This window comes from Haliotis rufescens, unplaced genomic scaffold (assembly GCF_023055435.1).
Source record: "Haliotis rufescens isolate VD_foot unplaced genomic scaffold, xgHalRufe1.0.p SCAF_52, whole genome shotgun sequence".
NCBI classification, from domain to species: domain Eukaryota; kingdom Metazoa; phylum Mollusca; class Gastropoda; order Lepetellida; family Haliotidae; genus Haliotis; species Haliotis rufescens.
The window spans coordinates 1,499,719-2,653,151 of NW_025964246.1; the positions used below are offsets into that span (position 1 = coordinate 1,499,719).

General features: G+C 41.6%; 11 protein-coding genes and 1 long non-coding RNA gene across 44 annotated transcripts; 8 read left to right on the top strand and 4 right to left on the bottom strand.

Moving 5' to 3' along the window:
* The first annotated feature begins 9,283 nt into the window (after positions 1 to 9,283).
* LOC124144052 (arrestin red cell-like) lies at positions 9,284 to 118,904 on the top strand. 5 transcript variants are annotated; one of them, XM_046513282.2, is made up of 14 exons: positions 9,284 to 9,920; positions 53,886 to 53,916; positions 63,045 to 63,105; positions 67,628 to 67,869; positions 78,072 to 78,131; positions 79,489 to 79,524; positions 86,454 to 86,521; positions 92,680 to 92,815; positions 94,130 to 94,214; positions 102,627 to 102,699; positions 104,502 to 104,657; positions 113,771 to 113,857; positions 114,806 to 114,946; positions 115,810 to 118,904. In XM_046513282.2, the coding sequence occupies exons 1-14, from the start codon at positions 9,847 to 9,849 to the stop codon at positions 115,907 to 115,909; spliced, it is 1,350 nt and encodes a 449-aa protein (XP_046369238.1). In that variant the 5' UTR covers positions 9,284 to 9,846; the 3' UTR covers positions 115,910 to 118,904. The 5 variants fall into 5 exon arrangements, with proteins under 5 accessions (XP_046369238.1, XP_046369245.1, XP_046369246.1 ...); XM_046513286.2 differs by having other exon boundaries at positions 9,285 to 9,920; positions 104,511 to 104,657; XM_046513284.2 differs by lacking the exon at positions 9,284 to 9,920 and adding an exon at positions 48,047 to 48,200.
* A 6,615-nt stretch (positions 118,905 to 125,519) lies between these two features.
* On the bottom strand, positions 125,520 to 157,454 carry LOC124144054 (histone deacetylase complex subunit SAP130-like). The gene is made up of 19 exons (XM_046513292.2): positions 157,320 to 157,454; positions 148,353 to 148,502; positions 147,272 to 147,350; positions 143,197 to 143,427; positions 142,049 to 142,301; positions 141,711 to 141,937; positions 140,080 to 140,190; positions 139,240 to 139,486; positions 136,551 to 136,768; positions 134,667 to 134,879; positions 133,594 to 133,792; positions 132,816 to 132,926; positions 131,920 to 132,041; positions 130,555 to 130,642; positions 129,157 to 129,266; positions 128,075 to 128,209; positions 127,493 to 127,596; positions 126,907 to 127,029; positions 125,520 to 126,512 (listed from the first exon to the last, which is right to left on the bottom strand). Exons 2-19 carry the CDS (start codon positions 148,497 to 148,499, stop codon positions 126,363 to 126,365), a joined length of 2,868 nt encoding a protein of 955 aa, XP_046369248.2. The 5' UTR covers positions 148,500 to 148,502; positions 157,320 to 157,454; the 3' UTR covers positions 125,520 to 126,362.
* A 10,380-nt stretch (positions 157,455 to 167,834) lies between these two features.
* LOC124144061 (ankyrin repeat domain-containing protein 17-like) lies at positions 167,835 to 194,302 on the top strand. Of its 2 annotated transcripts, none has more exons than XM_046513300.2 (6): positions 167,835 to 167,987; positions 173,578 to 174,333; positions 175,248 to 175,557; positions 177,642 to 180,085; positions 191,797 to 191,921; positions 193,699 to 194,302. In XM_046513300.2, the coding sequence occupies exons 2-4, from the start codon at positions 173,770 to 173,772 to the stop codon at positions 178,100 to 178,102; spliced, it is 1,335 nt and encodes a 444-aa protein (XP_046369256.1). In that variant the 5' UTR covers positions 167,835 to 167,987; positions 173,578 to 173,769; the 3' UTR covers positions 178,103 to 180,085; positions 191,797 to 191,921; positions 193,699 to 194,302. The 2 variants fall into 2 exon arrangements, with proteins under 2 accessions (XP_046369256.1, XP_048240899.1); XM_048384942.1 differs by having other exon boundaries at positions 191,807 to 191,921.
* A 13,244-nt stretch (positions 194,303 to 207,546) lies between these two features.
* LOC124124053 (peripheral plasma membrane protein CASK-like) lies at positions 207,547 to 715,489 on the top strand. Of its 13 annotated transcripts, XM_048384957.1 has the most exons (25): positions 207,548 to 207,736; positions 226,885 to 226,972; positions 352,313 to 352,425; positions 392,281 to 392,386; positions 445,122 to 445,199; positions 456,492 to 456,667; positions 459,625 to 459,681; positions 464,112 to 464,287; positions 466,018 to 466,140; positions 467,645 to 467,725; positions 468,454 to 468,553; positions 468,841 to 468,959; positions 624,271 to 624,360; positions 637,119 to 637,205; positions 690,367 to 690,558; positions 696,941 to 697,019; positions 697,879 to 697,964; positions 701,096 to 701,173; positions 704,508 to 704,606; positions 705,875 to 706,022; positions 706,559 to 706,699; positions 707,380 to 707,460; positions 708,555 to 708,757; positions 710,712 to 710,807; positions 714,720 to 715,489. In XM_048384957.1, the coding sequence occupies exons 2-25, from the start codon at positions 226,905 to 226,907 to the stop codon at positions 714,894 to 714,896; spliced, it is 2,754 nt and encodes a 917-aa protein (XP_048240914.1). In that variant the 5' UTR covers positions 207,548 to 207,736; positions 226,885 to 226,904; the 3' UTR covers positions 714,897 to 715,489. The 13 variants fall into 13 exon arrangements, with proteins under 13 accessions (XP_048240917.1, XP_048240914.1, XP_048240916.1 ...); XM_048384960.1 differs by lacking the exons at positions 459,625 to 459,681; positions 701,096 to 701,173; positions 710,712 to 710,807 and adding exons at positions 701,241 to 701,309; positions 709,973 to 710,053 and having other exon boundaries at positions 207,547 to 207,736; XM_048384959.1 differs by lacking the exon at positions 459,625 to 459,681.
* Positions 715,266 to 726,732, bottom strand: LOC125374143. The gene is made up of 3 exons (XR_007218526.1): positions 726,502 to 726,732; positions 725,848 to 725,928; positions 715,266 to 715,397 (listed from the first exon to the last, which is right to left on the bottom strand). It is a non-coding gene; the product is annotated as an uncharacterized LOC125374143 (long non-coding RNA).
* Positions 726,733 to 726,739: 7 nt separating this feature from the next.
* Positions 726,740 to 731,608, top strand: LOC124152142 (protein TIC 214-like). Its single transcript, XM_046524934.2, has 2 exons — positions 726,740 to 728,157; positions 729,736 to 731,608. Exons 1-2 carry the CDS (start codon positions 727,368 to 727,370, stop codon positions 729,969 to 729,971), a joined length of 1,026 nt encoding a protein of 341 aa, XP_046380890.1. The 5' UTR covers positions 726,740 to 727,367; the 3' UTR covers positions 729,972 to 731,608.
* A 24,020-nt stretch (positions 731,609 to 755,628) lies between these two features.
* On the top strand, positions 755,629 to 760,500 carry LOC124152136. The gene is made up of 3 exons (XM_046524923.2): positions 755,629 to 756,294; positions 757,447 to 757,602; positions 759,126 to 760,500. Exons 1-3 carry the CDS (start codon positions 756,042 to 756,044, stop codon positions 759,212 to 759,214), a joined length of 498 nt encoding a protein of 165 aa, XP_046380879.2. The 5' UTR covers positions 755,629 to 756,041; the 3' UTR covers positions 759,215 to 760,500.
* Positions 760,501 to 768,362: 7,862 nt separating this feature from the next.
* On the top strand, positions 768,363 to 788,498 carry LOC124152139 (transmembrane protein 254-like). The gene is made up of 4 exons (XM_046524925.2): positions 768,363 to 768,500; positions 769,933 to 770,033; positions 787,265 to 787,324; positions 788,135 to 788,498. The coding sequence occupies exons 1-4, from the start codon at positions 768,393 to 768,395 to the stop codon at positions 788,247 to 788,249; spliced, it is 384 nt and encodes a 127-aa protein (XP_046380881.2). The 5' UTR covers positions 768,363 to 768,392; the 3' UTR covers positions 788,250 to 788,498.
* Positions 788,499 to 793,168: 4,670 nt separating this feature from the next.
* Positions 793,169 to 796,304, bottom strand: LOC124152135 (SH3 domain-containing protein C23A1.17-like). The gene is made up of 2 exons (XM_048384925.1): positions 795,572 to 796,304; positions 793,169 to 793,353 (listed from the first exon to the last, which is right to left on the bottom strand). Exons 1-2 carry the CDS (start codon positions 796,302 to 796,304, stop codon positions 793,169 to 793,171), a joined length of 918 nt encoding a protein of 305 aa, XP_048240882.1.
* Positions 796,305 to 799,378: 3,074 nt separating this feature from the next.
* LOC124152132 (FERM, ARHGEF and pleckstrin domain-containing protein 2-like) lies at positions 799,379 to 957,119 on the bottom strand. 7 transcript variants are annotated; one of them, XM_048384906.1, is made up of 31 exons: positions 956,963 to 957,119; positions 913,520 to 913,623; positions 889,383 to 889,533; positions 864,657 to 864,761; positions 863,980 to 864,098; positions 863,174 to 863,271; positions 862,324 to 862,447; positions 861,819 to 861,906; positions 860,466 to 860,630; positions 857,957 to 857,971; positions 851,250 to 851,410; positions 849,817 to 849,891; positions 847,834 to 847,836; positions 843,891 to 844,210; positions 819,896 to 820,103; positions 816,278 to 816,557; positions 814,280 to 814,369; positions 813,223 to 813,356; positions 811,975 to 812,059; positions 810,419 to 810,605; positions 809,947 to 809,997; positions 809,608 to 809,666; positions 808,383 to 808,454; positions 807,639 to 807,707; positions 807,182 to 807,271; positions 806,678 to 806,763; positions 806,295 to 806,404; positions 804,905 to 805,071; positions 802,762 to 802,869; positions 802,164 to 802,315; positions 799,379 to 801,117 (listed from the first exon to the last, which is right to left on the bottom strand). In XM_048384906.1, exons 3-31 carry the CDS (start codon positions 889,479 to 889,481, stop codon positions 801,024 to 801,026), a joined length of 3,414 nt encoding a protein of 1,137 aa, XP_048240863.1. In that variant the 5' UTR covers positions 889,482 to 889,533; positions 913,520 to 913,623; positions 956,963 to 957,119; the 3' UTR covers positions 799,379 to 801,023. The 7 variants fall into 7 exon arrangements, with proteins under 7 accessions (XP_048240863.1, XP_048240864.1, XP_048240868.1 ...); XM_048384907.1 differs by lacking the exon at positions 956,963 to 957,119 and adding an exon at positions 928,794 to 928,887; XM_048384911.1 differs by lacking the exon at positions 857,957 to 857,971 and having other exon boundaries at positions 860,475 to 860,630.
* LOC124152134 (probable xyloglucan galactosyltransferase GT15) lies at positions 869,314 to 886,941 on the top strand. Of its 10 annotated transcripts, XM_046524915.2 has the most exons (5): positions 877,020 to 877,388; positions 878,526 to 878,704; positions 881,622 to 881,843; positions 885,205 to 885,327; positions 885,630 to 886,941. In XM_046524915.2, exons 4-5 carry the CDS (start codon positions 885,218 to 885,220, stop codon positions 886,936 to 886,938), a joined length of 1,419 nt encoding a protein of 472 aa, XP_046380871.1. In that variant the 5' UTR covers positions 877,020 to 877,388; positions 878,526 to 878,704; positions 881,622 to 881,843; positions 885,205 to 885,217; the 3' UTR covers positions 886,939 to 886,941. The 10 variants fall into 10 exon arrangements, with proteins under 10 accessions (XP_046380870.1, XP_046380868.1, XP_046380871.1 ...); XM_046524914.2 differs by lacking the exons at positions 877,020 to 877,388; positions 878,526 to 878,704 and adding an exon at positions 869,314 to 869,628; XM_046524913.2 differs by lacking the exon at positions 877,020 to 877,388 and having other exon boundaries at positions 878,396 to 878,704.
* On the top strand, positions 947,684 to 948,208 carry LOC125374131 (myb-like protein V). Its single transcript, XM_048384926.1, has one exon. The coding sequence runs from the start codon at positions 947,684 to 947,686 to the stop codon at positions 948,206 to 948,208; it is 525 nt and encodes a 174-aa protein (XP_048240883.1).
* Positions 957,120 to 1,153,433: the final 196,314 nt, after the last annotated feature.

Consider the following 1,153,433-nt stretch of genomic DNA (forward strand, 5'->3'; position numbering starts at 1 on the left):
ATACGATGACGTGAATTAAACATGTCAATGAGCCTGTCCACCCAATCCCGTTAGTGGCCTCTTACAAGCATAGTCACCTTTTACGGCAAGCACGGATTGCCGGAGACCTATTCTACCCCGGATCTTCACGGGTATGAAGAGTAAGTGAGTTGGGTTTAAAGGGCAAGTTCACACGGAAATGAACCAATTTTTCTTGTACTTTTTCCACGTTAAAAGTGTTAACATAGAAGTGTCATAGACAAAAATATAAAAACATCATATTTAATTAACATATTTTTTGCATTAAAACGATTTATATTTTTCACATTTACCAAGTGTTCTATTTCCATAACAAAAACACCATGGCTTATGCCCTTTGCAATATGACGTCATTGGTGCCAATTGATAAACATTATGACGTCATCATGCTTTGTTAGAGCCGCTTCACGTGGTGTAGGTACAGTTTTGTGATTCTAGCGTCTCAGATGCCAGCCAGAATTGTGTTATGCTGAGTCACCACTGCGCCGGAGTGTGTCGTAGACCATGTTGTTTTACCGCAAACTGGTCCTTGATATCTTTTGCGTTGAGAATAGACAGGACCCAGTTGAATTGGCACCAATTACGTCATAATCTAAGGGGGATAACTCAGCCCTATTTCGCTCGTAAAACGAAGGCCTCATAACGGCATATTATTTTAACACTATTGTGAGCTTCCTACTTTCACTGTGAAAAAAATGAGTGTATATTTTCAAACACAGATACTAACTAATTCTAAAATTGCGTTTTGTTTAGAAAAAGAAAGAAAGTGATTTTTGCGTGTACACTTCCCCTTTAACGCCGTTGAACAAGCAGCATTTCAGTTACATCACGGCGTGTCACCCTCACGTGGAAGGAAAAAGCGAGGTACTCCAGGTCTCAGACATTTACCACTTTGGTGAAACTCATGAGCACGGGTATGGTGCTGACATGCCTAGAAATCCAAGATCATTGGGTTCTGGCACCCTAACGGACGCAACTCTGCATAGCGAATTGTGGCGCCTTAGACGGTACTTGTGGGTCAACCACGCCCCCTCTCGCCGAGGACCTGGGTTCGATTCCGTATATTGGTACAATTCCGCTTTGAACAATATTCCAGTTATATCACGGCTTGATCCACGCAACTGGGATACGATGACATGCATTAACCAAGTCAGCGAGCCTGACCATCCGATCCCGTTAGTCGCCTCTTACGACAAGCATAATCGCCATTTACGGCAAGCATGGGTTGCTGAAGACCTATGGTATCTCAGTGGGCCAGCACTATAAACGTCGCTATATACGTGCAATAATCTTGGACGCGACGTTAAACCCCATTTCACCTCATCTTGCCGGCATCCTCTTACTATGCTCGTTTCAATCAAAGGTGTCTATTCCTTCTGCCCTGTAGGATGGTTAGGGATATGAAAACAATTCATAAGCTCAGAAATTGATAAAGCCACATAAAATCAACACAACAATACCTGTAATATAATACTGCCACATCACCCAATCAATTCTCCATCGAACACCTGTCACCGCGATTCACTAATCATGATTTATTTCCACGTGCATATTTACCTTTCGGAAACAGGTGCGCGAAACACGGTCTCCAAACTTCCACATCCGGGCACTCAGGATATTATCCACGGCTTGCGTGGAACGTTCGGTCGATTGAAGGGCGCAGCATCTGATACGTTTTGACAGATCCGTCTGAATACTAGTAATCAAAACAGATTCTATAAAATACAGGAAAATACAATCTTGCACTGCCCTTGATATTGTGGAGTTTCTAATTGCACTAGCCTCATATTGTTGATATTTTAATTGAAATCATTTGTTTGGATTGAGTGAGTGAGTGAGTGAGTGAGTGAGTGAGTGAGTGAGTGAGTGAGTGGGTGGGTGGGTGGGTGGGTGGGTGAGTGAGTGAGTGAGTGAGTGAGTGAGTGAGTGAGTGAGTGAGTGAGAAAGTGAGAAAGTGAAATTGTGTGTGAGTGAGTTATTAGGTTAGTAGTGATTCATTAATGTCACTCTGAACAACTATTCAGCGATTGCATAATGGGAAGTATTTGTTTGTTTGTTTGTTTGTTGTTTAACGCCGCAGGCAATATTCCAGCTACAAGACGGCGGTCTGTAAATAATCGAGACTGGACCAGACAATCCAGTGAGCATCAAGCCACACAATAGGGATACGGTGACACAAAAAAAAAATTATTCAAATCCGTCTGATTCATAAGTCATCACGTCCTGCTAAACCAAGGAGCATAATCAAGGCGAATCGAGCTCCGGCACCTGACACAGCTAAGGGACGTAACTCTGTCCAATGATTTGTGGAGCCTGTGCCACCCATGTGAATTATTAATAAATGAATAATGTATATAATAAGGGAAGTATTTGTATGGTGTGTTTGACTTAGCGCCTTCTAGTATCACTGAGCCATATCCAGCCGTGACACCTCTCAGGTCAGACCCGTGAAGATCCCGGGTAGAATGGGTCTTCAGCAACCCATGCTTGCTGTAAAAGGCAACTATGCTTTTCGTAGGGGGCGACAAACGGGGACGGGTGGTCAGGCTCGCTGACTTGGTTGATGCATGTCATCGTATCCCAATTGCGTGGATTGATGTTCATAATGTCAATCACTGGATTGTCTGGTCCAGACTTGATTATTTACAGACCGCCGTCATATAGCTGGAATATTGCTGAATGGTGTGTTAAACAACAACAACAACAACAACAACAAAAACATGATTTGTAAATCTTCGCTATGGTGATGTCATCATTTCAAGGGACATAACTCTTCAAACAAAAAATGACTTTTCTTTTCATTTTGACTTTTGGTCGGTAAAAAGTAACACGCCTTAAGAAAACTGGAATATTATGAACAGTAGTTCTAGTGATATTTGGGGGCACGGGGGTCCAGTCGTCTGATGCTCCACGATTCGCTGTGCAGAGTTGCGTCCCTATGATTGTGGGTTCGAATCCCGGTTCGGCCCGAATATGTTTCTAGGTTTGTCAGCACCATACCCGTGCTCGATGGTTTCATCGAAGTGGTAAACGTCTGAGACCTGCATCACTTCGGGCTTTCCTCCCACATTAAGCAGACACGCCGCGATATAATTGGAATACTGTTAAAAGCGACGTTTCACCCAACTTACTCACTCACTATAGTGATATTTCTTCAAGTTTTGTGAAGTGAGGGGAGGTGAAATGGGATTTAATGTGGCGTCCAAGATTATTGCACTTATATAGCGACGTGCATTCAACGTGTGTGTGTGTGTGTGTGTGTGTGTGTGTATGCGTGCGTGCGTGCGTGCGTGCGTGCGTGCGTAAGTAAGTAAGTAAGTAAGTAAGTAATTGTTAAAGTATAGGAGGTGAAAGTGTTTCAGCGCTAAGATCGCTTTGTGCCCAGGTCCCTCCCTACCTGATCCTCACTGTAAACAAGCACGGAGTATTTGGGACTTAATGGGGTTGTTGCAGTGGCTATAATAACACTTCAATAACATTCTCCATTCCGCCATATAATGTGGCGCCCCGTGTAGAGCCAGGTCTTCCACAAACCATTGTACAGGGTGGTCAGGCTCGCCGACGTCGTTGATGCATATAATGGTATCCCAATTGTGTTGATCAATGCTGCTGATTACTGGAGTGTCTGATCCAGACTCGATATTCTCACTCACAAATACCGCGTCACACCAAGAGACGTTAAAAGATGGTACTTGTTGTTACCCTGTCTGGCGCTCGGCATTTAAGGACCAAAAAAAGGACTGGTCGGCTCGGAGTCAGTATACTGCTTGAGTGGGGTTTTCAGGTGAAACTGCGGCATGGTATCCCAGTCCGGACTAGTACACGCAGCCACACACACACACGCACGCACGCACGCACGCACGGACGCACGCACGCGCGCGCGCGCGTGTATGCATTTCGCTATATAAGTGCAATAACCTTGGACGCGACGTCGCACGGACGCACGCACGCGCGCGCCAAGAATCATGAATCGGCATTCGAACTTACAACCATGGAGGGGGTGGAGAGTGAGTGAGTGTTTTAACGCTGCTTTAAACAGTACTTCGGTTAGGGCTGCAACGATACAGGAAGGTCACTATACGATACGCATCTCGATATTCTGGTCACGATACGATACGTATCTCGATACGCAATGATAAAAAAAAACAAGACTTAAAGCATGTCAAGATTGAACCTTTCATGATTTTGGAACAGTCAAAATTATTTTATAATAACAAGACTACTGAAGTTGTTCAACTTTCCTTCAAAACAATTCAAAGTTCAAACACCAGAAAATAATTAATGTACTCCACCAGTGAACCAACTTCAAAGAATTTTGATGCAATGGTCGAAGAAATTGTATCTGAAATTATTGTTTTATCAGGAATAATTTATTCCAATATCGTGTTACCTTAGTTGCAGCTTTTACTATATAATTATATATTTATAATTATAAAACCACAAGTGTAGCATTTTGGTACTGGTGATTGCTGTTGCAGGATATTTTTACGTATGGAACAATATTACATGTATTTTGATTGCGATAACGTTATGTTGACATATATTAGCCAAATTGCCAGAAAATATGACTTTTAACGAGTCAAAGTATGGCATTTTTAATATATGTATCCATTCTCTAGCAACTAAAGTTCGTTTCAATGCGTCAAAAGCGGTAATCTGACCGTGGTTGCTGTATCTCTTCACACACAATTTCACATAACTTAATGAAAACAATATTAAATGAAATTTTGAATAAAATTAATAAAATATATTACAAACACAAGTCCAGATATACAATGAACACGTTTTAATAACAAGATATTATAATATTGGTATTGAATTGCGTACTTCAGTTCGGACTTGCTGACTTGTATTTCTATTGTTATGTGCTTGCGGTGATCAGCTGATAATGTTTTATGAGATGGGGAAAACCATCTGTCGGTGTAAAACCTGAGCTTATAAAAAAATGTAAGTACGTTTTTGGGAGCCATGCGTTAGCGCGCGCTATAACCAAGTTAGCGGTTTATTGAAAGGCACAATACCGAGGAAACGCTGTACTTGAGATTTGCGTTCCGTATCGTGGCGTATCGATAAATTGGCCCACGTTTTTCGTGTATCGTATATTGGGTCAAGTATCGCGATGCATCGGAATATCGGTGTATCGTTTCACCCTTAACTTCGGTTATACCACGTCCTGGAGATTTTAATCTCATTCAAATCAGATATTTTACTCCAATACGGTACCTCTATCTTCACGCAAAGCGGTTATTTATATCACGGTAAAGGTTCTGATTCTAATGTTTGTTTGTTTGTTGTTTAACACCGCACTCGGCAATATTCCAGCTATATGACGGCGGCCTGTAAACAATCGAGTCTGGACCAGACAATCCAGTGATTGATATCATGAGTAATTAGGATACGATGACATGCATCAACCAAGTCAGCTAGCCTGACCACCCGATCTCGTTAGTCGCCTCTTACGACAAGCAAACTGATTCTAATGAGATGGGGGCGCTTTAGTCTTGGAAGAAAGCCGGAAGGGCCGTATGGGCGTGTTCTAGCATAACAAAGGGTCACAGCTGGCCACATCCAAATGAACTCACATATTAATCACGTATACGCTGTTTGGATCAGAGTCCCTAGAATCAAGTTTTTACTCACACCCTATGCAACAATGAAGGAGGGAGTCAGAAAATTTCAAATAACAAATTTAAGATACATAGCAATGTTGTTTTTTGTTTGTTATTTAAAAAAACCAAAAAAAAAACCAACAACATTGCAATGAGAATACGCTGAAAGAAACTCTAAAATCGACAACCCATTTTTAAAACGGTATATTCTTGTATGTCAGTCTGTACCTTGGGTGGGCCAAAATTGAGATTTGTGTTTGTTTGTCGTGTAACACCGCACTCACCAATATTCCAGCTAGATGACCGCGATCTTTAAATAATCGAGTCTGGACCCGACCCTGTTAGTCGCCTCTTACGACAAGCATAGTCGCCTTTTAAGACAAGCATGGGTTGCTGACGACCTATTCTACCCCGGACCTTCACGGGTCTTAAAAATTGAGATATATCAATATGTTTATGTGGTATGCAATGCTCGACTTTCCCGATCCTATACGAAACACCTCCCGCCCGATACTAAAGTATATCGCACTTGAGATGTATGTATATCAGTAGAAAATCAGAAATAGGCCCCTTTACAATATGTTTACAGAATACTACAAGTATTCGCTGTTGATGCCAAAATGCCAAACTCTTTACATTGCATGACAAGTGTAGTGCATACATGTATACGGGACAACATATCGCTGTAAGGAAAAATGGACGCATACAGCCGTAACTATTCGTCACCACTCGCCCCTTTCCGTAACCTGCAAGAAGACTCGTCCCCCTGTGGATGAATGTTATGTGCGAATATACGACAAACCAATCAGAATGCGCGTATGATTTCAAGTTCTTCGTCAAAGAATCCCTCAGAAACAATTTTTGATTTTACATATGTATTGCATCTAAAAATATACCCAAGACACAGTTAAATGTGTTCAATCATACTGTATAATTCAGCATGTCCCGGTGTGCTTTAAATTGCATCTGAAATATATATAATATATGGGGAAATAAATGTGAACAATTACGCAACGAGTTGACAATTGTTTTAGGTATGCCCGTTTGCGCTAAGACGGAACCCGGTCGAAAAAATGGCAATGAGAGGGGCACGAGTGGTCACGAATGTGCCGTAACACGTAGCCATTGTTTAAGATAAATCGGAGGTGTAGCTTTGCTTTTTGAGATGTATAAATGGATGGTTTATATTTGTCCGGGTACATGTTTGCTAATGTATAAAACCCAGTGCAGATCAATGGCACTGACTGGTCACGTGTGTCGATGTGAGTCGATTGGGTATTGCTGAGCATTTTGGCATGGTGGCCATATGATCGAACCACGGACCTTTCATTCTCCGTGCAAACGCCTTCTCCACTAGACCGCCTCTAGACCTCCGCTAGACCACCGCCAGACTTTCGCTTGACCGCCAGCTAACCCGCCACTAGACATCCGCTATACCGCCACTAGACCTCCGCCAGATCGCCGCTAGACCACCACTAGACCCCACTAGACCTCCGCTAGATCTCCGTTAGACCGCCTCTAGATCGGAGCTTGACCGCCGCCAGACTTTCGCTAGACCGTCTCTAGACTTCCGCTATACCGCCACTAGACATCCGCCAGACCTCCGCTAGATCTCCGTTAGACCGCCACAAGACCCCACTAGACCTCCGCTAGATCTCCGTTAGACCGCCACAAGACCCCACTAGACCTCCGCCAGACTTCCGCTATACCGCCACTAGACCCCACTAGACCTCCGCCAGACCTCCGCTAGACCGCCACTAGACCCCACTATACTTCCGCTAGATCTCCGTTAGACCGCCACTAGACCGCAGCTTGACTGCGACCAGACTTTCGCTAGACCGCCTCTAGACCGCCTCTAGGCGGCCATTAGACCCTCGCTTGATCTCCGCTAGACCGCCACATGCCCGTCACAAGATCGCCACCAGACCGTCGCTTGCCAGCTGCCAGACTTTCGCTAGACCACCTCTAGACCGCCGCTAAACCTCCGCTAGACCGGACCTGTAGACCGACGCTAGACCTCCACAAGACCTCCGCTAGACTGCCACAAGACCCGCTAGACCGCCACTAGACCTCCGCTAGATCTCCGCTAGACCGCAACAAGACCGCTACTAGACCGCCGCTAAACCTTCGCTTTTTAGAAATGTTCCAAACACATCACATTGGGGACAAGGGGGCACGGGTTGCCCAGTCGTCCAAGGCGCCGCGATTCGCTGTGCAGAGTTGCGTCCCTTGGGCATGCCAGAAACCTATGATTGTGGGTTCGAATCCCGGTTCGCCCCAATTATGTTTCTAGGTTTGTCAGCACCATACCCGTGCTCGTGGGTTTCACCGAAGTGGTAAACGTCTGAGACCTGCATCACTTCGGGCTTTCCTCCCACATGAAGCTGACACGCCGCGATATAACTGGAATATTGTTAAAAGCGGCGTTAAACCAACTCACTCACTCACTCACATTGGGGACAACAGAAAATTGGGTTCCCAATCTTTTTAAGTGAACTGGAGTGACATACGAGTTGGTGAGTTATCCACTTGTTCGGGGTTTTAACAGGAATAAAACCATAAGAAATATGTGTCTATGTCACAGATGTATCTAACCCTTTTGATAATACAATAAATTAACTTGTGTTTCGACGTGTTTCGATATATAAATATATAGATAAACTAACGCTTAGGCTTTGAAAATATATAACTTATTTACAGAGAAACAAATAAATCCTTTCCATCTGAAAAGGAGCCCCAGTTATAGGAGATTCAGAACCTGGACCTGTGGAAAATCTAGACTTGCTTCATTTAGGACTGTAGCATTACAGTAAGGGGTTGGCGGAAGGAAACTAAAATGGTTCAGGGACTGTGAAAAAGTATCGGGTTGTTGAACCAGGCTGGGACTCACTAACTCACTCAGAATACATGCATAAATATATTATTTTATTTTTTTTACTAAAAGCCTAGGCAAGTCTAGATCAAACTAAACCAAGTCTAGTTTCCATGAAAACAGCAGAGGGACAAAGGTTCTTTTGAAAAACAAACAATTATTTAAAGAAAAAAGTTTTCAAAGACTTAGTGTTAGTCTAACATGCAGCATGTGTTCGGGGAAAACAGAATACCAAATATATTAATCATAGTTCTAACAACAGCTGAATGAAACAATTAGAAATCCTAAAATACACCGACCAAAAATAACATCCTCGTGTAACATTAATTATATATTTTGAAATATGATTAACGAAAATAGCAGCCACATGCGTCAATATCCCAAAAGATAACTGTTAGTGTTTTCAAATGAAATAAATTGAAATTTATGCATAAGGTCAAACGGTACTTGATATCAAGCTACCAGTTGACACTAGTTTGACCGATATATTAAAACCTTGCCAATAAACTTCCCTCTTCCAATGACGAAGATATATTTACTTCTGAGGAAAGAAAACTGCTTGTGTCATTTAAACCTTGTTTTCCGGTTTGATTCTAAAGACAATGAGGAAGTAACCCGGTTTATAAAATGAACTTTAAAGTGAAAGGGAATCCCATTATTGGTTCGCCCAGGTGCGCGAGACAAACCAAAATAGGTTGGGGGAATCCCGACAGCTCGTGGAGCACGCTTGCGAGGAAACCCCTTGACGTCATTCAGATTGTATGGAGGTCAGTCACATGACCTCGCTATTAACAACAGAACCATCGCACGAGCTAGTGTATTATGACATTGTTGCTGACATAATTTAGGCTTAGTGGTCGGTGGAAAGAAGTGCATCCCTTGATCCGGGTGATTAGACACAGATATTATTTTTAGTCGTGTGTAATCGCAGCGAAACGGAAAGAGCAAGAGTGCTATCGCCCTACACACTGACAGAATTTTTGGCGAGCTAAATTGAGCTCAACCCGATCCGCCATGACATCGACTATGGTGCTGGCTTGTCGTTGTGCGATATAAACACGCCGTTTTTTGTGTCTGTTTACTTGAATTTCGTAAATACCACTTACATTTGGATTTGTATATTCTATGGAGGTAGCGGTGCTGTGTGCGTGCAAATATAACGTCGGCAAGCGATAGATTTTCTTGGATAATTTGCATCACCATTTGTGCTGAAGATCGGCCATTCCGGTAGCGACAGAATTTCTCATTTGACATAATTGAGCTTTTAACCAGGTCTTACGTGCCGGCACCCTGTTGAGGAGTGAGTTCAACTACTGTGGGAGCAGGAAGATTTTATAATATCTTTAGATGGCATCAAACGCAGGACAGAATGGGCCCATGGAGTCCTCGACAGACGACCCTCAGAAAAAACAAGGAACACGGTAAGAAATTGATCTTGACAAATTCTGAGCAATTCCAACCCTGCTATCCAACAAATACTAAATGTGCCAGTTTCAACGTGTAATTTGGATGTGCAGTGTGAGACAATGTTGTCTCGCTAGTCCCCGGAACGTGTGTGTGGATGGCGACCGCGTTCAGCTTCATCATAATGTTATTCGCCGACTCTGATGTCAATACACGATACATTATTCCATTCCTAACCTGCCACTGTATCATCAACTGTTCAGTGTGTATTGTCGATTTAGCGCAGTTGTGCTGTTGTACGTGTTGTTGCTGTTGTTTTGATTGTACTTCTGTAACACACTTGATTTCATGATTACAACAAATATATATATGTTGTTGGTGATGCAGCCGATAGAACGTGTTGACAGGTGATGCAGCCTCCGTGATGGTTAGAACTAGATATTATTGACAATACTGTGTGAGCATTATCACTTCATATATACCAGGAATGTATATGTTTGTTCAACTATTTGCAGAATAATTAGTGTTATTACACATTAAGTATTGAATTTGATTATAATGAGACAATGTGCACATTTGAAAATTTCACCAGCTCTTTCAGCACGGAGTGTCATATTTTCCTTATTACTGTTGAATGATTTGTGTCTGATTTATTTTAAGGAAAATAAGTTGCAAGATTTGTTTCATTTCATGAAAACTATGGCAACCGAGCATAGACATTATTGGAGTAATTAATAGTTCACCAGCACCAGTATTACCCAACTTTCATCACCGATGATGTGTGTTTACTTGATTTGAGACCTGCGAAGATCCGGGGTAAAATAGGTCTTCAGCAGCCCATGCTTGCCGTAAAAGGCGACTATGCTTGTCGTAAGAGGCGACTAACAGGATCGGGTGGTCAGGCTCACTGACTTGGTTGATGCATGTCATCGATCCCAATTGCGTGGATTAATGCTCATAATATTAATCACTGGATTGTCTTGTCCAGACTCGATTATATACAGGTCGCCGTCATATAGGTGGAATATTGCTAAGTGCGGTGTTAAACAGCAAACAAACAAACATGATTTGAATACAAGTGATGCTCTGTGTCATGGGAATGTTTTGGAGCAGTGGGTTAAAGGTGTTATATACAGATAACCGTGCCCTTCTGATGTGATTATGATATGATAGTTATCAGCATCCGCTGATGAATCCATGCAGATCTCTGTGTTGTGTTTGTTTCCAGTGATATGTATATAATAAATGGGTACATATAGACAAATAATCTGTAAATATCTTTTCGGCAAAGATTGGTTTATCATCAAACAGACGTTTCCTTGTTGGACCTCGTTCTTCTAGAGACTTTATTGCTTGATAATCGTTTGGGGGAGGGGGGACCTTTACTAATGTTTTACCATGGTTTAGATATGCACTGAGTAAACATAATTATTTACCGGGGTGATGACACACCACACCAACCTCCAACACGTAGGCAGTGGACATTTTGACTTGTTACCATGGAACCCAATACATAGATTAACATCTAGTTTCTGTAATGAACATATCTTACAGAAAAAACAGTTTTTAAATTATCTTAATGTAAATAAAATAAAAAGGAGCCCAGAGACTTGCATGGGCTGTATGACAGACTACCCTGATACAGTGCAGTGGCGGATCCTGGATTTTAAAAAAGAGGGTTCCACTTGGGCCATTTGTAACTTCATCGTGTGTGGGGTGGGGGTGGGGGTGGGGGTGGGGATGAGGTCCACTCAAAAGCCTACCCCCAAAATCACAAACATGTTACGTATTCCATTATTAATTTTACTTCAACAACCAAGTCAGCATGTTATAATCAAGGTAGACAATGTGCATTCAAAATGTCATCAGATGTAAAAAAGGGACATTGCCACCCCCAGAACTCCCCTCTGGATCCGCCAGTGCAGTGTCATCATCATCATCATCATCATTGGGGCGGTCGGGTAGCCTAGTGGTTAAAGCGTTCGCTCGTCACGCCGAAGACCCGGGTTCGATTCCCGACATGAGTACATTGTGTGAAGCCCATTTCTAGTGTCCCCCGCCGTGATATTGCTGGAATATTGCTAAAAGCGGCGTAAAACCAAACTCACTCACTCATCATCATCATCATCATCATTCGTCATCATCATCATCATCATCATCATCATTCTGCATGGATGTAGGCCATTAGCCCATACAGCATCAGTTACAATGCAGCCAACTATCTAGCAGTCTTTAAATTACATGTGCACACTTTTGTTTCTTTATCGATTGCATAGAGTACAAACATTGCTAAATGTCTAACAATATCAATATATGACTGAAACCCCAGGGGTTATTGTCTAAACCTGTGCGTTAAAACCATCAAGATTGAGGAAGTCCCTCGATTAGACATGTTAGACTAAAACAGCAGTGGAATACAAACAGGTCCAGGGTCCTCCTTAATTTGTTACCCTTGTACCCTGATGATCAGGTCGTCGACCCTCAGCTGGGTTACAAATTAAGTGAGCAATCAGCACTCAATTACCGTAAATACACTAGCAAGGCACTTTGAACATTTACATGGGGTGGAGCAAGAACAGGCTTAATATGTGTTATTATGTACATTCACCATGTTCACAGTCCCTTCATTATATCTAATGACTGTTATTACCACTCATTTGTTGTTATCAAGTAGTATGTGTTATGTCTGTTATATCCCGTGTAGGGGCGGTCGGGTAGCCTAGTGGTTAAAGCGTTCGCTCGTCACGCCGAAGACCCGGGTTCGATTCCCGACATGGGTGCTATGTGTGAAGCCCATTTCTGGTGTCCCCCGCCGTGATATTGCTGGAATATTGCTAAAAGCGGCGTAAGACCATACTCACTCACTCACTATATCCCGTGTTGCCTGTAGACAGTGGTAGATGTTATTGTATTGGCTTTCAGAATGGACTTAGATATGCACGAAAAAACATTCACAAACATGTTCTGTTTCACAGCAAGTACATCCTGGTCCGTAAATTGATGTCCTGCCTATTGACCCTACTGTGGTTTCGGAATATTGCCGGCTGTGGCATAACACGACATTCACTCCCCCACCAGTATATTTCCCATTCTGTGGTCATATTGCTTTAGCCTCCATACACTCGGTGCATCCTCAAATGCTAATGTCATTACCCCGGTCAATGGATCAGTTGGTGTGTCTCCCAGATCCTGGAGAATAAATTAAGAAATGAATCCAGCTCAAGTCTAGAATGATTTGGCAAGTCTAGATGGCCTCCTGAAAGTAAGCAATGTTCTGGGCTCCATTTGGATTTTTTTTTGTGGATATATATTTTTATCGAGATAACTTTATTTCTGGGACTAAATGTTCGTCTGTGGATAAGCGTGCACTCGGTTTTCATTCTCAACTCCCTGGGGAGTATAGAACCTGAGATGCCTTGTCTGTTCTGGAAGGTTAACACTGTGATTATAGCTCTACTCAGTTTCTTAGGGTGAACAGAGGCATATTTTGAACAAAGTCACTTGCCGAGGAAGACATCACATGTGATTAAGTGTGGGGGGACCGAAGCCCTAGAAACTCTCAGGCGTCAGGATGCCGAACACAGGCACCTCTCCTACGACTAACGCTGCTCCACCTCACCTGATTTGTGACCTGATATTAACAGGATGGTAGGAAAGCCCTGTGGTTAGGGTGCTTGCTTATCACACCTAGGTACATCATGTACAGTATATAAATCCTATACTCAGTTTCCCTTCTAGGGCATTAACACTGACAGCTTTTATCACGACCATTGTCTGCAAAGTCTCAGTTAATTGAAACTGTTGGAATTGGTTTATGGTAATTATAGTTTTTTCCTGGTAGTTATACGAGATAATAATAACCAGTCTGAAATGAGCATGATGTTTCTTGATAAGTTGGATTATCCCCCTTGAGAGTGTCCCTGATTGTCTGAGCCAGGCCGGTTGGATGCCGAGATTGTTGCCATCTTGTGTGTCATCATGGTGGTCTGTCTGACAGTGACTCCCAAATTATTGTCACCAATGTTCTCTTGGTAGGCAGAGCCAGACCAGGAAATCTGAAGTGTAGCATTTTTTAGACATCATAAATGTTAGTGGAGTCTTGAGCCGGAATTAATAGTCTGTCTCAAACACTCTGAACCATATTATTTCCCGCATCCAGACCATATTACAATGCTGTAGTCCTCAATGTTACAAGTCTAGATTTTCCACAAGAAACTGCCATCTCCCAAGGACTACTTTTTCGGAGTCTAAGCGTTGGTCTAACATATAATGTACTCACCCAGTTTCAACCTTCACCTGGTGACTAAGGTTCTCTTCCTTCAATTTCTGGGGGCACGGGTGGCCCAGTCGTCCCTTGGGCCGCCAGAAACCTATGATTGTGAGTTCGAATCCCAGTTCGCAGCACCATACCCGTGCTCGTGGGTTGCACCGAAGTGGTAAACGTCCTAGACCTGCATCACTTGGGGCTTTCCTCCCACATTAAGCTGACACACCGTGATATAACGTGAATACTGTTAGAAGCGATGTTAAACCTCACTCGCTCACTCACTCACTCACTTAAGCCAAGTAAGAACTGTATGCCTGTATTTTGTGCAGTGTTACATGCAGAGGTTGACTGATCGCTAGAATCGGTGGTAACTTGAGGCGTTCCATGATGTGTTCAACAACCCCTGCTTGCTGTAACATGCAACTATGCTTGTCATAAGAGGCGACTAACAGGATTGAGTGGTCAGGTTCATGGACTCGGTTGATGCATGTCATCGTATCCCAGTTGCGTAGATCAAACATCTAACCCTGCATCACTTCGGCTTTCCTCCTACAATAAGCTGACACGCTGTGATATAACTGGAATACTGTTAAAAGTAGCGTTAAACCTCTCACTCACTCACTCACTCACTCACTCAAGTACGAACTGTATGCCTGTATTTTGTGCAGTGTGTTACATGCAGAGGTCAACTGATAGCTAGAATCGGTGGTAACTTGAGGCATCCCATGATGTGTGTCAACGAGTGACCATGAAAGTTTTTCCTGTTAACCTGAGTCTTATCATGATCAGTTTCATACAAACAGAAAACAATACAATGAGCATGTTGAGTGGAACACTTTTTTTTTGAGGATAGCTCTGATTGAACATGACTCTTATCAAGGTTTTGTAGAGAACACTTTTATCATGTTGATTGACAATAACACTTTTCTTGAGGATGACATCTACATCCTGTGTTGCCTGTAGACAATGGTAGATGTTATTGTATCGGCTCTCAGAATAGACTTAAGACTTTCCTGTTTAACTGTTTGGCAAGGATAACACTTTCAGCAACCATTGTTGAAGATACCAGTAATCTCATTAAAATCAGATCTTAGTTCTCGTTGTCGCTAAACAAAGATTTGAGGACATCCCATTACGAGTCACGTCAGAACGGCCTTTCAAGTTTCATCTGACCAGTCAAAGCGTTGCTTACCAGATCATGAAAGTGACAGTTGGAATGTGTTTTCTAATCATGCAACCTCGAAAACGTTAAAAGATTCCGTCAAAATTATTGTCTATCTCTCACTTGCGTGGGATATACATTTGAACGGAGGAGGCGTTGAACAGTACGTGGGAAGCACTGCCATACAATCGCAACCATATATGAGACATTCTGGAATTTTTTCGTTTTTTCAGGTTTCAAAATTTTAATCGAGAATTGTGTTAACATTTTTTTCAAGTGTAGTCTGAAATGGAAGCTGCCAGGTTGAAAAGCTCGAGAAAGCTGCTTTCTAATTGGCTAATGTCGACTTCTTGTTAGTCATTTCAGTGGATGGTCAAAGTTCGCTAAAGTTTGTTCTGACGTGACCCGTAATGGGATGTCCTCAGATCTTTGTTTAGCAGCAGCAAGAACTTAGATCTGATTTTAATGAGATTGAGGATTCCAGTAACACGTTTGCTGAGAACACTTTATTAACGATTACATTTATTTTAGGGTAACAGTAACCCCTTTTGTTCAGGATGATGAGGATATTAGATTTACTGTATTCAACGTATTAAGCGCCCTGCTCTAATAAGCGCCCACACCGATATTTGCTAATATATTGGCTAGAGGCTTCCCAAGAGGCTTCCCAAGAGGCTTTTTTAATCTTGTTATAGTTTTAAATGAAAAAAGAAAAGTCTAAAAAATGCTTCCTCTCCTTTTAATTGTTTGAGCATGGAACCAGTGGAGATAAATGTTTTTGGGCATGGAGAAAGTTGTCTCCAAACTGATTTGTTTTCATTTTCACAAACATGTGACATTTGTTCGGACTTTTCGTAGGGGTAATCTAGCTGGGCAGCTGTCTGTATTAGGAAGAAGACAAGGACTGAAGAGCTCTGGTTTCTTGGGTTGGATTAAGTTTAAGCATATTGATTCGTGTACATCTGATGATGACACGATCATGACGACAGGACTCAGTAGGGAGGGGGCTGCTGACTACATGAATTGGTCTTCAGCAACCCATGCTTGTCTCCCTGTGAAGATCTGGGTTAGAATAGGTCTTCAGCAACCCATGCTTGTCTCCCTGTGAAGATCTGGGTTAGAATTGGTCTTCAGCAACCCATGCTTGTCTCCCTGTGAAGATCTGGGTTAGAATTGGTCTTCAGCAACCCATGCTTGTCTCCCTGTGAAGATCTGGGTTAGAATTGGTCTTCAGCAACCCATGCTTGTCTCCCTGTGAAGATCTGGGTTAGAATAGGTCTTCAGCAACCCATGCTTGTCTCCTTCATGCAGATCTGGGTTAGATTTGGTCTTCAACAACCCATGCTTGTCCCCCTGTGAAGATCTGGGTTAGAATAGGTCTTCAGCAACCCATGCTTGTCTCCTCCGTGCAGATCTGGGTTAGAATTGGTCTTCAGCAACCCGTGCTTGTCTCCTCCGTGCAGATCAGGGTTAGAATTGGTCTTCAGCAACCCGTGCTTGTCTCCTCCGTGCAGATCAGGGTTAGAATTGGTCTTCAGCAACCCGTGCTTGTCTCCTCCGTGCAGATCTGGGTTAGAATTGGTCTTCAGCAACCCGTGCTTGTCTCCTCCGTGCAGATCAGGGTTAGAATTGGTCTTCAGCAACCCGTGCTTGTCTCCTCCGTGCAGATCTGGGTTAGAATTGGTCTTCAGCAACCCATGCTTGTCTCCTCCGTGCAGATCTGGGTTAGAATTGGTCTTCAGCAACCCGTGCTTGTCTCCTCCGTGCAGATCTGGGTTAGAATTGGTCTTCAGCAACCCGTGCTTGTCTCCTCCGTGCAGATCTGGGTTAGAATTGGTCTTCAGCAACCCATGCTTGTCTCCTCCGTGCAGATCTGGGTTAGAATTGGTCTTCAGCAACCCATGCTTGTCTCCTCCATGCAGATCTGGGTTAGAATTGGTCTTCAGCAACCCATGCTTGTCTCCCTGTGAAGATCTGGGTTAGATTTGGTCTTCAGCAACCCATGCTTGTCTCCTCCGTGCAGATCTGGGTTAGAATTGGTCTTCAGCAACCCATGCTTGTCTCCCTGTGAAGATCTGGGTTAGAATTGGTCTTCAGCAACCCATGCTTGTCTTCTCCGTGCATATCCGGGGACCCATGCTTGCTGGAACAGGCGACTATACTTGTCATAAGAGGCGACTATTGGGGTTGGATGGTCAGGCTCGCTGACTTGGTTGATGCATGTCATCGTATCCCAATTACATGGATCAATGCTCATGATGTCAATCAATGGATTGTCTGGTCCAGACTCGATTATTTACAGACCACCATCATATAGCTGGAATATTGCCGAGTGCGGTGTAAAACAACAAACTAAAAGTATGCCCCCCCCCTCCCCCCAAAAAATAATAATGGGCTGGTATTATGAGATGATGCATTAAAACGCCTGCAGTCTGACATGTAAATATTATGTAATTAACTGACACAGATGCACCTGTGTGTCGAGTATCTCGTCCTTGGCGCTGGGGCTTAGCCAGGAGGACCTCACTCTGATGTTCCTTAAAACCCTCTCTGGGTTTGTTTATTATTCTGCGGTCTGGCAGAGCTAGCTTGAAGTGGTTATAAACAAAATAGACCCTAATGGATTTGATTGTAATCATGAGCTCTGAAATTTGAAAAAAAAAGTATTCAATAATTAGGCCACACTACTCTGATAGTGCTGTTTCAGCGTATATGTTGTGGTTTATGACACGTGAGAAGGTAGATCTGCTTGATCAGCAGTTTAGCATATTTAGTTTTATGAAATTCTCCGTGTTTAGTATTGTGAGTTCACCATGTTTAGTTTTGTGAAATTCTCCATGTTTAGTTTTGTGAAATTTTCCCATGTTTAGTTTTGTGAAATTTTCCATGTTTAGTTTTGTGAAATTTTTCCATGTTTAGTTTTGTGAAATTTCCCATGTTTAGTGTTGTGAAATTCTCCATGTTTAGTTTTGTGAAATTTTCCCATGTTTAGTTTTGTGAAATTCTCCATGTTTAATTTTGTGAGTTCACCATGTTTGGTTATGTGAAATTCTCCACTAATCTAGATGTTCATGCTTTCAACCAGTGTTCATATGCCATACAGCTGTCTAGGGGTATATTCAGAGAAGAGGGTCAGTAGGGTAGACCAGTGGTTACAGCTTTGGTCTTTACGCCAAGACCTGGGTTTGATTAATCCCATGGGTATAGTGTGACTAGGTGTCAAGAAAACTCATCCCAATTTATGTTATGAATAATGTGTATGTACCTAGCCTGTCTTGGTCGGGTGGCGTTGTGGTTAAAGCATTCACTCACCAAAGTCCTGGGTTCAATTCCTCATGGATCAAGCTTTTGGTGTCACCCGCCCTGAAATTGCAGTAATATGGCTAACAGCAGCTTAAAACTATTCCGTGGTTGAATAGGTCTTCAGCAACCCATGCTTCCTGTAACAGGCAGCTATGCTTGTCGTAAGAGGCGGCTAACAGGATTGGGTGGTCAGGTTCATGGACTCGGTCGATGTATGTCACCGTATCCCAATTACGTGGATCAATGCTCATGATGTCAATCACTGGATTGTCTGGTCCAGACTCGATTATATACAGACCGCCGTCATATAGCTGGAACATTGCTGAGTGCGGCGTTAAACAAGAAACAAACTAAAACTATGCCCCCCCCCCCCCCACTCAGTCACAATTCACCCACCCACTCTCCTGAGCATTTGAATCAGAAAAACGCTTATGAGAACCAGGGCAGTCTGTATACTGGATGTAGTGTTGAGAGCCGTGGAATTGAAGCCACAGGTCCCTGTATTAGAGTGTATACATGATGACTTACGAGACAGACTCGAGTACCACGACCCTGTATTTTTGTATACCTTGTTTATAGTGCAACCAGGAAATTGACCATTTCACTGTGTCATGGGGAAGGTTCCTAAATCAGCCCGCATCACAAACCAGATCTGTGTGGGTTAAGCCGTGGCAGGTTAGACGAGGAAATCGGTGTTTCTGGTCTATCACCTCTGCATGGCCATCGCTGTGATATGCAACCAGTTGCCTGACATGTAGCACAATCAAGCTACCCTTGGTTGCTGGACTAGCCACTCGTTAGCCACCATCAATTACCACTTCAGCACCTTGGAGTGGAACTTGTCATGTTTTGTTGCAGGGAACGAGGGGACCGGGCGTTACAGAGAAGTTATCACCACGACATGTTAGTTTAATGCATGTTTAAGCAGTACAAGTTACTCTTACTCTCTTGGAAGGTTGTTGGGATATTTCTGTAGGATGTTTGATCTGGTTTAACAATGTTTTAACCTGCACCATTAACACAAATGTGCTGTTTGTATGATGAGGATGCAAATTAAAATAGATAAGTGCAGCAAAGAGGGTTTGGGGCATCCTGGAACAATCAGACTATTATTATTATTTTAACCTGTTATGACTTGTTTGCACCATTGACATGAATGTGCTGTGTGGATGATGATGATGATGATGATGATGATGATGATAAGAGTTTGGAGGATCCTGGCACAACCAGACATTATTATTATTATTATTTTGTTGTTGTTCAGTAATAATGATATTAATAGTGTTGTTGCCCTGATTACAATTATTATTGATATTTTCTTTCATTTACAATATTTACTCTCTGACAATAAGCAGTAAGAGGGAAATAGAAAACTGCCGAAGCATTAACAAATATTTAAAAACATATTTCTCTTGGGATCTTTGTTTCCAGCTAACAGGATTAAAATAAAATCATGGAGCCAAACAAATTTATTAATATCTGTGGTCAGTCAGACATATAAAACATCTCATGCTGTCGCTTTATGAAAGGAGTCATTGTCGAGCAGCACATTCAGCCCTGGATATTTGCACGCAACTGTATTTTCTGTGACAAGGTAGTCGTTATCACTGATATATACTGGCTCTCTGTCTCCTCCTCCTATAGGGGCTTTATCAAGGCTGTTATTGCTCTTGTCACTGCAACAACGTTGAAACAGTGCTACATTGTAACAGTAGTGTTTTCAGTGCTCTGCTTGGTGTTGATTATTGGTTCCATGGTCCTGGCTGTCTCGTCTTGCTGGTCTATAACAGTTTTATATCACAGTAATTGCTGGCTGTAGCCCCTTGTGTCATAAGATATAGACAGTATCAGATCTTCTCAACAGGCAATTAGCTCTGCCTGGGTTTTGGACACAAGTGACTGTGTGATAAATCTGCAAGAGATGAGACTTATAATGGTTGATGTTATGCTATGACTATGTGTCATTGTTTAGTTTTATGTAAAAAAAAATTTTTTTTCTTTATATTCTTTTTATCCCCCCAGTATGTAATCACTGGTAATGCAGGGGGATATAGTCATCATCTAGTCTGTCTGTCCGTCCTTCCGCACATATTTCGTTTCCGGGGCATTACATGAAAACCGTGAAAGATTTTTCATCCGAATTTGGGATATTTGTTAACCAGGGGCTGAAGTGGTGGCTTTTGCCATTGAGGGCTAGGGGGGTTTGTCATCCTCGGATGACTCTTGTTGTTTGTGTGCAACTCAATTTTTGATAGGGATACTATTTTTTCGGGGTTGAACAGTGTTTAATGTCTCTGACCAGTATCTCCTGAAATACATGAAAGTGCTATACTGTTGTAAACCATATCGGTGTATTCAATCGTAACATGGTCGCACTCACTCACTCACTCACTCACTCACTCACTCACTCACTCACTCACTCACTCACTCACTCACTCAGTCAGTATCTAAGGACCACAAAAATACGATTGATAAGCTTCAATTCATGTTTATTACTGAGACACATGGCACATTTGGACTCATTTTATGCAAAGTCCCATTTTGAGACTTATGTTTATCTAATATTGCAATTTTTGGATAGAATGTCTGATTAATTGAAAGTAGAAATGGAAGATCCAGGGTAGAATAGGTCTTCAGCAACCCATGCTTACCGTTAAAGGCGACTATGCTTTTCGTAATAGATGACTTACGGGATCGGTTGGTCAGGCTCGCTGACTTGGTTGATGCATGTCATCGTACCCCGATTGCAGACCTTTCGCATAAAGCTCGAATATTGCTGAGTGCGATGTTAAACAACAAACAAACAAACAAATAAAATAAAATAAAATATCAGGCTCGCTGACTTTGGTGATGCATGTCATCGTATCCCAATTGCAGACCGTTCGCATATAGCTGGAATATTGCTGAGTGCGATGTTAAACAACAAACAAACAAACAAACAAAAAAAACAAAAAAAACAAAAAAACAAAAAAATAAAATAAAATAAAATAAAATAAAATAAAATAAATAAATAAATAAATAAATAAATAAATAAATAAATAAATAAATATAAAAATAAAATAAAATAAATAAAAAGTAGAAATGTATGCTGTAATGGTTTTAAATAAATAAAAAAAATTACAATACGAACTAACGAGAGAGAAGTATGATATTTTTTTAACATGTTTACAGTCCGCTCACATGGCAATTTTTATTTCTTTATGACGTCATAGCACAGCTGTATCCTAGCACCCATAAGGTCCCTCTTCTCCTGGTGGGCCACATATTATATATGGGATAACACCTCAGTGAAGTAAAAATGTTCAAGATGATTAAGGGGAACAACAGGACAAGATCTTGTCATTCATGTGGAGAATGTGGAAAGATAGTTACTGTTACTGTTGCAAGCTTTAGGGTAATAAATTTTTTATTTATTTTAAATTCTAGGTTAATCACAACTAGGACACACCCCATTTATATAAAAAAGTTCAGTGTGACCAACTACTTGTGATCATCACTAATAAATTGACCTGTGAAGATCCGGGATAGAATTGGTCTTCAGCAACCCATCCTTGCTGTAAAAGGCGACTATGCTTGTCGTAAGATGCGACTAACGGGATTGGGTGGTCAGGCTCGCTCACTTGGTTGAAGCATGTCATCGACCCAAATTGCGTGGATAGATGCTCATGAGATCAATCACTGGATTGTCTGGTCCAGACTCGATTATTTAGAGACTGCGTCATATAGCTGGAATATTGCAGTATATTGCATTGAACAACAAACAAACAAACAAAACAAAAACAACCGTCATCAATCATGCAAAATGATTATCCAAGACGTAATTCACAGGTCCAAATGTAAACATGGTAAATAAAAAAGTGATATTGGCGATAGTAGCCGGGCTAAGCATGATTCGCGTAAACAGGTAAAGGCACCATCTATCAAATCCTGTAGTCAACCTAATTGCCATGAGGCAACACAGATAATAACTGAAGGATTTGATCTCTATCTAAAGAGCACATTTATCCTGGTGCCATGCCAACCTTTTTGCTTGTCCTATAAATAAATGACTTACAAATTTCCATCTCCGTAATGAAATTTGCCAAAATGCCAAGATACAGGGCTCCTGTAGCTGTTAGCGTCTCTATCTCGAGCTCTTGTCACAACGAAAACTAAATTAACGAGAAAAAGCAAATATGTCAACACACCTGAAGATGTAAAAAGTGGTCCGCTTTGTTGTCGTCACGGCAATGGAATACAATAAGCTTGAAGGAGGCAGGTGAGCAGGTAGTCGAGAAGCAAGTGATGCTGCAGCAATAAGATGGGGAGGAGTATGGAACAGCCAGCCATACTGACTTCCTGGTTTTTGACTTTGACAATAATAGCAGCTTCATGTTGATGCCAAGATTACATGATATGTGCATGTTAGGCGCTCATTTGGGGGTATTTTATTTCACTACTTTACAAACTGACGCAATAGATTTTCTGTTGTGTTGGCAATTGTCTCAATTCTGCAGTTTTCATGTTCTGTTATGGAAGGTGGCTTAATGGGTAAGGCGTTCGTTTGTACATCACACCTAAAACCTGGGTTTGATTCTCCATACTGGTACAGTGTGGGATGTCAGTTGTTGAGGAGTGCTCCCAATCATGATATTATATTTGTGTTTTCTAAGAGTGACACTTAACCGTTGCTTGCCGTAAAAGACAACTATGCTTGCCGTAAAAGTCAACTATGCTTGCTGTAAGAGGCAACTATGCTTGCTGTAAAAGGCGACTATGCTTGCCGTAAAAGTCATGATGGACAGAGAACACATATAGCTGGAATATTGCTGAGTGCAGTGTTAAACAACAATGTTCGCTCGTCACGCCGAAGACCCGGGTTCGATTCCCGACATGGGTACAATGTGTGAAGCCCATTTGTGGTGTCCCCCGCCGTGATATTGCTGGAATATTGCTTAAAGCGGTGTAAAACCCCACTCACTCACTCACTGTTAAACAACAAACAAAACAAAACATTAAATGCTGTTTCAGGTGACTTGTAATTTGCAACTGTTCATGTATTTTCCGAAGTGTGTCACATGACCTCACGTCAGTGTGTCAGTTGCAATGAGCCAGCCAGACCGCCTATGTGCATTATTCAGTGCAATTGAGTTTTGTATAGGTCATGAGAGATCAGTATAGAGATATATTGGGTAATTACACACATTTTGAACCCTTGTATTGACATTGTTCATGCGTCTTTATATGCAAGCAACCTATGGTTATAGCGGTGGATTTGCAAAACGTTTGTTGTATTTCAATATATTGCGATACAGGTTGGGGAATTGAACCTGGATTTTCGGTGTGACTAGCAAACGCTTTTACCACTAGGCTACCTCACAGTCTCTACTGCGATGTAACTTAGCATTCACTTGTTGGCTCTCCTAAGTCGGGTTCTAATGTTTCTCTCCCCCCAACACACACTCCCCTAAAGTGTTCCCAGCAAAGGGGACTGCCTCCGTGGTCTAGTGGTAGAGTGACCCCTGTCCGAGTGGAAGGTCGGGGCCTCGTCATACCAAAAGATGTTGAAAGATGGTACTTGTTTTTACCCTGCCTGGTGCTCGGCATTATGTGTGTCTGACACACGCACACACAGGCACACAGGCACATGCATGCACTCACACAGGCAAGAAACACGCACACAGGCACACACACACAAGCACACACATACACAGACAAACACACAGGGGCACAGGCACACACACTCACACAGGCAGGCACACACACACACTCTCTCTCACACACACACAAGCACACACATACACAGGCAAACACACAGGGGCACAGGCAGGCACACACACTCACACAAGCACAGGCAGGCACACACACTCACACAAGCACAGGCAGGCTCACACACTCACACAGGCAGGCACACACACACACACACACACAAGCACACACATACACAGGCAAACACACAGGGGCACAGGCAGGCACACACACTGGCACAGGCAGGCACACAGAGGCACACACACTCACAGGCACACACACACACACTCTCACACACACACACACACACACACTCACACACACATACACACTCTCACACACACACACACACATTCTCTCTCATACACACACACACACACACACAGGCGCACACACACACTGGCACACACACACAGCTAAGAGACAGGCCATGTAAGAGTCTGGGCTGGTAGATGGGGGAGTGTTGATGTTTGTTTGAGATGGGATATGAATCAGGCCCTGCCTCAATTAAGTTCAAGAACAGAGGAGCTGAACCATTTTTTTGTTTACACCTTTTTTAGGACATACAGCAATGCCTACAAATAATGTGTTTTTGTTGTAAAACCAGAGGCTAATGTTTTTCCCAGTATTTTTAGGAATAATTTATATATATGAAAAATTCCATGATCTCGGGGCACACCAAATTTCCCAAATTTCAGGCACTGCCATCCTGCCACTCCCCATCCTGTACATAGCTAGTCAAACCCGACTAATGACTACAATCACAGACACAAGAGATGCTATAGGCGTCTTGCAGACACTGATGCCATGATGCTCGCAATGATGGTAGATAGCTAGGGAATTTGGGTAATGTGAATTGTTGCCCTTTTCACAGATGACTTTCACGTTCTAGTTAAAGGAATTACAGGATACCTGTAACTTTTTCCAACACTGGAGATTTCGCAACGCTGAGAGAACACAGTTCTCCTTTCTGGTTTGGTTTGAAATAGTTTCAGGCCGTTTTCACGTGGAACCCTTCTTCAGAATAGAGTTGGGGGGTTACACAGTCATCGAAGGTGCCACAACTGCTGTGCTGAGTTGCATCCCTTGGGCACGCCAGAAACTGATGATCATGTTCGAATCCCAATTCACCCAGATTATGTTTCTAGGTTTGTCAGCACCATACCCTTGCTCATGGGTTTCTCAAAAGTGTCAAACATCTAACCCTGCATCACTTCGGGCTTTCCTCCTACATCAAGCTGACACGCCGTGATATAACTGGAATACTGTTAAAAGTAGCTTTAAACCAAACTCACTCACTCACTCACTCACTCACTCACTTTCTCACTCACTCACTCACTCACTCACTCACTCAGAATAGTGTTGAGAGTGTTCTGTTTTTGATGATAGTATGGTCATTGTGTTTATCATGGTTATTGTTATAAATATTGTCACCTGTGACATTGCAGCCTTATTGTCACAGAGCAGGTGAAGTGTGGCTGATATCACAGGTATGCAACTCAGTGGGTGGCTTTTCATGGTGTTCGCACTGTGATAGGCCCATTAAGATCTGGGTAGAGAATAGGTCTTCAGCAACCCATGCTTGCCATAAGAGGCGACTAACGGGATCGGGTAGTCAGGCTCGCTGATGCATGTCATCGATCCCAATTGCGTGGATCAATGCTCATTAAGTCAGTCACCAGATTGTCTGGTCCAGACTTGATTATTTACAAACGGCCATCATATAGCTGTAATATTGCTGAGTGAGGCATTGAGCAACCAACCAACCCTGCTGTGATATTGCTAACTTTTGTTAAAAAGTGGCTTAAAAATTCACTTTCACAGTACAAAACTGAAAATATTGCCTGACATATGTTTGCATAAGAATATATAATAATGTTTCTTTTCGTCCATAAATGATGATGATGATGATGATGGTGATTGTGATGATGATGATGATGATGATGATGATGATGATGACGTCCTGAACTCATTAGTACACACCTGATCATTGTGTTCCTGACAGCTGAGTTGGCTGTGAAAGATATCGCTCAGCTGTGAAAAACCTGGAGCTCGTTATCTATTGTGTTACCTGTCCAGCATGCTCGTTAACACCTTCCCTCATTGTTCTCCGCTCGAGTTCATTTGATGACACTTCTGAGAACATGCCTTCAATGATGTCATCAGTAGTTTCGTAATTACCTCCAACATCTGGTTACACTGCAGTTTATTTTCTGCAAGTCACTACAAGCAATGTATTTCATCCTAGTGCTAATGTTTTTAACATGAACAGACAGTCAGACAATAGGCTGTTGACTTGCTCTTGAATCACACACCGAGCAGAGAGTGACTTGCTGGCCCAGATAAACAGTTGTGGCAAAATCAGTGGTTAGGAAAAGTGTATTATGGCAAGGTTAGTTCCATTGTATATGTTCGTGCAGATAATGTCCACATATGTACAGTTGTGATAAAATCGCCTCTGTGGTCTAGTGGTAGAGCGTCCGCCCGGAGAGCAGAAGGTCCGGGGTTTGATCCCCAGCCGCGTCATACCAAAAGATGTTAAAAGATGGTACTTGTTGTTACCCTGTCTGGCGCTCGGCATTAAGGGGCTAAAACAAGGACTGGTTGGCTCGGAGTCAGTATACTGTGTCTGAGTGGGGTATTCATGTTAAACTGCGGCATGGTATCTCAGTGTGCTAGCACTATGAATCGGCATCAGTCTGGACTAGTACAAGCAACCACACACACACACATACACGTGCATGCACGTCGCTGTATAAGTGCAATAATCTTGGACGCGACGTTAAACCCCATTTCACCTCACCTTGTAGTAAAATCAGTGGTTAGGAAAAGTGTATGATGGCATGGTTAGTTCCATTGTATATGTTCATGCAGATAATGCCCACATATGTATAGTTGTAGTAAAATCAGTGGTTAGGAAAAGTGTATGATGGCATGGTCAGTTACTTTTGCATCTGTTTGTCAGGATTTATGGAATATTCTCTGATATTCAACGATTGCAGACTAATGTTCGTATCCCGTGAAGATCCGGGGTAGAATAGGTCTTCAGCAACCTATGCTTGCTGTAAAAGGAGACCATGCTTGTCGTTAAAGGCGACTAACGGGATCAGGTGGTCAGGCTCGCAGACTTGGTTGATGCATGTCATCGTATCCCGATTGCATGAATTATTTTCAGACCACCATCATTTAGCTGGAACAATGCTCAGTGTGGTGTTAAACAACAAACAATCAAAACAAAAACAACCATTGTTTGTTCGTTGTGAAAAGGCCTTGAACCACCTTGTCTAAAGGCAGCCTTCTCGAAACTGGCCTATCCTGAAACTTCTTGAACAATCAAGCCTGTCAACAACAATGTGGATCTAATTGACTGACTGACGATGGTGGTCGCTAAAATCTGGCCATGACTACTCAACATTTTACGAGTGTTTCAGTCAGTTCCTGCCACCGACATTCACCACAACTAAACTTCCATGTACAGCAATCTCTGCTGACACATCACACTAGGGTTCCATATTCTGACCCAGAATCCTCAGTCACGAATATGTATTACATATTGGACGGTCCTGATAGGGTGTACCCTATAGCAATAACAACCAAATAAGGCTATATTGAGTCATATTTCTATCGCACGAGATGTAATGGAGAAATTATTCGAATCTGTTGACTCTCTCTCTGGCTTAAACCATGACATGGTTGATAGAAAATTTCTCTGTTATTGTGCATAATGACCTATAGTTGGGACAGATTTACTTGCAAGTTAATGTTCAGAATGGTTACTGATTTCCTGTCTCGGAATCCACTGTAACAACAATAGCGTGACGTCATCACAAAGATTTAATAGCGTACAATGTAAAAAAGATGCTTTGGGTAAATCAGAATGTTTCTATGTATCGTAATTGTACTAAAATCGCGTAAAAGCTGTATATTTCTTGATCTATCAGCACCACAAGCAGGACCAGTTGTCCCATGTTTCCCTACAGACTTACGATCCGAATTCACATAAACATGATTTCACATTTTAGATTCAACCTGACAACTTGTCCTCTATTCAAGTTTTGTTTTTACTAATGATGACTACTGACTAAAGGTCCCAAATTTGACATACTGCTGTCTTGTACACCCCATCCAGACCCTCATATTGTGACATGTCCAGTGTTACCAGTAATGACCAGTTTTTACCGGTAAAATTAGGCTTAACTGGTAATTCTGGTAATAAATTGTGTTGTTCAACAAAAGATTGGTGATTATCAGTATAATATCACTAAATATATACTAATATATTCATAGTCAGCTTGTCTTTTATCATCAGGGTTTCACGTTGTAGTGCAAGGAAATAACATTGTGCTTTGTTTTGAGGTTAAATATCTATTTTTAGAGACAGACCAAAGTGGAATGTGTAAAGGATTAATTTTCATACATTTCATACATTCATTTATTTGTTCAACATGTTCAAAGTTGGGACTGACAAAAAACTTAAGGGACTGGTAATTTTAAGATGAAAGTTTTATTCGTCTTAATGATGAGTCTGCTCACATTTTGGAAGAAGTAAACATGAAATTTCTGTTTGTTTGAAAATATATATTTTATAGATCAACAGTGTATTTTGATTTTGTTTACAATTTGCTTTCATTTGAAATGAACCTCAAAGCAAAACAATAAATCATTTAAATTCCTGTAGCTTGCCATGCTATCCATAAAAATCGCCAAACTAGAGATTTGTCTTGGCTGTAAGATTAGTTTTCGGAAAGTATATTTGTAGCGGAGCCTCGGTGATGGAGCGTGTGAGGGACTGAAAAGTTTTTAGGATCTATGAGAAAGAATTTCGTCCCCCAAAGGATCTCCAGGTATTGGTCCAAGTGCTTGTTTGTCCATAACCCTGCTTGCGAGGCAGATTTGCTAGAGATGCTTTTTATTGAGCATGTTGAGGATATTATCCCTAGGTCCTTGCGAGTTTTTTCAGTGATTCATCCTCCTGTTCTCTCCAGCTGACCCGTCCCATTAAAGATAACTGCCTCCAACTTGTATGAGTCAACGAGAAGATTAAAATCTGTGCCATAAATCCTTGATTAACATGATGAAGCGTCTACTTTTGATGAGTGTATTTCATCAAAATCCTTTGTGAATGAAAACCCTATAGGATTCCTGTTAAGAATGGCTCCAAAGCTCTCTCACTAGTTGTAAGAGCTGTTTTGATGGTTAGAATGTATTTTCAACATTTATCACGTTACGGAAATGTAATAGGTTGTTCTTTAGCTTGCCTTGATTCTGTCCATCTGCCGTCATATAATTGGAATATTGCGCAGTGCGGCGTTAAACAACAAATAAACCAACCAACCACAGGTGGCCTCGTCGTCTAAGGCACCATAATTCCCTGTGCAGAGTTACATCCCTTGGACGTGCCAGAATCCCATGACCCTGTAATTGTATCCCAGTTCGCCCCGATTATGTTTCTAGGTTTGTCAGCACCCCATACCCATGCTCGTGGGTTTCACCAAAGTGGTACACATCTTAGACCTGCATCACTTCGGGATCAAGCTGACATGCTGTGATATAACTGGAATACTGTTCAAAGCGGCGTTAAACCCAACTCACTCACTCACCCACATGTCTATGTACTTACTTATACCAGGCTGCATTGTCTTTGTCAGAGTCTGCTGTGGCTGGAGATCACACAAATTCTTTTGATCTATTATTATTTATAATGTTTACAGATACTATCAATTTATATTTTTCTAGGCTGTTTACATGGTTTAAGCATGATGAGTTGAAACGGTCAGGAAAATCAAAATAAATTTAGACTATCTACATTTTATCATCAGATTGTGTCTTTTATTAAAAGCTCAAGTCAAGTCTGTCAACCGCAAAAAGAAAAAGGTGTTGTCTTATCTTCAGAAACATTGCCACCCAAGTGATGTGCGTGATAACGTGATTGTCATCGTGTGACATGTAGCCCACATGGTGCTGGATATTTGTTTTGTTGACCTTCGGTCAAGAGAGTGACCTTGGGAGAATATGTCCATTGTTACAGCAAGCTGTTGGACGCAACACCGGAAACCCAAATATTGTCTCTAATAGGGCTGTAACAAGGAATCAACAGGAGTGAGCTGTTTCCTTAACGATGAAATGCTTTTAGCGGACTTAGACTTAAGCTTGGAGAGTCAGTCATATACCATAGCGTCTCCCTCGCCGCCCATTAACGTGCGGCAGATGAAACTGTTATAATCCTGGCATGTCTTTCTCTAATGTCCTTCTTACAAGCTGACATTTGTGGTCTGTTTTTTGCATTTAATGCTGTTGGCATGATGTCTCTATAATCTGTTTAACAATAACAGTACCCATTGCTTCTTTTGAGTTAATCAAGTCTAATTAAGATAAAGAAACACCAAACCATTGGAATCTGTTTTTTTAAGATTTGTTTTGCTATAAAAAATTAGTTTTGAGTCGATATGTGTATTTTAGTTATCATGATTGTAGAGGGTAGATATGAGCTCTTACCGATGTAATCTCCTCTACAAAGTCTACGATCTCAACAACACCTTGTCACTACCTGTGTTCGTACTTGTACTTTCGGGAAAGGACTTTCTCATACGTTGCAACATCTCTGTGGAACAGTCTGCCGGAAAATCTGTGAAATCTGCTCCCACTTTATAATTGCATGTATTATTATTATTATGATTTTGATTTTGATTTTGCCGGAAAATCTGTGAAATCAGCTCCCACTATATGATTGCATGTATTATTATGATTTAGATTATGATTATGATCATATTCAATATTATTATGCAATATTCCAGCTATGTGGCAATGGGCTGGAATATTGCTGAGTGTGGCATTAACAACAAACAAACAGTTAATGTAATTGTATTCAGAGTAAATATTCTTCTCTGAAATTAATCCCCAAAGATCTACAATATGTTATGAAAGTAAGTTCAAAGTGAAAATGAGTTTAAATGTAAGTTATCTGGCTGTTGGTAATGTTGGTTAACATATTCAGAATAACAAAAGTACTTATGCGATGTCTTGGACTTATGGTACCGGCGCTATCAGGAACCCCATCACCATGATTACTATGGTAATGAACTGGTGCCAGTGAATGGTAATGGGTCTAAATAGTGGGAATCTGTGCCATGGCGCCATGTGTTCTTCACAATGGAACATCCCCAATCAAAACCAGGCCTCCTCCTAATGAAGGACCCACCATCTACTGCCAAGTGTCGATGAACTTTGATAACCAGGCCCCGATAAAAAGGGAATTTGGTTTGCGAAGTTTGTTGCTGGAATCTTTTCGATATGTTTTTTATGGTTAATCAGGAATTATGAAGCAGAGTATGTACGTGTGTTGGAAATTTGGAATTCAATTTGGGAATATTTTCTGACATTTGCTGTAGACTTTTGACCGAAGCACAACCTCTGAGCAGGGGTAGATAACTCACCGTATTGAGACATGTTTTTTAAATGTCTGTGTGAGAGATTCCACCTCGAACATTAGGCTCAATATGTTACGAGGGAAGCAATTAATCATATAAATCTCTGTCCGATATTGACAGTGGACATTGAGCTTACCGTGTGGATGTTCTGATGATGGAGTTTGGGGAATGTTCAGGTGTTTCAGTGTAAATAGCGACCGACTGATCTGTTGGGTGGGGGAAGGACCTTCTACAAGCAGAAGCCATGTTCACCAACATGAAAGCTATCTCTGTCACGACCCGCTATTGAAGGCAGCATTAACGACATATTTATTAGAGGTTGTTGTTGTATGTCAGAGTTTCAACTAAACTGGCTTTTGTTTTCCAATAAATCACTGCTTGTTTCCATGGCAATGTGGTTGTATTCTCCCAAGTTGTGATTAACCCAAGTGGGAGGATGAGGCCTCGATGGTTAAGGGATAATTTGGCGATAATTTGAATGGACCTGAAACGTCAGGGATGACCTTATCAGTTGCAATATGACTTGCTTGACTTTAAACCATCCATCTTGTAAACATCAGTTGACTTGTGGTCCCGATCTGTATCCTCTTGTGTTAGATTTATGTCGAAATATCGTCAATTAGAGCGACCTTTCAGCGAATACTAAAGTCCTCACATTTCTCTTGAGCATTCCACATGACTTTAGAGGCAGCTTTTCTTGATTAGCAGAACTCGGTTTGCGATTATTTTTTTGATACCTGTAATTACCTGTAATTAAGTCCAGTGACAGGTGAAAGGACAGATATTTGTAAAAACTCCATAGAGAGCTAGGTTAGAATAAGTCCACTCTCTTGCTTGTCATCTCTGTAGGGGGCACGGGTGGCCCAGTCGTCTAAGGCACCGCGATTCGCTGTGCAGAGTTGCATCCCTTGGTCAAGCCAGAAACCTATGATTGTGGGTTCGAATCCCGGTTCGCCCTGATTATGTTTCTAGGTTTGTCAGCACCATACTCGTGCTCGTGGGTTTCACCAAAGTGGTAAACATCTGAGACCTGCATCACTTCGGGCTTTCCTCCCACATTAAGCTGACACGCCGTGATATAACTGGAATAATGTTAAAAGCGGCATTAAACCCAACTCACTCACTCACTCACTGTCATCCCTGTAGAGCAGTGGGTGGTCATGTGGATAAAGCATACATTATGTAATTGACCTGGGTTTGATTCCCAACAAGGGTATAAGTTTGTTAAGTCCGTTCCTGTTGTCCCCTGCTGTGATATTGCTGAAATATTGCCAAATATAAACTTACCCACTCTCTCACTCACTGGCAAACATTCATAATAGCTATACCATAAACAGATGGAGCAATAAGACATTAATAATGCTATAATAGGTGTAAAGAAAGGTGACTGTTTTGGTGTATTAAGACCAAAGGCTTGTGTTTCATCACAATGCTAGAAATTATCCAAAGCCAACTATTAGTACTAATCAGTGTTAAAGAAACTGATGGAAATGAATAAGGGAACAGTATGAGTTGAAGCAGGATCGCGAGGGGTACATGGGGCTTTATGTGTCCTTTGTTAGGTTATGAAACAACGAGCCGAGGCGAGCTGTATAAAACCTAATGAGGGACGCATAAAACAACATGTACCCCCGTGATCCTGCTACAATGAATTTATCTTACCGACATGACATTGTAAAAGAATTAATAAGAATTCTTCAAAATTGATAGGAAACAGCTGTTTGATTGAGCTGAGGTTAATTTGTGCTATGTCACATGACTTTAATTGGATTGAAAAAAGTGTGCGGCTTTTTGCTTCAAAGCCGGGTATGCAGCATTTTTTCTGACGCTCAGAAATCCACGTGCAGCCTGTCTCTTGAGAGAGAGAGAGACACAGAGAGAGAGAGAAAGAGAGAGAGAGAGAGAGATTGGTTGGTTGGTTGGTTTGTTTGTTGTTTAACGCAATATTCCAGCTATATGACGGCGGTCTGTAAATAATCGCATCTGGACCAGGCAATCCAGTGATTGACATCATGAGCATCGATCCACCAATTGGGATCGATGACCTGGCTTCAACCAAGTCAGCGATCCCGTTAGTCGCCTTTTACGACAAGCATAGTCTCCTTTTACGGCAAACATGGGTTGCTGAAGACCTATTCAGTGAGTGTAGTTTTCAGCAGCTTTTAGCAGTATTCCAGTAACATCACAAATGGGGACACCAAAAATCAGCTTTCCGCATTGTACCCATCATTGCCCCTGTGGGGAATTGAACCTGGGACTTTGGCATCACGAGTGAACGCTGTGATGGCTGGCTACCCCACTGTCTCTGAAAGGGCCAAGGATGTGGAGTAGATGCAGCAGGGGAGCGATGTATTGACTGATGCTGATCAAAACAGGCATCATCTGAAAATCTATTGTCATAGGTCAAAGACATTACTATGTGATAATGAACGATTTCATTGGTCAATATCAGCACTGATAGTGATAAGGTCACGCTGAAGTGTTCAATTATTGAATCTTCAGGGAACGACAGCATACATTTGCCTACAGTGCCGTTAACAGTTTTCATGGCACAACATAATATAGACTAGGGTCTTACGAAGTTACCCTGCCATTAGGGAATAAGGGAAGTGTCGGAATGGCACTATCCTGCCCCTCTGTTATAACAAGAGCACTCAGCGCCCCTGATAGGATATGAGCTATATTGACATGGGTCTTGCAGTAAATTGACAGACTGTTAGCTAGTCTGACAACCGATCACTGTGTGAGGCAGGGAGGGGTCTTAGCTGGAAGGATGTGTACTTTTTAAGAAGTTTCATGGGCACATTCGTCTCAATAGTGAGGAGACATGTAGAACTTATGTTTTTAGTTAAAAATGATGGTGATGTAGGAACACGTTTTAGTTTTTTGGCAGAATACCAACCAAACAACTTGGCACACATTGAACTTCCTTTAGTATAATTTCAGTTGTCAAGCCTGGCAATACAAGGATGAAACTCTGAATGTAAAGTGGAAATATTTCTTTTTTTAAGCCTAAGGTTTCAGTGCTATATTCCTTGTCAGTGTCTAGCACTTGTGACTGTTATTGTTTAGAGGCTGATGTTGCATGGCAGGAGTAGTGCTGTGCTGCATCAGGCAATATATACACGTTGAATGAATGACGGGTGCTACCGGTAGAGCAGGATAGGCTTACCCTTTTCGCGAACACCTGGTGTCATCACTGATTTTCAGTGGTCCATTCGTATAATTTCCACTGCTATTTACTTTACGCCAAGTGGAATCTGTTTCGGCTGAAAATCTAGGTTGATTATTCTCTTGCACTGACAATATCGTATTTATTCTACGGAATAAGCGCCTAGGGCGCTCTCAAAATGAGAAATAGGGGCCTTGTATTAGAATATTATTTTGGTGAAGAAAAAAATGTGTTGAATGATAAATTTCAGAGTTTATGCTGACAGCCTGAAATGTTTATGTACGACAGAATTTAATTGCCAATAATTAAGGGTGCATATAACACACGAGTGCGTATTATATGCGATTTATTTACAGACCGCTGTCATATACCTGGAATATTGCTGAGTGCGGTGTTAAACAACAAGCAAACAAAAACACAAAGCCAAATATATAACATCATACAGCACCATGTTGTTTATCAGCTCTGCATGTTGTAATCAAAACCAATTTCCTGAAATTGAAGGTGTTTTAAATGTAAGTTTTACCTTTATTACCTGAATACACTGTCTGTCAGGGTTCTACAGGATGCAAATATTGCATCCAATACACCTACAGACGAAGAAGGTTGCAGATAATATCAGTAGGATGGAGAAGCATATGTTCCAATGCTTGAAAATAAGTTAAACATGTATGCAACATTTATCCGATATATTTGTTCTGATATGAGTGAGTGAGTTGGGTTTAGTACAGCTTTGAACAGTTTGTTTGTTTGTTTGTTGTTTAACGCCGCACTCAGCTTAAGGTTGGAGAAAAGCCTGAAAAAGCCAGGTCTCTGGCATTCACAACTTTGGTGAAACCCACGAGCAAACCCAGAAACATAATCGGGGTGAACCTGGATTCGAACCATGATCGTAGGATTCTGGCACACCCAAGGGGTGCAACTCTGGACAGCAAACCAACGACCATGTCCTGTTCTGATCAGAAATACAATCAGTGTTCAGACAACCCATGGCAGATTTTTTACTCCGAATAAGGAAATTTCCATCTGTATTGAGCATCACGAAACACACACACTGTTTTTATTTAATGGTTGACAGCCAACTTGTGAACACCAGTTTTAACATTTATAACTATAAATGCAAAAATATACTGAAGTCAGTTCCTGTAAATAAATATTTCAACAATTTCACAGACTGCTTGTTTAATGATTAACACACAATCAACTCAAGACAACAGTACTCAATCAGAGACATAGTTAAGCGCAGTAATGCAACACGAGCCCCGCCCATCATATTATCAGCCAATCAAGGTACAGCAGTCCATTAGTGGGCGTAGCCTATTTCATTCAGTTTGTGGAACACAGCTGGGCCTGCTGGAGCATGCATGGATTTATCCTAACCTGCTAAGAGACCGATATTCAGCCCAACTTCTCAATCAAATAATAGTAAAAATTCTCAAATCCTAAAATTTATGGAAACGAGAACATTAAAATAATCAAATGTTGAACAGTACCACAGTTCTGTCCCAATTTGCTTGCCAAGGGCACTTAGTTTGAAATCCTTGATAAATCCCTGATATTGCATGTGGAATGGGAATATATGACAATTACTTCCCATTTGTGATATCTTATTGAATACTGCTAGCAGCCAGGGCTACTTTGCCAGATAGGGTATCACCCTAGGGGGAAAGGTTGTGTGATAGATTAAAATAAACAACAACAAAAAAGCTTTAAAAAATAAACAAGACAGGTGAAGGATAACAGGCAAAAATGTTTGAGTGTGTGGTGTTATCTCCAAGTGGTTTAGTCAAGTGTGTGGGGGCACGGGTGGCCCAGTCGTCTGAGGTGCCGCGATTCCCTGTGCAGAGTTGCATCCCTTGGACACGCCAGAAACCTATGATTGTGGGTTCGAATCCCGGTTCGCCCGGATTATGTTTCTAGGTTTGTCACCATACCCAGGTTCGTGGGTTTCACTGAAGTGGTAAACGTCTGAGATCTGCATCACTTCGGGCTTTCCTCCCACATTAAGCTGACATTCTGTGATATTACTGGAATACTGTTAAAAGCGGCGTTAAACCCAACTCACTCACTTTAGTCAAGTGTGTGTATTCTGCTCAATGTTTGCTAAGGGTCGGTTATGACATGGCTATTGAGCCTATGCTTACATAGTTGAGTAGTATAGATTCATTATAGTAAATTGCTTTTAGCTCTCTCTGGGAAATCAACAAAAACATAGCGGTTGATTAATAATGGAATGTAGCTTGTAGACCACAGGGAAATAGATAATAGAAACATTGTACGCAAATGATAGACATCCCAATGTTGCATTCATGTTGGTATTGTTTGCTTGTCTTAAGTCTTGTTTCTGGTGCGCTTCAGATTGATGCTCAGGGATGTTGTCTTATTTGTCACTGCACTTGCTTGTTTTCATTGTCTGGGGTTTTGTAAGAAATTTACGTCCCAGATCAACAATCCTGAATAGACGAAGCACGAGTGGACTGTGGCAAACAATCTGATGTTATCCTGGGTACATATGCACCGGCATTGATCAAATAGACACACAATGAAAAAGAAAACTGTTAGATTTAAAAACATGTTTGTGGTCATGAGCATGGAAACACGCCTCTGTGTGTGTGTCGCGTTATCATGGGATGAGGGCAAACACCGACGGACAATGTGTCGACTTTCCGATTACTCCAGTCACAACCGAAAATTGTTGCAAAGGAATGTGGGTAGAATCCTATGAATATAACGTAACCTTTTGTTTTATTTGTCTCTATTAATAATGGACAACATTTGCTATTGACAGAAATTTTTTCTGGTCATGTATAATTTTGGTTTTATTTTATGATTAAAACTTAAAAAGAGTATGATAAACAGACTATTTTCAGGTCTTAAGAATTATGACACATGTGCATTGTTCAAAAATGATTAGTGACCCCTCGTTCCTTGACATTTCCAGACAAGTTCTTTTCTTCTAGGGACCCCCTGAGGCTTTTAGTCCTGTGAAGATCCGGGGTAGAATAGGTCTTCAGCAACCCATGCTTGCCATAATAGGCAACTATGCTTGTAAGAGGTGGCTAACGGGATCGGGTGGTCAGGCTCGTTGACTTGGTTGATGCATGTTATCGATCCCAACTGCATGGATCGATGCTCATGATATCAATCACTGGATTGTAAAACAACAAACCAACCAACCAACCCTGAGTTTTTAATAATTCATTAGTATCAGACCATCCAGTGATTGATATTATGAGCAATGAACCATGTCATCAGGGCAAGATGGTCAATGCAATCAACCAGATCACTGAGTGGCCACCCGATCCATAATGCTGCCTCTTGACCTTTCTAACTTTTAACATTAGGGTTTGACAAGGACCCCTACTTTTAAACATTGCATTATGTATCTTATGTGGAAGTGACACACTGCCTCAGTGGTCTAGTGGTGGAGTGTCCGCCTGAAGGGTGAAGGTCGGGGGTTCTATCCCAGACGTGTCATACCAAAAGATGTTAAAAGATGGTACTTGTTGTTACCCAGCCTGGCTCTTGGCATTAAGGGGCTAAAACAAGGACTGGTCGGCTCAGAGTCAGTATACTGTGTCTGATTGGGATATTCATGTTAAACTGTGGCATGGTATCTCAGTGGACTAGCACTATAAATCTACAATGTGTCCACACACACTTTATTTGTTGAAAATTTATGGAGGAATATAAAATACTCAATGGTTTATGTTTTTTTAGTGTTTATTTTATTACTTTGGTCCTGGGGGGCACAGGTGGCCGTGTCGTCTAAGGCCCCGCGATTAGCTGTGCAGAGTTGTCTCCCTTGGGCACGCCAGAAACCTATGATTGTGGGTTCGAATCCCGGTTCGCCCCAATTATGTTTCTAGGTTTGTCAGCACCATACCCGTGCTCGTGGGTTTCACCGAAGTGGTTAACGTCTGAGACCTGCATCACTTCGGGCTTTCCTCCCACATTAAGCTGACATGCCGTGATATAACTGGAATACTGTTAAAAGCAGCGTTAAACCCAACCCACTCACTACTTTGGTCGTGTGTGTGTGTGTGTTTGTGTGCAGTCCATCACGTAATGGAAGTAGTTGTAATTGAAGTAGTTGTAAGTAATTAAGGAAAGTAACTACTTCCCCAACAACTGCTTGTTTTCTGTGACTCCCAGACGGAACATTCTATACATGTAATTAGACAAGCATGCTGGCAAGAGCACTTCCATGGTAAAGCAACTCTCTTAATTATTAATTTCTGCTCCACGTAAATGTGATGTATATTTGTCATGTTAACAGGCCATAGGACATTTTCATCTTCGGTAATGAACTCGAGATAGCTGGTACAGTCTCAGGTCGACAATTTATAGATTTTATTGTTTTGGGGGATAGTGAAGTAGTTTCCTGTCTCTTATGTTACAAGTGAGAGAGATGTCTTTCCACTGATGCTGCTTGCTGTTGTAAGACGATGTACGTCTCTGGCACAGTGCCATAGCTTTTTCCCTTGAAAAGTTTCTCGTTGGTAAATGGTTTCCATTTCCTCAGAGTCTTGGAGGACTCTGATCATGGGATGATCTGACCTGCACGTGCAGTGCTGTACGTAAGCCAAGCTTCCACAACGAGCACTGGGCCTCCACAGCAGGCCATTGCATCAATGTTGTATTATCGTTGTATCCAGCAGTGCGGTCTGATACGAGTATTATCATTGTTTGTTCGTTTGTTTGTTGTTTGTTGTTTAACGCCGCTCTGAGCAATATTCCAGCCATATGTCGGCGGTCTGTAAATAATTGAGTCTGGACCAGACGATCCAGTGATTGACAATCACGAGCATCAATCCATGCAATTGGGATCTGATGCATGCATCAACCAAATCAGTGAGCCCGACCACCCAATCCCGTTAGTCGCCTCTTACGACAAGCATGGTCGCCTTTTATGTCAAGCATGGGTTGCTGAAGACCTATTCTAACCCCGATCTTTACGGGTATCTTGATGTGGGAGGAAAGCCTGATGTGATACGGGTCCTAGATGTTGACTACTTTGGTTAAAACCCACAAGCACGGGTACGATGCCTGCAACCCTAAAATCATAGTTGGGTTAAGCTTATATATAAGGACTTCACAGATTCCCTGAAGGCCTATGAGACTTAATACTGCACATCCATTTGCAGCGCTTTAGACACCAGTAAAACTTGTACAATACACCGCTGTTGAGAAAAATTGACAATGCTGGTATCAGACAGGCCCACTGTTGGATACAAAAACATACCCGTGAAGATCTGGGTAGAAAAGGTTGTCAGCCATCCATGCTTGCTGTGAAAGTCGACTGTGCTTGTTGTAAGAGGTGTCTAACAGGGTCGGGAGGTCAGACTCACTGACTTGGTTGATGCATGTCATCGATCCCAATTGTGTGGATCGATGCTCATGACATTTATCACTGGATTGTCTGTTCCGCGATTATTTACAGACCGCCGTCATACAGCTGGAATATTGCTGAGTGCAGTGTTAAACAACAAACCGACCCAACCAACCAAACCAACCCACATCAAGCTGACTACAAGTGAGATAGGGTATTGGCCCAAATACTGGGTGTACCAGTGGTTGTAAAAGGCCATCACGACAAGCTACACAGTGTTGACACAATCCTAAAGAAGACATTCATGTATCACAATCGATGAAGAGTTTTGCCGTTAAGGAGGGCATGACTTCTCCATTGTGATCATCTTCATGACTGAAGTGGAAGGCGGAGACGATTGACCTGAAATATTCCATCAGCTGACACATCATTTAGACGTGATGGATGAATTGGCATCTTTAAGTGTTGTCTTCATCAGCAGCAGAAAAAACATGGACATCAGCGATGTGGAATCTTCATTGATTACTGACCGGGGAAGGAAGGGCCTTAGAAGCTGAATTGTGAGAGATGTGGGTTTTATCAGTTGCGGAAGATGTTTTAGAGAGATGCGAAATGGACCGGAGCAAAAATGTTGAACGTGGAATTGGAAACAGAAAACAACCTCTCTCATTACCAGGAAATGAGACTCATCTTGGAATATGCTTTGGGCTATTGATTCAGTCTCCTGTTGTTATGGTAACTGTGGTAGAGTGAGAGTGTGATCAGAAGATACCTACATGTGTCGTGGTGTCATGTTTTGATCCATGGGCTTGCCGTAGTCAAGTCATGGGAGTTGCAGTGGTGTGCCTACATTTGTTTGTTGTTTAGCACCACACTCAGCAATGTTCCAGCTCTATGATGGTGGTCTGTAAATAATTGAACCTGGACCAGACAATCCAGTGATTGACATCATGAGCATTGATCCACACAATTAGACCCATGTGGAGTCTCGTGGACTTACAGCAGTTATCTCATAGCCGACTCTAATGTAATTATGACAGTTATCTCATATCAGATTCTAGTGTAATTATGACAGTTATCCCATAGCAGACTCTAGTGTAATTATGACAGTTATCTCATAGCCGACTCTAGTGTAATTATGACAGTTATCTCATATCAGATACTAGTGTAATTATGACAGTTATCTCATAGCAGACTCTAGTGTAATTATGACAGTTATCTCATAGCATACTCTAGTGTAATTATGACAGTTATCTCATATCAGATACTAGTGTAATTATGACAGTTAACTCATAGCATACTCTAGTGTAATTATGACAGTTATCTCATAGCAGACTCTAGTGTAATTATGAACAGTTATTTCATAGCAGACTCTAGTGTAATTATGACAGTTATCCCATAGCAGACTCTAGTGTAATTATGACAGTTATCTCATATCAGATTCTAGTGTAATTATGAACAGTTATTTCATAGCAGACTCTAGTGTAATTATGACAGTTATCCCATAGCAGACTCTAGTGTAATTATGACAGTTATCACATAACAGACTCTAGTGTAATTATGACAGTTATCCCATAGCAGACTCTAGTGTAATTATGACAGTTATTTCATAGCAGACTCTAGTGTAATTATGACAATTTTCTCATAGCCGACTCTAGTGTAATTATGACAGTTATCTCATAGCAGATTCTAGTATAATTATGAACAGTTATTTCATAGCAGACTCTAGTGTAATTATGACAGTTATCTCATAGCAGACTCTAGTGTAATTATGACAGTTATCACATAGCCGACTCTAGTGTAATTATGACAGTTATCTCATAGCAGACTCTAGTGTAATTATGACAGTTATCCCATAGCAGACTCTAGTGTAATTATGACAGTTATCACATAACAGACTCTAGTGTAATTATGACAGTTATCCCATAGCAGACTCTAGTGTAATTATGACAGTTATTTCATAGCAGACTCTAGTGTAATTATGACAATTTTCTCATAGCCGACTCTAGTGTAATTATGACAGTTATCTCATAGCAGATTCTAGTGTAATTATGACAGTTATCTCATAGCAGACTCTAGTGTAATTATGACAGTTATCTCAGCAGACTCTAGTGTAATTATGACAGTTATCACATAGCCGACTCTAGTGTAATTATGACAGTTATCTCATAGCAGACTCTAGTGTAATTATGACAGTTATTACATAGCAGACTCTAGTGTAATTATGACAGTTATCTCATAGTGACTTCTAGTTATCACATTGCTGAAGCTAGTGTAATTATGACAGCTATCGCTTAGTCATGTATATTTCAGTTATCTCAACGTCAGTGTGTATCAAGACAATTGACAATTTTTATTAGTATTGGCCCAAGTGTACCCAACAGTGCCACCTCAGACTGATGTGTACCGAGATCATTGTTCATCAACTTCAACAATTTCTGCGTATTTATCAACTCCTTAAGTGAAAACACTAGACACCTGCCCATGCATCCAAGCATGGGATGTCTTGAGTGTTTGAAAGCAGAGAAGTCACCACACTGGAACTCCAGTATATTGATCAGGATGTTATCAAGCCTCATCTAGCTCCTCGAACACCACATGCTCATAATCAGTGATAATCCTCTTAGCAGTCTTAAAGAATAAATAACATGCTATAAATTCTGGGATTGTCAGGTAGATGACAGTATTGACAATGTTATCTCCTGATCCCTGATAGTATTAGCCTGTAAGTGCCTCTTTCCAGCAGCAATGGCTGTGCAAGATGGCCATTGTAGCTCTTCTGCCAATTGGGACCATTGGATTGCCATGTCCGAATATGGTCGGACAGCTGTTAGATTGACCTGTTCATATAGGGTCGGACCACTTGCAGATTGACCTGATCATTTAGGGGTCGACCACTGTCAGATTGACCTGATCATTTAGGGGTGGACCACTGTTAGATTGACCTGATCATTTAGGGTCGGACCACTTGCAGATTGACCTGATCATATAGGGGTGGACCACTGTCAGATTGACCTGATCATTTAGGGTCAGACCACTGTCAGATTGATCTTATCATTTAGGGTCAGACCACTGTCAGATTGACCTGATCATTTAGGGGTGGACCACTTGCAGATTGACCTGATCATTTAGGGGTGGACCACTGTTAAATTGATCTTATCATTTAGGGGTGGACCACTGTCAGATTGACCTGATCATTTAGGGGTGGACCACTGTCAGATTGACCTCATGATTTAGGGTCAGACCACTGTCAGATTGATCTTATCATTTAGGGGTGGACCACTGTCAGATTGACCTGATCATTTAGGGGTGGACCACTTGCAGATTGACCTGATCATTTAGGGTCAGACCACTGTCAGATTGACTTAGTTATTTGGGGTCGGACCTGTGACTGTCAGATTGACCTGATCATGTAGGGTTGGACCACTGTTAGATTGACCTGGCCTTATGAAATAAGACCACTGTCAAAATGACCTCACTCACTCGCTAACCCAACATTCTGGGCTCTTCCAGTTTAAGCAATGCTTGTTGTATGAGGAGAGCAGATGGATAAGGGGACTTTGTAGGTTGCATGTTATCTAACCCCACTTGCTCGGAATTGTCACGATATATGGCTGAAATACTGCCGATGTAACGTTAAAACTCACTCACTCACTCACTCACTCACTCACTCACTCACTCACCCACTCACTCGGGACATGGTTCATAATGGTTTCTCGGGTCCAGACATGATTGTATATACAGAGCATCGGCATGTTTCTGGAATATGGCTGACCCGTGAAGATTCCGGGGTAGAACAGGTCTTCAGCAACCCATGCTTGCCGCAAAAGGCGACTATGCTTGTCGTGAAAGGCGACTAACGGGATCAGGTGGTCAGGCTCGCTGACTTGGTTGATGCATGTCATCCATTCCAATTGCGTGGATCGATGCTCATGATATCAATCACTGGATTGTCTGGTCCAGACTCGATTATTTACAGACCACCGTCATATAGCTGGAATATTGCTGAGTGCGGCGTTAAACAACAAACAATCAATCAATCAATGGAATATGGCTAAATGTGTTGAACAATAGCCACTACACCTCCCTCTCACCATTGTCCAGACAGAGAGACATCTCTCTTACTTGACTGCCATACTTTACCATAGACTAAGGGAAGCTGGGGTAGCCTAGTGGTTGACATGTTTGCTCATTTCACCAAAGGCTCGGGTTCAATTCCCCACATGTGCCATGTGCGAAGGACCCGTGAAGGTCCGGGGTAGAATAGGTCTTCAGCAACCCATGCTTGTCGTAAGAGGTGACTAACGGGATCGGGTGGTCAGGCTCACTGACTTGGTTGATGCATATCATCTATCCCAATTGCGTGGATCGATGCTCATGATGTCAATCACTGGGTTATCTTGTCCAGAATTGATTATATACAGACCGCCATCATGTAGCTGGAATATTGCTGAGTGATGCGTAAAACAAAAAAAACAAAAACAACCAACCATGTGTGAAGCCCATTTCTGGTGTCCCCAGTTGTGATTTTGCTGGAATATTTCATAAGGAGGTGTAAAACCATACTCACTCACTCACGATTGTCGTAGCTGTAACACTGTTTATGGATTGGAACTGTAGTTCCCACATATCAGTCAATTTTTTAATGATTGGTAACCATGGTAACACACAGAACACAGTTGACTCTTGAAAAATAAAAAAAACCAAAACAAACAATATATGAGTTATCTGTACAAATTTAGAGTTTCTACACAAAAATAACTTATCATAAAGATATTAAAATGTCCTTGTGTCTAAGAGGAAAAATTCTTTACCGTTTCCATGACAACCCATGGGTGTGACTAGTTATTGTTTCGTAACTGGATCAATGGCCTTATCAATGACGAAGAAGAAACTCAGCAATTAGAATAGGACCATTGTGTGAGTTTTCAGTGAAAATTACATATACAGGATGTAAGTTATTGGGTAATAGAGTGTATCAAGTGACTCTAATTGTTCATGTTATTTATGTTCCAGAATAGATATCTGAGGTACTATTGTTGGTCCACTGTCCAAATATATTTTTGCTTTTAATTATTTTTCAAGTACCATCACTTGATTTGGGTTTAGTGCGGCTTTAAACAGTAATCCAGTGGAATAGTAATATTTTTTTTGTATGACCACCAACATTGTTTTTAGTCAAAGTTATTGTAAACCAACTTATAAAAACATGAAAGGTCTAAAAAACAACAATTGCTGTTGCTGTTAAATTGCTGTTCACCCAGCAGTGAGTGGGTACCCGGTAGGATGAGATGGTAATGAGGCTGTTAACCTTCTAGCGCCTCACAGGCAGCTTGGGTTGTATACTCCCCAGGGAGCTGAGAATGAAAATCAAGTGCTCACTGATCCATTGACCGGGGTAATAATAGTGTAGCGCTATGAGCATCCACTTGGTGAATGGAATCTGGCGCATATAAATGCACTTCTTAAGTCCTTTGGATTTTTGTGTAAGAGCTAGTACTGACTATATAAACAATATCGTGGATCAAATATGACCCATACAAAATAGGGATTATTTTGGATAAACTGTCAAATACGCTCGCTTCCTGTTTCATATGAATAGTAATATAGTTTATATTGCTCTGCTATGAGGATGTTAATGGTTTGCAAAAGTAGGAAAAATGTCATATTGCCTTTTTATGTTGAGTTTCTAAAGGTATTCAGACAAGCTGTTAGTGACAATTTGTACTAGCCAGTGTTTTGTTGCTATGTACTACCACTGCAGTATGAGTATCTGTCTTTCCACTGGGTAAGTGATGACTTTTGGTTGTTGTTTAACGCCTCACTCAGCAGTATTCCAGCTATATGACGGCGTCCCCTTTGGCAAGTGACTTTGTTTGGAATGTGCCTCTGCTCACGCAGCAGGGAATGGGTACCCCGTAGGATGAGATTGTTAACCTTCTAGCACCTAACAGGCAGCCTTGGTTGTATACTCCCCAGGGAGCTGAGAATGATTGTTGCGTGCACACTGTTCCAGTGACTGGGGTAATAATAGCGCTTTGAGCATGCCCCCGAATGGTGTTGAAATATGTGCAATATTAATGGCCTATTATTATTATTATTATTATTATTATTATTATTATTGACATATGTTACTACCCAGAGTCCCACGGAGCAGTCACAATGAGTTGTCATGGACATGGCTATGTTAGTGAACTTGGGATGTGCGGCAACTCACTGTGCATAATTACCTCCCTTTGCCAATGTCAGGATCAACTGATTATCGAATCAAATTTCTACAACTTGAGTAAATGTGTTATTTTCAGAGGTACAGGGCAATGGGGTAACTCAGTGGTTAAAGTGTTCGCCCGTCACGCCTAAGTCCTGGGTTCAATTTCCCACATGGGTACAATGTGTGAAGCCCATTGCTGGTGTCCCCCGCTGTGATATTGCTGGAATATTGCTGAAAGAGGTGTAAAACCAAACTCTCTCACTCACTCACTCATTCACTCACTCACTCCAAAGGAACAACCATCAATGGGCATTGAATGCTAAACTTGAAATGTCACTACTACTATGTTGCATCAAACGTATTCTCATGATGATACAGGGCGGTGGGATAGGCTTGTGGTTGAAGCATTTGCCCATCACTCAATTCCCCACATTGGTACAATGTTTGAAGCCCATTTCTGGTGTCCTCTGCCGTGATTTTGCTGGAATATTGCTAAAAGCTGCTTAAAACCTCACTCACTCACTCACTCGTGGTGCTACACAACTTTTATCCCCGTCACACTCTCAGCTCCCTGGGCAGTATACATTGCCTGTTAGATACGAGAAGGTGTTCATTCACGTTTCCCACTACCTGGTACCCAGTCCCTGTTGGGCAGAGTCAAATTTACAAAAAAACAGGTGCCACATGATTTATATGCTGTGTGTCAAGTTTCAGTAGAGACCCGTGAAGATCCGAGTTAGAATAGGTCTTCAGCAACCCATTCTTGCTGTAAGAGGTGGCTAACCGGATCAGGTGGTCAGTCTTGCTGACTTGGTTGATGCATGTCATCGTATCGCAATTATGTAGATCGATGCTCATAACATCAATCACTGGATTGTCTGGCCCAGACTCGATTATTTACAGACTGCCGTCATATAGCTGGGATGTTGCTGAGTAGGTTGTCAAGCAACAAACAAACAAAAACATATCCTGTGTGAGTAAAGGGGATGGAAAACAAACGAAGGTGATGTCTTTGTGATAGTCAGCGAGCTTCCTTCCTGTTCCGACATGTCCTCCAGTGGGGCAGACAAACTTTTATCACTCCCACAACCTTGGAGTTATCAACACTTTCCTCAAAGGTCAACACTTCTCTATGACTTTCATTTCTTAATTTGATTGAACGAAAGGGCAATTTGTGATGAGAAGTAGCTGGATTGGGTTGGACGTCCAAGGAATCAATGCCAATATGTGCCGAGTTGTGGATGCGGCAAGTAACAGTGGACTGTCGACGTGGGGACGAAATCCTATTACAGGGTGCGTGACCATATTTGTAATCTCCTCAGCCTGATTGCTGACTTGATCAGTATAGTGTATAACATGTGGACAACCATGTGAGCATTGTATAAGGGGATTAACCCATGCCAGTCAGTTCTAGGGAATATGTGTCTGGTAAGCTAGATTGACAGCAGTTGTGGGGTTAATAGCACGTGGCGAGGCCATCCATGACAATTACACGATTGTGTGCATGATTTCCCGATGTGGATTAATTGTTTGGGTATAAGAGGCGAAGTGGCTTCCATGGCCATTTGCCTGTCGAGGTTCATCAGCTTGGAGTCGCACGTGTTGGAATATTGTTACCAAAAATCTCGATGCCTTCCAAATCTAAGTCTCACAACAAGGCAACCAGAGCTTCTGTGTCATCAGACATCAAGACAAGGTTGGTTGGTTTCACACCTGTAATCTACACACCTGTTACCAATTCACCTGCATTTCATCGACATGATTGTGCACCAGTCACCCAAGAAACTGTTTCCCATCATCTGCACAAAATGATGGTGTATTTATTTTAGGCGACCATCTTACCATGCTTACGATTCTTACCCCGACAACGGTTAGTGTTGTGATGTGTAACAATGTTATATTTTTGGGTGAGTTGGCTAAAAGACTGTTTCATCTCTTGCACGTCATTGGTTTAAAGAGACACTGTTGTTTCACAGACAGAAGCTGGGGCAGTCTTGTGGATTCTTGCCGACATTGTTATGCATCAGATATGTTGTGGGTTCAAATCCCAGTTTGCCCCGATTATGTTTATAGGTTTGGTAGCACCATAACTGTGCTCGTGGGTTTCATGAAAGGTGTAAACGTCTGACTTTGGGTTTTCCTCCCACATTAAGCTGACACGCCAGGATATGACTGGAATACTGTTACAAGTGGCGTTTACCCATTGGTATGTCTGATCCAGCCATGATGTGGATATACAGTCACATACTATGGGGTAATATACCTTTGCCTCACTCACACACTCAAGGTTATTATTCTCTCTAGGTTATCTTCACAGCTATAAGGAGTGGTAGCTTAGCCTAGTGGTTGAGTAACGTCCTGTAACATGAAAGCTGGGTTCATTTCTCCACTGATATGCAATTGCAATGTGCTCCCTTTGCTTTGAGTAGCAACAGGGAGGAAATTTGAATTGAATTGAATTGAATTGAATAGGAAATCAAGTGTGGAGTTGGAAATCAATTGAACAAAATATTAGACTGGGCTTGCCCAAGCATGACTGTCCCTTGAGTGTCACGTGTTTAGGTGGACATATTGGAGACAAAGCTCACAATAGACAATGTAATTGTGCACAGGATTTAGAAAGAGCTTCTCACCATGTTCCATGTCAAGTGTGGTCAGTTTGTTTAAACAAGTTGATCAAGCAGTAATCATACAGTTTGTAGTCACAAACATTGTCAAATATTCTAATGATTACAAGCAAAACACTGCTTCCAAATTGTGGGGGCGGTCGGGTAGCCTAGTGGTTAAAGCGTTCGCTTGTCATGCCGAAAACCCGGGTCCGATTCCCAACTTGGTGCCCCCTGCCGTGATATTGCTGGAATATTGCTTAAAGCAGGGTAAAACCATAGTCACTCACTCACTCACTCCAATTTGTAAAAATGTCCAGAATAATAACAGCAGTCATGGGGGAGACGTAACATTGTTCGTTACCTTCAAAGGATTGCACTATCTTCCATACCAATATTTGAAGCCTGTACAGTCTTGGTCGGTGACCTGACCTATTTGATTTGAATATTTGATTTCCTGCTTTGTATTTTATAGATGTTAGATCAGATGTCAAGCAGTTGCAGTTAATCTTGTGAAAATAAAAAATGATATTATTCAATCGATCATCCTTTACTTTTTCTGGATGTTATCCTTTGCTGGTTAGTTTTGGGGATTCAAAAGCAGGGCTACTCGCATAAATTTCATGACATATTTTAGGCCAGGTTTCGACATTCGCATTAATTTGGTGATTTCATGATTTACAGTATCTATTGCAGTACACTGTGTAAAGGGTAGTGATACTTTCATTTAGGGGCATCTGGCTCAGTGGTATGAGGTGACACAACCCTTAGCTGAGTTGTCTTACTTTCTAAAGTGACAAAATTCTTATTCTTATTCACTCATCTACCCACTGACTGACTGACTGACTCACTGACTCACTGACTCACTCACCTACCTACCCACTCACTGACCCGCTCACTCACCTACCCACTCACTCACTCACTCACTTACTCACCCATCAACACACCCACCCACCCACTAACTCACTCACTCAATCACTCATCTACTCACTCACTCATCTACTCACTCACTCACCCACTCACTCACTCGTCTACTCTCACTCACTCACTCACTCACCTTCCCACTCACTCATCTACTCACTTACTCACACATCCACACACCCACCCACCCACTCACTCACTCACTCATCTACTCACTCACTCACCCACCCACCCACTCACCCACTCACTCACTCACTCACTCACTCACTCACTCACTCACTCACTCACTCACTCACTCACTCACCCACCCACCCACTCACTCACTCACTCACTCACTCACTCACTCACTCACCCACTCACTCATCTACTCACTTACTCACACATCCACACACCCACCCACCCACTCACTCACTCACTCACTCACTCATCTACTCACTCACTCATCTACTCACTCACTCACTCACTCATCTACTCTCACTCACTCACTCACCTTCCCACTCACTCATCTACTCACTTACTCACACATCCACACACCCACCCACCCACTCACTCACTCACTCACTCACTCACTCACTCACTCACTCATCTACTCACTCACTCACTCACTCATCTACTCTCACTCACTCACTCACCTTCCCACTCACTCATCTACTCACTTACTCACACATCCACACACCCACCCACCCACTCACTCACTCACTCACCCACTCACTCACTCACTCACTCACTCATCTACTCACTCACTCACTCACTCACTCACTCACTCATCTACTCTCACTCACTCACTCACTCACTCACCCACCCACTCACCCACTCACTCACTCACTCACCCACTCACTCACTCACTCACTCACTCATCTACTCACTCACTCACTCACTCACTCACTCACTCATCTACTCTCACTCACTCACTCACTCACTCACTCACCCACCCACTCACCCACTCACTCACTCACTCACTCACTCACTCACTCACTCATCTACTCTCACTCACTCACTCACTCACTCACCCACCCACTCACCCACTCACTCACTCACTCACCCACCCACTCACTCACTCACTCACTCACTCATCTACTCACTCACTCATCTACTCACTCACCCACCCACCCACTCACTCACTCACTCACTCACTCATCTACTCACTCACTCACTCATCTACTCACCCACTCATCTACTCTCACTCACTCACTCACCTTCCCACTCACCCACCTTCCCACTCACTCATCTACTCACTCACTCACCCACTCACTCACTCATCTACTCTCACTCACTCATCTACTCTCACTCACTCACCTTCCCACTCACTCACCTTCCCACTCACTCACCTTCCCACTCACTCATCTACTCACTCACTAACTCATCTACTCTCACTCACTCACTCACTCACCTTCCCACTCACTCACCTTCCCACTCATTCATCTACTCACTCACTCACTCACTCCAACCACCCACTCACTCCAACCACCCACTTACTCACTCACTTATACATCAACATGTTCCTCATTGACAATTGAAACATCTATCATGACTGATCTTATTGCTGATTGATGCTGCTTATTGAGATTCTTTGATCCACGTAAAAGGATTTGTCTTCGAACTGTTTACGTACCTCATATTCATGTCCCCTTTCATGTGGCCGAGGTAGACAGTAGGCCTCTGCTGGTAGCTGTGAAGTCTGGATCATAATCGGGCCTGGCGGCCATGTTCTGGCAGATTACAGAACCTTCATAGGTTTTCAATCTGAGAATATGCTCAGTCGTCCCCATCAAGGCGGCCACGTCCTAAACGTATTATTGCTTGCAATGTTGTCGATGTCTGCCTCACTGATCACTGCAACACATGAAACAAAGGTCACGTGTTATATTAAAGGATTGTTGGAGTTAGGAACACATGTTTGGGGTCAGTTTTCAAGAAAACAGCTTCGTCTTGTGTTCTGGGATTATTGCTGATTGTGTCAGATTACCAGGGCTGGAACTTCTATTCCTTGTATTGTTGTATAATGTAATCATGTGGCTAAATAACACTGTGGCAATGGTTATTATATGATTGATTGTGATTGATTGTTGTTTAACGCCGCACTCAGCAATATTCCAGCTATATGAGGGCGGTCTGTAAATAATTGAGTCTGGACAAGACAATCCAATGATTGACATCATGAGTATCGATCCACGCAATTAGGATATGATGTCAGCGAGTTTGACCTCTAAATCCCATTAGTCGCCTTTTATGACAAGCAAAGTCACCTTTTACGGCAAGCAGAGGTTGCTGAAGACCTATTCTACCCCAGATCTTACAGGGTCGGTTATAATATGAAGTAGAAGTAAACAATATTTCCAACTTTCAATGTATCGCACTTGTTTGCTCTATGAATGTACTTTATCGACAAGAATTTAAACAACCAGTGGTATCGTCAATAGTATGCATAACAATTGATAGTTTCAGCGGTCACAATTAGTTTTACAGTAAACTCAGTTTTACAGTCAAATTTCAAACCTGCCATGTGTTAATTTGCAAGGATATCAATAACTTCAGCTTAGAGTTACTTCCCTTTGCTTTGAGTAGCAACAGGGGGGAAAATGGCCGACTTTAACATTGTCTGCACATATTTTATTCATTTCTATCACACTGATATATATGATAGCATGGGCTACTATTGCAATACAATCACAATAGTGAAAATAACCCATACAGTCACCAAGTCAGAGATAACTGTACGGGCACACATGTAAGCTGGAGGCAAAAGGTGAGGCGAAATGGGGTTTAACGTCGCGTCCAAGATTATTACACTTATATAGCGACATGCATGTACGTGTGTGTGTGTGTGTGGCTGCTTGTACTAGTCCGGACTGATGCCGATTTATAGTGCTAGCACACAGAGATACCATGCCGCAGTTAAACATGAATACCCCACTCAGACACAGAATACTGACTCCGAGCCGACCAGTCCTTGTTTTAGCCCTTTAATGCCGAGCGCCAGACAGGGTAACAGGGTAACGTCTTTTGGTATGACGCGGCCGGGGATCGAACCCCGGGCCTTACGCTCTCCGGGCGGACGCTCTACCGCTAGACCACAGAGGCGGTCTGTAAGCTGGGCAAACAGGAGATATGAACATGGGGATGCAGATGGGACATGGAAGTTCAGTAGGGTATTATTAAACTCAAAGGAATTTAGGCTGAAAATAAAAATCAATGCAGTTATTGGCTTAAATCATGGTATACAGAACATGGAGCAAGATTCACCTATTGTCCGTACGTCATTAGCAGGAGGTGTTGTGGCGTGAAAGTGAATATAAAAACAGGATTTATTTTGTGTCAATCATCTAAAAATCAAATCTTTTTCGTTTTATTTAGATCTGTGACTTGCTTGTAAGCCACCACTCTCACTCACTCACTTACTTATCCACATCCTCACTCACTCAGAGCCTATCATCAACCCACCCATTCATCCACTCGCCCGCCCGCCCGCCCTCCCTCCTGTCCATGCATCAACCAAGTCAGCGTGCCTGACCACCCAATCCCATTAGTCGCCTCCTACGACAAGCATGCATTACTTCAGGCTTTCCTCCTACATTTAGCTGACACGCTGTGATATAACTGGAACATTGTTTAAAATGGTGTTAAACCAAACTCACTCACCCACTCACTCACTCACTCACTCACTCACTCACTCACTCACTCACTCTGTAGCATCATGGGAACATGGTATGTTTACCTGTCTCCGAGTTACCGGTAAAACATGTCAGCCGGTTTACGTGGGGTATGACAGAGAATGATAAGGATTTATGAAATAATTGTTGTATGATTCATGGTAATGTGTGCAGTTGGTTTCACTCTGGTTGTTTGTGTTGCAGAGTATTCAAGAAAAGCAGCCCCAATGGAAAGGTAAGAACAGTTTCTTTGCCAACTTTTCTCACCCTGAAATACAGACATGCAGTGAAACCCCACCGATCTGGACTGTCCGACTGTCGACGGAAATTGTGGGCAGTGTTTACAGCTAAACGAATCACGGTTACGGATAAATTGCTTATCACAAATATTTGTGATTGAGTGTGTGGGAGAGATTTCCTTCTATGAGGGTTAAAAAGGATGGTGTTCCATGATGATAACCACAAAATTATTAGGATTTCAAATCTAAAATAGCTTGTCCATTTTTATTTGAGCTGAAATAATGTTCGCTGTGCAGAGTAGCGTCCCTTGGGACGCCAGAAACTATGTTTGTGGGTTCGAATGTCGGTTCGCCCGATTATGTTTCTAGGTTCATTCCCATGCCATGGGTTTCACTGAAGTGGTAAACGTCTGAGACCTGCATCACTTTGGGCTTTTCTCCCATATTAAGCTAACACGCTATGATATGACTGGAATACTGTAAAAACTCACTCACTCACTCACTCACTCATGCTCATCTCTCAGTTACCCATATTTACATCAGATCTTTAAGATATATATAATAAGTTACTTTATTATTTAACCCATATGAATATTACTAAGTTGTGATGACCGCCTCTGTGGTCTAGTGGTAGAGCGGAAGGTCCGGGGTTCGATCCCTGGCCGCGTCATACCAAAAGACGTTAAAAGATGGTACTTGTTGTTACCCTGTCTGGCACTCGGAATTAAGGGGCTAAAACAAGGACTGGTCGGCTCGGAGTCAGTATACTGTGTCTGAGTGGGGTATTCATGTTAAACTGCGGCATGGTATCTCAGTGAGCTAGCACTATAAATCGGCATCAGTCTGGACTAGTACAAGCAGCCACACATGTGCATGCACGTCACTATATAAGTGCAATAATCTTGGACGCGACGTTAAACCCAATTTCACCTCACCACTAAGTTTTGATGATTTATATCAACTCATGTTGCTATCGACCCGTGAAGATCCAAGTAGAATAGATCTTCAGCAACTCATGCTTGCCTTTAAGGCGACTATTATTGTTGTAAGAGGCGACTAACGGGATCGAGTGGTCAGGCTGCTGACTTGGTTGATGCTGTCATCGTATCCCAATTGCGTGGTTTGAAGCTCATGATATCAATCACTGGATTGTCTGGTCCAGACTCAATTATTTACAGACCGCCTTCATATAGCTGGAATATTGTGATATGGTGTTAAACAAACAAACAAATCCCCTGTTGCTATCAAGGATGTGACATTGGAAGCTGTATACAACAAGCGTGATATACCGTGTACTTCCCACCACCATCAAGGATGTTGTATACACACGACACGACATGTTGCCAGCCTCATTAATACTGAATGTATACTGGCCTCTGGGGACAGAGGCTCGTCATAATGCAATGGTTAGGACAGCATTAGGTGGTAGATTTCATTGTCGGTTGTGTCTGCCAATCATTCAGCGTGACGAAAACAAGCCTATATCACATACACTGCGTAACAGGCTGACATCACATACACAGGAATACGGGCCAGGGTGTCGTACAAAGCGATGTTAGGGCAAAGGTGATCACAACTCCCATACCATATTCGTCGTAATAAGCGCTCCGCTCTAATAAGCGCCAACGGCGATATTTGTTAATATATTGACACGTGAACAATCCCAATTAGCACCCCTTCCGATTGATCAATGTACACAAGACTTATTTATTTGGTGTATAATACGTGTGTTATATGCATTCTTAATTATGGGAAATTAAGTTCTGGAAAATATATCTGTCATATATAAACATTTCAGGCTGTCAGCATAAACCATGAAATTTACTATCTTTCAACTCTGTTGTTTTTCACCAAAATAATATTCTGATAAGAGCCCCCTATTTTTAATTTTGAGAGCGCCCTGGGCGCTTATTATGTCGAATACGGTACCTTTAACATAGACTTACAACAGTCTTAGGGCTAAGGTTGTTTCGTACAACAGCACCCTGTATCACAAGCAAGGGAATATGGGCCTATACCACATACACACTGTGATAGGCCTACATCACATACACTAGAATATGGGCCTATACCACATACACACTGTGATAGGCCTACATCACATACACTGGAATATGGGCCTATACCACATACACACTGTGATAGGCCTACATCACATACACTGGAATATGGGCCTATACCACATACACACTGTGATAGGCCTACATCACATACACTAAAATATGGGCCTATACCACATACACACTGTGATAGGCCTACATCACATACACTGGAATATGGGCCTATACCACATACACACTGTGATAGGCCTACATCACATACACTAGAATATGGGCATGTACCACATACACACTGTGATAGGCCTACATCACATACAGTAGAATATGGGCAAATATCACATACTGTGGAATAATGGCATAAATCACATACACTAGAATATGGGCATATACCACATACACACTGTGATAGGCCTACATCACATACAGTAGAATGTGGGCAAATATCACATACTGTTGAATAATGGCATAAATCACATACACTGGAATATGGGCATAAATCACATACACTGGAATATGGGCATATATCACATACTCTGGAATATGGGCATATATCACATACACTGGAATATGGGCATATAATACACTAGAATATGGGCACTGAAATTAATGCGAGCGTGAATTAAAAGCGAAAAATATGAGTGGTCTTCACATTAATGAAACTTCGCATTTATGTCTCCAAAATGACTATCAACAATAAGGCGGCCTCACTGCACACTTTGGATAGCGGAAATACCAACTTAAAAATAGACACAAACACGGTATATTTAGCAGCGGTTGTAACAAGTATATAACAATGTCATTAAAAGAATAGGAATTACACAATAGGCATCCGGTGAGTTGTCACAGCTGGGGTCAAGAGTTCTACCCACTCTTGCCAAACTAGGCATCATTGACCACTCCAATCAGTGAACTGTTCTTGGTTCAATCATATTATTGCTTTGGTACTTCCTTAGTGCCAGTCAACAGAATAAACATATAAACTGTGTGTTGTTTTTAGGAAAATACTGTTTATCGTTATTACGGAAGTGCTCTACTCAGTGCTAATATGTGGTGCTGTTTGTTGTTTGATTGGATTAAGGTAAGGATATGCATCATTCCACTGGGGATGGGATGGGGGGAGTCACATTGATTTTGAGTCACATTTTTTACTAGGGGTCAGCAGTCATATTAATTTTGAGAGGCATTAATTTCAAGATTTACAGTATCACATACTCTGGAATATGGGCATATATCACATACACTGGAATATGGGCATATATCACATACACTAGAATATGGGCATATATCACATACACTGGAATATGGGCATATATCACATACACTGGAATATGGGCATATATCACATATATTGGAATATGGGCATATATTACATACACTGGAATATGGGCATATAACACATACACTGGAATATGGGCATATATCACATACACTGGAATATGGGCATATAACACATACACTGGAATATGGGCATATATCACATATATTGGAATATGGGCATATATTACATACACTGGAATATGGGCATATAACACATACACTGGAATATGGGCATATATCACATACACTGGAATATGGGCATATATCACATATATTGGGCTATTGTTAGGAAGCTGAAGCTTTGATTAATGGGCAAAGCTATTATCTTTTTAATATATTTTTGGTTCATTCAAATGGAGCCAGATGGTTTCACGCAGGACGATGTGGCTGCAGGAGATTTGATTATTTGGCAACGTTTTTTAAATTTTCGGTCTATGGATTCAGATGACTGGAGCCATAAGGCACAGTTTTTTAAACAAAATGGTATAAGGTTTATAAACTGCTCCATTTTTGATGGCTTTGAAAAACATACAACTTTCCTTTGTAAAAATCAAATGTAAAATTGTCAATAAGAAAACGTACAATGTTATGGATAACAACTTCTTTTATACTCCCCAACTTCTAGAATGCCAAACAAACAGTTAAAATTGTCAACTTTTTCAGAAACAATTGATCAAAGACACTACAGAGAAACTATGCCTTCCAGGACAAGACATGCACATGTAACTATCCAAATATTAAACACACTTCCCTCAAAACTAAATTGGCTGATATTTTTCCCCAATAAACCGACAACCCCCCGAAAATATATACCAAGTATATAAAAGTATGGAGCAGCACAAATACATTTTTACATTTTAGTTCAACCTACCCAATGTAATGTGGTTCATAAATAATCAGTAAACAATAGAATAATACAGTGTGGGCCTTCTGAGCTCTTTATACTCAGTAATTATATTCAAATATTCGCCACAAGTGTAGAACGATCGCGTGTAACAGCTTTCCATATTTGCACACGTGTTCTTCAGTGATTCTCAATGCTGATTGGTCAGTTGAAGTCATATTACATCACAGTGCATCATTTATTTGTTGATTTTTCCCTCCAACCATTGTTCATGTCATCACTTATTGATTACGTTATGTCATCGGAACAATAGGCTGCGTTCAGGGAAGTGTAACTGTAGGGCTGACATTTCAAATTTATTTTCTTCATTTTCTTTGTTAAAATGTCAACAAGTATCACCGTATTCGACGTATTAAGCGCCCAGGGCACCCTCAAAATTAGAAATAGGGGGCTCTTATTAGAATATAATTTTGGTGGGGAAAAAAGAGTTGAAAGATCGTAAATTTCGTGGTTTATGCTGACAGCCTGAAATGATACAGAAGAAAAGTCGTATTATACACGACAGATATATTTTCCAGAATTTAATTGCCCATAATTAAGGGTACATAAAACACGAGTGCGTATTATACACGAATAAATATGTCTTGTGTACATTGATCAATCGGAAGGGGTGCTAATTGGGATTGTTCACTAGCCAATATATTAGCAAATATCGCCGGGGCACTTATTACTTCGAATACGGTATATAGAATAAGCTACATATATTAAAATTATGGCTGATCTGTCCCTTGCTCAGAACTTTCACCATTCAATAATCGGGACAGATATATGTTTGTTTGTTTGTTTGTTGTTTAATGCAGCACTCAGCAATATTCCAGCTATATGACGGTGGTCTGTAAATAATTGAGTCTGGACCAGACAATTCAGTGAGTGACTTCATGAGCATTGATCCATGCAATTGGGATAAGATGACATGTATCAACCAAGTCAGCGAGTCTGACCACCCCATCCTGTTAGTCGCCTCTTATGACAAACAGTCACTTCTTACGGCAAGCATGGGTTGCTGAAGACCTATTCTACCCCAGATCTTTGCGGGCCGCAGATATTCGTAATTTTTGTAGCTTGGCTATTTTCTAAATAGTTCAATGAACAACACAGGATTAGATAATAAGTCAGATTTATAAAACAAGCAGATATCAAAGACGAATAGAAAATGTTGCAGGCAAAGAATCAATGTTTAGTCTAAGCAATTTTCACAGCTTTTGTCATAGAATTGTCTCACCTACAGATATATACAAAATATAGTATCACTTTTATGGATCATTTCTAGTTTCACATCAACCATTGAGTTTGTTTGTTGTTTAACGCAGCACTCAGCAATATTCCAGCTATATGGCGGCGGTCTGTAAATAATTGAGTCTGGACCAGAAAATCCAGTGATAAATCAACCATTAAGGCCACCACACAGAATTGTATGACCTGGTCTTGTAGTGATATTTCTATGATATTTCCAACATTCAGCCTTCCAGTTGATTACAGGATGAAGATTGCTCTTAATCACATGGTACATTTAGAGAATAATATTTCACTCATACGATGATGTTTTCCATTAGCGGTGAGATATTATCTTTCTGGGGACAGCTGTGGGAATGTGAATATTTACGTATCCATGCACGCATGCACATAGTTACATAATACGAGTTCATTGTGCAATCATTTTATTACTTAATATTTTTTCTGTGATATTTCAAATGTCAGACAGACAGGAACTCCTGACGCCACAAAAATTTCGTTACATTGAGGCTTAGTCTCTGATGATATATAATTTTGATACATTTTGCAAGTACATTTTAGATAAATTCAGAAGGAGCTCCAGTGACATGGGATTCAGAACCTGTGAAAAATCTAGACTTGCTTCACTTGGGCTGTAGCATTACAGTTAGGTTCGGAGGAAGGGAAAATAATATGGTTCAGGGACTGTGAGACAGATCAAGATTGATAGGACAGTTAAGGTCAGGTTAATAACAGTGATACTTTGTAGGGCTGGGACGAGTCCAGATTTACTACCCTGGTACCCACCACCCTATTACCTGACCCTACCCAGGTACCCACTGTAGGTCCCAGGAGATGTCTCAAAATCTCCGAATGGGAACAGTTTTAGCATAGCCCTGGCAAAACGTATTAAGATGCATGTATTAAACAATCGGGTCATTCATACACTGAAGTTGAATTAAGTTTATCTTTATTCAACCATATGAAAAATCAGAAGGAATGGGTTCATAGTCAGAAAGAAATGCGAACATTAGTGACTTGTAGTGTAACCATAGAGTTCTAGATAATTTTTTCATTAAACAATATATCACGTGACTAACCACGGGTCTGGGTAGTCCTGTGGGTACCCGGGTCCTACTCAGTACCCACCCGACCAGGTACCCGAGGTTATCCGGCCCAGCCCTAATACTTTGAAGCTGTCTCTATTATTTCTTAACAAGGTTATGTTAAAGTAAGCAATTTAGGAAATTCTGGTAAAAATACCTTCTTATGTATTATTTGCCATGTTTTGGGCTGCACCCTTTGTGAAGGGGTGGTGACCATTATCATGTTTATGATTTTGTAGCAGAATTATGATATTTTGCATCAGTTCCATCTGATCAGTGAAGTGAAATACTTTTGGGGGAAAATGTCAGTGATGGGCTTTCATCCTTCATGCAGCTTGAATTCTATGTTATGTCTTCATTTCCAAATTTGAAGCAATATGTTTTTTGTTTGTTTGTTGTTTAATGCCGCACTCGGCATTATTCCAGCTATATGACAGCGGTCCATAAATAAATGAATCCGGACCAGACAATCCAGTGATTGACATCATTAGCATCAGTCAACGTAATTGGGATACGATGACATGCCAAGTCAGAGAGCCTGACACAACATTCAGTCAGTCGCCTCTTAGGACAAGCACAGTTGCCTGCTAACGCAATCACGCATGCAATCACGCACAAACACACGCACATATATTAGAGCAATAATCTTGAATGCAACGTTAACCCCATTTCACCTCCCCTCGACCGTCCGGAGCAGTTTTGTCAGTCTCCTCTCTTTGTTCAGGACTTTATCATCTGATCCACTATGGGACTAACTGCAGATTGATTCCACGGGATAGGAAACTTCCCTTTGCGGTCACCCACCTTCACTTTCCCAATATGTGAGCCCACGGACAAGCTTCATCGCCATGGCAACATGTGTTATTATTGCCCATGAACATTGATGAGTTAGCATGAAATCACTTGACCAGTAACACTTCATTAAGCTTCACTCTGTGATATTGGGGTGAGAAGTTATTGCAAGTGGAAAATCGGCAGTGAATTTGTTATTTCTGATACGGTCATGAAACGAGGAACCTGGTGACTCAAGATGTAACTAGGATGCCAGTGATGATCTTGTTTCTCTTCATATTCTTGTTTCATTATTATACAGACGCTTTTGGCCCTCCAAGTATCCAGTCTGAAATATGCACGGATCGTGTCTAAGTGTCATGAAGCAACATTGCCATGGCGATTCATACTTAAAGATCAAGAGCTTTTTGGAAGCGGAGATATTTATTGTAGCATAATTCTGTTCCATGTGACTTCATTGATAAATGTGTTCGGGACCATTCTTTCAGGATTATTTATCAATTTAAGAATGTATTATCAATAATAATCGTTGCTTTAGAGGAGGATGCATTGTTTTCACACCCGGTATCAATATTTATTCCTTCTGCAGAAGGAGATATTAAATTTTATATTTCCACCAAGGTGTGGTATATCTTCAAGACAACACCTGTCTCACAGACAGGGAGACATTATGGTGTTATCTAATTCTTAGGCATCATTGTTTTATGAATCTGCTACCATGGCAAAGTTGGGAAACGAATGACACTGTATATTTATTTTTATGGATGACCAATTATATAGCTGGAATATTGCTGAGTGACAGACAATAGTTTACAGCTGCCATTATATGGTTGGAATATTGCTGAGTGTGGCATTAAACAACAAACAAACAATAGTTTACAGCTGCTATCATATGGTTGGAAAATTGCTGAGTGGGGCATTAAACAACAAACAAACAAACAATAGTTTACAGCTGCTATCATATGGTTGGAATATTGCTGAGTGGGGCATTAAACAACAAACAAACAAACAATAGTTTACAGCTGCCATTATATGGTTGGAAAATTGCTGAGTGGGGTATTAAACAACAAACAAACAAACAATAGTTTACAGCTGCTATCATATGGTTGGAATATTGCTGAGTGTGGCATTAAACAACAAACAAACAATAGTTTAAAGCTGCTATCATATGGTTGGAATATTGCTGAGTGTGGCATTAAACAACAAACAAACAAACAAACAATAGTTTACAGCTGCCATTAAATGGTTGGAATATTGCTGAGTGTGGCATTAAACAACAAACAAACAAACAAATAATAATCCTGTCTGCCAGAAGGTGGAGTGAAATTGGGTTTAACATGGCATCCACGATTATTGCACTTATATAGTGATGTACATGCACGTGTGTGTTTGTATGGCTGCTTGTACTAGTCCGGACTGATGCCGATTTATAGTGCTAACCTACTGTGATACCATGCCACAGTTTAACATGAATACCCCACTCAGACACAGTAGACTGACTCCAAGCCGACCAGTCCTTGTTTTAGCCCCTTAATGCCGAGCGCCAGACAGGGTAACAACAAGTACCATCTTTTAATGTCTTTTGGTATGATGTGGCTGGGTATCGAACCCTGGACCTTCCACTCTCAGGGTGGACGCTCTACCACAAGACCACAGAGGTGGTCCTCAGAAAGCCATGGATTGTAGTTCAGTAGAATAATTAGCCATTATTAATTTGTGTATTTGTTTTGCAGATAACAACCTACTTGGGAAAGAGAGACTTCATTGACCATCTTACTCATATTGATCCAATAGGTAAGTCTGTCTATAACATTTGTCTCTTTGGAAATAATTTTGTACTCGCTAACGAAGATTTATTGATTTACTCCTGCTCCTAAAGCATGTGTCATATAAATTGTACTGTGAAGTCTTGTTAAGTGATTGATTTAGACACACAAGACAATTATCTGTCAGCTATTTCAATGGTCGTAGCTCCTATTTTCAGTCTGATTTCAAACTAACATGTCAGTTACAGTCATTGTGCACTGTGGTCACAGATCCAGAGCTATATATCGGCAGTTTAGTGCACTGTGGTCACAGATCCAGAGCTATATATCGGCTGTTTAGTGCACTGTGGTCACAGATCCAGAGCTATATATCGGCGGTTTAGTGCACTGTGGTCACACATCCAGAGCTATAATTCGGCTGTTTAGTGCACTGTGGTCACAGATCCAGAGCTATATATCGGCGGTTTAGTGCACTGTGGTCACAGATCCAGAGCTATATATCGGCTGTTTAGTGCACTGTGGTCACAGATCCAGAGCTATATATCGGCTGTTTAGTGCACTGTGGTCACAGATCCAGAGCTATATATCGGCTGTTTAGTGCACTGTGGTCACAGATCCAGAGCTATATATCGGCGGTTTAGTGCACTGTGGTCACAGATCCAGAGCTATATATCGGCTGTTTAGTGCACTGTGGTCACAGATCCAGAGCTATATATCGGCTGTTTAGTGCACTGTGGTCACAGATCCAGAGCTATATATCGGCGGTTTAGTGCACTGTGGTCACAGATCCAGAGCTATATATCGGCGGTTTAGTGCACTGTGGTCACAGATCCAGAGCTATATATCGGCGGTTTAGTGCACTGTGGTCACAGATCCAGAGCTATATATCGGCGGTTTAGTGCACTGTGGTCACAGATCCAGAGCTGTATATCGGCGGTTTAGTGCACTGTGGTCACAGATCCAGAGCTGTATATCGGCGGTTTAGTGCACTGTGGTCACAGATCCAGAGCTATATATCGGCTGTTTAGTGCACTGTGGTCACAGATCCAGAGCTATATATCGGCGGTTTAGTGCACTGTGGTCACAGATCCAGAGCTATATATCGGCGGTTTAGTGCACTGTGGTCACAGATCCAGAGCTATATATCGGCGGTTTAGTGCACTGTGGTCACAGATCCAGAGCTATATATCGGCTGTTTAGTGCACTGTGGTCACAGATCCAGAGCTATATATCGGCGGTTTAGTGCACTGTGGTCACAGATCCAGAGCTGTATATCCGCGGTTTAGTGCACTGTGGTCACAGATCCAGAGCTATATATCCGCGGTTTAGTGCACTGTGGTCACAGATCCAGAGCTATATATCGGCGGTTTAGTGCACTGTGGTCACAGATCCAGAGCTATATATCGGCGGTTTAGTGCACTGTGGTCACAGATCCAGAGCTATATATCGGCGGTTTTAGGCACTGTGGTCACAGATCCAGAGCTATATATCGGCGGTTTAGTGCTTGTGCCCCCAGGCAAGGATCTGATGGTGGGATTCCGGGATTAGTCCTGATCACAGGACTTGGCCTATTCTTGTGGGTGTTGTAATGAACATTGAACAATGAACATTGTTACAAGCCATTTCCAAACTGAAAAATATAGGTTAACCCACAAATTATTTTATACAAAACTAAAATGAATCGGTAATGACCACACAAGATGAATAATTAACAATTTTTATTGAAAGACATAGTTTTAGCTTTATAATCACAAGGGGTTTATCTAGGCCTGTTCAAAGTCAGATATTCTGCTCCAGATCTGCAGCAAATGTAAGTTAATAATCCCAAATTGGAATTAAAAATTCCCAATTCATGTTAATACAGTTATAACTAAGGTTATGACTTTGAGAGGTAACTTGTATATCACTGACAACAGGGCCAATACAGTGAAAGAGGCATTAATGCTTCTCTTACATTATCACACTGAATGCAGTGTAGGGGCCCGGGTGGCCCAGTCATCTAAGGCGCCGCCATTCGCTGTGCAGAGTTGCGTCCCTTGGACACGCCAGAAACCTATGATTGTGGGTTCGAATCCCAGTTCGCCCCTATTATGTTTCTAGGTTAATCAGCACCATACCCGTGCTCGTGGGTTTCACCGAAGTGGTAAACGTCTGAGACCTGCATCACTTCGGGCTTTCCTCCCACATTAAGCTGATATCCTGTGATATAACTGAAATACTGTTAAAAGTGGTGTTAAACCCAACTCACTCACTCACTCACTCACTCACTCACTCACTCACTCACTCACTCACTCACTCACTCACTCACTCACTCACTCACTCACTCACTCACTCACTCACTCACTGCAATGTTAAGATAGCTCTGAATTTAGGAAAATATAAACTTTGAGAAAAATCCCAAAACTGAACAAAATAGTTATTATAATGGACTCTTAGCTTCGAATCCCTGATCACACAGGGCAGTATGGTGGGTCAAATTGGTGACAGCAGCCGCCGTCAGAAACAGTCCCTATAACAGGAGTTTCCAGAAATTGTCGCAGTTGAATATCTGAAAAGAGGCAGGTGCTTTGTTCTTAAAACCTGAGTCGTGTTAGAACTCGGCAGGAATACATTGGTTTCAGGTCGGCATCTTGGCCACACTTAGCAAGTAGATAAGATGTCAGTCAGGTTGTAAATGGGCTGGTATCGCCCTAGTGTCACTCTCATATAGGTAGACTCAGCCTTCTAGAATTTGTCACATCACCAAACAAACACGAGACAACATGAAACGATGGAGCTGTACTGTGTTTGTTCAAAACCAAGGGAGGTAACTCTAAATCACAGTCTATATTGGCACTTGATATTTTAGGAGCACCTCAGTCATCTGCTGCCACTGACAGAGTTGCGTCCCTTGGGCACGCCAGAAACCTATAGTTGTAGGTTCGAATCCTGGTTATGTTTCTAGGTTTGTCAGCACCATACCCGTGATCGTGGGTTTCACCAAAGTGGTAAACGTCAGACCTGCATCACTTCGGGTTTTCCTCCCACTTTAAGATGACACTCCGTGATATAACTGGAATACTGTTAAAAGCGGTGTTAAACCCAAATCACTCACTCTTTTCTTAAACTGGTTTAAAAATAATTGTCTTGAAAACAAAAGTGCCGTGGTTCGCCCCCACATTATTTGGTTCTTCTTTCAGAGATCTTTGTTATTGGAACTGCCATACTATAACATAGACTAAGGGTCGGCGACGCAGCCTACTGGCTAATGTGTTTACTGTTCCCACCGAAGGCCTGGGTTTGATTCCCCGCAAGTGTACAATGTGTGAAGCCAATTTCTAGTGCACCCTGCTGTCATATTGCTGGAATATTGCTGGAATATTGCTAGAAGCGGAGTTAAACCATACTCACTCACTCACTCACTCACTCACTCACTCACTCACTCACTCACTCACTCACTCACTCACTCACTCACTCACTCACTCACTCACTCACTCACTCACTCACACATCTTTTAAAATACATTCTTTCAGTGTGTCTTCAGTGATTGATTTTGCTATATCCAAGCTGCACCAGTGCAGGTAAAAAACATTGCTTGTGCAGGTAACTTGTATTGCAAGATTGCACCCAGTGCAGGTAACATTTGCCACTACAAGTGCACTACAGCAGTTATATTTGATATAAGTGGAAAACTGAATTCTTTTAGAACTGGCTGCAAATCTTTTCAAAACCAGGAAACAAAAGTTCATGAAATGAGTGAAATACACAGGTGGTCTGAATGCAGTGAACTTGCAGAACTAATTCTTCACAATTACCAACAGTCATTCATGAGGTGACAGTCCCAACAAATAGACACTTTGAAACTTCTGTTTTAGATTGTTTACTGGATCTCATGATATGAAAAACCATGTAGAGATTTTCTCAAAATAAACTGCTGGAGCACATTCTCAAGTTTATTTTCTCTTTGAATTTATCTAATATTCAAAATAACTGAAAATACAGTGTTTCAATTTATGATAAAATGGTGTAGGTTGTAAAACAGAATGAACTCACACCCTGTAACGTCTAAACATCATAAACTGTGGGTCTTGAAGCAATGGGGGGGCACGGGTGGCCCAGTCGTCTAAGGCGCCTGTGCAGAGTTGCGTCCTTTGGGCATGCCAGAAACCTATGATTGTGGGTTGGAATCACGGTTCACTCCGATAATGTTTCTAGGTTTGTCAGCACCATACCCATGCTCGTGGGTTTCACCGAAGTGGTAAACATCTGAGACCTGCATCACTTCGGGCTTTCCTCCCACATTAAGCTGACACGCCGTGATATAACTGGAATACTGTTAAAAGCGGCGCCAAACCCAACTCACTCACTCACTCTTAAAGCAATGACAGCATTGACTGATTTCCTTACACCCAAACAATGCATTTAAGTGTCCCTGACATCCCCGAATTAATGGTGAGGAAATTCAACTGGACACGATGGTATGTAGTGATTAGCGACGACATTGTTTTTTTACTTGCAAACCATTTCCTGGTTCCCGCTCCTTGCTACATTGTTCCCCTTGTGCCCACCAGATGGCGTTGTGCTGGTCGACCCGGAGTACCTGAAGGACAGGAAGGTGTTCGCTCATGTTCTGGCAGCGTTCCGCTATGGCCGCGAGGACCTGGACGTTCTGGGGCTCACGTTCCGGAAGGACCTGTACCTGTCCTCGCTACAAGTGTACCCGCCCCTCAAGGAGCATCAGAAGCCCCTGACACGCCTCCAGGAGAGGTTGATCAAGAAGCTGGGCCCCAACGCCTACCCCTTCTACTTCGAGGTGAGTACAAGTCTACCGTAGTTACCGTAATAACCACCCCATGCACTCAGAAAGTTGATGAAGGGAGATTTTCTGAAACCATACGGAGCATGGGTGGCCCAGTCAAGTCATTGCCGCAATTCTCTATGCAGAGTTGCGTCCCATCGGCATGCCAGAAACCTATGATCGTGGGTTTGAATCCCAGTTCGTCCCGATCATGATTCTATTTTTGTCAACACATATCCGTGCTAGCGGGTTTCAGCAAAGTGGGTAAACGTCTGAGACCTGCATCTCTTCGGGCTTTCAAGCTGGCACACCTGTTATATAACTGGAATATATTGTGCAAAGTGCCTTCAGACCCAAATCACTTACTTACTCGCTCACTCACTTATTAAGCCATACAGAGATCGTGCAGTAAGGAATAATCCATGAATAAGGCCACACCCACAAGTATATTGTATTCGCTGTAATAAGCACCCCATGCATTTGGAAAATTGACAAAAGGAGAGCTTATTGAACCTTACAAAGATTGGGCTGTAGGGAATAAACAGAATATAGCCACACCCACACACAAATACCGTATTTGGCATAATTAGCTACCCAGGAACTTTGAAAATTGATGAAGAGGATGCTGATTAAAACTATATAAAGATAGAGCTGTAGGGAATAAACAGAATATAGCCACACCCACACACAAATACCGTATTTGCCCCATTGAGTACTCCAGGCACTTAGAAAATAGATGAAGTGGATGCTTATTAAATTTGCTGTCAAAGGTCAAGCAGTAGAGAATAAACTTTGTCCTAACGTCGATGAAACTAAAACGTACTGGGCAATTAGGTACCGCTTCTGTGCTGCTGTTTTCTGTAAAAAATCTATAATTTTAGAGAAGAAAATGTCAGCTTTCTCACCATTCTCACTCACACACTCACTCCAAGGAGATATCACTCTATCACCATACCCGTGCTCGTGGGTTTCACCGAATTGGTAAACGTCTGAGACCTGCATCACTTCGGGCTTTCCTCCCACATTGAGCTGACACGCCGTGATATAAGTGGAATAATGTTAGAAGCGGCGTTAAACCCAACTCACTCACTCATGTCAAATTGTAAAATTCTACATCCTGATGATGTGTACAAGAATTCCCAGACCCCTAGACGCATGACAAAGCTGACACAGTTTGTGTTGAGTGTTAGTGAACGTTATCCTGGGGACAAGGTGGCCCAGTCGTCTAAGGTGCTGCAATTATCCCCTATACTTTAGGTGCCCCTACAATAAAATGCTTTATCTGCAGGGAAATCAGTGCTTTGACTGGCCACATCATTGTAGAGATGCCAGTCTATTTGAGACTCTTGTAGTAGAGATGCCACATTTACCATCTATGGTACTAACCCAGAGAATTATGTCTTTTCTTCATGAGAGGAGAACTTGACATTTCCAGTATTCTACATCATCTATCTCTACTTCAGAAAAGATTGGCTTCATTAAGCCAATATGTTGAAGAGAATGCCATTTTTTGCATACCATCCGGAGCCATTATCGACTTGCTGTCAGGATAAGCTCCCACGCTTTTGTCATCTATGGAATCCTTTTATGAACTTCCTGAAGTACAGCTCACATTTCCTAAACTTCATTTTTGTCCCAGTAGGTACAGAAAAACAAAACCAGGAAGGATTTTTTCGAGTTACAAAGACAATTAATGTAATTACCTTTCCACAGAGACAGTGTAAGCATCTTTGGTGTTGGTTTTTATAATTTTATTTCTCCATTTGATTTGATTTGATGCCATCCAGCAGCTGCTTTCTTCAGTGAAAATGATATCCTCTTCCAGTAACCCACGCTTCTCTCCCTCTGGGGATTCCAGGGAAACACAGGTCCTAGCACCTCATGCTTGTCTCCTTGTGGGGATTCCAGGGAAACACAGGTCCTAGCACCTCATGCTTGTCTCCTTGTGGGGATTCCAGGGAAACACAGGTCCTAGCACCTCATGCTTGTCTCCTTGTGGGGATTCCAGGGAAACACAGGTCCTAGCACCTCATGCTTGTCTCCTTGTGGGGATTCCAGGGAAACACAGGTCCTAGCACCTCATGCTTGTCTCCTTGTGGGGATTCCAGGGAAACACAGGTCCTAGCACCTCATGCTTGTCTCCTTGTGGGGATTCCAGGGAAACACAGGTCCTAGCACCTCATGCTTGTCTCCTTGTGGGGATTCCAGGGAAACACAGGTCCCTAGCACCTCATGCTTGTCTCCTTGTGGGGATTCCAGGGAAACACAGGTCCTAGCACCTCATGCTTGTCTCCTTGTGGGGATTCTGGGGAAACATAGGCCCCCACTGTGTAAATATATCATCAGTGTACAAGATGAAATATATCCTTGTGTGTTACAGTGTGGATATATCATCAGTGTACAAGATGAAATATATCCTTGTTTATTACAGTGTGGATATATCATCAGTGTTTAAGATGAAATATATCCTTGTGTATGACAGTGTAGATATATCATCAGTGTACAAGATGAAATATATCCTTGTGTATCACAGTGTAGATATATCATCAGTGTGCAAGATGAAATATATCCTTGTGTATTACAGTGTGGATATATTATCAGTGTACAAGATGAAATATATCCTTGTTTATTACAGTGTAGATATATCATCAGTGTACAAGATGAAATATATCCTTGTGTATGACAGTGTAGATATATCATCAGTGTACAAGATGAAATATATCCTTGTGTATCACAGTGTAGATATATCATCAGTGTACAAGATGAAATATATCTTTGTGTATTACAGTGTGGATATATTATCAGTGTACAAGATGAAATATATCCTTGTGTATTACTGTGTAGATATATCATCAGTGTACAAGATGAAATATATCCTTGGTGTGTAACAGTGTAGATATATCATCAGTGTACAAGATGAAATATATCCTTGTGTATCACTGTGTAGATATATCATCAGTGTACAAGATGAAATATATCCTTGTGTGTTACAGTGTAGATATATCATCAGTGTACAAGATGAAATATATCCTTGTGTATTACAGTGTAGATATATCATCAGTGTACAAGATGAAATATATCCTTGGTGTTTAACAGTGCAGATATATCATCATTGAAAGTAACTGTCCATATTAGTGTGTATAGCAATGTCAGGAACATGTTACAACCTAGATACATTGCCAGTGTATATCTACATATATATCAAGGTATTCATATCCCCTTTGATCTGACTCCTAGATAATGAGGTTTGGTGATAGAACTGAATGGTTTATTTCCCATTGTTATCTGATCACCAAATGAAACAGATAAATAGACAAGGATTGTTCGGTCTTCCACAAATCACTGTACCTCCAGGACAGACTGCCCAGTGAGTCAATCACTACTTCCTGGACTGCCCAGTGAGTCAATCACTACCTCTCGGACTCCCCAGTGAGTCAGTCACTACCTCCAGGACAGACTGCCCAGTGAGTCAATCACTACCTCCTGGACTGCCCAGTGAGTCAATCACTACCTCCTGGACTCCCCAGTGAGTCAATCACTACCTCTAGGGCAGACTACTCAGTGAGTCAATCACTGTACCTCCAGGACGGACTACCCAGTGAGTCAATCACTACCTCCTAAACTACCCAGTGAGTCAATCACTGTACCTCCAGGATTACCCAGTGAGTCAATAACTACCTCCTGGACTCCCCAGTGAGTCAATCACTGTACCTCCAGGATTACCCAGTGAGTCAATCACTACCTCCTGGACTACCCAGTGAGTCAATCACTGTACCTCCAGGATTACCCAGTGAGTCAATCACTACCTCCTGGACTACCCAGTGAGTCAATCACTGTACCTCCAGGATGGACTACCCAGTGAGTCAATCACTACCTCCTGGACTACCCAGCGAGTCAATCACTGCCTCCAGGACAGACTTCTCAGTGAGTCAATCACTACCTCCTGAACTACCCAGTGAGTCAATCACTACCTCCAGGATTACCCAGTGAGTCAATCACTACCTCCAGGATGGACTAATCAGTGAGTCAATCACTACCTCCAGGATGGACTACCCAGTGAGTCAATCACTGTACCTCCAGGATGGACTACTCTGTGAGTCAATCACTACCTCCAGGACTCCCCAGTGAGTCAATCACTACCTCCAGGATTACCCAGTGAGTCAATCACTACCTCCAGGACTCCCCAGTGAGTCAATCACTGCCTCCAGGACTGACTTCTCAGTGAGTCAATCACTACCTCCTGAACTACCCAGCGAGTCAATCACTACCTACAGGATTACCCAGTGAGTCAATCACTACCTCCAGGACTCCCCAGTGAGTCAATCACTGTACCTCCAGGATTACCCAGTGAGTCAATCACTACCTCCTGGACTACCCAGTGAGTCAATCACTGTACCTCCAGGATTACCCAGTGAGTCAATCACTACCTCCTGGACTACCCAGCGAGTCAATCACTGCCTCCAGGACAGACTTCTCAGTGAGTCAATCACTACCTCCTGAACTACCCAGTGAGTCAATCACTACCTCCAGGATTACCCAGTGAGTCAATCACTACCTCCAGGATGGACTAATCAGTGAGTCAATCACTACCTCCAGGATGGACTACTCTGTGAGTCAATCACTACCTCCAGGATTACCCAGTGAGTCAATCACTACCTCCAGGACTCCCCAGTGAGTCAATCACTACCTCCAGGACTCCCGAGTGAGTCAATCACTCTGCCTCCAGGACAAGAGCTCCTCGTGTTGTTTATTGCCATTTTATTGATTCCAGCGATTAGCAGATTATTGATTGAGAGAGTGGCCCTTTTACTCTACAGTTTTATTACACTCATTGCATTTTTCATTGTGGAGAAGAAATTTGATAGGAAATCAGATAAAAAGTCAGATGAATTGGATCAAATTTGTAATATCGGTAAAATTGATATTTTTTCTATTATAAATAGTTTGATATGTTGCAAGACACTGAGTACTGCAATCCTTCATGCTTTAGTCTCCAGCACTATGTGGCAATGGCTTGTCTGGCTGGTCTTCTGAAAATTAGTCCTTGCCAATAGCCAAGTGTTCTGTGTGACTGTTTCACAACAAATGATGGCCTCCATTGTTGATGAAGGAATACCAATTTGATTCTTCATGGTAGGATTTAGATTATGTCTTTGATGGCCTCACCCCAAGGCCCCATTCCTCTGGTATTAGCACTACGACTGTTGGAAGTCATTGTTAAAGTATGTGACTTGCGATCATCTTAGTGCTAAGACTGCATTATGGAATCAGGCCTGTGTATCAGGCTAATCCTTCCCCAGGCCAGTTCTTCCCTGGGCACGAAACAGCCTAGGCCAGTTCTTCCCCGGGGACAAAATAGCCGAGGCCAGTTCTTCCCACAGGATGAAATGCCTAGGCCAGTTCTTCCCCAGGCACGTAATGCCCAGGCCAGTTCTTCCCACAGGACGAAATGCCCAGGCCAGTTTTTCCTCTGGGACAAAATAGCCGAGACCAGTTCTTCCCACAGGATGAAATGCCTAGACCAGTTCTTCCCACAGGATGAAATGCCTAGACCAGTTCTTCCCACAGGATGAAATGCCTAGACCAGTTCTTCCCACATGATGAAATGCCTAGACCAGTCCTTCCCACAGGATGAAATGCCTAGACTAGTTCTTCCCACAGGATGAAATGCCTAGACCAGTTCTTCCCACAGGATGAAATGCCAAGGCCAGTTCTTCCCACAGGATGAAATGCCAAGGCCAGTTCTTCCCACAGGATGAAATGCCTAGACCAGTTCTTCCCACAGGATGAAATGCCAAGGCTAGTTCTTCCCACAGGATGAAATGCCTAGGCCAGTTCTTCCCACAGGATGAAATGCCCAGGCAACTTCTTCCTCTTGGACGAAATAGCCTAGGCCAGTTCTTCCTCTGGGACGAAATATCCCAGGCCAGTTCTTCCCCAGGCACGTAATGCCCAGGCCAGTTCTTCCTCAAGGACGAAACAGCCTAGGCCAGTTCTTCCTCTGGGACGAAACAGCCTAGGCCAGTTCTTCCTCTGGGACGAAATAGCCTAGGCCAGTTCTTCCTCTGGGATGAAATAGCCTAGGCCAGATCTTCCCCCCCCCCCAAATTTTAAACTTACCTAAGGTGGGGGAGGTTCAGACCAGGCAAGATTCTACCCCCTCTTGATTTCAGATAACCTAAGTGGATACTTGCATATCCAAGTGTTAAATCATATTTTGAAGGAAACACTTTTCATGTCAAGAGCTGCAGATTTCATATACCGTATATGACCGCGGATAAGCCGACCCCGTAGATAAGCTGAGGTGTTAATTTGACCATTGAAATACGACCCGCAGATAAGCCGAACCAGGAATTGAAAGGCAAAAAACACTGCGAAGTCGGACTGCAAGACATGTGCCGGTACTCGCAGATATTCAAAAATATAAGATGAAAAACGTTGTAATTATATTGAAAAAGTCATTATTATTTCTAATAAAGATTTAACAAACCAGTCATCCACTTTCATAATGTGGGAAGCTGTTTCTCTTGGGTTTTTTTTAATCTCATAATGATCGTTATATGTTGCCATCAACAACGAAGCGCCAATTTGTGAATCAGTGTATGAACCCGTGAGAAAATAACTCAGCTAGAGCGAAGACTCGCAGTTTGAATTCAGCATCGTAAGCATGGAGTTTCGTTTCAAACTCATAATGAGAATGTCATTCAGTAAAAATATACCAACTTTTATAAACCCCCTTTACACCACTATTGTATGTTAATCCAAATGAATTAAATAAACTATCATACTATGAACACATTAAATGACCATCACCTACTCACAGGCTTCTCCAGTTTATTAAACTTATCTCTCAAAAACAAAGTAATTAGCCCCTACTCCCAACACGATCGCTAAGCACCCACACCATGAAAATGTTTGTGTAAACAACATCACAATACCAATCGGCCCGTTATTATCAGTGCTCATTTCCTTGTGTACCGCGTTGCTTTAAACAACAGGAAGCAATCACAGTGGTCACTGTTTGTGACGTCACAGGAAACAGCTGATCACATGTTTTTGCAAATGGCGAACGGAATAACTCGCCGATACAGTTGTATATTTGCCTCTTTCAATAAAGGAAGACACTTGTTCACTATCAATTTATGAACTTTGCAAAACGTACGTAATATTTATTGGCGATTGCATCTGGGGATTATATATTATAGATGTGAATTACATATATTGTTACCTGTAAAGATTGTGGAGTTTATGAAGAACGATAAACTTTGAACATTCATTCAATTGAAAACTTATTATCGGAAGTAGTAACATGCATAACATTTTTTTAATAATGACAACATTGGTGTATAATAATCACTTTATTGAAAATTTATAACAATAATGGCTCTAGTCGTGGCAACTTCCAAACTTTCGGGAAGTTGTAATCTATTGGACCGTCATTCAGGCGATGTTTCTGACAGATCACGATCTGAAAAATACTCTCATGAAAGTGTATCCCGTGGATAAGCCGACCCCTTTCTACAGAATCTTTTTTCTGGTCCTCAAAATTCGGCTTATACGCGGTCATATACGGTATCTATTTGACAAATAGTGACCTGCAATTCAGTCACTTGGAGGACTGACTGACTATGGTTTTACGCCGCTTTTAGCAATATCCCAGCAATATCACGGCGGGGGGACACCAGAAATGGGCTTCACACATTGTACCCATGTCGGGAATCGAACCCGGGTCTTCGGCGTGACGAGCGAACGCTTTAACCACTAGGCTATCCAACCGCCCCGTCACTTGGATGAGACTCCGCATCAAAACTGGTGTTTTTGACTATCTGTTCATCTGTTGCCAAACAGACATAAAGGCATTTCTTCACAAATTGTTTCAAACATCCTTATCTTGAAGTGTATTGAGGCATTGTTTTGGAACTCTGACATTTCCATTGAATTAAATGGACAAACAGGGTTTATTTTCAGATAGGATCTGACAACTATTGAATATTTCATTCCACAAATACGACGTAGCAATAAAACGTGTCTTGCCAATTCAGACTTTTCAAAGTGCGTGACACAATATAGCTCGTAGAGGTTGGTGTATTGATTGGTGCTCACTTTTCTCCTTGACATTTTTAAGTGGGATCAAAGATAAGTTTCGATGGGAGTGGGTAGACTGTGACACATTGTTTCTCGGTGCCTCAGTTTTCAAGGAGAAACTAATTTACATAAAATATTATCCATGTGCAGTGAGCAACATTTGACGTAATGTAATACACAGCAAGGATACATCTCACCTTGTTCATGTCAACTTGACCTTTGGTTATAAAACATTGCACATGTTGTCGTATGTCCCGTTCATGGTGATCATTCATAATGCCCAACTTCAGGAATATTAATGAATATTTATAAATTTTTCATGAATAAAACGTAACAAAGACTTCAAGGAACTTGTGGAAGAATAATGGCAATATCTATAATTCAATAGCCAATTGGTACAGAAACGGATCAATTTTCAGAACATGTCCTGCTGACCAATGTGCGAACTGTGTAAACTCACATGGCAGATTTACGCAAAGTGAGCTCACCACTATTAAGTTTATATCTCCTCAAATGCAAAAACGTATTGAAGTCAATTCTTGAAAATAGATATGTCAACAATAATAACTTCACAGGCTTTTATTTCATCATTAACACAAAAAACTGAAGGCAACAGTACCAAATCAATGGCAGCGTTCAGGGCAAAACTGCAACAAGCTCCGCCCATTCTGTTATAAGCCAATCAGGAAATGTAGGCTGCTAGTGGGTGTGGCCTAATTATTTTCTCAGTTTATGGAAACATAAACACACAAAAATTGGCTTGGTTACCCGATTGAATGTCACGGAATAACCTGAATGTTTATTTTACTGTCTACAAACTGAAAAAAGACCCGTGAAGATCCGGGGTAGAATAGGTCTTCAGCAACCCATGCTTGCCGTAAAAGGTGACTATGCTTGTCGTAAAAGGCGACTAACGGGATCGGCTGGTCAGGCTCGCTGACTGGGTTGATGCATGTCATCGATCCCAATTGCGTGGATCGATGCTCATGATATCAATCACTGGATTGTCTGGTCCAGACTCGATTATTAACAGACTGCTGTCATATAGCTGGAATATTGCTGAGTGCGGCGTTAAACAACAAACCAACCAACCAACCAACTACAAACTGAAAAAGTTGGAAGAATGATTTTCCATGGCAGTCCATAATTTCTTGTGTATTTCAGCAACTCAGAAGGGGTATATTATAGCCTAGTAACTAGTATCGGACAGGTTTTAGTATCATTGACACTTAAACCTCGTATATTCTCTACTGCTCGATCTCTGACAACAAATTTGACTTGTAAATGGTTTTAAAAAGCGCCCACTTTTGTCATTTTTGCGATGGGTGCAGTATTGGTTTCATATTTGTTAATACTTGTGTCTACATTATTTATGCAGGGAATATTTTAATGTCAATGCTGACAACTTTGAAGTGGTTGTGTTTGTTGACATTTAGACTGGTGACTATATATTCAGGAGACCGCCTACGTGGTCCAGTGGTAGAGCATGTGAGAGAGCAGAAGGTCGGGGGTTCGATCCCTGGCTGCGTCATACCAAAACATGTTAATAGATGGTACTTGTTGTTACCCAGCCTGGCGCTTTGCATTAAGGGGCTAAAACAAGGACTGGTTGGCTCAGAGTCAGTATACTGTGTGGGGTATTCATGTTAAAATGCGGCATGGTATCTCAGTGTCCTAGCACTAGAAATCGGCATCAGTCCGGACTAGTAAAAAAAAAAAAACACACACACACACACACACACACACACACACACACACACACACACACACACACACACACACACACACACACACACACAATCTCACAATCTCACACACACTCACAATCTCACACTCACAATCTCACACACACTCACGGGGCGGTCGGGTAGCCTAGTGGTTAAAGCGTTCGCTCGTCACGCCAAAGACCCGGGTTCGATTCCCAACATGGGTACAATGTCTGAAGCTTGCTGGAATATTGCTTAAAGCGGCGTAAAAACCATACTCACTCACTCACTCACACACACTCACAATCTCACACACACTCACACACTCCCACACACTCACACTCCACTTCACTCCCCATATGCAGGTGCTAAAGTGTATTTTCTACATTTATTTTCCCTCCCACTAATGTCCACTTCCTGTTCCAGCTGCCGCCAAATGCTCCAGCCTCCGTCACACTGCAGCCCGCACCAGGGGATACTGGGAAGGTTTGTACTCAACGTTTACTTCCTGTCACTCGGACACCCCTGATCAGCACAGACCAAATTGGTTTTCTTGTTTGCCGAGTTTACAGAATTTCTTATCAGTATGACAAAGGGGGAAATGTTTTTCAGTGTTTATGGATTTATGTGAGGTTAATTTCCTTAGATGGATGTCAGTTAAATTATTCAGGTTTTAAATCAATTTTTAAAATCAGCAATGTCAGCTGTTCTATAAGATAAGAAACGTTATTGGTCTGGTCATGTCGTAAATATCGGCAATTCTAAGTGTGCTGACAGTATAAACTTCCCTGATGACACTTCTTGAGAAATTTTCAAAATCTGGAGAAACAAACATCAATATATTAAAGAAAGTTTAAATATTTCTGTTCTTTGGTCACAGCACAGTGTATGTCATGATGTTTTGCTTGAAAATGAGGTGCTGGCGGACAATAGGATTACTTTCGTTGAAATATTAACTCATTTTTTTTTCTCAGGAATAAGATTAAAAAGTTGAAATTACCCTTGTTTGTGGTTTCAGCTTCTGAGAATGTAGACCATGACTTGCCTCAATCTTTGGTTCTGACGTCTTGGAACCTCGTCTGTTTTTCTTTTTTTTGAACATTTCCTTTTTTGTCTAGGAAGGTTAACCTTAATTTGGTCTTTTTGGTTTGTAAAATTGCCACGTCAAAACTGCAACAAAATTTAGAAATATGATGAAAAACACTTTTTCAAATTATTGTGACCTATTGCTGGTTATTTCTTGTTAATCAATTATGAATATTTCACACTGACATATTAGCCAAAAAACCTGACATAATGACATTTAAATTTGTAAAATAGTATGTAGTTTAGGTTTTTATATTAGATCCAGTACAAAAAGCCAAATGAGTAATTTTGGGGGGGATTTGTCTTCATCAATTTTTCTCCTTTCAGAAAGGCATCATCGTTTGAGTGGTGAAATCATTTCCTACAATGTGTTTCTTTTGTCTCATTTATCTCTGCAGTTTGTGACTTCCTGGCTCCATCATTCAAGGACGTGTTAACCATTTTTACCAGTCATTTTTCTTTAATACAATCAGTAGCCAATCATATTTCTCCAAGACAGTCACTGCAGAATTAACAGTCAAATCATTCACTAACCAATCATGTTTTTCCAAGAGAGTCACTGACCAATGAGATTTCTCCAAGACAATGACTGCGGAATTAACCCTCACTTCATTCACTAACAAATCAGATTTCTCCAAGACAGACACTGCGGAATTAACAGTCACATCATTCATTAACCAATCAGATTTCTCCAAGACAGTCACTGCGGATTTAACAGTCACATCATTCACTAACCAATCAGATTTCTCCCTCACAGGAGGAGCCTGAACAGAAAGGTGTTAAGAAACCAGAGGTATATAAATGTAGTGACCCCGAATAATCTGAAAATATTCCCCTTGTAATCATTGCTTGTATTTCCCATCTGCTATGACGTATTTCATTTGACCAACAATTATCAAGTTTATATCCAAACCTATCCCATGTACACTATTCCCTTCACCGTTTGCAAGATGGTAAAATGATTGTTTTCATTAATTTCCTCTTAACTAATAAAATAAACGTTATTTGCAGTGATATTGAATACACAGAGAATCATTGTATTACCTTACACGTGTATATAAATGTGCATTAGATGCGAATGCTTAAACATTAATATTTGTTGTTAATTATGTTTTTTATCTCACCATTTCCAATACTGCACATGGTTTATGCAGCGTTTGTATCTGTTCCATTACTGGCGTTGTGGCCAGATTGAAGAAGTGGTGTATCTACACACTTTCAAGGTCTCTGTGACCAGGGACTAAGTGTCCTGGACATCTGTGGCATAGTAATTCACAGTGCAAGATGCATCTGCTGTGCCAGGATCTGCTGATTGAGTTTGAATCCCAATTTGGCTCTGTTTATGACCCTGGGTCTGTCAGTACCCATGTTTCTCCCAAGGGATGAACATTTGCCACATCACTTCCATCGGACCCGTGAAGATCCAGGGTAGAATTGACCTTCAGCAACCCATGCTTGCCGTCAAAGGCGACTACGTTTGTCATAAGAAGCGACTAACAGGAACGGCTGACTCGGTTGATGCCTGTCATCCTATCCCAAATGCGTGGATCGATGTTCATGGAGTCAATCACTGGATTGTCTGGTCCAGACTTGATTATTTACAGACCGCCGTCAAATAGCTGGAATATTGCTGAGTGCGGCGTTAAACAAAAAACAAACAAAAAACATCACTTCGATGTTTGCTCCAAAATATAATAGAGGAGTTAAACACTCTCACTCACTCCGTCAGTGTTGTATCCCTACACCAACACTTATATATAACTCAACTTTTGATAGGGGTAATCAGATGTGTCATTCTATTTAAGTTGTGTACAGGGGGGTCGGGTAGCCTAATGGTTAAAGTGTTTGCTTCTCAAGCCGAAGACACGGGTTCGATTCCCGACATGGGTACAATGTGTGAAGCCCATTCTGGTGTCCCCCCCGCCGTGATATTGCTGGAATATTGCTAAAAGCTCACTCACTGTTTTAGTATACACTGGACATTATGTCTTATGGAAAGATAAAAATATCCCTATCAAAAGTTGAGTAGTACATAAATGTTTTCACAAACTGCCCCAGAGCATCACAAGTCACCAATAGCTGGTTCCATATACCCCGTATTACCACAATATAGCTTATTGAAGGTCAATGTCTTGCTCCAATATTGACTCAAATTTTACATGGTAAATCAGCTGGATTTATCAACCGAAACTGGCTCCCACAGGAGATATTGCTCGGGTGATATTGTAGATATCGCTGCAATGAAATTGCATCACAATGCTTTGCAGACCATTGTGATGCAATTCTGCTGGTCTTTCTTGGTCTCTCCATGGGGATTCTCGGTTAGAATTGTAACCAGCAACCTATACTGGTCATAGGGGGATTTAATGGATCAAGTTTTGTTTCATCATACCCTGCCATCACTCATAATTTCACTGGACCTGTAAAGATTCCAGGGTAGAATAGGTCTTCAGCAACCCATTCTTGCCATAAAAGGCGACTATGCTAGTCGTATGAGGCGACTAAAGGGATCAGGTGGTCAGGCTCGCTGACTTAGCTGATGCATGTCATCGATCCAAACTGTGTGGATCGATGCTCATGACGTCAATCACTGGATTGTCTGGTCCAGATTCGATTATTTACAGACCACCGTCATATGGCTGGAATATTACTAAGTGGCATTTAACAACAAACAAAACAAACAAACAAACATAATTTCACTGGATTGTCTGGGCCAGATGTTTTTTAAAAGCTGTCATATAGCTTGAATATTGCTGAGTGCAGCGTTACACAACAAACAAAAATATTAAGAATCTTCTACAGCAATACGAGGCAGTAGGCAGATATGTGAAGCCGGATGATGTGTGTCTTGGTACAGGACCATGCATAGACGTGTCTTATGCCACATATCACATAGTGTATAAAGATCTCATATCACATACCCTATGGATCCTGTTAAATCATATGCTGCATGGATTAAGGATATTATGTATCACCTTTCAAAGTCATTGCTTTGTTAGAGGCTCACCCAGTTGTAGGGTGTTTCAGATCAAGCCAGATGTGTAGACAGCCTGGTCGTGTATATGTGGGTTTGTTTATAGCCATGTCTGAACCATGAGATAATGTACTATCTTCCTGATAGTCGGTGATATATGATGGCTTATCAAAGACTCCTGAACAGCATCAATAAACTGATGAGACTTCTTGGTATCACCGAGTTACATCTGGGACATTACCGTAAAACAACCAACCATTCACTCTCGGTGATAGGGTTGTTTGTTGTAAACAGCCACTCTGTCTCTGTTGGGGGCATGGGAGCCCAGTCGTCAAGGGCGCTGCGATTCGCTGTGCAGAGTTGCGTCCCTTGGGCACGCCAGAAACCTATGATTGAGGGTTTGAATCACGGTTCGCCCCGATTATGTTTCTAGGTTTGTCAGCACCATACCCCTGCTCGTGGGTTTCACCGAGGTGGTAAACGTCTGAGACCTGCATCAATTCGGGCTTTCCTCCCACATTAAGCTGACACGCCGCGATTTAACTGTAATACTGTTAAAAGCGGCGTTAAACCCAACTCACTCACTCACTCACTCTGTCTCTGTGGGGGTTCTGGGTCAGAATAGTCGTCTGTAACTGCATTAAGTGGTTATTGGTTGATGGTTATGATGTGTGACGCTCACTTTGTGTTACTGCTTCTTACAAGACAGGGGCTATGGGGTAGCCTAGTGGTTAAAACATTTGCTCATCGTGCCGAAGATTGAGGTTCAATTCCCCACATGGGTACAATGTGTGAAGCCCATTTCTGGTGTCCCCCGCTGTGGTTTTGCTGGAATATTGCTAAAAGCTGCGTAAAACCATACTCACTCACTCACTCAGGGTGACCTGACTGCAGTGAGTGAGTGAGTGAGTGAGTTGGGTTTTACGCCGCTTTTAACAGTATTCCAGTTATATCACGGCGTGTCAGCTTAATGTGGGAGGAAAGCCCGGAGTGATGCAGGTCTCAGATGTTTACCACTTCGGTGAAACCCACGAGCACGGGTATGGTGCTGACAAACCTAGAAACATAATCGGGGCGAACCGGGATTCGAACCCACAATCATAGGTTTCTGGCGTGCCCAAGGGACGCAACTCTGCACAGCGAATCGCGGCGCCTTAGACGACTGGGCCACCCATGCCCCCCTGACTGCAGTGTGTCATTGTAGCCAGGCTCTGGGTTGTTCACGCTATCACTCACTGGTTTCCCTGGCTCAGGCTCCATGCTCAGACTCGATGCTCATGATGTCACTCACTGGTTTCCCTGGCTCAGGCTCGATGCTCATGATGTCACTCACTGGTTTCCCTGGCTCAGGCTCGATGCTTATGATGTCACTCACTGGTTTCCCTGGCTCTGGCTCGATGCTCATGATGTCACTCACTGGTTTCCCTGGCCCGGCTCGATGCTCATGATGTCACTCACTGGTTTCCCTGGCTCAGACTCAATGCTCATGATGTCACTCACTGGTTTCCCTGGCTCAGGCTCGATGCTCATGATATCAATCACTGGTTTCCCTGGCTCTGGCTCGATGCTCATGATGTCACTCCTGGTTTCCCTGGCTCTGGCTCGATGCTCATGATGTCACTCACTGGTTTCCCTGGCTCTGGCTCGATGCTTATGATGTCACTCCTGGTTTCCCTGGCTCAGGCTCGATGCTCATGATGTCACTCACTGGTTTCCCTGGCTCTGGCTCGATGCTCATGATGTCACTCACTGGTTTCCCTGGCTCTGGCTCGATGCTCATGATGTCACTCCTGGTTTCCCTGGCTCTGGCTCGATGCTCATGATGTCACTCACTGGTTTCCCTGGCTCTGGCTCGATGCTTATGATGTCACTCCTGGTTTCCCTGGCTCAGGCTCGATGCTCATGATGTCACTCACTGGTTTCCCTGGCTCTGGCTCGATGCTCATGATGTCACTCACTGGTTTCCCTGGCTCTGGCTCGATGCTCATGATGTCACTCCTGGTTTCCCTAGTTCTGACTCGATGCTCGTGATGTCACTCACTGGTTTCCCTGGCTCAGGCTCGATGCTCATGATATCAATCACTGGTTTCCCTGGCTCTGGCTTGATGCTCATGATGTCACTCCTGGTTTCCCTGGCTCAGGCTCGATGCTCATGATGTCACTCACTGGTTTCCCTGGCTCTGGCTCGATGCTCATGATGTCACTCACTGGTTTCCCTGGCTCTGGCTCGATGCTCATGATGTCACTCCTGGTTTCCCTAGTTCTGACTCGATGCTCGTGATGTCACTCACTGGTTTCCCTGGCTCAGGCTCGATGCTCATGATATCAATCACTGGTTTCCCTGGCTCTGGCTTGATGCTCATGATGTCACTCCTGGTTTCCCTGGCTCAGGCTCGATGCTCATGATGTCACTCACTGGTTTCCCTGGCTCTGGCTCGATGCTCATGATGTCACTCACTGGTTTCCCTGGCTCTGGCTCGATGCTCATTATGTCACTCCTGGTTTCCCTGGCTCTGACTCGATGCTCATGATGTCACTCACTGGTTTCCCTGGCTCAGGCTCGATGCTCATGATATCAATCACTGGTTTCCCTGGCTCTGGCTTGATGCTCATGATGTCACTCCTGGTTTCCCTGGCTCAGGCTCGATGCTCATGATGTCACTCACTGGTTTCCCTGGCTCTGGCTCGATGCTCATGATATCAATCACTGGTTTCCCTGGCTCAGGCTCTGGGTTGTTCACGCTATCACTCACTGGTTTCCCTTGCTCAAGCTCAATGCTCATGATGTCACTCACTGGTTTCCCTGGCTCAGACTTCAACTGCTTACAGTTGGAACCCGTGAAGATAGGTCAGATCTTCAGCAACCCATGCTTGTAAGAGGCAACTAACGGAATCGAGTGATTACTTGCTGACACGGTTGATGCATATCATCGTGTCCCAATTGCGTGGCTCAATGCTCATGATGTCAATCACTGGATTTTCTGGCCCAGACTCAACTATTTACAGACCACCCTCATATATGTGGAGTGGCAGTGGGGTGGCTAAAGCATTCGCTCGTCACGCCTAGCTGGTGATATCGCTGGAATATTGCTAAAAGCGGCATCAAACAATACTCACTCACTCACTCATATATTTGGAATATTGCTGAGTGCGGAGTTAACAAACAGACTTACATGTGGTTGTGTAATGTTGTATGGCATATTCAATCAATAAAACCTGTTCAAAACCAATCATTAAGTATTTTCAAAGGAATAATGGCTACTTTGTTCTTTATTTAACTACCACAAACTGTAGTGTAATATTGTGTGGTATAAAACAACATTTAATCAATAACACATGTGCATAACCAATCAATCTTTTTTTTACAACAAACTGTTGACATGCTAGAAGATCCAGAGTGACATGCCTGCTTTTAGCAACGCTAGACAGTCACAAAATCATTCTAAATTATTGTGTTAATACCAGTTGTATCAAAAATGTAAAACCACTGATCATGGGTTTAATCCCAGATTTTAATCCGCAACTATGTTTCTAGGTTTGGCAGCACCATGTTCGTACTCATAGGTTTCACCATCATGGCCCAACCCGCGAAGTTCCGGGGTAGAATAGGTCTTCAGCAACCCATGCTTGTCGTAAGAGGCGACTAACAGGATCGGGTGGTCAGGCTCGCTGACTTGGATGAGCATGTCATCGATCCCAATTGTGATGATCGATGCCCATGCTCTGGTCCAGACTTGTTTATTTACAGACCACTGTCATATAGTTGGAATATTGCTGAGAGTGGCGTCAACAAACAAACTAACGTGGTCCAACGCCTGACACATGCTTCACTTTGAGTTTGCTCCCTCATCAAGCTGACCTGCCATGATATAACAGAAACACTGTTCAAAGATGCATTAAAACAAACTCACTCACTCACCCACTCACTCACTCACTCACTCACTCACTCACTCACTCACTCACTCACTCGCTCTGATCACCATGCTAAGCTGACAATGATTGATTGGTACAGAGAGGTGAGGACAAACCTAAATGTTGTATCTGTAGTCTCTCAGAGATGGTAAGTTCAGAAGAACGCTTTGTCAACTATGGGACATGTACAATTCAAGCCATTCACTGAAATACTCCAATATCAGGTAAATTGTATATTGACAGGAAATGTACAGTTGATATCAGTGTTATTACCAATACATGTTTCTATGAGATGTTCATGTGATATCAGTAGTATTGTCATTGACTCTTGATGTAAGATATACAGATGACTCGAATGATGATTCTTAGAAGATATCCGTCATATTACCTGTGTATGTTATGTTTGTTTGTTTGTTGTTTAACGCCGCACTCAGCAATATTCCAGCTATATGACGGCGGTCTGTAAATAATCGAGTCTTGACCACACAATCCAGTGATTGACAACATGAGCATCGATCCACGCTAATGGGATACGGTGACATGCATCAACCAAGTCAGCGAGTCTGACCACCCAATCCCGTTAGTCGCCTCTTACGACTAGCATGGGTTGCTGAAGACCTATTCTACCTTTGTGTTATGAGATATCCAGGTGATACCAGCTGCGCTAGTTGTAAAAATACTCAGATGTATATCAGTGCATGGTGATCGTTATTTTGAAATACCTTGGCAATGACAGTCATAATTCCAGTGATGATCTGTGATATCATCTCTGATACTCGGATGATATCAGTTAAATCACCTTTGAGGACATTATCAGTCTTATTCCTCTGTTTCAGCCATGTGGTGTGGACTACGAGATGAAGACATTTGTAGCAGACTCAATCGAGGAGAAGCCCCACAAGAGGTGAATGTACACTGTATGCCCTGCAGTGGTGAATAGTCATTTTGGAGACATAAATGCGAACAAAGACCACTTGCATATTTCGCATTTTATTCACACTCTCATTAATTTAAAGATGTATATACTGTATGTCCTGCAGTGGTGAATATCTCAACACTAGATTATCAAAAGATAGGGTCACAATTTGCCATGCTGAGTTGTTTCCCTTAGCCTTGTCAGGATCTGCTGAGTTCAAATCCAAGATTCACACGCACACGCACACGCACACACACACACACACACACACACACACACACACACACACACACACACACACAATACGAGGCTGCTGTGATATGAATGAAATATTTAATTGTTAGTGTTGAATACTCTGGGCCCATCTGTTATAAAACATGAGGTTAAACTGTAGATATGTATCAATAACTTGAAAAGAGAAATACCCTGTGTGGTCATTAGGATGTCTTGTGTGGTTTCTTCAGATTTTTATAATATTTGGGGGGTGGGGGTAGGGGTGATGGGTGGGACGTTTAGTGTTTAAGGCCACACTCAGCAATATTCAAGCTATATGACAGCGGTCTGTAAATATTCGAGTCTGGACCAGATAGTCCAGCGATTGACATCATACACATCGGAACTACACAACTGGGATACGATGACATGCATCACCTGATTGGGTTTTAAGCTGATTGTTAAAGTTTAAAAATTGTGCAAGACCTGTTCACTTTGACTTAATAACCCTACACATATTTTCAAAGTGAACCAAAAATTGCTTCCATGATGCAGGTGAAAGACATTAACAGATGTTCCAGGACTAGTTTCATCAGTATTTTGAATTTGTTTCCTTGTATGCAATATGCATCTAAAATGTCAGGTTCAGGGTGCCGTTGTACAAAACAACCTTAGTGCTACGACTGTCGTAAGTCTATGTTAAGCAGAGCTCCAGATAAACTGCGTATCTGCGTGAAATACGCATCAGAAATGCAGAAATACGCAGTAAAATAAAATCCAAGCGTATCAAATACGCAATAAACATTACAGATACGCTACAAAAATAAAATTTGTGAGTATCATCAAAATATTGTGAAGTAACCCTGCGTATTCGATTACAAATCAGCAACTTATTTTGAAATTATAAACGGGCATTCCGTTAACCTTGCCAAACTCCACGATGACAGTTACATCATGATCATTTGCCATCACACTTTCTTGTGGAAGTATCGTGGTATTTTTGAGTCCTATAAAGCTCTCGAACCCACACGACACTAGTTTGCAGTGACTAGATGAATAGTGTTTTTAAATATTTAACCTAAATACCCACATGTGTAAAAACTAGAGGGTAACAGAAATTTGAATACCCAGATAGAATTACTGATACCCAATGATTATAAAATGCATTGGTAAAATACCCACAACACCAAAAGCTTATCTGGAGCTCTGTTAAGGTATGGGAGTTACGTTCACCTTAGCGCTAAGATCACTTTGTACAACGGCACCCAGAACTATAAGCCAATAATTACCAACGAAAGTAGAAGAGTCAGTACCAAGAACTATCCTGTCAAACTTCAATTACGCTGTGGCTAAATTACACTCTTGATGGTGCTGTCATCTAGGTGTATGGAGTTCTTGGGGCTAAGGTCAGGCTGACCGGTTTATCCAATCAGGTTATTGATCAGGCTGTGGCCTCGGTATTTCCGACTGACACCCGCTAGGCTTGTTCCCTGGCACAGGCAGGCTGGTACATAACGCGGGTCAAGTGATGCTTTGGGAGCAGTATCTACAAACAATGTTGAAAAAATATTCTGGTTGAACCTGTGAAAATGTCACTGGGTATTGCTGAGGGATGTGTTGAAAGTTTCAAGATTATATGTTTTGAGATTTTTAAAAATGATTTTAGAATGTAGTCATATTTTTGTTTGGGGTTCATCTCATTGTAGTGAGTGAGTGGATGTTGTTTTATGGTTATCGGAGCAATGCTCCAGGTATGTCACAGGAACCTGTTAATAATCAATTCTCTGTAGGGAGACAAGCATGGGAAGTTGGTACCCATTCTGATCTGGAGACTGTGTAGGGAGACAAGCATGGGGTGTTGGTACCTATTCTGATCTGGAGACTGTGTAGGGAGACAAGCATGGGGTGTTGGGACCTATTCTGACCTGGAGACTGTGTAGGGAGACAAGCATGGGGTGTTGGGACCTATTCTGACCTGGAGACTGTGTAGGGAGACAAGCATGGGGTGTTGGGACCTATTCTGACCTGGAGACTGTGTAGGGAGACAAGCATGGGGTGTTGGGACCTATTCTGACCTGGAGACTGTGTAGGGAGACAAGCATGGGGTGTTGGGACCTATTCTGACCTGGAGACTGTGTAGGGAGACAATCATGGGATGTTGGTACCCATTCTGACCTGGAGACTGTGTAGGGAGACAATCATGGGATGTTGGTACCCATTCTGATCTGGAGACTGTGTAGGGAGACAAGCATGGGGTGTTGGGACCTATTCTGACCTGGAGACTGTGTAGGGAGACAAGCATGGGGTGTTGGGACCTATTCTGACCTGGAGACTGTGTAGGGAGACAATCATGGGATGTTGGTACCCATTCTGACCTGGAGACTGTGTAGGGAGACAAGCATGGGTGTTGGGACCTATTCTGACCTGGAGACTGTGTAGGGAGACAAGCATGGGGTGTTGGGACCTATTCTGACCTGGAGACTGTGTAGGGAGACAAGCATGGGGTGTTGGGACCTATTCTGACCTGGAGACTGTGTAGGGAGACAAGCATGGGGTGTTGGGACCTATTCTGACCTGGAGACTGTGTAGGGAGACAATCATGGGATGTTGGTACCCATTCTGACCTGGAGACTGTGTAGGGAGACAAGCATGGGTGTTGGGACCTATTCTGACCTGGAGACTGTGTAGGGAGACAAGCATGGGGTGTTGGGACCTATTCTGACCTGGAGACTGTGTAGGGAGACAATCATGGGATGTTGGTACCCATTCTGACCTGGAGACTGTGTAGGGAGACAAGCATGGGTGTTGGGACCTATTCTGATCTGGAGACTGTGTAGGGAGACAAGCATGGGGTGTTGGGACCCATTCTGATCTGGAGACTGTGTAGGGAGACAAGCATGGGGTGTTGGGACCTATTCTGACCTGGAGACTGTGTAGGGAGACAAGCATGGGGTGTTGGGACCTATCCTGACCCGGAGACTGTGTAGGGAGACAAGCATGGGTGTTGGGACCCATTCTGACCTGGAGACTGTGTAGGGAGACAAGCATGGGGTGTTGGGACCCATTCTGATCTGGAGACTGTGTAGGGAGACAAGCATGGGGTGTTGGGACCTATTCTGATCTGGAGACTGTGTAGGGAGACAAGCATGGGGTGTTGGGACCTATTCTGACCTGGAGACTGTGTAGGGAGACAAGCATGGGGTGTTGGGACCTATCCTGACCTGGAGACTGTGTAGTGAGACAAGCATGGGGTGTTGGGACCTATTCTGACCTGGAGACTGTGTAGGGAGACAAGCATGGGGTGTTGGTACCTATTCTGACCTGGAGACTGTGTAGGGAGACAAGCATGGGGTGTTGGGACCTATTCTGACCTGGAGACTGTGTAGGGAGACAAGTATGGGGTGTTGGGACCTATTCTGACCTGGAGACCTTATAGGGAGACAAGCATGGGTCGTTGGGACCTATTCTGACCTGGAGACTGTGTAGGGAGACAAGCATTGGGTGTTGGGACCTATTCTGACCTGGAGACTCTATAGGGACACAATCATGGGGTGTTGGGACCTATCCTGCCCTAGAAACCCTTTGTGAAGACAAGCATGATGTGCTGGAGACCTCTCCTTCCCTGAAACCTCCAGGGGAAAACAAACATATTCCCAGATCCTCACAGGACCAGTAGATGACATGAACATTGGTCAAGATCTGTGCTTCGTCTCAGGTCATACATTTCATGCATTGCAAGTTTTGAAGAAAATAACATACAGTCCATATCTTAAAGTTAATGTACCAAAATGGAGGCTGCTTATTGGTCTAACTGCTATCTACAACATTGTAACCACCTGTTCTGTATCTAGTCACTGATGCAGTAGGCAGAAATACTGTATTCGACGTAATAAGCGCCCAGGGCGCTCTCAAAATTAGAAATAGGGGCCTCTTATTAGAATATAATTTTGGTGAGATTAAAAACAAGGTTGAAAGATTGTAAATTTTGTGGTTTATGCTGACAGCCTGAAAAGATATAAAAGAAGAATCTGTGTGTATTATACACGATAGATATACTTTCGAGAATTTAATTGCCCATAATTAAGGGTGCATATAACAAACGAGTGTGTATTATACACGAATAAATAAGTCTTGTGTACATTGATCAATCGGAAAGGGTGCTAACTGGGATTGTTCACTAGCCAATATATTAGCAAATAACGCGGTGGGCGCTTATTAGAGCGGGGTGCTTATTACGTCGAATACGGTAACTCGTATAACATATCTGTGCTTCAATCAGAATGACATGTTTATAGGAGGATTTAGAACCATTTTGTGCAAGTTACCTTAAATCATCAGAATTTGCCAAAAAAATTAATTGGCTCAGAAAGTGCTTGTAAATTTACTGATGGTAATTGAAACATATGTTGTTATTTTCTATTTGTGGCTATTATAAAAATATCAGCTCAGCTGTTGCCATTTTCTGATTTTACATTTTGAAATCTGATCAATGTTGACGGATGTTAATGCGATGTTTGTGAGCCATGTTTCTCATGCCAAGCCTGGAACTGAATTGGCTACAGCTATGTGGACATCTGACATTTATATGCTTTACACTGTCTATTACAAGTCTTGATATTGACCCATATGATGTTTCGTGATGACTTCATTTGGCACTTGTCCAAATACTTTGTGGACTTGCAAGTTTTCATTGGAGCCGCCTGAAGTGAAACAAAAACAAGACAGAATTATGGATTTGATATGATATTAAATTCAGAAATAAACGACAAGTGGATTTCCTTAACGTACAATAAAACACTGCAGGAAGAATATACCACAGGGAAGCAGCCTCAAGTGGTTTATTATCCCTGCAGTGTTTTATTGTACGAGAGGCATCAACCACTTGTCGTTTATTTCTTATTTTAGATATCAACTTTATGTACAGCCTCTTTAACTTTAACTTAAGGATCTTAATAAAATGTACAAGCTTTAGAAATGGTTACTTTGATTTTAATAATGATGACCCCCTGAATAGAATGCGACCTCGGCAATGTCGGACAAGTCCATTTTAAGAACAGGGGTTAAGTTAAGTATTTCCTGCATATTCTCACAATCCTCACGTCGATTATCTGAACCTTTTCTCCCAATACCAATTGTCATATCTCTCCCACTTTTGGATGCCATTGCGTTTATCTGCGTACCTCAGCTATATCTATGGGGAACAACTCACCAGATACTTCCCTCTTTAAATAACGTCATCCAATATATGACGTCATCAAGTTGCGAGAGCATATTCGAATCTCCAGAAATGACGTCATGATGGAACAATGTTTGATCATGAAATAAACAATGCTTCAGTCTTCATTGCTCTTTGAAATATGTCGTGTTGCTATCTTATATTCATTAATAAATGTCATGAGTCATTTTGTATTAACTTGATTAACTCTTTATGACGTCATTCTTACCCAAAATATGTGTGGTGGTGATACTTGCAGATACAACCAAGGGTGATGGGGTAGTGAGTGAGTGAGTTGGGGTTAACGCCGCTTTTAACAGTATTCCAGTTATATCGCGGCGCGTCAGCTTCATGTGGGAGGAAAGGTCTTAGACGTTTACCACTTCGGTGAAACCCACGAGCACGGTGTGGTGCTGACAAACCTAGAAACATAACCGGGATTCGAACCCACAATCATAGGTTTCTGGCGTGCCCAAGGGACGCTACTCTGCACAGCGAATTGCGGCGCCTTGGACGACTGGGCCACCCGTGCCCCTGTGATGGGGTAGGTCAGTGGTTAAAGCGCTTCTTTATCACACCAAAGTCTGGGTTTGTTTCATCACAGGGAAAACCCATTTCCATCCCTGCTGTCATGTTACTGGAAGACGTGTACAACAATACTCAGTCTCTCATTCAAAATAATTATGTTTCAGAGGATGTGACTTCTTTCTGTTTTCAGGAATTCAGTTCGTTTAGCGATCCGCAAGTTAACGTACGCTCCTGAGGAGCCGGCGCCGCAGCCAAATGCAGAGGCTGTCAAAGACTTCATGATGAGTCCAGGGAACATTAGACTAGAAGCGTCGCTGGACAAAGAGGTGAGTGAGACATACGTCTTCGTGGAATGAAATGTTTTTGTGAAAGAGTAAAGACAAGGTAGACTTATTGACATTTCTTTACTCCTTCGATCCAAACTTTTTGATACAGATGCTAGTACGTTTATCAAGCAAGTTGTATGCGTAGGACAAAAAACTCCTCTACGGTTTTGGTTGAAACTGTAGGTGAGGTGAGGTGAAATTGGGTTTAATGTCGCGTCTAAGATTATTGCACTTATATAGCGACGTGCATGCATGTGTGTGTGTGGCTGCTTGTACTAGTCCGGACTGATGCCGATTTATAGTGCTAGCACACCGAGATACCATGCCGCAGTTTAACATGAATACCCCACTCAGACACAGTATTCTGACTCCGAGCCGACCAGTCCTTGTTTTAGCCCTTTAATGCTGAGAGCCAGACAGGGTGACAACAAGTACCATCTTTTAACGTCTTTTGGTATGACGCGGCCGGGGACCGAACCCTGGACCTTCCGCTCTTCGGGCGGACGCTCTACCACAAGACCACGGAGGCGGTCCCTGTTGAAAGTGTAAAACCTCAAGCTCAGGAGAATTCCCTTGGTATATGTGGTTTTAGGTGTCCCGCATTAGGTTTTATTCACAAGCAAAAGGAGAGTGGTATAAAATATTACACACATTAAACCACATTTAGCCTGAGTGATACAATGAATTTATCTTGCCAACATGTTTCAATTTTTTGAAAGAATTAAAGCAAATTGAAAACTTTTAGAAAACAACTGTTCCATTGCGGTTTGGTTAACTGCTGCTATGTCGCATGACAAACTTGATTCAATTTCTTTTTTGCAGTCTAGACAATCAGTCACTCCACAGTTAGAATTATGGATAGTGGCTGTAATTTACAGTGCAGAGGTGCATTCCTTCCAAACAGGGTTCGAATCGCAGGTTTGGCCTGATTATGTTGGCATTGTGGTAGCACCACAGAGTGGTAATTGTCTAAGACATGCGTTAGATTGGACTTTCCTCCCACCTAATGCTGACACGCCATGAACCTGTGATGATCTGGGTTAGATATCGGTCTTTGGCAAACCATGCTTGTTGTTAGAGGCGACTAACAGGATCAGGTGGTCAGGCTTGCTTGTGGGTTGGTTGATGCATGATAATTGCATGGATCGATGCTCATAATGTCAGTCACTGGATTGTCTGGTCCAGACTGGATTATTTACAGACTGGATTATTGCTGAGTGCAAACAAACAAACATGCCATGATTTAATTGAAATACATTATTGTATTATATGTGTTATTTGATGATTTTTGACAATTTGTTTATTTCTTTTCAGAAATATTACCATGGAGAAGGACTAGCGATCAATGTTTTGGTGGACAATAACACAAGTAAAACTGTCAAGAAAATCAAAATTTCAGGTAAATATTCTTTTTGAAGACTTAAGATTAATTTGATGTAAATATTAATGTATTTGATAATCCTTCAATGCAGGTATGTTGGGATATACATGACAACCCTTCAATGCAGTGATGTTGGGATATACTTGATAATCCTTTAATGCAGTGATGTTGGGATATACTTGATAATCCTTCAATGCAGTGATGTTGGGATATACTTGATAATCCTTTAATGCAGTGATGTTGGGATATACTTGATAACCCTTCAATGCAGTGATGTTGGGATCTACTTGACAATCCTTTAATGCAGTGATGTTGGGATATACTTGATAATCCTTCAATGCAGTGATGCTTGGATATACTTGATAATCCTTCAATGCAGTGATGTTGGGATCTACTTGACAATCCTTTAATGCAGTGATGTTGGGATATACTTGATAACCCTTCAATGCAGTGATGTTGGGATCTACTTGACAATCCTTTAATGCAGTGATGTTGGGATATACTTGATAATCCTTCAATGCAGTGATGCTTGGATATACTTGATAATCCTTCAATGCAGTGGTGTTGGGATCTACTTGACAATCCTTTAATGCAGTGATGTTGGGATATACATGACAACCCTTCAATGCAGTGATGTTGGGATATACTTGATAATCCTTCAATGCATTGATGTTAGGATATACATGACAACCCTTCAATGTAGTGATGTTGGGATCTACTTGACAATCCTTCAATGCAGTGATGTTTGGATATACTTGATAATCCTTCAATGCAGTGATGCTGGGATATACTTGATAATCCTTCAATGCAGTGATGTTGGGATATACTTGATAATCCTTCAATGCAGTGATGTTGGGATATACTTGATAATCCTTCAATGCAGTGATGTTGGGATATACTTGATAATCCTTCAATGCAGGTATGTTGGGATATACTTGATAATCCTTCAATGCAGTGATGTTGGGATATACTTGATTATCCTTTAATGCAGTGATGTTGGGCCTCTATACCATAATCAGCATTATAAGTACCCATTCCAAATCTCCATGGAAATGCCAAACCACCACCCCTCCATATCAGTTTTGGGGGCAGAGTTGCCTACCTTTGGTGTTCCAGAAACCTGTGATTGTGGGTTAAAATCCCTGGTTGTCACATTTAGAAGACATTGATGTTGCTATAGTCCCCTAGCCCCCTAGCCCATTGTTTCCATATGATGGCCGATGGACTGTATAAGATGTGTTTCTACAGTATATAAGACATTATTGGTTCTCCAGTATTCTACTGGATATGATCTTGATGGGATACTCTAAATGTCTGTGGAATATGATTGGTTCCCTCATTATCTGAAATATGATTGGTCCTTCAAACAGTATCTGAAATATGCCTGGTTCTTCCCTCTGTATATGAAATATGATTGGTCCTTCAAACTGTACCTGAAATATGATTGGTTCTTCCAATAGTATCTGAAATTTGATTGGTTCTTCCCCTGTTTATGAAATATGATTGGTTCTTCCCTCTGTATATGAAATATGATTGGCTCTTCCCTCTGTATCTGAAATATGATTAGTCCTTCCAACAGTATCTGAAATATGATTGGTCCCTCCAACAGTATCTGAAATATGATTGGTTCTTCCAATAGTATCTGAAATATGATTGGTTCTTCCAATAGTATCTGAAATATGATTGGTTCTTCCCCTGTATATGAAATATGATTGCTGATTCTAACAGTAACCGAAATATGATTGGTTCTTCCAATAGTATCTGAAATATGATTGGTTCTTCCAATAGTATCTGAAATATGATTGGTTCTTCCAATAGTATCTGAAATATGATTGGTTCTTCCCCTGTATATGAAATATGATTGGTTCTTCCCTCTGTGTATGAAATATAATTAGTTCTTCCAATAGTATCTGAAATATGATTGGTTCTTCCCCTGTTTATGAAATATGATTGGTTCTTCCCTCTGTGTATGAAATATGATTGGTCCTTCCAACAGTATCTGAAATATGATTGGTTCTTCCAACAGTATCTGAAATATGATTGGTTCTTCCAACAGTATCTGAAATATGATTGGTTCTTCCAACAGTATCTGAAATATGATTGGTTCTTCTGTTAATGAATTATGATTGGTTCTTCTGTTAGCAATTCAATTAATGAGCCTCATTCTCCATGAGACCAATGAGCAGACACATGTGGTCGCTGATGAAGATATGCTGTAAGTTGTCCATCTCTAAACAACACAATGTACAACTTGTTCCTTTCACAATGCAATTCTGTTTCATACGGAAAAAAATATAGTATTAAACTTCACACCCTGATGAGATTTTTATATACTGAAAAAATCAATTTGTAAATGTGATAAATTTAATTAATCAAATTTTAAGGCCTCATTTGAGTTTATTATTGTAATAGGTTTACTCTTAAACTATAATCTCACTTACATGTGCATTTTGTACTTAATTATGTTAATGTGTTTAAGTCAAACAGAATTGCATTATGGGACTCTCACTGAGTATATTTGAATGTCACGGGTGTTTAGTGTCCGGCAGCAAGCCTGTGTGTTAATCGTCTATATCTCCTGTGTTGCTGGCCAAGGATCAGTCTGTCTGGACGAGCAACTGTTGCAGCTGTGTTGGAAACAGCTGTTTATGCATGTTGTTTGAACATTGTTACAATATATCCATATTCACTGTTGTATATCAGCTGTAGCACTACAGGTGGGATAATGTACATATCACGCATGTTGCAATCTGTGCTACAGGTTGCCAGGTAACACTGGATCATTGAAGCGACGTAATCAGAATGGTTACTATTTTTGTTGGGCTTAGCTTCAAACGTGTCATGAGAAAGAATGAAATTGTGACGGATCTCAAATTTAATTCTTTCAATTAGATTCATAAGTCAGCTGTTTTCATTGTTACTACAGCTTCTCAATTATCATTTAGATATATTTCATTGAGAAAGGTCACCTATGGGTTTTCCAGGTAAGAATGTTGGTCCCCAGCAGCCTATGCTTGTTGCAAGGTGCCTTAATCAGGTGGTCAGGCTTGCTGACTTGCTTGATTATGTGAAGATCTGGGGTAGAATAGATCTTCAGCAACCCATGCTTGCCGTAAAAGGCGACTATGCTTGTCGTAAGAGGTGATTAATGGGATCGGGTGGTCAGGCTGCAGACTTGGTTGATGCATGTCATTGATCCCAATTGCATTGATCGATGCTCATGATGTGAATCACTGGATTGTCTGGTCCAGCCTCGATTATTTACAGACCACCGTCATAAAGCTGGAATATTGTTTTATGCAATGTTTTATTCAAGTTAGTTTTCCTTAATATGTGTACCCCCAGAGATGAGAAGGTATCAACGGTACACTGATACACCAGCCATGGCAGTAATGTCAAACCAAATGTCAGTTGGTAATACCAGCCCCGAATGAGATATGTAACATTAGTGTAGATACAGGACCGAAATAGCTTGATGCCATTCAGTGATAATGGTAAGTGGCATGACATGGAGACACTTGACAACGCCTGTGAGAGCGTGGCTACACAGAGAACCAACAGGCACGATGTAACACAAGGAATGATTGTGCCCACTGAAACCAGATTCGACTGGGAGTTGACACGAGACAGCACTGCATGTACGCTCGTAACACTACACACCACTAAGATGTGGGTCAAAGATTTTCATGTACTATTATTTTTTGCTGAAATCTATTTCAGACCGTGTTGTGAATGATGGCACTGAAGGAGACCTCCACTTGTTTTCTTGTGACAAGATCAGACTTTATGGGAATCTTCATTTTTCTAGTAGAGTATTTATTGAGGGGAATTTCTGAGTATCTCCCTGATTGAATAAAGTTCCTTGCCTTGGTGCAGCGTCCTAATCAGGCTCGTGGGTTTCACCAAAGTGGTAAGCGCGCCAGAAACCTAGGATTGTTGGTTCGATTCCTGGTTCGTCCCAATTATGTCTCTAGGTTTGCCAGCACCATACCCGTGCTCATGGGTTTCAGCAAAGTGGTAAACGTCTGAGACCTGCATCACTTCAGGCTTCCCTCCACATCAAGCTTACACGCTGTGATGTAACTGCAATACTGTCCAAAGCGGCGTTAAACCCAACTCACTCACTCCAAGCCTTAGTGACTTTCCCCAGGGGCAGATCATCCATTATGGGTAGAGATGATGCCATGTATTGCACGTGGTCTTGCGAGGAGACACTGTCAGCTGGGTCCCGATGCTCTCACTACCCACTACTGGTCTGTCTGCTCCAGGACTGAACACAGGCAGCTTCGCTACAGCTGCTGTGTGACATGGTATTCCAGCATTCTGTGTCTGATGAGTCGCTGTGTTGGTATCAGTACTGTCTCGGTATCAGTACTGTTTCAGTATCAGTAGTCTCAATATCACTACTGTCTCACTATCTGTACTGGGTCTGTATCAGTACTATTTCAGTATCAGTACTGTCTCAGTATCAGTACTGGGTCTGTATTGGTACTGTGTTGGTATCAGTACTGTCTCAGTATCAGTACTGGGTCTGCATCAGTACTGTTTCAGTATCAATACTGTGTTGGTATCAGCACTATCTCAGTATCAGTACTGTCTCAGTATCAGTACTGGGTCTGTATTGGTACTGTCTTGGTATCAGTACTGTCTCAGTATCAGTACTGTTTCAGTATCAATACTGTGTGTGTATCAGCACTATCTCAGTATCAGTACTGTTTCAGTATCAGTACTGTTTCAGTATCAGTACTGTCTCAGTATCAGTACTATTTCAGTATCAGTACTGTCTCACTATCAGTACTGGGTCTGCATTAGTACTGTTTCAGTATCAATACTGTGTTGGTATCAGCAATATCTCAGTATCAGTACTGTTTCAGTATCAGTACTGTCTCAGTGACAGTACTGTCTCACTATCAGTACTGCTGGAGTACTGTTTCAGTATCAATACTGTGTTGGTATCAGCAATATCTCAGTGACAGTACTGTCTCACTATCAGTACTGTCTCACTATCAGTACTGTCTCACTATCAGTACTGTGTTGGTATCAGTACTGTTTCAGTATCAGTACTTGGTCTGTATCAGTACTGTCTCAGTATCAGTACTATTTCAGTATCAGTACTGTCTCAGTATCAACTATTTCAGTATCAGTACTGTGTTGTATCAGTACTGTGTTGTATCAGTACTGTCTCACTATGAGTACTGTGTTGGTATCAGTACTGTCTCAGTATCAGTATCAGTCAGTGTTGCTCATTCAGTGTGTCATGAGGCACTTTATATGTGAACTGGATCCATGTCAAGCTGAGGCTGTTCTCCCCATGGACAAATCCTGTGTATACAGGAATTAAGTCGGAGACATTTTAGATGCCACGGACAAATCCATACGCTGATCTGCAAGGCCAGTTCCAGACATGCAAGTCAAATAGTACCCTGCAGGCCTACAAATTAAACATTTCCCCCTGGTAAACGATGGTGTCTATGTGAAGTTCCACAACGTCTCGCCCATCATCTGACATTTCATTTTGCCTCAAGCATCTGATGTTATAGTACAAATTGATTTTACTGTCCATACCCTTCAGAGATTCAAAACATCAGCACCAGAATATAATCCGTCTCAAATATCTGCCCGAAACTTTTCCACAGGGAGTAATAGGCAGGATAGAATTTAAATGTACATGAATTGATCACTAAAATTCACGATGACACCAGGTGTTCGCAAAAAGGTCAGCTTGTTTGTTTGTTTGTTTGTTTGTTTGTTTGTTTGTTTGTTGTTTAACGCCGCACTCAGCAATATTACAGCTATATGACGGCAGTCTGTAAATAATCGAGTCTGGACCAGACAATCCAGTGATTGACATCATGAGCATCGATCCACACAATTGGGATCGATGACATGCATCAACCAAGTCAGCGAGCCTGACCACCCGATCCCGTTAGTCGCCTTTTACGACAAGCATAGTCGCCTTTTATGGCAAGCATAGGTTGCTGAAGACCTATTCAACCCCGGAATTTCATGGGTCAAAAAGAAAAGAAAAAAGGTCAGCATGTCTTGGGTGCCGTTGTTTAAAACAACCTTAGCGCTACGACTGTTGTAAGTCTATGTTAATGTATGGAGTTACAATCACCTTTGCGCTAAGATCGCTTTGTACAAGGGCACCCTGCTCTACAGGTGAAACCTGCCACTCACACATTACAATGGGTCTGTAAGCAATTGCACGTGAGTGAGAAGGTGTAGAGGTCATAGCATATGGGATAGCATCACGGCGGTTATCATATTTAGTAGATTTGCCTGATTGTCAACCATGACATATATGGAATGACTAAGATTGTTTCAGTCATTTAACATTCAGGGCAATCGTAGCACTGTGACTGTTGTACGTCTTTGTTAAAGTATGGGAGTTACAATCATCTTAGCACAACGATGGTTTTATGGACCAGGGCCCCATTCCACAAAGCAATCTTAGCGCTACGAATGTCATAAGTCAGTGTTAAGAATGGGAGTTACGATCATCTTAGCACAACAATGGTTTTATGGACCAGGGCCCCATTCCACAAAGCAATCTTAGCGCTACGATTGTCGTAAGTCAGTGTTATAGAATTGGAGTTACAATCACCTTAGCGCTAAGATTGCTTTGTGGAACAGGGCCCAGGGCCCTGTACATTTTGCCGCCATGCCCTTCAAGATTATCATCTGTTACTGTCGTGTTATTTAAGAGTTTGGACTAAAATCTCTTCCTACCTTAAATTACTGGGGGCATGGGTGGCCCAGTTGTCTAAGGCGCCGCGATTCGCTGTGCAGAGTTGCGTCCCTTGAACACGCCAGAAACCTATGATTGTGGGTTCGAATCCCGGTTCGCCCCGATTATGTTTCTAGGTTTGTCAGCACCATACCCTTGCTCTTGGGTTTCACCGAAGTGATAAACGTCTGAGACCTGCATCACTTCAGGCTTTCCTCCCACATTAAGCTGGCACGCCGTGATAAAACTGGAATACTGTTAAAAGCGGCGTTAAACCCAACTCACTCACTCACCTTAAATTACTATGCCAAGGACACCCAGTAGCTCATATCGATTATTGGAGATGATGAAAAACTCCAGATAATGACAAACATTAGTCAGAAGTCCAATGATCTGGTTGAAAGAAAACCTGATGGATCAGTCCTCGGGGCAGCCCCAGGCTCTGCTGCTCTGTGGATAAGCCGGCCATTTGTCACTCAGATCAGATTTGTCTGTTTTTCATCCAGAGGATGGGTATATGGAGAAATATTCTGTAGCTTCAATATAAGACCGCAGTCACACTCCTTTTACAAACTTACCCTTGAGGATGCAGATTAGAATTGATCTTCTGAAGCCCATACTTGTCGTAAGAGGCGACTAACGCGATGGGGTGGTCAGACTTGGTGACTTAGTTGATGCATGTCATTGTATACAATTGCCTGAATCAATGCTCGTGATATCAGTCACTGGATTGTTTGTCAGACACCTGGAATATTGCTGATTGCGGCGTCAGACTACAAACAAACTGTTTGTTAGAAATATATTGGTAATTATTGTAAATGCTTATGTAGGAAGGTCAGAGAGACTAAGCCTTCTTGGCCAAGGACAAGGTTGTCACCTGGTGTAAGAGGTCCAAACTGTGACAGATAAAGCCTTCTTGGCCATGAGGACAAGGTTGTCACCTGGTGTAAGAGGTCCAAACTGTGACAGATAAAGCCTTCTTGGCCATGAGGACAAGGTTGTTGCCTGGTCTAAGAGGTCCAAACTGTGACAGATAAAGCCTTCTTGGACATGAGGACAAGGTTGTCACCTGGTGTAAGAGGTCCAAACTGTGACAGATAAAGCCTTCTTGGCCATGAGGACAAGGTTGTCACCTGGTGTAAGAGGTCCAAACTGTGACAGATAAAACCTATATGGCCATGAGGACAAGGTTGTCTGGTGTAAGAGGTCCAAACTGTGACAGATAAAGCCTTCTTGGACATGAGGACAAGGTTGTCACCTGGTGTGTGTTTCCTGGTTTGATTCCCAGTTTGGACTCAGATAATGGATGATTGATTCGTCGTAAACTGAAGGTGTTGAGACAAAGATAGGTAAATAGTATTGCTATATTTTAAGATATGAATTAGGTTTTCCTGATAAAAAGTTGCAAATAGACATACATGTTTGCGTGTGAAAAGATGAGTGTACTGGAAAAACAAGTATAAATGATATTTTTAATTTATATTTCGCTGTACTTGACATGGAGGAGTACCATGTGGGCTGGCAGCATCAACTTTCTGCTGTGTGATGGTATTGCAGAAAGTCTGCTGATGTAGCGATATATCCGATGCATTGTAAATGTGTCATGCCTTGTCACTGTGTTTGTTTTTTCACCTGTCCGATGTCTTATATACTTATATGTCTTATATGTACATTTGTTGATGTTTTGTTTGCACATGCAGTGCGGCAGTTTGCAGATATCTGTCTCTTCTCAACTGCACAGTACAAATGCACCGTTGCTGAGCTGGAGAGCGAGTGAGTAACATATGAGTTTATGGGATGTTTGTGTTGGATACAGCTGTGGGATATGTGGTACAGATGTGGTACAGGTGTGGAATCTTTGTACAGATGTGGGATACAGGTGTGGGATTCATGGTACAGATGTGGGAAACAGCTGTGGGATACGGGGTACAGGTGTGGGATACATGGTACAGATGTGGGATACATGGTACAGGTGTGGGATTCATGGTACAGATGTGGGATACAGTTGTGGGAAAGGTGGTACAGGTGTGGGATACATGGTACAGATGTGGGATATGTGGTACAGGTGTGGGATATGTGGTACAAATGTGGGATACAGGTGTGGGATACGTGGTACAGATGTGGATACAGGTGTGGATACAGGTGTGGGATACATAGTACAGATATGGGATACAGTTGTGGGATATGTGGTACAGATGTGGGATATGTGATACAGGTGTGGGATACATGGTACAGATGTGGGATTCAGCTGTGGAATAAGTGATACAGGTGTGGGATACATGATACTGATGTGGGATACAGGTGTGGGATACGTGGTACAGATGTGGGGTACACGTGTGCCATATACCAGCAATACCAATGCGGGGGACACCAGAAATGGGCTTCACACATTGTACCCATGTTGGGAATCGAACCCGGGTCTTCGGTTTGCTTTAACCACTAGGCTACCCCACTTCCCCTACAAAAGCATCCCAGTCCGCAATCATTACACTTCAATAAATGTTGTATTGCATGCCTCCTTATTCTCCATACCAACACAAATCAAATTTCACATTCATCATGAAATAATTTTGTAGTAGGATGTTGGTTCAGATGTTGTATGGAGCTATGAAGGAAATTGAGGACAGCATGGAGTCCTACATCGCTGATAGTGTGTCATTGATGCTATTTTCTTTGTGTAGAACCTCCATCATCTGTAATTGTAGTTACAATGTAATTTGTACACTCGATCAGGTCATTTTCGTCCGAGAATATAAGTCCATATCACATCATTCAGACAATTAAGACAATTACTGTCGTTTAGTTTGCTGCATGTGGACAATAGCACACCACGTTGAGGCATGCTTATTGTTGACTATTTATGGCTGACATTTTGTTCGACAGTCTAACGCACGCAGTGTGAAACAATCATGTCCAATCAACTGTCTTGTCTATGGAGTAAATGAAAATTCTTACCTATTCATTTAATAATTTATGTCATAATTTGATTTAATCTTTGAAGTCCTCATGAATGTTTCTATTTAGGGGCATTTTTTCATTTAATCTTTTCAAATATATCTATATATGTATATATATGTTTTATAAGTATGAATATTTTTGTCAAAGTCATTTAAGTTTTCATTTTTATTTTTTCGTGCTTTTCCATCAATTTAGAACACACGAGAACAAAAATCAATATTTTAATCTTTTTTATATCATGGATTGTTGCTCACACAGTCAATCACTGGATTGTCTGATCCATACTCAATTATATACAGACTGCCATCATAAAGCTGAAACATTGCTGAGTGAAGCATTAAACAACAATCAGTAAATTTGATGTTATAGGTTTGACCTTTCAATTTCTTTTTTGGTTCATTGTTGATTGCGCGGAAGGTCGGTTTGATGCCCGGCCATGTCATACCATAAGATTTTAAAAGATGGTACTTGTTGTTACCCTGCCTGGTGCTCATGTGATTCCCCGCAGTGTTGTACATCATTAGAAAGAGCCACTTACCCTATGTTGTACACCGTTATATAGAGGCTTTCTCCCCTGTGTTGTACACCATTATAAAGAGGCACTCTCCCCTGTGTTGTAATTCTAGGGAGGGCTTCCCAATCCAGCCGAGCCAAACAGGCTTCTGCAAGGTGTATCACTTAACCCCTTTATTGTCAAACAACCGAGACAAGCGTGGTCTGGCACTGGACGGCAAGCTGAAGCATGAGGACACAAACTTGGCCTCTTCTACAATGTGAGTACCAGAGTGTGAGAGTAGGTGTGCATTTAGTTACCGGTCGCTGTCATATAGCTGCAATATTGCCGAGTGAGAGTGGGTGTGCATTTAGTTACCGGTCGCTGTCATATAACTGAAATATATGGAGTGAAAAGTTAAACATCAAACAAACAATAGTGAACAAAGAAAGATTATTTTTTCATGGACCCGTGAAGATCCGGGGTAGAATAGGTCTTCCGCAACCCATGCTTGCTGTAAAAAGCGTTTACGCTTGTCGTAAGAGGCGACTAGCAGGAACTGGTGGTCAGGCTCGCTGACTTGGTTGATGTGTGTCATCGTATCCCATTTGCATGGATCGATGCTCATGATGTCAATCACTGGATTGTCTGGTCCAGGCTTGATTTTTTTTACAGACTGCCGTCATTAAGATGGAATATTGCTGAGTGTAGCGTTAAACAACAAACAAACATGGCTTGAATCCACCCTCCTGGGCTTGATAATTGGTGTCACATCACAGAATTATTGCACTTACAAACTTCTTTATTTCCTCAATATTGAAGATTCCGGGTTAGAATAGGTCTTCAGCAATCCATGCTTGCCGTAAAAGGTGACTATGCTTGTCGTAAAAGGCGACTAACGGGATCGGGTGGTCAGGCTCACTGACTTGGTTGATGCATGTCATCGATCCCAATTGCGTGGATCGATGCTCATGATATCAATCACTGGATTGTCTTGTCCAGACTCGATTATTTACAGGCACCATCATATAGCTGTAATATTGCTGAGTGCGGCGTTAAACAACGAACCAACCATACAACCAACTCAATATTATAAGGACATACTATACTACTCAAAAGAGGTTAAGGGGCATGACATCAACTGTAGTAATATACAAGAATCAGGTGTTTTTGATCTTACTTGAGTAGTATAAATGAAAACAGGAAGTGCTGAAATCAACCAGATGGAAAGCCGGCTGCTTCTGAAATCTTGCTGTAATTTTTGTTTATAAAGCATACAAAGAAATGTGAAGCTTTTGAAGTTTCGGTTTTTTTCGGATATACTTGCCTCAAGGCCTATTAGGTGTCTTGATGCTACAGAATTGATGCTCGATTGGTTAAAAACTTGAGTCACCTTTGAAGTGCAGTGTCTTGTTAGTAGCAGACGTGTGCACTTCATTATCTGGGGAACTTACTGGGTGGTTCCAAGGGGAAATAACTCCTGGGAGTAATGGCCTTGTACCTGAGAGGCTTCCTGTTTGGGAATCTGAACGGATTAGGTAACGAGCTAGTCCTGTTTCACGTTTCATCCGTCCTCAAGGAGTGGAATTTGTGGTGCAATAAGAAGGTGTAATTAGTTGGAACATCATTAATTTGGCTAATTACCTCACTGCTTTTGATCTGTTTTGCGTCTAGGACATATATTTTATGTAATGGATGTCAGCTGTTTGAACTTTTTTATGAACTCTTTTGCCTCGAATGAAATGTATATATTTATAATACTTACACATTAATGATTGTGATTTCACAATACTGAATATGATGGGTTTGTTATATGAAGATTTAGGTGTTTTTATATGGGGATTTGAGATGGGATGATGGTTATTACATGGGGATCTGGGATGAAGATTATAGTTATTACATGGGGATCTGGAATGGGGATGATGGTTATTACATGGGGATCTGGAATGGGGATGATGGTTATTACATGGGGAATTGAGATGGGATGATGGTTTCACATGGGGATCTGGGATGAGGATGTGGTTATTACATGGGGATCTGGGATGAGGATGTGGTTATTATATGGGGATCTGGGATGAGGATGTGGTTATTACATGGGGATCTGGGATGGGGATGATGGTTATTACATGGGGATCTGGGATGAGGATTATGGTTTTTACATGGGGATCTGGGATGAGGATTATGGTTATTACATGGGGATCTGGAATGGGGATGATGGTTATTACATGGGGATCTGGTATGAGGATTATGGTTATTACATGGGGATCTGGGATGAGGATTATAGTTATTACATGGGGATCTGGAATGGGGATGATGGTTATTACATGGGGATCTGGGATGGGGATGATGGTTTCACATGGGGATCTGGGATGAGGATGTGGTTATTACATGGGGATCTGGGTTGGGGATGATGGTTATTACATGGGGATCTGGAATGAGATGATGGTTATTACATGGGGATCTGGGATGGGGATGGTGGTTTCACATGGGGATCTGGGATGAGGATGTGGTTATTACATGGGGATCTGGGTTGGGGATGATGGTTATTACATGGGGATCTGGGATGAGATGATGGTTATTACATGGGGGATCTGGCATGTGATGATAGTTATTACATGGGAATCAAGGATGGGGATGCTGGTTATTACATAGTGATCTTGGATGAGGTGATGGTTATTACAGAATGATCTGGGATGAGGTGATGGTTATTACATAATGATCTGGGATGAGGTGATGGTTATTACATGGGGGATCTGGCATGTGATGATGGTTATTACATGGGAATCAAGGATGGGGATGCTGGTTATTACATAATGATCTGGGATGAGGTGATGGTTATTACATATGGATCTGGGATGTTGTTGCTAAGATGATTCCACTATGCTCCTTCAAGTCAGTATTAACAAATGTCCATGAAGATACTCAAGGATAGTATTATAATGGTAGTCTAGTAGTCAGGCATTGGCTCATGTGCCCCTCAACCCTATGTTCGATTCTCTGACAGTAGAGCAACTTCCCTGTTTCTATTTTGTCCATTCCACTCACATCAAACTACAGCAGGTCAGACACTGCCTCTCGCGGAGGGAGCGTTTACGCAACCCATTTCCACCGTGGTCGGCTGACAGCAGGCAGATCTTGTTCACATAGTCATTGACAGCCAGCATTAAGGGCTACCTCCAACCTGGTCTTTACTTAAGGCTGGTTGGGTAGGGGAAAGCTGGATGAACAGCTCCGAGCCATCAGCAGCGATATCTAACACTGATGTATGTCTAGACACCGCGATGTACATTACGCCAACTCAGTTGCAGCTAAGATATTCATTGGACTTGTATTGATCGTGCAAAATCTAATCTGCCTGAATATAACTTTGATTTGAAAGATTGATTTTTAGACCAGGAAAAATCATTAACAGAAAACATGAACCAGCATATTGTCTCTCCAGAATATAAATGCTATGTAAATATGTATATTGTAAGGTGGAGCTGTTGTTGGTTGGATTGGAAGAGATGATATTTATCTGTGGCTATTCAGTAAAATCACTGGTGCTCTCACTGCCGATTGGATGGTTGTGCAGTGTGGTATACATGCTATATCAGCATTGCATCATTGATTTGGCCCCACAGCTTATTGAAACAGAAAGGGCTCGAGTGTCAGGCATGGATTTGGATGACCTTGACCTGAGTCACCTGGGTCACACCTATCCCACGATGCAATAGTGTCAGTGTGAAACGTCTTGTGCAGATGTTTGGGGGTCAAAGGTTGAGTGCGAGATATTGTATTATGCCGGATTGTTGTATTTGTATTTATTCTTTTGATCTGTTAGTGTTTTTAAGGTTAAGCATTGATAAATACTATAATATATTTGGGAAAGTTAAAAACTTATTTGTCAATGGTTTCAATTCAACTGCATGCTTCGGTTATGATATGCGTTCATGAAAGCTTTTAGCAAGTAGCAGAAATACAATTAAAGAAAAGATACTGATTATTACTAGGAGTTCGTGGTAATATTTAAGTGGAGACGAGTAAAGGAATTGTATGATAAGCACCTGTAGTAATTTCAAGGGAACCCAAGTGAATATAAGCACCGCTGAGCACTGTAGTAATATTAAGGGGACCACAGTGAATATAAGCACCACTGAGCACTGTACTAATATTAAGGGGACCGTAGGGAATATAAGCACCGCTTAACACTGTAGTAATATTAAGGGGACCCCAGTGAATATAAGCACCGCTAAGCACTGTAGTAATATTAAGGGGAACACAGTGAATATAAGCACCGCTGAGCACTGTAGTAATATTAAGGGGACCCCAGTGAAAATAAGCACTACTGAACAATGTAGTAATATTAAGGGGAACACAGGGAATATAAGCACTACTGAGCACTGTAGTAATATTAAGGGGACCCCAGTGAAAATAAGCACTGCTGAACAATGTAGTAATATTAAGGGGACCCCAGTGATTATAAGCACTGCTGAGCACTGTAGTAATATTAAGGGGACCACAGGGAATATAAGCACTACCAAACAATGTAGTAATATTAAGGGGACCGTAGGGAATATAAGCACTGTCGAGTGTGGCAGAATCTTTTCTGTAATTATTTAAACCTTAACATTTTAGCAAAAGTCCATTCTCTCGAGAGTATGAAATATAAGTCCAAATGAAGGAAAGTAAATGATAGTCACGTCATGGAAACATTTTACATAACGCTGCATGAAGGCTGTCCTCTTGAGGGAAACTGCAGCGGCATGACACTGATCCGTTGAGACATGGAACCAAACAGTGCTCCATCACAGTATCTCACGGCTATTCTGTTGCCATGGTAACAGAGAGTTGTCATTTTCCGTTACATGTTCCACAAGAATGCCAGCAAGGCAGGTTGAAATGTCACCAGGGTTTGTGTCCAAGACACTTTAACTGCCAGTGCTCGGGGGGCAAACTCAGAGATGCAGGAAACGCCAGAGTTAACGTGGGAGGATGTTTTTCCAACATCAAGGCATCAACTGAATGGACAATCTGTTCTTTTCTTATCATCACAGTTATACTCATAGCAACCATTAGGTGGGTGGGGGTTAGTGACAGCTATAGCAACCATCAGGTGGGTGGGGGTTAGTGACAGCTATAGCAACCATCAGCTGGGTGGGGGTTAGTGACAGCTATAGCAACCATCAGGTAGGTGGGGGTTAGTGACAGCTATAGCAACCATCAGGTGGGTGGGGGTTAGTGACAGCTATAGCAACCATCAGCTGGGTGGGGGTTAGTGACAGCTATAGCAACCATCAGCTGGGTGGGGGTTAGTGACACCCATAGCAACCATCAGGTAGGTGGGGGTTAGTGACAGCTATAGCAACCATCAGCTGGGTGGGGTTAGTTACTCCCATAGCAACCATAAGCTAGGTGGGGGTTAGTTACTCCCATAGCAACCATAAGCTAGGTGGGGGTTAGTGACAGCTATAGCAACCATTAGGTGGGTGGGGGTTAGTGACAGCTATAGCAACCATCAGGTGGGTGGGGGTTAGTGACAGCTATAGCTACCATCAGGTGGGTGGGTGTTAGTGACAGCTATAGCAACCATCAGGTGGGTGGGGTTAGTGACAGCTATAGCAACCATCAGCTGGGTGGGGGTTAGTGACAGCTATAGCAACCATCAGCTGGGTGGGGGTTAGTGACAGCTATAGCAACCATCAGGTAGGTGGGGGTTAGTGACAGCTATAGCAACCATCAGCTGGGTGGGGGTTAGTGACAGCTATAGCAACCATCAGGTGGTTTGGGGTTAGTGACAGCTATAGCAACCATCAGGTGGGTGGGGGTTAGTGACAGCTATAGCAACCATCAGGTAGGTGGGGGTTAGTGACAGCTATAGCAACCATCAGGTGGGTGGGGGTTAGTGACAGCTATAGCAACCATCAGGTGGGTGGGGGTTAGTGACAGCTATAGCAACCATCAGGTGGGTGGGTGTTAGTGACAGCTATAGCAACCATCAGGTAGGTGGGGGTTAGTGACAGCTATAGCAACCATCAGGTGGGTTGGGGTTAGTGACAGCTATTGCAACCATCAGCTGGGTGGGGGTTAGTGACAGCTATAGCAACCATCAGCTGGGTGGAGGTTAGTGACAGCTATAGCAACCATCAGGTGGGTGGGGGTTAGTGACAGCTATAGCAACCATCAGGTAGGTGGGGGTTAGTGACAGCTATAGCAACCATCAGGTGGGTGGGGGTTAGTGACAGCTATAGCAACCATCAGGTGGGTGGGGGTTAGTGACAGCTATAGCAACCATCAGCTGGGTGGGGGTTAGTGACACCCATAGCAACCATCAGGTGGGTGGGGGTTAGTGACAGCTATAGCAACCATCAGCTGGGTGGGGGTTAGTTACACCCATAGCAACCATCAGGTGGGTGGGGGTTAGTGACAGCTATAGAAACCATCAGGTGGGTGGGGGTTAGTGACAGCTATAGCAACCATCAGGTGGGTGGGGGTTAGTGACAGCTATAGCAACCATCAGGTGGGTGGGGGTTAGTGACAGCTATAGCAACCATCAATGGGTGGGGGTTAGTGACAGCTATAGCAACCATCAGCTAGGTGGGGGTTAGTTACTCCCATAGAGGGGCAGTGGGGCAGCCCAGTGGTTAAAGCGTCTGCCCATCACGCCAAAGGCACGGGTTCAATTCTCTTCACGGGTACAATGTTTGAAGCCCATTTCCCCTGCTCTCCTATTGCTGAAATATTGCTAAAAGCGGCGTAAAACCGTACTCACTCACTCACTTCACCCATAGAGACCGCCTCCATGGTCTAGTCAAAGCGGAAGGCCCGGGATTCGATCCCCGGCCGCGTCATACCAAAAGACGTTAAAAGATGGTACTTGTTGTTACCCTGTCTGGCGCTCGGCATTTAGGGGCTAAAACAAGGACTGGTCGGCTCGGAGTCTGTATACTGTGTCTGAGTGGGGTATTCATGTTAAACTGCGGCATGGTATCTCAGTGAGCTAGCACTATAAATCGGCATCAGTCCGGACTAGTACAAGCAGCCACACATGCACACACACGTACATGCACGTCGCTATATAAGTGCAATAATCTTGGACGCGACGTTAAACCCCATTTCACCACCACCACCACTTCACCAATAGCAACACTCGGTTGGGTGGGGGGTAAGTAATATTTTTTAATGTTATGGAGTGAACAGAGGTTCAAGTGGTTTTGACCACGCCCAATAAAGTGGACATTATGAGGCTGACCTGACTTCCTCTCTCAAGGGCAGGAGAATGGTGATGTTCATCCTACTTAAGTCCTTATCACTGACTAATTGTAGCCTACAGTGGAATAGCTTGAGAGTGATGATCAATGAATAAAGTACAGCATGGCCTTTGACCTGACTGATGCTGTTATATATATTTTGGACACGTTTTTTGCCGATGTTGTCATTGATATGAAAAAATATCTTCCATTAAGTTTCTTGTTTTTTTCACTTATCATTATCACTTCAACATTGTTTATTACAAAAATTGAAAGATTTAAATTTGATTAAATTTTGTTTCTTAGCACCCATTCTGATACATGTATGCCAAGTATATTTATTGATAATGGTCTGAAAAGATTTTATGTTAGAGATACTTTTGTGACTAGGGATTTTCCTGTTATGAACATGTAATAAAATGAAAGAAAATCTTATTACAAGCTTGTTGAATGTTTGTAAACCACCAAACTGTGAAATGGTTCAAATATTTCAGATGTAATCATGTTATTGGTTTCAACAATATGTGTTTGTAAGTTAACGAAGCTTTAATCAATGCTGTAGCCAGCTTGTGCTCTCATGGAGGCAAATCATGTACGGTTAAGTCTTGTTAATCCGACAATCGGCTTTATCCGACACTAATGATGGAAACCGATTGAATCAGTGCTATTTAGACCCGTTAATCCGACAGTATTGCACTCCGACTCTGACACACCAAATTTGCAACGAATTACTGAAATCAGTCATTAATCAGTGTTGTTAATCCGACACAGTGATCAGCGTTCTCCGTGGTCATCTGCCCGTGAGTACACAGCCCGTGTTTTGATGCGAGACAAATCGGCTGGTAGCTGCATATTACAACGGCTGCAGAGATAAACTTGCTTAACAATAAACAATTACTGCTATAAATAAAGAAACAACCTTTCGCGAACTATGACCTACCAATAAAATTACTAACAGGAAGTCGACATTAGCCACTAAGAAAGCAGCTTTCTTGAGCTTTGCAGCACTAGTTTCAAACTGACGACTTCCATTCCAGACCATGCTTTTTAAAGTATTTTGAATAAGTCATACAGTCCATAACAGTTGTGTTGTGTTTAACTTTAGAGGTTGCATAATTAGAAAACGTATTCTGCTAACAATGTAACATAACAATATGAATATCGTGTAGTTGTCCAATTTTCGATCACGAACGTTGATACTGCTTAATTTCGTTTATCCGACGTACTCGTTAATCCAACATAATCATATGCAACCATCGATGTCGGATTAACGGGACTTGACTGTATTTATAGTTTGAGAGTTTTCTCATAAATACTGATACATGTATCTGAAATCTCTCAGTGAAAATGTTTAGAATGGCCAGGAGATGTGGGGTAGCCTAGGGACCCTTTCTGGTGTCCCCTGCTGTGATAGTGAAAATTTCTAAAAGTAGTGTAAAACCATACTCACTCACTCATTCACTTTAAATGTACACGTTCTTAGCTACAGTAAACTACAGTTTTGAAGAACTCAAAGGGACCACTTTTAGTCTGTTATAACTGCAGTTCGTTATAAGCATATATACAACACACAAACAGCAAATGGCTGTGACCAAAAAATAAGTTTGTTATATCCATCAGTTCGTTATGAGCGTGTTCGTAGTTTACTAGTTTTACTGTACAGTTGTTGATAAACATGGAGACATGTGCCCAATCGGAAAAAAAAGGTTTGGGATGCTCATGTTTAAGCAAACTCGTTTACTGATGGCTAAAATGTTTCTCATATCAAGCAATGGTTTGCAATGTGCAGACGACCCGTGAAGATCCCGGTTAGAATAGGTCTTCAGCAACCCATGCTTGCCGTAAAAGGCGACTATGCTTGTCGTAAAGGGGCGTCTAAAGGGATCGGGTAGTCAGACTCACTGACTTGGTTGATGCATGTCTTCATATCCCAATTGCGTGGATCGATGCTCATGATGTCAATCACCAGATTGTCTGGTCCAGATTTGATTATTTAGAGACCTCCGTCATATAGCTGGAATATAACTGAGTGTGGCATTAAACAACAAACAAACAATGTCCAGACCTGATTACTTACAACGGACATAATATTGCAGTAATATGCTGACTGTGCATAAAACAGCATTGATTGATGTCATTGAGTCATGTTTTCTTTCGTTAACAGAATGACGGACAGTAGTCAGAAAGAAAGTCTCGGCATTGTGGTCTCCTACAGAGTCAAGGTCAAACTCATCCTGGGATTTGGATCCGGGTAAGTTGATCTCACTGTGGAGGTATTTTTATTAATAATTTAGAAATGTTAATCTTCTAACTCGTATCTAAAACATGTAATATAAAGCCATTTTGATGAGACAATGTGAAAAATGAGTTGGACTTAATGCATGCAGCTATGAAGTTTCTATCTAGAACACATCTTCCCGAGGCAAGAGAGTTAACTGAAGTCCAGTTTCCCCCCTTGCCGAACTAGGCTGGAATTCCTGGGCTCGATCGTAGAGCCACCAGTGGCTATTACCAGTTATGTCCCTTCTAAGCCTCTCCTATGGACCAATCAGATTCCACCTCTTGTATTACTTGCATTTGCTTCACACACAATGGTGGCGCCGAGTCAGGACGATCTGCTCGATTAATCAAGATCTATATAGTGATAAAACGGGTCTTACATCGCGAAATGCATCAAATCACGTGAGCACCTTGATTATAAACATGAAAGGATTTTGAAAATATCTGTTGACAACGAGTTGGCAGTGCACATGCTTTGCAAATCCTGCTATCGACCGAAATCTGCATGACAGTTTACGAACCGGATTTTCGATTATGATGTTGCCTGTTCATTTTGTGCTCAATTTTATGAACCTCATAAAAAAGATTAAATAATTTGAAAGTATAGGATTTTTAAAGTATACTTATAGGTTTCACTGAAGCTGACATATGACTGAATTGTTTGATAGGCATTATTTAGAAGTTGATGGATGACAAAGTAGACACAATTTAGGGATAACAACTTCTTTGATACTATTAAAAGCGACGTTTCTTTTTACAGTATTAAAGAAGTTGTTTTCCATACATTGTGTCTACTTTAACTGACGCCCTGTTCAAAGCCACATTAAAAACAACTCGCTCACTATCAGGGTTTGCGACGAGACCTAATTTATTCGATGTGAGCTAGCGAGTTTCAATTGCTTCTTTATTCTGTTTCCAGGGACCTGTCGGTGGAGTTGCCATTCACGTTGACGCACCCCAAGCCCCCAGAGTCCCCACCCCCATCACGCCCCGCCAGTCTGGTGCCCGCGGAGGGAGGAGATGCTCCGGTCGACACCAACCTCATACAGCTCGACACAAAGTCAGTTACCTCCCTTTGTAGGATCTTACCATGAATCAGTGCTCATTGTTGTTCATCGTTGTTCATCATTGTTCATCGTTGTTCTTTCACCAGAGGGGGCACGGGTGGCCCAGTCGTCTAAGGCGCCGTGATTCGCTGTGCAGAGTTGCGTCCTTTGGGCATGCCAGAAACCTATGATTGTTGGTTCGAATCCCGGTTCACCCTGATTATGTTTCTAGGTTTGTCAGCACCATACCCATGCTCTTGGGTTTCACCGAAGTGGTAAACGTCTGAGACCTGCATCACTTGGGGCTTTCCTCCCACATTAAGCTGGCTTGCCGTGATATAACTGGAAAACTGTTAAAAGCGGTGTTTAACCCAACTCACTCACTCACTTTCACCAGAGCTGTGTCCCTTAGCTGATTCAGTCATTGTGGGTTTGAATCCCTGATTCACTGTGATCCTTTATCCATCTGCACCATCCTCATGCTCATGAGACTAAAGTGACACCCCACGAAGATCCGGGTCAGAATAGATCTTCAGCAAACCATGCTTGTTGTAAGAGGCAACTAACAGGATCAGGTGGTCAGGCTCGCTGACTTGGTTGATGCATGTCATCATATCCCAATTTTGTGGATTGATGCTCATGATGTCAGTCACTGGATTGCCTGGTCCAGACTTGATTATGTACAGACCATTGTCGTATTGGTGTAATATTGTTAAGTGTGGCGTTAAACAAACAAACAAACCCTAACCCTAGCACTATTACAGATGTAAATAGCATTTTTATATCTATAAAATGATAAAATATTTTTAAAAATTGGAAGATCCGACCCAGTTTTGATATAACCCCATCAATAATTTTTTTTCAATTACGTTTTCAGTGGAGAGGCATTCTACGGCGACAAGGATGACGACTTTATTTTCGAAGACTTTGCTCGTCTTCGCCTCAAAGGACACGAAGGAGATGATACGGAGGCCTAACCATCTCAGAATTCTACTGATTGCGTGATTACAGCACCGAATGTCAAGCTCAAGGGGGGATAACCCATGTCAAGTGATGGAGTGGGCCTTTGGAGTTATCTCCCTCCAGCTCCTAAAGCTATAGTGTTTTTATTGAAGACAGACCTATTTATGCTAATAACTGTACAAGAAGATGTTTGTGGATGTTAGCTGTTCTAGCCTCACATGGTGGCCATCTTGTGCTGGCGGCCGACAACTGTTTCCTAAGCTTGTTGAAGTGCATTTATTATAATGGCAGAGTGATAAGATTCTTCCCTCCCAGCTAAAGTATAACTTATTATATATTGCATTGAACATTGCATAAGCTTTTCTAGGATTTTTGTTCCTTTTTATTTAAAGAAACACAACTTCGAGTTTAGTATGAGCGATGTATTCCAAATGTGTAATAGATCATGAGTTGAAAGAAATATTTTATGTCAAATGGTGACATGGACCCAAAATTTACGCAGCATCTCTGCCAAAAATCGAAATAATGTGTTTGCTTTGCCATTGTTGAAAATGGTTATTCACAGAAAAATTAACATACAAATAAAAAACTGTTGTTATAGCAAACCATGTAGACCGTGATAAAGGTCTCATTGTGTTATGTGCAGACAGGATAATAGTATCCGTGCAGGTTATTTATAGATATGAAATGTGTTCAAAATCCAGATATTTTCCTACTTAAAGTTTTACCAAAAAGGGAATTTCTGAACACCCTTTCACAAGAGACCACATTTTAAGGTGTATATTTATGTCCAATGACAGATCTGAAAACGGGTAAATGTTCTGATTGGATAGGCATCCAGCTCTTGGATCATTGTCTACCAAAGTAAACTGGCATTCTGTTTTTGCGCTTTTACCTACTATAAATCTAACCAAACCAATCTTTATAGGCAGTAACGACTGCAATATAATTAATTAACATTAATTTGTCAAAAATACTTAAGCTAAATGGTCTTGAAATATATTCCGAATTTTTCATTTCATATTAATTTCTCACGATTTCTGTTCCATGTTTTGATGTTGTTTGTTTATAACGAATAGAATAATACCTCTTGCTGCCTCACTCCGAATGAAGTGGGTGGGAGTCGACTTTTTGTATAACCCATGCTTGTATTGGCTAACGTGTATCTTCATTTCTTCATGATGAAAATAAGCATACCTGCATGGATGTGGTTTCATTCGTTGGGTGTTGATGTTGGTTGAAATAGTTAAGGGGAGCTGGTCTGCGTCTCCACAGAAGATGCAGCATGAGCTCTCAATTAAATATTGTCAACAAAATTTGTACGTTTGATAATGTTTGTCAAGTACGCAAATGGTTAGTGAGTGAAAACAGACTCACACGAGTTGTGTCCCTTTCTTCAGCTACGTGTCCCTGACCTTTGTCAAAATGGTTACAGTATGCTGCAGATGGTACTGATGATGTATTGATGATGAAGTGACAAGTCACGCCACGCCATCCATCTTCAAAGACTGATTCCTATTGGTATTTAGCTGTGTTGGCCATGATGTTAAAATGATTTGTGACAATTTGATCAAATCTTTGTCATTTTAGGGTAAAATTTGATTGCTTGACAAAATTAGCAGGATTCCCTTGAAATTACTGGTGTGTACAAAATGTCATCTGGTTATTCGTCAAGTTTATTTATTTTATACTTGTTTTATTGTTTGTAATGGAACCATGTCCGATCAGTTGTTATAGTTTGTTTATGTCTTGTTGAAGGTTGTTTTGTGGGTTAGGAGAAAGAATCTGAAACACTAACTAGAATGTTTTTTCACAAACGTATGAACATTTGTATGTCTTTGTAAGGTTGACCTACGTCAGAACACTTAGGAGAAGATGGTTATGTGACTGAACGTCATTATTGATTACAAGAGTCAAAAGTCGGATACTTTACGCAATGATCCATTGTGGTCCGGTAAAGGTTTGATAAATCGTGGATCTTTTAAATTGGCCTGGTTTGACACAGACCCGACTTGATTATTTGTTGGTTTACGGATATTTTTGTGATAATTCATGGTCAGTAAGTGGGGGAAAATTTAAAAAGACCTTTCATTTCAATTTATGTCTATCAAGAAGTATTTGAATATGTTGCTAGTGTGCAGTATTTATAAAGCCAGTCTCATTGGGATTGTGGTTTAACGTCTTTGAAAAACAAAGTTTTGTGCTAAATATGTTTGAAGTCAGCTGTATAAAAACAATAGAACTTTTCAGATTTGATTTATTTTAATTTTATGTTTTTAAGGGTCATGGATCTGAAAACCAATTTGTGCAAAATAATGCTAATGCTGTAATGTCTGTCTTGGTCCGTATCATGGCAGCTGGTATGTTATGACTAGTTATGGCCAAATTTGAAACTTGGACTCACAACATTAATCGCCACAAAAGAGTAATCTTTTATCATTCAGTCAGTTATTTTTCCCCAAGTGTGGATACATAATTATTTTTGAATGACATTGTTTTGGAAGCGTGAATGATTTGAGAATACAAAGAAACACAATGTCTTGCTCATGATGACTCAACAAACAGTGCTGGCCAGTGAATTAAGTCGAAATGTCCATTGTATTTTCATTACTTGTATTGAAAATTTTCCTCAAACTAATTGCGTTTTTAGTGAATAAAACCAGTGGATCGTAACGATTGATATTAAAGCGAAGAGATAGACTTTGCACGGATTGAGTGTGAATATATTTCGGGGACAAACTTTCTTTATACCTGACTAGTTCAATGTACTCTTGTCATCATTCTGAATGGTTCGACTTTGATATAAAAAAAAACCTTGTATGAATTCTGTAAAAAACGTTCTGAAAGCTATCCCCATTTCTCGATGTGCTTTTTTGTGTTCTGTTTATCACCGCAGGTTCTCAGATATGGAGACAAGTGCAATGACATGTGAAACATTGTTACACTAAATTGTGGCAATGTTTCCAATCAAGGTACCTTTTATTGAATAAATATTGTTAGACTTTGTGACGAGAATATTTTGTTGTTTATCAAGAAACTGATATTTGTCGATAATGAAGTTTTTGTCTGCTTCAACAGAACCTCATTTATATGTTCTAATTGCACAGTTGTCTCCCCTTGCTGTGCCATGATCCGCAAGCCTGATTTCCTTGATCTTTACTTTGGTCAGTGTTAAACAATATGCCTGTGTTGTCGCTGGACCTTTCTTCCACATTCATATATGACGAAAATGAAACGGTGCTAAGACCAACTTGATCATCCCTTTCTAAAGAGTGTTCTAAATAAGTGTGCCTTCTGTACATGTTTCTCTATCGTCCTGGGTTTGAATAGTACCTATGCTTGTCTCCCCGTGTGGATTCTTGGTTCTCAGCAACTCATGCTTGTCACCCTATGAGACCGTGGATACAGTTCAATTGTTTATCGGAGTGATATAGCTTTTATGGCAATAGCACTTACACTCCAAAACCCTGAACTATTCAACTTGTACTCAAGTTCATGGTAAGAAATATACAATATAAAATTACGTATTGGATCATAAGAAGACACAGGAATGTCTAAGACAGTCTTTGTTTGTTTGTTGTTTAACGCCACACTCAGCAATATTCCAGCTATATGCGGCAGTCTGTTAATAATCAAGTATGGATCATGAGCAGTGATCCACTCATTTGGGACATGATGACATGCATCAACCAAGTCAGCGAGCCTGACCACCCAATCCCGCCTCTTGCGACAAGTACAGGCCCATTTTACGGCAAGCATGGGTTCCTGAAGACCTATTCTACCCTGGATCTTAGGAAGATATGCAATTAGCTAAGTGACACAGCCTGGTTGACCAACCCCCCTGTCAGAAGGCTCTCAAGACAAGCAAGATGGTTTAATCATTAGGAAATGTGATATACTGTAAGGATGTGGTGTGATGTGATAAGAGTTTTTGTTTTGAATTGACCACGAGAACTGCCAGTTGAGGTGTTAAAAGTCACCCCACGATACTGATTGTTGGGATTTGACTGCAGCCACTGGTGATTAGTGACTACCACATAAAGATTACTGATATTAGAAAAACTTTAAGGTCATGGGTGTCAGACCCATCAGAACCCATCAGAACCAGGAACACTCTCAACAAGCAGTCAGGCCTGGATGTCGACGGGACACAAGTTGTGCTGCACCAGGGCCTCTCGGTTTATGAGATCAAGGATAGCCTCGTGGGGACTCAGTATTAAACGTGGTCCTAAGCAACCTATATAAGTGGCGAGGGGCGATCAGGTAGCCTAGTGGTTAAAGCGTTCCCTCGTCATGCTGAAGACCCAGGTTCAAATCCCGACATGGGTACACTATGTGAAGCCCATTTCTGGTGTCCCCCGCCATGATATTGCTGGATTATTTCTAAAAGCGGCGTAAAATCATACTCACTATATAATAGGCGACTGAAGGACTCCGTGACTTGGTCGATGGTGTGGATCGTGCCTCACAATATCACGGTTTATCTGGTCGATTATTTACAGGTCCATCATATTGCACACACATAACAAACAACATAGATTAGATATCTAATAATTTAATGATCATCTGTGGAGCAACACCTCTCGTAGAAACACCACTTATAAAAGGTGTATTATAAGAGATAACAAGTCGATCTGCTAAGAACTAAAATAATGAAATGAATGATACAGAGACTGCTGAGAATCCTTGCACTGTTGGAGGTGTAAAGATGATGAAACATATACTGCCCAAAAGAAGCAAAGAACACCCGATTTTTTCAAAGTGTTTATAGTTAATCTGGCCTGTCATTGGGTGTTCTTTAACTTCTTTTGGGTAGCATGAATGAGAAGACTGTCTGCGGTCACCATGGTAACACTTGACATTGCTTGGGAGTGTGCACTGGGCTTATTTACAAGATGATATGAACATCCTTTATGTACATGTTCTCATTAACAGTGCAGTGTATGGACAGTTAATCTCAGACTCAGGACTAAACCAATGTTTGTCTGGGAATCCTGTAAATAAAAACTTTAATGAGGCAATTATGAGACACATGTCTGCTTTTCTGTACAACTTGATATTTCTATAAAATTCTATCTGTACAATAAAAGTTATTCAACAATGCATTACCTTAATTATTCTCAGAACACAAAACCGACACAAAATTGTAGGATAAAACATGGTTGTGTTGCCCTTGTAGGATAAAACAAATTGTATGTGTTACAATTGTAGGATAACATGTATCATTCTGTTATCCTAGGGCAATACACATATCATGGCAATGTCTCCGTATCGTTACAAACATTGTTGTATTGTATTGTTCAAGTATTGTTCCTAGGCTGAGCCAGTGTTTGTTGTTTAACGTCGCACTCAGCAATATTCCAGCTACATGACGGCGGTCTGTAAATAATCGAGTGTGGACCAGACAATCCAGTGATTGACATCATGAGCATCGTTCCACACAATTGGGATACAATGACATGCTTCAAACAAGTCAGCGAGCCTGACCACCCAATCCCTTTAGTCGCCTCTTACGACAAGCATAGTGGCCTTTTACGGCAAGCATTGGTTGATGAAGATCTATTCTACCCCTTCACGGATCCCCACCCAATGGCTACATCAGAGACATATGGAGGAGGAACAACGGCGTTACATGGTTGCCAGCCTTAATATCAGTTCTGTCATAGTGTACGTACAGTAGTAATAGACATACCTGAGAGATTGAAGGATCAGGGTGAAAAGGATTCAAACCCTCAACCAGTGGATCCTGGCAGCTAAAGGGACACAACTCTACAAAAGTTGCTATGCCAGTGTAAGACACCAGGGCCCACTTGCACAAAATGATCTTTGAGCTAAGATGATCGTAACTCCCATACTTCAACACAGGCTTACGATAGTCTGAGCGCTAAGATCGCTTCGTGCAAGTGGGCCCTGGCCCTATAAGGTGTTCAAAGCAGTACTACCATCCTAACTCTAAAGACTTACAATTGTTAAAGCAAATGCATTGCACATCAGACCAGATACAAGCTAACCATGCTTTTTGATTGTTTGTTGTTAACGCTGCACTCAAGCTATGACGGTGGCCTGTAAATAAGTGAGTCTGGACCAGACAATCCAGTGACTGATATTGTGAGTAATGACCCACAAGCCATCAACCAAGTCACCAAGCCTGACCCCTAAGTTGCCAAATCTGTGGAGGTCAAGTGTACTTAATGGTCACAAATCTACACTGTCCACAACATAATACCCTGAACATCTCTTCACCAATCTAAGAGTAACCTTAAAGAATCTCTTCTTTCATTAATGGAACAAAATTCCAACAAATGTTTTTCTTTCTATAAAAAACAATAACCAAACATAACACCTTTGTCCCTATCTATGTCAATTTAGTTCCACTAGTTCCAGCTCCTCACAACGATAGCCCGTTCGCGGAGCTCTCTATACTATCGCTACTGTGACAGGTGGTCCATAACCTTGCATGGAGTTGAACTCGCAACCGAATGACCGTTATGTTTACAAACAAGTGACGACTGTCGTGATGTCGAATACACTTGCCGCTACTAAATTACTTACTTTGTCAATTTGAATTTCTGTTATTCTGTTATTTCTGTTATTGACATAGTAAGAGGGGAAGTTAGTTGGTTTTCCATTGTCTGCAATCTCGAACCAATCTGATTACAAAAACAACAAAGTATATTCATCTAGAAAACAAGGTCAGTCGTAAACCTTTTCAAAATGAAATATGATGGCATTCCCAAAGACATAAACAAAAGTATGAACGTTACTACATTTGGGGTTAGAGGGAAAATTTCAAGATTCTTGTAATGGCCGCGCCCACACTGGTGGCAGCGATGTTACCGAGAGTGTATCGAAGGTGTCACACGCTGGGAAGGAGTTTGACACAACACATAGCAAGGGAGGTAACTTGGTTGTTACCCGTTCTTCCATAGAGTAAAGCAGATCAACTGACATGGACAACCTCACCCACATGAGTGAGTGAGTGAGTGAGTGAGTGGTTTTACGCCGATTTTAGCAATATTCCAGCAATATCATGGCCGGCGACACCAGAAATGGGCTTCACACATTGTACCCATGTCGGGAATCGAACCCTGGTCTTCGGCGTGACGAGCGAACGCTTTAACCACTAGGCTACCCGACCGCCCCTCACCCACATGAAGAGATAATCATTGTAAGTATTGGGTACAAGGGATCATTGCTACCCACATCATCCCAGTAAGAAAACAAACCAGAATAGTTAGAGTGATTTGCCATCGCTTGACCACAAGGTTGAGTCAGGAGAGTAAATATCTACTAATATTTAAGGAATCAGCTGTTTTTCAAATAGATGAAATGTTTGCATGAAATCCACTGCTAGTGTATTTTTGGACTTCCAATTAATTGTTGGTCCTTGTCAGGTTGTTTGACAGGTTGCTGCATAGCTCCAGGTGCAAGTTGTGCTTTAATAAATCTGCAACAAATATACTGAAATATCTCAATTGTTACTGAGACTCTCAAGACTAGCTACACGGCATAATGTTTATTCCAATCAGTCACAAATAATTTTCAACATAATTACACTGGGTTCTTTGGTTTTAAGTACTTTAAAAAAATAATTTACACAGCAAATCGCGTCGCCTTAGACGCCTGGGCCTTGCCCCCCCTTAATTTTTAAATAATCCTGGTTCAGTATAACTGGGCAAGGAAACAGATTAGTCTCCCCTGAATACAGTACTGCCTGTCCTGCTACTGTTTTACGGTCTTGGGGTCCTTGTGTCCTTAAGTTATTCACCTAGGGTATAAGATCATGACAGGGACGACTTACATGCTTAATTCCAAACAATGTGAGTTGATGTTGTTTTACACAAGTCAGCAATATTGCAGCCATATCACAGAGGCCTGAAAATAACTAACCCAGTGACTGAAAGTAAGACAACAATCCACAGCCAAGTGAGTGAGTATGGTTTTATGCCGCTTTAAGCAAATATTCCAGCAATATCACGGCGGGGAACACCAGAAATGGGCTTCATACATTGTACCCATGTCGGGAATCGAACCCGGGTCTTTGGCATGACGAGCGAACGCTTTAACCACTAGGCTACCCGACGTCCCCTTCACAGCCAAGACTCCGAGCCTGACCATTACAGTTGGTTGGGGCCTACAACAGATCTGGAATCCAGTGGTTGATGGGGGTGGCAAACATTCCTCCATCAAGGGGAAGGGTTCCCTGGTAACAGCTGCTCCCAGACTGGGTACACTCTATGGATTAAAAAAAAGAAGTGTTTCCCTCTTCCCTGGTGTGTTCCAAATCCACGACAACCTCTTCAAATTATTTTTTTAACCTAGTTTGCATTTTGTTTGTGTGCTTGTTTATGGTTACAGGATATATTATTTAAATTATTTATTTACCTACCAGTCATTGTGGACATCCAATTCCTATGTTGATAACTATGTTGATAACCATTTTCCCCATGTTGATAACCATTTTCCCCATGTTGATAACCATTTTCCACATGTTGATAATCATTTTTCCCTGTTGGTAACCATTTTCCTATACTGATAACCATTTCCCCCAATGTTGATAACCATTTTTCCCTGTTGGTAACCATTTTCTCCATGTAGATAACCATTTTCCCTATATTGACCATATTGTAAGGGTCTTCAAACTCCCCAAAAGGGGTCAACATTGAGATATTCTTTCCTCTGCATGTAGAGGTTTAAAGCCATATCACAAGATTTAACAAGACAACATTTCAGAATTAGTCCATGGACATTGAGCAAAATTACTGGCTGCTCAGGCGACTGTACCATATCGGATTTTGCTGGTGATGCGATAAATCACAAAGTATACTACTCAACTTTTGATAGGGATACCAAGCTATTTCATCTGTTACAAAACTCGAAACAGCAGCTAACGGGAAGGCAGTGTTCCTTCTGGTGGCGCTACGATGGAGCCTGGAAATTCCAGCCTAATTCGGCAAGGGTGGAAACTGAGACTTTTATAGTCAGTTAATGCCCTTGCCTCGGGAAGATGGGATGATTACTTACAGAGTCAAAAGACAACTACCAGTGCCTACTATGATGATTTGCTTCATTGCCTGAGAGATTCTATCAAAGAAAAGCGTCGAGGATGCTGAAGTTCTACTGCTTCATGACAATACCTCTTCTCACACCTCTCGACTTGCAAAGGCTGCTGTGTGACAATGTGGGTTCTAAGAGCTTCCTCACCCTCCAGACCTGGCACCAAGTGATTGCCACCTGTTTCCTAAACTTAATGAACACATTCGTTGAAAGCACTATGACGACAACGATGACCTCAAAGCTGCCCTGAATGGGGTTTTCAGGGTGGCTTCAGAAAATTTCTTCCTGACTGGAATTGAAATTAATGAAAAGCTTCACTATTGATATGAGAAGTGTATTGAAAAGCAGGGAGATTATGTTGAAAAATAAGATTAAAAACACTTTCACTTTTGTTGGTTTTGTTTGTTAGGCTTAGAACTTTTTGACCAGCCCTCGTATTCCCATCAGATTTAGTTTGATTTCTGTCAGTTCTATAACCTGGCTCACTGATCATAAACAAGGGGCACTGCAGTTACCAAAAAGAAAAGTTCATTAAAATTAAAATACAATTGACACCAAAGCAGGCGATAACAACTAATCGTTATATTTTATTTACCGGACAAGATATACTGTAAACAAATACAAACTATTCCTTCAGTCAGACATCTTATTCCCATTTAAAACCTATACACTACCAGGAGTTCAAACTTATTCTCAGGTGTAATACCTGGACATCGGGTAAAAAAGCATATACGACCAGCGAAAACAAAAATAAAGTCATATTTTTATCGCTGCTTAAAATGTCAAGTAGGCGAATCCATGATCCAAGTCTTGAAAAAGAGTTTCAGCTTCCAAGGAACCAATTCTTCTTTACCGTTTTACATATGGACCATTAATATTAGATGTAGCACTAGTATTCCAAGCTCCCATGGGATAGGATGCCAAGTGTCAGTGATCATGATCAAGGACATCCTAAGGAGAAGTAGCAATGTACTGTCAGCTACCTCGTCTCTCAATCACACGGTCCTGATTTCAGTCAACATATTTCAGAGTTGCTCAGAAAAACAATCAGATTTAAACAAAAAAAAGTCCTGTTAATTCAGGACAAATAAAACGAACACAGCTTGGCCCAACAAGCACTGAAAACCATATTGACCGGAAATGACAATGGTGCTGGAAGAATTGTAGACAGATGATAATGAATGATATATTGCCACTCGCCATCAGTTGATTAACCCTCTCTGTCTTTGCCCTGCAGTTTTGGAGTCCCGAGGTGAAGGGTTGACACACAGTCTTGTATCACACACCCACATAGTGCTGCTTTATGTTATTAACCATCACACCTTTGACCTGCAGTAATAGTCAGTGGTCACAGGGTTAATACTTGGTAGATATAGTCTCGTATCACACGTCATGTGTGTTTCATGTGTGTTACGTCCTCTCCTTCTTTTTGATTGGTCGTTTGCTCATGTGTTTGTTGATGATTTCCTGTATGCGAGGTTTGTGTTCAAGAATCTTCAGCATGGATGATCGTGCCTCTTCCAGCTGGTCGCCAATTAGCTGGCATCTCTGGATGTTGGCCTGGATCACAAAAGCACAGGTTTCAGAAAGTCTAGGATTTCATGGAAATATGAACAGATTTAATATAAATGTTAGCCAAATGAGGAATGTCCTGAACGTTCACAACCAATGAGCATTATTAACAGTGCCGACAAAACAAGATGATAATTTGGGATTTAAACTCAGGATGAAGCTGATCCGAACAGCAGAGGTTTGTGTTTGTTTGTTTGTTTGTTTGTTTGTTGTTTAACGCTGCACTCAGCAATATTCCAGCTATATCCTCCTACAACAGGTATAAGATGCTGGGACCTATTCTAACAAAGAATCCCCAAAGGGGCACCATAAGCACAGGTAAAAAGGAGCTTTGAAGAGGTTGGTTCCATGTTTGTCTGTAAGGCGGAACTGGATTCATTACCTGTGAGAGTTCATGAATGATGCCATCATAGTCTTCCACAATTGCTTGTTTGGCAGGTGCCCTTGGCGCCAGGGCTGCCTGGAGCTGGCTGATGCGGGCACACATGTCCTTCTCCAGGTCATTCTGCACAAACACAGCAACATTTGAATCACAGGGTCAATACAAATCAAAACACCACAATGAAACAGTAGTTTTAGTAATTGTCATTACTTGTAACCATGACCTTTGTTCAGGGTCTTGCTATCTAGCTGTGAAGGTAAGACAAGAACTCACCTCGTTTTCTAGTAGTGATGCCATGTGTGCGAGACAAGAACTCACCAGGTTTTCTAGCTGCGATGCCATGTGTGCGAGACAAGAACTCACCAGGTTTTCTAGCTGCGATGCCATGTGAGCAAGACAAGAACTCACCAGGTTTTCTAGCTGCAATGCCATGTGTGCGAGACAAGAACTCACCAGGTTTTCTAGCTGCGATGCCATGTGTGCAAGACAAGAACTCACCAGGTTTCTAGCTGCGATGCCATGTGTGCAAGACAAGAACTCACCAGGTTTCTAGCTGCGATGCCATGTGTGCAAGACAAGAACTCACCAGGTTTTCTAGCTGCGATGCCATGTGGTAGAGTTTCCAGCCACTGGATCTCTGGTGAATGCCTCTCTGGTTGGACAACTCGTTTACTGTGGGCCGCCTCTCCTCTGAAATACACAAGTATGACGATGGATGAGGATGGATTATGAAAAGTCATGCTCAGAGATCAATCATTTTGAACAGATACTTCTTTCATTGTAATGTCCTTATATCCCTCTCAAGTTACCTGTAGACAGGCTACCAAACTGTGGTGCTGCTGGGTCACCACAAATGAATTAAAACGGCGCACTCAGCAATATTTCAGCTATATGACGGCTGTCTGTATATAATCGAGTCAGGACCAGACAATCCTGTGATTGACATCATGAGCATCGATCCACCCAATTGGGATACATTGACATGTATTAACAAAGTCAGCGAGCCTGACCACCAAATCCTGTTAGTGACAGTCACCTCTTATGACAAACATAGTCGCCTCCCGGTTGAGTGAAGAGGAGCGACAAGATTTGTGTTGATTTCTATATCCCAATAAAGAATCAACTTTGATGTACTAGTCTTGGATGTGATGGGGAAACAGACTCTTACCTTTAGGTTTAACATCTGTAAATCTCTGAAAGTGATTATTCTTCGGTTTCCACGTGATATTGTAGAAATTAAGAAGATTAATGTTCGGTCTTTTTTTCTCTGATGTCCACCGCACCCCATCGTCGTCAACAAACTCTGAAAGGTGAAAGGAGAAGCTTGATACAGAGTGCCCAATATCTGTTACAATCATCACCCCATTACAATACGCCAGAACATTGAAGAAGGCCTGTTAAGTCTGATTTTCATGACCGAAATATCCATCTTAATTATACATTATGATTTTAATCTTCAAAAAACAAAATAACACGACTTTGTTAATAATATCATGAGATCGAAGTGCTTGAAAAATGAACCTGACCCAAAGACCCATTAAGTTATTTCTAAATTAGATAATTCATTTGTGCTCTGGCTGCCATGAAAATAACAGGTGGCAGGTTGCCACCAAATTAAATCAAGCTTTGATTGGTTGTTGGTTGGTTGGTTGTTTAACACCGCACTCAGCAATATTCCAGCTATATGTTGGTGGTCTGTAAATAATCGATTCTGGACCAGACAATCCAGTGATTTATATCATGAGCATCGATCCACGCAATTGGGATCGATGACATGCATCAACCAAGTCAGCGAGTCTGACCACCCGATCCCGTTAGTCGCTTTGAGGCAAACCCAGTGAGCAACATTCAGTGAGATTGCCCATTGCCATAAAATACAATATCAATTTAGGGCAGAAAACTTGTTGCCAGAATTTACACTTATTAATTATTCTGTAGAAAAAGGAAGTTCATCATCGATGAAACACAGCTAAATGTGAACTATTTTGATTAAACAGTACTAAACGTCACATCAACAATGAACCACCTCAGTATTTAAACACAGAAAAGGTTTATCTCCATTCTACAATGACTAACATGCATTTCTAAAAAAGCGACTCTTTTTCCACAGTGCAGTGATGTGGTCAGAAGTGGTTATCGCTCATTAACCACTTCAAATTTAGGCAAATTAACCCATGAAAATGAGCTCATCGTTCAATGTCATGGTAGAATGACTACTATAAGTATAAGAGAAGCAGAACAAGCTTTCACCATCTCTCTGTTCTTCCTTGATTTCCTTGGGCTTGATGTCTTTATGGCCGCTGACCTTCTCAACTTCCTCGTCCGTGGACGTGTTGTCCTTCAGCTCTTCTGTTGCATTCCTGTGCAGAGAATGCTATGTTTTCAACAGTGACATGGACGGTTTACACTCTGTATGTCTAGGAGGTCACGCTATCTTAAACAGGCCATCTAATCTTGGTCATAAATGTCACATTTGATGCACTCTGGGCGGTCAGGTAGTCTAGTGGTTAAAGCGTTCGCTCGTCACACTGAAGCCCCGGGTTTGATTCCCGACATGGGTACAATGTGTGAAACCCATTTCTGGTGTCCCCCGCCGTGATATGGCTGGAATATTGCTAAAAACGGCGTAAACCCACACTCACTAGAAGCTAAACAGTGTGGACACCTTAATCAACCTTATGCAGGACTTTGGAATCCATTAATAGTAAATATACACAAGTACAGTGGACTGTCTAAACAATCATCAAGCAGGACCGGGAAAAACTGTGTACTCAGATTAATAAAGAGAGCTGGAGTATTCAGGTGCCGGCTTGTAGCATGTCCCCGATTACTCAGATGCCAGTTGAGATGGACTCTACTACAACTGGAGGACTCCATGAACTGCCAAAAATGTTAAAAGTACATGGTATTTGATGAAACAGTGAGCCCTATTCTATCTGTATAATGGCACCCTGTAAAATAGCTGAGTCAGGCAAATTGTGATAGGTCCACACAGTTAGGTCTCCATTATTAAAGTAAGCTCCCACAACAAGCATGCAGTACTAGGAAACTATTCTGATGTCGAACATGTCATCTCAGAACGAAATCATCCCATGAAACAAAATGTTGATAAGATAAGATAAGCAATAAGTATATGTCAGGACATGGTCAATCGGAAATAAGATAAGATAAGCAATAAGTATGAGTCAGGATAAGGTCAATCGGAAATAAGATGAGATAAGCAATAAGTATGAGTCAGGATAAGGTAAAATAACGAAGTTCCAACTGACAAAGTTGATTGTAAAAGTTGCCCACTGACAATTCTCTCACTGTAGAAAAAAAATCCTGTTTGTGATACATTGCACTGATGATCTATTTGCACCAGAATATCAAGGAGAAATTGACATCATGAGCATCAATTCACGCAACTGTGATACGATGAGATGCATCAACCCGATCCCGTTAGTCGCCTCTTACGACAAGCATAGTCGCCTTTTACAGTTAGCATGGGCTGCTGAAGACCTATTCTACCCTGTATCTTCACAGGTCAATAATGTTGATGATACTGTTGATGATAATGTTGATGATACTGTTGATGATAATGCTGATGATACTGTTGATGATAATGTTGATGATACTGTGAATAATGTAGATGCCCATCATGCTTACAGTAACTGTTTTCTTGGTTTCTTCCTGGGCGACGCCTCCAGGGAGTTGCTGACAGGGGATGATGCAAGGCTGTTGAGAGATGATGGACCTGTGGAACATGGAAGGTAGCACTAACTATAGGTAATCATGCAAGGACATCATTGTCATAAATATATGTCAGCTGTCTCTGTGTTTGAATGAATGTTGTTAAACGCAGCAGTCGTAGCAGCAATACAGAGCTACAGATAAGCTGTGTATTTGCGTAAAATACTCCCAAAAAATATTCGAAACCCAATTACTGTCAATCATCTTGCGTAAAGAAACGCATGCATTAAGTGAAAAACTCAAATGTATAAAAACAGCACGCGTAAATACCCAATGAAGCTTTTTTAGCATGCGTACAACGAAGCTAATTTCCGAAACACAATTATGAGTTAATTTACTTTCAGAGTCAAGTCTATATATTTAGAACAGTTATATACATCTAAAACATTATTTCATTTTTTTTAAATCTTAAAATGTTCACTAATTTTGGGAAAAAAACAATAGAGTGATGAATGGATGAGTGAAACAATATTGGTTACCCAATAAAAAATGTGATAACCCAATTAAAATAGAAACCCTAGAGTAAAAACTCTATTGCTCAAAAAGTACTCTGGAGTTCTGGCAATAATCTTAACATACAACAATGACCTTGTCCCATGTATTGTTGTTTGTTTGAAGAGTAACGCTGCCTTCAAAAAAATATTCCAGCTTTATGATGGCGGTCTGTAAAAATTTGTGCCTGGAGTAGACATCATGAGTATGAATCCGTGCAATTGGGATACGATGACGTCCATCGGCCAAGTCAGTGAGTCTGACCACCCAATGCCATTCGTGGCCTCTTATGACAAGCATAGAATGCTGGAGACATATCATATATCTTACCCGGAATCCCAGCATGTTCAAAATACTGATTTGTTTGTTTGTTGTTTCATGTCGTACTCAGCAATATTCCATCTATGTGACATCATGACCAACGATCTACACAATCTGGGATACGATGACATGCATCAACCAAGTCAGAGAGCCTGACCACCCGATCCCATTAGTCACCTCTTATGATAAGCATGTGCCTATTTTGAAGTTCTGCAATAAATACTAACTTTGTAATAATAACAGTTAAATTGAAAAATGCACTTTTTGAATAAAAAATACAGCATATTTCAGTATCCAAAACATCCTACATAGTAGAGGAATATGTCAGGGGAAGTAACTCTTTGATGTCCAGCACCAAACCTTCATTTCACCTGCCAAGTTCATCCAACAACAAATTTATTCTTAATTCAAAACCAGGTAAAAAAAACCACATAAACCAAGATACGGGTAAAGAAGCAAACGAGTTACCATTTTCCATAGCATCTGGCGGTTCCTGCTTGATCTTGACATCTAGATGCGAGTTCTGCGTGGGCGTCGTCGCATCGTTGGATGACAAGGCAGTGTCTGTTGAGGACTGACTGTTGTTGTCACTGCAACAAACACATTACTTTATAAGTATTTAGTGACGAAATACTAGATTGATCTGAAAATACAAAATCAGTATTCCATTGAATAAACAACCCTGAATGATATGACAACTTTCAGTCTGCCTCCATGACACTGAGGGATTTATCTAGACCTGTTCAGTGGCCAATGCTGCGAAAGAAATTAACTGTTTTAATCAACAAGTTTGGCAAGTACTACAGGACTAGTGCCAATTTCTAATGCTGCTATGTATGGCCCCAAGTCTACAGCAATTGTCAGTAAAAATTCCCAAATGGGAATTAAAAAGTTCCTTTGTCATTTAAACATAGTTATCAGGGTTAGAAATTGGCACTAGTCCTATAGTCCTTGCCAAACTGCCCAATGGTAAAGGTATCATAAGGACTAGTAGAAAATTGCCATTTTAAAGGGTTTTGCTACGTGTTATCATTATAAGGACTAGTGGACATAAACTGTTAGTTTCTAACGCTGAGTTATAACTAATGAACTCAACCCACAAAAGGTTTGAAATTTGTACTTTACTAAGAAAGTGTAATCCAAAATACAATGTTTCATTAAAAGCTTCATATTGACAAAGATATCTCTTGCTCTCAGGCACATGAGTCACTTAGTATGCTGACTCTGAGCCGACCAGTCCATAATGCTGAGTGCCAGGCAGGGTAACAACAAGTACCATCTCTTAACATACTTCAGTAAGGCGCCGCCAGGTCTGTTGTTTGATGACCGGTACCAGGCCGAGTATGGCTGCTAGAGGAACTTACCCCGCTGGAGTCTTTGGAGAGCTTGTATTGGACTGAGGCTGAGAGGGTTCGGGTCTCGGGCTGTGATTGTCTGGCATCAAGCCAATCGGTCGCTTCACAACAACGCCAGCACTGAGAACACATACACAAACCAATGACAAATAGAAATACAATTTCTTGAACAAGTTTTTATTTCAGATAAGCCTAAAAAACTTACAGGGAACATAATTGCTGGTTCTAACAGGGTTTTGCCTTGACTTACAAAACCGCCAATAATTAATTCTGAAGGGTCCTTACAGGAAACAGGAGGGTCTTACACAGTAACAAAGTGGTGTAGTGTACTGTACTATAAGACTGATAATTACTTTAATTACTGTATATGTCCACAGATAAGCCAAATTTTGAGGACCAGAAAAAAGATTCTGCAGAAATGGGTCGGTTTATCCCAGGGATACACTTTCATGATAGTATTTTTCAGATCGTGATCTGTCAGAAACATCGCCTGAATGACGGTCCGATAGATTACAAGGCATTTATATTTCTTGTCAAGAATTTAATGCAGATCCTGAGGGACGCACCATGTACTTTTTCTCTGCATCCGTTCTATACATTTGTGAGAACTTCACGCACATTTCTGCGTCATGTAAAACCCTGTTCTCAGTTACCAAAGCAATTATCAAAGACGCACAGAATGAAGTTTTACATATAAAAAACATAAATGGTACCAATTTCCAACAATTTCCAAAAAAATCAAAAACCTGAGAACCAGTAATTTCTAAAAAAGGATCTGATATCTTACCCCTCGCTGGTTCGTTTTCTGAGAATACTTGGGCGCGGCGAGGCACTGGGGTTGTTGATGGAGGACGACTGTGTCTGCATGTTGGGGGAGCTGGTGTAGATGCTGCTGGCGACCGTAGCTGCAGTGGACAGACTCATGTTGTGGCTGGCGTCGTGCATGGAGGCGGGGGGCGGGGTCCGACACAGCGTGGCTGAGATTGCTGCACACACAAACAGGGGCTCATGACAAACACGTACTTGAGTCGGAGTTTGGTAATGACAAACGGGTACTTGAGTGCAAGTTGGGTAATGACAAACGGGTATTTGAGTGCATTTATTCTACCCAACAGCCCTATTAGAAACACAAGACAAAGTCCTCCTCCTCACCAGAGGGCATAATCATCTCAACCGTGTCTATGTTTTACAACTTCTAAGTCAAACAATCCTGAAGAAAAAAAGTTAGGGATCATGCATATTTTTCGGACTATTTTTATGAAATTGTGTGCTACACTACACCTGTCGTGACTACAAATATATACCCTCAAAAATATTCACAATCCTTACCCTTTTTGTTCAGTATACAGAAATTCCAGCACTGCAACTATGACACTTATTGAGCTTTGAAATTGTCATTGGTATATTGTCATGGTACCATAACAAAATGCACTGCACAGATAGTGTGATCATGAAAGATCTCCAATATATCCCCGTGTTATGGGTTTTCGGACGCTTAAAAGACATTCGTAATTTTCTCACTAATCACAAGAACTACTGTAAAAACATCTCCATCTTTTAGGCTAAAAAAAATAATCTTTGTTCGGTTCTCAGGCATCGCCTGCTTCAGCACAAAGTCCGCTGCATGTTTTGTTTTTATTTCCATTTTTAAAAAATAAATTGCCTGAGAACCATTTCTTTTATTTTATGAAGCCTTATAAAAGACAACATTATCTTAAAAACAAGCCTTTATCTGAGTATTTACAATGTCTGTGTGCTGCCAAAACCCTCGTTACAGCCGGAATACTCGCGATAAACATGGCCATCCAATGTGTATGATGTCCAGAACATATGAACCGATGATAATTGTAAATATCTCACTTGGTTTACTGTCTTGTTGAGGTAGAGAAGCCCCACTGGTGATGGCGGCGGCAGCGGCTGCCGTAGTGGCAAACTGGGTGTGCATGGTGGACATGGGATGGCGCGGGTCCACTTGCACCATCATGGAGTTGGTGAACCTCAGAGTCTGGGTCTGACCCATCGTCATACCGTGAGCCTGAAGCGTCGCGGCCAGGTTCGGGTTCTGGCTTGGAACTGCAACACACACAAATGTTACCCTGTAAGGCTGTTCTAGTACCAACATTCATATTGTTACGCTGTATGGCTGTTCTAATACCAACATTCATATTGTTACCCTGTATGGCTGTTCTAAAACCAACATTCATATTGTTACGCTGTAAGGCTGTTCTAAAACCAACATTCATATTGTTACCCTGTATGGCTGTTCTAAAACCAACATTCATATTGTTACCCTGTAAGGCTGTTCTAATACCAACATTCCTTTTGTTACCCTGCATGGCTGTTCTAAAACCAACATTCATATTGTTACCCTGTATGGCTGTTCTAAAACCAACATTCATATTGTTACGCTGTAAGGCTGTTCTAATACCAACATTCCTTTTGTTACCCTGCATGGCTGTTCTAAAACCAACATTCATATTGTTACCCTGTAAGGCTGTTCTAATACCAACATTCCTTTTGTTACCCTGCATGGCTGTTCTAAAACCAACATTCATATTGTTACCCTGTAAGGCTGTTCTAATACCAACATTGATATTGTTACCCTGCATGGCTGTTCTAAAACCAACATTCCTATTGTTACCCTGCATGGCTGTTCTAGTACCAACATTCCTATTGTTACCCTGCATGGCTGTTCTAGTACCAACATTCATATTGTGAAGAATGGTTGATGTTATAGTTTGCGACGTCAGGGCTAGACACCACTGGTCATATACAACTAGTACACAGTTCATTTCGGACTAGTGCTTGATGTAAAATAACTAGGTTTTGCTGATTGATTGATTCCGGATGAATACCATATTCGACGTTCGAAAATTATTGCACTTATATAGCGACGTGCATGTGTGTGTGTGGCTGCTTGTACTAGTCCGGACGGATGACGATTTATAGTGCTAGCTCACTGAGATACCATGCCGCAGTTTAACATGAATACCCCACTCAGACACAATATACTGACTCTGAGCCGACCAGTCCTTGTTTTAGCCCCTTAATGCCGAGTGCCAGACAGGGTAACAACAAGTACAATCTTTTAACGTCTTTTTGTATGACGCTGCCAGGGATCGAACCCTGGACCTTCCGCTCTCTGGGCGGACGCTCTACCACTAGACCACGGAGGCAGTCCTTATTACATCGAATACGGTAAGTAAAATAAAACAATCTAACTACACCATGTACAAAACAAAATGTAACTGGTTTTCTCTTACAGATGTAGGTGTAACTATAAAATATTTAAAAACAAGGCCAAAAGTGAGCGTGGCTCACTATAACCCCGACCCGCCTAGTGTGTCAGTAGTTTCAAATTAAATAGCTAGGATAAAAGGTCGGGGGTATAATAAGAAAGTGAATAAAAATATTTTCAACTAAACAAATCTACCAAACCAACTATGAGACAAAGGGAAAAAATAATATTTCGTTACACATATTTATCATAATATTATTTCAACCAACCCAAGCTTGTGATATAAGTAGACAATCAGTGATAGAAACTAACAGTTTTAGTCCATTAGTCCTTATAATGATAACATATGGCAAAGCCCTTAAAAAGGGCAAATGTCTCCTTGTCCTTATGATACCTTAACCATTGGGCAGTTTGGCAAGGACAACAAGACCAGTGCCAATTTTTAACGCAGGGTAGCAAAAACAACCACAAAACAATAAAATCAAAAACGACCTGAGGATATCTACCTGACTGTTCCACCTGCGGTCGGGGGAAGATGAGTGTTCCGGGGCCCGGTCTGACTGGGGTGGTGGTGGGGGTGGTGATGGGGGTGGAGAGGGGGTTCTGTGCTGCCTGTGCTGCCACCTGTTGGTACACGAGCTGCTGGTACTGCAGCGGGTAGCTCTGCCACAGGTCAGTCTGGGAGAACAGGTGGGGCAGCTGGGGGATATTGCCCACTGTCCGGCTGAAACAGAGCAGTCAATGGTAAGGATAGAACACCATGAAGGCTCAGTATTTCCTCATGGATTTGTTGGTTTGTAATTAAGCATAAGTCAGCACTATTTAAGCTGTGTAACAGACCAAGCGAGCCATTTATTGGTATCATTTGCAGTGTTCCATGTCGTTGGGGTACAATGAAACATAATCAGCCTGTGACCGACTGACTGACTATCCGATCCACCTTGTCATCTTTTAGGACAAGAATGGGTTACAGGTGTGTTTTTTTAACGACCTACTCAACAATGAGTATGAACCCATATACTTGAGATACGTTGACATATATCAGTCAACAAGTGTGACCACCCAATCCCGTCAGCTGGGAAACAAATACATAATGAATTCAGTGCAGTAAACTCACTCACTTTAACCACATACTATCTCAGTGTCTGCTCTGGCTTGAATTTTCTAGGATCACTTGGACCCCTTCATCATAAAATTAGGGGTCCCAAACAAAAATGGAGAGGTCCAATTTACAGCTTTATAACATAGCATTAACAACAGAACACAGCGGTTGTGAAAAAATCAGAAATCTTTTCGTAACTGCAAAATATCAACAAACAGGCAACTTGAGAGAAAGGTTCACATCAGGGTACATCCAGCTCTCATGACCAAGAGGTTTGCATTAAGGGACAAACAATTTCTTAAAATGGAAATTTGATATTAATGAATATTTTAACACAAAATTATCCATGTTAATGTCTAACTTCGTTAATGAAAAGGCCGTATACGGGTTATCAGCCATTGGTAAGGGGTCATAGGGACAGACATTTGTGAATGTTTTTACCTAGATCTACCAATGATTTGAAGTTAATGGATTCAGTCAAGTTCAATGGCTGTTCTGATGCTACTGTACTGAGAAGTGACTTCATGTCTTAACTGTGACAATTACATCAATGAGTCATGACATAATTGGCATATCAAACGTTTTTTTAGTAAGAGTGGGTTCAGGATCCAGCATTTCCTTGATAAATCTGGTCAAAATGTTTCAGGTGCTATAAATGTTTAAACATGTCAGTTACACTGATAACTGTTCTGGCAAAATCTGTTTTGCAATTCTTAATATAACTCACCAAAGAATGAATTATTAACAGCTGGACAAGTCTGTTGTAGAATAACTAAATATTCAGAGTCTGTTAGATAAAAACAATGCTTACAGTCAAGTGTTCGCATTTATTCCTTATCATATACAGTGTCAAGGTATTGATAAATCTCGTAATCCACACACCCTGTCGACTGTTAACTTATACAAATCTAAGGTTGATATATTTCATGGCATGATCGAATACAGGACTCGTTGCTCTATGTCACGGCTACTTGCAGGTATACACGCGTTAACTTTTTTTATGATAGTTTCTGGGATGTTTTTGAAGTGGAATTACCCCTACCTCCATTCCAAATGGATTAGAAAAGAACCCATTTGTTCAGACGAAGTCCCTTGACCCAACCTCAGTCGTATGCATACTGATTATGCAAAATACAAAACAGGAAGTGATGTAAACCACATAATCCACACAGCCTTACTGCGGTAAGATTCACTTATGAAAGGTGCTTTGTTTACCGAACTCAGTCAAGAAAATCAGCATCGATCAATCCTAATTTATGTGTCATAAAAGTTGAACAAAGAACAAGAAACATTTTGCGTATCACATATTTAATAAGTTTGTAAGTGTGCCCCATTACGATCCATTATAAATTAACTACTGCAATAATATAGCGTACCATCCTACACGGTCACTTGATCCCGCCGGTCACTATTACCACGTGTCTGAAGTATACCCTTGATCTGCCTGGATATTTCTAGTTTGACATGAGGTCATGATGTTTTCGACCAATCACCAAGCTAAAAGAATTATGAATGTATCCGAGCGGCTTAATATGCGGCACCTGATTGGCTGAAGCAAACCTACAGACCATAGAGAACATGGCCATTTGATATGAAATTAATAATAGTCCAGTCACTGGGTCCACGAGACCCACACATGATACGCAGGTGCGTTCAAACTCATATTTGTGCGTCCAAGACGCAGAAACGCGCTCTTCAGACAACACTGTTAGCTGATCCTCAAAACCAATAGCTCTTTAATTGTCACTGTTCCATTCAGGAAGGATTCTCAACAACGAAGACTGTAGCGAGAGATTCACCCAACGAAGGCAGTGTAGAGAGACCCATGAAAGATCTGGGGTAGAATAGGTCTTCAGCAACCCATGCTTGCCCTAAAAGGCGACTATGCCTGTCGTAAGAGGCGACTAACGGGATCGGGTGGTCAGGCTTGCTGACTTGGTTGATGTCATCGTATCCCAATTGTGGATCACTGGATTGTCTGGTCCAGACTCAATTATTTACAGACCGCCGTCACATAGCTGGAATATTGCTGAGTGCGGCGTTAAACAACAAACAAACCAAATTCCCCCAACTCAGGCTGTAAAGAGACTTACTTCTCAAGCCGCGAGTCCTGTTGCTGTGGTGTTGAAGAAGGTGCTGCTACTGCTGTCGTGATTGGTGCAGTGGTTGCTGGGATACGATGAGTCTGTGGAATGAAGAGTCCCCCAGCTGGCTGCCCGTGGGGGTGGGTGGATGATGATGTTGGGGCCTCTGTTCGACTAAGATCTTGGGCTGATGACGACTGGGACACACTGTTGGGCTGTGGGATGGTTTGTTGCTGTCGTTGAGGGGTTACTTTGGCTGTAAGCAGGACAGGTATGAAGGCTCTTAAACAACTTCATGTGCAGATTCAACCACAAATTGACCATTCGTTCGTGAGAAAAATAATAATTTAATTGATCTTGACAAATTAGTGGCAATACTTCAAGGATTGCAAATGCCACATTCCTCAATCACTTATGTATGAATTCGGTTGTTATTGTTAACCAACAAGAGGGATGCAAGCAAGTAAACTGGCTAATAATGAGTTGGGTTTAGTGCCGCTTTTAACAGTATAATACTATTCCAGTTATAACACGGCGTGTCAGCTTAATGTGGGAGGAAAGCCCAAAGTGATGCAGGTCTCAGACATTTACCACTTTGGTGAAACCCACGAGCACGGGTATGGTGCTGACAAACCTAGAAACATAATCAGGTCGAAACTGGATTCGAACCCACTATCTAGGTTTCTGAAGTGTCCAAGGGACACAACTCTGCACAGCGAATTGAGGCTCCTTAAACGACTGAGCCATTGTTCATGCACTGAACTCCATCAGACCAATCAATTAATTTTCCAAACAAATAATGTATACAAAGCAAAAACATTATCAAGACCCTCCTTAGAGGTGACCCACCTATAGGTATTGTTGAAGGTGTTGACGCCACAGTTGTAGTGGTTGTGATGGAGCCGGGCGTGAGGGGCATGGCACTGGCTGACGATATGTGGCCTGTCATTGACAGACTCACTGAAACAATAGCAATACACCTCTGATCACCATTATCATTTGACTGGAGCTGGTTCAGGGATTTATCTAGGATTTCAAACCAAGTGGCAGGTAAATAGGGAAAACAGGCCCCACGAGTTCGTCTGAAGGACATTTCCTTGATGGCATGACTACTGTATTCGACGTAATAAGCGCCCAGGGCGCTCTCAAAATTAGAAATAGGGGGCTCTTATTAGAATATTATTTTGGTGGAAAAAAACAGAGTTGAAAGATAAATTTTGTGGTTTATGCTGACAGCCTGAAATGTTTATACACGACAGATATACTTTTCCAGAATTTAATTGCCCATAATTAAGGGTGCATATAACACACGAGTGCGTATTATACACGAATAAATAAGTCTTGTGTACATTGATCAATTGGAAGGGGTGCTAATTGGGATTGTTCACTAGCCAAATTATTAACAAATATCGCCGTGGGCGCTTATTAGAGCGGGGCGCTTATTACGTCGAATACGGTATGCTGTATTTCGAAGCGTGTTGTGGCAGGTAAACTGGGAAAACATCTGTACCTTTTTTCAAATTGGCGATATGTCTAACAAAAATCTTATTGTCTATGCAATAATGTAAGACAATCAATACATGATCTCCCTCTTGATTGTCCTGTTGACAGTGCAACACAAGTCACCTTGACCAAGTTATCACACAAGTTTTCCTCTAACAGCAGGTTGGGGAAATTGGTAATTTCCAATTGGGAATCTGTAGTGACATTTGCTGCAGACCATTGGGCCTCTAGACCTCTGAGCTTGTCAAGATACATTCCTGTAATACCATAACTCCATAAACACAACAAAATAAACAGTGTTAGAAATCAATTTTCCTTTTCGTTAGTTCATAAAACTGATCTGCTGCAGAGTTGCCATTTGTAGAGAGTGAGTGAGTGAGTTGGGTTTAACGCCGCTTTTAACAGTATTCCAGTTATATCACGGCGTGTCAGCTTCATGTGGGAGGAAAGCCCCAAGTGATGCAGGTCTCGGACGTTTACCACTTCGGTGAAACCCACGAGCACGGGTATCGGGGCGAACCGGGATTCAAACCCACAATCATAGGTTTCTGGCTTGCCCAAGGGACGCAACTCTGCACAGCGAACCGCGGCGCCTTAGACGACTGGGCCACCCGTGCCCCCTTGCCATTTGTAAAATGGTAAAAGTGGTTGTCCAGTGGAAATGTCACCAGACAGGGTTTTACCTTGACTTACGAAAGTCCCATCTCAACAATTGTGCATATTGGACTGACATATGTGTGTCATGTAAACGTTTAGTTAATTTTGAACCCTATTGTCATGTCAAAATATAGTTTATACCTTTAAAACGTTTTGAAAACCTTTACTTCTAATATTTCAGGAGCCATGCAAAACATGCACCAGTGCAACCTATTCTGAAAAATTCACTTGAAACAAAAATTACAACCATACCTCTTACGACAAGCATAGGATGCTGGGGATGTATACTAACCCAGGTCAGGACAGGGGGGTATTCGTACCTGGTTTAGCGAGATGAGGCAGCAGTGGGTTCACTGTCTGCGAGACAATAACTTTGGATGGAGCTTGTATGGACATGGGGTTGGGGACATTCAGAGGCTTCTGTTGGCTGTGGGTGTTGACAGGCTTCGGAATCTCAATGGCCGTTGTGGACCTCGTCGTCGTCAACGTGATCTGGATATTTTGCGTGTTGCTGGTTGGGGGCTGGCCATGAATAGCAAAGCCTGATCTAGAACAGGAAAGGAGTTTGTCAGCAAATGGCATCGTTATCATATATTTACAAGTTGTCATCACGTATGATGTATGTCATAAGTACTCGGGTTTCTATGGTAACAATTACCGATGAGTTTCGGGTTGCTGTGAGGTCGAGATGTTGACAGCAGGAGAGGGGGACCGTGTGGAGGGGGGCGTCGCCTGTTTGATGGCTGAGAGTATGGGTGACCTCCCTAGGGAGGGCTGTATGGTGGGGATAACACCTGCTCCGTGGATAGCACTTGATGACACTGGGATCTGAACCGGAGGTCGCACCACAGCTGGGGCCGCGGTAGCGATGTTGCCAGATGTCTTTGACAAAGCCGCTGCGGCGATTGCTCCTGTAATATATGAAGAGTGAGGTGAGGCATAACATGGTAAAACTTCGAGCTCTAGATTATTGCACTTATATAGAGACCTGTATACAGGTGTTTATAACCCTGCATGGCTTCTTGTACTAGTCCGGACTAATATAGGTGATATAGTGCTTGCCCACTGAGATACCATGCCACAGTTTAACATGGATATCCTTCTCAAACAGAACATACTGACTCTGAGGAGACAAGTCCTTGTTGTATCCCCTTAATACTCGTGTGAGTTGGGTTTAACACTGCTTTTAACATGTTTAGCAGTATTCCAGTTATATCACGGCGTGTCAGCTTAATGTGGGAGGAAAGCCCGAAGTGATGCAGGTCTCACACGTTTACCACTTCGGTGAAACCCACAAGCACGGGTATGGTGCTGACAAACCTAGAAATATAATCGGGGCAAACCAGGATTCGAACCCACAATCATAGGTTTCTGGCGTGTCCAAGGGACGCAACTCTGCACAGCGAATCGCAGCGCCTTAGACGACTGGGCCAGCCATGCCCCTGAGAGATCATCAACTGTGAGTCCATTGAACACAAACAGGGAGTTGGTAGCAAGCAGTGCTGATGTACAAAGTGACAATGGGATTGTTCTAGAGCTGCATATAAAATTAAATGTTCTTGGGCATTTTTGTCTCAAAAGTGAGTAGTCCCCCCTTAATACTAAGAGACAGAGAGGATGGGAACAAGTACCATCTCTTAGCATCTTTTGGTATGACACAGCCGTAAATCGAACTGACCTCCCGCTCTCCAGACTCTCTAACCACAAGATACTGATCAAACGAATGTTAAAGTAAATTCAGTCTCCTTTCAGGCTGATAGTTCCAACATATTCAGGCTCACAGACAGAGTAAGGAGCAAAGGATACCTCTAGGTAAGTGTGAAGCGAACGGTGGTCGTGGAGGGACAGTTCTTGTAATGACGTTCAACGGGAGGGCATTGCCTAGAGCCTGAGTAGCGCCACCGGCTACTGAGGCACTGAGATGAACAAGATTGGACACTGCGGCAGATAGCTGGCCATGTGACCCCGCCGACAGCCCACTGGAAGGCGTCGTAGCGATGTGACCATGGACCCCATCAGTTGGAGTGCTCACCAAACCTGAAAATATACAAACTTTGGTATTAAGTGGTAAGTGTAGGATTGTGGATACAATTTCTAAGATTTTCTTGTTTGTTTGCTTTCCTGTTCCAGCTATTTCGAGATGACATGTACCTAAATGATCCTGACCAGATAAATAAATGGTTGATATCATGAACGACTTCCCACACGTTCAGGGTACACACCAAGTCACCAAGCTTAACCACTCATTCTGGTGGACAAGCAACATCAGCAATAGAGTGCTGAGGACCTATTCTAACCCTGGTCCCACAGTGTGACAAGCAATAGAGTGATGGGGACCTATTCTAACCCTGGTCCCACAGTATGACAAGCAACAGAGTGCTGAAGATCTATTCAAACCCTTGTTCGACAGTGTGACAAGTAATAGTGTGCTGGGGACCTATTCTAACCCTGGTCCCACAGTGTGACAAGCAATAGTGTGCTGGGGACCTATTCTAACCCAGGACCCACTGTGTGACAAGCAATAGAGTGATGGGGACCTATTCTAACCCTGGTCCCACAGTGTGACAAGCAACAGAGTGATGGGGACCTATTCTAACCCTGGTCCCACAGTGTGACAAGCAATAGAGTGCTGAGGACCTATTCTAACCCTGGTCCCACAGTGTGACAAGCAATAGAGTGATGGGGACCTATTCTAACCCTGGTCCCACAGTGTGACAAGCAATAGAGTTCTGGGGACCTATTCTAACCCTGGTCCCACAGTGTGACAAGCAATAGAGTGCTGAGGACCTATTCTAACCCTGGTCCCACAGTGTGACAAGCAATAGAGTGCTGAGGACCTATTCTAACCCTGGTCCCACAGTGTGACAAGCAATAGAGTGATGGGGACCTATTCTAACCCTGGTCCCACAGTGTGACAAGCAACAGAGTGATGGGGACCTATTCTAACCCTGGTCCCACAGTGTGACAAGCAATAGAGTGATGGGGACCTATTCTAACCCTGGTCCCACAGTGTGACAAGCAACAGAGTGATGGGGACCTATTCTAACCCTGGTCCCACAGTGTGACAAGCAATAGAGTGATGGGGACCTATTCTAACCCTGGTCCCACAGTGTGACAAGCAACAGAGTGATGGGGACCTATTCTAACCCTGGTCCCACAGTGTGACAAGCAATAGAGTGACGGGGACCTATTCTAACCCTGGTCCCACAGTGTGACAAGCAATAGAGTGATGGGGACCTATTCTAACCCTGGTCCCACAGTGTGACAAGCAACAGAGTGATGGGGACCTATTCTAACCCTGGTCCCACAGTGTGACAAGCAATAGAGTGCTGGGGACCTATTCTAACCCTGGTCCCACAGTGTGACAAGCAATAGAGTGATGGGGACCTATTCTAACCCTGGTCCCACAGTGTGACAAGCAATAGAGTGATGGGGACCTATTCTAACCCTGGTCCCACAGTGTGACAAGCAACAGAGTGATGGGGACCTATTCTAACCCTGGTCCCACAGTGTGACAAGCAATAGAGTGCTGGGGACCTATTCTAACCCTGGTCCCACAGTGTGACAAGCAATAGAGTGATGGGGACCTATTCTAACCCTGGTCCCACAGTGTGACAAGCAATAGAGTGCTGAGGACCTATTCTAACCCTGGTCCCACAGTGTGACAAGCAATAGAGTGCTGAGGACCTATTCTAACCCTGGTCCCACAGTGTGACAAGCAATAGAGTGATGGGGACCTATTCTAACCCTGGTCCCACAGTGTGACAAGCAGTAGAGTGATGGGGACCTATTCTAACCTGGTCCCACAGTGTGACAAGCAATAGAGTGCCGGGGACCTATTCTAACCCTGGTCCCACAGTGTGACAAGCAATAGAGTGCCGGGGACCTATTCTAACCCTGGTCCCACTGTGTGACAAGCAATAGAGTGCTGAGGACCTATTCTAACCCTGGTCCCACAGTGTGACAAGCAATAGAGTGCTGAGGACCTATTCTAACCCTGGTCCCACAGTGTGACAAGCAACAGAGTGATGGGGACCTATTCTAACCCTGGTCCCACAGTGTGACAAGCAATAGAGTGCTGAGGACCTATTCTAACCCTGGTCCCACAGTGTGACAAGCAATAGAGTGATGGGGACCTATTCTAACCCTGGTCCCACAGTGTGACAAGCAATAGAGTTCTGGGGACCTATTCTAACCCTGGTCCCACAGTGTGACAAGCAATAGAGTGATGGGGACCTATTCTAACCCTGGTCCCACAGTGTGACAAGCAGTAGAGTGATGGGGACCTATTCTAACCTGGTCCCACAGTGTGACAAGCAATAGAGTGCCGGGGACCTATTCTAACTCTGGTCCCACTGTGTGACAAGCAATAGAGTGCTGAGGACCTATTCTAACCCTGGTCCCACAGTGTGACAAGCAATAGAGTGCTGAGGACCTATTCTAACCCTGGTCCCACAGTGTGACAAGCAATAGAGTGATGGGGACCTATTCTAACCCTGGTCCCACTGTGTGACAAGCAATAGAGTGATGGGGACCTATTCTAACCCTGGTCCCACAGTGTGACAAGCAATAGAGTGATGGGGACCTATTCTTACCTGGGTCCCACAGTGTGACAAGCAATAGAGTGATGGGGACCTATTCTAACCCTGGTCCCACAGTGTGACAAGCAATAGAGTGATGGGGACCTATTCTAGCCCTGGTCCCACAGTGTGACAAGCAATAGAGTTCTGGGGACCTATTCTAACCCTGGTCCCACAGTGTGACAAGCAATAGAGTGATGGGGACCTATTCTAACCCTGGTCCCACAGTGTGACAAGCAATAGAGTGATGGGGACCTATTCTAACCAGTGTCCCACAGTGTGACAAGCAATAGAGTGATGGGGACCTATTCTAACCCTGGTCCCACAGTGTGACAAGCAATAGAGTTCTGGGGACCTATTCTAACCAGTGTCCCACAATGTGACACGCAATAGAGATTTTGGGACCTATTCTAACCCTGGTCCCACAGTGTGACAAGCAATAGAGTGCTGGGGACCTATTCCTAATGGTGATAATTTTGTAGAAGATGCAAAAAATATATCAAGAAGTCTAATAGTACATTTTAAGAGTAAAGTTGGTATAACACACAGATGGTCGTCAATACTTGCACATTTTTAGTCAAGAGGTTAAAATAAGTTAAAAATGTACAGGCAAAGTATGCAAAGATTAAAGGTTTACTTCCCAATACAAATATCAATCGCAGTCGCAAACTAAGTAAAAAATATTGATTCCCGCCTTAAATGTTCACTTTAATGTCTGTTACACCAAACACTAAGTACTAGTGAAAATTAGTAGTGAAAAAAAAGTAAATATTTTCATCCATTGAACCATACTTGACACTGCCAACAGTAAATCGTCAGTGTGCCAGGTATTTGACTATCCTGTCTATGAAAAAGATGACAAACGCACCCCAGATAAGAGCACATACAAGTATCGTGAAACGTATCTGATCGTGAGAAATGTATCGTGACAACTATTGGATCTCACAGTTGCTGTACTGTCCCAGCCCTATAGTTCCGGTGAGCTGAGAATTCATGGCCCTGTTCCACAAAGTTTTGTGAGTTGGTTTAGTGCCGTATACAGCAGTAATTCCAACTATATGACGGCGGCCTGTAAAAATGAAGTCTGGACCAGACAATCCAGTGACTGACATCATGAGCCTCGATCTACACAATTGGGATACGATGACATGCATCAACCAAGTCAGCAAGTCTGACTAGCCAATCACATTTGTGGCCTCTTACGACAAGCATGGGTTACTGAAGATCAATTCTTCACTGGTTCCAAAAAGTGATTTTGTGGAACGGGGCCCAGGTCTGTATAAATGATCAACATTGTTTACCTGTGGGTAACATTGCTGATAACGCCTGTTGGTGTGGATGACCAAGATTCACGGACTGGTTTATCTTCGGTCTAATTGTCTGCAAAAACAAATCAGTAGGTGTATAGGTTAATGAAAATAATAGGTCGATGTGCCTGTTTTCCACATTACTACAAACAATTTTTGTCGTATTTTAGTAGTGAGTGAGTGAGTATGGCTTTACGCCGCTTTTAGCAATATTCCAGCAATATCACGGCAGGGGACACCAGAAATGGGCTTCACACATTGTACCCATGTCGGGAATCGAACCCGGGTCTTCAGCGTGATGAGTGAAAGCTTTAACCACTAGGCTACCCGACCGCCCTCTTATTTTAGTAAGGTAAAATGATTGATCAACATGATTATTACCACAAGAGCATGTCTAATATTATTTCAGCGTTTTATTATTTACAGATTTAATTACCAGGATTTTACTTGATGCACAATATTGTGTCCTATATGCATACAAAGTGAGACTGAAAGAAAATAATTTCAACTGACACAAATAAATTTATGGCCTTTTGAATCATTAACCTGATCAATATTTTTTCAGACTTTCATCATAATCTTACTTCTGAGTATTTGCAATAAAAACATTCTTGCAAATCAAGTGAAGCGTGCCACAGGTCGCCATCCTGGGACCCCCATATTCAAGCTTTGGCCCCCAAAAATATATTACTCAAGAGTCCACTGGACTCAAAAACAGAAAGACCCAAGTAAATCCCTGATTGAAAAAATGAACAAAACAAAAGAAGACATTAAAAATAATATAATAGGGGAAATACGTTTTAACATTTATGGACAATAAGTGTTAATTGTTTCAAGGAAATGAATCAATCATTGACTATGGTTAACTAAACACCGACTTCAACCATACAAGCTTCGTTCTTGAATAGGAACATTGAAAAAAAGATATTTTCACAATAACATCCTGAATGATAAGCACTGCTTCTTCAATTTTCATCAACAGATACCGTATTCGATGTAATAAAACATCCTGTATTTCTTTCAAATTGATTGTTTAATACTAATCAAATGATCATAAATGATATTTTAATGTTACCTGTAACTTGATGTCCATGATGGGTTGCTGGGTTTGGATGTGGGAGGGTGTACCACTTAAAGTGGGCGTGGCAGCTGGAGGGAGACTGTCAGGTTTGTCCTCTCCTCGCCTTTCACCCCCACCGCCTGGGAAATTAGCACTACTCATCACCTGAAATGGGAAGTTCAAATATTTATTGCATACCAGTGGTTTGATATTTTCACATTAATGAGCCCAGAGTATGAAACATGACCCATTGGATACTCTCATTAGTTGTTGTTGTTTTGTTGTTAAACGCCGCACTCAGCAATATTCCAGCTATATGACGGCAGTCTGTAAATAATTGAGTCTGGACCAGACAATCCTGGGATTAATATCGTCCACGCAATTGGGACTCGATGACATGAATCAACCAAGTCAGCAAGTCTGACCACCCAATCCCATTAGTCACCTCTTACAACAAGCATAGTCGCCTCTTACGGCAAGCATGGGTTGCTGAAGACCTATTCTACCCCGGATCTTCATGGGTCAATACACTCATTGATACACTCATTAAATGGTTATCAACAGCCAAAAATATCATTGTCAGTGTTTGCATTGGTCTCCAAAATTATGGGGTCCTAAGGGTTAGCCTAAGCGGTGAAGGGACGAAGCTATCTCTGGGGGTTTGGGCGCATGCCGACACCCATGTAATTTTGTTAAATGTAGACCTGACTAGGTATATTTTAACATGTTTAAGCAATTCTGAGCACAAATAAAGTGTCTCGTTGAAATTTTTTAAGTGTCTGTTTTTATGTATGTATTACAAGGATTTTGGGAGGCGAGATAAACTCGAAACAAAACAACAAGTTATGCGTAAAGTAAACTTTTTTTCAAAATGAAAAACGCATAAGGGGACGCGTGTAGGTTGTTTTTATGCAGCCCAGTTTTTATCAGTGCGTATTTTTTTTATATGGGACGTCGTAAACGCATCACTGATTGTTATTGGACATTTATATTATATAATATAATATATATAATATATAATGATCAGCCATTGATGATGTTGATACATTTCAATGAGCTAAACATTTCTAATATGATAATGTTCTTATTCTATGTCTTTCAGTGGAAAATGTCTTTTTTTTAACTGCCAAGACAACATCTAGTCCCATAGTGTTACTACACAAAATACCAGAGTTTCAACGTCCTTGGCAATGTAGTTTCTAAAGAGACTTTTCAAAGTCTTAACTTTTTCTCTTCACAAAATAGATTTAACAGAGATTTTACAGGGATGAACACATCTGAGTAATAACAACCAAATGTGATGCTCTACTCAAAACATGCCAAGTTTAACCATTCTTTGACATTGTGGTTTCTGAGAACAAGTTCTTAAAGCCTTATTGTGAGATATTCGTTCAGTTTTAAAAGAAAGCTTCAGATAAGTTGCATATTTGCCTACAATATGCACAAAACATCTCCATCACCCAATCAACTTGGAGTTGTTTGTGTACAAATATACAATTGCATACAATACTCTGCATAATTACCCAATATATCCTTTTTCAAATTACATACATAAATATCTTCACAGATACTTATTTACTGACTGAATGCAGGCATTACTCTAGGGTTTCTATTTTAATTGGGTTATTACATTTTTCATTGGGCATGTTGGTAGCCAGGTAACCAATATTTTTTCACTAATCTATTCATCACTCTATAGGGTGTTTCCCCAAAAGAGAGAACATTTTCAGATTTAAAATAAAATATTTTAGATGTATATAACCCATGATAACTGTTCTAAATATTTAGGTTTGACACGGAAAGTAAATTGGCTCGGAATTGTGTTTGGGAAATTAGCTCCTTTGTACCCATGCTGAAATAGCTTCATTGGGTGCTGTTTTTAAACACTTGAGTTTTTCATTTAATGCATGCGTTTCATTACGCAAGTTAATTGAAAGTAATTGGGTTTTGAATATTTGAGGGGGGCTATTTTACACAAATACGCTCTGTGTCTTGCTTATTGTTACTTAGACATGTATATCACTGTTGTGAGCAGTAGAGGACGTAACGTGTACGCGAGACGGCTCTCCCGTCTAGCGTACAAGTGACCACCTTAGAGGTGTCACTCGTATGCGTGACGGCCTGTCAGTGGACCATGGATTTCTGCATGTTGCACAAAAATGTCTCTACAAGTGTTATTTGTGAAAATAATAAAACAAAATTAAGTACAGTTATTGATCATTATACTAGTTATCGAATGAAATGAAAAAAATGTCATAAGAAAAATAATAAACGGTCAAATTGGGAGAAAAATGTGCAAAAATCGAGCAAAATGTTCTGTTTTTGACAGCGATTTTCTCCTATGTACATATTTTTCAGAAACTAACATGTAGTATTTTCTTAAAGCTTATTCATCGTAGAGTTACAAAATGTATGAATTATTTCACGCACACCAATGCACACCCATTTTCCATCGCGTTGAAACATGTTTACTTTCTTCGAAACTGCACGAACCGTCTCGCGTACAAGTGACTGGTTGACAAGCAGATAAAGGGAGGTAACCGATGCCTGACTAAAATGTTCAATCGGAACATCCGTCTTGTTACACTAAATGTGTCTGAATCAGAATGGTGCGTATAATATGCACAATATTTATTTAGCGCGTAGTTTCATGGTTGGAACAAGGAGGAAATGTATTTTGATCACGAATAAGGAAAACAATTTTGCAGTGGGTAATATATTATTAGGTGGAAGTAAAATTGTTGGAAAACACGGCAAAGACTTGGTGAGTGACTGAAATTTAATGTCACATCGGCAATATTTCAGCCTTATTGTGACGAAATGTCACTGTTGTGTGTTTAAGCGACATGTAACACACTTAATAGGACAACTCATGAACAAGCAGTGTCGGAAATAACTGCCTGCCTGCCTGCCTCCCCCTGCAGCAGTAGAAACTAGGATGTTTAGTCCACTCATCCCTATAATGATAACATATAGCAAACCCTTCAAAATGGCAACTTTCAACCAGTCCTTATCATACCTTAACCATGTTAACTACTGGGCAGATTTATAATGTCTGACTACGGGCGGATAACTTTGAAGATGGGCAGGCAACATTTGTGGTTACCTTCCCGACTGTCTTGTTGGGTGTAAAAATTATTTCAAACACTGTGAACAAGTACAATATAGAAGTCATTTTGAACAGCATTTTTCAAGCAGAATATTTTAATAATATATATTGGTCTAAACATACCCAACAGACTGGACCTAAAGGAGTAAAAATATATTGAATACCCACTGAAAAATCATCAATCCCAATGTGAAAGATAACTTGACATTAAGTCAATACATAACAAATTATCTTGCGCCCTGAAGCAATTTGGACTTTAAAAGTATGAGCGAGACAGTGGGTCGGTCAGGTTGCTGTTTTTAACAGTATTCCAATTATCATAATTATGTCACAGCATGTCAGCTTGACATGGGAGGAAAGCCAGAAGTGATGCAGGTCTTATGACATTTATCACATGAAACCCATGAGCACAGGTATGGTGCTGACAAAACTAGAAACATAATCAGGCTAATCAGGATTTGAATCCACTATCACTGGTTTCTGGCGTGCCAAAGGGAAGCAACTCTACAAACGAATTGCAGTGCCCTAATAGTTGTAACTGGTATACCGGTATACTGCAATACGGTTGCTTCCAATACATGTACCACAATACAACCCTTTCCGATAGTCACAAAATAACTAATACATGATTATAAAAGAATTAATACATGATTATAAAAATGATATCCATGATTTTGAGGCATTTGGATGAATATCTAAACCATGTAAACAGCACATGCTTCCTGCTGTTTAAAATTACCATTCCATATTGATGATGTAATAGGTAGTCTTGTTTATCCATACTACCCATCTATAGTCTGGATTATTGAATAAAGAAGAACCATTTTAACAGTACAAATATATATAATTTGGGACCAAATACGTATTGCAGTATTGCCATACATTGCAATACAATTTATGTGCTAATATGCCAACCACACTCTACTGTCATTGAAGATAAAACACGCGTCCTCATCATGCTCATAGACTGTGATTACTACGCGGGTCTTAGATTGAATTTTTTTTAAATTGCAGCAAATATCAATAATAAATGTGATTTTTCAAGTGTACCTAGTTTACATAAAATTGTTATACTTTTAACATGTTTAAACACTGATATTATACAGGCACTTCTGGCAGCAATTCTTAGCAGAATGCCGAGACGTTTTAATTGTATACAAATATTGTCTTTTACAGGTGCTTCTTTAGCAAATTGAAATGCTATAGGGCAGGTATATTAATACATATGTTGTGATGTTGACGAACATTTTAATGAATATATGATGTTTTAAGAGTCTTTTGCATACTACTCTGTATAGCCTTCATACTGTATGCACATTTGTGTGCTATAACAGTCAAGTACTGATAATCTGACATGGTTGGCTGCATATGAGTATGTCGGATTCATGAGTATGTCAGATAAACAAAATGAAGTTGTTTCAACGTTTGAAAAATCGGACAACTACACCATGTACACAATAGATAATGATACAAACATGTTGAAATAAAAAAATAAAAAATGAAATACTGTAAATCTTGAAATTAAGGTGAGTGTGAATTAAATGCAAAAAATGTGAGTGGTCTTTGCATTAACATGATTAATAAACATCGCATTTATATCACCAAAATGACTATTAACAATAAGAGGGCCTCACTGCACACTTTGGATAGCGGAAATACCAACTTGAATATAATCACAAAAACGGTTTATTGGGCAGCATTTGTAACAAGTATATAACAATGTCATTTAAAGAATAGGAATTACACAATGGGCATCTGTTGAGTTATCACTGCTGGGGTCAAGAGTTCTACCCACTCGTGTCAAGCTTGTTGACACCTTCTCTCCATACCCATCAGTTAACTGTTGTTGGTTCCAATTATTTTATTGCCTTTGAACTACCTTAATGCCAGTCAACAGAGTAAACATATAAACTGTGTGTTGTTTTTAGGAAAACACTGTTTATTGTTTTTACGGCAGGGCTCTACTCAGAGCTAAAATGTGGTCGCATTTTTGGCAAGGACTCCGCAGTCATATTAATTTGGAGACGCATTAATTTCCAGTATTCATATCGTTATGTTACCATATTAGTAGAAAATGTTTTCTAATCATGCAACCTCTAAAGCTCAACACAAAACTACTGTTGACTGATTCAAAATATTTTTGTAAGCATAGACTGGAATGGTAGTCACCAGTTTGAAACTAGTGACGCAAAGCTCAAGAAAAGCAGCTTTCTCAGTGGCTAATGACGACTTCCTGTTAGTCATTTCATTGGTTGGTCAAAGTTCGTGAAAGGTGGTTTTGACATGACCTGTAATGGGATGTCCTCAGCGGTAGCATTAATTGCTTATTGTTAAGAAAGCTTATCTCTGCAGCTGTTGTAATTTGTAACTACTAGCGTCTCGTCTCATCTCGCATAAAAACATGGGCTGTGTACTCGCAGGCAGAAGACCACAGCATACGCTGATCACTCTTGGATTAACGAGACTGATTAATGAGTGATTTCAGTAATTCATTGCAAATTAGGTGAGTCGGAGTGGGAGTTTGGGACTGTCGAAATACCAGGTCTAAATAGCACTGATTTAATAGGTTCCGATCATTAGTGTTGGATAAAGCCGATTGTTAGATTACGAGTTTCGGAATAAAAAGACTTGACTGTATATCATATTATCAGTATGCATATAACTACTTGTACATAATATACATGTGCGTGACACTTCACTGACCATGATGAATATATTTACTCTCACTCTATTCTCAACTCTCTCATTCTATGAGGGCTTCCTTCGATATTGATATTTGACAAGTCAAGTGAAGGAGTTGGGTACAACGCTGCTTTTAACCGTATTCCAGTTATATCACAGGCTGTCAGCTTAATGTGGGAGGAAAGCTAGAAGTGATTCAGGTCTTAGACCTTAAACACTTCGGTGAAACCCACGAGCAGGGGTATGGTGCTGACAAACCTAGAAACATAATCAGGGCAAAACGGAATTCTAACCCATAATCATAGGTTTCTGGCGTGTCAACTGGTCAACTCGAGTGACAATGGTCACATACTTCAATTTCATAATTTTGAGCTGTTTCATGGACTATTACCGTATTCGACGTAATAAGCGACCAGGGCGCTCTCAAATTTAGAAATAGGGGGCTCTTATCAGAACATTATTTTGGTGAAAAACAACAGAGATGAAAGATCGTTAATTTCGTGGTTTATGCTGACAGCCTGAAATGTTTATATACAACAGATATATTTTTCCAGAATTTAATTTCCCATAATTAAGAATACATATAACACACGTATTAAACATAAGTATATAAGTCTTGTGTACATTGATCAATCGAAAGGGGTGCTAATAGCAATTGTTCACTAGCCAATATATTAACAAATATCGCCGTGGGCGCTTATTACGTCAAATACGGTATTGCATAACTAATGAACTGAAAGTTGGACATCAGGCCTCAAACTTTTTACCAAGTAGCCATATGGCTAAAAGTAGTTTTTTCCTGGTAGCCAGTGGTAAAATCAAGAAGTCAAGCCAAAATTGTAGGTAGCCAAAAGCATTTGAAATCATCTTTTATCAAATAACTATTACATGTACAAGTCATAGCACTAGTCTTGAAATTGTATATTAGTGGAAACTGTACTTGACTTTTGTTATTTGTGAACCGAACAATGATGCAATTTAAGTTACTAGATTATATAAATATATCTTTGCTTATCCAATAAACTATCAACTAAAATAAAATACTAGTTGCATAAATATTTATGTATTTCGGGTCATTGTTGACTTTAGGTGGAATTATTTGCGAGTAAAATTAGTAGCAGACATGTTTATTTTTTTGTCTACATATGTGTAGCAATAGAAGTTAGTAGCCACAAGATATTTTTCAAGGTAGTCATTATGCTACCTCTGAATTTTAGACACTTAGAAATTTAGGTTGCAATGGCGACCATTTTAGTTGTAACTTTGAGGCCTGGACATGTAACCATGGTTACATGCACTAACAAACACATTTCAACCTAGCGAAAATCATGTCAGGCATAAAACGTGCCTCCTATACAAATATATGCTAGTGGTATCAGGACCCACTGACTTCAGAAGCTGCAAGCCCTGTCTAAACTCTCATTTATAAAAAAATCAGCTTTCTGTGACAAATAAATTGACACATAAATTTACTGCTGGCCAGAAGGACCAATACAACATGAACAAATCTGAAACTACAGACCTGTCACGAGATTTACCTGCCATGGGCTTATGGGCAGGTGCTTATTTCGAACACTGCTCCTATTAACAAGCCTCATAGTATTTGTTTGTTTGTTGTTTAACGCCGCACTCAGCAATATTCCAGTTATATGACGGTGGTCTGTAAACTAATCGATTCTGGACCAGACAATCCAGTGATTGACATCATGAGCATCGACCCACGCAATTGGGATCGATGGCATGTATCAACTAAGTCAGCGAATCTGACCACCCGATCCCGTTAGTTGCCCTTTACGACAAGCATAGTCGCCTTTTACGGCAAGCATGGGTTACTGAAGACCTATTCTACCCCGGAATCTTCACGGGTCAGCCTCATAGAAAAACCAGAACTTTGGAAAAATGAATCAAAATTAACATGGCAAAGTGAACATATACAGTTATCACATACACAGACTAGTGTCCAACATTCTCGGTTGCTTCAGACCTACATCAGACCAAGACAACTGTAAATGAGACAATGCTAGAGGGAGGACAAGTTTTTCTCTCCAAAGATCTAGTTATTTGATGTGAACTAGTTGGAAGTAATCAATGGTGTCTACCCTGTTTCATATATCCCATGAATTTCAAGTCTATTTTAACTCTTAAACAATGGTGTTTGATCGGAGTATAACTGTCATGTCAACATGCATTGAAAGACATCACACTACTGGACACTCGTCAATTCATGCTAATAACGTGTGTGGGGTGTTCTCAGCACTAGCCCAATAATGACAAGGTACAGGCAAACTAATAGACATTGGAAATTTTACACAAAAATTGAAACCATGTAAACATGGAACCTATTGCTTCAAGAAAGTGCCTTACATTTTTTCTGACACTGGTCAAAAATGCATGATGAGTGTGAAATAGTTTAATAAAAAATTTTTACAAATATTTAAACTAAACATACACTTTTCTCCAGTAGCTTGGAAATTTAAATTCGGATATAAAGGCTGCAAAAATCAGTAATGTTTAGACAATAAAGAATCCATGACATATACCATGACAAGACCCCCAAAACACCGGGTTGTTTACGTTTGTTTACTTTAATACTAGGGTCAGTAAAATTCCTATCTTTTGGCTGCTTGTCCTGAAAGTTGTGCCTTAACGTTATTCAGTAAATGGATTTAGAGAACTACTGGGTAATCATTATCCACGTTACATTGTGACAGCCTGTTTATGCTAGATGTGCCCACAACCACTGTTTAAGTCTGGAAGATTGGGGACGGTAGGGTCATTGAGGATACCTCTCATACTTCATACTGAATCTAGCAAATGGATCAAAGATTCAACGAAACGGTTATGTTCGTAGAGAAACGATATTCACAATACGTTATATATGAATGTGTCACGTCAAATACCCTCTCAGGTTTTATTTTGGCAACGTGCCAAGATCTCACCCACGGAGATGGACATACGATATTTTGTAATATGATACATGGGTTAATGGTCACGTTTGAAGTCCTTAATTACATTTCTAGTAACCGCAGTTTAAACGATTTAAAAACGGGTAGTTCTGAAAAAACGGCCAAAACAACATTCTACACGAAACGACAACACAAGGGGACGTCTGACGGTTGGGCAAATTATTCCATCAACCCGGGCCTGTAACAATCACAAAATGTTGTCATCTGGCAAGTTGTTGTTCTTACCTTCCTTCTTGACCATAAGCACTCGACGGGAATAAAAATAAGGGCACGATAACGACCAAATGTACGTATACGTTCTTGTCAGTTTGATATTTCGCTCGTAAACCAAGCATGGCAGCTGAGCGTATACAAGTTGTAAACGTATCAGTGATTGGTTAGAGAAAGTCACATGACAGGTGCGCGCTTCCGCCGTTCTTCTTCCGTATAAAACAAACATGCTATTTCACCTCGACTCTCATTTATTTTAATTGCACAACTTTATTTGTGACTAGTTAATGTGCTCGCTGTTATGTATTCTTGATTTCTTCGCCTTTTAAGCTATTTCATTCGTGTATCCGTTAGAACTGTATGACCTCGCGTGTACACATTTAAATACTGTGTGCTAGGTTACTTCCGATTACTTGAATGGTATTTTGCGTTGAACTATTTACAACGTAAATATGAAATCTGTGTAACATCTTATGCCCTAATCTCAAGTGTCGTGGTCAGTAGACTCTATATTGTAATGCCCCACCTGAATATGAAATCGAATCAACCTGAAAACACACAGGCTGGTGAAATACACGGATCATGGCGTATGAATTTGGACCGAAGCGTCGTCCGCTACAAATTTCCTACTGCGCATGTGTGACATAAATGTTAAAAATTAAGAGTTATGTTCCTTGAAAGGTTGTTTCACGATGCGATACGAATGATGAATAGAGCTCATATATTTATACATGTATATCACGGACTTTGAAATTCGTTATTTATTTAAGATAATTTCATCCTATTTTTTTATTATCCACATGCCGTAATAGATTGATAACTGAAGTGATTCCTCCACAAACGTTATTTTTATTTCTTTGAGAGGCATTTAGAAGTTGGAGTACTATGTAAGGATAAGATATATGGATGTCATACGGTATTAAAGAAATTGTTATCCATTAAATTGTGTCTACCTTGTCATCCGTCAACTTCTATCAAACCTATCAAACAATTTGTAATAAAGAAGTTGTTCATCCAATGACATCCATATATCTTAGCCATACTTATTATTTTTATTTTTATTTTTCAAAGTTATTGCAGAATGCCAGGTAGGGAGTCAAAAGTTCTCCCTGGTTATTGGAAACCGTGCAAATTGATTCCACCGGAAGCGTTCGTTAAATCGTCGTCATATATATACATAATCATCATCATCATCATCAAGGAAACAGAGACCATACAACAGTGTACCGATATAACCCGTGGTGTATGTTGGAAACATAGGAACTGGATTATAGCGTGTGTAGCGTCCATAAAATTTCCGAGTCCCGTTATGGGATTCGAACCACGGACCTTCTGATCAGAGGTCGGACGCCTTGTCCACATGACCAAAGACGTTAACCCCGTCAGCAAGCTGACAAGGTAAGGATGTCATCTGTGGGATGACTCCACGCCCTGCTACACGTGCATAATATATTCGTTTAGAAAAACACATCACACCCATCTGTACATATATATAGAGGGGTGGGGTTTTTTTTCTATACTAATATATTATGCCATACACGCAAGTTCCTGTGGTTGGAAATGAGCATTACACTACGTAAGCGCTCTGATTCTTGAATATTGATTTGCCATGTTTTGCCAATATCATCCATGCTAAATGATATAATATTTAATGAAACGAGTCGAGTTAGAATATATAGCCTAAAATGTTGTTAAATAAAGTATTTTATGGTCACTGTTAAACAGACAACCCATAACGTCTGATGTGAGACATAGATGGATAGAATTACAATGCAGTGTAAAACTTTCTAAAGCATGGTTCTTGTTAAAGAATAGGTCGAAAATAACACAGGTGTAGACTGCAGGGAATTCATTTACGGAATGTATTGATAAATTAATATTTTGTAATACATGACGGCCTTCAAATAAAAAATAAAGTTATTGATGAGGCATAAAATCCTTCAATTTTGTTTCCAGGAGACCACTGCACCGGCGATGAGTGTGCTCTACCAATACAACTGGTGCAGTTACCTCCCTTAGAACATCCATTGTAGTGACAGCTTGCGATGTTGTTTTACGTAACAGTCAGCAGTGTTCCAACTAATGGTGGCTGTAGTGGTGGTTGCAAATAGTCCTATGCACAGCGCACAGGTCACATATCAGGTGAAGTTAAGCAACTTCGGTCGCGGAGAGTCCTTGGTTGGGTGACCGCGTTTCAGGGTCTGCCCGGAAAGCGGAAGGTCGGTGGATTGATCCTGGTTTCCGCCATGTGGTACCAACGACGTTAAAAGCAGGTACTTGTTGTTACCCTGTCTCCCGTGAGGGGATACAACAAGGAATAGACAGTCAGTATAGTGTGTCAGAGGTAATATACATGTTAAAACAGCGGCATCCAGTGGCTAGCATTATAAAACCTATTTTAGTTACGGACAAGTACAAGCAAGCACACGAACGCAGGCGCGCGCGCGCGCACACACACACACACACACACACACACACACAGTGCATAAATATCTAGGCTGGAAATAAGTTGGTTGGTTGGTTGTTTAACGCCGCACTCGGCAATATTCCACTATATGACGGCGGTCTGTAAATAATCGAGCCTGGACCAGACAATCCATTGATTGATATCATGAGGATCAATCCATGCAATTGGGATCGATGACATGCATCAACCAAATCAGTGAGTCTGACCACCCTATCCCGTTAGTCGCCTTTTACGACAAGCATAGCCTTTTACGATTATCCAGCGTATTATTACAATGGAGATATAATACTCTGGATAATCGAGGATGAGAGGGATTTGGCCCGTGTAAAATGGCAGTCGAGGCAATTTTAAGTCAGTTATTTTAAACATTGTATTGTGTTATTGTATATCAGTATCAAATAAGCACTGGGATATTTAACCCACTTTCAAAGCGTGACGCCCATTATCCAGATTATCATATTTATAATAGAATCAAATAAGCCAAAATACGCTGGATAATCGAAGATGCTTACACATACATTGTCGCTCTTTCACACAATCCACTAATGCATCACCTCTAGTCCAGAAAGGGTAACCCACTAAGAGCCTTTATGCTCAACAATTGCAAATAATTGTGTCGCTTTTTTTTTCACAAATTAAATGGAATCCTCGAGGTATTGATTGTGTTCTGTGGCAATTTTGTTCAGGTCATTCAAGCAGCCCACTACTCGTCTGTGTGTTCGCGTCTTAAAATGTTGATCAATCTAGTAATGGCCGATTACCCATTACACAATACTTCAGGTTCCCACAAAATAATAACGACTGTTTCATATTACCCATAAGCACACGGATGTTATATTCAGCAATTTTACATTTTTTGCTTGGCAGGTTCGGTCTTATTCTCCATTGTTGTTTTGCAAAAAACTAACAGCAACGTGACGTTTTATTATGTATTTCAGTGTCAAAGGGGGCGGTCGGGTAGCCTAGTGGTTAAAGCGTTCGTTCGTTACGCCGAAGACCCGGGTTCAATTCCCGACATGGGTACAGTGTGTGAAGCCCACTTCTGGTGTCCCCCGTCGTGATATTGCTGGAATATTGCTCGAAGTGGCGTAAAACCATACTCACTCAGTTTCAAAGAATAACTTTTCTGAAGTTGAGAAATTTGATCTTTTCTTTGCAGTGAACATAACACTTGATATTTCACTGCAACGTACATAACTTTTTGACGGAACTATTGTCATACAAGAGTTGCCTCCCCACAAATTGTCTCCCTTTATCGTAACTGTCTGTCCCGTAGACAGACCTCTGACTTTCCTTTTACGCTGATTCCACCCTGACAAGGCAAAATAATGATAGATGGTCATTTATGGAGTTAATTTCGCTTCTAGCCGTTTGTTATTCTCTTGAGATAATGTTTCGTTATAAACTGTAAATTTTTCATTTGACTCGTCAATCGCGACTCTTCGTTTCGCAAAGCGCCATTTTTGTCTCGTAGCTGTCAAGAATATTTTTGTCGTTGAATTTTATTCTGTATATAATCATAAATGTATGATCAAGAATTTTAGTGACCTTATTTATTTTAATAACCTTTGTTTACCCTTTAAGTCGCAATTAAAAGGGGCGGTGAAACGTCCCTGCTTGTTAGGTAGGGAGAATTTACGTTTCAAGGTTTTACATTTGTAAGGGAGAAAATTATTTTTCCGGTAGACAACTACATGTACACATACAGTATATAAATAGGATATTCCACGTGTCTTCAATCTCGTGACCGGGGAAAGGAGATATTTTCTCTTAAATACACAGGATGAGAAACGCGATATTTCACTCGACACATGAAATATCCTTTATATATGGAGGCATTGTCGCAAATAATAAAGAATTGGCTTTCACATTGTGTGAGTTCATTGGAGTATATATTTTTAATGTGACGTATACACGATATGCGGCTTTTCCATTGGCAGAGAGGTCGGTCACATGACCGCGAAACTGAAGTTCATATTAAGTGTATATTGACAGTAATGGGTGACCCCGCCTAGATGAACACGACCAAGCTAACTGTCGTTCATCCCCGATGCACGTCAATATGTCGCGTGATTACGTTGTCAATCGACCGGAGACATACGGAACTACTTTAGGGTAATTCCTCAATGTCTAAAAATAACGTCAAAAAGGGACGGTATCATCATGTGAATTAAGGATGCAGTCACGTGAGCATATTTAATTTGCTCACGTGCGGCACTGTCTTCATCAGCTGATGAACGCCAACAAATACAACTTCAATTTAACATTTGAAACCTCACGCTGCGCGTTCGGTTCCAAATTCAATGTAGCGGTGTTAAATCTACAGATAACCTAGCTCGACATTGAAAACACAGTATGTTTATCTCCTAATTCTACCATGAGTTTGGAAATTACTCAATTCTGATTGGTCAATCAGAGGTTGTTAATCACAATAAACCCCCCTCTGATTGAAACAGCTGATTTGTCGGTAGGCGTATTGAAATAATTATATGTAAATTATAGGTTACAAAATGCAAAGTTGCGGTTACTACAATAATCAAAGGATGTGTGGTAATACATTTCGTGCAGAAAACACGATAGAAATCTACAAGGAGAATGTATAATTTAAGTTTTGGGGACAACAGAGAGCTTGGAATTTGGCGCTTTTCCTCTATACGTGTTGACGGCAGTGACGTCATATCTTTTGTGTCACAATGAGCGATGTGACGTCAGAATAATGAATTGCAATGATGGTAGTTCTCATTGAAACTCTTGGCTAGTAAGTTTTGAAGGCTATAAATCCTGTTACTAGTTTTTGCATCCTTAGATCCGAATCCTAATTTCCAAGCAAGTGAAGAAAGATTTATTTTCAGTTTAAAGATTTAAAAAAACCTTATCAAACTATGCTTCAATTTTGCTACAAATTGGAACTGAATAAAATTGACAGAAAATGTAAACATAGTGAACTTTTTTGTCTTGTTCAACATGTTCCAGTTGGACTGGGTAAGTATTCTGAGGACCAGTGTAATAAGATTATGGTAGTCCTCTGTCTAATTTTAGGCAAACATAATTTCTTAGGTTGTTGTGATTATCCTTATTCTAAAAGATTTAGGGAACCTAGATTTATGTACAATAGGAGTAAACCTCAAGGATACCCCTTTAATTTTGGTTGGTTGGTTTGTTGTTTTACGCCGCACTCAGCAACATTTCAGCTATTTGACGGCAGTCTGTAAATAATCGAGTCTGGACCAGACAATCCAGTGATCGATATCAATAGCATAAATACATGTAATTGGGATCGATGACATGCTTCAACCAAGTCAGCGAGCCTGACCACCCGATCCCGTTAGTCGTCTCTTACAACAAGCATAGTCGCCTTTTACGACAGGCATGGGTTGCTGAAGACCTATTCTACCCCGGATCTTCACGGGTCCTTTAATTTTGAACATTGCATCTTTCAATTCTGTGGTGGTCCATGAAACAGCTCAAAATTATGAAATTAACACCAAAGAGTTCGCATTGTATCTAGTCATGGTAGAATGGAGATAAACATACTGTGTTTTCGGTGTAGAGCTTACCTGTAGATTTGACCGCGCTAAATGTATCATTAGAAATCTCATGCGCTGAATATGTATCTCCTCAATGAACTTTCATATCTCGTGACGTTCATACAGTTTGGCCCTCAGTCTATGAAGGTTCATACGCCAACAAACTCACACAAAGTGAAAGTACATTCTTAAATAATGTTTTTAATTTGATAAACGATATACAGCTTTTCCATTGGACGAGAGGATGGTCACATGACCGCGAAGTTTACGTTCATTTAAGGACTGACTGTGTATTTTTTTCGGTTCATTGAGGTATGAATCGAAAAACCGATGGGTAAACTGTATGAATCCGCGTATCGGATTCTTACAAAAATTTGCACATCAGTTGCAAGCTCCGACATTGCAAGCTCCGACGTTCATACAGTTTGACCCTCACTCTATGAAGGTTCATACTCCAATGCACTCACACAAAGTGAAAGTCATTTCTTAAATGAATGTCAATTTCGCGTTCATGTGACCCACCTCTCGTCCAATGGAAAAGCCGTACATGGCGGCGGTCTGTAAATAATCGAGTCAAGACCAGACAATCGAGTGATTGATATCATGAGCATCGATACATGTATATGCATTTACTGCTGGGAGTGCTTATAAGAGGTTAGAATAAGGTGTTGACTTAGCGTTCTGAAGACATATTAGTATCAATTATAGAACTGTGCTCCAAAATGCACCTTACGTCACTAATATAAGGATAACGCTATTTTTCAGGGCATTATCATTTGCAGAAGCCCGAGGTCTTCCATTAACTGCCCGACGAAGGAGGGCAGTTGAAAAGACCGAGGGCTTCTGCAAATGATAATGCCCTGAAAGATAGCGTTACCGTTATTATAGCTAAAATTGATGGAATTTGTTATCAAATAAAAAGAAACAACAATATCGGTTTTGAAACATTTACTGCAATCAACACGAATGTCACTGACCCACTTTAACAAATATTGAAACGTCATAGAACAAACCAGATAACGTAACTATTGAACGTGACGTCACCTATCCCTATCCTATGACGTCACCTAACAACGAGCGTGATAATGGCCCGTCGTCAAGTAATATGAGGGCATTATCAAGTTACAGTGGCCCGCTCATTTCTGATAACATGCGGGCGTTTTTATGATAATTCTATCCATTTTAGCTATAATGAACATCAATATGACATCACCTAATAATGGGCGTGATAATGGCCCGTCGTCATCAACATAAAATTTGTCTGTTATCAAAAATGTGTAGGTGTTTCAATATTTCTACTGGCCTATCAAGCAATATGAGGGCATTTTCAAGTTACAGTGGCCCGCTCATTTCTGATAACATGCGAGCGGTTTAATGACAATTGTTTCCATTTTAGCTATAATACTCATTATCGCGTATCGTTTTCGGGAAGGTAATCTTTGATATACAAATTCGAGACCCCCATAATTTCCGTTACTTAACTCTTACCAGGCATCACCGGGGTAGAATAGGTCTTCAGCAACCTATACTTGCCGTAAAAGGCGGCTGTGCTTGTCGTAAAAGGCGACTAACGGGATCGGGTGGTCAGGCTCACTGACTTGGTTGATGTATGTCATCGATCCCAATTGCGTGGATCGATGTTCATGATGTCAATCACTGGATTGTCTGGTCCAGACTCGATTATTTACAGACTGCCGTCATATAGCTGGAATATTGCTGAGTGCGGCGTTAAACAACAAACAAACAATCTTACCAGGCACAGAAATTTCAAATGGCGTTCGAACATGAAATGGATATGAGAGACGAAAATAATTTAACAAGACATTTGTTTCAGTAAATATTAGATTCAGTTGAATAGATGATTCACTGAACAGTTGGATTCAAACTGGGATGTTCACTGTTCTTTATTGGATTATTAAGTGTTGAGAAATCGGTGGGCAAGCCGAAGTTTTGAATATTATTTTATCGACTGACCGTGGAATAACAGCACTACACATCTCCTAATCCCAGGGATAATGTCACAACGCACAAATCGGCCCTCTCGTCTGCTTCTTGACACACAAAACTGTTGTGTCGTCTGCTCCTTCCAAATACCGTCTGCCCTCTCAGCGAGTCTTGCGATACCTCTTCAGAAATAATCGATATGATCTCTCAGGCCAAAGTCATACCAATTCTTTAGGAATCTAATGAAAAGTCGATTCGGTTATCAGAAATCCAAGCCAAGCGAGGCAAATTTTCTGTAGTGAAAATTCGCTCGGAGTTTTGGTCACGATCGCAGACCAAGATGAACCCTTTTCAAATTTGTTAGTATTCACGAGCGCGTTTGCCTAGTTTGCTCGCCAGGCTAAAATGTCGATAGCTGAAACCCTGCCCTCTCACACACGGGCCTAATGCTGAGACATATTGCTTCGGAACGTAACAGGCGATCACAAACCAGCGCCATTGGTGATCCATCAAATCGAACCTCCTCTTGTTCCAACTGATCGCGGGGATGGTTTATAACCATCTGAAGACACTAACGGCAAACTAATTGTCCCCCTGCCCCGACACACATAACTCAACCGATAGTTAATGTCAGATTTTCTCCAGCTAGGGAACTCGTGTTATTAAAACAATATTTGTTTCTGGGAATGGGAACGTTGAATTGCCCCATGTCGTAATAACTTTACTTATTGGTAAATATACTACTCAAAAGAAATCAAAGAACACCCGATTTTTTAAATATATAATTAATCTGTCATGGCTGATGGTCATTGATGTAAGTGTGTTTTTGTTCATCCCAAATTTATTCCGACCCGGAAAAAATATTAATGAAAAAATACATGGTTGCAACACACATCCTTCCAAGTGAGGGTGTTCTTTAAGTTATTTTGAGTAGTATACATCGACGCAAGACACACTGAATGCGATGACAGAGAGCAAATAGGTATATTCAGTGCCCTATGATTTAGAGGCAAAAGCACTCTGGCCCATGTCAGAGCGACCCGTCCGAGCTTATGGAAAATTGGATGGGAGGGAATGTCATGAATTACTTCGGATGTTCAGCTAACCCCAGTTCACAGTCAACGCCAAGCCATGATAGCACATACCTGAATACACGCTCGTTGGAAGGGTTTACAATACGCAGCACCTAATAAGTAGTGAGAGAGTATGGTTTTACGCCGCATTTAGCAATATTCCAGCAATATCACGGCGGGGGACACTAGAAATAGGCTTCACACATTGTACCCATGTGGGGAATCGAACCCGGGATTTCGGCGTGACGAGCGAACGCTTTAACCACTAGGCTACCCGACCGCCCCGTATCACCTGGTGTGTACGGCTATACCTATAACACAAGTCTGCATATACTACAAAGTTGATCATCATCCACGATTGCATAAAATAACGGCCATTCACAAATGATATTTTCCATGTACCCGTGAAGATCCGGGGTAGAATTGGTCTTCAGCAACCAATGCCTGCCGTAAAAGGCGACTATTCTTGTCGAAAGATATCTTAAGGGATCGGGTGGTCAGGCTCGCTGACTTGGTTGATGCATGTGATCGTATTCCAGTTGCGTTGATCGATGCTCGTGATGTCAATCACTGGATTGACTTGTGCAGACTCCATTATTTACAGACCGCCGTCATATAGCTGGAATATTGCTGAGTGGGGCGTTAAACATCAAACAAACAAAACAAAGAAAACACAAGCCTCCAAACAGACGTAACATTGCCAAAGTAGGTATACTCTTTACTCAGATTGTTGATAACGCCGCACAAAATACCAGCTGTGTGACAGCGGTCAGAAAGTCATCGAGTCTGGAACTGACAAACCAGTGAATGAAATAATGAGCAACGTCTCCGAACCTGACCACCCGATCCAGTTATTCCCTACGACAATCAAAGTATACGGGTGTCCTCTTATAAGCCGGAATCCAACGGGGACCATATGCTGTTTGTTTGTTGTTTTACGTCACACTCAGAAATATTCCAGCTATTATGGCGGTGGTCTGTAAATAATCGAAGCTGGGCTAGACAATCCAGTGATTGACATCATGAACACCGATCTACGTAATTGGGATACAATGACATGCATCAACCAAGTCAGCGAACCTGACTACCCGATCCCGTTAGTCGCCTCTTCCGACAAGCATGGGTTGCTGAAGAACAATTCTACCCCGGATCTTTAGTGGTCGGCGGGAGCATATGTAATAGATCTAAGCTTAAGGATGTTGGACGTGACACTGTTACAGCATGCATGTGTTTGATTTAATATTCACTACGACAGTACATGTCAGATTAATTAACGTAAAACCCATCCATGGCAATTGGCGTTAAACTAAACTCACAGAATGAATGGCGCTGAGAGCCCATTTGATGATAAACATGCTGGAATAGGGCATTAGAAGGTTTTCGTATAACCTTCAACATGGATATATACCATCACTGTCAGCAGCGCAGTGCTGGTGTGCCCGAGCAGTTCCCAATGACGTTTGCGCTGCTGTGATTGGCTAGTTATTTTTAACAATCTGCGACTCTTCATCCAGACGAAATGACTTACATGATGAAAGCGAAGTTACAATAACTGCGGTGAAGTTCCCCCGAGTCTTTGTAAACGTTCAGAACCAACGATGACGTAAATCCAGCTTTATGAAAACACCATTAGATGGACGGAAGATGGAAACACCAAGCCTAAGGTCTACAGGTAAACGAAACTGTTCGTAAACAAAGCAGGTATTCCAGTAATATGCACATGATGTGTAACAACATCCCGTTATACGGTGCTCTTCAAGAAACACGCGAACAGCCATGTGATTGACCCTCAAGAGGTCATGTTAAGATTTTAGTTTGCCAAATTTGACCAAGTTTTTGGCACGTGGGTGCCACATGTCCATATGTACTGATTTGGGTGTATTTGATGTTGAACAGGCGGCATGGGTCAGTGTGTTGTGTTTGACCAACCATAAAGTAGACTGTATATGTTTGAATGGTAGATCTGGGGTAGAATAGGTTTTCAACAACCCATGCTTGCCGTAAAAGGCGACTATGCTTGTTGTTAGAGGCGACTAACGGGATCGGGTGGTCAGGCTCGCTGACTTGGTTGATAATGTCATCGATCCCAATTGCATGGATCGATGCTAATGATGTCAATCACTGATTGTCTGGTCCAGACTCAATTATTTACAGACCGCCGTCATGTAGCTGAAATATTGCTGTGCGGCTTTAAACAACAAACAAACAAACAAATAAAACTTCGCCTCGCCCTCACCTATTGTTCTAAGGTACAAATGCAGTGGTTGAGGGTGACACAATAGGGGTATTAGCTTGAGTCTAACTCAGATACCTTAGTATTCCAGTTATATCACAGGGTGTCAGCTTAATGTGGGAGGAAAGCCCGAAGTGATGCAGATCTCAGACGTTTACCACTTCGGTGAAACCCACGAGCACGGGTATGGTGCTGACAAACCTAGAAACATAATCAGGGTGAACGGGGATTCGAACCCACAATCATAGGTTTCTGACGTGCCCAAGGGACGCCACTCTGCACAGCGAATCGCGGCGCCTTAGACAACTGGGCCCCCCGTGTCCCCCGATAATAGTCATGTAAAAAATGGAGAAGGTTCTTGGTAGGAACTCATCCTAGTACAACTTAACAACCTCATCAATCAAAGGTCCTGCAAATCGGTCTTGATCAGACAATCAAATTCCCTACAATTGTCACCTCCATGTCACCAGACAGACACAGGATGTCGATACAAAGGTGATTAACTCTCACAGCTCTCCAGATCTACAACCAATCATAGGTTTCTGGTGTGCCCAAGGGATGCAACTCTGCACAGCGAATCACGGCGCCTTAGACGACTGTGCCTCCTCTGCCCCATTATGATATATTTCACTTTCACATACAGACATTAAATATATATTGTCAGTGCAAGAAAAGAACCAGTCTAGATTATCCACTGAAACAGATTCCATTTGGCAAAAGGCAAACTCGCTGTGAAAATTATATGAAGGGACCACTGAAAATCAGTGATGAGACCAGGTGTTCGCTTATTTTACTTTCATGTAGACGTTACCTTACATATTTCACTTTACACAACATGACATCATTCATATATGATTTTATCAACTCAGTGCATTTAGCAAGAACATGTACTTAATGACACAGGCTACAACGAGAGGTTAAGTGACCATTGACTCTTAATTGCCTTCAAGAACATTCAGGGGGAGGGCACAGTGAGGTTAAATCATTTGAAAATGTGTAGTACCGCACAGTTAAATGGCATCTAACCAATGGATGAGAGAGATGATGAAATAAATATGCAAGGTCAACATGATGTACAACATTGGTATTTAAAACAGTTGTACATCTGTAGTGTAAACTGTATAATGATTAACAAACAGTATTTGGTACAGCTGTACATCTGTAGTGTAAGCTGTATAATGATTAACAAACAGTATTTGGTACAGCTGTACATCTGTAGTGTAAACTGTATAATGATTAACAAACAGTATTTGGTACAGCTGTACATCTGTAGTGTAAACTGTATAATGATTAACAAACAGTATTTGGTACAGCTGTACATCTGTAGTGTAAACTGTATAATGATTAACAAACAGTATTTGGTACAGCTGTACATCTGTAGTGTAAGCTGTATAATGATTAACAAACAGTATTTGGTACAGCTGTACATCTGTAGTGTAAACTGTATAATGATTAACAAACAGTATTTGGTACAGCTGTACATCTGTAGTGTAAACTGTATAATGATTAACAAACAGTATTTGGTACAGCTGTACATCTGTAGTGTAAACTGTATAATGATTAACAAACAGTATTTGGTACAGCTGTACATCTGTAGTGTAAACTGTATAATGATTAACAAACAGTATTTGGTACAGCTGTACATCTGTAGTGTAAACTGTATAATGATTAACAAACAGTATTTGGTACAGCTGTACATCTGTAGTGTAAACTGTATAATGATTAACAAATGTATTTGGTACAGCTGTACATCTGTAGTGTAAGCTGTATAATGATTAACAAACAGTATTTGGTACAGCTGTACATCTGTAGTGTAAACTGTATAATGATTAACAAACAGTATTTGGTACAGCTGTACATCTGTAGTGTAAACTGTATAATGATTAACAAACAGTATTTGGTACAGCTGTACATCTGTAGTGTAAACTGTATAATGATTAACAAATGTATTTGGTACAGCTGTACATCTGTAGTGTAAGCTGTATAATGATTAACAAACAGTTTTTGGTACAGCTGTACATCTGTAGTGTAAACTGTATAATGATTAACAAACAGTATTTGGTACAGCTGTACATCTGTAGTGTAAACTGTATAATGATTAACAAACAGTATTTGGTACAGCTGTACATCTGTAGTGTAAACTGTATAATGATTAACAAATGTATTTGGTACAGCTGTACATCTGTAGTGTAAGCTGTATAATGATTAACAAACAGTTTTTGGTACAGCTGTACATCTGTAGTGTAAACTGTATAATGATTAACAAACAGTATTTGGTACAGCTGTACATCTGTAGTGTAAACTGTATAATGATTAACAAAAAGTATTTGGTACAGCTGTACATCTGTAGTGTAAACTGTATAATGATTAACAAACAGTATTTGGTACAGCTGTGAAATTATTTTTTCAGTTTTGTACAATATAATTATTTATGGTACCCTGCACTGCTGCAGTGCAGCTCAATCATACAATGTCACAATGTAGTACAATCATACATCACAATGTTGTACAATCATACAATGTAGTACAATTATAAAATGTCACAATGAAGTACAATCATACATCACAATGTTGTACAATCATACAATGTCACCATGTAGTACAATCATACAATGTCACAATGTAGTACAATCATACAATGTAGTACGATCATACAGTGTCACAATGTTGTACAATCATACAATGTAGTACGATCATACAGTGTCACAATGTAGTATAATCATACAATGTCACAATGTAGTACAATCATACAATGTCACAATGTAGTACAATCATACAATGTCACCATGTAGTACAATCATGCAATGCCACAATGTAGTACACTCATACAATGTCACAATGTAGTACAATCATACAATGTAGCTCAATCATACAATGTCACAATGTACAATCATACAATGTAGTACAACCATACAGTATCACAATGTAGTACAATCATACAGTGTCACAATGTTGTACAATCATACAATGTCACAATGTAGTACAATCATAAAATGTCACAATGTAGTACAATCATACTATGTCACAATGTTTTACGATCATACATCACAATGTGGTACAATAATACAATGTAGTACAATCATACATTGTCACAATGTAGTACAATCATACAATGTCACAATGTTGTACAATCATACTATGTCACAATGTTGTACAATCATACAATGTCACAATGTAGTACAATCATACTATATCACAATGTTTTACGATCATACATCACAATGTGGTACAATAATTCAATGTAGTACAATCATACAATGCCCCAATGAAGTACAATCATAATTGTAGTACAATCATACAGTGTCACAATGTAGTACAATCATACAATGTCACAATGAAGTACAATCATACAATGTCACAATGAAGTACAATCATACTATGCCAAAATGTTGTACAATCATACACCACAATGTTGTACAATCATACAATGTAGTACAATCATACTATGCCAAAATGTAGTACAATCATCAAATGCCATATGTAGTACAATCATACAGTGTTAAACAGCCACTATTCTGTAGATGCTGTTTGCGCTGATTTGGCTAATCTGGTTCTTTCATTAATTCTGAAGAGTGACCTCAAATAGGAGACACTGGCATGTTTGTGAATGTTTTTTCGCATGTAGCCATTTTTATCATATAATGGGTAGGTGTCTCGGCAGGATAAAGCCAACGGATAAAAACGATATCCGTTGGGGTCATATGCGGATAGAGATACAAATATCAAAGGTCAAGTAGGGACTACTTTCAGTGTTTATAAACAAACATGGCGTCACGCTTGTCATTCGGCGATCAAGTCAGAATTAACCATTGTGAATCTGGATAAACTACAGGGATAATTGCTACAATTATAAAAAAAACAGTCTTATACACTGAAAATCAGTGTCGAACTGCGACGTAACTAAGGCATTTAATAAGTTTTGGAAACTTTGGAGATAAAAATTTCAAAACAATTTTGCGAGTGCACTAGGCCTAGCCAAGCGGGATCAGTAGCCATAACTGTGCTTGTAGACCTCTGCGGTTTGAAACCTTTTCGACAAATAAAAATAGTTGGATTTAGGCGAAATATGTATGAATTGTTACCTTGTTTCGTTTTGTCGCTGTGTGTACATCTGACTACACTTCTTAACGTTATGACAGAACAGGCCGACTGTCAATAACGTCTGAACGTGGCCGTGACGTCTCATAGACTAGGGTTAGAGTAGCTTCCCTTTGACAAAGGGCAGTTACTCTAGCTGACAGATCGATGGATTGCCGCGAAAGGCAAGTAAAAACAATTGTTGGTTTGCGTATATGTTGCTTCACCACTGTATAAGAAACAGATTTTAGTTGGAACTATATTGGCTACTGTCACTGTCCGACTGACACATCACTTACCCTATGATGTGATAAATATTAATGCGTGCATTCCAGGAAAACTCGCAATGTTTAGGTAATGTTTGTGAGAGGGAAAGCGATTTTCACACACAGAATTATAAAATGACATCTTATGATAAAGAGGTTATCACGCCTGTGTGTTTGGGGATGGTAAATATCCTGTATTAGGAATAATCACTATGTATTTAGCTCGCCAAGGCTCGCTAAATACAATGTATATTCAGAATGCAGGATATTTTCCAACCCCAAACACACTCGTGTGATAACCTCTATTTATCCACTGCTTTTTGTAATGTAAAAATGTAAATAAGACATTGTTCTTACCATCAGTGTTCAGAAATGTGTCCACTCATCTAAGACGCTGCATTTCGCTGTTCACTGTGCAGAGTTGCGTCCCTTTGGGATGCAAGAAACCTTTGATCATGGGTTCGAATTCCAGTTCACCCTGATTATATTTCTAGGTTTGTCAGCACCATACCCCTGCTCGTGGGTTTCACCGAAGTGGTAAACGTGCATGACTTCTGGCTTTCCTCCAACATGAAGTTATGCCGTGATATAAGTGGAATACTGTTCAAAGCAGCATTAAACCCAACTGACTCTCTCAGAAATGTGTAGGGAGGTTTCCTTGAAGTCTGTTTCCATTGTCTTTCCAGATGGATGTCAAGTCTCTCATCCCAATTGGTTGTCAAGGTGCCCAAAGGTGATGAGAGGGCAGTGACGGACTGGTGGATCCATCCCATCCCCAGCTGATTGTCTTGAGGAGATCCAGAGGCTGTTAGCTCTGCTGTGATTGGTTACCCGGGTGTGAATATCACAGCTTCCTGTTCTGCCTTGAACTGCCAACCATGGACATGGAGGATTGTACCGAAAGTGACCTTTATAATGCTATGAACTCAAATGACCTTGAGACACTTCGTGACCTTTTGGCAGGGGGAGGGAATGTGGATGAGTTTTATTACAACTTCACAACCAATGATGGCGTTTCATTGCTGCATCTCGCATGCGAGAAAGGCAGGTTTGACTGTGTCAGGCTCATTGTTGAGTGTAATGTCACAATGAATGTGGCAGATCGATGTGGTCGGACACCATTAATGTATGCCCTGGCTGCACAGAAGACTGATGTTGCTGAGATCTTGCTTAAGAAGGACCAGGACCTTGTAAACGACGAAGATGTCGATGGATACACTGCCCTTGACCTTGCAGCCATTGATGGCAACACTGAAGGGATACGACTACTCACCCAATATGGTGCAAACGTAAATCACCGCACATTTGACGGAGTTACGCCAATGATGCGGTGTATCAAAGAAGGAATGATGAAAAATCCCTCGCCTGTTTTGTGGGCACTCATTGAAGGCGGTGCAGATGTTAATATCAAGGATAAGAAATGTCGGAGGTCAGCATTGCAGGTGAGGTGATAAGTTAACTTTCATAAATGAAAAATGTTTATAGTATGGCTTGACCAGTTATAATTCTTGTCATAAACTACAACAATTAATATGACACGCTGACTTGGGTGTCAAATCCATCAACACTGCCTATGATTGTGGGTTTAGAATCCCGATTCTCCCCGATTATGTTTCTAGGCTTGTCAGCACTATACCCGTGCTCGTGGGTTTCACCGAAGTGGTAAACATATAAGATCTGCATCACTTCGGGCTTTCCTCCCACATTAAGCTGACAAGCCGTGATATACCGTATTCGACGTAATAAGCGCCCCGCTCTAATAAGCGCCCACGGCGATATTTGCTAATATATTGGCTAGTGAACAATCCCAATCAGCACCCCTTCCGATTGATCAATGTACGCAAGACTTATTTATTCGCGCATATTACGCACTCGTGTGTTATATCACCCTTAATTATGGGCAATTAAATTCTTGAAAAATATATCTGTCGTATATAAACATTTCAGGATGTTTGCATAAACCACGAAATTTACGATCTTTCAACTCAAAATAATATTCTAATAAGCGCCCCCTATTTCTAATTTTGAGAGCGCCCTGGGCGCTTATTACGTCGAATACGGTAACTGGAATACATGTACTGTTCAAACAGCGTTAAAACCCAACTCACTTACTCTAGAATGAGTGAGTGAGTATGGTTTTACGCCGCTTTTAGCAATATTCCAGCAATATCACGGAGGGGGACACCAGAAATGGGCTTCACACATTGTACCCATGTTGGGAATCAAACCCGGGTCTTCGGCGTGACGAGCGAACGCTTTAACCAGTTGGCTACCCGACCGCCCCACTCTCTCTAGATACCAAGGATCTAGTATCAATGTTTGCAACAGTATGACAATGTCTTCTTATGTCCTTCAGATGGCCACACTAAAGAAGAGTGTCTCCGCTGTTGAGGTTCTTCTGGCAGCCGGCGCCGACATGTATTCCTTGGACTGTGGCGCCAAAACACCTCTCACCAACATGATGTTACAACATGTACGCATGAGAAATGGCGCCATGTTCGTTCACGAGGATGTGTGGATGATTCTGCTGCTGATGGTGCATGCTGGGATAGATTATAACCACAGCGTATGTGAGGATGCGGACCCCATGCTGACAGCGGCCCTCCTGAAGGCGGAATGTCTGACCCGATTCTTTTTGTCCAATGGTGCTGATCCAGATATACAAAGTTAGTAGCTTGATTTTAGTTTTGATTCTACAATTGCCCGGCGGCACGGGTGGCCAAGTCGCCCAAGGCGCCGTGATTCGCTGTGCAGAGTTGCATCCCTTGGGCACATCAGAAACCTATGATTGTGGGTTTGAATCCCGGTTCGCCCCGATTATGTTTCTAGGTTTGTCAGCACCATACCCGTGCTCGTGGGTTTCACCGAAGTGGTAAACGTCTGAGACCTGCATCATTTCGGGCTTTCCTCCCACATCAAGCTGACACGCCGTGATATAACTGGATACTGTTAAAAGCGGCGTTAAACCCAACTCACTCACTCACTCACTCTACAATTGCCCCTGGTCACAGTGGAAAAATTGTTTTTCGTTACAGTTGAACATTTATTTTGGGGGGAATGAGAAGTCCCAAAAGTTATTTGAAGTTAAAATTATGAAACTTATTTCTTACAAAACATGATTCTTTTATTAGATTTTAATTCCATATCTGTGACATTTGTACGGAAGCCTTTTAGGGCCATTTGTTTTTTTTGGGTTTTCGTGAAATTTCAAGATACATACTAACTTATGATCTTGAAATTTCAAGTTAATAAGTTGAAATTTCAAGTAAATATCTTGAAATTTCAACTTATCTTGAAATTTTGAGATAATGAGTTGAAATTTTAATTTATAATCTCAAAATTCAACTTTTTATTTAGAAATTTCAAGATTCTTATCTTGAAATTTCAACTTTGTATGTATCTTGAAATTTCAACATAACATCTTGAAATTTCAAGAAAAATACCCCCTAAAAAATGCCCCTAAAAGGTTTCCGTACATTTGTGATCTGTGGATCTATAGACACTGTAATGTTTATCATGTGTTGCCCATAGTAAACATCTCCCCAGAAACTACCAGACCCAGGAAACTGAAACTCCACATGTTCCCACCAATGATGATATCCCAATTTTTTCTGGAGGTTCAAATCCGATTTTCAATATGTCCGCCACCTATTAATGCTATTATTCAGCCATTTGTTTTAAGAATGTAATGCAGCAGTTATTGTTGCTGCAAATCACTTTGCAGGCAAGAAACCTACTGTTTGGAAATTAAATCAACAAATATTGCCGTTGTTGTTGGTCAATGACTGGACAGATCATCTGATCATGCAGCAACTGTCTGAAATTATTTCAAATACAGATATGTTCCATTTTCAGACAAAGAAGGATGAACATGTTTCTTCACATCTTCCCGAGGCAAGGGAGTTAACTCTGTAAAAGTCTAGTTTCCACCCTTGCCCAACTACACTGGAATTTCTGGGCTTGATCGTAGCCCCACCAGTGGCTATTACGAGTTATGTCCCTTTTATGCCTCTCCTATTGACCAATCAGATGTCACTTGCATTTGCCTCAAACAAAATGGCGGTGGTCAGTCAGGACAATCTGATCAATAATCAAGATCTTGTAATCAAACGGGTCTTACCCCGCAAAGTGCATCATATCACCTTAGCACCTTGACTAAAAACATGAATAGATTTGGCAGTACACAAGCTTTGCAAGTCCTGCAGTCGACCGAAATCTGCTTGGTATTTTACTAACCGGATGTTGATTTCATAATGCGATTTTGATTGGACAATGCATGGACTCTTTGTCCAGCCAAAATATAACTCCATAATACCAGGCTAGTTTGGCAAGGATGGAAACTGGGTTTTTATAGTCAGATAGCTCCCTTGCCTCAAGAAGATGGTTTCCTTTTGGATTACAAGATACTCAGAACAAATTCTTGCAATCTCAATAAAATCAGATCTTAGTTCTCGCTACCGCTAAACAAAGATCTGAGGACATCCCATTACGGGTCACGTCAGACCGACCTTGCGCGAACTTTGACCGACCAATGGAATGACCAATCAGAAGGCAGCTTTACCGCACAAATTTCAAATTGGCGACTACACTTCGAAACATATTTTGACAAATTCTCGATTACAAATTTGAAACCTGAACAAAAAATGTAAGGTCGTTCTGACGGGACCCCTAATAGGATGTCTTTAGATCTTTGTTTAGCGGTAGCGAGAACTAAGGTCTGATTTTAATGAGATTGAAATTCTTGTTTCAGCTGTCCTAGGTGTTTCACCTCTGCTAAAGGCAACAAGCAAAAATGACTTTCCGACCGTGAAGACCCTGATTGAGTGGAACTGCAAGCTTGGTCTACGAGGACAGTTCTACTGGAGGCGAGATGATTTTGAGTACACAGTCGATCCCTATGAACTTGCGATAATGGTGGGCAACCTTGACATTGCTCGGTTCTTGGTTGAAGCTGGATATCAGAACTATCAGAAGCCCTATCTTTTTGACAAGGCTCCACTACCGCAGTCATTGCAGAACAATCCAGACATGTTGGAATGGCTGAAAAACAAATGTTCTTATCCCGAAGATCTGACCACTCTGGCTGTGTATGCTGTGAGACGTTGCATGGGGCGGGACATTGTGTCAGGGGTGAGGGACTTACCTCTGCCCCCCAAATTGATGAGAATGGTCGTCCTGAAGGATTTTCTTGAGCTGGATGTAGAATATTGATGTGATTTTTGTGTATTTGGAGGAAAAGATGAAGAGAAAACTGTCATCACCTCTGCCACCCAAATTGAGGAGAATGGTGGTCCTGAAGGATCTTCTTGAGCTGGATGTAGAATATTGATGTCTTTTGTGTATTTGGAGGAAAAGATGAAGAGAAAACTGTCATCAACTCTGCCACCCAAATTGAGGAGAATGGTCGTCCTGAAGGATTTTCTTGAGCTGGATGTAGAATATTGATGTGATTTTTGTGTATTTGGAGGAAAAGATGAAGAGAAAACTGTCATCACCTCTGCCACCCAAATTGAGGAGAATGGTGGTCCTGAAGGATCTTCTTGAGCTGGATGTAGAATATTGATGTCTTTTGTGTATTTGGAGGAAAAGATGAAGAGAAAACTGTCATCACCTCTGCCACCCAAATTGAGGAGAATGGTGGTCCTGAAGGATCTTCTTGAGCTGGATGTAGAATATTGATGTCTTTTGTGTATTTGGAGGAAAAGATGAAGAGAAAACTGTCATCAAATCTGCCACCCAAATTGAGGAGAATGGTGGTCCTGAAGGATCTTCTTGAGCTGGATGTAGAATATTGATGTCTTTTGTGTATTTGGAGGAAAAGATGAAGAGAAAACTGTCATCACCTCTGCCACCCAAATTGAGGAGAATGGTGGTCCTGAAGGATCTTCTTGAGCTGGATGTAGAATATTGATGTCTTTTGTGTATTTGGAGGAAAAGACGAAGAAAAACTGTCATCACCTCTGCCACCCAAATTGAGGAGAATGGTGGTCCTGAAGGATCTTCTTGAGCTGGATGTAGAATATTGATGTCTTTTGTGTATTTGGAGGAAAAGATGAAGAGAAAACTGTCATCACCTCTGCCACCCAAATTGAGGAGAATGGTGGTCCTGAAGGATCTTCTTGAGCTGGATGTAGAATATTGATGTCTTTTGTGTATTTGGAGGAAAAGACGAAGAAAAACTGTCATCACCTCTGCCACCCAAATTGAGGAGAATGGTGGTCCTGAAGGATCTTCTTGAGCTGGATGTAGAATATTGATGTCCTTTGTGTATTTGGAGGAAAAGACGAAGAAAAACTGTCATCACCTCTGCCACCCAAATTGAGGAGAATGGTGGTCCTGAAGGATCTTCTTGAGCTGGATGTAGAATATTGATGTCCTTTGTGTATTTGGAGGAAAAGACGAAGAAAAACTGTCATCACCTCTGCCACCCAAATTGAGGAGAATGGTGGTCCTGAAGGATCTTCTTGAGCTGGATGTAGAATATTGATGTGATTTTTGTGTATTTGGAGGAAAAGACGAAGAGAAAACTGTCATCACCTCTGCCACCCAAATTGAGGAGAATAGTGGTCCTGAAGGATCTTCTTGAGCTGGATGTGATATTGGTGTGATTTTTGTGTATGTGGAGGAAAAGACGAAAGAAAAACTGTCATCACCTCTGCCAACCAAATTGAGGAGAATGGTGGTCCTGAAGGATCTTCTTGAGCTGGATGTGATATTAGTGTGATTTTTGTGTAATTGGAGGAAAAGATGAAGAGAAAACTGTCATCACCTCTGCCACCCAAATTGAGGAGAATGGGGGTCCTGAAGGATTTTCTTGAGCTGGATGTAGAATTTTGATTTTTGTGTATTTGGAGGAGAAGACGAGGGGAAAATACTGACCTTACCTCTGCCCTAGAATATATTGGACTGGATGTAAAATATTCATGTGATTTCTCTGGCTCTCTGAAGAATGACAGGTGCTTACCACAGCAACCAGTACTTGATGTAGAATATTTATGTGTTTTTATTGTTACTCAGAGGAAAAGACACAGAAAAATATGCCTTTCTGTTCCTCCGAGGAAGAGAGTCACCCCCTTGCTAATACAACCTGAACAGTGATGATTGTGGAATCTGGATGTGTTCTCAGAAGGAAGGTCAAGGTCAGATTCTGATGTCACCAAAAATGCTGAGGATGATGGGAGTACAAATTACAATGTATGGATAATCTTGGGATAGATGTCATCCTCAGTTATCCAGTGTGTTATATTTCCTTTCTATTATGATGGGGCGGTCGGGTAGCCTAGTGGTTAAAGCGTTCGCTTGTCACGCTGAAGACCCGGGTTCGATTCCCGACATGGGTGCAATGTGTGAAGCCCATTTCTGGTGTCCCCCGCTGTGATATTGCTGGAATATTGCTAAAAGCGGCATAAAACCATACTCACTCACTCACTCACTTTCTATTATGATGTATGCTCTGGAGACGTTCGTCACAATGCCTTTGTCTCAAGTGTTGTGGAATGACACCATACTAGGTATGGAAGCCTAATCATATAACCATGTACTTTCATGATTGAAAGAGAAATAATTGTACCAGTATTGGACTTGGGGATGGGTCATTTATTATTGGGGTGGTTGGATCAAAGGCAATCAGGGGAGGCTCACCAAAATATATGACTGTGGCAGGGGAGTGTCATTAAAACATTCACATACTTGAGCAGGGTCATGAAAAAATGGACATTTTATAGTAAAATATTAAGTGCTTTTACATTTTCTTTTAGGGGAGGGTGATGAAAATATGGACATTTTATAATAAAATATTAAGTGCTTTTACATTTTGTCTTGTCGGGGGGAGGGCATGAAAAAATGGACATTTTATAATGAAATATTAAGTGCTTTTACATTTTGTCTTTTAGGGGAACGTCATGAAAATATGGACACTTTATAATGAAATATTAAGTGCTTTTACATTTTGTCTTTTAGGGGAACGTCATGAAAATATGGACATTTTATAATGAAATATTAAGTGCTTTTACATTTTGTCTTGTCTGAAAAAAATAATAGAAGGACATGGGGAGGGTTACCCCAAAAATATGACAAGCATTCGGGGAGGGTCATTATTTTCAGTACATTATAGTATCAAAGACCTCTGATCCACCCGGTTCCTTAACTTCTGAGACCGCCTCCGAGGTCTAGCGGTAGAGCGTCCGCCTGGAGAGCGGAAGGTCCGGGGTTCGGTCCCCGGCCGCGTCATTCCAAAAGACGTTAAAAGATGGTACTTGTTGTTACCCTGTCTGGCGCTTGGCATTAAGGGGCTAAAACAAGGACTGGTTGGCTCGGAGTCAGTATACTGTGTCTGAGTGGGATATTCATGTTGAACTGCGGCATGGTATCTCAGTGGGCTAGCACTATAAATCGGCATCAGTCCGGACTAGTACAAGCAGCCACACAAACACACACACGTACATGCACGTCGCTATATAAGTACAATAATCTTGGACGCGAAGTTAAACCCAATTTCACCTCGCCTTAGCTTCTGCATAATGTCTTGAATACTTCCCTTCCTGGAATAGTACTAAGGAAAACATCTTTCCAGCTAAAGGTTAATTTATAAGTTCTAATGTCATTCAGTATAATGTAGGCAGGCAATGGTGTATGTAGATCCATGATGAACTTTCAGAGGAGGCATTGGTTATTATTTCAAGGTCATGAGTGCGAGAAAATATGCTTTGTTCAGTTAAAATAGAGTTAAGCAGATGGTGTCACATCCGAAACAAAGCTACGGTGGTGTATGGGTCTGGGTTGTTATCATCATGGTATTAATTACTCTTGACAAGGTCAATATACGAAAACAAGGACCCGAGGACCGGACCTCTGAGGTGGTCTGCCCGGACCTTGTCAAGAGTAAACATTTGTTTTGTTATGAATACACAATGCCATTTAGAAAGTGGTTAAATGTAACAAATGTTATATTTGGGATAACACTTCCTTAGTAAAATATAGATTCTCGTACTAGTACACCACGTACATACACAATGTAACAAATGTTATATTTGGGATAACACTTCCTTAGTAAAGTACAGATTCTCGTACTAGTACGAGAATCTGTACTTTACTAAGGAAGTGTTATCCCAAATATAACATTTGTTACATTTGTTTTGTTATTCCAAAATTCACTTTAATGGTTATGAAGTCTTAAAACTGTCCTCTGTTTCCTTAAAGTAACTTAGCTGCAAACCTTAAAATGTGTGTCCCAGACGCCATCTTGTTTTCTAGCAGACGAGTCAATATTCATCACATGACAGGTCAATACTGATCATGTGACGAGTCAATATTCGAGGTCAGTGTCAACCACATGATTTCAGGGTCTACATTGAAATGTATCGTTTTCATCACATGGTGCAGATTAAACAATGGAATTGCAAGATTCCGAATAGAATTGAGATTTAAGACACTGGATGTTTGAGGATTGATGAAAGTAGATTCTAGCAGTGTCAGCTTGTCCTGAAGTGGACATTGTTAACCTTCTCAAAACTGAGTAGGACAGAGATTCTGAAGGATCTTTTTGGCTCTGATGTTGAATATTGATGTGCTTTTATGTCCTCACGAGAAAGATGTTTGGATAAGTCCTTACCACATCAAAAAGAAAGGCAAATCACAGCTCTGATAGAACCACTCAGGTTAAACGTAGAATACAGTGCTATTGACAAATACCGTATTCAACGTAATAAGCACCCAGGACGCTCTCAAAATTAGAAATAGGGGCCGCATATTGGAATATTTTTCTGAGTTGAAAGATCGTAAATTTCGTGGTTTCTGCTAACAGCCTGAAATGTTTACATACGACAGATATATTTTTCAAGAATTTAATTGCCGATAATTAAGGGTGCATATAACAAACAAGTGCATATTATACACGAATAAATAAGTCTTGTTTACATTGATCAATCTGAAGGGGTACTGATTGGGATTGTTCACTAGCCAATATATTAGCAAATATTGCCGTGGGTGCTTATTAGAGCGGGGCGCTTATTACGTCGAATACGGTACGTCTTGACCTTATCACTGCCATAAAAAATGATTAAACTGATGGACCTGTGGAGAAGTGGAATGATTCACCCTCGATTCTGTGCCAAGGTACAAGTATCATGTAGATACATCATGTATCGATACAAAAGCATACAGTGAAACCTCAATGATCAGACAGTATTGTTCCAAGATAACTGTCCAGATTAACCAAGTTCTGGAATGGCAAATTATGGTTATGGAGCAGGACTGGGATAGATTTAAATTTACTACCCGGGTACCCGACCCTCCCCGGTACCCACTGTATATCTCGAGAGTTGGGTACAAAATGTCTGATTGGAAATTGTGACGTCACCTATCCTATGACGTCACCTAACAAGGGGCATGATAATGGCCGTCGTCAAGCAATATGAGGGCATTATCAAGTTACAGTGGCCCACTGATTTCTGATAACATGCGGGCGGTTTAATGATAATTCTATCCATTTTAGCTATAAAGCAAGTTAACAGCTGTTATCTTATGCTCTATATCCAGATAGACTAAGTCAGGAAAAGTAATAGTTAAATTCCATCATTTTTTCACTATTTTTATTTTGGTTTGTAACTTTTTGCCACAGTTCTGATGATCGCATAACTCAAGATGATAACTACGGTAAGTGGCGCCGTACTAACATACACCCTCACATCATAAACTTTATTTTATCCTGGTCCCCATGCTTTAATATCAGAACAATACCATCTTCCCCAAGCCCCTCACAGAGATATCACGCTCGCGGAGCTCTCTATACCATCGCTGCCACCAGTGAAATCTCCCCACTGTGATAGGTTGCAACAACCATGCTTGGAGTTGAACTCGCAACTGACTGACTGTTTTGTTTACAAACAAATGATGACTGACATGACGCCGAATACACTTTCCCTGCCAAATTATTTCACTCCGAAGACCCGGGTTTGATTACCGACATGGGTACAATGTGTGAAGCCCATTTCTGGTGTCCCTCCCCGTGATATTGCTGGAAAGCGGCGTAAAACCATATTCACTCACTATCAGTTAAGTTATCATGATTCAATGTGGCCACGATGACAGCGAGGTGAGGTTAAATGGGGATTGACCTTGTGTCTAAGATTATAACACTTATATAACGACGTACATGCACGTTTGTGTGTGTGTGTGTGTATGTGTGGGTGGGTGGGTAGGATTGTGGGTATCACGCGTGCGTGCGTGCATGTGTACATGCTTGCTTGTACATGGTGCGGGCTACTGCCGATTATAAAGTGCTAGCACACCGAGATACTATGCTGCAATTTTAAATGGATCCCTCAGTCAGACAGTATACTGTTTTATCCCCTCAGTGAAGAGCGCCAGGCAGGGTAACAACAAGCGGCATAAAACCATACTCACTCACTCACTCCTTCTATGTCCCTCCTATTGACCAGTCAATCTCAACTTCATTAATTACTAAAACAGGTCTTACCTCTTGAAATTTATCAGATCGCTTAAGCACATGAAAAGATGCGGAAACTATTTGTTGACGCCCAGTTGATGGTATACATGCTTTGACAAGAATATGCACGGCAGTCTCTATGTTCTTTATGAACCAGGGCACGGGTGGCCCAGTCGTCTAAGGCGCTGCGATTCTCTGTGCAGAGTTGTGTCCCTTGGGCATGCCAGAAACCTATGATTGTGGGTTCGAATCCCGGTTCATCCCGATTATGTTTCTAGGTTTGTCAGCACCATACCCGTGCTCGTGGGTTTCACCGAACTGGTAAACGTCTGAGACCTGCATCACTTCGGGCTTTCCTCCCACATTAAGCTGACACGCTGTGAAATAACTGGAATACTGTTAAAAGCGGCGTTAAACCCAACTCACTCACTCACTCTTTATGAACCAGATGTCAACTTCGTTACACATTTTTGGTATTGAACAATGCATAGACTTGTTAGGCTAGCCAAAATACAACTTGGAAATTCCAGCCAAGTTCGGCAAGGGTGGAATCTGCACTTAATATAGATGGAAGAATACATGTCTTCTCATTTTATAGATATGTCCCACATATTTTTTTCTTGTGTCAAGTAAAACATTATTTGACCTATTCTACCACGGATCTTCACGGGGAATATGATACACTGGGGTGTAGAGGGGGATCACAAGTGGGTGTCACATGATGGCTCGGTGTCATGATCGGAATAGTGTCATCTAGCTGGGCTGGGACGGGTAAATCGGGTACCCTGGTCGGGTGGTAATGAGTAGGACCCGGGTACCCACTGGACTACCTGGACCCATGGTTAGTCACGTGATATATTGTTTAATGACAAAAATTATATGGAACTATGGTTATACTACAAGTTACTAATGTTCGCATTTCTTTCTGACTATGCACCCATTCCTTCTGACTTTTATATGTCTGAATAAAGATATAACTTAAGTCAAGTTCAGTGTATGCATGACCAGATTGTTAGATACATGTATCTAAATATGTTTTGCCAGCGCTATGGTAAAATCTTCCCAATTGGACATTTTGTACCTATCTCTTGAGACCTACAGCGGGTACCCGGGTAGGGTCGGGTAATAGGGGGTCGGGTACCCGGGTAGTAAATTTGGACTCGTCCCAGCCCTACTTTCAAGCACCATTATTGAATGCAATGCCTTATGTTCCCAGTATGATTCAATAAGGTTTTCCCAATGTGTAGGGTTTTCCCAATGTGTAGGGTTTTCCCAATGTGTAGGGTTGGGTTTTTCCTATGTGTAGGGTTTTCCCTATGTGTAGGGTTTTCACAATGTGTAGGGTTTTCCCAATTTGTAGGGTTTTCCCAATTTGTAGGGTTTTCCCTATGTGTAGGGTTTTCCCAATTTGTAGGGTTTTCCCTATGTGTAGGGTTTTCCCAATTTGTAGGGTTTTCCCAATTTTTAGGGTTTTCCCTATGTGTAGGGTTTTCCCAATGTATAGGGTTTTCCCAGTGTATAGGGTTTTCCCAATTTGTAGGGTTTTCCCTATGTGTAGGGTTTTCCCTATGTATAGGGTTTTCCCAATTTGTAGGGTTTTCCCAGTGTATAGGGTTTTCCCAATTTGTAGGGTTTTCCCAGTGTATAGGGTTTTCTCAATGTGTAGGGTTTTCCCAATGTATAGGGTTTTCCCAATGTTTAGGGTTTTCCAAATTTGAAGGGTTTTCCCAATGTGTAGGGTTTTCCCAATGTGTAGGGTTTTCCATAGGGGTCGCTATGTTTCTGTTGACAAGATCAGCAGCAAGTATTATTTGGCACTCTGTGATACAGTGGGTGGTCAAACACTCAAACATTCATATGCAGTTTTTAAAGCTGTGTCCATTATTTTAATATGACATGATGTGATAAATAAATTATCACCTTCCTGTACGACACATTTTATTCCTAATATATGTATTTATATGGAAAGCCTCGGTTAACAATTTCTCTTATTGAAGTAAACTCAAGCCGTGGCACTGTTTTTATTAAAGTCCCAGCAATTTAATATTCTTGGGAGGAAGAAGGGGTAGCAACCTTAAAACTTAAAGGAGTTAAGAAAAACATTATTCACATTTATTTACTTGTTCTTAATTGTTCATAAATGTATCCTGAAATTTGAATAATAATTTAGTTTGGTTTTGGTTTGTTGTTTAACGCCGCACTCAGCAATATTTCAGCTATATGACGGCGGACTGTATATAATCAAATCTGGATCAGGCAATCCAGTGATTATATCATGAGCATCGATCCACGCAATTGGGATCGATGACATGCATCAACCCAGTCAGCGAGCCTGACCGCCCGATCCCGTTAGTCACCTCTTACGCCAAGCATATTTGAATAATACTGTTGACAGGCCTTTTGTTGAGTCTCTTGTTACCATGTCATGCTTTCTTTAGGTGAGCTACAACACCTTGTTTTAAGCTGTGTTTCAGTCACGTCCCATTTATATATGTGGATGTTTTGATATTGACTTGATATACTGATTAGTTTTACTGTTTGAGAGTGACTATTTTTGTATCAGCTTGTTGACGTTGTATTGTTGCCTTATCATATTTTGAGGAAATAAACCAGATTTAAAATGATTTAGCTCTCCACAGAGTGAGTGAGTGGGTGTCCCGTGAAGATCAGGGGTAGAATAGGTCTTCAGCAACCCATGCTTGCCGTAAAAGGCGACTATGCTTGTCGTAAGAGGCGACTAACGGGATCGGGTGGTCAGGCTCGTTGACTTGGTTGATGCATGTCATTGATCCCAAATGCATGGATCGATGCTTATGAGTCCAGATTCGATTATTTACAGACCGCCGTCATATAGCTGGAATATTGCTGAGTGCGGCGTTAAACAACAAACAAACACACAAAGAGTGAGTGAGTGGTTGGGTTTGGATTTATGCACCATCACTGGATGCCAAGAAAGGATTTCACATTCTTGCCAATGTGAGACATTAAACTTCATGTGATGAACAAAACCCAGTGACCCCTCTGCCTGGACACAAAAATGCTAACTATACAGAGTGACACAAATAAGGGAACAGATTGACATGTGTACTTGGACCCTGTGTCCACTATACTGAGTGACACAAATAAGGGAACAGATTGACGTGTTCCTGGACTCTGTGTCAACTATACTGAGTGAAATAAATAAGGGAACAGATTGACATGTGTTCCTGGACTCTGTGTCAACTATACTGAGTGACACAAGTAAGGGAACAGATTGACATGTGTACCTGGACTCTGTGTCATCTATACTGAGTGACACAAATAAGGGAACAGATTGACGTGTACCTGGAAACTGTGCCAACTATACTGAGTGACATGTGTTCCTGGGTTCTGTGTCAACTGTACTGAGTGAAATAAATAAGGGAACAGATTGACATGTGTACCTGGGTTCTGTGTCAACTATACTGAGTGACACAAATAAGGGAACAGATTGACATGTGTTCCTGGACACTGTGTCAACTATACTGAGTGACACAAATAAGGGAACATAACTCTTTGAAAGCTTCAGAGACGTGATATTGCAGCAGAAAGTCAAAAGTGTAAAAAGAAAAAAAAATGTTTTAGAAACAAAATGAACAGTTTGGTGAGAGGTTTGGTCTCCTGACCGCCTCCCTGGTCTAATGGATAGATCAACTGCCTGGAGAGCAAAAGGTCGGTGGTTCGATCCCTGTCAAAGACGTTAAATTATGGTACTTGTTGTTACCCTGCCTGGCGCTCAAAACTGAGGGGATAAAACAGTATACTGTCTGACTGACATATCCTTATAAAATTGCATCGTAGTATCTCGGTGTGCTAGCGCGCGTGCACACGCACACACGCACAAACGTGCATGTACGTCGTTATATAAGTGTTATAATCTTGGACACAAGGTCAATCCCCATTTCACCTCACCGTGGCCACATTGAATCACGATCACTTCACTGATTACGACATCCGGTGACATGACCACGACACATGGTCCCAAGACAACATTAAGTCACGACACTGGGTCGCATGACAGTGTAAGTCACGACACTGGGTCGCATGACAGTGACATTGGGTCGCAAAAATTGCAATAATGATTGCGACTTGTATAGTGTCAATATTGACAGAACCGTAAAGTTTAACATTATTACACACATAAACAGAAGCATAAAACCAGAACAATGTTCTTGAGTACTGGAACAGAGACTTGTATATTGAAGTATGAACCCCTGGCTATAACAACTAAATGTTGCACTTTAAAATTGGATTTGGCAAACTCAGGACTAGTCTTGACTAGTCAGGACTGATGCCGATTTATAGTGCTAGCACACTGAGATACCATGCTGCAGTTTAACATGAATATCTCACTCAGACACAGTATACTAACTCCGAGCCGACCAGTCCTTGTTTTAGCCCCTTAATGCCGAGCGCCAGACAGGGTAACAACAAGTACCATCTTTTAACGTCTTTTTGTATGGGGCGACCAGGAATCGAACCCCGGACCTTCCGCTATCCGGGCGGACGCTCTACCACTTGATCACGGAGGCGGGCTGATGCATGTCACATCGCGTTTGACATTCGTATCAAAATACACCATCGAATAACCATTTCTTGTTTGTATCATTAGCCACCATCACACATTTGTGATACTTTCTTTTGACCGGCAGTGTACATATCAACACGCCTCTTCAATTATAGCAAGCAGTGTTTTGTCGTTAGTTTACAAACGACATCCTCGTCTCAATGAGACTACTCGTTAAGGCGCAGGTGACCCTTTATCGCAATGGCGACATTTCTATAGCGTCTCGCGTGGTGTTTTTAATGTGTAACATGCGTGTGTGAACCAACATACGTCTTGTGTAGGTGACAGTGTGTATGCGCCGTAACATAGAAATCAATACGGACTCCGTGAATGTGCACAAAACCAGGTAACAGGTGAGTCATGCACAAACGCCATTACCTAACTTAGTGTATGATACAATAGAGTCAACCGTCACTGGCTTGGTTAGTTTGTTGTTTAACGCCGCACTCGGCAATATTCCAACTATATGACGGCGGTCTGTAATAAATCAAGTCTGGACCAGACCATCCAGTGATTGATATCATGAGCATCGATCCACTCAATTGGGATCGTTGACATGCTTCAACCAAGTCAGCGAGCCTGACCACCCGATTCCGTTAGTCGCCTCTCATGACGAGCATAGTCGCCTTTTCGGCAAGCGTGGGTTTCTGAAGATCTATTCTAACCCGGATCTTCACGGGTCCGTCGCTGGGAACAAACGGGACAGGTTATACGGATAGAATGAATGAGCGAGTATGCTTTTACGCCGCTTTTAGCAATATTCCAGCAATACCACAGCGGGGGACATCAGAAATGGGCTTCACACTTTGTACCTATGTGGGGAATCGAACCCAGGTCTTCGGCGTGAAGAGCGAACGCTTGAACCACTAGGCTAGCCCGCCGCCCCATGGGATGAATTAAGCGTAGATTTATATCTATATAACGGCGGTCTGTAAATAATCAAATCTGGATCAGACAATCAAGTGATTGATATCATGAGCACTGATCCACGTAATTGGGATCGATGACATGCTTCAACCATGTCAGCGAGCCTGACCACCCGATCGCGTTAGTCGCCTCTTACGACAAGCTTAGTCGCCTCTTACAAGCAAATATGTAAAACATCCGTGTTTAGGGTGTTAATGTTTTATACATTTGGTGTTTACATTTTAAACACTACACTGCATGATAACTATACGGCATGCGTATAGTCAGATCGCACATAGTCGTTAATACCTCAGCGTTTAAGTTTTAAACACTGCTAACTTGCATTGTAAGAGACCACTGAAAAAAATACATAATGTAAAGAGTCTGCCAGGTAACATGAGTTTGGACGTAATATTTTAACTCTTAATGACTAGAGGTGGCACGGGTGGCCCAGTCGTCTAAGGCGCCGCGATTCGCTGTGCAGAGTTGCGTCCCTTGGGCACGCCAGAAACCTATGATTGTGGGTTCGAATCCCGGTTCGTCCCAATTATGTTTCTAGGTTTGTCAGCACCATACCCGTGCTCGTGGGTTTCACCGAAGTGGTAAACCTCTGAGACCTGCATCACTTCGAGCTTTCCTCCCACATTAAGCTGTCACGCCGTGATATGACTGGAATACTGTTAAAAGCGGCGTTAAACCCAACTCACTCACTCACTCACTTAATGACTAGCCATGTTGTTAAACTGATTTATCCGTTCAGTGTCGTAGTTTTACTGTTCAGTGCAATATACATACACGTCATAAAGTCGTTCGCGGAGTTATTCCTTCATGACTGATATGAATTTTTCATGAATAATTATATTATGAAACTCGCCAATGTTAAACACATGTGTTTAGATCCACCATTCGCAGTCTAGATTAACGTACTGCGTTAAAAAATACAATTCACATTCGGGTCAATACACACCGGGTCTGAATTTCCCGATGATATGTGAATGCATATGACCACACTCCGAACTCTGGGTGGGAACGTGGCATGATAAGCGCCCAGGGCGCTCTCAAAATGAGAAATATGGGGCTCTTATTAAATTATTATTTTTGTGAAAAAAATCCAGAGTTGTAAGATAAATTTCGTGTTCATGTACGACAGATATATTTTTCCAGAATTTAATTGCCCATAATTAAGGGTGCATATAACACACGAGTGCGTATCATACGCGAATAAATAAGTCTTGTGAACATTGATCAATCGGAAGGGGTGCTAATTGGGATTGTTCACTAGCCAATATATTCGCAAATATCGCCGTGGGCGCTTATTAGAGCGGGGCGCTTATTATGTCGAATACGTTACGTCATATTTATGTCATATTTGCACGCCATTTGGCTTCGCGGACACGTTTGGCAAAGTTTAGTCTGTTTTTATATATCTAGTTTTCATGTAGAATTACGCCGTAAGTAAGGCTAGCAACTATAGTTGATAGACATGATAATGTTCATGAAAATGTTCCTGTCATTTTAGTCTTTTTAATGACTGAATTGTAAGCTTCGAAAATTACCAGAAGAGGAACTTGAACAGCACTTACTAAAACTGGGGAAACTCACACTCTAGCTCCTACCCAGAGTTCCTTGCGACGGAGTGTGGGGGTGGGGTGGCAAAGGCGATTCTATTACGTCAAACTTACGACAAAAGACGAGAGTGGATTGAAGCCCAGCGTGAGAGTTGAAGTGTCGAACAAATTACTGACCGTTATACCATGTTTAACCATTCCCGTCTTTGTAAAATGTGAAATAAACCCTTTGAAAGTCACACTAAAAAGCACTTTGTACTGTGCGCGGAATGGTTGTACAGTTACTATCCTTAAATATGTAGATCTTTGATTTTTACTAGATAAGAAGGTACGATTGAAAATAATACAGACATCAAAATATGTTAATACTGTTCAGTTAACACACAGTATCATTCGTCAGACTTTTTCAGGTGTTTCCTGAACTGGAAGCTCATTAAACGGAAATATCCCTGGACCAGTTTCGAAAAGAACATTGACTGGTTGTCTGACATCATGAGGTCGCTACAAAAGGGAGATAAAAACGAGGTAAGTCAAAAGAGTATATTGTAATATACAAAAGTTAATGACATACATGTACCAAGAAAATCCATATCTCAGCACCTCAAAAATTCATAACTTGATGTTTCCGATCGCCACATGCTGGTGATACTTTCTGATAGGTTCGAATCCCGGTTCGCCCTGATTATGTTTCTAGGTTTGTCAGCACCATACCCGTGCTCGTGGGTTTCACCGAAGTGGTAAACGTCTGAGACCTGCATCACTTCGGGCTTTCCTCCCACATTAAGCTGACACGCCGTGATATAACTGGAATACTGTTAAAAGCGGCGTTAAACCCAACTCACTCACTCCTTTCTGATATTTAATGGAACAACTTAGCAGGGATTATTATCATGAGATGACGCTTGAGGTCTTATTGTTGAAATATCTAAATGACAACATAAATATGTTCTTTCACACAATCTCGTAAAAATCAGATCTAAGTTCTCGCTGCCGCTAAACAAAGATCTGAGGACACCCCATTACGGGTCACGTCAGAACGACCTTTTGCGAACTGAAAACGATAAACAAGAAGTCGACATTAGCCAATTAGAAAGCAGCTTTCTCGAGCTATACGACACTCGTCACAACCCTGCCATTTCCAATTCAGACTACGCTTGAAAAATTGTTGACACAGTTCTCGATTAAAATTTAGAAAACTGAACAAACGAAAAATCTGGAATGTCTGATATATGGTTGCGATTGTACGGCAGTGCTTCCCACGTACTGTGCAACGCCTCCTCCGTTCAAATGTTCATTCCAAGGAAGCCAGAGATAGACGATAATTTTGACGGAATCAATCGTAACTGTCGATCCGAATACACCGTGTTAACATTTTCGAGGTTGCATGATTAGAACACACATTCCGACTGTCACTTTCATGATCTGGTAAGCGACGCTTTGATTGGTCGGATGAAAGGTCGTTCTGACGAGACCCCTAAAGGGGTGTCCTCAGATCTTTGTTTAGCGATAGCGAGAACTAAGATCTGATTTTAATGAGATTGTCTTTCAGGGGACTTGAGGCAGATAGTTCATCCTTCCCGTGTTTAGGTAGAAAAACCCAATATTAACAGTCCACCGGGTAAGTCCCGAAGTAAGAAACCTCATCTATAGTCCTGTATGTGACCCTTCAGATCACATGTAAGTGAGTTGAGGTCGACGCCACTTTGATCAGTATTCCGGTTTAAAACGGCATGTCAGCTTTATGAGTGAGTGAGTTGGGCTTAACGCCACTTTTAACAGTATTCCAGTCATATCACGGCGTGACAGCTTAATGTGGGAGGAAAGCCCGAAGTGATGCAGGTCTCAGAGGTTTACCACTTCGGTGAAACCCACGAGCACGGGTATGGTGCTGACAAACCTACAAACATAACCATAACCACAATCAGAGGTTTCTGGCATGCCCAAGGGACGCAACTCTGCACATCGAATCGCGGCGCCTTAGACGACTGGGCCACCCGTGCCCCCTCAGCTTTATCAGGAGACCCACAGTACTGACTGGTGACAAACCCAGGAACATAATTGGGTCGGACTGGGATTTGAACCAACGAACTCAAAACTGTGCGCAACGAAATGAGACGGCAGGGCCATCAGTCCCCCCCCCCCCCCCCCCCCCCCCCCCCCCCCTATTTAACTATTTAAGGTCATATAATGAGAAGTATTGCTCTTGTAATTCTTGTAATACTTCTTATATATTCAAAAATTATAACTATGCAATTCGTTCTCACTGGAGTTGTTACATTGTTTATTTGATATTTTTTTTCAGGATTTTTCACCGGACGAACTTAACAAGGCTGTACTGAAAGTGTCCATGAAACATTCGCCATGTCTGATGGTGTTCGTGAATAATGATGCAATTGTCAACCTCTCTTCTTGTCCAACATTCAGAAAGTCAGTGCTTTATCTGCTGGCAGTGTACCATATTGCTTGGATATCAAATCCAAGACAGTATTCTCAAATTCTTGGCATCTTACAGCATTTGGTTTTGGTCGGAGTGAAGTAACATGTTCAATGAACAGTATGTGCGGTTTCCTGACATTTGGACTAATGACATTTGTGACCCGTGGAACAGAAGTTGTAAGCCCATTGCATTCAGTATCATAAGACATCCGACTTTGATTTACTGACAGCTTTAGTGTTCTATTGCTTGTTCATTGTTGTGTGTTTTAATATTTCTGCTATACAGGGTGTTAAGTATAACTATGCAATACACAATTCCTATTGTCACAATAATGATGCTTTTCCGACAGTTAACTTTCCTTGTGGATAGAGGAGCCTGTGTCATCCGGGTATATCATCATCATGTTTGTAATAGTCTTCATGACATAAGATGATATAGTTATGCTATCGAAAATAAATCGTTTTTCTTACTTTACTTCTACTTTGTGTTGTCAGCAGTTAGTCTGATTATATTATTCCTAATTCCTAATTTGCAAACCTTTGCTTTACACGTGACCGGTTTTCTAGTATTTCTTTACACTACTTTATCATCCAAAACTGGCTCCCACAGGAGATATCGCTTGGATGAGATCAAGCGATATCTACACTGTAGATATCGCTGCAATGAAATTGCTTTGCAGACCATTGTGACATCACTGGTTACCATGACGTCACAATCAAATGACATCACTAATAGCTCTGCTACTGAAGCTGTTAGCAGTACTTTTTACACTGAAGACACTGCTAATTAGTGTCTACAAATTGAAAAAGTTGGAAGAATGATGTTGGATGATAAATAAAATCTCACCCTCGTGTCTTTTGACATAAAATATATCAACACTCGTTGATAAAAGTGGCAAAAATCCTCGGCAAGCCTCGGAATTTTTCCACTTTTATCAACTCGTGTTGATATATTTGATATCAAAAGACACTCGGGTGAGATTCTCTATTTATAGCCTTTATAGGCATTGTTTACAGCAACGGGTTTAGACCCGGGTAGAATAGGTCTTCAGCAACCCATGCTTGCCGTAAAAGGCGACTATGCTTGTCGTAAAAGGCGACTAACGGGATTGGGTGGTCAGGCTCGCTGACTTGGTTGATGCCAATTGCGTGGATCGATGCTCATGATATTAATCACTTGATTGTCATGTCCAGACTCGATTATTTACAGACCGTCGTCATATAGCTGCAATATTGCTGAGTGCGGCGTTTAACAACAAACAAACCCTGAGCTGTGGTACTTAAAGGCAGTTTCAACATTAGGTATGACTGTTGGAACGTGGAAACGCGATGTTACCGGAAGTGTAACGAAGGTGCCACGCGCTGTGAGGAGCTTGGGTGTCCACCCCCAAGACCAGGCGCCTCGAGAGTAGTCTGCCCTTACAAGTATCTTTTGCGTCCACCTCCAAAACCATTCGTGACCAACTCGTCCCATTCCGGGACATGCCGAATAGCAGGTTACGGAAAGGGGCGAGTGGTGACGAATGCTCTCGAAGGTTTCCACATTGGCGTAGGAACACGAGAACTTCTTCAAACAAGACCGATAACTCTTATTCTACCCGCGTCTTAAAAATTAGTTACAACAGCGCTCGCTTATTCCTGTTGTAAAAGTATTGACCCTCTTTGATACTAATATATTCTTTTGTACAAAAGTATAGTTGGCAAGCCATCCAACTCGTTCTTTCTCAGCTGTTAATCCGTTATTTGCCAATTATTAATTTTTAAATAAAATATTAAAATTACACGAAGAAAACTGACTAGACGAAGGTGGATTTCGGATTTAAGAAATTTCAACAAGAAATTTCTAAGACATGTTATGGTCTTTTTCATGCTTGAAACGAAATTTCTTATTTACTCATTTACTTTCTTATTATTCATTTGCCGTCATATAGCTGGAATATTGCTGAGTGCGGCGTTAAACAGCAAACAAACAAATATTATCCATTTCTTATTTCTCTCCTTCCATGACACCCTTAACAAATAGTACACATATTTTACATGAACTAGCTACAAGAGAAGTATGAGTGAGTGAGTGAGTTTGATTTTACGCCGCTTTTAGCAATATTCCAGCAATATCACGGCGGGGGACACCAGAAATGGGCTTCATACATTGTACCCATGTCCGGAATCGAACCCGGGTCTTCGGCGTGACGAGCGAACGCTTTAACCATTAGGCTACCGACCGCCCCAATAAAAGTATGAAGGAAAATCATATCCACCATGTCTAGAGAAATATAAAGTGTTTCTAATTACACATATGCCAACAACATTGTGAGACCATGTTAATGTTCCCATGTGGGGCGGTCGGGTAGCCAAGTGGTTAAAGCGTTCGCTCGTCACGCCGAAGACCCGGGTTCAATTCCCGATATGGGTACAATGTGTGAAGCCCATTTCTGGTGTCCCCCGTCGTGATATTGCTGGAATATTGCTAAAAGAGGCATAAAACCTCACTCACTCACTCATGTTCCAATGTTGCCTGTGCTTGTCGCTAGAGAGCAGACTCGGTCACTTGGTTGATTGCGTACAATCTATAGGCGGGATCCAGGGGTCCAGACCCACCCCCCTCCACCCCACCCCCTTTGAAAACCAAAATGGAGTGTGTTGTCAGCAGTAAAACTATTTGAGAGAGGATTTTGATGTTTTTGAACCCTCCTTTTTAAAAAAACTGGATCCGCCCTTGTATCGTACCTTGACCACGTGGATCGTATGATTACAATACCGATTAATGGTGTGCCCGGTGAAGTGTAGATTATGAACGAAAAGCCGTCATATAGGTGGAATAGTGTGACGTTAAACTACAAACAAGCTTCAATATTCAAAGCTTGTTCAAGTTTAAGGTGTTCAGACAAAATGGAAGAATTACAGTTACATTAAGTTTTCATAAACAATTTCTGATCATTTTTACGATAGCTTCCTTTCAAGGAGAGTTGTCTTTTACAAATAACAAAATAATTCATTCGAATCTCATATATCTTTGCGTTTATGATTTGTCGGATGAATTTATTTGTTTGTTTGTTGCTTAACGGCGCACTCAGCAATATTCCAGCTATATGACGGCGGTCTGTAAATAATCGAGTCTGGACCAGACAATCCAGTGATTATTATCATGAGCCTCGATCCACGCAACTGGGATCGATGACATGCATCAACCAAGTGAGCGAGCCTTACCACCCGATCCCGTTAGTCGCCTCTTACGACTAGCATAGTCGCCTTTTACACAATACATAGCATTGTATCTCAATCTTTATTTAAATTATCAGTAAAGTTGTTATATGATTCTTGAGTATTAAACAATCATGCGAGTATTTTCCAAATTTGAGTATTAAGGCCTATCGCCAATGGCCCATACAGCTACAACACTGCAGTCTGTTCATATTGACTCTGGACCACACAAACCAGTGGCTCATATATCCACACTGGGTCCGACCCAATCACCCAAATGCATCCGAACCACCATATTTAATTTAACTTCGTTAATTTTGAGAGTGAGGTGAAATGAGTATTAGCGTCGCCTTCGAGACTACAATGTATTTCACTTACATAGCGACGTGTACCAGTCCTGACTAATGCTGGTTTTATGGTGCTAGTCAACTGAGATACCATGCTGCAGTTTTAACATAAATACCCCACTTACACACAAACTGACTCCCCTAAATGCCAAGCGCCAGGCAGGGTAACAACAAGCCCCATCTTTTAACGTAGTTTGGTAGGAAGCGGTGTGTGAAGCGGTGTGTTTTTAAGGAGTGTGTGAGTTGGGTTTTACGCCGCTTTTAACAGTATTCAAGTTATATCACGGCGGGATACACATGGTACCATTGTACGCTTAACAACTCGGCTACCCGACCGCCCCGGTATCTTAGGGAACAAGATCATCACCCAAATATATAAACATAGTAATAAAATCCGTTTTAATATATTACCACTGCTCTAATTTTGATATTAATCATTCATCTACACGAGTCCAACTGCCAATATGCTAATTGAGCAAGGATAACATCATTGTTAAAGCACTAGTTATAGAAGTGGGTGCTGTCTTTATATGCCAGTACCAGCTGTTGTATATTAAATTTATACGCCTGTTCAATGTCTAATAAAGTTATATTAATAGATACATGTAGTTGATAAAAGCTTCATTTGCTACACATGTCTAAACTCAGCTAAGCTGACATATAGGTTTTAATGAATGTCGATGCTTGTACTTTGTAATATATGCTTAGATAAAGTGATGCTAATGGTATACAGTCAATGCAAAATTTAATTATGGATTCTTGTGATTGTATGCCAGTACTTTGATCTTGCTATATTATGTTAGGATATATCATCATTTCTCCCTATTTCTAGTGTTAGGATCTTCTTATCCCCGATTGAACTTCAGACAGAATAAATCCCATGAACCCCCCACATGAATTCGTCATTCTGCCAACCTACACGTTATAATATTTCATCATCATCAAATATCATCTCTTCCTAGTTACATGTGTTTGTTTGTTGTTTAACGCCGCACTCAGCAATATTCCACGTATATGACGGCGGTCTGTAAATAATCGAGTCTGGACCACACAATCCAGTGATTATTATCATGAGCCTCGATCCACGCAACTGGGATCGATGACATGCATCAATGATTTGTCGGATGAAGTTATTTGTTTGTTTGTTGCTTAACGGCGCACTCAGCAATATTCCAGCTATATGACGGCGGTCTGTAAATAATCGAGTCTGGACCAGACAATCCAGTGATTGACATCATGAGCATCGATCCACGCAATTGGAATCGATGACATGCATCAACCATGTCAGCGAGCATGACTACCCGATCCCGTTAGTCGCCTTTTACGACAAGCATAGTCGCCTTTTACGGCAAGCATGGGTTGCTGAAGACCTATTCTACCCCGGATCTTCACGGGTACATAGTTACATGTCCACGAAACAAGTTCTAAAATTTCAGTACAACATGTATTTTATTAATCGGCATGAAAGTAACTTTTGTTTTTATGTCTTAACTGGAGCATTGGCTACCTTGGTCTGTTACAATCACATTTGTAAAAATCACTAATGGCCAAAAATGTCTGCCACATAATATCACAATGTGAGTTTCAATGGTACGTGAATAACTTATAAAAATCTGTGATTAGTTAACTACTTAAATACATTTTTCACTTCTTGGTATGATATATATATTGATATTACATGGAATCTCGTTCCTGAAAACCAGGTCTAGTTAACCCTCTAAATTCACAGTTTAAAAAGGGCATTTTCTCGGGACCATATATGGTCCCTTGGCACTATGTAGGGTGTGAAAAGTGAGGGACCATATATGGTCCCGTGGCACCAAGAGGGTTTAAAAAAACTCTAATGAAGGGCTGTCGGAGTAAACAAACACACGTGTACATTAGAATTTATCATCCGACATAGCCCTGCAATTAACCACATCTATATATACAAAACATTTCTGTTATCTGTATACACAACGATGCGGAACTGACAAAATACATTTTTCCACATTGTTTAAACAAACGCATATTGCCAAAACAATACTTGAATACTCGGGATTATATTGATCGAACTACCTATATCCTGACGCGTCGTTTCTACGCATGGCGGCTTTCGAGAAGTAAGTAATTTATCAGCGGCAAGTGTATTCGGCGTCACGACAGTCGTCCCTTGTTTGTAAACGTAACGGTCATTCGGTTGCGAGTTCAACGCCAAGCATGGTTGGGGCCACCTATCACAGTGCCGCTGATAAACTACTTACTTTGTTTGTCAGTTTGAATTTCTATACTCACACGCAAAAGAAACGCAAGTGGTTTTAAGCAAATAGGTTACAAACACAGAACCATAAATTGATACGAGTTTTAGCATGTAGTGAAGCCTGATGGTGTTATCAATATTTTTGGTTGCATTTTGGAAGCCCCGAGTAAAAGCGCAACATAAAAAACGAATCGCCAAAACGCACCATTTCAATGAATATGTGGGTATCATGCACCCATTTCTCGCGAAATCGAAAATGCACGAACTGTCACCAACTGTCACGAACTGTAGTTGGTATAAAACTGTGGCCGATTCTTGGACCTACCACTCCTTGGTCAACAATGCCACGCCTAACTCAAATTCAGAGAAACCAGGCTATCGGACGTTTGGAAGCTGGAGAGTCTGTCCAAGATGTTGCCCGTCATTTCAACGTTAACATAACCACAATTTACCGTCTCCTGCATCGATACAATGCTACACAGACCACAGATGACCTTCCTCGGAGCGGTCGTCCTAGGGTCACCACACCTCGACAAGATCGGCAGATTACCCGTCAACATCAGCGACATCCGTTTAGATTAGACATCAGATTTTACTGCAATGGCACGTGCAGCAGCGAAGTCTGCTAATAGGGCTTTGGGTCTGTTGATATCCAAAGTTAAGACAATAGGCGGTATGCATTTCCAAACCTATTCCAAATTGTACGATAGTATGGTGTGGTCTGTTCTTGACTACGGGGCGGCTATTTGGGGTAATTATGATGTGTCAGCAATAAATGCTGTACACCATAGAGCCATTAGATTTTATTTGGGACTCGGCAAATACGCCCCTAACGTCGCTATAAATGGGGACATGGGATGGATACCGCCTGTTGTCAGACAGTGGAAAAGTGTAGCAAGACAATGGTGTCGCCTTTAAGAATATGTCTAGTAGGTTAAACAAACACGTGTTTAACTGGGCTGATAGATACGCTGTAAATGGTTGTAAAAATTGGAATGGTAGGGTAAGAAAGAAGTTTAATAATATGGATTTAGGACATATATTAAACTCTACAGGTTTTATTGATACATTTTCTGTTTGTACACAGGTGGAACAATGGTGTAAAAATGAATATGTTACCCGTTGGAGCGATATGTTAAGAAAGGAAGAGGGGCGAAATGGGCTTAATAAATTGAGAATGTATCGATGTTACAAACAAGTATATGGGACAGAATACTATGTTTCAAATAAGATGCCCAGAAACTATAGATCGGCACTAGCCAAGTTTAGATGTGGTGTGGCTCCTATTCGAGTGGAAACCGGTCGATACGAAGGCGTACCTGTCAATAATAGAAGATGTTTTCACTGTAATGACAGCGTAGAAGACGAGGTCCATGTTTTGTTTCACTGCGCATTATATGATGATATCAGGGCAACTCTTTTTAATGAATGTATTGCTAAATCTTATAATGTTTTAGATATGCCTGATGTCGACAAACTTTGTTTTATTTTCAGTGACTCCAGTGTGTGTTTTATACTTGCCAAAGTCTGCTTCTTAATTCTTAATCGTAGAAAACATCTTTTATATGGATAACTTTTTACTATATATCTTTATATCATTTATGTATAAATTCTGTGATAATTCGTCTCTCATAATTCTACTGAATGGTTCTGTACATTTTATCTATGTCAAGTTGTATAAAGCTGTTTTATGTATGTACAGGAGTGAGACGTTAATAAACTAGTGTCTGTCTGTCTGTCTGTCCGTTCCTAACTGCAAGTTAAAGCGCTCAACAGACCATAGGAACACATAATCGACACATTAGCCGGGACACCGTGATCCGACGTCTCCGTTCCAACAACCTCAGATGTCGTCGACCAGCACGTCATCCTGTTCTCCAACCATGGCATCGACAAATACGACTTCAGTGGGCACAGGGTCATCGCAATTGGCGTCATCGTGAGTGGAGGCGTGTCATCTTCTCTGATGAAAGTCGCTTTTGTGTCTCCCATGCAGACGGAAGAGTCAGAATTTGGCGGCGTCGAGGTGATCGTTTCGCTGACAGAAACGGTGTGGAAAGGGATCCATGGGGTGGACCTAGCGTCATGATATGGGCAGGGATTGGACTTAATGCGAGACTTGGACCCATGTGCCTCCTGAATGTTGGTCAAGGTCGGGGACACGGCGTCACTGCTCAGCGGTATATCGACCAAGTGATCAGACCCCACGTTGTTCCATTTTTTGCACAACATCAACAACACATTTTCCAGCAGGACAACGCTCGTCCCCATGTTGCCAGAGCTACCATGGCCTTTCTGCAACAACACAACATCCGTGTTCTACCGTGGCCAGCCCTCAGCCCTGATCTGAACCCTATCGAACACTTGTGGGATGAGGTTCAAAGGCGTCTGCACAATGTGCGCCCAGTACCTACAACTGCCGATGAACTACGCATAGCTGCTCTGGATGTGTGCAGGAGGATCCCCAGGGCCTTCACAAATCGTCTGATCCACTCAATGTGCAGGAGATGTGTGGCAGTGATCAACGCTAGTGGTGGTCACACCAGGTTTTGACTGACATTTTGGGTATTGACCCGAAACTGTGTAAGCCCTTAACATTTGAAAAAATTATGTCATCTGCCTTTTAATCCATTAAACTGTCAAACAGTCAATTTTTTGTCAATCTTGCCCTATTAGTATTTCTTGTCTTTACTGTTGAAAATAAATAACATGTATACTGCATACTCGACTTGCGTTTCTTTTGCGTGTGAGTATATTTCATTAAAACTATCATGTAACTGATATAGTAAGAATGTAAGGGAGAAGATTCTTGTAATGGCCGCGCCCACACTGGTGGCAGCGATGTTACCGAGAGTGTAACGAAGGTGTCAGCGCTGGGAAGGAGCTTGGTATCCATGGCGTCTACCTCCAAGACTATAGCCGCCTCGAGAGTAGTCTCCTCTTACAAGTATCCTTGGTGTTCACCTCTAAGAGATTGATGATTCTTTTATGATGAGGATGTATCTCTCAGACTTCGCTGTTGACGTACATGCACACCATTAATTGTTGTTTGATATCTGAGAACACAACTGAACACTAAATAATTACTATCAACGAAACGAAAGTGAGTGGTTCTACACCACTGTAAACGTCATACTGTAAAACTACTGGAGGCATTCATTTAGAAACTCGCGACTTTTGTCACAAAGGACAAAGGAAAAAAGAATTAATTTCTTTATTTTCCACACATGTTTGTTTGTTGTTTAACGCCACACTCAGCAATATTCCAGCTATATGACGGTGGTCTGTAAATAACTGGACTAGACAATCCAGGGATTGACATCATGAGCATCGATCCACGCAATTGGGAGACGATAACATGCATCAACCAAGTCAGGAGTCTGACCACCCGATCCCTTAGTCACCACTTACGACATGCCTTGGTTGCTGAAGACCACTTCTAACCCGGAATCTACACGTGGTGTTATTATGATTGTTTTGTATTATAGCTAAAATGGATAGAATTATCATAAAAACGCCCGCATGTTATCAGAAATGAGCGGGCCACTGTAACTTGATAATGCCCTCATATTACTTGACGACGGGCCATTATCACGCCCGTTGTTAGGTGACGTCATAGGATAGGGATAGGTGACGTAACGTTCAATAGTGACGTCATCTGGTTTGTTCTATGACGTTTCCATATTTGTAAAAGTGGGTCAGTGACATTCGTGTTGATTGCAGTAAATGTTTCAAAATCGACATTGTTGTTTCTTTTTATTTGATAACAAATTCCATCCATTTTAGCTATAATAACGGTAACGCTATTTTACAGGGCATTATCATTTGCAGAAGCCCTCGGTCTTTTCAACTGCCCTCCTTCGTCGGGCAGTTAATGGAAGACCTCGGGCTTCTGCAAATGATAATGCCCTGAAAAATAGCGTTACCCTTATATTATAAACATTCCAACAGAATCTCCGTGGTGCTCTTGATATTGTTGATGCCAATGAAAAATGTTAGTTGTCTCCGTTTCGAGAGCATACAGACTATATGTTGAACGTTGACTTCTTGCAATGGGGATTCCGGGTCTGAAAGGAATCCTAGCATTCCGACCTATTAAAAGACAGTGTAAACGAAGTTTGGTTCTGAAATCTGTGACCTGACTGAGTACAGTCAAGTCTCGTTAGTCCGACACTCGTTAATCCAACAATCGGCTTTATCCGACACTAATGATGGGAACCAATTAAATCATTGCTATTTAGACCCGTTAATCCGACAGTCTTGCACTCCGACTCCGACACACCTAATTTGCAACGAAATGCTGAAATCACTCATTAATCAGTCTCGTTAATCCGACACAGTGATCAGCGTACTCCGTGGTCATCTGCCCGCAAGTACACAGCCAGTGTTTTGATGCGAGGCGAGTCGGCTGGTAGCTGCATATTACAAAGCTGCAAAGCTGTACGTGGATATTTGCTCCTACATAAATAAATAAATAAATAAATAAATAAATAAATAAATAAATAAATAAATAAATAAATAAATAAATAAATAAATAAATAAATAAATAAATAAATAAATAAATAAATAAATAAATAAATAAATAAATAAATAAATAAATAAATAAATAAATAAATAAATAAATAAATAAAATACAAATTAAAAAAAATAAATATAAAAAATACAAAATACTACAAAAAACTACAAAATGTAATAAAAATAAATAAATCAAAATCACCTCCAACCAAATCATAACACACATCCCCCACCCTCGCGACTTCTACGCATATTGCCACAGGTCTCCGCTATATTTTAGTAGCTGGAATACTGCTGCTAACAGAAAACAAACTTCACTCACTCACTCCACATATTTGACCTGTAGACCGGGTGAGTGAGAGGGTTGCGTGGAGCGCGGCTATTTGCCGGAAACGAGAAATCACTTTTGTTATTTACCAAGGACACAAGTGTATATGCCGGCTGAGCTCAAGTGTATATGCATGTTCACGGGATATACAAGTGAAAGCACCTTCCATTGAGATATATGCGCAATGTGATACAGACACGAAGTTGCTTAAAATAAATGTGTGACAAGGTACATGGACATACGGAGGCCTGTTGGGGCCATTTGTGTTTATATTTTTTTCCTTGCAATTTCAAGATACTAAGTTGAAATTTCAAGAAACATACTGAGTTGAAATTTCAAGATAATCATCTTGAAATTTTAAGATAAGTTGAAATTGTAAGATAACTTGAAATTTCAACTTATTATCTTGAAATTTCAAGAACACTATCTTGAAATTTCAATAATAAATAAATAAATGGCCCTAAAAGGCTTCCGTATGGACATTTAACATTTCGTTTTTTTTATTGTACCCATGCAATATGGTTTCTGAATCTGAAAGGACTATAAAAACTGGACTTTTACAGTCAGTTAACTCCCTTGCTTCGGGAAGATTAGCTTTACCGTGAGTACTATCCATTTCAGTTTGGGAGAGAGTGAGTTGAACAGTATTCCAGTTATATCACGGCGTGTCAGCTTGAAGTGAAGACAAAGCCCACAGTGATGCAGGTCTCTGACATTTACCACTTTGGTCTTACCCTAGACTGATATTTAGTCTAAGAAATAAAGTTATCTTATTTAAAAGATATATATCTACAAAATAAACAAAATCAAATCAAAATAGAGCCCAGAACAATTCTTAATTTCAGGAGGCAATCTAGACTTGCCAAATCATTCTAGACTTGAGTTGGTACCCCTTTTCAAAATAAACAAAATCAAATAAAAATGGAGCCCAGAACAATCCTTAATTTCAGGAGGCAATCTAGACTTGCCAATCATGCTAGACTTGATTTGGTCCCCTTTTTCAATTTATTCTCTAGGGTCTGGGAGACAGACTAGTGGTACCCACGAGCACAGAATGGTCCTCAAAGACCGGACCATCATCATGTAAACAAAACATCTGCATGGGATTCCAAACATAATCGGACCGTCATCAAGGATTCGGATCATATTCATGAACATCTGGGATTCAAACCCACGATCCGCGGATCCAAGCAACATTGGAATCTAACCATGTTGACTGGGATCCTGTCTTTATAAAACATTACCAAGGCCGTAGTTAACTTTTATTTACGGGGGTGTGTGCAAATATTTGTACAAGTATCACTTGTCCCCAACTTGATTCAAATAAAACTGTTTTCTATTAAAAATCTAGGGGGGGGGGGGGGGGGGGGGGGGGGGGGCAACTGCTTCTTCTTCACGGAAGCTCGTGGCGTCACATTCGTAACTCCATTGTTATAACTAGTTATTTTGGACATATTTTTGAAGTAAACGACTCGTGGTCGTTGTCTATCGTACAATAAAACAATGCAGGGAGAATAAACCATGAGGGGTGCAGCCTCTTTAAAAGATGTTAATAAAATGTACAAGTTTTAAAAATATTTACCTGTATAAAATAATGATTACTCCGACCTCGGCATTACCGCTAATAAGTCCATTTTATGTTTGTTTGTTTGTAGTTTACGCCGCACTCAGCAATATTCAAGCTATATGACGGCGGTCTGTAAATAATCAAATCTGGATCAGACAATCCTGTGACTGACTTCATGAGCATTGATCCACGCAATTGGGATGCATCAACCAAGTCAGCGAGCCTTACCACCCGATCCCGTTAATAGCCTCTTACGACAAGCATAGTCGCCTTTTACGCAATGCATAGCATTGTATCTCAATCTTTATATAAATTATCAGTAAATATATGATTTTTTAGTATTAAACAATCATGTGAGAGTTTTCCCAATTTGAGTATAAGGCCTATCGTCAATGGCCCATATAGCTACAACACGGTTGTCTGTTCATATTGACTCTGGACCACACAAACCAAGCCTAGCGCCAGGCAGAGTAACGTTTAACGTAGTTTGGTAGGACGCGACCAGGGGATCGAACCACCAAACTTCTGTTCTCCGGGCAGACGCTCTATCCACTGCACCACTGAGGCGGTGTGTTTTTAAGGAGTGTCACCAAGTCACCGAGCCTGACCACCCGACCCTTTTAGTCCCCTCTTATGATAAGCATAGGTTGCTGGGGACCTTAGTCCTTTCCTAGGATCCTTACGAGTGAGTGAGTGAGTACTGTTTTACGCCGCTTTTAGCGCAATTCCAGCAACATCACGGCGGGGGACACCAGAACCGGACTTCAAACACTGTCCGGGACCCGGTTCAGGTCTTTGGTGTGACGGGGGCGGTCGGGTAGCCTAGTGGTCAAAGCGTTCGCTCGTCACGCTGAAGACCCGGGTTCAATTCCCGACAAGGGTACAATGTGTGAAGCCCATTTCTGGTGTCCCGAGTCGTGATATTGCTGGAATATTGCTAAAGGCGGCGTAAAGCCATACTCACTCACTCACTTTGGTGTGAAGAGCGAAGGATTTAAGCGCAATGGAATATATATGAATTATGAAATAGACCGGCACACTTTTTTCTCTGGACTTAATTTACTCTAAAGACAGGAAAGGGATATATATGGAAACGTTTAGTCATGCAGAAAATTAGGGAGCTATTTTATCCCAGAATGTGTTTATGTATTGATTTTCTTCAGAGACAGCTGTAGTTCATTTATTCTAGCCTACGAAAATATGGAGAATAATTTCGATAATATCATCATCAAACAGTCGGTATATTGAAAACTTATGTTGGGTTGGCAACAAAAATAGTTACTCTTAAAAAATCGATATCGCTGAACCCAAAAGCAGGCGAGTTGAATGAAAGTTCACGAGTCCGCCTGACAGCTGAAAGTTACTCACCGCCGAAGATATACACAAAAAGTAACGTTGTCATGCTTCTCCGACTCGCTCGGAATATTATTGTAAGAAGTTTGTTAAATGTATCACTTTACAAAAGATCAAGGGGTAACTGACAGTCGCCGACAAATTGTGCGCAGACCATCTCGACTCGTGAGGGTCACAAGACCTACTTCCGGTTACCAGTCAGTCTATGGCGGAAGAGTACGAGAGAGGGACTGTTTTACCCGACCACCTACGTTGACCAGCTATCTGTGTATTTTGTAAACAGTGCCTACTCATATCTGCATTTAAAGACAAAGTTTGGCATCGGATTATTCTGTAAACTTTCACATTTGCCAGGTAAGGATTTTGCAAGCCTGGAATTTGACCCCAGCCCTGTCCGAAACAGCCAAGTTTTAGCAGAAGCGTGTCCATACCCCTCGATCGCGCGCTTGTGTATCAGCCCCCGATGTGTGATATATTGATAGGTGATAATGAGTGATATCACACTGTCACGTTGCATGGAGTAAAGTGGTTGTTATTAGCACGTATCGCTCGAAACATGTTTCGGTGCGGTTTGACAGTTCCGTGATAAAGTAGTGTTGGTTTGCAAAGAAGGATCAAGGATTTAGATAAACACAAGTGAGAATGATTTGTTACGTTTTGTCAAAAATAACAAAACTCATTTTCTGAAGTGCACATTTGTGCAGCAGGGACTATGGGTGCACTTTGTAGTTGAGGTTGATATTTATTAAACAGCATGTGGTTGTATTTTGAAAACGTGTGAACCGCTGTTGTCAGTCAGCAGTTGCCTCCCTTGGACCAATGTTTTGGCGTGTGTCCATAATGTTTATTTACACCAAACAGACGCTCTGTTAAAAGTTTGCTGAGGGTCGGTATGAAAATGAAATTGTTGTATAAGATCCATAATCGTTGCTTATTTCTCATGAACATGATGAAGGAGCATCAAAAGACGAATAGTCATTACATCATGAACATTAATGTGAGAGAGCTGGGTTTAACGCCTATTTCAGCAGTATTCCAGTTATATCACAGGGTGTCAGCTTAATGTGGGAGGAAAGCCCGAAGTGATGCAGGTCTCAGACGTTTACCACTTCGGTGGAACCCACGAGCATGGGTATGGTGCTAACAAACCTAGAACCATAATCGAGGCGAACTGAATCGAGGCGAACTGGGATTCGAACCTACAATCCTAGGTTTCTGGCGTGCACAAGGGACGCAACTCTGCACAGCGAATCGCGGCGCCTTATACGACTGGGCCACCCGTTTTTAAGGAAAGTGTTAGAGGTCTAGCTGTGTTATTATTCCATATCATATTTTTGGGAGTGATTTTGTTCGTTTCTTTGGTAAATGCCACATTCTCCAATATTCCAGCTAAATGACGATGATCTGTAAATTATCGTGTCTGCACCAGGCAATCAAGTGATTGACATCATGAGCAACCAAGCCCCCATGAACATTAATAAAAATGTTTAATTGCAAACTTTATTTACAAATCACATCGTTATAACTTTTAACTTTAAGCTCATCCTCTAATGCCCTGATGTCAGTACAGAAACGCCAATTATTGGCGCATGTTGGGCTAATTATAGATCGGAAACATGTTAAGGTGATGTTAGTTACAAAAAAACTTACAATGATGAAAATTAATTTCTATGTGACGATTTATGTTTACTATATATCAATAATTTTTTATCAATACATCTTAAATGTTTGAAGAATCATTTTGTGCATTGCTTTATGAGGATTCTGGCACAGAGCAGTTTGCCTGTACCCATTGTTCATTGAACGATGAGGATGGGATTATTTTGATAACCAAATTCGCTGAGATAAGGTCATTGTCCAAATGCAAGTCTACACACAGTTTATGTCACCTAGTCCCTGATTCAAGTCTGTCCTTGAGGTTTGTTAACATTACTACACGATGTGACAAAAGACTTGACCTTACACGATCTGCAGCTTCAGCCACTACCTAGCATTAGTTTCGAAAAATTCTGTTGGGTCTAAAAGCTCAGCTAATAATAACTAGTCCATGTAATAAGACTGATATCAGCTTAAAGGATGATAAGAAGCATGTTTGGACTTGTGAATGAGTGAGTCAAAAAGTCCGCAATATCTCAGCCATACTGGGCTAGTAGATTTCAAAGGTTCTGGCACTGACTGCTAAGTTTTCAAGAGTCTTGAGCTTTGCAGCCTTGTAACGCTATGGGTAGTGCGGTTTGCCTGGCCCAGACAGTGTCGTTTGCAGCCTGCTGTGATTTATAGTGTTATCTGTGATATATATGTCACAGGTTTTAGTGGATGCAAAATAGAGTACGCAATACACGCATACACATTGAGAATGGATGCAAATAATTTAAACGGCACGAAGTATGGCTGTTTGAATCCTTATATTTAACTGTAGACTGCATGTTACATGTAACATGTAACTGGTTTTCCTATTGTCAAAAATACGCTCCAAAGTTCAGGGTGTCTGTGGATCATGTCTTCAATTCAATATTAAAATCCCCATCTATGACTGGCTAAGGACTTCTGAACACATGCAATGATATGATGTCAGTTTGCTTGTTTAACGCCGCACTCAGCAATATTCCAGCTATATGATGGCGGTCTGTAAATAATCGAGTCTGGACCAGACAATCCAGTGATTGACATCATGAGTGTCAATCCACGCGAATGGAATACGATGACATGCATCCACCAAGTCAGCGACTCTGACCACCCGATCCCATTAGTCGCCTCTTACAACAAGCATGGTCAACTTTTACGACAATAATGGGTTGCTGAAGACCTGAAGACTATTCTACCCCAGATCAGCATGGTACCCCTTTTTTATCATGTATATGCCCCCATCCACTCCTCCACCCATCCCACCCCCATTTATTACTGAGAGTCCCCTGGACTGAAAAATAGATAGGCCCATAATATAGTAAAATAGATAGTAAATCCCTGTCCAGGTCAGCTGATGGTGATGCAGTCATTACCTTCTCGGTACAACCCATGCTTGCTGTAAAAGGTTACTATGCTTGTCGTAAGAGGCGACTAACGGGATCGGGTGGTCAGGCTCGCTGACTTGGTTGATGCAATGTCATGTTGTCAGTCACTGCATTGTCTGGTCCAGACTCGATTGTTTACAGACTGCCATCATATAGCTTGAATATAGCTGAGTGCGGCATTAAATAACAAACCAACCAAAACCAACATAATGTGTGGGTGCACCGTAAACAGTGTTGCAAAAACAGCTTTCAACATGGTATAGAGTACTCAAGCTATAAATTATATTGCCCCACCTGACAACTGCATGTTCACAGTGTTTATTTATGGTCTATGCTGGGATCATCTCTCGGAGTGTATAACATGTATATACAATGATGGTTGCATCATATTGTGGCTGCTAGTGAGCATGGTGAGGCCGGGAGTTGACTAGGTTGGTGAGTTATTTGCCTTATATCATGTTTGTCATGTTTATCTTACTATTTGTTGAATATTTAACAGAAGATGTGCCGGAAAAGCCATATGACAAGTTATTTTGTTTGTGAATACAGACGACCTATGGGTCATATTGCAGTGAAAATGTAGCAAATAGAGACGGATGAGAGTTTGATGATGCTGTGATCATCCTCGTGAAGTTATTTTGTATATCCTGTCGATATGTTAGTGATGAATGGTTGGATTAGTTTTGACTTGCCTGATGTCGTAAGCAAATTAGTAGGAGCAATTAAAGCCACACTTTTTTCTTTTATGTTTCACGGATTTATTCCAGCTTTACCACACAAAATAAAAATAAATAGCTATGTGTATATAGGGAGTGTATATTTAATGATGCAGTCAGCAATATATCAGTGATATGTTTGTTTGTTTGTTATTTAATGCTGCCCTCAACAATATTCCAGTTATATGATGGCGGTCTGTTAATAATCAAGTCTGAACCAGACAATCCAGTGATTGACGACATGAGCATCGATCCTTCCAAATGGGATACGATGACATGCATCAACCAAATCATCAAGCCTGACCACCCGATCCGAGTGAGTTAGTGTATATTTAATGCCGCAGTCAGCAATATCCAAGCTATATCAGCAGACAAACCAGGGATCAACAGAATGAGCACCAGTCACACAATGAATCATGATGACAAACAATTTGCTCCCAGGATGGCACACAAGCCAGGAGACCCCTGTTCATCTGAACCTATCATGCCTATTGTAAACTGTAGGCAAAAGTACAGGGTTGGTTGGTTTGTTGTTTAACGCAGCACTCAGCAATATTCCAGCTATATGACGTCAGTCTGTAAATAATCGATTCTGGACCAGACAATCCAGTGACTGATATCATGAGCATCGATCCACGCAATTGGGATCGATGACATACTTCAACCAACTCAGCGAGTCTGACCACTCGATCCCGTTAGTCACCTCTTACAACAAGCATAGTCACCTTTTACTGCAAGCATGGGTTGCTGAAGACCTATTCTACCCCGGATCTTCACGGGTCCAAAAGTACAGGGAGCAAGTAGAGCATTGGTGTATGGAACAAATAGAGTGGTTCTAACAAAGTCACCTCATTTGCATATTTATAAGAGTGTGTTACCAAGTTTACTGGATTGGTTTATTGCGCCAATAACAGTGTTTACTGTATGATAAATGAATTTATTGGGAAAAAGTAGCTATGATGTTGACAAAAGTATGACATTCTGGTTACTGAGCTCAAATTGTATCGTACCAACTAAATATAATTAGAAACAACATCCAATAACATTGTGTCATCTCTATGGCATTAATGGTATTAGTTAAGTCTGTAATTGAAAACAACTTGATGTTTGCATGCACTGGTGAAGGCCTTTTTCAGCCAATCAGTGAACAGCAGATTACAGTTGATCATTAGTTCTTTTGAGCGTAACGAAAATAATTGCCATCAGAAATAGTGCACTGTTAGGAGATTTGTAGCAGTGTGAAATTATTCATTAAAATTAATGAGTTTATGTGTTTTAGGTTTAAACTGTACAGCTCACTGCTCTTGAGGGCATTGTCTAGATACATTGTACGCAGAATCGCAGATAACCAGACTGTTCCGCAAGGCAGCAAGCAGCAATTGTGAATATTCATAACAGGGGTTACAGAGTGTGTTGCGTATTACTACGTTTGATTTGTTGTCAGTTGAAGCCTCATCACTCATTCCTTCTTGGTAAGGAGCTGTGGGGTAGGCTAGTGGTTAAGGCGTTGGCTCGTCTCGCCGAAAACCCGGGTTTGATTCCCGACATGGGTACAATGAAGCCCATTTCTGGTGTCCCCCGCCGTGATATTGCTGGAATATTGCTAAAAGAGGCGTAAAACCATACTCACTCACTTATTCCCCCCTTCTTGATAAGGGGCGGTGGGGTAGCCTTGGGGTTAAGGCGCTGGCTCGTCACGCCGAAGATTCAGGTTCCATTCCCCATGTGGGTTCTATGCATGAAGCCTACTTTCCGGTGTCCTCTGCTGGAATATTGCTTAAAGCAGCGTAAAACTATACTCACTCACTCACCCCTTGATATACAGATTTCTTTTCTGGAACATCCTTTATGGAGTCCGATCCCCAGCAACCCATGCTTTTCGTAAGAGTGACTTAATGGATCGGGTGGTCAGGCTCGCTGATTTGGTTAATTGCATGTCATTGTATCTGAATTGCATGTATATGTTTATGATGTCATTCACAGGATTGTCTGGTCTAGATTTGGTTATTTACAGACCGTCGTATAGGTGGAATATTGCTAAACTTGCTGAGTGCAGAGTTAAACAAGAAACATACAATCAAACAAACATCGTTCGATCCATAGAGTGTCATGAATATATAATGGTAATTGTACTTTTTACTTCAACTAATTCGTTTTGCAATATTAAAGGTTGGCAGTGGTATTTTTATGGGAGAAAATGTTTGTGTGTTAAAACAATACCGTGTTCGACGTAATAAGTGCCCTGCTCTAATAAGCGCCCACGGCAATATTTGCTAATATATTAAATAGCCAGTGAACAACCCCAATTAGCACCCCTTCCGATTGATCAATGTACAGAAGACTTATTTATTTGTGTATAATACGCACTCCTGTGTTATATGCACCCTTAATTATGGGCAATTAAATGCTGGAAAAATATCTGTCTCTGTTTTTTTTCTCACCTTAATTATATTCTAAAAAGGGCCCCCTATTTCTAATTTTGAGTGCGCCCTTGGCGCTTATTATGTCGAATACCGTACTTCCATTGTCCTATTTCTACCATTGGCCTACTGGAGTTTTTATAACTGAAGCAAGTAAAATTATTCCGTGTCAAGATTTAAGTTTTATGCAACATTTCTGAAATTTTGGGTTTGCTAGTCTGTAAACAATGTAAACAGGACTGTCCCCTCCCCCACACCAAGTCAGTCTATAACCAGTGATGATCCCGGGATAGAATAGGTCCTTGTACGAGGTGACCAAATGGATCTGGTGGTCAGGCTCGGTGACTTGGTTGATTACGTGTCATTGTATCTCAGGGGCGGTCGGGTAGCCTAGTGGTTAAAGCGTTCGCTCGTCATGCTGAAGACCCGGGTTCAATTCCTGACATGGGTACAATGTATGAAGCCCATTTCTGGTGTCCCCCGCCGTGATATTGCTGGAATAGTGCTAAAAGCAGCGTAAAACCATACTCACTCACTCACTCACTCACACTCACTCACTCTCACTCTCACTCACTCACTCACCCACCCACCCACTCACTCACTCACTCACTCACTCACTCACTCACTCACTCACTCACTCACTCACTCACTCTTCTTAAACACAAGGCTGACTTTTTCAGTATCAACAGAATATAAATCAGTAATTGTGTGAAGCCCATTTCTGGTGTACCCCGCCGCGATATTGCTGGAATAGTGCTAAAAGCACCGTAAAACCATACTCACTCACTCACTCACTCACTCACTCACTCACTCACTCACTCACTCACTCACTCACTCACCCACCCACCCACTCACTCACTCACTCACTCACTCACTCACTCACTCACTCACTCTTCTTAAACACAAGGCTGACTTTTTCAGTATCAACAGAATATAAATCAGTAATTGTGTGAAGCCCATTTCTGGTGACCCCCGCCGCGATATTGCTGGAATATTGCTAAAAGCGGCGTGAAACCATACTCACTCACTCACTCACTCATTGTACCGCAGCGCCGTGGATCGATGATCATGGTGTCAATCACTAGTTCATCGACACGATTATAGAGCTGGAATATTGCCGTACTGTGTAGAGGCAAGGGTCTTAACTGACTTTTAAAGTCCTGCTTCCACCCTTGCCAAACTTGGCTGGAATTATGGAGTTATATTTTGGCTGGAATAACGAGTCTATGCATAGTCCAATCAAAATCCCCTTTAATGAAATCGACATTCGGTTTGTAAACAACATGGATTTCAATGTACAGAATTTGGTCGACTGCAGGATTTACAAATGATGTGTATCGTCAAATGGGCGTCGACAAATATTTTCCAAATCTTTTCATGTTTTTAATAAAGGTGCTCAAGTGGTTTGATGAACTTTGTGAGGTAAGACCTATTTTATTACAATAATGAATATAGATCTTGATCATCGTTCAGATCGTCTTGACTGGGCCCGCCATTTTGTTTGAAGCAAATGCAAGTGATAAGAGGTGGAATCTGATTGGTCAGCCAGAGGATTGAGCCCCAGAAATCCCAGCCTATTCCGGCAAGGGTGGAAACTGGACTTATAGAGTCAGTTAACTCCCTTGCCTCGGGAAGATGTGTTTGATGAGGTACCTGTTTCTAAGAAAATACTGCAAACTTTGTCATTATTAAGTGGAGAAAAAGCCTTTGACGCCTGACAGATGCATTTTTCATTTTGCCCTTTGCCCAAGGACAAGCAAGTGTTAAGAGTTTCATAGATGTCTAAACGTTGATTTACAGAAAAAAACATGGACTTTCTGCAACTCTTGACCTTAAACCAAAGATAGAGTTTTCGTAAATGTTTTTTTAGACTTCTTGAAGGCCGAGAATAGTTCCTGTGATGAATGTCGTGTCTTGTCAGCACACCGATTTCTTCAGCAGCAGTACCTACAGGTGTCAACTGACACCATCCTCACACTATTGTCGCTTCTTAATTTTCCAATTTTGTGAACTTTTCATATTTTTTTCAGGTGTTTTGTGCAATTACTTCAAACTTTTATAAAGATTTTGTGGAGAGTGATGCACGAAATTGGTCACTGGAGAACACAGTGATGTTTCTTTTCCTGATTCCGGTACCTCAAGTTACTCATCGTTCAGTGGCACGTTCATGTGAAAGTAAAACGCTCTATGTATTTTTTGAAGTGGGGTAATATTTTAATACTGGTAAATAAAAGTTAAGAGACAAAATCATTTCCATAATTATAAGAAATCTCACTTCTTTAAGGGTTTTTGGTTTGGTTTGTTGTTTAACGCTGCCCTCGGGAATATTCCAGCTATATGACGGTGGTCTGTAAATAATCAAGTCTGGACCAGACAATCCAGTGGTTGACAGCATGAGCATCGGTCCACGAAATTGGGTGATGACATGCACCGCAGTCAGCAATATTCCAGCTATATGACGGCGGTTTGGTAAATTATCGAATCTAGACCAGACAATCCAGTGATTAATATCATGAGCATCAATCCATGCAATTGGGATCGATGACATGCATCAACTAAGGCAGCGAGCCTGACCACCCGATCCCGTTAGTCGCCTCTTTCGACAAGCATAGTCGCCTTTTACGACAAGCATGGGTTGCTGAAGACCTATTCTACCCCAGATCTCCACGGGTAACTTCTTTAAGGGCCTGTTGTACAACTCTGACTATATCATGAGCCTGTGTTTGTGAATCACTATCAAACAGTGATCATACCAGGTGTTTCTGAACAGGTGAGCATATCCTGACTTGCCGGTGTCACCCACTGCAAACACATGCAAAGCCAAGTCAATTCTTCACCTATACAACACAAGAATGTATGGTATGAGGCAAAATAGGGACTTGCATCAGACAAAATGTTTTGGAAATATCCTCCACATAGCTACCATAAATTTTTTTGCAAGCTTTACTAAGCCCTTGAATGTGACTCGGATCGAACAACTTTTGAACAAGAGCTGAATGACACTCTAGGAAATCTCCAGGGAAGGAAGATCCTCGATTGTACCTCAAGAGTTGTGAAATGTAGACACCAACGGATGGAGCTGCTGCAATGGTGCTAACATTAAAGGAAGGGTGGCTACTGGAAAGTTGAAGTCAATCCTCTCGTCAACAAGTCTTGTGGAGAGTGTTTTGTTTAATGATGCTCTTCCAAATCTCCGTAGAAAGAGTATGTCCATGATATTGTATCCTGTTCCATTTAGCTTCAGGGGCTGAACAATCCCAGCTTCACCACGCTGTTAACAGCCAATTTACATGAGGAGTGGGTGGTGTAACTATTGATTGAATTATCGATCTCGCTTGTCCTTTGTCGATGATATGATTTGATGACGGGATGAAACAGCAGTCGTGAATATCGATCACTCACTCACTCACTCCACAAGAAAAAGGGAAACTGCTGTTTGTCATCAATGTTTCCATTGGCATTGATCCACTCTACGCCTTTCTTGCGGAGGCCAAGTCATGTGGGTATCCATTAAAATGACATTCGTAAACTTACGTCGGACAATAATGAGAAGAACCTCCTTTTACTCGCCGACAACTTTCTGCACTATTTTGAACTTGTCATGTCGAATGTATCCTATCAAAATATTATTGCAGTTGGTCAATGCTCATGATATTAATCACTGGATTGTCTGGTCCAGACCCGATTATTTACAGACCGCCGTCATATAGCTGGAATATTGCTGATTGCGGCGTTAAACAACAAACCAACCAACCAATCAACTTATACTAAAAATGTTTGAAATTATTGCAAAAGTAAAACACCCTTTGAGAGCCATTGGAAAGCTTTATGGATTTTTGGGTTACCGGTAGTTTACAAGGCCGACCAACCGACAAAAAAGCCCTCAAATTAGAAAAGTAATTTCAATGACTATTGACAAAAAGATTTTTGAATGACTCCATTTTACAATTTACGTGAAATTACAACAAACAGCCTTGAGATTTCATAACCGTGGAAATAGATATAAAATGTTTATTCTGAAAAAACCCCAACAACAATTGATTATCTTCTTTCGTTCATTAGTCATGTTAGTTGCCGTACTGATCTGGTAGCTGAAAATTAGTTTTCTTTTCCGACCACATACATTGACTTTTGGGCCAGATCTTTTGTGAAGAAACAAGCTCGATCATAGTACCACCAGTGGCCTTTACAAGTTGTGTCCCTTCTATGACCCTCCTTTTGACCAATCAGATTCCATCTCTCATGCCACTTGCATTTGTTCCCACAATATGGCGGCGCCCAGTCAAGACGCCCAATCGATAATCAAAATCTGTATTGTGATTAAATGGGTCTTACTTTGCGAAGTGCATGAAATCACGTGTGCACCTTGATTAAAAACATGAAAAGATTTGGAAAATAGCTGTTGACGCTGAGTTGGCTAGTACACCTGTTTTACAAATCATGCAATCAACCAAAGCATGAACCAACCGGTTGTCGATTTCATTACACGATTTTGATTGGACTATGCATAGACTCGTTAGTCCAGCCAAAATATAACTCCATAATTCCAGCCAAGTTCGGCAAGGGTGGAAACTGGACTTTTATAACTGCCTAGCCTCGAGACGATGCATCCCCGCTGAATGTGGTGAATTGTTGCTCCTACTATTGGCCACTTGTTCCCTTGGCCTAGAAGACAGGTTTACTCAAGACTTGACTCCAGCATTTGTCGACATTCTCTCTCACTCAAGTCTCTTGGGCACACCAGAAACCTATGATCGTGGGTTGGAAATCCCCGATTATGTTTCTAGGTTGGTCAGCACCATACCCGTGCTCGTGGGTTTCACCGAAGTGGTGAACGTCTGAGACCTGCATCACTTTCCTCGCACAGTAAGCTGACACCTCGGGATATAACTGGTATACTGTTCAAAGTGGTGTTAAAAATATCTTTCTCACTGACTGCTACATACCCAAGTCTAACCTTATTGTATTAACCATGATTCCTTTTCTCTGTTTGTGTAAGTGGTACCGTGTCCTTGTGATCTAAGGTATTGCTAATCTCCGTGTGGAGTTGTGTCCCTTTTAGTGTCAGGATATGTGGCTTTTATTCTATAGCTGGTGATAATCCTTGGTGTGCTTGTAGGCAGGAGACATGTACCTCCTGGCCACTCACATGAAACTGATGCTTGACCCACTGCGCTCCACCCCACTCCGCTCCGCACCCTTCTGCTCCGTTCCGCTCCACTCCCCTTCTCACCACTCCACTCCACTTTTTCTGGTCTGCTCCACTCCACTCCACTCCACTCCACTTCTCTCCACTTCACTCCACTCCAATCCCCTTTGCACATTTCTGCTCCTCTCCACATCGCTCCGCTCCGCACCCTTCTGCTCCGCTCCGCTCTACTCCCCTTCTCTCCACTCCACTTCTCTCCACTCCACTCCACTCCTTTCTGCTCTGCTCCACTCCACTCCACTCCACTCCCCTTTGCACCTCTCTGCTCCTCTCAACTCCATTTTTATATTGTGGTGTTCATTAATGCTTACTACCTTTTAATATTCTCAACTAGTTTTAAATCAAGTCTGTGATATTCTAGTTATTCTACTGTCCTTCGTTGACAGCTTTTTATTCGGTCTAAATATATGTATCATAAATGTATCATAAATGTAACTTCTCGTCACGATATGGCTGAAATATTGCCCACGTGACGTTAAATAATAACTCACTCACTCACTCCTCTCAACTCACTTCTCTCCACTCCACTATACCCCACCCCTCCGGGCTTCATCACCCACTTCATCACCCACTCCGCCCCACTCAACTCCACTCCGCACCCTTCTGCTCTGCTCCCCTCCACCCTTTCGCACTGCTCCACTCCACTCCACAGCCTTCCACTCCACACCACTCTGCTCCACTCAACTCTACTCCACTCAAGATGGCTCAGTTGAGACAGTTTCAAGAAAAGTAAATTTGAGAAAATGCAATTCCTCCGATCCTACTTCAGAAGAGGGATTAAATTCTAATTGATTTATTGCAGCCCAAAGTTTCAATGTCTGTATCTTTTGTCTCCCCCAATGGACAATGGCGTTACTTCAATTAGTGGTAGAGCTTCCAATGGGATCTTCTAGTTTGAAGAAGAATCTTTATCAGACATTTTTACATGATTGAGACAGCACTATTTTTTTCTAAATAAGAGCATGAACGGTGTGATGTCAGTATTTGTTTTCTTTCTTGCCAAAACCGTGTAAACTCACAAATCAATGAATGTTGAAACTTGTGATAAAACATCTTGTGAATGATGTTGTGCAGCACTGTAGGCTGTGATACACCGTTGTACACTGATGTAGGCTGTTGTACACTGATGTAGGCTGTTGTACACTGATGAAGGCTGTTGTACACAGTTGTACACTGATGTAAGCTGTTGTACACTGATGTACACTGGTGTTGGCTGTTGTACAAAGTTGTACACTGATGTAGGCTGTTGTACACTGATGTAGGCTGTTGTACACAGTTGTTCACTGATGTAGGCTGTTGTACACTGATGTAGGCTGTTGTACAAAGTTGTACACAGTTGTACACTGATGTAGGCTGTTGTACACTGATGTAGGCTGTTGTACACTGATGTAGGCTGTTGTACACAGTTGTTCACTGATGTAGGCTGTTGTACACAGTTGTACACTGATGTAGGCTGTTGTACAAAGTTGTACACAGTTGTACACTGATGTAGGCTGTTGTACACTGATGTAGGCTGTTGTACACAGTTGTTCACTGATGTAGGCTGTTGTACACAGTTGTACACTGATGTAGGCTGTTGTACAAAGTTGTACACAGTTGTACACTGATGTAGGCTGCTTGAAACATCTATATTTGGCCCTTTGACATGTTTGATATCATAGATATGGACCGTTGTTGTAGCGTGTGTCCGAGAATTTATTGGGGGGGGCGGGGGGAGGGGGATATTGAATAAATTATTGATCTATTGATAAAATATGATAACTTGAAATGAAATATGTATTTCAGACATTGTGAAATGTGATAGATTTAATAAATGAATTATGTGACAGGTTGGTTAATAAAATTATTCAAAATTTTGACGTGGCTATGGCTTGGCCTGTACTGGTCTGCGATGTCTGAAGACTCATGATGTCTCGGCCGGTACAGCCGGGGTCCCTGCCTGCGGTGTTGAAAGAGTTAAATACTTCCTACTCATATTGAGATGACACAACAGACGTTTTATAAGCTCACTCCACGAGGGGGTGGTGGTCAGAACTGGGTCAGGTAACTTGGGTGCTACGGTCGGGTGTGTCCTGACCCGGGGAACAACCGGGACCTGTGGCTAGTCATGTGATATATTGTTTAACAACATAAACGATGAATATATTTTTCGCAGAGCTCCAGTAAAACAATTCCCGATCGGACTTTTGTGCCCAACTCTTGAAACCTACAGCAGGTACCTGAGTAGGGTCGGTTAATATGGTGTAGGGCACTTGGGCAGTAAATTTGAAATCGTCCCAGCCCAAGTGGTGACTTAAATAGACTGAGCAGTAGAGTACAAACTTAGTTCAAACATGTTTGAAACTGACACGTTTTAGATACTAGTCACTGGGCAATGATATACCCCTTCTGTGATGCAGGTTTCTGTTAAACAAAACGGCAATATACTCAAGAAAATATTGTCTTGTAACCATGGTAACTTGATGTAAATTTCCAGTCTTGTTAAGGAGCACTTACATAACTTGCCCCGTGAAGATTCTGGGTTAGAATAGGCCTTCAACAACCCAGTGCTGTAAGAGGCGACTATGCTTGTCGTAAGAGGCGACTAACGGGAGCAGGTGGTCAGGCTCGCTGACTTGGTTGATTCATGTCGACATATCCCAATTTTTTAGATCGATGCTCATGATGTCAATCACTGGATTGTCTGGTATAGACTTGATTATTTACAGACCGCCATCATGTAGCTGGAATATTGCTGAGTGCGGCGTTAAATAACAAAGAAACAAAACATACAAACTGGTGTTGAAGTTGGTCGGGGATGCTTAATCATGTAAATAAGGCGTATATGATATTTTAATTGTTGTCTTGTAATAACATTTTCTGTATGTTTGGGAGTTTGTTTCTCCTGAAATCAGCGAGGTTACCTTAAAAGTATGACTCTTCTTTGCTTTATATTGGCGACATAATCTGATAAAAGTGCCTCAGATTCTGATTAAGTAATCTTGTAGAGATAGCTGGGGGCAGATAGGTCGGCTTATTGCAAGATAGGGGAATGCGCATCATTAAAGGAAGTCATTTTTTGAGATAAGAAAATTAACTTTGTTTAGTTGATATCATGACGAACCCATTGTTGGAGATTATTGGAGTGGCTGCAGCAAGCAAATTGCTTTTGCTTAGATTCTTGTTCCTTCTTTCAGTGATTTTACTTCCCCATGAGAGAGAGAGTGAGAGAGGGGGGGAGAGAAGGGGGAAGGAGAAAGTAGGGGAGAGAGAGAAGGGGAGTGGGAAAAAGAGAAGGAAGGAGAGAGAGAGAAGACAGGGAGAAAGAAAAAGGGGAGAGGGGAGGGAGAGAGGGAAAGAAAAAAAGGGGAGGGAGGGAGAGAGCGAGAGAGGAGAGATAAAGTGAAAGAGCGGGAGGGAGGGAGGGAGGGGGAGAGAAAGAGAGGGGTGAGAGAGTGGGAGAGAAAGTGAAAGAGTGGGAGGGAGGGAGCAGGGATGAACAATCATTTACATAATTATAGTACATATATAATGTATATGTATAAGGACATATAATTTGTCTATTTCAATATATGATTAGTAAGATAAATAAATAAATGAATAAATAAATAAATTAATAACCCACAATCCAACTTTTAAAGTATTTGTTATATCCTCTGTAAATTAAATTGAGAATTTGAATAGCACATTTTCCAATTTACATCTGCTCAAATGCGCTCAGACCAATATTGATCAAGTCAAAGGCTTTCTTTAAGAAACAGGTTTTGAGTGTCTTTTGAAGTTTGTCAGATTTTGTTTTTTCTGAATTCTTGTGGCAGATTGTTACAATAGTTACCATAGTGACAATGTAAGAAACTCAAGTACACTATTTTCTGTGTTAAGGGCCAGGGTCTTATTCATCTGAGTACACTTAGGCTCATCTCAGGGTCCAGCTGTACTCCCAGTCCTCTGAGTACCGTATTCGACGTAATAAGCGTCCCGCTCTAATAAGCGCCCACGACGATATTTGCTAATATATGGGCGCGTGAACAATCCCAATTAGCACCCTTTCTGATTGATCAATGTACACAATACTTATTTAATTTGCGTATAATACGCACTTGTGTGTTATATGCACCTTTAATTATGGGCAATTAAATTCTGGAAAATATATCTCTTGTATATAAACATTTCAGGCTGTCAGCATAAACCACAAAATTTATCTTTCAACTCTGTTTTTTTTTGGACAAAATAATATTCTAATGAGGGCCCCCTATTTCTAATTTTGAGAGCACTCTGGGCGCTTATTACGTCGAATACGGTATATAGCTAGCCCTACTTGAACCAGACAAAAGTATTTACTAGATCTACATTTTCTGTCCGTTTTATTCAGTTCCAATTTGAAGCAAAATTGAAGCATTGAGAACTGGTTCAGAATTACAGCCCTCAACTCCTGCTTGTCAGTGAGGACTAGCATCACTGGATTTTTACTTCTCCTCAGCATGATTTAGTAGTCTGCAGACTTGCGTGAATTTCGAAAGCTGGATTGCGAGACATCATCAGACCCTCTTTCATGGAATCCTGGGGCTGATTTCAAAATGATGTCTCTTGTCCCAACCCCTTGCACTATTGAGGCCTTCCTAGCACGAATGAGGCCTGCCTAGCACTATTGAGGCCTGCCTAGCACTATTGAGGCCTGCCTGGCACTATTGAGGCCTACCTTGCACTATTGAGGCCTGCCTGGCACTATTGAGGCCTGCCTGGCACTATTGAGGCCTGCCTAGCACTATTGTGGCCTGCCTAGCACTATTGAGGCCTGCCTAGCACTATTGAGGCCTACCTTGCACTATTGAGGCCTGCCTAGCACTATTGAAGCCTTCCTAGCACTATTGAGGCCTGCCTAGCACTATTGAGGCCTACCTTGCACTATTGAGGCCTTCCTAGCACTATTGAGGCCTGCCTAGCACTATTGAGGCCTACCTTGCACTATTGAGGCCTACCTAGCACTATTGAGGCTTGCCTTGCACTATTGAGGCCTGCCTAGCACTATCGAGGCCTGCCAAGCACTATCGAGGCCTGCCTGGCACTATCAGGGCCTGCCTTGCACTAATGAGGCCTGCTCCTAATAAAGACAAGCTCTAACTTAACAGAGGGAATATGGTATAATGTTGCTCTATTGTTGCAAAACTTGTCATCCAAAGGCAATATTAGCATTGAGGTCTCGATACCATAGCTCGGGCTTGTCACAAAAGATGTTTCATGCCAGGTAACAGTGATTGTGCATGTTCCAACTCCGTCTGTAAATATCTGGTAAATTACCTACTCAAGTGATTTGTTTTCTGACCTTTGTGTAGTGAGATAAGTTTGAATGTGAAAGCCATATTTTTCAAATTCAGAATCTTATCAGTTGGCACTCAATGTGATAAGCACTTTTCCATCTCTCCTGCGTTGGTGCTTCCTTGAGACGTGAGTGTTCATCATCCTGGATATGATGCGGTGGTTGGGCTATTTATGAATCTCAGCCTTATTTCACAGGCTGTTTACTTTTGAAAAAAATAGTCTTTAGTTGTTTGAGCAATATAACCTTCAGCATGTTTCAGGCTGTAAGAGAGGTGTTTACCCATCTGGTTCACTTTCATCACTGCAGAGATGCAAACCGGTTGGCAATGAGGCTTGGGGAAAATGTCTTTAACTTTACCGTTAGGTTCCAGTGTGTGCATCGATGGTGACGAGATAGGCCACATTTACAAGTGTGCTTTTTTAAAAAAAAATTGTTTTTTTTGTTTAATGCCACACTCAGCAATATTTCAGCTATATGACGGCGATCTGTAAATAATCGAGTCTGGACCAGACATTCCAGTGATTGACATCATCAGCATCGATCCACACGATTGGGATAAATGTCATGCATCAACCAAATCAGGGAGCCTGACCATCCGATCCCGTAAGTCGCCTCTTACGACAAGCATAGTCGCCTTTTACGGCAAGCATAGTCGCCTCTTATGCCAAGCATAGTTGCCTTTTACGGCAAGCATGGGTTGCTAAAGACCTATTCTAACCCGGATCTTCACGGGTCGCAAGTGTGCCATGTGCAGTAATGGTTGAGTGGGATTATGAATTATGGGGGTGGGGGGTGGATGGGGAATTAAGTTTAGTTCAGTTTGGTGGTATACAGTCGAACCTCATGTCGAACTTGGATGTGTTGAATTCGCGGTTTGCTCGAACTCATTTGGAAGCCCCAAGTTTTTAAATTTAGCCTAAAATTCCCCTGGTGTCCTCAATCCTGGATAACTTAAACCTTTTCCCAGGTCCCCACGATTCCGACACAATGAGGTTCGACTGTACTACTTGCATGGGGTCATGTAGAATACTCCATGCTAGTGGCCACGTGAAGATACGGATTAGTCGTGCTGGTCTTCGGTAAGTCGTGCTGGTAAGAAGTGACTGAAGGGAACGGGTGGTCAGGTTAATAGACTTGGTTGATGCACAATCATTTTGAACCTTGAATCACCATAAAATTATCCTAAATCTTTCAGCACCTTACTCACCAAGCTCATTAGCTCATTCACTCGTTTAGTTACTCACTGACTCAGTGGTTAACATCTGCTGTCTGTGTCAGTTTGCACTCACTCACTCACTCACTCACTCACTCACTCACTCTGACTGATGCATGTCATTGCGTGGATCAATGCTCATGATGTCAATCACTGGATTGTGTACTCACTCACTCACCCAATTACTCACCCAATCACTCAAGGGTGTCATCGTATCTGCTGTCTGTCAGTTTGGACTGACTGACTGACTGACTGACTGACTGACTGACTGACTGATGCATGTCATCGTATCCCAATTGAGTGGATCGATGCTCATGATGTCAATCACTGGATTGTTTGGTCCAGACTCGATTATTTACAGACAGCTGTCATATAGCTGGAATATTGCTGAGTGCGGCATTAAACAACAAACAAACAGACAGACATAGACTCACTCACTCACTCACCCACCCACCCACCCTCCCTCCCTCCCTCCCTCCCACTCACTCACTCACTCACTCACTCACTCAGCATACATGGCATAACACCTGGAATTATTATCAGTCACGTGTCTGTGTCAGCTTGAACTGTTTCTTCTCACTTCAAGCCTGTATGCCTTAATACATCCCTGACTTGCGTTCAACTTGTTCAGAGTGGCGTGAAGAACCAGCTCACTGCCTTCCTTGAAGCTGATCATGCTGATAGAGGCATTGTTGTTGAGGAAAGAGGAAATGTTTTGTACGTATACAATGGTGGGCGCGAGACCCGCTGGTTAAAGTGCCTTTATTCACTCTCTTCCTTCACCTGATAAGGGGCAAGAAGTGGCCTGAAACCGTGGAAAAGTCTTTACGAACAATAAAAAAGGTGTCATGGGTTCATCTTTCTGATGCTAGTTTGAGTTGATTTGAGGTCAGTAGTGAGGTCAGTCAAGTGTAGAATTATAACAAAGTTTGTTTGAAAATAATATTTTGATGTTTCATGACAACTTGTCGTGAGTGTTACACCATGTTTTCTGATATTGTCCCTTTAAAGCTTGGGTTGTATACTGCCCAGGGAGCTGAGAATGAAAATTGAATGCTCACTGATCCATTGACCGGGGTAATTATCTTGTAGCACTTTGAGCATCCACTTGGTGAATGGAATCTGGCGCATTATAAATGCTCTTCTTCTTCTTCTTCTGGGGCGGTCGGGTAGCCTAGTGGTTAAAGCGTTCGCTCGTCACGCCGAAGACCCGGGTTCTATTCCAGACATGGGTACAATGTGTGAAGCCCCTTTCTGGTGTCCCCCGCCGTGATATTGCTGGAATATTGCTAAAAGCGGCGTAAAACCATACTCACTCACTCACTCACTCACTCACTCACTCACTCACTCACTCACTCACTCTTCTTCTTCTTCTTCTTCTTCTTCTTCTTCTTAAACACAAGGCTGACTTTTTCAGTATCAACAGAATATAAATCAGTAATTGAATTCATTAGAATTTTTTTTATAAATTTCTCTTTCTGTTTACCCTTCAATACAAATGGCAAGAAACAGGTCTTGAACGTGGTAAGGTCAACCTTCAGTGGTCATAGCCTGAAGTGTTGTCAATACTCCATTTGAATGTAGTGTTAAAATGGTTGTAAAATAAATGTAAAATAAACATTTTTGTTTTTCAGTCCATGTTTGACTAGCTGCAATGGCGGACGACACAGCGGCTGAGGTGCTGTTTGACAACAAGTATGACCTCTGTGAAATCATCGGAAAGTAAGTCAAACATTTTTACAAAGGGTGTAACGATTCACATCTGGCATGCATTGCACTATCTTGAAATTGTTTTTTCGAAAAGTTGAATGATTGTGCTATTAATGTATTACTTCAAAATTGAGACCGCCTCCATGGTCTAGTGGTAGAGCTTCCACCCGGAGAGCGGTAGGTCCGGGGTTCGATCCCCGACCGCGTCATACCAAAAGACGTTAAAAGATAATACTTGTTGTTACCCTGTCTGACGCTTGGCATTAAGGGGCTAAAACAAGGACTGGTCGGCTCGGAGTCAGTATACTGTGTCTGAGTGGGGTATTCATGTTAAACTGCGGCATGGTATCTCAGTGAGCTAGCACTATAAATTGGCATCAGTCCGGACTAGTACAAGCAGCCACACAAACACACACACGTACATGCACGTCGCTATATAAGTGCAATAATCTTGGACGCAACGTTAAACCCCATTTCACCTATTTCAAAATTGGATGTCTACTATTAACAACAGTTCAAGATAAAACCTTAAAATGAATTGAAATGTTTGTCAGAATCGGAAAAGTAGCTAAGTGGAATAAGTGAACACCCGTGAAGATCCGTGGTAGAATAGGTCTTCAGCAACCCATGCCTGTCGTAACAGGCGACTATGCTTGTCGTGAGAGGCGACTAACAGGATCGGGTGGTCAGGCTCGCTGACTTGGTTGATGCATGTCATCGTATCCCAATTGTGTAGATCGATGCTCATGATGTCAATCACTGGATTGTCTGGTCCAGACTCGATTATTTACAGAACGCCATCATAGAGCTGGAATATTGCTGAGTGCGGCGTTAAACAACAAAAAAACAAAAAAACAAATCATGGTTAAGACATAATGAAGGAAGGAGGCTTAACATCGTCTTTTATGTGATCGAGGTATAGAGGATGAATATAATTTTGAACTTTTGATGCTACTAGAAATAAATACCTACAGACAATGTACAAAAGACATATCACTGATATATTATGCATAGTTTTTAATTGCCACAAACGAACCTGAACAAATAAAATCCTTACGCTTGATTATTCATCAGAAGTAGCTGTTTTCAATTATGTGCAATGCCACTACCATACTTGTATATTGATATTTGTAATTGGGCCTGTGGCCTTAATACTGAATAAAGTATTGATTGATTAAAACAGCTGCTTGCTGGAAGCATTGACCAAAACACATACGCCATCATCAAATTTTCTGAATCGTTGCACCCTATTTATTTATCAGATATTGGATTACTGTTTGAATATTAGTCCTTTTCAGCTTTTTTAACAATACACAGCATGGTGTCATTGAGCATTGAATTATATAGGCGGCGGACATGCATTTGTTGGATGTCCTTAACGAAGACCTTTTGTGATTGGGCAAAGAATTGTTTGTGGGGGGCATTTGATTGGATGCCTTTGAAGAAGACCTGTTTGACTGGGCAATGAATTGTCAGCAGGGGCATTTGAATAAATCTCTTTGAAGGAGGAGTGTTGTGATTGGGCGATGAATTATAAGTATGAGCTTGTGATTGGATTTGTTTGAAAAAGGTCTGTTGTAGTTATGGTGGGACCTGTTGGGGACATATGATTGGGTGTTGAAATGGGCCGGGGGCACGGGTGGCCCAGTCGTCTAAGGTGCCGAGATTTGCTGTGCAGAGTTGCGTCCCTTGGGCACGCCAGAAACCTCTGATTGTGGGTTCGAATCCCGGTTTGCCCTGATTATGTTTCTAGGTTTGTCAGCACCATACCCGTTCTCGTGGGTTTCACCGAAGTGGTAAACGTCTGAGACCTGCATCACTTCGGGCTTTCCTCCCACATTAAGCTGGCACGCCGTGATATAACTGGAATAATGTTAAAAGCGGCGTTAAACACAACTCACTCACTCACTGAAATGGGCCATCGGATTGGATTTCTGAGGTATATTTTTGTAGGCAAATATTTGCTTCTTTGAGACATTCGTTTCACTATGCACATTTATTTTATACAGTAAACTGCGTTTATAACAAACATACTTATAGCAAACTGATGGATATAACAAACTATTTTTTGTCCTGGCCATTTGCTGTATATAAGCTGTATATATGCTTATAACGAACTACGGTTATAACGAACTAGAATTAGTGCTTCCTTTGAGTTCGTTATTATCGTAGTTTAGTGTACTTTGGTAGAGTGATTATGAAGTGTATTCAATGTGGGGGTGATTTTATTTCATATCTTACTTGTTTTTATGATGTAACAACAACATTGATGAAGATACAATGTAGACAACGCTGGTCTGTATCAACCAAGGGTGGCAGAGCATGGAACTGTATATTCTCAGCCATGTGATAACCATGCAGTTATGTCACCCCCTACACCCAAACGCACACACACAAATTGTGACACAATGTATGCAACACCCACGCACACACACTCAGGCATTCACGCACCAGTGTGATATTGCTGGAATATTGCTAAAAGAGGTGTACAACGCAACTCATTCACTCACTCACTCGGCTGTAACTGATCTTGGACCGTCTCCGTGGTCCAGTGGTAGAGGGTCCACCTGAGAGCGGAAGGTCGGGGAATCAATCCCTGGCTGTGTCATACCAAAAGGACCGCCTCCGTGGTCTTGTGGTAGAGCGTCCGCCCCGAGAGCGGAAGGTCCAGGGTTCGATCCCGGGCCGCGTCATACAAAAAGACGTTAAAAGATTGTACTTGTTGTTACCCTGTCTGGCGCTCGGCATTAAGGGGCTAAAACAAGGACTGGTCGGCTCGGAGTCAGTATACTGTGTCTGAGTGGGGTATTCATGTTAAACTGCGGCATGGTATCTCAGTGAGCTAGCACTATAAATCGGCATCAGTCCGGACTAGTACAAGCAGCCACACACACACACACACACACACATACACGTGCATGCACGTCGCTATATAAGTGCAATAATTTCACCTCACCTCACCTCATACCAAAAGACGTTAAAAAATGGTACTTGTTGTTACCCTGCCTGCTGCTCGGCCATGAGGGGCTAAAACAAGGACTGGCTGGCTCAGTAGTTAAACTGCGGCATTGTATTTCAGTGGGCTGGCACTATTAAATCGGATTTAGTCCGGACGGCTACAATCAGCCATCCACATGCAAGCACTATACGTGCAACAATCTTGAATGGAATGTTAAACCCATTTCACCTCACCTCACCTCACCTCACCTCACCTCACCTCACCTTGTGTTGCTGACGTTGACAAGCTCCATGACCCTTTAGAGATGGGTCAGTATAAGTCTATAGTCAGTCAAGAGAATTTGCTTTGCATATCTGGGTACAGATCTAAAACTGTAGCTAAACTGTGACAGGGCCGAATGGCTCCCAGAATAATCTTCAAGGATCCAAACCATAATGGGAATGCGCTTGTCTGAAGTCTGAGAGGCCAAACTGCATCTTTATCTTTTAGCAGCATCATTAAACCTGTATTCCAGTTCTCAAACTGCCCCATAATAGTCAGTACATTGATTTCCTAACAACATAATGTCTATTCTTCTAGCAGCAGAAGTAGTCTGCTATTATTACATATGTCTTGAGAGAACCTGCCATGAAGAAATTCTCCAAGACTTTCAGGAACCATTTGGCACTGAAATCAACACGAGCAAAGAATTAGTTGCCAAACCAAAAGTTGGTACCAACTTTGATAGCTTGTATGATTGCAGCCACCCAGATAATCTAGATAATGTATTTGCCATCAGGTACATTCTTGTAGACTAAAATCTAGCCTCTGAAATGAACATATCGTACATAAAAAAACCAGTTGTTCAGTTATCTTAATAAAAATATAATAAAAAGGAGCCCAGTGACTCTCTTCATTTTCCTGATACTGCAGTGATCTAGACTTGCCAAACATTATAGACTTGCATGGGCTGTATTTGATATATATTTGTATCAGGGTCTGTAAGACAGACAAGCATTCTTGATGAATCAGCCCTTTTCACTGTAATTGATACCTTTCAACCTCATGGCTTGACGGTGTAATATTTAAAGATGTTAATTCCTTCTATTGAATGGTAGGAAATTACTAGCCGTGATGGTAGAGAGACATGCAATCAGCGTTGAAGTATGGATCCAAACGAGCTTCATGAATACAACGATTCAGCGGAAACAAACTAGCAACAGTTTATACCACGTATGATATGAGACTTTGGGGGCGGGATACAAGCAGCCAGCCAACCTTCTCGTCTCAGGTTGCAGCGTTATTACACGGGTACAACAGGCGATATTGATCTTAACACATGTCAAATTCGTGTTTGTCAATTACATGTTGCAATCCGTTCTACGGACCACGGATTATTTAAAAAAATATGATTTATTGCATTTTTTTGTTGAGGGCACATCAATCAGGCTACCCCCTCAGAATGGGGAGTGATGGCATACTGGTGGATTTGGCTTTTGTTTGAAGCCATCACAGAAAGATATTGATCAAAGACAGTGTTTGAATTTCTTGATTGAAATTTTCAAAAAATGATTTGAAAAATAAATCTTCTAAATTTCAGTTTAGGATTGATTGATCGTGGCTGGGAACAGGGGTTCAATTATTCCGATTGAAAATTTGAAATAATCTGGTGTTATTTTCTCTACTTATGTTTCAGGGAAAATATTTGTATCAAATAGGAATAAGAAATAAAGAGAATGATTGTTGTTAATTCATAACGACAAAGCAATTTGTCTTAAGCATAAGAAGTCACCGATACAAGCAGGGTCTGTTGTATGGTACAATGAAATAAGAAATAGATTTAAAGATGAACTGCTTTCTGCCTATTTTTCATTATTTACTTCTGCTCTATGTGAGTTTGTGTCTGCTCTATGTGAGTTTGTGTCTGCTCTATGTGAGTTTGTGTCTGCTCTATGTGAGTTTGTGTCTGCTCTATGTGAGTTTGTGTCTGCTCCATGTGTCCTACCTGTAATATTTTGATGATAACACCAAAGAGTAATGTAATTATCATTTCTCAGTTATTTCTTTGATCTGAGGATCTGAGGAATTATTTGTCGATAAGGTAGGTGGGGTTCCACAGATAGAGCTGTTGGATATCACTTGATAGAGCTGTTGGATATCACTTGATAGAGCTGTTGGATATCACTTGACATAGCTGTTGGATATCACTTGATAGAGCTGTTGGATGTCACTTCATAGAGCTGTTTGACATTACTTGACATAGCTGTTGGATATTACATGACAGAGCTGTTGGATATCACTTGATAGAGCTGTTTGACATTACTTGACATAGCTGTTGGATATCACTTGATAGAACTGTTTGATATCACCTGATAGAACTGTTGGATATCACTTGATAGAGCTGTTTGACATTACTTATTAGAGCTATTTGATATCACTTGATAGTGCTGTTTGACATTACTTGACAGAGCTGTTGGATATCACTTGACAGCTGTTGGATATCACTTGACAGAGCTGTTAGATATCACTTGACAGAGCTGTTGGATATCACTTGACAGAGCTGTTTGACATTACTTGACAGCTGTTGGATATCACTTGACAGAGCTGTTAGATATCACTTGACAGAGCTGTTGGATATCACTTGACAGAGCTGTTGGATATCACTTGACAGCTGTTGGATATCACTTGACAGAGCTGTTTGACATTACTTGACAGCTGTTGGATATCACTTGACAGAGCTGTTGGATATCACTTGACAGCTGTTGGATATCACTTGACAGAGCTGTTGGATATCACTTGACAGCTGTTGGATATCACTTGACAGAGCTGTTAGATATCACTTGACAGAGCTGTTGGATATCACTTGACAGCTGTTGGATATCACTTGACAGAGCTGTTGGATATCACTTGACAGAGCTGTTGGATATCACTTGACAGAGCTGTTAGATATCACTTGACAGAGCTGTTGGATATCACTTGACAGAGCTGTTTGACATTACTTGACAGCTGTTGGATATCACTTGACAGAGCTGTTAGATATCACTTGACAGAGCTGTTGGATATCACTTGACAGAGCTGTTGGATATCACTTGACAGCTGTTGGATATCACTTGACAGAGCTGTTTGACATTACTTGACAGCTGTTGGATATCACTTGACAGAGCTGTTGGATATCACTTGACAGCTGTTGGATATCACTTGACAGAGCTGTTGGATATCACTTGACAGCTGTTGGATATCACTTGACAGAGCTGTTAGATATCACTTGACAGAGCTGTTGGATATCACTTGACAGCTGTTGGATATCACTTGACAGAGCTGTTGGATATCACTTGACAGAGCTGTTGGATATCCCCAGTAACCTTTGCTGATCGAAGGAGCCAAGGGGAGATGGATGCTCTGGTCGGTGTTGGTGACATGGTTGCTGATTATGCCAGCCACCGACAAGCCTGGTCTAGACTCTATTATTCACAGGCCGCTGTAATAGTATTGGAAAAGTGCTGACAACGGCACCGTGCAGCAGTCACTCTAGCTCTATCTAACTACATCCACGACTTAACCTATGGTTTACAACCCAAGTGAGATGACGAACATTGAACATTATCTAAAATGGATTACACAACCATCCCATGTCAAACGTTTGATATCGCCCAGATGACAGTGTATATGATACAATATACCTTATGTGCAGCCACCAACGATCAATATGCGGTAATCTCAATATGATGACCAACACCGATGAGTCTCAATCACATTGCAGATTGCATTACTTCCACAATCTGGTCGTCCTCCGCCTTGGTCAGTGTCCTTATAATGATGTTTTGCTCTTGATTTACACGATATGTTTTGGTCTCCCTCCAATAATGAAACACGTAAATAAGGGGGACAGAAGACGTACACTTTCATCGGCCACACAAATTGAAAAATTAAATGTCAACGGTTAATCGAGCTGTCCACGATAAATGAATGGTCCTTTTGAAGTCGAGCATATATCAAGAGTTTACGTTAGTATACAATGGTAAAATGGTATTTTGGGATGTTGTATGCAGACAATGGAGCTGCTCGCTAGTCTCGTTGAGAAGTTGCAGACGAAAGCATATGCTCAGTAGCATGAAGGTTAATGTTCCTCTGAGGACACTAGGGCAAAGGTTAACTCCCTTAGCTGTATCAGGAGCTGCTTTCTAGTCAGGGAGGGAAGTTACATCTGTAGGTATACACTAGGTTGCATAAAGGTTAACATTCCCCTGAAGACTCTAGAGCTGCTTTCTAGTTGCAGGTTGTCTCCCTTAGCTGTATCAGGAGCTGCTATCTATTCAGGGAGGGAAGTTACATCTGTAGGTATACACTTGGTTGCATAAAGGTTAACATTCCCCTGAAGACTCTAAAGCTGCTTTCTAGTTGCAGGTTGTCTCCCTTAGCTGTATCAGGAACTGCTATCTATTCAGGGAGGGAAGTTACATCTGTAGGTATACACTAGGTTGCATAAAGGTTAACATTCCCCTGAAGACTCTAGGAAACAGGTTAAGTCCTAAGCTGCACCAGGAGATGCTTTCTAGTTGCAGGTTGTCTCCCTTAGCTGTACCAGGAGCTACGGATTGTGGGTTTGCTCCTGGGGATTCTGGGTCAGAATAGACCTCCAGCTTGCCTACTGAGATTGGGATGATAAAGCTCTGTGACTTCGTAACACAATAATGTGGATTGTCATTCAGGCTTTCAGCCACTGGTTGGGTAGACTTCATTATTCTCTAGCTGCCGTTTATTCTCTGGACGCTTTGGTAATTAGTTAAAATACTTTTTCAGCGAGAGAACACTGAAGCACACTGTTGTATATTCAACTCGGGGATATGGCGATCAGCATGACCGTCGTCCATCAGCCACCCATTTTCCGTTTCCAGAAACTCGAAAACCGTTGAATATTTCTTGATAAAACTTACTATGCAGATCAGTCTGGTGGTGAACTGGTGATCAACATGAATTGGGATTTTTAAAAATACTGAACAGCATTATATTTTTCTTCACTAAAGTGAAGGTATCTAATGGAAATGAACCAAACGTGGGTTTAAGTTGCTAAACTACATCCCGGATTGCACCAGACCGATGGAGATGCCATCTCCTGATGGCTCTTATTCAATATATACATGATGCAACATGTTGGATGGAAACAGTTTATTTGACATGTTTATGTACGAGTTGGAGAAATATGGTATTCACAACTGGTTTTATGTCGGTTAATGCGATGACTCAATTGGTTGCTGAAATGGGATGCTTGTCATGTTGTGGAGCAGGTGGGCTGTTGACAAGGCCAGGAGGTTGATGAGTGACAAGCTGTCTGTCAAACCTCCAATCACTGTCCCTCTGCATGTAACAGTTGGAGCACAATGTTAGCTATGTGTTGATTTCACAATTTTGCACTGTTGATATCACAAGGTTATACAATGTCTGTGTTGAATTCACAATGTGGCACAATGGTGTGTTGTGATCACAAGGTTATACAATGTCTGTGTTGAATTCACAATGTGGCATAATGGTGTGTTGTGTTCACAATGTGGCACAATGGTGTGTTGTGTTCACAATGGTGTGTTGTGTTCACAATGTGGCACAATGGTGTGTTGTGTTCACAATGTGGCACAATGGCGTGTTCTATTCACAATGGTGTGTTGTGTTCACAATGTGGCACAATGGTGTGTTGTGTTCACAATGTGGCACAATGGTGTGTTGTGTTCACAATGGTGTGTTGTGTTCACAATGTGGCACAATGGTGTGTTGTGTTCACAATTTGGCACAATGGCGTGTTGTGTTCACAATGGTGTGTTGTGTTCACTATGTGGCACAATGGTGTGTTGTGTTCACAATGTGGCACAATGGTGTGTTGTGTTCACAATGGTGTGTTGTGTTCACTATGTGGCACAATGGTGTGTTGTGTTCACAATTTGGCACAATGGTGTGTTGTGTTCACAATGGTGTGTTGTGTTCACTATGTGGCACAATGGTGTGTTGTGTTCACAATGTGGCACAATGGTGTGTTGTGTTCACAATGTGGCATAATGGTGTGTTGTGTTCACAATGTGGCACAATGGCGTGTTGTGTTCACAATGGTGTGTTGTGTTCACTATGCGGCACAATGGTGTGTTGTGTTCACTATGTGGCACAATGGTGTGTTGTGTTCACTATGTGGCACAATGGTGTGTTGTGTTCACAATGTGGCACAATGGTGTGTTGTGTTCACTATGTGGCACAATGGTGTGTTGTGTTCACAATGAGGCACAATGGTGTGTTGTGTTCACTATGTGGCATAATGGTGTGTTGTGTTCACAGTGTGGCACAATGGTGTGTTGTGTTCACTATGTGGCACAATGGTGTGTTGTGTTCACTATGTGGCACAATGGTGTGTTGTGTTCACAATGTGGCATAATGGTGTGTTGTGTTCACAATGTGGCATAATGGTGTGTTGTGTTCACAATGTGGCATAATGGTGTGTTGTGTTCACTATGTGGCATAATGGTGTATTGTGTTCACAATGTGGCACAATGGTGTGTTGTGTTCACAATGTGGCATAATGGTGTGTTGTGTTCACAATGTGGCATAATGGTGTGTGGTGTTCACTATGTGGCATAATGGTGTGTTGTGTTCACTATGTGGCATAATGGTGTGTTGTGTTCACAATGTGGCACAATATGTGTTGATTTCACAATGTGGCACATTATGTGTTGATTTCACAATATGGCACAAAATGTGTTGATTTCACAATGTGGCACAATATGTGTTGATTTCACAATGTGGCACAATATTTTACTATTGTGTATTTAACACCATGTGTTTATTTCAGCTGATTCTAGGGATGTTTTATCTCAAATTTCAAACTACCCTGAATTCGCTGAGGGGATACGATGTAAGTTTTTGTCTGCAGAAGACAAACAAGTTTTAATACAAATGTAGGGATTGTGTATGCGCTGGTGATGTGCTTCATTCCGATTCGCTTTATAGACGGGGTATATGAATTAGTATTGATTTTGAAGGCTTGTACAGGGGGTCGTGTTATAGATGGGGTCGTGTTATAGATGGGGTCGCGTTACAGACAGCAAATTACAGTATGTGTTGTATTTATACGGATGGTGTTAGATTGTAGTCCATAAATGTTGTCTGACCTAATTGTATACCGGCTGCTCTGATATACCTGGAATATTGCTGACTGCGGCATAAAACAATATATACTCCTCTCTTCTGTTTCTGCCAGTTTGAACATGCTACACTTATATCTTAAGAATGATAATTGAGAAAATTTGGGCATTTATTTTGTTTTGTCCAATCCATAGGCTAGGCTAATGTATCTAGTGTATTACTTGCTGGTACTGGGGCTAGGATCGATTCACTGAGACATGTGTCAGTGCTGGTCGCGTTGCTTAATGTGTCACACGGACATACTGTAGAGATGCCAAATTATGTCCTTTGGTTCGAAATCTGTTTGTGATAAATACAGCGCATCAATCAATCTGCCGACCACAATGCATTGCTGAAATTTCCCGTAATCTTAATTTTTTTTAATCGTTTTGATTGTTATTACTTATGCATTGATGGCAATCCCTGTTGCTATATGAGTTTTACAGCTTCAGATGGGAGGTATGGGATGCAAATTATGAGGTGTAGATTGTCTGTAAATTGGAGAATTATTCATCCTTGGTGGTAAATTATTCGTCTGTGGCGATATTATCCACAGTAGCGTGTAGGGGCAGGATGTACAGAGTAGTAATTGGTGTGGTTTGTGACTTCCTGTTGCTCTCGGCGCTGGGGGCTGCTTAGAGGGGCGGAGGTTCATGGCTTCATGATCTGTGTGCAACTGCCTTGGATTTGCTTGATCTCTCACTCACTGTGTGCTCACTCACTCACTCACTCAAACCCACTCACTCACTCAAACAGGTTAGGAGAAACAGGTTTGGATGGAATTGTTAGCAGTGGCTGAGTGGTTCAAGCGTTCGCCAGTGAGGCCAAAGTACTGGGTTTTCATTGATGAAATACTTAGTCCCAGGTTCCACTCACTCACTCACTCACTCACTTTCTCACTCACTCACTCACTTCCCTACATGCATGCTCACTCACTCACTCACTCACTCACTCACTCACTCACTCACTCACTCACTCACTCCTCACTCACTCACTCCCTACTCACTCACTCAAGTGTGTCATCGTATCCCAATTGCATAGATGAAATACTTAGTCCCAGGTTCCACTCACTCACTCACTCACTCACTTCCCTACATGCATTCTCACTCACTCACTCACTCACTCACACACTCACACACTGACGCACTCACTCAACCACCCGCTAACCCAGCCACTCACTCACTCACTCACTCACTCACCTGTGTACTCACTCACTCACTCACTCACTCACACCATGTACACAGTGCTTGTCTCCTTGTTCAAACCAAGCAAATAATTTTGTTGTGGCATGGAGATGTTTTCATCCAATCTTGACATCAATTTGTTACAAACAAGCTCTTCCCTTCAAGATAAGTGGATTAAATGTGGACTTGTTTTCACTAAATCCTTCTCCCTTAGATGTTGTGTGAGATGCATGTTCACTTGTAATTACAGCTCTGTGATGTGCAGGCATCGTCTTGGCTTTCGTGATTAATGTTAAATCCCCAGGGGTATTAATTGAATTTCGATTGTTGTACATGTTTCAGTCAGAGCAGGAACAAAAATGAGAGTTATCTCCCCTTGGTTGTTTGGAAGCATGCAGAATGGATTTAGGTGTTTGGGGCTGTAATTCCTCGAAGACGTTTCGAGCTCAAGACCACGAAATACTGATTTCAGTGGCATTTATCATTGGGTGATGCCATATCGTAGAATGGTACATGTGATTGAGGTTTTCCCTCATGTCAGCCGAGGAGCCCTCTCTTCAATTAGTGTGGTAGTTCTTAAAAGGTCTTGTCAGCGTATTGTTTGCAGTTCATGTTGACGCACCCACAGTGTGAGTGACTTTGCTAATGCATCGTCATTTTTTTTAAAAACAGCCAAGCCTGATAGTGTTGATTTCAACCAATTGCTTCAAGAGATTGAACACTGACTGCACTCTTGGTGTTATTTTTTAAAAGATTTTGAGATTGCAATAAGTCTTGTTCTCCTCCAAGTGAGTGAGTCATGTGACATTCATGACCCTGAGTGGTGTGGTTTCTTCTGGTGAAGATTTCTTTGGCATAAATTGGAGTTTAATTCAGAAATTTGGTTATTGAGGTTTGAATAGGTTTAAAAATCTCAGTACTTGGGTTCTGGTTAGGTGTGCTTTGAAGTGATTGGAATTCGGCTGGTTTGATCTTGTGATTCTGTTTCGGTGTTAGAGAGGTTTGGAGGGAATCGTTAGCAGTGGCTGAGTGGTTCAAGCGTTCACTAGTGAGGCCAAAGTACTGGGTTTTCATTGATGAAATACTTAGTCCCAGGTCCCTCTCACTCACTCACTCACTCACTCACTCACTCACCTGTGTACTCACTCACTCACTCACTCACACCATGTACACAGTGCTTGTCTCCTTGTTCAAACCAAGCAAATAATTTTGTGGCATGGAGACGTTGCCATCCAATCTTGACATCAATTTGTTACAAACAAGCTCTTCCCTTCAAGATAAGTGGATTAAATGTGGACTTGTTTTCACTAAATCCTTCTCCCTTAGATGTTGTGTGAGATGCATGTTCACTTGTAATAACAGCTCTGTGATGTGCAGGCATCGTCTTGGCTTTCGTGATTAATGTTAAATCCCCAGGGGTATTAATTGAATTTCGATTGTTATCCCCCGCCGCGTGAAAGCGCGAAGCAGGGGATATAGTATTCACGACCGTCCGTACGTCCGTCCGTACGTCCGTACGTCCGTACGTACGTCCCACCTGTTTGTTGCCGTGATATCTCAAGAACTAAACACTGGATTGTCTTCATATTTGGAACTATGGTGTATATACAGACTCCGCAGACACCAGTCGGTTTTGGTGACCTTGATCCCATTTTCAAGGTCACAGCAGGCATATCTGCTTTTGGAGTTGGAAAACGGTGTTGCCGCGATATCTCAAGAACTAAACACTGGATTGTCTTCATATTTGGAACTATGGTGTATATACAGACTCCCCAGACACCAGTCGGTTTTGGTGACCTTGATCCCATTTTCAAGGTCACAGCAGACAAATCTGCTTTAAGAGTTGGAAAACGGTGTTGCCGCGATATCTCAAGAACTAAACACTGGATTGTCTTCATATTTGGAACTATGGTGTATATACAGACACCGCAGACACCTGTCAGATTTGGTGACCTTGACCCCATTTTCAAGGTCACAGAAGACAAATCTGTTTTTGGAGTTGGAAAACGGTGTTGCCACAATATCTCAAGAACTAATCGCTGGATTGTCTTCATATTTGGTACTATGGTGTACAGGCGGGGGATATTTCGTCACTCTGTGACAAATACTTGTTGTACATGTTTCAATCAGAGCAGGAACAAAAATGAGAGTTATCTCCCCCTGGTTGTTTGGAAGCATGCAGAATGGATTTAGGTGTTTGGGGCTGTAATTCCTCGAAGATGTTTCGAGCTCAAGACCACGAAATACTGATTTTAGTGGCATTTATCATTGGGTGATGCCATATCGTAGAATGGTACATGTGATTGAGGTTTTCCCTCATGTCAGCCGAGGAGCCCTCTCTTCAATTAGTGTGGTAGTTCTTAAAAGGTCTTGTCAGCGTATTGTTTGCAGTTCATGTTGACGCACCCACAGTGTGAGTGACTTTGCTAATGCATCGACATTTTTTTAAAAAACAGCCAAGCCTGATAGTGTTGATTTCAACCAATTGCTTCAAGAGATTGAACACTGACTGCACTCTTGGTGTTATTTTTTAAAAGATTTTGAGATTGCAATAAGTCTTGTTCTCCTCCGAGTGAGTGAGTCATGTGACATTCATGACCCTGAGTGGTGTGGTTTCTTCTGGTGAAGATTTCTTTGGCATAAATTGGAGTTTAATTCAGAAATTTGGTTATTGAGGTTTGAATAGGTTTAAAAATCTCAGTACTTGGGTTCTGGTTAGGTGTGCTTTGAAGTGATTGGAATTCGGCTGGTTTGATCTTGTGATTCTGTTTCGGTGTTAGAGAGGTTTGGAGGGAATCGTTAGCAGTGGCTGAGTGGTTCAAGCGTTCACTAGTGAGGCCAAAGTACTGGGTTTTCATTGATGAAATACTTAGTCCCAGGTCCCTCTCACTCACTCACTCACTCACTCACTCACTCACTCACCTGTGTACTCACTCACTCACTCACTCACACCATGTACACAGTGCTTGTCTCCTTGTTCAAACCAAGCAAATAATTTTGTGGCATGGAGACGTTGCCATCCAATCTTGACATCAATTTGTTACAAACAAGCTCTTCCCTTCAAGATAAGTGGATTAAATGTGGACTTGTTTTCACTAAATCCTTCTCCCTTAGATGTTGTGTGAGATGCATGTTCACTTGTAATTACAGCTCTGTGATGTGCAGGCATCGTCTTGGCTTTCGTGATTAATGTTAAATCCCCAGGGGTATTAATTGAATTTCGATTGTTGTACATGTTTCAATCAGAGCAGGAACAAAAATGAGAGTTATCTCCCCTTGGTTGTTTGGAAGCATGCAGAATGGATTTAGGTGTTTGGGGCTGTAATTCCTCGAAGACGTTTCGAGCTCAAGACCACGAAATACTGATTTCAGTGGCATTTATCATTGGGTGATGCCATATCGTAGAATGGTACATGTGATTGAGGTTTTCCCTCATGTCAGCCGAGGAGCCCTCTCTTCAATTAGTGTGGTAGTTCTTAAAAGGTCTTGTCAGCGTATTGTTTGCAGTTATTGTTGACGCACCCACAGTGTGAGTGACTTTGCTAATGCATCGTCATTTTTTTAAAAAACAGCCAAGCCTGATAGTGTTGATTTCAACCAATTGCTTCAAGAGATTGAACACTGACTGCACTCTTGGTGTTATTTTTTAAAAGATTTTGAGATTGCAATAAGTCTTGTTCTCCTCCGAGTGAGTGAGTCATGTGACATTCATGACCCTGAGTGGTGTGGTTTCTTCTGGTGAAGATTTCTTTGGCATAAATTGGAGTTTAATTCAGAAATTTGGTTATTGAGGTTTGAATAGGTTTAAAAATCTCAATACTTGGGTTCTGGTTAGGTGTGCTTTGAAGTGATTGGAATTCGGCTGGTTTGATCTTGTGATTCTGTTTGGGTGTTGGAGAAACAGGTTTGGAGGGAATCGTTAGCAGTGGCTGAGTGGTTCAAGCGTTCACCAGTGGGGCCAAAGTACTGGGTTTTCATTGATGAAATACTTAGTGCCAGGTCCCTCTCACTCACTCACTCACTCACTCACTCACTCCCTCACTCAAAGTATGTCATCGTATCCCAATTGCGTAGATCAATGCTCATGAAGTCAATCACTGGATTGTGTACTCACTCACTCACTCACTCACTCACTCACTCAAGTGTGTCATCGTATCTGCTGTCTGTCAGTTTGAACTCACTCACTCACTCTGCTGTCTGTGTCAGTTTGGACTGACTGACTGACTGACTGATTGATGTATGTCATCGTATCCCAATTGCGTGGATTGATGCTCATGATGTCAATCACTGGATTGTCTCGTCCAGACTTGATTATTTACAGACCGTTGTCATATAGCTGGAATATTGCTGAGTGCGGCATTAAACAACAAACAAACACTCACCTGTGTACTCTCACTGACTCACTTGTTAGACGAACAAACATTCCACCTGTAGTGATTCCACTAGAACAGGTTCCAGCTCCCTCTGCTTGTTATATGAACACGAGGCTCCGGTGGTTATGATGAGGATGTCACTGAAACCCAACAGCTGATCAGTCACCATGCTATCAACCACTAGTTTGCCTGACCCAGATCTGATCATTTAATGGCTGCCGAGATGCTACAATATTGCTGACTGAAGCATAATTCACCCACAAACTCTTCCACTTACTGGGGGCGGCCGGGTAGCCTAGCGGTTAAAGCGTTCCTTGTCACCCTGAAGACCTGTGTTCGATTCCCGATATGGGTACAATGTGTGAAGCCCATTTCTGGTGTACCCCGCCGTGATATTGCTGGGATATTGCCAAAAGCGGCGTAAAACCATACTCACTCACTCCACTTACTGGACGGGATTGGGTGCCAATGTACAAAGCGATCGTAGCGCTGCGACTGTCGTAAGCCTTTGTTAAAGTATGGGAGTCATGTTGCTCTGTGGAACAGGCCCAGACTTTAGATCTTTCTATTCTTAGCTAATGATCCTAAAAGGTAACAATACCCCAACTCACCAGTGCCTCGTTAATTAGCCCATGTAATCACCAGATGCCAATTAGCGCTGAACAAAAGTCAAACCAGTGGCGATTACAGTCCATAATCAGCAAATTATGAATCTGCAAACAAAAAATGCCATCAATGTTTCAATCCTTTCAAAGTGTGTTGTTGCACTTTTAGCTGTGGAGATTATAGCATTAAGTGATTTATGCCATGTCTCTGCTATGTTTGCTGTTTCTCAGGTAGGCCAGTTTGATATATTGACTTTTTGAAAAAAGTTTTGACTTCACTCAAACAGAAGGTCAGACTAAGACTTTATGGTGTCATCTTGACATGTGACTAGGTGGTCATGTGACCAGATAACACGAGTGTGATTGAAGACCAAAGGCATATAACCATATGTTACCAGGGTCAGAACTGGATTGTTTCCACATTGCTCCAGATTCTTGTTGTATCGGCATATTGTACAGATAAACTCGCCTAATATGGACCATGTCTATTTATTCAGGAAAACATTCTTCAAAAGATTGTTAAACTTCTGTTTACTCGAGGGAGCATGGGTGGCCCAGTCATCTGAGGCGCTGCAATTTGCTGTCCAGAGTTGCCTCCCTTGGGAACACCAGGAACCTATGATTGTGGGTTTGAATCCTGGTTCACCCCGATCATGTTTCTTGGTTTGTCATCACCATACCCATGCTCATGGTTTTACCGAAGTGTTAAACTTCTAAGACCTGCATCACTACGTGTTTCCCTCTCACATCAAGCTGACATGCTGTGATATAACTAGAATAGTGCTCAAAGTGGCAATAAACCCAACTCACTCACTCACTCATTGTTGACCCGATACTGTATCAGCCATTACGTTCTTAAACATGAACAGGTCATTTTGTGTCAGCAGCAAATAGAGTTCCTCCCAATCCTGCAATGTCATTGGCTAATAATAACACTTAAAGTTTCTCGTCTCAGGTATGTTTACGTTGGTTTGGCACCAAAATCTGAATGTCTTTCAATGATGGCGGCGCAATATCATACCAGTAATCATCAGTTCAACAAACGAGTAGTACAGTACTTATTGGTTTGAAAACATATGTCTCGTACTGTACAGCTGACCAGTAATGTACTCATAGGATTGAAAAAATTATCTGGAGCAATGTTTGTTTGTTTGTTTGTTTGTTTGTTTGTTTGTTTGTTTGTTTGTTTGTTTAGTGCACACTCACCATGTTCAGCTAGTAACTGAATCTAGAACAAACACTCCAGTGATTGATATTATGATCAACGATCCATGCCGTTTGGTGCTATGACACACAATCGACCAAGTCATCGAGACTGACTACCTGATCTATTAAGTCGCTGCATACAACCATCGTTTGCTGGGAAAAGGCTGACCTGGTACAGCTCTACATGTACTGCATAACTAGGTTGTCTATTTGGAATTATCGTGATTTGAAACGACAAGCTTTTGGGGAAAGTTATTATCTTTTGTGCACTTTGCCAGCCTCTATAAGAAGAATGACTGGTTTCAAGATATTTTGTTATACATGTCTATGTGATATACAAGTTATATCACCATTGTGCCAGAAAGTATTGATCCACAATTACCATTTAGACTGGTTGTGTCAACTGATTATACTCCTTGATTGTCACATGACCAAAGGTAAGCGAATGAATATATTTGTATATATATATATAGTGAGTGAATATATTTGTGAAACACAAGCAATTTTGCAGCAGTTTGCAGCGCACCAAAGATAGGATTTGGAATGATTGATAAAAGTAATATATTTTCTTTTCATGTGTGTATTTTTGAATTTTGTAATTACATTTTGATGCTGTGACCTCTGTTATGATTGTATGGAATCTAAACAAGAATCTGACCTGTGAAGATCCGGGGTAGAATAGGTCTTCTGCAACCAATGCTTGCCGTAAAAGGCGACCATGTTTGTCGTAAGAGGCGACTAATGGGATTGGGTGGTCAGGCTTGCTGACTTGGTTGATGCATGTCATTGTATCCCAATTGCGTGGATTGCAATCACTGGATTGTTTGGTCCACTCACTCACTCACTCACTCACTCACTCACTCACTCACTCACTCACTCACTCACTCACTCACTCACTCACTCACTCACTCACTCACTCACTCATCTTAATTTACTGTGATGGATGCCGAATCATTTCTTTCAGTTTACAAATTTACAAAAGAAGGGAAAAAACAAATGTACAATGTTCACATTTTGGATAAGTACTATTGTAAAAAAAAATGTTAAATAATTCAAACTGTTTTACAGTTAAAAAAAATATGGTACTATTGTCTTAAAAATTAAATGGTTTTATGGATTTGTCGCCAGGACCGAAAAACTGTAAAACCTATTACCACAAAGTGGGCAAATATCTTTTGATGAAATGCCAAATGGCTCTAACAAGTATTTTGTGAACTCCTAGAAAAATGTTGCACAGTGATAAAAAAGAACATAAGATAGGCTCCCTAAGGGGCAATTCTGCACATGCAATTTCCGTGTCATTACTCAATCTACACGAGTGCAGTTGTTGTGAGGAGGACAGTTTCTAATCAACTGGCGAATAATTTCTTTGCTGAAGTTGGGGAAATCAATGTACACAGTTATTTCAACAGACTCATGGAACTGGGAAGATTAAGCTTGTTAGAGTTGTCTCCCTTCCTTGCATCAGCTAACAAGCTCCTTCCCAGCGCGTGACACCTTCGTTACACTCTCAGTAACATCGCTGCCATTCCTGTAATGGCGCGGCCATTACAGGAATCTTGAAATTTGCCCTCTAACCCCATATTAGTAACGTTTATACTTTTGTTTATGTCTTTGAGAATGCTATCATATTTCATTTTGAAAAGGTTTACGACTGACCATGTTTTCCAGATGAATTTACTTCGTTGATCTAATAATCAGATTGGTTCGAGATTGCAGACTAATGGAAAATCAACCAACTTCTCCCTTACATTCTTACTATATCAATTAAAGATGATAGTTTTAATGAAATAGAAATTCAAATTGACAAACAAAGAAAGTAATTTATCAGCGATAAGTGTATTCGGTGTCATGACAGTCGTCACTTGTTTGTAAACATAACGGCCATTCGGTTGCGAGTTCAACGCCAAGCATGGTTGGGGCCACCTATCACAGTGGGGAGTTTTGACTTGTGGCAGCGATAGTATAGAGAGCTCCGTGAACGGACTATCGCTGTGAGGAGCTTGCATCAGCTCACACTGTACTGGGGTACTAGGGTACTGGGTGAGTTTAGATCTTTACTGTGAGTGTCACCCATCACTCCCTTGTGATGATAAATGCTTAAGAATGAGGAATTAAAAAAAAAAAAAAATTAAAAAATAAACCAAAAAGGATGGGAGAAGAGTTTAATTATTGTTACTTTTACTTAAGTTGTAAAATAATTGCAGGCCTCTGGGAAAACTAGTAATGAATTACATAAAACTGTTTTGGAGAAAATTATGTTGATACTTTGCAGTGAGATAAACTTTGAAATCAGTTTTGGGAGAAATAAAATGTTTTACATGTCAACTGAAGTTTATTTTATCTTATCTTATAAAAAGGATTCGGGACGGTATGGTAGCCTAGTGGTTAAAATGTTGGCTCGTCACGCCGAAGACCTGGGTTCAATTCAACACATGGGTACAATGTGTGAAGTCCATTTTCTGGTGTCCCCCGCCATGATATTGCTGGAATGTTGCTAAAAGTGGCATAAAACCATAGTCACTCATAAAAGTCTATATATGTGAGATGTTTAAAGATACCCACTGTTTTAAGATACAGTGCTTTATCACGGTCTTCCAAAAATGAACGCAGTCATTCTATTTCCTGAAGCTTCAAGAAGTCACAAAATGTGGAAATAATTGCAGAATTCCCTCTTTTGCCGGAAGATTGTAGAAAGGGTGTGAAAACATGCTCACACACTCATTGCTCACACACTCACTCACTCACTCACTCACTCACTCACTCACTCACTCACTCACTCACACTACGATTGTCCCAAGGTTCTGCCCTTTAGGAATGTTAGAAACCTGTGATTGTCAGCACCAAACGTGTGCTTGGGAGTTTCACCAAAGTGGTAAACATCTAAGACATGCATCACTTCAGGCTTTCCTCCCACAAGCTGTGATGTAACTGGAAGACTGTTCAAAGAGGCGTTAATCCAACTTACTCATTCAAACTACGGCCCTGACAAATTGGACTCCCTCCCATAAAATCATAAAATCTGACTGTGAAACAGGACAATGAGATATAATGGTTCAGCCACAACCAGATATTTACACAGATTACCCGTGTCTGTTGTCTAATATATTCACCATCATACGCAAAGTCAATTAGACGGATTTGATTTTAGGTAAAACAAGTAGTAATGGACCCCCAAGGTTTGTCTTGCTGAGGGAGGTTTGTTCTCTATACATTTACCCAATGCTAGTTGTGTGTACTCTTCACCATCAGAAGCAAGGCTGTTGATTGGCTGATTGGGATGCTCCGGTCTCTTGGCAAACAAGAATTAATGGCAAGGAGGGCTGTAGTGTAGCATGAGGACGATAACGTTATCGGCACCGAGGAGTGATCGTTACTTTTTTTAGGCTATTAAGTGACTATTATATGAATAATCCGGTTCATTGATTGGCTGCAGTGTGTTGCACCATACTTTAGGGGCAGTGAGGTCTTGTGATATTTGCTTGAGGTTGAATATTTCTAAGACATACTGTCATAGCGACCGATTTGGGGGAGAGAGAGAGAGAAGGGGGGGAGAGAAAGAGAGAAAGAGAGAGAGAGAGAGAGAATCAAACCTGAGAAAATATTTTCGTTCTATTTTAGGGATAAGAATTATATGCAGGATTTCACAGATTTTGTGACATCAAAGCTTTGATCACTTTTTTTTTTTCCTCCCTGAAATATGATCACACGCTGTGACTGAATGTACAGGTACAGGACAACTAGCCACAACTGTTCTGTTTGCTACGAAATATAAGTATATGAATTCCAGGAAATCCCAACAAAAAAGTGAGAAATTTCAGTCTGGAATTGATGTCTTTCCATTTGGGATTTCATACAGTCGACAGTTTGTGAATAATATATCTGTCTGAGGCAAGCGAAATCATAGTGAAATTTTCAGACCTTTTTGTTAGAAATGTTTCTCGAAGGATTTGTGTGCTGGAAATATTTATAAGAATGACTTTACGAGAGGTAGCAGCGATTAACATTCTACATCCTAACAAGAAGGTATGTTTTGTTTGTTTGTTTATTTGTTGTTAAACGCCGCACTCAGCAATATTCCATCTATTTGGCGGCTGTCTGTAAATAATCTAATTTATATCTAATAAAATCGCATGTTACAGCTACTAAAAAACTCCAGGGGTAGTTAATGTCATATTTGGGATGGGTCAGTAAATAATCGAGTCTGGACCAGACAATCCAGTGATTGACATCATGAGCATCGATCAACGCATTTGGGATACGATGACATGCATGGAAGGTATGTGAAAAACATGTATATAATCTTGGCTTTGAATTTGACACTGCCCCACTGGTCCAACAAACTGAAAGTGGGACCTCCCCAAAATAATATTTTGGCTAAATCTCATCACCCAACACTGAAACTGTATGGTTGCACCGAAGGACAAAGTGAGAAATTAGAACAATTAAAATTAGAAGCTGCACGTATTGTAACAGGTCTACCTAAATATGCCCCCAGACATTCATTATATTACGAAACCGGTTGGGAACCCTTAGTTGAGCGTAGAAAGAAACGTAAACTTTGTCTTTTCTTCAAAATAAATCATAACATGGCCCCTTCCTATCTAACAGATATTCTACCCAAAACCGTTGTAAAAAACTCATACAGTCTCAGAAACTCTGAAAACATCAGTGTTCCTCTCACAAGACTAAGACATTCGTGTGAATCCTTTTACCCATCGTCTATCCGATTGTGGAACTCTATTCCGTTATCAGATCAAAATTCTACGATTTCTTGTTTTAAAAATTCTTTACAAAAGCACAACCCCACGTCACCGCGTACTTCACATATGGAAAAAGAAAATGTAATATCTTACACACAAAACAGAGATACATGTGCAGATCTCTCTCATTTTATGTATCCTCTATAGTGCTGTATGCATATATATATATTGAATTTGAATTTGTGAAATTTTGTAAATAAAAGATGGTATTTGTTGTTACCCTGGCGCTCGGCATTAAGTGGCTTAAACCAGGACTGGTCGGCTCAGAGTCAGTATACTGTGTCTGAGTGGGGTATTCATGTTAAACTGCGGCATGGTATCTCAGTGAGTTAGCACTATAAATCATCATCAGTCCGGACTAGTACAAGCAGCCACACACACACGTGCACACACGTGCATGCACGTCGCTACATAAGTGCAATAATCTTGGACGCGACGTTAAACCCAATTTCACCTCACCTCACCGTTAGACTCAGTGCTGTAAAAACTAAAACTAGAAGTGCATCCAGTCACTCATTCTGAAAGAAGGTTAATAACACTTCCAAGACAAATGGCCAACTGTTTGTATAGATACGGAAAAAATACATTGATGCACAGCTTTGACAGATTTGAATTGTAAATTTGTGAATCCCCTACTGTGAGCTATATTGAATTCTTTTTCTAGTCGTTCTTTCTAAATGAGTTGTTACATTTTTATGACTTGCATACACTGATTGAGGGACTGTGTCAAAAACATATTAGCTAATATGCAAGGATAAGCTGTGATTGTTTTAATTTTTTAATGCCAAGATTTGCTTGTCTGGACTACGGAATAAAAGAGCAATTTGTCCAAGAATATCTATGAAAAATGTAGATTAAGCTGATGTTGAATGTGTTTTCAGGAAATTGTACCTGAAAACTGTCTATAAATACAGCTTGATAAGACATTGTTGGAGATTTTCTGATGGAATAGATTTGAACTTATTCTTGGGAAGACTGAATTAATATCCCCAGCATCCCGTGCTTGTCTCCATGTAGGGATTTTTGGGCAGAATAGGTCCCCAGTACCTCATGTATTTCCTGTGTGAAAGTATCCCATGCTTGTCTATCTGTGGGGATTCCAGGGCAGAATATGTCTCCAGTACCCCTGCTTGTCTCCCCATGGCGATTCCAGGGCAGAATATGTCCCCAGTACCCCTGCTTGTGACCTTGTGAGGTTCCAGGGCAGAATATGTCCCCAGTACCCCTGCTTGTGACCTTGTGAGGTTCCAGGGCAGAATATGTCCCCAGTACCCCTGCTTGTGACCTTGTGAGGTTCCAGGGCAGAATATGTCCCCAGTACCCCTGCTTGTGACCTTGTGAGGTTCCAGGGCAGAATATGTCTCCAGTACCCCTGCTTGTCTCCCCATGGCGATTCCAGGGCAGAATATGTCCCCAGTACCCATGCTTGTGACCTTGTGAGGTTCCAGGGCAGAATATGTCTCCAGTACCCCTGCTTGTCTCCCAATGGCGATTCCAGGGCAGAATATGTCCCCAGTACCCATGCTTGTCTCCCAATGGCGATTCCAGGGCAGAATATGTCACCAGTACCCATGCTTGTGACCTTGTGAGGTTCCAGGGCAGAATATGTCTCCAGTACCCATGCTTGTCTCCCTGTGGGGATTCCAGGGGAGAATTGGTCCTCAGAATCCAATCCTTGTCTCCCTGTGGGTATTCCAGGGCAGAGTAGGTTCCCAGAATCCCATGCTTGTCTCCTGGTGGGGATTCCAGGGGAGAATTGGTCCCCAGTACCTAATGTCAGATATATGTCATAAGATCTGTAAATGTTGTGATGTGGACTATTATACACTGGGTTCCTGTATATCAGATACACATCATAAGATCTGTCAATGTTGTTATATGGACTATTATACACAGTTCCTGTATATCAGATATACATCATAAGATCTGTCAATGTTGTGATATGGACTATTATACACTGGGCTGCCTGTATATCAGATATACATCATAAGATCTGTAAATGATATGATATGGACTATTATACACTGGGTTCCTGTATATCAGATATACCTCATAAGATCTGTAAATGTTGTGATATGGACTATTATACACAGTTCCTGTATATCAGATATACATCATAAGATATGTAAATGTTGTGATATGGACTATTATACACAGTTCCTGTATATCAGATATACATCATAAGATCTGTCAATGTTGTGATATGGACTATTATACACTGGGCTGCCTGTATATCAGATATACATCATAAGATCTGTAAATGATATGATATGGACTATTATACACTGGGTTCCTGTATATCAGATATACCTCATAAGATCTGTAAATGTTGTGATATGGATTATAGTACACAGGGCTGCCTGGCTATCAGATATACATCATAAGATCTGTAAATGTTGTGATATGGATTATAGTACACAGGGCTGCCTGTATATCAGATATACATCATAAGATCTGTCAGTGTTGTGATATGGATTATAGTACACAGGGCTGCCTGGCTATCAGATATACATCATAAGATCTGTCAGTGTTGTGATATGGATTATAGTACACAGGGCTGCCTGTATATCATACACATCATAAGATCTGTCAGTGTTGTGATATGGATTATAGTACACAGGGCTGCCTGGCTATCAGATATACATCATAAGATCTGTCAGTGTTGTGATATGGATTATAGTACACAGGGCTGCCTGGCTATCAGATATACATCATAAGATCTGTCAGTGTTGTGATATGGATTATAGTACACAGGGCTGCCTGGCTATCAGATATACATCATAAGATCTGTCAGTGTTGTGATATGGATTATAGTACACAGGGCTGCCTGGCTATCAGATATACATCATAAGATCTGTCAGTGTTGTGATATGGATTATAGTACACAGGGCTGCCTGGCTATCAGATATACATCATAAGATCTGTCAGTGTTGTGATATGGATTATAGTACACAGGGCTGCCTGGCTATCAGATATACATCATAAGATCTGTCAGTGTTGTGATATGGATTATAGTACACAGGGCTGCCTGGCTATCAGATATACATCATAAGATCTGTCAGTGTTGTGATATGGATTATAGTACACAGGGCTGCCTGGCTATCAGATATACATCATAAGATCTGTCAGTGTTGTGATATGGATTATAGTACACAGGGCTGCCTGGCTATCAGATATACATCATAAGATCTGTCAGTGTTGTGATATGGATTATAGTACACAGGGCTGCCTGGCTATCAGATATACATCATAAGATCTGTCAGTGTTGTGATATGGATTATAGTACACAGGGCTGCCTGGCTATCAGATATACATCATAAGATCTGTCAGTGTTGTGATATGGATTATAGTACACAGGGCTGCCTGGCTATCAGATATACATCATAAGATCTGTCAGTGTTGTGATATGGATTATAGTACACAGGGCTGCCTGTATATCATACACATCATAAGATCTGTCAGTGTTGTGATATGGATTATAGTACACAGGGCTGCCTGGCTATCAGATATACATCATAAGATCTGTCAGTGTTGTGATATGGATTATAGTACACAGGGCTGCCTGGCTATCAGATATACATCATAAGATCTGTCAGTGTTGTGATATGGATTATAGTACACAGGGCTGCCTGGCTATCAGATATACATCATAAGATCTGTCAGTGTTGTGATATGGATTATAGTACACAGGGCTGCCTGTATATCATACACATCATAAGATCTGTCAGTGTTGTGATATGGATTATAGTACACAGGGCTGCCTGGCTATCAGATATACATCATAAGATCTGTCAGTGTTGTGATATGGATTATAGTACACAGGGCTGCCTGGCTATCAGATATACATCATAAGATCTGTCAGTGTTGTGATATGGATTATAGTACACAGGGCTGCCTGGCTATCAGATATACATCATAAGATCTGTCAATGTTGTGATATGGATTATAGTACACAGGGCTGCCTGGCTATCAGATATACATCATAAGATCTGTCAGTGTTGTGATATGGATTATAGTACACAGGGCTGCCTGGCTATCAGATATACATCATAAGATCTGTCAGTGTTGTGATATGGATTATAGTACACAGGGCTGCCTGGCTATCAGATATACATCATAAGATCTGTCAGTGTTGTGATATGGATTATAGTACACAGGGCTGCCTGGCTATCAGATATACATCATAAGATCTGTCAGTGTTGTGATATGGATTATAGTACACAGGGCTGCCTGGCTATCAGATATACATCATAAGATCTGTCAGTGTTGTGATATGGATTATAGTACACAGGGCTGCCTGGCTATCAGATATACATCATAAGATCTGTCAGTGTTGTGATATGGATTATAGTACACAGGGCTGCCTGGCTATCAGATATACATCATAAGATCTGTCAGTGTTGTGATATGGATTATAGTACACAGGGCTGCCTGGCTATCAGATATACATCATAAGATCTGTCAGTGTTGTGATATGGATTATAGTACACAGGGCTGCCTGGCTATCAGATATACATCATAAGATCTGTCAGTGTTGTGATATGGATTATAGTACACAGGGCTGCCTGGCTATCAGATATACATCATAAGATCTGTCAGTGTTGTGATATGGATTATAGTACACAGGGCTGCCTGGCTATCAGATATACATCATAAGATCTGTCAGTGTTGTGATATGGATTATAGTACACAGGGCTGCCTGGATATCATACACATCATAAGATCTGTCAGTGTTGTGATATGGATTATAGTACACAGGGCTGCCTGGCTATCAGATATACATCATAAGATCTGTCAGTGTTGTGATATGGATTATAGTACACAGGGCTGCCTGGCTATCAGATATACATCATAAGATCTGTCAGTGTTGTGATATGGATTATAGTACACAGGGCTGCCTGGCTATCAGATATACATCATAAGATCTGTCAGTGTTGTGATATGGATTATAGTACACAGGGCTGCCTGTATATCATACACATCATAAGATCTGTCAGTGTTGTGATATGGATTATAGTACACAGGGCTGCCTGGCTATCAGATATACATCATAAGATCTGTCAGTGTTGTGATATGGATTATAGTACACAGGGCTGCCTAGCTATCAGATATACATCATAAGATCTGTCAATGTTGTGATATGGATTATAGTACACAGGGCTGCCTGGCTATCAGATATACATCATAAGATCTGTCAGTGTTGTGATATGGATTATAGTACACAGGGCTGCCTAGCTATCAGATATACATCATAAGATCTGTCAATGTTGTGATATGGATTATAGTACACAGGGCTGCCTGGCTATCAGATATACATCATAAGATCTGTCAGTGTTGTGATATGGATTATAGTACACAGGGCTGCCTGGCTATCAGATATACATCATAAGATCTGTCAGTGTTGTGATATGGATTATAGTACACAGGGCTGCCTGGCTATCAGATATACATCATAAGATCTGTCAGTGTTGTGATATGGATTATAGTACACAGGGCTGCCTGGCTATCAGATATACATCATAAGATCTGTCAGTGTTGTGATATGGATTATAGTACACAGGGCTGCCTGGCTATCAGATATACATCATAAGATCTGTCAGTGTTGTGATATGGATTATAGTACACAGGGCTGCCTGGCTATCAGATATACATCATAAGATCTGTCAGTGTTGTGATATGGATTATAGTACACAGGGCTGCCTGGCTATCAGATATACATCATAAGATCTGTCAGTGTTGTGATATGGATTATAGTACACAGGGCTGCCTGGCTATCAGATATACATCATAAGATCTGTCAGTGTTGTGATATGGATTATAGTACACAGGGCTGCCTGGCTATCAGATATACATCATAAGATCTGTCAGTGTTGTGATATGGATTATAGTACACAGGGCTGCCTGGATATCATACACATCATAAGATCTGTCAGTGTTGTGATATGGATTATAGTACACAGGGCTGCCTGGCTATCAGATACACATCATAAGATCTGTCAGTGTTGTGATATGGATTATAGTACACAGGGCTGCCTGGCTATCAGATATACATCATAAGATCTGTCAGTGTTGTGATATGGATTATAGTACACAGGGCTGCCTGGCTATCAGATATACATCATAAGATCTGTCAGTGTTGTGATATGGATTATAGTACACAGGGCTGCCTGGATATCATACACATCATAAGATCTGTCAGTGTTGTGATATGGATTATAGTACACAGGGCTGCCTGGCTATCAGATATACATCATAAGATCTGTCAGTGTTGTGATATGGATTATAGTACACAGGGCTGCCTGGCTATCAGATATACATCATAAGATCTGTCAGTGTTGTGATATGGATTATAGTACACAGGGCTGCCTGGCTATCAGATATACATCATAAGATCTGTCAGTGTTGTGATATGGATTATAGTACACAGGGCTGCCTGGATATCATACACATCATAAGATCTGTCAGTGTTGTGATATGGATTATAGTACACAGGGCTGCCTGGCTATCAGATATACATCATAAGATCTGTCAGTGTTGTGATATGGATTATAGTACACAGGGCTGCCTGGCTATCAGATATACATCATAAGATCTGTCAGTGTTGTGATATGGATTATAGTACACAGGGCTGCCTGGCTATCAGATATACATCATAAGATCTGTCAGTGTTGTGATATGGATTATAGTACACAGGGCTGCCTGGCTATCAGATATACATCATAAGATCTGTCAGTGTTGTGATATGGATTATAGTACACAGGGCTGCCTGGCTATCAGATATACATCATAAGATCTGTCAGTGTTGTGATATGGATTATAGTACACAGGGCTGCCTGTATATCATACACATCATAAGATCTGTCAGTGTTGTGATATGGATTATAGTACACAGGGCTGCCTGGCTATCAGATATACATCATAAGATCTGTCAGTGTTGTGATATGGATTATAGTACACAGGGCTGCCTGGCTATCAGATATACATCATAAGATCTGTCAGTGTTGTGATATGGATTATAGTACACAGGGCTGCCTGGCTATCAGATATACATCATAAGATCTGTCAGTGTTGTGATATGGATTATAGTACACAGGGCTGCCTGGCTATCAGATATACATCATAAGATCTGTCAGTGTTGTGATATGGATTATAGTACACAGGGCTGCCTGGCTATCAGATATACATCATAAGATCTGTCAGTGTTGTGATATGGATTATAGTACACAGGGCTGCCTGGCTATCAGATATACATCATAAGATCTGTCAGTGTTGTGATATGGATTATAGTACACAGGGCTGCCTGGCTATCAGATATACATCATAAGATCTGTCAGTGTTGTGATATGGATTATAGTACACAGGGCTGCCTGTATATCATACACATCATAAGATCTGTCAGTGTTGTGATATGGATTATAGTACACAGGGCTGCCTGGCTATCAGATATACATCATAAGATCTGTCAGTGTTGTGATATGGATTATAGTACACAGGGCTGCCTGGCTATCAGATATACATCATAAGATCTGTCAGTGTTGTGATATGGATTATAGTACACAGGGCTGCCTGGCTATCAGATATACATCATAAGATCTGTCAGTGTTGTGATATGGATTATAGTACACAGGGCTGCCTGGCTATCAGATATACATCATAAGATCTGTCAGTGTTGTGATATGGATTATAGTACACAGGGCTGCCTGGCTATCAGATATACATCATAAGATCTGTCAGTGTTGTGATATGGATTATAGTACACAGGGCTGCCTGTATATCAGATATACATCATAAGATCTGTCAGTGTTGTGATATGGATTATAGTACACAGGGCTGCCTGGATATCAGATATACATCATAAGATCTGTCAGTGTTGTGATATGGATTATAGTACACAGGGCTGCCTGGCTATCAGATATACATCATAAGATCTGTCAGTGTTGTGATATGGATTATAGTACACAGGGCTGCCTGGCTATCAGATATACATCATAAGATCTGTCAGTGTTGTGATATGGATTATAGTACACAGGGCTGCCTGGCTATCAGATATACATCATAAGATCTGTCAGTGTTGTGATATGGATTATAGTACACAGGGCTGCCTGTATATCAGATATACATCATAAGATCTGTCAGTGTTGTGATATGGATTATAGTACACAGGGCTGCCTGGATATCAAATACACATCATAAGATCTGTCAGTGTTGTGATATGGATTATAGTACACAGGGCTGCCTAGCTATCAGATATACATCATAAGATCTGTCAGTGTTGTGATATGGATTATAGTACACAGGGCTGCCTAGCTATCAGATATACATCATAAGATCTGTCAGTGTTGTGATATGGATTATAGTACACAGGGCTGCCTGGCTATCAGATATACATCATAAGATCTGTCAGTGTTGTGATATGGATTATAGTACACAGGGCTGCCTGGCTATCAGATATACATCATAAGATCTGTCAGTGTTGTGATATGGATTATAGTACACAGGGCTGCCTGGCTATCAGATATATGTCATAAGATCTGTCAGTGTTGTGATATGGATTATAGTACACAGGGCTGCCTGTATATCATACACATCATAAGATCTGTCAGTGTTGTGATATGGATTATAGTACACAGGGCTGCCTGGCTATCAGATATATGTCATAAGATCTGTCAGTGTTGTGATATGGATTATAGTACACAGGGCTGCCTGGCTATCAGATACACATCATAAGATCTGTCAGTGTTGTGATATGGATTATAGTACACAGGGCTGCCTGGATATCAAATACACATCATAAGATCTGTCAGTGTTGTGATATGGATTATAGTACACAGGGCTGCCTAGCTATCAGATATACATCATAAGATCTGTCAGTGTTGTGATATGGATTATAGTACACAGGGCTGCCTAGCTATCAGATATACATCATAAGATCTGTCAGTGTTGTGATATGGATTATAGTACACAGGGCTGCCTGGCTATCAGATATACATCATAAGATCTGTCAGTGTTGTGATATGGATTATAGTACACAGGGCTGCCTGGCTATCAGATATACATCATAAGATCTGTCAGTGTTGTGATATGGATTATAGTACACAGGGCTGCCTGGCTATCAGATATACATCATAAGATCTGTCAGTGTTGTGATATGGATTATAGTACACAGGGCTGCCTGGATATCATACACATCATAAGATCTGTCAGTGTTGTGATATGGATTATAGTACACAGGGCTGCCTGGCTATCAGATATACATCATAAGATCTGTCAGTGTTGTGATATGGATTATAGTACACAGGGCTGCCTGGCTATCAGATATACATCATAAGATCTGTCAGTGTTGTGATATGGATTATAGTACACAGGGCTGCCTGGATATCATACACATCATAAGATCTGTCAGTGTTGTGATATGGATTATAGTACACAGGGCTGCCTGGCTATCAGATATATGTCATAAGATCTGTCAGTGTTGTGATATGGATTATAGTACACAGGGCTGCCTGTATATCATACACATCATAAGATCTGTCAGTGTTGTGATATGGATTATAGTACACAGGGCTGCCTGGCTATCAGATATATGTCATAAGATCTGTCAGTGTTGTGATATGGATTATAGTACACAGGGCTGCCTGGCTATCAGATATATGTCATAAGATCTGTCAGTGTTGTGATATGGATTATAGTACACAGGGCTGCCTGGCTATCAGATACACATCATAAGATCTGTCAGTGTTGTGATATGGATTATAGTACACAGGGCTGCCTGTATATCATACACATCATAAGATCTGTCAGTGTTGTGATATGGATTATAGTACACAGGGCTGCCTGGCTATCAGATATACATCATAAGATCTGTCAGTGTTGTGATATGGATTATAGTACACAGGGCTGCCTGGCTATCAGATATATGTCATCTTAATGCACTTGTTTCTCCAGCCATGGTAGGCTTCGTTGCATGGGTCCCCATTAACTTGATAAAACAGCCTCTAAATCAGCATTGTGTTGTACGGAAGCATTGATTGGGTAGAGTTTGTAGGATATAAAACAACGGAATCCAATAAAACATACGCTTATTTCCTGCGAATGCCAATATCCGGTGGCTTGTCTACATGAATGCTATACATACATGCTTTGTGAAAATGTAACAAAAAAAGGCAAATCCATAGTTCTGTAAAGTTTGGCACTGGAATAACTTCATTTCAATGCGAGGAAGAATATTCTGCTCCAGCTCTAGAGGAGATGCCGAACCTGGAATTAGTGATGAGCATGATTGGTAACTTTGGAAGAACGGCTGTCCATGACATATAGAATATTCATCTGAATCGTGTTCTCAGCTGATTGGTTTCGGAGGCTGTTTTACCAGCAGACATGGGGAAGTGGGACGACGTGCAGGTCAGCGATCTGGTCATGTGAGTCCTTTGTACATCGTTCTTCTGCTTCATTAATTACTGGGGAACCTTGTTTTGTGTAAGCAGCCGAGGTCTTGTTTCAGTTTGTACATACGGATTGACGGATGACAGGAGTTGTTCGTCTTCGCGTTTCTCCTCATGATTATCATGGGATCAGACAATTCCATGACTGTGTGAAAGTGGTGCCGTCCGATCTGCTTCACTTCTGGCTTTTTTCTCCCACATTAAGATGTCATGCCATTGTCAAACTGAAATGATATCGGTTTCCTCCCACGTCATGCTGACATGCTGTGATATAAATGAAATACTGTTGCTTGCTCACCCACAATTCCCTGTGCAGAGTTGCGTCCCTTGGGCACGCCAGGAACCTATGATTGTGGGTTCGAATCCTGGTTTGCCCTGATTATCTTTCTAGGTTTGTCAGCACCATACCCGTGTTCATGGGTTTTGCTAAACGTAAATGTCTGAGACCTGCATCACTTCAGGCTTTTCTCTCACATTAAGCTGACACATGATATAACTGGAATACTGTTCCAAGAGGCATTAAACCTCACTCACTCACTCACTCACTCACTCACTCACTCACTCACTCGATCACTCACTCCAGGCATTAACACAAAGATATACTGAAAATAATGTCAGAGAGAGGTACAGACTAGAAGACTCAAAAGTCTTTGGCACAGACTGCCTTATGTTACTGGAGCGGTGGGGTATTCTAGTGGTTAAAGTGTTCACTCATCACGCCAAAGGCCAGTGTTCAATTCCCCACATGGGTACAAAGTGTGAAGCCCATTTCTGGTGTTCCCCGACACCATATTGCTGGAGTATTTCTAAAAGCGGCGTAAAACCATACTCACTCACTCACTCACTCACTCACTCACTCACTCACTCACTCACCCTCTCACCCTCTCACTCACTCACTCACTCACTCACATGCAATGAGTGATTGTAATGTAAAAAATATTTATTTATTTAATTTGCTTTTATTCAGTGATATAATGATAAAATGTAGAAAATAACACTGACCGACCTAATTAATGGTTGATTGGTTGAGGCTGGCCAGTGATAACCATTTGTTGATGATTAACTCCAAACTTTAGTTAAATCCAAGATTTTGAAAATATTGAAATAGATCTACCAAAGATCAGAAATTACAGGTTTTAAATTATAATTTGTTTCATTTTTTTTGGTTATGTAGCTTTCCCAATAATTGAGTGAGTGAGTTTGGTTTTACGCCGCTTTTAGCAATATTCCAGCAATATCACGGCGGGGGACACCAGAAATGGGCTTCACACATTGTACCCATGTCGGGAATCGAACCCGGGTCTTTGGCTTGACGAGCGAAAGCTTTTCCAATAAAGGTGATAAATTTACATATTCATTATAGAATGACTATCAACACTAAAATATAAAATATTATTGTTGAAACAGTGGAAGACACGATGCCGGTGATGAAGAAATGAATATGTTGTGGTGTTAAATATATCAGTAGTAATTTAATTTTCAGGATAAAATACATACTTTTATAAATAATTGCAAATGATTCCAGGGCATTTGATTGGCTAAGCAATTTCTTTCATGTATGTTTCCATAATCCTATAAACAATTAGGCCACACCCACTAAAAGAATACTGATTCCTGATTTGCTGATAATAGAATGGGTAGAGTTTGTATCATTGCACTCAACGTTGCTTTGATTTTGTACAGTTTATAGTATTAATGATTAAATGAGCTGTATGTGAAGTTTTGTTAACTTATATATTTTAAAAAATTTGATTTGAATATTTTTTTGCGTTTATGGAGGAACGGTATACACATGATATAAGCTTAAGTAAACAATTGATTTCTCTGGTTGGGTTGAGAATGAATGAAAATGAAAATTTAAAATGTCCGAGAATCTAAAAAACTTAAGTTGTATTTTCATAGTAATTGTATAATGACATGTAAGATTTGCTTTTTAAATTCAATGCAACAGTTAATTTGAATTTTTATTTGTAAAATAATAATGTAAAAATATTCTGACTTTGTGTGAACCCCATTTTGTAATTGTCAAGAATGCTGAATTGTGAGAGAATTGTTTGGATGTGTAAGAGTTACTTCCCTTATACCATTACCCCCACCAGGCAAAAAGCATGAATGGAAAGCCTATGTCCTTATACCTGCCAAGGTATTGTAGGTTCAATATTCAGTTGAGTACTTGACACATGGATGAGTTTCGCCGATTTTCTTTATTTAATTTTGTGTGTGGTATTTTGCACAAATACTGACTTCTGTCTGTGAAAGGGCATCCCTACAAGTCTGTAAATTCAAAGGTTATGTTTGAACATTTTAATAACAAAATATAAATAAAGTATTCACAAATATATTGTTTATTCATTGTTCATCCAATTTTAAAAAATGCGAGGTGAGAGATATTTTTTTTAAAGAATTCTTTAAACAAACTGTTCTAGTTATCTGTGTAAGTTGACTGTCAATGGATGTGATTCTCAAGAAACATGAATGTTTGGTTGAACTGTGTGTAGGGTAGATTTAATCAATTTAAGAAAGAGCGAGTGAGTGAGTTGGGTTTAACGCCGCTTTTAACAGTATTCAAGTTATATCACGGCGTGTCAGCTAAATGTGGGAGGAAAGCTCGAAGTGATGCAGGTCTCAAACGTTTACCACTTCGGAGAAACCCACGAGCACGGGTATGGTGCTGACAAACCTAGAAACATAATTGGGGGTGAACCGGGATTCGAACCCACAATCATAGGTTTCTGGCTTGCCCAAGGGACGCAACTCTGCACAGAGTTAAGAAAGAATGGAACAAGCATAGGCATTATCTTCGTCTGTACGCAAGAAATAATGTCCCGTACAGTTTGGAGTCCAAATTTACTCCCCGGGTATCCGACCCCTATTACCCAACCCTTCCCAGGTACCTGCTGTAGTAGGTCTCAAGAGATGGGTACCAAATATCCGCACAGGAACTGTTTTACCACAGCCCTGGCGACCCGTGAAGATCCTGGGTAGAATAGGTCTTCAGCAACCCATGCTTGCCATAAAAGGAGTCTATGCTCGTCGTAAGAGGCCACTAACGGGATCGGGTGGTCAGGCACGCTGACTTGGTTGATGCATGTCATCGATCCCAATTGCGTGGATCGATGTTCATGATGTCAATCACTGGATTGTCTGGTCTGGACTCGATTATTTACAGACCGCCGTCATATAGCTGGAATATTGCTGAGTGCGGTGTTAAACAACAAACCAACCAACTATACTCAAGAAAATACAGTACACAATACACTTCATTACTTTTAGTTGTGATTAGTACTCAGGGAACTATTGGCCTTAAGCTGACTCTTGGCTGTATGCCCGACAATTGTCACGACCAGGCGAAGACGTGTCACTCCCTGACTGAGTGCCCATCATCAGCCAATGACAACAGTGTTATTACTGAGCCATTAGTCAATTGAACTGTCCTATGTTCCAGACAAAAGGCAATGAATAATTGAGTCCTTGCAAGTCATCACCAGCCATTGTGTTCATAACGCTCTTCTTGTGTTTCTGTTTCGGTTCTATTATGTTGGTAGTTTTATGGAGGGGTATCCAAATAAATCTATCACTAATCGATAAAAATGTTCATAAGTTTTTGCTCATGTTTCTGTTTGTTTGCTGTTATGTTGTTAGTTGTAGGTAGATAGTGTCAAATGAGAAGTATTTAAGGCTGATTTGCTTGTGATTGTATTTGTGACGTGTGCGTGGTTCTCTTTCATTACTGTTGTATTAGTAGTTGTCAGGTAGATGCAGTCATATACTACTCAAACACGTTGAGGACCACCCGATTGTTTTCATATTACAGGGGTATGATACCTCAACATGAATTGGTACAAAACTTGTTTGTATTTCATTACAAATGGTTGCAGAAAGCTTTGTCATCAGTTGTGAGGGTGTGGAACTCACTCACTCAGTCACCCATTCAGTCAACCACTCACTCACTCACACAACCACTCACTTTCTCACTCACTCACTCACTCACACAACCACTCACTTTCTCACTCACTCACTCATTCACACAACCACTCAATCACTCACAAAACCACTCACACAACCACCCACTCACTCATTCACACAACCACTCACTCTCACTTGCTCACTCACTCACTCACTCACTCACTCACACAACCACCCACTCACTCATTCACACAACCACTCACACTCACACAACCACTCACACACACTCATTTGCTCATTCACACAACCACTCTCACTCACACAACCACTCACACACACTCATTCACAACCACCCACTCACACAACCACTCACTCACTCATGCATTCACTCACACAACCACTCACTCACACAATCACTCACTCACTCACTCACTCACTCACCCACAAGGTATAACACCTGACATTATTCACTCTGACGATTCATGACTTTAACCAATTTATCACAAATCGTCTGTTATTAGTCTGTCCTCATCGATTGTCTGAATGATGCTTCTTCAACATTAATGACTGTACGACATCTGCCTTTGGCTGCCAATAGGTGGCGCTGTCGAAAGCCCTCGCCAGCCCTGTCTGTCCTTGGCTTTGATTCTCATGAAAATAACTTCAACAAAGGGAACAATGATATTATTAATGATCAGATCAAACAGATATGGCGATAACTCATTAGCCCACTTTGTCATTAATTACCTCCCCTTGTGTGGAACACTGCTTGTCTCCAAGACGACGTTCAGCCTCATGTCAACAGATCTGATTCTTCAACATCTGTTTTGGCAGGAGCTGTTTTCATAACAAGCTCATGCCTCTTGTGTTAATTTGCTGCGTTCTTGTTCAAGTTCCGGAATCCTCTTTTGTGTGTTATGTCGACGATATTGGACTGAAGACTAGTTTTATATCTGAGATCATTGGGACTCAAAGATGGCTTTATTTCTTCATTCCCGCTTACTGTCAATATTGTTTCTTTTTCATAGTTTGGGATCCGATTAGGGTGGTTTGGAGTCTGAGGTCCAGAATGATGGTTTGTTTTATTGTTGGAAATAGTATTGTTGTAATATTTGGTGCACGCTCTGATAATGAGTCTGGGAATTAGGCAGGATGTTTTCACAGGTCTTGGGGCGGTCGGGTAGCCTTGTGGTTAAAGCGTTCGCTCGTCACGCCGAAGACCCGGGTTCGATTCCCGTCATGGGTACAATGTGTGAAGCCCATTTCTGGTGTCCCCCGCCGTGATATTGCTGGAATATTGCTAAAAGCGGCGTAAAACCATACTCACTCACTCACTTTCACACGTCTTGATGGTAAGAAATGTTGGAGGTAATTTCTCTGAATGATCAATAGCTTTTTTATAGACATCAGGACATGTTATTTTTCTTTCAGATTTATATTTTATTGAAGGGTTAAAATGAGGGTTTAATTTGTGACTGATGTTTTTCAAACTTTGTTTGAATTCATACTTCTTTTTTTTCAAGTTAAGCATTATGTTGTATGCTGTATTTTATGATTGACATATGGAATTGTCTGCTTGAAACATAAAAAAAGGGGAGGGGTGTAGCCTTGTGGTTAAAGCAATTGGCTCGTCATGCCGAAGCCCCTGGTTTGAATCCCCACATGGGTACAATGTGTGAAGCCCATTGCTGGTGTCCCTACCATGATATTGCTGGAATATTGCTAAAAGCGACGTCAAACCATACCCACCCCCCTTCTTAAAGGTTGTGGGATAGTTTGGTGGCCGAGTGGTTACAGTGTCCACTCATTTCACAAAGGTCCAGGTTCTGTGGTACAGTTAGTGAAGACAATTCCAGGGGTCACCTGGCGTGTTGCTGGCTTGTTGTTTGTGTGTTGCTGGTGTGTTGCTGGTGTGCTGTTTGTGTGTTTTCGTTTTAGCACTCAACAATATTCAGCAAAGGCTCTGAACGTACGCGGTTAATTAATTGGTGGCAGAAAATTTTCACTTCCTTGACTTTAGTTATTTTCTAAATCATCGCCCACTGAGACATGTTGGAAAAACAGAGATATTAACTAAATTTGACGTTTTGTAAACAAGAAGTGAAATGACACGAAAGTCCCGCTTTTTGAATGAAGTGTTCTGTCATCGAGTGCTGCCTTTTTAAAATATTTATGTGCCTGGTTATTTTCGGAATGGACCTCAAATTTGTGCAAACAGTTTACCCTTTAAAAATTACTTTTCAATTCACTCTGAGTAGTCCAGCCCTGGGTTTTGAATTGAGGCCGTAAACTGTGAGTGTGTGTTAGGTTGGCAAGATAAATGTTGGATATCCGGTTTAGACAGATTTTTCCGAATTGAAGGCCTGTCAAGGAATTGAATATACTGTTGAGTTTCTTTCCAGAGTGCATCTGTCTGTGAATACTGTTTATTCATTTTGGTTTTGGGGTTTCAAAGATATGTGACATTTCCTCATGTAGTAAAGTCTATCTATATGAATCAGTTGTCTCTCATTCTCTTTCTTTCTCTCACTCTCTCCTCTCTCTGCTCTGTCTTGCTCTTTCTCTTTCTCTCTCGCTCGCTCGCTCGCTCACTCAGGTTGTGCAATCAACTGACTCACAGAATTATCACCACGATGCTGAAGGCAGATGTAACAAAAGCCCTTGCTGAGGAGAAGTAAGCATTTGTGTGAAGATTCAGGAAGTTGTATTGTCCACAAATCAATTATTTCAAATCTTGCCACTTACTCAACAATGCGGGATGGAAGTCATGTGACCAGAGTGTGACTTTGTGACCACACTGCAGCCTGACGCTGCATGATTGATAATTAGCGTCGCTCTTGTGTAAGGGAGATAACCCTGTATTGGCAGGTCTGAAGCTGGTTCCTGTGGGTAATTTCATAAAGAAAAGTTACAGCTTTGTAATGAGGGCTTCAAAGCAGAGAACTGAATCGCAGTAATTGGTCCTAGCTAGTTTGGTGAATTCATGTTTGATATGTGGGGAGTTAGTTGATCCAAGACTTAAGGGGCGACTGTCTTTGGTAGTCAGGTCTCTGTATTTCATGGCAGTCGTCAGACATAGGAACTTTGACATTTGCGTTTTATTCACAATGGATGTTTCGACTGCCATAACCTGTATGCAGCCACTTGCTGCACTTGTAGAAGAGGCGCTGTTAGCTGCACTATTCTGTGATGTTGGCTGAAGATGAAATAATTTCAACCAAAAAAGCAAATGTTAATGTTCTAATTAAATACAGAATTTTTTTTTTTTCCATGATTCCAAACCCTGAGTGTTGTAAAGTGTTTTCCAGTTGGCTCAGCAAATAAAAGTCCACACAAGGATTCATCTAGATCTACTCAGCCCCAAGTCTGCAGGAAATGTCAGTAAAAATTGCCAGATTAGAATTAAAAATTCCCAGTTCATGTCAATACAGTCACAACTAATGTTGTGACTATGAGGAGGTGACTTGTCTTTCACCGATAGCAGGACCAACAAATAGGAGGAGGCTTTAATACTCACTTTAACGTTATTGTAATGTTAATATACCTCTGAACCGCCTCCGTGGTAGAGCGTCCGCCCGGAGAGCGGAAGGTCCGGTGTTCCATCCCCAAGCGTCCTACCAAAAGACGTTAAAAGATAATACTAAAGTCAGCGATCTAACCCGCTCAGCAATGGAGGCATAAACCAAAATGAAAGTGCGACAACTGGTAGTCTAGATCACGTACTTTGTGTACCCCTCAAGTGTAAACGGGCACAAAAGCTATGAATAAACAATGCCATTTAGAAAGTGGTCAAATATAACAAATGTTGTATTTGGGATAACACTTTCTTAGTGAAGTAAATATTCTAGTGACCTAGTGGTAGAGCGTCCGCCCGGAGAGCAGAAGGTCCGGGGTTCGATCCCCGGCCACGTCATACCAAAAGACGTTAAAAGATGGTACTTGTTGTTACCCTGTCTGGCGCTCGGCATTAAGGGGCTAAAACAAGGACTGGTCGGCTTGGAGTCAGTATACTGTGTCTGAGTGGGGTATTCATGTTAAACTGCAGCATGGTATCTCAGTGAGCTAGCACTATAAATCGGCATCAGTCCGGACTAGTACAAGCAGCCACACAAACACGAACACGTACATGCACTCGCTATATAAGTGCAATAATCTTGGACGCGACGTTAAACCCCATTTCACCTCACCTAATATACCTCTGAATTTTGGAAACTTGGAACTTAAAAAAAATGTCAATTTTAAACAAAATTGTGATTTTTTCTCCCCCTAATTGCATGCCCAGGGCACTTATTTTAGAATCCTTGATAAATCCCTGCTATGTTTTGAGTGTAAAAACAACTGAAAGTGATGGTTGTTAGGAGCCAAGTTTTTAGCACAGACTGCATGTATGTCATTGTGATTGATTCTAATAGGCCCCAGCACCCCAGGCTAGTTGTAAGAGTTGACCAACAACAGACTTTTTTGTGTTTTTATCGTACTAAATTTAGTTTGGTGTACAGATTTGTTTGCCTCAGGTTAGGTAGGGCGAATAAATAAAATCAAAACTAATTTCAAATATATTGTTTTGTTTTGTTTTCCTCTCTCGATTCGTCATAATTATTTGTGTTTTAAATTTTTTATGATATTTTTTCAACAAAGTTTAATAATAGTATTTTAAAACATGAATTTTATTTTCGTAATGACAGTAATCATTTAAGACATTTTCCTTATTTCTCGTTGGCAGAATAGAGTAAGTGAGTGAGTTAAAATTTAACGTCGCATCAGCATTACAAAAAATATGGTTATTCATATAGATATATAAGTATTGGGACATTTCAAATTTGTAGAGTCTGCAGATTTGTAATCCAAGTTTAAAGAAAAGTCTGGCCAAATGAGGATCGAATGGTTACAATGTCTGGCCTGTCTGAGTGTAAGGCATCATCGTGACATCGACCACTGGGCTCTGCATCACACACCAATCTTTGCATAATGTCCATATGGAGTTCATTTGACACCCTTTTAGCAATATTCCAGCAATATCAGAGCAGGGAACACCAGTAATGGCTTCAAACAGTGTACCCAAGTGGGGAATCGAACCTGGGCCTTCGGCATGACAACGACCACTTTAATCACTAGGCTACCCCACTGCTTCCATTGGTCTAGGACCCGTGAAGATCCGGGGTAGAATAGGTCTTCAGCAACCCATGCTTGCCGTAAAAGGCGACTATGCTTGTCGTAAAAGGCGACTAACAGGATCGGGTGGTCAGGCTCGCTGACTTTGTTGATACATGTCATCAATCCCAATTGCATGGATCGATGCTCATGATGTCAATCACTGGATTGTCTGGTCCAGACTCAATTATTTACAGACCACCGTCATATAGCTGGAAATATTGCTGAGTGCGGCGTTAAACAACAAACCAACCAACCATTGGTCCATGACTTCAGTTGGTCCTGACATCTGCTGGTCTGGATGTTTCATGGGGAAAGTGACCATACTGACCAGTATAATGTGGAATTGTATGGATAGTTCCATACTTCGTAACTCGGCAACCATTTTATCTTATTTTATCCAAAAGTGGAGAAAACTATCACGTTTTCTGTGTCTCAGAGCCAAAGTTTGTTTCCTGTGAAATGGCTGGTAGCTGATTAATGATGGTGATGGCAGCAGCTCATAGTAGCATGTTTTCACAAGGTGGCCGTTTTTAGTGGCCTACGGTGTCCGTGGAAACAGCAGAGATGGATGCAGATTGTATTTGTTTTTCATCAACTTTGTAGACAGCGGAAATGACTAGATTGCCTAAATGGTGGAATTCGCTCTGATTAGATGGCTGACAATCATTTGCTGCAAATAGCGTAGAAATTGCCGATGGGACGTTAAACAATATTCACACACCTTGCACTTACCATGCAATCAAAGGCTACTTTAGGATGGGGGAGTGGATGGTGTTGTGTGGGGACTATTATCTCCCACCACAAACGTGAGGTGAAATGGTGTTTAATGTTGTGTTCGAGAATATTGCACCTACATAGCGATGTGCGTGCACGTGTGCGGGAATGTTTCATGGGGGTTGGGGGCTGTTTGTATTAGTTCAGGCAAAATGCCCATTATGTTGTGGTCCCCCCACTCGGACACATTATGCGGACTCTCGGCCCTCCCGCATCCACCTTGGGATCTCCGGGCAGATGCTCCATCCCCCAGGCCATGGATGCGAGGGGGATATTTTCACCTGTTATTTCTGGAGCATAGCTCAGAAACTGTTTAATATTTTATTACCAAATGTTGCATACGCATCAGACAGGTGCTAGACTTGTTCGTTTCCATAACTAGGGACTTCTGACAATATATTATGAATGTTTTGTTCCATTAGAATCCTAAGGCAACAATATATTTTATGTCATGATAGCACTTGTGTGTGTTAGAGATATTCGTATGTTACTTAAGATATATTTAGTTTAACTCTTCATGATAACATGATTTGGCCATCACATGACTTATGATAACATCTGGAAGATCATCTGTTGGCCATCACATAACGTGATAACACTAGGAAGATCATCTGTTGGCCATCACATAACGTGTGATAACACCAGGAAGATCAACTGTCTGCCATCACATAACGTGTGATAACACCAGGAAGATCAACTGTCGGCCATCACATAATGTGTGATAACATCAGGAAGATCAACTGTCGGCCATCACATAACGTGTGATAACATCAGGAAGATCAACTGTCGGCCATCACATAATGTGTGATAACATCAGGAAGATCAACTGTTGGCCATCACATAATGTGTGATAACACCAGGAAGATCAACTGTCGGCCATCACATAACGTGTGATAACACTAGGAAGATCAACTGTCGGCCATCACATAACGTGTGATAACACCAGGAAGATCAACTGTTTGCCATCACATAACGTGTGATAACACCAGGAATATCAACTGTCGGCCATCACATAACGTGTGATAACACCAGGAAGATCAACTGTTTGCCATCACATAACGTGTGATAACACCAGGAAGATCAACTGTCGGCCATCACATAACGTGTGATAACACCAGGAAGATCAACTGTCGGCCATCACATGACTTATGATAACATCAGGAAGATCAACTGTCGGCCACCACATAACGTGTGATAACATCAGGAAGATCAACTGTCGGCCATCACATAACGTGTGATAACATCAGGAAGATCAACTGTCGGCCATCACATAACGTGTGATAACACCAGGAAGATCAACTGTCGGCCATCACATAACGTGTGATAACACCAGGAAGATCAACTGTCGGCCATCACATGACTTATGATAACACCAGGAAGATCAACTGTCGGCCATCACATAACGTGTGATAACACCAGGAAGATCAACTGTCGGCCATCTCATAATGTGTGATAACATCAGGAAGATCAACTGTCGGCCATCACATAACGTGTGATAACACCAGGAAGATCAACTGTCGGCCATCACATAACGTGTGATAACATCAGGAAGATCAACTGTCCACCATCACATAACGTGTGATAACACCAGGAAGATCAACTGTCGGCCATCACATAACGTGTGATAACACCAGGAAGATCAACTGTCGGCCATCACATAACATGTGATAACATCAGGAAGATCAACTGTCGGCCATCACATGACTTATGATAACATCAGGAAGATCAACTGTCCACCATCACATAACGTGTGATAACACCAGGAAGATCAACTGTCGGCCATCACATGACTTATGATAACATCAGGAAGATCAACTGTCGGCCATCACATGACTTATGATAACATCAGGAAGATCAACTGTCCACCATCACATAACGTGTGATAACACCAGGAAGATCAACTGTCGGCCACCACATAACGTGTGATAACATCAGGAAGATCAACTGTCGGCCATCACATAACGTGTCATAACACCAGGAAGATCAACTGTCGGCCATCACATAACGTGTGATAACACCAGGAAGATCAACTGTCGGCCATCACATAATGTGTCATAACACCAGGAAGATCAACTGTCAGCCATCACATAACGTGTGATAACACCAGGAAGATCAACTGTCGGCCATCACATAACGTGTGATAACACCAGGAAGATCAACTGTCGGCCATCACATGACTTATGATAACATCAGGAAGATGTGATATAACTGGAATACTGTCAAAAGCGGCGTTAAACCCAACTCACTCACTCACTCACTCACTCACTCAAACTGTGGCCATGTCTCTGATGTGTAGACATAATGTGATCAGTTGTATGGCTGTCTTGAAGCCTGTCTCGCCTGTAACAGCCAGGAACTTGATTGTCGAGTTGACAGACACAAATGAATTGCTTTGACATATTTTATCTCTGGAGAATGTCTCTGTGAAGATGCCCCAATTGATGTTGGAAGCGGAGCATACTGTGTCTGTCTGTGCAAGTGATGAAGCCATAGGACTAATTGACTGAATATTGTTGAGTGAAAATTGTTTAATGCTTCAAGAAAGATGCTCAATCAAAATGGTGGTATTTCCATTAATGTGAAGTCTTATGAGGCAGTGTTGAAGGTCACTCACTCGTTAAACAAGGGGAGGTAACTGCATCTGTCACTAAACCTTCCACGATTGCACTTTGGTTGTCATTATTGGTAATAAAAGCGACACAACCTTTTCTATTATCATGAGAAATCTCTGCTGAAAGCCGAGTCCATTGTACGATTATCAAAAACGTGTGTTATATGTCACTGTTAGTCTGTCATACAGACCCTGAAACAAATACTGTAAATCATGAAATTAACGCGAGCGTGAATTACATGCGAAAAATACGAGTGGTCTTTGCTCGAATTAATAAACATCGCATTTATATGAACAAAAAGACATTTTGGTTAGCAGAAATACCAACTTAGACATACGCTAAAAACAAGCAACTATGTATTCCACATCACTGTTTATTGAGCAGCACTTGTAACAAGTATACAAACAATGTCATTCAAACACTAATTACATCCTGTGAATTGTCAGTGCTTGGGCCAAGACAAGAGTTCTACTCACTTATGTCATCACTGATCACACCTGCAAGTCCAGACAGACGCCACCCACGCAACTTCCTTAATGCCAGTTAACAGAATAAACACAAAAAGTATATGTTGTTCTTAGGAAAACACTGTGTTGTTTTAGCGGAAGTACTCTACTCAGCGCTAATAAGCGGTGCTATTTGGTGTGTGATTGGATTAAGGTCAGGTTGAATTAAGGTGAGGATTCTCCTGTAAACCTGACAGAAGACATTTTCTTTACATATAAATCCACTGATTCTTGAGAGGGGGAGCACAAGGCTCTCACTCTAGAAGCAATACTAAACCCACAAAATAAACTAGAAAACTTCAAGGCCTTAGGGGTATTCTTAATAAAAACGGAACTAATAAAACGCATCTAAAAACACAATGACCTACCAAATCAAAATCACATAAACACACAAACATCCACCATACCCAGCTCCCTTAGCTCTCCTCCCCAACCCCATCGGCATCTATTCAAAATCTCAAAATTCCCAAATTCTATATAAGCAACCCCTAAACCCCCCTCTTGGGTTGCACAGACCACTTTCGCCCCTTTCGGAAACATTAAATGGCCTGGCCGGGCCCATGTGCGAAATACGCATCAGTCGGAAAGCGCACGTTAAATCTCCAAAGTAAGTAAGTAAGTAAGAGGGGGAGCACATTCATGTTGAGTCACGTTTTTGGCTAGGGGTCATTAGTCCTATTCTTTTGGATGCATTAATTTCATGATTTACAATATATCCAATACAGCCCATGCAAGTCTATTGTATGTGGCAAGGCTAGATGACTAAGGGCATCAGGTATCTGAAAATGAAAGTCTCCGGTCTCTTTTTTATTATATTTCATTACTATTATTTAACAACTATTTATCTGTAAAATATGTTCGTTTCAGAGACTAGATGTAAGTCTAGAGTCACTGTCAAGTAGTCATGACACCAGGTGTTCGTGATGTGTGAGCTTATCCTTCCTCCACCAGAAGCATCCATCACAATCACTTGCAAACCAACTGATATAACGTGAAAAGCCGAATGAGAACGACAAGATTTGTTTATGGAAAATCTGTAAGCAAGCACACGACAAATGATACTAAATTGAAAAATTTGCTGTTTTGATCCAGATGAGAACCAATCTCATAACAGTTGTCAGCGAACGTTACCGTCCTTTAATTGACAGGTCTGGTGTAGTAGCATACATATTTCCTGTGCTCTTAGGTACTACTTTCCTCTCAACTGCTCTTATATTTAGTCTCACCTTTGCTCATAAGTGTGCATCAAGACCTGTACATGTCTGAAACTATTCCTGGAAGGATTGGAGTCTACGATATTTCAGTCTGTCAGTTGGGTTTTCTGGTACTGTCCTTTCAGAACACTTAATTTCCAAATCATGGATAAGGTTTTTGATGCTAAAAACAAATGTAATGATAAAAATTGTCTTGTTTCAATAAGTTGTGTACCTTTATGATGACAGTGAACACACACATGAAGTTTTAAGTTTCGTTGATACTTGGTCAGAACAAATTATTATGTCAGCCGGAAAACGATTTGTTTGTTTGTTTGTATGTTGCATTTTGCATCAATCAAGTCAGCGAGCCTGAACACCCGATCCCGTTAATCATCTCTTAGCAAGCATAGTCGCCTTTTACGGAAAGCATGGATTTGCTGTAGACCTATTCTAACCTGTGTCTTCTCAGAGCTAGCTGGAAATGAAGACAAAAAGATAAGTTTGGTATGGACCCTACTTGATACACTTCATTTACAAAAAATACATGGGGTTACTGTTTAGAAATCTTTTGAAAGTATTGTTTATGGAAAGACATATACAAATCCAGATCTAATATTGTTGATGTACTCTGAAAACGTGAGTAAATCATTTTGTGACTTAAATAATAATTGATTGACTAATGTTTTGCTGACAACCTTTTTCTGGAATTATACGCTATCATGTGTGTATTGTGCTTCATTCATTTTAGCCATTCTTGTCTTGTCACAAATATAACGAAGAAACAAGACATATATATCAGAGTTTTTGTAAATAATAATTTGCTGTTTCCAGTTGGCCCAAAAGATCCCTTATATACCTTATATATCATCGTTGAAGCAAATCCGTCACAACCACATCCTTGTACGGCTAAGGGACACAACCCAGTCAGGTGAACAACACTGGGCAAGCTGTGTCATGTTATAAAATGGACAAGTACTTTTATGTAAAAACATAGGCACATGTGTTTACAAAGGCAGCTTGTTTACCTTATAGTTGGTACAAAATGTCCATTCATGTGCCGTGAAGATCCGGGGTAGAATAGGTCTTCAGCAACCCATGCTTGCCGTAAAAGGCAACCATGCTTGTCGTAAGAGGCAACCTACGGGATTGGGTGGTCAGGCTCACTGACTTGGTTGATGCATGTCATCGATCCCAACTGAGTGGATCGATGCTCATGATATCAATCACTGGATTGTCTGGTCCAGACTCGATTATTTACAGACCGCCGTCATGTAGCTGGAATATTGCTGAGTGCGACGCTAACCAACCAACAAACCATTCATGGTGTCTAGACAATATTGATGCACTTCTGTAAAAATGGTCTCAGTTCCTTGGGAATATTATATGTGACACTTTAAACACTTTTTGTTTCGTATTTACAAGTTATGAGTCGTCCCGCATTTAATTCACGCTCGCATTAATTTCAAGATTTGCAGTATGTCAAAGTCTTCCTGTTCAGAGATTAGGTAGCAGCAAGGAGAGCAGCAATTACCATCAATGAAAATCAGTTCAAGAAACAAATGCCAGAAAGTCACCAATCAACATCATCGTCAAGCAATAAAAAACCTTGATGAAGAGCAAGTGGCATTTGTTGTGGCTAGATGTCAAGTTGGCTGTGACACGGGTGTCAAACTGGCAGTCATGTCCAGTTGCCAAAGGTGGCGATGATCTAGACCCATTAACGCAGCCACGGAGGTTGTGTGGTGGTCGTGAGCTGATAGCTGTTTCCTAATGAGATCATAATTGCTCCTAATGCCCTGGAGAGAGAGAGAGTTATGTTTGTAAGTTTGCCCCTAGAGGGGAATACGGCTTCGTAATTACCCCACTTGTATGAGAACTATTATTGCCTGGCTGTCATGGTCTGTTATTTTGGGATAGTCTTTTAAAAAATATTTCTTTTTCATGATTACGGAGGCAATTTTTGGAGAGTTCATTGTGGATCTATGATGGAAGTGATAGAAAAAGCCGCCAGTGTCATTGGTTCATAAATGCAGTTAGATAATCAAAGCAACTTATGACGTAATAGGGATTATTGCTAAAATGGATAGTATTATCATTAAGCCGCCCCATGTCATCAGAAATGAGCGGGCCACTTTAACTTGATAATGCCCTCATATTGCTTGACGATGGGCCATTATCACGCCCATTGTTAGGTGACGTCATAGGGATTGGTGACGTCACGTTCAATAGTGACGTCATCTGGTTTGTTCTATGATGTTTCCATATCTGTAAAAGTGCGTCAGTGAAATTTGTGTTGATTGCACTACATGTTTCAAAACCGAAATTTTTGTTCATTTTTATTTGATAACGAATTCTATCCATTTTAGCTATAATAATGGTAATGATATTTTTCAGAGCATTATCATTTGCAGAAGCTTGAGGTCTTCCATTAACTGCCCCACGAATTTACTTTGGATAACAACTGAGTCCACTCTGTTGGGTGTTTCTAAACCAATGAGTGGACTTACGTATTTCTAACTGACCCTGCTATAAGCCAACATCAGATGACCGATCTCCATCTGTTATATCCTGCTTGCTGTGGTTGGTTGGTTTGTTGTTTAACGCCGCACTCAGCACTATTCCAGCTATATGACAGCAGTTTGTAAATAATCGAGTCCGGACCAGACAATCCAGTGATTGATATCATGAGCATCAATCCACGCATTTGGGATTGATGACATGCATCAACCAAGTCAGCAAGCCTGACCACCCGATCCTGTTAGTCACTCTTACGACAAGCATAGTCGCCTTGTACGGCAAGCATGGGTTGCTGAAGACTTATACTACCCCAGATCTTCACAGGTCCCACGCTATTAGGATACGATCACATGCATCACCCAAGTCAGTGAGGCTGACCACCCCATGGGCGGATACAGAGGGGGGGTGCGGGGGTGCGCACCCCCTTTTCATTTCGAAAAAAATCTTTATTTCTGTATAAATTACCACAAAAGACAATAAATAGATCTTAATTGTGCACCCCCCCTTTTCAAAAAAGCTGTACCCGCCCATGCACACGATCCCTTTTTTTGCCTCTTATGACAAGCACAGTCTCCACAACAGTTTACAAGGGTGGAAACTGGACTTTTATAGTCAGTTAACTCCCTTGCCTCGGAAAGATGTGGGTTTCCCTGCACCAGAAGTGTTTCAGCACCATTCACTATGCTATATATATTTCCTCAAACATAGAAATTATGTTTCTTTATGGTTGAGATTTGCTTTTCGTCACTGCAAAGGCATCTGAAGTTTTGCAAATGGGAGTATTATGAGCTGGTATTTATCGGAATACAATAACTCATGTTGTCAAATGATACATCGTGGTTGACATTTGTCTGTCATGGCGGCAAACAACTTACTTGTTACCAGCACTGCCCTCTAGTGTCAATCTGTCTTGTCGAAGGAAGGGGGGATATTTGCATCGGTGGATCTGTTTTTGTGGTTGCTAATCGCATATTGAGATGCATACGTGGCTGTTTTCTATTGATCACACAAGTTGATGTCTACACATATCGGCCATGGATCTGGAGCTGGTGGACAGTGAATTAGGGGGCACTGTGTTACCAGTCTGCATGGAGAGTCGGGTATTACCGCCGATGTACATACTCTTGCAACTGATGCAGTTAGCCAACTGATACTTCCAGACTTCCGTCTTGGTGATCTCCAAGATTCTGAAACACTCAGTGCCAATCCATGGTAAACAGAAATAAAAGGCGACTCTTCCTGCTTTGAAGGCGACTGTGCCTGCTGTAAAAGGCGACTGTTCTTGCTGTAAAAAGTGACTGTGCCTGCTGTAAAGGCGACTGTGCCTGCTGTAAAGGCGACTGTCCTGCTGTAAAAGGCGACTGTGCCTGCTGTAAAAGGGGACTGTGCCTGCTGTAAAGGCGACTGTTCCTGCTGTAAAAGGCGACTGTGCCTGCTGTAAAAGGCGACTATGCCTGCTGTAAAAGGCGACTGTGCCTGCTGTAAAAGGCGACTGTTCTTGCTGTAAAAAGCGACTGTGCCTGCTGTAAAGGCGACTGTGCCTGCTGTAAAAGGCGACTGTCCTGCTGTAAAAGGCGACTGTGCCTGCTGTAAAGGCGACTCTTCCTGCTGTAAAGGCAACTGTGCCTGCTGTAAAAGGCAACTGTGCCTGCTGTAAAGGCTACTGTGCCTGCTGTAAAGGCGACTGTGCCTGCTGTAAAAGGCGACTGTGCCTGCTGTAAAAGGCGACTGTGCCTGCTGTAAAAAGCAACTGTGCCTGCTGTAAAAGGCGACTGTGCCTGCTGTAAAAAGCGACTGTGCCTGCTGTAAAAAGCAACTGTGCCTGCTGTAAAAGGCGACTGTGCCTGCTGTAAAAGCGACTGTGCCTGCTGTAAAGGCAACTGTGCCTGCTGTAAAAAGCAACTGTGCCTGCTGTAAAAGGCCACTGTGCTTGCTGTAAAAGGCGACTGTGCTTGTTGTAAGAGGCGACTAATGGGATCGGAGTTGGGTGATGCATGTGATCGTATCCTAATAGCGTGGGACCCGTGAAGATCCAGGGTGGAACAGGTCTTCAGCAAACTATGCCTGCTGTAAAAGGTGACTATACTTGTCGTAAGAGGTGACTAACGGGATCGGGGGGTCAGGCTCGCTGACTTGGTTGTAGCATGTCATCGATCCCAATTGCATGGTTCGATGCTCAGGATATTGATCACTGGATTGTCTGGTTGGTGTACCCGGATAGTAAATGTAGACTAGTCCCAGCCCTAGTTTGTTTGTTGTTTAATGCTGCACTCAGCAATATTCCAGCTATATGATGGTCTATAAATAATCAAGTCTGGACCAGACAATCAAGTGATTGATATCATGAGCAACGAGAGAGAGAGAGAGAGAGACAGACAGACAGACAGACAGACAGACAGACAGACACACTAATATATATATGTAAGTGCAATGATCTTGAACGCGATGTTAAACCCCATTTCACCTCACCTATTATCTGCATGACCCATCAATAATGAGTATAGTTTGTGATGAGATACAGTTTCAGTTAATGTCAGCATCATATGTAGTGGTGTGGCACATGTGACAATGAACAACTGAGTTATTGCACCCTTGAGAATAGACCCGGGACATCTACATGCTACTGACTGTGAATTCCCCATGAGAACAGGCAATGCTTGTATTCCTTGTTCCACCTCTAAATCCCACATTAGCTCTGCTTGTTACAGAATTATTCACTAGGGTGCCGCGGTAGATTCTAGGGTCCCCATTTCAAAACACTTCGAGCAGGATGTTTTACGACAAACATGCTAAATACATATGGATGCTGTAGTGCTATCTTCAAACTGACGTTGACGACTATGTTTACCATGGTTACCATGGCAATGAGTTGCTTACAGGAATAATTACAGAAATTGTTGTCTCAGCAGATCCTCGTCTGTGCATCTCGTGATGGTGTGGTCCATGAGGACTTGAGTAAAAGAGTGTTATAATGCCAAGTGTTCACTTGACTGTGGCTCCCTTGGTACCATCATACTGTTGCCATGACGATGATTTATTCCTGGTCGTAATTACACAAATTACGGTTTCCTTAGATTAGCTATTGACCTGAAGCTCAGGTCAGTATGATGGTGGAATATATCATAAGGTCATTGATTTCATTTGTCAATATCAGTTGAACAAGAACTTGCTGTGATTTTTCAGTTGGTTGTCGTTTGGTTCTGTGGTGTAAGCTTCCGAACCACATGAGGCATGAAAATGTCTTCTCATTTGTAAACATCTGCAGATTTTCTGCAATTGATAAGCTTGGCTTCAATAACTTTGAGTTTTGCGGCAGATATTCTTTGAGTCCTGTTTCAAATCAACAATTTGACCTATTTGCAGAGTTGTGTCCCTTAGTCTTGCCATGATCTGCTGATAGTGGGTTCGGTGAGCCAGATCCAACCTCACGGTATTGCCTTCAGCAAAGTGGTGATTGTCTCTTACCTGCATCATCCTGGACTCTGCCCACTAATCTGTGTGTGTGAGTGAGTGAGTGAGTGAGTGAGTGAGTGAGTGTCTGTGTCTGTGTCTGTGAGTGAGAGAGAGAGAGAGATGGCAATTTATAGTCGTAGCCCACTAAGATACCATGTCGCACAGTATAATGACTCAGATTCGACCAGTCATTGTTTTAGCCCCTTAAAGCCGAGAGCCAGACAGGGTAACAACAAGAACCATCTTTTAACGTCTTTTGGTATGACATGGCTGGGGATCGAACCCAGGACCTCCTGCTCTCTGGGTGGACACTCTACCACTTAACCACGGAGGCGGTCTGGTGTTTTTGGGGACACTGATGTAGGTGATGTAAGACAAGTGTGCACACTGTTGTTTACGTTCATAAATGCAAAAGCATATTAAAGTAAATTATTATTAATAAACGGCCCTTGAAGATCCGGGGTAGAATAGGCCTTCAGCAACCCATGCTTGCTGTAAAAGGTGAATATGCTTGTCGTAAGAGGCTACTAACAAGATCGGGTGGTCAGGCTCGCTGACTTGGTTGATGCATGTCACCGTATCCCAATTGCGTGTATCGATGCTCATCATATCAATCACTGGATTGTCTGGTCCAGACACGATTACTTACACACTGCCGTCATATAGCTGGAACATTGCCAACAAACAGACGTTATTAATAAAATGTCAACAGTCAGAACTTCACAGACTGCTTACTTAATCATGAACACAAAACAAAATGTGAAATCAGTCATATCTTTCAGTGCAATAATGCCACACAAGCTCTCCCATTCTAAAATTAGCCAATCAGCATGATCAGTGGGCAGTAGTCATGTGGACTATGACAGTCTTAGCAGGATTGTATCTTGAGCCTTTGTTGTGAAATTACTGGTACAAGGTCGCATAAGACATTAGATGTAATGCATCAGAATTTGACACTTATCACGTTAAAGAGTCTTAGTCAAAGATTAAAAATCATCAGCTAAAGTAGGATTCAATGGATGAGAATTCTTTAATACACCAGAAAAAAAGTAAGTTAATATTATTTTCAAACATGTTCCCTTCATAGACACACAGGTTATCAGTAATAAGTGGCCTCTTTGAAAGCTTAAGTCAGCACAGTGGGTTGCTCATAGATCATTATTACCCTGGACAATGGATCGGCATGCATTCCAATTATTTCTCAGCTCCCTGGGGAGTATACAAACAGAGCTGCCACACACTACTTGGTAGACGAGGCACATTTCATGGATTGGTTGTTGCTGTATGTAATCTATATTTGGGACAAATTGTTTCAATGAACTTTCACCCGGGAAGATCCAGGTTAGAATTGGTCTTCAGCAGCTCATGCTTGTTGTTAACTAATGGGTGACTAACGGGATCGGGTGATCAGGCTCGCTGACTTGGTTGATGCATGTCATCATATCCCAATTGCATGGATTGATGCTCATCATATCAATCACTGGATTGTCTGGTCCAGAATTGATTATTTACAGACCTCCGTCATATAGCTTGAATATTGTTAAGTGTGGCGTTAAACAACAAACAAACAAAACAAAACACACAAATAAACAAAGGTACTGACGGGTATAAGGTCTGATTAATTTCTTTTTTTTAAAATAATCCAAGAAATACTTCTATCACTGAATGGTGCCCACAGGGTTATTTTGTCTGTTTGTGTGAGTGAGTAAGTAACAGGTACTGTCAGTGGGGCGGGACATGCTTGCCTTTTTTCGAACACCTGGTGTCTTGTCTGATTTTCAGTGATCCATTCATATCATTGCGAGCATTACGTGTCTTTTTGTGCCCAGTGGGATGTTTTGGCAGATGATCCAGACTGGGTGTTCTCTGGCGTTGACATTATATATATACTGTGCGTAATGCACACTCAACATTTTGGGTTCATGTTTTTTGTGTTCATTTAAGACTTTGCTGGAGTGAGCTGGAGAAAACAGAGGTCAAAATGTAAATGTAAACTGTAAATGGCTAAAATGTAAACTGTAAATGGCTAAAATGTAAGTCGCTAAAATGTAAACTGCAAATGGCTAAAATGTAAACTGTTAATGGATAAAATGTAAATTGTAAATGGCTAAAATATAAATTGTAAGTGGCTAAAATGTAAACGGTAAAATGTAAATTGTAAGTGGCTAAAATATAAACTGTAAATGGCTAAAATGTAAACTGTAAATAGCTAAAATATAAACTGTTAATGGCTAAAATGTAAACTGTAAATGGCTAATAGTGATGGGCGGTGTAATTACATTGGTCTGGCCTAATGTGGATGTCCAGGTCAGTTTTTTAGGTCCTTGGGTAGTTTTTAATCCCATGAAGCCAAGATGTCACAATGACCTATTGACTTCTGGTAATCATGTGTGTGAATATCAGCTCTCCATCACAGCAGATATCGATAGTGCTGATGTGAATATCGGCTTTCTATCACCAATGATATCACCAACGCCTCACCCTGTCAATGAAGAAATTCAAAAACATGACAACACATGCGATATAAAAAGAATAATTGTTAAACCATGGCATACGAGGCAAACTCAAATTAAACTCAAATTAACACCATCTTGGAAACTATCAATAGAAGACGGCAAAACAAGGTTAACTCATCTACAACATGGGGAAGAAATTCTGCACACAAAAAAAATATATGGCTTCCATGGAAACCAATATTGGCTGACACCATGGCGGTGCTGACCAGCTGACTGGGGGGTGGGAGGGAGGAGCAAGAGCAGCCAACATGAAGTCACCATTGGGGATGTCTGAAGCGAAACCTGTCGCCATCGCTTGGTGTTTGCTGCAGGCCTTGACTGAGTAGAAGCCTTGCTGGACGCTTGTGTTGGTGTAGCGGTTCTCGGCCGTCACTCAGACACCTCTTGGAAAGTTATTAATGGAATTATTACGTAAAGATTGAAGAAAAAAGCGGAAATTGATCCTCTTCTCTTGAGATTGTGTTCTGGGTTTGTGAGGTTTGGCTGTTTGAGTGATACGTACACCATGGGTGTCTGTTATAGCTATCAGATTTATCTTTCTAAATGGGCAGGCACTTTGCTTTATATTGAAAGCTTTGGCCTTTACGTAAAATGACTTTGTTATTTACACCTCTTTTGAATTATTGTCTCATGGAATTCTGTGTTCATCAAGGCTGTCAACTTCAGCTGTTTTGTGTGGCATGAAATTGATTATATCTCAAATTTGGTGCTCCCTTACATTAAAGGCCAAAAATAACTTTCATGTTGAAGCCTATCTATTGGTCCATCTTTCAATCCACCTTTCCACACATCCATCCATCCACCTTTCCATCCATCCATCCATCCATCCATCCATCCATCCATCCATATACCTTTCCATCCATCGTTCCACCCAATCATCCCACCCACCCATCCATCCACCCACCCACCCACCCACCCATTTCCAAACATCCATCCATCAGTCAATCATCCCCATCAACTTATAGAACTATATGCTCATTGAATAAACAGATAACACGAGCAGTACAGGAATAGCTAATCCTATTTTGCAGGTAATCCTCTACAAATATCCCCCATGTGAAGGTGATTCTGTCTGATTGAAGTCGACAGGTCTTGTATCTGATGTCTGCAGCCTGTTTTCATAACTGACAAAAGTGATTTCCCTTTTCTCCAAATACCCTGCGAACTGTCAGAGTAAATCTCGGTACATGCCCAGTGACATTCGGATTCTCTGACCAATAACTAGTTAGTATATGGATTCTTAACTCCCTTCAGACTTCATCCAACACGAATCTGAGCTGATGGAGGCAGAAGTCAAGTCTTTATCCACCAGCCAGAAAGCCCGGCATTGTGCGTATTGCACAGAGCTGCTACTTTTAACTCGTGTGTAATCATGGTATTAACAGAGGAAAGTCATGTTTTAAAGAAGTATGGCTTTAGTTACTTAAATGAACAGATTTGGCTTGGGCTGTCATACTATCCTACAGGGAGCACTGGTGGCTGTTGTCTAAGGCGCTGCAAATCGTTGTGCAGAGTTGTGTCCCTTGGGCACCTATGATGGTGGGTTTGAATCACGATTGGCTCTGATTATGTTTCTAGGTTTGTCAGCATCATACCCATGCTTGTGGGTTTCACCAAAGTAGTAAACGTCGGGGACCTACATTACTTCGGGCTTTCCACCCACATTAAGCTGACACGCCGTGATATGTTCAAAACAGCGTTAAACCCAAGTCACTTGCTCACTGTCCTACAGTGTGTGGGGGGGCACAAGTGGCCCAGTTGTCTAAGGCACCATGATTCGCTGTGCTGAGTTGTGTCCCTTGGGCACGCCAGAAACCTATGATTGTGGGTTCAAATCCCGGTTCGCCCTGATTATGTTCCTAGGTTTGTCAGCACCATACCCACTCACTCACTCACTCACTCACTCACTCACTCACTCACTCACTCACTCACTCACTCACTCACTCACTCACTCACTCACTCACTCACTCACTCACCAGATTGGCAACCCATGAAGATCCGGGGTAGAATAGGTCTTCAGCAACCCATGCTTGTCGTAAAAGCCAACTATGCTTGTCATAAGAGGCGACTAACAGATGACTTGGTTGATGACCGCCGCCATATAGCTAAAATATTGCTGAGTGCGGCGTTGAACAACAAACAAACAAACAAAACAAGATTGTCTTTGCAGCTGTCAGGAAAGAGTGACTAGAATTTCAGTGGAAAGTCTTTTGCAAGTCTTAGTACAAAATAATTGACATTGAAACTTGTCAAGACAGGTTTGCTTGGATAGAGTAGATCTTAATGTTCAGCTACTGTCGCTCTCTGGACTATTTCCACCTTTTATCTGTCGTACATGTCTGAGCTCTCGTGGTCCGTGTGATAGGATCGGCTCGTTATCTCGGCGCCAGGATGATCTGCTCACCAGGGGGACATGCCTTGTGGCAGATATAATATACATGTGTCTCAGAAACAATAGGAGCATGATGGCTCTACTGTTAAATAAATGTTTATTTTATTGTTGAATGCATAGAAAATGGAATATGATTTATATGCAAATGGTGCTTTTTTAGGGTAAAGGTTTCACAGGAAAGAGTCGAAATGGGGCTATGTAAGATTCAGATTTTAGAAACATTGGCTGGATGCTGCAAAAATATATTTGTTTTATTTTACTGACCATAGGGTTATTTCATAAAAATAGTTTTCAAGTTGTTTTTTTAGTGTTGACCAAGCAAATCAGATGTCAAAATAAACATCATTATTGTTTGTTGTTTAACGCCGCACTCAGCAATATTCCAGCTACATGACGGCGGTCTGTAAATAATCATCTGGACCAGACAATCCAGCTCGACTTCAACAGTTTCAATTGGGATTACTCTTAATTCTAGGCAGGTTTTCCACAGGTGGCCAAGTATGTGGTCTAAGGAGCTGCAACTAACTGTGCAGAGTTGCTGTCCTTTGTTATGCCAGGATTTGCTAATCATTGGTTTGAAACCCAGGTTGGTCTGATTATGATCCTTGATACCTTTGGTTTCATTAATTGCTAAAGCATCTATGACTTACACTCTGGGATTTCTTCCCAAGACAAAATGTTGGGACGTGACCAAAATTACATCTCATTGATTTTGTTGTTTTCCATGGTTAGTTTAATTTGCTGGGTGGAGAAAATTGACTTTTTTGTTGCAGGAAAGGAATTGAGAAACATAAGAGAAAACATACATAGGGATGCATACGTGCACTAACTCGATAGCCTGAGGGGCGGTTGGGTAGCCTAGTGGTTGAAGCGTTCGCTCGTCACGCCAAAGACCCGGGCTCGATTCCCGACATGAGTACAATGTGTGAAGCCCATTTCTGGTGTCCCCCGCCGTGATATTGCTGGAATATTGCTAAAAGCGGCGTAAAACCATACTCACTCACACACACTGGATAGCCTGAGTCAGTTTGTCTAATGTTAATGGTAACCAAGGGCTGGTAGAATTTCATGCTTGTGTGAAACAATCAGCATGTCCGTCCACCGTCCGTTTTCCGTTTCCTGAGCAGAACTCCTAAACTGTTGAAAATTTCTCGATGAAACTTGCTCCACAGATCAGTCTGGTGGTAAACTGGTGCCTTTTGATGATTTGGAATATTGTGGTGTATAAGTAGCCAAGCCCTATTTCCAAATTGCAGTGGGGGGATATGTCATCTCCTGATAACCCTTGTATTGGATCACTTTTTGAGCGGGTAAATGTTACAGGATAATTTGCTTCCGTGATATATTATCAAAATGGAAAATGCTAAAAAATAAAATGACATGTCTATTTGTATCGGTCTAAGACATAAAACCTTGACAGGTGAATAAGTACGAAAATTGGTCCCTAATTTGAAATTGCGACCTTAACAAAGTGAACTTTTAAATTTGCACAAAATAATTAAAACTGTGAGGTGAGATGATTGCTCGGAGCAGCCTCTGAGGGGAGTTGTTAACATCCTGAAATTGTTAGTTGACAGATACAAATGGACACGACGAAACCGAAATTGAGCGCGTGGAAGGAATGAGGTGGGAGTGCAATGAAAGCTGTGCACTATTCCCCCGAGAACTATATCTCTATTAAATCACTATAGAATCATTTCCAACATGTCAAGTTACAATAACTAGCTATTACTGCGTATTGCATTTCCCATGCAACTACTTGTATTCGTGGAGTGACATGGCCAAGATTTGCATCCTGTGAAGACTCCTTCATGAAGATTACGATCAGTCTGAATTATATTTCGTCAAAAACGATGTCAAACAACTGTAGGTGGGTTGACGAGAGCATGATGGGTATTCTCCATCAAGTGCCCCCGAGACCATCCCCGTAATGAGTGTTCTCACCCCGACAGAAATCTGGAGCCGTGTGAGGCTTATATCAGTATGGCTGTGGTGGTCAGGAAGATGCAATATTTACACAGTGGTCAGGAAAGCACTATTTGCATGAAGTGTACTCTCTGGTGATTTGTGAGCAGCATTATATTTGTGGCTATGTTATCGAGTTACGGCTGTTTTTATGTGATGGTATTAATGAAATGTCTGTCGCTATTGTGCTGATGATCATAAACCAGTATATGGTCATTTTCTGATCAGTTTTAAATGCTTTGATGGGAGTTGTGTATTTGTGAGTGTCTCTCTGCTGGGGTATTGAAAGATTCATTTTGACCTTAAGCTGTCAATATTATTGATGAAAAATGTGGTACGGAGTGAATATGAGGCTTATGTGAGATGAAATTTGTATTATTTGACATTTTGGTTGTGTTTCGTTTTGAACATCTTTTAGACCACTCCCTGTGGTGTTTCTGGCTTGGAATTGGTCCCCAACACCCTATGCTTGTTGTAAGGGGTGGTTTTATATTGTCATTGTACCTTGGTAGCTCTTATGGCTGCTTGGAATATTAACCCTTGTTTTGTCTGGTGCAGATATTACAGGGTGTGGTGTGAAACCAGGACAACAAAACAACAACAAAAACATCAAATTCTTCAGAGAATTTTGTCAAAATTTGATTAGGCGAAGGTGTCTTTCTGTTATATTCTCTGAATGATCTGTCATGGTTTCTTAGATCATGACTGCTTGTGGTCAAAGCGGGCATTTCGTTTTTTGTTTTTCTAAGATCCAGGGTAGAAAAGGTCTTCAGCAACCCATGCTTGCTGTAAAAGGCGACTATGCTTGTCGTAAGAGGTGACTAACGGGATCGGGGGGTCAGGCTCACTGACTTGGTTGATGCATGTCATCGAATCCCAATTGTGTGGATTGATTTTCACTGTCTGGTCCAGACTCGATTATTTACAGACTGCCGTCATATAGGTGGAATATTGCTGAGTGCAGCGTTAAACAACAAACAAAGTTAAGTGGCATAAAATGAGGATCATTTGGCCACAATGTATCGTCTGACGGTGCTGATACCCTCAAGCCCTAGTTTATCTAGCCCAGGCAATACCCACAGACAGGCTTCATCTAAGATACCGGTTGTTCCTATCTACCACTCACTTGTCAGAAGGGTACATAAACACATGATCTTGACCACCGGTAGTCCGACTTCCATTGTATGTGTAAGCCTCGGTGGCGGAGTGGGTTAGATTGCTGACTTTGTTTCCTAGCGATTAGGTGCCTGACTCTGGAGTGTGGGTTCGAATCCTGGATGAGACTCAACCTAAAAAGTACTAGAATTTGTGCTTTACTTAGGAAGTGTCATCCCAAATATGACATTTTGAACCACTCTCTAGTTAAGTCGCTCGGATATTCTTGTGATTCTCACTATGACTGCTTTTACAAGTCTTGATAGAAACTTGTATGGTGAGCTACTGAGCATTTTTGACCTGGACTTTCTCAGTGGTACTACTGCTGTACGGAAAAAGGCATGATCCTCATTCACTCTCTATGTCAAATGTTTAGGAAAGTGCTTCAGATCATATAGCTATTCATAAGGTAAGCGGGGGCACGGGTCGTCGAAGGTGTCGCGATTGGGCACGCCTGAAACCTATGAATGCAGCAGGGGGCACGGGTGGCCCAGTTGTTTAAGGCACCATGATTCGCTGTGCAGAGTTACGTCCCTTGGGCACGCCTGAAACCTATGATTGTGGGTTCGAATCCAGGTTCGCCCCGATTATGTTTCTAGGTTTGTCAGCACCATACCCGTGCTCGTGGGTTTCTCCGAAGTGGTAAACATCTGAGACCTGCATCACTTGGGGCTTTTCTCCCACATTAATCTGACACGCCGTGATATAACTGGAATACTGTTAAAAGCGGCGTTAAACCCAACTCACTCACTCACTCACTCATAAGGTGAGCTTATCAACTTGTCCATCTTCATGAACTGGAGACTACATAAAGTGATTTAAAGAAGTTCATGCCTTTATTCATGATATGAGTGAAAAGTTGGAAGGTGAGCTCCAGGACCTTATGCACTCAAGCAGCAGTGATGGACAGAGTCGTGCCCTGCTCCCATGCAATGTCTAAAAGGTCAGTGTGTAGAATTAATTGTTGCAGGTAGCTCGGCGAATTATTGACGGGATCGCCAATAGCTGTCACTCACTTATATGGCTGGGCGACCCAAGCGACTCTGCTTCCTGGCACTGGTCCTGCCTATGCTTCTAACACAATCTCAAGTTTAACTCGCAATTCAATAACTAGTCGTTCATTTTCAATTTGACAGGAGTGATCTTGTGATGTAAAATCCACACAAAAATCAAGCTACTTTAAGTGATATTTACTTTTCTGTCAGCAAATTCTGAAGCTTACTTGAATATCTCTGCTAACATGCCTATCAGTCGTGATATAACATGTACTTACCTCAGCCACGTTACAGGGTTCTGTATTCCTCACTTGGTTTGAGAACATAACCCAGTGGATGATATTGATCTGTTCTGCCCAGTTGGTTTAAGGACACGGCCCAAAAGTTGATATTCAATATCATCAAGTACGTTTAAAAACATGACCCAGTAGCTGATATTGTTTCATGAGGCCCAGTTATTTTGAGAACATGGCCCAAAGGCTGATGTGATTTTCTATCATCCAGGTGGTTTAAGAACAGGACCTGAGGGTTGATATTGGGTTTTTTATCATTCAGCTAATTTGAAATACATGACCCAAGGATTGATACTGTTTTCTATTGCCCAGCTTATTTATTAAACATGACCCAAGGGTTGATATGGAACGTATCATGTAACATGTGACCCAAGGGTTGATATTGTTTTACCTTGCCCAGATGGTTTATAAAACATGACCCCAGGGTTGATATTGTACCTTGCCCAGATGGTTTATGAAACATGACCCAAGGGTTGATATTGTTTTACCTTGCCCAGATGGTTTATAAAACATGACCCAAGGATTGATATTGTTTTATATCATCCAGATTGTTTATAAAACATGACCCAATGGTTGATATTGTTTTACCTTGCCCAGATGGTTTATAAAACATGACCCAAGGGTTGATATTGTTTAACCTTGACCAGATGGTTTATAAAACATGACCCAAGGGTTGACATTGTTTTACCTTGCCCAGATGGTTTAAAAAACATGACCCAATGGTTGATATTGTTTTACCTTGCCCAGATGGTTTATAAAACATGGCCCCAGGGTTGATATTGTTGTACCTTGCCCAGATGGTTTATAAAACATGACCCAAGGGTTGATACCGTTTTTTGTCATCCAGTTGGTTTAAACACATGGGTTGAAGGGTTGAAAATGTTGTATATTTTCAGCTTGATTTAAAAACATGACCCAACATTTATGTATTATCAGCTTGGCTTAAAAACATGACCCATTAAGAGTTGATTTTATTGTATTTAGCCCAGATGGTTGAGTAATATGACCCAGCGGTTGATAATGCTGTATATCCTCCAGCCTGTTTAGAGACATCACCGACATGGTTAAATAATACGACCCGCAAGTTGAAAGTATTGCCACGTAGCAACCTGTTGGTTCAATACATGACCCTGATGTTGAGTGGGAAAATTACACACATTATCTGAAAGGAGTTTCTTGTTCATGGATTGTAAAATGTATGAATTCCAAGTGGGGCAATTTCATCTAATTTCGTGCTACTGCTTCAGAAGAAATCAGCCTGCCGCATAACAGAATTGGCGCTTTAGTTTCAGCGCTGGTTCCCGTTATGTCGATCCTGGGACAATTTCTGTGTAACAGCGTTTGTGACAAGAAACTTGTATCAACTGAATTGACCGCGTCAGGGTCAGTAGCTGTGAAAAACACAACCTGTTCACATTAGGCTAGCATAACTGATGATTACTGGAATCAATGAAACTGTTTGGTGGGACAACATGTCCCAGAGCTTTCAAATGCCGGGAGATCTCTTGGAACACTGTTCTGTTATCAGGGAGATATGAAGTTTTGATTTGTAATCCATTTCTGAGAAGCCTGCCAATCATTCCTCCTTCAATATAACGTTAGTGTTAGCTGTCGGGGATGCAGGGGAGCCTTGGCTATTGCCTCCTGGGTTACAAACTACTCATGGTTTGGATGGGGTTTCTGACAATCAAGAATGTTGTAATATGACGAGAAGTTCATTGTTCCATTTGATTGACTTTTTTAGATTCATTTGCAGTTCTTAGATTCAGAAACATATTTCAGTAGTTTTCTGGGGCAGAATAGATCCCCAGTAGCCCATGCTTGTCTCCCTGTGAGGATTCCAGGGCAGAGTAGGTCCCAAGTATCCATGCTTGTCTCCCTGTGGGGATTCCAGGGCAGAATAGGTCCCCAGTACCCCATGCTTGTCTCTGTGGGTATTCCAGGGCAGAATAGGTCCCAAGTACCCCATGCTTGTCTCCCTGTGGGTATTCCAGGGCAGAATAGGTCCCAAGTACCCCATGCTTGTCTCCCTGTGGGTATTCCAGGGCAGAATAGGTCCCAAGTACCCCATGCTTGTCTCCCTGTGGGTATTCCAGGGCAGAATAGGTCCCAAGTACCCCATGCTTGTCTCCCTGTGGGTATTCCAGGGCAGAATAGGTCCCAAGTACCCCATGCTTGTCTCTGTGGGGATTCTAGGCAGGAAAATTCCCGAGTACCCCATGCTTGTCTCCCTGTGGGGATTCCAAGGCAGAATAGGTCCCGAGTACCCCATGCTTGTCCCTGCGGGGATTCTAGGCAGGAAAATTCCTAAGTACCCCATGCTTGTCTCTGTGGGGATTCCAGGGCAGAATAGGTCCCAAGTACCCCATGCTTGTCCCTGTGGGGATTCTAGGCAGGAAAATTCCCAAGTACCCCATGCTTGTCCCTGTGGGGTTTCTAGGCAAGAAAATTCCCAAGTACCCAATGCTTGTCCCTGTGGGGATTCTAGGCAGGAACATTCCCAAGTATCCCATGCTTGTCTCTGTGGGGATTCTAGGCAGGAAAATTCCCAAGTACCCCATGCTTGTCCCTGTGGGGATTCTAGGGAGGAAAATTCCCAAGTACCCCATGCCTGTCTCTGTGGGGATTCTAGGCAGGAAAATTCCCAAGTACCCCATGCTTGTCTCCCTGTGGGGATTCCAGGGCAGAATAGGTCCCAAGTACCCCATGCTTGTCTCCCTGTGGGGATTCCAGGGCAGAATAGGTCTTTTAACCTCAGAAACTAGTTGACTGGTAGCGAAGTTGCCCGAAGTTTAAACTCCTTCGCAACAGTAACAATCGTTTTTACATCTACAAAAAAAATCGTGTTTCTTCAAATCATTTCCCTGAAGTCAGTATTCTCCTTTACATCTTTTTCTCCATTTTCACTCTGTTTTGCTTTCTTTTCATCAACCTTTTTGTTGATTAATTCACTTAAAATTTATTCATGGTTAAAAATCTGAAGGAGATTAGTGTGAATGCAAATGTGATCTGGAGAGAGACAGGCCCATGGCCTGACTGGGAAGACTGCCTTTGTGGGGCCTGGGTTCCGATTGGACATGCAGCACAAATGATGGTTTCCTGTAGGATTCCTTTGAACATCTGAGGCCAGTGGAAAGTGTGGACTTTGTCAGCATCGGTAATTGGATTAGGTATGTTTCTGTTAAAGACACTTTGAACAGCTGTGAGCCTTGCACAACCAGGGCAGCCGAGATGTCTTTAGGCTAGAATAGGTCTAAGTGTAAATCAGAAAGATTGGGGCACGGCCAAGTGGTGTGTTATGTTGAGGATAGAAGACTTTGTGGATGGTGATGGTGATGATGATGATGGTTACAATGATGGTGGGGCAGTAGGGTAGCCTAGTGGTTGAAGGGTTCGATTCCCCACATGGGTACAATGTGTGAAGCCCATTTCGGGTGTCACCTATCGTAATATTGCTTAAAGCGGCGTAAAACCATACTCATTCACTCACTTAAATGATTGTGATGATGATGGTGGTGGTAATGATGGTTATGATGATGGTGACGACGATGGTTATGATGATGATGGTTACGATGGTTATGATGATGGTGACGACAATGGTTATGATGATGGTGATGATGATGATGATGGTGATGATGGTTACGATGGTTATGATGATGATGACGACAATGGTTATGATGATGGTGATGATTTTGATGAAGATCTGGATAACACAATCCTGTAATCAGTATTGTGAGCAATGGTCCATGCCTCAGGCTAGGAGGACATGCCACAAACCAAGTCACAGAGCCTGACCACCCAATCCACATATGTCCACCCTTGACCAGCATCGGTTGCTGAGGACCTAGTCTGAGCAGGAAACCCCACGGGTCCCCCATACTCACTCACACAACCTGTGCTTGTAAGTGTGACTTGGTTGGTACGGAATCACGCTTCAGCACTCGTGGTACCTGCCACGAGTGTGCCTGTTCCCATAGTGACTGAAATACTGGGGCGGTGGGGTAGCCTAGTGGTTAAAGCCATCGCTCATCACGCCAAAGACCTGGGTTCGATTCCCCACATGGGTCCAATGTGTGAAGTCCTTTTCTGGTGTCCCCCGCCGTGATATTGCTGGAATATTGCTAAAAGAGGGCGTAAAACTCACTCACTCACTCACTCACTCACTCACTCACTCACTCACTCACTCACTCACTCACTCACTCACTCACTCACTCACTCACTCACTCGACATGAAGGGGCTAAAACAAAGACTGGTCGGCTTGGGGTTAACACCTCTGCGTCCGAGTAGGGTATTCATGTTAAACTGTGACATGGTCTAGCTCAATAAAACTAGCATTATTCACCACTGGCATAAGCAGCCACACAATATACACGCAATAATCTTGAGTGTGACTTTAAAACCATTTCACCTCGCCATATGTTACATACGATCTGAACATGAATTTATAAACCCTTAATCCTACAGTAATTATTGGGATTTCTTGAAATCACGAACTCGCTCTCTCAATACGTTATAGACATGAACTTCCAATGCATATATCTCTTCCATAGTATATTTGTTCTTAAAAATAGATGTAACAGTGAATTTTTCAGCACTTATTCCAATAGTTGTCATGGGAATTGTGGAGGCTTGAAGACATTTATGTGACATTTGCTGGGAACTATTTTAAGACCCATATTTACCGAGCTGAAACTTGCAGACAATGCCTTTACAAGGATGAGGTTGTTTCCCATTTCACTCGCGAATATTAATGGATGTGAAACGATGAACTTTCGCTAGAATTCCCTGGACATTAGGGCTGTTGCTGTGAGTCTGTGAGAGAAGTAGTTTATTAGTTTTTTAACACAATTGAGTTAAGATGTCTTGCTCTCTAGTCTTCAGTTTCCTTGAATACCTTCTCCACAGTTTACAGTCAGTGTCGTAAGGGGATACCACCGCAGGAAAGTAACAACACTCGTTGTATAGAAATTATTTCGTTAGCATGCACGTTTCTCGTAAAAGGTTTGGCATTAAGGGAGTGCTGGACTTGCATTGTTTATTTTTTAACCCCTTGGGGTATGAAGTCGTGAGTAGGGGTGGTTATTGAGAAATTGGGTGAAAACTGGGTCAGAATTATTTGTTGAGAGATGCTTTGGAGATGAAGCAGACACCTCTGGATATTCCTTGTGGGGGAGACCCGTGAAGATTCCGGGGTAGAATAGGTCTTCAGCAACCCATGCTTGCCGTAAAAGGTGACTATGCATGTCGTAAAAGGCGACTAACGGGATCGGGTGGTCAGGCTCGCTGACTTGGTTGATGCATGTCATCGATCCCAATTGCGTGGATCGATGCTCATGATATCAATCACTGGATTGTGTGGTCCAGAATCGGTTATTTACAGACCGCCATCATATAGCTGGAATATTGCTGAGTGCGGCGAAAACAGCAACCAACCAGCCATGAAAAAAACCTATTTTTTATTCCCTTTTATTTTGAAACCATTTCCTGGTAACTATACAATCGTAGGATTCGATTGGCTGATTAAGTTTGACCAAACAATTTGTGTTAAGTGGAGGACAATACACACCTCAATTCCTTTTAACCCCAAAGTTCTGCATTTTCATTTCATGTTTAGAAATAACACCACTGGTGCTAAAAAACCATTCAGACAGCGACGTGTGAGCAAAACTTTCATCCATGATCAAAGAAGTTTGTGTCGATGTGAAGTGTTTTCCTAACATGGGATAAATGAATAAAGTATTCTAGAGATTCATTGTGTGATAATTTGACGTCTGATTGCTATCTCAACAAAATAGTGCTGTTTGATTTAATATCAGGTTCCTCTTTTGTTAGCAAATTGGATTGTTCTGTACGTGAACTCTTCAGTTAGACATAAATAATTCACATCTTGGAGAGATGGTGCTGCAATTAAAATCACCCCTTTGTGGAATAAAAGCCATAATTTCATAAATTCACAGATAAGATTTAGTGTGCAAACTTTACAACTTGGCGGAGGTGTTTTTGCTTTTCATTGCTGAAGTGAAATGCTGAAAGGGTTTCTTGAAGCAGTAAGTTGTCTTTGGAATGCTTCGTTGCTTGCTGCGATTGCATCCAGCTGTTGAATAGAGAGTTGACGTTGGACTCTTTTGAACCCGAGGGTCAGTACGACTCGCCTGCATTTCTTTCATTGGTGATATTTTTTGTGAATTATGGTGCGTCAAACTTCAGTTGAGATTGATTTGAATTGGTTTGTATAACTTAGTTCTTAAAGTGTTCGTTTGTCACCTCGATGGCCCAGGCTTTTTGAAATCACAGACAGAAACATAGACACAAAGAAACACACACACACATGCATACACACATGCATGCATGCATGCACTCACACAGAAAACACATTCAAACACACAGTGAGTGAGTGAGTGAGTATGGTTTTCCACTGCTTTTGGCAATATTCCAGCAATATCACTGCGGGGGACACCAGAAATGGGCTTCACACATTCAAACACACAGACAGACAGACAGACAGATTTTTTGAGACACACAAATTAACACACACAGATGGACACTGACGAGACACAGATGCACAGACGGACACTGACGACACACAGATGCACAGACGGACACTGACGAGACACAGATGCACAGACCGACACTGACGAGACACATGCACAGACGGAGCACTGATGAGACACAGATGCACAGACGGACACTGACGAGACACAGATGCACAGACGGAACACTGACGAGACACATGCACAGACGGAGCACTGACGAGACACAGATGCACAGACAGAGCACTGACGAGACACAGATGCACAGACGGACACTGACGAGACACAGATGCACAGACAGAGCACTGACGAGACACAGATGCACAGACGGACACTGTCGAGAGACAGATGCACAGACGGAGCACTGGTCGCAAGAGACAACTGGAATGGAGCAGGAGTCAGTGACTTGCTTGAGTTGATGCTCACAATATCAACCATTGGATTGTCTGGTCCTGACTTCGTTATTTACAGACTGTCATCATATCGCTGGTATATTGAGGAATGTGGCATTTAAACAAGACACAAACAGACAGACACTCAATATAGCCAAGATATTTCTAGATGAAACTGCTCACACCAATCCAGACTCCAGATTCTATAAAAAGGTTTGTTGAAGTCCAGCATTTTCCACACAAACTCTTTCTGCTCAGCAATTCATAACATGAGGCTGGAGTTGTTGACGTTTACTTGTAATTTGATTATTATCAGATCAGTAATAAACATACAGTTCATTTATTAATATTTTAGGGGGCACGGGTGGCCCAGTTGTCCAAGGCGCCGCAATTCGCTGTGCAGAGTTGCGTCCCTTGGACACGCCAGAAACCTATGATTGTGGGTTCAAATCCCGGTTCGCCCCGATTATGTTTCTAGGTTTGTCAGCACCATACCCGTGCTCGTGGGTTTCACGGAAGTGGTAAACGTCTGAGACCTGCATCACTTCGGGCTTTCCTCCCACATTAATCTGACACGCCGCGATATAACTGGAATAGTGTTAAAAGCAGTGTTAATCCCATCTCACTCACTCACTATTAATATTTTAAGCACCCTCATAATGGTTCTAGTAATATGTTCGTGAAGGTAATGACTTCACATCAAGATGTGAGAGGTGTGAAAGAGCTGTTGCGTGTGACATTTTACGCCAATGTAATTGTTGTAGGAAATCAGAGCAATCATTTATGTTGGGGATTGATTACCGATAATTGTGGCATCTCTTTGAGGAAGATTAAAATTCTTTGATCAGAAGCGTTATTAAATACAAGAGTTGCCCTGTGCACATTCTGATTCTAAAAATCAGACATGCGTGTGATAATAGGAATATCACATGATCAACATCAGTAAAATATGTTATATCTTCCTTATATCACAGGGGGGCGGGCGGTCGGGTAGCCTAGTGGTTAAAGCGTTCGCTCGTCACGCCGAAGACCCGGTTTCGATTCCCGACATGGGCACAATGTGTGAAGCCCATTTCTGGTGTCCCCCGCCGTGATATTGCTGGAATATTGCTAAAAGCGGCGTAAAACCATACTCACTCACTCACTCATTATATCATGGGTCGGTAGGGTAGCCTAGCGTTCACTCGAAACGCCGAAGACCTGGGTTTGATTCCCGACATGGGTACAATGTGTGTAGGCCATTTCTGGTGTCCCCCGCCGTCATCTTGCTGGAATATTGCTCAAAGTAGCATAAAACAATACTCACTCACTCCTAAAATCACATGACCGTCTCATTGTTTGTTGTTTAACGTCACACTCAGCAATATTCCAGCTATATGACGGCCGTCTGTAAATAATCCAGTCTGGACCAGACAGTCCAGTGATTGATATCATGAGCATCAATCTACGCAATTGGGATACGATGACATGAATCAACCAAGTCAGCGAGTCTGGCCCCCCGATCCTGTTAGTCGCCTCTTACGACAAGCATAGCCGCCTGTTACGGCAAGCATGGGTTGCTGAAGACCTATTCTACCCCGGATCTTCATGGGTCGCGTCTGATTGTTCTCATGTGGAATATGCAATATATATATATAGCAGTATCCTGCTCAGACTAAAAAACAAGATTCCCTTTCAAATAATATGATGTTGTTAAACATGGCACCTGTTAATTCTAAAAAACTTTCCTCCAGGGACACATTATGTGTTTGTGAAACTATTTTTCCCCCATGCAGACAAATTCTGAATTAATCAACCATGAAAACAAAAACAAAACTATTTCATGAAAAAGATCATCAAATATTCATGGAGCATCAAGAACAAGGTCTTGTTTCCCAGGCTTCATTAAAAAAGCCTTGATCCTAAACAATAAAGTACATAGCAAAAAACGAAAGCCTTGTGTCCAAACTCTTGTCACAAACCAAGCAAGTCTTCGTCTTGAACATGTATGTATGTTGCCTACATGGGCCTAAGATGAATGGACGAGGAATATGCAGGCAATAGCCTGCTGGGAATATTGATCTGTACTGATCGAAGATTGTAGGCGATTTTATCACTGTATTGTTTTCACCAGGTCTGTATCAGATATGAATTACTATCAATGAAACATCAGCTATCAATCTATACGTTTTCTGTCGTCGTTCAGGAGGAACCCATTCCATGTCTTGTTTTTCAGTTTTCACAGGAGATAAAAATGTGCTGACAGGATTAATGGAACGATTGATTATACAGAAGAGAAATGAAACTAAACTTGTAAGAATTCAAGGTATAATTTTTGTAATACCTGTTTATAATAGACTGCTTGATCTATTTTCATAAAGTGTTCAAAAATTTGAAAAAGAAATGAAGAATGAAGAATTTGAAGAATGAAATGACATCAATTTTTCTTCTTTTTGAAAAATTTAGAGTAGGTGCTGTAAATCATGATTGGCCTCTCCAATAAAATTAAATAGAACACTGTGATGTGGTTCAAAATTTCCGAGTTTTGGGAATTGTATTTTAGAGAAATGGATGAGAAATACTTACTAAAGATGCATTTATGGTGTTTTTTGTAGTATTTTTAAACTTTTATTGGTTTGAGGAAAAGTACAGTGATTGGCTAGTGAAGTGGATAATGACAGTATTCCAGACATGTCATAGCGTGTCAGGGGGCGGTCAGGTAGCCTAGTGGTTAAAGCGTTCGCTCGTCACGCAGAAGACCTGGTTCGGGTTCTATTCCCGACATAGGTACAATGTGTGAAGCCCATTTCTGGTGTCCCCTGCCGTGATATTGCCGGAATATTGCTAAAAGCGGCGTAAAACCATACTCACTCACTCACTCATAGCGTGTCAGGTTAATGTGGGAGGAAAATCTGAAGTGATGCAGGTCTCAGACGTTTACACAACTTAGAAACATAATCACAAGAAACCAGGATTAGAACTCACAAGGCTTCTGGCTTGCCCATGGCTTGCCCAACTCTGAGATACCATGCCGTTGTTTAACATGGATACCCCACTCAGACACAGTATACTGACTCCGAGCCGACCAGTCCTTGTTTTAGCCCCATGGCTTGCCCAACTCTGAGATACCATGCTGTTGTTTAACATGAATACCCCACTCAGACACAGTATACTGACTCCAAGCCGACCAGTCCTTGTTTTAGCCCCTTAATGATGAGTGCCAGGCAGGGTAACAACAAGTACCATCTTAAACACCTTTTGGTATGATGCAGCCCAAAATCAAACCATCGGCCTTCTGCGTTCGGGGCAGATGCTGTATCCACGTCACCATGGAGGCGGTCCAGACTAAGTTTAAATAATTTTACAAGCATTAACTATAATGGAGTGTAATGTGTAACAAAAAAATCAATGAAGTTAAAATTGGAGGATGTTCTTGTTAAGAAGCCTCACAATTTATAAACATCCTTGACTTAAATTTGTGAATGAAAGCAATTCAATAATTTTATGAGAGTTTTATTAGAGGTTTCATGAGGCTGAGTCAACAACCAGAGAACTTGTTGAAAGAACTTTGTATTTCATACTTATTGAACATTGTATGAAATTTTGACTGAGCTATTTTGGAATATCAATACGAAATCAATGGTGTCCATACGTTTCACCAATCTTTCTCAGAAGCCCAAATTGGGCCTTCATATTTCAATATGGTCATTAATCGGAGACTTGTGGCTTCGAATTTTCCTGCATAAACCTTTGGACTTTCTAAAGAATGAAGTCGATTTCTGTTGGATGTGATTACAAGAAGTCCTAACTGGAGGGGCGATATTGGTCGTATTGCTTGGCGGTATTGGTCCAGGGGTGGATATTGGAACATGTAGGGCTCCATACAAACTGCAGGAAGTCTTTAAGTAAGGAGGAATGCCTCAATTACAAGATACTGGAGGGACTGCATCAAAGGATGGGAATGACAGTAACTGGACTTAAATTAGTTATTTCAAAACAGTTTGGTAAAGGTTAAGATGAGAGAGATTGTGTGTGTTAATCAGGTCCCAGTTGAATGTATAAATGATAAGGAGCAGGAGGGAGTTCTCTGTCAACACAATCTGTCCGGGCTGTGTTGTGCCATGTCTTCGTTGTGTACAGGGTTGTGATGTCTTTGGTTGTGATGAATGAGAGTTGTGCTGCTTTAGAAGGAATGATAAGGAAAAGTTAGGTTGAGCACTGTCGGTGCGAATTTTGCCTATCAGACAAAGAAAATGCTATTTGCATCTATGAATTACATACCATGGTTAATGTGACCGTGGGATTAGATGGAATATTGTAGATGCGTTAACCAATATTATCACATCCCAATTGCATAGATTGATGCTCATGATGTCAATCACTGGATTGTCTGGTCCAGACTCGATTGTTTACCGACTGCCGTCATACAGCTGGAAAATTGCTGAGTGTGGCATTAAAAAACAAACAAACAAAAACTTGCCTTATTGAATGATTTTTACCAGGGAATATGGTTCATTAATACTACTTTGAGGTGATCAGATAGTTAAGTTTACTAATTAGTTAGTTTAAGTTGTGGGGGCATGGGTGTCCCAGTCGTCTAAGGCGCCGCGATTCGCTGTGCAGAGTTGTGTCCCTTGGGCACGGCAGAAACCTATGATTGTAGGTTTGAATCCCGGTTCGCCCCGAAGTGGTAAACGTCTGAGACCTGCATCACTTCGGGCTTTCCTCCCACATTAAGCTGACACGCTGTGACGTAACTTGAATATTGTTAAAAGCGGCGTTAAACCCAACTCACTCACTCACTCTTCTAAGCTGTGTCAGATGTGTAAACTTTTGTGATGGATTATAGTGTGTTGGGTTCCATGCGGGTGTGATATCATTGGTATCACATAGCACCACCTGTCATAGCACCTGGAAGTCCTGCCTCTGTCTCTAAGAAGCATATCCATCACACAAACACCAGCTGAGTCACCAGACACATGAGCCCTTGCATGTCAGACATGTATATATACTCCACAACAAAAGTTCCTGTGACACCAATATTTAAGTGTTTTTTTCAAACAAGTAAAGACAGATATCCCACAGGACTTTGTGCGACGCCTGGTCCATTCCATGAGACGAAGATGTGTTGCTTGAATCGCACACACGCTATTGATTTGTAAATTGACATTTTGGCATGTTCATGTTTTTTTATTAAATCACTCATTTTCTGAAGTCAGTATGGCAAATTAAACCATTTGAACACTTACAGGAGTCTTTTAACCGTTGCAACTGAAATTGTTTCCGATTTGGTAAAAAACATAACTTTGCATTAAATCTTATTCAATGTCACAGGAACTTTCGTTGTTAGGTATACATTCTTAAGGCATCAAACAGTACTGAAAAGATTGGTTAGGCTTTGATAAATGTGACTACAAATTATTCAAGAATAACTCAGCTCCTAGCATTGTAGTGAGAGATTGATGAAGTAAAACCAAGCTGTATGGCGATGCTAATATTATTGCCAATCCCAGCCAATAAGTTTGTTGTCATTCCTGCATAGAAGTAAGACAAGCCGGGAGATAAAGTGATCGGCTAATGTGGGAGTGATACAGGTATTTATGTACCACATATAAAGCATGGATGTTTCTGGCTGATAGTATCGTACAGAGAGCTGGTCAATAATCAATGACTTTGAGGATGCTATCTGTCGCTTGAAGAGAGCTTTTCCAAGTGAAGGGAGAAATGTTTGACAGTGTCACAGTTATAGAATTTAATTGCCGACTTCCCGCCTGCCATAATGAGTCAATTATGTTTCATAGGTCGCCATCGGTTTATTGCACACAATTTTGGGTAGGAATTACTGGACAGCTTGACCTGCTTTTGAATGAGTCAAATAAACATTATGAACTTTGCATGTGTAGGATTTAATTGAGCTACTGTGTAGATGCTATGTGACAGTGCTTCGCGGTGGTTAGAGGAATAACAAGCAGAACTGTTGAACCAGTATACAGCGCGGAGCCGGTGCCACTGTGAGAGACAGGTAGTTATACAGCGTATTGCACAGGGCGAAGTGTTCAGCGCCAGTCCTTCCTTCACTCCTCGGTGAAGCTTCAGCCTTAGGTGTCAGTTGAGGATACCATGGCCAAGTGATGATGTGATTTCCGTTGAGCAGCGCCAGGGAGTTTTTACTAATTATTATGGTTGTATCGAAATTGGAGTACCGTATGTGTGTGGCAGATTGGCAGAAGTTTATAACTGTGATGGATACCGCGTCTTTGATGGATTTCCGTCGCCCCCCGGCCCCCTGCACGTGTTCAGAGACGCTCCACACCTGTCTTGGGTAGGTGAAGAATAGTGCTGGTGTTAGCATTGCACATTGTAGAACACTTGTCATCCCTATGAAGTTGTCACTTACAACATTGTACTGTCACTTACTACAGTGAATTGTCACTTGTACTACATTGTATTGTCATTTACTACATTGTATTGTCACTTGTACTACATTGTATTGTCACTTGTACTACATTGTATTGTCACTTGTACTACATTGTATTGTCAGCTGCAGTTGCTGTCATGGTGTGGGATTAAGTGATCATATAGAATGGTTCGAAGTCATTATTACACTGTTTTGATCATCAAAATTTGTATATATATTTATTGTTGTGTTTGTTGTTTAACAACGCACTCAGCAATATTCCAGGTATATGACGGCGGTCTGTATATAATCGAGTCTGGACCAGACAATCCAGTGATTGACATCATGAGCATCAATCCACGCAATTCAAATACAATGACATGCATCAACCAAGTCAGCGAGCCTGATCCCGTTAGTCACCTCTTACGACAAGCCTAGTCGGCTTTTACGGCAAGCATGGGTTGCTCAAGATCTGTTCTAACCGGATCTTCACGGATCCGCAGCTATATGATGGTGGTCTGTAAATAATTGAGTCAGTTGGTGTTATTTAGTACAATATTAGTGTGCGATGTAAATTAATTCATATATACATATAATAGAGGCAGACGAACATGGCAAAATTATTCATTTGAAAAATGAATTAATGAATTTAGTTTAACACATTGATTGTCACAAAACATAACTGCTTTATTTAATTAATATTTGAGTTGTTTTTCATTTCTGAGAGGATACATATTTCATGACGCTATTTGATATTCATGAAATTCAATCTGCTTCTGTCTAATGGAGCTTGATGTTATATAAATATTTATTGTTAATTGACATAAATATTTTTAAGTACCGTCAGCAGGAATAGGTTTTGCCTTTAATTCCCAGAATATTAGGGATATAGTTGTGTATGTGTTTCTCTTACATTCTCTTGTCACAGTGAAGCCCTGTGTTCAATTCCCGACATTGGCACCGTCTCTGGTGCCCCTGCTGTGATAGTGCTGGAATATTGATAATTGAGTGAGTGAGTTGGGTTTAATGCCGCTTTTAACATTATTCCAGTTATATCACAGCGTGTCAGCTTAATGTGGGAGGAACCAATCGGTGAAACCCACGAGCACGGGTATGGTGCTGACAAACCTAGAAACATAATTGGGGCGAACCGGGATTCGAACCCACAATCATAGGTTTCTTGCATGCCCAAGGGACGCAACTCTGCACAGCGAATCGCGGCGCCTTAGACGACTGGGCCACCCCGTGACCCCAGAATATTGGTAAAAGAGAGGTATGAAACCCCACTCACTCACTCACTCACTCACTCACTCACTCACTCACTCACTCACTCACTCACTCACTCACTCACCTATTACATCATTTCAATCTGAAACAAAAGTTAATAAGTTTACGTTCCGAAAAGTTTGAATCATCTATTAATAGACTGGGAAATCCCAAAGAAGATTCTGCGATTGAGTAACATAACGCTGTGTGTTGTATTATTGTCAGTGTTCATAGAGGATGTACATTGTAGGGTTTAGTTTTCTCAAACTAGGACAGTAACTAAAATGTTTTTTTCATTGGATTTTTTTTCTGTTCAGAGACTAAATCTCTCAAATGACGTGGTTTTAATTGGTTTGTAAGATACAGTTTACGTGTACATGAAACCATATTGGCTATCCAATAACCCGTGTAGTTTGTTGGTTTGAATCTCGATTCAAACTGGTGATGATAAACAATGTGTAAACTGAAATGGTTTCGGAATAGATGTTAGAGCTTGAAAATATGAGAAAATGCAACATTGAAGCAATGGAACTGTATCCCTTGCAGAGGAAAGAGTTCAGTTCCCTTTTGGAAAGATGGCGTGACGTGGATGATCACTTGATGGAGGATACAGTTTACTCAAGGAACCCTTGCTTGCCGTGAAAGGCGACTATGCTTGTGGTAAGAGGCGACTAATAGGATCGGATGGTCAGGCTCGCTGACTTGGTTGATGCATGTCATCGTATCCCAATTGCGTGGATTGATGCACATGATGTCAGTCACTGGATAATCTGGTCCAGACTCGATTATTTACAGACCGCCGTCATTTACTGCATGGTACAAGTATAATGGGCTGCATCATTTTTTCTGTATGGGATTACAATTGTCATTACCTACTGCCTCTTTGGTCTGGTTGTAGAGCATCATACCAAAAGATGGTACTTGTTGTTAATCTACCTGGTACTCGGCATTAAGGGGCTAAAACAAGGACTGGTCGGCTCGAAGTTTGTATACTGTGTCTGAGTGTGGTATTCATGTTAAACTGCCGCATGGTATCTCAATGGGCTAACACTATTAGATAGGCATTTGTCCGGACATGTTCAAGCAGCCACACACGCATGCTATATAAGTGATTAAACCCACCTCACCACTATGTTTTTCGAGACTCATACACGTATTGAGGGAAGCCACTGTATATATCTGACATCACCAGCAGAAGGCCGTATATCCAGGATTTGTAGGTAATGAGCTGTTGTACGGAGAGTAGCATCTGTACCCAGAACATAGCGATGGAGATCAAACGCCAATACTGTATGTATATATGAATAAGCTACAGGGCCCTTTGGCATTTCTCTGTGTCAACTCTGGCATCAAAGACTCTTTGTCAGCTGGACATAAATTGTTATATTCAATATTTATGGATGGAATAATATATTTGTTGGCAAAAAGCTGGGACAAATTATGTTTTTTTTATCGGTTTAATACGAGTAGGCATTATGTGAAAATAGAACTGGTAGAATGCATTTGTATTTATCATCCCAAGCTGGCTCCCATGGGAGCTATCAAGCATATCTACATTGTAAAGAAATTGCATCAGAATGCTTTGCAGACCATTGTGACGTCACTGGTTACCATGACATAACAATCAAATGACATCACTAATGGCTCTGCTACTGAAGCTGTTAGCAGTACTTTTAACACTTAAGACACTGCTTATTACTGTCTACAAACTGAAAAAGTTGGAAGATTGATGTTGGATGATAAATAAAATCTCACCCTTGTGTCTTTTAATATCAAATATATCAACACTTGTTGATATATTTGATATCAATAGACACTCGGGTGAGATTCTATATATCTAAATATCCCCTTGCGAGGAAACTTGAAAGGATACATCAAACGATACAAAGGGATTCATATGGTACATGTTTAATGTCTTAATATGTATATTTTGATATGTTGTCTCCGTGATACACAATTTGGTACACTGTCCTAAATGTATATAATTATATCCTTCGTGTAAATCCCAAGCTATTTAAAAAAGTGGTGAAATCTAGCAATTCTTTCTGTTTCCGCCTCTGACTGAACACGTTACGAAGTAAATGTATTTTAATGCACCTGTATGCGTTTCCATGGAAACAGATATTAACATGAGAAAAGAAAGTTGATAACCAGGTAATTATCCATCATGTCCATGGCCTTCTAAATGTCACTCAGCTCCTCAGGTCCTGGTAATTAATGTCTGGTTGTTATGATAGACTCTGTTTAGTTCAACACGAAGGTTCCAGGACTTAATGATTATCATGGTGAGTGCCCGTGTCAGGTAACATTTTGTATTGGGCAAGTTTGTTCATAAACGCACCTTGACCATGATACTGTGGTTTGTGCATCTGGTAAAGAACAGCAATATTGTTTGAAAGGAAAATGGGGGAAAATTATTATTTTGTACGATGTACCTTGACCATGATACTGTGGTTTGTGCATCTGGTAAAAGAACAGCAATATTGTTTGAAAGGAAAATGGGAAAAAAATATTATTTTGTACGATGTACCTTGACCATGATACTGTGGTTTGTGCATCTGGTAAAAGAACAGCAATATTGTTTGAAAGGAAAATGGGGGAAAATTATGATTTTGTACCATGTACCTTGACCATGATACTGTGGTTTGTGCATCTGGTAAAAGAACAGCAATATTGTTTGAAAGGAAAATGGGGAAACATTATTATTTTGTACGATGTACCTTGACCATGATACTGTGGTTTGTGCATCTGGTAAAAGAACAGCAATATTGTTTGAAAGGAAAATGGGGGAAAATTATGATTTTGTACCATGTACCTTGACCATGATACTGTGGTTTGTGCATCTGGTAAAAGAACAGCAATATTGTTTGAAAGGAAAATGGGGAAACATTATTATTTTGTACGATGTACCTTGACCATGATACTGTGATTTGTGCATCTGGTAAAAGAACAGCAGTATTGTTTGAAAGGAAAATGGGGGAAAATTATTATTTTGTACGATGTACCTTGACCATGATACTGTGATTTGTGCATCTGGTAAAAGAACAGCAATATTGTTTGAAAGGAAAATGGGAAAAAAATATTATTTTGTACGATGTACCTTGACCATGATACTGTGGTTTGTGCATCTGGTAAAAGAACAGCAATATTGTTTGAAAGGAAAATGGGGGAAAATTATTATTTTGTACCATGTACCTTGACCATGATACTGTGGTTTGTGCATCTGGTAAAAGAACAGCAATATTGTTTGAAAGGAAAATGGGGGAAAAATATTATTTTGTACCATGTACCTTGACCAAGATACTGTGGTTTGTGCATCTGGTAAAAGAAGGGCAATATTGTTTGAAAGGAAAATGGGGGAAAATTATTATTTTGTACGATGTACCTTGACCATGATACTGTGGTTTGTGCATCTGGTAAAAGAAGGGCAATATTGTTTGAAAGGAAAATGGGGGAAAATTATTATTTTGTACCATGTACCTTGACCATAATACTGTGGTTTGTGCATCTGGTAAAAGAACGGCAATATTGTTTGAAAGGAAAATGGGGGAAAATTATGATTTTGTACCATGTACCTTGACCATGATACTGTGGTTTGTGCATCTGGTAAAAGAAGGGCAATATTGTTTGAAAGGAAAATGGGGGAACAATATTATTTTGTACCATGTACCTTGACCATGATACTGTGGTTTGTGCATCTGGTAAAAGAACAGCAATATTGTTTGAAAGGAAAATGGGGGAAAATTATTATTTTGTACGATGTACCTTGACCATGATACTGTGGTTTGTGCATCTGGTAAAAGAACGGCAATATTGTTTGAAAGGAAAATGGGGGAACAATATTATTTTGTACCATGTACCTTGACCATGATACTGTGGTTTGTGCATCTGGTAAAAGAACAGCAATATTGTTTGAAAGGAAAATGGGGGAACAATATTATTTTGTACGATGTACCTTGACCATGATACTGTGGTTTGTGCATCTGGTAAAAGAACGGCAATATTGTTTGAAAGGAAAATGGGGAAACATTATTATTTTGTACGATGTACCTTGACCATGATACTGTGGTTTGTGCATCTGGTAAAAGAACAGCAATATTGTTTGAAAGGAAAATGGGGGAAAATTATGATTTTGTACCATGTACCTTGACCATGATACTGTGGTTTGTGCATCTGGTAAAAGAACAGCAATATTGTTTGAAAGGAAAATGGGGAAACATTATTATTTTGTACGATGTACCTTGACCATGATACTGTGATTTGTGCATCTGGTAAAAGAACAGCAGTATTGTTTGAAAGGAAAATGGGGGAAAATTATTATTTTGTACGATGTACCTTGACCATGATACTGTGATTTGTGCATCTGGTAAAAGAACAGCAATATTGTTTGAAAGGAAAATGGGAAAAAAATATTATTTTGTACGATGTACCTTGACCATGATACTGTGGTTTGTGCATCTGGTAAAAGAACAGCAATATTGTTTGAAAGGAAAATGGGGGAAAATTATTATTTTGTACCATGTACCTTGACCATGATACTGTGGTTTGTGCATCTGGTAAAAGAACAGCAATATTGTTTGAAAGGAAAATGGGGGAAAAATATTATTTTGTACCATGTACCTTGACCAAGATACTGTGGTTTGTGCATCTGGTAAAAGAAGGGCAATATTGTTTGAAAGGAAAATGGGGGAAAATTATTATTTTGTACGATGTACCTTGACCATGATACTGTGGTTTGTGCATCTGGTAAAAGAAGGGCAATATTGTTTGAAAGGAAAATGGGGGAAAATTATTATTTTGTACCATGTACCTTGACCATGATACTGTGGTTTGTGCATCTGGTAAAAGAACGGCAATATTGTTTGAAAGGAAAATGGGGGAAAATTATTATTTTGTACCATGTACCTTGACCATGATACTGTGGTTTGTGCATCTGGTAAAAGAAGGGCAATATTGTTTGAAAGGAAAATGGGGGAACAATATTATTTTGTACCATGTACCTTGACCATGATACTGTGGTTTGTGCATCTGGTAAAAGAACAGCAATATTGTTTGAAAGGAAAATGGGGGAAAATTATTATTTTGTACGATGTACCTTGACCATGATACTGTGGTTTGTGCATCTGGTAAAAGAACGGCAATATTGTTTGAAAGGAAAATGGGGGAACAATATTATTTTGTACCATGTACCTTGACCATGATACTGTGGTTTGTGCATCTGGTAAAAGAACAGCAATATTGTTTGAAAGGAAAATGGGGGAACAATATTATTTTGTACCATGTACCTTGACCATGATACTGTGGTTTGTGCATCTGGTAAAAGAACAGCAATATTGTTTGAAAGGAAAATGGGGGAAAATTATTATTTTGTACCATGTACCTTGACCATGATACTGTGGTTTGTGCATCTGGTAAAAGAACAGCAATATTGTTTGAAAGGAAAATGGGGGAAAATTATTATTTTGTACTATGTACCTTGACCATGATACTGTGGTTTGTGCATCTGGTAAAAGAACAGCAATATTGTTTGAAAGGAAAATGGGGAAAAATGTTATTGTATAGATTTTTTAAGACATGCTTATAATATTGGTAATTTATTGATTTAAAAACAGGGCTGTGCTTAAAATATTGTTATTTTATCAACTTAAGAAAAAAATGCTTGTAATATTGTTATTTTATTGAAATTTTTAAGATATGTGCTTTCCGAAAGTGTGTTTTAGTATTGCAACTCTCTTTACAAGAGGTGTTTGACAAGGTAGTTAGCTAGAGTGATGTAATTATCTTGACTGAAGCATTTGCAGTTGGTTGCCACACGTGACTCACAGCAAGCAGACCCGTGAAGATCCGGGGTAGAATAGGTCTTCAGCAACCCATGCTTGTCCCCCGTGAAGATTCCGGGGTAGAATAGGTCTTCAGCAACCCATGCTTGCCATAAAAGTCAACTACTCTTGTCGTAGGAGGCGACTAACGGGATCAGGTGGTCAGGCATGCTTACTTAGTTGATGCATGTCATCGATCCCAATTGCATGGGTCGATGCTCATGATATCAATCACTGGATTGTCTGGTCCAGACTCGATTATTTTCAGACTGCTGCCATACAGCTGGAATATTGCCGAGGGCAATTCTATCCCGGAGGGGGCGGTCGGGTAGCCTAGTGGTTAAAGCGTTCGTTGTCACGCCGAAGACCCGGGTTCGATTCCCGACATGGGTACAATGTGTGAAGCCCATTTCTGGTGTCCCCTGCCGTGATATTGCTGGAATATTGCTAAAAGCGGCGTAAAACCATACTCACTCACTCACTCACTATCCCGGAATCTCCACAGGAGAGACTAGAATTGGTTGCTGAGAACAAATTCTAACCTAGATTCCCTACAGGAGAGACCAGAATAGCTTGTTGGGACCAATTCTATCCCGGAATCACCACAATGGAGACCAAAATAGGTTACTGAGGACAAATTCTAACCCGGAATCACCACAGGGGTTGATATTTTGGGCAACATAAGGATATGATGACAATCAATTCACCAAGCCTGCAAACCGATGAAATTAAGTGGCCACTTACGATTAGCATAGTTTACAGGAGAACTGATTTAACCCAGATTCCCCCCTGGGGTTTTACCATGACAAAGTCAGGACATCGTGGGTGGTCATCATGATCGCTAGCTGTCCTCTGTCTCTGTCAGTGTATCTTCAAGGAACTTCAACTTATTGAGTGTGAAATGGGTTTGACATCATGAGCATCAATTGCGTGGATCGATGCTCATGATGTCAATCACTGGATTGTCTGGTCAAGACTGGATTATGTTGGCTTATAGCAGGGTCAGACCGCCTCCGTGGTCTAGTGGTTGAGCGTCCGCCCGGAGAGCAGAAAGTCTGGGGTTCGATCCCCGACCGCGTCATACCAAAAGACGTTTAAAGATGGTACTTGTTGTTACCCTGTTTGGCGCTCGGCATTAAGGGGCTAAAACAAGGACTGGTCGGCTCACAGTCAGTATACTGTGTCTGAGTGGGGTATTCATGTTAAACTGCAGCATGGTATCTCAGTGAGCTAGCACTATATATCGGCATCAATCCGGACTAGTTCAAGCAGCCACACACACACACACACACACGTACATGCACGTCGCTATATAACTGCAATAATCTTGGACGCGACGTTAAACCCCATTTTACCTGACCTAGCTTATAGCAGGGTCAGTTAGAAATACGTATGTCCACTGATTGGTTTAGAAACACCCAACAGACTGGACTCAGTTGTTATCCAAAGTAAATTTGAAATACCCAGTGCTCTTGCTTTGCTTGCTTGTCCAACGCCCCACTCAGTAACACCCCAGCTATGTGACGGCGGTCTGTAAATTATCGAGTCTGGACCGGACAATCCAGTGATTGATATCATGAGCATCAATACAGCAGCATGGTTCTCAGCATTATTAATCGGCATCAGTCTGGACAGTACAAGCAGCCACACACACACACACGCTACATAAGTGCAATAATCTTGGACGCGACGTTAAACCCCATTCACCTCACTTCAATACGTGAAATGACAAATGAATTTTGATAACATGAAAGAATTGGGTAGCATTTAAATTCTTTGGAGTAGTATTTATAGATAAATCAATGTTTATCAGTCTCAATGACCGATAAACTTCTATACCTTTGATTTGTGAAATTATTTAGCTTTCTCTCGCAGTCAATGCACATTGCTCAATATGACAGCATCTGTCCAGAATCCGCTAGTCGGCTCACAGCAAAGTTAACTAGCGATGGTTTATTACAAATGTTATGATTGAAGAATAAACAAATGAGAAAGTTATTCTGCCCATCTCCCGGACCGGTTAGATTATATATGCTTTGTCCTCATCATGAACTAATCACATGGCCTCGCTGATGATCTTTACTGATCATATCTCCATCTTGTGCTACGAGGATTCATGTAATTTACCATCTTGCCTGCTGAATGATTCCTAATGAGAGTGAATTAATGGAATGTTTTTGCAGAGACTAAAGATCTATAATTATTCCGATCAGCATTAATGTTTTCCTTTTTCTGCTCATGTTTGATTATTGGTTTCGAGTGTATGTCGTGATGTCATTAGAGATGGCGGGTGACGGTGCGTCAGCTGCTTGGGGGGTCTCTGGACGGACCAGGGTGCTGTTGTACGAAGCGATCTTGGCGCTAAGGTGATCGGAACTCCCATACCTTAACATAGACTTACAAAGGCGCAAGAACATTGGGTCTAAGGCAAGAACATAAGCTTCAAGAAAAGAACATGGGGTTTAAAGCAAGAACATGGGGGTTCAAGGCAAGAACTTAGGGTCTAAGGCAAGAACATGGGCTCTAAGGCAAGAACATGGGTCTAAGGCAAGAACATGGGGGTTCAAGGCAAGAACATGCATCTAAGGCAAGAGCATGGGGGATCAAGGCAAGAACATGGGTCTAAGGCAAGAACATGGGGGTTCAAGGCTAGAACATGGGGTCTAAGGCAAGAACTTTGGAGTCCAAGACAATAACAGGGGTTTAAGACAAGAACATAGAGGTTCAAGACAAGAACATTGGGTCTTAGACAAGAACATGGGGGTTCATGGCAAGAACATGGGGGTTCAAGGCAAGAACATGGGGGTCCTGGGCAAGATCATTGGGGTTTAAGGCAAGAACATGGGGTCTTAGACAAGAACATGTGGTTCAAGGCAAGAACATGGAGGTCCTGGGCAAGATCATTGGGGTTCAAGGCAAGAACATGGGGTTCAAGGCAAGAACATGGGGGTCCTGGGCAAGATCATTGGGGTTCAAGGCAAGAACATGGGGTTCAAGGCAAGAACATGGGGGTTCAAGGCAAGAACATGGGGGTCCAAGGCAAGAACATGGGGTTCAAGGCAAAAACATCGGGGTTCAAGGCAAAAACATGGGGTTCAAGGCAAGAACATGGGGGTCCTGGGCAAGATCATTGGGGTTCAAGGCAAGAACATGGGGGTCCTGGGCAAGAACATGGGGTCTTAGACAAGAACATGGGGGTTCATGGCAAGAACATGGGGGTCCAAGGCAAGAACATGGGGGTCCTAGGCAAGAACATGGGGGTACAAGGCAAGAACATGGGGGTATTGGGCAAGAACATGGGGTTCCTAGGCAAGAACATGGGGGTTCAAGTCAAGAACATGGGGTCTTAGACAAGAACATGGAGGTCCAAGGCAAGAACATGGGGATCCTGGGCAAGAACATGGGGTCTTAGACAAGAACATGGGGGTCCAAGGCAAGAACATGGGGTCTAAGCAAGAACATGGGGGTTCAAGTCAAAAACATGGGGAATCAAGACAGTGAGTGCCACAGTTTACGCCACTTATACTCCACCCAATATTCCAGCAACGTTACGTGACGAGCTAGCACTTCATTCACTTGAAGTGGTCCAGACATTATGACACTGTGCATGTGTACCAACTGTGACATGGAACCTGTCATATTATTGATGGATGACTGATACATGATTTCACTGGTCATGTGTGATATAGCCGACTTTGCATAATACCAGTGAAAACTAATCAGGGTATGTAGGCTGTGTGTAGCTGACATTGCTCCAAACCTGTCCAACCTGATGAAAATATGTAGGCCGTGTGAGATACAGCTCACCTTGAACAAAAGGTGAGCTGATCAGGGACAATGGCAGGCCGGAACTGATTATGATGTGCAGGCCGAGTGATATACATGAAATACAACTGATTAAGAAGATATTGATAATACTAGACCTGTGATGTGGCACACAACTAACTCCACACTGCTCAGTGGATCAGGGTGCATTTCTCCTGTCCTCAGCTTCAGGAATCTTGCTGTCCTAGATCACAAACAAATTTGTCTACATTGCTACTCATCGGATGCACATGCATGCACGCACTCTCTCTCTATCTCTCTATCTGGTTGTGCAATCAACTAGCTCACAGAATTATCACCACTTTCCCTTTCTCTCCAACCCATTCTTTCTCTCTTGCTCTCTCTCTCTCCAACTCATTTTCTCTTTTGCTCTCTCTCTCCAACCCATTCTCTATCTCTTGCTCTCTCCCTCTTGCTCTCTCTCTCTCTCTCTGGTTGTGCAATCAACTAACTCACAGATTTATCACCACTTTCTCTCTCTCTCCAACCCATTCTCTCTTTTGCTCTCTCTCCAACCCTCTCTCTCTCTCTCTTGCTCTCTCTCCAACCCATTCTGTCTCTCTCCCTCTCTATCTGGTTGTGCAATCAACTAACTCACAGATTTATCACCACTTTCTCTCTCTCTCCAACCCATTCTCTCTTTCTCTTTCTCTCTCTCTCTCCCCCTCTCCCCCTCTCTCTCTCTCTCTCTCTCTCTCTCTCTCTCTCTCTCTCTCTCTCTCTCTCTCTCTCTCTCTCTCAACCCCCCACTCACCCATGTCAATATTTCTCCAAAGCTATGACCATGTTCCTTGTCATCAAGTAGTCGCTGTCCTCTAAAGGGTCTTAATATTGATTGTCTTTTAAGTTTATTGATGGTCTTGGGGAGTGTTAAACAGGCCTAAGATAATCGTCACAAAGTTATTGAACTTTTTGTATTTAATCCTTCAAATCAGCAGTTAAGAATTTTCCATTTTGTTTTTCAATTTGGAGGCTTATTGATCAGGTATTAAGCTAGTTGACTTGTCCCACTCTCACTATTAAGCTTTCACAAATCCTGTAGTTGTGTTTGGACATGTTTGTGTCACCATTGATAATTTCAGTTAAAAAGAAGGAAGTGAAATGTTGATTTGTCAAATTGTCCAGGCTTGAGGGGGCTAGGACATATTTTTTATTCTTTTGACTCTGTATGCAGTGTTTGCTCTAAGCTTTGCATTAATACTACCTCGGTCAATGGATCAGTGTGCTCTTGATTAATCATTCTCAGCTCCCTGGGGACCGCCTCTGTGGGCTAGTGGTAGAGCCTCTGCCTTGAGAGCGGATTGAGATTGGGGGTACAATCCCTAGTCGCGTCATACCAAGTGACATTAAAGATGTATTTGTTATTACCCTGCTTCAGCATTAAGGGGCTAAAACAAGGACTGGTCAGCTCAGTATCAGTATGATGTGTCTGACGTTAAAAGATGGTACTTGTTGTTACCCTGCCTTGCTCTTGCATTAAGGGGCTAAAACAAGGACTGGTTGGCTCGGAGTTAGCATACTGTGTCTGAGTGGGGTATTCATGTTGAACTGCGGCATGGTATCTGAGTAGGCTTGCAGCATACATGTCACTTTGTAAGTGCAATAATTTTGAACGCGACATTAAACCCCATTTCACCTCACCTCACCTCAGCTCCCTGGGGAGTATACAACCCAAGCTGCCTGTGAGGCAGTGGAAGGTCAGCAACCATTTTGCCATCTCATCCTACCGGGTACCCAGAAGCATATTTCCAACAAAGTCACTTGCCGAAAGAGACACCACATGTTCAATATGTGAGGCTACTAACAGTATAGGGTGGTCAGACTCGCTGAATTGGTTGATGCATTTCATCGATTCCAATTGCATGGACCGATGCTCATGATGTCAATCACTGGATTGTCTGATCCACACTCGATTGTTTACAGACCGCCGTCATATAGCTCGAATATTGCTGAGTGCAACGTTAAACAACAAACAAAGAAACAAACCAAAGCCCAAGAAACTCCTAGAGACCAAGCTGGCCAACATGGTCACCCATTCAAGGACTCTCGGGGGCACGGGTGGCCCAGTCGTCTAAGGCGCCGCGATTCGCTGTGCAGAGTTGCGTCCCTTGGGCACGCCAGAAACCTATGATTGTGGGTTCGAATCCCGGTTCGCCCCGATTATGTTTCTAGGTTTGTCAGCACCATACCCGTGCTCGTGGGTTTCACCGAAGTGGTAAACGTCTGAGACCTGCATCACTTCGGGCTTTCCTCCCACATTAAGCTGACACGTGCGATATAACTGGAATACTGTTAAAAGCGGCGTTAAACCCAACTCACTCACTCACTCACTCAAGGACTCTCCGCGACCGACGTTACTTAACTTCACCTGATTTGCGAGCTGTACACAGGAGCACGTGTCACCACACTGTTAGACTATTCAGACTCATTACTTGACGACTTTATTTGCCTATATTTGACACTGGGTTTTCTGAATTTTGTAGTGTAGGCGACTAACGGGATCAGGTGGTCAGGCTCGCTGTCTTGATTGAAGCATGTCATCGTAACCGAATTGCGATGGTCGATGCTCATGATGTCAATCACTGGATTGTCTGTAGACTCGATTATTTACAGACCGCTGTCATGTAGCTGGAATATTGCTGGGAATGGGAATATACAACAAACAACAACGACTCAGGTGGTCAGGCTTGGTGACATGGTTAATTGTGTCACATTGTACTCAGACAGTCTGGACCGTTGCCCACAACATAAAAAACTAGATTGTCTGGTACAGTTCCAATTATTTGCAGGCAGGGTCATTCAGCTGGAATATTGCTGAGTGAGGCATTGAACAAAAAAAACCCAAACAACAAAACCCTCATTCTTGTGGGTTTCCCCAGTGTAGTAATTGTCTACCACCTGTGGCACGTTGGGCTTTACTCAGACATAAAGCTGACAGGACTTGATACATCTGATCTGGGTTTTTTTATCAGAAAGTCTATTTCACTGTTCTCCATCATTGTGACTGGTCGAATGTGTTTCGTGTTCGATGGACGCTGTCACTGGTGAGCGATGACCGTGGACAAGCATGGAATGTATGGGTTCATTTCAACAAACCAAGCTGTTCTGAAGTTCACATTTGTCAACTATAATCGACTATTGAAGTTCCTCCTGAAAATTTAATGAGTCTTTGTGTGTTGATGTCATATGCATCAAATATATGACATTGCAATATTGTAGCTCTAGAGTGAGTGAGTGAGTGAGTATGGTTTTACGCCGCTTTTAGCAATATTCCAGCAATATCACGGCGTGGGACACCAGAAATGGGCTTCACACATTGTACCCATGTCGGGAATCGAACCCGGGTCTTCGGCGTGACGAGCGAACGCTTTAACCACTGGGCTACCCGACCGCCCCTGTAGCTCTAGAGGTGAAAACCTATGGTTATTATTTTGTAAAGGATAAAACATGCCTCTGAGATTTTGTTGGAAAATGTAAAACCGCGAGCGAGGGTTAAGCCTTTGACTCTCTGGCTTTTCCCTCATGCGGTTTTAGATTTTCAACCAAAACTGCAGATTCATGTTCTATCCAACTTATGAACTGTCGAAATGCAAGAAATACCAGAAAAAATAAGACAACATTGACATACCTTATAGTGAAACAATACAGTGTATAGCGATATAAAAGGAATTTGCTCAAGGCGTGCGAGAGAAAACCACTTGCAGAATGGTCTAGCTGGAGTCATGACATGTTAAACTGAACAACTTCTCATCACCTGCCTCTGGAGCTCAGTGGGAAAACAGTGGGATACAAGACTTAACATGATATTTGAGGTTGCAGGTTTGATTCACGTCACAGACATTTCATGTTAAAAAGAACTGTGACTTTTAACCAATCATCAAACACAAATATGTTCACATCAAGAGGCAAGCCTTTAAAACGTTAATTGTAAAACCTAGGTAGTACAATTGAAATGTATTCATCAGGTCCTGGGCATTCCACTGGAACACCCTGGACATTGTGGATATTGCCTGCTTTGGAAGTTTAGCATTTAGGAGTCCCTTCTGTTACTGTAGTGTGACATAATCAGAGGTGTATAAGTCTCACTCACTCACTCACTCACTCACTCACTCACTCACTCACTCACTCACTCACTATCTATCTATCTATCTATCTATCTCTCTCTATCTCTCTCTCACTCACTCACTCAATCTATCTTTCTCACTCACTCACTCACTCACTATCTCTCTATCTCACTCACTCACTCACTATCTCTCTATCTCTATCTCATTCTCACTCACTCACTCACTATCTCTCTCTATCACTCACTCACTCACTCACTCACTCACTCACTCACTCACTCACTCACTCACTCACTCACTTACAAGAATCTCCTAGACATGCTCCTGAGAGTCGATCTTCAGTGTAACAAAACGATGACTGGCAGAACATGGTCGGTGATTGTGTTAGCGCCCAACTGGCCAACCCAGTTAAGGCTTGAATCAATCTTTATAAAGTTGGTGTCAAGAGCATGGGCCATAGTCTCTGATTATCTGTTTTCAGTCACTAACGGGCAAATTGGGGAGGGATGGGAGGGGAGGAGGATACTGAAGAGGTGTGTTGGGGGGGATGGGACGAGAGAGACGTGGAGGAGGAATAGCAAGGATAGAGAGATGGGAGAAAAAAGGAGAGAGCGAGAGAAAATGCTTGGTTGGACATTTGAGTTGATTAGGGAAGGTGAAGGATTAGGTATATCATGGTTCTTTTCGGATAGAACAATAAAAAGGAATATGATTGGTTGATACATGATGGGGTGTGCCTTACGATTAATGAATGGCTAGACAGAGGGGAATACTTAATCCTGTTAATCCTGTTGGACTGGCACCAATCTTGTTTGTTCGTTGTTGTTTAACGCCGCACTCAGCAATATTCCAGCTATATGACAGCGGTGTGTAAATAATCGAGTCTGGACCAGACACTCAACTTTCTATTCATTCTTCCACTTGTCTTCTCCCAGGTATATTGAGAGAAAGAAAAATGGAAGAAAGAATGAAAAGTTGAGAGCGTGCGGAAGGAAGTAGTGCAACTTTTACACTTAGTGGTATTGAAGCTGATTTATTTGGTCAGTTTGTGTGTAAATCTGGACAGGTTTTTATCAATACCAGTACATATTATTTATTTTATCCAGATTGATTGAAATCGATCCTGTTTTATTTTGGGTTCAACACATCTTTTGAAATATATCATGACGTTATTACTTTCATCAGACCATCTGAAATAGATTGTGATGCATTCGACTTCCATTTTCTCCAAGCATCACTCCAGAATGTTGTCGGAGAAATTTTTTTATTCCAGCCCAGTTTTTTGTTTTGTGTAGCATGTAGCCATGTTTCCAAGTTTCCAAGTTTGACGCATCAGTGACAAAAATACAATTCCCCATTTTCACTTTACCTTATGTTGCCGTGAAAAATTCAGTTGAACAATTGGCTTGCCTTTGCATGTATTTGTGATGGTGCCACCAGAACGGCAGACTAGCTTTTTGCGAACACCTGATGTCATCACTCTTTTATAGTGGTTCATGAACACATGCTCATGATACAGTCTGAATAGTGCAATGAACTCAGTATTTCGCAGATATTTCTTATTAATATGAAAGGGTTTTATCTGGTTTATATTGACATGGGATCTTAGCCTCACCAGAGGGATCTTGACGGAAGTTTGTGCTCTGACTTAGGATAGTTGAAGAGCTAAAAACACAATAAATGATCTTTTTTTGTACTTCAACCGCCGTGGCTCCTTGAATTTACTGTACCGTATTCGACATTATAAGCGCCCAGGGCGCTCTCAAAATTAGAAATAGGGGGCTCTTATTAGAATATTATTTTGGTGAAAAACAACAGAATTCAAAGAGCATAAATTTCGTGGTTTATGCTGAAATGTTTATAAACGACAGATATATTTTTCCAGAATTTAATTGCCCATAATTAAGGGTGCATATAACAAACGTATTATGCACGAATAAATAGCCTTGTGTACATTTATCGTTGGCGCTTATTAGAGTGGGGCGCTTATTACGTCGAATAGGGTAATTGTTGTGCCAAGGTAGCCTTGGTCATGTGGGTGTTGTGCCACAGCATTCAAAGGGATCTTAGCACAACAGGGATCACTTGGTCAGGCTCGCTGACTTGGTTGATGCATGTCATCGTATCCAAAATGCGTGGATCGATGTTCATGATGTGAATCACTGGATTGTCTGGTCCAGACTTGATTATTTACAGACCACCGTCATATAGCTGGAATATTGCTGAGCGCGGTGTTAAACAACAAACAGACAAACAAACGATGATATGAATAGATTATTGCTAAGTGATGTTAGATCTACAGTTTACTGTTCCTGGAGATGGGGACCGCCTCCGTGGTCCAGTGGTAGAGCGTCCACCTGGAGAACAAAAGGTCCGGGTTCGATCCCCAGCCATGTCATACCAAAAGTTGTAAAAAGATGGTACTTGTTGTTACCCTGTCTGGCGCTCGGCATTAAGGGGCTAAAACAAGGACTTGTCGGCTCGGAGTCAGTACACTGTGTATGAGTGGGGTATTCATGTTAAACTGCAGCATGGTATCTCAGTGAGCTAGCACTATAAATCGGCATCAGTCCGGACTAGTACATTAGCCATATAAGCCATATAGCCATTAGCGATATAAGTGCAATAATCTTGGACGCGACGTTAAACCCCATTTCACCTCACCTCACCTCACCTCACCTCACCTCACCTCCTGGAGATGGGTAGTGGTAGCACGGTGGAGCAGGACCCTGGGTGTGTTCGTTTGTCATGATCTCAATGACATTGGGGTCTTAGAAGGGCAGTCTTTTAGATGAGAAGAATTAAACGGTTGATTAAGTATTCCTGTCGTGCAGGGACACTAACGAGGGACACCAGCGAGGGACAAGAGGAAGACCGATTGCCAGTCCGAGCAAGCATTCAAGTCATTCAAACCCACTTTGTTGTCGGCCATCTCAGATGTCGGCCATTCGTCCAGGGAGCGAAGTCGCAATGATTTGTGAAAATACTGGACTCAACCGATCCGTTATGTGTGAATCTTTAATATATAGCCCAATCTCATTAAAATCCGATCTTGTCCTACCAATATGATACGACATCAGACCAGTTCTGGGATTGGGACAGCAATGTGATGAGGGTCTACAACAGCATCACTGTAGGGTTCCACCAATAGTAGCTGACATGGCATTGTGTGACTGATATCAGTGTTAGAAATGGGCACTAGGCCTGTAGTCCTTGCCAAACGGCCCAATAGGTAAGGTATCACAGAGCTCCAGATAAGCTGTTGGTATTTTACCCATGCATTTTAAAATCATTGGGTATCAGTAATTCTATCTGCGTATTCAAATTTCTGTTACCCACTAGTTTTTACACATGTGGGTATTTAAGTTAAATATTTAAAAACACTATTCATCCAGTCCCTGCAAACTGGTGTCGTGTGGGTTTGAGAGCTTTATAGGACTAGAAAATACCACGATACTTCCACACGAAAGTGTGATGGCAAATGATCATGATGTGACTGTCATCGTGGAGTTTGGCAAGGTTGACGGAATGCCCGTTTATAATTTCAAAATAAGTTGCTGATTTGCTAATCGAATACGCAGGGTTACTTCATAATATTTTGATGATACGCACAAATATTATTTTTTGTAGCGTATCTGTAATGTTCGTTGCGTATTTGATACGCTTGGATTATAGTATTTTACTGCGTATTTCTGCATTTCTGATGCGTATTCCACGCAGATACGCAGCTTATCTGGAGCTCTGGTATCATAAGGACTCGTAGAAAGTTGCCAATTTTAAGGGTTTTTCTCTATGTTATCATAATAAGGACCATTGGACTAAAAATGTTGTTTCTGCTGCTGCTAATATGTTGTTCAAGGTGGCGGAAACAACCACTCACTTTTCGTGTGAGGATGCTCAGGCCATTGACAGACCTCTGCGGATAAACTGATATATACTGAATGAAAAGAAAGTTGGGGATGATGAATATTTTGGGGTTATCATTCTGTGGAGTAGTCTGATCTCACAGTTTCAAAAGGCGACTATCCTTGCCGTAAAAGGCGACTATCCTTGCCGTAAAAGGCGACTAACGGGATCGGTGGTCAGGCTCGCTGACTTGGTTGACGCATGTCATCGATCTCAATTGCGTGGATCGATGCTCATGATATCAATCACTGGATTGTCTGGTCCAGACTTGATTATTTACAGACCGCCGTCATATAGGTGGAATATTGCTGAGTGTGGCGTTAAACATCAAACCAACCATTCATAAATGTAATCCGAAAATATTCATGTTCCCCAACTTTTTTTGTTCAGTATATATCAGTTTCCTGATGCTAATATTTATGATGCCATCATTTCAGAAGTAACTGTGTCACTTGACTGAAATGCGCTGACATCAATCTTAAGATTTGCAATGGGTCAGTTCACTTTGTTGGCATCTTACGTGCCAAGTTTAATGTCATCTTCCAATGTTATTTAGGGAAGTTGATTTCTCTGCTTGATGAGATGGGTATGTTATTGGCGCCAACGTGGTGTGAACACCATTCTGGATGAATGTTAAATTCTTAGTTTAAAAGCTACTTCTATATAGTTCTATGACCATCGTTTAATGGTTGTGACGTTTTGTTGTGTGATCTTGAAATAAGTGTATTTGTGAAGAAACTTACCAGAATTCAAATTATGTGCGTTGACGTTTGCAGTCATGGTTATTGTGCTTCAGGGACTGGTAGCTTCGTGAGAGACGAGCTCTTCAAATGGGGTTTAACATCATCTTCAACGTTATTGCTCTTATACAGTGATGTGCATTCATGTGTGTCTATGGCTGCTTGTACCAGTTTGAACTCATGCCTAGTTTATAGTGCCAGCCCACTGAGATACCGCAGTTTCAACATTAATACCACTCAGACACAGTATTCTGACTCTGAGGCAATCGGTCCTTGTTTTTTCCTCTTAATGCCGAGTGCCAGGCAGGGTAACAACAAGTACCTTTTAGTGTCTTTTGGTGTGACGTGGCCAGGGATTAAACCACCAATCTTATGCACAGGAGACAGATCCTCATTTCTCTAAGATATAGGAGAAGTATGTTTGCGAGAAAAGTAAGCACTATTATTCAACAGAATTGATCTTGGCAGTCATCATTTACTTTCTTATTAAATGCAACTGTTAAAGCACCGATGATTACTGTCATCGATCGTGTTAACATTTTGACACTTTGATACATATACAGTGGTCCCTCGCTACAACGCTACCAATGGGGTCCAAATAATTGGTGGGCGTTATAGACGATGAGCCGTTTAACCGAGGCCGAGGCGGGGGAGCGCGCTCGGCCAATCTCACGATCTTCGCCTTGTCTCGCACGTTGCAATGATACAAGTTGTTTACCGTTCATAGTTTTAAAATATATATCCATTATGTTTTCGCCGTTTGTTATTATTTACAAGCCTTAACTGTCACATTCAATGTGAATGTAGTCTACTTACATGAAAATATCGATCGATAATGGTAGTAACAGACGCTATGAGTGAAGAGCCAATCACAATTCATTACACATGTACAGAGTGATTCAGTGGCATTGATTGGTCATGGTGCTTAAAATACGGAAAACAAGAGTTTTGACCAGCACTACGCGCATTCATACACATTCATGCAAATAGAGATACACATTCAAGCCAGATTAATTGGTTTGATACGGTTACTTGATCCGAATCAAAAGGAATGACTGCCGTGTTGTGACAGCAACTACATGTGAGTTGACCGTGTCGCCTCAAATTGGATTGCCCCCTAATTAAGAAAATAAACTTCGCTTGTGGTTCTCTTTTATTGCATGCATGCGCTTCTAAGATCAAAGGATGTATAGTGTGAAAAGTTAACTAGTAGAACAATCGTATTTCCGGGACTTGCCGCAGATGTTTTCAAACAGATTTTTAGAACTCCATTCAGCAATAAACGGTTGATTATGCAATGAGAAGCGTTATGTGCAAATGAACAACGAACAACTATACAATCACGGCTGTGTAAAACTCTCAGTATTAAAAGTGTACATAAATTTTGGGAGCAATGCGATACCGCGCATAGTAACCGAGGTAGCGCTTTATCGAAGAGCCCTTTAGCGAGGGATCACTGTATTCACAAAACACAAATTGAAGAGTATGAATTATAAGTTTTATTAAAGGTTTTTAAATGGCATTTCTATAAATTAAAGTGTAGCACAGTATATACAGGCAACAGACTGTTAAAATATTTTCCTTGGAAATACTTTCAAAAATTGATGGCTAACCTAATTCTTTTTTCCCCGTTAATGCCTGTTTTGTGGTGCCAGCCAACTGTGGTGCTGTGCCGCAGTTTAACAGGAATACCCCACTCAGACACAGTATACTGACTTCAAACCCCCAGTCCTTATTTTAGCCCCTTAATGCCGAGCTACAGGCAGGGTAACAACAAGTACCATCTTTTAGCGTCTTTTGGTTTGACCTGGCCTGGGGATTAATTAACCGACTCTCCTGTAGACACACTATCCACAAGACCACACAGGTGGTTAGGGGGCATGGGTGGCCCAGTTGTCTAAGGCGCCACGATTCGCTGTGCAGAGTTGCATCCCTTGGGCACGCCAGAAACCTATGATTGTGGGTTCGCCCTGATTATGTTTCTAGGTGTGTCAGCACCATACCTGTGCTCGTGTGTTTCACCGAAGTGGTAAACGTCCAAGACCTGCATCACTTCGGGCTTTCCTCCCACATTAAGCTGACATGCCGTGATATAACTGGAATAATGTTAAAAGCAGCGTTAAACCCAACTCACTCACTCAGAGGTGGTTAGATGAAGTTAGTGGTTGATGAAGTTACCCATCATTTAAGCTGCGAGTGTTCAATGGGTATTATTGATTATGCAAGTATGTCTCTGCAATGGTTCAGAAAGTATATTGTACCATCTCACTAAAGGAGGAATCTGTAGTTTATCATTGTGAAGTCACAACACGGACATTACACTTTTATCTAAGGGACCGACCTGAGATTTTATTGAGAAAAGCCAGAAAGTGTCCGCCACAAAATTTCATTGTTGCAAGGTGTTTTTATGCAAAAAATATTTAGTCTCAGAGTTTTAATTAAAATATAAATCTTGTCTTGCAGCCGTAGCTTGAAAAATATCTACCATACAAAATCCCCCGCCCCTTCTCCCAGCCTAATCAAATGATCACTCCCTCAAGTTTGTGTTGATGTACAGTACCTTATATCGCCGTCTATGAAGCGGCCCAATGTATAAGGCGACCCCACGTACAAGCCTTTAATATCGATGATAATTTATATACACTGTCTATAAAGCCAATGGGAATGAAGCACGCATACACAATCCCTACATTTGCAATAAAACGTTTTTGTCTTCCACTGAAAAAGATTACATCGTATCCCTTCAGCGAATTCAGGGAAACTAACAGATCATAACAATTAAACTTGGCCAACACAAATTTAAAATTTGAGATAAAAAACACTAGACATGATGATTTACCAATTAAATTGAAATTGTATTTCCGGTTCTGAAAGGCATTGTTTTATATGCAGAGATTAAGATTACCATGTGTATTGCTTTTCATACCCCTTCACTTGATGCAGTGAACAATGACACTCGCTTCTTATCAGAATGAATGATAGTGGCAGTGGTATTGTCTTGCTTGAACAGCAGATGTGCGTTTTCTGTGGCTCCAGGACGAGTCAGTGTACACAGGAGAGGGGATAATACAGAATGCCTTGTTGTATATAGTCTTGAGAAATACATTTCACATGAAAAAAGTTGTCCCGAATTTATAAGTTCATGGACAATTAGCAAGAAAATTTATGGACAATTAACAAGTAAGTTTATGGTCAATTAACAAGAAAGTTCATGGTCAGTTAACAAGAAAGTTTATGGTCGATTAACAAGAAAGCTCATGGCCAATTAATGAGAAAGTTCAGGGACGTTTAACAAGAAAGTTCAATAGCGTTTAGCGAGTAAGTTCTGGGACTATTTCAGAGAGAGCCTGGTGAGGAATGGATCCGAGAGACACTAGATGATGACTGGACAATGATTAGGAGAGAAAGAGCAAAAGGGCTAGTTTGGATCGGAGAGGAATGGATCCGAGAGACACTAGATGATGACTGGACAATGATTAGGAGAGAAAAGGCAATAGGGCTAGTTTGGATCGGAGAGGAATGGATCCGAGAGACACTAGATGATGACTGGACAATGATTAGGAGAGAAAGAGCAATAGGGCTAGTTTGGATCGGAGAGGAATGGATCCGAGAGACACTAGATGATGACTGGACAATGATTAGGAGAGAAAGAGCAATAGGGCTAGTTTGGATCGGAGAGGAATGGATCCGAGAGACACTAGATGATGACTGGACAATTATTAGGAGAGAAAGAGCAATAGTGCTAGTTTGGATCGGAGAGGAATGGATCCGAGAGACACTAGATGATGACTGGACAATGATTAGGAGAGAAAGAGCAATAGGGCCAGTTTGGATCAGTGAGGAATGGATCCGAGAGACACTAGATGATGACTGGACAATGATTAGGAGAGAAAGAGCAATAGGGCTAGTTTGGATCGGAGAGGAATGGATCCGAGAGACACTAGATGATGACTGGACAATTATTAGGAGAGAAAGAGCAATAGGGCTAGTTTGGATCGGAGAGGAATGGATCCGAGAGACACTAGATGATGACTGGACAATGATTAGGAGAGAAAGAGCAATAGGGCCAGTTTGGATCAGTGAGGAATGGATCCGAGAGACACTAGATGATGACTGGACAATGATTAGGAGCGTTTAGCGAGTAAGTTCTGGGACTATTTCAGAGAGAGCCTGGAGAGAAATGGATCCGAGAGACACTAGATGATGACTGGACAATGATAAGGAGAGAAAGAGCAATAGTGCTAGTTTGGATCAGTGAGGAATGGATCCGGAAGACAAAATGATGATTGGACAATGATTAGGAGAGAAAGAGCAATAGGGCTAGTTTGGATCAGTGAGGAATGGATCCGAGAGACACTAGATGATGACTGGACAATGATTAGGAGAGAAAGAGCAATAGGGCTAGTTTGGATCGGAGAGGAATGGATCCGAGAGACACTAGATGATGACTGGACAATGATAAGGAGAGAAAGAGCAATAGTGCTAGTTTGGATCAGTGAGGAATGGATCCGAGAGACACTAGATGATGACTGGACAATGATTAGGAGAGAAAGAGCAATAGGGCTAGTTGGGATCAGAGTGGAATGAATCTGTGAGACACTAAATGACCATTGGCTGGCTAGTTGGGATCAGAGTGGAATGGATCTGCGAGACACTAAATGACCATCGGCTGGCTAGTTGGGATCAGAGTGGAATGGATCCGAGAGACACTAAATGACCATTGGCTGGCTAGTTGGGATCAGAGTGGAATGGATCCGAGAGACACTAAATGACCATTGGCTGGCTAGTTGGGATCAGAGTGGAATGGATCTGTGAGACACTAAATGACCATTGGCTGGCTAGTTGGGATCAGAGTGGAATGGATCTGCGAGACACTAAATGACCATTGGCTGGCTAGTTGGGATCAGAGTGGAATGGATCTGCGAGACACTAAATGACCATTGGCTGGCTAGTTGGGATCAGAGTGGAATGGATCCGAGAGACACTAAATGACCATTGGCTGGCTAGTTGGGATCAGAGTGGAATGAATCTGCGAGACACTAAATGACCATTGGCTGGCTAGTTGGGATCAGAGTGGAATGAATCTGCGAGACACTAAATGACCATTGGCTGGCTAGTTGGGATCAGAGTGGAATGGATCTGCGAGACACTAAATGACCATTGGCTGGCTAGTTGGGATCAGAGTGGAATGAATCTGCGAGACACTAAATGACCATTGGCTGGCTAGTTGGGATCAGAGTGGAATGGATCTGCGAGACACTAAATGACCATTGGCTGGCTAGTTGGGATCAGAGTGGAATGGATCTGCGAGACACTAAATGACCATTGGCTGGCTAGTTGGGATCAGAGTGGAATGGATCCGAGAGACACTAAATGACCATTGGCTGGCTAGTTGGGATCAGAGTGGAATGAATCTGCGAGACACTAAATGACCATTGGCTGGCTAGTTGGGATCAGAGTGGAATGGATCCGAGAGACACTAAATGACCATTGGCTGGCTAGTTGGGATCAGAGTGGAATGGTTCCGAGAGACACTAAATGACGATTGGCTGGCAAGCTCGGACACCGAATGATGAGTAGAAGATGATGAGGAAGGAAAGTGGGGAAGGGAAGTTCATTGAGAATTATGGGTCCCTTTGGACGCCCAATCAGGATTACCCATTGCAGGAAGGAAGCAAGACAAACGTCATGTCACACTACTTCTTTAACATTGATTGGGGATGTCAGTTTGAATTGTGGACTTCTGCATCTAGGTTGCAGCAGGACGTAGGATTTATTAAGACATCTATAAATAGCCTGTCTGAGATGGATTGAAGTTTGTCCGGAAAACGACTTTCAAGATCGCACATTTCGTCACATTGGCTGAAGGGCAGTGACAAGATCTATACCTGCCTACACAGTTTGCTGATCAATTCAAGCAATGAGTTTCTGTGAAGTATTTTCTGTACCATGTGCTTGTTACCCACCTTGGGGCGGTCGGGTAGCCTAGTGGTTAAAGCGTTAGCTCGTCACGCCGAAGACCCGGGTTCGATTCCCGACATGGGTACAATGTGTGAAGCCCATTTCTGGTGTCCCCCGCTGTGATATTGCTGGAATATTGCTAAAAGCGGCGTAAAACCATACTCACTCACTCACTGTTACCCACCTTTCCATGGGTTAGATCTTGAAACAAGTCTTGACTTTGTTGATTGTGACTGATTACCTTTTGTGATAGGCGTTAAGAAGTCTTAATTTAGATGATTGTATGCAACGTCCATGTTTAAAAATCTTTGAAAAAAGTCTTGATTTTGTTGAATGAATTCAATTTTATGAGTAGCGTATTATTATTATTTTTATATTTTACCATTTTTTTGTTTATAAAAAGTAGCTGTTACACAAAATAGGCTTCAGCCCTGGTTAGCAGAAAGCCAATGACATGAAAAGTACTTTTTCACAATCTAAGGATTTTGACTAAAATAACATACTTCTCACTCCAACATTCACTCTAGTAATACAAATATGTCATATATGCATAGACTATTAAAGCTTTTATATTATTTTGCAGTGTAGGAATTCTCAAACCTTAAGTTCTAAAGTGTAAAACTAAATTGAAAGTAGAAGCTGTTTCTAATTTTTGAAAAGTTGATGATACAGTGTCCAAGCTCCAGAGGATGTTCGCTGATTACCTGTCTTGAAAGTAATATCTTTAACTGAAAAAAGTAGAAATCTTGATTTTGTTGAATTGTTCATGACATCCATGTTTACAAGTTGTGATACGAAGTTGAATGTTTCCGAGTGTCTGTCTTGGGCAGAATGGATCCCCAGTACCTGATTCTTGCATTAAAATTTTTGAGGATTGGGTGGTCACAATGAGTGACATAGATGATTGTGGGTCATCCTCATCTAATTGTGATGTTCTATGCTCATGCTGTCCACCACTGGTTTGCCTGCCAAGTCGCGATACTGCTGGAATATTGGTAACAGCGGCATGAAACCATACTCACTCGCTAACTCACTTCAGGGGTCGCCGACATGGGTACAATGTGTGAAGCCAATTTCTGGTGCCCCCCGCCGTGATATTGCTGGAATATTGTTAAAAGCGGCATAAAACCATACTCACTCACTCACTCACTCACTCACTCACTCACTCACTCACTCACTCACTCACTCACTTCAGGGGTAGCCCACATGGGTACAATGTGTGAAGCCAATTTCGGGTGTCCCCTGCCGTGATATTGCTGGAATATTGTTTAAAGCGGCATAAAACCATACTCACTCACTCACTCACTTAAGGGGCAGTTGACATGGGTACAATGTGTGAAGCCCATTTCTGGTGTCCCCTGCCATGATATTGCTGGAAAATTGGTAAAAGCAGCTGAAACCACACTCACTCACTAGTTCAAAGGTTGCTGTGATATTGCTGGAATGTTGTTGACATCCTCATTTAACAGTATTTACAGTGAAGCACACAATTTCGTAAAAATATCTCCCAAAATATTTTTGAACCCTTACTGTTTTTGTCCAATGTTTATCATGAGCATGTGCTTTTGAATAATTGTGAAATAGTGATGACACCAGGTGTCCACGCAATTGGGATCGATGACATGTATCAACCAAGTCAGCGAGCCTGACTAACGGGATCGGGTGGTCAGGCTCGCCGACTTGGTTGATTCATGTCATCGATCCCAATTGCGTGGACCGATGCTCATGAAGTCAATCACTGGATTGTCTAGTCCATACTCGTTTATGCATCAACCAAGTCAGCGATCCTGTGTTGCCTCCTACGACAAGCATAGTCGCCTTTTACGGCAAGCATGGGTTGCTGAAGACTAAAAAGGGCCGTAACTTCTTTCACAGTGCACTTTTCCGTGGGATCTATTCAGTATTCAATAGACCATATGAAGAACTGGTGGTATTTCAGAAGGCTGTATCTTGTCATTGATCATGTCCTCATGTGCAAATACCAAAGGGGTCACTTTATGGAAAGTCAATGCAATGAGTGGTTTGTATATGGGCCTCGCAGTGCTTTACGGTACTGCTTGTCAAGTGCCTGTTATTGCCTGGCAATGAGGGGAGAATCTGATTGGTCGGGAGATAGATGTTGCAGATTGGTCCTTAGCGGCATCGAGAAGAAGGCATCGGTTATATACAAAAGACATAAACTGTGAAATTTGTTTCTGCTTGGGGGCAGCGATGTCATCGCCTAATCAAACATCATTTGTGCTGCACATGATGCCAAGCCTGAACTGTGTCGACCAATCAATGGACGCAGTGAAACGAGCGGATTGTCGGCAGCGACCAGGCTAGGTTATATGTGTAATGGGTTTTAAGAGGTCAAGTCATTTCATCTTTGAAAAATGTCAGAAAAAGTAAACAATATTCAACTTTGATCTCATCATTCTGAACAATGATCTTTTGATGATTTTCAAAATACATCTAAAAGTGGCTTTCTTTGGAAAACTATTCATGCACATTTGAGAACTTCTCAGATCACATAGCATTTCATCAAAGGTTGTTTCTGTGTTTTTGTGTCAGAATGAAGTTCATGGAGGATAAATTACCATTAATTAGCGATAATAGATGGAGAGGAAAATGATATAAATGAGTCATGGCCTTTAGATGCTTAAATATTGGGAAAAACTGATTTCATCTCTTACTGTACAGGGGTTCTCATTCTTGTTAATATTCTCCATGTATAACAAATGATAGAATTTTGGGTTTGGGTGAATATTGCTTATAGGCCTTCATCGACATTTTTTTGGCTTTTCATGTCCGATAGTATTGTGAAAATAGTACATATTGTCATGTTGGGAGTCACACTTAGAAGGGGGCACAGGTGGCCCAGTCGTCTTAGGGGCCGTGATTCGCTGCGCAGAGTTGCGTCCCTTGGGCACGCCAGAAACCTATGATTGTGGGTTCGAATCCCGGTTCACCCTGATTATGTTTCAAGGTTTATCAGCACCATACCCGTGCTCGTGGGTTTCACCGAAGTGGTAAATGTCTGAGACCTGCATCACTTCGGGCTTTCCTCCCACATTAAGCCGACACACCAGATATTACTGTAACACTGTTAAAAGCGGCGTTAAACCAAACTCACTCACTCACTCACTCACTCACTCACTCACTCACTCACTCACTCATAATAAAACGTATATGATTCACAAGATCATCGAGTTGTAAACATTGCTAGAACCTGATCAGACACAACACATAAGATATTACTAACATTGTACACCAAATCTAGGCCTTCTTCAAGTGAAAAAAAAAAATTCAATTATTCAGCTAACTCCAGAGGCAAATGATTGAATAAGGAGTGTTCTTTGCCAAGTTGTGAATACTGGAAAATATTCTCGAGGTTTTCGCAAGTTATAGCCCTGAGTCTCTGTGCTCGACAACAATCTTGTTAAATCTATCCGGATCTCTTCTAATGATTTGCTTGGTTTGGGTAAAGAACTCCAACAAGAAACGCCCAACAGCAACATTTTCGATGGAAGGATTGGATGAAAAAATGCCCCGTGGACAAAAACATAAAAGAAGCCTAAAGTAGAAAATGAAAATCTTTTTGACATGTTTGAACTGAATAAATGACTATTTGCTCTGTCTGTAATCTTTGTCGTATTGATTTGGTATGACAACACAACACATGACGATATTGGAATATATCAGGGAGATGTGTTGATATTGGGTGGGCAGGAATTAGGCAGGGCCCATGATGCAATGTTAATTATGCAGTTGCTGGGACTTCCTGTCTAAATGTAAATATTGGTGCAGTATATGCTTGTGCTTGCTATGTGCATTGTGAATTAAAATTGGTTGCACTAGTTCACAGAAATTCATAAGAATTATTTTATTTAGTGTGGAAGGAAAGTCATGTAGTTGGTATGAGTTGCACTGATGTCATAAAGATTTGGGGGAGGTCGGGTAGCCTAGTGGTTAAAGCGTTCGCTCGTCGCGCCGAATACCCAGGTTCGATTCCCGACATGGGTACAATGTGTGAAGCGTATTTCTGGTGTCCCCCGCCGTGATATTGCTGGAATATTGATAAAAGCGGCATAAAGCCATACACACTCACTCACTCACTCACTCACTCATAGAGATTTGCAATATTTTTCCGTTTTCTGTGGAAATAATGTTTAGTGAGTGACAGTGAAACAGGCTTTACATTGTGTGATGGAGGGTAGCCCAATGGGGAAAGTGTCTGCTTGTCACACTGAAGGCCGGGTTTGATTTCCCATATGAGTACATGTGAGACAAGGGAATTTTTTGGGGGGGTATTGATCCCCAAACTTCGGGGACATGGGTTTGCCAGTCCTCTGAGACACTGCAATCCGCTGTGCAGAGTTCTGTCCCTTGGGCACACCAGAAACCCATTGTCATGGATTCGAAAACCAGGTTAGCCTTGAATATTTTTCTCTTTTGTCAGCACCATATCCGTGCTCGTGGGTTTCACCAAAGTGGTAAACGTCCGAGACCTGCATCACTTCAGGCTTTCCTCCCACATTAAGCTGACAAGCAGTGATATAACTAAAATACTATTCAGAGCGGCTTCAAACCAAAATCACTCACTCACTCACTCACTCACTCACTCACTCACTCACTCACTCACTCACTCACTCACTCACTCACTCACTCACCCACACACCCACCCACCCACCCACCGACCCACCCACCGACTCACTCACCCACCCACTCACTCACTCACTCACTCACTCACTCACTCACTCACCCACACACCCACCCACCCACCCACCGACCCACCCACCGACTCACTCACCCACCCAAAATGCATTTTCAGGTTTTACATATCAAATTTTTAAAAATCGTTCACTTGACTTGCTGCCTGGTCTGAAAATAATGTGTTGTAGTTCCCCCTAAGCCATTTGGCTCCACTTTAGGAGAATTGTTTTTGTATCCCTTGAAGCACTAGACTGAAGAAATATACCGTCTTAAACAAAACCCATACATGCCCCTCAAGGTTTAGCATCTTGTAGGGAGGGAGGATGATGGTCTCCGGTGTCCAGCCAGGCTCCTTTGTTAGCCATTGTACGGCTCAAATCAGATTACCTGCCGTCTTTAGTGATAGCAAATTAATTCTTGGACACTTTCAACTGCATTTTCTCCAAGAGAATGCACTAATTGATTGGCAAAGATGTGAATTGAGTTTAAGGGATGAGTGGAGGATTGGAACAGGAAAAGGAGAGGCTTTTGTCACCAAATACAATTTGTATCTTCATTGCCAGGAGAGTACTCCATAGTATGTCAGCCATCTTGGTAAAGTGATTTGTGCCCATGTTGTAATGAATCTTGGGAACCAAGTCATGGAACAGATAAAGACCATTACATAGTTTAATGTTCTGATTTGATTAGTTGTTCTGTGAGTTATGGATTTGTTTGTTTGTTTGTTTGTTTGTTTGTTTAACATGGCATTCAGCAATTTTTCAGCTATGTGACGGTGGTCCTTAAATAATCAAGTCCAAACAATCCAATGAGTGATATCATGAGCATCAATCAATGCAATTGGGAAATGATGACATGCATGAGCCAAGTCAGCGAGTTGACCACCAGATCCTGTTTGTTGCCTCTTACGACAAGCATATTTGCTTGTTACAGCAAGCATTGGTTGCTGATGACCTATTCTTACCCGGATCTTCACGGGTAAGATGGATGATGGGTTACCTGGTTAGTAAAGCTTGTGTTTGTCCAGCCAAAAGACATGAGTTTGATTCCCCACAAGGAACAATGTCTGATGTACTCTCACTCATTCAGCGGGCTGGGGGTAGCCAAGTGGTTGCTCGTAAAGCTTTCGTGCATGATGCCAAAGGCCCTGGTTCAATTCCCACAAACCCAGTTCTGGTGTCCCCTGCCTTGATATTGCCCTCTGAGCAGGTTCAGATAAGTCCTTGAAAACAGGATGAAGTGAAAATGTTGACTTGACGATTGTTATGTATCAACAGCATCAGTTGTCACACCCTTCAAGTCGCTGGAGGGGCGGTCGGGTAGCCTAGTGGTTAAAGCGTTAGCTTGTCACGCCAAAGACCCGGGTTCGATTCCTAAATGGGTACAATGTGTGAAGCCCATTTCTGGTGTCCCCCGCCGTGATCTTGCTGGAATATTGCTAAAAGCGGCGTAAAACCATACTCACTCACTCGGGTCACTGGACTTCAGCGGGGTTTGTTTATGGCTGCATTGTGTCACACGTCACATTAGTTGCTGGCCCTGAACCTTGGAACTATGTATTATCCACAATCCCCTGAAGAGTTCCAAATCCCTGTTCCAAAGGCTGTGCAGAACCTACTTTTTGAGTTGCAGAACATATTTCAGAGTTAATCTGTTGTTTCTACAAATGAACACAAACTTGTATTATTAGTCAGGCCAGTTTAGTTTCATTCGGAGTGGCACTGTCACCAGACCTGTCAACCCCTCATCATGTCAATGTGGGAGATTTGACTTCAAAATGGGGGAGATTTGCCTCCAAAGGGGGAGATTTTTAAGATAGTGAAGATAAGATAATTTCCAACTTTTATTTTTAATAATGTTACAAAGAAAACCAAATATTTTGAAACAATAAATAATCAATAAGTTTCTTATACGTACAGCTTGTTTAATTTCCGTTTGCATTTTCCTCCTCCAAAAATAAATCCAGCACAATCTACCCATATAACTTTCGTTCAAAGATCATCTCAGATAAACGCAAACAGATATTTAAATTTCACAATCGGTAGCTTGACCAGTTGACGACGTGTTCAATCCGACCAGTTGTCAGGCTTTGTTACGATGCAGGTTTTCTGAGTATTTGGCACAATGTTGGTTACAAAATTCGCCAAAGAAATATCAAATGCATTTATCCTGACACAACATCATCGCCCTTAATTTCAGTAAGATATACTGGTTTTTTTCTGTCTGCGGTAGTCTGTTGACAGTCCCATTACTTCACTTCTTAAATTTCCTAGAAATGTTCACGTTATTCCATTCCAAGAAATGTATGCCATATTTGGAAGTACTATTACGTTTTACTACAATTTATGAATGAAATGAGTCTCGTTGTCGTTGTTGACCTTTCTGACCTTGACGTGTATTAATCTCATTGGTTGACTAGTACTGTTGTATGCAAATTAGATTGCAGATCTGGGACGCAAGCAAACTATTAGCCAATCAAGTCGTGTAAAATAATCACATGATACATTCTCGCGAAATTTGATAAAGTTCTGTTTTGATATTTTCTGTGCACACAAGTCCCGATGTCAGTCAAAGGGAAATTTATAAGTTTCACTTTAAACTTTGACTTTGAAATCCTAGCTGAGGAAGCCTGATCGTGTAACTCATTGTTATTTCGACTACCGAATAAACCAATCACGAATAGTGTTGTTTCTGAAGACGGCGCTTGCAGGACATATTTTGTTTTCATTTCCAAGAGTTCAATGACGTAACTTTGAGGTATGTTGATGTTTTAACAAAGTTTCTGACAAATCTGATAACAAATAAAGTCATGTATAACTGGACCGGCCATGTGTATCTACGTTCTTAAATTATGGAAGAATAAACACGCTAAGAACATGAAGACAACAGTTCATTTCATGAAGTGATGAATACTTGGCTGATTTTTCATTTCAAGTTCAACCCTTCAGGCACCTGTTAGGACTATCCCAGTTTTCTTAACAGTTTACATTGTTCAATCGTTCACCATATGAATTTAATTACCAGTTGATTACTGGACAAAGGCCCATCTGGGTCCCCCTGCGGGTGGCTGTGATAAGGGTCGCTACTCCGGGAGCCTACCGGACAGATCGGGACGCAAACTTCCCGTTCATTGTTTTTACTCACGGGACAATGGAGGCGAATTTTTTAAATAATGAAGAATTCTGTTTTGCGGGAGAAATAGTCCATCTTGCGGGAGACTGGGAGATTTCATCAAATTGCGGGAGTCTCCCGCAAAATGCGGGAGGGTTGACAGGTCTGACTGTCACCGCAATTTTCTTTGCAGAGTTATCTCCCTTAGTCTTGCCACGATCCACTAATGATGGGTTTGAATCCCAGATCTGTCCTGATAATGATCCCTTGTTTGTCAGCACCATACCATTGTGGTTTGGTTGACTTCAGGGTTTCCTCCCTCATTAACAAATAACTGAAATATTGATAACAGTAGCATGACATCCAACTTATTCACTCCAAAACTTGCTGCAGTCTTACTAAATGTGGCATATGCTTGTTTCACTCACTCACTCACTCACTCACTCACTCACTCACTCACTCACTCACTCACCCATCCACTCACTCACTCACTCACTCACGCACGCACGCACGCACGCACGCACGCACGCACGCACGCACGCACGCACACACACACACACACACACACACACACACACACTCACTCACTCACTCACTCACTCACTCACTCTGATATGCCCATGGAAATAGAGGAAAAAATAGAAGGCTTACAAATTCAACTGGAATATTTGCTTAGAAAATTGACAAAGGGGCTCTAATTAAAACCATACATGATGTAAGAGATTTGATATCAACTTTTGAGTTATATATGCATGTACATTATCTTTGGGGGATAAAAAATAAGTACAATACACAAGAAAGTAGGAACAGTCATGTAATTTTTTCAGGCTTAATGCTGTTGCTTATAAATATTACTTGCTGGTTGGTCTGAATGCTGGTAAGTGAGTGCTTATTGAAACAGGGTGCTAAATATGGCAAATACGGTAATATTGTGCAATAGATTTGAACAAATTAGGTAGACTCAGCAGAACCACACCTCCAATAGAATGGTATGGTGTCTTTAACCAGTGGTTCTTTTTAAGGGAGATGATGTCAGCGGCTTTATGTCTTTGACAAGAGAGTCTTGGATTTAAGAACTAATAGGAAGTCATGTGTTGGATCTTAGTGTGTTTGTGCTCTGAAAAAATATTGCGTCTCAAAGCATAGAAAAGAGTCATGTTATTTGAAAGGTTCAGAATTTCGTCAAATAGAGATTTTCTCAAGGAAGGCTCTTTTTTTTATCAGATTTCAATTGTCTATAAAAAGGCTGTTTTAAGAAGTGAAGTGGCGATTGTAGAAGCAGTTTATGGGAAATTGGTATAGATTGACGTATAATGGGGTCGTATGGAGGCCCGATTGCAGGTCTTTGTCTTTTAGCGAGAGGTGTAATTGATTATTGATTGGCAGTGGAATGACAGACACCCAGTCAAGCATGCTGGCAGAACAGACATTTGTAATGGAACTACCCGAAAACGTCCCCAGTACATGGTGCTTCTTGCTCTCAAGATCAAACTGGCAAACTGTCTTTTTCGCGATCCTGTCATGCCGTCCTCGATATGGTCTCATCATGTTAACTGGAATTTTAATTTACTTAATTACATGATCTGAAAGACCTTGATGGTTTGAAGTTAAGTTTAGGCAGCTTGGAGATGATTGATGTCAACGGGGAGTTTGTGTTATAATGAATAGCGTTATAATGAAGGGGCCTGAGTGAGAGAGGTTGATGGCGATTGGTCCGATGAGACTTTCTTTCACATGAAGGGATAATGTTGTTAGTGGAGTAGTAAAGTGGGTGTTAACTCCGATATCTCACCTTTCATCATACTCACACGCTATTGATGGGCAAATTTGGTAGATTTGATGATCTGTGGGTCAGCTTTCCTGAATAAAGATTTAATCTGCGTGCCCTTTCTCTGATGGTTCCCGAGTCAGTGCTGTATTATATTTCTTCTAAAGAGTATGGTTGAAGCTAACATTTTATTACTTCTTAGTGAGAATGTGTTGTATGGAAAATAGTATTTATGGTTCTTTTAATTTGATGTATAAGTTGTGAGTAAATTTCTATTGGTGAGGCATTGGGGATTCTCTTAGTGAGAATGTGTTGTGTGGAAAGTAGTATTTATGGTTATTTTAACTTGATGTAAGTTGTGAGTAAATTTCTATTGGTGAGGTATTGGGGATTAAAATGCTTGTGCTATTATGATTTGGGGAATTTAGGAGAGTCCTCATCTATATCAATCATAATATTTTTTATTTGTCATAATTTCTGGAAAATATAAGAATATGAAATAAAATGACACTTATGCTATTGCCTAAATTTAAGTTAAAAGTGTCCTAAGGTTTTGGGTGTAGTGGATGGAGTGTATATGGCTGAAATTATGCCGATGCGACGTTAAATTTTAACTCTCTCACTTGATAGAGTGTCTGCCTGGGCAGCGGAAGGTCAGGGGTTCGATCCCTTGGCTGTGTTATACCAAAATACGATGGTACTTATTGTTACCCTGCCTGGCTCGGCATTAAGGAGATAAAAGCAAAACTGGTTGGTCCAGAGTCAGTATACTGTGTCTGAGTGGGGTATCCATGTTAAACTGTGGCATGGTATCTCTGTGGGCTAGCACTATGAAACCAGCATAAGTCCAATTTAGTACAAGCACACGCACGCCCGCCCGCCCGCACGCACGCCCGCCCGCACGCCCGCACGCCCGCACGCCCGCACGCACGCACACATGTATGCATACATATTGCTATATATGTGAAATAATCTTGAAAGCAATGTTATGTTGAACCCCATTTCACCTCACCTCACCTCAGATGTGAGTGAAATACCAGTGATTCTGGTAATGAACCATTAATGACCGTGATGAAAATATTAGTTGCTACTGGTTTAGAAGTGTCATTAGTTGTTAGGGAACTACAACTAGTGATATTGGTGTAAAGCAAGTTGTGAGGAAGGTGGCACTAGTTGTGGAATGATTGATGTGAGTGTCAGTCGAGTTTTTTTAGCTACTCGTTCATTAGTGACTGAGCAGAACAGTGCCTCAACTCACAGGAGGGTATTCAGTGGTTTTACAGCTGACTTGCAGGGGGGGATTCCGCTGACATATCGCATTAATTACCCATAAATCTCATTCCTCTCGTTGGTTCCCTGTGGGTTTTCTTCGGGTGAAGGGTTCCCGATGCCCCATACTGAAATGATGATCACATGGACAAAATGGATGCTTGAATGGCTGGTACTTGGGTGAGTGATCTGGCTTATCCCCGTTTTGCCAGTTCTACAGTGACTAGATAAGTAGCAGAGTCAGTACACCACTACTACGTCCTCTACGACCACAGTTGTCCCCTCAGCCTGTTCTACAGTGACTGCTTGAGCTAGTAGATAAGTAGTAGAGTCAGTACACCACCACTACGTCCTCTACGACCACAGTTGTCCCCTCAGCCTGTTCTACAGTGACTGCTTGAGCTAGTAGATAAGTAGTAGAGTCAGTACACCACCACTACGTCCTCTACGACCACAGTTGTCCCCTCAGCCTGTTCTACAGTGACTGCTTGAGCTAGTAGATAAGTAGTAGAGTCAGTACACCTCTACTACGTCCTCTACGACCACAGTTGTCCCCTCAGCCTGTCCTGCCAGTTCTACAGTGACTGCTTGAGCTAGAAGATAAGTAGTAGAGTCAGTACACCCCTGCTCAGTCCTCTACGACCACAGTTGTCCCCTCAGCCAGTTCTACAGTGACTGCTTGAGCTAGTAGATAGGTAGTAGAGTTATCACCACAGATTGCTACCTTGTGTGAGTGGATGTACTATCCTACTGTGTTTGACCACCATCAACTCCGCTTAATCACCCTCACCTTCATACTCCTGAGATAGATTCCTCCGCAGGGACCAGAAGTAATTGCGTAGTGTATTGTGGACATGTTGTGTGGCTGTATGGGGACAGGGATCCTTGCCCTCACTGATCAATGGACAACCCTGGCTCCACACACAGCAGCCGTGGAACGAGGATTACACAATGATGTCCACAATGCCAGCAATCACCTCGTCCACTGAGTGACATTATTAATACACACCACGGTGCTACTCACATGAAGTTGAAGACACCCAATTCTTTCCTATTACAAGAGTTAATCTGTCATGGCTACAGATTAGCTTCAGTTATATGAAGGAATTGGGTGTTCTTTAACTTTTGAAAATGAAATACTAAAGCTTATGTAGGGACTGCCATTTTGCATCTGTGTTTGTCATTGTGTTATAGGTAAAGGGTAATTGAACCCTTAGGGGGGACATGTAGCCTAGTGGTTAAAGCGTTCGCTCATCACGCTGAAGACCCGAATTTGATTTCCGACATGGGTACAATGTGTGAAGCCCATTTCTGGTGTCCCCCACCGTGATATTGCTGGAATATTGCTAAAAGCGGCGTAAAACCACACTCACTCAGTCACTCATTGAAGTCTGAAGAACATTTTTCTTTCATACAGCACCTAAATATAACCTACTGTAAAAAGTGTCCATTGGTATTCAGGGTTTGAACAGGTCTCCAGGAACAATCTTCCTGACCCAAGGGAGTTAACTGACTTAAAAGTCCAATTTCCACCCTTGCCGAACTAGGCTGGAATTCCTGGGCTCTATCCTAGCGCCACCAGTGGCTATTGCGAGTTATGTCCCTTCTAAGCCTCTCTTATGGACCAATCAGATTCCACATCTCGTATCACTTGCATTTGCTTCAAACAAAATGGCGTGCCCAGTCAAGACGATCTGATCGATAATCAAGATCTATATTGTGATAAAACGTGTCTTACATCGCGAAATGCATCAAATCACATGAACACCTTGATTAAAAACATGAAAACATTTGGAAAATATCTGTTGACAACAAGTTAGCGGTGCACATGCTTTGCAAATCCTGCAGTCGACCTAAAATCTGCATGACAGTTTACGAACCAGATTTCGATTTCGTTGGTCGATTTTGATTGGACTATGCATAGACTCGTTAGTCCAGCCAAAATGTAACTCCATAATACCAGCCTAGTTCAGCAAGGGTGGAAACTGGACTTTTATAGTCAGTTAACTCCCTTGCCTCGGGAAGATGTCAGGAACCTTCTTGGTGATGAAATAGAGTGCTAAGATTGATTACATGGGTTGCTGCTTACAAAATAAAATCACTGGAGTGTCTGGTTCAGGCTAGATATGTTACAGGTCACTGTCATACTTCTGGAATATTGCAGTGTTGAAACCAACTCCATGTTGCTGACTTCAATATAAGAAAACAAACATGACCTCTTGAGTATCAAGTTGTGACTTCAAATTTACATGCAGTGAACTCCCAGAAATTAACTGACCCGTGAAGATCTGGGGTAGAATAGGTCTTCAGCAACCCATGCTTGTCATAAGAGGGGACTAACAGGATTTGGTGGTCAAGCTCGCTGACTTGGTTGATGCATATCATCGTATCCCAATTGCATGAACTGATGCTCATGATATCAATCATTGAATTGTTTGGTCCAGACTCAATTATTTACAGACCGCCGCCTTATAGCTTTCATATTGCTGAGTGTGGCTTTAACAACAAACAAGCCAACAACCAACTTCCTCTTGCCAACTTCTTTCTTTTTACGGGCGGTCGGGTAGCCTAGTGGTTAAAGCGTTGGCTCGTCACGCCGAAGACCCGGGTTCGATTCCCGACATGGGTACAATGTGTGAAGCCCATTTCTGGTGTCCCCCGCCGTGATATTGCTGGAATATTGCTAAAAGCAGCGTAAAACCATACTCACTCACTCACTCTTTCTTTTTACACAACACACATTTTGAGAAACTAGGATTACTGGGAATGTGGCTTCTAACCAGTTGCTCTGCATGCTGGGAATCTGGCACTTCCTGTGTGTGTGCGTGTGTTCAGTTTTCCCTTCTTCTCTCATGTGTACATCATTACACTGGCAAATCAGTATTGACATACACATACACTGACTGCATGGTGGGAGCTACGGCCATTATACCACCATGTAATACCAGATGATATCAACAATCTACTGATATCCTCTACAGAGAATGAATCATGTATTGACTGAGATTATGTCTTCTGGTGCTGTATGGATATTTTTAACATGAGTGGCTTGAACGCAGTCCTCGGAGGCTTTCGGTAATTTACCGAATATTCACAAACACAATCACTTCCTATGAAATATGGAGTATAAAAACTACATGCTTTAATGATTACAGTGGCAGGGTGGTAATGGAGTCGGATGGTTCCTGGGAATGTTATGTCACTCCGTGTAGGACGTCCCTCACTTTAATGTCTGGCTTTGCACTAAATGAAATGGACAAGACGATTATTTTGTCTGTTTAACTACAGCTGTTCGGCAGTTTGATGCAGTGTTGCCAGAATGGTCGTTTTCATATTTTGTTTAAAGACACGATATAGATTAGTGAGTATGGTTTACGCCACTTTTGGCAATATTCCAACAACATCACGGACACAAGAAATGGGGGGTATCGAACCCGGGTCTTTGGCGTGACGAGCGAACGCTTTAAGGCCAGACTTTTTTTATTTTTAGGATTACAGATTTTTCAGCCCAAAGTCCAGGGTTGGAGGGGGGAAAAAGAAGAAGAAAAAAGCCAGATGCATTTTTTTTAATGCAGAATGCCTCTGGCATACTTTGTGAACATATTCTGTGCTCAAAAGACCGCCATTTGTGACGATAAAGCCCCTTGTAACAAATAAAAATTCTACCACTTACAACACGGACAATTGTCAAGGGAGGCTCTTCATGTTCGGCTTCGAGATCAATAAAGATCGATTATGTATCTCTTTACTAGTTTACAACGGTAAATTCATATGTTTTTTTATTAAAAGGTGATGATAACAAATAAAATAACTGACTACGCGGCTATTGGCGGGGGAAAAAAATGGAAATCTGATTATTTTTTTACAAATTTTCTTAAAAATTAGAGTCGGCGGGTCCGTAATCCAAAAATATAAAACACCTGGCCCAACTACGAAATAATGCTACCCTACTGCTCCTAGATAAATATGAATAATATTCGGCATGGTGAGTGAATGCTACCCCACATCCCCAAGATAAATATGAACAATATTCAAATAATAACCCAGTGGTTACAATGGCACAGCTACCTGTTCTCACCATACTGTTCAGGGTTCAATCCCTACCTGGTGTTTTTGTGTGTTGTTACGAGTCGATTCCCAAATTGAAATGTGAAGTATGTATGTGTGGCTGCTTGTACTAGTCTGGACTGATGCCGATCTAAAGTGCTAGCCCACTGAGATACCATGCCACAGTTAACATGAATACCCCACTCAGACACAGTATACTGACTCTGACCAGTCCTTGTTTTAGCCCCTTAATGCCAAGTGCTAGACAGGTTAACAACAAGTACCACCTTTTAACGTCTTTTGGTATGACGCGGCTGGGGATCAAACCCCGGACCCTTCCGCTCTCCGGGCGGATGCTCTACCACTAGACTATGGAGGCGGTCAATTATATTGAAACTGGAATAGGTCTACAGTCATAAAATGCTATATAATGAGTCAAATATGTGGAAGCAGCAGCAGTAGCAGCCGCAGCAGTAGCAGCAGCAGCAGTAGTAGCAGCAGCAGTATTAGTAGTAGCAGCAGCAGTAGTAGCAGCAGCAGTAGTAGCAGCAGCAGTAGTAGCAGCAGTAGTAGCAGTAGTAGCAGCAGCAGTAGTAGCAGCAGTAGTAGTAGTAGCAGCAGCAGCAGCAGTAGTAGCAGCAGTAGTAGCAGCAGCAGTAGTAGTAGCAGCAGCAGTATTAGTAGTAGCAGCAGCAGTAGTAGCAGCAGCAGTAGTAGCAGCAGCAGTAGTAGCAGCAGTAGTAGCAGTAGTAGCAGCAGCAGTAGTAGCAGCAGTAGTAGTAGTAGCAGCAGCAGCAGCAGTAGTAGCAGCAGTAGCAGCAGTAGTAGTAGCAGCAGCAGCAGCAGCAGTAGTAGTAGTAGTAGTAGCAGCAGCAGTAGTAGCAGCAGCAGTAGTAGCAGCAGTAGTAGCAGCAGCAGTAGTAGCAGCAGTAGTAGCAGTAGTAGCAGCAGCAGTAGTAGCAGCAGTAGCAGCAGCAGTAGCAGCAGTAGTAGTAGCATAAAATACGCCCAATTACATGAGTCAGTGGGGCGGTCGGGTAGCCTAGTGGTTAAAGCGTTCGCTCGTCACCTCGAAGACAAGGGTTTGATTCCCGACATTGGTACCATGTGTGAAGCCCGTTTCTGGTGTCCCCCGCCGTGATGTTACAATAGGGGAATCTTTCGAACAAAGTCACCTCTCTAAAGAACACACCACATGTAACGTGTGTCGGTGTCATCCCAGCCCACGAATCAGGTGAGCTACAGCTTCTGTGAGTAAACCGTGGTAATCACAGGAAGTCCGCTCTAATACAACACACACCTCAAACTTTTGGATGATGTGTCTCTGCAGGAATGACTTTCTGCCTTAGTTAATATCATTTGTTCAGTGTAAATGCCCTTTTATTAGCAAGGCTTGAATGAAATACAGCATTTGTATGCACTGCATGTAATTGGCAAATTCTTACTATCTTCTCTTGCGCTTTCATGCTAAATTGTCCATTTTCTCCCGTGTGGTGAAATATATTTTCCTGTGAAGTTGAGATGGTTTAAAGAGTAAAGGGTTGTAGGCGAAAAAGTGTGTAGTTGGTTAGCTCACTGAGTGAGGGACCAAATGTTCGTTGTTTAATTAGACGTTGCAGTTGTTGAATATTTAGCTCACCTGAACAGAGATCTGATTTTTGTCCAGACATTGGTGAGATATGATATTAAATTTGAAGATATATGACTGGCATGATGTTAAATAGATGTTGATGTTAAATTTGTAGATGTGTGATAGACATGTTAACTTTGTAGACGTTAATGTTATATTTGTAGTTTGTAACAGACATGTTAAAGATATCTTCAGCAACCCATGCTTGCCGTAAATGGCAACTATGCTTGTCATAAGAAGCGACTAACGGGATCAGGTGGTCAAGCTCGTTGACTTGGTTGATGCATGTCATCGTTTCCCAATTGCTTAGATCAATGTTCATGATGTTAGTCACTAGATTGTCTAGTCCAGACTCGATTATTTACAGACTGACGTCATATGCCCGGAATATTGCTGAGTGCGGCATTATACAAACAAACAAACATACAAACAAACAATCAAAGAAACCTGAAGCCGTGTCCTAGCTTGTAATGGATATGGCGCTATGTCCATCTTCTGTTTGTAAATCGTCAACATCATTGCCAATTAACTCGCATCGGTCATGTAGGGGAGCAGGATGACTTGGTCAAATACTGCAAACATCACAAGTTTACTACAGATTACAGATTTATGGTAAATCAATTCTTGAGCTATAATGATTGATATGGAATTGAAATTATTCAGACTAGTTGGTGTGGAAGACTGGCCATAGGTGACAGCTGCACACATCGGTCATCTGGACATGGCCTGAATGCTGCAGTCGGTCTCTTTGTTTGTTTGTTTGTTGATTAACGCCGCACTCAGCAATATTCCAGCAATATGACAGCGATCTGTAAGTAATCAAGTCTGGACCAGACAAGACCTGACCAGACCTGTGATTTACATCATGTGCATAGATGTACACAATTGGGATACAATTGCTAGGTTCTTTCCCAAACCCCAATATCTTCTTGAGGTTGAGAAAACTTGGGAGTGACAATTCAAACCTAGTTGGTGAAAATATATTTACATGGGGTAGCCTTGTGGGTCAAGTGTTTGTGTGTCACATCAGAGGGCCAGGTTCAGTTCCCCACATGGGTACAGTGTCCCCTGCCATGATGTTGCTGCTATATGGCTCCCTCCCTCTTTCACTCGACCGCCTGAGACCCACCCACTAACTCACTCACTCACTCACTCACTCACTCACTCACTCACTCACTCACTCACTCACTCACTCACTCAAACACCAACCCACTCACTCACTCACTCTGACCCAATCACCCACACTTTGATCGTGGCTGTGTTACAATCATTCGTAGATTCTTGTGTGTTGCTTTGCATGTGCAAGCTTCCAGACCGCCTCCGTGGTCTAGTGGTAGAGCGTCCGCCCGGAGAGCGGAAGGTCCGGGGTTTGATCCCCGGCTGCGTCATACCAAAAGACGTTAAAAGATGGTACTTGTTGTAACCCTGTCTGGTGCAGGACATTAAGGGCGAGAAGGACAGGTCGGCTTGGAGTCAGTATACTGTGTGGCATGGTATCTTAGTGGGCTAGTACTATAAAATCGGCATCAGTCTGAACTAATACAAGCACACAAACACACAAACGCATGCATGTCGCTATATAAGTGCAATAATCTTGAACGTGACGTTAAACCCCATTTCACCTCACCTTGCAAGCTTCCATGGGATGCCATTATACAACACCATACATTCTGCAGATTCAGGACTTGTCACCAAGATCCAACACATTGAGGTCTGTTGTTCACATAATAGGAACAAGTGGCTCATTTAACACTCAGTTAACCAAGTGCAAAATGGGATACAATCACTTGCCTCTTCATAATGGTTCTCACCATGTCCCTTAGAGGTCCTCGGACAGTAATCTGACTGTGATCGGTTGTGTGCCGATAGTATAACGCAGTTGTCGATGCTTTATGCACTTGGTGTTCAACCAGAGTCGGCATCATAAGGATGTAAAGGATTTATCCTATTTAGTGGTGTTTTGAACACCTTTATGTCGTATTCATTGTCCCTTAGATTCTATTGAGTGCATTATCGGTGAGTTTTTGTGTATATCCGTCCAGTGTTAGCTGATATTGAATCTCACAGTAGATTTGACAGAGTGCTGCCCAGTAATTGTCAAGTTGGTGATTGATCGGAGAATAAAATGGGTTGGGAGAGACATCCCGGAAGTGCTCGATTACAGAGATGGCGATAAGCAGCTGGATACCTGTATTGCATTGTGGGACACTTGATGCCGGAACATCATTTGGACACATGACGGAACCCGCGCTTGATGCAGTGTGTGAGTTGATACTTAATGTCACATCGGCAATATTTCAGCCATTTTGTGACCGCCCTTGATACAGTTTGATACTGTCAACTGTGTGAAGAAAATTGATTAAACTTTGAAGAAATGTTGTCATATCCTAGTGAGAGAGAGAGAGAGAGAGAGAGAGAGAGAGAGAGAGAGAGAGAGAGAGAGAGAGAACCCCTTCCATGTCATACCAAAAGACGTTAAAAGATGGTACTTGTTGTTACCCTGCCTAGTGCTCGGCTTTAAGGGGCTTAAAAACAAGGACTGGTCAGCTCGGAGTCAGTATACTGTGTCTGAGTGGGATCTTTATGTTAAACTGCGCATGGTATCTCAGTGGGATGGCACTCACTCATTCACTCACTCACTCACTCACTCACTCACTCACTCACATAAGAGGAATAATCTTCAACGTGACATTTAACCTCACTTCACCAGTATCCATACTTTTAAATTTGTATTTTGTGAACATATGTATGAACTTTAAGGAAGTGTTGAAATGTCAACACAATCAGTGAATGCTCCGCCATGCTTTAACAGCTGCATTTGAATTGAAATGAACTGAAAGTAAATTTCACTGTTATGATCAATTTTGTTCGAATAATGGTGTTTACTTTTCGAAAAAACATCCTTGTCTCCCCTTGTCGTGTGATCTCTCACTTTTGTGAAGGGAACAGAAGAAAATACCAACTGCAGCAAATATTCCAACGATGCAGGTTGGGTTAACTGAAGATGAGGACTCCAATTGTTGACACACAAGGTCACGAGGTCTCCGAACGTTCATTAGCATTGTTGGCAACTGATTGGATGTGTACCAGACATTGCTTGGATTAGTCGCGTGTATTGTCTTCAGTGATTAGATTATGAGCAGCTGGCATTGCTGGTGTCGCTGGGATTCATAACATCATTGGCTTCTGGACCCGTGAAGATTCCGGGGTAGAATAGGTCTTCAGCAACCCATACTTGCCGTAAAAGGCGACTATGCTTGTCTTAAAAGGCGACTAACGGGATCGGGTGGTCAGGCTCGCTGACTTGGTTGATACATGTCATCGATCCCAAAATGCGTGGATCGATGCTCATGATATTAATCACTGGATTGTCTGGTCCTGACTCGATTATTTACAGACCACCGTCATATAGCTGGAATATTGCTGAGTGCGGCGTTAAACAACAAACAAACAAACAAAACAAAAAGCATTGGCTTCTGTGACGTGTTCACCTCAGCTGAATGTTGTTTATGCGCCAGCCTTTCCCCAAGGTATATCCTTTACAAAGTAGATTATGATCCCTTGGGCCGTTGTACAAAGCGATCTTAGCGCTAAGGTGAGGTGAGGTGAGGTTAAATTGGGTTTAACGTCGCGTCCAAGATTATTGCACTTATATAGCGACGTGCATGCACGTGTATGTGTGTGTGTGGCTGCTTGTACTGGTCCGGACTGATGCCGATTTATAGTGCTAGCTCACTGAGATACCATGCCGCAGTTTAACATGAATACCCCACTCAGACACAGTATACTGACTCCGAGCCGACCAGTCCTTGTTTTAGCCCCTTAATGCCGAGCGCCAGACAGGGTAACAACAAGTACAATCTTTTAACGTCTTTTTGTATGACGCGGCCCGGGATCGAACCCTGGACCTTCCGCTCTCCGGGCGGACGCTCTACCACAAGACCACGGAGGCGGTCCTTAGCGCTAAGGTGATCGTAACTCCCATACCTTAACATAGACTTATGATAGTTGTAGCGCTAAGGTTGTTTTGTAGAGTGGCACCCTGGTCAGCTAATTACCATGTAATATATGGAATGTGCAAATATCTGAAAAAAATACATTTCAGGATTGACTGGATTGTTTTTTGTTCTTTGAGGTGTGAACAGTATGAATCTGTGAAGTAATAGAAGTATTTCCCTATGGTGGGCGTGGCTTAATTTTTCCATTGATTGGGCCATTGAATGCAATAACACGTGGCCAGTTCAGCTAATCAGAATGAACAAAATGAACATTTAATTATTTGTTCTCCACCTCTATGCTGCTTTTGGTGAGACCCAGCTACAGTGGGGATCGGGTGGTCAGGTGATGTGATGATGTGTCGCCTCGTCATTGTGGTCGTTGGTCTTGTGACACTGTTTCCATTTACAGCATCATAAAGCTGGAACATCGCTGACGGTAACCTGAAACAACAATAAATCTCAAACTTTGTGAAAATGGGATGAAGGTCGCTTTTCAAGATTATTGCTCTCATATTGGAAATGTCATATTCACTCGGCATTTGTAGGGGTGCAACGTTATGTAAGGCTATAACATGATACGCTCTTCATCCACTGTTCACAATATGATACTATCTTGATACTCTGGCCATGATGCTCGATACACTGATGACAATATATGTATCTCGATACACTGATGACAATATGATATGTATCTCCATACACTGATGATAATACGACACCCAGGAATTACAACACAAAGGTCATAAACTACAAGACTCGAGCTATTCCAGAAAAGTGAAAAAGTGTTGACCGACTTTTTCTTCCTTGGTAACTGTTCTGAGACAATGGAATCTCAAATGATCCGATTTGAAGGACACGGTTGGTTTAAGAAGCTCATGTTTATCCTTATATACATCTCATGGCGGTATAAATGTACACAGATTGACACAATGTGCACACTTATTTTTAAGTTTATACCTCCATAAATGGAAACACAGATTTTAAGGCAATTCTTATAAATAAATAACTTCAAAAACTGCTTTTGTAATCATGAAAACAAAAAACTGAAGACAACAATGCAAAATCAGTGATATTATTCAGTCCTGCCAATCCTTATCAACCAATCAGAAAAGTTTAGACCAGTAGTGAATGTGGATTAATTATTTTTTTCGTTTTTGTGAACATAACTGATTTTTTTTCTGTGGTGAGCCAGTCAAATGTCATTGAATAAAATACAATTTATTTTTTCTTTTGTAAAGTAAAAAATCTGTATTTTGTTTCCACATGTATTGTGGTACAATCTGAATGTATCATGTATCGCATCTAAGGCCATGTAGCAAGGTAATTTAGAGGTTTGGTGTGTCATTTCATGCCTAATAATAAGCAATAAATGGACCCCTCAAAAATGTTTATATTGCTGGAGACAAATTTTAAGTGCGCCTCAGTTTGTGTTACGTGGTATGCAGTCTTGTTGTAAGAGTTGCTTCCCTTGGCATATGTCTGCCTTGCAAGTTGTAATAAACGCTGAAGTTTTAATCTGAGTTGTCTATGACTATCCAGACATGTGTACAACACAGCACATAACAGTTTGCTCTGCAGAGTTGCGTCCCTTGGGCACACTAAAAACTGATTCTGGGTTTGAATCCCGGTTCACCCCAATTATGTTTCTAGGTTTGTCAGCACCATACCCGTGCTCGTGGGTTTCACCGAAGTGGTAAACGTCAGAGACCTGCATCACTTCAGGCTTTCCTCCCACATTAAGCTGACATCATGATGCACATTTTGAAACTGGAATACTGTTAAAAGCGGCGTTAAGCCAAACTCCTCACCCACTCGGACCGCCTCCGTGGTCTAGTGGTAGAGCGTTCGCCCGGAGAGCGGAAGGTCCGGGGTTCGATCCCCAGCCACGTCATACCAAAAGACATTAAAAGATGGTATTTGTTGTTACCCTGTCTGGCGCTCGGCATTAAGGGGCTAAAACAAGGACTGGTCGGCTCGGAGTCAGTATACTGTGTCTGAGTGGGGTATTCATGTTTAACTGCGGCATGGTATCTCAGTGAGCTAGCACTATAAATCGGCATCAGTCCAGACTAGTACAAGCAGCCACACAAACACACACACGTACATGCACGTCGCTATATAAGTGCAATAATCTTGGACGCGACGTTAAACCCCATTTCACCTCACCTCCTCACCCACTCACTATGTCTTCTGTGTCCGTGTCCGAGAAACACTCGGAAACTCTAAGGTTAATGGCTGCTCTTGCTGCCCTTTAAGAAATGCCATCATCTAATTTGATTCAAAGTCAGAAATACATCTTTCATTAATCTGTATTGAAAATGGAAAGCTTTGCAGTATATGTGTATTGATCTGAGTGAAGATTGGTATGATATTCACATCATGATTTAAGAAAGGATAAGATATATGCCATGATATTGATTTTAAACACATTTAGTTTTACAAGCTCCTTCCCAGCGTGTAACACCTTCGTTACACTCTCGGTAACATCGCTGCCACCAGTGTGGGCACGGCCATTACAAGAATCTGGAAAATTGCCCTCTAATCCCAAATGCAGTAACGTTTATAGTTTTGTTTATGTCTATGGAAATGCCATCATAGTGAATTTTGAAAAGGTTTACGACTGACCATATTTCCCAGATAAATTTACCTTTTTTGGGATTGATCAGATTGGCAGACGGCAGTCATCAATTGTTTGTAAACATAGCAGTCGGTCTGTTGTGAGTTCAACTCCAAGCATGGTTGGGGCCACCTATCACAATGGGGAGCTTTCACTGGTGTCAGCATCCCTTAGGCACGCCAGAAACCTATGATTGTGGGTTCAAATCCCTGTTCACCCCAATTTTGTTTCTAGGTTTGTCAGCACCATACCCGTGCTCGTGGTTTTTTTTACCGAAGTGGTAAACGTCTGAGACCTACACCACTTCGGGCTTTCCTCCCACATAAGCTGACACGCCGTGATATAACTGGAATACTGTTAAAAGCGGCGTTAAACCCAACTCACTCACTCGCTAATGATGTATTGCTGTAAAACGTAACAGGAACATGTGTACATAATCTTGAAGAACCCACAGTTTGATGACATGAAGCTCAAGGAAGCATGACAAAGTACACATAACACAGGGATTAGTTATGTGGTATGGTAAATAAACTTTAGAGGTATTGGGTGTGTTCAAAGATGGATTTTGTGTGGCCATGTAGGGTTGGTCAGATGCAAATTTATAGTTATTTTTACTTACACTTGTTGCATGTTGACATAAATATCAGGTTGCATTTTTCAATAGTAATTTGCATTGTGCATGTTTTATAGCTAAATTGAGCCCTGGTTTGATGTGGGATCGAACTAAAAAGCAGCCATACCTGAAGTAAGGAATGGAACTTGTCCACCTTGAAGTATGGCGATACTTCTTATTCCTGGTGGGGCGGTCGGGTAGCCTAGTGGTTAAAGCGTTCCCTCGTCACGCCAAAGACCCGGGTTCGAATCCCGACATGGATACAATGTGTGAAGCCCATTTCTGGTGTCCCCCGCCGTGATATTGCTGGAATATTGCTAAAAGCGGCGTAAAACCAAACTCACTCACTCACTCACTTATTCCTGGTACATGCTAAGGTCAATACGGCATGGGGGAAATGAAACAAGATCTGTAGAAGATCGGAGCTTGTTGTATTGTTCACTCCTACAACTGGTCATTGTCTTGCACAAGATTTATACAAGGCACAGGAGTCGGGTTCAGGATTGATGAGCTATAAAAAAATCCTTTAGTATTACAAGAACACACTGTATTATTATCAGAGATAAATCTGTTTTAAGGATGAGGCCCAGACCCTCGTTTCATGTGTAAATTATCGTGTTTCAGGGGGCCTTTCAGTGTGGTACGGAGATGCCTCCACAAGGAGACCGCCCAACAATTTGCCGTCAAGATCGTGGATGTCGCCAAGTTCACTTCCAGCCCTGGCCTTGGAACGGAAGGTGAGTGGGTGACTGCTTGTCTCATCCTGCCTTAGGCTGGACTAATTTGTATCTTGTCTCATCCTGCCTTAGGCCTGACTAATTTGCATCTTGTTTTATGCTTGCTGTCCGGTTTGCAAAATCACTTCCAAAATACATGCTGTGAAAATATGGTTATTTTTAAGAAAAATGGTTTTAATACTTTTGTTTCAGGAATTTTAGGAAGTTAATTTCATATCAACCTGCATGACATTTATTTTTATTATTATGCTTCCAGTTGACTAAAAATGATCTGTAAAAGTAGTGATTGGCCTTGGGCTGAAATGATGTAAGGCTACATGGGATTTTATGCCAAAGAATTGAAGCCAATATGATCTTGGGTTTGAACCTCAGATTTCACGGGTAAGAATTGGTCTTCATCAACCCATGCTTGTCTCCCTGTGAAGATCCGGGTTAGAATTAGTCTTCAGCAACCCATGCTTGTCCTCCCCGTGAAGATCCTGGGTAAAATTGGTCTTCAGCAACCAATGCTTGACTCCCTGTGAAGATCCTGGGTAAAATTGGTCTTCAGCAACCAATGCTTGACTCCCTGTGAAGATCCTGGGTAGAATTGGTCTTCAGCAACCAATGCTTGACTCCCTGTGAAGATCCTGGGTAGAATTGGTCTTCAGCAACCAATGCTTGACTCCCTGTGAAGATCCTGGGTAGAATTGGTCTTCAGCAACCAATGCTTGACTCCCTGTGAAGATCCTGGGTAGAATTGGTCTTCAGCAACCAATGCTTGTCTCACTGTGAAGATCCTGGTTAGAATTGTTCTTCAGCAACCAGTGCTTGTCTCCCTGTGAAGATCCGGGTTAGAATTAGTCTTCAGCAACTCATGCTTGTCACCCTGTGAAGATCAGGCAAAGAATTGTTCTTCAGCAACCAGGGCTTGTCGTAAGAGGTGATTACCGAGACTGGGTGGTCTGGCTCGCTGACTTTGTTGATGCATGTCTTCGTATCCCAAATGCATTGATTAGTGCTCATGATGTTAGTCACTGGATTGCCTGGTCCAGACTTGTTTGTTTACAAACGGCCGTCATGTAGCTGGAACAACATTCAACAACAACAAACAAAATATCATCGCAGTTTGCAAGACATGCTTTGGGTGCTGGGTACCTATCCCGAACCAGAAGCTGTGTCTCTTTGTTGGATGCATGTCAGTTGTCACGGAAACAGACAAGAAAACCTTATAAAGATTCTTCTATTTTTGCTTCTGTCCCAATGAAAAAACTTGTGAATCCCAACAGAGTCATGAGGATTTATGTTTCTCAATATGTTTAAAAAACAGCAGTGCTTTGAAGAACGTTCCATCATATTGTCACACGGTGTTACAATCAAAGACAAAAACATCAATCAGAGTTTCAAGAAGAGTTTTATCCTTTGAGACAAGAAAGACATGAAGATTATTACTCTTGCTTAGTGCAAGGTAGTCGAAGCTTTGGTGCATGAAATATGTGGACAGACCCAACTTAAAGAGTGGGTGAGTGAGTATGGTTTTACGCCGCTTTTAGCAATATTCCTGCAATATCACTGCGGGGGAAGGGGCGGTCGGGTAGCCTAGTGGTTAAAGCGTTCGCACGTCATGCCGAAGACCCGGGTTCGATTCCCGACATGGGTACAATGTGTGAAGCCCATTTCTGGTGTCCCCCGCCGTGATATTGCTGGAATATTGCTAAAAGCGGCGTAAAACCATACTCACTCACTCACTGCGGGGGACACCAGAAATGGGCTTCACACATTTTGTCCATGTGGGGAATCGAACCCGGGTCTACAGCGTGACGAACGAACGCTTTAACCACTTGGCTACTCCACTGCCTCCCTAACAAATAGACCCACCATTTAGTGTACTGTGGGATGGTTGCTGTGGCATGAGACAAAATATTTTTTCAGTCTCTGCTTAAAAAGTCAGTAGGTGTCATCGGTTCGCATCAATAGTGTCGGATAAAGTCTAGTGTCTGATTAACGAGACTTGACTGTAGATATTATGTCCCTTGCATGGCCAGTCCTAAATCCTAGATTCAGACACGTAGAAATTTACAACATGTAAGCCTCTTGTGGAATGTTCCAAAGGTATTTTTGTTTTGTAAAGAAAGCGACAAAATCCAGATTTACAGCGAGATGATCTGGACAGCAGTCGTCCTTGGGACAGTTTGGATGTGGCACGCTCACACATGACCTTCTTGTAATCTTTTCTTATTGTGGGAGATTTTAATACACCAACAAGGATTTTTCATTTGAGAAATCACATGAGACTTGTTATCCTTGTTCTTGCGTTTGCTGGTATTTAATGGGCCTGTGAGGATTTAGTTGGTCTTAGAATTAGTACTGTAATCTCTTCAGTTATAAGCCCATGGGAGAGTACCTGTTGAGGTTGTAAGTTTAGATCAGATATACAGCAGCACTAATGACGAGATCAGATGTACAGCAGCACTAATGACGAGATCAGATATACAGCAGTACTAATCATTAAATCAGATATACAAGAGCACTAATCATGAGATCACAAATACAACAGCACTCATAAAGAGATCAGATATACAGCAGCACTAATAAAGAGATCAGATATACAGCAGTACTAATCAGAAGGTCAGATATACAGCAGCACTAATCAAGAGATCTGATATACAGCAGCACTAATCAGAAGGTCAGATATACAGCAGTACTAATCAAGAGATCTGATATACAGCAGTACTAATCAGAAGGTCAGATATACAGCAGCACTAATCAAGAGATCTGATATACAGCAGCACTAATCAAGAGATCAGATATACAGCAGTACTAATCAGAAGGTCAGATATACAGCAGCATTAAACATGAGGTCAGATATACAGCAGCACTCATCATGAGATCAGATATACAAGAGCACTAATCATGAGGTCAGATATACAGCAGCACTAATTATGAGGTCAGATATACAAGAGCACTAATCATGAGGTCAGATATACAGCAGCACTAATCATGAGGTCAGATATACAGCAGCATTAAACATGAGGTCAGATATACAGCAGCACTCATCATGAGATCAGATATACAGCAGTACTAATCATTAGGTCTTGATATACAAGAGCACTAATCATGAGATCAGATATACAGCAGCACTAATCATGAGATCAGATATACAGCAGCACTAATCATGAGATCAGATAAACAGCAGCACTAATCAGGAGGTCAGATATACAGCAGCACTAATCATTATGTCTTGATATACAAGAGCACTAATCATGAGATCAGATATACAGCAGCACTAATCATGAGATCAGATATACAGCAGCACTAATCATGAGATCAGATATACAGCAGCACTAATCATGAGATCAGATATACAAGAGCACTAATCATGAGATCAGATAGACAGCAGCACTAATCATGAGGTCAGATATACAGCAGCACTAATCATGAGATCATATATACAAGAGCACTAATCATGAGATCAGATATACAGCAGCACTAATCATGAGATCAGATATACAGCAGCACTAATCATGAGATCAGATATACAGCAGCACTAATCATGAGATCAGATATACAGCAGCACTAATCATTATGTCTTGATATACAAGAGCACTAATCATGAGATCAGATATACAGCAGCACTAATCATGAGATCAGATATACAGCAGCACTAATCATGAGATCAGATATACAGCAGCACTAATCATGAGATCAGATATACAGCAGCACTAATCATGAGATCAGATATACAAGAGCACTAATCATGAGATCAGATATACAGCAGCACTAATCATGAGGTCAAATATACAGCAGCACTTATCATGAGATCAGATATACAGCAGCACTAATCATGAGGTCAGATAGAAAGCAACACTAATCATGAGGTCAAATATACAGCAGCACTAATCATGAGATCAGATATACAGCAGCTCTAATCATGAGATCAGATATTCAGCAGTACTAATCATTAGGTCTTGATATACAAGAGCACTAATCATGAGGTCAGATAAACAGCAGCACTAAAGACAGTCATGTTGTTTTACTGGTTTCATGAAACGATTACTGGGAGAACCTTGCTAAGCCCCCGAGCCATTTGTTCCAGATCAGATCAAATACACAAAATGAAAGGATCCTGACATGAGTTGTATAATTCCAGGCATTGTCGTGAAACTATCAAATCATGGTCTCCATTTCAATGTCCACTTCATCTTCCACGATGAGACGGCCATATTGAAAAAATGAAGCGATTATGTTTGACCCCACTGAATACGTTCTGACACACAGTCATAATTAACAATCTGTCATCATTACTTTCTAAAACTCATCTAATAAATCCTCAACCGTTCTTGGTCCTTCTGTCAAACATATTCAGAGAAGTTTATCAACATGAAGAGAATTTTCCAAGAAAATGATGACAAATTGCCTTCTTATGGTTAGCCATGTCGAGAAAATGTTGACATTTCGGTGAAAATTTTAAAAGATATTTAAGGTAAGAATATTTGCTTAAATATTTTGTGGTATTGAAACCTAACCTTCAAGAGACTTAAAGCCTTGTCACAAAAAATGCCAAGTCTTGAAATATAGTTATTAACCCTTCATAACCAGTGCTGTATCAATAATATCAGATTTTGAAATATAGTTATTAACCCTTTCTAACCAGTGCTGTATCAATAATATCAGGTTTTGAAATATACTTTTTAACCCTTCATAACCAGTGCCGTAACAGAAACATATGATTTTGAAATATACTGATTAACCCTTCATAACCAGTGTGGCGGTGATAATGTATGATCTCGAATACATTTTATTAACAATTATTATTATGTTATCAATAATCACATCTTGAAATATATTTTGTGAACCCTTTACGAGTCTGCAGTATTAAGAATATCAGATCTAAAAATGTTTTTTTATTAACTCTTTGTAACCACTGCTGCATTAATAATCAAATTTTGAAAAATGTTTTTTTCCCCAATATAACCACTGCTAACATCAGTGGTGTATTGGTGAAGTCAGATGTTGAAATGTAGTTATTAACTGTCCTAGTAATGGTGTGGGGGCACGGGTGGCCCAGTCGTCTAAGGCGCCGCGATTCGCTGTGCAGAGTTGCGTCCCTTGGGCACGCCAGAAACCTATGATTGTGGGTTCGAATCCCGGTTCGCCCCGATTATGTTTCTAGGTTTGTCAGCACCATACCCGTGCTCGTGGGTTTCACCGAAGTGGTAAACGTCTGAGACCTACATCACTTCGGGCTTTCCTCCCACATTAAGCTGACACGCCGTGATATAACTGGAATACTGTTAAAAGCGGCGTTAAACCCAACTCACTCACTCACTAGTAATGGTGTATAGCGTGTCATCATAACCTTGAGGCGTGGATAGTTGCTCATGACATCAGTCACTGGTTTGTCTGTCCAGACTCAATCGTTTAGCTGGAAATATTGTTCAGTGCTGCGTTAATCAACAAAGAAATGAGTTGTGATTATCAATATCCCATTTGTTTGCATGATAATAGGGGCAAACTGGGATTCGGACCAACAATCATAGGTTTCTTGCATGCCCAAGGGACACAACTCTGCACAGCAAATTTCGACACCTTGGACGACTGGCCACCCATACCCCTGATGTGGGTTCAAATCCCTGATTTTTTATCCCCCAGGTATATATGGGGATATAGCGATCAGCCAGTCTGTCTGTCCGGCCGGCCGTCGATCTGCCCGTCTGTCTGTCCGTAATCATTTCCTTTTCCGGGGCAGAACTCGAAAACCTTTCAGTGAATATGATCAAAACTTGGCAAATCTATCAGTCACATACTGAAGTGGTGCCTTTTGATATTTGGGGATTTTTTTATTTTATATTTTTATGGAAAGAAGTTGGACACAGACTCCATTGGGGATGGGGTTCGTTTCCGGGGCAGAATTCGAAAACCATTCAGTATATTTGATCGAAACTTCGAAGATGTATCAGTGACGTGCTGAAGTGGTGCCTTTTGCTATTTTGTAATTTTTAAATTTTTTATTTTTGCTATTTTTGTTTTGTTTCAAAATTTCATTTTTCTGTGTATCCATGGACACAAGTTAGACTTTTTTTAAATGGAGGTAGGTGTCGTTTCTGGAGCAGCACTAAAAAACTGTTCAACAGTGTTGAATCAAACTTGGAACATGTATTATTCAGGGGTTGAAGTGGTGCCTTTTGCTATTTAGGAATTTAGATATTTTTTTTCCTGTTTCCATGGCAAGAAGTTTGACTTTGACTACATCTTTAAAGCTAATAGGTATTCTTCCTTGAAATTATGCGGACACATGACCAGTTTGTCATCTGATGCCTTTTGCTATTTAGGGATTGTTAGAATTTATATTTTTTTCCGTTTCCCTGGCAACAAGTTTGACTTTGACTGTTCATGAAGGTGTGTACCTGACATAGAAATACAAAGTTCCGAATCCCAATTCCATGGTATTGTTTTGATAGCTCAATAACTACTCTTGTATACTGACAGACAGATCAGATAGAAACTCTTCATCCAGTGGACTTAACAGGCCTCTGAAGCTGATTGACCGCCTCCGTGGTCTAGTGGTAGAGCGTCCGCCCGGAGAGCAGAAGGTCCCGGGTTCGATCCCCGAGCGCGTCATACGAAGAGACGTTAAAAGATGGTACTTGTTGTTACCCTGTCTGGCGCTCGGCATTAAGGGGCTAAACGACTGGTCGGCTTGGAGTCAGTATACTGTGTCTGAGTGGGGTATTCATGTTAAACTGCGGCATGGTATCTCAGAGAGCTAGCACTATAAATCGGCATCAGTCCGGACTAGTACAAGCAGCCACACAAACACACACACATACATGCATGTCGCTATATAAGTGCAATAATCTTGGATGCGATGTTAAACCCCATTTCACCTCCACTGAAGCTGATCACATTAACGAGGACCACAAAAGTACTATGACTGGTAAGACAGCCACTGCTGAAAGGGACCCTGTTAGAGCATCTGTCCTTGTTGGCTTGGCACAAACGCCAGTTCTTTTGAATGATGCCTGCAAGCAAACATCAATCTGTCTCATACTTCCGGATTGTGCCAAAAATAGTCTTCAAAAACGCCCCATCCCAGATTATTGGCTGAAATGGGTATATGGAGGATTTTATGACTGCTTCGGTGGTTGATGTATTGTTTGCAGTTCCATAAAATCCTGACAAACAATGGATGATGTTTGTGTTCAGGTCTGAAAGAGTGAACAGACTTGCTGTCATTGAATCAGTTGATTTCAGTGTTTCTCAATCCAGGGAATGTTTGTGAAAATATCAGACATTATTAGCTGACTGTGTGTTATGAGGATGAATGTTTTTGAAAAGTTATTTACATATATATGTGTTTCATGAGTGTACACAAAGAGGTAATCCCTCTTAATATGAGTCTGAATTTTAGTTATTACCTTGACCCTAATGATATGTAACACTCACTCACTCACTCACTCACTCACTCACTCACTCACTCACTCACCAATTCACCCATTCACCCACTCACTCACTCCACACACCCACCCACTCACAAACCCATACACCAACTCACTCACTCACTCACTCGAGATTTGAATTTGTTACATGTAGCTGTAGTAATGTACTAAAACAACTCAATGCTGTCATGTACATATGCACACCCACACCCACTCACACACTCACACATTCACACACCCACTCACACAACCACACACCCAAGCATGCACTCACACACTCACACACCCAAGCATCACACTCACACACTCACACACTCACACACCCACACACCCAAGCATGCACTCACACACTCACACACTCACACACCCACACACCCACACACCCAAGCATGCACTCACACACTCACACACCCACACACCCAAGCATGCACTCACCCACTCACACACTCACGCGCCCAAGCATCACACCCACACCCACTCACACACTCACACACTCACACAATCACACACCCAAGCATGCACTCACACACTCACGCACCCAAGCATCACACTCACACACTCACACACTCACACACCCACACACCCAAGCATGCACTCACACACTCACACACTCACACACTCACACACTCACACACCCACACACCCACACACCCAAGCATGCACTCACACACTCACACACTCACACACCCACACACCCAAGCATGCACTCACACACTCACACACTCACACACCCACACACCCAAGCATGCACTCACACACTCACACACCCACACACCCAAGCATGCACTCACACACTCACACACTCACGCACCCAAGCATCACACTCACACCCACACCCACTCACACACTCACACAACCACACACCCAAGCATGCACTCACACACTCACACAGTCACGCACCCAAGCATCACACTCACACACTCACACACCCACACACCCAAGCATGCACTCACACACTTACACACTCACACACCCACACACCCAAGCATGCACTCACACACTCACACACTCACGCACCCAAGCATCACGCTCACACCCACACCCACTCACACACTCACACACTCACACACTCACACAACCACACACCCAAGCATGCACTCACACACTCACACACTCAGGCACCCAAGCATCACACTCACACACTCACACACTCACACACTCACACACCCACACACCCAAGCATGCACTCACACACTCACACACTCACACACTCACACACTCACACACCCACACACCCAAGCATGCACTCACACACTCACACACTCACACACCAACACACCCAAGCATGCACTCACACACTCACACACTCACGCACCCAAGCATCACACTCACACCCACACCCACTCACACACTCACACACTCACACACCCACTCACACAACCACACACCCAAGCATGCACTCACACACTCACACCCAAGCATCACACTCACACACCCAAGCATGCACTCACACACCCAAGCATGCACTCACACACCCAAGCATGCACTCACATGCCAACTTCACCCACCCACAGTTTTATATCAGGACATTGGAGAGTGGTCATATTACAGTTGACAAAGTACACCTAAACCAGCCATGACTGTAGCACAATGTATGATATCAGGACATTGGAGAGTGGTCATATTACAGTTGACAAAGTACACCTAAACCAGCCATGACTGTAGCACAATGTATGATATCAGGACATTGGAGAGTGGTCATATTACAGTTGACAAAGTACACCTAAACCAGCCATGAATGTAGTACAATGTATGATGTCAGGACATTGGAGAGTGGTCATATTACAGTTGACAAAGTACACCTAAACCAGCCATGACTGTAGCACAATGTATGATATCAGGACATTGGAGAGTGGTCATATTACAGTTGACAAAGTACACCTAAACCAGCCATGACTGTAGCACAATGTATGATATCAGGACATTGGAGAGTGGTCATATTACAGTTGACAAAGTACACCTAAACCAGCCATGACTGTAGCACAATGTATGATATCAGGACATTGGAGAGTGGTCATATTACAGTTGACAAAGTACACCTAAACCAGCCATGAATGTAGTACAATGTATGATGTCAGGACATTGGAGATTGGTCATATTACAGTTGACAAAGTACACCTAAACCAGCCATGACTGTAGCACAATGTATGATATCAGGACATTGGAGAGTGGTCATATTACAGTTGACAAAGTACACCTAAACCAGCCATGACTGTAGCACAATGTATGATATCAGGACATTGGAGAGTGGTCATATTACAGTTGACAAAGTACACCTAAACCAGCCATGAATGTAGCACAATGTATGATATCAGGACATTGGAGAGTGGTCATATTACAGTTGACAAAGTACACCTAAACCAGCCATGACTGTAGCACAATGTATGATATCAGGACATTGGAGAGTGGTCATATTACAGTTGACAAAGTACACCTAAACCAGCCATGAATGTAGCACAATGTATGATATCAGGACATTGGAGAGTGGTCATATTACAGTTGACAAAGTACACCTAAACCAGCCATGAATGTAGTACAATGTATGATGTCAGGACATTGGAGAGTGGTCATATTACAGTTGACAAAGTACACCTAAACCAGCCATGAATGTAGCACAATGTATGATATCAGGACATTGGAGAGTGGTCATATTACAGTTGACAAAGTACACCTAAACCAGCCATGAATGTAGCACAATGTATGATATCCACTTTAGCACAACACACACAAGGTAAAGATTTCAAAACTTGATCCTGCCCTTTAATACCGAGTTCTCACCCAACTTATCAACTCCGAGTCCAATCAGGTTTTGTATTTCTAGACTGATGGCATTCTCGCACTGACATTTACAAATGGCTGAGTTGTGTGGTGCGTCTGTACAAACAATCACGATGTATCCCAGGGTACCCTGCTGCTTTTATTGTCTGCGATTACCATCATTGTCAGAATGTGATATGCTTATGTGACACCTGTCAGCAGATCTGGATAGAATCCGATCGTATCTGAACATCGATGGATATGTTTAGGTGGTAATCTTCGAAGAGCTGTCAGCTATGTTGTCAAGGGATAGGTCAGGTTTAGGCGCACAGATAAAGTACCTAGGCTCTCGCCAGAATGACAGCACAGTGAGACATTTCAAATCTGAGGCCATCTACAGTGAGAGATCATCAGTGAGTGAGTGAGTTGGGTTTAACGCTGCTTTTAACAGTATTTCCGTTATATCACGGCGTGTCAGCTTAATGTTGTAGGAAAGCCCAAAGTGATGCAGGTCTCAGACGTTTACCACTTCGGTGAAACCCACGAGCACGGGTATGGTGCTGACAAACCTAGAAACATAATCGGGGTGAATGGGGATTCGAACCCACACTCATAGGTTTCTGGCGTGCCCAAGGGACGCAACTCTGCACAGCGAATCGCGGCGCCTTACATGACTGGGCCACCTGTGCCCTCAAGAGATCATAAACTGTGAGTCCATTGAACACAAACAGGGAGTTGGTAGCATGCAGTGCTGATGTACAAAGTGACAATGGGAATGTTTTAAAGTTGCATATAAAATTAATTTTTGTCTCAAAAGTGAGTGGTGGTGGGGCCTTTTTATTTTCTGTATTTGAATAAAAAAAAAACTTGATGCAAGAGGAACACATATTATTTTTTACCCGCCCAGAATTCCAATCAAAACAACTTGGCACACATTGAATTCAGCTCTTTAATACCATGTCGTGTTTGGATAAGAGATTCCCATGCTTCATATAACGTGGGATATTTGAAATATAATTTTTATGTTGGCAGTAAAAGTGACTGACATGCGGGATTTAGAGTGATGCATCCATGCCCAGGAAATCACGTTAATAAAGTTCGAGATAATAAATGCCAACTGTAACGGTTCTTGGGGAGAAAAAGAATTGTGCCCCATAAATGACCGAGAGTTAGTAGTAATTTCGACGACATGGACAATACGGCATTAGAGATTGGCAAATCCTCCAAGTTTTGTGCACAACGCTACATTGTCAAAATAGCTTTGTGTCACTGGAGATCATTCCATTTTTTTGCATTCTCAAATTTCGTTCCGTTTTAGATTTTTTTTTATGGTAATTGAAAATAACCAGAAATTTAACCAGTACATATGTAAATTGCAATGCAGCATTATTCTTTTAAATATATAATTTGATCAAATTTGAATTTTTACAAATTGAAAGTTTTTATTACGCCTATATTCAGCCAAATTTAACACAAGTAAAGTTTAATCTCTTGAAGAATTGAAATACAAATTTTAAGTTTTTTAAATCAGGATGTGATCAATAAGCTGAGGTGCGCAGTTCAGTTTTTCTGCTCCTGTTTTAAAAATAAGAGATCCCAGATAGGTTCAGGTGGGAAGTTCAAGTTCTGACATTTCCAGCAATACTAGCTCACGACCATTATTTCGCTGAAAGTGGATAAAATCTGTTTGGAATAATCATGTAATATTCCAATGTCGTTCTCAATCAATAAGATACAAAAGTTTAGCTGTATGATTTGCGACTGCCTCCGTGGTCTAGTGGTAGAGAGTCCGCCCGGAGAGCGGAAGGTTTGGGGTTCGATCCCTGGCCGTGTCATACCAAAAGATGTTAAAAGATGGTACTTGTTGTTACCCTGTCTGGCGCTCAACATTAAGGGGCTAAAACAAGGACTGGTCGGCTCGGAGTCAGTATACTGTGTCTGAGTGGGGTATTCATGTTAAACTGCGGCATGGTATCTCAGATGGCTAGCGCTATAAATCGGCATCAGTCCGGACTAGTACAAGCAGCCACACACACACACACACACACGTTGCTATATAAGTGCAATAATCTTGGACGTGATATTAAACCCCATTTCACCTCACCTGACCTGTATAATTTGCTGAAGGCAAGGGGACACAGTCGACCCAGGTGCTGTACAGAGTTACCTCCCTTATATAGCTGCCATTATCTGCTGTTCATTGGTTTCATTTCCAGATAAGTCTAAATAAGGATCCTTGGTGTGTCAGCATCATACCATTCTCATTCGTTTTCATTCTCTTATAATGGCCACATCACTTTTAAGTCTTCATCCCTATGGGCAGTTTATAGGAAATGTGTCTTCGCCATAATGTTTGACCAGCCTTCATTCATATGAGCATTTGTTAGGAAATGTGTCTTTGCCATAATGTTTGACCAGCAGTTGTTAGGAACTGTGTCTTTGCCATAATGTTTGACCAGCAGTTGTTACGAAATGTGTCTTTGCCATAATGTTTGACCAGCAGTTGTTAGGAAATGTGTCTTTGCCATAATGTTTGACAAGCCCTCAATCATATGGGCAGTTGTTAGGAAATGTGTCTTTGCCATAATGTTTGACAAGCCCTCAATCATATGGGCAGTTGTTAGGAAATGTGTCTTTGCCATAATGTTTGACCTGCCTTCAATCATATGGGCAGTTGTTAGGAAATGTGTCTTTGCCATAATGTTTGACCTGCCTTCAATCATATGGGCAGTTGTTAGGAAATGTGTCTTTGCCATAATGTTTGACCTGCCTTCAATCATATGGGCAGTTGTTAGGAAATGTGTCTTTGCCATAATGTTTGACCTGCCTTCAATCATATGGGCGGTTGTTAGGAAATGTGTCTTTGCCATAATGTTTGACCTGCCTTCAATCATATGGGCGGTTGTTAGGAAATGTGTCTTTGTCATAATGTTTGACCTGCCTTCAATCATATGGGCGGTTGTTAGGAAATGTGTCTTTGTCATAATGTTTGACCTGCCTTCAATCATATGGGCAGTTGTTAGGAAATGTGTCTTTGCCATAATGTTTGACCTGCCTTCAATCATATGGGCGGTTGTTAGGAAATGTGTCTTTGCCATAATGTTTGACCTGCCTTCAATCATATGGGCAGTTGTTAGGAACAGTGTCTTTGCCATAATGTTTGACCTGCCTTCAATCATATGGGCAGTTGTTAGGAAATGTGTCTTTGCCATAATGTTTGACCTGCCTTCAATCATATGGGCAGTTGTTAGGAACAGTGTCTTTGCCATAATGTTTGACCTGCCTTCAATCATATGGGTGGTTGTTAGGAAATGTGTCTTTGCCATAATGTTTGACCTGCCTTCAATCATATGGGCAGTTGTTAGGAAATGTGTCTTTGTCATAATGTTTGACCTGCCCTCAATCATATGGGCAGTTGTTAGGAACAGTGTCTTTGCCATAATGTTTGACCTGCCTTCAATCATATGGGCAGTTGTTAGGAACAGTGTCTTTGCCATAATGTTTGACCTGCCTTCAATCATATGGGCGGTTGTTAGGAAATGTGTCTTTGCCATAATGTTTGACCTGCCTTCAATCATATGGGCAGTTGTTAGGAAGTGTGTCTGCGCTATAATGTTTGACCTGCCTTCAATCATATGGGCAGTTGTTAGGAAATGTGTCTGCTCTACACTGCATCCAAAATCCAAGGGCACAAGGATCATGTAAGAATGAGATTTTGGTGCCACCTCAGTGCCGTGTTTTATTTACAGATCACCGTCATATAGCTGGAATATAGCTGGAATATTGCTGAGTGCAGTGTAAAACAACAAACCAAAACCAAAGCATTTGTCAAAATAAAAAACAGTAAAGTACATTTTTAACAAACATGCTTATAACAAGCTGACGGATATAACAAACTGTTTTTGGTCCCTGCCATTTGCTGCATATATGGTTTTCACGAATTACGGTTATAACACGCTAAAATTAGTGGTCCCTTTGAGTTCGCTATTACCATAGTTTACTGTAAGTGCTACAGAAAATCTCATGACATGTATGAAAGTCATATTGTTCTGAAAGCATCCCATTACCTTATTCATTAATGGCTCACCTCTCATATGTCCTTCGGGCGGTCGGGTAGCCTAGTGGTTAAAGCGTTCGCTCGTCACGCCGAAGACCCGGGTTCGATTCCCGACATGGGTACAATGTGTGAAGCCCATTTCTGGTGTCCCCCGCCGTGATATTGCTGGAATATTGCTAAAAGCGGCGTAAAACCATACTCACTCACTCACTCACTCATATGTCCTTCCTTTGTCTGAGCCCGTGAAGATTCTGGGGTAGAATAGGTCTTCAGGAACCCATGCTTGCAGTAAAAGGCGACTTTGCTTGTCGTAAGAGGCGACTAACGGGATCGGGTGGTCAGACTTGCTGACTTGGTTGATGCATGTCATCAATCCAATTGCGTGGATCGATGTTCATGATGTTAATCATTGGATTGTCTGGTCCAGACTCGATTACTTAAAGACCGCCGTCATATAGCTGGAATATTGCTGACTGCGGCGTTAAACAACCAACCAACCAACAACCAGCATTAAATGATAAACTCAATTGTATAAGAAGATTTTTCAGCATGCATACAAAGGAGCTAATTTCCGAAGCACAATTACATTACGAGCTAATTTACTTTCCGAGTCAAACCTATATATTTAGAACAGTTATTATGTTTATATGCATCTAAAACATTATTTCATTTTTTATAATCTTAAAATGTTCACTCTTTTTGGGAAAAACCCAATAGAGTTACGTTTGTTTGTTTGTTGTTTAACGTCACACTCAGCAATATTCCAGCTATATGACGGCGGTCTGTAAAATAATCGAGTCTGGACCAGACAATCCAGTGATTGACATCATGAGCATCGATCCACGCAATTGGGTTATGATGACATGCATCAACCAAGTCAGTGAGCCTGACCACCCGATCCCATTAGTCGCCTTTTACGACAAGCATAGTCGCCTTTTCCGGCAAGTATGGGTTGCTGAAGACCTATTCTACCCCGGAATCTTCACGGGTCCAATAGAGTTATGAATAGATGAGTGAAAAAATATTGGTTACTCAATGAAAAATGTAATGACTCAGTGATATGGAAACCCTAGAGTAAAAACTCAATTGCTCCAAACACTATCTGGAGCTCGATCTGCAGCCAGGAAACAGTACTGGAAGTTGTTTTACGTTTGTTTGTTTGTTTGTTTGTTGTTTAACGCTGCACTCAGCAATATTCCAGCTATATGACGGCAGTCTGTAAATAATCAAGTCTGGACCAGGCAATTGGGATACAATGACATGCATCAACCAAGTCAGTTAGCCTGGTCACCGTTAGAAAGTTGCCTCTTACGACAAGCATGGGTTGCAGAAGACCAATTCTAAACCAAATTTCAGAAACTATAGTCCATTGGCGGAAGTGGCCTTATTTTTTTTGGCTTTATGGAAACATACACACCCATACAATTGCTTGGTGTTCCATTCAAGTGCCGTGGAATCACTATTCATTGTTGACAGACATTAAAACGACAAAACAGGGCGACTGGGTAAAGAGGCATAAAATAGCCTCAGCTCCATTAAAGGGAGGTTACTCTTCTGCCCCCAAGCACCTGCTCTGCCAAATGCTGCACCTGAGTCAGATCAATGAATACTGTGGGAGGGAATCAGATGTTTAAAGTACTCGCTGGGAACTTCAATGATCCTGGTCTTGATAAAAATCAATTAGTTAAAAATAGCCTGTTTCATGTTTGAGATTTTTTTCTCTCTGAGAAGAAAATGCGTTTGTGATCACTGATTTTGAATTTGTTTGAGAAATGATAAAGATTTTAGTGTTGTGATACATTCTTTGTGCTAATTGTCATTTATCAGGTGTTTAGAAATACTTTTTGGCTTACGATGACTTTAGGACATTTTTCAAAATAACGAATTGGCAATCAACCAATTAATGGTTGTAAGCAGAAAATGGGTCTCAAAACCTCCCACTTTCATGTGAAATGAAAGTGAAATAAAAAGGCAGTGTTTTGTTATAGATATTATCATTGGTACATGTCATCATACGCTGTAAAAAGCGACTTTCGGTTTAGTGTTGTCACATCCTGTTCGGGAATACATCAACAACTTCATATGTGATTTCACTCAGCAATACTCCAGCTATGTCATGGCTGGACTGGACCAGACAATCCAGTGATTGATATCGTGAACATCGATCCACGCAATTGGGATACGGTGACATGCTTCAACCAAGTCAGCGAGCCTGACCACCCGATCCCGTTGGTCACCTCTAAAGACAAGCATAGTCGCCTTTTATGGCAAGCAAGGGTTGCTGAAGATACTTTCTACCTGGATCTTCACAGTACCGCCAGTACAGTAAAGCCATGTTTAATGAAAATAAATAATAAAAAGTCCATTTATAATGTGCCAAATTCCACTCAAGTAAATATCCCAGCTACGTCATGGCTGGACTGGACCAGACAATCCAGTGATTGACATCATAAGATTGATCTACATGATTGGGATACGATGACAGTTGTTAGGACAAGCATAGTCGCCTTTGACGACAAGCATGGGTTGTTGAAGACCCATTCTACCCCGGACCTTCACGGGTCCAGCATGGGGTGCTGAAGACCTTTTCTACCCCGGACCTTCACGGGTCCAGCATGGGTTGCTGAAGACCTATTCTACCCCGGACCTTCACGGGTCCAGCATGGGGTGCTGAAGACCTATTCTACCCCGGACCTTCACGGGTCCAGCATGGGGTGCTGAAGACCTATTCTACCCCGGGTCTTCACGGGTCCAGCATGGGGTGCTGAAGACCTATTCTACCCCGGACCTTCACGGGTCCAGCATGGGGTGCTGAAGACCTATTCTACCCCGGACCTTCACGGGTCCAGCATGGAGTGCTGAAGACCTATTCTACCCCGGACCTTCACGGGTCCAGCATGGGGTGCTGAAGACCTATTCTACCCCAGACCTTCACGGGTACAGCATGGCGTGCTGAAGACCTATTCTACCCCGGACCCTCACGGGTCAAGGATGGGTTGCTGAAGACCTATTCTACCCCGGGTCTTCACGGGTCAAGCATGGGTTGCTGAAGACCTATTCTACCCCTGGTCTTCACGGGTCAAGCATGGGTTGCTGAAGACCTATTCTACCCCAGACCTTCACAGGGGATGTTCTTATTGAGGAAAGGACGAAGAATGCTTCTTGTTTTGGAAGAACTTTCAAACACTCCAGTTGACTCGAGTTATATTAGCTGACAATAACACGAGGCCTAACCTGACCTTAAGTCCTGCAATGAACAGATTCATGGTCATGATCGTTTGTTCGTCTCTTTCATCTTCCACTTGGCCAGTAATTGTTGGGTAATTCAATAGGAAGTGTATCTCCATGGAACAACTCCAATTAAGAAACTACCATAAAAAGGTTCATGGCATCCGTGTAAAATGTAACTTGACTGAGGTGTTGCACATCAAAGAATACTTTAAAGAATACATTTTTCATTTTATTTAAGTAGGTGTGAGACACTAAATTTCACATTTATTTCAAAATTAGAAAGTTTGTAATTTTGAAAATATTAGGTTTTAAGCAATTTCAAAGTTTTGAGAGAACAAAGGGAGTAGTCATTTGTTTGATGTTGATTTTTGACTGTTGAAAAAGGTCACCCCTTCTACATGCATGTAATCTTTTATGCATCTTGACGTAAATACTAGTGCATGTTAGGTGAAAATGGTCCCTGCGAAGCCATGTATCAAAGCTGAAAAGGTCAACTGTCACATTTTGTCATTTAAAATTTTAACAGGTTTCTCATTTGTTCCTGAAAGATCTCTGACCCATTTGTACTTGGCATCTATTCTTGTGGCATCTTTTAAAAGTGCATGTACGTGCCAGTCCCCAAATGCTACGTGGCCGATGTGTGTGATGGCATCAGGCTTGAGGGCTGCGTATGAACTGGATATTGTTCACAGGAAATCATGGGTGATACTTGACCACCGAGAGCAACTTCCAGGAACCAGGAGGTGTGTGATATGATTTCTGGCTCATCAGAGATGGTATTATCTTGTATCTGCTGGCGATCAGGGGATGGGACTCCCGATCTCGACACCAACCCCCCGGACAGTGCTGTGGTCAGTCAGTCAGGAATCAATAATCCAACTGCCAAACCACTGTCTTTCATGTGGGGGAGGAGGGGTTGCCTTGTAGTTATGGCAGTAGTGCAGTGTGGCATCAGTGTCTGGTGTGCAGTCGCTCGCTCACTCACTCACTCACTCACTCACTCACTCTGAATGAGTCTGAATTTTAGTTATTACCTTGAGCCTATTGATATGCAACACTCAGTCACTTACTCTCACAACTAAACTCTCACTCACTCACACAACTAAACTCTCACTCACTCACTCACTCACTCACTTGTTCACCTACTCACTCACTCACCCATTCACACATTCACACAACTTAACTCTCACTCACTCACTCACCCATTCACACAACTAAACTCTCACTCACTCACTCACTCACTCACTCACCCATTCACACAACTAAACTCTCATTCACTCACTCACTCATTCACATACTCACTCACCCATTCACACAACTTAACTCTCACTCACTCACTCACTCACTCAACTAAACTCTCTCTTTCTCATTGTCAAAAAGAAGACATTGTAGCTAATAGGTAGAGAAAGACAGACAGTAGCAGTATCTGTTAACTGTAATGAATGATAAGACATGAAAGCAAACTGCAGTTCTACTGCTTTGATTATCGGTTGAAAATCTTCTGAATATCAGCTGTAACCATGGACACAGCTGGCTCTGTGGTATAAGGCGTCACAATACATCGTGCAGAGTTGAATTCCTGAATTTGAACCCTGATATTCCTCAATTATGAGTGAGTGAGCGAGTTGGGTTTAACGCTGCTTTTAACAGTATTCCAGTTATATCACAGCGTGTCAGCTTAATGTGGGAGGAAAGCCTTAAGTGATGCCGGTCTCAGACGTTTACCACTTCGGTGAAACCTACGAGCACGGGTATGGCGCTGACAAACCTAGAAACATAATCGGGGCAAACCGGGAATCGAACCCACAATCAAAGGTTTCTGGCGTGCCCAAGGAACACAACTCTGCACAGCGAATTGTGGCGCCTTAGACGACTGGGCCACCCGTTTGCCCCGCCTCAATTATGACCTGCTGGTGGTGTTCCATGGTGTATGCTTACTTGCTTAGAAGCCATCATGATAGGATGTCATACAATCGACCAGTCACAAACCTGGTCCTATAGTCACCATCTAGTCTCTGAAATGAACATATTTTACAGAAAAAACAGTTGTTAAATTATAGTTATGAAATATAATAAAAAGGAGCCCTGAGACTTCCTTCATTTTCAGATACTGCAGTAATCTAGACTTGCTAAACATTATAGACTTGCATGGGCTGTGTTGGATATATTTGTTTCAGGGTCTGTATGACAGACTAGGGACCCAGTCTAAGTCAGAATCCCCACTTGGCCTGGGGCTATAGATATGTAGTCTAGAGTTCTGGAACCAAGTTACTGCCAGGAGAGTAAGCACTTTGGTGGCGATTTGGTCACAGATAAGTTGCCTTGAAGAGACCTGTACCAGGTCCTTGCTTGTCCAGTGGACACTTTGATGCCATTTTGGTGGAGAAATAATGATGTTGTCTGCGAGAGCTGAATGGGGACCTATATTTTGGCAATAATTCCTATGTATGTTGTGATTGTGATATTATCACATTGGTCACAAGATGGGTTGGGGCTTTTGTAAGGCTTTACATGCTTGTCTACTGTCAACTTTTGTGTGTGATTGGTTTGGTTTGCTTGCTCCAGGCCTGAACACATTCTGCAGATGTGCTGATGCAGCTGAACCACATCTTCCTGAGGCAAGGGAGTTAACTGACTATAAAAGTCCAGTTACCACCCTTGCCGAACTAGGCTGGAATTCCTGGGCTCGATCGGAGCGCCACCAGTGGCTATTACGAGTTATGTGGCTTCTATGCCTCTCCTATGGACCAATCAGATTCCACCTCTCGTATCACTTGCATTTGTTTCAAACAAAACGGCGGCGCCCAGTCAAGACAATCTGATCGATAATCAAGATCTATATTGTGATAAAACGTGTCTTACATCCGAAATGCATCAAATCACGTGAGCACCTTGATTAAAAACTTGAAAAGATTTAGAAAATATCTGTTGACAAGGAGTTGGCGGTGTACATGTTTTGCAAATCCTGCAATCGACTGAAATCTGCTTGACAGTTTATGAACCGGATTTTGATTTCAGTGCGCGATTTTGATAGGACTATGCATAGACTCGTTAGTCCAGCCAAAATGTAACTCCATAATACCAGCCTAGTTTGGCAAGGGTGGAAACTGGACTTTCAAAGTCAGTTAACTCTCTTGCCTCAGGAATATGCTGAAGGGTAGAAGCTTTTCAGGAACAAAATCTGAAAACACCATGGATTACAATTCTCATTCATTTTTTAACCAGAAATATACTTGCAGTGGAATCTTGTGAAAGCAGACTATTTTATATCTCCATCATACCAATACCATCTCATTTCATAGAGACCGTCTCCGTGGTCTCCTTGTTGACCATCTGCCTGGAGAGTGGAAGGTCCAGGATTCGATCCACGGCCGCGTCATACAAAAAGACGTTAAAAGATGGTACTTGTTGTTACCCTGTCTGGCGCTCGGCATTAAGGGGCTAAAACAAGGACTGGTCGGCTCGGAGTCAGTTTACTGTGTCTGAGTGGGGTATTCATGTTAAACTGCGGCATGATATCTCAGTGAGCTAGCACTATAAATCGGTATCAGTCCAGACTAGTACAAGCAGCCACACACACACATGCATGCACGTTGCTATATAAGTGCAATAATCTTGGATGCGACATTACACCCCATTTTACCTCACCCCAATTTAAAGATGAAAACAATTTCCACCATTGTTAGACTTTTTCCTCATAACGAATATTAAATATGTTGAAAACGTGACAAAAAGATTTCGTCCTAAAAAAACCCATCAATGGCCATGACTATGCATCACCAACATGGCTGGTTTCGGAGTATATGCTTACTCCATCAAATAAAGGAGTAAGTATATACTCTGAAATGCTGTTGTCCTCATAATAAAGAAGTTGACATCCATAAATTCGCTTTTTAGGTGTATCCCTTCTAAATGCCTTTCAAAGACTTGATGGCTGGTTTCGTAAAGAGCTAAAAACTCAAATTGAATCACAATAACTTCATTTTCGTGTTAACCACATGGGATGAGTAAATGAGTCAAATATAGTGATGGAGTAAGAGAGTAATGATGCTATTCTCAGTCTGTGCTTCTGACATGATCACTGGGACTGAAATTGGTAACTTCGCTAACATCCAGCTGTGTCTAAATCCAATTGTGTCTTAGCTCACCAGAACGACATTCACTTGGTTTGTACCTGGTGTCCCATGCTTGTGATATTGTGAGTGGGTGAGTGAGTATGGTTTTACGCCACCTTTATTTCAGTAATATCATGGCAGGGGACACCAGAAATGGGCTTCACACATTGTAACCATTGTGATATTGTTGGTATAATGGCAAGAAAGGTGGATAACAATTGTTTTGCTGTTCAACACCGCCAATCTCAGTTTCGCCTCATGTTTCTGGGTTTGTCAGCACCATACTCGTTCTCATAGGGTTTGCCAATGTGGTTTCATCACTTTGGGCTTTCCTGCCACACCATGATATAGCCTAAACACTGCATGAAACCCAACTCACTCACTCACTCATTCATAGCAGGCCTTCTACCTTTTCTGCTGGACACAGTCTAATGGACCATCGATTTAGTTCACAACATGACTCATGATTGGTAGATAGTAAGGCCCTCTGCCATTTCTGCTGGACACAGACCAATGGACCATCGGTTTAGTTCACCACATCACTGATGATTGGAAGATAGTAAGGCCCTCTGCCATTTCTGCTGGACACAGACCAATGGACCATCGGTTTAGTTCACCACATCACTGATGATTGGAAGATAGTAAGGCCTTCTGCCATTTCTGCTGGACACAGACCAATGGACCATCGGGTTAGTTCACCAAACCATTCACTGATGATTGGTCGACTGTTTGAATCAGCAAATTGTTTAGTAGTTTGCCCCAACTTATCTAGGTGAGCTACGTCGCCTGTCTGTGCTGTTTATCCTGAATGCAAATTTGATATGTATTCCTGAAAGGACATTTGCTGTCAGGACCAGCTATGATTGATTCGCCTTTAAGGAATCAGTGGCAGATATATTGTGTTTTAACATCTGCAAGCATGCACTGCAAAGCTAATGATCTGTGTGGCCCCGAGTTTAATGTCACTCGTGGTTATTTCATTTATGATGATTCAGGCGTTTCTCTATTAACTGATACCATCATCCAGCAGATCGGAGAGAGGTGTGTTGAGGAGTCTCTTCCTGCCATTCCATGAACATGTTTCTCCACCCAGTGGATCAGATAGTGGTGTGTTGGGGGAGTCTCTTCCTGCCATTCCATGAACATGTTTCTCCACCCAGCAGATCATAGAGTGGTGTGTTGGGGAGCTTTCCTGCCATTCCATGAACATGTTTCTCAACCAAGTGGATCAGATAGTGGTGTGTTGGGGAGTCTCTTCCCACTATTCCGTGAACATGTTTCTCCACCCAGTGGATCAGATAGTGGTGTGTTGGGGGAGTCTCTTCCTGCCATTCCATGAACATGTTTCTCCACCCAGTGGATCAGATAGTGGTGTGTTGGGGAGTCTCTTCCTGCCATTCCATGAACATGTTTCTCCACCCAGTGGATCAGATAGTGGTGTGTTGGGGAGTCTCTTCCCACTATTCCGTGAACATGTTTCTCCACCCAGTGGACCTGATAGTGGTGTGTTTGGGAGTCTCTTCCTGCCATTCCATGAACATGTTTCTCAACCAAGTGGATCAGATAGTGGTGTGTTGGGGGAGTCTCTTCCCACTATTCCGTGAACATGTTTCTCCACCCAGTGGATCAGATAGTGGTGTGTTGGGGGAGTCTCTTCCTGCCATTCCATGAACATGTTTCTCCACCCAGTGGATCAGATAGTGGTGTGTTGGGGAAGTCTCTTCCTGCCATTCCATGAACAAGTTTCCACCATACAAAACCATCAAGTGGATCTGATCTCATTAAACTCAGATGTTTCAACCAAGTCATCAAGCTTTTCACCCAATCCATTTCGTCCTCCTATCTACTGGTTGCTAAGAACCAGTTGTAGCCTGGAATCCCAGTGAGGGCTGTATGATGTAAAACATTAGTCTGTTTGTTTGTTGTTTAACACCGCACTCAGCAATATTCCAGCTATATGACAGCGGTCTGTAAATAATCAAGTCTGGACCAGACATTCCAGTGATTGACATCATGAGCATCGATCCACGCAATTGGGATCGAAGACATGCATCAACCAAGTCTGTGAGCCTGACCACCTGATCCCGTTTGTCGCCTCTTACGACAAGCATAGTCAATTTTTACGGCAAGTGTGGGTTGCTGAAGATCTATTCTACCCCGGATTTTCACGGGCCTGTTAAGCATTAAGATGACATATTGTAATATTTACAGAAATTCACCCTCGTGTCTATTATATATATATCAATTATGTCAACACGAGGTCTGCTGAGCAATTTTTAAGTTTTATCGACAAGAGTTTATACATTTCATGTCAAGGTGAGATTATATTTATCATCCCAAATCATTCTTCCATCTTTTTTAGTTTGTAAACAGTAATAATCAGTGTCTTGGGTGGACAGAGTACAGCTAACTAGCTTCAGTGGCAGCAAGATTAGTGATGTCATTTGATTGTGCGGTGATGTCATTTGATTGTGCCGTGATGTCATTTGGTTGTGCCGTGATGTCATCACAATGGTCTGCAAAGCATTGTGATTCAATGTCATTGTATCAATATTTCTTGAACCCTATTCACCCTCGAATTGTCATAAAAGACATGGTCATCAATGGTTTCATGAGCCTAAAAAAATGATGAAAGTCCAAATTATTATTTTAAACAAAATTTATCATTCGAGATGAGATTAGCTGGACATTAGGAGAATTCACATGAAGCAATGTCAGATTTTCATAATCATTTTATCCAACCTTATAGCTTGGACAGAGGACTTCAAAATAATTATTTTTTTCACTTACAATACACAGGAAAAAGACATATGCATGTTTCTTTAAAATAAGATATAAATATCACAGTAATCAATTGATGGAAGGAGGACCGCTCCCTTGGTACGCCGAACTACACAGGGAAAATTGACTAAATGCCAACACTGCCTTTCAGAAAAGTCATCACGCCCCTTACATTAGTGGTTCATAGTGCGGAATGGCAATTTGGAGATGTTCCTGAAAGTGGCCCTGTGATGAACGCCGTACGGAATCAGTTGCTCACTGTCCCATGGACACCCAGACAGCCATTGGAACGTGAATACTGTCTACACTATCAATATTCTGCCAGCCACCTGCCTCATGGGTTCTCCATAGCTAGGTAGGAGAAGTCTGTTGGGAAGACAGACCTCTGTGGTCCAGTGGACAAAGTGTCTGTCCAGAGAGTGGAAGGTCGGTGGTTGGATCCCCACTGACCTGGGTTCTCCATAGCTAGGTAGGAGAAGTCTTGTTGTGGAGACTGACCTCTGTGGTCCAGTGGACAAAGTGTCTGCCCAGAGAGTGGAAGGTCGGTGGTTGGATCCCACCTGTCCCGGGTTCTCCATAGCTAGGTAGGAGAAGTCTTGTTGTGGAGACAGACCCCTGTGGTCCAGTGGACAAAGTGTCTGCCCAGAGAGTGGAAGGTCGGTGGTTGGATCCCACCTGTCCCGGGTTCTCCATAGCTAGGTAGGAGAAGTCTTGTTGAGGAGACAGATCTCTGTGGTCCAGTGGACAAAGTGTCTGCCCAGAGAGTGGAAGGTCGGTGGTTGGATCCCTCCCGTCCCGGGTTCTCCATAGCTAGGTAGGAGAAGTCTTGTTGTGGAGACAGACCTCTATGGTCCAGTGGACAAAGTGTCTGCCCAGAGAGTGGAAGGTCGGTGGTTGGATCCCACCTGTCCCGGGTTCTCCATAGCTAGGTAGGAGAAGTCTTGTTGTGGAGACAGACCTCTATGGTCCAGTGGACAAAGTGTCTGTCCAGAGAGTGGAAGGTTGGTGGTTGGATCCCACCTGTCCCGGGTTCTCCATAGCTAGGTAGGAGAAGTCTTGTTGTGGAGACAGACCTCTATGGTCCAGTGGACAAAGTGTCTGCCCAGAGAGTGGAAGGTCGATGGTTGGATCCCACCTGTCCCGGGGTCTCCATGGCTAGGTAGGAGAAGTCTTGTTGTGGAGACAGACCTCTGTGGTCCAGTGGACAAAGTGTCTGCCTCGAGAATGGAAGGTCGGTGGTTGGATCCCACCTGTCCCGGGTTCTCCATAGCTAGGTAGGAGAAGTCTTGTTGTGGAGACAGACCTCTATGGTCCAGTGGACAAAGTGTCTGTCCAGAGAGTGGAAGGTCGGTGGTTGGATCCCACCTGTCCTGGGTTCTCCATAGCTAGGTAGGAGAAGTCTTGTTGTGGAGACTGACCTCTGTGGTCCAGTGGACAAAGTGTCTGCCTCGAGAATGGAAGGTCGGTGGTTGGATCCCACCTGTCCCGGGTTCTCCATAGCTAGGTAGGAGAAGTCTTGTTGTGGAGACAGACCTCTATGGTCCAGTGGACAAAGTGTCTGCCCAGAGAGTGGAAGGTCGGTGGTTGGATCCCACCTGTCCTGGGTTCTCCATAGCTAGGTAGGAGAAGTCTTGTTGTGGAGACAGACCCCTGTGGTCCAGTGGACAAAGTGTCTGCCTAGAGAATGGAAGGTCGGTGGTTGGATCCCACCTGTCCCGGGTTCTCCATGGCTAGGTAGGAGAAGTCTTGTTGTGGAGACAGACCTCTGTGGTCCAGTGGACAAAGTGTCTGTCCAGAGAATGGAAGGTCGGTGGTTGGATCCCACCTGTCCCGGGTTCTCCATAGCTAGGTAGGAGAAGTCTTGTTGTGGAGACAGACCTCTGTGGTCCAGTGGACAAAGTGTCTGTCCAGAGAGTGGAAGAGATGGTTGATACCCTGTCTGGCACTTGGGATTAATAGGAGAGTATGACTCATCAGTTCAGAGTCAGTATACTGTGTCTGAGTGGGGTGTCCATGTTAAACTGTGGTGTCTTGGTGGGTTAGCACTATAACACTGGCATATGTCCAAACTAGAACAAGAAGCTCTCTCTTCCCTCACCCCACCCCCCCACACACACACATTGTGCCATGCTCTTACATTCTCTCATAAGGTTAATTTGATTCCGTAGACTTCTTCTCTGAATTAGCGAGACTGAGTAAACTTTGAGTAGACTTTGAGTAGACTTTGGCATGTATTGTTCTTCAAATGATGAGATCATTTTGTTTTCAAATTATGGGATTTTAGTGTTGTTTTTTGCTCCAGTATTAATGCAGAAAATACTTGAATACCAATGCCGTCTACTACCTTTGTCATGTGACTATTTTTGTTGTCATTTGTCTACAAACCCAGTTGAACTAAAAACCCACATTTTTTTTTTTCAATTTTGACTTTTGAAAAAGGAAAAAGTTTTATGGAGTCCATTTTCAGCCCTTTTAAAAACACTGGTATACTTCAAAAAGAAGGAGGAAGTTTGAGTCCGAATCCGTTCAGTAAGAACATAATCAGAGCCACTTTTGCATGAGTGTACTTCTCCTGTTACCAGGGATAGTTTTCCATGACACACGAAACTGATTCTCATTATTTTTGAAGTCGAGTTATGGCCATTCTTTGATGTTGACAAAAATAAGATAAGTACAAATATATCTCAAGAGACACTGAGTCCATGGAGTTCAGAACCAGAGCCTGCCATTGATTGAACAAAAGATACAATGTCCAATCTCAAATTTAATAAATTGCGGAATTGTGAAAGTTTCCTGGACAACTGGTCTTGGTTGGTGGGGAGAGGTCTATTTTGAGTTGTATTCTATAACTTTTCTGATTCCGGGGTAGAATAGGTCTTAAGCAACCCATGCTTGCCGTAAAAGGTGACTATGCTTGTTGTAAAAGGCGACTAACGAGATCGGGTGGTCAGGCTCGCTGACTTGGTTGATGCATGTCATCGATCCCAATTGCGTGGATCGATTCTCATGATATCAATCACTGGAGTGTCTCATCCAGACTTGATTATTTACAGACCGCTGTCATATAGCTGGAATATTGCTGAGTGCGGCGTTCAACAACAAACCAACCAACCAACCAACCAACTATAACTTTTATACCATCAGATTTTGAAGGAATCATTTCCTACTCAACCAATGGTGAGTTTTCTCATGTCCGCTTACCGCCGTCATATAGCTGGAATATTGCTGAGTGCGGCATTAAACAACAAACAAACAAACATCATGTCCGCTAAGCAGAGTTTGTTAAAAGCATATCCTTCGATGGACTTCTTCCAAATGTCTCTGGAGAATTAGTGTGGTAATATTCATATGGTCAGAGGTCAAGGTCATGATAAAAAAGAAATTCCAAAAAAAAAAGAAGAGTTTGCTGGTTGCACTTTCTCAGATTCATAAACAGAAATGGCGGAAAAGGCTGCTGCTTGTTCAGCGGTACTAGCAAACACTTTCAGTGCTGTCCTTTTCACTTTGTTAACAAAACATTAAGCTTCTTGACCCACTCCGTGGTCTAGTGGTAAAGCGTCAAACCAGAGAGCGGAAGGTCCCGGGTTCGATCCCCGGCCGCGTCATACCAAAAGACGTTAAAAGATGGTACTTGTTGTTCCCCTGCCTGGCGCTCGGCATTAAGGGGCTAAAACAAGGACTGGTCGTCTCGGAGTCCGTATTCTGTGTCTGAGTGGGGTATTCATGTTAAACTGCGGCATGTTTGCTAGCACTATAAATCAGTATCAGTCCAGACTAGTACAAGCAGCCACAAACACACACGTGAATGCACGTCGCTATATAAGTGCAATAATCTTACACGTGACGTTAAACCCCATTTCACCTCACATTCAGCTTCTGAATACTCCTCCACATGTTATCTCAAAGGGGGACTATCCTCCATGGTGTGGAACCATACCCATCTAGATCTAGGTAATTATTGAGTGAGTGAGTGAGTGAGTTGGGTTTGACGCCCCTGTGAACAGTATTCCAGTTATATCACAGTGTGTCAGCTAAATGCAGGAGATAAGCCTGAAGTGATGGAGGTCCCAGACGTTTACCCACGAGCATGGGTATGGGTGAGAGAAACTTAATCGGGGTTAACCAGGATTCGAACCCACAATCAAGGGACGCAACTCTGCATGGTAAATTGAGGCACCTCGGAAAGCTGGGCCACCATTGATTAATTTTGTTTGTTTGTTGTTTAACGCCGCACTCAGCAATATTCCAGCTATATGACGGGTGATTTGTAAATAATCAAGTCTGGACCAGAAAATCCAGTGATTGACATCATGAACATCAATCCACGCAATTGGGATCGATGACATGCATCAACCAAGTCAGCGAGTCTGACCACCCTATCCCGTTTGTCGCCTTTTACGACAGGTATGGTCGCCTTTTATGGCAAGCAGGGGTTGACTATATTTACCGCTGTCATATAAGCTGGAATATTAAATGTGGCGTTAAACAACAAACAAACAAACCACATGTGCACCATCCACCCACCACCCAATGCAAACACCCACCCACACCACATGCACCCTCATAACACCCATGCACCCACCCACCCACCCACACCACATGCACCCACATAACACCCATGCACCCACCCACCCACCCACACCACATGCACCCACGTAACACCCATGCACCCACCCCACACCATTGCACCCTCCCACACCACATGCACCCACCCCACACCATTGCACCCACCCCACACCATTGCACACACCCACCCACACCACATGCACCCACCCCACACCATTGCACCCACCCCACACCATTGCATCCACCCACCCACACCACATGCACCCACCCACACCATTGCACCCACCCCACACCATTGCACCCACCCACCCACCCACACCACATGCACCCACATAACACCCATGCACCCACCCCACACCATTGCACCCACCCACACCACCCATGCACCCACCCCACACCATTGCACCCACCCCACACCATTGCATCCACCCACCCACACCACATGCACCCACCCACACCATTGCACCCACCCCACACCATTGCATCCACCCACCCACACCACATGCACCCACCCACACCATTGCACCCACCCCACACCATTGCATCCACCCACCCACACCACATGCACCCACCCACACCATTGCACCCACCCCACACCATTGCATCCACCCACCCACACCACATGCACCCACCCACACCATTGCACCCACCCCACACCATTGCATCCACCCACCCACACCACATGCACCCACCCACACCATTGCATCCACCCACCAACACCACATGCACCCACATGACACCCATGCACCCACCCCACACCATTGCATCCATCCACCCACCCACACCACATGTACCCACATAACACCATTGCACCCACCCACCCACCCACACCACATGTACCCTCACACCACCCATGCACCCACCCATCCACAACATATGCACCCACCCGACACCCATATATATTATTAGCAGTATTTGCAAAGGAAATGGAGGTAATTTGCAAGACACTCAATATATTACAAATGTTATATTTGTGATTACACTTTCTCAGTGAAGTACTCATTCTAGTACCTTTTTGGAAACCTCGGTGGCTGAGTGGGTTAGGTCGCTGACTTTGTGTGCTGGTGATTAGGTGCCTCACTCGGAGAGTGTGGGTTCGAATCCTGGACGGGACTCAACCCTCAAAAGTACGAGAATCTCTACTTCACTCAGAAAGTGTTATCCTAGATATGACATTTGTTACATCTGACCGCTTTCTAATGGCATTAACTATAAACTCAATATGTTGTTTGGCTATGATGCTGTGAGCATCCTCAAAATATCGCCTCATCAGCAGGCAGGGAGACAAAGAAAATAGTCTTGATATCAGGTGATATCAGGTGATTGCTGCATGTTTGCCTTCTGCGGGTTGGTTGAAGCTACATGTTGTGCCAGAAACGTCTCACATTCCTGATATTAATAGCTGTGAATTGTCTTACTTATCTTAGGAAAGATATGCTGTAAATCTTGAAATTAACGCGAGCGTGAATTAAATGCAAAAAACGCAAGTGGTCTTTGTTCGCATTATTAAACATCGCATTTATATCAACAATAAGACATTTTGGATAGCAGAAATATCAACTTAGATATATGCTGAAAACAAACAACTGTGTATTCCACATCACTGTTTATTGAGCTGCACTTGTAACAAGGATATTATCAATGTCATTCTAACATTAATTACATCCTGCGAATAAGTTCTTCTCACTTATGTCATCACTGATCACACCTGCAAGTCCAGACAGACGCCACTCACACAACACAGTGTCTTTGTTCTTTGTGACTGCGTCATAGGCCGACACAAGCCATCGCACTAATTTTTAGATTGACAGCCTTTAATTGTTTTGTCACCAACCTTTAAGTTTGTTGACACTTTCGCTGCACTTTCTTCCTTTGAACTTCCTTAATGCCAGTCATCAGAATAAACAAAAAAAGTATCTGTTGTTTTGAGGAAAACATTAAGTATTGTTTCAGCGGAAGTACTCTAATTAGCGCTAATAAGCGGTGCTATTTGGTGTGTGATTGGATTAATGTAAGGTTGGATCAAGGTGAGGATTTTCCTGTAAACCTGACAGAAGACATTTTCTTTATATACGAGGGGCGTTCAATAAGTTTTGCAACTTCAATATAAGACCAAGTCGCAGAATATCTTTTGCACCCAGTGGTGGGTCCATGTTTCATCAGCAGTATAGAGATCCAGGAGGTCTCGACAACTTTCAGTTCTCTGATGGCGATCTTGAGCTTTTCTAGGTACCCATCTTGCAGATACCTTGGACATACCAAGATGCTCATGAAAAATGGTTACAACAGTTCCAACTGATATTTGGAATTCCCTAGAAAGTTCATATATTTTCACTCATCGGTCAGACACAATTCTTCTTTCTATAGCAGCAATGGTTTCCGGTTGGGTGGCATCTGAAGGCCTGCCTGACCTTGGGTCATCGTCTATGGACTCCCTACCCCTTTTAAACTGTAGAGACCAACGGCAAACTGTGGAATAGTCAGGAGCATCCTTACCCATCACTTTACACATGCGATCATGGATTTCTTTTGCTTTGCATCCTTCCTTGGTAAGGAACTTTATTACAGCGCGTTGTTCATGTTTGAGAGAATCCATGATTGTGACTACCCTTAGGTGAATGAAGCCATCACATCTAACTTATTGTTGTGTCTGGAACTTGTTATGACACGTGTCAACCTGATGTTATGACTAGTGTCACACCTGCCATAAGTTGACATTGTTAGTATAAACTCAAATGCCCAAGTTGCAAAACTTATTGAACGCCCTTCATATAACTCCACTGATGCATTTTTGGCTAGGGGCCAGTGGTTGCATTCTTTTGGAGACACATTAATTTCACGATTTACTTTATGTTGTCTGTGATAAGTACTGGCTAGGGATGTAAGTAATGAGTGATTCTTGGCAGTTCGTGTTGAGACATCAAAGCGGAGGTTTCATATAGCTTCTGATCTTCCTGAAACATACCCTCCGTATCGGTTTCACCAAAATGGTAAATGTGTATGACCTGTGTCACATTGACTTGAATCGCACGTTGAACTGACAGGCCAAAGTAGTGTAAGCCCCAACTCACTCACTCACTCACTCCCTCGCTCACTCCCTCCCTCACTCACTCACTCACTCACTCACCCACTCACTGTGTAAGCCCCAACCTATCACCCACCCACCCACTCACTCACTCACTCGCCCACCCACTCACTCACTCACTCGCTCACTCACTCACTCACTCACTCACTCACTCACTCACCCACCCACCCACCCACCCACTCACTCACTCACTCACCCAAACACCCACCCACTCACTCACTCACTCACTCACTCACTCACTCACTCACTCACTCACTCACTCACTCACTCACCCACCCACCCACTCACTGTGTAAGCCCCAACTTACTCACCCACCCACCCACCCACTCACTCACTCACTCACTCACTCACTCACTCACTCACTCACCCACCCACCCACCCACCCACCCACCCACCCACCCACCCACTCACTCACTCACTCACTCACTCACCCACCCACTCACTGTGTAAGCCCCAACTTACTCACCCACCCACCCACCCACCCACCCACCCACTCACTCACTCACTCACTCACTCACTCACTCACTCACTCACTCACTCACTCACTCACCCAAACACCCACCCACTCACCCACTCACTCACTCACTCACTCACTCACTCACTCACTCACTCACTCACTCACTCACTCACTCACCCACCCACTCACTGTGTAAGCCCCAACTTACTCACCCACCCACCCACCCACTCACTCACTCACTCACTCACTCACTCACTCATAAGAAAATAATGATTCATACTTTTTGCTCTCTGTTTTGGGGCAAATCTTAATTTGACTGCTCCAGTGCTCTTTGAGCAAACAGCTTGATTGGTTCCCATTGCTGGATTAATGACCAGCTTTGATGCTCTTTTGCTTCATTAGCCTTCGCTGCCATTTTGTCTTCATTTATTTGATAAGAACATTCTCAATTAAAAGTGTAATAGTGTCATATGTTTATTGAATCACGTATCAAACTCTTGTAATAACAGCATCAATATTAATATGAAATTGTTCATCTGATAGTCTTGTCATATTTCTTTTCAAATTCCTTGTGGAAAACAAGGGCGGTGTATTATGACAGCTGTTATTCAGGTCAGTTTCTTTTCTTAATCTCATCACTTCCCGTTGACCTTGAGTCAAGATGACAAGTTGAGTTATCATTCCGTGACATCGCTACTTCTTTTGCAAGCCTAACATGACACCAATGGTGCCAGGACTTTCTTTCCTCTGCCACTGGAGAGCTCCAAGTAGCTTTCATCACACTGCAGCAGTTACCTTATTTCCTCTGGCACTGAAGAACTCTAAGTAGATGTCACCACACAGGAACTGCCTCTTGGAATGGACCGGAATTACGATGCCGTGAGGGTGGGCTGAAGATGATGAATGCTCACCAGAATATTGGCATCGATTGTGTTGAGGTGTTCTTTCCCTGTCATCACTGGCGACAATGATGGACGTTCGAGTGTATAATTGAAGATATATGCGGGATGGGACTGTAGGTATTGCCTAGTTAACGATGCCTTGTCTGTAATCCGCTACCTGTAACCCGTCCGATCGAGTGCCCGTCACGTCCTTGCTTCGATCGAACCTTGTGATCGATCACACACCCTGCTGATGATTTCTGAAATCAATTAATGGTAAAAGATGAGTTCTAAGAGATGCAGAGGCTGCCCTTGTGCAGATCAATCCTTTTAACACATCTGGTACTTGCTATGTGTTTTGTATTGATTTTGTCTGGTTGTATTGATTATGTGGTTCAAGGTATTGTCAGTAGTAGAGGTTCCATTGCTCATTTCAACCTGGAGGTCACTTTGGACAAGTTGTTTATGAGAAATAACTAGATTTTGGAAGAAAAGAACAAGGAGCTCAAGATTTTAACTTATCACAGACAGACGGACAAGTGGCCATGTCTAACCCTGCCCTCACTATGAGTTCGTTCACAACCTGCTCAGATGTTCACTGTGTTGGAAACAAACAGTTTTCATCCACTAGTCCATATAATAATAACATATAGCAAAGCCCTTAAAAATGGCAAATTTCTACTAGTCCTCATGATACCATAACTATTGGGCAGTTTGGCAAGGACTATTGGTCTAGTGCCAATTTCTAACGCTGGTTCATGCTATCAACCATTGGTTTTCCAGGACCAGTTGAATTGCAGGCCTCCTTGACTAGTCCATCTTTGCTCACAGAATGGGTCATCATTTTCCTGGCCCTAATGCCTGCAAGAAGATGGAACTCAGTCAAACATGGAGAGCATGGAATGTTGGTCATGCTTTCAGTCATTGGTTTTCCTAGTCCAGACTCAATCAATGGTTAACATGTTAATGCTGGAATATTGTTGACTGCAGCGTACAACAACATGCATTCACCTCTACCTAGTGGCTCCTTCAAGATCCGGGGTAGAACAGGTCTTCAGCAACCCATGCTTGCTGTAAGAGGCAACTATGCTTGTCGTAAGCTGACACGCCGTGATATAACTAAATCTATGATTGTGGGTTCGAATCCCGCTTCGCCCCGATTATGTTTCTAGGTTTGTCAGCACCATATCCATGCCCGTGGGTTTCACCGAAGTGGTAAACGTCTGAGACCTGTATCACTTCAGGCTTTCCTCCCTCATTAAGCTGACACGCCGTGATATAACTGGAATACTGTTAAAAGCGGCGATAAGCCCAACTCACTCACTCACTTTACTCATTGATAGACTGACGGAGAAAAACAGAGAATGTTATCCAAGTTGATAAAAGTTACCAATATCCTTGCCTTGCTGAAGATTTTTTCACTTTTATCATTGGGTCTGAGATTCTATTTATCATCCAAAATCAGTAACCAACTTTTTCAGTTTGTAAACGTTAGTAACCAGTGTCTTGTGTGTAAATAGTACAACTGACCAGCTTCAGTAGCAGAGATGTTAGTGATGTCATTTGATTGTCACATCATGGAAACCGATGATGTCACTATTGTCTGCAAAGCATTGTGATGCAATCGCTTGATCTCACCCAAGCCATATCTCCTGTGGAAGCCAGTTTTGGATGATAAAATAAAATTTGATTTGGGAGCCAAAGTATGTTAGAATCCCAAGGTCAGCCAATACATCCATTGTTTCCAAGTCTTTCCCTCCTTGATGCCCCCAACATGGACTTTGCCTGGCAGTGTTATACGTGGCCCTGAAGATCCGGGGTAGAATAGGTCTTCAGCAACCCATGCTTGCTGTAAGAGGCGATTATGCTTGTCGTAAGAGGCGACTAACGGGATCGGGTGGTCGGGCTCGCTGACTTGGTATAATGCATGTCATCTTATCCCAATTGCGTCGATCGATGCTCATAATGTCAATCACTGGCTTGTCTGGTCCAGACTCTATTTTAAAGCTGGAATATTGCTGAGTGCTGCGTTAAACAAGAAACAAACAAAACAAACAAAACTTAGTGTGATCTCATCAAGGACGGGAAGTTGGGTAGCCTAGTGGTTGAAGTGTTTGCCTATCACACATTGAACCCACGTGGGTACAGTGTGTGAGCCTTTTTCTGGTTTCCCTGCTGTGATATCGCTGGAAAGTTGCTTAAAGTGGGATAAAACCATGCTCTGTCAAGGAAAGCAGCACGCCAGTCTCTGAGTAGCAACCATTTCGGTGGACAAATGCGACTTGAATCTATGATTGATGGCCTAAATATATCTACTGCTGGCCACTTGGCTACCTAAAAATCAACATAACTGGCCTCAATATCTGTTTAAGATAACCTTTGCTCCTAAGGTTTGGCTCCTGAAATATTCATGTTAGGAGCCGCTTGGCTCCCATACAAAAAAACAACAACTTAGAGAAGTGTAAGCACTGTAGCAGCAGCTAATGATGACTTGAGTGCTTTGTTGTGTTCTGTGAGGCAATGTTATACATAGGGACTCATCTCCTGATCTTATAGGCCACAATAACCCCAAGAGACAAAAACATGTAGTGGAAATAGACCATAGTTCTTTCTGCTTGTCCCACTGGCAGTCGGGGGCGTAGTTTAACCAGCTATGAGAACATTGTGTTACTTAGGTCAAGGTCACTTGACAATATTTATTTATTTATTTATTTATTTATTTATTTATTTATTTATTTATTCTGTAGAAGTGCAGTAATCTTGAATGGGACATTAAGTCCCTTGTCACCTCACCTCACCTCACCTCACCTCACCTCACCTCACCTCATGTGATATTTTATTGGAAGTCAGTTGGTCCAGCTGCTTTCGTGTCAGGTCGGGATCGCCTGTTTGAAGCTGCTTTTGTGTGGTGTGGCATGGGATGAATCTATTGTGAGTGGAAAAGGACTAAGGGAGCATCCATTTGATTTGAAGGGGTGAATTATTTTTTAGAACATTATATTTTTCCCAGCTGTATCAAACAAACTATTAATTTACAGAGCACCATCAAACAATCTAATAATTTTCATTATCATCACAAAAGATTGATGTTTGGGTATTGTTTTCACCACTGCCAACAAACAATTTTACACACACCCCCACCCCCACCCCCACCCCCCAGAAATCAAATGGATGCTCCCTAAGGTTTCCTGACGATTTGAAAAATTGTTAATCATATGTCGAACTTGTGATGTGCAGATCATCGATAATAATCGAGATATGATTGGTCGTAATGGCTGTAGAAGCCCATAATCGATATCTGGAGGAAAATATCATTTAATATTTAATGTTCATTTCATGATCGACCATCCATTAAAGCTGCATATAGGTGCAATAATCTTGAATGCAACGTTAAACCCCATTTCACCTCACATTGAAGAGAAATTATGTTCCATGGTCCAGTGCCCAGTGCCAGACATTGTAATTAGTACAATGTGGGATCTGAGACATGGTCTTGGAGTGATTAGAGTCATCATCAACCACAAGATTGGTCTTCCTCTTACAATGTCAGGTTGTAGACAGGTCATTTTGTGTTTAATGACTTGAATCGAGCTTGCTGCAACGACGCATTGGCCCGAGTCTTACACGCACGAGAATGTCCATCTGTGGTCAGCGATGCTCGGATCATCGTGCTGACTGGACATGGTCTTCTGTCAGAGGCCGAAATGGCGCCAATGGATGTTAAAAATGGGCAGTGTTCCTTGGTTGGGTGTCGGGGGTAATTAGCCGCCAATTATTGGCAGATTATCATGGAGCCAACAACTGGAGTTGGCCGTTCAATCAATCAATCTGGGTTATCTATAAGTAGGTCAGGGGCCTAGTTAATTGTTTTTATTGGGCATTGAAGAAGATAAAACTCTTGTACGTTATTGATGGGGGACTTCCTGGCAACCTATTTAAAGAGATTCCAGGATGCACTGGTAGCACACGTTTCAGCACGCTGACCGGATACCCTCTTTGGTCATGGACATGGTGTCTCAGCTGGGATAAAAATGTCTGGTTCGAATCTCGTCGGTGGACTCATATATTTCTGGCCGCTACACTCTGTATTTTTTCCAGTCTTGTTCTGACATTTTGATTGCTGCCGTGTTGGAAACTGAAGTAGTCATTTGGGTGATCATGAACTTGTGGAGTGGTGGGGTAGCCTTGTGGTTAAAGCATTTGCTTGTCATGCCGATGCCTCGTGTTTTATTCCCAACATGGGTAGAATGGGTGAAGCCTGTGTCTAGTGTCACTTCCTGTATACTGCTGGAATAATGAGCAAGTGATGTAGCTCTTTACTCATTGAGGGGGCACGGGTGGCCCAGTCGTCTAAGGCGCCGCGATTCGCTGTGCAGAGTTGCATCCCTTGAGCATGCCAGAAATCTATGATTGTGGGTTCGAATCCCGCTTCGCCCCGATTATGTTTCTAGGTTTGTCAGCACCATACCCGTGCCCGTGGGTTTCACCGAAGTGGTAAACGTCTGAGACCTGCATCACTTCAGGCTTTCCTCCCTCATTAAGCTGACACGCTGTGATATAACTGTAATACTGTTAAAAGCGGCGATAAGCCCAACTCACTCACTCACTTTACTCATTGATAGACTGACGGAGAAAAACAGAGAATGTTATCCAAGTTGATAAAAGTTACCAATATCCTTGCCTTGCTGAAGATTTTTTCACTTTTATCATTGGGTCTGAGATTCTATTTATCATCCAAAATCAGTAACCAACTTTTTCAGTTTGTAAACGTTAGTAACCAGTGTCTTGTGTGTAAATAGTACAGCTAACCAGCTTCAGAAGCAGAGATGTTAGTGATGACATTTGATTGTCACATCATGGAAACCGATGATGTCACTATTGTCTGCAAAGCATTGTGATGCAATCGCTTGATCTCACCCAAGCCATATCTCCTGTGGAAGCCAGTTTTGGATGATAAAATAAAATTTGATTTTGGGAGCCAAAGTATGTTAGAATCCCAAGGTCAGCCAATACACCCATTGTTTCCAAGTCTTTCCGTCCTTGATGCCCAAAACATGGACTTTGCCTGGCAGTGTTATACGTGGCCGTGAAGATCTGGGGTAGAATAGGTCTTCAGTAACCCGTGCTTGTCGCAAGAGGTGACTAAGGGGATTGGGTGGTCAGGCTTGCTTACTTGGTTGATACACATCATCCCAACCTAGCGCGGGTAAACGGCGGGAGTAACCATGACTCTCTTAAGTCTCTCGCACTGAGGGCCGAGTCATTCGGACTATGGCGGGAAGCGGGCGCGGAAAAAGGCGCTGACTGGGCAAGGCCACCCCTTCGGGACCAATTTAGCGTGCGGGTTAGCCCTTGACGGGGCCATCTCCGCGTCGTTTGGCAAGCAACGGCCAGCTCAGAACTGGCACGGACCAGGGGAAACCGACTGTCGAATTAAAACAAAGCATTCGATGGCTGCCGCCTGGTGCTGACGCAATGTGATTTCTGCCCAGTGCTCTGAATGTCAAAGTGAAGAAATTCAATCAAGCGCGGGTAAACAGCGGGAGTAACCATGACTCTCTTAAGATGACTCTGAGAAGAGCTGGATCAGAGTGGGCTATTACGCACCATGGTCCAACAGGGGGTTACCTCTTCGCGGTGGAGCTATCAACTGACCTCAGGGTTGGGCCAAATATAAAGGACGAGAGTCCCAAAATCACTGATGATGAATGTTTAACATTCAAGTCTCAGTACGGATGCAAGGTTCCGTGTCCCCCCGAGGGGGCTAAACGTTGTCATTTTGCCGATCGGCTGGGAATCGCAATTCGCTAAGATCCATGCCGTCATGAGCAGTAGGACCCTGCTGCGCATTTGATGTACCACGAGGGTCCCAGATAGGGACGAGAGGAATTGGTATAACATAACCTCTCCGAGGTAATTACTCCGTGAGGGTGAACGGTGTGACGCCTCCAATCTGATGGCGAAATGAGAATCATCGCTGACTCTCCTACTAATAACCATGACTCTCTTAAGGTAGAGACAACCTGTGCTTGTGGGTTTCACCGAAGTGGTAAACGTTTGAGACCTGCATCACTTCGGGCTTTCCTCCCATATTAAGCTGACACGCCGCGATATAACTGGAATACTGTTAAAAGTAGTTATAAACCCATCTCACCCACACCACCACAAATACGATTCATATTTTATTTGGAATATGTCAAATGCTAAATATTCCTGCTTCAAGCAAAAAGTTTGTATTACTAATGTTTTCCAGGTTGGTATAGATGGCGTGTTTCGCCCAGTAGGCAAAATACAGACAATAATTGAAATTTATCCTTGTGTAAAAATTTCAAACCACCTCCTAGGGCTTTGCCCTATTAAGACTCAATTTCCAAATTATCCAGCTCAACAGGGTACAGTGTTTGATGGAATGGAAGGAATGGAATATTCAAGTGTATAAACCATCGTGATGAGATGATACGGAGGCAGAGATAACTCAGGTGTAATGCTGCTGCTTTTGTGTTGCAGATCTGAAGCGAGAGGCCAGTATCTGTCACATGCTGAAGCATCCCCACATTGTGGAGCTACTGGAGACCTACAGCTCCGAGGGCATGCTGTATATGGTCTTCGAATAGTGAGTATTGCTTGTTATCACATAGGATATATATGTTCTCCATGCCTGAGTCGAGGTGTGTGGTATTGGACATGGTCAGTATTAGTTGTTATCACATAGGATATGTCCAGGTGTGTGGTCAAGGACATGGTCAGTATTGTTTGTTATCACATAAGATATATATGTTCTCCATGCACGGTCAAGGTGTGTGGTATTGGACGGTCGGGTAGCCTAGTGGTTAATGTGTTCGCTTGTCACGCCGAGGACCTGGGTTTGATTCCCCACATGGGTACAATGTGTGAAGCCAATTTCTGATATCCCCCAACCCACACCGTGATATTGCTGGAAAACGTAACACAATACTCACTCACTATTTGAACTTAAAATGTCTTCAACATGCCAGTTCATACACATTGTAGAGAACAATCTCCAATCAGCCAGTCGAATATAATGCCATCCTGGACATTCATAATCTCCTTATCAAACTGGAGTAGTACATACATCTGGGACCCGTGAACATCCGGGGCAGAATAGGTCTTCAGCAACCAATGCTTGTCCCCCATGAAGATCCGGGGTAGAATAGGTCTAAAGGCAACTATGCTTGTCGTAAGAGGCGACTAACGGGATCGGGTGGTCAGGCTCGCTGACTTAGTGGATACATGTCATCGTATCCCAATTGTGTGGATCGATGATCATGATGTCAATCACTGGATTCTCTGGTCCAGACTCAGTTATTTACAGACTGCCGTCATATAGCTGGAATATTGCTGAATGCAGCGTAAACAACAAACAAACAAACAGACATTCATCTGGACATCAGACACGTTTCTCCTGGATGACTGTCATGACTTAAGGGGGGCGGTCGGGTAGCCTAGTGGTTAAAGCGTTTGCTCGTCACGCCGAAGACCCGGGTTCGATCCCCAACATGGGTACATTGTGTGAAGCCCGTTTCTGGTGTCCCCCGCCATGATATTGCTGGAATATTGCTTAAAGCGGCGTAAAACCATATTCACTCACTCATAAAACATCACAAGACTTTTCCAACATTTATGCTTTAACAAACAAAACAAGCATACTAATGGAATTGTACAACATCATTAGTATTTTAAATTAGATACAGAAATTCCACAATCCAGCCATATTCATTTGCCTGTGATAAAGATACAGAGAGATCGGTCTGATAGTTCGTGTCATCCCTGGGCAAGGGCTATGCTAATGCAAGCACTTGATTTGATGTAAAGATTCAGCGTGGCGAAGTGAAGCCAGTTGATAATATTTGGTATGATACCTAGACTTAATTAGCGTGACTTAATTTGCTTGTAGAGGCTTGGCCATCAGTGCCTCATTCAACGTATAATTTAGGGCCATGTTTGCGGAAGTGTTGGTGAATGAACATGACTGCATGGACAGATCACACGATCAGAAATAATTCTCTGTCATACAAAACGTCTGTCTGGCAGAAGACATCCCAAGATAGGAACAATAGTTTACCATTATGGTCTTTGAACACACAATGCCATTTGGAAGGTGTTAAATGTAACAAATGTTATATTTAGGATAACACTTTTCTACAGATTCTTGTACTTTTTTGGGTTGAGTCCCGTCTGGGATTCAAACCCACACTGCCAGAGTGAGGCACCTCATCGCCAGCACATAAAGTCAGCGATCTAACCCACTCAGCCTCCGAGGCTTCCACAAAAATGAAAGTCTGATAACTAGTAGTCTAGATCATGTACTTTGTGTACCCCTCTGACAAGTTGAAATTGGCACGGCCGAAAGCTATGAATTCACAATGCCATTTAGAAAGTGGTCAAATGTAACAAATGTTATATTGGGGATAACACTTTCTCAGGGAAGTGCAGATTCTCGTACTTTTTTGGGTTGAGTCCCGTCTGGGATTCAAACCCACACTGCCAGAGTGAGGCACCTAATCACCAGCACACAAAGTCAGCGATCTAACCCACTCAGCCACCGAGGCTTCCTCCAAAATGAAGTCCGACCCCAAAAAGTACGAGAATCTGAACTTCACTCAGAAAGTGTTATCCTCAATATAATATGTGTTACATAATGGTCCTGCTCATAAAATTCTGTGTGTTTGTCAGGGTTATTTAAGAATTTACGTCAATATTTGTTTGATTCAACTGCACCTCGTCCTTTGCTCTCAACCTTATTTGCATATTTATCTTCCCCGTCCTGTCATCGAAGCCCTATGGAGAGCTAACGATATATAGTCACTTTGAGATGTAAAGAATTTGTCATGCACCTCACAGCATTATGTAGTAGAATATCTATATAATTATGCCAAACAATATGTAAAGCACCCCGAAAGGCTTGCATATTACACTGAGGTAAAACCCATGACTGAAGGAATAGTACTTACAAACCATGAATCGTTATCATTACCAGAGACCATATACCGATATGGTCTCTGTCATTACCAATCAGGGATTAAAACCCATAACCAGAGCTCCAGATAAGCTGCGTATCTGCGTGAAATACGCATCAGAAATGCAGAAATACACAGTAAAATATAATCCAAGCGTATCAAATACGCAACGAACATTACAGATACGCTTCAAAAATAAAACTTGTGCGTATCATCAAAATATTGTGAAGTAACCCTGCGTATTCGATTAGCAAATCAGCAACTTATTTTGAAATTATAAACGGGCATTCCGTCAACCTTGCCAAACTCCACGATGACAGTTACATCATGATCATTTGCCATCACACTTTCTTGTGGAAGTATCGTGGTATTTTTTAGTCCTATAATGCTCTCGAACCCCCACGACACCAGTTTGCAGGGACTAGATGAATAGTGTTTTTAAATATTTAACTTAAATACCCACATGTGTAAAAACTAGTGGGTAACAGAAATTTGAATACGCAGATAGAATTACTGATACCCAATGATTTTAAAATGCATGGGTAAAATACCCACAACACCAAAAGCTTATCTGGAGCTCTGCCATAACATCAGGAAAGCACTCAATTTCCAAGTAACATGAGAACATTCTGAAAAACTGCTAATAAATGGGTCAAAGGAAATTCATCCATCATGACATGATGATAAGAAATTTAGCATCTTATACCAAAGAAACAAACTTACTACAAACTCGCATCTGCTTGGAATCTGTGTCGGCTTCAAACAAAGCACAGTCGCCATTAGGAAAAGGCCAAATGAATATATAGAAAGTGATTCTGTGGCATTTGATTAACTATCAAGATTTTTTCCACAAATTGAAAAAGTGAAAGCCGATTGGCTGATTGGCTGATTGGCTGATTGGCTGATTGGTTGGTAAGCATCTCCGCACCAGTCAAGGGAGTTAACTTACTGAAAAAGTCTAGTTTCCACGCTTGCAGAACAAGGCTGGAATTATGGAGTTACATTTTCGCTGGACTAAGAAGTCTGCATAGTCCAATCAAAATCGTATAACATCAAGGATTTGAACTTGCAGGATTTAAGTCGACTTCACGATTTGTAAAGGATGTGTATCGTCCACTTTTAACCCCCTTGCCTCAAGATGGCTGATATCGGAATGGGAAGGGCTTGGCTTGTATTCTTACACTCATTGTACTTGTTACCCTGCCTGGCGCTTGGCATTAAGGGACGAAGACAAGGACTGGTCGGCTCGGAGTCAGTATACTGTGTCTGAGTGGGGTATTCATGTTAAACTGCTGCAAGGTATCTCAGTGAGCTAGCACTATAAATCGGCATCAGTCCGGACTAGTACAAGCTGCCACACACAAAGACACATGAGCATGCCTGTTCCTATATAAGTGCAATAATCGTGGACGCGATGTTAAACCCCATTTCACCTCATCTCCGTGATTAGCACGTCAGCATATACAGTGGATACCTTGAAGAAATGTCACTTTTTCACTTTCCACTCCAGACCCACAAACCCACTGCTCTAGAATTCTTGAGCAGCATTGATGTGTAAGCTTGAAGTACGTTATTGGGATGTGATTGTAGTACATGTGACCCAAGTACCGAATGCCCATTGGCTCCTTGCCTTTTCTTGTGCTCTTATATCTAAAATAGTCTTTTGCTGATGGCTGTTGCTGTGGCAATGCTCTCTTAGTCAATCCTTCCCAAATGAAACATTCACTGAAACTAAAAAAATGATTTGTTCTGAGGGAAAAGTTTTCAGAATGCTATATGAGCATCATTGTGTCTTCGTCATCACTGTTGCTGAAATAGTGTTTTCCTGACTTGTTCTGATTGGTTCATGATGTAGAGCAGTTGACCATTGTTTGCTGCTGTTGTGTGCCGAGAACATGACACTGTTGTTGAGAGTGGAAGGGTATCGGCAGTGGCTGTAAAGAGCTGCTGTTGATTACATAATAGGAAGCCTCACAGTGTCACACATGCCTGTTTGTGTGTGTGTGTCAGTTGAATGGGAGATAAGTTGGGCACTGTAGGTGACAATCCAGTATGTCATGGTTGTCTTCTTGTGGGTATCTGGGTTGGAATGGGTGTCCAATACCTCATGGATGTCTTCTTGTAGGTATGTGGGTTGGAATGGGTGTCCAGTACGTCATGCTTGTCTTCCTGTGGTATCTGGGTTGGAATGGGTGTCCAGTACGTCATGCTTGTCTTCCTGTGGTATCTGGGTTGGAATGGGTGTCCAGTACGTCACGCTTGTCTTCCTGTGGTATCTGGGTTGGAATGGGTGTCCAGTACGTCATGCTTGTCTTCCCGTGGGTATCTGGGTTGGAATGGGTGTCCAGTACGTCACGCTTGTTTTCCCGTGGGTATCTGGGTTGGAATGGGTGTCCAGTACGTCATGCTTGTCTTCCCGCGGGTATCTGGGTTGGAATGGGTGTCCAGTACGTCATGCTTGTCTTCCTGTGGTATCTGGGTTGGAATGGGTGTCTAGTACGTCATGCTTGTCTTCCTGTGGTATCTGGGTTGGAATGGGTGTCCAGTACCTCATGGATGTCTTCTTGTAGGTATCTGGGTTGGAATGGGTGTCCAGTACGTCATGCTTGTCTTCCTGTGGTATCTGGGTTGGAATGGGTGTCCAGTACGTCATGCTTGTCTTCCTGTGGTATCTGGGTTGGAATGGGTGTCCAGTACGTCATGCTTGTCTTCCTGTGGTATCTGGGTTGGAATGGGTGTCCAGTACCTCATGGATGTCTTCTTGTAGGTATGTGGGTTGGAATGGGTGTCCAGTACCTCATGGATGTCTTCTTGTAGGTATGTGGGTTGGAATGGGTGTCAAGTACGTCATGCTTGTCTTCCTGTGGTATCTGTGTTGGAATGGGTGTCTAGTACGTCATGCTTGTCTTCCTGTGGTATCTGGGTTGGAATGGGTGTCAAGTACCTCATGGTTGTCTTCTTGTAGGTATCTGGGTTGGAATGGGTGTCCAGTACCTCATGGATGTCTTCTTGTAGGTATCTGGGTTGGAATGGGTGTCCAGTACCTCATGGATGTCTTCTTGTAGGTATCTGGGTTGGAATGGGTGTCCAGTACCTCATGGATGTCTTCCTGTGGTATCTGGGTTGGAATGGGTGTCAAGTACCTCATGGATGTCTTCTTGTAGGTATGTGGATTGGAATGGGTGTCCAGTACGTCATGCTTGTCTTCCTGTGGTATCTGGGTTGGAATGGGTGTCTAGTACGTCATAGTTGTCTTCTTGTAGGTATCTGGGTTGGAATGGGTGTCCAGTACGTCATGCTTGTCTTCCTGTGGTATCTGGGTTGGAATGGGTGTCCAGTACCTCATGGATGTCTTCTTGTAGGTATCTGGGTTGGAATGGGTGTCCAGTACCTCATGGATGTCTTCTTGTAGGTATCTGGGTTGGAATGGGTGTCCAGTACGTCATGCTTGTCTTCCTGTGGTATCTGGGTTGGAATGGGTGTCCAGTACCTAATGGATGTCTTCTTGTAGGTATCTGGGTTGGAATGGGTGTCCAGTACCTCATGGATGTATTCTTGTAGGTATCTGGGTTGGAATGGGTGTCCAGTACAATATAGACAAATACACAAACAAACAAACAAACACACAAACACAAACACCCAAGAATAAATGTCAACTATTACCCTTTTGCAAACAAACTGATCAAATGCAGTCCCTTGTGAAGAGAACAAAAGCCTTCTCCGAAGTGAGGACATGTGCATGTGACTGTATACCAGACATCTAGCTGCATCCTGAGATGATGTTGATCGTGTAGCTACCGACACAGAGTCAGTCTCTATTACAATGGATTGTGAGGCGACTATTTTTGTCATAAGAGGCGACGAATGGGATCGGGTGGTCAGGCTCGCTGACTTGGTTGATGCATGTCATCGATCCCAATAGCATGGATTGATGCTCATGTTGTCAGTCACTGGATTGTCTGGTAATAAATTGCGGAATTATGAAAGTTTCCTGGACACCTGGTCTTGGTTGGTGAGGAGAGGTCTTTTTTTAGTTGTATTCTATAACTTTTATGATTCCGGGGTAGAATAGGTCTTAAGAAACCCATGCTTGCCGTAAAAGGTGACTATGCTTGCTGTAAAAGGCGACTAATGGGATCGGGTGGTCAGGCTCGCTGACTTGGTTGATGCATATCATCGATCCCAATTGCGTGGATCGATTCTCATGATATCAATCACTGGAGTGTCTGGTCCAGACTATTTACAGACCGCCGTCATATAGCTGGAATATTGCTGAGTGCGGAGTTAAACAACAAACAAACAACGAATTTTGGTGCCTAGATATTAAGAATCTTGAGTTAAAGTCAGGGATGTTAGTGAGCCCTGCTCACTTTTCCCCTTGTTATTATTGTTATTGTTATTATTATTTTATATGATGATGATGATGATGATGATGATGATGGTGATGATAATGATGATGAATATTCTAAAGAACTTTTATGACAGCTCTCCCAGATCCCCCAGGCCTCTGTGCCAGATACAGCGATGTTCCGTAGTGGATGGTTATGCATGTATCCTGAATGTGAGACATCTTGTCATCAAGGTCGCAAATAATGCTACAATCGCTACAATCTCAGGCCATCTTTTTCATAGGTTTCTAAAGCCGTGTTGCTGTTGTTGTTGCTGTTGTTGCTGTTGATGCTGTTGATGCTGTTGATGCTGTCAAGGTGCACCAGTTTCATATATTGACCCACTCAAGTATTGATTCCAACCATGTTCAAAAATAAGCCCATTGACAATTTGATGTGTGGATAATGTTGATGCTCAGTGCGTGAATTGTATCAATGAGTTATGACTGCCTCCCAGCCCAGAAACACGACTATGGGTACCCCAGAGCGCTGTCTTGCCGCGGCATATTTTGACAAGAATTTTAACGTAATGCTCATCGATTGGATTATGTTTTGATTGGACATTATTTTCGGAAGATGTTTATTAGCTTGGGTTTAGTCATCATGTAGTGATTGAAGCAATCCGATTAGCTGCCATTTAAATTTTCTGGTTGAGTGTTTTGGATAGAAAATATTGAAGTTTGTATTTTTTGCAGTGTTAATATTTACAAAGTGTGAAATATGGATTAGAGGACAAACAGGCAAGTGATGTGTCTTGTCGTTTGTCACCAAACACCTTGATTAGGTTATTTCAAATATTTAACTTCAAACAATAAACATGACGTTTTTAGTTTATTGGAAATTGAATTTATTTAACAGGTGAATAATATTTGAAATTCGATGTAACAGAATTCGAGTGTTTACTTTAATTTCATCTCCAGTTTTTCTTGGACTCAAAATATGTGACATTGTTTTATTTCTATTAAGAATCTTGCAATTCCATTGGTTAATCCATACCATGTGATGAAACAATACATTAAATGTAGACACCCAAGTCATGTGACGCTGATCTCGAATATTGACTTGTCACATGATCAGTGTTGAGGTATCACTTGATGAATAGGTGGTCAGGCTCGCTGACTCGGTTGATGCATGTCATCGTATCCCAATTAGGTGAATCAATGCTCATGATATTAACCGCTGGATTGTCTGGTCCAGACTCAATTATTTATCACTACGATGAAACCCACGAGCACGGGTATGGTGCTGACAAACCTAGAAACACAATCGGGAGAGAATGGTTGTGGTTTGATCACATTTTCAACCAGATTGTGGCAGGGGTCATTGAACTCATGTGAGGAAGTGAATCTGTGTCTTCAGAGAGGGACAGATCCGTGGGGTCCTTGTTTAGACTTGTCCCCAGCAGTCTGTGCTAAATTGTTGGATAGTTAATTCTTAGAAGTAGACGACTGGCAAAGTAGACCCAGTGTATGGATAACAACTTCTTTATTTTATAAAGTAGACACAACTTCTTTAATACTGTAAAGGCGACGTTTCGGTATAGATCCTTATACCGTTGTCAAGCAAGACTGACTAAGTTATGCCTATTGAACAATTCTTTAATTTTCTTATTCGCCTTTGCAGTAGTATTATGAAGTTGTTATCCATAAATTGTGTCTACATTGCAATCTGTGCTAGTCGTAAGATGCAACTTAGTGCATTGGGTAGCCTGACTAAGGCTCACTGACTTGGTTGATGCATGTCATTGTATCCAAGATGCGTGGATCGATGCACATGATGCCAATCACTGGATTGTCTGGTCCCAACTTGATTGTTTGCAGGCTGCTGTCATATAGCTGGAATATTGCTGAGTGCGGCGTTAAACAACAGACAAACAGACAAACAGACAACTATCACTGGATTGTCTGGTCCTAACTTGATTGTTTGCAGTCTGCTGTCATATAGCTGGAATATTGCTGAGAGTGGCGTTAAACAACAGACAAACAGATAACTATCACTGGATTGTCTGGTCCAGACTCGATTATTTACAGACTGCTGTCATATAGCTGGAATATTGCTGAGAGCGGCGTTAAACAACAAACAAACAGACAACTATTATTGGTTTTTCTGGTCCAGACTTGATTATTTACAGACCGCCGTCATATAGCTGGAATATAGCTGGGTGTGGCGTTAAATAACAAACAAACAGACTGAGGTCCCCTGACATGTTGTATTATTACACATATAACCCAAATGACAAACGCCAACTGAGGATAACAAACGAAACACAAGGAAACTGTTTCCTTCTTATTGTTCCCGTATTTCTTTCCAACAGTATAGCTTCTGTTTGACGACTGATTTCAGAATTGGATGCTTCACTAATGAAATGTTATGTTGGTTGGAAACACATCCCGACATTATTCCATCTTTGTATTCTCTGTTTTGGATAACTAGATTATTCCATGGGTGGTGTACGACCTCAAACACCTTCCAGCAGAAACACTGCGCCCATTGTGACGTAGTCGACAGTTGCCGTCTCCTTCCCTTGGTAGTAGGGATCTCGTGACTGTATTAAAAGACTGTCAAAGATTCCCTTTATAATTAACGATGCCATTGTACATGAACAAAGAAAAAGTTGTGAGATGAAAGTGTGGAGTTGATTAAACCTTAATGGAACGGTAATGATACCATGCAGCAGCCTTAGAAATTTGGTATTTTTAAAGACTAGTCTATAGGATGTGGTGGGGGGGGGGGGGGGGGAACGGATAGCCTGGTAGTTAAAGCGTTCGCTCGTCACGCTGAAGACCCGGGTTCGATTGCTTACATGGGTACAATGTGTGAAGCCCATTCCTGGTGTCCCCCACTGCGATATTGCTGGAATATTGCTAAAAGCGGCATAAAACCATACTCACTCACTCACTCACTATAGGATGTGTGTAAACCTTCTTTTACTCATCTTCAGAGTCTGTATTTGTCCTATTTCAACGAGACAAATATGTTAACTACAGTTAAGGCGACTATGCTTGTCGTAGGAGGTGACTAACGGTATCGGGTGGTCAGGCTTGGTGAATTGGTTGATGCATGTCATCGTATCCCAAATGTGTACATTGATGCTCATGATGTCAATCACTGGTTTATCTGGTCCAGGCTCAATTATTTACAGTTATAGGTGGAAGCTGTTCGAGAAGCAAACAGTATATCATTTGATTGTTGACCACCGTGACATGACGGTCTAAGTGTGTTGATGGTCATCTTATGGTCAAACGGACACTGATAATCAGTCATTAACAAATAATGAAAAACAGCTTCTCTACCATTGTACCATTCAAGGGTAAAATAGACCCCATTAAAGGGCCCAGCTTGGGTGGTCACAATTGCGTGTCCTTGTGGCCCAGTGGCTTCATTCCACAAAGGGATCACGGTGCCTTGACTGTCGTAAGTGTATGTTAAAATATTGATATACGATCATCTTAGTGCTGAGAATGCTTTGTGGAATGGGGCTTCAACTTGATAGGTTTCATTTCATGCACAATTCCATTTTATGGTCATTAACCATTAATGGTGGACCGTGGTATAACATGGTATAACATGGTATAACATGGTCTAGAGACCATGCTATACCATGTCTGTGGTAATTGGCGCCACGGAATTTACCATGCTTATCTTGGTGCCATTTACTGGCAATGGTAAATCATGGTGCACCATGGTCTGTGGACTATGGTATACCATACATGGTATACCATGGTGATTCCATTGCCATTTCTGAAGTGGTAAATGTCTGAGACCTGCATCACTTCGGGCTTTCCTCCCACATTAAGCTGGCATGCCGTGACATAACTGCAATACTGTTAAAAGCCACTTTAAACCCAACTCACTCACTCACCGTTGCCATTTCATTGCTGTACATGGTTGGAATATTGTCGCTGCTTCGTGAACTACATTCACAAGTAATATCGCTGCCAAGTGTTGAATGAAGCACTGCTTCCTGTGCTTGTGATCCTTGTGTTATCCCTTACCAGCAGGGACCGCCTCCGTGGTCTAGTGGTAGAGCGTCCGACCACAGAGCGGAAGGTCCGGGGTTTGATCCCCGGACGCGTCATACCAAAAGACGTCAAAAGATGGTACCTGTTGTTACCCTGTCTGGCGCAAGGCATTAAGAGGCTAAAACAAGGGCTGGTCGGCTCGGAGTCAGTATACTGTGTCTGAGTGGGGTATTCATGTTAAACTGCGGCATGGTATCTAAGTGAGCTAGCACTATAAATCGGCATCAGTCCAGACTAGTACAAGCAGCCATACACACATATACATGCACGTCGCCATCTATATAAGTGCAATAATCTTGGATACGATGTTAAACCCCATTTCACCTCACACACCTCAAGTAACACGCAGGCAGGATGACAGATGCCGTTACTGAGATGACACCTCGAAGTTCATTCAGGCACTCGTATCACCCACTTGGTGTATAAACTCTATACATCTTTGATGGCTAATAATTGGCCCAAACACTTCTCTTATCACAAGTCTGATGAACATGCCAGAGAATTCCCCAAGACCTGACAGCAAATCAGCCTCATACTAGTTTACCTGATGAAATGTGACTGTATTGGGACACTTTAAACAATGTACCGTATTCGACGTAATAAGCGCTCTCAAAATTAGAAATAGGGGGCTCTTATTGGAATATTATTTTAGTGAAAAAAACAGAGTTGAAAGATAAATAGCGTGGTTTGTGCTGACATCCTGAAATGTTTATGTACGACAGATATATTTTTCCAGAATTTAATTGCCCATAATTTAGTGTGCACATATCACACGAGTGCGTATTATACGAGAATAAATAAGTCTTGTGTACACTGATCAATCGGAAGGTGTGCTAATTGGGATTGTTCACTGGCCAATATATTAGCAAATATCACCGTGGGCGCTTATTAGAGCGGGGTGCTTATTACGTTGAACACGGTATAGTATTGTATTTACTTCAAATGAAATCCTGTTCCCTGCATGGCTAGTTGTAGGACAGCAACATTGTGGCAATGGTGAATCTCCCCTTGTATTTGAGTCAGTGACATTGTGACAATGGTGAATCTCCCCTTTCATGTGAGACATTGATATGGCAAGATTCTTCAGGTCAGTGGCACTGAATGTTGTCTAGGGACTTGAGATTTCCTCCCTAGTACCAATGATTGGCAGGAGTAGAATCGCAGCCACAAACATCAAACAAATAACTTGTTGCTTTGTGGTGAAAAAAACAAATCCCTTGCTAGTTTCAAGCTGTTTTCACCTCTCAGGCAAAACATAACTGATGGTATGGACAAATAAATCTGGATAATGTACCACTGGCAGATTGCTTCAGTGATTTCTTACCCATCTGACAACAGGGGCAGTTTGTTATTGAGTTCGGTAATTCCTCCCTTCATGCTACGAACTCGTAAGTCTAAGTTATGGGGCATTTTTGCTTCCTGTAATGTGTTCCCTGAAAATGATGATATCATAAGAACTATGTATGGAATTCAAGCCCATGTAAAGCTTGTATTAATCAGGTTTCTATGGGATAACATCTCCGCCAAGTGATTGCAGCAGCAGCTTCTGACATTCTCGTGATCAATGTTGTTAAAGCTTTAAATATAGACTCAATTTTCGGAACGTCAAAAAGGTTCTCCTTGGATCATGGTCATGACATACATAACTGGCCTTGAGAAAGGTCAGCGTTGTCTTACGATGTATCTCGTTCAAGAGAGTTTTTTTAGGCGATTTCTGAAACATTTCCCTTTTTCCTTCATACGAACGTATGGATATTGAGAAGAAATATGCCCAAAGTTTGAAACTAATTTGATATTGCCGAGCTTGCTTATGGCTTCCTAATTGTAACAAAATGATGGATGGCACATTGTATCCTGTAGCTATTCAGGCTATTTCTAGCATATTTCCCCAAGCTTATGTAATATTAAGCTATATTTACCTTATTTGACACCAGACCTGCTACTGATCGTGAAGGCCACTGTGGATTGTGTGGTTATGCTGAGGATATACTACACAGTCAATCCATCATTTAGGGGGCGAATTATTGGTAAAAACAATCCATGTCCACGTATATAGGATTCCCATAAGGTAATGGAGAAGGATTACGGTGATAGTTATTGCAGTGTGATATATTGATAGGAGTGCTGAGTGAAAGTTCCGTCAGTATCTGTGATGACTGCAAAGGGAAGCAGTTGTGTGGAACATATGAGGTCAGTTTGGTTGTAGGTGTTGTTGCATGTTGAGTTTGCTTTTTAGGGAAATCGTACGGTTTTTTTGGTTTTTTGAACGCCCCACTCAGCAATATTACAGCTGTGTGACGGTGGTTTGAAAACAATCGAGTCTGGACCAGACAATCCTGTGATTGACATCATGAGCATCGATCTACACATTTGGGATGTGTCAACCAAGTCAGAGGACCTGACCACCCGATCCCGTTAGTCGCCTCTTACGACAAGCATAGTCACTTTTTACAGCAAGCATGGGTTGCTGAAGACCTGTTCTAACCCGGATCTTCACGGGTCGAGTTTGTATGTAATCACGTTACATCATTAATCAAGGGATCAATTAAACAATTAAGTCATATACATGTGATGATGAGGCAATATTGCCTATATCATATCACTACATATACATTGTTACCATCTGTGTTCACTCTTATCCTTATATTTCAGTGAGGTACTGCATTTTTTAACCATTAATATATGTTCGTACATGTTGTTGTAATAGTTGTTTATCACATGGGTGCAACTGTCACTATGACATACATACCGTATTCGATGTAATAAGTGCCCCACTCTAGTAAGCGCCCACGGCGATATTTGCTAATATATTGGCTAATGAACAATCCCAATTAGCACCCCTTCCGATTGATCAATGTACACAAGACTTATTTATTTGAGAATAGTATGCATTTGTTTGTTATTTGCTCCCTTAATTATTGGCAAATAAATTCTGGAAAAATATATCTGTCGTATATAAACATTTCAGGCTGTCAGCATAAACCACGAAATTTATCTTTCAACTCTGTCTTTTTCACCAAGATAATATTCCAATAAGAGCCCCCTATTTCTAATTTTGAGAGCGCCCAGGGCGCTTATTATGTCGTATACGGTATATATATTCTAGCACTGCTAGATGGATATCCTCATGGAAAAAGGTGATATGGAGTTATCACATGGTTGCAACTGTTGTTATGACAACAACATGTCATAAAATGTAGCACTGCTACAGTGATCGCTCGCTATTGCGCTCTTCGATAAAGCGCTACTTCGGTTATTACGCGCGGTAACGCATGGCTCCCAAAATTTATGTACACTTTTAATACTGAGAGTTTTACACAGACATGATTGTATTGTTGTTCGTTGTTTATTTGCACATAACGCTTCTCATTGCATAATCAACGGTTTATCGCTGAATGGAGTTCTAATAATCTGTTTGAAAACATCCGCGGCAGGTCCCGGAAATACGATTGTTCTACTAGTTAACTTTTCACACTATACATCCTTTGATCTTAGAAGCGCATGCATGCAATAAAAGAGAACCACAAGTGAAGTTTATATTCTTAATTAGTGGGCAATCCAATTTAAGGCTAAACTGTCACACACATGTAGTTGCTGTCACAACACGGCGGTCATTCATTTCGTAATCGCGCTTTCGTAGCATCGCCTGTTTTTTCCCCGTAGTTATAACAAGCGATTTCATTGGATTAAAATTTGTTTCTAATGACGCTTTCTTGCCGAAATCTGCTACAAGTTTCGTGATTGGTCAATTTTGAGCACGTGACCTCAGGCAGCCAATCAAATTATAGCTGTGATACCAAGCTCGTGTTTGATAAATTTCAGAAGTTAGCGAAAGATTTTTTGTTAAATCGTGTTATTCTGAACGTTTTAAGCAGGAAATCACGATATATATTAAAAATATGGAACTTCGCGAATGTATCGTGCTAGGTTACGAGCTGTGACAAAGATTTTTCATGCATATATTTTTGCATTAAACGTTGTGTCCGAGCCGAGAATTCAAGGCGACGAAAGCCGAGATGTCATTTGACTTACATTACATGCGATCGCACGAAACGATGGAAATAATAACTTAGATGTAAGTTTGATTACTTTTAGATATATTTTTGTTGATTTTATTTATCACTTTAATATATTTAATATATTTAAAGATTTGCTTAAAATAGTCTTTATTTTGCTCTTTGACATGTTCGATGCGGACCCGTTGTCGAAATGTGTGTCCGAGAATTTTATTTTCAATAACATCGCGGGAAATAGTGAATAATTTTTTAATTTATTGATAAAAAATGATAAATTAGAATGGAATACGTATTTCAGACATTGTGAAATATGACAGATTTAATAAATGAATGATATTACAGGTAGATCTAGGTCCATAAAAATATATACTATTTTGATGTGACGTGAGATAAACACATAGGCCTATTGATGATTTGAGATTTGCCGAGCGCGCTCCCCCGCCTCGGCCTCGGTTAAACGGCTCATCGTCTATAACGCCCACCAATTATTTGGACCCCATTGGTAGCGCAATAGCGAGCGATCACTGTATATCTAAATTGAACTCAAAAAGTATAGATATTAAATATTTTCGGGATATATTTTTATCATGAAACTGAGTTTCATATTTACTTTCATGCATAAAAATATATTAAAACTGTTTTTGTTCACTATGTATGATAACAGTACTACATCTGTAGTAGTGAATGCTGCAACCATTTGGTAACAGACTGTATCACCCAGTCATATCCACCTGAGTATCACTGCTGTTACACATCATCCTACAGCTATAGTAGTGAATGCTGCAACCATACGATAACAGTCTGTATCACCCAGTCATATCCACCTGAGTATCTCTGTTGTTACACATGTATCCTACAGCTGTAGTAGTGAATGCTACAATCAAATAACAGTCTGTATCACCCAGTCATATCCACCTGAGTATCTCTGTTGTTACACATTATCCTACAGCTGTAGTAGTGAATGCTACAATCAAATAACAGTCTGTATCACCCAGTCATATCCACCTGAGTATCTCTGTTGTTACACATTATCCTACAGCTGTAGTAGTGAATGCTACAATCAAATAACAGTCTGTATCACCCAGTCATATCCACCTGAGTATCTCTGTTGTTACACAATATCCTACAGCTGTAGTAGTGAATGCTACAATCAAATAACAGTCTGTATCACCCAGTCATATCCACCTGAGTATCTCTGTTGTTACACAATATCCTACAGCTGTAGTAGTTAATGCTGCAACCATATGATAACAGTCTGTATCACCCAGTCATATCCACCTGAGTATCTCTGCTGTTACACATGTATCCTACAGCTGTAGTAGTGAATGCTACAATCATACGATAACAGTCTGTATCACCCAGTCATATCCACCTGAGTATCTCTGCTGTTACACATTATCCTACAGCTGTAGTAGTGAATGCTACAATCATGATAATGGTATGTATCATCCAGTCATATCCACCTGAGTATCTCTGCTCTTACACATTATCCTACAGCTGTAGTAGTGAATGCTGCAACCATACGATAACAGTCTGTATCACCCAGTCATATCCACCTGAGTATCTCTGCTCTTACACATTATCCTACAGCTGTAGTAGTGAATGCTACAATCAAAAAACAGTCTGTCTCACCCAGTCATATCCACCTGAGTATCTCTGCTCTTACACATTATCCTACAGCTGTAGTAGTGAATGCTACAATCATATGATAACAGTCTGTATCACCCAGTCATATCCACCTGAGTATCTCTGCTCTTACACATTATCCTACAGCTGTAGTAGTGAATGCTACAATCATATGATAACAGTCTGTATCACCCAGTCATATCCACCTGAGTATCTCTGTTGTTACACATGTATCCTACAGCTGTAGTAGTGAATGCTACAATCATATGATAACAGTCTGTATCACCCAGTCATATCCACCTGAGTATCTCTGTTGTTACACATGTATCCTACAGCTGTAGTAGTGAATGCTACAATCATATGATAACAGTCTGTCTCACCCAGTCATATCCACCTGAGTATCTCTGTTGTTACACATGTATCCTACAGCTGTAGTAGTGAATGCTACAATCAAAAAACAGTCTGTCTCACCCAGTCATATCCACCTGAGTATCTCTGTTGTTACACATGTATCCTACAGCTGTAGTAGTGAATGCTACAATCAAAAAACAGTCTGTCTCACCCAGTCATATCCATCTGAGTATCTCTGTTGTTACACATTATCCTACAGCTGTAGTAGTGAATGCTACAATCAAATAACAGTCTGTATCACCCAGTCATATCCACCTGAGTATCTCTGTTGTTACACATTATCCTACAGCTGTAGTAGTGAATGCTACAATCAAATAACAGTCTGTATCACCCAGTCATATCCACCTGAGTATCTCTGTTGTTACACATTATCCTACAGCTGTAGTAGTGAATGCTACAATCATATGATAACAGTCTGTATCACCCAGTCATATCCACCTGAGTATCTCTGTTGTTACACAATATCCTACAGCTGTAGTAGTTAATGCTGCAACCATATGATAACAGTCTGTCTCACCCAGTCATATCCACCTGAGTATCTCTGTTGTTACACACCATCCTACAGCTGTAGTAGTGAATGCTACAATCATATGATAACAGTCTGTATCACCCAGTCATATCCACCTGAGTATCTCTGCTGTTACACATGTATCCTACAGCTGTAGTAGTGAATGCTACAACCATACGATAACAGTCTGTATCACCCAGTCATATCCACCTGAGTATCTCTGTTGTTACACATTATCCTACAGCTGTAGTAGTGAATGCTACAATCAAATAACAGTCTGTATCACCCAGTCATATCCACCTGAGTATCTCTGCTGTTACACATTATCCTACAGCTGTAGTAGTGAATGCTACAATCATACGATAACAGTCTGTCTCACCCAGTCATATCCACCTGAGTATCTCTGCTGTTACACATTATCCTACAGCTGTAGTAGTGAATGCTACAATCATACGATAACAGTCTGTCTCACCCAGTCATATCCACCTGAGTATCTCTGCTGTTACACAATATCCTACAGCTGTAGTAGTTAATGCTGCAACCATATGATAACAGTCTGTCTCACCCAGTAATATCCCAACAACTATCTCCCACTCCTTCACTCAATTTCCGAGGATGATTATGGGGAGGATTAAATGAAGCCGTCAATGGCTGAGCGTTGACTGAGAGGTATGGAGCGACAGCGCTGTCAATAGATGCTTAATATGCTCAACACTCATCCGTGTGCGTTACGGATGCACAGACGCTGTCTCCATTGTGTTCTCATTCCTATAATTGTTGCTATGGATGCACATGGATATTTAAGCAAGCAGGAAGTGTGATATACAGCATTTATGGCACGTGTGTCGTGGAGTTTGGTGGACAGGCAAGTTATTTATTTACATTGTGATTGATATTGAACGTAACGGCACCTCTGTGCAGAACATTGAAGTAGAAAACTTGTCCCTATCTTGGAGTCACAATGTGGAGTTATTTCTGTATCTGTAAACTGACATTGATGTATGAATTTCATTCCTAGACTGCAATCAGAATAGTGCTATTTTGGTCCTAGTAGTTATTGACAACAGGACTCGGTGGTGTATGTACTGACATGTGGACTCAACTGACACATGCATGGACTCACCTACGACCTACATGGACCCAACTGAGACGTGCATGGACTCACCTGACACATGCATGGACTCACCTGAGACATGCATGGACTCGCCTGAGAGGTGCATGGACTCACCTGAGACATGCATGGGCTAACCTGAGAGGTGCATGGCCTCACCTGAGACTTGCATGGACTCACCTGACACGTGCATGGATTCACCTGACACATGCATGGACTCACCTGACACATGCATGGACTCACCTGAGACGTGCATGGACTCACCTGAGAGGTGCATGGACTCACCTAAGACATGCATGGACTCACCTGAGACATGCATGGACTCACCTGAAATTTGCATTGAATCACCTGAGAGGTGCATTGACTCACCTGAGACATGCATGGACTCACCTGCGACATGCATGGACTCACCTGACACATGCATGGACTCACCTGACACATGCATGGACTCACCTGAGACATGCATGGACTCACCTGAGAGGTGCATGGACTCACCTGAGAGGTGCATGGACTCACCTAAGACTTGCATGGACTCACCTGAGACATGCATGGACTCACCTAAAACGTGCATGGACTCACCTGAGACGTGCATGGACTCACCTGACACATGCAGGTACTCACCTGACTCACCATAAAACCCATGTACCTCGAGTTATCCTGCTGTAACAAATTTATCTTACTGACATGTTTTAATGTGACATTGTGAAAGAATTTACACAAATTCAAAATTGATAAAAAACACCTTCGAGATTGATCCAAGGTTAACTTGTGCTATGTCACATCACTTCCATTGACTCAGATAAAGTGTGCTTTGAAGCAGGGTATAAAGGATATATTCTGCCTTTAAGAATCCACGTGCAGCCTGTATTGCATGGGCGGGGTATAAGAGATTTATTCCCCCGCTGAGAAATTCATTCCCCTCCAAGGCAAGTTGCACAGCATTTTATCAAGATCTCGTGGACCAATCAGATCTCATCATTTAGGGATGATAATGCCTGTTGAAACACTGTATTCCAAGCAACAGGTTATGCTTGTATTATGTAGCGCCGGTCATCAGCTGACAATGCAGGTAGGACTTGAGCTGGGGAGGAAAATAACAAGCCATTGTGGGTAAATAGCATTATTGCCCAGGATACTCCTAGTCCTGACTGAACAGTTACAAGAGAGAGCAATTCCACTAATGAGGGAATTAATCATATTGGTTCCCATTCAGTTATTGGAGGGAATATTTGGAAGGTTATTGTCCTTTATACTATTATTATGGGAAAGTCAATATGAGTGTTTCCAGTAATCAGAGCACTGGCGTTTATGCATGTCTTCAGACAAGCCATGTTGCATGATTGGATCAGATGGATATATTCCTCTGTGAGCTGTAATCAGGTATATGCATTTGTGGTTTTTGCTTCTAAAAATCAAATTACTAAATTTGTCTCGGGTGATTGTCATTCTTCTGGTAGTATAATGGATTTGTCATTGCCAATGCTGCTATGTATTTGTGGTGAGGTAAAATGGGGTTTAACGTCGCGTCCATGATTATGGCACTTATTTTGCGATGTATATGTGTGTGTGGCTGCTTGTACTAGTTCGGACAAATGCCGAGTTTATAGTGCTAGCACACTGAGATACCATGCCGCAGTTTAACATGAATACCCCATTCAAAGACTGGCCCACTCCCTAAACAGACTCCAAGCTGACCAGTTGACCAGTCCTTGTTTGAGCCTATTAATGCTGAGTGCCAGGCAGGGTAACAACAAGTACCATCTTTTAATGTCTTTTGGTTAACGTGGCCGGGAATCGAACCCCCAACCGTCCGCTCTCTGGGCAGACACTCTACCACGAGACCACAGAGGCAGTCTTCTTTGTATTGGGCTGAGTGAGCACATTGTTTGGAGAGACGTTGTTGTTGTTGTTGTGAAATTTGTTTGATTATATTTGACTTGGAAAAGCAGTTTGAAGATTAAAACATAATATTATTGAAGCCTGCATGGAAACATGTTGCTGTCAGACCGAATTACATTATGCTACAACTGTCGTAAACCTATGTTATGGTGTAGGACTTCTGGCTGTCGTCACATTGTCGTCACATTGTCGACCAGACTCGGGCATTGTCCAGGCATACTGTCATCCTGGGGCAATTCTTTCAATGTACTGAAATTGCTGCAACCATTGAACACGACTACAGGATCCCTGATACAGCCCAGTCTTGCTTCAAGTGGGGAGAGGGGCGGTGGGGTAGCCTAGCGGTTAAAGCGTTTGCTCCTCACGCCGAAGACTTCCCACATGGGTACAATGTGTGAAGCCCATTTCCGGTGTCCCCCGCCGTGATATTGCTGGACTATTGCTAAAAGCGGCGTAAAACCATACTCACTCACTCACTCACTCACTCACTCACTCACTCACTCACTTACTCAAAGTGGGGAGACAGCTTGTGATTCGATGCTCATGATGTCAATCACTAGATTGTCTGGTCCAGACTTGATTATTTACAGACTGACGTCATATAGCTGGAATATTGCAGAGTATGGTGTTAAACAACAAACACATGCATGGACTCACCTGTAACATGCAACAAACAAACAAACAAAAGTAATCTTTAACGAGATGATAAGCTCCATTTCGCCACACCACTCCTGCTCTGAACCATTGCTAAGTTCCTTTCATGGGCTGCCATGATATAGATGTAGTATATGACAGTGCCATAATACAGCATTCACTCATCAAATATCCAACTACCAGTAAGCAGATATTTTATGTCCCTGGACACAATTATCTACCCTCTTCCACAAAGTGATCTTAGCGACATGATGAAAGACCTTGTTTAATGGGGGATAAGGAGCGTCTTATCGCTAAGATAGCTCTGGTTAGCGACGTAACCTTGGACTGTTATATTTCAATTATGCAAAGTACCCAATCTTTTAACCCTTTAGGTATTGTAGTGTAATTAACTGTGTGAAGCAAGTTGAGACTGCCTCTGTGGTAGAGCGTCCGCCCGGAGAGCGGAAGGTCTGGGGTTCGATCCCTGGCCGCGTCATACCAATTGACATTAAAAGATGGTACTTGTTGTTACCCTGCCTGACGTGCGGCATTAAGGACTAAAACAAGGACTGGTTGGCTCAGAGTCAGTATTCTGTGTCTGAGTGGGGTATTCATGTTAAACTGCGGCATGGTATCTCAGTGGGCTAGCACTATAAATCGGCATCAGTCCGGACTAGTACAACCAGTCACACACACACATACGTGCATGCACGTCGCAAAACGTTAAACCCCATTTCACCTCACCTAAAGCAGGTTGAATATGTTGTGTCACTGTTTATCCCTTCCTGAACCCAAGTTAGCCGAACACCGAGTTGCCTTGGGCGTAGTTTCACTGAATTGAAAGATCATAGTCCTGTTCGGTGTTAACTCTTTCAACACCCAGTGAGTCAACCAGAAGTTTTTTCTACTATCACACTGAGTTCCCAGAGGGGTGATAGATGAAGCCTACCAAGTACATTTATCATTGAAATTATCAGCTTGTAAACATCTTAGCTTCAACATGTTATACACCATTTAAAAGGTTTAATCCCAGTTTTTAAATATTAAAGTGGTTTTTTTTAAATATAAAATTAAGCACCAGGGAAGTGAAATTAATATGATTTTCGGCAATTGTAAAATTTTCTAATATTCACTAACCTATTTTTTTTATTTCCATCGTTTAAATAACCGGAAAATGAGAAAAAAAGAACTGTAAATACTTTATTTCACACTCATTACCTTGTTGTAGTGGGTTTCGCTATAGTAACATTAGAAAATACTGAGAAATATCTCGGTTTTCGAAGCTTTGTATGAATAACACGGGCAAATATTCCTTCGAAGTTTGATGTTGTTGGAAAGCACTGAACATCAATAGCGTTACTGTAACCTCACCAGAAATTGTTGTTACTGCGATTTGATTGGATAGAAATTGATTTCTAATGATGCTGTTTTGCCGTAATCTACTTTATTCTATTGGTCAAATTGTAGCACATGACATGAAGTCAATCAAATTACTGCAATGGGTACCGTCCTCATGCATGATATATTTCAAATTTAGACAAAGTCGTTGCTGAAATCGTGTTATGCTGAACGTTTTCAGCAGGAAATCGCAACCTATGGTAAAAAATGGAACTTCATGAACATAAGATGCCAGGTGATGTCTTGTGACAATTGAGTGAGTGAGTGAATATGGTTTTACGCCGCTTTCAGCAATATTCCAGCAATATCACGGCAGGGGACACCAGAAATTGGCTTCACACAATGTACCCATGTCGGGAATTGAATCCGGGTCATGGGCGTGACGAGCGAACACTTTAACCGCTAGGCTACACGACCGCCCCGTCTTGTGACAATGATTTGTTTGGTGTAAAACCTGTGTCCGAGCCTTAAAGTCAAGGTGACAAATGCCGAGATTACACGTTAAGATGGAAATATTAACTTAGATGCATGTTTAAAATATTGCTTTGATTTTATACAGTCAAGTCCTGTTAATCGAACATGGTTGGTTGCATATGATTATGTCAGATTAACGAGTATGTCGGATAAACGAATTTAAGCCGTATCAGTGTTCATGATCGAAAATTGGACAACTACATGATAGATAATGAAATAAAAACGTCATGAAAATTGAAATATTCATATTGTTATGTTACATTGTTTGCGGAATGTGTTTTCTAATCATGCAGACTCTAAAGCTAAACACAAAACTACGGTTAGGGCTGTATGACTGATTCAAAATACTTTAAAAAGCATAGTCTGGAATGGAAGATGCCAGTTTGAAACTAGTGACCCAAAGCTCAAGAAAGCTGCTTTCTCAGTGGCTAATGTCGACTTCCTGTAAGTCATTTCATTGGTCGGTCGGGGGCAAGGGTGGCCCAGTCGTCTAAGGCGCCGCGATTGGCTGTGCAGAGTTGCGTCCCTTGGCTACGCCAGAAACCTATGATTGTGGGTTCGAATCACGGTTCACCCCGATTATGTTTCTAGGTTTGTCAGCACCATACCCGTGCTCGTGGGTTTCACCGAAGTGGTAAACGTCTGAGACCTGCATCACTTCGGGCTTTCCTCCCACATTAAGCTGACATGCCGCGATATAACTGGAATACTGTTAAAATCGGCGTTAAACCCAACTCACTCACTCACACTCATTGGTCGGTCAAAGTTCACAAATGGCCGTCCTGACGTGACCTGTAATGAGATGTCCTCAGCGGTAGCGAGAACTTGCATCTGATTTTAATAAGATTGAGGTAATCTAAGCATGTGATTAATCCTGTTTTCTTTATTCAAAGCATTAATTGTTTATTTTTAAGCGAGTTTATCCCTGCAGCCGTTGTAATATGCAGCCACTAGCCGACTCGTCTCGCATCAAAACACGGGCCGTGTACTTTTGGGCAGATGACCACGGAGTACGCTGATCACTGTGTTGGATAAATGAGACTGATTAATGAGTGATTTTGGTAATTGGTTGCAAATTAGGTGTGTCAGAGTCGGAGTGCGAGACTGTCGGATTAACGGGTCTAAATAGCACTGATTTAATCAGTTCCCATCATTAGTGTCGGATAAAGCCGATTGTCGGATTAACGTGTGTTGGATTAATGAGACTTGAGTGTATATAACTTTATTGAAATCTTTTAACGATTTGCTTGAAACGTCGTTATTTTGCTCTTTGCGATGTTTGATATGGACCCGTTGTTGAAGCACGTTGCCCAGAAAAATTGTTTCAATAACGTTTTGGGGAATAGTTCCCATTCCATCGATAAAATATGTTAATTTGAAATGAAATTTCAAAACAGTGTATTATGAAAAGTGAAAGTAAATGACTGATAAGTTCAGGGCCCCCTTCCACAAAGCGATCTTAGCGCTAAGATGATCGTAACTCCCATACTTTAACACAGGCTTACGACAGTCATAGCACTAAGATCGCTTTGAGGAACGATGCCCAGGAAACTGTCTAATTATTTTCACGTGGCTACGGCCTGCAGTATTAAAGGACTCATCACATCATCCCCTGCTTGCCGTAAAAGGCGACTATGCTTGTCGTAAGAGGCGACTATGCTTGTCCTAAGAGGCAACTATGCTTGCCGTAAAAGGCGACTATGCTTGCCGTAAGAGGCGACTAACAGGATCGGGTGGTCAGGCTCAATAATTTGGTTGATACATGTCATCGATCCCAATTGATATTAATCACTGGATTGCCTGGTCCAGATTCGAGTATTTACAGACCGCCGTCATAAAGCTGGAATATTGCTGAGTGAGGATTAAAACAACAAACAAAGAAACAAAAACACATCATGGTTAGTGTACCGGCCAGCAGGGTTGAAAGAACTATGCAAGTAACTATTGCTAAAATCGCTAAGTCTTCACTCTTTGAAACAGGACCTGACTTCTTGTATCCACATGTGTAAAGCATGGCTTATTGATGGATTGTGTAACACTATAAATAGCCATCTTACACTGTCTATCGACACAAAAATGTTACAGGTTTTGACAGTCTCAAACAGAAAGTAACAAAGTTGCAAATCGTGGCAGTTAGAAGTCGTGTGGTGAACTTGACACTCTTCAAGTGCGTGCGTCGTGTCTTGCAGACCTTGAGTCCCACGGAGACGGAGGAGGGGATATCTCTCAAGGGTTAATATCGACAGAAAGCCAGGATGCTCAGTGATCTCGGGGAAATGAGGAGACTCTTAAGTTGACAATGAATATCATGAAGATGGAAATTAGGTCTCAAATGCTTTTTGTAATTCTTCAGGTTTAAAGTTAATATGCTGTGGTTTCAATATGCACCTAGTCTAAAAATAGGGCTGTGAGAGATGTAATTTCCTCTGGGCCCCGAGGCTGCTCTAAAGAAGCAGGAATTGAACCAGGCTGCAAAGTCGGACCCGTAAGCCTTGAAACAAAGCGCCATCTGGAGACAGGTGTTCAATTAGTCTGATGCCTTGTGATGATGGAACCTTCACCGTCAACGCCTTTAAGGTTCCTATGCTTGGTCTGGCTGTGTCTCAACAATATAAATCTCGGGAATAAGCCAGCGTGGCTTTCGATGATGTTATCGTTAAGATGAGTTCAGTGTTAAACGTGGCACATGTGTTTCATGGCAGTAGATAACATAGATGAAGCTTTTGGAGTAATAATTTGGTTTCTGGTTCAAGATGATGACAGTCCACATTTTTTTTCATTTTTTTTGTGTTTTATGGATTTGGACGACCAGAGCAAAAAGTCCACAATCCTAAAAGAGATTAAGAATGAAGAAGCACTGCTGGTATTATTAGCAGTATTTCATAATCTTCGTTTATTTGCCCTATTCCATATTTGATGGATAAAAAACAGTGAAATATCAGACTACTAAAATCATTACAAAAATAAAGTAACTATTTATTATTTTATTATTTATTTAATCAAATGCATTTTTACTTTTGTATCTGCCCATTGCAATCTTCAGGGGAAAACCATTTTTGAAAAGCTTTGTAAACATCCGGGGCGGTCGGGTAGCCTAGTGGTTAAGGTGTTTGCTTGTTGTGCTGAAGGCCCTGTTCGTTCCCCAGATGGGTACAATGTGTGAAGGGGCGGTCGGGTAGCCTAGTGGTTAAAGCATTCGCTCATCACGCCGTAGACCCGGGTTCGATTCCCGACATGGGTACAATGTGTGAAGCCCATTTCTGGTGTCCCCTGCCGTGATATTGCTGGAATATTGCTAAAAGTTGCGTAAAATCCAACTCACTCACTCACTCACTACAATGTGTGAAACCCAGTTTGGTGTCCGCCAACGTGATATCGTTGGAATATTGCTAACAGTGGAGCAAAAACAAACTCACTACTAAACATCCTGAGCTTTAAGAGAGAATTACCATATATGTTTCCCACTAAACTGACCATCCCAAACCAATTCATGCTGAATAAAATAAATATGATAAACTCCACAAGGCTGAATGGTTTGCTGAAACTCATAAACAATGAACTGAGGTGTCCTGACATGAAGCCTGTGTTCATTTTCCCCTGTGGGCATTCCGGGGCAGAATGCGTTGCCTGGTATTGCTCAGAGTAGGAGATTAGGGTGGTGTAATCTTTCATATCTCATTCTGCCTCGAGATCGGCAGGCATCGGGATGATTTCAGCCAGTTGGTTATCCTGAGGTGTTAGTCTTCATGGTTCGGCCAGTTTGTTATCCTGAGGTGTTAGTCTTCATGGTTTGGCCAGTTTGTTATCCTGTGGTGTTAGTCTTCATGGTTTGGCCAGTTTGTTATCCTGAGGTGTTAGTCTTCATGGTTTGGCCAGTTTGTTATCCTGAGGTGTAAGTCTTCATGGTTCGGCCAGTTTGTTATCCTGAGGTGTTAGTCTTCATGGTTCGGCCAGTTTGTTATCCTGAGGTGTTAGTCTTCATGGTTTGGCCAGTTTGTTATCCTGAGGTGTTAGTCTTCATGGTTTGGCCAGTTTGTTATCCTGAGGTGTTAGTCTTCATGGTTTGGCCAGTTTGTTATCCTGAGGTGTTAGTCTTCATGGTTTGGCCAGTTTGTTATCCTGAGGTGTTAGTCTTCATGGTTTGGCCAGTTTGTTATCCTGAGGTGTTAGTCTTCATGGTTTGGCCAGTTTGTTATCCTGAGGTGTTAGTCTTCATGGTTTGGCCAGTTTGTTATCCTGAGGTGTTAGTCTTCATGGTTCGGCCAGTTTGTTATCCTGAGGTGTTAGTCTTCATGGTTTGGCCAGTTTGTTATCCTGAGGTGTTAGTCTTCATGGTTTGGCCAGTTGGTTATCCTGAAGTGTTAGTCTTCATGGTTTGTCCAGTTTGTTATCCTGAGGTGTTAGTCTTCATGGTTTGGCCAGTTTGTTATCCTGAGGTGTTAGTCTTCATGGTTTGGCCAGTTTGTTATCCTGAGGTGTTAGTCTTCATGGTTTGGCCAGTTTGTTATCCTGAGGTGTTAGTCTTCATGGTTTGGCCAGTTTGTTACAATGTGTGAAGGGGCGGTCGGGTAGCCTAGTGGTTAAAGCATTCGCTCGTCACGCCGTAGACCCGGGTTCGATTCCCGACATGGGTACAATGTGTGAAGCCCATTTCGGGCGTCCCCTGCCGTGATATTGCTGGAATATTGATAAAAGTGGCGTAAAATCCAACTCACTCACTCACTCACTCACTACAATGTGTGAAACCCAGTTTGGTGTCCGCCGACGTGATATCGTTGGAATATTGCTAACAGTGGAGCAAAAACAAACTCACTACTAAACATCCTGAGCTTTAATATCTTTTCATATCTCATAGCTTTTCATATCTCATTCTGCTTGGAGATCGGCAGGCATCGGGATCATTTGGGCCAGTTTGTTATCCTGAGGTGTTAGTCTTCATGGTTTGGCCAGTTTGTTATCCTGTGGTGTTAGTCTTCATGGTTTGGCCAGTTTGTTATCCTGTGGTGTTAGTCTTCATGGTTTGGCCAGTTTGTTATCCTGTGGTGTTAGTCTTCATGGTTCGGCCAGTTTGTTATCCTGTGGTGTTAGTCTTCATGGTTTGGCCAGTTGGTTATCCTGTGGTGTTAGTCTTCATGGATTGGCCAGTTTGTTATCCTGAGGTGTTAGTCTTCATGGTTTGGCCAGTTTGTTATCCTGAGGTGTTAGTCTTCATGGTTTGGCCAGTTTGTTATCCTGAGGTGTTAGTCTTCATGGTTTGGCCAGTTTGTTATCCTGTGGTGTTAGTCTTCATGGTTCGGCCAGTTTTTTATCCTGAGGTGTTAGTCTTCATGGTTTGTCCAGTTTGTTATCCTGAGGTGTTAGTCTTCATGGTTTGGCCAGTTTGTTATCCTGTGGTGTTAGTCTTCATGGTTCGGCCAGTTTTTTATCCTGAGGTGTTAGTCTTCATGGTTTGTCCAGTTTGTTATCCTGAGGTGTTAGTCTTCATGGTTTGGCCAGTTAGTTATCCTGTGGTGTTAGTCTTCATGGTTTGGCCAGTTTGTTATCCTGTGGTGTTAGTCTTCATGGTTTGGCCAGTTTGTTATCCTGTGGTGTTAGTCTTCATGGTTTGGCCAGTTGGTTATCCTGAAGTGTTAGTCTTCATGGTTTGGCCAGTTTGTTATCCTGTGGTGTGAGTCTTCATGGTTTGGCCAGTTTGTTATCCTGTGGTGTTAGTCTTCATGGTTTGGCCAGTTTGTTATCCTGAGGTGTTAGTCTTCATGGTTCGGCCAGTTGGTTATCCTGAAGTGTTAGTCTTCATGGTTTGGCCAGTTTGTTATCCTGAGGTGTTAGTCTTCATGGTTCGGCCAGTTGGTTATCCTGAAGTGTTAGTCTTCATGGTTTGGCCAGTTTGTTATCCTGAGGTGTTAGTCTTCATGGTTTGGCCAGTTGGTTATCCTGAGGTGTTAGTCTTCATGGTTTGGCCAGTTTGTTATCCTGAGGTGTTAGTCTTCATGGTTTGGCCAGTTTGTTATCCTGAGGTGTTAGTCTTCATGGTTTGAAATTGGCTGTATCCTCCAAGCAAGAAAACAAAATAGAGCCAAACTATTAGATGAAGTAGTTTGTTGTTGGTTGGTTTGTTGTTTAATGCCACACTCAGCAATATTCCAGCTATATGGCGGCGGTCTGTAAATAATCGAGTCTGGACCAGACAATCCAGTGATTGATATCATGAGCATAGATCCACTCAATTGGGATCGATGACATGCATCAACCAAGTCAGCAAGTCTGACCACCTGATCCTGTTAGTTGCCTTTTACGACAAACATAGTCGCCTTTTACGGCAAACATGGGTTTTGTTGTATTGAGTTGCTTCATATAAAAGTACCCGTGCTGGAATGTTTGTTTCAATGGTTTTTGAGCACCTTGACTTTGCTTGTGGCACTCACTCACTCACTCACTCACTCACTCACTCACTCACTCACTCACTCACTCACTCACTCAAGGGGTGGTGGGGTAGCCAAGTGGTTCAAGCGTTTGCTCGTCACGCTGCAAGCCCGGGTTTCATTCCCGACATGGGTACAGTGTGTGAAGCCCATTTCTGGTGTCCCCTGCCGTGATATTGCTGGAATATTGCTAAAAGCAGCTTAAAACCTCACTCACTCACTTTATGGTAATTTTGGCTAAAGATATAGCGACCTATTCTTGTCACACGATGGATTGAGTGGTCTGCCATTTGCCTAGATCGATGCTCATGATGTCAATCACTGGATTGTCTGGTCCAGACCCGATAACTCACTGACTGCCATCATATAGCTGGAATATTGCTGATTGTGGTTTTTAAAAAACAAAAAACAAAACTCGTTATCCTCAAAGACGTTTTTGCGAGCATGACATCTGTGCATCCCAGCTGGCAATGTGACCGGGAGACAAGCACAGATTGTAATGTTGACTGCTTAACAAGAGGATCGCATTAACGTTAATACCAACATGCTGCAATAATACTCCTTTGTGGCCAGGCGATACCTTGTGGCCAACTATAGATTTCCTCTGACACGGTGCGCCAACAATACAGGGAGAGTAATTATATCTGGCCAGACAGTATCGGCTGCTCTTGTTAGGGCTGGTAATTTGGGTGTTAATTCGGAGCCCATTTTGGTCTACAGACTTGCATGGTGTCCTCATTAGGATTCCGATGCCTTGGCACTTTCCAGCCAACCGTTCATGTACACCTGGTCACATTGTCATTGGACTGATCTGATAGATTTGTTTTGTCACTTTGATGGTTATAGGAATTAGGGAGCATCCATTTGATTTGTATGGGGCTGGGTAGGACTCTTTTTTTTAACAATCTATTTTTACCCCAACTGTATCCCCCAAACTAATTTTTGGCTGTGGGGTAGTGTAGTAGAGCGATTGAAGCGTTTGTTCGTCACGCCGCAAGCCCGGGTTTGATTCCCCACATGGGTACAATTGGAAGCCCATTTCTGGTGTCCCCCGCCATGATATTGCTGGAATATTGCGAATGGCGTAAAACCATACTGACTCACTTTACTTTGGGGTATTTTCCACTAAACAAACTATTCATTTCAACCCCCCCCCCCCCCCCCAGTACCTCCTGATTGTCTGTACAGTGCACAGTGCACATTGGTCCTGAAAAAAGTGGTTGGATGGTTGACTGTTGGGCAGCTTGACTCCTGTCAGTGGCACAGGGATCCGTTTACCGGGGTTATAATAATGTAGCACCACGAGCATTCTCTCGAAATGGAATCTGGCACATTATAAATGGACTTATCATTAATAACAGGCCATCAGTGCCCCTGCCTGTTTCTTTGTGGGGCTTCCAATGCTGAACAGATACCACTACTTCCCTATGGGGATTCCAATAGAATGGGTTTCCAGTAACCCATGTCTGTTGCCTATAAAGATCATTGACCTGACAGGCAAGGGCTTAGCTGGTTACAATTTGTGACCTGGCTTATAGGTATAAGAGAAAACACGCCTCTGAGGTTTTGGTTGAAAATGTTAAGGATTTCCCCGACTCCTCAGTGTTTACATTTTCACCAAAAGTGAAGGGTAGTGTTTCTCTGGCTTAAATTCATAAACCATCAAAAGAGTTGAATTTAAACAAAATATCCAATTGACATTTGAGGCAGGGGGGCACGGGTGGCCCAGTCGTCTAAGGTGCCGCGATTTGTGCAGAGTTGCATCCCTTGGGCACGCCAGAAACCTATGATTGTGGGTTCGAATCCCGGTTCAATTGAGTGGATCGATGCTCATGATATCAATCACTGGATTTTCTGGTCCAGACTTGATTATTTACAGACTGATGTCTTATAGCCGGAATATTGATGAGTGCGGCGTTACACAACAAACAAACAAATACCAGGTTAACCTCCAAAGAGGTTAGTACAAGCTAGGAAGATACATACAATACAATAGGCAAAAGTGGCAGTAGGTTTATAGTTTGTAACCACTGTTACAGCTGCCCTGATATACCCAGAGCTACAGATAAGCAGCGTATTTGCATAAAATAACCCCCAAATATATTCAAAACCCAATTACTTTCAATTAACTTGCATACAGAAACGCATGCATTAAATGAAAAACTCAAAAGTATAAAAACAGCACACATAAATACCGAATGAAGCTTTTTCAGCATGCGTACAAAGGAGCTAATTTCCAAAGCACGATTTACGAGCATATTTACTTTCCGTGTCAAGCCTACATATTTAGAACAGTTATATACATCTAAAACATTATTTCATTTTTTTTAAATCTTAAAATGTTCAAAATTTTTAGGAAAAACCCAATAGAGTGATGAATAGATGAGTGAAAAAGTAATGGTGACCAAATGAAAAATGTTATAACCCAATTAAAATCGAAACCCTAGAGTAAAAACTCAATTGTTCCAAAAGCTATCTGCAACTCTGCATAGCCCTGATATTTCTGGACTATTGCTAAGTGTGATACCGGGGGTGGTCGGGTAGCCTTGTGGTTAAAGCGTTCACTTGTCACAACGAAGACCCAGGTTTGATTCCCGACATGGGTACAATGTGTGAAGCACATTTCTGGTGTCCCCATGACATTGCTGGAATATTGCTAAAAGAGGCGTAAAACAATACTCACTCACTCACTCACTCACTCACTCACTCACTCACTCACTCACTCACTCACTCACTCACTCACTCACTCACTCACTCACTCACTCACTCAGTGTGAACATTTGCTCATTCACGATGGTGGTGAAACAGGACGATTGAGAATGGTGGGATGAGAATGGCATTGCAGCCATTGAGGATGTCCCGGCATGTTTTCTGGGAGCAAACATTTGGTAGAAATGAAGTCTTCAATTTGATTTGGTACAGACGTAACTTCGTTATGGTGACAGTTATTGGAGATGAGTTATAAATAATTTTTCTTTTGACCACTAGGTGGCTGTGTATGGTTGGTTTGCAATCATACGACCATTGATTACCTTGGCCAACAGTTTTTAATTTAACGGTTTGTGGATACGGCTGACCGGAGTCAAACATTGCAGTCAGAAAATAATTTTAATTAGAGCCTCACTCGAGTTTCTTTTGATATCGAATATATTGTTACTAGTCGATAATAGTTTTACACTCAACTCTTTGAATTTTTTATCAAAAATTGATATCTAAGGAGACAAGGTGTGATTCTTTCATCCAAAATCATTCTTCCAAATTCTTTAGTTTGTTAACAGTAATAACCAGGGTCTTGAGTGTAAAAATACAGCTGATTGTGATGTCATGGTAACTGATGACATCAATGACCAAAGCATTGTGATGTTATTTCATTGTAGCGAGACCGCCTCCGTGGTCTAGTGGTAGAGCGTCCGCCCGGAGAGCGGAGGGTCCGAGGTTCGATCCCCTACCGCGTCATACCAAAAGACGTTAAAAGATGGTACTTGTTGTTACCCTGTCTGGCGCTCGGCATTAAGGGGCTAAAACAAGGACTGGTCGGCTCGGAGTCAGTATACTGTATCTGAGTGGGGTATTCATGTTAAACTGCGGCATGGTATCTCAGTGAGCTAGCGCTATAAATCGGCATCAGTCCGGACTAGGACAAGCAGCCACACAAACACACACACGCACATGCACATCACTATATAAAGTGCAATAATCTTGGATGTGACGTTAAACCCCATTTCACCTTACCTCATTGTAGCGATTTCTCACCCAAGCATATCGTCTGTGGAAGCCAGTTTTAGGTTATAGATGGTTTTACCTGCCTATATTGCATCATCTTTAATAATGGATCAGAAAGATGAAAAATGATTCAGCTTAAAAAACTTACAAAAACTGACTTATACCTTTAGATGATACTTCAGCAAAGGCTTCTTATATGTAGGTCTTCTGGAACATCCAGTATAGAGACTGGCAACAATGCAGTATACGACCCGTGAAGATTCCAGGGTAGAATGGGTCTTCAGCTACCCATGCTTGCCGTAAAAGGTGACTATGCTTGTCGTAAAAGGCAACTAACGGGATCGGGTGGTCAGGCGAACTGACTTGGTTGATACATGTCATCGATCCCAATTGCGTGGATCGATGCTCATGACATCAATCACTGGATTGTCTTGTCCAGACTCGATTATTTACAGACTGCCGTCATATAGCTGGAATATTGCTGAGTGCGGCGTTAAACAACAAATCAAACCAAACCAAACCAAACCAATGCAGTATACTGGGTGTAACTTACAGGACTTGCACTAATTGGTTCAGACTGCCAGCTTACAGTGGCACTCATTTCACAGATCTCATGTGCCTCTTCCATCCTTTGGGTCAGTTGTGTTCGGGCAGGTTACCCAAACTCTATCCTCAGCCCTTGGATCCCCTTTCTGATCAAGCACCTGTCTACCATTATTAGGGTTAGGTACCCCTTTCTGATCAACCACCCCTTCACGATCTTTGGGGTTGGGCACCATTTGCCAATCAAATGCCCCATTACGATCCTTAGAGTCAGGCACTCCTTTACGATCCTTAGATTTAGGCACTCCTTTCCGATCCTTAGAGTTAGGCACTCCTTTCCGATCCTTAGAGTTAGGCACTCCTTTATGATCCTTTGGATAAGGCACTCCTTTACGTTCTTTCAAGTTAGACCCTCCTTTACGATCCTTAGGGTTTTGCATTCCTTTATGATCCTTAGGGTTTGGCACTCCTTTATGATCCTTAGGGTCAGGCACTCCTTTACGATCCTTAGATTTTGGCACTCCTTTCCGATCCTTAGATTTAGGCACTCCTTTCCGATCCCTAGGGTCAGGCACTCCTTTCAAACCTTAGATTTAGGCACTCCTTTCCGATCCTTAGAGTTAGGCACTCCTAAATGATCCTTAGGATAAGGCACTCCTTTACGATCCTTCGAGTTAGGCACTCCTTTACGATCCTCAGGGTTAGGCACTCCTCTACGATCCTTAGGGTTAGGCACTCCTCTACGATCCTAAGGGTTAGGCACTCCTTTACGATCCTCAGGGTTAGGCACTCCTTTACGATCCCTAGGGTTAGGCACTCCTTTACGATCCTTTGGGTTAGGCTCTCCTTTATGATTCTTAGGGTTTGGCACTCCTTTACGATCCTTAGAGTTAGGCACTCCTTTATGATCCTTAGGGTTAGGCACTCCTTTACGATCCCTAGGGTTAGGCGTTCCTTTACGATCCTTAGGGTTTGGCACTCCTTTATGATCCTTAGGGTTTGGCACTCCTATAGATCCTTAGAGTTAGGCACTCCTTTATGATCCTTAGGGTTAGGCACTCCTTTATGATCCTTAGGGTTAGGCACTCCTTTACGTTCTTTCAAGTTAGACCCTCCTTTACGATCCTTAGGGTTAGGCACTCCTTTCTGATCCTTAGGGTTAGGCACTCCTTTACGATCCTCAGGGTTAGGAGTTCCTTTATGATCCTTAGGGTTAGGCACTCCTTTACGATCCTTAGGGTTAGGCATTCCTTTCTGATCCTTAGGGTTAGGCACTCCTTTACGATCCTCAGGGTTAGGCGTTCCTTTACGATCCTTAGGGTTTGGCACTCGTTTACGATCCTTAGATTTAGGCACTCATTTACGATTCTTAGATTTAGTTCCGAGTTATGGGGTGGGCTATCTATCTCTTTTAACAAATTAATCCAATGTGATTTGAGGCACTCCTTTACGATCCTTAGGGTTAGGCACTCCTTTCTGATCCTTAGGGTTAGGCACTCCTTTACGATCCTCAGGGTTAGGCGTTCCTTTATGATCCTTAGGGTTAGGCACTCCTTTACGATCCTTAGGGTTAGGCACTCCTTTACGATCCTCAGGGTTAGGCGTTCCTTTACAATCCTTAGGGTTAGGCACTCCTTTACGATCCTTAGGGTTAGGCACTCCTTTACGATCCTTAGGGTTAGGCACTCCTTTATGATCCTTTGGGTTAGGCACTCCTTTATGATCCTTAGGGTTAGGCACTCCTTTACGATCCTTAGGGTTAGGCACTCCTTTACGATCCTTAGGGTTAGGCGTTCCTTTACGATCCTTTGGGTTAGGCACTCCTTTATGATCCTTAGGGTTAGGCACTCCTTTACGATCCTTAGGGTTAGGAGGGTAGGGTCGGGTAATAGGGGGGTTGGTACCCGGGTAGTAAATTTGGACTCGTCCCAGCCCTCAGAACATATACCTGTGCCCTAACACTTCTGATGCTTGGTCCTGAGTTGATTATTAACTGTCTGCTGTTCCATAAGACCTGTGAAGATTCCGGGGTAGAGTAGGTCTTCAGCAACCCATGCTTGCCATAAAAGGTGACTAACGGGATCGGGTGGTCAGGCTCGCTGACTTGGTTGATACATGTCATCGATCCCAATTGCGTGGATCGATGCTCATGATATCAATCACTGGATTGTCTGGTCCAGACTCAATTATTTACAGACCGTTGTCATATAGCTGGAATATTGCCGAGTGTGGCGTTAAAAACAACAAACCAACTAAATATTTTCCCTCTCACTTGACAGCGTGAAACATTCTCTTGGTGAGTCCAGGAAAGAAAATTGAAACAATGGAATGTGATCAAGAGGATTTAATGTATTGGTCCACTGGGAAAGAGCACCACTTGCTTGTGTCCAGGGCATTCTTTAACGAGATATAAATGACATATTTGTCATCCCGGCTTGTGTGTGACAGGAATAGATCCTTGATCAAGAAAACAGCACATTATGTTTAACTCACAGGTTTTTGAAACTCAGTTGACATTTTCTCGTCTCAGGAAATTTTTTGGAGCGTGGATAGATTAGTGGATTTATGTCTGGCTGATGGAAGGCTGCAACGAATACACTATGAGGCGAACAGGATACGTATCACAAATATAGAGTAACCAATACGAATATTAATTCATGAATACAACAACAAGTCGGCAGCTGATGTATTATTTGTTATATTCAGTGAAACAATGACATAAATTATTTGACATGGTTTGTTAATTATTAATATATTATACATTTACAGTGGTCCCTCGCTACAACGCTACCAATGGGGTCCAAATAATTGGTGGGCGTTAGAGACGATGAGCCGTTTAACCGAGGCCGAGGCGGGGGAGCGCGCTCGGCAAATCTCAAATCATCAATATGTGTTTATCTCATATCACGTCAAAATAGTTTATATTTTTATGGATCTAGATCTACCTGTAATATCATTCATTTATTAAATCTGTAACATTTCACAATGTCTGAAATACGTATTCCATTTCAATTTATCATTTTTTATCGATAAATTAAAAAATTATTCTCTATTTCCCGCGATGTTATTGAAAATAAAATTCTCGGACACACATTTCGACAACGGGTCCGCATCGATAATGTCAAAGAGCAAAATAAAGACGTTTTAAGCAAATCTTTAAATATATTATACAAAGTGATAAATAAAATCAACAAAAATATATCTAAAAGTAATCAAACTTACATCTAAGTTATTATTTCCATCGTTTCGTGCGATCGCATGTAATGTAAGTCAAATGACATCTTGAATTCTCGGCTCGGACACAACGTTTAATGCAAAAATATATGCATGAAAAATCTTTGTCACAGCTCGTAACCTAGCACGATACATTCGCGAAGTTCCATATTTTTAATATATATCGTGATTTCCTGCTTAAAATGTTCAGAATAACACGATTTAACAAAAAATCTTTCGCCAACTTCTGAAATTTATCAAACACGAGCTTGGTATCACAGCTATAATTTGATTGGCTGCCTGAGGTCACATGCTCAAAATTGACCAATCACGAAACTTGTAGCAGATTTCGGCAAGAAAGCATCATTAGAAACAAATTTTAATCCAATGAAATCGCTTGTTATAACTATGGAAAAAAACCAGGCGATGTTACGAAAGCGCGATTACGAAATGAATGACCGCCGTGTTGTGACAGCAACTACATGTGTGTGACAGTGTTGCCTCAAATTGGATTGCCCACTAATTAAGAATATAAACTTTGCTTGTGGTTCTCTTTTATTGCATGCATGTGTTCTAAGATCAAAGGATGTATAGTGTGAAAAGTTAACTAGTAGAACAATCGTATTTCCGGGACTTGCCGCGGATATTTTCAAACAGATTATTAGAACTCCATTCAGCGATAAACAGTTGATTATGCAATGAGAAGCGTTATGTGCAAATGAACAATGAACAACAATACAATTATGTATTTGTAAAACTCTCAGTAATAAAAGTGTACATAAATTTTGGGAGCCATGCGTTACCACGCGTAGTAACCGAGGTAGCGCTTTATCGAAGAGCACAATAGCGAGGGATCACTGTATATACTGCACTTATCCAGGTAGTATCTGTTCAGATGCGACAATGACCACTGACAATACTGTCAAATTAAATGGTATAAGAGTGTTGTCTTTTGAAGAAATCTATGCATATAATATGTTCTTATGGATATTTTTATGTAAATGCACATGCTTGCATAAATATTCGATTCTAGTGGCCACGAATAACAAATTCAATTCATGAATGGATACAGTTTGATTCACCGAATACGCGAGTGAATCGAAACAGCCCTTGTAAATACTAAGGGTTGTTAATGACGGGTGTTAATGACATGTTTGTTAATGACATGTTTGTCAATGACAAAGATTGTTTATGATGTGCTTGTTGATGTCTAGGGTTCATTTGTTACCAGGGTTCGCTGATAATGATGGTTAGTGTTTTAGGGATTTGAAAATGCTAGTGAATACTGATTAGGGGAACTAAGCAAGTCTACATTTCGTGAAATGGACTGATCAGCCATTTCTGATGTTCATACTGTCAACCACTGGTTTAACAGCTCTGGACTGGAACACCATTGGGAAACCAGTGTGTTGAATTTATGCAATGTCACAGTGTTTTAGTATATCGATATTATTCTGGTTGTGTTATGCCAAAAAACATTAAAGTTATTTGTTGTTACCCTGCCTGGCATTCAGCATTAAGGGGCTAAAACAAGGACTGGTGGCTCGGAGTCAGTATACTGTGTCTGAGTGGGGTATTCATCGTTAGATTAGGGCAGTAAACTTGAATGCCATTTCACCTCACCTCGACTCACCTTGACTCAATTCACCTTGACTCACCTCACTTCACTTCGACTCACATCACCTCACCTTGACTCACTGCCTCACCTCACCTCGACTCACCTCAATCGACTCACAACACCTTGACCCACCTTACCTCACTTCGACTCACCACCTCACCTCACCTCGACTCACATCACCTTGACTCACATCACCTCGACACACTTCACCTCACCTCACCTCGACTCACCTCACCTTGACTCACATCACCTCGACACACTTCACCTCACCTCACCTCGACTCACCTCAATCGACTCACATCACCTTGACTCACATCACCTTGACTCACATCACCTTGACTCACCTCACCTCGACTCACCTCTGATTGACAACTCCATACTACCACTGTCAAATCTCCTGACAATATTCTGAAATATTTCAAATTCGAATAAGCATCATGCAAGAAATCCAGTGAGCTGCAATTGATGAAGTTGTTTCATCTTGGGGTGTTTGGGCATCACTGCCTTTGGCGTCGAATAAGACATTGAATCATTACAGTCTGCCGAAAGGACGTCTTATTTCTAGCGCTGTCGATTATCAGACAACAAGCAGTAGAGATGAAGGGCACGAGAGTCTTTGAGAAACAATGCCATTGGTTTCTTTGATGAAAAAACATCTTTGACTAGAATAGTCAAGATGATTATTTTCTAAACCAAATTACAGGAAAATCAATCATGTATTTATTTTGGTATTCCTTGTGTGAAGAATAATGATGTTCACTATTCAATGCCAAGGATGCAAGCAATGCTTTCTAGTTCACTTAATTAGCTCGTAATGATTTCATAAATTTTATTTCATAATGTGTAATAGACAGATGTGACCTGATTTTGTGAAAGTTAATGGTTTATGTTTAAAACTCGTGGCAACCTGACGTCAGTTGAATGCAGTGTCGCAAAAAATTAAAGGTGACATTATTTATGTTCTTGATAACATCTTCCATTGTTAATGATGACATCATCCATTGTTCAAGGGAACATTGTTCATGACATCATCCATTGTTCATGACATCATCCATTGTTAATGATCACATCCATTGTTCAAAGGAACATTGTTCATGACATCATCCATTGTTCATGACATCATCCATTGTTAATGATGACATCAACCATTGTTCAAAGGAACATTGTTCATGACATCATCCATTGTTCACGACATCATCTATTGTTAATGATGACATCAACCATTGTTCAAAGGAACATTGTTCATAACATCATCCATTGTTCGGGGGCACGGGTGGCCCAGTCATCTAAGGCGCCACTATTCACTGTGCAGAGTTGTGTCCCTTGGGCCAGAAACCTATGATTGTGGGTTCGAATCCTGGTTCGCCCCGATTAGGTTTCTAAGTTTGCCAGCACCATACCCGTGCTTGTCGGTTTCTCCAAAGACGTGAACGACTGAGACTATGACTTGGGGGCTTCCCTCAAACATTAAGCTGACATGCTGTTAAAAGCGGTGTTAAACCCAACTCACTCACTCACTCACTAACTCACACAAGAGCCTTCTGCAGTGCCACTAACTCTCTCTGTTGCCAGCATTGCTTTGTTGGACCTTTGCTATATTCATGGGACAATGTGCCACCAGTAAACCAACCCACAGTGTACACTTAGAATTCCTTCATGTAGCGACCCATGAAGATCCGGGGTAGAATAGGTCTTCAGCAACCCATGCTTGCCGTAAAAGGCGACTATGCTTGTCGTAAGAGGCGACTATCAGGATTGGGTGGTCAGGCTCGCTGACTTGGTTGATGCATATCATTGTATCCCAATTGCGTGGATCGATGCTCATGACGTCAATCACTGGATTGTCCTGTCCAGACTTTATTATTTTATTGCTGAATGCGGCATTAAACAACAAACAAACAAACAAAACGCACGCCTAAGGGGTGCAGCTCTTATACCATCTGCATGGCAAACTGATTGTTAAGCAATTGTGTTTAAGATGTTATGATCCATCAATTTACTCTTACTTCTTCAATCTTATCCCCCGAAAGTATTCCCAACCAATTTTGCTTCTCTATTCTAAAACTATTTGGTACCTCCCCTCAATGATCTTGTTAAGATGTGGCTCTGATTTGAAAGATCGTTGCCTGGGTCAAGACCGACATTCTAATTATCTGTAAACTAGTGTAAGAATGGGATTGTATGAAGTTGGTCCCTGTGGTGTATTTAGCTGCAATATATCAACATAGGGCCGCTTGGATGTGCTCTTGGTCTTGACTGTTTCAATTTGTTAAGAAAGTTGGGTTAGCGGATGAAAGACTTTTCAGAGACAAGGGGACTGTTTTAGCCAAGTTCTGAATTGTTGCTAGGTGAACAGTATGTTATTGCTTTGCCAATAACTGGTAAGTGTGACGTGTTTACTTCTTTGAGATGTTATTGATTTGTTCTTGCCTCTCTGATTGGACTGATTGAATCTGCTCGTGTGTATTTGAGTGAGTGAGTTAATTACGATTAAGTCATGCCACTTGTAGAGTGATTACGTGGACGGGCGGATGATAATGTCAGCAGGACCGCTTCTCTTGTCTTGTGGAAAGAGCGTCTGTCCGAGAGCGGAAGGTCTGTGGTTTAATCGCCAGATGTGTCGTACCAAAAGATGTTAAGTATGGTGCTTCTTGGTCACCTCCCAGGCTTTATGGGGATAAAACACGTACTGTTTGGCTAGGAGTCCGTATACTGTGTCTGCGTCAGTTATCCAAGTAAACTGCGGCATGGTGTCTTGGTGGACTGGGACTAGAACCATCAGTCACACGTGCACATCTTTAGCCTAATTTTACCACATCTTGGTATTCCGGGGTAGAACAGGTCTTCAGCAACCCATGCTTGCCGTAAAAGGCGACTATGCTTGTCGTAAAAGGCGACTAACGGGATCGGGTGGTCAGGCTCGCCGACTTGGTTGATGCATGTCATCGATCCCAATTGTGTGGATCGATGCTCATGATATCAATCACTGGAATGTCTGGTCCAGACACGATTATTTACAGACCGCCGTCATATAGCTGGAATATTGCTGAGTGAGGCGTTAAACACCAAACCAAACCAAAAACCAAATCTTGGTAATTTTAGCATGAGCTGCAGATCTTATAAGTCTGTGGTTGGTGATATATGTTGTTGCAGAGTGATGATGCTCAAACCTTGCTAACCTTACTTATCCCTTGGTTGGTGATATATGTTGTTGCAGAGTGATGATGCTCAAACCTTGCTAACCTTACTCATCCCTTGGTTGGTGATATATGTTGTTGCAGAGTGATGATGCTCAAACCTTGCTAACCTTACTCATCCCTTGGTTGGTGATATATGTTGTTGCAGAGTGATGATGCTCAAACCTTACTAACCTTACTCATCCCTTGGTTGGTGATATATGTTGTTGCAGAGTGATGATGCTCAAACCTTGCTAACCTTACTCATCCCTTGGTTGGTGATATATGTTGTTGCAGAGTGATGATGCTCAAACCTTGCTAACCTTACTCATCCCTTGGTTGGTGATATATGTTGTTGCAGAGTGATGATGCTCAAACCTTGCTAACCTTACTCATCCCTTGGTTGGTGATATATGTTGTTGCAGAGTGATGATGCTCAAACCTTGCTAACCTTACTCATCCCTTGGTTGGTGATATATGTTGTTGCAGAGTGATGATGCTCAAACCTTGCTAACCTTACTCATCCCTTGGTTGGTGATATATGTTGTTGCAGAGTGATGATGCTCAAACCTTGCTAACCTTACTCATCCCTTGGTTGGTGATATATGTTGTTGCAGAGTGATGATGCTCAAACCTTGCTAACCTTACTCATCCCTTGGTTGGTGATATATGTTGTTGCAGAGTGATGATGCTCAAACCTTGCTAACCTTACTCATCCCTTGGTTGGTGATATATGTTGTTGCAGAGTGATGATGCTCAAACCTTACTAACCTTACTCATCCCTTGGTTGGTGATATATGTTGTTGCAGAGTGATGATGCTCAAACCTTACTAACCTTACTCATCCCTTGGTTGGTGATATATGTTGTTGCAGAGTGATGATGCTCAAACCTTACTAACCTTACTCATCCCTTGGTTGGTGATATATGTTGTTGCAGAGTGATGATGCCCAAACCTTGCTAACCTTACTCATCCCTTGGTTGGTGATATATGTTGTTGCAGAGTGATGATGCTCAAACCTTGCTAACCTTACTCATCCCTTGGTTGGTGATATATGTTGTTGCAGAGTGATGATGCTCAAACCTTACTAACCTTACTCATCCCTTGGTTGGTGATATATGTTGTTGCAGAGTGATGATGCTCAAACCTTACTAACCTTACTCATCCCTTGGTTGGTGATATATGTTGTTGCAGAGTGATGATGCTCAAACCTTACTAACCTTACTCATCCCTTCCTTAGCAGCATCTGTACAGAGATTTTGTTGACTGGCACAAAACAACAACAACAACAAAAACAACAACAAACAAACAACAACAAGCCCAGAAACCTATGATCACTTGACTCTTCTTGCATCAATTAAGAGGTTGGGGTGGGGTGGGTAGGGGTGGGTAGCCTAGTGGTAAAATGTTTGTTCAGCAAGGCCAAGGCCCGAGTTTGATTCCTTAAATCAGCAAAAAACAACACTCACTCTTGCATTAATGCTTCTAGCCTAAGAGACCCATGAAGATCCAGGGTAGAATAGGCCTTCAGCAACCCATGCTTGCAGTAAAAGGCGACATGATTGTCGTAAGAGGGGACTAACGGGATTGGGTGGTCAGGCTAGCTGACTTTGTTGATACATGTCATTGTATCCCAATTGCGTGGATCGGTGCTCATAATGTCAATCACTGGATTGTCTGGTGCGGACTCAATTATTTACAGACCACCATCATATAACTGGAATATTGCTGAGTGCGGCGTTAAACAAACAAACAAACAAATCTAGCCTAAGAAAATATGAGATTGCTGTCCAAAGACGGACAGAACAAGCTCTTCAGTCAGTTTATCTCAAAGACAAGATAACAATTACATCTAAAAACAATGTTTTGTGGTAAAACAATATCTGTCAATTACAGACTGGTTTTGTTTCAATTTGAATTCAGTGATTTTTGTTAGTTCTACGGGTAACAGCCTGACAAAGTATAATAGGTTTATTGTCCGAAGGCTGACATTGATTTGGTTGTCTCAGGACATGAGAGTGTATTTTCTGATTCAGAAAATATTTCGTTGTCACGTTAATATCAGTGTCACCTCAATCATACTGACATCAGTTCAGATCCAGGGTAGAACAGGTCTTCAGCAACTCATGCTTGCCGTAAAAGGCGACTATGCTTGTCGTAAGAGGTGTCTAACGGGATCGGGTGGTCAGGCTTGCTGACTTGTAAGGTCGTTGACGGGAGGGTGCAGATTTTGGATTTGGGTGCAGTGGATTTTGATTATCCTTATTGATAGTTTCATTGGTGGTGTTGAAATGCAGCATTTAGATTACATGTGTCTGGTGTTACATTGCTGGTGTTGAAATGCAGCATTTAGATTACATGTGTCTGGTGTTACATTGGTGGTGTTGAAATGCAGCATTTAGATTACATGTGTCTGGTGTTTCATTGGTGGTGTTGAAATGCAGCATTTAGATTACATGTGTCTGGTGTTACATTGGTGGTGTTGAAATGCAGCATTTAGATTACATGTGTCTGGTGTTACATTGGTGGTGTTGAAATGCAGCATTTAGATTACATGTGTCTGGTGTTTCATTGGTGGTGTTGAAATGCAGCATTTAGATTACATGTGTCTGGTGTTTCATTGGTGGTGTTGAAATGCAGCATTTAGATTACATGTGTCTGGTGTTACATTGGTGGTGTTGAAATGCAGCATTTAGATTACATGTGTCTGGTGTTTCATTGGTGGTGTTGAAATGCAGCATTTAGATTACATGTGTCTGGTGTTTCATTGGTGGTGTTGAAATGCAGCATTTAGATTACATGTGTCTGGTGTTTCATTGGTGGTGTTGAAATGCAGCATTTAGATTACATGTGTCTGGTGTTTCATTGGTGGTGTTGAAATGCAGCATTTAGATTACATGTGTCTGGTGTTACATTGGTGGTGTTGAAATGCAGCATTTAGATTACATGTGTCTGGTGTTACATTGGTGGTGTTGAAATGCAGCATTTAGATTACATGTGTCTGGTGTTTCATTGGTGGTGTTGAAATGCAGCATTTAGATTACATGTGTCTGGTGTTACATTGCTGGTGTTGAAATGCAGCATTTAGATTACATGTGTCTGGTGTTACATTGCTGGTGTTGAAATGCAGCATTTAGATTACATGTGTCTGGTGTTACATTGGTGGTGTTGAAATGCAGCATTTAGATTACATGTGTCTGGTGTTTCATTGGTGGTGTTGAAATGCAGCATTTAGATTACATGTGTCTGGTGTTTCATTGGTGGTGTTGAAATGCAGCATTTAGATTACATGTGTCTGGTGTTTCATTGGTGGTGTTGAAATGCAGCATTTAGATTACATGTGTCTGGTGTTTCATTGGTGGTGTTGAAATGCAGCATTTAGATTACATGTGTCTGGTGTTACATTGGTGGTGTTGAAATGCAGCATTTAGATTACATGTGTCTGGTGTTACATTGGTGGTGTTGAAATGCAGCATTTAGATTACATGTGTCTGGTGTTACATTGGTGGTGTTGAAATGCAGCATTTAGATTACATGTGTCTGGTGTTTCATTGGTGGTGTTGAAATGCAGCATTTAGATTACATGTGTCTGGTGTTACATTGGTGGTGTTGAAATGCAGCATTTAGATTACATGTGTCTGGTGTTACATTGGTGGTGTTGAAATGCAGCATTTAGATTACATGTGTCTGGTGTTTCATTGGTGGTGTTGAAATGCAGCATTTAGATTACATGTGTCTGGTGTTACATTGGTGGTGTTGAAATGCAGCATTTAGATTACATGTGTCTGGTGTTTCATTGGTGGTGTTGAAATGCAGCATTTAGATTACATGTGTCTGGTGTTTCATTGGTGGTGTTGAAATGCAGCATTTAGATTACATGTGTCTGGTGTTTCATTGGTGGTGTTGAAATGCAGCATTTAGATTACATGTGTCTGGTGTTTCATTGGTGGTGTTGAAATGCAGCATTTAGATTACATGTGTCTGGTGTTTCATTGGTGGTGTTGAAATGCAGCATTTAGATTACATGTGTCTGGTGTTTCATTGGTGGTGTTGAAATGCAGCATTTAGATTACATGTGTCTGGTGTTACATTGGTGGTGTTGAAATGCAGCATTTAGATTACATGTGTCTGGTGTTTCATTGGTGGTGTTGAAATGCAGCATTTAGATTACATGTGTCTGGTGTTTCATTGGTGGTTTTGAAATGCAGCATTTAGATTACATGTGTCTGGTGTTTCATTGGTGGTGTTGAAATGCAGCATTTAGATTACATGTGTCTGGTGTTACATTGCTGGTGTTGAAATGCAGCATTTAGATTACATGTGTCTGGTGTTACATTGGTGGTGTTGAAATGCAGCATTTAGATTACACGTGTCTGGTGTTACATTGCTGGTGTTAAACTGTTGGTGTTACATGCAGTCTTTTTATGACTGCAGATTGCTATTCTGGGTTATAGTACTGTAGGGTTACACTGGGTCAGACAGGCATAACTTACTTACGACTTACGACAACTGACAAGCATGGCTTACTCCAGACTTATGACAAGCAAAAAGCGTGTCATTTTCTAGACTTTTGACAAGTGTGTCTTACTGAAGACTTATGACAAGCGAAAAGCGTGTCATTTTCTAGACTTATGATGAGCGTGTCTTACTCAAGACTTACGACAATCAACAAGTGTGTCTTACTCAAGACTTACGACAATCAACAAGCATGGCTTACTCAAGCCTTCGACAATCAACAAGTGTGTCTTACTCAAGAATTACGACAATCAACAAGCCTGTCTTACTCAAGACTTTCCACAAGTGTGAATTACTTAAAACTTACGATGAGCGTGACTTTCTCACATCTCACAAGTGTCCATTACTCAAGACTTACTCAAGACAAATGACAAGCATGACTTCCTCAAAAGACCCAATCTGTCCCTGTTTCATTCACAACACCTGTCCCCGCCGTGATATTGCTGGAATATTGCTAAAAGCGGCGTAAAACCATACTCACTCACTCACTCACTCACTCACTCACAACACCTGTCTCACTGAATGTCAAACTGTTTCCTCAGAAGTATGTTCTTCGTGTCAGAATTTTCATGATAAAAATGGGAGTTAACAGATAGGACAGTTTTAAGTTTGAATTTCTATTTTTCCAAAGATTATTCCCAATATTCATTGCATCAACTACAAGAAATTAGGCAGGCTTCACAAGTCTGAAGACTCCCCTGGCGGCCATGTTTCATCCTTTGTGAGGCAATGTCCATCATGATGGATGGGAACAGAAGGTTTTTAGGAAAAGTTGAACCTGCGGCCAAATCTATTGAAATGCATGTGACAGTACGAGCGCTGATGACGAAGAACCCGCCGTCAAGGACAATTCCGATAATGGAGAGGAGGATGCTAAAATAGCCCTGTCAGAGCGAAGAGGGAAATGCTTCGTTGGACTTTCGACATCATGCCAAAGAATTCTACCCCAAAAAAGAATGAAATTTGAATTTCGTTGTTTTTGTCTGGTTTAAGTCTTGAAGGCAATTTTGACAATCCCAGGGGGGTTTAATCAAATTTGCAACCGAGTCACATGTTGGTCTTTTATCCGTGTTCAAAGGAGGGCGTTTTTTAGAGGAAATATATTTGAAGGTTGGGGATGGTAACCCTCCACAAGGCCGTGCTGCCTCCTCAGGCCCCTGATTTATGATACGTGTATTTCTGAACGTAAGTTGAAGACTAGAAAATCCATTTTAAGACCGCTAATGTTAGAATCTGTCAGCTGGTTTCATCAGGAGCTTTTTTTCTTCCGACTTAAGACGTATGTGCTTGATTTCGGAATTAATGTCATCAGGATTTTGAGGTGATGCTGTTGTGGATAATCATCTGTACCCGTTGGCATTACAATTAGTCTCGGAATAACAAAGTTTGTGACGCAAGGTCAATTATGTACATGAATCTTGTTCCAGTTTTTACCAATGCAAGGATTTGGGCTATAAGTGCAGGATCCCTCCAAACAGAATAATTTTTTTTACATGGACATCATTATTCTATTTTTTCCTTTTGTTTCTTTTTTGGGGAGAGGCACAATCTTTGGGTATTGACACAGTTCAGGGGGAGACATTGTATTTTGTTATTATGGTACACGGCGGCCATTTTGAAAAAGCAATCTAGGGTCATTCATCTGCCATTTCTTTTTCAATTGTAATGTAATTTGGTATTTTTAAGTTGGATGTGTAATACAACACATAAGTTCCAGGTTGATTTTTTGCAGTGTTTTGAATTTAGGCCATGTTTAGAAATTGTCTCAAAAAACTTATTAGCCTCTGTAACTTCTTCTCAGCAATTGTCAGACTGAGGGAGCTGAACTTTTGCACTTGTCTTCCTTCTTTTAATAAGGATCCATAAAGATCCAGGGTAGAATAGGTCTTCAGCAACCCATGCTTGCCGTAAAAGGCGACTATGCTTGTTTTAAAAGGCGACTATGCTTGTCGTAAGAGGCGACTAACGGGATCGGGTGGTCAGGCTGTCTGACTTGGTTGTAGCATGTCATCATATCCCAATGTCGTGGATCGATGCTCGTGATGTCAATCACTGGATTGTCTGGTCCAGACTCCATTATTTACAGACCGCCGTCATATAGGTGGAATATTGCTGAGTAGGACGTTAAACAACAAACAAACTAACCTTGTTGGAAGTGTTGACAATATGCCTCTTTTTTCAAGATCCTTTTGTGGGTAGTGAAATCAAACATGTTAGAATTGTCCATGTGTCTGTAAACAATCAAAATCTGAAGGCTAATAAGCAGGAGTTTGTGCGAATGATTTCAGAGTTGCATCATATGTTTCATCAGCTCCAGTTTCAGCAGCAGGATAATTGAAAGCTTTTTTCATCGGAATCACTTGGGAATATCAGTGATATTCTATTAAATAGATTGAATTTTAAGCCTTGTGTCTCAATTAGTTTTGCTGTCAAATGTACTGGAAATTAATAGTTTGAAATTTCTAGTTTTTGTTACGCTGTGAATCATTTTTGTGAATTTACGGTAAAACATTGCTGATCTTTTTAACGACTAATTAATCAATTCTATACATATTCTGACAATGTAGACACTAAATGTCTTCTCGCACATGTAGATAGTATTGACTGTCCACCCACATTTTGTCGACAACTGGTTATGCTATTGATGTATGGTGACCAGCCTTGGAGATCACTTAATGTCAACATTCCCTGTCAAGATCCGGGATATAATTGGTCTTCAGGAAACCATGCTTGTCGTTATGGCCAACTAACGGGATCAGGTGGTCAGGCTTGCTGTCTTGGTTGGAGGATGTTATTGTGTCCCAATTGCATGAACGATACACTTCGTGTTGATCACTGGATTGTCTGGTCCAGTCATAGCTGGAATATTGCTGAGTGCGGTGTTGGGCAACAAACAAACAAACAAACAAACAAAACAATGATGTCAAGATGAACCCAACACTGCGAGGGCACTGGCCCCCATTGTTTGGTATGTTTATTAATCTCAGTAGCAAGCTAAACGAGTGAACCGTCATGCACTTGTCTATATTCAAGGGTTGTAACATTTCAAATTAGTTTCCAGTGACTTTTCGATTTTCCCATATGTAGTCACTTTGTTACAATCCAGTATTCCAACAGTCTTATGTATACTCCTGTACTTTGTCAATGAAGTGACTTTCCTGCTGTGACTGTCCCTACTCCTTAACGACCCGTGAAGATCCGGGGTAGAATAGGTCTTCAGCAACCCATGCTTGCCGTAAAAGGCGACTATGCTTGTCGTAAGAGGCGACTAACGGGATCGGGTGGTTAGGCTTGCTGACTTGGTTGATGCATGTCAACGATCCCAATTGCGTGGATCGAGGCTCATGATGTCAAACACTAGATTGCCTTGTCCAGACTCGATTATTTACAGACCGCTGTCATATAGCTGGAATATTGCTGAGTGCGGCGTTAAACAACATGCAAACATAATGTTACATAGGCTTACAATGTAGATTTACGATATCGACAGATGACACAGAATTTTAATAGTCTTTTAGCTTTATGCCTTCTCCCTGTGACTGTCATGACTCCCTGAGCATAAATATTTCTGATCAACATTTTTTAGAAGTTGACAGATGACAAAGTAGACACAATTTTTGGATAACAACTTCTTTATTTTACTGTAATGGCTACATTTCAGTATAGATCCTTAGCAGCCTTGCTTGACAATGGTATAATGACCTATACTGAAAATTCAGAACCCTAAGTAACAATTTGCGGATAGAGACTGGCCGCTGGGGGGGCATCCCAGGCGAATATCGCACATGTAAGCTTTGCACCTCCCCAGCCATAGCCGACGAGTTCCATTACCTCTTTAGATGTGAATATTTTGACCAGCAAAGAAAAACATTAATTGATAATAGATATCTAAACTGGTCTTACATTATTTCCTTGAAGCATTTGATGTCAAATATGAGAGCTTGCAATCTTAAAAAACTATCTAAATTTGTAAAATACTCTCTGTTCTAAAGTTAACCACTGTTGCCATTTGATCACGTTGTATTTTTGTATATATGAATATGTTATTATGTTGCTCATAATGTTGCTCATATATCACCGGCTGGTTGATTGAATTCATAAAGAAATACTAAAGAAACATCGCCATGACAGTTAAATGAAGAAGTTATTGTCCATAAATTGTCTCTACTTTCTCCCTTAACATAGGTGAGGTGAGGTGAGGTGAGGTGAGGTGAAATGGGGTTTAACGTCGCGTCCAAGATTATTGCACTTATATAGCGACGCGCATGTACGTGTATGTGTTTGTGTGGCTGCTTGTACTAGTCCGGACTGATGCCGATTTATAGTGCTAGCTCACTGAGATACCATGCCGCAGTTTAACATGAATACCCCACTCAGATACAGTATACTGACTCCGAGCCGACCAGTCCTTGTTTTAGCCCCATAATGCCGAGCGCCGGAAAGGGTAACAACAAGTACCATCTTTTAACGTCTTTTGGTATGACGCGGCCGGGGATCTACCACTAGAACACGGAGGCGGTCCTCCCTTAGCATAGACTTACAATAGTCTTGGTGTTATATATGCTGGCCCTTTCACTGACTTAACTTCCATGACTTCAAAAACTTGCAAAAGACTTAGAGCTTTATATCGCTTACCTTTGGAATTTGAATTTGGAAATTGGAAATTGCTGACTGTTCGTATTTTATGAAGGAGTAAAATATGTCTTTGTGGCTTAGTCTGAAGTTTGAACAAAAAAGGAAGGTCCAATAAACAATTAACAGATTACTGGAAAGAAAATTGCTTTTTAAAATGGCGGAGACGCGAGACACCTGAAGCCAGCTTCCGAGGACCAATGTTCCTGGAATAGTCACACGAGCATAATGATCATATTTTCTGCTCATTTTGTTCAAAGAAGTTTGCATGTCCCAATTTGGTTTTAATGGTTGTTTGGTCGAGGATAACTAATGTTCGTCTGAATCCTGTTGTTGCCGATATAATGAAGCTGCTTGCAGCCTTCTGCTTGAAACACACCTAATGACAGGTTTCTCGAGTCTTTGTGACTACACGACTGGGGAGACAAAATGGGTTCTTTTTCAGGTTTTGTCAAACACTCGATTTTAATTCAGGCGTTGTGCAATTAGAAGCAGGCTACGAGAACACAGGGAAATACAGTGCACAGGAGACTTTCATTCTGACTTTCATTTAAGCATTCATTTTGACTTTTCGGGGCGGTCGGGTAGCCAGTGGTTCAACGTTCTGTCGGCATGAGACCCGGGTTCGAATCCCGACATGGGTACAATGTGTGAAGCCCATTTCTGGTGTCCCCTGTCATGATATTGCTGGAATATTGCTAAAAGCGGCGTAAAACCATACTCACTCACTCACTGGAATATTGCTAAAAGCGCATAACACTCACTCACTCACTCACTCACTCACTCACTCACCCACACACCCACACACCCACTCACTCACTCACTCACTCACTCACTCACTCACTCACTCACCCACCCACCCACCCACTCACTCACTCACTCACTCACTCACCCACCCACCCACCCACCCACCCACCCACTCACTCACTCACTCACTCACTCACTCACTCACTCACTCACTCACTCACCCACCCACCCACCCACCCACCCACCCACCCACACACCCACACACCCACTCACTCACCCACTCACTCACTCACTCACTCACTCACTCACTCACTCACTCACTCACTCACCCACACACCCACACACCCACTCACTCACTCACTCACTCACTCACTCACTCACTCACCCACCCACCCACCCACCCACTCACTCACTCACTCACTCACTCACTCACTCACTCACTCACTCACTCACTCACTCACTCACCCACCCACCCACCCACCCACCCACCCACCCACTCACTCACCCACGTGTATCTCCCTTTGTTCTTGTAGTCTGCTTCTACTTGAGCAACGGCTGAATTAGAATTGAGGATTTGATTAAACCTGAAAAAAACACTTTGCCCCATAGACAGCTGCAACATTTGCCTTGACGTTGTAATTAACGTTGTTTCTCTGTCTAATTAGGGCAACTATTAAATTCTAGATTAAACAACATCATTAACTGACTTGAGTCTCTAATTTGCAGAATAGACCAAGCTTTATCACCCTTTAAGGATTATTTTCTTAGTGATGAGACCGCCTCCATGTCTAGTGGTAGAGCGTCCGCCCGGAAAGCGGAAGGTCCAAGGTTCGATCCCCGGCCACGTCATACCAAAAGACGTAAAAAGACGGTACTTGTTGTTACCCTGTCTGGCGCTCGGCATTAAGGGGCTAAAACAAGGACTCGTCGGCTTGGAGTCAGTATACTGTGTCTGAGTGGGGTATTCATGTTAAACTGCGGCATGGTATCTCAGTGAGCTAGCACTATAAAATCGGCATTGGTTCGGACTGATACAAGCATGCACATCTATATATCCAATAATCTTGGATGTGATGTTAAACCCCACCTCGCCTCACCTTGGTGATGTAAACTTTGTAAAAGGAAACATAGTGTTGTGTTGTGACACACCTCTGGAATAAGAAGAGAAAATATTGATACATTGATATTGCAGCCATCTACTGGCAAGAAGTGCTTGGAGAGGCAGAATCAGATAGTTCTTAGAATGGTGATAATGATGAAATATGATTTCTATTTTTGACTTGTTCATTTCAGTATGGATGGTGCTGATCTATGTTTCGAAGTCGTTAAACGGGCATCGGCAGGGTTCGTCTACAGCGAAGCAGTCGCCAGGTAGGTGGTGAGAATCTATAGCAGTGGTAGTCGGGAGTTACCGTATTCGACGTAATAAGCGCCCAGGGCGCTCTCAAAATTAGATCAAAATGCTCTTTATAGAATATTATTTTGGTGGAAAAAAAGTTGAAAGATAAATTTCGTGGTTTATGCTGACAGCCTGAAATGTTTATATACGACAGATATATTTTTCCAGAATTTAATTGCCCAAAATTAAGGGTGCATATAACACACAAGTGCGTATTATACACGAATAAATAACACAATCAATGGGGTGCTAATTGGGATTGTTCGCTAGCCAATATATTAACAACTATCGCCGTGGGCGCTTATTAGAGCGGGGCGCTTATTACGTCGAATACGGTAATCACATTCCTATTGCTGGCTGGAAAATGCTGATGCGACAAATAAACAAGCGATTTCACTTCCTCTTTGGAGGAATATTATATGTGAAATGACAGTACAGACATAACTTGATACCAGGATGTTTATCATGATACTTGAGCATCTTGATTGGACATTGAGAATTTCTTCTTCATTTTATGGGTCTAAAAATTTCAAACTTCAAAGAGGCCATAAGGAGAGTGTCATCCAACTGATTTGTCACAAAAAGCAAAGTCAAATTTTTAATGTTGTATTATATTTCATCACTTTGATATATCTTTAAAAAAATAAGATTTGTATATAGTACACCACTTAATGTAAAAATGCCTAAACAAACAAACATTTGCTTTGAGTCTGAAGAATTTTTGTTTGTTATAAGACGATGTATGATTATTGAATGATTGCAATATAAATATTCCTTTGTCTGTGTGAGACTCATTGTCTTCACCTGTGTTATGGGTATGATATGTACATGTATACAACAGAGCAATATTAAACCCATATGAAGATCCGGGGTAGAATAGGTCTTCAGCAACACATGCTTGTCGTAAGAGGCGACTAAGCTTGTCGTAAGAGGCGTCTAACGGGATCGGGTGGTCAGGCTTGCTAACTTGGTTGATGCATGTCATCAATCCAAATTGCGTGGATCTATGCTCATGATATCAATCACTGGATTGTCTTGTCCAGACTTGATTTTTTACAGACCGCTGTCATATAGCTCATATTGCTGAGTGCGGTGTAAAACAACAAACAAACAAACCCATTACGTAACATAGGCTTACAATGTAGATTTACGATATAGACAGATGACAGAGACTTTTGATAGTCTTTTAGCTTTATATAATGCTTGTCATAAGAGGCGACTTGCGGGATCGGGTGGTCAGGCTCGCTAACTTGGTTTTATGCATGTCTTTGTATCCCAATTGTGTTGATCCATACTCATGATGTCATCCACTGGATTGTCTGGTCCAGACTTTATTATTATTATTATTATTATGATTATTTACAGACCACCATCATACAACTGGAATAGTGCTGTGTGTGGTGTTAACCTTTAGCCAACTTTCATAAGACTTTCATCTGAATGAAAGAGTGTTTCATTTGTCATTTGCCGTTTAATATGACGAGAGAAAAACAAAAACAAAGATCATGAAATCTGACAGCAATATTTTAGTAAGTGCAAAGGTCACCAGATGTGATGTCACTGACAGGGTAATAGGCTGCTGATAATCTTTCATTACAAAACATTAACTGTACATTTGGAAATACTTCGCCTGTCACATACTGATAACACAAATCTCGACATTAAATCTGCAGTCACATTAATATGAGTCAACAATTCGACTTTAACATGTAATTGGCATACTATTAAATCGGTTTGACCTTGTATGCTCCTGTGTCCCAGGAACAGTTGCGGTGAGTGAGTGAGTATGATTTTACGCTGCTTTTAGCAATATTCCAGCAATATCACGGCGGGGGACACCAGAAATGGGCTTCACACATTGTACCCATGGCGGGAATCGAACCCGGGTCTTCGACGTGACGAGCGAACGCTTTAACCACTAGGTTACCCAACCACCCCAGTAACAGTTGTAGATTAGCAACATACCTCATGCAAGTTTCTCAGTATCTTTTATTTGAACTTCTGTTGATATATCAGTGGATGTTATGAATATAAAGGGTAAGGTGAAATGGGGTTTAATGTCACATCCAAGATTATTGTACTTATATAGCGACGTGCATGCACGTGTCTGTGTCTGTGTGTGTGTGTTTGTGTTTGTATGGCTGCTTGTACTAGTCTGGACTGATGCCGATTTATAGTGCTAGCACACTGAGATACCATGCCGCAGTTTAACATGAATACCCCACTCAGACACAGTATACTGACTCTGAGCCGACTAGTCCTTGTTTTAGCCCCTTAATGCCGAGCGCCAGACTTTTGGTATGATGCGGCTGGGGAATATAAGGGGAGATGATTCATGTAACTGTGATGTACATGCTGATGATTTTTTGTTGTTGAAATAATTGTGTCCCCCACAATACGTCTAGATATATTGTCGATATAAAAAAAATGAAAATGGGTTGACAAATGCGTTTTAAGATAAGTCATGCCTTGCCTAATTTGATAAGTTATGTGTAAATGTGTGGTGCATATATATTGATAAAATACATATTTTCAGTAGTTTCACATTAAACTGGAGATATTTAAATAATTTTGTGTTATGACACATTTCTACATTCTAGAATGATTTTAGAACAACTTCACAAAAGAATAATGAAAATACCTCCATGGTTGCGTATTGATGATAGTTGTTTTAATGCTTAGTTATTACAGCTGTTTACACCTCCACAATGATTGTGTGTGTAGACACTAGATATTGATCAATGCATCAGCACAGTGTAACTGATCAATCTTTATTGATTACCTTCTATTTGAACAGCAATTATGTGAAAAAGTAACTGTTTGATGTCATTATTTTATTTTGATAGTCCTTGAATAATAAATATATAAATAGATTACATCAATAACATATATACATTCAAAACTCATATTGACATTCATGTCAAATTATATAATAATTTTGGTATTCAATAAATAAAAAATAAATAGATAACATCAAAAATATATACATTCAAAACTCATATTAACATTCATGTCAAATTATATAATAATTTTGGTATTCAATAAATAATAAAAAAAACAAAAAAAACATGTACGTTCAAAACTCATATTGACAGTCATGTCAAATTATATAATAATTTTGGTATTCAATAAATAATAAAAAAATACATAAAAAACATGTACATTCAAAACTCATATTGACATTCATGTCAAATTATATAATAATTTTGGTATTCAATAAATAAAAAATAAATAGATAACATCAAAAATATATACATTCAAAACTCATATTAACATTCATGTCAAATTATATAATAATTTTGGTATTCAATAAATAATAAAAAAAACAAAAAAAACATGTACGTTCAAAACTCATATTGACAGTCATGTCAAATTATATAATAATTTTGGTATTCAATAAATAATAAAAAAATACATAAAAAACATGTACATTCAAAACTCATATTGACATTCATGTCAAATTATATAATAATTTTGGTATTCAATAAATAATAAAAAAACCAAAAAAAACATGTACATTCAAAACTCATATTGACAGTCATGTCAAATTATATAATAATTTTGGTATTCAATAAATAATAAAAAATACATCAAAAACATGTACATTCAAAACTCATATTGACATTCATGTGTAGTAAGTGGCCTGTTTCCAAACAAAACAATGCTAAAATAGAACTAATAACAGATTTTTGTCTATCAATCAAAGTGATGTACGAAAATTCAAAATAAATCAAATGATCACCAGCACTGGATCTGACATCTTTGATCAGCTGATTGGCTTTATCCAACCTCCTACCCAGAGTTTCATGTGGCCATGTACCTCTGCCACAGGCCAGCACCATGTGACGATTCGTCACATCTTACACCGTCCATTCAAGATGTTGCATTTGTTTTTGATGTGTTTCATTTTTGACAAGTCTACATATCTAGACAAACATATGTCATAGAATGGTTAGACCCGTGAAAATCTGGGGTAGAATAGGTCTTCATCAATCCATGCTTGCCGTAAAAAGTGACTATGCTTGTCGTATAAGGCGACTAACAGGATCGGTTGGTCAGACTCACTGACTTGGTTGATGCATGTCATCGTATCCCAATTGAGTGGATGGATGCGCATTATATTAGTCACTGGATTGTCTTGTCCAGGCTTGATTATCTACAGACCGCCGTCATATAGCTAGAATATTGCTGAGTGCGGCGTTAAACAACAAACCAACCAACCAATCATAGAATGTAGATTTTGTTTGATAAACAACTACCACAGGTCGTTTATTTCTTATATGCGATGTCAACGTTATGTACAGGTTAATTTAGAATGTTGATAAAATGCACAAGCTTTAAAAATATTTACCTGTATTTTAATAATGATGACTCCCTGAATACACTCAGAAATGTCGGAGAAGTCCATTTTACGAACAGGTGGGTTAAGTTTGGTGTTCCTCACGATTCCTCACGTTGATTATCTGTACCTTTTCTCCGACAACCGATTGTCATATCTCTCCCTCTTTTGGATGTGATCATTCAGACACTGGCTCATTTTTATGAAACCTGTACAAGAATTTCACAATCTCATTAAAATCAGATCTTAGTTCTCGCTACCACTAAGTAGTTCTGCCGACATCCCATTACAGATCCCCTATCATCTGACCAATCAGAGCGTTGCTTACCAGATTGGGAAAATGACAGTTGGAATGTGTTTTAGAACTAATCATTAAACGTCAAAAATGTTTACACTGGGTATTCCGAATGACTGTCAGTTATGGGCTGTACGACTGGTTCTGTCAAATCACCGTATATCTTCCTTCAATGGGATAAACATTTGAAACGGAAGAGACCCTCCACAGCCAATGGGAAGCACTGCCTATAATCTTGGACATCTATTAGACATTTCAGTATTTTATTTTGTTTAGATTTCAAATTTCGAATCAAATACTTTGTCAAAATAGTTTTCGAAGTGTAGAATGGTATGAAAATTGACAGTTTTGAAAGCTGCTTTCTGATCAGCTAATGCCGACATCTTCCCAGTAATTTCATTGGTAGGTCAAAGTTCGTGAAAGGTCGGTCAGATGTGTAATGGGATGTCCTCAGATCTCTGTGTAGCAGTAGCGAGAACTAAGACCTGATTTTGATGAGACTAATGAATTTCAGTAATGATTAATCAGCATGCTCTCTCAAGTTGCGAGAAGGAATTACGTTAGAAACACAACCCCATCCATGTGAACATCAGTGATGTTTAATGAGCGCCAAACATGCAAAACCTCCTCTAACAATGTTGTAGGGTGAAAACCATTTTATCCAGACGACGTGCAGAGCTAATACTGTCTTCCTGACAACCTAACAAATGAGCGACTATTACAAACTGGGAAACCACGAGACTGAACATTAACTGGCGACAGTACCCACTTATGGAACAGGAAAGTGGCTTTCTTAATATTGCAGGTTGTTAGATCGAACAGAAAGAAAATCTCAAAACAAAAGGCAATTTGGCAAGCGAAAATGGCTTGGACAAAGATGAAAGTTATTGTCATGGTTCAGAAATGATGTTTTTAGACTTTCAACAGTGCTTTGATAGTTTTTATGCAAGCATGGGACATACCAGTGGGTTTGATGTTCTCTTGTGAGCTATGAAGACTCTTGCACAACTGTAGACCAATCTCATTAAAATTATATCTTTGTTTTCGCTACCGCTAAACAAAGATCCGAGGACATACCATTACGGGTCATGTCAGAACGACCTTTCGCGAATTTTGACCGACCAATGAAATGACTGACAAGAAATCGACATTTGCCAATCAGAAGGCAGCTTTTCGACCTTTATGACACTAGTTTCAAACTGGCGACTTTGCCTTGAAACATATTTTGACGTATTCTCGATTGAAAATTTAATACTGATAAGAAAAACATTCTGGAATGGAATTCTTATAGATGGCCTAGACTGTATGGATATAATCATAAAACCCGTAACTGTCGTTCGGAATACCCCGTGTTAAATATTTCGTAGTTGCATGATTAGAAAACACATTCCGACTGTCACTTTCATGATCTGGTAAGCGACGCTCTGATTGGTTGGATGAAAGGTCGTTCTGACGTGACCCTTAATGGGATGTCCTCAGATCTTTGTTTAGCATAGCAAGAACTAAGATCTGATTCTAATGAGATTGAACTGTAGACTGTCTCACAGTCTCTGAACCATATTATTTTCCCTTCCGATAAGCCCTTAATATAAAGCTATGGTCCTAAAGTGAAGCAAGTCTCCATTTTACCAGGTTCCTATATCACACGGGCTCCGTTTCAGTTAAGATGTAGCTGTTTGTTTTTATCCTAATTATATAGTTCCAGAGACTAAATGTTGGTCTGCCACCATGCCAGCATTGTTGTTTGTTTGTTATACACAGTGAGCACTAGCCCAGCTACGTCACGGCAGCTGTTAACAATGTGTCTTGGCCAACCAAACCAGCCATTATATACTATTCGACCCGTGAAGCTCCGGGGTAGAATAGGTCTTCAGCAACCCATGCTTGCTGTAAAAGGCTTGTCGTAAGAGGTGACTGACGGGATCGGGTGGTCAGGCTCGCTGACTTGGTTGATGCATTGATATCACTGGATTGTCTGGTCCAGACTCGATGTTTTTACAGAAAAAATCATATCGCTGGAATATTGCTGAGTGTGGCATTAAACAACAGACAGACAGACAGACAGACAGACACCAAGATTCAGGGATCATTTCAACCTCCTTGTATTCTGTCCTCACCATTGAGCAGCTTTTTATTATTATTTTGGGTTTAGATACAGATTTCAAAACAATTTTGTTCAAACAGTTACGGTTCTAAGGTACAGTGGTCCCTCGCTACAACGCTACCAATGGGGTCCAAATAATTGGTGGGCGTTATAGACGATGAGCCGTTTAACCGAGGCCGAGGCGGGGGAGCACGCTCGGCCAATCTCACGATCTTCGCCTTGTCTTGCACATTGCAATGATACAAGTTGTTTACCGTTCATAGTGTAAAAATATATATCCATTATGTTTTCGCCGTTTGTTATTATTTACAAGCCTTAACTGTCACATTCAATGTGAATGTAGTCTACTTACATGAAAATATCAATCGATAGTGGTAGTAACAAACGCTTTGAGTGAAGAGCCAATCACAATTCATTACACAAGTACAGAGTGTTTCAGTGGCATTGATTGGTCATGTTGCTTAAAATACAGAAAAAGAGAGTTTTGACCAGTGCTACGCGCATTCATACACATTCATACAAATATAGATACACATTCAAGCCAGATTAATTGGTTTGATACGGTTACTTGATCCGAATCAAAAGGAATGACCGCCGTGTTGTGACAGCAATTACATGTGAGTTGACAGTGTCGCCTCAAATTGGATTGCCCACTAATTAAGAATATAAACTTCGCTTGTGGTTCTCTTTTATTGCATGCATGCGCTTCTAAGATCAAAGGATGTATAGTGTGAAAAGTTAACTAGTAGGACAATCGTATTTCCGGATGTTTTCAAACAGATTATTAGAACTCCATTCTGCGATAAACGGTTGATTGTGCAATGAGAAGCGTTATGTGCAAATGAACAACGAACAACAATACAATCATCTCTGTGTAAAACGCTCAGTATTAAAAGTGTACATAAATTTTGGGACCCATGCGTTACCGCGCGTAGTAACCGAGGTAGCGCTTTATCGAAGAGCACAATAGCGAGGGATCACTGTATTGTGAATGTCACCCATGGTCTATACAAGGCCATATGTCTGACTGTAGACACAAGGAGGGGAAATTGCAGTGACCATGACTGACCGCTTCAGGTTTTCAGTTTTTTCAGCATAGCATTGGTCCCTTGTCACTTGTCACCAGTCATGAGAGGTAACGATAACTGTATTGTAATATATCAACCACTGGATTGACTGGCCTACATGTGTCACCCATTGGACTATTTCTGACTGTGGAGAAAAACAACTTGCAAAATCTTTGGACCTTAACAGATTAAGCTCCTTCCCCCCTCTTCTTCTTCTCTTCTCTCTTCTCTCTCTCCCCCCCCCCCCCCCCCCCCAACTGCCGTGCTGTGATATTTCGTCTCTTGGGACTTGGAAGTATTAACCTGTGACCAGCTCCCCCTTCAACTGCCATGCTGTGATATTTCGCTCTTAGGACTTGGAAGTATTAACCTGTGACTAGCTCCCCCTTCAACTGCCGTGCTGTGATACTTCGTCCCTTGGGACTTGGAAGTATTAACCTGTGACTAGTTCTCCCTCAACTGCCATGCTGTGATATTTCTCCTCTTGGGACTTGGAAGTATTAACCTGTGACTAGCTCCCCCTCAACTGCCGTGCTGTGATCGTGCAGACACAAACCCAACCCACTCACTCACTCATTCTCTGTGTGTACTGGTGTGATGATGGAGTTATGGTATTCAGGCTGGACAACGACAAATTACATTCATAAGGAGTAATGATTCGTTGGAAATTGAACTCTCATCTTCCCCTCTCATCGACTATGGCTATTAATGTCACTGTGTGTCGCTGATTGTGAAGTCGGCATAGATATCAATTAGGGCGAGATGGGAAAGATGGTATAGATCATTGGTTCTGACAGAGCTCCTTCAGTGGAAGCTGCTTGCCTTAGGAGCTAATTGTTGGAAGCACTGTTAGTTAATACCAATCAATTATCTAAAATTGCAGATATGATATGGGTAAAATGTTGGCAGGCGTGCAGTTTTTATCAGTTGTGGACCGAGAAGGTTGGAGGTTATCAAGCCTAAAATCATAGCAATCAAGATATGATATATGCTGCTGAAAAGAAGTTAAGAACACCTGATAAGAGGGAGTGGGGTAGCCTTGTTGTTAAAGCGTTTGCTCGTCACGCTGAATACCTGGGTTTGATTCCCGACATGGGTACAATGTGTGAAGCCCATTTCTGGTGTCTCCTTCTGCTATGTTGCTGGAATATTGCTAAAAGCGGCATAAAACTATACTCACTCACTCACTCACTCACTCTTTTGAGTAGTATATTTCAAGGTTCATGCAGGCTTGGAAAAGCCTTGAATATCACCAAAATAGCTTGAAAAGCCTTGAATTTGAACAAAATGGTGCAGGCTTATAAATAAGAGTATTAAAAACACAAAACTAATACCGTATTCGACGTAATAAGCGCTTTGCTCTAATAAGCACCCACGGCGATATTTGCTAATATACTGCCTCGTGAACAATCCCAATTAGCACCCCTTCCGATTGATCAATGTACACAAGACTTATTTATTCGCGTATAATACGCACTCATGTATTATATGCACCCTTAAGTAAGGGCAATTAAATTCTGGAAAAATATATCTGTCGTATATAAACATTTCAGGATGTCAGCATAAACCACGGAAACTCTGGGTTTTTTCGACAAAATAATATTCTAATAAGAGCCCCCTATTTCTAATTTTGAGAGCGCCCTGGGCTCTTATTACTTGGAATACGGTAGGTATGTACCAAGGTTGTTCAAGTGTGATTTATCACAGTAATATGTTGGACACTTTGCCAAACACCTTGAAGAATTCATCACATTGATAAAAAAAAATTTGTTGGTTGTGAAATCAATCTTGTTTGAAAATTTGTGATGTTCATACTGCTTGTTCCGACTTACGACTCATATTTAGTTTGGTCTTTCTTAATATTGACAGACTGAGGCTCATAACCCAACTGAAAAACCTTTTAAATGACACTTGACAGCCTTGAAAAACCTTGTAAAGGCCTTGAATTTTAGTGTTCCATTTCTGTATGAACCATGTATTTCTCAATACTTTAGTGGGCGGTCGGGTAGCCTAGTGGTTAAAGCATTCGCACGTCATGCCGAAGACCCGGGTTCGATTCCCGACATGGGTACAATGTGTGAAGCCCATTTCTGGTGTCCCCTGCTGTGATATTGATGGAATATTGCTAAAAGCGGCGTAAAACCATACTCACTCACTCAATACTTTAGTCGTGAAGTTAGTGAGTGAATAATGTCCAATGCAGCAGTCAGCAATATTTCAAGCACATCACAACGGCGTGTGAATATAGGCTGTATCAGACAGTGATGGTACTATCCAATGGTGTTTGGGTATGCTGCCATGCAATCAACCAAGTCACCACGCCTAACAGCATATCGATCCATTTCAGTTGTCTATTAGGAGACCAGTGAAGTTCTGGGGTAGAATAGGTCTCCAGCAACCCATGCTTGCTGTAAAAGGCGACTAAGTTGTCGTAAGAGGCGACTAACGGGACCAGGTGGTCAGGCTCGCTGCATGTCATCATATCCCGATTGTGTAGATTGATGCTCTTGATGTCAATGATGGGTTTGTCTGGTCCAGACTTGATTATTTTCAGACCACCGTCATATAGCTTGAATAATGCTGAGTGTGGCGTCAAACAAACAAACGAACAAACAAACAAACATCCTTTAGGACAAGATGGATATTGGGTTCCAGGGTATTTAATATAGAATAGAGATATTATACCCTGGATAATCGAGGATGGTGGAAGCCATGCTTGTGTGTTCTGATCATTTAAACTGCAAAAGATAATTCCACTTGAACATACATGAAATATAGTACAAATTATCTTATGTGGCATTACCCAATTTAAGAACTTTGGTGACCATTTTGTTTCTTAAGCAGAATATGTTATCTCTGGCGGTTGCTTGATTCAAGGAAGAACATAGTGCCTTGATTTAGGAATATTCTGGAATAAACTGCAAGTTGACAAATATGCTCCATCTGGTTAAGCATGTATGTCTGACTTGCGAAATATAATCGGATTGGTCAAAAGTTTGAACAGAACAAAGGATTTAGCAAACCAATGATTGACAGCATGAGCAATAAAGTTGAGGTTGGGGTTGTCAGGATTTGAAGACTTGCAGAAAACGAGGTAAACACTGTGACCAACCAATATAGCTCCACGAAGTGGAAGGGGGGATATAGGAATGGGCGCTGTCCTTCCATCTGTCCATCACATTTCGTTTTCAGAGCAGAACTAAAAATCCATAATAGATATCTTCACCAAACTTGGCACATGAATAGGTCTAGTGGTGAACTGATGCCTTTTGATACTTTGTGATTTAAAAAAAAATTGTTTTCGAGTTTCCATGGCAACGACTTGAATTCGACTGAAAATGGCAGAAGTGCTCGTTTCCAGAGCAGATCTTGAAAACTGGACATGTCATATTGGCAGGGGATATGAGTATTCCATGCTTGTTTCAACTGAATCTTATTTTCCTTATTTTCCTTCTGCAGTCATTACATGCGGCAGATCCTGGAGGCGCTGCGATATTGCCATGCCAACCAGATCATACACCGAGACCTCAAACCTCATTGTGTCCTGCTTGCTTCCAAAGAAAATTCAGCACCTGTCAAACTCGGTGGATTTGGGGTTGCCATGCAACTTCCTGAAGATGGCAAAGTTTCTGGAGGTAAGGGACATAACTCTATGATTATTCTGAAAACAAGGGACATAACTCTGTATTACTATGTCTGCACATAAAGAGTCATGTGAACAAACAAGGAGGAATTTATGGAGTCATAACAGTTGAATTTAGGAGGATCAGGGAGTTTTTTACTTCATATCTGTAATTAAGTGCATGGTGAATTAGGGTGATGGGTAACCGGGTAGTAAATCTGGACTCGTCCCAGCCCTAACAACAACAAACCATCTTTTATCTGCCAGTCAGGGAATAGTACATGCATAAAAATTGTTTGGCTAGCTTGTCGAATGACATGGAATCGCGCATCTCTCCGTAGTGGTTTGTGATGTGTTGTAAAATTATTATTGTTTTTACTAATATATTTAATCCAAGATTAATATTCATGATCACATTTATTTACTAGCTGCATGAAGTCTATTGAGCATGAATTGTAGATACTTGTTGCATGGAAATCTTTGAGCCACAATTATATTACATTTCTATCTGAATAGGACACTGGGCCTGGGATGTCCTCTTGAACATTGTAAAGAAAATGAAATAAACCGTCTTTTTGTCATGACCAAGATATTCAATTGAGGCCTCAGTTCTTTGATAAACTGGGGGCACTGGTGGCCAAGTCGTCTAAGGCGCCGCGATTCGCTGTGCAGAGTTGCGTCCCTTGGTCACGCCAGAAACCTATGATTGTGGGTTCGAATCCCGGTTCGCCCCGATTATGTTTCTAGGTTTGTCAGCACCATACCCGTGCTCGTGGGTTTCACCGAGGTGGTAAACGTCTGAGACCTGCATCACTTCGGGCTTTCTTCCCACATTAAGCTGACATGCCGTGATATAACTGGAATACTGTTAAAAGCGGCGTTAAACACAACTCACTCACTCACTCTTTGATGAACTGTAGAAAGTTTTCAGGTATTTATCATCAACTTTTCCATGGAGCTTGTGGATATCTCACAATTGACTTGTTCTTAATGGTAATTTAACTCAGACTGGCTGTTAATTTCACAATTAGAAAAGAAACTTGTGGCAGTTGTTGACAATTTGAAATCAGTTAGCTGGCAGGGGAGATAATTATGTTTGTTCCTGCATAATATAGCAGGTGTAAATTCAAATCTCATGGCTATGAAGATATTAATACTTGTACTGATCAATGAACAAAAATGGAAAGAGTATGGTAATAAGACACGTCAAATTTATTTCATCATAGTTTTATTGTTTTATAATTTTATAAGATGCTGAATTCGGAGGGGTCAGTAGTAATGCTAGCAGTGAAAAAAGAAATATGTTTTAGGTTTCACGATGTTCGGTAAGATTTGATTTGCGGCATACTCGCAGTGTACTATTTGTCATTGTCTGTTTGGGTTTCGTTATGTCCACCATCAAACACATCTAGTTTCTTTCTCTGTGGACTTTTTTGTAAAGCAAAACTCACTATAGTAATAATTACGTGAGAGAGAAAAGACCAGTATGATGAAGGAGAGTGTCTTAGTTTGAGAAAATGAACAGAAGACATATCGCTGATTTGTCATGCTGCATGCAACATTTTTTTAAGGTCTGATATTTAAACAAAATCCATTACGTAATATCTTGATTATTATAGCCTGCCACTGTTATAATTCTGCATGTGATGTGATTTTGTGGAGGATGATGTCTCGTAGAAACATTCCAGCTCACGCAGGAAAAATGGAGGAAGTGTATAGATCTTCATTGTGTTTTTGGACAACTAGTTTGTACCATTTTCAAATCATTCTAACACCAACTTTCAACACTGTTACAATTCTTCTAGAAAATAATATACAGTTATTATCCACTAGGTGGAGGAAAAATGAACAGTGTTTGTCCGTCTGCTTCTAAATTGGGACTAACTTGTGAAACGAAATTATACTGGTCATGATCGGTTCGAAAATTGGTGCCGTCAGTTATTATTTTTTACAGAGTTATGGCCCTTGCTTGGTGGTTTTTAACTTAGTGCATACTGGGTGTAATGGGGCAAGTGTTCTCAGAAACTAATAAAGTTACGTGAATGAAAGTTTGCATGCTTATTTAGGAGATACTTGTCAAGACTGAGTTTGAAATTTGTTACCATAACTTACTTTTTTACTGGGTTAAGGCCCTTGCTACATGTTTTTAGATTTTGTGCCGACACAGTTATTATTGTTTAAAAAAACCCAGTTATTAGTGAACAATGGGTAACACTTTTTATACTTTTATTAAATTGAAGTGTGAACATTCTTATAAGTGGTGCTGTGGTAGTATGGACTAATTAAGCACAAAAATTAGGCAATAATCTGTCAACTTTTATAGCACAACAATTTGGCAATGTTGTGTTGACTATTACTAGCACAACAATTTGGCAATGTTGTGTTGACTATTGATAGCAAAACAATTTGGCAATGTTGTGTTGACTATTGATAGCACAACAATGTGGCAATGTTGTGTTGACTATTACTAGCACAACAATGTGGCAATGCTGTGTTGACAATTACTAGCACAACAATTTGGCAATGCTGTGTTGACAATTAATAGCACAACGATTTGGCAATGTTGTGTTGACTATTGATAGCACAACAATTTGGCAATGCTGTGTTGACAATTAATAGCACAACAATTTGGCAATGTTGTGTTGACTATTAATAGCACAACAATTTGGCAATGTTGTGTTGACTATTAATAGCACAACAATTTGGCAATGCTGTGTTGACAATTAATAGCACAACAATGTGGCAATGATGTATTGACTATTACTGCATTGTGTTGTAATATTGATTATTATTATTGAATAGCACTGTTGTATCGATTGTTATTGCATAGCACTATTGTACTGATTATTACTGCATAGCACTGTTGTACTGATTATTACTGCATAGCAATGTTGTTGTATTGAATATTATAGCACAACAGTGTAGGAATGTTGCATGTGCATGTGTTGATCCTGATGTTGGTGGTTGCAGACTCCCTATTAAGGCTTGAAGTTGAACCCCTGTTAGACTTACGGGATGATGTAGTGGGTAAGAGGGCTTCCTTTGCCTCTAGACTACTAGAGTAACCTCCCTTTCTTCTCACATTACTAACACAGACGTAGTGTTCAGGTTTGGTCTGAGGCAGCACAAGTGGCAGTGGGATTTATGGCACTCCAAGTTTCTGTGCAGAGTTGCTTCCCTTAGCCATGCCAGGAACTGCTGGCCCAGATTATGATCTCAATCTGTTCTTGTTGTAGTTGGCTTTCCTCCTGAAATGCTGACCTGTGAAGGGGTAGAATAGGTCTTCAGCAACACATGCTTGCCATAAAAGGCGACTATGCTTGTCGTAAGAGGTGACAGACTCACTGACTCGGTTTATGATGCATGTCATTGTATCCCAATTGCGTGGATCGATGCTCATGATGTCTGTCGGTTGATTGTCTGGTCCAGACTCGATTATTTACAGACCGCCGTCATATAGCTGGAATATTGCTGAGTGTGGTGTAAAACAACAAGGAAACAAACAAAAACCTGTCATTCAACAACACATACTAACTTGTCCAGGATCCTGGTGATTGTAATTCACTTCAAGTAGCATGTCATTCAACAACACATACTAACTTGTCCAGGATCCTGGTGATTGTAATTCACTTCAAGTAGCATGTCATTCAACAAAACATACTAACAAGTCCAGGATCCTGGTGATTGTAATTCACTTCAAGTAGCATGTCATTCAACAACACATACTAACTTGTCCAGGATCCTGGTGATTGTAATTCACTTCAAGTAGCATGTCATTCAACAACACATACTAACTTGTCCAGGATCCTGGTGATTGTAATTCACTTCAAGTAGCATGTCATTCAACAACACATACTAACTTGTCCAGGATCCTGGTGACTGTAATTCACTTCAAGAAGCATGTCATTCAACAACACGTACTAACTTGTCCAGGATCCTGATGATTGTAATTCACTTCAAGTAGCATGTCATTCAACAACACATACTAACTTGTCCAGGATCCTGGTGATTGTAATTCACTTCAAGTAGCATGTCATTCAACAACACATACTAACTTGTCCAGGATCCTGGTGACTGTAATTCACTTCAAGTAGCATGTCATTCAACAACACATACTAACTTGTCCAGGATCCTGGTGATTGTAATTCACTTCAAGTAGCATGTCATTCAACAACACATACTAACTTGTCCAGGATCCTGGTGATTGTAATTCACTTCAAGTAGCATGTCATTCAACAACACATACTAACTTGTCCAGGATACTGGTGATTGTAATTCACTTCAAGTAGCATGTCATTCAACAACACATACCTACAAGTCCAGGATACTGGTGATTGTAATTCACTTCAAGTAGCATGTCATTCAACAACACATACTAACTTGTCCAGGATCCTGTACTAACAAGTCCAGGATCCTGGTGATTGTAATTCACTTCAAGTAGCATGTCATTCACAACACATACTAACAAGACCAGGATCCTGGTGATTGTAATTCACTTCTACCAGAGTGAGTTAGTGAGTATGGTTTTCGCCGCTTTAAGCAATATTCCAGCAATATCACGGCGGGTGACACCGGAAATGGGCTTCACACATATTGTTACCCATGTCAGGAATCGAACCCCGGTCTTCGGCATAACGAGCGAACGCTTTAACCACTAGGCTCCCCGACTGCCCCACTTCCACCAGAGACCATACACAGACCTGCCCGGACTGACGCTTCTATTACTTTGCTGGTGCTCTTCCTTTTGTTTTTATTCAATAATGATTGTAAATATAAGTTGTCATGGAAACATAAATATATGCCTCTTTCAGGATGATTATTGAATTTTATTAAGGTTTATTAACAGTTTCCTGTAACATTCTTGGCCAACCTTGTATGGTCATCTAGCTGTTTCCATCACTAACAGGGGCGGTCGGGTAGCCTTGTGGTTAAAGCGTTCGCTTGTCATGCTGAAGACCCGGGTTCGATTCCCGACATGGGTATAATGTGTGAAGCCGATTTCTGGTGACCCCTGCTGTGGTATTGCTGGAATATTGCTTAAAGCGGTGTAAAACCATACTCAATAACTCACTCACTCCATCACTAACATTCCACTGCATGCCCCTGTATACTTCCCCACATCTGTCACAATGACTGACACACATATGAAGCAAGGATACAATAACTAGATAAAGCTGTAAGGAAGAGAACTTTATGGATGTCAACTTCTTTATCATGAGGAACACAACGTTTCAGTGTATATGCTTACTTCTTCATCAGGTGAATGATACAATTCCATAAAATTCTCTTCCATATGTGTATCACTTCTAAATGCCTTTCAAAGACCAGATAGAGCTGATTCCCAGACAGTGGCTCAGGACCTGTGTGTCTCCATGGTGATTCCAGGGTAGAATAGTGACTCAGGACCTGTGTGTCTCCATGGTGATTCCAGGGTAGAATAGTGACTCAGGACCTGTGTGTCTCCATGGTGATTCCAGGGTAGAATAGTGACTCAGGACCTGTGTGTCTCCATGGTGTTTCCAGCGTAGAATAGTGACTCAGGACCTGTGTGTCTCCATGGTGATTCCAGGGCAGAATAGTGACTCAGGACCTTTGTCTCCATGGTGATTCCAGCGTAGAATAGTGACTCAGGACCTGTGTGTCTCCATGGTGATTCCAGCGTAGAATAGTGACTCAGGACCTGTGTGTCTCCCATGGTGATTCCAGGGTAGAATAGTGACTCAGGACCTGTGTGTCTCCATGGTGATTCCAGGGTAGAATGGTGACTCAGGACCTGTGTGTCTCCATGGTGATTCCAGCGTAGAATAGTGACTCAGGACCTGTGTGTCTCCATGGTGATTCCAGGGTAGAATAGTGACTCAGGACCTGTGTGTCTCCATGGTGATTCCAGGGTAGAATAGTGACTCAGGACCTGTGTGTCTCCATGGTGATTCCAGCGTAGAATAGGGACTCAGGACCTGTGTGTCTCCATGGTGATTCCAGGGTAGAATAGTGACTCAGGACCTGTGTGTCTCCATGGTGATTCCAGGGTAGAATGGTGACTCAGGACCTGTGTGTCTCCATGGTGATTCCAGCAGAGAATAGTGACTCAGGACCTGTGTGTCTCCATGGTGATTCCAGGGTAGAATGGTGACTCAGGACCTGTGTGTCTCCATGGTGATTCCAGGGTAGAATAGTGACTCAGGACCTGTGTGTCTCCATGGTGATTCCAGGGTAGAATAGTGACTCAGGACCTGTGTGTCTCCATGGTGATTCCAGGGTAGAATAGTGACTCAGGACCTGTGTGTCTCCATGGTGATTCCAGGGTAGAATAGGGACTCAGGACCTGTGTGTCTCCATGGTGATTCCAGGGTAGAATAGTGACTCAGGACCTGTGTGTCTCCATGGTGATTCCAGCGTAGAATAGTGACTCAGGACCTGTGTGTCTCCATGGTGATTCCAGGGTAGAATAGTGACTCAGGACCTGTGTGTCTCCCATGGTGATTCCAGGGTAGAATAGTGACTCAGGACCTGTGTGTCTCCATGGTGATTCCAGCAGAGAATAGTGACTCAGGACCTGTGTGTCTCCATGGTGATTCCAGGGTAGAATAGTGACTCAGGACCTGTGTGTCTCCATGGTGATTCCAGGGTAGAATAGTGACTCAGGACCTGTGTGTCTCCATGGTGATTCCAGGGTAGAATAGTGACTCAGGACCTGTGTGTCTCCCATGGTGATTCCAGCGTAGAATGGTGACCCAGGACCTGTGTGTCTCCATGGTGATTCCAGGGTAGAATAGGGACCCAGGACCTGTGTGTCTCCATGGTGATTCCAGGGTAGAATAGTGACTCAGGACCTGTGTGTCTCCATGGTGATTCCAGCAGAGAATAGTGACTCAGGACCTGTGTGTCTCCATGGTGATTCCAGGGCAGAATAGGGACTCAGGACCTGTGTGTCTCCATGGTGAGTTCAGGGCAGAATAGGGACTCAACAGGGATTCCAAGTCACAACAAGTCTCAAAACCTGGTTTAATCTGCACTAGAATGACCTGCACCAGCAGTCTGTTCACTCACTCACTCACTCACTCACTGACAGGCTGCAGGAGAACTTTGCCTCCCCAGTGTGAGGTGTCGTTGTTCTGAAATCATATTCAACACTGTTGTCAGAACCGAGCCTTGAGACTGTCTTTTTACGTTTTTTTGCTTCTTCTATTAATAGATTAGTGAAATATTAACATTTCGGTTTATTTCAAATGTTTGTAAAAAACTTACAGCCTGAGATTTTGTTTCATATATCTCCCAATTGTGAAGTAATATCATTTGTTTGACAACTTAGTGTTTGGACCACAGTTGATCTAATATAAATAACTTATCAGTCTTTCTGTGTACATACTTCAATTTGCTTCATATTATTGAAATGCAGGTAAAAATAATTGTCTTTTTTTAAAATAACAGCATGTTGAATTTTTTTCTTTCTGTAGGCCGAGTGGGTACCCCCCAGTATATGGCCCCGGAGGTGATCAAGCGCGAGCTCTACGGGAAGCCCGTGGATATGTGGGGGGCTGGCGTCATGCTATTCATCCTTCTCAGTGGTTATCCCCCTTTCTGTGGAACCAAAGAGAGGCTCTTTCATCTCATACTCAAAGGCAGCTATCACGTAAGTAAAGCGCATTGGAAGTTTGGCGTTTACTCTTTTTTTTTATCAAAGTTCATCTGGTTGATGTCTTCCTGAGCAATTCTTGACAATATGTAAAGCTCCGTCATACATTCCTGCTTCAACGCCATTCCCAAATTGTCTGACTAATAATTTGAAAAGACACCAGTGATGCAATCATGTCAAATATATCTGGTTCGGGAGCTCAAAGGCCGCCTCCGTGGTCTTGTGGATAGCGTATGCCCAGAGAGAGGAAGGTCAGGGGTTCGATCCCTGTCCGCGTCATACCAAAAGACGTCAAAAGATTGTGCTTGTTCTTTCACTGCCTGGTGCTCGGCTAAGGGGATAAAACAAGTTGGCTCAGAGTCAGTATAGTGTGTCTGACTGGGGTGACTACGACAATATTAAGCTGGCATTAATCCGAACTAGTACAAAGAGCCACATGCACACACATGCACACACATGCACACACACATGCACACACACACACATGCACACACACACATGCACACACACATGCACACACATGCACACACATACACACACATGCACACACATGCACAAGGGGGCACGGGTGGCCCAGTCGTCTAAGGCGCCGCAATTCGCTGTCCAGAGTTGCGTCCCTTTGGCACTCCAGAAACCTATGATTGTGGGTTCGAATCCCGGTTCGCCCCGATTATGTTTCTAGGTTTGTCAGCACCATACCCGTGGTAGTGGGTTTCACCGAAGTGGTAAACATCTGAGACCTGCATCACATGGGGCTTTCCTCCCACACTAAGCTGACACGTCTTGATATAACTCGAATACTGTTAAAAGTGGTGATAAACACAACTCACTCACTCACACAAACACTTATGCGCACACACACATGCATGAATGTCCCTATATTAGTGCAATAACCTTGAACACAATGTTAAGTCCAATTTCATCTAAACCTCAGGCAGCTGAAGAGTATTATGAACACACTCCTTCATAGGGATCGCCGCCAGTACCTCGTGCTGGCCAATAGGTGATCATATCATGGTTCATTGCTCGATCAGCCACTGGTATATTGGCCCTGTCTTTATGTTTACAGACCACTTTGGATAGAGCGAGAATATTGCTGTTACTTAATTGAGCAGTGCTAAACTCAGCGATCAGACAATGCCATTAACTTGAGGACAGTAGGGTAGTCAAGTGGTTAAAGTGTTTGCGTGTCAGTGCAACCTCACTCTGCGTCCACCCTGTGGGGATTCTGGGTTTGAATAAGTCCCCAATAACCAAATGATTCAGGTGGTCATGCTCGGTAACTTTGTAGATTGCGTGTCTCCGTCCCTGATGGTGTGAATCGTTGTTCACAATATCAGTCACTGGATTGTCTGGTCCGGTCACCAACATATTTGCTGGCTGCTGTGATATAGCTGAAATTTTTGAGTGTGGTGTTTACCAGCAAACAAACAAACAAACAAACTCTCCTCAGACTAGCTAGGGGCAGTGGGGTAGCCTAGTGGTTAAAACGTTTGCTTGTCAAGCCAAAGACCTGTGTTCGATTCCCCGCATGGGTACAATGTGTGAAGCTCATTTCTGGTGTCCCCCTGCTGTGATATTGCTGGAATATTGCTAAAAGCAGCATAAAACCATACTCTCTTCTTAGATCAACAGAATTGTCAATGCAGACAGTTTACCTTCAAGTGGGACTTCTATGGTGATTTTTTAGTTCTATGTTGAATTTTTTGTTCTATGCTTCAATACAGATGAGACCCAAACAGTGGAGTGGCATATCGGAAGGAGGCAAGGATTTAGTACAACAGTTGTTAGAGCTCGACCCCGAGAAGAGAATAACCATTGACGATGCCTTGGAACATCCGTGGATAAAGGTAAGAGTTCTCTCCCTTATACCAGTCAACCTGGCATATCAAAGTCTAAAACGTTATGGGATTTATTCCCTATGTTATTGTTGGAACAAAAGCCGATTCCAATTCCCCTCACGTCACGTGACTTCCTGGGTCTAAATAAATATTTTTTTAATACTTTGTTTCATAATGTATCTTCAGCAAATATCTTACAATTTCAATCTTTTCTTAATTTTAATGAATAAAATTTGTTTGGTGATTTGTTTTTAAGTATTTTTACTCAATTCTTTAACATGAGGTTGTCAATACCCTGAGCACCTGTCAGAACAATTTCACATATTTGCTTCAATACAATTGACTAAATATTGATTTTCGTGCTTTACGATTCTAAAGAAGATCGAGATGGGATGTACATAAGAGAGGCAAATAAAGTTTTTTATATATTCTTGGAAAAGAGAAATGTTTCGTGAATGGATCAAGAATACCGAAGTGTTTTGTAAATATGGTTGATCAACGAGTCAGAAACAGGCCCTGAATCAGTGGTGAGGGATTGTTTGGTCATGTCTGTAGAAATATATTACAAGTGATTACATGGCTTTTGATTGGCTTACCAAGTATTTACTTTTGCCTTTCGGTTTCCATAAAGAAACAAAAATGATGTGCCTCACCCACAGAGGACTACTGTTTCCTGATTGGCTGGTAAAAGATAGGGGCGGGGTTTTTGTTGCATTATGAATGATGTCACTGATTTCAGATTGTTTGTGTTAATGATTAAATAAGCAGTCTGTGAAGTTATCGTTGTGACATATTTATTCAAAAGACTTGACTTCAATATGATTTTGCATTTATTGAGTTATAAATGTTAAAAACAGCATGCACATCAGTTTTATGTTTATACATTACTTTAAAACACTAAATATATTGAAGTCAGTTCTTAATAAAGGCAATACTCACCCATAATTTATAATTATACTCCTTAAGGTGAATGAGTGAGTGAGCGGGTGAGTGAGTGAGTGAGTGAGCGAGTGAGTGAGTGAGTGAGTGAGTGAGTGAGTGTACAGCCATGTAAAAGCAACATTGCCATGTTTATCAGGCTTGTTCTCAGTAGATATTCCTTGTTTTGTGATGAAATGACTTGATGCCGAATATCTACCTGTAAGTAGGCCCAGATAAATCCCTGTACATCTGCAAATGTGTACCTCGTGTGAACCTCGAATGTGCCTCGTGCGTACCTCCTGTGTATCTCCTGTGTACCTCGTGCGCATGTGGTGTGTACCTCGTGTGTACCTCGTGTGTACCTGGTGTGTACCTCATGTGTACCTCCTGTGTATCTCCTGTGTACCTCATGCGTACCTGGTGCGTACCTCATGTGTACCTCCTGTGTACCTCATGCATACCTCGTGCATACCTCGTGCGTACCTGGTGTGTACCTCGTGTGTACCTCGTGTGTACCTCATGTGTACCTCATGTGTACCTCGTGCATAGCTCGTGCGTACCTCCTCCTATTTTCCCTGTATCTTTGTTTCAGGATAAGAAGACAACTCCAAAAGTTCACCTCCATGAAACAGTGGAAGCACTGAAAAAGTTCAATGCAAGGAGAAAATTAAAGGTGACAGTAACTCACTTGAGACTTTTCTGAATCAAAGTCCATGTCCTGATCTCACAAAGGATATCAGATGTAACTGGATGATTAAAAATAACGTGTATATTCCTGAGGATGACTTTATGGGATTTTATGAATGCTTCCAGCTAATTCTTATTTTGTGAAATGATTGTGTTGTTCCTGACTAGATTACTGATACATTATGATGATGGTCATGAGACTGAGAGTGTGACTGCATGCAATGGAACTGGTTCATAATGATACTGGGCCTACCCAGTACATCGATGCATGATTTGTGTGTTTGATTGTTTGTTTGTTTGTTTGTTTGTTTAACGCTGCACCCAGCAATATTCCAGCTATATGACAGCGGTCTGTAAATAATAGAGTCTGGACCAGACAAACCAGTGATTGACATCATGAGCATCGATCATCGCAATTGGGATACGATGACATGCGTCAACCAAGTCAGTGAGCCTGACCACCCGATCCCGTTAGTCACCTCCTACGACAAGCATAGTCGCCTTTTACAGCAAGAATGGGTTGCTTAAGACCTATTCTACCCCAGGTCTTCTCGGCTGGAATATTGCTGAGTTCGGCATTAAACAAATTGATGCATGATATATTTATGGATATGTTATACAATGTTTTTGTGGACTGACAAGAGTTGTATACAGTGTTTGTCACATTAATCTCTTCAAGTGGAACAGTGTTTTGATATTCTGGTTTCTTGGCAGGGTGCCATCATGGCAGCAGTGTCAAGTTCAAAGTGGACCAACTTTTACAATGATCCAACTCCGGCAGAAGAAAACAGCGAAGAGGAAGTCACATCTGCAGGTGAGAACATCAAGCTGACTGAATAAAGCTGGGATGACTTAGGGTACCCGCGCTTGTAATACGGTGGTTGTCCAAGGCGCTGTAATTCATGACTTCACACTCTGTTGAGAAGCTGTCGGGTAGCCTAGTGGTTAAAGTGTTCGCTCTTCACGCTGAAGACCTGGGTTCGGTTCCCAACATGGGTACAATGTGTGAAGCCCATTTCTAGTGTCCCCCGCTGTGATATTACTAGAACATTGCTAAAAGCGGCATAAAACCTCACTCACTCACTCACACTCTGTTGGCAGCAGTGTCCCAGGTCCTAGACTCGCTGGAGGAAATCGAGTGTCTGGCTGACTGTACAGAGCAGGAGAAGGACTTCTTCGAGAGCGTCTTCCAAGATACTAAACTACATTCTCTTCTTGAGGTAAGGCACCTTTAATCTATCCCTTCAGAAAGATGGTTGTACAATTTATTGGCGATTTTCGAAGCCTGATATTTCTAGACGTGGGCGTATTCTCTGCTGTTTCGATATAAAGTACAGATCACATTTGAAATTAGTGAAGTGGTCATCCATTCACTCATGATTTTCTGGATTTGATCCTCCCGAAAAGAGTTATTCAAAGAGTTCGCCTCTCACTGATGTATTCATTAGTTGCAGTGGCTGTTATTTTTGCCAACCGATGCCTATGCACCACTTCTATTTCCCTCTATATTTATTGCAAAATATGGCCATTGTGAATCAAGGGAGATAATCCCCACATACACAGCATTCCTGTTTACCGATAATTACCGTTTTTTTACGGTATGGTATGGTATGGTCGAATACGGTATGTCTAGTCACACAGTGAACAAATGCTACAGGGTTGAGGTCTCAATTGCTATACCTTGTATTAGGGAGTGAGTGAGTGAGTATGGTTTTACGCCGCTTTTAGCCGGAATATTGCTAAAAGAGGTGTAAAACCATACTCGCTCATTAACTATTGTTCATATTACACATCTGTGAATTGACACATATGTCAATAAAAAAAAGACGACTTATGTACGGTAATAGTATCGTCTAATACAGTTCAAAAATGTTTTGATTTCCAATAACTATTGAATTATTTAAATTTTATGTAAATATTTAGATTTCTTTTCAGCTTCAGCAAATTGATGTTTTATGAATGTGTGTTTTTGTCTGCCAGGTTTGATATTAATATGCGTACGTACCTTATAATCAACAAAATTTCAGATTGTGTGACTGTTTTCAGCATTTTATTACAGAATTTGAATACACAGCGAAATTATAGCCAGCATGACACATTGAACATAATTTTTCCATTATTCATAGCAGGAAAAAGAATTTTTGGAAAGAGTTCTGGAAGATACAAAACTACACGCTCTTTTGTCTGTGAGTACAGGTGCATCATGGGAGTTAACGTTTGTTAGCGTTAGTTTTGTATTTTCGATAACATGTTACTCTCTTTGACCCTGTGTGGAGAATTTTTTCAATCTGTATTTCGAGTTTTAGATGACCCATATTTTGTTGCTAATATGACCTAGTTGTCTGAGTTACTTTGGGACTTCAGCCGCTCTAATATATCGCGGTCTGTAATAGGATGTCAGCCGCCCTAATATATCGCGGTCTGTAATAGGATGTCAGCCGCCCTAATATATCGCGGTCTGTAATAGGATGTCAGCCGCCCTAATATATCGCGGTCTGTAATAGGATGTCAGCCGCCCTAGTATATCGCGGACTGTAATAGGATGTCAGTCGCCCTAATATATCGCGGTCTGTAATAGGATGTCAGCCGCTCTAATATATCGCGGTCTGTAATAGGATGTCAGCCGCCCTAATATATCGCGGTCTGTAATAGGATGTCAGCCGCCCTAATATATCGCGGTCTGTAATAGGATGTCAGCCGCCCTAATATATCGCGGTCTGTAATAGGATGTCAGCCGCCCTAGTATATCGCGGACTGTAATAGGATGTCAGCCGCCCTAATATATCGCGGTCTGTAATAGGATGTCAGCCGCCCTAGTATATCGCGGACTGTAATAGGATGTCAGCCGCTCTAATATATCGCGGTCTGTAATAGGATGTCTGCAGCAAGATCGTCAACATTAGGACTTCACTTCTTTCATTCACTCACTCATGTACTTATTATTTCCAGTGTTCAAACATCTTCCTGAGGCAAGGGAGTTAACTGACTATAAAAGTCCTGCTTCCACCCTTGCTGAACTAGGCTGGAATATTGGGTTATATTTTGGCTGGACTAACGAGTCTATTGATAGTCAATTCAAAATCATGTCATGAAATCGACATCCGAGTTGTAAACTGCCATGCAGATTTCTGGCAATTGCAGGATTTGCAAAGAATGTATTCTGTCCATTTACCGTCAGCATATAGATTCCAAATCTGTTCATGTTTTTAATCAAGGTGCTCACGTGATTTGATGCATTTCGCAAAGTAAGACCCGTGTTTTTAAATTTATGATCTTGATTATCAATCAGATCGTCTTGGCTGGGCGCCACCCAATTGTTTGAAGCAAATGCAAGTGATATGAGAGGTGGAATCTCATTGGTCAGCAGGAGGGACATAGAAGGGACATAACTCTTAATAGCCACTGGTGACGCAATGACCGACATTCCAGTCTAGTTCGGCAAGGGTCGAAACTAGACTTTTACAGTCAGTTGACAACCTTACCTCCGTAAGGTGGTATTGAGACGGTATATTTGAGCAGGCCTTGATAAATCACTGAAATTATTTAATAATAAATAAGATCCAAACCTATCCCCACTCCTAGGAAATGAAATGGTCGAGCCCCAAAAGCTCACTCCAGCCAAGCAAAAACACTCCCACTCCCAAGCGCAGGATGCCATGAAAGCAATAACTTTAATAACACAATAGCTGTGTCATGCACTCGAGTGTCCATTAGGAGATTGAGAAGCAAGATGTGCACCATCGTGAGATAAACCGTCACACTCGTTCAGTCGTTTCCGTGATCGACAAGAAACCTGGACAGTCGACCACTAAGTGTCCCCTCAGGCAAATAACACAACAAGCATTTGCACAATCTCATTAATATCAGATCTTAGTTCTTGCATCCACTAAACAAAAATTTGGTAACATCCAATTATGGGTCACATCATGACCTTTCAGCCGACCAATCAGAGCGCCTTTCCAGATCGTGCAAGGAACAAGCTGAATGTGATTTCCCATAGTACAACCTTGAAAAGATTAGCACGACAGTTACCGGGCAGCTATAGGTTGTACAACTGATCATTGTTAAACTCGTCTTTTCCTTTAATGGGATAAACATATTTTGAAAGGAAGAGACAATCTCGGCCATCTGTTTGACATTCCAGAATTCGCTTTCAGTTTTAAAATTTTGAACAGAGAACTTTGTCAAAATATGTTTAAAGGTGTGGTCTGGAATTGAAATCTCCAATTTGAAATTTGTGCCATAAAGCTCAAGAAAGCTGCATTCTGATTGGTTAATGTCAACTTCTTGTTAGTCATTTCATTGGTCGGTGAAAGTTAGTGAAAGGTCGTCCTGACGTGACTTGTAATGGGATGTCCTCAGATCTTTGTGCAGCGGTGGCAAGCACGATGATCTGATTTGAATGAGATTGGCATTAGCACAAACGTATTATAGTGATTTTGTCCCAAAGTAATTTTCTTTCAAATTGTTTGATTTAAATTGGATGTGATCTTGAGTGTCATTTAGGAGTTTGATATGTAAATACTGACAAAATAGTATTGATAATCGTCTTCTTTAAAAAAATAGCGGGGCAGCAGGGTAACCTATTGGTTAAAGCGTTCGCTCGTCTTGCCAAAAACCTGGTTTCGATTCCCCAGATGGATAAAGGTGGCGTAAAACCAAACTCACTCACATAATTGTAGCAACGTTTCAGTGTGTATTCTAAAACCATTGTATTGTGGGTTTGAATCCCGGTTCGCCCCGATTATGTTTCTAGGTTTGTCAGCACCATACCCGTGCTCGTGGGTTTCACCGAAGTGGTAAACGTCTGAGACCTGCATCACTTCGGGCTTTCTTCCCACATTCAGCTGACACGCCGTGATATAACTGGAATACTGTTAAAAGCGGCGTTAAACCCAACTCACTCACTCACTCTAAAACCATTGTGAACATCACTGAAACCTTGCTACAATCATGCAAGAAGGTGATCATCGGTACTATTTTGTCATTGATAACTTAGATAGTCTTAGACAGGAGCTCCCCTAGACAAGCATCTTGAGATGTAGCCTTGTATTCATGAACAGACAACCTCAGCCAGTCCTGGCCTAATCGCATCTAGTGTATAGCTATGTGTGGAGCATGTTTTGTGTCGGAAATTACCGTACACCCATTTGTCATAATACCATATGTTGTCCTATGCTCAATCGGAGTAGCCTGTGTATGCTCAATATGAATAGCATTGTATATGTGATATGAATAGCAATGTGAAAAGGGGTCGGTGGGTGGACATGTGTTGAAAGCATTTGCTGGTGCGAACAAAGGTCTGGGTTCGATTCTACACATGTTAGCAATGAGTGTTCCCGCCATGATATTGCTTTAAGTGGCTGAAGACAGTACTGGCACACTTTATAAGTATAGCACTGTGTATACTCAGCATTAAATATGCAACTGGATACATACGAGTGTGTTTCCTCCGTGTACCCAAAACTGGTGGATGCTCGTGACCGGAAACCATCTCTAGTTTTTTGTGTTGATACTTTGTGGTGCGTTTTCCAGACGTACATAAAATGTTGTTTTTGGTCGACCTACATGTGCCAACTTGCATAACCTTTTGGGTAATTTCAGACTAGTTATTTTTTTGGGATGACTCGACCTCCGTGGTCTAGTTGAAGCGTGTCTGGTTGGAGAGCGGCAGGTCGGGGTTCAATCTCCAGCCGCGTCATGTCGATATATTAAATGAATTTTACCCCATCACCTTTTTTGAAATTCATTGTTTCATTCCTAGTGAATTATGCCCCATGAATTATTAATTTTACAGCTCTTTGTGAAATATGGCCATATTGTTTGTAGAGGAATTGTGGCCCCATTTTACCTTTTGCCTCTAATAGAACAACTGCTTCAAGATCATCTATGGCCTGGCTTGCCATATGATTTAGGAAACATTGGTGTCGTAAATTCCTTTTTACAGAGTTACGGCCCTTGCTCCGTGTTTTTCAACTGAGTGCATACTGCGTGAATTGGGGACAAGTTTTCACAGAAACTTCTGAAGTCACTCGAATGAAAGCTTGCATCTGATCTAAAGGATACTTGTAAAGACAGAGTTTGAAAAATGGCCCCATAAATTATTTGTTTACAGAGTTATGGCCGTTGATCAAGGTTTTTTTACTTAGTGCATAGTGTGAACAATGGGGACAAGTTTTCTCAGGAACTACTGAAGTTAGCCTATCTTAGGGATACTTATAAAGACCGAGTTATTTTTCCTAGACAAGGGGCCTTTTGTTTGTATTAATTTCACATTATATCATTTTTTCTGATAACATAAAGAGGCCTTAGTGGCTATCTCTTTTTAAAGCTTTATATGACTTTTTTGTAGTTAATATTCACTACTATATGAACAAACAAAATTCTAATGTGTCCCATGGCAGGGGATAGGGATAACACTGTTTTCTTGTTTCCCATGTCACGTCGTCTGCATAAGTCCTAAGGAACATATATAATGGTATCCTCTTCAGCTGAAGGGGCGGTCAGGTAGCGTAGTGGTTAAAGCGTTCACTTGTCACGCCGAAGACCTGGGTTCGATTCCCGACATGGGTACAATGTGTGAAGCCCATTTCTGGTGTCCCCTGCCATGATATTGCTGGAATATTGCTAAAAGCGGCGTAAAACCATACTCACTCACTCTTTTGCTGATGTACCTAATCCCTAATCATAAGAGTTATTGACAAGAGGTATGACCAATGCATAGAAATTTGAGTCAGCTTTATCAATGCATACATGAACTTTATTTGCAATTCTTTGAAGATATCTTCACTGGTGCATGCCATTGCCGTCGTCATACTGGGATTTGTGTTACGATATCGACAAGACGTCCAAGTGATGTAGAGTGTTGTAACCATTAGATGCAGCACAGCGGAGGGACCGCGACCAGATCAATAGGAGTGGTGTCGTTGTCTGGACAGATAGTTGTAGGCAGAACACATTCATGTATACACGACCACATGGTCGTTATGGTGAAGCTATCCACACTCATGTACACACAATCACAAGGCCGTTACAGCAGAGCTAGCTTGGCTGGCCTTGGGTTTGTAAACAGTACACACTCATGTACACACAATCACAAGGCCGTTACTGCAGAGCTAGCTTGGCTGGCCTTGTGTTTGTAAACAGTACACACTCATGTACACACAATCACAAGGCCGTTACAGCAGAGCTAGCTTGGCTGGCCTTGTGTTTGTAAACAGTACACACTCACATACACACAATCACAAGGCCGTTACAGCAGAGCTAGCTTGGCCGGCCTTGTGTTTGTAAACAGTACACACTCATGTACACACAATCACAAGGCCAGTACAGCAGACCTAGCTTGGCTGGCCTTGTGTTTGTAAACAGTACACTGTCATGTACACACAATCACAAGGCCATTACTGCAGAGCTAGCTTGGCTGGCCTTGTGTTTGTAGACAGTACACACTCATGTACACACAATCACAAGGCCAGTACAGCAGACCTAGCTTGGCTGGCCTTGTGTTTGTGTGTACATGACAGTGTACTGTTTACAATCACAAGGCCGTTACAGCCGAGCTAGCTTGGCTGGCCTTGTGTTTGTAGACAGTACACACTCATGTACACACAATCACAAGGCCAGTACAGCAGACCTAGCTTGGCTGGCCTTGTGTTTGTAAACAGTACACACTCATGTACACACAATCACAAGGCCATTACAGCAGAGCTAGCTTGGCTGGCCTTGTGTTTGTAGACAGTACACACTCATGTACACACAATCACAAGGCCGTTACAGCAGAGCTAGCTTGGCTTGCCTTGTAATATAACTTGCGATATAACTGGAATACTGTTAAATTGTGGTGTTAAACTGAACTTTCATGTTTAAAGTCATACATGTACAACTCAAAAAGAATTTAAAGAACACCCAATTTTTTCATATGACTATAGTTAATTTGTCATGGTGTGACTAGTCATTTGAAAAACTTTGGGTTTTTTTAAAACTTTTTGAGCAGTATAAATCAAGATCAGAATATGTGCAGAAGAAACTTTCCAAAAAGTTTTGTCTGAGCTATCAGTACTTAGGCACTCAAGTTTTGTCTGAAAAAAATATATCGTTTGCCACCAAAAGAAGTAAAATGAATCTTCATGCCAAAAAATTTAATAAGACTTCTTTTAGATGTGAATATCCTCATTACTTGAGCTTAGGAAGCTGAAGTCAGCGTCCATGGTGCGGACAACCTCATTGCGGCCAAACCTGACATGCTAGGCCATACTTCCTGTCTTAACATGACTGATGTCTGAATCCACAAATCCCGATATAATTTGATTGACAGTGGGTAAATTGTGCCAATTTAGTCTGAAGATAGAGTGTTCCGTTCCGAAGCAACCATGTCGAGAGACTAATGGACTCAGAGACGATATTCTCAGCGAGATTTACTCCTGCCGGTGTCATATCCCTGTGTAACCTTAAAGATGTCTGTTGGATGTCTGCTATAGCTCTTGGAGGCTTGTTATTATAAAAAGTTCCAGGTTGGGATCGTTTGTTTGTGATTGAAGAAACTGACATGTTTACTTGAGTATTTGAAAACATTCAGTAGTGTTCTGTAGAATTTTGCTGGCATTTTACTCCTTTAGTTGTGTAAAAACATATTCCCTCACTCACTCTGCAGGAATCAAATGATTGGAGCAGGCATCTTGTGAACCAAACCAGCTGTGAATATATATGTTGTGCGATATTTAATTATGAGGGAGGCAACAATGGTTTGATAGGGATGTGACATTGATGTGATATATCAAAGGGAGGTAACAATGATGGGTTATATCAAAGGGAGGTAACAATGATGTGATATATCAGAGGGAGGTTACTATGATATATCAAAGGGAGGTAACAATGATGTATCTAAGGGAGGTAACAATGATGTATTAAAGGGAGGTAACAATGATGGGTTATATCAAAGGGAGGTAACAATGATGTGAAATATCAAAGGGAGGTAACAATGATGTATCAGAGGGAGGTAACAATGATGTGATATATCAAAGGGAGGTAACAATGATGTATCAAAGGGAGGTAACAATGATGGGTTATATCAAAGGGAAGTAACAATGATGGGTTATATCAAAGGGAGGTAACAATGATGTGATATATCAAAGGGAGGTAACAATGATGTATCAAAGGGAGGTAACAACGATGTGATATATCAAAGGGAGGTAACAATGATGTGATATATCAAAGGGAGGTAACAATGATGTATCAGAGGGAGGTAACAATGATGTATCAGAGGGAGGTAACAATGATGTGATATATCAAAGGGAGGTAACAATGATGTATCAGAGGGAGGTAACAATGATGTGATATATCAAAGGGAGGTAACAATGATGTATCAAAGGGAGGTAACAATGATGTGATATATCAAAGGGAGGTAACAATGATGTGATATATCAAAGGGAGGTAACAATGATGTATCAGAGGGAGGTAACAATGATGTATCAGAGGGAGGTAACAATGATATATCAAAGGGAGGTAACAATGATGTATCAGAGGGAGGTAACAATGATGTATCAGAGGGAGGTAACAATGATGTATAAAAGGGAGGTAACATTGATGTGATATATCAAAGGGAGGTAACAATAACAGACTCCCTACATAATCCTCCAGAGAGTAATACCCAATTTTTGAAAATCAAATAAATCTATGAAAAAACTCTGTTTGTGAGGTGATATTTCATTGAGATTATTGAAGAGTCCCCTTTCATTCTGGAGCTGGTAGTATAAGTGTGAAGAGAGGCTTGGTGAGGACAGATAAACACCCTATGGGGAATTGTGGGAAATTGAAAACATGCCAAGGAAATTGGGAATTTTGATGTAAAACTCTTATAACGTTAGCTTGTATTGACCTCAACACTCCATGGACAAGAAGTCATTTAAAATTTACTATTTCTGATTTCTTGTCAATACTTCACAAGAATCAACAAATTTCATCTTTGCCATGTATACGCATCTTCAACAAAAATATGCCTCTTGAGTAATGTGGGGAGAGTCTTTGACATTTCTTTTCTGTTTTGAGATGGTGATGAGAAACGTTATGTTAAGCTGAAAGAAAATAGCGATTTTCCACTTTGTAGGTAATAATGATATTTGACTAAGACTAAGCGGGAGATTTCTTGTTATTATTCAGCCAAGTGTGAAGGTCGCGTTGTGGACACTGATGAAAGGAGGTCGGGTGATACGTTTCCATGTTTTATCTGAATAACAACAAGGTGCCAAAATAACCTCAAGAGGATTTGAGCCATAGTTTTTTTAAAATCGTGTAATCACAAATTGAACATAAGGCTCCAAGGTCTTTGAGAAGTGATCTGTTGATTCCTGTTGTTTGAAGAAGGTGAAGGTGTCCCAATCTTGGTCAGCCTTGATGGGATGTGGGTCGTGCATGGACAAATGGATGAAGAAGTTGTTCCAACTTTGGCAATGAATATGTCGTCAGTGACAAACCAATTTTCCCATGTCGCCTTCCGAGTCTTTTTTGTATTCATAAAGACCAACAAAGTATCCATGCCGTTGACAAGTGGTATTAAGATGTTTAATGAAATCTTCTGTAAATGTGCATACATTTAAAAAAAACATGAATTATGCATGTCTGTTTTCAGAGCTTTTCTTCTCAAAGAGGATACTTTCGTTTCAGTAAATGAGGATATGGCTGGTCGAAAAGCTTTGGTTGCTATGGTTATATTAGAGCTGATGACTGTTTTTTAAGCTCACCGTGACAGAGTTAAGGAATAACTGTAGAGTATGTTCACAGTCAGATCTTTAAACCTCTGTATTCAAGAGGGGCAGTTGGGTATCCTAGTGGTTAAAGCGTTCGCTCGTCACGCCGCAGACCCGGGTTCGATTCCCGACATGGGTACAATGTGTGAAGCCCATTTCTGGTGTCCCCCCGCCATGATATTGATGGAATATTGCTGAAAGCTGCGTAAAATCATACTCACTAACTCACTATTATGTGACATTCTTAGCACTGTAATTGGTCAAACAAAAAAAGTGTTCCACCTTCAGATTTCTGGCAAATTTCTGTATTCAAGATAGGTATCACAAAAAGTGGTCAGGGAAGTTGAGCTTACATAATATCGCTACACTGAAAGAGTCCTGGAAATTGAGTGAAGCAGAATGTAAGCCACCAACAATCCCCTGGAGAATCGAACCTGGGCCTTCGCTGTGATGAGTGAATGCTTTAACCACCAGGCTACCCCACCGCCCCTTGTTACTGGTCGTTGGAAAAAGACTGACTCAGACGAAGCCCTCATGTTGCAATGGGAGTATCTTGACAAGATGACATACAGAAAACAATATGACTGTCAAAAGAAACACATTTGACAATCTGCTGTTAGACCAGGGTTTAGCCTTTTTTTAGCTTGGAATTTGTTCGGAGTAAATGACACATGTTTTCTCATCATGGCATGAAAGCCAATATTTGTGTGTCATCTTGACTTGATGATGGAAGCAGGAATAGCAGAAAGCTGTTAGAATGGTCCTACATTGTCATCTTGCTCCAGGAGCCTATATAAGGAAGATGTTCCCTTGATTGTCATCTTGTGGATGTAGGTGGGATGAGAAGAGCTTTAGGCTGAACCATTGACTCGGTCAACAGTGTTCTGTCCTCGGCTGAATTAGTGTCACACTCTATTAATCAGTCTGACTTAAAGGTAAATTCCCTGTGGAGACTCTGTCCCCTGCAACCTGTGTTGGTTGTAAGAGGCTGCTCTGTGGTTTGGGTTGTCTGGCTCGGTGACCTGGTTCATAGCTTGTGATGCTGTTGGATGTGCTCATGACATCAATCACTGGTTTGTCCAGTTCATACACAGTTATTGGCAGGACAACGTGACGTGTGGAATATCGCTGATCATGGGTTAAAACTACATACTCTCATGTTTTTGGTTTGGTTTGGTTTGTTGTTTTAACGCCGCACTCAGCAATATTCCAGCTATATGACGGCGGTCTGTAAATAATCCAGTCTGGACCAGACAATCCAGTGATTAATATCATGAGCATCGATCCACGCAATTGGGATCGATGACATGCATCAACCAAGTCAGTGAGCCTGACCACCCGATCCCATTAGTCACCTTTTACGACAAGCATAGTCGCCTTTTACAGCAACTATGGGTTGCTGAAGACCTTTTCTACCCCGGAATCTTCACGGGTCCATACTCTCATGTAAAGCTCAGCATAGGATGTGGTGTCAGAACACAAGTGTTGACTGTTTGAGATTGGAATCGGTCGTACATAAATATTACAGAATATTAGGTGATGGGGTAGACTAGTGGTTAGAGCATTTGCTGGGTTTGATTCCATCCTATTTGGCTTGATGTCCCATGGCTAAAGTGTTCTGAAAGCGGTGCAAAATCTAAGTCACTGTCTTAACTCATAGCAGTAACTTATTATGTGACAAGGCAGTCGGGTAGCCTAGTGGTTAAAGCGTTCGCTCGTTATGCCGAAGACCCGGGTTCGATTCCCGACATGGGTACAATGTGTGAAGCCCATTTCTGGTGACCCCCGCCGTGATATCGTGGAATATTGCTCAAAGCGGCGTAAAACCATACTCAATCACTCACTATTATGTGACATTCTTGGTCCAACAAAAAAAGTGTTCCACCTTCAGATTTCTGGCAACAGCCAAATACCACATAAGCTCCACCTCACTGCTCTATTGTACATCAGTTGTTACCCAGGCAATTACTTGAGCAGGACAGACATGCCATCTTGATCTGGGGAATAACTTTTCGTAACTTTCAAAGAGACATTACCAATTCCAGAAGGGATGGTTCATGGCGTCAGTTAGCTCCTTGGTGGCACCAGAATAAACTGTGAAATAACTATGACTGACATTTAAGTCTGCATTTGAATTCCACGCAGCATTTGTTTGACGGATTGTTCATGGGTGGTATCGTAGCTAGGGCTGACAGATCTGCCTCCAGCAGGGAGTGGATTACTTCAGGGTCTGGCAGAGGTGTTGTGAGACCTGATCAGAATGAAGATGACATGAGATGTTTTTTAAAACCCATTGTTTTTGTCTTCTGTTTTGGAAGCATGGCGAAATGCGAATACTTTTGCAATGATTGTTTGATTCCTGGGCACATGTCATTGTATGCGAAGACGTGCAGCCAGTCTTGGCAAGCAGTTGCTGGGAAGATACTTTAGTGCAACTTTCCCTGTATGATTAATATTTGTGCTTTTCCAATATCTGAAGCATGTGCTCTCAGTGCACTTTTATCGAAACCAATCAGATTGCGGTTCTAGTCGCCTGATGTCTGGACGCTCAGATTTGATGTGAAAGTATCAGTTTTGACAGATTATCAATAAATATAAAAGGATTCAAGAAAATTGAACATGTTCTTCCATGAAATTGACCCCATGTAGGAGTCTCAGTGTTATTTATGACCGGGGGCATGTAGTTTGTGTCTTCACTCATGAGTGGGGCAGAGGTCTGGCAAACAGTTGTGTGAGACAGAGTTGTCTCCCTTTGGTGCCAGGATCCAGTGGTCATCGGGCAAAATTTCAGACTGTCTGCTGTTCTGGTCCTTGGTCTGTCTGACAAGCACTACACCTCTCCATGGGTTTATCGAATGGAGTCAGGTCAGGAATCTGTGACATTTTGAGCTTTTCTCCAATTAAACTGACACACCTTGAAAACATGACGTAGCTGTATTATAACATGGCACATGCAGTTTGCCTCACTCACTCATGCCATCCCTCAATTTTACATATGTGGTTTTGCTGACAAAGGCCTTGTTCCACAAAGTGATTTAGTGCTATGATCATCGCAAGTCTATGTTAAAATATGGGTGTTATTGTAGCAGGGTGTGGAGTCATCCCACAGAAGACATCCTTACCTTGTCAGCTTGCTGACGGGGTTAACCTCTTTGGTCATGTGGACAAGGCGTCCGTCCTCTGATCAGGAGGTCCGTGGTTCGAATCCCATCACGGGACTCGGAAATTTTATGTCCGCTACATTATGATTGACTTGCTCTTATGATCATCGTACGTCCATGTTAAAGTATGGGACACTCTCAGAACCATGACCATGCTAAGTCTGTGTTAAAGTATGGGAGTTACGATCAACTTAGTGCTACGATCATCGTAAGTCAATGTAATAACCTGGGAGATAGGATCGACTTTGTGCTACGATCATCGTAAACCCTATGTTACAGTCATGGAGTTTTGATCAATTTAGTGCCACAATCATCTTAAGTTGATGTGATAGTCTGGGAGATAGGATCGACTTTGTGCTACGATCATCGTAAACCCTGTGTAACAGTCTTGGAGTTTTGATCAACTTAGTGACACAATCATCTTGAGCCGATGTGATAGTCTGGGAATTACGATCAGCTTTGTGCTAAGATCATAGTAAGTCTGTGTTAAAATATGGGATTTGAGATGGACTTAGTGCTACTATCATTGCAAAACTATGTTATAATCTAGGGGTTATGGTCGACTTTGTGCTAAGATCATGAGCCTATGTTATAGTCTGAGAGTTACGATAGACTTTGTACTAAGATCATCATAAGCCTGTGTTATAGTCTGAGAGTTACGAAAGACTTTGTGCTAAGATCATCATGAGCCTATGTTATATTCTGAGAGTTACGATAGACTTTGCGCTAAGATCATCATTAGCCTGTGTTATAGTCTGAGAGTTACGATAGACTTTGCGCTAAGATCATCATTAGCCTGTGTTATAGTCTGAGAGTTACGATAGACTTTGCGCTAAGATCACTTTGTGGAAAGGGACCAGGAGTGATCCTCCCTCAGGTCAGTGTACATGACCCAGTAGACCCGTGAAGATCCTGGGTAGAATAGGTCTTCAACAACCCATGCTTGCCGTAAAAGGCAACTAAGCTTGTCATAGGAGGCGACTAATGGGATTAGGTGGTCAGGCTCTCTGATTTGGTTGATGCATGTCATCGATCCCAATTGATCGGATCGATGCTCAAGATATCAATCACTGGATGGTCTGGTCCAGACTCGATTATTTACAGACTGCCGTCATATAGCTGGAATATTCCTGAGTCCGTCGTAAAACAACAAACAAACCAACCAACCAACATGAACTAGTAAAGCAGACAGACTCTCTCCCTAGGGCACAGATGGAACCTACTGCGACCTACTGAACATCAGACATGGATCTTCTTTAATCTGCCATTCTCATACATATGCATGCACACATTTGTTGGGATTCTAGCAAATTAGCAATAATAAGATTAGTGATTAATTTATCTTAATATTGGACGACGTTGGATTTCAATTTATCTCTGTCTGCATCTTGGATGAGGACACTAACAGGGTCGTGGACGAGATGATGTCTGATGTTGCCGTCAGCGTTCCATGCGTGTAGCTATAGACTTTGGATGAGAGTTTTCAATTCACTTTTTTTGTATCTCGATACAAAGGTGGTGGAATAATAAATGAAAAAGATATAAGTACGAACTTGAAAAGAATGCACCAAACTTGAAATGGTGGTAACAAGATCGCATGTAGCATCACTGTTTCGTATTTTTTAGTTTAGTCTATCAAATAACACTGACGTGAAATATCTCAAGCTTTTGAAGATCAAAAGTTACCATTAAACATGAAAAAGCATCTATTTGAATTGCAAACATAAAGCACTTTAAAATCTCCTTATGAAGTGTTTTGTTGAAGTAGATGTTGAAAAATATTTTACGTAATTTGTACATTTCTTTCACTTAAAACATTACTGTAGTAGGTTTTGCTGCATGTTATCTTGGCTTTGAGTGATGTTCACAAACATCAGGGAGTACTTACAAATGAATGTCTGTAATATTGATTGGTATTTTATTCATCTTCCAAACTAAGAGTCTTGCTCCGTGCTGTCGAGAAATGCTGGCCATGATGTCAGCTGACAGGACTCGACACTCTATCATGTGTGCAAATACTGACACAAGAGGAATACCAGTTTATCAATCAATGTAGTTCCTACATTTAGACATTCCTTTATTGGAGGAGAGTGTCCAAAAAACTGCTTTGTGAAGTCTTTAATCAGGGCTTAAACAATGGCATCCGAAATCAGACTCTGACGACTTTCTTCTTCAAACTTCCTGGATTTTGATTGAACTTGTCTTGTCCAAACCAAAGTAGAATGTTTCTCTGTTAAGATTCTCAGGGGTCAGTTGTTCTGCCCTTTGAAATAAAATGGATGCCATCATTATATTACCGTCCTTGATCTTTACAAAGGATGTTTTCATTTGGAACAACAACAACAAATAACAGTTGCAGGCTGTGAGTTCACACCTGCATCCTCCTCGTGATGGTGATAGAACTGGTGAATTGATCATTGGGACGTTGTGTCAGTGTGTGTGTGATCCATGTGAGTGTTGGATTCTGGTGTTAGAGCCATGTGTTTGATCTTGTCAGAATGTTTGATCCTGGTGAGTGTTTGATCATGGTCACTGTTTGATCCACAGAAGTGTTTGATCATGGTGTCAGTGTGTTTGATCATGGTCAGTGTGTTTGATCCCCAGAAGTGTTTGATCATGGTCACTGTTTGATCCCCAGAAGTGTTTGATCATGGTCAGTGTGTTTGATCCGCAGAAGTGTTTGATCATGGTCACTGTTTGATCCCCAGAAGTGTTTGATCATGGTCCCTGTTTGATCCACAGAAGTGTTTGATCATGGTCAGTGTGTTTGATCCCCAGAAGTGTTTGATCATGGTCACTGTTTGATCCCCAGAAGTATTTGATCATGGTCACTGTTTGATCCACAGAAGTGTTTGATCATGGTCAGTGTGTTTGATCCCCAGAAGTGTTTGATCATGGTCACTGTTTGATCCCCATAAATGTTTGATCATGGTGACTGTTTGATCCACAGAAGTGTTTGATCATGGTCACTGTGTTTGATCCCCAGAAGTGTTTGATCATGGTCACTGTTTGATCCACAGAAGTGTTTGATCATGGTCACTGTTTGATCCACAGAACTGTTTGATCATGGTCACTGTTTGATCCACAGAAGTGTTTGATCATGGTCACTGTTTGATCCACAGAAGTGTTTGATCATGGTGTCAGTGTGTTTGATCCTGTCAGAATGTTTGATCCCCAGAAGTGTTTGACCTTGGTCAGTGTTTGATCTTTGTTGAGAGAGAAGGCTGCCTTGAGGACTTAGACTTAGGCGTCTGGACAACGACCTTTAACGACTGTTGTCTAGTCTTCCCATGAAGTTAATGGGGGTCGTCAGTAGATGGCAGGGATTGACTGTCTCAAGACGAGCAGTTAGTGCTTGCTGCAGAAATCTCCTTGTAGTGTCCTCTAGGGAGGAATCGGAGCTTCTTTGGAAAAAGTAATGGTATAATATCTTTTTTAATAGCTTGATTACTGAATGTTTGGAATAGAATTTCCTTAGGTTCTTTTAGAAATCTGTACAGTTTTCAGTGCTCTAGATAATAATGAAAGATACTTACAGTTAGACTGGTAGGGAAGGTATTTTATCGGTTATACAGGTAGACAAGTTATAAACAAGTATAAAGGTAGTCGAGTTAATTACAGGTATACAGGTAGGCTAGTTATTACAGGTATACAGGTAGGCTAGTTAATTACAGGTATACAGGTAGGCTAGTTAATTACATGTATACAGGTAGGCTTGTTAATTACAGGTATACATGTATGCTAGTTAATTACAGGTATTAAGGAAAGCTAGTTAATTACAGTTATACAGGTAGGCTAGTTATTACATGTATACAGGTAGGCTAGTTATTACAGGTAGGCTAGTTAATTACAGTTATACAGGTAGGCTAGTTATTACAGGTATACAGGTAGGCTAGTTAATTACAGGTATGCAGGTAGGTTTCTTAATACAGGTATACAGGTAGGCTGGTTATTACAGGTAGGCGAGTTATTACAGGTATACAGGTAGGCTAGTTATTACACTATACAGGTAGGCTAGTTATTACAGGTATACAGGTAGGCTAGTTATTACAGGTATACAGGTAGGCGAGTTAATTACAGGTATACAGGTAGGCTAGTTAATTACAGGTATGCAGGTAGGTTTCTTAATACAGGTATACAGGTAGGCTGGTTATTACAGGTAGGCGAGTTATTACAGGTATACAGGTAGGCTAGTTATTACACTATACAGGTAGGCTAGTTATTACAGGTATACAGGTAGGCTAGTTATTACAGGTATACAGGTAGGCGAGTTAATTACAGGTATACAGGTAGGCTAGTTAATTACAGGTATACCGGTAGGCTAGTTAATTACAGGTATAAAGCGAGGCTAGTTAATACAGGTGTTGAGGTAAGCTAGTGCAGGTATTTCCCACAATCCAAATGGTTGATGTCACGCCTGATGACAAATCATGGAGCTTCCATTGTGTAATAAGAATCTTACATGTATTTTGAGTTTAAGATAATTGTTGTGATAAATGCTATTCTGAAAGAGATGATCTTTTCCATTTGTTTGATGATCAGGGTCTAAGACAATATCACTTGCAATTATGTCACAATTTCAAACTGCAAAATCCATTTCTTTACCGTTGGATTATTTGTGTTACCATGGTTACAATGCTCGTCAAACATGTATTAATCTGTCATTCTGCCATCTCTACTTTCGTCTTTAAGACAAACAGAACAGCCGTGTTTCTCTGTTGAGATGGGCTGACGATAATGAAAGTACAATGGGCCGAATTGAATTTCACACAACCAAATGTAGAAAAGCCACCACGGCTACAGTGTTGGTCACATTTAACATCCTGTTGTATTTCATGTTATGCAATCAGGGATGTGTATTTGGCTGTAGATGTGGAGGCACAGGTTGTTAAGTGCAGAGTTGTCTACCTTTGCTGTCAGGATCTGCTTTGCTGCTCAAATTCCAGATTTGTCCTGATTATGATCCGTTGTCTGTCAACCTTTCCGGGGGCATGGGTGGCCCAGTCGTCGAAGGCGCGATTCGCTGTGCAGAGTTGCTCCCTTGGGCATGCCAGAAACCTATGATTGTGGGTTTGATTCCCAGTTCGCCCCTATTATGTTTCTAGGTTTGTCAGCACCATACCTGTGCTTGTGGGTTTCACCGAAATGGTAAACATCTGAGACCTGCATCACTTTCCTCCCACATTAAGCTGACACGCCGTGATATAACTGGAATACTGTTAAAAGCGGCGTTAAACCCAACTCACTCACTCACTGTCAACCTTTCCAGAGCCCCATTCCATTCCGCGATCTCGGTGCTGAGGTGATGGTGACTCCTGTACTCCTATGTAGACTTATATAAGACTGTGGTATATAGTGCTACGACTGTGTGAATCAGGCTCCAGTGATCTTGAGTTTCACCAAAGTGGTAAACATCTAAGGCTTGAATTACTTTGGGCCTTCAACTGTTGATCTGCAGCGATGTGATCGAAATACTGTTCAAATAAGCATTTTAAACCCAACTTGCTTGGGTAGCCTAGTGGTTAAAGCGTTTGCTTGTCACCCCGACGACAGCCGTGATATTGCTGGAATATTGCTAAATGCGTTGTAAAACCATAACCATTCACTCACTCACTCACCCAACTTGCTCACTCACTCACTCACTCGGGACGGTCGGATAGTCTAGTGGTTAAAGCATTTGCTTGTCACGCCGAAGACCCAGGTTCGAATCCTGACATGGGTACAATGTGTGAAGCCCATTTCTGGTGTCCCCCGCCGTGATTTTACTGGAATATTGCTAAAAGTGGCATAAAACCAAACTCACTCACTCACTCACTCACTCACTCACTCACATTTCCTATACCGATAAAGATTGATCCATCTGAGCGCCAGACAGGGTAACAACAAGTACCATCTTTTAACGTCTTTTGGTATGACGCGGCCGGGGATGGAACCCCGGACCTTCTGCTCTCCGGGCGGACGCTTTACCACTAGACCACGGAGGCGGTCAGTGACACTGGAAACACTAGGTGCTAATCCTGCACTGGACCCGTGAAGATCCTGGAAGATTAGGTCTTCAGCAACCCATTCTTGCCCTCTGAGACGACTCATATAATGCTTGTCGTAAGAGGTGACTAACGGGATCGGGTGGTCAGGCTCGCTGACTTGGTTGATGCATGTCATCGTATCCCAATTGGATTGATGCTCATAATATCCATCACTGGAGTATCAGGTCCAGTCTCCATTATTTACAGACTGACATCATAGAGCTGGAATATGGCTGAGTGCGGCGTTAAACAACAACAAACAAACAAACAATAATCCTGCGCGTATCTCATGTGACTGGTTCTCCCTGCATTCTGAGTTGCCTGCTGTAATTGTGTGATGATTTGATGAAAGTCCTATTAGTATTTTATTCTTGAAAAAGATACTTAATTGTCAAATTTGTGAACAAGAAAGTCTGACTGTTTAAGGTCTAAGAGTTAAGAAGATCTTGAATGGGCTTGATAAGGAGATACGGTGTTGTATCATTCCGTTGTTTTCTAAGACAATACACTAAACCTTCTTGTATTTTCTTATTATTTGGACTATGGTTCCAAGTCAGAGGCAAGATAGGTTCTTTAGAACTTTCATCTGTTTTACCTATGAAGTCAAGTACAGTTGGCGAAAGATTGGTTTGTGGGTTGCCAAACACGAAAACAATGTGTGTTAGAGACATTATCGCCGATTTCTGAAAAAGTCTCAGGTCAGAAAAAAGTTCGTAGAAAAATAACCAGAATATGACAATATACAAATTAATGAAATCTATAACTTTGTGTTAACCAGATTAGTACCTAGTTTATGGTGTTACATTTATAAAATAATAAATTCTTAAAGTTATTTTTTTAATTTTATATTTTGATGTGTACTGTACTTACTGCTTTATAGATGAAGTTCCTGTGTGGGATGTAGGGGTGGTGTAAAAGACATGAAACACGCCTCCAGTTTATGTTTTGTGTCAATGTAATAAAGTTCTATAACACATGTAGTGCAGATTAGACAGAGATCGGTCCCGATTTCATTAATCTAGAACTGGCAAATGTGGTCCGGAAGTTGGGACAGGACTTCAAAGACAGGGAATGGAGAGTGAAAGATGCTCAGGAGAAGTGTAGGAGATAGCACCTCGCTGAAAGAAGGATGGTTTTAAAGCACAATGGTTCTCCGACACGAGTAGTGTACTGTATACTCGTTAAAAGCTGTGATCGGAAGAAAGATTGGAATCCATGGAAACGAGAGAGAAAGAGCATCATATTGAGGCGACAATGTTGGAGTGAGGTCGGTTTGTGTATGTTCTAGACAACAGGTGAGACTGGTTCGTTAGCACCTGGATCCTGGATCTCAGGTGAGATTACGCTGGTGTATTCAGAGTTACCTTGACCTTCCTGTTGATGTAAGACGGAAGATAATTATCTTTGGGTTGTAACTGCTGTGATTTGGTTTATAGCGAGGACCACTTTCCTTGAGAACACAAACTGAATGTTTTCTTCATGTCAGATGATACTGTTGCAACAGTTGGGGTAGAGGGAGACGTATCGTCATGAATATTTCTCAGATTTTCCCATAGTTTCATGACGAATTAATTCTAAAGAGAGAGCTGTGATTAAATCATTATGAGGTAAATTTATTCATAAAAGAATAAATAACTTTCTGCTGTTTTAAAATGAATTCAGATTAATGTCTCTGCTTCAGACGATACAGATTTTTTAAGAAGTTGTCATTTTCTTTCAGAGATTTATCTTGACAAGATATGTGGCCTAAAGTCAGCAGCAAATGTTGTTAAAAATTCCTAATTTGGAACTTATGGTTTCTCAGCTCATGTTACAAATTAATTGATAAAACGAAAAACTTATTTCTTGGCCTTGTAGAAGTAACCTGTTTTCATTTATAACAAGACCAATAAATAGGAACAGGTTTCAATGCCTTTATGTTATTGCGTTAAATGGAATTTCAGAATGCATCTGAATTTAAGAAAACATGAAATTTAAAAAATCCCCATTTTGAACAAAATAACAATTTATTTTTCAAAATTTGCTTGCCAGAGGCACTTAGTTAAGTTCCAAATAGTTCTTCTACTCTAAAGTGAAACAGAATTTTAAATATTAACTTTCTTTTATATTGTGGTTTATTAATGTTAATTCTTGAAACAATTTGTTTTTTGCAGTTTTCATATACCTTGTTATTACTGTTGAAAAGATAATCAATTGAGCACCTTTTCCCTTGAGCAATAACGTCTGATAGATTCTCTGTCAGAGAAAGCTTTAAAAACATAACTTTCTGTTGGCTGGATAGATTTGTGATCCAAGGTCCGTGGGACCGAAAGAACATGAGTATGACCGAACTTACTCTCCCAAAGCTTTTAACATCAATCCATGATTTCATATCAAATTATAGTGAAATAATTTTTTCAGCTTTGATATGAAGTAAATGTTTGAATGCTAGCTTAGAAAACAGCTGTGAACATGAGCAGTGATTAGAATCAATACAATAACATTGTGTGTATAACTTCGTAGACATGTCATGTCAGGTGAAATGTGGACGAGACGAGAGTGATGTTATCGAACAAAGCTATATTATCTTGACAGCGGATGCGAATTGATGTTAGTTTCCATAGAACTGTTGTGCATTAGTGATCTATTCAGACATCGGTGTAGGTGCATTCTGTAGGTTGACAATCTAAGAAAATCAAAATATAGTACTGATGTGTTTATATCCATCGATCTCTGATGGAGAATAGGTTTGTGGTATAATGACGGGTGTTTTGTCACAGACAGATGAGAGAGGTTCTTGTCCCCGTGGACTGATCGCTGAGGCTAGGTGACCTGTAGTGGTGGTACCAGATTGACAGGTGGAGAAGCTCCTGGCTGAAGACACAGCACGGGAAAGCAGTTTTGGACAATTGCTGAAATTATTGATCATCAATTTTGATGAAGATTGGACAATAATTGTTTGATCACTGTGATTTTCTCAAGTCAGATGGAACTGATGTCGCCCCGGCTCTGATTGTTTCTTTGAAATCGGACAGATTTAAACGGCTGTGCACTTAAACTTGCCGCCTTCCCTTCACATTTTCATGGAGTGTGCTGAAATGACATGACTGTTTTAGGCAACTCGGCCAATGTCATCAAACAAACCCCCAAATTTATCACAGCTATCTTGAAGTTCCCTTTGAAAGATCAGAATCGTCAAGTGAAATATTTCCGGAAAATTCAATTTAAATCCATTATTGTTACCATGGCAACATGAAAAACATTTTAGTAGTTGAGGTTGCGGAAGATTGATCCAGATTGTCGTTACATAAACAGTTCTCCGTGAGGATGGTATTGTGACAAGTACATACTCCAGCGTGTAAGTCCTGTCACCGTTACTATTGACTACCGTATAAACTTCACTGGATTTTCACTGTTGTCAGACAGCCATTTTGGATTTGTGGTTATTTTGGTGTGTGGCAAATTGACATTTTAAATCCCGACTGCAACGTCTTAGCGGATTAGTCGTTTTGCCTTGATGACATCTAATGAGCCTGGTGACACAGTAGAAAGGCTTCTCACAAAGTTCTCACATCGAGCGTTCAGTGAGAAGATTATCCCATGTATACTTTTAGGACATCCTAAAATATCTTTTGGAGACTGAAGACCTCGTGTTTAGAAGTCAAGGCAGTGTTTATGACTTGAGCTGATCGGACAAGAATTTGTCTTATTGTGAAATATTTAAACTGTCAATTTGCAGAATCTGTTCAAATAATTCAATTGAACAGAGACATCCATCAAAACTGAATCGTCATGGAAACTGATAATTGAGTTGAATTGAGAGACACATCTGAAGAAATCGGGAATCTGTAGCATTATTTGATGTAAACTAAATACATTGGCCACAAGGAGGCTTGGACTCGAGGTTTCTTCTGACCAGAGCCATGGAGAAACTGCAGAAGATTTGTAAGAAAGTCTTTCTCCTGGTGAAACTTCCATGGAAGAAGAGAAAGAAGAGGAGAAAGGCGAAGGTAATATTGTTTATGTCCGATTCAGCCTGTTGTGATTTTCTCAATGATTGCATGCAAGCTAACATGAAATAAACGGGAAATAATTTCATTCTTAAACAGGGTCTGAATAGTCCGGGTTTAAGATCTAACAGATAATCTTTATGTAATGAGGCCGTCACAGATAGTCAGATCAGAACCTTGACTGAAATTGGCCACAAGGCCAGTGGGACTTGCATCCCTTAAAGGGTTTCATCAGATCACTTGTGTAATTATTTGATTGTAATATCTTCAAGGACAAGGGATTCCGAAGAATTATGTGAGTGTAATGAGGGTTTGTCTGATTGTCTTGCAGAGACATACTGTCGTTGAATAACGGATCAGATTTTAATAAGATTGAAGAGAGAACGGTATGGTTGAACTATGAGAAGGCTCAGTGTGCCATTAATGATGTCATAGGCTGGGCCCCCTTGATGCGGGTACTGCTTGCTGCTCCTTGGTTTTATCCTGGTGTTCCCAGAAGATGATATTCAGCCCTTTTTTACGTTTTGGCAAAAATTCCAAAATTGGAATTAATAGTTTAAAAGTTAAGGTGATTATATATACAATGTTTTAGTTTAGGATGAGTAAAGGAAGGTTTACATGACTGTATTTTGATAGCACCACTGGATTATCTGGTCCAGACTATTATTTACAGCTTGCCGTCATATAGCTGGAATATTGTTCAGTGCAGAATTAAACAATAAAGAAAATATTATTGTATTTTACGCAATTTAAGATTTCTGATCTCAGGAAATAAAGACCGTCACACACTTAGCAGCAATGTCTCGATGTATCACTGCTCTGAAATACCTGTACAAGGTACACACTTGGTTCTTATGTATCGTGAAGATGTCCGATTTTCTATCACATACGTTGATCATACCTGATTTCATTTATCCCACCTACTCATTAATCCGACATAATCATATGCAACCAACCTTGTCGGATAACGTGACTTGACTGTACTTGAATATGTGTTTTGCTATTAAAGAAAAGAATTATTAGATCACAAATAGAGCATTACATCTTAGAAGATTCCAGCAACTGGTTTCCAGCTCATGCTTCTGTTATTAATAAGGGAGAAGGCAACAAGCTTCAAGAAGTTATGGATTATGTGTCCAGACTAAATGAAGTCCGGCGCCATCGGCAAATGACCTACAGTATTCAGAGGACAGATAATCTGTAATTCCACATTTAGAGTTGGCTGTTCTGTGTGGAGAGAATTTCACCCTTGTGTCTTTTGCTATCAAATATATCTCCCCCGTGAAGATCCAGGGTAGAATAGGTCTTCAGCAAACCATGCTTGCCGTAAAAGGCGACTGTGCTTGTCGTTAGAGGTGACTAACGGGATCGGGTGGTCAGGCTCCTGACTGATGTATGTCATCGTATGGATCAATGCTCATGATATCAATCACAGGATTGTCTGGTCCAGACTCGATATTTACAGACCGCCGTCATATAGCTGGAATATTGCTGAGTGTGGTGTTAAACAACAAGCAAAGAAACAAAAATGAAATATATCTTGAGAGGTTTATAGAAGTTTATGTTTGAGGCTTTCAGTTTGTAGACAGCAAGAAGCAGTGAAAGTGTAAGATGTACTGCAAACCATTTCAGCAGCAGAGAGATTAGTGATGTCATTTGATTGTGATGTCATGGTAACCAATGACATCACAATGACCTGCAATGCATTGTGATGCAATTTCATTGCAGCAGTATCTGCTAGGAGAGATCCTTGATCTGCTAAGTGGCCAGTTTGGGATGATAGATGAAGACAATGTTACATTTTTAGAAAGAAACTGAAATGGTATGAGAAAGGTACCTTTAGAGAAACAGCACTAAAGGCAGGCTATTGCTAAAATGCCGTAATGTAAATAATTTGTGATCTCATAAACAGAGAATGATGTGATGTTTGAAGGTCACTTGGTAGTTGGAGGTAGAACCAACTTTTTATACATAGGTGACAACTTGCCCCTTGAAAGTGCCTAATTGTTGCTTGGAGTCAGGTAGACAGGTAGACTAACACTTAGTTTCTGAAGATATATAATTTTGATGGAAACAAATAAAACCTTTTAAATTGAAAAGGAGCCCAAGTGAGATGGGAGATACAGCCTGAACTTGAGGAAAATCTAGACTTGCTTCATTTGGGGATTTGGCATTACAGAAAGGGCTGGGCTGAAGGGAAAATAATATGGTTCAGGGACTGTGAGACAGACTAGGAGTGTGGCCGCTTAGTGGTTAAAGTGACCATGTCTTGACCACATTGGGTTTAATTTAAGATTCTTTTTTCCACAATTCCAACTGATCATTATGCCATGTAGATTTAAAAATGAAAAAATGACACGGACATCTCCTACTTGAGGCAGTTCATTTATATGTTTTTCATCAGTAGGAGGGGCGTTGGGGTAGCCTAGTGGTTAAGGCGTTCGCTCTTCACGCCGAGGACCCGGGTTCGATTCCGGGACCCACATGGGTACAATGTGTGAAGCTCATTTCTGGTATCCTCTGCAGTGATATTGCTGGAATATTGCTAAAAGCGGCGTAAAACCATACTCACTCATCGGTATGAATGTAGAATCCTGACATCACTTGCAACAAAAGGGAGATAACTCATGTTACATTTCACACAAAAAAGGAACTCTTCCTCCAACTTATAATTGTGTGTTCATAGGATACATTCAGCGACAGGAACTGCGGTGAAGCTTGCAGATTGTTCCGACACATGTTATCAGCTGTGGGGATTCGTCTGGAGTGGATCAGTCCTATGCAGTTAGATCACTTAGGCTTTGTAATTCCCTAGCTGGAAGAGAAATGGTTGCACACTCAGCCTTGTTTTCTTAGTCGAGACGCACTGACAAGCTGCCAAATACCTATTTGGTTCTACTGTTTACCAACATCATTAAAGATGATTCGTGATGTACCAAAGGCATCCCTGAGGGAAACACCAGCAACTGCTGTGTTTGTCCTGCTTCTTGCCCTGCTTCTTGTCCTGCTTCTTGCCCTTGCCCCGGTTCTTGTCCTGCTTCTTGCCCTGCTTCTTGCCCCGCTTCTTGCCCCGCTTCTTGCCCTGCTTCTTGCCCCGCTTCTTGCCCTGCTTCTTGCCTCGCTTCTTGCCCTGCTTCTTGCCCTTGTCCTGCTTCTTGCCCTGCTTCTTGCCCTTGCCGTGCTTCTTGCCCTTGCCCTGCTTCTTGCCCTGCTTCTTGCCCTTGCCCTGCTTCTTGCCCTTGCCCTGCTTCTTGCCCTGCTTCTTTCCCTGCTTCTTGCCCCGCATGTACATGGCCAACCTGTTGGGATTCGGGGATAGATAGATACCATGCTCAGATGGGGATTGATTGTCCACAATGTCGTCGCTGATCTGGTGGATGTTTTTTCTTACTTTGGTCAATATATACAGAACTAATTTCGTAAAAACTGTTTTTTCTGCTCTATATTTAACCTCGGCTTCTTATTTTGATCTCTGCATTTCCTTGTGCTATAGGTTCAAATTTGACTTAAACTTAGACCAATAATTACTTATTTATATTTTAGACCCTAATCAAGCATACCACAAGAAAATCAGTATTGTAGAATGTGGAAATACAGTAGGTATCAAAGTTAATGTTTAGTGTGTTGAATACAAGTTGATATATCACAGTCTAAGTTAAGTATGTGGAATACAGTTGATATATCACAGTCAAAGTTAAGTATGTGGAACACAGTTGATATATCACAGTCAAAGTTAAGTATGTGGAATACAGTTGATATATCACAGTCTAAGTTAAGTATGTGGAATACAGTTGATATATCACAGTCAAAGTTAAGTATCTGGTATACAGTTGATATATCACAGTCAAAGTTTTGTGTGTGGAATACAGTAGAGATATAACATTCAAAGTTTTGTGTATGGAATACAGTTGATATATCACAGTCAAAGTTTTGTGTGTGGAATACAGTAGAGATATAACATTCAAAGTTTTGTGTATGGAATACAGTTGATATATCACAGTCAAAGTTAAGTATGTAGAATACAGTTGATATATCACAGTCAAAGTTTTGTGTGGAATACAGTTGATATATCACAGTCAAAGTTAAGTATGTAGAATACAGTTGATATATCACAGTCAAAGTTTTGTGTGGAATACAGTTGATATATCACAGTCAAAGTTAAGTATGTGGAATACAGTTGATATATCACAGTCAAAGTTTTGTGTGTGGAATACAGTTGATATATCACAGTCCAAGTTAAGTATGTAGAATACAGTAGATATATCACAGTCAAAGTTAAGTATGTGGAATACAGTTGATATATCAGTCAAAGTTAAGTATGTAGAATACAGTTGATATATCACAGTCAAAGTTAAGTATCTGGTATACAGTTGATATATCACAGTCAAAGTTAAGTATGTGGAATACAGTTGATATATCACAGTCAAAGTTAAGTATGTAGAATACAGTAGATATATCACAGTCAAAGTTAAGTATGTGGAACACAGTTGATATATCACAGTCCAAGTTAAGTTAGTGTAACACAGTTGATATATCACAGTCAAAGTTAAGTTAGTGTAACACAGTTGATATTGTGGGGACAGTAAGGAGTGTGTTTGGCCAGTATCAAGTCAGGGAGGACATATTGCCTGCTTATTCAATGCCTCAGAGGAATATTATTTTAATATTTTCAGAGAAAATATTTAAACCTGTAGTGATTAACCAGCATCATCCTGCAACTATCTTCTGCTTCATAGAGTGCATTCAAGTCATGTTATAAAAAAAAACATTAATATTTTTTAACTCACAGATAACAACATTAATTTTAAAATTTGACATTTATGTTTTTTATTTCCATGAATATCCACTGTATTCTCCTTAGGCAGCTGCAGAAGTCATTGGGATGAAGTGATCCATTGACTGGGGTAATAAAACTATTGCTCATTTGGCACCAGCTCTTCATCTGTATATGATGACTGTTTGTATCATCATTCTTGTTGAAAAGGGGATTAGCATCTAGTGCCACTGTTTGGTTATTCCTGAGTTGGGATCATTGTTGTTGGATATATTGTGTCGTGAACGTTATGTTCAAATTTGTGAACCAATTCTTATAGCAATTACTCCATGTTCAGCAACCCATGCTTGCCTTAAAAGGTGACTATGCTTGTTGAAAGAGGCGACTAACGGGATCGGTTGGTCAGGCTCGCTGACTTGGTTGATGCATGTCATCGAATCCCAATTGCATGGATCGATGCTCATGATGTTAGTCACTGGATTGTCTGGTCGAGACTCATTTATTTACAGACTGTGTCATACAGCTGGAATATTGCTGAGTGCGGCGTTAAACAACAAACCACAAATCCATGTAAGAAAGCCATCAGTGATATAGATGATATGTTTCATTTCTTACAAAGAAATTCGTGCCTGTTAGTATAGTGCTCGACTTCCAGCCTAGCCCAACTTGATGTTAAACAACAACAATTTGTCAGAGATCTGAAACGTTTCCAAACTCCCTTCTCCCTTGTGTTTGACAGAAGCCGTTCGGCCTCAACCTTACTGGGTGATACACTCAGGTATTTAGGAATTTGATTCCACAGGGTGGCAAATGCAAAAAAACGGATGTTTTTCCATATTTGTTTTCAAGGGGAGTCTGGTATCCTGATTTCCATCTGTTCTGGAGTCTCCCCACTTGAGGTTAGCAAGGTGTACGTTCCCGAGGACTGTGTCACCCCGCGGAGATTCCCACCCCTTCATTCACACGTCGTAATTTGGTACAATTTCCTATATTCATATGCAGGTTATGCTTGATACACATACACGCATCACATAGTCAGCCAGCTGCTGGTTGAAGAGTAAATATACCAGTCACGTATAGGATGTGTGTTCACACCTCCAGCCGCCGACCAGTCTTTGATTTCATGTATATTTGAGTACTAAAAATAATAACGGTTCTGGAAAGGTATGTTGGAGCGACAGATGTTGTGTGTGTGAGCATGACAGTCAGAGTTGGTACGGAGCCTGCAGTGGAGATGTGCTCGCAACATTTGGCAAAATGTTCAGTGAAAATGCTGAAATTGAGGAAGGGAGGGTTTAACGCGAGAATGCTGTGATTGTGCTTAAGTTTACCCGATGGAACTATGGGATAGGATACGATGAATCCAGAAAGCTCCAACTCACTATATCATCAAATCTACACCCTCCTCTGGTTTATGGGGCCTGGTTTCAAGGTAAGGTCTATTGTGTTGCTAACGGTAACTGGCTTTCCTAATGATACATTTACATGTCTGTTTGGGGGAGTTGGTTTTAGAAACATGCTGATTTATACCAATATTGAGATGTTTGCCAGTCACAGTATTGAGATGTGTAGGAAAATTGGAAATTTACCTGTAAGCTGAGTTAATCGTCAGGAATGTTATCGAGTGGAATCTAGTTTAGAATAATTACTTTTATGAGTGGTGTATTTTGAGCTTGCATGTAGTTGATATACCGTTTATTGCCTAGGGCTGGAATATTGTTGACAAATGTCGCCTGGTGTTGACATTGTAGACGATGACGTATCTTGTGCTGATTGTGTTGCTGGGGCATATTGTTGGTTGTTATATTGTATGTGAGGTTGATAACAGGAATTATTACCTGTGTCCTCGCTCACACAGACCTTGAGTGACCTTTGTGACCGGATGACCAGCAGAGGTTACCGTGTTCCCATTCAACCATTGTGTCTCTTAGCGTGGACACAACTTACCGTATTTCCTCTCATAAGCGCTGGAGTGCTGATTTTTTTGTACAGCTTCCAAACCCAGTGGGTAATGGAGATCGAGTTATTAGAAACCTCGTACTTAATATTTGGGACCTTCGTTTCTAAGCATTTGTTAACTCCAGAGAGAAGTAATTTTAATCTAACTTCCCCTCTCTCAGAGACCAGTGCGTACTGTGTTCATAGCTGCTTCATTGTTAACAGTTATTGGAAGTCGGTACCTGTTACAGATCTGGGACTTAATGTGTATATATAAACATGAAAGTTCTTATAACCTATTACCGTACTTGACATAATAAGCGCCCCACTCTAATAAGCGCCCTACTCTAATAAGCGCCCATGGCGATATTTGCTAATATATTGGCTAGTGAACAATCCCAATTAGCACCCCTTCTGATTGATCAATGTACACAAGACTTATTTATTCGTGTATAATATGCACACGTGTGTTATATGCACCCTTAATTATGGGCAATTAAATTCTGGAAAAAATATATCTGTCGTACATTAACATTTCAGGCTGTCAGCATAAACCACAAAATTTATCTTTCAACCCCGGTTTTTTTTTTCACCAAAAAATGAGCCCCCCCCCTAATTCTGAGACCTGGGCGTTTATCACATCGAATACGGTATGTGAACTTTTAAACATTGTGTTCATAATCCTACGTTTTAAATAATATTATTGACACACTATTATAATTTACATAAAACACAATACACTCCTTATTCAGGTGAGCTACATGTGTTAGTTTTAACTTTATCTTAGGGATCAAAACATTAGTTTTTCCCTGTGGGTTTTTCAAGTTTGAAGAGGCTCTCATAATCTATGATATAAAACACAGTGACAATAGTCGTTGCTTAAGAATATTTTAGACATATATTTTGAATTTACTCTTCATGTGAGCAGTGTGGCCAATTTAAGGGAATTCCGAGTTAGACTAGGTCTTTAATAACCTTTGCTTGTTATAAGAAGCCATTTCGCCCGATTGTGTTTAAAGGTTTGTCAGCACAAAACCATGCTTGTGGGTTTCACCAAATTTGTAAACGTCTGAGACCTGCATCACTGCTGACTTACTTTCCAGCTAACATGACATGATATAACTGGGATACTGTTCAAAGTGGCGTTAAACTCAACTCAACTCAACTCAACTCAACTCAACTCAACTCAACTCAACTCACACACTCACTCATACACTCACTCACTCTATCATATCACTCACTCACTCACTCACTCACTCACCCACACTCACTCATACACTCACTCACTCTATCATATCACTCATACACTCACTCACTCATACACTCACTCACTCATACACTCACTCACTCATACACTCACTCACTCATACACCCACTCACTCACTCATACACCCACTCACTCACTCATACACCCACTCACTCACTCATACACTCACTCACTCATACACTCACTCATACACTCACTCAAGTAATTGACACAAGTGATTGACATCATGAGCATCGATCCACACAAATGGGATACGATGTCATGCATCAACAAAGTCAGAGAGCATCATCACCTTTCGTGGAAATAGTCACTTGTCTCGTTGCCATGACATTCTCATTGGAGATCTCCCATACCTACAGACCCATCTTGGTCAGGTCACTGGATAACAATAATAATAACATGTATACCGATACAGGTGATCCTAGTCTGTTAAAGCATCGATCATTCAATGAGCTACATATCGTTGCAATAAATTAGTCAACACCTCAGAAACGAGGCTTTCCTATTGATCGCCCAGCTGACTGGAACACTATATAGCAATGTCTGACATTAACAAAGCAATATGCTGTTTGACTTTATATGGTCTCATGCAGAATGTCAAGCACCTGTCCTCGGGGCACAGCTTCCTGACAGTTAGAATGACGGGGAAATTACCCAGTAGAGTCTGTGTAATGAGCTTTTCTTGTAAGATCTTCCAAAAATAACAGCTATTCCCATAAGTGCTCCTAGAAATTTATGATCGTAATTGCATTTTCAAAAGATAATGGCTGTTGTGGTGTATGGTTGTTTGATTGATAGGAGTGAGTGAGTGAGTGAGTGGATTGGTGGATGGACGGGTGGGTGGGTGGGTGAGTGAGTTGGTGGATTGGTGAATGGATGGATGGGTGGGTGGGTGGGTGGTTGAGTGAGTGAGAGTGAGTGAGTGAGTGGGTGAGTGGGTTGGGTGTGTGGATGGATGGATGGATGGGTGGGTGAGTTAGTGGGTTGAGTGGTTGGATGGGTGAGTGAGTGTGTGGATGGATGGGTGAGTGGGTTGGGTGAGTGAGTGAGTGAGTGGGTTGGGTGAGTGAGTGAGTTGCTTTCTGCCACACTCAGCAATGTTTCAGCTGTTTAGTGAGTAATTAAGTCTCGGCAAACATGTGGTTGACAGTATGAGCAATAGACGACATGGTCAGGGTACGATGGTGGTCAGGGTACCATGGTGGTCGGGGTACGATGGTGGTCGGGGTACGACGGTGGTCGGGGTACGATGGTGGTCAGGGTACGATGGTGGTCGGGGTACGATGGTCGGGGTACAATGGTGGTCGGGGTATGATGGTGGTCGGGGTACGATGGTGGTCAGGGTACGATGATGGTCGGGGTATGATGATGGTCGGGGTACGATGGTGGTCAGGGTACGATGATGGTCAGGGTACAATGGTGGTCGGGGTACGATGGTGGTCAGGGTACAATGGTGGTCAGGGTACGATGATGGTCAGGGTACGATGATGGTCGGGGTACGATGGTGGTCGGTGGTTGGGGTACAATGGTGGTCAGGGTACGATGATGGTCGGGGTACGATGATGGTCGGGGTACGATGGTGGTCGGGGTACGATGATGGTCAGGGTACGATGGTGGTCGGGGTACGATGATGGTCGGGGTATGATGGTGGTCAGGGTACGATGATGGTCGGTGGTCGGGGTACAATGGTGGTCAGGGTACGATGATGGTCAGGGTACGATGATGGTCGGGGTACGATGGTGGTCGGGGTACGATGATGGTCGGTGGTCGGGGTACAATGGTGGTCAGGGTACGATGATGGTCAGGGTACGATGATGGTCAGGGTACGATGATGGTCGGGGTACGATGGTGGTCGGTGGTCGGGGTACAATGGTGGTCAGGGTACGATGATGGTCGGTGGTCGGGGTACAATGGTGGTCAGGGTACGATGATGGTCAGGGTACGATGATGGTCAGGGTACGATGATGGTCAGGGTACGATGATGGTCGGGGTACGATGGTGGTCGGTGGTCGGGGTACAATGGTGGTCAGGGTACGATGATGGTCGGGGTACGATGATGGTCGGGGTACGATGATGGTCGGTGGTCGGGGTACAATGGTGGTCAGGGTACGATGATGGTCAGGGTACGATGATGGTCGGGGTACGATGATGGTCGGGGTACGATGGTGGTCGATGGTCGGGGTACAATGGTGGTTGGGGTACGATGATGGTCAGGGTACGATGGTGGTCGGGGTATGATGGTGGTCAGGGTACGATGATGGTCGGGGTATGATGGTGGTCGGGGTACAATGGTGGTCGGGGTACAATGGTGGTCGGGGTACAATGGTGGTCGGGGTACGATGATGGTCAGGGTACGATGATCGTCGGGGTATGATGGTGGTCGGGGTACGATGATGGTCGGGGTACGATGGTGGTTGGGGTACGATGATGGTCGGGGTATGATGGTGGTCGGGGTACGATGGTGGTCGGGGTATGATGGTGGTCGGGGTACGATGGTGGTCGGGGTATGATGGTGGTCGGGGTACGATGGTGGTCGGGGTATGATGGTGGTCAGGGTATGATGGTGGTCAGGGTACGATGATGGTTGGGGTACGGGGTACGGGGTACGATGATGGTCAGGGTACAATGGTGGTCGGGGTACGATGATGGTCGGGGTACGGGGTACGGGGTATGATGGTGGTCGGGGTATGATGGGGGTCGGGGTACGGGGTACGGGGTACAATGGTGGTCAGGGTACGATGATGGTCGGGGTACGGGGTACGATGGTGGTCGGGGTATGATGGTGGTCGGGGTATGATGATGGTCAGGGTATGATGGTGGTCAGGGTACAATGATGGTCGGGGTACGATGGTGGTCAGGGTATGATGGTGGTCAGGGTACAATGATGGTCGGGGTATGATGATGGTCAGGGTATGATGATGGTCGGGGTACGATGATGGTCAGGGTACAATGATGGTCGGGGTACGATGATGGTCAGGGTACGATGATGGTCAGGGTACGATGGTGGTCAGGGTATGATGATGGTCAGGGTACAATGATGGTCGGGGTACGATGATGGTCAGGGTACGATGATGGTCAGGGTACGATGGTGGTCAGGGTACAATGGTGGTCGGGGTATGATGATGGTCAGGGTATGATGGTGGTCAGGGTACAATGATGGTCGGGGTACGATGGTGGTCAGGGTACAATGGTGGTCGGGGTATGATGATGGTCAGGGTATGATGGTGGTCAGGGTACAATGGTGGTCGGGGTATGATGATGGTCAGGGTATGATGGTGGTCAGGGTACGATGATGGTCAGGGTACGATGGTGGTCAGGGTACAATGGTGGTCGGGGTATGATGATGGTCAGGGTATGATGGTGGTCAGGGTACGATGGTGGTCGGGGTATGATGATGGTCAGGGTACGATGGTGGTCAGGGTACGATGATGGTCAGGGTACGATGGTGGTCAGGGTACGATGGTGGTCAGGGTACAATGGTGGTCGGGGTACGATGATGGTCAGGGTACAATGATGGTCGGGGTACGGGGTACGATGATGGTCAGGGTACAATGGTGGTCGGGGTACGATGGTGGTCGGGGTACGATGATGGTCAGGGTACGATGATGGTCGGGGTACGATGATGGTCGGGGTACGATGGTGGTCAGGGTACGATGGTGGTCGGGGTACGATGGTGGTCAGGGTACGATGGTGGTCGGGGTACGATGGTGGTCGGGGTACGATGGTGGTCGGAGTTTGGTGACTAACTGCAGCCATCCTCATTAGCCTGTTCCTATGACAAGTGGCTGGCACTGTCAGACCGACATAAGTCAGGACTACTCCAAGAAGTCACATGGAGAGAATCTGAGTGATATCAGCTATCTCAACATGAGTCAATAACGTTTAAAACTCTGAGACATTTTCCAGTTTGTAAACAGTAAACCACTGACTTAAGGAGAGTTAACAAGCTTTAGTGGCGAAGAGATTAGTGTTGTCATTTGATTGTGATGTCATGGCAACCGATTGTGATGCACTTTGATTGTACTTACATTTCCTTGGAGGTATTGCTTCATCAAGTGATATAAAAATTATGACGCCCATTCCCTTCCAGCTTCGGTGGTGAAGAGATTTGTGATGTCATGGTAACTGATTGTGGTACATTTTGGTATCGCTTCATCTAAAGTCACCCAAGTGATTCAAGAATCCCTGAGGCCCATTCTCTACCGTGATAATCCTGTTATTTTGCTTTTTACAGTGTTACACCCTATTCACTCACTCACTAACTCACTATGTATAACAATGTTTTTAATAAAACTTCAAGCTATAATTTTCTGGACATGTAACGCTGTATATATTGTAAGGAATTTGTGTGGTGTTCTACTGGGTCCTTACACACTTACATAAATGCCAAACTTGAATAAACTTCTGTTCAAAACACACCAAAGAAACTGAATGCCTGCCAATTATAAATGTCTTGTCAAACATTAAATGGAAAAAGAAACGCTTGAACAGAATTGTAAGAAACTGGATGCAAATTCCTTTCGGTAAAATAAAAGCCTTTCTAATAAAATATGTCAATTGTAATTATGTAAATGCCTAACAAATTCAAGTTTTGTTTGTTTGTTTGTTTGTTTGTTGTTTAACGCCTCACTCAGCAATATTCCAACTATATGATGGTGGTCTGTAAGATAAACAAGTCTGGACCAGACAATCCAGTGATTGACATCATGAACATCGATCCACCCAATTGGGATTGATGATATGGATGAGAAGTCAGCGAGCCCGACCACCCGATCCCGTTAGTCACCTATTCCAGTATTTACGGTATGTCCCAGGAGGACATGGATGACAAGTCAGCGAGTCTGACCACCCGATCCCGTTAGTCACCTATTCCAGTATTTACGGTATGTCCCAGGAGGACATGGATGACAAGTCAGCGAGTCTGACCACCTGATCCCGTTAGTCACTTATTCCAGTATTTACGGTATGTCCCAGGAGGACATGGATGACAAGTCAGCGAGTCTGACCACCCGATCCCGTTAGTCACTTATTCCAGTATTTACGGTATGTCCCAGGAGGACATGGAGGACAAGTCAGCGAGTCTGACCACCCGATCCCGTTAGTCACCTATTCCAGTATTTAGGGTATGTCCCAGGAGGACAGTATAAGCATCCTCCTCCAGTTGGCTGGAGTAAGATACATACCTACAGCCAGCACTAATTGGGATGTATTACCTGATTGGAAGTGCCTCGCCTCTGACGAAGATAACCCGTCTGTGTTGGATGGTGGTGATAAACCCGGCTCCAGTGTTGGAAGTGAAGAATTAATGGTTCTTGTTATAGTCTTGCTCCCAGTTCCACAAAGTGATCTCAGCACTACGACTACGGTAAGCCAGTGTTAAAGTATGGAACTTACGATCACCTAACGCTAAGATAGCTTTGTGGAACGGGGCCCTGATGTGTAAAGAGAAAGGTTACCTTGATTAGCAACCCATGCTTGCCATAAAAAGCAACTATGTTTGTCGTAAGAGCGACTAACGGGATCCGGTGGTCAGGCTCGCTGAGTTGGTTGATTCATGTCATCAATCCCAATGGCATGGATCTGTGCTCATGATTTCAATCACTGAATTGTCTGGTCAAGACTCGATTATTTACAGACCACCATCATATAGCTGGAGTATTGCTGAAATAGCATGCTTAGTTATGCAGTGAACACAAACTTATGTAGATTCTGTGTTAGAAAATGTCCCTGCTGGTCGGTACAGGCAGCCAAATGGAGCGGGTTGTCTGCCTGGGTGATTTGGTTGATAGCGTGGATCATTGTTCACAATATCAATCACTGGATTGGCTGTGCTCCTGGAGATGTACCAGGATCCGCTGAAATTCCCTGACTATGATCCTTGGTCTGGCAGCACCGGATACCTCATTCACTCTCACTCACTCACTCACTCACTCGTGCTTGACATAAGAGGCAACTAATGGTATCTGGTGGTCAGGATCGCTGACTGGGTTGATGCATGTCTTCGTATCCCAACTGCGTTGATCGATGCTCATGATATCAATCACTGGATTGTCTGTTCCAGACTTGATTATTTGCAGACTGCCGTCATATAGCAGGATTTTTACTGAATGCGGCATTAAACAACAAAAACCACACACTCGCAACAACAACGCAGGCGCGCGCACGCACACACGCACGCACGCAAGCACGCACGCACACACACACACACACACACACACACACACACACACACACACACACACTCTCTCTCTCTCTCTCTCTCTCTCTCTCTCTCTTTCTCTCTCTCTCTCTATCTCTCTCTCTCTCTCTCTCTCTCTCTCTCTCTCGCCCACACACACACTCGCCCACACATACACTCAGCCACTCAAAGTCCACCCCAGCATGGACACACAATGGATACATGATCTTCCGTTTTCCCTTTCTCTCATATGATTTGATAACAACAATTACTCCTTTCCCACATAGCTGGAATATTGGCCTTAGAATAGAAACTTTTGGATATTTTTGGTCAAAATACAAACCAATTTCAAAGATGATTGATTTTACCTCAGGAAGTATTCCGGCTCATTTGTCACCCGATTAGCTCATCCAGGAGACATGGGCTGGGAACAGTTATCTCCCTTAGACTGTGAGGCACGTGTCGATCTGTATTCCGATCAGGGGTCTCAAGTGAAGTTTTCAACTGGAATTGTTTGGAACAGGGACAGCTATGTTGCAAATTGAAGCTGAACTAAAGATGTTGATATGCATGGAATGTTTCAGCGTGAGACGATATAGAGATACGTTAAAACCAGTGTTCCTTTGCTATGTTAATGAATATAAAGTATTTATTCATAAGGATAAGTGTTGGGACAAATTTGCAAATTGGGGTATCATATTCTTTTGTCTACAATTAGAAAAAAAATAACATCAAGATCCTTGTTTTCTTAGAATCATATTTTACGATTTTTTATGTTCAGGAGCAACTAAATAATAAATGTTTGTGTGTCCATACCATGGCTGTGACCAAGTTAAAAGACGTTACATAAAATTTATGGAATATTTTGACAGGAATGTATTTGCCATTTTTAAAAATGGAGTTTTATTTGGATTTTGTGAGGGATAGTTTGGTTTTATTATAAAGTAAAATATTTAAAGTTGAATAGAGGTTAAATGGATTGTTTTTTAAAATCTTGGGTGATTATTTTCAATTTGATGGGTAGGTAAATAGACGGAGTATAACTGACCCCACATTGAGAGTCTTGTGTAGTCACTATTTGCTGTCAATCTTTGATGTGTTTACAACCTTTGAATATATTTTCAAACTTAAATGAAACTCGTTTTCGAGAAATTTGATAGATATTGGCTCAAGACGATCCTATGAATTTCTGATATTTATATATCGCTTGACTTTGTACTCATAACTGAATGAAATTGGTTTTAAAGTGTTTACTGGAGAGGTTGGGTACAATGTGTGGAGCCCATTTCTGGTGTCCCCCGCCGTGATATTGCTGGAATATTGCTAAAAGCGGCGTAAAACCATACTCACTCACTACTGGGAGGTATTGATATGAAACATGAAGTAGATGTGGGAGACTTTCATCTCCACATGACCAAATGAACTCAACTTCTTTCTGTATTTCAAAGAATGATTTTAGACAGCTGCAATTTAGATCACATGTAATGTTGCCACGACGAAGATCTTATAAGAATTCAATCATTCCCACACAGGAAGGCCGGATAGATATAAGCTCACCGGAGACGTATTCCCCGCCCAGTCAATACGGTTTATAGATAGCAGCTCTGGACCTATTACATGTGATGCTTTATTGTATTCATAACTGATCAGGTGCTCCGTGTTACGATTGTGTAGCTGAAGAGATAGCGCGTCTGCTCCTGACGTCTGCTGCGGCTGTCTGCTACAAACTGAACGTGGCAGATAGAGCAAGCATCAAGCTCCTTTGCCCTTTAACACAGATCAATATTGGACATTAGATGTTTTGCTTTCCCTCATAATGTGTCTATATCCTCCGTAGCCTACACTTGTATGAAGGAAACAACACTGTGACACTGTAGCTCACCTGGTGTGACTGATGCTTGTTTATATCCTCTACAGATCAATATTGGACATTAGATGTTTTGCTTTCCCTCATAATGTGTCTATATCCTCCCGTAGCCTACACTTGTATGAAGGAAACAACACTGTGACACTGTAGCTCACCTGGTGTGACTGATGCTTGTTTATATCCTCTACAGATCAATATTGGACATTAGATGTTTTGCTTTCCCTCATAATGTGTCTATATCCTCCCGTAGCCTACACTTGTATGACGGAAACAACACGGTGACACTGTAGCTCACCTGGTGTGACTGATGCTTGTTTATATCCTCTACAGATCAATATTGGACTTTTTATGAATATAATACATGAAATCTATTACTCTAAATATGCGATACCTTGACATGGATAAAAATCTCTTTTGTTCTTTTTAAGGGCATTTCAGAGCTATGTCTTGCACCTTCATCAGGTGAATACCGTGTTAGCGTAAAGTTGTGCTTGTACATTAATCATACCTTGTTTTAACATAGCATATATATGTGAAACTTGTATGTAGTACACATTGAAAACCCAATTCTTATTCTTAGTGTCAATAAGAGGGGGACCCGTGAAGATTCCCGGGTAGAATAGGTTTTCAGCAGATCATGCTTGCCATAAGGGGCGATAATGCTTGTGGTAAGAAGCGACTAACGGATTGGGTGGTCGGGCTCGCTGACTTGGTTGATACATGTCATTGTATCCCAATTGCATGGATTGATGCTCATGATGTCAGTCACTGGATTGTCTGGTCCAGACTCGATTATTAACAGACCGCCGTCATATAGCTGTAATATTGCCCCCCCAAAAGTGCATGATATTTAGTATTTCTACAGAATTCTTCTGAAATTGATACTTTTGAAATACTTTAGAAATATAGTTTGGGGGATATATTTATTTGTAATGACAGACAGAATAGCTGTTTGATTGGCATTCCACAAGTGGGTAAGTTTATAAGAACAGCACACAACATTTTTCACAACTTCTGGTTTATTGCGTAAGCAATGTTTTGATGTTGGTTCTCACATCGCTCTCATGCTTGGATAACACTCAACATCGAAACATTGCTAATGTAACAGACAGTATATAGAACTTCATGTATCAGAAGCCAAATGGATCGTTTAGTAAATTAATTGTGTTAAGTCGCTGGAGAACAGTTGATGGTAGTAGTTTTTTGTTTTGTTTGTTTGTTTGTTTGTCGTTTAACGCCGCACTCAGCAATATTCCAGCTATATGACGGCGGTCTTTAAAATAATCAAGTCTGGACCAGACAATCCAGTGATTGACATCATGAGCATCAATCCACGCAATTAGGATCGATGACATGTATCAACCAATTCAGCCTGAACACCCGATCCCGTTAGTCACCTTTTACAACAAGCATAGTCGCCTTTTATGGCAAGTATGGGTTGCTAAAGACCTATTTTATCCCGGAATCTTCACGGGGTTGATGGTAGTATGTATCCTTGAATTGTTTCTACAAACATGCAATAACTGTTGCAGTTAATATTTCGGCCATTAAATCTTCAAATCCTGTATTTCCAACATAATGTCCTTTTGAATAACTCTGATGATTCTCATAATGATTTATATCCGCTTCATCGTCGGCCAAGTCTTGCAAGTCTTCAAAAAACTTAATTATAAGGTTTCTCCATGCCAGACACCAGGGGATGGCTTCAGCAACTGGTTTGAACTGGATTCATTGGTCGGAAATGATTCAATGTTAAGTGGTCATTGCACTTTCTGGGGTGAATAGTACCGGCTGACTTTCATGGGTTAGGAATATCTTGTTGGCGTACCCTTTGTTTTGTAAATCTTCATCTGAAGGAAAAGTTTATTTTTAGCAAAATCTGCCAATGTTGAAAAATTTCAGAAAAGGTCACTTGAAGGTCAGACAGGCTTCAGTAACTGTTGAGTCGAAACTGAGATTTTATCACAAGATTAAAGGCCTATTTCAGTCTATCCTATTTAAAGAAAATTCATTTAGGTTCTAATTTGTGGCTGTTTAAACATGTTCTTTTGCCAAATAAGCATGATCGATCAGTGAGACAGGGGGGATTTCCACAGGCGCTAATGAAATGGTAAGAAGTCTATTGACTCTTTCGCTTCAAACGTTTTACCCCTGTGTGCATGGTGTAGACAAATATACTCAAAAAACTCATACACCGCACCGCCAAGGATTTTCATTTTCTCATCTCTTGTGGATAAAATTGTTTCCTGAATGAAAGATTACGTGGCTACAGAGGATCTGAAATATTGCCGATTTAGCAGAAATAATGAAGATATTGGCTTAGATTGATTGAGGATGTCTGTTTCGGTTTTTTGAATTGTTAAACATTTACATGTCATTGAAATGGAAAACGATACATTTGAAGCTGGGTCTGATAATCTTCACGTTGGGAAATTAACAACTAGCTCGGTGATTTGTTTCGCTGCCAGACTTGCCGATATTTGAGATTGTTATGTTGAAAAATGGAAACAGCTTGTATTGATTTATGAAAAGAATTTATTGTGAAATTAGAATGTCAGCTCGATGAAAAATGCTGCATCCACAAGCGGAGAGGGTGTTGAAGCAGACGCGGTGTAGAAGCAGGCGCGTTGTAGAAGCTAATCTGTCGGACAACAAGATGGTGGTCTCATTGATTAAATTTCAAGGAAAAACAACCCAGTTGATTAATCGTTGCTGTCATTATCTCTCCATTACAGCAGGTAAACTATTTTGTTCCTTGCGTAATCCCCACTTGCAGCTATCTTCGCAACTACTTTCCTTACAACTGTTGCTATAGCTACAAAACGGAGGCTTTAGACAGAATTGGATGACAATTGTTTTACAAAATGCGATCGTTGTATTATGGAAAATAGCAATAATACTTCTACATTATCTAACAAAATATATTTTTAAAATGTTTTGATATTATTTTATTTCATTTTATTGATTTTACACAAAAAAATAGGTTTGATGTTGAAATTATTCTGAGCCTGTAAACAAGGAATGGTGATATGTAGTGCAGTGGAGGATGTGGCTGCTTGCCGGGTATCACCGTGGTGGAGGTTTGTTCCTGCAGGGGTGTGCCTTGATATAAGGAAATACTGTTCAAAGCAGCGTTTAACCAAATTCACTCACTCACTCCTTCAGGGGTATATCCAGAGATAGAGTTTACCGCAAGCTTGCTTCTCTGGGTTTGTTTAATGTCAAGAGTACTGAAGAATTAGGCTTTATGTAGGGTGTCCTTATATATATGATTGTTTGTTTGTTATTTAACGCCGCACTCAGCAATACTCCAGCTGTATGACGGCAGTCTGTAAATAATCGAGTGTGGACCAGACATTCCAGTGATTTATATGAGCATTGATCCATGTAATTGGGTACGATGACGTGCATCAACCAAGTCAGCGAGCCTGACAACCCGATCCTGTTAGTCGCCTCTTACGACAAGCATAGTCGCTTTTTACAGCAAGCATGGGTTGCTGAAGACCCATTCTACCCCGGATCTTCACGAGTCCCTTATATGATATCACGATTGAGGCTTGTACATGATTGATTACAACACTCACTGTGTCTAAAATCTTCATCACTTTGGTGTAAAGATGCCATGCCATGATATAACTGAAACATATGGGATCAAACCCTAACTCACTCACTCACTCATGCAGACAGTTGAAGGAAGAGTGCATGTTGTCATCTTAAACTGGCTTACACAGATGCATCACAATGCTCATTCGTGACCAACTCGTGTTATTCCGGGACAAGCCGAATAGCGACTCGTGCCCCTGTCATAGCCATTTTTGCGACCGGGTTCCGTCTTAGCGCAAACGGGCATACCTAAAACAATTGTCAACTCGTTGCGTAATGGTTCACATATATTTCCCCATATATTGTATATATTTCAGATGCAATTTAAAGCACATCTGGACATGCGGAATTATACAGTATGATTGAACACATTTAACTGTGTCTTGGTTATATTTTTAGATGCAAGACATATGTAAAATCAAAAATTATTTCTGAGGGATTCTTTGATCGAAGAACTTGAAATCATACCCGCATTCTGATTGGTTTGTCGTATTTTCGCACATAACATTCATGGGTAGGGGGAAGGGTCTTCTTGCAGGTTACGGAAAGGGGCGAGTGGTGACGAATGCACAATGCTTTGCAAACCACTGTGAAGTCATCGGTTGCCATGACGTCACAATCAAATGACATCACTTATCTCTCTGCCACTGAAGCTGGTCAGCTGTACTTTTGACACTCAAGACACCGGTTATTACTGTTTACAAACTGAAAAAATAGAAGAATGGTTTTGGATGATAAATAGAATCTCACCCTCGTTTCTTTTGATATCAAATATATCAACACTTGATAAAAAGTTTGTCGTCAAGTCTCAGAGTTTTGAACTTTATTGACTCTTGTTGATATATTTGATTAAAAAAAGACCTCATCAACACTCCGGATTGTTTATCAAGCCAAAGCCAATTGGTTCTCTTCTCCACATTGGTACATGAGTGAGTGAGTATGGTTTTATGCCGCTTTTAGCAATATTCCAGCAATATCATGGCAGGGGACACCAGAAATGGGCTTCACACATTGTACCCATGTCGGGAATCGAACCCGGGTCTTCGGCGTGATGAGCGAACGCTTTAACCACGAGGCTACCCGACCGCCCCGGTACTTGAATATTGCTAAAAGCATTGTCAAAACATATGACCTCAGTATGTGAAATAGTTTTGGAGCCTGAGTAGCGCACTAGGCCAGCTAGATGATACTCTACTAGCCAATTACAGATTTAAGTCGCCAAGTGTTTTTTTCACACTTTTAAATACAAGAAGGTATTTGGTTTAAGAGAGAAACAATATATTTCATGTTTCAACAAAGCTAGAACTTCAATCTCAGTCACTACAGTCATCTGTCAGTTGCTGAATTAGAGACTCACTCACTCACTCACTCACTCACTCACTCACTCACTCACTCGATCACTCACTTGATCTATCACTCACTCACTCACTTGATCTATCACTCACTCACTCACTCACTCACTCACTCACTCACTCACTCACTCACTCACCCACTTGGCTCCTCTATCTGCTGTGTTCTGTGTTGGTGTATTTTCAAAATGTACGAGTTCCACTGCCTATATTCACTTGCATTGGTGCAAGTTTGAAAGTTTGTATTCGCATTTGTATTCCCTCCATAGCACCTACATCAGACCTCAATCAGACTTCACCACACACTCACACAAAAACCACAACAAAAGCAGCCCAAGGTCTGAACCCTACTGATTCAATTTACGTATTGACATCCTTCACTTCTCGTCATCAACATCAGTAATACCCTAGCGTTCATTCTTTAGACATGTAACGAACTGAATTCAGAATAAGCCAACTTTGCCGTTTCCATCTCCGTATGCATGTAAAGTCCACTGTTTCATCACTCAGCACGAGGTATTAGCATTTAGAGGGTTAATGTCTGTCAGATCAAAGTGATCGGTCGCTCTCATCTCAACAGAAGTGCAGAGCTGTTATGCATTTCTGACACGAAAAAAATTCAAAGTCACAAATTTTGTGATTAGGACATGAAGCAGAAGACTCTGACATCCTACACAAAAAAACCTAGACAAGAGAGTGTCTCCCGCGCTCTCTCGACGCCCACTGCAAATCTACTTGGTCTAGTTAAGGTCAAGACCATTTCTTTCTTCAGGGGATTTTTGGACAAAAGGGCTGTTTTCGAGGTCTCCGATACCACCAATTAAGTTTTGAATCAATCTGGAGAACTCAATGCCTGGTCCTGATCCAACTATTGCGTGAATGACTTCAGACAGGCGACACAGCCTCTCCATTTAAAACGATTCCACATCTTCTATCTAACCAAAAGCCCCAATTTCCTATCTCTGCATGTTTTTGTGGGGAACCCAGCAATCAGCCACGGATCCTGAAACTCGGCTTTTGGGACCTGTCCCAAGTACATGTGTTGTGGTCTACGGACTAAACTGGTCTTGCTTGTAAGGCATTGCAAAAGATTCGTGCAGTCACGTTTCCTTTTAACAGTTAGTATGTCTTGAGATTCGACCCTGTTCGTCCGTCTAGGTATGCTTGTCGCTAAATTTGCCCCTGTCCGGACCGATCGAATCCATGTTCATGAATAGTTAAATTGGAGCAGGATTAATGAGGAACCCTCTATACTCCCTGCATAATAGGCAAGGACTGGGAGGTGTTTGTTTAGGGAACGCTACTGAGGGAGATACAGCCATCATCGCACAACTTGTCCTGCGGGAGACCATTGTCTCAGATAGGCTGAGATTGATGGGAAATTGCCCCACATGTTTTATCCTTTAGGTATTTGCGGATCTGAAAATGTTGGTATCTGTCTCAAACTCTTTATAGGCCACATTGCATTGATTATTTGTTCTTCAAAGTTCATATTTCTTTGATACTTTCAGCTTCTTTGACTAAAATGGGTGGAAAAATCGTGGCAAAATTCATTCTTGTACTGTGGAGACTGTAAGGGGAAGAGCACACGAGACCAGTTATAACTGATTTCATTGTTTGTTCAGCCTTTTGGGGAAGGTCGGGTAGCCTCGTGGTTTAAGCGTTCGTTTGTCATGCCGAAGACTCGGGTTGGATTCCCGACAAGGGTAAAATGTGTGGAGCACATTTCTGGTGTCCTCCGCTGTGATATTGCTGGATTATTGCTAAAAGCGATGTAAAATCATACTCACTCACTTACTCAGAAATATAACCCGACCGTCGGGCAGGGGGATTTGAAAATCTGGCAGCCCGAGTTGAAATCAACCCGTCTCGGACGGTCGGGCAGGCAGGTATTTCGAACACTGCTGCATATAACATCAAACACTCTATTATTTAGAGACAGTTGTCATATAGCTGGAATATTGCTTCGGAGGGCTTTAGAACAAATATTGTTTGTGCCTTTGTTGAGGAAATGATGTCTCTCAAGAAGAAACCTGAAACATTCAATCCCTGATCAGTGATGATGAAAAAGGTTGAAAAGTCCCGTAACCTGACAAGATGTTTGTGATCCTAGATTCTGAAAATTTCCTCAAATTCTGATGATCTCTTGAACTGTTTATCGGGGCACAGGTGGCCCAGTCGTCTAAGGCGCCGCGATTCGCTATGCAGAGGTGCGTCCCTTGGGCACTCCAGTAATCTATGATTGTGGGTTCGAATCCCGGTTCGCCCCGATTATGTTTCTAGGTTTGTCAGCACCATACCCGTGCTCGTGGGTTTCACCAAAGTGGTAAACGTCTGAGACCTGCATCACTTAGGGCTTTCCTCCAACATTAAGCTGACACCCTGTGATATAACTGGAATACTGTTAAAAGCGGTGTTAAACCCAACTCACTCACTCACTCACTCACTCACTCACTCACTCACTCACTCACTCACTCACTCACTCACTCACTCACTTGAACTGTTTTCCAAGTGAAAAGGGTAATAACTTACAGCAAGTTAGTGAAGACAATATTCATGGGAGTATGTGTGGCTCGTTTATAGGATCATACATGCCAGGGCAGCTTGTTACGACAGTTTCGCGTGTCAGGTACATACAGAGATGGCTTGGATCAATAGAGGAAACCACATACTCTCTGCCTTGTGGTCTGGCTAGGAAACGAGGAACACATCGGGCAGACAAAGACGATGTAGGACAAAGAAGGAAAAAAACATAGACAAACAAGAACACTGTAGAACACAAATGGACAATGGATGACTAACATGGACAAACATTGACAAACAAGGACACTGTAGAAGACAAATGGAAAAATGGACATCAAACATGGACAATGTAGAACAAACAAGGACAATGTAGGACAATTATGGACAGTGTAGGACAATTATGGACAGTGTAGGACAATCATGGATAGTGTAGGACAATCATGGACAGTGTAGGACAATCATGGACAGTGTAGGATAATCATGGACAATGTAGGACAATCATGGACAGTGTAGGACAATGTAGGATAATCATGGACAGTGTAGGACAATTATGGACAGTGTAGGACAATCATGGACATTGTAGGACAATCATGGACAGTGTAGGATAATCATGGACAATGTAGGACAATCATGGACAGTGTAGGACAATGTAGGATAATCATGGACAGTGTAGGACAATGTAGGATAATCATGGACAGTGTAGGACAATTATGGACAGTGTAGGACAATTATGGACAGTGTAGGACAATCATGGATAGTGTAGGACAATCATGGACAGTGTAGGACAATCATGGACAGTGTAGGATAATCATGGACAATCATGGACAGTGTAGGACAATGTAGGATAATCATGGACAGTGTAGGACAATCATGGACAGTGTAGGACAATCATGGACAATGTAGGACAATCATGGACAATGTAGGGCAATCATGGACAATGTAGGACAATCATGGACAGTGTAAGACAATCATGGACAGTGTAGGACAATCATGGACAATGTAGGATAATCATGGACAGTGTAGGATAATCATGGACAATGTAGGACAATCATGGACAGTGTAGGACAATCATGGACAGTGTAGGATAATCATGGACAGTGTAGGATAATCATGGACAATGTAGGACAATCATGGACAGTGTAGGACAATCATGGACAATGTAGGACAATCATGGACAGTGTAGGACAATCATGGACAGTGTAGGATAATCATTGACAGTGTAGGACAATCATGGACAATGTAGGACAATCATGGACAATGTAGGATAATCATGGACAGTGTAGGACAATCATGGACAATGTAGGATAATCATGGACAGTGTAGGACAATCATGGACAATGTAGGACAATAATGGACAATGTAGGACAATCATGGACAGTGTAGGACAATCATGGACAATGTAGGATAATCATGGACAATGTAGGACAATCATGGACAGTGTAAGACAATCATGGACAGTGTAGACAAATATGGTCAATGTAGGTCAAGGAAGATAGACACTGTCACACCCACTTAGTAGTCTGGAACATGGCAACAACCAGAATCAAACGCAGCACTCCATCATGTGCCTCAGCGAGACTCTCCACCTCTGGGCCACAGTACATCCTCCTTGTCAAACTTGATCACTTCGTCCATCGTTCTACTGACGTGCTGCTGTCATTATTATTTCTGGAGAATCCATGGTACAGGGACCAAGCAGCCAGGGAACATGTATAACTATTGTGTCAGTACAGCAGTAAAGAAGATTGGATCAGGCAATTAGTACAATTTGTTCAGTGTCATGGAAATTGTCTGTAAATATTGAAATGAGTTTTAGATAAGGTGTCAAAGTTTAATTATCTGGCTTTGCTCCAACCTCAAGCATCAACACCAACGAGAAGACTTGAAGCTTGTACTGCTTATTGTTTCATCCTTCACAGCCACCACATGAACTGCCAGCTGAGGGAAAGGCTTCAGTGTCTTTAGGGGGCAGGGTGTCCCAGTCATCTAAGGCGCCGCGATTCACTGTGCAGAGTTGCGTCCCTTGGGCACGTCAGAAACCTATGATTGTGGGTTCGAATCCCGATTCGGCCCGATTATGTTTCTAGGTTTGTCAGCACCATACCCGTGCTCCTGGGTTTCATCGAAGTGGTAAACGTTTCAGACCTGCATCACTTTGGGCTTTCCTCCCACGTTAAGCTGACACGCCGTGATATAACTGTAATAATGTTAACAGTGGCGTTAAACCCAACTCACTCATTCAGCGTCTTTAGGGAGTGACAATTTTTTATTCTGGCAGGGAGGAGGGGGATTGGATTTATGGGGGAAAAACGGAAAAAATAATGTGTCCCAAGGCTAAAAATATATACAAATTTTCACGGGACATTCTGAAAAAAGTGTCGTGATCATATACATTTTGGCCCTCCTGTTTGTCAGAAAAACGTGTGTCTTTTGAAGGATTGACCAAAACCTAAAAGTACGTCCCAGCATCCCACACTGCCTGCATGTTAATAGTAAATACTCTCGACCCATGAAGATGTGGGGTAGAATAGGTCTTCAGCAACCCATGCTTGCCATAAGAGGCGACTATGCTTGTCATAAGAGGCGACTAACGGGATCAGGTAGTCAGGCTCACTGACTTGGTTGATGCATGTCATCGATCCCAATTGCATGGATTGATGCGCATGGTGTCAGTCACTGGATTGCCTGGTCCAGACTTGTTTATTTACAGACCGTTGTCATATAGCTGGAATATTGCTGAGTGCGGCGTTAAACAACAAACAAACAAACAAAAGTAAATACTCAAATAGTATTTATTTTGATCATGTGACTCCTGGAACGGTTCCTGAATCAATTTCAGTTTCCCCCTTTCATCTTGTATTTAATTTCAGTAGAATGTAATGAAATCTGTGATTGATTATTATACCAATGAATTCTGTCCGTCTTGAGAACATTTTTGTGCATGACCAACAACTTGAAAACTACGGCATGGATTCTGTTAAAATTTAGCGAACAGTTTCCATACTGACAGAAGAGATACAGTGCAAAGTTTGATTTTGAGATGTGGATTGTCTGAGAAAATATTGCTTTTTTGATGTTTTGAACTTAGAAATATGTTGGGAGTCAAAGTCAGGGGTATTAGTGAGCCCTGCTCACTTTTTGCCTTGTTTTCCAATTGTTTATTTATTATACGTAAAAATGCCATTGATCAATCTATTGCATTTACAAACCAATAATACGTCGTAAATTTGCAATCAATTCTAAATGTTAGTCTGCACAACTACTCTAGAGTTGTTGTTACCACCCTGTAGTTATTGGTGGAGTTTTTAATTAATCATGTTCGCAATATGTCTGACATTGCCAGAATGACATCAGTTTTAACTCTGACATTAAACATGTCTCTGTATCCGCTTCCTATTAATTAAAGTCCCTCGTCCAAATTCCAGCATAGATGTAATCAAGAAAGCGTTTCATTTACTTTCCGCGGTCTCAAATTTGATAATAAGTTGTGAGGACGATAGTGTGCTATCCCACCTTCGGGTCTTACTGGATGAAGTATCTGTGGTATGCTGTAAATAACATTACTGATTAAGCCAGACGGATCTGTGGTCAGTTGATCTCAATGAAGGTATCAACTGTTTTACAGATGGGAAAGAAATAGCCTCTAAGTACAGCCATTAGAGCCGAAAGGCCCAGCGTGTTAAGGTTGATGTATAGAAGGTTGTAAGTTCTGGTGACCGGTTGTCGATGCTGTAGCTGCTGTAGCAGATGGAGTGGTGGCTGGTTTACATGGTAGTCACGGGGTAGCCAACCAATTAGCGCATCGATTCCTAATATTTACCAGCCAGACCCAGTCTGATTGGTGAGGAGAGTCTGGTGATTGCCAGCATCTGTGGCGTCGGCTAAACATGGCGATACTGTTTGATTGTTGATCCGTGGCTTAACTGTTTGACTCTTGACCTGCTCACCTTTCACTTAACCGTTTGACTGTTACCTATGTATTTACTGTTTGTCTGTTGACCTGTGCGTTCTCCCTTAATAGTTGACCATATATTTACTGTTTGTCTGTCGACCTTTGCGTTCTCCATTAATTGTTGACCATAAATTTACTGCTTGACTCGACCTGTGCTTTCTTGTTGACCATATATTTATTGTTTGTCTGTTGACCTGTGCGTTCTCCATTAATTGTTGATCATATATTTACTGTTTGTCTGTTGACCTGTGCATTCTCCATTAATTGTTGACCATATATTTATTGCTTGACTCGACCTGTGCTTTCTTGTTGACCATATATTTACTGTTTGACTTGACCTGTGCGTTCTCCATTAATTGTTGACCATATATTTACTGTTTGTCTGGATCTGTGCGTTCTCCATTAATTGTTGACCATATATTTACTGCTTGACTCGACCTGTGCTTTCTTGTTGACCATATATTTACTGTTTGACTTGACCTGTGCATTCTCCATTAATTGTTGACCATATATTTACTGTTTGACTGGATCTGTGCATTCTCCATTAATTGTTGACCCTATATTTACTGTTTGACTCGACCTGTGCATTCTCCATTAATAGTTGACCTACATATTTGCTGTTTGTCTGTTGACCTGTGTTTTCGCCATTAATAGTTGACCAATATACTTACTGTTTGACTGTTGACCTGTAGCTTATCCATTTACTGTTGACCTGTAGGTTTCTGTTTGACTTGACCTGTGGCTTGGACAGATATATTGGCAAGCCTTGGGTTAATGATTTGACTGTTGACCTATGGGTTAACAGTTTGACTGGTGGATTAACGATTTGATAATATCTCTGTGGCGGTTTGCATATGTTTTCTTTAAACTTAATTATATTAATTAATAAACTGACTAATCAGAAATTAGGTACAAAATATGCTATAAAAAAAATACTAAACGTCAATTATGGGAACTTGTCCATTGGATTCAAATGGCTGTGATAACATTGCCTGAGAACCTTCAGTATGTGTTCCACCTTTGACAGTCAACTAACAATCAAACAATCAAACAGCATTTTATTACAAGGAGTCTGAACTGTTATTAATGCATTGCTGTTATGTTTACTGTGGGTACCTCAGCATCATGTTGACTCAGTCTCTGTGATTCCTGCAAGTCTGCTGGAGTATCTGATAGCAGCTAGGGAGATATCACACGTATCCCATGCAAGCGTGGATGTGATTGTTACAGACACGGACACATGGTCTCCCGCAGATTGTCCAGTAAGAAGCAGATGAATTGCTTTTCTGCGTAAAAATTGTTGTGATTTTTCCCGCCCAAAACATTCTTTGCAGGATGCGGTGGAGTTCTTCACGTCGCCAGTTGTCATGGTGCATAGGGCTGTTTTTGGATGCTGAGAGTGTAAATAGTTACATTGTGGTTTTTGTAAAAAGAAAATATGAAGCAAGATATATTAGAGGTTTAAAAGTCTCTCTGTTAAGAGGAAGAAAGGTTTTAGTTTCAGTGAAGGAATATTTTAGTCAACCCACAAGGGACTGAAACAAGAAGGTCTTAAAAACAGAGAATGAGGAATGATTCTGCCATTTATAGGTTTTAATTGTTGTTATTCCAACGATTCCAAACCGTTGCCAAAAAAAAAAAAAGCTCGAGGTAATGTTGGAATTTTGGTTGCCTGTTGAATATTTATTGTTGAATGTGAAAGGTTGTTATCACTTTGTTGATTTATGAAGAATGAATACGTGAATTGAAATTGATTTTGTTAAATATGATATTAGATCTTAAATATAGTGGTTTGACATTAAGATCAATGTTTAACAGGTAAGTAAGGATAAGGTATATGGATAAACAACTTCTTTATTACAATTAGGAGCGACGTTTTGGTGTAGGTCGTTTTCAAGCAAATGATTAACAGTGTATGGTTGACAAGTATATATTCAGGTTGGAGGCCGTGTTTATACAGTAGAGTATATATCAGATGTAGTTTCAAGGGAGTGGAGAAGCCTGTTATGTACACAAAAGGGTTGTAAACATATTGATCGGCAAAGTCGGTAATAGTGAGTGAGTGAGTTAAAATTTAACGTCGCATCAGCATTATTCCAGCCACATAGCAACGAGACCAAGTTAATATATTTACAATTCAGTCATTTATGCCAGTAATAATGATCATACTCTGTACATCACCGAAACGTCGCTCCTAATTGTTAAAAGGAAGTTATTCATCCATGTATCTTATCCTTACTTAGTACTCTTTACTTACTGAGGAAAGCCCGAAGTGATGCAGGTCTTTGAAATTTACCACTTCGGTGAAACCCACGAGCACGGGTATGGTGCTGACAAACCTAGAAACATAATTGGGACGAAGCGGAATTCGAACCCACAATCATAGGTTTCCCCCAAATCAGTAATTAAATGTGACCTCTGTAAAATAATGTTTATCATTATCTAGAGACCCAACCAAAACCATTTCACCTGATCATGTATCTGGGGTATCCATATCCCAATTGCGTGGATCGATGCTCATGATATCAATCACTGGATTATCTGGTCCAGACTCGATTATTTACAGACCGCCGTCATATGGCTGGAATATTGCTGAGTGCGGCAAAAAAACAAACAAAACAAACCATGCAAGCATAATGCTTCCGTTATTTGTTTTAATATTTCGTGTAGACGATCTTGCTTTTTTTAATATTTCACATCGTTATGGACGTTTATAGCAAGGGAATTATGGAACTGACCTCAATTCAGCTCTGTTATCATAGGATGAATATTGTATCTTATTTCAGAGTCAATGTTTCCCTTCCCCAACACTGGGATAAGTGTGCTGCAAGTATTTGCGGTGTGATTGATGCATAAACATAGATAAGAACTTGAATAAAAAAGCAAAATGAATGATAACATTTAGCTTCTATCTTTAGAAAGTTTTGAGACAGTTTGGACACATTCTTGTCTAGAATAGATGAGAGTCTGTGTAATGATTTCAAAGCTGTATGTCTAAATATAATTCTGAAAGCTTTCATTGGCAAAGCTATCAATCTTTAAACGTCTGAGACCTGCATCTATTTGGGCTTTCCTCCCACATTAGGCTGATATGCCATTGTATAATAGGTTACTGTTCAAAGCAGCATTCACCCAGCTCCCTCCCTCCTTCCCTCCCTCCCTCCCTCCCTCACTCACTCACTCACTCACTCACTCATCCAGCTCCCTCCCTCATTCACACAATCATCCAGCTCCCTCCTTCCCTCCCTCCCTCCCTCCCTCACTCACTCACTCACTCACTCACTCATCCAGCTCCCTCATTCACACAATCATCCAGCTCCCTCCTTCCCTCCTTCCCTTCCTCCCTCCCTCCCCCCTCACTCACTCACTCACTCATCCAGCTCCCTCCCTCAATCACACAATCATCCAGCTCCCTCCTTCCCTCCCTCCCTCCCTCCTTCCCTCCCTCCCTCCCTCTCACTCACTCATCCAGCTCCCTCCCTCAATCACACAATCATCCAGCTCCCTCCTTCCCTCCCTCCCTCCCTCCTTCCCTCCCTCCCTCCCTCTCACTCACTCATCCAGCTCCCTCCCTCAATCACACAATCATCCAGCTCCCTCCTTCCCTCCTTCCCTTCCTCCCTCCCTCCCCCCTCTCACTCACTCATCCAGCTCCCTCCCTCAATCATTCAGTCATTCAGCTCCCTCCCTCAATCACACAATCATCCAGCTCCCTCCTTCCCTCCTTCCCTTCCTCCCTCCCTCCCCCCTCACTCACTCACTCATCCAGCTCCCTCCCTCAATCATTCAGTCATTCAGCTCCCTCCCTCAATCACACAATCATCCAGCTCCCTCCTTCCCTCCTTCCCTTCCTCCCCTCACTCACTCACTCATCCAGCTCCCTCCCTCAATCGTTCAGTCATTCAGCTCCCTCCCTCAATCACACAATCATCCAGCTCCCTCCTTCCCTCCTTCCCTTCCTCCCCTCACTCACTCACTCACTCACTCATCCAGCTCCTCCCTCAATCACACAATCATCCAGCTCCCTCCTTCCCTCCTTCCCTTCCTCCCTCCCTCACTCACTCACTCATCCAGCTCCTCCCTCAATCACACAATCATCCAGCTCCCTCCTTCCCTCCTTCCCTCCCCCCTCACTCACTCACTCACTCATCCAGCTCCCTCCTTCCCTCCCTCACTAACTCACTCACTCTCACTCATTCATCCAGCTTCCTCCCTCCCTTACTCACTCACTCACCTACTCCCTCACTCAAATTCCTTCCCTCCTTCCCTCACTCACTCACTCACTCACTCACTCACTCAAAGGCAGAAACAGTCCCCAGTACCCCTTGCTTGTTGTGAGAACTACCTAATAATAGGATGGTTAAATTGTGTAACCTGGCTGTCATTGATTTGCTGCATGCTTCTTCTATCAGTCACTGGCTAGACTGACCAGTTAAGATCCGGGATAGAATAGATCTTCAGCAACCCATGCTTGTCACAAGAGGCAAACATGCTTGTGGTAAGAAGCCACTAACAGGATTAGGTGGTCAGACTCGCTGACTCGGTTGATGCATGTCATCATATCCCAATCGATTGATGCTCATGATGTCAATCCCTGGATTGTCTGGTCCAGATTCAATTATTTACAGACTACCAACATATAGCTGAAATATTGCTGAGTGCGGCATAAAACAACAAACAAACAAACACTGGCAACCCGCCCCCACTCAACTATTTGCAGGCAACCATTATATAGCTGGAGTATTGCCGACTGTGTTCATAAACAAACATTCACTGCCGTGGTCAGACCTGGTGATCAATGCTTCTCCCGCTGCAGTTCTGTAGCCGATGAAAATAAACTTGTCGTAATATCTGTCCTGCCACTAATAAGTGTCCTGTATTTATTCCTGGAGAAGGTAATTGCACATTGGCCTCCTCAATACTGGGACTTGGGGCAGTGATTTAAATATATCTTTGTATTTGTGGAGGTATTAGCTTAGGAATGTTGTGCACACTTTCACCACGAAAATATATTTTATCTACAATAGTTCAACCAAAAACAGTTGTATATATCAAAGCAGACAAAAATGACAAGATTGATAAACATATCAGGTTTGCGGTTTCATTCATTCTCGGCCTTCAGTTTCAAAGGGTAGTTTGGACAATGAATATGCATGAATGTCGCTAAATGTCCCACTGCTGTCATATAGCTGGAATATTGCTGAGTGCGGCGTTAAACAACAAACAAACTAATTGTCCCGTGCATGACAATACACGTGAGCAGAAATGGAATTCCCTCGACTGTAATATTGGCATTCCCCGACATTCCACAGTGGGTGTGGCGTAAGTTTTTTACATTCATTGGGAAATGAATGCAATAACACGTGACCAATTCAGCTAATCAGAATGTAGGAATTTCAATGAACACAACGAAAATTTAATTATATAATATAATAGTCAACAATTATAATTTCACAGACTGCTTTTTTAACAAAATACTAGACAACAATGTGGAATCAGGGTAATTTTCCAGCACAACACAAGCCTCACTCCCAACTCTAATATCAGCCAATCAGGAAACAGGTGTGGCCTAATTTATTTTTAGCTTTATGGAAACGAAAACGCTAAAAAACATACTCAGTGATTAAATTTTCTGTATTGTTTGACCATATTCACTCAAGACTTCATGGACTCTCATTCCTTAAGGTTGATATAAGACTTTATCATACCTCCATGTCAGAATGATGTCTGATTGGTCCACATGATCTTGATAAATACAATGTATTCCGCCTCAGAGGGAAATAAATTTCTCAGCGGGAGAATAAAGCCATTATACCCCGCCATGAACAAGTCAGTGTGCACGTGGATTTCTGAGAGGCAGAATAAATCCAAACAACCCAGTATCGAAGCAAAAAGCCGCATACTTTTTCCAAGTAAAACAAGGACTGGTCGGCTTGGAGTCAGAAAACTGTGTCTGAGGGGTATTCTTAGGCTGCGTCATGGTATCTCAGTGGGCTAGCACTATAAATCAGCATCAGTCTGGACTAGTACAAGCACACACACACATGCATGCATACATGCATGTCGCTACATAACTGCAATAATTTTGGTCGCGCCGTTAAATGCCATTTCACCTCACCTCACTGTATGACACCACGAAATATATTTATGATCACCAATGTTTCAAGAATATCAATTTGTCTGTTCCTGACTGGAATTTTGCTGATTATGGCATAAAACAATGTTCACTCTTTGGTATAATAGGGGCGGTCGGGTAGCCTAGTGGTTAAAGCGTTCGCTCGTCACGCTGAAGACCCGGGTTGATTCCCGACATGGGTACAATGTGTGAAGCCCATTTCTGGTGTCCCCTGCCGTGATATTGCTGGAATATTGCTAAAAGCGGCGTAAGACCAAACTGACTCACTCACTCACTCACTTTGGTATAATAGGTCTCTGTAGTGTTAGTTCTTCCTCACTCACTCACTCACTCACTCACTCAAGTACGACTGTGTACTCACACCTCCCTCACTTCCTGCAGTGACAGGGGCGGTCGGGCAGCCTAGTGGTTAAAGTGTTCGCTTGTAACACCGAAGACCCGGGTTCGAATCCCGACATGGGTACAATGTGTGAAGCCCATTTCTGGTGTCCCCCGCTGTGATATTGCTGGAATATTGCTAAAAGCGGCGTAAAACCAAACTCACTCACTCCTGCAATGACATTTACTGATGCCTTGGTGTGGAAAACTAGACTTAGTTTTCAAGTTCTAAGTGAAGATTTAGCAAGTAATTGTGCTATATCATTAAATGGGAGCTTTGATAAAATCTATATGCATCTTTCTCTGATTATGATTTTCTTGCGCAATTTGAACATTCTGAAGAATGCAAAATCGACTTTAACATAAAACCAAGCACCAGGGTTCCTTTGGGGTCAGATTGTTCTATAGAAATATTTTTAATCTGTTGTGGTAGTGTGTAATCCGCTGTGAGGAGTAATGATTCGGCATGCCTCGTCCAGGGGTCTTGTTTGGCGTTTCCAAAGCCCCTGATCATGATGGCCTCAAATATTGCCAAGTCGCCCAGCTAATGGTCCACTGTGTTTGAACAAGGCAGATACGAGAAGTGTTCTACAGATATTCTGTTTTATTCCTAGCTTGGGTTTCTTCGTATTTACAGATGTTATCAGCACTGCTGACGGACATTGCCAGCCAATTTCCATGGAAAGGAATTGGGGTATCTACTGATAGAGGATTAGATTATTTGTCGGGAGAGTTTCAGGGAGTCAAATCACTGTTGTGGAGTTCAACATCACAGTTGTGCCGAATTCAACATCACATCACACTAGCATAGGCTACATAGTTCAGTTTCGTATCTACCAGTAACAGTTACAGTGTTGCTAGTAGACGGGATAGTCGTATCTGCTTCAGCTTTACGTTTTGTTTAACCCCAGTCTAATACAATGTTTCGCTTCACCAGTTCTGTGTTTCTGCTTCATGTGCTACCCCCAACCAAGTCCAGGTTTTGTGTTTTGCCCAACCAAGTCCAAGGTTTGGTGTTTTGCCCAACCAAGTCCAGGTTTTGTGTTTTACCCAACCAAGTCCGGTGTTTTATGTATTGCCCAACCAAGGCAAGGTTTTGTGTTTTGCCCAACCAAGTCCAGGTTTTGTGTTTTGCCCAACCAAGTCAAGGTTTTGTGTTTTGCCCTACCAAGTCCAAGGTTTTGTATTTTGCCCAACCAAGTCCAGGTTTTGTATTTTGCCCAACCAAGTCATGTGTTTTGTGTATTGCCCAACCAAGGCCAGGTTTTGTATATTGCCCAACCAAGGCCAGGTTTTGTATATTGCCCAACCAAGTCCAGTGCTTTGTATATTGCCCAACCAAGTCCAGGTTTTGTGCATTGCCCAACCAAGTCCAGGTTTTGTATATTGCCCAACCAAGTCCAGGTTTTGTGCATTGCCCAACCAAGTCCAGGTTTTGTATATTGCCCAACCAAGTCCAGGTTTTGTATATTGCCCAACCAAGTCCAGTGCTTTGTATATTGCCCAACCAAGTCCAGGTTTTGTATATTGCCCAACCAAGTCCAGGTTTTGTGCATTGCCCAACCAAGTCCAGGTTTTGTATATTGCCCAACCACGTCAAGGGTTTGTGTATTGCCAAGTATATGTATTGCCCAACCAAGTCCAGATTTATTGTATTTTCCTATGAACTAAGTCCAGGTTTATTGTATGTGATGTTACTGAGAGTGTAACGAAGGTGTCACGCGCTGGGAAGGAGCTTGCCCCCGAATCCCCAAGGGGAGACAATCAGGGGAAGAAGGAATTTATTTTGGCTGTCATCACACCATAAAGTCGCTATATTTTCAACAGACGTCCTCTTCACTACTAACTATCCTACACTTAGTCTTTAGGTAAACACTATCCTCATTCTAATGCAGCTGCACCTGCGCGAGGCGGGAATACATCTCTGTGTGCTGAGTGAACACCCCAACTTTCCTTATCATTTGTTTATTTGAAATTGTCATCCTTGCAGCTTTGCGAACTTTGATCTGACAGCTTTTAGATAAGGATACATTTTCAGAAATTCCGAAATTACAAACTGATCTGAATAAAGACTACATTTCAGACCTGGTTTACATATCTGTGAAATTGTCAGTCTTCATACAGGAGGATTGTTTTGACTCCAAATAAATGGGGGAAAAGCGGTTCGGAGATTATTGATTTGGATAATTACTGTTTGTAACTTCTAAAAAGAGATTTAGGAGAAAAGTGTTTGGTGGTCAGGCTGGCGGTTGACCTGTCTGCTCAACTTCCTGTTGTGTGTCTCCGGCTGATTAAATGACTGACTTGCGACATTGACCGACCTGAAGGCGATAAAATGAAATAAAATCGCCAGCACTGGGATGACGCCTTTGTCCACATTTGCATGGCACTTTAATGAAATTGCACATTTTTCCCAAGTGATGGATGGATTCATGTTTTTTTTCATCCAATTATTTGATAGGGATTGTGTTAGTTTGGTTTCATCCTGCATAGGTAAATCAAGTTTTAGAAATTTATGTCACGTCTGCTTCGCCACGTTGATTAATTGAGGCTGTCGTTGAAAGTTCGTTTGTGGGCGCAGTTTGGCCGCGAATCCGTTTGGGTAATTTTTGTTGAAGATTTTTGTTTGTTTTGTGAGAGAGCTTGCCAATATTTCAAACGACCCTTTCTTCCCATTCAGATTATTAACACTAGTCCCCGCATAGGTTTTACATCCTTATGTAGCTTGATGGACATTTAAGCGCCTCAGCAGCCTCCCCATCATTTGCAATGTTGCATTATGGGACTTATTACCGTTAACCCATGCATCGGTTTCACATCCTAATGTCTTCATGCTAACATTTTCGTACAGCTTAGCGGATGTCCTCTAATCCCCCCCATGCTGTTTGGCATTATGGAGCTGAGTTAAGTTAGCTGTACATGTAAGCTGTTTACTAACTAGACATTTCATTGGATCTTTCGGAACAGTTTACCATCATGCATTGCAGCAGTGTGTTACGAATATTGTTTTGTGTCGGCCGTAAAGATGGTCTCCGGTGTACAAATATACCACAAACCTGATAAGAAAGAGAATTAATGGATGTCAACTTTTTATTAGGAGGAACACGTTTCGGGGTACTTACTCTTTCATCGGGTGATGTCATTCTGATGTCATTCCACCACTGCTCTGTTTGTTTGTTTGTTTTTTGTTTTGTTTGTTTGTTTGTTTGTTTGTTTGTTTGTTTGTTTGCTACACACAGCAATATTCCAGCTATATGACGCCGGTCTGTAAATAATCAAGTTTGGACCAGACAACCCAGTGATTGATATCATGATCATCGATCCACACAATTGGGATATGATGACATGCATCAACCAAGTCAGCAAGCCTGACCACCTGATCCCGTTAATCGCCTCTTACGACAAGCATAGTCCCCTTTTATGGCAAGCATGGATTGCTGAAGACCTATTCTAACCCGGACTCACTGTATGAGTATCATAAGTAACAATGTTCTTCAGCAACAAACGATGGAGGCCAATTATGTTCTGTGTAAATAGTCTTGGAGCCGTGTCAGAAAAATACATTTATTTTGATCTATGATAGTTGTCCTCTCGTGATGGGCATTAATGCCACACAGCCAATAAATACTCGCACATTATTCATGAAGTTTAGTCGCCTGCTGCTCACAATCATCTCCTGTTGTTTCTTGGAGTTTTTAGATGCTGGTTTGACGTCCGAGAAGTGTTCTGGTGGTGGTAGTTATTCCTAACCATCTGAAACACAGCGCCAAGTTTGGAATTTTTTGTCATGATGGAAAATGAATGGAAGTTTTAGAATTCAATATTCGGCTGATTTAATTTAAAAGTTTGATATATTCTGGCCTGAACAAAAACAGTATAGTCTTGTTCCCACCTTCTTATGGTGTTATTTATATGTTTTTTATGCATCCGCTCTGAGTTAAACATTCAGTGTTGGCTGTGGTTTAGTTTGGCTTGTGTCTGATGGGTTAATTCCCCAGATATGTGATGGTGGATGCATCAACTCTGAGTTATACATTCAGTTTTGGCTGTGGATCAGTTTGGCTTGTGTCTGATGGGTTAATTCCCCAGATATGTGATGGTGGATGCATCCTGTCTGAGTTATACATTCAGTGTTTGCTGTGGATCAGTTGGGCTTGTATCTGATGGGTTAATTCCCCAGATATGTGATGGTGGATGCATCCACTCTGAGTTACACATTCAGTTTTGGCTGTGCATCAGTTTGGCTGGTATCTGATACGTGTTGATGAAGCGGGTGGGCATTCCAGGGTAGAACTAGTTCCCAGCAACCTCTGCTGGTAGTCAGGAGAGACTTAGTGGATAGGATGGTCGGGCTTGGTGACTTGTCTGATTGATTGATTGAATTATGCACTGCGCAACCTAACTGATAAAAACATGGCATTACAACCAGGGTTGCATTATAATGGAATTATGCACTGCACAACCTTTCTCATAAAAACATGGCATTATAACCAGGGTAACATTATAACAGGGATTTATGCACTGTGCAACCTTTCTGATAATAACATGGCATTACAACCAGGGTGGCATTATAACAGATTTATGCACTGCGCAACCTTTCTGAAAATAACATGGCATTACAACCAGGGTGGCATTATAACAGATTTATGCACTGCGCAACCATTCTGAAAATAACATGGCATTACAACCAGGGTGGCATTATAACAGATTTATGCACTGCACAACCTTTCTCAAAATAACATGGGATTATTATCATGGGTATATAATAGTCAGGGAGGACTGGATGTAATACAGAGAGTGTCCTGCAGAACACTGGTATTGTACATCAAACAGTGCTCTCTTCCGAAAACTCTACCCATGCACAAGGCCTTTCAAAGGGATGAAGTGATCCTACAGAAAATCAATACAATTTCATGTTTGACATTTTAGACTGAAAATAGTTGATAGAGGCTGCCTAATGCAACTGGTGGAACAGGGGAGTGGTCAGGACGTACAAAATCGGGATTGGGATGCAAGTGGAATGAGGATTTCTATTATCATGGCAATGCCGTTGTCTGTGGCGATTTTCTTACAGACACTTCTTTACAAAAACAAAAGGACCAAGAGTGTTGGGAAAATAATAATCTAATTGAATTGTGGACATAGTCTGTTAACTTCATTTTGCGAAGTGCTGTCAGGGAATTACCTGTTTAGCTCTGTTCTGGTCTTGTACTCTCATCCCGCTTCCGAATCCCCGAAGAGTACTCGGGTTTCACCCACAATTGTTAGATTCCATTAAAGAAGACAATCTCGAAGAGAACAATTGTCTCAGACTGGCCCTGAGGAATCATATCATTTCCATGGAAATATGTCCTCCACCATTTCGTAAAATTCGTCAGGAATAGACTATTTGCTCTTATTCCCTGGAAAGAAATGATCTTCGGCGATGTGCTTCACAAATGGTGTACTGAGGTTCAGATAACTCATCGGAGAGACGAACATTCTTCTCCGAGCCCATATTGCAAATTATAAATTTGTTTTAGGGTTTTTGTTCTGTGAACATAAGTCATTTTGGTTCTGCTGATATGGTTGTTGTAGGTTTTTTGTTTTGTAATGAACTGTGTCTAAAGCATCATAGTGAGTGAACCTCTTTGAGTTCCAGCCTGGGTTTGTGGCAGCTTGTCAAGTCTATTTCTTGTTCCTCCTACTGTGTTTTGGGGCACCAATGGCCTAGTCCTTTAAGGGCCGTTCCTTGTTCCTCCTGCTGTGTATGGGGGCACCGATGGCCTAGTTGGCAAAGGGCTGTTCCTTGTTCCTCCTACTGTGTATGGGGGCACCAATGGCCTAGTCGTCTAAGGGCTGTTCCTTGATCCTCCTACTGTGTATGGGGGCACCAATGGCCTAGTCGTATAAGGGCTGTTCTTTGTTCCTCCTACTGTGTATGGGGGCACCGATGGCCTAGTTGTCTAAGGGCTGTTCCTCCTACTGTGTATGGGGGCACCGATGGCCTAGTTGTCTAAGGGCTGTTCCTCCTACTGTGTATGGGGGTACCGATGGCCTAGTCGTCTAAGGGCCGTTCCTTGTTCCTCCTACTGTGTATGGGGGCACCGATGGCCTAGTTGTCTAAGGGCTGTTCCTTGTTCCTCCTACTGTGTATGGGGGCACCGATGGCCTAGTTGTCTAAGGGCTATTCCTTGTTCCTCCTACTGTGTATGGGGGCACCGATGGCCTAGTTGTCTAAGGGCTGTTCCTTGTTCCTCCTACTGTGTATGGGGGCACCGATGGCCTAGTTGTCTAAGGGCTGTTCCTCCTACTGTGTATGGGTGCACCAATGGCCCAGTTGCCTAAAGGCCATTCTTTGTTCCTCCTACTGTGTATGGGAGCACCGATGACCTAGTCGTCTAAGGGCTGTTCCTTGTTCCTCCTACTGTGTATGGGGGCACCGATGGCCTAGTCGTCTAAGGGCTGTTCCTTGTTCCTCCTCCTGTGTATGGGGGCACTGATGGCCTAGTCGTCAAAGGGCTATTCCTTGTTCCTCCTGTGTATGGGGGCACCGATTTCCGATGTGCTGCAATTCACTCTGCAGAGTTGCAGCCCTTGGATATGTCAGCAACCTACGGTCATGGAATTACCCCGATTATGTTTCTAGGTTTGGCTTTCCTCTTACATCAAGCTGACACCGTGATTAAACTAGAATAGTGTTCAAAGCGGTGTCAAACCCAACTCAATCGCTCCTCCTGTGATTGTCCTTTGTGCCTCCACATATGACTGTTTTTTGTATTTTAAATACAGTGTTCAGCCTGACTCGGTAACTCCTCAAGGGCTTGTGAAGAAGCCCAGTGAATGAAGTGCTTGCTTAGCAAGCTGTAAACCTCTGTTCTAGTTCCATCCAGACTTGTATACATTTAGACCTGCATCACCTCAGTGACACACACACTCACTCACTCTCCCACCCAATAGAAATAGCCAGATTCAGCATAATACTTGGCCTGACCCTGGTTGCAAGCACCTTGCCCCTTACGTGCCAGGTTATTGCTCTGCCATTGAGGCTGCAGTAAATGAAGCATTATTTTATTGAATGGGACACGCGCTTCTGCAGTAGAAGTTATAGAAAGCCCCGAAATAAATACTATATTCAAGAATTCATTATTGTGAAGTCTAAAAACAGACCATTCTTCCATTTATCGGTGTACTAGTGTCCCTCGTAAACCCAGCACACCAAACAGAGGCTGCCGTTGATTGCGCTAATGCCGTTTTACGGTGGATTTGCGGCGCTTGATAGACTAGTGCCAGTTTTAATACAATTAACGCGTTTGTTGATGACGTGCATGCCTTCAACTTACAGAACATTATGTACACAGGCTTATTGGGAAGTTGAGAGGATTTGAGTCGAAAGAAGTTTGTGTCAATATCGTGGCAATTTCATAATGGACGACACACTACCTATAGGAGCTTCCTGTGCTCTGTAAATTGAGAAAAAAATTACCCTTCCTGAACCAGCTTACTTTTTGATCAAATCATATTTGTAACTCATAAATTCTGCTTGACAGAAAGTTGTTGTGTGTGTTCAAATGGAATCTTTCGATGTAACTCCAAATCGGTTTCTTTAGAAAAATCATGAAAATTGATGTGGTCTCGGACAGTGATGAATGGGTTCAGGGAAAGGAAAGGATTGGTTGGAATCAAAAGCATCCTCTCTGCTCCTGTCGGCCAAACTTTCCCTAGCTTTTGCCTACAGTCTGACATCCCGTTCCCTTGATTGTTGAATGAAAGCTTTCCTCCACACGGTCCTTGAACCGAGGGAAGCGGGAACCACCAGTCCTGCAGTTACTGCTTACAAAGTCGACTTCTCTATGAGCTGATGAAATTGGCTTGCTGAAAAGTAGTTTCTTCTCATTCAGATAGCATAATGATGCGTTCTGAAAATATCACAATTGGCCAGTAAAGACATGCATTTGCAATTGCTTTCTGAAGTCCTGGATTTAAGTAACTATTGTGTATGTAATCATGTTCTTGGCTGTTGTCTGACTGCGTGGGGTTAGAGGAACATTGAGCTGGAAGACTTGATAACATGATGGGTGTATCAATAGGACATTTTATAGTGGGTTATTGGTTGAGGTTAATGTTAGGGTCTTCATTTGGACTGTATAAATATATGCTGCTCCAAAGATGTTAAAGAACCCCCGAGTCGGTTTTTGTGTTGTGTGTATGATCTGATACCGGTGCCACTGGGGATACGGCTGCAAGGTCTGAATGACCTGTGGAGAAAATGTTCCATTCCTCATCACACGTTGGTCAGTTGACATAGGACAACCTTTTTCTTAAAGGTTGTTTGTTTGTTTGTTTAACGCCACACTCATCAATATTCCAGCTATATGACACGGTCTGTAAATAATCAAGTCTGGACCAGACAATCCAGTAATTGACATCATGAGCATCAATCCATGCAAATGGGATACGACCACCCGATCCCGTTAGTTGCTTCTTACAACAATCATAGTCGGCTTTTACGGCAAGCATGGGTTGCTGAAGACCTGTTCTACCCTGGATCTTCACAGTTCCTTTGGTTCATGAAAACAGGACTGAGTACGAGTCTTGAAGTGCTAAATCTGTGACTTTGGGCATGAGTGTGAGTGAGTTAAAATTGAATGTGGCATCTGCATTATTTCAGCCACATAGCAACCTGTGACATTGTAACATAGTAATGTTTAGATGGGACTTTCCAACTGAGGAACATCACCACATATACAGACTGGCAATTTCTTTTTTTGCAATAGTTGGATTTATGTCCTTGACCTTCAAATAAAGTGTTCAGATCCATGTCCTTGACCTTCCAATAAAGTGTTCTGATCCATGTCCTTGACCTTCCAATAAAGTGTTCTGATCCATGTCCTTGACCTTTCAATAAAGTGTTCAGATCCATGTCCTTGACCTTCCAATAAAGTGTTCTGATCCATGTCCTTGACCTTTCAATAAAGTGTTCAGATCCATGTCCTTGACCTTCCAATAAAGTGTTCTGATCCATGTCCTTGACCTTTCAATAAAGTGTTCAGATCTATGTCCTTGACCTTCCAATAAAGTGTTCTGATCCATGTCCTTGACCTTCCAATAAAGTGTTCAGATCCATGTCCTTGACATTTTGATATAGAGTTCAGATCATGTCCTTGACCTTCTAATAAAGTGTTCAGATCCATGTCCTTGACATTTTGATATAGAGTTCAGATCATGTCCTTGACCTTCCAATAAGGTATTCTGATCTATGTCCTTGACCTTCCAATAAAGTGTTCTGATCCATGTCCTTGAACTTTCAATAAAGTGTTCAGATCCATGTCCTTGACATTTTGATATAGAGTTCAGATCATGTCCATGACCTTCCAATAAAGTGTTCAGGTCCATGTCCCTGACATTTTAAGATGGAGTTCAGATCTAGCACTATAAAATAGCATAAGTTCAGATAAGTTCAAGCAGCCACACTCAAGTACATGTACATTGCCTTTTAAGTAAAATATTCTTGAAAGGGCTGTTAAAAAACATTTCACCTCCCCACCAATTTATGGTGATGATCTTCAAGGTCAAGGTGAGGTTTTCAGGCATGAGCTTAAAAAATATCCAGTGTGATCCAGGCTTCTGGCCCAAGATGCTACACTCCTTCCTTGTATTGTGCAATGGCAATTACTTGATGAAGTCTAACAAGCACAACAATTTTGTCAGCCGGACGCCCCAGAACACAAGCATTGTTATAAATTCATTACAAACTTCCAGATCATCTTACTCAATAATCAAGGAGTCTTAATGACCTCTGATTGCCCATCGCCATCTTCAGGGATGCTTTCAAAAGTCATCTCAGGGTAACCATGGGATATTCATACAGGCATAATTGTCCAAATTACATCGTTTGATGCGGGAACTTGTGATGGGGAATGGTTGTATTGTGTAGCGAAATTCCTCATCTGCGAGCAGAAGTATTCAGGAAACTGCTATACTGTGTCGGGGGCTGGAAGACAATGAGAGACCAGCTACTGCGGAGCGTGCTTCATTAAGCCAGTCTCAATCCTGCCTCCACTGTTTTATCTGAAGTACTTTCGGCAACATTTACAACCAGTCTATGCCCCTTATTAGATTCCTGGCGTTATTTACCATCAATGGGAAAATTCTGTGGAGTTATTCCAATTATGTACAGGTTCTAGACAATGGTGATTAATGGTGTCAGCTGAGACAAGAAGTCTAGAATAGATAAACTCCAACTTTTAAACTTATCCTCCCCTAAAGTGTTATTGGGTACACTCAATACCAGTGTAATCTTATGTGACGAGGGATGCTTTTCAGTTGGGGAGATATTCATGAGATGTGACTGTCAGAGGTTAGAATTAGGTTTGGATAGACGGGATAAAACTTGAAGATTGGTTCAAATTATTTATCATATAATTATAATGTGTCATACCTCTTAAATTGTGTTGGGGTGGGGGGGGGGGGGGGGGTAAACATGGAAGGCAGGTGTTCGATTCCCCATCATACAATGTGTGAAGCCCATTTCCGGTGTTTTCTGCCATGATATTGCTGGAATATTGCTAAAGCGTGTAAAACCATACTCTTTAAAATTGTGTTGATCTCTGAAAATAGAAACATTTTTTTCATATAGATAAGAACTTGAAGTGAGTAGGAAATATTTTAAAGGCAGATTGCAATTTCGGTACTGTTGTTTTTTGCAAATTATGCGAGTGGCAGGTGCTCCCCGAAGAAAAGAATCTGCATACCTAGGTGTCATCACTGACTATCTGTGATCCATTTATTTAATTTTCTAAGCGGCAACTAACGGGATCGGCAGGTCAGGCTCGCTGACTTGGTTGATGCATGTCATCAATCCCAATTGCGAGGATCAGTTCTCATGATATTAATCACTGGATTGTCTGGTCCAGACTCGATTATTTACAGACCGCCGTCATACAGCTGGAATATTGCTGAGTGCAGCATTAAACAACCAACCAACCAACCAAATTATTTAATTTTCACAGCTATTTTGTCTTTTACTCTCAGTGGAATCGGTTTCGGTGGATAATTGAGACTGGTTATTCTCTGGTATTGACGTTTAATATTTGAGATCCCATCGTCCTGCAGAAGTGTTAAAGTGTCATGAGCTAACAGCCAGGGCTGTACAATGTGTGAAGCTCATTCTTTGTGTTCCCAGCAGGGCCGACAAAAAGTTCTTGAACCCAACATGTCCTGCAGGGCTATAAGATAATATTTTGTAATCGTCCTGCATTTTCACTTGCCCTGTGAAATTTCATAAAATTTTATGTTCTAAGTTTTCATTAAATCAGAAAAGATATATATAATAAAAAAAAAAAAATGCGCCATCTACATTCACATCTCTGCACATTCAAACTTATTCAACCTTGTGTCTTGCACAGTTCCTTTTATTTTTTACAGTCATACTGTTTTTTTACATTTTTTCCCTTTTTCGGCCTGTTTGTGAATTACCGTATTTGACGTAACAAGCGCCCACAGCGATATTTGCTAATATATTGGCTAGTGAACAATCCCAATTAGCACCCCTTCCGATTGATCAATGTAGACAAGACGTTTTTATTTGTGTATAATACGCACTCGTGTCTTATATGCACCCTTAATTATTGGCAATTAAATTCTGGAAAAATATATCTGTCGTGTATAATACGCACAGACTTTTCTTTTGTATCATTTCAGGCTGTCACAAAATTTACCATAAGTCAACTCTGTTTTCTTTCACCAAAATTTTATTCCAATAAGCGCCCCCTATTTCTAATTTTGAGAGCGCCCTGGGCACTTATTACATTGAATACGGTAAATCATGTTGTTTTTTTGTTAACCCCACCATTCCCTATCAAAAAGGTCTGTATGCCACGAATCCCTCACAAAATCAATCATCAGCTGTTTGCTATCACTTTGACATTTGAGCATCAGTAACGAGTCTCTGACTACAAAAATAATGTTTTAATTATCTCCCCTTAAAAACTAGTTTTGATACCTGCTGCGCAAATGCACTTCCTGTTTATTTCTGTAACAGACAGTTGCCACGCATGTCGTCTGTTTATCATATGAGTGACATGTATTTCGTTATCACTTTAAACATGCAAGAGATGAAAACATACTTTAGGTTAGAATTTATCTTGTAGATTTTATTGAAAACGATTAAAATATATGTACTCACCAGTAAACAAGCATTTCTTCAATTCTTTCCCACCCTGCATATGCTACCATTGGTCAATACGAGCAGACGAGTGGATTTTTCGAGTCCTGCCTTCATCTTTGTGGAATTAGGCTAAAACATCACTCACCCACCCACCTTGCGAAACGTTTCCCCGCCCTGACTCCAAACAACCTGCTTCATTCCCTGGAGTGGCCTGCCTAGCTAATATTGCTAAAAGCATGGGTAAATATCACCCACTCACTCATTCCATCGCTATGCGTTATGGTGTCCCACTCAAGAATGTTTCAGACCCTGAGAAAGGAGCTGGCAACATTTTGTTGTTTTTTGCTCTTGAAGCAGGTCTTTGATGTTTCTGCATGGTACTAGTTGCGGAGGATATTGAACAAATGAGATGGAGCTACCTGAAACTGGGATGTGGAGCATGTCTGCTGGGTGACTGGGCTCTGATTCTGCTCAGAAAATATCGGGAGATAAATCAGACCTCTGGAAAAAAGTCAATTGTCGGCAGGGAAATGAAGGCGCCTTTATTTCCATGATGGCTTGCATTTTATTCTGTCCTTCATTATGCTGTCACTACTGATTCAGTGTCAACCGTCGTTGCCGATAGCAACCTTGACCCCTGCGAGAATCCCCAGGCAAACTGGGTCCTTGTTTTTCACACTTTTCCCAGTTGGGAAATCGCGAGAAATTAGTGCCCAGTATTTCATATACAGAGTAATGGGTTGCATTACATGTTGCGAGTGTGTGTGAGTGTTTGTGTGTCTGTGAGTGTCTTTGTGTCTGTTTTTTCTGGTCCTGATGGTCAGTCTGTCAGCCTTGGTCTCGCCGAAGACCTTGGTTCAATTCCCGACATGGGTACAATGTGTGAAGTCCATTTCTGGTGTCCCCTGCCTTGATATTGCTGTAATATTGCTAAAAGCGGCGTAAAACCATACTCACCCGCTCAGTCTAGTCCTGACTTACGTCGGTCCACAAAGTACCATGCTGCAGTTAAACATTGATACCCCACTCAGACTCAGACTCCGAGCTGACCAGTCCTTGTTTTAGCCCTTAATGCCGAGTGCCAGGCAGGGTAACAACAAGTACCATCTTTTAACACCTTTGGTATGACCTTGACGGGGGATCGAACCACAAACCATCCTTGTCAAGCAGAAGACCCGGGTTCGATTCCCAACATGGGTACAATGTGTGAAGCCCATTTCCTGTGTCCCCCGCTGTGATATTGCTGGAATATTGCTTAAAGCAACGTAAAACCTCACTCACTCACTCACTCACTCACTCACAGCCTCGCTAAGTTTTTATAGTTTCATTGTCTGCCACCCACACCTGCCAGACATGGAAAACATTTGCATATGGTTGCAATTATCGTGTTTGGTTAAAGCTAAGTCTGTTTTATTTACAGATAACACAAGATCACTTTCTTACAATCACACAGATTCGGTCACAAAGATAGCTGTTTTCGTAAGACTGCGCAGGGATGTTGCACAAATTTCCTTGATGAGTATAGATTCCTGATATAAGCAATTATCTTCATAGTAATGTGATACAACCTACCAATCGCAGTCTTATTTTTTAGAGAGGCAGGGAGATATAGTGATTTATATCACGCAGGGAATTACGTTTTATTATCATATAGTATCCGGCTGGTGTGTTTGTCTGCAATAGACCAGGAACTGTTTGCACGCAGGAGAAAGATGATTGCTTTAATCATCTCTGAAGAGCAGAGAGAAAATTATAAAACAGCTTCCTTGCAGCCCAAAGTTTTTTTCCCAGCATGAGGAGAGCATCCACTAGAACATCTTGAAGTTCTGTGCTTCAACATCATTAGGAGATAGAACCAGGTTGAGTTCGGTCCATAGAACATTAATGATAATTTTGGACATATTTATCCTGAATCTTTCAATCATGGGTTTTCAGGAATTCCACATTCCGAGCTATGAAGTTTGTGTTGCTTTTGAAATTATTTTCGTACAACTGTGCTGATCAAGTTCAGTGAGAACTTTAAGAATCTTTGTTTCAATGCCTGCAGGCAGAAACTTTGCTCCACTCACTCACTCACTCACTCACTCACTCACTCACTCACTCGGGGGTATGGGTGGCCCAGGCTAAGGCGCCGTGATTCGCTGACCAGAGTTGCGTCCCTTGGGCATGCCAGAAACCTATGATTGTGGGTTCGAATCCCGGTTTGCCCTGATTATGTTTCTAGGTTTGTCAGCACCATACCCGTGCTCGTGGGTTTCACCGAAGTGGTTAACGTCTGAGACCTGCATCACTTCTGGCTTTCCTCCCACATTAAGCTGACATGCCGTGATATAACAGGAATTCTGTTAAAAGCGACGTTAAACCCAACTCACTCACTCACTCACTCCTTGAGAAACTGCATAACCTGACTTCTCCAAGATCCACTTTCCTTCACTTGTTCATAACCATCCCAGAAAGCAGGTTAGTGGTCGAAAAGTAAGAGTTAAATCAAGGGCATCCTTCTTTTGAATGATTGGTGTGAAATTGGATCGAAAACTGTTGACAACTAATCCCGTCTAATGATGAGAGTGCTTAGCCCTATGATGAAAGCTGGAATCATCATCACACAGCTTGTATTTTGCTCGGATTGATTTTAGTAGGTGTTTTGTCCCTAGCAAATCTTCAGCACCAAGTCTTGTTTATAATGTCCACCGTTTGGGAACATACCGTTTTTGACGTAATAAGCGCCCATGGCGATATTTGCTAATATATTGGCTGGTGAACAATCCCAATTAGCACCCCTTCGGATTGATCAATGTACACAAGATGTATTTATTCCTGTATAATATGCACACCTGTGTTATATGCACCCTTAATTATGGGCAATTAAATTCTGGAAAAATATATCTATCGTATATAAACATTTCAGGCTGTCAGCATAAACCACAAAATTTATCTTTCAACTCTTTTTTTTTCACCAAATTAATATTCAAATAAGACCCCCCTATTTCTAATTTTGAGAGCACTCTGGGCCCTTATTACGTCGAATACGGTAATCCTATTTAATTTGATAGAAAATATCAAATATGATCAAAGTCTGTTAACTTGTAGCTTCATCATGTGTGAAGAATGTGATTTCACTATCTCCTTAAAAGTAAATCAGGATTGTTTTTCACTGTATTTGATGTCTCCACATCAAAGACAGGCCAGTGTCATGCTTAGTTGGAGGAATTGCTGTCATGAAGCTTCCGCAGTATGTTTGTCTGTAATAGACTCGACCTCACAGGTTTCATGTACAATAATACACTGTTTGTGGTTTGCCTGTACCAGATCTGAACTCAGAGGCTTTGTGTAGGTGTATGATTCATGGTTGTCTGTACCAGATCTGAACTCAGAGGCTCTGTGTAGGTGTATGATTCATGGTTTGTCTGTACCAGATCTGAACTGAGAGGCTCTGTGTAGGTGTATGATTCATGGTTTGCCTGTACCAGATCTGAACTGAGAGGCTTTGTGTAGGTGTATGATTCATGGTTTGCCTGTACCAGATCTGACCTGAGAGGCTTTGTGTAGGTGTATAATTCATGGTTTGTCTGTACCAGATCTGAACTCAGAGGATTTGTGTAGGTGTATAATTCATGGTTTGTCTGTACCAGATTAGATGTAGATCTATCATTCATAGGTCATCTTTACCAGATCTAAACTCACGTTTCATGTAGAATAACTGTTTATGGTTTGTCTGTAGTTTGACAGAGGCTTTGTGTTTGTATACTATTCATGGTTTGCCTACTCCCTGTCAGAACTCAGGTTTCATGTAGATCTATCATTCATGGTTTGCCTACACCAGATCTAAACTCGGGTTTCATGTAGATCTGCCATTCATGGTTTGCCTGCACCAGATCAGAACTTGGGTTTCATGTAGATCTGCCATTCATGGTTTGCCTGCACCAGATCTAAACTCGGGTTTCATGTAGGTCTACCATTCATGGTTTGCCTGCACTAGATCAGAACTTGGGTTTCATGTAGATCTGCCATTCATGGTTTGCCTGCACCAGATCAGAACTTGGGTTTCATGTAGATCTGCCATTCATGGTTTGCCTGCACCAGATCTAAACTTGGGTTTCATGTAGGTCTACCATTCATGGTTTGCCTGCACTAGATTAGAACTTGGGTTTCATATAGATGTATCATTGGTGGTTTGTCTATACCAGATCTGAACTTTATCCTTTAGATATCATTCATGGTTTATTTGCTTCAGGAACAACTTTTTGAGTAGGTTTGAAACTTCTTTCCTGTGTCTATATTGTTCCCCACCAAACAGCTGAAGTGTTGATGTGATAGCACCGAGCAGCTCAAGCTGATCCGACATCTAGCCGAACGTTGCCGCCACCGAGACTTGTTTGTCGTGTTGATCCTTCAAGAGGACTGGACATACAATTCAATTCCAGCAACATTCCGCAATTAGGGACATTTTTTCCCCACCGTATTTGTCTGCTTGTTGGGTCCAGCGCCTGCACCGACAGGGATGGGCCTGTTTTCGCAGACACAGGTTCAGCTTGCATCATTCTTCACAGCTGCGCGGGCTGCTGATGAAATAAGGGAGCCAGGAGAATAGAGGAGGTATTGAACTGGAGGTTTGAGCAAAAGATTAAGCAATAGGTTGCATGAATCAAGGAACCAGGCCAAAGGAAAGAAGGCGATTCAGCATTAAAATCTTCAGAATAGGGATCGGTTGGAAGTTGACAAGAACCTTCTCAGCTGGATGTTGTGTAGGAAGGTTGTCTGGTGTGTCATGCTCCTTATCAGGATATTAACCCTTTCAAGCTCATTACCTCGGTTGCAAATTCTTCAAAGACGTTTCTGTCGATAGCTTCACAGAACAGTCAGACATGACAAGAGCTTTTTCTCGAATCTGTCGAATATGAATGGCCACTCATTGGGTTCCGTTTCAACTTCTGATCTAGATGACCGAATTCCTCAAGCTCTGAATAACCTGTTCTAATAGATGTTCTTGCCTGGTATGTGTCAGGGAACGGTGCTAACCTTTTGCTGACAAACCTTGTTTCAAACTTCGACTTCAATAGCTTCACTGTTCTAAATTGGCTGATCGTGAATGAGTGAAATAGAACAGCCCTCCCAATGGGGAAGCTGACATCAATAATTTTCTCACTAATTTCTCACTAGTCTACACTGAGATGCTAGCACGCTGTGGAATCCCTGAATGTTTATAGGTGGTGGAGACAGGACTTGACAATAGCCTTCTATACATATAATTAATTCAAGATAGATTTTGGGTTCTCTGGAATTCTCTTTGTAGGGAGTTCTGCTTGAGTTGGTAAATTGAAGACGCTTGGTAAGATGTAAGTTAAAATTGAAGGAGTGACCTTTGAACTGTTTTGTGTTGAGAGTGGCAGGCCAGCTGAGTGGGAGGTGTGTCAGGCTCAGTGTATGTGTTGACAAGCGGGGCTTCGAAAGCATCCTGTTAAAAAACAGGATTCTGGAACCAGTTGCCCAGGAGATGTTGCGTGGGGATGTTGTGAAGTGCTAGCGGGTTAGAATGATTGCCAGGTCACAGAGTGCCAGGGCTGTCAAGCCTTTGCTGAGATGATTGAACGAATACTGTATGTTTTGCTGTTTAACACTGAACTTAGCAACATTCCAGCTCTGTGATAGAGGTCTGTAAATAAACGATTCTGGACCAGACAATCCAGTGATTGACATCATGAGCATTGATGTACACAATTGGGGTACAATGAAATGCCTCAGGCAACATAGTAAGTCAGACATACTACTTGAAGACAACTACTCTTTGCTATATTAATTGTCGGAGTTGTTTTGCATAAATTTGTTGCTTGTCAAGCCTTTCTTCGGAGTATGTCAGAACTGTCAAGCCTTTGTCTGAATCTGTTAGAACTGTCAAGCCTTTGTCTGAATCTGTCAGAACTGTCAAGCCTTTGTCTGTATCTGTTAAAACTGTCAAGCCTTTGTCTGAATCTGTTAAAACTGTCAAGCCTTTGACTGAATCTGTCAGAACTGTCAAGCCTTTTGTGAATCTGTCAGAACTGTCAAGCCTTTATCTAAATCTGTCATAACTGTCAAGCATTTGTCTGAGTATGTCAGACCTGTCAAGCCTTTGTTGAAGTATGTCGGGGACTGTCAAGCCTTTGTTGAAGTGTATCAGGGGAAATGTCAAGCCTTTGTTGAAATATGTCAGAGCCATCAAGCCTTAGTTCTTATAGGTCAGAACCATCAATTTCTTTTAAGCATGTCAGACCTGTCAAGCCTTTGTTGAAGTATGTGCAGGACTATCAAGCCTTTGTTCTTGAAAGTCACAACCTTCATGCTTTGGTCTGAGCATAACAGAACTATCAAGCCTTTGCTTAAGAAATTCAGAGCCATCAAGCCTTAAGAAAGATGTTGTTGTTGTTGTTGTTGTTATTAAGCAGTAGTAGTATTCCTTTGTTTGTGTTCTGGAAGGCTTATTCCTATAACCTGATTCTCAGGGACTTAAAGTCTGACTGTTATGATATGACAGCAATTTTCTTTTCAGAGAACTCTTTAATGATTTTATTTTTTAGGTATAATAACCTAAAATGTAATGTTATATTATCTCTTCCATACAGGGGAATAAACCTTGATCATGAAACACATCTTGTTCAAGCCACACTCCAGAAATAGCCTTAGTAGCGATAGCAGAATTAATGAACCTACCCAGACCATCAATAACCTGAACGGAGAAATCGTTTTAAGGGTGGAAACTGAAATGTTGATATGGAATGTTGATTGTTGGGTTAGCATGTCGTACGTTGTCTCATTGCATCCGAGCCTGGCTGAGTGGGTCAATACAAGCGTACATGGGAGTTAATTATGTGGTTCAGATGGATGAGATCAAAGCAAGCAATCTGTCTTTCAACCTGCTTAATGATAGAGGATCCTTTATAAGGTTGAGAAAAACAAAGTTGATGTAACAGGCCTTTAGCGTATACCCTGCTCACAGCTAAATGATGAAGCGATTAATGCGTGTTTGCATTGCGAGAATTAGTCGAAGACACCACAGACACTCTTTGATTCGGACATCTTTTGACAAAGTTCAGAGATCTCTTGAAGCATTAAAATTAAAAATTAATTTCACTGGTTAATATTTCTGAAGGCAGTTCGTGTTGTGACTCGGTTGTATGCAGTGGTGTACAGTCATTATTTTCAATGATTGTTTGTCTGCTTGAATCAGTGTTTTCCTCGGATATGAAGTGATTATCTGCGTGTTCATTTAAGAGCTATGGAACCTGGTTGTGTGTACTTGAAAAGGCCATAATGCATATTTCCTGCCAAGCTCCTCCATCTTCAGGAAGCATTACCTGTTATGACCACTTTGATTAATGAGTTATACCAAGGTTTATATGGTGCAGTGTTCCTTCGTGGAAGCAGTTTGATCAATAAGTGGTATATAAATATTCCGATCCATTCGCGTGAGCCATTGAATCAGTTCAACTGGAAATACCAACACTGTGTTTAAATGTGTGAAATATTGCATCATTTTTTATTTTTTGTTGTTGAAATATTTAGGTCTGATCAGATGTCATTTGAGTCATGCGTGTTAATGTAGACGTGTTATATCGGGCAACAAAATAACGTAGATACGACTAGACATGTAAATCGGTCGCGATATCCCAGGATGCCTCCCTCATAACTAGGAGGCAATCCACAAGTTAGTTCCTGCTCTTGTTGAATTATTCAATCAGTGACATTTACCCGCGAATGCTGTTTTGACACAGATTCTCAAATGCCATCAATTTTATTCGCCAACCTATTTCTGTGTATTGTATCTTTGGCTGAGGTATTCAAACGATGTTTGAATAAATGCTTTTGAAATTATCTGACATCTCCAATTTGCAATGCAGCCGTATGCATGGATTATGGGGAATTTTGGGCGTGCTTTGTTGCACAATGTGGTAATAAAAACATGCCCCTGGAAACAAACAACATAAAAATGAAAATTGTGAAAATGGTAAAGAAATGTAGTTGCTTCTTTTGGAAATTGGATTCCTGTTTGACCCACACTCAAGAAGAACCATCAAATATAAATGTAGGAATAGTACGCTCCCACAAATGCAGGAAATTCAGTATTTTATTTAAAATATTTCGGATTATGTTGAGTAGTTGTTAAGAAAATATTTTTCGTCACATTTAAAGAAATTATCACCAGTATGTGTTGGTCAGGAAGATAACAGACAACTGGTCTATTACATGTTATGAATCTATCTCCCTAAGGACTAATGTAGAGTCATAAATAATAATGTTACAAGTCAACAGGATCGAGGTATTAAAAGACACTAGTATCAGTAATATCCGTAATAATATTGTCAAGCATTGTTGGGGGAAAAAAAAAATATTTGAATTATTTAAATGTCTGTTAATCCCTTCACATGCACTCTCATAAATCTGGTGTTGACAACTTGAACACAAGAAACGAATATTTCCAGAAAGACCAGATCTGTTCCTTTAAGTTTTGTGGACATTTCTAGAAAATGTTGACAATATTAAAATTGACATGAGACTCCAGTGCCCTAGTTTTGTGTTGGAGGCTGGATATTTGTGAGAAGTGCACAGAAGTGAGAATGAGAAGTGAATATATTATTTATACCACTCAAAAGGTGATACACGTTGTAGCAGTTTTTCCACCCTCCCTGTACTGTGGCTTGTTGGGAGTTCTGAGACAGTCGTTGTTGCAACAAGACAGAGACACGGAATTATGTAATCAGGATGTGCCGACTCAGAGTGATGAGCAGTTCCGAGTTGACATGAAATGGATGGTGAATATATCAGTTATCATATAACATCTCACGCTGAAGCGGACAGTAGTTGGATGTATTGCTCCCCATGTGAAAGCATTGATATCTCCATGCTATTTGGCTGTATCAGTGGAGATATGCTAGGTTGTAAGGAATTACTCCGTCCACCGTCCGTCGTGGGTGGTTTTGCTCCCAGAACGTTGAAGGCAGCGGGAGAATGTGGTCCGGATCAATAAGAGGGGAACAAGGTCTTCAAAACTAGAGAGCATCTCACGTTGATACACCTGGCTTTCGGCTGCATTACACAACAGCTCATCGAAGACACCGTCTTGCCCGAAGGAGCACAAACACTGTCTATTGCGTCTGCTCGGGATGCGTCCGTCGTGATGGCAAGACTGTAAAGGCATCACCTAGACTGATTACAAAATATCGAGCTTTCAGATAGAGACAGGCAACCCGTTCATCCAATCTGACAACTTTCGAAATTGTGTTTTCGCTTATTTGGGAAGAAAATATAGTTTGGAGGTGGTACAATTTGTGTAGACTATCTAGTGCAGAAGGCAATGGGTTAGGAAACAAGATGAGATCTCCTAGTATGTCCAATTGGATACTAAATTGCAGGCTATGCTTACAAAGGCCTGTTAAATGGCTGTTTCCTATTGATTATGACAGGTTGGTAGTGGTGAGGAATATGTTATCTCCACACACACCCCTGAAGCTGCTTTATTAAACTTTACTCACTTCCATTGATCAAGATGCACCATTTTTACCCTTTTTTCCTCAAACTTAATACAACCTCATTGATTATTTGTAAATCAAATTTTGAGGGGGCAACTTTCTTACCGTGCAAAGAGGGCACTCTCAGTACTAGCTAGACAACAGCGTACTATGGTGGTCCCGTCAACCTACGGCTATGCAATAACTTTTATGTGGCGATGCTTCTACTCTATCTAGATGGGATCTGTACCTTCATCTCACTGGCTTAAACTCACAATTTGGGCTCTATGCAAACCAGCGCTGTTTCAGCTGGTGACCGAGCATGTATGAGAGAGTTTTCAGGGAGCTAGTACCAGCTATCTGATCAGTGTTGGATCTACCTTTATCTTTCATTGGCAGCTGGTCAGGAGATAACATCTTCTTCACAACTGCTTTTGTGTGTGAGTTCTGCTTCCAGACTTCAGCTGGTGACACTTATATTCCTCTAAACGGCCATGTGGTAGAGTTCAGAAGTGGATTATTTGATGGTGTATGTGAAAAAATCAGGGATTAAAGGAAATCAAGTTTTTTCTATTTTCAAAGGCTATACTTTCTGGAATGTGGCTTTGAAAGTGTTTTATACAAGGTTTCTGCTCGATTGATGACTGGTTTAAAGATTTTTGCCTTAAACCCAATAGCAATATTATATTTCCAATCTCAATTGATTTTCAGCCGTGGCATTGCCATCATCAAATGTGAGCCACTTTGTGTGTAAATAGACCGTGTAACAAGTTTATAAAGTTTACAATATGGATGTGCAGTCTATGTGGTGTTGAAGGTTTTTCGTGAAAAACCCTGTACGGAGTCCTGCATTACACTCCCCGAGGGGAAATGGAATATATACAGACAACTTTGAGTGAAGATGCAAAAAGCTTGATTGTTTTAAGTCGAAGGAAGTACATTATTAATAAGGTCACCATTGATCCTGAAAGAAAATCGTTGAAAGCCATGTGAAAAAGTGGCTATTTACATGTGTTTAACACAACTGCTGATGTCTCTATGCAAGGAGGAGTATACGTACTGTGATCGTCGTTTGTGATGTTTCCTGTGTTTCTTACAATAAGTCAATGAGCAGTATGATGGTGAGCCACCTCCACAACATGATAGAGAAAGATCGTTACCGTGTCTACCTGGGGGGAGGGCGGGTTCACACCATGCCCCTTCACCTTCGACCCATGGACACCCTCCTTATCAAGAAGGGCTGGGCTCTTCCGAACAACCCCCGCCGGATTCTCCACTACGACATGTATGACAACCAGTGTTGGGTAGGTATAGTGTAGGTCATAAGTGACTCCCCTTATTGCTGCATGAACTGTAGTGCTCTTTTGTTCAGTATTTTTGTCTCATGCTCTTCTTTACTTTCATCAGAGAATATTGATAGGTGCTGAGTTATGTCCCTTAGCTGTGCCAGTATCCGCTAATGTTGTGTTAAAATCCTGCTTGCGCCGTTAATGATCCTTGTTTAGGATAAGATTCATATTATTAAAACAAGAAACAGATCATTCATTCAACCTAGTTATTTCAAGTATTTCAATGAGTTTATTCAAACAGCATTTTGTCTACTTGTTAAAATTGTATGCATATCGATGTAGTTGTTAATGATTCGCATGATTACACCGAGTACATGAGACTAATCACTATGGTAATTACTTTAATCTTAAAGGGTAGGGCATGGGTGGCCAAGTCGTCTAAGGCGCCGCGATTCGTTGTTCAGAGTTGCATCCCTTGGTCACACCAGAAACCCCTGATTGTGGGTTCGAATCCTGGTTCGCCCAATTTATGTTTCTAGGTTTGTCAGCACCATACCCGTGCTCATGGGTTTCACCGAAGTGGTAAACGTCTGAGACCTGCATCACTTCGGGCTTTCATCCCACATTAAGCTGACACGCAGTGATATAACTGGAATAATATTAAAAGCGGCGTTAAACCCAACTCACTCACTTACTCTTAAAGGGTTTTTTATCAAGAAGTTGATACCAGAATGTGGATGGTAGGCCATCTGTTGAGGACCTTGCTGGGATGAGATTGGAATCTTGTGATTTAATGGTTGATGAAGGAGACTGAGGTCATATATGACCTGCTGTTGTTTTCTGTTGTATTTATTGTTGTGTAACACCTTGAGGACATGCTTACCAACATATTTGACTGCATAATATAATAATATGTGGCCAAGCATTTAGAACCTCATTGATATTAAGGGACATTAAAAAATTGAGTTTCTATTTTGTACCAACAACGACTGTCTCAGAACTCTCTACAAGCCATGATACAGCAGGGAAGGTGGAAAAACTGCTACAACCTGTATCACTAGAATATTGACAACTACTTGGTACGGCCTAAACTTCATGACATGGAGGGGAGTTAGGTGGCCCAGTCGCCTAAGACGCTACAATTTACTGTGCAGAGTTGCGTCCCTTGGGCATGCCAGAAACCTATGATTGTGGGTTCAAAACGCCCCGATTATGTTTCTAGGTTGGTCAGCACCATACCCGTGCTCGTGGGTTTCACCAAAGTGGTAAACGTCTGAGACCTGCATCACTTCGGGCTTTCCTCCCACATTAAGCTGACACGCTGTGATATAACTGTAATACTGTTAAAAGCTGCATTAAACCCACCCTGAACAGCGCAGAAGTGGCCCAGTGGTCTGTGCTATGCAGAGTTATCTACCTTGCTGCTGGATCTGTCAGCCAGTTCATTACCCTGAATACAATTCCAGGTTAACAACCGCAAACCCAAGCTGTATGACTCCACCATTAACATGGCAAACTGTGTATGATAAACACTCTCTCTCCTCTCTTTCTCTCTCACTCCCTCCTCTCTCTCTCCCTCCTCTCTCTCCCTCTCTCTCTCTCCCTCTCTCTCTCTCTCCCTCCCTCCTCTCTCTCCCCCTCCCTCCTCTCTCTCTCTCTCTCTCTCCCTCCTCTCTCCCTCTCTCTCTCCCTCTCTCTCTCTCTCCCTCCCTCCTCTCTCTCCCCCTCCCTCCTCTCTCTCTCTCTCTCTCTCCCTCCTCTCTCCCTCTCTCTCCCCCTCTCTCTCTCCCTCCCTCCTCTCTCTCTCTCTCCCTCTCCCTCCCTCCTCTCTCTCTCTCTCTCTCTCTCTCTCTCCCTCTCTCTCTCTCTCCCTCCCTCCTCTCTCCCTCTCCCTCCTCTCTCTCTCTCTCTCTCTCTCTTTCACTCCTCTCTCTCCTCTCTCCCTCCTCTCTCTCTCCCTTCCTCCTCTCTCTCTCCCTCTCCCTCCCTCCCTCCTCTCTCTCTCTCTCTTTCTCCCTCCTCTCTCTCTCTCTCTCTCTCTCCCTCTCTCTCTCTTTCTCTCTCTCTCCCAATATTCAGTGTCAGAGTATCCCACTGGTTGAAACGGTGTCCCACTGAATTGATGGGGTTGATACCTCATCAGTGTTTGTAGTGGAATCTGGATGGCCCTGACCCAAATCTCATTGTCTTAGCCTGTCTCCTCCACCCACTCACCCCCAGAAAGGTTCCTCATTCCGGGAACATCATGCAGCATTCATCAGCACATGTGTTATGCATTAGCAGCTCGGAATATAGATATGTTTTCAGGACAAGGTGCCAGAGGTGACTACATTGCCAGCTAAGCCACATAGTACGCAACAAAACAATCCAAATCAATGAATATATACTTGCAAGTACAGTTTAGAGCAGAATTAGCTTCACCCAGTGAAAGGGGCCTGTACCATGAAGGGCAGTATTATAGTTATACCACAGTAGCCTTTAATGAACACTGCGTCAGTGTGACAGAGTCATTGTCTACTCAGAGTTATGTACCGTGTTTGACGTAATAAGCGCCCAGGGCGCTCTCAAAATTAGAAATAGGGTGCTCTTATTAGAATATTATTTTGGTGAGGAAAAAAAGTTGAAAGATAAATTTTGTGGTTTATGCTGACAGCCTGAAATGTTTATATCTGACAGATATATTTTTCCAGAATTTAATTGCCCATAATTAAAGGTGCATATAACACACGAGTACGTATTATACGCGATTAAATAAGTCTTGTGTACATTGATCAGTCGGAAGGGGTGATAATGAGGATTGTTCACTTGCCAATATATAAGCAAATATCGCCATGGGCGCTTGTTAGAGCGGGGCATTTATTGTGACGAATACGGTATTTTGTGGTTCCTCGCTAAAAGCATCACTGACATATAGCAGCTCTTGTTATCAGCTAATCCCTCAATTTTACCCTTTAAAGTTACACTCCATCCTGTTTGCTTGATTGATGTATACTTGCTGAGACTGAAGATCCCCTTAGTTCAAGCTGGTCCTGTTTGGTGGCAGAATCAAACTTGCTCAGACTAGCAATCCCTTCGAAGCCCAAGTCGGTCCTGTTTTCTTGGTGGAAGAATCAACTTTCTTCAGACTGCCAATCCCTTTGAAGCCAAAGTCGGTCCTGTTTTCTTGGTGGCAGAATCAAACTTACTCAGACTGACAATCCCTTTGAAGCCCATGTCAGTCCTGTTTTCTTGGTGGCAGAATCAAACTTACTCAGACTGCCAATCCTTTTGAAGCCAAAGTCGGTCCTGTTTTCTTGGTGGCAGAATCAAACTTACTCAGACTACCGATTGTCCAGAGCTTGACGATTCAAACTTAGCCAGGCTGCCAATCCCTTTGAAGCCAAAGTCAGTCCTGTTTTCTTGGTGGCAGAATCAAACTTACTCAGACTGCCAATCCTTTTGAAGCCAAAGTCGGTCCTGTTTTCTTGGTGGCAGAATCAAACTTACTCAGACTACCGATTGTCCAGAGCTTGACGATTCAAACTTAGCCAGGCTACCAATCCCTTTAAAGCCCAAGTCGGTCCTGTTTGGTGGCAGAATAAAACTTCTTCAGACTGCCAATCCTTTTGAAGCCAAAGTCGGTCCTGTTTTCTTGGTGGCAGAACCAAACTGCCAATGGACCCGAGCTTGGTGCTCCTTAAGGCTGTGATTGCTCTGCTGTCATGACTGTCCCCCCTGTGAGATGCTGAGGACGATGGGCCCATCAATCAGAGCCTCGTGACTTACCTGTAACGACAAGAACTATGATTGCTTCCAGTCCCCCTGCTTCACAGGCCATTGTCCAGGGCCCCGTTCCACAAAGTGATCTTAGCGCTAAGTCGATCAATCGTAACTCCTATTCAGGATGATTCTTTAACACTGTTTTACGACAATCATAGCGCTATAATCGCTTTGTGGAACGGGGCCCAGGCAGGTCCAAGCCTGTGAGGTCACTAATCACTAATGGGGTACGAATAATTGTTGATTATTTCTGGCGACTGGATTATGTCCCGAGTGGGGAACTTTGGCTTGCAAGGTGATCAGTAATTCTGATGAGTTGTTGAAATTTATTGGAGTGTGTCGTTATGAAACCCTCTCGTGAGAGTCAGGGTCCTTGACAACCTAGGGTATCATAATCCTGTCCTATCATGGTAATTATCCTGAATGCATGCAACATATCTGGGATTACGTCTTAGCAAAGGGCCACGGGTGGCCCAGTAGTCCAAGGTGCTGCAATTCACTGTGCAGAGTTGCGTCCCTTGGGTGCACCAGAAACCTATGATCATGGGTTCGAATCCTGGTTCGCCCAATCAGGTTTCAAGGTTTGCCAGCACCATACCTGTGCTCGTGGGTTTCACCAAAGTGGTAAAAGACTGGGATCTGCATCACTTTTGGCTTTCTTCCCAATATAAGGTGACACGCCATGATACAACTCACTCACTCTTAGTAAAGTACAAATTCAAGAACTTTTTGGGGTGGAGTCCCATCTGGGATTCGAACCCCAACTCACATCGCCAGCACACAAAGTCAACATTCTAACCCACTCAGCCACCGAGGCTTCCACAAAAATAGAATTCTGACAACTGGTAGTCTAGATCACTTTCTTTGTGTACCCCACTGATAAGTGTAAATCGGCACGGCTCCCTTGGCTGAAGCTATGAATACACAATGCCATTTAGAAAGCTGTCAAATGTAACATACGTTGTATTCGGGTAGCCTAGTGGTTAAAGCGTTCACTCGTCATGCCGAAGACCCGGGTTCGATTCCCGACATGGGTACAATGTGTGAAGCCCATTTCTGGTGTCCCCCGCCGTGATATTGCTGGAATATTGTTAAAAGCTGCGTAAAACCATACTTAGTCAGTCAGTCAGTATTCTGGATTACGCCATCTTAGTAAAGAAATTGCCATTAACACTTTTCAGAAGTCGCTGACTTTCTGTACTGGTGACTTGGTGTCTCACCCTGGAGAGCATGGGTTTCAAATCCTTGATGGGACTCCTGCCAACTAAGTGCTAAACATTTTACTTCACTGAGGTGTAATCCCATATAGAATATGTGGCCCACCAGGAGAAGAGGGACCTCATGGGTGCTAGAATACAGCTGTGCTGTGATGTCATAACACGTTTGACGTCAGTTTACTTCAGTGAAGATCGCCATGTGTGCGGACTGTACAAAAACATCTTATTTCTCTCTTGTTAGTTCGTAAGGTAATAAAAACATCATTTCAAATCTTTCAGCCAACATGTCTACTTTCAAGGGGCGGTCAAGTAGCCTAGTGGTTAAAGCGTTCGCTCGTCATGCCGAAGACCCGGGTTCGATTCTCAACATGGGTAAAATGTGTGAAGCCCATTTCTCGTGTCCCCTGCCATGATATTGCTGGATTATTGCTAAAAGCGGCGTAAAACCATACTCACTCACTCACTCACTCACTCACTCACTCACTCACTCACTCACTCACTCTACTTTCAAACGAGTAGACTAGTGCACATGTGATTTTTTATGAACTCGTTTATTCGGTTTTCGGGTAAAAAAACACACTCAAAAACAGGACGAAGGATCAAGGTGAGGAAGCAGTTGTTTTTATCATCCAAAAGGGAGCATGGATGGTCCAGTCGTCTAAGGCCTCCGATTAGCTGTGCAGAGTTGCGTCCCTTGGGCACGCCAGAAACCTATGATTGTGGGTTCGAATCCCGGTTCGCCCAGATTATGTTTCTAGGTAGTCAGCACCATACCCGTGCTCGTGGGTTTCACCGAAGTGGTAAATGTCTGGGACCTGCAATCTCTTCGGGCTTTCCTCCCACATTAAGCTGACACGCTGTGATATGACTGGAATACTGTTAAAAGCGGCGTTAAGCCCAACTCACTCACTCACTCACTATCATCCAAAACTGGCTTACACAGGAGATACCATTTGGCTGAGATCAGGACAAGGAAATTGTGATACCACCATTGTGATATCATCAGATACCATGACATCACAATCAAATGACATCACTAACCTCTCTGTTACTGAAGCAGGTTAACTACTTTCTACACTCAAGCCATTGATTATGACTGTGGGGTGGGGTAGCCTCGTGGTTAAAGCGTAGGCTCGTCATGCCGAAGACATGGGTTTGATTCCCCACATGGGTACAATGTGTTAAGCCCATTTTCCAGTGTCCCCTGCTGTGGTGTTGCTGGAATATTGCTAAAAACTGCGTAAAACCATACTCACTCACTCACTCACTCACTCACTCTTCACAAACTAAAAATGTTGGAAGAATCATTTTGGATGAGAAATAGAATGTCACCATGCATCTTCCAAGCCGAAGTATTTCAATGCTCACTCAATGCAAGTTGATATTTCTGGTTTTTACCAACTGGCTTTGTTATATTTGATCTTGAAAGAAACATGGGAGAGGCTCTCTGCATCTTTGGCATTTGACACCAACTTCATGACATCAGAAGAGCTAATGTCAAGGAGCATGACATTATGATCGCTTGCCGATACATTCGTCAAAGCCGTAATTTATGTAGTAGCCAATCAAATATAAGTAAAAGGGGTCATGCCCCACGCATTTGTGTTAAAGTCCAGTGAACAAGTTCTTTCGACGCCCACTTTGGTGCAAGTCCTGACAGTACCATGGTCCTGCTTGTCTGAGATAGAGCTGACGTACACTACGCTTGTTATTCCAATAATGGTATACAGGAAAGGCTTCAGATTGACCCCAGTTGACCTCTGTTATAATTGTTCAATGATCTTGTCACTCCCCCGTGCTTGTCCTACCTATTCAACAGGAATGGCTTCAGATTTATTAATGTTACTCAAGATGATATAGTCAAGAATATTTCTTGAAATGTTTGTCATACCTACAACAACCGATACAATGACAGCTTGGTTTTTTGGCCCCCTTTGAGCTATGTTTGGATGGTCCCTCGACACTTGACAACATTACCTCTTGCTTGTTGTTTCCATGACAACAGACACAGAATTTACTTTAAATATAAAGGCCAACTTTGAGCAGTTACCATGATCGCTGTGAGGTGTCACACCTCAATATTTAATGACATTATCCTGTTTGTCATTTCCATGACAACAGAAAGATTTACTCCAAATATAATTACCCACTCTGAGCAGTTACTATTATCTGAGCAGTTACTATGACCTATGTGAGGTGTCGCACCTCAATACTTGCTGACATTATCCCGTTTGTCGTTTCCATGACAACAAGCAAAGGATTTCTCGTTTGTCATTTCCCTGACAACAGAAAGGATTTACCCCAAATGTTATTCCCCACTTTGAGCAGTTACTATTATCTGAGCAGTTACTATGACCTATGTGAGGTGTAGCACCTCAATACTTGCTGACATTATCCCGTTTGTCGTTTCCATGGCAACAGACGCAGGATTTACTTTAAATATAATTACCCACGTTAAGCAGTTAAATGATCGCTGTGAGTTGTCGCACCTCCATACTTGCTGACATTATCCCGTTTGTCGTTTCCATGGCAACAGACACAGGATTTACTTTAAATATAATTACCCACGTTAAGCAGTTAAATGATCGCTGTGAGGTGTCGCACCTCCATACTTGCTGACATTATCCCGTTTGTCGTTTCCATGGCAACAGACACATGATTTCCTTCAAATATAATTACCCATTTTAAGCAGTTAAATGATCGCTGTGAGGTGTCGCACCTCGATACTTGCTGACATTACCCCGTTAGTTGTTGACTGACACACACATTTTTCCGCTGACCAGGAGCACCCCAGCTGCGGATGTCCCATCTGTGTATTTTTCACCCGCATCATTAGTTTCACACCATCCCGTGTCATCCATCATTCAAAACGTATAGGGAAAAAGGTGTGGACCGATATGACGAAGCGGTAGGTGGGAAGTCTTGATGAGGTCGGACATGATGTTCTGCGGAGACTGCCAATCAGGAGGGAAATTTCATGTCGGGGGACAAATTGTCTCATTAACATCCTCCAACATGCAGTATATTGTTGCAGGTCTGTCAAAAGTGTTCGTTTATGTCAGATTTAAGAGCATCAACTGGGATTTCAAGGTCACCTGACCAATAAATTGGTATTCAATATTCACGACAGACTGAACTAAATTATCCAGTTTCCTCGTTCAGCCCATCTTCTCAAACCCATCGAAGTTTGCCCCGTTTTTGAGGCAATTATAGCACACATGTTATGAAGAGGTGACCTTTTAAGTCCTTGGCTTGGAATCAACGACCACCCTGCTGGCGAGGTTGAATAATTTGACGCATAATTTAAAAATTTCAAGTAACGAGGAATTAGAAACTTTTCTGGTATGGGAAAATCCTGAACAACAATTTCAGGAGCTAACGCTTAATACTGTGTGGGGTTATAATCCCCTCCCGTTTCCTACAAAGATGAAAAATCCATTATAGTAATTGGCCTACCTCTTAAGGGAAATTCAAGTCTTATTTCATAATTAGGGCAGTGATTTCCTTTGGCTGACATTGTCAGATGTCAATATGACAAGCTGCTGGTATTTTGGTGGGTAATATATCATTCTGAGGTTACAAAATTACGAATTAGGATAAATGTCCATGCATCACATTTCTGTGACCCAATGGAGGATGTCGTGATACTTCCCTGACAACTGATCCTACCTGGTCAGCTTAATGTCAAGAAACGTGAAGTAAATCAAAGTTGTTTTGAAAAATTATTTTCATACTTTTTTGATCATTTAATAAATGCAGTATCCATTTTGCCAAGCCAACTGCTATATTTTTTTTTATGAGTCAGACACACAGGCTTATGGTGTAGTGTGAATTGTACAATGAACTCTTGTCCTTATTCCTTAAGATTATGGAAAGTGTGTTGTGTCTGTTTCATATTTAGGACCCAAATTAAGTTTCTAGGTTTGTCAGCACCATACCCGTGCTTGTGGGTTTCACCGAAGTGGTAAACGTCTGAGAGCCTTCATCATTTCGAGCTTTCCTCCCACATTAATCTGATACGCCGTGATCTAACTGGAATACTGTTAAAAGCGTTAAACCCAACTCACTCACTCACTCAGATTTGGGAAAACCAAGAAAAGTGAATGTTGTGTTCCTGTGCCATTTCCGAAGATTTTTCAACCAATCAGATTGCAACTTAAATAAACTTAAATAAACTATTAAAAAGATGTTACTGACCCCCGATTCGTTCATGTTGACATGACTGATAACGTATAGTAATATGAAAGTATCAGGTGGTGCTTAACTTCTTTTGAGTAGCATATAAGGAGAAATAAACTAACCGACTCCCTGACCACTGTTGGTGGGGGCACAGGTGGTTCAGTCATCTAAGGCGCCGCGATTCGCTGTGCAGAGTTGCGTCTCTTAGGCACCCCAGAAACCTATGATTGTGGGTTCGAATCCCGGTTCACCCCAATTATGTTTCTAGGTTTGTCAGCACCATACCGTGCTTGTGGGTTTCACCAAAGTGGTAAACGTCTGAGACCTGCATCATTTCGAGCTTTCCTCCCACATTAATCTGATAAACTTAAATAAACTATTAAAAAGATGTTACTGACCCCCGATTCGTTCATGTTGACATGACTGATAACGTATAGTAATATGAAAGTTTCAGGTGGTGCTTAACTTCTTTTGAGTAGCATATAAGGAGAAATAAACTGACCGACTCCCTGACCACTGTTGGTGGGGGCACAGGTGGTTCAGTCATCTAAGGCGCCGCGATTCGCTGTGCAGAGTTGCGTCTCTTAGGCACCCCAGAAACCTATGACTGTGGGTTCGAATCCCAGTTCACCCCAATTATGTTTCTAGGTTTGTCAGCACCATACCGTGCTTGTGGGTTTCACCAAAGTGGTATACGTCTGAGACCTGCATCATTTCGAGCTTTCCTCCAAAATTAAGCTGTCACTTGGAGATATAACTGTATATTACTGGAATACTGTTAAAAGCAGCATAAAACACAACTCACCCACTCACCCACTCACCCACTCACTCACTCACTCACTCACTCTCCAACTCACTCAATCACTCACTCATTCTCCAGCTCACTCACTCTTCAACTGACTCACTCCTAAACTCGTTCCTAATCTTACTCACACACTGAAGGGATGACACAAAAGTATTCCAGTGTCAGACCCTGGTTTGCCTCGGTGAGTTGATACAGGTCTCTAAGTCTGCCACGTTATTCCCATATGCCTTCTGCATGTAATGGTAAAACCTTGTCCGGGTATTTCACGGAACAGTATATCGTCTACTAGAATCACTCAGGGTTGTAGGTACAATGGAGGGTTTATGGCTTCTCCTCGCCTACAACTCATTTCCATATTATCTGGTACTCTGGTTGTCTTGGGCGATTGTTTCCACTCATGTTGAAACGATTAATGGCATCTGACTGGCTTACATTACCATTGAGGAAGACTTCGCCACCTTCAGGTATACTGGTAACTTCAGGAACGTTCCCCAACCATCCCGGATGCAAAAGCATTGTTTGGATTGTTCCTCATGCTTGTCAGGGAGCACAGTCAGGATTCTGGGTCTGAGTGGGTCTGTTGTCCCTCATGCTTGTCAGGGGCGCAGGGGATTTGTCAGCACCATACCCATGCTTATTATTTTTCGCTGAAGTCGAGTGGTTAAAGCATTGGATCGTCATGCTGAAGGCCTGGGTTCGATTCCCCACATGGGTACACTGTGTCAAGTCCATATCTCGTGTCCCCATCCATGACATTGCTGGAATATTGCTAAAAGCGGAGTAAAATCCAACTCACTCACTCACCGAAGTGGTAAACGTCTGAGACCTGCATCACTTTGGGCTTTCCTCCCACATTCACCTGACATGCTGTGATATAACTGGAAACCTGTTCAAAACAGCATTAGGGGCATAGGGTTAGCCTGGTGGGTAAAGCGTTCGCTCATCACGCTGAAGACCCGGGTTCGATTCCCCACATGGGTACAATGTGTGTAGCTTATTTCTAGTGTCCCCCGCAGTGATGCTGGAATATCGCTAAAAGCGGCGTAAAACCATACTCACTCACCAAAAACAGTGTTAAACCCAACTCACTCACAGAATGATAGATCGTAATTACAAACATGAAAAGTGTCTGTGTTGTCCTTTCAGTAGACTAGCTAGCTCAAGTGTTTCAGATAAATCAAGAAATTTATTGATCTGGAAAAGAGATCTTGCAGTGGTATCATGGTTAGGACAACGAGGAGAGTCTTGTGGGTTTGTCCTTCTTCGACTAAGTCAAGGATTGATTCCACCATTGATTAGATGGTTTCAGGAATTCTGTTTAATGGCAGTGAAGGCTCTCAGAGCCCTTTTATTCCCTTGTTTCGTATCCATCATTAGGTTATCAAATATAATAAAACATAACTGAAAAGGATGAAAGATATCATTTCTTTCATTTGATTTTGAAAATTGATATTTTCTTTTTTGCTCTGACTGTTTCATGTGTTTTCATAATATCCAAACGGTTGTTGTTGAGAATTTCAATTTTGTCCTCCCAGATTGATTGAATCGCATAAAATGATATTGCTAACGAAAAAGATATCAATGCGCATAAAATTTCTTTTTGACAGTGTGTTTTGGCCCTATTTCATTAAGCCACACTAATCATTGACTAAAGCGCTCTTAAGGCTATCACCCTTGACTTGACGGAAGCATCAATCGAGGTGTAACATCTCTTATACAAAACGCTGCAGTTCGAGCCAACACGACCCTGATAAATTCCTTCTACTTGAGAAGGCTTCCCTCATCACCCCAGACTGCAACATTTGCATCCTCCCACACATCAACAGGTCCCCCAAACTTGGCAAAAGCTGCCACATGTCAGCCTGTACTCCCTCATGGCACAGGAGATGATAGGGGCCAGGAGGCCGGTCAAAGAGATCTGGAAATAGGTAATGCACTAGCGTGTCCTTGCTTTAAGAGGATATTAAACTGCAGTTAAAGTTTTGGGTGACTTTCGGTGGTTATATTACTATTGCAAGAGAAACAGTTTGCACCTTCAGACACTATTCTTAGGCCCTAGTCTATTGTTTTTTTTATTGTTTTTTTTTTTTTAAGGGGTGGGTTGGGGGATATTTTATAAAAATAGAAGATTTTTTATGGTCACTGCTCTGTGTTTGTTTTGTTTGTTTGTTGTTAACGCTGCACTCAGCAATATTCCAGCTCCATGACGGCTGTCTGTAAATCATCGAATCTGGACCAGACAATCCAGTGATTTTTATCATGAGCATCGATCTCTGCAATTGGTATATGATGACATGCATCAACGAAGTAAGGGAGCCTGACCATCCGATCCCGTTAGTCGTCTCTTACGACAAGCATGGGTTGCCGAAGACCAATTCTAACCCGGAATCTTCATGGGTCTACACTGCTCTGTGAAATGATCAACAGCCAGCATCCTAATATCAAAATATTCTGGATTATTTCTTTTAAAAAATGTCCCAGGCCCCTGACAATATTTTTAGATGCTAAGTCACATATTATCACTAAAATCTATTTTAATTGGCCAAGAGTGAGTGAGTGAGTATGGTTTTACGCCGCTTTTAGCAATATGTCAGCAATATCATGGCGGGGGACACCAGAAATGGGCTTCCTTCATTGTACCCATGTCGGGAATTGAACCCGGGTCTTCGGCATGACGCGCAAACGCTTTAACCACTGGGCTACCTGACCGCCCCTGAGGCCAAGATAATATTGGGCAAGAAGACTGAAAAGTTTTTGTCGTAGATTATATTACATTCCGTCCATGGGTTTAGATACAGATCCAAAAAAATTTCATGGATGAACGATTTGTTTTGTAATTAATGACTCGTTCCTTATTTGCTTTCCTGGGTACTATTGAGTGTAAGTCGTGTATGTTTTCCTCTTTATTTCCAGAAATCTACATTCATCTCTGTGGCATCTTCTGTAGGGCAATACTAGACTGTCTGTAGCTGTGCATAAACTGCTACCATGGTATCTCCTGGTAAAAATCAATTGTGAATCTCACACTTTTGAGGGACTTGGTAGAAAATGTAGGTAACAACCCAATAACTGTCATTCTGGAGGGCACATGTCCAACAAATGTCCTCTCAAAGTTAATCTCATGTACACTGATAACGTTCAAGCCTGGTGTATTTAACGAGGAAGGAACGGGTCTGGGCGTTTGACTGTGTTGTGTCTGGTGTCCCCCAATCTCCGTGAGGAAAAGCCAATATGTTGCTGAAGTTACAAGAACTGTTATGTTTGACTGAAGGTCTCTCATTATATTGAAAGGTGCCCTGACGAGGATGTAGTAATCCTTACTGTTATTGCTGGACTCTGCAGTCATGTAGTTGCGACTGGATTTTTAAAAAAAAATGTTTTTATTATTATTATTATTTATTTTTTGGGGGATCGGGTGGTCAGGCTCACTGACTTGGTTGATACATGTCATCGATCCCAATTGCGTGGATCGATGCTCATGATGTCAATCACTGGGTGTCTGGTCCAGATTCGATTATTTTACAGACCGCTGTCATATAGCTGGAATATTGCTGAGTGCAGCATTAAACAAAAAACAAACGAAACAAAGAAGTTGATTTTTGGAGAAAAAAATTTCAGTTATGTTCTGATTAAAGTATCAGTTCAAATTGTGTGTTGCAATAATGCTTTGGAAAAAAGTAGAAATAATGTTCATGGGTAAAGCGATACTCATTCACTCACTCGGGGGGGGGGGGGGGGGGGGGGGCGCCATGGGTTGGCCCAATTGTCTATTAGTCGCCGCAATTCGCTGTGCAGAGTTGCGTACCTTGGACATACCAGAAACCTATAATTGTGTGTTCGAAACCCGGTTCGCCCTGATTATGTTTCTAGGTTTGTCAGCACCATACCCGAGCTCGTGGGTTTCACCGAAGTGGTAAACATCTGGGACCTGCTTCGCTTTGGGCTTTCCTCCCACATTAAGTTGACACAACACGATATAACTGGAATACTGCTTAAAGCGTGTTAAACCAAAACTCACTCACTCACTTTATTAAAAATAAACCCACTTGGTCTTCCACAAAAGGTGAAACTTAAAATACTTTTTCGTGTTTGAAAATCAGAGTTGCTTGGGTGAATCTGATGTATATTTCTTCTTGCCAACGTCATATAGCTGGAACATTGCTGAGTGCTGCGTCACACAACAAACAAATTCTTCCCTCATTTGTCAGAAAAAAATCAGCGAAATCCAGTTATAATTGCCAGACTTCAGGTCAGATATGCCGTGAACTGGAGTAATGGGCACATCGGTACCACTGGGAGATATTTTCTATTGCTGTTGTTTGTTGTGATCGAAATCATTTAGTCGAGAATGAGATGTCGGCCTCTAACTGTCTCTCTGAGGGTTGGCAATGTCATCTTCGATCTCATTTGTACATAGTATCCTAATATCACGACAGATCTCTGCCTATATGTGAAGGCAATTGCTGATCGCAATAGACAGGAAATAGGCCCACTATTGGGGCTGTCGATGGTGAACTGCACAGCGGAAAAATATATTTAACATTGTCATGTGATATTAACACCTCAATCCAAAAAACGAAACTAACTTACAACCGTTAGCATTGCTTGTACATGGGATTGGCAAGTAGCATAATTTGTGAATATCAAATTTATGATGTGCTGTTGTTAGGTACCCTCTTCGAGAGCCTCATAGTTAAGCCAGTTGTAACAGTTGTATTGGGCAAGCGCTTTACTGGGGGGGTGCCAAACTGGAGTGACGGTGATCAAAATTGATACATTTGGCTTCACTGGGAGAAGTGCTACATCAAGTTTATGTGCCTCTTCTAAATAAATAGTAGTTTGATTAGTTATATATAATTTTATGATCGATCAACTTCATGATATTAGCACATTATTTTGGCTGTAAGTAGAATTTTATGAATTTTCTCGGCTAATAAACGCTTCTATCCGCTCTGCGTTGGTCCTTTGGCAAAAGGTTGCCTAGAACACTTGGTACCCAGCTGATCGTACTGCACTGTTCAGGATGCAAGATCAGTTGATTTGATATATAATTCTGTCATGTTACGATGAACCATTTATTGCTACAGTAATGCTTACAGAGTAGCACTTACAGTCTCCATAGTTACGATGTAGCACTTACTGTCTCATCATAGTTACGATGAAGCACTTACAGTCTCCATAGCTACAATGTAGCACTTACAGTCTCCATAGCTACAATGTAGCACTTACTGTCTCATCGTAGTTACAGTGTAGCACTTAAGTCTCCATAGATACGATGAAGCACTTACTGTTTCATCATAGTTACAGTGTAGCCCTTACATTCTCTATAGTTACGATGTAGCACTTACTGTTTCATCATAGTTACAGTGTAGCCCTTACATTCTCTATAGTTACGATGTAGCACTTACTGTTTCATCATAGTTACAGTGTAGCCCTTACAGTCTCCATAGTTACGATGTAGCACTTACTGTTTCATCGTAGTTACAGTGTAGCCCTTACAGTCTCCATAGTTACGTTGTAGCACTTACAGTCTCACCATAGTTACGTTGTAGCACTTACAGTCTCACCATAGTTACGTTGTAGCACTTACAGTCTCACCATAGTTACGTTGTAGCACTTACAGTCTCACCATAGTTACGATGTAGCACTTATTGTCTCATCATAGTTACGATGTAGCACTTACTGTTTCATCGTAGTTACAGTGTAGCACTTAAAGTCTCACCATAGTTACGATGTAGCACTTACTATTTCATCGTAGTTACAGTGTAGCACAGGTCTGTCCTAAGAATTTTTTTAAAGTTTTACTGAGCATATCCAATCTTGAGTAATCGTGTCAGCTCTCTCACAATCATGGTTTGGCAGATTTGCAAGACGTATTAAATCAGGAATACTTTGATGTGAGGAGTGCTTACTTCGGATCTACACTATCAGCCAGCTTGTGTATAAAAAATATATTACGCCATGATAATGTTGCCTGTTAATTGAAACCATATTTTTTTGCACCTGGAAATTATGACAAAAAGCCACTGGTATGCTAAGAATTAGGTGCAGTTTCAGAAGCCACGCCACATGGACCAATATGTTGCAGTGGTCTTTTAATGTAGTTAGCCTTATGGGAGTCTCATTTCAAGACAAGTTGTGTTTGTTTCGTCATTTTTGCGAAACAAGTAAATATTTTTTCTTCCAGAATCACATAACGAAATGTATCCAAATTGCAATGACAGCTCCTCTCATCTGGCAAAGTATTTTTTAGAAACCGAAAATGGAACAAATGATTGTGTTCCTGGTTTTTTTCCGACCATATTCCCATGTCTAGAAGAAAAAGTGGATAGTCCAGTCTTCCTTCTTTCCTCGCTTAAGGCATTGCACTACAGGGCGGTCGGGTAGCCTAGTGGTTTAAGCATTTGCTCGTCACGCCGAAGGCCCGGGTTCGATTCCCGACACGGACACAATGTGTGAAGCCCATTTCTGGTGTCCCCTGCCATGATATTGCTTGAAAATATTGCTAAAAGCGGCGTAAAACCTCACTCACTCCCTCATTACACAACAATACAAACTCATGACGTTTAAAGTGCTGTGTGTATTTGAACATTTAGTTGAGATCAATGTATTTTCTTGTTTTACAGGTGAACCTGGAAATGAATTTTTGATTGATTAATCCAGGCATTGTTTGTAAGTCTGATGGAGTCATTGGGAAATTGTGTACAATAAAAGCGAGAAAACCCTTTTCATATTCATTGGAAATCTCTTGATTGTATGATTCACGCGATATGAAGCGCATCTGTTAATGAAACACTATCAAATATGGATGATATCAGGTGTTCACGAAAAGGTGAGCCAAGCCATCCTTGGTGCCTCGAGTATGATGTGACTGAGTTCTATAAATCCTGAAATTCTTTTGTCTTGGGTCTCTTTTTGAGGCTTGGTAATGTACTCACTCACTCACTCACTCACTCACTCACTCACTCACTCACTCACTCACTTTGATCCCGATCCGTGAAGATCCGGGGTAGAATAGATATTCAACAACCCAATGTGCTTGCTGTAAAAGGCAACTATGCTTGTCGTAAGAGGCGACTAATGGGATCTGGTGGTAAGGCTTGCTGACTTGGTTGATGCACGTCGTCGATCCCAATTACATTGATCGATGCTCATGATGTCAATGACTGGATTGTCTGGTCCAGACTCAATTATTTACAGACCGCCATCATTTAGCTGGAATATTGCTGAGTGCGGCGTTAAGCAACAAACAAACAAACAAACACTTGGATCCCTGTGGAGATCGGGTGGTCAAGGCAGCCTTGCTGACTTGTTTGATGCTTGTCATCAGATCCCAATTACGTAGATCGATGCTCATGATGTCAATCACTCGATCGTCTGGTCCAGATGATTTAGAGACCGCCAACATATGATTGGAATATTGCTGAGTGTGGCAACAAACTTGGACAAGTCTTTATTTGTCGTGTCAAACGGTCAAGAAAGTCACTCCAATCTTCAAGATCAAACATGTCGAATATCAAAAATTAATCATCGTCTTCATCATCCATGAGAAACTTCATTACGTTATTTTACGTCATGTCTCTCCCGCAATTACTGGCTCCGTATGATGATGATGATGGCAGGTCAGAGGGCCACCAGTTTTCATCAAGCATTACGGAACATCAGGAAGATGTTTTTCACTACAACAATAGTGAAGATATTCTATTGTGGTTTTCTTAATCATGATCTGTGTGTCGTGTGTAGTGCCCCTCGAACAATCACGTAACTTATTACCGCCCATTGTTGGTTGGTTTAACAACTAATTCAACGTCTGATTAATTGAACCTGGAAGATTTGACCCCTGGCTTTTCAGCCTCCATTTCTTGGTTTCTTCATCAAAAAGTCAGGCCGGACTATTTGGTTTTTGTTTAATGGCTTTTCTTGGACAAATTAAGTGGCAAGAAGAAAAAGGACTAGAATGAAAAATAAAACAACTGTCCAAGTTTGTTTCCTGAAAATACCTTCAAGAACACAAAAACACAAAAACATAAATACGTTGAAATAAGTAACCTACTAGCAACAAAAAACTCTTATTTATGTTTTGCGTTATTTTTTATGGTTCTGTATTTTCTAGGGCAGGTTATTCGGTAAAACACAACCGTCGATCACCCTAAACAGTATGCTTACTTCTAGACACAAAAGCTCAGACTTTTTTCATCGCCTGTTAATAATACAACTGTGGAATTTGCAGTAATCAATAAAACATTATTCTATATACAGCTCCCACCGAGCAAATTTCACACTTGGTGCCATCCTGTTAAATGCAGTGTACCATTGATTCGGACTCGACAACTTGGCACCCTAAACATCTTCCACCGAGCTGAAGTGATCAAAACGAGGAGACCATTTCAGTTTTGTAGTGCAATATTACCAATCAAATTTGCTGAAGATGATTTTGCCATGTTAATGATCTGGTACCCTTGTACAAGAGCAGTACAATTGGTTAATTCCGAGTGATTGGTCGGAGGAGATGTACTTGGTGCCCTTGACAGTGCTGATAGAAGGCAGACGATATCACTCATTTTCCACCGGCCGTTCCTTCAGTCCCTTGAATTGGAAAATATTCAAGTTTCACTTGAATATTGTCCTGAGGGTATTATTATATCCCCTTCCAATAAGGGCGGGGGTATAAGTTATACCAAAGAATTCTGTCCATCTGTCCAAGGAATAGGGGCGGTCGGGTAGCCTAGTGGATAAAGCGTGTGCTTGTCGCGCCGAAGACCCGGGTTCGATTCCCGACATGGGTACAATGAAGCCTCCCCCGCCATGATATTGCTGGAATATTACTAAAAGAGGCGTAAAACCAAACTCACTCACTCACTCCTGGGAATTCTGTCTGAGGAAATCTTTTTGTGCCACCCATTACTTGTAAACTACTGAATAAATTCTTTTCAAACTTTGTGAACACTTTCTATACTAATAGGAGAGGTGCAATGTGAAGTTTGAATTCAATATTTGGATTTTCTGAAAAAATACAGCCTGTTTTCATTTTATACTTAAGAGTTTTTTTATTGAAACCAGAAGGAGAATTTATCCTCAAACATCTAAGTCTCAAACAAGTAGCCTTTGTTTCCCGCCAAAACTCTACAGCTAATGAATATTTCTGTATGAAACCCATATCTTTCCAGGCTAATTTGCTCTTATTGTTGTTCAGATTTGCAAACATATTAATAGTAACAACTTGAACTAATGTATCCAAAAAAGTAGGGGAGACACATGTTTTTGAGTAAAAACACACATTCTAGTTCTGGAGTAGAATTGATCCCTGGACATCAGGTCCCTGTGGGTGGTTATGTAGTGGGATTGGTCCAACAACTGTCAGATGGTTCTGATGTAGAGGGGTGGTCGGGTAGCCTTGTGGTTAAAGCGTTCGCTCATCATGCAGAAGACGTGGGTTCGATTCCCGACATGGGTACAATGTGTGAAGCCCATTTCTGGTGTCCCCCGCCGTGATATTGCTGGAATATTGCTAAAAGTGGCGTAAAACAATACTCACTCACTCACTCACTCACTCACTGAAGTAGAATACCATGAAACCTGCATGGAGTAGAAATAGTTAAAATGAGCTGAAACGAGCTGAAACGAGCTGAAACATGCTGAAACATGATTCTTGAATAGAATTAATGCAAGTCACCATGTCTTTTTTTGTGATTCCTTAGTTAAATTGTTTCACGACGATGTTCTTGTTGGTACTTTAATATCTACGACTTGTTTCAATTTGGGCGTTTCATCCTCCAGTGGGCTGACTCAGCATGATTAATCTGAAGTCCTGTTGTAGCGGAATTAAACCCAACTCATTCTCACATTCATCGTCAGTTCCTACATGTTCATCGACTTCCTCTGTTGAATAAAGTTGACCCAAGTTTAAACAGGAGATGATTTCCATCACTCTAATTAGACAAATTGACTTCTGCACTCAGCTAGAATGGTGTCAGCTACTGCCATCAAATTTTGATGAGATGCCTTTCACAGCAACAATGGAGTAGTTTCAGACAGGTAGTACCCGTTGTCCATGGTTAGTAGGTGTATCCGTTTACAATTCCCAATCAATAGCTGCAGTTGAAAACATTTGATTAAACTTTCATGTGGCTCAGCATTCCTTGTGTAACGGATCTGTCACTGAGGAGTCGAGGTCGGGAACGGCTCTGCACAAGTATTTAGAACATAGTAGGTCCCTGTTCCCTGTGTCGTTCTATGTCAGTGGTTAGTCAGTGGTTGGTTTGGTTGGTTTTGTTGTTTAATGCCGCACTCAGCAATATTCAAGCTTTATGACAGCGGTCTGTAAATAATCGAGTCTGGACCAGACAATCCAGTGATTGATATCATGAGCATCGATCCTCGCAATGTGGTGAGTGAGTGAGTCATCAACATTAAAAAAAAGCACTTGAAAAAAGAAGTTCCATTACACCATGCGACAACCTCATTAGTGAATGAGTGAGTGAGTTGGGTTTAACGCCGCTTTTAACTGTATTCCAGTTATATCGCGGCGTGTCAGCTTAATGTGTGAGGAAAGCCCAAAGTGATGCAGGTCTGAGACCTCGCAATGTGGGATACGATGACATGCATCAACCAAGTCAGCGAGCCTGACCACCTGATCCTGTTAGTCGCCTTTTATAACAAGCATACTCGCATTTTACAGCAAGCTGGGTTGCTGAAGATCTATTCTAACCCAGATCTTCATGGGTCATGTCGTCAGTGACTTTATGGGATCCATATACTTGGGTGCGTTCCAACCAATGTTCAAAATAGCTGCATCTCCTGCAATGGATGAGGAAGATAAGGTCTGGGAGCATCCTGAATTCTCCAGTGTGATATGTCTCCATTCCTTTACGATAAATACTCAGGACCCATGTGTTAGCTTATATTTGTTTTTTATCCCGATTCGAAAAGAACAATGCTAAAAACAGTCATCCAATCAGATTATACTCATCAGTGAGAGAAATTCTGTGTGATGTTAGAGATAGGATGGATGGTTTTGACATCACTCACTGAGCAAGGCTAGAGTGGTGATTGGGTCCAGGTATTTATGGAAATAGGATGGAGGTATGCCTGGACAATCGAGGAATGGCCAAAAGGAGTCCTGATCTTCCTTGTCGGTTGAGTTCAATGCCCGCTGAGTTCAATGCCCGTTGAGTTCAATGCCCGTTGAGTTCAATGCCCATTAAGTTCAATGCCCGTTGAGTTCAATGCCCGTTGCGTCCAGTGGCCGTGCCAGGATCTCAGAGTCTATCCAATCATCATCTGCAGCTCCCGAAACATGTTCATGGGTATCACCAAACATATTGTCTAATTCTGCGTCACTTTGGTCTTTCCTCCCACTTAAAGGAGACACTATGATAGGACAGAAATTATGAATGTTCAAAGTGGCGTTAAATCCCACTCCCTTTCGCTACTAACCTTCATTCATTTGTTTGTATGTTTCAAGTTGGACAAAAAGGTTTTATGGTCACATTGCAGAGTTTACTCATTTCATTCTTCGTTCTTTCTGACCGGGGGCGGTCAGGTAGCCTAGTGGTTAAAGCGTTCGCTCGTCACGCCGAAAACCTGGGTTCGATTCCTGACATGGGTACAATGTGTGAAGCTCATTTGTGGTGCCCCCTGCCATGATATTGCTGGAATATTGCTAAAAGCGGCGTAAAACCATACTCACTCACTCACTCTTTCTGACCGTCAAGAAAGGTTCTGCCCCATCAAAAGGTTAATTTAGTTTCATGTTTCATTTTTGTTTTTCATGTATTTTCTATCTTTGATTGAAAATATTCCAATGTCCCATTACAATGTTACTTCTTTCATCAAGCCATAAAAGGCGACTTACGGGATCGAGTGGTCAGGCTCGCTGACTTGGTTGATGCATGTCATCGTATCCTAATTGTGTAGATCGATTCTCATGATATCAATCACAGAATTGCCTGGTCCAGACTCGAATATTTACAGCCGCCGTCATATAGCTGGAATATTGTGGAGTGCGGCATTTTGCAACAAACAAACAAACGTTTATTCTGAATAGACAACAGTTGCGTGCTGTGGAATAAACATTTATTCATTAATGTCACATAATCATTTGCTTCTTGGCAACACAAAATCCCTTCTTTTGTGAAGCCATTCATTCAATCATTCTTTCTGAAAAAGAGGAAAGATTGTTTTTGCAATATTATAAGCTATCATTCAACGGAGATATTGATAAATTGCAAGTGATTCTGTGGCATTTGATAACCAACGAATTCTTCTGTGTTTATGTTTCCATAAGGCGAAAAGAAATTTGGTCCCTCCAACTAACCGTTTCCTGATTGGCTGATAATAGAATGGCCAGAGCTCGTGTTGCATTTTTGCCCTGAACGCCGTCATGGATTTCGTATTGTTGCCAACATTTTTTTGTGTTAATGATTAAATAAGCAGTCTGTGAAGTTATTATTTTGGATATATTTATTGAGAAGAATTGACAATATGTTGTTGCGGACTTGCACAGTATGTGCATCGGTTTTTACGTTTATACGTTTATACGTTTATAAATGCAACAAGTATTGAAGTCAGGTCGTTTTTCAGACTTGCATGTTTCTATACACTTCTCCATGAGAATCTAGGGACATGTGTTAGTGTTGATGTTTATGTATTCAAGTATGTAGGATCGAGACGAGAGCACGGCCGGATCAATACGCTCCCCATCTTGCCTCTCAGACAGAACAAGCTCCACACACTGTTCCTGAGGAAGCAGACCCTGCAGTTTGGGCTCTAAACATTACAATAAATACATGAAACAGGACTAATTGATAAATCGAGTTAGGGTGCCAGTGATAGTCCTTTAGTGCTACGTGAATTGATTAACAATTATCTCATGCACATTTATGCTCGACTCTTGATTTCAGAGCGGATTAGTATTGTCAATGGCAATAAAAGAACAAGAGTGATTGGTCGAAATTAGTATTGTTGATTGTACAGAACGGTATTTTATCAATAGGGCAAGTTATTTTTGCTGAGCTCGGCAGTATTGACAAATCTTTGGAATATGCGGTAAAGTAGGTTTAAATATTGTTGGAAATAGCCAAGGCTAAATATTGATAGTAACATCTGAATATGGGGCAGAATTGCGATAGTTTGATGTATCAATATTGATCAGCAGAACGCTTTGTCGTGTAATACATAGAGACTGGGTATCGATTGACTCTACATGTTTGATTTTTACAAGGAAGGGGGACCAACGGTCCAGCGTTATTTATACGCACAATCATGTTAATTACCATAGTTATTAGACCGGGATAATTAAGTGGGGAATCACTGTGAATAACCGATTTCTCGATTTTGCCCAAGCCATTTCGTGCATGGTTGTTGTTGTTTAAGCCATAGTCAGATATTGTGATGTGTGATAATCACGATTTATTTACTTTGGTTTATTTTCCATGTGAATAAACAAATATTGATTGTGTATGTTCAAATATCTTATGCATGCACCAATTGTTGAGTATTGTGATATTTGATGATTGAAGAATATTGACTTCTTTTTTGTTGTACTGTGAATGAATCAACAATGGTTAGTTTCTTGAAGCATGTTTTTTTCATAAGCATACACCATTATCAGTATTGCCCTGAAATTTTGTTGAGAAGTAATTTAGACCATGTTCCATGCTGAAACAAGGTGGTGCAGTTGTTAAAGGCGCCACAATTAGCTGTGCAGGGCTGTCCCATGAGCACACTAGAATCCTATGATCGTGGCTTCAAATCCCAATTAGGTTTGGAGGTTTGTCAGCACCTTACCCGTGCTCGAGGTTTTTGTCCGTCTTGAAGCTTACATGCCGGATGTAACTGGAATACAAAGCGGCGTTAAATCCAACTCACTCACTCACTTACATTTGGAGTGAGTGAGTATGGTTTTACGCCACTTTTAGCAATATTCTGGTGGACACCAGAAAATTGGCTTCACACATTGTACCTCACATTCTCAAACTGAATATTGCAACATATGGATTTATGGATTAAAAAAAGCCACAATCTATAAAATAAATGAAACTATTTGGAATAGGTATATTAGCCTTACTGCGTCATCCTTGGTGTAATGGGAAGATAAAGATTCAAGGAGAACAAAATTGCATCAACTATGGACCTTTTCTAAATAATTAAATCAAATGCATTGTGTCTGCCACTGCAGACCCCCTATAAAGATTAGGTCTTCTCGCAAGTAACTATGTGATCCTGTACAGAAATACTGACCGTTCTAAACGAAGTCACTCAGCATCTATTTCAAAGCCAAACAACTTCAGCTACTTCCTGCCAAAAATGGCCGCAGACCACAATTATTTTCCTTGTCTATCCACATTAACATGACAGTGTACAGTAATTAGTAAGAGGCGACTAACGGGATCGGGTGATCAGGCTCGCTGACTTGGTTGATGCATGTCAATCCCAATTGATCCCAATTGCACGGATCGATGTTCATGATATCAATCACTGGATTGTCTGGTCCAGGCTCTATTATAGCTGGAATATTGCTGAGTGCGGCGTTAAACAACAAACCAGCCAACCAACCAATAGTAATTATTTTCAGTCAAAGGATGTTCTTCTGATGGTTATTGTGGGTGCAATGTGTGAAGACCATTTCTTGTGTCCTCCGCTGTGATATTGCTGGAATATTGCTAAAAGCGGCATAAAACCTCACTCACTCACTCATCAGGGCCACTGTGGTTTGAGGCCAAATAACAAAAAAATATGTTTGATTTCCTCCCCCTCCCCCTTAGCTACCCGTAATTAGTTTGCAACCAAAACGTATATATCGTAGGCCTGGGGCTTATAATTTGAGGGCGTGGATGAATAATTGATGTATTTGTCAAAAATAACCGGCAATACATCAAAGTTATACGCTATTGGTAGTGATATTTAAAATTTGAATGGTAAATTTGCAACGAAAATGTCATTAGAATATATTCTGTTAAATTAATAGTTTCAGATACTATTCTTCCAAAATTTATTTTTTAGTTATATTATTGAGGTTTTTTTAGCTGAATAGATCTGGGAGAAAATGTATACAGTTTATTTTTTTTAAAGGCTTAATTTATGAGTCAGTGAGTGAGTATGGATTTACTTTGCTTTTAGCAATATTCCAGCAATATCACAGCTGGGGACACCAGAAATGGGCTTCACACGTTGTACCCATGTCGGGAATCGAACACAGGTTTTTAGCATGACGAGTGAACGGAAATTTAACCACAAGGCTAGCCGACCGCCCCCCTGAATTTATGAGAAGATATATACAGTAAACTTAATACATATAAAAAACAATGCCAAGCAGAACAGGAAACACAATTGAAATAGTGAATCAATGTGTCTTGCGATGTCTTATCACAAATATTACATTTCCCTGGAAGATTTTTGTTATTTCCTGTTCGTTCACCTGAAATGATACGATGTAGTTTTTGACTGCGCACAAAACCTGAAATAGCAGTTTTCCTGAAACTTGTAGCCAAGAATGGAGGTTGCGGACTTCAAGTAGATTCATTTTCAGGTGAAATATAGTAATCAATATTACTAGCACTGGCAAGAGGGGACTTGGTGAACGGGAAAGTTATGTCATCATGTCCCAATTGCGTAGATCAATGATCAGGATTTTAATCAATGGATTGTCTGGCCCGGTTTCAATTATTTACAGACTGCTGTCTTATAGCTGGATGTTGTTGAGTGCAGTGTTAAACAACAAACAAACAAACAAACCACAAATGAGTGACCCGGCTCGTAATTGGCTGTCGGTGAGGATTCGGAATCAATATGGTCTGTCAAACTAGCAGAGATACCACTCATTACGCTTTGGGCTTAATAATTACACTTGTGAGCCTAAAACTTTGCTGTTACGTTCATCCTCCCCAAATTACGATTTTTGACATTTATTTCACGAATTATTTACATGGATAAAATATAACGGAGAGCAAATTGTTAATGCACCCAATCATGTGACACATTCTATAGGGAGCCAGTTGCATGTACACCGATATTTCTTTGGAACTCGGAACACCACATTGTCTTTCTGCAATACAGTTAATATTGTCACATGATGAATTTTATGAATGTGTGGAGTGAGTGAGTTGGGTTTAACGCCGCTTTTAACAGTATTCCAGTTATACAGCAACTCTGCTCAGTGATTCGCGGTGCCATAGACGACGGCGCCTCACTTTTGTAAGTGATTTATGATCTATAATTACCAAAATTATACAAAATATGTGTTTGTTTGAAATGAGTCCCCTATGTAGGTCATAATTGAGGCGGGGGGCACGGATGGCAAGGGTGGCCCAGTTGTCTAAGGCGCCGTGATTCGCTGTGCAGAGTTGCATCCCTTGGGCACGCCAGAAACCTATGATTGTGGGTTCGAATCCCGGTTCGCCCCGATTAAGTTTCTAGGTTTGTCAGCACCATACCCGTGCTCGTGGGTTTCACCGAAGTGGTAAACGTCTGAGACCTGCATCACTTAGGGCTTTCCTCCCACATTAAGCTGATACGCCGTGATATGACTGGAATACTGTTAAAAGCGGCGTTAAACCCAACTCACTCACTCACTCACTAATGAGGTCGCATGGTGTAATGGAACTTTTTTTATGTTGATGTCCATTTTGTTCAATGTTTGGATTGATATTCAATTTCGAGGTTTAGTCATACTTAAACATACAGATGCAAACGTCTTTTTTGTGCTTATTTTGAACCTTATCCACGTCTTTTGAGACAGTAGGGCTTGCGTGTGCGGCTATGATTACTAGCATCAATGCTTGTGTGTCCATGCTTCACGTACATTTATGCCTAATGAAAATGTCGAAGCAAAAACCAGCATCATGGCATGGTTCTCTCAACATTTTTCACATGAAATTACACTTTTTTCCCATCTGATTATTCCAAAGCTTCAATTAGAGTTGGCATCTCTGCACCAGCATCTCCTGGCATTAAACAACAAACAAAAAAACACTGAACATCCAGTTATGTGTGAAAGCATATTCAGCCTGAAGCTATTCATCTATATCAATGTGTATAAATATCCAAATATATTTGCTGAAAGAAAACAAGTTGTTAAACGTATGACACAAGGCTGTTAAATAAATAGCTATTTTCTGTGAGTGTATATTCAAGTTCTTAAATTCAACAAAATGAATTGATTTTGAATTATACCGAGAGCTGGACAGAAGTCTTGATTTTCATGTTCGTCAATTTAACCCCTCCAACAAAGGCAGTTCGTAAAATGTAAGTGCAGCAAAAACGGAACATAGAATTTGCATCAGTATTTGATAAGAAGCCCGCATAACCAGGGCTGTTTAGTGTGGAATGGCCTGCTTAGAGGTTTCAATGTGGAGTATTTGAGACGAGATTACTTGCCGCGATCCAGCTCCATTGAGACCCGTGTGATGAAATTTTTGTCCAAAAAAGTGTTTCTTTCGTTAGGGACACTTAGTTTTTCACAGGGAATCTTCTATTTGAACTGAGTTAATCTGGGATCATTGTCGGACATGTCAGGCAAGTCCCAGCTCTAAGTGGAAGGGATTCTCCCGAGACCTCGAGTTTAAATTACCTTTGTTGGAAATAATTTTGATGGCAATTTGTATCGTGAAGTAGTTGATTGGGAGACATGAGGTAATGTAAAGTCGTGGGAGACGCGTGAACACGATACTATTTCCCCGTCAGTGACTCTCGTGCTGTTCCCAAGTCAATATCTGTGGAAGAAGACTGATAGAGTTGTCTCCCTTGTCGAGAGTGTTTGCGATGGCGTTCTGTGTGAAGGAATGTTATGGTCGTTGTATCATGTTGACATGATGAATATATTTGAAAAGTGTTGAATATTTCTTTGCTTCACTCTAGATTGCAAAGTTTCTGATATTTTATTGATTATTCAAAGGTTTATAGATAGCGTTTTGTATTGATGCATTATAAACAGCATTTTCTAGGTGGATCCAGGGTTTTGAGCCTCTGATCCATCAGTGCATTTATGGTTTTTAATCAAAATGAAAATTTCAAATGGAACCGTGCCATGCATTTCTGCTTTATGATATGTAGCAACATCCTCGTGGGGCATCCAGATCACAATCAGTCCCTACTTCTACAACCTATCTTCCTGGTTTTTAGTCCTCACTCACTCACTCACTCACTCACTCACTCACTCACTCACTCACTCACTCACTCACTCAGTTGTAACCATGTACAGATGCCCATTTCATGGCCGTGCATGTTCTCAACCAAAATCATATCACAAAGCTTTGTCACTATTGTGGTGTCACCAGGTACCATGATGTTAATATATTTGATATCAAAAGACACCTGGATAGGTTCTCTTGTCATTCTGCTTAAGTCTGCGACGGGGAAGTACTTTTCTCACAATCAGATAAGTTGGTCTTGATCAGTGTGACATGATGTTGAAGATCTTGCTGTGGCGTCAGAGAGATACAGGTCGTACTTGTGGAAGCTCGTGGAGTAGTGGGAGTTCGTGGAGTAGTGGGAGCATGTGGAGTAGTGGAAGCAGTTCCTTGTCCTGGCAGTCCTGGCTTTGATTCCATGGGAAGCCATTCTTGGTGCCCCTGCCATCTTACACGTTGCTATAGAAGAGTAAAACCCACCCACTCACTCACACACTCACTCACTCACTCACCCACCCACCCACTCACTCACTCTTTCACCAACCCACCCACCCACTCACTCGCTCGCTCACTCACTCACTCACTCACTCACTCACTCACTCACCCACCCACCCACCCACCCACCCACCCACTCACTCACTCACTCACTCACTCACTCACTCACTCACTCACTCACTCCCCTACTCACTCACCCTATCATCTTCAGGATTCATTAAAATACATTAAATTCTTACTAAGGTATCTGTGACAGAGACTGATACCGAGAGACGTCTGAAGACTTAGAAGCCATGAGACAGGCCTGACAAAGTGCCTATTTCGCTCCTCTTTCTTCAACATGAAGCTTCTATTTCGATATGAAATTTTAATCCAGTTTGGTTTCCACCTGCCGACCGAATGAAGCCGGCACCAACTTGCCGCCTGAATAAAGTGCCCCATGCATGGCCATGATAAACATGCCTTTCAGTTTTGAATGGTATTTTAATGAGAGAATTTTGCCACTTTCATTTATTGAGGATATGATGCCAGCCAAGGTCTTTGACACAAGTACCCTGCCTTGACATATGAATAACCAACAAAGGGCCCAGGCTTGGGGAAACTGGTAATGTCATATTGACCTACTGGTTAATAACAACACGCCACCAGCATTTATGTGCCTCCATGAAGATAATGAATTTTCCCTTTTGAACAATAATACCAAGTTGAAACTAAACTTGCAGGCTTCGGCTTATGTGCTTCGTGGAATATGTATCGAGATTCAGGAGGCCCCCCGTCGCCAATTCAGTAGGATTATACCGATAATGGCACCGTGACAAGAATTCACATGGTTAAAGGGAGGTAACTGCGCTTATCTTTGCGTGCCGTTCTCTCCTCCCACAATCTGTGAGCTGAGGTGGGGATAAAAGACGTCAATTTCTCATCCCTCGACTAACTTTATTGGAAACTAAAATAAGCGATGTGTGAGACATTGGCAAATAAAACGTGTCAGTTATTGGAAATTTGAGATTGGAGAATGTTTTAAGGGCAAAGTTATGCTCCTCGATTATCCAAAAAGAATGATGACTGGTGCTTTGATGATCATCATGACAATTATAATTGTTACTGTAATTGCAAGGAGGGTAATAAATGCTGGGAGTATTGAAATAGAACAAATTAAGGTAAAAACTGAGATATATAATAGGGATGAGTTGTTTTGGAAGGAGAATTCCCAGACCTCTGAGAGATGTGGTAAATGTGCACATTATCATGTAGGCGTACAGAACTGATGAATACTGGTCAAATTGTGTATGTTTTGGAAATACACACTACATACAATGTACACTAAGTTCCAGACCTCGGAAGAGCTACTGAATATGTGCACAGTGTCATTAGGGGTACAGCACTGATGAATACTGGTCAAATTGTGTATGTTTTGTAGATACACGCTATGTACAATGTACACTGTGCTGTCAGTTTTATTGCCCTCCTGTGGGCACTCGTGATTGGTTGAACTTCTCTTCTTCACTCACATGCCGTGTGTTCTTCCCTTTATCCCAGAAGTCTTATTGGTCTGTGTAAGACCCCTGGCGGACCGCTGACCTGCACTGTCCCAGGACGTCATTATCAATAGTCACATAGTCGGATACAGCTCATATATCATGCTCAGGCGGTAATGTCTGGGGAATGGAAATGCCACAAGAGCTCCCAAAAGTGCAATTCATGTTGAGCAGCCAGGAAGGTTGTTTGGATGGAAGAAAAGGAAGTAGATAGAAAGAGATCATTACCTTCTGCATCCATTACATCTCTTTATAATGAGGACCCTTTCTTGTTGTATCCATTCCATCTCTTAATAATGAGGACCCTTTCTTGTTGCATCCATTACATCTCTTTATAATGAGGACCCTTTCTTGTTGCATCCGTTCCATCTCTTTATAATGAGGACCCTTTCTTGTTGCATCCGTTCCACCTCTTTATAATGAGGACCCTTTCTTGTTGCATCTATTACATCTCTTAATAATGAGGACACTTTCTTGTTGCATCTATTACATCTCTTTATAATGAGGACCCTTTCTTGTTGCATCCATTCCATCTCTTTATAATGAGGACCCTTTCTTGCTTCATGCTTTATATCACTTAATAATGAGGACACTTTGTTTATGCCATTACATTCCATCACTTAATAACGAGGACCCTTTCTTAATGCAATTACATCAATCACTTATTAACGAGGAACCTCTCTTAATGTGATTACATCTATCACTTAATTAAAAGGACCCTTTCTTAAGGTGATTACATTCCACCACTTAAAAATGAGGACCCTTTCTCAATGCAATTACATTCCACCACTTAATAACGAGGACCCTTTCTCAATGCAATTACATTCCATCACTTAATAATGAGGACCCTTTCTTAATGCAATTACATTCCATCACTTAATAACGAGGACCCTTTCTTAATGCAATTACATCCATCACTTAATAACGAGGACCCTTTCTTAATGCAATTACATCCATCGCTTAATAACGAGGACCCTTTCTTAATGCAATTACATTCCATCACTTAATAATGAGGACCCTTTCTTAATGCAATTTTGTGTGAAGCCCATTTTTGGTGTCCCCCGCCGTGATATTGCTGGAATATTGTTAAAAGCGGCGTAAAACCATGCTCACTCACTCACTCTTAATGCAATTACATTCCATCACTTTATAACGAGGACCCTTTCTTAATGCAATTACATACATCACTTAATAACGAGGACCCTTTGTTAATGCAATTACATTCCATCACTTAATACCGAGGACCCTTTCTTCAGGCAATTACATCCATCACTTAATAACAAGGACCCTTTCTTCAAGCAATTACATCAATCACTTAATAACAAGGACCCTTTCTTCAAGCAATTACATCCATCACTTAATAACAAGGACCCTTTCTTCAGGCAATTACATCCATCACTTAATAACAAGGACCCTTTCTTAATGCAATTACATTCCATCACTTAATACCGAGGACCCTTTCTTCAGGCAATTACATCCATCACTTAATAACAAGGACCCTTTCTTCAGCCAATTACATCCATCACTTAATAACAAGGACCCTTTCTTCAAGCAATTACATCCATCACTTAATAACAAGGACCCTTTCTTCAGGCAATTACATCCATCACTTAATAACAAGGACCCTTTCTTCAGGCAATTACATCCATCACTTAATAACAAGGACCCTTTCTTCAGGCAATTACATCCATCACTTAATAACGAGGATAGCTAGGAATGTCTAAACAGGTAAAAAAAAATAAAAAAAATTTTAGCGATTAGCTAGTTTTGCTTATTGATATTATTTTATTGTCTGATGTTTGTGATTGTCATGGGCTCCCCCTGTCGCCCTCCTCCGACCCCTCAACTCTGAAGCTATGAAAGTAGTTCTTTCATTGTGCTGCATCCATCTAAGCTGCTTCAGGCTGTTACAGTCATGGATATTGATAATGCGTAGTTTTCGCTTTAATGGACAAATTACTCAACGAAAATTGTTTTCGCGTGATAATTTTGTGCAGCTGAGAAAACAGTTCATCACTGTCAGCCGATAACACTGATATGTTTCAGATGAGATGTGTCAGTTGATAGGAATGATGAATGTCAGATGAGATAGGTCAGTTTATAACATTGTTATATGTTAGATGAGAGTTGTCAGTTGACAACACAGATACGTCAGTCAATAATACCGTTCTCCGTCAGATGAGCTAGATGTTCGTCAATACCAATGTTATGTATCAGTCCTTGCATCAGATGATGGCACTGTTATATCAGCTGACAACCATGTTATATTCTGTAGGTGATAACACTTATTTGACAGATGATAACAGTTATTTGTCAGGTGATAACACTGTTATTTGACATATGATAACGCTGTTATTTGTCAGGTGATAACACTGTTATTTGACAGATGATAACACTGTTATTTGTCAGGTGATAACACTGTTATTTGTCAGGTGATAATGCTGTTATTTGACAGATGATAACGCTGTTATTTGTCAGGTGATAGTGCTGTTATTTCTCCAGTGATAGTGCTGTTATTTGTCCGGTGATAAAACACTGGTTTATGTGAGCTTGATAAGATTACATGGCCTGGTTCTGCCAGACATTGATGCATCAAAACAAAATAAAATCTTGCGTGTCCGTCATGAATGACCATCAACAGCCGTCATGGGCTTCAGTGGCAGATCAAGACAAACTTCCTCACTTTATAGAGAGATGGAAGCAAGAAGGTCCTCATTGTAAAAAGATGGAATGGATGCAGCAAGAATCGAGTGAGTGAGTGAGTTTAGTTTTTCGCCGCTTTTAGTAATATTCCAGCAATATCACGGCGGGGGACACCAGAAATGGGTGCAGCAAGAAGGTCCACGTTATAAGGAGATGGAATGGATGCATCAAGAAGGTCGTCATAATGAGATGGAATGGATGCAGCCAGAAGGTCGTCATTTTTAAGAGATGGAATGGATGCAGCACAAAGGTCCTTGTTACAAGGAGATGGAATGGATGCAGCAAGAATGTCCTCATTATAAAGAAGTGGAATGGATGCAGCAAGAAGGTCCTCATTATAAAGAAGTGGAATGGATGCAGCACAAAGGTCCTTATTATAAAGAAGTGGAATGGATGCAGCAAGAAGGTCCTCATTATAAAGAGATGAAGTGGATGCAGCAAGAAGGTCCTCATTATTAAGAGATGGAAAGGATGCAGCAAGAAGGTCCTCATTATAAAGAGATGTAGTGGATGCAGCAAGAAGGTCCTCATTATTAAGAGATGGAATGGATGCAGCAAGAAGGTCCTTGTTACAAGGAGATGGAATGGATGCAGCAAGAATGTCCTCATTATAAAGAAGTGGAATGGATGCAGCAAGAAGGCCCTCATTATAAAGAAGTGGAATGGATGCAGCACAAAGGTCCTTATTATAAAGAAGTGGAATGGATGCAGCAAGAAGGTCCTCATTATAAAGAGATGAAGTGGATGCAGCAAGAAGGTCCTCATTATTAAGAGATGGAAAGGATGCAGCAAGAAGGTCCTCATTATAAAGAGATGTAGTGGATGCAGCAAGAAGGTCCTCATTATTAAGAGATGGAATGGATGCAGCAAGAAGGTCCTCATTATAAAGAAGTGGAATGGATGCAGCAAGAAGGTCCTCATTATTAAGAGATGGAATGGATGCAGCAAGAAGGTCCTTATTATTAAGAAGTGGGATGGATGCAGCAAGAAGGTCCTCATAAAGAAGAGGAATGGATGCAGCAAGAAGGTCCTCATTATAAAGAGATGGAGTGGATGCAGCAAGAAGTCCTCATTATAAAGAGATGGAGTGGATGCAGCAAGAAAGTCCTCATTATAAAGAGATGTAGTGGATGCAGCAAGAAGGTCCTCATTATTAAGAGATGGAATGGATGCAGCAAGAATGTCCTCATTATAAAGAAGTGGAATGGATGCAGCAAGAAGGTCCTCATTATTAAGAGATGGAAAGGATGCAGCAAGAAGGTCCTCATTATAAAGAGATGTAGTGGATGCAGCAAGAAGGTCCTCATTATTAAGAGATGGAATGGATGCAGCAAGAAGGTCCTCATTATAAAGAAGTGGAATGGATGCAGCAAGAAGGTCCTCATTATTAAGAGATGGAATGGATGCAGCAAGAAGGTCCTTATTATTAAGAAGTGGGATGGATGCAGCAAGAAGGTCCTCATAAAGAAGAGGAATGGATGCAGCAAGAAGGTCCTCATTATAAAGAGATGGAGTGGATGCAGCAAGAAGTCCTCATTATAAAGAGATGGAGTGGATGCAGCAAGAAAGTCCTCATTATAAAGAGATGTAGTGGATGCAGCAAGAAGGTCCTCATTATTAAGAGATGGAATGGATGCAGCAAGAATGTCCTCATTATAAAGAAGTGGAATGGATGCAGCAAGAAGGTCCTCATTTTAAAGAAGTGGAATGGATGCAGCAAGAAGGTCCTCATTATAAAGAAGTGGAATGGATGCAGCAAGAAGGTCCTCATTATTAAGAGATGGAATGGATGCAGCAAGAAGGTCTTCATTATTAAGATGGAATGGATGCAGCAAGAAGGTCCTCATTATAAAGAAGAGGAATGGATGCAGCAAGAAGGTCCTCATTATAAAGGGATGGAGTGGATGCAGCAAGAAGGTCCTCATTATAAAGAGATTGAGTGGATGCAGCAAGAAGGTCCTCATTATAAAGAGATGTAGTGGATGCAGCAAGAAGGTCCTCATTATTAAGAGATGGAATGGATGCAGCAAGAAGGTCCTCATTATAAAGAAGTGGATGGATGCAGCAAGAAGGTCCTCATTATAAAGAAGTGGAATGGATGCAGCAAGAAGGTCCTCATTATAAAGAAGTGGAATGCATGCAGCAAGAGGGTCCTCATTATAAAGAAGTGGAATGGATGCAGCAAGAAGGTCCTCATTATAAAGAGATGTAGTGGATGCAGGGACAAATGATCCGTTTCTATCTACTTCCTTTTCTTCCATCTGACGAACCTTCGATTGAAATGTGAAGTTCTTCAAAATGATGAATATGCTGTTGGTGAATTCTGACACATACATTCAGATGTTATTGATGTAGATGGGCCTGGTTCGATAAAACAAGTGAAGATGTGCAATTGATTTTTGGGAGGACAGAACGTGGTGTTATTACAACAGTGATGGTGTACATGGCGGCAGCAGACGTGTGGTACGAAGACATATTCACTGCTTCTATCATCTGCCCGTAAACATGATGTTGGTACCGTCTGGCAAATCTAGTGGAGATCTTTTCCCACAAATATTGACACCAACGTTTTTATTCAAATATGCTGTTCAATAATGTTAGAAGCGGTTGAATGATACACAATAATAAAGACAGGAAAATCAAATGAGTAAAGTTTGAAAGTTTTGCCCAGAGTTAGTGAGTGAGTGAGTTGGGTTTAACGCCGCTTTTAACAGTATTTCAGTTATATCACGGCGTGTCAGCTTATTGTGGGAGGAAAGCCCGAAGTGATGCAGGTCTCAGACGTTTACCACTTCAGTGAAACCCACGAGCACGGGTATGGTGCTGACAAACCTAGAAACATATTTGGGGCGAACCGGGATTCGAACCCACAATCATAGGTTTCTGGCGTGCCGAAGGGACGCAACAAGTATGTTGCTAAAAAAAACAAAAAAACTAGGTGAGCTTCAGTGCCAGGTTTTATTAACCAGGGTATTGGCTTATTTAACAGAATTCAATATCAGTGAAAGGAATTCAATATTGATGTAAGAATATAACGTAAATCCATTAATGCTGTTGTGAAGAGTATTTTCAAAATACTGTATTCGACGTAATAAGCGCCCACGGCAATATTTGCTAATATATTGGCTAGTGAACAATCCCAATTAGCAACCTTCTGATTGATCAATGTACACAAGACTGATTTATTCGTGTATAATATGCACTCGAGTGTTATAACACCCTTAATTATGGGCAGTTAAAATCTGGAAAAATATATCTGTCGTACATAAACATTTCAGGCTGTCAGCATAAACCACGAAATTTATCTTTCGACTCATATTTTTTTACCAAAATAATATTCTAATAAGAGCCCCCTATTTCTGATTTTGAGAGTGCCCTGTGCTCTTATTATGTGGAATATGGTAATATTTCCCTCGCCAGAAAAGTGGCATCTGCATCTCGGTTACTTCTGCATCTACAGCTTTGTGTAATGTAGGTCCTTCCCTAATCAGTAATCTTGATTATAAAGACCTGTCTTGTGTGTCGTCTGTCTGTGCCAATATTATTCCTGGGATCAGTTTGACGTCAATATCAGTTTCTCATTGACACTGAGAGCACTCTGAGAAAAGCCGGAGCAAGTCAATAATTGTCAATGTAGATTATGGCTTAACTTGTCTTATGGGTGTCTAATCCACAACCTTGAACCACGGATCCTGATGTTGTTGCTGATGTTTGTGGGGAGGTCTTCAGAATCTCTTCTTGTGAAGATGGGGGATCAAATGGGCAAAATGGCCGCCGCCAATGAACGATTTGGCTGATGATATCGGCCTTTGCCTTTGTGGATTCTTGGAGGTTGATTAATTTATTAAAGCAACAAAACCCTTTCAATATTCAATAGGAATCTATGAGCATCACAAACACATGCAAAGGCAAGTCAATTGTTCAGGTGAAAAAACATGGGAACATATGGTACAAGTAAAAATAGGGAATTGCATCGGACATCATTTTTGTCACTGATGCGTTAAATTTGGAAATGTCCTCCAAATGTCTACCATAAAAGTTTTTGAAAGCTGTACTGAGGCCTTGAATGTTGCAACCTTGATCAAGCAACTTCTGAGCAAGAGACGTATGACGCTCTTTGAAATTTTGGTGACGAATCCCCTTTTTTCTTGTGATGATAAGGGTCTTGTGGTCTTGTGGTAGAGCGTCCGCCCGGAGAGAGGAAGGTCCGGGGTTCGATCCCCGGCTGCGTCATACAAAAAGATGTTAAAAGATAGTACTTGTTGTTACCCTGTCTGACACTCTGCATTAAGGGGCTAAAACAAGGACTGGTTAGGGCGGAGTCAGTATGCTGTGTCTGAGTGGCGTATTCATGTTAAACTGCATGGCATGGTATCTCAGTGGGCTAGCACTATGAATCGGCATCACACACACACACACACACACACACACACACACACACACACACACACACACACACACACACACATAAAAGAGCAATAATCTTGGACGCGACGTTAAACCCAATTTTACCTCACCACCCAATCACACACTCACTCACTCACTCCATCGCAATTATGAAATGATGGAGTACTGCTGTACAGTGGTGTAGAAGCAGGGCTCACAATAGGGGGTCCAGGCAAATATCCTCTTCATTGGGACACCCTTTCAGCAAAAATGAAGATTAAGTTCCATTGGAATGTATATTCATTTCGCCTCCTTTTTTTTAAATGACTTCAGAGCCGTAATTCTCAAAGCAATATTGGTTCCACAATAGTCATAAACTCTGATTTGCAGGAATACTGTTCCTTCTGTGGGTTGCGACCTGGGAGATTATTGAGTGGAGACATCGGCATACTTGTAATGTTGGGAGAAGGATGATCTGTTAATGATACTTTTCAAGTATTGTCGTCTGAACACACTACCGGCATCCCACATCCCACACAACCTTTGATGCCAAATCTTTTGGCCTTAGAAGAGCATCTCATGACCTTTAGGATACGTGGAGTTTTCAATTTTGACACCTTAATTTCTTCAGTTTAAAAAATATCAATATCTGTATTTTGAACACCTGAATGTCCTCGATTAGGAAACAACAAGGTCCTCGCTTTGATCATTCAGTGACCTTCATAGGAAACTCCAAGGTCAAGTTGGAGACCTTTTGGTCCTTTATTACGCCCCCTCAATGGACATTACTTTTGTCCTTGATAAGGATATCTCATGGTTTGGATTAATCAATTTATTCTTAATCTATAAGTTTATGAAGTCCTCTGGGTCTTGAGGACTTTAAGGGCCCTTGGGTCAGGATCTCATGTCTGGAACAAGTCGTCTGCTTTTGGGGGTCAGAAAATGTCATACCATATTTTCTTGTGTATAGAACCTCCCCACACACCCACACACAACCCCACACACACACACCCACACACACATACTCACACACACCCACACCCAACCTCCACACACCCCCACACACCCCCACACACACCCCCACACACCCCCACACACAACCTCCACACCCCCAAATTTCAGCTGTGTGCAGAGGGATGCTTACCTGTTATTGTGCTATCTGATTAGAAATAGTGTTCATTGTATACCTGGCAAAGTGTTTTGTATTCTGTTTTATTAATTTTATTCAAAATTTTATTCCATATTGTTCACAATAATTTTGTCAAAATTGTGTGTGCCCTGATCGGCAGAACACACCAACTCACCATTCTTTACAGCTACGTACCACAAAAAGATAATTACCACAGACACCTTAGTTGTCAGAGAATGGATATATATATATTGTAAATCTTGAAATTAAGGCAAGCGTAAATAAATGTGAAAAATGCGAGTGGTCTTTGCTCGCATTTTTAAACATCACATATATATCAACAATAAGACATTTTGGATAGCAAAAATACCAATTTAGACATACGCTGATGTATTCCACACCACTGTTTATTGAACAGCACTTGTATATAAAGTATATAAACAATGTCATTCAAACACTAATTACATCCTGTGTATTGTCACTGCTGACGTCAAGACGAGTTCTCATCACTGATCACACCTGCAAATCCAGACAGACGCCACCCAACACAGTGTCTTTGCTCTTTGCGACTGCATCAAAGGCCGACACGAGCCAGCGCGCACGTATTTTTTTAGCTGCAGTACTCTACTCAGCGCTAATAAGCGGTGCTATTTGGTGTGTGATTGGATCAATGTAAGGTTGGATTAAGGTGAGGATTCTCCTGTAAACCTGACAGGGGACATTTTCTTTAGATATAAATCCACTGATGCTTGAGAGGAGGGGTGTCGCATTCATATTGAGTCGCATTTTTGGCTAGGGGCCAGCTGTCGCATTCTTTTGGAGACGCATTGATTTCACGATTTACAGTATATCCACATGTATGGTTTTTTTTAACTTTTAAATAGATGTAGTACAAGTTGCAACTAATAAGATATTAGAATATGTTATTCCATGTATTGTTTCAGATACATCCGATTTTTGCATTAAAATAGTTTTTAGTAAAAAAATTGGAAAGGTTTCCTGGTAGATTGGGAAGAAAATGTATGTGCAGGTTATTGCTATGTCTTGCATATTTTGCGAGTCAAATACACTGAAAGTTGTAGCAGGATCACGCGGGGTACATGGGGTTTTATGCATCCTGCGAATGAGGGATGCATAAAACCCCATGTACCCCCCGTGATCCTGCTGCAACAAATTTATCTTGCCGACATGTTTTAATATGACATCATAAAAGAATGAAAACAAATTCAAATTGATAGAAAACAGCTGTTCAATTGAGTTGAGGTATAAAGGATTTATTCTGCCTCTCAGAAATCCACGTGCAGCCTGACTTGCTCGTGGCGGGGTATAAGAGATTTTTACCCCCGCTGAGAAATTTATAACCTAGGGGGAATACACAGTATTTTGTCAAGATAATGTGGACCAATCAGATCTCATCATTTTGACATGGAGGTATATAAACGATATTTTGGATCTCTGCCTATAAAACAATGCCTAGCATAACAAGAAATACAATTGAAATCTTTAGTTAATGAGTTAATGAGAGTTAATGAGTTACGTTGATTTTGGGACGTAAAAGAGTTAAAGAATATTACCATGACAGTCATATAAAAGGTTACTGGTACTCAATAAAGTACAGGGTGTTAACGACTCATTTTGTATTCTGACAGTCGACAGATAATAGGCCTATACTCCATGACGTACCATGCTGTAAAACTGCAGAAACATGGGGGGCATGATAAACTGGGACTTCTAATACATACCTTCAATCATGACATGTTAGAGTGGACATGGCACCTTTACCATTGTTGCATGAACAAGTCTGATTATCCAGTTCACGACTATGTGTTATGAGATATTATCCCGCTAGTGGGATATGGATTATCACCAGCCACTGGAGCAAGAGTGATTCCATCATTATTGATTTGTGTCTTGTTATCACAGCTTGGGGTCAATATTCACAACATTCAAGTGAGAAATACTCATATCCTACTTCATTCACATACATTTTCAAGATCTAGCTTGGAGCTTACTGTGGGGGTAGTTCAATTCGGTCCAAATCGGGACATATATCGCAAGTCGATATTACATGTGCAATGAGAGATTTGACGGCTTGTCATGAGCGTATCTGACAAGAACATTGTGACTGGCAATACTGATTGATTGCAGTCGTAGTGATTGATAGCGGCACGTGGCTGCTTTCCCACAAGGCCGTGTTCATGTGATCTGTTGCGTTTTCTCTTCTACCACTTCCAGCCATACGACTCTCCAGTCATTGGATCAGACTGTCTAACTGATGTGTTAGCCGAACGGGATTTATACTTTTAGCTGTTGTAACTTTCAATTCCAATTATTGTAATAGTCGACATCTATCATGACGACTCCATGTTGCTGCTACGGCCCGTGAAATAGACTCGTTTTGCGGAATTTCTTCGGAACTCATCGCATCAATTTTATGAAAATCCCACCAGAGAAGCTCATAATGACGACAAATGTCACCATCGTCGGCCAAAGATCAATTCAGTAATCGATTTTTCTCTACCATTGATCGGAGCCCATCGTTTTGGGACAACTTCGGGGCAGAGAGTATATCGGCAGTGGTTATTCGGCAAGAACATTGTAATCAACTGAAATTGGCCTAAATTTATCCCATTGACTTGTGAATGTTGAGGGAATCGTTCTGGTACCTCTTGTGAACAGAGACACCCAGGCAGGCCGTCCATCTGTGTGTGGAGTACTAATGGGGAGAAATGCTACAAGTATTCACACTTATTGATTTCATGTTTTGTCTCGGAGAGGATTACTTTTTGAGTACGATGGTGCAATTGCCATTATTGACCACAAACATCTTTGTGTAACCTCTGACTCGCAGCAATGTACTCTTTAAGATCCTTCGCCCTGGGATTTTAGCGAGAACATCATCTTTGTGTGGGTCCGCGCCTGCATCATATTTGAAGAGGAAATTTCTTTAGGAGTCTTCAGTCGGGGAATACGAGCATACGGTTAACTGTAGGAACTAGAGGAGGGCAAATATTCCTCTCGATTAGTTTGGTTTGATTTTATGTTTGAAGAATGACACTTGTTTCTGGGCATGAGTTTATACAGATTTCGGATTTGAATATAGCAGGCTGTTCCATATAATCTCTTTGAACTGGGCTGCCGAAATGAGAGATCAGCGGCGCTAAAGAAAATTCCGAATTCAGTGTCGTGTTTCACAGAATTGTCATTTTCCACTCATTTGTCTTATTTGTGTGCATCATTTTGGCGGGATGATTTTGAATAACAATGTGAATTATCCCCTTGGTAAATAACAGATGGTGATTTATGTCCTACAGAAACCTCCGCTGAATACAAGCGTTGATTTTATGGTTAAAATATTGCCTCTTGCCAATATACATTAATCGTGGATTCATCATTGTGGGAGACTGGTGACATTTCAGAGTTTAATTCGATAACGGTAATCAGACCGAGCAGATTGGCTCAACGTCTTATTTCCTCAGGGGAGAGAACTGTCATTTATTTTCTTGTTACGACCATTGTTGACTAATTTGGACTATCGGACATCAGTTTGTGATGGACACTGTGATTACCGCTATTGTCTGATGGATTTTCATATTTCTGACAAATGGCATACTCCAGATCGGTCATTTCGGTTGAGAGTGAAGGAATGCCGGTGTTTTCAGTGTCCTGACTGTGTTGTATAATGCCTGGGTGTTATGAGCTGTAGCATGCCAGGGACGAGGCGGGGTGCCAGCAGTGATGATGCCATATCTCCCTGATGGTATGATAACATACCTACTGATCCACATCACAGAAACATTCTTCACAACATTTTCAAGATGGATGGTGCCCCAGTGTTATTCAAGTGGAACATTTATGGATAATTCCCGACAGGAAAGTCGTTTGTTATTAGCAGTCATTATCTGAAGTTGTCATGAATAATCAGTAATTTTGTACAGGACTGAGTCCTACTGATAAATGTGCTTTGATGGCAATGGATATTTCCCAAATGGTCTATGATTTTAAGTTAATGTTTGCATATCTGAAAACGATTTGAATAATCTTCACTTATCCATCTCCTGTTAGTTTGATAGTTCTATGTGATGGCGTTATTTCTGGGGCAAGATGGACATTATGGGAAATATTTGCTTTAGCATCAGCAGATAGTTTCTAAATGGGCCTTAATTCACAGTGGATGTTAGCTGAAATTCCTAGGACAATTTTGCCTCATTTGGTTACACACACCAGCGCTGTGGGTTCTCGTTCCCCCAGTTAACCATTTACCATACATATCAGCTCTAGAACTCTAACCACGGCTCGGTTCATACAGAGGTGCTATCATGTAGATGAAAGATTTGTTTTATAGCGATAAATAGCAGTTGATTGGTGGTGCGGCCTGCGTGGAGCATGCTGTTGCCTCTCCCAGGAACAACTCACAGACTTACAGCCTTGCAGCATCGCCGACTACTGCCAGATGATATCAGATAGTGAAAATATGATGTAGACTATTTCAGTGGACTAAAACTGAATTTATTTTTACAATATGACCGCCCTCTTCCTGCTGTAATCTACTAAAGGAAGAATATTGGGCTCTAGGATCATACTGAGATGAATTAGACTGGAGGAAACTGGAACTACATCCATCTTAGAGAACAGCTGACGTGTTGTGGGGCTAATTGGAAGTTTGGTTTTAATTGAGTTTTCCCGAAAGTAAACAAGTGTGAACGGTTCACCTGCCGAACGTCACCGTCTGTCAGATAATTCTACCTTCATTGATGGAGAGCTGGAGAAACATACGTTTCTGTCGCACCAGGAAGTGAGATCGACTCCTCTCAACTCCACTGCTCACTGCGAAGTGTCGTCTGCTCAGTGACGAGTGCCGTCTGCTCTTTTCTGCCAACAGACGTCTTTGTTTTGTTGGAGTGAGTGTAAGCTTGTTGACGGCAGCCAAGGGATCTGTTTGTTGATGTGGAATATGCTTGTTTCTGGATGTGTTGAGTTGTAGGTAATCAATTCTGCTTTGTTCGACAACGACTGGCTTGGGATCGGCATGTGATCCATGCTGTTGCTTAATCGTTATGATCTAACAAGAGGTGTCTGTGATCGGTTGAAGAGTCAGTGTGTGTCCACAATTCTTTCTTGGTATCAATATATCGATGGATAAGGAAGAGAGCGGAGTTTGGGATATCAGACAAGTTGTGTGAAAGAGGGTGACCAATATCTGTCTGTCGGCAACGTACACTTACCGAACCTGGACTCAAGTCTACAGCCCCAGAAACCAATTTATCGATGCCTGGTTGGAATAGCAAAAGCTGGTAATGTCACTTCTTGATGTTTGGAATTGATAAATCCTACTCTTCCCTGTGTCAGTGTCTGAGTCCGAGTTAATCTTCCAAAAAAGTCAAATGCTTCGAAGGTGAAAATCTTTTTGTGTGAGTTATCTCCCTGTTTGACAGTTTGGGAGCCTCGTCAGTGTCGTCACTCCACCCAGATGTCATGGTGTTGCTACATTTTCTGTACCAACATTGCAAGAGTTTAAAGAATCTCGTGTTGTGTTGTAAGAGGAGGGATAGAGTGAAGTTGGACGAGTCGGCCGAGGCGGCCATGAGCGGCAGCAACCCGGTAGAAACGTACCTCCAAGGCCGCCATGAGCGGGCCATGGTGCGGCTGTGTGCACTGTTGTGGATACTGAAGCTGGAGGAGGAGAAACTGGCCCAGCAGGAGGGACTAGACAACCTCCAGCCCTCCCAAGTAGCACAGGTGGGGCACGTTTACCTTGTCATGTAACATAGGTGGGGCACGTTTACCTTGTCATGTAACACAGGTGGGGCACGTTTACCTTGTCATGTAACACAGGAGGGACTAGGCAACCTCCAGCCCTCCCAAGTAGCACAGGTGGGGCACGTTTACCTTGTCATGTAACACAGGTGGGGCACGTTTACCTTGTCATGTAACACAGGAGGGGCACGTTTACCTTGTCATGTAACACAGGAGGGGCACGTTTACCTTGTCATGTAACACAGGTGGGGCACGTTTACCTTGTCATGTAACACAGGTGGGGCACGTTTACCTTGTCATGTAACACAGGTGGGGCACGTTTACCTTGTCATGTAACACAGGTGGGGCACGTTTACCTTGTCATGTAACACAGGTGGGGCACGTTTACCTTGTCATGTAACACAGGTGGGGCACGTTTACCTTGTCATGTAACACAGGTGGGGCACGTTTACCTTGTCATGTAACACAGGAGGGACTAGACAACCTCCAGCCCTTCCAAGTAGCACAGGTGGGGCACGTTTACCTTGTCATGTAACACAGGTGGGGCATGTTTACCTTGTCATGTAACACAGGTGGGGCACGTTTACCTTGTCATGTAACACAGGTGGGGCATGTTTACCTTGTCATGTAACACAGGTGGGGCACGTTTACCTTGTCATGTAACACAGGAGGGACTAGACAACCTCCAGCCCTTCCAAGTAGCACAGGTGGGGCACGTTTACCTTGTCATGTAACACAGGTGGGGCACGTTTACCTTGTCATGTAACCACAGGTGGGGCACGTTTACCTTGTCATGTAACACAGGTGGGGCACGTTTACCTTGTCATGTAACCACAGGTGGGGCACGTTTACCTTGTCATGTAACACAGGTGGGGCACGTTTACCTTGTCATGTAACACAGGTGGGGCACGTTTACCTTGTCATGTAACACAGGTGGGGCACGTTTACCTTGTCATGTAACACAGGTGGGGCACGTTTACCTTGTCATGTAACACAGGTGGGGCACGTTTACCTGTCATGTAACACAGGTGGGGCACGTTTACCTTGTCATGTAACACAGGAGGGACTAGACAACCTCCAGCCCTCCCAAGTAGCACAGGTGGGGCACGTTTACCTTGTCATGTAACACAGGTGGGGCACGTTTACCTTGTCATGTAACACAGGAGGGACTAGACAACCTCCAGCCCTTCCAAGTAGCACAGGTGGGGCACGTTTACCTTGTCATGTAACACAGGTGGGGCACGTTTACCTTGTCATGTAACACAGGTGGGGCACGTTTACCTTGTCATGTAACACAGGTGGGGCACGTTTACCTGTCATGTAACACAGGTGGGGCACGTTTACCTTGTCATGTAACACAGGAGGGACTAGACAACCTCCAGCCCTTCCAAGTAGCACAGGTGGGGCACGTTTACCTTGTCATGTAACACAGGTGGGGCATGTTTACCTTGTCATGTAACACAGGTGGGGCACGTTTACCTTGTCATGTAACACAGGTGGGGCACGTTTACCTTGTCATGTAACACAGGTGGGGCACGTTTACCTTGTCATGTAACACAGGAGGGACTAGACAACCTCCAGCCCTTCCAAGTAGCACAGGTGGGGCACGTTTACCTTGTCATGTAACACAGGTGGGGCATGTTTACCTTGTCATGTAACACAGGAGGGGCACGTTTACCTTGTCATGTAACACAGGTGGGGCACGTTTACCTTGTCATGTAACACAGGAGGGACTAGACAACCTCCAGCCCTTCCAAGTAGCACAGGTGGGGCACGTTTACCTTGTCATGTAACACAGGTGGGGCATGTTTACCTTGTCATGTAACACAGGTGGGGCACGTTTACCTTGTCATGTAACACAGGTGGGGCACGTTTACCTTGTCATGTAACACAGGTGGGGCACGTTTACCTTGTCATGTAACACAGGAGGGACTAGACAACCTCCAGCCCTTCCAAGTAGCACAGGTGGGGCACGTTTACCTGTCATGTAACACAGGTGGGGCACGTTTACCTTGTCATGTAACACAGGAGGGACTAGACAACCTCCAGCCCTTCCAAGTAGCACAGGTGGGGCACGTTAAGTTTGTCATGTAACACAGGTGGGGCTCGTTAACCTTGTCATGTAACACAGGTGGGGCATGTTTACCTTGTCATGTAACACAGGTGGGGCACGTTTACCTTGTCATGTAACACAGGTGGGGCATGTTTACCTTGTCATGTAACACAGGTGGGGCACGTTTACCTTGTCATGTAACACAGGTGGGGCACGTTTACCTTGTCATGTAACACAGGTGGGGCACGTTTACCTTGTCATGTAACATAGGTGGGGCACGTTTACCTTGTCATGTAACACAGGTGGGGCACGTTTACCTTGTCATGTAACACAGGTGGGGCATGTTTACCTTGTCATGTAACACAGGTGGGGCATGTTTACCTTGTCATGTAACATAGGATGGGCATGTTTACCTTGTCAATATCTTGGCTTAACGGGGCACATTTACCAAAATACTATCATGTATGTTGATTGGGCGTGTCATTTGCCGATATATTGTCAGGCAGAATGGTTATATCTTTATGTATAAGATGACTATATCTCCTCATGAATAATAATAATAGCTTGTCATGAATGAAGATTTGTCCTTCACGACCGTTATTTCTGGTCGTATTTATTGTTCATGACGGTGATGATATCAATGGAAATGACATCTTAGACAATGGTTATTGATTATGCTTGATCGTGATAGCTTGTCTCCCAATTATTTTTTAGCGCATATGATAATCATATGTTATACTATGTTAATGACTTGTTCTTGTTGCTGACTATCACAGATGCCTGTGTTATATCGTATATCACCCGTCGCAAACCAGCCATGTTGTAACAATCATCTACTTGTTTTTTATGTAGATATATGTTTACCTGTAATATTACCTTTGCAAAGTACCCCAATGTTTTACAATAGTCGATTTCCCTGCCTTGGTACTCATGTGGTACAGCATTTATCTCGATGTGATGGACCCATATGGTACAGCATTTATCTCGATGTGATGGACCCATGTGGTACAGCATTTATCTCGATGTGATGGTACCCATATGGTACAGCATTTATCTCGATGTGATGGACCCATGTGTTACAGCATTTATCTCGATGTGATGGTACCCATGTGGTACAGCATTTATCTCGATGTGGTGGACCCATGTGGTACAGCATTTATCTCGAAGTGATGGACCCATGTGGTACAGCATTTATCTTGATGTGATGGACCAATGTGGTACAGCATTTATATCGATGTCATGATACCCTTGTCCTACAGCATTAATCTCGAAGTGATGATACCCATTAGGTACGGCATTTATCTCCATATGATGGTACTTATGTGGTACAGCATTTATCTTGATGTGATGGACCCATGTGGTACAGCATTTATCTCGATGTGAGGTACCCATGTGGTACAGCATTTATCTTGATGTGAGGTAACCATGTGGTACAGCATTTATCTTGACGTGATGGACCCATGTGGTACAGCATTTATCTCAATGTGATGGACCCATGTGGTACAGCATTTATCTCGATGTGATGGACCCATGTGGTACAGCATTTATCTCGATGTGATGGACCCATGTGGTACAGCATTTATCTCGATGTGAGGTACCCATGTGGTACAGCATTTATCTCGATGTGATGGTACTCATGTGTTACCACACACATCATCTTGCCACATTAATCTCCATGTGTTAAACAACATTATCTCCCAGTCACAGCACTGATGTTTTGGAACACTCTACATCTGTGTTGCTCTTGCACAGTGCATGACCTAGCTCTGGTATAACTATTGTTATGACACGTATTGTTGTGCTGTTAGCATAGCCCTGAGTTTTCCCATATATCACCCGACCGCACCGCCTCCGTAGTTTAGTGGTAGAGCGTCCGCCCGGGGTTCACCCCCAGCCAAGTCATATCAAAAAGACTTTAAACGATGGTACTTGTTGTTACCCTGTCTGGCGTTGGCATTAAGGGGCTGAATCGAGGACTGGTTGGCTTGGAGTCAGTAAACTGTGTCTAAGTGGGGTATTCATGTTGAACTGCAGCGCACTCACGCACACACACACACACACACACACACACACACACACATCGTATCCCAATTGTATGGATCGATGCTCATGATGTCAATCACTGGATTGTATGGTCCTGACTTGATTATTTACAGACCGCCATCATATGGCTGGAATATTGCTGAGTGCGGCATTAAACAACAAAGAAACAAAACTATATGTGGATTAATCTTGGACATGACCAATTTCACTTCCTTGCCTCGCCTCACCTCACCTCACCTAACCTTGCCATCATGTAGCTATTGTTATATAAGATTTATTGCCCTGCGTATAAAACAGAACTATTTGTAATAACATCTTGCCATATGTTTTTTTATATTGTTATAATCACATTGTCACAGTTTATATAGCTGCTGTAAGTTCAAATTACACTGTTTCAATGCATGGGTATTGCAGTGTGTTTAAACCTTTATTGCTCTTCTACACCAAATGTAGCCATTGAATAGCTATGTTATCGATTATTTGCCAGACAATAATTAGAAGTTGATGGATGACAAAGTAGACACAGTAAATAAAGAACTTGCTGTCCATAGATCGTGTCTACTTTAGCTATGTTTTCATTGATATCATTATATCTGTGTCTGGGTTACAGCATATAGCTTCTTATCACAGAATGTACAGCGATGTGGTATAACGTAACAGGCATCTCCTGCCTCTGTCTGGTGTGCTGTGCATTCCACATTCCTACACCTGTTTGTATGGGGCCGAGATAGATATGGGTTGAGATAGATAGTCTGGTCCTGCTACACCGCCAACCTGTTGGCTTGATATTTACCTGTCCCTTTCTTGATATCTTCATACGACCTGAACTCAGGTCAACACTCAGCTCAATATGACCTGCACCCAGGTCAACATTCAGCTTGATATGACCTGCACCTAGTTACCCGTGAAGATCCGGGGTAGAATAGGTCTTCAGCAACCCATGCTTGTCATAAAAGGCGACTATTCTTGTCGTAAGAGGCGACTTACAGGATCGGGTGGTCAAGCTCGCTGACTTGGTTGATGCATGTCACTGATCCCAATTGCATGGATCGATGCTCATGTTGCCAATCACTGGAGTGTTTGGTCCAGACTCGATTATTTACAGACCGCCGTCATATAGCTGGAATATTGCTGAGTGCGGCGTAAAACAACAAACAAACAAACAAACCAATCGGCACCTAGGTCAAGACTCAGCTTGATATGTTTGTTTGTTTGTTTGTTTGTTTGTTTGTTTGTTGTTTAATGCTGCACTCAACAATTATATTCCAGCTTTATGACGGCTATCTGTAAATAATGGAATCTGGACCAGACAATCCAGTGATTGATATCATGAGAACTGATCTGTGCAATTGGTATACCATGACATGCATCAACCAAATGAGTGAGCCTGTCCATCTGATCCTGTTAGTCGACTTTTAGTGCAAGCATGGGTTGCTGAAGACGTATTCTACCCCAGATCTTCACGGGATATGAAGATATGCTTGATATGACCTGTACCTTGGTCAACATTCTGATAGGGATGAAAATATCATTGTCAGCTATTTCCAGGATGCACTCTTTCTGCGGAAACTAAAATAGCTTTGGAAAGTTTCATGTTTTGGGGGGATGCAGAAATGGCTATTTTGTCAAACTGAATGCATCATGTCAAATTTTGTTACACTGATATTTTGTGAGAAACATATTTTTCTCTGTGAATAGTGAGGCTTACAGATATATAAAATATTTTCAGCCAATAGCATGACTTTAACAGGTCTAATGATTAAAGTGTTCACTTGTCACGTTGAAGGCCTGGGCTCGATTTCGGGCTAAAGGTGTGAAGCCCATTTTTTATGTCTTCTGCTGTGATTTTGCTGGAATATTGCTAAAAGCGGCCTTAAACAATACTCACTCACTCTTTTAAATAAGGACAGCTACTGTGGTCACAGCGGTACTTATCATGGATGAATTGACAGAGGCAAACAAGAGATCTCGCTTGAGATTTGACGAACAAAGTAAACCACATCAAAGAAATAGATTAGAATTTATAAACTGAAAAACTCAATTTTATTCCCTATTTTGGGCAGTCAGTCGTGAAGATTGCGAAGTGAAGCAAGTTTAAACTATTAAACCAACAATCACACGATCCTAATAAGATATAAGATTCATGAAAAATACAAAAACAGTTCACGTGCTGATAATTGACTTTTACTTCAGGCTTTTCTCATTTCCACCAGGTCTACATCAAACAAACAGTTTTTGTCGGACAGGGATACGTTATTGACCAATCAGTCAATATCCCATAAGCTCTCACGACAGCACTAGCACCTAGAAGTAATGAAACATGTTCGCGTCCGAAATATCAGCATTGCCTGCATTTATCCTGCAGACAGGCCGATCCTTGTGTTGGAAATGCAACTGCAAGAAAACACAACTCATTGAACTTTACAATCTTGTCAAGCTAAAAGCTGTCCAAAAGGTATTCTTCTGATATCCAATCTTATCCGGCAAAACCCTCCCGGGTTAATTCACTTGTATCAAGTTTGGCAACTGGTGCTTTGTTGTTTCCATGGATACCAGGTTCTTTCCCTCGAACTTTGGTAAATGTTTCTTTAAAAATATATTATCTCCCTAGCACCTTATCACCAGGGGCAGAATTTACAGGGAGCTTATTTAATTAAGTTTATAGCGCCGCAGTCCATAGATCAACCTCACAGAAATGCACACTTTGATAAATACGGACATGCAAGGCGGGAAAAAGTCATCCTGGGCTTTATAAGAGTTTCAGTGAGGAGGACTATTGTCAGGGTGGATGTTGCGAGGGGCTTTGCTCTATGCTGCTTTGAAACTCAAGCAGTTAGTCCTGTATGGAAGCCTCGCCCAGGGGTACTGGGCTGTTATAATGGCTTGTTAAGCTTTCGTCTGTCAGGGGGCGCTGTTCTTGAGGCTGCTTCAAAGGAGTCTGCTTTCTTTGCCTCGATTACGTCTTTTTGCAGTTGGTTTGTGTAATGCCACCACACCATTACGTATGTCACAGTTGTGGTGTTTGCTGCCGAGTCCAGATCATACGTTGAAGCTGATTGGATGAGCAGACGACATGGAATACTTTCATCTTGCAGTGCGTGTCTGTGATAAGCTGTCAGTGGTATTTCTGGAGTGGTCGTCGTGATTTTAGGTTTCTTTGGCAGTTTTTTATCAGCATGCTAAAGAAACTTTATTAAAGGATTGGGCTTTGTTTTTTTTGTTCAGATTGGGGATTTCATGTGTTAATTTGCTCTTTTGTTGTACTTGGTACTGAGTGTTGAGAGAAAACGTTAACAAGCATTCGCTGTCTGCGTGCTGTGGAATGTTGGTAAATATTAAAGAGATACTGGTAAATTGTGTTGGTGCTCTCTTGATGGTGCTCTGATGATTTAAAAACAGACCTTGTGGTCGAAAATAATTTTGGAGTGGATGAGCAGTATGCACACCATTTTTTACATTAATATTCCATGATGGAAAACATATTTAAGTTAATTTTTGAATATCTAATTCTTGTAGATGGTTGAAACTGGTAAATGGATGAGCTTGTCGTCTACTTGGGTACATAGTAATGTTTGTAGAAGATCCGGGATAGAATAGGTCTTCAGCAACCCATGCTTGCCGTAATAGGCGACTATGCTTGTCGTAAGAGGCGATTAACGGGATGGGGTGGTCAGGCTCGCTGACTTGGTTGATGAATGTCATCAATCCCGATTGTGTAGATCGATGCTCATGTTGTCAATCACTGGATTGTGTGGTTCAGACTCGATTATTTACAGACCGCTGTCATATAGCTGGAATATTGCTGAGTGTGGCGTTAAATAACAAACAAACAAACAACAAAGTTAAGTTTGTCAGAGGCATGATAAAGATCAACAAGCAATACCCGGTCAGGGTATGCCAATAATGGGCACAGAACCTGGCTTCAGTTACCCATGACAAGTGTACACTCACCCATATGGCCACGCAGTTGCCTTGTTCTGGTGTAGTTCCAACTATATGTTGTGTCATTATTACTAGTCTGAACTATTACTTCCCTGAACTATAACTAGTCTGGACTATATCTTATCTGATCTGTGACTGGTGAGTGTTAAACAAACTGAAACATTAGTTGTCTGAACTAGTCTGAAATATGACTTGTCTGAACTAGTCTGAAATATGACTTGTCTGAACCAGTCTGAAATATGACTTGTCTGAACTGTTACTTGTCTGAACTAGTCTGAAATATGACTTGTCTGAACTAGTCGGAAATATGACTTGTCTGAACTAGTCGGAAATATGACTTGTCTGAACTGTTACTTGTCTGAATTAGTCTGAAATATGACTTGTCTGAACTGTTACTTGTCTATACTAGTCTGAAATATAACTATGACTAGTTAAAACTGTTAGAACTATAACTGCTCTGGACTGTTACTAGTCTGAACTATATCTCAACTGAACAATACCGGGTCTGAACTATGTCTGTAGTCTGTAGTACTCTGTACCTGCCAGTAGAATTCATCATGGTCATTGGGTAGCCCTGAGGTCAAAGCGTTCACCAACCACACCTAAGATCTAGGTTTGAATCCCATGTGGAGCCCATTACATAATGAGAATCCCGTCCTCATGGTGCTGGTTTAGAGGTGGAGATCACCAGTAGTGGAGTACATTTACTAGGTATTCATTATCCACCCTACAACCTCTTTGATCCTTTCAGTGATATTGATGAAGCCGACAGTACCAAATAACTACCACTTTCTCCAGTGTGCTCAGCCAGTGATTTCATAATTGATTCTCCATCGGAATGTATGTATTGGTACGGGCCACCGTAACTCTGTATGCAGGACTACTGGGCCTGCAGTTCACCAAGGAACTGAGATTATTGCAGGAAAGCTTTGATGTACACCAGCAGATTAATGATGTTTTGAATATGCTCTGCAGACTTTTTTCAAATTATACATTTGCAAGTGTTTTCAAACAGAGCTCACCAAAGTGCTTCTAAATGATCTCAACCAATCCGTCTGTATCAAAGGGCATTCTAAATGGTGTGTATTGACGGTGGTGAGGGACGTCTGCTGCAAGACCATGTGACCTGGAGAAACAACATTGTCCAAACACAGGCGGCCATCTTGAAGTTACATTGCAGTGACTGGTAGATGGAGGGACTTCATTTGTCGATGAAATCAATCGTGATGGAGACAAATTACATCATTGCGCTGGGCTTGCGTGCATGTTTATACATGGAAATTACAAATGGAGGTTCTCTGAGGCAGTTCGGTTCCCCTAAACCTCCATGTCGGCCCTCTCAAGAAATCAATGGTTTCATGTTCAAATTCCTGAACCTCGGTAGTTGGCGCTTTCTGTTTGAACTTGTATGTTTTCTGGCATGCTAACTAAGAACCCTACGTTTCTAAGCCGGCGTTTTCAGTTCATTTGTTTGTTTGAATATCCTGAAGTTCCACATTAACCTCAAGACTAACTCATATTTCAGGGGAGATTCAGCTGCAGTCATCTATGAATTGAATACATGGGAAGGGGTAGCTAGTATCTGTCTTTGTAATCTCCTAAAACACGTGAAAGGGGGCAGAAGTTTCTTTCAAGGAGCTTTATTTGACTTGTATTGATGTTCTTCACCGGCTAGAAGTCTTAAAGGCAACTGTAGAATTAAATTGATATGCATGGAATTGCAGTGAGTGTAGACAGATCGAGAGAGTTTAACTGTCTGGCCTGCAAACATGATTTGTTGGATTGATTCAGTGGTGGATTGGGGAAGTGATGTTTCATGAGGCCAATGCATATCTTTGTTTTCTTCCACTGCGGACCGCCTCCGTGATCGAGGGGAGTGCCTGCCTGGAGAGTGTGTGCATGCACACACGCACATTTTTCTGTATATGCAATGAACGTGGCATTGGCGTTAAGCCCCATTTCACGTCACGTCACGTCACGTCACGTCACCTCTACTGCGAGGGTTACATGCACTTTCTGCAGCAGGTGGCCCGTGGTGAATTACGTAACCTGCCACGTGTATTCTTACCTGGGAGGCAGAGACGAGTGCTCACAATGTCAATCACTGGTTCGTCTGTTTCGTGTCTGGTGACACGTTGCAGGCTATTGTGAGAGGCTCACCTGATCACTTCCTCACTCACTCACTCACTCACTCACTCACTCAAGCCCTCACTCATCCATTCATTCCTCCACACATTCCTCTCCTCATCCACTCCTTCACAAATCCACATGAGACCCGTGAAGATCCAGGTTAGAATTGGGCCTTCAGCAACCCATGATTGTTGTAAGAGGCCATTAACAGAATTCGGCTGTGTGGTCAGGCTTTCTGACTTGGTTGACACATGTCATCATATCTCAAATTTTGTAGATTGAGGCTCATGATGTCAATCACTGGCTTGTCTGGTCCAGACTTGATTGTTTACAGACTGCTGTCATATATCAGGAATACTGTAAGTACGGCGTTATACAAAAAAAAACCACTCACACATCATCCACTCACTCACTCTCACAAATGATCAGTGCAGTAGGTTACTGAGAAGATGAGTTTACAATGAGGAGCTTCTGGACAACTTCCTCCTTGATGACCCAGTGTTGATGAGCCCCTTTGTATATTCATGTATCTAGGACAGTTATCTCCCTTGGGAACCCGGAGGAGTATCAGGCAAACACTGGATCATTTGGCGTAATTGTGGGGGATGAGTTTCACTGGTGTCGGTCCTTGACCAAATCAGCAAGTCAATAAGTGCTCCCTTATGATGGCCAGGCTTCACCTTTAAAGATGTCTGTGTGCAACAATGTTCTTGGTGACTGTAACTTGTAATCTCATCCTCATGACAGTAATGTCAATCAAAGTCAGTGTTCTGGGTTTAGCAAGGATCGAGGATTCTGGGTTTCTACAAAATGGAATATTCTGGGTTATTTTGACATGGACAAAAATGGAGGATTCTGGGTTGACAAGAACAAAAATAGATGGTTCTGGGTTGACAAGATCAATGATAGACGGTTCTGGGTTGACAAGAACAAAGATGGATGTTTTTCTGGGTTGACAAGAACAATGATAGACGGTTCTGGGTTTTACTGCAGAAATGGATGGTTCTGGGTTGACAAGAACAATGATAGACAGTTCTGGGTTGACAAGAACAATGATAGACAGTTCTGGGTTGACAAGAACAATGATAGATGGTTCTGGGTTGACAAGAACAATGATAGATGGTTCTGGGTTGACAAGAACAATGATAGATGGTTCTGGGTTGACAAGAACAATGATAGATGGTTCTGGGTTGACAAGAACAATGATAGATGGTTCTGGGTTGACAAGAATAATGATAGATGGTTCTGGGTTGACAAGAACAATGATAGACAGTTCTGGGTTGACAAGAACAATGATAGATGGTTCTGGGTTGACAAGAACAATGATAGATGGTTGTGGGTTGACAAGAACAATGATAGATGGTTCTGGGTTGACAAGAACAATGATAGATGGTTCTGGGTTGACAAGAACAATGATAGATGGTTCTGGGTTGACAAGAACAATGATAGATGGTTCTGGGTTGACAAGAATAATGATAGATGGTTCTGGGTTGACAAGAACAATGATAGACAGTTCTGGGTTGACAAGAACAATGATAGATGGTTGTGGGTTGACAAGAACAATGATAGATGGTTGTGGGTTGACAAGAACAATGATAGATGGTTCTGGGTTGACAAGAACAATGATAGATGGTTCTGGGTTGACAAGAACAATGATAGATGGTTCTGGGTTGACAAGAACAAAGATGGACGGTTCTTGGTTGACAAGAACAAAGATGGACGGTTCTGGGTTGACAAGAACAAAGATTGACGGTTCTGGGTTGACAAGAACAAAGATTGACGGTTCTGGGTTAACACAAAATATATAGAGGATTCTCTGTTGACAAGAACAACGGTGGACAGTTGTGGGTTGTCAAAAATGGAGGAGGAGGCCAAACTGTGTTGGATAAATATGGTCATGTTTTATTGAGGAAACTGAACATAGAGGCGCCACAGGATGCATCATTAGCACTAGATCATGAATTTATATTGTTCACTGCAATCATGTTGCCAGATTCCATGACATGATACATGGTTGTGCACAAAAAACACTGGTCACCATGGTAACGTACGCAAAAGTGTTCTGCAGGACAAAATTGAGAAAGAATATACAGGGCCATATTCCTGATACACCAACAAAACTCAGTCTAAGATGGCCTAAGATGGTTATCAAGAGAATAGGATCCAGCTTTCACTGGGGAAATGTCAGAATTTTATCGCTCATGTTGTAAAGTTTGGACATAACAGTGTTTCCTCTTTAAGGCATATATTGAGTTATAGTGCTGTAGAGAATAGATTGCATCTAAGAGATCCAAATTGTTCCAATCCTCTGTGTCTTCTTGGGCCAACTGAGTCCCTTCTACGCCCTTTTGGAATATTGCTTAATATTGTTGGGAATTGTATGGAATATTGCTGAATATTGTAGAATGTTGCTGAAATATTGCTGGATTTTTGCGGGAAGTTTGTTTGAATATTGCTAAAAGCAGGATTGGTGAGCACCGAGAGAAAACACAGGGATGAAGTAGTCAATCGGGTGTCCTTCTGACCTCATGGCATGATTTGTTCACATTCTCTCGACCACTGGTTCTTACCGACGCCAACTCCCCCCCCTCCCCTCCTGTTTCCAGAGCATAACTGGAAAACCTTTTTCCTCCAAACTTGGAACATGTATTAACCAGGGGATGAAGTAGTGCCTTTTTTTTGCTATTGTTGGGGCCAGGGGATTTGTCATCTTCTGTTTTGGTCAAGACTTTGCTGGCTTCAGGGAAATCCTGAGATAGAACTCACCGATGCCTGCCTCACTTGCTCATTCACTGTAGGGGCAGTGGGTTAGTCTCATGGTTTCTATCGCTAACAGCAGCATAGAACCACACCCACCTTCTGTAAAATTGCAGAGGTTTCTTTAAGCCTGGATTATACTGAATGTGTCATCCACAGGTGGCATGGATTGTAGCTCATTCATACATTGTCCAAGGGTTCCAGGCCCTTTCTCAGATGGACATGTTCGATGCAGCTTCGGAAAGCGATAAGTGCTACGACTCTCAAAACAGTAATGACAGACACAGGCTATGAGACGAGCCCAGGAGCTTTTATCACACCACTGGTTAGGATATATTCTCACTGAAGAGAGTTTACTTCTTTTCTGAGCTTGATTTATTAATATTTTTATCAGGCAGTCAAAGTCTTAAGGATATCCTCAACAGATTTTCTTGAAATACCGATGCCATTCTATCTGCTGAGGGATTTGGTTCAGGCAATTAATGGGTCGAGCTCGGAAGTTGACAAATTCAGGATGACTTTAAATCAGGCATGACATCATCCATTTTGGAGCAGGAGACTGCTTTTAGTGAGGTGCGAATAGCGTCTAATTAATGGCATCGCAATGTCCTCTTCACTCTGCCGTTGACATTATCGCCTTTTTTCAATCAAAATCATGCAAGCCATGAAATAAGGAGAATCGGGACAGTCCTGAGTTGGCAACAAGAAGTGTTTCCGTGGGTGGGGGCGCTGGGGTTCAGGAAACCAACATCCCTTTTGAGTGGTTGACATTTTGATCATGTGACCTTGAGCTCGAGGTCAGCCTTCAGTGGAGGTTGTGGGATTAACAAGGTGGTCGACCTCATGGATGTGCTGGAGTTTCTGGAGTTAATATTTGGAGATTGTTATTTTCTCCTTTCACAGGATGATGGGAAAACATTGGAGATAAACCTGAGATGAAAATAATTATTTCTTTTTTTTTTGGAGACATATATGAGGTTTTTTGTTTGTTGTTTAATGCCATACTCAGCAAATTTCTAGCTACATGACAGCGGTCTGTAATTAATCGAGTCTGGACCAGACAATCCAGTGATTGACACCATGAGCCACAATCCACACAATTGTGATACAATGCAACCCATTCTTGCCGTAAAAGGCAGCTATGCTTGTCGTAAGAGGTGACTAACAGGATCAGGTGTTCAGGCTCGCTGACTATGTTGATGCATGTCATCGTATCCCAATTGTGTGGATCGATGCTCATGATGTCAATCACTGGATTATCTAGTACAGACTATTTACAGAGTGCGGCATTAAACAACAAACAAATTCAGAAAGATTGATTACAGTCTTAAGTTAATTTTGACCTATATTTGGCAAGATTAATGTGTTTTGACCTCAGAGAAAAGAACACGGACCTGAACTGTGAATATGCATGTGTTTATTTCCTCCATCAAATCCACGATCTGTAAAATCTTTTAATTGCCAGATCTGTAATAGGAATTGATTTTCCTCCATGCTTTATGTACTCCAACTAATAGTTTCGGGGATGACAACCAACATTAGTTTTGCCAAATCGCCAGTTTCTTCTGTGTTTTGATGATTGCGGTTACAACACTTTATCATTGTCGAGCGCCACGGCAAAACAGTGCAGTGGCTGCCCAACAGCCGACATTTCGACAGTTATCAAACGGACATAAATCGTTCATACTGGTTCAGTGGCAATCACAAACTTCAGCCTTTATGATAATGGCTATTTTACCATTGTCATTAGGCCGAGATTAGCATCAAAGAACAGCCTGATTACGAGCTGCGAGTGATTGCGGGTTACGTAGTTTTGTCCTGTGCTGTACTTACATCCAGCGTTTGTGCTTAAATGGATGTGTAATCATGCTAATTGCTGCAGTAGGCTCCCCAGCGTGAACAAACACACGCAGATAATGACTCTGAATGTTCATGCCTTCCTTGCATTGATCTTCACGTTCCCAGAGGACTTCTCAAGGACACTGTGTTGGTCAGCCGATCCGATCTCTTGCAGGAGATCCTCGGAGATCCCTGGTTGTCATTTTTAGTTTCAAATGTTTTGAGTCGTTGAGATGGTATTAAATGCCTTGAAATGTTTAGATTGCATTTGTGCCGATCTTGACTCCCTCTTGACAACTGGCAGAAGAGCTTTTCATCTTAACGGAGGTTATGGAGATTCCATGTCAAGTGTTGGAATGTTTGTGTTAGATTGAGACTTGTTCTTGAGAGTGCTTCATGGGAAGTCAGAGCACAGGTGGAGCAGACTTGAAATCGGAGAAATCTGATGACTGTAGATGAATTAGTAGATTTACAAGAATAGAACTTCCATGAATAGATCATGTTTCTTGCTGTTATATAGATAACAGAAACTTGCTCTGAATACATAAAACATTATTTTTAATAATTTAGAAATATTCTTGGTGTTGTAAAGTTTATAACACCATGTAAATGTTATGTTTACTTTTGAAGAAGAATGATAAAAGCAGATCTTCACTATTGATAGATTAAAGCATATCTCTACTATTCATAGATAAGAGCAGATCCTTACTATTGATAGATAAAAGCAGATCTCTACTATTAATAGATAAAAGCAGATCCTTACTATTGATAAACAAAAGCAGATCCTTACTATTGATACATAAAAGCAGATCTCTACTATTGATAGATAAAAGCAGATCTCTACTATTCATAGATAAAAGCAGATCCTTACTATTGATAGACAAAAACAGATACTTACTATTGATAGACAAAAACAGATCTCTACTATTCATAGATAAGAGCAGACCCATACTATTGATAGATAAAAGCAGATCTTTACTATTAATAGATAAAAGCAGATCCTTACTATTGATAGACACAAACAGATACTTACTACTGATAGATAAAAGCAGATCTCTACTATTGATACATAAAAGCAGATCTCTACTATTGATACATAAAAGCAGATCTCTACTATTCATAGATAAAAGCAGATCTCTACTATTGATACATAAAAGCAGATCTCTACCATTGATACATAAAAGCAGATCTCTACTATTGATACATAAAAGCAGATCTCTACTATTCATAGATAAAAGCAGATCTCTACTATTGATACATAAAAGCAGATCTCTACTATTGATACATCAAAGCAGATCTCTACTAGTCATAGATAAAAGCAGATCCTTACTATTGATAAAAGCAGATCCTTACTCTTGATAGATAAAAGCATATCCTTACTATTGATTGATAAAAGCAGATCTCTACTATTGATAGATAAAAGCAGATCTTTACTATTCATAGATAATTACAGGATATTGATCATTTTTATCATTTTTATCAAGTTTATGTCCCAAGAGAAATGATTTTAAGTTTGTCTGATCTTTACCAAGGTGCTGATAAGTTTGATTGTTTTAGAGACCACAGAGCTCCAGATAAGCTTTTGGTGTTGTGGATATTTTACCCACGCATTTTAAAATCATTGGGTATCAGTAATTCTATCTGGGTATTCAAATTTCTGTTACCCACTAGTTTTTAAACATGTGGGTATTTAAGTTAAATATTTAAAAAACACTATTCATCTAGTCCCTGCAAACTGTTGTCGTGTGGGTTCGAGAGCTTAATAGGACTAAAAAATACCGCGATACTTCCACAAGAAAGTGTGATGGCAAATGATCATGATGTAACTGTCATTTTACAGCAAGAATGGTTTGCTAAAGATCTATTCTACCCTGGATCTTCACAGGTCCTCTAAACCTTTGAAAAAGTTAATGATTTAACCTCATGGCTACTAACCAAGCATCCTTACAATGATGAACAAGGATGTTTATCACGATGATGATGATGATGATGATGCATTTTAACATTTAGATGCCTCTCATTGCGTCCCAATAACTTGTGTCTATATGTGTCATTAAACAATGGCTTTTAAGAAACATTTCTAACACAAATGTTATACACTTTCAGAAAGAACAATTTCAAGACAAATGCTGTTAAGTTCCCGAAAGTTCATTTCTTTGGAAGAAACTTTTTCTTGGGTGATCGTTATCCCGAATTCCTTGACGTTTTCAGACTTAAGAAATTCAATTAGTTCTCCAAGAAAGATTTTTAAAGCACTTAAAAAAGTTTTGAGAAGAATTGCAGAATCGAAGGAATCTTGCGTTAGTCTTCAGTTTTATGTGTCTCTTCAGTAAATTGATTCTAAAGGACTTGGGAAGCTAAGGAGCAAATCAATACCCCAAAGTTCAGGTATTGAGAATTTCTGATTGGAGGAAATTCTCTGAAGGAGGGGATTTGCTGGAAGTGACGGAGAAGAGGGTGTCTGTAACAATGCCGTTGCAGGGGCACTTCAACCCATACGGACAGTTATGTGCAGTACGTCACATCTTATGCACGGACATGCATGTGCATGTGTCATTTGATAATGCATCACATAGATGGCGATAAAATTCCTGTTTTTCTATTCATATCGGCTCATGTTTAAAATTCAGATATTTTTTACATTTAGATTGAAAGTGTTTATTACAATTCATTCCTCCACTGCTGAAGTGAAAAAGCTTTGATGTGTTGTGTGTTTTTCCCTTGAGGTTAGTGTTTAGCTTCAGAAATCAAATTGCCATTCTCCGAAGATTTTTTGCAGAATGTGAGACGAAGTCATGGGCCATCTCTTCTCGAATGTTATTGATTTGCAATAACTACAATTATAAAAATGTAGGGAAGGACAAAAAAATATGGATTTTTGCGAGGAATAAAGTTCAAGCATGGAAAACTTTACTGTCATGCTCTGTGTTTCAAGAGATTGGTTCAAGCCCCAAGTTGTTGCAAACATGTTTCTATTAATCCCAATAAAACTCGAGGAAATTGTGTTTTTCCAATAAATTTTGCCTCATAGTTGTCTGTATGGGTTGATTGCGGTAATGAATGCGGCGTTGCTGACATTATCAGGCCTGTTTCTACAACATGGCAGCAAATGACAGTGTCGCAGCAAATGGCAGTATCGCAGCAAATGGTAGGACCGCAGCAAATGAAGACATAAAGGAGTCTGGACGTGTAGCCTTTATGGGCAGTTGGAACATCAGATAAGGCTGTGAACTGTGCTTGTAGTAGCAGTAATTATGTTGGCTTCCTGTTTATTGGGACAAGTTCCCGCATGGGTAGAAAACTTTACAGCAGTTGTGATCCAATGTGGATGCACTTCCATGACACAAGCCATTGTGAGAAGTCGTGTTAGGGTTCAGCAATTTTATTCGTTTGAGACTCCTCAGAAATGCAGTGTAGAATTCTATAGAATTCTATAGAATTGTTTGTAACTTTGACAATTCCATCACTTGCTGCGTCATATAGCTGGAATATTGCTGAGTGCGGCGTTAAACAACAAACCAATACCACATTCATAAAATCATCTTCATGATAGATAGATAGTCTGAGGGGCGGTTGGGTAGCCTAGTGGTTAAAGCGTTCGCTTGTCACGCTGAAGACCCAGGTTCGATTCCCGACATGGGTACAATGTGTGAAGCCCATTTCTGGTGTCCCCCGCCGTGATATTGCTGGAATATTGCTAAAAGCGGCGTAAAACCATACTCACTCACTCCGATAATCTGAATTTGAATTTGAATTTGAATTTGGGATTGTTGATTACCTTAAAATCAGTTTTGGAGACTTTTCACATTTCTATGTCATGAAGATTGTGATCTCTGAACCGAAACTTTGAATTTGAACATTTTGATTCACTTTACTTGAGATTGTTGAACAAAGAATTTTTTTTGATAAACGTGTTATTTTTTTTCATTTTGAAATGTTCAGGATAAAGTTCTGTTTTAAATGTAAATGTATGCTTGATCTCAAATGACCAATTTGGTTAAGAGGGTTGTGAGGTATGTCTGGTAATATTGTAATTACTTATGATTCATCTAGCTGGTATTTTTTCTTTGTGCCAGGGCAATTTCATTTCCGATTTTAAAGTAGCAACACAATAAGTCAGGATTGACAGCATGTGAGTCAGCAAGCACTTTTTTATGTTTTGGTAAAGGATTTGACCTACCAAAGCCAAAAGGCACCATTTAGTTAATAGAATAAAATTGGTGAGCTCAAGTGCTGTATCTTCGATGGATGAGAAAAATGTGAAAAACTATAAAAATCAAACGGAATATATCTGAAAAGGAATTGATCAAATATTCTGTGTATACTCTCAGGTAGTCCTGCACATAACAGGAATGGTTGCGTTTAATTTGATCAAATAAACAGAAGCGACAAAAACATTTCATAATCATAGCAAATTACTGCCAAAAGCTGAAAATAGGAATGTCTACCGAGCTGTATTCCACATGAGGAAAATAGACCTGTGGTTAGAATTATAAGGTCTTCAGCAACTCATGCCTGCTGTAAAAGGTGACTGACGGTATCGGGTGGTCAGGTTGGTTGATGCATGTCATCGTATCCCAATTGCATAAACGATGCTCATGATGTCAATTACTGGATTGTCTGGTCCAGACTTGATTATTTGCAGACCGCTGTCATATAGCTGGAATATTGCTGAGTGTGGCGTTAAACAACAAACCAACAAACAGACAGACAACAATCACTTGATTGTGTGGTCCAGATTTGATTATTTACAGAGTGCCGTCACCAAGCTGGAATATTGCTGAGTGTGGTGTTAAACAACAAACACACAGCATCATGTCACACTAAGTAATATGTATTGAGCTGCAGAACATATATCTGTATTGAATAACCCCAGCTAAATGGTTTGAAAAATCCGTAAACCATAACATCAGAAAAGTGGGACCTTAAATTATCACAGAATTATTCTTCCAAACAAAACAATGTAACATAATAATTTCAACTTTCGAATTTAGTATTGCACACTTTCTTGAGACAAAATTGTGAGAGTTGGCCCACCCCAAATATTTGAAGATATTTTATATTTTCTTTTATATCAGTTGATTTGTAAACCAACTTTTCGAGATTTAAAAGCCTTCTCACACTACTACAAGTGTGATGATTGAGCCTGAAACGAAGCATCTCTGTCCGTGAAATCCATTTCAAATATTGCTTTCTTAAAAGCCATTCAATGTACTGTTGGTAGTCAAGAGAGACTTCATCTGCAATAAACTTAAACACACTGGAGGACTGACAAATGTTGTTAATCTGAATGTCAATACCACAGGGAAGCCTTCAATGTTGTCTCAGTCAGGCAACACCTTGTTCATTTTTCGTTTCACGGGGCTGCCAAAAGCAGACCCTCTGATACAATACAAAATGTTATATGTAAGTTCCATGTCTACATCACTATCAGTGATTCAAGAGGCCACCCACAGTTTTAACTGACTGACTGACTGACTGACTGACTGACTGAATGACATATATTTTTATTTTTATTTTTATTTTTATTTTGACTGACCTTGTCTGCAAAAGCTGGAAAAAAATCTGTGAAACATAAAATTATAAAAAGTGTGGCCTCTCGATGGCGTCTGATCAAGTGGTACAAGTCGGTGCCTTGTTCTGGAGAGATGAAGATCCAACAGCTGGGTGTACACTCCACTATACATCTGTGATCTACATGCAGCTGGTGGTGTTATGTTCAGTTCTTGATGTTGTTTGCTTGTGTTTAACAAGTGGCCTTAAATAAATGAGTCTTTGTGAATATTCTGAGATGGATACCCACCTGAACAGCACCAAAGGCATAAGTAAAGCTTTGAAAGTGTTTTATGCTGGACATGTGAGGACGTTTCCAAATATGATGCATCAGTGACCAAAATGATATCTGATGAAGTTACGCTTCTTGACTTGCCTTTGCATGTATTTGTGACAAGTGCCACCGGTGGAGCAGGATACACTCACCTGGTATATCATCATCATTTGATAGTGATTCATAAACACATGCTTATGATATCATCGTAATTGTACAATCGACTCATCGAGAGATTTCTTTCTGAGGTTTTGTCAGTTTTATCTTTAAGTAGGATGTATTTGGGATCAAAATGAAAGGAAAAGTTTACGAGAACCTTCACCCCCTATGTTGATCTGTTGATACATTGTTATAGCGGGCATTAATACAGACCAATGATATTTAAGTCGTCGCCAATGAACGGCTATCGGGCTGTAGAGAATAATGAAGCATCGATAATTCAATCAATCGTAACACTCCTGTTGTGAGGATAAAGCATCAGACACTACAGTGTTTGTGGAAGGAAGCCATTATTGACTGCAGCGTGTAGGTGTGCGGACAGCATGGCCATCCATCAAGATGTGAATGTCCAGTTCGGAACAGAGTGGCAGACATCATCCAGAGTGGTCAGGTCGCGATCAACCAGACAGACATGGTTGTGGTAAAGGTTTGATCGCAGCCATTGATATACGGACATTACTGAGGATGTACTTTTGTCACAGCCATCGAGACTTGGACATTATTGGTGATACCGACTTTGTAGGGAGACATGGTTGTGGAAGACGCTTTGATGGGGGGACACGATAGACCTTCTGCTCCAGACAGGGAGCTGGTCTCTGATCCTTAATTGATTTCAGATCTCTAACAAACATCGACATGAGTCTGACATGCAAATTACGGCCTGTGTTACATTTGTGTTCATACTGGTTGGTCACTGGGGCCTTGCGGTTGTCACAAGAGGGGATTATGTGGATTGGGTGGTCCTGCTGGGGGGTTCGGCTTACCTAGCTCTCCTAGAGACAGATTAGTATGCAGTTGGTTGGTTTGTTGTTTAATGCCACACTCAGCAATATTCCAGCTATATGACGGCGGTCGGTAAATAATCAAGTCTGGACCAGACAATCCAGTGATTGATATCATGAGCATTGATCCAGGCAATTGGGATACGATGACATGCATCAACCAAGTCAGCGAGCCTGATCACTCAATCCTGTTAGTTGCCTCTTACAACAAGCATAGTCGCTTTTACAGCAAGCATGGTTGCTGAAGACCTATTCTACCCTCATCTTCATGGGTATGCAGTTGTATTTAAATTTGCTGTGCTCACTGGTGAAGTACAGATAGTTGTTTGGACTCAGGCTGAAAGTGGAAATCCCAGGTTTCATCCATTGTCACAAATCGTTGCAAGAACCTTTCCGGGTCAGCTTCAAACAGAGTTTGATAATCACGGCACATGTTGTGCCTGGTGCTTTGTTTTACTGGATGTCAGAAGCTTATGGAACCCCACGAGCTGATACTTTCTTCACTGCCCAATTTTCTTTACGATGGCATCTTCATGGAAGGTATTTCATGTTAAGACCCTTTTCTGCAAGTACTTAATCACTGCCAATTTTTCAAGTTTGTCAAACTTCCAAATGTCCGACCCCTCTTATTTTACTGACCTTTCACAACAAAACAATTTGCTCAATTCACTCAAATTGTTATGGATAGCCTACACCTGGATGTCGACAACAAAAGATTGAATTATGATGCAAATCCTTCCATAGGAGGAAAAGAATTTACCAATCAACCCTCGTATAACTGGTCCGCTGTGATAAATAAATGGCATACTGTTCAAAGACCCAACATTACCCCACTGAACACTGTCAACATGAAGCCCTGATAAGAAATATATTTTACATGAATTTACACAAATTATTTAAATCCACATTTACAGTTATTATAGCTGTGTTTTTCGGATCAAGCAAATTTCTTGTCGTGTTAATAATGGTGTTGGGGAGAAGACAAGTATGGCTGTGATATATTATGGCTTGCAACAAAATGCCATGCGTCTGAGAGCAGGTATTAGGAATGACAAGAAAATCACCTCGGTCTGTTGACTGATGCCATGTAGTTGGTGGAATCTTTAGGAATGAGATTTCCAAAATGTCAAACTGTGGCCGAGACAAGGACGGCTGTCTGACTCCACTGATCCCTGTGTCCAGATTCAGGCCGACCAATGACAACCAATGAGAGCAACCAAACTGGCGAACCTGTCCACACTGTGAATAGAAAAAGAGACACACAAGTTCCACACATGACACAGTCCCCATGAAGAGGGTATCGTAGTGATTAAAACCTGCGACATTTTCACTAGAAGCAAACTCCGTAAATTACGTGGTGTGCGACAAACCAAGGGCACACCTATTCAGGCGGTGTGTGAGACGTGTCAGGTAGTGTGTGTGAGACGGGTCAGGTGGTGTGTGTGAGATGTGCCATGCTGTGTGTGTGAGACCTGTGTGAGGCAGTGTGTGTGAGACATATGAGGCAGTGTGTGTGAGACGTGTCAGGCAGTGTGTGTGAGACGTGTCAGGCAGTGTGTGTGAGACGTGTCAGGCAGTGTGTGTGAGACATGTCAGGCAGTGTGTGTGAGACGTATGAAGGCTGCAAGTCTATTGTCAGCATAAGGCTTATTGTGTGGTGATTCAGGATTTACTTCAGACTTGAAGATTCCAGATAATGCTCGTCTGTGATGCCACCTTCTTGGAGAGGAAATTGGCTTTCTAATAGACTGCCTTGTAGCTGAACAAGAAACATCTCCACTTGTAATGAAAAATTCATGAAGAAATTCTTAAGTACCCATTTGAGACAATTGCATTAATTTGAACAAATTTGTCCACCTTGAGCATCTGACCTATCAGCAGGGAAGTAGTTACGGGAAAGTGACGTATTCATACCCTTAAAGCCCTCTCACTCCCTCTTCTTTGTGTTAATACTCTGGCCTAATTTCTTTGAGTTTCTTTTGGCCAAGGACGACAGAAACCGGTGAAATTCTAAGGCAAACGTTAACAGGGTTCAGGTGATATATGTTGTTGCATAGCAACCATCATTGAAATTGCCAGCCATCTTGGATAAAATAGTCATCAGAGGTATAGCACCTCCGATAGTATTGATATATCCTCGAACATGGCGTGGTGCATGGGAACCGTCTCCGCCGATAAAAGGCTTTCACTGATGGAATTATGTTCCAATGATAAAGCTATTTCTTAACGACTCCAGCAGTGTCAGAGAGACTGAGTGAATTTTGCTTAACATGTCCATTAACAGTAAATGTTACAGCTGTTCCCGGTAAAAGTGTTACATTACAAATAAAACTGTGTCCCCTCCTGACATGTGTCAGTCAAAAGGTTTTCCCTTACAATTCTGCCTTCTATTTATACCCTGCTTGAATGCTTCATTTGCACTGGGAGAATTTTATGTTCATCCAGTTACCAGGGGCGGTCGGGTAGCCTCGTGGTTAAAGCGTTTGCTCGTCACGCTGAAGACCCGGGTTCGATTCCCGACATGGGTACAATGTGTGAAGCCCATTTCTGGTGTCCCAGATATTGCTGGAATATTGCTAAAAGCAGCGTAAAACCATACTTACTCACTCACTCACTCATCCGGTTACCATGGTATTATTACCAAGATATGTACCGTCATACAGAACTGATGTATGTCAACCATTCATTGACTGAGATATGCTTTGTTTGTTTGTTGTTTAACGTCACACACAACACTATTCCAGCTATATGACCGCGGTTTGTAAATAATCGAATCAGACAATCCAGTGATTGATATCATGAGCATTGATCCATGCAATTGGGATACGATCACATGCATCAACCGAGTCAGTGAGCCTGACCAGCCGATCCTGTTAGTTGCCTCTAGGCAAGCATGGGTTGCTGAAGATCTATTCTACCCCAGATCTTCACAGGTCGACTGAGATATGCAATCATGTTTTACTAATATATATAATATGCTGTATCTAATATGTCTAACATCTATTCTGTATCTGAGATATTGATGCTATGACTGAGCTATGATGTCCACGATATAGCTGAGGTATATTACTCAAAAGAAGTTAAGGACACCCAATGTTTTCACATGACTATAGACCCGTGAAGATCCGGGGTAGAATAGGTCTTCAGCAACCCATGCTTGTTGTAAGAGGCGACTAACGGGATCTGGTGGTCAGACTCACTGACTTGGTTGATGCATGTCATCGTATCCCAATTGCGTCGATCGATGCTCATGATGTCAACCACTGGATTGTCTGGTCCAAACTCAGTTATTTACAGACCGCCGTCATATAGCTGGAATATTGCTGAGTGCGGCATTAAACAACAAACAAACAAACAAAAACACGACTATTCTGTGATGGCCTTGCAATTGTGGGTGTTCTTGAACTTTTTTCGAGTGGTATATTATCATTGCTATCATTGGTCTATGGCATCCATTCCTGAGCATGCATAGAACACAAACGTTATAACTGAGATATATGGCATCTATTAAATAAGATATATAATCTCATGCTTTAACTGCCTTGCAACTAATAGCGCTCTTACTGTCAGGCTGTGTAGATATCAAGTCCGATCTGAAATTGGTGGAGCATTTTGAAAAGCTGTGTTCCATGATAGAGCGTTATTGTCTTAGGAATGAGCTGTTTTAGTTGTTGGCCTCTGAAACCTTTCATATCAAGTGTTTGGTGTATAATCTTACAAATTATGGAATGGCTCGTGATTGAAGGCCTGCAGGTTTTGCATCCGAGCCAAATGTTTGTTCAGCTCTCTCGTACTCCGCGAGGAGGCAGCTCACGCATAAATCTCTTGATTCACTGCCGCTGATAAGATTTTGAAGTGCATCTATTTACTAATCAGACTCGCCTTCCTCGCATGAATTCACTAACAGTGGGGGCAATTTCTGCAATCTGTTTGTGCATCAGCCTCAATCGCTTCGATCAAAAGCGGTTCTGACACGAGGGCGTTACCCTATATAATCATCTCTTGTATAAATTGTCATGCCCATCAGTGGATCAGGGCTCCTGGATTCCATCTAGATTCCAGACTCCGTAGCTTCATCGCGTCCCGCCCGAGCTGACATTGATACATGCTTGGTTTGGATATTGTGGACACTTTGTAGGGCTGGGATGAGTCCAAATTTACAACCCGGGTACCCGACCCCTATTACCCTACCCTCCCTGGGTACCCGACCCCCTATTACCGAGCCTACCTGGGTAGCTGACCCCCTATTACCCTACCCTCCCTGGGTACCCGACCCTCCCTGGACACCTGATCCCCTATTACCCTACCCTCCCTGGGTACCCGACCCCTATTACCCTACCCTCCCTGGGTACCCGACCCCTATTACCCTACCCTCCCTGGGTACCCGACCCCTATTACCCTATCCTCCCTGGGTACCCGACCCCTATTACCCTACCCTCCCTGGGTACCTGACCCCCTATTACCCTACCCTCCCTGGGTAGCTGACCCCCTATTACCCTACCCTCCCTGTGTACCTGACCCCCTATTACCTTACCCTACCTGGGTAGCTGACCCCTATTACCCTACCCTCCCTAGGTACCCGCTGGAGGTCTCAGAATGTCATATTTTCCCGGATGTTGCCTGAAGCTGTATCTTTTCTCAAACATATAAAAATCTAAAATAGCGACAAAACCCAAGAAAATCAGAAGGAATGCATGCATAGTCAGAAAGAAATACACAGTCTCGAAAATTGTGTATGCTTAGTAGGGTAGGAAAGAAATGTGAACATTATCAACTTATAGTGTAGCATGGCATTTTATTGTTATTGTCATAAAACAATCTATCACGTGACTAACCACAGGTTCGGGTAGTCCTGTGGGTACCCTTGTCCTACTTAGGACCACCCAACACAAGTACCCGAGTTACTCGTCCCACCCCTAACACTTTGGATCGATGTGCTGGATAGTCAAGTTTCTGCAGACATTTTCAGTAGACTCGAGTGGCTTGAACAATAAAGTCGAGTGTTAGACTTGATATCACTGCAGCTTTATCCCTCTAACACCCCTCTCCTTTACCTATGATGGAGATGCCATATATTTCAGAGTCGGTTTATGGAGATTTTAGCTGTGATTTATTAACTTTGAACTGTCAAAACTTTAAACCGTTAATTTTGTCAGATGATAAACTCCCAGATTTGCCAATGGCACCGCACCAAACTTTAAGAATTGCATTTTTTTATCCCACATCAACTATTGAACTGCTTCCAGTGAGATATGTTTGAAGGTTTCAAGGAGAGTATTGTATTGTGTTCACTGATTCCTGAAAACAAGTGTTGTTGAAGTAGAAATTAGGGGTGGTCGGGTAGCCTAGTGGTTAAAGCGTTCGCTCGTCATGCCGAAGACACGGGTTCGATTCCCAACATGGATACAATGTGTGAAGCCCATTTCTGGTGTTCCCTGCTGTGATATTGCTGGGATATTGTTAAAAGCAGCGTAAAACCATACTTACTCACTCACTCACTGAAGTAGAAATTCCAGATGACAAGATTAGGTCCCCCTGCTCACTTTTCAAAGAAAATTTTATCATTTTAGCAGACATTCCGTTGTAAACAACAATGTGGCGCCGTCACTGCTGTCTGCTGCCGATGTTGGTGGCCCAGTCGCCCCGGAAAGCTAAATATGGAGTTGCCTCCCTTTGGAATGTCAGAACCCTACGATCATGGGTTTGAATCTCAGATTCATCCTGATTGTTTCTAGGTTTGAAAGCACCATGCCCATGCTTGTGGTTTTCACCAAAGTAAATGTATTTGATGGATTTAGCTTCAGCTTTCCTCCAACAAAAACCTGAAATGTCATTTTATGACTGAAAAACTGGACCCGTGAAGATCCGGGGTAGAATAGGTCTTCAGCAACCCATGCTTGTGGTAAAAGGTGACTATGCTTGTCGTAAGAGGTGACTAACGGGATCGGGTGGTCAGGCTCGCTGACTTGGTTGATGCATGGCATCGTGTCCCAATTGCGTGGATCGATGTTCATGATGTCAATCCCTGGATTGTCTGGTCCAGACTCGATTATTTACAGATCGCCATCATATAGCTGGAATATTGCTGAGTGCAGCATTAAACAACATGAAACTGAAACAGCATGAATGGGAAATATTTTATTCCAGTTTGGTAATTTTTACCGACATTTTCTGGAGAATATGGGCCCCAGGGCCGGTCTAGATTAATCCCTGAGTATGTAGCTCATTCAAATAGGGCAGAATGTCAACAGGTTTAGACTTTCTGGCAAATTCGGGATGGATTAAAGTTCATGTTTCACATGTTATATCAGACCTCTCTGACTGACTGCCCATCTTGACTGGCTGATAACAGTAGGGGATACGGAAGGAGGAGGGGATACGGCAGGAGGAGGGGATACGGCAGGATGCTCTCTGAATCCCTGATTCCTCCCTGTCACTTCCGTGATTACAACTAGTTTCAGGCTGTGATTAATGAAATTGTAGTTTGAAGATTGAATGATAAATAATTCATAATCTGGCCTGGACTTGTTTTTATATCAGCCCTGAATGAGGACACTTTTTGTGTGATCTGTCAGACATGCTGTATACTGCTGACAATTTGATTTTTTGAGTGAAAGAAATTCCTAGATTGATGGAACTGGCGTGATGGACAATTTAAGAATGAGCTGAAGAAAGTACTTTGGGATGATGGATGTTAAATATTTGAAAAAGTGGGCAGATTGATGATCTGTGGGTGATGAATGATGTTAATATTTGATGTGTGATGTTAATATGAGATGTTGTGAGGGATGAACAAGTGGATGCCCGTTAATGTTATTGGCGCTGTAGTCTTCCTAACTCAACAGACACATTGAGTTGCCAGGATGTAAAGGTTGCGTATTCAGTACCGATTCACAGATCCAGTTGTAAAGGGTTTGATAGATCTTAGCTCCGGACGTTCTCGTATTGATTTGTGCCAATAATGACGGCATGAGATTTCACAAGAAAGAAGTAGCTATTTCCAACAGAACTGTGTAAGGACATATATTTGTCTTCAATTAAGATTTGATTACTTGGTTTGCTTTGGTTTTGCTTGTTGTTATCACCTCACTCAACATTTTTCGAGATATGTGACAGAGGTTTGTAAATAATTGAGTCTGTTCTCGACAATCCACTGACTGACATCATGAACATCGATCTACACAATTGGGATACGATGACATGCATCTTTCAAGTCAGCCAGCCTGACCACCCGATCCTGTTAGTCGCTTCTTTCGACAAGTATCTGTTGCTGAAGACCTATTCTTACCCGGATCTTAGCTTGGGACAGGGTTTGCATTACATAGGATCTGAAACTTGAATTACCCTTGATTTCTTTAAGACAAAGATCAAGGTTTATCTTAACAGATGAATATTTTGAAACACATCTATGAGTATACAGTGTCAGTGCCTGGTGGAGTATTCATGAATATAAACCCCATTTAACCTCACCTTAATATTTAACTGAAAAGCTGTTCAAAGTGTTAAACCTAGACTTGCACAAGTCTCTAAGGCAATAATCATTAGTTTAAATCATAATTTCTAGATTATAAGAACAAGTTGTCCCTATAAGAGACTGGAGTCCCATATCTAGACTTGCCTATTAGGAGGATAGAATTACTACACATCCATGGACTTTTCTTTCAGTGCAGCCTTGGAGCAAGGCTATGTTAAACCCAGCTCACTTAATTATAATCCAAATATAGGATTCCCAAATTGTTCACTGACTTGTAAGCGAATAAGTGGTCTCAATCATCAGTTGGCAACTCGCACGAACACTTGTGTTAATTACTGCTGTTTTGGAAATACAATTTGGTTTTGGAATAGCTGTTCTACAGCTGGCTGCACTTTTCACATAAATTTTAAAAAGGAATTTGTTGAATTTTTTTCTGAACAAGTTTTTAAGTGAGACTTTAATCAATATGAAATTCTGATTGTAATTTGATCCCGTGGTACCACTGAGGCTTGGATTTTGCATGAATTATCGCATTAGACCAAATAACAACCGTTTATCATATTTGTGTCCATAACATTCTCAATTCACAATTACGGACATCGCATAAACTCATTAATAGACACTCCACAAACCCTCAACCACCATTTACCGACCCCACACCAGTGTAAGCTGATTAATCTGCAATGTCATGTGACCCCAGGTCACGAGTCATTCAGGTCAGTGATTGGCCAGAGGAAGGCAGTGACCAGAGGCCATGGAGCTCTTGTGATGGACAGGTCTTCTACGGGGTTGGTCCGAGTTAGTTTGTGGATCACCGTTTGTGGGAATGATTGAGTGAATGAATTGGTTGACAGCACTATCACAGAGCATGTATTATCAGTGCTAAAGGGTTGTGAGGTAGCCCAGCAGATCAAGTGGTTGCTTCTCACAGCAATTACCATATTTGACGCAATAAGCGCCCAACTTTACCTGCTGATTACCGGTACTTCCTGTTTGGAACAATGGCCGTCGATGATCATTTTTACTCATCTTTAATGTGGAGTTGCGTTATCACAAATACATAGATATGTAAGTTAATACATGCAAGCATGCAGTTAGTATTATATATAAGAGACGTATATATCTAAATGGGTAAAATACTGAGGTCGGTTGTTTTCTGCGTTTGCCAAACCACGGAATTTACGATCTCTCAATTCTAATTTTTTTTCACCAAAATTATATTCTAAGAAGCGCCCCCTTTTTCTAATTTTGAGAGCATCCTGGGGGCTTATTACGTCAAATACAGTACATCAGTTGTTGATATACTCAAGGAATAAAATAAGAGGACACATTGCAATATTGCAGAATAGTGTTTATTTTCCCCCTGACCTAAAGGGCGGGGTACATAGTTATACCACGGAATTCCGTCCATTCTTCCGTCCGTCTTTCTGAGGACATTTTTCTTTGCGATCTATAACTTGAAAACTACTTTCTAAGATTTTTTTTCAAACTTGGTGAACATTTTCTATACCAATAGTTTCCAAACCAATGGAAGAGGTGCAGTGGAAAGTTTGATTGCGATAAGTGGATTATGTGAAGTTTTACATGTTTTGAAGTTAGAATGCTTTTTAACTTCGACATTTGTGACCTATAACTTGAGAACTACTTCATGGATTCTTTTCCAATGCAAGGAACACTTTGTACACTAATAAGAGAGTTGCAGTGGGAAGTTTTATTTTGATCGGGGTGATTTCTGAATAAAAAGGATTTTTCTTCATGTTTTGCTGACTGGTGTTAACCAACAAAGCAATCAACCAACCAACATTCTGGGTACAAACAACAATACAAGATTAAAGGTAGTCAACTTGGCATAAAAAACGTCCGAAAAACCTAAATACTATGTGGCCTTAAAACGCAAAATTGATCGGGTAGCCTAGTGGTTAAAGCGTTCGCTCGTCATGCGGAAGACCCGGGTTCGATTCCCGACATGGGTACAATGTTTGAAGCCCATTTCTGGTGTCCCCCGCCGTGATATTGTTGGAATGTTGATAAAAGGGGCGTAAAACAACACTCACTCACTCACTCACTACATTGCCAGCCCAGTAGTTCAAGTGTTCACTTGCATCATAAGACACTGAAGTTTTATTTTCCTCATGGGTGTGATTTGTGAAGCACCTTCAGCTGCTCAAGTTGAGATGTGTGGATGATGGAGCATGGTTTTAAGCCACTTTGCCAGTATTCCAGCAATATTGAAACCATTTGGGGAATCAAACCCAGGCCTTCTCCATGACAAGCAAATGCTTTAATCACTAGGCTACCAAACCACCCCTTAGTGGAGGGTGGTGGTTGACATGAAATGATAGCCGTCTCATTTCAGAACCTGATTATATACATTTTCTTCTAACAGGTTAGTAACATTTTCAAGTTTCAGGGAAGAATGTCCTTGGACATCAGTAACAGAAGCATGCAAGCATTTTGTTGTTGTTGCAAATGTCTGGCAGTGCTATAAAAGCTGTATGCCATGTTTAAACAGAGAATACTGATACACGTTACCGGCGCCATATTTACCCCGGTTTTGTCTGTTTCAGCTTTATGACAAGATCAACACGAAGTCCTTTAGTCCCACACGTCGACCATCCTCTGAAGCAGTACCTCGAGCCAAGGAGGTAAGGGACATGGTAACTAGCACTTCCATTGCTTAGCATGACTTCTTACAGCAGTAGCTAGAACATGTGGCTAGATTAGCAGTAGCTGTGACAAGTTGATAGATTAGCTTTGTTTGTTTGTTGTTTAATGCCCACTCAGCAATATTCCAGCTAGATGGTGGTGGTCTGTAAAGAATCAAGTCTGTATCAGACAATCTGGTGATTGACATCATGAGCATCGATGAATGCAATTGGGATACCAAGTCAGCGAGCCTGACCACCTGATCCTGTTAGTTGCCTCTTACAACAAGCATAGTTGCCTTTACGGCTTCGTACATAATGAAGTTCGAGGTCCACTCTGATTGTCTCGAGGGCACCTGTCTAGGGAATCTGCCAGTGTTGTTTGTGTCATGATATATATTCATTGTATATCACAAATAAAGAGCACTGTATATTCTGCATGATTCATCTCTGTCTTTATACTGCCAATAATGTAGATTGTGTGTGAATAGGTCAGTAGGAAAGTAGCATTTCCAACTGATGTGGCATGTATAATGGGTGTTACGGGCCTCTTCGTGTAGGTTGTGTTTCTGAGTCTCCGTCTCAAATAGAAGATAAGGAGACTTTTTACCTTACTAATAACTCTGTTTTCTTGCCTGAGATGATTTAATGTGTGTTTTTGGTTTTGAATTAGATGGCATTGTAGATGGAATGTTGTTACGTGTACTTTGTTATGTGGTGTTTGTATGGTTATGCTTCTGTTTATGTCGTTAGGACTTCACTCAGTCTCCTGTGGGGACTCAGAGTGAGTTGTATCGGGCCCTTGTGCCTTTGTTAGAATAGCTGGCTGAGATGAGGGGTGGAGAGTGCAACACGACTGTGTCATCATGACCTTTTGGGGTTGAGTATTGCTCACAATGTCTATCACTGGTTTACCTGGACTAAAGTGATTATTTATTGGCCTCTCTCTCTCTCTCTCTCCTTCCCTTTCTCTCTTTCTTTCTCCTTCCCCCTCTTTCTCCCCCTCTCTCTCCCTCTCTCCCCTCTCTATCTCTCTCCCTCTCTCTTCCTTATTCTCTATCTCTCCCCCCTCTCTCTCTCTCTTTCTCTCTCCTCTTCTCTCTTTCTCTTTCCCCTCTCTATCTCTCTCCCCTCATTCTCTCTCTCTCCCTCTCTCCTTCCCCTTCTCTCTTTCTTTTTCCTTCCCCTCTCTCCCTCTCTCCGGGGCGGTCGGGTAGCCTAGTGGTTAAAGCGTTAGCTCGTCACGCCGAAGACCCGGGTTCGATTCCCGACATGGGTACAATGTGTGAAGCCCATTTCTGGTGTCCCCCGCCGTGATATTGCTGGAATATTGCTAAAAGCGGCGTAAAACCATACTCACTCACTCACTCACTCACTCTCCCTCTCTCCCCTCATTCTCTATCTCTCTCCCCTCATTCTCTCTCTCTCTCTCTCTCCCCCTCTCCTTCCCCTTCTCTCTTTCTCTTTTTCCTTCCCCCTCTCTCTCTCTCCCCCTCTCTCCCTCATTCTCTATCTCTCCCCTCATTCTCTCTCTCTCTCTCCCCTCTCCTTCCCTTCTCTCTTTCTCTTTTTCCTTCCCCCTCTCTCCCCTCTCTCCCCTCTCTATCTCTCTCCCTCATTATCTCTCTCTCTCTCCCCTTCTCTCTTTCTCTATCTCCTTCCCCCTCTTTCTCCCCCTCTCTCCCTCTCTCCCCTCTCTATCTCTCTCCCCCATTCTCTCTCTCTCTCTCTCCTTCCCTTCTCTCTTTCTCTTTTCCCCTCCCCTCTCTTTCCCTCTCTCCCCTCTCTATCTCTCCCTCATTCTCTATCACTCCTCCCCATTCTCTCTCTCTCTCTCTCTCTCTCTCTCTCTCCCTCTCTCTTTCTCTTTTCCCTTCCCCTCTCTCTCCCTCTCTCTCGTCTCTATCTCTCTCCCTCCCTCTCTCTCGTCTCTCTCTCTCTCCCTCATTCTCTCTCTCTCTCTCTCTCTCTCTCCCTCTCTCTTTCTCTTTTCCCTTCCCCCTCTCTCTCACTCTCTCTCGTCTCTATCTCTCTCCCTCATTCTCTCTCTCTCTCTCATTCTCTCTCTCTCTCTCTCTCTCTCTCTCTCCCTCTCTCCCCTCTCTCTCTTTCTCTTTCTCCTTCCCCCTCTTTCTCCCCCTCTCCCCCTCTCTCCCCTCTCTCTCTCTCTCCCTCTCTCCCCTCTCTATCTCTCCCTCATTCTCTATCACTCCTCCCCATTCTCTCTCTCTCTCTCTCTCCCTCTCTCTCTCCCTCTCTCTTTCTCTTTTCCCTTCCCCCTCTCTCTCCCTCTCTCTCGTCTCTATCTCTCTCCCTCATTCTCTCTCTCTCTCTCTCCCTCTCTCTTTCTCTTTTCCCTTCCCCCTCTCTCTCCCTCTCTCTCGTCTCTATCTCTCTCCCTCATTCTCTATCTCTCTCTCTCTCTCTCCCTCATTATCTCTCTCTCTCTCCCCTTCTCTCTTTCTCTTTCTCCTTCCCCCTCTTTCTCCCCCTCTCTCCCTCTCTCCCCTCTCTATCTCTCTCCCCCATTCTCTCTCTCTCTCTCCTTCCCTTCTCTCTTTCTCTTTTCCCCTCCCCTCTCTCTCCCTCTCTCTCGTCTCTATCTCTCCCCCATTCTCTCTCTCTCTCTCTCCCTCATTATCTCTCTCTCTCTCCCCTTCTCTCTTTCTCTTTCTCCTTCCCCCTCTTTCTCTCCCTCTCTCCCTCTCTCCCCTCTCTATCTCTCTCCCCCATTCTCTCTCTCTCTCTCCTTCCCTTCTCTCTTTCTCTTTTCCCCTCCCCTCTCTCTCCCTCTCTCTCGTCTCTATCTCTCCCCCATTCTCTCTCTCCCTCATTATCTCTCTCTCTCTCCCCTTCTCTCTTTCTCTTTCTCCTTCCCCCTCTTTCTCCCCCTCTCTCCCTCTCTCCCCTCTCTATCTCTCTCCCCCATTCTCTCTCTCTCTCTCCTTCCCTTCTCTCTTTCTCTTTTCCCCTCCCCTCTCTCTCCCTCTCTCTCGTCTCTATCTCTCCCCCATTCTCTCTCTCTCTCTCTCCCTCATTATCTCTCTCTCTCTCCCCTTCTCTCTTTCTCTTTCTCCTTCCCCCTCTTTCTCCCCCTCTCTCGTCTCTATCTCTCTCCCTCATTCTCTCTCTCTCTCTCTCTCTCCCTCTCTCTTTCTCTTTTCCCTTCCCCCTCTCTCTCCCTCTCTCTCGTCTCTATCTCTCTCCCTCATTCTCTCTCTCTCTCTCTCGTCTCTATCTCTCTCTCTCTCTCCCCTTCTCTCTTTCTCTTTCTCCTTCCCCCTCTTTCTCCCCCTCTCTCGTCTCTATCTCTCTCCCTCATTCTCTCTCTCTCTCTCTCTCCCTCTCTCTTTCTCTTTTCCCTTCCCCCTCTCTCTCCCTCTCTCTCGTCTCTATCTCTCTCCCTCATTCTCTCTCTCTCTCTCTCTCTCTCTCCCTCTCTCTTTCTCTTTTCCCTTCCCCCTCTCTCTCCCTCTCTCTCGTCTCTATCTCTCTCCCCCTCTCTCCCCTCTCTCTCTCTCCCTCTCTCCCCTCTCTCTCTTTCTCTTTCTCCTTCCCCCTCTTTCTCCCCCTCTCCCCCTCTCTCCCCTCTCTCTCTCTCTCCCTCTCTCCCCTCTCTATCTCTCTCCCTCTCTCCCCTCTCTCTTTCTCTTTCTCCTTCCCCCTCTTTCTCCCCCTCTCCCCCTCTCTCCCCTCTCTCTCTCTCTCCCTCTCTCCCCTCTCTATCTCTTTTCCCTTCCCCCTCTCTCTCCCTCTCTCCCGTCTCTATCTCTCTCCCTCATTCTCTATCTCTCTCTCTCTTCCCCCTCTCTCCCGTCTCTATCTCTCTCCCTCTCTCTCTCTCTCTCTCTCTCTCTCTTCCCCCTCTCTCCCCTCTCTATCTCTCTCCCTCTTTCTCTCTCTCTCTCCCTCTTTCCTTCCCCTTCTTTCTCTTTTTCCTTCTCCCTCTCTCCCTCATTCTCTATCTCTCTCCCCTCATTCTCTATCTCTCTCCCCCATTCTCTCTCATCTCTTCTCTTCTCCCTCCCTCTCTCTCTCTCTCTCTCTCTCTCTCTCTCTCTCTCTCTCTCTCTCTCCATTCATTCTCTACAAACAAGTAAATGATTTGTTATGGCTCAAATGTTTTGCATACAATCTTTGTGTCATATTCTGTACATATATTTGCCATACATTACGCCCACCTGGTCCATTCCACCTGATAGATCTCTGTCTATATATACTGCCAAGAATTTAGATTGCATGTGAAGAGGTCAGCAAGAAGATAGCATTTCCAAGTTATCAGGCATGTGTAATGTCTTTGCGATTTACTTCCACCACTTCTGCCGTTACCACCTCCGTCTCACGCCAGACAAGTGCGAGTAGAAACTGTGGGAAACACCCAGCAAAACCACATTATTTTGGTGTCAGCCAAGCTCCATTGCCTAATTATTTTTATGATAATCAATAACGATGGCTAGCAACTTGGCGGCAGTGTATGCAATATCTTCGTGATGTGTCGCCCTGCGTCGGAGAATAATTGCCAACTTGAACTTGAAGCAAAGAAAACAGTTCTATCGGAATCTGAAAACACTTGCGGTATTGCTTCATGGGAGGACGATGATCAGCGAGGAGAAGGGAGAGGGATCTATGTGTTTAATTACAAACCTTAATAATTGATGAACTTGGAAGGGGAAAGTCTTTGAACTTGAATATGTGCCTGTTTATTATTTATACAGAGGGGATTGTGAAGGTGTTGTTTCGACACACTTTGGTTGCGAAGGTTAACACTTTTTTAAGTAAGCATTATCACGTTTACTGTTTATCATTTCCACCATTTATTTCAAAGGCAACCTTTGTTCTTTTGAAAACAAAATGTTGAACGTAGTTCTTATTTTATATCTGGAAAGTAAATTTTGGATAGACTGTTAAAGTGTTTTTGTATTTTTGAGGTAGAAGTTCACTTCACATACCTTATTATATCATAATAAGTCTTGGATGGGGGCACGGATGGCCCAGTCTTCTAATTCATCGCAATTCACTGGGTTCGAATACAAGTTTTTGCCCATTATGTTTCTAGGGTCTGTCAGCACCATTCCTGTGCTGGTACCTGCTCCACAAAGCGATCTTAGCTCTACGACTGTCGTAAGTCAGTGTTAAAGAATGGGAGTTATGACCAACTTAGCGCTACAACTGTCATAAGTCAGTGATAAAGAATGGGAGTTACGACCAACTTAGCGCTATGACTGTCATAAGTCAGTGATAAAGAATGGGAGTTACGACCCACTTAGCGCTAAGTGGTACACATCAGATCTGCATCACTTGGGTTTCCTCCCATTTTCACATTGACGAGTGATCTGACTGGAATAGGGGGCACAGGTGGCCCAGTCGTCTAAGGCGCCGCGATTCGCTGTGCAGAGTTGCGTCCCTTGGGCACGCCAGAAACCTATGATTGTGGGTTCGAATCCCGGTTTGCCCCGATTATGTTTCTAGGTTTGTCAGCACCATACCCGTGCTCGTGGGTTTCACCAAAGTGGTAAACGTCTGAGACCTGCATCACTTCGGGCTTTCCTCCCACATTAAACTGACACGCCGTGATATGACTGGAATACTGTTAAAAGCAGCGTTAACCCCAACTCACTCACTCACTCAAACTGGAATACTGTTAAAAGAGGTGTTATAGCCAACTCACTCACTTACTTAAGTCAGTCACAGTTACAAAAATGAACTAATGTTGTTTGAATGTTATGTTAGCAAACATTCATCCAGAAAAAAAAAATTGGTAAAAAAGTTTCTGAAATTAAAAATATCACCATTGTCAACAATAGGCAAAGTTAAGCGCTGATGATTTGGCTGAAATAAGCTCACGATCATAATCTTCGACACAAAGCTCCAGTTCAATCGCTGCATTTTGATTGAGCGAAAACCTTAATTCCTCATCTAAAAAATGTGCCATAATTAAGCCTGAACCCATATGAACTTCCTATTCCCCCCAAATGGCAGTGCTCAGAATTCCTTGGACAATGATGGTAATGTTTTTTCCGTGTTTGAAGAATATTTGTTCAATTTATTAAAGAACGATAAACAAAACTGTCAATTCATGTCACAAATCAAGGCCATGCCTTTTCCGATACATCCATCTTTATTCGGTGCTTCAAATCCCGGCTTTGTGTTTTCTGAAAAAAATATTATTTAGATTTATATTTTTACAATATTTCTTTAAAAATAGAGGAAATTGTGTTTTTCTTATCCAATAACATGTCATCACATTGAGAGACCTGCGAAGTTGAAATTTTCATGAGGGGTGCTGGTCACGAGATGTTTTAAACATATTGTTTTTTACAAAAAAAGTTTAAGATTTTATTTTTTTTGCATGATATTCAAGATCCTTACTCTGGAAAAAATAGTGTCATTGAGGCGGACTGAAAGTAGTTCCCGAACTTCAGTGAAATATCAATGTTATATTTGGAGATATAGGATTTCATCACCAAATACCAAAAAAAAAATATTTTTAGGATTTGACTGAAATCAGCACATTGGGAAACAGCAGCGTTGTACATAGTGAATACCGTATCCGACGTAATAAGCGCCCAGGGCGCTCTCAAAATTAGAAATAGGGGTCTCTTATTAGATTATTATTTTGGTGAAAAAAAAAGAGTTGAAAGATAAATTTTGTGGTTTATGCTGACAGCCTGAAATGTTTATATACGTGAGATATATTTTTCCAGAACTTAAATGCCCATAATTAAGGGTGCATATAACACACGAGTGCGTATAATACGCGAATAAATAAGTGTTGTGTACATTGATCAATCGGAAGGGGTGCTAATTGGTATTGTTCACTAGCCAATATATTGGCAAATATCGCAGTGGGCGCTTATTAGAGCGGGGCACTTATTACGTCGAATACGGCATGTTGTGGATGTGAGAGAGACTTCTGGGAAGCGGTGCCTCCGGGGAGAGTGTGAGAGTTGGATTCATTATAAAGTAGATGGCTTCGTCTCACGGTCCCCGTATATCATGGTGCATCCAATTAGTTCACACCTCATCATTTCTTGTTTCAGTATATTGATGTTTTTGTCTCACTTAAGTGGAATACTGGTTGACAGTCCAGGAAATGCATGATAAATCTTGTCATTTTCTGGGGGATTTTTTGTGTAGGTTTAGTCTTTCTTCATTTCTTGAGGAGACAGGACTAATACAGTGGTGTTTGTAAACCCAGCAGTTTGCTATGCAGAGTTGCCTCCCTGGCTGTATCAGGATCTGCTGATAGTGGCATACCAGGATCCGCTGTTAGGGGTGTTCCAAGAGGTGTCAGAGATTGGACATTTTAGAATTGATGTATCATTATGTATCAGTGTGTCGATTAATAATAAAATTAATAATTCTGTGTGATATGTAGATATTCTAAATATGAACTAAGGCTAATCCATTAAATGTTTTTATTTTACTTCTTATGGTAGTCTTAATAAGTGTAAACATGTCTGTGGACAGGAATGATTGATTTAGTGTTAAGATTACCTCTACATTGATATCGTGATACCTGTGTTTGTGAGCGTCACTTAAGTGTATGATTGATTGATTGATTGCTTGTTGTTAAACACCGCACTCAGCAATATTCCAGCTATATGACGGCGGTCTTAAAATAATCGTGTCTGGACCAGACAATCCAGTGCTTGACATCATGAGCATCAATCCGAGCAATTGGGATACGATGACATACATCAACCAAGTCAGCGAGCATAGTCACCTTTTACTGCAAGCATTGGTTGCTGAAGACCTTTTCTGACCATATCTTCACGGGTCAAAGTGTATGGCGTGGCACCTCCGGTTTGCGTTTCTCATTGAGCTGACCATCCACGAATTCTAAACGAGCTTCCGTGTAATACCAATTTTTAAAAAACAGTGAATAGTTCTGGTGTCTGATGCGTTTCATAAAATTGGTATTACACAGGAGCGAGTTTTGTATTTTATCTATTACTTGCCTTTTATAAAAAAAATTTAAACCTCTGAGACCTGCATCACTTCAGGCTTTCCTCCCACATTAAGCTGACACGCTGTGATATAACTGTAATGCTGTTAAAAGCGGCGTTAAACCCAACTCACTCACTCACTCAATTAACAGTAATAATCAGTGTAAAAAGTAGAGCTGACCAGGCCCAGTGGCAGACATCTTCCCAAGGCAAGAGAGTTAACTGTCTTGAAAAGTCCAGTTTCCATCCTTGCCGAACTAGGCTGGAATTACTTGGCTCGATCGTAGCACCACCAGTGGCTATTACCAGTTATGTCCCTTCTAAGCCTCTCCTATGGACCAATCAGATTCCACCTCTCGTATCACTTGCGTTTGCTTCACACAAAATGGTGGTGCCCGGTCAAGATGATCTGATCAATAAACAAGATCTATATTGTCATAAAACGGGTCTTACATCGTGAAATGCATCAAATCACGTGAGCACCTTGATTAAAAACATGAAAAGATTTGGAAAATATCTAGTTGGCGATGCAGATGCTTTGCAAATCCTGCAATCGACCGAAATCTGCACGACTGTTTATGAACCGGATTTCAATTTCAGTGTGCGATTTTGATTGGACTATGCATTGACTCGTGAGTCCAGCCAAAATGTAACTCCATAATACCAGCCTAGTTCAGCAAGGGTGGAAACTGGACTTTTATAGTCAGTTAACTCTCTTGCCTCGGGAAGATGGTGGCAGAAAGATTACTGATGTCATTTGATTGTAATGTCATGGCATCTGATGATGTCACAATGGCCTGCAAAGCATTGTCATGCATTTTCATTGAAGCTTAAGTCTCATAGGAGATACCTCTTGATCTCACCCAAGCCATATCTCCTGTGGTAGCCTGTTTGGGATGATAAATATATGCTTGCTCTGACCATGTGGCATAGACTCAGGGATTTTATGAATCTTCACTCACTTGGTATCACTGAGGCCTGATGTCATGTATAGGATGTGTATTTTTTAAACACTGACCATGGGCCCATCTTAGCATCTATGTTTCTGTTACAAACTGTACTAAATGAGTGTGTGATGCCCTCAAATGGGTATTATTCTGCCCTTGAATCTCCCTTAGAAGGACCTGTGAAGATCTGGGTCAGAATAGGTCTTGAGCAACCCATGCTTGCCGTAAAAGGCGACTATGCTTGTCGTAAGAGGCGACTAATGGGATCGGGTGGTCAGGCTCGCTGACTTGGTTGTTGCATGTCATCATATCCCAATTGCATGGATTGAAGCTCGTGATGTCAAGCACTGGATTGTCTGGTCCAGACTCGATTATTTTACAGACCGTTGTCATACAGCTGGAATATTGCTGAGTGCGGCGTTACACAACAAACCAACCGACCAACCCAAAGAAGGAGCCAAGCTTGCATGTTCTGTTACACAGAATAATAGTGGGTGTGACTCGTCTGTGACTTAACGATCGACTTACAAAATACGCTGACGATGCATAATTGAATCGGATCCGACCGCTTGTCTGGTACTTAAGTTGTTCGCAAGCAGTGACTTCTGTCTAGACACAAACAGGAAACTGGCACGAGATAGCGCACAATCAGGTCAGGCTTCATATAAAGGATTTCTTCTTTTATCAGTTTTGTTTGGTAATTATGTGATACAAATCTTAACAGGTGTGTCTAGGTATCACTAGAGCCCAGACGTTTTTGTTTTATTTTAGGAAAAATCGTGAAGCACTTTCACAGTGCAATGTAGTTCTACATCTTGTGTAAGTCTATGTTTTAGTGTGGACTTAAATAACCCCGGTGGAGATTGTTCTGTGCAGGAGAACGCCTATCAGTTAGTGAGAATGTTATTTTCAAATCTCCTTGAAAGAAGGATCTTAATAGCTGCCATGTGCTCCCAATTTGAAGCTGGTGTTAATCGATTTTAGGCAGTATGTGAGTTTGCATATAGTGGAAGGTATTAGTGAGTGAGTGAGTTGGGTTTAACGCCGCTTTTAACAGTATTCCAGTTATATCGCAGCGTGTCAGCTTAATGTGGGGGGAAAGCCCGAAGTGATGCAGGTCTCAGACGTTTACCACTTCGGTGAAACCCACGAGCACGGGTATGGTGCTGACAAACCTAGAAACATAATCGGGGCGAACTGGGATTAGAACCCACAATCATAGGTTTCTGGCGTGCCCAAGGGACACAACTCTGCACAGCGATTCGCGGTGCCTTAGACGACTGGGCCCCCCGTGCCCCCTGGAAGGTATTAATGCTTGCAGATCCAGACAATTTATACAAAAAAACAAACAAATCACCTTTATTGTGTTTAATGTTGTGAAATGCTAAAACAAATTCAACAACTTCACCCCAGCACATCAGGAACTCTTCACATTCAATAGTTTATTGGCGGGATCGGGTGGTCAGACTCGCTGATTTGGTGATGCATGTCATCGTACCCCTATTGCGTAGATCGATGGTCATGATATCAATCACTGGATTGTGTGGTCCAGACTCGATTATTTACAGACCGCCGTCATATGGCTGGAATATTGCATTGGGTGTAGTTTGGTACAAAAGGTAGTTCGTGTAGATAAGGGACTTGTTTCTTTATAATGGAGACTCCTTGAAGAATCGACCGCCTCCGTGGTCTAGTGGTAGAGCGTCCGCCCGGAGAGCGGAAGGTCCGGGGTTCCATCCCCGACCGCGTCATACCAAGAGACGTTGAAAGATTGTATTTGTTGTTACCCTGTCTGGCGCTCGGCATTAAGGGGCTAAAACAAGGACTGGTCGGCTCGGAGTCAGTATACTGTGTCTGAGTGGGGTATTCATGTTAAACTGCGACATGGTATCTCAGTGAGCTAGCACTATAAATCGGCATCAGTGTGGACTAGTACAAGCAGCCACACACACTGCATGTCGCTGTAGAAGTGCAATAATCTTGGATGCGACGTTAATTCCATTTCACCTCACCTCACCTCACCTCACCTCACCTCACCTCACCTCACCACTATTGTCCTCTCAGGCTCAGTGACTCATGGCGTGTCACCAAGTGGATTGTTGAAGACTTAATTATTTATAGGCAACCTTGATAAAACAGTTTTGTGTTGAAAAACAAACAAAACAATACACACAAGAAACTTTTCAAAGTGAATGAGGGGATCAGGTTTTCTGCTGGTTTCCATGAAGTGACACCAAGATTGAGTGTCTCCAAACTACTTTAGACATATTTCAGTTGCATAATGCAGATTGTGTCAGTTTAATATGGGAGGAGAGCCCAGACTGAAGTCTACACACCGTGGGGGGGACGGGTGGCCCAGTTGACTAAGGCACTGCAATTCGCTGTGCAGAGTTGCGTCCCTTGGGCACGCCAGAAACCCATGATTGCAGGTTCGAATCCCGGTTTGCCCCAATTATGTTTCTAGGTTTGTCAGCACCATACCCCTGCTCGTGGGTTTCACCGAAGTGGTAAACGTCTGAGTCCTTTCACTTCGGGCTTTCCTCCCACATTAAGCTGACACGCCGTGATATGACTGGAATACTGTTAAAAGCGGCGTTAATCTCAACTCACTCTCACTCACTCCAAATGGAGTGAAACCAAATACACTGTCACATTCTGGGAGAGATTTTATAAATGCTTCCATCAATTTCTGAGTTTTCACTCTGTATCTTTACCGCCAGAGCTCTTTTTGTGAAGTATTTGCTGTAACATGCTGCTTGAGGGCTTTGAAATTTGATAAAGGAGGATGCTTATTAAATCATACACGAGTTCAGTTTGTTGACATTGATCACGTGGAAGTGAACAAACTCAGTTCAAACATCGATGAAGATAAAACATTTTTTAAATAGTAGTTACTAGGCAATTGTGGTCTCTTTCACACTGCAGTTTTCTGTAAGAAATCGGTAATGTACATGACAAAATACAGCCTCATGTAAATATTTGGTCTTATGTACATGTTGTACTATTAAGTATTTTATGAGTGCTTCTAGCAATGTCGGGGGCACGTATTGGACCTGGGCTTCTAGCTAGATCGGGGGCACTTATTAGAGCAGGATGCGTTATACATTGAATACGGTATTTGTTGTTACTTTGTCTAATGTATATATTGTACTACTAAGTATTTTATGAGTGCTTCTAGCAATGTCGGGGGCACATATTGGAGAAGGGCACGTCATACATCGAATACAGTATTTGTTGTTACTATGAAGTATTTTATGAGTGCTAGATTGGGGGCACATAGTTGAGCAGGGCACGTCATATATCGAATACAGTATTTGTTGTTACTATGAAGTATTTTATGAGTGCTAGATTGGGGGCACATAATTGAGCAGGGCACGTCATACATGGAATACGGTATTTGTTGTTACTATGAAGTATTTTATGAGTGCTAGACTGGGGGCACATAGTTGAGCAGGGCACGTCATACATCTAATACGGTATTCGTTTTTACTGTATTGGGGCACGTATTTGAGCAGAGCGCATATTACATCAGATACGGTATTTGCTGCTACAGTGAAGTATTTTATGACTGCTTCTAGGTGGAACGGGGGGCACGTATTTGAGCAGAGCGCATATTACATCAGATATGGTATTTGCTGCAACAGTGAAGTATTTTATGAGTGCTTCTAGGTAGAACGGGGGCACTTATTGGAGCAGAGCGCATATTACATCAGATATGGTATTTGCTGCAACAGTGAAGTATTTTATGACTGCTTCTAGGTAGAACGGGGGCACGTATTGGAGCAGAGCGCATATTACAACAGATATGGTATTTGCTGCTGCAGTGAAGTATTTTATGAGTGCTTCGAGCTAAGATGCTGTTCTGCTGTTACAGGTGCTGCGCCTGCTGCAGGACTCCTCCGACACCTATGCATCTGAATGTAACGAGTTGAAACAGCTCCTGCATCAGCCCCACCTAATGGTGAGTACATAGCCAATCACAGACAGCCACTGTTTGACTGACAAATACCTTTATCCAATCACATGGAGTTGTCAATTGATTGTCATGCACACATACGATTTTCAGAGTGGGTTGGTCAGACCATGGTGGTACACACAGAGAAAAAGACCTGCGGCCAGGTGTGTCAAAGATCATGGGATCTTCATATGCATACATGGCACTCACTTTTCAGAAATGCGTCCCATACAATCTTTAATACATCTGTGTCTAGTTCTCTATGTCCTAGACTGTCAGTTTGTCTTTAGATACATTACTTGTTGAGACGTTTACAGGAAATCGTTTTTTTGCTATTTGTTTTCACAAAATATTCTTCGTTTATAAGAACGGGGAGCAAAATTATTTCGGTCAGCCGATATCGTTTATGTTTGATGTTAGTGTGGCTCAGTCATTTAATTGTCTTTTTTTCAGTCAAAATTTAATATTGAAAATCTGTATTTGATTGAAAATATAAATTTTTGGCAGAAATAAATTTCAAATCTGCCCGGATAACATTTTATTACTTTTTTTTATTTTTTGTCTCTTGCCATTGTCATTCCATGTTTACCAGGAAAATTTGAAACAATAAATTGAGACAATCGGGCCTATGAACAGTGATTTTTGCAAACCTCTCCATCAGTTTGCTGTGAGCAGTGAGGCTTATTTATAAGTTTGTAAGACAACTGATTGTCTGGAGCCCCCTGAGGGATGTGCATATAGAATTAGTGGTCAGTGTACCAACACCTGAGGCAAACACATATGAGATTAGTGGTGCAGCTAGTATCACCTGCAGCATGCAATTGCAAGATTCCCCACACCTAGGTGTCCCTGTTATTTTCGTGTACATGAAACATTCATTGTGTGATGGACCCATGAAGATACAGGTAGAATAGGTCTTCAGCATCCCAGGCTTGCCGTAAAAGGCGACTATGCTTGTCGTAAGAGGCAACTAACGAGATCAGGTGGTCAGACTCGCTGACTTGTTTCATGCATGTCATCGATCCCAATTGCGTGGATCGATGCTCATGATATTAACCACTGGATTGTCTGGTCCGGACTGAATTATTTACAGTCCGCCGTCATATAGCTGGAATATTGCTGAGTGCGGCGTTAAACAACAAACCAACCAACCAAATCATTGTGGGATGTATAAGCTGCCGCCAGACTACACACATTACAAATCCGTTGTGTCAGATAGGAAGCGTGAGCTGTTGATATTGACCAGCTGAAATGTCTGTAAGACAACTGATTACAGAGTGTCTGGATCCTCTGAGGGATGTGGGTATAGATTTAGTGGTAAGGATACCACCACCTGAACAAGACGTACATGAGATTAGTGGTACAGCTAGTATCACCTGAAGCGTGTGGTTGCAGGATTAGTTGTATGAAAGCAGCACCTGATCCCGCATAATCTTAAGTTGTTCTGGCTTCATGGCCCATGTGATTAAGATGTGTTGGTATGCCTCCAGACACTGTGAAGAATGTTTATCTGTAACAGGACATCAAGGCTGCGATTTTACAGACTATAGTAATAGTGATTACCGTATTTGACGTAATAAGCGCCCATGGCACTCTCAAAATTAGAAATAGGGCTCTTATTAGAATATAATTTTTGTGAAAAAAAAAAAGAGTTGAAAGATCGTAAATTTTGTGGTTTTTGCTGACAGCCTGAAATGATACAAAAGAAAAGTCTGTGCGTATTATACACGACAGATATATTTTCCAGAATTTAATTGCCCATAATTAAGGGTGCATATAACACACGAGTATGTATTATTCATGAATAAATAAGTGTACATTAATCAAAATCGAAAGGGGTGCTAATTTGGATTGATCACTAGCCAATATATTAGCAAATATCGCCATGGGCGCTTATTACGTCGAATACGGTATGTTTATATTACAGCTAACCCACATTCCCTTATTTGTGATATATGTGACCCACCATGATAGAAGGGACCTTAGGGTGCTAGGACACAATTTAGATATGATGTTGTACTTTCTTCAGTGAAGATCGATATGTGTGTTCTTGTATCTCTGTAATAAATATGAATTGAAGCTTGTGAATCATATTTTTGTGTTCTGAAGGAACTGTAGTTTTAAAATAAAATTGTGATTTGTCACCCATCAGGCCCCGTAACTCATGGTTGCTCACATATTATGATGTCAATCCATTTATGACAAACTCTGTGAGCTTTTTTTAGCTTTTACCCTGACTGGGGCACAGCCTGGGTTTTACGCAACACGCAAATGTGTCCAGTACGCACAAATGTAGAGAATGGACGCAGAAAAAATATACTGCGTCACAGGACACACCGACATGGGTACAATGTGTGAAGCCCATTTCTGGTGTCCCCCGCCGTGATATTGCTGAAATATTGCTAAAAGCGGCGTAAAACCATACTCACTCACTCACTCACAGGACACACAAGAATATTCATGTACCTACAGCACATCAAGAGCAGTTCTGGGGGTCTGTCATTTCACCCATCAATGACCACTGTCCACGTGATCATTGATTTATTCCAGGTTCTGAAGTAATTATCTAAATGTACAGTACGCTACACCCTGTCAAAGCTTGACAGGTCCCTCATATTTCCTGCAATGACCCTTAAAATGAGTTATTGGGAGTCCCCAAGACCCCCACTTTTGTTAGTCAAGGTTAAATCCTGGGTGAGGTGGTTACAGGCGGGATTGTGTCATAGAAACACACCGGTGGGGGTCATTTTTCTTGCAGTCAGCCATATCACTGCCTGGCCATTTACGATATTGCTTACTTTGCCATAAAACTACATTCACTTACTCCCTTGACGATAAAAGGAATTACTGTAAGGGTCAAGGCCAAATATTCTGAGACATCGCAACTTGGTCTGCAGATTGGTGAGAGTGAGTCGGGTTTAACGCCACTTTTAACATTAATCCAGTTATATCGCGGCATGTCAGCTTGATGTGCCACCCTGCAGATTGGTAAACTTGAGGCATGCCGGGATTCATTTGTCAAGGATTCGGATCCCAAAACTGATTATAGTTCACAGTAAAACCCAACTCACAAATTCACACACCCATTGCTGAAAACTTTCATATTGAAGCCAGAGCAGTTCAGTTGCTTTGTCTGGGAGTCCCATGATGATGATGCAAACATCAGCGTGGATCTCCGATTGACAAATGGTATTGTTGGCCTCCGGAATCCTGCATCTACGTGGCAATTATGTAGAATTACAAACTAGAATTGTCATGAAAATCCATTTTCGTCCCAATATCTGTATTGTACCACTCACAAAATCATAAATGTTCTCTAACAACTGCAGAGTCAGAATGAATAGCATAGCTGTCTGTTCTGTGGCCAAGAAATTGTCTTGTATAGTCCGATTTCCAGTTTGCGCTAAGGTTGAAAGAGTGGTCTCCCTTGCTGAAAGATAATCAATGGCTCTCCTCTGAGAGAGATTCACACAACTGCACGGTCATAAGAGAGTACAACTAAGGGGCAGTAACTCTTGTCACTTTAGGTGCCTGAATCTGGCATTGACTTGTAGATATGGAATCTGCGTATGATGAACTGTACTTAACTATAATTGAAGTAGTTAGAGCCCTTCTAATAACGACCCTGAATTATCGTGATTATTGAATGTGTGATCCGGGCTGAGGCTGGGATGGGTAACTCGGGGTCTCGGGTCGGGTGGGTACTGAGCAGGACCCGGGTACCCACAGGGATACCCGGACCTGTGGTTAGTCACTTGATATACCGTATTTGATATAATAAGTGCCAAGGGCGCTCTCAAAATTAGAAATTGAGCTCTTATTAGAATATTATTTTGGTGAAATTCAACAGAGTTGAAAGATCGTGGTTTATGCCGACAGCCTGAAATGTTTATATACGACAGATATATTTTTCAGAATTTAATGTCCCATAAATAAGGATGCATGTAACACACGTATTATACACTAATAAATAAGTCTTGTGTACATTGATCAATCAGAAGGGGTGCTAATTGGGATTGTTCACTAACCAATATATTAGCAAATATCTCCGTGGGCGCTTATTAGAGCGAGGCGCTTATTACGTCGAATAAGGTATTGTTTAATGACAATAGCAAGCAAACTCGATGGTAACTATACAAGTCACTAATGTAGGCATTTCTTTCTGACTATGCACCCATTCCTTGTGACTTGTATATGTTTGAATAAAGATAAAGTTTCAGTTAACTTCAGTGTACGCATGACCAGATCTTTAGACCTACAGCGGATATCCAAGTAGAGTCGGGTTATAGGGGCTCAGGTCGCTGGTAGTACATTTGAACTCTACCCAGCCCTATAGTCCAAACTCCTCACAGCGATAGTCCCTTTGCGGAGCTCTCTATACTATGGCTGCCACCAGTCAAAACTCCCCACTGTGATAGGTGGCCCCAACCGTGCATAGTGTTGAACTCGCAACCGAATGATCGTTATGTTTACAAACAAGTGACGACTGTCGTGACGCCGAATACACTTACCGCTGATAAATTACTGTCTTTGTTTGTCAATTTGAATTTCTATTTCATTAAAAGTATCATGTTATTGATATAGTAAGAATGTAAAGTAGAAGTTGGTTGATTTTCCGTTAGTCTGCAATCTCGAACCAATCTGATTATTAGAACAACAAAGTAAATTCATCTGGAAAACATGGTCAGTCGTAAACCTTTTCAAAATGAAATATGATGGCATTCCCAAAGACATAAACAAAAGTATGAACATTACTACATTTGGGGTGAGAGGGCAAATTTCAAGATGTAATAGCCGCGCCCAATCTGGTGGCAGCGATGTTACCGAGAGTGTAACGAAGGTGTCACGCGCTGGGAAGGAGCTTGCCCTATAAACCTGACTTATTCAACTGTATTTTGTCCCTCATCAGAAGGGCAAGTTTGAGACCAGTATTGAAATTTAAGCAAGAGTATAAAAATAAGTGTCAAACCATTATCTTGCTAATGTATTTGTTGCCACGGTAACTAAAGGCAACTCAAGTTCGTTAGATTGGCAACGTTTGATGTGTCAGTACAATATATGTTTGTTTACACTATCCAAGAGGCATGTAATATCTGTCACAGTTATTAGTAGACTTGTGATATTGGATCAATTTTAGTGTCCTTGATTTTTAAAAATTGGATATTTTTTCATCAACGTACAAAGAATATGACACATCAAGTACTTATGAATGAATTAATTCCTGTATTGATTATCCAGTATTTGTATTTATGATCTGAAATAAAGCAGTGAAAGAAAAGAGACAAATGGTTTTAAGGCTTTCAAGGGCCCCCTCTTTCTCTCTTTCTCTTTTTCTCTTTTCTCTCTTCCTCTCTCTCTCTTTCCAACCTCTCTCTCTCCCCTCTCTCTTTCTTCCCTCTCTCTTTCTTCTCTCTCTTTTTTCTCCTCTCTTTTCTCTCTCTCTCTCTCTCTCTTTCTTCTCTCTTTTTTCTCCTCTCTTTTCTCTCTCTCTCTCTCTCTTCCTCTCCTCTCTTTTTCTCCTCTCCCCTTTTCTCTCCCCTTCTCTCTCTGTCTCTGTCCCTCTCTCTCTCTCTCTCTCTCTCTCTCTCTCTCTCTCTCATGACTTGGCTAATAGTATCTGTCCCCTAGGAAACATGGTACAGGAGGAAGAAGATCATTTTGTAACATTTAGCATTTTTCTTACGTCAATAGCAATTTGACAGCAATAGAAACTAAACTTCAACACACTTCCAATTTTGTAGCTACTGCCACCGTAACAACTACTGACACTATCAATCCCAATTTCTTTCAACTAATCCTATTATCCTTAAGGGGGGGGAGGGGGTTGTAAATTTACAACCCCCTTAAAAAATCTATTTTAAGCAAGCACAGCATGAATAATTCACAAATAATATGTTTTTGTAAATTCCGATTTTGGGGTTGGATGTTTGGGGAATAGTTATTTTCCAACAGTATGGTATGTGACAGATTAGTCGAGACTAACAAGGTCTGCGTCACTCTCTGTTGTGTCTATGCCAGCACCCCCTGGTGACCTGCTTGCCTGTAACCTTTACGCCACTGGGAATATGATGTTGTATTCCACTCTGACCTTCCAACACTACACTTGGTTAAGTTGGTCATGGTTGGGAGGAAACACTGTCAAATGTTTCGTGCGTGTTGCAAAATGAGCACTTTTGCTCAATCCCTTTGACAATAATGAACATAAATATGTTTAAAAAAATGTTAAAATGTGCTCTGTTGGATGGAGTCTGGTTTATTGTCAGAAGAATTAAGAATAAATAAAAGATTTCTTTTTTATTATTTTTCAACGGGGAGGATGTTTTTGCTTTTATGTTACTTTAAATTGACAGTCTCCTTTCATGTCCATCGGGTCGGGTAGCCTAGTGGTTAAAGCGTTCACTCGTCATGCAGAAGACCCAGGTTCGATTCCCGACATGGGTACAATGTGTGAAGCCCATTTCTGGTGTCCCCCGCCGTGATATTGCTGGAATATTGCTAAAAGCGGCGCAAAACCATACTTACTCACTCACTCACTCATGCACTTCATGTCCATTTCCAACTTGCGACAAACATGTGTTTTTCATTGTATGGGGAGGTACAGCCGTTGAGTATTTGTTTGTTTGTTGGTCTCTCAGCAATATTCCAGCTTTATGACTGAGGTCTGTAAATAATCAAATCTGGACCAAAAAATCCAGGGATTGACATGAGCATCAATCTATGCAATTGGGAAACAGTGGTATGCATCAATCAAGGCACTGAGTCTGACCACCCGATCCCGTTTGTTGCCTCTTATGACAAGCATGGGTTGCTGAATATCGATTCTAACCGGGATCTTCATTGGTGGTCATTGTACAAATTGGTAAGGTATAGAAGCTACTTCTAAAGGAAGTCCATGTCAAATTGCCTGACTGTTGTGTGTTTTCCTAAAGTGTAGGGACTTCAAGTCATTCAGTCACTCACTCCACCCTCTCCACTCCACTCTTGGGTGGTGGGGTAGCCTAGTGGTTTAAGCATTCGCCTATCACACCTAAGGCCCGGGTTCAATTCCCCACATAGGTACTATGTGTGAAGCCTGTTTCAGGTGTTCCCAGCTGTAATATCCACTTCCACTCCGCTTCTATTCCGCTCCGCTCCACTCCACTCCACTCCACTCCACTCCACTCCACTCCACTCCACTCCACTCCACTCCACTCCACTCCACTCCACTCCACTCTGCTCCCCTTCACTCAACTCTACTTCTACTCCGCACAGGTCCTCTCTGCTCCACTCCACTCTACTTCTACTCCGCTTCCACTCCACTCCACTCTACTCTACTTCTACTCTGCTTTCACTCCACTCCACTCCACTCCGCAAAGGTCCACTCCACTCCACTCTACTTCTACTCCACTCCGCTTCCATTCCGCTCCGCTCCACTCCACTCCTCTCCACTCCACTCCACTCCACTCCACTCCACTCCACTCCACTCAGGTCCACTCCGCTCCACTCCGCTCCACTCCGCTCCACTCCACTCCACTCCACTCCACTCCACTCCACTTCTACTCCGCTTCCGCTTCCGCTTCCGCCTCCACTCCACTCTACTCTACTTCTACTCCGCTTTCACTCCACTCCACTCCGCAAAGGTCCACTCCACTCCACTCCACTTCTGCTCCGCTTCCCCTCCACTCCACTCCACTCTACTCTTCTTCTACACCGCTTTCACTCCACTCCACACCACTCCGCTCCGCAAAGGTCACTCCACTCCTCTCTACTTCTACTCCGCTTCCACTCCACTCCACTCCGCTCCACTCCGCTCCACTCCGCTCCACTCCACACAGGTCCGCTCCGCTCAAATCCACTCCACTGACTAGGCTACATTGTGTTTCTTCATTGTCCTTATTGAAGACCATCCTTCACTCACTCATCCACTGCCATGATGTCAGTAATATTTGAATTAATGATTACAACTTTTAGCGAGTGTCCTCACGAGCAGAACGCAACAAGGTTTGACTGATTGCCTTACAGTCAAAAATACTATCAACCTCACGACTAATTTCACTTTTTCAACCCACAATGCATTTGAACAATCGATCTATGTGTCACATCTCCTGCATGTTTTGTCTCAGGGGACACGGCAACAGGGCGATGGAGGAGGTAATTTGTTTTTTAGCATTAGGAAATGGAAGGTCTTGATGACCTTCACCTTTGAAGGGTCGTCATTTATCCATCCAATTAAGAATGAAGTAAATGCCCTCGAGCGGAAGGGACTGATCACTCAACCAGAAAACGAACTCTTTGACTGAAGGTATGAACGTCGCTATAAACCATTCCACTTAAAAGTGTTCCCAAACAGAATTGAGGTGGTATTCTTGGCGTTATAAAGTTTACCATAAATCCTTGAATAAATTGCATGACTTGAATAAACATCTCCTTTGGTGTGTTGTCAGTGCCGGAGGAGTTAAGTTCATGGAAGGCTTCGTGGTTACTTGTGAACAACCGTTGCACACATGGAACTGGGAGATTTTTAAATACAAAATATAGCAGACAAGCCTTTATCATCCAAAACTGGCTCCCACAGGAGATATCACTTGGGTGAGATCAAGCGATATCTACATTGTCGATACCGTGCAATGAAATTGCATCACAATGCTTTGCAGACCATTGTGACGTCATTGGTTACCATGACGTCACAATCAAATGACATCACTAATGGTTCTGCTACTGAAGCTGTAAGCATTACTTTTTATCCCCGCCCAACAAAGTTGGCGGGGGATATAGACACGGGCTCCATCCATCCGTCCGTCCGTCCATCACGTTTCGTTTCCGGAGCATAACTCATAAACCGTTCAATATTTTTTCATCAAACTTTTGCAGGTCTGTCTGGTACATGCTGAACTGGTGCCTTTTGCTATTTAGAAATTTTAGAAATTTTTATTTTTTACGTTTCCATTGCAACAAGATGGAGTTAGGTTCCAAACTCTTCTTTTTTTCACAATTTCCATGACAAGTTCCACCACCTCGGTTAAAAAAGGTTAGGGTTTGTTTAGATTTAATTATGTCATAAATTCTGCAACAGGGGCGGGGGATATAGCCACGTTAGTGGCAAACTCTTGTTACACATAAGACACTGCTTAGCACTGTCTACAAACTGAAACAGTTGGAAGAATGATGTTGGATGATAAATATAATCTCACCCTTGTGTCTTTTGATATCAAATATATCAACACTCGTTGATAAAAGTGGTAAAAACTCCTCGACAAGCCTTGGAGCTTTTTCACTTTTATCAACTCGTGTTGATATATTTGATATTAAAAGACATGAGGGTGAGATTCTCTATTTATCATCCAAAACTAGACTCACAGGAGATATCACTGCAGTGAAATTGCATCGCAATGCTTTGCAGACCATTGTGACGTCATCGGTTACCATGACATCACAATGAAATGACATCACTTATCTCTCTGCCACTGAAGCTGGTTAGCTGACTTTTTACACACAAGGTCTCTGCTTTTTACTGTTTACAAACTGAAAAAATGGAAGAATGATGTTTGATAATAGAATCTCACCATCGTGTCTTTGATATCAAATATATATATCGACTCGTGTAGATATGTTTACTGTTAAAAGACACTGGGGTGCATCAAGGTCATGTGACAGTCCTTGTTCAAATACACGGTTAACTGAAATAATTCGGTGTAATTTGTGAGATCCGGGGTAGAATAGGTCTTCAGCAACCCATGCTTGCCACAAAAGGCGACTATGCTTGTCGTAAGAGGCGACGAACGGGATCGGGTGGTCAGGCTCGCTGACTTACTTGATGCATGTCATTGATTCCAATTACGTGGATCCATGCTCATGGTATTAATCACTGGATTGTCTGGTCCAGACTCGATTACTTACAGACCGTCGTCATATAGCTGAAATATTGCTGAGTACGGCGTTAAACAACAAACAAACAAACAACTTTGTAATTTGTGACATAGTAATGATCATTACTTGTGTCAGTAGTGTGTGTAGGGTGGGTGGGGAGGGAAGAGTTTACGAGCTCAGGGTTCATGTATACAAGGGTTGGTGTGGTAGCCTAGTGGTTAAAGCGTTCGCTCATCATTCCGAAGACCCGGGTTCAATTCCCCACATGGGTACAATGTGTGAAGCCCATTTCTGGTGTATTCATGACTTGAATTTTGCTAAAAGCAGCTTAAAACCCAACTCACTCACCCTTTTTACCTTTTCGAAAAAAAACTGACTATTTATTGGAGGATTGATGGTAAGGTATGTATTCAGTGGCCAGTGCTTGTCTGCTTGTTCAATCGGCTCAGTCAGACTGCGAGGGGTCTCGATTATAACACTGTAATGGTAGTACTTTGCTCCACTGGTCTGGATATAGCTCGTGGGAGGGACAGATTGAAGGGATTACATGCTTTGGTGGATTTGGAAAAATGGGGAAACGTTTTTTGCCAATTTGATGATATGTTCTGGATGATAAGCCAGCCATGCTTGTATGTTTTTGATTAACAGAAGAAGTTTTAGAACTTACTTGACCCTTGGGGACTCTGATTGCCTTGTGGTTTAAGGTGCCACATTTGTCTTGCAGTGTTGTATGAGATCTGTGACAGCAGCACTGGATTGGGGGAGGGGATGGGAGGATGGAATACAGATTCTTTCTGTTTATAGTCCTTAGTCTCATGTCATGTGGGCTCTCACTCACTCCTCACTCACTCACTCACTCGCTCACTCACTCACTCACCCACTCATCCGCCGACCAACCCACCCACTCACTCACTCACTCACTCACTCACTCACTCACCCACCCACCTACTCACCCACTCACTCACTCACTCACTCACTCACTCAATCACCCACCCACCCACCCACCCACTCACTCACTCACTCACTCACCCACCCACTCACTCACTCACTCACTCACTCACTCACTCACCCACCCACCCACCCACTCACCCACCCACCCACTCACTCACCAACCCACTCACCCACTCACTCACTCACCCACCCACCCACCCACCCACCCACCAACCCACTCACTCACTCACCCGCCGACCCACCCACTCACTCACTCACTCACTCACTCACCCAACAACCCACTCACTCACTCACTCACCCAACAACCCAACCGGCCACCCACCCACCCACCCACTCACTCACTTACTCGACCCATGTTGATCTTCAGCAACCCATGCATGCTGTAAAAGGCGACTATGCTTGTCGTAAGAGGTGACCAACGGAATTGGGTGGTCAGGCCCGCTGACTTGGTTGATGCATGTCATCGTATCCCAATTGTGTGGATCTTGCTCATGATATCACTCACTGAATTGTCTGGTCCAGACTCGATTATTTACAGACCGCCTGCATGTAGCTGGAATATTGCGGCGTTAAACAAGACTCACTCCCTCACTCACTCCAACACAATCAGTCCATCAATCACTACTGTTCATCAATATTGTCATCTTAATTACAGAATGTAATTGAAGATAATAACTTCACAGTATCAATGAGTTATAAGCTGCAAATGCATCAGAATCAAAGTCTTGAGCTCATTTTGTGGGTTTGTTGTTTTTGGTTCACCCTGGAAGGCCACCCCCCCCCCCCCCCCCCCCCCCCCTTCCACTGCTATTGCCTTCTGAGATCAGCTATTGAAGGGCTTCATTGATTAATTCTCCAGTTTCATGGCAGACACAAGTCTTCATACATGACGCTTACTTCAATGAAATTACCGTAATCCACCTATTTAGGTCCCCCCCAATAATACTATCATTGTCCAGTAGGAGCAGTCGGTAGTGTTATACATCAGTATATACACTACTGTCAAAAACTCATCATGACGTGTGTTGGGCAAGACACACACGGCACCTTGATGCCATACTGTTGATTAACTCACCATTCCACCTGAAGTGCTCGTACACTCTCCTCCTGTCAAGCTCATACTCTCCACCTGAAGAGATCCTACACTCTCCTCCTGAAGAGATCGTACACTCTCCACCTGAAGAGCTCCTACACTCTCCACCTGAAGAGATCGTACACTCTCCACCTGAAGAGCTCCTACACTCTCCACCTGAAGAGATCGTACGCTCTCCACCTGAAGAGCTCCTACACTCTCCACCTGAAGAGCTCCTACACTCTCCACTTGGAGAGCTCCTACACTCTCCACTTGGAGAGCTCCTACACTCTCCACCTGGAGAGCTCCTACACTCTCCACCTGAAGAGCTCCTACACTCTCCACCTGAAGAGCTCCTACACTCTCCACTTGGAGAGCTCCTACACTCTCCACCTGAAGAGCTCCTACACTCTCCACCTAAAGAGCTCCTACACTCTCCACCTGAAGAGCTCCTACACTCTCCACCTGAAGAGCTCCTACACTCTCCACCTGAAGAGATCGTACACTCTCGACATGAAGAGATCGTACACTCTCCACCTGAAGAGCTCCTACACTCTCCACCTAAAGAGCTCCTACACTCTCCACCTGAAGAGCTCCTACACTCTCCACCTGAAGAGATCGTACACTCTCCACCTGAAGAGCTCCTACACTCTCCACCTGAAGAGATCCTACACTCTCCACCTGAAGAGCTCCTACACTCTCCACCTGAAGAGATCGTACACTCTCCACCTGAAGAGATCCTACACTCTCCACCTGAAGAGCTCCTACACTCTCCTCCTGAAGAGCTCCTACACTCTCCTCCTGAAGAGCTCCTACACTCTCCACCTGAAGAGATCCTACACTCTCCACCTGAAGAGATTGTACACTCTCCACCTGAAGAGCTCCTACACTCTCCTCCTGAAGTGCTGGTACACTCTCCACCTGAAGAGCTCCTACACTAACAGAAAGTTATTTGAGGGGAAGTTTTGCAAACAAAGAATTCAGTCTCATTAGATCACCCCTTAATTAATTCAGACAAAGTGTGAGATTTCTTGAAGGCCACATGTCCAAGTGTTGGAGCAAGTCTGATCGAAGACGAGGTCCGTCAATTTCAGAAATGGTTTATTCTCCATTATCTCTACTCAAGAGTAATAGTATTATGACCTCAATCGAGTCTTGTTTTCCGTGACTATTCATTTGGTTTACATGGCTCCTCCAAGACATTCCAGTTGCCGCTAACTCAGTTACCATTGATTCAAGTGCCACCATCGGGGCACGACGAGAATCGGAGAGATACTCCAAATTGGAAAATTCCATTTTTAGAAAATGTGATGTCATTTTGAAGATTGCACAAATATTAATGTTCCAAAATGAATCTGATTATCGTTTCAAGTTTGAGAGATTTATTAAGAATGATTGACATGCAGAAAGTTGATATGGTTTAATGCCCCTTGTAAACTCTCTAACTGTGGAGGTAGGTTTTATGTCTTTGAGATGCCATCAGGAATAATTCAGTTGCCACGCTTTAAAATCAGCCATGAAAAGCAATATAAACAGATGAGAACTCATGTACACAACTCTGAGTTTGAGAACTTTATCGTACGTCCTTCAATTGAATTTGCTTCGATCCGCAGTTGAGAGTATATGAGGCAAATGGGAGATTGCAGTTTTCGGCAAATGTCAATAAACCAGTCGTATGACACTGTTGCTACTTAATTTAGTCACTTGATTAATTCCTACGGATTTATGTCTAGTTTTATGTGATCTGTCTGGTTTTGATAGATCCAGTCAGAGTTCCCCCAGAGCCAGGAGCAGTTGTTGTTGGGCAGTTCTCAGGACCTTATCAATATTTGGATCGTCTTATATTTCTGAGATGTTTTAGAGATTCTTTGAGATCCCGTCATGTCATGTGTCGTATTTGTTCCAACATTTCATTGGTTGTGCAGTGGTCTGAGTCAGTCCCTTTGCTGACGTGATGCACTGGTTGCTGGTTTAGATCCCAGATTCACTCTGTCGTCCTTGGTTTACCTGTCCCATATCTGATGGTGTTGTTATTGTTGCCAGGATGCACTGGTTGCTGTTTTAAATCCCAGATTCACTCTGTCGTCCTTGGTTTACCTGTCCCATATCTGATTGTGTTGTTATTGTTGCCAGGATGCACTGGTTGTGGGTTCAAATCCCAAATTCCCTCTGTCATCCTGGGTTTGTCTGCACCGAATCTCATGGTGTGTTGTCATTGCTATAATATTGCAGATTTCATGGTAAATATCAGATGAACTAACTCATCCAGCATGAACAACAGCTTGCTGATCAAGACACTCTCACTCACTCACTCACTCATCAAAACACTCATTCACTGACCAAGACACTCACTGACCAAACCAAGACACTCACTCACTCACTGACCAAACCAAGACGCTCACTCACTCACTCACTCACTCACTCACTCATCCATATAGACACAAACTCATCCAGCAGAACGCTCACTCAATCATATTCACACTCATTCAACATTGAAACAATCAGTCATCTAGACACTAACTTTTGTTCGCCAATTAACCAGTCACCCAATCACCCACTCACTTAGACCAAACATCACTTACATATCACGTCCATCTACGTCTCTTTCGCTTGCTCTCATCTCTCACTGAATACATGACTGTTTCTTTCCAAAGCTTTGTCCGACTATCGATATGAAAATCAATGTGGGAACTCTTGATGAGTGACTTGCCGCACGATGTTAAGGTTTCCTCGACACACCGCGGGGGACAACGCACTCTCTGAGCATACATCGTGTGTCACCGTGTCAGGTTTGTCCACCGCGCTGTGTTTGTCCACCCTGATGAGAGTGTTTCAAGATGAAATTGCAAATATGGACTCACTGCTCGTTGTGTTTGGGGACATGATTAGAACATATGCCGAAGTGACGACATTGAGGGAGGGGACGTTAATGAATGACTGTCTAGTTCTGGGGAAATGTTGATTTGAAATTAATAGTTGTCGGAAGATGTCACGTAGATGCTGCATTATCTGGCTATTTGCTGGCTGATAGACTTTGAGTTGTGTTAGCTGATTCTTGAATTACACTTGAGTGTCGGCAGGAGTGACGGTTGGTCCTGATTGGATATTAGTTGTTTTCGTGTGTGGCTGTTTGTATCATGGTCCTGTTTTGACCCTTTCATTGGTGTTTGTCTGGATGGGGATTCCGGGGTAGTATTGGTCCCTGGTAGTATTGGTTCTTGGTAGTATTGGTTCTTGGTAGTATTGGTCCATGGTAGTATTGGTTCTTGGTAGTATTGGTCCCTCGTAGTATTGGTTCTTGGTAGTATTGGTCCCTGGTAGTATGGGTCCCCGGTAGTATTGGTTCTTGGTAGTATTGGTTCTTGGTAGTATTGGTCCCTGGTAGTATTGGTCCCCGGTAGTATCGGTTCTTGGTAGTATTGGTTCTTGGTAGTATTGGTCCCTGGTAGTATTGGTCCCCGGTAGTATTGGTCCCTGGTTGTATTGGTTCTTGGTAGTATTGGTTCTTGGTAGTATTGGTCCCAGGTAGTATTGGTTCTTGGTAGTATTGGTTCTTGGTAGTATTGGTCCCTGGTAGTATTGGTCCCTGATAGTATTGGTCCCTGGTAGTATTGGTTCTTTGTAGTATTGGTTCTTGGTAGTATTGGTCCTTTGTAGTATTGGTCCCTGGTAGTATTGGTCCCTGGTAGTATTGGTTCTTGGTAGTATTGGTTCTTGGTAGTATTGGTTCTTGGTAGTATTGGTCCCTGGTAGTATTGGTTCTTGGTAGTATTGGTCCCTGGTAGTATTGGTTCTTGGTAGTATTGGTCCCTGGTAGTATTGGTTCTTGGTAGTATTGGTCCCTGGTAGTATTGGTCCCTGGTAGTATTGGTCCCTGGTAGTATTGGCCCATGGTAGTATTGGTCCCTGGTAGTATTGGTCCATGGTAGTATTGGTCCATGGTAGTATTGGTCCATGGTAGTATTGGTCCCTGGTTGTATTGGCCCCTGGTAGTACTGGTTCTTGGTAGTTTTGGTCCCCGGTAGTATGGGTCCCTGGTAGTATGGGTCCCCGGCAGTGTTGGTCCCCGGTAGTATTGGTAAATTCCAGTGCCTTGACGACTCAGAAGTTTATAAGTTAAAAACATGAAGGATTTGCGTTTTTCTGTTGCATGAATTCCAAATTTTAGTGATGTATTAAATATGATTCTTGTTTAAGCACTTTGGAAACTGGTTGAAATATTGTCTGAATTTTTTTTCGTGTATCAAAGATCGAAAATTCAATTATTAGGGTAGCCCCGTTATTAGGTATAGTGCAAACTCACATTTATACTGCTTTGATCTTTTGCCAGTTGGCCAATTCATCACAGATGATGGAATATTTTGTCAGCACATTTCTTTTAATGAAAACTTTAAATTTGGTTTTCTGCCAGATGATATTTGATGAATCGTTGTCATGGGAACATCATTTACGGTATTTTGAATAAAGTCTGGATGGGATATATGTGTTGGCAACGTTCTGCAGACATGAACCACACTTGATCACCTCAGTATTTTGCAAAGATTACAAGGATTGAGTGTAGCATAAGGATCTAAAGCACTGAAATAGAAAACAAAATATTATTCATAACCACTAGGCAGATAGAAATCCAGCTACTTGGTCAGATCAGTTTCAATCGGTGGGCCGGATAAACAGGCACGGCAGGAGCACAGCTCATTCTCAAAACAGCAAACAACGTATCAAATTGTGTCTGTATTATAATTAGTACTGCATAGTGTAGTTATATACAACACAGATATAACAAGCTTTAGGTATGTGACAAAGTCGGAGGCCAGAGTATATGACATGGTTGGAGTTTGTAACATGGTTGGAGAATATGACATGGAGTATATGACATGGTTGGAGTATATGACATGGTCGGAGTATATGACATGGAGTATATGACATGGTCGGAGAAAATGGCCTGGTTGGAATATATGACATGGAGTATATGACATGGTTGGAGTATATGACATGGTCGGGGTATATGACATGGTTGGAGTATATGACATGGTCGGGGTATATGACATGGTTGGAGTATATGACATGGTCGGAGTATATGACATGGTCGGAGTATACGACATGGTTGGAGTATATGGCCTGGTTGGAGTATATGACATGGAGTATATGACATGGTTGGAGTATATGAGATGGTTGGGGTATATGACATGGTTGGAGTATATGACATGGTCGGAGTATTTGGCCTGGTTGGAGTATATGATATGGTCGGAGTATATGGCCTGGTTGGAGTATATGACATGGAGTATATGACATGGTTGGAGTATACGGCATGGAGTATATGACATGGTCGGGGTATATGACATGGTTGGAGTATATGACATGGTCGGAGTATATGACATGGTCGGAGTATATGACATGGTCGGAGTATACGACATGGTTGGAGTATATGGCCTGGTTGGAGTATATGACATGGTTGGAGTATACGGCATGGAGTATATGACATGGTCGGGGTATATGACATGGTTGGAGTATATGGCATGGTCGGAGTATATGACATGGTTGGAGAATATGACATGGTTGGAGTATATGACATGGACTATATGACATGGTTGGAGTATATGACATGGACTATATGACATGGTTGGAGTATACGGCATGGAGTATATGACATGGTTAGAGTATATGACATGGTTGGAATATATGACATGGAGTATATGACATGGTTTGAGTATATGACATGGTCAGAGTATATGACATTGAGTATATAACAAGGTTGGAGTATATAACATGGTTGGAGTATATAACATGGTCGGAGGTCTGAGTATATGCAAGTATACAACAAGGTCCTAAAATATGACAAATGCTGAGCATATGGCAAAGTCAGAATATTTTTAGGAGGTAAAACTTCTGTGTTTTCAATTAAGAGGCTCACAAACATATAAATTCATCCAATATTCAAATAAATAAATGAGACACAAACCTGCAAACACTGATTTGTTTCTTATACACATGTTTTATTACAACTGAATTGAACATTACTGGCCTGTCTTTGGTGAACCATTACTTGAAGCCTGTGTCTGAACTACGTCACACCAGAGGTGATGGAAGACGTGTTGAATTGATTTTGGTCAAATGGCCATTACCTTGATGTATGTTTCTCTGTGGTTCTGTGGGTTTTAGAGTACGTGGGATGAACTTCCACACCCTCGCCTCGGGAGGGGGGTTGCGGTATTGGGTCGTAATGGGGATTCCAAGTTCATTACGGATCGAGGTCTGGTTGCCGCGGTGACAATGACCCTGTCCATCATGTTTGTTTTCTCTCGGAGGTCATTATTGAGGCCCCTGGATCTCCTCTGTCAGTGACAACTAAGGGAGCGAGCTCCACGGTGCCCAAGTCAACAGTGTAGCTAAATCTTTCAGTTTTCCTTCAGATTTAATGTGTTCGAATATTGTGTGGAATCTGTCTCGCAGAACTGCGATCTGATTTAAACATGGCCAGCATGACTCCATGTGTTAATTTTGTTTGGAGGTAATCTCTAATGAATTATATGTGATTCTGCCATAACACTGAAGACTTGTCAGTTCCATTTCAAGTTGGAGAATGAATAGCTAAGAGCTAGACCATCCAATCTGTTTGGTCGCCTGATATGACAAGCAGAGGTTGCTTGGGATCAGTTCTACCTCTGAATCCACATAGGGTTTGTCTGCCGTGACCCATCAACTGATTCACTGTAGATTTTCAGTGGTTCTATCCCCTGACAGTCTCGTGGTGTAGTGGATAGAGTGTCTGCCTGTAGAGCAGAAGGTCGTGGTTCAATCCCCTGGCAGTCTTCGTGGTGTAGTGGATAGAGTGTCTGCCTGTAGAGCAGAAGGTCGTGGTTCGATCCCCTGACAGTCTCGTGGTGTACTGGATAGAGTGTCTGCCTGTAGAGCAGAAGGTCGTGGTTCGATCCCCTGACAGTCTCCGTGGTGCAGTGGATAGAGTGTCTGCCTGTAGAGCAGAAGGTCGTGGTTCGATCCCCTGACAGTCTCTGTGGTGTAGTTGATAGAGCGTCTGCCTGTAGAGCAGAAGGTCGTGGTTTGATCCCCTGACAGTCTCGTGGTGCAGTGGATAGAGTGTCTGCCTGTAGGTAGTGGTGGTTCGATTCCCTGGGCGTGTCATACAAAAAGACATTAAAAGATGGTATTTTATGTTACCCTGCCTGGTATTTGGCATGAAAGACTGTTCAGTATCCATTATTAGCTATAGCATGGTGTGTCAGTGGACTAGTACACACACACACACACACACACACACACACACACACACACACACACACACACACACACACTCTCTCACCCCCCCCCCCCCCCCCCCCCACACACACACACACACACACGCTAAAATGTCACTAAAAAGTTACAAAAGTAACTAAAAAGTGCTCCATTTCACCCATCTGGCCTCTAAACAAAACAGAATTAGAAGTGAGGGACGGATATATGTGTGTGGGTACATAGTCAGCATCAGTTTTGAATTTCTTCTGTTTTTCTTCTTATGATTGCGCACCAGTATTGATTTTGGATGTGAATTGTATTCCTCTAACTAAAGCCAACTGATAAATTTTGGAATATGTGTCGTGAAATCCAGTTTCAAATTATAGTTACATTTCATATCCTTTGCCCATTAGGCCCCAAATTGCTTCAGAGGAACATCAACAAACGTTGATATAACATTTTAACGTAGAAGTCTTTTATAAACATTTGTTGGAAGTCACCACAAATAAACTGCTGAAGCCCTGACGCTCCATGCATCGGTATCCATTAGCTTATAGTTGGTATTGTGAAACTATTGATTTTCTTCTTGGGCTGTGGGATGCTTTTTCGCTCACTTTTCATAAAATCTCAGCTCTAAGCTCTGCTATTAAGTCAATTTTGAGGGATGAAGTTGTTGTGTCGACGAGTCGTGTCAATGAAGTGGATGAGTTTGTACTTTTAATAACATCGGGAAGTAGTGATATCGGGAAACACGTCTCTGGGCTTGTATTTCACGAGCCCTTGCTGTGACGCTATGTTTTAGGAAGGGAAATTTTAAAATTTAATCTAATTTTAGAAATCATGGGATGTTCGACTTCACAGAATTTAATTCTTGTTCAGAGTGTTTTTTGTGTTAATCTTCAACTGGAGTGGACTGTGTATTGGAGCTCGGCCTTGATTTGTGATGAGTCATGTTATCCAATGAAAAGCAGGGCGTGATTGCTTTAACTGCGTTGTCAAGAACCAATCAGATCGCCAGTGAAATAGACGTGATCATTTCACCTTTGAGGAAATATTTCCAAGCATCTTTTGAAATTTGGAAAAAATATACATTCATCTTAAAATTACGTGAGATTAAATAACGACAGGACATAAAATACAGCCCCAGGGCTGATGAATCGGAAATGGTTGTGAATAGAACGAGTAGATTTTATTTTATTTTTGACATTATTTTAATTGGAATATTGGTTAAAGTTCGAGGTGTTGAAATGGTTAATTACGTCAGGGGTATGGGTTTAAGTAGGTTATCGGCTGGGTTAATCATGTGGGATACGCAGCTGGAAAGGAATGAAACGAGAATGTGATACAAGACACCATTATGGGGTACCTGTTGAGATGGGGGGGCACGAGTGGCCCAGTCATCCAAGGCGCCGCGATTCACTGTGCAGAGTTGCATCCCTTGGGCACGCCAAAAACCTATGATTGTGGGTTCAATTCCCGGTTCGCCCCGATTATGTTTCTAGGTTTGTCAGCACCACACCCGTGCTCGTGGGTTTCACCGAAGTGGTAAATGTCTGAGACTTGCATCACTTTGGGCTTTCCTCTCACATTAAGCTGACACACCGTGATTTAACTGGAATACTGTTAAAAATGGCATTAAACACAACTCACTCACTAACTCACTCACCTGTTGTGTTGAATATTTGAGGTGTATGCATCAAGATCAGCCTCTCTAAACTTACTGGGAGTGTTAGACAACAGTTTATTAAGCAAGTAGACATTGCATGGTGTTTATTAAAATGAGCTCCATCTAGGGTACCTCATTTGACTATTTTCCTATGGGGGCTGGAGGGTAGACTAGTGGTTAAAGCGTTTGCTCATCACCTGAAGACATGGGTTCGATTCCCGACATGGGTACAATGTGTGAAATCCATTTCTGGTGTCCCTCGCAGTGATATTGCTGGAATATTGCTAAAAGTGGTATAAAACCATACTCACTCGCTAATAATATCAATCACTGGATTGTCTGGTCGAGACTCGGTTATTTATAGGCTGCTGTCATATAGCTGGAATATGGCTGAGTGCAGCGTTAAACAACAAAAGCAAACACATGTCTACACACGCACATACACAGAAGATTATTACTGGAATGGAACTAGCTACTCAGACCAAGTTTTGTCCCTGGGAAATGAAAGCACTATTGTTTAGTAATTGAGATGATTGTCTAAACATCTAAACACGATCAGTCCTCACAATCACGTGACTTGAGGCATGAGGAACACCTCCGATCACACCAACTTTGGCTTGTGTTCAGTACCATCGAGGAGAAGGAACCAGCCATATTGGATACAAGACGTTAGTGCAGCCAGTTTCTTTGCGACTTCGATCACTTCACATTCGTAACGACCTCGTTTTTTCTCATCTGTGCAGCAGTATGCCAAAGAAATAACAGCTTTTGATAAAAGAAATGCAATTACATCGTCTCTGGTTAGATGGGTTGCGAAGCAAGCACCTGTCGGTGGGAATGTGTAGTCTCAGGGGGCTGATTGTGACGGCTTCAAGTCATTCAGATACCTCATCCATGACAACATGGTCCTCGAGACGATGGCCAGAAGAGTGCCATTACTGGGAGCAAATGAAGCAAGATTCGTCTGTCCTGGAGACGGCGCTATGTTCTTGGTTACCAGGTGTGTTTGATGTGTTTACGTTTCTTTCATCTTGGAGAAGCAGATGCTGATTTAGTTTTTTGGGTTTGTGAAAATAATTCCTGTTAGAGTACTTGTTGTTTACAGCTTGAGGTTTATGGAGTTGTTTTTTTTCCGACATGTCAATCACTTGTCCTGGCAGAAGGATGCACATGTCGTAATAAGTCATTTGTGGAAACGAATATGATAAATAAAACAGGAAAAACATGTTCTTAACTGATAAGTCCCCATCTTGTTGCTGTTGCTAAAGTTAAACACAGTGTATGATAAGCTCAAAAGTATGCAGAAGTATTCTAGCAAATAAAACAAATACTTAGAACTGATAAACAGTTTCTGTTACTATCGTGATTCATTCTCATATATGTGTGCTCGTTAAACTGAAGACCGGGGTTCGATTCCCCACATGGGTATGTTGTGTAAATTCAATTTCTGGTGCCTCCCGCTGTGATATTGCTGGAATAGTGCTAAAAGCAGCATAAAACCATCACTCACTCACTCACTCACTCACTCACTCACTCACTCACCCACTCACTCAATAACTCACTCACTCACTCTCCTCTCCTCTCCTCTCCTCTCCTCTCCTCTCCTCTCCTCTCCTCTCCTCTCCTTCTCTCTCTCTCTCTCTCTCTCTCTCTCTCTCACATCCCCCCACCCACCCCATCAACCTGGCTGTCACCAATTCCCTTCAGTATCATTGGTGACTTATATTCCAAAAACAACAGACGTGATCGAGAGCATCCTAAATATAGATGCCAATGTCACTGTCATTCCCCTGTGGTGGTTGCAAGTTCATTTTCCTTCTGTTACCTATCAGTGCTAATTACCCCAGGGCTCCCGGCTGCCCATTGTCGATCACCTATCAGTGATAATGTAAGCCCTGGCTTCCAGGTGCCCATCGCTATCACCTATCAGCGCTAATTACTGTAAAGTGTTGGCTTCCATTGTCTTTTGCTAATCACCTGTCAGCGACATGTAACTGTTGGCTTCCCTTGTTCAATTTCCACCGTTTGTTATCTAATTACTTTTGTTGTTCTTACATGTACATATATATGCTCTCTGCCTCATAGCATTCATTCACCTGATGAAGGAGTAAGCAGGTATTCCGAAACATTGTGTTCCTCATAATAAAGAGGTTGACATCCATATATTCTATTCCTTATGTAATACTTCTAAATGCCCTTCAAAGACTTAAGTACAAGAACATTTCAACATCTTGCCTGTCTCCGTACCATAAACTGGGAAATAACAGTTTTGGGGGTTATGATTTTTTTTTATTCAGTTCAGTTTATGATGTTACCATGGTTACATATTTTAACATAAAGTAACATGACATGTAATATAGTTATTAGGTGTCGGTTACATACCGATAGAGCAGACGGCAAATTATCGTTGGCTAGTTAGGTGAGGTGAGGTGAAATTGGGTTTAACGTTGCATCCAAGATTATTGCACTTATATAGCGATGTGCATGCACGTGTGTGTGTGTGTGGCTGCTTGTACTAGTCCGGACTGATGCCGATTTATAGTGCTAGCTCACTGAGATACCATGCCGCAGGTTAACATGAATACCCCACTCAGACACAGTATACTGACTCCGAGCCGACCAGTCCTTGTTTTAGCCCCTTAATGCCGAGCGCCAGACAGGGTAACAACAAGTACCATCTTTTAATGTCTTTTGGTATGACGCGGCCGGGGATCGAACCCCGGACCTTCCGCTCTCCGGGCGAACGCTCTACCACTAGACTACGGAGGCGGTCTGGCTAGTTAGGATACAGGTGTACAACAATGTTAACAGGTGATGAAACTAGCAGGCTTCGTTTGGCATGCTTATTGGCATCATTAACGAAGTGTGAAGCTAAATCCTTACAGAATTGTTCATGCTCAAAATAGAGAGACATATTGTCAACGTTTATGTTGACGGGGAATTAGCTCTTTACGGAATCAAGGACAAAATCGACATCACTGTCCCGGAACGTTTTATGCACAACATGTAAACAATAGCAACAAATACACAATGAGCGGAATACCTGCTCTGACAAACATGAGGTGAGCGGAGCTCCAGCTCAACCTCAGGACGCTTTCTAGAAGCAGCACATCCTGCTCAAGGTCGTCCCTACACCAGCACTCTGAATACCAAGCTGACTAACAGTGTAATGGTAGTACATATATAATAATGAACAACAATGGACAGACAATGATGTTACTCTGGACATGGGACTTCTGGGGGTGATGAACCGACACAGCTCAGGGGATGAACAATTAAGGCGATAAATGTCATACTATAAATAACAGTAATTAACGGGAAGTGATATAGTAGCCCAGGTTGGCTGACAGTCAATATACAATGAATAGTGGTGAGGATTAACAACGGGGATTAGCGCCTAATACATAATGACAATTAAGTTGTGAAGACATGCACATGTCATGGCTACAGGGTAATTAGCCTTTTAAATCAAGTGAGTGAGTGAGTCGGGTTTAACGCTGCTTTTAACATTATTTCAGTTATATCACGGCGTGTCAGCTTAATGTGGGAGGAAAACCCGAAGTGATGCAGGTCTCAGACGTTTACCACTTCGATGAAACCCACGAGCACGGGTATGGTGCTGACAAACCTAGAAACATAATTCGGGCGATTCGAACCCACGATCATAGGTTTCGGGCGTGCCCAAGGGACGCAACTCTGCACAGCGAATCACAGCGCCTTAGACGACTGGGCCACCCGTGCCCCCAAATGTTCTTCAGACAATGGTTGTCGTAAATCAGTCGCTATGACAATATTAACAAGACAGTTTATTTGCCAAACTTTCCATTTCCTGATAAACTGTCTTATTGTATTCTTTGTGTGTATGTGTGGGGTGGGGGGGGGGGGGGGGAATAGTTGGCATCATCTGGTATATCTCGGTAGCTCTGGGACCTAGCTTTGACTGCCCCTATCACATGCCACTGATTAACCTCCACCAATATATCATGATCTAACATCACATGTCTAGGACATGTCTAAATTCAATGAGAAAGGTCCCTATGACATTTGGAATGTAATTTCAGATGGGGCAATTTTAAATTTTATCCCAAGTTATCTGTCATACAAAAGGTGTGTGTGTGTTTGGTAGGGGTGGTGAATTTGTATGGGTGAGTGCGAGTCTGTGGGTGTGTTTTTCACATTAGTTGGGTCACATGAATTTAATTTCTTCTCTTTCAGATTTGTTTTGTTCTGTCTACAAGACATGGCTAAATTTAATAAACGAAAATGATTTGACACATTGTACCCATGTGGGGAATCGAACCCAGGCCTTCGGCATGACGAGCGAATGCTTTAACCACTAGGCTACCCCACCGCCACCAATTGTTATGAAGAATGGGTAGTGATAGAAATTATGTTGGGAAAAGAAACCCCTTTTATTTAGTGCAATTCAGCTGTAAATCACATGGCTCTTAGTTATAATATTGTTTTTCCAAACAAGTCAAGATAAGTTGCTTGATCTGAAATGTCTCTGCTGTCATGACAACCTAGACAAAGTTGAACAAACAGTCTGAGGTGCTGCTGTTTGCTGTGCAGAGTTGCCTCCCTTAGACGTACCAGGAACGTGTGTCATAATGACCTTTTTTGCTCATAATGTCAACCACTGGTTTGTCTGTCCCTGATTGAATATTTACAGACCTGTTTAGTGGGGATTCAGTGCTTATAAAGATGTAGCAGGAAGACCAAGAGTACAAGGATGGAATATATGTAATATAACACCAGGCACAAGAAACTTCAATCTCAGCTGCACACAGATGCTGTTTCATGCTTTTCGTAATGTCATCGAGAATTTAACATATAAACAACTTATTCAGACTGCAGATCTCTCACAATCTTCCATAATGTTATAATACTGTCCCCAGGGAGCAGAGCTTGCCCGTATATCACACAGTATATCTGTAGGAGGTGATTATGGGGATTAAAGCCTCCCTGAATCCACCTTCACTGTTATGCAAAATATGACACAGGGGCTAAATCAATCAGTGAATAATTTTACGACATTGGCCCAGACATTTTATTGAAATTTATTTTGCTTGGTCGTAAAAAAGAATTAGAGAGTTACAATGAAATAGAAAACTCTTATTACCTATTCCGAAAAGTTGGTACAATTTGATTTCCCAAAGTTGTAAAAGAAAATTTGCATTTCATATAGACACTTGAAAATCTGACAATCGTTTGTAAGTTTGGCTGATGACTGCATGAATATTCAGTGGCTAGTTTCATTTTTGTAATTCAATAGTTAATGTGTCAAAAATCTTTCGACAGTGTGTTAATGCTCTGATTGTTGTATATATAAATATTTGGCTGAAGTTTTTAATGACCTGGGCCCCCGTTCCACATCGCTACCTTAGCGCTAAGGTGGTCGTAAGTCCTGTACTTTAACACTTGCTTACGATAGTCGTAGTGCTAAGATGGCTTTGTGGAACCATGCCCTGAAATGGTAACTATGGAGATGCTGGCAGACTGGCAGAGCAGAATGTTGAGGCAGTCGGTTTGGGTGGGGAGGGTGGTGGAAGGAGTATGTGGGGAGGGTGGTGGAAGGACTAGGTGGGGAGGGTGGTGGAAGGAGTATGTGGGGAGGGTGGTGGAAGGAGTATGTGGGGAGGGTGGTGGAAGGAGTATGAGGGGAGGGTGGTGGTGGGGAGGGTGGTGGAAGGAGTATGTGGGGAGGGTGGTGGAAGGAGTATGTGGGGAGGGTGGTGGAAGGAGTATGTGGGGAGGGTGGTGGAAGGAGTATGTGGGGAGGGTGGTGGAAGGAGTATGAGGGGAGGGTGGTGGTGGGGAGGGTGGTGGAAGGAGTATGTGGGGAGGGTGGTGGAAGGAGTATGTGGGGAGGGTGGTGGAAGGAGTATGTGGGGAGGGTGGTGGAAGGAGTATGTGGGGAGGGTGGTGGAAGGAGTATGAGGGGAGGGTGGTGGAAGGAGTATGTGGGGAGGGGAGGGTGGTGGAAGGAGTATGTGGGGAGGGTGGTGGAAGGAGTATGTGGGGAGGGTGGTGGAAGGACTAGGTGGGGAGGGTGGTGGAAGGAGTATGTGGGGAGGGTGGTGGAAGGAGTATGTGGGGAGGGTGGTGGAAGGAGTATGTGGGGAGGGGAGGGTGGTGGAAGGAGTATGTGGGGAGGGTGGTGGAAGGAGTATGTGGGGAGGGGAGGGTGGTGGAAGGAGTATGTGGGGAGGGTGGTGGAAGGAGTATGTGGGGAGGGTGGTGGAAGGAGTATGAGGGGAGGGTGGTGGAAGGAGTATGTGGGGAGGGGAGGGTGGTGGAAGGAGTATGTGGGGAGGGTGGTGGAAGGAGTATGTGGGGAGGGTGGTGGAAGGACTAGGTGGGGAGGGTGGTGGAAGGAGTATGTGGGGAGGGTGGTGGAAGGAGTATGTGGGGAGGGTGGTGGAAGGAGTATGTGGGGAGGGGAGGGTGGTGGAAGGAGTATGTGGGGAGGGTGGTGGAAGGAGTATGTGGGGAGGGTGGTGGAAGGAGTATGTGGGGAGGGGAGGGTGGTGGAAGGAGTATGTGGGGAGGGGAGGGTGGTGGAAGGACTAGGTGGGGAGGGTGGTGGAAGGACTAGGTGGGGAGGGTGGTGGAAGGAGTATGTGGGGAGGGGAGGGTGGTGGAAGGAGTATGTGGGGAGGGGAGGGTGGTGGAAGGACTAGGTGGGGAGGGTGGTGGAAGGACTAGGTGGGGAGGGTGGTGCAGTTGTTAGGGTGGGATTGGAGGGGTGGGGGTTTGATGCAGTGGTGGTGGCTGGGGTGAGAATGAATGTGACCGGCAGGATGATGGGGTGGGGCGTCATACTGATGCAGTGTGGGAAATGATGGAGGTCAGGGGCAGACATTAATATAATTATAACCCAGAAATATATCTTACTGTTTCCTACACACACGATCATCAGTTTGAGTGTACCAACAGAAGAGAAAGTATAACCTTATTGGCTTGCCTCTCTCTGGAGGCTATAACTGTGACAGCTGGAGCGACTGACTATTACAATTTGCTGTTCCCTCACACGACTGAGGGTAAGTACCCCAGGCTGGCCTCCAGTACTGCCTGTCATTATATATATGCGTCCCTGTGGCCCGATGCTGATATAGAGATGAACAGTACGTAATGTTGTACCAGCCTCAGTGATGGAGACATTTGTAGTTATTCCCACACAGATATGGTCCCAGTAGCATTGGCTGGTCCCAGTAGCATTGGCTGGTCCCAGGAGCGTTGGCTGGTCCCAGTAGCGTTGACTGGTCCCAGTAGCGTTGGCTGGTCCCAGTAGCGTTGGCTGGTCCCAGTAGCGTTGACTGGTCCCAGTAGCATTGGCTGGTCCCAGTAGCGTTGGCTGGTCCCAGGAGCGTTGGCTGGTCCCAGTAGCGTTGGCTGGTCCCAGTAGCGTTGGCTGGTCCCAGTAGCGTTGGCTGGTCCCAGTAGCGTTGGCTGGTCCCAGGAGCGTTGGCTGGTCCCAGTAGCGTTGACTGGTCCCAGTAGCGTTGGCTGGTCCCAGTAGCGTTGACTGGTCCCAGTAGCGTTGGCTGGTCCCAGTAGCGTTGGCTGGTCCCAGTAGCATTGGCTGGTCCCAGTAGCGTTGGCTGGTCCCAGTAGCGTTGACTGGTCCCAGTAGCATTGGCTGGTCCCAGTAGCGTTGGCTGGTCCCAGTAGCGTTGGCTGGTCCCAGTAGCATTGGCTGGTCCCAGTAGTGTTGACTGGTCCCAGGAGCAGACTGAAATGCAGCGGGTAGTCAGGCTTGTAGACTGACGTCTAGTCTCTCAAATGAATATCTTACAGAAAAAAAACAGTTTTGAAATTATCTTAATAAAAATGAGCCCAGATACTGCAGTAATCTAGACTTGCCCACTATTATAGACTTGCATGGGCTTTATTGGATATATTTGTTTCGGAGGCAGACAGACTATCAGGCTCATTGTCTGTCATAAAGACCCTGAAACAAATATATCCAATTTTTCCCTTGCAGGTGTATAATAGTGGGCAAGTCTAGATTACTCTGAGAATGTCAAGTCTCTGTGCTCCTTTTTTTCCTAATCTATAGGATAATTTAACAACTGTAATTTCTGTAAAATATTTGTATTTCATGGCTATGATATTAGTCTATCAGGCTCAGTGTCTTCACTGATTGTTTGTCACAATATTCTGACAGCATTAGGCGTTGCTCATACTAATATCAGTCATTGGTTTGTCTTCTGCAACCCATGCTTGCTGTAAAAGGCGACTAACTGATCAGGTGGTCAGCACCATGCTCATGGGTTTCACCGAAGTGGTAAACGTCAGACCTGCATCACTTCGGGCTTTCCTCCCACATTAAGCTGACACGCCGTGATATAACTGGAATTCTGTTAAAAGCGGTGTTAAACCCAACTCACTCACTCACTCACTAGCACAAGCATACACACTCACACACACACACACACACATGCATGCACGTTGCTATATAAGTGCAATAATCTTGGACGCGATGTTAAACCCCATTTCACCTCACCTCACCTCACAGCTTGTTGCGCTTCAGTTGAGAGAGTCAGGCATGTTATCACAATGTAATTGATACGCAACTGTTTCGTAATATGTTATTATTCACTATCTAACGCAGCTTGTGTTTGAATAATTTCCACTTTAGATTATCAACCAATCTATTTATTATCAGTTATATTTCAATCTGCAGATATATTTGGAATATCAGGAGTATTGTTGATGATATAAATACAGCAGGATATAGATGCTATGGACATCTGTCAGCTGTTGTATGTGATGTGTATCTGACAGCTGTGTCCCTGTCACGGTTGTCTTGTCACCTGGTTGGCGGGCTGTGTCGCTCGTATCTACTAGATCTGGAGGATCGAACTTAACTCATCTTGTGGCACAGTTAAGCAGCCAGCGTTGGTTGCACGCAGTCGGTGGATGGTTGACTATGTTTAGCAAGCGTTCCATGAGACGTGATTTGAGCATGCCTCGTGTTTATTTTTTTATATATCATCATCATCATCATCATCATCATCATCATCATCATCACCACCATCATTATTATTATTATTATTATTATTAGATATTCACCATATTATTATTATAATAATAATTATTATTAGATATTCACCATATTATTATTATTATTATTATTATTATTAGATATTCATATTCATATTATTATTAGATATTCACCATATTATTATTATTATTATTATTATTATTATTATTATTATTGTCAGTATACAGACAGTTGGATACCCCACTGGACCAAGTACTTGCTGGCCATGCAGTTTGAATCCCCTATGCCAGTTTTGTTCATTAAAGATCTTACTTGCTTTTGTTCCATTTAAGTGTGTTTAATACATTAAATGATGTATGGTCTACCTGAATTTGAAAATTAGGGTCGGAGTAGGCAAACTATTATTTTTATAAATGAGTGAGTGAGTATGGTTTTACGCCGCTTTTAGCAATATTTCAGCAATATCATGGAGGGGGACACCAGAAATGGGCTTCACACATTGTACCCATGTGGGGAATCGAACTCAGGCCTTCAGCATGATAAGCGAACGCTTGAACCACTAAGCTACACCACCGCCCCTTATATAAATGAAGCTGATTTAGCTCTTTTTGGTGTTAGTGGATGAACTTGCCTTAAATTAGGTAAGATATAAATGTATGAATCTGTCTTTTCTGTTTTGAAATATTTTTGGTCTTATGTTTGTGTTAGAAATTTATTACATGTTTTTTTTTAAAGGACAGGTTCCTTAAATCAATCAAGAAGCATTTTGACAAAAACTAAATTAATAAAACAGGGAACAAGATTGATCTGGGTTGAAGAACTGCAGGGTAAAAGTTTGTGATGGAAAGTGCAATGAAATTGTTCTTGTCAGCTCCAAAAACTAGATTTGTGGGGGAAATCAATACTGAATACAATGCCACAGCTAGTGTTATAATCATTGTTATAGCATGTGAATACATTGCCAGAGCCGGGGTGATGAAGACTATTACAGCATGTGAATACATTGCCAGAGCTGGTGACATAGACTGTTATGACATGTGAATACATTGCCACAGCTAGTGTTATAATCATTGTTATAGCATGTGAATACATTGCCAGAGCCGGGGTGATGAAGACTATTACAGCATGTCAATACATTGCCAGAGCTGGTGACATAGACTGTTATGACATGTGAATACATTGCCACAGCTAGTGTTATAATCATTGTTATAGCATGTGAATACATTGCCAGAGCCGGGGTGATGAAGACTATTACAGCATGTGAATACATTGCCAGAGCTGGTGACATAGACTGTTATGACATGTGAATACATTGCCACAGCTAGTGTTATAATCATTGTTATAGCATGTGAATACATTGCCAGAGCCGGGGTGATGAAGACTATTACAGCATGTCAATACATTGCCAGAGCTGGTGTCATAACCGTTGTTATAGCATGTGAATACATTGCCAGAGCTCGGATGATAAAGACTGTTATAGCATGTGAATACATTGCCAGAGCTGGTGACATAGACTGTTATGACATGTGAATACATTGCCAAAGCTAGTGTTATAACCATTGTCATAGCATGTGAATACATTGCCAGAGCTGGTGACATAGACTGTTATGACATGTGAATACATTGCCAAAGCTAGTGTTATAACCATTGTCATAGCATGTGAATACATTGCCAGAGCTGGAGTGACATAGACTGTTAAAACATGTGAATACATTGCCACAGCTAGTGTTATAACCGTTGTTATAGCATGTGAATACATTGCCAGAGCTCGGATGATAAAGACTGTTATAGCATATGAATACATTGCCAGAGCTGGAGTGACATAGACTGTTATAATGTGAATACAATGCCACAGCTAGTGTTATAACCGTTGTTATAGCATGTAAATACATTGCCAGAGCTGGGATGATAAAGACTGTTATAGCATATGAATACATTGCCAGAGCTGGTGACATAGACTGTTATAACATGTGAATACAATGTCACAGCTAGTGTTATAACCATTGTTATATCATGTGAATACATTGCCAGAGCAGGAGTGATATAGACTGTTATATCATGTGAATACATTACCAGAGCTGGAGTGACATAAACTGTTATAACATGTGAATACAATGCCACAGCTAGTGTTATAACCATTGTTATAGCATGTGAATACATTGCCAGAGCGGGAGTGATATAGACTGTTATATCATGTGAATACATTGCCAGAGCTGGAGTGACATAAACTGTTATAACATGTGATTACATTGACTCAGGTAGTGACAGAGACTGTTATAGCATGTGAATACATTGCTAGAGCTGGTGACATAGACTGTTATAACATGTGAATACATTGCCACAGCAAGTGTGCTATATACTGTTATAACATGTAAGGCTAACTAACAGCTAGCATGATATGGACTGTTATAGCATGTGAATACAATGCCACAGCAAGTGTGACACATACACGTTATAACAGGTAATGTCATGTGACACATCACGGATGCAGTCTTAACAAATCCTCCACTATACATGACCTACAACAAAGGTCATGCTTTTGCAATTAGCCAAGTCTACAAACCTCACTTTTTCAGATGTCTCACTTTTTTTCACATCCTTGATTTCATGTCTGCAATTTTTTTCTGCTTAACGGGGAGAAATTGCCATGGTTACAAGACATTTCCTTAGGAAAGTGGTAATCTCAAAGAAAATTAGATGACATTAAATGTTGTTCACGAGGGTGTGTTTTTTGACTGCCACAAATCAAGCATTACACTGTGAGTTGACAGCAGGTGATTTCTGTAACAAGCCCTCTGATTGGAGGAAATGCACGTCTGCTGCTTGCAGTTCTGTTCCCATGTTAGTGTCTGCTGGCACTGACTGAAGTATTGGCAAGATTTGATCGAGGCTGCTGCCGCCGCCGCTGTGAAACCTCGTCTATTGTCAGGATAATCTCCGTCCACCGACTTCAGGTCACTCGTCATTAATCCATGTCCATCTTGACACAGGATCATTTACACACTGCTCAGTCCAGCCCCCCCCAAAACAGGATTTGATATCAAGCACTGACGTGCTCCAACACCCAGTGTATCATCTGTTTGTTGTGTTGTGAGGGATTCACTCGATCAGGTAGGTGGACTAAGCGTGAAACGGCTGTGTAAATCATTACTTCTGCTCCTGTTCCTCAGTGGAAATATCCCAACTCAGCTGACAGGCTACAGCTCTTTTGTGGCGTGAGAGCAGCAGGCTTAGACATATGACTGGGCTCTCTGGTTGTGTCATGTTTCAGATGTAGGGGTGTTACATGAAGAATATGGCCTGTGTTTTTTGTATAGAGAGGTGGGCCCTCTAGAACTTGCATGTTTTTGGGTTGTGTGGTATCACTATTTATCACCTGTCGAGTAGGAAGATGTTGTACGATGTATAAATATGATGTATTACAATGTGATATTGATGAGGATGATGTATCATCTGATATAACAAACTGGGACCTGGTTTTATACACCCATGGATATTAGAAAGCTATGTGATAAGGCCAGGGGTCAATGTTCCTGTTAAAGTGCAAAGGGATAAAAACATAATGGTGTAGTTCAATGAAGTTCCTGGTGCGTATGTAGAAATAATATTTTGTTACTAAAATGCCTTATGACATTGTTTGTTGGCACACTTAAATTGCAAAGGGCACATGTTAATATCTTTATGCACCCAGTGGCACGTGTCTACCCCTGTGGTGGAACGTGGTCTTGTATTGTGTGATGTGGGTCCTGCTGTTCCCATTAACCACCTGTTTGCCTGTCTCCATAGATGTCTAGTGATTGGTTTTGTCGTGTTTCTAGCAGTATAAAGCCCAATTCACTCCCTAACTCTGACATGTTCATAATTGAGAAAACAGGCAGAATAAAACCAGACTTTTTTCAAAACTTGTTTACAAATTCGCCGACTTCCAAAAATGTGTTTTTTTATTCACTGGTCGTAAAATATAAAAAACTCTTTTGCTGTTTCTGTCAATATAGATAAATTATTTAAGGTACTATAATTATAATATAATAATGATTTCAAAACACAATTACTTATGACAAAAATATTTGAAATCGGTTCTTTATTTCACTTTTTTGTTTCGACTTACTGACCTGAATTTTTTTGGGGAAAAAATGTAAACTGAAATAAAATTAAAAGAAATCTGGTTCTTGTTCTTAAGGCGAGAATGAAAAGGAAAGAAGTTCAATTTGTTCTTTTTTGTCTATGTATTACTGACATGTTTAACTGTCGCCTTGACGAAGCAGCTTGGGGACAAATTGATAGAAGTTATGGGAAATATTGTGTGACATTTGATTTCTGACATTTCAACGTCAGTGCGTTTCCATTTCCAATAGAACACTGACATTTCAAATGATGTTTCATTTCAACAGTTCCGGTGTTGTCATTACCTTAGCTCTTGTATCAGAGGGGCGGTCGGGTAGCCTAGTGGTTAAAACGTTCGCGCGTCACGCCAAAGACCCGGGTTCGATTCCCGACATGGGTACAGTGTGTGAAGCCCATTTCTGGTGTCCCCCGCCGTGATATTGCTGGAATATTGCTAAAAGCGGCGTAAAAAACATTCTCACTCACTCACTCACGTATCTGACGTTTCTGCCATCTTCTTCATGTTAATATATTTTGGTAATTGATAGGGCTGGGACTGGTTACTCGGGTCCGGTGGGTACTGAGCAGGACCCGGGTACCCACAGGACTACCCGGACCCGTGATTAGTCAAAGGATTATATTGTTTGATGGCAAAAATTATCCATGTTAATATCTCTTTCTGACTATGCACTAGGGCTGCAATGAATACGCTATGAGGCGAATACGACTCGTATTATGAATATAGGGTAACGAATACGAATATTTATTCACAATAACAATAACAAGTCAGCAGTTGATGTATTATTTATTATATTCAGTGAAACAATAACATAAATTATTTGACATAGGTCTTAATTATTTATGTATTACATATTCTTTATTCTGCACTTATCAAGGTACTAGTATCTGCTCAAATGTGACAATGACCAGTGACCACAATACTGTCAAATTATGAGAGTGTTGTCTTTGAAGAAACCTATGCATATTCTATATTTTAGGGATATTTTAGGAGTCTAGGTATGTAAATGCACATGACTGCATATTCAAAAATATTTGATTCTAGTGACCACGAATAACTAATTCAATTCATGAATGGATACGGTTCGAGTCACCGAATATGTGAATATATCGTAACAGCCCTTCTATGCACACATTGCTTCTGACTTTATGTTTGCATAAAGATTAAACTTCAGTCAACTTCAGCTGTTTTATAAGTGTATCTAAATATATTTTGACAGGAGTACGGTCAAATGTTTCCTAATTAGACATTTTGTACCTATCTCTCAAGACCTCCAGCGGGTACCAGGGTGGTCGGGGAAATAGTGGGGTGGGTACCCGGGTAGTAAATTTAGACTCGTCCCAGCCCTAGTAATTAAACATGTCTGTGTGTAACTGTTCAGCAGCCTCTCCAGAAAACATCAGATTTATCAGTGTTCATACGATCTAGGGATTTGCTAAAAATTGTTATTTAAGATATTGATGTCTATTATGTACCATATATAGTTTTTTAAGGAAACAGATCCTGTTAAGAATATCTTGACTGACTATAATGCTGTATATTGTTTCCTGTACAAACATGACTGTATTTCGGTGGTTGTTGTCTTTGTGTAATTGTTTGGTTTTTCCTGTTATTATTCTCTTTTTGGGGGCACGGGTGGCCCAGTCGTCTAAGACGCTGTGATTCGCTGTGCAGAATTGCATCCCTTGGGCACGCCAGAAACCTATGATTGTGGGTTTGAATCCCGGTTCGCCCAGATTATGTTTCTAGGTTTGTCAGCACCATACCCGTGCTCGTGGGTTTCACCGAAGTGGTAAACGTCTGAGACCTGCATCACTTCGGGCTTTCCTTCGACATTAAGCTGACACGCCGTGATATAGCTGGAATACTGTTAAAAGCGGGGTTAAACCTTAGCTCACTCACTCACTCACTTATTCTCTTTTTCTCTCCTCACTCTCCCCCTTTTCTTTTCCTCTCCCCCCCTCCCATGAAGTGGGAGCGATAAGGATATTTCTATATATTTCTGAAAAAACTCATTTTTCCCATGAAATTAAAGTGGACTTTGTTTCAAATGAGGATTGGGTTTGTTTCCAGAGCAGAAGTGAAAACACTGTTCAATATTTCTTAATCAAACTTTGCTCATATTAGTCCAAAGAGCAGGTGCCTTTTCCATTTTGAATTTATTTTATTTTCAATTTTTTTCGGTTTCCATGACAACAAGTTAGACTTTTGTTCACATCAACGAAACATTCTTTCTGGAGCATAAATCAAGAACCATTTGTTTTTCTTCATTAATCAGTCATTCTTGTGCTTTACTGGCGATGTTTTACGTTTTAGTATTTCTTTGTCATTCTGAGTGGTTGATTCTTCAGAACAAGTCGCAGGAGGTCTGAGACTGTGCACCTGGTAGACTTTGCACTTCATAGTTTTTCATATATGGCTTTAGTAGCTGTGTGTCCTGGGTTAGGATAAGTCCCCAGCACTCTATTGTTTGTTGTGAGAGATGATTCCATTGGACTAAGTGGCCAGTACCTGTATGTCCTGGGTTAGGATAAGTCCCCAGCACTCTATTGTTTGTTGTGAGAGATGATTCCATTGGACTTAGTGGCCAGTACCTGTGTGTCCTGGGTTAGGATAAGTCCCCAGCACTCTATTGCTAGTTGTAAGAGATGATTCCATTGGATTGAGTGGCCAGTACCTGTGTGTCCTGGGTTAGGATAGGTCCCCAGCACTCTATTGTTTGTTGTGAGAGATGATTCCATTGGATTGAGTGGCCAGTACCTGTGTGTCCTGGGTTAGGATAGGTCCCCAGCACTCTATTGTTTGTTGTGAGAGATGATTCCATTGGACTGAGTAGCCAGTACTTGTGTGTCCTGGGTTAGGATAGGTCCCCAGCACTCTATTGTTTGTTGTGAGAGATGATTCCATTGGACTGAGTAGCCAGTACTTGTGTGTCCTGGGTTAGGATAGGTCCCCAACACTCTATTGTTTGTTGTGAGCGATGATTCCATTGGACTAAGTGGCCAGTACCTGTGTGTCCTGGGTTAGGATAGGTCCCCAACACTCTATTGCTTGTTGTGAGAGATGATTCCATTGGACTAAGTGGCCAGTAGCTGTGTGTCCTGGGTTAGGATAGGTCCCCAGCACTCTATTACTTGTTGGGAGTGCAGTGCTAGTTGTTTGTTGAGTCTCTTTCATCCCAATCCGGGCGGTGGGAAGCCTTGTGGGTAAGGTGTTTGCTTGTCATACCATAGGCCCAGTTCAATCCCTCACCTGGGCAAGATGAGTGAAGCAAATATTTGGTGTCCTCTGCCATGATATTGCTGAAACATTGCTAAAAGTGGCAAAAAATCATAATCACACTCACTCACTCATCCCACTCTAAAGTGTTGCTATGTAAAATGTACTTTCTATTATCTGAAAGTAATGGCAAATATGCCTCAAGATGTGCCTCAGTTTATATATCAAGAAATAATTTCAATGTACATGTGACTGGAATGTTCGTTCTCACTGGGATAATTTAGCCTGTAAGGTATTCAAAGTTTGATGACCTGATAGGATTTAGCGAGTCAAATAAATACCCTAATTGGCCCATACGGTTGATTAGCTGTCTATAGTACGCCGACAGTGGGATTCTGATGCAGTTTAGGATCATGGGAGATTTCATTTTGGCCTTAATGATGGATCTCGCATTTGTCCCAAGCTCTCGTTAGACACGTTGCTGTACCCAGCGAGCAGGCCACTGTGTAATGGAGGGTTTATGTCAGGTCGTTGCAGATCTGACGATGCTGACGTTTATGTCTCGTGTGCAATGTTTTGATGTTAGGTGAACTTAATTGCTTTTAGATGAATCCCAAATGTTAAGTACTGTGATAGAGGCCACATTGTATGTTTAGCCAGCCCTGTATTTTCTGTCTTGTAAACAAATCTGTTGTTATAACCTTGCTGTACATGAGATGATGTTGTTGGCGCTGTGTCAGACAGTGTTAAAAATCCTGTTGGTTTTTGGCCAAAGTTTTTTTAAATATGTAGATCTATCAACTTTGAAAATTCAAATGTCCATGTTATCTTTGCACACACAATATTCGCTGATGTCATTGTAAGTAGTTGCATTGCATTCACTCCCGTCTATTATCTCTGGTGTCCCCCACTGTGAGATTGGAGGAATATTCTCACGCTTCTCTCTGTCATGATTAAGTCATTCTGTGGGCTTCCGGGTTGGAAAGGGGCGGTCGGGTAGCCTAGTGGTTAAAGCGTTTGCTCGTCACGCCGAAGACCCGGGTTCGATTCCTGACATGGGTACAATGTGTGAAGCCCATTTCTGGTGTCCCCCGCCGTGATATTGCTGGAATATTGCTAAAAGCGGCGTAAAACCATACTCACTCACTCACTCTGGGTTAGAACTGGTCTCCAGTAACCGATGCTGGTCAATCTGGTGGTCAGGGTCGTGACTTGGTTGATGACGAGTCATTGTACCCTGACAGCGTGGGACGATGTTCACCACATCAATCACTGGATTGTCTGGTCCAGACTCGACAATTGACATGCTGGAATATTGCTGAACATTGCTCCATGGCCTAGTGGACAGAGTTTCTGCCCAAACAATGGCAGGTCGGAAGTTTGATCCCTGGCCTCTTCATACCAAAAAACGATAAAAGATTGTACTTGTTGTTACCCTGCCTAGTCCTCAACATTATGGGATAAACCAAGGACCTGTTGGCTCGGAGTCAGTATACTGTGTCTGAGTGGGGTACTTCAGAGTCAGTATACTGTGTCTGAGTGGGGTACTTCTGTTAAAGTCCCATGAATGTCCACGTTTAGAACAGATCTTGAGCAACCCATGCTTGCCATAAAAGGCGACTATGCATGTCGTAAGAGGCCACTAACGGAATGGTTGGTCAGGCTCGCTGACTTGGTTGATGCATGTCATCCATCATATCCCAATTGTGTGGATTGATACCCATGATATCAATCACTGGATTGTCTGGTACAGACTTGATTATTTACAGACCACAATCATATACCTGGAACATTGCTGAGTTAAACAACTAACAGACAAGCTTATGTTAAACTGCGGCATGGTATCTCATTGGGCCAGCACTATAAAACGAGCATTAATCTGGACTACATGTGGGTACATATTTGTCAGTGCAATAATATTGAACGCGAAACCCTGATTCCCCTTATCTGAATTCCCCACATGGGTACACGAGCACAAGGCCAGTATAACATTTTTTGGTCCCTGTGTTGTGATATTGCAAGAATATTGCTAAAAGTGACGTAACACCACACACTTAAACCTCTAGCCATTTTTTATGTTGCTATTAACACTCCCGGACATTTTAATAAAAAAAACAGTTGTCTGATGAAGTTCACAGAGCCAGGAGCCATTTTTGGAGTATATATATATTTTTTTCATTTATGGGCTATGTTTTTTATTCCACCATATACTCAGTGGGAAAATCGATTGATAAAACTCAATCCCGGTTCCAAGGCCGGGGAACAAAGGGTGTTGAGGTATTGCTATAAAGCTAGTTTCCCTACAGAGTTGTCGAAAGACTTGTCTTATTGAACTCATTTTCTTGCAATCAAGAAGGGAATTCAATAACCATTGCAATTCGCTAAAACTTGCTTCCTATCAAGGTGAAAGCAAGATCCGCTAGTTGTGAAATTGCTTGAATACATGTTTCTTTGATAAAATCCTAACCCCCTTTATGGGTATCTGGGATGAGTGGAATTGTGTAATTTCAGTTGTAGAAGGGGTTTTGTGAGGGCCACTTTTTTATGGTGGGAAATAGGGCCGCATTACCTGGCTTGGTGGTAATAAAAACTGTCTGAAGGTCGTATCCACCAGGCAGGATATATACCCTTTATGCCAGCATCAATAGCGCCGATGTCGCTCCACAATACCCACCAAGCAATCAGTCCAGAACACCTACCATGGAGACGGTTCTCGTCTCAGCAAGATTTACTTCTTTGATGAAATTTCTGTCTGTCGCTATGTGTAATGATTTAATAGTATAACTGTTATATTCTTCGTACGATTTAATGAAAGCCTTTTGTCATTGAGCCGTCATCTTAAGTGTGCTAGACATTGTGTATTGATCAAATGTTCTTAGATATTGCTGCAAATCTTGGAATATTATTTCTCATTTGATGTAAAGAATATTTATTCAGAAAATAACTGCATTGTTGGGGGAAACACTGATTGCTTGATGTTTGGTAACCATGACAGTTTAAGGGTTTTAGGTAGTGATTAAAGCGTTCACTCTTCACAGCACACTCAATTAGAGGTACAGTGGGAAAAGAACACTTTGGTAAAACCCTTCCAGCAAACCCATGGTTCTATAGGATTCTACTCTATGTGGAAAGTCTTCAGGATTTAATACTCTATGCGATGCACCTACATAAATGGTTGAATTATGGAAAAGTGAGATTGGTTCAGTCTTCTTAACATACATCATAAATAATTGATGTAATTTCCTTGAGGTAGTAGCCATTACAAACATTTCAAAGTAGTTGTTAAAAGTTAGTGGTCACAATTGATAAATTTATAGCCCAGTTTTCACAAATTCTGTGCTGTCACATTCAGAATGATTGTTCAGGTGCCTTGATAGTTTTGTGTTGTGTGAACATAAAACTATGCTGCTGCATGCATGGTTCTATAATGCTTCAGCTCTTCTATGACTCAAGATGCTTTTTTCCTGATGATTGTAGATGCTATTTTCCTGATGATTGTAGATGCTGTTTTCCTGATCATTGTAGATGCTGTTTTGCTAATCTTTTCAGATGCTGGTTTTTTGGTTTTTTTGAATCTTTGTAGATACTATTTTGCAAATCTTTGTGGATTCTATTTTCCTAATCTGTGTAGATGTTACGTTTATAATCTTTGTAGATGCTATTTTCCTGATCTTTGTAGGTACTATTTTCCTAAACTTTGTAGATGCTATTTCCAAGTACAAGTCTTTTAGTCATTCGGGGCGGTCAGGTAGCCTAGTGGTTAAAGCGTTCGCTCATCACGCCGGAGACCCGGGTTTGATTCCTGACATGGATACAATGTGTGAAGCCCATTTCTGGTGTCCCCCGTCGTGATATTGCAGGAATATTGCTTAAAGCGGCATAAAACCAAACTCACTCACTTACTGACTCTTTCAGTCATTCAACTGACACAAGATAGTTATGTAAACATGGGAAAGTAAGTCCTGAATGGAAAATCCGGTGTTACTTATTGTGTGATGTAGATCTGTGAAATTCTTGTTTTTTAGCATAAGCTTTTGAAGTAATTTGAGTTCAGCCGAAGCAACCTCACTGGCACTGTATTTGTCCATGGAGATTCCAATACAAAGTTGGTCCTCAGCAACATATGTTGGTTGTAGGAGGTGACTAAGTGGATCGGGTTGTCAAGCTGGGGGACTTGGTAGATTGCATGTCAGTGTGTTCAAGTGGTATGGGATGCTGCTCATGATATCAATCACTGGTTTGTCTAGTCCAGCGATGGTTATTTACAGACTGCCATGATATGGCTGAAATATTGGGGGAGGCTGGGATGTCATATCCTGACGACTTTTGTTTTTATTTTTAATTAATATACCGCCTCCGTGGTCTAGTGGTAGAGCGTCCGCCTGGAGAGTGGAAGGTCTGGGGTTCGATCCCCGGCTGCGTCATACCAAAAGACGTTAAAAGATGGTACTTGTTGTTACCCTGTCTGGCACTCGGCATTAAGGGGCTAAAACAAGGACTGGTCGGCTCGGAGTCAGTATACTGTGTCTGAGTGGGGTATCCATGTTAAACTGCGGCATGGTATCTCAGTGGGCTACCACTATAAATCGGCATCAGTCTGGACTAGTACAAGCAGCCACACACACACACACACACACACACACACACACACACACACACACACACACACACACACACACACACACACACACACACACGTACATGCACGTCGCTTTATAAGTGCAATAATCTTGGACGCGACGTTAAACCCCATTTCACCTCACCTTTAATTTATATATATTTTCAAGTTGGATAAGTAGCCAAACTCCATTAAGGTGTCATATCTTCATGACTTTTATTTATTAAAAGTCAATATAATCAATCAAAAGGTTGGTACAATGCCTGATGAGAACCACGTATTGATATGGAAAGACGATTTTGCTTACAGTGAGAAGGATTTAACCGTGAATGGAAGATCTTATTGATTGTAGAAGCATTAATTGTGTTTCATCTCTTCCCAATCTTCCCGACCCTGACCGTCTGTCAGAACATGCACGGATATCTCTCTCCTAATATTAGTTTTGATTTTGTAAGAAAAATTACAAACATTTTCTTTGTTCTGATCGACTGGTTCATGTGCTGCCCCGTCATGTAGTATTAAGCTGTTAGGGCAATATCATTTCTTCAAAGTCGTTAGCGTAGATCCTTTACATGCAGGATTGGGCTAATTTGGGAGGAAAATATCATGTCTCGAACAATAAATGAACTGTTTAGCGCACAGATGACATTTGTCCATCATTATGTTGTTTTTTCTTTGGGAGAATTATCACTTGCTGTGTCGGATGTTGAACATTAAATGCCTCATGCTTTCAAAAGTAATCACGATCGATCTGCGGCCGACTGCTAAAAGGCTGTATCAACATTGATTTTGTACGCTGGGTATCACAAGGAGGTTGTGTGAGGCCGGCACTGCTCATGCGGGGAACGGAGGGAGTACTTTGCCTTTAATTAGTTTCGAAGGTAATTAGTGCTTTTATCTCGTTAATTCTGTTTGCATGAAGAATTGGGTAGCTTCATTACTGTCCTAGACTCGTCTCTGCTGCTGCGGTGGAGGTTTGGCTGTTGTTAACGATGCTCGTTGATGAGTGCACATCGCCGTATGAGATGGCATATCTACGAGTTATCGATTCCTTCTCTTTGCGTCACTCTCTCGGCCTTCAGTGCCTGCCATTTAGAGTGAAAATATTTGTTAAATAATCAGACATGTTTTTACCGAGTCACACGGCAACATTTGGTAGTCTCGGCCAATCTCCATGAAAATGTGATAAGATGGTTGCCTTAGAAAACGCTTCAAATTCTTTAAAAAGACAGGCAGTGTTAACAGTGATTCTGACGACATGATGAACTAACGCGGTGTTAAGATCAGCATGGCCGACCGTTCTGAGTCAGTGTGAATCAGAATTAGATTTAGGGAATTCTTCGTAGTTGGAAGGCCATACACAGAGTTTACTCCCCAGTGGAGAGTCTGCCTATCCTCTTTCACATGGTACTCAGTGTCGTTTGTTCAAGCTGGCTGTGAAACCTGTATCATAATGAGGTTTATACCATTGATGTCCTTTGTTGATAATGGAATATATTTTCGTGTTTATCCCTAAATGTCCAGTAAAATGAAAGCCCTAGAGAAATTGTGTATGTTTGCATGATATACAAACCACATTAACCAGGCGAGTGCAGTTCCCAGTGAAATTGTATATCGTATGTTGTATATGGTACACGTATTATGAATTTGTATTGCACACATTCGACCGCCTCTGTGGTCTACTGGTAGAGAGTCCGCCCGGAGAGTGGAAGGTCCGGGGTTCGATCATCGGCCGCGTCATACCAAAAGACGTTAAAAGATGGTACTTGTTGTTACCCTGTCCAGCGCTCGGCATTCAGGGGCTAAAACAAGGACTGGTCGGCTCGGAGTCAGTATGCTGTGTCTGAGTGGGGTATTCATGTTAAACTGCGGCATGGTATCTCAGTGGGCTAGCACTATAAATCGGCATCAGTCCGGACTAGTACAAGCAGCCACACAAACACACACACGTACATGCACGTCGCTATATAAGTGCAATAATCTTGGACGCGACATTAAACCCCATTTCACCTCACCTCACCTCACCTATTGCACACATTCCAATTGTTTACTGCTCAAGTACGCTTAGACACACAGATCTTATTTGTACCGCAGTTGCTGGATCAGTGTGCAATCCGTTTTCATTCTCAGCTCCCTGGGGAGTATACAACCCAAAATGCCTGTGAGGTGCTTGAAGGTTAACAGTCACTATCTTCTTCCACCGGGTACCAGTTAACTGCTGGATGAACAGAGGTATATTTCGAAAAAGTCACCTAATTACTCTCTGCAACCAACGTTGCTTAACTTCACCTGATGGTGACCTGTGCGCTGTACTAAAGGCCATTAGTTGGTTGGTTTGTTGTTTAACGCTGCACTCAGCAATATTCCAGCTATATGAATTAGCTATTAGTCTGTAAATAATCGAGTCTGAAAGGGACAATCCAGTGATTGATATCATGAGCATTGATCCACACAATTGGGATCAATAACATGCTTCAACCAAGTCAGCAAGCATGTCCGTATTAAGGAATGTTGACTAAGTAATGTCATGCAGAATATATACTGCTCAATAGACGCTAACAGACACGAAGCTGTTTCAAACTCAGAATGGATTGGTGGGGAAGCCTTGTTGATAAAGCGTTGGCTTGAGGACCTGGGTTTTATTCTCCACGTGGGTACAGTGTGACTAAGACCCTTCTGACTTGTCCCCTGCTGGTGGTCAAAGGGTTGGCTTGAGGACCTGGGTTTTATTCTCCACGTGGGTACAGTGTGACTATGACCCCTTCTGACTTGTCCCCTGCTGGTGGTCAAAGCGTTGGCTTGAGGACCTGGGTTTTATTCTCCACGTGGGTACAGTGTGACTAAGACCCCTTCTGACTTGTCCCCTGCTGGTGGTCAAAGTGTTGGCTTGAGGACCTGGGTTTTATTCTCCACGTGGGTACAGTGTGACTATGACCCCTTCTGACTTGTCCCCTGCTGGTGGTCAAAGCGTTGGCTTGAGGACCTGGGTTTTATTCTCCATGTGGGTACAGTGTGACTAAGACCCTTTCTGACTTGTCCCCTGCTGGTGGTCAAAGCGTTGGCTTGAGGACCTGGGTTTTATTCTCCACGTGGGTACAGTGTGACTAAGACCCCTTCTGACTTGTCCCCTGCTGGTGGTCTAAGTGTTGGCTTGAGGACCTGGGTTTTATTCTCCACGTGGGTACAGTGTGACTATGACCCCTTCTGACTTGTCCCCTGCTGGTGGTCTAAGCGTTGGCTTGAGGACCAAGCTACATCGGTACAGTGTGTAAGGCCCCATGTTACTTTTCCCCCGCTTGATATGGCAGGAACAGTGCTATATGCAGCGTAAAACTCAATTCAGTCTGCCGTCAAACTCTGCGTCAGACTCTGAAATTTTCAATCCATTTGCCAAAAAACCTGAGTGAGAACGAATTTCCATGAATGTGTAAGATGAAAACATTATCTTTAAGAGGATCAGATGTGGTGGCATGTAATTTTAAGGGTCAAGAAGATTTCTTTGAGAAAATTTGAAAGATGGCTTAAATTTGGTTAATTTGGAGTGAAATCCCATGATGTCTATTGATTGTGGATGGACTTGGAGAGGATCAGTCCTGACCCTGTTGCCAGGTCAGGTGTAGGGGAGAACTGCCCGCACACAAAGCCTGCATTGATTGGCTGAGAATGTAGTGCTTGCATAACCACACCTGGCAATGATACGGACATGTGTCACAGGATGACGCGAGAATCTCCTCCTTGACTTCCTGGTGTGTTTTATGGATCTTTGAAAGTCACATTGTCAATATCCGTCGAAATGGAATGAAGATTGATAGAAAATATTTAAATTCTTGGACAAAAGATGTAATTTGTAGTGAGTGAGTATATTGAGCAATATTCCAGCAATATCACGGCGGGGGACACCAGAAATGGGCTTCACACATTTTACCCGGGTCTTCGGCATGACAAGCGAACGCTTTAACCACTGGGCTACGCGACCTCCCCTGTAATTTGTAAACAAGGGAATTATGTTTTGAGGAATGGATGTGTTGTCCTTTTGCTCAAATATGTGATAGTGAATAGGTCATAGACATTTAACGATTTGATTTAGTCAACATGGGACTGATAAACCAAAGATCAGAACCAGATCAAATCTGTGAACAGAATTTAACCAGCAGATCCTGGCATGGCTAGGGGAGGTAACTGCTCATCCTGTTTTAGCCGGCTTGTATCTATCATGTCTTTGAAAGACAATGTACTTGTTGGTGGCTATTCCATGAATTATATGAATTACCATGAATTGTAAAGAAACCACTGACAGATATGGTTCAAGGCCCTGCTTTTCAGAAAGCAATCGTAATTCCAAGACTTTTGGATAAAAATTATGGAAAATATACCTGTTTGAAGGTATCAAACATGGTGTCCAAACACAGGTCATCACTTCGGGTTTTCCTCCTACATCCAGCTGACACTCTGTGATACAACTGGAATACTGTTCAAAGCAACATTAAACCCAACTCACTCACTCACTCACTCACTCACTCACTCATCAAGTTCTGTATCAGTTGGCTTCCTCCCAGCATCTAGCTGATACTCTGTGATGCAACTGGAATACTGTTCAAAGCAACATTTATCCCAACTCACTCACTCACTCACTCATCAAGTTCTGTATCAGTTGGCTTCCTCCCAGCATCCAGCTGACACTGTGATGCAACTGGAATACTGTTCAAAGCAGCATTAAACCCAACACACTCACTCACTCATCAAATTCTGTATCAGTTGGCTTCCTCCCAGCATCCAGCTGACACTCTGTGATGCAACTGGAATACTGTTCAAAGCAGCTTTAAACCCAACACACTCACTCACTCATCAAATTCTGTATCAGTTGGCTTCCTCCCAGCATCCAGCTGACACTCTGTGATACAACTGGAATACTGTTCAAAGCAGCATTAAACCCAACTCACTCACTCACTCATCAAGTTCTGTATCAGTTGGCTTCCTCCCAGCATCCAGGCTGTGATACAACTGGAATACTGTTCAAAGCAGCATTAAACCCAACTCACTCACTCACTCATCAAGTTCTGTATCAGTTGGCTTCCTCCCAGCATCCAGCTGACACTGTGATGCAACTGGAATACTGTTCAAAGCAGCATTAAACCCAACACACTCACTCACTCATCAAATTCTGTATCAGTTGGCTTCCTCCCAGCATCCAGCTGACACTCTGTGATGCAACTGGAATACTGTTCAAAGCAGCATTAAACCCAACACACTCACTCACTCATCAAGTTCTGTATCAGTTGGCTTCCTCCCAGCATCCAGCTGACACTCTGTGATGCAACTGGAATACTGTTCAAAGCAGCTTTAAACCCAACACACTCACTCACTCATCAAATTCTGTATCAGTTGGCTTCCTCCCAGCATCCAGCTGACACTCTGTGATACAACTGGAATACTGTTCAAAGCAGCATTAAACCCAACTCACTCACTCACTCATCAAGTTCTGTATCAGTTGGCTTCCTCCCAGCATCCAGGCTGTGATACAACTGGAATACTGTTCAAAGCAGCATTAAACCCAACTCACTCACTCACTCACTCACTCACTCACTCACTCACTCACTCACTCACTCACTCACTCACTCACTCACTCACTCACTCACCCACTCACCCACTCACCCATCAAATTCTGTATCAGTTGGCTTCCTCCCAGCATCCAGCTGGCAGGCTGTGATACAACTTCAAAATGTCAAAAAACAGCTAAGCCCTCCATTGCGCCATCACGTCTCTTTTCTCATGCAAACCACTCTGCCACAACACTATTGCATTTTCGGAACTTTGAAGTTCATGAATTGACAGTTACGCTTCCAGTATTTCTCTAAAAGATTCTATCTCACCGAAAACCCCGTCATGTTACATTATGATTGTGGGGAAACACTCGACTGCTCTGAGGGAGCCAAAGATTAGACAGTTATTTGTGTATAATATGAGTCACATTGGCAGGCCAATACCTTCTAATTTGTTAAGGAAACCTGTGGATAGTATTACCCCGCCGTCAATCCAATAACACTCTCAGATGTATTTAATTTTGTGAAGCTTTTGAACATTTCTTCAATGCCATTAGGAAAACTGGGTCAGGCCAAATTCGGGGAGAAAACTATTGGAAATCATTGGATCTTAGAGAATGATCGCTTGCAGATTTTGAAACATTCTTCAGACAGATTTGTTGGACGTCACTACAGGTCTTCGCAACATCGACAGCAGCATTGGTGAGGTTGCTTTCTGTGTCTGATAAAGAAGGTTTGCCGTGACCTCACTGGTCTCTGATCTTTCCTGGCCAAATAGTGGACCGACCACCTACCAGGGCCTTCACTTGGGCTTGTTGACCAATTCAATATTTTCCTCCACAAGTACACTTTTCATTCTTTGACTATTCCTCAAGAACATCACAGCCTCGCCTGCCAATAGGTTGTTTGTGTCCATTGATTTTGGCTAGCAGTGTCATAAATCTGGATTAGTGGTCAGAAACACAGGCATCTTCAGATATGTATGCAGCCATTGGTCAGACCGTGAGATAGAATCATTATGTCAGAATCAACACACAAATTATGGTGGCCCTACTTTCTAAATATGAATAATGTATTTGGTTTCTTCATGTATTGCTTGGTATGGCTTCTGCAGAGCTAGAAGTTATGTATCAACCTCTATGCATGTTTAATTGTCACATTCAGTGTTGAGTAGGCCAGTGGTTAAAGCGTTTGCTTATCATGCTGTGGGTTTGATTCCCAAAATGAGTAACTTATGTGAAGCCCATATTTGGGGTGCCTGGCTGTGGTACTATTGCTAAAAGTGGCATGAAATGACTCACTCACTCACTCACTCACTCACTCACTCACCCACCGACCCCCCCCACCTGCTCACTCACTCACTCACTCACTCACTCACCCACCGACCCCCCAACCCCCTCACTCACTCACTCACTCACTCACTCACTCACTCACTCATTCACTCACTTCATATTGGCGTTGTCCTGAAGACAGTCCTGTGCTCCTATGGCAGTGATTGAGAGCACCTATCAGTTACATTTCAAGAACTAAGTGCCAGGGTAATGGACACCGTGTCACATGACTGCCAGACTATTGCAGTGATCAGATAGGTGAGAGTCAACCTCCGCCCATTGTCAGCATCATCGAGGGTTTATGGACCAGGCATTTATTCAGCTGTTGACTGGCACAGTTAATGAGTCAGTGAGTGAGTATGGTTTTACGCCGCTTTTAGCAATATTCCGGCAATATCACGGCGGGTGACACCAGAAATGGGCTTCACACATTGTACCCATGTTGGGAATCGAACCTGGATCTTCGTCGTGACGAGCGAACGCTTTAACCACTAGGCTACCCGACCGCCCCTCACAGTTAATGACTGTTGTCAGGTGGATGACCTCTTTAGGCAAAAATAATAATATTTGTTTCTGATAACAGCCCCAACCATCTTCTCACTTGAGACCTGAATTCAAAAACATCTGTCACCATGTCATGACAACTGATAATAATGTATATTTTTAATACATTATTATCAATATTTGTTTGGCTTACCAATAATCTGTATAATATTTGTTTGGCTTACCAATAATCTATAGCTGTTGTAGGTTACCAGGACTCTTTTCACAAAGTGATCTTAGTACTAAGATTTATGAAGGTTTTGTCAGTATTTGTCAATATTTACTTACGACAGTTCAAGCCCAAGGGTGATTGTAACTCCCATACCATACTGCAGTATGTGTTTTCGACAATTATAGTCAAAGATGATGGTAACTCCTTTACTGTAACATTGACTTTGGACAGTCATAGCTCTAGGGTCATCGTAAGTACTATGCTCTGACGTTGACTTAGACCATTGTTACTCCTTTACTGTAACAATAACATGGGATAGTTGTAGCTCTAGGGTCATCGCAACTCCTACACTGTAACATGGACTAAGGATAGTCGTAGCTCTAGGGTCATCGCAACTCCTACACTGTAACATGGACTAAGGACAGTCATAGCTCTAGGGTCATCGCAACTCCTACACTGTAACATGGACTAAGGACAGTCGTAGCTCTAGGGTCATCGCAACTCCTGCACTGTAACATGGACTAAGGATAGTCGTAGCTCTAGGGTCATCGCAACTCCTACACTGTAACATGGACTAAGGATAGTCGTAGCTCTAGGGTCATCGCAACTCCTACACTGTAACATGGACTAAGGACAGTCATAGCTCTAGGGTCATCGCAACTCCTACACTGTAACATGGACTAAGGACAGTCATAGCTCTAGGGTCATCGCAACTCCTACACTGTAACATGGACTAAGGACAGTCGTAGCCCTAGTGTCATCGCAACTCCTACACTGTAACATGGACTAAGGATAGTCGTAGCTCTAGGGTCATCGCAACTCCTGCACTGTAACATGGACTAAGGATAGTCGTAGCTCTAGGGTCATCGCAACTCCTACACTGTAACATTGACTTTGGATAGTCGTAGCGCTAGGGTCATCGCAACTCCTACACTGTAACATTGACTTTGGATAGTCGTAGCGCTAGGGTCATCGCAACTCCTACACTGTAACATTGACTTTGGATAGTCGTAGCCCTAGTGTCATCGCAACTCCTACACTGTAACATGGACTAAGGACAGTCGTTGTTCTGAGATGGCTTCGTAGAAGGGGGGCCCTTGAAACACATATTTTATTTTAGCCTTAGGACCAAATAGATTGTCCAGTTGTTAGCTGTCTGAGTTAATGAATAGTGTTACACTGATGTCCTCTTTAGTACAAATGAAGGGCTTTCGTTGTCCCAGACAACCAGGCTTGTAATCAGTTCTCGATAGCAAGATGGCCGAACAGATAATTATGGGGCAAGACTGCCGTGTCCATTCATTATTCTTTGTGGGTCCAACACATGGCAAACCCCACAACACAGTTCAAAGGAATATAAAAAGGGTGTAGAGCATACTATACTTTGCTTCAAGAATCTTGAATTTTGCTGTAGTCAGCAATAGTAGAAGCATGTCTCTGGTCCTTAGGGTCAAGATTATTGCACTTATTTTATTACTTGTTTGTGTCTGTGTCTTTGTCTGTGCAGACTAATGTCGTTTTTATAGCGTTAGCCCACGGAGAGGCCATGTTGCAGTTTAACATGAATACCCCACTCAGACACAGTATACTGACTCTCAGCCGACCAGTCCTTGTTTTAGCCCCTTAAGGACGAGGGCCAGACAGGGTAACAACAGAACGCCCAAGGACACGATGGCCCAGTCGTCTCATGCACCAGAACTCGTTGTGCAGAGTTGTGTCCCTTGGGCTTGCCCGAGACCAGTGATTGTGGTTCAAATCCCAGTTTCCGATTGTGTTTCAAGTCTTGACAGCATCATGACTGTTTTCCTTGGTTTAGGACAAGTAGACTAGGTCTTCAGCAGCCCATGCTTGTCCCCCGTGAAGATCCAGGTAGAATAGGTCTTCAGCATCCCATGCTTGTCCCCCGTGAACATCCGGGATAGAATAGGTCTTCAGCAACCCATGCTTGTCCCCCGTGAAGATCAGGGGTAGAATAGGTCTTCAGCAACCAATGCTTGTCCCCCTTGAAGATCCGGGGTAGAATAGGTCTTCAGCAACCCATGCTTGCCATAAAAGGCGACTATGCTTGCCGTAAGAGGCGACCAACACGATCGGGTGGTCAGGCTCCGCTGACTTGATTGATGCATGTCATCATATCTCAGTTGCGTGGACAATGCTCATGATCTCAATCACTGGATTGTCTGGCCAGGACTCGATTATTTACAGTATTGCAGAGTGCGGCTTTAAACAACAAACAAACAAACAAACATAAAACTGTGGAAATGTTGAAAGCTTTGTTTGAAACATGCATGTCAAGAATATATTACAGTCAGTGATTATGTCCTTACCTGTGTTTGAGTGAGCTGTTGGTTTCATGCTAATAAACATCTGAAAGAAACACTTATAAATCAAAAGGAGGCACGGGTGGCCCAGTCCTTGCTGTGCAGAGTTGCTTCGCTTGGGCACGCCAGAAACCTATGATCGTGGGTTCGAATTTCGGTTCGCCCCGATTATGTTTCTAAGTTTGTCAGCACCATACCCGTGCTCGTGGGTTTCACCAAAGTGGTAAACGCCTGAGACCTTCATCACTTCGGGCTTTCCTCCCACATTAAGCTTACGCGCCATGATATAACTGGAATACTGTTAAAAGCGGCATTAAACCCAACTCACTGACTTGCTATAAATCAAAACATCTGGTAACATTAACCCTTCACATCCCTGTACTGACTGCTGTCTGATAGTGCTTCCTTGCTACTGTTTTATCTTAGGGACCAGTTCAAAAGTTTGATTTCCAAAAAGAATCTGATTTCTATTTTTTATACAGTAACTAAACTATATATAGTATATATATATAAACTATATTAACTATAACTATGTATAGTAACCGGTCTCTAAAAGGAGGTAGTGAAAACTTGAAGGAATAATTTCTTTTGAACGGGTCCCTTAATCCTCAACAAACAGCATAACACAATGTTCATACCCTTTACCTGAAGACTACTGCTGAATGATGTATTACATTTCCTTAGCAACTGATTACAGTGGGCCAAGTCATCGTGCAGTAGTACATTATATTTGCTGGTAATCGCTTTTGCTGAAACAAATGTCAAACATTTCATGCAGAAATCAATGATTAATGTGCGATATTTACACAGGAGTGTCAACTAGCTCTTAGGGAAGTAGCACGCAGCATCAATACCACTGTGAATGCACCAATCTGCAGACGACATTTCCCAACTTCCCATGTCGACAGAAGTGCTAGATTGAGGTATTGAGGGGAACTATGGGTATTTTCCTGATTAAATGGTCCATGCTCTATCAGCTAAAATCAATTATTCGTGTCCCAACCTTAGTATCAGGGTTGATCAGACTGTAAGCTTGTTAGCAATTTGAGATGAGCGAGGGAAGGTTGTGTGTCTGTCTGCCAGGAGACACACACTTGTAGCTAGGTTTGTGGGGAGTAGTTTCTTCATTTTGCAGCAGCTATGTAATACTTTTGTGATTTTATTGCCCCCCTTTTCATATTTTCAGGTTCACTGAATGATTTGGAGGACATTATATCATTTTGTTTGAATCTTCTTAAACTTGGGATTTCTCGATAAAAAACACATTGTTCTTAAAAGTGCATCAAGTGGTCTGCATTTTTTTTTACGGAACTTCATGGATTCCTGGACTGAGGACGCATCAATCTGTGAACAAGACTGCATCATGAACATTTTCCATGAATTTTCACTACAGTGTCTTCTTTCTTTCATCTGTGGGAAGATTTGGACAATTTATCACTATTTATGTGCTTAAACTAATTATTTCACAGAATGTTGCCATGGAAACTGATGTCTGAATACAGAGTGCTGTGTTTCATTTCAGGCCCTCCTACAAGCACATGATGTTGTAGCCCATGAAGTGTACAGTGAGGATGCTGTGCGGGCTACACCGCCGCCACAGCCGCCATACCTGAACGGAGACACAGAGCCTGAGCTTACAGAGAACAGCATCGACATGGACAACTTGACACGCGTCCGCCTCGTGCAGTTTCAGAAAAATACGGATGAGCCAATGGTATGTCCTTTCTCTTCACTGTTCAGCATAGGGGTACGACAGGACCTCATAGCTTGTCCCCAGACCCCCATGCTTGTCCCCATAGAGATTCTACAGTAGAGCAGGGCCCGCTTGCACAAAGCTGTCTTAGCGCTAAGACTATCGTAAGCCTATGTTAAAGTATGGGAGTTACGATCATGTTAGCCCTAAGATCTACAGGTCTCAACTACTATGTCAATGTCCCTATAGAAGTTCCAGGGCAGAGTAAGCCATCTTTGTACCCGTAGATATTCCGGGGCAGAATAGGTCCCCGGTATCCCGTGTTAGCCTACACTTTTTATTTAAAACAAACTTGATTAAGCTGTACTGTAAATGCATTATTTAAATAATGTGATAAATATATCTTTCATATTTATAAACAGTAGGATGAGACCTTTCAAATGTTTTACAAGCAGATAATTCCTATCAGATAAATCTATCACACAAGAGTCTCTGGGAACTCGGTGTCACAGCAGTAAAAGCTTCTGGTTAAGTGGTGTTGAAAGAGTTAAATGTGCTGACTGATTGTAATTGCATGGCTATTAGTGTTGTACAGTGTGAGACTTCCACCACCTGGTCAGCCATTGCATCTCAAGTGTAGGAGATTATTATTATACCCCGCCATGAAGAGTTGAAAGTGCTGACTGATTGTAATTGCATGGCTATTAGTGTTGTACAGTGTGAGACTTCCACCACCTGGTCAGCCATTGCATCACAAGTGTAGGAGAAGATTGTTATACCCCGCCATGAAGAGTTAAATGTGCTGACTGATTGTATTGCATGGCTGTTAGTGTTGTACAGTGTGAGACTTCCACCACCTGGTCAGCCATTGCATCACAAGTGTAGGAGAAGATTATTATACCCCGCCATGAAGTGGAAGGGGGATATAGGAATGAGTGCTGTCCTTCCGTCCTTCCCTCTGTCCGTCCATCACGTTTCGTTTCCGGAGCAGGACTAAAAAACCATGAGAGATATCTTAACCAAACTTGGCACATAGATAGGTCTAGTGGTGAACTGGTGCCTTTTGATAGTTTGGGATATACTACCTGATATGGTGTATGATGACACTCACTCACGCACACACACACGCATGCATGGTATACTCTGTCTCTCTTTCTTTCCCTCTCTCTCTTTCTTTCTCTCTCTTTCTTTCTCCCTTTCTCTCTCTTTCCCTCTCTCTCTCTTTCCCTCCCTCCCTCTTTCTCTTTCTTTCTCTCTTTCTTTCTCTCTTTCCCTCTCTCTCTTTCTCTCTCTTTCTCTCTCTCTCTCTTTCTCTCTCTCTCTCCCTCTCTCTCTCTCTCTCACTTTCTCCCTCTTTCTCTCTCACTTTCTCTCTCTCTCTCTTTCTCTCTCTCCCTCTCTCTCTCTCTCTCTCTGTGGAACTCTGGAAACAGAATACATTGTGTTCAGCAGGCTGTTCTATCACATCAAGCTGACACTACTGATATCACTGACAAATATTTTTCAAATTGGTGTTAACCCAAACTCACTCTTACAATGACTGAGCGTGACGTAAATTTTCATGCACATGTATTCAAAGCCAATTTTATTGATTAAAAACCTGCCTTGGTATGGAAAATTGGGGTATGATTAAGATAAAGTAGGGCTGTTCATGGACAACATCTGTATGTGAGTGCAGAAATATTATTCTGACATTTTAACGATGTATTTGTCAGAGGTGGTTGCTGAGAATGAACATCAAACCCTATTTGTTTGATCTGCTCATTGTCTACTATGTTAGTTCTTATAAAAGTAATTTAGTCTAAAAAACATTAATATGTTTATTGATCCGATAAATGTGGAATATTCCTGGTTTACCCTCTTATTATCTCCATTATAACTGAAACTTCTTTTTGATGTCGAGCATCACCGGATGTCTTCAGTTGTAAGGAAGAATAATTGATTGCTAGTTCCAATGAATTGGAGAGAAAGTTGTCCGTTACATGCGTGGAGTACTAACCTGTTAATCCTGTCTGTGGATGAGGCGTGTATTGCGTGCTGCTGTGGCCTTCGGGATCAGACTTGACCGAGACTTAACCACTGTTTCTTGTCGTGATTCTCATAAACTGGGATCCGTAAACTGATTTACTTCACTGACGTAAATGCGCTTAGTGGTGTAGTAAATATGTGAGAAGGGTGGCCATGGTGATGGGTCGTGTTGTGTCAACATCAGCATCCATCATTGGGGCTGGGAGAAGATGAGCTTACCTTGGTAGCAACTCACTCACTCACTCACTCACTCCTTTCAGTGACTTGCCGACAGAAAAAACTTCAACGACTCATTCACCCCACAACCCAAACTTACTCACTCACCCAACATTCACCAATCCACTCTGCCATCCTCACTCACTCACCCCCACAAGAACCCAAACTCACTCACCCAAAACCCATCCATTCACTCACTCACACAAAAACCTATCTCAACTGTTACAAGATGTGTTTATCCAAACTCATACTTTTATAAATGTCACCGCCCTCATGGTCTAGTTGTAGTCTCTCTTTCCCGAGAGCAGACGGCCTGGGACCAATCCCCGGCCGCCTCATACCAATAGACGTTAAAAGATGGTACTTTTTGTTACCCTGTCTGGCGTTCGGCATTACGTGGCTGAAACAAGGACTGGTCGGTTTGGAGTCAGTGTACTGTGTGTGAGTGGGGTATTCATGTTAAACTGCGGCATGGTATCTCAGTGGGCTAGCACTAAATAATCAGCATTAGTCAGGATTAGTACAGGCAGCGACATGCACGTCGCTATATCTTGTGCAATAATCTTGGATGTGACGTTAAAAGCCATTCACCTCACCTCACTTATATAATGTCAAGAGACTGCAAGATTGTGTCTTCATCAAACAGGAATTGGTGTCTGGGGATTATTTGTTGAGGTGTTTGCTTGTCAGGATAGAAGCCTTGGTTTGATTCCACATATGTGCATGACGCGAACCCATTCATCTTGCCTTAGCCCTTGAGACAGATACAATACTGCTATGAATAGAGACCAACTCAAAACACCCATCACTGTTGTCTAACAAGCTGATTTTAGCTGACCTTGCAAGTTTACTGGTACTTTAATTGACATGTAATGGCAAGCTGCCAATTATTAAGAAAATCACTTCAATCACTTTGTGAAAGCCTGATAGAATATTTACAGTTAAAATAACTACAGAAAAGGATTCAATCAATAATAAGCACATTTCAACTGCCAAAAAGTATTCATATTAATTTTGAATGATTTGGTACGAACATGTGAAGTGGACTTAAAGAACTGGAACCATCCCTTAGAGGGGATTAATTACTGTGTGATGGGTCTTAATAACATTGCAAAACATCAAATTTCAAACTGATTCATTTAGTATGGCAATTGTATTGAACTTGTTTCTGGCCAGAGGGATGCTAGGAAGTATTCTTAATAAGGAGGAAATCTGAACACATAATGAAGGTTCTTGTAGAGCACGGAATTGGTCCTTTGATGACTCAGTATTGACGAGCTTATTCTCCTGCCAGGAATATTGTCATTTGTAGGGTAATTAGGAGAATATCTGATGATGGATAAATCTAATAATTGTCTGAGTCCTTGCTCCAAGCTACAATTCCAAGTTTTGGTAGGACATTGGCGCCAATAATGGTCAGCACTTTGGAGTCGGACAGGGTCATAATGCAGGCCATACAAGACAAATTAGGCCGTCATTGTGATCGGAGAGTCGGAGCAGATATGCATCTCTATTGGCTTTCGCTACTTTTGGACGAGTTCGCCAAATAAAATTATGACTAGGTAATCAGATTCTGGATGAGACTTTGTTACAAATGATGAACTTGTTGTGGATAGAGTCTCAACTTATTGATATTCGGCTGCTTATGGTTCAAAATTGATCAAGCAGTCGTGATTAAGGTGTTTATTGTTGTTGTTTTCTATTTTTCCAAAGGGAGATTATTATATTAATAGTTTGAAGAAATCAACGTTTTTTTAACATATTCTAAATATTCCTTGAGACAATACCGTATTCGACGTAATAAGTGCCCAGGGCGCTCTCAAAATTAGAAATAGGGGGCGCTTATTGTAATACTATTTGGTGGGAAAAAAAACAGATTTGAAAGATCGTAAATTCCGTGGTGTGGCGAACTCAGAAAACCACCACTCTCAGTATTTTACCCCTTTAGATATATATGTCCCTTACAAATAATGCTACCTGCATGTTTGCACGTATTAACTTACATATCTATGTATTTGTGATCTGAGTTTTTTCTCGTTTTTAAACAAATACTGAACAGAACTCTCCAATGCCTTAAGAAAATAGTATATTTCTCTTCAACAAATATAACTGTACAAATTGACAATAGAACTCAACTATCAAGGTCAGTAGACCTCCTCCATGGTCTAGTTGATAGAGTGTCTACAAAGAGTGGAAAGTTGGTGGTTCAATCCTCGTCCACATCATACCAAAAGATGTTAAAAGATGGTACTTGTTGTTACCCTGCCTGGCTCTGCATTAAGGGGCTAAAACAAGGACTGGTCGGCTCAGTCAGTATACTGTGTCTGAGTGGGGTATTCAAGTTAAACTGCGGCATGGTATCTCAATGGGCTAGCACTACAAAACGGGCTTGAGCCCAGACTAGTACAAGCAGAGAAACACATATCCTCGTTCCACTAAAGTAACCATCAGATCAATAGATGGTTCATATAGTGAGAAAGGCTTTTATGCCCCACAGCTGTGTCACAAGATAGTTATTTCCAGATGCTGTATACAAGAATGTAATATAGTGCTGTGAGTAGGAGAATATAGACACGTATCGCCCATCCCGGCATGTTGTAACTTATATTGTCTGCACAGTCCACCAGCTGGGGTCTTCATGAATACACAAGCTATTAACTTGTTGATGGAGATAAATCTATTTGTGGGGAGATATTACCTGATTATATAGACTCGCTGCGATCACTTCCTCTCCTGGGATGCAGACTCGTCTAAAAGTATAGCAACATTGCTATTTTGAGTTTCATTGGGATTGACATAGAAGAGCCAAAGTTATTGAAGTTATTACGGTTATATTTTACTTAAATGCACATTCTGATAGGTCATGGAAATATCTCTAAAACCAGTTGCTGTAATTGTGGAAATGGGTTTAAAAAGGAGACATACTATTTTTATTTGCTATTTTATACGTAAGTAGACTCATTTAATGTGTTTACCTTATTTCCCAAGGGGTTGAATTGGAGTAGGTCATGATTAACTTGATTTATCATCCAAAACTTGGTCCCACAGGAGATATCTCTAGGGTGAGATCAAGCGATATCTACATTGTAGAAATTGCACCACAATGCTTTGCAGACCATTCTGACGTCATTAGTTACCATGACGTCACAATCAAATAACATCACTAATGGCTCTGCTACTGAAGCTGTTAGCAGTAATTTTTAAACTCAAGACACTGCTTATTACTGTCTACAAACTGAAAAAGTTCGAAGAAGGATGTTGGATGATAAAGAAAATTGATCCCTCATGTCTTTTGATATCAAATATATCAACACTTGTTGATAAAAGTGGTAAAAACTACTCGCAAACCTCGGAGTTTTTCCACTTTTATCAACTTGTGTTGATATATTTGATATCAAAAGACACTTGGGTGAGATTCTCAATGTGCCGACATTCAACTGTGCGCCAGATAGAAGTGTCATCAGTACCTCATGTCCGTCTTTCTGTGGGGATATTTTGACCTCCACACAGGCTGATAGTCGACTCCAAGCCTGCAGCAAATGTCAGGAAAAATATCAAATGAAAAAATTCTCCATTAGTGTTAATATATACTACTCAAAAGAAGTTAATGACTTTTCATTTGATTATAGTTAATCTGTCATGCTAGTAAATACAATGGTAAGTTACCTCTAAAATTAAGAAAACAAAACTTTTCAAAAATAACAATTGAACTAGATGTTTGTATTTAACGCCACACTCAGCAATATTACAGCTATATGAAGGGGGTCTGTAAATAATCAAGTCTGGACCAGACATGCCAATGATTGACATCATGAGTGTCGTTCCAAGCAATTGGGATTCGATGACATGCATCAACCAAGTCAGCGAGTCTGACCACCCAATCCCGTTAGTCGGCTCTTACGGCAAGCATGGGTTGCTGAAGATCTATTCTACCCCTGATCTTCACGGGTCTCAACTATTGAACTAAATAACAAGTGAACAATATAACAAGTGAACTAAATAACAAGTGAACTAAGTAACATGTGAACTAAAACTTAAAGGTTTGGTCCGAGATAAATCCCTGCTGTTAAAACTTGCTTGGAAACTTAGAGCCATTCTTTGCTGGATTGCGTTAAAGTGTTAATGCGTTAAAAGTTAATTTTTCATTTTTATCTTTCAGGGTATAACATTGAAGGTCAACGAGGAAGGAAGATGTTTTGTTGCCAGAATTATGCATGGTGGAATGATCCATAGGCAAGGTGAGTTGTCTCCCTTTCTTGGCCCAAGGTAAGTTATCTCCCTTGGTGATCCCAAGGCAGAGAGAGTTATCTCCACCTGTTTCTGATGCAGGCTTTCAATTGGTAGAGATACAATAGAGACCATATGCTTCTCTTCCTGGTTCTCAGTTTGACGTGGTATGAAACATTGTTATACATTGCAATACCCATGGTGATATGAAATAATGTTATTCCAGGTCTATCACACTGATCTAATCATGGTGAAATTTTATTGAGTTTGTAAATTGGCCAGGTTCACATCTGTAACATTTGATATGATTAACTGCCTGACTGAATTAAATTACCACAATTTTGTAAATATGAAATTAAATAGCAGTTTTGATAACATCTATTATATTTGGTGATGACAAAAGGTCGGTATATGAAGAGAAGCAGGGCACTAACTGTCACTGTGCGGATTCTTTCTTTTCGTTCACTGAAGCCATCATTCATTTAAGATAATTATTCACAGTGTTCATGGGTGTCATTTTTTTACATCTAAGTGGCAATTTCTTTTTATAAGTGAATATTTTAAGTAGTACTTATTTAGAGTTACTTCCCCTTCATGTCCCCGTTACAGTAAGTGGTTATATCCACTGGCAAGAAGACCTAACTGCTGTCAACATGTATCATTGCGTATACACAGATACTGTTTTGACCAATACTGCTCCATCTGGAGATCGTTGGGTAGCCGAGTTGTTAAAGTGTTTGATTGTCACGACAAAAGGCCCTGGTTCGATTCTGCACATGTGTACAGTATGTGGAGCCTATTTCTTGCTGGAGTATTGCTAAAAGTGGCGTAAATCCACTCACTCACTCGTACCTTGTGTATATGTTTTAGGCACGCTTCACGTCAGCGATGAAATCAAGGAAATCAACAACGTCAGTGTCCAGAACCAACCCGTGGAAACCCTGCAACGCATGCTGGTAGATATAAACTATATACCATACTTTATCACCATAATATATGTCAGATATTATATGCCGACCCGTGAAGATCCGGGGTAGAATAGGTCTTCAGCAACCCATGTTTGCTGTAAAGGTGACTAACATGATTGGGTGGTCAGGCTCTCTGACTTGGCTGATGCATGTCATCATATCGTATTGCGTGGATCGATGCTCATGATGTCAATCACTGGATTGTCTGTTCCAGACTCGATTATTTTCAGCCCGCTGTCATATAGCTGGAATATTTGCTGAATGCAGCATTGAACAACAAACAAAAAAACAAGATAGTAAGCCTGTAAATGATCCAATAAATGTTCCTCATCTGTGTCCATGTCATAAATATCATGAATTAGAAATATGACACCTATTTTATGCCCATCAAAACCTACTTGATAATTCTTTACCTAATGTAGGATGTTTATGATATGGAAACAGACTTGGGTAATAATTTCTGTTTCCTTCTGATTGTCTTAATTCTCTTTGAGGATGTTATTGAACTGGACAAACATCACTTTGGTGGTGTATTGTTGCTGAAGATATTCATATTATTAAGGTTATTGAAAATAATTGTAAAGTCTTTAATATATTGAACAAAAAAATCAGGGATCATGAATATGTGACGATTGGGCACCCAATTTTATAAAAATATCCCCAAACTAGTCCTGATCCCTAAATCTGTTTTTTAAGTATATTTTTATATGCATGTTTAATTTAACCAACTGCCGATACTTGCTACTAGGTTCAACTTCAGCTAATGTTTGAAATCAAAACCTTTTGATGTCAATAGATTTAAACTGCTTCAGGTTATAGAAATGCCGTTTCTCATTAATCTGAACCACGAGTCCCGTATGTTTTGATCGTTGACTTCATGATTTATGTTTGATGGCCTGTTCTTTCTTTGATGTCTTTCCAAATAAAGAAATGAAAACCGTCTTTCAAGGATTTTCAAATCAGATCAGCTAATGGCTGTTCCCTGGTTGTCTTCATGTTGCAATGATCAAAATGGATCTTCAATTTAAGATTAAACTAACCTGTTTTGTGATCTTTTCATCTCTAATCAAAGGTTTGTCTTCAAAATGATGATAATTTACTATGAATTACTCATCATTTTTAGATCATCATTAAAAACCGTCGCCTGGCAACCAGATGGATACTCCCTATTTTGAAGTAATAAATCGATACAATTTGAGTTTTAAACAAGGTCAGAAGGGAATTCATTTGTTCGGAGCCTTCTGCCCTGCGGAAGTTAGGTCAATAGTTTCTGGAGCCATACCAGTGCTCAGACCAAGCTCTTCTGGGAAATCTTGAAATCCTTTGTCCTCGGCCAATGGCAGGCAGTGTAGCGAAGGAGGTATTACAGTGGTCGCTGCAAACCACGGCCATATTTCACAGGCAATTTCTCAAATGAGAAATATTGATTATATTTTTATATTATGTTCCCTAGTTATATGAATTTGTTTTTTTTAGGAGAATAAAACTTTGATGTATGTTTACATCATCCTGAACAGAGAAAGTAATTTGATTTTCAATAATGTTGATCGGCATTAGTCATCGTCTGTCATATTCTATTTTGTATTGAGGAGCAGATCGCATCCATTGAATGTATCCCATTTGCATGTAATATTTCTCCTTTTTTAAATGATCCTGTGAGCCATGTGTTTTCCATGAAGTAAAGGCATATCTCTTACATCATGATGTATATGTATCTACAAATCATCCATAGTTGACATTCAGGGTCTGGAACGTTGAAGGTTCCTCTGAAAGTGTCACTTGTCTGTTGTTGTTGAGGATTTAAGAGTAATGTGCACTGACATCTTACAAGCAAACTGTCAGCCTGGTAAACAAGGCAAATGTGTTGCTGTCATCAGGGACTGGGGACTCTTTGTGGGGGTGTTCATCATCCATTGGTACATCGCTTCATGAGGCTATTGTTAACTTGCCCACCTGAACTGAATGTTAGAGTGAGATTATGTTATCGTGCGTTATCTGTCGTCCGTCCTTCCAAATTGTAAGCTTTCGAATGCTCAGAAATGCTCAACTTGCATATATGATCCTAGCAGTGCTCACAAATGTCTTATCTGAATTTCAACATGGCCACCTTGGCGGCCATATTGAATACAGAATGTTTGCCTGTTGCTGAGTCATCATATCACTGTGAAAGTGGTGTGCAGGAAGCATGTGGTTGTAGCAAAAACATCTGGTATGTTGATTTTTATTTCAGACAGCTTTTGTTTAATAGAAATGGAAGTATCAATATGTAATAAAACTATGGAGTGAGGCTTAAACACTTGCTAAACGATCACCTTTTGTTTAATTTAATCCTTAAGTGGCAAAGTAGCTTTACAGAGGCACTCAATAGCTTCTTTAGAATACCATTCAGAGAGCCTCTTTCTGGTGCCAGTCAACAAGCCTTTTAGCATGAGTCTCTTAGCATACCTAGTAATACAACTTAAATACCTTCTCTATAATACCACTCAAATTGCCTCATTATAGTGCCACTAAAATATCCTCTCAATAATACCATTCAAAGAACATCTTAATTATACCACTCAAAGAGCATCTTAGTTATACCACCCAAATTGCCTCATTATAGTGCCACTAAAATACCCTCTCTATAATACCATTCAAACAACATCTTAATTATACCACTCAAAGAGCATCTTAGTTATACTGCTCAAATTGCCTCATTATAGTGCCACTAAAATATCCTCTCAATAATACCATTCAAAGAACATCATTATACCACGCAACAAGATTCTTTATGGTGCCAGGCAAAGAGACTCTATATGGTGCCAATGAAAGAACTCCTTATTTATTCCACGCAAAAGCCTCTTTATGTTGCAATTCAAAGAACATCTTAATTATACCATGCAACAAGATTCTTTATGTTGCCACGCAAAGAGACTCTTTATGGTGCCAATGAAAAAGCGGCTTTATGGTGCAACTAAAAAAACTCCTTATTTATTCCATGCAAAGTGCCTCTTTATGTAGCAATTCAAAGAACATCTTAATTATACCACGCAACGAGATTCTTTATGGTGCCACGCAAAGAGACTCTTTATGATTGCTAGGATTTTTATATCACGATCTGTCTCCTGGTGTATTTTTAGCGAAACTTGCGAGGCTCTGTTACATTTAAAGTGGTGCCATCTGTTGGTGGAGCTCAGAAAGTAGAGTCTGGAATTGAGGTAGGTATTTGGTGACCCCACACATTAAATGTACTCTGTTCTCAACTCATGCATTTTGTTATTGCAGAAGGAAGCTCGCGGCAGTATAACGTTGAAGATTGTGCCTAGTTATCGAATAAACCCTGCCCAGTGTGAGGTAACCCCTATCCCAGCATGCATTGCACCCAATATGGCTGTCGTGGCATACAGTGTCGTGTAGCCTCATACTTAGTCGTTTGTATGTCCGTATGTGGCAATTGTGGCAAAAACAATATACTCCAACTTGCACACACCACCCTTTTGATGCAGACATCCCAAATCCATTGCACAGGCCTGCTGAAACCAGCCTTAATTACATTATGAAATAAAATTATAACCTATTTATCATCAGCTAAACATTTCAAAATTGACATTTAATTTTTTCTGAATGGCAATTTTTTTATGAACTTTTGGATGCAAATAATATGTGTTTTATTTGAGCAATTCCACTATCATCATTATCACTAATTTCTATCTTATACTTTTAAATCTTTTCCAAAAAAATTTATTAATGATTTTCTATGTGCAAAAAACAATCATTTTTGGAATTATTTTGAGCATTTACCCATTTCCACATTCCCTATAGTATATGCTACTTCCCTGACTACATATAATACTCCCCCATCAGCATATACAAGTTCAGCACACACTTTCACATTGGTCTTTCCGTAGTGGTGGTGTTTATTTTGTTTTCATTCTTTGATGAGGGTTGGGTTTTTTTACATTTCAATCTCTTCAATTTGTCTTCTTTGTTTTTTTTCATAAAGGTATCGGGTTGAGAATGTTTATTCAGAAATGACGCGATAAGGTAAACATTATGACGGAGGGACTATCACTGCCTCAGTGAACCGCCTCCAAGGAGTGTTACAGATGTTTTTGATACGGAAAGAGACCCATGAAGATCTGAGTAGAGAATTGAGATTGATGCTCATGATGTCAGTCACTGGATTGTCTGGTCCAGACTCGCTTATTTACAGACCACCGTCATATAGCTGGAATATTTCTGAGTGCAGTGTTAAACAACAAACAAACAATACGGAAAGATGTAACTAGGTGCTTGCACGTTGTTAGTCAATGTCATCTCTTGAATGAATACATTTAGATAAAACAACACTCACCACCCACATGTAAGCAAGTCAGGGAGTGTGCCTGGTCCTACTATCCCAACACAATGTGTTATAAACATTTATACCGCACAGTGTGTTGGGTACCATTGTTTCCCACCACTAACTCCACTAACAAACTAACAAGCCATTGGTTTTGTGCACATGGGGAATAACAGGTCTGTTCAAAGTATACACTCTTTGGTCCATTAAACTTATTTAATACACTTCTCCTACATTGATATTAAGTTGTACTCAACTCAAGCAAAGCAGGCTAAATAATGTCTTTCAGTATATGGTTATAACATTGGCATACTGTATAAACGGCTGTGTAACTGTCACTCTGTCACATTGTATATAGCTGTATGCAGTACGGCAAATAACGGTCATGTTAGATATACCGATGTGCAGTGTATAACGGTCATGTTAGATATACCGATATGCAGTGTATAACGGTCATGTTAGATATACCGATATCATAAACATTGTATAACGGTCATGTTAGATATACCAATATGCAGTGTATAACGGTCATGTTAGATATCCCTATATGCAGCGCAGTGTGACCCATGAATATCCTGCGTAGAAAAGGTCTTCAGCAACCCATGCTTGCCATAAAAGGCGACTATGCTTGTCGTAAGAGGCGACCAACAGGATCGGGGGGTCAGACTTGCTGGCTTTGTTGATGCATGTATTAGTATCCCAATAGCCTACATTGATGCTCATGATGTCAATCACTGGATTGTCTGGTCCAGACTCGATTATTTACAGACCGCTGTCATATAGCTGGAATATTTCTGAGTGCAGCGTTAAACAACAAACAAACAGTACAGTGTATTGTCCATGGCTGCATTCAGTGTTGAAGTGTGGTATTGTGTGGGTCTGTAGCAACTGTGAGCTGGGTCAAGCTGACCTGTGTAGTGTTCTGTTGGTAGTGCTGGTCATTGTGTCATCATGCCAATCTCATCAACATCACAAATATTATTTCACTTCAAAGAAACGTTATTTCTTAGTTTTAACTGCTTTATGTCTGTAATTACCGTACATCAGTACACGAATACGTACAAGTACATCATTTGGATGTCGACTAGAATAGAAACTGGGTTTTTGCTACATGTGACCTAGCTGGCTGATTGTGTGACATTGTTCCAAGGAGTGTGTGTCGTTGCTCATTCTGTCAACCATTGGTTTAGACCCATGAAGATCCAGGATAGAATAGGTCTTCAGCAACCCATGCTTGCCTAGAGGTGATTATGCTTGTTATAAAAGGTGACTAACGGGATCGGGTGGTCAGACTGCATGTCATCGTATCCCAATTGCAGTGCCGTAGCCAGCCGGGGGCGCAGAGAGGGCAGTTGCCCCCCCTGGATGTTTTATAGAAAACATTTTTCCTTGCGAAAGTTAACTTGATTAAGAAATGAATAATCTTATTTGCCCCCCCTGTCAAAAAAAGTTAACTACGGCCTTGCAATTGTGTGAACCGATGCTCATGATGTCAATCACTGGATTGTCTGGTCCAGACTCGATTATTTACAGACCACCCGTCAGTGTGGCGTTAAACAAATAAAACCATATTTGGTTGACATGACCCAGAACTGATTCCACATCTGGGATGTAGCTGTTAAATGTCATTCCCTCCCTCACTCACTCACTCATGTGGCTCAGTGATTGTTCTTTGCTTGCACAGGAATGTCTTCAGTATGTGTTACGATAAGAGATGTACTTTTGTAATGAGAACAGCTTTGTCAGTTTTGATTATATTTGTTGAGAGATAATAGTTCAATTCGCAGAAATAACGCTTTATCTTTTTATGTGGATCTGATCACATTTACAGAACAATGGTATAATTTTGTTTTATGTCATTTAATAAATTTGTTTAATTATAATCAGTGAGACATTACATGTATTCTTCATGTATTTGGTAATCTGTATAAAACATCAGAATTTACTTTATGTAACGATAAGATGTTACCATGGAGCATCAGGGACCGGTAAGTATCAAGAGTTATCTCCCCTAGATCACAACTTCCTGCCGAAGATAACTGTTTTCTCATATCTCGGTGTGAGCGCTGTTTGATGATGTGAGTTATCTCCTCTTTATCACCACTTCCTGCTGAAGATAACTGTTTTCTCATATCTCGGTGAGAGCACTGTTTGATGTGAGTTATCTCCCCTTTATCACCACTTCCTGCATAAGATGCCTGTGTTTTCAGATCTATGTGAGAGCGATGTTTGATTACGACCCACGCGATGATGACCTGATACCGTGTTCACAAGCTGGTGTTCCATTCAAAGTTGGCGATATCCTCCGGGTAAGAATACACAAAATATGATATTTACAAAATCTCTTTTTGACAAGTGTAATATTAAAGAAATCTCTTTTTGATGACTTAATAAATAATATTTTTAACTGAACCGTGCCAGGAACCTTGGATCACCAGTTCAAATCCAATATTGACACTGATTATGATTCTAGGTTTGTCTGCACCATAGCCTAGTTAAATCTTTCACTTGTCACACTGAAGACCTAGGTTAGATTCCCCACATGGGTACAATCAGTGAAGCCCATTTCTGGTGTCCCCCGGCGAGATATGGCTTGAATATTGCTAAAAGCGGCATAAAACTATAGCTTGTATGATGCGACAGATTTGTATCAGAAGGTGAGACACGGAACTTTAACAAACATGTGATGCTCATAATATCAATCACTTGCCTGGCTTGTTTGTCCCAGGGCTAAAGTGAGAGTAACTCCCCTACTTTAACTTGGCCTTATGACAATCGTAGCACTACGATGGCTTGTTTGTCCCAGGGCTAAAGTGAGAGTAACTCCCCTACTTTAACATGGCCTTATGACAATCGTAGCACTATGATGGCTTGTTTGTCCCAGGGCTAAAGTGATAGTAACTCCCATACTTTAACATGGCCTTATGACAATCGTAGCACTACGATGGCTTGTTTGTCCCAGGGCTAAAGTGAGAGTAACTACCCTACTTAAACATGGCCTTATGACAATCGTAGCACTACGATGGCTTGTTTGTCCCAGGGCTAAAGTGAGAGTAACTCCCCTACTTTAACATGGCCTTATGACAATCGTAGCACTACGATGGCTTGTTTGTCCCAGGGCTAAAGTGAGAGTAACTACCCTACTTAAACATGGCCTGATGACAATCGTAGCACTACGATGGCTTGTTTGTCCCAGGTCTAAAGTGATAGTAACTCCCATACTTTAACATGGCCTTATGACAATCGTAGCACTACGATGGCTTGTTTGTCCCAGGGCTTAAGTGATAGTAACTCCCATACTTTAACATGGCCTTATGACAATCGTAGCACTACGATGACTTGTTTGTCCCAGGGCTAAAGTGATAGTAACTCCCATACTTTAACATGGCCTTATGACAATCGTAGCACTACGATGGCTTTTTGCACCATGGCCCTGGCTGATGTATTTGAAGGACACCATGACAGGTTCATGATATGGCTTGAATGTTACTGACTGCTTCATGAAACACAGAGGTGCATCAGTGAATGGTTTCAGTTGGTCATCCTGTACATAGACTAAGTTGACTGTGTCCTGCAGGTGATAAGCAAGGACGACTCCAACTGGTGGCAGGCCCGCAAGGCTGACAGTGCACCCACAGAACCAGCAGGCCTCATTCCATCGCCGGAACTGCAGGAGTGGAGGACAGCCTCACTGGCTATAGAGAGAGCAAGGAGAGAGCATTCAGGTAGGCACCGCTTGTTGTAGAGAGCAAGGAGAGAGCATTCAGGTAAGCACTGCTTGCTGTAGAGGGGTAGGAGAGAGCATTCAGGTAGGCATTGCTTGCTGTAGAGAGGTAGGAGAGAGTATTCAGGTAAGCATTGCTTGCTGTAGAGGGTTAGGAGACAGTATTCAGGTAAGCACTGCTTGCTGTAGAGAGGTAGGAGAGAGCATTCAGGTAAGCACTGCTTGCTCTAGAGAGGTGGGAGAGAGCATTCAGGTAAGCACTGCTTGCTGTAGAGAGGTAGGAGAGAGCATTCAAGTAAGCATTGCTAGATGTAGAGAGAGCAAGGAGAGAGCATTCAGGTAAGCACTGCTTCAGGTAGGCACCTCTTGTTGTATAGAGGTTGGAAAGAGCATTCAGGTAATATCTTGTGCTATACAGAAATGATTCATCTAAGCATTGAAAGACAGGCACTGTTTCCCCAAGTCTGATTTCTGATGATAAATGTATTGTCACTGTGCTCTGTAACAAACACATCAATATGTGCACATTGTTTTCAGTCCACTGCTCGTGGTTCGGTCGGAAGAAGAAGGACAAGTACCTGGCCAAGCACAATGCGGTGTTCGACCAGCTGGACCTGGTGACGTATGAGGAGGTGGTGCGGCTTCCGGCCTTCGTCAGGAAAACTCTTGTCTTACTAGGTAGTTCATCCCAGGAGAGTTTTACCCATCAGGATACACCCAATAACTAATGTATTTCAACAGTGTCTCTGACCTGGTCATGTACAGAGACACATCTCTGGTAGTAGGGTTGTTCTTTTATGTAATTTTTTTTTAATTAACACAGTTTGCAAAGTTCACTGCTGTACAAAGAGATGATAACAACTTGACCAAAACTCAGTGAAGTGATTCTTACACCCATGCATACTTGCTGTGTGCGTGGACGTAAAGTAGTATTTCGAGAGCTACTTCTGTGTATGTTCATAGAAGAAGACATGCCTCGCAGGTTTTGGTTCAAAGGTTAAACCCAAAGGGAAGGGGGAGCTATTCCAACCCTGAGGTTTACATTTTCAACCAAAAGTGATTTATCTGATTTATCTGCTGTTGAAACATTTATTGATATTTGTTTAATATTAGTTTGAAATGCTTTACAACAGTCTAAAAAAACGCTCATAAAATATATCTGGCCAAGAAATATATGCTAAACATGGTACCCTCTAGTGAACCACCCATTTTCAACCAAGTTCCTTGTGTGATCTAACTTTTTGGGCAAGTATCTGACGATAAATATGAAAGTGGAAGGAGTTGTTTAAAGACATGACGATTGGGGCTGGTGTTAGAAGGTATGATGATGAATATTCCAATGATGTTGTTGTTCACAGGTGCTCATGGAGTTGGGAGACGACACATAAAGAATACACTAATCACAAGTCATCCAGATAGGTTCGCCTACCCAATACCTCGTAAGTCACCCAGATAGGTTCGCCTACCCAATACCTCGTAAGTCATCCAGATAGGTTCGCCTACCCAATACCTCGTAAGTCATCCAGATAGGTTCGCCTACCCAATACCTCGTAAGTCACCCAGATAGGTTCGCCTACCCAATACCTCGTAAGTCATCCAGATAGGTTCGCCTACCCAATACCTCGTAAGTCATCCAGATAGGTTCGCCTACCCAATACATCGTAAGTCACCCAGATAGGTTCGCCTACCCAATACCTCGTAAGTCACCCAGATAGGTTCGCCTACCCAATACCTCGTTAGGCATCCAGATAGATTCGCCTACCCAATACCTTGTAAGTCACCCAGATAGGTTCGCCTACCCAATACCTCGTAAGTCATCCAGATAGGTTCGCCTACCCAATACCTCGTTAGGCATCCAGATAGGTTCGCCTACCCAATACCTTGTAAGTCACCCAGATAGGTTTGCCTACCTAATACCTCGTAAGTCAACCAGATAGGTTCGCCTACCCAATACCTCGTAAGTCAACCAGATAGGTTCGCCTACCCAATACCTCGTAAGTCACCTACACTATACCTCGTAAGTCGGCCAGATAGGTTCACCTACTCAATACCTCGTTAGGCATCCAGATAGGTTCGCCTACCCAATACCTCGTAAGTCACCTACACTATACCTCGTAAGTCGGCCAGATAGGTTCACCTACTCAATACCTCGTTAGGCATTCAGATAGGTTCGCCTACCCAATACCTCGTTAGGCATCGAGATAGGTTCGCCTACCTAATACCTCGTAAGTAAAATATATTATATTACACTATTTTCTACAGGATATCCGGATCTTTTTTGTACAGTGCAACATTGATTGTGTTCATGATTAACTTTTCCGGTGCGTATTGATGTTTGCTGTTAAGCAGAGGAAGGGTAGCCGAGTGGTTAAAGTGTTCACTTGTCGGGCTGAAGGCCCAGGTTCAATTCCCCACATGAACCAATTGTGTGAAGTTTAATTGTGGTGTTCCCCCACACTGTGGCATTGCTGGAAGACTGTTCAATCATTTCCTTGTAGACACCTGGTCACTGACTAACTCTGCTGTGCTTCAGATACAACCCGCCCCCCTCGGGAAAACGAAGAAGATGGCAAGAACTATCACTTTGTAACTCACGAGAAGATGGTGGCCGACATTGCTTCCAATCAGTATCTGGAATACGGCACACACGAAGACGCCATGTATGGCACCAAGCTGGAGACGATTCGCCAGATTCACAAACGAGGTCTCATGGCTATCTTAGACGTAGAACCGCAGGTGAGCAGTTGTTGGGCCGAGTATTCACTCAATGCTGTTGGGGGCGGTATGGTAGCTGTTGGGGGCTTTATGGTAGCTGTTGGGGGCGGTATGGTAGCTGTTGGGGGCGGTATGGTAGCTGTTGGGGCGGTATGGGAGCTGTTGGGGGCGGTATGGTAGCTGTTGGGGGTGGTATGATAGCTGTTGGGGGCGGTATGGTAGCTGTTGGGGCGGTATGGGAGCTGTTGGGGGTGGTTAAGGTGTCTGCTCTTCCGCCGAATACCGGAGTTGGATTCCCCACTTGGATACAAATTGTGAAGGACTTTCTGGTAACCCTCTGTAGTATGGCTGGAATATTGCTTGAGGTGTAAAATTACTCTCAATGCTATCATGACGTTATAGTTATTCTTACATCTACAAGTTTATGTTGCTAACACACCCCATTATGACAGGAGTTGAAACAAGTCATAAAACCTTCCAACATTTTGGTTTTAAACAAACTTGTCGCTGTATGGGACAGTCAGTATTAGTGCCGTGATGAAGTTTGGAAACAACTGTGGTAGACATTGGAATATGTCTTTGGCACTGTAAACATTAGTTCTTTATGAGCATGTTCATTTTGTGCAGAACTGTGTAAGCACTCGAGTCTTTCATATTGTGGTGAAGTACTATTCAAAGTATCCCTGGACGTGTCGTACCAAAAGACGTTACAAAATGGTACATGTTGCCCTGCTGGGCATGAAGGGCCAGCACAAGGACTGGTCGGCTCAGTACACTGTGTCTGAGTGGGGCAGTCATGTTAAACTGCTACATGGTAGTCTTGACTGCGACATTTAACCCTATTTTACCTCAACTCACTCACTCACTCGGGGCGGTCGAGTAGCCTAGTGGTTAAAGCATTCACTCGTCACGCCGAAGACCGGGTTTCGATTCCCGACATGGGTACAATGTATGAAGCCCATTTCTGGTGTCCCCCGCCGTGATATTGCTGGAATATTGCTAAAAGCGGCGTAAAACCATACTCACTCACTCACTCACGCAATGGGATGCTGGGGTAGCCCAGTGGTTAAAGCGTTCGCTCATCCCGCCAAAGGCCTGGGTTTTGATTCCCCACACGGGTACAATGTGTGAAGCCCATGTCTGGTGTTGTGTCCCTGCCGTGATAAAAGCAGCGTAAAACCACACTCACTCACTCACTCACTCACTCTCTCACAGGTACATTGTGATCTGTTTCAGGCCATTAAAGTTTTGCGGACAGGAAACTACACACCTTTCATAGTCTTTATTGCAGCTCCAACACTTCCTGCCATACATCAGGTACTCCAGCCAATCAGCTGCCACCTCCTAGTCACTGCGGGACTGTCGTCGTCTTTAGTGTCTGCGGGACTGTCTTTGTTTAGTTGATATTTATGCATAGTTCACTCTTGTTTATTTTGTATTAGTTTTATTTTCACTTTATTATTTCTGTGTTCATTTATAGACAAATTGCACTGTTAGTGAGAATGATGCAAGAATTTTGCAATATATGAAAGAAATTAATATCTGACATGGTGTTGCTATTTTTTGCAAATGGAAAATTACAATATATGTTCAAACCTTGGCGCTATGACCGGGCTACAATTCATAATCATTGGACATTGGCAAACAGGTGCCCTTGTTTCTAAATTGTATTATCCTGTAGACTTTTACTCCAATTTTACAACTTTGAACACTTCTTGTGAGGACTAGATCATTTTTCTGTGGAACACAGCACTTGAGTTGATGTGTTATATTGCAATAAATATTTTCCTATTTCTCCTTTTTTTAACCTAAAACTGTGGTAAAATACATTCTCATGTTTGCCAATTAAGGTGCATTTTGTGTTTATGTGAGCATGTGTTTAGATAGTTTTCCCTGTGTGATATATGACTAATATTTGGTTGAGCTCTTCTGCTGTTTGGTTCATTATTTTGGCATGATCTCTTCTGATTCTCAGGCCTTGAAGGTTCTCAGGACTGCCGAGTATGCGCCTTTTGTCGTTTTCATTGCTGCGCCAAGGGCCATAGATTTAAAAGAGATGAAAAATGTCAATGTAAGTTGTGGGACGCTAGTAGGTGGATACTGATTGTCTACCACATCTTTGGAATCATAAATACAGATAGATAATGACGCTAAGATATAATACCCTATTATGAATATAAGTTGTTGGTAGGCAGTATATAGGTGGATACTGATTGTCTACCAGATAGTTTCAAACATGAAAACTGATAGATGATGTTTCTAAGATAAAATACCATATTATGAATATAAGTTGTTGGTAGGTAGTATATAGGTAGATACTGATTGTCTGCAGCATCGCTGGAATCATAAATACAGATAGATAATGACGCTAAGATATAATACCCTATTATGAATATAAGTTGTTGGTAGGTAGTATATAGGTAGATACTAATTGTCTACCAGATATTTTCAAACATAAATACTGATAGATGTTTCTAACATAAAATACCATATTATGAATAAAGTTATTTTAAGATAGTATATAGGTAGATGCTGTTTGTCTTCCAGATATTAACAAACATAAATACAGATGGATGATGTTGTTCTTTACATAAGTATGAAATAAGTTATTGGACTTTAGTATGGGATCAATTTAGATATCTACCTTTTCTACAAAAACACAAAGATAGTGCTGCTTATTAGAGTAAATACAAAATAATTTGTTAGACGCTAGTATGTGACTGATATAGATTATCTACCTGATTTACAAATACAAATATAGATGGTGTTTCTGCAAGGAATCAGTACAATATCCATACAGGTTGTCTGATATATTAGGAGTGTTAAGTTCAGAGTGTGGGGTCTTTAATTAGCAGTGGTTTACCAAGTGCGGTGTTTGTTTGTGTTTAATGGTTCAGAGACAACCATTTAACACATATTTTGTAATCGGAGAAACTATCTATATGTTACAGTGAATATTCATGGTTTTCTGAAAGGATTTGTCAGATCTCAAAAGAATCCAGCTGTCAGGGCTCCAACTAGACTCATGATTCTGTTTCTAAGTCTTTATTTTCGCGCACATTTTCTAAATTATTCGTGATTGGGATTTGAATGGGACAAGTAAAGGGAGATAACTCCACTGCATCTCTCTCCTGAGCATCAGTCATGGGTCATACATGTCAGAATGTTGGGAAGTTGCATCTAACTTTAATTGTTCTGAACTTAACTTCAAACATTGGGAAAGCTATTTAAATGAAAGGATATGTTTTGTTTCTGCTGATTCCCAAAAGTTGAAATGTGAAAAAATAAATAAACAAAAAGCAGTTTATTTGTGTTAGCTATGATAAAACTTTGTTGAAAATGTATGTTAAAAACCTGTTCCCCTCACTTTACTTCCTTACCTACGTAACTTCTCTAGGAAATAAATAAAATACATGTATTTGATATTTTTAATCATTTTAAAAATATTTTTACGACCTACTGACTTGAATTTTGTGGAAAAAAACACTGTAAAAAAATAAACTCTCGCCTCAAGATAAAACAAAGTCAAAGTTGTAGTCGACAATGTAAATATTCCAGACTTTGTTCCAGATGATTGATCGCTACATGTTTTGATGGAACTAGTTATGACCCTGACCTTGTGATGATTCCTCTGTGATTGTAGGTAATCTTTCCCGTAGCCTACCCATAATCCCATGCAGTGTTTCCTGTGTGTTGTCGAGCCTCCTTCAGGAAATAATTGATACAGTTGTGTCATTAAGACAACAGTCAAAGCATCAATCATGGCACAACAGTATGAGAGTTACGATTATCTTAGCGCTAAGATCACTTTTTGGAAAAGGACAATGACCTATGTTTTGTTGGTTTGTTGTTTAACGCTGCACTCAGCTATATGATGGCGGTCTGTAAATAATCGAGTCTGGACCAGACAATCCAGTAATTGACATCATGAGCATCGATCCATGCAATTGGGATACGATGACATGCAACAACCAAGTCAGCGAGCTTTTCCACCCGATCTTGTTAGTCACCTCTTAAGAGCAGCTTAGGTGCCTTTTACGGCAAGCGACCGCCGTCATATGGCTGGAATATTACTGAGTGTGGCACGTTAAACAACAAACAAACAAAACTTACTAGTAGCCGTCTTCTGTTTGAGGACCTTACCCTACATTAAGCTCTGATTCAAGCCAGCTCTTGATAGAGGAAATATTTCACTTCAGTTTATTGTATTCAAGGCTAATAGTCCACACAGATAATGTTAATGTAAGGCTGAGTCATGGATACTAGAACAGTGTATGTGACGTTAACAAGAACTTTTTCACATCAAAATAGCTCTGTTACAGAATTTGGACAAATCTTTAACATTAATATGATTAGTATACATCATAAGAAAACCAAATTGTTCAAAATTACAATTTTCTCTATATTTGTGGAGTATATATACATGTCTTGTATTATCATACAATGGACATTTTAAAATATAGTGAAACTCATCTTCAACCGTATTCAAATTACAAAAAATGACAAATTTGGTAATGCCGTGGTTTGTGCCTGTGTTCCATGTCAGCTTGTCCCGGTGTCGCCCAGTGGGACAACATGCATTGTGTATGCATGATAACTACACTGTGTAACATTGTATGCATGACTGTGATAGTTGTGTCCTGTGAGAGTCGGCCATCCTTGTTGTCACAGCATGAGAGACAGCAGTAGGAGATATATCCCGTATCAACCGTGAGTCCTGACTGGGCATGCTGTACACTAACTGTGTCACTGTTTCCAGTGCCCATGCATGGCGCCATCCATCATGTAGCAATCAGCGATCAATCAGGATATACCGCTCTAAAAAAGTTAAGGACCACCCGATTCTTTCATCTGACTATAGTTAATCTATCATGACAGATTAACTAAAGTAGAATGAAAGAATCTTGCAATGAGAGATTAACTTTAGTAATACATGTATAAAAGAATCTTTTGAATAGAATGTCAAAAATTAAATATATTTTCGTGAAGTTCTATAAAACTGCCAAAACAAGAATGGGTTATGTCGTTGCTATTCACTGTATAAGTTAGTTCTAAATTGTATATTAAGTACATTCTAATAAACAAATGTATTAGTTTATCATCTCTAAAATTGTAATTAATCAAAGATTGCATTTTAAATTCAGCACCAATTGTGAAATCCTTTCATTTATGTCAATTCCACAATGTGTAAAGATGAGGATTGATCAGTTACTTTACTCAACGTAAACAAATTCTGAATTTCATCGTTCTGTTTAAAAGAAAGATTATTTTCAAATATAAACAATAATGAAATGTTAAAAAAGAAGTAATGCTTTTTTGTGACCAAAGTACCGGGTTACCATGGTGATGAGGGGATGCATGTATGTGTCTTCGGAATGTGATGTGAGATGGAAATAATTTGTGTTAGAAACAGTTTACTTTATTTCATTGAAGATTATTTTATAAAATGAGAATTTTCTTGTCTGTTTTCATCAATCTGACATTTGCTTTCTTAGCTGAATTCATTTCCTATATTTTTAAGGGAAATCTTTATATTTTGTAGAGATGCTTGTTGTAATATTTTAGAGTGACAGTGAACGTTTGACATTATATGTCTTAACGCAACTGACAAAGATTGTTTTCAAAACTTTAATTTTGAACATTTTTTTATTTCTGCTGAAATATAGGGCAAAAGTTGTAATGAAACGGAGTAGGAAAACACAATATTAACCCTTCCATGAAGGTTTGAATTGATTATGTCAGAGGTTATTAAGATGCATATTTAATTTAAATTTTTGACATGATTTCAATTTGAAAGAACAAATTGTCAAAGATTAAATATGTTCCAGTATTCATCTCATTTATTGAGAAGTTTTAGGTTTAAAATTCTTAATTGTAACGAATTGTTCATCCAAAATGAAATTTTGAGAAGTTTGTAAGAAAGTATTTATGTTAGCCCTAAGCCTATGTCAGCTCTTAGATGTGGAGAATTCTCTTGTTTCAGGATGGCAGTTTGGAGCGACTTGCACGAGAAAGCGAACTTTTGGAGAAGGCATACGGACATTATTTTGATTACAAGATTGTGAATAATGACATTGACGAGACAATAAGAACACTAGAGAAGGCGATCGAAGACGTAAGTGCAACGCAACAATGGGTGCCAGTCAGTTGGGTCTACTGAATGTCCAAGAGTCAATCAAACCAAATATGGATGCCTTATTGTACAGAACGCCGAGTTGTGTGGACGTAACGCCATGTGCAGCAGCCGTTCATGCTGTTAACATGTTGTGTCCTACGTAGGACGCGGGCTGTAACGGCAGCAGCTGCATCGACAGGATCCGCATTGTGTCGCACTCAGCCCGGCAATCTTGGTTAGTCATCTTCTACAGACCAAACTTCACAAGTGATTTTCAATCTGATTGGAGCAACAGTTTGCCACAGCTCGACTGTGATTGGTGGAAATGAATAAGGAAATAGGATTGGTCGACGAGATTTGTGTTCTCGACACCCTACTGATACAAAATACAGTGTGATGTTTGATTGGTTGTAGGAAAGAAGCTAAGATGTTCTGATTGGTGAAAAAAGTATATTGCTTACCTCTGATTGGTTGTTGGTTAGGGATCTACTCACTGATTGGTGGATTCAAGTTGATTCTGAAAGCTGATTGGTGGAGCCTCTGCTCCTGGAAAGAAGAATGATATACCTGATAATAAGCTGGACTTCCAATTTACTAGATTGAGTAGTTTATTCCAGTAAATAAACATGTTTACAAGAGTTGATTGAATGCTTGTCACTGTTGTTTAATGCAACAAGAAAGGTTTAATGGTGTCTGCCTCATACTGCTGACGTTCTACTACTGAACACAAGACATGGCTGAGTGATCTTACCGTATTTAAAGCTTTAGGTTTTAACAAATTGCTGGGGACTTGTTAAGTCCTAATTTAGGTTTGGCAATAACTTAGCTGCCCCGGCCATGTTTTGTGTCTCACTGCTTCCTCCATAGTGTGTCAATGATTCGATGTCATAAACGAGACTTTGTCAGCAACCTCTTAGAACAGGTAATAATGGGGAAGTTGGGCTTGAAGTGGGCGTTGTCTTTTTAGGTGATTCCCAGGTGAGTTAACGAGTGAAAGTTTCACCTGGGTGTGAATCTGAGCTTGATAATATCGAATTCAGATGTAGGGTCTAGGCAGGTCTAATATGGTATTCTGAAACCATCACAATAGGGAGATATCTTTTCCAGAGTATATTTGTAAGTTGTGATCATAGGCTGGTGCAAGTGATTTTTTAAATTTGATTTTTCCCACATTTTTCAGCACAGGTACTTAGGAATGGTTTTAGATGATTTTTTTCAAAAGTTCATCTACTGATTAGAATCTTCAGCAAGACTGGCCAACTGACCATATTGAATAACCCAGATGTTGTACCAGGGTATGCAATAAAGGAACTTGATTTGTTGCATGCCAAGATGGACTCCCAATATAGCTGCCAAGGTCACGTTGTCCTTGTGAATGGGCCATTTTATTGTTTTATTTTACATCTTACACTGAGTACCTGTTTTAAGAAATAGAGTTGAGTAGTTTGGGATTTCATTTTCATCCTTCACAATTTGACCTACCGTGAATCCTTGAATAGATGCAAACCTCGAAATAGATGCTTGCCTCATATAGGGGTGGATCTTAGTGTTCGTAAAATATCAAGTACCATCAGGTTTAATCTTGCTACAATTGTTTAATGGAGCTGCATAACTTGAGAATTATATACGCCAAAAGAGGAGGGGTTCGTATTTGATGATTTACGGTAGTGCAACCAAGGTCAGTTTCGTAGCATCGCCAGAGTACTAAGCCTATTGCGTTCAATCTGGTTTTACATCCCCAATCACACAAACTTCTCATTATTTTATACTGGCTTCAGTCTTACACAGCTTTTGGTATTGGATTGTGTAATATTTTTTAAATGTTTCTTTCAATGGGATTCATTATAAGAAATTTATTTCTATAGAGTGTTAATCAGACAATAACATGCCTGCCCTCCCTTGCAATAACTTTGTATACATTGGATTCCCCTGACACCTGTCCCTACAGTTCATAGTCCCTACATTCCTTCAGGAGTCTGACGAGAGAGCTGGGGCTAATTCAACCCATTTCATAGTCCCTACCTCCCTTCAGGAGTCTGACGAGGGGGCTGGGGCTAATTCAACCCATTTCATAGTCCCTACCTCCCTTCAGGGGTGTGAAGAGAGGGCTGGGGCTAATTCAACCCATTTCATAGTCCCTACATCCCTTCACGAGTGTGACGAGAGGGCTGGGGCTAATTCAACCCATTTCATAGTCCCTACCTCCCTTCAGGAGTGTGTCGAGAGGGCTGGGGCTAATTCAACCCATTTCATAGTCCCTACCTCCCTTCAGGAGTGTGTCGAGAGGGCTGGGGCTAATTCAACCCATTTCATAGTCCCTACCTCCCTTCAGGAGTGTGTCGAGAGGGCTGGGGCTAATTCAACCCATTTCATAGTCCCTACCTCCCTTCAGAAGTCTGACGAGAGGGCTGGGGCTAATTCAACCCATTTCATAGTCCCTACCTCCCTTCAGGAGTGTGTCGAGAGGGCTGGGGCTAATTCAACCCATTTCATAGTCCCTACCTCCCTTCAGGGGTCTGACGAGAGGGCTGGGGCTAATTCAACCCATTTCATAGTCCCTACCTCCCTTCAGGAGTGTGACGAGAGGGCTGGGGCTAATTCAACCCATTTCATAGTCCCTACCTCCCTTCAGGAGTGTGACGAGAGGGCTGGGGCTAATTCAACCCATTTCATAGTCCCTACCTCCCTTCAGGAGTGTGACGAGAGGGCTGGGGCTAATTCAACCCATTTCATAGTCCCTACCTCCCTTCAGAGGTCTGACGAGAGGGCTGGGGCTAATTCAACCCATTTTCTGTTTGCGTTTTGAGAATTATATTATTTTTTAACGTGATCATGAATATTTGTATAGTCAGGGCTGTCTACATTTCCATATTTTTCCCAGAGGTGTTCACATCTTTCATTTGTTCATACCATGTTTCCACACTTCAATATTTCTATGATTGGAACGCATCCAATGGGAGGTTCCAGAGCTGCTGTCAATAATTACCGTAATTCTTCTCTTAATACGGACATGATAAATGAATATTTTGCTGCTGTTTACATGATTAGAATATTGTCAAATATATGAAATTAAGATGGTGTAAGATTATTAACTTTATTTAGAATCTAAGGCTCAGTATTTCAATTTGTCCATTAATTATAAATATATTTTGGGGATTGACTTTTTGTGGTTGACACTCTCGTGCCTATGAAAGATAATTCAAACAAGCTTATCAAACTATGTTCACTTTTAAAAAGTGATAAAAGCAGAAAAAAACATCATGTGTATATTTTAGATTAAATACGGTAATTAGTTGTTTTGCAGGTGTGTGAGTCTTGGTCCTGCCATTGAGGTTGCTAGTTATTGTTTTCATTGATTCCTGTAGTCCTGGATGTAGTTATCTCCCTTGTTTGTTTTGTTTATACTTGTCCTCGGGGCAGGGCTGTCATTGATTGGACGTTTCAGGGGTGATATATCATGATATATACTAATGGGTCAAATAGTGGTGCTCAAAACAAGATTACAGAGAACTTTTCAAAGTATGATAAACATGAGCTTGTGATTAGATCATTTCACACATTCTGACACTTGTCAGAGGGGTACACAAAGTGCGTGATCTCAACAACAAGTTGCAGGACTTTCATGTTTGTGGAAGCCTGGGTGTGGGTGAGATCGCTGACTTTGTGTGCCTCACTCTGGCAGTGTGGGTTCGAATCCCGGACGGGACTCAACCCTAAAAAGTACGAGAATCTGCACTTCCCTGAGAAAGTGTTATCCCAAATATCACATTCCTTACATCTCCCCAGGGAGCTGAGAATGAAACTGTGTGCACACTGATCTACTGACCGGGGTGATGATGCAGCACTTTAAGCATGCTTGAGGGTGTGGATTTGGCACATTATAAATAAGCCATAATTACTATATGACATTAACGTTTACCACTTGTCTCACAAGGGCAGAATACAAAAATCGGGATGATGGTCGGGGAAAGAAACGTATTACGTAGATCGATACTCATGATGTCAGTCACTATATTAAACAACAAACAAACAAAATATCTCCATGGGTACAATGTGTGAAGCCAATTCCTGGAGTCCCCTGCCATAAAATGGTTGGAATATTGATAAAAGAGGCATAAAACTTTCACTCACTTACTCAATGTGGAACCATTGTTGACCCCAAATTCTCAAGTTTAGCCAATATTTAGTGGGTAATAATGGTATTAGCCAATATTTAGTGGGTAATAATGGTTTTAGCCAATATTTAGTGGGTAATAATGGTATTAGTAGCAGGTTTCTTCTTTGTGGATTGCTACAGTTCTGTAGAAACGTAGTCTATCGATATCCCGCCTTTCAATGACAGCTCTGCCTTGTGTTGTTATGTTTATTCTGCTGGTTATTGACTCTCAACAAATAGTAGCACATCCGTTTTGTAGACAAGATGGTTTTAGTAGACATGTTTTATTATGTTCCTGGGAGTCCTCCTGATTTTCAGCTTTTCTCAGTGAATTGTACACTTTAAATATGCTGGATTGCCAGATACAGACAAATCAGAGGAGGCTTTGTTTGATGAGGAGTCAGTTTTTGATAATTTCCTGGCTTTTGTTTACCGATATGTTTTTCTATCTATAGGATCTGTGGTGAAAATTAAGATAAATTGAAAAAACAACTTTATTAGGTCAAGGTCATATGGGTAAGCAAAAAAAGAGACAATAAATTCACCCATGTTGATAAACTTTGAGAGTTTTTTTATTGCTGTAATTTGTTGGAACCTAGTTGGGAGGGACAAAGAGGTCCCGGGATGAACTACTTTTCCACATATGTGAAATGTTTGCTTGGATCATTAAACACCATGTTATTATGAACACAATGAAATAGTGTTCCCTTGTGTTATGCTTTCTTTTGTGCCAATTGTGTTGAATTCAGACCAAATACACCTTACACTTTCTTTGTAAATATTAGATGATAATTTCTTTACTTTATGGAAACCGTATTTCCTCTATTGAGAGCCCGGGGCCTGACTTCAGTTCACTTCAAACACAAGCCATATCAGATGCTGACTCTTGTCAGAGGCCTTGTTCCAGTTCCTCAAAGCAATCTTAACGCTAAGGTGATCGTAAGTCCCATACTTTAACACAGGCTTACGATCATTGTAGCTCTAAGATGGCTTTGAGGAACAAGGCCCTGGTTCCTATTTCGGTTCTTGTTCCTGGTTTCTCCATGTCACAGAGGGGATTATTGGACTCGAATCAGGGGCAACTATTTGCTGTAGATGACATGGAACTTTATTGGAGACCTGGCTCTTATTACAAAACTACCCCTACACTCAGATCTTTAATACAGCCTGTTCTTAATAGAGGAAATACTGTCATTAGTCCTTTGTCAGTTGGAGAGAAAGAAACTACAAAATGTCAGTTTGTATGTCATATTCATTACTTAAAGATGGTTACTTAATGGTGATAATTTCCTTGATAACATGCATACCTGGCCTGTTTAATACATGGCAATATTACATGGCTATAACCCAAAACATACGATAATATTATATATAATATGCGATTTTACTACATGATGCAGTATTTCAGATAAAGTTTATGAAGTCAAAGATATAGATATTTATTCTATACAATATATCCCAAGATATAAGCTTTCTCTCTATTCGATGCACCGAAAGTATATATACTCATGTAAAATATTCTGATACATTCAGTTTCCTAGCACCTCAAAGTTCCAAGTGGGTTGTATGACGTTTCACCAAGTACGATGTGTTTTCTTACACTACAATACTTACAATACTAATCCCAGCAAACGAGATTATCAGAGTACCTCCATACCTTGTGACAAACCTACTCTAGTCCTTCTACTGAAATATTTAATTTTAGGCTTTCATGATATAGCTTGAAACAAACATTTGCCTACCCCTCGAACCCAAATTGGAAAGCTATGTTTTATACAGAACCTTATTCTTTAATACCTTGAACACAAAGTGCATTTTCAGTTTTTATGCCAATATTTTTTCAGACTTTTTTTCATTTGTGTTTTAAAAAGGCATAGGTAAAGTTATTAAAATTAAAGGCGAGTTTATAACTGAAGATGTGGTTATTGTCCCCACTGGCTTTTCAGGTTAGAATCGGTCCCCGGTAACCTGTGTTTGTTGTGTGGGTAAATCAGATCTGGGTGTGTTGTACAAAGTGATCTTAGCGCTAAGGTGATCGTAACTCCCATACCTTAACATAGACTTACAGCAGTCGTAGTGCTAAGGTGATCGTAACTACCATACCTTAACATAGACTTATGACAGTCATAGTGCTAAGGTGATCGTAACTCCCATACCTTAACATAGACTTACAACAGTCATAGTGCTAAGGTGATCGTAACTACCATACCTTAACATAGACTTATGACAGTCATAGTGCTAAGGTGATCGTAACTCCCATACCTTAACATAGACTTACAACAGTCATAGTGCTAAGGTGATCGTAACTCCCATACCTTAACATAGACTTACAGCAGTCATAGTGCTAAGGTGATCGTAACTCCCATACCTTAACATAGACTTACAACAGTCATAGTGCTAAGGTTGTTTTGTACAACGGCACCAAGGTTCCGTTACTTGGTGGATTGGGTGTCATCATGGTACTGGGCGTTGCTCATGATATCAATCACTGGTTTGTCTGGTCTACACTTGTTTACTCACCTCCTGCTTAGGTATTGCTGACTGTGACTTTAAACAATAAAACATAAGGTATGGTTGTCCAAGGCTTACCCAGCTTATCTGGCTTTGTTGCTTGTGAAGAGTAATTTGTGATTGGTTGCTGGTATATTATTTTTGTAACCATAGCGATCATATCATAGCCTCACAGCAGTCCTATTTCTGGGGTTTCTTCTTCAGGTGTGGGCCAGGTAATTTGTTTTTTATCAATTTGAGAAAATGATCAAGGCTATTTTGTTAGTAAGGGAAAACTGACATGTTATATCAGGAAAAAGACAAGCTATGAGAGGAGTCTAAATAAAAATACATATAAACTTAAATGGTTTTGTTGTTTGTCTCTAATGTGTGTGGATATTGCAGGGATGTCCTAGCCATACAAGAATGCTCACGTTTGTTGAAGTAGGGGACACTCGTCACCCGACCATCGCAAGTCTGTGTGAACGTAGTTCGACCCCAGGCCGCGTCATACCAAAAGACGTAAAAAGATGGTACTTGTTGTTACCCTGTCCAGCGCTCGGCATTAAGGGGCTAAAACAAGGACTGGTCGGCTCGGAGTCAGTATACTGTGTCGTGGTGGGGTATTCATGTTAAACTGCGGCATGGTATCTCAGTGTGCTAGCACTATAAATCGGCATCAGTCCGGACTGGTACAAGCAGCAACACAAACACACACACGTACATGTACGTCGCTATATAAGTGCAATAATCTTGGACGCAACGTTAAACCCCATTTCACCTCACCTGTGTGAACGTATGGGAGTTTGGACATTCTCAGCACAGGGACCATCAGAAGTCTGTGAGAAAGTGGGGTGGTTCAAGCGTTCACTTGACACACTGAAGACCCATGTTGGATTCGCGACCTGTGCAATGTGTGAAGCCCATTTCTGGTGTCTTTCATGTGATGATGCTGGAATATTGCTTAAAGCGGCGTAAAACAATACTCACTCATTATGTATGGGATTCCGGACACTCTCAGCAACCGACCATCGCAAGTGTATGTGAAGGTATGGGAGTTTGGACACTTTCTGCACACGACCATCATTAGTCTGTGTGACAGTATGGGAGTTTGGACACTAGTCTATGTAAAACCCAACTCAGTTTTATTCTTGACCAGTGCAGAAAATGGGCATCAAGCCTTCTGAAAATGTAACAGGGTCACCAGAACCTTCAGTTGTGGACTCAAATTCTGATATGACATAGCAGAGGAAGAACTACATGGCCAGAAACCCATGCCAACTATGAGATTGGGGATTCAGGTTTAGAATTGGCCGTGTGCTGGTCGTTGCTCACAGTATCAGTCACTGGATTGTCTGGTTCAGAATCGATTGTTTAGAGTGAGTGAGTGAGATGGGTTTAATGCTGCTTTTAACAGTATTCCAGTTATATCACGGCGTGTCAGCTTAATGTGGGAGGAAAGCCCGACATAATGCAGGTCTCAGACATTTACCACTTAGGTGAAACCCACGAGCATGGGTATGGTGCGGACAAACCTAGAAACATAATCGGGGCGAACCGGGATTCGAACCCACAATCATAGGTTTCTGGCGTGCCCAAGGGATGCAACTCTGCACAGCGAATCGCCGTGCCTTAGACGAATGTTTAGATGTCATCTTCGAAAGACTGGCTATGGCCGATTGTGGTGTTAAAGTAGAATAGGTCTTCCGCAACCCATGCTTGCCCTAAAAGGCGACTATGCTTGTCATAAGAGGCTTGTCATAAGAGGCGACTAACGAGGTTGGGTGGTCAGGCCTTGCTGACTTGGTTGATGCATGTCATCGATCCTAATTGTGTGGATCGATGCTCATGTTGTCAATCACTGGATTGTCTGGTTCAGACTCGATTACTTACAGACCACCGTCATATAGCTGGAATATTGCTTAGTGCGGCGTCAAACAACAAACAAACAAACTTAGCAGAAGTCTCACTGGTACCTGTTATATAACAGCACCCTAGTACATTATCTCAGCACTGGTGTATTAAACATATTTAATCCCTAACACAGGAATTGTGAACTAACATGAAAACAAGGAAATTTAAGTGAGAGCAAGTTTGTTTCATTTATGCCCGGAAAACCACATCTTTAAATAGACATGACGAAGTTCACTCATGGGGTGACTTTTGTTCTCGGGTGTCATAAAATATGTCTCTGTGAGTCACCCCCCGTCACCCCTGGACGTACTGCATGCTGGGAAATAACCCTCACGTGGAGATGGAAACTACATGGATGACGTGCGATGGCAGATTGCATGTTTTTCTACACTGCGCAAATATATCACCTTTACCCAAATCATTTTGAGTTGTATGAAAACATTCCCACCCCAATCGAATAACAACAACCATTTATCTTACCTTACATGAGTGTCGGATTCTGATTTGCTGACGCATTCTATCATTTTCACATGTAAGGGACATTTCTTATGTCGCCTGCTCGCATTAATATTACATTTGCAACACACCAATTGCAATTTTATTATCTATAATTAATGATGTAAGTTATTTACGATATTTTCCGAATGAAATATATCTAGGGGGAATAACTCTTGTTTTGTTTTGACGTCTGCTATTAATTTTGTCGATGAACGTTAAAAATGAATTATGTAGATAAATGCCTAACTGGTTATCTTTTCCGTTTCGGGTCTAATCATGCATGCATAAGACATACCTGCAATATAATTAGGTGGCGGCAAGATGCATTCCTTGTCTACCGGTCCCTCGGGTGACGTGCGACACGCATGTTCCTCTGAGGCAACCAAATGGATCGGCTGGTCTGACTAGGTGACTTGGCTGTTTGCGTGTCGTCGTATTCCGACAGCGTGGATTGTTGTTCACGATATCAATCACCATATTGTCTGGTCCAGACTTGATTATATACATTATATACAGCCCGCCGTCTGCTGGAATATTGTTGAATGCGGTGTGACGTCAAAATAGTGATGACCTGAGATGTAGAACTAAACCCAATCTCAGGTTCGGCTATTTCCGCCAAGCTTGGAAAAACGACTACTAGCGCCCCCTGTTGGCAGATTGAGCTAAGCATTGCAGGGCTTGTTTACATCTTTAGCTCTTCTTTTGGAATGCCAATATCTTGCTGGCTTATGAGTTTTGTTTGTTCTTGTTAAACGCCGCTCTATGAATAATCTAGTCATCGGTCCACGCAATTGTGTTTGTTTGTTTGTTTGTTTGTTGTTCAACGCCGCACTCAGCAATATCCAAGCTATATGACGGCGGTCTGTCAGTAATCGAGTCTAGACCAGACAATCCAGTGATTGACATCATGAACATCGATCTACGCAAATGGGATACGATGAAGTTGCATAAACCTCAATACATCACGCACACGTTTACGCACGCACACACACACACACACACACACACACACACACACACACACACACAGAACGGAAGGTCGGGGGTTCGATCCGGCTGCGTCATACCTAAAGACGTTAAAAGGTCGTACTTGTTGTTACCCTGTCTGGCGCTCGGCATTAAGGGGCTAAAACAAGGACTGGTCGGCTCGGAGTCAGTATACTGTGTCTGAGTGGGGTATTCATGTTAAACTGCGGCATGGTATATCAGTGAGCTGGCACAATAAATCGGCATCAGTCCGGACTAGTACAAGCAGCCACACACACATACACAGGCACGCACGTGCATGCACGTCGCTATATCAGTGCATCAATCTTGGACGCAACGTTAAACACCATTCACCTCACCTTTAAATTCTCTGTGAAATTCGTTTCTTTGATATCATCACCAGTCATTTTCGTCAAAGCGAAAACGACCTCTACCACTACACATGTATTTGTTCACTCTTACTTACGGAAAAACGAATATTTTTAAATTAGAAACATGTCAATTTGGACTGATGACACCTATTTAATAGCGAGTTTTAGACACTTGCATATTTTGCTGTCAGACTTGAACAATAGACTGCATTTAGGAGATTTCTTACGGTAAAGGTTTTGTCGTATATATTAAGAAATTCGACCGGTTATCTTTTTTATTTATGTTGATACAGATTATTTAATTTAAGTTTTATCTACACGTGGAAATGATTTTATGACATATGGTACCTTTCCTTGCGCGTATGTATAAAATATGTTAGGTTGATAATAGGCGGAAAAAGTACGTATCATACATGGTTTAATTGTTTGTTGTTTTACGCCGCACTCAACACTATTCCAGCTATATGACGGCGGTCTGTAAATAATCGAGTCTGGACCTTTCCTCCCACATTAAGCTGACATGCCGTGATATACCTGGAATACTGTTAAAAGCGGCGTGAAACTCAACTCACTCACTCACCCATTGGACAAGCGCCTCGGCTGTGATTTTGCTGACTGACGCACACTCTACCCAGAGTTCCTTGCGGTCATCTTAGTACTTCTGCAAATTAAATATGTTTCCCACCTATTTCAAGCTACACATTTGTCATAACATCGTCAAGTTTCATTGAGAAAATCTCCTTAACGTGAAAACTATTTCCTTTTGCGTATTTATCGTTTGTTTACATGGGTTGGCGTAGCTGGCCGATCCGATGTTGAAGGGAGCGGGACCTCGTGTGTATTTATAGATATCAACGTTGTCACGTGACTGTGTACATATGCAGTATGTGTTCTCGTCTGCCTTCGCTTTCATCTGTAAGCTTGTGTCAAACTCGGTCTGTAAATAATCGAGTTTGGACCAGACCATCCAGTGACAGACATCATTAGCATCGATCCACGCAAATGGGATACGATGACATGCTTCAACCAAGTCTGCGAGCCTGACCACCCGATCCTGTTAGTCGCCTCTTACAACAAGCATAGTCGCCTATAACGACAAGCATGGGTTGCTGAAGACCTATTCTACCACGGATCTTCACGGGTCCAATGTTAATTAAATGTATATAGATCATTTCGTGCACACCTGCCTTCTGTAATCAACAAATAATTTATGTTGACAATTAAACAAACTTACAATTTCAGGTAAGGTGAAGGTCACATGAACATCAGGAAGTTTCAGAACTGTTTGCCAAAACTGGACAGGAGAAGTAGAATAATGTAAAACTGTAGGGATTGAATTGAGCCCATCGATAGTGATCGGAACCTTGAGTAAGCCTTGAAAGCACCCCGGAGCGAATATTTTAAGGGATTGATTCGCGCCTGCTATACCGGAACTGTATTGGGTCTGTCGCTAGCTCATGACCGCCACGTGATGTAAACAGTCTCGCTTGCAACCGACTGCCATAAAAATGTCAGGCTTAAAAGACGCAGAAAACTGGCGATGTGGTGGGGATTATTAACAATGTAGATAACTACACTGCATCAATATGAGGGGTCACTCTAGTGCAGGTACCGTAGAGTTTTTGTGCAGTCAGTGCTAAAGTCACGAATAACAGAAACGCAGTATGAAGCTATTTATAGATCTGGGGAAGCCCTCTTTAGTGACATGTATCTAAAAATACATCTCAGTAAAACGAACAGAGCAGAGACTATTTGTTATACGTTGTCTGGATGCAGCCATACCCTCAGTTAGTACCAGCTTGATTTGTTTTGCTTGTTTGATGTTTACCAACCGCTGACTGAACAAGGTGCCCTGTATCTAAGAAAACAGGGGACACGGCATTGTCGGGAAGGAGCTGGTTCGGAGAAAAGCAGTCAAGTGTTACAGGTGATGACAGTCAAGGTAAAATGTATTCAATGTTCGATGCCCCGTGCGCGTGTGTTATAGCCAAGTGTTACCAGCTAAAGAGGAATCGAATCGTTCATAATGTGTGGTAAGTGACGCCTAGGGATTAACAGTGTGGTAAAAAAAGGGACGTTAACCTACATTGACCTACATGAATGACCTCTGACTGTGCAGCGTCTATCGAGATGCACGCCTTGCGCTATTTCATATTGTGTGTGTTTATTCGTTGTTGCGGAACGAGAAGTGTAAAACAGTATATCGACTCTAACAGAAGTGACATTCGGGGAACTTTTCCTGACCCAAAGACGAATGCCAATGTTGGCGGTCCTGGTTCCAGGACAATCAGTCATTCAGACACAAACATCAACGAGAATGGGAACACACACAGCAGTGTACGGAACAAATGGAATTCTGAAGACCGAAATTTTGGAGGAGATAGCAGCCGCCATCGAGACACCAATTCTAACGGTCACCGAGAAACTAAGACCGGCGGTCGAGAAACCAATTCTAACGGTCACCGAGAAACTAAGACCGGCGGTCGAGACACCAATTCTAACGGTCACCGAGAAACTAAGACCGGCGGTCGAGAAACCAATTCTAACGGTCACCGAGAAACTAAGACCGGCGGTGGAGAAACCAGGGGTAACGAACGCCGCCAGGAAACTAATGCAAATGTTCGAGACAACCCGGGGGCTGGGAATGATAGAAAATTAGGGACAAACAGCAATGTTCTGTTTAATGTGAACCATGGTATCAGCGGACAACGGAGTACAAAGAGTAACGTGGGCCGTGATGCAAATAGAAGCGACAGGTACAACGGTGTCGATGGGAACCTCACCAACTACTCCGTCCAGGACGGTGTGAAACACGACACCAGCCCCAACGAGTCGACGAACAAGAAAAAGGACGAGGGACCCAACGAGACGATACGTGCTGCGAAAAAAAGTATGTTGTCTTTTTTATGTAACCGTTATAAATAGGGTCAAAACGACCAATTATTTCGCTGACCCTTAAAAAAATTATAATTTGCAAATCAATAATTGAATTACAGTAAACTACGGTTATAACGAACACGCTTATAACGAACTGACGGATATAACGAACTTACTTTTTGGTCCCGGCTACTTGCTGTAGTCATGCTGTATATGTACTTATAACGAACTACGGTTATAACGAACTAAAATTAGTAGTCCCTTTGAGTTCGTTATAACCGTAGTTTACTGTACCAGACTTCCACCGATACATGGACAATATCACCAACCAATATGCCTGGAACACTTGCTGTTTTGTCATGTACACAACCATTCTCGATGTTGTCGAAGTGAGTGAGTGAGTATGGTTTTACGCCGCTTATTGCAATATTCCAGCAATATCACGACGGGAGACGCCAGAAATGGGCTTCACACACTGTACCCATGTGAGGAATGGAACCGGCTGTCTATATATTGTTTTCACAATGCCGCTGTACAGTTAAGGCCAAAAGAAGTATTAGGTTTCTGGCCTTTCGGTTTGGCCTAAAATGACGTTATGACACGGCTTTCTGTTTTTTTCCTTCACTTGAGTTGATAAACTCATTTGCATGACTCACAAACACTGATCCGAACGGTACAATCTTCGTATTCTGCAGGAATTAAATGGTTGTCTTCGCTTCTGAATTGCGATTCAAAAAAGTTGTAGTGATGTCTAAATGCACGTGACAAGCCGAAAATGCTTTAATGTCCCCCAACCCCTCAAAAGACGCGCACACACACACGCACGCACGCATGCACGTACGCACACACACACACACACATCGTGCGTCATGTGCAGTTTGTACTTGCACTTTGGTAAAAGCAGGTTAGAGTTACCTGCCCTTAGTTACAAAATCCGGAAAAAACGTAGTTCGCGTGGGTGTTGAAAGTGAAGCAGGCGGGGACGAAAACAATTAATTTACTCCTTTTGCCTAATATATGAGCTTACCGACATACGATGAACTGCGTATAAATTTATTTCCCTCGTGGGTACAATGTGTGAAGCCCATTTCTGGTGTCCCCCGCCGTGATATTGCTGGAATATTGTCGCGAAAGCGGCGTAAAACCTTTCTCACACATTCACTTTCTTGTTTAATTGTCTAAATAACAGTTAGGTAAAATATGCAATAATCTTTGACGCGACGTCAAACCCCATTTCACCCCACCTCACCTCACATCCTCAAGGCTGCTTTGTAACCAAGCAACCCGTAAAGATCCGGGGTAGAATAGGTCTTCAGCAACCCATGCTTGCCGTAAAAGGAGACTATGCTCGTCGTAAGAGGCGACTAACGGGATCGGGTGGTCAGGCTCGCTGACTTGGTTGATGCATGTCATCGACCCCAATTGCATGGATCGATGCACATGATGTCAATCACTGGATTGTCTGGTCCAGACCGCCGTCATATAGCTGGAATATTGCTGAGTGCGGCGTTAAACAACAAACAAACAAACACATTGTAACGATGTTGAGATAAAGCCTTGTTACAGAATGTTTTTCTGTTGTTCCTTGCAGACGGACCCAGCCATTCGCTTGGTGTGCGCAAGGAAGGTCGACAACAACCAACATTTGATGAAGCACCACCACCACCATCCTCCAAGATAACACAACGCATCTTGTGTGCATTCCTAGGGGTAGTGTGTGTTGTGCCTGTGTTGATGGGTATGGTGTTGCTTGTTTTTAAGTGTCATGCAAGGCGTCATCGGACTTCAACAGACAATATGTGTGACACACAGATACAGATGATTTGAAGAAGGCAGATCTACAAACGGTTTGGAAGATGCGATGTATCGTACCTATTATTATGCATGAAGTTACAAGGTATGGGTCATTCACTGGCGACATCGTACTTTAAAAACTGTGAAACTTATAAAATTGCTGTGGCTAGCGCACAATTATTTGTGGATGTATTGTTTGTATATATTGACTTGTGATTTACAGTCATTTGTTGATCTCACGCTTTGTATTGTTACAGTAGACAATCGTCTTTGTTGCAGTTAACTGTACATAGTTGCGCCCCTTAGTTTACAAGGATCCGATGAGCGTGGGTCCGAATCCTAGATTCACCCCGATTATTATCCTCAACCTCCTTATTATCCTGGGGCCCGATACACAAAGCGTTCGACAGTCGCAGTCTTTGTTAAAGCGTGGGCGTTACGATACCCTTACCGCTACGAACGCTTTGTTCATCCGGCCCCAGTTCCGTTGGTTTCAGCAAAGTCTCATCACTGTCATAGACCATCCTCGAATTGTACTGCATCTCTTTTTATAATACAGTAAACCTCGGTTATAACGAACTCAAAGGGACTTCTAATTTTAGTTCGTTATAACCGTAGTTCGTTATAAGCATATATACAGCATAACTACAGCAAATAGTCGGGACCAAAAAGTAAGTTCGTTATATCCGTCAGTTCGTTATAAGCGAGTTCGTTGAAACCGTAGTTGACTGTAGATTGGAATTTATTACACTATTGTGTGTTCAAGTGGGCGTCAAGTCTACCTCTCTCACTGTCTCCATCCCCGTCACTCCTTGTTAGGTGAAGGAGTTCGTGACAAACTGTTTACAAGATATTCTTTATCATATTGATTTGTACGATTGCTGAACAAAAAGAGTTGTTTGTTTTTTATGAAATTGTGTGCTTAGTCTTCACGAAAAAATATATACCAAAATATTCATGACCCCTATTTTTTTCGTTATTTTGTTAGTGCTTGTTTTTACACTCAGTATTTCAGTATCTCAGTATAGTATTCTCTCCTCCTATCTCCTCCTCTCAGGAATCTTCTCATTCTGGCCTCTCAGGCCCCGTACAGGGCCGGGTCTTCATGTGACAATCGGGGGCACGGGTGGTCCATTGTCTAAGGCGCCGCAATTCGCTGGGCAGAGTTGCGTCCCTTGGGCACGCCAGAAACCTGTGGCTGTTTGTTCGAATTCCCGTTCACCCCGGTAATGTTTCAAGCTTTGTCAGCACCATCCCCGTGCTTGTGGGTTTCACCGAAGTGGTGAACGTCTGAGACCTGCATCACTTCGGACTTTCCTCCCACATTAAGCTTGGGAATGCTGTTCAAAGCGGCTTTAAACGTAACCCACTCATCTGACAATCTCTCTCAATCAGACAGGTTTCAGGTTTCATCAAAGTGTTAATACCTGTTTTTCTCTCACATGGAGCTGTCACGCCGTGAATCAAAGCGGCAGAAAATACAACTCACTCATATTCATCCGGTCACGTGCTGAGGGTTAGATACGACCACTAGTCCGCTAGACTTGGTTGGTTAGTTGGTTTGTTTGTTGTTTAACGCCGCACGCAGCAATATTCCAGCTATATGACGGCGGTCTGTGTAAATAATTGAGTCTGGACGAAACAATCCAGTGATTAATATCATGAGCATCGATCCACGCAATTGGGATCGATGACATGCATCAACCAAGTCAGCGAGTCTGACCATCCGATCCTGTTAGTCGCCTTTTACGACAAGCATAGTCGCATTTTACGGCAAGCATGGGTTGCGTAACTCGTGACCTAAAGAGTTTGTTACCATGATCATTTTTGTTACCAGTGTTACTTGTTCGTGTTGACTTGTCTTCCATTCATCCTTCATTAAATCTTTGTCTCCTTATTTTCTAGGTGTCATGACCTTAATGGCTACCCATGTATGATAACGGTGTTGTTAATCGGTGATATGTTCTTGATGGTGAGGTGAAATGGGGTTTAACGTCGCGTCAAGGATTATTGCACTTATATAGCGACGTGCATGCACGTGTGTGAGTGGCTGCTTGTACTAGTCCGGACTGATGCCGATTTATAGTGCTAGCCCACTGAGATACCATGCCGCAGTTTAACATGAATACCCCACCCAGACACAGTATACTGACTCCGAGCCGACCAGTCCTTGTTTTAGCCTCTTAATGCCGAGCGCCAGACAGGGTAACAACAAGTGCCATCTTTTAACGCCTTTTGGTATGAGGCGGCCGGGGACCGAACCCCCGACCTTCCGCTCTCCGGGCGGACGCTGTACTACTAGACCACGGAGGCGGTCCGATATGTTCTTGAAGGCACTGTTAATACGCATTCAGTATGTGATGTCATCATTGCAAGGGGAACACCGACATTCGCGTTCTGTCTGTTTGTTTGTTGTTTAACGCCGCACTCAGCAATATTCCAGCTATTTGACGGCGGTCTGTAAATAATCGTGTCTGGACTAGACAATCCAGTTATTGACATCATGAGCATCGATCCACGCAATTGGTATACGATGACATGCATCAACCAAGTCCACGAGCCTGACCACCCGATCCCTCTAGCCACCTCTTACGACAAGTATTGTCGCCTCTTACGGCAAGCATGGGTTGCTGAAGACCTATTCTACCCCGGATCTCCACGGGGGACAAGCATGGGTTGCTGAAGACCTATTCTACCCCGGATCTTCACGGGGGACACGCATGGGTTGCTGAAGACCTATTCTACCCCGGATCTCCACGGGGGACAAGCATGGGTTGCTAATGACCTATTCTACCCCGGATCTTCACGGGGGACAAGCATGGGTTGCTGAAGACCTATTCTACCCCGGATCTCCACGGGGGACAAGCATGGGTTGCTGAAGACCTATTCTACCCCGGATCTTCACGGGGGACAAGCATGGGTTGCTGAAGACCTATTCTACCCTGGATCTTCACGAGGGACAAGCATGGGTTGCTGAAGACCTATTCTAACCTGGATCTTCATGGGGGACAAGCATGGGATGCTGAAGACCTATTCTACCTCGGATCTTCACGGGGGACAAGCATGGGTTGCTGAAGACCTATTCTACCCCGGATCTTCACGGGGGACAAACATGGGCTGCTGAAGACCTATTCTACCCCGGATCTTCACGGGGGACAAGCATGGGCTGCTGAAGACCTATTCTACCCCGGATCTTCATTGGGGACAAGCATGGGATGCTGAAGACCTATACTACCCCGGATCTTCACGGGGGACAAGCATGGGTTGCTGAAGACCTATTCTACCCTGGATCTTCACGAGGGACAAGCATGGGATGCTGAAGACCTATTCTACCCCGGATCTTCATGGGGGACAAGCATGGGTTGCTGAAGACCAATATACGCCGGATCTTCACGGGGGACAAGTATGGGTTGCTGAAGACCTATTCTACACCGGATCTTCATGGGGGACAAGCATGGGTTGCTTAAGACCTATTCTACCCCGGATCTTCACGGGCCGCTCGGACAAGCAGCCAAATATATTTTTACATGTTTATACATACATTGATTTTGTTTTTTCTTTTAAACCTACCATTTTCAGTCACTGGATGATGAAATTCAACTAAATATGTTTGGAATTCCTTATCATAATAAAATAAATGTTCAGATGGTTTAGTCAAATTGTAAAATGATATATTTAGACGTTTTGCAAATTGCCTAAGTGAAACTTTTAATCATTTTACACATTGACTGTAATACATATATGCCTCTTTACCAGTAAATCTCTGCCAAAGACAGCCATGGTGCCAGTTGAAAACCAATTCTTCTGATAAACAAATGCATTACCTAATATTTCGTGTTGACAGAATTTGCTTGTATGTTGTGATGAGTGAGAAAGAACTGTACTTTATAATTCACTGCCTCAATTTGAACGGTTTGAAATGTATCGTGGGGCCAGAATTGTATATTTTGTTATTTTTACTGATATTTTACCCAAAATTTCGGGTGGTTAAGTCGAGAGAAAAAATATGAATAAATCCCAATATCTTGTTTTTCATTTTTTCAAGATTTTGAGGTGGTAGGGGAAAAATCAGACATTGGCATCACAATAGTTCGATTTCATGCACAAGACCATATCTACGTAAGCAAAATCAAGTTGATGATGAGGTGAGGTGAAATGGGGTTTAAAGTCGCGTCCAAGATTATTGCACTTATATAGTGACGTGCATGTACGTGTATGTGTGTGGCTGCTTGTACTAGTCCGGACTGATGCCGATATATAGTGCTAGCACACTGAGATACCATGCGGCAGTTTAACATGAACACCCCACTCATGATGACACTGATGATGACACTGATGATGACACTGATGATGACACTAACGATGACAAGTGATGTAACATCGTTCGATCCGGGGAAAATGATCTTCCTGTGCCTCCCTCCGATGAGGAACTTTATGGTTTATTTAGTATTGTTGTGTTTAGTACATATATACTGTTTTATTATCACCCTTTATAAATAAAAAATAACAAATCATACTTGGTGTTGTTTTTTATCATCGCTTTGAAAATGAAATGTGCTCAAGCTGTCACGTCATTGCGTGTTGCAGTCTCATTGGACGACTCGGGGACTTTATGGTCGCCATGGCATTATTGAATTTATTCTTTTTTGCCCAATTCTCAGCCTTGTATGTATGTATCATTATGAAAGTTTATATTCAGTCCGTTTTGCAGATTAACACGTTTTTATAGTCTTGCCCCTACTGTGCCATTTTAACCAAATACAGTAAACTACGGTTATAACGAACTCAAAGGGACTACTAATTTTAGTTCGTTATAACCGTAATTCGTTATAAGCATATATACAGCATAACTACAGCAAATATTCGGGACTAAAAAGTTAGTTCGTTATATCCGTCAGTTCGTTATAAACGTGTTCGTTTTAACCGTAGTTTACTGTATTGCAAAATATTCAAAAAAGAAAAATTCAGGTTTTATGGCCGTGTTATTAACTGATTTGCCTGATGCTATATGCTGGTTTCCCTGTTGTGGAAATGCTGTCCGCCATGAGTTTTTTTTCCCATTTCGACCCGTGGGATTCCTGGAATATAAGAATATAAGGGGGCTATAAATGGACTGGGTTACATGTCACTCTCCGTGAGTGGGTTGATTGCGTGGCACCGACAACCCAAGCTTGTCGTAAGAGGCGACTAACGGGATCGGATGGTCAGGCTCGCTGACTTGGTTGATGCATGTCATCGATCCCAACTGTGTGGATCGATGCTCGTGATGTCAATCACTGGATTGTCTGGTCCAGATTCGATTATTTACAGACCGTCGTGGTGTAGCTGGGATATTGCTGAGTGCGGCGTTAAACAACAAACAAACAAACAAACAACATACAAACATAAAATCCTGGCTTGAAGGGGCGGTCGGGTAGCCTTGTGGTTAAAGCGTTCGGTCGTAACGCCGAAGACCCGGGTTCGATTCCCGACACGGGTACAATGTGTGAAGCCCATTTCTGGTGTCCCCCGCCGTGATATTGCTGGATTATTTCTAAAAGCGGCGTAAAACCATACTCACTCACTCCTGGCGAAAGTCGATCAGGGATGCTGCAGTTAAATCAATCATCAACTGTATCCCTTTCTCAATAATACAAATGAAATGCAATGCGGCGACGCGCGGCTAGCATGTTTTCTAAATGTTTACAACACGCAAATTTTGCGATCACAAATATAAGGGATCCCTGAAGAGGATCGAGGATCTTAATAGGACTGCCCATTTACTACAGGGGTGGGGTGGTGTGGGTTGAGGGGTTTGGTTTGGGCACTGAGATTGGTCTTAGTACCAGAGCTCCAGATAAGCTGCGTATCTGCGTAAAATACGCATCAGAAATGCAGAAATACGCAGTAAAATAAAATCCAAGCGTATCAAATACGCAACGAACATTACAGATACGCTACAAAAATAAAACTTGTGCGTATCATCAAAATATTGTGAAGTAACCCTGCGTATTCGATTAGCAACTTAGCAACTTATTTTGAAATTATAAACAGGCATTCCGTCAACCTTGCCAAAGTCCACGATGACAGTTACATCATGATCATTTGCCATCACACTTTCTTGTGGAAGTATCGTGGTAATTTTGAGTCCTATAAAGCTCTCGAACCCAAACGAAACCAGTTTGCAGGGCCTAGATGAATAGTGTTTTTAAATATTTAACTTAAATACATACATGTGTAAAAACTAGTGGGTAACAGAAATTTGAATACCAAGATAGAATTACTGATACCAATGATTTTTAAAAGCATGGGTAAAATACCCACAACACCAAAAGCTTATCTGGAGCTCTGTAGTACTGTATCATATTTTATGTAACATGTCTTCATTCCCCCCCCCACACACACACACACACACACACACACACACAACCCACCCCCAGCCACTCCCAAGACACACACTTCCCTTTATGACGTATGACGTGGGGTTATATTTGTATTCAGAATCCTGACGTGTTGATAATTTAAGATTTGGCTTTTCCAACTCATTAAGTATGTCAACATGTTGCCTCCGACTCTGCAGCTGGCGACATAGCTGGATTCTTCACACATCCCGAGGTAGCACATAGCAATGTGCCACACAGATGCATTATGTCCTGATTGTGACGAATGCAGCCCTTTCCCCGCGCGTCTAATCTGCATTTGATCTGGACGAACTCGATATCGCATACAGTATAATTTCTTGAATCCAGTAAGTACCTGAAATAGATTGTTTTCACAAAAAGTCTTTGTGTCCCCATCCTTCAGGGACGGGTCGGATTCGGTCAAGCAGACATCCAGGGTCGGAGGTCAGGCGGTACAGCCCTGATACGCTGAACGTTGAAGTTGTGCTTTATGCTTTTGCATGGAAGCCTCACACTGACTTCATGATAAAGCATGGATTTTCGTACATCGTACATCGGCATTAGCGTTCCTGTGGTGATTATTTTATTCAATAATGTCGCCTATGCGCAGCCATGTTTGAAACGGCTGGACTGTCAGACGATGCCGCGAAAGTGTATTCACTTTTGGCGGGAAGCGGTACATCCCAGCAGACGATCATATTATCTGTGTTGATCGGGCAACAAACACGGTTAGTCTTTACACACGCGGGTGTGTGCGGGTCCGTTTCACCAAGCCCTTGAGTGTTGATACAGTGTTCTCAGTACCTGCTCACCGTTACCTTGGAGGAAGTTCGAAGTTACCTGACGCTCATATGGCTCGGAAAAAGAAGGACGTCGGTGACGTTGATAACGGATCCGTGCCGAGTAACAAAGACACGGAAGATGCCGACAGTGAAAACAAAACCGATGATGTGGGTGACGATGTGGATGACGATGGCACCGTCGGAAGCTCACGGAATAAAGCGGGTAAGTGCATGTATTGTTTGCTGAGGTTGATGATTGGGTAACTACTTTGGTGTGTCTCCACTACTTATACAGCGGGAAATAGTGATTCTCTCTCTCTCTCTCTCTCTCTCTCTCTCTCTCTCTCTCTCTCTCTCTCTCTGGGGACACGGGTGCCTCAGTCGTCTAAGGCGATTCGCTGTGCAGAGTTGCGTCCCTTGGGCACGCCAGAAACCTATGATTGTGGAATCGAATCCCGGTTCGCCCCGATTATGTTTCTAGGTTTTTCATACCCGTACTCGTGGGTTTCACTGAAGTGGTAAACGTCTGTGACCTGCATCACATCGGGCTTTCCTCACACATTAAGCTGACACGCCGGATATAACTGGAATACTGTTAAAAGCGGCGTTAAACCCAACTCTCTCTCTCTCTCTCTCTCTCTCTCTCTCTCTCTCTCTCTCTCTCTCTCTGTACTAACAATAGTCTGGTATATAATTCATTTGTTGACACATTTGTCTTCAGGTGTCACTACCGGTCCTCATGCGGTCTCCGGTGGCTCCACCCTGCCTGACGTCCCCCTCTTGCTAGATGTCCTCATGGTTGTTATAGCAACACGTCAAGTTGGTCAAATGTGTATGTTTGGAATCAGCATTCTTGCATTGTAGCAATATCGGGAATCGTCAGCACTATTCCAACTGTTATTTCAGACAGTAGTGTTCAACGTGAAATTGTCCAGGGTAACAATTCCGTATTTGTGAGTCATGGCTGCGGAACAAGGTGATAAACAGACTTTCATAAAAACCGGTCGTCCGGATTGCGTCCAGATTAATGAGGTTTCACTGTATAGAATCTGGTAGTGGCAGGAGGACGAGATACCAAGAGCGAAGACATAGAAATACACCTTGATTCCGTGATAAGTTTGAAATATGAAGTGGATAGAGCGTCTTCCCGGAGATTGGAAGGTTTGATCCCCAGTTGCGTCATACCGAACGACACTACACAATGTTGTTACCTGTTTGGTATGAAGGGGTAAAACAAAATTTCCGAGTATTTACTGGGTATTGATACTTTTTTGAATAAGTATAATTTCTCCTTAATCTCAAATTTGAAAGATAATAGTACCGTTCGACTTTGCGATTTTGGATGCTACATTAATTTCATGTTTTATTAATGTTTATCAGAACAACGATTTAGATGGCCTTTTCCCACCTTTCGCTCACTCAATGCATATAGAATACTAAACGAGCTCCCGTGTAATACCAATTTTATGAAACGAGTGAATAGTTGTGGTATCTGACGAGCGAAAGCGAGTCAGATACCACAACTATTCACGAGTTTCATAAAATTGGTTTTACACGGGAGCGAGTTTAGTATTTTATTTATTACTTGCAATTTATAACGTTTTTTGAATTATACTGTTGAGTATGAATAGGCTGACACCTACATGATCCACGACATAGTCCAATTGAGTTTAACAGAATAATACTTCAAACACGTCAAAAGTTGAAACGTATGAATTTCATACCATGCAACGGGTCTACCTTTAGAATTCACAAAATTAGCGTAGGGCTAAGACTTTTGCATCTCACATACTTTAACTTAGACCAACGACTGTCGTTGCGCTACAATACGATCGTCTTGTGGAACGGGCCTTGCAACTCAAAGTTTTCAATAACGTCACAATACCCGATGACGTAATTTGTGGAATTTTGATGCAAGATCCATCGGCGAAACAATGCCATGTGACGTCAGCCTAGCAACAAGGTTGCTGGGGTCATCGAGTGTGCATAAGCTCCTCTCAGTGATCTATCAACTCCACACGCAATGTCGTTGAATAAGCCAAGCGATGTTGAGAGCTTTCAATATTTGTTCGTGAAACGTGTTCCGAGAGTACATAAGCACGCGTTTTGGTATTACACAATGTGTAATAAAGCTATATGTTTATTAAACGGGTGATCTCTTCACGGGCAAGTAATAAATTTAGTTATCTCATTGCATGATGACGTCATAGTGTTCCAGAGTGACGTCATGTTTGTCTCACTAGAGGTCACTTCGAAAATCTAGGCCCAGTTTTGATTTCAGAGAGAGAGAGAGAGAGAGAGGGGTGTGTGTGGGGTGGGGTTGGGGGTTGGGGGTGGGGGTTGGGGGTTGGGGGGTGGGAGGAGGGGGTGGTGGTGTCTACCAACGGCCGCGTGGTACTTGTTGTTACCCTGCCTGGCACTTGGCATTAAGGGGTTAGAAGAAGGACTTGTCGGTTCGGTGTCAGTATACTGTTTCTGAGTGGGGTATTCATGTCAAACTGTCTGAGCGGACCCACAGTAACAGGTAACAGGTGCCCATTTGGGATACGCCTATATTTGTTAACTCTGTTTACCAACACGTACCTATATATAGAAGCTTATGTGGTGCTACTGTCATTATATAAGGGTGAGTACATCACTTGCGAGTGAGTATGGTTTTTACGCCGCTTTTAGCAATATTCCAGCAATACCACTGCGGGGGGCACCAGAAATGGGCTTCACACATTGTACCCATGTCGAGAATCGAACCCGGGTCTTCGGCGTGACGAGCGAACGCTTTAACCACTAGGCTACCCGACCGCCCCCTTGCCCGTATGTCAGACAACGTCGTCATTTACTAACATGAAGGAGCTCCAGCTATAGAAACTGTTGCTTTTGTGGACGCAGAGCTACATTCCTATATTGTGATGTATCTGTATTTGGTGGGCATTGCAATTCACTGCACGGAGTTGCGCCCCTTACTGTTACCAGGATTTCAACTCAGGGATCATCTCATGAACGGAAATGTAGTTTTACATCCTATCGTTTTTCTGTGTCTACTTATCCGCAAGTCTGTCCTCCATGTTGTTGTTGTTTGTTGTTTTACGCCGCACTTAGCAATATTCCAGCTATATGACGGCGGTCTGTAAATAATCGAGTCTGGACCAGACAATCCAGTGATTGATATCATGTCCTCCATGTAGATATGTTGTTGTCTGTTGTAATGTATTGCCATACACACGTTTAGGGCAGGTACAGTTGTCGCCCTGCCCTGTCACCATGGCAACAAGCAAACTTGTTAAATCATGGTAATGCCGCTGGTGTTCCCAACAAAGTACACAGTCTGTTAACATATTATCTGCAAAGTACCGGATGTATGTCTCTCTAGTCAGTCTCCCAGACCCTGGAGAATGAATGAATTAAAAAAGGAGTCCGAGTCAAGTCTAGAATGATTGGACAAGAAATAAGGGATTAAATTATATTTTTTATATTTGTAGATATATATTTTTAAATAAGATAACTTTATTTGTAGGACTAAGGGTCTACTGTCTTTCATTGGACAAGGGGAAACGGGTGGCCCAGTCGTCTAAGGCGCGGCAATTCGCTGTGCAGAGTTGCGTCCCTTGGGCACGCCAGACACCTATGATTGTGGGTTCGAATCCCGGTTCGCCCCGATTATGTTTCTAGGTTTGTCAGCACCATACCCGTGCTCGTGGGTTTCACCGAAGTGGTAAATGTCTGAGACCTGGATCACTTCGGGCTTTCCTCTCACATCGAGCTTACACGCCGTGATATAACTGGAATACTGTTAAAAGCGGCGTTAAACCCAACTCACTGACTTACTCACTATTCGCCGTACATACATTTTCATATATATGAAGTCATAAAATAAAAAAAATAAAAAATTATTCTGCTTTATTTATTTTCAAAATAAATTTTGAACCAGTGGTTTTGACCCGTGACGTTCCGGACAACAATTAGTCTCCAGGAACATGAATATGTTACACCCAATCTGTGCAGGTGCCTAATGCATGCAATTGTCAGTGTATCTTATTCACGGAAGCCAAAAGGACAAAGTTATTTTATAAGGATCTATTCACTGAGTTATTTTACAAAGATCTGTTCAATGTTGGGTTTTTTTCACACACGGATGCATCAACATTAAATCATAAAATACTATTAATATGGTTTATCAACTTAGGCTGTAAAACACTTATCAAATACGGGTCGAAAATAATACGTCAGACCTATTGTAGACTTTAATGCGATCAACCATTATTAACTTTCTTAAAATCACTAAATTATGATCTTGGCTGAACTATATCTACTCACGAAATCGTGTTATTATTTAGAAAATTAAGTTGTTTAAGATCACATATTTGTTTGGTTGTTATTTATTACAGTTTAATCAATTAATAATAGTGTTTACTTTATTAAAAACAAAACATGTAAAACAATACCAATTTCAATAGCGCTCTTTGGGCGGAACGTTTACCTGCCAATTGCGTGAAAGGAGCAAGCTGGTTGCCAATATTGTGAAATATTTGGAGAATTATTTTTTATTCAAAACTATTGCTCATCGCATGCAATGAGCAGATAATTGTTTGCACATTGCGAGCATTGGGCAAGCTGCATTTTGTAGTTCATGGTAAGAGTTTCAGGGTTGTAGCTCACCATGATGTAAGCGCAATTTGATGAATGCTATTCTATCTGTTCACCATTATAAATAAACTGCTTGACGGAAAAATACACGCTTTCGTGATGAATACGTCTAGTGGTAGAACGTCAGCCCGGAGAGCGGAATGTCCGGAGTTCGATCCCGGCGGTGTCATACCAAAATACAAAATTACATTGTAGATATTGCTGCAATTAAATTGCATCACAATGCTTTGCAGACTATTGTGACGTCACAATCAAATGACATCACTAATGGCTCTGTTTCTGAAGCATTCGTGACCAACTCGTGTTATTCCGGGACAAGCCGAATAGCGACTCGTGCCCCTCTCATGGCCATTTTTGAGACTAGGTTCCGTCTTAGCGCAAACGGGCATACCTAAAACAATTGTCAACTCGTTGCGTAATGGTTCACATATATTTCCCCATATATTATATATATTTCTGATGCAGTCTAAAGGACATCGGGACGTGCGGAATTATACAGTATGATTGAACACATTTAACTGTGTTTTGGGTATATTTTTAGGTGCAAGACATATGTAAAATCAAAAATTATTTCTGAGGGATTAATTGACAAAGAACTCGAAATCATACGCGCATTCTGATTGGTTTGTCGTATTTTCGCACATAACATTCATCGAGAGGGGGACGAGTCTTCTTGCAGGTTACGGAAAGGGGCGAGTGGTGACGAATGTTTCTGAAGCTGTTAGCCGAACTTTTTACACTTAAGACACTAACTGCTTATTACTGTCTAAAAGCCTCGGAGTTTTTCCACTTTTATCAACTCGTGTTGATATATTTGATATCAAAAGAAACTCGGGTGAGAATCTCTATTTATCAATGAAATTATTCTTGTAGAAAAAACAATGTGATGTGTTCACAACACTATGGCTACATTGTTCATAGAATATATAGAGAATCTCACCCGAGTGTCTTTTGATATCAAATATATCAACGAGTGTTGATATATTTGATATCAGAAGACACAAGGGTGAGATTTTATTCATCATTCAACATCACACTTCCACTTTTTTTCAGTTGATAGACAGTAATAGGCAATGTCTTGTAAAAAGTACTGCTAACAGCTTCAGTAGCAGAGCCATTAGTGATGTCATTTGATTGTGACGTCATGGTAACAATGACGTCAGAACAATATACAAAGCATTGAAAATATGAAAATAATTATTTAAGGTGTATTGTCATGCACACTTATTGCATGGAAGATATGATACAATAACTTACTTGCGAGAACCGTGAAATGTTCGTACCAGACGCCATCTTGTCTTCTAGCAGACGAATCAATATTCATCACGTGACAGGTCAATGCTGATCATGTGACGAGTCAATATTCACGGACAGTGATTTCAGGCTATATATTGGAAATGTATTTTGTCGTCACGTGGTGCAGATTAACCAATGGAATTGCAATATTCTTATATAGGTTTAACAACAAATCTGTGTGACGGAGTTTGCATGGAGTACACAATATTATTTATTTCGATTATTTACAGACCGCCGTCATATAGCTGTAATATTGCTGAGTGCGGCGTTACACAACAAACAAACAAACAAACAAACTTTAAAGCAGTAATAAGTATGTGACGTCGTGGTCATGTTCAAAATGTACCGTGACGACTTACATTGGACAGATGAAGAATAACTCCTACTGTCACATGGCATGAAGAAGATGGTGACTTCCAGAAAGATGAGGCTGTCGGTGCCGGTGCCGGTGCCGGTGCCAACTATGGCAATGTAACTCAAAGAAGTGGGAATAACTCTGCAAAAAGCCTGCTACAAGTCAATGTGATGGGACCCGTAAAGATTCCGGGGTAGAATAGGTCTTCAGCAACCCATGCTTGCCGTAAAAAGGCGACTATGCTTGTCGTAAAAGGCGACTAACGTGATCGGGTGGTCAGACTCGCTGACTTGATTGATGCATGTCATTGATCCCAATTGCGTGGATTGATGCTCATGACATCAATGACTGGATTGTCTGGTACAGACTCGATTATTTACAGACCGCTGTCATATAGCTGGAATATTGCTGAGTGCGGCGTTGAACAACAAACCAACCATATTGATGGGGTTGAGAAAAACAGTCGGACAGATCCTGTCACTGACACAAATAATTATATACAGACAATAATAATAATAATAAGTGATGACAATTCCTATTGTAGCAACACACCCTTCTATCAAAAGTTTGCACACAATCGTCTATAAAATATAGGAAATATGTACAATTTAATGAATATGTTTGTATTAAGCGTTAGAATGAAGTCTTCCTTACCGTATGGCCAAATCTGATAACTATTTGATAAAAGGTTTCGAAATTAACCAAACTGGGACATGAATTATACTCCTGTCTGATAATAACGCGTTATTCATCGCCCGCGTGTACTCGGCTGTACATCTCACCACAGCCAGCTGTTGACCCATTCATGACACCCACCTCGCCTTTACGACGATGTCGTATTGGCCACAGCAGATATACGCACGAATATTTATTACAAGGTGAGGATCCTCCGTTTTGTATCCCTTGTGATGAAAGAATCACGGTTAAGCATGTCCTGCTTGACTGTATTGATTTTTCCATCACAAGGGATAAATATTTCAAAGTGTTATCTGTAAAGGATCTTTTTAATCAAGTACATGCTCATTTAATCCTCGTTTTTTTAAAGGAAATAGAATTAATTAATAAATTTTGATGTACAAAGATATATATTTTATAAATTGGTAGAATATGATAATTAACAGAGATTGTTAGTGGCTATATCCTCGAAGGGGGTTGAAGTAGCGTAAAATTATTGTCCCCCTGAGAGGATATGTAAGCCCACATAAATCAAAGTAATTTTATATCTGCCAGTGTTTTAATCGAAGCATATTTGTTGGTTTTAAATCTCCGGCTAAACCCTGTCAACGGTCGCCAGTGACTAAAGGGATGGTGTAAAAATCCTGCTGGGGTCCATGCAGGTAGCAAAGGTACTGTAAGTCCCCATGGTCCTCAGTATGGTGTTCTCACTTTAGTTGCTGGTGATATATAGCCCAATTTTATCTATTGTAATGTTATGAATTGTCATATTTTATGGTTCTGTACTAGTTTTAAACATATATCTGTGATAATCTAGTTGTTTTACTGTCCTTCGTCGACAGATTTTTATACAGTTTACATATATGTTATTAAAGTCACATTTTCTCTCGTCACGACATGGCTGCAAAATTGCCGATGTGACGTTAAATATTAACTCACTCACTCACTTTATGACATGCGAAACATGTGTGAATAAAAGTAACGTGACCTGAATGCGGAAAAAAACAAATATCGATCTAGTGTAAAGTTGTTGATAACATCAACCCTGATAACGACGCTTATGAATGAAAACGTTCACAAATTGTTGCCTGACTGAGTCAAGTGGTGCATGGTCTATGACCTGTAATTGTTTGCTTAGGACCTCACTGGTACCACACGGTAAAGTGTGACGTAAGTGGTACCACACAGTAAAATGTGACGTCACCGGTACCACCCGGTAATGTGTGACGTCACCGGTACCATACGGTAAAGTGTGACGTGTCCGGTACCATATGGTAAAGTGTGACGTCACGGGTACCACACCTCAAAGTGTGACGTCACCGCTACCACGCGGCAAAGTGTGACGTCACCGGTAAAATGTGACGTCTCCGATACTGCCAAGCTCCTCACAGCGATAGTACGTTCCCGGAGCTCTCTATACTATCGCTGCCACCAGTCAAAACTCCCCACTGTGAATAGGTAGCTACAACCATGCTTGGAGTTGAACTCGCAACCGAATGACCGTTATGTTTACAAACAAGTGACGACTGTCGTGACGCCGAATACACTTATCGCTGCTAAATTACTTTCTTCGTTTGTCAATTTGAATTTCTGTTTCATTAAAACTATCGTGTTATTGATATAGTAAGAATGTAAGGGAGAAGTTGGTTGATTTTCCGTTAGTCTGCAGTCTCGAACCAATCTGATTATCAAAACAACAAAGTAAATTCATCTGGAAAACATGGTCAGTCGTAAACCTTTTCAAATTGAAATATGATGGCATTCCCAAAGACATAAACAAAAGTATAAACGTTACTACATATGGGGTTGGAGGGCAAATTTCAAGATTCTTGTAATGGCCGCGCCCACACTGGTGGCAGCGATGTTACCGAGAGTGTAACGAAGGTGTCACACGCTGGGAAGGAGCTTGCGATACTGCATGGCAAAGTGTGACGTGACCGGTAAAGTGTGACGTCTCCGGTCACTCTCCTACCCAGAATTCCATGCGGCCGGCAGCCAGCTAGCATAGTACCTCTGCCACAGGCCAGCGCCATGTGACGATTCGTCACATCTTTCACAGTCCATTCAAGATATTGCATATGCTTTTCATCCGTTTCATGTTTGACAAGTCTACACATTTTCATAAACAAATGTCAAAGAATGGTTAACTTTCATTGAGAAAGTATCCTAATACGTGAACATCTACTTGTTTTTGCGTAGTTATCCTATGTTTACATTGGTTGTACGGCTCCACGTGCTGCCATCGAAGCCCAACGGAGAGCTAGCGACACGGTTACTTTGATGCATAAATATATATTGTCATGCAACTCACTGTCGCAGTTGTAGTAGCATATCTATATAGTTATGCAAAACAATATGTGAAGCGCCCCCAAATACTTGCATTAGTCTGTTCTATACTGATTTCTGAAAAAGTGCGTTTGTTTACAAACAAGAGAAAAGTCCGGTCACGTGATATGCAAATTAGCCTGTGGCAGTGGTGTTATGCTGAGTCACCACTGCGACGGAGTGTGGTCTCCGGTACTGCACGGCAAAATGTGACGTCAACGGTACCACGCGGCAAAGTGTGACGTCACATGTAACACACGGCAAAGTTTGATCACACCAGCACATGCAGTGTTTAACTTAAAAAATCACGAATCGTCATGTGGCAGGCGTTTGTAAACAGAGACTTATGAACAATACCCGGCACTGTAGGGTTGAATCGAAACTTCACGTGACTGTGTCATGAATCGACATGTGATACAGTGCGTGGCAGGGGCACGGGACACGGGTGGCCCAATCGTCTAAGGCTTATTTCAAAGATAATGTAAAGTTTTCCGTACCAACATCAAATATATGGTGTGAATGGAATGATTAGTTAAATTGTTTGTTTATATATCGATTTTTATGTCATATGTTTTTGTCTGTGTGATATCATTTTATCAAAATCCCAGTGACATTATAGTATAACAGGGGGCACGTGTGGCTCAGTCGTCTAAGGCGCCGCGATTCGCTGTGCAGAGTTGCGCCCCTTGGGCACGACAGAAACCTATGATTGTGGGTTCGAATCCCGATTATGTTTCTAGGTTTGTCAGCACCATACCCGTGCTCGTGGGTTTCACCGATACCTGCATCACTTCTGGCTTTCCTCCCACATTAAGCTGACAAGACGTGATATAACTGGAATTCTGTTAAAATCGGCGTAAAACCCAACTCACTCACTATAATTTTGTAAAATATAACTAGGCATTCAACAGCCATCATTTGTACATATCTACAGAGTCTGGCCTAAAGCTGCAATAAAAACACAAATTCTGTCTAGGTCAGCCAGTACCTTTCCCGAGGACAGGAAGCTGAACACACCAACCCATAACCGCACCAAATGTCACCTACTTGAAAATAGCTGTGCTCACGTGCAGCACCAAATATTGAAAAACGTGAACAGTTTTAATTACTGGAAGGATGTACATTTGAAAGACATACAAGTCGTACACAATATCATCAAATCACAGCCTCCAGATATATATCGATCTGCACTGAAGGTTGGTTCTGATTTAGTGTAGTAGAACCTGTGAACATCTTCACGAGGCAAGGGAGTTACTGACTGTAAACGTCTACCACCACACGGTAAAGTGTGACGTCACCAGCTACTCGGCGGCTTCCCACAGGCTACACCTGCACCTCTGTGCCCGTGGGAGGTATCCTGTGCTACTCGGCGGCTACCCACAGGCTACACCTGCACCTCTGTCCCCGTGGGAGGTATCCTGTGCTACTCGGCGGCTACCCATAGGCTACACCTGCACCTCTGTGCCCGTGGGAGGTACCCTGTGCTACTCGGCGGCTACCACAGGCTACACCTGCACCTCTGTCCCCGTGGGAGGTACCCTGTGCTACTCGGCAGACACTATTTTAATGTGTTTACAGACGGCCGACATTTTGCTAGACTGCTGCTGAGTGTCGCGTTACAAAACAAACAAGCAACAAGCAACTCTAACCCCGAACACTCAATCTTGTATGCGGCCGAAGACTTACTTGTCTTCTGTTTGTATTCAAAAACAGTCAAGTTGGGGTCAGTCTGTACAAACTCGACAGCCATACCGGACCTGTGAAGATCTAGGGTAGAATAGGTCTTCAGCAACCCATGCTTGCCGTAAAAGGCGACTATGCTTGTCGTAAGTGGCGACTAACGGGATCGGGTGGCCAGGCTCGCTGACTTAGTTAATGCATGTCATCGTATCCCAATTACGTGGATCGATCTTCATGATGTCAATCACTGGCTTGTCTGTTCCAGACATTATTATTTTCAGATCGCCGTCATATAGTTGGAATATTGCTGAGTGCGGCGTAAAACAAGAAACAAACAAATTAGCCATACCGACAGTGAAAAATGCGTGCATCGGTCAATACATAATTTACAATTTACCCGCATGAGTGCTAAGCTTGTGATGAGAGTCTACAACTCATTCGCAAGCACCATGGAACAGTGTCGTGGTTAGACGTGTATGACGTCGGGTCATTATTCATATTTAACCCCATCACACCTCACATCACATGGTACAGTTTCATCTGCACTGGGTTCGTCCATCACCTCACAAGCATTACATATTAACGCAGCTGGAGTCTTCACACCCCACATCACGTGGTGCAGTTTCATCTGCAGTGGGTTCGTCCATCACCTGACAAGCATTACATATTAACGCAGCAGGAGTTGTCACTGATAGGCATGTTTGAGTTGCCAGTGAAATTGTTGACTGGACTCGTAGTCTTTCCGTATTTCCTCTGTTAGCGGTCGTTAGCAATTCAGCAACGTTGTTTCACGTAATCAGACTGCAGCACACACTCTCGTTCAGTTCACACAATTAATGAATATGCATACACAGATTATGCAATTCTGAATACTACTTTCACCGCCTTTACTCTTATCTAGTTTCGGTTTCGCTGCTGGGGAAGATATCTAAAAAAGAACTTGTTTTTACATGCGAGAAAAAAATTGTTTATGTATCATACCATAACGTCTTAATGAAGTTTGTGACAATGGGTGGAGTGAGATGTGGTTAGGTGAGGTCAGGCGAAGTGAGGTGAGGTGAGTGAGGAGAGATGAGGTGAGGTAAGTTGAAGTGAGGTGAGGAGAGCTGGGGTGAGGCGAGGTGAGGCGAAGCGAGGTGAGGTGAGGTGAATTTAGGTGAGGTGAGGCGAGGTGAAATGAGGCGAGGTGAGTTGAGGTGAGGTGAGTGAGGTGGAGCGAAGCGAGGTGAATGAGGTGAAGCAAGGTGAGATAAAGTGAAGTGAGGCGAGGTGAGGTGAGTGATTTGAGGTGAGGTAAAGTGAAGCGAGGTGAGTGATGTGAAGCGAAGCGAGGTGAGGTGAGGTGAGTTAGGTGAAGCGAGGTGAGGTGAGTAAGGTGAAGCGAGGTGAGGTGAGGTGATGCGAGGTGAGGTGAGGTGAGTAAGGCGAAGCGAGGTGAGATGAGGTGAGGTGAGGTGAAGCGAGGTGAGGCGAAGCGAGGTGAGTAAGGTGAAGTGAGGTTAGGTGAGGTGAAGCGAGGTGAGGTGAGGTGAGATAGGTGAGGTGAGGTAAGTTGAAGTGAGGAGAGCTGAGGTGAGGTGAGGTGAGTTAGATGAGGTGAGTGAGGTAAGGTGAGGTAAGTTGACCGGTATTCTACCCCGGACCTTCACAGGTTCCTTGTGGTTAAAGCGTTCGCTCGTGACGCCGGAGACCGGGTTCGAATCCCCACATGGGTACACATTTCTAGTGTCCCCTGCCGTTATATTGCTGGAATATTGCTAAAGGGTCGTAAACCCTCACTCACTCACTCGATCACTCACTCACCCACCCACTTGCTCACTTGCTCCCTTCTCACTCATTCACTCGTCTAAGGCGCCGGGATTTGCTTAGCAGAGTTGCGTCCCTTGGGCACGCCAGAAACCTATGATTGTGGGTTCAAGGCCCTGTTCGCCCCAATTATGTTTCTAGGTTTGTCAGCACCATACCCGTGCTCGTGGGTTTCACCGAAGTGGTAAACGTCTGAGACCTGCACACTTCGGGCTTTCCTCCCACATAAAGCTGACACGCCGCGATATAACTGGAATACTGTTAAAAGCGGCGTTAAACCCAACTCACTCACTCACTCACTCACCCACTTGTTCACTCACTCTCTTGCTCCCTTCTCACTCACTCACTCACAATTTTGTGTCCATTGACCGTTGTGATATGGGTGCTGGCACTGACCTACTATTATTGAGGTCCGTGGTCGCAATGCGTGTGCATCGATGTTGACTATGTATTCTTCTTCTTCATCTTCTTCTTCTGTAATGCAGTATTTATGTACATAACTATGGTGCACCTTCCATCAAACCGATCAATTGATCCCCCCCCCCCCCCGTGAAGGTCACTGTGACATGAATCGTCATGTGATAGTGTGTTGACATGAATCGTCATGTGATAGTGTGTTACATTGGCAGGTGTTTGTGAACAGAGACTTATACACATCACGTGACTGCGGGGATATCTGAATGCAGTCTTTCCCTGTCCCAGTCAGTGTGTGTAGGTCAAGTATTGATAGGGCTATTATATTCATTTCCATGCATTTTCTCTCAAGCCCTTGAGCGACTTGCACGCGCTCGCTGCGATAACTGTATCTCCCTAAAAACATCTTCCCGAGGCAAGGGAATTAACTGACTGTAAAAGTCCAGTTTCCACCCTTGTCGAACAATGCTGGAATTTCTTGGCGCCAGTGGCTCTTCTTTTCCCCTCCTATTGACAAACCAGATTCCACCTCTTATATCAGTTGCATTTGATTCAAACGAACTGGCGGCGCCCAGTGAAGACGATCTGATCGATAATCAAGATCTATATTGTAATAAAACAGGTCTTACTTCGCGAGGTGCTTCAAATCATTTGAGCACCTTGATTAAAAACATGAAAAGATTTTAAAGATATCTGTTGACGCTAAATTGACGGTGCACGTGCTTTAAACTACCGAAATCTGGATGTCTATTTCTTTAAGCGGTTTTGATTGGACTATGCTTAGACTCGTTAATCCAGCCAAAATATAACTCCATAAATGCAGCCTAGTTCGGCAAGGGTGGAAGCTGGACTTTTGCAGTCAGTTAATTCCCTTGCCCCGGGAAGATGCCTATAAATGATTTTGGCGGTAAAAACCCTACACTCTCGATGATTCCAACTCGATAAGAAAATATATTGGTGCACGATCTAAAATATATATACAAGGCAAGTGTCATAGGAAATGAATCATGTACCGTTAGATCACGACGCATGCACTTTGCTGAAGCGTATAAAATGCGATGCAGAATTGTATCGGGGATCTGTTATCAAATATCAAACATGAATTAGATGAACTACAGGACCCCGAAGACATACATAACCACCAACCCCACGCCATGTTCAACCATTATCTTATCTTATCTGGGGGGCACAGGTGGCCCAGTCGTCTAAGGCGCCGCGATTCGCTGTGCAGAGTTGCGTCCCTTTGGCACGTCAGAAACCTATGATTGTGGGTTCGAATCCCGGTTCGCCCCAATTATGTTTCTAGGTTTGTCAGCACCATACCCGTGCTCGTGGGTTTCACCGAAGTGGTAAACGTCTGAGATCTGCATCACTTCGGGCTTTCCTCCCTCATTAAGCGGACACGCCGTGATATAACTGGAATACTGTTAAAAGCGGCGTTAAACCCAACTCATTCACTCACTCACTCAATTATCTTTTCCGATACGATCCAAGCCAACCCCACCTCCGGTTTTATAGCCCACGGGGACTGTCGGGGAATCGAACCACGACCTTCTGCTCTACAGGCAGACACTCTATCCACTGCACCACGGAGACTGTAAGGGGATCGAACCACGACCTTCTGCTCTACAGGCAGACACTCTATCCACTGCACCACGGAGACTGTAAGGGGATCGAACCACGACCTTCTGCTCTACAGGCAGACACTCTATCCACTGCACCACGGAGACTGTCAGGGGATTGAACCATGGCCTCCTGCTCTACAGGCAGACACTCTATCCACTGCACCACGGAGACTGTCAGGGGATTGAACCATGGCCTCCTGCTCTACAGGCAGACGCTCTATCCACTGCACCACGGAGACTGTCAGGGGATCGAACCACGACCTTCTGCTCTACAGGCAGACGCTCTATCCACTGCACCACGGAGACTGTCAGGGGATCGAACCACGACCTTCTGCTCTACAGGCAGACACTCTATCCGCTACACCACGGAGACTGTCATGGGATCGAACCACGACCTTCTGCTCTACAGGCAGACACTCTATCCACTACGCCACGGATACTGTCAGGGGATCGAACCACGACCTTCTGCTCTACAGGCAGACACTCTATCCACTGCACCACGGAGACTGTAAGGGGATCGAACCACGACCTTCTGCTCTACAGGCAGACACTCTATCCACTGCACCACGGAGACTGTCAGGGGATCGAACCACGACCTTCTGCTCTACAGGCAGACACTCTATCCGCTACACCACGGAGACTGTCATGGGATCGAACCACGACCTTCTGCTCTACAGGCAGACACTCTATCCACTACACCACGGAGACTGTCAGTGGATCGAACCATGGCCTTCTGCTCTACAGGCAGACACTCTATCCACTACACCACGGAGACTGTCAGGGGATCGAACCACGACCTTCTGCTCTACAGGCAGACACTCTATCCAGTACACCACGGAGACTGTCAGGGGATCGAACCACGACCTTCTGCTCTACAGGCAGACACTCTATCCACTACACCACGGAGACTGCCAGGGGATCGAACCACGGCCTTCTGCTCTACAGGCAGACACTCTATCCACTCCACCACGGAGACTGTGTCAGGGGATCGAACCACGACCTTCTGCTCTACAGGCAGACACTCTATCCACTACACCACGGAGACTGCCAGGGGATCGAACCATGGCCTTCTGCTCTACAGGCAGACACTCTATCCGCTACACCACGGAGACTGTCATGGGATCGAACCACGACCTTCTGCTCTACAGGCAGACACTCTATCCACTACACCACGGGGACTATCATGGGATCGAACCACGACCTTCTGCTCTACAGGCAGACACTCTATCCACTACACCACGGAGACTGTCATGGGATCGAACCACGACCTTCTGCTCTACAGGCAGACACTCTATCCACTACACCACGGGGACTGTCAGGGGATCAACCACGACCTTCTGCCCTACAGGCAGACACTCTATCCACTATACCACGGAGACTGTCAGGGGATCGAACCACGACCTTCTGCCCTACAGGCAGACACTCTATCCACTCCACCACGGAGACTGTCAGTGGATCGAACCACGACCTTCTGCTCTACAGGCAGACACTCTATCCACTACACCACGGAGACTGTCAGGGGATCGAACCACGACCTTCTGCTCTACAGGCAGACACTCTATCCACTACACCACGGATACTGTCAGGGGATCGAACCACGACCTTCTGCTCTACAGGCAGACACTCTATCCACTCCACCACGGAGACTGTCAGGGGATCGAACCACGACCTTCTGCTCTACAGGCAGACACTCTATCCACTACACCACGGAGACTGCCAGGGGATCGAACCATGGCCTTCTGCTCTACAGGCAGACACTCTATCCGCTACACCACGGAGACTGTCATGGGATCGAACCACGACCTTCTGCTCTACAGGCAGACACTCTATCCACTACACCACGGAGACTGTCAGGGGATCGAACCACGACCTTCTGCTCTACAGGCAGACACTCTATCCACTACACCACGGAGACTGTCAGGGGATCGAACCACGACCTTCTGCCCTACAGGCAGACACTCTATCCACTACACCACGGAGACTGTCAGGGGATCGAACCACGACCTTCTGCCCTACAGGCAGACACTCTATCCACTGCACCATGGAGACTGTCAGGGGATCGAACCACGACCTTCTGCTCTACAGGCAGACGCTCTATCCACTACACCACGGAGACTGTCAGGGGATCGAACCACGACCTTCTGCTTTACAGGCAGACGCTCTATCCACTACACCACGGAGACTGTCAGGGGATCGAACCACGACCTTCTGCTCTACAGGCAGACACTCTATCCACTACACACCGGAGACTGTCAGGGGATCGAACCACGACATTCTGCTCTTCAGGCAGACGCTCTATCCACTACACCACGGAGACTGTCAGGGGATCGAACCACGACCTTCTGCTCTACAGGCAGACACTCTATCCACTGCACCACGGAGACTATCAGGGGATCAAACCACGACCATCTGCTCTACAGGCAGACACTCTATCCACTACACACCGGAGACTGTCAGGGGATCGAACCACGACCTTCTGCTCTACAGGCAGACACTCTATCCACTGCACCACGGAGACTGTCAGGGGATCGAACCACGACCTTCTGCTCTACAGGCAGACACTCTATCCACTACACAACGGAGACTGTCAGGGGATCGAACCACGACCTTCTGCTCTACAGGCAGACACTCTATCCACTATACTACACGGAGACTGTCAGTGGATCGAACCACCCACCTACTCCTCTGCATGTAGACACTCTATCCACTACACCACCACAAATTCACACAAAACCTAAAGCATCCCCATTTCCATGGGGCCTCGTCATATTCACGTACTGTATGCACTCCATCCGCCCTGGTCTTTCATAACAATACCCGTGAAGATCCGGAGTAGAATAGTTCTTTAGCAACCCATGCTGGCTGTAACAGGCGACTATGCTTGTCGTAAGAGATGACTTACAGGAACGGGTGGTCAGGATCGCTGACTTGGTTGATGCATGTCATCGTATCTCAATCGCATTACGTGGCGCCAAGGTCGCGAAAAGATTCAATGCGTTGTATTATAGTGAGACAGATCGGATCTTGGCGGGATTATGACCTACACATACAGAACAACTCCCGGAACACGCCATATCCCCCCCCCCCCCCCCCCCCCCCACGCACACACACACACACACCTTCAGGCGTATATATGTTCATACAGGTCAAGGCTGTCGCGTGACTTTGTTGATGCATGTCATCGTATCCCAAATGCGTGGATCGATGTACATGATGTCAATCACTGGACTGTCTGGTCCAGACTCGATTATTTACAGCCCGCCGTGATATAGCCGGAACATTGCTGAGTACGGCGTTAAACAACAAACAAACAAACAAACAAACATAACAAGGGTTGGTTTGTGTGGACAGTTTATAAAACCCCATTAAAGCTACAATGTCAATACAGTATACTACGTTTATAACGAACACGCTTATAACGAACTGACGGATATAACGAACTGTTTTTTGGCCCCGTCCATTTGCTGTATATATGCTGTAAATATGCTTATAACGAAGTACGGTTATAACGAACTAAAATCAGTGGTCCCTTTGAGGTCGTTATAACCGTAGTTTACTGTATCATATTAATTGCGATTAAATTTAAGCTATCCATAACATACTTACACTGCTACTTTTACCATTTGTATATTGGCAAGTTTCTTCAATTGTTATAAATGCGATTTTCATTTCAGTATTAGATCACAGTAATGCGCCTCGGCTTGGGGAAATCACGTGAGTGAATGAGGTGCGACGCTACGTGTATGTTTAAATAGCCTTTGTGGGATTTCCCATCACAACAACTTGTACAAATTAAGGCTTTGTAAGCGGAAATATTTCAACAGATTACATATATATATAGATGTGAAGATACATATCTGCAGATTATACGATTCACGCTCAACAGGTCGTGGTTTATGTAGCTATTATGTCGCGCTGTGTGAACAGCTTTTAGAATTCGATTCTCGACGATCAGTGATATATTGTCTCGGACATATTCGCGTTCTCCTCACACCGTGGTTTGTATAGCAGAGTGTTTGGCAACACCAGTGAAACTAGACTTGCGCTGTATCTGAAGACATCCACGAACTCCGGCGTGAATATTGCCCAGGTTTGTACAGGACAATACTTCGTAATAAATCGGCATGGGCGCTTTACAGGAATTCCGAATTAAAAGGCAGATGGCGTATTCAGTGGCAATGTTGATTGCTTTGTCTACATGTGTCAGGTGTCGGCCACTTACCTCCCAACCTAACGGCTCCTTAGTGAACGGGACTCTGGCTATAGTTAATGGTGGCAACAGTAACATTGGCGGCGGTGAAAAGGACGCGCACGGCAAATGGAACGTTGAGGGCGACAATGAATCAATGCGGTCGTCCAAGGACAAACCATATAAGGGTAAGAATGGCGTTTTTAGTTAAAATTCAGAGAAACCAGTTAGCTATATTTACAATAAAATGCAAATGCTTGTTATCGTTAAATATATCGACGTCACATTAAAATTATAGAAATTAGTCAGTTAATTAGGAGATAAATATTTCGTTTTGTAAGATTTGCGTGATGTTATGCTGAATGGATGTACGAAAATTTCATTTGAACACGACGCCGTAAGGCGGAGTGTTCAAATGAAAAAATTATCGACATTGTAACATGAACGTTAATTAAAATTGATATTTAGGAGGAATCTAATTTACTGAGCGCATGACACAACAAGGCTGTCGTTAGTAATACGTCTCCTCGTGCTCACCTTCGTCTAAGGCGCCGCGATTCGCTGTGCAGAGTTGCGTCCCTTGGGCACGCCAGAAACCTATGATTGTGGGTTCGAATCCCGGTTCGCCCCCATTATGTTTCTAGGTTTGTCATACCCGTGCTCGTGGGTTTCACCGAAGTGGTAAACCTTTTAGACCTGCATCACTTCTGGCTTTCCTCCCACATTAAGCTGACACGCAGTGATATAACTGGAATAATGTTAAAAGCGGCGTTAAACCTAACTCACTCACTCACTCACTCACTGTAGAATAAAAGCTACCACAGAATACATCTATGAGGACCCCAAACACATAACACATGGATACTCTCCAGTCATTCTGTACCATCTCTTACAAAATATACAAATTAATTCTTTATGAAATGATTAATGTTCACAAATTATATTGTACCAAGACAATAGGTCGCTAATGTTGGTTGGTTTGTTGTTTTACGCCGCACTCGGCAATATTCCAGCTATATAACGACGGTCTGTAAATAAGCGAGTCTGGACCAGACAATCCAGTGATTGATATCATGAGCATCGACCCACGTAATTGGGATCGATGACATGCATCAAACAAGTCAGCGAGCCTGACCACCCGATCCCGTTAGTCGCCTCTTACGACAAGCAAAGTCGCCTTTTACGGCAAGCATGGGTTGCTGAAGACCTATTCTACCCCGGATGTTCATAGGTCGATTACACTTTAGAACTGTTATATTATTATGTTTGTGATGTACTCATGGACTGTGACCTCTTGAGTACCGAAATTATTATATTTAATGTTTCTGTACCTCCCCTAGTGAACGGCTCCTTGTCTAACGGTTCCTTGCCAAATGGCTCCGTGGGGAATCGTGGCGACAGTAACGGTGATGACGGTGAAAACGACACGCACGGCAAAACCCACGTTGAGGGCGACAATGAAACATTTGGATCGTCCAAAGGCAAACAAGACAAGGGTAAGATTTGCTGTCATTTATCATTGAGTGTTTGAGTGAGTATGGTTTTACGCCGTTTTTAGCAATATTCCAGCAATATCACGGCGGGGGACACCAGAAATGGGCTTCACACATTGCACCCATGTCGGGAATCAAACCCGGGTCTTCGGCGTGACGAGCGAACGCTTTAACCACTAGGCTACCCGACCGCCCCTTTTAACATTGAGAGAAAGCAGGATGTGGTGAAATATTTGCAGTATAGCACAAACGCTCTTTATTTTTATCGCTAAATATATTGACGACACATGGTAATTACAGAAGGGTCTCGATTTTCCTGTCAATGAAAAATGTGTTAAATCGTGCACCAAACATGTAGACAATGCCAGGGGCGTAGGGGTAGCCCAGTGGCTAAAGCTTCTCTCGTCCTGTAGAATGCCCGGGTTCGATTCTCCAAGTGGTCACAATGTGTGAGGCTCATTTCTGGTGCTTCCCGCCGTTATATCGCTGGAATAGTGCTAAGGGCGGCGTTAACTTACTCACTATGACCCGAACAAGACCCGTGAAGATCCGGGGTAGAATAGGCCTTCAGCAACCCATGCTTGCCGTAAAAGGTGACTATGCTTGTCGTAAGAGGCGACTAACGGGATCGGGTGGCCAGGTGGTTGATGCATGTCATCGATCACAATTGCGTGGATCGATGCTCATGATGTCAATCACTGGATTGTCTGGTCCAGACTCGATTGCGTGTTCCGGGAGTTATTCTGTATGTGTAGGTCATAATCCCGCCAAGATCCGATCTGTCTCACTATAATACAACGCATTGAATCTTTTCGCGACCTTGGCGCCACGTAATGCGAGTGTTGATATTCCCGTTCCACGTCATTCCGTGTACGGCGACCTCGCTGTCTGAGAAGTTGCAGTGTACAACTTCGTTGTCGTGAACACAAGAAAAACGACAAATACCTCTCATATTACTACTACAAATAGACAGAGAATTGGTTGACGCACGTCATCGTATCCCGAATGCGTAGATCCATGATCATGATGTCAATCACTGGTTTGTCTGGTCCAGCCTAGATTATTCACAGATTGCCATCATATAGCTGGCATATTGCTGAGTGCGGCGTTAAACAAAAAACCCCAACAAACTGCTACTACGACAACAACAATAACAACTACTGCTACGACTTTGTTTGACGCACTTAGCAATATTCCAGCTATATGACGGCGGTCTGTCCGTAATCGAGTCTGGACCAAACAATCCAGTGATTGACATCATGAGCATCGATTGAGATACGATGACATGCATCAACCAAGTCAGCGAGCCTGACCACCCGATCCCGTTAGTCGCCTCTTACGACAAGCATAGTCGCCTCTTACGACAAGAATGGGTTGCCGAAGTCCTATTCTACCCCGGATCTTCACGGTTTACTACTACTACTACTACTACTACTACTTCTACTACTACTACTACTACTACTACTACTACTAATGAATGATTGTTGTACCCAAGAGATTGATTAATATTTTCCCTGTATTTCCAGGTACATCTGGGACCTCTGCTCTCGTGTTCTCGTCCGACATCTTGGCCTGCTTGCTTGCAACTCTCTTAGTTCCCTCGTGCATCACGTGAAGCTAGAGTGCACTCCTCAAGTCATCGTGACCGAAGTCCCCGATAGCGGGGCGCCCACGGCGCGGTATTGTGCAACTCAGTACCGTAGCCAGGGCAGATCCAGCATGGGGTGGGGGGAGATTGTCTACAACACACTACATTTGGTTTTCAAAGGGGGGGGGGGGGGGGGGGTGTTGACCCTCTGGACCCCCTCTGGATCCGCCTATGACAGAAGGCAGGCCCCGTGTTATTTAGGGTATTTATTATTCAAAGTACTATATTAAGTAAGAACACAGTGTGTTATTAAACAAACTATTATTTTGGAAGTCAGTTCACGTTTTAGCGGAACTCTTTACAAGGTCAGACAGGTACTTGTATCGGTGACGAATATCGACAGATAACGTCTGTCAACTTAAAAGGGGGCCTAGTGGGTCAAGTGTTCGCTCGACATGCCGAACATGTGGAATGTATAAAGTCGTGAAAAGCGTCGGAAAACCCAACTCACTCACTCACTCGTGTCAACTAATGTTTGAGTTAATGGGTCCTGGGTTCGATACAAAAAGAAAGGGATGTGCGTGTTGATGTGGTGCAGTTATATCCTGCTTCTTTTAGGTATTTTGAGAACACGGACTGCGCGCACATGAAGTCTTATTGTTTCAATCGCGAGGCCGACTTCGAGACAAAGAGAGGATTTGGACATGTTCTATTGTGCGTTGATGCTTACTTCGACACCAAAAGGGCAACGAAGGATGTTGATAAGGTGATGTTTCCACTTCGAGAAAAAGAGGGAACGAAGGGAATAAGTCAGTTGTGACTGTTGGCTTACACTTCGAGACAAAAGTTGAGTGTGAGTGTGTTTACAACCAAGATTGTAAGTGCAGCTCTTCGTGGAAATGCGTGGAAATGCGTGGAAATACATTGTTTTTGTCCTGGACTGTAGCTATAGTTGGTATGCTTCAAAACCAGCTAAAGGTGTAATTCGTTGATTCCTGATTTTCAAAAATAAATGTATTTGTGTTTTATACAAAATTGCCGAGCAAAAGAAAGTATATGCTTGAAAACTGGATTTGAACCCAAAATTACAAACAGTTGTGAAAGAAGGGAAACTTAAGGTCCTAAACACAACTATGATGCCCGTATCAAACGCATCACCATCGAATAACCAGTCTCAGTTTTAGCCTCCATCAAACATGGGTGTATACTTTCTTTTCTGCCGTAAGTTTATACGCCTCTTGCGTTTGTTTCCTTGTTTCCGTGTGATAAATTGTACCCAACTTACACAACTGAATAAAACAAGTTCCAGCATTTGTGTAAGTATTAATTATCAGGTGTTCACACACACAATTAAGTCTATACGTATACACATATGGACTTGGAAAACGTATTCCACACACTTGACCCTACCATACCAAAAGACGTTAAAAGAAGTTACTTGTTGTTACCCTGCCTGGTATTCGGCGTGACGGGGATAAAACAAGCCCTTGCCGGCTCGGAGTCAGTATACCGTGTCTGAGTGGGGTAACTATGTTCAGCTGCGGCATAGTATCTCAGTGCGCTAGCACTTTAAAACCTGAATACTGAACTGGTACAAGCAGCCACATGCGCAATCCCCGCTCCCGTTACTGCAGTGCATCATTGATCTAGATCTCTTTTAACATTGATACGCATCGGCATGTGACTGAGGTAATCACCACGTGCCTAACGGCTTGAAAGAAATTACAGTGGCGTGTACTGTGAGAGACTACATTTAGACATGGTCATAGTCAGGTGATTTATGTACGCTACGATACAGGTTATATTTGCATAAGTGGGATGTTTACAAACATCACATGACGCCTTTCATTCATGTCGCCGTGACCTTGAAATACATCCGCAATACCGTCACGGGAAATATCAATGGATCGGTTTGATTGAAAGTGGGACATTGCTATATACATTCACATAGTACAGTAAACAACGTTTATAACGAACACGCTTATAACGAACTGACGGATAAAATGAACTTATTTTTTGGTCCCGGCCATTTGCTGTATACAGTAAACTACGGTTATAACAAACTTAAAGGGTCCACAGCATTTAGTTCGTAATAACCGTAGTTCGTTATAAGCACATACACAGCATATATACAACAAATGGACGGGGCCAGAAAAAAGTTCGTTATAAGCGTGTTCGTTATAAACGTAGTATACTGTATATGCTTATAATGAACTATGGTTATAACGATCTAAAATTTGTGGTCCCTTCGAGTTCGTTATAACCGTAGTTCATTGTATTACACTTCCTGGTGTTGTGCGCTGGGGTAGCCTGTTGAAGCGTCCTCTCGACACGCCGAAGTTCTCGATTCGATTCCACACGCGACCGCCCGGAGAGCGGAAGGTCCGTGGTTCGATCCCCAGCCGCGTCATACCAAAAGACATTAAAAGATGGTACATGTTGTAACCTGTATGACGCTCGGCATTAAGGGGCTAAAACAAGGACTGGTCGGCTCGGAGTCAGTATACTGTGTTTGAGTGGGGTATGCATGTTAAACTGCGGCATGATATCTAAGTGTGCTAGCACTATAAATCGGCATCAGTCCGGAGTAGTACAAGCAGCCACACACACACGCACGCACACACGTGCATGCACGTCGCTATATAAGTGCAATAATCTTGGACGCGACGTCAAACCCCATTTCACATCACGATTCCACACGCCAGGGGATACACTGTTTGAAGCCGTGATTGAAACCACACTTACTCGGTCACTGGACCAGATTGCTGATGCGGCGTTAAGCAATATTCACTCACTCACTCACTGGACCGGACTTGATTATCTCCAGGTGGGTGTGATGTTGCTGGAATACTACTGACTTCGGCGTCAAACAATTGCACTCACTCACTAGTGGGATCTGTGTTCATCTAATGTAACAGCAGGATATTTAAACAAGTGCCGTGTTCGATGTGTATCAATGATGCAGTTAATGCCAGACATCGAGCCCGACAAATGATAATGCCCTGAAAAATAACGTTACCGTTGACATATCTGGGCAGAATTTGTAGTTAATCCCAAAATAAAAAAATGCAGCAAAAGTTTAGTGTCTGTATACATACATCTGTCACATACATCTATTTTTGACACGGAGCCTTGTATAGTTATAATCCCGTCACAATTTCACCCGTTAAGATCCGGATTAGATCTGAATACTGAACTGGTACAAGCAGCCACATGCGCACGCACTGTGTATGGTCAATCACCTCTCCCGTTACTTTTGTTGTTGTTGGTTGGTTTGTTGTTTAAAGGGGCACTGATCTAACGGACTGGTTGTTGCCTTTGTTATTGTTTTTCCCCCGTGAGTATCCGGATGATCCGCAACGCAACTGAGCGTGACCAGAGACTGGGGTACCGTCTGCAAGGACAGCTAAATAAACTTGGAGGCTGGAGGCAATATTTGTTTTACGCAATTTTGAACACTGATTGGTCAACTGTAATCTATAAAGATTTCGACAAAGGGCGCATGTTAATTCATTTCTTCAGCCTAAACAAACAGACAAAAAGAACAAGGGAGCTCATCGGATGTCGTCATTTGGAAATACCCCAGATGGTTATAGTTTAATACTAAAAACAGTATCCATGCAGTGAAAGCATTTTCGGATTTCGGCTTGCGTCGATAATACGATTACTACTCCCTTGTTGTCATCCACGTTTTCTCGTATAACCTTACACTTGTGTATTTGTCGTCATTCACTTGATGCTCAGTTAATGAATTTATTACAGGTACAATTAGTGGTAGCACCACTTATATTACCTGACAAAGGTTCCCATTTGGCATTTATTGTGTCTGGGGTAATTATTCAATCTAAATCCAGGTTTGAAGTGAGGTGAAATGTGTGTTATGTAATATGCACGTGGCAGCCCAGCAAGAGATGAATGATCAGTTGATTTACTTTTTTTTGTAAATCAACGGATCGTTCCTAGTCATCAAAGGATTAACAGAAAATACGTTGATTGATTAATCACTGTTATCTTGCACAGTGGATATGTCAAGAGTGAGTGTTTACATGTCTAGGTTTACTAAAACAAAGGGAATACACTCATATCATGGCGCGAAGTGCCGATGTAAAAACAACATACTTTGTTCAAAGGGTTAACTGATAATACGTTGATTGATTGATCATTGTTATCTATCACTCAATGGATTTTTTAGGAACTGTGGACGCTATGAAAGTAGTTGTCACGTGGGCTTTCTCAGCCGACCATTGAGACTTGACACCTATGTAAAACACCTGAAACAATCCAAGCGATCAGTTGAGAAACGAACACGGGTTATAATATCCCGAAACGATATATATCTTTTAAAATATTTGATTGTTACTGAGACACGTGACATCGAATAAGTTTCTTTGTACAGCTGCAGACGAGTGGGATATTGTTCCTTTGTGTGGATATTCACGGATACATTCCTCGAACAAGGAAGCTGCCTAAAACTTATACACATAAATTTGGTAGGTTGTAATTATGATATCTGCATTTTGTTTTCCTTAATTTGAACCGATTCGTTCTTGTTTCTCTACGTCTTGGTTGGGAAATTCTTCAATGCGCGATAGACGTTGTTGTCACAGGTCTTTTCCTTTGTAAGCGTGTATATATTACCGTCAATTTGTAAAATGTGATTCTCTCAGGCAATTTATAAAATGTGTAAATATTTCAGTCATTTTGACTAAAACATCTGTCCAGATTGATCAAGACGATCAAAAGGGCCTAAAAACATCACAACAGATTATTATGTAGGATTAAAAGCCAAACAACTTAGAAATGTACTTTTCAACGTTACATTTTCAGTCTCTTGGTGATGACATTAAACATCAAAATGTTTGGAATTCGTTGTCATAATAATACAGATGGAAATGTTTTTCAGTCACTTTGTAAAATAACTGAATATTTAGACGTTTAATAAATGTGTTACACATTTGACAGTAAAAAAATATACACACTATAAAAAAAGCATATGCTCAGGTGAAATATATACTTTGTTTTGCAAGTCAAAATAGTGTAAACGAAAATCGCAAAATTACCAAGCAAGTGACTCATCAAAACTTCGTCACCATTACCGATGCTACTCACAAAGATACCTACATTTCCTTATTATCTCGAAAACTGTATTTCATTTTGTTGATCAATGTGACCATACGCCCTTATTACTACCCATAAAAGTGACTAATGCGCTTACGAATGGCGCAGCAGAGGTCGCGAACTAGTCTAGATTTCTGCTATACATCCGGGTACTCACTGGGAAAAAAACAATAACAAAGGCAACAACCAGTCCCGGGGAATTGCGGTAGATCAGTGCCCCTTTAACACCGCACTCAGCAATATTACAGCCCTCCCGTTACTGCAATGCGTCGTTGATCTAGATCTTTTTTAACATTGATACGCATGGGCATGTGACTGAGGCAATCACCACGTGCCTAACGGCTTGAAAGAAATTACACGGAAATGAATTGTGATGTTCCTGTCTATACCTGACCTAACAGTGGCGTGTACTTTGAGAGACTACATTTAGACATGGTCACAGTCAGGTGATGTATGTACGCTACGATACAGGTTATATTTGCATAAGTGGGATGTTTACAAACATCACATGACGCCTTTCATGTCACCGTCACCGTGACCTTGAAATACATCCGCAATACCGCCACAGGCACACCTGGGAAATATCAATGGATCGGTTTGATTGAAAGTGGGACATTGCTATATAAACTGATGTCCAAAAGAAACGATACCACACATTTTTCTAAATATTTTATTATGAAGAGTTAATTATCGTCTGAAGAGGTACTTTTGCGTATCCTACGTTCCAAACCAAACGTATTCGGTCGATAAAACCGGGAACTTTTGATCAATTGAGAAAAAAGCGTGCAATTTGCCCAAATGACGTTCCGTCCCGTAACACGAAATGCACGTGCATATCTTCTGTATAAAACTGCTGACCCGACACGTTGGGATCACAGCAACAAAAAGCACACAAAAGAAATGCCACGTTTGACAGCGATTGAGAGAGAGAGAGAGAGAGAGCCGTAGGAATGCTCCAACAGGGAGCTACGCACCGCGACGTCGCCAGAAGGTTAGGATGCGCGCGCATAACCGTCACCAGGTTAATGCAGCGGTTGCGTCAAACAGGTCGGACAGCAGACTGGCCGAGAACCGGGAGACCACGGGTGACCACGCCTATTGAAGACCGCCACATCCGGGTACTTCACCTTCGGAACCGCTTCGTAACGGCGACGTTAACGGCACGGACGGCACTGGGACACGTGATAAGTCGACAAACCGTGTACAGGAGACTGCGGGCACATGGTATCCGAGCACGTCGCCCCTACCGCGGAGCGTTCCTGACACCTCAACACCGACTCAACAGACGGATATGGGCCAGGCGACTTCGACGGTGGCAACGGTGGAACTGGGCACGTGTCATGTTTTCTGACGAAAGCAGATTTTGCATCTTCAGGAACGACGGCCGGCAGCGTGTGTACCGAAGAGTAGGTGAACGTTTGGCACCGAACTGCATCCATCAAGTCAGGCCATATGAAGGTGGAGGTTTAATGGTTTGGGGTGGAATCTGCGGTGACGTCAAAACGAGACTCGTCGTTATTTGAAGAAACCTGAATGCGCAGCGTTATCGTGATGACATCTTACAACCAGTTGTGGTGCCATTCATCCAACAACAGCCTAATGGTATCATTTTCCAGCACGATAATGCGAGGCCTCACACGGCAAGGCTGACCCAGAACTTCCTAGCAAACGCCAACATTCACGTTTTACCATGGCCGGCATGTCCACCGGTCATGAACCCAATCGAACACATGTTGGACATTCTCGGCCGCAAAGTCAGGAATCGCCCTGTGCCTCCAGTTAACTTCCAGGAATTGGAACAATGCCTCCTCCATGAATGGCAACGCATCCCCCCCCCCCCCCCCCCCCCCCCCCCAACGTCATCAGACGTCTGACGTCATCAGCCCGTAGACGTGTACTAGCGTGTATTGACGCTCACGGTGGACATACCCGGTACTAACGTGACTTTGAGACGTGTGTTGTGACATTTTCCACACTTGACTCATCAACTGTGTTCAAATGAAATTTTCATTTTGGACGCCCCGCGTCTTTACATGTCTGTCCTCATGATTGTAAAGGATTGATTACAATGAATTTTTGTACACATACTGTGAAAACATTACTCACAAGTCATATACCAATTTGAAATGTCAGTATCGTTTAGTTTTTTTGTAATGTCATTTCAAACACGTGGTATCGTTTCTTTTGGACATTAGTTTACATTCACATAGTACAGTAAACAACGTTTATAACGAACACGCTTATAACGAACTAACGGATAAAATGAACTTATTTTTTGGTCCCGGCCATTTGCTGTATACAGTAAACTACGGTTATAACGAACTTAAAGGGACCACTAAATTTGGTTCGTAATAACCGTAGTTCGTTATAAGCACATACACAGCATTTATACAGCAAATGGACGGGGCCAAAAAACAGTTTGTTATAAGCGTGTTCGTTATAAACGTAGTATACTGTATATGCTTATAATGAACTATGGTTATAACGATCTAAAATTTGTGGTCCCTTCGAGTTCGTTATAACCGTAGTTCATTGTATTACACTTCCTGGTGTTGAACGCTGGGGTAGCCTGTTGAAGCGTCCTCTCGTCACGCCGAAGTTCTCGATTCGATTCCATACGCGACCGCCTCCGTGGTCTAGTGGTAGAGCGTCCGCCCGGAGAGCGGAAGGTCCGTGGTTCGATCCCCAGCCGCGTCATACCAAAAGACATTAAAAGATGGTACTTGTTGTTACCCTGTCTGGCGCTCGGCATTAAGGGGCTAAAACAAGGACTGGTCGGCTCGGAGCCAGTATACTGTGTCTGAGTGGGGTATTCATGTTAAACTGCGGCATGATATCTCAGTGTGCTAGCACTATAAATCGGCATAAGTCCGGACTAGTACAAGCAGCCACACACACATACACGTGCATGCACGTCGCTATATAAGTGCAATAATCTTGGACGCGACGTCAAACCCCATTTCACATCACGATTCCACACGCCAGGGGATACACTGTTTGAAGCCGCGATTGAAACCACACTCACTCGGTCACTGGACCAGATTGCTGATGCGGCGTTAAGCAATATTCACTCACTCACTCACTGGACCGGACTTGATTATCTCCAGGTGGGTGTGATGTTGCTGGAATACTACTGACTGCGGCGTCAAACATCTGCACTCACTCACTAGTGGGATCTGTGTTCATCTAATGTAACAGCAGGATATTTAAACAAGTGCCGTGTTCGATGTGTATCCATGATGCAGTTGATGCCAGACCTCGAGCCTGGCAAAGGGTAATGCCCTGAAAAATAACGTTACCGTTGACATATCTGGGCAGAATTTGTAGTTAATCCCAAAATAAAAAAATGCAGCAAAAGTTTAGTGTCTGTATACATACATCTGTCACATACATCTATTTTTGACACGGAACCTTTTTGGTTATAATCCCGCCACAATTCACCCGTTAAGATCCGGGTTAGAATTGGTTTTGAGCACCCCATGCTAGTCGTAAACGGGATTGGGAGGACGGGCTCTCTGACTTGGTTGATGCACGTCATCGTATCCCAATATTGCTGAGACCGATGCAAATGATGCCGATCACTTGATTGGTCCAGAATCTCGTCCAGACTCGGTTATTTACAGACCGTCGTCATATAGCTGGAATATTGCTGAGTGCGGCGTTGTCATAACCACGTGTTTTTCCAAAGACGAAAACGTCTTAGACCTGCGTTACAAGAACGCGGACTTTCCCGCTACATTTAAAAAAACCCAACAAAACAGCCACAACAATAACAACACAGACAGACAGACAGACAGACAAACATGCATTTACAGTAAACTACGGTTATAACGAACAACTAATATAAGGAACCACTAAATTTAGTTCGTAATAACCGTAGTTCGTTATAAGCACATACACATCATATAAACAGAAAATGGACGGGGCCAAAAAACACTTCGTTATATCCGTCAGTTCGTTATAAGCGTGTTCGTTATAAACGTATACTGTAGCTCATTGCATGTGTATGCGATGATTTTACCGTCGCATGTATCAGTTTACAACTCAAAAGTTGTCTCCCTTACACACATGGGTGTAACGCCACAACATGGCCGCGACAGATAAGAAACTCACCAAACCAGCTAACAGAGACTATTTTGTATTTCCACATCCGTTTTGGGTAGTGGCAATACTCTTCGGCCTCTGGTTATTGGGGGTATGGCTCTCTTCTCACTCTCCATCGCGTCTGTATCCCACTCTTCTGTGTATCTCCAAAGAGATCGGCGGACGAAATCATAAATGTCTGTTGTAATTCTGAGTGTCACCATTACATTACGTAGCGCTGCCAGGCCCAGCTCTCAAAGTTCAAAATAACTCGGTGGACTCAGGGAGTTTGGCCAGAACGGTACATTAGACAGAAATGCATTTACAGGTCGCTTGCTTTCAATCAGCTGTCCATTGGTGTGTCCCTAACCCAAGCTATAGAAACACACCTCATCCAGGGTGTTCTGCCCCAAATCTGCAGAATGTCAAATTTGAATTGCAAATTTCCCAATTCATGTTAATCTGGTACTAACTAATGTTATGGTGACTTTTCTTGACCGACCAATTTGAGCAAAATATTTTTTTTTTCAAATTGCCTTTAGAAGGCACATAGTTTGAAATCCTAAATATTCTCTGTTATGTGACTATCTATTTATTTACTATAAAAGCCATCGTCAGCAATATTCCATCCACATCAGCCTTGAATTGAGTCACCTGTGAAGACCCAGGGTAGAATAGGTCTTCAACAACCTGTGCTTTCTATAAAAGGCGACTATGATTGTCCTGAGAGGCAACTAAAGGGATCGGGTGGTCAGGCTCTCTGACCTGCGTTGATCGATGCTCATGATGCCAATCACTGGATTGCCTGGTACAGACTCGATTAGTTACAGACCACCATCAACATAGCTGGAATATTGCTGAGTGCGGCTTTAAACAACAAACAAACAAATTGAATTGGGTCTGGTCCAGGTAAACCAATATTGGCCAATGATGAATACCATTGTTTGAAATTTTGAGTGAACAGATCAGAGATAACCACGATTGCGCATGAGAAAGTTAGGATATTTTCCAAAGTACTCATTTTTCAGACGTTGAAGTAATCACTATAATACTTGAATGTGTAGTTTTATTTTAAGGTAAATGTTTTCCTGCCATTTCGCAAACACCTAATAATATCATCACTATTTGATAGTGATTCATAAACACATGCTCATGATATAATCTAAATTGACTCTTCTTTTGGCAGAGATTTCTTAAAAATATGGAAAGCATTTTGTCCCTTTTATTAATTATTATTATGAATGACAAGGTAAGGATCGTTAGGCAGATGCTCTGATGATAATACTCAAGATATGTTTCTCAACTGAAATAACGCAGATTAGGTTATGTTATATGCCAACTGGGATATATGTGAGATATACTCCGATTGACATATACTTCGATTGACATATATTCTCAAATCCGTGGTTATCCCAAACCTGACAAAAATTGATGTGGGAACCCAACATGTTAAAAGTTAAAGATTTGTTATTTTTCCTTGGAGTTTGAAGACTCACAGATAGTTTCAGGTTAAACCATGTTCACATAACTTAATTCTTTTGCAGATCTCCACGTTTTCCCCAGATAGGATACCGTTGTTCCTCGGGCCTCTTGGAGACTTTGCCAGACATCTCGGCAAAAACTACCCTGTTGTGTGTCTGAGTCTGTGAGTTGTCATTTAGGCATTCTTCAATATAGATCCGTGCCACATCATTGAAAATAACTGTTCTATTGCAAACTATAGATACCCTCTAGATATGTTTTCTTCAAAGACCTCTTCATTGTGAATTCCCCCTGTGAAGTTCCGTGTTAGAATTGGTTTTCCGCAATGCATGCTTGTTGTAGGAAGCAACTGACAGAATTGGGTGGTCAGGCTCGCTGACATGGTTGATGCATGTCATTGTACCCAATTGGGTAGATGACCCGTGAAGATTCGGGGGTAGAATAGGTCTTCAGCAACCCATGCTTGTTGTAAAAGGTGACTATGCTTGTCGTAAAAGGCGACTAACGGGATCGGGTGGTCAGGCTCGCTGACTTGGATCGATGCTCATGATATTAATCACTGGATTGTCTGGTCCAGACTCGATTATTTACAGACCGCCGTCATATAGCTGGAACATTGCTGAGTGCGGCGTTAAACAACAAACCAACCAACCAACCAATTGCGTAGATAGATGCTCACAATATTAATCACTGGATTGTCTGATCCACTGGTCCAGACACGATTATTTATCAGACTGAGTACTGCATTGAACAACAAATAATAAAATCCCCCAAAACACCTCGGCTAACACAAGGTTTGAGCAGGCAATGAATTTGGTAGTTCAGCCTTGAAACTGCCTTAAATTTGAATTGTGGATAAAATGTCTTGAAAATGGCATGAATTTGGCACCCATGATTCAATTTGCTGTAAAATAAACAAGTTACAATTATTTTTTAATGTGAGAAGACAGCATGAAACTTGTGTGTCATAAATATTTTTTCTGATCAATAAATGGTGTGTGCACATGAATGTTTTTATCATGTTAACCAGTAATTCTGACAATGAAATAGAGTAAGAATGTCCAAATGCTTTTTGTCTTATTAGCAATAGACCCGTGAAGATTCGGGGTAGAATGGGTCTTCGGCAATCCATGCTTGCCGTAAAAGGTGACTATGCTTGTCAAAAGAGGCAACCAACGGGATTGGGTGGTCAGGCTCGCTGATTTGGTTGATACATGTCATTGTATCCCAATTGCATGGATTGATGCTCATGACGTCAATCACTGGATTGTCTGGTCCAGACTCGATTATTTACAGACCGCCGTCATATAGCTGGAATATTGCAGAGTGTGGCGTTAAACAACAAACAAACAAACAAACAAACAAACAAACAAATCCAAGCATTCTCAATTGTGCTTATTTCAATCATGAAAAAACCATTTGATCTAATTGCCATTTTTAGCAATATATTACTTAAACTGGACTCAAACCAAAGCTATGGGAATAACTCCATACCAGAATGGAGAAATAATTGTTTACAGACCCCCGTCATACAGCAGGAATATTGCTGACTGAGGCGTTAAGCAACAAACCAACAAACCAACAAACTAACAAACTTATTAGCAATGAAAAGGAAAATCATTACAGGGGGATTTTTTTCAGATATGTTTTTTTAGTCTCATAATATTAAATGCTGGGTCCTAATATAAGGCCTTATATTCATTTCATGCTTAAGTTTGGGATTAACAATGTTCTACAAATACAACTAGAATAAGAAACTTTTATGTAACATAGTAGTATGAGTTCTATATTTATTAGCCACAGATCACAGCAAACTGTTTGCTTCATATTACCTCATTGATTTGCCAGGGGATTATTTCTCCATTCTGGTATGATTGATATCCTGGAGTTATTCCCATAGCTTTGGTTTGAGTCCAGTTTAAGTGATATATTGCTCAAAATGGCACTTAAATAATATTTCACTGTTTTTTCATGATTGAAATAAGCACAACTGGGAATGCTTGGATTTGTTTGTTTGATTTTGTTTGTTGTTAACGCCGCACTCAGCAATATTCTAGCTATATGATGGCGGTCTGTAAATAATCGAGTCTGGACCAGGCAGTCCAATGATTGACGTCACGAACATCGATCCACGCAATTTGGATACGATGACATGCATCAACCAAGTCAATGAACCTGACCACCCGATCCCGTTAGTCGCCTTTTACAACAAGCATTGTCACGATTGCCTTTTACGACAAGCATGGGTTGCTGAAGGCCTATTCTACCCCAGTAGTATAGGTAATGATGGTTCTGGACCACTTCCACTGGAGCCAGATTTATATACCTATACTGCTACTACAGGGGGGATTTTTTATGCCAAAATGATTATGCGATTCAACGATAGTCATGAGATTCAGCTAAATTAACTCCAGCTCACCACCACCTGGAGTCTATGATACAAATTTTTATAGGTAATGATGGTTCTGGACCACTTCCACTGGAGCCGGATTCATATACCTATACTGCTACTACAGGGGGGATTTTTTATGTGTAAATGATGATGCGATTCAATGATAGTCATGAGTTGTAGTAAACGAAACATCAATATTAATTAATAATGGATAAAATTTACTATAGCCCACGAGGATATTGGAAAGGTATAGGAGCAATAAAAAAATTAGCCACCGTGGCTAAGGTATCTAAAGATGTGGCCAAGGATTGGTTAAAGAAACAAGCGATCTGGCAAATATATTTACCGGCACCGCGTTATATACCGAGGAAGAAGTTTGATATTTTTACGACGAATGAAGTTTATCAGGCTGACCTCTTGTTTCTTCCCCATGATAAGGTAAAACGCAAAACGTATAAATACGCTTTAACAGTAGTGGATGTGGCTAGTCGATACAAAGAGGCTGAGCCATTAACATCGAAAGAATCAACAGAGGTAGCTAATGCACTGAGTCGCATATATAAATGCGGACGGCTAAAATGGCCTAAGCTATTTCAAGTAGATCCCGGTCGCGAGTTTATGGGATCGGTAACTAAACTGTTAACAAAGCACGATGTCGAAATCGTCCGTGGTGAAAGAGAGGCCCACCGCAGTCAAGCTATCGTCGAAAGATTTAACAGGACATTAGCGGAATGTTTATTTGGCTATCAGTATATGATCGAAATGAAATCCGAGCGATTGAGATCAACCGAATGGGTGACACGATTATCAGCCGTTGTATCAGCGCTGAATAATGAAGTAACGAGATTAATAGGGAAGAAACCATCCGATGCTATTAAAATGAAATCCGTGACTTCCGAATCTTCAGCACCGAGGAGAGGCAAAGAACGAAAACTTCCGGATAGAGTAAGGGTAAGATATTTATACCAGGCAGGTGAACTCGAAGGAGGCCTACGTCATGCAACCGACCCCATATGGTCCCTTAAGACGTATAACATTAGTCGATTGGTTACGAAAGAAGGAGAGCCTATTCTTTATTATCTTCAAGATGGACCGGGTAGGGCATTTGTATGAGAGGAGTTGTTCATAGTTCCTGACGGTACGGTATTACCACCATAACCATAAGCATAGGTAGTTACACCATCATTATCAATCCATCTCTTTGTATCTAAGGGGGATAATGATGTCTTGTTCATTCTTAATCCATATATCCTATGATTGTAACTTCTTAAAGAGTTCATCTCGTGTTTGAACGTTCTACCGTTGAATAATGATTCTTTATACTGTTCGTGTTTGATATGCTTTTTTACAACATACTTCTTAACGCCCTTAGCTTTTCTTATCTCTCCATTATCGGACTTCTTTATAGACTACATCTTAGGTCTTAATCCGACATACTCCGCTATAGGGGTCCCAGCACATTCATCCTTCATCTTACCTAACACCTTTTTATTTACTACGCTGTGGAGTGGATTATCTTTAGGATAATCGCTCGTGTCGTACATATCTATTTTTTCTGCCATATCTTTATACACATCCTCGGTTTGTATTTCCATCAACAAAGAATCTGTGTCGGTATATAACACCTCGCATCTATCGCCGTATTGCTTCTTAAGTTCGTTGTAATAAAAGTCATACATTAAGTGTTATGACAAGTCGAGAATACTCATATCGACGTACACCGGTCTGTTGAATTTTATATTACTTTTCTGCATATGCAACGCGGCTAAGTCGTTATCGAATATCTTGCTTCTGTTAAAAGCCGGACTGGCTATAAGTTTCCTAAGTCTTTCTTCCTCATTAGATCTGACTAATTTAACATCAACACGCTTCCTTAGATTCTCCATAGTTTTACCAAATACTGAGTTATTCATGAGCTTATACAGATTCTTTTCGAAATCGCTGGTGGCTATCTTCCTTAAATCTGTGTTCAACCTTATATAGGGCTCCATCCAAGGGCTTTGATCGAACTTTAGAACTCTGTGTATTTTCTTAAGTTTCATACCTAACGATAGATACAACTCGAGATTTCTGTAGTGAACTATATATTTTGTCTTATCCATCAAATTTGGTACGAGTTTTTCTACGTTAGCTAACCTACTATTACCCATCAAGGAGCGTTGATATTCCGACATCCAATCTTTATTAACCATTAATCTTTTGGGAGCTAGCGGATAACTGTTATGGTCTTTATGTAACGAACTTGGATATTCCAAGTCAACTTCTACTATGTACCCTTTATTCACATCATTATTATGAATATTATGGATATCATCGACCCATTCAAAACCACCCGTGGGTAAAGGTTGACTCATAGCCCATCCGTACAAATTGTTAGCGTCGAGATATAATATGTGAGTGTCGGGTTTACTCGGATCTTATCCTTCCACTAATTTATTATTAGCCTTAGAATACCTTTTCGCTGCCATCGATATACCACCTCTTAATCCTTTCTCAATAAACAAGAGCATATCGTAATCTGTGAGTAGTTTTAGTTCTACACCGGTCTTCTTCAACAATGCATCCCACAATAGTCCGGGACTGGAATAGTACCATGCCGGGTCCAAGCCGTATTGTTTTAAACATGTCTTTCTAAATATCTCGAATATATCGGCGAGTAACAGTACATCGGTTTTTAAGTACAGATCGTGATAATCGCCTAAATTCTTACAACCTAATTTATCCCAGACCGTCAGAGCGTGTTCATAATCGGCATCTGTTATTCTAGATTCCGTTAAGTTACTATAGAATGATTCGAGGGGTGGTAATTCAGTTTCTTCGAATCTAGACCAATCATCCATATATTCGTAAGGATATACACCTTTTCTCAGCAACAAATGATGAGTTACCTTATCGGGATATTTATTTGTTATCGCGAAGTCATCGGGATTGTTCGCATTGGCTAAATTGTCCAGGGAAGATAACAGAAACTGTACGGAGTCAATGAATCTAAACCCATTACTTTGCTTTATTCTAGATTTCCCATCCTTGTCCCTATAATGTATAGGTTTAGTCAACGAGAACGATATGTATTTTTCCATATTGTTAGGAATGCACGTTAAACCGCCGTCGGTCTTTGAGATAGCATGCATAATGAGATGTGAATCGTATCCCCTAAGGTTATGAAACACAACGGGGATGGGTATTGTTTGAGAATTCATTTTTAGTTTCAAGTTACACTCGTTATGAGCGGCTCCCCGATAATTACCCGTGACGTTACAATGATCTCTTACGGAATCCCCCTCCAGGGGTTTATTACAAACGTGACAACTCGTTGACTTCTTATGGGCCCTCCAATCATCCCTCGTCATACGCATGGGTTTCTTACACGATAATTTTTCCCTGATTATTCTCTCTTCATTTTGTAGATATTCTAGGAACTTTCCCGCTGCATCGGGACCTCTGTAAATCACGGGCGGGTTTGTTTTCCCATCATACCTTACAACTATATATCCAAACCCACAAGGAATATGTTCTTGAGTTTTGTACGTAAAACTACTATCTTGATTATTATGGTTGGTATTTTCTATGGGTTTGATAAGAGCTTTGAAGTCGGCGTAAATTACGTACGGTACTGGTATTTGATTACAATAATGTTCAAATTTTGATATATTTTTTCCCTCTTTAGGCATATTGATCCTGATAGCGGTCTGTCCAACACCTCTACAGTCTTCTTTATGCGCTTCTAATAGATCTTGTCTGCTGTACCCATGTAGGCATCTTTCACAGAAATATTTCTTTCTAGCATGTTTTGTTTGATCGTATAATAGCCTGTTTAAACTCTTTATCCACGTATAATGATATTTACCATCTTTTTCGATCAGAAATGAATTGATTCTGGGAATATGTTCCGGAGCGGAGCAAATCCTGTGTACAACAATTCCTTTAGAATGTCCGAAAACATTTATAGCTTAATTATTTTGCTTTTCCACCTTATCAATTTGTGATATTGGTGTAGGTTCGTCTATACCATCGAAGTTGAGTCCATCGTTTTGGGGATAGCTAGAAGGTCTATCCGGATGCTTGTCTACGGGGAACAATGCAGATCTTATCATCATTCTTAAACAGTCATCGGATTTATTTTTTACGTTAATTATGGCTTTTTTCTTCTTATAATACAGGGGTAAATCTATATAAGATCCACCTTTGAAGGGCATATAGTTTGCTATATCTAAATATAAACTATCGATTTTATCCACACCCCAACCCGAACCTCTATTAGTCCAGCGTTCTAAAGTTTCCTGTATTCTCTGAATTGATGTATCTAATGATGTGTTTATAGCATCGGATTCGGTTATAACTTCTTGATTGCTTCGGAAATATGGTTCGGTATATTCGACGCTATCGTCTGTGTTACTTTTACTCAATAACATTTTAATCGTCAGCTGGTATTTTATACTATGTAAATCATCTAATTCCTCGTTAATTTTACTCGATATGATGGGCTTAATATCGTTAACATCCATGTTGGAATTAATATCCATCTTCCAACCTCTTAGATATTTACCAACGCCGGCGGATGTGGGTACAAATATTAATTCTTGTTGTTTATTCTCAACATCATTATCATCATCATTATGTTGAATATCATTATCATCATTAGGTTGAACATCATTATTATCTAGTAAAGCGATCAATTCAGCTCTTCTCATTCGAGAATAACCTCTCAGCCCACTGTTTCTCGCTCGAACTTTGAGTTCTCTAACAGTCTGGGGTTTGTTGTATTCCAAACCGAGTAAGGTAATCAATTCAGCTTTTCTCATACGAGAATATCCACGTAGGCCACTTTGCTTTGCCATAGCCTTCAACTCTCTGACAAAAACCATTGTGGTTGAATGGTATATACAAAATGATTCATTTGTCTAAATGGTTGTTTTTCATATATAAATACGTATTCTCCCCAACCTATTCCTCTCATTGATGTAATCTCTCTTCCTAGCATAAATAATCTGCTTCCTGACCTTATCAGCACCGTGACTCTTACATAAACTGTAACTACATTTGACTCCAATCCCACATACAGAACAAATGTAATTTTTAAAACCCTTTCTGATGTTATAAGCGTGAGTGCCACAGTAAATACCCACCGATGGCTTCTGACATTGAATCGATTTCCCCATGAGTGTATATTTGCATAGATTCATGGTTATACACATATCATATCATTTGTCTAAAAGGTAAATCACATCTACACTATTGAATAGCTGAAAATCAATAGAGCAGATAACCCCATAATAACAAATGCGACCTCTCAGTTCTTTTGTTCCTCTGACGGTGTATAAAACTGACTTATTGTTGGTATCGAGTGGGTCGAGTTTTTTCCCATAAACGAGGAAGTATTCGTGCATGGCAGATTCAACATCCTTAAACGTTTGAATTGAATGTCCTTCCTTAATCAGTTTTTCATGAATAAAGTCTAATCTCTTCATTCTCCGCTGTGTATATTGTAACTGGGCTGCTTGGTATTGTTCTAAAGCTTCGTTATGTCGTTTACGCTCCTGTTCAACTTCTTTAGCGTTTGATTCCCTCATACTGGAAAATAAATAATTACTCCCCGAAAAAGCTAGAGCATTAACAACAGCTCCACCGACCATCATCGCAATTGTTGCCATATTTATATGAATATAATATATTCAAATCTTTATATGAATATAAATATTCAAATGTTTAATTACTTCGTTATGTCTTCCGGGATAAGTCCTTGTTTGATGAGCATATCCTTCGTTGCCATTGCTAATCCAATATCCAGAATCATCATACCTATATCAAATCCATTAAAATCTAGCTTGGGAGGTGTGGCTTTAGTAATCATTTTAGCCATACGTGCATAGCCAATGGCCAAGCCGGTGACCACCGCTGAATGATACGTCGCGTTTACCAACATTTTACCGTCTGTAACTGGAGTAGTCATGCTTCTTATAGCATTATATGCGGGCTAACCTCTAATTGAACTTGTTGTTGCGGCGGGGGTGACGTTTTCTCTTCTCCGGTCTTATAAAAGAACCATACAGCCGCTATACCAGCAACTCCTACTAGTGTCCATGTTTTAATCGGATTAATATTTGAATTATTTATTAATTTCGCTTTGCGCGCCAGTCCTCCCTTTCTTCCTGCCGCTATTTTCAAAGGATTCTTTGTCACTCTGGGTTGTTTTTGTATTTTCTCATTCACTGGTGGTTCCTCATTCACTCGTTGTTCCACAATCTGTTGTTCCTCGTTCACTTGTTGTTGCGTTTCCACAATCTGTTGTGCAGTTTCGTTCACAATCTGTTGTGGTGTCACGTGTTGAGTCTCCATTATTTATTTGAACTTCGTTCTTTATATTATTAAGTGGGCACGTATGTTTAAATTGACAATACCTAGCCGTTATTAAAGCTGTGGTGAACGGAGCTAAGAACATTCCGAATCTATGATAAAACTCACAGCTCACTGAGTTTATAGCGTGTTCGATGAATGGGTCTTTCTCGAGAGATTCGCATAAATACATGCGATGTTCTGCCGGGATAGGGAGAAACGTACTAGCTACGACTGTGTATAGTTGTAATATAGACAACCCTATCGTTTTAGTCATGGTAGCTCCCAGTCTAGACTCGTAACGCGCGTACAGTTTTTTAATTTCTTCGTCGGTCATGTTATCAATTTTTTCGATGGTATAATTTTCCCCCAAATATTGAGAACATTTTCCACCGGCTACCAAAGCCGCGAGTCTTTCTCTATGTTTATCTACATGTTGATGTGTTTTTTGATCAGGCTCAGATTCTTTGAGCATTTGTTCGATGAGTTCGTCGCATTCCATAATGTAATACCTAAGGAGATATTTACGTCTAACATAATATAATATGGCATATCCAATACATCCCGTAATAACGAACTGTTGTGAAAGAATGAGGATTTCGAACCACATTTTATGTAATATTAGCCGCTAATGTTCAATTTGCTACATATTGCTTCATCTTTGCTATAATTTTGCTATATTTGCTACATTTTTGCTATGATTTGCTAAGCAATTGCATAAGCAGCTGGTTGATCGGTTTTTAATACGAGTTTACAGTGCTTCGTTGCCGCTAACTGTTTTCTGACTTTATCTCGTTCACCCTTGGTATAAATGACATCATTTTCGCGTAAACATTCCTCGAATGAATCTCGATCTTTGCAATGAAACAGTGCTACCCATTTGGTCTGCTCTCTGAGATCTTTCAGGACAGAGTTGTATTTTTGAGTAAGTACCGAAACGCTATGTTGAGTATGCCGACCGGAGAATGCTAAATACGAAAGCATATCTTTCTTTTTTGTTAGTTCTTTACTAGCGCTGCAGTCGTCTATTACGAAAAGGGTCGATTCTCCTTTGTTTTTTCATGACATACTCGGAGACAGTCTTGTAAACGATCGCCCAGATCAACTCTGTGTACCCTGTCGTCATTCATTACCCAATCTCTCGATAGGTAGGTTTTATTAACGCTTATAGTCGGACACAGAATAAGAATATGATGGAAAACGTCCCGATAATGACTTTGTAAAATATCTAGAATAAAAGCTGTTTTTCCGCAGCCCGTTTGACCACATATGATAGCGCAGTGCGGATGTTTAGGTAAAAGATTATCAATAGATTGCTTGCACGAATCTCCCATTCTGTATATTAAGTTGCGCATCCATAATCACGTACAAATATATGTTTAATTTACCAGCCGATTCCTGAAGCTTCGTTATCTGTATGGTGGCACCCTCGCTAGCATTTTCTATTCTCCTCCCACTGCCGTGTAATTGGTCATCGTCTGTTGTTCGCATGTCGAGCCATAGCGCGTACTTCGTGGTGAGGTATTCACCCATTGATACACTCCCTAGGGACAGATCTTTCACGACCGCGTTAACTTCCGGAGAACGTTTTATAGAAGGAAGTTTTTTAATCTCATCCCACTGGTGATACGCTAGCATTCCTTGGCTATATAGTTGATTAGGAACGCCTTCGATAGTCAATTCTACTTTTGTAATCTTGGGATTGTAGAACTTCTCGGTATTTCTTTTAAACGCATCGGAGGGGTCCTCGAACAACATTAAAATACCCTTCAACGACCTCGTGGGAACGTTTAGATTGATATTCCACATCGTATCTTTTCTGTCCCTCGTGATCTTTCGATGTCGCAGCACGCGATCGTACAAAATGGCTTAACTTCCGGTATACTGGTTACAAATTTGTCTGGCTAATTCGTGATCTGTTATCATATCGTACTCCAGCGAGATATTGTCAATGGAATAGCTAGCATCTTCAGCAGCTCTGATTACTCTGCCGTGGTCGTTAAAAGTGAGTTCGTATTCTAACCTATCACCTAGGGATGCTTGATAAAAGGGCATCTGGGAATCTAGTAATTCAAAGTCTAGGGGAATATAGAATCTGTTACCTAATGCGTCGGCAACGGCCTTATCTTTTTCGTTGGTATCAACACCATTTTCAGCACCTACGCGCAGTCTCAATGTGTTCTTATTACAAATACCTTGGTACTGTAAGTTTTCCCGCTCTTTATCCGTTCTCCAGAGATCCATGTAGCAATAGTATACATCGCTATCGTCGATACTCAAAACCTCATTACCGCTAATTTTAATGGCGATTTTCTTAACGATAGCACGACCTATGTTCTGAACGGGCTCCCTGTTAACGTCGGCAGAAGTCAAACTAATCGTAAATGCTAGTCGGACAGTTCCCGGAACTAACACATCGTGTGCGCCGAGATTAGGAAAGCGAACCAGAAGCGTTTGATTCTGATCGATGGTACTAGGGTTATTAGTTATAGTTACAGACTGACGAATTGCTTTGACCCCTAATGGATCTCGAAGTCTACGTTGTGGGTTTAACTTGCGTCCGTATTGCGAAGACATTGTTATATTGAAAACATGTACCCTATGTTTAATATAAAAATGACTGATTTTGATATTAATGACTTTGATCTAAGTACCTTTGATGATCCGAATCGAACCGAAGAGGGTACTGATGAAACCAGGTTTAGTAGTCTTAACGATGAACTTTTACAATCGTCCGTCAATGATTATTACGATGCCTTAAAAGAAGATAAAAATTATGTTAACCCAATAGGCCGTGACTATTCAAAGTTTACGATAGATAGTAAAGGAATATTGCGACTGCGTGACTCTCCGGATATTGATCTTATGAATTCTTGTACTCGTAAGCCCCTAGCCTTGTCTACTATAGCCGGTAAACACGGCACCGTGTTTGTTCGTGATAAATTAGGTTTTGTAGACTACTCGCGGCTTTCCGCGAAGACTTCTAAGGTTCTTCGAACCGTGCATGATGAACTCGGTAATACAGATGATTTGGAAGCTTCCTCGAAGGTGGCCTCGGACGGACTCGGAGAAATCTTAGATACCTATTACGATAATTCAATGTTACAGGTATCGGAGTTTAGTATTAGGGAATTACAAGGTCTTGACAAGGCAATGCGAACAATGCGGGGAGAACTCATGAATAATACGGCCAAGATATCCGAAATCGACAAGCATATAGCTTACGAGAAAACAAAACTCGAACAGGCGGGCGATGAGTTCAGTAGACGCAGCGTAGCGGAAAGATTGCGTAACTTAGAAGACGAAAGATCGGCCCGCCTCGAAGCAGCTTCCAGTAATAGAAAGGCACTTCGTTCGCAAATCAGTCGTATTCGAGAAACTATCGATCAAGTCCTCAACGATGACACTACACTGGCCGATAAAATTAAAACATTGTTCAGAGAACAGGGAATAACAATTGCCAGTATTTTAACCGCGTTGGGATTTATTATATCGACTTTGACTCTCTCGTTAACAGGTGGCAGTACAGGTGGTAGTACACCGCCTAATGATAAAAACGGGATAAAAGAGTGGATAAAAAAGCATTTAAAAGCATTAGGTTCAGCACTGGGAAAGCTCGCTGAGAAAGCCGCGGCTGCACTTCCCGGTATAATAGGGAGTATTGTTTCCTGGCTATTGAATTTATTAGCTAAGACCACCACTTGGCTTAGTCAAAACTTGTGGGGGCTGATCGTAGCAATCGCAGGGCTGTTGTACGTATTCGCTAAGAACTATTTATCCAAATCAGTTCGCTAAGAACTATTTAACCACCAAATCATGAGTAAACCAACTGAGACTCCACCCACTACAAGCGCTGTTTTTTCATCGATATGTTGTTGATTTTTAGCCTCAATATGCGGTGGCACTTGTGCGTTAGTAGATGGTTGTGCATTAAAAGATGTTTTTGTGATAGTTGGTGTTTGTGGCTTGACTATTCCCTTTTCGCCCGTGATCGTTTGCGTTATTAATTCGACGTTAATATCTGAATTTATACCTGGTTTTTGTTGATCGGTAGCGATAACAATTTTATTATTATAACCTATCACTTGACCGATCTTAAGTTCCATATTACTCGGAGACATGTATAGTCCCGGCGCATAAACGTAGTCCACTTTGGATTGAGCGTACTGTAATGCATCTTGAAAACGCTTTATAGACGATGGTATGTCAACTGGTGAATTAATGGCGTCCTCCACGTTTGAGACAAACTGTTTTTGCGCATCGAACGCCGTCCCAGTACCGATAATGGACGTTCGTGTTTGCGATTGTGCACCGAGAATTGCCCACACATAAGTTCTTATCGATTCATTAACTCTTACAAATCCTGGGTTAGTAAAATTATTTTCCGTTTTATCATTAAGAAATTCATTCCAAGCGTCATCGTTCAGTTGTACAAATTTTTTAACAATATAAATAGACCCACTCTTAAAACTCATAATATCCCCTCTCCAATCGTTACTATAAAGTTCCCAGCCTTTATACCAATGACCGGTTTTATGCCAATGATCATATATTCTTGCGTAAAGTTTGCTGGTGCTATACAACTTTCCAAAATTAACTGGACGTTTATTAAGTGTTTTATATACATAATCGCTTTCTTCTTGGACAGATTTATTTTCCTCTGTGTCAGGAACACCTAGACCATGGTTTGCTTCTTTAATACGCCAATCTTTACTCGTAGAAACATTAAATTCCTGACAAATACGCTCATACACGGACCTATCATAATTATTATTTGTGGAATTCCACGCTCGATCCTGCGGTAATGGAGCATTAATTTCTTTAAGTATACGTCTAATCTGATAATACATGTGAAATGTATGAATTTTTTAAACCTAATGGAGCTAGTCTCACACAAAATGAATCTAATGGGATGTTGAAATTCGAACATGGAGAAAAAAAAGTAACTTTTTACGAGGACTTAGCAGTTACATTTGGATTTGCACGGTTAGTAGTATTACTACCCAAAAAAATAGTGCCCGATTAGTTCTGCCCGATTTAGTTCCCTATAAGGAGTTGTGCATCCATCTTGATCAAATAAGCACGACGGATAATATTCTACTAGAAAGTCCTTCAACTCTGCTCAGATCTGTCCCAGTGAAAAATGAAAAATACAATAGCCGTAGAAGGGAATCTTTCTCGTTATTACAATATAAAAAATTAAAGCGTGGTATTATTTCAGACCTTAAAATTTCTGTATTAGATGTAAAACACCAACCTGTACATATAGGATACTTAAGTGTAACACTCCATATTAAAAATAATGGTTGATGCCATATTTAAGTTATGATATAGTATCATTGTATATTTAATATGTATGTCACACTCCCGGGAATAACAAATGGTCAGTCTATTGAACTGCTTCATACTATCGATAACTCGGATGGACAACTCGAAGTCGCTCTATGCGATGTAACGTATTACCCACGTTGGCCCAATATAAATGCTGCGAGGGGTAATAATAAGATATGGATATTAGATGAACAAAATATTATTGAAAAATTCATTATTATACCTGATGGGTATTACAGCGTATGCTCACTCAATGATGAAATTTTTAAGCCTAATGGAATTAGTCTAACACAAAATGAGTCGAATGGAATGTTGAAATTCGACACTGGTGAAAAAGGTGTACGGATTGTAGGGAACTTATCAGCTACACTTGGATTTACACGCGGAATTTTAGCAATATTCAAGGCAACATTTGATGGAGAGACATTGTCCGATTTAGTTCCCTATAAAGAGTTGTGTATCCATCTTGATCAAATCAGTACGACAAATAATATTCAACTAGAAAGTCCTTCAACTCTGCTCAGATCTGTTCCAGTGAAAAATGAAAAATATAATAGTGGCAGAACGGAATCTTTCTCATCATTACAATATAAAAAATTGAAGCGTGGTATTATTTCAGACCTCAAAATTTCTGTATTAGATGTAAAACATCAACCTGTACATATAGGATACTTAAGTGTAACACTCCATATTAAAAATAATGGTTGATGCATCAGGCCCTGGAACGCTCAGACAATGTAATACAATTGCGCTTTCCGATCTCGGAGACACAGAAGGATTTGATAAACCCGGTTACAATGGTAAGTTATACGCTTTACACTTACACGATAATGTATACAAGAGGAAAGAAGTCACATTCACGGGTAATCTAGAAGATTTAAGCGATGTCGACGTTAGTAGACTAATTAAAAACACTTCGTACAATATTATTCGCAACGACGAGAATAAATGGACTATGGTCGAAGCAAACATTGAGTGGCAACTGAATATCGTCATTACCCCACCTTATGTGATGATGGGTAAGGGACATAATTTAACTAAGATAATGAATAGTGGCATCGTACTCGCGGCTTATATCCCGTCAAAACGAAAAAGTGTGTTAGTTACCCCCCTGCCAGAAAACCCAGGTCATATGTTATATAGTCGTCCGACCTTAAAAAATATTACTTTAAATTTGGTTACTGAATTCGAAGATATTAAAGATAACTTGAGTGCAATACCTAATATTTCCACGCTTATTATTGAAGTCTTGTTCGGAGATGCACCGGAAGATGTCTTCGAAATATTACCAGGTCTATTGATTAAATGGCTCAAGAAACACGAGCGTCGACGTTGCAGTATTGTTCATATCGGAGCATCACCCGTTGCAACCCTCGAGGGGGTCCAAATTATTAAAAGTGACAGTATTTCTCTTTCTAAGATATTCTTGCCGTATAATATACATTTGATAAGGTTGATGTATAGTCTCAAAACATTTAAGCAAGACCAATTAAAGACTATTATATGATCGTAATATACACTATGAGTTTATATCCAGCGCTCCATGAAGCATTTGAAAAGATGGAAACTGTTGATGGATTTCGATTACATCAAATAAGCGACATAAAACATCGAATAGAGAAGGATAGGGAGTTGAGACTTGGATTGTATAAAAAGTATCGCAGAGCCGTGAATGCTCTGGACGGAGTTGACACCGCTCTTGTAGTATCTGGCATGGGACTCGGTGTAGCGGGTATCGGTTTACTATCAACTATAATCGCCGCGCCTATCGTGCTCGGCATGGAAATAACCGCTGGAGTCTCGGGACTGGCAGGAATAGCGATAAAATTCATTTCTCGTAGGTTACAAAAGAAAGCATTAAAACACGATAGTATTCGGATACTCGCTGAAGCAAAGTTGAACAGCATTGAGGATCATATTTCGACAGCAATGGCCGATTGTAAGATATCCGAGGATGAGTTTCGTTTAGTGCTGTCGGAACTCACCAAATACAATGAAATGAAGCAGGAGATTCGATCAAAATCTCATAAGACCAGTGGTATTAGCGAAGACGAGAAAAAAAAGATCATAGAACAGGGGAGGCAACAAGCGAGTCAGTTATTCCGTGCCAAAACCAAAGAACTGGTTGGAGATTAAAAATAGATTGCTTACTATCGTTAGATCACATTTAGACAAATGCTTACATAAATATATAATAATGGAGAAAGCTATTAAATGGAGAGAATTACCACAAGGTTTTTATTATATCAGTGATGTCAAACCAACCAAATACGGTTATCAATTGTTTCTTATCAATTTACAAAAAGAGTGTAGTTATATAGTCTGGTCTCCTAGTAAAATGAACGAAGAACTTAATAAAAATGTTGAATATCGCTTTATCGATAAAAATAATAAAGAATATTTTTATTACCATTTAGACTCATCTAAAGCAATGATTGGTCCCAGGTATTGGTGAGCTGGAGCCAATTTAACTTCATCTCATGACTATCGTTAAATCGCATAATCATTTTGGCATAAAAAATCCCCCCTGTAGTAGCAGTATAGGTATATGAATCCGGCTCCAGTGGAAGTGGTCCAGAACCATCATTACCTATAAAAATTTGTATCATAGACTCCAGGTGGTGGTGAGCTGGAGTTAATTTAGCTGAATCTCATGACTATCGTTGAATCGCATAATCATTTTGGCATAAAAAATCCCCCCTGTAGTAGCAGTATAGGTATATAAATCTGGCTCCAGTGGAAGTGGTCCAGAACCATCATTACCTATACTACTACCCCGGATATTCACGGTTCCTTTGGTTTGAGTTCAGTTTAACATGTTTAAGTGATGTATTGCCAAAAATGGCAATTGATTAATTAAATTCACTGATTTTTCATGATTGAAATAAGCACAACTGGGAATGCTGGGAAGCATAAGGCTCACAGTCACCATTTTTTAGCTCACCTGACTTGTGTGATGGTCTGTTTGTCCATCTTCTGACTGATCTGACCTTACTATAACAATTCAGGGCCCAACCTTCATCTACAAGACAGCAGATATGCCTGGATATATTGTATTTTCTGTATTGGTCGTATGTTCCCAGGGGGCTGTGCAGAGTTGCGTCCCTTGGGCACGCCACAAACCTATGATTGTGGGTTCGAATCCCGGTTCGCCCCGATTATGTTTCTAGGTTTGTCAGCACCATACCCGTGCTCGTGGGTTTCACCGAAGTGGTAAACGTCTGAGACCTGCATCACTTCGGGCTTTCCTCCCACATTAAGCTGACATGCCGTGATATAACTGGAATACTGTTAAAAGCGGCGTTAAACCCGACTCACTCATTGACGTATGTTCCCAGGACGGTGATGACAATGGTGGTGCACTGTCTGGAGGCGGCGTATGCAGAGAAGCTGTGCATGTGAGTACTCCGGCAACAAAGTGCTTGAGCTCACCAGAGCACTATCTTCTGTGGAAGCCAGTTTTGGTTGATACATAAAGAATCTCACCCTCGTGTCTTTTGATATCAAATATATCAACATGAGTTGATAAAAGTGGAAAAATTCCGAGGCTTGCCGAGGATTTTTGCCACTTTTATCAACGAGTGTTGATATATTTGATATCAAAAGACACGAGGTGAGATTTTATTTATCATCCAACATCATTCTTTCAACTTTTTCCATTTGTAGACAGTAATTAGCAGTGTCTTCAGTGTAAAAAGTACTGCAAACAGCTTCAGTAGCAGAGCCATTAGTGATGTCATTTGATTGTGACGTCATGGTAACCAGTGACGTCACAATGTTCTGCAAACCATTGTGATGTAATTTCATTGCAGCGATATCTACAGTGTAGATAATCTTAGGATATCTCCTGTGGGAGCCAGTTTTGGATCATAAATAGACTTTACAATGCAAGCATGTGTGTCATACTGATTTTATGAAATGAGTGTCAGAATTCTTGTATTTCTTGGGTATTAGGTGTCGTTTGCAGAAACCAGTGGACTATTGAAGTGGAAACTTTCCAACAATGATGACACATAAATTAATTCAGGTTTTTTAAATCTGATTTTCAATATGGCCTCTATGGCAGTGGATTCCGTCCCTAGTACCCGAGGCTTGCCTCTGTATGGGGATGCTGGGGTAGAGTGGGTCCCCTGTGTCCGAATACTGTTCAAACAGCATTAAACCAAACTCACTCACTCACCCTAACAAGTGGACATTGTATGTTTCAGAGACAAGCAGCTCAGCATGGGGGCCTCAGTCAAGTGGACGCTGCAGACACTGATATTCGGATTTGCTTCTCTTATAAGACTAAAACCATACTCTCCATACAAAAAACTCTCTTAGCTCATTATATAAAAAACTTGTTTTATTGTACATATTACCTTGGTATGTATGTGTGTGCTTTTAATTCCAATGTTGAAGCTCAAAGAAATATATGATCATGATCATTGGAGTTGAGGTGGAAATTCAAGTGATTAAGGGTCCAGACAAGTAAGGGCAATGGGGCTTCTGGACCTGCCCTGCCCTGCCCTGCCCTGCCCTGCCCTGCCCTGCCCTGCCCTGCCCTGCCCTGAAAATTATATATATATATATATATTATGTATATATTATACAGTAAACTACGGTTATAACGAACTCAAAGGGACTACTAATTTTAGTTTGTTATAACCGCCATTCGTTATAAGCATATATACACATAACTACAGCATATAATCGGGACTAAAAAGTTAGTTCGTTATATCCGTTAGTTCGTTATAACAGTAGTTTACTGTATGTTCCTTTAATCAATTTTGTCATAAGAAAAAACAGTTGCATTTGATCATACTTTGTTTGTTTGTTGATTAATGCCGTGATCAGCAATGTTCCAGCTATATGATGGCAGACTGTAAATAATCCAGTATGGACCAGACAAGCCAGTGATTGACATCATGAGCATCGAGTTGCGCATTAACCAAGTTGGCAAGCCTGACCACCAGATACCGTCAGTCGCCTCTTACGACATGCATAGTTGCCTTTTATGGCAAGCATGGGTTGCTGAAGACCTATTCTACCCCGGATCTTCACAGGTCTGGACAAAAGGGGAGCTCGTGAGGTCTTCCATGTTATTATCCCCCGCCGCGCGAAAGCGCGAAGCGGGGGATATAGTATTCACGACCGTCCGTACGTCCGTCCGTACGTACGTCCCACCTGTTTGTTGCCGCGTTATCTCAAGAACTAAACACTGGATTGTCTTCATATTTGGAACTATGGTGTATATACAGACTCCGCAGACACCAGTCGGTTTTGGAGACCTTGACCCAATTTTCAAGGTCACAGCAGGCAAATCTGCTTTTGGAGTTGGAAAACGGTGTTGCCGCGATATCTCAAGAACTAAACACTGGATTGTCTTCATATTTGGAACTATGGTGTATATACAGACTCCGCAGACACCAGTCGGTTTTGGTGACCTTGATCCCATTTTCAAGGTCACAGCAGACAAATCTGCTTTTAGAGTTGGAAAACGGTGTTGCCGCGATATCTCAAGAACTAAACACTGGATTGTCTTCATATTTGGAACTATGGTGTATATACAGACTCCGCAGACACCAGTCGGTTTTGGTGACCTTGATCCCATTTTAAAGGTCACAGCAGGCAAATCTGCTTTTGGAGTTGGAAAACGGTGTTGCCGCGATATCTCAAGAACTAAACACTGGATTGTCTTCATATTTGGAACTATGGTGTATATACAGACACCGCAGACACCAGTCGGTTTTGGTGACCTTGACCCCATTGTCAAGGTCACAGCAGGCAAATCTGCTTTTGGAGTTAGAAAACGGTGTTGCCGCGATATCTCAAGAACTAATCGCTGGATTGTCTTCATATTTGGAACTATAGTGTATATACAGACACCGCATACACCTGTCAGATTTGGTGACCTTGACCCCATTTTCAAGGTCACAGCAGGCAAATCTGTTTTTGGAGTTGGAAAACGGTGTTGCCACAATATCTCAAGAACTAATCGCTGGATTGTCTTCATATTTGGTAGTATGGTGTACAGGCGGGGGATATTTCGTCACTCTGTGACAAATACTTGTTTTAAACACTGATTAGGGAAACCCTTGGTGTCTGCCAACGTGTTATGGTATGATGAGTGGCATAAAACAATATTCAATCACTGACTTCATGTGTTATTGTATGTAGGGGGCGGTTGCATAGCCTGGTTAAAGGGCATGTTAAGTAAAAAAATCATTGCAATTTTTTAATTTTTAATCTTCATATATCATTTTACCTAGATACATTTAGTCAATTTCCGAGAGAGAACAATTCATAATAATTGTAGAAAGTATTTAAATGTCCAAGTGAAAGTGCTGAAATCACAGGCTCCGTAATCGGGCTTCCAAAACCAACCTATTTGGGAAAGTGGCTTGAAACTACTGGAGCAGCGGTGACAACTGGCCGTTACGTTTGCCGCGTTTATCCATCTTGTGATTCTAAACGGTTATACATATACTGTTTCTGCTATTTTTGTTAATCCTACAAATATAACAACGTTGCATGCATTGTTGAATGTGTGAAAGGACCTTAGATCTCGACATTGTGAATAATTAAATTAAAGATCGGTTAGAGTTTTTTACAAACATCCTGTTTGGGCCGAACACACAATAAATGCCTGTCAGGGATTAATCCCCTGAGTAAACATCTAGAAGCATCTTCAGTGTTGTTACCAAGGTAACATAAGTTGTGGACACGGTAACCAAAGGGAAGCGCTACAGAAAAAAAGATGTGCATCACAAACCAGTTAGAAGCAGGCAGACTGGGCGTTGGCCCGATTGTCATAAGTGTTGAAATTGTGCCGTCAAACACCGGGAAACCTAAATTACCGCCAGTAGGGGGATTCCCCAACATGGAGGAATTTATCGTTTGGGGGATGAATTTGCATGTCGTATTTTAATCGTCTGTTTTAATCTATTTCTGTTTTTCAAATTTGATTTGGGTCAAACATTTGTGATTTAGTATGCCCTGAAGTAATAAAGTCTGGTAGTTGCTATGTTGATTTTCTTTGCCCTTTAAAGCAGCGCTTGTCACGCCGAGGCCTGGGTTTGATTTCCCACATGGGTACAATGTGTGAAGCCCATTTCTGGTGTCCCTCGCCGTGTTATTGCTGGAATATTGCTAAAAGTGGCGTAAAAACTTGACTCACTCACTCACTGTATGTAGATTCCAGGTCGAGTTGCATAATGATGCGTAAGAGTGGTTTGTTAATGAGTAAATGGATGCATGATGTATATTTTATATCTTGTATTATGTTACATAAAGTTATGAATAAATAATGATTCTTGTTCGAGTGGTGTTCAATGTTACAATCTCATTAAAATCGCAACTTTTATTACTTTGCGTGAATATCTGACAACACTTCCACAGCTAGGTCACTTTAGGTTAACCATGAGCAGCCTTTGACCACCCAATCTGTGTGACGAATGTGTTGGTCCAACATCCAAACAGATGTCTGCTCTCTCAAACCCTTCTGTTTCATTTCTGTACCACTTCAATACAGAATTTCAATCTGTCACTTGCGTTCTGGTCTCAAGGATCTCGATCCGTGAAGATTCGGGTAGAGAACAGGTCTTCAGCAACCCATGCTGGTCGTAAAAGGCAACTATGCTTGTCGTAAAAGGCAACTAACGGGATTGGGTGGCCAGGCATTGACTTTGTTGATGCATGTCATTGTATCCCAATTCCTTTATCGATGCTCATGATGTCAATCACTGGATTGTCTGGTCCAGACTCGATTATTTACAGACCGCCGTCACATAGCTGGAATATTGCTGAGTGCGGCGTTAAACAACAAACAAACAACCAAACAGTTGTCTGGATCATGATGTCATGCAGCTGGAATATTGGTGAGTGTGACGACAAACAACATCCTTCCTTTACTTCCACTCTGGAATATCACAAAGCTCAAAGATGAGGTAGCTAAGCCGTTAAAGCGTTCACCCGTCACGCCGAAGGTCTAGGTTCGATTCCACATGATGTACAGTGTGTGAAGCCCATTTCTGGTGTCGCCTGCCGTGATATTGCAAAAAGCGGTGTAATATCATACCCACTCATAAAGCACAAGAGACATATTCTGTCATATTTCATTTATTACATTATCTTACAAGTAATTTTACATGTGTACAGAGCAGGGATGACAGGGCTATTGAAAGGCAGCTGAATTGTTTGTGTCCGAGACCACGTTCAGCCTTGGGACTTTCCTGCCAGTTTCAACTTGTCATCCCCGACATTGTAATTGGCAAACAGATGATAAGAGCATGCATGAGTGTGAGATCGGACCCACGCAGTGAACGCGGGGATGTGATGAGGAAAATATCACCAGAATTATACAAGACCAGCAACAGATGCTTCGGGAAAAAAATGTCAAAAATGTTTGACGAAAATGATAATCAAATAATTCTAGTTCATTGTGAGAAATGTGGGACTAGGTTCAATGGGGGGAAAAAAGAGTATCTAGCTACAAAGATGGGTTTATCTCACTTGAAACAGTGTCAGTTATTTCGATGTTATCAGGGACGGCCACAGCAACACCGGAGACGATGTTTACCACCTCGGTAAAACCCATGGATGTGACAACAGACCCAAGTTCAATATGTGGAAAATCTGGGATTTGAACCCATGACCACCGGATCCTGGCACACTTAAGGGAAGCAACTCTGAACAAGGAGTTTCTATATACAAGCAAATCAAACATTCCATGACTATTTCTCGTATCAGGTGGTTACTTTTGGAAACAGCTACACTGACATCTGGTGTAGAGGTGAGGGATTTTATATCACTTGAACAAGTCTGCTTCAACTCGGGTAGGTGACAGGAAGAGAACGCCTAAAGTGTGCAACAGCTGTATGTCTGCAGATGTAAAGTGTGCAACAGCTGTATTTCTGCAGATGTAAAGTGTTTCTTTTTTGCCTGGACCTGCTTTACATTGCTGAGCGCTGCTCAAACATGCTGGGTATATAGATCACATGAGCTCAGTTTTATCACAAATGATATTTTGTCTTTTTATCCTGATATTAGTGTACTGCTTAACATATGGCTTCTTAACAGCTGCTCAAATTTGCTGAAACTTTACTTTGAGCTTGCTGAAGCTTGCTGAAACGTGTGGCTGATCAACACAAACGCAGAATTTTACTTTGAACTAGCTGAAGCTTGCTGAAACGTGTGGCTGATCAACACAAACGCAGAATTTTACTTTGAGCTTGCTGAAGCTTGCTGAAACTTGAGGCTGATCAACGCAAACGCAGAATTTTACTTTGAGCTTGCTGGAGCTTGCTGAAGCTTGCTGAAACTTGAGGCTGATCAACGCAAACGCAGAATTTTACTTTGAGCTTGCTGAAGCTTGCTAAACTTGTGGCTGATGAACACAAACGCAGAAGTTTACTTTTAGCTTGCTGAAGCTTGCTGAAACTTGTGGCTGATCAACACAAACGCAGAATTTTACTTTGAGCTTCTGAAACCTGAGGCTGATCAGCTCGAATGCACACCTTTGCTGAGAGCTGCTGTCTTCTGCTGCTCAAAGCTGCAATGGCACGAGGCCTTTTAGGCTGCTTGGCAATCCAACCTAAGTGTTTCAATACCCAAACCTATTTGTTATCCACAACTATTATGACCATCTGTTTCTATACAGCTACTTCTAGTGATCGGTCCTATAGCACCTCTGTCTGTGGCGGCCACTGTAGGGGCATCACAGGGCTGCAGTAACCATCGAATACTGATCAGCATCTTTGGTTCAACTTGGCTTTAATGTGGTTGTCTGACAGACAGGACTCGGATGGGTAGAAAAGACTCGACGGACCTGTTTCAGGACTCCAGCCCCTGATTTCATCAGTAAATGACATTTTATGTCCAATATTCTTAGCATCTAAGGCGCGACATTTTTTCATTGATTTTGAAAACGAATTTGTCAGTATGTTGAAAATATGTACAAAATGCAATGTGCTGGATGCTTTTATTCATCTCAAAGTTGTATCTTAATCGGCAGGTTATAAACAAACCTTGTCCTGGTTTGTGTCCTTAAAATCTGACCGCGACATTTTGCTGTCATTTTTATTGTCAAAGCGATCTTTACCGTCCTCGGTATAAAATAACCTTGTATCATTCTGATTATCTTTTTGTCTGAATTTTTTATTTCTAAGGTCAGCGGATACCTTGACCTCACAAAAGAAACAACCCCAAAACATGTCTGAAACTACAGTTTCTCTTCCACACCTATACAACAAGCGTGTTCGAGAAGGGAAAGATGAGTTATCTCCCCTTGTTGGGTATTCAAGTACGGCGTCAAGGGTTCAAGTCCATGAAAGCTATCCCAGTACTCACTACCTGCCCGAGCCCTGCTGACAGAATGCACTGAATGATACAATGAATGCATGACGACGTATGATACACGATTAATGACATTGCTAATAATGGATCGCCATACCAATACAGGAAGTGTTTCTGTTGTGAGGAATACTGTCACATGACAAGGCTGTGGCAGTAGTTTATGTTGGTCCTGATGCAGTCAAAAACGTACAGAAAAAAAGACGACACTCAAAATATTACTCATCTTGAAATGGCTGTTTCAAAGAACAATCATTGCCCAAAGACTTTCATGGCGACTGATAATTTAAGTTCAAACGTGAGAAGCACTATGACTGTTTTGAGGAACTGACCCTGCAATTAACATATCCCACCTGTCAATCAAACAACATGGTTGACCAATCAGCAAGCCTGAAATAATACAAAATCCTTTAATCCTTAGACTAATATGAAAGCGACATATCACCTGGGTCAACTTTAAGGTAAATGTTATTTAAGATATTTCCACTCTCACTACAGGTTAATTCTGTCTATTCATACCCCTGAATATTGAAACGCCTTTAAGTTCTTGTTCAAATTCTGATTGGTCCTACATAACCTTGACAATAGTTGACCTTGACCTTGACCTATATTCTATTCCAGCCAACTGTTATAGAAATGACTGTGGATATGGGAGACAATGCATTTATGTAACAAGCAGGTTTAATAAAAATGAGCATTTCTAAAATTAAATGCAATGTTTTTATACTTAGTTGACGCAGATTCAAGAAAGGATTTGAAGATAGAATCGACAACTAAATTGTAATTAAGATGACATAAATTATATTAGAACATTGAATAGTTTTGACAATTCTCTTGGAAGACATTTGTATTTTTTAAAGTCAAGAAATCTCTAAGAAAATCCCTTCAATAATTTTTTTAAAAAATGAAGAAAGTTTGTGAATATTCCACAGATCATGTACTTAGAATTGAGGGGGGCTTTACTTTCTGTTTTTCACGTTTATCCCACTGATCAAAGAATCATCATTTTATAACATTGTTATGAATCTCACATGGTGAATATAAAGCATAGCCTCTAGCACGTTCAATATGGTCTGTTAGAACTTGGAACATATTTCTGTTTTTATGTTCTGGTGACTATACAGCACTGGACTGGAGTTGTCATAGTAACAAAATATAGCCTCTGAGCAAATCATTACAGCAAAGTATCTGTGCGATGAGCTAATACAGAAATAAATGTCATTTAAACATCTACCCCAAGTGAAGGGCGACATGTTGGGAGCATGAGCAGGGAAACTAAAAAATAGATACTAACTGAAAGTGATAAAAAAAACCTTGGAGGCTGATGGTTATGGGTGGGGCTTGAAGGTTGATGGTTATATAGGGCAGGGCTTGGAGGCTGATGGATATGTAGGGCGGGGCTTGGAGGCTGATGGATATGTAGGGCGGGGCTCCGAGGCTGATGGTTATGGGTGGGGCTTGAAAGTTGATGGTTATATAGGGTGAGGCTTGAAGGCTGACGGTTATATAGGGTGGGGCTTGGAGGCTGATGATTACATAGGGTGAGGCTTGAAGGCTGACGGTTATATAGGGTGGGGCTTGGAGGCTGATGGTTATGTAGGGTGGGGCTTGGAGGCTGACGGTTATATAGGGTGGGGCTTGGAGGTTGATGGTTATGTAGGGTGGGGCTTGGAGGCTGATGGTCATATAGGGTGGGGCTTGGAGGCTGATGGTCATATAGGGTGGGGCTTGGAGGCTGATGGTTATGTAGGGCGGGGCTTGGAGGCTGATGGTCATATAGGGTGGGGCTTGGAGGCTGATGGTTATGTAGGGCGGGGCTTGGAGGTTGATGATTACATAGGGTGAGGCTTGGAGGCTGATGGTTATGTAGGGTGGGGCTTGGAGACTGATGGTCATATAGGGTGGGGCTTGGAGGCTGATGGTTATGTAGGGCCGGGCTTGGAGGTTGATGATTACATAGGGTGAGGCTTGGAGGTTGATGGTTATATTGGGTGGGTCTTGGAGGCTGATGGTCATATAGGGCGGGGCTTGGAGGCTGATGGTCATATAGGGCGGGGCTTGGAGGCTGATGGTTATATAGGGTGGGCCTTGGAGGCTATATACCTACCAGTGGGTATGGGGTGTTGGGCTTGGGGAGGGGTGTTGAGGCGTGGCGAATATCATGACACGTACTAAGATATGGCAGCAACATGAAGTTATGGCACTGAGGTATACATATGATCCCATTCTCATTGCCATGGTAACTAGAATAAACACAATATATCTATAGTACCTAGACTCTTCTGTTGGCTTAGATCAATTAACATCACACATTGTAGTCCATTTTAACTAGATTCTACATGATTATGCAAACTGTATGAATTATCAAAAGGGTAACCCTAAACATCTCAGAGTAAATAACGGGCAATCTTGATTTTCTTCACAAAATCAATAAACTTGAGTTACAATGATGGGAGAACATATACTGCTCAAAACAAGTTAAAGAACACCGACAATTGGAAGGCTGTTTTGCAATACCCACCAGCTAGTGAGTGAGTGAGTGAGTTTGGTTTGACGCCGCTTTTAGCAATATTCCAGCAATATCACGGCGGGGGACACCAGAAACGGGCTTCACACATTGTACCCATGTCGGGAATCGCACCTGGGTCTTCGGCGCGACGAGCGAACGCTTTAACCACTAGGCTACCCGACCGCCCCCCACTAGCTATGACAGATGAACTCTGAATAGTTCATATGAAAAGAATCAGGACTTCTTTAACTTCTTTTGAGTAGTATATGTCCGCCTCCTTATTCAACACAATCATCCGAATTCATTAACTTCATGACAGAGTTTTATATAACCATACAAAGTATTTTAAGTTTGTGCTAGTCGTGCAGATGACACCTTAAACCATTGACTGATCACACACATACAAAGACACACTTCAACCACATCCTTGTACCAGTTCTCGTAAAATCAAAATTGCATGAATCTTGCACCCAACTAAACGCACACTGTGCAATGTACAAGCACGCGCCATCACGGCTCTCTATACATACGCAATATGAAAGCACACAAACGCTACATTTGCTAAAATCAGAATCAAATAAAATGCAAAAGAGATACAAATTTGTTAAAAGCAAAAAAGCACCATTAACATGTATCACCTGTTCACCCTTGTAACAAAAATAGTATGTTCATGTTTGGAACAGTCTATTGCAGAATGAGGTGTGAATCAGGTCGGAGCCGTCAGTGACAGGTAAACACAACCAGAGAATGCGATATTTGTGCAGTACATGGTATACGATACGTTAGCACCTACCTGCAGGAGGGCAACACTCCTATTGTACATTTCAATGATAGTTGGACTATTCATATGTTGTATTCACTTCCCACTATAAACACTAAAACATAGTCCAACGAATAAGCACTGAAAGAGTGCAACCGCTTTGAAAAATTCATGTTGGTTAAAAATACATCATCAGGGCCGTGTCAATAGAATGTGTTTTCAATTTCAAAACATATTCATCTTGATTGTATCAAGACAGTATTCATGAAAAACCTTTTCTTTAACTCATGAAAATGGTTCAAAACATTAATCAGGTTCATTTTTTAGCAAGTAAAACATAATAACATTGCATCTGATACTTGATTTGAATTTAATATGATTTAGGAGTAAGATTATCATCATAAGCAGATGTTCTGACAAGCATAGATAAATACTGCCACAGACATGGAACCACCTATCAAATATAAACTTCAGTGGAAAATGGCATGCAAGGTTTTGACACAGCCCCTAAAGTCCCCACTCACAGTTCATTGTGATCTGAGTGCTGTAACCATAGAAATATGGTCTGAACTTATATTAATTTCTGTAATTCTTCTAATAGCAAAATAATGAAAACAGCTTAAATATATTTATAACTGCTTAAATACGACTGTCAAAGAAAGATTTCAAACAGTTGACAGAATAAATGTATGTGATATAAAAACATTTGACAGACCAACTGAAACTTCTATCAAACATTTGACAGATGTCCAAAGTTCATACAGAATAATGTGATCCTATTCAAATCCTTGTATTGTGCAGTATTAGAAAGAGGGAAGTTTTGGTTATATTAACCAGCATACACAACAAGGGAGATCACTCTCATACACAACAAGGGAGATCACTCTCATACACAACAAGGGAGATCACTCTCATACAAAAAAATAAGGGAGATAACTCTGACAGGCACTCTCACTGATGATGCCCACACAACTATAATACTCTCACCGCCTTGTTAGAAAACTAAGAACAGGGTGTCTATTAAGGTTAAGATATTAAATATTTTGATTGAATTTTTCAAAAGAAAAAGGTGACATAAATTAACAACTCTATGGCAATCTGTACACAACTGTAAATCGTACTAATAAAGTTAACTAATTACTAAGTAAATTTTGAAGAACTTTTGATTCCTCTGAAATTAGTTTGGCATACCGTATTCGATGTAATAAGCGCAAAGGGCGCTCTCAAAATTAGAAATAGGGGGCTCTTATTAGAATAATATCTTGGTGAAAAAAAACCAGAGTTGAAAGAAAAATTTCATGGTTTATGCTGACAGCCTGAAATGTTTATAGACGACAGATATATTTTTCCAGAATTTAATTGCCCATTATTAAGGGTACATATAACACACGAATGCGTATCATACGCGAATAAATGTCTTGTGTACATTGATCAATTGGAAGGGGTGCTAATTGGGATTGTTTACTAGCCAATATATACGCAAATATCTTATTAGAGCGGGGCGGGGCGGGGCGGGGCGGGGCGTTTATTACGTTGAATACGGTAATGTTTAAAGCTATCACATTATGTTATTTGGAAGCACTTAATTAGTTGTTTCAAAATTTCATTTCTATGATTAAGCTTCTACTGAATGTATTACACGCTAAACTAGTGAATAAATAGACACAATATTCTACCTCATCATCCTAAAACAACCTGTATCTAGAAACTTGTATCAATGGCATCAGCTGTTTTAGAACTATCACAAAAAAGTCACCCTAACTCTTTGTACATATCTAAAATATCAATTAGTTAAATGCTGAGGCAAAACAGATTAAGATAAATCACGGAATTTTTTTTTTTAAATGCATATTTCATGATTAGTCTTGATAGTGATTCATAAACACGTGCTTATGATATTGTGAGAATCATAAAATGGACTCTGCTTTAGGTAGAGATTTCTTCTGATTATGGAAACGTTTTTTGCAGCTTTTATTTAGTATTATATACATTTTATTTGTTATTGTAAACATTAGGGTGAATTTAGAACCATTTGACTGCCCAATCGTCTCCTACGTACTAGTGTCACTGATATAATTAAACTGTTTCGGGCTACCGTATTTCCACGATTAAACACCTGGCATATACTTCTTTCAGCCACTCTTTACCCCCGTTGTTTAATGGCAGAGATAATTATTGGGAGAATTCTGTGCAAAAAACATACACTGCGTTTTATCAAGGCCTGGAGTTTAATCGAGACTCCGGTGTTTATTTGAGGAAATACGGTAGGTTCCACTGTCTGCAGCACATCATAAGACAAGTCCCATTCCAGAAACAGATCTTAGCTCCGATTGTCGTATCTCCCATTCCATAATATAGACCTACGATAGTTATTGCTCTGGAAGTGCTTCATGGAACAGGATTCTTGTTGTAAGCTGTGCCCTAGGTTAGAGCAAGGCTTTGTATTTGAGGTATCAATATATTATGACATTGATCAACATCCTCACATGCGATTCCACTTTCGCTAGGGATATTTCACTCTTTTCATGACACCCAAAACCGATTCTCATAAAATGTCCAGTGTATTTTTAAATAGAATGACATATCAGACTATCCCTTTCAGAAGTTGAGTAGCATATGTGAGCTAGCAGGCAAGTAGAGTGGTGCTTACATGTTTAATGCTTGACTAAACCTACCAGGCTAGTTTCTACTAACAATACGCACACTGTTAAGAAATGTAAAACAGTTAAATTCATTTTGACCTTTTGTTAAGTGATGATGTTTTCAAAACATATTCACCAGCACCGACTTAATTACATGATTTTCTAAATCTAAATGAGTTACGATTCATTCATTCATTTATGGTACGATATTTGAGTTTTAGGGTGACTTGTACCATTAAAGGTCCGCTTGCATCCGTGACATGAAATAGTCAAGAAAAGAAATTGTCTCCCTTGATTCAGACAGCTATGAGATGTACATGAGAGGACATCTCAAAAAGTTCGTCAGCTGCAGACTTTTGAATTAACAAATGATTTGTAAGTTTGTTGACAAGTTTCAAACCTTCCTTACAATTTGTGTACATATTAAAAAACTTTTCAAAAAAACTTTTCTTAACTCGTGTATGCTAAACATTGGACACAGCACAGTCACACAGTAGAGGTCGCTTTTCGGTCACACGACACAGGATAAACTGTGTCATTACTTAAAAGCACTTTCCATGTTTTAACGCAAACGTTCGTCTTAGTAACAAACTGTGCCCCATCTGCCATTTAAATCTGCCATGATGTTCACTTGAGTAAAAAAATCTGAAAACCCCCACACCTCAAAACTTCCACATGCATTTGTTCATATGGTAACATTTCTAGCTGCGAACACGTAATCAAGTTGTCAGCGCCCCCTACGGGCACATGGTTATATACAGTATAATACAATCAACAGATCGGCTACACAAATTAATTCTCTGAAACATCAACAGAACAGCCTGTATAGGGGAGATAACTCTATGGCACTATCTTCAAGGCGTATCCACCTCCATCTTGGAGTCGAGACGACTGAAGAGGCGGACTCGACGCGAGCTGTTGGTGGCACTGTTGATGACTTCCATCCATCTGCAGAGACAAGGGAACATGGCCGTTAGCACTGGAGCATTTACATAGTCATATGTTTCTTGTATGGTACCCGTGAAGATCTGTGTTAGAATAGGTCTTCAGCAACCTATGCTTGCCATAAAAGTGAGTGAGTGAGTGAGTATGGTTTTACGTTGCTTTTAGCAATATTCCAGCAATACCACGGCGGGGGACACCAGAAATGGGCTTCACACATTGTACCCATGTCGGGAATCGGGAATGTGCGAACGCTTTAACCACTAGGCTACCCGACCGCCCCTCTTGCCATAAGAGGTGACTGTTTGTCGTAAGAGGCGACTGATGGGATCGTGTGACCAGGTTTGTTGCATTGGTTGATGCATGTCATTGTATCAAAATTTTGTCAGTCGATTGACATGATATCAATCACTGGACATAATTATTTACAGACCGCTGTCATATAGCTGAAATATTGCTGATTGCAGCGTTTAACAACCAACCAACTACTCAATAGATGCTAAAACTAGTAATAATGCACTGTGGTAACATTTGTCTGAGGTTTACAGGCAAACACAGAGGTGTTGAAGACATGTAGAGATGCTTTGTGAAAATTTGGCGACAAGCTTGCAAGGGGAGATCTCAAAATATTTACAGTAAAGCACAGGGTCAACCAAGTGAATGAGTATGGTTTTTACGCTGCTTTTAGCAATATTCCAGCAATATCACGACGGGGGATACCAGAATGGGCTTCACACATTGTACCCATGTGGGGAATCGAAACAGGGCCTTTAGCGTGATGAGCGAACGCTGGACCCACTAGACTACCCCACCGCCCCGGGTAAACCAACGAGCAGGCACAGACACACCAAGGATCATAAGCAAGGCAAATATAGGATTCAAACCCCAGACCATTAAGGAATGACCCACTAACAAACAAGAGACAATTGGTATAAAACAAGAAAACACAGAATTCTGAAACAAAGGAGATTTGATATGGACAAAAGGATTATAGAATTTATTAAAAAATAGGACTGGAATTAACAGAACATAAAAAGTAAACGCTGCCATACCTTGCAAACGTATACTCGCTCTCCGCACGGAAGAAGTAGACATGGTTTTTGAACTGCAACTTAAACACATGGTCTTTGTGTATGCCATCCTCCTCATCGGGCGTGTTCACTGCGTATCCTAGCAACGGTAGACTCGCCAGTGGAAAGTCATCCTGTGAAATAAGAGTCATGAGTTACGAGTGATTGAGTGTAGGTTAAGCCGCTTTTAGCAATATTTTAGCAATATCACGGCAGGGGACACCAGAAATGGGCTTCACACACTGTACCCATTTTGGGAATCGAACCCGGGTCCTAGGTGTGACAAGCGAACGCCTTAACCACTAGGCTACCCTACAGCCCCAATGAGTTGCGAACTGACAGTGCAAGTCAAAATCTTAAGACCAGATTCATCTTGGGAACTTATTTCCTACAACTGACGTTTTCAGCATGTTCTGATGAAGAAATATGAAGTCTACCTACTGATGGCATTCAGAATGAACACATTAACACAATACTTAACACACATTGTTCCCTATTCAATTTCACTGGTGTGTGCATTCATTTGTGACATCACCATTTTGTGTGCACACAGATTTCTCCAAGCTCCTTGCTTTCTCACCTGGTACGTCTTGTAGAAGAAGAGACAAAAGTTTGTGAAGACGACCCACAGCTTCTGCCAGCCGTTGCTGTTCTTGAACTTGCGCAGTAAGTAGCCGCTTAGCTGGTTCTAATCAACAGTAAATCACTGGTCAGTCTCAGGGTAGAAGACATCAAACATTGTAATAATATAGACGACCCACTATTACCTGACCCTACCCGGGTACCCGACCCACTATTACCTGACCCTACCCGGGTACCCGACTCCCTATTACCTGACCCTACCTGGGTACCCGACCCACTATTACCTGACCCTACCCGGGTACCCGACTCCCTATTACCTGACCCTACCCGGGTACCCGACTCCCTAATACCTGACCCTACCCGGGTACCCGACCCACTTTTACCTGACCCTATGCGGGTACCTGACCCACTATTACCTGACCCTACCCACTATTACCTGACCCTACCCGGGTACCCGACCAACTATTACCTGACCCTACCCAGGTACCCGACTCCCTATTACCTGACCCTACCCGGGTACCCGACTCCCTATTACCTGACCCTACCTGGGTACCCGACCCACTATTACCTGACCCTATGCGGGTACCTGACCCACTATTACCTGACCCTACCCGGGTACCCGACCCACTATTACCTGACCCTACCCGGGTACCCGACCCACTATTACCTGACCCTACCAGGGTACCCGACCCACTATTACCTGACCCTACCTGGGTAGCTGACCCCTATTACCTGACCCTACCCGGGTAGCCAACCCACTATTAACTGACCCTACCCAGGTAGCCGACTACCTATTACCTGACCCTACCCAGGGAACCGACCCCCTATTACCGACCCTACCTGGGTACCCAAACCCCCATTACCCGACCCTACACAGGTACCCGACTCCCTATTTCCTGACCCTACCCGGGTACCAGACCCACTATTACCTGACCCTACCTGGGTACCCTACTCCCTATTACCTGACCCTACCTGGGTACCCGACCCACTATTACCTGACCCTATGCGGGTACCTGACCCACTATTACCTGACCCTACCCGGGTACCCGACTCACTATTACCTGACCCTACCCACTATTACCTGACCCTACCTGGGTAGCTGACCCCTATTACCTGACCCTACCCAGATAGCCAACCCACTATTACCTGACCCTACCCGGGTACCCGACCCACTATTACCTGACCCTACCCGGGTACCCGACCCACTATTACCTGACCCTACCTGGGTAGCTGACCCCTATTACCTTACCCTACCTGGGTAGACAACCGACTATTACCTGACCCTACCCGGGTACCCGACCCACTATTACCTGACCCTACCAGGGTACCCGACCCACTATTACCTGACCCTACCCAGGTAGCCGACTACCTATTACCTGACCCTACCCAGGGAACCGACCCCCTATTACCGACCCTACCTGGGTACCCAAACCCCTATTACCCGACCCTACACAGGTACCCGACTCCCTATTACCTGACCCTACCCGGGTACCAGACCCACTATTACCTGACCCTACCCGGGTACCAGACCCACTATCACTGACCCTACCTGGGTAGCAGACCCACTATTACCTGACCCTACCTGGGTAGCCGACTCACTATTACCGACCCTACCTGGGTAGCTGACCCCTATTATCTGACCCTACCTGGGTAGCCAACCCCCTATTACCTGACCCTACCCGGGTAGCTGACCCCTACCCGGGTAGCCAACACCCTATTACCTGACCCTACCTGGTTACCCAACCCCATATTACCCGACCCTACACAGGTACCCGACTCCCTATTACCTGACCCTAACCAGGTAGCCGACTCCCTATTACCGACACTGCCTGGGTAGCCGACCCCCTATTACCGACCCCACTGGGTACCCAAACCCCTATTACCCGACCCTACACAGGTACCCGACTCCCTATTACCTGACCCTACACAGGTACCCGACTTCCTATTACTGACCGTACCCGGGTAGCTGACCAAGTATTTTATCAAAGTGATGGATAGTGTAAAAACAGGACCCATCCAACCCGAGTTACCTGTCCCAACCCTAGTCGAGATAATAAAAGTGTAAGATTGCATTGTGATACAACGATCTGAAGCTGTCATCCCCGCCCTACGATGGCCATGACTCCCATAGCTCAACGTACTTTGACTGCCTTCTGATGGTCTCGCTGACTGACGCTGGTGTTCCGATGCCAGCAGACGTGCATAGTTGTGTTGGCTCGATGCTGGATGGTCTTCTCGGGGGACGATGGAGATGACGCGTTCTCTCCATCTTGATGGTTTTCTGTCCCATCCATGTTCTCCGTGGAGCCTGGAACGCGTGTGACAATGTTTACCTCACAGAGCGACATTCGCGGAGATTCACCCATTTAGTTACACTTGGCTGTTTAATTTGCATACTCGTTGACTACAACATAAATGTCTGTCAGGATAGTCAGATGACTAAGAATATTTGTAAGATCCACTACTATTTCTGCTGACCGAAGGGCGAAGTGTTAACATATTTCGACAAATGGACAGTGCCTTAAAACCCGCAGCAGGGCCCATTTCACAAAGTGAGCCTTGCGCACCGACTATCGTAAGTTCTGTACCTAACAAAGACTTACGGTGCTACAACGACTATTGTAAGTCCTGTACCTAACAAAGACTTACGGTGCTACAACGACTATTGTAAGTCCTGTACCTAACAAAGACTTACGGTGCTACAACCACTATCGTAAGTCCTGTACCTAACAAAGACTTACGGTGCTACAACGACTATTGTAAGACCTGTACCTAACAAAGACTTACGGTGCTACAACGACTATCGTAAGTCCTGTACCTAACAAAGACTTACGGTGCTACAACCACTATCGTAACTCCTGTACCTAACAAAGACTTACTGTGCTACAACCACTATCGTAACTCCTGTACCTAACAAAGACTTACTGTGCTACAATGACTATTGTTACTCCTGTACCTAACAAAGACTTACGTTGCTACAACGACTATTGTAACTCCTGTACCTAACAAAGACTTACGGTGCTACAACGACTATTGTAAGTCCTTTACCTAACAAAGACTTAGAGTGCTACAATGACTATTGTAAGTCCTTTACCTAACAAAGACTTACGGTGCTACAACGACTATTGTAAGTCCTTTACCTAACAAAGACTTACGGTGCTACAACGACTATTGTAAGTCCTTTACCTAACAAAGACTTACGGTGCTACAACCACTATTGTAAGTCCTTTACCTAACAAAGACTTACGTGCTACAACGACTATCGTAAGACCTGTACCTAACAAAGACTTACGGTTCTACAACGACTATCGTAAGTCCTGTACCTAACAAAGACTTACGGTGCTACAATGACTCACGAAATGGGACCCTTGGAATCATAGTATCTTGTGCTATGACAATTATTATTTCCACACTTTAACAGATGTTTAAGGAGGCAGTAGTGCAATATTGTCAGGAGAGATACAGAGGAGTTATATCAGTTATAGTCAACAATGAGTGACATTGGGTCTACATTGTAGGTGTGATACTGACTTGCACTGGACTTGAGACTGGCGTACTGCAACTTGTCGTCCGTCCGGCACTTGAACTGCACAATGGCCTCATTCAGGTCCTCGATCCACTTGTCCTTCTCTTCCTGACAACTGTGACAGAACCATCAGTGTGATAATTCTAACCTCATCTTTCAAGACAAACACGACGACCATATCTGACTTGGATTCAGGGTCTCATGCTGATATTGTAATACTACAGGTAGGAAAGGTCACATTGAAATGCGTGAGTGTGGACCGAGACACCAGTGGTCAGTGGTGTGAGCACCGACCACCAATCACTGCGGGCGTTTCATGCTGCCATCTACCTCCAGCCGAAGCATCCAATCATCTACTGGTTGGTTCAAAGACATATATTTAGCTCACCTGGCTGCAACAAGGATGTATTTGTTCCCGGCGTAGATGGCAAAACAGTTCTGTACAGCGACCTTGCCCTGGTCTGTCTCCTCCACCTGCAACATCAACACCAACATCAACATCATCGTCGTGTATGACATCACTAAACTTGTTGTGCCAAGTGGATGGTGGTGTCACATCTCTATACTTGTTGGGCCAAGTGGATAGTGGTGTCATTAAACTTGTTGGGCCAAGTGGATAGTGGTATCATTAAACTTGTTGGGCCAAGTGGATAGTGGTGTCATTAAACTTGTTGGGCCAAGTGGATAGTGGTATCATTAAACTTGTTGGGCCAAGTGGATAGTGGTATCCTTAAACTTGTTGTGCCAAGTGGATAGTGGTATCATTAAACTTGTTTTGCCAAGTGGATAGTGGTATCCTTAAACTTGTTGTGCCAAGTGGATAGTGGTATCATTACACTCGTTGGGCCAAATGGATAGTAGTACAATGTTATTCAACATGTGTCACACTTACGATCATTCCCCTCAATGGCAGCTGACCATGGACCTTGAACTGCAGCAATGATGTCGCTGTACGGCTGGTATAGACTAGCATATCTGAGAACTGGAACACAATATATCCATGCAATGTAGACAGGTCTCCAACAGTCCCATGAATCTTTCCTTGGTTCCTATTGGTTCCTTGGACCCCAAATTTCATTACGTGGAACAGAATAATATGATCGAAAAAAATAATTAGTTATTAATTAGTCATTTTAATCCCCTTTTCATATTTTCCTATTTCATCCAACACATAATACTTACATAAAATAATTTAAAAATTACACATTTCGGCGTGACGAGCTAACACTTTAACCACTAGGCTACCCAACCAACCCTTTATCTGTTTTGAAAACAGACCCTGTTAGTTATAAGTTAAACTGTCAGTCAAACATGGAAATCCCCAAGAGACTTAATGTGAAACAACTCACCAAGAAAAACATCCTCTGTTGGTAACCCTTCCGAGAAAACTTCTGGAGGCAACCCTCACGGATGAAGTCCTAGAACATTAAATACAAACTTGACAAGCGTTCATAGTTCAACACCAGCATAGAGGTACTTCACTGAGGTGAAATGGGGTTTGACGTCACTTTCAATGTTATTGGACTTGTTAGCGCAAAATGAAGGCATGTGTGCATGGTTGCTTGTAGTTTTCTACACTAATGACGGTTTATAGTGCTAGCCCATCGTGATACGATGTCGCAGTTTAACATGGATACCCCACTCAGACACAGTAAACTGACTCTGAGCCGACAGTGCTTGTTTTAGCCCTTTAATGCCGAGCGCCAGACAGGGTAACAACAAGTACCATCTTTTAAGTCTTTTGGTATGACGCAGCCAGGGATTGAACCGCTGACCTTCCACACTCCAGACTCTATTCCAGTTATATCGTGGCGTGTCAGCTTAATGTGGGAGGAAAGCCTGAAGTGATGCAGGTCTCAGACTTTTACAACTTCGGTTAAATCCCTGAGTTTGGCGCTGACGAACCTAGAAACATAATCGGTCAGATTCGAACCCGCGACCATGGGATTCTGGCACACCTGCACTGCAAATTAAAGTGGCTCTGATGACTGGGCCACTCTGATCCCCACTGAACGAAGAAGGAAATTCATCATAACTGTTGCTCTTTTTCTTCCCATCAGTATATCTCTGACCCCTGACCCCTGTACACTCACCCTGTCGGCATTCACTACGTTCTCTATTCCAACAAGGTCTCGTTGTAGTTCTATCATCTTTTGAAGGTTTTCCTGGAAAACAAATAATGACCATCAAATACCTGTAACGGTTACAAGTTACACAGAGGAAACACAATGTTCTTAATCCATGAAGATCTAGGTTAGAATAGGTCTTCAGCAACCCATGCTTGCCGTAAGAGGCGAATATGCTTGGCGTAAGAGGCGACTAACAGGATTTGGTGGTCAGGCTCGCTGACTTGGTTGATGCATGGCATCGTATCCCAAACAAACAAACAAACAAACAAACAAACAAACAAACAATATTCTGAAATTCTGAGTCTTTGTTCAAGCACATGGTCCGACAACAGATGCCTGCAACACTGATACTGTGAGTGAGTGAGTGAGTGAGTGAGTGAGTGAGTGAGTGAGTGAGTGAGTGAGTGAGTGAGTGAGTGAGTGAGTGAGTGAGTGAGTGAGTTGGGTTTAACGCCGCTTTTAACAGTATTCCAGTTATATCCCGGCGTGTCAGCTTAATGTGGGAGGAAAGCCCAAAGTGATGCAGGTCTCAGACGTTTACCACTTCGGTGAAACCCACGAGCACGGGTATGGTGCTGACAAACCTAGAAACACAATTGGGGTGAACCGGGATTTGAACCCACAACCATAGGTTTCTGGCATGCCCACTCTGCACAGCGAATCGCGGCGCCTTAGACGACTGGGCCACCCATGCCCCTGATACTGTGAGTGAATCAGGCTTCATCAAGGCACGTCCAAATATTTAACATTGGAGGAAAGCCGAAAGGTGGACATTGGTGAAACATGACCATGAGTATAAACCAAGGATCAATGTGTCTTTGCTTCACCAACAACCAGCAGATGCTGGCATCTAAGGGACACAACTCTGCACAGCTTGCCATTCCACTCAGACAACTGTTGTTTGATGACACACTCAGCAAAATTCCAGCACCATGATGATGACCTTAAAAATCATGTCCCGATCAGACAATCCAGTGATTGATACGAGCAATGATCCACGTTGAGGTACTAGGACATATAACTAAACAAGTCACTGAGTCCGACCACCTGTAAGACTGATTCTAACCCAGAATATCCATGGGATTGTTATTGTGAAGATGTCCTTTACATAATTTGAAAGGTTGCATCAAACAAGAAATTGTATCAATCATTTCAAAGCATGAGTGAACATCTAGAATTAACCACTCACCACTCGCTTCAACTTGTCCTTGTAAGATGTCGTTACTTCCGTGACTTTAGCTAAAGCTTCTGTCGACAACAAACAAACATACTTAATAAACTGATCTTAGCGAGGTCATGAAGTACACAGTGTTTAAATCACCTTACAATCATTTATCTATGCCAGGGTTTAAGTCACCAATATCATCATGTACTGTAGGGTTTAAATCACCTTACAATCATCTATCTATGCCAGGGTTTAAATCACCAATATCATCATGTACTGTAGGGTTTAAATCACCTTACTATCATGTACTACATACATAACTTAATTCATCTTTACAATTATTTACAACAGAGTTTAGCTCACCTGTACAATCATCTAAATCGGCATGGTTCAGTGAATAGTGCTTCACTAGTTCTGAAAAATATGTAAAAAAAATGTATATTTGAACATTTCACATATCAACACTTCATAATATGCAACAGTTCCACAGAAAAGCTATCCATATTCTGTGTTAGCACCCTTTCAATAGACAGAATATTTTATGAGAGCTTCAAATACTTTTTACCCAAGTGTTCATAACGATAAAGGCACATATTGCAAGAACCTTCCTGGATCAGCTTCAAACAGACTTGAAATATATCTTATCACCCATTAAAAATGCTTATTTGTAGCTATCACCAACTAATAACAGAACCTGCTCTCCAAAGACAAACTTTCATTTTTAAAGATGAAAACTCATCATATATGAATACAAATATTTTGATTGTTTATAATTTCCAACAGATATATTACTACAAACGTGCAGGTAACTGCAGCCATGAGACGACCAACTCACTCTCTAATATCAACTTGAAGTGAAGCAACCTCTGGCCAGGTTTCAGGAAGAATGTATTCAAGGGGAGGTAACACACTTTTTGGGCTTCAAAGTCCTTGTACAACTCCTCGAACTTCCTGTTTCTCCTCATCTTGCTCTCTACCTCCGACAGAATCTCCTCCTGTCTGTCTAGGTAGTTGCAGTAGAGCTGTGGGAGAGAGGTCAGAGGTCAAGGTCAGATATCAGAGACGAGGCAGAATAAAGATTGACTGATGTCCAGATTTCAACCCACAAACGTTAGATCCTGCAGCAATTATTGTTGTTGTGGCACCTTACACATTTGAAAGAACGTAATTACACTTTCCTAAAATATGTATCACAAACTGTGTGTTGCTTGGACAGTTTACAAAAAAATAAACTGTAAAAAATAAATACCAGTGTCATAAACTACATTCTATGAAGAAACACTGTATGGACCTGACTGCCTCTGTAGTCTAGTGGATAAGAATCCAGAGAGCTGAAGTTCAGGGTTCGATCCCCAGCCGCGTCATACCAAAAGACATTAAAAAATGGTACTTGTTGTTTCCCTGCCTGGCACTCTGCATTATGGGGCTAAAACAAGGACTGGTAGGCTCGGAGTCACAACATTGTGTCTGAATCTGGAATCTATGTTAAATTGCAGCATGGTTTGTCATTGGGCTAGCACTATAAAACCGGCATTAGTTTGGACTAGTACAAGCAGCCACACACCCTCACCCGCGTCTCTACATAAATGAAATAATCTTGAAAGTGACATCAAGGTGAGGTGAAATGGGGTTTAACGTGGCGTCCAAGATTATTGCACTTATATAGCGACGTGCATGTACGTGTGTGTGTTTGTGTGGCTGCTGATGCCGATTTATAGTGCTAGCACACTGAGATACCATGCCGCAGTTTAACATGAATACCCCACTCAGACACAGTATACTGACTCCGAGCCGACCAGTCCTTGTTTTAGCACCTTAATGCCAAGCGCCAGGCAGGGTAACAACAAGTACCACCTTTTAACGTCTTTTGGTATGACGCGGCTGGGGATCGAACCCCGGCCCTGCCGCTCTCCGGTCGGACACTCTACCATTAGACCACAGAGGCGGTCCAAAAGTGACATCAAACCCCATTTCACCACTTCAATGGAATTTTCAATTTCACATGAAACAGATGGTAGGGATGAACAAATGTAATCATTTCTAAACAAACAGTGAGTGAGTGAGTTGGGTTTAACGCCGCTTTTAACATTTTTTTTCCAGTTTTTGCAGTGTGTCAGCTTAATGTGGGAGGAAAGCCCGAAGTGATGCAGGTCTCAGATGTTTAACACTTCGGTGAAACCCACGAGCACGGGTATGGTGCTGACAAACCTAGAAACATAATCAGGGAGAACTGGGATTCGAAGCCACAATCAAAGGTTTCTGGCGTGCCCAAGGGACACAACTCTGCACAGCAAATTGTGGCGCCTTAGACAACTGGGTCACCCGTGCCCCCTCTCAACTAACAGATAAAGAATATATGATCTAAAGCATTGTTGAAGCAAATACCCTCACCTCTTCAGCCACGACTAGAGCATTGAGAACAATGTCTCCGATTCTCTGGTAGTCCCCGTTCTGGTGAGCGTTGGACTTTCCCTCCCTGAAGCAGAATACTCAAGTATATATCACACATACCATAATATATGTTTATAACTAACACGCATATAACAAACTCACGGATATTATGAACTAAAGCGAACTACGGATATAATATACAAAAATTAGTGGTCCATTTGAGTTCATTATAACCATAGTATACTGTATATCCCTCTCAGGATATAAAGGATGTATAGGGGCACTGTCACAAAAACTAGAAAATAAAATAAAATTATGGAATATATCATGACACATAATATTATACACAGGAAGTATGTTATTATAATTATGTTACTGTTACATCCAGGGAAATACTACAAGAAAATAACATATCGGATATATCATGCAAGGAAATATAACCTACTGGTATATGATGAAAAGATAACTGTCACAAGAAGGAAATACCACACAGATCATGACAAAACTGTTATATCAGGGAAAATAAAACTCATATCAGGCATATGCTATATCAGGGAAATATAACACATATCAGGCATATGTTATATCAGGGAAATATAACACATATCAGGCATATGCTATATCAGGGAAATATAACATACATCAGGCATATGCTATATCTGGGAAATATAACACATATCAGGCATATGCTATATCAGGGAAATATAACACATATCAGGCATATGTTATATCTGGGAAATATAACATACATCAGGCATATGTTATATCTGGGAAATATAACATACATCAGGCATATGCTATATCAGGGAAATATAACATACATCAGGCATATGCTATATCAGGGAAATATAACATACATCAGGCATATGTTATATCAGGGAAATATAACATACATCAGGCATATGCCATATCAGGGAAATATAACATACATCAGGCATATGCTATATCAGGGAAATATAACACATATCAGGCATATGCTATATCAGGGAAATATAACATACATCAGGCATATGTTATATCAGGGAAATATAACATACATCAGGCATATGTTATATCCAGGAAATATAACACATATCTGGCATATGTTATATCTGGGAAATATAACATACATCAGGCATATGTTATATCTGGGAAACATGAGACATATCAGGACATATCTATTATATCCAGGAAATATGAGACATGTCAGGACATATCTGTTATATCCAGGAAATATGAGACATGTCAGGATACATGAGAGTAACTGACCACATAGAGAGTCTCTGGTCCACATCCTTGAGGAAGCTGCAATGGAACTCGTAGATGGGGTCGAGGTAGGAGAACACGAGCTCCACCATGGAGTTGAGGATCATGGTGTCCCCACTCAGAGCGTTGCGGAACCACTGCAACAATGACATACATACATCGACAATCCAGATGTACTCTCACAATAAAACACCTCGGTTTCACAATCCTCATCCCCCTTTGGATTTTTGCAATATAAAAACAGGAATTCAAAAAGCCTCCGAAAAACCTTGGTATGCAACATTTATCATATTAAACCAAAAGATAAAAACACACTCTGATTTACATGTACAGTAAACTACGGTTATAACGAACACGCTTATAACGAACTGACCGATATAACGAACTTATTTTTTAGTCCCGGCCTTTTGTTGTATATATGCTATATATCTGCTTATAACGAACTACGGTTATAACGAACTAAAACAAGTGCAAAAGTGAGCGTGGCTCACTTATACGCCCGACTCGCCTATTGTGTCAGTAGTTACAAATTAAATAGCTAGGAAAGGGTTAGGGTTTGAAAAATTCATAAAAAATGGAAAATTAATAAAAACAATTTTTTCTTTTGACTGTGCACCCCTCCATATGACACAGATTATATGTACTAAGTTTGAGATGAATTCACTGAATAGTTTAAGAGAAAACGCGCAGACAAAGTTTTCGGACGGACGTTAGGGTTGAAAAAATTCATAATAAAATCGAAAATTAATAAAAACAATTTTTTTCTTTTGACTGCACCCCTCCATATGACACAGATTATATGTACTAAGTTTGAGATGAATCCCCTGAATAGTTTAAGAGAAATCGTGCGGACAAAGTTTTCGGTCGGACAGACGGAACCTTGGTATAACTATATACCCCTGACATTTTGTCGGGGGTATAATTAGTGGTCCCTTTGAAATCATTATAACCGTAGTTCACTGTATTTCAAATTCACAAAGCCAGCCATAAGCTCCCTCTTCTCAGAGAGATAGCATGGCACTTTGCACCGTACAAAGATGGACGACTTGGCTTGACTCACCACACAGACAAGTTCCAGGTCCTTCTTGTAGGTCCGCTCTGTCATGAGTAGCTCCTTGGCGATGTAGTAGGAACTGTCCACCGGGTGGCGCTGCAAGTACGGATATAAAACACACGTAAGTTGTTGGACAATACACCGATGCATCGATGGATCGTGATATTTTACATGTCGATACAAGTATCACAGTTGCACACAAAGTAAAAAGTATCGAAACACCAATATAGTGAACATTAGTGGTAAAACATTAATATTTTGATCCATTGCGTCATACTTGACACTGCCAACTGGAAATCGTCAGTGTGGCAGGTATTTGGCCATCCTGTCTATGAAAAAGATGGCTTACACACCACAGATAAGAGCACATGCAAGTATCGTGATACGTATCGGATTGTGAGCAAGGTATCGTGATACGTATCGGAACATGAACAAGGTATCGTGATACGTATCTGATCATGAACAAGGTATTGTGATACGTATCGGATTGTGAACAAGGTATCGTGATACGTATCGGATCCTAAACAAGCTATTGTGATACGTATCGGATCATGAGCATGGTATCGTGATACATATCGGACTGTGAGCAAGGTATCGTGATACATATCGGATTGCATAGTTGGTGTATTGTCACAGCCCTAAAACACATGTTGAAATTACGTGTAATACACTTAACTTATTCCTATTACATACCAGCCATACACCTGTCATATATATAGTATGACTCTATCTTATTGCAGGCTCTATATAATCGCGGTATCGGTAAATCTCGTCATCCACACACCCTGTTGACTGTTAACTTATGCAAATCTAGGCATGATAATTAATTGCTTGGTCGAACACAGGACTCGTTGCGGTACGTGACAGCAACTCGTAAAGTATTCACGTTAACTTGTTTAGAATAGTTTCCGGAATGGTTTTGAAGTGGAATTACCCCTGCCTGTATTGGAAATTGATTAGGAAAGAACCCATTTGTTTTGAAGATGTCCCTTTACAAAATAGCCTTACCGCGATAATATAGAGTTGCCTGCCCTTGAGTCCCTAATGACGATGTCCCTTTACAAAATAGCCATATCGCGAATATAAAGAGTTGCCCACCCTTGAGTTGCTAATGAATTTGTTGATCGAACTCGGTAAAAAAAATCCACAATGATCAATCCAAATTGATGTGTCATAAAAGTTGAACAAGGAACAAGACCCATTTTCTGTACGACATATCTAATATGTCAGTAAGCATACACCTTAATGACCAATAGTAAATTAACTACAGCAATAATATAGTGTACCATCTTAACAGTCATATTTACAGGTTTAATATCTGGATCTGATCCCACAATCAAAGGTTTCTGGTATATCTAAGGGACATAACTCTCACAATGAAAAGCGGCACCTCAAACAACTGCCCTGGATTCTCACGAAACAGTATGACTATTGTGAGGTCAAAGCACATGGGTCACAACGTTGGTTTGTTGTTTAACACTGCACTCAGCAATATTCCAGCTATATGACAGCAGTCTGTAAATAATCGAGTCTGGACCAGACAATCCAGTGATTAATATCATGAGCATCAATCCACACAATTGTGATCGATGACATGCATCAACCAAGTCAGCGAGCCTGACCACCCGATCCCATTAGTCGCCTCTTAGGACAAGCATAGTCGCCTTTTACGGCAAGCATGGGTTGCTGAAGACCTGTTCTCTACCCGAATCTTCACGGATCAGGATCTTTGAGACCAGAACGCAAGTGACAGATTGAAATTCTGTATTGAAGTGGTACAGAAATGAAACAGAAGGGTTTGAGAGAGCAGACATCTGTTTGGATGTTGGACCAACACATTCGTCACACAGATTGGGTGGTCCAAGGCTGCTCAGGGTTAACCTGAAGTGACCCAGCTATGGAAGTGTTGTCAGATATTCACGCATATTCTACCCCAGCTCTTCACGGGCCTTACGATGCGACAATGTTGATGTTAAATTTTAACTAAATTCCTAAGAAACTAACCTTGACCTTCTTCTTTATGTCAATGTCGTCGTGGTCCTCCGACTTGGATGTGGACAGCGTGGAGATGTTGCTGGGGATGCCGAAGCTGGAGGTGCTCACTGTCGATGCCGCGATCATGTAGGCCTTCTTGTTCTTGGACGGAGGTGTGAGGGGGTAGTCACTCTCATCCAGGATGGGAGGAGGAGGAGGGGGAGGGGGTGAGGGGGACGATGGGGAAGGAAGGGTCTCGGTTCTCTCAGTTGTTGGAGAAGAGGTAGTGGCACTTGTGCTTCGCATTAGACTGAAATATACAGAGTTGAGTTGTGTATGTCCTTGTGTCTTGTTAGAGGCTGACCAATTGGTATTCAGAGGGGGCTGGGAATTCAGAAAAAGTAAAAATAAATTGTCCCCCCAAATTCTTTAAATAAATAATTATGCTTCATATTGTTGGATTTTTTTTTTTATCATACCTCCATGTCAGAATGATGAGATCTGATGATCCACGTGATATTGATAAATACTTTATCGTTCAAAACTGGCCCTTACAGGAGATATATCGCTTGGGTGATATCAAGCAATATCTACATTGTATATATCGCTTCAATGAAATTGCATCACAATTCTTTGCAGACCATTGTGACATCATTGGTTACCATGACGTCACATGACATCACTCGTTGATTAAAGTGAAAAAACTACTCGGCAAGCCTAAGAGTTTTGCTTTTATCAACTCATGTTGATACATTTGATATCAAAAGACACTTGGGTGAGATTCTATATATATTATTATCTCATGTCAGAATGATGAGCTCTGATTGGTCCATGTGATCTTGATTACATACTGTGTAACCCGCCTTGGAGGGGAATAAATTTCTCAGCGAGGGAATAAATCTCTTATACCTCGCCCATGCAATACAGGCTGCAGGTGGATTTCTGAGAGGCAAAATAAATCCCTCATACCCCGCTTCCAAGCAAAAAGCCACACGTTTTTTCCCGAGTCAATTGAAGTCACGTGACACAGCGCAAGTAAACCTCAGCTCAATCAAACAGCTGTTTTCTATCAATTTTGAATTTGTTTTTATTCTTTTACAATGTCATATTAAAATTTGTCGGTAAGATAAATTCATTGTAGCAGGATCACTTGGGTTTCATGGGGTTTTATGCGTCCCTCATTAGGTTTTATACCACTCGGGACGCATAAAATCCCATGAAACCCAAGTGATCCTGCTACAACTTATATTGTCTGCCACAAAAGTTACAGTGTTTTATATCTTTGCTCACAGTTTTAATAAAGGAAATATCTGTTCTTGGAGCTGTAGCAGAAAAAATTGGTCTGAAAACAAAATCCCAGGCCTCACAAGAATATCAAATGGTCTGTCCCTTGATCAATAGTCCAGAGTGAGTGAGTGAGTGTGGTTTTACACCGCTATTAGCAATATTAGCAATATTCCAGCAATATCACGGCGGGGGACACCAGAAATGGGCTTCACACATTGTACCCACGTCAGGAATCGAATCCGGGTCTTCGGCGTGACGAGCGAACACTTTAACCACTAGGCTACCCGACCGCCCCTCAAGCTATGTCACGGTGGGGAAGCACACAGAATATGGGCTTTAACCACTGGGCTACCCGACCGCCCCTCCAGCTATGTCACGGTGGGGAAGCACACAGAATATGGGCTTTAACCACTAGGCTACCTGACCGCCCCTCCAGCTATGTCACGGCGGGGAAGCACACAGAATATGGGCTTTAACCACTGGGCTACCCGACCGCCCCTCCAGCTATATCAAGGTGGGGAAGCACACAGAATTTTCGGCTTTAACCACTAGGCTACCCGACCGCCCCTCCAGCTATGTCACGGCGGGGAAGCAAACAGAATATGGGCTTTAACCACTAGGCTACCCGACCGCCCCTCCAGCTATGTCACGGCGGGGAAGCACACAGAATATGGGCTTTAACCACTAGGCTACCCGACCGCCCCTCCAGCTATATCAAGGTGGGGAAGCACACAGAATATGGGCTTTAACCACTAGGCTACCCGACCGCCCCTCCAGCTATGTCACGGTGGGGAAGCACACAGAATATGGGCTTTAACCACTAGGCTACCCGACCGCCCCTCCAGCTATGTCACGGTGGGGAAGCACACAGAATATGGGCTTTAACCACTGGGCTACCCGACCGCCCCTCGAGCTATATCAAGGTGGGGAAGCACACAGAATATGGGCTTTAACCACTAGGCTACCCGACCGCCCCTCCAGCTATGTCACGGTGGGGAAGCACACAGAATATGGGCTTTAACCACTGCACCTATATATAGAGCATGTCCTACGTGAAAGGGTAGGGTTTTATGCCTGTCAGGACTTGATGGTACAGTCAGCCAGGGTCTTGTTCCACAAAGCCGTCACAGTCTTTGATTAAACATAATGTAACAAATTTTATATTCGTGATAACACTTTCTTAGGTACAGATTCTAGTACCGGTACTTTTTTGGGCTGAGTCCTATCCAGGATTTGAACCCATACTTTTGTTGCATTTGGATGAGACTCAACCCCAAAAAATACTTGAATCTGTACTTTACAAAGAAAGTGTTATCCCAAATATAACATTTGTTACATTTGACCACTTTCTAAATGGCATTGTGTCTTCTTAGCTTTCGGCCATGGGAGCCGTGCCAATTTACACTTGTCAGAGGGGTACTCAAAGTATGTGATCTAGACTACCAGTTGTCGGACTTTCATTCTTGTGGAAGCCTCGGTGGATGAGTGGGTTAGATAGCTGACTTTGTGTGTTGGCGATTAGGTGCCTCATCTCTGAGAGTGTGGGTTCAAATCCTGGATGGGACTCAACCCAAAAACGTACTGGAATCTGTACTTTACAAAGAAAGTGTTATCCCAAATATAACATTTGTTACTTTTGACCACTTTCTAGTTGCATTGTGTGTTCATATGATCAAACAGTTGTAGCACTTCAGTGACTTTGAGACACATGACCAAGGTCACATATAACCATCTTCCCGAGGCAAGAGAGTTAACTGACTTTAAAAGTCCAGTTTCCACCCTTGCCGAACTAGTCTGGAATTCCTGGGCACGAGCGTATCGCCACCAGTGGCTATTACGAGTTATGTCCTTTCTATGCCTCTCCTTTTGACCAATCAGATTCAACCTCTCGTATCACTTGCATTTGCTTCAAACAAAAAACAGTAGCGCCCAGTCAAGACGATCTGATCGTTAATCAAGATCTATATTGTGAAAAAACGAGTCTTACATCGCGAAGTGCATCAAATCACGTGAGCACCTTGATTAAAAACATGAAAAGATTTAGATTATATCTGTTGACAACGAGTTAGCGGTGCACATGCTTTGCAAATCCTGCAGTCGACCGAAATCTGCATGACACTTTACGAACCGGATTTCGATATCGGTGCGCGATTTTGATTGGACTATGCATAGACTCGTTAGTCCAGCCAAAATGTAACTCCATAATACCAGCCTAGTTCGGCAAGAGTGGAAACATGACTTTTAAAGTCAGTTAACTCTCTTGCCTCGGGAAGATGCATATAACAACCTACCTACCTTCAGTCATCTCTTACAAGCACATAGGGTGCAGGGCTTCAAAGAGGAGATGTTCTAGAGCCTTACCTCAATCTGTTGGGAGGACTGAGATTAAGGTCGTCCTCCTGCACGACCTCTGGAATGTTCTCCACTTCGGGACATCGGGACAGGCGGTGTTCATCTTCCATACTCAGGGCCATGTCCCGCGACCCAAGAACAGGGGCTGAAAACTTCCTATCCATGGCCTTGAACCCGGATGGAGAGTTGGATGGGTGAAAGAATCTTGGAGAATCAACTGGAAGAGAAAAGCAGACTTTTAAGACGACATTATTTTCCAAAAATTGCCTCAGTTACCTCCCCTTAGTCTTACCTTGACCAAGGGGAAATAAAACGTGTCCTGTGTTAATGGGGTGTATGCAGGATGTTTTTGTGGGACTTGTGATTGTTTAACTACAAGAGGAGAACACAGTTCCGAGTTGACAGGTTGTTTTACACAGCATTTTTCGTGTGACATGTGACAGATAAACTGTAAGAGTGAGTGAGTGCAGGTCGCAGACGTTTACCACTTTGCTGACAGGTTGTTTTACACAGCATTTTTCGTGTGACATGTGACAGATAAACTGTAAGAGTGAGTGAGTGCAGGTCCCAGACGTTTACCACTTTGCTGAAACCCATGAGCACAGGTATGGTGTTAACAAACCTAGAAACATAATCGTGCAAACAGGATTCGAACCCATGATCAAAGGTTTCTGGCGTGCCCAAGGAACGCAACTCTGCACAGCGAATTGCATCACCTTAGATGACTAGGCCACTGTGCCCCGTGAAACGTAAGAGCAGATATTGGGCGACTACGCGTCGTAAGAGGCAACTAACTGGATCAGGTGGTCAGGCTCGCTGACTTGGTTGATGCATGTCATCGATCCCAATTGTGTTGATCGATGTTCATGATGTCAATCACTGGATTGTCTGGTCCAGACTCGATTAGCTACAGACCACTGTTATATAGCTGGAATATTGCTGGAGTGTGACGTTAAATCCCAAACAAAACAAAAACATTTTGGTCCAACAGCTACCTCACACTCATCATCGGAATGACCTTCCACTCATCCACTCTCACTGGTGTCCATCCTCGCCTATCCAGTGTATATTTATCCATTCTCTTATGATAAATACCCTAGAGCCATTCATCCCCATAGCATTGTATCAGAACTCATGTGACCATCTCTATATCACCAACTTAGCACTGAATGAATGGACCCGTGAAGATCCGGGGTAGAATAGGTCTTCAGCAACCCATGCTTGCCAAAAAGCGTCTATGCTTGTCGTAAGAGGCGACTAACGGGATCGGGTGATCAACCTCGATGACTTTGTTGATGCATGTCATCGATCCCAATTGCATGGATCGATGCTCATGATGTCAATCACTGGACTGTCGGGTCCAGGCTCGATTGTTTACAAACCGTCGTCATATAGCTGGAATATTGCTTAGAGCGGAGTTAAACAACAAACAAATTAGCAAAGAATGGATCTTGCTAGTGAGAGTCATTAGATTAGGTGGCTATTTTGTACCTTGAGCCATTTGAATCAGGCTCTTAATGTTCCTATGGTAGCAAACGGTTCTTGGGCTTTTATGATGAAAGAATAGAGATATAATTCACGGGCTAATTAAGGATGGAATTTGTGTGTGAAGCATTCCTATTGGATACCCTTCTATCAAAAAGTGTTGGGTATATAGTTCGTATCAATACATGTTGGTGTCCAATGAGGTCGGGTGCAATGGGGTGTAACATGGTGTGCAAGATTACTGCACTTATATGAACGCATGGGTTCGTGCATGCTTTTGTGTGTGGCTGCTTGTACTTGTCTGGACTGATGCCGATTTATAGTGCTAGCTCACTGAGATACCATGCTGCAGTTTAACATGAATACCCCACTCCGAAGAATACTAACTCCGAGCCAACCAGTCTTGTTTTAGTCCCAGTGCCAGGCAGGATCGAACCCTGGACCTTCTGCTCTCTGGGCGGATGCTCTACCACTTGACCACAGAGGCGGTCTGGTTTCAAATAAGAGACTGATCCATAATTATACAAGGCGGGTGATGCCAGTAAATTTTGTCTTCTGTGAGAGGATTAAATTACATCCAAAGTAGGTATCATGTGTTTGTAATTCTTTCCATTGGCACTGGAATCAGCAAGCACAGGAACATTGGACATTGTACATGTGACGATACCAACGTTTTTCTTACAAATATCTATTTACGGATTCAGCGAAGGAAATGACATATAATTATTTTAGTAGTACTTGTAGGGTTGGTTGTTTAATGCTGAGTCAGCCTTATTCCAGCAGTATCATGTTTGGTTGTAGATAATCAAGTGAGTGAGTGAGTGAGTCGGGTTTAACACCGCTTTTAACAGTATTCCAGTTATATCGCGGCGTGTCAGCTTAATGTGGGAGGAAATTAGATAATCAAGGCAACCAGTCATTGACAGCCACCATTACACACACCTTGTGGCCTATACCACTGTATTAGTTATACTAGTGGCCCTACAACTAATCCACATCAGATATACTAGTGACCCCAAAACTCATCTACAATAGTTTATACTAGTGGCCCTAAAACTAATCTACATTAGTTGATACTAGTGGCCCTACAACTTATCCACATTAGATATACTAGTTGCCCAAAAACTTATCTACACTAGTTAATACTCGTGGCCCTAAAACTAAGCTACATTAGATATAGTAGTGGCCCTACAACTAATCTACACTAGCTGATACTAGTGGCCCTACAACTAATCTACGTTAGTTGATACTAGTGCCCTTACAACTACACTAGCTGATACTAGTGGCCCTACAACTAATCAACAGTTGATACTAGTGACCCTAAAAACTAATCTACACAAGTTAATACTAATGATCCAACAACAGACCCACAATAGTTGATACCAGAAACCAGAAAAGGCTGGTCAAACCTTCTTATTTCTCACTTGGTGCTTGCAATGCACAATATTGAATAGTGACAAATTCAATGATTTTTCTTGTAGTGATTCTGAGATTGAGATACAAAAATATATGTTTTTGTTTATTGCTATTTATCATGATAAAAGAAATTTTCAATATTATAAATAATACTTATCAGCATTAAGTGTACTACACAAGGCAATTTTCCTCCATTCCAGTGGGATTAGGCCTAACTTAAGTGTCAGTCATTGCCATCTACTTGTAACATGCCAGGGTTTGCCAAACAATGTATAAACAACAATCCTGCCACTGAACATCTGCTGCTCCCCTAACAACTTTTCTTTAACCCTCTAAATGTCAGACTGTTGAGAGCAAGAATCACTTCAAGTTGTGGAATTGTTTCTCTCTCCATGAAAACATTGCTTCTTATCGATGTACGCCAAACATGCTGCACATTATCTCTCTTAGAAAAGAATATCAAAAGAATGGGCTCTGGATCAAACAAACAAACAATTCTGTAACTGTGGCTCCAGAACAAATATTCATGGGATGGTGCTTCTCATAATGTCAAACTTAAAGGCCCGACCTACTGTATTCCTTCTGTTACAAGCCCGGGAGTCTATTCATTTCACGCAAGCCATTGACCCGGCGTCTGTTAGAGGCTGGTGTGTACTTGAGGTCTGGTTTATTCTGTTTAATGCTGGCACTGTGGCAACTCACTACCTTACTCACTACACATTATTAATCACTAACATATCACAGTCTTAAAGACAAGGTTTGTAACAGAGGCTCGGTTTCTATTTTTGTGACAGAGAGTATGACCCCGTGCCTAATAGGTGAGGTGAGGTAAAATTAGGTTTAACGTCGCGTCCAAGATTATTGCACTTATATAGCGACGTGCATGCACACGTGTGTGTGTGTGTGTGTGTGTGTGTGTGTGTGTGTGTGTGTGTGTGTAGTCCTGACTGATGCCGATTTATAGTACCAGCACACTGAGACACCATGCCGACGTTTAACATGAATACCCCACTCAGACACAGTATACTGACTCCGAGCCGACCAGTCCTTGTTTTAGCCCCTTAATGCCAAGCGCCAGACAGGGTAACAACATGTACCATCTTTTAACGTCTTTTGGTATGACGCGGCCGGGGATCGAACCCCGGACCTTCGGCTCTCCGGGCGGACGCTCTACCACTAGACCACGGAGGCGCTCTCCGGGCGGACACTCTACCACTAGACCACGGAGGCGGTCTCCGGGCGGGTGCTCTACCACTAGACCACGGAGGCGGTCTCCGGGCGGGTGCTCTACCACTAGACCACGGAGGCGGTCTCCGGGCGGGTGCTCTACCACTAGACCACGGAGGCGGTCTGGTGCCTAATAGAGGAAATACAGTAACTTAGTTCCTTGGGTTATCGTACACCTGCATGGGCTGATGCAGATAATGTTTGTACACGTGTTGCAGACAGGAACTCTGTGCATGCCAATGCAAACAGCATTCTGTGATTGTATTCTTCCACAAAATATTTGGGGTGGAGTGATATATAATAATGTCAAACCTGCAACACCAAAAGGTTTGACACGTGTGTGGGTGTAAATACTGCAATGCCACCTTTCTTGAAACTTGTACAAGCTCAATGTCTGCCGTAATACATTTATAACATGTGGCTGGTGAAACACTTTTTTACGGATCAGTTGTTGACTATTATGAACTAATGTAAATCAGTTGTAGGTGACTGGTATCAACTAATGTGGATCAGTTGTAGGTGACTGGTATCAACTAATGTGGATCAGTTGTAGGTGACTAGAATCAACTAATGTGGATCAGTTGTAGGTGACTAGTATCAACTAATGTGGATCAGTTGTAGGTGATTAGTATCAACTAATGTGGATCAGTTGTAGGTGACTAGTATCAACTAATGTGGATCAGTTGTAGGTGACTAGTATCAACTAATGTGGATCAGTTGTAGGTGACTAGTATCAACTAATGTGGATCAGTTGTAGGTGACTAGTATCAACTAATGTGGATCAGTTGTAGGTGACTGGTATCAACTAATGTGGATCAGTTGTAGGTGACTAGTATCAACTAATGTGGATCAGTTGTAGGTGATTAGTATCAACTAATGTGGATCAGTTGTAGGTGGCTAGTATTAACTAATGTGGATCAGTTTTAGGTGATTAGTATCAACAAATGTGGATCAGTTGTAGGTGACTAGTATCAACTAATGTGGATCAGTAAAACAATTGCCAATTGTACATTTTGTACCAACCTTGAGACCTACAGCGGGTACCTGGGTAGGGTCGGGTAATAGGGGGCGGGTATCCGGGGAGTATATATAGGATCATCACAGCCCTCGTCACAAGTATCAAGTCCTGTTGATCTGGTGTAGTGTCACTTAATTATTTAGTTAAATTCCAATACCAATTCCAAATTTCTCTTACAGATGTGTACAAGGTTATAGAGAACGATTTATAAAGAATTTATCTTTGTCTTTCTCAGGTGTCCTAGAAAGTTGCGAGGTAATTATCTAGCTAAATAATTAATACAAGCTTCAATGTGTTGACTGGTGAGGTGAGGTGAGGTGAGGTGAGGTGAGGTGAGGTGAGGTGAGGTGAGATTGGGTTCAAAATTATTGCACTTATATAGCGACATGCGTGCATGCTTGTGTTTGTGCATGCGGCTGCTTGTACTAGACTGGACAGATGCCGGTTTTATAGTGCTAGCCCACTGAGAAACCAGATCTGGTTTTATCCTTGTTTTAACATCTTTCGGTATGAAGGGGCCAGGGATGGAACTAACAACCTTCCTTGCTGAGGGCAGATACTCCGTCTACTCCACCATGGAGTATGCGAGGGGAAACATGGATTTATGAGTGAGTGAGTGAGTGAGTGAGTTGGGTTTAATGCCGCTTTTAACAGTATTCCAGTTATATCACGGTGTGTCAGCTTAATTTTGGAGGAAAGCCTGAAGTGATGCAGGTCTCAGACGTTTACCACTTCGGTGAAACCCACAAGCACGGGTGTGGTGCTGACAAACCTAGAAACATAATTGGGGTGAACCGGGATTCAAACCCACAATCATATGTTTCTGGCGTGCCCAAGGGACGCAACTCTGCACAGCAAATTGTGGCGCCTTGGACGACTGGGCCACCCGTGCCCCCCACATGGATTTATGATGCTATTAGCAGTGTTCCATTCATGTCTCACCAGAAGGAACCAAGAATAGGAGTGACTGAGTGACAAGTTTACAAGTTCCTTGAATACCTGGCACATCAACTGAAAATAATGAGCACATCCAATCAACTGAGCACTCGAGGGACATCTCATCTCCTCTACAACCTTGTCCTTGTTCAACAAGCAGACCGGAGCTGGAACGCTGCCAGCGTCATGATTCATGTCCAGTTTCAATAGACATCTTCTATGCTGCTCTCAGAACGCTCCAATTAATTTGTATGAATTTCTGTCTCCTCTGTCCTACATAGAACTCATTTGTCAGGGCCGTCCGTAGGAGTCTTGGCATCAATCATATGGCTGCAGCCGCAGAAGACCACAACACACGCTACGAAACTTGGCCGCTTCGTGTGATTAATGTAAGATGTTGTATTCTGCCCTTGACTTCCTAAATTGATTATATTGACTGTGTTTTTGCGCTCTCAAATGTGTTCCATTGTACATTTGTTTATTATATTTGTAGCGGAGGATACAATGCTTTTTAAACATAATGTGTTCTGTCTTTGACGGTCATTAATTCATCATACTAAACAGTGTTAATAAAGTGCACTTGAAAGCATCTCTGACCTACAGTAATAATAGTGAGTGAGTGAGTATGGTTTTACGTCCCTTTTAGCAATATTCCAGCTATATCACGGTGGGGGGACACCACAAATGTACAAATTGTTCCCATGTGGGGAATCAAACCCAGGTGTGACGAGCAAACGCTTTAACCACTAGACTACCCCACCGCCCCTACAAAAACAATAACAATGAAAATAATAACAATAACCAACAATAATAATACCACACTCTGCTAGTTACGTGACACAGGAGATGAATTTCACTATTTGTTTATCTGCCTTCATTTGATGAGTGGAAAGAAGGGATTCATAAATATTATTACATGTATATTAAACCTAACATATTTAAAAAGAATTTGCTATTTTAAGCCCAAGATTAGGAACATTAAGAAATGATGAGCATAATAATCATGATAAAGTTCTAACCTGGAGGAACATTTCATAAATGTTTGTACAAATTTTCTGATTTTGTGTTTACGCAGTCCAACTGCATGTTCATGATACGGTAGTATGTTTTTCATGTCTACACACTTTGTAGAATCAGTACTTGAATTGTACCTCTAATGTCACTGCAAGCGACCTGAATGTAAATAAAGTTAAGTCCAATTCAGAGTGTTTTGTAAACAAACATGGCTTCAAATCACTGGGATCAATGTCATAAATGGGACAGTTTACTCAGGCTTTGTATTCCTACAGTTTCATGGGGATGGTTCACTCAGGCTTTGTATTCCTTCACTGGTTTCATAGGGACGGTTGACTCAGGCTTTGTTTTCCTTCACTGGTTTCATGGGGACGGTTCACTCAGGCTTTGTATTCCTACAGTTTCATGGGGATGGTTCACTCAGGCTTTGTATTCCTTCACTGGTTTCATAGGGACGGTTGACTCAGGCTTTGTTTTCCTTCACTGGTTTCATGGGGACGGTTCACTCAGGCTTTGTAGTCCCACACGGTTTCATGGGGACGGTTCACTCAGGCTTTGTAGTCCTACACAGTTTCATGGGGACGGTTCACTCAGGCTTTGTAGTCCTACACGGTTTCATGGGGACGGTTCACTCAGGCTTTGTATTCCTACAGTTTCATGGGGACGGTTGACTCAGGCTTTGTATTCCTTCACTGGTTTCATAGGGACGGTTGACTCAGGCTTTGTTTTCCTTCACTGGTTTCATAGAAGTTCACTCAGGCTTTGTATTCCTATATGGTTTCATGGGGACAGTTCACTCAGGCTTTGAAGTCCTACACAGTTTCATGGGGATGGTTCACTCAGGCTTTGTAGTCCTACAGTTTCATGGGGACAGTTCACTTAGGCTTTGTATTCCTACACAGTTACAAGGGGACGGTTCACTCAGGCTTTGTATTCCTACACGGTTTCATGGGGACTGTTCACTCAGGCTTTGTAGTCCTACACGGTTTCATGGGGACGGTTCACTCAGGCTTTGTAGTCCTACACGGTTTCATGGGGACGGTTCACTCAGGCTTTGTATTCCTACAGTTTCATGGGGATGGTTCACTCAGGCTTTGTATTCCTTCACTGGTTTCATAGGGACGGTTGACTCAGGCTTTGTTTTCCTTCACTGGTTTCATGGGGACGGTTCACTCAGGCTTTGTATTCCTTCACTGGTTTCATAGGGACGGTTGACTCAGGCTTTGTAGTCCCACACGGTTTCATGGGGATGGTTCACTCAGGCTTTGTAGTCCTACACAGTTTCATGGGGACGGTTCACTCAGGCTTTGTAGTCCTACACGGTTTCATGGGGACGGTTCACTCAGGCTTTTTAGTCCTACACAGTTTCATGGGGACGGTTCACTCAGGCTTTGTAGTCCTACACGGTTTCATGGGGACGGTTCACTCAGGCTTTGTAGTCCTACACAGTTTCATGGGGACGGTTCACTCAGGCTTTGTAGTCCTACACGGTTTCATGGGGACGGTTCACTCAGGCTTTGTATTCCTACAGTTTCATGGGGACGGTTCACTCAGGCTTTGTAGTCCTACACGGTTTCATGGGGACGGTTCACTCAGGCTCTGTAGTCCTACACAGTTTCATGGGGACGGTTCACTCAGGCTTTGTAGTCCTACACGGTTTCATGGGGACGGTTCACTCAGGCTTTGTATTCCTACAGTTTCATGGGGACGGTTCACTCAGGCTTTGTATTCCTTCACTGGTTTCATAGGGACGGTTGACTCAGGCTTTGTTTTCCTTCACTGGTTTCATGGGGACGGTTCACTCAGGCTTTGTAGTCCCACACGGTTTCATGGGGACGGTTCACTCAGGCTTTGTAGTCCTACACAGTTTCATGGGGACGGTTCACTCAGGCTTTGTAGTCCTACACGGTTTCATGGGGACGGTTCACTCAGGCTTTGTATTCCTACAGTTTCATGGGGACGGTTCACTCAGGCTTTGAAGTCCTACACGGTTTCATGGGGACGGTTCACTCAGGCTTTGTAGTCCTACACAGTTTCATGGGGACAGTTCACTAAGGCTTTGTATTCCTACACAGTTTCAAGGGGACGGTTCACTTAGGCTTTGTATTCCTACATGGTTTCAAGGGGATGGTTCACTCAGGCTTTGTAGTCCTACAGTTTCATGGGGACAGTTCACTTAGGCTTTGTAGTCCTACACAGATTCATGGGAACGGTTCACTCAGGCTTTGTATTCCTACACAGTTTCATGGGAACGGTTCACTCAGGCTTAGTATTTCTACACAGTTTCATGGGGACGGTTCACTCAGGCTTTGTATTCCTACACGGTTTCATGGGGATGGTTCACTCAGGCTTTGTATTCCTACACGGTTTCATGGGGACGGTTGACTCAGGCTTTGTATTCTTACACAGCTTCATAGGGACGGTTGACTCAGGCTTTGTATTCTTACACGGTTTCATGGGGACGGTTCACTCAGGCTTTGTAGTCCTACACGGTTTCATGGGGACGGTTCACTCAGGCTTTGTATTCTTACACTGTTTCATGGGGACGGTTAACTCAGGCTTTGTATTCTTACACGGTTTCATGGGGATGGTTCACTCAGGCTTTGTATTCTTACACGGTTTCATGGGGATGGTTCACTCACAGCTGCTTTATGAATGACAATGTGTCTTCAATTTTTATTATTCTAAGAATGACATTATATATTATATAGAGATAATTATCCTATTCAGATTCTCACCAAAGGCTCGCATAAACTATTTTTCATCCTTATATATCTTACTTATGATACCAAAACACACTTGGATAATAATCTCCATATATTCATAACTTTTCAGTTTGTATGGAAACTGAAACTTGTATCTGCAATAATAAATATATTAACTTGAACTTTTTTTTAAAAAATGTAATTGTTTTCAAATTTAAAAACTTCATTGTTCATGTCATTGTTATATGTACATCTCAAAGTGGTCACGTGTTATTTTAAGAGCAGGCAAGTCTCCACATTGTCTGCATCGAATGTGACATCAAATGAGTGATCCTTTTTCAGATGATCCTGTTTAAACTGGGCTGCATTCCTTCTTACTGCCCAGCTTGTATAACAATGTGTCTTGTGAACAGTTACCATGGGTGTTTATGAATGTAATCCACCACCCCATCAGGGCCCCTTGAGACTACTTGCGAAGTGTGAGTCATGTTTTGATGAATATTTTTCTCTGCCCTCAATGTCTCCCTGACAAGGTTGAAATGAATACTGGTGTCTGTGTCAAAAGTCTGCTTGAGAAGAGATTAAAGGTGCATTTCTAACTTTACAAGGCCCCTTGAGAGTTTACACTCAGCATGAAAAATAACCTATACTGGGCCCCTTGAGACATGGAACTGTGTGAGATTGTTTTTCTGATTGGCTAGTTGCCAGGATTTATCATTAAAAGTGAGCGTGTGAGTTTTACCTTGTGTAAAAAATGTACTTCAGTCTGATGTAGGCAGGCCGAAGTGGAAAAAGACTGGGATGAAACCAAAGGTTGGGGCTGACAGACCATGGATCATAATCTTGTGTATCTGTGATTCAAAACCACAACCAGCAGATCCTGGCATGACCAAGGGGAGGTAATTGTGGCATGTGCGGCCCCTTACCCCTTGATACTTGTAGCCATGTGGGAGATTTGTTAATTGGATTGTCAGTGTTGTCAGTACCTGGCGAACCCACAACCAGCAGATCCTGTTATGACCAAGGGGAGGCAACTATGGCATGTGAGATTTGTTAACCTGATTGTCAGTTGTTGTTGGTGCCCTGCTAACCCACAACCAGCAGATCCTGGTTTGACCAAGGGGAGGTAATTGTGGCATGAGAGGCCCCTTACCCCCTTGAGACTCATGTGGGAGATTTGTTAACCTGATTGTCAGCTGTTGTCAGTGCCCGGCAAACCCACAACCAGCAGATCCTGGTATGACCAAGGGGAGGCAATTGTCACTCCCGGCTGTAATTTCCTGGTAGGCTCATCACAACCCTCCCACAGCCCCTAACACATACACACAGATCATGCTCACAAGCCTGAAATCAATATCTCACAACGGCAATGCTGTCGGATGATTTGGACGAAAAGGCAGAAGAAACAGAATATCAATACATATCAAATAAAAAAGTACACACTTCATCAACTTATAATACCAGCATGCGGTAATTTCTCAGCCAATCAAAATGAACCAGGACTATTCAACGACCAATCATATCACAAATGAGAACAGTGGAAATAAAATAAAATCCCAGACACGTTTTGGTCAATAATTTGAGACAGGGAGAGAACCAACTAAATCACAACCAAGGTCGACATGCTCACAGTAATGACTCTGTATGAGAAAATAAATTTGTCACATAATTAGGAGGTAATCCAAGTCAGCGAGTCAAAAATAATCAATCATGGCGGCAAGATGTTTGTTAAAGCTGTAGTCTCCATCGAAAGTCTTCTTGAGCATGCAGCAAGCTCATCACGCCATGTTTACATTAAGCAAAGGATACGGGGGAAATAGTTCCCTGGTGGAGTACGAGGAAATAGTTCCCTGATGAAGTACGAGGATATTTCCCTAGAGGGACTAAATCAGGGAGGGAGGTAATATACACCATCTTCACGTAAAGGGGTGAGCCACCATACTTCACTTTTGTTGAGACGTCTTGCCAAATTGTTGACAAATTCTTATCAAATGAATTCCCTCCTTTCATGCTTAACATAGACATTGTTCTTACACATTTTTTTTCAAATACAAAAAGTTTACCATAAATAATTATTTTACACAAAAACATCTAAAAAACCACAACATTGATTATCCTAATTTTTTCAGTACAATGAAAGAAGGAAATACATTCTCAAGTCAGTGAAAGGGTTAAAACTGACGCTTCTTGATACAGACAGAAAACAGAATACTGATATATTTTCTATAAATTGATTTTCTTTATTGATTTCATTCTAAGTGCAACATTTAGCAATGTACAATTTCCTCGAAATCTAAGCCACATAATCCAGTGATTTTCATTATTATTCACAGAACTGGGTTAAGAAAGGGTTAACGCTTATCTCTTTTTTATCACATCGGAATAAGGAGTTGCATTAACCCTTCCTCAGTGAGAAATCCGAGAGAATTTTGCAATAATGAAATGAACAGAAAATTGTCACATTTGCTCTTTCAAACTCATGTTGCCACAGCATCAATGGGAGATACTATTTGTATGACGACACAAAACATGATGTACTTTCACAAAATTTGTATAAAATCTAAAAAAAACTTAGTCCACATATAACTGGAATATTTCGCGCCAAAACATAACACGGTTTAATTCAAACAATGAAAACAGCATAACATAGGTATGTAGCATCTCAATAATGTCACTTCTAAAACACTTGAGAGAACAACATCAATTAATAACATTAGTCTCGAGGGTAACACAACGTGGACACAGATTCAGTTTGATCTATATCTAAAAGTGCAAATTTCATAAAACAATCACAATTTGTAGTGATGCTGTAACCAAGGATACAGATTCCTCAAATATTGCTTTTTTTCAAAATAATCATTTCCAATGTTTGTGCCTAAAACTCTCAAAAATAAACTTCTGAAATCAAAATGCGAATGACAATGGGGGCTTTCTGTACATATCCATATTATTGCAATTTTCAAGTCTAACAAATAGTTTCTTAAACTATGAATAGAAAATAACACATAACAAACAACATTATGCTATTTACTGTTTGCAGAAGAACAAAGCGACACTGCAATATCTTCGATTGGCCGTTAATCACACTTTCTCCATCTGGTAAATATATTGTCATATTCATCCAAAACACAAAGGAAATGAAAGCACTAGGAATATGATGCTCATTGACAGAGTACCACCACCAGTAACCATGACAACCATATATACCGCTACAGTATGTCTTCTTATCTTACCGATAGGCCACAACAAATTTATAAATATTTATTGTTCTTAGACAAAACATGCTAATTTTTCAAACCATAAACACTATTTAGTGGTGATTTGGTTGCTTTTTCACAACTGAATTACCTACATTGACTAAAAATTGTTTGCCCAAAAATTGACGATCGAGAGGTCTATTTCAAATTTAGACAAAAAACACAGTAAGTTGTACATTCAGGGAAATTTCTGTTGACTTTCTGTTAATGATAGATTTTAAGAAAATATACCATTTAATGAAGTCTTTAAAATAAACCATGTCATGTGCCTTGTTGCTTCTACAAAGACTTAATCAATGATACTTTTTCCTATCGATTAAGATGTATATTTACTTATATTGAACTATTTACTTATATCGAACTATTTCTTTACACCCGACATGGCATAACAGTTTTTCTGTCACAATCACCTTATGTAAAAATTAAATATTTTTTTCTTTCCAACTTAGAGTAGAGGCCTTTAATCTCGCAGAAAATGAAAGAGTTTTTTTTCCTTGATTGATACAAAAATTGAAATATATATGATTAAAGTATTTTAAATTTTCTTTAACAGATAATCAGTTTACAAATAGTTACCAGGAAGGAAAAATATTTCTCTGTAAACAGTAAATAACATACTCATCCTGATCATAACACAGTCACATGAACGATGTAATTTCATATATTATCTCAATTTCAATGACAATGTAACCTTTTAAAAAAACTAAAGATAATAGTCACACTAACAATCATAATCATAATTCTCTCCCAGTATAGAAGCTCGCCTGGTCAGCTTTAAGTAGCGTGTTTGGTCTGAAAATATTTACCTCGGGGCTACTCATGGAATGATGTACTAAAAAAATAATCTAACATTGACTACAAAAAATATTTGCACGCAGGAAGGTGAGATTCTTCATAAATGAATAAACTCTGTTTAAAAAGGAAGTCATGAATGCTTCAAATAAGATATTCTATAACATAACCATGTCCCCAAAAGGTTGGCCGCTATCTTAATATCGCTTTAAGTATGTTGGGCATACTTACTCGATGTTCTTCAACAAATTAAGAAACAGTTGTCTTTCAGACATGAAGCCTCTATGGCCCGATGGATTTCATGAATAAGATTCCACTGTGAGTGAGGACAAAATTATAGTTTATATGATACATGCCTTGGGTGGTGGAATACACTCATTATATACCATGATACACCAATAACTTGAAGTAAGTGAGTTGGGTTTGGCGCTATCTTGAACTGTATTTCCATTATATCATGGCATGTCAACTCACTGTAGGAAGACTGATGACGGATGTCGCCCACTTGGTAAAACCACAAACACAGGGATGGTACCAGCAGACCAAGATCATAATCAGGGTAAATCAGAGATTTATAACCCAAAATCAGTGGTTCCTGGGACATCTAAGGGACATAACTCTTAAACACAGGGATGGGACCAGCAGACCAAGATCATAATCAGGGCAAATCTGAGACTTATAACCCAAGATCAGTGGTTCCTGGGACATCTAAGGGACACAACTCTTAAACTGCTATCCATGCCAGCCTTGAGACACCGGGAAACATCCCTATAGGATATTCATGACATTATGAATACATGACAATTTTTTTTTCAATAAAAAAGCAACTTCTTTTATTCTTTGTCACAACGTAAAAAAAGTTGCTATCCATAAAAAACGTCACGTATTCATGTTCTTCCAACTTCTTAATGCCTATCAAAGATTTCATTTGATGATGTTGTGATGATCATGAATTACATAGTTATTATAACATATTATTGCTCCCCAAACCATTATTACTAATTATACCTGCATAGCAATGTGGATTGATTCTACAAGAAAAGGGCAAACGCTTTCAATTTATTAACTGATTTTCAAGCTGGAATATATTGTTGCCTATCAATACAATACACCATTAAAATATTACAACTGAATAAATCAATCAACACCAGGATCAAACTTCGAAGTACAGATGATCCAACACTGAAATTGGTTCAAGCGATCACTTAGGAAATATTCTCATTAAGCTTACAAAGCAACAAAGATGCTGGTGCAGGCTGCATATATTGCACAAGCAGAAGAAGGCCGTCAGAGTACCAAGCACCTCATCAAGACAGAGCTAGTCATAAGGAAAGTACAGTGACCTTGAATCCGTCTAATCACATCAAATATACTGAATACATTAGGCCAATAAACCAATTACGAGTCATCCTAATTTTCTGACAAAAAACTGAGCACATCTTATTGAAAGAACTTAAAGGCCACTGTGGCTCTTCAGAAACACTACATTCTTTACAACTAGTTATATGTCATCAGTCAACTTCTAAGTAATGCCTATTAAACAATTCAACTAGTTATATATAAATACTATCCTCCTAGTCACTGATAATCAACAATGCCTGTAGCTGAGAAAGATTCAGAAAAGAAAGAACAGCGATATTGTCTGCAAACATATATATTTCAAGCAAATCAAACAAATCCTCACGCTAGTGGGAAGTAAAATCTTCTCTTGACCAATCAATTGTTTCCTCTCCAATGAACATCCAATCAAATGGCGCCTTATCCTAAAACAAGGGCAGGTAACTCTCATAACATAAAACAACAACAACAATGCTGACTAACCAGTCTGAACACTGAAAGTTCTACGTGATGTACGAAAATGGATCTAAATGAACACTAATGGGGTTACAACTACTAATAAACATGGACGTCATCAATATTAAGTGAAAGACAAAATTCGACCAATTCTACCCACAGGATTCAAAAGTTAATAAACAATCAAAGAATCACAACTACGAAGGAATAGACACAAAATGTCTGCATTAGGAGTCCTTTCAGCAATTTCCGAATCAACAAACAAACATAAATAAAACTAGTATGACTGAAAATATGTTTTGAAGTCCAAGGGATCCAAATTAGCGTTGTAATATCTACACACACCTACAAGCAATGGGATCTTGTCACTACTGTTGCTCTTTGTCCAAATTTTAATAATGAATGAATAAAAAATAAACCCAATCCCCCCCAAATTTTTAAAATAATATAAAATACTAGCTTTGAATAAATGAAATAAAATAAAATATTTGAACTCTTGAATAGGGGACTTATGATGACCTGGGTTTGTGGGATGTAAGCAGTAAGGGCCATTGTAAATTTCACGATATCACAGATTACTAAAAATATAGAGATTTAAGCAATTCACCATAAAACTAAATAACGAATGTCTATTTTGCCATGGAAATAAACTTCAAGAGCAAACAAGAGGATATGGAACTAGTAGCCATGCCGATTACAAATAATGCCAGATAATAACACAGATAAAGAAATAAAAAACAAAAGCTCAATGCCAACAAAAACAAGAAAGCATGTGGTAATTTTATAGTTTTTTGTTTTTTTTCTATTAAATTGTGGTTTATGGCATAGTAGTCCAGTATTCAAAATATACATATAATCCTGGTTACAAGCAATTATATTATTTACAGCCTTCATTGAATGAAAAGTGATGAAACTTTAAAACAAATTTAATTTATTTTGCTGCAAGAGAATGGTATTTTTTCTTACTAAGAAATTATTCCAGTTATAGTTAGTCAATAAACTACATGGGAAATATGTTACAGTCACACCCTGAAACTCACTGTACTCTTGTATGACATCAGTGAGTGAGTGAGTGAGTTGGGTTTAACGCCGCTTTTAACAGTATTAGTTATATCATGGCGTGTCAGCTTAATGTGGGAGGAAAGCCTGAAGTGATGCAGGTCTCAGACGTTTACCACTTCGGTGAAACCCAGAAGCATGGGTATGGTGCTGACAGACCAAGCGAGGCGGGATTCGAACCCACAATTCTGGCATGACCAGGGGACACACCATTGAATAGCCAATCACTGACCCAATAACCTGAGAACATCTGTTCAGTGAGTGAGTATGGTTTTACGCCGCTTTTAGCAATGTTCCAGCAATATCACAGCATGGGACGCCAGAAATGGGCTTCACACATTGTACCCATGTGGGGAATCGAACCCGACTCTTTGGTATGACGAGCAAACGTTTTAACCAATAGCCTACCCCACCGCCCCAGATCTGTTCAATGTTTAGTGAGTGTTAGCTAAACCACGTTATTGACTGTTTAGAGACAGGCCTTACCAATGATGTGCTTCTCATTCAAGAAATAACACTGAATGAAGTTTTATTTTTAAAAAATGCTGTAAATTGAAATGTGGAGACCTATTTGTTCTTCCACTTAGTTGAGAAATAAGATCTTAATAATTTGTAATTTTGGTGTACAGCGAGATCCCCTTATCTAGACTTCAGGTATGAAAAAATCACGCCCTCAGGACAATGTTTTTGAAAACTGAAGATCTTACTTCACAAAATTGCTCATTTAGACTCACTTATCCAGACTGCAGAAGGGTGTAAGGTTACTGCACTATCTGGATAGTTAGTTATACCTATAGGGGCTCTGGATAAAGAGGGTTACACTGATAGAGCCTATTCAGTTTTTTATAGTTGGTTCACAAAACAATTGGCCTAAAATTCAGTGCAAGTGGTTCAATTTAAAACAAAAATTACTTCAACTTCAAATAGTACTGCTAAAATGAAAGAAAAGTAAAAAAGTTTTACCATGGCAACATTAAGAAAAATAATTGATTGCATTATTTCTTAGAATAAAGATTTTAAATATTATTCACCATTTCTTATGAACACTGGTGATAAAATCACTATTTTCTGTTGTACCTAATTGTTAAACAAATTTGGCTCAATTTGTTTTGACTCAAAAGTAACAATATTTTCCCGCTAATATCAGTTTTTTTTGTCGGTCGGTCTCAGGAACCAACTAAAAACAAATAAGACCTAGAGATATGGTGTTTCTTCGTCTCGAGAGTTCGGGGTGTGAGTTTGTTCTCCTACAAGAACCAATGACAGGATCGTTGTTGGTTAGTAAGTATATAGGTTGGTATTTGGCTGTAAGTATATAGGTAGGTATTTGGCTGTAAGTATATAGGCAGGTATTTGGCTGTAAGTAAGTATTAGGTAGCAAAATCTCTGGAATACTTTGAAGGCAATACTGACCTATGCGAGATTTTAAGCTATATGCCATACTAGGTATTATAATACCATTCAACCCAGTGTTATTTCAAGATAAAGCTCTTGTCTCCTGTATAGTGGGAGTTAACATAATCAACATATTTATCATCCTAAACATCCAGGAGATATCCATGGTTACAATGCATCACAATGCTTCACAGACCATTGTGATGTCATCGGTTTCCATGATGTCACAATCAAATCACATCACTAATCTCTCAGCTCTGATCTTAGCTGTACTTTTACACTCAAGACCCTGGTTATTACTGTTTACAAACTAAAAAAGTTGGAAGAATGATTTTGGATGATAAATCGAATCTCACCTCATGTCTTCCAAGCGTTAATATATCAAGACTCGTTTATAAAAGGAGTGAGTGAGTGAGTTGGGTTTAACACCGCTTTTAACAGTATTCCAGTTATATCACGGCGTGTCAGCTTAATGTGGGAGGAAAACCCAAAGTGATGTAGGTCTCAGACGTTTACCACTTCGGTGAAAGCCACGAGCACGGGTATGGTGCCGACAAACCTAGAAACATAATCAGGGCAAACCGGGATTCGGACCCACAATCATAGGATTCTATGTGCCCAAGGGATGCAACCCTGCACTGTGATTCGCGGTGCCTTAGATGACTGGCCCACCCGTGCCCCTGAGGATGGTTTTAACTTTTATCAACTCATGACATATTTGATCTTGGAAGACCTTCAAGTTGGAATCTCTATGTAACACATGGCAACTAAAACTGTGGCCTTTTTATGAAAGTTGCAAATCCACACCCATTGTTGTTTGGTTTTACAGATTTTCAGAGGCAATTACCATGATGCTGAAAGCATAATTTTAACACTATATCGAAAAGGACAATCGCAACTGGGAGCTGCCATCCCTATCTCTTACTCCTCCCAACATATTATGCCAGGAGTATGCTACTGATCTTCAGCTCTCACAAAAAGGATAAAAGGACTACCATCAATCCTCAGTCTGAAGCCTAAAGTCTTCCACAAAGTGATCTTAGTGCTGATCAATGTTAAAATATGGGAGTTAGTATCATCTTGCACTACTCTACTTACGATCATCCTAGTGCTACGACTGTTGTAGGTCAATGGTAATGTAAAGGAGTTACGATCGTCCTAGTGCTACGACTGTTGTAGGTCAATGTTAATATTAGGGAGATATGATCGTCTTAGCACTATGACTGTATTGGAGTTACGATCATCTCAACACTCAGCTCTGTCCTACATTAATGTAAGGGAGTTACGATTGTCCTAGTGCTACGACTGTCATAGGTCAATGTTAATGTAAGGAAGTTACGATCGTCCTAGTGCTACGACTGTTGTAGGTCAATGTTAATGTAAAGGAGTTATGATCGTCCTAGTGCTACGACTGTTGTAGGTCAATGTTAATATTAGGGAGATATGATCGTCTTAGCACTATGACTGTATTGGAGTTACGATCATCTCAACTCTCTCCTACATTAATGTAAGGGAGTTACGATTGTCCTAGTGCTACGACTGTCATAGGTCAATGTTAATGTAAGGAAGTTACGATCGTCCTAGTGCTACGACTGTTGTAGGTCAATGTTAATGTAAAGGAGTTATGATCGTCCTAGTGCTACGACTGTTGTAGGTCAATGTTAATATTAGGGAGATATGATCCTCTTAGCACTATGACTGTATTGGAGTTACGATCATCTCAACACTCAGCTCTGTCCTACATTAATGTAAGGGAGTTACGATTGTCCTAGTCCTACGACTGTTGTAGGTCAATGTTAATGTAAGGGATACGATCATCTTAGCACTATGAGTGTATTAGAGTCACGATCATCTCAACACTGCTCTGTCCTACGCCAATGTTAATGTAAGGGAGTTACGATCGTCCTAGTGCTACGACTGTTGTAGGTCAATGTTAATGTAAGGGAGTTACGATCGTCCTAGTGCTACGACTGTCATAGGACAATGTTAATGTAAGGGAGATACGATCATCTTAGCACTATGAGTGTATTAGAGTCACGATCATCTCAACACTGCTCTGTCCTACGCCAATGTAAGGGAGTTACGATCGTCCTAGTGCTACGACTGTTGTAGGTCAATGTTAATGTAAGGGAGATACGATCATCTTAGCACTATGACATCTCAACACTGCTCTGTTTTACATCAATGTTAAAGTATGGGAATTATTTTTATCTTAGCGTTAAGCATGTTAAGATCGTTTTGTGAAACAGCAACATATTTTTACAAAATACACCAAAATATTTTTCACATTTCTGAAGAGCGTCTATTTGAGGATTGACGGTAGTGTTGTGACCAATTCATTATGGAATGCTCTGTTTTTTGGTGGAACTGAAGGTTTTAACAGACAGTTATATAAAAACACTCCCAATGTGCTTACACTGGCAGCAATATTCTGTCATGGTTCAAATCAGACCTACTTGGACACATCGCTTAGCAATTCCATGAGAATTGATTTTCGTTTATTTCCAGGAATTCTTGGAGCAGGATGATAAACATGTTAAATATGGATAATCCATCTTGATGCCTATAGATCTGATAGAAATACCACAAGCTGTCCTACTGATCAATATATATTTATAATATAAAAAGAGACAAACAAAAAAATTCTGTATTTTGTATGCAACAACAAAATATTCATTCGTAACTTTGTAAAAAGTCATTGATCTAACTTGACAAATAAGCTTTTTATGCTAACCTTATTATTCATACCAATTTACATGCAACCAGCCCAACGTCTTCAATCAAGATCTGTTACAATGGTTAAACAAAATTTGAACACGTCTGACTAATTCCCTTGATTAGAACACAGAAAAGTATGAAGAAATAATCCAATGCTAAACTCGTAATGTTTGATACAAGAATAACTCAGACGGTTAGTATCAAAAGATAGAAGTCTACACTGGATATACTGGACAGCAGAATTACTTTTTTACATTGTGATATTATTTCAAACATGAAGAAATTCCATAAATATAATCCTTCAATGATGTTACATGATTTATCTCCCTTTCTAATAAAGAAAGCATGACACTTTGTATTCAAAAAGTGGGATGAATTTTTCAAAATATTGATTTTTCTCACAGAAATAAATCATCAACTTGTCATAAAAAGATAATGTACAATTAATTAGAGCTGACTTCAGGTCTGACTCTCGTTCCCGAACTTCTCCTTGATGAACTCCGGCTTCGGTTTGGCAGCAACAGGGGGAGGTGGTGGCTTCTTCGCAGGAGGTGTCTCCTCAAAGTCACTCTCACTCTCGCTCGTCGTGTATTCAATGTCGGCGATGTCAGGGCGTTCAAGTGTGGCTAGCGGGTCGATACTGTAGCGTTTTTGACGATGTGGATGCATCTCAATTTCGGCAGATGAGGATGAATTATCACTAGGTTCTTGCAGCTCTGGAGGAGGCGGAGGAAACTTAAAATCATCGTCCTTGTCTGCAACAAAACTACCATCCATGGTGTCAAGGTGCTCTAGTGACTCGAGAGGCGAGACTTCTCTGGTATGTGTCGTGCCTTCACTGAGTTCACCGACCCCCGAGTCTATTGTCATGTCCTTGCCTGACTCCGCGAGGCACTTGGTAGCTGCATACTGCGCATAGATTTCCTTTGCCATGGTGTCATCCATATCGGATTCCGTGTCACTCTCACTTCCAGAGCTTCCGCTGTACGTCATGTCACTCTCCGACCCATGGCTGCACATGTTCTCTAGCGTATCCAAGATATCGCCCGAGTCCAAACCTTCTCCATGACCACTTCCTCCAAAACTGGAGTCGTCGCGGTCATCCACGGGGCTTCTCATCACCATCATGCTCACGTCGCTATGGAAACTTTGACCAATGTCAACATCTTCATGGAAACTGACACGCTTAGGTTCGGGTTTCGGTTCTGCTGTTACGGCAGTGATTGCTTCGGCTGTCATTTCTTCCTCTTCTTCAACCCTGTTCAATGACCTCCGCTTCATTGAGTCAATCGGTTCCTTCTTCTCACGAATGTATGACGGATCTAACTGACCATCGCTTCCAGGTTCTGGTCTAAATGTTGAGAAGGTCAAGGCTGCTGATGTGTCTTCCTTCTTTGATGGCGGACTGTCCTCATCACTATATATAAAAGCTGCTGCAGGAGACGGCAGGTCGAAGATTAACGGATTCCCAGAACTGTCCACCTTCAATCTCTCCTTCTGTTCTTCCTGTGGATTGGGAGCTACCATGTGCGTAGATTTTAATTCAGGTTTCACGGCAAACCAGGGATCCTTTTCTCCATCTAACACAAACTGTTGAGGATTTTCTGTCATGCAGGGACCATCTGTTCCAAAAGCAGCAGTCCTTGGAACCCCGAATGTGTTGATGTTAGAAGATTCTTCAGAAGATGTTGGCGATGCATCCTTGAGGACAGGACTTGGTGGAGCTGGCATTGGCGACTTACTGTCAAGGGTTTGGCTGGCTGGGACTGAGATCTTGGAGTCTATTGCTATGTGAGCAGGTTCTTTTGTGGAAGATATAGCTGACGACTCGGATGATGTGGACGATGATGAGGCTCTCTTGGGGTCCAGTGCTACTTCTGGGCGTTTTTCTCTGGGCGGTTTAGCAGGTTTACCTAGGGGTGCTCCGACCGCCTGTGGTTTCCGCACCTCCACAGACACATAAGCACCTGATTCTGAAACTGACTTATCACTGGCAGGTTTAGAAGACACAATACTTGTCATCTCACACTTTTCAACACTATGTCTTCCATTTACAGACTCAGATGCATTGGTTTTGCCATTTACAGGCTCAGCTACACTGGTTTTGCCATTTACAGCCTCAGCTACACTGGTTTTGACATTTACAGCCTCAGCTACACTGGTTTGGCCATTTACAGCCTTAGCTACACTGGTTTCTGGCACTGCCTTTGGCAAAGGAACAGGTGCCCCTTCACCAATAATGTTAGTTTTGCATTGCTCATCAGCTTTTGGCACGGTTTCATCATCTTGCATTTTGTCCTCGAGCTGTTTGAGGATCTCCTTTTCGAACGAAGGACTCGTGGTGTCATCCACTGAGGAGTAGCTGGTCCTTGACGGCAGCTTGTGACAACTGACGAGCTCGAACCTCCGCAAGGTTGAAGGGGACCTTTCCAACGAGGAGGATTTTCCTATAGTATTATGTTTGAGAGGAGGTGACAGAGGAATATCCACAGCTTGGAGTGGTTCAGAATCAGTTGGCGGCCGACCTGGACTCTTGTCCCTTGGTCGCGACTCTTTCGTTGAGGCACCTTCTGGGGATTTGAAGAATGCAGTCTCTTCTTTGTTCTCGGACTCCCCCTTTAACCGTCGATGAAGGGTGTATGGAATATCCACGATGAGATCAGTATCAGCAGAATATTTCCTCTTGTCAGTGAAACTGTCCACATCAGGTTTCAGAGATGCACTTACAATATTATCACCAATAACATCCTTCCTTCCCTCCCCTTGAGGAGATTCGGCCTCTCTACCATACACACTAGCTGTTATACATGCACTGGGTGGGATCTCCCCATTCACCTTAGGGTATAGGTTAGTAGTGTTTAGTTTAGCTAGATCTGGCCTATCAGCTGCCTGACTCTCAGCAAGTCTGTCTATATGGTTAGTAGATTTCTCTGAAGCAGATACATTGTTTATTACATTTGTGTCATTAACACTCTTCAACTTGGGACTATCTTCGGGAGAAAATGTTACCGATTTAACCCCTGGTTCTCTCCCCTTCCCCACCCTCTCCTCCCCTTCAAGGTGATACGAGTCCTGGGATGTGTTATCATCATTGTCATTTGCATTTTGATTGGCTGATGGTTCATTTTGCATGGCAATATTATTAATAATTATATTTTGTTTCAACTTATCGAGATCTGAATCTGCACCTCTATCATCGGCTTCTGTCCTGGAATCAACACTGTCCTCCTTCCGCATCATGGCTGCCGCTGTTGCCTCCCCAACGGGGATGTGTTCCAGTTTCGGGGAGCCGAGCGAGCGGCTCCCGGACATGGAGCTGTCGCTGTGGACCTCGGCAGTCTCCACACGACTCATAGGGCTGACGTGGTTGTCCTGCGTGATGTCGAGGGTGTGGGAGCCACTGGAAGCTGTGCTGTTGTGGAGGTCTGAGGAATTGTGGGTATTAGTCTTCAGTGTAATCTTTGGTGTCACGCTGGTGCTCCGGCTCGAGATCCGACCACTTGCCGATCTGAAAAAATAACCAAATTTGATTATGTTTCGTATACTGTATGACTTGAACTTCCTCCTAACAAATGTGAACCTATTCCATATTTCTAACTTTTGTCATTTTTAACAAATCAACAAAAAAGCGTCACTAAGTATTTGTCCTCTTTGCACATTTTCACTGTTAATATTTTCTATGGTTAATATTTTGGTTAAAAAGAATACATACATAAGTTATTATAAGCATTACGTTAATTTATCATAATCGACATAATTAGTACCCTTCCTGTAATAACCTTTCCTCGTCATCACAATACTAAAATACAGCCTGCCCACCTTTCTATACCCTTGAGATAATTTGAGCTTACTCAATTTTATATCTCAATAACTGGGGAAATATGACTCTCGTGTAGCTTTCTGGAGTTTATCTTGCTTACATTAGTTTTAGAGTCAGCGAGTGAACCCGAACTCCAGATAACCTGGTTATTTGAAAAAATTATGCAAATAATTTTGAGTTATTTGTGTAAAGACATATGTATAAAATACCAATACTTTGAGTAAATAATTTTTCAACGTATCCTTTCAACTTGTAATGTATTTTTTTATAGTTCTATATTTTTTTCAAATGCAGGCATCACATATATGCTGTAGTCTATATAGTATATAATGCCCACACAAGGCGCTTCATCCCTATTATTGTTAATTCGACATGTATATTGATGTGAGTTTATGCAACATGTGACCCACGTTACTCAATGGCTAAAGAAGTTATCTGGAGCACTGGTGCTCGCTGAGCCAGCAGTAATCAAGCTTTATCAAGGCAGACTGTGCCGAATCGAGTTTGGGCCACGAAATCAACTGAGGCGCCAAACTTTGGTCCAATAATTCAGCTCTAAAAACAAGCAATGGAGTGATGCAGGTCTCTGATGTTCACCACTTTCGTGAAACCAGTAAGCAGGGGTACGGTGCTGACAAACCTACAAACAATCACGTATCTGGGACTGGAACTCACAATTATAGTTTCCTGGCATGCCTAAGGGAGGCAACTGGGCCACCCTGCCCCCAGCAATGCAGAGATGGAACCAATTCTTACCCTGGTCTCTTCAGGGTTATTATTTACAGAATCATTTTGTTGTTAATAATAACACAAACGGAAAGAGGAGCTATCAGTAAGACAAACAGAGATGGTGACATCACTTTACAGTGTTATCATACAATGGAGAATCAAAGATGACCCATCTTAGCTGGTATTTAAATAAATGGCTGGTTCAGTCATATTGTATCGATTTTGATTGATTTGGTTTGGTTTGTTTATTGTTTAACGCCATGCTTAGCAATATTCCAGCTATATGACGGCGGTCTGTCAACAATTGAGTCTGGACCAGGCAATCTAGTGATTGACATCATGGGCATCGATCTTCGCAATGGGGATCAACCAAGTCAATGAGCCTGACCACCCAATCCTGTTAGTTGCCTCTTACGACAAGCATAATGGCCTTTACGGCAAGCATGGGTTGCTGACGGCCTATTCCTTAGAGCGCCTTATGGCAATATTGACTGGCCAAACAAACATGCATTATGTAACATAATGACCACGCAGCTCTTCAATACTAGAGACATCAATACTGCCTGTGTGTGGCTGTGACAGCTAGCATATTGAACACCAGGGTGTGACAGCTGGCATATTGAACACCAAGGATGCAATAACTGGCATATTGAACACCAGGCTGTGACAGCTGGCATATTGAACACCAAGGATGCAATAACTGGCATATTGAACACCAGGCTGTGACAGCAGGCATATTGAACACCAGGGTGTGACAGCAGGCATATTGAATACCAAGGATGCAATAACTGGCATATTGAACACCAGGCTGTGACAGCAGGCATATTGAACACCAGGGTGTGACAGCAGGCATATTGAATACCAAGGATGCAATAACTGGCATATTGAACACAAGGGTGTGACAGCTAGCATATTAAACACCAAGGATGCAATACCTGGCACACTGAACACCAGGGTGTGGCAGCTGGCATATTGAACACCAAGGTGTGACAGCAAGCATATTTAACACCAATGATGCAATAACTGGCAAATTTTAATACCAGGGTGTGACAGCTGGCATATTTAACACCAGGGTGTGACAGCTGGCATATTTAACAACAAAGATGCAATAACTGGCATATTGAACACAAGGGTGTGGCGGCTGGCATATTTAACACCAGGGTTTGACAGCTAGCATATTAAACACCAAGGATGCAATAACTGGCATTTTGAACACCAAGGATGCAATAACTGGCATATTGAACACCAGGGTGTGACAGCTAGCATATTGAACACCAATCCTCATTTTACCCTTAGCTCGTTTGACAAACATCGGGTGTTGTGAACCTATTCTGACCCAGAATCTGCCCAGACAATTTCCACGTTTGTTTATTGGTTAATGCCGCATTCAGCAATATTCCAGCTATATGACGGCCGTCTGTAAATAATCCAGTCTGGACCAGACAATCCAGTGATTGACATCATAACCATCGATCAATTGGGACACGATGACATGCATCAACGAAGTCAGTGAGCCTGACCGACCGATCCCATTAGTCGCCTCTTACGACAAGCATAGTCGCCTCTTACGACAAGCATAGTTGCCTCTTATGGCAAGAACAGGTCGCTGAAGTTCTATTCTCTACCCAGATCTTCACATGCATAATAACCGTGATATGAAAATCTACAACACTTTACCTAACACTATAAACACACATCCACCATGTTCTACACAGATGAAGGCAGGACACTCACACTGATGAGACATAAGACATTTTAAGCCTCGGTGATACAAAGTGCTTTTGAAGTAGCAGTGTGACTTCAAAATATACTACTCAAAATAAGTTTAAGAACGCCCAATTTTTGTCATGGGCCCTGTTCCAGAAAGCGATCGCAGCGCTAAGACGATCGTAACAACCATACTTTAAAAGAAACCTATGGCAGTCTTAGCGCTATGATCGCTTTGTGGAATGGGACCATGGTCTATAGTTTATCGGTCATCGGTTGTTCCTTAACTTTTTTTGAGTAGTATATAGATGGCAATACATAAAGCTACTTACAAGACATATGCATGTGATTGTACTTAATGTACAACGTAAGCTAGTTATATAACTTCTCATTGAATGTTTTGCAACTGATTCTAACAAAGCCCTCTTATCATGCTATACTTCCAGTAAAACATAAGTGAATAGCACAATATCCTTCACAGATCATCCTCTCCACAGAGGGGCATTTTAAGCCAAACTTTCAAAGTAAAAGATTTGCTTTTCCAAAAGTGTAAATTAATGTGAAACTGGGAGAAAACCACATAGAACACTAGCTGGAGTTTGCCTGCCACTGAATTCTGGCTGTGCCAGGGCGAATCAGTTGTTAAATTCAACCAATCCTTGCACGGCTCGATCATGGCAGGCTTGTGGTTTATGTCGTAAAACTAGATTTTCAGAGAAAGCAAGTAGTGCAGATTTTCAATTGACTCATGGCAATACGTCACAGTCTGGACTTGACGTCTTGTGTGTGGACAAAATGGCATAATGCCCCCGCGTTACGAGGATAGTACTGTGTGTGTCATGCAATCAGCAGCCAAGGGAGATAACTCTACTTACTTCCTGCAATCCATGGGATGGCAAAAATAAAACAAAGCAGATATCTAATATATTATTTCTTCAAAAGAAAGGTGTTTCTTTCAAAAGTCTAAAAGCACAACATCAAGGATTATAGTGTGTACAGTGGACTCAGTCATTGCGCAGAGCTAGACAAAGCGATCATAATGTTAAAGAATGGGGGATACGACTGTCTTAATGCTACCAGTGTCTATGTCACAGAATGGGAGATACAACTGTCTTAGCGCTATCAGTGTCTATGTTAAAGAATGGGGAATACAACTGTCTTAGTCCTAAGATCACTGTATGGAAAGGGAATCTGGATTCAAAGCATTCCAAAAAGTCAAAATGTGCTAGCCAAATTGTGAAACCCATCCGTAAATATATATTATATATATATTAAGAATTTGCAGACATTTTGAGTGAATGAGTGAGTGAGTTGGGTTTAACGCCACTTTTAACAGTATTCCAGTTATATCACTGCGTGTCAGCTTAATGTGGGAGAAAAGCCCGAAGTGATGCAGGTCTCAGACGTTTACCACTTCGGTGAAACCCATAGCACGGGTATGGTGCTGACAAACCTAGAAACATAATCGGGGTGAACCGGCATTCGAACCCACAATCATAGGTTTCTGGCGTGCCCAAGGGATGCGACTCTGCACAGCGAATCGCGGCGCCTTAGACGACTGGGCCACCCGTGCCCCCGCAGACATTTTGAAGACATATTGACAACTATAGCTGATCAGCAATAACTATACTATACCACACTTTTGAAAGGGATATTTTTTATCTTTCCATGATACAAAAAACTGATTTTCATATGTCAAGTGTATACTTAAATAGAACGACATTTTGGATAATCCTTATCAACAGCTGAGTAGCATATATTCCACGTCAGTAACTACAAAATATCAGCAAGGATCGCTTCGACGTCTGTAGCACCCACTGTTATCTCAAAGCATGAATTAAAACAAAAACACTGCAAATTAGGAAGCGGTTAATATATCAATGAAAAGATTAATCAACCTAGGCTAAAATTAGTCTTGTACGGAGCCATAGAATATATTATTGAGCATCACACAAACCATCTTTCAGCCATTAGTTAGTGGCGAGGTGTTTTACAGGGCAGTTGTTGGTGTCGAGGTGTTATGAGTTTCAGAATGCTGATTTACCTAAGCTTTACACAATAATCCTGGACTTAATCATAGGATTATACTACAGCTTTGTAAATCCCTACACTGTAATGCCTAGATACACCACAGGTGTTACACTAAAGCTTTGTAATCCCTGCACTGTAACGCTTAGATTTACCACAGCTGTCACACTAAAGCTTTGTAATCTCTACACTGTAACGCCTAGATATACCACAGCTGTTACACTAATGCTTTGTAATCTCTACACTGTAACGCCTAGATTTACCACAGGTGTTACACTAACGCTTTGTAATCTCTACACTGTAACGCCTAGATTTACCACAGCTGTTACACTAAAGCTTTGTAATCTCTACACTGTAACGCTTAGATTTACCACAGCTGTTACACTAAAGCTTTGTAATCCCTACACTGTAATGCCTAGATTTGCCACAGCTGTTACACTAAAGCTTTGTAATCTCTACACTGTAACGCCTAGATTTACCACAGCTGTTACACTAAAGCTTTATAATCCCTACACTGTAACGCCTACATTTACCACTGCTGTTACACTAAAGCTTTGTAATCCCTACACTGTAACGCCTAGATATACCACAGGCGTTATACCATAGCTTTGTAATCCCTACACTGTAACGCCTAGATATACCACAGGCGTTATACCATAGCTTTGTAATCCCTACACTGTAACGCCTAGATATACCACAGGCGTTATACCATAGCTTTGTAATCCCTACACTGTAACGCCTAGATATACCACAGGCGTTATACCATAGCTTTGTAATTCTCATTTCCACAACTTCTGTGTCGAGTCACAATTACACAACAACGAACCCACCTTTCAAACTGCTGCCGTTTATCGATGTTGCCACGGACAAATTCCATCAGCTGTTTCTGGGTTCGACCGCTGTACCTGTACATTTAGAGAATTTCCATGAGAACATATCCTTCAGTTTATTCTACTATGTGTTTACATGGTACACAGTTACATATAAGTTGGTTGGTTGGTTTGTTGTTCAACGTCACACTCAGCAATATTCCAGCTATATGACGGCGGTCTGTAAATAATCGAGTCTGGACCAGACAATCCAGTGATAAATATCATGAGCATCGATCCACGCAATTGGGATCGATGACATGCATCAACCAAGTCAGCGAGCCTGACCACCTGATCCCGTTAGGCACCTCTTACGACAAGCATAGTCATCTTTTATGACAAGCATAGTCACAGGGGACAAGCATGGGTTGCTGAAGACCTATTCTAACCTGGATCTTCACAGGGGACAAGCATGGGTTGCTGAAGACCTAATCTACCCTGATGCTCACGAATCAGCATGAAAGGAAAGGCAGCAGATATTTTCTTAAGCAGGGGTCAAATTTTGTGACTCTTTGACCTCTGGTGACCTTTATTATTACTGTATTAGTCCTAAATTACATACCAACATGTAGAGCATCAGGTTACCAACATTTTGAGTGGTCATAATTCACCATATGACTATTGCTTGTAAAGTTATTCCACTTTCTGGTTTCCCCTACCCTGAAATCTAGTCCCGTGGATTCGACTCTGGGGTCCCCCTTTATGTCGTGATTACTACCACTAAGCTGTGATTCCCGGATTGCTTTCAAAGTTTTTTTTCATCTATGGATATATGACTTTCAAAAAATGATACTGAGATTTTGCCATCCCAGGTGGTACCAGTATCTGGTCTGGCTCATGGACTGGGAGGGAAGTCAGCTTGAAAGGAAAACTTTGGTTGTTGGTTGGTTTGTTGTTTAACGCCACACTCAGCAATATTCCAGCTATATGACGGCGGTCTGTAAATAATCGAGTCTGGACAAGACAATCCAGTGATTAATGTCATGAGCATCGATCCACGCAATTGGGATACGATGACATGCATCAACCAAGTCAGCGAGCCTGACCACCCGATCCCGTTAGTCGCCTTTTACGACAAGCATAGTCACCTTTTACGGCAAGCAAGGGTTGCTGAAGACCTATTCTACCCCGGAATCTTCACGGGTCGAAGGGAAAGGCAGTAGATGAGTGAGTGAGTGAGTGAGTGAGTGAGTGAGTGAGTGAGTGAGTGAGTGAGTGAGTGAGGATTTACGCCGCTTTTAGCAATATTCCAGCAATATCACGGCAGGTGACACCAGAAATGGGCTTCCCACATTGTACCCATGTCGGGAATCGAACCCGGGTCTTCGGCGTGATGAGCGAACGCTTTACCCACTAGGCTACCCGACCACCCCGGCCAGCAGCAGATAACCCACCTGAATGATGATCCTCGACTGACCACTCGGGTTTTGTTTCTTGGCACTTTTCGAACAGCCTGACACCGGAAGAAGCCATGGTGCTCAATGCATTTCTTCCAAAACCCCTTACATTCATTCCGACTGTCAAAGAAGAACTCCACGGTGTCCTTGTAGTAACCCTGAAGTGAAAACATTCAAATGTCAACAGAACGTCCATAGTGTAAGTTGAATGGGGTGAGATTTATCACCCCTGCCAGCTATGTCACATATTCCAGGTTCAAGTCTGGAGCAGCCAAACCATGCACAGGGTCATGATATGATTCATGATAGAGAATTTATGCCCATTAATGTGTGTGTGTGAGTGAGTGAGTGAGTGGTGTGTACGCCGCTTTGAACAGTATTTAAGTTACATCACGGCGTGTCAGCTTAATGTGGCTTAAACCTGATGGGCCCCATTCTATAAAGCCATCTTACTGCTAAGGTGATCGAAACTCCCATACTTTAACACTGGCTTAGGACTGTCATAAAACTAAGATCGCTTTGTGGAACAGTGCCCTGGTCTTTCACCTTGTTTATGAAACCCTGCTATGGTCCTGACAAACTACTGAGTGAGTGAGTGAGTATGGTTTTACGCCGCTTTTAGCAATATTCCAGCAATATCACGGCGGGGGACACCGGAAATGGGCTTCACACATTGTACCCATGTCGGGAATCGAACCTGGGTCTTCGGCGTGACGAGCGAACGCTTTAACCACTGGGCTACCCCGACAAACTACTGATCATGCCGAGGGCAAGTCTCACGTTTGAGTGAGTGAGTGAGTGAGTGAGTTGGGTTTAACGCCGCTTTTAACAGTATTCAAGTTATATCGCGGCGTGCCAGCTTAATGTGGGAGGAAACCCGAAGTGATGCAGGTCTAAGACGTTTACCACTTCGGTGAAACCCACGAGCACGGGTATGGTGCCGACAAACCTAGAAACATAATTGGGGTGAACCGGGATTCGAACCCACAATCATAGGTTTCTGGCGTGCCCAAGGGACGCAACTCTGCACAGCGAAATGTGGCGCCTTAGACGACTGGGCCCCCCCTCGCGTTTGAACCCAGGGGATTGGATCATGGTTGGCCAAGGGATGCTACAGTACACAGCAACAGTTGCTATCACCACTGGTTCATGTGGTCCTGACTTCATGGTTTACAGGCTCGGTGATGTGGTTTGGATAATGTGAGCTGCGGCTAACCTGTGGTTGATGGGGTGAACATCGATCAGTGCATGAATATTCCCATGTGACCACACTTCCCAGCGAACCTGCTCCACAATCTCCACAGGCTCTTTAACTTGGATGTACTTGTGGTCTAATCTGCTCTAAAATCTGGGCGGTGGGGTAGCCTAGTGGTTAAAGCGTTTGCTCTTCATGCTGAAGACCCGGGTTCGATTCCCCACATGGGTACAACGTGTGAAGCCTATTTCTGATGTTCCCCGCCGTGATATTGCTAGAATACTGCTATTCCAAAAATCCAACTTACTCACTACTCTACAATCTCCACAGGCTCTTTAACTTGAAGTACTTGTGGTCTAACCTACCCTACAATCTCCACAGGCTCTTTAACTTGAAGTACTTGTGGTCTAACCTACCCTACAATCTCCACAGGCTCTTTAGCTTGAAGTACTTGTGGTCTAACCTACCCTACAATCTCCACAGGCTCTATAACTTGAAGTACTTGTGGTCAAACCTACCCTACAATCTCGACAGGCTCTTTAAGTTGAAGTACTTGTGGTCTAACCTACCCTACAATCTCCACAGGCTCTATAACTTGAAGTACTTGTGGTCTAACCCACCCTACAATCTCCACAGGCTCTTTAAGTTGAAGTACTTGTGGTCTAACCTACCCTACAATCTCCACAGGCTCTTTAGCTTGAAGTACTTGTGGTCTAACCTACCCTACAATCTCCACAGGCTCTTTAACTTGAAGTACTTGTGGTCAAACCTACCCTACAATCTCGACAGGCTCTTTAAGTTGAAGTACTTGTGGTCTAACCTACCCTACAATCTCCACAGGCTCTATAACTTGAAGTACTTGTGGTCTAACCCACCCTACAATCTCCACAGGCTCTTTAAGTTGAAGTACTTGTGGTCTAACCTACCCTACAATCTCCACAGGCTCTTTAACTTGAAGTACTTGTGGTCTAACCTACCCTACAATCTCCACAGGCTCTTTAACTTGAAGTACTTGTGGTCTAACCTATCCTACAATCTCCACAGGCTCTTAAGCTTGAAGTACTTGTGGTCTAACCTATCCTACAATCTCCACAGGCTCTTTAGCTTGAAGTACTTGTGGTCTAACCTACCCTACAATCTTCACAGGCTCTTTAACTTGAAGTACTTGTGGTCTAACCTACCCTACAATCTCCACAGGCTCTTTAACTTGAAGTACTTGTGGTCTAACCTACCCTACAATCTCCACTGGCTCTTTAACTTGAAGTACTTGTGGTCTAACCTACCCTACAATCTCCACAGGCTCTTTAAGTTGAAGTACTTGTGGTCTAACCTATCCTACAATCTCCACAGGCTCTTTAACTTGAAGTAATTGTGGCTTAACCTACTGAGTTCTCACCAATTGAAATAACTAAAAACATTGCAAGTGATTCCATGACATTTGACTGGCTGACCTTCTGTTACCTAATTGGCTGACAATAGAATGGGAAGGCCTGTGTTACATCATTGAGTGAGTGAGTATGGTTTTATGCTGCTTTTAGCAATATTCCAGCAATATCACGGCGGAGGACACCAGAAATGGGTTTCACACATTGTACCCATGTCGGGAATGGAACCCGGGTCTTCGGTGTGACGAGTGAACGCTTTAACGACCAGGCTACCTGACCGCCCCCATTATTACACTGAACGATGTCAATGACTTCGTATCCTGTACACAGTCTTTTTGATGATACTGATTTAAAAAATGCAGCCTGCGAAGTTATTATTGCTGACTTATTTAACAACAAATATGCCAATTTATATACAGTGCCCACTGGATTTTATGTTTATACCTCCATAAACACAAAACATATTGAAATCAATTCTCTATTATGGCTCAAAGAACAAAATATGTGCAATGAAATATATTTGATTGAGGTCTTGACACACAAAAAGCTAACAGAAAACATGCAAAAAGCAGGTACAAGATATTCCGACATGAGTGAGTGAGTGAGTATGGTTTTACGCTGCTTTTAGCAATATTCCAGGAATATCCCGGCGGGAGACACCAGAAATGGGCTTCACACATTATACCCGGGAATTGAACCCGGGTCTTCAGCGTAACGAGCGAACGCATTAACCACTAGGCTATCCGACCACCCCTATTCCGACATGAAGACTGACTCATGCTTTCCCAGTCTGACCCCCATTATTAAATCTCCGACTGTCAAAGTTCTCGAGACTCTCTGATGGTCATTACCACTGGGACAAATCCTACTTGATTGACTGTAATTTAGGCTGGAGCTATCATGCTGTCATTGCAAGAGCTGACATTTCACTTATGAGAAAGTCAACAGAATTGGAGCCTGTAAACTTCCGTGTCATCTCGATTTAGCATCAGCCTACTACAGGATGAGTCACACAGCACTCAGTGGCCATTCATGATCATTGTTTGTTGTTTAATGCCGTACTCAGCAATATTCAAGCTATATGACGGCGGTCAGTAAATAATCGAGTCTGGACCACAAAATCCAGTAATTGACATCATTAGCATCAATCCACGCAATTAGGATACGATGACATGCTTCAACAAAGTCAGCGAGCCTGACCACCCGGTCCCAATCACCTCTTACGACAAGCATAGTCCCCTTATACGACTAGCATAGTCCCCTTATACGACAAGCATGGGTTGCTGAAGACCTATTCTACCCTGGATCTTCACGGGTTGGGTCATGGTTTAAACATGATTTAGCCATACTATCTCTCGGTAGCCTGTTAATAATCAAGTCAGGACCAGATAAACCAGTGAATGATAATATCAGCAATGTCCAACTCTGGAGGAGCCGGAGCCTGACCACCTGATATATTAGCAGCCTCTTACAAGCATAGGTTGTTGGTGGCACACAATCAACCACGCCACCGAGCCTGACCACCTGATATATTAGCAGCCTCTTACAAGCATAAGTTGCTGGGGACACACAATCAACCACGCCACCGAGCCTGACCACCTGATATATTAGCAGCCTCTTACAAGCATAGGTTGCTGGGGACACACAATCAACCACGCCACCGAGCCTGACCACCTGATATATTAGCAGCCTCTTACAAGCATAAGTTGCTGGTGACACACAATCAACCACGCCACCGAGCCTCACCACCTGATATATTAGCAGCCTCTTACAAGCATAGGTTGCTGGGGACACACAATCAACCACGCCACCGAGCCTGACCACCTGATATATTAGCAGCCTCTTACAAGCATAGGTTGCTGGGGACACACAATCAACCACGCCACCGAGCCTGACCACCTGATATATTAGCAGCCTCTTACAAGCATAGGTTGCTGGGGACACACAATCAACCACGCCACCGAGCCTGACCACCTGATATATTAGCAGCCTCTTACAAGCATAGGTTGCTGGTGGCACACAATCAACCACGCCACCGAGCCTGACCACCTGATCAATTTAGACCCCTCTTACTTCAAACAGATTAGGGACCACCAATTTTTTAAATTCCGAGGTGGGGGGTTGGGGGGTTGGGGGGAGGAGTGACAGAAAGCAAGGAAATTATTTTGTTCTATGTAGCTTCAAAGAAATCTCATACCCCTCCCCCTCTTGACTATCCAATGGCTGTTCCCGTACTGCTATATCATGATTGTTTGTTTGTTTGTTTGTTATTTAATGCCACACTCAGCAAAATTCCAACTATATGACGGTGGTCTGTAAATAATTGAGTCTGGACAAGACAATCCAGTGATTGATATCATGAGCATCTATCTACGCCATTGGGATACGATGACATGCATCAACCAAGTCAGCGAGCCTGACCACCCAATCCCGTTAGTCGCCTCTTACGACAAGCATAGTCGCCTTTTACGGCAAGCATGGGTTGCTGAAGACCTATTCTGTGATATGTCAGTTCAATGTCAGAGAAAGCCCACAGTGGGACCACCCTGGCCCAACACAATATGAAGAGCGTGGGATATTCATGATAGCTAAGCCACATATACTACAGGCAATAACAACAATGGACTTCACAGTTGTGTCAAAGCTGGGTTTGAACCAAGGTCTACTGCATAAAGGTGAGATCACTGACCACTGGGCTAACTCGATATCACTTAAAACAATCGTATCAATTCTGAATATTGTAATTCTGCTTACACCATAATGTCATTGACGTTTACTGAAAAGATGTTTGTATATATATATTAACTTTAGAATGATTAATGTTTGATAGTTTAACTGTATAGAACTATGAGAAACAGCAGCATGCTTTATTGGATATTAGTTGTGAGATTAACAAACAGTTAGTGAGAGTTTCGGTTGATGCTGCAGTCAACAATATTCCAGCTGTAGCAGCTAACTTATCGAGCCTGGGCCTGGGAACCAGTTGTCAATATCATGAGCAACATTGCACATTGTTGTGGTAAAAAGATGCAGAATCAGCATCACCTTGTGACCAACTGATGCCGTATCACACATTGCCGACATTTTGATTCTCTAATACTGGAATCTTGTTATGCAATTGTTAACATGAGATTAGTGACTTCGTTAACCTTCAGACAAGTCAGTCAAACTTACATCAATCAAACTTCTTGTCCTCTGTTCAAACTTCAAACCTAATTATACAGCCTCACGTTGTCCAAAGCATAAAACATAATGCTACAATTTATCAAATTAAATTTACTTTAATTAATTCAATTGAACATCTTAAATTGCCACAAACACAAACATATCCGAAAAAGACAATTTCAGTTTGACAAATTACAAATCCATATAAAGGACACACACATGTTGAGTAAATCCAAAAGCAAAGCAAAGACTTTAATTTCCTTAATGTCCGTAACGACAACTGTTTGATTGATGGAGCTGAACAAATGTCAGTGACAGGGTCAGGTGTTTTATCGGAAGGACATGTCAAAAGGCAGTCTGTCATTTTCACATTCCTTACAACTAGTTTTCACAAATATACTTTTAAATATCCTTTTATTCCCAAGATACCAAACTGATAACTACACATACGAATAAATATGAAAATGGTCAGTTTTGACTGCTGAGTAAAAAGAATTTTGTAGATTGTCTTACAAAATGTGTTTGCTGGAAAACGTCACATTGCCTTTTGACACAGCTATTAAGGAACTACAAACCAAGAGATACAGGGATAAGTTCTACAGTGTATCAAAGGATAAAGTAACAGAATCCCTTCTGATGAACATTCTGTTCAAATAAACCTCAAACGGATTTTTGTTTTCTTTTTGTAACTGAACTGGCAGAGTGAAAATAGAGCAGAAATATTGCCAAAGCTTATTTTAATCCCACAAACTGTTCTTTTGAAAACGATGTATATAGAGTTATACTATTGTTATTCGTTATTGAGTGAATGCATCCTTATTGTAGTCAGTGTGTACATATCATTATCCAGTTAGAAAATTACTTAAGTTATTCAGTCATATGATAAGCCAGTTATATCACTTCTGAAGTATTGCCAAAGCAACAAAGTTGTACAAAGTGATACACTTTAATCAACATACCCACGCTCCATTAACCTGGATGTGAAAAGGTTCATAAAAAAATGATAAAAAACAACATAAAAATGAGAACAGAAAGTTAATCAAAATAGGTGAATTACAAAAATAAACATTTAAGAACAGAAAGCCTGGTTCTCTATGTTAATTAACACTGGGAGGTTTGTTATTTTAATCCTTCATCAAATTGGATATGCAATGATATTGTGGTCATGCCAAGCCTTAAAGGACAGTTCATGCTATGGGCCCACTTGCACAAAGCGATCTTAGCGCTAAGACTATTGTAAGCCTATGTTAAAGTATGGGAGTTACGATCATCTTAGCCCTAAGATCGCGTTGTGCAAGTGGGTCCTTGTGAGAGCAGGCAATAAGGCACTGTAGCTCACCTCTACATGAAAACAGTATTTATTGCACACATCAGCATAGATCAGATTTCGTGCAATGTAGAATGAAGGTGTCAAGGGGAGATAAGTCATTCTTGATTCATGCATGCAGGATTCTTTGAAAAATTATCAATGGCAATCAGCGTTCTGTCAAGTTAAAATGATAAACAGTTACATTTAGGATAATCAATATCACCAAGGCCAGCAAGAATGACAGGTGCATCAATTGTTTTCAGCAAAGGGATTTAAACATAACACTTTAATGTCTGCTTTGTGAACAGATGTCCGATAGTCCTCGTGTCCGATATTACCAGCAGGACATCACGTTCCACAGAGCAAGACGGAACGCTGTGTCATGACAGTCTTCATGTCTGACATTACCAGCAGGACATTAGTTCCACAGAGCAAGATGGATGCCATGTCATGATAGTCCTCATGTCTGACATTACCAGCAGGACATCCTGTTCTACAGAGCAAGACGGAACGCCATGTCATGATAGTCCTCATGTCTGACATTACCAGCAGGACATCCTGTTCTACAGAGCAAGACGGAACGCCATGTCATGATAGTCCTCATGTCTGACATTACCAGCAGGACATCCCGTTCCACAGATCAAGACGGAACACCGTGTCATGTGGGGATGGGAACAGGGCAAAGTTGATGGAACGGTGAGGTGGTGAGACGAAGTGGGGTTAACATTATGTTCTACATCATTACAATCATATAGTGATGTGAGTTAGTGTTTGATTGTTTGTTTGTGGTGTGATGATGCTCGTTTTGTTTGTTGTTTAACGCCACACTCAGCAATATTCCAAATATATGATGGTGGTCTGTAAATAATCGAGTCTGGACCAGGCAATCCAGTGATTGACCTCATGAGCATTGATCCAAGCAATTGGGATACGATGACATGCATCAACCAAGTCAGTGAGTCGGACCACCCGATCCCGTTAGTCGCCTCTCAGACAAGCATAGTCTTTTACGGCAAGCATGGGTTGTTGAAGACCTATTCTATCCCAGATCTTCATGGGTCGTTGATGCTTGTACTAGTCCTGACCAATCTAGCCTACTGAGACAGCTTTTAACTTTGAACCTTTTTGGTAGGACGCGGCCGGAGATTTAACCACCAACCTTCCGCTCTCCAAGCAGATGCTTTATCTACTAGACCATGGAGTAGATGGAATAGAGAGTGAATGAGTGCAATACAACACTGCCTGTAAGTGCCAGAAAAGAGATTGCAGGGTCCTTTTTTCACAAAGCGATTGTTGTGCTAAGATGATCGCAACTCCACACCTTAACAATCGACTTTACGACAATCGTAGCACTAAGATCACTGTGAGGAATAGAGCCCTGAGTGCCATTGTACGAAACAACCCCAGCGCTACGATTGTCGTAAGTCCATGTTAAGGTATGGGAGTTACAATCACCTTAGCGCTAAGATCGCTCTGTATAACGGCACCCGTGGGATCTATCCTAACCCAGAATCTCCACACAGTCTTCTTAGCAATATAAGTCAAATACAGCTCCAGGCATGGAGAACATATCACACTTGATAATCACAGATTCCAACAGGGAAAAAAGATGATAACAGTACGATGGCGCCTTAAATCTCAGGAGAACCTGTGGCTCTGTGAGTTTTTGACACAGATGAGACCTTCTACACTACTAGAAACTTACTTGATCTGCTGAATCTGGTTGTGTAGTGGATAATGTTCTCTCAATGTTCAGCATTCAACAACACATGGTATTCACCTTCATAAACAGGACCTCCTATACCCCTATACTGCACTGTAGAACACCTACAACTCCTACACATTCCTACACATTGTAGAACAAGACCACCTTAGACAATGGGAGTATTGTATTGCTATTCACCATTGTTTCCAAGCAGTTTTTTAACTATTGGCCACCGAATTCAAATTTGGAAATAACGAAGTCAAACATCAAGAATAATTGACCAATTGAACAATGGAGAGAAATATTTTAAGTTATAAACATGATTTTAAATGATAGCGATCTGCCTTGATGTTTAGATTATTTTACCATGTGACAGGAAGTTGTAGTTATCCCACAATGCAGTGTAACGATGCAGCGAAGTTATCCCTGTACCTCTGGAACACGATATCTGTACCTTACTCACATAGCTCTCGGGGTGTAGTTTTATCAAGAACTTTTTCCTTTTAAAGCTTAATTTGCGGATTTTTGCCCATGAGAATGTGTTGATCTTTGTTGCGTTCTGGAACACCTGTACGCCCATGTGTGCTACGGCGAGAGTGAGCGTGACAGCCTCGTGATCCTGAAACAGGAAGAAAAGAGTGAAACTAGTGTTCATAAAGAGTGAGTGAGTGAGTGAGTGAGTGAGTTGGGTTTTACGCCGTTTTTAACAGTATTCCAGTTATATCACGGCGTGTCTGCTTAATGTGGGCAGAAAGCCCGAAGTGATGCAGGTCTAAGACGTTTACCACTTAGGTGAAACCCACGAGCAGGGGTATGGTGCTGACAAACCTAGAAACATAATCGGGGCGAACCGGGATTCGAACCCACAATCATAGGTTTCTGGCGTGCCCAAGGGACGCAACTCTGCACAGCAAATCGACTGGGCCACCAATGTCCCCTGTTCATAAAGACAACTTCTTACTTTCTCTTAAAGTCGAGATCCATGGATTGATTGTTTGTTGTTTAACGCTGCACTCAGCAATATTCCAGCTATATGACGGCGGTCTGTAAATGATCGAGTCTGGACAAGACAATCCAGTGATTGATATCATGAGCATCGATCTACGCAATTGAGATATGATGACATGCATCAAACAAGACAGTGAGCCTGACCACCAATCCCCTAAGTCGCCTCTTACGACAAGCATAGTCATCAGTTTCGGCAAGTATGGGTTGCTGAAGACCTATTCTACCCCTGATCTTCACGGGTCGACTACCATGGAAAGAGACTCAGCATTAATAGGGTGGGTGGGGGATGGGGGTGAGATTGGTGGTAAGACTGTGTCATATTTGGCTCAGTGAGTGAGTGAGTATGGTTTTACGCCTCTTTTAGCAACATTCCAGCAATATCACAGCAGGGGACACCAGAAAGGGGCTTCACACATTGTACCCATGTCGGGAATCGAACCCGGGTCTTCGGCGTGATGAGCGAATGCTTTAACCACTAGGCTACCCCTCCGCCCCCATATTTTGCTTTCATTGATTCAGGGAACACACAGCCAGCCCATATCTTAATTGCATTAATCTATGGTAAATACTTCAGAGAATTTCATTTTATTGTTCAACTTTATTTGATTACAAAAAGAAAACATTCAATTGGCTGATCAATTCAATTCTAAGATCATTGAGTATAGCATATAAATATCACCTGCTTGATAACAGTGTTAGTTATATACACACAGAATTTGCTACCATTGTAACAAAGGTTGAATGTCCATTCGATTGTGTCATTAGCTCAGATAAATCAGAAGGTGCTTCTAGAACATACTTTGGCTGGGAACATCTTAATGCCGTACAGCTCCACTTTCCGGGCTGTGTCCAACAGGTTCAGGTCAGCCTCTGCTGGACTCTCTCCTCTGGAACATGCAACAAAAACAATCACTTGGCTACACTGACACACAAACAAATTGATCACTCATTGTAACAGTTTTAGTCAGGGCAAAAAGTTTCACTAAGTCAGCAGTATTAGATTGCAAAATTCTTCCATTCTGCAGTCAGGCTAAATCTCTGTCTGACTAGACCTGCCAAAATATACATCCTGTGAAAGAAAATGATTACTGCTAGTTAAGGGGGGACTACTCCCATGAAAGGGAGACAACTCTCAGGAAGGCCTTGTTAGATAAGGGAGACAACTAGAGAGCGAGACTTCTGTTTAGGAGATGCCCTTCAGGAAAGGGAGACAACTCCCAGGAAGGCCTTGCTGGATAAGGGAGACAACTAAATAGCGAGACTTCTGTTTAGGAGATATCCTTCAGGAAAGGGAGACAACTCACATATGCTGTTTATGGTACTCCATGATCTTTTCCTCGAGGTCTGGAGTTTGGCTGGGAACAAACTTCATGGAAGACAGGTAAGTGTGGTCCAAATAATCGTCGACAAGAAAGTCACCGATTTCAGCTGTAAAATGAAATAAAACAGAACAATCATTTCAAATTCAAATTGTTTGAATTAATGGTGTACTTGAAGATATATCATAGTTTTTAACAAAATTTATTTATCATTAACGATGTGTGTGAGCACGTGCGTGCATGTGGCTGCTTGTACTAGCCCGGACTAACGCCTGTTTTATAGTGCTTGTCCACTGAGATACCATGCCACAGTTTAACATGGATACCCCACTGAGACAGAGTATACTGACTCCGACCAGACCTCATTTTATCCCTTAAGTGCTAGCACCAGGCAGGGTAACAACAAGTACCATATTTCAATGAGATGGTATGAGGTAGGTGGCACTGAACCGCAGACATTCCGCTCTCTCTGCGACCTCACTTTTTACGGGCCTCAAAACCTTGTTTCATATGTGGCGATGTACCAGGCCTGATAGCTAGACACAACTCGTGAGAGCTGACTACGATGCAACCCCACTTTTTACGGGCCTCAAAACCTTGTTTCATATATGGCGATGTACCAGGCCTGATAGCTAGACACAACTCGTGAGAGCTGACTACAATGCAACCCAACTTTTTACGGGCCTCAAAACCTTGTTTCATATGTGGCGATGTACCAGGCCTGATAGCTAGACACAACTCGTGAGAGCTGACTATGATGCAACCCCACTTTTTACGGGCCTCAAAGCTTGTTTTCTACGACGCGATGTTGCTACAGCTTGTGTGTGACCCTCACCTTGAGCAATGTAAGAAGCAAGAAGGGCTGCGGTATTGTCGCTGCATGGCATCACCCCCGACAACAGATCCTGCTTGATTTGGAGTGCAAACAAATACCTGAAACACAATACACAAACACACCTGAACAGGTAAGAAACTAGCAATCAAACATCAATTAAACATCTATACAGGTGAACAGGGATGGGATACTGTCAGAACCAGGACGTGAAAGCCTGGCCTACAGTATCGTCACTCACTTCAACCTTTTCACTCCCCAACCCCCCCCCCCACAACAAAGTGACGTCATCCACCCTTGCTCACCCACCCATCCACGCTCGCAAAGGGCGGATTAAGCATTTTCAAAATGGAGGGGTCAAAATTCTCCCTTTGGATAATGTTACTGCCTAATACACACTACATTTGGTTTTCAAATGTGCGTGCATGCGTTTGGAGGTGGGGGGAGGAGGAGGAGGAGACCCCCTGGACCCCTCTAGATCTGCCTATGCTTGTCTCCCTCACCCACCCATTCCCCTACTCACCTTGTGAACTTGTCCTCCCTCCATCACCGACTTACTCTTTCCCCACTCACCCATCCTCCACTCACTCACTCCCACTCTCACCTAGTGAAGTCTTCCCGACACTTTCACCTTGAAGTCATCCTCCCTCCCTCCCCTACTCACCCGTCCCCCACTCTCACCTAGTGAAGTCTTTCGCCAAACTTTCCCCACTAACCCGTCCCCCACTCACTCCCACTCTCACCTAGTGAAGTCTTTCCCCACTAACCGATCCTCCACTCATTCACTCACTACTCACTCCCACACTCACCTAGTGAAGTCGTCCTCCAGTAGACCGGGGTCTGGGGTGTAGAACTTTGTACAGAAGCTAAGTGGTGTGTCTGGGGTAGGCAGCTGTTTCAGCAGAGGCTTCTGGCGGTCGACCCAACACTGAAAAACACACACAGGGAATAATCCACGGCCCTTGATGGCATCAAGAAGTCAGGAGTCCAGGTTGTCATATTCTAACTAATCTCTAGTATTTGTTTGTTGTTGCACTCAGCAATATTCCAGCTATATGACGGTGGTCTGTAAATAATAGAGTCTGGATCAGACAATCCAGTGATTAACATCATGTGCATCGAATTGGGATACGATCACATGCATCAAGCAAGTTAGCGAGCCTGACCACCCAATCCCGTTAGTTACCTCTTACGACAAGCATCGTCGCCTCTTAAGACAAGTATAGTCACCTTGTACAGCAAGCATGGGACCTGCATCACTTCGGGCTTTCCTCCCACATTAAGCTGACAATGCGCGATATAACTGGAATACTGTTAAAAGCGGCGTTAAAACCAACTCACTCACTCATGCACGACCAGGGGATGCAATTCTCCACAACAAATTGCATCGCCTTAGGCAGATTGTTCAGCAGACATTTCATGTGAAAACTTTACTGTGTGGCTATCAATAGTAACTCTTTGGGTAGTTGTCTCCCCTGACACTGACCTTGAGTCCACCATTGTCGATGTACTCCAAGTCGAAGTAGTCGGCTTCCAGAAGCTGCAGGTGCTGACACACTGCCTCCCATAGCGTGATGCCGAGGGACTTCACCTACAACACAATACGTGCACTCATTAGGAGGGTAATCATAAAAAAACATACTCACCACCAGAAGAAACACAAACCAAAGCAACATAAAGAGAAGTATGTACATTAAGATTGGTTGTTGGTTTGTTGTTTAACGGCGGTCTGTAAATAATCGAGTCTGGACCAGACAATCCAGTGATTGATATCATTACATCGATCCACGCAATTGGGATCGATGACATGCATCAACCAAGTCAGCGAGCCTGACCACCCGATCCCGTTAGTCGCCTTTTACGACAAGCATAGCCACCTTTTACGGCAAGCATGGGTTGCTGAAGACCTATTCTACCCCGGATCTTCACGGGTCTTGTACATTAAGAAGAGATGTTTCCAATGTGTAAAACTAACAATCAGTCAAGTGTTACCACAGCGTGTCTTAATTCTAATGACGATATTCTGCACGTGATTTCCAAATTTTACACGCTAATCCTGCACAAGACAAATGGTGCATCTCGAGTCAGGGATCTATGCAAGTGCACCGATCAAAGAGTGCCGATTCAATAAATAAATATCATGTGATTCCGGACACTAGGCCCTTAAGTGTACTTTTATAGGTTCTTCGGAACGAGCGAGTGAGTATTGTTTCAGCAATATTCCAGCAATATCAGGGCGGAGGACACCAGAAATAGGCTTCACACAAGGAACCCATGTGTGGATTCGAACCTGGGATTTGAACCTGGGTCTCGACATGATGAGCGAACACTTTAACCACTCGTCTACCCTACCCCCTTTTCGGAACAAGTCATGGTACAGATGAACCTCATTCCTTGCAACCCTGGTCAGTTCATATCATAGTATCAATGTAGATCACTGGATTGTTTGGCCGAGATTTGAATATTTGCAACCCGCCATAATATATTTGGAATATTGCTGAGTGCGGCGTTAAACAGCAGACAAACAAACAAGGTACAGATGAACCAAGTCACATTTCTTGCAACTTGTCATTTTAAAATATCGGCTCAGAAAAATCTATTAATTAAGATTGAGTGGGTTTAAACGCCGCTTTTAACAGTATTCCAGTTACATCACGGCGTGTCAGCTTAATGTGGGAGGAAAGCCCAAAGTGATGCAGGTCTCAGATGTTTACCACTTTGGTAAAACCCACGAGCACGGGTAGGGTGCTGACAAACCTAGAAACATAATCGGGGTGAACCGGGATTCGAACCCACCATCATAGGTTTCTGGCCCGACCAAAAGAGGCAACTCTGCACAGCGAATTGCGGCGCCTTAGACGACTGGGCCACCCGTGCCCCCCTATTAAATAAGAAATACTATCAGTCAGATGTATAAGCCTAAAATCTTGTTTACTGTAAACAGCACCACAACTCAACTGGTGTCATTGTGATGGCCTAGATTTCATAACCTCAGGTGAGGTAAGCTCAGACAAGTGTGTACAATCTTGACAACGCATGGTCCCGCCCATATTCATCAACGCGGCTTGCGTCCGACCCATGGTGTATGAATGTAGCCGAAGGAAACAAGAGACCTTCCTCTTGGGCATGTAGATGTTTATTACTAACAAAGTGTCATGACTCTTGTTGATGTTAATGTCAGTGACGTGTTAACCCTTTGTCTGGTACCACCCTGGTGTTGTCGATGTTAATGTCAGGGATGTTAACCCCTTGTCTGTTACCATCCTGGTGTTGTCGATGTTAATGTCAGAGACGTGTTAACCCCTTGTCTGGTACCACCCTGGTTTGTTGATGTTAATGTCAGAGATGTGTTAACCCCTTGTCTGGTACCACACTGGAGTTGTTGATGTTAATGTCAGAGACGTGTTAACCCCTTGTCTGGTACCACCCTGGTGTTGTCGATGAATGTGTTAACCCCTTGTCTGGTACCACCCTGGTGTTGTTGATGTTAATGTCAAAGATGTTAACCCCTCGTCTGGTACCACCCTGGTGTTGTCGATGAATGTGTTAACCCCTTGTCTGGTACCACCCTGGTGTTGTTGATGTTAATGTCAGAGATGTGTTAACACCTTGTCTGGTACCACACTGGTGTTGTTGATGTTAATGTCAGAGGTGTTAACCCTTTGTCTGGTACCACCCTGGTGTTGTCGATGTTAATGTCAGGGATGTTAACCCCTTGTCTGGTACCACCCTGGTGTTGTTGATGTTAATGTCAGAGGTGTTAACCCTTTGTCTAGTACCACCCTGGTGTTGTCGATGTTATTGTCAGAGACGTGTTAACCCTTTGTCTGGAACCACCCTGGTGTTGTCGATGTTAATGTCAGGGATGTTAACCCCTTGTCTGGAACCACCCTGGTGTTGTTGATGTTAATGTCAGAGGTGTTAACCCCTTGTCTGGTACCACCCTGGTGTTGTCGATGTTAATGTCAGAGGTGTTAACCCCTTGTCTGGTACCACCCTGGTGTTGTTGATGTTAATGTCAGAGGTGTTAACCCCTTGTCTGGTACCACCCTGGTGTTGTCGATGTTAATGTCAGGGATCTTAACCCTTTGTCTGGTACCATCCTGGTGTTGTAAATGTTAATGTCAGGGATGTTAACCCATCGTCTGGTACCACCCTGGTGTTATTGATGTTAATGTCAGAGAGGTGTTAACCCCTTGTCTGGTACCACCCTGGTGTTATTGATGTTAATGTCAGAGAGGTGTTAACCCCTTGTCTGGTACCACACTGGTGTTGTCGATGTTCATGTCAGAGACGTGTTAACCCCTTGTCTGGTACCATCCTGGTGTTGTTGATGTTAATGTCAGAGATGTGTTAACCCCTTGTCTGGAACCACCCTGGAGTTGTTGATGTTAATGTCAGAGATGTGTTAACCCCTTGTCTGGAACCACCCTGGAGTTGTTGATGTTAATGTCAGAGATCTTAACCCCTTGTCTGGTACCATCCTGGAGTTGTTGATGTTAATGTCAGAGACGTTAACCCCTTATCTGGTACCACCCTGGTGTTGTCGATGTTAATGTCAGAGACGTTAACCCCTTATCTGGTACCACCCTGGTGTTGTTGATGTTAACAACATGGTTTGAGGTCTATTTCAATATTTTGGGGAGGAGCTAATTTCTTGTAACATTTGTTACATCAATACATGCTGTTTACAGACGTTTACCACTTCGGTGAAACCCACGAGCACGGGTATTCACAACTCTTCACAGTGAATTGCGGCGCCTTAGACGACTGGGCCACCCATGCCCCCCTCATGCCAATTAACTACAGACATGCTTAAAATCACAGTATACACTAAAAGGAGTGAGTGAGCGAGAGAGGATGGTTTTACGCTGCTTTTAGCAATATTCCAGCAATATCACAGCTGGTGACACCAGAAATGGGCTTCACACATTGTACCCATGTTGGGAATCGAACCTGGTTCTTCAGCATGACGAACGAACACTTTAACCACTAGGCTACCCCACACTAAAAGGATGATCGGCTGAACAGGGGAAAGGACTTTTTATGTTCATAAGCAATCATTGGCCTTAAAAGTGCCAGGGCTCGACTTACTTGTACCAGGTGCATGTTGACATGAAAACCTAGTTGCACCTGACAAGACCAGGTTGTACCCTGGTCCCATAAACCTATCAAAGTTGAAAACAGTTGCATAAATTATAGTCAGAATCACGCACGTTAAGACGCCCAACGCTAACACCATATTCATGCGTGCGCGATTCCCGTGCACCCTTTCAAGTTGAGTTGATTGGTTCAACTGTGTCATATGGCCCTGTGATGCAGGGGTAGAATTATGCAGATGGCTGTTTCAATGAATGCTCGTTCCACCCGTGACGAACAGGTCTGGTTGTTGATGAAATATAGTGATAGCTAAATAGACAGATTTTTTATTCATGCACCGATTGTCTTTAAATGTAATATCCAGTTATGGATGACTGTTTAATAATCTCATACCAACTTTGACTGGAGTAGGTCCGATAGTTTTTCAGATATTGTAGTAAATGTCGGTACCTTAAATTACCTTCCAGACTATAGTCTAAATACATACAATCTGAGATCTCCAATGACTGACATGATTTTGCATACATTGAGGATGTATTGTTATGAAACATAATGGGAGGATGTGCACATAATCTTGAAGTACCCACAATTTGATGACATCATGCCCCAGAAAGCATGACTAAGTACACGTAACAAAGGGATCAGTGATGTAGTATTGTAAATAAAGCCAAGAGGTAGTGATTGTGTTCAAAGATCATTGTTGTGTCGAAAACTAAAGACAGCCAGACACAAATATGAATTTATTTTACATGCAGTTGATGCAAGTAGACTTAATATTAGGTTACATTTTTCAATAATAGGTTGCACTGGTGCGTGTCTTATATGGCTAAATTGAGCCATGAGTGTTCTTCTTCAATCTACATCATCTATAGAGAATCTACTCAGCGATGGCAACCCATTATGTTTGAAATAAATTGTTTTTAAAATCGACCTCAGAGGATGTGTCTTTCAGGTGATTGTAAGGATGGTAATCAGTGCAGAACATGTATATTGTCAAAATGACCTCCAATTTAGATGCGGCCAAGCTCTTCAAAAACCCATTTGCCCAAAGAAGGGATTCAGAGAGCACTCACTCCCTGTCCCAACTTTCTCCAACTTATCAACAGGTGCCTGCCCCTGATACGGGCAAATCCCTTCAACCTGGGGGCCGGGGCAACGGGTGTATACGAACACCTTAACCCTTTCCCAGTCAGCCATGCAGCACAAGGCATGTGATAACTGCCTTACGACATGTGAAGAGGCAGGTGCCTCTCTCGCCAACCAGTGTGGCTACAACCATTGTACAGGATATATCTGCAGTTGTATAGGATATACCCACAGTTGTATAGGATATACCTGCAGCTGTACTGGATATGAAGGTTGGTAAAATATGTCCATGTCTCCATACACAATATTTGATTATTGCTCCACCGTTGATAAGCATTGGATATGTTACAGTCAAATACTTTACAAATAGACTGAAAAAGTCATGTATTTCGACATGTCATTTTGCATTTTGTAAATTGCCTAGGTGAAAAATTTCAATCGTTTTACCCACAAGATAGAAGTCATGTTGGGCAAACTGCAGCTGTGAAATTAACTAGTGTAGTTTGTTACACCGTGGAAAATATTCCCCAAAGAAAACCACAATGCCAACGTGTCATTTTAAGTCAAACTCATCCGTCAAGAATGCTCAATACTGAGATAGACTAATGCTTAGTCTTTGAAAAAATTGATAAATAGAAGCAGGTACAATTAAATTAAAAAAGGAGCCTCAGTGAGATGGAACATTCATAATTAAATCTGTGAAAATCTAGACTTGCTTCATTTAGAGCTATAGAATTACAGTGAGAGCTGGGAAAATTATATGGTTTAGGGACTGAGGTAACAAGCACGTTCTTGTGGAGGGGATCTCAATTAAACCATTTCGTTTTGAGTCTAATCCTATAGAGAGGCCTCAATACTGAGGTATTAATCAAGCTTTTGTGAAGAGGCTTATCACAGTGGCAGAAACTGAGCTCCCGGTATGTTTCAATCAGTGGATCTTTTCTTGCCGCTAATCTTGAGCTGGTTGACGTGTGTCATGCAGGGGGTTTCAGTTGCCTGATATCTGTAGCCGGTGAGGTCAAACACTTGAACAGAACTTCAGTTATGTTTGCGGGACACCTTAATAAAATATAATATAGATGTGTGTACTTATAATGCGCAAGACTCCACACACAAGGTGCATGCTCAAAGCGCTAACATTATACACCGGTCAATGGATCAGTGTGCACTTGATTTTCATTCTCAGCTCCCTGGGGAGTATACAACCCAAGCTGACTGTGAGGCGCTAGAAAGTTAACAGCCACATTTCCATCTAATCCTACCGGGTACCCATTCACTGCTGGATGATCTGCCCACACTAAGACACATGTAGCACATGTGGTGTCTCCTTAGGAAAGAGACTTCGTTCTGCAATATGCCTCTGTTTACCCAGCATGAGTGGGTACCCGGGAGGATGAGATGGTAATGTAACTGTTAACCTAGCGCCTTGCTTTGGTCATATACTCCCCAGGGAGGTGAGAATGAAAATCAAGTGCACACAGACCCATTGACCAGAGTAAAACTAATGTAGCCATGAGCACTCACTAACTGAATGGAAGTTGGTGCATCGAAAATGGACTTATCACGAAAAGGCCGAACCTGGGATTAGAACCCAGTCCGTGGAGGCTGAACAGCTGACTACTGGGCCACCCACACCTGCCCATTTTGATAAGATTCAAAATACAGAACCACCAACAAAAAATAGTTGCATGACAACTTGCTATTCAGGAAGTCATAAACATGGAACATTAAAGACATCACATGAAACTTCACACAAACGTATCAATGAAGATGTATGCAAATAAATCAAGCAGCAAACAGGATCTATTTGATGTTGTATCCTTGTACACTCAGGGTCTGTGAGGATGGGATAACCTTCATACCGAATGTGATGTAATATACCCCTTGTGTCCGGGACAGAACAGCTACTATTCACTGGTTGTTATATCATCTTTCACCATGCATGAAACCCTCTATCACCTGCTCACTGTATCACAACGATTTCATACAAACCCTCCAAACAAATTTTCTCAAAAAAAGCCATTGGGGGCAGTCATGCGAAAATATCACAGCTAACACAACACTGCTTGTCTTACGAAGCAGAAACTGATTGCATTCATGAAGATTCCATCCCCATTGAAATGTGTACAAGGATAGTTTTTCAGTAGGAGACTGTGTGTGTTGATCCAGGAGATAACTTCTTGTATCTCCTGTTTCTGAAAGGACCAATCCTTGCTCTTCTGTGCAGGTCATGATAACTACTTCCTCCTCTGTATGTCAAGCACAAGCTCTAGTACCGTCAGGTCAACATTTGATGCCGGTGCCCCCTTTCTGGCAATGGGATTCAGGGGTCTATTTAGCAGGTATTCGGGACTCGGAAAGGTGGTTCGTGGAACACAAATAAAATCATATTTGGTATGCAGATTAAACGTTTTTTGAAACAATGGTGTATGTAAAATTTCCTTTTTTCCATATAAAAAATGTTACCTTCATGATCACATGATAATTTTATTGCTCTTTAATCAAGAATAGGTTTGTGGCTACAGATCCAAATACTTTCTGATTATGGTTCAGTGTTCAGACCAGATGTTCATGGTAGACATTGATGGGATTGTTGAGTCCTAGATCGACGGGATTGTTGAATCCTAGGTCGAGGGGATTGTTGGCTCCTAGGTCAATGGGTTTTGTGGGTCCTAGGTCAAGGGAATTGTTGGCTCCTAGGTCGATTGGTTTTGTGGGTCCTAGGTCGAGGGGATTGTTGGCTCCTAGGTCGATGGGTTTTGTGGGTCCTAGGTCGAGGGGATTGTTGGCTCCTAGGTCGATGGGTTTTGTGGGTCCTAGGTCGAGGGGATTGTTGGCTCCTAGGTCGATGGGTTTTGTGGGTCCTAGGTCAAGGGAATTGTTGAGTCCTAGGTCAAGGGAATTGTTGAGTTCTAGGTCGAGGGGGTTGTTGAGTCCTAGGTCGAGGGGGTTGTTGAGTCCTAGGTCGAGGGGATTGTTGAGTCCTAAGTCAAGGAGATTGTTGGCTCCTAGGTCGATGGGTTTTGTGGGTCCTAGGTCGAGGGGATTCGTGGCTCCTAAGTCGATGGGTTTTGTGGGTCCTAGGTCGAGGGGATTCGTGGCTCCTAGGTCGATGGGTTTTGTGGGTCCTAGGTCGAGGAGATTCGTGGCTCCTAGGTCGATGGGTTTTGTGGGTCCTAGGTCGAGTGGATTGTTGGCTCCTAGGTCGATGGGTTTTGTGGGTCCTAGGTGAAGGTGGTTGTAGCGTCCAAGGTTGACAGGATTGAATCCTAGGTCGAGGGGATCGAGTCCAAAGTCAATGGAATTGGTGATTCCTAGGTTGACGGGATTGGTGTAGGTCCTAGGTCGGAGTCTTACTAAGTGTTGTGGAGCATTGGGGACCCATTTTAACCCTGATAGAGTTCCCTTACCCAAATTGTGTCTACAGTGTCCAATAACTGCCTTAATGACTGATGTGAGAGCATGTTGTGCATGGCCTATGTGACATGTTGTTCAGCGATCAGCTCTGTCACACGAGGAGTCTCAGTGTGATCCTCCAGTAACAGGTACATCATTCACAATCTCCTTTCTGCCAATAGCTGACAGATTTGAGTCTGATGACAATACCAAACCCAACAGATGTACATCCAAAGGTCTCATTAATTTACAAGCAAACATTACCTAAAGAAACATCAACTCTGCAAATTCATTCAGAGACAAATACCAGGGAAAACATCTCAACATTTCATTTGGCAGCTCGTTCTCGAGGTTCTTGTTTGTAGTGACACTATCAGCAGCGTCTTGACATTGCCAGCTGGCGGACGAGGGCAAATGTACACCTAGTTCACCCATACCCTGCCAGTCTCATTAATGATTAAACCTAGTCAATCAAACACAGCATGTTGCACTGGCCTAGGATCACGCACAGACTCAACAGATAGATTGTCTCAGCGCTCGCCAACAGTTTCTGGAACCTGTGGATGTAACACCACCTCCCGTGTCACGGATCTTAAAGGCGGCTTGCCTCAGACAAATAGGCATCCCAGCTAGTTTGATCATTGTCGTTCAGTGGGTGACATGTTAGCTCAAACACCCTTATGTATCATGGACAAAAAAGAATAAATACTTATACTTTCTGCGGCCAAGTGAGTGAGTTGGTTTAATGCTGTTCTGAAGACAGGAGAGTCAAAATCTGCCCATCATACCACATGCCTGTCATGCATGCTTGCATGGTATGGTGCTGACAAGACCAAGAATGATACTCAGGGCAAATCTGGGATTCAAACCCACAGTTATCGGATTCTGGCAGGACAAAGGGACACGACTCAGATGATTGGGCCGCTCGAGCAGAATCAAAAGATCACTGTTCCAGCAAGAGATTGCAGTCAGGTTCCCTCCAGCGTGATCAGGATATATCCTTCTCCTTGGTCAATATAGAACTGACAGGTCATGCAGTAAATGGTGCTATATGATGTTGATATGATCAACTGTTTGCTTGTACGTCCACATGTCACCACCAAATGATGCAGTTATCCATAACTAATTTGATCAATATACTGCATTCCCTGTTCACCTCCAGGAGGAATGTAGTATGCACTATTCCAGCTATATCACGGCGGTCTGTAAATAATCGAGCCTGGACCAGACAATCCAGTGATTGACATCATGAGCATCGATCCACGCAATTGGGATACGATGACATGCATCAACCAAGTCAGCGAGCCAGACCACCTGATCCCGTTAGTCGCCTCTTACGACAAGCTTAGTCCCCTTTTACGGCAAGCACGGGTTGCTGAAGACCTATTCTACCCCGGATCTCCACAGGTCTCAGGTAAGCAAGACAGCCCTGTCAATAAAGTAGGGTCACTACATCTGACATCTGTACAGGAAAATGTTTCTATTCTGTGTAACACTTGCTAAGTTTGCTAAGTTACCAAACAGGATGGTGTCAATGTCAGTCACTGAGGTGAGATTGTGTGGGGAAAGAATGCAGGTATTACCTATGTCCGTCTTTGGCTATAAGGGTGACTAGAAAACTGATCCTCCCAGAAACACAGGTATGTTGAAGATAGCAGTTTAACCCCTCACCGTTTGAATGGTCCTCACTGATTGGTAGACCTGAACCAAACCCAACATCAAGCACAATCATTTGTATCCCGCCGACCGTCACGCATTCTCAGTGGTACCCCGCCGACCGCCAAGCATTCTCAGTGGTACCCAGTCAACCGTCAAGCATTCTCAGTGGCACCCAGCCGACCGTCAAGCATTCTCAGTGGTACCCAGTCAACCGTCAAGCATTCTCAGTGGCACCCAGCCGACCGTCAAGCATTCTCAATGGTACCCAGGCAACCGTCAAGCATTCTCAATGGTACCCCGCCGACTGTCAAGCATTCTCAATGGTACCCCGCCGACCAACCAAGTCACATTCGATCAGACCGCCTCCATGGTATAATGGTAGAGCGCCCGCCCGGGGAGCGGAAGGTCCGGGGTTCGATCCCCGACCGCGTCATACCAAAAGACGTTAAAAGATAATACTTGTTACTTGTTACCCTGTCTGGCGCTCGGCATTAAGGGGCTAAAACCAGGACTGGTCGGCTCTGAGTCAGTATACTGTGTCTGAGTGGGGTATTCATGTAAAACTGCGGCATGGTATCTCAGTGGGCTAGCACTATAAATCGGTATCAGTCCGGACTAGTACAAGCAGCCACACAAACACACACACGTACATGCACGTCGCTATATAAGTGCAATAATCTTGGACGCAACGTTTAACTCCATTTCACCTCACCTCACATCGATCAGTAAAAACTTAACAAAGGTGTCCCTCATCCATGCAGACAATGGCATCATCAAATCTCCATTTGGTAGGCAATAAAGGAGGACAATATCCGGGTGTGTTCACAGAAGGGCCATGTGGTTGATAGACAATTAAGTAGTTGTGTAAGTGCAGTATAACACTGGGCATATGCAGATAAACTGTATAGGGCTCCAGACTATGAGCAGGTGTGAAGACACAATGTAACACACTTGCACACAAAGTAGTTGTGTAAGTGCAGTATAACACTGGGCATATGCAGCTAAACTGTATGGGGCTCCAGACTATGAGCAGGTGTGAAGACACAATGTAACACACTTGCACACAAAGTAGTTGTGTAAGTGCAGTATAACACTGGGCATATGCAGCTAAACTGTATGGGGCTCCAGACTATGAGCAGGTGTGAAGACACAATGTAACACACTTGCACACAAAGTAGTTGTGTAACTTCAGTATAACACTGGGCATATGCAGCTAAACTGTATAGGGCTCCAGGCTATAAGCAGGTGTGAAGACACAATGTATCACACTTGCACACAAAGTAGTTGTGTAAGTGCAGTATAACACTGGGCATATGCAGCTAAACTGTATGGGGCTCCAGACTATGAGCAGGTGTGAAGACACAATGTAACACACTTGCACACAAAGTAGTTGTGTAAGTGCAGTATAACACTGGGCATATGCAGCTAAACTGTATGGGGCTCCAGACTATGAGCAGGTGTGAAGACACAATGTAACACACTTGCACACAAAGTAGTTGTGTAACTTCAGTATAACACTGGGCATATGCAGCTAAACTGTATAGGGCTCCAGGCTATAAGCAGGTGTGAAGACACAATGTATCACACTTGCACACAAAGTAGTTGTGTAAGTGCAGTATAACACTGGGCATATGCAGCTAAACTGTATGGGGCTCCAGGCTATAAGCAGGTGTGAAGACACAATGTAACACACTTGCACACAAAGTAGTTGTGTAACTTCAGTATAACACTGGGCATATGCAGCTAAACTGTATGGGGCTCCAGGCTATAAGCAGGTGTGAAGACACGATGTATCACACTTGCACACAAAGAGCCTGTACCTTCACGCAATATAGGACGTGTGTATCACAATGTCACATTCAGACATGTAACGTCCTTTCACTACACCCATAAACTGGTTTATCGTCAGTACAAATATTTACTCTCTTCAATAACGGAATAAATTCAAGGTAGTGTTTCTTCGATACAAGTTTTCATTTTCTAGTTGACATACTTGCCACGTTTCAAGTGAGGATTGTTTTAACATAGGTGAAAAAACATAAAAGAGCATCAAATGAATATTTTCCCCAAAAGTAATTTATCATCTTTTTTGTTTGTTTGTTGTTTAAAACTGCTCACAGCAATATTCCAGTCATATGATGGCAATCAATTTTAGAACTAGTGTATGTGTAATATTTTGATAAATTTTATTTTTTTATTCATATTTCTGATCTATCCAAACATCAAAGTCCAAGTCCAACTATGACTGACAGTTCAGCTCTCTCTCTCTCTCTCTTTCTTTCTCCCTCTCTCTCTTTCTCCCTCCCTCTCTCTCTTTCTTTCTTTCTCCCTCCCTCTCTCTCTTTCTTTCTCCCTTTCTTTCTCCCTCCCTCTCTCTCTCCCTCTCTCTCTTTCTTTCTCCCTCTCTCTCTCTCTTTCTCCCTTTCTCCCTCTCTCTCACTTTCTCCCTCCCTCTCTCTCTCTCCTTCCTTCTCTTTCTTTCTCCCTCCCTCTCTCCCTCCTTCTCTTTCTCTCCCTCCCTCTCTCTCTTTCTTTCTCCCTCCCTACCTCTCTCTTTCTTTCTCCCTCCCTCTCTCTCTCTCTCTCTCCCTCTCTCTTTCTCCCTCTCTCTCTCTCAATCATCATCAACAATGGCTACATATTATTCCCTCTAAACCCTGAAACATTTTAAAGGTCATCAGTCAATAGGAACAAATTCTCACACTACTTAAATATCATTAGGGCCAGCAGACAGAACATGACATGACACATGAACAGTTAATTGTGGTCAAGTCGGGCCCTGACATGGACAAGCTGAATCTGTCACGGCAACAACAGCCCTGCTGCAGATGCTGCCTGCCTGCCTCCCAGCGACAGGACAGGAAGGACTGTTGCTGTGCTATTGATTACAACAGTAGCCACATCATACTCAATGTACTTCATATAAATGCATAGACCTGCACAGGGCGCACACCAACTTAGCTGGACTTGCTTACAGGTAATATTTTCTTGTCTTGATGCTATCGTTCTATTTTTTTATTGTTTGTTGTTTAACACTCTACTTACTTAGCAATAGTCCAGCTGTACGACGAAGGTCTGTAAATAATCAAGTCTGGACAAGACAATCCAGTAATTGACAACATGAGCATCGGTCCATGCAATGAGGATACGATGACATGCATCAACCAAGTCAGCGAGCCTGACCACCCAATCCTGTTAGTCGCCTCTTACGACAAGCATAGTCGCCTTTTATGGCCTTTCATGGGTTGCTGAAGACCTATTCTACCCCGGATCTTCATGGGTCACAGGTAAAAGTGAGTGAGTGTGTGAGATGGGTGAAGCTGCTTTTAGCATTATTCCACCTCTATCCTGGGATACCAAGAAAAGATATTATTCAATATTCTCATCTGGAGATCCAAGTTCTAGAGCTCATCGATCCAACCCCTTAATCAACTGATCCTACAGGTAAGACATAGGCCAAGGTCTACACAGGTAATGTTATCTCAGGCAGGTTGTTAATACAGGTAAAGCATACCTGGAGTAAGGTCCCAATTATGCAGCCAATTTGGCCAGGTAAGACTGCCTGACTGTTATACAGGTAAAAAGTCTGGTCGTTACAGGTAAGGCTATGCACCTGTGAGTTGATACGTGTTAATTAATGACACACATTGTGGCTACGGCAGCTCCTCTGTCATACAACATTCTCTCGCTAAGGAATTTACTTCTGTCTTACTAGGCATTTCGACAGCTATGATATACCTGTCCCAGGACTGAAGCTGGTATGACCATCCTTGCTTCACAGCCGACACAGCAGTAATATTTACCTGACTCGTTAGATACGAGAGGTAAAGTTTGAACATTTACCTGTATTTGACAAACGAGTGAAACATCGAGGACAGGTATAACCTGACGTAATCAGAATAGTTAGGTTGACAACTGAACCAGGTGAAGGAATGTCTTGATATACGCCAGGTAAGATTACAGGAAGTTAATAATATGCAGGTAAGATTTACCTGGCCTAACGAACAATCACAGGTAAGAGGTGCCTGGCTGATGAAGAGCGCTGTAACAATCATATCAAAAGCAGTCGATTGGTCTTTTGTTTGGCTTCATAAATTTCTTTTGGCATTCACAGGGGTGGGTCTAACAGGTATTAAAATGGTCCTTGGCAAATCCTGTTCAGTTACTACAAAGCTGGAGCAAGTCTTGACATTGTTATAAGCCTACAATAGCCCGGGCATAAAGATAAGCTGGGGACGGCTTCATTAACATGGACTACCTCGGTGGGGAGACCACATGCACTACAGGATAGAGGTGAGTACTGTGAGAGTTCCATTAGCATCGTCAGCTACAGATGTAGTATTCTATAATGAGCAATGGAGATGGTTAAGGACAAATTAGATAATTGTACTTCCCTTAGTTTAACGTGGACTTACTACAGTCGTAGCGGTAATATCACTTTGGGGAACGTGGCACTTGATGTTAATAAATCTGCAAAGTTAATTCGCTTTAATTGAGACAATAAATATGTACAAAAGAATTTCTCTCTCTCTCTCATCCTCTCACACACACCACACACACACACACTGTCTCTTCCCCCCCCCCTCTCTCTCTATTCTCTTTCACACTCTCTTCTCTCTCCCCACTCTCGCACTCTATTTTCTCTAATACACCCACTCTCTCTCACCCATATATCTACACAACCGCTGCTGCTATTGAGATACAATCGCCCTTGAAATGAATGCAATAATTCATTTAAGGCAATCAAACTGTCACAATACAATCAATATGTATCAACATGACACACTTAATGATATACCATGCTCCAGTCGACAATATGTGACGAGATAGAGAAGTTTCAAAATAAGGGCAGAGTTTGTCGATTAAAACACTAGGGAACAACTTCTCCAACTTTCAAAATACTGAAGTCTAAGATACCCAAGTCTGTCCATGGTTAAATAAAGAACCAAACTCAATATTCGGTAGGAAGGTTTTTCCATGATGTAATTGATATCAGTGTTGTTTATCATTAGAGAGTCCTAAGTGTGTTCACATGTTGAAAGTTGCGCTAAACATAGGAATCTTGTGATGACACTATGTCCCAGTAGGGGGTGTGTTTCAGCTCTTAATGCTCTCCTGCTTGTTGAAATAACACACTGAGCAGATGAAGATGACTGGAGATGATGGCAACAGATGCTGCCACAAATATTGTCCTTTGATGGATCAGTTTCATGAAACAAAACACAACCTCATAAAAGTTCTCCAAGACATGATGAGCCTACAGTGTTATATCCAGATGGTGAATATTGATCATAACGCCCTACAAGCAATATTGCATCATGTGTACAAGGACAACAATTCAGATGTAAAAGTTGGATGGATCAATTTGAAGTCTCTCACACAGACCCTGAAACAAAAGTATCCGAAAATACCATGCATGTCTACATTACTTTGGCAAGACAAGATTTCTTCAGTCTCTGGGTTTCTGAAAACAAAGAGATTCTCAGAGATTCTTTTGACAATATAAAAAGACAGATTACCAAAGAAATCTTAAAATATTTTCATTTCAGAGATTAAATATTAGTCGATGTGTGTCGGCTTTATGTGGGAGGAAAGCCTAAAGGGGCCTAGGTTGTGGAACCCATGAGTGATGTGTTGTGCTGATTGCTGATGAGGATGAAATTGTGACCTGGATCTGAACTCAAACCTACTCCATGAGAAGCAAATACACAAACCATAGGACCACCCAAGCCAAACTCAAATACTTAACAGCCATAACTAAATTGTTCCTTACAAAATAAACATTTGCACTATGTTTCAAAAACACTGTCACATTTATTGAGGAAATATTTTCGAGACACATCTGTGCGTTCAGGCAATTTTGTGTTTATGGAGAAAAAAGAACAAGATAGTTTTCCTGATATTCGAAACAGAACAAGATGGCCGACATCAATTAGGGAACCGCCAACTACACAATAATTGGCCTGTAAAAAAGTTATTGTCCCTTGTGGCAGGAATATCTGACTAGCTGAGTGCTTCATCTATAGACACAAATTAGCATGATAATATTTCCCTTACCACTGTTTCAACAGGTTGTCATTTCAAGTTTTAAACTTCAACTGCGAGAGAGAAAAGCAAATATTTCTGAAGCTGAAACACTGACCTGATCATATTTGCCACCCAACATGAGTATGATATTTGCAGCTTGTGCAATTCACAAATTCAAATTTAAATTCTTCCTTTCAAAACATCCATCTTGAAAGAGTATTCATGAAAATGCAATGTCACATGTATGTTAAGGTGACATTTAAGTGAAGCACATTCTATCGTGATAGACATGCATCTAAACTGATACTGTGTTTGTAAAAATTCCCAAATGAGAAAAAAGAAATCCTAATTAATGTTAACATAATTAAGACTAACTTGATGGCTGAGACGACTTGTGTGTCATGCATACAGTAACAAAAAAGGGGACCCGTGAAGAACAGGGGTAGAATTGGTCTTCAGCAACCCATGTTAACAGGAAACTACTCTTGTCATAAGAGGCGACTAATGGGATCAGGTGACCATGCAGGCTTGCTGACTTGGTTGATGCATGTCATCGATTCCAACTGCGTGGATCGATGCTCATGATGTCAATCACTGGATTGTCTGGTACAGACTTGATTATTTACAGACCGCTGTCATATAGTTGGAATATTGCCGAGTGCAGCGTTAAACAACAAACAAACAAAAGCATGTCATCGTATCCCAATTGCGTAGAGTGATGCTCAAGATGTCCATCACTGGACTGATTTCACTATTTACAGGCTGCCATCATATAGTTTGAATATTGCCGAGTGTGGCAAATGTATTGTTAAAATACTATGTTGAAATACATCTGAGATTAAGAAAAGTGATAGATATAAATAAATCCCGATTGTGAACAAAAGATCCCCATCCCCCTGATTAGATTCCCCCCAGAGTACTTAGAAGCCAAGACAAATCCCTGTAGTTTTTTAGCTACCTTTTATCATTATCAAGTGCGACTTCTCAATTTTTCGTGAGATGAACCGATCAAATTCCTGAGAAACAGCTGCATATAGGCCCAACATAGAGTATACAAAGCATGGTTATTACCATTGAATCATTTACACCAATGAACATCAAGCTGATGTAAAACTTAAGAACACAGAAGAAAATGGTTTCAACATTGGTATGATTGGTCAACCATCTGCCACATTTCCTTCAGGAATAGGAAGCATGGCTGTTCAATGACCCCCAGCTGACCATATGTGGCAGCAAGATACAAGAACCATATTCCTGAACCCCTCATCACCATCACAACAGCTGTGCTAACATCAATACAATCCAAGATGGCTGCCATCCAGAGCAGACGGCTTGATTGACAGAAGGGTGTGCCGGGAGATTTCTGGCCACTTGGCCAGATACTTTGGTACATCTTTCACTGAAAGTAAGTCCATAGGCGTGTATGACAGTGACCAACTTACTTTGAATTGTTTCTGGATCATTTCTAACTGGATAATTATCCAATATCCGTACCAACATAATCATCCTCTGTTCTGGATCTAATTTTAAGGTAAGTTCAGTATGGAATATTCATTAAATGTACGACAGTGACCAACTTACTTTGAATTGTTTCTGGATCATTTCTAACTGGATAATTATTCAATATCCGTACCAACATAATCATCCTCTGTTCTGGATCTAATTTTAAGGTAAGTTCAGTATAGAATATTCATTAAATGGACAAGGCATCGACAAATTGGCAGTTTCGGCAAATGTCTTTTTAGTTTTTTGTTTATGATTTATATCAATCCAGGGACATATAGGCATGCAAATTTGGAAAAAATTTTATGTGCAAAATAGGCTTTGTAAAAGTTTTTTTGGGAATATTTTTGACAAAATATAATATTCAGGTATTTTTAATATTGCATTCAATAACATAATGCTTCTTTCCCCTTTATAATTGCTGTCTCAATGAAATACAAGTCACCTAAACAAAGCCGTATATTTGTTTTACCTATATTAAATTGATGCGGAAACTTGACTTCCCAGTTGGTTATTTTCACTGACATTTGATGCAACACATGATGATTTCAGAATAACATAGAGACCAAGGAACAGCTTTGTACAATTTCAGTTTATAATATTCAAAAAATATTTCCACAAATCCTCCTGAATACATGACAACTGACAATATTACCGTAAAGTAGGGCTGGGACCGGTAACTCGGGTACCCAGGTCGGGTGGGTACTGAGTAGGACCCGGGTACCCACAGGACTACCCGGACCCGTGGTTAGTCATGTGATTATATTGTTTTATGGCAAAAATTATCTAGAACTCTATGGTTACACTATAAGTGATAAATGTTCTCAATTCTTTCTGACTTTGCACACATTCCTTTTGACTTTATATGTTTGCATAATGATAAAACATCAGTCAACTTCAGTGTATGCATGACCAGATCGGTTTATATGTGTATCTAAATCTATTTTGACAGGAGTACGGTCAAACTATTCCCAATCCAACATGTTTTACCTATCTCTTGAGACCTGCAGTGGGTACCCGGGTAGGGTCGGGTAATAGTAGGGTGGGTACCCGGGTAGTAAATTTGGACTCGTCCCAGCCCTACCGTAAATGACCTACTTAACATATACAGAAAACAGAATCTGAACTCTGTTGGAAACTGTACCAATCACATACATGTGGGGAGTGTTATATATATGGACAAACATATAAATTCAACATCTGACTTTGACCACGTACTCAATGTTATTTTAACATTGAACGTTTATAGTCAAGTACAAATCTTGGGTGAGACTTCAACTGGCATTGTCCTGAATATAAAGCTTAGTACTATTAATGTATCAATGACTATGCTTTACAAATATAACCATGAGCCTGTATTATCCGAAATCATGACAGTGTAAAATAGGGAAATCGTGACAGGACTGAGAATCCGCTTTCTTCAATGCCTCACAGAACCCACTGTTGGTTCAAGTCTTCCTGATGGTTCACAAAATGTATATTCTGTAAAGTGTGCAAAGTGATTGAGTCCGACAGTTCATGAATAAGATCTTCTACCATATCCTATCAGAACCTAGACACACATGATACCGATAGCAAGGTAAGTTTCGGGGATATTTTGACACTTACAAGTAGGTTTTCATAGCCTGTTGTCAATATAATAACAGAGCCCTGAAAATATTTTAAGAAAATACAAGAGATAAATTGTTTTTTGAAATATATTAAAAAGGAACATAGAGAATGTCTTTAATTTCACAGATCTGGAAACAGAAGAATATACATTTGCAAACAATTCTAGTAAGTAAGTTAGAATTCAAGGTTGCATCGGAATTAATTGTTTAGATTTAAATTGTTAACTTGTAAAATATAATAGAAAGGTAACAAGCGATTCTCTTCAATTTCACAAAAAGGCGACTATGCTTGCCGTAAGAGGCGACTAACGGGATCGGGTGGTCAGACTCGCTGACTTGGTTGATGCATGTCATCATATCCCAATTGCGTGGATCGATGCTCATGATGTCAATTACTGGATTATCGGGATGAGACTCGATTTTTTACAGACCGCCATCATATAGCTGGAATATGGTGTTCTACCACCAATGTGCTTGGATGTGCTGCAGTACACAACAAAGTCCTCTTGTGTCTCTGATGGCCCTGAATGAGTAGAATGGCCCTAAGCAGAAGAATGTACTATATGAGCCATGAAGGAATAGAGCCGTGAAGGAATAGAGCCGTGAAGGAATAGAGCCGTGAAGGAATAGAGCCATGAAGGAATAGAGCCGTGAAGGAATAGAGTCGTGAAGGAATAGAGCCGTGAAGGAATAGAGCCATGAAGGAATAGAGCCGTGAAGGAATAGCCTGAGGCATATCTGGACAAGTAATAACTGATCACTTATGTTCTGCTGAAGGCACTGACCCAAGAAACCTGGCTTGCCTACGATGCAGTTTTATTGGTTAAATATTTAGATATAGTTGATATGAGATATATGACAAGAAAATAGGGCTGGGACAAGTCCAAATTTACTACCTGGGTACCCTCCACCCTATTACCTTACCCTACCCGGGTACCTGTTGTAGATATTAAGAGATTGGTACAAAATGTCTGATTTGGAAAAGTCTTCCAAACTTGACATACGTTGGTGAGACCCAGATAGAAAAGGTCCCTGATTTGTTGTTCAACGCCACACTCAGCAATATTTCAGCTATATGACGGCGGTCTGTAAACAATCAAGTCTGAAAAGACAATCCAGTGATTGATGTCATGAGCATCGATCCACGCAATTGGGATTCGATGACATGCATCAACCCAGTCAGCAACCCTGACCACCCGATCCCGTTAATCGCCTCTTACGACAAGCATAGTCATGGGAGCCAACGGAAATGAGGAATAATTGTCACAATATGGAACCTGGTCCTCATTCCATTGAATGAATTTAGGGCTACGACCATCATAAGTCTTTGTTAAAGTATGAGTTAAGATACAATCACTTTGCGGAAACAGTCCTGTCTGACTGTGTGTCATAGCTCAATGGAAATAAGCAAGCAAATTTTATGCTGAATTTTAGCAATATTCCAGCAATATGACAACGGAGGACGCCAGAAATGGGATCAAACACTGTACCCATGTGGGATTTTAACCTGGGCCTTCGGCATGACAAGCAAACGCTATAACCACTAGGCTACCCCACCATGCCCAAAGGCAAGTTACTCGTGCTGAAAAAGTGCCGGTGTCAGCAACCACCCACTCAGAAATCCTGTACAACAAAAGCGTTTGTTACTTTCAGATATCCCGTGACGATGTTGCGACGACTATGGCGACGTCCCCTGTTTCTAGTCACTATCGCCTTCATCAGCGGCATCAGCACCCTCTTCTGGCTCAAGGACGAGTCAACTCACCAAGACAAAAGGTTTGTAGACACTCCAGGCCCTGGTACTACAGCCTTACCATGGCAATTGCGTGGATCGATGCTCATGATGTCAATCACTGGACTGTCTGTCCAAACTCGATTTACAGACCCCGTCATTTTGCTGGAATATTGCTGAGTATGACGTTAAACAACAAACAAACAAACAAACCTGGCAAGCATTGCATCCATCCAGCCAGACATATTTAAATTTTCAAGACAGAAATTCGATAATTAGATATATCCACTAAATACTTTACATTCAATTCTTCAACATCAAAAGAACATGCTTTTTCCTTCTTCAGAATCCACCAGCTTAAAATTCAGGAGAGCGTCATTCTGTCCAACCCTAACACCGATGTGCTCAAGGGGGATAACTCTATTCACACCATTACGCACATGAAGAAAATTCCCAAAGTCTACATCTACGACCTTCCGCCCAAGTTCAACATGGACATTAAAAACTGTATATCTCCAAGAATAAGTGACCACATTAGCTGCTTCAACTTCAGTAACAATGGCTTTGGTGATTTCCTGTACGAGAAAGGCGATATGCGGGTACATAACACAAATCAATTCTCCCTGGAAGTGGTGATGCATCACCAGCTGGCCAACAGCCGATACCGAACTTATGATCCAAAGGAAGCTGACGTGTTTTATATCCCATCATACATTGGTGTCATGTTCTTCTGCAAAAGACTCAGCGCGAACGTGTCGTCATTGACAACCGAGCTGTTCGAGATGCTAGACACATGGCCTTATTTCAAACAGGGGAAACCTCACTTCGCAGCCTTGGCTAAAATCGAACGAGAACAATCTTCAACTAGATATCCCTACCTGAAGAATCCACACTGTCAAAATGTGACGTTTTTGGCCATAGAAAAAGAAGCAATGATATCGTGGAGAAGTCAAATTGGACTACAGAAACAGCGAATTATCGTAGTACCCTACCCATCGTACGTGCATCGTAACACATTATATACGTCCTCACAGGCCATAAACTCCCCTGGTTTGGACGAGAGGAAAGTCTTTTTATTCCTAGCCTCGAGCACCAGAAGGAGCAATTTCTTCCGAGCCATTCTCATCGATCAGTTTCAAACCAAAATAACAGGTACGAGTAAAGCAAAGTATTTAGAAAATGCTACGACACTTCCAGAACAGCTAATGCTGGTGACTACTGAGTGTTCTATAACCCATTTGAACATTACCGTGGAATGGATGGAGAATTCGGTGTTTTGTTTACAGCCACAGGGAGATTCCCCAACTCGTAAGAGCTTCTACGACAGTATTCAAAGTGGCTGTATTCCTGTGATTTTTAAATTCAGTCATCAGGATGTGGTTTATCCATTTCAGAGTGTTCTAAATTATACAGATTTCGCTGTAAGTGTTGAATCACATCACATACAAAACAAACGAGAGAATATACTTGATATTTTGAAAAAGATACCAAAATCTGAGATAAGACGGCTGCAGAAGAATCTGGTACTTGTTGCTAGGCAACTTCAATATAGTGTCCCGGATATGGTTCCGATTGCCAACAAAAAGAAGCAACATTTTGTTGATGCTGTTGATATGATAATGTATGAGATATCCAAAATATACAATCTGAAGTGAAAATTTCTGTTGTTATTTGTTACAAACATCTGTTATGATTGACGAACTAGAAATTTGAGTGCGTCATCATATTTCTACACCAGCTTCATCACAGAAGCATGTAGGGGGATGACCATTCAAGAATTATTTTGAGATATTAATGTAAAAAGCAGTGTCATAACCACTCATGTTTTCATAAACCGAAAAAAAACATAGGCCACAGCCACTAATATAGAGTTTATGGAGGTACAAAAGAAAAAAACAAAATGTGCACATTTTTATATTTCATTTCTACCTTCTAATAAACACATCAACAATAACAACTTTGCAGCTGCTAATTAAGCATTAACACACAAAAACTGTTGACAATAAAACGAAATCAGTGACAATGTCCACCGCAATAATACATCCATGTTATTATCAGCCAATCAGGAAACAGTTGTCTGTGAGTGGGCGTGGCCAAATGTTGTTTTTTTTGGTTTACGGAAACACGAGTTTTTAGCCAACCAAATGCAATGGAAAGGGATTTTAAAAAGAATATCAATTGAAAATGCTTGAAAACACCACCAAAAATGTCTCCGTTTTTCCACAAAAACAAAAATTGTTCACTGGTCATAATAGGCGCGCTGAATGATACTGTGTAAATAACATAAACCATTTCACTCCTTCTTTCAAAATACAAATATGTTTGTTTTGAAGCTCACACTGAAACATTCTGTCTGAAACAACAATTCTAAGACGCCTCAGAATGTTAAATTCATGCTTTCTACGTCAGTAGGTCGGGGCAGACACACCAGTGAGTGAGTGAGTGAGTTTGGTTTTACGCCGCTTTTAGCAATATTCCAGCAATATCACGGCGGGGGACACCAGAAATGGGCTTCACAAGACACATCAGTGGCTGATAGCAGATGGGGTGAGGTGAAATGGGGTTTAACATGATTTTAACTACCGTATTCGACGTAATAAGCGCCCCACTCTAATAAGCGCCGACGGCAATATTTGCAAATATATTGGCTAGTGAACAATCCCAATCAGCACCCCTTTCCGACTGATCAATGTACACAGGACTTATTTATTCGTTCAAATAAGCACTCGTGTGTTATATGCACCCTTAATGATGGGCAATTAAATTCTGGAAAAAGATATCTGTCCTAGGTAAACATTTCAGGCTGTCAGCATAAATCATGAAAATTACGATCTTCCAACTCTGTTTTTATTTTCACCAAAATAATATTCTAATAAAAGCCCCCTATTTCCAATTTTGAGAGCGCCCTGGGTGCTTATTACTTCGAATACGGTATCTATTGATAGATTTTATCTCCTTATCTACAGAGTAATCTAGTCCTGCACCTGAAGCGCAGTGATGCTCGGTACAGCTTACGTTGACATGATACGATAGGTCGACCTCTGTATCTCTCAAAATGCAGTGCGACCTTCACCTGTTGTTCATCATATCTGCATGCGTGCATGGCAGGGCGAGACGCAGCCGCTAGACTAGCTCAGGCCTTCCAAACAAAACCAGCAGAGAGCAACCAAACTATGGCAAATGTACACACTTTAAATAGAGACAGCCACATAAATTACAAACAAGACACACTCCCCATAAAGCATCAACCTCGACCATTAAAATGTGCCTGGATCTTATCCTTATGATGACTCTTAATGGGGTTTGTGTCTTGTTTCAGCAGTGAATGGGTACCCGGTAGGATGAGATGACAATGTGGTTAACCTTCTAGTGTCTTAACAGGCAGCTTGGGTTGTATACTCCTCAGGGAGCTGAGAATGGTTCTTGAGTGCACTATCATGATATAACATTTATACTAATTTTTCTATAATAATTAGATCCACATTAAGTGCTTTTATGAATTATCATGGTATAATATTTATACATCATTTCATATAATTATAGTTTAGCAAGTAATACTTATCATCAGGTAAAATGCATGTATAAAATATCAGTAGTTTCAGTTATAGCTTTTTATATAGATGCTAGCCTAAGGTAATGGGAGCACATCTCCTAGACATACTATTCAATAAGACAAGAGTTATGTCTACATAGTTTAATAGATTTGAAGCTTTTAGATAAATGCTAGCCTAAGGTATCAAGATCCCATCTCCCAGACAAAAGATATGTCTACATATTACACCATGATAATTCATAAAAGCACTTGATGTGGATCTAATTATTATAGGAAAACTTAGTATGAATGTTATATCATGATAGCACACTGATCCAGTGATCGGGGTAATAATACCGCTTTGAGCATGCCCCTAGAAATATGTGCAATATAAATGGTCTATTCTTCTTCTTATTATTATTATTCTTATTGTTATTAAAGTGTGTTCATTTTCCATAGTTTTGTTGCTCTTCGCTGGTTTTTGTAGATAAGCCTGTATTTGTATTTCTAAGCTGTTACTTGAAACACTACTTTGTTTGACCTTACTGGAGAATCACTGTGACTTACCGGAATTGGAAAGGCATGAACTGTATCGTCCAAGAACTGGACTCGGAGATTGACGTGCTTCCCCTTGCGGGGAGACTTGGGGGACAGGGGGTCCGACATCCCAGGGGTTACTGTCCGGCGTTCTCCGCCGTCATATCAACATCCTCACACACTGAAACACCAACAGGAAACATTGTCACCCATTTTGCAACAACATCAGTGTACATTGTCACACATTGCAACAACATCAGTGTACATTGTCACACATTGCAACAACATCAGTGTACATTGTCACACATTGCAACACCATCAGTGTACATTGTCACACATTGCAACACCATCAGTGTACATTGTCATACATTGCAACAACATCATTGTACATTGTCACATATCGCAACAACATCAGTGTACATTGTCATACATTGCAACACCATCAGTGTACATTGTCATACATTGCAACACCATCAGTGTACATTGTCACACATTGCAACACCATCAGTGTACATTGTCACACATTGCAACAACATCAGTGTACATTGTCACACATTGCAACACCATCATTGTACATTGTCATACATTGCAACACCATCAGTGTACATTGTCACACATTGCAACACCATCAGTGTACATTGTCACACATTGCAACACCATCAGTGTACATTGTCACACATTGCAACACCATCAGTGTACATTGTCACACATTGCAACACCATCAGTGTACATTGTCACACATTGCAACACCATCAGTGTACATTGTCACACATTGCAACACCATCAGTGTACATTGTCACACATTGCAACACCAACAGTGTACATTGTCACACATTGCAACACCATCAGTGTACATTGTCACACATTGCAACACCATCAGTGTACATTGTCACACATTGCAACACCATCAGTGTACATTGTCACACATTGCAACACCATCAGTGTACATTGTCACATATTGCAACACCATCATTGTACATTGTCACATATCGCAACAACATCAGTGTACATTGTCATACATTGCAACACCATCAGTGTACATTGTCACACATTGCAACACCATCAGTGTACATTGTCATACATTGCAACACCATCAGTGTACATTGTCACACATTGCAACACCATCAGTGTACATTGTCATACATTGCAACACCATCAGTGTACATTGTCATACATTGCAACACCATCAGTGTACATTGTCACACATTGCAACAACATCATTGTACATTGTCACACATTGCAACACCATCATTGTACATTGTCATACATTGCAACAACATCAGTGTACATTGTCACATATCGCAACAACATCAGTGTACATTGTCACACATTGCAACACCATCATTGTACATTGTCACACATTGCAACACCATCAGTGTACATTGTCATACATTGCAACAACATCAGTGTACATTGTCACATATCGCAACAACATCAGTGTACATTGTCATACATTGCAACACCATCAGTGTACATTGTCACACATTGCAACACCATCAGTGTACATTGTCATACATTGCAACACCATCACTGAACATTGTCACATATTGCAACACCATCATTGTACATTGTCACATATCGCAACACCAACAGTGTACATTGTCACACATTGCAACACCATCAGTGTACATTGTCATACATTGCAACACCATCAGTGTACATTGTCATACATTGCAACACCATCAGTGTACATTGTCATACATTGCAACACCATCAGTGTACATTGTCATACATTGCAACACCATCAGTGTACATTGTCATACATTGCAACACCATCAGTGTACATTGTCACATATTGCAACACCATCATTGTACATTGTCACATATCGCAACAACATCAGTGTACATTGTCATACATTGCAACAACATCAGTGTACATTGTCACACATTGCAACACCATCAGTGTACATTGTCACATATCGCAACAACATCAGTGTACATTGTCATACATTGCAACAACATCAGTGTACATTGTCACACATTGCAACACCATCAGTGTACATTGTCACATATCGCAACAACATCAGTGTACATTGTCATACATTGCAACACCATCAGTGTACATTGTCATACATTGCAACACCATCAGTGTACATTGTCACATATCGCAACAACATCAGTGTACATTGTCACACATTGCAACACCATCATTGTACATTGTCATACATTGCAACACCATCAGTGTACATTGTCACACATTGCAACACCATCAGTGTACATTGTCACACATCGCAACAACATCAGTGTACATTGTCATACATTGCAACACCATCAGTGTACATTGTCACACATTGCAACACCATCAGTGTACATTGTCACATATCGCAACAACATCAGTGTACATTGTCACACATTGCAACACCATCAGTGTACATTGTCACACATTGCAACAACATCAGTGTACATTGTCATACATTGCAACACCATCAGTGTACATTGTCACACATTGCAACACCATCAGTGTACATTGTCACATATCGCAACAACATCAGTGTACATTGTCACACATTGCAACACCATCAGTGTACATTGTCACACATTGCAACACCATCAGTGTACATTGTCATACATTGCAACACCATCAGTGTACATTGTCACACATTGCAACACCATCAGTGTACATTGTCACACATTGCAACACCATCAGTGTACATTGTCACACATTGCAACACCATCAGTGTACATTGTCACACATTGCAACACCATCATTGTACATTGTCACATATCGCAACAACATCAGTGTACATTGTCACATATCGCAACAACATCAGTGTACATTGTCACACATTGCAACACCATCAGTGTACATTGTCACATATCGCAACAACATCAGTGTACATTGTCACATATCGCAACAACATCAGTGTACATTGTCATACATTGCAACACCATCAGTGTACATTGTCACACATTGCAACACCATCAGTGTACATTGTCACACATTGCAACACCATCAGTGTACATTGTCACACATTGCAACACCATCAGTGTACATTGTCATACATTGCAACAACATCAGTGTACATTGTCATACATTGCAACACCATCAGTGTACATTGTCACACATTGCAACACCATCAGTGTACATTGTCACACATTGCAACACCATCAGTGTACATTGTCACACATTGCAACACCATCATTGTACATTGTCACACATTGCAACACCATCAGTGTACATTGTCATACATTGCAACACCATCAGTGTACATTGTCACATATCGCAACAACATCAGTGTACATTGTCATACATTGCAACACCATCAGTGTACATTGTCACACATTGCAACACCATCAGTGTACATTGTCATACATTGCAACACCATCAGTGTACATTGTCACACATTGCAACACCATCAGTGTACATTGTCACACATTGCAACACCATCAGTGTACATTGTCACACATTGCAACACCATCAGTGTACATTGTCACACATTGCAACACCATCAGTGTACATTGTCACACATTGCAACACCATCAGTGTACATTGTCACATATCGCAACAACATCAGTGTACATTGTCACACATTGCAACACCATCAGTGTACATTGTCACACATTGCAACACCATCAGTGTACATTGTCATACATTGCAACACCATCAGTGTACATTGTCACACATTGCAACACCATCAGTGTACATTGTCACACATTGCAACACCATCAGTGTACATTGTCACACATTGCAACACCATCAGTGTACATTGTCACACATTGCAACACCATCATTGTACATTGTCACATATCGCAACAACATCAGTGTACATTGTCACATATCGCAACAACATCAGTGTACATTGTCACACATTGCAACACCATCAGTGTACATTGTCACATATCGCAACAACATCAGTGTACATTGTCACATATCGCAACAACATCAGTGTACATTGTCATACATTGCAACACCATCAGTGTACATTGTCACACATTGCAACACCATCAGTGTACATTGTCACACATTGCAACACCATCAGTGTACATTGTCACACATTGCAACACCATCAGTGTACATTGTCATACATTGCAACAACATCAGTGTACATTGTCATACATTGCAACACCATCAGTGTACATTGTCACACATTGCAACACCATCAGTGTACATTGTCACACATTGCAACACCATCAGTGTACATTGTCACACATTGCAACACCATCATTGTACATTGTCACACATTGCAACACCATCAGTGTACATTGTCATACATTGCAACACCATCAGTGTACATTGTCACATATCGCAACAACATCAGTGTACATTGTCATACATTGCAACACCATCAGTGTACATTGTCACACATTGCAACACCATCAGTGTACATTGTCATACATTGCAACACCATCAGTGTACATTGTCACACATTGCAACACCATCAGTGTACATTGTCACACATTGCAACACCATCAGTGTACATTGTCACACATTGCAACACCATCAGTGTACATTGTCACACATTGCAACACCATCAGTGTACATTGTCACATATCGCAACAACATCAGTGTACATTGTCACACATTGCAACACCATCAGTGTACATTGTCACATATCGCAACACCATCAGTGTACATTGTCACACATTGCAACACCATCAGTGTACATTGTCACACATTGCAACACCATCAGTGTACATTGTCACACATTGCAACAACATCAGTGTACATTGTCATACATTGCAACACCATCAGTGTACATTGTCATACATTGCAACACCATCAGTGTACATTGTCACACATTGCAACACCATCAGTGTACATTGTCATACATTGCAACACCATCAGTGTACATTGTCACACATTGCAACACCATCAGTGTACATTGTCATACATTGCAACACCATCAGTGTACATTGTCATACATTGCAACACCATCAGTGTACATTGTCACACATTGCAATTACAACAGTGTACATTGTCATACATTGCAACACCATCAGTGTACATTGTCACACATTGCAATTACAACAGTGTACATTGTCACACATTGCAATTACAACAGTGTACATTGTCACACATTGCAACACCATCAGTGTACATTGTCACACATTGCAACACCATCAGTGTACATTGTCACACATTGCAACACCATCAGTGTACATTGTCACATATTGCAACACCATCACACTAGCTTAAATATCAACATAAAATACATTGTTATAGACTGAAGTGTCAATACTGGACACAGTGAATACAACACCCCTTCTAGCAGACGAACGGAAAATCACTTAACTTCCCCATTACATTCTTACTGTACCATTTACAAAATAGTTTTAATGAAACAGAAATTCAAACTGACAAAGAAAATAATTTAGCAAGGCTAAAAGTATTCCGCATCACAGCAGTCATAGCTTGTTTGTAAACTTAACGGTGTTCAACTTCAATCATGGTTGTAGCCACCTATCACAGTGGGGAGATTTGACTGGTGGCAGCTTTAGTATAAGAGAGCTATATAATAATATCTGATAAAATTAATTTACGTCAGGTTCCCAGTAAAAATCTAAGTCTTAGAAATAATCCATTACCAATGTTATACACACACCAGAATGAGATCTCCTGGTCAAAGGGGGGTAACTCTGTAAGGTCTACTGCTTGATTCTCCCACAATGAACACAACATCGACGCTCGTATTTTGCCCTATACAACTAGCAATAAAACATGATCTATAGCACTGGTCCTCTGTTTGACACGTTGGTTTTATTCCAGACCTAATGAAGCGCGTTTCCTCGTCCATGTTCCCCTCTGCGGACCGAGGAAGCTGACATAAAAACCTACTACACGAGTAGATGAAGAAGCTAAGTCTGAATGCCTAATCACAAGCAGAAAGCCATCCATCACTCTAATGTCTCTCAAACATGTTCAAAGGGGCAATTGATCGCTGAAGCTGTGCTGGAAGTATATCCTCCGAAGAATCATTAGGCATAAGGACAGGCAGGCAGCATTCTTAAGGAAATGAAGTAATTAAAAGTCTCGGCCAAATTTCAGCTGGTTCACATGTCTTCTCAAAGACGAACTTGTCTCTCGTATATTAAGTGCGAGTTTGTCACCACCATTGGCTAATTCCAGGCAACTCACTTCATGGGGAAAGATATCAAGCACAGGGCAATGTCAGAATTGTCCTAAATTATGTCATATATCCCCTGGCAAATGTTTTAAACTTGTATGATTGTGTCATAAATGACAAACTTTACAACGTCAGGGGATAATATCTCAATTAGGAAGAAATGCATGCCCACTATGTGTATAGATTTGCCATGAACACCACCATATAACATGATGTTCGAAGGTAGACGCCATAAAGATTGCATAACCAGTCTGAGAGTCGGGTCAATTGTGCTGTGTCAGCAAAATACAATGTGTGTAGTGGTCATATGATAGTTGAGACTATCACTTAGTCCCAGGAATAAAGTTCATTTATCTACAAATATATTTGTAAAATAAAACATTAAGTCCAAATGGAGCACAGAACAAAGCTTAATTTCAGGAGATGAGGCTATCTAGACTTGCCAAATCATTCTAGACTTGAGTTGGTTTCATTTTTTTTTATATGGAAAATTGTTACAACTGTGTCTCATTGCTGATTCAATGTCTGGGTCATCACAATCACTGTATAATGTACCTGGTTTTCTACAAAACATCATGTATCTGGGTCGTTACAGGGGATAACATACCTGTGTCATTACAGAGGGTAACATACCTGTGTCATTACAGAGGGTAACATACCTGTGTCATTACAGGGGGTAATGTACCTGTGTCATTACAGGGGGTAATGTACCTGTGTCATTACAGGGGGTAATGTACCTGTGTCATTACAGGGGGTAACATACCTGTGTCATTACAGAGGGTAACATACCTGTGTCATTACAGGGGGTAACATACCTGTGTCATTACAGAGGGTAACGTACCTGTGTCATTACAGGGGATAACATACCTGTGTCATTACAGGGGGTAACATACCTGTGTCATTACAGGGGGTAACATACCTGTGTCATTACAGGGGGTAACATACCTGTGTCATTACAGGGGATAACATACCTGTGTCATTACAGGGGGTAACATACCTGTGCCATTACAGGGGGTAACGTACCTGTGTCATTACAGGGGGTAACATACCTGTGTCATTACAGGGGGTAACATACCTGTGTCATTACAGAGGGTAGCGTACCTGTGTCATTACAGGGGGTAACATACCTGTGTCATTACAGGGGGTAACATACCTGTGTCGTTACAGGGGGTAACGTACCTGTGTCATTACAGAGGGTAACATACCTGTGTCGTTACAGAGGGTAACATACCTGTGTCGTTACAGGGGGTAACATACCTGTGTCATTACAGAGGGTAACATACCTGTATCATTACAGAGGGTAACATACCTGTGTCATTACAGAGGGTAACGTACCTGTGTCATTACAGGGGGTAACATACCTGTTTCATTACAGGGGGTAACATACCTGTATCATTACAGAGGGTAACATACCTGTGTCATTACAGGGGGTAACATACCTGTGTCATTACAGGGGGTAACATACCTGTGTCATTACAGAGGGTAATACACCTGTGTCATTACAGAGGGTAACATACCTGTGTTGTCACAGAAGGTAACATACCTGTGTTGTCACAGAGATTGACATACCTGTGTCATTAGATGTGGAGGGTTATGTTCTTGGGTGGTTAAAGGTGAAGAGTAACATACCTGTGTCAATTCAGACAGACGGCACTGAGTCTGGGTCATTTCAGTCGGAGGGGAACATACTTTGTTCGCCATGTCGCTTTACCTTACCCCAAGGTCACAGCGACCTTTATCTGCTAGACTCACACACACAGGCCATAACTTGTGGGATTGGTCACGCAGGTTTTTTGCTCTCAAGGTAATTGAAGTGTCAGCTTGTTGCTTGACAGTACCGACAGATGGATAGATATATAGAAAGATAGATGTCTATAAATATCTGATATAGTTGTGAACGTAATGATTTGACACACTGTCAGTACAGGTAGGTCACAATATCTGCCTCAGAGTTGAAAGTCAATGTCATCTGGAGGGGTACACAAAGTAAGTAATCTAAACTACCAGTTGTCGGACTTTCATTTTTGTGGAAGCCTCGCAGGCTGAGTGGGTTAGATCGCTGACTTTGTGTGCTGGCGATTAGATGCCTCACTCTGGCAGTCAACCCCAAAAAGTATGAGAATCTGTACTTTACAAAGAAAGTGTTATGCCAAATATAACATTTGTTATATTTGACCACTTTCTAAATGGCATTGTGTGTTCCTCATCTGAAGGATGTAGCTGATAAGTTTGAAATAGAATGTCGGGTGGTACAACTATAAAACTGACTAGATTGACTAGATCATTATTACTGTATTCCATGTAATAAGCGCCCAGGGCGCTCTCAAAATTAGAAGTAGGGGGCTCTTATTAGAATATTATTTTGGTGAGAAAAAAAAACAGAGTTGAAAGATTGTAAATTTCGTGGATACTCCGACAGCCTGAACAGTATGGGTGGCTGGCCTCTTGCCCTCGCAGCAATTCAATTCCCATAACTCTGTGTAGAAATTCAGTTTGGCCTGTTTTCCCCTTTTTTTCCCCTTTTGGTTATCAAAAAAGTATTAACTTGCATGAAGAAAGACACAAATAGTAACATACTTTCATAATGTTTGTATTAATGTACTTTTGAAAAAAAATTAACAGTAATCTTGACTTAGAAAGGGAAAATGTTAAAAAAAATGATGCAAAACAGTAGGGTAATTTCAATTCGTAACTGCAAACTTCATGTGATGAATTTTGTAATAAAACTTATATCATTAGAACCGCCATGCTGAAATGCTTATATGCAACAGATATATTTTTCCAGATTTTAATTCTCCATAATTAAGGGTGCATATAACAAACGAATGCGTATTATACACGAATAAATAGGTCTTGAGTACATTGATCAATCGGAAGGGGTGCTATTTGGGATTGTTCACCAGCCAATATATTAGCAAACAATGTCATGGGTGCTTATTAGAGAGTGGCGCTTATTACGTCAATTACGGTACTTGGAGAGTGAGGTTTGGAGGATTGCCACACTGATCAATTTGTCATTAATATCAGATATCAGCAAATTGATTGTTGTTATTGGTTTGTCACCTAAAGTGAAATGGGGTTTAACGTCTTGTTCAAGATTATTGCACTTCTACAGCATTGTGCATGCACGAGTGAGTGAGTTTGGTTTTACGCCGTTTTTAGCAATATTCCAGCAATATCACGGCGGGGGACACCAGAAATGGGCTTCACACATTGTACCCATGTCAGGATTCGAACCCGGGTCTTCGGCGTGACGAGCGAACGCTTTAACCACTAGGCTACCCGACCGCCCCTGTGCATGCACGAGCAGGTGGGTGAGCAGGCCTCAAAGTTGCAACTAAAACGGTCGCCAATGCGACCTAAATTTCAGATTGTCTGTCTAAACATCAGAGGTAGCCAAAATATCTTATGGTGACTAAATGAGCTATTGCTACACATATGTAGACACAAAAATATATATCAGCTGATCATGGAAAACACGTCTGCTAATATTGTACTTGCAAATAATTCCTCCTAAAGTCGACAATGAACCGAAACACATAAATTTCCATGTACCGGTAATTAGTATTTTATTTCAGTTGACAATGCTTATTGGATAAGCAAGGATATACCTATATAGTCTAGTAGCATTAATTGCATCATTGTTCAAGTCACAAGTAACAAAAGTCAAGTACAGTTTCCACTAATATACAATTCCAAGACTAGTGCTATGACTTGTACATATTAATATAGTTATTTGTTAAAAAATAATTTCAAATGCTTTTGGCTACCTACAATACAGTCTTGACTTCTTCATTTTACCATTGGCTACTTGGGAAAAAAATACTTGTAGCCATATGGCTACTTGGTAAAAAATTAAACTTTGAGGCCTGGTGGTGAATGAACTCAGACAGCAAGCCTGACCCTCTGATGACCTATATGCTTACCCAGAATCCTCATGTGTCAAACCAAGGAAGATATAACTACACACTGAACTGTACTTGAGTGAGTGAGTGAGTGAGTGAGTGAGTGAGTGAGTGAGTTAGATGAGGTTTAACAATGTTCTGACTAGTGACTAGTGAGTTGAGGTGAAATTGGGTTTAACGTTGCGTCCAAGATTATTGCACTTATATAGCGACGTGCATGCACGTGTATGTGTGTGTGTGTGTGTGTGTGGCTGCTTGTACTAGTCCGGACTGATGCCGATTTATAGTGCTAGCTCACTGAGATACCATGCCGCAGTTTAACATGAATACCCCACTCAGACACAGTATACTGACTCCGAGCCGACCAGTCCTTGTTTTAGCCCCTCAATGCCGAGCGCCAGACAGGTTAACAACAAGTACAATCTTTTAACGTCTTTTTGTATGAGGCGGCCGGGTGTTCTGACTAGTACTCCAGTCATATCACAGAGTGTCACCTTGTGTCAACATGGGACCAAAGCCCAAAGTGATACAGGTCTCACACGTTTACCACTTTGGCGAAACCCACGAGTATAGCTATGGAGCTGACTGTGATATAACAAAACATAAAACCCAACTCCCTCACTCACTCGTCCACCTCCAGTGCTGGACCCGTGAAGATCCGGGTAGAATAGGTCTTCAGAAACCCATGCTTGCCGTGAAAGGTGACTATGCTTGTCGTAAGAGGTGACTAACAGGATCGGGTGGTCACGCTCACTGACTTGGTTGATGCATGTCATCGATCCCAACTGCGTGGATCGATGCTCATGATATTAATCACTGGATTGTCTGGTCCAGACTCGATTATTTACAGACCGTTGTCATATAGCTGGAATATTGCTGAGTGCGGCGTTAAACAACAAACCAACCAGCCAACCAACCTCCAGTGCTGAACGAGGTCAGCCATCATTGAATCCGGTGACAGGTCTTTTATCTACCTGACCCTGCACGGAGACATACTATTACCAGGACTCAATCACCATATCAGGTCAACACGACATGACGCTGCATACATCATGCACAGGCCAGCATGCTGACAGATTAAACAGTCTACAATTTAATCAGCAAAAAGGTTATCTAAAAAAATATTTCACATTATCCAAGCGATTTGCAGCAGCAACATCATGAATGCCATGAGTTTTTTCTTGCAAAGTGCATTTCACAAAATTCCCCAAGTACAACATATCTTGATATCATCCTGTTTTCTCCAACATATGACTGTTTATCTAGCTCCTGTTTATCGCCATGTGTTAGTTTAAAGTTTCGCTGTCTACCCAACACATGTGGGGTTGCAAGACAAGATTATTTACAGATCAAAAATTCATAAAACATTGCTGGAACAGCATCATTGAAAGTTTTGAACCCAAATATTTCTTTCCATTTATCTCACAGACTGTGTTTTATATCCAAACAAAACGTTTGACATTTTAACAAAACTATCAGGAATCTAGGATTTGGCAACTTGAACATGATTTATGAATCAAAGATTTTGGCTTGATGTATCAGCGATATATGATTCAGTAAGTTGGATATGACCTATGCTGCATCAGCAATGTTATTCCACATTATTCCATTTTATTCCACACTATTTCATGTTATTCCACACTATTCCATGATATTCCACCATGATATTCCACACTATTCCATGTTATTCCACACTATTCCATGTTATTCCACACTAGTCCATGATATTCCACACTATTCCATGTTATTCCACACTTTTCCATATTCCACACTATTCCATGATATTCCACACTATTCCATGTTATGCCACACTTTTCCATGTTATTCCACACTATTCCATGTTATTCCACACAACTCCATGTTATTCCACACTATTCCATGATATTCCACACTATTCCATGTTATTCCACACTATTCCATGATATTCCACACTATTCCATGATATTCCACACAACTCCATGTTATTCCACACTATTCCATGATATTCCACACTACTCCATGTTATTCCACACTATTCCATGATATTCCACACTACTCCATGTCATTCCACACTATTCCATGATTTTCCACACTATTCCATGTTATTCCACACTATTCCATGATATTCCATGTTATTCCACACTATTCCATGATATTCCACACTATTCCATGATATTCAACACTATTCCATGATTTTCCACACAACTCCATGTTATTCAACACTATTCCATGTTATTCCACGATATTCCACACTATTTTTCATAATTGACATTTATTTCCCCCCACCCTGCTGGCAGTCCAGGGTGTGACTATATCCCCAGTACATGGCGGCATATGGATCAGGTGGTATATAAATACCAATGACTCGGTTGATTGTGTCATCATAACCCTGAAAGTGCGGGACGTTGCTCATAATATCAATCACAAGGACCAGACTTGGTTATTCACATGCTCATTAGCTGGAATATTGATGAGTGCAGCATTTAACAACAAACAAATAACCCAAATTATTCCACACAACATGCAAGGAAAATCATCATAGAAAAATAAAATAATACATTTCACCTAAATATAATTATAACTAGGTATTAGGAAATAAACCTACTGCGTTTTGAAATTTGATGCAGTCCCACTGTAGAGTAGATACCTCTTATTTTAATTTGGAACCGAGCGTTTGAATAATGATTCTTTTTCTGAAAAATAAGAGTCTTAGAAATTAAGCTGTCTTCGGTCCTTGACTTTTTCTGCTTTAGTATTTGAATCTCGGGACCTCTATATCTTCAGACATTGCTGTCAACGGTAATGATAAACACAGAGTCCAAATGTCATACCGCCACCATCAGCCACAGTGAACAACTGCTGGCACAGCCCTCATCACCAACCTTGACCTTCCCATAGCAGTCATAATCTTTGACCTCTGTCTGCATTCTGAGAAAGAACGTAGCCTGTCACTTTCAGTTGTTTCTGTAACTAACCAATCGTTTCTGTAACTAACCAATCGTTACATCATATTCCAGAGTTATATCACAACCGTCATCGGAACACGTGTCTTACATCTCATATTCTGCTAGCGCCCCCTGGTGACGAAGTGGGCAGACACTCACAGGTCAAGTGTACTCGCATGACATTGTCTAGGTCAGACACAAACACAAACATTTCACAAACCCCCGTCGAATGTTTTCCCGTATTTTCTTCCTCTATTTATCCACAAAGCTGAGCAGCTTGCAAGAGGAAAAACTATGTCTAAAACAGTTTCTTAGACTTGCACAAGTCTCTAAGGCATTATTGATCAGTTTAAATCAAAAGTTCTAGATTATCTAAATCATAAAAACAAGTTGTTCCATAAGCAATGATAAGAGACTGAAGTCTGTACTGTCCACATATCTAGACTTGCCTATTAGGAGGATAGAATTACCACACCTCCATGGATTCTTCTGTCAGCATGGTCAGTACAGCCGTGGAGCAAGGCTAACAGTTTCTAGACACTATACCATGTATACTCGGAGATCCAGGGGCACTGACAATTTCCTACAGGATGTTACACAATTTTCACGATGGTGTACTGAGAAACCTTGATCTGATACATAGAAACAATCAATTTGTCGATGTACGTTGTTCAGTATAACAAAATCAGATAAGGCAAGTTGTTCATTCACATTCCATTCAACACATCAGCACAGGGAGCATGGAGCAGAAAATTGATCACCAAATTATACACATGAACACTCGTTCGTTCATTTGTTTGTTCATTTGTTTGTTCATGAGTATGGTTTTACACTGCTTTTAGCAATATTCCAGCAATATCACGGCGGGGGACACCAGAAATGGGCTTCACACATTGTACCCATGTCGGGAATCGAACCTGTGTCTTTGGTGTGACGAGTGAACGCTTTAACCACTAGGCTACCTGACCACCCTGGGGACAGAAGAAATGGGCTTGACACATTGTACCTATTTTGGGAATCAAACCCGTGCTTTCAGCGTAACAAAAGAACGATGAGTGAGTTGGGTTTAACGCCGCTTTTAACAGTTTTCCAGTTATATCACAGCGTGTAAGCTTAATGTGGGAGGAAAGCCCGAAGTGATGCAGGTCTTAGACATTTACCCCTTCGATGAAGCCCAAGAGCACAGGTATGGTGCTGACAAACCTAGAAACATAATCGGGGCGAACCGGGATTCGAAACCACAATCATAGGTTTCTGGCGTGCCCAAGGGACGCAACTCTGCACAGCGAATCGCGGCGCCTTAGACGACTAGGCAACCAGTGCCCCCTAGACAAAGGTAGACAGAATGGACCTAAATATATACTTATAATGACTTAGACCACTGGGACACTCCTGCCCATGTTTAAAAGGATGAACATGACAAACTGAATAATAAAATACCTCACATATGCCACGGATGTCTCAAAACATCCACAAAGGTGAGGTGAAATTGGGTTTAACGTCCCGTTCAAGATTATTGCATGTCTTTGCATGTGGCTGCTTGTACTAGTCCGGACTTAAGCCAAGTTTATGGTGCTAGACCACTGAGATACCATGCCACAGTTTAACATGAATTCCCCACTCAGACACAATATACTGAGTCCGAGCTGACCAGTCCTTGTTTCAGCCCATTAATGCTGAGTGTCAGGCAGGGTAACAACAAGAACCATCTTTAACGTCTTTTGTTATGATGCGGCCGGGAATCTAACCCCGGACCTTCCGTTCTCCAGGCAAACGCTCTACCACTAAACCACGGAGGCAGTCAAATCCACAAAGCATAGATTTTCATATACTTATAAATCCAAATATAAACTTATGTGCCAAATTTAATTCACCTCGTGAATGCCCATGGCGCTACGTTATTATTACCCCGGTCAATAGATCAGTGTGCACTCAATTTTCATTCTCAGCTCCCTGGGGAGTATACAGGTATTCATAAAGACTAACCAATCACCCAATCATGAGACTATCAACCAGAAAGTCATTGAAGAAACTGTTCGAGTACTAGGGCAAATTAGACAGCAGTAATTAAACTCCACACATAAGAACATTGAATATAATCTACCTCTGGAGTTATCTCAGTGAACGCAAAGCCCGGAAATGAGTTAATTCAAAGCAATACTAAAACCAGCACAGAAAGCCTCCAAGCAGGGCCTGGCTAGCAGGCTTACATCTCAGTAATTCACACACACCAGCACACTCATGTCATTGGGAGCAATTCAACAAGATCTCTATCACCGGAAAAATCAAATATCCTAATTGAGATGACATATCGCGGCATAGGGCAAAGGTCTGAGGTCAGGGACAATACAGTGTGAACAAGTGTCCACTTTCAACACAATTACCCTCTTGTGAGTTGTTAGGACTAATTATCAAGTGCCCCTTGCACCAATTGCTGGCTTGGGCTTCTTGCATTAAGAGCCTGATATTTGACTGAAATAGTGGCACAGTGCAGCTGATAAAGTGCCATGGATATCTGTTGCTTGGCGCCACACTCGACAATATTCCAGTCATGTGATGGAAACCTGTCAACAATCAAGTTGGTTGTTGGTTGGTTTGATGTTTAACGCTGCACTCAGCAATATTCCACCTATATGACGGCGGTCTGTAAATAATCGAGTCTGGACCAGACAATCCAGTGATTGACATCATGAGCATCGATCCACGCAATTTGGATCAATGACATGCATCAACCAAGTCAGCGAGCCTGACCCCCCGATCCCGTTAGTCGCCTCTTACGACAAGCACAGTCACCTTTTACGGCAAGTCAACAATCAAGCCTGGATGAGAAAATCCAGTGATTGAAAGCATGACCAACGTCCCTGCAATGACACAAAGTCACTAGCTGCCCAATCCGTTGAGTCTCCTAATGCAGAGCTAAAAATAAGCTGCATATTTGCATAAAATACCTCCCAAAACTATTCAAAACCCAATTACTTTCAATTAACTTGCTTACAAAATGTATGCAAAAAACGAAAAACTCAATTGTTTGAAAACAGCACCCGTAAATACCCAGTGAAGCTTTTTCAGCATGCGTACAACAGAGCTAATTTCCGAAACACAATTACGAGCCAATTAACTTTCCGAGTCAAGCCTATATATTTAATACAGTTATATACATCTAAAACATTATTTCTTTTTTTTTTTAAATCTTAAAATGTTTACTCATTTTGGGGAAAACCCAATAGAATGATGAATAGATGAGTGAAAAAACATTGGTTACCCAATGAAAAATGTAATAACCCAATTCAAACAGAAACCTTCGATTAAAGACACCATTGCTCAAAAAGTTGTCTGGAGCTCTGTAATGCATAGGTTGCCCGTGAGACCTATTCCGCCCTGGTATTCCCACGGATTACTGAGGTGTCGAACAACAAGAAGAAGAAGAAGATATGTAACACTTCCCATACTAATCTGTCATGCTTGATGTAACTGAAATACCGACATATACCTACCTATTTCACTTAGTGATTGTGAATTCCAGAAACAAGTAAAACTTTACAAAAAATGAGCAGGGCTCAGTAATACCCCCAACTTCAATTCAAAACATTGAAAAAATAAATTCATAAAAAAAATTAAAAATTAATAAAAACAATTATTTTTTTGACTGCACCCCTCCATATGACACATATTATATGTACTAAGTTTGAGATGAATCCACTGAATAGTTTAAGAGAAATCGTGCGGACAAAGTTTTTGGACGGTCAGACGGACGGAACCATGGTATAACTGTATGCCCTGACCTAAAAGGTCGGGGGTATAAATATTCAGTAATCTCTCTTGAACAAGTTGCAAAAACATCATAAACAATAGACAACTAATATTATAAGCCATTGTTTTAGCATAGAAGTAAAATAATTGTAGTTTAGGTGGACTTGAAATCTCTGTTGAACCAATACAAGATACATCTTGGGAGGCAAGTAAATTTATAGTACCATCCAATTTCATTGAAATAACAACATCTTCATTTCTATTTATATTATGCAATATGAGTGAGTGAGTTGGGTTTAACGCCACTTTTAACAGTATTCCAGTTATATTGCAACGTGTCAGCTTTACACGCTTAATGTGGGAGGAAAGTCCGAAGTGATGCAGGCCTCAGACATAAACCCACGAGCACGGGTATGGTGCTGACAAACCTAGAAACATAATCAGGGCCAACCGGGTTTTGAACCCACAATCATAGGTTTCTGCCGAGTCCAAGGGACGCAACTCTGCACAGCGAATCGCGGCACCTTAGACGACTGGGCCACCCGTGCTCCCTTATGCAAAATGAATATCTATTTTAAGCATGCTTTTTATTCTGCAATTCCTTGTTCATTTCGGTAGAGGGAAACTAATAAAGCCTTGGCAACCGTCTCAGTATCACCAGTACAAACTGTTTTAATGTTCTATTTCAAGCATGGATGCCAAGCAATATTGCAGAGCATGTTTGGAATTCCTAATCAATATTGTTTAAGGACTGGACAACATTTCTCTGAAATCAGCTGTAATATGTTCCTGGTCTGTGAAACATTGACATGATAAAAGACAGTTTATTTGCAACAACATGGACAAGAACTGTTTTTATCACCCCTAAAGGACACAATCCTGTGGATTGCTGAATTTCTTGAAACAAATCAATGAGCAGAATTTGGTTACATTTGTGTGATCAAGCATTATCCTGATAAAATATGGGATTCCAACCCATGTCTAGCAGATCCTGGCATGGCCAAGGGAAGCAACTCTTTGTAGTAAATTGTGGATGGATTTTCCTTGCTCTCCTGTAGCAGAGAAAGAAACGACATGAGACATTGTGTGTGCTCAGTGATGCACCAGGCAGGGAAACAAGTAATATCTCACAGGCAGAAAGAATAAAAGACATGCTGAAACATTGTGTTATGGGATGTGATGATGCACGACAACATCAATCTCAGTAACACAATAGATGCTTCATGCTTTATAAAAAAAGTGTTTCAGAATGAGTGAGTGAGTTTGGTCTAACACTGCTTTTAACAGCATTACAGCTATATCGCGGCGTGTCAGCTTAATGTGGGAGGAAAGCCTGAAGTGATGCAGGTCTTGGACGTTTACCACTTTGGTGAAACCAACGAGCACGGGTATGGTGCTGACAAACCTAGACACAATCAGGGTGAACCAGGACTTGAAATTAGGATCATAGGGTGCTGGTGTTCCCAAGGGATGCAACTCTGCACAGCAAATAACTAGAATCGTAGAAAGAAGAACACTTCTGTGAATAATTTTTTATCATCTTATTTTAACCATTGAACAATATTTTGATCATTTTATTTAATCATTGAATAACTTTTTATCATTTTGTTTCAATTGATCAATTAACTAGAAAGGAAATTCTGCAAACACTCGGGCACGCTGGAGGAGATGTCACACCATGGCAACTGATCAGCTGATCAAAACATTTTGCGAGACAATACGTGTACAAGACGACAATATCCAGGTGACGGCCACCATTGATCATGGGCGTCTGTCTACATGTGACAATGTTTGTCATATAAAAAATGAACAAATTATCAAACTTGTTTCAAAGCATTTCAAATTGGCTGTGAGTTACTGACATTATAGATCAGTAACTGAGAAGTTGAAAACATCAGTCAGCCTTAGACATTTGTAGACAGCAGGTCTCTAAGGAGTGAGTGAGTGAGTGGTTTAAAGTAGGGCTGGGACGAGTCCAAATTTACTACCCGGGTACCCACCACCTTATTACCTGACCCTACCCGGGTACCCTCCACCCTATTACCCGACCCTACCCGCTGTAGATATCTAGAGATAGGTACAAACTGTCCGATATGGAAAAGTTTGACCATAGCCCTGGCAAAATGTATTTAGATACACGTGTAAAACAATCTGGTCATGCATACACTGAAGTTGTATCTTTATTCAAACATATAAAAGTCAAAAGGAATGGGCGCATTGTCAGAAAGAAATGGGAACATTAGTGACTTATAGCGTAACCATAGAGTTTTTGATAATGTTTGTCATTAAACAATATATCACGTGACTAACTACGGGTCGGGGTAGTCCTGTGGGTACTAGTCAGGACCCACCCGACCCGAGTACCCCAGTACCCCAGTACCCGAGCTACCCATCCCAGCCTTAGTTAAAGCCCCCTTGAACAGTTTGGATAGGATGTACAAAGCCAAGGTCAACATATTCAGAAATTCAGCTTTTTAAAGTTTTGTTTGTTTGTTGTTTAACGCTGCACTCTGCAATATTCCACCTATATGGAGGCGGTCTGTATATAATCGAGTCTGGACCAGACAATCCAGTGATTGACATCATGAGCATCGATCCACTCAATTTCAGCGCAAGGTAGAAATTAAGCATTGTTCTGGAAGCCATTTGGATTTGATTTTATAGTTTGCAGATATATATTTCCAAACAAGACAACGTTATTTCTGTTTCTATTCAACATCCAGTCCTTAAAGGTCCTCTCGACAATTTCCTGAGTGTGAAGGAGGCTTATTATGTTGACTATGGTAATTACTATGTTAATATGCAGACAGATATCATGTCCGTATACAACATCCGTATACAACATCCGTATAACATAGTTCACACATCTGGGCCAGGATATTACACGCATATATGCTATTGTATACAACATCCGTATCACATAGTCCACACTTCAGCCAGGATTTAACTCATCGTTCAGGATCAATTGCATCCTAACTACCGGTACATTATTGCTGGTCTAAAAGGTATGCACTGACAGTTGATGTTTCATCAATTCAAAACTTTATCCTTAAGTTCACTCGGAGAAAACTAACATCTATAAGCCAGTTCACCCCTCCAAGTACCATCTATAAGCCAGATCGGCCCTCCAAGTACCATCTATAAGCCACATCACCCCTCGAAGTACCATCTATAAGCCACATCACCCCTCCAAGTACCATCTATAAGCCAGTTCACCCCTCCAAGTACCATCTATAAGCCACATCACCCCTCCAAGTACCATCTATAAGCCACATCACCCCTCCAAGTACCATCTATAAGCCAGTTCACCCCTCCAAGTACCATCTATAAGCCAGTTCACCCCTCCAAGTACCATCTATAAGCCAGTTCACCCCTCCAAGTACCATCTATAAGCCACATCACCCCTCCAAGTACCATCTATAAGCCAGTTCACCCCTCCAAGTACCATCTATAAGCCAGTTTACCCCTCCCAATACCATCTATAAGCCAGTTCACCCCTCCAAGTACCATCTATAAGCCACATCACCCCTCCAAGTACCATCCATAAGCCAGTTTACCCCTCCAAGTACCATCTATAAGCCACATCACCCCTCCAAGTACCATCTATAAGCCAGATCACCCCTCCAAGTACCATCTATAAGCCAGTTCACCCCTCCAAGTACCATCTATAAGCCACATCACCCCTCCAAGTACCATCTATAAGCCACATCACCCCTCCAAGTACCATCTATAAGCCACATCACCCCTCCAAGTACTATCTATAAGCCAGATCACCCCTCCAAGTACCATCTATAAGCCAGTTGACCCATCCAAGTACTATCTATAAGCCAGTTCACCCCTCCAAGTACCATCTATAAGCCGCATCACCCCTCCAAGTACCATCTATAAGCCACATCACCCTCCCAATACCATCCATAAGCCAGATCACCCTCCCAATACCATCCATAAGCCAGATCACCCCTCCAAGTACCATCTATAAGCCAGATCACCCTCCCAATACCATCTATAAGCCACATCACCCCTCCAAGTACCATCTATAAGCCACATCACCCCTCCAAGTACCATCTATAAGCCACATCACCCCTCCAAGTACCATCTATAAGCCAGTTTACCCCTCGAAGTACAATCTATAAGCCATTTTACCCCTCCAAGTACCATCTATAAGCCACATCACCCCTCCAAGTACCATCTATAAGCCAGATCACCCCTCCAAGTACCATCTATAAGCCACATCACCCCTCGAAGTACTATCTATAAGCCAGTTCACCCCTCCAAGTACCATCTATAAGCCAGATCGGCCCTCCAAGTACCATCTATAAGCCAGTTCACCCCTCCAAGTACCATCTATGAGCCACATCACCCCTCCAAGTACCATCTATAAGCCAGATCACCCCTCCAAGTACTATCTATAAGCCATATCGCCCCTCCAAGTACCATCTATAAGCCAGATCACCCCTCCAAGTACCATCTATAAGCCACATCACCCCTCCAAGTACCATCTATAAGCCAGTTCACCCCTCCAAGTACCATCTATAAGCCAGATCACCCCTCCAAGTACCATCTATAAGCCACATCACCCCTCCAAGTACCATCTATAAGCCAGTTCATCCCTCCAAGTACCATCTATAAGCCAGATCACCCCTCCAAGTACTATCTATAAGCCACATCGCCCCTCCAAGTACCATCTATAAGCCACATCACCCCTCCAAGTACCATCTATAAGCCACATCACCCCTCCAAGTACCATCTATAAGCCAGTTCACCCCTCCAAGTACCATCTATAAGCCAGATCACCCCTCCAAGTACTATCTATAAGCCACATCGCCCCTCCAAGTACCATCTATAAGCCAGTTCACCCCTCCAAGTACCATCTATAAGCCAGATCACCCCTCCAAGTACTATCTATAAGCCACATCGCCCCTCCAAGTACCATCTATAAGCCACATCACCCCTCCAAGTACCATATATAAGCCAGATCACCCTCCAAGTACCATCTATAAGCCAGTTCATCCCTCCAAGTACCATCTATAAGCCACATCACCCCTCCAAGTACCATCTGTAAGCCACATCACCCCTCCAAGTACCATCTGTAAGCCAGTTCACCCCTCAAAGTACCATCTATAAGCCAGTTCACCCCTCCAAGTACCATCTATAAGCCAGTTCACCCCTCCAAGTACTACATATAACAGCCATGTCATGGTCATGAGATTGTCTCCGATCCACACCAAGTACCCATTATACCCATATAATCCACATAATCTGTCATTTGAGCATATAGCAGGATACTCACATGTTAATGGCCTATCTTCTCAAAATCTTTGTCATCAACAACCGTTAATGTGAATCATTTTCAAACTGAACAACAACAACAACAAAAACACCTGGGAACTGCCCTTTAAATACTTCCCCAAGGCATTAATGTGAATAGGACATGAAACTATCGCCCAGTGAACTACCCACAAGCATTTCCCAGGCTAATAAATACTTCAAATGTCACACCATACTGAAACCAAACTAGAGAAGACTTCCTTCTTTTCCACACTGAACCAGAATAAAATATCTGGGGTTGCAAAATTTTACATACTTTTTTTATTTTTTTAATGTCACAAGAAATAAAGAAGAAACATAATATTTGTTATGCATCTGAAAATAATTTTTTTTATAGTCTTCAAACCAAAAATAACGATGTCCATGTAATCCCAGCCCGAGAATAACACAGTGAAAGTACTTCACCTGAACTTTCAGTCAATCAAATGTTTCAGCTTTCAATTTTTTACATATTTTATTTGACTTTTATTGGCATCAGGACGGGGAAAAAACAACCATGAAAAAGGCCTGTTTTTCAGGAAGAAATTTCCCACACCTGCTCTTTATTTTTCTTTCCCTTGCCAGTTGTCGGGACCCACATGTGATAACACACCTAATGAGGAACCAGGTTGTAGATACCATTCTCCACATGACTGCTTACACCTGAGCTGCAGTCAGTGGGCTGTCAGCTGAACTTCAAACAACAATGTTTGGCTTTCACACACTGTCTTTAATTCAACATACAGCATGTGTTGGAAAACATTATCTTCCAAGCATGAACCGTGCATGGTACTAGGCAAATAAGCAAAGCACATCTGCCCTGCAGTGCACCGATGGTTTAGGTTGCTGCTACTTTCAACACAACTAGTCTTATGTCAATGAGTAGACCCTAACTGAAAATTTCTTTGGAATTATCTTTGCAATATTTGTACACTTAGTGGATGTTATTCACAAACCTTCCACAGGTGCATTTTGAAAAAAACCTTCCTTTTTAGTTTGCAAGGGTTCATGGCATTGTTCAAACAGATGTTACAAATTGCCATGTAAATAAGCTCCATTTTGTCAGTTTTGTTTCTAAGATATTCCAAAAATACGGATCCTGCTACATCATATTTACAACAGGCACCATTACACCACTCTGTGGGAGGTGAGGTGAGGTGAAATGGGGTTTAACGTTGCATCCAAGATTATTACACTTATAAAGCGGCGTGCATGTACGTGTGTGTGTTTGTGTGGCTGCTTGTACTAGTCCGGACTGATGCCGATTTATAGTGCTAGCTCCCTGAGATACCATGCCGCAGTTTAACATGAATACCCCACTCAGACACAGTATACTGACTCCGAGCCGACCAGTCCTTGTTTTAGCCCCTTAATGCAGAGCGTCAGACTTGGTAACAACAAGTACCATCTTTTAACGTCTTTTGGTATGACGCGGTCGGGGATCGAACCCCGGACCTTCCGCTCTCCGGGCGGACGCTCTACCACTAGACCACGGAAGCTGACACTCTGTGGGAAAATACACTTGTGTTATGAGTGAGGGAGTGCTCATAACTTGTAAGTCATTTTTAGCAGCTGAGATAGTGTCAGAAGGCAACAGTGGAGTTCGTCTTCTGAATGTGGAGAAAATAACAAAGACATCGCCGTGATGACTTAACACCTGATCCAGCTAACAACTGTATCACTGAAGTTTGTTTGTAGTTAACGCTACACTCAGCAATATTCCAGCTATATGACGGAGACGCCATTTGGATACAATGACATGGAACTACCCAGTCATTGAGTCTGACCACCCGATCCAATTAGTTGCCTCAGCATGGGTTGCTGATGACCTATTCTAACCTGGATCTTCACGGGGGAGAAGCGTGGGTTGCTGAAGACCTATTCTACCCCGGATTTTCACGGGGGACAAGCATTGGTTGCTGAAGACCTATTCTAACCCGGATCTTCATGGTGGACAAGCATGGGTTGCTGAAGACCTCCACTAGACCATGGAGGCAGTGTACATCATCATAAACAATATATGACATTAATAGTGTCAATATTAAAGGGGCTTCACCTTAAACATAAAATAATTAACATGTCACACATCATCACAAATAAACAAGACATGATCCACAAACAGCAAAATGATCTGAAAAGTACAAACGTACACCAAAATATCAATTGTGGTTATGTCACATGACTGCCATGTGACACATCACATGACCAATATTCACCTTTAGTTGACCCCTCGATCCAGTGTAACTAAAGCAAGTAATCCAATCCACCTCGGCTACATCGACAGCGTTCAGTGGCTGCTATATCCTCCCCAACATGGAACCTGAAACCAGAGAGACACATCAGCACAATCCCAGATTAACAAACACAATACTATGAATATTAGTTGTCAGGCTATTGTAACGTAGGGTGAATACGGAACAATAGAGCCGAGCAATATGGAGGATATCAGCTTCGTACATCCCTTCTAATGACCGGCTGCTTTGATTATCAACACAACTGTATAAAGATTGCTTGTCAGGCCATTGTAGCATGCTGGCATATTGTAGACTAATACATGCCTAAGTAATGCCTCTTACACAGGTTAAGTAGTCATTAAATATACACCTTGTCACTACTGGCCAAACACGTGGTCAACATTCCGTTGGGTCCAATCAATATGTTTCTTCTTTTAACAACTGCAGGTCATTAATACTGATTTAAAATAGTCCTTCTGTTATTGCAGATTAGCAGGGACTGTCTGTGCAAGCTCTCTTGTATCAAAGATATGCTACTCAGGATACGCAAGAATCGTTGCTAAATGCAATTCAAGAAAAAAGAGCAAAATGGCTAAAGTTCAGGGCGCGAAAAGTTGGTTGAAAACCAGAAAAACACATTTTACTATTTTGGGGGCCTACATCTGTAGGTACTTCTCGTGGGTTCAGTGAAGCAATGGAACAGAATGACCGCAGGCAATGCCAATCACTGACTCAACAACGCCTGCCAGTGTGCAGAATCGAACCAAAGTCTTGTGCACGATAATCATACACTTGAACCACTTGACTTTCAAGCACTTTAATTCAAACTGGAAGTGCTCCTCTAAGACAACCAATCACTACGCAAGTAGCTTGACATAATGCACCTTTATTCCACATCACGTGTCTGGCAACTTGGAAATGCGTTAACACGACACTTCACTTAATATAACAGCGTTATTGAATATGGCCTTGATATCAGACCTCCGCACAACGTGTGTGTGGTTGGTTGGTCGTGTGGTTGGTTGGTGTGTATTATCAACAATGAAACACAAACGGTCAGATATCAGTAAAATTTTAGAAAATTTTTAATTTTATTTCAGAACTTTGCTAATGTTATTCCTGAGTGTTTTCATCTTGGCCAATACTGAAGCACATGTAGGCAAGTGACTTTGTTTGAAATGTGCCTTTGTTCACCCAGCAGTGAATGGGTACCAAGTAGGATAAGATTGTAACAAGACTGTTTACCTTCTAGCGCCCGAAGGCAGCTTGGGTTTTATACTCCCCATGGAGATGAGGTGAGGTGAAATGGGGTTTAACGTCGTGTCCAAGATTATTGCACTTTTATAGCGACGTGCATGCACATTTGTGTGTGTGGCTTCTTGTACTAGTCCGGACTGATGCCGATTTATAGTGCTAGCTCACTGAGATACCATGCCGCAGTTTAACATGAATACCCAACTCAGACACAGTATACTGACTCCGAGCCGACCAGTCCTTGTTGTTTGCCCCTTAATGCCGAGCGCCAGACAGGGTAACAACAAGTACCATCTTTTAACGTCTTTTGGTGTGACGTGGCCTGGGATCAGTTTCTCAGCTCTAGCAGCCTAAACTCATCCCCTTCTCAGCTCTAGCTGCCTATACTCATCCCCTTCTCAACTCTAGCTGCCTATACTCAGCCCCTTCTCAGCTCTAGCTGCCTATACTCATCCCCTTTTCAGCTCTAGCAGCCTATACTCATCCCCTTCTCAGCTCTAGCAGCCTATTCTCATACCCTGGACTTTTATAGTCAGTTAACTCCCTTGCCTCGGGAAGATGACTCATCCCCCTCTCAGCTAAAAGATTCCTTTAAGTCTCATGGGTTCCCTTGTAGAACATGTATATGTAATCATATACAGTCAAGTCCCGTTAATCCGACATGGTTGGTTGCAGATGAATATGTCCTTAGCGAGAACTTGTATCTGATTTTAATGAGATTGAGGTATTCTAAGCATGTGATTAAATGTCATTAATCCAGTTATGTTTATTCAAAACATTAATTGTTTATTGTTAGGCAAGTTTGTCTTTGGAGCCGTTGTAATATGCAGCTACTAGCCGACTCGTCTCGCACCAAACACGGGCTGTGTACTCTTGGGCATCATAATGCAGCGGTGTGTACTCGCGGGCAGTACGCTGATCACTGCGTTGGATTAACGAGACTGATTAATAAGTGATTTTGGAAATTCATTGCAAATTAGGTGTGTCGGAGTCGGAGTGCGAGACTGTCAGATTAACGGATCTAAATAGCACTGATTTAATCGGTTCCCATCATTAGTGTCGGATAAAGCCAATTGTCGGATTAATAAAACTTGACTTACGTAACTTTATTTTGGGGACTATTTGTCAGTCTAATGAAGTGAGTGGGAGAGTGAGTGAGTGGGAGAGTGGGAGAGTGAGAGAGAGAGTGAGTGGGAGAGTGGGTGAGTGGGAGAGTGAGTGAGTGGGAGAGTGGGTGAGTGGGAGAGTGAGTGAGTGGGAGAGTGGGAGAGTGAGTTAGCGGGTGGTGAGCTAGTTATTGTATTAAGCGTTATCATGAACCCAAGCAATCCGTTTCATACATTATCCAATGTCTGTAATCAAAGCCCAGTGGTGTTTAGGGTGTCCCGCCAAGGACAGCATGGGCTCACACAATGTACCCAGCGCACAAGTCAAGTCATCCTGACACAAACTGCAGCACTCAATACAAAATATTTCTCTAACATGTCGAAAGAGCAAGTCACAATCTAATAACTCGGGATACACCAAAGTGACCTTCACCTTGTACTGTTGGCCGTCAGCCGGAAGCCGGAAGCAGGGATCAATATCGAGTGGTTATCATCAGATAATATGTCCATCAGTTTGTAAGTTATTGCACTAAATTGGTTGCAGCTGATGAAAGCAGAAATATGACCTTCTTCCATTTCAATTCTCTGTGCAGGCAAATTTATCCCTGAATGGATCGAATTGTACGCCTACATCAGCCAACGCATCAGGATATGCTTGCTTGTTATCGGTTTGTGAATGAAATGAAATTGAATTTACAGCCATTTTGTTCACCTGTTCACACCATCCTCTGAGTATAAGAAATTAATTTACAGTAAATTAACATGAACCCTACCATTTTGCTACATGTGTGTTTGTTTGTTTGTTTGTTTTTACTGCCACTCACAGCAATATTCCAGCTACATGACAGCCGTCTGTAAATAAGTCTGGACTGACAATCCAGTGATCGATGTCATGAGCATCGATCCACGCAATTGGGATACGATGACATGCATCAACCAAGTCAGCGAGTCTGACCACCAGATCCCATTAGCTGCCCCTTTACGACAAGCATAGTCGCCTGTTACGACAAGCATGAGTGGCTGAAGACTTATTCTAAATGGATCTCCAAAGGGCCAATATATGTGGATTAAGCTCGAAGTGGTCGTATACTGACAGGTTATTACTTTGATAACCTCTGTGTACAGGGTATGACTTATAACATGTTTACTTTAGTCACACATTAAGACAAGCACATAAAGATTCAGAAAACACTTGGTCAAGTTAACCCATTGAAGTTACCTGAAAGAATAATTAATAAGGCTACACTTTTTAATCTTATGTTTCACGGATTTATTCCAGCTTTGACACACAAGGTCGGTCTAAAAAAATAAAAATAAATGTCAATTATTTCTTTCTTTATAAATGAGTGAGTGTTGTTTTATGCCGCTTTTAGCAATATTCCAGCAATATCACGGCGGAGGACACCAGAAATGGGCTTCAGTCATTGTACCCATGTCGGGAATCGAACCAGGGTCTTCGGCGTGACGAGCAAACGCTTTAATCACCAGCTACCCGACCTCCCCTTCATTTATTCATAAGAGGTGAGGTGAAATTGGGTTTAACGTCGCATCCAAGATTATTGCACTTATAGAGTGACGTGCATGCACGTGTATGTGTGTGTGTGGCTGCTTGTACTAGTCCGGACTGATGCCGATTTATAGTGCTAGCTCACTGAGATACCATGCCGCAGTTTAACATGAATACACAGTATACTGACTCCGAGCCGACCAGTCCTTGTTTTAGCCTCTTAATGCCGAGCGCCAGACAGGGTAACAACAAGTACAATCTCTTAATGTCTTTTTGTATGACGCGGCCGGGGATCGAACCTCGGACCTTTGGCTCTCCGGGCGGACGCTCTACCACAAGACCACAGAGGCGTCCTTATTCATAAATAAAATATTGGGCCTTAAAGATCAATCCCGGGCCTTTGGCGTGACGAGCAAACGCCTTAACCATGAGGCCACCCAACCCCTATTGACCAATAAAGTAATGACCACATACCGATGATGGTCAGTCACACACGACATTCCCGGTATCCTTTTAAGTCATGACAAATAGGTGCCCCCTCGTCAGCAGCAGGACGTATAGCGAGGCCCCATCAACACCAACCTACGGCTGACTATTGTGTGAAGCATACTGCCACAGCTTCCACTAAATAAATCACAACAATTTGGGATAATTGGACCATAGCGTGATGAAAGCCACTTTAGTGACCACGGCGTCCCTTGAGTCAACAATGGCCCCAATGGGTAGTTTAGATCTCCTGGTTGAAATGGCAATTCCACACAAAGCTTTTCTCTTGGTATTACTAATGACCCTTAACCGTGATACCATATAATAGGAGTGATCTGATAACAGTATCTTTGAATAAGGGCCTTGTACAATTCAATGTGACTGTTGACTCAAATATTTTCAAGGATGGACACCCTTTTCCTATTTCTGATTTAGGCATGTAAGATATCCTCTGTGTGTGAGTGTGAGTGTGTGTGTGTGTGTGTGTGTGTGTGTGTGTGTGCCTATTTCTGATTTAGGCAATTAACAATCTGCTACAGTTGAGGTTAGCTATGTAACATGTGCAATTTTGAAACAATCTGGTTCAGGTGAGCTATAGACATGTAACATGCAAGTACATGTACAAATTTGTAAGACTGGTTCAGGTGAGCTACATACACATGTAAGATGTAAGTACACGTACAATTTTGTACAGAGCTCCAGATAACTTTTTGGGCAATTGAGTTTTTACTCTAGGGTTTCGATTTTAATGGGGTTATTACATTTTTCATTGGGTAACCAATATTTTTTCACTCATCTTTTCATCACCCTATTTGATTTTTCCCTAAATTAGTGACCATTTTAAGATTTGAAAACATGAAAGAATGTATTAGATGTATATAACTGTTCTAAATATATAGGCTTGACTTGGAAAGTAAATTGGCTCGTAATTGTGTTTCGGAAATTAGCTCCTTTGTACACATGCTGAAAAAGCTTCATTTGGTATTTACGCGTGCAATTTTTATACATTTGAGTTTTAAATTTAATGCATGCGTTTCTCTATGCAAATTAATTGGAAGTGATTGGGCTTTGAATATTTAAGGAGGGGGGGGGGGGGGGGGATTTTACGCAAATACGCTGCTTATCTGTAGCTCTGTTTATAACACTCTGATCCACATGAGCTACAGCAATGTAACATGCAAGAACATGAAAACAAATTTAACACTCTAGTCCAGGTGAGCTACATACTATTCCAAGTACATACATGGAGACTATTTTATTTGTTCAAAGAGCCGACACAAGACTGCAAACAATCAAACTGCAACTTCACTTTGAGCACTTCCACCTGTGATATTCTACCTCCAGATGCAAGCCCTGTACATGCTACTTTCCACAAAACACATCTCCTGTCTGGGGGATAAAACATGTTATATCCTGGCCACTACAGACATGATGCAGAACAATGGGAATTGCCCACACCACACATCTGGAGCTACTACTACTGAGATACTACTTTCCTCCAAACATGTAATATATCCCTGGGGCTGACAACAGGGAAAGGGGTTCTGGTCACATTGGCAATACCGTATTCGACGTAATAAGCGCCCAGGGCGCTCTCAAAATTAGAAATAGGGGGCTCTCATTAGAATATTATTTTGTCGAAAAAAAACAGTTGAAAGATAAATTTTGTGGTTTATGCTGACAGCCTGAATTGTTTATATAAGAGGGATATATATTTCCAGAATTTAATGGCCCATAATTAACGGTGCATATAACACTCGATTGCGTATTCTACATGAATAAATAAGTATTGTGTACATTGATCAATCGGAAAGGGTGGTAATTGGGATTGTTCACGAGCCAATATATTAGCAAATATCGCCCTGGGCGCTTATTACGTCGAATACGGTATACATCACGAGAAGGGAGGGTTTGTGTCACACACGACAGTGTATAGCCATCTCAGGAATGAATGGCATTCAGGATTTGACAAAGAGCTTTGCCGCCAAGATTCCTAACCTTACAAGAAATATGTGGGGTATAATCATGTGGAGGTAGAAAAACACTGAAAACATAAAAAGGTAATATGTATTGTTCACAGTCGGCAGGCAGCCAGCCTTGTTGTTGGGACATGTGAGATCTCTATCCATTAGCAATTACAAGAAAACATTCTTCCACAGCAAAGGGATTGCACGCATTGTTCTTAAAGAGCAATCACGGAGCTGTTTCGTGAAATGCTGAAGAGGCTTTTTTTAACAGTACTTATCACCATGATCACATCATCATGCCTTCGTAACTATATTTAGTAACAATGCTATAATAAGAACTCAAGAATTAAGCTTTTTTGGACAGATTGAGAAAAAATACCAGACAAAATGAGAAAAAGAAAGAAGTAAGTTTAATTTTACATTGCTTTCAGCAATATTGCAGCTATTTCATGGCAGGGGACACAGAAGAGTGAGAAAAATAAATATCTGAATAGTTATTTGGCTGAAATGTTAATTTCTTGTTACCATGGTTACTGATTTGCTTCTTTATTAATATGCTTAAGAGAGTAAACTTTGATAGATAGATGGAATTAAGACTTTGAAGAAATCTTTGATCATGCCAGAAAGTCATCAGTGATTTTGACACAAAAATCTGTATGTAGGTCAATGACTTGGACCCAAGAAATGTAATAAGTCAATAACAAAAGTCAGTAAGTCCAACTGGTTGAATATATATACGATCTGGTGGATGAATGTCACAAAAAGAAAAGCCCTTGACTAAGTCAATATAGCTCCTGACAGTGTTTCCCTATGACACAGTGAGTGAGTGAGTGAGTGAGTATGATTTGACGCCACTTTTAGCAATATTCCACCAATATCACGGCAGGGGACACCAGAAATGGGCTTCACACATTGAACCCATGTCAGGAATCGAACCCGGGTCTTCGGTGTGATGAGCAAATGCTTTAACCACTAGGCTACCCGACAGCTCCCCTATGACATAGAAAATATGATCTGATGATGCAAAGACACACGCTGCTCAGAATTGCAATTACGTTGTTTGATTGCTTTGTATTGTTTCATTAAATCAATACTGTAAGTAGGACCAATCCTTACTATTTACTTATTAATTATAAAACGTGTGGCAACTTGCTTAACATTTTTACAAAATTCTGACAACTTAAAGAAACAATCTGTCGAATTGAAATTTTACCGGTCTATGACCGGCGACTGACGGCCATCCTAAACTCTGGTCATATGGAAGGAAGTACTTCGATTGTAGTGTGAGATTGTCATCTTTACAATTGCTGAGCATAATTTTTGTCATTTTATTCAATACGGAAGATTAACCCAGTCTCCCCAGCATTTCTAGTCAACATATTCTCTTCATCGAAAGATGGTTATCAGTATTATTTACTGTTATTCACAAGTGTGATAAGTATTTCATGTTTGTGTGCATGGCATAAGTGCGCACTTAACATATTAATGCATCTGATAGATCTTCCAAATGATGCAAAACAGGGATGACATTAATAACTTATCTAACCTATTCTGGGACCGCATCCGTGGTCAAGTGGTAGAGCGTCCGCCCGGAGAGGGGAAGGTCCGGGGTTCGATCCCCGGCCGCCAAAAGACGTTCAAAGACGGATACTTGTTGTTACCCTGTCTGGCGCTCGGAGTCAGTATACTGTGTCTGAGTGGGGTATTCATGTTAAACTGCGGCATGGTATCTCAGTGAGCTAGCACTATAAATTGGCATCAGTCCGGACTAGTACAAGCAGCCACACAAACACACACACATACATGCACGTCGCTATATACAAGGCGGTAGTTAACTTTTTTTGACAGGGGAGGGGGGCAAATATTTGTACAAGTATCACTTGTCCCCAACTTGATTTAAATAAAACTGTTTTCTATAAAAAAAATCTAGGGGGGCAACTGCCCTCCCTGCCCCCCTGGCTGGCTACGGCATAAGTGCAATAATCCTGGACGCGACGTTAAACCCCATTTCACCTCACCTAACCTATTCTGGATTTAATTCTGACTTAAACCAGGCAAACTGCTCTATGATCATTGGTGAATAAGCAAACAGCAAGCGATTCCATGGCGTTTGATTGGCTAATGTGTAAATTTAAAACCACTTAGTTGTAACGTGTCTAAGGATGCCTCTTTAAGTAAACAGATATATTTAAGAATTGACTTCAATAAGTTTTGCCATCTAATATTTGTATCCATCTAAACTAAGAAAAAAATTAGACCACGCCCACTGGAAGACTGATGTTTCCTGATTGGCTGATAAGAGGATGGGCGGGGCTTGGGTCACATTATGGAGCTGATTTGTATCGGTCTATAGCATTTTGTGTTGCTTAAACAAGAAGTCTGTAAAGCTATTATTGTTGACATATTTATAAGAATTGACTTCAATATGTTCCTGAAGTTTTGGAGTAATAAACGTAAAAGCCCATAGGCACACTGTACTATGTTGGCTTACACAGTGCACACTGGCTTTAAAGTTTATACCTCCATAAACACAAAAAATATTGAACTCAATCCTTAAATAAATCATTTTACCTAATAGAGGCATCCTTAAACATGTTACAGCTAAGTGGTTTTAAATTTACAGATTTGAGTCGACAGGCCTTTAATCATCAAAGACATTTTCCATCTTTTAAGAATATCAAATAGAGAGATGATATCCAAACTCTATTAAAAGCTGCATCGATTAACTGCCAGTAGTGACTGATCGCAAAGGACAAAAAAAATTAGATTTAAAGGGTTTTTTCTCGCAAGGATACAAGTGAAACAAATATTTGAGGCCACCTTTCTATATCATGTAAATATACTTCTCAAAACAAGTAAAAGAAAACCAACAGTTGGAAAGCTGTATGTTGCAATCCCCATTTCTAGCTATATCGTATTATCGTATAATATATAAAATACAAAAGTACAAAGATGAGCTGTATAATGTTTTCTTGTTTGTTGTTTAATGCGGCACTCAGCATTATTCCAGCTATATGACAGCGGTCTGTAAATAACCAAGTCTGGACCAGACAATCCAGTGATTGACATCATGAGCATCGATCCACGCAATTGGGATATGATGACATGTATCAACCAAGTTAGCGAGCCTGATCACCCGATCCCGTTAGTCGCCTCTTACGACAAGCATAGTCGCCTTTTACGGCAAGCATGGGTTGCTGAAGACCTATTCAACCCCGGATCTTCACGGGTCTCGTATATATACATACACACTACTCACAACAAGTTAAGGAAACCCACGACTGGAAGGCTGCGTGATGCAATACCCGCCAGCCATGACAGATTAACCATGGTCACATCAAACAAATTGGGTGTTCCTTAATTTCTTTTGAGTAGTATATGTTAATTTGGTTGCTGTTGTGGGCAAACAAATCGTTTCTTGTTCTTGTTTTGATGGCATTCAGTGAGTGAGTGAGTGAGCTAGTGAACATGGTCATAAACTAGAGTCAGCCGAAAACTGACATGTCAGCCATTAAAGGCAAAATATAAATAAATCTGAGGGTATTCCATGACAGCCGAACTGAAGATTGAGAACAGACAGTCATCCAATAATTTATCTACTTCCCCTAAGGGCAATTTCACACCATCTCTCTTTGAACTGTAACAAGCTTTCTGATTGGCAGTTAAGATTAACACACTTCGCTTCTACACTAACCTGGAAATCACAGCACTGATCCAGGAAATCTGGGTTTTTACAAAGATCTCCGTCACCGATCTTTGAACTACAATTCTTGCAAATTCCCTGATTCTCATTTCAGATTAGCTCTCTCCACTTCGAACCTGACCCGGAAATCATCCATTATTCGGACCTCCGTTTTCACAATGATCGTGATCACCAACTATTCCAACTACAACTGTTACACATTTTCTGATTGGTCGTTTAGATAAGTTCCCACCTTTCCCTGAACAGGATGTGCCCTGTTCCCTGATCAGAAGAGCTCGGGGAGAAATTCTTTGATGAGATTCTCCAGATATAACATCTGGGGTTCCTCGGAGGTTTATGACCCCCATCCTCCATTTGAGATGGAGCTCTCCACAAAAGGAAATCATAAAGCCGCTATATGCTCAGGTGAAAGTGGCGAGTACTAAAACCCTGTGGGATCAGGCTTGAATTGCTGCCATATGTTGGCCAGATTAACATGGTGGAGTTGTTGATGGGGATAGTGCCCTGAGAGCTGAAGTTGGTATTTTGGCATCTTAAAAGATTTCACCAGATGCGCATGTTGAAGTCACTCTTATTTGTCACTCTCTGAAGGGTGCTGGGGACCTATTCTGCCCTAGAATCCCCATAGGGAGACAAGTATGGGTACTGGGGACCTACTCTGCCTTGGAATCCCCACAGGGAGACAAGCATGGGTACTTATATAAGGGACCTATTCTGTCCTGGAATCTCCATAGGGAGACAAGCATGGGGTACTGGGGACCTATTCTGCCCTGGAATCCCCATAGGGAGACAAGCATGGGTGCTGGAGACCTACTCTGCCCTGGAATCCCCACAGGGAGACAAGCATGGGTGCTGGAGACCTACTCTGCCCTGGAATCCCCACAGGGAGACAAGCATGGGTGCTAGGGACCTACTCTGCCCTGGAATCCCCACAGGGAGACAAGCATGGGTGCTGGGGACCTATTCTGTCCTGGAATCCCCACAGGGAGACAAGCATGGGTACTGGAGACCTATTCTTCCGTGGAATCCCCACAGGGAGACAAGCATGGAGTACTGGGGACCTATTCTGCCCTGGAATCCCCACAGGGAGACAAGCATGGTTACTTGGGACCTACTCTGTCCTGGAATCTCCATAGGGAGACAAGCATGGGTGCTGGAGACCTACTCTGCCCTGGAATCCCCACAGGGAGACAAGCATGGGTGCTAGGGACCTACTCTGCCCTGGAATCCCCACAGGGAGACAAGCATGGGTGCTGGGGACCTATTCTGTCCTGGAATCCCCACAGGGAGACAAGCATGGGTACTGGAGACCTATTCTTCCGTGGAATCCCCACAGGGAGACAAGCATGGAGTACTGGGGACCTATTCTGCCCTGGAATCCCCACAGGGAGACAAGCATGGGTACTTGGGACCTACTCTGTCCTGGAATCTCCATAGGGAGACAAGCATGGGTGCTGGAGACCTACTCTGCCCTGGAATCCCCACAGGGAGACAAGCATGGGTACTTGGGACCTACTCTGTCCTGGAATCTCCATAGGGAGACAAGCATGGGTGCTGGAGACCTACTCTGCCCTGGAATCCCCACAGGGAGACAAGCATGGGTACTAGGGACCTACTCTGTCCTGGAATCTCCATTGGGAGACAAGCATGGGTACTGGAGACATATTCTGCCCTGGAATCCCCACAGGGAGACAAGCATGGGTACTGGACATGAACTGACCTGAGTACCCCTCCTGTAAACAAGGGACTGCTGTGTTCTGCAGCAGCTGGGAGATCTACAAGTCACATATATCAGGTATATCATAACACTACTTGACCTCAGAGACAAAATATAGAGACCTCACGGTCCATCACCTCGAAGATATCAGGGCTGCCATACAGATAATGAACACACAATACATGAAGAAATTATGAGATGGATTCAGCACGAATATTGCTGTTTGTTTGTTGTTTAATGCCGCACTCAGCAATATTCCAGCTATATGACGGCGGTCTGTAAATAATCGAGTCCGAACCAGACAATCCAGTGATTGACATCATGAGCATCGATCCACACAATTATGAAACAATGGCATGCATCAACCAAGTAAGCGAGCCTGACCACCCGATCCCATTAGTCGCTTCTTACGACAAGCACAGTCGCCTCTTACGACAAGCACAGTCGCCTTTTATGAAAAGTACTGAGTGAGGCATAAAAGAACATTCATTCACTCACTCACTCACTCACACTCTCACTCACTCACTAACTAACTGTGTAGACCCACAAAGAGTCCAGACAGACAGTTCAATCCATGGCTGTAAAGTAAAGGCTTCCATTCCTAGGTTCAGTTAACATTCGGAAAACAGTCTGCTGAAATATTTCTCAATAGTGGTAGTAATCATTTGAATATGTCTGGTAAGCAATACAAGCTTTCATCAATTCACTCGCCCCCAATCTGCAGGCTGTTTTCACAACCTAATGACTCCCACGTGTGCGGCTCGAAATCACAACAAGTGGCCTGATGGGAAACGTTTCCAGGAAACACACGTACAGATATTTACCCAACACTTGCACCAGATCAACCTGCTACCATATAATACTGATTGATAAACAATGCCATAAACATGATAAAAAGGCTATATCAACCATGGTATCGTCATTAAGAAACAACAAATTTATCCAACTTTTGTAGGCTTAATCCTGTTAATAGACTTAATTTTGCAAATTGACTGATACCAATGTAAATAATTGGGGTGACTATTGGTCTGGAAATCACTATGGCAATTACTATTGATATTTAAAGAAACTATTGCGATAACTATTGATATTGCAAGCAACTACTGCTTTCAATATTGATAGTTTTCAGTGTATCATATCAATAATTAAGTGAGAAAAGCAGAACCACTACGAACCTGTTCTTTAAAATTCAGATGTCAAATCAAACCCATCCAACAAATTTGTTTTTATTTCAGCTGTATGCACAGGAAACTGTAACCATGTTACCATGGTTACAATTATTTAATTTGTTCACTGCCCTGCTCACACTCAGATAACAGGATGCTGAGAGTCATGGGTAATTGATGAAAGGTCAAAGGTCCGAAGGCCTGTATCGCATACATTGTCTAGTGGATGAGGCAGAAACGGAACATGACATCGGTTCTGATGCTTGCTTTCCTTTGCCACCAAAACCTTTGTCTGATGGTGGATTACAATCTGTGGAGATTGGTCCACATCCATGTCATACACCACCATTGCTGACTGAACATGGCTTTGACAAATATTCCAATTTATTTTACCAATGCTAAATCTAATATTCAAAATGGCCTCTGACCATGTTGACAATGAATTAATTAACTGAATTGTTAGTTAAACACTGATTGACAATGACGGAACATTTTTCTCCTTTAATTTACCTTGATGACGGAACAATTTCATAAAACATTTGTGTCGCAAGCCGGATTCAAACCTGTGTTTAGTACCAAAGACTTAGTAACCATGGTAACGAATGTAGTCTTCTGCCACAGCAACATGGAATGAATCATGTGGAATTAACAAACATGTATATATTTGGTTTGTTTGTTGTTTAACGCCACACTCAGCAATATTCCAGCTATATGACAGCGGTCTGTAAACAATTGAGTCTGGACCAGACAATCCAGTGATTGATGTCATGAGTATCGATCCACGCAATTGGGATATGATGACATGCATCAACGGGACAGACTGATAGTTAATTTGTTTATGAATGGGGATATTTAGATTCCTTCAGTATTTTATTATTTGCAGGTCTCAGACGTTTACCACTTCGGTGAAACCCACGAGCACGGGTATGGTGCTGACAAACCTAGAAACATAATCAGGGCAAACCGGGATTCGAACCCACAATCATAGGTTCCTGGCGTGCCCAAGGGACGCAACTCTGCACAGCGAATCGCAGCACCTTAGATGACTAGGACCCCCATAAACACACACCCCCCCCCCCCCCCCCCCCCCCCCCCTCCACCCGTCATGACAACTGACATCTTGTTCATGACTTCTACACGATCCGCAACAGGCAGCATGTCAAGTTGCAATCACATTCTACCCTACTTTCAGTGGAAGTCTCAATGACTGTGCTATAAAACCAGACCCCAGGTTATGCAATCTCCATTTATCAGTGCACGTTTTCTTACGATGTGTCACCCAGGAAACATCTGTACAAGAACTTTGATTGTTACATGGTGTGAAAAGTCTGCCTTAGTCAGAGAGGAAACTCATCACTGGGGTAAGATTACACTTGAAGCACACTCCACTACAGTGTCTCAGCAGGAGGTACACTGTATGGAGCTATGATGCAAGGCCCAGGGAAAAGCAGTGATACTTCCAAATGCAACTGACGACACACATTGAACAAACATGGCCTGAACAGTCAAGTTTGCCATCCCCCTGATTCAACAAAGATACGACAAAAGGCTAGCATGACCTGAGTGGGGTTACTAATCATGCTAAGCTTGCCCTGAAAAGTACAGACATTCTGCCTCATTCCCGACCCCAGCTTGCAGGTCATAATTTGGTTGGTTGGTTGGTTTGTTATTTAACGCCACACTCAGCAATATTTCAGCTATATGACGGCAATCTGTAAATAATTGAGTCTGGACCAGACAATCCAGTCATTGATATCATGAGCATCAATCCACACAATTGGGATCGATGACATGCATCAACCAAGTCAGCGAGCTTGGGTTAATGAGTGAGTGAGTGAGTGAGTGAGTGAGTGAGTGGGTAAGTGAGTGGGTAAGTGAGTGGGTGGGTGAGTGAGTGAGTGAGTGAGTCGGTGAGTGAGTGAGTGAGTGGGTGAGTGAGTGAGTGAGTGAGTGAGTGAGTGAGTGAGTGAGTGAGTGAGTGAGTGGGTGGGTGGGTGGGTAAGTGAGTGAGTGAGTGAGTGAGTGAGTCGGTGGGTGGGTGAGTGAGTGAGTGGGTGGGTGGATGGGTAAGTGAGTGAGTCGGTGAGTGAGTGAGTGAGTGAGTGAGTGAGTGAGTGAGTGAGTGAGTGAGCTTACTAATACTACACTGCCCATCACCCCAATGGTAGAGGACAACATATCTCCAAAAACCCTTCCGCACTAAATCAATACAAGACTGTCTCAAACACAAACAAAATACCACTCGACACAACATATTGTCGATCAAATACACCTGAAGTGGGCAAAACAAGAACCCCACTGTCCCACAAAGCACCTCCATTAACTACCAAGAACCGAAAACCTAACTTACTTGATCACTCCGTGTTACCGAACAGCCAGATCTCACCTCTACCACAAGCATGGAGTGACTAAAGCCATTTGTAGGGGAGCAGTACCCAACAGCATGATTTATAGGTATTCAGCTTTGGCTTTTACTGTTGCGTTACCAAGGTCAACCCATACAAACCCCCACTCCAACTGCCCTGATAAGTCTTCACATGCCGGTGCAATTTCCCTTCTACATTCAGATTCTTGATTAACTTCATCATGATAAGGCGAACAAGCTGGCCTGGTTGGCCAATATTGATATTAGTTTGTACACTGCAAATGTTTCTTTGATTACAAGATAAGTGGTTATTATGTTCGGATTTTTAAAAATTGCATAAATAATTTCTTTGAAAGCATACATACATCACAGACGTTGCACCTGAGGTAAGCGATGTAGCGATAAGCTGGAGGTCTATAGGCTTAAAGGTTCACTTCATCTGATCACGATTCTCTGATGCACTGGTGCACCACAGCATTAATATATTACAGTTAGATGCACAGAACACTTCATTCTGCTTTGACATGTATTGATAAATTGTTTTGTGTTATCTGGACATCTTCAAACTGGCTATGACTGACATGTAAGCTTTATCATATAAAAATCAGTCAGTCTTTGATCCATTTTTTGCATCAAATATTCATTACATTTTCAAAATCCATGGGACTGATAGCATCTCAAATTCCTGGTACAAATCAAATTTTACTCGTCAGAATCTGATAATTACTGTGAACTAAAACAATGTTACTATTTCACCAAAGCCAAATATTTTTTCACTACATTAATTGGGGGAATGGGTGGCCCAGTTGTCTGAGGCGCTGTGATTTGCTGTGCAGAGTTGCGTCCCTTGCGCATGCCAGAAACCTATGATTGTGGGTTCGAATCCCAGTTCGCCCTGATTATGTTTCTAGGTTTGTCAGCACCATACTCATGATACTCGTGCTCGTGGGTTTCACCGAAGTGGTAAACGTCTGAGACCTGCATCACTTCGGGCTTTCCTCCCACATTAAGCTGGCATGCTGTGATATAACTGGAATACTGTTAAAAGCGGCGTTAAACCCATATCACTCACTCACTACATCAATAGCTGACCCTTCCCTGTACCGAATCTGTAAACATTATGGCTCCATCGGGCTCCATCGGGCTCCATTAGACTCCTGTAAGCAATCACTAACCATCTGATTCTATTGAGACGTGTCTACAGGGCACTTGTCACATGTTAAGTGAGCTTGGGTCAGTCGAGACCGATCGATACGCTCTTTCAATATCCCCCTGATTATCCCCCCTTGATGTCCGGCCCTCAATCTCACCCACAATACATCGCCCTCATAACTCCCGGTATATAACCCTTATATCTCCCGGCACATTTCTGTCCGGTGTGACATAAATCACCCTGAAATTCATCCGAGTCCCACATCACGGTAGCTTCAGAGACAAAACATCAGCAGCATTACTTACACAGCCAAAGGCCGAACCTGTGAGTCACAGTTGACCTCATAGCTAAACCAGTGCGTCACATATGGATCCGTTGACACAGTGTCTGTCCGGGTATATGCAGGACAAACACCCCTTGACTGTAGGCTTATCGTCCCCAGCTGCCATCATGTACACAGCTAAACTAATAATCAATGCTGGAGTACTCAATTAACACCTGAAACGTCTTGGCATATTTACAAATCAATCAATCTTCAAAGAATATGCTAAGGTAGTACTGGTATTCGATACTAACTCTTATAAACAGGTCATTAATGCTGATCAATCTTTAGTCATTTTTGAATCCTTTGTTGATGATAATAATCTTGGTGTTGTTTAGCCTTTGAGTGAGTGAGTGAGTGAGTGAGTGAGTGAGTGAGTGAGTGAGTGAGTGAGTGAGTGAGTGAGTGAGTGAGATATTACATGAATTAGGCTGTCATAAGCAGCTATACATTAAAAAGGAAACAGGTTATCATTGATTTACATAATACTATCTTGTTACAGTGTTCGTGCTTGTTATTTAACACTGCACTCAGCAATATTCCAGCTTTATGGTGGTGGACTGTAAATAATCAAATCTTGACCAGACAATCCAGGGATAAATATTGGAGCAACGATCCACGCTGTCGCAGTACAATGACATGCAATGCAATCTGTAAAATCAGCTAGCCTGACCGCCCTGTCCATTTGGTCGCCTCTTACAACCAGCATAGGTTTGCTGGGGGCCTACACTAACCCCGAATCTCGAGCTGGGGTTTGTTACCTACCCCCCATCCGGTGCAATATTTGGAAATGGAGTTTGGCTACTTCTACCCCACTCTTGGTTCATTGCCATTTTATACCTTCTCTTCAGTGGAGAAAATATAATGCTGTTCTGTATTTTTCTCTATCCCAAAACATCAAAAGGCACCAGTTCCCCGCTAGACTGATCTGCACAGCAAGCCTCATTAAGAAATATTCAACAGTTTTGGAGTTCTGCTTCCAGAAATGAGTACGACCTTCATTTTCCAACTCATGTCATGGTAACCAAAAAATATATACAACAGTGTACAAGAAAATCAAAAATACATACATGAAAACCAAAAATATATACATAAAAAACAAGAATATATACATGAAAACCAAAAATACCAATTCATCAAAAGGCACCAGTACACGCCACTAGACTGATCTGTAGAGAGAGTTTAATCAAGTAATAATCAACAGTTTTGGAGTTCTGCTCTACCCTCATTTTTAGTTAACATGGTTAAGTCAAACTTTTTTTAATCCCCCACCCACCCCACCCCCCCCCCACCCCAAAAAAAACAACCCAAAAATACAACAACAACAAAAAAACAACCAAAAAAAACAAAAAACAATTAAGAATGATCAAAATGCACCATTTTACCACCAGCCTGATCTGAAAAAGCAAGTTCAGCACTGGAAACAGAAAATGGATGGTGGACAAACAGACAGACAGACATGCAGATCGCTATATCCATTCGTTTTTCAAACCAGGGGAATAAAAATGAACTGTGGATTTGTTTTTCACTCCAGGTGCTTCTTCATGAGTAGTCAAAGTAATGGGGTTAAATAACACTGATATTTCCCAATTAAAACAGAAATACTGTTTCCCTAATCATGCTAATCATGTCACAATAAAAAGTATCTCGGAAAAGTTCTCGCAAGTGTGTTCTGATAAAAATATTACTGAGAACATATCGTGACTCAGGCAATTCATTTCAGCCCTAATATAGAACTTGAGCATGTCTTGAACAGACAAGGCACAAGTAAAAAGTGTGAACACGAACAATGCCCTTGGGACACAGTGACACACTACCGACTCACAGATGTGGTGGAGCGTCCTGTGGTGTAGGCGTGTGTGGTGTAGTGGACAGTGTCTGCCCAGAGAGCAGAATGTCTGTGATTCGATCCTCTGACCGCCTGTGTGGTGTAGTGGACAGTGTCTGCCCAGAGAGCAGAATGTCTGTGATTCGATCCTCTGACCGCCTGTGTGGTGTAGTGGACAGTGTCTGCCCAGAGAGCAGAATGTCTGTGATTCGATCCTCTGACCGCCTGTGTGGTGTAGTGGACAGTGTCTGCCCAGAGAGCAGTAGGTCTGAGGTTTGATCTCCTGACTGCCTGTGTGGTGTAGTGGACAGTGTCTGCCCAGAGAGCGGTAGGTCTGTGGTTTGATCCCCTGAGTGCCTGTGTGGTGTAATGGACAGTGTCTGCCCAGAGAGCAGTAGGTCTGAGGTTTGATCCCCTGACTGCCTGTGTGGTGTAGTGGACAGTGTCTGCCCAGAGAGTGGTAGGTCTGAGGTTTGATCCCCTGACTGCCTGTGTGGTGTAGTGGACAGTGTCTGCCCAGAGAGTAGTAGGTCTGTGGTTTGATCCCCTGACCGCCTGTGTGGTGTAGTGGACAGTGTCTGCCCAGAGAGCGGTAGGTCTGAGGTTTGATCCCCTGACTGTCTGTGTGGTGTAGTGGACAGTGTCTGCCCAGAGAGCGGTAGGTCTGTGGTTTGATCCCCTGACTGCCTGTGTGGTGTAGTGGACAGTGTCTGCCCAGAGAGTGGTAGGTCTGTGGTTTGATCCCCTGACTGCCTGTGTGGTGTAGTGGACAGAATGTCTGCTCAGAGAGCAGAATGTCTGTGATTCGATCCTCTGACCGCCTCACAAAATCAATTATGTGAAGCCAATTTTTTATGTTGTCAACCCTGAAGTGAAATTATTTTCCCCCAGTATTTTCTGGAACAACTGTTTTTACTGATCTCATTGTTTACATCCCCTGAAGTTCCTGGAATGTCACTGAAAGCAATGAAACATCACTCACTCACAGCAAATCTATCCACCCTTTCTTGTTAAGAAATCACAGTTTTGATCATAAAAACGAAAAACAAAAAATTGAACAATATCGGCCTGTTACAAATTGGAGAAATTCTCCATGTTCTTGTTACTGGTACTTAGACAGTAATGTCTACCGCATCAATTCCTGGAATAGTCTGACATTCTTTTACATCCCGAGAATCAAAAAACATTTTCTGTAATTGGAATCCGGCCATCAAGGAGCAATGCAATAGCACCACACATCTGGGAGCAAGTTTCCACCAGTAGCAGATTAAAGTCGGCAAGTAAAAACACCATCAAGCAATGACTTGCAAATCAATAGTTATTTCAGACCAGATTCCAACCAAGAAAATATGTCTGGCAGGTTTGGACTCTTGGCTTAGTTTAGCTTCCCCTCTGCTCATCTCTGCACTTGGGTATATTACTATCGTGGAAGATTAGAGTACTGTTCATCTCTGCACTTGGGCATATTACTATCGTGGAAGATTAGAGTACTGTTCATCTCTGCACTTGGGTATATTACTATCGTGGAAGATTAGAGTACTGTTCATCTCTGCACTTGGGTATATTACTATCGTGGAAGATTAGAGTACTGTTCATCTCTGCACTTGGGCATACTACTATCGTGGAAGATTAGAGTACTGTTCATCTCTGCACTTGGGTATATTACTATCGTGGAAGATTAGAGTACTGCTCATCTCTGCACTTGGGCATACTACTATCGTGGAAGATTAGAGTACTGTTCATCTCTGCACTTGGGTATATTACTATCGTGGAAGATTAGAGTACTGCTCATCTCTGCACTTGGGTATATTACTATCGTGGAAGATCAGAGAACTGTTCATCTCTGCACTTGGTTATATTACTATCGTGGAAGATTAGAGTACTGTTCATCTCTGCACTTGTTTATATTACTATCGTGGAAGATCAGAGTACTGTTCATCTCTGCACTTGGGTATATTACTATCGTGGAAGATTAGAGTACCGAGTACCGCACTGGTTATGGCGATACACTTCCTAACCCTCTATACGTTCATCAGTACATGTCAATGTTAACACAGGTTGAGATATCTATGTGGAATGCTTATGAAGCTAAATTAGCACTTATGTCAAGGTAAAAAATAGACACTGCTATAAATAAACATAACCATGATAACACAAATAAGACTGATTTCAAACTTGTTGACAGCCTAAAATTATTATTATTATTATGTGTGTGTGTGTGTGTGTGTGTGTGTGTGTGCGTGCGTGCGTGTGTCTGCTTGTACTAGTCCAAACTAATCGCGATTTTATAGTGCTAGCTCACTGAGATACCATGACAAAGTTTAACATGAATACCCCACTCAGACACAGTATGCTGACTCTGAGCCAACCAGTCCTTGTTTCAGCCCCTTAATGCCGAGCGCCAGACAGGGTAACAAAAAGTACCATCTTTTAACCTCTTTTGGTATGGTGCGGCTGGGGATCGAACCCCGGACCTTCCACTATACATGCTATACGGGTAAACGCTCTACCACAAGACCACGGGGCGGTCTTTGAGCACTTGAGAGGCCATTGGCCTGTAGTACATATCAAACAGGTGTTGCATACAGTTTTAACAATTATTTACAAATTCAGATCTAGTGTGTGGTATACATACATCGACATGTTACGTGGTGTTAGTTTATACATAATTGTTCTGACCTTCGCTGTGCAGAGTTGCATCCCTTGGGCATGTTGGGCACGCCAGAAACCTATGATTGTTGGTTCGCCCCGATTATGTTTCTAGGTTTGTCAGCACCATACCCGTGCTCGTGGGTTTCACCGAAGTGGTAAACGTCTAAGACCTGCATCACTTTGGGCTTTCCTCCCACATTAAGCTGACACGCCGTGATATAACTGGAATACTTTTAAAAGCGGCGTTAAACCAAACTCACTCACTCACTCTGACCTCGGAGTTTTTGTGTATCGCCCATTCTCGATGCATAGATCAGGGGATGAACATCACATCTTACCCATGAATTACAACATTGCTTTTTATGTATATCAGACATGTACCATGGATACTGTTCAGTTTTCAACATTCTATAATATATAAATTTGTCTGATAGTGTCAAAGAAAACGAACCCGTGGCAAAGAATTGATGGAATTCACTTTCAGATTGTGCCTACATTTGCTAAAAACAATGTTATGACATCTGTTACTTTACTAAAACATTTTGTTCATTAAAATGATAAATGGTATTGCTACCATACTGTTTTTCTACAAACTGATCAACTATAAATTAATTCATATGAGTGTACGTAATCAAGTGTTGATCATCTGTGATTGTTTAATGAACAAATGTTGTTTTAATGAAATTATTAATCAACCTTGTATTTGCTTGTGTTGCACTTGACAGTATGGAGTGATTGAGTGAGTGAGTATGGTTTAACGCCGCTTTTGAACAATATTCCAGCAATATCACGGCGGGGGACACCAGAAATGGGCTTCACACATTGTACCCATGCCGGGAATCGAACCCGGGTCTTCGGCGTGACGAGCGAACGCTTTAACCACCAGGCTACCCGACCGCCCCTGACAGTATGGATGAATGAACATGCAGAATTCTGCCTGCTAGTTTCAGCAGCAACACACATCCACATGTCCTGATACAGTGTTACCAGCGGGACAGAATAAGTCTTCAGCAACCTTTGCTTTCCGTAAAAGGCGACTATGCTTGTCGCAAGAGGCAACTAACAGGATCTGGTGGTCAGGCTTGCTGACTTGGTTGATGCATGTCATCGTATCCTGATTGCGTACATCAATGCAGATGATGTCAATCACTGGATTGTCTGGTCCAGACTCAATTATTTTCATACCGCTATCATATATTTTTCAGTGCAGCATTAAACAACAAACTTTAATAATGCTTGTTTTTCTTTGCTAGTTTAAGCCATAAACTTTATGCAATTATCCATGTATATGACAAAAGCCTGTAAATAAATGAATCTGGACCAGACAATCCAGTGAAATTCGGGTACGATGACACTCAATCATGCAAGTCACCGAGCCTGACAAAATTATCGGTAAAGTGGAATTTAAAAAATCAAACCTTTGAGGGGAATCAAACTTAGGCCTCAGGCATATAAGCCTTTGTTTTAACCACTAGGCTACCTGGGCTACCCAAACATCCCATATTAACCTGTGTAGATTCCGGGGTAGAATAGGTCTTCAGAAACCCATGCTTGCTGTAAAAGGTGACTCTGCTTGTCGTAAGACGACATCGGGTGGTCAGGCTCGCTGACTTGGTTGATGCATGTCATCGATTCCAATTACATGGATCGATACTCATGATATTAATCTCTGGATTGTCTGGTCCTGACTCGATTATTTACAGACCGCCGTCATATACTTAAGTCTGCCAGCACAGCAAGGGTCGAACTTTCAAAGGTTTGCCTCCTCCAAAAATCCAACCGATCTACCATGCGCATCTGCACACTAGAATTATCTCAAAAGACACCATACAGATCAATACGCCAAGCATCCTTCTAGCGGACAGCTTCTTGTAAACTGCAGCGCCTTTGGCGACACATAAAGATTCATCACTACCAACATGCAAGAGATTGCCCCAGAAAAAAAACATGACGTTTCTAAGCAACAAACCACAGTCATATTATCCATGTATGATAAAAGCCTGGCCCGTAATGTTACATGTTGTTTGCAACCATGTACAACATAGGGACACACAGCAGCAGGTAATGGATCAAAAGTGGGCATTATGAAACATTACTACCAGGCACTTGTGTCTGAGATAAAAGCGCCGACCGGAAATGGCCATGATACAACTGTGTCTATACGGAGTTGTGGAATACAGATGAAAGCCGTGTCATACAGATCAAAGAAACACCCTTGCAATCAGTTTACTCCATAAAGGCAAATCAGATCTGAAACCTCTTTTCTAAGTGAAGGTAGCGTATATACATACATGCACGGAATGATCAAGGAAGCCTGGTTGTCTAGACAACCAGAAAACAGCATGAGAGTATTGGTGTTATTGACATGATGGAGTGCCGGAAGAGCTGAAGCATCCACTGATTGGTTAATCACAGAGTCATGCAACCAATCACAATCATATGTGTTTTTTTTTTTTATATTGGCCTTTCATTTTCCTGATATCACTCCTAAAAAGTTGAAAAATCTGTTTTTCAAAGGCAGGGAATATGAAAGCTAGGATCTTCACTTGTATTCTAAGCAGAAATGTAACAAATTACTGTCTGTGTGGCAATTCAATATGTTAAAGGGCTGTATTCAGGGCCTTGTTAGGTTATTTGTCAGGTTATTTGAGCCAGTTTGAGTCCTGTGTCTTTGGCAGGCTCATATGTAAGTTCCCACTTTGAAGGTATTGAAAAGACTCAACAATGCATGCTTTATGTAAGGGTAATTGGTTGATCATGTTGATTGCCCCTGAGCACCATCATAGGTTCAACATGTTCGGTTTCTGTCGGTTCTCAGGGTAGTCTTACTTTAGTGAGTGAGTGAGTATGCTTATACGCTGCTTTTAGCAATATTCCAACAATATCACGGCGGGGGACACCAGAAATGGGCTTCACACATTGTACCCATGTTGGGAAACGAACCTGGGTCTTCGGCGTGATGAGCGAACACTTAAACCACTAGGCTACCCGACCGCCCCTGATGATGATGATGATGATGATGATGATAGTGATGATGATAGTGATGATGATGATGATAGTGATGATGATGATAGTGATGATGATGATGATGATGATGATGATGATGATGATGATGATGATGATGATGCAATGTGATGATGATGATGCAATGTGCATAAAAGAACCTATACATAACACAGGACAACCGTCATCTCAATGCAAACTATAGGCCTGACAAATCCTGTTCATACCGCACGGCTGTTGCATTTCAAGCTTGAGCGAGCAGACAGAGTGAAGCAGATGCACTGGAGCAGACGTACAGCTGAGGCAAGGAAATCTCTGGTTCTCTATATCCCTACCAGATCTTCTGAAGAGACAAATATTGTTATCTACCTTTCAAGGCTGAGCAAGCATTATAAGAAAATATCTTGTGTAGCATGAGGACAATTCTATTTTAGCTGCTTCATTTAACATAAAAGGGAGCACTGCATGGTGTTCATGTCGCGGAGTGTAATCGTCCATCTTAGATAAATCTGATAAAAGCTAAAATTGCTATAACTATCAGTGTATTAAGTTTCCTGACGATTTATAAAGTAGCGATCCGACCGTGACACTATTTGGTCTTGTGAAATAAGTAAGGATGGTCTTTCATCTCCAGTGGATAAACCTTTTTTAAGAGGTTTGTTATCCTTAATGTGTGATATGATTTGTATACCCATTGTGTGACACGCCTTCTGGACCCATTGTGTGACACGCCTTCTGGACCCATTGTGTGACACGCCTTCTGGACCCATTGTGTGATACGCCTTCTGGACCCATTGTGTGACACGCCTTCTGGACCCATTGTGTGACACGCCTTCTGGACCCATTGTGTGACACGCCTTGTATAACCATTGGTTGATATGCCTTGTATACCCATTGTGTGACACGCCTTCTGGACCCATTGTGTGACACGCCTTCTGGACCCATTGTGTGATACGCCTTCTGGACCCATTGTGTGACACGCCTTGTATAACCATTGGTTGATATGCCTTGTATACCCATTGTGTGACACGCCTTCTGGACCCATTGTGTGATACGCCTTGTATACCCATTGTGTGACACGCCTTCTGGACCCATTGTGTGATACGCCTTGTATACCCATTGTGTGATACGCCTTGTATACCCATTGTGTGATACGCCTTCTGGACCCATTGTGGGACACGCCTTCTGGACCCATTGTGTGATACGCCTTGTATACCCATTGTGTGATATGCCTTGTATACCCATTGTGGGACACGCCTTCTGGACCCATTGTGTGATACGCCTTGTATACCTATTGTGTGATATGCCTTGTATACCCATTGTGTGATACGCCTTGTATACCCATTGTGGGACACGCCTTCTGGACCCATTGTGTGATACGCCTTGTATACCCATTGTGTGATACGCCTTCTGGACCCATTGTGTGACACACCTTCTGGACCCATTGTGTGATATGCCTTGTATACCCATTGTGGGACACGCCTTCTGGACCCATTGTGTGATACGCCTTATATACCCATTGTGTGATACGCCTTGTATAACCATTGTGTGATACGCCTTCTGGACCCATTGTGTGACATGCCTTCTGGACCCATTGTGTGATACGCCTTATATCATGTATATACCCATTGTGTGACACGCCTTCTGGACCCATTGTGTGATACGCCTTAAATACCCATTGTGTGATACGCCTTGTATAACCATTGTGTGATATGCCTTGTATACCCATTGTGTGATACGCCTTGTATAACCATTGTGTGATATGCCTTGTATACCCATTGTGTGATACACCTTGTATAACCATTGTGTGATATGCCTTGTATACCCATTGTGTGATACGCCTTGTATAACCATTGTGTGATACGCCTTGTATACCCATTGTGTGATATGCCTTGTATACCTTTTGTGTGATACGCCTTATATACCTATTGTGTGATACGCCTTGCATACCCATTGTGTGATACGCCTTGTATACCCATTGTGTGATACGCCTTGTATACCCATTGTGTGATACGCCTTGTATACCCATTGTGAGATACGCCTTGTATAACCATTGTGTGATACGCCTTGTATACCCATTGTGTGATACGCCTTGTATACCCATTGTGTGATACGCCTTGTATAACCATTGTGTGATACGCCTTGTATACCCATTGTGTGATACGCCTTGTATACCCATTGTGTGATACGCCTTGTATAACCATTGTGTGATACGCCTTGTATACCCATTGTGTGATACGCCTTGTATACCCATTGTGTGATACGCCTTGTATACCCACTGTGTGATACGCCTTGTATAACCATTGTGTGATACGCCTTGTATACCCATTGTGTGATACGCCTTGTATAACCATTGTGCCTGTGAAGCGCCGGGGTAGAATAGGTCTTCAGCAACCCATGCTTGTCGTAACAGGCGATTATGCTTGTTGTAAGAGGCAACTAACGGGATCAGGTGGTCAAGCTCACTGACATGTTTGACGCATGTCATCATATCCCAATTGCTTGGATCGATGTTCATGATGTCAATCACTTGCTTGTCTGGTCCAGACTTGATTATTTACAGACCGCCATCATATAGCTGGAATATTGCTGAGAGCGACCTTACACAACAAACAAACATAGTATACCCATTGTGTGATATGCTTTGTATACCAATTGTGTTATTCGCCTTGTAAACATTGTATACCCATTGTGCGATACACCTCATATACCAATTGTGTGATATGCCTTCTGTACCCATTGTGTGATACGCCTTGTATAGCCATTGTATGATACACCTTCCATATATGGTATGTATATTGTGTGATATGCCTTGTATAACCAATGTGTAAAAATGGCAATCACAAGAGGCACAAGTGAATGAGATTGTGCTGATTTATGCTGCAGCCAGAAAATAATCCTGGTCTGTTTGAGAGCCTGAGCAACAATCCACACCCTCAGGTTATAACACAGAATCAAACAGGTCACCATTGTGTCCAGCCAATCCTCATCTTGATTAGCTTCAAGACAAGGTACTGAGGACCTACGTGGAACACTGCCCTATGATGTACCATGTAACATCAGGCTAAGGTTATGACAAACCACAAGGTAGGACTGGTCACATATCACAGCTGTATGTGATCCATCCCAAATAACTTTGAATTTGTAAAAACATGCAAGTGAAAACCCATCTAATTAACAGCCTGATACTTCTTGCACCAGTGCAGCCCGACCTGTTTTGAGTTAAGTCCCATGAACACACATATTAAGATTGCACCAGTGCAGCCTGACCTGTGGAGAGTTAAGTCCCCTGAACACCCTTATTAAACTTGCACCAGTGCAGCTCGACCTGTTCACAGTTAATTCCCCTGACACCAATGTTGAAGTTGCACCACTGCAGCCTAACTTGTGGACAGTGAATCCCCAATCCCCATCTTGATTAGCTTCAAGACAAGGTACTGAGGACCTACGTGGAACACTGCCCTATGATGTACCACGTAACATCAGGCTAAGGTTATGACAAACCACAAGGTAGGACTGGCTTGGGTTACCTCCCTTGATAGAAGACTACACAAGCTCCTCACAGCGACAGTACGTTCGCGGAGCTCTCTATACTATCGCTGCCACCAGTCAAAACTCCCCACTGTAATAGATGGCCAAAACCATGCTTGGAGTTGAACTGGCAACCGAATGACTGTTATGTTCACAAACAAGTGACGACTGTCGTGACGCCGAAGACACTTTTCGCTGATAAATTACTTTCTTCGTTTGTCAATTTGAATTTCTGTTTCATTAAAACTATCGTGTTATAGATATAGTAAGAATGTAAGGGAGAAGTTGGTTGATTTTCCGTTAGTCTGCAATCTCGAACCAATCTGATTATCAAAACAACAAAGTAAATTCATCTGGAAAACATGGTCAGTCATAAACCTTTTCAAATGAAATATGATGGCATTCCAAAAGACATAAACAAAAGTATAAACATTACTACATATGGGGTTAGGGGGCAAATTTCAAGACTCTTGTAATGGCCGCGCCCACACTGGTGGCAGCGATGTTACCGAGAGTGTAACGAAGGTGTCACACGCTGGGAAGGAGCTTGAAGACTACACAGACCTGCTGCATTGTGGGAACCTATCTCAAATGTCAAAAATATGACCGACATCTCCTCACTCAGACTTCTTCCGCTACTAAAGAGGATGGAGCATGTTGGTTTTCACGCCATTTTGAACAATCTTTCAGCCATATCACACCAGTCTGATCCACAGGGGCAGAGAGCTACTAGACAATTCAATCTGACTAGTCCAACATGGGCTCGAGCCACATCCAGCATGAATCATATCTCTTTGATCAAAAATAAATCTGACCTTAGTAAGACATCCTCAGTATAGAGGAGTCCAATCACTAATCATTCGGTTTGGTGGTTGCTGGTGGAGTGACCTGTGACAGACGTGTGCAGATTGCCAATGACTGTGTGCAGATTGCCCATGACTGTGTGCAGATTGCCAACGACTGTCTGCAGATTGCCAATGACTGTGTGCAGATTGCCCATGACTGTGTGCAGATTGCCCATGACTGTGTGCAGATTGCCAACGACTGTCTGCAGATTGCCAATGACTGTGTGCAGATTGCCCATGACTGTGTGCAGATTGCCCATGACTGTGTGCAGATTGCCAAAGACTGTCTGCAGATTGCCAATGACTGTGTGCAGATTACCCATCACTGTGTGCAGATTGCCCATGACTGTGTGCAGATTGCCCATGACTGTCTGCAGATTGCCAACGACTGTCTGCAGATTGCCCATGACAGTCAGCAGATTGCCCATGACTGTCTGCACATTGCCCACGACTGTCTGCAGATTTCCCATGACTGTCTGCAGATTGCCCATGACTGTCTGCAGATTGCCCATGACTCTGCAGATTGCCCATGACTCTGCAGATTGCCCATGACTGTCTGCATGCTGGTATGACATCAGACACATATCACGAAGTATACCATTAATCATGTTAATTGTCTCGCTGATCATCGACCTGTCACAATACTTCACGATGCTTTACATCAAGACAAAGGAGACCTAGCTCATTGGCTGAATGTACTTATATCATACATGGCGACTTCTTTAGTGCCCTACATTGCTTTAGGCCATGGTCACATATCACAGCTGTATGTGATCCATCCCAAATAACTTTGAATTTGTAAAAACATGCAAATGAAAACCCATCTAATTAACAGCCTGATACTTCTTGCACCAGTGCAGCCCGACCTGTGGAGAGCTAAGTCCCCTGAACACCCTTATTAAACTTGCACCAGTGCAGCTCGACCTGTTCACAGTTAATTCCCGACACCAATGTTTAAGTTGCACCACTGCAGCCTAACCTGTGGACAGCGAAGTCCCTTGAACATTTTGAACACCCATGTGTGCACCAGTGCAGCTCGACCTGTTCAGAGTTAAGTCCCCTGACCACCCATGTTGCACCAGTGAGATCTATAAAAATATCCTTTAAACTTCAACCCGATTCATATCACTATCTTCAAGATCTGCAGGTAAAGAAGCCCAACAAGTCATCCAGATTTGACTCAGAGCTCCCCACATTCCAAGTTAATTTCCATGGTACTATTCTCCTAAGACATATCTTCACCTACATCACAGCAAAGCTTACTCCCAGTATAACGTCAAACATCATGATTATTTCTAAAGTAGGGCTAGCCAGCCTGATTAGGTGTCATCGCATGAGAGTGTGTACTTCACATTGTGTAAAGGACTCAGCCAATTCGCAGGCCATGCAAATGAAAAAAAATATCTCTCATCAATTCCAGATTTTCAAAATGGCAAGGTGACCTAAGTTTCTTTCTTTGTTTCTAAAACCAAATTTCTGTGCACATCTTGTTGTCAAACAGGGAATGAAAGATGACAACCTGGGTGCCTGTGCACAAAACAACCTTAGCGCTACAAGTGTCGTAAGTCCATGTTAAGGTAAAGGAGTTAGATCACTTTAGCGCTAAGACTGCTTTTACAACGGCACTCAGAGACCCTAAAACTAAAGTTAGCAATTAATTCAAGGACAGATAACTCTCAATGAAGACTATAAAATCTACAATGTGTAAAATTAGGAGCGTCTGAATCTGGAACTGGGGGAGAAAAAGCATTGACCCGCTAGGTTTAGGATGACCCGTATCACCAAGAGGAGCATCTTTTTTTTGTCTTCTGCTACTTCTCCCCAGTTGATCCTGGAGGTTTAGCTCTGACAGAGACAGCCTGGTTTGCGGTGGGGCTGCACGGAATGCCTGTCTGTAACTTGATCCAGTTCAGACAGTACACACAAGGCTGCACATCCCCAGCTGTCAGACATTGCACACAGTGGGAAGGGAGGGAGGGAGCTCAAACTAACCAACTGTCGATAAACTTTTGATTAACAGTAAGTGGTAAGCATGGTAAGACTTCCCGGTGAACTGATAACGTAAATACTGAAGTCGCAAATGAAAAGCATTTTTGACCCTCTTTAAATGTGATAAAAGCCCCTGGCTTCACACTTAGAAACACCTTGTGGTTGTATTAGTAACACCTTTCACAAAAACAGGTTGGGGTAATGGCAGGAATTCAGCGTTTACCTTCAACACACAGCTCAGCTGTTTTCAACACATTTAGAAATATTCTGATGGAAACGAATAAGGGAACAATGAAAAATATATCTTTATCATGTTTACTGTCAGTACATTTGATTGAGTGAGTGAGTATGCTTTAACGCCGCTTTTAGCAATATTCCAGCAATATCACGGCGGGGGACACCAGAAATGGGCTTCACACATTGTACCCATGTCAGGAATCGAACCCTGGTCTTCTGCGTGACGAGCGAACGCTTAAACCACCAGGCTACCTGACCGCCCCACGTACATTTGAAATAGCGTGCTACAAATTCAACACGTCACAATCAATTGATATGATGTGTCTGTGTGCATTGTTTCAAACACGTATTTGGTAGACAAGGTTGGGCACCCATGATAGCATATATTTTTACAGTGTTTGTTTGTTGTTTAATGCCCACTCAGCAATATTCCAGCTATGATGGCGGTCTGTAAATAATCAAGTCTGAACCAGACAATCCAGTGATTAATATAATGAGCATCGATCCACGCAATTGGGATCGATGACATGCATCAACCATGTCGGCGAAACTGACCACCTGATCACGTTAGTCGCCTCTTACGACAAGCATAGTCGCCTTTTACGGCAAGCATGGGTTGCTGAAGACCTATTCTACCCCGTATCTTCACGGGTCTCATATCACCCTGACATACACCTGTATCATTCTGTATCAGAATAGCATCTCATGACAAGTCACTCAAGTACAGGTTCGAATTGGCTCCCAGCAACCCATGCTGGTCATAAGAGGTGGCTAAATAGACCAGGTTGTCAGTCTGGGTGACTTGTTTGGTAGTGTGTCAGCGTGCCCAGATTTTGATTTTTACTCAAAATATCAATTACTGTATTGTGTGGCCCAAACACGATATTAACAGGCTGTCATTATATAGCTGGAATATTGAAGCATTAAACAAACAAAATTCCATCATGAAAATTACATCTGCATGGAACACCTGCTGGCTTAGCGACAACAACACAGGCTTATGGACAAATGGCTGTAAGCAATTAATACAAACATGTCCAACCAAACACATCAGCAATGAAAGGGAGCTAATTGTGTTGTGCACGCTCCAGCTCTCCATCCTTTCTTGCCTTTTCAAATAAATAATGTAATTCCACAGGTAACCTGTGCATGAAAACGACACACTCGAACAATCTCTTTCTTCTGCACATGCTGCATGTTGAATTTAACAATCAAATTGCTACTACCCGTCTTCAACAGATTATCCAATCGCTGCTCAACAGATAATCCTATCACTGTTGCCCTGATACAACAGAAAATCCAATTGCTGCTCCCTGGTACAACAGAAAATCCAATTGCTGCTCCCTGGTAAAGCAGATTATTCAATCGCTGCTCCCTGGTGAACCAGATAATCCAATCACTGATGCCCTGGTACAACAGAAAATCCAATTGCTGCTCCCTGGTACAACAGATAATCCAATCGCTGCTCCCTGGTGCAACAGATAATCCAATCGCTGCTCCCTGGTGCAATAAATAATCCTATCGCTGCTTCCTGGTGCAACAGATAATCCCATCGCTGCTCCCTGGTGCAATAGATAATCCAATCGCTGCTCCCTGGTGCAACAGATAATCCAATCGCTGCTCCCTGGTGCAACAGATAATCCCATCGCTGCTCCCTGGCACAATAGATAATCCAATCGCTGCTCCCTGGTGCAACAGAAAATCCAATCGCTGCTCCCTGGTGCAATAGATAATCCAATCGCTGCTCCCTAGTGCAACAGATAAACCCATTGCTGCTCCCTGGCACAATAGATAATCCAATCGCTGCTCCCTGGTGCAACAGAAATCCAATCGCTGCTCCCTGGTGCAACAGAAAATCTAATCGCTGCTCCCTGGTGCAACAGATAATCCAATCGCTGCTCCCTGGTGGGGTGTCACTGAGATGCTAGTTGGAATATACATCCAACTATCATGGGATACAGCGGACGTGCAGTGGCCCCGGGGAACAAAACATTACAAACTGCCATATTCTTTTGTTAATTCCAGGCATTTCATTCATAGAAAGACTGAATGGTTTGCGGGTGTGTATTTGTTTTCAGGATGAGGCAAAATTACATTATTCCATCAGTGCAAACGTCATCAATTGTTATTAATCAATCTGATCATTGTTTATTGTTAGGAAGTCAGCAAGTTGGATAGAAAAAATGAAAACTGGATAGAAGCAATGAGGTAACAGTGCACCGTTACCATGGTTACATTTACATAATTATGAGTGCATAATAATAGCGACAAAACCATTTCCATAATTACAAGAAATCTCTTCTAAAATGTCCATTGCACTATTCCGACTATATCATGGGCATGTGTATGAATCACTATCAAATACTAACGATTCCCGGTACATGTGAAAAAGTGACTGTATCATGCCCCACTGGTGACACGAATCACAAATACATGCAAAGGCAAGTCAAGTCTTCACCTGAACAAACATGGGAACATATGGTACACAAGTCAAAATAGGAATTTGCATTGGACATCATTTTGGTCTCTGATGCAGCAAATTTGAAAATATCCTCCATATGTCTAACATAAAACATTTTGAAAGCTTTACAGGGTCTTGAATTTTGAAACCTTGATGTACACGTAAGTGTATCTGTGGTCAGGAGTCGAATCGTGGGTCAGGTCTTTTGTTTTGAATCTGAAATCCTTACCTTAAAGTTCCCTTTCAATGAATACAAGTATACATACTTGTAGGTACAAGAATAAGGAAGAGATTGGTATTTAGATTTTACAAGTATCTTCTGATTTGCAGCCAATCACTGATGTGGATATCCTGCAGTGCATATTGGTGAGTGAGTGAGTGAGTGAGTGAGTGAGTGAGTGAGTGAGTGAGTGAGTGAGTGAGTGAGTGAGTGAGTGAGTGAGTGAGTGAGTGAGTGAGTATGGTTTTACACTGCTTTTAGGAATATTCCACCAGAAATGGGAATCAAACCCGGCGTGACGAGCGAAGGCTTTAACCACTAGGCTACCCGACCGCCCCCTACCAGTTGTGACATCTGGATGGAGTGATATGAACCAAAGAACGGATGAGGACACACAGTTCTGCCAGCAAACGTATTCAAGCTTTGCGAGGATGGCCTGGAAATAATTGCATCTGGACCCGACAATTCAGTGATTGATATTGTGAGCAAAGATCCATGCCTTCGGGACATGATGACACACAATCAACCAGGTCAAATCTGACACCCGATCCACAATACCACCATCACAGGTTGCTGGGGACAAATTCTAATCGAGAATCCCCGCAGACAAGTGGAAACAACGAATCGTCCCACAATGACCCAACAAGTCCAACATGGATCAAACAATTCCCACAAGGATCCAACAAGTCCCACAAGGACCAAAGAAGTCCCACAAGGACCAAAGAAGTCCAACAAGGACCCAACAAGTCCCACAAGGACCCAACAAGTCAAACATGGACCCAACAAGTCCAACAAGGACCAAACAAGTCCAACATGGAACCAACAAGTCCAACAAGGACCCAACAAGTCCAACATGAACCCAACAAGTCCAACAAGGACCCAACAAGTCCAACATGGACCCAACAAGGACCCAACAAGTCCAACAAGGACCCAACAAGTCCAACATGGACCCAACAAGTCCAACATGGAACCAACATGTCCAACAAGGACCCAACAAGTCCAACATGGACCCAACATGTCCAACAAGTCCAACATGGACCCAACAAGTCCAACAAGGACCCAACAAGTCCAACAAGAAGGGAACAAGCCCAAAGCCCGCAACACAATGAACCAGCACTGCACAAGGCAACAGCACAACTTTATTGTGTCAGACAACTAGCATTCATTAAACTGCTGTACCACAATTTTTTAACGATTTTTTTTTGAACAGCTGCTGTCATATGTTGCATGATTGTGTGTTTACACAATACTCTCTGATGTGCTGTGCTGTGCTGTGCTGTGCTGTAACAGCGATGCTTCTGTGTGTGTCAGACTTTACAACAAGCCCAGCAATGGATCAACAAGCATGGAACAACAAGCATGGATCAACAACCCCTGCATGGAACAACAAGCCATGGAACAACAATCATGGAAGAACAAGAATGGAACAACAACCCCTGCATGGAACAACAAGCCTAACATGGAACAACAAGCCTAACATGGATCAACAAGCCATGGATCAACAAGCCATGGATCAACAAGCCCACAATGGATCAACAAGCCCACAATGGATCAACAAGCCCACAATGGATCAACAAGCCCACAATGGATCAACAAGCCGTGGATCAACAAGCCTAACATTGATCAACAAGCCTAACATTGATCAACAAGCCTAACATTGATCAACAAGCCTAACATGGATCAACAAGCCTAACATGGATCAACAAGCCTAACGTGGATCAACAAGCCTAACGTGGATCAACAAGCCATGGATCAACAAGCCTAACATGGATCAACAAGCCTAACGTGGATCAACAAGCCATGGATCAACAAGCCCACAATGGATCAACAAGCCATGGATCAACAAGCCTAACGTGGATCAACAAGCCATGGATCAACAAGCCCACAATGGATCAACAAGCCCACAATGGATCAACAAGCCCACAATGGAACCACAAGCCCACAATGGATCAACAAGCCGTGGATCAACGAGCCTAACATGGATCAACAAGCCTTACATGGATCAACAAGCCATGGATCAACAAGCCTAACGTGGATCAACAAGCCCACAATGGATCAACAAGCCTAACGTGGATCAACAAGCCTAACATTGATCAACAAGCCTAACGTGGATCAACAAGCCATGGATCAACAAGCCTAACATGGATCAACAAGCCTAACATTGATCAACAAGCCTAACATTGATCAACAAGCCTAACGTGGATCAACAAGCCTAACGTGGATCAACAAGCCCACAATGGATCAACAAGCCATGGATCAACAAGCCATGGATCAACAAGCCTAACATGGATCAACAAGCCATGGATCAACAAGCCCACAATGGATCAACAAGCCCACAATGGATCAACAAGCCATGGATCAACAAGCCTAACGTGGATCAACAAGCCATGGATCAACAAGCCTAACATGGATCAACAAGCCTAACATGGATCAACAAGCCATGGATCAACAAGCCTAACATGGATCAACAAGCCTAACGTGGATCAACAAGCCTAACATGGATCAACAAGCCTAACGTGGATCAACAAGCCATGGATCAACAAGCCCACAATGGATCAACAAGCCGTGGATCAACAAGCCTAACGTGGATCAACAAGCCTAACATGGATCAACAAGCCTAACATGGATCAACAAGCCATGGATCAACAAGCCTAACATGGATCAACAAGCCTACAATGGATCAACAAGCCATGGATCAACAAGCCATGGATCAACAAGCCTAACATGGATCAACAAGCCCACAATGGATCAACAAGCCATGGATCAACAAGCCTAACATGGATCAACAAGCCATGGATCAACAAGCCATGGATCAACAAGCCCACAATCGATCAACAAGCCATGGATCAACAAGCCATGGATCAACAAGCCTAACATGGATCAACAAGCCTAACGTGGATCAACAAGCCCACAATGGATCAACAAGCCATGGATCAACAAGCCTAACATGGATCAACAAGCCTAATGTGGATCAACAAGCCATGGATCAACAAGCCTAACATGGATCAACAAGCCTAACGTGGATCAACAAGCCTAACATGGATCAACAAGCCATGGATCAACAAGCCTAACATGGATCAACAAGCCATGGATCAAGAAGCCTAACATGGATCAAGAAGCCTAACATGGATCAACAAGCATGGAACAACAAGCATGGATCAACAAGCATGGATCAACAAGCCTAACGTTGATCAACAAGCCCAGCATGGATCAACGAGCATTAAGTGGATTAACAAGCATGGATCAACGAGCATTAAGTGGATTAACAAGCATGGATCAACGAGCCTTACGTGGATCAACAAGCCTAACATGGATCGACAAGCCTCACGATCTACACAGACCTTGGCTTGGACCTCACAGGTCTACCCCGACTGAGGCGAGGTCATCAGGCTGTGCGTACTGAGTACCTGACCCAGCTTCCCTCGCCATGCTTACCGACACTACCACAACACAACACTTCACACACTGCCAATCTACACATGCTGAATGTGTATATTTTGTACAGACCTTTTTATGACAGACTAAATATTATAAATAAGTTAACTTTAATATTCTGTTTAATGCTGGCCCAGTGGCACTCCCAAATTCTAGTCACACAAAGGGGACATTTTCAGGAAACAGTCATTATCAATCACCAACACATCACGGTATTAAAGACCTAGTGTGTAAGTGAGGCCCAGCTTCTATGTTTGGACGGAGCGAATGACCTGGGGCCAATCAGAGACCATCCTATATAGGAGCGTGTCTAATGGAGGAACTACGGTACATTAAGAAATGCAAACGACCCAAAACTGATACCCTGGTTTAGGGCTTGGAAACTGAAGCACAAGTGTTTGACGCCACAAAATGGCTTCACCAGTTTCACCAGGATCACATCTAGGACTTGTGGTACACTTACTCACTCACTCATTAATCCAATCAGACTCTCAACACGGAGGCTGAAACCTTTGCACAGCAAAAACATCACAACTACCGTATTCACCGTATTCACCGTATTAAGTGTACATCACAAACTTCTAGACCAATCTGTTAGTGATCTCTATAAATGCCCCCAACAAAGACTTTTTATATTTACACGACATCCCATATTTTCTTGTGTATTTCTGTTTCGGTCTGATCACTACTGCTGAAAAAAAACAGATGAAAAAATTGTGTATTGTTTCAATAACTGTGTCCCTTTGTTTATTTTCTGAGCAGCCAGAAGCGCTTATTACGGCGAATTTGGTAAGATCAAATCGTAAACCATTTGCTTCATGTTAAACAACAGACAATTATCAGTTGTATTCTCGACTAAAGAAGAATCACTTCTTTTAATATTTCCTTTATTTTTCATTCGACCGACGGCTCCTGCTGAAGCTGAGCATGGAGACAGACAATATGGATGACCTTAGTGAAATCAGAAGTAAGGACATATTGCAACATTGGCGTCCCCGAAATATTTATTGTTACCATGGTTACGCATTTATACAAATTGTTACACTTTCGACACCAAGCAACAGATCACTCTTATTGTTGTCAGATGAGAAACGACACTCTATCTTGTGAAATACCAAGGGTTTTTTTCTGCAACGTTCCTAGAGGCATGTCAGCATTTGACTAATCAAAACCAATCTAGGCGATAAAAATTTGTTTGGGTTAGATAGCTATGTTCACATATGAAATCAGCATTAGAATAATTAAAAAATATTTTAAAGCAGATAAATTTATTGAGTAATAAAATATTTCATAGACTAGACATCGATCACAAAACCAACATTATATCTTGGTGATTGGATATTAGCGCCATCATCATCATCATCGTCATCATAGTGATCATTGTCATCATAGTGATCATCATCATCATCACCGCCATCATCATCATCATAATTATAGCTGAAAATGATTCATCTTTCTTCTATATTTCTGTAACAAGAAACTAACTGCCACAAAGTATACTGAATCCCTATTGAACTCCACTGTGTACTAACAAGATGTTAATTGAATCCTGATTCAGCTGATTGTTAATTAGTGTCAGGACACTTGTGATTGGCCATGCACAGGTGTGTGTAATTAGCTTCCCTGACATCCATTAGTCTTTTGAATCAGGTTGTATATTAAGTTCTAGGCCACGTGAAACCATCACTTTGTTTCTCAACGCTAATACACGTTAAGATGGTCTTTGTCTTATCAACTGCTTATTAAGTCCATAAAGGTGAACGATTTAACAATGTAAACTATAACGAAAATTTACTACCCGGGTACCCAACCCTTTTACCCGACCCTACCAGGTACCCGATGTAGGTCTCAAAAGATGAGTACAAAATATCCGATTGAGAATTGATTGAACGGAGGGCTGACAAAAAGTATTTAGATACACTCCCCTACACCATACAACGATCTGATCATGCATACACTGGAGTTGACTGAATCTTTATCTTTACTCAAACACATTAAAGTCAGAAGCTCCGTGTGCGAAAGAAAAGTCAATATAACTCATAAGAGACTTTTAGTGTAACCAGAGTTCCAGATAATTTTCTTCATTAAACAGTATATCATGTGACTAACCACGGGTCCAGGTAGTCCAATGGGTACCCGGATCGTACTCTGTACCCACCAGTCCCGAGTACCCGAGTTACTTGTCATAGCCCTACCAGAAAGCATGTTCAATGACTATGGATAAGGGAAAATGACCTTTGAGGTACTAAGCCATTGTCAATTGATAGATATGACGACTGGATAACATTTAAATTTAATGGTTGCTTTTTTAAATTCTCCCTGATATATGCAAACATCTGATACTAAAGGCTCAATGCACCTGACACCCTCTGACAACGTATCACAAGTTAACACGTTTACAAAAATGGGTAGGTAAGTCTAACTTAAATAATTATTGGTTTATATTGATTTCATAACACACAAACATGAGTTTCCAAAACATTAAAGCATTTACACCACCATGATTATAAGGGTTGGAGAAATAAAATAAAAAATTAACTGAATTAACTAAATATATTATTTAAAAGACGTTAAAGAACACCCGATTTGCTCATATGACTACAGTTAACATGTCATGACATGACAGATTAACTATAGTCAAATGGAAAAATCAGGTGTTCCTTATTGACATGGGGTGACATGATTCACCCTTGAGTTTGTAACAAGCAAAAAATATTTATTTGACACATGAGAATGCATCACCATGCCCTCTTTATGGAGTATTTAACAAAAAAAAAAGAAACTTAAGAGATTTATCTAGGATTCCACACTAGGCATGCTAATTGTCCTTGGCAAGCAAATTGGGGCAAAATTGTCATTTTGTTCAAAATTTGATTATTTTAATGTTCTTATTTTCAAAAATTCTGAGCAAATTACACACAAACATGATTTTCCAAAACATTCAAGCAACTACACCTAGTGGAATTATAAATTCAAATTATTAATTTTGAACATCATTTGCTGCAGACTTGGGAATAATATCATCCACTGAGCAGGTCTGGATAAATCCTTGAATCCAGATAGGTCAAGTTAAAATCCTAGATGACATCTGGGCTTCTAATCAGATGAACTGAAATTCATAAAACTCTACTTCACAAAGGACAGATGGTAGCCCATCTAGCTAAAAACTCAAAGCCGACAGACTCTCTCCTGTTCCGAATCTGATGAGCTAGCCATACTCTCCACACAAACTCAATGAGGATACCAGTCCTGCCTATAGTCATTTATAGTGGGAGTTTTTGTGTATACAACAAAGCAAGGTAGCAATCCATTTTGTGTGGCACAAATAGATACTGGTGTTTAAGAAAGACACAACACTGGAGAATGTGGTCTGGTGCTCAGACAGTTATCAGATAAGCTGTGGTAGGTCGGACAGGTATCACATACAGCTAACAAGATGTACATACTTTGCCAACTTAGCTGCAAAACTTGAAAAAGTTTTCTTATGAAGTGTCACTGTAGAACTCACCTTGCTTTGGGACTAGTTATTTGTTACAGGGTGGGTGGTTGGTTGGTTCAGAGAATCGAGACAGTCACCAAAATATATAACTCTTGGGGAGGGTCATAAAAAATAATACACATATTTAGGGAAGGTCATGATCATGATGATTGGTTGGTTGGTTGGTTTGTTGTTTAACGCCGCACTCAGCAATATTCCAGCTATATGACGGTGGTCTGTAAATAATCGAGTCTGAACCAGTCAATCCAGTGATTAATATCATGAGCATTGATCCACCCAATTGGGATCGATGACATGCATCAACCAAGTCAGCGAGCCTGACCACCCGATCCTGTTAGTAGCCTTTTACGACAAGCATAGTTGCCTTTTACGGCAAGCATGGGTTGCTGAAGATCTATTCTACCCTGGGGGAAGGTCATGAACAAAATGTACAAGGACATAGGGAGGGTCATGAGTGAGTATGGTTTTATGCCGCTTTTAGCAATATTATAGCAATATCACGGCAGGGGACACCAGAAATTGGCTTCACACAGTGTACCGATGTCGGGAATCGAACCCGGGTCTTCGGTGTGACAAGTGAATGCTTTAACCACTAGGCTACCCGACAGCCCCTGGGAGGGTCATGAAGTAAATATACAAGGACATAGGATAGCTTTATCATTTTCAGTACATTATTGTATCAAAGATCTCTGGACCCAATTCCCCTCACATCCCTCCACACATGTAATAAATGGCCAGTCCTTTAGATACCTCAAGGTACATTGCATGTATTATATATGAACATGTGCTGTATCTAAAACTGGAAAATGTCTGGAAACAAAATCACGTAAAATTCTACCTTCGTTATATACAGTCACGTGTTATTATTGGGTTAGAACAGGAGTGACAGAAAGAAATTATTCTTAAGACGATGCGATCATGACAATTCTGTAAATATTATCCTGGGTGCAGCATATTTACATGGCGATGGTATAAGCGCTGTAACAACAGCTATGAAAACAGTGATGCAAGCAGGACCTTTGATGCATAGTTCTGAGAGTGTTATAGAAACTTGTACTACAATATATTACACGACTGCTGGACTATTGTGTAATGTTGTTTCATAATGTTTATGTAATGGACTTGAAGCTCCAGTGAGAAGTTACACTTCAGCTTCATATCGACAACAGCCTTACAAATGAGTTTAGTTGATGCTGTTTTCCATTAGGAAATCCCAAAGTAACACAGCTTATGACTTTCAAGAACATCTAAATTTGGATACAGCGTTTGGTCACAAAAACGAAAAACTAATTCCTCCTGACCATCTATTATCATGATTATTGTTATTAATTCTTTTGCATACTAAATTTGATTCTGCATTTATTGAGTTGGGCTTGAAAAACTCAACTTAAGCACAAGACAATTTGTTTGCTTATTGAACACTATCCATTAAGTGTATGCGTCTTAATTTTCATGTGAATTAGTACCTACACCAAGTATTTGAAGTCCTGATATGCCATTCAAGAAAATATTTTCGGTCAAACACAACTCCAAATAAGACAAACCCGTGCACCAACTATTTGAAGTCCTGACATACCACTTAAGAAAATATTTTTAGTCAAACACAACCCTAAATAAGACAAACCTATGCACCAAGTATTTGAAGTCCTGATATGCCAGTCAAGAAAATATTCTTGGTCAAACACAACTCCAAATAAGACAGACCTATGCACCAAGTATTTGAAGTCCTGATATACCACTCAAGAAAACATTTTTGGTCAAACACAACCCCAAATAAGACAGTTGTGCACCAACTATTTGAAGTCCTGATATGCCAGTCAAGAAAACATTTTTGGTCAAACACAACCCCAAATAAGACCTGTTTTAAATTATATCTAAAAATCCCGACATCGAAGCATGGTATGGACACTACCTGCAGTCAGTGTGTGTCACATATGTGAACTGGGTGTCATGAATAGCTGCATTAACCTAAATAAAATGTGTGCTTATCAAAATATTCTGACCCACATGACAAGGTAATTTATAAGCCAGATAACACACTGAGCATAGATCCCAACTATTGCCCCAGTGTCTGAAGACCTTTTTCCAGTCTAGATTTAGATGTTGCAATTAGTGTCCAGTGTGACACTGAGAGGGCATTGTCTGTGTGTGATTAGGGTACTCATTAACTAGATTAATACACACAATAACAGTTGATGTAATGATCTGGCCAGCTATGCAAATTGGCTGTGCTGTGCCCCTAAGAACTGACAAATTACAGCCAAGCCAGTGATAAATTAGTTTTTGTGTTGGATTTGCCACATTGAAATGTAAGTTTACAAATTGATAATTAAATTCTTAATCGTCTTGTTCACACTGAGCTAATTTCAGTAAAGCTATCAGCTGTCCAAAACACGAAAATATTAATCAATACTACCTCCGTTCTGTTAGTGTGGGGAAAGCCCCCACCCTCTACCATTTTCAGTTGGACTTCTCTTCGTTTTGTGATAGAAAGTGTGAAAATAGGTTAACATATTCCGGCAATGTTGATTTTGACCTTGTGTGCATCGACAGCTTTTGTTTCCTGCATCCTTGGGGGAGAGTATTTACCCCAGTGTGAAATGGTACCATGAATAACGCATAGGGGGAGAACACTGGTATCAGTGAGGCTATTCAACCTCGATTGAGCCTCGCTAGACAGGCAGCCATTTTTGTCATAAATGTTCACCATCGTTCCAATTTCTCAACATGTAACCGTAAATCTTCAACTAAACATCACGAATGTAGGAGAAAATTAAAATTAACGGCCTCTGCATACGCGTCCAAAACAAAGAGAATTACAAAGCATGCACGGTCATTTGTGATCGCACTTTGATCGCCCGGCTTGTTTGAAGTCACTCCTGCGCTGAGAACACTCGCGATTATTTCTTCGCGATTCTTGCGTCTGAACGGGTAAGAAATGCGCTGAAATTATATATCATGTGCACACATCATGCTTACCTTAATACACAATATCACACGGAAGTAGTATATTCCAAAATAATCGTCTTAGACCACCGTAATATCCGCCAGTGGTCAGCGCTATACAGCTAAAGCTGCAATACATGTACACTGGGTATCGTAATATTGACCTCGCTCTTCCGTTCTCCTCCCCCGTAAACTGCATTCAGCTATCGGGGTGACTCACTGTTCTATAATTAACTATACTCTCTCACATTCGTCGCCCGTCTTTTCTGTACGTGTAAACTGACAAGTTAATCATTTTGATATCGATAAAATCTGCGACTGAACTTGAAAAGATAAAGTTTTATGGGTGAAGCTAGAAACTAGAACAGCCGCTATTGACAGCTAGGCTAGCGGAGAACCGACACAGCACTCGTGGCTTAAACTGTCGCCTGTGAAGCCGTGTTCCGTCAACTCCTAAACTTGACGTTTTCGAAAATCCCAAATAAATATTTATTTTTAAACAAAACCATACTTTTCCACAGTTAACTCCAGATCTTGTCGTTCTCTAAAATAATAAATAATATATATTTTAAAAGAATAATTTTCCACTTCACAATGAACATTATTTAGGTTTCGTGTGAATTGTGAATTATGTAAGTAAATCGCGTTTTACCTGACAGTAACAGCTGACTAAGGGTGAACAGCTCAGTGAGTGAGTATAGTTTTAAGCCGCTTATAGCAACATTCCACCAATATCAGGGCGGGGCAAAAACGGCTGTGGGATTTACATGTTCTCCACGTGGGGAGTGGAACCCGGGTTTTTATGCGTGATGAGCCAACGCTTTAACCATTATGCTACCAATGATTCGACTCGGTGACTTTTATGATTGCGCTTCATCATAAACCTTTATGGCGTGGAGTGAGAGTATTTCTCATGCCGCTTTTAGCAATATTCCAGCAATATCCGGGCAGGACACACCAGAAATGGGGTTCACACATTGTACCCATGAGGGGAATCGAACACGGGTCTTCGGCGTGACGAGCGAACGCTTTAACCACTCGGTTAACCCCACCGACCTTATGGCACAGATTGTTAGCTGCATGCTCATGCTTTCAATCACTAGTTTGTCCGGTCCAGATTATTTACAGGATGCCTGGATATAGCTAGAAGAATGCTGAATGTGGCCTCAAACGACATTCGCTTACTAGCTCCTTGGGCACGGGTGGCTCATTCGTCTAAGGCGCCGCAATTCGCTGTGCAGAGTTACGTCCCTTGGGTACGCCAGAAACCCATGATCATGAGTTCGAATCCCAGTTCGCCCCGATATATTTTTCTAGTTTGTCAGCACCATACCCGTGCTCGTGGGTTTCACCGAAATTGTAAACGTCTGAGATCTGTATCATTTCGGGCTTTCCTCCCACATCAATCTAATACGCCGTGATATAACTGGAGTACTGTTCACAGCTGCGTTAAAAAACCCAACTCACTCACTCGTTCCTTAACATTTCTTTCGCTGAAATATTCTGAAACGTTTCATGTAAAAGCTTGAATTGATTTAATATTATGACACATCATGTAAGACATACGTATTCCGGTATCTTGGATGAAATGAGAGAGATCGTTGAATAAGCGTCTCGTTATTCTCTAATTCCGGGAAACTCAGTGGGGATTCCTGGTAAGAATTTAGGTCTCCAGCAAACTATGCTTGGCGACCAACTGGCCAGGCTGACTTAGTTAATTAGTTAATGCATGTCATCGTATACCGATCGACGCTCATGATGTCAACCACTAGTTTGTCTGGTCCATACTGGTATTTACAGCCGTCAGGTACCTGGAACATAGCCGATCGCGGTTGTAAACAAGAAACAAACAGATACAAAATCATTGCCAGAAACCCGTGAACCATCTAGAAGATAAATTTGAAACACAACTGAAAATATCTTGACACAAACACGTCTCTAAAATATTTGTGTCTGCACAAGTACTTGCACATTGGGCGACTTTCGAAGATGTACTATTAATATACTGTAGAACTCTGAAATTCATGAACTTGCTAATTGCTATCCGAAACATTCATGCAAGCTATCTTGAACACAGTTATGCTAACGCTACTCCAAAATACAAACTATGAATCATGAATATAGAGGTGTTCCTCAATATACCGACAACCATTACAACATCGGCTAAACCTGGCAGACATACATCAGACAAACCTGGAAACTCGTTATGATTTGCATTTAAAGGAGGTCTTGTATATAATGGAGTAAGCATACTCGGGGTTTAACTAAACGTGCGTCTACCATGTGGTTAATAGAACCTTCAGTGCTTTAAACACTGGGGTCCCCCACCAAGAGAATTTGTTCTCGATCTGAAATTGGTCTTACGTCTTCCGATAACCAAGGTTCGGGCAACTGAGTGAGTAAGTTTGGTTTAACGCCGCTTACCGTATTTCCTCTATTAGACACCGGGCCTCTAATAGACGCCGGTCTCTAATAGAAGCCGGGTCAATTGTTCAGTGCAGAAAATAGAAGCCGGGCCTCTAATAGACGCCGGGTCGATCAATTGATATGGATGTCTACGAACACAAAATATTTCCATTTCGTGACGATTCGGGACATTCGTGGTCATAGTGAAATGGGGGTATTAATAGAAGCCAGGGCCTCCAATAGACGCCGGGCCTCCAATAGACGCCGGGTCAAAGGCTTGTTCGAAATAACTAGAAGCCCGGGCGTCTAATAGAGGAAATACGGTATTAACAGAATTCAATCATATCACTGCGTGTCCGTGATTTGAGGGAGGTGAGTCCAAAGTCGCGCGACGTAGAGGATTACCCAGTTTGGCGAAAGCCATGAACACTGGTGTGGTTCTTATCTGGGAGACCGGTGATAACGATAGGACGAATCCGGGACTCGAACACACCGGCCCCCTTGCACAAAGCGACCACAGCGCTACGACTATTGTAAGTAGGGAGTTGCGATCATCTTAGCGCTACGATCGTTTTGTGCAAGTGGGCCCAGCTGGAATCGTAAGGGAAACGTCATGACTCCTCATATGACTGGCCCACCCCTTTGTCCACACGCGCCTTCAGGGAACGTGGTATGTTTGCTCCACGGTGACGCATTGGTAGTAACCATTTCTGTTGGTAATATTTACACAATTTGCCCCCGTTTCTCGGTCGCCTCTTTCTCAAGCAAGGCGTGAAGGTTTTGGTAGTCACCTGAATCTTGATGACCTCAGACTTACCACCCAGTAGCCGATGGTCGTGTCGTGTCCAAGGTCGAAGTTAACTTTTTTTACCGGGGGGGGGGGGGGGGGGGGGGGGGGCAATAATTTGTACAAGTGTTACTTGTCCCCAACTTGTACTTTCAGGATTCGAATAAAACTGTTTTCTAAAAAAATCCGGGGGGGGGGGCTGGCTACGGCACTGGTGTCACAGCCAACGGTGGTGATCTCCCATCCCATTTAACAAGCAAACAAGAGGCTATGCTTTTCTTTCAATCAATATTCAAGCCCTTTTATAAACTGCTGGGCAAAGGAAAGCATACACTTGAATATTTGATTTAAGTTCCACACGTTATCAAAACGCTTCCATGGTGAAAACAGTCGCCGAAACTCAAGACCCAAAACACAACTATGATACCCGCATCAAATACATCCCCATCGAATAACCATTTCTTGTTTGTTTCGTTTTTAGCCACCTTCAAACATGAGTATTTACTTTCTTCTGCCCGGCTGTTCATATAAAACCAAATAATGACGTTTTTACAACCCGTCTTATCCAACAATGAGTGAGTGAGTGAGTGAGTATGGTTTTACACCGCTTTTAGCAATATTCCAGCAATATCACGGAAATGGGCTTCACACATTGTACCCATGTCGGGAATCGAACCCGGGTCTTCGGCGTGACGAGCGAACGCTTTAACCACTAGGCTACCCGACCGCCCTCCAACAATGATGCATCTGTCCGAGGCACCTTGATTACAGACCGCTGTAGGACACCGAATATTGCTGACTGACTCTTAAAACAGTACCTGAAAGTAGCATGTAATAGGATGTGGTATGAAGGAAGGTCGACATATGGGTTTAAACCTCACTCACTGACTCACTCGACTAGTGAAGATCCGGGGTAGAATAGGTCTTCAACAATCCATACTTGCCGTAAGAGGAGACTAACGGGATCGGGTGGTCAGGCTCGCTGACTTGGTTGATGCATGTCATCGTATCCCAATTGCGTGGATCGATGCTCATGACATCAATCACTGGATTGTCTGGTCCAGACTTGATTATTTACAGACCGCCGTCATATAGCTGGAATATTGCTGAGTGCGGCGTTAAACAACTGATTCACCCACTCACTCACTCACCGATTCACTGACTGACTGACTGACTGACTGACTGACTGAGTCACTCACTGACTGACTCACTCACTCACTCACCGATTCACTCACTCACCCACTGGCTCACTGACTCACTGACTGACTGACTCACTGACTGACTGACTCACTCACTTTAAAATCTGTAACCGCTTCCTGATAAATGTGCAGATGTTGAACTGCACCAGTATCTATAGTCCTGCACCATGACCGTGGAATATATTTATTTTATGAAAAAATAATAATCTAGAAATGCATACAAAAGCAAGTCTAGCCAGCTCAAGCTAGCTCTATTCCACAATAAAATCGTGAAATCAGCATAGGGATTTTTATTTTATTTTTAGAGTCAAGAAGGATATTGTGTAATATAAGATTTCAGAGACTTAATGTTAGTCTACAGTATCTACTGTCCCCAGAACACCCGAGTCGTTATACATCAACAATGTAATCCAATCGTGTTACCTCGAAATCCTGACTCCCGACAAATACGCGACAAGCTAACCTGTAGCCTGGAGATATTTTTTTACACTTTCTGTCGGCGTTAAATGATTCACGACGGAATTAAACGATGCATTACCTTTATAAACCAAAAACCGGACTTGAGCTCTTCAGCAGCCGAGATGAGTGTACCTCACATCACCAAAGCCATGGCAGTGTCGGAGCCAACGTATGTACAGACTTAACCTATACCGAGCTACACCAGGCAGCTCGTTCTAATTGTCCAAAGTGTTCTCCTTTCCAATGACACTTTAACGGTCAACACATTGGCAATCCCTTTGCAGTTAAGCTAGTCTATATTAGAGTTCCTACACAGTGGAACCTTGTTAATCCGTTCGGCAGCTGAAGCATGTGTGCAGTCCCTGCAGTTTGTAGAGCCGGTCGGCTGGCGAGGTTTCCAGACTGTCGAGGTTGAATAATCATGAGGAGTGAGTGAGTGGGTATTGTCTTACGCCGCTTTAAGCAGTATTACAGCAATATAAAGGGTTTCGCACAGCTTATCCATATGGGAAATTAACCCAAGGTCTTCGGCATGAAAGGCGAACGCTTTAACCACTCCCCCACTTAACATCATGAGCATCGATCCACTCAATTGGGATACGATGACATGCATCAACCAAGTCAGCGAGCCTGACCACCCGATCCCGTTAGTCGCCTCTTACGGTATGCACGGGTTGTTGAAGACCTATTCTACCCCGGATCTTCACGGTTCTACAGCCTGGTAGACTGGGACATTTAGACCTTGTCCAATGATGAAATACAACAACAACCCAGACAGCTTGATCTACTGACCCACCATCTACGCGCTCGTTAATCCTAGTACCGTCTCCTCCAACACAGTATGGGGGCACGGGTGGTCCAGTCGCCTAAAGCGCCACAATTCGCTGTGCAGAGTTGCATCCCTTGGACACGTCCTAAACCTATGGTTGTGGGTTCGAATCCCGATTCAACCCGATTACGGTATGTCAGCATCACACCCGTGCTCGTGGGTTTCAGTGGCACCGTCACAAATACATGCAAAGGCAACTCAGTTATCAACAGGGGGCACGGGTGGCCCAATTGTCTAAGACGCCGCGATTCGCTGTGCAGAGTTGCGTCCCTTGGGCACGCCAGAAACCTATGATTGTGGGTTCGAATCCCGGTTCGCCCCAATTATGTTTCTAGGTTTGTCAGCACCATACCCGTGCTTGTGGGTTTCACCGAAGTGGTAAACGTCTGAGACCTGCATCACTTCGGGCTTTCCTCCCACATTAAGCTGACACGCTGTGATATAACTGGAATACTGTTAAAACCGGCGTTCAACCTAACTCAAACTCACTCCTCGCACATTTAGTTGACAAGCCGTGATGTAACTGGAAGATTGTTCAAAGCGGCGTTAAACCCAACTCTCTGACTCACACCTATTATCGTCTCGGATTGTCTTCTCGAATGGTAATGTCGTGATTCTCTTGTGTCAGGGAGCGGTGGGGTAGTGGTTACAGCGTTCGCTCGTAACGCCGAAGACCCGGGTTCGATTCCCCACATGGGTACAACGTGTGAAGCTCATTTCTGGTGCCGCCGCCGTGATATTGCTGGAATATTGCTAAAAGCGGTGTAAAACCATACTCACTCACTTTTCTGTGTCGGCCAGTGAAAACAGGTCATCTCCAAACGCACCCCAGTGGAGTGTTGTAGCATCGTACCCATGTTTCATTGAGTCGTATAGTCGTGTCGGATGGTCGTGTTGGGACTCCAATCTGTGTCGGCCTATGTAAACTGGACATCTCTAAACGCAATCCCATGGGGTTTTGTGTCGTATCGTCGTGTCCGATGGTAGTGTAGGGACTACCATCTGTGTCGGCCTATGTAAACAGGACATCTCCAAACGCAGCCCCATTGGGTTTTGTATCGTGTCGTATCGTCGTGTCTGATGGTAGTGTTGGGACTCCCATCTGTGTCGGCCTATGTAAACTGGACATCTCTAAACGCAATCCCATGGGGTTTTGTGTCGTATCGTCGTGTCCGATGGTAGTGTAGGGACTACCATCTGTGTCGGCCTATGTAAACAGGACATCTCCAAACGCAGCCCCATTGGGTTTTGTATCGTGTCGTATCGTCGTGTCTGATGGTAGTGTTGGGACTCCCATCTGTGTCGGCCTATGTAAACTGGACATCTCTAAACGCAATCCCATGGGGTTTTGTGTCGTATCGTCGTGTCCGATGGTAGTGTTGGGACTACCATCTGTGTCGGCCTATGTAAACAGGACATCTCCAAACGCAGCCCCATTTGGTTTTGTATCGTGTCGTATCGTCGTGTCTGATGTTCGTGTTAGGACTCCTATCTGTGTCAGCCTATGTAAACAGGCCATCTCTAAACGCAGCCCCATTGGGTTTTATATCGTGTCGTATCGTCGTGTCTGATGGTCGTGTTGGGACTACCATCTGTGTCGGCCTATGTAAACAGGACATATCCAAACGCAGCCCCATTGGGTTTTGTATCGTGTCGTATCGTCGTGTCTGATGGTCGTGTTGGAACTCGCACCTGTGTCGGCCTATGTAAACAGGACATCTCCAAACGCAGCCCCATTGGGTTTTGTATCGTGTCGTATCGTCGTGTCTGATGGTCGTGTTGGGACTCCCACCTGTGTCGGCCTGTGTGAAATGGCCTCTGCTGTGATGCCTCCGAGTACTTTGCCACCAGCTCGGGTTGAGCCCGACAGTATTCCGACTGACGACTGACCTTCACCCAGCATCCACTCCCTGATGGCGTGTGAAGCTTACGGGATGCACTCTTGAAATGTTACCAGCCATGTGGGGCGGCCGGGCAGCCTAGTGGTTAAAGCGTTCGCTCGTCACGCCGAAGACCCGGGTTCGAATCCCGACATGGGTACAATGTGTGAAGCCCATTTCTGGTGTCCCCCGCCGTGATATTGCTGGAATAATGCTAAAAGCGGCGTAAAACCATACTCACTCACTCACTACAAGCCATGTATACCGATCAGAAACGTTCGTCAGCATCACGCATTCAGGGTTGGTTGGTTGGTTTGTTGTTTAACGCCGCACTCAGCAATATTCCAGCTATATGACGGCGGTCTGTAAATAATCGAGTCTGGACCAGACAATCCAGTGATTGACATCATGAGCATCGATCCACGCAATTGGGATCGATGACATGCATCAACCAAGTCAGTGAGCCTGACCACCCGATCCCGTTAGTCGCCTTTTACGACAAGCATAGTCGCCTTTTATGGCAAGCATGGGTTGCTGAAGACCAATTCTACCCCGGATCTTCACGGGTCACGCATTCAGGGAGTTGTTTGTATAAGTTATGAAAATGTTGAATATTGAATCGTTAAAACATTCCCAATCTCTTTTGGGAGACTTCTCCATTTATATGTTTGTTTGTTTGTTTGTGTGTTTTTTAACGCCACACACAGCAATATTCCAGCTTTATGACGGCGGTCTGTAAATAATCGCGTCTGGACCAGACAATCCAGTGATTGACATCATGAGCATCGATCAACGCAATTGGGATTGATGACATGCGACTAACGGGATCAGGTGGTCAGGCTCGCTGACATTGTTGATGCATGTCATCGTATCCCAATTGCATGGATCCTGGATTGTCTGGTCCATACTCGATTATTTACAGATCTACAGATTTACAATCCAGTGATTGACATCATGAGCATCGATCCACGCAATTGGAATCGATGACATGCATCAATATAGTCAGCGAGCTCATTTATATGTGAAGCTATCATCACAGACCCTCTAGAATAGTCGAGTCGATTAAAGGTGCACCATGAACCGGCCGGAGCTGGTTATATGGTCCGTGTGTTTGTTATTTTGTGCCGCACTCAAACAAAGTTCCACCTATATGACGGCGGTCAGTGATCAAGTCAGACTCGGTAAGCTATTAGATCATATTATCAATCATTGGTTTTTCTTGTCCAGATTCGACCCGCGAAGATCCGGGTGAGAATAGGTCTTCAGCAACCCATGCTGGCCGTAAAAGGCGACTATGTTTGTCGTAAGAAGCGACCAACGGGATCGGGAAATCATACTCACTGACTTGATTGATGCATGTCATCGTATCCCAGTTGCGTGATGTCAATCATTTGATTGTCTGGTCAAAACTCGATTAATTACACAGCGCCATCATGAAGCTGGGATATTGCTGAGTGCGGCGTTAAACAACAAACCAAACCACTGCTGCAACGGTGTAGCGATAATAATGTTTGTTCCACCGCTTTGGTCATTATTTGCTGGAATATTGCTGAGTGTGGCGTTACACAACAGACAAAACAACAATCTTGTCCAGATTCGATTATTTACGGTTGCGGTGACATTGCTAGAATATTACTGATCGTGGCAACAACGAACAAACATGACATTCGTGTCATTGCCTACATCGTGTTTGCTTATTTATGGGTTTCTTTGTTGTTGGCCTTGACCGAACGGTGTATATTTCCAAAAACAATGTAGCATGCAAGCCATTGCTTCTTTTTACATAAACTATTGAGGTGGCATTTTGGGAATCAGTTCACAGGAGGACTCTTTTATGTTTTTGTTTTTTCATTTACACCTCAATATTATTTGTTTGTTTGTTTGTTGTTTAACGCCGCGCTCAGCAAAGTTCTAACTGTATGGCGGCGGTCTGTGAATACTCGAGTCTGGACTAGACAATCAAGTGATTGATGTCATGAGCATCGATCTACGCAATTGGGACATGCATCAACTGAGTCAGCGAGCCTGACCACTCGATCTCGCATGAGTTGCCCTAATATCAATTCTAACCCGGATCTTCACGGGTCACCTCAATATCCCACTTCAGCATTCCACCTCAACATTCCACCCCAGTTTCCCACCTCACTATTCCACCCCAGTATCCCACCTCAACATTCCACCCCAGTTTCCCATCTCAACATTCCACCCCAGTTTCCCACCTCAATATTCCACCCCAGTATCCCATCCCAACATTCCACCCCAGTTTCCCACCTCAATATTCCACCCCAGTTTCCCATCATAACATTCCACCCCAGTTTCCCACCTTAATATTCCACCCCAGTATCCCACCTCAACATTCCAACCCAGTTTCCCACCTCAATATTCCACCTCAGTATCCCACCTCAACATTCCACCCCAGTATCCCACCTCAATATTCCACCCCAGTATCCCACCTCAACATTCCACCCCAGTATCCCACCTCAATATTCCACCCCAGTATCCCACTTCAACATTCCACCCCAGTATCTCACCTCAATATTCCACCTCAGTATCCCACCTCAACATTCCACCCCAGTTTCCCACCTCAATATTCCACCTCAGTATCCCACCTCAATATTCCACCACAGTATCCCACCTCAATATTCCACCTCAGTATTCCACCTCAATATTCCAACCCAGTTTCCCACCTCAATATTCCACCCCAGTATCCAACCTCAACATTCCACCTCAGTATCCGACCACAACATTCCACCCCAATATCTCACATCAATATTCCACCCCTGTATCCCACCTCAGTATCCTACCTCAACATTCCAACCCAGTTTCCCACCTCAATATTCCAACTCAGTATCCCACCTCAATATTCCACCCCAGTATGCCACCTCAGTATCCCACCTCAACATTTCACCTTAGTATCCTACCTCATAATTCCAACCCAGTTTCCCACCTCAATATTCCACCCAAATATCCCACCTCAATATTCCACCCCAGTATCCCACCTCAACATTCCACCCCAGTATCCCACCTCAACATTCCACCCCAGTATCCCACCTCAATATTCCACCCCAGTATCTCACCTCAATATTCCACCTCAGTATCCCACCTCAATATTCCACCTCAGTATCCCACCTCAACATTCCACCCCAGTATCCCAGCTCAATATTCCACCTCAGTATACCACCTCAACATTCCACCCCAGTTTCCCACCTCAATATTCCACCCCAGTATCCCACCTCAATATTCCACCACAGTATCCCACCTCAATATTCCACCTCAGTATTCCACCTCAATATTCCAACCCAGTTTCCCACCTCAATATTCCACCCCAGTATCCAACCTCAACATTCCACCTCAGTATCCGACCACAACATTCCACCCCAATATCTCACATCAATATTCCACCCCTGTATCCCACCTCAGTATCCTACCTCAACATTCCAACCCAGTTTCCCACCTCAATATTCCAACTCAGTATCCCACCTCAATATTCCACCCCAGTATGCCACCTCAGTATCCCACCTCAACATTTCACCTTAGTATCCTACCTCATAATTCCAACCCAGTTTCCCACCTCAATATTCCACCCAAATATCCCACCTCAATATTCCACCCCAGTATCCCACCTCAACATTCCACCCCAGTATCCCACCTCAACATTCCACCCCAGTATCTCACCTCAATATTCCACCTCAGTATCCCACCTCAATATTCCACCTCAGTATCCCACCTCAACATTCAACCCCAGTATCCCAGCTCAATATTCCACCTCAGTATCCCACCTCAATATTCCACCTCAGTATCCCAGCTCAATATTCCACCCCAGTATCCCAGCTCAATATTCCACCTCAGTATCCCACCTCAACATTCCACCCCAGTTTCCCACCTCAATATTCCAACCTAATTTCCCACCTCAATATTCCACCTCAACATTCCACCCCAGTATCCCATCTCAACATTCCAACTACGCCCCCACCCTTCCCGTTACTCCGCACCCCTGCATCCGGCTGACTCTTACAAACTTAGAACATACAGTGTCACGTTCCGGCGAGTGTGCGACGTACAGAGAGAATGCGATGTATGCTCCCACAAGTCCACGTTGTGCCTTGTGCTGTGAGGGCGAGGTGACCGCCCGCTTCCGTCGCGCACCCTATGACCTTAGACGTAATCAAAGTGTGTCTTGGTTCCCCAAGAAACATGTCTTTCTTTATTAGCAAACACCAACATGTATCACAGGTCTTGACGTTCCAAAGGACCTGATGGCGTCACCCTTCAAGAGCATTCGTGAAATGTCATCCCTCAAACATTCTTGCGTCTTCGCAGGAAAATGATCGATTTGCAGTGGCCTGCAAGACGTCAGTCTTAATTTGTGAAGGAGTAAATGTGATTTTACGCAGTCTTTATCAATATAACTGCAGTACCAAGGATGCACGAAATATGTCTTGACACAATGTACGCACACGTAGAATAGATCCCGGGGTAGAACAACCTACCCTACCGTGAACAGGAGTGAAGTGTCACGCCCCTTTAAAAAATAACGCCATAAGTTTTATGAATGAAAGGAATCAGATCATCGAGTATGAACTAGTTCTCGCAAAAAATATTTGAGTGTTTCACCTCAATAGCTTATTGTGAGCGAGATCTCTCAAAACATTTGAGCGTTACACCTCAATAACTTGTGCACCAGCGAGATCTCTCAAAACGATTTAGTGCTAGGCCTCATTAACTTGTGCGAGCAAGGTCTCTCAAAACACTTGAGCGTTGGGCGTCAAAAACGTGTGTGAGCGAGATCATTTAAAACATTTGAGTGTTACACCTCAAAAACATGTGCGAGCGAGATGTCTCAAAACATTTGAGTGTTACACCTCAAAAACTTGTACGAGCGAGATCTCTCAAAACATTTGAGTGTTACACCACAAAACCTTGTGTGAGCGAGATCTCTCAAAACATTTGAGTGTTACACCACAAAACCTTGTGTGAGCGAGATCTCTGATCGTTAGACCCCAATAGTATCAGGGAAGTAATCATAATGAGAAATCAAAATACCTTCTCTCCCTTCTCAATAAAACAAATGTGTTTCACGAACACATACAACTAACCAGGTAGTTCATAAGCGTCTTGTTCCTGGGAACATTTTACTGTCATAGGGCACATACTCTCAAGACCACGATCACGAACTGTCTCTCAGGGGAGGCGACTGTGAAAACATTCTGAACTAGGGGAGCTGGGTCCCTTAGGTTCCAGGATCCGCTGGTCATGGGTTCGAATCCCAGGTTCGTGCCGATTATCATCCTTGGTTTGTTAGCAATATGGTCTTCTACCCGTGTCACGTGCACTCTCCCTCTATGCCTACAAGCTGTGATTTAACTTAAATCTGTTCAGTTAGGCGCTAAATTCAACAACTCATAAAAAGAATGTGAGTAATTAACAATAAAAAAAATATTGAAAAAAGAAGGCATTCCTCAAGACATAAAAAGCGAAATACACAGCCACTACTTAACTCTATTCCATTACCAGCATTATATAAAATATTCACCAAGCATAGATCCAATATTGATTCACATGCCGCATGTATATTTATAGGGCAATAAGATAAATGGCCTGATATCTGTATGTTTATGAATAAAACATGCTTGAGTGATTAAAAGATTCCGGTCACATGTTTTATGTACATATCGTATAACATTAACTAAGCATGATGGGTTGTTCCGATGCGTCATGCAATGACCTGTATGGGTTCGTATAACGTGTACCTGTAATAGATCCTACACAACCATTTTCATTCATTCACCCGGGTTAGCCCAGATCACAATACCCATATCTCAATAATAGCTATACGTTCAACTTACCCCAAACGGTGCACGCGATGACGGTAAACACATTATTATCTAATTTAGAGTTATCTAACTTTTAACTCTAATCGCATTTGAACCTTATACTTGAACAGAATAAGTAAATCTATCCGACAACATGGTTGTACAAAGGACACTGGTTAAATGGTTGCGAAAATATTGAAATGATTATTTAACCGGCGTGTTTAACTAAACTCCCCAGGGAGATGAGAATCCTAAATGAATGTACACCGATCCGTTAACCATAGTAATTTCCAAAAGTGTAGCCACCGAACTCAATTATCTTCCCGAGGCAAGGGCGTTAGTTTCCGGCCTTTCCGAACTAGGCTGGAATTCCAGAGTTATATTTTGGCTGGACTAACGAGTCTATGCATAGTCCAATCAAAATCGCGTAACGAGGTAGACATCCAGTTCGTAAACAACTTGGATTTCAACGTGCAGATTTCGGTCGACTGCAGGATTTGCAAAGCATGTGTACTGTCAACTGGGCGTCGACAGATATTTTCTATATATATTCATGTTTTTAATCAAGGTGCTGAAGTGATTTGATGCACTTCGCTGGGTAAGACCCGTTTCATTACACTATAGATCTTGATTTTCGATCAGATCGTCTTGAGTGGGCGCCGCCATTTTGCTTGAAGCCAATGCAAGTGATATTAGAGCTAGAATCTGATTGGTCAATAGGTGGGACATAGAAGAACATAACTCGTAATAGTCACCGGTCCAGCCTAGTTCGACACGGGAGGAAACTGGACTTTCAAAGTCAGTTAAAGCCTTTGCAACAGAAAGATGAACCCATCTGAGTTGATGAACTCAGCTCATTTCTACTTTTCTACTGGTGGGCTGGTTTTAGCACCTCTTTGAAAAGTATTTCGGTCATATCACGGGGTATCAGTTTGACGAGGGAAGACAGACTTACGTGATGCAGGTCTTAGACATTTAAGACGAACAGGAATGGTGCTGACAAACCAAGTTTCACAATCAGGACGAAATCTTGTTTCAAACAACGACCATCGGATTCTGGCTTGACTAAGGGACGCAACTCACAACGAATTGCACGGATTGATTTACCTTTATTACCATACAAAAAATTAGTCGGTGTACTTTAATTGGGTATATTTAATAAGTACATGTCTTATCTACCTTCAGAGACAGTGGGCACGGTGGCTCAGTCTTTTAAGGCGCCGCAATTTGCTGTGCAGAGTTGCGTCCCTTGGGTACGCCAGAAACCTATGATCGTGAGTTTGCCTCGATTATGTTTCTAGGTTTGTCAGCACCATATCCGTGCTCGAGGTTTTCACCGAACTGGTAAACGTCTAAGACCTGCATCACTTCGGGCTTTCCTCCCACACCAAGCTGACACGCCATGATAACCCCCTTCACTCACTCACTCACTCGCAAGTCAGGAGGTGTTCAACACTTTGGGTGAAAGCCACGTCCATCAAAGGATCACCAGGCCAAAATGTGATTCTAACCCACGAGCTTCAGCTCCTGTTACCACTAAGGGAGACCACCCTGGCACAGCGTCTTGAGGCGCATTGGACAACTGCGTCTCATCTCCTGCGTACCAACAGCAGGCATTAACGCCACGTAGGCTTGTCACTTCTGATTTGTGGCCGTGCTCGCCGAGTCCTTTCTAATCTAGCAATCAATAATTCAGGTTAAATCGAGAAATTCATGCGGTGTACAAAAACGTTTAACTAAATGTGTTAAGACATTTTAAAAAGTAAATACATTTTAGTTGTTGTGAGAAGGGATGATGAAGGCACCTGCCAAGTTGAATTAACTGTGCGCCCGGGAAGGTATCAAATGCACTTTACTCGGCGCCCATGAAATTTCACATTTAATTCCCCTTGCTTCAACAAACAGATTTAATGCTTGTAAACACGTTCCGTATGTAACAAGCAGCGATGCCTGATGCAGGTTCACATGGACTTCACGCCGTGAAGATGCGGGTTTGAATTAGTCTATGACTGCCTCCGTGGTCTAATGGGAGAGCGTCCGCCCGGAGAGCGGAAGGTCCGGGATTCGATCCCCAGCCGCGTCATACCAAAATACGTTAAAAGATGGTACTTGTTGTAACCCTGTCTGGCGCTCGGTATTAAGGGGCTAAAACAAGGACTGGTCGGCTTGGAGTCAGTATACTGTGTCTGAGTGGGGTATTCATGTTACACTGCGGCATGGTATCTCAGTGTGCTAGCACTATTAATCGGCATCAGTCCGGACTAGTACAAGCAGCCACACACATACGTGAGTGCAATTATCTTGGACGGGACGTTGAACCCCATTTCACCTCACCTTGAATTAGTCTTCAGCAACCCACGCTTGTCCTAAGAGGTTGGTTGGTTGGTTTGGTGTTTAACGTCGCACTCAGCAATAATCCAGCTATATGACGGCGGTCTGTAAAAAATCGAGTCTGGACCAGACAACCCAGTGATTGACATCATGAGCATCGATCTACGCAATTGGGATTGATGACATGCGACTAACGGGATCAGGTGGTCAGACTCGCCGAATTTGTTGATGCATGTCATCGTATCCCAATTGCATGCATCCTTGATTGTCTGGTCCATACTCGATTATTTACAGACCGCTGTCGCATAGATGGAAGATCTGAGTTTGGCGTTAAACAAACAAACAAACAAATAAATAGTATGGAAGTCAAGCTGTGAGAGTTAAATCACCGAGGTTTTTTTTCAAGAAAACTTTGAATACAGCAGCAAACCGCTAATGCGGAGTGTACAGTTTTCAGAGATATCGTCCCGACTGAACACATATCCTGGCTAGCGAATCACATATAAACGGAGTAAATTTATTATACAAATAATTACTTTTGACGAGGTCAGTATGCGAAAACTGGGACTTGACCCTTGAGGCGGTCTGACTGCCGAACGGTCGGGTCCTCGGGTCCTTGTGTTTGCATGTTTGACCTCGTCAAGAGTAATCATTCGCTTTGTTATGCCGAAATTCACGTTAAAGTTTATGAATCCTTTAACCGTCCTTTGTTTAATTACAGCAACTTAGCTGCGAACCGTGAAATATTAGTACCAGACGCCATCTTGTTTTCTAGCAGATGAGTCAATACTCATCACGTGACAGGTCAAAACTGGTCATGTGACGAGTCAATATTCGAGGTCAGTGTCAGTCACATGCTTTTGGGGTCAACATTAAAATGTATTGTTTCGTCAATTGGTACGGATTAACCAATGGAATTGCAAGATTCTTAATATAGGTATAACAATTGTATATATGTATAACTAAAAGCAGTATATGTTGATTCCGTAGTATCCTGCCACACCGCTGGCGCCCGTCAACACGCACTGTCTGCGTTGGACAATGCATACTATATACCACGTCTGTAAAGAAGCTCGGTCTACCACATACAGTATATACCTTATACCGTTCCCATAAACACGCGCTGGCTTTATTATTCAGTGTATACTTTATGCAACGCTTGTAAACACACTCGCTCTGGGCTATACAATGTGTCCTTCACACCTGGGCTATCTGCACTATCTATATTATACAATGTATAATATGTATGTAACTTGCCTGTTAACACGCTCTATTTATCTGCGTTATATATCCTGAGGATTAGAAGGTGGGTGATGTTGTACCGTGACGTAACGTCGCCATACGTTGGACGTCTTAACGACCAGAAGGTGGATGGTGTTGTACCGTGACGTAACGTCGTCACACGTTGGAGGTCTTGACGACCAAAAGGTGGGTGGTGTTGTACCGTGACGTAACGTCGTTACACGTTGGAGGTATTGACGACCAGAAGGTGGGTGGTGTTGTACCGTGACGTAACGTCGTCACACGTTGGACGTCTTGACGACCAGAAGGTGGGTGGTGTTGTACCGTAACTTAACGTCGTCACACGTTGGAGGTCCTGACGACCAGAAGGTGGGTGGTGTTGTACCATGACGTAACGTCGTCACACGTTGGACGTCTTGACGACCAGAATGCGAGTGGTGTTGTACCGTGACGTAACGTCGTCACACGTTGGACGTCTTGACGACCAGAAGGCGAGGGGTGTTGTACCGTGACCTAACGTCGTCACACGTTGGACGTCTTGACGACCAGAAGGCGAGTGTTGTTGTACCATGACGTAAAGTCGTCACACGTTGGACGTCTTGACGACCAGAAGGTGGGTGGTGTTGTACCGTAACGTAACGTCGTCACACGTTGGACGTCTTGACGACCAGAAGGTTGGTGGTGTTGTACCGTGACGTAACGCCGTCACACGTTGGACGTCTTGACGACCAGAAGGCGAGTGTTGTTGTACCATGACGTAAAGTCGTCACACGTTGGACGTCTTGACGACCAGAAGGTGGGTGGTGTTGTACCGTAACGTAACGTCGTCACACGTTGGACGTCTTGACGACCAGAAGGTTGGTGGTGTTGTACCGTGACGTAACGCCGTCACACGTTGGACGTCTTGACGACCAGAAGGTGGGTGGTGTTGTACCAGACGTAACGTCGCCATACGTTGGAGGTTTTGACGACCAGAAGGCGAGTGGTGTTGTACCATGACGTAAAGTCGTCACACGTTGGACGTCTTGACGACCAGAAGGTTGGTGGTGTTGTACCGTGACGTAACGCCGTCACACGTTGGACGTCTTGACGACCGGAAGGTGGGTGGTGTTGTACCATGACGTAACGTCGCCATACGTTGGAGGTATAGACGAACAGAAGGTGGGTGGTGTTGTACCATGACGTAACGCCGTCACACGTTGGACGTCTTGACGACCAGAAAGCTTCGAGTGATATTGCATAGTGACGTAACGTCGGAATACGTTGAAGGTATTGACGACCAGAATGCCATCTGTGATATTGCACCGTGACGTAACGTCGTAATACGTTGGACGTATTGACGACCAGAATGCCACACGTTTGACGTATTGACGACCAGAACGCTTGCCGCTGTGTTGTACCGTGCACTAAGACTAGACATTGGTGGCAGATAAATGTTAAAACAATATGGCGTTTTGAACTTCTAGCATTAGGCATGCCGATGATCTGGTTCCTCTTCACTAATTCGTGGCGTCTTTAAGACCAAATATATGTCACATGCGCATTTAACGGGTCTGGATTGAACGTGCAGACAAAACCTGATATAGGGCTGTGGTTTCGAAATATAATGTGAGGTGAGGTAAAATGGGGTTTAATGTTGCGTTCGAGAGCATCGCACTTGCATAACGACTTGCATGCACGTCTGTGTGTGGCCGGTTGTATAGTGCTAGATCACTGAGATACCATGTCGCAGTTTAATATGTAGAGTGAGTGAGTGAGTGAGTGAGTGAGTGAGTGAGTGAGTTTTTCGCCGCGTTTAGCATTATTCCAGCAACATCACGGCGGGGGACCCCAGAAATGGGCTTCACACATTGTTCCTATGTGAGGAATCGAACCCGGGTCTTCGGTGTGACGAGCGATCGCTTTAACCAAAAGGCTACCTTACCGCCCTAATATGTATACCCCACTCAGACACAGTATACTGACACCGAGTGGACCAGTCAGGCAGGGAAACAACAAATCTCTTACGGCATTCGAACCACCGACCTTTCGCTCCCCGGGCAGACGCCCTATCCACTAGAACACGGAGGCGGAATGTAATGTTTCCTGTTCTGAAAACAATTGGTTCTACATATCTGAGATTATGTTCAAAGCGGCGTCGGACCCAACTCACCCACTCACCAACATAGGTGAGTGAGTGAGTATGGTTTTACGCCACTTTTAGCAATATTCCAGCAATATCACGACGGGGGACACAAGAAAAGGGCTTCACACATTGTACCTACTTTCAAGTAGCTATTGAATCGCTGAAAAGTGAAGCGAAAATATCAAAACCTAAAACGAAAATGTCAAAAACAAAAACGAAAAAGTCAAAAACTAAAATTAAATGCCAAAAACAAAAACGAAAATGTCATAAACAAAAGCGAAAATGTCAAAAACTAAAATTAAAATACAGAAAATACGGTGGCCCATAAGGGACATGGAGTCTGTTTTTCCATATTTTGATATTTCACTTACATTTATCGTAACCTTTTGCAAATTAACACGATTTGTCTTACAAATATGTGATAAATCATGTGTAAAGAAGATATTGAATCGCTGAAAAACGAAACGAAAATGTCAAAAACTAAAATGAAAATACAGAAAACTATTTCCACCGCGGTGATAATATTCCCACCGCGGTGATAATATTTACACCGAGGTGAAAACTATTTCCACCGCGGTAATAATATTCCTACCGCGGTGATAATATTTACACCGAGGTGATAATATTTACACCGCGGTGATAATATTTACACCGCGGTAATAATATTTACACCGAGGTGAAAACTATTTACACCGCGGTGATAATATTCCTACCGCGGTGATAATATTTACACCGCGGTGATAATATTTACACCGCGGTGATAATATTTACACCGAGGTGATAATATTTACACCGAGGTGAAAACTATTTACACCGCGGTGATAATATTTACACCGCGGTGGAAATAGTTTTCTGTGTATTCATTTTAGTTTTGGACATTTTCGTTTTGTGTTTTTGACATTTTCATTTTAGTTTTTGACCTTTTCGTTTTGGTTTTTGACATTTCCATTTTAGTTTTTGACATTTTCACTTCACATTTCAGCGGCTCAAAAGCTACTTAAAAGTACATTTTCTATGTTTTCGGATGTTTTTATACATGATTTATCACATATTTGTATGGCAGATTGTGTTAATTTGCAAAAGGTTTAGATAAAAGTAAGTTAACATCAAAATATTGAAAAACAGACTCCATGTCCCTTATGGGCCACCGTAAGAAAAGTATTTCCACTAAGGTGATAATATTCCCGACGCGGTGATAATATTTCCACCGCGAAAGAAATATTATCACCGCGGTGAAAATACTTTTCTATATTTTCATTTTAGTTTTTGACATTTTCGTTTTTGTTTTGGACATTTCCATTTTAGTTTTTGACATTTTCGCTTCACATTTCAGCGATTCAATAGCTACTTGAAAATACATTTTTCATGTTTTCGGTTGTTTTTTATACATGATTTATCACATATTTGTATGACAAATTGTGTTAATTTGCAAAAGGTTCCGATAAAAGTAAGCGGAATATCAAAATATTGAAAAACAGACACCATGTCCCTTATGGTCCACCGTACCTTCGCAAGTCGCAGCTGTCTCGATATAAGTTTCTTTTGCAGAGAAATTGTAATAATAACGGTTATGGACAACCGTGTATGTTATTATCCGTCGTACAAATGTGAACAGCCATAAATAATATTAATATTGACGCAAAGACACAATGAAACGCTCCCCAGTGTTTCTCTCTCACCTTTTCACGACGTGTACGTCATGCAGGCACTTCATCGACGGAGCAGTCTACACGTGGTGTCGATAAAACGTATGAAACATGCCGACGTTATAGGGCATGTCTGTCATAGTGCTTCTAAAGCAACAAACACAGCTCCATGCAGCGTATACGAGAACACGCGATGTAGACGCTGATGAGAGCTGTCACAGCAGGCTTGCGTTCCCAGAAGGTTGATGATGACAATATGGCGAACCTTGAAATGTCAACTTCATGTTGCCGCGTAGTTTCTCCCATGTTTGCTAATTAGTTTGATGAAAGTGGTATTTTGAAGTATTGCAGTTCCATTGATTCTGGGCTGTGTTTCATTTCTGCCGTTTCAAGCTATTTTGGTTGAATATGTTTCGATGATGTTAACGTGGTCATCGCTAAGACAGATCTACGGTTATAACGAACACGCTTATAACGAACTGACGGATATAACGAACTTACTTTTTAGTCCCGACTATTTGCTGTAGTTATGCTGTATATATGCTTATAACGAACTACGGTTATAACGAACTAGTGAGTGAGTGAGTATGGTTTTACGCCGCTTTTAGCAATATTCCAGCAATATCACGGCGGGGGACACCAGAAATGGGCTTCACACATTGTACCCATGTCGGGAATCGAACCCGGGTCTTCGGCGTGACGAGCGAACGCTTTAACCACTAGGCTACCCGACCGCCCCTATAACGAACTAAAAATAGTAGTCCCTTTGAGTTCGTTATAACCGTAGTTTACTGTATTGTGGGTTGAAGTGATAGGTTCAACATCTGCATTACTGTGCAAGGGATGAGTTTAAGGCGGCGAGATATTAATGATGTACATTGCTTCTTCTGACTGTCAGACCGCCTCCGTGGTGTAGTGGGAAAGCGTCCGCCGGAGAGCGGAACGTCCGGGGTTCGATCCCCGACCACGTCATACCCAAAGACGTCAAAAGATGGTACTTGATGTTACCCTGGCTGGCGTAAGGGAATAAAACAAGGACTGGTCGGCTCGGAGTCAGTATACTGTGTCTGAGTGGGGTATTCATGTTAAACTGCGGCATGTGTCTCAGTAGGCTAGCACAATAAATCTGCATCAGTCCGGACTAATACAAGCAGCCACACACACACATGCATGCACGTCACAATATAAGTGCAATAATCTTTTATCTTTAAACCCCATTCCACCTCAACTCTTCTGGTTGTCCTGGGTTTGTCAGCATCACTCCCGTGCTCGTGGGTTTCGCCAACGTATGATTGTGGGTTCGAATCCCGGTTCGCCCCGATTATGTTTCTAGGTTTGTCAGCACCATACACGTGCTCGTGGGTTTCACCGAAGTGGTAAACGTCTAAAAGCCGCAATATTTTTATGATTGAGAACAAAGAGGGATGACAATAATGATTCTCAATAAATGACTGACTGCATTGCTTTTTTAGTGAAACAAGAGGTCAGAAATAACAACGACAAAATCCCTTTCCATATTCATAAGAAATCTAAAAGCAGAATCGATTGTACGATTCCGACTATATCATGAGCATGAATTTATGAATCAATATCAAATACAAGGTGTTCAACAACTGTCTGAAAGTAACCTGGGAAACAAAAGTAAATAATACTCCTTACAAAATCAATATAATTTTAAAAATATATATGTTATACTACCATTTCAGAAGTCACATGGATAGAATCCCTGGACACACCGGGAGAGATGAACCCCTGCTTGTATTGGGAATCGAACCAGAGACTTGGTTGATGCATGTCATCGTATTCCAATTGTGTAGACCGATGCTCATGATGTCAATCACATGATTGGCATGCCCAGAGTGCGGCGTTAAACAAGCAAAACAAAAAACAAAACTTTCAAGAGGCTTGAACGAGGCCTCATCACACATAATATGCCACTTTTTGGAGCCGAACCCGGGTCGTCAGACAGCCTTGTCCACTGGGCCAATCCATCTTTCCTTTCAGCTTGTATCAGGATCAACTGCTGAATCTTTGACCTTCGGCACGCCTTCCTACAATCACGTACCGTGTATATTCACTTGCTGAAATCACTTGAAATACACAACACATTTTGAGTTTGGACACTGTACTTTTTCACGGCCCCGTGAAGATCCGGGGTAGAATAGGTCTTCAGTAACCCATGCTTGCCGTAAAAGGCGACTATGCTTGTCGTAAGAGGCGACTAACGTGATCGGGTGGTCAGGCTCGCTGACTTGGTTGATTGACTTATTTCCAATTGCGTTGATCGAAACTCATGATGTCAATCACAGGATTGTATGGTCCATACTCGTTTATTTACAGACCAGACAGAGAGTGCGGCGTTAAAAAAGGAAACAAACAAACAATTCCCCGCCGTTATGAAACTCAAAGGGCAATGGTGTTTGGAAATGTGAACGTGTTTATTTGAACTTATTGTTATACAAAAGCGCCAATTCTATGACAATAAAGGAGATATTCTATGACAACATCCAAACCATCAGTAACATCCAGCTCTCGCCTAAATATCCCTTTCGAAATATGAGATGTATATATTGTTGTCAAGAATGCCAATTGGTTTTATCCCAATGGAACGTTTGTCAGCCCTGCTCGTGGGTTTCACCTAGTGGTGAAACGTCTAAGACATGCATCACTTCGGACTTTCCATCCGGGGTAGAATAGGTCTTCAGCAACCCATGCTTGCCGTAAAAAGCGACTATGCTTATCTTAAGCGGCGACTAACGGGATCGGGTGGTCAGGCTCGCTGACTTGTTGATGCATGGCATCGTATCCCAATTGCGTTGATCGATGCTCATGACATCAGTTACTGGATTGTCTGGTTCAGACTCGATTATTTATAGACCGCCGTCATATAGATGGAATATTGCTGAGTGCGGCGTTAAACAACAACAACAACAACAACTTTGGACTTTCCTCCCACATCAAGCCGACAAGCAGTAACCGAAATAATGTTCAAAGCGGCGTTAAACCTTAAATCACTCACTCACTTAACGGAGCGTTAGCGTGAACCACGCCATCTGGTGCATCCCGTTCAGCTTAATGACTTCGAACGAATGGAATAATTTTCTTGAAAGCTAAAAAATGCCTTTAATCAGGATGCAATTATCGGGCAATACATTGATTGCCGCTGTCGATGCTCTTCCTGTAGGATAATGTGTTGTTAAGACACAACAGTGCACGCCATCTAATTGTTCCGCACTTCGTGAACACCAAGTTTGCTCTTAATAGAGGAGATACGGTAGCACACTACCGTATCTCCTCTATTAAGAGCAGGGGGGCACGGGGGGCCCAGTCGTCTAAGGCGCCGCGATTCGCTGTGCAGAGTTGCGTCCCTTAGGCACGCCAGAAACCTATGATTGTGGGTTCGAATCCCGGTTCGCCCCGATTATGTTTCTAGGTTTGTCAGCACCATACTCGTGCTCGTGGGTTTCACCGAAGTGGTAAACGTCTGAGACCTGCATCATTCGGGCTTTGCTCCCACATTAAGCTGACACGCCGTGATATAACTGTTATACTGTTAAAAGCGGCGTTAAACCCAACTCACTCACTCATTATTAAGAGCAAGCTTCTATGAAGGGCCGTGTCTGGGGACAGAGGTTTGATACAAGCGCCCGACCTCAAATAAAGGCCCGGTCTTCTACATATGATTTCTACCCATTCAATTTGCAAACCGAGAAGTTTACTAAACTGAGCAGTCCGAAATGGGATATGAGATGATAGTCAATTGAAGTTGACGGGCCTGGTTTTTAATAATAAGTTTGTTTTTTGTTGTTTAACGCCGCACTCAGCAATACTCCAGCTATATGACGGCGGTCTGTAAATAATCTGGACCAGACAATCATGTGATTGACACCATGAACATCGATCCACGCAATTGGGATACGATGACATGCATCAACCAAGTCAGCGAGCCCGACAACCCGATCCCGTCTGTCGCCTCTTTCGTAAATACGGTATTCTCTTGTGTAAACAAATGTGCTTGAATACCGTATTTACTCTCATAACCGCCTTTTCTGATCCCTCAACCCCAGGGTGAACTGTGGTATTATATTGCCAGTAATCACGAGTGCCATATAGTGACGCGTTAACAGTATGACTATTACCAGAAACGTCACGTGATCCGGCCATCATCGATAGATTTTACACTTAGAGCAGCCTGGTAGTTAAATCCTTCACTCGTCACGCCGAAACCTGAAAGGTTCGAATCCCAAGATTGGTATAATGTGTTAAACCAATCCATTTTTATTAGACTGCGGAAAACCTTTGCACTCGCGCTAATAATAGTTCTTTAATTAGTGTTTAGAATCACTTTCAAAATATCGCTGTTGCAGACACCTCCCTCTTATGATGTTGTGACGTTGTTTAAATGTAATGTTCTACCTGGATTTCAAATGCTGTCAAAACAACAACCACAACAGCATTAAACATCGCTGTTGCAGGCACCTCCCCCTGGTCATGGCGTGACGCGTGGGGTAGCAATGTTTTACTGTAGTGTCCAACCCAAATTCAAATTCTGTCAAAACAAACCACAATAACCTCGCTCTTACAGGCACCTCCCCCTGGTCACGAAGCGACGCGTAGGGTACCGTTGTTTTACTGTAATGTCCTGCCGTTATTTCAAACGTTGCCAAAACAACAATCACGACAGCAGCGTATTCTGTTAAGGGTATATTATTATTATGCATTCTAATCGTGGCGGCTATTAACATCCATCACGAGATGAAGCGGAGAAACAGGGCATTCAATGTGGACTTATTGAATAACCATTCAATACAAGGGTTTGGAGAGGTCTTATTGAAAATCTTCTCTGATTGTGGCCACAACTCGACACGGCTCCGGTCGATATCGTCCATTTAGGCCAGATATTCAAGTATTTAATTCTCATCAATTAAGCTGGTATTAGTTTTATCTGACTGCGGTGTGCCACTAAACAAACTAAGCTTAATAAACCCTTACATGGGCAGCCAACTGAAGCGGAAAATACCTTTGTGTCTCCAAATCCGAGGCAATTTCAGATTAATAAAACAATAATGATGTCGAGTAAAAAAATCTATATATGTACCAACATAATGTTTTTTACAGTTATTTAACAGAATATCGATACATTATGATCGCTTAATAGGTTTTCGCCTCACCAAGGCAACATGGCATTGCGTGGTCTGAGTGGGTAATAAGTTTTATTGCTGGTACAAATATATATGAATAAAGCCAGACCGAGGGAGAAATATTGATGATATTTAATATTTCATTCGAAAACTTTATCAATTTTCTTTGAATGATTTGACCTAGTCGCCATTTCCACCAATAACATTCATGGTACGATTATTTTTCGTATTTTGCTTGTGGCGTACGAATATCCTGGGAACTATTTTTCCACTAAACCCCTTGACTAAAATAAAAAAGCTGAAATGGGGTTTAACGTAACGTTCAAGATTATTGCACTTATATAGCGACGTGCATGTACGTGTGTGGCTGCTTGTACTAGTCCGGACTAATGCCGGTTTCACAGTGCTAGCCCACTGATATACTATCCGCAGTTTAACATGGATACCCCACTCAGACACAGTATACTGACTGCGAGCTGACCAGTCCTTGTTTTAGTCCCTTTATGCCGAGCAGCAGGCAGGGTAACAAAAAGTACCATCTTTTAACGTCTTTTGGGATCCAACCACCGACCTTCCGCTCTCCGGGCGGACACTCTATCCACTAGACCAAGGAGGCGATGCGGCGCTGTTAGAAATCACACTGATGCAACGATTTTCATGATAATATTACGACCACCGACATAATAATTATTTACGGAAAAACTTTAACGAACAGCTTTATAACTTTTATAAATTTTCTCAAATTTTATATCAAATGTGACTGCATTCAAATATGTACCTTAAGTGTTAACCCTGCTCTAGTCACGTGCCATGCCACTTTGTAAACTCAAATACTCCATCTTGCAGAGATGTCCGTCATTAAGGTCTCGTCAAACATCGCGAGATCACGTCATCAGCTAAGTACAGAGCTAACAGTTGGACATGTTGACTCCGTTACGTATTTCAAATACAAGTCGTGTTTGAGTAAGGTATAATCACTACTCTCGCGCGAGTCCGAATCACGTGACGTCGGGCGACCTCGTCGGTGTCTACATCTCCAAATGTTACATATTGTTCCCTTGTCATTTAAAATGTCGTCAGCATTATTCAAATATGTAACATCCATCACGAGTACATCGACGGTATAAAAATGAGAGTTTGACATTACATCTCTATTACAGAACGAACACATGCTTCAAATCATCTGAATCTTCAAAGCAAATATTCACTGATCACGTGAATAATTTACGACTCCATGAAAATAGCAGATGTATAGGACGACTAAGTTGTTTGGTTGGAGGGTGTGTGTGGTGTTGTGTGATGTGTGGTGTGTGGTGTGTTGTGTTGTGTTGTGTTGTGTTGTGGTCTAGTGGTAGGGCGTCCGCCCGGAGAGCGGAAGGTCCGGGGTTCGACCACCATATCAAAAGACGTTAAAAGTTGTTACCCTGTCTGGTACACTGTTTTAAGGGGCTAACTGGTCGGCTCGGAGTCAGTATACTGTGTCTGAGTGGGGTATTCATGTTAAACTGCGGCATGGTGTCTCAGTGGGCTAGCACTATAAATCGGCATCAGTCCGGACTAGTACAAGCAGCCACACACACACACACGCACGCACACACACACATACGAGGCAAGTGAGTTAACAGACTGCACATTGATTAAAAACATGAAAAGATTTGGAATATATAGGTTGACGCTAAATTGACGGTACACATGCTTTGCAAATCTTGCAATCGGCCGCAGTTTACGAACCGGATACCGATTTCGTTAGACGATTTTGATAGTTGAACTTTGCTCTAGTGAGTGAGTGAGTGAGTACGCTTTTACGCCGCTTTTAGCAATATTCCAGCAATATCACGGCGGGGGGATACCAGCAGTGGGCTACACATATTGCACCCATGTCGGGAATCGAACCCGGGTCTTCGGCGTGACGAGCGAACGCTTTAACCACTAGGCTACCCGACAGCCCCGAACTTTGCTCATGAGCCCTGGAAAGTGCACATTGTAGAAGTTACCGTAGGCTGCTTCTCTGGAACGACCAAGCTCGGATTCGGTGCAGACAAACCAAGGGTTCGATCCCATAAGCAGCGAATCCTGACATGAATGATGTAAACAAGATGTTACATTTAAACTTCAGTAGGAGCACGAGTGTAAAGCGCCGCTGGTAGCTGTGCAGAGTTGCGTCTCTTAGCCGTGACAGAATCCGCAGATGAGTTCCATTGCTAGAGTTGCCCTGATTATGATCCGCTGTGTGGATACAATGTGGTAAAGATATACGACTTGCGTCACTTTAGACTTTACCCTCTAAAAACGCCGAAACATTTCAGGTGGAATTATACAAACAGCAGCGATGAACCTGAACTCACTCATTTACTTACAGGGTTTAATAGATAATTGGAAGTGATATCAATGTGTCGATGTCTGTCCACACCGTCACTATCTTTTCTTATTTATTATTTTAGAAAAATCTCGAAATAGCTTGACGAAAGATACACCATCACTCCCTTTCAATAAGCATGCACGTTCTCGCCTGTCAACCGATCCCTGACGCACGCCATGAGGTGCGCGTTGGCTACACAGAAGTAGGTCAGAGTAACCTCGAGTCACACTGACCGTGACATGATCAATATGCTTCAGAAAGTTGTCTCTTATTTCAGCTGTACGAGATATGATATATTAAACACGCTTTAGATATCAATATGTCATCTTCACTTGTCGCTGAGACGAGGGTTTTTCATTGCGCAGGACATTCAGATGTTTAATCGTTGGAATAAGTTCAAGAGCGACAAGGTGCTTTATAGAAATTGTCAATGTCATTTTCGTTGATTTATTACTGGCATAAAAGGGAATGATTATGTTCTCAGCACAAGTCAATTTTTTACGGATATCTCTGTCCTGTTCAAGTCGGCCGTACTGGTGTCGCGACAACGTCAATACACTCGCGGGCGGAGAAATCCGCCTTCAGCAGCTATGTTGCATTTTACGTGGGCAATGCTGGACATGTTTTGTCTGTTGCTAGGGACGCTTTTAAATAATTTGAATAGTGTTTTGTCATATGATCCGTAGAAGGTACATTACCGTCTCAGCTTGATCAGTTATACCCAATGGTTACCTAGGCAACCGCAGTTTTGTTTGAACTGAGTACAACTTTAAAGGTTATTGCGGAGGACATTTCCAAACTTTGCACATCATTGAAGAAAACGTCATGCCGAGCCTTTCATTTTTGTACCATATGTTCCGCTGTTTTTTTAAGGATTGGGCGGTGGGGTAGCCTAGTGGTTAAAGCGTTCGCTCGTCACGCAGAAGCCCGGGGTTCGATTCCTCACATGGGTACAGTTTGTGAAGCCCTTTTCGTGTGTCTATAGTCGTGTTATTACTGGAATATTGCTAAAAGCGGCGTAAAACCCAACTCACTCGCACACTCTTTCAGATGGATAATTGACTTTCCTTTGCATGTGTTTATGGTGGTGCCACAGGTGGGGCAGGATGCGAACACCTGGTATCATGGCTATTTAATAATGATTCATAACCACCTTCTTATGATAGAGTTGAAATTGCTTAAGGACTCTGCTTTTAGCAGGGACTTCCTATGATTGTGGAAATGGTTTTGTGGCTTTTATTTAGAGCATTAACAGCGTCCCTTTCATATATAGATCTCCTACGTGGTCTAGTGGTGAAGCGTCCGCCCGGAGAGCGGAAGGTCCGGGGTTCGATGCCCGGCCGCGTCATACCAAAAGACGTTAAAAGATGGTACTTGTTGTTACCCTGTCTGGCGCTCGGCATGGACTGTTCGGTTCGGAGTCAGTATACTGTATCTGAGTGGGGTATTCATGTTAAACTGCGGCATGGAATCTCAATGGGCAAGCACTATTAATCGGCATCAGTCCGGACTAGTACAAGCAGCCACATACACACACGTGCATGCACGTCGCTATAAATGTGCAACAATTTTGGACGCGACGCGCCTCACCTTTCTTATATTGACGGGAATGGACAGCGTGGCATTCATCACATATGGTCATGTGCCACCAGGGGATTCCGGGGCAGAATACAGGTCCCCAGCAACCTATGCTTGTCGTACGTGGCGACATCTACCTGAGGCAAGTGAGTTAACTGACTGCACAAAGATTAAAAACAAGAAAAGACTTGGAATATGTATGTTGACGCTAAATTGACGGTACACATGCTTTGCCAATCCTGCAATCGGCCGACATCTGAATGGCAGTTTACGAACCGGATGCCGATTTCGATTGGACTATGCTCAGACTCGTTAATCCAGCCAAAACATAACTCCATAAGTCCAGCCTAGTTCGGCAAGGTGGAAACTGGACTTTTCTAGTTAATGCCTCGGGAAGATTAAGTGGAGATTAACTGGATCGGGTGGTCAGGCTCGTGTAAACTGTAAACTTCCGATTCGGTATACCGCGAACGGTGATAGTATGTTATAGAAACATATGGAGTCATGCAGAGAATTCTGTCATGTTCTAGTACCTCTAGGCTGGTGAGGGCACTGTAGAAATGTCCAGGAGCTTGTGATGTTGTATATAAGGGGACAATAGAGTGTTTACTTATCTCTCACTCATTTGCATCACATCGGAGCCAGCTTTCATGTGAGGATCGCACATCATCCCTGATTCTCTGACTAGCCCATCTCGGAAGCTTGGCCACTGTCGCCTTTGACTTTTGCTATCAGCCCTGTATTTTTGTATTTGATACTGGCCGCTGCCATCATATAATTAATTGTCATTGAATATTGTACAACTACTCTATTGTGTACTGCCATTTAATTTCTGTGCAGTTTTTGTGACCTAGTTATTTTGTGTATTACATTTGTTGATTGCATACCGCTTGTTTTTGTTGTTGTTGGTTTCACACTAGGTTCTTTTACGTACAGATGTCTGGGTTAACATGTTGTTTCAATTTGGGAATCGACACGTAATACAACAGTAACAGCGTGTGACACGTAACACAACAGTAACAGCGTGTGACACGTAACATAATAGTAACAGCGTGTGACACGTAACATAATAGTAACAGCGTGTGACACGTAACACAACAGTAACAGCGTGTGACACGTAACACAACAGTAACAGCGTGTGACACGTAACACAACAGTGGCAGCTTGACACGTAACACAACAGTAACAGCGTGTGACATGTAACACAACAGTGACAGTGTGTGACACGTAACACAACAGTGCAGCTTGACACGTAACACAACAGTAACAGCGTTTGACACGTAACACAACAGTAACAGCGTGTGACACGTAACACAACAGTAACAGCGTGTGACACGTAACACAACAGTGGCAGCTTGACACGTAACACAACAGTAACAGCGTGTGACACGTAACACAACAGTAACAGCGTGTGACACGTAACACAACAGTGACAGCGTGTGACATGTAACACGACAGTGACAGTGTGTGACACGTAACACAACAGTGACAGCTTGTGACACGTACCACAACAGTAACAGCGTTTGACACGTACCACAACAGTGGCAGCTTGACACGTAACACAACAGTAACAGCGTTTGACACGTAACACAACAGTAACAGCGTGTGACACGTAACACAACAGTGGCAGCTTGACACGTAACACAACAGTAACAGCGTGTGACACGTAACACAACAGTGGCAGCTTGACACGTAACACAACAGTAACAGCGTTTGACACGTACCACAACAGTGGCAGCTTGACACGTAACACAACAGTAACAGCGTTTGACACGTACCACAACAGTGGCAGCTTGACACGTAACACAACAGTAACAGCGTGTGACACGTAACACAACAGTAACAGCGTGTGACACGTAACACAACAGTAACAGCGTGTGACACGTAACACAACAGTAACAGCGTGTGACACGTGACACAACAGTGGCAGCTTGACACGTAACACAACAGTTACAGCGTTTGACACGTAACACAACAGTAACAGCGTGTGACACGTGACACAGCATATATAGCCTTGTCAGCATATTTAGGATAGGCAGTCTATACAGCACCGAGCGCCTGTCATTGAGTGAAGATGTGACTGTCTATAATCAATTCTAACACGCCCTTTCTTTATTCTATATTGAAACAAGCTTGAGAAGAACTTCTAACATCAGCAGTTGATCATCCCACCTTGCCGATGAAATATCAGGACGTGGGTTGGGTGTGGTTTGGATGTGGGTTGGGTGTGGGTTGGATGTGGGTTGGATGTGGGTTGGGTGTGGTTTGGATGTGGGTTGGATGTGGGTTGGATGTGGGTTGGATATAGATTGGACGTGGGTTGGGTGTGGTTTGGATGTGGGCTGGGTGTGGGCTGGGTGTGGGTTGGATGCATGTTGGGTGTGGGTTGAGTGTGGGTTGGAGTGCGACAAGGGTGCACCCTGCGGCACCTTCTGTTAAGGTAATACCAGGAAACCCGGAAAACCTGAAGCAGACACTCCACAAACAAATCTTGTAGACAGTGAAATATGGATTATTGTCTGATAAGTGACAGGATGTCATGAAGTTTAATTAATGTTTGCCGGCTCAGCCGTGATGGCCAAACCTGTTTGATGTATCTCCTTTTACTTGATAAACAAACACTAAAGAGGATTATACCTACTTCAGATCAGGCTTATCGTGGGCAGGTTGGCAGTGCAGTCTTCTCTGTTTACAGACATGTCAGTGTATTCAGGGACAAGATCGGCAAGCAGGAACTGACACCAGTGTCCAATCTGAAACTGCCAGAAACTTCAAGTTGCGTCCCTTTGCCATTCCGTGATCCGCTGATCACGGGTTTGAATCACACGTTCGCCCTGATAATGACCCTTGGTTTGGCAGCATCTGCCCGTACTTGCTGCTTTCACCAACATGGTAGTTATCTACGACCTGCTTCACTGTGGGCTTTCCTACCACATTACACTGGCACGCCGTGATATAACTGAGATACTGTTTAAAAGAAAAGGGTTGAACACCCCAAGTACCAGTTATAACCTTAGACTGAGTGAGTGAGTGAGTGAGTGAGTGAGTGAGTGAGTTTTGTTTGTTCGTTGGTTGTTTGTTGTACGCCGCACTCAGCAATATTCCAGCTATATGACAGCGGTCTGTGAAATAATAAAGTCTGGACCAGACAAATGGGTCTCATGAAGGGAATCGAACTGGGACCCTCCATCTGATGAGCGAGAACCCTCACCACTCGCCTCGGTCACAATGACATTTACCAGCGCTTCCAATGATTCCATTACGCATATGATACTTTTCCCAAAGGATGGTAATATCATTCAAACACATACATCTACATTATTCCGTCGCAAGTACGAGCAAACATATTATTTTTACATGTGTAATTAAAGTAGTCCTTAGGACAGTAGTATTTATAGATAAACCCCCAGCGCACGCCGTATCGTAAAGTCAATATTGACCCAACCTTGCATTTTACCGACCAAGGTGTGTTCGTACGTCTCAAACACCATCACTATAATAAACCAAGAAGACGAGTTGTTATAATATAAAAAAACTAACTAATTCGTCAACAAGTTTCACTATTTAGCGACAGTCAGGAGGTGTAAAAAGGTCCGTTGTGAATCCTGATGCGTTGTGTCAACAAAGCTAGTAGGTGGGCCTGATTACAGGTATTGTCACAGGTAGGCGTCGCGCTTCAAACGCATCAGTGTACACACTGCGCGTTATTCAAGTAACTGTGAAGGCAGGCATATAAGGTTATACCGGCTTTAGGAGCGAAGGGTGCGGGACCTGTGAACCGGCGAGGTTCTTACCGTACATCCTCTTGTAATAACCGCCATTGCACGAGGGAGTGAAATGGGATTTAGCGTCGCTTTCAAGATTATTGCACGTGCATGTGCGCGCGCGCGCGTGTGTGTGGCTGTTTGTACAAGATCGGACTAGTTCGGACCGGTTTTGTAGTGCTAGCCAACTGAGATACCGGAGGCTGCAGTTAAACATCAACACCGAACTCACAATACACATTGTTAACATTAAAAGCACAGTCGGCATTTATAACAAAGTCAGTATATATAGCATAGACAGCATAGCTGACACAGCATATATTTATAGCATAACTACTATATATAGTTAGCATAGACAGCATTAACAGCAGAGTAAATAAAGACAGTGTATTTTCTAACGGAAAAAAAGTAACTGTGCTTCATATATAAAGCGGTGTAAATGTTATATTATTGATAATAACAACCAAAGTATTTTATCATCCAAACCTGGCTCCCACAGGAGATATCGCTTGATTTAGTTGCTTTTTGTTTTTTTTGTTTAACGCCGCACTCAGCAATTTTCCAGCTATATGACGGCGGTCTGTAAATAATCGAGTCTGGACCAGACAATCCAGAGATTAATATCATGAGCATCGATCCACGCAATTGGGATCGATGACAAGCATCAACCAAGTCAGCGAGCCTGACCACCCGATCCCGTTAGTCGCCTTTTACGACAAGCATGAATACCTATTCTACTCCGGATCTTTACGGGTCAGGTATCGCTTGAGTGACATCAAGCGATATATACATTGTAGACATCGCTGCAATGAAATTGCATCACAATGCTTTGCAGACCATTGTGACGTAATTGGTTACCATGACGTCACAATCAAATGACGTCATTAATGGCTCTGCTACTGAAGCTGTTAGCAGTACTTTTTACACGTAAGACACTGCTTTGTTACTGTCTACAAACTGAAAAAGTTGGAAGAATGATGTTGGATGACAAATAAAATCTCACCCGATCAAAAGACACTCGGGTGAGATTCTCTATTTGTCATTCGTCTGACCAGTGTTTCATCACAACAAATTCATTGACAAAATGTCAAGCAATGATTGGTTCAACCGAGACAGCGTGACCGGATGGTTCTGGTCCTGTCGTGGGCGCCCTACCATCTCATCCCAAACATGTTTTTTTGTAGGAGGGAGCGGGTCGGGAAAAGGGGAAAGGAGAGGGGCGGCCAGACAGTAACGTGTGGGCGGGCATTATCCTTCTGCAAGGGGGCACGGGTGGCCCAGTCGTCTAAGGCGCCGTGATTCGCTGTGCAGAGTTGCGTCCCTTGGGCACGCCAGAAAACTATGATTGTGGGTTCGCATCCCGGTTCGCCCCGATTATGTTTTTAGGTTTCACCGAAGTGGTAAACGTTTGAGACCTGCATCACTTCGGGCTTTCCTGCCACATTAAGCTGACACGCCGCGATATAACTGGAATACTGTTAAAAGCGGCGTTGGACCTAACCCAACTCACTCACCCACTTGATGTAATGAGAGATGAAATGTGAGATAATAGAGGCATGCACTTATAGTCTTCTGGGGGCTCTAGACAGTGCTGGATAAGTGTAGCTGTTCTAGAAGATTATAGATTACACTTGACTCCAAAAAGCGTCCGAAGTAACTTCCACACCACAGCCTACATTAGATAGTACTACATTCCTGACAACTAATTATTGTCAAAAAACAATGCCATAAACTTCAACTGAATTTTACCAGAAACCAATTAATACAATTGCAACACTGTTAAACAATACATTACTGCCACATAATAAAAGCATACCTGCGGCGAGTGGACGTTGATTTTCAGCAAGACCTTGCATTGCGTAAGCGTTATTTACGGTTAAACAAAAATGTTTTTTTTATGAACACGTGGTAGCTAAACATTCTCTGTGTACTGCTACACGTGGTTTATGTCAGTGCTATTTAAATTGGCATCTGAATCCATGGGTCGTCATAGCCTGCTTTATGTAATGGAATACTGCGCTGTATGTATAAAGGATGCGACGATGCCGGTCTTCAGCAACCCATGCTTGCTGTAAAAGACGACTATGCTTGTCGAAAGAGGCGACTAACGGGATCGGGTGGTCAGGCTCGCTGACTTGGTTGATTGATTAATATATATCTCAACCAAATAAATTTATCACATTCAATACATAAACTAATCCAACAACGATATAATGCACTTATAATCCAAAACTGGCTCCCACAGGAGATATCGCTTGGGTGAGATCAAGCGATATCTACACTGTAGATATCGCTGCAATGAAATTACATCAGAATGCTTTGCAGACCATTGTGACGTCACTGGTTACCATGACGTCACAATCAAATGACATCACTAATGGCTCTGCTACTGAAGCTGCTAATTACTGTCTACAAATTGAAAAAGTTGGAAGAATGATGTTGGATGATAAATAAAATCTCACCCTCGTGTCTTTTGATATCAAATATATCAACACTCGTTGATAAAAGTGGCAAAACTCCTCGGCAAGCCTCGGAATTTTTCCACTTTTATCAACTCGTGTTGATATATTTGATATCAAACGACACTCGGGTGAGATTCTCTATTTATAATACAACATATGCCACAAATCAGTTATCGCACTTACTATACATTGCTTTTCTCAGTCTACACGCCTCTGTCTGAACATTCAATGAATAGTAAAATGTCCCCAACATCCTGGCTAAACCATACAAACCCAAAACCGTCCACATTTACTGATGACTTTACATCTGATGCCCGGTACATCTGGCAGCAAAATTAGAAAAATATAACACATCTTGGTTTAGCTGTCATCGGGCGTATGAAGTATTTTACACCAATATCGCATGCATATTCAACATTAATACTGTATCTACCGCACTCGGCTAGACTGCTTTGTTGGAGACATGTTCCCCACATTTAGTACAAACTTACAGAGTTGGTATTGAATTTGTTAATCACTGGTCTATCCCGGAATCCCTACACTTCAGCCCCATAAAGTGATAAGTAAACTACGGTTATATCGAACACGCTTATAACGAAATCACGGATATAACGAACTTACTTATTTGGTCCCGACTATTTGCTGTAGTTATGCTATATATATGCTTATAACAAACTACGGTTATAACGAACTAAAATTAGTAGTCCCTTTGCGTTCGTTATAACCGTACTTTACTGTATTGGTTTTACCTTAGTGTCAAACAATTTAAGAAGTACACTTGCAGACATTTCTGGGAATTAATACTGTACTTTCTTTACAGAATGGAGGATTTTATTTGCTTTTGCTGAAAAGGTTTTCGTTCATTGTGTCCATGACAACCGTGTAGAGAAAAGGACACAGAGATGGTTGTAATTCCTTGATTTTTCATCTGTTTTCCATCCATGAACCATTTTTCTTAGCTACGTAGGTAACCACCGTTCCGATACTCTAGTATATCCGTTTTATCCATGTTAACCTGCAACCCCATGTGGTACTATAGTTATGTAAAACGTCTATTTTCCTCTGAAGCCGATACACTAGTATATCCATTTTATCCATGTTAACCTGCAACCCCATGTGGTACTAAAGTTATGTAAAACGTCTATTTTCCTCTGAAGCCGATACACTAGTATATCCATTTTATCCATGTTAACCTGCAACCCCATGTGGTACTATAGTTATGTAAAACGTCTATTTTCCTCTGAAGCCGATACACTAGTATATCCATTTTATCCATGTTAACCTGCAACCCCATGTGGTACTAAAGTTATGTAAAACGTCTATTTTCCTCTGAAGCCGATACACTAGTATATCCATTTTATCCATGTTAACCTGCAACCCCATGTGGTACTATAGTTATGTAAAACGTCTATTTTCCTCTGAAGCCGATACACTAGTATATCCATTTTATCCATGTTAACCTGCAACCCCATATGGTACTAAAGTTATGTAAAACGTCTATTTTCCTCTGAAGCCGATACACTAGTATATCCATTTTATCCATGTTAACCTGCAACCCCATGTGGTACTATAGTTATGTAAAACGTCTATTTTCCTCTAAAGTCCGATCACAGAATCGTCAAATATGCATAAGTCATCTACATGCAATAATAATAATGATTCTACAAAACCAGCCTCAACACATACACCCCTCAAATCGTCGTTTTGTAGCATAATTTGAACTCAGGGATAAACATTGTGAAAAGGAAGGGGCTTAGGTAATCCCCGACTGATGTGTTGGTTGCCCTCACAACTAACATGATCTTAGAGTACATATTCTTCTTCAAATTAACTAATCGTCCATGAATATCGTTTTCTTATTAACGCATACCAGAGACGTTTTCTATTGATAAAAATTTAATCAAAGGCTTTCCTAAAATCATCAAAGGCAATAGAAACAAGCACCACCCTTTGATAAATATTTCTGAATTACGCACTGCACTGTGAATATATTTTCTGCTGTACAGTAACTTTTTCTCAATCATGTTGAGGCCCCGGGATCTTGTCATATATACTTGCAAAATATTTAAGACGTTCATTAAGAATTGAACAGAATAGGTTTTAAAAAATATCCAGAAGTGAAATACCTCTATAAATGTTAACACGCTTTTACTGCCTTTCTTGTGAAGTGGCACAATTTCCCTTTCGCCCATGCAGTCCGATGGGAAAAGCCCTGTTGACAAGATCCTATTAAACATGATAGAAAGATAAGGTACCAGTATATGACTACAGCCATTGATCATCTCAGCTTTAATTCCATCGGGGCCACTTGCTTTATTATCCTTCAAATCGGTAATGACAGCTTCAATCTCCTCATCCGAAATGTCTTTGTTTTGTAAACTATTAATGTCATCATCAGAACATACATCACATAGTAATTCATCGTGATTATTCAGTGTATGTTCCTTATGTGACCCATGAAGATTCGGGGTAGAATAAGTCTTCAGCAACCCATGATTGCCATAAACGGCGACTATGTTTGACGTAAGAGGCAACTAACGGAATCGGATGGTCAGGCTCGCTGACTTGGTTGATGCATGTCATCGTATCCCAATTGCGTGGATCGACGCTCATGATGTCAGTCCCTGGATTGTCTGGTCCGGACTCGATTTTTTACAGACCGCCGTTATATACAGTAAACTACGGTTATAACGAACTCAAAGGGACTTCTAATTTTAGTTCGCTATAACCATAATTCGTTATAAGCATATATACAGCATAACTACAGCATATAGTCGGGACTAAAAAGTTAGTTCGTTATATCCGCTAGTTCGTTATAAGCGTGTTCGTTATAACCGTAGTTTACTGTAGCTGGAACATTGCTGAGTGCGGCGTTAAACAACAAACATAAGGCTATTATCCAGGGGATTATCCGTTTTAATCAAGGTTTCTTTATAGTATTCCGTCCACTGTTCATATGTTATCGACTATGGGTATTATAGCAAGTTAACATATTAATATCTTTCAGAAACATTTATTTCAGTTCCAGGTCTTTAACAGTTAATTAGTTATAATCTTTCTTCGTTTTTCTACACAGATTTCTGTAATATTTCCTCAATACACAATATTCAGGCCGTAACTCCTCATCTCCAAACGGTTTGAGTGAGTGAGTATGGTTTTACGCCGCTTTTAGCAATATTCCAGCAATATCACGGTGGGGGACACCAGAAATGGGCTTCACACATTGTACCCATGTGGGAAATCGAACCCGGGTCTTCGGCGTGACGAGCGAACGCTTTTACCACTAGGCTACCCCATGCCCTAAGAGAAAATAGTCCCAAACTGTCTGAAGTTATTTAAGACCTGGAAGTTCCGAGCCTTGAGTTCTTCACAATTATTGTCGTACCACTTGTCAATCTGTCATACCGATTTTGATAATTAGTATCGTTATTTACAGACCACAGGAGGTAGCGTAAGATTGTAAGTATGCACAGTCAAGGTTTCACCGCCTCATCACCGTTAGTCACCACTTCTCGACAGAATTCATCTAAGCTATTTGCCTTAGCGATTAAGATAAAGCGTTTTTAAAAACATCTTTGATGTTATTCTTTCATGAAAATCTAGGTATGTTGGTTCTTTGAGGTACAGTTTACCTAGCTCTACATTGAAAACACATTATGTTTATCTCCATTCTACCATGACTAAAAAAACCGCGAACTCTTTGGCCTTAGAAAATATATTGAGTGAAGCGGCATGGATTGACTTCGGTGTTTTTAGAGGGTTGTCTATCAGAATTTACAGAGTCAACAGCCTTTGAACAAAGTTTGGCACTGTGCATACTCAAGCAGTTTGTTTACACCGTAATACCTCACTCAAACTTATGACATGCACTGACAGCATGTAGCACGGCAACTTCGTAAGCTAACATAGGTAGAAAACTAAGCAAGACTTGCAATGGTGTCGTTCTACACTGCACGTCACTATTATGACATATCGCTCATTGTGACGCAAAAGGTATGACGTCACAATGGTACATACAAAAGTGCCAACTGTTGACCTCAGAACATGAAATAATTTTCTTCACGATTTCTTTCGTTTTTTCTGCACGATATGTAATGCCACACATCCTTTGAATATTGTGGTAACTGCAACTTTGCATTTTGCAGCTTATAAATGTACATATACCTTTTATATATGCCTTCCGACAATGACTAAAAGAAGTACTTTTCTAAGCATATTAGCTTCCGCGGTGATGCGGCCGTCAAATTAAGCTGGGCCCCGTCTCTCATATCACACTATATAGCTAAAATGGATAGAATTATCCTTAAACCGCCCGCATGTTATCAGAGTGAGTGAGTGAGTGAGTATGGTTTTATGCCGCTTTTAGCAATATTCCAGCAATATCACGGCGGGGGACACCAGAAATGGGCTTCACACATTGTACCCATGTCGGGAATCGAACCCGGGTCTTCGGCATGGCGTTCAATAGAGACGTCATCTGGTTTGTTCTATATAGAATCTCACTCGAATGTCTTTTGATATCAAATATATCAACGAGTGTTGATATATTTGATATCAAAAGACAATCGGGTGAGATTTGATTATATCATCCAACATCATTCTTCCAACTTTTTCAGTTTGTTGACAGTAATTAGCAGTGCCTTCAGTGTAAAAAGTACTGCTAACAGCTTCAGTAGCAGGGCCATTAGTGATGTCATTTGATTGTGACGTCACAATGGTCTGCTGAGCATTGTGATTCAATTTCATTGAAGCAATATCTACAGTGTGATCTCATCCAAGCGATATCTCCTGTGGGAGCCAGTTTTGGATGATAAATGAGGTTTCCATATTTGTAAAAGTGGGTCAGTGAAATTCGTATTGATTGCATAAATGTTTCAAAACCGATATTGTTGTTTATTTTTATTTGATAGCAAATTCTATCCATTTTAGCTATAATAACGGTAACCTTATTTTATAGGGCATTTTCATTTGCAGAACTCTCGATCTTTTCGGGCAATTACTGGAAGACATCGGGCTTCTGCAAATAATAATGCCCTGTAAAATAGCGTTACCCTTATAATAAATATATTAGTCCGGACTGATGCCGATTTATAGTGCTAGCTCACTGAGATACCATGCCGCAGTTTAACATGGATACCCCACTCAGACACAGTATACTGACTCGGAGCCGACCAGTCCTTGTTTTAGCCCCTTAATGCCGAGCGCCAGGCAGTGTAACAACAAGTACCATCTTTTAACGTCTTTTGGTATGACGCGGCCAGGGATCGAACCTCGGACCTTCCGCTCTCCGGGCTGACGCTCTACCATTAGACCACGGAGGCGGTCCATACAATGATAGAATTCACGGGGAAAGCAGTGATATACGTGCTGACGTGCTGAAATAAAGACATTCAGTCATTCATTCGTCCATGAAGATAAATCTGTAATATGTCAGATATACTTAACAGTGGCCTAAGGTTACTGGAGATACACATGATGGATTAATAGTGGTATACTGATCACTTCAAATATGATCATTTGAATTTGAATGTTAATTTTACTCCGAGTCGCAGAAGGTATTTGAGTTTCAACTTTTTCAAGCTTTGTTTACAATGACCATCTGTGACCATGTACACATAGTTATTTAACATGGCTATAAATCCATGATTCCCATTGTTCACTGTGAACATTGTGACAACGCCATAATATGTGAGGCATGGTTCAAGTTCTAACACCGTTACACTTCGGCCACACCGACGGCTGTATCACGGACATAATTTTTTCCGGACTGTACTGATAAAAGAAAACACAAATTATGAATATTTCTGCATGGTCGATTGTCAAGCGTATTTATCATAATCGAATGGAGATATTATACCCTAGATAATCGAGGATGATATTTCTGCATCACATCATGTATGTTCAGTGTGGTGGGGTTGGGGGTTGGGGGTTGGGTGTCTTGTTATAAAGGTAATGCTATTTTTCAGGGCATTATCATGTGCAGAAGCCTGAGGTCTTCCATTAACTGCCAGACGAAGGGAGGGCAGATGATATGGCCGAGGGCTTCTGCAAATGATAATGCCCTGAAAAAAGCGTTGCCGTTATTATAGCTTAAATGGGTGGAATTTGTTATCAAATAAAAAGAAACAACAATATCGATTTTGAAACATTTACTGTAATCATTATCAATGTCACTGACCCATTTTTACAATTATGGAAACGTCATAGAACAAACCAGATGACGTCAATATTGAACGCTCATTTTTGATAACATGCGGGTGGTTTAATGATAATTCTATCCATTTTAGCTATAATATTTGATTATCTCTGACCAATCAAAATCGAGTATGTTCTAAATTCATGGTAGAATATCTGTTTATTGGTTATATAGTTGTCTGATACGCCGCAATCATGCATGTATGCATGCATGTATGTGCAGTCCTTGGCCCCTTTGCCTTGCCCAGTCCTTGCCCAAAACCTTTGATCGTTTTCGCCGTGATAGGTTTTTAGTTCTGTCAGCACAATACCCGTGCTCGTGGGATTCGCCAGAGATGAAACCGTGTATAGTTTGTTTGTTTGTTGTTTGACGCCGCACAAATGTCCGCGTACCATAGCAATAGTTGTAAATCTAGTTCAATACTTCGCAAAAGTGTTTTAACTACCATTTAACTATTGCAACAGTGGTAGTTCAATAATATCGCAAAAGTGTTTTAACTACCATTTAACTATTGCAACAGTGGTAGTTCAATAATACCGCAATAGTGTTTTAACTACCATTTAACTATTGCAACAGTGGTAGTTCAATAATATCGCAATAGTGTTTAACTACCATTTAAACATTGCAACAGTGGTAGTTCAATAATATCACAATGATGTTTTAACTACCATTTAACCATTGCAACAGTGGTAGTTCAATAATACCGCAATAGTGTTTTAACTACCATTTAACCATTGCAACAGTGGTAGTTCAATAATACCGCAATAGTGTTTTAACTACCATTTAACCATTGCAACAGTGGTAGTTCAATAATACCGCAATAGTGTTTTAACTACCATTTAACCATTGCAACAGTGGTAGTTCAATAATATCGCAATATTGTTTTAACTACCATTTAACCATTGCAACAGTGGTAGTTCAATAATACCGCAATAGTGTTTTAACTACCATTTAACCATTGCAACAGCGGCAGTTTAATAATATCACAATAGTGTTTTCACTATCGTTATACCATTGCAACAGTGGTAGTTCAATAATACCGCAATAGTGTTTTAACTACCATTTAACTATTGCAACAGTGGTAGTTCAATAATATCGCAATAGTGTTTAACTACCATTTAACCATTGCAACAGTGGTAGTTCAATAATACCGCAATAGTGTTTTAACTACCATTTAACCATTGCAACAGTGGTAGTTCAATAATACCGCAATAGTGTTTTAACTACCATTTAACCATTGCAACAGTGGTAGTTCAATAATATCGCAATATTGTTTTAACTACCATTTAACCATTGCAACAGTGGTAGTTCAATAATACCGCAATAGTGTTTTAACTACCATTTAACCATTGCAACAGCGGCAGTTTAATAATATCACAATAGTGTTTTCACTATCGTTATACCATTGCAACAGTGGTAGTTCAATAATACCGCAATAGTGTTTTAACTACCATTTAACTATTGCAACAGTGGTAGTTCAATAATATCGCAATAGTGTTTAACTACCATTTAACTATTGCAACAGTGGTAGTTCAATAATATCGCAATAGTGTTTTAACTACCATTTAAACATTGCAACAGTGGTAGTTCAATAATATCACAATGATGTTTTAACTACCATTTAACCATTGCAACAGTGGTAGTTCAATAATACCGCAATAGTGTTTTAACTACCATTTAACCATTGCAACAGTGGTAGTTCAATAATACCGCAATAGTGTTTTAACTACCATTTAACCATTGCAACAGTGGTAGTTCAATAATACCGCAATATTGTTTTAACTACCATTTAACCATTGCAACAGTGGTAGTTCAATAATACCGCAATAGTGTTTTAACTACCATTTAACCATTGCAACAGCGGCAGTTTAATAATATCACAATAGTGTTTTCACTATCGTTATACCATTGCAATAGTGGTAGTTCAATAATATCGCAATAGTGTTTTAACTATCGTAATACTTCTATTGCAACAGATGCAGTTCAATAATATCGCAATAGTGTTTTAACTATCGTTATACCATTGCAACAGTGGTAGTTCAATAATACCGCAATAGTGTTTATATTTTCGATCTCTATACCACTTCAGTTGTTGAAACTACACAAATAGTCGACCAGTGAAGATCCGGATTAGAATAGGTCTTCAGCAACCTATACTTACCGTAAAAGGCAACTATGCTGGTCGTAAAAGGCAACTAACGGGATCGGGTGGTCAGGCTCGCTGACTTGGTTGATGCATGTCATCGTATCCCAATTGCGTGGTTCGATGCTCATGATATCAGTGACTGGATTGTCTGGTCCAGACTCGATTATTTACAGACCGCCGTCATACAGCTGGAATATTGCTGAGTGCGGCATTAAACAACAAACTTACAAACACAAATAGTCACACAAATATGCATGCACTATGCAAGAAGAACGTCATTAAGGCACTGATGGCCGTCTTGTTACGACGCCTGTAATTTGATATCTATTTTAAGATTTCGCGTTGAATTTCTAACCTCAAGCGCTACACACTCATGCGGTATAATCATCGTCTTATTATATACTACAGCAACGATTGAAATGCAGCCTTGATAACGTGGATCAATATTTGGGAATGACACGCGACGTCCACAGGGCACCCGTGGGCTAACCTTTGTCTAACTAGCTATCTATATTCCAACATAGATCCATCCCTGGCAGCTTGTGTGTAACTCAACTGTCAAACTCCATTATGCAAGACACCTATAAGTGGCACGGAGACAGCTGTCTGTCCTTTGCAATTTCTGAATCGTGTTTCAATATCACTATGAATTAAATGAATATTTCGTATGTTTGTATTCAACACTTGTAAATAGAGTGAGCTTGCATATGTGAATAAATCCCACAGAATTAGATTATGACCTTTTTATATCCGTTTTTGTCTGGGTTTTACCATGGACCTTGTTATATCCGTTTTTTTTGTCCATAATTATATTATAACCGGTTTGTTTTATTACGGACTTTATTATGTCCGTGTTTTCTGCCTATAACCTTATGTCCGTTTTTTTTACCATGAACCTTGTCATATGTGTGTGTTTTAAAAAATTATGGACCTTGTTATATCCAGGTTGTGTTTACCTTGGATATTGCTATATCCCGGTTATCTGCCGATGGCCTTGTTATATCCGTTTTTTCTACCATGGGCCTTGTCATATCCCTGTTAACTTCATTGGAATTTGTTTTATGAAGTTTCTGTCGTTAACCTTTTTTTATATTCGGGAAAACCTTTCAAACCGGTTTCATATCTTTCATCACAAAAATCTCATTTGTTTTCAATGACCTCCTAAGGTAAAATAAACGCCTGCGTGATGTGAGTGTCCACTCTGTGGTTATTAATGTTATAACGTACGAGTTCTGAATGTCCCCCAAGCTCGCGTTATATCGGGATTTTCCTGTCATGTTTAATCTATGAGTAGCTATGAAGAGATATTCATCCTGTGAGTGTGTATATGTGTTAGGATACCAACCGATGTATCTAGATGTGTTCTAAGATTCGAATTATGTTCATATATTGAAATATTCTACCTATGTTGATGTCATGACATATTCCACCTATGTTTCTGTCATGACATATAAATCGTTTTTATGTCATGACATACTCAACCTATGTTTATGTCATGACGTATTCCACCTATGTTTATGTCATGACATATTCGAACTATGTTTATATCATGACATATCCCACCTATGTTTATGTCATGACATATTCCACCTATGTTTCTGTCATGACATATTCATCGTTTTTATGTCATGACATACTCGACCTATGTTTATGTCATGACGTATTCCACCTATGTTTATGTCATGACATATCCTACCTATGTTTATGTCATGACATATTCCACCTATGTTTATGTCATGACATATTCCACCTATGTTTATGTCATGACATATTCCACCTATGTTTATGTCGTGTGATATTCAACCTATGTTTCTTTCATACAATATTCCACCTATGTTTATGTCATGAGATATTCCACTTATGTTTATGTCGTGTGATATTCCACCTATGTTTATGTCATGACATATTCCACCTTTGTTTATGTCATGACATATTCAACCTATATTTCTGTCATGACATATTCCACCTATGTTTATGTCATGACATATTCCACCTTTGTTTATGTCATGACATATTCTACCTATGTTTATGTCATGAGATATTCCAGCTTTGTTAAACTCATGACATATTCAACCTATGTTTATGTCATGAGATATTCCACCTTTGTTGATGTCATGACATATTCCACCTTTGTTTATGTCATGACATATTCTACCTATGTTTATGTCGTGTGATATTCCACCTATGTTTATGTCATGACGTATTCCACCTATGTTTATGTCATGACATATCCTACCTATGTTTATGTCATGACATATTCCACCTATGTTTATGTCATGACATATTCCACCTATGTTTATGTCATGACATATTCCACCTATGTTTCTGTCATGACATATTCCACCTTTGTTGATGTCATGACATATTCCACCTTTGTTTATGTTATGACATATTCTACCTATGTTTATGTCATGAGATATTCCAGCTTTGTTAAACTCATGACATATTCAACCTATGTTTATGTCATGAGATATTCCACCTTTGTTGATGTCATGACATATTCCACCTTTGTTTATGTCATGACATATTCTACCTATGTTTATGTCATGAGATATTCCAGCTTTGTTAAACTCATGACATATTCAACCTATGTTTATGTCATGAGATATTCCACTTATGATATGTCGTGATATATTCCACCTATGTTACTGTCGTGACATATTCAACCTATGTTTATGTCATGACATATTCCACCTTTGTTTATGTCATGACATATTCCACCTTTGTTTATGTCATGAGATATTCCACCTATGTTTATGTCATGACATATTCCACCTATGTTTATGTCATGAGATATTCCACCTTTGTTTATGTCATGAGATATTCCACCTTTGTTTATGTCATGACATATCCTACCTATGTTTATGTCATGACATATTCAACCTATGTTTATGTCATGACATATTCCACCTTTGTTTATGTCATGAGATATTCCACCTTTGTTAATGTCATGACATATTCCACCTATTTTCATGTCATGACATATTCAACCTATGTTTCTGTCATGATATATTCCACTTATGATATGTCGTGATATATTCCACTTATGATATGTCGTGATATATTCCACCTATGATTCTGTCGTGACATATTCAAACTCTGTATATGTCATGAGATATGCAACCTATGTTGATGTCATGAGATATTCAACTTATGTGTATGTCATAAAAAATTTCCACCTATGTTTATGTCATGACATATTCCACCTATGTTTATGTTATAATATATTTTCAACCAACGTTTCTGTCATGACATATTCTACTTATGATCATGTCGTGAGATATTCCACCTATGTTTATGTCATACAATATTCAACCTATGTTTATGTCATGACATATTCCATCTATGTTTATGTCATGAGATATTCCACCTATGTTTATGTCATGAATATGGCAAAGATTTGGTAATATATTCAGCCATGGCAAAGATGTGGTAATATATTCAACCACAGCAAAGATGTGGTAATATATTCAACCACGGCAAAGATGTGGTAATATATTCAACCACGGCAAAGATGTGGTGATATATTCAACCATTGTGGATATATTCAACCATTGTGGATATATTGAGCTACTACAACGAACGTGTTGATGAGGTACACATTCGACTCATTTAGATATATGGTAGGGTTGACAGCACGCGTCTGAGTTTTTTTCTGGCTTTGTTTGCTGGACATTGTGGACTGATCAAACAAGGGGCTACGGTGAAAAGCTGACGAGCGGGACCCACCCGGCAGTCACACCGTGGGATGAGTAGGTCTTGGGTAATTGTCGGACCATGCCCTGAAGTAATTGCTCAGGCGCATTGGCCGTTACAGAGGTCAACAATTTTGGGTCAAGGACTGGTCAGTCAGCAGGTCACCACATGGACCTTCGTCAACATACAGATGCACGGCAAAAGGTGAATCAGATAGACGACAAATCGATGACATGGCGGCAGGATATATAATGATATTGATCTCGACATGGCGGCAGTATATATAAGGGCATTGATCTCGACATGGCGGCAGGATATATAAGGGCATTGATCTCGACATGGCGGCAGGATATATAAGGGCATTGATCTCGACATGGCGGTAGGTTATATAAGGGTATTGATCTCGACATGGCGGCAGGATATCTAAGGGCATTGATCTCGACATGGCGGCAGGATATATAAGGGCATTGATCTCGACATGGCGGTAGGTTATATAAGGGTATTGATCTCGACATGGCGGCAGGATATATAAGGGCATTGATCTCGACATGGCGGCAGGATATATAAGGGCATTGATCTCGACATGGCGGCAGGATATATAAGGGCATTGATCTCGACATGGCGGCAGGATATATAAGGGCATTGATCTCAACATGACGACATCATATTTAGTGATGCTGATATCGACATGTCGGCAGGATATATAGGAGCAATGATCTCGACATGGCGGCAGGATATATAAGGATACCGATCTTGACATGGCAGCACGTTATATAGGAACATTGATCTCAACATGCCAGCAGGGTATATAGGAACATTGATCACGACATGGCAGCATGTTATATAGGAACATTGATCACGACATGCCGGCAGCATGTTATATAGGAACATTGATCACGACATACCTGCAGGATATATAGGAACATTGATTTCGACATGCCGGCAGGATATATAGGAACATTGATCACGACATACCTGCAGGATATATAGGAACATTGATCTCGACATGCCGGTAGGATATATAGGAACATTGATTTCGACATGCCGGCAGGATATATAGGAACATTGATCACGACATACCTGCAGGATATATAGGAACATTGATCTCGACATACCTGCAGGATATATAGGAACATTGATCTCGACATGCCGGTAGGATATATAGGAACATTGATTTCGACATGCCGGCAGGATATATAGGAACATTGATCACGACATACCTGCAGGATATATAGGAACATTGATTTCGACATGGCGGCAGGATATATAAGGATACCGATCTTGACATGGCAGCACGTTATATAGGAACATTGATCTCAACATGCCAGCAGGGTATATAGGAACATTGATCACGACATGGCAGCATGTTATATAGGAACATTGATCACGACATGCCGGCAGCATGTTATATAGGAACATTGATCACGACATACCTGCAGGATATATAGGAACATTGATTTCGACATGCCGGCAGGATATATAGGAACATTGATCACGACATACCTGCAGGATATATAGGAACATTGATCTCGACATGCCGGTAGGATATATAGGAACATTGATCACGACATACCTGCAGGATATATAGGAACATTGATCACGACATACCTGCAGGATATATAGGAACATTGATCTCGACATACCTGCAGGATATATAGGAACATTGATCTCGACATGCCGGTAGGATATATAGGAACATTGATTTCGACATGCCGGCAGGATATATAGGAACATTGATCACGACATACCTGCAGGATATATAGGAACATTGATTTCGACATGGCGGCAGGATATATAAGGATACCGATCTTGACATGGCAGCACGTTATAAAGGAACATTGATCTCAACATGCCAGCAGGGTATATAGGAACATTGATCACGACATGGCAGCATGTTATATAGGAACATTGATCACGACATGCCGGCAGCATGTTATATAGGAACATTGATCACGACATACCTGCAGGATATATAGGAACATTGATTTCGACATGCCGGCAGGATATATAGGAACATTGATCACGACATACCTGCAGGATATATAGGAACATTGATCTCGACATGCCGGTAGGATATATAGGAACATTGATTTCGACATGCCGGCAGGATATATAGGAACATTGATCACGACATACCTGCAGGATATATAGGAACATTGATCACGACATACCTGCAGGATATATAGGAACATTGATCTCGACATGCCGGTAGGATATATAGGAACATTGATTTCGACATGCCGGCAGGATATATAGGAACATTGATCACGACATACCTGCAGGATATATAGGAACATTGATTTCGACATGCCGGCAGGATATATAGGAACATTGATCACGACATGCCTGCAGGATATAAAGGAACATTGATCACGACCTGCCTGCAAGATATATAGGGGCAATGATCTCGACATGCCTGCAGGATATATAGGGAACACATGTATGCTTACAAACTTTGTACATGCAACCAGCGTTATGTCACCACGAACAGCCGAACCTATTGGCCTTTGTTGGATCCACACAATAGACAGTGTAAGTACATAGCGCATGTCAAGTATGTCATACTTTGTGGAAATGTTTTAAGCAGGTAACATCCCGTGTCTCCCCTGATGTCGCTATATACGTGCAGTAATATTAAACGCGACGTTAAACTGTGTCACTGTGTATTTTGTTTCAGACTTTCTTAAAGGGTCATGGTTCGAGAGATTATAATTTATCATCCAAAACTGGCTCCCACAGGAGATATCGCTTGGGTGAGATCAAGCGATATCTACATTGTAGATATCGCTGCAATAAAATTGCATTGCAATGCTTTGCAGACTATTGTGATGTCATTGTTACCATGACGTCACAATGAAATGCCATCACTTATGGCTCTGCTACTGTAGCACTTTTTACACTTAAGACACTGCTTATTACTGACTACAAACTGAAACAGTTGGAAGAATGATGTTGGATGATAATACAATCTAACCCTAGTGTCTTTTGATATCAAATATATCAACTCGTTGATATATTTGATATAAAAATAAACGAGGGTGAGGTTCTCTATTTATGCCAATATATAAAATTATATTTATTTAATGAAAATGAACAAATCATATTTCTAATGACGAAAACACACAGGACCCGTCAATAAAATGTCATAACTTGCTTGTAAAATTGCTTGTTGCTTCTGGCGGTGTGAGGTAAAGTGGGCGTGGCAGTAATACATAGCGTCAGCTGTTACCAGACATCTGGACATACTTCAGACATGTCTGGGACAGTGTATTACATCTGAAGTATTGATTAATTCACACTCCACTTTACTTACATCAATAACGAGACGTGAGAATAGCCAATTTCACATGAATGTTTGCCAGGCTTTAAACCACCCTGTTTCTTTCCTAGTTTTACCATTTGAACAAGATATAGTTTCCGCCTCGCCATGTCGAGTGCATTGTTGCAGACATGGCGCATTCTGATATCTCCCAGATGATCTCGCAACAACGTAATTTCCTGATGTGACATGACTCTCGCCGCGTTCCCCAGACCACGCTGCAGAATGACATTTAGCCGGGAAGGTATGATTGATGTAAACTTCACCTAATGCCTGTATTTTAAATGCGGGCTCAACACGAACCTACACGAGTCAAATGTCAGAGAGATAGTGGGATTGAAATGGTGATCGGGTGGGCAGGCTCTATGGCTTTGTTAAAGGCCAGCGTGTCATTGTATCCTGATGGCGGGGACCTGTGCTCATGACTTCAGTCACTGGTTGACTTTGCCTAGACAGGAATTCTCACATCCCGAAGTAGTTTGTTTGTTTGTTTGTTTGTTTGTTTGTTCTCTCACGCCGCACTCAGCAATATTCCAGCTATATGACGACGGTCTGTAATTAATCGTGTCTGGACCAGATAATCCAGTGATTGATATCATGAGCATCGATCCACGCAATTAGGATCGATGACATGCATCAACCAAGTCAGCGAGCCTGACCACCCAATCCCGTTAGTGGCCTCTTAAGACAAGCATAGTCACCTGTTACGTCAAGCGTAACATGCCTATAGTACATTTATGAGTAGAGTCTATAACATAATATTTTTTCTGTGTCTCATTGCATGATAAATGTACATAGATTCATTTTGTAAAAGTAAGTTGTATAACAGAGATGTGAATTTATAGAAATTGGGATTGACATGGTAATATTCAGGTATGTACTTAGCCCTTAATGTTGCATAAAATGGGTATATAAGAAGGAAGAGGTATTCATCTTCAATGTCATTTAGGGCGCACAAGTGACAAATGCGTTCTTCTCTTTTAATACCCGTGTAACGTCCAGTTTCAATAAATAAATCCTGTGAACAATATCGAAATCTTGCTAGGGGAACTCGGATTTTTTTTACATTTAAACAAGATAAATACTGTTTGGGATATAAATCATATTTTACCATTTTGTAATAAAAACATTTGTTTGATTCAGATACAGATTGAGACCAATTTTGTAAATATATATCTTTTAGTCTTTGTGTTAATGATCTAATGAAATAAGAATGACATTGTATATACGGTTGAACTTCCCCAAGTGATAGTGTTTGAAACTCGTGTCAACATGATTTAAATATGCTGGATAAATATAGTCTGGCAGAAACAGCTACGTCAAGTCGCCGTCGTCGAGGCAGGTTTCGTCGCCAACAGCTAGTATAGGGTTAGAGTGGAGATGGAGCGCGGTGGAAGGGCAAGCGGGGGTTAATGACTCGCTTGTGTAGGACGTACACGTATTACCAAACAAACAGATGCAGCGGCAGGCGAAGCAGCTCATCAGTCAGATGGTTGTACAGTGTGCTTGGATAGATATTGATTTTGGTAAAGGGGAACGCTTGTCGAAAGAAGAGATGGGGTGTGTGTGTGGCTGCTTTTACTTGTCCGGCCTAATGCAGGTTTTATAGTGCCACTGAGATACAATGCCGCAGTTTAACATGGATACCCCACTGAGACACATTTAACTGACAAATCTTTGTTATATCCGCTGTATGCCGAGCGCCAGGCAGTGTAACAACAAGTGCCATCTTTTAACGTCTTTTTGTATGACGCGGCCGAGGATCGAACCGCCGATATCAGCTCTCCGTCTAAATTAGAATCTACTTGTGACAACACTTATATGCAATTTATTTTATGGTTGAACAAAGTTTTCTACTGTGTTGTATTGTTTTTGTTGTGATTTGGTAGACGCCCATTGCGTTGTGTTTGGACAGTGATTAGTTGTCAGGAATATAGTACTATTTAATGTAAGCAGTTTTGATGAAGTAACTGTATTTAGATGCCAGTGTGATGTGTAAACTTCCGAATAACCGTCGACTGTGATATATTGTTATAGACACATGTGGAATATTCTATGTTGTGATGACACTGTGTGGAATATCCAGTAGCAAGTTAGACTGTTTATAAGGGGGCAAGAGCGTGCCTCATGTATCTCTCACACATTTCATCACATCAAGACCAGCTTTCGCGTGAAGATCACTCATCACCACAAGAACTCGATGATAGCGTGTATAGCATAATATATTCGTATAGAAAAAAATTCACACCCCTCTCTATACATAGTATAGACAAGGAGTGACACCCGCCATCTTGGTTCTTATTCAAGATTTCGCACTCGGTTCGAATCACAGCTCGATATCGCATGAAATATGAATGTCACTTATTACAACCTATTGGAACGGGCTAAACAAACCATAGGCTACACAATCGTGTTCATCTGCGGTCACCTCACCTCGTATTATCTTAAAACAACCATCAAAGCTCAACCCTAAGCTTCGCCGCCGAGGTAAACAAGAAAAAGGTGGCTGAAAATTATGGTGCTACACGGGCCTGAACTGAATCTGGGTTGGGTGTGGGTTGGGTGTGGGTAGGGTGTGGGGTTGGGTGTGGGTTGGGTGTGGGTTGGGTGTGGGGTTGGGTGTGGGTAGGGTGTGGGTAGGGTGTGGGGTTGGGTGTGGGTTGGGTGTGGGGTTGGGTGCGGGTAGGGTGTGGGTAGGGTGTGGGGTTGTGTGTGGGTAGGGTGTGGGGTTGTGTGTGGGTTGGGTGTGGGTTGGGTGTGGGTTGGGTTTGGGGTTGGGTGTGGGTTGGGTGTGGGTTGGGTGTGGGTTGGGTGTGGGGTTGGGTGCGGGTAGGGTGTGGGTAGGGTATGGGGTTGGGTGTGTGGGTAGGGTGTGGGTTGAGTGTGGGTTGAGTGTGGGTTGAGAGTGGATTGAGTGTGGGTTGAGTGTGGGTTGAGAGTGGGTTGGGTGTGGGTTGAGTGTGGGTTGAGCGTGGGTTGGGTGTGGGCTAGATGCGGACATGTAAAACAACAGTGACAGCCTGTGACACACACGTACCTTTTGATAAATATGAATGTAATGTAAGTTAATGGTTATTGTTTAACGACATGTTAAGATATATTCACAAGATATATTAAACCCTTGTGAATCATCGAACACAGTATTCCAGTTATATCACGGTGTGTCAGCTTAATGTGGGAGGGAAGCCCGAGGTAATGAAGGTCTAAGGCGTTTACCACGTTGGTGAAACCCACGAACACGGGTATGGTGCTGACAAACCTAGAAACATAATAGGTGCGACCCGGGATTTGAACCAACAGTGAGTGAGATTGGTTTTATCGCCGCGTTGAACATAACTCCAGTTATAGCACGGTGTGTCACCTTAATGCGGGAGGAAGACGAACTTGATGCAGGTGTTTAACGTTTTTCCACGGGCATGGTTAGGTTCACAAAAGTGTAATCACGCGAATCGGATTCTGGCACGCTTAAGGGAGGTTACTGAGCTCACCCGTGCCTCCAAGTGAGATGTGTATCAGTGAGCGATCCAGTATGGCCACAGGATGATACAGTCAAAGCTACTTATCATCTTTTACTTCAAAAGATGAAACTATTCCGTAGCCATGCCAAGCATATGTCGAGAACATGCCACTTGCCATCAGTAACAAGATACTTGTTCCAAGATGAACGTGTTAACAGTTAATACTCATCTGTTTTGGGTTGTGCAAGGGCTGTCAGTCATTCTAAACGAGCTGGGTGGTCCAGTCATCTGAGGCACCACAATTCGCTGTGCAGAGTTGCGTTCCTTGGGCACGTCAGAAACCTATGGTTATGGTTTCGATTCCCGGTATGTTTCCAGGTTTGTAAGCACCATACCCGTGCTCGTGGGTTTCACTAAAGTTGTAAACATCTGAGACCTGCATCACTTCGCTTTTTCCTCCAAAATCCATTTGATGCACCGTGGTATAACTGGAATACGTTTCAAAGCGGTGTTAACCCCAACTCACTCACTCACTCACTGTATCGAGCTTAGCAACCATGCCGGGTTAAGCGCTCCGGGACCCCAACACCATATCCACTACCACTGACCTTGCACGTGTACATGTATAAGGAAAACATAGGAGAAACGCACACTCTGGCCCAGGATATCCGTATTGAGGTGAGGTGAGGTGAGGTGAGGTGAGGTGAGGTGAGGTGAGGTGAGGTGAGGTGAGGTGAGGTGAGGTGAGGTGAGGTGAGGTGAGGTGAGGTGAGGTGAGGTGAGGTGATGCGATGCGAGGCGATGCGATGCGATGCGATGCGATGCGATGCGATGCGAGGCGAGGCGAGGCGAGGCGAGGCGAGGTGAGGTGAGGTGAGGTGAGGTGGGAGGAGGTGAGGTGTGATTTCAAGTCGCGTTCAAGATAAATGCACTCTATATCGACGTGCGTGCGTGCGTGCATGCGTGCATGCGTGCGTGTATGCATGTGTTTGACTGCTTGTACTAGTCCGGACTTATGCCGGTTTTATACTGCTAGCCCACTGAGACCTATTTTCCTACAACTATAAACGTTTAATATTGATGCAGCACACAGCTATTATTTGGTCACTTAAGGAATTTCTACAGATATGTTTTGGCAAAAGGTTGCATGCCTGAGAAACTAGCAGCCAAGTTATGGTACAAATGGTACAAAATCATCAAAGGCTTGTCATCAAAGTTTTGAAACTTAAGATAACTCTGTATAGGTCTTCGCACACTGACATCCAGCGACAGGAGGTAACATGAATGGGAACAATTTATAGGAAGTGTCGAGTCTTGACAAGACGAGTCGGTGGTTTGTGGGAGCAACGGTCAACGCCGGTTGGGCACGATGTCATTTAATCAGCTAGGTAGGCCCGTGAAGATCCGGTGTATGCTAGAATAAGTCTCCAGTACCCGTGCTTGCCGTAAAAGTCGACTAACGGGATCGGGTGGTCAGGCTCGCTGACTTGGTTGATGCATGTCATCGATCCCAATTGCGTGGATCGATGCTCATGATGTCAATCACTGGATTGTCTGGTCCAGACTCGAATAATTACAGGCCGCCGTCATATAGCTGGAATATTGTTGAGTGCGGCGTTAAACAAAATCAGCCAGGTCAATAGAGAAGACTTAACTCGTTCTGCATAGATCACCTTTGACGTTACGAGTGGGCTATGATGTGTGACCGAGCACAAGGTGACAGCGTGTGCATGAATAAAGTGTCCCTGTCATTGTTTGTGTGCAAATATGACAAGAACAACAGCATCTACTTATTAATAATGTCTTTAACCATCAGTAACTCAAGCGCAGAGTTGTCAGTACACGGAGCACATGTTAGAACACTTCAACAAACAGTGACGCTCTTTGACACTCAACATGGTTCGGTTTCCGTGATAAATCAGCTGAATTTGCAACCTGTCCGTATCACTTGGGAAAAGTGTAGTTGCCAATGACGTTCATGTTAACGGTGTCATCCTATACTTAAGAAGTGAATATCGACAAAAATGAATCCGCTTGCATATTGTGACAGTGACGGCTTCAAATGAAGGTCAAGGTCACAATCAGAATAAGAAAAGACAACCCAGGTTCTACCACACTAAATCAGAACCAGTTGTGACTGTGCCGTTCAGTGCAGATCGAGAGATATCTGCAGGCTGCGATTGGATGATATTGTGTAAGATTTTTATGTCTTTGAAATGTACATCCATTCAGTTATTAAACTGACCATGTTTTTTTCTATATTTAGTACTGTCTTTTTCAACATGATCACTTATGCTGAATGTGACCACAGCTATTTTCAAGTAGGTGACATTTGTTGCGGAACTGGGGGTGTTGTTTTGAGCTTCCTGTACTCGGAAAAGGAGCTGGCTAAGCTAGTCATTTTCTTTGTTACTACTAACGTTACTATAGAAGTCTATGGGAAAACATTTGGTTGTGTGTAACCTTCACGCTAGAGATCAACACGGAATGTTATTGTTCACATCCCGATGTGGCAACACGATCAGAGATCAGGCACATTTTCCACGGAGTTTCATATCGTCATCTGCTGCATTCGTCACCACTCGCCCCTTTCCGTAACCTGCAAGAAGACTCGTCCCCTATCGATGAATGTTATGTGCGAAAATACGACAAACCAATCAGAATGCGCGTATGATTTCAAATTCCTCGGCAAAGAATCCCTCAGAAATATTTTTTGATTTTACATATGTCTTGCATCTAAAAAAATACCAAAGGCACAGTTAAATGTGTTCAATCATAATGCATATTTCCGCACGTCCGGATGTGCTTTAAATTGCATCTGAAATATATATAATATATGGTGAGTGAGTGAGTTTGATTTTACACCGCTTTTAGCATTATTCCAGCAATATCACGGCGGGGGACACCAGAAATGGGCTTCACACATTGTATATAATATATGGGGAAATATATGTGAACCATTACGCAACGAGTTGACAATTGTTTTAGGTATGCCCGTTTGCGCTGAGACGGAACCCGGTCGCAAAAATGGCCATGAGAGGGGCACGAGTCGCTATTCGGCTTGTCCCTGAATAACCCGAGTTGGTCACGAATGCATCTGCTGGTGGAGTTTTGTTCATTCATAGACAAACTCTTTCGCAAACAGTGCCACACAGTACGCTTTTGAAGGGGACATTTATGGCACAGACGCAGCATCCAACGTTTACCTACATACCGTTCTAAATCTTTTAAACTGGCATCCTTCGCTTGTACTAAACTTTTCCCACTAAATTAAGTTGAAGAAGACACGCTTGTAGGCTAGCCAAAAGACCCCTATCTATCTGTAGTCTCTCGACAAATGGATATAGCTAGTCAGTATAACGTCTATAGTAGTGAGTGAGTGAGTTGGGTTTAACGCCGCTTTTAACAGTATTCCAGTTATATCACGGCGTGTCAGCTTAATGTGGGAGGAAAGCCCGAAGTGATGCAGGTCTCGGACGTTTACCACTTCGGTGAAACCCACGAGCACGGGTATGGTGCTGACAAACCTAGAAACATAATCGGGGCAAACCAGGATTCGAACCCACAATCATAGGTTTCTGGCGTGCCAAAGGGACGCAACTCTGCACAGCGAATCGCGGCGCCTTAGACGACTGGGCCACCCGTGCCCCCTTGTCTATAGTAGATCTATGTATAAATATACGATGCAAAACGAATATGAACGTGTGACGTGGTTGTTTGGTTTAATAAAGTGTTGCCCTCGAAGTCTCGTCAATTTTTAAAAATTATGCAACATGATCGTTTATGTGTGACCTTAGCAATGTCACGTTTATCCAATGAAAAGTAAAACGAGGTCAACCTTGAACGACACGTGAGGCGTACGTGTTTACTATCTGACCTAATGTCACTTCACCGCGTGGGTAATAAAATATCGTAACCACCCCACCTTCAGTAGTCAGCCAATGCCTGTTGGTCACGTGACTCTTCTCTACAGAAAACATCGGGAGCAACTGCATACTACGGAAGACTTTTAGGGCCATTTGTTTTTTTACTTTTTTCTTGAAATTTCAAGACACTAACTTGAAATTTCGAGATGCTATCTTAAAATTACAAGATACATAAGTTGAAATTTCAAGATACCTAAGTTGAAATTTCAAGATAATCATCTTGAAATGTCAAGATAATAACTTGAAATTTCAACTGATGTATCTTGAAATTTCAACTTAGTGTCTTGAAATTTCAAGAAAGTATCGAAAAAAACAAAAAACCCAACTAAATGGCCCTAAAAGGCTAAACATGCGGCGAGCTTGTCTGTACAATTCAGAAAACACGTACGTGAAATAACTATAGCTGGTACGCCATCCACACTGACCCAGAACTTCCAACTGGCAACACAAACATTTAAAAAGCAACTCAAATTGTATTTTATCCAATCGTTTAAACTGATTAACTGTATGTGGTATGGACGATGTACCAGTTTTGAGATTTATTGTTAATTAATTAAAATATAAACTTTTGTGTATTGCTTTTGTTTCCTCGTATAGGTGTCCCCTAATCTATTTTATGTGGGATCACCAACGTTGTAAACTATCAACCTGGCACGTCGTGATATAGCAAGAATACTGATCAAAACGGCGTTAAACCAACTCACTCGATGTTAGTTTTTGTATAATTTTGCTGCGGGGAATTACGACTTAATTTTCCGGGGGAATTAGTGACATGGGTGACAATAAGCCGGATTAATCTATGACGTGAATTCCCATGGGAAAGATTAACCGTAATATTCCGAGTTTCGAGTTGGTTGTTCTCTTTCTTACCTACAATCAGATTTAATATTCATAAGTCTCGAGATGTTATCACTAACCACATTCGAATTGTCTGGCGTCTATAACCCAAAAGATATGTATCCCTACTCAGTGAAAAATCTAGACTGGGCTCCTGTCTACCTAAACCAGTTCTAAACGTGAGGCGCGTACCGACAGTGGAACGGCACATCGGATTTTCCAAGTTAGTACATTTTTATCATCACGCTCATAAAAAACAACAAACGTTAGAAACATGTTGCTGCATTCAATACATCAACTTTATCAAATGCAAGTTAACAATTTTAGAAGTCAACATCGGCCAGTGCTGAGTTGAAGTGGGTCACACGTTTTGATGTAACGTTACAAGGGCTCAGTAGCCAAATTGCCAATTTTAATGTTCTCGAACAGTAAACAACGCCAATATATGCCACTGGATGATGCATGGATAATGTGGAATATTTATCAAGTTGCAGTCAGTTATTCGGAATCAAAATGCAGAATATTCTCCCTAGTTCTCGTTCCACCTTAGCACCACTCTCCTACCCAGAGTTCCATGCGGCCGGCAGCCAGCTAACATAGTACCTCTGCCACAGGCCAGCGCCATGTGACGATTCGTCACATCTTTCACAGTCCATTCAAGATATTGCATATGCTTTTCATCCGTTTCATGTTTGACAAGTCTACACATTTTCATAAACAAATGTCAAAGAATGGTTAACTTTCATTGAGAAAGTATGCAAATACGTAAAAATCTACTTGTTTTTGCGTAGTTATCCTATGTTTACATTGGTTGTACGGCTCCACGTGCTGTCATCGAAGCCCAACGGAGAGCTAGCGACACGGTCACTTTGATGCATAAATATATATTGTCATGCAACTCACTGTCGCAGTTGTAGTAGCATATCTATATAGTTATGCAAAACAATATGTAAAGCGCCCCCCAATACTTGCATTAGTCCGTTCTATACTGATTTCTGAAAAAGCGCGTTTGTTTACAAACAAGAGAAAAGTCCGGTCACGTGATATGCAAATTAGCCTGTGGCAGTGGTGTTATGCTGAGTCACCACTGCGACGGAGTGTGCCTTAGCACGTGGATGACAGATCGACAACAAACGAATGAAAAGTAGTACCGGCGACCAGTGACAAGCCAAGGTAATTATAGATAAAACTGTTATTCCCAAGAGCTTACAGAACTTTTAATACCGTCTACGGCTTCCGTTATGGGTAAGAAACGTATTTTTTTGTTTATTGAGAAAGAATACGTGTACATGTTTAGAGAGAATACGCCGGTCGACGTCATTGACCGGAACCGGAAATCAGAGAATGTCGTCATGCGCGATAACTCCGTTATCCCCAGAGCGGTACAGTATGTGAAGCTCAGGAGTAGTAACACAGAACTGTTGTACCAGGTTGAATCACTCCCTCAGCGTGAAACCTGACTCCGCGTGGCGCAAGAGAGTAACAGCTCCTCGGTGTGTATGGCAGACATCAAGTGTTCCCTAACACCTGATATTATTATCAGGAGCCCCCAACTCACCTCAAACCGCCATATTGTTATTCTTGCTACAGAAGGATTCCATTCCACCCGAGATCGTTGCCCAGATCGGTTATAAACCTTCCAGAAAGGGCAACCCGATACACAGAAGGCACATCATGTTAATGTCAGATGGTTCCTGGCAGGAGCAGAATAAATATCTCAACGGTGTTTGTGAAAACAACGCACTAGTCGACGTAACGCTTCAGTCAAGGGACTCGTTGCATCTATCGCAACTCTGACACCAAGAAGGCTTAACAACGCTTGACAAATTAATCACATGGTCGTCGGTGGTCTTGGTGAAAGGTAAATATATGAGAAAAGAGGTTTCAAGGTGCATGCTATCTTAAAATCTTTCCAAGGTATAACATTACCTTGATGGACTTCGTGGCGAGCCGGGTTAGAATTGATCTTCAACAACCCTTGCTTGCTGTGAGAGACCACTTACAGGATCGGGTCGTTAGACACGGTGACTTGTTTGATGCATGTCATCGTATCTCAACTGCGTAGATAGCTGGCTTCAAGACACCCGGGAAGATCCGGGTTAGAATAGGTCTTCAGCAACCCGATGATTGTAATAGAGGCGACTAATGGGCTGACTTGGTTTATGCATCTCATCTTATCCCAATTGCGTAGATCGATGCTCCTGATGTCAATCACTGGCTTGCCTTGTCAAGACTCGATTATTTACAGACCGTCGTCATACAGCTGGAATATTTCTGAGTGCGGTGTTAAGAAATGGCAGCGTCCTGTCACCACACCACCAAGACCGCGAGGGTATCCCCATCTGAGAATTCGTTTTCTCACGATGACGTCATTAGATGCGATTGCCATTGGCCATCCTGCTGTTGGACAGTGTCCAGAAGACTGCGCTGGTCCATTATCACATCTTACAGACCACTACAGGACATCGAAGACATATATAGGCTCGTACACTGTTGCACTGATGGAACAGAAACCTGCAAGGAATCATGTTTACAGAAGAGGAGGGCAGATTTCAGATGTTCAGCAGATACCTAAAACACATCCCTATTTTTACACTTTGACGAAGCATTGTCTTGCGGAAAATATTTGAAAAATAAACCTGAACCTTTTTAGTCTGTATTTATTCTGTAGGTGATGCTCGAGCAATGCGTTCACTGTCGCTGTGGCAAATGCGTCGTGAGCTGATATTTAAATGCATGGTACATGGCTCTTCAAAATTTCGTTTTTGGATCGTAAAGTAGCTGTCTATCAATCGATTGCACGTTGTAAATACATGCTGACGGGGACTATAAGAAATTGAGAGACATCAAGGATATATGTTTACCTGCTTTTTTCTCGTCAAAGGTTATGAACATTGTTATAGCAACCTGCTATAACACAACACTATATACATATTATTTTCTCACTCCAGAATCTGGCGCTCGGCATTAATGGGATAAAACAAGGACTAGTCGGCTCGGAGTCAGTATACTGTGTCTGAGTTGGGAACATATGTTAAACTGCGGCATGGTATCTCAGTGGGATAGCTCTATAAGTCGGCACCAGTCCGGACTATTACAAGCAGCCACACACACACACACACACACACACACACACACACACACACACACACACACACACACACACACACACACACACACACACACCCTCACACACGCACACACACACCCTCACACACGCACGCACGCACGCACGCATGCACGTCACAACGTTAAACCTCATTTCGCCTCACCTTAATTTCATCTTGTTATTGCCGAGCGCCAGACAGGGTGACAACAAGTACCATCTTTTAACGTCTTTTGGTATGACGCGACCGGGGATCGAACCCCCGACCTTCCGCTCTCCTGGCGAACCCGTAGGCGGTCGATGAAATAAAGACTTCAAGACGTGAGATACTGAGAGGAGATGTGCCCTTCCGACAAGACAAAGCGCCAGTTCACAGATCATTGACATGGGTACAATCACTGTCATCAGTGTCGTGGCTACAATCATTGTCATCAGTGTCACGGCTACAATCATTGTCATCGTTGTCATGGCTACAATCATTGTCATCAGTGTCACGGCTACAATCATTGTCATCATTGTCATGGCTACAATCATTGTCACCATTGTCAAGGCTACAATCATTGTCATCAGTGTCACGGCTACAATCAGTGTCATCATTGTCACGGCTACAATCATTGTCATCAGTGTCACGGCTATAATCATTGTCATCATTGTCACGGCTATAATCATTGTCATCATTGCCATGGCGACAATCATTGTCATCATTGTCATGGCGACAATCATTGTCATCATTGTCATGGCAACAATCATTGTCATCTTTGTCACGGCTACAATCATTGTCATCATTGTCACGGCTACAATCATTGTCATCATTGTCACGGCTACAATCATTGTCACCATTGTCACGGCTACAATCATTGTCATCATTGTCACGGGTACAATCATTGTCACCATTGTCACGGCTACAATCATTGTCATCATTGTCACGGGTACAATCATTGTCATCATTGTCATGGCTATAATCATTGTCATCATTGTCACGGGTACAATCATTGTCATCGTTGTCATGGCTACAATCCTCAAGTGTTTCTTTGAACTCTTTAAGTTCCTGCCTTATTCCCCTGCCCTGGCTCCGCCAGACTTCCATCTGTCCCAAAAGATGAAGGAAGCTCTTGTCGGAAACCATTTCGACTCAAAGGATGACGTCAAAGCAGCTACGGAGAACCATTTTGGTCAGCAAGGAAGGACTTCTCCGAAACTGGAATAAGATCCCTCCAACATAGCTGGCAAAAGTGTGGAAGGCGCTTATGTTGAAACAAAAGTAATTAAAAGGCGTTTTTTTAATTAATTGATTTACGGATCCACCGATGTAAAAGTCAAGAAATCAACAAAATATAATTCTCAATTGAGAGGGTTTATTATATAACCGCCGAGTTTAAAAAACCCGTTTAGCAATAAATTATATGACAAATTTATATGTTGTCATACACGTCCCGTCAAATGATAAACCCTCTACTATTCCCAAAACGATAATTGTTCGGGATCTTGGCTATCATGACATCGAATTTCACCAAATTTTAAACAATGCTTTTTATTTTCAATACCTACTGACCACATGTTTCACAAAAGACAATTTTTTATATTTTTTTCAGCCACAGACTTCATGTTTTGAGATAAAAATCGGTAAAGCAACTAATAGAAAATGGCCTAAAGTCTTCAGGTTCCAGTCTTACTGTTTGAGACTCAGAGCTCATGAATCACCCCTCGCGCGCTAGTTTTCTATGAATAATTCCTGGGTCTATCAACATAAGGTAAAGCAGGAAGTGGAGCATCTGCTTGACTCTTCGCGTTGACGAGTCAGGTTTTTATAACAAGATTTATGACAAAACTGATCACATCCATTTCTTACGAGCAGGGCCACATATTTTGAGCTGACCTCGCGACGTGTGCCCGCGAGTTACTAATCGTCTTATCTGTGCAGCGTTTTAAGTCACCACTTCAAAGGTTTCTTGATCAAAGTAATGACAAAATATTCTTTTTGAAAAGCAAAATCTATTTATGTTTGACTCGCAGAGATTGTCTGGAGCTCATTAGTGACAGCTTCGTCTAGTGTACCTTGACCTGGGCACTCTGTGGTATTGTTGCGGCGAGAGAGTCCACAAGGGGGTGGGGTTTGGTAGTGGGTATGGGTGGGTGTGGGTCTATGGGGTTGGGGGTGGGGGATTGGAACTATTGCAATGGTTTTGCTTTGTAAACGCTATTGTTTGCTTTTGAACACCGGGTGTTCGCTACATAAATTGAATTGGAATGCCCGTTAAGGTTAATTATTTTGTTGGTGCTTGTGGCTTATGGCCTGGGAACATCGGGTGTTACATCAACATATATTGACTTGAGATGTCCGTTGCAGTTTATAATAGTGTTGAAGTTCATGGTAGTTGTGATTGCTGTGTGGGAACACCGGGCGTAAGGCTACAAACAGTGCTCGGTTATGCCCGTTGCAGTTCATGGTACTTGTGATTGCTGTGTGAGAACACCGGGTGTTACAGCTACTACAATGTCCTGTTATGCCCGTTGCAGTTCATGGTACTTGTGATTGCTATCTTGGAACACCGGGTATTAGGCTACAAACAGTGCTCTGTTATGCCCGGTGCAGTTCATGGTACTTGTGATTGCTGTCTGTGAACACCGGACGTGAGAGCTACACAAAGTGTTCTGTTAGTTCATGGTATTTGTGATTGCTGTCTGTGAACACCGGGTGTTAAGCTGCATACAGTGTTCTGTTAGTTCATGGTACTTGTGATTGCTGTCTGTGAACACCGGACGTTAGAGCTACACATAGTGTTCTGTTAGTTCATGGTATTTGTGATTGCTATCTGTGAACACCGGGTGTTAAGCTGCATACAGTGTTCTGTTAGTTCATGGTACTTGTGATTGCTGTCTGTGAACACCGGACGTTACAGCTACACATAGTGTTCTGTCAGTTCATGTTACTTGTGATTGCTGTCTTGGAACACCGGACGTTACAGCTACACATAGTGTTCTGTCAGTTCATGGTACTTGTGATTGCTGTCTGTGAACACCGGACGTTACAGCTACACATAGTGTTCTGTTAGTTCATGGTACTTGTGATTGCTGTCTGGGAACACCGGACGTTAGTTAGGCTACTTCAATTGGTGATGGACTGAAACCAACGGATTTGACTGTATTTTTAACGACTTTTGGTATGACGGATAATGGATCAAACATCTAACCTTCCGCTCTCCAAGCAGACACTCTAACAACTAGGCCATGGAGGCCGATAAGACGTGGGTATCTATCATACGGAAGTATAAAAAACTTGATAATCGAGGATTGGATTATGCAGAACCTGCTTTGAATCCTCCAGTGTAACCATAGAAGTAAACGTTAGGCATTGTTTAAATCATATCCAGTTGCAAGTAAACGCGACGAGTCCCTTTGAATATCATTATTTAAAGAACATGGGTGTTGAGCGAGTAGAGTAAATGCGTGTTTGCTGCCGTCTTATAACCATTAATCAAATGGGCCCTGAAGACTATACCCCAGTAAAACAACATAGCGTTTATGTTTGTGTGTACGATAAAATCAACGAGATTCGCTCAAAAAAGTCTCCCACTCTTCAATCAATGCAATTTCAGCTTCCATTTTATGACATTAGATCCACACCAATGCATGATTTTAATCAAACCTTTTCAGTTTTATAACAAACAGCAGATTCCGTAAGCGATTCAGCGCCAATATTTGTTTCATTTAATGGGGTTTCATAATTTAATACCGAGCTGGTTCGGCCATCGATGAACCTATTGCCCTCGGCCAAGGTATCGATCCCTCCTTAACTGTTACAAATTTAACAAAGATTTGATTTGTTTTTCAACCTTAGCAATTTCCGGGGGGGGGTATGTTACGTCACATATACGAGTGAACCAATCAGGATCCGGCTCCCTAATGTCTACATGGAGCCATAGACAAAGATTCCTGGAAATAAGTCTTCCCCAGAGAGAAAACGAGATCGTCAAGACTTAAACAGTGCCAATATTCGTTCTTGCTTCCTTCGGTTTTTGTCTTTGTCGTGGATTTAGAAATTTTTCAGTTTGCTTCGAGCAAAGGTCTTGAGTAAAAAAATATAATCATGCCAATTTGTAAGAGACAATTACGGTAAAAATGTATTCCAAATAGAGAAAAATGCTTTAACTTTCTGGGAACCTGGCATGAACTACTCTCTGATGAATGGTGCACCATGGTGATTGAGAGAATATTCAGTAATATGCTACGTAAACATGGGAGGAGAGTTTCAATGATTATTCTCTGAATATGTTTAGGCATTGACGCTTTATGTTTATGGTCATTCAAAACGTTAAGGGCAGAGAATAATCAGTCTCAAAGATCTGCTGAAATAGATTCCATAGCGTACAAGGCAACATAGTCATAAAAATTATATGTGAATGGATAACTGAAAATCAATCTCGACACCTGGTGTTCCATTCGTCACCACTCGCCCCTTTCCGTAACCTGCAAGAAGACTCGTCCCCCTATCGATGAATGTTATGTGCGAAAATACGACAAACCAATCAGAATGCGCGTATGATTTCAAGTTCTTCGTCAAAGAATCCCTCAGAAATAATTTCTGCTTTTACATATGTCTTGCATCTAAAATTATACCCAAGACACAGTTAAATGTGTTCAATCATACTGTATAATTTCGCATGTCCTGATGTGCTTTTAATTACAACTGAAATATAAATGATATGTGGGGAAATATATGTGAACCATTGCACAACGAGTTCAAATTGTTTTATGTATGCCCGTTTGCGCAAAACGGAACCCGGTTGCAAAAATGGCCACGAGAGGGGCACGAGTCGCTATTCGGCTTGTCCCGGAATAACACGAGTTGGTCACGAATGCTGGTGTTCGCCAAAAGGGTGCTATTTTTCACTGAAATAGTCAGAGCCAGTGCCAGTGATAAGGAGGTGTGAAAACTCCATGGAAGGTAATAGCATAGGATAGCACCACACCCATGTTGACAGGCCTTGGTGGTGAAGCTTTGAGAGAAGGCGGTTTAATGAAGAACAGTCTGGGACCTGGCTGGTTGTGTGTCGGGGTGATCGGACGGAAGTCGCCCATGTTGCTGACAGATGATTTCCAGGTACCCGTAAAGATCCGGGTTAGAATGGGTCTTCAGTAACCTATTATTGTCATAAGGGGCTTGCTGACTTGGTTGATGCATGTCATCGTATCCCAGTTGCCTAAATCGATGTTCATGACGTCAGTCACTGGATTGTCTGGTTCAGACTCGATTGTTTACGGACCGCCGTCATAAACCTGCAACATCGCGGCATTAAACAACAACAACTAACAACTATCAAGGTTCTCTTGCAGCAAGTAGTTTTGAAGTTAAGTTAGAGTCGTAAAGCTGTTTCTAACTCTCTCTCAGAACAAGGTGGCGTGTTAGCGATCATATAGACGGCCAGGTCAAGGGAAGATCATTTCTGTGACGGTAATCGCTCGCAAAATCTACCTCTAAGCGTAGAAACACGTTGAACCTTTGTTTGTTTTTAATCATTTTCAGTTAATGACCTCTCCTTTATAAGACAGACATATGGGCTAGATATCCGAAGTAAACACTCACGGCACTGCACGAGTTAGGCAGGTGATGAAGCGTAAGGTCGAGGGACTGGTTCAGCGGAGAAGCCGCAGAGCGTTCTTGGATGAGGGCAACGCCAGCTCAAGGATGATGCTTGAAATAGGGACGTCAACATGAGGCTGCTGGTAGTTGTTGCTCCTTATACTTCAATTGGTAATGGACTCTCAGCAACGGATTTGATTGTATTTATGTTTCTTTTGCGGCACAATATTTTTCGGCCACCCAGCATGTCGAAGGAACCAGGCACTCAACTGTCCAAGTATCTTTCTTGACTTAGTTCCACAAGTCCATCTTTTCCGTTGGGAATCCAGAGAGAAATACCCCCAGTACCTAATGTTGGTAGTGATTAATTCCTTATTGAATTATTTCTTTCAATACTACAAGAACACAGACCAAAATCACATTTGATATTCATGTGGTTGGTTCAACAGTATATTTTGCACTTTAAAAACGTGCATATTGTTCTCGGCAGGAGCTCAGAGAGACACGTGCTGGCTTGTCTGTTCAGTGTTCAGGCGACAACCCTTTCTTGACGAAACGACGTTACACGTGGACAGAGAAGATTTTAGGGGGGTGAACCTGTAGATCTCTCGCTACCCATTTAACCGTTATACAGCTTCAGTCATGCCCAATACTCAACGACAATTGTTTATCCAGGCATCGTGCATTCTGTGTCCTTCAACGAACTGGCGGACGTTTGTTGCCACGTTTCGCTTTTATGGTTACCATCAACACCCAACGGTCCATGTTGCACATTAAAAGCATGCATGGTGTTCTCGGCACGTGCTCCAAAAGACACATTCTGGCTTGTCTGTTCAGTGTTCAGGGTTTGAATCCAAAAGGACGAATGGAACGTTTCTAGAAATGTCATTCTATCAATGTGTGTCTTTTGTTTTAATAACTGTTATTGAAATTGATAGTTGCAACATAAAATGTGCGTTTCTTTTGGAACTTAGTATATATTTTCCTTTCGCAAAGTTAAGGTGTGAGCAGGTGTATAAAAAAGTAACCAATTATTCCATGCTTACTACTTTTCTCAACATTATCTGAGCATCCGGTGTCACCCATAATACCCGAGTCAATAAAAATAAATTCAATTTAGGGAGACTCTCGAACTTCCTTTGAAGGTTCTTGAAACAAAGACAACATAAACGCTCAAATTGGCACGTTACTTTTGAGGGGATTACAAATCACTGTATATGAAGCGTCGTGATTGGAACCGACGTGTGGCAGTGGCTTTGATGTTTTTATCCAATCAATCAATCAGCTTCCTTAGAAAACGGGATTTGAAAAATAACCGGTGTCAGCCATGTCTGATACTCACGTTGAAAAGGTAACCCAGATAAAAGACGATGTGGAAAATTGGTTTGCCTCAGATTAAATGTGTGGAACCCGACTGCAGATGAGTAATAAGATTCCAGGCAATGTCTTCTTCTCAGACGAAAGAGGGGAAAAATCAGTGGGCGACCTAAAAAGTCCGTCCTCAGTCTCCAGAAAGTCCTGCTGCTCACAAAGCATACCTTCACGAACGAAGAGGTAGTTACTGAAAACACAAATTACCACGTGACAAACAGAGTGGGCTTACAGTTCAAAGACACTTTTCTACCAGCTATGATGATTTCAAACACAAGACAAGACATTTCATCATGTCCTGTCCAACATCAAAGTCCCCCAATCATCTGGTACATGACAGAGAAAACAGAACCAAAACTTTAAACATTTCAAATTTTAAAGCTTGTTACAATTTTATATTTCATAAAATAATATCACAATTTGTATGGGGCAAGGTGGAGTTGTGCCTCCTGGTACACCACGAACATTCAGTTATTTCAACGGCTTCAATGGCTAGGGCTACTTTTGAGGCTTCAATGGCTATGCATACTTTAATGGCTTCAATAGTAATGACTACTTCAACGACTTCAATGGGTATGGATACTTCAACGATTTCTATGGCTATGGATACTTCAACAGCCTAAATGAAATGGAAACTTCAACAATTTCAACGACTATGTATTCTTCACATCTTCATAGGCTAAGGAAACTTCATCGACTTCTTGAACAGCCTAAATGGATTTGGATACTTCAATGTCTTTAACGGCTATTGATACTTCAACGACTTCAATGGCTATGGATAATTCAACGACTTAAGCGGATATGTGTACTTGAACGGCTTAAATGGCTGAGGATACTTCAACGACTTCAAAAGCACTGCATACTTTAACGGCTTCAAAGACATACACTTACAGCTCTCCCAGTAACTCAATTTGTTTGATGGGAAGCAGTAGGCGTAAGCGAAAGCCTAGTATGTTAAAGGTGTTAACAAGATTCTTGCTCGACGTATGTTTGAAAGAACTGAATTTCGTAAAATCGTTTCAAAGTACGGTCCATTTCAGTGCAAATCTCTGCTTTTATGCTTTAAAAGAAAATTAGTTTAACTAATTTAAAAGAGGATAGGGGCATTCCTCTTAATTATTCAATAATGTCAAGATTAAAAATGTCTTGCTATTAATACACCTCTAGAAGATCCGTTTGAAAGATTTTCATACTAATGTACTGTAGCATGTAGCTACTCATACGTGTGACGTGTCAATTAGCAGTGTTGGAGTTACATTTATTCACGGGACAAACAAATGAACCTCAATAAAAGTTCCTATGTTGGGAATTGAACCTGTGCATTCGGTGTGGCGTGCTTACTTTGAATAAAAGTGCTTCCCATTTTTTATAAAACAAACAACTTACCTTGTTTTTGACAACTTAAATGCTTCAACACAACACTGCTACATGTTTTTAACGTCATACACTTTCAAGTTGTTAATTAACCAATATCAGATCAAGTCATCCATGTAATGTATAAATTACGAAACTACGTCTTATGACTTCAGTAACGTCTTTGGTCATCTCCATGTTTTTTTTAACACCAACAGCATATGGGGATCTATTGATGGGCAGTAGAGACACTCAAGGTCTCCCGAATCAGGCGATGGTTTTAGTCACTATGGTTCCTCAATCAAGGAGAAGGGTAGAGTAGGGACGAGTGGCTGTCAATTCGTCAGCACAGACTCTGAAATATGCGCATCGCTGAACCAACAAGGACGTTGCTCGCTGTCACTGTCGTCGACTGTAATTCACCGCTACTTGGCCGGAGCACAGACTCGGGTTGGAATCCTAATTTAGGAGCTGAGATTTTTCTGATCGTGCAACAAATAACGACGACAGGATTATCGGCAAGAAAATCGATTTATGTGGGTCTGCAGGCACCATGGATTTGTCCCCCTAACGACCTGAATACTTGTGCAGTGTCCATCAATCTTCCCCTGCTTTTCAACGTCTTCAAACCTTGTCATAGATCAGCTTATTTGTTCCTCGTCGTGTAAGTCTTCCACAACAAAGGGAAGCATCTGGTGACGCGGCATGTATATTGTATGTAATCCAGACAACACTTCGAGGACAAATTCATGGCCGGAAGTGACAGAAGGGGGCATACAGGCCAACCGGAAGTTTGCTTTATCGCCACTGAGTTGGTTGGTCGGCTTATTCAGGACTATTCACTGATGTCAGCTATCGCCTTATTCCCTCACAAGGGTTTGAACGTTTCCGTGTATCGGGTTTATTGTGGCAGAAGTATAGATCATCACAAGAAAATGATGACTTTCTTAACCACCTCTGATCTTCAGCACCCAGGGCGATGATCATGGAACAACTCTGGTGGTTCCAATCGTATTAATCAGGCATGAAACCGGATAACAGCCAAAAAGAACCCAGACTCTCCAATCACGCAGTCCTTTCAAAAACCACTATGCCTTCATAACATGACTAATACTATTTTCTCCGCAAGTAGTGTGTAGTGTAGCGTGCAAAGAAGACGAGAATGTCAGCCCATTAATCATAGCGTTATTTAATTCCTTAACACTATGTCCATGCACGGAAGATCTGGTACTTTTTAACCAAAATCTCTTAAAAAAGTATCTGTGAAGTAAAAAAATGTCTTAAACCACAATTGGTGTCGTAATTGGTGAGTTGACGAGTTTATACAGTCAAGAGCACTGAGCAGCGTCGTAACACCGATTCGTATGCTCGATAATATAGCATGGCAAGGGCCAGCGGACAACCATTATAGCAAATAATCGATCAAGACATCACACAAGCACAGTGTTTCGTTTGACTCTTCTATCGGATGAGTTTGCCACATTTTCCCACTGGAGTTGAAATTATTTGAATGACTGTAATTTCATGACTTATGTAGGCCCGTGGTTCATTGTTTTAGCAGCGTTTACCGTCAGCATGACTGGTCCTTGGCATCAGTTTTCTCCATCTTCGCCCACGAATGGTTGATACCTCATGTTTCTTATCTGTGGAGGAAAGCAGATTTCTATTTTTCCCGATGTGAAAGGACAATATGAACAGGACAGGACTGCTCTTCGTTATTTACTTTGGAAGGAACTATGTATGAGTTAACAATTGACTTCCTTTCGCATGTGTTTGTGACGGGTGCCACCGGTGCGACAAAATACACTCACCTTTTCGCGAACACCTGGTGTCAACAATATTGGAAAGTGATTCACAAACACATGCTTATGATTTAGTCGGAATCGTACTCCAATTTCAGTAGAGATTTCTTATGAATATGGGGCTGTGGTGTAGCCTGGTGGTAGAAGCGTTCTCTCGTCACGCCGAGGGCCCGGGTTTGATTCCCCACATGGTTACACTGTGTGAAGCCCATTCCTGGTGTCCTCCGCCCTGGTATTGCTGGAATATTGCTAAAAACGACGAAAACCATACTCACTCACTCTTATGATTATTCGAATGGTTTTGTCACTTTACTTTATATGAGTCAGTATTCGAGTGTACAAGATTTTACGAGATGAAAGTGCTGGTACAACCCGAGGCCGACGGTCGAGGAATTCACACGAACGTTCAGCTCGTCAATTCCAATGTAATCACATGTTATGAATTCAACATTAAGATTTCACAAGTTACAAAGGCTTATTTTTGGTGAATTATGTTGTGAAAATTAGAAATTAGAAATCAATTGGCCATCATCGAACGTTCAGTATGGTATCTCAAGTTTGTTTGTTGGTTCTTTAACGCTGCTAGCAGCAATATATTCCAGCTATATAACGGCGGTCTGTACATAATCGAGTTTGTACTCGAAAATCAAGAGATTGACATCATGAGCATCGTTCCACGCAATTTGGATACGATAACTTGCTTTAACCTTGGCATGCGAGCCTGACCACCCGATCTCATTAGTCGCCTCTTCCGTAGGATATATGTTGCTGGGGACCTTTTCTAATACGGATCTTTACTGAGGGAAACAAGCATGGGTTGCTGAAGACCAAACCTAATCCGATTCTTCACGTGTAGGTAACTTATTAAGTAGAAACATAGCTTTTTGTGAGTGGTGTCAAACAAGCCTTGTACGGGTTGTTACAAGACCTAGTTTTCAGTACTATTGGGGCGGTTGGGTGGCCCAGTGGTTAAAGTATTTGCTCGTCACGCCTGTTCGTTTCCCCACATGGGTACAATGTGTGGAGCCCATTTTTAGTGTCCCCCGCCGTGATATTCCTCGAATATTGCTAAAAGCAGCTTAAAACAATATTCACTCACGTTCAGTACTATCTGGTCCATATTCTGTACCGTCCGCATAGGAATGCTTTCTATGTTAGATGAAGGAACCAAAGATGGAGAACGTGTAATAATTCCCATCCAGAGAGACCCACGTCAGTCATGCTGCTTGATTAGAAGGTTTGACGACAGGAAGTACAGCGTTGGATAACTCAGTGATAATGCCCTACCTGAGTGGAGATAATGCGTTTAACATCCCAACTATGTGTTATGTACAGCATGGGAAACACGGTCGGCATGGAAGACGAGATGGCCAATCTACTATGCACGGAATGGAATCATTTATATTATATTTATACATAAAGGCATGATTAACGCATCGTCTCTGTAGTTCCGTTCAACGGCAGTGGGGTACATGGTTTGTGAGCACGGCATATGGACATATTGTTATATTAAGCAGTGATTGCGTTAATTCATGTCCATGCCAGGTGATACCAGCGCTAGGGCGACTGTAACCTCCATTCTCTAACATAGATTTCCGTCAATTTTGGTTGGGCCACCATGTTGTCCCCATGATTTTCACAGCTCAAGAGAACTGGGATTGCTTCACAAATCAGATGAAATTTGGTACGACAAAACTTGTAACCGCCAAATCCGACGAAATAATAAGAATTTTGTTGTTAGTGTTTTTGTATTCGTTATATAGAATTTTGTTTTTATTTCTCTGACAATTATGCTGATGTTGTCACAATTCGCGCCTGAAGATGTATATATTAATGAGCAAATACATTCCACAATGACAACGGCAAGCGGAGGTTCCGCCACATAGCAGGTCCCAAGAACGTGTTTGCGTGCGTGCGTTCGTGACTGCGTGCGTACCTGACTGCGTGCCTGACTGCGTGCGTGTGTGTGCTTAATTGTACCAGTCGAGACTAATGTCTGTTTTATAGTCCCAACCCACTGTTTGAGACACCATAATGCATTTTAACACAGACCCCGACTCAGACACAGCATACTGACTCTGAGACGACCAGTCCTTGTTTTATCCCATTAATGGAGTGCGTCAGTCAGGGTAACAACAAGTACAATCTTTAACGACTTTTGGTGTGACGGAGACGGGGATTGAACCTCCAAACCTCCACTCTCAGGGCAGATGCTCTGTCCACTAAACCATGCACGAGGACCGATAGGACGTGAGTATCTATCATACGGAACTATAATACACTTATCAATCGAAGATCGGACTATGCAGAACCTGCTTTGCACCCTCATGTGTAACCACAGAAATATATAGTTAGGCTTTGTTTAATTGTTTAATTTATATCAGGTTTCGATTAAACGAGTCCCTTTAAATATCATTGTTTAAAGTACATTGGTGTTGAGCGAGGAGAGTAAATGCGTGTTTGCTGCCGTCTTATAACCATTAATCAAAGGGTCCAGAAGACTATACCCCAGTAAAACAACACAACGTTTTTGACGGTTATGTTTGTGTGTACAATAAAATCAACGAGTCTCACTCACAAAATCTCCCACTCTTCAATCAATGCAATTTCAGCTTCCATTTTATGACATTAGATTTTCACCAATGCATGATTTTAATCAAACCTTTTCAGTATTATAACAAACAGCAGATTCCGTAAGAGATGCAGTGCCAATATTTGTTTCATTTAATGGGGTTTCATAATTTAATACCGAGCTGGTTCGGCCACCGATGAACCCTCCTACTGCCCTCGGCCAAGGTATCGATCCCTCCACAACTGTTACAAATTTAACAAAGATTTGATTAGTTTTTCAACCTTTGCAATTTCCGGGGGGTATGTTACGTCACATATACGAGTGAACCAATCAGGATCCGGCTCCCTAATGTCTACATGGAGCCATAGACAAAGATTCCTGGAAATAAGTCTTCCCAAGAGATAAAACGAGATCGTCAAGACTTAAACAGTGCCAATATTCGTTCTTGCTTCCATCGGTTTTTGTCTTTGTCGTGGATTTAGAATTTTCTCAAACAGTTTGCTTCGAGCAAAGGTCTTGAGTAAAAAAATATAATCATGTCAATTAGTAAGAGACAATTACGGTAAAAATGTATTTCAAATAGAGAAAAAGGCTTTAACTCTGTGGGAACCTGGCATGAACTACTCTCTGATGAATGGTGCGCCATGGTGATTGAGAGAATATTCAGTAATATGCTACGTAAACATGGGAGGGGAGTTTCCAGGATTATTCTCTGAATATGTTTTGGCATTGACGCTTTATGATTATGGTCATTCAAAACGTTAAGGGCAGAACATAATAAGTCTTGAATATCTGCTGAAATAGATTCCATAGTGTACAAGGCAACATAGTCATGAAAATTATATGTGAATGGATAACTGAAAATCAATCTGGACACCTGGTGTTTTTTTCACTGAAATAATAAGAGCCAGTGCCAGGGATAAGGAGGTGTGAAAACTCCATGGAAGGTAATAGCATTGGATAGCACCACACCCATGTTGACAAGCGACGTGTCATATTTATGTTTATTCTTCTGAATGCTTTCCATAAACATTTCAGGAATGACACAGCCTGGCCTTTGTGGTGAAGCTTTGAGTGAAGGCGGTTTAATGAAGAACAGTCTTTGTCCTGGCTGGTTGTGTGTCGGGGTGAGCGGACGGACGTTGCCCATGTTGCTGACAGCTGATTTCCAGGCACCCGTGAAGATCCGGGTTAGAATGGTCTTCAGCAACCCATGCTCGCTGACTTGGTTGATGCATGTAATCGTTTCCCAATTGCCTAAATCGTTCATGACGTCAGTCACTGGATTGTCTGGTCCAGACTCGATTGTTTACGGACCGCCGTCATAAACCTGCAACATCGCGGCATTAAACAACAAAAACCTAACCCAACCCTGCACCGCACTCAATAACTAGTATTTATTACGTGATACGCGTCATACGTGAAACATTGTTCATTTGGAACAAAAGAAACAGATACGGACGTTTCGAAAAAGGCAAAAAAGTTCAGGATACATAAGCCCATGAACAAAACCAATAATAATAGCAAAAACAAACATCCCAGAGAATGTATATCGACGTATGATCGACGTTTTTGATTTTATGAAAAATAGAAAGTGTATAACAGACCATATAACTCATGTTTGTTGTTGACAAATGATGTTTGAAAAGCCCACGTTAGATTGACCTTGACCCAAGTGACGTTACTATAAATACCTCAACTATCATACTTTTTAATGAATATTTTGCTCCGATTTTATTTTAAACTGTCATTGTCACGTGAAAGGGTGACGAGATCGAAACATCTAATGTGTTTTCTATTCAGGTTCTCTTGCAGCAAGTAGTTTTGAAGTTAAGTTAGAGTCGTAAAGCTGTTTCTAACTCTCTCTCAGAACAAGGTGGCGTGTTAGCGATCATATAGACGGCCAGGTCAAGGGAAGATCATTTCTGTGACGGTAATCGCTCGCAAAATCTACCTCTAAGCGTAGAAACACGTTGAACCTTTGTTTGTTTTTAATCACTTTCAGTTAATGACCTCTCCTTTATTAGACAGACATATGGGCTAGATATCCGAAGTAAACACTCAAGGCACTGTACGAGTTAGGCAGGTGATGAAGCGTAAGGTCGAAGGACTGGTTCAGTGGAGAAGCCGCAGAGCGTTCTTGGATGAGGGCAACGCCAGCTCAAGGATGATGCTTGAAATAGGTACGTCAACATGAGACTGCTGGTAGTTGTTGCTCCTCATACTTCAATTGGTAATGGATTCTAAGAAACGGATTTGATTGTATTTATGTTTCTTTTGCGGCACAATATTTTTCGGCCACCCAGCATGTCCTATGAACCAGGCACTCAACTGTCCAAGTATCTTTCTTGACTAAGTTCCACAAGTCCATCTTTCCCGTTGGGAATCCAGAGAGAAATACCCCCAGTACCTAATGTTGGTAGTGATTAATTCCTTATTGAATTATTTCTTTCAATACTACAAGAACACAGACCAAAAACACATTTGATATTCATGTGGTTGGTTCAACAGTATATTTTGCACTTTAAAAAACGTGCATATTGTTCTCGGCATGTGCTCAGAGAGACACGTGCTGGCTTGTCTGTTCAGTGTTCAGGCGACAACCCTATCTTGACGAAACGACGTTACACGTGGACACATAAGATTTTAGGGGGGTGAACCTGTAGATCTCTCGCTACCCATTTAACCGTTATACAGCTTCAGTCCTGCCCAATACTCCACGACAATTGTTTATCCAGGCATCGTGCCTTCTGTGTCAATCAACGAACTGGCGGACGTTTGTTGCCACGTTTCACTTTTATGGTTACCATCAACACCCAGCGGTCCATGTTGCACATTAAAAGCATGCATGGTGTTCTCGGCACGAGCTCCGAAAGACACGTTCTGGCTTGTCTGTTCAGTGTTCAGGGTTTGAATCCAAAAGGACGAATGGAACGTTTCTAGAAATGTAATTCTATCAATGTGTGTCTTTTGTTTTAATAACTGTTTTTGAAATTGATAGTTGCAACATAAAATGTGCGTTTCTTTTGGAACTTAGTATATATTTTCCTTTCGCAAAGTTAAGGTGTGAGCAGGTGTATAAAAAAGTAACCAATTATTCCATGCTTACTTCTTTTCTCAACATTATCTGAGCATCCGGTGTCACCCATAATACCCGAGTCAATAAAAATAAATTCAATTTAGGGAGACTCTCGAACTTCCTTTGAAGGTTCTTGAAACAAAGACAACATAAACGCTCAAATTGGCACGTTACTTTTGAGGAGATTACAAATCACTGTATATGAAGCGTCGTGATTGGAACCGACGTGTGGCAGTGGCTTTGATGTTTTTATCCAATCAATCAATCAGCTTCCTTAGAAAACGGGATTTGAAAAATAACCGGTGTCAGCCATGTCTGATACTCACGTTGAAAAGGTAACCCAGATAAAAGACGATGTGGAAAATTGGTTTGCCTCAGATTAAATGCGTGGAACCCGACTGCAGATGAGTAATAAGATTCCAGGCAATGTCTTCTTCTCAGACGAAAGAGGGGAAAAATCAGTGGCCGACCTAAAAAGTCCGTCCTCAGTCTCCAGAATGTTCTGCTGCTCACAAAGCATACCTTCACGAACGAAGAGGTAGTTACTGAAAACACAAATTACCACGTGACAAACAGTGTGGGCTTACAGTTCAAAGACACATTTCCACCAGCTATGATGATTTCAAACACAAGACAAGACATTTCATCATGTCCTGTCCAACATCAAAGTCCCCCAATCATCTGGTACATGACAGAGAAAACAGAACCAAAACTTTAAACATTTCAAATTTTAAAGCTTGTCACACTTTTATATTTCATAAAATAATATCACAATTTGTATGGGGCAAGGTGGAGTTGTGCCTCCTGGTACACCACGAACATTCAGTTATTTCAACGGCTTCAATGGCTAGGGCTACTTTTGAGGCTTCAATGGCTATGCATACTTTAATGGCTTCAATAGTAATGACTACTTCAACGACTCCAATGGGTATGGATACTTCAACGATTTCTATGGCTATGGATACTTCAACAGCCTAAATGAGATGGAAACTTCAACAATTTCAACGACTATGTATTCTTCACATCTTCATAGGCTAAGGAAACTTCATCGACTTCTTGAACAGCCTAAATGGATTTGGATACTTCAATGTCTTTAACGGCTATTGATACTTCAACGACTTCAATGGCTATGGATAATTCAACGACTTAAGCGGATATGTGTACTTGAACGGCTTAAATGGCTGAGGATACTTCAACGACTTCAAAAGCACTGCATACTTTAACGGCTTCAAAGACGTACACTTACAGCTCTCCCAGTAACTCAATTTGTTTGATGGGAAGCAGTAGGCGTAAGCGAAAGCCTAGTATGTTAAAGGTGTTAACAAGATTTTTGCTTGACGTATGTTTGAAAGAACTGAATTTCGTAAAATCGTTTCATAGTACGGTCCATTTCAGTGCAAATCTCTGCTTTTATGCTTTAAAAGAAAATTAGTTTAACTAATTTAAAAGAGGATAGGGGCATTCCTCTTAATTATTCAATAATGTCAAGATTTAAAATGTCTTGCTATTAATACACCTCTAGAAGATCCGTTTGAAAGATTTTCATAAATGTACTGTAGCATGTAGCTACTTATTCGTGTGACGTGTCAATTAGCAGTGTTGGAGTTACATTTATTCACGGGACAAACAAATGAACCTCAACAAAAGTTCCTATGTTGGGAATTGAACCTGTGCATTCGGTGTGGCGTGCTTACTTTGAATAAAAGTGCTCCCCATTTTTTATAAAACAAACAACTTACCTTGTTTTTGACAACTTAAATGCTTCAACACAACACTGCTACATGTTTTTAATGTCATACACTTTCAAGTTGTTAATTAACCAATATCAGATCAAGTCATCCATGTAATGTATAAATTACGAAACTACGTCTTATGACTTCAGTAACGTCTTTGGTCATCTCCATGTTTTTTTTAACACCAACAGCATATGGGGATCTATTGATGGGCAATAGAGACACTCAAGGTCTCCCGAATCAGGCGATGGTTTTAGTCACTATGGTTCCTCAATCAAGGAGAAGGGTAGAGTAGGGACGAGCGGCTGTCAATTCGTCAGCACAGACTCTGAAATATGCGCATCGCTGAACCAACAAGGACGTTGCTCGCTGTCACTGTCGTCGACTGTAATTCACCGCTACTTGGCCGGAGCACAGACTCGGGTTGGAAACCTAATTTAGGAGCTGAGATTTTTCTGATTGTGCAACAAATAACGACGACAGGATTATCGGCAAGAAAATCGATTTATGTGGGTCTGGAGGCAACATGGATTTGCCCCCCTAACGACCTGAATACTTGTGCAGTGTCCATCAATCTTCCCCTGCTTTTCAACGTCTTCAAACCTTGTCATAGATCAGCTTATTTGTTCCTCGTCGTGTAAGCCTTCCACAACAAAGGGAAGCAACTGGTGACGCGGCATGTATATTGTATGTAATCCAGACAACACTTCAAGGACAAATTCATGGCCGGAAGTGACAGAAGGGGGCATACAGGCCAACCGGAAGTTTGCTTTATCTCCACTGAGTTGGTTGGTCGGCTTAATCAGGACTATTCACTGATGTCAGCTATCGCCTTATTCCCTCACAAGGGTTTGAACGTTTCCGTGTATCGGGTTTATTGTGGCAGAAGTATAGATCATCACAAGAAAATGATGACTTTCTTAACCACCTCTGATCTTCAGCACCCAGGGCGATGATCATGGAACAACTCTGGTGGTTCCAATCGTATTAATCAGGCATGAAACCGGATAACAGCCAAAAAGAACCCAGACTCTCCAATCACGCAGTCCTTTCAAAAACCACTATGCCTTCATAACATGACTAATACTATTTTCTCCGCAAGTAGTGTGTAGTGTAGCGTGCAAAGAAGACGAGAATGTCAGCCCATTAATCATAGCGTTATTTAATTCCTTAACACTATGTCCATGCACGGAAGATCTGGTACTTTTTCAACCAAAATCTCTTAAAAAAGTATCTGTGAAGTAAAAAAATGTCTTAAACCACAATTGGTGTCGTAATTGGTGAGTTGACGAGTTTATACAGTCAAGAGCACTGAGCAGCGTCGTAACACCGATTCGTATGCTCGATAATATAGCATGGCAAGGGCCAGCGGACAACCATTATAGCAAATAATCGATCAAGACATCACACAAGCACAGTGTTTCGTTTGACTCTTCTATCGGATGAGTTTGCCACATTTTCCCACTGGAGTTGAAATTATTTGAATGACTGTAATTTCATGACTTATGTAGGCCCGTGGTTCATTGTTTTAGCAGCGTTTACCGTCAGCATGACTGGTCCTTGGCATCAGTTTTCTCCATCTTCGCCCACGAATGGTTGATACCTCATGTTTCTTATCTGTGGAGGAAAGCAGATTTCTATTTTTCCCGATGTGAAAGGACAATATAAACAGGACAGGACTGCTCTTCGTTATTTACTTTGGAAGGAACTATGTTTCAGTTCACAATTGACTTCCCTTTGCATGTGTTTGTGACGGGTGCCACCGGTGGGACAGAATACACTCACCTTTTCGCAAACACCTGGTGTCAACACTATTGGAAAGTGATTCACAAACACTTGCTTATGATTAAGTCGGAATCGTACTCCAATTTCAGTAGAGATTTCTTATGAATATGGGGCTGTGGTGTAGCCTAGTGGTTAAAGCGTTCTCTCGTCACGCCGAAGGCCCGGGTTTGATTCCCCACTTGGGTACACTGTGTGAAGCCCATTTCTGGTGTCCTCCGCCCTGGTATTGCTGGAATATTGCTAAAAACGACGAAAACCATACTCACTCACTCTTATGATTATTCAAATGGTTTTGTCACTTTACTTTATATGAGTCAGTATTCGAGTGTACAAGATTTTACGAGATGAAAGTGCTGGTACAACCCGAGGCCGACGGTCGAGGGATTCACACGAACGTTCAGCTCGTCAACTCCAATGTAATCACATGTTATGAATTCAACATTAAGATTTCACAAGTTACAAAGGCTTATTTTTGGTGAAATATGTTGTGAATATTAGATATTAGAAATCTGTTGACCATCATCAAACGTTCAGTATGGTATCTCAAAATTTGTTTGTTGGTTCTTTAACGCTGCTAGCAGCAATATATTCCAGCTATATAACGGCGGTCTGTACATAATCGAGTTTGTACTCGAAAATCAAGAGATTGACATCATGAGCATCGTTCCACGCAATTTGGATACGATAACTTGCTTTAACCTTGGCATGCGAGCCTGACCACCCGATCTCATTAGTCGCCTCTTCCGTAGGGTATATGTTGCTGGGGACCTTTTCTAATACGGATCTTTACTAGGGGAGGCAAGCGTGGGTTGCTGAAGACCAATCCTAATCCGATTCTTCACGTGTAGGTAACAAGTAGGAACAAAGCTTTTTGTGAGTGATGTCAAACAAGCCTTGTACGGGTTGTTACAAGACCTAGTTTTCAGTACTATTGGGGCGGTTGGGTAGCCTTGTGGTTAAAGTATTTGCTCATTACGCCTATTCGCTTCCCCACATGGGTACAATGTGTGGAGCCCATTTTTAGTGTCCCCCGCCGTGATATTCCTCGAATATTGCTAAAAAGCAGCTTAAAACAATATTCACTCACGTTCAGTACTATCGAGTCCATATTCTGTACTGTCCGCATAGGAATGCTTTCTATGTTAGATGAAGGAACCAAAGATGGAGAACGTGTAATAATTCCTATCCAGAGAGACCCACGTTAGTCATGCTGCTTGATTAGAAGGTTTGACGACAGGAAGTACGGCGTTGGATAACTCAGTGATAATGCCCGACCTGAGTGGAGATAATGCGTTTAACATCCCAACTATGTGTTATGTACAGCATGGGAAACATGGTCGGCATGGAAGACGAGATGGCCAATCTACTATGCACGGAATGGAATCATTTATATTCTTATTTTCCATTAACATGGAGACACATAAAGGCATGATTAAAGCATCGTCTCTGTAGTTCCGTTCAACGGCAGTGGGGTACATGGTTTGTGAGCACGGTATATGGACATATTGTTATATTAAGCAGTGATTGCGTTAATTCATGTACATGCCAGGTGATACCAGCGCTAGGGCGACTGTAACCTCCATACTCTAACAAAGATTCCGTCATTTTTGGTTGGGCCACCATGATTTTCACAGCTCAAGAGAACTAGGATTGCTTCACAAATCAGATGAAATTTGGTACGACAAAACTTGTAACCGCCAAATCCAACGAAATAATAAGAATTTTGTTGTTAGTTTTTTGGTATTCGTTATATAGAATTTTGTTTTTACTTCTCTGACAATTATGCTGATGTTGTCACAATTCGCGCCTGAAGATGTATATATTAATGAGCAAATACATTCCACAATGACAACGGCAAGCGGGGGTTCCGTCACATAGCAGGTCCCAAGAACGTGTTTGCGTGCGTGCGTTCGTGACTGCGTGCGTACCTGACTGCGTGCGTGTGTGTGCTTACTTGTACCAAACGAGACTAATGTCTGTTTTATAGTCCCAACCCACTGTTTGAGACACCATAATGCATTTTAACACAGACCCCCAATCAGACACAGCATACTGACTCCGAGACGACCAGTCCTTGTTTTATCCCATTAATGGAGTGCGTCAGTCAGGGTAACAAAAAGTACAATCTTTAACGACTTTTGGTGTGACGGAGACGGGGATTGAACCTCCAAACCTCCACTCTCAGGGCAGATGCTCTGTCCACTAAACCATGCACGAGGACCGATAGGACGTGAGTATCTATCATACGGAACTATAACACACTTATCAATCGAGGATGGGACTATGCAGAACCTGCTTTGCACCCTCATGTGTAACCACAGAAATATATAGTTAGCCTTTGTTTAATTGTTTAATTTATATCAGGTTTCGATTAAACGAGTCCCTTTAAATATCATTGTTTAAAGTACATGGGTGTTGAGCGAGGAGAGTAAATGCGTGTTTGCTGCCGTCTTATAACAATTAATCAAATGGGTCCAGAAGACTATACCCCAGTAAAACAACACGACGTTTTTGACGGTTATGTTTGTGTGTACCATAAAATCAACGAGTCTCACTCACAAAATCTCCCACTCTTCAATCAATGCAATTTCAGATTCCATTTTATGACATTAGATCTACACCAATGCATGGTTTTAATCAAACCTTTTCAGTTTTATAACAAACAGCAGATTCCGTTAAAGATGTAGCACCAATATTTGTTTCATTTAATGGCGTTTCATAATTGAATATCGAGCTGGTTCGGCCACCGATGAACCCTCCTATTGCCCTTAGGAATCGATCCCTCCACAACTGTTACAAGTTTAACAAAGATTTGATTAGTTTTTCAACCTTTGCAAATTCCGGGGGGTATGTTACGTCACATATACGAGTGAACCAATCAGGATCCAGCTCCCTAATGTCTACATGGAGCCATAGACAAAGATTCCTGGAAATAAGTCTTCCCCAGAGAGAAAACGAGATCGTCAAGACTTAAACAGTGCCAATATTCGTTCTTGCTTCCATCGGTTTTTGTCTTTGTCGTGGATTTAGACATTTCTCAAACATTTTGCTTCGAGCAAAGGTCTTGAGTAAAAAAATATAATCATGTCAATTAGTAAGAGACAATTATGGTAAAACGATATTTCAAATAGAGAAAAAGGCTTTAACTATGTGGCAATCTGGCTTGAGCTACTCTCTGTTGAATGGTGCGCCATGGTGAGAGAATATTCAGTAATGTGCAGTGTAAACATGGGAAGTGAGTTTCCAGGATTATTCTCTGATTTTTTTTTGGCGTTGACACTTTATGATTATGTTCATTCAAAACGTTAACGGCAGAGAATAATAAGTCTCAAAGATCTGCTGAAATAGATTCCATAGCGTACAAGGCAAAATAGTCATGAAAATTATATGAAGGGTCCTATTTTTCACTGAAATAGTCAGAGCCAGTGCCAGTGATAAGGGGGTGTGAAAACTCCATGGAAGGTAATAGCATTGGATAGCACCACAACCCATATTGACAAGCGACGTCTCATATTTATGTCTATTCTTCTGAATGTTGACAATAAACATTTCAGGAAGGACACAGCTAGGCCTTGATGGTGAAGCTTTGAGTGAAGGCGGTTAAATGAAGAACAGTCTGTGTCCTGGCTGGTTGTGTGTCGGGGTGATCGGACAAAGGTTGCCCATATTGCTGACAGCTCATTTCCAGGCACCCGTGAAGATCCGGGTTAGAATAGGTCTTCAGCAACTCATGCTTGTCAAACGAGGCTCGCTGACTTGGTTGATGCATGTAATCGTTTCCCAATTGCCTAAATCGCAAAATTGCTGAGTGCGGCGGTAAACAACTAAAAACCTCACCAGATCCTGCACCAGGCTCAATTACTAATATTTATTACTTGATACACGTCATCTACGTGGAACATTGTTCATTTGGAAACAACTCTCACCTACAGCTGAGAGGGAAATGCAAAAAAGAAACAGATACGAACGTTTCGGAAAAGGCTCAAAAGTATACGATGTACAGCCAATAAACACAACAGGTCTTTGAAAGGCATTTAGAAGTGATGCACATAAGGAAGAGAATATGTGGATGTCAACTTCTTTATTATGAGGAACACAACGTTCCGGAGTATACGCTGACTCCTTCATCAGGTGAATGAACGTTCTTTGATGATGGCAAAGCCAGTTCAAGGATGATGCTTGGAATAAGTACATCAACATGAGGCTGCTGGTAGTTGTTGCTCCTCATACTTCAATTGGTGATGGATTGGACCAATGGATTTGACTGTATTTTTGTATTTTTAGCGGCACAATATGTTTCGGCCATCCAGCATGTCGAATGAACAAGGCACTCAACTTGTCTGTCTAAATGTCTTTCTTGACTAAGTTCCACAAGTCCATCTTTCCCGTGGACATTCCAGAGAGGAACATCACCCAGTACCCAATGTTGGTAGTGATTAGGATCAATGTTAAATGTGAGGAGCCTTGTCCAAGCGACTGACCATTGGTGTGCCGGGGCCAGGACCATATATTTCCCTTAAAATCTCCCTCAGGTCAGTCATGCGCCATGTTTGTGCTCTGGGGTGTCACCGTAGTTGGTCCCTATGTTCCGTCGAACTACTTTTAGTGTGGCACGATTGGCTAGCCCAGTGGTTAAAGCGTTCGCCAGTGTTCCAATACATGTTAATTAACGTATTAATTAATTATTATTAATACGCGTTAATTAATTCCTTGTTGAATTATTTCTTTCAATACTACAAGGACACAGACAAAAGCACATTTGATTTTCGAAGAGGTTGTTTCCTTACAAATTAGATTTTAAGCATCAAATCATACTAAAAAACGTAAATACATAACGTATAATTCTATTGTGGACATATGACAGAGGGATGTAAATGTATCTGAAGTAGGATGTACATAAAATAGCCGACTAATTATATAATTAATTCTTAAAACGACATGTTTATTACAAACTAAGTTGCATTGTTTCATTGTTTATGAATTCTCATTTCGCAAGTTTTTGTGTTTCAATCAATAATCTGTGCGAGCTCCACGGCGGAATTGTGCTTTGGTTGTCCTATATTTTTCAAATGTTTCTAAAAAAGATATATTCAGATGCTGAGTGAGTGAGTGATTTGGGTTTAACGCTGCTTTGAACAGTATTCCAGTTACATCACGGCGTTTCAGCTTCATGTGGGAGGAAAGCCTGAATTGATGCAGGTCTTAGACGTTTACCACTTTGGAGAAACCCACGAGCACGACAAAGCAAGAAACATAATCGGGGCGAACCGGAAATCGAACCCGCAATCATAGGTATTTGACGTGCCCAAGGGACACAACTCTGCACAACGAAGTGCGGCGCCTAAGACGGCTGGGCCACCCTCATAGAGTTGAAGAGCCTATGATGTACATAGAAATCGGAGGATGATACAAATGAAACTTTGTAATCCCTGTGTCCTAAGGCGTGAATTATGTTTACTTAATTCTAGAAGTAAAAGTACATATATCGGTATGATGGCGCGGGCTCTAGCCACAAATTGAAACAAAAGTTGACAGGATCTGATCTTGTTTAACTGCATACAGTGTTCTGTTAGTTCATGGTATTGTGATTGCTGTCTGTGAACACCGGGTGTTAAGCCGCATGCAGTGTTCTGTTAGTTCATGTTACTTGTGATTGCTGTATGTAAACACCGGGTGTTAAGCCGCATACAGTGTTCTGTCAGTTCATGTTACTTGTGATTGCTGTATGTAAACACCAGGTGTTAAGCCGCATTCAGTGTTCTGTTAGTTCATGTTACTTGTGATTGCTGTCTGTGAACACCGGGTGTTAAGCCGCATACAGTGTTCTGTCAGTTCATGTTACTTGTGATTGCTGTCTGTGAACACCGGGTGTTACAGATACATACAGTGTTCTGTCAGTTCATGTTACTTGTGATTGCTGTCTGTGAACACCGGGTGTTAAGCCGCATACAGTGTTCTGTCAGTTCATGGTATTGTGATTGCTGTCTGTGAACACCGGGTGTTAAGCCGCATACAGTGTTCTGTTAGTTCATGTTACTTGTGATTGCTGTCTGTGAACACCGGGTGTTACAGATACATACAGTGTTCTGTCAGTTCATGTTACTTGTGATTGCTGTCTGTGAACACCGGGTGTTAAGCCGCATACAGTGTTCTGTTAGTTCATGGTACTTGTGATTGCTGTCTGTGAACACCGGGTGTTAAGTCGCATACAGTGTTCTGTCAGTTCATGTTACTTGTGATTGCTGTCTGTGAACACCGGGTGTTACAGATACATACAGTGTTCTGTCAGTTCATGGTTCTTGTGATTGCTGTCTGTGAACACCGGGTGTTAAGCCGCATACAGTGTTCTGTTAGTTCATGGTACTTGTGATTGCTGTCTGTGAACACCGGGTGTTAAGTCGCATACAGTGTTCTGTCAGTTCATGTTACTTGTGATTGCTGTCTGTGAACACCGGGTGTTACAGATACATACAGTGTTCTGTCAGTTCATGGTTCTTGTGATTGCTGTCCGTGAACACCGGGTGTTAAGCCGCATACAGTGTTCTGTCAGTTCATGGTACTTGTGATTGTTGTCTGTGAACACCGGGTGTTAAGCCGCATACAGTGTTCTGTTAGTTCATGCTACCTGTGATTGCTGTCTGTGAACACCGGGTGTTAAGCCGCATACAGTGTTCTGTCAGTTCATGTTACTTGTGATTGCTGTATGTAAACACCGGGTGTTAAGCCGCATACAGTGTTCTGTCAGTTCATGGTACTTGTGATTGCTGTCTGGGATCACCGGTTGTTAAAAACACAAACACTTCCCAATGGGGACGTTCACGAGTTCTCCACAGTCAGCACATTCTACTCCTGCCCATAATGTAAAGTATATGAGGGTACAGAGCATCTAAATGACTAGCCACAGCCTTTCACAAACAACATGGTATATAGTACCTCCGGGGGGATAAGACATTTATGATTTTTAAGACATTAACGACGCAATGTAGACAGCACTTAAAAAGTATGTTGACGTTTATGATTTCAAATCACCGCTTTGCGGGTCTGTATTATTTGTACGGCGATATGAGGTTATCAATATTTACGATGCATATCAGCGATGTTGGACAGCAGAAGACACACATAAGTGTTCAAGGATAGTTCGGTCAGATTTTGAAAAAAAATCGTTGGAAAAAGTTTTTGAAAAATACATACAATATTTCTCTGACATAAAGATAAAGGTTACAGCATAACAGTAAATAACAGCATGTGACGTCATTTATATCTATGCGATAATATACACGCTACGTATTCCATTGTTAAGGTTTCATAATCTGCTCGTGATTTATGTGAATTCTAAGATGAAGGAATAAAACTGCCTGTTCTGATTTTTAATTATACTTATCACTTGATATGCACCGGCCGCCGTGCCTAATACATCACTGCAAAGATTATGATTTGATAACCACATCTGCAAAGAAGCCTTAACGATATAAGCACACATTTCCCTGTCTATAAAAAGACAATTCTCTCTCTTCGCACTGTCTGGTGTTGGCAAAGTAATTTCAGATATTCAGCTATGAATTGCACTGCTGACTTTCCCTATTTCAAAGAGCGTGCAAAAAGAGTTACATTTGGGCTCCCATTCATATACAGTAATATATATGTTCAGCTGTAACGGGATAGAATCGGATGGGTCTATCTTAAACCTGCAGTCGTCCCATGTGGTTATTTGTACAGAATAAAGTTACCTCGCAGTGGGGGTCTAGACGCTAGATGGTAATTGTCGTAATATACAGAGCACAAGATAGATGACACTCAACTCACTTTCAAGCCAAGAACGGAATGGAAATATCTCAGGAACGTGTATTTTCGGATATTAGTTTCATAAATCGTGTGTAGATAAGATCCTGTCAACTTTTGTTTCAATTTGTGGCTGGAGCCCGCGCCATCATACCGATATATGTGCTTTTTATGTCACTTCGCGTTACTTCGAGAATTAAGTAAACAAAATTCACATCATAGGCTCTTCAACTCTATGAGGGTGGCACAGCCGTCTTCGGCGCCGCACTTCGTTGTGCAGAGTTGTGTCCCTTGGGCAGGTCAAATACCTATGATTGCGGGTTCGATTTCCGGTTCGCCCCGATTATGTTTCTAGGTTTGTCGTGCTCGTGGGTTTCACCAAAGTGGTAAACGTCTGACCTGCATCAATTCAGGCTTTCCTCCCACATGAAGCTGAAACGCCGTGATGTAACTGGAATACTGTTCAAACTCATTCACTCACTCAGCATCTGAATATATCTTTTTTAGAAACATTTGACAAAATATAGGACATCCAAAGCACAATTCCGACGTGGAGGTAGCACAGATTATTGATAACAACAACAAAATCTGCGAAATGAGAATTCATAAACAATGTAACAATGCAACTTAGTTTGTAATAAACATGACGTTTTAAGAATTAATTATATAATTAGTCGGCAATTTTATGTACATCCTACTTCAGATACATTTATATCCCTATGTCCACCATAGAATTATAGGTCATGTATTTACGTTTTTTAGTATGATTTGATGCTTAAAATCTTATTTGTAAGGAAACAACCACTTCGAAAATCAAATGTGCTTTTTGTCTGTGTCCTTGTTGTATTGAAAGAAATAATTCAATAAGGAATTAATTAACGCGTATTAATATTATCTAATTAATATGTTAATTAACATGCATTGGAACACTGGCGAACGCTTTAACCACTAGGCTAGCCAATCGTGCCACACTAAAAGTAGTTCGACGGGACACAAGGACCCACTACGGTGACACCCCAGAGCACAAACATGGCGCATGACTGACCCGAGGGACCTCTAAAGGGAAATATACGGTCCTGGCCCCGGCACACCAATGGTCAGTCAGTTGGACAAGGCTCCTCACATTTAACATTGATCCTTCTCACGACCTACATTGGGCTCTGGGAGTATTTCTCTCTGGATTCCCCACGGGAAAGATGGACTTGTGGAACTAAGTCAAGAAAGATACTTGGCCAGACAAGTTGAGTGCCTGGTTCATTCGACATGCTGGATGCCCGAAACATATTGTGCCGCTAAAAAAACAAAATTACAGTCAAATCCGTTGGTCCAATCCATCACCAATTGAAGTATGAGGAGCAACAACTACCTGCAGCCTTATGTTGAAGTACCTATTCCAAGCATCATCCTTGAGCTGGCGTTGCCCTCATCCAAGAACGCTCTGTGGCTTCTCCACTGAACCAGTCCCTCGATCTCACGCTTCATCACCTACCTAACTCGTGCAGTGCCGTGAGTGTTTACGGCATATCTAGCCCACATGTCTGTCTAATAAGGGATAGGTCATTAACTGAAAATGATTAAAAACAAATAAAGGTTACAATGTCTCTGCGCTTAGAGGTAGATTTTGCGAGCGATTACCGTCACAGTATTTACCTTCCCTTGACCTGGCCGTCAGTGTGATCCCGTAACACGCCGCCATGTTCTGAGAGAATAAGTAACAGCTTTACGACTCAGACTTAACTTCAAAACTAATTGCTGTACGTAAGAAACAACTGAGACGTTTCGTTCTTGTAACCCTGTCATGTGACAATGACAGTTAATAATAAAATGGGTGAAATATTCATGAAAAAGTATTTTAGTTGAGGTATTTATGGTGACGTCACTAGGATCAAGGTCACTCGTTGGTCTTTGAAACAGCCTCAGTCATCAACAATATACTGTTATACAGTTTCAACTTTTCTTAAATCCAAAACGTCGATCATACGTCGATATACATTCTCTGGGATGTTTTTTATATTATCATTATTGGTTTTGTTTATGAGGAAGAGAATATATGGATGTCAACTTCTTTATTATGAAGAACACAACGTTTCGGAGTATATTCTTATTCCCTCTTATTCTCTGTGATGTTTGTTTTGTGTTATTACTATTGGTTTAAATTTGTTTATGGGCTGATGTATCCTTTACCTGTTTGCCTTTTTTGAAACGTCTGTATCTGTTTCTTTTCTTGCATTTCACTCTCAGCTGTGGTCGAGAGTTGTTTCCAAATGAACAATGTTCCACTTAGATGACATGTATCAAGCAATAACTACTAGTAATTGAGCCTGGTGCAAGGTTTGTTCACGTTTTTGTTGTTTAATGCCGCACTTAGGGATTTTGCAGGTTTATCGTAAACAATAGTCTTGACCAGACAATCCAGTGATTGACGTCATGAACAACGACTTAGGCAACTGGGATACGATTACATGCATCAACCAAGTCAGCGAGCCCCTTATGACAATCATGAGTTGCTGAAGACCTATTCTAACCCGGATCTTCACGGGTGCCTGGAAATGAGCTGTCAGCAATATGGGCAACGTCCGTCCGCTCACCCCGACACACAACAAGACAGGTCACATACTGTTCTTCATTAAACCGCATTCACTCAAAGCTTCACCATCAAGGCCTAGCTGTGTCCTTCCTGAAATGTTTATGGTCGACATTCAGAAGAATAAACATAATTATAACACGTCGCTTGTCAACATGAGGTGTGATGCTAGCCAATGCTATTACCTTCCATGGAGTTTTCACACCTCCTTATCACTGGCACTGGGTCCTACTGTTTCAGGGAAAATGTGTGAACAGGACCGTTTTGGCGAACACCTGGTGTCGAGATTGATTTTCAGTTATCCATTCATATAATTTTCATGACTATGTTGCCTTCTACGCCATGGAATCTGTTTCAGGAGATCTTTGAGACTTATTATTCTCTGCCGTTAACATTTTGAATGAACATAATCATAAAACGTCAACACCGGAAAATAATCTTGCAAACTCGCCTCCCATGTTTACAGTGCATATTACTGAATATTCTCTCACCATGGCGCACCATTCAACAGAGAGTAGCTCATGCAAGATTCCTACACAGTGAAAGCCTTTTTCTCTATTTGGAATATATTTTTACCTTAATTGTCTCTTACTAACAGACATGATTATATTTTTTTACTCAAGACCTTTGCTCGAAGCAAACTGTATGAGAAATGTCTAAATCCACGACAAAGACAAAAACCGATGGAAGCAAGAACGAATAATGGCACTGTTTAAGTCTTGACGATCTCGTTTTCTCTCTGGGAAAGACTTATTTCCAGGAATCTTTGGCTTCATGTAGACATTAGGGAGCCGGATCCTGATTGGTTCACTCGTATATGTGACGTAACATACCCCCTAAATTACTAAGGTTGAAAAACTAATCAAATCTTTGTTAAATTTGTAACAGTTGTGGAGGGATCGATACCTTGGCCGAGGGCAATAGGAGGGTTCGTCGATGGCCGAACCAGCTCGGTATTAAATTATGAAACGCCATTAAATGAAACAAATATTGGCACTGCATCTTTTACTGAATCTGGTGTTTGTTATAAAACTGAAAAGGTTTGATTAAAACCATACATTGGTGTGGATCTAATGTCATAAAATGGAATCTGAAATTGCATTGTTTGAAGAGTGGGAGATTTTTTTTAGCGAATCTCGTTGATTTTATCGTACACACAAACATAACCGTCAAAAACGATATGTTCTTTCAATTGGGTATAGTCTTCTGGACCCATTTGATTAATGGTTATAAGACGGCAGCAAACACGCATTTACTCTACTCGCTCAACACCCATGTACTTTAAACAATGATATTTAAAGGGACTCGTCGCGTTTACTGGAAAATGGATATGACTTAAACAATGCCTAACGTTTACTTCTATGGTTACACTGGAGGATGCAAAGCAGGTTCTGCATAATCCCATCCTCGATTATCAAGTGTGTTATACTTCCGTATCAGCCCGCCTCCGTGGCCTAGTGGATAGAGTGTCTGCTTGGAGAGCGGAAGGTTAGAGGTCCGATCCATTATCCGTCATACCAAAAGTCGCTAAAAGATTGTACTTGTTGTTTCCCTGCCTGTCGCTCGGCAGTAATGGGATAAAACAAGGACTGGTCGTCTCGGATTCAGTAAACTGTGTCTGAGTGGGTGTTTGTGTTAAACTACATTATGGTGTCTCAGTGAGTTGGGACTACAAACCGACAATACTCCGGTATGGTACAATTAAGCACATACACGCACGTAGTCACGCACGCACGCAGGCACACAGTCACGCACGCAAACACGTCCTGTGGAGCTGGTATGTGCCGGAACCACCGCTTGCTGTTGTCATTGTGGAATTTATATGCTCATTAATGGAGACATCTTTAGGCGCGAATTGTGACAACACCAGGATAATTATCGGAGAATTCAAAAATATAAAATTTCTATATAACGATATGCTCAAAGAAGAATATAAAAATACACAACAAAATTCTTATTATTTCGTCCGATTTGGCGGTAACGAGTAAAGAGCTTTCGATTTGTTCCAAACCACTTAACTGTTAATCACTGTTCATTCGTAAACGATGGCGTTTTTCCTTTAAGAACATCGATAGGGGAATTTGTTAACCCTTTAAAGAGCTCAACATGATCTTTTGACCTTGTTTTGACTGAATATCATTTGTCTTTTAATTAGGAGAGGAGACCTAGCATTGAATGAAACACAATTGCGAATTGTCACGATGTCCTATAGGCATTCGACTTTACCTACGTTGCAATTGGGACCTGTGTATATAATGTTCAGAAAGGGTAAGTTGCTCAATTGAGATTGAAGTAGAGCACAGACGGTTTCGAAGACCGGATGTTCAAAAGGATTACCTCCCTTTTAGGGCCGTCCATCTTGTCTATCAAAGAGCAGCTTTTCTAATCCATGATGCTTCTTTGGAATATTTTGTGGGCTAGACAATACTTTACTTTCAAGTACGGAAGATTATTCACAGGCGGACGGAAATTAATCTAAGGATATTTAATTGAGTGACCGACTTGGGTTTAAACCAGACCAAAAGGGCGTAAAAATACGGGAAGCTTGAAGTCATTGTTCCACTGAATTAGTTTTTGGAGTAGAAAAGGGACTGGCCATCAACTTCTTCAGGGTGACGTCATTTGGTTTTGGATCACAAGGTAGAGTCATAATAACTATCTCCTATGGCTCAGCAGACGGTGTAAATCCAACAATCTATATGGATTTAACTAAACCAAACACGTAGCATAAATGTTGTCAATCACAGAAACAATACGGACACCGAAATTTAGGATATGGACAAAACAGAAGGTAAACACAAAAGGTAAACAAAAACAAAAACAAGAAAAGAAGAAGAAGAAGAAGAAGAAGAAGATGAAGAAGAAGAAGAAGAACATAAAGACAAAAAGATTACTCTCCTGATCTGACGCACCTTTTATTTGCAGCATATCATATATAAGCTGGACATTTCAATGACGAATGTTGATGATGTCAATGAGGATGCGTCCGCCCCCCCCCCCCCCCCCGCTTCTAGCAGAATTACACATAAATCACTGTTTGGAACTCTAAGGGGTCCTAATGCACTTTTAGTATGCAACATATCATACACAAGCAAGACATTTCGAGCTTGACGACCCTTTACCCTTGCGATATTCATGCAGCCGCTCCTAAAACCAGTCACACAATGGCAGGATTGTTTAGCAATTGCGGTTTTGTCGTGCCAAATTTCATCTGATTTGTGAAGCAATCACAACACGGTGGCCCAACCACAAATGACGGAAATCTATGTTAGAGTATGGAGGTTACAGTCGTCCTAGCACTGATATCATCCGGCATGGACATGCATTAAGCTATCACTGCTTAATATAACAATATGTCCATATACCGTTCTCACAAACCATGTACCCCACCGCCATTGAACGGAAACTACAGAGACGATGCGTTAATCATGACTTTATGTAGCTCCATGTTAATGGAAAATAAGATTATAAATTATTCCATTCCGTGCATAGTAGATTTGCCATCTCGTCTACCATGCCGTCCATTTTTCCCATGCTGTACATAACACATAGTTGGGATGTTATACGCATTATCTCCACTCTGGTAGGGCATTATCAGTGAGTTATTCAACGCCATACTTCCTGTCAAACCTTCTAATCCAGCAGCTTGACTGACGTCAATCTCTGGATGGGAATTATTACACGTTCTCGATCTTTGGATCCTTAATCTAACATAGAAAGCATTCCTTTGCGGAAAGTACAGAATATGGACCAGATAGTACTGAACGTGAGTGAATATTGTTTCATGCTGCTTTTAGCAATATTCGAGAAATATTACGGCGGGGGACACCAGACATGGGCTTCACACTTTGTACCCAGTCGGGAAAACGAATCAGCGTGACGAGTGAAAGCTTTAACCACTAGGCCACCCCACCGCCCCAATAGTACTGAAAACTAGGACTTGTAACAACCCGTACAAGGCTTGTTTGACATCACTCACAAAAAGCTATGTTCCTACTTTGAGTTACCTACACGTGAAGATTCGGATTGGGATTGGTCTTCAGCAAACCCATGCTTGTCCCCCATATTCATAAGAAATCTCTACTAAAATCAGAGAACGATTCCGACTAAATCATAAGCATGTGTTTGTGAATCACTATCAAATACTGATGACACCAGGTGAGTGTATCCTGTCCCACCGGTGGCACCCGTCACAAACACGTGCAAAGGGAAGTCAATTGTAAACTCATACATAGTTCCTTCCAAAGTAAAATACGAAGACAATCCTGTCCTGTTTATACTGTTCTTTCACATCGGGAAAAATGGATAACTGCTTTCCTCCACAGATAAGAAACATGAGGGATCAACCATTTGTGGGCGATGATGGAGAAAACTGATGCCAAGGACTAATCATGCAGACGGGAAACGCTGCTAAAACAATGAACCACTGGCCTACATAAGTCATGAAATTACAGTCACGCAAACAATTTCAACTCCAGTGGGAAAATGTGGCAAAAGCATCCGATAGAAGAGTCAAACGAAACACTGTGCTTGTGTGATGTCTTGATTGATTATTTGGCATAATGTCTCTCCGCTGGCCCTTGCCATGCTATGTCATCGAGCATACGAATCAGTGTTACAATGCTGCTCAGTGCTCTTGACTGTATAAACTCGTCAACTCACCAATTACGACACCATTGTGGTTTTAGACATTTTTTTACTTCACTAATACCTTTTTAAGAGATTTTGTTTAAAAAGTATCAGATCTTCCGTGCATGGACATAGTGTTAATGAATTAAATAACGCTATGATTAATGGACTGACATTATCGTTATTTTTGCACGCTACAGTACACACTACGTGAGGAGTCATGTTATGATGGCATAGTGATCTTTGAAAGGACTGCGTGATGGGAGAGTCTGGGTCCTTTTTGGCTGTATCCGGTTTCATGCCTGATTAATACGATTGGAACCACCAGAGTTGTTCCATGATCATCGCCCTGGGTGCTGAAGATCAGAGGTGGCTAAGAAAGTCATCATTTTCTTGCGATGATCTATACTTTTGCCACAATAAACCCGATACACCGAAACGTTCACAGCCTTGTGGTGGAATAAGGCGATAGCTGACATCAGTGAATAGTTCTGATTAAGCCGACCAACCAACTAAGAGGAGATAAAACAAACTTCCGGTTGGCCTGTATGCCCCCTACTGTCACTTCCGGCCATGAATTTGTCTGGATTACATACAATATACATGCCGCGTCACCAGTTGCTTCCCTTTGTTGTTGAAGCCTTCCACGACGATGAACAAATTAACTGATCTATGACAAGGTGTGAAGACGTTGAAGACGCAGAGGAAGATTGATGGACACTGCACAAGTATTCAGGTCGTTAGGGGGGCAAATCCATGGTGCCTGCAGACCCACATAAATCGATTTTCTTGCCGATAATCCTGTCGACGTTATTTGTTGCACGATCAGAAGAATCCCTGCTCCTAAATTAGCTTTCCAACCCGAGCCTGTGCTCCGGCCAAGTAGCGGTGAATTACCGTCGACGACAGTGACAGCGAGCAACGTCCTTGTTGGTTCAGCGATGCGCATATTTCAGAGTCTGTGCTTATGAATCGACAGCCAATCGTCCCTACTCTACCCTGCTCCTTGATTGGGGAACCATAATGACTACACCATCGCCTGATTCAGGAGACCTTGAGCGTCTCTACTGCCCATCAATTGATCCTCAGATGTTGTTGGTGTTGAAATAACACTCAAGATGTTACTGAAGTCTTTGCACTTTAGTTTCGTAATTCATTCATACAAAGGATGACTTGATCTCATTTTGGTTAACGTTCAACTTAAAAATATATGTATAAATTAATTTTAAAATATAAAGCAGTATTGTGTTTAAGCATAAAACTTATCGAAAACAAGGTAAGTTGTTTGTTTTAAAAAAATTGGGAACACTTTTACTTAAAGTTTGCACGGCACACCAAAAGCACAGGTTCAATCCCCAACATAGAAACCTTTATTGAGGGTCATTCCTTTGTCCCGTGAAATAATGTTACTCGAATGCTGCTAATTGACACGTCACATACATCAGTAGCTACAGTTACAGAACATTTGTATAAAAATCGTTCAACGGATCTTCTTGAGATGTATTAATAGCGAGACATAATTAATCTTGCCCAGAAAACTGAGCAACAATTTGGAAGAAAGAAAATTAATTGTCAGGTCAACAAAAAATGAATTGTGTATTATGCAGTGTTATTGAATTATTAACAGGAATGGCCCTATCAAACGCTGAACAGATCTAGTTTGCAGTATTTATGAAAAAGTAATATGCATTTAAATTAGTTAAACTAATTTTCTTTTAAAGCATAAAAGCAGAGTGATTTACCTCCAGAGATTTGCATTGAAATGAACCGTACTTTTAAACGTTTTTACGAAATTCAGTTTTTTCAAACATATGTCAAGCATAAATCTTGTTAACACTTTTAACATACTGTGCTTTTGGTTTAAGACTACTGCCTCGCAGCAAACAAACTGAGTTACTTGGGGAGCTGAAAGAGTAAGTCATTGAAGCTGATAAGTATGCAGTGCCGTTGAAGTCGTTGAAGTGTCCGTGAACATTACAATCGTTTTAGTATGCAGAGTCGTTGAAGTCGATGAAGTATACATAGCCATTAAAGCTGTTTAAGTATATGTAGTCATTGAAGTCGTTGAGGCACAACTCCACCTTGCCCCATACAAATTGTGATGTTATTTTATGAAATATAAAATTGTGACAAGCTTTAAAATTTGAAATATTTAAAGTTTTGGTTCTGTTTTCTCTCTCTCATTTAGCAGATGATTGGGATGCTTTGATGTTGAGCAGGACATGATGAAGTGTCTTGTCTTGTCTTTGAAATCAACATAGCTGGTAGAAAAGAGTCTTTGAAGCCCACACTGTTTGTCATGTGGTAATTTGTGTTTTCAGTAACTAACTCTTTGTTTGTGAAGGTATGCTATGTGAGCAGCAGGACTTTCTGGGGACTGAGGACGGAATATTTAAGTCGCCCACTGATTTATTCCCTCTTTCGTCTGAGAAGAAGACATTGCCTGGAATCTTATTACTTATCTGCAGTCGGGTTCCACGCATTTAATCTGAGGCAAACCAATTTTCCCCATCGTCTTTTATCTGGGTTACCTTTTCAACGTGAGTATCAGACATGGCTGACACCGGTTATTTTTCAAATCCCATTTTCTAAGGAAGCTGATTGATTGATTGGATAAAAACACCAAAGCCACTGCCACACGTCGCTTCCAATCACGGCGCTTCATATACAGTGATTTGTAATCCCCTCAAAAGTTACCTGCCAATTTGAGCGTTTATGTTGTCTTTGTTTCAAGAACCTTCAAAGGAAGTTTGAGAGTCTCCCCATATTGAATTCTATTGTTATTGACTCAGGTATTATGGGTAACACCGGATGCTCAGATAATGTTTATAAGAGTAGTAATCATGAAATAATTGGTTCCTTTTTTATACACCGAAACCTTTGCGATAAGAAAATATATACTAAGTTCCAAAAGAAACGCACATTTTATGTTGCAACTATCAATTTCAATAACAGTTATTAAAACAAATGACACACATTGATAGAATGACATTTCTAGAAACGTTCCATTCGTCCTTTTTGGATTCCAACACTGAACACTAAACAGACAACCCAGAACGTGTCTTTTGTAGCATGTGCCGAGAACACCATGCATGCTTTTAATGTGCAGCATGGACTGATGGGTGTTGATGGTAACCATAAAAGTGAAACGTGGCAACAAACGTCCGCCAGTTCGTTGATTGATACAGGATGCACGATGCCTGGATTAGACATAAACAATTGTCGTTGACTATCGGGATCTGACTGAAGCTGTATGACGGTTAAACGAGTAGCGAGAGATCTACAGGTCCCAATCTTCTGTGTTTTTGACAAACAGTGAGCAGGATTGCCCAAATATGGGACGCCCACGTGTAACGTCGTTTCGTCAAGATAGGGTTGTCGCCTGAACACTAAACAGACAAGCAAGCACGTGTCTCTCTGATCACGTGCCGAGAACAATATGCACGTTTTTAAAGTGCAAAATAGACTGTTAGGTGTTGCAGCTACCCATAAAAGTGAACCAACCACATGAAAATCAAATGTGCTTTTGGTCTGCGTTCTTGTGGTATTGAAAGAAATAATAAGGATAAGCAATAAGGAATTAATTAACGCATATCAATAATAATTAAAGGGTCAATTGACATGTATTGGAACACTGGCCAACGCTTTAGCCACTTGTCTAGCCCATCGCGCCACACCAACAGGAGTACGACCGGACACATGGACCCACTACGGTGACACCTCGCAGCACAACCATGGAGCATGGGGTGCCTAAGGGGCCTTATAAGGGACATATATGGTCCTGTCCCCGGCACACCAATGATCAGTCGCTTGGACAAGGCTCCTCACATTTAACATTGATCCTACTCATGACCTACATTGGGTACTTGGGTATTTCTCTCTGGAATCCCCACGGGAATGACCGACTTGTGGAACTAAGTAAAGAAAGCCATTTAGACAGACAAGTTGAGTGCCTGGTTCATTGGACATGTTGGATGGCCGAAACATATTGTGCCGATAAAAAAACCCCCCAAAATACAGTCAAATCCGTTGGTTTCAATCCATCACCATTTGAAGTATGAGAAGCAACAGCTACCAGCAGCCTCATGTTGACGTACCTTTTCCAAACATCATTTTAGAGCTGTCGTTGCCCTCATCCAAGAACTCTCCACAGCTTCTCCCCTGAACTAGTCCCTCGACCCTTCGGTTCATCACTTGCCAAACTCGTACAGTGCCTTTAGTGTTTACTTCGGATATCTAGCCCGTACGTCTGTCTAATAAGGGAGAGGTCATTAACTGACGTGATTAAAAGCAAATAAAGGTACCACGTGTTTCTGCGCTTAGTGGTAGGTTTTGCGGGCGATTACCGGCATAGTAATTATCTTCCCTTGGCCTGGCCGTCAGTGTGATCCCTAACACGCCGCCATGTTCTTGGGAAATAAGAAACAGCTTTACGACCCTCATATTACTTCAAAACTAATTGCTGTAAGAAAACCTGGAAAGAAAACAGCTGAGACGTTTCTTTTTTGTAACCATGTCACGTGACAATGACAGTTTAAAATAGAATCGGAGCAAAATATTCATTAAAAAGTAAAATAGTTGAGGTATTTATAGTAACGTCACTGGGGTCAAGGTCGCTCAAACGTTGGCCTTTGAACCAGCATTAGCCATCAACAAACATGGGTTATACGGTCTGTTACACACTTTCTATTTTTCATAAAATCAAAAACGTCGATCATACGTCGATATACGTTCTCTGGAATGTTTGTATTTGTTATAATTAATGGTTATGGGATGATATATCCTATACTTTTTTGTCTTTTTGGGAAACATTCGTATCTGTTTCTTTTCTTGCATTTCCCTCTCGGCTGGAGGTGAGAGTTGATTCCTAATGAAGAATGTTCCGCTTAGAGGACGTGTATCACGTGATAAATGCTAGTCATTTAGTCTGATGCAGGGTTTGGTTGGGCTAAGGACGCACTCAGCAATTTTGCAGGTCTATGACGGCAGTCCGTAAACTGTCTGGACCAGACAATCCAGTGATTGACGTCATCGATTTAGGCATTTGGGATAAGATTACATGCATCAACCAAGTCAGCAAGCCTCTTATGACAAGCATGAGTTGCTGAAGACCTATTTTAACCCGGATCTTCACGGGTGCCTGGAAATCAGCTGTCAGCAATATGGGAAATGTCCGTCTGCTCACCCCATATACTATCAGACAGGCCACATACTGTTCTTCATTAAACCGCCTTCCCTCAAAGCTTCACCATCAAGGCCTAGCTGTATCCTTCCTGAAATGTTTATGGTCGACATTCAGAAGAATAAACATAAATATGACACGTCGCTTGTCAACATGGGTGTGGTGCTATCCTATGCTATTACCTTCCATGGAGTTTTCACACCTCCTCATCACTGGCACTGGCTCTTACTATTTCAGGGAAAAATAGCACCCTTTTGGCGAACACGGGGTGTTGAGATTGATTTTCAGTTATCCATTCATATAATTTTCATGACTATTTTGCCTTGTAGGCTATGGAATCTATTTCAGCAGATCTTTGAGACTTATCATTCTCTGCCGTTAACGTTTTGAATGAACATAATCATAAAGCGTCAACGCCAAAAAATAATCAGAGAATAATCCTGGTAACTCACCTCCCATGTTTACGTAGCATATTACTGAATATTCTCTCAATCACCATGGCGAACCATTCATCAGAGAGGAGTTCATGCCAGGTTCCAACAGAGTTAAAGCCTTTTTCTCTATTTGAAATATCGTTTTACCATAATTGTCTCTTACTAACAGACATGATTTAATTTTTTTTACTCAAGACCTTTGCTCGAAGCAAACTGTATGAGAAATGTCCACGACAAAGACAAAAACCGATGGAAGCAAGAACGAATATTGGCACTGTTTAAGTCTTGGCGATCTCGTTTTCTCGCTGGGGAAGACTTATTTCCAGGAATCTTTGTCTATGGCTCCATTAAGACATTAGGGAGCCGGATCCTGATTGGTTCACTCGTATATGTGACGTAACATACCCCCGGAAATTGCTAAGGTTGAAAAACTAATCAAATCTTTGTTAAATTTGTAACAGTTGTGGAGGGATCGATACCTTGGCCGAGGGCAATAGGAGGGTTAATCGATGGCCGACCCGGCTCGGTATTAAATTATGAAACGTCATTAAATGAAACAAATATTGGTGCTACATCTTTTATGGAATCTGCTGTTTGTTATAAAACTGAAAAGGTTTGATTAAAATCATGCATTGGTGTGGATCTAATGTCACAGAATGGAATCTGAAATTGCATTGATTGAAGAGTGGGAGACTTTTTTGAGTGAATCTCGTTGATTTTATCGTACACACAAACATAACCGTCAAATACGCTATGTTGTTTTACTGGGGTATAGTCTTCTGGACCCATTTGATCAATGGTAAAAAGACTGCAGTAAACACGCATTTACTCTACTCGCTCAACACCCATGTACTTTAAACAATGATATTTAACGGGATTCGTCGCGTTTATTGGAAACTGAATATGATTTACGTTTACTTCTATGGTTACACTGGAGGATTCAAAGCAGGTTCTGCATAATCCCATCCTCGATTATCAAGTGTGTCATACTGCCGTATGATAGATACCAAAGTCTTATCGGCCCGTCTCCGTGGCCTAGTGGATAGAGTGTCTGTTTGGAGAGCGGAAGGTTAGAGGTTCGATCCATTATCCGTCATACCAAAAGTCGTTAAAAGATTGTACTTGTTGTTTCCCTGCCTGTCGCTCTGCTTGGAGTCAGTATATTGTGTCTGAGTGTGTGTTTGTGTTAAACTGCAGTATGGTGTCTCAGTGGGTTTTGACTACAAACCGGCGTTAGTCCGGAATGGTACAATTAAGGACATTACAAGCACGCAGTCAGGCCCGCAGTCAGGTACGCACGCAGTCAAGCAGTCACGCACGCACGCAAACACGTCCTTTGGACCTGGTCTGTGCCGGAACCACCGCTTGCCGTTGTCATTGCGGAATTTATACGCTCATTAATGGAGTGATGCTTAGGCGCGAATTGTGACAACACCAGGATAATTGTCGGAGAATTTTAAAAAAAATAAAATTTCTAAATAACGATATGCTCTAAGAATAATATAAAAACACACAACGAAATTCTTATTATTTCATCCGATTTGGCGGTTACAAGTAAGGAGCTTTCGAGTATATATACCAAACAACCCAACTGTTAAACACTATTCATTCGTAAACGATGGCGTTTTTCCTTTAAGAACATCGACAGGGGAATTTGTTAACCCTTTAAAGAGCTAAACATGATCTTTGTGCGTGCGCGCGTGTGTGTTATGACGCCCAATGTATCACTTTGTTGAAACCTAGCATTGAATGAAACACAACTGCGAATTGTCACACGGGTCCTATAGGCATTCGACTTAACCTACATTGCAAATGGGACCTGTGTATATAATGTTCAGAAAAGGTAAGTTGCTCAACTGAGATTAAAAAGTAGAGTTTCGGAGACAGGATGTTCAAAAGGATTACTTCCCTTTACGGCCGTCCATGTTTTCACTCAAAGAGCAGCTTTTCTAATCCATGATGCTTCTTTAGAATATTTTGTTGGCTAGAAAATACTTTACTTTCACGTACGGAAGATTAATCAGAGGCGGACGGAAATTAATCTGAGGACTTTTTTTGAGATCTTGAAGTCATTGTTCCAATGAATTAGTTTTTGGAATAGAAAAGGTACTGGCCATCGACGTCTTCGGGGTGATGCTCGACGCCCGTGTATAGGACATCATGACGTCATTGCTTGCTGCCAACCAGCTGCTCGGACCAACGTCTTTGATATATATGCACATGCGTTGTGGTGTATAATCAAGGAAGGCCAAAAAAAGGTTTTGGATCACAAGGTAGAGTCATAACAACTATCTCCTATGGCTCAGCAGAAGGTGTAAATCCAACAATCTAACTGGAGTTAATTGATGGTAACCAAACAGGTAGCATAAATGTTGTCAATCACAGACACAGTACGGACACCGTATTTAGGATAGGGACAAAACAGAAGGTAATCAAAAGGTAAACAAAAACAAAAACAAGAAGAAGAACAACAAAAACATCAACATAAAGACAAAAAGATTACTCTACATATCTAAAGCACCTTTTGTATGCAGCATATCATATATCAGCTGCACATTTCAATGACGAATGTTGATGGTTTTAAAGCATGGAACCAATGAGGGCGTGTTTACCCCCGCTTCTAGCAGAATTACACATAAATCACTGTTTGGGGTCTAATGCACTTTTGGTATGCAACATATCATGCACAAGTAAGACATTTCGCTTATAAAATATTGATGGTTCAAAGAAGTGAACCACTGAAGGTTTTGTCTCCGCTTCTAGCAGTATTATACATATATCACTGAGAGGTTGGCATCCACGCACTGTATGATTGACGACCCTTTACCCTTGCGATATTCATGCAGCTGCTCCTAAAACCAGTCACACAATGTCAGGATTGTTGAGCAATTGTGGTTTTGTCGTGCCAAATTTCATTTGATTTGTGAAGCAATCCTAAAATGCTCTTGAGCTTTCAAAATCATAGGGACAACACAGTGGCTCGAACCACAAATGATGGAAATCTATTTAAGAGTATGGAGGTTACAGTCATCCAAGCAGTGATATCACCCGGCATGGACATGCATTAAGCTAACAATGCTTAATATAACAATATGTCCATTTACTGTGCTCACAAACCATGTACCCCACCGCCATTGAACGGAAACTACAGAGACGATGCGTTAATCATGACTTTATGTGTCTCCATGTTAATGGAAAATAAGAATATAAATGATTCCACTCCGTGCATAGTAGATTGGCCATCTCGTCTACCATGCCGACCGTGTTTCCCATGCTGTATATAACACATAGTTAGGATGTTAAATGCATTATCTCCACTCTGCAAGGGCATTATCACTCAGTTATCCAACGCCGTAGTTCCTGTCAAACCTTCTAATCCAGCAGCTTGACTGACGTTCATCTTTTCGGAAAGTACAGAAAACGGACCAGATAGTACTGAACGTGAGTGAGTATTTTTTTACGCTGCTTTTTGCAATATTCGAGGAATATCACGGCGGGGGACACTAAAAATGGGCTTCACACATTGTACCCATGTGGGGAAACGAATCAGCGTGACGAGCAAACACTTTAAGCACTAGGCCACCCAACCGCCCCAATAGTACTGAAAACTAGGACTTGTAACAACCCGTACAAGGCTTGTTTGACATCACACATAAAAAGCTTTGTTCCTACTTTGAGTTACCTACACGTGGAGATTCGGATTAGGTTTGGTCTTCAGCAACCCATGCTTGTCTCCCCCAGTAAAGATCCGTATTAGAAAAGGTCCCCAGCAACATATACCCTACGGAAGAGGCGACTAATGAGATCGGGTGGTCAGGCTCGCATGCCAAGGTTGAAGCACGTCATCGTATCCCAATTGCGTGGAACGATGCTCATGATGTCAATCTCTTGATTTTCCAGAACAAACTCGATCATCTACAGACAGCCGTTATATAGCTGGAATATACTGCTGCTAGCAGCGTTAAAGAACCAACAAACAAACTTGAGATACCATACTGAACGTTCGATGATGGCCAATTGATTTCTAATTTCTAATTTTCACAACATATTTCACCAAAAATAAGCCTTTGTAACTTGTGAAGTCTTAATGTGTAATTCATAACATGTGATTACATTGGAATTGACGAGCTGAACGTTCGTGTGCATCCCTCGACCGTTGGCCTCGGGCTGTACCAGCACTTTCATCTCGTAAAATCTCGTACACTCGAATACTGACTCATATAAAGTAAAGTGACAAAACCATTTGAATAATCATAAGAGTGGGTGAGTATGGTTTTCGTCGTTTTTAGCAAAATTCCAGCAATACCAGGGCGGAGGACACCAGGAATAGGCTTCACACAGTGTACCTATGTGGGGAATAGAACCCGGGTCTTTGGCGTGACGAGAGAACGCTTCAACCACCAGGCTACACAACAGCCCCATATTCATAAGAAATATCTACTGAAATTGGAGTACGATTTCGACTTAATCATAAGCAAGTGTTTGTGAATCACTTTCAAATACTGATGACACCAGGGGAGTGTATCCTGTCCCACCGGTGGCACCCGTCACAAACACCTGCAAAAGGAAGTCAATTGTTAACTCATACATAGTTCCTTCCAAAGTAAATAACGAAGAGCAGTCCTGTCCTGTTTATATTGTCCTTTCACATCAGGAAAAATGGAAATCCAAAGATAAGAAACATGAGGTATCAACCATTTGTGGGCGATGATGGAGAAAATTGATGCCAAGGACAAGTCATGCAGACGGGAAACGCTGCTAAAACAATGAACCACTGGCCTACATAAGTCATGAAATTACAGTCACGCAAACAATTTCAACTCCAGTGGGAAAATGTGGCAAACGCATCAGATATAAGTCAAACGAAACACTGCGCTTGTGTGATGTCTTCATCGATTATTCTGCATAATGGCTGTGCGCTGGCCCTTGCCATGCTGTATTACCGAGCATTCGAATCCGTGTTACCACGCTGCTCAGTGCTCTTGACTGTATAAACTCGTCAACTCACCAATTACGACACCATTGTGGTTTAAGACATTTTTTAAACTTTACTAATACTTTTTTAAGAGATTGTGGAAAAAACGTATCAGATTTTCCGTGCTTGGACATAGTATAAAGAAATTGAATAACGCTTTGATTAATGGGCTGACATTCTCGTCTTTTTTACTCGCTACAATACACACTACGTGCGGAGAAAATAGTATCAGTCATGTTATGAATGCATAGTGATCTTTGAAAGGACTGCGTGATTGGAGAGTCTGGGTTCTTTTTGGCTGTTATCTTGTTTCATGCCTGATTACTACGATTGGAACCACCAGAGTTGTTCCATGATCATCGCCCTGGGTGCTGAAGATCAGAGGTGGCTAAGAAAGTCATCATTTTCTTGTGGTGATCTATATTTTGTGCCACAATAAACCCGATACACGGAAACGTTCACAGCCTTGTGGTGGAAAAAGGCGATAGCTGACATCAGTGAATAGTTCTGATTAAGCCGACCAACCAACTCAGTAGAGATAAAGCAAACTTCCGGTTGGCCTGTATGCCCCCTACTGTCACTTCCGGCCATGAATTTGTCCTTGAAGTGTTGCCTGGATTACATACAATATAGATGCAGCGTCACCAGTTGCTTCCCTTTATTTTGGAAGACTCTAGCGACGACGAACAAATAAGCTGATCTATGACAAGGTGTGAAGACGTTGAAGAAGCAGAGGAAGATTGATGGACACTGCACAAGTATTCAGGTCGTTAGGGGGCAAATCCATGGTGCCTGCGGAGCCACATAAATCGATTTTCTTGCCGATAATCCTGTCAACGGTATTTGCACGATCAGAAGAATCCCTGTTCCTAAATTAGGTTTCCAACCCGAGTCTGTGCTCCGGCCAAGTAGCGGTGAATTACCGTCGACGACGGTGACAGCGAGCAACGTCCTTGTTGGTTCAGCGATGCGCATATTTGACAGTCTGTGCTGATGAATCGACAGACACTCGTCCCTACTCTACCCTGCTCCTTGATTGGGGAACCATAATGACTACAACATTGCCTGATTCAGGAGACCTTGAGCTTTTCTACTGCCCATCAATAGATCCTCCGATGTTGTTGGTGTTGAAAATAACATCGAAATGACCAAAGACTTTACTGAAGTCCTAAAGTACTCACGGAAATGAAAAAAACTGTTTTTTCTATCTCAAATTTTAAATAAATGCAGTTAATATACAAAATATATAAATATTAAAATAACTCAATTAGTAGTAATTGGGCCTTGGCACAAATACCGCGTATCAAAGGTTTTTATGTCTTTTTACACGTAAAAGTGTGTAAAAATATGAACAAAGCAAGACTATTGTGAAACTGAGCATAACCAGGTGTTAGTAGATCAAGGTGAATGTCCATGACCTATGACACCTTGACGACAGGTGAAAGCAGGTGCTTGAAACAGGTGATTTGTCAGTGGTGAGTGATTTGTGATTGGCATTGTGGGGTAGTGAATCATCGTCAAAATATCAAAACGTAAAAGTAATATATTCCCTTCTCAAACAACAACTTACATGTCATTATTATTATGTACATAAACATAGCTGTTATTTTATTGTTCTTTTTCCAGGCTAATTTGCAGAATGCCTATAGCCTGTTTCTGCCATGTCAATTTGGACTATTTTTATTATTTTTGAATGTTGAAAGTGCCTACAAATTACCTCCTGTAAAGTACATTTTGTATTGAGCACTGAGATAAAACTAGCAAACCCAGACTAGTACTTTTCCAGTTGTTTTGTTATTTCGTATTTACATCTACGTAATGCTTTGTGTCGATTAATAAATCCAGCAAAACAGTTTTGTTTCATTTCCATGAGTACTTTAGGACGTAGTTTCGTAATTCACACATAACATGGATGACTTGATCTCATATTGGTTAATTAACAACTTAAAAGCATCTGACGTCAATAATTTATAGACATGTAGCAGTATTGTGTTAAAGCATCAAATTGATCGAAAACAAGGTAATTTGTTTGTTTTAAAAACATGGGGATCACTTTTATTCAATGTTAGCACGCCACACCGAATGCACAGGCTCAATTCCCACTTAGGAACTTTTATTGAGGGTCATTCATTTGTCCTGCGAAATAATGTAACTCCAATGCTGCTAATTGACACGTCACATGCATTAGTAGCTACATGTTACAGTACATTAGTATGAAAATCTTTCAACGGATCTTCTAGGGATTTATTAATGGCGAGACATTATTAATCTTGCCCAGAAAACTGAACAACCATTTAGAAGAAAGAAAATGAATTGTCAGCTTAACAAAAAATGAATTGTGTATTTGCACTGTTATTGAATTATTAACAGGAATGCCCCTATCAAACGCTGAACAGATCTCGTCCACGGTATTAATGAAAAAGTTATATGCTTTTAAATTAGTTAAACTAATTTTCTTTTAAAGCATAAAAGCAAAGGTGATTTACCTCCAGTGATTTGCACTGAAATGGACGTATTTTGAAAGTTTTTACGAAATTCATTTTTTTTTCAACCATACGTCAAGCATAAATCTTGTTAACACTTTTAACAGACTGGGCTTTTGCTTACGCCTTCTGTCTCGCAGCAAACAAATTGAGTTACTTGGGGAGCTGAAAGAGTAAGTAATTGAAGCTGTTAAAGAATGCAGTGCCGTTAAAGTCGTTGAATTATCCGTAGCCATTGAATACGTTGAAGTGTCAATAGCCGTTCAAGACATTGAAGTATCCAATCCATTTAGGCTGTCGTGCATAGTCGTTGAAGTCGAAGTTTCCTTAGCCAATAAAGCCGTTCAAGTATATGAAGTCGTTGAATTATCTATAACCATTGAAGTCTTGGAAGTATCCATAGCCTTTGAAGCCATTGAAGAATAGATAGTCAATGAAATCGTTAAAGTATCCATCGTCATTTAGGCTGTTGAAGTATCCATAGCCATAGAAATCTTTGAAGTATCCATACCCATTGAAGTAGTTGAAGTAGTCATTACTATTGACGCCGTTGAAGCAACTGAATGCTCGAGGTGTACCAGGAGGCACAACTCCACCTTGCCCAATACAAATTGTGATTGTGACAAGCTTTAAAATTTGAAATGTTAAAACTTTTTGTCGTTTTCTCTCTCAGTTTAGCGAATGATTGGGAGGCTTTGATGCTGAGCAGGGCATGATGAAGTGTCTTGTCTTGTCTTTGAACTCATCATAGCTGGTAGAAAAGTGTCTTTGAAGCCCACGCTGTTTGTCATGTGGTAATTTGTGTTTTCAGTAACTACCTCTTTGTTCGTGAAGGTATGCTTTATGAGCAGCAGGACTTTCTGGAGACTGAGGACGGACTTTTTAGGTCGCCCACTAATTTATCTCCACTTTCGTCTGAGAAGAAGACATTGCCTGGAATCTTTTAACTCATGTGCAGTCAGATTCAACGCATTTAATCTAAGGCAATTTTCAACATCGTGATTTATCTGGGTTACCTTTTCAACGTGAGTATCAGACATGACTGACACCGGGTTTTTTTCAAATCCCGCTTTCTAAGGAAGCTGATTGATTGATTGGATAAAAACATCAAAGCAACTGCCATCGTATTTCACACGTCGGTTCCAATCACGACGCTTCATATACAGTGATTTGTAATCCCCTCAACAGAAACCTGCCAATTTGAGCTTTTATATAGTCTTTGTTTCAAGGGCATTCAAAGGAAGTGCGAGAGTCTCCCCATATTGAATTCTATTTTTATTGACTCGGGTATTATGGGTGACACCGGATGCTCAGATAATGTTGAGAAAAGTAGTGAGCATGGAATAATTGGTTACTTTTTTTTATACACCTGCTCACACCGTAACCTTTGCGAAAGGAAAATATATATTATGTCCTGTAAACGGTCCTGTCAACATTTTCACTGAAATAGTAAGTGTTAGTACCAGTCAATAGGAGGTGTGAAAACTCCATGGAAGGTAAAAGCATGGGATAGCATCACACCTCATGGTGACAAGCGACGTGGCATATTTATGTCTTTGCGAAAGGAACATATATACTATGTTGCAAAAGAAACGGACATTTTGCGTTGCAACTTTCAATTTCAATAATGTTCAATAACAGTTATAAAAACAAAAGACACACATTGATAGAATTGCATTTCTAGAAACGTTCCACTCGTCTTTTTTTGGATTCCAACACTGAACACTGAAGAGCCAAGCCACAACGTGTCTTCTGAATGTTGACCATAATCATTTCAGGAAGGACACAGCTAGGCCTTGATGGGGAAGCTTTGAGTGAAGGCGGATCAATGAAGAACAGTCTGTGACCTAGCTGGTTGTGTATCTGGGTGATCGGACGAACGTTGCCCATGTTGCTGACAGCTGATTTCCAGGCACCCGTGAAGATCCGGGTTAGAATAGTTCTTCAGCAACTCATGCTTGTCATAAGAGGCTCGCTGACCTGGTTGATGCATGTAATCGTATCCCAATTGCCTTAATCGATGTTCATAACATCAATCACTGGATTGTCTGGTCAAGACTCTATTGTTAACGATAAACTTGCAAAATTGCTGAGTGCGGCATTAAACGACAAAAACGTAACCAAAACCCGTACCAGACTCAAGTACTAGTATTTATTACTTGATACACGTCATCTAAGTGGAACATTGTTCATTTGGAAACAACTCTCACCTACAGCTGAGAGGGAAATGCAAGAAAAGAAACAGATACGGACGTTTCGAAAAAAGGCAAAAAAGGATACATCAGCCCATTAACAAAACCAATAGTAATAACAAAAACAAACAATAGAAAGTGTATAACAGTATATTGTTGATGACTTAGGCTGTTTCAAAGACCAACGAGCGACCTTGATCCGAGTGACGTCGCCACAAATACCTCAACTATTATATTTCCCATTTTATTATGAACTGTCATGGCGTAGTTACAAGAACGAAACGTCTCAGCTGTTTTCTATCAAGGTTATCTTACAGCAATTAGTTTTGAAGTTAAGTGAGGGTCGTAAAGCTGTTTCTTATTCCTTCAGAACATGGCGGCGTGTTAGGGATCATACTGACGGCCAGGTCAAGGGAAGATAAATACTGTGACGGTAATCTACCAAAATCTACCTCTAAGCATAGAAACACGTGGAACCTATATTTTCAGTTAATGACCTCTCCCTTATTAGCCAGACATGTGGGCTAGATATGCGAGGTAAACACTCAAGGCACAGTATAGTCCAAGAGATAGCATGGAATTTATTTACCTCAGAGGTCCAAAAGGTTTGAAATGTAGATCATGAAGAAGATTGAGTATATTTTCGAGAAATCAATTTCTTACAAATTGTATCTTGACCATTTCCTCACAGTATGCCATTAAAGGCATGACTCAGCAAATTTTTTTAGCGCACATGTGATTAAGGAAAATGCGAAAAGTTTAATAAAAATTGAAAATGACTAAAGTTATTTGGGTATTGAAGTGAAGGTATGAGCATATACTTTATAAAAGAACACAATATTGCACCCACTATATCAAAATGTCTTATCTGTGATAGGAAATATCATATTATTTATGATTTTGTTTGCAAAGTACCATCTTTTGTTTCTTCTTACTCCTGTAATATGAGGTTTTAATTATCTCAGTAATTTTGCTTTACAAGCCCAACATTATAGAAACAATATTATTCATTTTCAATACTTTCAAATGATTATTCATGAAGATTCAGAGTTTTATTCAAAGGAGTCAGGATGATTTATTTTTGGTAAAGGGAGATAACTCCATCCTAAAATCATAAACTGTGACAATTCAGACAGTTCAAGTACAATTAATGTAATAAAAAGGACCAGATTTGAATAGAGTTTATCAATTAACCTTTCTAATGAAGTTTTAGTATATAATTTCAATCAAGTGCAATGACTGGTCCCTGATGCCAAGATGGCCGCCATGCTGGAAGCATTGTAGACAGCAGGATGGAAAAGGTGAGTTGTTGTAAATACCCTTATCAGTATCTTTTACACTGTTTGTCATAAGTTGTGTAATGATCCACAGAATATATTATCACCAGTTCAACAGTATAAAGTCTTGTGATTAGTAATAAAGCTCCTGCAAAAAGTTAAGGCTATCAAGGGAGACTACTCTTAATTTCAAGTATTTCCAGGGAGCAGTTGTTGTATTAGTTTGGGGCTATTCAAGTTTGATTAATCATTTATAAAGCTATTTGTTTGTTTTTTAGATGATGTGTAGTAGCAACACCATTCATTGACTGCAGAGGCACTTAAATATGAAGAATGGATGATCAAAATCTCAAATGTATTCTGCATCTGGGTCAACATTCAAAAGAACCAGTCAAAAAGTTTGACAGTGAGTCATGGCAACAAATACAAAATGCTGCCAAACTTCGTCTGAACAAGTATTCTTCATCAAAATACCATAAAGCATGTGAATATGTGAGAACTCTAGATGCCATTGAACTGTCCTATGGATATCATATCAACTGCTACAAAAAATTCACAGCTATTCCAAAAGAGAAAACTGAGCACCAAAGAAATGCATCTGTTTTACTACGTTCAAAATTGTCTGGTATTGCTTGTACTTCCTCTGGGGTATTTGAAAATGTGTGCTTCTGCAAAGCTGTTTCAAAGCGTGTTGGGAATCATAGAGAAACACTTGGAAGATGTGAGAGTTTTGATGCTGAAGAAAAAATAAAATCTGCTGCTGAAACCCTGTGTGACCAAGCGCTACTTGCTCAGATTTGTGACGTAGATTTCATATCGAAGGAAGTAAAATATCACCATTCTTGTCGTAGGCTTTACCTCAAAAGAGCAGAAAATATATCCATCAATCATGGAGCATCTATGGAGCACTCTGACAACAGCAAAGAAAACCTGAGCAATGCACATGAGACAGCCTTCAAGACATTGTCACTCTATGTTGAACAAGAAATTATTGTTAAAAATGGCGCTGAATACCTCACATCTCTGCATAAACAATATGTGACATCCCTTGGGAGTGAATCTAAATACAGTGCACAGAAGGTGGAAGCTAAAATGCTGAACAAGTACAAGAATGAAATAAAGAGTACCAAATCCTCCAACAGAAAAGGAAAAGTAATTTTTTCTTCAAGTCTATCAAATGAAGATGCGGTCCTGTACGCTGAGGCACAAGCAAATTCCAATTCTGCACGTGTAGTGGACGCAGCTTTTATTCTGAGGCAGGAAATAATCAGGATGAGAGATGAGTCAAAGGATCTACCATTGCCCTTGTCAGCACAAGTTATAGGAAAGGGTAATGGCCAACCCTCCAGTGATTTAATGCGATTCTTTAGAACATTGTATACAGGCTCTCCAAGGCCCAAAGATCCACCTAGTGTCAAAGCTGAGAGATGCATCAGGTCATCAGCAGATGACGTTCTCTACAATACTTCAAATGGAACTATCAAACCAGGTAAACATCTAAATCTTGCACTTGGGCTTAAAAGTATCACTGGCAGCAGGAAAGTCATTGAGATTTTGAATCATTTTGGACACTGTGTAGGGTATCACATGGCTGAAATGTTGGAAACGGAGATGGCAACATCTGTATCACAAACTGAATCACCACTTCCAGATGGTCTCCTTCACTCACCTGGACTTCACACTGGCACAGCATGGGACAATTATGATGAGAACACAGAAACTCTGTCAGGTGCTGGGACACTTCATGACACAGTCGGTATATGTTACCAGGATATTCCAACAGCCCCAGTTACACCTGAAGATGTTCCAACACATACATCTTTTAAAGCAGGAAGAAGAAAGAGATCATTCCAAGGAGAACAATCTTACATCCAGCCATACATGAAGAAGCCTAGGATTCAAAGGTTTGAGTATCCATTATCCGAAGATGAGGAGCCTGCAAATTATGTACACTTCAGACACATGGACATGCTCTGGATGATGGGTTATTCGTGGAATCAGCAAACCCCAATGTGGATCGGATGGAATGCACGATGGTCTGAGGACTATCTACCACAACAAAAAATTGGGTATTTGAAAAACATAACAGAGCCACCAACACAACTGAATGTGGTTGCTAAAACACTGAGGATATCTCAAGAAGTTGCAAAAGCCTGTGGGGAAAACATGGCACTTGCCACTTATGATTTGGCTGTAGCCAAACTTGCATTGCAGATACAGGCACAAGAAAAACCCACCTATGACAACGTGTTCATTTGCTTTGGAGCTTTCCATATATCTATGACTTTTTTTGCTTGTTTGGGATACCTCCTGGATGGATCTGGGGGACCATACCTCTTGACTGAGACTGGTGTCCTTGCTGGTGGATCCCTCAAGGGATTTATCAGTGGTAGACATTACAATAGATGCAAACGCCTTCATCCAATACTAGCCCTCACGTTCTGGAAACTACATTTTCAGTCTTTCCTTGACAAGCACCCTGGAATTGTTGATGATGACATGAAGCAACTGGTGAGTGAAGTCGGCGTCAATCCAACATCAGAGTCTGTCAAACTGGCTTTAGAAAAGAATGCAATTCAAAGAATCCTTGACACATATGATGCCTATTCAGAGGAGACAAGGAATGGGGCTCATGGGAAAACTGCTCAGTTCTGGATCATCTATATCGATCTTGTAAACCTCTATCTGATGTTTAGCAGGGCCTGCAGGACGTGTGACTTCAACCTTTTTGTGTACTGCCTTGGACGGATGTGTCCAACTTTCTTTGCTATTAATCGTCCAAATTATTCAAGATGGATGACCTTGTATCACTTGAATCTACTGAACATAGATATCACACACCCGGGAGCAAAAGAGATGCTTGAAAATGGAGGACTTTCAATAAAGAGAAGCACAAATTCATTCTCCAGAGTACCAGTTGATATGGCACTTGAGCAAACTGTCAATGCTGATGCGGCTTCAAGGATGACAGGAATTTCTTCTTTCATACAATCAGAGTCTGCTCGCACAAGATGGATGATAACTCGCTCTTTAAGAAGCGCAGTTGTGTCAGGTCTTCTTGAGATGGCTGGCCTTGACAGAAAAGATGAAACTTCTCGTGAGCAAAGGCTATGCCGGGTTGTGAGAGATCACCAGGATGTTGAGAAACTTCTCAATGCAATAGAAAATAGTTTGAATCCTTTCAGTGAAGCATGTCCCAACTCCAACCTCTATTGTATCAGTTCCGGAAAGGCTGTACGAGATGAAATAGCCAATGATCTTGTTTCTGTGCTACAGAAAGGAGAAGAGTGGTACAAGCAATTTCAAGATGGCTGTTTCAGTGATGCTCGTCGGTTTGAAAAACCTATTCCCAGACGTAAAGTAAAAAATTTTGCTGCTGAAGCTGTGAAACTTTCATGCACAGCCAAAGATAAGAAGGTAAATGAGCTGAAATGCACAAGTGATCTGTTTGGAAGACTACTGTACCTAGCTACAACCTTAAACATCAACCTGCAAGAAGTCTTTCAATATCCCTTGACTCCAGTACCTCTTTGCCTTGCCCACATAGATGGCTCTCTCAACAAGACTGACAAATCAAGGCTTCTGTACTGTCTTGAAAAGAAGGTCGAGGATCACTCACAAGCTGTCACTCTTGATGTATGCATTGTTGATGGGATGTTCTTTGTACAGTCTCTCACGAATGTACCTCTAAGGTACAAGGATATTGCCCAAACAATGCTTATTGCGCTCTGTCGAATGGCCAAACGTGTTGAGTTTGTGTGTGATACATACAAGAGTCCATCCATTAAGGATACTGAACGGCAGATGCGTGGTCCGACTGAATTTGAAGCCTTAGTGACAGGTCCTCTCCAGATTAGACCAAAAGAATTCCATCAAGCATTGAGGTCTCCAACGTTCAAATCATCGCTCCTGAGGTTTCTTGTAGAAGAATGGGCAAAAGATGAATATAATTCAATATTGTCAGGACATGAACTGTATGTTGCCATCGACAGTGTGTGCTATGTTTTCACAGCCTACAGTGGGCAAGTTGTCAGATCACTTGTTTCCCATCTACAGTCTGGCCACGAAGAAGCAGATACAAGATTGATATTTCATGCATGCAGTACCAGCAGTGACTTAGAATCGCCAAGGATTTCAGTCAGAGCATCTGATACAGACGTCATGGTCCTTCTACTGCACCATCTGAAACGAATGAATGGTTCTCAGGTATGGATGGACATAGGAAATAGTAGTAACAACACCAGACGCTACATTGATGTCAATGCAGTAGCTTCAGCTATTGGGGAGGATATCTGTGAGGCTCTTCCTTCTTTCCATGCATTCACAGGTTGTGACTACACTGCAGCATTTGCCAGAAAAGGAAAATGTCGTCCATTTCATATGTTGGAGACATCAGATGTATTTCAACAAGCTTTTTCTAATTTGGGAAGCCAAGACGAAATCACAGAGGAAGTTGTCAACATTATCGAGCACTTTGTTTGCATAATGTACAATAAAGGTGACATTTCAGATGTCAACGAGGCCCGTTATTGTATCTTCAAGGACAAATATGCACCTCGTTCTAAATCAGGACCACTTGATAACGTTAAAGGCTGTGATCCATGTGCCTTTCCCCCTTCGAAGAGTGTACTGCTTCAAAAACTGAACCGTGTTCACTATGTATCATCTATCTGGAAGAACGCTCATACTGCAACACCTGCATTAAGGTCTCCGGATGAACATGGTTGGAAATTGGTGGATGGCTCAAATTCAGTCATCTGGTATAGCGGAGACCAAATGCCAACCTCAATACACAGGAAGCTTGATACTTTCTCCTCAGATGACTCTGATGAAGATGAGTTTTCCAATCTGTCTGATGATGACACAGATAACGAGAGCAGTGACTCGGACATTCATTGACGAACATGAACAAAGACATACTGAAAATTGTTGTGTGCAGGATAAACAGTGATATCATTCAAGAAAATTGTGAGATATACCACTAACTGGTGAAATTTGAAAGACGTTTTAAGAACTTGAATCAAATTTTACATTCTACTCACGAATGATAGCTACAATAGAAAATTTTGAAGGAGGAGTTATCTCCCTTTGGTGTATTTAAAATATTATAGAGTATTATAAAAGTAGCACTAGTTTACGTTTTTGCCAGAAAATGAATAACCTTTGCAGCGTTTTATACTGGCTATGCCCCATTCTAACAAAATTGACATAAGTTTCATGAATTTGGGGAATAGTTTCGTTATGAATCCAATCAAAAGTTGAAGTTTACAAAAAATTAACTCAAATTGCCATTTTGACTGTAAAAAAAAAATATAGATTAAATACAATTTGTCAGTTTTTTGTTTTCATAATAAAATATCATCTTTCAAGATTTGATTTAACATAGAATTTGACAACTATAGGTAACACATACATATCCTGATCATCTCTGAAAACATACTGTCACCTTCAGGAAAAAGTGCTGAGTCATGCCTTTAACGCCCCCTACTGGCAAAATGGTCAAGACGTATTTTGTAAGAAATATGTTTTTGAATAGCCCAGACATAATGCAAATGTTACAAGTATTCAAACCATATGGACCTTTCGGGGTAAATAAACATACCCTATCTCTTGGACTAGTACGAGTTAGGCAGGTGATGAAGCGTAAGGTCGACAGAGTGGTTCAGCGGAGAAGCCGCTGAGCGTTCTTGGATGACGGCGACGCCAGCTCAAGGATGATGCTTGGAATAGGTACGTCACGATGAGGCTGCAGGTAGTTGTTGCTCCTCATACTTCAATTGGTGATGGATTGGACCAACGGATTTGACTGTATTTTTGTTTTTTCAGTGGCACAATATTTTTCGGCCATCCAGCATGTCCAATATGTCCAATAAACCAATCACTCAACTTGTCTGCCTAAATGTCTTTCTTACCAAATGTTGGCCGTGAGTAGGATCAACGTTCAATGTGAGGAGCCTTGTCCAAGCAATAACTATTGGTGTGCTGGGGCCAGAACCATATATTTCCCTTAAAAGGTCCCTCAGGTAAGTCATGCTCCCTGGTGGTGCCCTTAAGTGTCATGGTAGTGGGTCTATGTGTCCCGTCGTACTTGTTTTAGTGTGGCGTGATGGGCTAGCCAAGTGGTTAAAGCGCTTGCCTGTGCTCCAATGCATGTCAATTGATGCATTAATTATTATCAATATGTGTTAATTAAATCCTTATTTAATTAATTCTTTCATTACTACAAGAACACATTTGATTTTCATGTGGTTGTTTCCTTACAAATTAGATTTTACCAGTTAGATTAAATAGATATCTACGTTTGTTGCCACGTTTCACTTTTATGGGTATCTGCATCCGCCAACAGTCCATGTTGCACTTTAAAAACATGCATATTGTTCTCGGCACATGCTCAGAAAGACATGTTTTAGCTTCTCTTCAGTGTTCAGTGTGGGAATCCAAAAAAGACGAGTGGAACGTTTCTAGAAATGTAATTCTATCAATGTGTGTCTTTTGTTTTTATAACTGTTATTGGAATTATTGAAATTGAAAGTTGCAAAATGTGCGTTTCTTTTGGAACATAGTATGTATGTTCCTTTCGCAAAGACATAAATATGACACGTCGCTTGTCACCATGAGGTGTGATGGTATCCCATGCTTTACCTTCCATGGAGTTTTCACAACTCCTATTGACTGGCACGCACACTTACTATTTCAGTGAAAATGTGTGAACAGGACCGTTTTGGCAAACACAAACATCATTCAACAGAGAGTAGCTCATGCCAGATTCCCACACATTTGAAGCCTTTTTTCTCTATTTGAATATATTTTTACCATAATTGTCTCTTACTAATTGACATGATTATATGTTTTCACTCAAGACCTTTGCTCGATGCAAACTGTATGAGAAATTTCTAAATTCACGACAAAGACAAAAACCGACGGAAGCAAGAACAAATTATGGTCTTGACGATCTCGTTTTCTCGTTCGAGAAGACTTATTTCCAGGAATCTTTGTCTATGACTCCATGTAGACATTAGGGAGCCGGATCCTGATCGGTTCACTCGTATATGTGACGTTACATACCCCCCGGAAATTGCTAAGGTTGAAAAACTAATAAAATCTTTGTTAAATTTGTTACAGTTGTGGAGGGATCGATACCTTGGCCGAGGGCAATAGGAGGGTTCATTGGTGGCCGAACCAACTCGGTATTAAATTTGAAACGTCATTAAATGAAACAAATATTGGTGTTGCATCTTTTACGGAATCTGCTGTTTGTTATAAAACTGAAAAGGTTTGATTAAAATCATACATCGGTGTGGATCTAATGTCATAAAATGGAATCTGAAATTGCATTGATTGAAGAGTGGGAGATGTTTTGAGTGAATCTCGTTGATTTTATCGTACACACAAACATAAACGCTATGTTGTTTTACTTGGGTATAGTCTCCTGGACCCATTTGATTAATGGTTATAAGACGGCAGCAAACACGCATTTACACTACTCGGTCAATACCCATATACTTTAAACAATGATATTTAAAGGAACTCGTCGCGTTTACGGGAAACTGGACATAATTTAAACATGGCCTAACGTTTTACTTCTATGACTTCTATGTTTACACTGGAGGATGCAAAGGAGGTTCTGCAGAGCCCCATCCCCAATTATCAAGTGTGTTATACTTCCGTATGATAGGTACCAAGTCTTATCGGTCCGCCTCCATGGCCTAGTGGATAGAGCATCTTCCCGGAGAGCGGAAGGTTGGAGGCTCAATCCCCGACTCCATCACACCAAAAGTCGTTAAAAGATGGTACTTGTTGTAACCCAGCCTGTCGCTCTCCATTAATGGGATAAATCTAGGACTGGTCGTCTTGGAGTCAGTATACTGTGTCTGAGTGGGTGTCTGTTAAACTGCAGTATGGTGTCTCAAAGGGTTGGGACTATAAAACCGGCGTTAGGATAACTGTCGGAGAATTAAATCGTTCTTGATAACGATCTGCTCTATAAAGAATATAAAAACACACAACTAAATTCTTATTATCTCGCCGGATTCGGCGGTAACAAATGAGGAGCTTTTGAGCACATATACCCAACCACTCAACTGTTCAACACATTTCTTTCTAAACGATGGCGTGTACTTTTGGCATTGGACTAAACCTACATTGCAAATGGGACCTGTCTATATAATATTCAGAAAGGGTAAGTTGCTCAAATTAAGATTGAAAAGTAGAGCACAGGCGGTTTCGGAGACTGGATGTTCAAAAGGATTACCTCCCTTTAAGGGCCGTTCTTCTTGTCGACCAAAGAGCAGCTTTTCTAATCTATGATGCTTCTTTGGAATATTTCGTTGGCTAGAAACTACTTTACTTACACGTACGGAAGATTAATCACAGGCGGACGGAAATTAATGTAAGGACAGTTAATTGAGTGACCGACTTGGGTTTAAACAAAACCGAAAGGGTGTAAACATACGGGGAACTTGAAGTCATTGTTCCATGAATTAGTTTTGGGAATAGAAAAGGGACTGGCCATCGACCTCTTCAGGGTGATGCTCGATGACGTCATTGCATGGTACCAACCAGCTACTCGGACCAACGTCTTTGAAATATGTACATGTGTTGTAGTGTATAATCTAGGCAGGCCCAAATAAGGTTTTGGATCACAAGGTAGTGTCCTTATAACTATCTCCTATGGCTCAGCAGAAGGTGTAAACCCAACAATCTTTGTGGAATTAACTAATGGTAACCAAACACGTACATGTAGCATAAATGTTGTCAATCACAAAACAACACGGACACCGTATTTATGATAGGGACAAAACAAAAGGTAAACACAAAAGGTAAAAAAACCAAAAACATGAAGAAGAAGAAGAAAAAAAAGAACAGCAACAACATCAACAAAAAGACAAAAAAGATTACTCTACAGAATTAAAGCACCTTTTGTATGCAGCAAAACATATATAAGCTGGAAATTTCAATTACGAATGTTGATGGTCTTAGAGCATGGAACCAATGAGGGCATATCATATAAAAGCAAGACATTTCGATTATAAAATATTGATGATTCAAAGAAGTGATCCACTGAAAGTTTTGTCTCCGCTTCTAGAAGTATTATACATATATCACTGAGAGAATGGCATCCACTCACTGTATGATTGTACAAAGGGACTCAACATCACATATTGGGCATGACGACCCTTTACCCTTGCGAAATTCATGCAACCGCTTCTAAAACCAGTGTCATAATGTCAGAATTGTTGAGCCAAATTTCATTTGATTTGTAAAGCAATCCTAGTGCGCTTGAGCTATGAAAATTATGGGGACAACACGGTGGCAAGAAACACATATGACGGAAAATATATGTTGGACTATAAGGCTACAGTCGTCCTAGCGCTCATATTGCCTTGAATGGACATGGATTGAGCTTTCACTACTTAAAACATCTTCCCGAGGCAAGTGAGTAAACTGACTATAAAAGCCCAGTTTCCACCCTTGCCGAACTAGGCGGGTATTATGGAGTTACATTTTGGCTGGACTAACGAGTCTATGCATAGTCCAATTAAAATCGCGCACCGAAATCGAAATCCGGTTCGTAAAGTGTCATGCAGATTTCGGTCGACTGCAGGATTTGCAAAGCATGTGCACCGCTAACTCGTTGTCAACAGATATTTTCTATATCTTTTCATGCTTTTAATCAAGGTGCTCACGTGATTTGATGCACTTCGCGATGTAAGACTCGTTTTATCACACTATAGGTCTTGATTATCAATCAGATCGTCTTGACTGGGCGCCACCGTTTTGTTTGAAGCAAATGCAAGTGATACGAGAGGTTGAATCTGATTGGTCAATAGGAGAGGCATAGAAAGGACATAACTCGTAATAGCCACTGGTGGCGGTACGATCGCGCCCAGGAATTCCAGTTCGGCAAGGGTGGAAACTGGACTTTTAAAGTCAGTTAACTCTCTTGCCTCGGGAAGATGTACTTAATATAACAATGTGCTCACAAATCATATACCCTACCGCCATTGAACTACAGGGACGAAGCAGTAATCATGCCTTTATGAGTCTCCGTGTGAATGGAAAATAAGAATATATGAATCCATTGGCCATTTCACCCCAAAATTGCCGTAAATAAGCCGAAAATGAATTTGTGAACTCTCCTGGTGCACTAGCACTTTCGTCTCGTAAAATCTCGTAATTAAATTCGGAAAACATAAGAGTGAGTGAGTATGACATGACGTCGTTTTTCGAAATATTCCAGCAATATCATGGCGGCGGGCACCAGAAATGGGCTTCACACTGTGTAACCATGTGGGTAATTGAACCCCCGCCTTCAGCATGACGAGCTAACGCCTTAACTACAAGGCTACTCCACAGCCCCCATAATCATAAGAAATCCCTGCTAAAATTGTAGTCCATTGTACAATTCCGATTAAGTAATAAGCATGTGTTTGTGAATCACGCGAAAAGTTGAGCGTATCCTGTCCCACCAGTTGCACCCACCACAAACACGTGCAAAGGCATGTCAATTGTAAACTCATGCATAGTTCCTTCCAAAGTAAAATACAAAGAGCAGGCCTGTCCCGTTTATATTGTTTATCTGCTTTCCTCCACAGATAGGAAACATGAGGGATCAACCATTCGTGGGCGATGATGGAGAAAACTGATGCCAAGGACTAGTCATGCAGACGGGAAGTGCTGCTAAAACAATGAACCACTGGCCTACATAAGTCATGAAATTACAGTCACGCAAACAATTTCAACTCCAGAGGGAAAATGTAGCAAACACATCGATAGAAGAGTCAAACGAAACACTGTGCTTGTGTGATTGTCTTGATCGATTATTCTGCATAATGGCTGTTCTTGCCATGCTATATTATTGAGCATACGAATCGGTGTTACGATTCTACTTAGCGCTCTTGACTGTATGAACTCCTCAACTCACCAATAACGATACCATTGTGGTTTTAGACATTTTTGTACCTCAATGATACTTTTGTAAAGAGATTTTGGCCAAAAAGTATCAGATCTTCCGTGCATGGACATAGTGTTAAGGAATTCAATTACGTTATGACTGACATTAATAGCTGACATTCTCGTGATTTTTGCACGCTACGACACACACTACGTGAGGAGAAAATAGTATCAGTCATGTTATGAAGTCATAGTGATCTTTGAAAGAACTGCATGATTGGAGAGTCTGGGTTCCTTTTTGGCTGTTATCCGGTTTCATGCCTGATTTATACGATTGGAAGCACCAGACTTGTTCCATGAACATCGCCCTGGGTGAAACGTGGCAACACACCTCCGCCAGTTCGTTGATTGATACAGAATGCACGATGCCTGGATTAGGCATAAACAATTGTCGTTTGCTATCGGGATCTGACTGAAGCTGTATAACGGTTAAACTAGTAGCGAGAGATCTACAGATTCGCCCCCCACCCCATAATCTTCTGTGTTATTGACAAACAGTGAGCAGGATTGCCCAAATATGGGACGCCCACGTGTAACGTCGTTTCGTCAAGATAGGGTTGTCGCCTGAACACTAAACAGACAAGCCAAAACGAGTCTCTCTGAGCACGTGCCAAGAACAATATGCACGTTTTTAAAGTGCAAAATGGACTGTTGGGTGTTGCAGGTACCCATAAAAGTGAACCAACCACATAAGAATCAAATGTGCTTTTGGTCTGTGTTCTTGTAGTATTGAAAGAAATAATTCAATAAGGAATAAATTAACGCGCATTATTAATTATTAATGCGTCAATTGACATGTATTGGAACACTGGCAACTGCTTTATAACTTGCCAAGCCCATCGCGCCACACCAACAGGAGTACGACCGGACACATGGACCCACTACGGTGACACCTCGCAGCACAACCATGGAGCATGGGGTGCCTAAGGGGCCTTATAAGGGAAATATATGGTCCTGGCCCCGGCACACCAATGGTCAGTCGCTTGGACAAGGCTCCTCACATTTAACATTGATCCTAATCACTACCAACATTGGGTACTGGGTGATGTGCCTCTCTGGAATCCCAACGGGAAAGATGGACTTGTGGAACTAAGTCAAGAAAGATGCTCAGACAGACAAGTTGAGTGCCTGGTTCATTCGACATGCTGGATGGCCGAAACATATTGTGCCACAAAAAAAACAAAAATTACAGTCAAATCCGTTGGTTTCAGTCCATCACCAATTAAAGACTGAGGAGCAACAACTACCAGCAGCTTCATGTTGACGTACCTATTCAAAGCATCATCCTTGAGCTGGCGTTGCCCTCATCCAAAAACGCTCTGCGGCTTCTCCGCTGAACCACTCCCTCGACCTTACGCTTCATCACCTGCCTAAATCGTGCAGTGCCGTGAGTGTTTACTTCGGATATCTAGCCCATATGTCTGTCTAATAAGGGATAGGTCATTAACTGAAAATGATTAAAAAAAAAAAAAAAGTTACACGTGTCTCTACGCCTAGAGGTAGATATATACTAGTAGTTGAGCCTGGTGCAGAGTTTGTTTTCGTTTTTGTTGTTTAACACTCAGGAATTTTACAGGTTTATCGTAATATCGTTTATCGTAATAGTCTTGACCAGACAATCCAGTTATTGACATCATGAACATCGATTTTGGCAATTGGGGAACGATTACATACATCAACCAAGTCAGCGAGCCCCTTTGGAAAAAGCATGGGTTGCTGAAGACCTATTCTAACCCGGATCTTCACGGGTGCCTGGAAATCATGGCAGCAATATGGGCAACGTCCGTCCGATCACCCAGACACACAACAAGCCAGGTCACAGACTGTTCTTAATTAAACCGCCTTCCCTCAAAGCTTCACCATCAAGGCCTAGCTGTGTCCTTCCTGAAATGTTTATGGTCGACATTCAGAAGAATAAACATAAATATGACACGTCGCTTGTCAACATGGGTGTGGTGCTATCCAATGCTGTTACCTTCCATGGAGTTTTCACACCTCCTTATCACTGGCACTGGCTCTTACTATTTCAGTGAAAAAATAGCACCCATTTGGCGAACACCGGGTGTTGAGATTGTTTTTCAGTTGTCCATTCATATAATTTTACGACTATTTTGCCCTGTATGCTATGGAATCTTTTTTAGCAGATCTTCCAGACTTATTATTTTCTGCCGTAAACGTTTTGAATGAACATAAACATAAAACGTCAACGCCAGAAAATAATCAGAGACTAATCCTGGAAACTCCCCTCCCATGTTTACACTGCACATTACTGAATATTCCCTCAATCACCATGGCGCAGGGTCAAGACCTTTTCCTCAATGCAAACTGTATGAGAAATTTCTAAATCCACGACAAAGACAAAAACCGACGGAAGCATGAACGAATAATGGCACTGTTTAAGTCTTGATGACCTCGTTTTCACGCTCGGGAAGACTTATTTCCAGAAATCTTTGTCTATGGCTCCATGTAGACATTAGGGAGCCGGATCCTGATTGGTTCACTTGTATATGTGACGTAACATACCCCCCGGAAATTGCAAAGGTTGAAAAAGTAATCAAACCTTTGTTAAATTTGTAACAGTTGTGGAGGGATCGATTGCTGAAGGCAATAGGAGGGTTCATCGGTGGCCGAACCAGCTCGGTTTTAAATTATGAAACGCCATTAAATGAAACAAATATTGGCACTGTATCTCTTACTGAATCTGCTGTTTGTTATAAAACTGAAAAGGTTTGATTAAAACCATACATTGGTGTGGATCTAATGTCATAAATGGAAGCTGAAATTGCATTGATTGAAGAGTGGGAGACTCTTTTGAGCTTATCTCGTTGATTTTATCGTACACACAAACATAACCGTCAAAAACGCTATGTTCTATCAATTGGGTATAGTCTTCTGGACCCATTTGATTAATGATTATAAGACGGCAGCAAACACGCATTTACTCTACTTGATCAACACCCATGTACTTTAAGCAATGATATTTAAAGGGACTCGTCGCGTTCACTGGAAACTGGATATGATTTAAACAATGCCTAACGTTTACTTCTATGGTTACACTGGAGGATGCAAAGGAGGTTCTGTATAATCACATCCTCGATTATCAAGTGTGTTATACTTCCGTATGATAGATACCCATGTCTAATCGGCCCGCTTCCGTGGCCTAGTGGATAGAGTGTCTGCTTGAAGAGCGGAACGTTAGAGGTTCGATCAATTATCCGTCATACCAAAAGTCGTTAAAACATTGTACTTGTTGTTTCCCTGCCTGTCGCTCGGCATTAATGGGATAAAACAAGGACTGGTCGTCTCGGAGTCAGTAAACTGTGTCTGATTGGATGTTTGTGTTAAACTGCAATATGGTGAGTCAGTGGGTTGGGAATACAAACCAGCATTAGTCCGATATGGTACAATTAAGCACATACACGCACGCAGCCACGCACACAGTCATGTACGCACGCAGTCACACAGTCACGCACGCAAACACGTCCTTGGCATCTGGTATCTGCCGGAACCAGCGCTTGCCGTTGTCATTGCGGAATTTATGGAGACATCTTTAGGCGCGAATTGTGACAACACCAGGATAATTGTTGGAGAATTAAAAAAATATATAATTTCTATATAACGATAGGCTCGAAGAAGAATATAAAAACACACAACAAAATTATTATTATTTCGTCCGATTTAGCGGTTACAATTAAAGAGCTTTCGAGTATATATACCAAACCACTCAACTGTTAAACACTGTCTATTCGTAAACGGTGGCGTTTTTCCTTTAAGAACATAGATAGGGGAAATTGTTAACCCTTTAAAGAGCTCAACATGATCTTTTGACCTTGTTTGAGTTTATATCATTTTTCTTTTAATTAGGAAAGGAGGGCAGGTGTCTTTGTGCGTGCGAGCGTGTGTGTTATGACCCCCAATTCATCACTTTGTTGAGACCAATCATTGAGGTAGAGCACAGGCGGTTTCGGAGACCGGATGTTCAAAAGGATTATCTCCCTTCTAGGGCCGTTCATCTTGTCTATCAAAGAGAAGCTTTCTAATCCATGATGCTTCTTTAGAATATTTTGTTGGCTAGAAACTACTTTACCTTCACGTACGGAAGACTAATCAGATTCGGACGAAAATTAATCTAAGGATATTTAATTGAGTGACCGACTTGGGTTCAAACAAGACCGAAAGGGCGTAAAAGGAAGCTTGAAGTCATTGTTCCACTGAATTAGTTTTTGGAGTAGAAAAGGGACTGTCCATCGGCCTCTTCAGGGTGGTGCTCGATGACGTCATTGCTTACTGCCAACCAGCTACTCGGGCCAACGTCTTTGATATATACACATGCGTTGTGGTGTTTAATCAAGGAAGGCCAAAATAAGGTTTTGGATCACAAGGTAGAGTCATAATAACTATCTCGTATGGCTCAGCAGAAGGTGTAAATCCAAAAATCTATATGGATTTTACTAAACCAAACACGTAGCATAAATTGTGTCAATCACAGAAACAATACGCACACCGTATTTAGGATAGGGACAAAACAGAAGGTAAACACAAAAGGTAAACAAAAACCAAAGAAGAAGAAGAAGAAGAAGAAGAAGAAGACGATCAACATAAAGACAAAAGGATACTCTCCAGATCTGAAGCACCTTTTATTTGCAGCATATATATAACCTGGACATTTCAATTACGAATGTTGATGGTCTTAGAGCATGGAACTAATGAGGTCGTGTTTTCCCCCGCTTCTAGCAGAATTATACATAAATCACTGTTTGGAACTCCAAGGGATCTAATGCACTTATGGTATGCAACATATCATGCACAAGCAAGACATTTCGATTATAAAATATTGATGGTTCAAAGAAGTGAACAACTGAAGGTTTTGTCCCCACTTCTAGAGGTATTATACATATATCACTGAGAGAATGGGATCCACGCACTGTATGATTGTATACAGGGAATCAACATCACATGTTCGGCTTGACGACTCTTTACCCTTGCGATATTCATGCAGCCGCTCCTAAAACCAGTCACACAGTGGCAGGATTGTTGAGCAATTGTGGTTAAGTCGTGCCAAATTTCTTTTGATTTGTGATCCTAGTGCGTTTGAGCTATCAAAATCATAGGGACAACACGGTGGCCCGAACCACAAATGACGGTAATCTATGTTAGAGTATGCAGGTCCGAGCACTGATATCACCTGGCATGGACATGAATTCACGCAATCACTGCTTAATATAACAGTATGTCCATATATCGTGCTCACAAACCATGTATCCTTCCGCCATTGAACGGAAACTACAGAGACGATGCGTTAATCATGCCTTTATGTGTCTCGATGTTAATGGAAAATAAGAATATAAATGATTCCATTCCGTGTATAGTAGATTGGCCATCTCGTCTACCATGCCATCCATGTTTCCTATGCTGTACATAACACATAGTTGGGATGTTAAACGCATTATCTCCACTCTGGCAGGGCATATCACTGAGTTTTCCAACGCCGTACTTCCTGTCGTCAAACCTTCTAATCCAGCAGCATGACTGACGTGGGTCTCTCTGGATGGGAATTATTACACGTTCTCCATCTTTGGTTCCTTTATCTGTCATAGAAAGCATTCCTTTGCGGAAAGTAAAGAATGTGGACCAGATATTACTGAACCTGAGTGAGTATTGTTTTACGCTGCTTTTAGCAATATTCGAGGAATATCACGGCGGGGGACACCAGACATGGGCTTCACACATTGTACCCAGTCGGGAAAACGAATCAGCGTGACGAGTGAACGCTTTAACCACTAGGCCACCCAACCGCCCCAATAGTACTTAAAACTAGGACTTGTAACAACCCGTACAAGGCTTGTTTGACATCACTCACAAAAAGCTTTGTTCCTACTTTGAGTTACCTACACGTGAAGATTCAGATTGGGATTGGTCTTCAGCAGCCCATGCTTGTCCCCCATATTCATAAGAAATCTCTACTGAAATCAGAGTACGATTCCGACTAAATCATAAGCATGTGTTTGTGAATCACTATCAAATACTGATGACACCAGGTGAGTGTATCCTGTCCCACCGGTGGCACCCGTCACAAACACGTGCAAAGGGAAGTCAATTGTAAACTCATACATAGTTCCTTCCAAAGTAAAATACGAAGACAATCATGTCCTGTTTATACTGTCCTTTCACATCGGGAAAAATGGATAACTGCTTTCCTCCACAAATAAGAAACATGAGGTATCAACCATTCGTGGGCGATGATGGAGAAAACTGATGTCAAGGACCAGTCATGCTGACGGGAAACGCTGCTAAAACAATGAACCACTGGCCTACATAAGTCATGAAATAACAGTTGCACAAAAAAATTCAACTCCAGTGGGAAAATGTGGCAAACTCATCAGATAGAAGAGTCAAACGAAACACTGCGCTTGTGTGATGTCTTGATCGATTATTTGGCATAATGGATGTCCGCTGGCCCTTGCCATGCTGTATTACCGAGCATACGAATCCGTGTTACGACGCTGCTCAGTGCTCTTGACTGTATAAACTCGTCAACTCACCAATTACGATACCATTGTGGTTTTAAACATTTTTTTACTTCACTAATACTTTTTCAAGAGATTTTGTTCAAAAAATATCAGATCTTCCGTGCATGGGCATAGTGTTAAGGAATTAAATAACGCTATGATTAATGGACTGACATTCTCGTCTTTTTTGCACGCTACAATACATACTGCGTGCGGAGAAAATAGTATCAGTCATGTTATGAAGGCACAGTGATCTTTGAAAGGACTGCGTGTTTGGAGAGTCTGGGTTCTTTTTGGCTGTTATCCGGTTTCAGGCCTGATTTATACGATTGGAACCACCAGAGTTGTTCCATGATCATCGCCCTGGGTGCTGAAGATCGGAGGTGACTAAGAAAGTCATCATTTTCTTGCGATGATCTATACTTCTGCCACAATAAACCCGATACACCGAAACGTTCACAGCCTTGTGGTGGAATAAGGCGATAGCTGACAACAGTGAATAGTTCTGATTAAGCCGACCAACCAACTCAGTGGAGATAAAGCAAACTTCCGGTTAGCCTGTATGCCCCCTTCTGTCACTTCCGGCCATGAATTTGTCCTCGCAGTGTTGTCTGGATTACATACAATATACATGCCGTGTCACCAGTTCCTTCCCTTTGCAGTGGAAGACTCTAGCGACGACGAACAAATAAGCTGATCTATGACAATGTTTGAAGACGTCGAAGAAGCAGAGGAAGATTGATGGACACTGCACAAGTATTCAGGTCGTTAGGGGGACAAATCCATGGTACCCGCGGAACCACATAAATCGATTTTCTTGCCGATAATCCTGTCGTCGTTATTTGTTGCACGATCAGAAGAATCCCTGCTCCTAAATTAGGTTTCCAACCCGAGTCTGTGCTCCGGCCAAGTAGCGGTGAATTACCGTCGACGACAGTGACAGCGAGCAACGTCCTTGGTGGTTCAGTGATGCGCATATTTCGGAGTCTATGCTGATGAATCGACAGCTACTCGTCCCTACTCTACTCTGCTCCTTGATTGGGGAACCATAGTGACTACACTATCGCCTGATTCAGGAGACCTTGAGCGTCTCTACTGCCCATCAATAGATCCTCAGATGTTGTTGGTGTTGAAAATAACATCGAGGTGACTAAAGTCGAAGGACGTAATTTCGGCCAATGCTGCTAATTGACACGTCACATGCATTAGTAGCTACATGTTACAGTACATTAGTATGAGATCTTTCAACGGATCTTCTAGAGATGTATTAATGGCAAGACATTATTAATCTTGCCAAGAAAACTGAGCAACCATTTAGAAGAAAGAAAATGAATTGTCAGCTTAACAAAAAATGAATTGTGTATTATGCACTGTTATTGAATTATTAACAGGAATGGCCCGATTAATGAAAAAGTTATATGCTTTTAAATTAGTTAAACTAATTTTCTTTTAAAACATAAAAGCAAAGGTCATTTACCTTCAGTGATTTGCACTGAAATGGACCGTACTTTGAAACGTTTTTACGAAATTCAGTTTTTTTCAACCATACGTCAAGCATAAATATTGTTAACACTTTTAACATACTGTGCTTTTGCCTGCGCTTTTTGCCTCGCAGCAAACAAATTTACTTACTCGTGGAGCTGAAAGAGTAAGTCGATGAAGTATACATAGTCGTTGAAGTCGTTGAAGTATCCATGGCCTTACCGCCGTTGAAGCATACACAGTCGTTGAAGTCGTAAAAGTGTTCTTAGCCTTTGAAGCCGTTGAAGAATACATAGTCGTTTAAATCGTTGAAGTATCCATAGCAATTGAAGTCATACAAAATATGCATGACTATTGAAGTCGTTGAAGTATTCATTGCCATTAGGGGTGTTGAAGTTTCTATAGCCACTGAAACTGTTGAAGTATCCATACCCATTGAAGTAGTTGAAGTAGTTATTACTTTTGAAGCCATTGAAGCCTTAGAAGTAGCCCTAGCCATTGAAGCCATTGAAATAACTGAATGCTGGGTGTGTACCTGGAGGCACAACTCCATCTTGCGCCATTCAAATTGCGATATTATTTTATGAAATATAAAATTGTGACAAGCTTTAAAATTTGAAATGTTTAAAGTTTTGGTTCTGTTTTCTCTCTCTCAGTTTCGTAGATGATTCGGAGGCTTTGATGTTGAGCAGGACATGATGAAGTGTCTTGTCTTGTCTTTGAACTCATCATAGCTGGTAGAAAAGTGTCTTTGAACTGGAAGTCCACTCTGTCAAGTGGTAATTTGTGTTTTCAGTAACTACCTCTTTGTTCGTGAAGGTATGCTTTGTGAGCAGCAGGACTTTCTGGAGACTGAGGACGGACTTTTTAGGTCGCCCACTGATTTATTCCCTCTTTCGTCTGAGAAGAAGACATTGCCTGGAATCTTATTACTCATCTGCAGTCGGGTTCCATGCATTTAATCTGAGGCAAACCAATTTCCCCATCGTCTTTTATCTGGGTTACCTTTTCAACGTGAGTATCAGACATGGCTGACACCGGTTATTTTTCAAATCTCGTTTTCTAAGGAAGCTGATTGATTGATTGGATAAAAACATCAAAGCCACTGCCACACGTCGGTTCCAATCACGACGCTTCATATACAGTGATTTGTAATCCCCCCAAAAGTAACGTGCCAATTTGAGCGTTTATATAGTCTTTGTTTCAAGAACCTTCAAAGGAAGTTTAAGATCTAGAGTTTCCCTTATATTGAATTCTATTTTTATTGATTCAGGTATTATAGTCAGATAATGTTTAGAAGAGTAGTAATCATGGAATAATTGGTTACTTTTTTATACACCTGCTCAGACCGTTACCTTTGCCATAGGAAAATAGGTACTAAGTTCCAAAAGAAACGCACATTCTATGTTGCAACTTTCGATCTCAATAATATCTAATAACAGATTAATATCCAATAACAGATAATTTATTTGCACAAAAGTCACACATTGATGGAACTACATTTCTAGAAACGTTCCACTCGTCTTTGTTTGCTTGAAGCGCTGGACATTGAACAAACAAGCCAGAACGTGTCTTTCAGAGCACTCTCGAGGACACAATCCATGCTTTTGATGTGCAACATGGACTGTTGGGTGTTTCGGGTACCCATAAAAGCGAAACGTGGTATCAAACGTCCGCCAGTTCTTTGATTGATGCAGAATGCCCCATGCCCGGATTTGGCGTAAACGATTGTCGTTAAGTATTGGGCATGATTGAAGCTTGTATAATGGTAACATGAGTAGCGAAAAATCTACTGGTTCACCCCACTAAAATCTTATTGACAAACATCGCACAGGATTGCCCAAAGCGGGGACACCCACATGTGACGTCGTCACGCCCGTTTTCACTTGCGTCAACGCCAACCACCAGCGTCAAATACTGCCAGACAGACAGTTGTAACGCACGACAGACCTGTGTCAGATCGCACCACACATCAGCAGCTCATCTCAAGTGCCACCGTCCATTCTTGAATTGAGTTGGAAATCCATTGTTCGAAGCTACGACCCCTTCAGGGATTCTGGTGATTGTACCTTCTGTAAATCTGTTGAGGACCATCGTTGTATAAAACAGCATGACGCGATGTAAGCTGGTAGTATCTGGGGTCCATTGGTGCCATCTGACATCACTGGACACAACCCACGTCACCTGACGTCGCTTGGCGTCAGCTGGCGTTGCTTGGCATCACCTTGCGTAGCTTGACGCCACCTGGCGTCGCTTGGCGTCACCTTGCGTCGCTTGGCATCACCTGACTTCGCTTGGCGTCACCTGACGTCAGCTGGCGTCGTTTTGCATCACCTGACATCACCTGAAAAGGTGAACAGTGTGGGCAGCATAGTGGTCACAGCGTCCGCTCCTTACATTGAGTGAAAATACCCGTGAACATCCGGGTTAGAATTTGTCCTCAGCAACCCCTGCTTGCCACAAGAAGCGGTGATCGGGTGGTCAGGCTTGCTGACTTGGTTGATATCCCAATTGTGTGTATCGATGCTCATGATATCAATCACTCGGTTGTCTGGTCCAGACTCGATTATTTACAGACCGCCGTCATATAGCTGGGATTTTGCTAAGAGCGGCGTTAAACAAGAAACAAACAAAACATTGAGTGAAAAAGTGATTTTCATAAATTTTGGAATTGACTTAAGCCATACTCAATATATCACACACAAACATATATGAATGATGGATCGATCCTCAAAATGCAAACATATAGGCTGTAAAGCACCAGATAGCATCTTATTTACACATAATTCCACACAAGGGGCCAATAAGCGACTTCGGTAGTGTGTGTCCTTGTCGTGATGAAGCTGATATATTGATAGCGGCGATTACAACTTCACTCCCCTAAATGGATCCTGCTGAGATGACGGGACAGTCCTCACTGTAGATACTCTGTCAACAACAGTCATACTCGCGTCCTCCTGTGGGTTTAGCTGCACCAAGAGACTCGGATGATGCGTTAAAGAGCTTAACTTTCTCGGAGAGCCATCAACAAATGTCAGAGAGTGAAGAGGATTACTGACGCAGCTATTGACGTTTCTGCGCAAAACAAATGGAGTGCGAGAAAATATTAGTTCATAACTAACTGGATACGTGACGGAAACGGCGTTAAAGCTAACTGACACTTAAAAAGGACTTTTTTGTTTGGTTAACTGATTCCACCGACCCTAAAGTAATGAAGAGTGGAACACAAATCTAAAAAGCTCTTTTTTATTCCGGCAAACATGTTTTCATCACAAACAAATTGTTTATACAATATGTATAACTGCAAGACTAAAGGTTGCAGTAGGTTTACGGGCGAATCAAGCGTTTCATTAGTAACACTGCACACTTGGCAAGGTATTTAGAAAAGTTTTGAAGAACACAAAAAACATCTGAAATGTCTTTCTTAACTTGACTTTAAGCAACCCACGGACCAGGAGTGCGTGTAAGAGCCGGTAAACAATAAAATAAAATTAGTCTGGCCTTTAGATAAATTCACAAGCAAGTGTTTTGCATACGCTTCTAATATGTTTAATATACCGACCGCTTGTAGATCTGGGCGTCCAGGCCTGTTATTTTTACCCAAAGGAGGAGATAGAGAGGACCCCATGGTTCATGAAGATGCTACAATGAATAAAAACAGATTAATCAAGTACACGTTTTGTTTGTTTGTTTGTTTGTTTGTTTGTTGTTAAAAGCCGCAGTCAGCAATATGACAGCTGTTTGGCGGCTGGCTGTAAATAATCGAGTCTGGACAATAAGACAAACCAGTGATTGACATCATGAGCATCGATCCATGCAGTTGGGACACGATGACATGCATCAACCAAGTCAGCAGCCTGACCACCCGATCCCGTTAGTCGCCTCTTACGACAAGCATAGTCGCCTTTTATGGCAAGCATGGGTTGCTGAAGACCTGTTCTACCCCGGATCTTCACGGGTCTCAAGTACAAGTGCTTGATTAGAGTGAATATATGTATCTACCACAGATCATTACCTTGATATTTATATGTATGAAAGCATCCCGTACAGCCTATCGCTCACATGGTTCTTAAGATGATAAAGTCTCAAGTCCATCGTTTGAATTTCTCGTAAAATGGTGCGTGAGAAATCCGTCTATGGTTCATAAAAATAATTGTCAAAGTGACAAAGAAACCGATCAAACGAGAAAACACAAACGTCACCCCTACTTCCAATATGACTGAACAGTGTCGATGGGCATTGAGACGGGTCGACACGGGAAGCGAAAGTCAGCTCAGCGTCACTTGTTGTGTTACTCGCCTTCAAACTGAGAATTGTGTTAGATAAGAAGCTTACTCCCAGGTTAAAGAGCCATGCAAACTTCATAAAGCTTGCTCGATGGCCTCAACTGGATTGCGTCTTCCAGCAGACTCTAAGTCTCCAACGTCTGACAACTGGGGAACAGTACAGCTCATTTATTTAATGTCATTCCTTCTTAACCATTTTCTCAAACGTCCTTTGCTTTCAAAGTCATTCATCAATGTGATTTTCTTCGGAGGATCTGATAAAGGCGTTCTTTAAAGTAAGAGATTGAGTGACGTCATGGGCCCAATCCGCTTTGTGTCGTTTATTTTCCATTCCAACTTTTTTGTTTACTTCTCTCTGTTTCCACTCCGCTTGAATTTGAACCTATTGATCAGTCACGTGATATCAACGAATTCAACATCGTCAATCCAAGTTGGCTTCAAACTTCAAACAGCCTGTTCTTACATGGAATCGGGATAAAGACCCTCACAGAAACTCCAGCTATCAGGAACGTTCGGTATCGCTTGATGCATGTCAAGTTTCCCAAACACCTTCATAGCCCTTTCAGACCGCCTCCGTGGTCTTGTGGTAGAGCGTCCGCCCGGAGAGCGGAAGGTCCAGGGTTCGATCTCGGGCCGCGTCATACAAAAAGACGTTAAAAGATGGTACTTGTTGTTACCCTGTCTGGCGCTCGGCATTAAGGGGCTAAAACAAGGACTGGTCGGCTCGGAGTCAGTATACTGTGTCTGAGTGGGGTATTCATGTTACACTGCGGCATGGTATCTCAGTGAGCTAGCACTATAAATCGGCATCAGTCCCGACTAGTACAAGCAGCCACACACACACATACACGTGCATGCACGTCGCTATATAAGTGCAATAATCTTGGACGCGACGTTAAACCCAATTTCACCTCACCTCATAGCCCTTTCAAGGTCAAGGTCGGACTATTTGGAAACCGGTGTTGTGGGTATATTTGATCGTATTTCAACTATTATATATGGAATACTGTAAGGGAAATTATAGCATGAATAGTGCGATAATGTTTAGGGGGATTCTGAGTATCTTTAACTTCAACACATGAAATGTTTTCTGGCATATATCTGATGTCCACCATGTCACACGTTCAGTGGTAGCCTAGTGGTTAAAGCGTTCGCTCGTCGCGCCGAAGACCCGGATTCGATTCCCGACATGGGTACAATGTGTCAAGCCCATTTCTGGTGTACCCCGCCGTGATATTTCTGGAATATTGCTAAAAGAGGCGTATAACCAAACTCACTCACTCAGTAAAAGAACTGTAAATGTCAATTTGAAAATGAGAAAAATCTCTAACGATGAACAAAATCGTGAATAAACAGGCGTAAAAAAAAACAATACCTGTCAGTTGATCTTTATTTTTGCGAATCAATAAATTTGCCTTTTGTCCGCACAAATTTACAACATTTCAAACACCGTAGGTGTCATGTGGTTACAAATTCCTTCCTTACCCTCGTCTTCATTGAACCAATTTATTGTGACACACAATATCCCCGCTACAGATTACTTTTTGCAAATTGTTGCAGGAATGACGGATTGATAAATAGACATAATCAAATTGAAGAACATTTCACTTTTCAATTACACAAAAACAAACTCGGTTTATTTTCTTCTTTCCTTAAGTGTATTTGTACATGTTGGCCCAAAAGGGTCCTTACAATGCCTTGCTCATTGCTGTGGCGTTGTTAATGATTAGGAGAGGGAGTTTGAATTTTCGCCGCTTTTAGCAGTATTCCAGCAATGCCAGGGCAGGGGGCACCAGAAATGAGCTTCACACATTGTACCCATGTGGGGACTCGAACCCGGTTTTTCGGCTTGCTTTAACCACCACCCCAGGGGTTAATGGTTCTGATTATGTTTTGCTATAAAGTGATATTGGTGTTGATTTATGTTTTATATTTAATTACGTCTCTTAGAACCTTTCATTTATATTATAATATTTTAACTTGCCATCGGGGTCTATCCATTGCTTCCCACGCTGTGTTTCGGGAGTATGAGATCATCCCATATCAGCAAGCTGCCACCCTTCAATCAATCAATCAATCAATCAATCAATCAATCAATCAATGGCACTGACGGGGCCAACGGCCCAAAAGTACATTGTCTGGAGCTTGTTACAAATTCATAATTTTCTTTGTTTCATAGCATGATAAATGAATATTGATAAATTTCTAATAGTTTCTGTAGAATCACATGTCTTACTTTACAAAATTTGTTACCGTTTGGGTTGTGGTAGAAATAGTTATTTAGATATTTCCTCTTAAATCCTTATACACTGGACATACGCATAAAAAGGGATTTTCACCTTCAATACAATCAGTTTTACAAATCCTACAAAGTCTATGTTCTCATACAATAACTACATATCTGACTATTTCAATAAATAAATCATGTGAACCACAACGAAATCGAGAAAAAGCTGTTCTACACTTATATAAACTTACACTTATAATAGATAAGGTTCTAGTATAATAGTAGTTTGAAAGGTAGTGTAGTAATTTGCTTTTCTAGAACTGGACAAGGAACCATGCCATTTTGGGATGTACATATCTTTTAAGGTCTATGTCAAACGTGTGAAGAAATGCTGTGGCATATCTACATGTTGCTGTAACCAAATATAACAATACCCACATTCGTATAACATATTTTTAACTTTTGATGCCAAAAATGGACACAGACGCCAGACGTAGCTAGTAAACAAGTGGGAGATCTCTCTTGGTCCTTGGTCAGGTCTGACAAAAGCATACCCTCCACCTCTCTCCTGATGTTGAGAAGTCGGTGGGATCCGTTTTAATATCCGGGTGTCCAAGCTCCACGCAGCGATCGCCCGTTCGCGGAGCTCTCTATACTATCGCTGCCACCAGTCAAAACTCCCCACGGTGATAAGTAGCGCAACCATGCTTGGAGCTGAACTCGCAACAGACTGATCGCTATGTTTACAAGCAAGTGATGACGACCTTGACTCCGAATACTCCTGCCCCTGCTAAATTATTTTCGTTGTTTGTCAATTTGAATTTCTGTTCCATTACAACTATCATGTAAATCGTATAGTAAGAATGTAAGGGGGAGTTGAGTGATTTTCCGTTCATCAATCTCAACCAATCTGATCAAACAAGCAAATAGGTAAATTCATATTAGAAATATTGTCGGTCGTAAACCTTTTCAAAATTCACTATGATGGCATTCCCAAAGACAAAAACAAACGTATAAACGTGACTACATTTGGGGTTAAAGGGAAAAATTTCAAGATTCTTGTATTGGCCGCGCCCACACTGTGGCAGCGATGTTACCGAGAGTGTAACGAAGGTGTCACGCGCTGGGAAGGAGCTTGCCGGGTGTCCTGGGAAGTGGGGTAACTTCTTTGCAGGCTAGACGGCTGAATGGCGTCCTGGAACGAATACTGCTAGCTGAACAAGTCACTCGCCAAACACGGAATCGTGGGATTTCTGTTTCTGCTTTCAATAAAATGAAATAACTTTCTAAAGTTTGTGAATTTGCGATGCATCTTCGGTCTTGCAACCATTCTCGACGGAAATACACTATGAGAAAATGAGCACGATGTCACGCTGTTTGCGCCAGCATTGCAGCAACACAATGACGCGAACTCAGGCGAAATCAGAATGTGCCTTTAAAATGTGAAAAAGCATGGTTTGAATTGACGAATTTAGTGTTTTGAACACGATAACTATATTGTAAGCCTAGACATTATCCAGGCCTTCAACATGTAGTTCTGTTGTATTCATACCCTTGTAAGAGCGGTAAGGCATCCGCCAGTTATGCGACTGCACGGCTTCATTAGAATCCTTTTGTGAGTGAATTTCAACGAGAGCATGCGTTCTATGTCAAAAGCAGAACATTTAGAGGAATGAGGTGTGTATTTTGCAGTTGGGTGAGTCAAGTAGGGTTCCAGTTCGGATGTATACTCATCATACAGGTTTGGCTCGTGGTATTATCGTGACAAAGCACAACCTTTGGTCTGTATAGGAGGAACTGTTTGTTTCCCCTAGCTCCCTGTTATCGGGCGAGAGAGTGCGGGAGAGAGAGAGAGAGAGAGAGAGAGAGAGAGAGAGAGAGAGAGAGAGAGAGAGAGAGATGGGGAGAGAGGAAGAGTGTAAGGATGAATGAAAATTGATTGCCTTCTTCATGATTAATAAAACCACAAAGAACTAGGCCTAGGCTGTCCTCTACATGTATGTCCCTGTTATCGAGAGAGAGGGGGAGAGAGAGAGAGAGAGAGAGAGAGAGAGAGAGAGAGAAAGAGAGAGAGAGAGAGAGAGAGAGAGAGAGGGGGGAAGAGTGTAAAGATGAATGAAAAATGATTGCCTTCTTCATGATTAATAAAACCACAAAAAACTAGGCCTAGGCTGTCCTCTATGTCCCTGTTAACGAGAGAGAGAGAGAGAGAGAGAGAGAGAGAGAGAGAGAGAGAGAGAGAGAGAGAGAGAGAGAGAGGGAGGTAGGGGGAGGGGAGTGTGTGTGTTTTAACGCGTTTTGCAAAACTAAAGCCGCATCTTGCTCATCATCAAACCCCAATCCTCCGCCCAAGTGAATCAGCCCACCACCTTTCGTGGCTTGGGATTCCTTAATGGGTTTTAACAAATATAATGAATTAAGTATTGATGAATAAAAATATACCTGCCACTGTGAAACTGCTCGTCCATGCGTGCTTCCATGCAATGTAACACGTTCACTGATCGGACAGCACTGAAACCCGTCGTTCTCTATCGCCAGTAATTGAAGCTAACGCTGTCGCTTGCCATCAGTGAAAGGCTTCTCCATGAAGATGCAAGCGAATCACCTGCTTGTAGTCACTGGAACTAAACAGTTAAGTCATTGAAACCGCTAACTAACAAATTATTAAAACACATCTAATTGCGAAAATTAAGATTGAATACTATTTAAAACGCATCAGAAGTTCTAATCATGAACGCCCTTTGAGGGATTTAGGGGCGTTTTGGGTAGTCCAGTGGTTAAAGCGTTCGCCCGTCACGACGAAAGTCCGCTTTCGATACCTGAGGGGCACGGGTGGCCCAGTCGTCTAACAGCGATTCGCTGTGCAGAGTTGCGTCCCTTGGCCACGCCAGAAACCTATGATTGTGGGTTCGAATCCCGGTTCGCCCCGATTATGTTTCTAGGTTTGTCAGCACCATACCCGTGCTCGTGGGTTCACCGAAGTGGTAAACGTCTGAGACCTGCATCACGTCGGGCTTTCCTCCCACATTCAGCTGACACGCCGTGATATAACTGGAATGCTGTTAAAAGCGGCGTTAAACCCAACTCACTCACTCATTCGATTCCTGAAATGGGTACAACCCTTTAATATATTTAGAGTCTTCCTCCGTGATACATCACTCACTCACTCACTCACTCACTCACTCACTCACTCACTCACTCACTCACTCACTCACTCACTCACTCACTCACTCACTCACTCACTCGCCCATTCGTGACCAACTCGTGTTATTCCGGGACAAGCCGAATAGCGACTCGTGCCCCTCTCATGGCCATTTTTGCGACCGGGTTCCGTCTTAGCGCAAACGGGCATACATAAAACGATTGTCAATTCGTTGCGTAATGGTTCACATATATTTCCCCATATATTATATATATTTCAGATGCACATCGGGACAAGCGGAATTATACTGTATGATTGAACACATGTAACTATGTCTTGGGTATATTTTTAGATGTAAAATCAAGAAATATTCCTGAGGGATTCTTTGACGAAGAACTTGAAGTCATACGCGCATTCCGATTGGTTTGTCGTATTTTCGTTCATAACATTCACCGATAGTGGGACGAGTGTTCTTGTAGGTAACGGAGAGGGTCGAGTGGTGACGAATGTCACTCGCCCACTCGGCATTAGTCCTGACTAGTGAGTGAGTGAGTTGGGTTTAACGTCGCTTTTAACAGTATTCCAGTTATATCACGGCGTGTCAGCTTAATGTGGGAGGAAAGCCCGAAGTGATGCAGGTCTCAGACGTTTACCACTTCGGTGAAACCCATGAGCATGGGTATTGTGCTGACAAACCTAGAAACATAATCGGGGCGAACCTGGATTCGAACTCACAATCGTAGGTTTCTGGCGTGCCCAAGGGACGCAACTCTGCACAGCGAATCGCGGCGCCTTAGACGACTGGGCCACCCGTGCCCCCAGTCCGGACTAGTACAAACACACACCAATACATATACGCAAACTTATGAGGTCTCCCTTCAAACCCGTCTTGCATCCCGAAAACACTTCTGCATCCCGAAAACACTGCTGTATCCGGGGAGCAACTGGTTTGATGCACCCCGGTGTTTACCGGACTTATTCTGCTACAACCCGAGGAAAGCCGTAAAGAGACACGCCCATGACCATGCGTCATCACGAGGACGAATATCGAATTGTACATATAAACAAAGGCCGTAATTCTTAACATGGTTGCGACCACTGTGTCCCGAAGTGGAACAAAATTAACTGCAAAGGCTTTTCACTATATATAAGCCAATCAAGCACATATGAAATAAATATAAACGAACACAAAATAAAAAACAATAACTAAACGATTGTGCAACAAAATTGTAAATTCAATCATTTTAACCTAAACCACACCAGCAGTAATATAAGGTTTACGAAGACTTCAAAGAGCGTTATGGATCTTACTCAGAAGTTGTTTGATCAGCGTTACACCAGTCAAGGCCATTCGTGCCCAACTCGTATTATTCCGGGACAAGCTGAATAGCGACTCGTGCCCATCTTAGGCCATTTTTGAGACCGGGTTCCGTCTTAGCGCAAACGGGCATACCTAAAACAATTGTCAATTCGTTGCGTAATGGTTCACATACATTTCCCAATATATTATTTATATTTCAGATGCAATTTAAAGCACATCGGGACGCGCGGAAATATACAGTATGATTGAAAACCTTTAACTGTGTCTTGGGTATATTTTTAGATGCAAGACATATGTAAAATTAAAAATTATTTCTGAGGGATTCTTTGACGAAGAACTTGAAATCATACGCGCATTCTGATTGGTTTGTCGTATTTTCGCACATAACATTCATCGATAGGGGGACGAGTCTTCTTGCAGGTTACCGAAAGGGGCGAGTGGTGACGAATGCAGAAAGGCGTTAGTAAAGTTTTGAAAAAGTGTTATGGTAGACATGTGGAGGACATTTCCAAATTACACGCATCGGTAACAAAAATGATGTCCGATGCGATTTCCTATTTTGACTTTTACCACATATACCCGTTTTTTCAGGTGAACAATTGTTTTGCCTTTGCATGTGTTTGTTACGGATGCTACCGAGGGGCAGGATATGCTCACCTTTTCGCGAACATCTGATCACCGCTATTCGATAGTGATTCATAAACATATGCTCCAGATATAGTCGGAATAACAGAACAACAGACTGAGCATTTTAGCAGATATTTCTTATGATCATGGAAATGTGTTTTTCGCATTCATTAACATAAGATACCGTTAGAATAATTTGTATACGGCCCCTTTCTCCTAGACTCGGGGAACAGACATCATAACAAATCATTCCATCCTTTACCGAAATACCGCCTCTGTGGTCTAGAGGTAGAGCGTCCGCCCGGAGAGCGGAAGGTCCGGGGTTCGATCCCCGACAGCGTCATACCAAAAGACATTAAAAGATGGTACTTGTTGTTACCCTGTCTGGCGCTCGGCATTAAGGGGCTAAAACAAGGACTGGTCGGCTCGGAGTCAGTATACTGTGTCTGAGTGGGGTATTCATGTTAAACTGCGGCATGGTATCTCAGTGAGCTAGCACTATAAATCGGCATCAGTCCGGACTAGTACAAGCAGCCACACACACACACACGTGCATGCACGTCGCTATATAAGTGCAATAATCTTTGACGCGACGTTAAACCCCATTTCACCTCACCTCACCTTTACCGAAATTATGAATATTGACTGATTGTTAGTTTCGTCATTAAGTGGAAACATCTCTTCTTTACGTACATACTTTTCTATTTGTTTCTATGGTTCTTTTGGCGGTGAGTATATATACACATTACAGCGGAAATGTTTGGAGGTGCTTGGTGTGCTGCAGTTAACAACGCATCTACTGACCTCGCTTCATCTCGTGCACCCAGTGACCGCTGACGGCGTTATCTGTAGCACGTGATGCATTATGGGATTACACACTTGCTGAGTCGACGCGACGTCTTTCCGTGATGTAGACGTCATTTTAATCAGATTATGCAAACGAGGCTTGGTCTTGTTCGGGAGCAGAAAGGTCTTATCAATCATATTTGATAGATTATGTTGGAATCGCTTTCAGTAACACGTCAGCATGGGCTATTGACCGTGTCTAACGCGCGCATACAACGGCACGTGCAGTGATGACCCTTGACATTTGATATCGAATAATCCTGTATAGTGTAATTCCGATTTCTTTATTTCGGTACTTGAGTGGGCCAACGGCCATTGTACAATATTGGTCCACCTTAGTTGGACCACTCAGGTACAGAAAAGAGAACTGAGAATTGGATTGGTTTAATATGAATAGTAATTGTATAGTACTATTGAACAGCTCGGGACAAATCTGTTTGGTGTAACTGGTCGTTGATTCCTTGTTGAAAGGATAATGTGTTATCCGTCTGTCAGAAATAACAAATTTAGCGCGACGTGGACGTCTTTTCTTCCTTCTACACGTCAGATGACCTGGTGCCGGTGGCAGCTATCTGGAGATTATGACAGATCTGTCTCCTTCAACAGAAATAATCTGACGACGTGTATTGGCTTAGCAGGTTCTCAAGGGTCGATGCCGTTTCAAGACCCATGTGACGAGGACGCTGTGAAGGGGATATAGAGTGACATCCCCTGGAAGAGCTGACAGCCTCTGACATAAAACCCTGTCACGTTATAAGCTCAGGTTTTCTCCTGTTTGATGACATCTTGGGAAAGGAATTGTATCGTTGTATTTGTCCTACAAAACTCACTAGTCTCAGAAATATGAACTCATAGTCATACTCTCATGTTGGAGGGCACGCCATATTCCACGCCACAGACCTCCGATGTTTATAGCCAGGCTACGTACGAACTCGCTGATCCAGTGAGATATACGAACTCGCTGATCCAGTGAGATATACGAACTCGCTGATCATATGAGATATACGAACTCGCTGATCCAGTGAGATATACGAACTCGCTGATCCAGTGAGATATACGAACTCGCTGATCCAGTGAGATATTCGAACTCGCTGATCCAGTGAGATATACGAACTCGCTGATCCAGTGAGATATACGAACTCGCTGATCATATGAGATATACGAACTCGCTGATCCAGTGAGATATTCGAACTCGCTGATCCAGTGAGATATTCGAACTCGCTGATCCAGTGAGATATACGAACTCGCTGATCATATGAGATATACGAACTCGCTGATCCAATGGGATATACGAACTCGCTGATCCAGTGAGATATTCGAACTCGCTGATCCAGTGAGATATACGAACTGGCTGATCATATGAGATGTACGAACTCGCTGATCCAATGGGATATACGAACTCGCTGATCCAGTGAGATATTCGAACTCGCTGATCCAGTGAGATATACGAACTGGCTGATCATATGAGATGTACGAACTCGCTGATCCAATGGGATATACGAACTCGCTGATCCAGTGAGATATTCGAACTCGCTGATCCAGTGAGATGTACGTACTCGCTGATCCAGTGTGATATACGAACTGGCTGATCCAATGGAATATACGAACTCGCTAATCCAGTGAGGTATTCGTACTCGCTGATCCAGTGAGATATACGTACTGGCTGATCCAGTGAGATATACGATTTGGTTGATCCAGTGAGATATACGTACTGGCTGATCCAGTGAGATATACGAGCTGGCTGATCCAGTGAGATATTCGTACTCGCTGATCCAGTGAGATATAAGTACTGGCTGATCCACTGATATATACGTACTGGCTGATCCTGTGAGATATACGTAACGTAATCGCTGATCCCGTGAGATATACGAACTGGCTGATCCTGTGAGATATACGAACTGGCTGATCAAGTGAGGTATACGTACTGGCTGATCCAGTGAGATATACGATTTGGCTGATCCAGTGAGATATACGTACTGGCTGATCCAGTGTGATATACGAACTGGCTGATCCAATGGGATATACGAACTCGCTAATCCAGTGAGGTATTAGTACTCGCTGATCCTGTGAGATATACGTAACGTAATCGCTGATCCTGTGAGATATACGAATTGGCTGATCCTGTGAGATATACGAACTGGCTGATCCAGTGAGGCATACGTACTGGCTGATCCTGTGAGATATGCGAACTGGCTGATCCAGTGTGATATACGAACTGGCTGATCCAATGGGATATACGAACTCGCTAATCCAGTGAGGTATTCGTACTCGCTGATCCAGTGAGATATACGTACTGGCTGATCCAGTGAGATATACGATTTGGCTGATCCAGTGAGATATACGTACTGGCTGATCCAGTGAGATATACGAGCTGGCTGATCCAGTGAGATATTCGTACTCGCTGATCCAGTGAGATATACGTACTGGCTGATCCACTGATATATACGTACTGGCTGATCCTGTGAGATATACGTAACGTAATTGCTGATCTCGTGAGATATACGAATTGGCTGATCCTGTGAGATATACGAACTGGCTGATCCAGTGAGGCATACGTACTGTCTGATCCTGTGAGATATGCGAACTGGCTGATCCAGTGGGATATACGAAGTGGCTAATTCAGTGTTAGTGAGTATGGTTTACCACTATTTTAACAGTAAGTCAGTCATATCACAGCAGGGGGATAACAAAAATGGGATTCATGTGAAGAATCGAACCCAGGTCTTCGGTGTGACGAGCAAACGCTTCTACCACTAGGCTACCCGACCGCCCACTATCACCCCACCTCTCCCATCCCCACCGCCACGTCTTGACCTGGCTTTATTATCGCAGGAAATGAACATTTTTAGCTACACGAAAAAACACTGGGATTTCTTAAATGACTTCAGTAATCTATTTTGGGAACAAGAGACTGATTCAAGCTTGATATTTCGAAAAAGAGAGACTAATAACCGAGTTTCGAGACATAGAAACACCAATATATCATAAGGTGAAGTCTGTCTGGTTGATACATGGGGTGTCACCGAAGTGGTAAACGTTTGAGACCTGCATCACTTCGGGCTTTCCTTCCACATTAAGCTGACACGCCGTGACATGACTGTAATACTGTTAAAAGCGGCGTTAAACCCAACTCACTCACTCATGTTAATCAAGTCACACCTTTTCGAAATAAAAGTGGGCTGTAATTCGCGAGCGGCTGTTGACAAACTGAAAACAAACACTTGTTGAAAGCAAAATACGTTTGACTGATCGATCAATCAGCCTCTCTGTTACCTCAGAAACAGAAGAACACATTCCATTCCCAACAACGAAACAATCAACGCTCACGTGATTCCCCAAACCTCATTCGTTGTTCTTTAATCACATCATGTTAAAAACAAATGAAGCATGGACATCCTTTAAAGAATATTCCAGGTTAAAAAAGTCTTTAAAGTGATTAAAAGTGAACACATGTTCTTGTCCCGATGTTGACGGACTGCGCCACAAAGTAATTCTGATCCCCGCATTGGCACTCCATGTGAAACATTTGCGTGAAGACTGTACAGGTTCTACTACACCAAATCAGAATTGGTTGTGACAGTGCGGGTTTCAGTGCAGATCAAGAGACATCTGCAGGCTGTGATTGGATGATATTGTGTAAGATTTTTATGTCTTTTAAATGTCCATCCATCGAGCAATTAAAACTGCCCATATTTATCAATATTTGGTGCTGACTTTTTTAACAAGATGACTTGTGCTTTATGTGAGCACAGATATTTTCAAGTAGGCGACATTTGGTGCGGAACTGGGGTTGGTGTGTTCAGCTTCCTGTACTCGGAAAAGGAGCTGGCTAACCTGGCCAAAATTTGTGTTTTTATTGCAGCTTTAAGGCCAGACTGTGCATATATGTAAATGTAATGGCTGTTGAATGCCTAGTTATTTTTAAAAAAGATATAACGTTACTATAGAAGTCTATGGGAAATCATTTGGTTGTGGGTAACCTGTACTGTTCGTAGTAGGTCGACTCGCGTTGAGGAATGTAACATTATCCGACTTGATTACTGAAGTTTAAAAGGATAAAAAAACCTCTACTATCAATTGTCGGGCCGTGATTAGTTTTATGTCTGTTCTTCACATTTGACTGCATATTTGAACATTTAATGACCAGATCAGCCTGCGTCTGTGAGAGATTGAACCTTAAGGGATGTTTACTGAGGCAACTGTTCTGCATGTTAGTTGGTGGCTGACTCGAAAACTCAAATCAGCCGCATATCGACTTTGAGAATAGTAATTACAACACTTTGTGGGTTTGAGTTTCATCCAAGTAATCATTGGATGACTTAACTGAAACTTTGTCTCCTGACTTTTTGGCACAGCGAAAAGAGATTGAATTCTTCAGAAGTGTTTGTTTAAGCAAAAGAGAACTTTTGACCTTGAAAAGTGAATGTTGATACATGATGCTTCACTAAAATATTTTCCCGGTTAAAATCTCTTAGATAAAACTGAAATGTTGGATGTTTGAGAAATTAAAGATTTCATGGATACAAATGAAGATTCATTCCTTTGTGAAAACATTATCTCCGAGAAGGAGACGTGAGTGTCGGAGGTTATAGGGGTCTGTCGTTTCCACACGCCAACATCGACTTAAAGAAGGACTATTGGCGCCATGGTCTTCTCCTCAGATCAAGTCTTGGTCTAGACATTGGAAATAATGTCATTAAAGAGTAAATGAGAGAGTTGTATTCAATGTCAAAGCGTATTTCTGTTATCTCACGGCGTGTCAGTGATTCAGGTTGTTGTTGACTTTAACCACTTAGGTGAAGCCCACGAGAACGGGCAGGTACTGTCAAATTGAGAATGTTAATCAGGACCAATCTTGGATTCGTAACCTTGATCTCAGGATCCTGGTGCGCCTAAGGGACACTAGTGTGCACGACGAATTGCCTACCATTTATTTGGTGAAGCCCCCGAGAACGGACAGGTACTGTCAAATTGAGAATATTAATCAATTCGAATCTTGGATTCGTAACCGCGATCTCGGGATCCTGGTGCGCCTAAGGGACACTAGTGTGCAGACATTGAGACATTGTCTCTGTTTGCGTAATGAATTCAAACTCTGTGAGTTGGCCAGAAGCATTATCACAACACTGTGAGCTTGTCTTACATCCCCCGTAAGGGAGGGTGCGGATCAGAGTGCCGTTGCACAAAGCGATCTTAGTGCTAAGGTGATCGTAACTCCCGTACTTAACATTGACTTACGGCAGCCGTAGGGCTAAGATTGTTTTGTGCAACGGCACCCAGGTACGTATTTCTTATATCCCTCACGGGTGTGTATTTGCACAAATGATCCTATACGGTCCACTGGATCTTCAATAGTTAATGAAATGGTGAGGAAAACCCTGCAGCAACCGTTGTGAATGTTATGAAATATTTCATGTGAATGAGAATTACTTGTTTATCTTGTCAACACGTGCTTTTTTGGACCACAAACACCAAGTATAGAGATGTTACTAAAATGTGTCAAACGACTGACTTCAGAGGTATCAGGAAGCAATTGTCATCTTCTTGAACAGGAGCAAGTCATTGACCCTCACTGATTTTCTTAGGACATTCGTTCACGAAAACATATATTCTCTTTAAGTTCGCTAATTCGACCCTAGTCAGTCTTTTTTTGTTTATACATACGCGTGTATTTTTATGGAAAGAAATACGCTATTGTTAGTCATTAGAGCATGTCCAATAACTTTCATAACTGTTTTTCAAAAGGTTTTCCGTTTTCCTTTTTATTTTGATATTGTCAGTTTCCAGGAAGGGGCCATTATCCTACCATATTAGGTCCTGCAGACTTCACACCCCACCCTCTCAAATAAAATAAAATAAGAATTAAAAAAATAATTTTGGGGGGCTGTTTAAGATTTGAATAAGTAAGATTATAGCGCGTGACATTTGGCTTCATGAATCTGTGTTCTCGGCCACAGAAGGAAGTGTTATGGTTCAGTGGGAAGTCAATTGGACATTGTGTTCAGATGGCTTCCCACTAAATGATTATGATCACAAAATGGCCGAGTCAATGGAGCCCCTAATTATCTCTCGATAATGAGAGGCATTAAGCCCTTAACTGAATGCAATGGTATCTTGGCCCTGGATCGAGGATAATGGGCGTCAATAGGGAATCATTTCCAGATCATCTTTGAACTGTCCAGACCAATACTGAAAGGGTGTCAGACACAGAGCTTCATCGCCCTATCATGCAAGCGACTGGTGCGTGTGTGTGCGTGTGCGTGTGTCCAAGATGTGTGTGTGGTTTGTGTGTATATGTGTGGTTTGTGTATGTGTGTGAGAGGTATGTATGTGTGTTTGAGAGGGGTGTGTGCTTGTGAGAGTGTGTGTGGTGTGTGTGGTGAGTGTGTATGGTGTGTGTGTGGTATGTGCTTTTGAGAGTGTGTGCGTGCGTGTGAGTGTGTGGTGTTGATGTGTGAGTGTGTGTATGTGAGTGTAAATGTGTGTGTGCTGATGGTGTGTGAGTGTGAATTTGTATGGTGTTGGTGTATGTGTGTGAGTTTGAATGTGTGAATGTGTGTGTGTGGTGTTGGAGTGAGTGAGTGAGTGAGTGAGTGATGCCGAATCATTTTTTAAAATCTAAATAACAAATTCCCATGTTTGACAACACAATTTCCCAGAGACACGGCCAAAACTTGGAACCCCTTTGAAGTGTCGACGACGACGTCACGACAGACACGTAGACTACGACGGAGATGATCTTGATACCTTGGTCAACCTTGTAATATATTGATCATCTCTCTGAAGTCGAGTATGAGCCTAGCGTTATGTACCAAACGGTCTACATGCAACACAACACTATCCCCATCTCTGCTGCTACAGTTGATGAGAATGTTGATTTGACAGCCCGCCACCAACGGCTGTCCGGTGTTTACCCTCGCCTTCCACTGCGCAGTCTCGCGGGAACTCTGCAGCAACACTTTCCCGCCAGATCAGCCATTAAATAACCCAATCAATGTCAGATCGACTGTACAAGTCTGCGCCGCGCGTCACCGAGCTGTACAAATACTACGATGTATCTGCGTGTTTTCTTTTCCCCGAGCAAGTCAATACCACTAATGCAATACTCTTGGTATACTCTTAATGGAATTTTTTCAATTACTATTACCAAATGCGTTTTTTTAAATTTTTATATCAGAAAGTCTGGAAAGAAAACAGACTTGTATTTCACTTTTCTGTTAAAAGAAAAGAAAGTCAGACGTGTTGAGTGGAAAACCTTTTACATACACTTTTACATTTTAACACCAGCGGATGTGCGTGTTCTTTGTCCCTGCCAATCCCTTTAATCATTTTTTGAACTTGTATTGGGAGTGTTTTTCAAAAAGAAATATTGCACAATTGGCTCCAACGTATTCGGTAAGACCGATCGAATTAACAGCGCATTTATGTATCAGGAATTACGTATGTGATCCGTTTCTTTGATAGTTTTTACTCATTTTGATCTGTGTGTCAGGAGATTCCAACAGAACATGGACGTACATGGATTGACCGTGGGCCCATCGATTCCAGACATGAAGGCCTTGCTGTACACTGTCCCCCTCGGGACCCGCCGGAGACGAGATGTCTAGGGAGAGGGTTGTCCATTATGACCAAGCTACTCGCGTTGAATAAACACTCCTAGTTAAGACGGAATCCCAGTCTAAGTCTGGATATCAATCTTCATTTGTTTACCGAAAAACATCATCGGGTGATAACGTAATGATGTATTTCAAATGTTCGATGATGTATCGGGCTGGTTTCGTGACGAGTTGAGCCTCAACTACGAGAATGGAAGGCCCGTCTCAAGAAGCAGTCATCGGCTTGTTTCAGAGTTGTGGGATTTCTTGGGATTGGTGTTGGAGAACCCATCAACTTCAAACGCGTGAAAGTGTATTGTTTACAAGTACAGATTGCTGCAGAGCATCAATAGCTCCCCGCCATATAATGTTATGTGCAGAGGAAGGAAGTGTAAGCTATGGGAGGAGAGAATTTGTGTTAAGTACAAATTGGTTGTTAATAATGTACTTGTCTTTGGAAAGCACAATAAAAGAAACAGTGTCTTTAATTGGTCAGCACAAAGAAAACCCAGGCAAGAAAACTGGGCCTGTCAGGCAAAACTTGATATATACCCACTATTAGTACCAATTAAAAAAATCCTATATAGATAACACAACAAATGTCACTCTAAAGCATGCTTTTGCAGCGAATATCAATATTTCTGGTCAAAATGTTGGTTGGTTTAAAAAAAAAAAACTTTTAAAATAGTAAACAAAAAATGTAATGAATACACTCTAAATATACTTCAGTTCAAATGTAAAAATTCACGCATTCATTAATGGATTCCCATTTATCTAGCAGCAAGTTAGGAACATACAGTTTGGTCACGTTATCTATAAATATTGAGAATTATCTTACATAGTGTAAAAACAAAGGCCATAGGTCACTTTTCTCAAAACTTCGTTTAAGTAATCACAAACTAAAAATTGAAAAAATTGTAGATATACAAAAACACCAACCCCATTTGAACAACGTCTCTGTGAAACATGTGATGTCTCAGAAGATGAACAACATTACGCACTGTCTTACATAATACAACCAAGAAAGAGAATCACAAATAATCCCCAATCATGATAAAGAATTTGGTACACTCTGTTAAAAGGAGCAGATTCTTAATAAGTTTACAAACAGTTATCCAGAAACAACTTCCAAGATCTGTTAACATATCAACTATTACAAACAAATTCCTTGTACATGTATGTACAACATTACCATAGTTTTGCTCAATTCTCATATTGTTTCCATATCATTATAAAACACTTGTTTTAGTTTGTGATTGTGCAATATTGCCACTGTTTCTTCATGGAATGTTCCGCAATACATATCTCATCTAAAAACATCTTTGTTGGATAATAGTTTCTTACAGTTGTTTACGGGGGCATGGTTGGCCCAGTCGCCGAAGGCGCTGCAATTCGCTATGCAGAGTTGTGTCCCTTGGGCACGCCAGAAACCTATGACAGTGTGTTTGAATCTCGGTTCGCCCCGATTTTGTTGTCAGCACAAAACCCTTGCTCGTTGGTTTCACCAAAGTGGTGAACGTCTAAGAGCTGCATCACTTCAGACTTTCATCCTACTTCAAGCTGACACGGAATACTATTCAAGACGGCGTTAAACCCAACTACCTCACTCACTCTTGTGTATGATTCCGTTTGGTTAACTTGGTTTGTGTTGTGATTGCTTCCGGCTAAGATTGGAAATTTGTTTAAAAGAATGTAACTATGTTCAACCCAAACATCGTGAAGATATCATGCAACCGTATTATCTTTTTGGAAAATAATTGCAAACTACAGACCAACCTGTTGATTTCCTATGTATCCAGAAGCAAAGAACATATACGTGTGTATGATCTCTGCTGGAAGTTATTTTTTTTTGTCAAAGCAATAAACCATGCAGAAACGTAAACCGCCGCATGAAACGGTATGTACCATACATTACATACAGTGAAGTATTTAAACCAATGCTGTGCTCAACTATGCACAGCAAGCGCCTTACATGTGATTATGTAGACAACTAATAAAAAAATTCTCATATCAAACCCGTTGTTTTACATGTGTTGTTTATTGAAGAAAGTCATACTTTATAGAAGCCTGAATAACATACGATACATTGCAAAGGTAGTGCGCAATTGAACTGTTCGGGTAAGGGAGATAATCACTCACTCTCAGTGATACAGCTTGAATAAGATACGATGTACAGCAATGCAAGGTCAGTGCGTGAATTTATCACTTCTATACTACGCCTATAGCTAAAAAAAGGAGATAATCGCTCAATGCGCAATAGTTTATTCTTACAAAATATAGACCGGTTAACTTTAGCGAAATGGGATCATTTTTAGCTCTTTTAAAAACAAAATGAACAAATTTCATGGGTTATCAGCATTACGAAAAGTGACTAAGTCTCAGAATAGCAAGACGATTTTGAAGCATCTCTTATTGCTGGAAAAGATAAACATAAACATTTCACGCACATTTCACATGATTTGTATGTTTCGTTTCGGTAACTGTGTGGCTTGAAATTTCAAAGAAACCAACATGTCGACTTACATGCTCCAAAATTAACCTCTCCCGTATACTTCCCCGCCTTAAGGGCGGGGAAGAATAAACAGCTGTGGGTAAAAATAATCCTATGGGCATTTAAAATGACCCCTTCCGGGAATCGCAATGATTTTAATGTGATGTTTACACGATATACGGCGTTTCCAGTGGACGAGTGTCATAAGTGTATGAAGGACACTTTTAACGATCTTACGTTTTTCACGAGACTGTATGTTTGAAATAAAGTAAACACTGACGGACTACTTCCACATTACTGGGGAAAGCACAGGAATACCCGTGCACGAATAAATATGGAAGCGTTGTTTCTGATCATTTAGACACTTTAATGATGACTGACAGTTGCTGATCATTTAGACCCTTTAATGTTTTTTAATGATGACTGACAGTTTCTGATCATTTAGACACCTTGATGATGACTGACAGTTTCTGATCGTTTAGACACTTTAATGATTACTGACAGTTTCTGATCATTAAGACGTTTTAATTATGACTGACAGTTTCTGATCATTTAGACGTTTTAATGATGACTGACAGTTTCTGACGCTTTAAAGATGACTGACAGTTTCTGATCATTTAGACACCTTTATGATGACTGACAGTTTCTGCTCATTTAGACACTCGAATGATGACTGACAGTTTCTGATCATTTAGACAATTTAATGATGACTGACAGTTTCTGATCATCTAGAAACTTTAATGATGACTGACAATTTCTGATCATTTAGACACTTTAATGATGTCTGACAGTTTCTGATCATTTAGACACTTTAATGTTTTTTAATGATGACTGACAGTTTCTGGTCATTTAGACACCTTGATGATGACTGACAGTTTCTGATCATTTAGACACTTTAATGCTGACAGACAGTTTCTTATCATTTAGACACTTTAATGTTTTTTAATAATGAATGACAGTTTCTGGTCATTTAGACACCTTGATGATGACTGACAGTTTCTGATCATTTAGAAACTCTAATGCTGACTGACAGTTTCTGATCATTAAGACGTTTTAATGATGAGTGACAGATTCTGATCATTTGGACACTTTAATGATGACTGACATTTTCTGACCATTTAGACGCTTTAATGATGACTGACAGTTTCTGATCATTTAGACACTTTAATGATGACTGACAGTTTCTGATCATTTAGACCCTTTAATGATGACTGACAGTTTCTGATCATTTAGACACCTTGATGATGACTGACAGTTTCTGATCGTTTAGACACTTTAATGATGACTGACAGTTTCTGATCATTTAGACACTAATGATGACTGACAGTTTCTGGTTATTTAGACACTTTCATAATGACTGACACTTCATCGCCACAGGTTTACTACTACTACTACTACTACTACTACTACTGCTACTACTACTACTACTACTACTACTACTGCTGCTGCTGCTGCTGCTACTACTACTACTACAATCATAATGCTATTTGGCGTGAGGGGCAATGGTAAAGGGTTGGCCACATAGGTGGGTACAACGTGTCAATCGCCTTCTTTTGGCATCGCCCGACGTGATAATGATAAAAGCTGCTTCAAACCATTGTTACTCACTCGTGCGCGTAACATGTTGTTATAGATGGTGGCTTTCATGCAATTAATTCTCAACTCCTTGGGGAGTATACAACTGGAGCTGACCTACGTTCTCAAGAACAATCGCAATCACACCACCATCTCGCCCCACTGGGTAAAACAGGTTTCGTCGTTGATGAAGGCACATTGCGAACGATGTCTCTTTCCTTAGCAAACACTACACGTTTTTAACCTTTTATTTAACGTTGGGCAGAAAACCTGAAACTGTCTATTGAGAACCAAGTATGTCAACAGGCTCGCTATGGACACATCGATACGGATTGAAGGGGGTCGTTAACATCACTTGTATACCATCCTTTACACAAGCAATAACGTTAATTAGGAGTATTTAGCCAGTGAACCTGAATCTGACAGAGATGATGCCACACTGCTCATCGTATACCAATTATCAACGAATAATACCCTTAATTCCGTGAATAGTTCTTGATAAAGCCAGTGCCACGTTGATTCTGAATCTGGCAAGATGATGCCACATTGCTTGTAAAATACTGCTGAACGTTTAATATAGTGAGTGAGTGAGTGAGTGAGTGAATCGTGTTTTACGCCGCTTTCACTATTATTTGAGTTATAATACGCAGTGTCACCAGGCCGAAGATGTTTCCAATGAATCGTCACCAGGGTGTATCCAAACTCGCGAACATCGGATTCTTGCATGAATAAGGGACGCAACTCGGCGCATTAATTTGTTTTTCAACTTTTCATCACACACGTTTTGTGGCAACACACACGGTTAGGTAAATGAACAAATTTCGTCACCTAAAAAAGATGGTAAATATTTTAATTCAGCGTTAGAAATTGACACTAGTCCTGTAGTCCTTACCAAACTGCTCAATAGTAAAGGTATCCTAAGGACTAGTCGAAATTGGCCAATTTTAAGGGGTTTTGCTAAATGTTATCATTATAAGGACTAGTGGACAAAAACTGTTAGTTTCTAACCCTGTAATTTTAAGTTATATTTGCTGTATGTTGGATGCTGACCGCCAAGACGGGTTATGTGAAAATAGCTCTGTAGGTGCTAAACCAGATACGAATTTACATGCACACATTTTACATTTAGGGTCGGGTCGATTTTTAGGCCCAGTCGGTGATGAGAGTGAGTGAGTATGGTTTTACGCCGCTTTTAGCTATATTTCAGAAATATCGGGGCGGGGGACACCAGAAATGGGGTTCACACATTGTACCCATGTCGGGAATCGACCCCGGGGCGTCAGCGTGACCAGCGAACGCTTTAACCACTTGGCTACCAATCCGCCCTCGGTGATGAGAAAAAAAAGTTTGTATGTTGCCTTGAATACGCAGCCATACACATTGAACATGTTGATGCAGGTCAATGAAGCATTGTTAATATTCGATAATATTTATTATTTTGAAATATTTGCAAACAAGGGTTCCAGTTAACCAAGTTCAATTATTGTCTCAAATAGATCAGCAGCAATCCGTTTAAAACAAAAAAATGTTGTTTAAAACTGATGAATTTGAAAGTTTATTTTACGTAACTACCGCTTAAGTAGGGATGCAACATCATCTTTTATTGTGCTGTGATCGGTGCACTGGGGAAAGTCGATACGCATGCCTCGTCTGGGTAATGGCTCCCGGCTGTACAAGCTGATTCTTAGCCTTAGGAGATACATGTGTGAAATCGAATACGTTTATTATTACATGCGTAACTTAAATGCTATCACAACAATCTGCAATATGTGTCTTTTCAGGGAAACCTGTATCGATTTTGAATTACATGTCTGAAGATTTAACGACGCAAGGAACTTAAAAAGATTTAAATCTACTCTGGTTTATATTTTCATTTGGATATCACATTATTCACGTTTTTAGATCTCCTTGTCTAATACCTCAATAAGGAGGGTATACGAGAAGAGTAAAACACGTGTGAAAGAAGCTGACCCATGGTCAGTTATGGTTGATATATCGTGTTTAAATCTCCTCATCCAATACCTCAATAAGGAGGGTATATGAGAACAGTAAAATACGTGTGAAAGTAGCTGACCCATGGTCTGTTATGGTTGATATATCGTGTTTAAATCTCCTCATCCAATACCTCAATAAGGAGGGTATATGAGAACAGTAAAACACGTGTGAAAGTAGCTGACCCATGGTCTGTTATGGTTGATATATCGTGTTTAAATCTCCTCATCCAATACCTCAATAAGGAGGGTATATGAGAACAGTAAAATACGTGTGAAAGTAGCTGACCCATCGTCAAATATGGTTAAAGATCGCGTTAGGATCTTCCAGTCCAATACCTCAAAAGGGAGGTTACGACAATTATGACACAGTCACTTCATTGAGTCTTTTATAACACAAACACTTCATATGACGTCAATGACACAAGCACTTCGATGTATTTTTTAACAGAAGCTGTTCTATAATGGTCCTGATATTTAGCCAGAAAGGCTTAGCTAATAATTAGTCTATCTTTATTAATGTGCTGTATTAAAACGGACTGAATTTCCGCACGAGTGACACGAGAATGTTTTTTACTCGCAAGTGCATCTTCCTGTTAATTCATCTTCATTTGTATCATAATACAAGTTAACACGAGCATGGAGCCCAGATGCAAGTAATACTCACACTACAGTGGAGGGCCTTCCGAGCGCCGAGATTGCCCCTTTGACGAATGAAGTGTTGGTAAATTCACCGACAATAGGCTCAAGAGGTTTTCCACAATTACATCCTGCCAGACAAGAGGTCGTTCATTATGTTCGCTGGGATGGTGTAGCGCTACGAATGTCGCGGGCCTAGGTTAAGGAGTGGGAGTTACGACAATCGTAGATTTTACGACTACCGAACATGTTTGTTAAAGTACATGTGTGAGTTACGACAATAATGTGTTACGACAACCGAACATGTTTGTTAACGTACATGTATGAGTTACGACAATCGTAGATTTTACGACTACCGAACGTGTTGTTAAAGTACATGTTTGAGTTACGACAATCGTAGTGTTACGACAACCGAACACGTTAATTAAAGTGCATGTATGAATTACGACAATCGTAGTATTACGACTACCGAATTCCTGTTAAACCCGATTTTGTTTCTGGCATATCTGTGCTTGTAGTTCACCAACGTGGTAAACGTGAACACTACATCACTTCGGAACTTTCCTCCCACATTAAGCTTACACGCCTTGATATATCTAGTCTGTCTTACAGACCCTGATACATTTATATCAACTACAGCCCATGCAAGTCTATAATGTTTGGCAAGTCTAGATTACTGCAGTATCTGAAAATGAAGAGAATCACTGGGCTCCCTTTTTATTAGATTTTTATTAAGATAACTGAACAACTGTTTTTTTCTGTACGATATGTTCATTTCAGAGACTTTATGTTAGTCTATGATATATCTAAAATACTGTTTAAAGCGGCGTTATACCCAACTCACTCGCTCAAATACCGTGAAATCCAACTAGCTGGTTGTCTCGTTAAAAGAGATGAGATATTTTAGTTTCTACATTTAAGGGCAATATGTCTCGAAGCTTGAATGCTGGAAAGCTGAAAAAACCTTTGTGAATAACCATTGTCTTTGAGTTCATTTCTTTGAATGGTGGAATAGAGAAAGAGACATAACTTCTGGATAGAATCACCATCACGATCTAGCCACACAGGTCTCCTTTTACACAACAATTACTTTGAATAACCTTTAAACAAATCGACCATAAAAACAACATCAGTTGCAAAATTAAATCCTGATCGCCCTTGACTCGTACGTAATAGACTGAAAGACAAAAACATCTAAATATCCATAGAAATGTCTGATCAAGCTTTCCATTTACCGACTGAAGACAACACGACCTTTCTTATGACAAACAAGGCAAATTGATTTGTTCTTTCTACAAAATTGACCTCGCTTTTTCACTAAGTAATCAATCATTTTCATGTAAGGTACTGACCATATAATATTCGATAGTGTGGGTTGGGGAGACAAATTATTTTTTAGTGAACGCTTCAAATAATTAATTTCTTTTGTTTTGGAAGGAAAAGGCAAACAACCGTTAGGACCCACAAATCATTCGTAACACCCAGCATGTCCAGATAACAATCTATTTTTTCTGTAGTAAAACCTAAGCAGAAAATATTTTTATTTCCCAGAATATCAGAAAGTCGTCCCCAAACCACAAGAGCGAAGGCCTTCAGTATCGCCGCCCAAGGACCTGTCTTAAGTATTGTGATAACAATTCTCTTCCACCCAGCGGTTAAAGTATTCTAAAGGTTACACGTAATTGAACTATATGAAGCATACGCAAAATCTCATCCAAGCAATACCACTTCAAAGAAGGACACCTCGAGTAATGTGAGTTATATTCTCTAAACACTGCCATGGCGTTTTACAATCTGAGCCAGCGTTGGCCATCTTATCTTGGTGTGTGATCATTTCCATACTTAATGACCCAGTTAGCCAGTTTGCCTGGTACTAGCAGAGGAAATAACGAGCGAGGGAATAATTGGGAATATCCTTGGAGTTCTTCAAACATCATGTTTGGGACGGTGTGGTAGCGAAACGGTTGATGCGTTAACTTGTCACGCCGAACACCCGGGTTTGATTCCCATATGGAGAGCCCATATATGGTATCCCCCGCCGTGGTATCGTTACAATGTTGCATAATGTGGCGTAAAACTATATTCACTTAAACATCAGTTCAATGTTTTAAAAGGTTAGTATTCACGTGTATCGTGACACGGTGATGAGTGTTGTTCAACGCCATACTCAGCATTACGTCAATCATGCCATGACGGTCTGTAAATTATCGACACGTGGTCAGGCGAACGGGTCACAGAAAGCATGGCGATCCATATGGAATACTGTAAGGGAAATTCTCGCGATCTCGCATTCTTGCGATCTCGACCTTTGGAAACGAGCTAAATATGCCCCAAACACGAGGATGCGAAGTTTTTCTAAAATCTCGCGTTCTCGCGATCTCGCATTCTCGTGTTTTGGGCATATTTAGCTCGTTTCCAAAGGTTGGGATCGCGAGAATGTCCCTTACAGTATTCCATAGATCCATGACATCGGGTACAGTGATACGAGTCCGGCTGATCAACCTGTTTTTGCCATGGGGCCTTAATTCCAGCAGTCATATTCAATGGCCAATCTGAGAGACTATCTGAAGCTTCCTGAACCGAAACAGGACTACCAGAACTCAAAATGAAGCTGGTTCGTTGCGGAGTTGCCTCGTGTTCACTTTCCTCTGCCCCAGCATGTCTGGTGACTGTCTGCAGCTTGACGCTCTCTCCACCAACGTGTCTGTTGAACTGTGCAACTCGACGTCCTCTGCCCCAGCGCGTCTGTTGACTGTCTGTAACTCGACGTCCTTTGCCCCAGCGTGTCTGTTGACTGTCTGTAACTTAAATTCCTCTGCACCAGTGCGTCTGCTGACTGTCTGCAACTCGACGTCCTTTGCCCCAGCGTGTCTGCTGATTGTCTGCAACTCGACGTCCTCTGCCCCAGCGTGTCTGCTAACTGTCTGCAACTCGACGTCCTCTGCCCCAGCGTGTCTGCTGACTGTCTGCCAATCAACGTCCTCTTCCCTAGCAAGTTTGACTGTCTGCAATCGGCCGCTTGGTGGGAATGATATGACCAGGATATCGACAGGTAAATGGCTGGCCTATAAGATGCATTGATCACCCGGACAAGTGTATATTGAACACGGGGATTTAATTAAAGTCGTTGACATGAACCCGACAGATAATGGATTATGATCAGAGTGACGAGACAAGGGCATCACTGCGTATCACACACCTCTTGACAGCTCACGGTAATAAGTCTGGAATATCAGAACCTTGTCAAAATCATAGAGATGTATGACGAAGTCCTCTGTTATCAAGGGTATTATATCTCCATTCTTTTATGATAAAACCCTGCATCCTTTCCCAACCGTAGCTACATATTAACACGATTCGTAATTCACGGCGCTAAATGCGCGGGAGGAATAGTCCATTACTAGGTTAGAGATGGAGTGATGGAGAGATGGCTAGATGGAGTGATGGGGAGATGGAGTGATAGAGAGAAGGAGTAATGGAAAGATGGAGAGATGGCTGGATGGAGTGATGGGAGATGGAGTGATGGAGAGATGGCTAGATGGCTAGATGGAGTGATGGGGAGATGGAGTGATGGAGAGATGGCTAGATGAGTGATGGGGGATGGAGTGATGGAGAGATGGCTAGATGGAGTGATGGGAGATGGAGAGATGGCTAGATGGAGTGATCGGGAGATGGAGTGATGGAGAGATGGCTAGATGGAGTGATGGGGAGATTGAGTAATGGAAAGATGGAGAGATGGCTTGATAGAGTGATAGAGAGATGGAGTGTTGGAGAGATGAGAGATGGAAAGATGGGGCGAGGGAGTGATGTAGAGATGAGAGATGAGAGGTGGAGTGAATGAGAGATGAATGGAACGATGGAAAGATGGAAAGATGGAGAGATGTTAAAAAGAGATTTAAAAGTCAACAGGAAACCAATTGGGGATGATGAGCCACGACAGTAACAACAAAGCTACTTTAATCTACACTCACCCGCGCGGATTCCTGGTTAGAACTGATGCCCAGCGGACTATGCTAAGACACGAGTGAATTGATCGGGTGGTCAGGTTCAGTGACTTGTTTGATAGCGTGTCATCGTACCACGACGACGTGGATCGTTGCTCATAATATCAACCACTGGGTTGTCTGGTTCAGACTCGATCATTTACAGGCAGTTCGAACCTCTAGCAACGGGCCACTTCCAGAGAGTTCCACTAGAAAAGGACCGCTTCCAAAAAGGACCAGTACAAAGGACCACTTCCTGGAATAAGACTTGATTACACCAATCAGTGCGAGTAATTCAGACTGGTAGACAATAATAGCATTGGCTATATTGTCTCAGGTATAATTTCAGGGAACCCTCGTCTCTCTCCCAAAGTCAATAGTCCTCTGGGTTCTTAGCCCCACAGTCAACAGTCTTCTGGGATTAATTACGTGCCATAGTCTGGACTACATTCACAACGGCGGCAGTTTCTGACTGGTGTTTGACCTGAGGGGTAGTAGGGTTGTCAAGGTGCATGTCCAGGTTTTGAATTGGTGTCATTGTAGATAAGGCCTGTATATTGGGTGAGTGAGTGCGTGAGTGAGTTCGGTTTAACGCCGCTTTTAACAGTATTCCCCCCCCCCCCCCCCGGAAACCATCATGGCATAGCATTAACATACCAAGGGTCACACTCAGATATTCGAACCACCTATCACTTGTCATCCTCTCATGGATAAGGAGGGCTCAGGACTTGGTTGTATTAGCATTTAGCGCCCGATTCCACACTAACAACATGGTTCAACCAACAGCCAAAGGTGACTATATATATGCCCACGGGTTTACTTATCCATGTGTAAGTCCTTGGCCTTCTTGTAGTCTTGGTCATGTAGAGGTTTAATTTTAAGTTGTATCTCTTAACTTATTTCATCAGGCAACCTATTCACGAAGCTGTCTTAGCTAAGACAAAACTTAGCGACTCACGGTAACAATCATGACTGCCATATGAGCCCGCCCCCGGGGTATGTTATAGAAACATATGGAACATTCTGTGATGTTCTAGTGCTGCTGGACTGGTGAGGGAACGGTATTTAAAACACATCTGTGACGTCATTCCATTGTTTGAACGCTCCATTATTTTTCAGGAATGGAGAGTTGCTTGTCAACTGTACATTATCTTGAAGCAACATTTGAATTAAATTCCAATGGGAACAGACGGAACTATTTTTTAGATCTATTTACAAGTAAATATTTTCATTTGACGTCCACAGTAAGTACCTTACACCAGATACTGATGACGTCAGTAGTTAGTACCTTACTACAGCTACAATTTCACTACTAGAGAAGCGACCCCAACTGTTTCGTTTCCGGTCAAACAAAAAACCTATCGCGTCCTTGACTTCATGTACTGGGATTGTGAAAGAACCATAGGACGTCAGTACAGTTTTCACTGTCTATGTTCCCCTGATTAAGGTGTTTTTCTGTTCGCAGTTGCGAGGAAGACAAACACTGTCGTAAAAATGTAACAAAATGCTCTTTTTCTAACCAATCAACCTGCGGTTCTTGCTTGTACCATTGGCATCGACTTTCTAGCTGTTAGTTATCCAATCTGGTGTTTTAAAGGCTCTAACGGCTACCTTTAATTATCTTTAATTAAGTAATCTAAAACAGACACAGCCTATATTACCAATATCACTTCAAAGACTGAGACTTTGCGTAATGCTGAACATATCCTCTAAACGCAGCCAGGGCGTTCTACAATCTGAGCCAGCGTTGACCATCTTATCTTGGTGTGTGATCTTAGTTGATACTTAATAACCGTGTTAGCCAATTCCCCTGGTACTCGTCATGCGCATAAAAAGTAGGACAGTGATAGGGAGTGTCTCAAAAGTTCTATGGACCTTAATTTAAGAACAGATAGATATATACCCATCAGATCAGCAGGGGTAACATTGTGGATTCTTGTTGAAACCCATGGGAAATGAAAGCGTAATACCAAGACAAACGTTCCGCGATGCAACTTTTTCAGTATCGGCAAAGTTCACGTTGAATAAAGAGCTTCTTCCTCGTTGTTACCAGGATAAAATGCAAGTCTTGGGTTCATTGTGAACATGTATCTGTACCTTAAGGAGATCTTCTACGTTCAGAGGCAGAACCATTTTACTGTAACACATATACAACATCTTCTGAGATTGGTTGTGTTTTTTTTAACCCTTTCAACAAATCATACAAGTTTCGATATTGTCAAATACTCTTGCAGACAAACCGCACAAAGAGATGCTAGATGTGGGGTAGTTCTTGACTACCCTTTTCGCGAACACCTGGTGTCATCACTGATTAACAGTGATGCATTCATATAGTTTTCATCAATATTTGACTCTTAGGATCAATCGGATTTGTTTCGCTGACGTTGTATATTTATGTAGGTTAGCATAGTGCTGTGTGTGTGTTTCCTACATACCCTACACACAGTGATGGAGTGGTCGGGTAGCCTTGTGGTTAAAGCGTTCGCTCGTCACGCCGAAGACCCGGGTTCGATTCCCGACATGGGTACAATGTGTGAAGCCCATTCCTGGTGTCCCCCGCCGTGATATTGCTGGAATGTGGCTAAAAGCGGCGTAAAACCAAACTCACTCACTCACACATACAGTGCTATAAAAGACACCACTTTGCATATGCTATTAGTTTAATGAAAAGATACTTTGGAACAAACCAGATAAAATATCTCAGATAGGCACACGTTACCCTGTTGCGTGTTAATGTCCATAAGAAATCTCTTACAAGAGTCGACGGTACGAATCCGACGATATCCTTATCTTGTGTTTATGAATCATTATCCAATAGGGATAATACAAGGTGTTCGCGAAAAGGTTACTGTATACAGCCCAAACGGTAGCACCCGTTACAAGGCATACCGAAATCAAATACCGAATCAACTCATAATGATTGCAATACGTTTGCATTGTCTGTCTTGAAATTGAGTTGCAGTAGTGTTTGAACTATTATTACCATCACTATTTCCGTGAAGCAATGGTCTATGTAGGAAAGGTTCATACATTTTTGTACTGGTTTAAGCTACTGGTCAGTGCTAATGTTACGCGTTGATGACGTTTCACTACGTTCAGCTGTTGAATGGTCAATGTTTATTGTATGATCATTTTAAAGGTGAGGTGAGGTGAAATTGGGTTTAACGTCGCGTCCAAGATTATTGCACTTATATAGCGACGTGCATGCACGTGTGTGTGTGTGTGTGTGTGTGTGTGTGTTTTGTGTGTGTGTGTGTGTGCGTGCGTGCGTGCGTGCGTGCGTGCGTGTGTGTGTGTGTGTGTGTGTGTGTGTGTGTGTGTGTGTGGTACATGCACATGGCATCATATGTCATTACTTGTGTTTCTGTTGGGAACAAAGATGGAACCGTCATCTAATGTGTCGCGATTCGTTGTGCATGTTTGCACCCCTAGGATATGCCAGGATATGTTTATCTGTGTTTGATCCCATTATCATTATATTATGATGCATCACTTCAGGTTTCCTCCCACAAGCCTCAGCTGATAAAACTGAAAGACTGTTGAAAGATGTGTTAAACCAAACTCCCTCGCTCACTCTGCCTGTAGATTGCAAACTGCAGTTTGTTGTGTAGCTTCATTTCGATGAGGGGGGCATGGGTGGCCCAGTAGTCTAAGGCGCCGCGATTCGCTGTGCAGAATGGCGCCCCTTAGGCGCACCAGAAACCTATGATAGTGGGTTCGAATCCCGGTTCGCCCCGATTATGTTTCTTGGTTTGTCAGCACCATACCCGTGCTCGTGGGTTTCACCGAAGTGGTAAACGTCTGAGACCTGCATCACTTCGGACTTTCCTCCCACATTAAGCTGACACGCCGTGATATGACTGGAATACTGTTAAAAGCGGCGATAAACCCAACTCACTCACTCATTTCGATGAAGGGCATATCACAATGTAATTGGTAAATTCTTTTCTATCCAAAATCGCGCCCTATATGACTATAACCGGATGTGGTTGCCTGAATATAGTATTCACTCGTTACCCGAAGACCCGGGTTCGAATCCCCATATTGGCACAATAGGTCTTCAGCAACCCATGCTTGCCGTAAAAGGCAACCATGTTTGTCGTAAGATGCCACTAACGGGATCGGGTGGTCAGGTTCGCTGACTTGGTTGATGCATGTCATCGTATCCCAATTGCGTGGATCGATGGTCATGTTGTCAATCACTGTATTGTCTGGTCCAGACTCGATTATTTATAGACCGCCGTCATATAGCTGGAATATTGCTGAGTGCGGCGTTAAAAAAACAAAAAACCAGAGTATCATCACAATTTGTTAGTGATTCATAAGCACATGCCCAGGATATACTAGGAATCGTACAATGGACTAAACGCTAAATAGTAACAGTCAGAAAAAATACCTGGTATTGTTCAGATATGTCCTAACTATCTGTGAATACAATTTTCGCTACTGAAACTCCATGTTAGCGCTTAAAAGATACTATAAAGAGTCTTGATTGAGTTTTCAGTCGACGGTCCAATGTCAGCCGTAGCCTCTTTCTAAATTAGACCGTAAGCATGATTTACGGCCTCTGTGGAGGGCATGTGTGATAGCTCTTTTTTCTTTCCTCTTTTGTAATAGCTGAGGCTTGTCACTGACAATACATGATGATCCCAATTGCGTGGATCGATGGTCATGATGTCAATCACTTGATTGCCTGGTCAAGACTCGATTACATGTACAGCTAAAAAATCAACATATCTACCATCTAAACTCCCTTAGTATTTGACCATCTCTAAATCAGTTTGAATTATTCGGTCCATTTTTACGATTCGATTTCGATTGGGATAGTGGTGAGGTCAATCGCACAGAACTGTGTCAAACTGTTCAACATAAGCTTCTTGGAATTACCGGCCACATAGACTATGTATTGTATCTGGAGCCTCAGCGAGGTCTGAAATAGCCGTAATCGACTAATAATCAACTGATGGTCTCAAGGCTGTGAGCCTGCTGCTAGTCGCGGTTGTAAGCCAAGAAGTAAAACTCCCCTTGCTCCTTGTGTAGCAGTCTAATGTGACCTTGTTTGATGTTGTAGCACGTGCAGTGACGCTTTAATTAACATGTAGACATTGACGTGGATACACTCGATACATCAAAAGTCGGTGAGTTTTATTAAAGTTTGATGATGAACAGGTGGTGAGACTATTTTTACAAATAGATGAGAACTAGGGAATACTATTTGTTTAATGACATATTTTCGTCAGAGTTTGACCAATGAAATATGTTCTGAGAAATTTTGTCCTCTTAGTCACTGTATTCTCCGGCATTACTTGGTATGTTAACCTTCAAACCAATATTGTTAATAACACCACGAATACCCTACCGCTCCAATATAACATGGCTATCAATGTTACTGTTGCAGGAATTGAGATATTTTTGCACAGAACACTGTATTTACACATCTTATGTATCTGTTGAGGTCTTTGACAAGCAAAAACCACCTCCCTTTGTATTTGTACCCAATGTAAGGCACATGGTCCGGACACAAAGCGGATGCAGATAATGAATCAGGCGAGGATACTTAGCATTAACCTGGATAAAAGGTTCCTGTCTGTCACGTTGATCTGAAATAAATCTACTAATGCACAATCTTTCTTATTAATTCTTACATAAAAGCGAAATGAGCATTTTCATAATCTTAAGAATCTCAGCTAAATTGTACGATTCGGACTACATCATCCATTCTAAAAGGCATCCATTTTGTAGGTCAAACGAGGTTGTAAACTTATTCCCCTTGTTTGGCCAGTTAGTAATTGAACAAGGTTAAGTTCAACTTGTCAAAAACAATGGTAATCCGCTTCTCTTGCTTTTGCACATCAGTAAAAATCGACATTGTTGACTTTACACATTCACACATGTCAACTACACAACTATTACACCGTGAAGAAGGGACTATTGTGTCCATGTCTGTAAATATGACCTACCAAATACCACTGTTATCAGTTTATATAACGGGAGGGCTGCTGAGGAGACATGATTGGAGAAAATCCATCTACACAAAGGGAATGCTAGATTGGGTGTTAATGCCTGGTTTCCTTTTATTGGAATCAGTTGAAACTGATCGAGGTTCAATGTCACAACCATGTTCAATGCACGGAGGTATAGTTGTGCTTGGCGCCTGATTTCACAGAAACAAAAAGGTTCAACCAACAGCCGAAATTAATTCTGCCCCATGAGTTTACTTATTCAGTCCTTGTCCTTCATGTAGTCTGTTCATGTAGAGCTTTAAATATTTTAAATACTTCTCTTAGGTTTTTCATTATTTCATTTACCGTTTACCCGGTGTAGGTTAACTGAACTAAAACAAGCCAATTCTTATGACCCGAAGTTAAAGTAACTTGAATAATGCGTGAAGTTTAATTTAGGTACAATCATATTCTTTATTGATCGATTTTTTGGAAACAATTATTTTAACATAAAAGTTCTTTTTGGATGTGGATCACAATTGGCCGGGAACTCTTGTTGAGCGGCACAATCTCAATCACGCACATACTCTTCACCCGACCTCTGTTAGTATTACCAGTAAACTGGTGTTTGGGATTCCTGGGCACAGATGGGGAAAGGTTTGGATTGGATGATAAAGTCTATTTCCCAACCACTCCTCTCTCAATTTGATGGCTCAGAAATATGTATTCCCTTGTGTCACTCGGTCCCACTTGTATGACTGTCACGTACATTTAAGCCACTGGCTGGAAATTACTCGCAACAATTGCTGTTGTGTGTGCCGATTCATAAACACATGCTTATGCTTTAGTCGGAATCGTCCAATGGAGGAGATATATCTGAGGATTATGGAATAGAATTTGAACCTTTTATTTTTTAAGTTGTGTATTCAAATGGATAATACAAAAGGTTTTCGTTCTTCTCCTGTGTACATGTTTCAATTAATGGTTTAAAAAAATCAAGACCTTAAATAGGAACCAAAAGGTTCTGTTTTGTTGGCTCACATAGATACCTATATTGGCTTTTAAACCATTGACTTGCCTTTCAATGTGTTTGTGATGGGTGCTACCGTTGGGGCAGGATAAACGCACCTAGCAAACAGCTGGAGTCATCACTATCTGATAGTGATTCAGAAACACATGCTCATGATATAGTCGGAATCGTACAATGGACTCTGCTTTTAGGAGATTTCGATTGAATAGGGAAAGGGCTTTGTCGCTTTTATTTATGTCATAAATAATTTTAAAAAATTCAAGGGATCATTCTGTTACCCCATAAGAACATACCGTCTCGATTCCGCCTCAATGCCCTTTGTCAGGTTAATGATTTCATTTGTTAACTGTAACATAACCCAGTGATATCTCATCTTTATGGGTTTTTTATTTTCTGAAAGACCATGAAGAATAATGTAACGCAGCCTACTTAATCCAAATAGTTTGAGAAATAAGCTATTACATTACAAAACACTGTTGATCAACGTGTATTGCAACACTGACAAGTTCCAACAGTTTATTCACTGGAAAGGTTTTCCAGCTTTACCACAGCTTTGATGTATTTCTCAAATGACAGTAGAAGTTCGATTTTGTTTGCTTACATAGATACCTAAACTGGATTTTGAACAATTGACTTGCCTTTCCATGTATTTGTGACGGGTGCCACCGATAGGGCAGGATACACTCACCTAGCAAACAGATGGAGTCATCACTATCTGATAGTGATTCATAAACACATGCTCATGATATAGTATAAGACCATAAGAACATTCCGTCTCGATTCCTGCCTCAATACTCTTTGTCACGCAGGTTAATCATTTGATTTGTTAACTGAAACATAACCCAGTGATATCTAATTCATGAAAGACCATGAAGAATAATGTAAACTTATTAACCGGTAGAGCCAGGTAACGCAGCCTACTAAATCCAAATAGTTTAAGAAATAAGCTATTACATTATAAAACACTGTTGATCAACGTGTATTGCAACACTACCAAGTTCCAACAGTTTATTAACTAGAAAGGTTTTCGAGCATTGCCACAGCTGAGATGTATTTCTCAACTGACAGTAGAAGCTTGATTGAGGATACTGGTCAAAATCAAATTAAATCCTTTCATCATTTATAACGTTCTTTTCTCTTAAGGAGGGTGTTTTGTTGAGGTGAAATTGAATTCTGAGAAATATACTGAAGGATATTGCATTGACGATACATGTGAGTTCTTGGAGGGTCCCTTCCTATTGCTAGGTTAATTACCTTTTATTGGGTTACAAGATGGCTTGCAGTAACATTATGCCCGATCAAATGTAACTCTCTAGGCTGGAGAACTGCAACCTACAATATGATATCAAAATCGAAATTAAAAACGAACCAGCTGACTTGTGAGCTATGATCACTGGGTTATGTTTCAGTGACACACAATACACGGTCTTAACATAACAGTTATGTTATGTCACCGCTGGTCAGCTTGACGCTGGAGAAAATCCTAAACTGACAAACGTTCCAGATGCTACAGTGGCAATAAAACAAGGAGGACATTGTGGCGAATGTGAAACTTTCTCGATAATTCGTATAAAAATATATAGAGGTATTGAAGTGGCCTTGTGTTTCGAACTTTATCGGTATAACTCTGATATAACACTGATATGCTATGCGGTTTGTGGTCCATCCTAGTGAGCTGGGTCCACTTGTTCAATGAATTCCCGGCTGGTGCCAGTATATATTACTGCATGTCAGTGGCGATGGGTCAACTGACAACAGTGTATTTTGTGCACACAAGGACGAGGTTATCCTAGAGGCCTGTTGCATCGGATTAACTTGACCTCCGATCTTGCAGAAAAGCACTCCAAGGTCAGGCTACGTATACATGCGGGGATGTGTTAAAGATTCCATGCTTACCATTTTCGCGAACTCCCGGTGTCATCACTTATTTTCAGTGGTCCACAGTGGTTCCATAATTTCCACAGCTATTTGCCCTTTACGCCAAGTGGAATCTGTTTCGCCAGGAAATCTAGGCTGATTATACCCTTGCATTGACAATTTATATTTCCAAGGACACAGTAGACAGACAGACAGACAGACAGACAGACATATCATTTGCTTTCCCACTAGAGCACTTTGACCAAAGGGGATTGCAGACAGAAAACTACCTGGGCTAACCTCTTTCTCTTTGAGATCTACATTTCTCCGTCATTGCCCCTTCAGTGGATGAAGTCGTCTTCATGGAATGCTGAGTCCGTCGCGCTGATCTGTCATTTGGAGACTTCCCACAGACCAAATTGCATTTACATCTACCTCAAATTAAATTAAATCAAACTTTTGAGACACTCCCCATCGCCTCTTTACTTGTGATGCCATTACCAGTACCAGGGGAATTGGCTAACTGGATAATTAAGTTCAGCTAGGATCACACACCAAGATAAGATGGTCATCTCTGGCTCGGATTGTAAAATGCCACGGCAGTGTTTAGAGGATGTATCCAGCAGTACTCGAGATTTCCGTCTTTGAAGGGATATTGGCAGTGGGCGGTTTTGTGCCGGTTCGTATAGTTTAATTAAAGGTATCCTTTAGAATCTGTTCACCATCGAGTTGAAGTAATGTTACCATAACGATTCCAGAATCCCTCAAGGGGTTTTAATCAAAAGTCAAGGCCTCAGCTCTAAAGGTTTCCAAAAAGAAACCTTCGATTGAAAAGATAGATTTTTCTAATGAAGATAGCTGTATATTTCTCAGGATGTCTGGAGACTTCGGTCATGAAGATTTTTTATATAGTGTACATTTCATATAATGCATTTTATTTTTCATTATACAGTGTGTGTTTGTTTGCAGCTGTTACAGAAGAGTTGCCATCTGAAATTATTCAAGCAAATATCCATAACTGTAAATATTCATTTACAGTCATTAGGTTTATACAAATGTAAATGATAAATTGATTTGAAAACTGGAATTGTACAGCCGGGCAGCCTTAGGGAGAGATTGGACCCTATACAGGCTTACCAGTGTTGAAAAGCATTAAAACCATGACATTATCTTCTGTATGGCATGGTAAGAACCCTGTTTGACCCACGACTTCTGCATAATTTAAGAAATGATCACTATAAAAATGATCAGATGTGTTCACATAAACGAGAAATAAATGATGTCTATTTTAACACGTAATTGGTTTGGACTTATAATAACACAATATGAACAGGCGAGGAATAACCTGTGGCCAAACGGCTGATTTTACTGATTTTCAGGAAGAGTTATTTTTAATAATTAAAATAGCAAGTGACACAACATGAGCCAAGCGGAAGATGGAAATAAAGACAGGGCAAATTTTTTGATAGAAATTCATCCTGGTTACATAGTTCTCTTAAAATTCGAAAATATCTGTTTACTTATTTTAGCCATAAATGGGAATTTTATCATGTTTGAAGTCCAAAATTAAGAATAGGAAGAAAACATGTCAGCCATTTGAACATGTTAATTTTAAAAGCAATATTTCCATGGAAAATGAAAAAAAGTGAAATTTTAAAAGTTCATTTCCAGTCTTGATCCGCCTTGTTCTTTAAAACCACTGCATGAAGTGAGTACTGAAGGCAAGGAAACCCTGCGACCTGTTTTCACCTTTGTTCTTTAAAACCACTGCGTGAAGTGAGTACTGGAGGCAAGGAAACCCAGCGACCTGTATTCACCTTTGTTCTTTAAAACCACTGCGTGAAGTGAGTACTGGAGGCAAGGAAACCCTGCGACCTGCTTTCACCTTTGTTCTTTAAAACCACTGCGTGAAGTGAGTACTGGAGGCAAGGAAACCCCGCGACCTGTTTTCACCTTTGTTCTTTAAAACCACTGCGTGAAGTGAGTACTGGAGGCAAGGAAACCCTGCGACCTGTATTCACCTTTGTTCTTTAAAACCACTGCGTGAAGTGAGTACTGGAGGCAAGGAAACCCTGCGACCTGTATTCACCTTTGTTCTTTAAAACCACTGCATGAAGTGAGTACCGGAGGCAAGGAAACCCCGCGACCTGTATTCACCTTTGTTCTTTAAAACCACTGTGTGAAGTGAGTACTGGAGGCAAGGAAACCCTGCGACCTGTATTCACCTTTGTTCTTTAAAACCACTGCATGAAGTGAGTACCGGAGGCAAGGAAACCCCGCGACCTGTATTCACCTTTGTTCTTTAAAACCACTGTGTGAAGTGAGTACTGGAGGCAAGGAAACCCCGCGACCTGTATTCACCTTTGTTCTATAACTTGATTGTCACAAGTGCAATAACAAAAGGGCAAAAATGTTATTGGTTTAAGGAAAAATCCGGCTACAAACGTACCAGAATGATCAACATTTATGCAGTTTAGACGCCCGATACACGAGGGAGTAAAGGTCGACTCAAACAATCTCCTGTTCTTTATGCAGTCCTAATTTAGCAATCGACCAGGAGGACCTGATTGACAGATGTATAAACCAGCTCGAGCTGAGTCACGTGAGATCAACACGTGGAATTCCGTACTTAAACCTGATTTCCACTTTAATGACAGTTTAAACTTCGATAGGCTTCCCTCGTGGGGTGATTTCTATCAACTGATTAAAATCTCCGTCAGGCATAACCAGTTGATCCAACTTTCTCAAGTCTCGTTAGGTTTTCTCGAATTATAACTTTTTGCTTGTTCAGCACCCGTGGTATTATAAACAATGGCACAATCGTTTTCTTTTTTCGAAATTAAATGAACTGTATATTTAGGCATCCCAGCCTTCATCAGGCGCACTGTTGGTTGCGTACTACATCATTCGGGATCAGGGGCAGTCGGGTAGCCTGGTGGTTAAAGCGTTCGCTCGTCACGCCGAAGACCCGGGTACGATTCCCGACATGGGTACAATGTGTGAAGCCCATTTCCGGTGTCCCCCGCCGTGATATTGCTGGAATATTGCTAAAAGCGGCGTAAAACCATACTCACTCACTCATTCGAGATCCCTTCTCAACCATTGATCAGACTTGACTCAAAACTCAAACACAAAGCATTGAATTGAACACAAAATAAGATTGTATATTAAGGAATAATATTGAGACAGTGTAGGTTGTCTGTTGTTTGTCAAGGTGACTCACTCCGGCCGCTTGTATTAATACTGCCTACAGAAATAACCACATTGCTTCCTCCCAAATAATGCATTTTGATAGAATTTGTAAATAGGTTTTGATAATTAAAAGAAAAATTCTTTTCACATTTAAGACTTCTGTGTGCCCTTTCTTGGATATAACCTTTCAGGCGAAGACTTTCACCTTCTCGTCTGAATTATATTTTCGCAATATTTCTAATGGTACATGTGCCAGTATTTATTCTTGTGGATTCATCCACTCAAATATTGACTTATCAGATCTACTAGAAACATTGTCATTGCAGTAGATACCCAATTCCAATTCTGAATACACTTTTTTAATAACACCACTTAAATGTTTTTTGGTGTGTCGTATTTTATTGATGAGGCAATATGCTTCACTATAGAAAGAACATGTCAGATTAGTATACGTTTCCTGCTACCGTCATATGGCAGGAAATTGTAGGTTGGCGTTGACAGGTAAACTTGTACTTGCAAAATCGCCAGCATCGATCTTACCGCGGAATTGCGTTACGTTATTTCTCCATTTCGAAATGGCGTCATTTTCAATTACTTCGTAATATTATGATGTCATATTAAAATTATTGAATATAGCTTCTGATGTCCTCACATAGCCTTGTCGATCAATGTACAATGACCTGATCTATGCATGATCAATATAATATTAGTGGTTCTGTTATAACACTGCAACCTGTGAAGATCTGGGGTAGAATAGGTCTTCAGCAACCAAAGCTTGTCGTTAAAGGCGACTATGCTTGTCGTAAGAGGAGACTAATGGGATCGGGTGGTCAGGCTCGCTGACTTGGTTGATGCATGTCACATCGTACCCCAATTGCGTGGATCGATGGTCATGATATCAATCAAATATGTTCATGTCTGTGCACGCACCTTTGAATTGAATCTGAGTGAGTGAGTGAGTGAGTGAGTGAGTGAGTTTGGTTTGTACGGTTACACCCCCATAAACGGGAATCATTTGAAGTCGAGTCTAACTATTGTTATTGCGTGAGTGAGTATAAGGTTTGTACGTTAAAACCTGCATTAACGCGAAAAAATACCAATGAAATTAATTCTTACTTTTGTGATATTGCTTTTATTACACCTTCAGGCGCCTTAGACGACTGCATCGATGGTATGGGTTTTCGAGGGATCAAGTGTAAGATGATGATATCAGATGTGCACAAAAAACAACAACATGCGGATATCAATAATCGACCATATCACCTCCCTTTTATAGTCTATAACGATTCTACCAGCACCCTTAACAATATACGGCTCCATTATCAACATAACTACCATCAAAACTTCCTTGGCATTTGACCATCTGTAGATCAATTTGAACTATTCAGTCCAAGTCCATTTTCACGATTTTGTGTTCGATTCAGTGTTGCCTCCGGCGCCTCGGTCTGGTCTGAAATGGCCGGAATCTACAAATAATCAACTTTATGGTCTCCAACCTACGATCCTGCCACTGGTTGTAAGCCACGAAATATCATCCCCTTCCTCCACTGATTACATCGTGTAGCAGTTTAAAGCATCGTGTTTAAGGTGGTAGCAAGTACAGAGACGCTGTAATTAACACGCATACATTAACATGGATACATTCGACATCATAAAAAGTCGGGGAGTTTAATCAAAGTTGAGGAGGAGGTAGATTAGTTTTACAAATTGATGAGAACTAAGGGGAAACCATATGTTAAGTAAGATATCATAGGGTACACCCCAAATTGGCTCGTCAACATTGGTGAACGCTTTAATGTAGGACCCTCTACTGGTAGATGATTCAGCTTCAGAAAGGATGGATGCAACCACAGGATTTAGATAGAGAGCTTGGGATCAAACTTTCTGGAGACTGAAAGCATGAATGTGTAATGTAATATAGAACCACCCAACTAATATTGTCCAACGAGAGGTAAATTTAATGTGTTTTGAAAAAACGTCTCTCGTAGAAACTTAAAAGACTGGGTTGACATATTTGTTTAGATTTTTATAGTTCAGCACATAAGAGTCAAGCTTCTAATCTTCTAATTCCTTCAATACTCTTCTGAATGATGGCCAAATACATATTTTGACCTGTACCATGTGGTCCCGTGTCTTATCAGGTGAACAATTGACATGCCTGGGCGTGTATTTGTGATGGTGCCACAGGTGGGGAGGGATACACCCACCGTTTCGCGAACATGTACTGCTTGATGGTGATCAATAAACACATGTTCCTGACATAGTCGGAATCGTATAATCAACAATGCTTTTAGCAGAGATTTCTTATGTCAATATTGAAAGGGTTTTGTCGCTTTTATTTATGATCATGGAATGAAGGGTATTCCTCACTAAATATATTAAATGTACACATCTTATATATCTGTTTAGGACTGTATCATGTTGAAGCCACCACCCGTTGTACTCAATGTAAGGTAAAACGTCTGGATTCAAACTTGATGCAAATTATGATTCAGAATGGGATACTAAGCATCAAACATTGGGTTAATAGGTTTCTGTTTGTCACACTGATTCACATAAATCTACAGATGCATGCGTTTACTCATTAATTAAATATGTTATTAACTCCCGTGATTAGCCTCCAAGTGAAAGTGAAACTTATTTACTTGTTCACAATCAACTCTAATTTGCTTCTCTTTTGGCTGCACATCAATGAATATTTATACTGTTATTCTTATATATCATTCACCCTACAAAGCATGTAATTCACAAAATATTAAGTTGGAACAATTGCACAACACCAGCGATAAAACAAATATTTATACAAATTACGTATCCTAGATTCAAGGTCCATTTCTGTAAGTATAAACTACTAAATATCACTGCTATGTTTCTATATCAGGTTGGGGCTGCTGATATGATGCTAAGGGGCACGTGCTTCCAGAAAACATATTCACATTTGGAATGCCAGATTGGGTGTTGATGCCTGATATCCTTTGAACTGAATCAGAGTTGTATCTCTTAACTTTTTTCTTTTCATCAGGCGACCTATTAACGAAGCTGTCTTCGCTAAGGCAAATCTCAGCGACTCACGATAACAATTACGACCGCCATATGAGCTATTCTTGAAGCTGTCTTAAACTTTTCGCAACACTTTCTTACTTACAACGAAATATTAGCTAAGACAGGGAGCAGATTTTGTGACGGAGGCAAAAGAAGCTGGGTGTTTCCCAGTGACGCCATGGATTATTAAGTGAATTCCCTAGATTAAATATATATTGATATTTCAAATGTTATATAAGTTTAAAAGATAAGCAATTAAACCGCTATTGAATATAAATGTTGATGTTATCATCAATGATGTAGCCTCATGTTAATGTTTTGTACAACTGATTAATGAAAGATATTGTTTCAAGGCTAATGTTTCAACCTAAATAAACGAAAAAGGCATGTTTTTTTCAAGAAACATTTTGAAAATGAAAGTGGCAAACATTCGTTTTTTTGGTCAAAAATAATACAGTAAACCCATACTGTTGAATCGTTTTCTTCAACATGCCGTCTTTTGGCCGCCATTGTGCTTGTCGTAAGCTCCTAAGACAGGTCCGACCCTGTCTTACTATTTGTCGTAAACTTAAGATAACTTGGCACAAAGACAGCTTAGAGAAATGACTGAGCTAAGTTTTTCCCACTATGACACCATCATCTTAGCGCTAAGACAGCTTCGTGAATAGGCCGCAAGTATATTTATCATTTACTAGTTTGGTTTTATTAACATAACTATAACAAACAGATTCGTACCCGACGTTAACGGAACTGGAATAATGCGCAAAGGACTTACAACAAACAATACAAACATTCATTTTTTATTGATCGATTTTTCAAAACAATTATTTGAACTTGAATCAGTTTTAGTTGGAGAGGGACCATAATTGACTAGGAACAACTGTTGCGCGCCACATTCTAAATAGGTCTTTTAATGACAAGAAGTGTGTACGCCATGTGCACCGTAATGTTCAGATGCCCTTTGTTCTCGACTTCAAAATATTTTACGCGATAGGCTGCGAGAAGATTTCTGAGTTATAAATGGATTCAATGACCTTCATCTTCTAGACCGCTGTTTGTATTGCGAGTCTATTGGTGTTGGGGGACTTCCGGCACAGATGGGAAAGTTTGGATTGGACGATAATGTCTATTTCCCAACCATTTCTGTCCCTCAATTTGATTGCTAAGAAATATGTATTCCCTTGTGTCACTCGGTTCCACCTGTATGACCGTCACGTACATTTAAACAACTGGCTGGAAATTACTCGCAACAATTGCTACCAATTACAGCGTGTATCCATGCTGAAAGAAAAATCTGTTCTGGAAATGTTTGGAGACGCTGCCATGCAGCATTAATCAAATATCTATGTAAATATAGACAAAAGATCAATTCATGATACTGCAGAAGCATGTCATTGTCAACAAACACTGTTCCAAAATACTCTAGAATCCGTGAAACATTAATGGATAACGACTGAAGTTGTTACCCATGAAAGTGTCATTGCTTCATGTTCTGTTCTGTGCCTATCAAATACTCTTGAAGAATCGTCTTATTGAGACTTTCTTCCGACTAATGGAGCTGTGAGTCTGTTGAGAAATCTGCATATTTAGGTTTAAGATAGGATACGGTAAGGAATGTGTATGGATTAAGACAGTTCATGATAGTTCAGCACAGCACGGTTTCAGAAACAGCTGAACATTCAATCAAGAAGTTCTCCAGAAAGAAGAAGATCAGAGTTGTCCATGACCGTTTGTTTGCTTGTTGCTGCTAAATCTGTGTATTCGAGGTTTTAATTTTGTCAGTTTAAATATGGTTTGCATTTTTTGGTTCGAACAATTCAGTTATAGCTCAGCCGTACACGAACATATTTATTATGATAACAGTTAAAACAGTGAAGGACGTGTGCTGTATCACTCACAGGAATATGTTATCCAGCTGTGTATTCGTAACACATGGCATTAATTCTTTGTAAACATACAGTTGCGTCCATACGGTTGTAAAAGTTTGGTATTCAGCCTTTTCCTGACATTGCATAAAGCAGTCAGATAAGCGTGGCTGTTTCTGTCCGTCATCCTTGCCTCAACATAGTATTTGGTTCAGTTTGTGTTTGCCTTACGTTCAAATTACCACTTTGTAATTTAATACAAAAATTGCATAAATGTACATAGTTCAAGATGTAAAGAAAGATGTAAAATCGAGCTATAACCATTGACAGACCGAAAGAATATTTTCTAACTGCCTCAGTTAGTGGATCAATTAAACGAAGGTTGCTCAACTTCTTGCCATTGTACCAGATAACACTACAGTCTTTCATTTATTGTGTATGTAGCACGCATTTGTGTGATAGTCTTTTAAATTGTTTCAAAATATTAACATATTGTGAGACATAGTCAAATTTTAAAGAGAGTTATAATGATATTTGCAAAACTTTATTTTACATAAGGAAGTGTTCCACATTGTGTGATTGTTCTTCAAATGGATAATACAAAACATTTGGATTCTTTCATTGTGAACATCTTTCAATCATTGATTCAAGTATTTCAAACCTAACATAACAACCAATGCAGTTCTATATTGCAGAGTTACTGGATGGATGGATTTTATAACCTCATAAATATTTACACCTTTAAGGCTGCATTTTGTTATCCAACACTGGCTTGATTCCTGCACTAGTGCCCCTGGTCACTCTGGTTAATCTTTTTTTGTTTTAACTGCAACACAATTTAGTGATCTCTAAACTGCATGGTTGAAAAGACCAAGAACTATATTTAAAAACCGGTTGAGACAGATATCCCGTTATGCTAAATCAAAGAAGTTAATTAGATAAACTTTTCATGTGTTTTTGACGGGTTCCACCGGTGGGGCAGGACACGCTCACCTTTTCGCGGACACCTGGTATCATTACTATTCGATAGTGATTCATAAACACATGCTCATGATATAGTCGGAATTGTATAGTCCGCTTTATGCAGAGATTTCTATGGGATGTGGAAAGGGTTTTGTTCGCTTTTTTCACATTACAAAACGCTTTTGATCAGCTCCAATAGTTTATTAACAAGAAAAGTTTTCCAACAAAGCCACAGCCCGGAGGGATTTGAACAGTGAACGGAAACTTGGATACATAATGTCATCCTTCACTGACACACTTCCACCTACCAGTAGAAGGTCGATAAAGGATACGGGTCAATATACGAGTACGGGTTCTTCTATTGGGTTAAAAGTTGGCTTTCATGCAGTAATTCTGAAAACTTATCATCTCTAAGCTGGAGGACAACAACCTACAATGTGATAAAAACAAAGAGATTAAGGAGGAACTAGCTGATCTTTGATCTATGCATGATCTCGACCTTCAGTAAAGATTAAAAAATCAACAGTGATCAGCATTTAAAGCCATATAAAACATATTAAATACCATCTTGTTATAATTTGTCATTTGTGAATCGGATCCGAGGGTTCTTATTTCCGCATAGAGAAATCGTTCGTTTTGTTATACTGACATAAACAAGAAATTTTATGAAGCCATTAAGCCATCCTCTATTTCATTACAGTAACTAAACTGAATGTTAGTGTCAGACACCATTTTGTTTTCTAGCAGACACCAGCACATTTTTAGGATGCATATGAAATACTAGTGTGGCCGTGTTTCTGACATATGATGCTTTCGTCTCCCATGCTAGTGATCTGGGTCAACTTGCTCACTGAATCCTCAGGTGTATTGGTCAATGTTATTGCATGCTAGTTAAGATAGGCCAACCAACAATAGTGTATTTTGTGCACACAGGCACGGGGTCACCTCGGAGGCGTGATGCACCGGATAAGCTTGTCCTTCGATTGTTAATAGCCTGTTATCTAAGCTCTTTGCTCTCCCACCACAGCACTTTAATGGTAGGTGATAGACTGTTAATAGACTAGCTGGAGCCAAATCCTGGCTACACGCATGGAAATCTTCCATCTTTTTCAAGGACAAAGTTGAGGTGACTGACAATTTCCAGTGTCTAAGATAGAGAACAAGATAATTTGAAAGAACGAGAGTGAGAGAGACACGCACACGAAGAGAGAGAGAGAGAGAGAGAGAGAGAGAGAGAGAGAGAGAGAGAGAGAGAGAGAGAGCGAGAGAAGCACAGTCAGACAGACTGACAGACAGACAGACAGACACGCAAACCTACAGAGAGAAAAGAAGAATGAAAGATGGTAACCTTCTTCATCATGATTATAAATGCACAAAGAACTTGGCTGCCCTCCAGGTCAATGTTTTCATGAATATTCTTTTCCAACCTAAAATAGCTGTCGAATTACCTATGAGCGGTGGCGAATCTTTGGGGTTAAAGACTCGACATAACCAACGTTTTATTCCTCAAATGGGCACAATGTATGAGACATATGCCATTTCTCGCCTGAAAGTCAACTTTCTCTATAATTGCCCACATCTTTGCAGGTAACTTCAATGTGTAGAGTCTTCTTCGTGAAATGCTGACTCCATCGCACTGATCTGTCAGTTGGAGACTTCCCACTGAAACAAAGCAAACTTTTGAGAAACTCCCCATCGCCTCTTTACTTTTGATGTCATTACTTGTACCAGGGGAGTTGGTTACCTGGGTAATAAAGTTCAGTAAGATCACACACCAAGATAAGATGGTCATCGCTGGCGAAGATTGTAAAACGCCACGGCAGTGTTTAGAGGATACTAGTATATCCGGCAGTACTTGAGGTACTCTCGGTATTGGTATTGGTACATGAAGTAGGCGATTCTGTGCCTCTTCGTATAGTTGAATGAAAGGTAACGATTAGAATCTGTTCACCATTGAGTTACTTTAGACATTCGAGAATCCCTTAGTTCGTCACAGTCAAAAGTCAAGGTCTCAGCTCTGATGGATGCATGAAAGAAAGGATTTCTAAATGACGATAACTGTTATTTTCCCAGCATCGTGTACACTGTTTTAATTTTATTCCCAATATTTTCGATTATACTGTGGATGTTTCTCTGCGGCTGTTTCAGAAGATTGTCATCAGGCAAATGTACATAAATATAAATATTAATTTACGGTCAATGGGTTGATAGAAATGTAAATGATTACATGATTTGAAAACTGGAATTGTACCTCACAGAGGTCAACCACAGGGAAAGATTTGGCCTTCTACAGGGAAACTGTTCATATGAATCAGATATAAATTTTTGAGTATTTTAACATTTGCCTCTTTTGAACCAATAACACTTGGTGAATAGGTAAAGCACAAACTGAACACAAAGGCGGAGTTAAGGGTTTTTAGGAAGAGATGAAGATGTAGAGGAAGAGAGTTCAAACACGTAAAGAATCCTTTAGGTTACATAGTTTTACTCATTAAAGCCATAAATGTGAGTGATCATGTAAGAATTTCACAACTGTAAAGTGTAAGAAAGAAACAAATGCTGTTTTGTGTAACTTTACATTTGTCATTTCCATTCGCTTTTATCCTGCCTTTATAACCATTGCATGAAGTGAGTACCGGAGGCTAGGAAACCTCACGACCTATATTCAGCTTTGTTCTTCGCCTAGATGGTGTCTAGTTCAATTACAAGATGACAAAATGTTATTGATTTAAGGATACATTCGGCAACTAACGTACCAGAATGGTCAACATTTATGCAGTTTAGACGCCCGATACACGGGGGAGTAAAGGTCGACTAAAACAATTTCCTGTTCTTTATGTAATCCTAATTTAGTAATCGACCAGGAGGACTTGATTGACAGATGTTTAAACCAGCTCGAGCTGAGTCACGTGAGATCAACACGTGGAATTCCGTACTTAAACCTGATTTCCACTTTGACGACAGTTTAAACTTCGATGGGCTATCCTCGTGGGGTTTCATCGATTCTATCAACTGATTAAAATATCCGTCAGGCATAACCAGTTGATCCCACTTTCTCAAGCCCCGTTAGGTTTTCTCGAATTATGTGTGGTGCGCTATTTCAATCAGCACCCATGGCGTTAAACACAATGGCGCAATCATTTTCCTTTATAGAAATGTACTGAACTGTAACATAAGAATTAATATGTTGTCACTATAGGGTGTTGTTGCCTTGTTGCGGTGCTTGTCAAGGTGACTCACTCCGACCGCTTGTGTTAACACTGATTATAGAAATAATCACATTCCCACCTCCCAAAATGGTGGATTGTGCTTAATAATTTAGTAAATATCTTTTGTTAATTGAGAATACTTTCCTTTTTTGAGACTTACTTCTGTGTGCCCTTTCTTATTATTCCTTATTGGACTTTCACCTTCTGGTCTGTAATTTATTTTCACTACATTATTTGCAATTGTACATGTACCATTATTTATTCTTGTAGATTTGCGGACTCGTAAAAAGGCTGTATCAGATCTACCAAAAATAAAGAGTTGATACCCTATTCCAATTATGAATACGGTTGTTTAATAACACCTCTACACCACCCTAATGTGTTTTGTGTCGAATTTCATTACGTAATTACTCAGATGTATCTTTTCCATTCAACAACTGAAATTGAGCTGAGTAGTAAATAACAAATATAATGGATTTCACAGCATGATGGGCTAACTGTACGTTTTGTTTGTTTAGACGGTGTCAATGAGCAATGTGTGCCTAAAACTGAATGTCGCATCTTACAGCAGAATAACGTCACCCCATTTCATTCTGTTTCCGAATGATGTCATTTTAAATGACGTCATAATGTCATGACATCATGTTGAAATTCCTGAGTGTAGCTTATGATGTCTACATCTGACCTTATGGCCGCTTATGAACCAGTACAAAAGTTGTGTGTCAACAGGCAGTGCCTAAATAATGTGGTACAACTCTGTTCCATACCTGGCTTCCCCGTTATGATCCGGGGTAGAATAGGTCTACAGCAACCCATGCTTGTCGTAAAAGGCGACAATGCTTGTCGTAAAAGGCGACTCACGGGATCGGGTGGTCAGGCTCGATGACTTGGTTGATGCATGTCATCGGTCCCAATTGCGTGGATCGATGCTCATGATATCAATCACTGGATTGTCAGGTCCAGTCTCGTTTATTTACAGACCGCCGTCATCTTACTGGAATATTGCTGAGTGCGGCGTAAAACAACAAACCAACCAAACTCACAGGAATGCGTTATCCAGCTGTGTATTCGTAACACTTGGCATTAAATTAAAACAACAAACCAACCAACCATACTTCGCTACAGATGCACATGCGTACTTTTTAACTACGAATGTAAATGACCATGGAGACATATCTACACTTTGAAAGTTTACATTAGTTAAATGTCTTTCTTACTATATATTGTAACCAAAAATATAATAGTACTTTGGTAAGAGAGAAGTGACCTGATATTGTTCAGTCACGTAGATAAGTCCATGGCGGATTCAGTTTTACAAAGTTTGTCAATGCGTTCTTAAGATAATATAAAGAATATCGATAAGGTTTTCAGTCAACAGTCTGATGTTCGAGGTGTTTTTTTTCTGTCCAAGGTACGTTGTAAACAAGATGTATCGTCTCTATGTTGTGGATATTTCTGAAAAAAACATTTTGTGTTCTAATAGTTGAGGATGAATTGATGCTAGGTATATCAAATATAGATGTGTTTAAAATAATGTGGGTTTTGGAGGAAATTGTATTTTTGTGTGTGTTGCTTTATCGATAGGGGTTGATACATTTGAATATAAAGATCCGAAGGTTAGGGTGATCTATTATCCTTTAACATGCTAAGTTAATGATTAAACATTAAAATATTTTCATTTGTTGGCCATTTTAGAATAGTTATGGTACAAAATCCTTTCCGTCAGTTATGTTTAATTATTACTCCTTTCAATGTTTTTATTGAAAAATTGTTATATTCATTGATATTTTACTTTATGTATTTAGGTTCATTTAAATAGTTCGTGAATAAAGTTAACATCGTATTAAACCCTATGAAGAAAACATTATTTTACATTTCGGGGGTTAATATAAATACAGCTGTTATGAAACTTTACTTCAAGCATCACATGAATTTGTAAAGTATTAATGATCGAAGGCGGTTATCTGAAGGTCAATAGGTTGTTGACATGGAATATACAATAAACCAGTCTTGTTTCTCCTAGTATAGGCGGGATGACATAACTTAAATTTGTATCAACAATCATGACGAGAAAACATAAAATACCGAATGAGGATGTTAGCTTAGTGGCTGATAGAGCGTAATTGATGTAGTCAGCTCAATTTGGCTGAAGATGTCTAGATCTCAATTGATGGACATCACTGTTTTTCCACTATTTTTCTGTTTGTATCTTATTTTGCAATAGTAACCGAATAGCTCTGGCTATTAATTGAGTCCAATTGCAAGGAGACATGTTTCTGTTCTTGCATGCATGTTTCAAGTGTGTGTCTGAAGTGTTTCATGATATCATCCCACCAGGCAAAAACAAAACAGTTTAAAACTGGTTGATACACAAATTGAGAGAAATAATATTCTTCCCATCTGCAGCTTTACGTTTACAACTCTAAAAACGCGAAAAACATCAGAGTCGATTCTTAATTATTTTCTATATATTGTGAGTGAGTTTGGTTGTTTCTTTGCACCTTCAGGGGCCTTAGAGCTCTTGGTAAGTGTGTTCTTATCAGTGATTAACGGCAAGTTGATGATACCAGATGTTCACAAAAATGGGAAAACATGTGGCTAAAAATAATTGATCATATCACCTCCCTTGTATAGTCTATAACGATTTTACCAGCACCATTAACATTATACAGCTAAATAATCAGCATAACTATTATCAAAACTCCCTTTGTATTTGACCATCTTTAAATCAATTAAAATTATTCGGTCCATTTTTACGATTTTGATTTCGATTCGGATAAAGGTAAGGTCAATCATACATAACTGTGTCAAGCTGTTCAACATAAGCTTCATGGGATTACCGGCCACAGAGACTATGCATCCAGGGCCTCAATGAGGTCCGAAACAGCCTGAATCTACAAATAATTACCTTATAGTCCCAAAGCTGCGATCCTCACTTGTAAACCAAGAAGTAAAACTCTCCTTGCCCCACTGATAACATCGTGTAGCAGTTGACTGCGACCTTGTTTGATGTGGTAGCACGTGTAGGGACGCTTTAATTAACATGTTTTGACGTGGATACATTCGACATCATCAAAGTAGGTGAGTTTTATTAAAGTTTGATGATGAACAGGTGATGAGACTATTTTTACAAATAGATGAGAACTAAGGAATACAATCGGTTTAATAAGATATGTTCTCCATAGTTTGACTTTTGAAATGTGTTAGAGATTTCGTCCTCTCAGTCACGGTATTACGGTATTACGTGTATGTTCAAACAAAGGTTGTAAAAAAAACCAACGAATACCCTTCCGCTGCTTGATATATTCACTGGTATTTGGTTCAGCTTTAGCAAGGAGAGATGCAACAGTAGGATTTCGATTTGGATCAAACGATAGATACTTCTGGGAGACTATCATCTGTTCTGGAAGTATGAATATATATTATAAACCACCCAACTAATATTGTCCCTCGAGAGGTAAATTAAATTGTTTCGTAAAACAGACTAGTTTATCGCTTAATCACTTGTCTGGATTAACATATCTAGGTTTGTTAATTTTGATATAGTTCAACATTAGTGTCGAACTTCAAACCATTATCCCACATGACAAGCCAAAGGAAAAACTTCATTCTTTGATCCATTGGGCATTTGTTACTAAATGATTTTGCCATAGATATAGTATATCTACCTTCAGAGTTTCTGGACAATATGTAAAACATGAAAGCAAAAGCCATCTGAAGTTTACTGAGAATGCAATATGTGCAATTTGTTCAAGGTATGCAACAATCAATGTTTCTGTCGTAGGAATAGAGATATTTTTGCACAGAACACTGTATTTACACATCTCAAGATCTGTTGAGGTCTTTGACAAGCAAAAACCACATCCCTTTGTATTTGTACCCAATGTAAGGCAAATGGTCTGGAAACAAAACGGATGCAGATAATGATTCAGGCGAGGATACTTAGCATTAACCTTGTTAAAAGGTTTCTGTCTGTCATGTTGATCTGAAATAAATCTACTAATGCAAAAGCTTTCTTATTTATTCTTACATGAATGCGAAAAGAACATTTTTATAATCTTAAGAATATCAGCTGAATTGTACGATTCGGACTATATCATCCATTCTAAAAGGCATCCATTCAAACGAGGTTGTAAACTTATTCCCCTTGTTTGGCCAGTTAGTAATTGAACAAGGTTAAGTTCAACTTGTCACAAACAATGGTAATCCGCTGCTCTTGCTTTTGCACATCAGTAAAACTCGACTTTGTTGACTTTACACATTCACACATGTCAACTACACAACTATTACACCGTGAAGAAGGGACTATTGTGTCCATGTCTGTAAATATGACCTACCAAATACCACTGTTATCAGTTTATATAACGGGAGGGCTGCTGAGGAGACATGATTGGATAAAATACATCTACTGTTAATGCCTGGTTTCCCTTTATTGGAATCAGTTGAAACTGATCGAAGCTCAATGTCACAATCATGTTCAATGCATGGAGTTATAGTTTTGCTTGGCGCCTGATTTCACAGAAACCAAAAGGTTTAACCAACAGCCACATAAGTTTACTTATTCAGTCCTTGCCCTTCATGTTGTCTGTCCATGTACAGCTTTAAATAATTTAAATATTTCTGTTAGTTTTTTCATTATTTCATTTACCATTTACCCGGTTTAGGTTAACTGAACTAGAACAAGCCAAATCTTATGACCCGAAGTTAAAGTAACTGGAATAATGCGTGAAGATTAATTTATTTAATCATTTAATTCCTTATTAATCGATTTTTGGGAAACAATTATTTCAACATAAAAGTTCTATTTGGATGTGGATCACAACTGACGGGGAACGCTTCTTAAGCGGCACAATCTCAATCACGTACATACTCTTCACCCGACCTCTGTTAGTATTACCAGTATATTGGTGTTGGGGATTCCTGGGCACAGATGGGGAAAGTTTAGATTGGATGATAATGTCTATTTCCCAACCACTCCTTTCTCAAATGATGGCTGAGAAATATGTATTCCCTTGTGTCACTAGGTCCCACTTGTATGACTGTCACGTACATTTAAGCCATTGGCTTGAAATTAGTCATCACTATCTGATAGTGATTCATAAGCACATGCGCATGATATAGTCGGAATCGTACAATGGACTCTGCTTTTAGCAGATTTCTATTGAATAGGGAAAGGACTTTGTCGCTTTTATTTACGTCATAAATTATTCAACTTTCTTCAAGGGATCATTCTGTTACCCCATAAGAACATTCCGTCTCGATTCCTGCCTCAATGCCCTTTGTCACGCGGGTTAATCATTTGATTTGTTAACTGAAACATAACACAGTGATATCTTATCTTTATGGGTTTTTTATTTTCTGAAAGACCATGAAGAATAATGTAAACTTATTAACCGGTAGGGTCAGGTAACGCAGCCTACTAAATCCAAATAGTTTAAGAAATAAGCTATTACATTACAAAAGACTGTTTTTCAACGTGTATTGCAACACTGACAAGTTCCAACAGTTTATTAACTACAAAGGTTTTCGAGCATTACCAAAGCTGAGATGTATTTCTCAACTGACAGTAGAAGTTCGATTGAGGATACTGGTCAAAATCAAATTAAATCCTTTCATCATTTATAACGTTCTTTTCTCTAAAGGAGGGTGTTTTGTTGTGTTGAAATTGAATTCACAGAAACATACCGAAGGATATTGCATTGACGATACATGTGTGTTCGTGGAGGGTCCCTTCCTATTGCTAGGTTAATGACCTCTTATTGGGTTACAAGATCGCTTTCATGCAGTAACATTATGCCCGATCAAATGTAACTCTCTAGGCTGGAGAACTGCAACCTATAATGTGAAATTATAGAGAGGCCAAGCTGTGAGTTCATACAGTGACACACCATACACGGTCTTAACATAACAGTTTTTTTTATTATGTTATGTCACCGCTTGTCAACTTGAGGCTGGAGGAAATCCTAAACTGACAAAAGTTCCAGATGACATAGTGGCACAAAAAAAACTTTCAAGATAATTCATAGAAATATATATCTAGGATGCATATGAAATACAGGTATTGAAGTGGCCTTTCGAACTTTGGTGTTTCGAACTTTATCATTATAACTCTGATATAACACTGATATGTTGTGCGGTTTGTGGTCCATCCTAGTGAGCTGGGTCAACTTGTTCAATGAATTCCCAGCTGGTGCCAGAATATGTTACTGCATGTCAGTGGCGATAGGTCAACTGACAACAGTGTATTTTGTGCACACAAGGACGAGGTTATCCTAGAGGCCTGTTGCATCGGATTAACTTGACCTCCGAACTTGCAGAAAAGCACTCCAAGGTCAGGCTACATGCGGGGATGTGTTAAAGATTCCATAATTACCATTTTCGCGAACTCCAGGTGTCATCACTTTTTTTCAGTGGTCCACCGTGGTTCCATAATTTCTACAGCTATTTGCCCTTTACGTCAAGTGGAATCTGTTTCGCCAGGAAATCTAGCCTGAATATACTCTTGCATTGACAATTTATATTTCCAAGGACACAGTAGACAGACAGACAGACAGACAGACAGACAGACAGACAGACAGACAGACATATCATTTGCTTTCCCACTAGAGCACTTTGACCAAAGGGGATTGCAGACAGAAAACTACCTGGGCTAACCTCTTTCTCTTTGAGATCTACATTTCTCCGTCATTGCCCCTTCAGTGGATGAAGTCGTCTTCATGGAATGCTGAGTCTGTCGCGCTGATCTGTCAGTTGGAGACTTCCCACAGACCAAATTGCATTTACATCTACCTCAAATTAAATTAAATCAAACTTTTGAGACACTCCCCATCGCCTCTTTACTTGTGATGCCTTTACCAGTACCAGGGGATTTTAGCTAACTGGATAATTAAGTTCAGCTAAGATCACACATCAAGTTAAGATGGTCATCTCTGGCTCAGATTGTAAAATGCCACGAGAATAGAGGATGTATCCAGCAGTACTCGAGATTTCCGTCTTTGAAGGGATATTGGCAGTGGGCGGTTTTGTGCCGGTTCGTATAGTTTAATTAAAGGTATCCTTTAGAATCTGTTCACCATCGAGTTGAAGTAATGTTACCATAACGATTCCAGAATCCCTCAGGGCGTCTTAATCAAAAGTCAAGGCCTCAGCTCTAAAGGTTTCCTAAAAAAAACCTTCGATTGAAAAGATAGATTTTTCTAATGAAGATAGCTGTATATTTCTCAGCATGTCTGGAGACTTCGGTCATGAAGATTTTTTATAAAGTGTACATTTCATATATTGCATTTTATTTTTCATTATACAGTGTGTGTTTGTTTGCAGCTGTTACAGAAGAGTTGCCATCTGAAATTATTCAAGCAAATATCCATAACTGTAAATGTTCATTTACAGTCATTAGGTTTATACAAATGTAAATGATAAATTGAATCGAAAACTGGAATTGTACCGCCACAGATGACAGCCTTAGGGAGAGATTGGACCCTATACAGAGTTACCACAGTTGAAAAGCATCAAAACCATGACATTATCTTCTGTATGGCATGGTAAGAACCCTGTTTGACCCACGACTTCTGCATAATTTAAGAAATGATCACTATAAAAATTATCAGATGTGTTCATATAAACGAGAAATAAATGATGTCTATTTCAACACGTAATTGGTTACGACTTATAATAACACCATATGAACAGGCGAGGAATAACCTGTGGCCAAACGGCTGATTTTACAGATTTTCAGGAAGAGTTATTTTTAATAATTAAAATAGCAAGTGACACAACATGAGCCAAGCGGAAGATGGAAATAAAGACAGGGCATTTTTTTAATAGAAATTCATCCTGGTTACATAGTTCTCTTAAAATTCGAAAATACTTGTTACTTATTTTAGCCATAAATGGGAATTTTATCATGTGTAAAGTCCAAAATTAAGTAGAGGAAGAAAACATGTCAGCCATTTGAACATGTTAATTTTAAAAGCAATATTTCCATGGAAAATGAAAAAAAGTGAAATTTTAAAAGTTCATTTCCAGTCTTGATCCGCCTTGTCCTTTAAAACCACTGCATGAAGTGAGTACTGGGGGCAAGGAAACCCCGTGACCTGTATTCACCTTTGTTCTTTAAAACCACTGCGTGCAGTGAGTACTGAAGGCAAGGAACCCCGCGACCTGTATTCACCTTTGTTCTTTAAAACCACTTCGTGAAGTGAGTACTGGAGGCAAGGAAACCCCGCGACCTGTATTCACCTTTGTTCTTTAAAACCACTGCGTGAAGTGAGTACTGGAGGCAAGGAAACCCCGCGACCTGTATTCACCTTTGTTCTTTAAAACCACTGCGTGAAGTGAGTACTGGAGGCAAGGAAACCCCGCAACCTGTATTCACCTTTGTTCTTTAAAACCACTGCGTGAAGTGAGTACTGGAGGCAAGGAAACCCAGCGACCTGTATTCACCTTTGTCCTGTAACTTGATTTGCACAAGTGCAATAACAAAAGGGCAAAAATGTTATTGGTTTAAGGAAAAATCCGGCTACAAACGTACCAGAATGATCAACATTTATGCAGTTTAGACGCCCGATACACGAGGGAGTAAAGGTCGACTCAAACAATCTCCTGTTCTTTATGCAGTCCTAATTAAGTAATCGACCAGGAGGACCTGATTGACAGATGTATAAACCAGCTCGAGCTGAGTCACGTGAGATCAACACGTGGAATTCCGTACTTAAACCTGATTTCCACTTTAATGACAGTTTAAACTTCGATAGGCTTCCCTCGTGGGGTTTCATCGATTTCTATCAACTGATTAAAATCTCCGTCAGGCATAACCAGTTGATCCCACTTTCTCAAGTCTCGTTAGGTTTTCTCGAATTATAACTTTTTGCTTGTTCAGCACCCGTGGTATTATAAACAATGGCACAATCGTTTTCTTTTTTCGAAATTAAATGAACTGTATATTTAGGCATCCCTGCCTTCATCAGGCGCACTGTTGGTTGCGTACTACATCATTCGGGATCAGGGGCAGTCGGGTAGCCTGGTGGTTAAACCGTTCGCTCGTCACGCCGAAGACCCGGGTACGATTCCCGACATGGGTACAATGTGTGAAGCCCATTTCCGGTGTCCCCCGCCGTGATATTGCTGGAATATTGCTAAAAGCGGCGTAAAACCATACTCACTCACTCATTCGAGATCCCTTCTCAACCATTGATCAGACTTGACTCAAAACTCAAACACAAAGCATTGAATTGAACACAAAATAAGATTGTATATTAAGGAATAATATTGAGACAGTGTAGGTTGTCTGTTGTTTGTCAAGGTGACTCACTCCGGCCGCTTGTATTAACACTGCCTACAGAAATAACCTAATTGCTTCCTCCCAAATAATGCATTTTGATAGAATTTGTAAATAGGTTTTGATAATTAAAAGAAAAATTCTTTTCACATTTAAGACTTCTGTGTGCCCTTTCTTGGATATAACCTTTCAGGCGAAGACTTTCACCTTCTCGTCTGAATTATATTTTCGCAATATTTCTAATGGTACATGTGCCAGTATTTATTCTTGTGGATTCATCCACTCAAATATTGACTTATCAGATCTACTAGAAACATTGTCATTGCAGTAGATACCCAATTCCAATTCTGAATACACTTTTTTAATAACACCACTTAAATGTTTTTTGGTGTGTCGTATTTTATTGATGAGGCAATATGCTTCACTATAGAAAGAACATGTCAGATTAGTATACGTTTCCTGCTACCGTCATATGGCAGGAAATTGTAGGTTGGCGTTGACAGGTAAACTTGTACTTGCAAAATCGCCAGCATCGATCTTACCGCGGAATTGCGTTACCTTATTTCTCCATTTCGAAATGGCGTCATTTTCAATTACTTCGTAATATTATGATGTCATATTAAAATTACTGAATATAGCTTCTGATGTCCTCACATAGCCTTGTCGATCAATGTACAATGACCTGATCTATGCATGATCAATATAATATTAGTGGTTCTGTTATAACACTGCAACCTGTGAAGATCTGGGGTAGAATAGGTCTTCAGCAACCAAAGCTTGTCGTTAAAGGCGACTATGCTTGTCGTAAGAGGAGACTAATGGGATCGGGTGGTCAGGCTCGCTGACTTGGTTTGATGCATGTCACATCGTACCCCAATTGCGTGGATCGATGGTCATGATATCAATCAAATATGTTCATGTCTGTGCACGCACCTTTGAATTGTATATCTGAGTGAGTGAGTGAGTGAGTGAGTGAGTGAGTGAGTGAGTGAGTGAGTGAGTTTGGTTTGTACGGTTACACCCCCATAAACGGGAATCATTTGAAGTCGAGTCTAACTATTGTTATTGCGTGAGTGAGTATAAGGTTTGTACGTTAAAACCTGCATAAACGCGAAAAATAATACCAATGAAATTAATTCTTACTTTTGTGATTTTGGTTTTATTACACCTTCAGGCGCCTTAGACGACTGCACCGATGGTATGTGTTTTCGAGGGATCAAGTGTAAATTGATGATATCAGGTATACACAAAAAACAACAACATGCGGATATAAATAATCGACCATATCACCTCCCGTTTATAGTCTATAACGATTCTACCAGCACCCTTAACAATATACGGCTCCATTATCAACATAACTACCATCAAAACTTCCTTGGCATTTGACCATCTGTAGATCAATTTGAACTATTCAGTCCAAGTCCATTTTCACGATTTTGTGTTCGATTCAGTGTTGCCTCCGGCGCCTCGGTCTGGTCTGAAATGGCCGGAATCTACAAATAATCAACTTTATGGTCTCCAAGCTACGATCCTGCCACTGGTTTTAAGCCACGAAGTAACATCCCCCTTCCTCTACTGATTACATCGTGTAGCAGTTTAAAGCATCGTGTTTAAGGTGGTAGCAAGTACAGAGACGCTGTAATTAACACGCATACATTAACATGGATACATTCGACATCATAAAAAGTCGGGGAGTTTAATCAAAGTTGAGGAGGAGGTAGATTAGTTTTACAAATTTATGAGAACTAAGGGGAAACGATATGTTAAGTAAGATATCATAGGGTACACCCCAAATTGGCTCGTCAACATTGGTGAACGCTTTAATGTAGGACCCTCTACTGGTAGATGATTCAGCTTCAGAAAGGATGGATGCAACCACAGGATTTAGATAGAGAGCTTGGGATCAAACTTTCTGGAGACTGAAAGCATGAATGTGTAATGTAATATAGAACCACCAAACTAATATTGTCCAACGAGAGGTAAATTTAATGTGTTTTGAAAAAACGTCTCTCGTAGAAACTTAAAAGACTGGGTTGACATATTTGTTTAGATTTTTATAGTTCAGCACATAAGAGTCAAGCTTCTAATCTTCTAATTCCTTCAATACTCTTCTGAATGATGGCCAAATACATATTTTGACCTGTACCATGTGGTCCCGTGTCTCATCAGGTGAACAATTGACATGCCTGGGCGTGTATTTGTGATGGTGCCACAGGTGGGGAGGGATACACCCACCGTTTCGCGAACATGTACTGCTTGATGGTGATCAATAAACACATGTTCCTGACATAGTCGGAATCGTATAATCAACAATGCTTTTAGCAGAGATTTCTTATGTCAATATTGAAAAGGTTTTGTGGCTTTTATTTATGATCATGGAATACTAAATATATTAAATTTACACATCTTATATATCTGTTTAGGACTGTATCATGTTGAAGCCACCACCCGTTGTTCTCAATGTAAGGTAAAACGTCTGGATTCGAACTTGATGCAAATTATGATTCAGAATGGGATACTAAGCATCAAACATTGGGTTAATAGCTTCCTGTTTGTCACACTGATTCACATAAATCTACAGCTGCATGCGTTTACTCATTAATTAAATATGTTATTAACTCCCGTGATTAGCCTCCAAGTGAAAGTGAAACTAATTTACTTGTTCACAAACAACTCTAATTTGCTTCTCTTTTGGCTGCACATCAATGAATATTTATACTGTTATTCTTATATATCATTCACCCTACAAAGCATGTAATTCACAAAATATTAAGTTGGAACAATTGCACAACACCAGCGATAAAACAAATATTTATACAAATTACGTATCCTAGATTCAAGGTCCATTTCTGTAAGTATAAACTACTAAATATCACTGCTATGTTTCTATATCAGGTTGGGGCTGCTGATATGATGCTAAGGGGCACGTGCTTCCAGAAAACCT

What these genes read in the sequence shown, in the direction of transcription:
- LOC124152132 (XM_048384906.1), bottom strand. Translation starts at nt 889,481, where the DNA reads ATGTCGGACCCCCTGTCCCCCAAGTCTCCCCGCAAGGGGAAGCACGTC. An exon ending in GAGTACCATAAACAGCATAT is followed by an intron (nt 861,907 to 862,323) that starts GTGAGTTGTCTC and finishes TGCATGTTCCAG; the next exon opens with AGGAGAGAGTCCAGCAGAGG. An exon ending in AGTCGAGGATCATCATTCAG is followed by an intron (nt 849,892 to 851,249) that starts GTGGGTTATCTG and finishes CTAAATGTACAG; the next exon opens with GTACAGCGGTCGAACCCAGA.
- LOC124152134 (XM_046524911.2), top strand. An exon ending in TCAACTCACCAAGACAAAAG is followed by an intron (nt 885,328 to 885,629) that starts GTTTGTAGACAC and finishes TTCCTTCTTCAG; the next exon opens with AATCCACCAGCTTAAAATTC.
- LOC124152136 (XM_046524923.2), top strand. Translation starts at nt 756,042, where the DNA reads ATGGGCGCTTTACAGGAATTCCGAATTAAAAGGCAGATGGCGTATTCA. An exon ending in CAAGGACAAACCATATAAGG is followed by an intron (nt 756,295 to 757,446) that starts GTAAGAATGGCG and finishes TACCTCCCCTAG; the next exon opens with TGAACGGCTCCTTGTCTAAC. An exon ending in CAAAGGCAAACAAGACAAGG is followed by an intron (nt 757,603 to 759,125) that starts GTAAGATTTGCT and finishes CTGTATTTCCAG; the next exon opens with GTACATCTGGGACCTCTGCT.
- LOC124152142 (XM_046524934.2), top strand. Translation starts at nt 727,368, where the DNA reads ATGACCTCTGACTGTGCAGCGTCTATCGAGATGCACGCCTTGCGCTAT. An exon ending in GATACGTGCTGCGAAAAAAA is followed by an intron (nt 728,158 to 729,735) that starts GTATGTTGTCTT and finishes TGTTCCTTGCAG; the next exon opens with ACGGACCCAGCCATTCGCTT.
- LOC125374131 (XM_048384926.1), top strand. Translation starts at nt 947,684, where the DNA reads ATGACCCAACAAGTCCAACATGGATCAAACAATTCCCACAAGGATCCA.
- LOC124124053 (XM_048384949.1), top strand. Translation starts at nt 302,145, where the DNA reads ATGGTTGTATCGAAATTGGAGTACCGTATGTGTGTGGCAGATTGGCAG. An exon ending in ACGCTCCACACCTGTCTTGG is followed by an intron (nt 302,288 to 352,312) that starts GTAGGTGAAGAA and finishes ATCGTGTTTCAG; the next exon opens with GGGGCCTTTCAGTGTGGTAC. An exon ending in CCCTGGCCTTGGAACGGAAG is followed by an intron (nt 352,426 to 392,280) that starts GTGAGTGGGTGA and finishes TTTGTGTTGCAG; the next exon opens with ATCTGAAGCGAGAGGCCAGT.
- LOC124144061 (XM_046513300.2), top strand. Translation starts at nt 173,770, where the DNA reads ATGGACATGGAGGATTGTACCGAAAGTGACCTTTATAATGCTATGAAC. An exon ending in GTCGGAGGTCAGCATTGCAG is followed by an intron (nt 174,334 to 175,247) that starts GTGAGGTGATAA and finishes TATGTCCTTCAG; the next exon opens with ATGGCCACACTAAAGAAGAG. An exon ending in TGCTGATCCAGATATACAAA is followed by an intron (nt 175,558 to 177,641) that starts GTTAGTAGCTTG and finishes TTCTTGTTTCAG; the next exon opens with CTGTCCTAGGTGTTTCACCT.
- LOC124144054 (XM_046513292.2), bottom strand. Translation starts at nt 148,499, where the DNA reads ATGAGTAGTGCTAATTTCCCAGGCGGTGGGGGTGAAAGGCGAGGAGAG. An exon ending in AGAAAACGAACCAGCGAGGG is followed by an intron (nt 132,927 to 133,593) that starts GTAAGATATCAG and finishes ATGTGTTCTCAG; the next exon opens with TGCTGGCGTTGTTGTGAAGC. An exon ending in CAAGGAAGAACAGAGAGATG is followed by an intron (nt 128,210 to 129,156) that starts GTGAAAGCTTGT and finishes TTCACCTTTCAG; the next exon opens with AGTTTGTTGACGACGATGGG.
- LOC124152135 (XM_048384925.1), bottom strand. Translation starts at nt 796,304, where the DNA reads ATGACCATCAGCCTCCAAGCCCCGCCCTATATGACCATCAGCCTCCAA. An exon ending in CATAACCATCAGCCTCCAAG is followed by an intron (nt 793,354 to 795,571) that starts GTTTTTTTTATC and finishes TGTGTTGATCAG; the next exon opens with CCACAAGTTTCAGCAAGCTT.
- LOC124144052 (XM_046513282.2), top strand. Translation starts at nt 9,847, where the DNA reads ATGGCATCAAACGCAGGACAGAATGGGCCCATGGAGTCCTCGACAGAC. An exon ending in CACCAGGGGATACTGGGAAG is followed by an intron (nt 78,132 to 79,488) that starts GTTTGTACTCAA and finishes TCTCCCTCACAG; the next exon opens with GAGGAGCCTGAACAGAAAGG. An exon ending in AACTTGGCCTCTTCTACAAT is followed by an intron (nt 104,658 to 113,770) that starts GTGAGTACCAGA and finishes TTTCGTTAACAG; the next exon opens with AATGACGGACAGTAGTCAGA.
- LOC124152139 (XM_046524925.2), top strand. Translation starts at nt 768,393, where the DNA reads ATGGCCGCGACAGATAAGAAACTCACCAAACCAGCTAACAGAGACTAT. An exon ending in CCTGTTGTGTGTCTGAGTCT is followed by an intron (nt 770,034 to 787,264) that starts GTGAGTTGTCAT and finishes GTATGTTCCCAG; the next exon opens with GACGGTGATGACAATGGTGG. An exon ending in TATGCAGAGAAGCTGTGCAT is followed by an intron (nt 787,325 to 788,134) that starts GTGAGTACTCCG and finishes TGTATGTTTCAG; the next exon opens with AGACAAGCAGCTCAGCATGG.